Source organism: Ambystoma mexicanum, chromosome 1q (genome assembly GCF_040938575.1).
Source record: "Ambystoma mexicanum isolate Mex_15411 chromosome 1q, UKY_AmexF1_1, whole genome shotgun sequence".
In the NCBI taxonomy this organism is placed as follows: domain Eukaryota; kingdom Metazoa; phylum Chordata; class Amphibia; order Caudata; family Ambystomatidae; genus Ambystoma; species Ambystoma mexicanum.
Genome location: NC_090922.1, coordinates 42662982 through 43816414, shown reverse-complemented (window position 1 = coordinate 43816414; position 1153433 = coordinate 42662982). Strand labels below are relative to the sequence as shown.

Sequence of the window (1153433 nt, the reverse complement as noted above, 5' to 3'; positions counted from 1 at the left end):
AGCAGACAATAAACTAGAAAATAATTCATATTAATTCAAAGGAAAACAGTAGAGCACACACACTAAAATCTAACTATGGGATGCTGTGCGTCAGAAGAGAAGAGTATGCATATTTGTTTCTGCAGAAATATTACAGCAGCGTTTTGAAGCATTATGTGAATTCCATAACACTCTGCATGCAGCTAAAGGTAATTGATAAAAACGCAACCTTGCAATGAACTTCCTTTCCCTGTTGTTAGATATGCACGAAAGATCAAATTAATTATTACTAGGCATTCTCAAAAATACTTTCAGTGCACTTAGCTATCTTGAATTATGTCACATGGATATTGGCAAAAAGATTAGTAATAGGCATAACTCTACTGGATACTGCTTTGGGCGTCTCCATCATTACATGTCCATAGGATGAGCTCTGAGACTTAATGGACAGTGGGCCCAGGGTTACCTTTACCTGGGCCAATCAAGTAAAGTTAATGGCACATAACCTGAGTCTCCAGGAGCTCGGGCACAATCGAGAAAGGCTGGCCAAAGATGCAACAAATGTGGTCAGGGACGCCTTGAAGTTGGCGAGCTGAAATGATTATGTGAGGGAGTCCAGCACAAACACAAATGATCGGGCATATCTGCCAACAAAGTAAACAGGGGATTTTGAAATGTATTCAGACAAGATTTACTCAGGAGAAAGCAGGGCATCATACCTAAAATTTAGATTTGGGACACTGTTATTAGGTAGTGTGCTAAACAAATCGAATTCTAGCACCGTCCCAAATTGTCCTTCTTCCCATATACACTGGAGAACGGGCAGCGCTTTATATTTATCTGTCCAGCATATAGCAAATCTCAGAAACATTTTCTGAAGCCTATTCTTTTGTTGACAGGCATCGGGTACTTGGTTGAGGCAAAGAATGTCTGTAGATCAACAAGTAATCCCGTCATCTCTATTAAGGTTGCTAAATTTTTTTATCCAAACCTGTCTGTAAACCAACAAAAGCTCTTGGCATAGAAAAAGATTAGCGCAATGTGGCCTACCATATTCCATAAAGGCCATCGACCTAGAAACATTTCACATTAGTTAGAGAATAGTGTAACATCTTAATTATACATGATTCATACCAGTTTTTCAGGGAGATCGTTTCTGACCACGAACCTGCACTGTAGACTAATACTCATAGTACGTCCTACTACGGGAGCACGGAAATTTGACCGAATTACACCCATCCTAGGTGAAATACATTGGCTTCCACTCCAAGCCAGGATACTGTTCAAGACTGTATGTATCATCTACAAAGCAGTCACAAGTAGCACACCATCGTACCTGATGACTAAGATCCACCTATCTGGTGGCACACACTCCTCACAGAGGAAATCGATTAACCGTCTTGAATCACTACTCTTCCGCAAAGAGAGGACCTGCAAACAATCCTTCTCTTGTCATGCACCCACCCTCTGGAACTCGATCCTGGTGTTGCTCTTTCAACAACACCTGACCAAGGACTAATTCCAATGGACGCAAATACCGATGCACAGACCTCACAGTACTGTGCTACTGTCAAAAGATGCCAGCACATATGCCGGCTACCCACACTCTGTACAGTGCTCCACTGCTCTAAATAATAGGAAAGTTTAGATTGATGTGGTTACTTTAGGATCAATATCTTTATGTTAGTCTATATTGGACTGGATACCCAAGGGAAAATAATTGCAATTTAATAGCATAATGTTTACACTACCCCTAAAGAAAGGCAGCTAAAATAGTTTTATGGGTGTTCGCTTTGTAGTTTAACTGATGATATGTATCAGGAATGTTTTTATATCAGTCTAAAATGGAATGTGCAGACTGTGAGTTCAGGGAGGTAGTCCCTGACTATGCACTTGCACTTTGTATTAGCACAAAGGAGATAGTTAAATTGATATGTTATGTGAGGAACACTATTTTATACTAGACTATATTGAACAAGAAAGCCCAAGGAAAACAATTGTACTATAACAGTGCAATGTTTCCACTATTTGTTAAGTATGGGCCATGAACTGACAATTTACTAGGAGTATTCTTTATAGTTTATCTGATTACATCTATTAGGAACAATATCTCTACATTAGTTTAAAATGGAATGGAACCATTGCAAGCTTTTTGAAGCCTTCATTGGGATAAATAGTGTGGTTATTCCAAATATTGTCTATACTGCAATGTTATGTATACTTGATGGCGTTTGGAGGTACCAACAAAACAAGGGACAATTCACTATAGGTGTTGAAACCAGGCAATGGAATGTAGTTTACAATAGCATTCACTGTAATTTAGCATTCCTACACTTTTAGCAGTTGGGTCCCTGATGGCCTAATTTTATTATTTTAATTATGGAGACTGATTTTACAGTATGTAAAGGTTTAACATAATTATTTATTTAGAAATGCAATATGTGCATGGCTTGGGATTTACTGCTAACAAGCGGGAGTGGCTTATTGTGCCAACCATCTTTTTGTTAATGTTTTGCACAACGACTATCTGTATGTATGTGTCTATGTTCTGTGAATTGGTTGTTCAAAAATAAAAATTATTTCCGAAAATCCATTATTAAAGTGCAAGTATTTAATAAAGGGCAGATATGCCTTTACAGGTTTCTTAGAAAACTCAGTCAATTGAGTCTTTAATGACTTATATTATTTTGATTAGATGTAACAGGCAATGGATTATTCATCAAATGTGAAAAACCCAGTTCACACAGACCAGGGGAGGGGTCATCATCATGGGATAATAACCCACCACCAAATTGTGGCCCGAGGCGAAGGCCATAAGTTAGAGAATAGTCATTATCCCAAACGATAAGGACCCCCTCCTGAGGTCAATAAGCACATAATGGTACTAGCAAATCATGTTTTGTGGTTTTGGTGGTGAAGTAAAAACATTAGTTTAATAATGAGAAGGTAAACCAACACAGTAAATTAAATGTGGTTTTATTTTGCCATATTTATTTAAATAACAGGGTTGGCTTCATAATTAAAGCATTTCACTTGCGCACTTGGATACACAGAAGAGGGTTTCACATGAGCATGAGTACGGTTTGTGTAAAAGTAAATGGTTTCTCTGTAAGAAAGTGGAAGCTTTTTCCCATGTTTTAGCTTTCCCATTGGTATATTAAATAGGATGTTGCAATGTAAAAACAAGTTCTCCAACTAGAACAAACCCTGTTTGGCCTCATAGTATTATTAATGGTCTTCGGTAGGTTAAGGCCCTGTTCACTATTTGCCATAGACTCACAGAAACCCATCTGCAAGTCAGATTTTATCTTATTGAAGTGTGTCTTCCAAAACTCTCGCAAGTGTTTTTGAGGGGGATGTCACGCAATGCAATTATCCTCTAACAACCAGGGTCAAATCAATAACCGTTTAAAATAAGGAGACAATAGTAGATGTCAAATAGGTAGCCATGAGAATAATCATTCGTATGAGTTTTCTTAATTCTTTTAATGAGTGCATAACAAAGAATACATTTCTACTGGATCATCTGTATGAACAATATTGCACTCTACAGGCAGCAAAACAGCACTTCTTCACTTTTTTAACAATTCAAATAATTATTCATAGAAACATATTTGTGCAGATGAAAACAAATTTGTATTACAAATATGTGCTACTTACAAATGCGTATGTATATACAAGACAGTTTACAAAGTGCAATTAAAAATCCAGCTTTAAACCAATTTTCCAAGATTTTTGTTATTACAATTAATTTGTACTAAACATATCTAACAATGTACATAAACCGAGCCCATTGCATTAATCAATTGTTCTTCATATATCATATATGTAATTACCACCAAGTTAAAGTCCTTTTTCATGTTCCGAGGATTGCAACGTTTCATTCTTCAAACGTTTTGGAGTATAATTCCCTTCTGCCCGAGCCAGCATAGTCAATGGTGAGAGATCATGATAGCCATAATCTAAAGCATCTGACGAGCAATGGTTGCATACCTCTGCTCTGCACTTTTCACATCTCTTCAAAACCCTTCTCCAAGAGAAAAATTATTCTTCAAGTCCTGCAAACACATTTTAAAGAAAACACTGGTCAAATATCTTAATTATCACTAAATAGATATTTCAAGCAAACATTCACCCTAAAATAAGATGTTCTATGCATATGATGCACAACTTCTCAAATTGAAAACTTTCATGAAAATATCAAGATAGAAAAATAAAACTAAAAAAGATTGGCGATTGAAATCTCAGTAGTCGACAATTAACAGTAATTGAGGTTTAAGTTGTTTAAATTATTCAGCAGATGATAAAAATCTGATTGTCTGAATGTTAACTCATGGTTACACATATACAGTTTATCTAGTAGATAATTTTTATTTTTAATTAAAGTAAACGATGATTCCAAAAATAATGCATTGGGTATTGCATTGAAGGGAATTGGAATATGCAGCTATCAGAAATATTGTTGTCCATTATAAATATTGAGATTACACTAATCCTGTATAGTATTTTACTGCCTTATAGTACATATCTTATTATTCCAGATTCCTCAAACTTCTAGAAGAATACCGCCTATGTATCCTAAAGCTTATATTAAAATGTATACATTAAAAAGAGAAAATGTACCAATCGTCTACATTTCATTTGCTCATTGTAATGTGTATTTATACATCTATAAAGATTTGCATACCTCTTAGATAATGCTTCCTTACCAGCATTTTCCTTACAAGCATAACTACACTCCAAACATCAACACAAGTGTATTTTATGGTTTCTTCTAAAAACTTGTCTGTTTCTATTGCTCATTGCGGAACATTTTGCCCACCATTTTATCACTCAAATTAGGATTCTAGATTCAACATATCCGTTTTTTACAACTAAATAAAGAAATTCATTTATTGATGTTTACACTCTACTATGCTCTATTTCAAAATAAGATTGACATAAATCCACTTCTTACTTGCAGTATTTGGTGGAAGTTATTTTAGCTGCAATTGATATCTCATTTGAATGCACAAAGTATTAAAAGCTAGGCACAGCATTTATAATACAAAACACTCATCATCAAGAGACAAGTCCTATCTACACCCAATCCGTCAGTATATCCCCTTTAGAAGGACATGTGGAAGTAAAGGCCCAGCAGCAGTGGGGCCGAAGCACTGCGACCAGTGATGGGGCGAGGGTGCTGCATCACCCGCTTTCTCCTGGTTCTACCAGACTCACTTCCAATTGATAGGCTACAGGCAGATCCCACACAGACACAAGTAATAACAGTTCAAAGGTGTTTATTGACTTAAAATGGGTCAGATAAACACCTAATCTAAACCTAAATCTAAGTCCAAGTGGAGTCTAGTCAAATCAAAAAGGGCCTATACTAAAAAAACGATTGCCAGTCCTTACTGCTATGCTACAAAAAATAGTGTGGGATAATGTTCACAAGAAAAGAAAGAAGTGTTCACCAAATAATAAGTCAGGATGGTATGGCTGGGGTCTCCCTTCCCCGCGTTTTTAACACGGGGCGAGGTTTACAGTTCCTTTCAATGATACCAGGACCTTCTGGGGCCAAACCTCTTTTCTGCAAAGTCTCTTGTCTTGGTCTCTCCGCTAGTAGTGGAGCTATCCCACAGCTCCCTTCCCGAGTTTAGGATACTTGGGATTTAGCAAAGTCCTGTAGACTTAAACAGATTACAAATGGTTTCTCAAAGGTTCTTCAAATTCAATAGTTCCAAACAAAGTTCCTTCAGGTTACTAAGAGCTCTCTTTCTCCTTGAACCCTCTGTGTTACCTTCTTCCAGGAAACTCACAATTCACAGTTTAAAGCGGTCACAAGATCGTCTCTTGCTCTGGTTTCTTCTGGGGATTCCTTCCCCTTCCATTCAACAACTCTCCCGACTTCTTAGTACTAGAGACTTTCGACAGTGCACAGTATTATTTTAGCCCTGTGCAGGACGACTCCAATACCCAGGCTTTTAGGATCGTGCTCCCGGCACATTATTTCATTTCATAAACTGTACATATTTTCCAATTTGCCCTCGCCTTGACATTTTCACCAAGTCTTTTCCACTTTCAGGAATGTCTCTGTTCTTCTAGGGTCTTTCACAGCATGTCAATAGGCCTCATTACAAGTTTGCTGGTCTGGGAACTACGGTAGCGGTAAGCATGCCGTTACCGTAGTTCCCAGGCCGGCAAACTACGAGTTGTGCTTGCGGGTGCCTTTCTGCCCGCCAGGTCAGACCTGGCAGGCAGAGTGGCACCCGCAAGCACAGCATGCTGCATGCACCGGCACCATTCACGAATGGTGCCGGTGCATGCGGCTTCTCCATTCCCATTGAGCCATATTGGAATCAAATGGGAATGGGGAAGAATTTTTTCTGGCGCCCTGGAAAGGGCAATTACTGGGTCTGCCGGGGTTTTGATACCCCGGTAATTGGCCCTTCCAGGGCGCCGGAAAAAAACGACTCCGGCGGCAGCCGTGCCTATATTACAGGCACGGCTGTCCGCCAGGGTCGTAATGAGGCCCAATGTACACACACCATTCTTGGGGTCTTAGCTCACTTTCCTCTAATCTGCAGTTCCCCTTCACTTGCTTTCTACTTAGCTCCTCCTTTGAGCATCACACAGCTCCCCTGCACTTTTGGAGAGCTGGTGTCAGCTTTCACAGTTCCTTTTTTTAAACAAATTGAAAATGTATATTTGACTTTTCTTCCTTCTTTCTCTCGACTCTCTTGCACATTTGTTTTCATGGAATTTTGAATCTTGCTGTCATTCACACCACGAGTCCCAGAATGCTGTTCATCTTGGGCATTTCCATTTTCTGGCTCTTTACTCTTGCTGTTCCCCAAACTGCAAGTCCCAAAATGCATTTCACCTTCATTAACCTTTATGCTTCCTTCTGCCGTTCCAGCCACACACACACGCTTACCTGGTTCCTCTCTTTGTCTGGACACAAGACTCACCAGGTTAACATGTCGCTGGTGGGCAGTTCTTTGAAAAGTTGGGTCGAGGTCAGGATATCTCCACCTGCCCCTCAGATACCTGGGCTTCCTTTAACATTCCCAGGGGAAACAAGCCTTGCAGAGGACACAGCTAGCAGGCTGCACTCTGCCTTCTCTGGTCCTTGGGAGACACGGCTCCTCAGCTGTGCTGCAGACCCTCACAGGCACTGGGACAGCACCTCGCTCTTCCGTTCTCCTTTGGAATTTCTCCACAGCTTCTTCTGCTCCCTTCTGCTTCTGGGCTCTCCAGGTCCTCTCTGCAGTTGCAGCTCGCTCACAATACTGTTTCTGGTGGCTGCTTTTATACTCCCTGCTAGATTTAAGTGAAGTCAGGTGTGTCTGGTTGGGTATTAGCATAATTGTTCGGTTTTTTTTGATCGAATGATACATTTGACCGAATTTGGCCAGTACCATTCGATCGAATAAAAACAAACAATTAGGCTAATACATACCGAACAAATGGAGCGCAGGTTGCAGGGGTGTCACCTGCTCCCTATGATTGGTATGTATTAGCCTTGGAGGGTTGTGGGGGGTGTCCCCCGCTTCCTCAATATTGGAGGTGGGGGACCAGAAAAAACAATATAAATAAGAAGAAAAAGGGACCTTTGCGGCGTCCGATCCGAACTGCATTAGAGGGACGGATCTGATGCTGCAGGGCTGAAGTTGACCAGGCGACGAGCAAACAGGTTAGTAGGGAAGAGGGATGGGGTTGGGGGGTGTGGGTTGGTGAGAGCGCGTTTGATCCTCTGACAATTGATCGAATGCGGACTGTTTAACAGTTTGCCACGATCAATTCTCAGATGATCAATCACCACCAAACCGTCTGGTTGTGCTTGATTGCCTGACCCTGCCTGGCTTTATTAGTGGGACAACCACCTAGTGGTGGGTGGCAGTGGTCTTTCTTCTGCTTCTTAAAGTGTTTCTCAGAGGTAATCTCCACTGCTTTCTGTAGCCTCTTCTTCTTCCCAGTATTTATTGGAAATGGAGGGGGAATGGAACAGGACTTAAGATATCCCATGAAAGTTTGGGGAACATTGGTTTCATGGGAAAGGGGAAATGGGGGATACTGCATCTCTCCTAAGGGTTTCTCGCCCCCTCCCCCTAAGTCTCCTCCTCCCAGGTGATCCTTCCTCGCATATCCACCCCCAGGGTCACAATCCAAAAGTGCCGGCCCTTCTCTGGCCACCTGTGGGGAGGACTGTGGGGAAAAACAAGTGAGAACACCCTTAGGTTTCTCACAATACTCACATCAAATTATATCCCACAACAGAAAGGTGACGTGGCTATTGGGAAGGCTGGTTTCATAGTTAGGCAGGGGTCGGCAATCTGTAGCTCTACGGATATTCTGTACTAAGACACCCATAATCCCTTTCTATTTGCTATGTTAGCAAAGGCTGATGGGAGTTGCAGTCCAAAACATCTGGAAACAGACCTCTGCTCTAAAGCAACTGCCACTACAATGGGAATTGGCATCCTATTTGATTTTTGTTCTTTCACGTATTGGGTTTTTGACCTCACAAGTCGCTGCTATAGGTGGACCTTCTTCTTCACTGGTGTGCAAAATCAAGTTCAGCGGCATGATGTCTGATTGAAACACACTCTCTCCCTCTCTTTTCGCAGGTTGTAAGTTTGGACCCCATCGTGGGGGCATTGCTTGTCACAACATGCGTCATCTTCCTGCTGTTTGTGATCATTAACCTTCTGCTGTCTGCTATGCTGATGGTATTTTCCCACCAGAGGCAGTTGTCAGAGGTAGGTAGATGTGTCCTTCTCTTTTTGAGGTATTTGGGCGGTAGAGATGTATTTGAAAATGATCTGCTGTTCATTATAATGTTGACAGTTTGTTCAGTAGCTGCATGAACATCTTTCATTCACACTTTCATGTAGCCCACGCTCTCACGTACCAATGCATTTCCAAAGTTGCAACTAGAAACTAGAGAAAGCCAGGGGGAAAGCACATTTAGAATAATCTGCTTTTCTTCACACCAAAAGAACACATTCCCTCCAATTTTAACCTGGGTCACCTTCAAAACAACAGAGGAGCCATTACTAATTTGCCTGAGCAAATGGGAAGGACAATACAGCCTTAGTTTGTCTTTCAAACACGTAGGGCCCGATTCTCAAAACTATTGTTGGCGCATCTCATTACTTGTGCCAAACATTGTTGACACATGACAACAGCTCTGAGAAGCCCACATTGGCTCCCAGTAATAAGACGCATTCAATTCAAGGCCTTCTGCATTGCCCACAAATCCCTGCACAAACAGTGAGCCGACCTTTTCCAGGCCAAGATCAGCTGCTATAAACCAAGAAGAAATGTTTCTACTATTGTGTTTTCTTACTATTGTTTATATTTGGGCATTATTTTGTGATACTTAAATAACTCTTCCTAACCACACACCCCTCGTTCTCGCAATAGGTTCTCATGTTTAAAAAAAAAAGAAATGTTATGTAAATACATATCATATGATGGTTTATGGGTTTTTCAGACTATAAGTGAATATCATTTTGTGTTGAAGCTATCTGCCCATTGTAAAGCCTTGAAAAGGACCTATTGGGTCGAAACACGTGTCGGCTGGGGCACAGTGCATTTATGATAATTTTTTGTAATTATTTAAGTACAGTATTTGATCGCATGTATCTCAAGATTGTGAGTCATATGGCTCTGTAGAAGTGAAGATTGAACTTCTTCTGATACAATAATATAGAGTAGAGGTTTGGAATAGGACCAGGAGTCAATTTTGTTTAATAAAACAATTCAAATAACTTTAAGAATAATCCAATCATTAATGGTGTACAAATATTACATTGTGCATACTTAGGGGTAGGCAGGGGCAGAGGCTCAGTACACCAGTTGTTGCCGCTACCCTACCTGAAGCATAGATACTATTCGAAACACTTAAACAAAACCCAAGCGCACACCTACACCCAGATAGCCGCCTTCGTAGCACTAATCAAACAAGAAGAGACCTAAAATCAAGCAAAGACCTTCAAATAGAGACAAAACAATACGAAAAAAGGAAATTTGTAGGAATTGCACTCTCATGCCTAATTACTAACCTATGGAACACAATGCCAAAGGAAATTAGAACCATAGAAGACCACCTCACCTTCAGTGAAGACGCCCCACGCGCAACATCTGGACAAATCATAGAATAGTGTGCATTAAATTGAACTATGTTGACTAACCATGCGTCACTCCAGATATTCAAGGTAGATCAGCCATGCACCACTTCCTGAAGGTTTGTGAAGATCATCCATGCGCCACTTTAGTGGCTTATCTTACAATGCGCTGAAGCTCATTGTACTGTATAATTATTTCTTCATGCCTATGGTAAACTCCAATATCGCTGTTCCCATGTGACTCTGCCTAGCACTTGGAATTCCAGCGCGACCTGTTACCTCTATGACACTCGCATCACACCGACTCTTCAGCCTGCTTGGTAAAGCACGCTACACCCTCCCTTCATCTCTTTCAGTCATACACCTGCTCTCTATGACTATCATATTGTGTTATAACAGCTGCATCACCTTCCTTGCCTGCTAGCCTGTTTTCTGTGCTAATGTGCTTATCGCTGAATGCCAAAATCCCAGTTCTGCCTTTTTTTTCCTAGTCAACTGCCACGTAAAACGCGCTACTGCACCTTTTTTTTGTCTAATCCCACCAGACGGCTCACTCATATGTGCTAACACCGCTTTACTGTATATTGCTGCATTACTACTTTGCATCATCTGTATTACTACATATCGCACTCATTAATCCTTACCACTGTTTACAACCACAGCGAACACAACACCGTTCCTCTTACTGCCACACTACCTGATCTTCGTCTGACCACATGCGATGCCGCCCTTGCCTAGTATCTGACTCTTACGTCCGCATACAGTCTAGCTTTATACCTCAGATTAGGCCAGTATGAATGTTACTGGCCTGACCTATGCATACCTGAGCTCACAGTCCGGTACTATTAATACAGTGCTACACACTATTAAACTGCCCTAGGCAGACGGCTACCACCTACCACTGCCAGATTACCCCACTCCTTCACTTCTAATTTGCACAACCTAATGCAACACACAGACTTGCAGATACAACATCCTTATTATAGCGCCTGCCTACCGGCCCTGAAACCACACACCCTTAACCTGCTCCTCCTACTAGAACCTAGCCATGCACCAGCTTCTGATAATCTTCACAAGCTTACCTTTCAGTCTAGTAACATCTATTCCATATATAATGGCAGCTCCTACTGCTGGCACCACTGCAACCGACCCCAGCAATCAATTACAACCTAATGTCCAAACCCTACCAGGGAGACATACTCTCAACCTATCCATGGCTACCAAACTGCCTTTATCAGTCAGTGTCATGCCCACTACTTTCTTACCCCAGTTAGACAGAACAACTATTAAAGTCAATAACCTTACCCTTCCTACACCCACCTATGCCCTGCTACCTACTCCAAACCAATGGATTAAACTCCAGGCTTCCAGACTTATACCTAACATACCCTGTCCTACTAAAATCAGAAATTCCAGACTTGGATACAGACTCGCCAGACTCAACCTCTCATTAGCCAAGAGATCTAATAAAACTTGTACTAAAGCCTCACCTACTTGCCAGAAACAAGCAAATAGAAACAATAAAACTGCCTCACCTTGCAACAATATCCCGGCTACTAAAACAGCTACTGAGGTCACCCTTAAAGATGGACTCATCAATGCCAGATCACTAAACAACCCACGCTCTGGACATTTGTGACTGCATATCCTCAAATGACCTTGACTCCCTAGCTATTACCGAGACCTGGCTCCAGACTAAATCTGGTCCCTTGCTCTCACTCGCCACCCCAGACAAATACACCATTATCAGGCAGGATAGGACGTCTGCAAAAGGTGGAGGCGTTGCCTTTATTGCTAAAACAGTGCTTGGACTAAGGCCCATCCCTAACCATACATTCCCCTCCGGTGAACTCCTCTTGATTAAGGTACCTATGTCACCTACGTGTACCATAACCATTCACCTTATGTATAGACCACCAGGTCCCCTATCCTCCTTCGAGGATGATACAACTCTACTACTCACAGCCAACGCTAAGCCAGTATCTCAGGTGATATTCCTGGGAGACCTCAACTTAGGCCTACATGACCCAAAAATGCCAACGCATTAGCAATTGCTAACTACATCTCAGAGCTAGGCTTCAAACAACCTATCTCCCAACCTACTCATAATAAATGCGGACTCCTAGATTGGATCACGGACATCAATTGTGACATCAACATCCTCTCCAACACCCATGTGCCTGGTTTGACCATCACACTATTCTCTTTACCTTACAGGATGTCAACCACTCCAACCTAGTTAAACCCATGGCACCTCCGAGACTCTCAAGAAACATCTGCAACATAGCTGCTCAAAAGCTACTCCTGCTTGTTCAACCCCTCATTAACTCCTCCACCTCGAATGTGGATCCATCCTCTCTAGTAGACTCTTACAACACCACTATACTTAATGCCATCAACAAGATCGCTCCCTTAAAAATGCTAAACTACGCTCACATCTGACCACCTCGTTCACTCCACACCTCAGAACCTTCCGTAAGAACAAAAGAGCTGCATAAGCCTTGTGGAAAAACCTCCCTTCTACTTCTAACAAAGACAATTTCATAACAGCCTCCTCTAACTATAAAACAGCAATTATCCAAGCCAAAAGTGACTCCTACAATGACCGGATCACAAAAGTCAAATCCAAATCAAAAGAACTATTCAGCATCCATAGAGAGCCAGAATCCCCCATCGCTCCACCTGTAACTTGTACCAAAGACGTCACCTGGTGTACCAATATCCCGAAAGCCCTTTCTGACAAAATTGAGCTTCTACAATCTAAAATAGAGACAAAAAAAATGAATCTGGCCACCAACATACCCCAGCCCGTAACTCAAGCACCCCCACTTGACAAACATGACCTGTTCAAGTTCTCCCCTCTCGCCATCAAGGATGTCCAGCAACAGTCATTAAAGAGGCAGCAAGGGATCTTGCGCCTTTCATAACAGCATTAATCAATGCCTCCTTTGCAACTAGCATAGTACCGACTAATCTGAAGGACGCCTGGGTCCTGCCACTCTTAAAGAAACCTTTCCTTGACACTAACATCCTGACAAATGACAGACCTATCACTAACATGCCCTTCCTCCTTAAAATCCTTGACAGGGCCGCCTACTTACAGATCCAGCACCACCTGGAAAGCAAACATTTACTAGGACTCCGACAATCAGGCTTCCGACCTAGATATGGCACTGAGACAGCTCTGCTAGACCTAGTAACACAAAAGGAGATCCTAAAAGACAAAGGCAACCTAGCACTCCTCTTGTTACTAGAACTATCAGCAGCCTTCGACTTAGTGGACCGCAAAGTCCTATGCAACCACCTATCGTCCGCAGCCCATTTCTCTATTGAAGCCACCACTTGGATTCAATCCTTCCTAAACAACAGAACAACCAGAGTATTTGCACCCACCGCATCCGCCACACCAGTTCCAGTCACCTGTGGAGTCCCCCAGGGATCATGTGTCTCCCCCAAGCTCTACAACATTTTCACTTAGCCCCTCTTCGATGACTTAGACCACGTGGGTGTCTCCTATACAAACTGCATGGACGACACCCAAATCCTTATACCGATTACTGATGACTATAACACAGACTCCAAACGCCTAAACGACATCTACTTAATCATTCAAGCCTGAAAGGCCAAACATGGAATATGTCTAAATGACGACAAGACTGAGCTGCTCCTTGTAGGCACCCCAGCTAGACTCAACAGACTAGACTTACAATTCAATGTATTTAATATTGACGGCAATGATATCAAAGTTTCCAAAGATGTAAAAACCTTAGGCATCTATACTGACTCCTCCATCTCACTGACAAGACAAATTAACGTGACTGCCTTCACCACCTCATACACTTGCAAGCTTATTAACGCCTGCAGACCATTTCTGACCACAGTTAATAGCATCACCCTAAGCAAAAACAAAGAGGTGATGGCTGGAAGGTTTAGAATAAATCTTAACCACTGGAATTGCTCTGGGCAACCCTCCAGACCATCGCTCTTCACCTGCCAAGCCATTACAGAAGGGGAAGACCATATGCAAATCAGGCTTGGCCCCACCCCAAAAGGGTCACTCCAGCCCGAACTGCTAGGTCACATCCCTTCTGCACGAGACCACAAGCATCCCCAAACATGTTTCTGCCTGGTTGGGCCTCATCAGTGAAGAGTAGCTTGGGCCTCTAGGCCCAGCAGGCACGGGACCCACGTCTGGGCATACCCATCCCACTCGGGGTGACAAAGCAAAAACAAAGAGGTGATGGCTGGAAGGTTTAGAATTAATCTTCACCACTACCCAGATGTGGGTCCCGCTGGTGCGGCAGGGTCCATTTTCTTTTCTTTTACTTTTTTGTTGTTGTTACTTTCTTGCCGCCTGCTATCCATCTAATGGAAGTGGGGGACAACCCCACAAACCCTGACTTCCATTACACCGGACAAGGATAGCGGGGAACACCCACGCAACTCCCGCTCCCCTTGGTCAGGATGTTTGTACGGCGCAAAGGCGCAGTAATGGTAATGTCGCCATTATGTGTTCGACATTTTGGCATGATTCCTTCTGTGTTCCTTTAACTGTCTTATGTGAACATTTGTACATATTCGGTGACGAGGTGGGATCCATGTTCAACAGAGAAACAACTACATTAAGTAGCTTAAGGCAGCTTTGTACCACTCTCAAGCAAATGGGTTGGTTGGGAGACCCAACAGGTCCATAAAGGGTTCAATCCAATTAGCCACTGTCAAGGACGGTATCCCATTAGCACTACACAACTGATTTTGTATGGGGTAAACCTGTTGGAGCATCTTGTCTGTGCACAGGACCAATGATCTTGTTGCAGGAGTTTGGGGTGGTGCCTCAGAATTGTAGGTGCTAGATATGATGCTTAGAATCCATTTCAAGCCCTCCTTGATGTGTACACTCATAGAAGTAACCTGAAGCGAACTCCTTACAACACAGAACAGCTTCCTGGGCTTAATGATGCAGAGACAGCACCGGGCGCTGTAATGGAAGCCACATTTTGATTTGAGATGACACCTTACAGGTAGATGACACCTTTCAGACAAAGGCTTTGAGAACCTGTTAGAATATCATACCCATATAACTGGACACAGGCTATATGTTAGTAAGTGTGCTATACCAACTCTTCACACAACACTTAAAATGCAAGTATAAACCTCCTGCCCTTTACCTGGGCAGACCACTGGGGCATTCCATTGCATCTTCTGGTTGGTTCGCCAGAAACCCCCCAGACCTTTGCCCCATACCGCCATCTCCTTGAGACCCTGTAAATTAGTTACAAAAAAGTCTGTAGCTAAACATTTACCACTAAGGCTTCAAAATCAAACTGTGGACAAGGATAACGACCCAAATAAGTTAGATCTTACTAATGATCCAAATAAGCTAATGGAATCCCTTGATCTACATGCCACTGAGATCCTAGATGAGATTGCCCCCTTTTTTTACCTTCCACAAATAAACAAGACAGAGAACTGGCAGGAAATAGTTTACACCCAACTCAAATCTTTTACGGTGTAAAGATAGATATTTATAAGATGTTGGCATCATTCATAGACCCCTCGGCTCATAAGGAACTGAAACAACAACAACAATGTTATAAAAAAAACATTTTTAAGGCAAAAAAGCCTTTCTATGGTCAGGAATGTGATTCCCCGCCTAACACGGCTAAATAATTGCCTACTCAGGTGAACTAGATGTATGGTGGGCCAGAAATTCCTGACTTATCTTTATCTCAGTGAATTTAAGAACAGACCCCAAAGAATAGATGCATTTAAGTTACCCTTTGCTAATCCTGGATTTTCAACCTGAAGGACAAGAGAACTCTACGAGAACTCATTTATACAACTTTTATCATCAGCAAAATGTTCAGGTTCTCCTTTGGGTTAATTACTGCAAAATGAGCTCACAACATATCGCCACTTTTCCACAAGGACATTCTTAATATATTCAGTATCTCTTTAAGCTCGGGAACTGTCCCATATAGTTGGAAAAGACCAGTTATCAAACCATTTCTTTAAAAACCCTCTTACGATCGAGGCAAGCCAGGACATTTCTCTCCTATTTCTCAACTGCCATTTCTTGGCAAATAGCTGGAAAGAGTGACTGTGGGCCTCATTACAAGTCGTTGCCGCTGGACTCGTAACACTTTTTCCGCCGCCTGAGATCCCGGTGCCACTGGGACATACAAGTCCCGGCGGCGGACAATGTAAATCCCCATTCCCATGGAGTCCCATAGGGCTTCCATGTCTCATAGGACTCCATGGGAATGGGGACATGGAAGCACTGGCACCCTTGCTAACGGTGCTGGTACTTCTGTGAAAACTCAGCAGGCAGGTGCTGTTACACCCGGCAGGTCAGACCTGTCGGGCACAACGGCTCCCGCCCGCAGAGTTGTAGTGTGGCGGTCCGGAAAGGGCGCTGGTACTGTGCAACCAGCACCCTTATTTCCGGATTACCACACCTGTAATGAGGCCCTGTATGTCAAATACAGCCTCATGTAGAAGATGCAGGTATCTTAGACTCAAATCAACTTTGTTTTCAACCATTTCGAAGCACTGAGTATATAACTACCTCAATTTTAGATCCTTCTAGAGAAAAAGCAGTCAGAAATCATTCAGGTATTTTAATTCTTTTAAATCTGTCAGCCGCATTCGATATGGTTGACCATAAAATCCTGCTTTCCAGACTCATGGACAGTGTTAAAATGGATATATTCTGTTATCAGCAAGTCTGTCTCGGTCAATTTCATTCACAATTCGCGGCTGTGACTTGCAGAGTGGCACACTGATCTACACTGTCACCCGCACTGCTCAACATTACATACGTCCCTTAATGGAGATTATCCAACAGCATGGTCTGACTTTCTTTAATTGTGCTGATGATACCCAAATCCTGATAGATTTGGATCAAGAGGAGAATACTCAACTCCAATCAGCCAACAAATGCATAGTGGCAATCAAGGATTAGACAGACACCAATTTTCTGAAAATGAACCCAGACAAGACTGAGATAATGTTTATAAATCAAAATCAGGATCTGCTGACTCTTTTCCCTTTTGCACGGGAAAGCTTTGGAAATTCCTTGAGCCCCAACATGAAGCCAGAGATCTGCTCTCAAATCTTGATTCTAACTCTCCCTCTCTCATCATTCTACTCAACCTCTCCTCTGCCTTCGACACCAACACCCTGATCTCATGTCTCTGTGATACCCTGGGCATCACTGATCAGGCCTGGCGTGGCTAACCTCCTTTCTCTCTGACCACCCTTCCCAGGTGGAATTGGGGTCCTTTCTCTCCCCTATCACTCTCTCTATTTGCAGTGTCCCCCAGGGATCTAACCTATCCCCCTGGTTTTTCAATGGCTACATCCCCCCTGGCCCTTATGATAGCCACCTTCCTCTCCAACTTTCAGTGTTATGCGGATGACACGCAGCTCTCCTTCAGGCTACCCTTGGCCTCTTACTCTTCTTCACTCATACCTGACTGTCTGTCTGCAATTCAGTTGTGGTGTGCTGCAAACGACCTCGTCAGTAAAACAAAGATTGTCCTCATCGGGACCGCTGCTCCCACCTTCCCTCTTTCTCTCTGACCGGCCTCCCTTGGTCCTGCGCCTCCACCTACCAACGAGGCAAATAATCTGGGGTTCATCTTCGACTCCACTCTCTCCTTCTCGTCTCACATCGTGGACATCTCTAAAAAGTACCACTACCAACTGCCCCTCCTCAGAGGTATTCTACCTTTTCTCCCTTTCCCCCAGGGGCTCATCGTCTCCAGAGCCCTGGTCCTCTCTAGGCTAGACTACTGCAACAGCCTCTTTCTCAAACTTCCCTCTTCTACCTCCTTCCTCTGCAACTCATCCAGAACAGAACCGCATGATTTATCCTTGGCCTCAAGCCCTGGGACCACATCTCTTCAGTGCTGAAATCCCTCCACTGGCTCCCTGGGGCTGCAAGGACTAAGTTCAAGACCCTCTGCATTGTCCACAAGGCTTTCTGGGGCCTGGGCCCTCTCTATCTGCAATGCTTTCTTCCTAAATACTCTCCTTCCCGAGCACTCTGCTCGTCTTCCTCCAACTTTCTGCGGGTGTGCCGCTTTTCCAAGCAGAGATTCAGGGGGGAGATCTTTATCCACTGTAGGCGCCTCCCTCTGGAACAGCCTCCCTGCCTCTCTTCGTCTTGAGCCGGATCTCCTTAAGTTCCGGAAACTCCTCAAGACGTTCCTCTTCGCCTCCTCCTTCGCTCTCCCTCTCCCCTGATAACCACCTCTTTCTGCTCTGTCGCTCTCTCTCCTCTACTTCTGCTCAGTTTTGCTGACTGGCTGCCTGATGTACCTTCAGAGCCTCACGGTCCCAAGCATTCCTCACCAGTCTCCTGCACTTGCCCCCAGGCCTTGCACTTGTTGCAGCACTATTACACTTAGGTTACGACCAATGAGAATGGTATCTTTCTGCACTTAACCCATGTTCTGACGGGACTGGGCGCACTTTGTCCCTATTGCTTCCCCCCGCCCACGCACTTCTTGTTCTGTGCACCTGCATGATCTGTATATACCATGCCCAGTAAGATCGTTTGTCTTGTCTTCCTTATGTCTTCCCCTGCCATGCATGGTTGCGCTTTGAAACACTTGTGTATAAACGCATAATAAATAAAAAATCAATCAAATCAGTCACAGTGACTAAATCCTGTTTCTATTTCATAAAAAATAAAGCCCATACTTCTGTTTCTTTCCTTCTCAAAACAAGAAACTGTAATGAATTCACTAGTAATTTCAGGCCAGATTTTAATACCAGCCTCCATTTAGGTCTACCAGAAATTCTGTTACAGAACGCAGCAGCCAGAACCCTTTTAAAGTTGAGAAGACATGACCATGGGCCTCATTAGGAGTCAGGCGTTAAGGGGTTAACGGCGCCGTAAACGGCGCCGACCCTTAACGCCTGATTCCGAGGTCCCTTTGCGGGATGGTGTTTTTAACGCCTGCTTTTTGCAGGCGTTAAAAACCATGCGCAAAGGGATCTTGGCGATAATTACGCCAACCATCATTTACGGTGCCGTAATTATCACCTTCCCCATTCCCATTATGCCTTATGGGGCAAAAATGGGAATGGGGAAGGGGCCATTGGTGAATGGGGAATTACCGCCCCACTCACCTTGGAATGGGGCGGTAATTCCGCCATCCATCATGGCGGAGTTGGGACCTTAGCGGCATGGACCATGGTGCTAATAGCGCCATGGTCCTCCGCCAAGGTCGTAATGAGGCCCATCACTTCTGCCTTGAGGACATTGCATTGGCACACGATTAAGAAGCGCATCATATTCAAAAGTATGTTCATAATCTTAAAAGGCTTGCACTGGCCTAATGCGACCTCCTTTTCCAAGAACATTTAATTTCATACTTCAACTCGCCCATTAAGATCAAATCAATCTGCTAAATGTCCCCTCTTATCTGAAGCAAAGGAAAGATGGTCGATCTTTTTCGATAAAGGCAACCAAGATCTGGAACTCGCTACCGCCATCTCTACTTAACAAAACTAATGTATTCTCTTTTAGGACACATCTAAAAACCTTCCTTCTTAACCTGGCTTAATTTCTAACATGCAAGCATACCTGTATACAGAGAAATAGCGCCAAGATGCCTTTTGGTGAAAGATGCGCTATATCATAACCCCTATAACATAACATAACATAACATAACATAACAACATAATAACAATGGAAACCAGGTGAAGGCACAGGTAGTTAGGGCCTCCAGCAGTAACAGGAAGATGGAAGGACGTGCCGGGAATGTGCAATAGACCAGGTAGGACTAAAAGGAACCACAAGATTAAGCAGAGCCCAAGGCAAGGTCCAGGGAACAGGAGGCAGACCCACAGCCAGATGCCAAACAGAGTCAGATGGGAAGGACTGACCTGGTGATAGAGAGGACCAGGCAGGCAGGGTAAGTATTTAGAATTGCGTTGTGAAGCCTAGGCTATTTCCCCCTTTATAGGACTCTCAAACTTAGGTGTGTTTTCCCCAGTATCTAAACTGCATTGCGAAAGTAGCCATTCTGCAGTCTGACTTACTAGCAAAGCATATATCTAGCAAACTCTCTACCCCTGCCTGAGCGCCTGTCGTCTTGCCCATTTGTCTACCATTGTCTCGTCTCTCTCAGTCTAATCTGCTTGCGCCCCTCCCTGCGTCCTTCCCTAGCATTCTTCCCCGCTCCTACCCCCCCTCTTCTTCTCTCTTCTCCACACCTACTCTGTGGTGCTCTCTGTCTCTCCTATCTTTTCCAACTGCTTCTCTATCGACTATCCTGCTCTCCTCACTAAATCTGGTAGGAAGAAGTTTAAAAAGGACATCCTGGTCTCCAACCAAGGCCTCCCTATCACTGACTCCTATACCAGTGCCTCCTCTAGGCAAGCCCTCACCGATATCCTCTTTGTCGTTCCCTCGCCAGACCTGTGGACTCCTCATATGGTCTCTGTGATTTCTCCTCTCTCTGCCTCTCCCATTAATGGTGGCACCCAGTGGGAGGCCCTCCTGGCCTCATTCGTCTCTACCAAGGTAATCATAAATCTTCACCTGAATGGTACTTTCTTGGTTCAAGGCCCTGAGGCCAATCTCCTCCTCTTTGATAAATGCTTCCCGTGCCTCATCAACTTCCTTCCGTCTCCTCCTGTCCCCTCTCTTCCCTCCACGGCTTCCTTGCCTCCCCCTGCTGTCTCCTCCTTGGCTATCTTGCTCTCTCCTTCTTGCTCCTCTTCCTCTTCTGCTCCCCCTCAGGCTTCCTATACACCTCCGCAGGGCGAACCTCTGATCTGTACCCCTCCCCAGAAGTCTTTCAAGGATGGCAACCTTCTCCATGTTGCCACTCTCAATTCTCGCTCGGCTGTCAAACACTCCTCTGACATCTGCCGCCTCCTGGGAGAACTTGACCTCAATGTCCTTGGTCTCACCGAGACACGGTTCACGGCCAGTTCTGTCAAGAGCTTTGACACTCTCCTCCCTGATGGCTACAAGATTCTCTACACACCCAGGTCCAAACGTTCTGGAGGGACTGTAGGCCTGATCTTCCCCGAGTGGATTCCTGCCTCTATCATCTCTACGCAGGCCTACTCCTCTTTCGAATGGCACGTCTGCAGGCTCTCTCTCTCCTAGCCATTCCCTTACTCTACCTGGTCAGATCTCCTCCTTCCTCTCTGAGTGGGCGGACCTCTCTTCTTCCCTCCTGGTTGTGACAACTGAACTCCTCCTTCTTGAAGAGTTTAACTTCCACCTGGATGCTTCCTGTCCTTCCTCTGGACTCTTTCTCGACCTCTGCGACCCTCTCTCACTCTATATTCTCCCATCTGGCCCGACTCAGTCTGCAGGGCACACCCTGGATGTTCTGATCTCTTCAGACCTTCCCCTTTCTATCCTTTTCACCACTCCTCTCTCCTGGAGTGATCACTTTCTCCTTTCCTCCCAGCTCACCCTCTCTACCCCTCAGGCCAAGCCAACTCCATCACTGCCACCCACCTTCTCGCTTATCCGACCCATGAAGCGTGTGTCAGTTGAGGCTTTTGCCACCGCTTTCTCACCTCCCCCTCCCACTTTGACTGACTCACACCCTGACACAGCCCTTTCCGTGCTCCATTCTGCTATATCCGATACTCTTGATGTTCTTGCCCCTGTCCTGAGGATCCACTTGAAGCCCAAAGCCAAGTGCAACTCCTGGTATGACTCAGACCTCATGACCCTTAAATGCAAATGCAGGGTGGCTGAGAGAAAATGGCATGCTTCCGGTACATCTTCTGACAAGCTGGCCTGCCGCCTAGTCCAAAGGCAATACCGGATCTCTGTCCGCACCAGGAAGAGTGCTCACATCCAAGCCTGCGTCTCTACGCCATCTAACAACTCGGCCAAACTCTTTAAATTCTGCAAGGAACTGGCCAATCCTGCTGCAGTCTACACCTCTCCTGTACCCTCCCAGGCCCTCTCCACGGCTCTGGCTTCTTAGTTCATCTCTAAAACTCAGGACAGCCTGTCCCCTCTCTCTTCCTTTCCCCCTCCCCCTCTACTCCCTGCTCTTCCTCTGGCCTTTCTCCGGCCACCTCTCTTCCCTCCTTCTCTGCCTTTCCCCTGTTCTCCCTCGACGAGGTTTCTAGACAAGTCTGATCTATGAAAGTCTCATCAAAACAGGTTCACCCCTGTTCCTCCAAAACCATCAAGGACCAAATTGACAACCTGACTCCTGCTCTGGCTGACTTCTGCAACCACTCCGTTGCCACTGCAGCTGTCCCTTCCCCCCTGTAGCACTCTCTTGTGTACCTCTTCTAAGAAACCCTCTGCTGACCCTTCCTGCCCAGCTAACTATCGCCCAATGTCATCACTCTTTTCCTGGGCAAACTCCTGGAAAAGCTGACCATCCCCCAGCTTAATCTTCATACTGAATCTGTTGGCTGTCTCCATGACCATCAGCCTGGCATCAGAGCTGCCAGAAGCACGGAAACTGCTCTCCTGAACATCTGTGAAAACCTGCTCTCCAACCTCGATTCCAGCACCCCATGTGTCCTCATATTACTTGGTCTCCCTTCTGCCTTTGACATGGTCAACCATGCCATCCTGCTCAACCATCTCCGTGATAACCTGGATATCACCGATCAGGCCCTGGATCGGCTGACTTCTTTCCTCTCTGATTGACGCTCCCAGGTCTAACTTGGGTCCTTCCTCTCCTCTATCTCCATCTCTACCTGTGGTGTTCCCCAGCAGTCTAACTTCTCTCCCTGACTGTTCAACCAATACCTGGCACTTCTTGCCCACCGCATTGCCGCTCTCTGCCCCAACTTTCAGTGCTATGCGGATGACACTCAGCTCATTTTCAGGCTCCCTTCAGCCACCTCTTCTCCTTCTCTCATCTCCGACTGTCTGTCTGCTATCCAGGAGTGGTGTGACACCAATGATCTCTGCCTTAATGCCAGTAAGACTGAGATTATCCTCATCGGCACACCTGCTCCCTCCTTTCCTGTCTCTCTGGCCAGCCTCTCTTGCCCCTCTGCCTGCTCCCACATGTGAGGCTAAAAACCTTGTGGTCATCTTCAACTCCAGACGCTCCTTCTCTCCTCACATCTCTGATGTCTCTAAGAAATCACACTACCAGCTGCACCTCCTCAGAGGTATTCTTCCTTTCCTCTCCTTCCCCCAGAAGCTCACTGTCTCCAGAGCTCTGGTTCTTTCTAGGCGGGACTACTGCAACAGCCTCTTTCTAAATCTGCCTGCCTCTACTCTCCGATCTCTACAACTCATCCAGCACCGCACTGCAAGACTTGTCTTTGGCCTTAAGCCCAGGGATCGTATCTCTCCGGGACTGAAAACCCTGCACTGGCTCCCAGTGGCTGTGACAATTAAGTTCAAAGCCCTCTGCATTGTCCACAAGGCCTTCTGGGGCCTTGATTCTCAATAACTTCAACTCTCTCAGCCTAAATATCTTCCCTCTCAAGCTCTTCGCTCCTCCGCCTCCAACTCCCTCAGGGTCATTCAATTCTCCAAGCAACGAGCTGGAGGTAGATCTCTTTCTTCGGCTGGGGACTCACTCTGGAACAGCCTCCCTGCCTTTCTGAAAATTGAGGAAATCCATCTCCGGTTCCGGAAGTACCTCAAGACCTTCCTCTTTGCCTCTGCTTTCTCTCCCCTCCCCTGCTGAACTTCTGGCTGAAACTGAAACTGCACTGGTCACGTGGCTACCCTCTGTTCTCGGGCCCAGGTCCCCTCCCTGCCAGTTGCACACTCACCTGCATTGCCCCCCTGGCAACCCTTGCACTCTGGGGCTGTTCTGTATCCCACAGCCCTTACTAGCACTTGACACTTGATGTCTATACTTACCCTTGCGCCTGCCACCAGCTAGCTGCACTTCTTATTATCGTTCCTATTTATTGTTCTAGTTATTACTGTTATCCTATGTTCTGCACTTCTCTTCCCTCTACTCCCTCGCACTTCTCCCATTCCCCACCTCCCCTGCACTTGCACGATCTTAATGTCACCTGGCCTAGTAAGATCGCTGTCTGTCTTCCCTCTGTTCCCCTCACTTTTCTCGTAGCGCCTTGAAACACTTGTGTATAGGTAGGTTATAAATGCCATATCATATCATATCAAGTAGAAGGGTGAAAAAAAGAGAGGCAGTCAAGCAATGGGCATAAAGGGGAGGAAGAAAATTGGAGGGAGCAGGAGGAAGACCAACATGGGACAGGATATCTGGCAACATGGAGCATTACGATGCCCATAAAGATTGTTGTGGGCCGTCTTGATTGCCCACCGGCATTTTAGTGAGGCTCCTCTGCCCAGCGCACATTGCCATTGTAGCAGAAGACATGCACTACACCACGCATTCGGTGAAGCAGGCCGCTGTTCTTCTGCACCTGCACAAAGAAGAAAACATGGTGGCGCCTGTTACGAAAGATTTCTTAATTGTGGGTAATTTTCCTTCCATGTGGCAACCCCTAAACTTTTTGCTGTTGTTTTCACCATGATCTAGACTTTGCCAGAGAAGTGCAGCCTTCTGCCGCACTCCTCTGGGCTTTCGCTCCATTCTTACGGGGAAACTGACATGCCCTTAAGACAGTCAGTACCGGGAAACACTGTTTTCCGTAGTTTCTTTATCATGTTGCGGCTTTCGTACAACATGACACAAGAGGGCACTGTAAGCTAAGTTACTGCTCTCTTGGGTCTCTAGCCTTCTACAGGCCCTAGATACTCTTTTGGGATTGTAACTGATCGGTGCAAGTGAATCACGGACGGGAATGGTGGCAGCGATCGTTTCTTGTGTTTTGAGCTCCTTTTGGCTTTTTAAGCGCGTTTCTCACGCTTAGCCCAAAATGGTGGCCTGGCTCCCAAAATGGTCAGACCACGAGGCTCCTTTGTCCTGTCCGCTGACCGTCTTGCTCCATTCACCTTCCCCAGGACGAGCCGACCCGGGGCCTTCCTTATTTGGGCATGTACTTTCCCGCGAAACACGGATGCTTTCACGGGCTTCTACAGGCCTTGTGTGTGCCTCCAGGATGTGGGCTGGGATGTCTGGTCCCAAAACACATCCTGGGTGCCAGAGAGTCTAGGGTGGTGTGAATGCCTGGGACCACCGTGGTCCGTGATAGGTCCACGTATGTTGTGAGTGTTGATGAGCGGATCTCCCATTGGGTCCCCTCCGTTTTGGCGCAAAGGGAACCGTGGATAAGAGGGGGCTGGAAATGCCACTACCATGTCGATCTCCTGAGTTCTCACGAACAAAGGAATACAGGAGCCAAGCATCCTGCAACCACAAGGCTGAACCGAGGAATCGCTGGTGACCCGCTGAAGGACTGCTCCTCTGCACTGCTGTCACTTTGTAAAACCCTTTCTACCTATGATCGAACCAGAAGGCCTGTACTGGTACTTCGACCCTTGGAATAGCGGGGACAGCTATTCTCGGCATCTTCACCATCTCCTGCACGTAAGCCTTTGGAAGTGTCTCTGGGCCATCCAGCAGACTGACCAGCCTACACAGGAGTCTTGCTCTGTAACCGCCGCCAGGTTGTGTTGTATTCCGAGTCCTTGTCACTTTCATACGATTCGTACACTTGGCATTCCCAGGTCTGAAGTGAGTAGTGTACATTTGGCTGAGATACACACGGCCGCTCTGTTGCCCTGCTGTGGTAACAAACTGTGCGGGTTCACTTTGTTTGGGACATCTTTAACTCAACTCTGCTGCTGCAGAATCTACACGACGACGAGACGTCCCCTGCTCCCCTGAACCTGCCAGCACTGAAACTGACGCGGAGAAGCCTGGGTCTGCTTGCATTGGGGACCGGTGAGTAGCATAGCTAGGAACTGGTCGCCCTCCTGCAGGAGCCCATAGCTTTTCCCCGCTGTGTCAAAACAGCACGCCTTTCCGTACTCGCGCTCTGCTTCTGCCCACAGTGGAGGCTGCGCTTGAGTCGCAGAACTCTGTTCTTCTTCATTTGTGCACCAAACTGAACTGCCTGATTCCCTCGAAGAGACTCCCCTTTTTGCCCGTTGGCACCAGCGTGTGCAGGTACTTTTGAGCACAAGGCTCCACTCTTCGTAGGGCTTGGACTTCCTTTTAGTTAGGTGCCTCTGAAGGCGGACTGGGTCTACTCATTATTTCGCACTGCCTGTTTTCCTCCCCTTCTAGGTGGACTACACATTTCGTGCATCTAACGCTTTAGACTCGTTTGTATTTGTATATATATTGTATTGGTTTGGTATGTGTTGGTTTACTAGAGTTTTATTGTGATTTCTCGCTATGGTCATTGTTGCAAAGGCCTTGGAATAAATGTGTATATATTTTTAATATAACACCTGTTTGGAGTAGTTTGTAAGTGTCCTTGCTTTGTGTGCTCATTGCAGGTTTTCAGTCACCCTCACCCCTCTTGAGACCTAGTCTTGACCGCCGCGATCGCTACCCTGATTGGTCTGGCTTGTCCAGAGGTTACCCTGTTCCAAGTAATTAGGTTGGCCTTCTGAACTTCTGCGCCGCCAGGACAGAGTTCAGAAATCCGTCTTAACAAATTGGTGTACAGCGGTGGGATACGACTGAAGGTATCCAGTGTTGCACACGAACTAAGGCATTTCAAGTTATTCCTACCAGGACACGTAGTGAATTGTCGTAGTATAACTTTAAAAAGGCCATAGTCCTATCTTACAGTATGGAAACAAATTCCTTGTTAACTTTAAATGCTTCCAAATCAGAAACATTGAAAAAGATGTGTGCGGAGAGAGGTGTTTCCTCTCAAGGCACCAAATTGGATATGATCCAAAGAATCGTGGAGTGGCAAGAAGCGCAGCTTGACGCTATAACTTCTGAGGACAGTGCGGAAGGAGGTGGGGCTGCTCTCACTGGTAGAACCGATGATTCTGCCGCTGCACTGATCCACCGCGACCACGAGGACAGGGAGGATGAGATGTCTAATGTTTCCTCTGCCAGTGCTGATGGGGAGGCAATGCTTGAATTCAAGAAGCAAGAGCTGCGGTTTAGGTAAAAGCAGCTTGAGTTCAGCATAGCCAAACTAAAAATCGAACAGGCAGAAAAACAGAAAGACAGGGATCACCAGTTGGAACTGGCCAAGCTTCGGGTTGCAAATGGGTCCAAGGGTCCTGGACATGGGTCTGGGGCCTCCTCTCATCCACAGTTTCCGAAAGATCTGCTCAGTGTGTATGAGGAAAGGAATGACATTATGGACTGGCTGAATACGTTTGAGTATGCATGTGACGTTCAAGAAGTTGACAATGCTGATAAGATTGTCTGGTTACTCAGCAGACTGCCCCATTCTGGCTGTAGTGCCATTATGGAAATGTCGAAGGCTGAGCGAGCTAATTTCGCAATGTTAAAGCAAACTCTCATTTTAAAGTTTGGAAAGACTCCGACCCAATATTTAAAACAATTCCGAGAGTACAAGAAAAAAGAAGGTGGTACTTGGGTATCTTATGTCACCGAATCCTTAAAAAACTTGACTGGCTGGGTGGAAGGTTACAAGGTTTCTACCTTTGAAGACATGATAAATCTTGTCATGCTGGAACACATTTTTGCATCTTCTTCCCCGGAGCTTAAGCAGCATTTGGCCGATTCGAAGGAGATAGATCCTAAGAAGCTGGCCATTGCAGCAGACTTATGGGTGTCACATTGAGTGTCCCATAAGGACAAAACGCATCCTGGTAAGCAGGAGGAAGGGAAAAAGTCCAAAGATAAGGAGGGTGGAGAATCTGATAAATCTTCTTCTCAAAAGGGCCACAAAAAGAAAAATAAGGGTAAGACACAAGAGAACTCACAGGGTAGTGGAGGTCAGCCTCCGAAACAGAACTCTGGTTACAATAAGCCTCCCTATGTAAGCAGACCCAATGGATCTTGTTTTGCTTGTGGAGCAACTGACCACGTGAAGGGGGATCCCCGGTGTAAGGTTAAACCTTTGGGGGTCCACTCCGCTAATCTGGCCTTCTCCTCCTACGAGGAAGAAGAGATTATAGGAGCATCCTTCTCCTCAGACACATTCCCCAGCGGGATAGAAGCTGAGGTAGTTTTAGTTTCCCTGGGTTCCTGGGAGCCTAAAGTCGTAGAGGCTTATGCTAGGATTCATGATAATACCAAGCACTACTTTAAGGACAGTGTGCTGATCAATGGAGTAGATACTCCAGCTCTTAGGGATAGTGGGTGCAGTCGAACTGTAATGGATTCTACCTTGGTAGACTCAGAGGAAGTTGCCAGAGCTACTCTGATGCCCACTAAGTTGGCTGACGGCCCACTCTGCATGTTCCCAGTAATACCTGTAAATCTTACTTTAAATGGTACAGCAGTCAGGATTCCAGTGAGCATTCAGAGAAACGTCCCAGAAAAGGTCTTGTTAGGCAATGATCTCAGAGCTTTAGGGCTCGTAGGAGACACTGCTGACAGACCCTACACACGGTCTCAAGCACGGGCAGCATTGGCCAAGACCAATACGCCGCCCCAGCCGAAGGGGAAACCCAAGGCGAAAGGAGTAAACAAGTCAAGTCGAGGGAAAGAGAATATTCCCCCGAGCTCGCCTACCACTGCGGTGGAGGAAGTTGGTCAATCGCCCGGGCCTGACGAGGAGGTGGCGATGCCTGAAGTATTTGACCCCAACGACCATCCTGAACTAAAAGACTTGTTAGTAGAAGGTGGTCCTGATAGGGACGAATTCAGTAAAGGCCAGCGTGAGTGCCCATCTCTGGAAGGCCTAAGGAGACAGGCCTGCTCCCAGCTTGAGGGTGAACCTCCTGGGACGCATCGGATTTATTGGGAAGGTGGACTCCTGTATAGTGAGCTCACAGAGTCTACAGAAGGAGACCATAGGAGGTTGGTGGTTCCCCTTGCTGTAAGACCCTTCCTCCTGCAGTTGGCGCATGAAGTGCCCCTTGCTGGTCACCTTGGTATTAAGAGGACCAAGCAAAGGTTATCCATGCACTTCTACTGGCCCAAGATGGGGGTGCAAGTAGAAAGTCACTGCAGGAGTTGTGCCTCCTGCCAGTTATCTGGTAAGGTTGGCTCGACAATCCAAGCTCCATTGGTACCACTCCCAGTTGTGGGAATACCATTTGAAAGGGTAGGGATCGACATCGTTGGTCCCCTTGGCCCGCAAACATCCTCAGGCAATAGGTTTATCCTGGTGCTGGTCGACCATGCAACCAGATATCCTGAGGCCATCCCATTGAAAACTGCAACTGCCAAGTCAGTTGCAAAAGCGTTACTTGGCATATTTACTAGGGTTGGCTTCCCTAAAGAAGTTGTGTCGGATCGTGGCAGCAACTTTATGTCGAAGTATATGCAGGCTATGTGGAAAGAATGTGGGGTCACCTACAAGTTCCCTTCTGCATACCACCCCCAGACCAATGGTCTGGTGGAACGTTTCAACAGAACGTTAAAGAGCATGATTGGGGCTCTGGAAGAACCTCAGAGAAGAAAATGGGATCTTTTTTTACCATGCTTACTGTTTGCCTACCGAGAGGTACCACAGGAGGGTGTTGGCTTTAGCCCCTTCAAAATTCTGTTCGGTCATCCTGTACGGGGACCCTTAGCCATAGTCAAAAAGGGATGGGAGATGCCCATTCCCCCTGTTACTACCAACATAGTAGATTATGTGCTGGGGCTCAGAAAACGGATGGTACTTCTGATGGGCTTGGCTAGTGATAAATTGAAGGCAGGACAAGCGCTGGTGAAACATTGGTATGACCAGAAAGCTTCCCTCATCAACTTTACACCTGGTCAGCAAGTCCTGATCATGAATCCTATAAGGCCTCAAGCTTTACAGGACAAATGGTCAGGCCCTTCCACAGTGGTGGAGCCCCTGGGTGAGGTTAACTATTTAGTGGACCTTGGAGGGCCTGGACAGGCTACAAAAGTGTTTCACGTAAATAGGCTGAAGGCTTTCGTCCCAAGAGTCGAAATCGCAGCACTGCTACTGGCTTCAGACATTGAGGAAGAGGAGTCTGAACCTCTCCCGACCTGCTCCAAAGCGGTCCCTCAGATAGCTCCTTTGAGGGTGTCCGAGTGGCCCCTCACCTGACTTCTGATCAGCAGGCTGAGGTGAAAAGTTTGCTTAGGCAGTTTTCCCCCCTGTTTTCACAGTCGCCTGGTTTGACACCTTGGTGCAAACATAACATAGACACAGGAGACAGTGTACCTACCAAAAGTAGGGGATACAGGATGTCAGACAAAGTACGGTCTTATATTAAGACCGAGGTCAACAAGATGTTAGACCTTGGGGTGATTGAACCCTCTAGAAGTCCTTGGTCCAGCCCTGTGGTTTTGGTTCCAAAGGCAGGTACTTCTGAATTGAGGTTCTGCATGGATTACAGGGCTCTGAATGCTGTCACCAAGACAGATGCACACCCCTTGCCTCGAACGGATGAGCTGGTGGATACTTTGGGTGCCTCTAAGTACCTCAGCACGTTTGACCTCACTGCTGGCTATTGGCAAATAGCTTTAGCAGAACATGCCAAGGAGAAGACAGCGTTTTCTACTCCAGAGGGCCTTTACCAATTCAGGGTAATGCCGTTCGGGTTGAAAAATGCACCTGCCACTTTCCAGAGGCTTGTGAATCATGTTTTGAATGGGTTGGACGAATTCTGTCTTGCATATCAGTGCCACCTGGGAAGACCATGTGAAACACCTCAGGATTGTGCTCCAGGCTCTTCAGAAAGCACACTTGACCATAAAGGCTAGTAAATGCCAGATTGGACAAGGCTCAGTGGTTTACCTTGGACATGAAGTAGGTGGAGGGAGGATACAGCCTCTTCCCAGTAAAGTACAAGCAGTACAAGAATGGCCTACCCCCACTACACAGACCCAAGTGAGAGCCTTCTTAGGACTCACAGGGTATTACCGCAACTTCGTGGCAGACTATGGCACCATAGCTGCCCCTCTGACTGCCCTCACCACTCCGAAGAAACCCAAGAAGGTAACTTGGACCGACGAGTGTGAGAAGGCCTTCAATGGCTTAAAAGACTCCTTGTGCCAGGCCCCTGTCCTCAGGGCCCCTGATTATCAAAGACCTTTTATTGTGCAGACGGACGCCTCTGACACTGGGACAGGAGCTGTACTATCGCAAGTAGATGAGAAGGGTAAGGAACACCCTATTGGTTTTATTAGTCGCCAGCTTAAGGACAGAGACCTCAGATGGTCCACAGTGGAGAAAGAATGTTTCTCTGTTGTGTGGGCCCTACGGAAGCTGAGGCCCTACCTCTATGGGACCCACGTCACTGTGCAAACTGACCATAAGCCCTTAAAGTGGCTAATGAACATGGAGGGAGAGAATCCAAAGTTGCTTAGGTGGTCCATAAGTCTACAAGGCTTCGACTTCACTATTGAGCATAGGCCAGGTGTCCAACATAGCAATGCTGATGGGTTGTCCAGAATGTTTAACCGACCTGAACAAGAGACTCATCCAGGGCTGGATTAGTTCCCCCTGTCCATAGTCTGGGAGGGGCGAGTGTTAGGAAAGATTTCTTAATTGTGGGTAAATTTTCCTTGCATGTGGCAACCCCTAAACTTTTTGCTGTTGTTTTCACCATGATCTAGACTTTGCCAGAGAAGTGCACCCTTCTGCTGCACTCCTCTGGGCTTTCGCTCCATTCTTACGGGGAAACTGACATGCCCTTAAAACAGTCAGTACCGGGAAACGCTGTTTTCCGTAGTTTCTTTATCATGTTGCGGCTTTCGTGCAAAATGACACAAGAGGGCACTGTAAGCTAAGTTACTGCTCTCTTGGGTCTCTAGCCTTCTACAGGCCCTAGATACTCTTTTGGGATTGTACCTGATCAGTGCAAGTGAATCACGGACGGGAATGGTGGCAGCGATCGTTTCTTGTGTTTTGAGCTCCTTTTGGCTTTTTAAGCGCGTTTCTCACGCTTAGCCCAAAATGGTGGCCTGGCTCCCAAAATGGCCAGACCACGAGGCTCCTTTGTCCTGTCCGCTGACCGTCTTGCTCCATTCACCTTCCCCAGGACGAGCCGACCCGGGGCCTTCCTTATTTGGGCATGTACTTTCCCGCGAAACACGGATGCTTTCGCGGGCTTGTACAGGCCTTTTGTGTGCCTCCAGGATGTGGGCTGGGATGTCTGGTCCCAATACACATCCTGGGTGCCAGAGAGTCTTGGGTGGTGTGAATGCCTGGGACCACCGTGGTCCGTGATAGGTCCACGTATGGTGTGAGTGTTGATGAGCGGATCTGCCATTGGGTCCCCTCCGTTTTAGCGCGAAGGGAACCGTGGATAAGAGGGGGCTGGAAACGCCACTACCATGTCGATCTCCTGAGTTCTCACGAACGAAGGAATACAGGAGCCAAGCATCCTGCAACCACGAGGCTGAACAGAGGAATCGCTGGTGACCCGCTGAAGGACTGCTCCTCTGCACTGCTGTCGCTTTGTGAAACCCTTTCTTCCTCTGATCGAACCAGAAGGCCTGTACTGGTACTCCGACCCTTGGAATAGCGGGGACAGCTATTCTCGGCATCTTCACCATCTCCTGCACGTAAGCCTTCGGAAGTGTCTCTGGGCCATCCAGCAGACTGACCAGCCTACACAGGAGTCTTGCTCTGTAACCGCCGCCAGGTTGTGTTGTATTTCGAGTCCTTGTCACTCTCACACGATTCGTACACTTGGCATTCCCAGGTCTGAAGTGAGTAGTGTACATTTGGCTGAGATACACACGGCCGCTCCGTTGCCCTGCTGTGGTAACAAACTGTGCGGGTTCACTTCGTCATCTTTAACTCAACTCTGCTGCTGCAGAATCTACACAACGACGAGACGTCCCCTGCTCCCCTGAACCTGCCAGCACTGAAACTGACGCGGAGAAACCTGGGTCTGCTTGCATCGGGGACCGGTGAGTAGCATAGCTAGGAACTGGTCGCCCTCCTGCAGGAGCTCATAGCTTTTCCCCGCTGTGTCAAAACAGCACGCCTTTCCGTACTCGCGCTCTGCTTCTGCCCACAGTGGAGGCTGCGCTTGAGTCGCGGAACTCTGTTCTTCTTCATTTGTGCACCAAACTGAACTGCCTGATTCCCTCGAAGAGACGCCCCTTTTTGCCCGTTGGCACCAGCGTGTGCAGGTACTTTTGAGCACAAGGCTCCACTCTTCGTAGGGCTTGGACTTCCTTTTAGTTAGGTGCCTCTGAAGGCGGACTGGGTCTACTCGTTATTTCGCACTGCCTGTTTTCCTCCCCTTCTAGGTGGACTACACATTTCATGCATCTAACTCTTTAGACTTGTTTGTATTTGTATATATATTGTATTGGTTTGGTATGTGTTGGTTTACTAGAGTTTTATTGTGATTTATCGCTACGGTCATTGTTGCAAAGTCCTTGGAATAAATGTGTATATATTTTTAATATAACACCTGTTTGGAGTAGTTTGTAAGTGTCCTTGCTTTGTGTACTCATTGCGGGCTTTCAGTCACCCTCACCCCTCTTGAGACCTAGTCTTGACCGCCGCGATCGCTACCCTGATTGGTCTGGCTTGTCCAGAGGTTACCCTGTTCCAAGTAATTAGGTTGGCCTTCTGAACTTCTGCGCCGCCAGGAGAGAGTTCAGAAATCCGTCTTAACAGCGCCCATGAACTGGGAGCCATCTGCACTCCCAGACTTCCCGTGCCACCTATTACGGGTGCAGTTGCACCCTCCCACTCTCTGCTGTCTGTGAGGGAGGAGCCACCATCAAGGGTAGGCCCTCCATGTATGTGAGTGCCGTCGAGTGGGTCACATAGTGAGCCTGACTGCCACATCCTTGGGTACGGACATGCATGAAACAACAATGGAAGAAATCACAGCCAACAGGCTGATTTATGGTGCAAGTCTCCATGAGGTGTGAAAGGAAGGATGCTTCTAAACCAAGCCCCTAATGGCTGCAGGGATAAACAGAGGATGCAGGGTGGCATGTCAGGAAGGTTAGGACCATCAAAGTACCTAGTACATGCACTCCCACGCTCCCCGGCGCCCCTTCCTCCCACCACCTCACCTCCATTTTCCACATATCCAACCGCCTCACACCCATGCCACTTACCTGTTGCTCCCTTGTCCCTCGAGGGCGCTGGGAACACTAGTATTCCTGGCGCATCCCTGTTGTGGCAATGGCCGCCCTGAAAAGGTAGAAAGGACTATGGGCTTCATTACAAGTTTGCCGGTCCGGAAACAAGGGTGCTAATAAGCTCACTGGCACCCTTGTTTCCAGATCGGCAAACTCAGAATCTGCTTGCAGTGGCTGCTGTGCCCAACAGATCTGACCCTGCCGAGCGCAGTGGCCACGGTAGGCAGACCTGTCACGGAAGCACCGGCACCGTTAGAAACTGTGACGGTTCTTCCGTGTCCCCACTCCCATAGAGTCCTATGGGAACCTATGGGAATTGGGACTTACAATTTACTGGCGCCTGACTTTCCCGGGCCACTGGACTCGTAATGAGTCGGTGGCACCGGGAAGTCAGATGGCGGTAAATTATTACAAGTCTAGCCGAAACCCGCCAGTAGCACCGGCAGGGTAACCGCCGGACTCGTAACGAAGCCCAATGTGCAGTTCCCTACTCCCTCTACCATGGTGACTATCTTCGAGCATAGTTTTTTTCATTTCTCAACTTGAAAAGAAATCTGGCTATTAGTATCCCAGTACAACGTGTCGGGATACTAATAGCAATAGACCCCTTGCTGGGGTGGGGCATTACCAATCAGGTAATGTCCCAGGGTTGACATTAAAGCCCTTGCTTCACTTGGGCTTCTAACTTACGTCCATACTCGGGATGTATTGCTTAATTATTTGTTAAGGGAATGAGAACTGTGGGCAACTGAGCAGCCCATGTTATCACTTTCTTTATGGGAAAACAATAGCCCAATCCTTTACTTGGAGGAATACAGCATTTTACCAGGGGGTCAATGACAACATCTTTACCTTTTGGGTGGAGGTAAAAATGTGCTGTACTATGAGGTTGATTTCAAACTTGTATTTATTGCATACATCTATCCTGACACTGCATGAAGAAAAATACCTCAAGCCTCATAATTAGGAGAATGGCAAAAACATATAGGGCCTCATTACGAGGTTGGAGGTAATGGAAAAACAATGCCGGTAAAGGATTATCGGCATCGCTTACTGCTCCGGTGTATTATGACCCGGCAACCCGCTATTAGCGGCACCCTAAATAACGGTGCCTCTAATAGCGGCATGGGCGCGTACACGCGCCCCTACGGGGAGCAAATACCGGCTTGCCGGTAATGGGAGGACATCCCAACCCACGCGGACATGCAAATACCGGCATCCAGAAGCCGGTAATCACAGGCTGCACGATGCCGGCCATACAGGCATCGCAGACCACCCGCAAACAGCAAACAGCAATCAGCAATCAAGCCAACTGCCACAGGTGCACACAAACACCACAGGTGGAGTCAATGGAGGCTGGGCCAGTATAAAATGAGCACACCCACACACCACACCCCTTCCAACACCAAAATTCTACCACTAGCTGTTGCAATCATGGCGCTGGAGGACATGCCTATACTGCTACAACTACAGCAACAACACCAACTACAACAACAACAACTACAGCAGCAACAACAGGCAGCACAGAGGAGACACGGGAGGAGAAGGAGGGTGAGACAGGCCCAGCAATTACCACCAGCGCAGCCAGCAGTGCCTCGTAGGCAGCCACCAATCTCTCGCATCAGACCCAGGCCATTCCACCTAACCCCTGAGCAGATCCACACCCTGTACCAGTTGGACCGGGACACCATCACCACCATAGTGCACATGATACCCAACAACATTGCCAGCCTCATAGAAATACGCACTGCCATCCCCCCGCCACTAAAGGTGGTGTCCGTGCTCCACTACCTGGCCACAGGCACCTATCAACACACAGTGGGGCAGCTGCATGGCATTTCACAACCACTATTTTCACGCATGTTGAAGCAAGTGCTGGATGCCCTCCTGAAGCATGCAAGCACCCACATATGCCTACCACGGACTGCCCAGGAGATAGTCGACACCAAAGTAGGCTTCCATGCACTGGCAGGCATGGCCAATTGTGTTGGTGCCCTGGACTGCACCCATGTGGAATTGGTAGTCCCCATGCCATAGAGGTGGTGTACCGCAATCGCAAGCAATACCACTCCATCAATGTGCAAATGGTATGTGACTCCAGCAAGATCATCACACATTGCAGCGCCCGATTTCCCGGATCAACACATGATGCCATGGTGCTGCACAACTCCACGCTACCCCGTCACATGGCGCGACATGCTGGACCACGTGCCTGGCTGCTTGTTGAGTGCCCAACTGGCTCATGGCAGTGCTTTGGGGCACTGATGTGTAGGGATGCATACTCCACCTGGGTGGGAAAGGGGGGGTGCATACTCCAGCTGGGTGGAAAGGGGGGGATGCATACTCCACCTGTGTTGCATATGTCGGTGATTGTAGAATGCATGCAGAGCTAAATACTCCTGACCTGAACCTCTCAAACAGAACATGACACATCACGGGCACACATTTTACCATTAATGCATATCGAAGACAAGTAAGAGGCACGACCAGGCCACCATGGGTATGACAAGCAATGCATGACTGAACACGATTGCAACTGTGCCAATGTGGCTAGTGTGACCATGCACAGTGTAGAATACACAGCATGAACGGGAGGCTAAACATTGTCGTACAACCACAGTACATCCGCCTCAGCATGCATTATTACACCCTGCATCATCTATTGAATGCCATCCAGACTACCACACCTCATAACAGTATAGTATGCATCAATGTAACAATCTTGCATACGTACAGGGACATGTGCATGTCCACACCAAATAGCTGCGGCCATGACTGTGCTTCCTGAAGGGGACAGCTCAGTGACACACATCGATTTGTATTTGCTTGCAGGCGATGGAGGATATCCCTTGGGCCCGTGGCTACTTAGCCCTGTGCGGAACCCGCAGAACATCCATGAAGAGGAGTACAATCGTGTGCACACCCGTGTTGTGATTGAGCAGACCTTTGGCCTGTTGAAGGCGCGTTTCCGCTGCCTAAGCAGGTCTGGTGGGGCACTCCTATATAGTGCTAAGAAAGTGGCAAAGATCACCATGGCCTGTGTCATGCTGCACAACATGTGCGTCTTGAGAAATGTACCACTGCCACCTGACATTGACATGCATGCACCAGGAGAGGATGATGAGGATGGAGACGGAGGTGAAGTAGTCCCCCTGCCAGTACGTGATGCACGGGATAGCCATGCAGTATGCCAAGCACTGAATCACGAATACTTCTGAACCACAGGGACTAAGATAGACATACACACTGGGATTGTTGGGAGTTGGCCACTGAACACCGCCACACATTAAATGGATATACACCAAATGAACAATGTCCAGCCATTGAATTGTTTTGCACACAACAGGTGTATTTGTACTAACAGAGAAAAATGTGACCACTCCCCCCCAACCCCCAGTGAACTCCCAAACCCACCCAACAAATCCCAAAAACACCCCAGTAAACTCACAAACCCACCCAACAAACCCCAAAAACACCCCAATGAACTCCCAAACCCACCCAACAAATCCCAAAAGTCACCAAATGTACTCCATGAAATGGTCCCCTTCACCCACAACCATGTGTCCCACTCCCATTGTCTGGCCACACTACTTCTGGGACTTTTTGCTGTCCGGGGGTGGCATCTCCGAGTGCCGTGCACTCCTCCGGGTCTGGCGCACAGGGCTTGCGGGGACTGAGGATGCAGGTGTGGTGGCTGTGGATGAGTCCGAGGCAGGTTCCACGCCTGCTCCAAGGTGTGGTCGCTGCATATGGAGCAGGATGGAAGTGAGGACTTGGGTTACTGCCCCCAGACAGTCCCTCATGAGCACAGCCAACTCATTCACGGCAGCTGTGTTCGCTGCGATGGCCACTGTGGTCCCCGCAATGGCAGTTGCAATACCCCTCCTTGTGTCCTCAGCATCAGCAATATACTGCCGCAGGAGAGGAGATCCAACACGGCCTCCTGTCGGGCCTCCACCCTCAACAGGCGTGACTCCAGTGTTTGGTGGGAGCTGGAGTGGTGGATGATGCATGCACAGGCCTACATCCTGGGTGCTGTCCTCCTCGAAGGGGCACAGGTCCGAATCCCTCAGGTCAGAGTCACGGAGGCAGGGATATTCACTGCTGTAGGTGTTTGAGGGCTCCATATGGGGCAGGGGGTGGGCAGGGGGCTTGGGGTGGGTGTAGACGTCACTACTGTGACTCCCTCAAGGTCCACATTGCCATCCAAGACGTCCTCGGTGGTGGGTGGCGCAGGAAGGGACCCCCCTCCAACTGGTGTGGGCTGCTGGTCCTGATGTGTGTCCGGCACAATGGCAACAGGTCTTGGTGGCTGTGTTTCCACCCGGTCAGGCACACTGCCTGTGGGTGTGGCCTGCGTGTCTGCCAGGGGGGTGGTGGTGGCCCTTTTCTTATGGTGTGATATGGATGCCCTTGTGGTCTTCTCCTGACTGGCATCTCCCTCATCGGTGCCTGGGGGGTAGAAGAGATGCAGGTCATCAGTGATGGTGTCACATGCCAGAGGCATACATTTGTGCTGTTCAATATTCATACATACATGCATCCATGTCTTACAGGCGTCTCACACTTGGTGTTCTGAGGGGGCATATTGGCATTCAATGCATGGCAGGTGGCATGCCGTTGATTTGGGGTTTGTGTGATGTGTTACATGGGCACGGTCCAGGTGTGTTGGCCCTGTGTTGGTTATGGGATTGTCACTCAGCATGCATTTCTGTGTGGTAGGGTTTGGCCTGCAATCTGGACTTGGATATGTTGATGTGGGTGTAGGGACATGCATTGCCTTGCCTAATCTCTCTTCCAAATCACTTGTGCTACATCATGGTTTCCCCTACTGGGATGCCGCACCCATCTCCATCTCCCCGAATCCCTCAATCGACTCAGGATCGATGAAGCTGCTAGCAGTCTCCTCCCAGGGTATCATCTTTGCAGGTGAGTGGTGACCCCCGCCTGTCGCCATGGCCACCATCCTGTTGCTTGACATGATGTTTCTCACCCTCAAGCGGCAGTCGTCCCACCTCTTACGGCAGTCACAGACAGTACGTGCAGTGGTCCCCACGGCCGACACCTTCCGGGCAACCTCCTGCCAGATTTCCTTTTTCTTGAGCTGGGCCTCACGCTTCATATCATTGGCTTTAATGATGTCTGCATGTGCAGCGAGAGTGTCCGCCAACATATTCAGCTCTGCGTCAGAGAAACGCTGTTTCCGCTGCCGGGGGGTGGTCTTTCGGGTAGCCTTGGACATCCTCAGGGTATTTTCTCAGAGCACAACAGGATTCGACTGGTGGTTTGGGAGGATTGCAATGGATTGTGTTTTTAAAGATGGCTGCCGGCCAATTTCCCGTTCCGACGCGATGACGTTATTTCCGGGTCCGGTTTTACGAGCCCGATATTAGCATGTTGGTATTACCGGGTCGGTATTTAGGGGTTCCTCCTAGGCGGTGGCGGTATCGGTGGGTCCCGTGATGCCGCTATCTGGGGGTTGGAGAGCCTTTAGCGGCATGCCGGTATGGCCATTACCGGCATGGGTGTCGTGCGTGCTCGCGCACTCGTAATCACCCGCTATTTGGGGCATCATATGAGCACAGTCCTGATCGTTCCGCCATGCCAGTAATGAGCACAGTTTTACTGCGCTACTCATAATGAGGCCCATAGTACTTCAAACACTGCATGATTTTAACACTACCAACAAACTCCGAATGTGGCAACGTAGTGCAGTGAACTAACATAGCTCCAAAGCTTGACCATTTAATCATTGATAAAGAAATGTTGAGAGCAATCATTTTGAAAAACAGGAAGAGCTTTTACAGTATTAATCAGCATTTTATGTTCCTTTTACTTTATTTCTATTTATGAATGAAGTGATTACACCAAAGTGATGTGCATGAAAATGCAAAAAGATAGTACAAAGCACACTGATACAAATTAAAAGGAGGAGAGACAAAAATGCCACACGGTTATCAGGAAATGCTTAGTAAAGTTGGTATCTGTAAGACTATCTCGGAAGATAGAGTGGGCACTAAAAGAGAAGATAGAAAGAATGAAGCTATTCCAAAACTTGGGAGCATTAAGTTAAATTGATCTGATCCAAGAGAAGATACACGTAGGAGGTCGAGCTCCTAGTCACTACTGAGAAGCAGAAATAATCGATTGGGCATCAAGAGTGATCAGAGATATAAGCAAAGGAGTTCCTATGCATTTAAAGACAGGTCTGAGAAAACAAACATGGGAGATGCGGATTGACTCTGGCTGCTTGGGCTTTTTGGCGATGACTATGGGAGATACCCACAGAGTTGGCCTTTCCACTTCTTCTATTATGTCAATTTTCACCAGGTTGTCCAATTCTCTCTCAAATTTCTCTCGCAAGTGGAAGGGAACAAGCCTATGCTTCAGTCCTATCGGCTAGACGGTCGAGCCAATATGAAGCCGAATCGGGTCTCCGGTTAGCTTCCTTACACCTGTGAATATGCCTTAGAAGCGGGCCAGTAAGGACCGGATGTTTTCCAGGTAGAACCCAAATGCAAAGTTGACAATATGGAGCGTCTCTGCAGCGGCACACTCTAGCAGCGTTGCGTCGCTCACTGTGGTGACGAAAAACGTGGCTTTTATGGTCATGTCGTCATTTATTTAATTATTTATTGCATATTTGTATGGCACCTCTACACAAGTTTTTCCAGGCGCCACAAGACAAGTTGGGGTGGAGGGGCATGGGAAAGAAGTAGAACAACTGTATTGGCCTTATGACAATCCTACCGCTCAAATGCAAGACAAGGTTGTAAGTGCAGGGGGAGAGGGAGAAGTGCAGGAGTGGGGTGCCCAAGGGAAGGGTTGATCAAGTTCTGGGGGCCAAAGAAGGCAAGTGCAAGGGGAAGGAGAGGGGGGAGGATAAGTGCGGTGGGCAGGGTGGACCATGTTAGGACTAGTCTGGGGAAGGGTGACCGCGGGCAAATGCTGGAAGGGATGCTGGGGGAACTGGTGGGGGGGGTGGCCTGGCCCCTGTGTGACTCTGAAGGGACCAAGCCCCAGTCTCAGCGGCAGGTCTCAATGTCAGAGGGAATGTTAGCACACGAGGGACGGAGGGAAGGAAGAGGAGAAAAGGAAAGACTTGAGGGGTTTCCAGGAAATTAAGAAGATCAGGCTTAAGTCTGAGGGTGGAGGGGAAGCTGTTCCAGGGGGAGGAACCAGACAAGGAAAGGGATCTACCTCCCACTCTATGCTGAAACATTTGACCTGTAGAGAGATGGAGCGACACGACCGAAGGACTCTAGCAGTGAGGTATTTAGGGAGGGAAAGCTGAATTTAGAGAGGTCCAGGCCCCAGACAACCTTGTAGATGATGCAAATGGTCTTGAATTGGATCCTTGCAGTCACCGGGATCCAGTGGAGAGATTTTAGGGCTGGAGAGATGCAGTCCCTGGGCTTGAGGACAAGGATAATTCTCATAGTCAAATTCTGGATTAGTTGAAGGGGCGAAGGGAGGAAAGTGGCAGATTGAGGAAGAGGCTGTTGCAATAGTCCAGCCTGGAGAGAACCAGGGCTTTGGAGACATTGAGCTTCTGGAAGAAGGTGAGAAAATGTAGAATACCTCTGAAGAGGTGGCGCTCAAAGTTGGACTTCTTGGAAAGGTCTGTGATGTGAGGAGAGAAAAAGAGAGAGGAGTCAAAGAGGATCTCAAGGTTTTTTGCCTCAGAGGTGGGTGAGGGGAGGGGGCCCAAGGGGGGTGGCCAGAGAGTGGGGGGAACAAGGAGTAGGCATCCCAATGAGCAGATCTCCATCTTACTGGTATTAAGGCAGAGATCATTGGCAGAGTACCATGCCTGAATAGCAGTCAGGCAGTCAGGTATGAGAGAGGTGGGGGAGGAGGTAGAGTAGGGCAGCTTAAAGGAGAGCTGCGTGTCATCTGCATACCAGTGGAAATTAGGGGAGAAAGTGGTGATCCAGTAGGCCAGAGGGGCCAGGGAGATGTTGAAGAGCCAGGACGATAGGAGAGAGCCCTGAGGGATGCCACAGGTAGAGAGGGACTAACCAACGCCCCTGTGTCAGTTAGTACAGGCATCGGAAAATCACAGATGCGGACCATGCATTTTGGGGTGGCACCTTTTGGACACTTGCAGTCCTCTCATGCTGGAGATGAAGAACATGTCTTCCTCGTCTACTTCTTCTGGTTGGGCCACTGCAGGGGGAGGCTTCTCCGCCTGGGCAAACCTGCGTGCTGGCTTTTGGAATGTTGGGGAGGTCTACCATCTCGAATGTGTGGATGGTGCCGATGCATGGCAGACACGTGCAAAGTGATTTGATATGCCACATCTGCCGCAGACGTGACCTTTTGCTGGGCAGTCTTTGGAGTGGGGGGGTCATAGCCACATTGGGGGTATGAGGTAGGATAGTTCCCCTAGACCTCTTTCTTGTTCCACGACAGTCTTCTGTCTCCCCAGGGCGCATGCATCCTCCAGCTTGACTGACTCCACGCCGGCACACATCTTAGTCGCCCTGACATCTGCAAGTTCTTGCGAGTGTCCCAGTTCTAGGATGCATTCCAGGCTCATTTTTATCTACGAACAACACAAGATAAGCTGCTGCCGCATTTCATGCTCCTCATCGGGCCAGGCACACGTCACAGCCATGTGCGGCAATCTACCATGGAAGGCGTTGAGGGATCCCCCTTCCTTCTGTGTGGCAGTCCTCATAAGGGACCTTTCGTAGTCCAGGTTCACCATCGGCGTGAAATACTCCTGCACCTCATTCTTTGCAGCATCAAACATGCTATCAACAGACCGCAGGGTCTCAAAGATGTTGTGCACAGCGGGGCCAGCCGAGTATAGCATGATCGACTTCTTCGTGATGTCATCGTCCTCAGCCATGGCTGCCAGGAACAGCTGAAGATGTTTCACCCATGCAGACCATCTTGGACCCATTGAAGATTGGCCCCTGTGACATCAAACTCCTGCAGTGGAGCAAGGGAAGCTTGTGGGTGTGGCACCCGGCCACCAGCAGGAGCGCCCCTGCCATCATTTTCCATTGTGTGTGTGTCCAAAAGGTGCTGCGCAGGCAGATTCCTTAAAAAGCAAAGTCATGAAGGCACAGGGTCTGAACTTTGTACGACCTGGGGCTGGGTCAGTGTCACCCCAGACATAGGCGAAGAGCCCAGGAGCTGCAACTCCTCTCTGGTTACGTAGTAGTGGAGATCTGTTCTCTTTTTTTTCCAATGACCTGATACCATGTACGTATCCCCAGTCATTTCACCAAGTTTTTCCTTAGTGAGGTTATAAATCTTTACAGAGATTTTTTTTTTTTTTTAGGCACGTGTCTCACACGTGGATTGCTGCAGGGTGGTCCAGCAAGTGATTGACAAATGTCCACTGGCACTCTGCGCCACGGGCTGACCTGGGAATGTGTTTCCTTGTGTACACCATCACCCAGGACTGGTGCATGTGCAGCATTAACAAGGTGAGGCCCTGAGGCCTTGCACGCCTCATCTCTTCACTGCCGGCGGCCCGGGCGTTCAGTGGCAGGATGCCTGTATAATACCGGCAGAGAACAGCGCCGTGTCCTCTGCGCAGCTTCAGTGTTCAAAGCGCGGACCTCCGTGCAGCTTCAGTGTCCTACCGACGGCACACGGCAGCGGCCACTCTGGATGACAGGAGGCAGGCTGGCCTGCCATGTGCTGCGCATCGGGTGCTGCCGGCCGATGAGTGGGACGGTAGCCACACAGTTCCTGCACAGCACTCAGTGTGGCGCTGCCCTGTGTGGGACACGCACGCGGCGGGGTGACGTTGCACGTCGCCGCATACAAGTTAAATAAACGGGGCATTCCCGGACGCCGCAGAGCGACTGGGGAGCCCGAACTAGATAGACGTGTGTCGTGTGTGGTCTGTCTAGTGTGGGGCTCACGGGCACGCATGGGGGCCAGGACACACCCCCAACAGAGGCGACGAGTGCAGATGGATGCCCGGGCCTGGCGGTGAAAGGCATTCCTAAATTTTTCTCCATGATACGGAACGTTCGTGAGTGTTTCGTTTCACGCCGTGGCTGCAAACCGTACACGCGGCTGGCGGCCATTTTGTTTATGAGGCCGTGGAAGATCACCAGGCTCCGGTTTGGAGGGTGAAAGCGATCCAGGTCCAATTTTTGGATATTCTGATTGCAGGCAGCATAACCTGCATGCCCATGCCTGATTTGTGTATTTTACTCCAGTTTTGGGATTCCTACGTCGAGTGAAAGCTAGGGGAAGGACTAATATGGCTGGCCCGGATTAGTCCACTCCACCATCTCAGCTTAATTTTTGGGACATCCACACCACTGTGGCCTGCAGCAAGGTGGAGACATGGCTCTTCTTTGTTCCCTTCATCATCAGGACGCTGTGGCTGCTTCTTTGTCTCCTTCATCATCACAAGGCTGGCTGCAGTGGATGCTCTTCTTCCCGTCTGGTGGCTCGTGGTTGGAAGCGATCCCAGGGGAGCTTGGGGACTAGTCATCATCACCTCTCCCCCAGTTTGGACTGCCATTGTGCCTGGAGAGGGGGAGGAGGTCTGTTGGTGTGGTGCTGAGGGACAATTGAGTTGCGGCCCCCAGGACACAAGGTGGGGGTGCCTGTGCGCTCAAGCCCATGAGTGACTCTGATGATCAGGAGGGTGGGGCCGCCGCAGCTGCTGAAGATCCTCAAGACGGTGACCAGTTGGCACAGCCTCAGCAGGCCCTACAGCCTCCAGTGCTTCTAGGACAGCAACCAGCGCCACAGCCTCAGCAGGCCCCACAGCAGACCCCGCAAGGAGGGGGTCAGGCGCCTGCACCCCAGGCTTTACCCGGGGCACAGCTAGGTGCTCCTCAAGGAGCTCCCGTCATGGCCCAGGCTAGAGCCCAGGCTGCCCAAGCTGCCCTGCAGCCCATCCCTGAATTCGATGCATCGGGCCCACCCTCCAGCATGGGGCCTTGGTGGAGGAGGTGGGTTGCTCGCCTGGACATGTACTTCAGAGCTGCTCAGGTGACAGACAAGGACAGCATGGTGGCCACAATGTTGTATTTGGCGGGGCCTGCGGTCCAGGAGATCTTCGAGTCGCTCACCCTGGTGGACCAGTCTTATGATGCGGCCAAGGCAGTCCTGCTTGCTCACTTTCTGTCTCTTGCCAATGTGGACTACGAAAGGTTTGTCATGTTGTCGGCCAAGCAAAAGGACGATGAGACTCTGGATACCTTTTATGGTCGCCTGCGCCGCCTCTCCCAAGGATGCGCATGGGGGGATGCGGAGGACATGATGCGCACAATGCTGATTCAGGCATGCTACTCCGGCAAACTCAGGAGGCAGGTCCTGAGAGAGCCGGGCCTCACTCTACCCCGCACATTGGAACTAGGCCGTTGCCAACAAGATGGAAGCGGGGTCACGGTGGATGAAGTCGGAGGAGGTGTGTGCGGTCTGGCGGGGTGGCAGAGGAACAAGAAGACTTGGCGGAGGACCCCGGGACAGGGCAGGAAGATCAGGGGAGTCGTGCCTGAAGTGTGTCTATGACCTCCCCCACCCGACAGAGTGCCCGGCAGCGGGGAAGGTGTGTGGCCGGTGCGGCCTGCCGGACCACTTCTCAAGAGTGTGCAGAGCGGCTCTGCCAGTGTTGGTACCGAGAGGTCTGGCCCAGACGTGGACTCCGCGCCAGAGCCGACCACCAAATGTGGCCCAGGTAGACCAAGGTGAGGAGGAGGCCCAGGTGGATGAGGCAGAGGAAGACGAGGAACAGAACATTTTCTTTGTTTCGAGCGTGGGGATCCTGAAAGGGAAGAGCAGGAGGCAGCCAAGGTGTGTGGTGGAGGTGAACCACTCGCCGGTTCCGGTGCTGGTGGACACGGGGGCCTCAGTCAATGTCATGGCGAGGGGACACTACGATACCATGGACCCGCCACCAGACTTGGCCACACCGAGAGCCCGCATTTTTGCCTTTGGAGGGCTGGAGCCTATACCGCTGGACGGTGCATTTGTGGCAAAGGTGGAGCATGAGGGCTCGACGATCAAGGCTCGGTTCTATGTCACCCCTGTGAGTAACAACACTCTCCTGAGTTGTGCCGCTGCAGAGGCCCTGGGGATTGTCACTTTCACGTACTCAGTGTACTTGGAGGACATCAATGACCTGCTCGACAAGTACACTGCCCTCTTTAACGGCATTGGGATGATGACTGGTGACCCGGTCAGGCTGCATATCGACGAGTCTGTACAACCCATTGCCCTAAAGCACCGGAGGGTGCCGTTTCATCTGAGGGAGCAGGTTGACAAAGAGCTAGACAACCTGGTGAATCTGGATATTATTGAGAAAGTCGAGGGCCCGACGCTGTGGGTATCCCCTATTGTTGTGGCAAGGAAACCGAAACAACCGGACTCTGTTCATATTTGTGTGGACATGAGGCTGCCCAACAAGGCCATCAAGAGAGAGCGGCACCTCACCCCTACCATAGATGACATTATCGCCGAGGTGCAAGGGGCCCGATTTTTCTCCAAGCTAGATCTGCGAGCGGGATACCATCAGATTGTCCTCCACCCTGAATCCCGGTACATAACCACGTTCACCACCCACCGGGGGCTGTACAGGTACAAGAGGTTGAGCTTTGGGGTGTCATCGGCTGCGGAAGTATTCCAAAACATCATACGGGGCGCCCTCGCCGATCTGGAGGGTGTCCTCAACATTAGCAATGACATTCTGGTGTTTGCCAAGACGGAGGTGGACCATCTGAGGAGGCTGGCAAAGGCCTTTGAGAGGCTGCAGTCGCTGGGCCTCACCCTTCACAGGGACAAATGTGAGTTCCTGCGCCCCTCCATTGAGTTCTTCGGGTTCGTGTTCAAGGTGGGGGGGTGTCACCAGATCCAAGGATGGTCCAGGACATTAAGAAGGCGCAGCCCCCGGAGTCGGTGTCAGACGTGAGAAGCTTCCTTGGCATGGTGACCTATTGCGGGCGCTTCATCCAAAATCTCGCCTCGAGGTCCGAGCCGCTCAGGGTGTTGACGAAGAAGGAGACATTCTGGCATTGGGGCCCACTGGAGCAGTCGGCCTTTGAGGACATCAAGAGCGCACTAAAAGCGGAAGACACCATGGCGTTCTTCGACCCGGCGCTGCCGTCGGAGATCATTGTGGACGTGAATCCATTTGGCCTGGGGGCTGTTCTAACTCAGGTGGACCGGGATGGGAGCATTCGCCCAGTGGCGTATGCCAGTAAGGCGCTCTCGAACACGGAGCAAAGATACTCCCAAATTGAGCGGGAGGCCCTGGCGGTCCTCTGAGGATGCAGACATTTTTGACTCTATGTCTTGGGTCGTCCTGTGACCGTGGTGACTGACCACAAGCCGCTGCTTCCGATTCTGGCTGGATCATCCTCAAAGCCCCCGGCCAGGATTGAGAGATGGATGCTCGCCCTGCTTGAGTATGGAGTCACCCTGGTGTACCGGCCGGGTGCCAACAATGCAGCGGACTACCTCTCCCGACATCCCGGAGTGCGCGGGGGAGAGGAGTATGACACCTGTGCAGAAGAGGCCGATGGCCATGTCCGGATGGTGGTGGAAGGGGCCACGCCAAATGCGATGCCCCTGTCGGAGCAGGAGGCTGTAGCAGCAGCGGATGAGTGCTTTCAGATCCTAAAGAACTCGATGCAGCACGGCTCCTGGAAATCCATCTTGGAGACTCTGGCAGGGCAGACCCAGGAGGCCAAGACTGGACTCGAGCAGTTGTGGAAGGTGAAGGACGAGTTGTCTTTCTCGACGTCGGGCTTGCTGCTCTGAGGTGATCGCATCGTGGTCCCCCAGTGTAAGGTACAGGAGGTGATCACTCTGGCCCACCAGGGACACCAGGGTGCCGCCAAGACCAAGGCGAGGCTGCGGCTGAAAGTCTGGTTCCCGCACTTGGAAAGAAGGGTGGATGAGTTTGTGGCGGCGTGTGTGTGGTGCCAGGCGGCTTCCCCCGTGCAGCGAGAGCCGACCATCGAGGCGATGCCCCGGGGTACCCGCCCATGGGAGGTCGTCCATGCGGACTTTGGGTCAACGGCCGTGGGAACCCACTTCATCGCAATTGTTGATGAGTACTCACGGTACCCGGAGGTGGAGTTCGTGGAGTCGGTGGCCTTCGAGCATGTGGTCGTAGCGGTGGAAAAGATATTTGCAGCCCATGGGTTCCCTGTGACTCTGTGTTCGGACAATGGGTCGCCGCTTCAAAGTGAGCGGTTCTCTGAGTTCATGGAGAGCTGCGGAGTCAAGCACAGGAAGATAACCCCGTTGTGGCCTCGCGCTAATGGAGACGCTGAAAGGCTGATGCGGACCCTGAATAAGACCTTCAGGATTGCCCAGGGACAAGGGCAGCCCCTCCAACGTGCCCTTTATCAATTCCTGCGGATGTACCGCATCACTCCACATGCCTCCAACGGGGTCGCCCCTGCCGAGTTGTCTGTTCAAGCGATGCCCCCGGGGTCTACTGCCTGAGGTCCGGGAGAAGGAGCCCGGGGTGATCGACACTCAGCAGGTTGAGGCCGATAGGAGGACCAGGATTGACCAGGAGAACCTGCGAAGGGGTCTTCGCCCCCAGCGGCTGGAACCGGGGGACGAGGTGCTCATTCGAAACAGACACCCCCATGGCAAGCTCTCGCTCCCCTACGAACCGGAGCCACTGGACGTGGTGGCTGTGAAAGGGTCCATGGTGAAGACATCGGATGGACGATCCGCTGTCACCCGAAACGTCAGCTTCTTCAAGAAGCTGGGGGACTCCCGAACTGAACCACCCGTGGACCCTGACATGGCGGAGGTGCCCGAGGACGTTGGAATCCCTGTGAGCGCCCAGAGCTCTCCAGTCCAGGGAGCTGTGACTGGTGGACTTCCCGTGCCGGAGGTAAGCGGGAGGTACCCCCAGAGGGCTGGGCAAGGGAAACCCGCTTATCTCAGCGAATACGTGTTGGGACATGTGGAGAGTCAAGTGAGGGGATCCGGGCGGCTGACATTAAAGGGGCATGGGCTCATCATATTGGTGTTATTTTGTGTGTGTGGTTTGCAGTGTTTAATAAAAGCAATTGTGTTTCCTCTCGAAAAAGGAGGAGTGTGGCGCTGCCCCGTGTGGGACGCGCACGCGGCGGCGTGACGTTGGACATCACCGCGTGCAAGTTAAATAAACGGGGTGTTCCCGGACGCCGCAGAGCGACCGGGAAGTCCGAACTAGATAGACGTGTGTCGTGTGTGGTCTGTCTAGTGTGGGGGCTCACGGGCACGCATGGGGGCCAGGACACACCCCCAACACTCACGCGGCACCCCCTCGATGCCAGTGTTGTCTCTGGGAGGGCCACGTCCTAGTGCGGTCTCCTTGATGCAGAATGGAGACATGGCGACCTCTTTGCAGTTTCAGAACTTTCGGGTTCCCATACTCACCAATCACCTTGTGACACAGGACTGCCCCTTTTAACGACAACACGGCATGACGTGTTACGCCAGGGCTCCCTTAAAGGTGCACACACTACAAAGGTGTCACAACCAATCCACAGTTGTCCTGCACAGGAGTAAAGCAAAGGCTCCTACGGTGATACAGGAACTGCATTAACAAACGGCTTGATTCCCATGGTGCACATCGTGTAGGCAAGATTCCAACTTAGACAGGCTCAGCAAAACCTGACAGAATCTCTAGACTCATTCTACACCAGACTTATCCAACTGGCATCGACATGTGCCTTTCCATAGGAGAAAGGGGAAATCAGAGGACAGATCATACCGAAGTGCTTCTCTTCACAGTTGACACAAATCCTGATGGAACCCGGTTTACCTATACTCAGAATACTGGAACTTGGCAGGGCGGATGAGTTTGTAAACTGACATGGAAGATGCCATGAAAGGTCTCAAACGTGAAGAAGCTCACACTTTTTTTTTAATTAAAAAATAAAAAAAAAACGTTATTTTGCATGGTTTGTTCCCAATGTTATGATTCTAAAAGAAATTGTACCTTGAACCCAAAGAATGACAGAGCATCAAAAGGCTGTATGGAGACCAAAAACGGAGGCAAGAGCACCAACAGGTCTAACACAAACAGGGACATCCCAGGTTGCCACCCACACTCCTGATCCAATCACGGGACAGCACGCACCTCATGGAGCCAGCCACTAGGCAACCTACTTCATTAGTGAGGTGCAAGAACGGATCAGCCAAAAAAAAAACTCCAAGAAAAATGTAAAAGCAAAAATAAAGCAAACAAATGTAATCCAAAACATTTAAACTTGCGCATCAATGGAGAGGCCCACCTTCTGCCATGCCATGCCACTGTGGCGACGGGTACTTAGACTGTGTCCACCTGCTGCAGGACCCCACCAACCACTCAATACTCTTGACGCCTTCCCTTCTATTCAAGCCAAGAACTTACAAAGCTCATGGCAACAACCTAAAAAACTCAACTCTTGCTGTACCGGCATGGCCAAATCAAAGGAAACCAAAGTAATAATGTGAGACCAGTAACCCAATGGCCCTGCAGCAGCAACAGCTTTACAGCAAAGTTTGCCTCTTCTCAGCACTGAATTGCAATTTACTTGAACTCTTTCCAAGATTTATTATGAACTACCCTCCTCCAGAAAACCAATTAATTATATCTATGACCAATTAAAAACCCTCGCAATGCAATGTACAAATCTGACTGACACAAAAGAATGCGAACACAGACCCAGAGAAAACCCCATTTGAAACCAACCAGTTCATTTCAAGTCAGGAGAGCAACATGCGCAACTGGAATAACAAAATGCACACGTGGGAAACCAACCTACTGTCCCCACCCACCTCACAATTTAATTATTGCTGGCACTAGCTTCAACAAAGGTTGCACACACACCATCATACGTCCACTCTCTTCCTGCTTTAGAAGGTTCCTCTGGGGTTCTCCCATTGCCACCATATTTTTCAAGACAAGTGACTTTGAACAATGCATCCAAGTGGGTTACAAGTGAGCTGTGGCAGAGGACTGCATTGCTTCGTGCCAAATCGTGTTCTGATACTGTACTGTGTGGCGAGCGAAAGGGCCTATGCACAAGAGGAAGGACGACCCGATGCGTAACGCGCCCTGTGGACTTTATGGGCTGCCTCCAGTAACCAGAAATCCGTCTGTTACCCTGCAAGCCCCGCCTCCAGCTCCCGGCAAATTCTCACTTAACCACCGGATGTAGCGCATCCAGCGCGCGCATCCAAGTGAGTTACAAGTGAGCTGTTGAGCTGTGGCAGAGGACTGCATTGCTTCGTGCCAAATCGTGTTCTGATACTGTACTGTGTGGCGAGCGAAAGGGCCTATGCACAAGAGGAAGGACGACCCGATGCGTAGCGCGCCCTGTGGACTTTATGGGCTGCCTCCAGTAACCAGAGTAATTATCTTCGACTTTTGACTGTTTGGGAAGCGAGCCTCGGAACTGGGCTTGCTACGAACTGGTGGGCTGGCGGATGTGGGCTGGCGAATTGAATCTGGTGGGCTGGCTGAAGTGGACTGGCTAACTGAACCTGGTGGGCTGGCTGAAGTGGGCGGGATCAGGCCTCATGTCATTGCTGCGGGTGGGTGTTTGAGCACGTTTATTGACCAGCCCATTTGCGTTGCTTTTGTTCTGTTTCTTTTTCGCTCCAGAATCCGTCTGTTACCCTGCAAGCCCCGCCCCCAGCTCCTGGCAAATTCTCACTTAACCACCGGATGTAGCGCATCCAGCGCGCGCATCCAAGTGAGTTACAAGTGAGCTGTTGAGCTGTTTGGGTGTGAGGGTGAGTGGGTGTAGGGGTATAAGTGTTTATACTCCCTCTTTGGACGTATTTGCTTTTTTTGCATAATTGACAGAAAATTGTGGATTTACACGGCGAGTACAAGTTAGACTTCTCCTAAATCTTGCATTATATTGTATTGCTCAGCACTCCAAAAAGGGGAGTGCTGTGATTATTGTGGTGTTTTCGGGTGGGGAGGACGTAAAAAAAAAACAAATAAAAACCACATTTATTGTGTGCCTGGTTTTCAAGTGAGAGGGTTATCCCGCTTCTGGAGCATGGTGGGAACACTAAGGAGCGGTACAACGCCTTTACTTTGTGTGACCCAAAAATACCCTAAGCGGCACAACATAAGAAATAAGACTGAGAGGCTTAACACAATTATTGCAAGTGGGACATTTGTGTTTACTCAATTAAGTAAGACACAAATGGCAAACCCCCGCTCACCTAAAAGGGAAGATGATGATTTCAGGGATTTATTGGGGACAGGTGAGTCAGAAAAGTGGGAACTAAGTGGAATTGAGTTTCCCGCCCCTGCCCAACGCCGTATGTGATCAGATAAAGGCACAAATGGAGTCTTTACAGCAAATGGATCTTGTGGAAGAGTCGGTACAAAAAAGTTTTTTGAGTGCCCTAGAACTACCTGTTCGACCCTCAGTTTTAAACATGGATGATTCCATGCCTATTACACCTCATCTGGATACGTCACTCTTGGCACCCGTGGTATCTGCTGAATTGGACAGGAGGGTAAGACTCTCAACGGGTCCCTCAACCCCAGTAAGGGCCAGGGGTGGTGGCCTCGATAATGTCCACCTGCATAAATTCATTCTTGAAAACAGAGAGAACCTCGGAGAGTACAGGAAAGGCCCTTGTATGGACCTGCGAGGTGGTAGTGAACTGGGAGAACATAAGGTAACTGTAAATAAGTGCTCCAGCCCGTCTCACCCCATCCCCCCTAGGCGAGGAGAGTTTGAGGAAATCATGCCCAACCAGTATGGCAAGGAAACTGAAACAGATGACAATTTGCTAGATGATAACATGCTAGAACCAGAGTCATTCCCGGTATTAACCAGGATTTTGAACCTTTTAGACAAAGGTCACGAAAGGACGCATGGGGAAGTACAAGAATTAAGATGCATGATGGTTGAATGTATAGATAAATTGAGTAGGCTGGAAGGTTTCGTCCATGCCTCAAGTATGAAAAATATCCCCCTATCTCCTCCAATGGAAAAGAAAATGACCCTAAACCAAGGTTCCCAAACAGGGAATGATTTACGTACCCAAGAAGGGGACTCAACTTGGGAAACTGTAGATAAATTAAAAAGAATGATCCTAACAAATCAGAAAAATATTTAAAAAATGGAAAATCTTAACGAAATTAAAATTGGGAATTTGAATAATTCCACTCCAAGTACCCCTGAGCCAGCGGTTGGGAATAAACTGGACAGTCCATCTGTACTTTTGGAAGCGATGGAAAATGAGGAAGTCTCAAAGCAGGCCCTGAAGCAGAAAGTGGGGGGAGACTCAACTCAGGAAGAGGAGACACCGTTCGTGTATGCCATCACGCGCAGAGAAAAAAAAATGTGGGCAAGGGCCCTTAAAAGAAGGGCAAGGAGTGAGAAGGAAGTAAATAAAATAGAAATAAAAAAGCTTAAGAATCAACCTTCCCCTAAGATGAAAAATACTAACACAAACTTTAAAGATTATGCAGTTTATCAGCAGAAGGAGGTCATCTGGACTTCACACAGTTAAATGAAGAAATCAAAATAGCTCTGAATGTGAAAGAAGCATTAGACAGACAAGGACATATTAACAAAGACGTCGTAGACATTACAGAAGGCTACCCACTGGAGACTAATGATAAGGAATATGGAGAAGCCCAGATCACCCTTTCAGAAGCTATGAATCATAAGGGTAAATGTAGAAGAACAGAAATAAATAAGAGAAAGAATCCAAAGAAGCTGATTGGAGATAAATCGGAAGGACACAAGGAGGAAAAGGGTATCCAGCAATTTTTTGGCATAAAAAATAAACAAAATCTCACCGTGGACACGGTGCCGAAAACTGTAGAGAAAGTATTAAAGGATCCTATAGTGCCTAAAGTTGATGAAAGCTTTTCTAAAGGCAGCAACTTAAAGGTGCGCGAAGAAGTAGAACTAGAAGGAGGGCCTGTAAATGAGGTGACCAATAGTAATACGCCATATATGATTCCTAGTGAAGATATTAAAAAACTGGTTGAAGAGGCACTTATTAAACTCCTTGAATTTCCCTCAAAGCACGGTCGCCCTCTACCACCCAGATCTCTGCTATATGAGGAAAAAGAGCCCGAGGGAGACCAGCAAAAGTCATCTATGGGTGAGAAAAATGAAGTGAAAGAAATGGTAATAAAACAGTTTGATCAGAGTATAAATACTCAAACTAAAAAGGACGATCCTGACATGCAGGAGAATGTGCATAGTCAAGGACCCGGGCCCAAATCTATGCAGGAAAGTGGGAGGGAGAAGAGAGAGGAATGTAAAGACTGGGGGACTTTGAGAAATAATCCACGACTGGAGGGCAGGGGCTTTGAAGAGAGGGTGCAGGAGATAGCTGAAATGTGGAATATAAAGCAGGACCCCGATCAAAATAAAGAATATAAACAAAAAAAGGAATGGAATAAGAGTAATGAGAGAGGAGAAAAGAGGGAGTGGGAGTTAGGAGAACTTCCGAGGCGTAAGGGACACGATCCAATACTATCTAGTGCCTGGCCAGAACATCAAAGTGATTGGAGGGAGCCGAAATTTGTGGATGACCCTAGTGTCATATTAAACTTTATGCTTACAATAGGAGGGCCTCCCTCATTGAATAGAGGACGGATTCTATACCTGTTTAATGAGATCCCCCGGCTCTCTTTAATTACTTCAAGTGACATCAAGCTCATTGATTATATCCACCCAACAAGATATGATTGTGTTCTATTCCAGGGCGACATACGAACTTGCCCTTACAGAAGGAGTGGCTTTGCAACGTTTTGGGTACGATATAGTGAACTTCAGTCAAGGGGCATGGAAACATAAGGGAGATGAGAGGGGTGGGCCCCCCAGAGAGAGACAGATGAGAAACGAGAGAGAATGTGCAAGAGATAAGAATGTTGGGATACATCCTGAGGAGGTGGCAGAGTTGAGATGGCTGGCCTCAACCCTGAGGGAATCCATATCAAAAATTTAAGGCATGAATGATTCATCCTAGAGTACCGTGAACCTTACATTGGTATCATGGAACTCGAGGGGTTCACGTTCTCTATTGTTTTCGTGTGCTACATGTGTGGAACTTCTGACTCACTCGTTTCTATGTATTCAAGAAACCTGGGCAGAGAATGCAATTGTTTTAGATGGTTTTACCATTTTTCAGGAACCCCCATAAAAAAAGCCATGGGAAGACCGTCGGGAGGGCTACTAATTGCCATTAAGAACAATATAAGGTTTACTACTCTAAAGGAGTTCCACATAAATAAAGGTTGCCTGGCAGTCCTAGTGAAAATAGATCGCAAGAGATCCCCATTGTTTTTATTAATTTTGAATATTTACTAGCAACCTGAATGCGATTTAAAGGCAAACATCGACGAAATAGATTATGTAATTCATGAATGCCAGGACAGGAATAAGGATCTCTATATGATCTGGGGATTTCAACTCTGAAATCTGTCTTGAGGAAGGATCAAAGGAATGTAGGTTTGGACGTTCGATCGGCGAAAGAAATGATCAGCGGAAACATTATCAAGGGGATACCTGGGCTCTATTTCTGAGTGGTTGGGGTATGCAAGGTGTGAAGGAACTTTTGGATGACTCTCCGGATAACCCAACATGGTCAAATGGTAGATGGTCTTCCACCATAGACTACATTTTTGTTTGTACAAATATTTTTGACATTGTCCAGGATTTTTGTCTTCTGGAAACTAAGGAAAGCGATCATAGAATGCTTAAAATGTCTCTTCTGGTTGATATCGATGTGAGAGAGGTATACAAGTGGGAAACTCTGGTTACTGTAAACACTAAAGCGAATAGAATTTCGTGGCATACAAATAATATTGAGAAAGTCAATGTATTATTTCAGGCTGACTTTCAAAATAACATATATGACAGGAAAAAAAAGATGTATTCTCACGATTTCTTTGAGAATTATGTTGATTCGATTATCTGAGGAAAGGCTGGGATTAAGGAAAAGGTTAAAAGTTACAAGCAACACAAACACTCTTATTCTATAGAAATGAACACACTAAAGAAGGTGAGAAACCGCGAACTTCATGTGTTCCGCAAACGACATCCTTTCCCGTGTACAGTTATGGAAGCACGGGAATTTAATGTATTAAAAAATAAATGGAAAAATAAGTTAAGATTTCTACGTGCTAAACTTTACCAGGGAGATGCGGAATCAATGTTACGTTCATTGGGCAATGTAAACACCCGTAGATTTTGGTCGTTGGTTAACCACGGGGGGCATGAACAAACAAAATCTCAAACCTCCTGTATAACCTCAAAGAAATGGGAAGGGCATTTTTCGAGTCTTTACTGTCCGCCCACCGTGGCGCAGGTAGTGCCGTATGATGTTGAAAATGCCACATGGAATATCACATTTATTTGCTGTAAAAGAAATCAAAGACATCATTATGAAGAGTTCACCCTCCAGGGCACCTGGTCCGAATCTGCTCTGCAACAGGATTATGAAGGAGAATCCAAATTTATGGGCTAAAATTCTATTCCTCTTGTACAAAGACATTATTAAGATTCATCATCTCCCAAATAGTTGGAAAATGTCCTATATCATACCAATATATAAGAAAGGGGACAGGGCCCTACCTACCAGCTATAGACCCATAGCCTTGTTGGATGTAGATTCTAAAATGTTTGCCTGCCTGATTTTAGAGCATATTCGGAGCTGGATGGACCAATCCAAAATACTATCTTCTTTGCAGTTTGGTTTTAGAAAAAATGTGGGCACTGATGCTGGTGGTTTGTTAATTAACATTATGCAAAATGCAGCCTGGACCCCCAGAAATCTTCCAATATACTTAGCATCAATTGATCTCACATCCGCTTTTGATTTAGTCGACAGAACAATCTTGTGGAGTAAATTAGCCAACCTTGGGATACCTCCAGTGCTTCTATCAATAGTATACAACATGCACCAAAATTCCAGATTAAAGGTTCGAATTAACATGGAGGGCAATCTGTCACATCAGATCAATGTAACCAATGGTCTGCGACAAGGCTGCATATATGCCCCGACATTATTTAATCTATATTTCTCTAACCTTGGAGATTGTTTTGGTAATTTAGTTATAAACTCACCGAAAGTGGAGGGCATTAAGATACTGTGGACTGCCTAAGCCGATGACGTATCTCTATATGATTACACCCCCATAGGCCTACAACGACTGCTAAATGTGTTTAAAGATTATATCTCCACCAATGCACTTAGAATAAACTATTCCAAAACTGTGATACTGTGCTTGGCGCACAAGAAAAATCAAAAAATAAAAGCAATGTACCTTAATCATGAGAAATCACCAATAAAGTCTGCAATAAGATACTTGGGATACCCAGTGTTCGGAAATAAGAATAAGGTACATTTCCGGGCCCTATTGGAAGCTAAAATTGCTCCTATGAAAGCTCAAGTATGTAAAGTTGACTTGAAGTATGGTAAATTCTCCCTAACACCATGTATCCGTCTTTATAAAAACAGACTTGTGCCCCAATTTTGTTATGGTCTGGAACTGGCTCCTTTATGGTGCAGAAAGGAGGTGGCTGTGTATGAATCCAAAATTTTAAAATCTATGGTAAAGTGCCTCCCTAAGTGTGTACCTTTGGTGGTATTAAGATATGAGCTTGGGCTACAATCTATTAGAAGTGTCATCGAAGGGCGCAGAATGGCTCTATTTAGGAAACTGTTAACCAGTAAAGACACCACCCTATATGACATCATGGGCAGGGGTATCAGGAGCGGTGTTCCTACTTCTAAATACCTTAGGAAAATGTTGGAAGAAGCTAATGAGGTTCTTGACAATTTGGGGCTTTCTAGAGATATGCTTATTGGAAACCCCATGAAAGTAAAAAAATTACTGCTTCATGCTGACTGGAACTTAACAATTAAAGAGGTCAAATTGTCAAATTGTCTAAATTATATAACAACATGGCCTCAGATTGCAAAAAGATGGGGGAATTGGAACCTTATCTAACTAAATTCCCTGATAAAAAGTGGAGACAGGAGTATATGCGCTTCCGTTTTAATGTGTTGGGTACGGGACAAATACTTGACATTAGTAGTGGTCAGAGCACGGGATCCTCCTTCTGTAAATTCTGCAAGCAAAGGGAGAATCAAGAGACTTTGCAGCATTTACTGACCGAGTGTGATGGCTTGAGAAGTGAACGCATCAGTCATTTTAGCAAATATGTCCCAAACACAGAGCGTGTGGATTTGGACCGGCTGTGGCTAGACATGATGCTTGGCAAACGTGTTAAGCTACAGATTGCGGTTGTGAGGTTTTTAAAACTTCATTGCTTTCTCTAGTTTAACATAAAAGAAGAAACAGCTGGCTGGGTTTTAAGTCGCCTCACGAAAACCCTGAGTATTTTGTATACGTGAGGATGATTTATATTTTATGTATATGAGTTTCTTCAAATTATTTTATTTTGTAAAACTGTATATGGATGTTCTGTTATTAATGTGAAAATGAATTGAAAACGTTGTGGTAAATGATAACCTATGTATGGAGGAATTATGTATGTAGTTTATATGATATTTATGTGATGTCTTTTTTTAAACAACAAAACAAAAAAGAAAACAAACCATTTCTTCTTTTGTAAAAGTTACTATGTAACTATAAACAAATAAAAAATAAAAATAAATGAAAAAAAAACAATGCATTTCGATGTGCCAATCACAGTTGGCAGAGCTAGATGGGTGGGTGAGGGTCACAGTGCATAGGGTTCAAGGTCACAGTGGGTGGCGCAAAAGGGATCACAGTGCAAGTTCAAATAGGCCGTTCCCTTTGCTCATGTCCATCAGGCTGCCGCGGGCACCCCGGCGGTGTGACCTGAAGCCGAGAACCCTGTGTTCTGTCACGGGAACTTGAGCCCACATTTATCGACGTTACTTGAAGGCCTGCGAGCCATCTAGGCCAAGTGACTACCTTATCACAATGTTGGGTGGCCGGCTGTGTTCTGTTTGGGAGATACTCGTCGGCCTGTCTACCACTGGCTTCTCATGTTCCTCCTCTCGGCTGTGTAAGGAAGGCATGGTATCAAAGCAAGACAGACACACATGATCACAGTTCAAAGGGGTTTATTAAACTGTAAAATGGGTGAGATAAGAGCCTAATCTAAGCCTAAATCTAAGATGGGAGCAAGCTACGACAATCAAATAATAATAATACAGTTCTAGTAGTGTCTAGTCAAAAAAAGGGCCTATACTAAATAAAACTATTGCCAATCGTTACCACTATGCTACAAAATAGTGAGGGATAATGTTCACAAGAAAAGAAAGAAGTGTTCACAAAATGATAAGTCAGATGTTATGGTCTCCCTTCCAGACGTATTTAGCACGGGACAAGGTGGGACTCGTGAGCACAGCACACTCCTGGGATTCTGGCACAAGCTTACTGTTCCTTTTCTCTATATCATGGCCTTCTGTGTCAAAGTCTCTTCCTTCAGAGGGTTTGATATTCCAAAACCATATTACTCTTAACCCTAGGATCCCCCTCAGCCGGGTTCCGATCCTTCTTTCAGCATTATCCTCGCAAAGCACTTGTCAATTGAAACAGACTTCAGATAAGCGATCACATCTCACTGGGTCAATCTGTTATTCTCTGGCAAGTGTGTGCTTTCATAATATCACAGTTCGTACAGCGTTCCCGCAGGCTGGTGCAAACGCCAGTTTCACAATTCACAAATTTTACAACGTGTCAAGGGCATTCGATTGTACAAGGGGTTTCACTTGACCCTTGTATGACTGCCTTGAGACCTTACGCCGGCCTCTCTATGGTCTCTTGGTACTTGTAGTTTCACTATTTTCCCATTCAATACTTTCCTTGTTCAGGAGAGGGGTACCGACTAGAAACTTTCGACTGGGCGCCCACGTGGCGCTGGACCACTCTATCTCTGGTACCAAGCTCATTCACAAAAAATCAGTTAGTTAATTTTCTTATTGTTGCCACTGCAACCTTGAGTCTAACACAGTCCTCCCTACTATCAGGTCCTTCTAACTCACAGGGTGTTTTGAACTTGTTGGCGTTTCTTTTGCTGCTGGAGTCAAGGACGGTGCCACGATCAGTGCCGAAGGGTTCCATGTACCACTGACATCTGTCACACCACTCGCCAGCTGTGATTCCCATTTTATGTTTCTTTCATCAGAGGCTGAGCGGGTCTTGGTTGAAAAGTGCAAGGGCAACTCCACCCTGACATCCTTTCAGGTCTCGCCGCCTTTCTCCTCTGTTTGAACTGCCGCCCTGGAATTGCTGCTTCCTTGTGCGTTCAGCCTTACTCAGTGTGTGCTCTTGTGCTCTGCCTTTTATCCCATTGGGGAAGGGTTAGGGCAGTCAGGTGTGTGTAGTTGTCAGCAATTACCTGACCCTGTCTAACCCTTGTGTTGGGACATGTCAGGTAAACAGCTCTGGTATCAGTCCGTTGTCCCTCATGGCGTGAGAAAGTGTTCATGTTGGACAAGGGGGGGTTGAGTTTCTAAGTATCCTACTGGGAAGGATGAGGAAGAGATGTCATAGAGAAGAGGAAACCGCGTCTCACCCTTTGGTGTCCCACTACCACTCCCCGAAGACCCCCATCCAAGTGATCCTCCCGCACTGGTCCACCCCCAGGAACTGCATCCAATAGCGATGGTCGTGTCCTGGCCACCTGGATGGCAGATCCCCAGGGACTAGCGGATGAAACACCTTCAGGTTTCTCACAGCTGGCACTTCCCAGATTTCATTTACAGGCTTCAGCATACACTGCTCCTCTCTGATCCAAGGACTTTACAGGAAGCGCTGGCTTGTTGCCTGAGTTAGAGTTGTTGGCAAACCGTTGCTTGTGGGTCTCTTCAAGATTCTGATCTGTGGTGGAGGTTCAGCATGGAGCGAGTCATCCTGAATTACGATCAGTGTTTTACAGGGAGTCGATTTTTGACTTTCTCACTGTCAGATGTTTTTTCCCAGCTCTCTGTGACCTCATTTTCCATCTTCCTCTCCCGTGGGCATATTTTATTTATTCACATTTGTAAAGAGCCTAAGTCGGGGGCATCAGGGCGCTGTAGATGAAACCAATTACACACATAACTTACAGGCGTGGGGTGCCAGAAACCCTCCCCACAAGTAGAGTAATTTTGGTGGATGGACCCACACCCTTTTTATGAACCCCACTGCAAACAAGGGGCCAGCCAGCCACAGCGGCGCTTGTCACTGAAAATGTGAGCAAGGATCTGGAGGAATCTTTTAATGCTGAAGCTCTTGGCCATATCTTCAGGCATCCATGGAAAGAGAAGACATCCCCATTGTGCAGTCACACTTTTGTCAGCCATAGTACCTGTGTTGATAGACACAGGGGTGTCCGTGAACGTGATGCCATCAGCACAGTTTCACAAACTACAACCTGCACCCCACCCGGCCACACCTAAAATTCCAATTTTCACATACAAAGGGAAACAACCCTTTGTATTTAAAGGTGCACTCCATATGCATGACGTACATAACAGAATAACCACACCCGCAACGTTTTATGTCACTAAAGAGGTCTTTTACACACTACTCAGTTTCAATACGGCTTAGAATTTAGGACTGGTACTCTTTGCATAGACTGATACCGAGGGCCTAATAGCAGAATATCAATACCTGTTCCAAGGAGTTGGCTGCCTGCAAAATCAGGAAGTAAGATGACTCATAGATCCTTCCATACAACCTGTGTCATTGCGACATCACTGCATCCCATTCCATCTCAGAAAGAAAGTGGAAGAAGAGCTGCATAGAAACAATGGACATCATTGAGAGAGGATGTGTAACAACCCCATGGGTATCCCCACTTGTAATAGCCAACCAAGCAAAACAGCCTGAAGAGGTCCGCTTATCCAGTCGACTTCGAGGATCCCCAACAGTGCTATCTAACTGAAATGGCGCTCGATCCCAACATTGGATGGCATACTGGCTGATCTCCAGAGTGTTGGGATTTTCTTCGCAATTGATCTCCGTTTAGGTTATCCCAAGATACCTCTGCATCCAGACTCTCACCCCCTCACGATGTTCTCCTCTCATATAGGACTTTTTCACTGCAAAGTCCTTAGCTTCGGGGTGTCATCGGCGGTGGAAGTGTGGCGTCATTGACATCAGTGATGATGTTCTGATATGCTCCAGGGCCAAGAACAAGCACCTGGAAAGAGGTGAAGCAGTCTTCCAACGCTTGCAGTTGAAGGGACTCAACTTACGTGAGAAAAGGTGTTGAATTCTCCAGCAAAAAGTATATTTCTTTGGCTTCATCTTCCAAGCCACTGGAGTATCTGCTAACCCCAAATGATAGTGGCATTACAGTGGCATCCCACTTAGTGTCGCAAGAGGGTCGCAGCTTTCTTGAAATTATACATTTTTACAGTATGTTTATCCTTAATCTGGCCACTATAACTGCAGCCCTGAGAAACCTGATCAAGTAAGATCAAGAATGGGCTTGGAACCAAAGCGCTCAAATAGTATTTGAGGAGGCAAAAGTGAGTCTCGCAGAGGACCCTGCAATGGAATTCTTTGGCAGCCACAAGTGATCTGTGATTCAAGTGGATGCCAGCCCAGTCGATCTTAGGGCAGTATTTGCGCACCTGGATGCCAAAGGCATACCGTGCCCCATTGTCTTTACAAGCAAAGCTTTTAGGCAAATGGAAAGAAGATACTCTCAAATTGAAAGAGAAGCAGTAATAGTGCTGTTGGTAATGCTGACATTTTCACTTATACGTATTTGGTAATCCCATTATGGTTATTACCGACCACAAGCCATTGTTAACCTTCCTACAAGGCTCGGCATAACGACCCTCACTCCGGCTGGAGCATTGAATGTGGCAATCACAGGACTATGGCATCACCCTGCAATTTGAGGTGGGTGCCAGCCATCCCACAGATTACCTATCACGTCATCGAGGGGGTCATCAGCTCCAGAAGAAGTAGAAGTTGAAGCCAAAGCACTGGTTAACACGATCACGAGGATGGCCATATCTAAATCCATATCATTAGAAGAAATAGGTGACACCACGACTCGACACAGCAACATGCAGAGCATCGTAAAATATCTTCATAGTGGCCAAAGCGGTCCGATCAAGTTCACCGCACATCGGCCACTCGCACCTTCTTGCGAGGTCTATGGAATGTGCGCAAGGAGCTATCTGAGGGAGCTGAAGATGACTTGCTGAGAAGTACAAGAATCACCATCTCCCCAGTACAAATTCAAAGAGACATTGGCATAGCGCACAGCAGACATCAAGGTGCTAATACAATGAAGGCACGATTAGGGCTGAAGTATGGTTCCCTGAGGTCGAAAAAAAAGTTGAATCAGTGTTCGGCACCTGCACATGGCGTCAAGCAACCAGGGAACCATTGCTACCACCCTCAGTTGAGTCTCAAGTAAAAGCGACTGCCCCTGGCAGGCAGCAAGTATGCAACAGTTCAGGCACTTCGTGGTGCTTTTAGATGAGTTATTCAGGTTCCCGGACTTGAGATTCCTGTCATCAACAGCGGCTGAGACGGTGCTACCTTGGTATACCACAAAGCATATGCACCGACAATGAAGCAGCTTTCAAAGCAAAGGCTTTTAGGAGTTTGGCCTCATTACAAGTTTGGTGGTAATTCTGCAGTAAATATGCTGAATTACTGTCAAACTAGATTACCGTTACCGCCACTTGGTCCCACAGACTCTATGGGGATTTTTGCAGACTCATCAGAGGCGGTAGGTAATTCCACAGATTTTGCCGCTTTGAGGCAGTAAAGTGGAGGTTTTACCTCCAGCAAAAAAACTGGAGATAAATCCTCTACCTTACCGCCCAACGCAGCGGTAACAGAATTACTGCTATTTTTACTCACACTGCCCTATTTGTAATGAGACCCTTAATGTCTTTATACGATGTGCAGCACCGTCGCATCACCCCATGCAGACCACGTACAAATGGTGATGTGGAAAAGTTCCTGCAAACTCTGAACAATGACGGCCATGGCATCAACACTAACCATGTTTCTAATGGCAAACTGGACCATGCCGCAAACGGCACCTCGGATGTCGCCGGCTGAAGTGTCTTTAACAGAAAAGTCATATTGCGGATACTTGAACAGGAAGGACACAAGACATTGACATGGCACTGGTGAGACAGAAACAGATGACTAGTAATGAAAAGGAATCGTCTTAAAGATGGATGATGCTGTCTACCAATCAGGTGGGCGATGAAGCAATAATACGTAATAGGAGACCTCATCACAATCTGTGTCTGCTGCATGAATCAACACCATGGACCATCACTGAAAGGAAGGGATTGGTGATCACGGCATGAAGACGAGGTGTAGAAGTTTCCAGAAACTGCAGCTAGTTGTGGCCGTCCTCCTCACACGACGAACGAGGAATTCCAAGACAATACCGATGGTCCAGTCACCAGTGATGACAACCCATTCAGAGGCAATGTACCCTCACCTGCTAGAGAAGAGAGTGACCAGTCACACGGATCGAGATACCCCCGAAGAATCAACCGGAAGATACGGAGCAGACTGGAGGACTATGGGCCTCAATACATGTTTGGTGGTGAGGGAAAAAACAGGTAATAATTGCATTACAGCCACTTTTATTGGCAGCACGGAACTGCCACTGCTTTTAATGCACTGCCGAACTATAGGGTTGACCATAAAGCGGAGGGGTACGTTAAATCTTGCACTTTAAAAAACACATTTTGGAAGAATTAATTCTGCCGAAATCCCTATGGACTCCAAGAATGGGGATTAAAACCGCCATGCCACCACTTGCTATCCTATGGTAAACCCACAGGACCAAATGGTGGTAACTATGAGCAGGTTTGGTAGTAATTCAGCAGATGTAATGCTGAATTACCACCAAACTAGTAATGAGGCGCTATATGCTTGAAATGTGAGAGACAGACTCAATAACATGAACGTTAAGACACATAAATAGATGACTGCAACCAATGTTAACTTAAGATGATGCAGTTTGGATAATTATTGGTTTGTGCTGTGTGTGTATTTGGTGAAGGAGAGATGTTGTAATGTGATGCCCCTGGGCAACGAGGCGAGCAGTGGACAGTGCAGTGGGTGTGAATAAAATGCCACGCCCTTCCATGCCCGTGTCAGGTCCTTACTTGAGTGAGGGCTCCCTTCACTCTTGACAGCTCAACATACAGTGGGGCACCTTTCTGTAGTTTGCAAAGTGAATGAAGTGACAGGCACTGGAAGATCTCATCTCAACGCTGCTGTTGTATGGTGGGCATTTGAAGAGTGTCACACAGCTCAAAATTTGGTCAAAACGGTCAGGCCCTAAACACTGCAGACAGAGGGTGTGTGAATATGATTCTGCAAACGTCTTGCTCCACAAATGCAGCACCTCATGTATGCTTTTATGCAGCAAACAGAGCTGAAAACAATTGAGAACACGGGGGTAATTGCACACTCCAGACAGGGCTAACAGCATGAGGACAGATCAGGCTGTGAACGGGGCACCTCTATATTCATATAATAGATCCCCCAATACAGTTAGTTCTTCTTTATCTGGTGGATATTTTGTTCTGATTATAGCCAACTAAAATGTATTGAAGATCAAAGTGGCTATAACCAGAAGGGCAGAATCCTGGAATGAAAAACAGAAACATTACAGATCAGATTTGCTTTCTAAAGTTGGCTCACATTGGCATAGAAAAAGGAAGGAAACACGTGGGAGGATTGCTTTATGACTTGCCAACTTTGGCTCTTCTGCGGGAACTGGCAAAGACAAGAGTTGGAATATGTGGAGGGCGCTAGAGAGCCCAGCCAAGATGGCCGTGAGCCTGTGAGCTCCTAAGCACCTCAAATAGTCTGTTGAATATCCTGAGGTTTTTTACGACTGGTTTTACACTCCAGACACAGTGGCGTGCGGCAGGATACCCACACCCATGCAGAGGCAAAGTTTGGAGCCTGACGGTGCCTGGAGAGCAGAGATACAGGCTGAACGTTGGAGCTCTGGACCGCAACGGCTCAGAAGCAGAGGAGGGGCTGTCCCTGGCCGCGAGGTGCTTATGTTCATCAAGTCCAGAATGAACAGACACTGCTGAGGCGGTCTGGGAACCGGCTGTAATGGTGGAGCATTGAGGGTCAGGAACGGGCGCAGCTCACATGAAGGAGTGAGTACAGGCCCGTCCTTCTGCGAATCCATTGGGGACACCCGACCAAGGCGAGCAACCTGGGAGGACCCTGGTGCACGGCTCGTAGTGTGCCCAGAGGACCTGGATGTCCCCCATCACCCAGCGTGGCAAACGCTGAGAGCTCCACAGAGCCGCGGACAACGGCACCTGACAGATAGGTGGCCGGTCCCCGCAAACGTCCACACAGAAACGAAGCTGACGCAAAAAGGGCAGCAGTGCTTTGCCGCACAGGGGGTTGCAACCCCAACCCTCCGACAAAGTCGGATTTCACACATACCAGGGGGGAGGACGCAACGAGCCGCAGTCTAGCAAGTACAAAGCTCCACCCGATGTTACAAATCGGACAGAGCCAAGACAAGGAAACCGGTGTGGGGATGGAGGACTATGCTTCGGCGGACCTACCTGGACACAGAATATCACGGCTCCCCACCCTAATACAGGTGGCAACCAACAGCTCAAGATTTGGAAAGGAGCAAGTGATACCGTGGCTCGATCATGGTCTAAGGCTTGGACTGGAAAGACAATGTTGGGGTGGAGCAAGCTGGCCAGATGTAAGGGGGCAAAAAAGCAGTGTCAAGCAAATCATTGGGGAACTCCATTGCTCAATGGAGGCTCTTGCTCTCTCTACACGCAGCCCGAACAGCAGACCCAGGACAAAACCGGGAAGTACTCCTGGTGAGGCAAACGGGGGAACAGCCATTGAAAACAAAAGGGTGTGTGACCCACGGCTGAGATCTGTGGGTGGCCATCACAAGTGCTAGGTGAAGGGCGGGCCACAAGGCGAATAACACGGTGGCAGGCAGCGGTCTGCGACTGAGGCCCTGCGACACAACCGCCTGTTGAGTTTATGGATCTCCCTCCTCTCCCCCTGATCAGCAAGGGACAATTTGGAAACCCAAGGGCGGGGATGCACCGAATGTCGAGAAGTGATCAGGTGGGCATTTATTTTTTCAAGAGGCTGACCCGAATAACCCGGTAACTGTTACTAACTGGGATACGGGTAAGCAGGCAACAAACACTGGATACAGCGCCCATTTTACAGGAGCTGCCGAGATGTCAAAATTGTGTAAAGAAGGCAAATGACAGTCCAAATTGCATTTCGAGACACCCTCTCAAATAAAAAATGGTAGACCAATGGAAGGATTCCCGGAAGGATGATCCCAACTCGCCCCCAAGACCCCATTGGAGCATTTCAGGACATCAAGGAAATGTTCAATCAACTGCAAAGTAGCATACATTCTCTAGACGGGAAAATGGACACTCTCACTTGCAAAGTTGACATGCAGGTCCGTCTTGACAAACATGGTCCGAAAGCATAGCGATTAGAGAGCTTGCTTTGACATCTGTGGAGAGCCTGCTGACGCAGGTTCGAATCGTGGCAGGGCCAAACTCAGCCTTTCATCCTTCCGAGGTTGATAAATGAGCACCACAGACCGTGTGTAATAATAAGCACCACTCAGATACCTGAGGGTTCGTAGCGCTATATAAGTGCTAAATTATTATTATTATTATTATTATTATTAATATTATTATTATTATTATGGGGAGAGGTTTGATGAGGCGGAGGGGAGTGTCCAGCGTGAAGGATGAGTCCATGTCAGTGGCCAGAAACATGACACTTGTGAAACAGGCACTGAAGGAGCTCGCTGACAAATAGGACGACTTGGAGTCCAGGTCCAGAAGGAATAACCTAAGAATAATCGGGGTACCCGAGTCGGTGGAGCAAAGGAATATGGAGCCCCTGGTGGAAGAAATATTACAGGAAGCACTGGGACCAGAGGATTTCTCTGCGGTATTTATAGTGGAAAGGGCGCATCGAGTACCGGGTGGGAAGAAACCAATTCCCGGGACCCCACCACACCCGATCATGGCCCATATGCTCAACTATTGGGACAGAGATCTCACCCTCCACAAAGCCAGGGAGAAAGTAACAGTAACTTATAAAGGTCATACGATTCGACTCTTTCCGGACTTTCCGGACAAGGTACAAGCCTCTACGAGAACATACATGGAAGTCAAGAAACAGTTGCTGGAGAGGGGCATTCGTTATGCCATGCTGTTCCCGGCCAAGCTGCGGATAGAACACGAGGGACGCACAATCTTCTTTCACACCCCGGAAGAAGCCAATGCCTTTCTGGAACTACAACTGAGGAATCCCCGACAACGTGGGAACAATGGGTGAAATCATGATCAGAGACGCATATCCTTTAGTACTGCATGATGCTTAAGACAAGTGGGAAATTGATCCGCGGGCAGTCTGGTCACAACCGTAAGATATTGGAGAAAAACATCCAAAATGACTGATTTTAAATCACCCAATGCGTGATTTGGCCGACCTTTGGTCGTTCGAAAATTCCAAATGGCCGAAATGTTCGACCAGATCACGCATTCGGTGCTGGGGGTTGTGGGGGTGTCCCCTGCACCCTTGCTCACTATATGGTGAGTGAGACATATGGGGGCTGTCCTCCGCAGCGTCCCGAAAAAGCCCAAAAAAGGAAAAAAAGAGGGCTACAGGGGTGTCGCCCGCACCCTTGCTCACTATATTGCCGCAGCCATCCCAAAAGAAAAAAAAGGATCACGGAAGTGAAAGGGAACAGGCGTTGCAGGGACACTGCGATCAGTGGCGGCAAAGTAAGTAGGGGGCTGGGGGTGTGGGTGGGGGTGTGGTGGGGTGTGGGTGGGGGCCGGGGGACAAGTTGGAAATGTTCAGGGGAGAAAAGACCAAAGGTTATTTCAGAGAAATAATCTTCAGTCTTTTATCCCTCGAACATTTGGATCTCGGGCTTTCAACCCGATCCGAGGTGTAGTGGATGGCTGGGCTCCAAGCTATCCCTCATGCGGAAGCTCAAGTTTTGCGCATGGGAAGGGGAAGGGATCTTGCTGATGAGTTGGGGTGATCAGCGGAGGGAAGGGGAGGGGGGCCAGAGTACTGACAAATTCGGGTTGTTGGTGGGGAGGGTAAAGGAAGGCGGGAGGCCAAATGTGAACTTTAAGGTACAACTGAATCAAAGGGCACTGAGGCATGGTCAATACTCAGGGAATAAGAGAGTACACTACTGACGGTCCAAAAGAACCAGGAGGAATATGCTATCAGGAAAACGTAATGATGGCGACACTCAATTGCATTACATGGAATGTTAGAGGGCTGAATTGCCCATCTAAGTTTTGGAGGGTCCTGCTGTATATGCAGCGTCATCTGGTGGGAATTGCATTTCTACAGGAGACCCATTTAACACAGGAGACAGAGTCCAAATTTGGGAAACATTGGGGATGTCACAGGTATTTCTCGTCCTACTCCTCAAATGCAAGGGGGGTGTGTACACTCATTCATAGCTCAGTTGGATTTTGCCAGATCATGGTGATTAGGGATTAGGAGGGGAGAGGACTTGTGGTGCAGGGGACCATACAAGGTAAACATTACACCCTAGTTAACTACTATGGCCCGAACCAAGATAAGATAGAAACACTGGATTGGATTGAAGTTCAAGTGGGGGAACTCCTGCGTGGGAGAGATTATATGGGCCGGGAATTTCAGCGCAGCCATGCACCGGACAGGGAACACACATCACCCGGTGAGTGGGGGAACTAGCAAATTACAGGGCATGTGTTTGACATGGGAAATTGGGGATGCATGGAGAATAAGGAATCAAGGAATACACCAATACACACACCACTCCTTAGTCCATAACTCAACCTCGAGGCTAGATTTCTTCTTGGTTTTGCATGCATTTTTGGAGAGGGGGTCGGAAATAACAATCCTCGCACTCAACCTCTCAGATCATGCTGCGGTGTTCGAAACTATAGAACTTGTGCGCTGGGAGAAGGGGAGACCTCCCTGGATATTTAAAAGTGAAGGCCTCAAGGATACTATGTTCTGAGATGGCCGAGCTGAAGCAATAGATGCATTATTTGAAACCAATGTGAGATCGGTGACGTTGGACGGGGCTCTGTGGGAGTGCTTTAAATGTGCAGTCAGAGGGGAGTGCATATCGAGGGAATCCGGGCTATTATGAGAAATTAGGGGGCAATTGGCTAGTAAAGAGAACTGAACATGGCACTACAATCTGCAACAACCACGCCTTCACACCCAGAGTAGGCAAAGATCCTGAGACACCTACAGGAGTTCAACAAGTTAGCACAGAGGGAGGCCAAATTCATATGGGGGAGGACAGCAGTGTATCAATATGGGGAAGGGCAGAAGCCTTGGAAGATACTTGTGAGAACGACTAAGCTGGATAACCTCAGGGGCTGAATACTGTTGACAGCGAATGAACAGGGGGCGGATAGTTTCACAGACACGGAAATAATTCGACAGTTTTTACGGGTTCTAGTCGGTTATACTCATCCTAAATCCTAGCCTCTCAACAGGAGATAATTACCTAGATCAAGTGGCCCTACATTGGTGCACAGATGAGAAGAGGGAGGGGCTGTTTCGCCCATTGACATTGGAAGAGGTGCTAAGTGCTATTAAATCCCTCCCATCTGGGAATGCCCCAGGCCCTGATGAATTCACGGCTGAATTCTATAAACACTTTGCTAGTAAGTTGGGTCCCTATTGGCTGCAAATGTACAAACAGAGTCTGTGGGACAGGCGACTGCCTGAGTACCTGAGAGAAGAGGTGGTGGTGGTGCTGCTCAAACCGGACAAGCCTCAAAACGATTGCTCCTCTTACCAGCTGATCTCGCTCATCAATTTGGACAACAAAACCTTAGCTAAAATACTGGCCTCCTGGCTAGCACCACTAATGAAGACAATGGTGAGGGCAGATCAGTAGGGTTTCATGCCGGGGCGTTCCACTTCCTATGGGCTAAGGAGAATGTTTGGTTTCATCTCGACAGTGCAACAAGAGACCCCATTTGTGGCGGCCCTGCTAGACGCCACTAAGGTGTTTGATTCGTTGGAGGGGCCATTTCTCTTTACCATACTACAACGGATGGGGCTGGGGGAACAATTCATAACCATGGTGTCGCTGCTATACACACAGCCGATAGCTAGGGTGAGGGTGAATGGACTGTCCACACCAACTATAGCACTGGGGAGAGGCACTCAGCAGGGGTGCCCCCTCTCACCCTTACTATTTGCTCATGCGATAGAGCCGCTCACAGAACACATACGGGACACTCACCTGTACCGTGGAGTTCGACTATATAACCACAAAGTGGTGATCTCTCTGTATGCAGATGGCATGGTGCTATTCATCTCCGACCCCAGAGCCAACCTTGATCCAATTATGTGGGATGTCCAACGATTCGGAGACCTCTTAGGATTGAAAGTGAACGCCACGAAAACAGTCCTATTCCTACTAACCGACACCTTGGAACAATATGTGGACGGATGGGTGTTTCAATGGCGCATGGTCCAGATCCGTTATCTGGGGATCAATAAAGCAAGGGATACAGCAGTTGTATATGACAGCAAATATCGTAGGGCTTTAGAATAGGCCAAATTGGTGATGGATAGATAGATGGACCTGTCCCTTAATCTATATGGTATAATAGCTCTGATTAAAATAACACTGTTAACCAGGTTTCTATACGTTTTTCTCAACGCCCCAATAGCAGTGCCCGGAGAATTTGTTAGAGAATTAAAGTCAGCGTTAGTACAGTTCATATGGGCAGGCAAACAACCTAGTCTCTTCGGGACAAGCTAGTGGCACCTATACACGAGGGCGGTCTCGCACTGCCGAAAATTGAAACATACTACAATGTAGCGCAGGCAGGGTTTCTTATCTACTGGTTTGAGGAGCAGGGGGATAGAAGACATGTGCAGGTGGAAAGAGCAATGGCAGCACCATCACTCTTGCGGTTGATTATCCTCACGGCACCCAGTAGAACATACCAGGCATACAACATGGTAGCAGTCACGTGTAGGGCATGGACACGCATAGAACACGAGTCTAAAGGGGAGGTTCTCCACTCCCCCGAACTACAACACCAGGGATCCCCATCACCCAAGACTCAAGCTTTGTCACTTTAATGAAGCGGCTGAAGGTGACCAGCTACAGCAATCTTTTCCCAAATGGGTCATTTGTAACACTGGAAGAATTAAAGGATAGGGGGGAATTAACAGTGTTGGATGTGTTTCAATAGTACAGATTGAGGGTGGCCATGTGACACATGTTCGCAACATTCCCCTTGCAACCACAAATAGCCCCCATCTTAGATAAAGTGCTTCAGAGGGACCTCGGTAATAGAGTAACCTCAGTGATGTACTCACTGGGCCTAGATATAAGGGAGGAAACGATAGCCGCTCCCCGGAGGAGGTGGGAATTGACCCTGGGTCATGGGATTTCTGGGGAAGTGTGGAAGTATTGTGAGTTGATGAAGAAAGGGGCTATTAAGGCAAGATATAAACGAATCCACTTCAAATTGCTGCACCAGTTCTACTACACACCGGCAAAACACAGGGGATTCTTCCCGGACACCTCAGGCAACTGCCCCAAATGCGATAATCCCTCATCTGACTTCCTGCGCCTTTGGGTGGGAATACCCACTCACACAGAAGTTCTGGGAACTAGTATTTGAGACAATCAGCGGCATAACTGGGAAGAGCGTAGAACCTAATCCCTTGGTGGCGTTACTAGGGTATACCAAAATGCAATGATGAGGGGAGGGAAGCAAAGCCCCAAGGTGACACAATGGAGAGCAGACATTTTATATTGTAATAACATGGACATGAGATATGGATCGGTAACTTATGGCCAGCAGGGCATTGGAAAAATGCAATGTATGCACAATGTCGTAGATTGGTACCCTTAACATGCTCTAAGATGTGATGTAACTGTACCAGGGGGTGGGAAGGGATGGGGTTTGGTTCATGTTGGCACCTCGGTGCTGCTTGTGTTATAAATGCCAATAAACCGAAAAAACAAGATTGGAATATGTGGTTGTAGAAGCTTAATGACTTGCTGCCTTTGGAGGTCTGTGCTATAAAGGTCCACCCAGTACACTCATACAAGGATCACATTCTGGCAACCTGCAAAAGAAGCAGTCTTTGAAACTTGGTTTTAAAGGCATATGAGGAAATGAATCACATACAAGACAACTATTCCAAGTTCTATAGCTTTTAAAGGAATATAAATCGATACCTCTATAACCTCGTAAAAGACACGTTCAGAGGTGGTAAAAACGAAATCTCAATGCAGAGTAAAAAAAGAACCGAACCTCGCGCTGAATGAGAAGGAAGGAGCAAAGCTTGGGACGGTCATTTCATACCATAACTCGCACTGTTTTTCTATCCTTTTGCCCTTCTTCAATTCCACCATCTTTCTCTTTCCCACTCCTCTGCTTTCCCCTCACTCCCACTTAGCCTTCTTCTTCGTTCCTCATCTCTCTACTGATAACTTTAGTCTTTTCCTTCAGATTGTCCTCTCATGCTGGTAATCTATCCCTCATCAGCGATCCACATTGCCCTTCCTCCCTTTCTCTCTTTCCATAGTGTCTTCTTGTTCTTTCTTTATCCTTCTTCCTCCTCTGTATTTCCCTTCTTTCTTCTTTCCCCTATATAGCCCATCCTGGTTCTTCAGTATTATCTTGGATTTCTCCTTTCTCGCTAGGCCTCCGCCTCTTCCCTTTCACCCTCCTTCTACTCTACCCCTTTCCTCTCTGGTTTCTCCATCCCAGTAAATACTCCCATTCTGTTTCTGCCACTTTCTGTCGCTTTCTCTTTTCTCTTGTCTTTCTTTTCTCCCTCCTTCTTTGGAAACCGCCCTCTGTTACCGTTCTCTTTTCCTTTTCTGCCCTGCGGCCCCAATCTGTATCAATCATTCTACTCCACCACCTCATCCGCCGATCTCATACTTTTCCCCTCTACTACTTCCTTCTTCTTCCTCTTCATTCTCTTCTCTAATAGCCTTCTTATTTCCCTTCTCCAGTTCTTTGTCATTCATCAACAGTAATTACTTCGTGGTAATTTACTACAAAGTAATTACTTTGAAATGTTACTTCAATTTTTTATTTTAGGGTGGGGGTCCCCTATCCTATCCCTCTCACCTTCATTACTACCCCTCCCCAAAACCCTCCTGACCCCTTTTGTACACCTTAACCCTAAATAGCCATATTTTTAGAAGTGATTTCGAAGTAATTACTTCGTAGTAAATTACCACAAAGTAATTACTGTCGACGAATGAACAGGATACCCCTTCTCCATACTTTCATATTTTCTCTCTCTCTCTCTCTCTCTCTCTCTCTCTCTCTCTCTCTCTCTCTCTCTCTCTCTCTCTCTCTCTCTCTCTCTCTCTCTCGTTCTGTTCTCGTCCTCTCCCCAACTGCCAACTGCACTGGTTTTCATCCCTCCTTTTGTAGGAGTCTCCCTTTTTTGATTGGTTGTCAGCTGTCATGAGAAGAAAGACGTAGAGCCATGATTGCTCCAACCTTCAGAATTGGGGAGCCCATTCTTCAGATGTCTGCTTCCCTGGAATGCCCACAACCTTCTCTCCCTCTCTCTGTGGTCCCACAGAGAAGAACCTCAGGAGCACGCCCGGCCATTCCGATAAAGGGCGGACCACCCAAAAACCACCCATCCCAGCTTCTAAAGGCCAATCTCCACTCCCATGTCCCTCAGCACCCCCCAGGACCTCCAACGCCACCCTCTCTGGCAACACTCCAGTCTGGCTTGTGAGAGGAATTCTAGATCTGCCCCATTCTGAGTGATAAACTGCCTGCGAGACCGCCATGCAGTAAGCTGCAAACCACTGTGAACCGTTCCCAGAATTCAGGGAAAACCACCATATTGGACCTCCAAGTGATGCTACGGCCCCATCCCCCTTTAAGCAAATTGTTCTGACACCAGGTAAGGTCTAAGCAAAAAGAAATAACAAGCTGGAATTCGTCCCCCAGCCAATTATCTGGCAATGTGGCAAGACCCCTAGCGCTTTCTCCAGGTGAGCATTCTTCCTTATCCGATTAAAAAGCTGAAGGACAATTTGAACCATTTCCTGTTGGCCTGGAAGGAGCCAAAAAAGTAACAGAAATTGAGAATAAGCTGGGCTATCAACGTGGGTCAGTTAAAGTGTTGCAGTAAGGGTACTGATGTAGACCTAGAGGAGTCGACTATGCGGCAGCAGACTGTAACGGATAGAAAATAGGGTTGCCCCTATCTGCAACATATTTATATGTTTCTATGCATGTGCCTTTTTTTCCACTAAACTTCAATGTGCTGCTCAGTTCATACATCCCACCAATTCAAATCGAATTTAATACGTACCTCTATAGAGATCTGTCTCCCTTCCTCCTGTATTAGATAAAACACTTTGTAACACCCCTTGTCATTTTCTGTTTTTCAGCTTTCCAAGCAGAAAGAGATTATGAAACTTCTGCTCCAGAAGGTCAGAAATCTTTTGGGTATCAGGAGGAACGTTAAGACATGCCTACCCACAGCTGGAGAGAAGAAAGATGGCGTCCATTAGCCATGGCTTTGCTCATATATCTAGCATGATGGCGTGTTTTCTGCTCAAAAGATCAGTCACTTGCTCCTACGCATAATGTACATTTTACTCTTGCTTGCCTGCTTTGCTTCAAGTGGTTTTCTAAATTCGGATACATAATAAACATTAGCAGAAAGTGAACTCAGTCTTGGATAGTCAACATTGAAGGAGTATGCTTTCATTCTGTAGCAGAACACCAGTCACGGCTACACAGTCTTCTACATACACAAAGGGGATGATTATTTTTGGTGCAGAGCTTTGTGATTGCTTTCCCTGACAATGTTTGACACAATCAACGTCGTTGGAATTTATTTTAAATATGTGACTAGCAGCTTCAGTGAAGAAAGAGTTCCTAGTTATTCAACTGATCTCAATCACTCACCTCGTTTACATTCATCTACATACTAGAAATGTAACTTTAGAAGAATTCTTCCACGGAAAAGCGCTGGCCATTGCATTGCCTTTTTGTGAGGAATTTGCACATCACCATATCTCTGTTTACTTTCTTGACAGCCTGCATGTATACACTTAGATTGAATTAAGCTCTTCAAATAACTCGTACTATGAACCCAGTAACATCTGTAATAAAAATCAACAGTATTACCTTCAAGCTGACTCACACAATCAGCCTCAGTTTACAAGAGGTATCAATCATGGGCGTAATTTTAGGGGGGACAGGGGTGTTTGTCCCCCCCAACTTTCATGGCACACCATTTTATCCCCATTCATTTGTCTGGGGCACCTTTTCATCAGATGTCATGTTGCCCCCAACATTTTCAGCAAAATTACTCCACTGGTATCAATAAAATGCAGTGAGCCACCAACATTAGCACTTATGTGCAATGTGGTTGCCAGGCATGTCATTTTGAAGGTCCACGTGGAGGAGCGGACAAGGAAAGACTAAAAGCAAGAGGAGCTTCAATGGTCCACTCCGTCTCATGTAAATGTAAACACCGCCTGTACATATGCGTTGCAGACAGCGTTTACTGAAGGATTCCTATGGAATCTGCCTGGTTTGAACCAGGTGCAAAGAGTAGGCAGATTCCGTAGGCATCCATTTGTTTTACACCGGCATGAGAAATCTCATGCAGATGTGAAACCAGTGTAAACCAATGCACTCACAGAGACGTAAGAGGTCAGCGCGGCACAGATCCTATCTCTGCTCCATACCCCATCTCCTCTTTTTGTCAGCAGGACAATGGGGCAGAGTGGGAAATGCAAAGGTAAATGCTTGAAGCTTTGTATCTGCATCTTCATTTCCTGCTCCACCCTATTTAAAATGAGGATATATGTGTTACAACTGCATGTCGTGAGCGTGTGTTGAGGCGTGGTAAACTGAAATTGCACTGCATCAAACCAGCTGGGCACCTATGAGCTACGATATTACATAAGCATCTGTCATTCAGTCACATTCATAAACATGAATTTGCATGGCCACAGCATCTTTCAGTCCCCACATGCGTTTCATAAATGTGGCCTAGCATAGCATATGCGGCAAGAGGTTGTCCAGGAAGGAGTTCTGAAGGAGGGTAAGCAGCACTAAGAGCAGAAGAATCCCCCTGAAGGTCTTTGGGGGGTCATTAGGAGTTTGCCGGTATTCCACTGGAATACCGGCAAACGGTATTACCGTTCCCACCAGCTGATATCCCGTAATTACCAGGATATTACAGGTAGCGGGGAGGGTGATAAATCCCCATTTCATGTAGTCTCATAGGACTCCATGGAGGTGAATACCGGTGCCGATAATACCAGCTGTTTTTACTGGTGGTGGCCGGATTTACCTCCAGCTCTTCACTGGAGATAAATCAGGCAACCCCCACAGGGAAACCTAAAGTTTGGCGTTGAGGGAAAAGTGGCGCAAATGGAATTACCGCCACTTTTACTGCCACTTTTCCCGCACTGACACACCTGTAATTACCCCCATTGTTTTCTTTCCCTCTCATGCTGCTCTTCATCGATTCCTACTGGTTGGAAATCTGCCGCCACCGATTCTAAACAAGTGAAAGAGACAGCATAGTCAAGAGATGGGGACAAGCAAAAATGTTGCTTGATATATCCTGTCCAGATCCTGCATCTTTCTTAAATAGAGAGTGCATAAAGAAAGTTTGAGAAGTGGCTTATGTTTCTGCCCTGCAGGTAAGCATCGAGTGCCTGCTTTTGAAAAACCACCAATGCTGCCTTCCACCCAAAGAGTGCGAAGTATCTTAGAAGCTTGAAGGTCTCCGATTTCATTTCATTTAGACATACAAGAGATCCTCCATCGAGCAATGGTGATCTTCACTGCTTTGTTACCAGGAGTAAGTCCACCATAAATCACAAATGCATTATTAAACATTCTAAATGTTATTTTTTTCCTAAATAGAATTTTAAAGTTTGGTCACATCTAGAATGTAGTGAGGTATTGAGGTATTTTCCCCTTTTTTTCTTTGACTTGTCTATGCTATTTTCTTTTCTATGTTTCCTCATACTTCCCTTTGCTGGACAGCACCTTCTTTTCTAAATAGTTCACAAATGTTTTCTTGCCGCGTGTGAACACACGAAGGACTGGGATATTATTAGAATGGCTATGAAATTGCATTGGAGCTGAGCCAAGAAGCTGGGAAGATTCAGGCACCCTGCAGGCTGGCTGATGCGAGAGCCAGTGCTCAGCCAGTGCTCAGCCAGTGTTCAGCCAGTGTTCAGCCAGTGTTCAGCCAGTGCTCAGCCAGTGCTCAGCCAATGCTAAGCCAGTGCTAAGCCAGCGCTCAGCCAGCGCTCAGCCAGTGCTAAGCGGTATAGATTGCAGATGCTCCCAATCCTTTGCGATCCTGTCAAACTTTTGCCAAACATACTTTTGTGCTCTCGGGGAAACTGTGGCCTTGGAAAAAAAAAAGAAAATTGGAGCCTTCTTGCTCTAAGAATTCCTGGTGAGTCTCGTCCTTTATGTCACTCATGGTCCAGTCTGTGACACAGAAGAATATGTAAAGATAATGAACATACGATCTACGCTGGAATACGGAAATAACATTTTCTTATTTAAGATGACATTTTGAGAATCTCGGGGACAAGAAAGGAGACCATATGAAAAATATGGTAAGGCTTTTCTCATAACCTGGCCTGATGTTCCCCATTGCTGTTGGTAAACATGTTTGCAACTTGACAATCTATCTTACAAGAAAACAAATCAAAGTCGCAGGAAGCTAAATATTAAATGGTTTGTGTAGAATAGATGCAAGAGCAACATTCAGGTCCCATTGAGGTAGCTTTGTTAGGAAAGAGGATAAAGGTGATGTAATCCTTCAAAATATATCTTAACAACCGTGTTAAGAGAAACCCGCATTTGGCTCATTTGCATAAGCTGATATCTCTGAAAGTTAACACTTTAATGTTTCAATATGGATGCCAGTGCCAACCAAGAAAGAGATCAATGACAGGACAGCATTCAACAATTCCTTTAAGGCGATTATATGCTTACTAAGAGCACAGTGCCAAAATATGATCCACGTGCTCTTATATTGAATCCTGGTAAATATTTGTCTTGCTAATATAGGGCCTCATTTCGAGTTGGACGGTCTGGTATTAAAGTGCCGGTATTCATTTATACCAGCACTTTACCGGACCAGCCGACTATCGGTTTGCCGGTGAGGCACCTGAGTTACCTCTAGCTAAAAGCTGGAGGTAAGGCAGGCGCCCTACTGGAATAAAAGGCCGGTGCCGGTAATGACACGAAATCCCCGCATGGAGTCCTCTAGGTCTCCATGAATGGGGATTAACACTGTCACTCCGGCACTCGCAATGCCATCGGACTGAGCGCCGGAAACAGCAATAACATTTGTCGGTATCATGGCGGATCTACCGACCGTATACCAACAACCTTATAACGAGGCCCATAGTCCTGTAAGGCATGCCTAAAAGTACATAAACTAATTTTCTGGAACCAACTTCTCTAGTTCAGCAATGTTAGGAAAATATGAAAGAAAAAAAACATTGTTAGAACAGAAGTGTAGTGATTTGGAACGTGGGAGCTGCAAAGTTCCATATGTGGTGGGAGGGTTCTGGAATGGGAGGAGAATGACAGTTGGGTGGAGATAATGAAATGGAGTCAGTGTGGGGCTCCAAACATTATAACATATTAAATATATGTCGATTTACCACGCCTCTGCCACATCTTTACAATGCCGACAAGCAGAATCCCCGACTGAGGAGCATAGCCACGGTGCCTCTGTTATGTTGAGCGACAAGGCCGCAGGTGGTGCCAAATGGACAGCGAGACAGACTCAATGTTGGGAGCCACAGTGAGTGGGCGGTACAGGACGTCCGGCAGTTGCGGACCCAAAAACAGGCAGCCCTGGTAAGTGAGAGGCATGCAAGAGTGGCATGCAGCACAGCCAGACAGGTAGGAGACACACCCACCATTGGGCCTGTCAGCCAAGTAGCATCATGTCTTACTAGGCAGGTTAGAGAAGGAAGTAGGCAGTTCCTCACACGAGCGTCAGGTGGATGACACATATGGAAGGGGAAGTAGCCAATCCTGACACAAGCGGCAGGTGGCTGATGCGTGTGGCGTAAGGCAAGGCTCAGCCAGTTCTGGTGAAAAGCCCAGGCGAATTCAAGAGACAACCAGTTCTGCTGAAGAACCAAGACACCGCCTGTTCTGCTGAAGAACCCAAGTGGAGTCAAGCCAAGCCGGTCTGGTGAAGACCCAAGCAGATTTTGAGTGAAACATTGCAGAGAGGAGGCATTAATGATGGCGAGTTCTGGGATAACGCTGGCGGACAGATGTTTGGAGAACCCTGGAGAACCAACGACAGAATGGGGAGAATGAAAGGACTTATTTAGATTGCATTTGTTGGCTACAGGAGGAAACACATTTTCCGATGAGCGGAAATATGCCATGCTGATTAACTATTTGGGTAAGGAGGCGGTGAGGATAAAAAAGCGTATACCTGATCCCATTCAGCCAAGGGATGTAAGGGAGATGGCACAGCCAAAGGGGACATTCCTGAACAATCATTGAGGATATTTGAGAGAAGGTGACAATCATAGTACAAATATTGACATACGTGTCTTTCTCTGAAACAAACAACAACGGAAGGTGCAGATGCTTACATAGCAGACTTGAGAATACTCGGATTAAAGACGAGTACATTAGGAATCCACTGGACATCGCTTTGAAAGGTGCCGGAAAAGTTATGGCAGGCCAAGAATCCTACGTTGAAAGAAGCCTTGGAGATAGCGAGGAGCATGGAACTAAGTAAGAAATATACACAACATGGAGAAAAGGAAGAGGCAAGTAATGGAAACAACAGCAAGGAAGTCAAAGTGGTACAGTCAGCAGAAGAAGAGACGGGTAGTAACGTGCAGGGGAATAAGTTAGGTGGAACAGGATTGAAAGGTGCTTGTTTTAGATGCAAAATGGTGGGCCACATGGCATCCGATCCTGAGTGTCCGGCGATAAAGGAAGTATGTCATCAGTGCAGCAAATGAGGATACTTTTCAAAAACCGCTGTGCACCTGATGCAGGGAAAAGAGAAATATAATCTGTAAGGCCGTATATATCAATTTGGTGAATCCAGGAGAATTGAGCTACTTTTCAAAGATGATAGTACAGATCCAAGCAATTAACACATTGATGGTCGCAGATGAGGAAGAAGAGGGACCATATAGACCATCTGTAGCAAATATTGCGATAGAAAATAGTCAAGTTGAAATGTTGGTGGATTCAGGGTCACCAGACATATTGGTTCCCCATTCCAACTTTGAGTTGAAGTTGCAGAAGGAGGTGGGAGAGTTAAGAAAGAATGATATTGATCCTTCTGCATATGTCGGAGTGCCGATACATATTCTTGGTTATGTGCGGTGCAATATGATATGATATGGCATTTATGACGCGCCTATACACAAGTGTTTCGAGGCGCGACAAGGCAAAGGAGGGGAAACAGGGGGAAGACAGACAACGATCTTACTAGGCCAGGTGTCATTCAGATCGCTCAAGTGCATGGGAAGGGGGAAAGGGAAAAGTGCGTGGGGGAAGTGAGGGGGGAAAGTGCAGTACAAGGGATAGTAGAATAATAAGATAATAAAACGGCCAGATGGTGGCAAGTGCAAGATAAGAGCAGACATAAGTGCTGGTAGGGGGTCTGTAGGGATACAGAATAACAGTCTCCAGGTGCGGGGGTTGCCAGGGAGGCAGTGCAGGTGTGAAATTGGCGGGGCCTGGGCCCGATATCAGAAAGGGTGGCCAGGTAACCAGTGCAGTTTCAGCTAGGAATTCAAAGGGGAGAGGAGGAGAGAAGGCAGAAGCAAAGAGGAAGGTTTTGAGGTGCTTCCGGAACCGGAGATGGTTCTCCTCAAGTTTCAGGGAAGCGGGAAGGCTGTTCCAGAGTAGAAGTGTGAAAAGTGTATGTCACGGAGAAGGGGGAGAGTTTGCTGGGAAGGAGCCACCAGGGGCGCCTTAAGATGGAGCTTAAACTGGGGCAAGAAGAGCACAGTAAGAGCAAAAGTGGGTCAAAGCTACCCTGACCAGAGGCGTGACATAGGGTGACAAGTTTGCAGCGGAGCTAGGTGGCTGCTAGCTCAAGAGAAAACACCTTTAGATACAGGAATATCAAAAAAAAGGCTTTAATTTATACTAACAAAAAACAAGACATATTTACAAACTGCGCCGTAGCGCTGAAGATATGAATTATTGAGTACATTATTGTCTGCATATTTGTGGGTTAGTAGGCAGGGTGACAAGGTATTTCATGTATTACTTTAAATGACAATTCATTAACATTGTCGACACACAATTAGGTGTTTCTGGTTCGGTATTCAGTTGACAGGTGGCAGTGGTTGTATAGAGTAGAGCAGCGCTGCTGAGTAGTACCGAACGGTCTTCAGGACAATTTGTTTGTGGTTGGGTCGATGTTAAAGAGAAAGTCGTCCACCTATGGATGACAGGGGACTTTGTTAGTGAAGCGAAGGTGGTGTCTGATTATTAAGAAGGATGCTGCAAAAGAGTGGACCTACCGTGTTCAGGTAAGTAGACGCCTAGGTTCAGGTCTTGATGGTCCAGTAATTGATTTTGACTGGGAGGCTAGCTGCGAGAGTCAGAAGCCTGGAACTAAGTAAAAAGGAATGAAATCAGTTAAGTGGGTGGTGGCCAGAGTGCATGAACAGTTCAAAGGGACTAAAAGGTGGTTGTCATGGTGGAACCGTCGTGGTGGTTTGGACTGAGTCATAGGTGCAGAGGATGTGCTACGCATGATGACCATGCTGCTCGGATTATTTTACAGTGAAGTACTGGCCAAATCATTAGCGGTGCCATAGTAGTTTATAATGGTAGAATAAAAGCATTTTGAAAGAGGCAGTGGGTGTTGGGGCCTCGATGCAAAAGGGTGGTCGCATGGATTTAAGGCCGGATCTAGGTGCGGTTCAAACCAATAATATTTGACTGGTGATGGAGCCAAAACGGGCCGAATGTGTAGAAAGCTCAAAAAACGTTTTCTGTGCTAATTGAAACTGAGTTTGGCGAGAGGCAGTGCAAGTGATTGCCCTCAAACGTAAGTGAGAACTGCAGCAACAAATGTGTGTGGGGTGCCCTGCATAGCGTGCACCCACGGCATACAAAGGGTCCCGTGGGGGACGTTCTGCAGAAGAAATTACCTGCTGTGTGGATCACAAGACTATTTGGTAGCAAGAGCGATTCCTCGATGAGTAGAAACGAGCTGTGTCGTTAAAGACGCCGGTGCGCATGTGCTTATTCTAGGAGTCACGGGGAGTGGGGTCGGGCTGCGCATGTCAGGAAAGGTAGTGCCATATGAGTGGCAGGAGAGGTGGGTGAGTGGGGTGAAGGGCAGGTGGTTGTTCGATGTTCGTGGGAAAGTGTCGGTGAAGGTGGATGCAGGGAGTTCAGAATGGAGGAGGGGGGAGGAGGTGATGCTGAATCGGTTGAGGATAGGTCATGTGGGGCTGAATGACTGTCTATTTCGAATAGGGAAGCGTGAATCAAGGGACTGTGCGGTGTGTGGGGTGCCTGAAACGGTGGGACATTTTTTGATTAGGTGTGAGAGACATGTTGCAGAGAGAGAATTGATGAGGGTTCGGTTGACTGCGTTGGGTGTGGCTGAGCTGAGTGGGAGGACTTTACTGGGAGGTGATGGAGAGAGAGGCAGGAGGAGGAGTAGTGTGATGTTGGATTTTGTGAGGCAGACGGGGAGGTGGGAGGAGTTGTGAGCTTAAATGGAGCTAAATAATAATTAGTGGGTACGGTGCACATCATCCCATAGGATGGGGAAGCGCCTGCGTGGGTTCGCCCACGCCTCCGATAATTAAGAAGAAGAAGAAGAAGAAGGTAGTGTCATGTGAGTGGCAGGAGAGGTGGGTGAGTGGGGTGAAGGGCAGGTGGTTGTTCGATGTTCGTGGGAAAGTGTCGGTGAAGGTGGATGCAGGGAGTTCAGAATGGAGGAGGGGGGAGGAGGTGATGCTGAATCGGTTGAGGATAGGTCATGTGGGGCTGAATGACTGTCTATTTCGAATAGGGAAGCGTGAATCAAGGGACTGTGCGGTGTGTGGGGTGCCTGAAACGGTGGGACATTTTTTGATTAGGTGTGAGAGACATGTTGCAGAGAGAGAACTGATGAGGGTTCGGTTGACTGCGTTGGGTGTGGCTGAGCTGAGTGGGAGGACTTTACTGGGAGGTGATGGAGAGAGAGGCAGGAGGAGGAGTAGTGTGATGTTGGATTTTGTGAGGCAGACGGGGAGGTTGGAGGAGTTGTGAGCTTAAATGGAGCTAAATAATAATTAGTGGGTACGGTGCACATCATCCTATAGGATGGGGAAGCGCCTGCGTGGGTTCGCCCACGCCTCCGATAATTAAGAAGAAGAAGAAGAAGAAGGTAGTGTCATGTCGTTAGCGCTGCGCATGTCGGGGAGAATAGTGTCTAAAATGAATAGGTCGGGCCAGCGCGAGTCAATTGGCTCGGAGTGAAATGTCGAGTCTCGGAGTGGAAGATGCCGTGGAGGTAGTACTAAAACACATCAGAAACACAACTTGTGCATATGGTTGTGTTTTGAAATTGAATGACTGACAGATGCAAAATCAGTCAAGAAATGGTAGACCACTGGCACTAAAACCCATCAGAAACACTACTTGTGCATATGGTTGTGTATTGAAATTGAATGACTGACAGTTGCAAAAACAACATTACAAACCCGTGTGGTAATTAGAAAGACAGCTTGTTGGAAAAAAGGGCACATAGGTTTTTGTTGATTAAACAGAAAAAAACGGTTTAAACAGGCCAGATTACATGCATAAATACCCAAATTGCTCAGAAATGATTAATCAGGGCGGGATAAACTGGAGCCCTTAATGTTGTTACAGTGGGATCTCCAGGCTGGTAAGGGTGGGTAATAAGCCAAGGGTTACACATTAATGTGGGCAGTGTCTAGGGGTAGACAGTTGACACATGCAAGTCTCTTAATAGTTTAAAGTTTGATGTTTAAACAAATGAGTAAAACGGTGTTCACTTGTTGAAAAAGAGGTTCCATTCTATTGAAATGTTTAGGTCTTGACTGACAGAGTCTAAACGGTAAATCTATTTCTGCTCGAGTTTGCGCAGGGCTAGGTCTCTGTCCCCTCCATGGAAGGGGTTGTCTACTGTTTGCAATATTGCCCAGAAGATATCATTATGGGTATGGTTCTTGGCCTTGAAATGTGCCACCAAGGGTTTGTCCTCAACTTGGTTGCGCACACAGGAGCGGTGTTCGCAAATGCATTGCCTTATCTCTCTTTTCGATTTCCCTACATAGATGAGGTCGCAGGGGCATTTCATTATGTATACGGACCATTTAGTTCTGCAATTCGTGAAAGAGTTGAGGGTCCAGAGATTTCCTTTTAAGTCAATAGTTTTGACATTGGTTGTCAGAGTGCAGACAGAGCAAATGCCACATTTGAAATGCCCTTTTACTGCCGGGAGGTGCCACAATGTGGTTTGTTGGTTACTTGAAGGAACGACTTCTGTGTACGTATGCACGAGACAATCTTTCAGGTTGTGGCTGCGTTTGAACGCAAACCGGGGTTTCTCGGGTTTGAAGGAATCGGTCTGGAGTTTGTCCCAATGTTTGAGGATAACTTTTTTGATGGAGTTACTTAGTGGAGTGAACGTGGTTACGCAGGTCATCTTGGTAGTTGATTGTTCTCTTTTGCTCGGTGTTAAGCAGGAATCTCGATTGGTGTTTTTTATGCGCTCCATCTAATTTCACCCCCCTCTCTTGCATGGTATGTCCTGAAATACTATCCTGTGAAAATCGAATCCTCCTCGAAATACACAAGACTTTCGAGAAGAAAATCTGTTTCATAACCAACCTTTCAGCCGCCCAAAGACTTGCAGTCCTAGCCCTAGCCCTGCGCAAACTCGAGCAGAAATGGATTTACCGTTTAGACTCTGTCAGACAAGGCCTAAACATTTCAATAGAATGGAACATCTTTTTCAAAAAGTGAACACTGTTGTAGTCATTTGTTTAAACATCAAACTTTAAACTATTAAGAGACTTGCATGTGTCAACTGTCTACCCCTAGACACTGTCCACATTAATGTGTAACCCTTGGCTTATTACCCACCCTTACCAGCCTGGAGATCCCACTGTAACACCATTAAGGGCTCCAGTTCATCCCGCCCTGGTTAATCATTTCTGATCTGGCCTGTTTGAACCATTTTTTTCTGTTTAATCAACAAAAACGTATGTGCCCCTTTTTCCAACAAGCTGTCTTTCTAATTACCACACGGGTTTGTAATGTTGTTTTTGCAACTGTCAGTCATTCAATTTCAATACACAACCATATGCACAAGTAGTGTTTCTGATGGTTTTTAGTGCCAGTGGTCTACCATTTCTTGACTGATTTTGCATCTGTCAGTCATTCAATTTCAAAACACAACCATATGCACAAGTGTGTTTCTGATGTGTTTTAGTACTACCTCCACGGCATCTTCCACTCTGAGACTCGACATTTCACTCCGAGCCAATTGACTCGCGCTGGCCAGACCTATTCATTTTAGACACTATTCTCCCCAACATGCGCAGCGCTAACGACATGACACTACCTTTCCTGACATGCGCAGCCCGACCCCACTCCCTGTGACTCCTAGAATAAGCGCCCGCAATCCGCACATGCGCACCAGCGTCTTTAACGATACAGCTCGTTTCTACTCCTCGAGGAAGAGCTCCTGCCGCCGAATAGCCTCGTGATCCACACAGCAGGTAATTTCTTCTGCAGAACGTCCCCCATGGGACCCTTTGTATGCCGTGAGTGCACCCTATGCAGGGCACCCCGCACACATTTGTTGCTGCAGTTCTCACTTACGTTTGAGGGCAATCACTTGCACTGCCTCTTGCCAAACTCAGTTTCAATTAGCACAGAAAACGTTTTTTGAGCTTTCTGCACATTCAGCCCGTTTTGGCTCCATCACCAGTCAAATATTATTGGTTTGAACTGCACCTAGATCCGGCCTTAAGTCCATGTGACCACCCTTTTGCATCGAGGCCCCACCACCCACTGCCTCCTTCAAAATGCTTTTATTCTACCATTATAAACTACTATGGCACCGCTAATGATTTGGCCAGTACTTCACTGTAAAATAATCAGAGCAGCATGGTCATCACGCGTAGCACATCCTTTGCACCTATGACTCAGTCCAAGCCACCACCACGGTTCCACCGTGACAACCACCTTTTAGTCCCTTTGAACTGTTCATGCACTCTTGCCACCACCCACTTACCTGATTCAATTCCTTTTTGCTTAGTTCCAGGCTTCTGACTGTCGCAGCTAGCCTCCCAGTCAAAATCAATTACTGGACCATCAAGACCTGAACCTAGGCGTCTACTTACCTGAACATGGTAGGTCCACTCTTTTGCAGCATCCTTCTCAATAATCAGACACCACCTTCGCTTCTCTAACAAAGTCCCCTGTGATCCATAGGTGGACGCACTTTCTCTTTAACATCGACCCGACCACAAACAAACTGTCCTGAAGACCGTTCGGTACTACTCAGCAGCGCTGCTCTACTCTATACAGCTACTGCCACCTGACATCTGAATACCGAACCAGAAACACCTAATTGTGTGTAGACAATGTTAATGTATTGTCATTTAAAGCAATACATGAAATACCTCTGTCACCCTGCCTACTAACCCACAAATATGCAGACCATAATGTACTCAATAATGCATATCTTCAGCGCTACGGCGCAGTTTGTAAATATGTCTTGTTTTTTATTAGTATACATTAAAGCCTTTTTCTTTTTATATTTCTGTATCTAAAGGTGTTTTCTCTTGAGCTAGCAGCTACCTAGCTCTGATACAAACTTGTGACCGTATGTAGGTCAGGGTAGCTTTTACTCACTTTTGCTCTTACTGTACTTCCTACCCTCTTGAGTCAAGCCCCCTTCAAAAAAGAGGGAACCGCCCATTTACTTCTCAACAGCAAGAAGAGCACATACAAGTAAGTTGTGGTGCTGAGTGGCCCAGGAGTGAGTATGGGCAGAACATAGTGAAGGAGTTCCTGAAAGTGTTCAAAGATGCCATTGGTATGCTGAAAGGTTTCAGTCACAGGATCAAGTTGAAATGGGGAGCAGTCCTTGTTTTGTATAAAGTGAGACAAGTTCCTCTGCATGCAAAGAGTGATTTAGAACGAGAGCTGAGGAGGCTATGCAAGGAAGGAATCATTCAACTGATAGACTAGTGAATGGTTGGCGCCCATACTAGTGATGCAAAAGTCTGATGGAAAGATACAGGTGTGTGTGGATCCAAGAGATGTGAACAAGGAGATATAAGTGGATTGGTATCCTCTCCCTAACATAAAAAATATGTTGACAACTATGGGTAAAATGAGATGGTTTTCCACTATTGACTTATCCTCGACATACCACCAAGTGGAATTGCATCCAGATTCAAGACATATTACATTGTTTATAATGCTGATGGGTGCATACCAGTATGAACGCATGCCATATGGTTTGGTGTCTGTGAGTGCAGTGTTCCCGACGGTGATGGAAAACCTGTTCAAGAGGTGAGAAGGTATACACTGTTTCCAAGATGACATTATGGTATGTGCGTGGGAGGAGGAGAAGCATAGCAAGTTGTTGGTACAGATTCTGGAGACATTATGTGAAGCAGGGTTGACAGTGAAGAATGTGAAATGTATATTTAGGGTAGAAGAGGTGATGTATTTGGCGCATGCTGTAACTGGTGAAGGGTTAAAGCCAAAACCAGAACTAGTGAAAGCAATAATGGAAGTGAAGGAGCCGGTGGGCAAAGAGCAGTTAAGGTCATTCTTCGGACTTGTGGAATTGAATGCATTCTGTCACAAGTCTCGCCCCTTCTCACCTGTTTCTCTTTGCTTGCGACCTTCTTGGATGTGTTCTTTCGCACGGTCCGGGATTTGTACAGGCCCGTGTGCAGGTCTTCGGATTCCAGCGTGAGGATTGCAAGTCCTACGCCAAGTAGCGTTCAAATATCCAGGACCGGGAACCAGGAAGGAAACAGTATCCTAACTCGGAGGCATGGAACACCGTGACCCGAGCACAGGAGAAATCCAGGAAGAAAAGCATGGAAGAGGGTAGTTCAAGGAAAGGGAATGGAAAAAGGAGTGTAATCAGGGAAATGGGAAAACGGGACTCGCAAGGAGGCCCTGAGCGAACTCCGGCAACACACGTCTGACTACACTAAGCGGTAGTGTTGAGACGCGCAGAGCTGCGGGGACGTGACTGTTTTGAAGAAAGTTGAACGTAGCGTGTAAAGGCTGGTAAGCTGCATTTCGTATTCAACAGCCATGTTGGAAGGATCACGGAATTCAGTCGTTTATGGGTCAGGGACCACGATGTCCAGAATGGACGTAATCGGCGGTTCATGACATATACTGTATTCCATATTTTTCTGAGAGAACAGTGATATTGATGAGGTTGTAAAAAAGGAAGAACATTTGAGTGGTCGGATTCCAAGGAAGGTGCATTCTGCATTATCAAGGAGGGTATTGCAAGGGCTCCTACCTTCTATGTGTTTGACATGGGGGAAAGAACATTTCTAACAGTTTCTGCAAGTCAGATGGGCTTTGGGGCAGTACTGAGTCACCACTAGGTGAGGGATGCAATGCCCATTGCTGTCACTTTAAAAGCACTAAATGAGTGTGAGATGTTTTTGGTGATTGAGAAGGAGGCATGGGTGTGCTGTTGGGCAGCAAGGTATTTTAGATCTTACTTGTGGGGCATATGGGCATCTGTTTTTCAACAGAGGGTCAGGTATGGCTACACCCTGCATAGCAAAGCGGTTAGAAAAAACACAGGAATTCGATTTTAGTGTGGAACATGAGCCAAGGAGGGACAATGTGGTGGCATACTGTTTGTCCAGATTGCTTCCTGGCAGGGGGGTTGAGGAGGTAGGAGAAGAAAGAATTGACATATGAGTGGAACGCATTCAGGAGTTGATAGGTGCTATAATATAAGGGGAAAAGGAGAGAGCGATGGAAGAGGTTGAGGAGTTTAATCAGGTAAAGGAGTACACACAAAAGGGGTGGGCAAGGAAACAGAGTGTGAAATGGCTTACAATATGATTAGAGACGAGTTGGTGCCGTTTGAGTGTGGTTTGATGAGGAAGGAAAAACAAATTCATCCCTGTGTGATGAGAGGGAAGAGTGTATCAAATGCTCATCAGGAACATTTGGGCGGCAGTTTCACCAAGAGAAGGCTAAGAGAAAGGTATTAGTGGCCAAGAATGGATGACATGGTGGAAGATGTAGAGATATAGAGGACTATCAAGCAAGTGCAGAGAGTGACAAAACGAGAAAGGTTGATCGGGTACAATTGAAACCTATGTGTGTATCACTGGAAGTGTGGGAGAAGGTGGGAATTAATGTGATAGGTCTCGTAGATAGTGTAAGAGAATAGTGTCGATATCTGTTTGTGCTGGTGGTTTGAGGTCAAATTTGCCACTTCAGTGACCACCACAGTGGTGATCTATTTCTTGTTGGAGGTGGGTGCATGGCAGGGTTTCCCCAAGTGCATATTGAGTGACAATGGAGTGCAATTTACGTCAGTGGAGATGGAAAGGTTTTCAGAGGCACATGGGATTAAAAATGTGAAAACGGTATCACCCGCAAGGGAATGGTCTAGTAAAGGAAATAAATTGTATAATCAAAGATAAGCGTCAGATAACATTAGCAACCAGTTTACTGTGAGAGCAGGTTTTGCGGGAGATGGTTGCTGCGTACAGCGACACCCCCGTTCACCCGCAGGGTACCCACGTTTTACTATGATGAGAAAGAGAGAGATGAAATTCAGCTTCAATCCTCCATGGATGGGGTGTAGACATTACTGTGAACGAGGATGTAATAATTAAAAGGGTACGTAAATATCAAGCAGAGTACAAAAGGAAGTACTATGAGAGAAAAGGTGGAGGGGTAGGATAACAAGTAAATGTGGGAGACGTGGTGAGGATTAGGAAACCTTTCAGGGCAAGGAAAAGGGAGTACATGTTCTTTTAACCAAGGAAGGTGGCGCATAGTGAGTCCCATTTTGTGGTATTGGATGATGGCCGGAGATGGAATAGGATACAGGTGGTCAGATGGAACATGGGTACAGGAGGCTTCAGGAACAGAAGAGAGGTTGACACGCAGAGAGAAGAGAAGGGGAGAGAAGATGTTGTGAGTGGAGGTGGTGTTGTGAGTGGCAGTCGACACAGCGGGAGGTGTAGGATTGGGAGATTACATAATGAGTTAGTACAAAATATTGCAGTCCGTGTGGTATACGGTGAACATGATAAATACGTTATTCAGCATCAGTTTTACACAACTTGAATCACCTAGTTCACATTGTGAATTAAGTATTCCAAGTTTATCAAATTCCATAGCATTCGTTAACTATGTTATATGCTAGTAAGGTTGCAAAAAGAGAATTCTTATCAATTTTCTTGAATTTTGTTGGTCTGTTAGAAAGGGCATATGTAGTGATTTGGAACTTGGGAGCTGCCAGGCTCCAAATGCGGAAGCAGGGTTCTGGAACAGGAGGGGAACCACAATTGGATGGAGATAATGAAGAAGAGTCAGTGCTGGGCTCTGCACCTTATATCATATCAAATATATGTCTACTTAACACGGCTCCCCCACATCTTTACAAGAAGGTCCCCATCTGTGCCAGTAATACTTTACTGTTGCTCTTTGAAGTAGTCTGACCTTTGAACTACTGACATATGTTCACCAGTTTGATAATGGTGCTTAGTGGTTCAGTCATACTACCTGCTCTCATAGTAAGCTTCTAAGTGCGCAATCTATACCTTCAGTGGCTGGTGAAAGTGGAGAGTAAATTATGCCAGCCAAGCGACCGTGGCATATAGTCATTGTAATATTTCCTGAGTGTGCATGTGTTTTTTGTTCTAGTCACCCAGTGCAGCACTGTTCACCTGATGTTCACGTGGTTTTTAGATTCAAATATCAATTTCGGGCCATGTACTGTGGTTGCTTGAGTGTATTAAAAGTACCTGAGCTAGTTATTATTCATATTTCTACTTCAGACTACATATCTCTAAGTGGATATATTCTCTGTTTCCATCTCAGGAAAACTATGCCTTTTGCTGGACTTTATGCAGTTATGTACCTTAAGGTTTAGTGTGCAGGTCCTTATGCCAAATGTTCTGTTAAGAGGTTCAGTTCGCCCTCAGCACTTGACAACATGAACATAATTAACTCACCAACCTATACAAGTTGTTTCGCTAATAACTTCCCTGTCAAGTGCAACACCAAGGCCACAATACAAAATGCCAAAGAACTGACTGTGAAGTGCAACAGAGGTATGGCCCCTGCAGACACCTGCATGTGCCAAGCTGGTAGTTAACATCTACTGCAAAGGTTATATTATGGTCTAGGGCAGCCATAAAAATCCTTTCGTTTTTTATGTAATTATCCTATCTCTCACCTGTGCCCTCCTCAATCTGCTCCACATTCAGTGGAGTTACTCAGACTTCAAATCCCACCGGGGTCGTTTTCTACAATGAAAAGCCTGTCGAATAATCCTATCAGTAGAATGGAAAACTCTCCTCAGCCGCCCAACAGGATGATATACCTCCTCTGCTAACCATACTACCACCCCAAAGATCAACAGACCTAAGAAAAACCAGAAGACGGGGCTTCCAAACACTAGAGCAGCAAGCATGTATGCTTCAAATATCCACGATCTTTCTGAAGACTTGGACATGGATATCCTTGCCATGACAGAAACACTTTAACAGGCAATTATATTTTTATGGACATTCTCCTCTTGGGAGGATACAAAATGCAGATGAACAATAGACTCAAATGTCTTGGGGGTGGCGTCACCCTAATTCTCAACTTAGCTCAACTCAATGAAGATTTACATCATCGTTTGAAATCTGAGTCTGTAAAAGATCTTTAGATCCTAATGTTATGATCATCATTGTCATTATTTAAAGACCTCCAGGGGATGCTACTTTCCACCAAAAATAATTTGAGGGTTTCTTAACAGAGTAATTTTAACACTTGACTTGGTTGCTGTTTGAATAATGCCACAGCAATTATTCTTAATTATGTGCAAAGTGTACAAAATTGGACTCAAAGCTTAACATGTATACAAAAATTAATTACTGTTGGTACATTTTATGAAACTATGGTCAGCAACACACACCACACAAGGATCAGTACCGTTTGTTACTGTCTCATGCATTCACCACACCACCAAAAAGCACACCACACAATGATAGAAAAATGAAAAATTGCTCACCGTTCTAGCAGCCAAAAAGGGCGTGTTCTACTTTGAGCGGCATATGAGTTCACTCCAAAGAATGTTGGGGAGGGAGCAGAGACAACAGCCGCACAAAGGTACAATCTCAGCGCATTTTGTGCAGGGATGCATAGGGGTTTATTTTCTTCAGCAATCTGTGAACTCACTGGTGATGTGGTAGGAGCATCAGTTGAAGTCAGAGCAGGTGCTGGGAGCTGGACATTAGCCGCAGTAGTCAACAAAAGAAAAGAAATTTCTGCTGCAGGATCAGGTGAAGCGATTGATCCGCTTTGGTTTAATCAGGCGGTGCAGCCACACTAGCAGGTGTGGTGAGCGGTGAGGCTTGTGAAGATAACATCTGTGGTGCAGGGGCTTCAGCAAAATCTCCTTGCAAGTGGAAGCTTGCGTCCACAAAGAATGTCTCTGACACTTGGTAGCAGTTTTAGCCATGAAGAGGGCTTGATGGGGTTGTGTCACCACGGTTAGAGTGTGCCGACTTCCTCTGATGCACACAGGTGTACACTCAATCCCCTGGCTTGCGAGAATGGCGGCAAAATGTGGGCAGAGCTATCTTTACCTGAAAGTAAATACATTTGACAGCCTTCGTAAGGGACTAAAATAGTTCAAAATTCTATCATTCTCTAGTTGGAGATTCATTTATCACAGAGTTTGAGGTTGAATAATGGTGGTATGCATGGGTTGTCCTGTAAGCATTTCATGTGGTGGCACTCAATGCTTCCGGTTGGTAGTATTGTTAACATGAAGCAGAACAAGGGTCAACAGTTCTGGCCACTTGAAGCCAGTCTCCTAACAAATCTTCAACCATCTCATTTTGATGTTGTCGTTTTGGCATTCTACAATATCACTGGAATGAGGATGATAGGCACATTATCAGTCCCGGGAGGATAGCTCAGGGGCAACGCGCTCGCCGTGGAAGCAAGACGATATGGAGCAACACAGCTTCGACCCCCGGGTCTGCACTTAGAAACCTCTGGGTATTAAGCACACCATATGTAACCAATTACAATTACAATATAGATGCTGGGTGACATTAGAGCCTTGCAGATAGCTCTTTTAACCTGACCAGTAAAGTTCCCATGTCACAGTCTATTGCAGGGGCCTGCCACGTGGGCCTCTTCAGATGTTTTGAACTCCCATTTCAATGATCTCTCACCATTGACTATGTTGACTAGGGCTGATGGGCTTTGTTGTCCAAAATATCTGAAGAGTCAAAGGTTGCAGATACCTGGTCTATTGGAATAGGAAGACCAAAGAGAATACATTCAGTCAGAAGCTTCTCTGCCGCTGTGAAAGAGTCAGCCTTTCTACAGGAATAGTCCTCTACCTTCCCCAAAAACACGTCCGCCACAACTAAACATTATTCATAGGATAGACATTTGGCCAGTTGGATAAAATCTTTCTAGATATGGAGTGGCTCTTCTGGGGGTGGGTGTAGAGATTACAGAGTCTTCACAGCTTTATCAATGTTATCTGCCTCGCAAAAGGGGCAGTGGGCTACAATAATGGTGAGGTATGGTGCGAAAGTAAGGAGCAAACCACTGTCGATTAATAAGAACACTCCTTTTAGTTTACCAGTATGGGCCATGGAGTGGGTCAGTCGGGTGAGGTAGGGCAAGAGTGCTGTAAGTGCTACTGGGCAGCTATCGGGACTGCACCATAAAGTGCCAATCCGCAAATTAGAATTTCTGCAAGACCAGTATGCCTTCACTTATTCAGGAACTAAATCCTGCAACACTGCCAGACTACAGAGGGAGCGATCGGGAACTGGCTCGCTAAAACACAAATAAGAATAGCATTAGGAGTCGAGGGGCCATTGAGGGCTGCTATCCTGGCCGATTAAGCAGCCAATGTTTCCTTGTGCAACTTGAGAAGCAGTTAATTCATGCACCTTCAATGTAACAATTAGGAAGAGAAAGCAAGCAATAAGGCATCCAATTAAGCAGGTAACCTAAGGTCCATACAGATAGGGGTGCCAGCCAAGGTAAGGCAAACTTTGCTGTTTTCTCATTATGCCAAAATCATTGGTAACACCATAGTTGTAGCAGGAAGGAGTATAGGTAGTAGCAAACTTACACATGCACGTGCAACATCAGTGAGCTTGGTAACCTGGGGAGAATGGGCATTGGGAAAGGGAGCTGTATTGTAAGTGTATCCTAGTGATCCCTTAAACAAGACTCAACAACATGTAGATCAACTTCCTTCAAATCTAGGGTGTGGGTCCAGTGGTGTTCTATAACGATTAGACAATTGTGCAGTCATCATCATAGGGCATCTGGAGCAGAGAAGCAGTGTTGAGAATAGAACAATGAGATAGCCATATTATCAGCAGCAAGCAACCACCTTTTCATATTTTGTCAAACGGGATTCAGATTAAGAAATGTGCTGAGCTTTTCCTTTCTCTAGTAAAGCGGCAACAGTATGAGGTACTGCTACAGTCACTGGTTGGCCTAAAACCAGGGTTTAGGATTGTTCAACTAACAAGGTAGTAGCGATCACACATCAGAAACAGGAGGGTAGACCTGCCGCAACAGGATCCAGAGCTCAGCTGTAATAAGCAATAGGGTGACAATACCATAATGTTCATCACATGGTTTCAGATAATTGGGAAAACTTGGGCTTTGGATACCTCCTATTGTATCTTGGTAAATGCCTCATCTACTTCTGGGGACCAGAGAAATGGCTCACAGGTTGAATCAAGATTAACTGTAACTAAGCCTAAATCCTACTTGTACTGCGTGCGCCCAGTTACCTCCGGGTTTGGTGCGCTATATAAATTAACAAACAAACAAACAAAGAGCATTACATGGTTTTACAGAAGAGGCACATCCCATAATGCATTGCTTCCCGTAGCTATCAGTTTCCATAAAATCGCTTATCGATTTGTGGGTTACAGGTTTAGAGACTCAGAGGATTACCTCAATTAGGGCTTGAGGCAGTTATCTCTCTCTGTCTCACAGTGATGTCTCGGGTCTGACATAGTTAGAGCTTTTCCTCAGAAGCTGTATACCCTTTCAGGGCAAGTGCAGTTAACAGATATGGGGAACCCTGCTGACAGGCTTCTAGAAATGACGCCGGCAGAAAATTGGCCACATACTGGACCAAAACAGACCCTCCTCTGAACATGAGAGGGTCTACATTTCTTTTTCACATTTGGGAAAAAAGTGTTGGAATCTCTACAAACGCTTGTGGAAACCCCGTGGATGCGTATTGCAAAGTGTTATACATTAAAGCAAACAAATATTGACTGTTGGGGGGGTACAGGTTATAAGAAGAATGCTGAACACAGATCTACTCCCATGAAATGCAAGACAAATGATTACAAGGTTCAGGACAACATGAAAGGCGGGGGAGTGGCTGTGTTTACAGCACACAATCTTGTCAAGAATACGCATCTTTACCAGGCTTCTAATGGGTGGAATCAGATTATTACAAGGGCAGAGATTCAGTGGCAGGTTTTATACCATCTTTTGGTTCTCTTGAAATGGCATATTGTGTGATACAGGGAAGCGGCTTGGTTGTACATTCAGTATGCATCCTACCTTATTCGCATGAGTGGTCCATATTTGCAGAGGAGCGTGGTACAACAATCCCTTTTGACACATGGTAGAGCTGCTGCATGTTCCGTCCATCAGGGTAGATTTGTCCTGTAACACAGCCAACTATGCACAGGAACTTCTAAATAAATACCATCTAATGCAATCCATTTTACATAGCAGATAAAATCCCCAAAAATGTACAATTATTGAAGGGATTAGCAGAAATCCATGATGTTCAGACATGGGAACTGGAGCAACAGTCAAAGGTCGTGGAACACGGTATTGTATAGGTTGATCACCAATACCCTCAGCATTCATGACTTCCTCTGAACACGTAACATGTGTGAATTCTGAGAGGGAACCTCCAGTGTCCACTAGACAAAAAAATGTTTTACACTAAAAGAGCATTCTACATACGGAGTAGATTTATCAAGCAGAATTGGCATTTTGATGATGTTGCAGGTCCTTCTATTAGAAATTACAGGAAACATGAGGTGGTGACGGAAGAAAGGATTGGGTAAAGAACTGGGGAAAATATCAGACTGCATGTTGAGGCGGCCGATAAGGATATTCTGATTTCCACTGGACTTACAATACTTACACCAATCATTGAATGGATTGGGGGCAGATGGATGTAGGATAGATGCTCTGCCTAGGTCAGAGCTAACACATATGCCAATTCCTCTGGCCCTCCCCCTCTGTGTCGGTCCTGCTCTGTCTCCTGCTCTCTATTGAGAGAATTTGAGTTGTTGGAACTGTAACGCCATTAACTTAGTTGAGTTGCCACTTTTTGTCTTTCTGTCTTTTCATGGAACTGCTGGGTTGCTTTTTCAGATTGTTTAAGTGGGGATGTCCCTTGAAGGGATTGATATAATAGCCAGCTATAACTGTTATTATTTCTCAAGACGATCCAATGTGTTCTGGAGTTTTTTAATTCCTTCAAGGTATCTCATGATCTTCCCTGGCCATATTTTAGAGCTCTAATATTTTGGGTTCAATATGTTGCTTGACGACTTCTGAATACTAATCAATGAAGGCGTCCCACTGTTTCATATGAACTTCACAGAATTCCTAGAGCTCCTTGTAACTGAACAAGTTTATCCAGATCAAAAGTGCCAACATCAGGGCATTGTTGGTGATGTCAACCCATGTAAAAAAGAGCCAATGATCTAGGAACATACAAGAGTTTGGTGGGTAATTTATGTACATATAATAAGCTGGACTCCCTCTAGGAGGGAGAGGCACTTGCATTGGCAGACCTGTTCCCATTCGCACCGGGGTAAGACAAGGGATGAATTATACCAGCGGTCCATGCAGCTTTTTTACAATGCCCCCCTCTACTGCACCGGTCCATGGTTTATACCCAGAGAGCAGTTCAGAGACAGGTATAAGGGAAGGAAACGGGGTTACACACACATACACCCATAGGGGTGAAAGACAGGTGAGCCTAATTGGATCCAATTTCTAGGATATAAAGAAGGTAGAGAACAGAGACAGGAAGGAAGGGAAAGAGTTTTACAGAAAGGAAAAGCTTGGAGAAACAGGTGAGTGTCAAGTTACTAGCACCCCCTTATGGAAATCAGTGGATCCAGAATGACTTGAAATTAAGAAAGCCTTTGACTTCTACAAAGTCAAAGATATGTGCTCAACACATATGTGACTTTCACCAAAGTCACATACGTGTTAAGCATCTAAGCTATGACTGTGCAGATATATTTGTTTTTTAATAAAGACTTAACAAGCAACAACGAAAATGTGTCACTTAGTGGCACCCATGCTGTATTCTTAGCTGCCAGTCCGATGCGACAGTCCATCCTTGGTTAGAATGCCTTGTGGGGCTTGCGGGGTGGATGCGCTGCTGCCTGGCAGTTTAGAATTATCCCTGGACCATGTATTTCATAACAAATAATCAATTTAAGAAAAAATGACAAACTATGTAATGAGGGAAGAACTAATGCAAAAATAACACTCATTTCCTACACTAAAACCCAATTAGTGTCATACCTGAAATGATGTGAAGTGTATTTAATACAGTAACCCTTTAACCATCAGGTGGGTTATGAAGAGGGCACAACAAGAACAGACCAGAATATTGTTCAACAGAAGACCGAACAGACAAAAGAAGTAAACGTTTTCTTGTTCTTCTCAACCCCAGTTGACCAGGGGATCCCTCGCCGCCAGCGAGTTTCACAAATAGACATAAGCTGTCTTACTTGTTTGGATGGTGCCGTGGTAAATCACAGGAAGACCCACCCGCGTTCTCGAGGATGCTGGTTATGGTGAATGGGCTCCAGTGCCTCACAGCCCCAAATGTAACATAAAAAACCAACATGAGATAGAATTTTGAGTCAGATCGCAGTTACAGACTCTTTGTTCCACATCACTGTGGTAGACACAACTCCATCAGAGCCCACACTTGTAATACTAATAGTAAGCCAGGCTTTTATACATTTCTGATCTCATAGGATCAGTAATGAAAGATGTAGTCCTCATCTCTAGGTACAGGCTCTTTTGATTCATTGCATTCTGCCCTGCTTGAAGCGCTTTACTTTTTCTTTGATATCATCCCTGGGTGGCGGGACTTTCTTTTTGGGGAGGTGGGGCTTTTCTGTTATTGGCTGCTCCCCTCCACAGCGCCTTACAGCACAGTGTCTTTGTTTCCAGACCCCTTCACATACCAACTCATCACCAGTGTAGTAATGAAAGACGTAGTCTTCAGGTGTCTTGGATACATATAGGTCAAGTACATATCATGAGAAGAAGAGCCACCGGTCCCCACCACCCAGGTATCTCTTCAACTATCACTGTTGGAACCTAATGGCAGGAACCCTCTCTCACAAGCATACATTCCAACACTCACTCTGACACCACAGCTACAGATAGGCTGACACACACAGAGGGGAAAGGAAGCAAGACACTACAGGATTCCATGCAAGTAAGTGGAAGTTTCTATGACTTCATTGAAGTGAAATCAATATAACTTAGTAAGTGTGTTGTGTTCAAGTTCGTAGTCATTGTTAGTGGGAAGAAAAGATTTGCAGCTGGGCAAGGAGTGTGACATAATTAGAATTTGAAGCTTGTCCCATCAAACGGATAGAAGCAAGGAGGCATTATATGTATGTATCCTCCTTAAAGTTCATAGAATTGAAGCAATCTACATTTCTAATTGTGGCAAAATATGAAACATGCAGCAAATATATTTTTGTACCTTTCTCTTGTGCTACAGTGAATCAATCCAAAATGGTTTCCGACTCATAAAGGCCTTGCATTTTTACGACATGGCTATATGTGGATACAATGTTATAGATTTCACGGCTGTACAGTGTTTGAGTCAAAGCCTATCATGCATAAAGAAGTTGGCTAAGTCCTTAAAAGGTTGAAGAAAGACACAATTTCTCTCCTGGTGAAAAAAACAATCAGCGGACTGGAATGTTCTTGCCAATGTTGGACTTATCACGAACAACCTTTCATTGGCAAGATATTTGAGATATAGTCAGCCAAAAACGTCTTGAATATTCTGTAATTAGTGAAAATGAAAATGTGCTTCATTACAAACAATCATGGTTCCAGCCTGTTAGTAGCAAAGGATCATCTGCTCTGCATACAACAAAATCTCCTGATGATGCATGATGAACAATGGCTAGCAGTCCCAGTCATGTTGGACCTATCTTATGCTTTTGATATGGTCAAACACTACATCTTGTTGCAGAGGCGTTGATACCCACCGAGTATTCAGGGAATGGTTCTAGAATGGATCACTGTATTCTTGCAGGACAGTATCGCTTAAAGATCACGAAGAGCCTTTTATCAACAAGGGCTGTGTTCTTCAAGGCCCTGTCTATCCCCTTGGTTCTTCAACTGTTACATGAAACCTCTAGATCCTGCTCCATCCTGTTTCAAGTGTATGGGGATAATACGCAAATAGCAAATAACTTTCAAATAGCTTTCAAGTTGTAGAACCTCCCAGTGACATCAAATAACATCTCCATGTAAGGCGAGTCCCTTTTGTATGGATACAAATTAATCCACAGAGCAAAAAAAAATGCAATGCACAAGATATGAGAAAAACAACAAAATATTATAACTGCCAAGGCAGGGAAACATCTAACAGACATTCACATTCAAGTAGAGAACATGGCTGGTTATATAGCAATTACAGAAAGGAAAAGACAACAAATGTTTTAAATGTCTTTATTGTTCATTGGGTGGTGTCATCTATAATATAGGAGCTTGAATCCAATTTCTAACTTCATTGGCCTATTCTAATCACGTGATAAAAGTGACGTGCTTGCTAATTAGCTCATGTGCAGTGTGATCATTTCCATTTCCGCACGCTTCCATTGGACAGTGCCTTTTGGAACATGTATAAGTCAGAATTATTTACTATTGGTTGCTCCAGGAGGAGTAGATGTGGAGAGAACGATTACAGAAATCTTGACAAATCATTATGTGAGTGTGACACATAAAATATAACTTTTAAATCCTTTCCTATTAACCTCAGCAGTTGGCAACATCATACTATTCTCATCATTGTGAATGGCTTGCCATCAGTTCATTGGAAAGATTACTTGCATGCCCTTCCTGTTCTCATGATTTCATCTGTCCTGTCTCTGACCGTATGTGCTTGGGCTTAGAAGCAAACTTTGTTCAGTCACAATGGCGTGAGAGAGAGAGAGAGAGAGAGAGAGAGAGAGAGAGAGAGAGAGAAAGAGAGTGTGTGTGTGTGTATAGATATATGTACAAGCACACTTGCACTTTATAGGCTGTACTGAATGAATTGTATTATGATTATAGCAGCTTTTTAATCATTTGAACTATTGGATTGATGTAATGTTCAGAAATGTGCCTATAGAATAGCGATTTGTGTAGATGACATTGCTAATTTGCACATTGTGTAAGCACTGAGACTTAAGAAATGAGATTTCTTTTCAGTGATTTGGGCTGTTCTTTATTGCCAATAATTTGCACTTCTCACTTTATAGAATCAGGCATTAAGCACCTTAATACTTTATAGCATTTTGTCACTTTACAAGAGGGCCTTAAAGCTGGTACTAAGCCCACTTAGGCAGGTCGTTCCCAATACACGTGACTTGTGTTATTTAAATATGGGTCACAAGTTTTAAACCTTATTTGTTGTCGCTGCACAGCAAATAACAGTGCCGCCGCACTCACAACGGGTTCGAGGGATGTGAGTGTCTCGCACTCTGTCCACGCAGGATTACACTGTTGTGGTTAGGATATTATTATTGATAATCAGCCAGTGGGCTGAGCGAACTAATTGTGTAGTACTATTATTTACAAATCAGATCATTACTACGGGAGTCGATAATGTAAATGGTCTATAAATTTAGACAATGTTAGGAGGTATTTTGTTAGAAATATAAATACAGATAACCATTGATAAACTGGTCAAAGATGGCTGCTGTTATTTCAACAAGGAACTTGACCCGATCTAGGTCAGTGACATGATTTTGAATGAAACGCCTCTCAGAAAATGTAAAAATAGTAGAAGGTTCGCTTTGTACTGATTGTTACACTTCACCTGAAGAAGTCCCTGCATGGGGGTGGAACGCGTGGCGTACGGATGAGAGTTCTGGACCTCACAAGCAGTTTGTAAGCCCATGCTGGCTAACAATCATTATGAATGGATTTTAACTTGAATAAAGGGTTTTTTTGCACGTTATTGTTGGACCGAGTGCTCTGGTGTTTTTAGTTTTGCTGTGAGGGTTGCTAGTTCATTTCATTGCAGCTTTTACAGGCTTAACATTTGCTGGTATTTTTAAATGTTTGCCCAAACCTTAAAACAGAGCACCTACTGAGAGTAGGCTTGGTGCACCACTTGATGGGTAATAACAGTTGGTGTATATATATATATATATATATATATATATATATATATATATATATATATATATATATATATATGTGTGTGTGTTTGTGCAATGTGCATATTGTCATAACATTTTCTTTATTTACTATTACATTCATGCAGTGGGAATTAGGTGTGAGCTGCTGTACTGATCACTGGATCCTAATTAGTTCTATAGAATGGGCAATGGTGGTCTACAAGATGTATTCTCTAACAGGGAGCACTCTGTAGTTGCAATTTACCCTACATGGGGCAATGTTGTGCTGGGATTATTCTATCTCTACAACCATGCTTCTTCATGTCTTGCAGCTCAACTCCTGCCAACTTGTGACCTTCATTAAGTTATTTTTGGTTGTTCTACCCAGGGACATAAATTGTTATCACTCTCTGGAATATGGCTGTGGGATCTTGGCAGATCTGATGTGTTTTTACGAATCAGGGTACAGTGTCTTGCCCTTAAACTACAGGATCAGGTATCTCTTCTGTTAGACTTTGATGACTTCACTACCACAAACTAAACCCTGGGAAAGCATTTACCTCCCTTGCTTTAACCAATCACTGTGCAGCATTCAGTCTCTAGCTGTGTGAACTGTTGCAACTTGGAATGTGTGTGTGCCTTTCTGCAAGGGCCTGGCTAATGTTCTCTGCTGTGGGGTGATGGGGACTTTTCACGCTTCAGTAAAGAGCTAACTAAATCTTGAGGTCTATATGTATTGTGTTCAGCTACTGTAAAACAATGGCAATCATTTACTTATCCTTATAAACTCTTTTCTTATTATTTTCTTAATACTGCTAAATGATGCTGGATCTGGTTATGGCTACATGATTATGTTAATCTATCAGGTGTATGGGTTAAACCCTAATCAAAGCATGGCTATTGGTGCCTTGTGGAGCCTACACGGGAAGCCTTTGCTGAATGGGGCTGCTAGCTTCTTTGCGGTGTGCCTTTCCATTGTGACTTTTGCAGCTTGTAGTTTCGTGTACATCTAATACGTTGAATATATTCTCCCATATTTTTGAACTCCCCTACATCCATCTGTCGAGTCCCATGACAAGGCTATTGGATTTCTAACTACGAAAGTTTGAATGCATCAAACCAGGTATTATCTTCTTGGAGATGAGTATTCCTCACACTTTCCATTTTGACTGGCTGACCAGTGTGGGAAATACCCCAGAACCCCACCCATCACACAAGAAGAAACATAGGTATCTCCCTAGACAATCAGACCCCTTTTGGAAGGCAGATTTGGGAAATTTAAAAAGACCTGTCACTTTCAGCTGTATATGCTAATACATATCCTTCCATTACCTAACATGTAACACAAGGCTGAAGAAATCCAGGCGATGGTGCTGGCAAGGACTGACTACTATAACCGCTTGTATTTGGCCCTTTCTAAACACGTGACTCACTGTTTGTAATTGATACATGACTAGACTTGAAGTTGAAACCTAATAACCACATAACATTTTCATTGTAAGCCCTGAACAGAATGTAATCACTTTGCATCATACATAAGGATTACACTGGAGGATGCTCTTGTTTTCTCAAATGCCACATCAAAAATATGACCCATCACAAGAGCTAAAACCATCGAGGATAGCGTCAGGGACTTTCGACTTTTTCAGTTGAAAGTGGCCTGGAGCCTCACGGGGGCTCCCAACAACTTCCCCCATGATGTCAGTCAGAAAGCACATCTTATAACACAGCATCTATTACTTAAGTTCTGGGCTTTAAATGTGCTCTTTACAACTATTGCCTTACAAGCTGTGTTAGCTGCAGTCACTTCCTTCAGAGTATAAAGAAGTGTTGTCACCGCATTGCTTTTTAAAACCGGCTCCTCAACATCAGCCACTTGCTGACAAAGTAGTATCTATAGCTTTTCAGTGGGCATTTAGTGTTTCTGCTTCCTTATGGCTGGCCGTCCAGTGATAATCAGCGGATGTTAACCCCTGGCTGTATTTCTTTGACTCTGTTATACTATATACCCCCTATGGGTATCACAGACTGATTTCCAATCCAAAATGGGCGCCCAACTATCACATTGAAATGGGCCCCCACATATCTTCAGCCGGCCTGCCTGTGAAGGCTAGAAGAATCACAATGACAAGATCTAGGAAAAGAGAATTGGGCAGAAATCCATTGGGTCTACCATTGAAAATCAAAATGGAAGACAATAACATGAAATTCTGAAAATTGTTTAAAACATATTTCTCCAAACAGCTGTCTCTTGAATGTCCAACTTAACAGGTCAGCTTCCATAAGCATTCTGCATCGTTCTCCTGATGCCTGGAGGGGAAGTGGCCTGGGTGCCTTGGCGCCTTGGTTTTGGGTTCGAATGTGCCGGAGCGCTTCTGTCTCTCGACTCAAACTCTCCATTTGACTCCATCATCCTTTTGAGGTTCAAACTGTGTGATCCTGTCACATTTCCCAGCTCTGCTTCCTAAGGTCCTGTTGCATCTATCCTAGAAAACCTATAGCACATTAGGTCTAATGTCATCTAGGGCACTTGTGCATTTGCATTTCAACGCCTCATCTCTTTGCAACACCTCTACGCAAAGGGCACTTGCTTTTCTCATCCTTGTATTCTCCCACCGGGATTCTGGCCTTTTTCCAACTCCTGCCAATCTGAATGTACAAAAATTTGTGACTGATCAAATTGCTGTACCCTCACCTTTGTCCTGTCTTCCCCTATCCTCTTGGGGCACTACAAAGAAATGTTCTATTGTGGTTGGTATCATATATGTCAACTATACATAAAGAAAGAAACAAACTACGATCCGAGCATGAGGAAGCCTTAGAAACGTGTTCTTTGATAGATTAACTAGATCTGAAAAGCATATCTGTCAAGGCAAAAACTGACAATGAGATTACTTGAATTGTTTCTACATAGCAATGTATCAGGGGAAACCGAGGGCGGTATAGGAACTCCCTGGTATGCTCTGTCCCAGCGCCCGTGATGTGGTGTGTACTCCAACTGTTCCAGATAAAGAGGAATTGCAAAGATATATGCAAGAATGTCTTGAAAAAGTTTACATCAGGACATCATGTTCTCCAGTCAGGGCTCCATTGTTCTTCATGCCCATGAAGTGGGGATATTTGCGGCCTTGCATAGATTACAGACACCTCAATGATATTACGTTGCAGGATCAACCCTCTCCCACTAACATAGAACACACTAGAATCCCTACAGAAAGGAAGTGTATACACCAAGATCAACCTGCATGGAACTTACCATACAATGTGTATCAAGCCTAGAGATTAGTTGAAGACTGACCTCAATACCCTGTGTGCCATTTTGAGTTTTGGGAAATTACTTTCCCAAACACCCTGCAGTGTTTCAACATTTCATAGCTTCCATATTGGCAGATCGCCTGAGAGTAACTGTGTGGGTCTACCGAGATGATATTCCGATGTTCTTGGCAACTCTTGAGGACCACACCAAGCTTGTGTCATGTGTCCTGGCATGCTTTATTAGTCACCATCTGTACAATAAACTTGCAAAATGTGAATTCCCCAAGACCAGTAGAGTTATTCGGTTATGTCATCAATGAAGCTGGAGTATATATGGACCCACCATAAAAGAAGCCAGTGGTAGAATGGCCACGCTCCCAAGAAATTAAGTTTATGCAGCAATTTATGGGCTTTGGCAATTTCTTCTGCGGTTTTAGCCAGTGTTTTGCTCAACTAACACTAAGCACACCTGCCTAGTGGGCAAAGAGCATAGCTTTCTCTGGGAAGTCTCAGCTGAAGATGCCCTTGTGGCTCTCTAATAGGAATTAATCAAGGCACTCTCTGACGGGGCCAGGGGCTTGGCCCTGTTAGGGGGAGGAGTTGAGGGGCCCCTCCCAACCAGGGGTAGGAGGCCTCCCAGTGTCAATGCCAGACCCTGTCCTACCCCAAAGATTGGGTCTGGGATTTGGGGGCGGGGGGAGCCCACCTCTGAATGTGACTTAAATATGCTGATTAGTACCACTTTTGATCATCCAATGGCATTGACTCTCCATTGTGGCAGTAATTAGATTTATTTGCAGAACTACTAGGACCAGAGTACATTGCCAGACCGAATATGACAAAAACCGACAACATCCAGGCAGACTCTAACAACCCAGTGCATGTTAAGGAACGGAAGCAGTACTCAATGCAGCCTGAAACCGGTGAAACGCTGAACCAACATCAATTGGGGACATAAAAAAGACTGTTTAAATTGCCATACACCAAACAGGAGAGAGGGGAGGGGGTAAGAGGGATTTTTGTTCCTTTGCAATGCAGCCACCCACCGCTGGGGGTAAAGACCTCCATAGAGTGAGCCCAGAATCAGGTAGAACACATAGCTAATGGAAGAAAAAAAACAAGAAGACATGGGTACGAAAAGCTGGGTGCAGTCAAGGGGTGTGGAGGTGGACAGAGACCAAAAGGAGGACATAAGGTGGATGGGAGCGCTGAAGAGTCTGTGGAGAAGTTGGCCAAGAGTGCATTTGAGTCACTGTGTGAGAGAGAATGATACCGTGAGGAAAAGGTGAAGCTGTGGTTGTAAGATTGTATGTGGGAGTGAGTGATTCTGAAAGGGGTTGTAAGAAGTAGTAAAAGGGAGTGTACAGCATATAGGAGACAGTACAGTGAGTGTAGGGGGAGCATCGGACTGAGAGTAGAAGTGGAAGTAAGAGAGAGTGGCAGTGACGGGTAGTGAGAAGAAAGAGAGGGGAGGTTGTAAAGGGAGGTAGTAGGAGGGCAGTGAAAGTAGTAGGTGGAGAAGGGTAGCAATAGAGTTAGGAGGGAGAGGAGTGCAAGATAACCAGAGGGATGGAGCAGGACCGTAGTTGGGGCAAAGCGAGTAGACGGTGGGTGAGTAAGCGAGGAAGACTGGAGGCAGTAGCAGGTGAGAATAGAAGGTGAGAGAGAGAGGGAAGATTGGAGGGAGTAGGAGGTGAGAGTAGGTGGGAAAGTAGGAAGGCGGAAGATGAAAGAGAAAAAGGGTGGATGGGAAGCAGAGAGTACAGAGACATAAGAATAGGGAGAGGAGTGAGAAGGAGAAAGTGAACAGAATAGTGCTTGAAAAGACCAGCACCATAATGAATTCTGAAGTCCAACATTGCAGGAAATACTAGGCTAGGGTATCCCTAGAAAGTCCCGGAGGTATTCCAATAGATATGGGCTTGTCCTTTAGGCTCCTGGTAGAGAGCTTACCCTAGACAGTAGGGGTGACCGATCGCTAGTACTCATTCTGCTGACCATGGACAACAGGGACAACAGGGACATAGAGACCAACTATAACATCCCGTTAGATACATTACCCTAAAGTCTCAAACCCAGCATAACCCTGACATCAGAAACTTGTTACTAAAAAGCCATGAACCATCGGCTGGACTTTTGAATTTCTTAAGCCCACGTCTGGCACACTTATACGCCAACATCCAGATGATGTGGTGGAAATGGATGCCTCTGCATCCGCCAACGGGGCTGTTTTCTTGCAATAGAATGCGCTTACTAAGGAAAAATACCTGCTTGCTTCCTTTTCCCGTCAGGTGCCCATTAACAAACTTAATTATGCTCTTGTTGAAAAGGAATTACTAGCCATCAAATAGGCCTTTGGGGAACAGAGGCATCACCTCTTTAGTGGAAAACATTCTGTAAAAGTCTTTACGGACCATCAAAACCTACACGTTACGCGCTCTTCTTTTCCCAGTATTTTCAATACATGTATTCCCGGATACTAGAATCAAAAGGGTGATGCGCTATCCCCCTATTTTGATGATGAAATAATGATGGACATCAAGAGACACTTGATATCCAAAAAGCATTTTCTCACAGCTATTCTGCCTTACTTGGAGCAGGTTTGACAGGAGTCCTTAGTCGATCCTGCTGTTCCTACCCTACTATCTGAAGTAAGCATCCAAGGCTGTTGGTTCATGGCAATACGCTTTACATTCCACCCATTGCCCTGCAAGCAACCATTTATTTATGTATTTATTGCATGTATTGACTGCACCCAAACCCGTGAACAGGGAAAACAAACACAGTAAGAGCAGAGAAGAAACAAGCACTGGGATTTCATGACTCCAGGATTGCAGTCCGCAGAAGACGGAAAGCTACCAACAAACTGATCTCTCATCAGTTCTGATGGCCCAAAAGGATAACCCGGGTTGTTGAATGTGTTTGCTCCTATCCCATGTGCGCTCAAACTGAAATCCCTCACCAGAGACCCAGTTAGATCTGTTCAGCCCCTGGAGATACCCCATTATGATTGGAACACAATAGTTAATTATTTTATTGTGGAGCTGCCAAAATCCAATAGCAACAATTGTGTTATAGTCTTTATTGTTTGTTTCAGCAAGATAATGTTCTATTTACCACAATGCCTACTACCCACACAGATGGCTCATGCTTTCATATATGAAATGTACAGACTCCATTGATCACCAGAGAAACTGATTGGCGTCAGCAATTTATGTCCCCCTTTTGGATTGCTGTAAATTAGGCATTGGCAATTCGAAGGGCTCTTAGTTCTTGTTACTATCACCAAACTAACAGGCAAACTAAGAGAACCAACTAGACATTAGAGCAAGGCTTACTCTGTCATTTGCAGACTAACTGGTGTGAACAGCTGGACGCTGTTGAAGTAGCATACAACAATTCCAAACACACAGCTATTGATTGCAGCCCTTTCATTTTTACATACAATTTGCATCCCAAATTGTTGCCTATACTTCCGGCCCCGTCCACAGCTGTCCCATCCGCCAACATCATGATCCAAAAGTTCTAGGAAATGCATAGCACTGTGACTACTGTGGGTGCCAAGGTATGGCGTTCAGCTGCAAATGGTGCCCTTTGAAATTGCCCTCGAAAGCTGGCATCAAGTTTCATCTGACCTTTCTGCATCATCAAATGGTTTTGTTCAGTTGCCTTTAACCTCCAGCTACCATTGTCCTGGCCCATCCACCCAGTGCTCCATGCCTCCTTGGTCAAACACTTTGTACTAGACCACTTTACTAGACCACTTTCACCATAATGACCCCAGACCACCACTGGTGCTTATTGATGGTGCAACACAATATGAGGTGAAAGCCGTTTGTGATTCTCTGTATCGGCACAGCTACATTACATGATGCACTGGAAAGTATAAGACCGGGCGACCATATGTGGGAACCAATCTCCACACTTGGTGAAATGTTTTTACCATTGACACCCTTCAATACCATGAAGCTCCTGTCTATTTGTTATGGGTTGGAATGCCACGCACCATCCCAGCACCCACAATCTGGATGCACATGTGTGTGGCCCCATTTTACATGGTGCTTGCTGTGGTCCCTGCTGTGGAGCCTTTGTAGGGATTACCCACTTCTCTGCCAGCAAGTTCAGGCATCCTCACTGTGTTCCCATCGGCACCAACATTATGCCTGTAGAGCCCCTAGAAGGGGGTCACTGGCCACCCTCAGGGCATGCATGATACAAGGCATCCTAGTGCTCCTAGAACAGAACATTGCTTGCAGGTGCCTCCTTTCCATCTGAGATGCCCCAGATTGTGAGCACCTCAACAGCCCCATTGTATTCAGCCCCCTTTCTGTCTTTTTCTCCATCTCCTGCTCTAACGAGTTCTGCCAATTCTTCGCCTCTTGACAGCATCTTCCTCTTTCTTGCCTTCATCTCTCTTGGATTGCTGACCTGACCCTGCCCTGGCACGTTGTCTCATGCTGGAAAGACTATCCTTCACTGCCTGTTCCACCTTTTGCTGGCCCCCCTTTCACCAGCTTCCTAAATGTTTTCAAATCACTGCAGACCATAGCACCCCACAGTGCTTAGCACTGTCTTTGCACCACAAAATCTGGGCTGCCATCCTGTGGTGTAGGGAGACAGTGTCACTTCTCTGACACTTTCAGTTCTTCATTGGCTGGGGAGGATTTGTACACGTCTTAACACACAATAAGGGGATTTGGAGCACAAACCACTACAACATAGTTTGATATCAGAGTAAATCTCAAAAACACTAACACATAAATAAAAGTATACTCTGTTCCTTTCAGGGGGTGCTATCCCTAGGTTGGCGGTGCTACAGCGCCTATCTAAAGGGAAAGAGAAAGGAAACTATGCCTATTTTCAAGGCACCAATATTTTGGAGTATAGAGTTAAAAAACATACAGTAACCCACTTTAACAGAAGCAGACCATTACTATCCAATCTTTTTCACATTCTGAACATTCCAGAGGGGAATTTATACATGGCTCAAAAGGTCTTTTATTCACCCACAGAGCAATATATTCAATGGATGTGTAATGGGTACTGTTAGCTGTCTATGATTTATTGTGAACCACAAGAAAAGAGTGGGGCAACGAGCTCGCCTTTGAAACAAGACAACATGAAGCAACACAGGTTCGGTCCACGGGTCCACGCTTAGAAACCTCTGGGTATTAAGCACGTTATAAATAACCTATTGGATCATATCATATCATATCAATGTCGTGATGCTCAATATACCGGCCACTAGGCTGGTATTAGATTTAAAAGCATATCCCTGTTTCTTTGCAGATATCAAGGCAGAAAGGGGTTGACCGGTTTCGATGGCTGTAGTTGTTGAAGTCATCATCTTCAGGACCAACAAGTTGTGCATAGGTATCATTCCCTATGATCCAATAGCCATCACGTGACCTTAGGGCCAATTGTTGGTGCCTGGCAAGCTCATAAGGACCAATATAATTGTTTACCCAGAAGCGAGCTGCATGTATTTTGCGGGCTTGGTTTCACATAGACGAGCGTGATCAGTCGCTCAACATGGATCCTGCAGCGTCTGGCTGGTGGGTCGCCGAGTTGAAAGGAGTTGGCGGCCTGTGCAATGTATCTGACTGTGTGAGAATATACACTACTCTTTGTCCTGCTTGGGCCACATCTAATGACACCATGGACTTGACTCGACCACCTCCCACCTGGATATCATGTACATCGCTCCAATGCTCTGCGCAGATTAATATTCCTCAAGGCAGTTAAAGAGGAGAGACGGTTTCCCTATTCCCAGCAGTGGTGCATACTTTGAACAAAGAGTTGCTCTCAGTTGTGAAAAATACTAGCTTCCACCAAGATGTAATGGTAAGAAAATGAATCTTAAAAGCCTCAAAAGCATTACCAGAAGGAAACATGAATGACAAGGAGTCCTCTTGTGTATTAAGATAAAACATTGCAACAGTGTTGTTTGTGAGAATTCAAACCACTTTTCCAAGGATTAGTGAGAAGGATCACATGAAGCTCAGAAAAGAGCCTTCAGTTTAAAATAATTTATATGGGGTGTTTTGTATCAATGTGCCAAATCTGATGACTTTGACAATGTTAATAACGGGATTCCCAGCTGACCTGAGCCATCTTTGGTTACTATGACCTACGATGCAGAAGACTGCAAAGACCATCTTTCCCAAGGTTTACATCTTTTGTCCACCACAGAAGAGACTGTTGTACCTGACAGGAAATAAACCTCCTATTTCACGGAGATTCAAATAGTTGGTTCCATTGGACGGAGATGAAGTTGAGGAGGTCTCATGTTCAACCTAACTAAAAGAACAACAGGAAAACATGATGATCTAAGGCCTAGGAGCTTTTGTAACCACCAAGTTGAAGTCTCCTTATGAGAGGTAAATAGATGCACAGCTGGATTTATGGTCACAATCCTCTGCATATGACCAATAGACGTTTGAACAGCTGTGCCTATTGCAGCTACTATGAACTGAATTCTCTGGCATTAAAGGAAGCAGAAGTTCTTTGTTTTGTGTGTAAAGGTTTTATTAATTTCAAATCATACAAGGCATAAGAGGATTATAACATAACTAGTAGACATTATGATAATAACATATGTACATTGGAGGGTCTCTGTAGAAATGCAAGGAGGCCTAGTATAAAAAACGAGGTCGGTGATTATAAAACCCCCAGTTTTTGAATAAGTGAGGGAAAACGAGATGACCACTAAGATCAAAACAGAAACATCACATGTACAAAAGGCAGGGCGGGAGTGGGAAGGAGTAGTATTGGGACAGTGTGCGTAATATCAGTTTAGCAAGACAGCAATTAAACAGGGGTTACACAAGCTAAACATTCTATAAACGGTTTCCATTTCAGTTCATGTTTGAGAAATAGAGACAGGGTAGAGGCATTGCACCTTTTTAATCAATGAATATTGCAAATTGAATTCCACCACATCTGGTAATGCAGTTGGTTCAAGTTTTTTCAGTTAGATGTTATGGTTTTGATGGCAATTCACAAAAAAAAGATCGAACAGGCAACAGTCAATCTTGTCCATAACATCTTTTAGAATAATGCTTCCAGAAAAAAGAGCTTGAGGACAAAAATCATGTAAGTGGAAAATGTCTTTTCAGTGTATTCCATACACCGAGCCAAAAAGATTGAACACATTTCATTCAACAACCATATGCTTAAAGGACCCTGGGGATTGTAGGCAACTCCAGCAACTGTCCTTTTGCATATGGCCACATCTAAAAACTAAGGAAGGAGTAAGGAAGGCTCTATGATGGAAGAAATATAGGGTTTGCAGTAGACTTGCTGATGTAGTGACTGATATAGGATTCCATACTTGAGGACATTGTAACTGATTGTCCAGGAGAGCAAAGTCTTGCTGCCACCCCAGGCAGCAGTGCCGCACACTTTCCAAGGAAGAGTCTCCTACAATAATTTTGTAAAACAAGGAAGCAGACATATTGGGGTTATGAAAAGATCGTAGCCTATCAACTTTAGGAGCAGTGTTTTTACATATGAAGGAGTGATAGTTTTCCATAATTGCATAAATGTTGGATAAGTGTGCAAGTAGGAGATCTGGGCATGAAATTGGTCAGCACGTTCATTAAAAGTCATGGGGATACCTTGCACAAATAATTGATCAAGATATTCAATGCCCAGGGAGAGCCTAGGCCTCCAATAAATTGACCTTTTTTAAATTAACGGATTAAACCAGATGTATGGCAAAATATAGCAGGAGGAATTGGAGGTGTGTAGACACATATAGGTTCTAAGGTAGCGAGCATATAGCATAATACTAGCACACTTACTAAATCTATTTTTTGTTTTGATGAGGCAACAGTCAGCAAGATTTAGGGGGAACACCATAGCTCTCTCTAGACATAACCAGTGAGGTACATCATTAGATTGTTAAAGAGCAAACCACAGCTGTACTTTTTAAAAACAAAAGTCATATGATATTTTTTCAAATCAGGAAATCCTACTCCTCCAGATACACGCGGTTTCTTAAGTTTGCATTGTTAGGATACATTCTGGGATCAGCAGAGCCGTACCTAGGGTCTGCAGAGTTCCAGCTCTCGGAAGGCCCTAACTGCTTCCAATGACCCAAAAGAGTCTAGGTCCACACAAGGAGCAAAGGGTTACTGTCGTTTATTACAACAATGAGCAGGGATCACACACATGGAGCAAAATCCAGTCCAGGCACATCTCACCGATTTTGGGCTTGCAGGCCACTTTTGTACATTTGTAATGTCACAATCAGCGTCACTTACAAAAATCCTACCCCGAACCTAACGCAACTCTGGGTTGGTTCCCAGAGTGTTAGGTCCAGTATATGACCATATAGTTTGCGTTGTTACTAGTGGATACAGTGTCAGGTGGTTTACTTGGACCTCCCCTACAAATTGTTACCTGATAATTGTTACATTAGAAACCCCAATGATTGGCTGGGGATTCCCGCCGCCAGCCCCTATCCCCCAGTGTCCTCATTTGTCAGGCTGTGGGCCCCCAAGCCTGGGACTACCTTTGTACCCAGCCCGCAAGACACCCACTTACGTACAGTGTATATCAGCAAGGTGTGACTATGTGACGGTGTGTATCAATGGGGTGCTTTTACTAATGCCATGGGAGCGGTCCATTCCCAGAGCATGTTGTAGATGGATTGTTGCAATTTGTTGCAAGTTCGGTCTCAGATGTGAGACAGCTGTGTCTTCCCAGCTTCCGGGCCTTGGCATCATGTCAGGTCGGCCGGATCATGTGTGAGGAGACCGCTGGTGAGGCCGAATTGCTTCAATTTGATTTGTATTTTAGCTTGGGATATTCTTCTCCTGTAGCTGGGCTCATCGTGGCGTGATGAGGGAGGAATGTTACTTGCAACATCGTGGCATTGGCGGTTGCAGTCCTTGCCAGGGCTATTCTGCTTGCACAGCACCTTTGCGACTTGGGATTTCTGTGAGATTATTCTAGTTTTCTGGATTTGCCTAAGGCCTACTTCGGCTTTGGTTATTCATTCGACGTAATTCTCCATAGGTTAAGGCATGTCATGGTCAGTCAGGTCCCTTGAGTGCTCCTGTCCAACCATAGGGTTAATAGCATGTAGCATCTGGAAGCATATACACACGCTCTTCTGGCATTGTGCGTTTCTGCGTGTCTGTAGCAAGCCTATGTGGCAAAAATAATAAACATGCAGACAGTATGTGTATGTCACTGTCCTCTAGCTCATAGAACTTTCCACGTATGTTCTTCGTGTGGATTGGTGTGTGAGTGTCCCGGCTGTGCAGGTTGCACGTGTGCTACCTGTCTAACGTGGCTATGTCTTCAATGTTGTCTCTAACGACCTGCGGCATGGCTTGCGGGAATGTCAATCGATTTGGTGCATATAATCATCTCTAGCTCAGTCCTGGGTGTCGTTGCTTGGATTGGATAGAGGAGTACCACAGCAGGGTTGTAGGGTCGGTGGTTGGGTACTGTTCGTGATGGGTGCTTGTGCTGGAGGCGGTGGGATTCAGCGCAAACTCATTCGGTCAGTAGTTAGTCTGTCGGGGGTGCTTCTTCCGGTTGGGGAGCCCATCGTGAGGGAAGGGACACTCTGATTTTACCTCTTCAGTCCCCCCTCTGGTCGACTTGTTGACCACAAAATTACTGCTCCGCTTGTCATCTCTCAGGCACCACACTTTTGTTATTCCAGCTAAATGTCCATAGTGGTTTACATGATCTTCGAATGACCAATACATGTACACACATCCTCCTCCAGGCCTGCAGTAGACCCATTTTCCAACATGAATCTTAGGATCCTTCGATTTTCTAATTGATGGTGGATACATGTCTGATTCCATTATTGTTGCCGCAATCTCTCTCGTTCCATACGTATGATGTCTGTCTGCTGGTCATCCTCTGTAGACGGTAGTAGCTTCATTCTGATCATTTCCTCTGCAGCAGTTTTGGATTTGGACATACTTGCTTTTACCCCAAGTAGTGATGCCATCCCCACGATCAGACCTCCTGCCAATATTTTTAAGCCATCTGATAGCCAAGACTGCATCCAGCAACAGAGGTACGAACACCAGCTTCCGTCCGTTTTTGTACCTTTTGGCTTCCTCCTCCATTTTAGCGTGCATTTTTGCCAGTTGCGATACTGCTTCTAAAAATGTCCTGTTATCTTCGTCGTACGTGCAACAGGAACTTCCTAGCATACTCCTCCTTCCATTGTTGTGAGCAGGTCCAAGACATACCTGTTTTGTAAGGCCACCAATCGTATAGCTCAGAGCTCTTCCTTTATTGCATTGAATCCGTTCACTGTTGAGTTTGTTGTCATCATAAGTTACCATCTTGTTATCTGGAGCCACCTAGCTTTGGTGTACGTTTGGAACCCAGGGTGTATTATTGCTGAGAAGAACATGGCAGTCCTGCTGAACAACCTATGTGATGGGGGTACTTCGTCTAGAGACATTTCAGATTTTCCCCAGAAGTAGTTACCTTGTCGTTTTACTCTTCATAATTTCCCATTCCTTGTGGTGGTGTTGCCTGGTGGTATCTTTGCTGGGGACAACAATCTCTTCCTTCTTCTGTTGCCCTCATCCATTTTCGGGAAGTCATCTATCTTGACATGTTTCTTAGGCACAACCAGTGAGGGTACGTTGACATGTGCCAGGGAGCAAATCCCTCCCCAGTTCGGTGCTAGTTTGTCATATGTTTTTGACCCACAGGCCCAATAATGGTCCATTAGTACAGCCGTGCCTGATCCCATGTCCCCTATCTTCTCTATCCACCTGCATCCCCCATTTTCCCCCACTTCAATATGCCTTTGTGTTGGTAGCATAATGTTGGTGTTGTTAGAGGGTTGATTGTTAGTGGTCCATCTTCCTTATCCAGCCATGTCAGCAAGCTAGCGCCCCTGGCCCATTCTTTGAGACATTTGTCATTTTCTTCCTGGACCTTGTTTACCGCAGCTTTTGCTAGTGTTAGTGGTTTGCTTCCCACCACCCCATCTACCCATCCTTCTTTGGTGTATACTTTTCCAAATACCAACATCTGAGGCCGTTTCCAGCAGCCGGGTTCTCAGTCTATCTCCTTAGCGTTCCATTTGCACAGCACGTAGTCTAGTGTTACTTCCTTCGTTTCTCCCTTCTCTGGGCCATCTGTCATGTAGCATAGTGCTTAAGTGTGTTGCCAGTAATTGTCGAAAATAGGCGGAGTTTTAATGAAGCTATCCTCATACGCGTATGTTGCCTTTGATCTCCATCTGGGTGCTGCTGTTTCCCTTGGAGTCTCCCTCATGTCTGGAACAGTGCAAGATATACGTGACATTGTGCTGTCGTTGCTGGTACCTCTGTTGCTATGAAGGTCCTGGAGGCACTTATGGCATATGGGATCAATGAGCAAACATAGCAGCTGTCCTGTATTGTCCTGTGTTGTATCCTTACCAATGTTGTTTGTTATGTGTGCCGTACCAGTAAGATATCATATATATATATATTGAACAGGAGAACTGTGAGAACTGCGAGGAGGTCCGTTTTGCCGCCCAAGTAGACACAATAGACGTGTCGGACAAGGAAAACTCCACCGCCAACTGGATGGGAGAAGGGGCTGAGAATCCTGAGAATAATCCATCTAAAAAAATGAACTGGAAAAAAGGACTCCGCATTTTCCACCCAGTTGACCACCCCACGGGAAACAGGGCTGGTTATAGAACCGCTGGAAACAGGCAAAGATGTTGCTGGAATGGACCCAGAATCTGAGGCAAAAGTTGATTGGAATCTCCCAGTACCGACGATTATATCAAGCCTCTCAAAGGTACCTGAAAGGGAGAAAACAACTGTTAGTTTACTGAAAAAAGCCAGATTAAATGCCGACTCAGACGTACTTATACCAGAGTCCTTACCAAGTCCACCCAAGATCCTGGTACTGGCTGATCCAGTCCCTTGTATTTTGAAGGAAATCAAACTGCAGATGCTTCCTTTTCCATAAATATTAACCTTATGAAAGTCGAACAGGAGAAATCAGTGAAATGGAGATAATGACCTGGCAGGACGAGGCCTTTTGGGTGGAAATACCCCTGCTCTAAAAAACAACGCAAGGAACAATGAAAGCATAATAGTGGAAAACTCAGACTCAAAAAAAGCCATTTGGTGCATGATGAAATGTCTCTTTCACCCACACATAAAACTCCAAAGAATGCCCAGATTGTGGAGACACATTGGTTCCGCGTGGCGGGAACCAACCCGGTGGGCACAACGGGTCCCCCAAATGGGAAAGTCTTAACCGGATGGAAAACTGCAGAAAAATAAACAACAAAGCAACTCCAGCCTGGCGAAGAAACTAATTCAGGACATCTCTAATCTAACCTGCAAAATTACAGCGGAAAAAAGGAAAAGCCTATCCTTTATTAAAGAAAAAATAGATGCCCTTTACGTAGAGGAAGCCTCTGCTGTGGCAAGCCAAAGCCACGGTAGGCGAAGGGGAATGGGCACAAGCCCTTCTGCCAATAAACCTGTTAATAGGATAAGTGAGGACACCGGTCCGGTGACAAGAGAGAAATCGGAGATGACTATTGACGAAAACTCCTTGGAAAAAATAAGAGTTGTGCAGCAAGGGGAGAATGGACGATTTTGCGCATACTCAGAATGTGGTGATGGCGGCCATGAATATTGCAATTGCCCCATTCCTTAAGCTCTATGAAAATGTCAATCAATCCCTGCAAACGGTTCATTCGTTAAACTCAAAAACAACGGAACAGATAAATGAAATTGAAGGTTTCATGAAAAGATTAGATCTGAGAATGGACAAGCAATCGGAGCAATCAAATAAATGGCATGACCGCATAAGCGACATAGCACGCCGCGACTCCAACGACAAACAACTACTCACGGAGGTGGTGTTAGAAGAGCACAAGCAGCTAAGGAAGATCTGTCAACAAAATACTTCTCTTTGTCCTATGACCGAAGAAAGCAGAAATGCAAGACGGGAAAATGAAGAATCTAAGGAACAAAGATGGGTCCGCTCTGAGAATAAAATCCGGGGACCGACAAAAGGGGGCCCTTTGGTACTAGGAAGGGGTCTTGGCATAACTAAAACAAATCAAGAGGAAAAAAAATCTCATCCTATTGAGGTTCCTTGAGCACCTACACAGGAAACGGCCCATAGCGAATGCTCTAAATCAAGCTATGCAATATTTCAAGAGACAATGAATGTGGCCAAGAAACCACCAGTAATTGTTCCTATGACGTCTCAAAAAGATTTGCAAAACAAATTGCAAAAGAAAACTAAAAACCAAACAACTAAACAGAGGGAATGTGACTCAAGATCCTTTCTAAGGAACATTAAAATACCAGATGGTGAGGAGCAGATCCATCCAGCAAAGAAGCCAAGGATGGAAATGAAAATATGCAACTCATCTAAAGACCAGGAAATTCCTAGGAATTCAGTCTCACTTGAAATTGAAAGTGAAATAGAGTCAAATGGATACTTAAGTGATCTAATCTAAATAATAGAAGAGAACAATGAGGATGAAAAAGGGCAAAACATCAGCTTGTCCGATTGCCAAGCCATAGACAATCAGTCACATTATTATGAAAGGGAAAAAAAGACAAAAGGAAACGAAAGATGTAAAAGATCTGAGAGGGGGAAAAAAGGTTGAGGACCCTAGTACCCACAAACTCAGTAATCGAGCTCACAGTGAGGAAAAGAAAAAGGAAAAAGAAAAAAAAGAACAGACTTTTTGTACTACCTAGAAGAAAGAAGAGAGACTAGACTCCAAGCAGCGGGAGCGGATCGCGGGAGTGATCCCAGGATCAAGTCTGAGCGACAAAGAAACAAAAAAAACCTAAGGACATATGAAAATCAGACGGAGAATGTGGTGGAAGAAAGGTCACCCACCGAACATATAAACTCAAGTTGGAGAGAATAGCAAAAGACTCGAAAAGGATAATTCTGAATAGAAAGAACTTGATGACTATATTAAACCAACTCTCATCACTAAGAAAGGTCTCATCGGATGACATTGTAATAGTCGAATTTCCAGACAAAAAGAGGCCTGATTTGATAATACCCCATCTGAGATTGCAAAGGACTAAAGACACAATACTAAGTACAAAGGGAAAGCTGGCGGACACTGGCTTTAGACTAACGGACGCTGAGTTAGCTGAAGAGAGCCGAGGAAAGGAAAATCATGCTTGATCAAGAAGCGAGAGATACAAACCAGGACTTATAGCGCCGAAGTCGAATTCCCAATTGAAATATTATAAAAATCTAGAAAGAGAGTAGTTTAAAACCAGGCCCGTTGAAATCAAAAGGAAAGAAAGGCTTGTACACCGAAATACTGAGAGAGGCCCTTAAAACTAAATTTGCTAAGGCAAATTCGCGGACTAAATATCACAATCAGTCACAACGAGAACACCTAATACAAAGGCCAAAAGAAACTCAGAGAGCTAGACTGGAAGACAGAAACATTGTGGATCCCAAAACAGCGGGAGAAGGTTCCAGGCTGCTTGCCGATAGCCAAACGGCAAAATTGAGATTCACGGTGGATAACTCTAAATCTAAGGCACTACCACAAGGAGGTCAGAACTCAGGACGGCAACAAGGAACTCATGAGCTAAAATCAGAGAAAAAGAAAAAATAGGCTAACATTGAAGCAATGAGGGAAAAGTCCCTACTGGCCTCATGGAACACCAGGGGCTTTAATCATCTCTTCTCTGGAGACAGTGCCTTTTTGGGGAAATTTAAAATAATCTGCCTACAGGAATCTTGGATAAGATCGGTCCCTCTATGTGAGGGCTATGACGTGTACATGAATCCTGCTAAGAAAGGCCTGCTTGGTAGACTGCGTGCTGGATTTCTGATGCTAGTAAAAGGCCATTGTGACCTCCACGTCCTGAGCCATCGTACCCCAAATCCTTATGTCCAGATTTTAAAGATCAAGAAAAAGATCTCATGACATCAGGCTCCTTTTAATTAATACATATTGGGGTCCAACGGACTGTGAAAATGAAAAATACTTGTTTGATATTATGGAGGCAATAGATGAATCTATGTTAGAAGATAAAAAAAATCAACTTATCATCTGTGGAGACCTGATTTTAAAGCTGCTTGATAATAAAGGCAAACTGAAAATAAACTCTCAGCTGGAGGGAAGCGAAAAACAATGGACAGAAGAAATGGAAATTAGAGAGATGAAAATCTTAAATGGGTGGACAAAAGGAGATCTCGAAGGAACCACCACGTGGTCTAACAACATAAGTAGTGCGGTCTTAGACTATTGCTTCGTTGCCGGAAACACCCAAGGGTGGATTAACACATTTAGAGTTAAGAAACAGAAGGCCAGTGACCATGCTTTATTGGAGATTGAATTCCATTGAGAGTCTGCAGTTACAAAAAATTCCACCCTTCCCATTCTGGAAGTGACATGGGGAAGAAATCGGCTAAGAATAAAACCGCAGGCGATCGCAAAATTAACGGACGGCTTCAATACCCAGATAAAAAGAAATCTAGAGGAAGTACAATATAAATGGCTACTAAAGGAGTATGAAGTAAAGTGCGATGGAAATAAACACCTATCAATCTCAAGGAAACATGCGTATAATGCAGAACTGGTGGCCAAGAGAAAGAAACATTGGGCCTTATTTCGAGAAGTGCGGAATGGGTTTAACGGCGCCAGTAATGGTGCCGGCGCCATTAAACCCACTCCGCACTATTACGAGGTCCACTTTGAAGACGTCCATGGTGGGTTCCTCGAGGGAACCAGGGAGCTAACAACGGGCCCGTAATTGATGGGCCCGTTGTTAGCTCCCTCCCCATTCCCATTGAGCCCTATGGGGGCTCAAATGGCAATGGGGAAGGACCGGGCCCGGGTTCCCTGAAGGAGTAATTACCGGGCCCTCCAAACTCGGAATGGCCCGGTAATTCCCCATTCAAGTAACCCAGACACGATTTTGGAGGCAGCCATGGCGCTAATAGCGCCATGGCTACCTCCAAAGTCATAATGAGGCCCATTGTGTCGAATTACGAGGCATAAGACAAAGCTTGTTGCCCAACAAAGATGAATTGTTGTGGAAATGTAAACAATCATATAAAAACTGGCTGATTTCATCATAGGTTTGGAGAGCTCAATGTGATGCAGAGAAGATGTTGGCAGCAATTCAAACAGCGAATGCTCGAAGCCTTTGGGAGATTATTAATAAAGGCGATGAATTCCAACCACCTTGACCACTTCTCAAGTCCCAAAAGATTTATGGGTTAAGCATTATACAAACTTTTTCCAGCAGAGCCACGTGGTGGAAACAAACACGTACTTGGGGAAAAAAACTCCCTGGCACATCGAGTGTGATTATGATGATATCTTGGGGAAAATAAAAAAGCGAAGCTCTTCAAGAGCTTGCGGGCCTGATGGCATATCAAATCACATGCTCAAAGAAAATGGAGAAGCCTACGCCAGCTTTTTTCTACTGCTCTTCAACCAAATAAAGAAAACTCAAACTATCTCTCTTTTAATGACGGAGGCATTGATTGTTCCCAATATTCAAAAAATGGGATTGTGGAGACGCTAAGAATTATAGACCCATTGCTTTATTGGACTCCATTGGAAAGATCTTTGCCTCCATCCTCCTGAGAGATCTAAAAAAGTGGGCCATAAAGGAAGGTCTTTTGGACAAACGCCAAACGGCTTTCGTGAGGGGAGTTGGAACCTCCCTGAATTTATTTATCCTGAATATGTTAAAGCTCCGGGTCCTCGAAACAAAAACAAACATCTACCTGGGCTTTATTGACCTAGAGCAGGCGTTCGACGGGGTTGTGGGTTAAAGATTTGAAAACAAAAGGATCAAATGCAATACATTAGAGTCAAAAGGACTGGAAAAAAAAGACCAAATCCCCCCCGCCTCCCGAACCCCTGTTTTTTGGCCAAAAACCATTAATTTTACCTATACCAAAACCCTGCCCCGCTCCTCACAAACCCCATTGCCCTGCCCCCTCCCACACACAATACAAACCCCCAAACACGTTTGCCTGATGTTTAAGGAAATGTTCAGTGCTCTGGACTGAAAGTGCAAGTTTCTACTGCTTCCTACACTGTTATTTTAAAATGAAACTGTTCCGGAACGGTTTCTTTTTAAAATAAAAGTATAGGAGCTGTAAAGCTGAATTTTAAAAAGTAGAGGAGCACAGCTCCCAACCGCTCCCGCTCACTTCGACCACTGGATACATCAATTCAAATAATAACCACAAAAGGAGGAGCCACCACTGAAAAGATCCCAACTTTTAAGGGAATTAAGCAAGGTTGTGCCTTGGCATCCTTCCTATTTATCATATATCTGGCTGACATGGTCGAGTCCCAGCGCAAGATAAGTGCCTTCCACCAATAATCGAAGATGACGAGCTGTCCTGGATCCTATATGCTGATGATGTGGTCTTTATAGACCAAACGGCTATAGGACTTCAGCACCGCATCACGGAATTCAAAAATTATTTGGACATAAATCATATGAAGGTAAACATTAAGAAATCAGTGATCCTAATAATGAAATCGGCTCGGGGACAAAAGTTGAAAAAAAGAACTTCATGTGGACCATTAACAACCAACAACTGGATATAGTTGACTCCATGATCTATCTGGGGGTAAGAATAAATAAGAATGTAAACGAACAAGGCCAATATAATCAGAGAAAAACTGGTAAAGTTGACAAATCAAGGGCGAGCTCTCCATCAAAGATATGGGACATATTCAATAATCCCAATATTGACATTTTACAAATAAAATGTGGTGGCGGTTCTCACTTATGGAGCGGAGTGCCTGCTAAACCATCGATGGGAAACCTGGGACATAGTCGAAGCCTTTTTCTGGCGGAAAATCCTAAGACTCCCAAATTGCTTATCTATCTCGACAATAAGGCATGAACTCAGGCTTCAGTCTCTAAGATCGACAGTCCTGCGGAAGACTATCTCGTTCTACAGGAAATGTATTCTTGAATCGCCTTCAGCCCCCTTCGAGATCATGGCAAAAACAATGGTTGGGAAGCGGGATAAAAATCTCCAACTTTGGAAAATGAAATGTCAGGAAGTTCTATCGCATTACATCAAAAAAAGAGACAATAAGGATAAATCCTGACAAGGCAAAGAAAATCTTGCGAGAAAATGATTGGGATGAAACTAACACATTAAAGCAAGCGAGTAAATTCTGCCATAACATCATATGGGAGTGCAAAGCAGTGAATAACCTGCCTCTGTTACTGAGTAAATTTCCATCATCCCATTATAGGGATATACTGATGCGATGTAGGCTAAATATCTTACCAACTAAAGAAGTACAACTTCTAAAAAAACAGATTGCGCTCCTAGACGCCGGATGCTGATAATGTGGAAATCCCAACATTTTGGAAACAACTAGGCATTTGACATTGTCTTGTCCAAAACTCCTACCTCAAAGGAGAAGATGCCTGGGAACCTACGTTTGTCTAATTGACTCGAATACGGAAGAGGAATATTGGGAAAGGCTGATAACTGTGAAAAAAATTTGAAGGACAATCGACGCCCTAAAGTTCATAGAACATGTCTTACTCCATAATATTCTCTAATGGGACATGGAACTATTGAAGGCCAGAGAGGGGTCCATGACTGCCTTCGGTCACCGGTTCGGCCTAAATTTGACTCTAAATCTCCTATCCCCCACTCCTCCTCCTTCTGCTTCCTCTGCTCCAATTCCAACATGGAAGGATTGAGATAGTAGACTGTAAGCAGAGTGAGGCCTCTCAGGACTTATGTTATGTGATGATTCAGAGAATTTATGTTAAAGGTTGAAAAATGTATTTACTATTTAACCAATAAAACATGTAGATAAAAAAAATACTATGGTTACAAGTAAAACTGAAAAACCCCAGAAATTCGCCAGTTATAGTAAGCTAAGCAACCATAACTCGCACCACCAATGGGCACCGCTGAGACTAACACCCATGACATCAAAGATGACATCCCAAATATCATTGATGACATCACATGTCTGGCTCCTTTTTTGTTCGCTGACATATCTAGGCCAGGTGGTTTTCTACACTGACAGTCAGAAAACAGAAAATTCAAAAGGTACTGTATTTTCAGACCCTCCCTTCCCATATGTTCTTACATTACTTTCGTTAGGGTTCAGTCGCATCTTGTGATGCATATACACAGGGGAAGAAGCAGGCCTAAAACACAGCTATACTTTCTGTACATCAGGATAATCATTTAGGTTATGAACAGTTTCTGATTATACTGCTTCTCTTAGGGTTGCTGTACATTCCCTCTATATGCGACAGATGTGTATGCATTGTAGTCTCTAAATGTTTTGTTTGTAGCAGTGCACGTGTGTAGTAAGTGATGCATTATTAGCTAGTGATTACATTTTGCACAGTATGCAAATGTCTGGTACGGAAGCATTAACCATTTTACTATGCAACATTGCAACATTATAAATGTTGTACCTCTTTGGTACATGCTGCAGGCAATGCCTATGTGTCTGTATGAGTAGATTGCTGTACTAGAATGAACACTGCAATGGAATATTGTTTATATTAGTACATTCTTTAGTGAAGTACTTGGTTCATAATAGGTTTCGCAATCACCCTTCACACTTTTTGGCCGAGTTTTGTTTGATAGGGAGTAGCAGAGCTGTATACATTTCACTATCCATCGGGAGATGGCATTTTTTTAAACGTGATCACCTTCCCTGCCAGGTGCTATGGAGACGAACAGTTGGTCTGTTGTTCTTAGTGATTTTTTCTGGTTTACGTAGTAAAGAACCGCCCTCCTTACATCTAGTGAGGATTTCGAAAGAAAGTGGGTAGTTCAATAGATTAGTTAACATGGAACTTGGATATGAAGTTAGGTGAAAACCTAAAACCTAGGTGAACACCTAGGGTGTATTCTTAGTACCAACCTGTCTTTGTAGATAACAGAGAAAGGGTCTTGCACTGATAACGCTTGTAGATCACCTTCTTATGGAAGTGATGGCCACCAAAAAAGATGTTTTGTATGTTAGGTGTTTAAGGCCAGATTTGTGCATGGGCTCAAACGGAGGACCTATGAGCTTTGAGCGTACCACATTGAGTTTCCACCCTTGAGGCTGTTTGGAAATGGGGGGGGGGTAAAGTCTCTTTACTCCCTCCATGAAAGCCTTCACAACAGGAATTTCCACCAGGACAGCTTGTTTTGTGAAGTGGTGTATGCGAATAGAGCCGCTAGGTACCATATTACAAATCTTTTCCATTTGTTAAAGTAACAGTGTCTGGTGTTACGTTTATTTACCTCTTTGAGGATTTCCATACACCTTTGAGGTCGTTTTAAATGACCAAACTATGACTTCCGGAGCCAAGCTGCCAATTTCATAGATTGAGGATGTGGGTGTAAAGTTGTCCCCCTGTGTTGGGTGAGCATGCTGTATGGACGCAGGAACCTGATTGGGTTGCACATGGTCGGTTTGAGCAGATACTGAAAACAAGGTTATCTCGCCCATATTGAGCAACCAGGATTACAGTTGCTTGTTCCTGGTGCATTTTGTGAACTATTCTGCTGAGGAGCGTTGTCGGTGGAAAAACGATGGCAAATTTCCCTGACCAGCTCATCATAGGGTGTTCCCCTTGGATCTGGGTTGGGGAAACCTGGATGCAAAGGCTGGGCATTGTGATTTTGGTTTGTGGTGAACAAGTCTAAAGGAGGATAGCCCCAGAGGGAAAGATATTGTCTAAAATTCCTCAGTGGAGTTGCCACTCGTGTTCTCCGGGTAGGGGATCTCTGCTTAGAGAGTCTGGTAGAGAATTTAGTTCCCCTGGAACGTGTTGAGATACTAGAAACATGTTCCGCTTGAGTGCCCACTTCGAAATCTTTTGGGTTAGCCTGGACAGATTTGGAAAGTGTGTGCCTCCCTGCTTGTTCATGTAAAACATGGCAGTGCTGCTGTCTGTGAGGACTTACACTGTTTGACCTGTTAGATGCACCTGAAAGGCTTGTAGGGCCTTAACTACTGATAACAGCTTCAAAAGATTGATGTGATTTTGGGCTGTGATTTGTGTGTACAAGCCATGTGCTGTGTGGTGAAGGTAATGGGCTCCGCATTCGGAGAGTGTGGTGTCTGTTGTAACTATTGCTTGAACTGGAGGATTGTGAAAGGATTTACCCTTTAACAGATTTTCCTTTGTACACCAATGCAGTGCTTGAACAACCGCAAGATCGTCCCAATGACCACTTGCCTGAGACCACTGTTTCGCTAACCACTCTTTCATTGGATGCGTGAGGAACCAGGTAAATGCACAAAGCCATCATCCTGAGTAAGCGCATTTCTTTGCGTACGTTATTTAGCGACCTGCCAGATACTGATGAATTTGCAGCAGTATGTTTTATACTCTTTCGTTTGAGGGGACAACTAGCCCCTCTTCTGACTTTATGATAGCTCCTAGGAACCGTTTGGTTTTGCTTGGAAAGAGACTTGATTTTTTTCTCGTTGATTGAGAATACCATTGGAACAGAAGATTGATTGTCTTTGGGTATTTAGCATGCAAATTTGAGGGGATTCCCCTGTTATCAGCCAGTCGTACAGTTAAGGTTACTCTGGGATTAATTCTCTGCGTAAGTGTGCCACCAATACCGTGAATGCCTTGGTGAAAACCATTGGATCTGTGGCTAAGTCGCGAAGGGTAGCACCTTGAACTGGTAGTGCTGATTCACTATTTTGAAGCGCAGGAATTTTCTGTGCGCTGGGAACATTGAAAAAAGAAAGTATGCATCTTTCTTGTCCAAAGTTGCCATGTAGCCCCCATATTTTAGCAGTCAGATTACTTCTTGTAGTGTAGTCATGCGAAATTTCTGAGGCTTGACAAATGTGTTTGCAGGTTGTAGGTCTAGTAGTGGAAGCATTGAACGTTCTTTCTTTGGCACAAGGAAGTACATTGAATAGATATCCTTGTTTACCTGGTTTGCCGGAACGATTTCTACTGTCTCCTACTGCATGTTTGTCTTTGTCCTGGCGGGTAGTTGGGTGGTGTCTGTATGAGTTCTATGCAATAGCCTCCCGGCCCAGTGGAAAGTAACCATTTGTTTGACGTAATCCCCTCCTATGCGTGGGTAAAATGAGAAATGCGACCTCCTACTATAGAGGCATGGGCGAGGACCTGGAGCAGGTGGTTATTGCTTTGGTGGGGTTGAGCCTCTGGAGGAGGAAGATCTGCCTCTACTTCTCGATCTTCTGTGGCCCCTTTGAAAATTGTGTTCGGAGGATTGCCCCTGCGAGGTCCCCTAAGGTGATGTCTGCCCGCCCTGATTGTAATTGGAGGACCGTTGGGAGTTTTGTCCTCTAAAACGGCATGTATTAAATGTGCCCCTCTGCACAAATGGTTTGTTTGTGAGCTGCCCTAGGGATTTGAGGGTTTCATACTCCTCCTTAACACTTTTTAGTGCGTCCTCGACCGCTTTCCCAAATAAGGTATTCGGCTCAATTGGCATATTTAAAAGGATGGCTTGGTTTTCCAGCTTGAAACATGATTGACGTAGCCAAGCATGGCGTTTAATGATGGTAGCCTCAGCTACTATCCGGCCTGCATTATCTGCTGAGTCCAAATTATTTTTCAGGATGCAGCTTGCCACCTGTTTACCTTTAGCTACTGTTTTCAAAAACTATGTTTTTAGGGGCTCTGGGGCAGAGTCTATCTGTTGTGAGATCTCGTCCCACTTGTGGCACTCATAACTCTCCAAGAGCATAGCTATCCTTTCTTGGTAAGCAGCTGAGGAAGGAAAAAGTTACTTACCTGTAACTATAGTTCTCCAGCATGGGTCTGGCATGGATTCACATGCTCATGAATTTTTCCCATCATCAGGCTGGGAATCCTTGGTAAAAGAAAAACAGTTTCACTTTCACTTACAAAACTTTAATTCTCCCATAAACCAATCACTGTCCTCTGGGTCACAGTGCCCCCAGCCAATGATGGTTGTCTCCTTAAGCCCCTCCTATGGCAGCCATCTTCAGATTTGACAAGCACGTAAAGTGGCAGTATGACCAAGAAGAGCCACAGAGAGGAAGGAGGGATGGTTCGCATGTGAATCCATGCCAGACCTATGCTGGAGAACAATAGTTACAGGTAAGTAACTTGTTCCTTCTCCAGCATGGCGTCTGACATGGATTGACATGCTCATGAATAACAAATACACAGCAGTACAACATTACACAACCATGGGAGGTGGCAAGGCTCAACAGAAGCAATTCACTCTTACCTCTGAAACAGATTCACCTCAAGCGAACAGGTTGCGCATCACTGCTTGGGCAATTCTGGACTCATCTCTGACGACGCAGTAGAACTTTGTGAAGGTGTGCGTGAACCTCCACGTAGCACCCTTCAGATATCCAGCAGGGGCACCAGGCAGGAACACAGTCGTCCCAACGATTGCTCTGGTGGAATGGGCTCTCGGACGGCTGGGCAGCGGTTGGTTCGCTAACTGATGATAGTGCACGTTGCAGCCGGAGAGCTACCTTGAGATGGAAGCCTTGGACTAGGCCTTCCCATGGTTCACATGACCAAATTTCACGAACAGCTGTGAAGCCTTTTGAAAACTCTGTGTGCTTGCCACATAGAACTTCAGGGCACATGCAACGTCCAGTGATTGCAAGGCCCTCTCAGCCGGAGATGAGGGTTTTGGGGAAAAAACAGGGAACATCAAAGATTTGTTGAGGTGAAATTCCGACTGAACCTGCGGCATGAAAGAGGGGTGCGTCCGCAGCACCACCCTCGATTTGTGGAAAGTCAGGTATGGATGTTTGCAGGATAGGGGCTGTATTTAACCCACTCTCCTGGCAGAGGTGATGCCACAAGGAAAGCCATCTTGCACAAGAGGAATTTGAGAGGTGCCTGATGCACAGGCACGAAGGGGGCGCCCATAAGCCTCATCAGAACCACATTGAGTTCCCATGCCGGGGCAGGTCCCTTCACTGGCGGGAAGGATTGAAAAAGTCCTTTGAGGAACTCCTTGTCGAGTTGATGAGACCAAAGTGAAGACCTTCCTGGAGACCTGGTGTAGATAGCAGCCAGATGTACTTTTATCGAGGTGTGCGCCAGTCCAGCCTTGGTCAAGGATAGCAAGTATGGAAGAATCTGCAGGGCTGTAACCCTAAGAGGGGTAATCTTCTGTGACTGGCACCACTCATATCCTCCAAAGTCTAGGGCTGAAGGAGCCAAGCCCTCAGGTTGAGCGATCCTAGGTCGTGATGGAAGATTGCGGCTCCTTCTCTGGTGAGAAGATCTGGGACCGCTGGTAGCTTGACCGGCAGCAACACTGACAGGCTGAGAAGGTCCGGGTACCAAACCTGCCTCGGCCATGCCGGGCGATGAATATCATCCTACACTGACACAGTCTTTGTGTGTTGATGACTCGTAGCAGGAGAGGAAACAGAGGAAACGCGTACAGAAACATCCCTTCCCATGGGAAAGAGAACACATCCACCAGGCCCCTCGGTTGGTGGAATCTGCTGGCGAAATTCTGCCATTTGGAGTTCTCCGCTGTCGCAAACAGATTGATCTGGGGCCTGCCCCACTTGGCGAAGATGCGGTCCCCCTGGTCCTGCCGAAGTTCCCACTCATGGCAGGAGCACAACTCCCTGCTGAGGGAGTTCACGATGGTGTTCTTGGCTCCTGCTAGGTGAAGGGGGCGAGGGAGATTACTTGTCCGACGGCCCAGTGCCACAATTCCTGCGCTTCCCTGGAGAGGCCAGGGATCGAGTGCCCTTTTGTTTCCTGGTGTAGAACATTGTGGTGGTGTTGTACGTGAAGATCCTCCCCACCTTGCCCTTCAGAGACGGAAGGAACGACTTGAGGGGCCAGAACACTGCCTTTAGCTCCAGGATGTTGATATGGAGATCCTTCTCCACTGGCAGCCACAGGCCTCTCACGTGCAGAAATCCGGTGTGGGCTCCCCACCTTTCCAGGGAAGTGTCCGTCTGTATTGCTTGCCAAGAGTGCACGGACAGTTAATTATCACCAGTACATTTGCAGAGCAGAGCAAATACCTTGAACGCAGGTAGACGGAGCAATAACTCACAACCAGACACGCAGTTAGCAAGATAATGAACACTTATACGGCTATTTATTCATAGCTAAGAAGCAACAAGTGATAAAACAGAAAAGATAGAGAAATAAAGATAATACATCACCATGGCCGTAACTGAATCCCTCATCTCACCAGAAGCGGCTGGAAGACCCCAGTAACAGGAAGGTCGGAACAAGGCGTCCCCCCTCCGACTGAGATCTTTGTGTTTTTTCCACCTGACCTTTTCAGAGCTCCGCATATATGTCCTCCTCAAAAAGGGGTGGCAATTTCTCGAACCTTCTGGCATTAGCGCTTGCGCATTGCTGAGTGACTGTTGGTTGCCGGCCGGGTCAACCGACAGTAACCCCAAGGAGCAAAGCTTCCCTCTTCTAAAGCACCACGGAAAACAATTCCATAACTCATCCTGAGCAAGACATAACAAAACCCTTTTTTTATATCTGGTACCAGCTGGCACCTGTGGATCCCAGCAGCTTTCCCAGCACAGTGTCCTTGACTGAGGCCTGCATACTAGGCTCAGCAATGAATAACATTGAAAGCATGTTTTTTAGCAAAGCAAGTGCAGTTTTCACTGAGGCATGGAATAAATATCCATTATAGCTCTGAGTGCCCCCAGAATGCACTGCGCATCAGCGCCATGTTTTAGCTCAAGCATAACACCGTCATGACTGTTTCCTGGAATGGAGGTTTCTGAAAACCTGCGCCATAGGAGATGTTGGAGCGGTCGCCCCACCACCTTATCGCCCGACGGAACTCGCCGTCCGGAGTGATCTTGTCCGTGAAGTTTCTGGACACTTGGACCCAGCGAGCGTCCAGGAACTCCTGAAGAGGTCACATCTGTAACCTGCAAAGCTGGATGAGGTACATGCAGGATGACATCATGCCGAGCAACGACTTGATGGTCCGCACCATGGCCGTCTTCATCGACAACAACCGCTGCACCTTCCCCTGAATGGCCACTGCCCTCTCCTCCGAGGGTGATGCGAGGCAGTACACTTTATCAGGTCTTTCCCCCTGGAATAGTGCGTTCTCAGATGGTGTCAAGCAGGACTTTCGATAGTAGATGGAGAATCCCAGATCCACCAACAGCTTGACGGACGTCTGGGTGTGTCCGGCGGACGACTCTAGTGAGCGGTCCCAGATGAGCAAGTCGTCGAGGTACAGGTAAATGTGCATCCCCCATAGAAGCAGGTCGGGCGCCACCAGTGCCAGGCCCTTTGTGAACATTTTGGGGGCAGAAGTGTAGGGCCTTGAACTGGTAGTGCTGTATTTGCACTACAAAGTGTAGAAACTTCCGGTGTTTCCTGTTAATGGCGACGTAGAAGTAGGCGTCCTCCCGGTCCAGCAACATCAGGAAATCCCTGCTTTCCAGTTGCACGTTTAATGATTACTAATAATGTGTATTCATGCCCAATCTTTATTGATTAGCCTTGACAAAGACAAACTGTCGAAACATGTATTGGCTGAAGGGCTGAAGTGTTCAACTGTACAACAAAAATGTATATTTAATAAATTAAAAAAAAACATTATCTTGCTGGAGATATACATGATTATACTTAAACATGACTATTTAGGCAAGCGCAATAAGCCAGAGCCATACTGAAACAGAAAACACTGAGACAAAAATGTATTTGATTAGAACGATAATCCAAGAAGGAAATCAACAAATATTGGGAGCAAGTATCTCTGTCCAATTACTTAGACAGTGGTAGAATCCCTTGTGGACTCAGGACACTAATATTTACCAACTTTGAGAACAGAGATGACCAGGACATAGCTAATAAATGGGAGGAAAACTTAAACATAAGCTCAAACACCATGATTGAACTACTAATTGAACATGCTAAAAGAGAGCATGCTAGAGTACTTTCCGATATGGAGAAACTTAAAGGCGAAATTGGTGAGATGACTAACTCAGAAAGCACTAAGTAGAGTAATTACAACAAGATGAATGACATCCTCAAAACCTATCAAGATGAAATTAAACTACGGAAATCACGAATGTTCTTTAGGGATGAACGTGATTATAGAGTGGACTGAGTATGCACCTTTCAAACAAAATATGATGACGTTTGTTAAGAGGGATTTCTGAACTCTGACCTGAAGGGGCAGAGGTTCAGAAGGCCAACCTAGTTTCTTGGAACAGGGTAACCTCTGGACAAGCCAGACCAATCAGGGTAGCTATGGCAGGCGGTCAAGACTAAGGGGGTAATTCATAGAATTCAGCGCACAAGTGGCGCACGCGGCTGGCGCACAGTGTGCGCGTGCGGTAGTCTGCGCCAGCCGCGTGCGCCGAAACACATTCAGGCGCACAGCGTATTCATGGATTCCAACATCCACAACCAGCCGTGGCGCAGAGTGGCGCAGCGACCCTGCAGCAGCGTCAGTTACGCCCCCAAGAACGCCCCTCGCGCAGGGAAAAGCCATCAAAATCCCCAATCCAGCGCAAAGGGCAGCAGCAAACGCAGAGCGGGGAGCGTGTATTTCAGGGGTGTGCGGGTGTCCCCACACGCGATAGGCCTGGGTACGTGTATTACAGGGGTGCGCGAGAAAATCTACACGCGATTGGCCTGGGTAAGTGGATTACTGGGGTGCGCGAGAAATTCTACACGCGATTGGCCTGGGTACGTGGATTACAGGGGTGCGCGAGAAAATCTACACGCGATTGGCCTGGGTACGTGGATTTCAGGGGTGCGTGAGAAAATCTACACGCGATTGGGCTGGGTACGTGGATTTCAGGGTGCGCGAGAAATTCTACACGCGATTGGGCTGGGTACGTGGATTACTGGGGTGCGCGAGAAATTCTACACGCGATTGGGCTGGGTACCTGGATTTCAGGGTGCGTGAGAAATTCTACACGCGATTGGCCTGGGTACGTGGATTTCAGGGGTGCGCGAGAAAATCTACACGCGATTGGGCTGGGTACGTGGATTTCAGGGGTGCGCGAGAAATTCTACATGCGATTGGCCTGGGTACGTGGATTTCAGGGGTGCGCGAGAAAATCTACACGCGATTGGGCTGGGTACGTGGATTTCAGGGGTGCGCGAGAAATTCTACACGCGATTGGCCTGGGTACGTGGATTTCAGGGGTGCGCGAGAAAATCTACACGCGATTGGCCTGGGTACGTGTATTACAGGGGTGCGCGAGAAATCCTACACGCGATTGGGCCTGTGCGAGTGGGGCAGTGTATTACGTGGGTGTGCGGGAAGTTGAAGAGGTGAATTGCCAGTGTGGGTCCTCCCAGGTCTCCCCTCTACCCCCTCCACGACCTCTGCAGGCAGTCCACACCACAGGGGACTACCCTGCACCCCTGGTCATGTCCCACAGGCAGCCCATCCACCATGGGCATGCCCCCCAGCCAAGCCACATGTCCCCTTGCACCCCCACCCCCCAGCACCGTGGGGCACCTGCCAGCAGGCCCCCAACCATGTCCCACTCATGTCCCCTTGCACCCCCACCCCCCAGTCACCAGGGGCAGCCTCCACAAGGCCCCCACCCATGTCTCCCACCATCCCCGCCCCTCCAGTCACCAGGGGCAGCCTCCACCAGGCCCCCACCCATGTCTCCCACCACCCCCGCCCCTCCAGTCACCAGGGGCAGCCTCCACCAGGCCCCCACCCATGTCTCCCACCACCCCCACCCCTCCAGTCACCAGGGGCAGCCTCCACCAGGCCCCCACCCATGTCTCCCACCACCCCCACCCCTCCAGTCACCAGGGGCAGCCTCCACCAGGCCCCCACCCATGTCTCCCACCACCCCCACCCCTCCAGTCACCAGGGGCAGCCTCCACCAGGCCCCCACCCATGTCTCCCACCACCCCCACCCCTCCAGTCACCAGGGGCAGCCTCCACCAGGCCCCCACCCATGTCTCCCACCACCCCCACCCCTCCAGTCACCAGGGGCAGCCTCCACCAGGCCCCCACCCATGTCTCCCACCACCCCCACCCCTCCAGTCACCAGGGGCAGCCTCCACCAGGCCCCCACCCATGTCTCCCACCACCCCCACCCCCCAGCAGGCCCCCACTCATGTCCCCTTGCACCCCCACCCCCCAGCACTGTGGGGCACCTGCCAGCAGGCCCCCAACCATGTCCCACTCATGTCCCCTTGCACCCCCACCCCTCCAGTCACCAGGGGCAGCCTCCACAAGGCCCCCACCCATGTCTCACACCACCCCCACCCCCCAGCAGGCCCCCACTCATGTCCCCTTGCACCCCCACCCCCCAGCAGGCCCCCACTCATGTCCCCTTGCACCCCCACCCCCCAGCACTGTGGGGCACCTGCCAGCAGGCCCCCAACCATGTCCCACTCATGTCCCCTTGCACACCCACCCCCCAGCACTGTGGGGCACCTGCCAGCAGGCCCCCAACCATGTCCCCTTGCACCCCCACCCCCCAGCATGCCCCCACTCATGTCCCCCTGCACCCCCACCCCCCCAGCACTGTGGGGCACCTGCCACCAGGCCCCCAACCATGTCTCCCACCACCCCCACCCCCCAGCAGGCCCCCACTCATGTCCCCTTGCACCCCCACCCCCCTGCAGGCCCCCACTCATGTCCCCCTGCCCCCAGGTCCTGACGAAACGCAATCATGGCAGTAATGGGCAGCATACCCAGCACAAACACCCAGCCAAGGATTGCATCCACCCACATAGTAGATGCAATTACATGATACAACCCCAATGGCAAGTATGTAAATGAACACATGTCCGTCACACACACATACACAATGGGTGCAAGTGAATGTCAAAACCCATATCATGACATGCATGAAACCAATGAGAAAATACCACAAATGTAAGTAATAAATATATGTATTAAAGATGAAAATGAAGTAAAGAAATAAAACACACAACAATGGGGATGACAAAACAAATGGTCCATGTCCGAGAACTAATAGAAAAAATCAAAAAACAAAGGAATCCAAAAACTAATGTAGTCCAAAGCAAAATAATGGGGGGAAAAAATAAGGAAAAACAATTGCCGCATGGTGAACACAAATATAAATCCATCAAAGTATGTACAAGAATAACCCAGGGTCCATGAGCCCAACACCATAAATGAAACCTACTACTACTAACTAATAAAAAATATATATACAGAAAAGTGGCCATTGTCCGAGCGGTCCAAAAAAAACTTAAAAAATAAAGGAAACCTAACACTAACTAACTAAAGAACTATATACAATGGCAGCGGGCAAGTCCTGCGGCTCACTCTGTGATGTTGCCGGCCAGGGCATCATCGAACTCCATGTCGATGTCCCGGAGGCGGGACTCTGTCCTGGCCCCGAGGTCTCGCAGGGACAACCCCGTGTCCACCTCAAACTCCCTGCGAGCTTCCTCGAGGCACTAAGCCCGCCTCAACGCCCGACGCATGGAGAACTCCGCCCTGACCATGGTGAGCCGCTCCTCTTCCGCCCGCTGCCGCTCCGCACCTATCCGCTGGACCAACTGCTCCCACACGGAAGACACTGCCATCCCAGGGTTCTCCTGCCCTCCGGCCGATGCCTGCCCCTCTGATCTTGATGGCCCCGAGCCATGATGCCTCCCACGTCGAGCCTGCTGCTGCCTCCGACGCCACTGCCTCTGCCAGCACGACGGCATCCAGGCTGATGGAATCCACCGATGCCGTCGTGCACGTGCCCTGCCAGATGATGCCGGCACATCCTCCATCTGCAGGGGGACAGTTGCTGGTGTGTCCACCCCTGCTGGACCTTCGACTCCCGACTGTGGCAGGGATGGGGTCCCCACCGAGCTGGCTGCGTTGGTCGGGGCAGGTCCACAGGGGGCCCTGGTGGCATCTGGGCCGGAAGACGGCATGGAGCACGACTGGCGCATAGCCTCCACAGAGGAGGAGAGGGTCGCCAGAAGGCCACACACATGTAGGAAACCCCCGACCATGGCGGCTCCCAAATGGTTCACGTACGCACGGTGCTCTTCGTGATGATGTGCATGCTCCTCCCGGGAAGCATGCACCTCATCACGAATGCCAGCCGTGCGCAACGCGACACCAATCAGGACCCTCTCCACACGGCCAGGGGTCCCCTCGTCCGCAGGTAGAGGAGTGTCAGATGACATGGACATCTCCCCTACCTGCGGACGGGCCTGGGATGGGGCATCCCTGCTGGTGCATGGTGGTGCAGTCACAGTGTCAGGGACAGTGACATGCACAGGCACCTCCACGGCGACCTGTGCTGCCTCCTGCCCCTGGCCCTGGACTGCACCACTTGCACCAGCGGGGATGCCCCCACCAGGCCCCATGTGTGGCTCAGTAGCGGCCTCCTCCCCCTCTGTGGAAACCACCAACCTGGATGTCTCCACGCCGTCTTCTGCCGGTGCAAGCCCCTGTGGGGGCTCACCCACCCCTTCCGCTGCAGCCGTGGCGGCATCCCCGCCGCTCTGCTCCACAGCGCCTTCTCCGCCCTCTTCTTCACTTGCCACTGTGTAGAGGGAGACATAGAACACAAGCATCAGGGTACTGTACAATGGTCCCCTAGACAGGAAGCAACAGCAGATGAGTGGCACTGTCATACATCACTTCCATCATGTCCCTCCACAACACATGGGTCAGTGCAGGCAAAACACATACAGTAACAGGCATGGCGCATGCCATGGACATTGGCATACATGACCAAGGGACTCATGATTCATGCAATGTTGGTTTTAAACTCACATGCATCATGGGTCTTGCCATCACATGCACACACCTCACCGTAGTTCCATCCATCTGGCCTCGTACACCACAGATGCAGTGGATACAAGGATGACTAGGCTGCATCAGTGAATCTGAACATTGTCACAGACATGTGTCATGCATCCATGGCAGTTACAAGTCACAGACACGCAGGTCAGACACACACACATGGACACCATACGTGTACATGGGACCAGCACCCATCCCTCACCCCCACCCATGTCCAGGAACAGAGACTGCCATGCTTCCATGTGTCCATTCCGCACAGAGCCCCCCATGTTGCAATAGAACACATGCACCAACCATGTGGTTCACACATCACTGTACTCACATGCCTGACCATGATGTCCCTGCACACACACATACGTACTTGGCCTATGTCACACATACAGGCAGGTATCAGACAACCAGCACACTGCAACATGCCCTGTCTCACACAGTAATGCTTGGCCACTTACCGGCCAACTCCAGATGGGTCTGCCTCCGAAGGATCTGGGCGTGGAGCGCTGGGTCTACGCGTTCCAGGACCCTCATCTGGATGTCACTCAGGCGTGCCCGGCCCCCCTCCACGAGGCGCCGGGCCTTATTGAGGGTGCTGGACCTCAAGTCTGGACCAAGCGCAGGCTGCGTTGGCACTTGAAGAGCCCTTGGTAGATCTCCAACAGGCCAGGGGGGAAACCATAGGGGCACGCCGGGCTGCTCAGACCAAGACACGTGTCCCTGGGGCAGTCATGTCATCTGCTGCCCCGAACAGCCGGGTGTTGGCAAGTGCAGGGGCAGATGCACCCAACAGCACCCCGGTTGTGAGTCTGCCAACCAGGACCGTTGCGGTCAATGACCCTGCCACAGCTGATGTTGCTGCGCAGGGTCCATTAGTGGGCACCCAGCTGCCACTGACACAAGTCAGGCCTTTGGTCATCCCTCCACCTGCCACTCCCTCGGCTCAATCCACCGAACCCACTGGCCATACTGGTCAGGGCGGCATTAGCCAGCCAGGGTCTGCGCCACAGTCCAAGAGGAGGAAGGTTGCACCTGCAGCACAGGCTGGGACCCCACACACAGCCACGACCTCCTGCACGTCGAGGAAGAAGCCTTTCTGTAAGCAGGAACTGGACTTCCTCGTGGACTACGTGCGGGGACACAGCCGTGACATGCTAGTGGGTGCCAATAGTCAGACTACGGCTGCCCAACGTGACACCCACTGGAAGCATGTTGCGGAACATGTCAGTTCATTCGGCCATGAGGCGCGCACGGCGCAGGAGTGCAAAAAGCGCTGGAATGACATCAAGCGCAGCACTAAGGCTAAGCGTGCCTCAAATTACAACTTGACTCTGGTGACTGGCGGTGGGCCTGCACCAGAGGAGGAAGAACTCACTCCGCATGAGGCTCTCGTTGCGGAGTTCATACCACCAGAATTGGTCGAAGGTGTGGGAGAGATGCTGGACTTTGATGCCCAGTCCAGTGAGTGTTGATGCGCAGTTGTTGAGGACGTGTGTTTCACTTGTGGGATGTGTTGTGCATGATTGCTGCTACATGTGACGTGTACATGGTTCTGATGTGTAAGTAATGCAATGCTACCGTCATGCATGTCTCCTCTGCCTGCATGCGGGACTCCATGTGGGCATGCTCCCTTGCCCCTCCTCCGCCACTCTGCACCCCAGTTCCACCTTTGCACTGGTCTGCTACATTCTTGCCAATGTGTAGTTTCTTGTTCATGTGTCCTGTGTAGATGCTAACTTCCAGCTTAGAAACTGCCAGACATATGCCGTGTGGTACAGCCTTAGTACTCGATGCAGGGTATCCCACTTGTACTGTGCATGGGTCAGATGTCCCGCAGGGACATGAGTGCCCATTCATGCTCCATGTGCATTGCACGCATGCCCCTATGTGTCCTTGACTGGATGATCACTGTAATATGAGTCCTTGGTTACATACATTGCCTGCCATATTATCGGCCTCCCCATGTCAACTGTGGCTCAGTCCTGCGTTGCACACATGTTTAGGCTCTGACAATCTGTGTGGCTCACAGGCCTCAGCCTGTTCAATGGCCAATGACTCTGTCCAACTCTTGTCGTGTCTTCTTCACACGTGGCTGGCCTCCGGATCTTCCATCATGTGTCCTGCCCACTGTCCCAGCATCATTTGCAGTGTTGTAATTTGAATCACATTAAGCTGTTGATGCCAGTCAACACTGCTTGTCAATACGCAGGTGTATGGGCAGCCTTTTGATACCATGCTAGGCATCCCTGCTTTGGTACTGGGGTGGAGGGGTGCTTGGCTGCTAGACATGGTACACATTGAATACACAATGCACGTGATGTCTGAATTTGACATTGCACTGCCTTCACATTTCCTGGCACACACCATGGAGTGCTTGTATATGTAGGTAGTGAGTGGCGTACACATTTTCAGCACTGCATAGACCCACTTCCATGCAAACTGCCACCTTTCAACAGGTCTGATCACAGTAGCTATTCAAAGTAGACCCAGCATGCATGCCAGGTCATATGTTGTGTGTCACATGTCTGCCGGATGCCTTTGCTGTCGGTGTGTGTGTGGGTTGTGTGCTTCTGACATGTGTAGTGACCTTTTCCTCTCTATTTTTCAGGTGATGACGCAATGGATGCAGAGGATGGTGTTGTCATGCCAGACACAGGGTTGGTAAGACCACATCAACCCGGCACTAGTGGGGGTCGTGGGGTGGTAGGCCACGAAAACCCCCAAGTGCTGCAGTCCATCCTGTCTCTGGCTGCCTATGAGTCCAGCCTTGATGACGACTCTGACGTCCATGTTGAGTTGGATGAGCATCAAGTCCATGTGTCAGGGGTGAGGGATTCTGATGTGGACACTCCTCTGTCTGCGACACCTGCACTGAGGGATCAGACAGTCTTGGTTCCTCCGCCCGTGGTGGATCGGGACGCAGGGTCACCCTCCACACCAGTCACTGATGTGCCTGGGACATCACGTCGACGGGGGCATGTAGTCGTGCAGCCGCAGGCGGTGCCAACACAGCGAGGACCTCCGGTCCTTGGGTCCCGCAGGGGTCAAGCCCGGCAACGCGGTCGCCGCGCGCAACCGCTGTATACTGAGTGGGAGCAAGACATGACTGCCAATTCCGAACGGCAGGGGGCAGCAATGGAGAACATCGCTGACAGCATGGAGCCTGTGGCCCGATCTGTGCTACCCCTGCTAGGCAGGTGCTTCTCCAGCAGCAGGCGGCACGGTCCACGGCCCGCTCGCTCAGGCTGGGCATGGCGGCCTCAGACAGGGCACGCCAGGCTGAAATGTCGTCTCTGCGTCAAACAATTGCTGCTCACGCAGAGGCGCACATGGATGCCCTGAGGGAGGAGTATGCCTCCCTCAGATCCACTCTGGGTGTCCTTATGATGTCCCAGAGGCAGCAGGCAGAGGAGAGGTTTGCACAGCTTGAGCGCACCATCTCGGCTGAGCTACAGGCTTGCCGGGAGGTGCAGCGGTTGTCCAGCCAGGCCTTGCAGGAGGAACTCCGTGTTACACGTGCTACCTTGCAAGAGGAAGCACGTGTATCACGTGAGGTTCTGCATGCAGACCTATGTAACATCGCCACACAGAACCAGGCTCACCTGTCTGGCAGACTTGCTGCTGACGAGGGGCAAGCTGCGGCTAGGCGTGGCCAGGCTACTGTGCCACGTCCTCCTTTCCGGGATGAGCCAGACTCGGACGACCATCTATCTCCCACATAGGTCGTGCTGTGCAGGCGTTGAGCCCATAGAGGTATTTTTTTTTGGCTCAGCATCATCACATGTGGATGTTGAGCAGCACCCTGTACCTCCCCCCTCCTGGGTGCCTCCCCTCCCCCCCGGGTCGTATGTGGCCATTTTTGATTTTTCGTTTAGTTTAGTTAGTTAAGTTTCTGTTTGATAGTTAGTTTAAATAGGTAATGTAGGTTTTTCATAGTTAGTGTAATTAGTTAATAGTTGAGTTAGTTTAAAATGTGTAGTCTATTGTGCTTTCATGTGACAGTGCGGTGCCTTGTGGTTTTTGAAGGCATCCACTGTCTGTTCCAGCTGGGCCCTTCATGGTTGTCTTGTGTATGTGTTTGCTGCTTGGGTTCCTTGACTCACATATGCCACTCCTGCCTCCCTTATCCATGGGCTCGCAAGGATGGTTCGGTGTTACAGAATTTTACACAAGGGCTTTGGACTGTCATATCTGTGGCATGTCTGGTGCTTTGTGACTTGTGTTGACACCCCTAGTGGGGATGATTTAGGTGTAATTGTCCACTGTTCAGCTTTTGCTAGATGGGGTGTGTCATGATTAATGTGGACATTGATTGCTATGCATTGTGTATTATGTCTCATTTCTTTCCTGTACACGTGCCTGTTGCAATTCATGCTGTAGATAGTGTTCCACACTTTGGAAGTCAAAGACGGACTGATGGTGTGATTTGTGATGTGACTCTCTGACATGGTCAAGTAATGAGATGCCTGATGAGACACACACAGATCACTTTGATGCATTAATCATTTGTTTCATGCACTTTCTGCAGGGGGATGAGGCACCAGAGCACCTTTGCCAGCAGACATGGCCCATTGGACGACGGAATTCCTGACCCGTTTGTTGGTGCCCACATGCACATGTGTGCACGAGCAGAGCCACAGTGATTGCAGACCCACATCCTAGAACTGCTGACATGTTCCAAGGAACTCCAGGCAAGGTGAGCATCACAGGGGGGCCACGACACAGCAAAGCTTGCACCAGGCGAGTTGCACATGCAGGCTTAGTCACAGCACTGAGGGTGAGCTTAGACGAATATTGGTGTTGAAGCACACAATGCAGCTCAGATGTGTTTGTGGACTGATGGCTGTTGATAGTAGGGTTGTCTGGGACACATGCAGGGGCAGTGGCACATACCCTGCGGTACACCAAGGTTCATTGAGGCATTTGTATCAACCATGTAGCCTTCCGAGACATGGAAAGGGGCAGCTCACAGGGACATACAGCAAGGGACATACTTGGGTGCAGTGCATGTCTATTCCACGTACTTCATGATAAATGCACTGCCAACTTTGTTTTGGTCATGGTGGTACGCAACTTGCTCTGTAGTCATGGCTTGCCATATGGGTCTGTCTGCTTACCCAGGGAACATTGCATGTTGTGTGAATTGTGACACATTGGTGTTCCATTTGCCACGCACCCACCAGCGCCTGACTTACTGCATTGACTGTGTATGACCCGTCACAGGGGTGATGTTATATATGGGTACGAAGCATCGAGCACTGATTGTCTGTTTGTAGAGTAGTTTGTTGCTATGGGGCATGTTTTGTGTTGTGTTTTCGTGTAATTGGCACATACAGGTTGTTGACTGTGTCTCTCTTTGCAGCATTGGAGTGCTCCTGTAACCGGCCCTGAGAGTGCGCAGGCAGGAGGCCAGCACTCAAAACCAGAGCTAAGTGTCTTGTTGTTTTCCTTACAAACTGTCCTGCATAGGCTTGCTGGGGAGTGTACTGATGCATGGATGTATGTGTGGTCCTATTTGGTATGTTTTTTTACCTAATCACCCGTGATCCTATGCAATTATGAAACCTGTACCCTCTACCCGGTGTTCCTGCTTCCCGTGCCTATCCAAGCAACGTTCCCTGACCCTCTTTCCCCACTGGGGTTGCGGATGCCTGTGTAAGCCCCGAACTTGCAGGCGCCAAAACCCTAGAGGGGGTGGTTGGTTCGTACCACTCCTGAGCCTGGACTACAGAAGGCCATGACAATGATGTCCAAGTTTGTTTGGATTGTGTATGTGTTCATGCAGGTTGTACATTTTCGTGCATTCCCTAGTTTCATGTGTCATTCCTCCTCCCCTCACCTGCCACTCATTCCAGTCATCCAGTGTGTCTACACCTGTCCCGACTGCATATCCCTGAACCTCATTCCCCACCATGATCTCAGGGGCCTGTGTGAGTTTGACCTTGCAGGCACCCGGGACATGGTGTGGGTGGTTGTTTCATGAGACTCCCGCGCCTGTACAGGGGACCTGTGACAGTACACATCCATTCATGGTGCATCATCCTATGTCATGTACCACACATGTCTCACATCCTGTCGTGACATTGTTCTGCTGTGCTACCTTGGTTGTTGCATCATTGTGGTAGTACTTGGCGTTTGTGAGGTACTGCTACGTCAAGTCATCTACTGGAGGGTGTTTGGGTTCGTTTTCATGCCTTGGATTTTGTGATTTTGGAAATGAGTGTGGATTCTGAGGGTTCAGGCATCTTTTTACACACAAGGTGGGAGATGGACACGAAGGGTAAAGGTGATCCTGTGGCCAGGTGGAAATGAGGGTTGGAGGCTCCATGACCCAGGTGCAGTTGTTCAGTGGGTCATGGTCATTTGCGTGGGAGGGGGGGTTGTTGTTGATAGTTGCATTGCCCTGCAGTGTGATGGGAACTCTGACATTGTAATGTTGTTGTCCTATGTACATGTTGTGTTCTGCTGATCAATGCCTGTTCATGTGTTGTGTTTTACTTTCAGGTGCGAGGGGATAGTTGTGGTTTGACATGCTGGGGTGTACACATGGTGGATGTTCACATGTGATGTGTAGGGAACACTAATGGTCACTTGAGTGCACATGCATATGTGGAGTGCATGTCCCTGCAGAACCACACACTTGCACTCGGATGCACTCCATGTACTCCCACCCTTGCATATCCACGTGTACACTGTTTGCCTTCTGGTGCCCACTGTGTCCCGGCAGCACATGTTCTGTGACCGATTATGGTTCCAGTACATGCCAAATTTGATGTTTGATGTAGTCTGTCACTTAGATGTGATGCTCAGGGTGTGCATCACACGCAATGGCTGTTCACTGTGCTGTGCGCTGAGCAGTGTGATGCAGGAGTGGGACACTGCACACATGAGCTGCAGTGTTGATTTTGCAATGCATAATGTGCATATAGACAGGCATTCATTGTGATGTTACGTCTACGACTGTTGCAATGCATTTGGAAACGACTTATTTTGGGTGGGACAGTTTGTTGGTCTGTCATTTCATCTGATTCCGGGTCAGGCATCATTGTCCGATGCCACTGTACATTTAGGACATGGCAATGTGTACCTTATTGTTACTGCGTCAGTGTATGGGTATTGCTTGCCATGTCATGTTGATGTTTGGGAGGGTTTGACTGACATGACAGTGATGGCCATGGCCTGTTTTGCAGGTGTGTGTGATGCACACCTTGCATGTCCAGGTCATCCGCTTCTCAGAGCAACTAGCTGGGGGTAGGTTTCTCTCCGCAGCAGGGCCCTCCCCCTGGAACAGACTTCCTGCCTGACTTGTACTTGAGGGGAACCATCTCCAGTTCTGGAAGCACCTCAAGACCTTCCTCTTTGCTTCTGCTTACTCTCTGCCTCTCCCTTGCAGAATTCTTCACTGGAACTGCACAGGAGCTGCTACTGGGACACTCTCACCAACCTCGGTCCCTGGCCCAGCCACTGTCCACTTGCACTGCCACCCTGGCAACCCCTGCACTGCAGTACTGTCTCTCCATCCCTACAGCCCTCCCTTCCCAGCACTTGTCTGCACTTACCTTTGCAGTTGCCACCAGGCGACCTATGTATTATTCTTTTGGCCTACTTCCCCTGTACTGGACTCCCCCCCACCCTTCCCCTTTTCACTTCCCCCTACCCCTGCACTTGCACAATCTCAATGACACCTGGCCTAGTAGTACCGTTCTCTGTGTTCCCTTATTCCCCCCCCCCCTGCCTCATTGCGCCTTGGAATACTTGTGTATGGCCCATGTCATGTCACATGTCATATGTGTGCATTTTGGTTGCACAGGATAGCTTGTGTTTAAGTAGCTAGGGATGCAGACGATGTGGCACTTCCATGGCAACTATCTCAGGGTGGTAGGGTTGTGACAGTTGACTGTCACTTTGTCATCATCGATTGTCACCTGGTATGTGCCAGGCCTGTGTGCACTCCGCAGGGGTGGGAGTTTAGGTGAAAAATGTGGCCACAAGCTGGGTCCGGGCTTCCTCGCCACGTGCCCTGTCCCCTCCCATGGGCAGCGCCTGTGCCTGTGGTTGGGGATGTGGGGGCACCACCATGTCCACCGGGACGCCCTGCCGTGTTGCAGCATTGTGCAGGACACATGCTGCCACAATGATCCTGCACACTACTGGTGGTGCATAGAGTAGTTGCCCACCAGAGCGGTCAAGGGAGCGGAAACGTGACTTGAGCACTCCGAATGTGCGCTCCACTATGCCCCTGGTTGCAATATGGGCGGCGTTGTATCTTACCTGGGGTGGTGTGGTGGGGTTCCGGATTGGCGTCATCATGTGGTTGCTCAGAGGGTAGGCACTGTCCCCTGGGGAGGCGATAATAATTGAGATTATTAGGGTTGGGATGTTTGTCTGTGTGTGACTTGCATGCATGTGCAAGGGCATTTGTACTGACCTAGGAGCCATGTGTCGCCATGCTGCCCAGCTTCCAGGGCCCGGCTCAGGGCGGACATTCTGTATATGAAACTGTCATGGGTGGAGCCAGGGTAGTTTGCATAGACAGAGGTGATGATTCCCTTTGCATCGCATACCACCTGTACATTGATGGAATGCCAGTGCTTGCGGTTTCGGTAGATGTGCTCAGTGGCCCTAGGTGGACGTAGGGCCACATGGGTGCAATCTATGGCACCGAGCACTTTGGGGAAGTGTGCCACCCTGAAAAAGTCCAGGACAACGGCCTGCCTTTCTGCGGGTGTTCTGGGCATGTATATGTGCCTGCGGACTGAGGGGCGCGCTGTCATGATTGCCAGTACCTGGTGTAGGCAGCGTGACTGTGTGGCCTGTGAGACCCCCCCACTATGGCAGTGGTCCGCTGAAACGACCCAGTGGCCAAAAAATGCAAGACATTGAGCAGCTTCTCCAAGGGGCTCAATGCTTGGGAGCAAAGGGTGGGGGATGTGAGGTCATCTTCCCACTCCCTGACCAGGTCTAGGATGATATGGGGTGGAAACCTATACCTGCCGTAGACCTGGTCGTCAGGCATCCCAAAAAGGCTTGTCCGTGGTGCAAAAATGCGTGCCCTGGCTATTCTCCTCCTCCTGCGGTGTCCCACGATCAGTGCAGCAACAAATGGGGCATTCATCGTCGCTGTATATACGCGTTTGTTGTTTGCGCGCACTTTTATGCTGTCCGCGCTCCGTGTGGGCGGACTCGTTGACGCCTGTGCACGTCTTTTGCCGTGCACATGTTTCCCGTATTCGGGTGTCATCGCGTGTGATCGGAGGGGAGCAAGCGTACACGCGATTGGCCTGGGTACGTGTGTTTCCGGGTGCGCGGGTAGTTCCACACGCGATTGGCCTGGGTACGTGTATTACAGGGGTGCGCGAGAAAATCTACACGCGATTGGCCTGGGTACGTGGATTTCAGGGGTGCGCAAGAAAATCTACACGCGATTGGCCTGGGTACGTGTGTTCCGGGGTGCCGTGAACTTTCACACGCGATTGGTTGAAATCCACGTGTGTTCTGTCATCACGTGCAATGAGGGATACACCCTCGCACGACACGTCACAGACGCGCTCACGCGCTGAGGGCCTTTGGTCCAATGAAAATGCGTATGCGTGCAGACGCGCTTACGCGCTAAGGGCCTTTCCTCGAATTACACGCTGACGTGCAGATTTTTCACGTGCCTAATCACTCCGTATCAAGCTGGCCACGCGAATACACACGGAAGACCACGCTCCTGCCCTGAAGGCCGAATCACTGCCCCCCAGTGCCCCGAGCAGCCTCCCACGTGCCATCTGCTGCTGCCTGCCTGCCTGCCTGCTGCCACCGTGCCCTGCCATTTGGTGCCTGCACATCAGCCATCTGCAGGGGTCCAGTTGCTGTGTCCACCCCTGCTGGAACAGTAGACTCCCGACTGGGATACCATCGCTCCACAGCCCAGCCCCAGGACCCAGTTGCCCACCCACGCCTGCCTCGGGGGTCGCCATGTCGGGGCAAGCACCATCTGAGACCAGTGGCGACCCCCAGCCAGAGAGGCAGAGGGCCACCAGCTTCAGTGAGAAGGAAGTTGGTGTCCTGGTGGAGCATGTCCTGGGGCATTATGATGCCCTCTTCGGAAGACCACGCGCCAACAAGGAAGGACGGGAGAGGATCTGGGACGATGTAGTGGTTGCCATCAACGAGGAGGGGGTGGCAACCCGCGACATCAAGCACATCAAGAAGCGCTGGGAGGACTTGAGGTCCAGGACCCTCAATAAGGCCCGGCGCCTCGCGGAGGGGGGCCGGGCACGCCTGAGTGACATCCAGATGAGGGTCCTGGAACGCGTAGACCCAGCGCTCCACGCCCAGATCCTTCGGAGGCAGACCCATCTGGAGTTGGCCGGTAAGTGGCCAAGCATTACTGTGTGAGACAGGGCATGTTGCAGTGTGCTGGTTGTCTGATACCTGCCTGTATGTGTGACATAGGCCATGTACGTATGTGTGTGTGCAGGGACATCATGGTCAGGCATGTGAGTACAGTGATGTGTCAACCACATGGTTGGTGCATGTGTTCTATTGCAACATGGGGGGCTCTGTGCGGAATGGACACATGGAAGCATGGCAGTCTCTGTTCCTGGACATGGGTGGGGGTGAGGGATGGGTGCTGGTCCCATGTACACGTATGGTGTCCATGTGTGTGTGTCTGACCTGCGTGTCTGTGACTTGTAACTGCCATGGATGCATGACACATGTCTGTGACAATGTTCAGATTCACTGATGCAGCCTAGTCATCCTTGTATCCACTGCGTCTGTGGTGTACGAGGCCAGATGGATGGAACTACGGTGAGGCGTGTGCATGTGATGGCAAGACCCATGATGCATGTGAGTTTAAAACCAACATTGCATGAATCATGAGTCCCTTGGTCATGTATGCCAATGTCCATGGCATGCGCCATGCCTGTTACTGTATGTGTTTTGCCTGCACTGACCCATGTGTTGTGGAGGGATATGATGGAAGTGATGTATGACAGTGCCACTCATCTGCTGTTGCTTCCTGTCTAGGGGACCATTGTACAGTACCCTGATGCTTGTGTTCTATGTCTCCCTCTACACAGTGGCAAGTGAAGAAGAGGGCGGAGAAGGCGCTGTGGAGCAGAGCGGCGGGGATGCCGCCACGGCTGCAGCGGAAGGGGTGGGTGAGCCCCCACAGGGGCTTGCACCGGCGGAAGACGGCGTGGAGACATCCAGGTTGGTGGTTTCCACAGAGGGGGAGGAGGCCGCTACTGAGCCACACATGGGGCCTGGTGGTGGCATCCCCGCTGGTGCAAGTGGTGCAGTCCAGGGCCAGGGGCAGGAGGCAGCACAGGTCGCCGTGGAGGTGCCTGTGCATGTCACTGTCCCTGACACTGTGACTGCACCACCATGCACCAGCAGGGATGCCCCATCCCAGGCCCGTCCGCAGGTAGGGGAGATGTCCATGTCATCTGACACTCCTCTACCTGCGGACGAGGGGACCCCTGGCCGTGTGGAGAGGGTCCTGATTGGTGTCGCGTTGCGCACGGCTGGCATTCGTGATGAGGTGCATGCTTCCAGGGAGGAGCATGCACATCATCACGAAGAGCACCGTGCGTACGTGAACCATTTGGGAGCCGCCATGGTCGGGGGTTTCCTACATGTGTGTGGCCTTCTGGCGACCCTCTCCTCCTCTGTGGAGGCTATGCGCCAGTCGTGCTCCATGCCGTCTTCCGGCCCAGATGCCACCAGGGCCCCCTGTGGACCTGCCCCGACCAACGCAGCCAGCTCGGTGGGGACCCCATCCCTGCCACAGTCGGGAGTCGAAGGTCCAGCAGGGGTGGACACACCAGCAACTGTCCCCCTGCAGATGGAGGATGTGCCGGCATCATCTGGCAGGGCACGTGCACGACGGCATCGGTGGATTCCATCAGCCTGGATGCCGTCGTGCTGGCAGAGGCAGTGGCGTCGGAGGCAGCAGCAGGCTCGACGTGGGAGGCATCATGGCTCGGGGCCATCAAGATCAGAGGGGCAGGCATCGGCCGGAGGGCAGGAGAACCCTGGGATGGCAGTGTCTTCCGTGTGGGAGCAGTTGGTCCAGCGGATAGGTGCGGAGCGGCAGCGGGCGGAAGAGGAGCGGCTCACCATGGTCAGGGCGGAGTTCTCCATGCGTCGGGCGTTGAGGCGGGCTGAGTGCCTCGAGGAAGCTCGCAGGGAGTTTGAGGTGGACACGGGGTTGTCCCTGCGAGACCTCGGGGCCAGGACAGAGTCCCGCCTCCGGGACAACGACATGGAGTTCGATGATGCCCTGGCCGGCAACATCACAGAGTGAGCTGCAGGACTTGCCCGCTGCCATTGTATATAGTTCTTTAGTTAGTTAGTGTTAGGTTTCCTTTATTTTTTAAGTTTTTTTTGGACCGCTCGGACAATGGCCACTTTTCTGTATATATATTTTTTATTAGTTAGTAGTAGTAGGTTTCATTTATGGTGTTGGGCTCATGGACCCTGGGATATTCTTGTACATAGTTTGATGTCTGGAAAACATTTGTTGGATTTATATTTGTGTTCACCATGAGGCAATGGTTTTTCCTTATTTTTCCCCCCATTATTTTGCTTTGGACTACATTAGTTTTTGGATTCCTTTGTTTTTTGATTTTTTCTATTAGTTCTCGGACATGGACCATTTGTTTTGTCATCCCCATTGTTGTGTGTTTTATTTCTTTACTTCATTTTCATCTTTAATACATATATTTATTACTTACATTTGTGGTATTTTCTCATTGGTTTCATGCATGTCATGATATGGGTTTTGACATTCACTTGCACCCATTGTGTATGTGTGTGTGACGGACATGTGTTCATTTACATACTTGCCATTGGGGTTGTATCATGTAATTGCATCTACTATGTGGGTGGATGCAATCCTTGGCTGGGTGTTTGTGCTGGGTATGCTGCCCATTACTGCCATGATTGCGTTTCGTCAGGACCTGGGGGCAGGGGGACATGAGTGGGGGCCTGCAGGGGGGTGGGGGTGCAAGGGGACATGAGTGGGGGCATGCTGGGGGGTGGGGGGGGTGGGAGACATGGTTGGGGGCCTGGTGGAGGCTGCCCCTGGTGACTGGAAGGGTGGGGGTGGTGGGAGACATGGTTGGGGTCCTGGTGGAGGCTGCCCCTGGTGACTGGGTGGTGGGGGTGGTGGGAGACATGGGTGGGGGCCTTGTGGAGGCTGCCCCTGGTGACTGGAGGGGTGGGGGTGGTGGGAGACATGGGTGGGGGCCTGGTGGAGGCTGCCCCTGGTGACTGGAGGGGTGGGGGTGGTGTGAGACATGGGTGGGGGCCTTGTGGAGGCTGCCCCTGGTGACTGGGTGGTGGGGGTGGTGTGAGACATGGGTGGGGGCCTTGTGGAGGCTGCCCCTGGTGACTGGAGGGGTGGGGGTGCAAGGGGACATGAGTGGGACATGGTTGGGGGCCTGCTGGCAGGTGCCCCACAGTGCTGGGGGGTGGGGGTGCAAGGGGACATGAGTGGGGGCCTGCTGGGGGGTGGGGATGGTGGGAGACATGGTTGGGGGCCTGGTGGAGGCTGCCCCTGGTGACTGGAGGGGTGGGGGTGGTGGGAGACATGGTTGGGGGCCTGGTGGAGGCTGCCCCTGGTGACTGGGTGGTGGGGGTGGTGGGAGACATGGGTGGGGGCCTTGTGGAGGCTGCCCCTGGTGACTGGAGGGGTGGGGGTGGTGGGAGACATGGGTGGGGGCCTGGTGGAGGCTGCCCCTGGTGACTGGAGGGGTGGGGGTGGTGTGAGACATGGGTGGGGGCCTTGTGGAGGCTGCCCCTGGTGACTGGAGGGGTGGGGGTGGTGGGAGACATGGGTGGGGGCCTGGTGGAGGCTGCCCCTGGTGACTGGGGGTGGGGGTGCAAGGGGACATGAGTGGGGGCCTGCTGGGGGGTGGGGGTGCAAGGGGACATGGTTGGGGGCCTGCTGGGGGGTGGGGGTGCAAGGGGACATGGTTGGGGGCCTGCTGGCAGGTGCCCCACAGTGCTGGGGGGTGGGGGTGCAGGGGGACATGAGTGGGGGCCTGCTGGGGGGTGGGGGTGCAAGGGGACATGGTTGGGGGCCTGCTGGCAGGTGCCCCACAGTGCTGGGGGTGGGGTGCAGGGGGACATGAGTGGGGGCCTGTTGGGGGGTGAGAGTGCAAGGGGACATGGTTGGGGGCCTGCTGGCAGGTGCCCCACAGTGCTGGGGGGTGGGGGTGCAAGGGGACATGAGTGGGACATGGTTGGGGGCCTGCTGGCAGGTGCCCCACAGTGCTGGGGGGTGGGGGTGCAAGGGGACATGAGTGGGGGCCTGCTGGGGGGTGGGGGTGCAAGGGGACATGAGTGGGACATGGTTGGGGGCCTGCTGGCAGGTGCCCCACAGTGCTGGGGGGTGGGGGTGCAAGGGGACATGAGTGGGACATGGTTGGGGGCCTGCTGGCAGGTGCCCCACAGTGCTGGGGGGTGGGGGTGCAGGGGGACATGAGTGGGGGCCTGCTGGGGGGTGGGGGTGCAAGGGGACATGGTTGGGGGCCTGCTGGCAGGTGCCCCACAGTGCTGGGGGGTGGGGGTGCAGGGGGACATGAGTGGGGGCCTGCTGGGGGTGGGGATGCAAGGGGACATGGTTGGGGGCCTGCTGGCAGGTGCCCCACAGTGCTGGGGGGTGGGGGTGCAGGGGGACATGAGTGGGGGCCTTGTGGAGGCTGCCCCTGGTGACTGGAGGGGTGAGGGTGGTGGGAGACATGGGTGGGGGCCTGGTGGAGGCTGCCCCTGGTGACTGGGGGGTGGGGGTGCAAGGGGACATGAGTGGGACATGGTTGGGGGCCTGCTGGCAGGTGCCCCACGGTGCTGGGGGGTGGGGGTGCAAGGGGACATGTGGCTTGGCTGGGGGGCATGCCCATGGTGGATGGGCTGCCTGCGGGACATGACCAGGGGTGCAGGGTAGTCCCCTGTGGTGTGGGCTGCCTGCAGAGGTCGTGGAGGGGGTAGAGGAGAGACCTGGGAGGACCCACACTGGCAATTCACCTCTTCAACTTCCCGCACACCCACGTAATACACTGCCCCACCCGCACAGGCCCAATCGCGTGTAGGATTTCTCGCGCACCCCTGTAATACACGTACCCAGGCCAATCGCGTGTAGATTTTCTCGCGCACCCCTGAAATCCACGTACCCAGGCCAATCGCGTGTAGCATTTCTCGCGCACCCCTGAAATCCACGTACCCAGGCCAATCGCGTGTAGATTTTCTCGCGCATCCCTGTAATACACGTACCCAGGCCAATCGCGTGTAGATTTTCTCGCGCACCCCTGAAATCCACGTACCCAGGCCAATCGCGTGTAGATTTTCTCGCGCACCCCTGAAATCCACGTACCCAGGCCAATCGCGTGTAGATTTTCTCGCGCACCCCTGTAATACACGTACCCAGGCCAATCGCGTGTAGAATTTCTCGCGCACCCCTGAAATCCACGTACCCCGCTCAATCGCGTATTTAACTTCCCGCGCGCCACTTTTTTGATGCGCTGGGACTCTACCGCCTGCCTTCGTGTGGCGGCCGTGTTTCAGCTTGTGCGTGTCTTTGGCTGTGCGTGGCTATGCCCTATTCGATTCCATGAATACGTGTGGTTCGAGTGCGTGTGGGCGTTCCGTCTGCTTCCCTGCAGTACATCCCCAGTTACGCCCTTATTTTCGCGCGTTGTTCCCCATTCCGCGCGTTACGCCCCATGTCCCGCCCACTTTCTGGTGTGTGCGCTGAGGTTGTGCGCTTTCACTGTGCGCGTCGCGCACGCCTTTCGCGATGTTGCAGTGACGTGTGCGCCATGCACGGGTTTGGCGCACATCCCGAGGAAGACACGCGCAGGGACTTCCATGAATCGCACGCGTGCGCGTGCGCCTCTTTTTTTCCGCTTGCGCCTGCTTGCACCGGCTTGCGCGTAGATTTTCGGCGCACGTTTGTTCCATGAATCGGCCCCTAAGTCTCAGGAGGGGTGAGGGTGACTGAAAGACCTCAATGAGCATGCACAGCAAGGACACTTACAAATTACTCCAGGCAGGTGTTATATTAAAAACATAGACACATTTATTACAAGGCATTTGTTACATAGACCATAGCAAAGAATCACAGTAACGGCAAAGTAAACCACTATATCATAATCAACGCAATATATATACAAGACCAATTGGTTCTAAGGGGTTAAAAGCATGCAATATGTTGACCACCTAGAGGGGGAGGAAAACAGGCAGTGCAAGTAATCTTTAGACCCAGTTCCACATCAAGAATACACCTAACTAAGAGGCAGGCCAAGCCCTACGAAGAGAGGAGCATTATGCTCAATAGTACAAGCACGCGCTTGTGCCAATGGACAAAATAGGGTCTCCTCAAGGGTCTCTAGCAGCTCAGGAAGGTGGATAAGTCAATGAAGAACAAGTTCCCACTATTCAAGCAGGACCTCCACTTGAGAGCAGAGGCAGATTGAGAGTGCGGGATGGAGTCTCTATTTTGCAATAGCTGTGGAAAAGAAAGGGGCCCTCGGGGGCCACTTGTGTGTAAAAATGGGCTCCTGCGCTAGGGGCCACCAGTTGGGGTAAGGACTACTCACCGGTCCCCGACTCAGAAAGACCCAAACTTCGCCAGTACCGTCCACTTTGCTGGCAGGTTCGAATGCGACAATCAGGACGTCTTGACACTGTCTAGTTCCCGAGTTGCAGCGAGGATTCCCAAACGGGACAGTGGCTATTTCTCCACTGAGGGTGGAGGAATCTGCCCAATTTCACAGCAGCAGGCTTCAGAGGCAAGGGGGCCACAAATGCAGCGAACTTGCACAGGTCGTTGCCTCAGCAGGGCAACACGGTAACCGCGTTTACTCCGGTCTGAGTGCACTCGTCTCACTTCAGACCTAGGAATGCCAAGTGTATGAAATTTGGTGTGAGGGTGCCGTGGACAAAGAGCTAGCAGTATACCAAGTTTCGAGGGTCTCCTCAAAACATGGGCGGTGACAGAGCAAAGGTTCCACGTAAACTGGTCAGCCCACTGGTTGGTCCAGGGACACCTCTGAAGAGTCTTACTTGCAGGGTTTGATGAAGGTGCCGAGAATAGTTGATCCCACTATTCAAATGGGTCAAAGCATCTTCGCAGACCTTCTAGGATGATCAGATGCAGAGGGGTCCCATGGGACGACAGCGGGCTCAGGTTGCCAAACCTTCCAGTGGGTCACCAGCGGTTCCTTGACCCGGCTTCTTGTTGCAGGATACTTGGCTCCTATCCTTTGTTCGGTGTGAACTCAGGAGATCGACATGGTATTGGTGATTTCAGCCTCCTCTTATCCAAAGTTCCCTTCATGCCAAAACAGAGAGGACCCAATGGGAGATCTACTCACAAACACTCACTCCATACGTGGACCCATCATGGACCACAGTGGTCCCAGGCATTCAGGACACTCCAGACTTTCTGGCACCCAGGATGTGTATTGGGATCAAACATCCCAGCCCACATCCTGGAGGCACAAACGCGAGGATTCACGGGAAAGTACATGACCAAATAAGGACTGACCTGGGTTGACTCGACCTGGGGAAGGTGAAGGGGCAAGATGGCCAAAGGACAGGACAAAGAACCTCGTGGCATGGCCATTTTGGGAGCCAGGCCACCTATTCGCGCCAAACGCGGTTAACGCGGTTAACATGGCAAGATAGTGTTAAAAATATAAGAAAATGATAGCTGCCACCAGTCCTGTCCAGGACACATCTGCACAGTTCATAAAAAGTCCAGCAAGAGTTTCTAGGGCCTTTGGAAATGACTAGAGACCCAAGTGTGCTGTATGTTAAGATACTTTGCACACTTGTTACATGTTGCACAAAAGCTGCAACATAAGGAAAGGACTAAGGGAAACAAAGTCTCCCAGTACTGACTGTCTTAAGGGCATGTCAGTTTCCCCATAAAAAGTGAGCGAAAGCCCAGAGGAGTGCAGCTGAGGGCTGTGCTTCTCTGGCAAAGTCAGTCAGTGGTGTTTAAACAGCAGCAAACAGTTTGGGGGTTGACACATGGAGGGAAAATGACATACAATTATGAAATCTTTCCTAACACTCGCCCCTCCCAGACTAAGGACAGGGGGAACTAATCCACCCATGGATGAGTTTCTTGTTCAGGTCGGTTAAACATTCTGGACAACCCATCAGCATTGCTATGTTGGACACCTGGCCTATGCTCAATAGTGATGTCACAGCCTTGCAGACTTATGGACCACCTAAGCAACTTTGGATTCTCTCCCTTCATGTTCATTAGCCACTTTAAGGGCTTATGGTCAGTTTGCACAGTGAAGTGGGTCCCATAGAGGTAGGGCATCAGCTTCCTTAGGGCCCACACAACAGAGAAACATAATTTCTCTACTGTGGACCATCTGAGCTCTCTGTCCTTAAGCTGGCGACTAATGAAGCCAATAGGGTGTTCCTTACCCTTCTCATCTACTTGTGATAGTACAGTTCCTATCCCAGTGTCAGAGGCATCTGTCTGCACAATAAAAGGTCTTTGGTAATCAGAAGCCCTGAGAACAGGGGCCTGGCACAAAGAGTATTTTAAGCCATTGAAGGCCTTCTCACACTCTTCAGTCCAAGTTACCTTTTTGGGTGTCTTTGGAGTGGTGAGTGCAGTCAGAGGGGCAGCTATGGTACCATAGTCTGCCATGAAATTCCGGTAGTACCCAGTGAGTCCTAAGAGGGTTCTCACTTGTGTCTGTGTAGTGGGGGTAGGCCAGTCTTGTACTGCTTGTACTTTACTGGGTAGAGGCTGTATTTTCCCTCCACCTACTTCATGCCCAAGGTAGACAACTGATCCTTGTCCAACCTGGCACTTACTGGCCTTTATGGTCAAGTGGCCCTTCTGAAGAGCCTGTAACACAATCCCTGGGTGTTTCACATGGTCTTCCCAGGTGGCACTGAAAACTGCTATATCATCCAGATATGCAAGACAGACTTCATCCAACCCATTCAACACATAATTCACAAGCCTCTGGAAAGTGGCAGGTGCATTCTTCAACCCAAAAGGCATTACCCTGAACTGATAAAGGCCCTCTGGAGTTGAGAAAGCTGTCTTCTCCTTGGCATGTTCTGCAAGAGCTATTTGCCAATAGCCTGCAGTGAGGTCAAAAGTGCTGAGGTACTTGGAGGCACCAAAGGTACCCACCAGCTCATCTGTTCTATGCAAGGGGTGGGCATCTGTCTTGGTGACAGCATTCAGAGCCCTGTAATCAACACAGAACCTCAATTCAGAAGTACCTGCCTTTGGAACCAAAACCACAGGGCTGGACCCAGGACTACTAGAGGGTTCAATTACCCCAAGATCCAACATTTTGTTGACCTCTGTCTTAATGTAAGAACTTGCTTTGTCTGACATTCTGTATCCCCTACTTTTGGTAGGTACACTGTCTCCTGTGTCTATGTTATGTTTGCACCAAGGTGTCAAACCAGGGGACTGTGAAAACAGGGAGTAAAATTGCCTAAGCAAACTTTTCATCTAAGCCTGCTGATCAGAAGTCAGGAAAGGGCCACTCGGACACCCTTAATGGAGTTATCTGAAGGACTGCTTTGAAATAGATCAGGGAGAGGTTCAGACTTCTCTTCCTCAACATCTGAAGCCAGTAGCAGTGCTGCGATTTCAACGCTTGGGATGAAAGCCATCAGCCTATTTACATGGAACACTTTTGGAGCTTGTCCAGGCCTTCCAAGGTCCACTAAATAGTTGACCTCACCCAGTGACTCCACCACTGTGTAAGGGCCTGACCATTTGTCCTGTAAAGCCCTAGGCCTTATAGGATTCATGATCAGGACTTTCTGACCAGGTGTGAAGTTGATGAGGGAAGCTTTCTGGTCATACCAATGTTTCACCAGAGCTTGTCCTGCATCCAACTTGTCACTAGCCAGACCCATCAGGAGTACCATCCTTTTTCTGAGCCCTAATACATAGTCTACTATGTTGGTAGTAATGGAGGGAGTGAGCATCTCCCATTCCCCCTTGATTATGGATAAGGGTCCCCTTACAGGGTGACCAAACAGAAATTCGAAGGGGCTGAAGCCAACACCCTCTTGTGGTACCTCTCTGTAGGCAAACAGTAAGCATGGTAGCAGAAGATCCCATTTTCTTCTTTGAGGTTCTCCCAGAGCCCCAATCATACTTTTCAAGGTCTTGTTAAACCTTTCAACTAGACCATTGGTCTGGGGGTGGTATGCGGATGAAAACCTATAGGTGACACCATATTCCTTCCACATGGCCTGCATATACTTTGACATAAAGTTGTTGCCTCTGTCAGACACAACTTCTTTAGGGAAGCCTACCCTCGTAAAGATGCCAAGTAAAGCTTTTGCAACTGACTTGGCAGTCACAGTTTTTAATGGGATGGCCTCAGGATACCTGGTGGCGTAGTCTGTTGATTCCTACCCTCTCAAATGGTACCCCCAAAACTGGGAGTGGTACCAATGGAGCTTGGATGGTTGAGCCACTCTTACCAGATAACTGGCAGGTGGCACAACTCCTGCAGTGACTTTCTACATGCACCCCCATCTTGGGCCAGCAGAAGTGCATGGATAACCTTTGCTTGGTCCTCTTAATTCCAAGGTGACCAGCAAGGGGCACTTTGTGCGCCAGCTGCAGGAGGAAGGGTCTTACAGCAAGGGGAACCACTAACCTCCTATGGTCTCCTTCTGTAGACTCTGTAGGCTCACTATACAGGAGCCCACCTTCCCAATAAATCCTATGCTTCCCAGGGGGTTCACCCTCAAGCTGGGAGCAGACCTGTCTCCTTAGGCCTTCCAGAGATGGTTACTCACGTTGGCCCTTACTTGGCCCTTACTGAATTCTTCCCTGTCAGGACCACCTTTTACTAACAAATCTTTTAGTTCAGAATGGTCATTGGGGTCAAATACTTCAGGCATCGCCACCTCCTCGTCAGGTCCTGGTGATTGACCAACTACCTCCACCTCAGTGGTAGGTGAGTTAGGGGGAATATTTTCTTTCCCTCTTTTTGATTTTCTGACTCCTGTAGCCTTGGGTTTCCCCTTTGGCTAGGGCAGGGCATTGGTCTTGGCCAGTGCTGCCCTTGTTTGAGACCTTGTGCAGGGTCTGTCAGCAGTATCTCCCATAAGCCCTAAAGCTCTGAGATCATTTCCCAGCAAGACCTTTACTGGGACACTCCTCTGTATGCCCACTGGAATCCTGACTACTGTACCATTGATAGTAAGATTTACAGATATTACTGGGAACATGAGAGGTGGCCCATCAGCCAATTTAGTGAGCATCAGACTAGCTCTGGCAACTTCCTCTGGGTCTACCAAGGTAGAATCCACTACAGTTCGACTACTCCCGCTATCCCTAAGAGCTGGAGTATCTACTCCATTGATCATCACACTGTCTTTAAAGTAGTGCTTGGTGTTATCTGGAATCCTAGCATAAGCCTTTGAGACTTTAGGCTCCCAGGAACCCAGGGAACTAAACCTGCCTCAGCTTCTATCCCACTGGGGAAGGAGTCTGAGGAGAAGGATGCTCCTGTAATCTCTTCTTCCTCATGGGAGGAGAAGGCCAGATTAGCAGAGTGGACCCCCAAGGTGTTGACCTTACATCTGGGATCCCCCTCCACACGGTCAGTTGCTCCACAAGCAAAACAAGATCCACTGGGTCTGTTTACATAGGGAGGCTTATTATAACCAGAGTACTGTTTTGGAGGCTGACCTCCACTACCCTGTGAGTTCTCTTGTGTTTTACCCTTATTTTTCTTTTTGTGGCCCTTTTGGGAGGAAGATTTATCAGTTTCCCCACTCTCCTTACATTTGGACTTTTTCCCTTCCTCCTGCTTACCAGGATGAGTCTTGTCCTTATGGGACACTCTATGTGACACCCACAAACCTGCTGCAATGGCAAGCCTCTTAGGATATATCTCCTATGAATCTGCCAAATGCTGCTTAAACTCAGGGGAAGAAGATGTCATGTTTTTTAAGGATTTGGTTACATAAGATACCCAAGTACCACCTTCTTTATTCTTGTACTCTCTGAATCTTTTTAAGTATTGGGCAGGAGTCTTTCCAAACTTTAAGATGAGAGTTTGCTTCAACATTGCAGAATCTGCTCTCTCAGCTTTTGACATTTCCATAATGGCACTGCAGCCAGGATGGGGTGGTCTGCTAAGTAACCAGGCAATTTTATCAGCATTGTCAACTTGTTGAACTTCACATGCATAATCAAATGTATTTGGCCAGTCCATAATGTCATTCTTTTCCTCATACAGTAGTGAGCAGATCTTTTGGAAACCTTGGATGAGAGGAGGCCCCAGACCCATGTCCAGGACCCTTAGATCCATTGGCAACTTGAGGCTTGGCCAGTTCCAACTGGTGATCCCTGTCTTTCTGTTTTTCTGCCTGCTCTATCTTTAGTTTGACCATGTTGAACTCATGCTCCTTCTGCCTAAACAGCAGTTCCTGTTTCTTGAATTCGAGTATGGCCTCCCCATCAGCACTGGCAGAGGAAACATTAGACATTACATCCTCCATGTCCTCATGGTTGCTGTTCATCATTGCAGCGGCAGAACCATCAGTTCTACCAGTGAGAGCAGCCCCACCTCCTTCTGCACTGTCCTTGGGAGCTATAGCTGAGCTTCTTGCCAGTCCATGATTCGTTGGATCATTTCCACTTTTGTGCACTGAAAGGAGACACCTCTCTCAGCACACATCTTTTTCAATGTTTCAGATTTAGAAGCATTTAAAGTTAACCAAGTACTTGTTTCCATACTGTTAGATAGGACTATGGGCCTCATTCCGAGTATGGCGGTAAGGGATAGCGGCCACCGGTAACGAGACCGGTGGCGGTATTCCCTTACCGCCATACTCCGAGTTCCCTCTGCGCCCTCGCCCTTAACGCCTGCTTTGAGCAGGTGTTAAAGTCGAGGGCGCAAAGGGGCCTGCTAGCCAATAACGGTGACCGTAATGAACGGTCACCGTTATTTGCATCTTCCCCATTCCCATTGAGCCCTATGGGGGCTCATTTGGGAATGGGGAAGAGCCTTGGTGAATGGGGAATCACCGCCCCGCCAACCTTGGAATGGGGCGGTGATTCCGCCATCCACCAAGGCGCTGCCGGTCCGGGTACGGCGTCAACCAAGGCGTTAATAGCGCCATTGGTTAGCGCCGTACTCGGAATGAGGCCCTATGTCTTTTTAAAAGTTATACTACAACAATTCACTAGGTGTCCTGGTAAGAATATCTCAAAATGCCTTCACTAGTATGCAACACTGGATACCTTCAGTCCTATCCCACCGCTGCTCACTAATTTGTTAACAGGGATTTCTTAACTCTGACCTGGAGGGGCAGAGGTTCAGAAGGCCAACCTAGTTTCTTGGAACAGGGTAACCTCTGGACAAGCCAGACCAATCAGGGCAGCTATGGCATGCGGTCAAGACTAAGGGCCTCATTACGACCCAAGCGCTAAGTGGTTAACGGCGCCGTAAAAGGCTGCGGCGCCGTTAACCACTTAGCACCTTACTACGAGGTCCTTTTGCGGGACCCGACCTGAACAGCTGTTATGGATCAGCCGTTAAAGTAGGGACCGTAATTGCTGCCTTCCCCATTCCCATTGAGCCCTATGTGGCAAAAATGGGAATGAGGAAGGGCCATGGGGAATTGGGGAAATACCGCCCGCCAACCTTGGAATGGGGCAGTATTTCCCCATTTCACCATGGCAGACTCGTTACAACACCGACACCAACCATGGTGCTAATAGCGCCATGGTTTAGCGCCGGTGTTGTAATGAGGGCCTAAGTCTCAGGAGGGGTGAGGCTGACTGAAAGACCTCAATGAGCATGACAGCAAGGACACTTACAAATTACTCCAGGCAGGTGTTATATTAAAAATATAGACACATTTATTACAAGGCCTTTGTAACATAGACCATAGCAAAGAATCACAGTAACGCTAAAGTAAACCACAACATCATAATCAGCACAATATATATACAAGACCAATGGGGCCTAAGGGGTTAAAAGCACGAAATATGTTGACCACCTAGAGGGGGAGGAAAACAGGCAGTGCAAGTAATCTTTAGACCCAGTTCCACATCAAGAATACACCTAACTAAGAGGCAGTTCAAGCCCTACAAAGAGAGGAGCCTTATGCTCAATAGTACATGCACGCGCTTGTGCCAATGGACAAAATAGGGTCTATTCAAGGGTCTCTAGCAGCTCAGGAAGGTGGATAAGTCAATGAAGAGCAAGTTCCCACTATTCAAGCAGGACCTCCACCTGAGGGCAGAGGCAGGTTGAGAGTGCGGGATGGAGTCGCTATTTTACAATAGCTGTGGAAAGGAAAGGGGCCCTCAGGGGCCACTTGTGTGTAAAAATGGGCTCCTGCACTAGGGGCCAGCAGTTGGGGTAAGGACTACTCACCGGTCCCCGACACATGCAGACCCAAAGTTCGCCAGTACCATCCACTTCGCTGGTAGGTTCGAATGCGACTATAAGGACGTCTCAACACTGTGTAGTTCCCGAGTTGCAGTGAGGATTCCCAAATGGGACAGTGGCGATTTCTCCGCTGAGGGTGGGGGAATCTGCCCAATTCCACTGCAGCAGGCTTCAGAGGCAAGGGGGTCACAAATGCAGCGAACTTGCACAGGTTGTTGCCTCAGCAGGGCAACACGGTAACCGCGTTTACTCCGGTCTGGGCGCACTCATCTCACTTCAGACCTGGGAATGCCAAGTGTATGAAATTTGGTGTGAGGGTGCCGTGGACACAGAGCTAGCAGTATACCAAGTTTCGAGGGTCTCCTCAAAACAGCGGTGGTGACAAAGCAAAGGTTCCACGCGAGCTGGTCAGCCCACTGGTTGGTCCAGGGACACTTCCGAAGAGGCTTACTTGCAGGGTTTGATGAAGGTGGCGAGAATAGTTGATCCCACTATTCCAGTGGGTCAAAGCGTCTTCGCAGACCTTCTATGACAATCAGATGCAGAGGGGTCCCACGGGACGACAGCGGGCTCAGGGTGCCAAACCTTCCAGCGGGTCACCAGCGGTTCCTTGACTCGGCTTCTTGTTGCAGGATACTTGGCTTCTATCCTTTGTTCAGTGTGAACTCAGGAGATCGACATGGTAGTGGTGTTTTCAGCCTCCTCTTATCCAAAGTTCCCTTCGCGCCAAAACGAAGAGGGCCCAATGGGAGATCTGCTCACAAACACTCACTCCATACGTGGACCAATCATGCACCACAGTGGTCCCAGGCACTCAGGACACTCCAGACTCTCTGGCACCCAGGATGTGTATTGGGATCAGACATCCCAGCCCACATCCTGGAGGCACACACACAAGGCATGCAGGAGCCTGCAAAAGCATTGGGATTCCCGGGAAAGTGCATGACCAAATAAGAACTGACCCGGCTCAACTCGTCCTGGGGAAGGTGAAGGAGCAAGATGGCCAAAGGACAGGACAAAGAACCTTGTGGCATGGCCATTTTGGGAGCCACGCCACCTATTTGTGCCAAACACGGTTAACGTGGTTAACATGGCAAGAAAGGGTTAAAAATATAAGAAAACGATAGCTGCCACCAGTCCTGTCCAGGACACATCTGCACAGTTCATAAAAAGTCCAGCGAGAGTTTCTAGGGCCTTTGGAAATGACTAGAGACGCAAGTGTGCTGTATGTTAAGATACTTTGCACACTTGTTACATGTTGCACAAAAGCTGCAACACGAGGAAAGGACTAAGGGAAACAAAGTCTCCCAGTACTGACTGTTTTAAGGGCATGTCAGTTTCCCCATAAAAAGTGAACGAAATCCCAGAGGAGTGCAGCTGAGGGCTGTGCTTCTCTGGCAAAGTCAGTCAATGGTGTTTAAACAGCAGCAAAAAGTTTGGGTGTTGACACATGGAGGGAAAATTACATACAATTATGAAATCTTTCCTAACAACGTTCACAAAAACAGGTCTTGTGAGAGCATACCCAATACAACGCCAGGGAGCTCTTATGTGGAATCTGACAGTGAAACCAATGCAGATGCCGCACCCAACACTTCAGACTCGACTGCAGACAGCAGCAGACCCAAGATGGGTTTTTTAGAGTAGATCAGAAGGTACAAAAAGGGCACTCTACGAGGCAACATGAGACATGTCAGATTTCAGGACCCCTTAGTACAAAATATTACAACACAAAATGCAATTCCTGGGGCAGGAGGGCCGGGAGGGGCTGGCACCAGTGGAAGTCAGCAGATTGACAAGATTAGGCAAGTACCAACATAACACCACCAAACGTGGTCATTAATCTGTCTGATAGGACACTATCAGAAACTGAAGAGGATGTTCTGAACAAGGGACTATCATTTGCCCCTACGAGTGGCACTGATTATGTGGATTTCCAAATAGATCTCTTCAAGTTTGTTCGCAAATTGAAACTCAAAATATTCTTTGCAACTCAAGTCAAAACTTTCATCTCAAAGGACAAACAACCAACCACTAGCAAATTTTTCCATATCAGACATTGAAAATACTCATCTCCTTGTATCTTTGGACAATAGCGCACAAACCAACCGAAAGACAATATGCACTGAACTACAGGGCCACCAGAGCAATTTGCCACTATTAGAGCTTAAACCCAAATCGAAATTCGTGCCTCAGATGCCTACCGACAATGTCATAGATACTTTTCACCAAGCAGTAACTAATGATATTCACAAGCATCTTGACACTACCAGAAAGGAACAGCACAAAATTAGAACTAATCTTAGTTGGAGCGAGAGACAGGCCCTTAAGACACTCGCGTCAGTTACTAGCATAGTTATCAAAGAGGCCAACAAAGACGGGAATGTGGTTATACCAATAGAAAAAATTACATCAGCATGGGTCTGGCGCACGTTGAAACACTGGGCTGTTACAAGATCCTAGCCAACAATCCAACCAAGAGAATAGTCCAGAACACTCCAGACTGAAATTTCCAAATGACATCAATTAGGGCTTCTCACTGACAGCGAGAGAACATTTCAATCCAGTAAAGAGGCCAGGATTCCAACGATTTACTCTACCAAAAATGTGTAAGCCATATCCCAAGCTTCCTGAGGTCAGACCCACTGTGAGTGGGATAGAATGGGTGACAGAAGGCCTATCTGAGTACATCGACCATGCTATCAGAAAATATGTCTTCTTACTCCCATCCTATCTTAGAGACAGCACAGCAGTATTGACACTACTAAAAGACCAGGAATGGAAATAGGGGTATATGCTAGCCACACGTGATGTGGCAGCTCTATATACCTCAATAGATCACAATTTAGCCATTAGACCGATTGATTACACCTTTAGGAAACACTCTGCATCCTACTTTCAACATGTCGAAATGATCAAATCTCTTTTACAATTCACACTAAACAACAATGTCTTTTTGTTTGACGAAAAGTATTACGCACAAGTCAAGGGTGTCGCCATGGAGGCCAAGTATGCACCTTTTCTGGCAAACCTATTTATGGCCATATACGAGGACACACATGCACTTAATGACATTGCTTTTGCTAAACATGTGACTCTCTGGAATAGATATATTGACGAAATCCTACTCATTTGGGATGGATCTCCATTACTCTTTGACAGATACCTAGAATTTCGTGACCTCCATATCTAGAGGATAGTAGAATTCAGACCAAAATATTTAGGAAACCAACTGAGGTGAACTCTACGCTGCATGAATTAAGCTGTTACCGCAAGGCCACCGTTAATAACATACCTGCAGGTGAGTTTCACAGGGCTCACCGAAATTGCAGTCAAGACAAACACTTTTGAATGCGCACTTCTGTCCACAAGATTTCAAGCAAGAGGATACTCAGTACCCTTGGTCAGCAAATCTCTTAATAAAATCAGACAACACACAAGGACAGAGATACTGCAACCTAAATTGCAAGAACAAGTCAAGAACGAAACAACAACAGATATCATCACTCAATACTCAAGTGATGCACACACATTATACAAAATAGTACAGAAGCATTGGTATTTATGAAGTATGGATAAAGACTTACTCAATCACATCTCTTCCGAACCCAAATGTGTTTATACCAGAGCACCAACCATCAGGAAAATGCTTTGTCCCTCATTTTTGAGGAGTAACGCATCCACAACAGGCAGCGCCACCAATTGTCTGGCACCACTGCCGGGTTTCTATCATTGTGGAACATGCAATATGCGCCCATACGCACACAGAAACTGTGACAGATTCACCCCCACACATGGAGGGCAGATCATGATAAAAGACTTTATTAACTGCAAGACCACGCATGTGGTCTATGCTATTATATTTACCTGTCACAAACACTATATTGGAAGCACCCTAAGACAATTGAGAATTTGAATACGAGAACACCTGGCTAATCTCAGCAGCCAGGACTCAAGGCTACCCTTAACGCAACACTGGCAGAACAATCACCAATTGTCAGACAAAAGAAAAATTTAATTTATAGGGCTACAAAAAGCCACTACTAGCGAACGCGGGGGAAAGTGCACTTTAATGTTATGCCAAATGGAGTCTAAACTAATTTGCAAATGCAGAGGCATCAAGAATGGCCTCAATACAGAACATGAAATGAACGTGTTTCTTTGAGTCTGCCTCTAATCTAGAAATACAAATGTAACTATACTATGCTGATTTGAATGTTATGCATGTGAATGTTTAATGATTTGCTTTGTACCAATCCATGTGATTTTAGAAAGGAACCCAAATGTTGTGTCACAGACTTTGACACAGAAACATGTGACACTAATCTATAAACTGAAGCATACTAGAATACATTACCCATAGGTGCTGATGATTGGCACCGCCTGAGCATTGTATATATGGTATCTGTTGTTTTTAGGGGTCTGAATAGTTACTCCAAACCCCTCTGTGAGCGCTTTAATAAACAGCTAAAATGTTAATATCTACTACTGTGGAAGAAGTAGCACCTACATTGACATCTTAATGTAGCAGTGTGAGATCTTCTCACTGCATGTAAACTTCATCCTTGTGTAGTAGAGTGAGATTTTGTCACTGCATGTACCACACAGACAACCTATCCCTTGGTATACCCCCTATCTTCAGTTTCAACCTTTTTACTAACATAATACTTCTTAAACTTCATTTAGCTTTATTTCAACACTTATGCCTGCGACCGCAACTGCTCGTCATGCCCACGTTACAACTTGGGCTGTTTTTTTAAAAGAAACAGTAAACACGGGTGTACACGGCCGACAAATGTAAATATTTAAACATTAAACATCACGCGCACAATATGAGAATTTGGGGAAGAAATAAACATTGGCGCGCGGATGGCAACCACGTGCGCTCTACACGGGAATCCAAGGGATGCCTCGTTCCCAACAGGTAAGTTTAGCCTGCAAACTTCCAGTCTGGCAGTTCTTTATCCATATTCTATTTATACAGGGGCTAGTCTCAACACACTCATATTGATCTTAACAGTGCTCTTACTAATGACATTACATTTTGCATTATCATCATGCCTGGTATAGAATTTGAACCGGTCATTTCACAACCACTATCCTGTAGCATTAAAGACACTGGAACCTTTCTTTGCTTTACCCAAGTAGCTCTAGAACCCTTTGACAAGTGTCTCTACCTATCATAGCACTTTTTCACTATAATATTCTTCTTAAAGGCTTTTAAAAGGCACTGACATGTCATCACCCTTAAGCATTATAATATGTCATCCAAAGCATCCTTTGCCTCACCTAATCAGCCTCTCAACTGATTCACAGGGATATATATCTGATACCTAGCCACTGTACAATGGAACATTCCGACTGAACTGTGCACACAATTTTTGTGGTAAGTGCCAGTATACTTTATCATCTTTTTTGCTGTTGGCAACTATTGAGTACAATTGTTATCAAGACCTCATTTTCCCTCCCAGCCCAGTTGTCTTATATAGAGCCATACCTACTTTGAGACCCTAAATATTCACAGAAAAAGAGCGCCAAACTATACCAATAAGGTCGGTACACATTTAGCCCTCTATTCTTACAATTGAGACCCCCATATACCTCCAGTCACTCACCTGTTTTACCCCTGCGTGCTTTTTTCAGATCTGCCAAAGAACTCAATATTGGTCAGTTCTATATCTCTTATTCAGACCACGACCGCATATCACAACCCTCTATCCGATCCACCCTTTCAATCCGAGCCACGATATTTTGACAATTACAGTCTACTCTCTATCTGAACAGCATCTACTTGATAATCCTACTATCTACCACTAATAGGTGGCATTTTTGGTCATGGGACTTTTGGGTGCTCCTTCCGCCATGGTCTTGCTCACTGCATATTAAACAATTTGTGATCTTTGAAGGCACTTAACCTAGAATGCATATTATTGAATTTGATATGATTTTCAATTAGCATGTAAATTACTATATGGCGATCGCCTATGCTTTTTGTTATTAACTTTGTTCCCCTTGTCCATCTGTTGCTATATCTGTCCGTGGCTTCACGAAACCCCGAAATTGGTATGTACTGATGATTTATGTTTATTTTGCAAATGTTATGATTACTAATAATGTGTATTCATGCCCAATGTTCGTTGATCAGCCTTGACAAAGACAAACTGCCAAAACATGTGTTGGCTGAAGTGTTCAACTGTACAATAACAATGTATATTTAATAAATTGCTGGAGATATACATGATTATAATTAAACATGACTATGTAGTCAAGCGCAATAAGCCAGAGCCACCCTGTTTGCCCTGTATACTTTTCAGCGCTGCTGCCCATGGCCTTTAGACACGGCCAGTGCCCACTGTATATTTCAACACCACTGGACATCGCCTTCGCCATGGACATTGGGCATGCCCTTCGGCTGTGCCCCCTGTATATTTTTCAGCACCAATGGACATGGCCTTTGGCCATGACCAATGACCTTGGCAGTGCCCATTGTATATTTTAAATCACTTCCTGCTCACTAGCCATGGCCTTTGGCTGTGCCCACTCTCCATTTTTTGAACACTAACTGGTGGCCATGCCCACTTCATATTTTACAACACTACCAGGCCTTCAGCTGTTTAAAATACTACCAAGCCACTGGCGATGGCCCAATGATTTTTCACCCCCGACGTCACTGTAGCTGTAAAAACATATCATTTATTTTTAAGTATCTTTTTTTCTATAACCGCGGGTACCTTGCAATAAGATACCCTCAATTATAACCTTGGTTATTTGTAGTTATTATACCAACGGTTATCGGGAAAATGGTGATGAAAAACTGCTTACCTGCCCTCCCAGACCATCACCAAGTGCCCCCCTCATGTGTGCCTGCTCCTCCCACTCCCCTGATGGCCTCCTCACCTTCAATTCCCTCTCCCATTCCCCTCACAACACTCGTCGGTTCTGTGATGCAGTTTCAGTTGAAATGTCGGGTAGCTGCGGTTATACCCCAGGTTATACCCGAGGGTATGTGAAAAAATGTTGAACCTCGTGTTGCAGACGTGGTCCCTTGCCCCCTCCAACTTTCAAATTTTACTTGATGTCCTCTTGCCTCCACCCCATGTCTATCTAGCCTGTTGGAATTTGCATGTTTTCTGACCTGCAAATGGCTTATTTCTGTGTTTTATTTTCTGATAACCTGGGGTATAACAGCGGCTACCGCTTGCATACTCAATGTATCTGGACAAATATAGCTATTTATTTTTGACAATGGGGCACCCCCTTCTCTGTGTAATCATTTCAAAAAAGTACTGGACGGAATAACTCCAAACCACAAAAAGGATCGCAAGTCAGTGCTTGTGCCCAAACTGTTTCAAACCTGGTCAGAATCTGTCCAGTGGTTTTGGCTGTGCGGTCAAGCAGAAATTGACAATTTTTGTCTATGGGGAAATGAATGGGGACTAGACCGAAATTCAGTTTGCATCCCGATCCACTTTAACACGATATTCCCTTTCTGTTTCTTGCGAGGGGCGGAACATGGCAGTGGACACACTGCAGAGCATGCGCAGTAAATACTATGCCGCAATTCGCATGACCTTAACTACAGCTCTCATTACACACAGACGAGTCTGATGGACCCCACAATACCTGACATCAGTATTCTCCTTATTACATTTTTTACGTAATACCACTTTGACAGACACTATTTGTTGACGGCAGTTACACCTATCAGCTTACGTTGCTCTGGGGACTATATCGCCCTCCCCTTGCAATTGGAGGGTGGAACGCAAGGCTTTCGTGCTCCTGCTGCTGCCGGAGTGCGATGCCTCGCCGCGTCGCCATAGCAACATATAAAACAATGCAAAACCACGCGTCCCTGTGGTTGCGCTGTCTACAGAGTACAACACGACTTTGGAGGTAAGCAGCCACAGCGTATACATTAGTGTCAGAGCACGGCACTTAGACACTAGATGAACATGTATTTATGTACTTGTTTCAGGCACTTATTCCTCCCTGAATTACGGAAGTTAGCCGGCATTGTATAGACACGAGTTACTAATGGCATTGGATGAGGAACATATATAAGACAGAGGTACGCTTTATCTCCTGCAGCATAACTGAGATACTCACACTTTTGATTTAAATATGAGAGCATTATTTTGGCAAAGCCACTGATTATAATTTTCTCTTTTGGTTTTCTTGATGACATATATGAACATTACGGGCACGCTGTGGTATGTACACTTTTTTGTAGGACAATGATTTCTTAAATTGTATGACATGTTGCTTTATTGTTATAATGTTGGCAGATTACATAACCCTGAAGATGGCATAGATACACCGAAATGCATTCGCTTACATGCTTTGGACTGAACATGTATTTGATTTCTGTCTCAATACTTGCCACTCGAAGTAACAATGTGATGGGAATGCACATTAAACATCTCCTGCACTTTTGAAGAGTTTCATTTGAGTTTGGTTTCCAAAAAGTTGACTTGATTTAAGAAATCAACATTAGTATATTAATTCAAAACAAAAGTGTAAAATAACCTTACCAACAAACATACAACGAATCTCTTCTGCTCCTTGTGGAGCCAACTGAGGGCGTCAGACTTGTTGAGGTGTTTCCACCTCAACATTTTTTGTCTTTTGACTAGACCGAAAGTGCATTTTTTTGTTTTCTTAATAACTTTTTTATTTTTTAAAGACTCTTTCCCAAGCGCCACTGGCCCAGACGTACAAAATTGGATGCACAATTTCTTCCAAATACATCACACGAGTCAAACGTTATTAGCAATTCATTTTTTCGATTTCCTATGTAACTCCGACTCACCTTTACTATACCCTGATATATATAGATATACATAAACATATTCTACACAATAACCCTGTATTATTTGTACTGTTTAGCTTGTTTACTGGATGCGTCATCTTGTGCTGCCTTGTTTTACGATCACGTTACCTTCCTTCGACACCCAGGAAAACTAGCCGCCACCGCTACTTTGTACTAATGCAAGCCATCCAGCTCTGGAACTGACCACCCAGCAACGTGCCTATCGCAGGGGCGTTTCTAGGGGGGGGGGGCTAAGGGGGCTATAGCCCCTGATATTTTGGTATGTGCGTCTATATTTTAGTGTCATCTTTCCTTTTTAGATGCAGGAAAACCAATGATGACAAAAAGGTGTTTTAAGGTTTATGTTCCCTAGAGTAAAACACTCTTACTGAACACATACCCGAAACGGCCAGTCCTGATTTCTGAGATTTTACATACTCCAATTTATTTCCGCAAGTTGTGAAATACTGAAATTAATTCGAAAATCAGACACGTCAAACTAGAGACATTTGGGCATGCACACTGTGGACTACAATGCCAGCTGAATTATTATGACGAAAATACCAAATGCGTCACATACACACAAATCACATGCATGTTATGTTCACTCTCATCACCGCTCTCATCACACATTAAAGGAGAGAAACAAAAAGATGGCATTATGTCCACAACCATTGTGTATCATCCACTGCTGCCACATCACATCAGAGCAAACAACTAAAAACAGAAATCGGAGAAACAAAAACGCAGCATTCCTCGGAATCCTCATTATGTGTTATCCGTGGTGGATAGTTATAGATAGATGAGCTGATAGTGGGGGTGGAAGAGCAGAACGATGAGCGCGTGGATGAATGAACAGGCGGATGGACGGGCAGGCACGTGACATGATGGAAGGAAGGGCATAGTGGCGGATGGCTTGATGGGAAAGCAGGTAGGTGAATAGGGAGGCAGATGGTTGAGGGAGAGAAAGATGGACAGATGTATAGATGAGTGAGCAGGCGGAAGGCTGCGAACATGGATGGATAAGGGGCAGACCGATGGATAAACAGGCAGAGGGAATGGCTAGCAGAAACATGGATGGATGGAGAGGCAAGCAGATCAATTTATGGGCAGGCAGATGGATGAGCAGACCAATGGATGGGCAACTGTACCAGTAGGCGGATGCATGTTTCTTTGGCAAGTTGGGATGTTAGGCAGGTGGATGCTGGATGAGCAGGCAGGTGGTGGATGTATGAGTGAGCACATGGATGGGTGGATTGATTGATTGATGGCCAGGTGGCTGGGTAGGCAGATGGATGCACAGGCCGGCAGATGGATGTATTTAAGAGCAAAAGGATAGCAGGCAGAGACTGACGGCACAAAGATTAATAGAGGGGCACCCACAGAAATCAAAAAGAGGAAAACAGTGGAACATTTTCTGAACAAAATTAAGTTTGTTACTAATACAAAATTAAAGTCTACTCCTTTGGGAATGGCAATATTATGGTAGTGCAAATTAAGTATTTTTGAAGAAGGTAAATTACATCAATGTTACAGGGTTGGAGGGACCGGTAATTCCCCATTCACCTTTTGCCCTTCCCCATTCCCATTTCTGCCCCATAGGGCTCAATGGGAATGGGGAAGGAGGTAATTATGGCACCGTAAATTACGGTACCGTAATTACCTCCGAAGTACCTTTGCAGGTCCCGTATTTTACTCCTGCTAAAAGCAGGAGGTAAGGAAGGACCCGCAAAGGGACCTCGGAATACGGAGGTAAGGGATTACCGGCATAGGCACCCTTACCGGTGCCGGTAATTCCTTACCTCCAACCTCGGAATGACCCCCACTGTCCCTCCCGAGCCCTCTGCTCATCTACCTCCAACCTTCTGCAAGTGAGCCGGTTCTCTAAGCAGAGATTTGGAGGGAGATCTTAATCCTCAGGAGGGGCCTCCCTCTGGAATAGGCTCCCTGTTGCCCTCCGTCTTGAGCCTGATTTCCTTAAGTTCTGGAAACTCCTTAAGACATTCCTCTTCTCTTCCTTCTCTCTCCCTCTGACCTCTCTTTCCACTTAATCCCTATCTCCCTCCTTTTCCACACAGCATGCTGACTGGCCACCAGGAGTACCTCAGAGCCTCACAGGTTCAAGGCACAAGGTTGAAAGTCCTACTCCACAAGAAAGGGTATAGCCTTGTTTCAGAAATATTACATCAAAAAAAGAAATCGAAATATATGGGGGCTTGGGGGTTACAAGGGGTGTGGAGGGGGTTGGGGAAGGTTTTATAATTAAGGGAAGAGGGGTTTGGGAGGGGCGAATAAAAAAGGTATGTTTTTCAAAAACTCATGTTGATCTAGGGACATAGAACCCTAGAAAGGCAGCCCTCAACACCCACCTCCAGAGGCAATTCCCTTGAGCAGAACTGCTTGCATTTCGTAGACTGCTGGAGTTCTGGAATCATGTATCCATCTGACCAATGCTGGAGACCCTTCCTTCAGGGGGGAAAAGCCTTCCCCACCTGAGTGTTCAGGATTGCACTGATGAACTAAAGTCTATGTGCTAGTGCCATCTGAGAATTGTAATGAATTGCATGGTATTGTAACTGCTGCCAGGGGGGGCAGCCCTTTCCGTGAGGCCAGGGAGGTGAGGCAGCTACCTGATAGTCCCCCTTGGGGGGTACTCAGTGGGTGGATCTTATGGCGACGCAAGCCCACCATGGGACTAGTGACGATCGCCTTAAGAGAATGCTGTATTCACCCCCTTCATTTCTGTCCCCACTTTCATTTCACCCCACTCAGTTCCCTGTGGTCCCCCACAACTCTATGTATCTCTGTAAAGTAGAGGATTTAATTCATAAAGATCATACTGGGATGTGGAAGAGTGATGCTTACCCAGGTGAAGTGCATATAGTCACTGACATGAAGATCAGACAAGGAGGCAAAAGCTCATCACGGAACTAACATACGCTGTGCAGTCTACTAAAGACAACTCTGGTGATAAAAAGCAAGGAATGACTGTGTACCCTGTCAAGCCAGCCCTGGAGGAGCGAGGAACCAGGCGCTGGTTCCGCACCAAGAGACCCGAGCAAAAGAGAATGAGACGCTATTGAGGAGAGACGAGTGTCTCCAGTAGCTCCATGAATGGGAACCTGTCCGGTGACGGGGAAAGAGGAAATCCGACTAGCAAAGCCAAAGCAAGGTGAAGACATGCAGCCGAGGATGCGAGAGGGAGCTTGCTAATATCCAGGGAGGCAGAAAGGGATAATGAATTAACTGTAAAAGCTGGAACAAACTTAAAAAAATATTGAATGTGGAACAGTACCTGGAAGGAGAGTAGCCCAGGTCTGTTCAGTTGGACATTGAGTGAAGCAGGGGAAGAGAACCCGCAAAAACAGAACACCAGGGTCTGGGACCCATATGAAGTTGGGCAAGTCCCACAAAAGCAAAACACATAGGTCAAGGACTCATACAAGACCAAAGAAACACTAAGTCAAGGGGCTGGTGCCCTGAGCAAGTCTGGGAGAGCCTGAGATAATAAGGGGTCTGGCAGCCACACAAAAGAGAAAGAAGCTACAGAAGAAGTCGGGGAGACCCAGAGACACCCCAGAGGGACCTGGGAATCAGGTAAGAAAGAGAGGTGCAAGAAGCTAAAACAAGGTGTCGAGGACCCCTTACCAAAGGAAGAGACATTTTCTGGGATTCCAAGATATGTAGTTAAGTCTGGCGGGATAGTGCACCAGACTTGACGGTACAATTTAGAGCTGGAGAAAGAACAAGGGGAAGAGACTTGTCTCCCTGATAGTTGGGAACTGTGTTTTGTGATAACAAGGTCTACAGTCAAGTCTGGCAGGATAGTGAACCAGACTTAATACTACTATGTTTGTGTACTGAAGAGACTCCCTCTTGATACTTGGGAACCGTGTTTGAAGAGTCGCTCGTTGTGTTTTCTCATCAAGAACTGAACATTAAAACATCTGTATCCAGAACAAGAGAAGCCGCCTTCTGGATCTAGAAGATGCACAGTGTTTTGCTTAGTTTAGCATGAGGGACAGAAATAGGTCTGGACACAGGACTGTGGACATTTTACTTTACAAGACATCCTGACATAGTCCTTAGTATCTATATTGTGGTAGGGCAACCCCTCATAGAAAGAGGGCGCAATAGGTTTTCTTTTTCTTTACTTTTAATATAAATACAAGTCTTTGCCAACAAGCATGCCACAACTGTGTTGGACTCATACCTCTTCACCCTTACAGAATTCTGGAACTTTAGGGAGAAGCCAAACTGTGCATCAGCGAGCAAGTGTCTTCGAGAGGCTTCAAAACCTGATCTGGGGATAGACCGCGGATGAATCAGCCAGCCAAGTACAGGAAGCCAAATACCCTGGATCCTCTGAGGTGACCAGTGGCCACTGCCATCAGCTTGGTGACCAAGGTCAGGCCAAAGGGAAGCATCTTGAACTCATAATGAGTGCCCCCTAGGATAGATCTCAGAAAACACCAGTGTTTCCAATGAATAGGCACATGAAAATAGGCATCCTGCAAGTCTAATGAAAGCAACCAATCCTAGGATTGCAGAGCATAGAGAATTTCTCACAACGTCACCATCCTGAATTTGTCTTTCCTCGGTCACTTGTACAAGGACCCGAGGTCCAGGATGGGACAGACCCCACCCCCTTTCTTGGGCATCAGAAAGTAGCGTGAGTACCAACCCATGTTCTCCCGAACTGGCACCTCATCCACTGCTTCTTTCAGCAGTAGAGCCAGCACTTAGTCCAGGAGCTCCTGTTCCATCTGGGGAGGAAAGGAACTGTGCTGTCTGTTCAGGGGTTTCTTAAGTGACAGAAGGCAATAGCCTTGCTCTACCAACTGGAGAACCCATGCGTAGGAGGTAATCTCCTGCTATGTTCCAAAGTGCCACGATGACGCAGGAGTCACCATTGTAGGGGATGTCTGCCCTTTCGACACACTCCTGTCCCTGCTGCAGCGTGAGCACCTCTTCTGCCCCTGCTTGACCTGGGTCACCTGCACTCTTCTCACAAAAGGGGTCTACCATCAACAACCTCTACTTCTCTATCTGAAAGAGACAGATTAGCTCTTGACAGGCTGCTGGATCACTAATTCTTTTACCATCTGCCTCGACTCCTTTAACTGCTCAGGGTCAGCTCTCGGCCCAAAGAGGTTCTCAAGATCAGCTCTGCTTTGACTGCACCTTGGATGAAAACACAGAGTAACGTTACCATCCATTTTTCTGACACAATACGCACTGTCGAGGCCCATGTGTAGGGCCTGGCAAGCTGCTTCCTTCCTGTCATTCACTATTTCTAAGAAACTGTCCCTAACTTCACCCTCTGGCAAATGGATGGCTGTCTCCAAGATCATATTCCAGATCAGGTGGGAGTATTTCACCAGAGTGCAAGAGGTGTTCAGCATCATGCCACCAGATGCAAAGACCTTCATTACCATTGCTACCCTCTTTTTTGACTCCCTTTCTACAGGATGGTTAGATGTCGATGGCCTAGAGTTCACAGTAGCCGCATGAAAATGTTTTTTAGTATATTTTGTGTTGAAATGGTGTATATATTGATTCAAAAATTAATTGTTTTATTACATTTTGTACCTCTGTCTAAATAAGTTAATACAGCTAATACAGTTCTCTATATGCTTGTATGTGTGGACATTCACGCCTACAACGTGTGAAGGTGGGTAGCTGCTTTGTGGAATACTTTTCTTTGACCATGTAACCTGGCCTTCATCCACACAGCCCCCTATAAAAAAAGAGGACCACCCATTGCTCCTTTGTAGCATATCTCTGCGATCTTGGGAACGACATTCCCTAGGTCGTCAAGTGCTGTGATTTTGCTTGCAGGGTCAGGGAGGTGCGCTACAGCTAAGGGTCATGGTGTTTGGATTGTTAAGGTACTGGTAGTGGCTGCAAAGCAGATTCTTAGGGTTTGGAAAATTAGGAAGAAACCATTAGTGGACAGTTGGTTTTTGGATTTGCAAACTTTGGCAAGCTATGAGAAAATCAGGATGCGACAGTAGAAACGTAAAGGCGATTATCTGGAGATGTGGGGGCCTTTCAACGAGCTGTATGGTTGAAGTTGTTTTTTTATTGACTGTGGTCATGCCTTGAAAATGAGACAGGTTTAGGCATAGTGGGATTATGTAAGTGGGTGTTTGTTATGTGTGTGTGTGTGACTGTGTTGTGTAGTGTGGTTGATGTTTGTTTTTCCCTTTTTTTGTAAAAACATTGTTTTAGATTCTGTTTGATGACGAGGCATGGGCTTGGTAGTTTATGCTAGTCATGTGCCATGTCAGGAAAGTGAATAGGCAATTCTTTTTGTAAGCTCTTGCAAGGCTATCGCTCGATTCCCTGTAAAATGGACTAACTGATTCTAAGCCTATGTTTATATTCAATATGATGTTTTTTTAAAATGATAAATAAAGTGTTTTAAAAAAAGAAACATGATGACATTATCTAGATAAACTGCATAACCTTGTATACTGCAACAGTTTTGCAGGATTGATAAAGTGCAACTGTGTGAGAAACCTGAAGGTGTCTCACTTACTAATCCCCAGGGATCTGTCATCTAGGTGGCCTGAACACGGCCATCGCTATTGGATCCAGTTCCTGGGGGTGGACCATTGCGGGAGGATCACCTCGATGGGGGGTCCTCGGAGAGTGGAAGTGCGACACCCTTTCCCTTCCCCACAGGGATAAAAGGTGGAGTACGAGAGCACATTACGACCTCGGCCCGCATAGCCTCCATGAAAGGAAACGTAAAACCACGAACAATAGCCAGCATTTGTTGCAGCAGATGTCAACAGTACACAGAGCCCACCTATACTGATAATCAGGAAAGGGAGAGGAGCTTGTTACAATGGTACCGACCTTGACTCCAAACGAAAGAAAAACCAAGCGGTTCATCAGAGCCAGTGAGTCGAGGGGAGAACTGATAAGAAACCGAACAGTGTTGAACGAAAGGTGCAAATAGCAAAGGAAAAGGGAAATTAAAGAACTGTTAACTCTTCAAGGGGAAACCAACTGCAGAGGGGTCCAGCACCATGTGGGTGCTCACTCAGGAGACTCTGGTTAATTCCCCTACTGTTGAAAGTACTGAAACCAGAGGTCTGTAGGAAAGCTGCAAGAGAAAGGTCAAAGTGGTCATACAGGGGTCTAGCAAAATCCTCTGTACAGTCAAAAGTCTATTAATCCCGCATAGTGAGAAAGTAAAAGGAACTGTAAGATTGACAAGAATAAACCCGACGGAGGGATGCCAGAAGAGGGGGGAAGCCTGATGCCCCAATGAACCTTGCGTTGATTAGAGTGAACCCGGAAGAGGGATGTCCACAGTGAACTGTTTAAAAAGATATTAAGACTTGTGAAAGACAAAGGAGAAGTTGTTTTTGAAAGAGCCGTAGTGAACCCGGGAGAGGGAGGCAAACAGTCGAGAAGGGTCTGTGCCCAGAAGAGGGGGATCCGAGGGTGGAAAGCCATCACTCAACAGCTTATGGCATAATCTTTGGAATACAATATTCGAGAAGAGTCTGAGCCCAGAAGAGGGGGCCCAGAGGTGAAGAAGCATCACCCAAAGAGAATTGATCTGAGAAAAGCTGTAGTGAAGCCGACAGAGGGAGGCAAACATTCTAGAAGGGTCTGAGCCCAGAAGAGGGGAATCCAGGGGTGGAAAACCATCACCCACCAACACGTAAATGTAAATGATAAAAATGTTTGAATACAAGCCATAGTGAACCTGACAGAGGGAGGCTGATATTTGAGAGGGGTATTAGCCCGGAAGAGGGGACCCGAGGATGAAGAATCATCACACCAAGTGCAATCAAGAAGGAACTTTTGTTTGTTATTTTGAATATACCAGGCCGTTGGTAGCAAGATACTTAACCACCGAAGGTCCTGATAGCACTAGAAATGTTTTGTGGATCTGAGCCTGGAAGAGGGGGATCCAGGGGTGAAAAGCCATCACCCAACGTACATATAGAAAAGAACCTTTGCTAATAATTTTGAACACATTAGGTCCTCAGAGGCAAGAGACTTTTTGTAGAAAAGAGACTTAACGACTGAAGGTCCTGATATCTGAGAACGGAACTGTAGTCTTGTGCTGGGAAAGATCAAGTGTGTACTGTGCTTCGAAGTTGCACCTTGTCCTGTACTCAAAACGTGGGGAAGGGAAACCCCCAGCTATTACGTATCATTTTTGAACACTTATTTCTTTCTTCTGAACCCTATGCCACACTCTTTTTGTATTTAGTTGTAAGGATTGGCAATATATTTTTTTTGTATAGGCCCTTTTTTTTGTCCAGACGCCACTAGGACTGCCTTATTATTTGATGGTCGTAGTTTGCTACCATCTTCGAATTAGGTTTAGATTAGACATTTTTCAAACCTACCCATACCGTTCAATAAACACCCTTGAACTGTGATCACTTGTGTCCGTCTATTCTTGATACCATGCCTTCCTTACAACTGTGACCAGAATTGCTTGCACATTTTCTTGTGAAGGGAAGGCTAAAGACTCCTTCGTATACATATCTGCCCCTAAAAACATTCGCTTTTGCAGGATCTAGAATCAACTTCAGCACATTAATTGAGAACCCCAGTTGGAAGCACCATGCTATTGTCGTCTGGGTGAGTTTGATGCACTGAGAAACAGAAAAGGTTCCCAAAGTGAGGGAACATGCGTCCACTGCACACTGTCATAGGTCTAGAAAAGTCAAACTGGTAAATATAGATTTAGACAAACTGATAGAGATAAAGTAGAACATTCAATGATAATGTTATATTTCTGACTTCATAGAGAGACTCTCACCACTCTGCTTATCATAACAGATCACAATAGTTTGATCGGTTATGTTAAGCAGAGTTTGATAGTCTGTGTATGAAGTCTCTAAAAATCTCTCTATCTTTGGATTATACTTCAACCACTCCGTGGACTTAATGAACTGTCTTTCACCCTCTTTAAAGTATTCACAACCACTTGGACTAATATGAGTTCCTTGTACCACTGGGACGAGTCTGAGGAGTCCCCATATATTCACTTTTTTCTCTTTCTTTAAGGTATTCACAATCACAGGAACCAGTAGGAGTCCTCTTGTTTTCTTTACTCTCTTGAAAGCATTCACAACCAGTGGGGCATGTCTCATTGTTCCTGTATATGTTTTACTTTCTTCAAAGTATTCACAACCACTGGGACAAGTATGATGAGTCCCAGTGTATTCTTCACTTTCTTTAAAGTATTGACGGCCACTGGGACGAGTATGAGGAGTCCCCTTCTATTCTTTCCTTTCTTTAAAGCATTCACAATGACTGGGTTAAGTATGAGGAGTCCCCTAGTATTCTTCACTTTCTTTTAAGTATTCACAAACACTTATACAAGTATGATGAGGCACCTGAGGCTCTTCCTGTCGTACTCCAATTACGGGTCTCTCGCCTCTACCGTTAGTTCTGCTGGTTTGGCGTCAAGTGTAGATATGTGTTATATCTGTGGTATAAAATGCATTTCTCACAGGGATGGCATGCCTGTGTATTCATGTCAACCCCTAGGATACACATTTTAAGTCCATTTTTGGTAGCATATGTAACTATGTCTAAGTATTATACATAATTACCTTGTGCTTGATTGCTGTGGGTAGCCTTGTGGCGATCATTTGATTTCTTAATCTTTAGCTGGTCCCCTTTCCGAAATGAACGCTTGCATCTTTCTATTTTACCTGCTGCAGAGCAAAAGGAGCGGGGGACTTGTGGGGGCAGATTATATAGAAGGACTGGCTAGCCGTCCTGATCTTGTTATCACATTGTTGAGTGCATCTTGGGCAAGGCAAAGGTGCACGTTTAGACATACCTTTTTCTGTTTGGCATTGATGTCATTTCAGTGCCTCGATGCAGATGCTTAGTTTCTTTCCGCTCTCAGGAGCTCGCTGTGGCACATACGCTTTTGTTTTAGGGACTCCTTGATCATTACCCTGGGAACCGTCATATTGCACTTGCGCAGTAGTCGATTGCGTCGCTTTGCTTAGCAACCCATCCTGAATTGCTGTGTTGAGTGTCTAGCGGTCGGCAGCCTCAAGTATAAGCTTGAACACTGCCTTTCTCTCATTAGCCAATCACTGGAGACTGGGTCATACTGCACCCATCCAATGACGATCGTCTCCCTGAGTCCCGGCCCTCGTGGCTATATTCAGATTCGAAGCAAGTGAGGTGCCAGTATAAACCCAGAAGAGCCACATCGAGAAAGGTGGGAGGATTTGCATGTGAATCCATGCCAGACCCACGCTGGAGAACAACAGTTACAGGTAGGTAACTTGTTCCTTCTCCAGCATGGGGTCTGGCATTGATTCACATGCTCAAGAACACAATTATATAGCAGTCACCACTGTAAGGGAGGCATGGTATCACAAGTGAAGACAGACACAAGAGATGCAATTCAAGGGTGTTTATTGCACATGAAGGGTTGGAATAAAGGCCTATCTAGCCCTATATCTAAATATGGGAGCAGGCTCGACCATCAAATAATAAATATAACAGTCCTAGTAATGTCGGCCAAAATAAAATGTCCTATACTAAAGAAACCTATTGCCTGCCCTTAAACTACTATCATAAATGATTGTACATGAAAATGTATATGTAAAGGAAAAGAATGTCTGAAATAATATGTCAAAATGACTGAGCAAACAAATTCCCTTCCCAATGTTTCTAGCATGGGAAAAAGGGGCACACTCGGGCTGTAGAAGACTCAATGGCTTTCATGGCACGGGTATACAGCTCAGAACACAGGCCATGACTCTCCATGAAAAGTCTTTTGCTTGTACCAAGTCTCTCACTCGCAGGGTGCCTTGGGCTTTTCCAATAAAGTAAAGTTCCTTTGAAAGTTCAATATAAACACATTTATTCAGGATTTCTCAGTTCACAAATCTTCCAGTGGTACTCAATTCACACACTAGGTCTCCCTCGGTCGGGCTCAGACCTTTCGCTAACACTTTTCTCACGGTTTAAAATTCCAAAGTTCGCAATTTCTTATAGGTCTCCCTCGGTCGGGCTCAGACCTTCCATTCACAGCTTTCCCATTGAAGACTTTCGAATGTGTGAGGGGTTTCAAAATTACCTCAGCATGACCACTTTGATATTTTACCAGATTACACTTTGCCTCAATGCTTTCTGTATTGGTAGTTCCTTCAAAATAACTTCACCTTGCATTTGTAACAGTTCACTTTTCAACAAACATTTCACCAAGGCTTTCGATTGGGCATCTTTCTCTTGCTGGACCACTTGGTTACTTTGTTTCACAAGATCACCTTTTGTAACATTCATCATATATTTTCAAATACAATTGTTGCGTCTCATTCAACTTGCTCTTGCAACAGTTTCAAACACACAGCAGGGCTTTTGTCTCCTTTGCTATTGATAAGTCACTGGCTGTGCTTTTACTATGCTTCTTGGTTCACCTTTCAAGACTCAGGAATACTCCCCAAGTCTGTCCTTCCCAGGGAGGGGATCAGGCATCCCTTCTGAGGCCTCAATGAGGGACAATGTACACTTCTCAGGTTGCCATGCTTTTGGAGCTTTGCAGAAGTCGTCCTTCCTCGCTTCCAGCCTTTCCACCTGTGTGTCTCTGTGTAGCAAGACAGGGATCCCCTGCAGGACTCAGCCTCGCAGCCTCCCTGTTACCTTCCCAACTGCAGTGCTCTGTTCTGTACAGGGCCACTCCTTTTATACACCTGGGTAGTGTCAATTGATTGCAGGTGTGCGTGATTGAGGTGGAGTGCCTCATTAGTGTGACAATATGGGGGATTCCCATAGGAAACCATGAGCTTGCTATTCCTATGAGAAATCTTCATTCCTCTTTCTTTGTTCTTTTTCATCTCAGTATTTAGAGAGGGGGAGATTGGATGTGTGTGTGAATATCTCTTGAATAAGGAAGAGGGACTAGATGGAAAATAGGGAAGGGGGAAATGCAATCTCTCTCTACCCAAGGCACTCTCTCTCTAATCCCCTGTGACTCTTTGGGTACTTCTTCACCTGCCCACCCCCAGGGTCGACATCTAGCAGTGGTGGATCTCCCCTAATCCCCTGAATAAGGAGTTCCCCAGAAGGGCGCAACCACGGGAGGTGGCAAGGCTCAACAGAAGTACACACACTTACCCCTGGAACAAACTTACCTCTAGCAAACAGGTTGCGCAGCACTGCTTGCTCGACTCTGGACTACTCCCTGGAATACCGGTCGACACAGTAAAACCTTGTGAAGGTGTGCATAGACCTTCACGTAGCAGCCCTGCAAATGTCCAGCAGGGTAACCACAGAAAGGAACACTGTAGTTGCAGCGATGGCTCTGGTGGAGTGGGCTCTAGGCCTGCCTGGGAGTGGTCTGTTGGCCAGACGATGACAGTGCATAATGGAGCCGGAGAGCAACCTGGATATGGATACCTTTGACAGGGCATTCACCTGATTCACAGGTCCAAAGTTCACAAAAGGTTGAGAAGTCTTCCGACAAACTCTTGTGTGGGCCACATAGAACTTTAAGGCATGAGCAACGTCCAGCGTATGCAGTGACAGCTCAGCAGCTGAAGCAGGATTTGGGAAGAAGACTGGAAGCACCAGGGGTTCGTTAAGGTGGAAGTCAGATGGAACCTTAGCCATAAAAGAAGGATGAGTACGAAGTACTACCCTCATAGCATGAAATGACAAGTAGCAGGAAAGTGCTTGAATCTCCTCGACCTGTCTGGCCGAGGCGATAGCTACCAGGAACGCTGTCTTCCAAGAAAGAAACTTCAGGGTAGCCTGATGTAACGGCTCAAATGGAGGATCCATGAGCCTCATTAGAACGACATTGAGATCCCACGCCAGGGAAGGTGCCTTCACTCGAGGCAAGGATCTGAAGAGGCCCTTCATTAATTCTTTGACATGTCTCTGGGACCATAAGAATGGCCTGTCTGGCGAGCGGGTGTATTGAAAGATAGCTGCCAGATGCACCTTGTCCCTCCCTGCTTCCTGATGTAGAACTGATGTAGAGCCGTGGGCCAACCCAGTCATGGCAAGCGACAGCAGGTACGGCAGCAGCTGTGGGGCGGTGATGCACAGAGGCGTAATGTTCTGTGACCTGCACCACACTGTGAAGCGATTCCACTTGTGACCGTAGCATGACAGAGTAGCCGACGCCCTGGCCTTGGCAGCGACTGTTCTACATTCCACAGGAAGGTCATAGTGGCCAAACTCTAAGGCAGGAGCCAAGCCATGAGGTTCAATGATACCGGGTCGTGATGCAGAATGGTCCCTCCTTCTCTGGAGAGCAGGTCATGAAGAGGGGGCAGACTGATGGCTGGAGCCACTGACAGGCAGAGCAGGTCTGGATACCAGATTTGGTGGGGCCATGCTGAGGTGATGAGTATCATCTTGCAATGATATAGCTTCATTGTGTTGATGACCCATAGCAGGAGCCGAATCGGGTGAAAGGCGCACCGAAAGCGACCCTCCCATCTGAGTGAAAAGGCATCCCCCAGGGTCCCCGGTTGGGGGAACCTGCTTACAAACTCCTTGCATTTCGAGTTTCCGCTGTTGTGAAAAGATCGATCTGGGTACAGCCCCACTGGCTGAACAGGCGAGACACCTGCTCTTGCAAGACACCTGCCCTTGCTGCATCTCCCATTCATGTTCGGACCGCAGCTCCTTGCTGAGGGCATCCGCTATGGTGTTCTTGATGCCCGGCAGGTGAAACAGGATAATGAACATGCCTTGAAGAATTGCCCAGTGCCACAACGCCTGAGCATCCAACGAACGAGCAAGGGATCGGGTCCCTCCCTGCTTCCTGATGTAGAACATTGTGCGAGTGTTGTCTGTGAAGATCCTCACTACTAGATCTTTTAGATGAGGCCGAAATGACATGAGGGTCCAGAATACGGCCCATAGCTCCAGCACAATGATGTGTTAATTCTTCTCTTCCAGCAGCCAGAGGCCCCTGGCATGGGACTGACCGGTATGAGCCCCCCATCCGTCCAGAGAAGCATCTGTAGAGACTGTTGCCTGGAATGGTCGAATCCCTCCCTGTGTGGTGATCACTGGCTGCCCCTTCTCCCTCCTCACAGCATCAATAATTTCTACTGCGACATCTGAGAATTAAAGAGGCCCGCGGAGCGCATACCGTGTAGGTAAGCCACATTGGCTTTAATGCACTGAAACATGCCGTAAATGTGCATGGAATCATATTCTTCATCCTGGCCAACGACCACAAGGGTTTTACTGTGCAATCTTCCATCCAATGCCTGGTAATTCAAAAAGCACATGGTGTGCTACTTCCACATTTAATTTCATCAATGTGGATCTCCTGCTCTAAGATGGCTGCACTCTTTTGTGCCTCGACTGTTACCATGACGCCCTGATAGCAAGTTTTCTATTGCCTGGCTCTCTTCCTGGCCTATCGGGAGCCGGGAAGGCAATAGCTGGCCCCCAGCACGAAGGCCCCTATCTGGGCCTTGTAGGGCCCCCTCCTCGTTACACCCCTGCAGCACCTCATGGAACAACCATCAAGCATGCAGCCTGTTACCCCACGAACTTGCGCCTCTAGAACTTTGTGCACCCCTCAAGAATACCTGAGTCATGGCTGGACATTATCGCCTTTTTTTACTAACCTAAATAGCTGCTGAACCAAGGTGTACCTATGCCATTCTGCCTCCCTGGCCTTACTTAATCCCTCTTTTCAATGCATTTCTGTGCCTCTGTCTAATTCGAATCCTAGTGTGCTTTTAACATCTCTGCACCCCATTTTTGCATTGTATTTCTGTGCCTTTGTGTAATTCGAATCCTGGTGTGCTTTTAACATCCCTGAACCCAATTTTTGCATTGCAGCTCTGTGCCTCTGTGTAATTCGAATCCCGGTGTGCTTATAACATCTCTGCACCCTATTTTCGTTACTAAAGTGCTTCCATTGCATCTGTTTGCTTGCTTCTCCTTGCTACTAGGCTGCATGGTGAGTTTGTGATTGTACTATGCACTCCCTCCTCTATCTTCCATCATATCCTCTACCGCCTTATGGTACTCACCATCTTCCCTTTCTTTTATAACTGCTATACTATCACCTATCCTCCCACCCTCACGAAGTCTAGATGAAAAAAGCTTTTAAAAGACATCCTGACCACTAACCCTGGTCTACCCATCGCAGACACCTATGACAGCGCAACTTCGGACAGACTTTCAGTGATATCCTCTTTTCTGTCCCCTCTCCAGATCTATGGACTCCTCTCATCTTATCTCTCCTCTCACATCTTCACCCATTAATGGTGGCACTAGATGGGAAGTACTCTTGGTGGGCTTGTCATCATCCGGGTGTATCATTAATGTCTATCACAATGGCACTATCATGGCTCAGGGTCCTCAACCCAACCTCCTTCTCTTTGACCAGCGCTCTCCCTCATCAATTTCCATCTCACACCTGCAGCTCCTTCTTCCTCTCTCTCTGACCGGTGTACCACGCCCTGTACCCATCCTCGCGAAACCTTCAAGGGCAGTAAGCTCTTTCATCTAGCCACACTTAATGCTCGCTCGGCTATCAAACACTCTGCCGACATCTGCGTCCTCTTTGAAGACCTTGACCTCAATATCCTCGCTCTTACCAAGACTTGGTTCTATGCCAGCTCAGTCACTGTGTTTGACTCCCTTCGCCCAGATGGCTATAAGATCATCTCCAGCCATGCCCTAACTGCACTGGAGGTGGGGTTGCCCTGAGTAGGTCACTTGTTCCCTCATACCCACTCAGCCTTACTCTTCATTTGAGAGCTTGGTTTGCAAACTGGTCATCTCTCCCACTTCCTCCCTGACCATTACCACTATCTACAGGCCACCTAGCTCTACCACCCTGTTCCTCTCTGAATAGGCTGATGTATCCTCCTCTCTTCTCTCATCCACCTCTAAACTCCTCCTGGGTGACTTCAACATCCACCTTGACTCCTCAATCACGACATCCACTCTCTTCCGTGACCTGCACACCTCACTCTCCCTCTCCATTCTGCCTCTGGTCCTACACACTCTCGATGCCATCATCAACACTGATCTTTTTCTCTCCTCCCCACTCACTACCCCACTCTCTTGGTCAGACCATTCTCTCCTCGCACCTGGGTCCTATTTGCCGTCTGACTGCACGTCCCTCAGCCCTGCCAAACGTGTTCACGAACATCCTTCCGATGAAACAAGTGTCAGCTGCTGCCTTCACATCTCCCCAACGCAGACTCTACCTATGACTCTGCTCTCAACAAGCTCCATCTTGCCATCACTAATACTCTTGACATTCTTGCCCCAGTCATGAGGATCCGCTTGAAACATGCCTCCAAGCGTAACACCTCGCAGATCTCAGACTCGCCCTCTAACAAACCGGCCTATCACCTGCTCCAAAGGCAATACCGACTCTTCATTCGCTGCAAGAAAAGAGCCCATATCCAGGCTCGCCTCTCTGGTGCATCCAATAACATGGCAGAACTCTTTAAAATCTTCAAGGAGCTAGCCAACCCTTCTGCAGTCTCCACCACACCCCTTCGCTCCCAGGCCCTCTGCAATGCACTGGCCACACACTTCAGTGCAAGGAACTCAGGACATCTGAGCACCCTAGCTTCCCTTTCACCGTGCCATTCCACCACCCTCCTGCCACCTATGGCGTCCCATCCCCCTTCTTACTTTCTCTCCTATCATATCCGACGAGGTCACTAGAGTTGTTCGCTCTATGAAGGTCTCCCCCTGTTCTTCCAGAACTATTAAGGACAATATTGTCTCTCTTGCCCCTGCAATTGCTAATTTCTGCAATCACTCTTTTTGCTACTGGGTCTTTCCCCTCATCCCTGAAGCACTCTCCTGTGCGCCCCCTCCTGAAAAAACCCTCTGCAGACCTGTCTTGTCCGGCTAACTACCACCCCATCTCTATCACCCCCTTCCATGAGAAACGTTTGGAGAAGCTGGTCTTCCCCCAACTGACCAAATATTCTGAGCTTTTTGGTTGTCTACACAAACATCAATCTGGATTCCGAGCATCCAGAGGCACGGAAACTGCTCTCCTGAACACCTGTGAAGAACTGCTTGCATCTCTTAATTTTAACTCTCCTGCCATTCTCTTTCATTGTTATAGTTACCTCTCATTCCCATGTTCCCTCCCTGTTTCCCTGCAGGCACTTTGAAATATAATTAACTTGATGTATAAGCGCCTTGCAAATGCACAATAAAATAAACTCCACGTAAGGTGTGAGCGTAGACCAACCATCGTATGGACTACCTGAATTCCGGGTTGAGGGTGCTTTTGTCTGACCAATTTTCCTGTGACCTGGTGAAATTCAACAGATGACCCTCCCACAGGGGTGTGAAAGTGGGGGTCCCGGCCTAGGGCTGAGTCAGGCTTGCTTAGGTGTTTGCTTCTTGCCTTGCAGGCATCTGCGACCCTCCTCTGAATGTCTGCGTCCGACCCCTGTATGCTGGCTGTGCCATGGAGCGTGAGGACTGACAGTAGGAGGTAGAGGTATATGCTGAACTTTCCCCTTGAGGATCAAAAAGAGGACCAACGCTGTTGCAGGGTTCCTAGGGATCTAGCCATCTCTGTGTCTGTTTGTATCACTTGCAGTGTCTTATCCACTACATTTCAATAGAGGTTATCCATGTCAAAGGACATATCGACCATTTTGGCCTGGATGCCATGACTACTGCGATGGCATGTTCGGAGGCCACCTCTCCTTCCTGAAAAAGGGCAATAGCCTACTTCTTTTTATCATCCAGTAAAGAATCTAGGAGTGAGCCCAGCTTAACCCACAACTCCCTATAATCCCAGACTAGAATTGCCAGAGCGTTGGTGACCTTGACGGGTGATGCTGCAGTGTATTTGACACGCTTCTCCATTGCATCCAGCTTCTTTCCTTATTTGGTCTGGTAGAACCATAGACTTGGAGGACGGGTTAGCAGACCGTTTGCTTGCTCTGGCTGATACCACAGAATCCGATGATGGCTGCGATCTGTGACAACTGGGGGCTTAATATGGCACCCTGTATTTTTTCTCTAGCATGTCCCACTTTGCTGGTGCAGAGATTGGGGTCTTCATCAGCGTGAGGCCTTCCTCCCACACTTCGCCAAGCAAAGGGACAGACAATACAGTCTTCCTGGCTGATGTGCGCATCTGGTAAAGGAAACCCTACTTTCTCCTTTCCTCAGGTGTTAAGTTGAAGAGGGTAGCTGCCCTTGCCATCATGGAATCGAACGACCACACTTCATCTGGGGGAGAAACCCTGGGGGGTATTATCGACACCTATTGGGTCCCCATCAGCAGGAATAAAGTCGTCAAACTCATCTGCGTCTGTGGTGCCGGTATCAGTGGCCATAGCATTATCAGTCTGCTGTGTGTACCCTGCTGGTGCCGCTGGGACAGGAGGTGGGGTTGGTGGTCACCTCGGGGTAGCTGAGCGATGCCTATGCAGAGGTCATGGAGGGCTGTACCTCGGGTTGCTCCCCGATGGGGCTGCTATTGGCAGCAGGGGCTGTTTCCAAGACCAGAGAAATCAGCACAGTGAAAATATCTTGAGACGTGTCTCTAGAGGCTTGTGGGAGTGGGGGCACAAGCAGGAGCACTAGCAGAGGGTTAAAACATCTCACTGGGCTAGCATGCTTTGGAGACTGCATGCCTACCGGACTGTTCCCACCCGTGTCCAGGCCTTCCTGCAACGTTTCCTCAGCAGAACTCGTGTAGATCACTGTGATCAATGTTAAGATGGATTTCTGAACTCTGACCTGGTGGGCAGAGGTTCAGAAGGCCAGCCTAGCTTCTTGGAACAGGGTAACCTTCTGGACAAGCCAGACCAATCAAGGTAGCTTGGAGGCGGTCAAGACTAGGTCTCAGCAGGGGTGAGGGTGACTGAAAGACCTCAATGAGCACACAGAGAAAAGGACACTTACAAATCACTCCCGGTCAGGTGTATATATATTAAAAATACATATACATTTATTTCAAGGCCTTTGAGTTTCAACACACAAATCAAATCACAGTAATACTATTAAGCCAACACAATCCTATCTAAATACATATATACAAGACCAATGGGGTCTAAAGGGTTAATGCACAAAATGGGTCCAAAATGTATACGCAGATGCACCCATCGCCAATGCATTTCGGACAAAACATTCCTTCCTCAGGGTGCATATATGGCATCTTGATTATGCCAATCAAACGGTAGATGTTGTTTCACATCCCCAAGTGGTGCGATAGTTATAATATCCCACATTTTCAAAACAATCATATATCCATCATTAATACATAGTTACAAATGACAAGTCTGTGTCAGCCGACATTGCGTAAGTCACCATGATTCATGTTATATATATATATAACACTATATATCACTGTTCAATATATAAATCATGCAAACATAATATAGGAGTGAATTGTGTCAATGTTTATTAGGCCACAATATGTACAAATCAATAAACATGGATTAGACAAAATATTAAGGTTACTGTCCTTCAATTTCAGCTCACGATAATATGCAGTGCCTTAGGACATTTCAGTCATATCAGTAAACAGGGGAGAAAACAGTAGGGTCTGTGCACATGCTCATTCAGGCTGTTGATTAATCTCAAATGTCATGCCTTAGAGTGCTGTTGTTAATGCCCGCAAAGGGGGGAGAAAATACAATCTGTACATGTGCTTCCTTGGGTTAATGGGACTTTCTGATGTGAACATAGTAGTTAACGTGGTTCATAGCCAATGGATTCTTATGGGTTAGAAAAACTTAGTAACCAGTGATTTAGTGCATGTCATTGCTTCCGAGTGTATCCTGGTGTCCCTTAAAGGGAAATCTAACCTGTGAGACTTGTACTGAGTCTAATCTTTGTTCGGCCCCAAGAGGCCGTGTGAACTGATAATCTGTAATAAATACATGAGATGGTAAGAAAACCTACCAGCCTATGGCATTAGTCATTCAGCATGACTATCTATAAAGTATCATCAGTCCTACCGTCTCGTGTATTCGTATATTCTTATCCGATGTCCGATTCCATGCTGCAACGCAACAATACGGGCAACCTGGAACCAGATAGTTATAGTCAACAAAGCGTTACTATGGCAGCATTTGTCTGAGGGACACGTCCATCGTTACGCGGCACCCAGAGTGCGCGATGGAATAGATTGTTTAAACCATCAGCCATCTTGGAATGACTATTGAACTTATGTATGGAAATCAGTTAGTATGGCTAAACCTCACAGAAGTCGGTGCATATTGTTAATCGAAACGTATTGTTAATCATGACGATTGTCGTAATAGTTATCGATCAATAGTTTCAAGATGGTCGAGAACAAAAAGAAAATTAGTACGTCTGACATATATGCTGGGTATATTTCTCTAAAGTCTTTATTGGATATACATTGGTATATGTTAAACATACATATCGTAACTCACAAAGACATAGCTTCTGGAAGCAACTATGTTGAGTGTATCTAGTGTATTACAGAAGTTGTGTGATGAAACCTCAGACAGATGAAAGTCTGGTGCACTTAGCCATATTTGTTGGGCAATGTGAGTGTTTGCTATTTCAATTAAAGCCAGTATTCGCACCATGTTATCATGTTGATTAGTCATGTCATCTATAAAAATGCTTTTCGTGGCCAAATAAGCAGTAGCAGTTTTTGTCGAGTACTTACAGTGTTCAGAGACCCCTACACAAAGAACAAATAATTACTTTGTTCAATTTTATAAGTTCAGTGTAAATGCAAACAATTATACATTTGGTGTCAATGCGTCCAGTCGGTCGATCCAATTTGCTTCGTGCTGTGCACTTCTGTTGTTTATATCTTCTTTGCAACCCCTTGTGTTGATAATCTCTAGTACCTGAAATCTCAGTTATGTTATGTCCCAGTGTTTAGAGACTCGCACACAATAAAAATGTCCCAAATTAAGTGAAATTATTCTACTTTGTGCTCTTACTTATTCAAAGAGCACAGTTAGCAGTGTGCGTTCTTTTTGTGCCGATATTTATGTTCTATTATTTTATTATGTTGCATCCTCCAAGCTTTTGATATGCTAGAACATTGGTTTCATTACTGTTGTTACTGTGTTTTGCTGTATTTCATTCATGTGTATCCTTTGTACTTATTTGTACATTTTATGATTTCTCTTGGGGGAGGGGCATTTGAGTTATAACGTTGTAAAATTGTTCAGGTCACAAACAAAAAATAAAGACATATTGTAGCCTAAAGTCCATACAGGAGCAGCCTTTATTCAGGGGTTACCCTCTTTTTTTGCCACAATCGCTCTTTAGCAATGCCATGTAATGGGACATTAGATTTGATTTTTATTTATATAGCGCTATATACCAAAGCACTGTACAAAAGTAAAATGGTACAGATCATGCAAAACAAATTGAAAAACATAAATTAACCAGTAAGCAGGCGACATTTACGGTGTGAATGGAAGGGAAGATAGTGAACTAAGAGGAAGGGGAAGCGTGTTCCAGTGTTTCTGGGCCAAGAGGGAGAAAGAGCAGAAATGGGAATTAGCACAAGGAGGGCGATGGAACAGTAAACAGAAATAGAGTTTGAGAACCAAGTGGATGCGATGGACATAAAAAGAAATAAGAGAGGAAAGGTAGGGAGGGAAAAGTTGTGAAGGTATAAAAACCAGACACTAAGTTGACTAGGAGACGTAACTCAAAGGGGAGCCATTGAAGAGAGGCAAGAGCAGGGGCAGTAGGATCGTGAGAGGATAAAGAGCAAAGGAGGTATACAGTCGAGTCATAGATGGGACAAAGTAGAGAGAGATGGACCGCAGGAAGACCTAGAAGAAGGGTAGAACAGTCAGGGAAAAACAGGGATTTTGGTAGCAGTAAAGGAAAGAAACGTTCTAGCCTTACATATATTAAAAAGCTGGGTACCGACAGCAGTGGGAAAGAGCAGAAATATGAGGAGAGAAAGAAAGGATGAGTCGAGAATAACTGAAGATTTCAGACAGAAAGAGAAATGGTGAGAGGAAGGGAGTAAAGAGATAAAGGGGGAAAAGAGATAAAGGGGGAAGGCATAGGAGGAGGTATAGTTGTGGCAGGGAGGAAAAGAAATTCAGTCTTGAAGGGATTTAGATGAGGGAAGTGGGCCGACATCCATCCAAGAGTGAATTGCAAGAAGAGTTGAGTGTATCCAGAAAGGAGAAGCAGAGAAAGAGCTGTGTATCATCAGCATAGAGATGATGGGAGAGACCAAAAGAAGAAATGAGGAGAGTGGAATTGAGTAAAGGGAGAAGAGCAGGGTACCCAAGGCTGAACGCTGAGGTACCCCCTACACTAAAGAGGAATAATTAAGACCAGCCCAGGACACAGAATAAGTGTGATTGGGAAGAGAAGAGTAAAACCAATTTAGAACAGAGGCACTGAGTGGTCAACCATGTCTAAAACAGCAGACAGATCGAGAAAGACCAGAAGAGAGGATTGCCTAGAATGGCAGATAGAAAGAGAGTCACAGACAGAGAGAAGAGTCATTTCGGGAGAGCAGATGACAAAAGTTGGATTGATAGATAGGAAAAAGAAGAGAAGTGTTAAAGTGAGAAGAGACTCAAGAATAAACTATATTTTTTAGAAGTTTAGAAAAGAAAGGTAAGAGCGAGACTGGGCGATAGTTAAAAGGGAGAGGAGAATCCAGAGAAGATGTGTGATTTGAAAGGGGATTCAATATTCCCAGATGAGTCTATGGGTTCATGCTCTAGTTTGTCCTCCCCTAAATTCACAACACTTTGCACTTCTTCGAATTCTATTTCGGGTTCTCCCTCCTGCACATCGGCTGGATAAATAAACTGCCTTGGACAATTTTGAGAGGGCTTACTGTCACTTTGGGAGTCCTTTTCTATTTCCTTCACCCGCTTTCTTCTCATTCTTTCATTATAATGTTAACAGTAGCCAGTCTAGGAAAATGCATGATTTTACTGTAGTGGTATTTGGCCTGTTTAGGTATGATTGATCTATATGAGATACATTACTCACCGCAATCATATTTCTGATGCTTGTATCTGCTTAGATTCACATGCTATGCATAGTCCAACATTTAGTGGCAGTCGCAGAGTATTACATGATTTGTTTTTGAAACTTGAAAAGGGACGTTGAATGGGTGTGTCAGTAATACTATCCCTAGTGTGATGTCCATTGTAGCTATGGTCCTTCACGTGTCGAGGTCGCTCAGAATGTTTTGTTTCTGACATTGAGGTAGCGCGAGTACATATGTAATAAAGCAGAAAATAGTGATAGAGCAAGAAACATCTATGCGCCTTCGACTCCAGGAGGGAGAGGAGGGAGGGGCCTGTGTGAATCTAAGCAGTTACAATCAGAAATATGATTACGGTGAGGCTTGTGGATCTGCTTGGATCACATGCTATGCATAGATTAGCAAGCAGTATCTGGAGAAGAAGGTGGGTTGTCAGAAGGTACAGCAGCAAATGGATGTTTTAGCACTGTTTGGTAATGTTAAAGGTATTTGTACTGCGCACCGTCACCAACGGAATTGGTCCCGAGGCGCTCAGGCAGATCTGCAAACAAGAAGGCAGGGATGGTTTAGTCGGATGAAGAGGGAATAGGATAGTGAAAAAAGTGGTCTGCTTTTGACAGCATCAGTTCGTTATTCACCATGCGCTGAGCTTTGGTGTGAATATCAGACCGATGCAAGACCTTGTGTGCTGTTAGTGCGCTTTATGTGTTGTTTGTTTGTTGCAGTGTGGTGAAGTGTGGGCGGTTTGTTGAGCGAGAAGATGGTTGTGTGGAATTTTGTGTGAGCTAGTTATGCAGAGATCAGAGCATTGGGTTAGTGGGTTATATATCTCTTAGCCTTTATAATTCTTGTTCTATGTATCTGGTTGTCCTATAGGTAGGCATATTTTCCCTGTTTCTTTCCTGTCTGTCTGATTGTTATGAGTGATGGTGCGGCACATTCCCAGCTGTTTTGTTTGAACTTAGTGTAATAGGTAGGGGCATGTCTTGTCCCCCACTCTGGTATTAATGCTGTAAATTAGCAATCACCCACTCCCTTGCTATCTATTTCCTATTGATGGTTCATTGTTGCCTGTGTTTAGTTCGTAGGCCAAGGTGTTTTTTATATATCATCCTTGTCCTTCCATCCCGATCAATCAGTGATCTTTCTTTGGTGTCGTTCTATCATATCTATCTCTCATTTGGTAAGTTGATATGCCATATATTGTTCTTTCTTAACTTCTGTTTATGGGTGATAGCTTAGGGGGATTGGGAGGATCGGTTTCTTCTCTCAGTATTGTTTCAGCTGTGCATATGCCCCCAAAGGCGTTCTTCTAGTTATGGGGTGAAGAGCCAGGATTTGAGGAGTTTTCAGAATAGGAGGTGATTTCTTGTGTTATGTATGTTCTTTGGTACCTTGCTCCAGGTTTTTCCTCCAGGGGAGGTAAGAAAAAGAACCTCAGAATGTTCTTTTGTTGTAGGGTTCCAAACGGATGCTGCTGCTCGATCTGAGCGTGCTTGTTGGGCGATGTAGGCTTAATTTGCCTCTTAGGAACTCTGTTCCTTGGTCGTGGATTGCTCTGTGCATAATGCTCATTGATTTTAACTTGATTCACTGTTTTATTGGTAGCCAGTGTAGTGTTTTCAGCGCTGGTGTGATGTGTTCTCTTCGGTGTAGTTTGAGGAGCAGTCTGGCCCCCGCATTGTGTATGCGTTGTAGTTTTTTAAGTAGTAGTTCAGGCATGCCCAGATATAGACTATTGGCGTAGACTACTCTGGACATGACGAGAGTGATGACAGTGAGTGTTTTGTTGGCGAATGACAGGAACGGTAGGATCCTTTTTACCGCTCACAGGAGAAAGAAGCATTTCTTGATTATAGCGTTTATTTGTGGCTCTAGACTAAGTTTGATGTCCAACAGGACTCCCTGTTTTTTTTTTACAATCGGCAATGGGAATGTTGTGGTTGTCTCCTCTGATTTTTATGATGATCATTATTTCTGTTTTTCCTGGGTTGAGTTTGAGGTGGTTCGAGTTCATCCAGTTGTATATTTCACGAAGGCAGTTCTCTAAAGTTGTGTTGTCTTCTTGAATGTCTTGTATTTTGTAGACTATTTGTGTATCGTCAGCATAGTTGTAACAGGTGAGGCCATGTCTATTGATGATCTTGATTAGTTGACACAGGTAGATGTTGAATAATTACGGGGAGAGGGGTGATCCTTGTGGCACTCCGCATGAGGATTCTCTTGGGTTGGATTTGAAAGGTTTGATCCATATGATCTCTGTTCTGTTTGTTAGGAAGGATCTGATGCATAGTAAGGTGCAGTCGGTGATTCCAGTTTCTTTCAGTCTTGTGATGAGGATGTTGTGGTTACCTGTGTCACATGCTGCAGAGAGGTCTAGAAGTATCAAAGCGGTACTATTGTCTGAATCTGCGTTAGCTTTTAGGTCATCCCATATTGAGAGAAGTGCAAATTCCATTTCTTGCATTTGTCTAAAACCTACTTGCACCTAGTCTAGTAGACGGTGTTCCTCTATGAATTCTTGGGTTGTTCTGTATATGTATGTTTCTAGCAGTTTAGCTGAGTACGGGATGTTGGAGATGGGACCGTAATTGGAGAGGTGCTCTATGTTTCCTGCTGTATCTTTAAGGAGCAGCTTGATGCATGCCGATTTTAAGGATTCTGGCACTTTTCCTGTTGAGATTCAAAGGTTGAAGACGTTCCTATGGTATTCCATGGGTGTTCCTTGTGAGAGGATTGATTTATAGATGTTAGGGGGGGCAGGGATACATAGGGGAACCTGTTTTGTTTTTTTGATTTACCAGTTTGACGAATGTCTCCACTGATGTTAGGGGGAAGCTTCAGAGTTTGTTTGGGCGTTCGTCGTAGGGGTGGGTTCCATTTTCTGTTTGCATGGTCTGTTTTGTATGGTCTATTGGATGTTAATGATTTTGTTTTTTAAATGGTCTGCTAATTCATTGCATAGTTTCTTCGACTGTATTGGTGCGTTGTTGCAGCCAGGTGGATTTATTTTATTTCATTTACGATTTTAAAGAGTTCTTTTTGGGTGTTTGGTGCTTTGAAGATTCGGTTGTCATAGTATTTCCTTTTTGCATTTCTTTTTTGTATGTTGTTGAAATTTGAATTTTTTTCCACAATCGTTTTTGATCCTCCATTCTAGTTCCAGTTTTCTTTTTTTTCTTTTCATGGAGCCGAGTAGTGGGGTGATTTTGCGTGAAGTGGTGAAAGGTTTTTCTTTGGCGATCTTGTCAATTGTTGTTGTGATCCAGTTGTGTAGTAGATCCTTTTTTTTGTCCAGGTCAGCTTCGTCCATAGTTGTTGCTTGTGGTTTGCTGAGTTCCAGTAGATCAGTTAGGTTGGAGTTTTTGATGGTTCACTAATTTCTTTTCATGATGATCGGTGGGTTGTCCTATTGCTTGGTTATTTGAGTGGCCAGTGTGATTATGAAGGGAATGATGAGGTGGTCGCTCGAGAGGATTTGAATTGTGGTGGTAATGAGTTTTTTGTTGGCGAAGATTGCGTCTAGTGTATGTCCTACTGTGTGGGTTGCTCCTTTGACTAGTTGATGTAGATTCATTGCTGCTAGTTGGCTGGTTAGAGATTTGTGTGTGGCAGTGGTTTCTTCATCGAACCAGATGTTGAAGTCTCTGAGGATAATTAGGTGATTGTGCTCAATGGCAAGGCTGGTGATTGCTTCTGTGAAGGCGTCAACGAAGGTTGAACTGTAAATTGGCTGCCTGTATATCAGTATGAATTTTAGGTTTGTTGATAGGTGGGGAATTAGAGATTCGCATTTATTGATGTTTAATGGATCCTCCAGTTTAATTTCCAGGTGTTCCTTGTGGATGATTGCCAGTCAACAAGAAAACACTGGGAGGTTGAGGGAAAACTTGGAGTCACAGGCAAACCCTCACGTAAAGGGTGAAATCCTTGGTATATACAAAAAAGCCTGTGAATCACAAAACACCGCTCTCATAGAGTGAATAGGGGATACTAACCCATGTACTCAAATGTCAACACATTAGTCAATAATGCATAATACCAGAGTTAGAAAATCTAAAACCATTACATATTTTAATTTGAAATTTCATACACATATTTCATATAAATTGAATACAAAAATGAATTAGAAAATACTCTCATTGGATAAATCAAGAGAGTACTAAATACAGAGAAAACAAGAACATAAACAGAAAAAAAATTCACTCCAAAGTAATGATGCAACATAATTCCACAAATGCAACCCATAAATGGGAGCCTAGATGATCGAGTGGCTTATACACAGTGATAATACGTGATCAAAATTCACTTACTAACTATTCCACTTCTCACCATTCGTACCATACACTCTCATGCATAAAGTATGCTTCATTCAGCCACATACGCACACAAATCAGACAATAGCAAAAACAAGCCCAAAAATGATTGCCAGTCCACCACCTCTTTTGGTTTTCCTGTGTGCTCAGACCCACTTGAAGTTATCAGGCAGGCAGTTGTTGAGAGTTATCTTGTAATTGTCATCTAGCCATGTTTCAGTTACAAATATGATGTCGATACCTCTGTCACATAGGAGGGTGTAGATTTCAGTGGCATGTTTGGACATTGACCTTGTGACGATTAGATTGCAATGGATATTTTTGGTGTGGTTTTATTTGTTATTCCTTGTTTTGATTTGTGGGTGTTCAAGCGGGGTGCTTCTATATTGACGCTGTTTGGCTGAGGTTCAGCAGAGGCTGCTTCTTCATTGAATTGGTCTGTTAGCTTGATAGTTGGGTTGATGACTTCTAGTGCTTCGTCGTCACGTGTAGTTTGATGTGGGTATCGATGGTGCCCTTCTGTTCTTGTGATATATGGAGTAAGGGGGTTGGTATCATCCCAATCTCTTCTTGGGTACTCTCGTCTTTTTTCTGGTTGTTTGTAGGGATTCTTTGCTTGTCTCAAGATTTCAATGTTGTTAAAGTATTGAGGCTCTGCCGTTGTTGCGAGGTACTGTGTAAGGTATAAAGATTTTTCTCTTGCAATGTTTGTTCTGTTGGTAGTAGTATTTGGCGGGGTGTGTTCTGTATTCAAGGCGACTTCTACTGTAGGCAATTGAGTTTGTGTATCCGTATTAGTTGTTCCATGTTTCTGCTCTCTTTGTCGGTGTCCATTTCTGCATCGGGGCATTTCGGGTCCTCTGTGTGTGGTAGGAATTGGTCTGGTTGTAGACTTCACAGGGAAATTGCCCGCCTGTTGTATTTTGTGCTAGGGCAATATTGAGAATCCGATCTGTGAATCTGCTTTTGAATGTGTGTCAATGCAGAAGTGCTGAGAAAAGGTGTTTACAGAACTCCAAGAAGCTGCTTTGCAAATAGTGTCTTGGGGGGATGTTTGCAATAAATGCTGAAGTAGCTCCTGTACCTCTGGTCGAGTGAGCTCTTGGTGTGAAAGTCAGGGTCTTTTTTGATAATGAATAGCATAGTTGTATGCATTTGACTATCCATTTGGAGATAGCGTTCTTTGAAATGTGATCCCCTTCCCTGCCAGTTGCTATGGAAACAAAGAGTTGGTCTGTTTTCCTTATTGGCATTGTTTTGTTTACGTAGTACAAGACCACCCTCATTACATCTAGTTTATGGAGGTTCCTTTCCAGCTGAGTTAAAAAGTAGGTTGTTCAATAGATTGGTTGACATGGAACTTAGATATGAATTTAGGTGAAAACGTAGGGAGTGTTCTAAGGACCTTGTGGATTATAAAGAAAGGGTCCTGTACAGACAGTGCCTGTAGCTCACTAACCCGTCTAATGGTAGTGATGGATTCTAGAAAGGCAGTCTTGTAGGTTAAGTGTTTTAGGCTGGCTTTGTGCATAGACTCAAATGGCGGCGCCATGAGCTTTGAGAGCATATTAATGTCCCAACCCGGTGGAGGGTTAGAAATGGGAGGGTAGTCTCTTTACTCCCTCCATGAAAGCTTTAATAACAGGAATCTTCCACCAAGACACCTTGTTTTGTGAAGTGGAGTACATGGACAGAGCTGCTAGGTGTACTTTGACAGAGTTAAATACTAGGCCAGAGTCTAGTAGGTGAAGCATGTAGTGTAGAATGTTGGAAGGGGAACACTGAATTGGGTTTAAGGACTGTGATTGGCACCATATTACACACCTTTTCCATTTGTTGAAGTAGCAGTGTCTGGTGTTGGGTTTATGTGCCTCTTTGGGATATCCATACACCTTTGGGGACATTTTAAGTGTAGGAACTCTATGGCTTCAAGAGCCAGGCTGCCAAGTTCATAGACTGAGGATGTGGATGGAGTGTTGCCCCCCCCCTGTGCTGGGACAACATGTTGTAGGGGTATGGGAGTTTGGATGGTTTGCTCATCGCCCGTTTGAGCAGGTGTAGAAACCATGGTTGTCTTGCCCACATTGCAGCAATCAGGATTAGCATAGGTTGTTCCTGGTGCATCTTGTGCACTATTCTGCTGAGGAGTGGTGTCAGAGGTGTGGGGGTGGGAGCATAAGCACATTTCCCTGACCAACTCCTCCACAGGGCATCCACCCTTTGACTCTGGTTGGGGAAACCTGGATGCAAAGTCTGGGCATTGTTTGCTTTGGCTTTTGGCGAACAAGTCTAAAGGTGGATAACTCCACAGGGAAAAGATATTGTCTAGAATATCTTTGTTGAGCTGCCACTCATGTTCTTCTGGAAGAGGATTTCTGCTTAGAGACTCCAATATGCTAGAGCATCGAGTTCCCCCGGGAACGTGTTGAGAGACTAGGAACATGTTCAACTTGAGTGTCCACTTTCAAATGATTTGGGACAGTCTGGACAGAATTGGAGAGTGTGTGCGTCCCTGTTTGTTTAGGTAGAACATGGAAGTGGTGCTGTCCGTGAGGACTTGTACTGTCTGAACTAGTAGATGCGGCTGAAAAGATAGCAGAGCCTTGACAACTGCTATAAGTTCTAGAAGGTTGAGGTGGTTTTGGGCTGGGGTGTGTGTGTTCACTACCTATGAGCTGTGTGGTGAAGGAAATGGGCTCCCAATCCAGTGTGTGAGGTGTCCGCCGTTAGTATTGCTTGAACTGGTAGTTTGTGAAAGGGCTTTTCTTTCAATAAATTGTCTTTGGACCACCAGCGAAGAGCCTGTAACAGGTTTAGCAAAACAACCACCAGATCATCCCATTGTCCGCTTGCCTGAGGCCATTGTTTTGCTAAACACTCTTGCATTGGGCACATGCACTTCCGCGCGTGTGGAACTAGGTAGATGCATGGGCCATCATCCCGAGTAGGCACATTGATTTCCAGCTAGATAGTGAGGTATTTATAGCAGCAGGTTCTGAACTCATTCGTTTGAGGGGAAAACCAGATCTTCCCTTGTCTTTATAATTGCACCCAGGAATTGTTTTGTTTGACTCGGTACGAGGCTTGATTTTTGTCTCGTTGATGGAGAAACCTAATTGGAACAGAAGGCTGATTTTTCCTCTGGGTGTTGAATTTGCAAATTTTAGGGGTCTCCCCTGTTATCAGCCAGTCGTCTAGATAAGGGTACACTGGGATGGACTCTCTGCCTAGGTGTGCCACCCCTACTGCTAGCACTTTTGTGAACACCCCTGTAGCCGAGGCTATGCTGAAGGGGAACAACTTGAATTGGTAGTGTTCTCCCGCTATCTGGAAGCACAGGTATTTTCTGTGCGCTGGGCACATAAAAATATGAAAGTATGCATCTTTCATATCCAATGTTGCCATGTAGTCCCTTTGCTTTAGAAGTGGAATGACTTGCTGAAGTGTTGGCATGCAAACTTTTCGTGGCTTGACATATGTGTTTGCTGGGTGCAGGTCTAGTACCAGGAGCATTGTTGGGTAAATACCCTTGTTTACCTGGTTTGCTGGGACAAACTCTATGGCATCTTTCTGCAGCAGGGCTTTCACTTCCTCCAACAATATGCACCTCTCTTCCAGTGTCATCTTCTTGTGCTTTGGCGGGTGCTTGGGTGGTTTTTGTAGACGTTTTATACAATAACCACCCACCACAGTGGACAACACTGACTTTTCTGACGTGATCTCCTCCCATTCGTGGGTGAATTGTGAGATGCAACCTCCTACTGCAGTGGCATGGGAGGGAACCTGGAGCGGGGCATCATGTTTGGGTGGAGCCTCTGGCTGAGGAAGCTCTACCTCTGCTCCTGGACCATTTATAGCCTCTTTGAAAATTCGAGGATGAGAATTGTCACTGAGTTGCCCCAGGATGACGATTGGTTACCCTGGCTGTAACCAGAGGCGCGTTGAGGGCCATGCCCACAAAACCTTTTCGTGTTGGAATACCCCCTCTGCACAAACAGCTTTTTGGACAGCTACCCAAGAGATTTTAGGGTGCCAAACACTTCGTTGGGGCTTTTTAAGGACATCCTCAACCGCTGTACCAAACGGGACATTGGGTTCAATAGGCATGTTGAGTAACGTGGCCTGTGTTTCAAGTTTAAAACCTGATTGCCTAAGCCAGGCATGATGCTTAATGAGCGTGCCTTCAGCTATGATACGGCCTGCGTTGTCTGCGGCATCCAAGTTGTTTTTTAGGATGCAATTGGCTACCTGTTTGCCTTCGGTTATAGTCTTTAAGAGCTGAGTTTTTAGGGGTTCTGGGACTGTATCAATTTGTAGTTGCAGTTCATCGCAACTGTAGCAAGCCAAAAGGGTAGTATTGTTTGCTATCCTAGTTTGATAGGCAGCCAAGGAAGCCACTTTTCTACCAAGAGTGTAAATCTGTTTACTTGCTTTGTCTGGTGGAGCCTCTGTAGAGGCTAGAGCTGTGCCTGCCCTTTTCCTAGTTGCGGTAACCACCAGAGAGTCAGGTTTTAGCTCACCTCCGATCTATACAGGTTCGGTAGGGGCTGGTCTGAACACCTTCTCGATGCAGGGATTGACTGCTCAAGTAAGTTGTGGCTAGATGGTGTAGACCTCATCATTGTCGTAATATTGGTCTTGGTCACCCTGGTCCTGATCATACTGGTCCCCTTGATCTCCTTGAGAGCCAGGGTCAAGTGAACCTGAGGCGTTTACAAAATATAAATCCTGTGAGGGGAAGGGGAGACGGGGCGTAGACTGGCTCTGGGTGGAGGTGCTGGGCTGAAAAGTGTCCAGGTGTGCCTTCTTGGCTGCTGTTTCATCCCTAGCTACCACTGTGTGAGATGGGCCCTGAAGATTAAACAGTTCTGCAGGGTGTCGGCCCATGAAGTCTATGACTATCAAAGCTCTCTGGGGTCCATCAGATGACCTTTGAAATACGGAAGTAGGAATGTCCTGTAAAGGTGTAGGCTTGTTGTGGTGCATGGTCCCTGAATGAGTGTCTGAAGGTGTAGGGGTGTCCTTAGATTTAGAGGGGCCACTATTTTAGGAAGTAGAGGACTTAGACGGTAGAGGCGTCACATTTTTTGTGGATTTCAACGTCTTGGATTTTAAAAGAGGGCCCGGGACGTTTTTTCTTTTCTTTCAATGAGTTCTCATTTTCGAGGTAGTGGAAGAGGGCATTGAAGCGCCTTTCGACGCATGACTCGGCGCGCGAAAGGGCGTCTGTTTTATGTGCGGTGTCAGAAAAAGACTTGTGGGTCTGTTTCAGAAGCCTGTCATGCGGCGAGCACAATTGGCCCAGAGGACAGGGATGTTTTAGAGGACCTTTCCTTTGACACTGCGTGGCTTTTAACAGTCGACAGCGCGGTCGACCGTCAGACATGTGCTTGGTGTGGCGTGAAGTGTGCGTGCTTGAGTCGCCGGGTGTAGTCTGTGTAACAGGACCGCTGGCCTGCTTAATGGAGTTGGGGCTGGCACGTGGGAGTCTGTTGAATCCCTTTCACCCCTAGCATCACTTAGAACACTGACCCTACGGTCACGTCAATGGAGGCCTCGGCTTGCATGGTGTGGGCAGCCCAGCATTTTGTTCTACAGTCCTTTAATGTCTTAGATCGAAAGAGCTTGCAAGAATTGCGGGGTGATCCCGTGGGAGACAGTGGTTAGCACCCTGTGTGTGTCTACCCAGGGGTACTTCCTATTGCACAACTTAAACTGTGTATTTTCCATGATTACTGGAAAAGGCAGCACAGAACACAGAAGGAAATGAGAAGAGATTAGGAATTCTCTAAAAGGAAAAGAAAGTATGGCCTCCCTGCACTCTCACTAGTGTAATGGGTCGAGGCCTGTTGAGGCCTTTGTAGGCCACGGTCAGTGTCTGTTGATGCAATTGTTCAGTCGTCGATGGCTCTGGCCTTCGAACTCCGCTTCAGACGATCTTGTAGCGGGTGTTGGGCAGTTAGCGAAAGAACAGTAAGAGTCTTCACGTGTTGAGGTCCTCAAGATAATTTTCTTTCTGACAAGAGGATGCATGAAGTGTGTATTGAAATACAGGAAAGTGGAGCAGGTGTAAGTTGTCTGTCTTTCTCTGTCTCCCTCCCTCCACTGCTGACCTACCGACTGGTTGCTTGGCTACCCTCAGAGTCTCAATGGGTACCAGGCTGTTTCTTGATCAATCACCCTTGCACTGCCTCCGGGCCTACCACGCAGTTAGGGGCTGTATCTGTAACCCTATGGTCCCCTGTTCTCCTTGCACTACCCAGATCCGTGCTGCCCTGGCTGCACTTACTAAGAGCATTGCTGCCCTGTTTCCCCTCCCCTCTCCCTTGCACTTACCCCCTTGTACTTCTTGTTCCCTCACTTGCATGATCTGAAAGACAGAGCCTAGTAAGATTGTTTGTCTTGTCCTTCCTCCCTTGTCTTGTCGCGCCTAGAAACACTTGTGTACAGGCTTGTTATAAATGACATGACATATATGAACCTTCAATTCCCAACGAGGGGGGGAAGGGTGAGTGCATGTGAATTAAGCAGTACAAACATCAGAAAGACGATTACAGGCATGTAGTATGTGTCTTCCGTGGATTGGGGATTGGGGATCTGCCTTGTATATGCTAGCAAGCAGAACCAGGAGACTTGTTGGGGTTGTTAGAAGGAACAGAGTCAAACAGATATGTTAACACTGCCTGCCCCACCTGAGAATCGCTTTTTGTTTGAGCATTGCGACGAATCCAGAGATATCGTCACTGCTTCAGATGGGGGAGCCCCTTTTCATGAGGCCAGGGAGGTGAGGCTGCTACCCAAGATTCCCCCTGTGGGTGGTACTCAGCCGGATGATCTCATGTGGAGGAGGGACCCCATTGAGAGCAGTGGAGAACCTCAGAGAATGCAGTATCCCCTTAACCCACCCACCTTTCCCCAAAACCCCTTCCATTCACAAATACCCCATGTGCTTTGTGTAAAGAACTCAAGGTGGCAACAGTAAAGAAAGACATAAGTGATCACACTTCAAGGTTGTTTATTAAACTGTATGCAGGTTGGGAAAACGCCTAATCCAAACCTAAATCTAAGATGGGAGCAAGTGTCGAACATCAAATGAAAAATAAGGCAGTCCTAGCAGCGTTGTGTCAAATAAAAAGGGCGTATACTAAGAAAAACATATTGCCAATCATTACAACTAATACAACAAGGGTGTGGGATAGTTTTCAAGAAAAGAAATCAGTGTTCACAAATATGTCAGGATGCGGTAGCCTGGGTCTACCTTCCCCATGTTTTGAGCACAGGGCAATGTAGGATCTTGGAGCACAGTACACTCTCGAGCTTCCCCAGCATGAGATGACAGTTCAGCTTTCAGTTATCAGGGCCGTTGATGGCCAAGTCTTGTTTCTCTTGAAAGTCTTTTGCCTTCGAGGACCTGATGTATCCACAATATCAAAATAACAAACCAAAAAGTTCAGTTCATATGATATTTAGGGTGATAGTTGCTCATCCCTCGGTCCCTCTCTTTCGGGCAATGACCCTTGTTCCTCGTGGTGTTGGGTGATGGCTTTTCACCCCCTTGTTCTCCCTCTTCCGTGTTTGGAACCTTAAAACAATTCCTATCGATATCAGGGTCTTCGGTGGTTGAGTCTCCTGGTTCCGAGGGCCTTATAGGTTTACAAAAATAACTAACAATCACAAAGTTCTGTTCTACTTATTTCTCGGGTGATGGCTTCACCCCTGGGTGCCCCTCTTTCGGCGCAGACCCCTCTTTGCTTTTAGCCTTCCTCTGCCAGGTTCACCATGGCTTTTCCAGCATTCACCAATCTTAATGTCTTTATAAACAGTGCACTATGGACATCCCTCTGCCGGGTTCACGTTTGTCGACATACTGTTTCGTGGCACATTAGATGTTGCCTTCTCGTCAGCCTCCCTCCTTTGAGTTCACTCTAGCCAACTTCACATTCACATTTGCTTTCAATGTCTGTGGGATTCACTTCCCTTGTTTTCTCACGTTGTGGGATTCACTTCACTTGCTTTCTCTACAGTTCTTAGGTCAAAAGCTTTCGATTGTACTGGGATTTTGCTAGACCTACTGTATAACCACTTTGACCTGCCTTGCAGCTCTCCTCAGCCTTCTGGTATTTTTGGTTTCACATAGACGGGGCTTGGGCAGAGTTTCTCGGAGCAGCACCCACGTGGTGCCAATCTCTTTCTGCAGCTGGTGTCCCCTTTACAATTTTACAGTTCTTTCGAACTTCTCTCACTTTGCGACTTTTCACCACAGCCTGGTTCTTATCAGCTCTCCCTTCGACTCACTGGTTGTGATGAACCGCTTGACTTTCCTCATAACTGGTGTCAAGGCCGGTACCATGGTAGTAGGAGTTTCCCTCGCTCCCGCTAATCAGCGTCGGTGCGCTCTGTGTACGATTGTCATCTGCTGCAACACACTTGGGCTATTGTCCTCGGTCTTACGAATCCTTCTGCAGAGGTTTTGCGGATCTGCGTCGAAAAGGGTAAGGTCGTGTCTCTCCTTGTTAGCCTCTCGATATTCGCTGCCTCCTTTTGCACTACCGTAGTAGATTAGCTGTCTCTTTGTGCGGTCTGCCTTGCTCGTACTGTGCTCTCTTGCTCCACCTTTTATCCCTGTGGGGAAGGAAAAGGGTTGTCAGGGGTGTGTGATTGTAGTCAATTGCCTGACTTTCCCTGACCCTTGGGTTAGGACATCTCCGGCAAACAGGTTGCATATTAGTCTGTTGGCTTTCGTGTCGGGAGAAAATGTTTGTGTCCAAAAAGGGGAGAGATAAGGGTTGCCGCGTGGTAGGACGGAAAAGAGGTGTTATACGGAATTTTGATCCTCGTATTTGAGGGGTTTTTGGTGATCTCGGAAGGGTGAGGTTTGTGAGGTACACGGGAATAGCTGGGATCGTGAAATGAACAGAGGGGATTGTGGGAACGGTAGTGTTTTATCAAGGTAGATTGGGTGTTCGGGAATGAATCAGAGGGACATGGAGAAGACTGATTGAGATAAGTCAGGTAGAAAACAGGACGACAGGGATTCTGAGAGAGATTGTTTCTGAATGTGACAGAGTTTGGGATCCTAGTTGGTTTACCAGCAGTGTAGGGGTGATTGGATTTTAAGGGAGCTTCTTTGATGGAAGGGAGGTAGAAGTGGAATAGCCAAGGAAAACCTCAGTTACTTCGTCCCCCTCACCTTCCTCCTCTGTATAATACAGCGACTCCTTTTGGGCATTCTCCTGAGCATAACCATGGGCTCCCCAACCCAGGTGATCCTCCCTCGCTCGTCCACCCCCAGGGTTGGGATCTGAGCACACCAGCATTTCCCTTAAGATGCCCATGTATTGATCAGGTACGTTAAGGTGTCTAAACTCTAGGGCTTCAGCAGCCAAACTCCTAAGTTCAGTGTCTGAGGGTGTGGATGGAGGGTTGCTCCCTGAGGCTGTTTTACCATGTTTTAAGGGCTAGATAGTTTAATTGGCGGGCAAACTGACATTTTGAGCAGGTTAGAGAACTAGGTGTGTCGTGCCCATGTTGGCGCCAATAGGGTCATTGTCAAGTGTTTCTGATGCATCTTGTGGGCCACTCTGTTGAGAAGTGGTGTCTGTGGAAAAGCGTACGCAAATATCCCTGACCAACTGATCCATTGTGCATTCCCCTTGGACCCTTTCAGCATAAACTAGGATGCGTAAGCATGGCACTTTGCATTTTCTTGTGTTGCAAACAGATCTGGTCTGTATGCCCCAATTTTGCAAAAATGTTGTTCACAATGTCTGTGTGCAGCTCTCACTCCTGTTCTGAGGGGCTCTGTGTTTCTGCTTAACAAATATGCAAGAGAGCTGTGTTCCCCTGGGACGTGTTGTGACACAAAGTAAATGTTTCTCTGGAGACACCACATCTCCAGATCTTCTGTGCTAGTCTGGACAGACTGAATGTGTTACGCCCTGTTTGTTGATGTAAAACATGGCAGTTGTGCTTCTGTGAGAACTAGTATCGTATTGCCTGTCAACTGGTGCTGAAAGCTTGTAAATCTTTGAACACTGCCAGCAACTCCAGGATGCCGATATGCTTGTTTGACAGGGTCTGTGTCCACATGCCATGCACGTCTGGTGGCTATAATGAGCGCTCCACCCGGAAAGGGATGTGGCTTCTGTTGCAGGGGTGAGAAAAGGGTTTGCCTTTCAATGGGTTGTCTTCTGTCCACTACTGAAGTGCTTCCACCACGGTCTGTGAAACTAGCACTAGATCTTCCATTTTGTGTTTGCTTGAGACCACTGTTTGCTAGCCATTCCTCAATTGGATGCATGCGCAACCGTGCATGTGGCGCTAGGAAAATGCAAGACGCCACCCTACCCAGAAGGCGCAAAACCTTTCTGCCTATTATCTGGCAAACAGCTGTGCAACAAGCGACATGAAGCAGCATGTTTTGGTGATTGTGTCTTTAATGTGCTGCTGACACAACTGGGGTGTTTCTCCTGTTATGAGCAATTGGTCTTGATAAGGGTACACTGGGATTGATTGCCTGCACAAGTGAGCTGCCACTACAGCCAGTACCTTTGTGAAAACCAGAGGGGCTGAATAAATGACAAAGGGTAGTACCTTGAACTGGTAGTGTGTGGACCCTACTTTGAACCTTAGTTATTTTCAGTGAGCTGGCAAAATTAAAATGTGAAAGTATGCATCTCTCATGGCTAGGCAGCCTTTTGAACAGTACCCACCCCCGCTCCCCACAGTATTGAATGACTAAACTGTACTGTACGGGTATATGGGCTATAATGTAATGCAGGGAATTGTACTGTTTTATTTGTTTGCTTCTTGATGGAATACTGTGAAATGCACTGTGATTGTTATACATAAATATCTAACTACGCCGTGGTACCTGCGGGTTTGGGCGTAGAATAAATGCAATAAATAAATTAAAAAAAATAGTGTTGCAATGTAGTCTCCCCTCTTCAGTAGAGGAATGATTTCTTGTAGTCGTCCTGAACTTCTGAGCCTTGGTGTATTTACAGGTCCTAGATCTTACACTGGGGTTTTTGACTTGTCTTTCTTTGGAATAAGGAAGTACAGAGAATAAATACCCTTGTTTACCTCTGATGGGGACAAGGTCTAACACCCCTTTTTCTAGCAATGGCTGGACCTCTGCTTAAAGTAAAAGTTGATATTCCATGGACATCCTTCTGGACCTAGGTGGATGATCGCACAGTATTTCCAGGAATTCAATGCAGTAACCATCTGCAACTGTTGAGAGAGAGAGAGAGAGAGAATGTGTATATATGTATATATATATGTGTATATATATATATATATATATATATATATATATATATATATATATATATATATATATATGTATATATATAGTGAAATGCAAACCCCCCTACTAGGGGGTTAACATGGGAGGGAATCTGTGTGTGTGTGTCATTGCTTTGCAGGGCTGGCTGAGCCTTTGCCCCAGCCCCCTGCTGAACATTCTGTGCAAGGAGGACTGAGAGGATGAGCGTTGGCCTTGACTGTAATACCAGGACATAGAGGTAGTGCCTGGGAAAAAAGCGGTTTGTGATGGCGTGGAGTACCCTTGTCCATGAAAAGTACGATATGTGTTAAAGACCCTTGTTGCATAAAGGGCTTGTTGGAAATTTGCCCTAGGGACTTAAGGGTTTCGTGCTCCGTTTTTGCTGTTTCCAGCACACCACCAACAGCCTTTCCAAAGAGTACATTATTATCAATAGGCATATTTAACAGGATATTATGTTAGTCGGCTAGTAATTACTTTGCAAAGCATTGCCGTGTCTCTATTTACTGCAGTGCTCCAAAACTAGGCGGCCCTCCCACAACTAAGTGTCTCAAATGTTGGTGTTTCTCTATTTACTGCTGTGTCTGAGATGTAGCTGCTTCTGCAATCACAACTGTGTCTCAAATATAGACGTTTTTCCATTTAGTGCTGTGTCTCTGATGTAAGTGCTTCTGCATTCACAGCTGTGTCTCAAATGTAGGCATTTCTCCATTTACTGCTGTGTCTCAGATGTAGGTGCTTCTCCATTCACAGCTGTCTCAAATGTAGGTGTTTCTCTGTTTACTACTGTGTCTCAATTTTCCAGGCGTTCTTCCCATTACTTCTGTGCCTCAAATCTAGACGTCTCTCCCTTTAGGCGCATGCTCCCAACTGGGCGTTCTTGAATTAATACCTTCAATTCTACATGACATCTTACCCGGCTCTATATTTTGAATTTATGTGCATTTCCTCTCTGCATTACGTTGGATCTAGGTGCGTTTTCATGGTTCCATGTGATGTAAATGGATCAAATAACAGAGAATGAATAACAAACTTATAAGAGAAGTGAAGCCCAAGAGGGGCAAAATCTAAAGTCCCAAGAAGCAGTGTGATTGGAACGGTTTAAAAAGATATTAAGATTTTGTGGAATACGATACAAGAAGGGTCAGCGCCCAGAAGAGGGGGATTCAAGGGTGAAGCTATCACCCTATGTGAAACTGTGATAAACAATTGAGAAACGTCAGCGCCCAGAAGAGGGAGGGGGGCCCAAAGGTGACCCCCATCACCCAGCGAAACATTGGAGCCAAACTTTTCATTTGTTACAGGAACTTTCAATTTTGATATTTGAATATGTCAGGTCCTTGAAGGCAAGAGACTTTCAAGTGAAACGAGACTTGACCATCGACAGTCCGGATAGCTGAAAGCTCAAGAGTGTCTCCTGAGAGCTGCCATTGGAATTGTCGTCTTGTGCTGGAAAAGTCCGAGACTGTGCTCGGCTCCAAGCTTCCATCCTACCTCGTGCTGAAAAGCTTTTGCATCCGGACATATTATTTGAGAATACTTCTTTCTTTTCTGGAGAACTATCCCACACCCCTTTTGTATTAGTTGTGAGGTTTGGCAATAGGATTCTTAGTATAGGCCCTTTGATTTGACACACCACTAGGACTGCCTTATTTTTCATTGATGGTTGACGCTTGCTCCCATCTTAGATTTAGGTCAGACATTTTTCCAACCTGCATATAGCATTTCATTGTTCAATTAACATCCTTGAACTGTGATCATTTGTGTCTTGTTGTCACCATGTGTTCCTCACACTACCCAAATCAGAGCTGCATGCTGGTGCACCAGTAAGCCCAACAATGCCCACTCCACCCAACCCCCACCCTCTTCCTCACATAGCCCAAACGTCCCCACACCCAACTCCACATGTAGCCTCTTCCACCCGCTCCAACTGATTTATATGCTGCACGTCCAACAACCCTTTACCCCCCTCCCAACCTCAACACAGATTTTGCTCCTCCCAAGCCAGAGCTGCATGCTGGTGAGCTACAGTTGAAAACGTTGACACCCTGAGCAGCTCCCATCTGTCATCTACCCAGTTCCACTCCAACCATCACTACCCTTTTGCCTCCGCTCCCATGTCTCACCGCTCCAGAACGACATTGCCCCTGATCCTCCCCACCCCCCAACTCACACTTCCTTTCACTAAGTGCTGTAAGGGCAGCCCTTGCCAACACCATGACCTCAACAGCCCCCCACCCACTCTCACCCATACCCCGTGGGCCACCCAAAAGACAAGAAAAGGCCTCCTCAAGCCCCACTTGGTATCACCCTTGCTCCACCCCAGATCACAATCCTTGCCCCTAGCTACAGTGCCCAAATCTCCCATCCCGCTCCCAACCCGGTTTTAGCTCTATTCACCTCCTCCCTGACCCCAATTATTAACCTCCACCTCCCCCCCCACATGCCATCCACAGGCCACCCCATCCCTCACCCTGCTTCCACCATTCCGCCGCTTCACTCCCACAATCCCACCATGACCTGTGCAAGATCAAGCCTTCCAGCACATCTCCAACAAAACAAAGAATGACTACTTGTGCTAGCAGAAACCCCCCTTATGCCCCCCATCATCAAGTACAACTCCCTGTGCTACCAGGGAGCCCAGTCCTCCCCATCATCCAATCTGATCTCTTTGCATTCTCATCAACACTAAGTCGGTCTCTAAAAAATAATTTTACATCTCTGACCTGATCTCGGACGAAAACCCAGACATAATCTTCATCACAGAGACCTGGTTTGCTGATGACTACTAACCATTTACACACAAGGCCTTCCCCCCAGGATTTACCTGATTGTTCAGAACAGACCCAGAAGAGGTGGGGGACTAATCATCCTACACAAACACCATCTCAAGGACACCTTAGCCAGCAGCAAAGATTATGAATCCCTACTTGTAAAATTCCAACTCTCACCCACTAACTCCCACAGCTTTCTACTCATATACAGATGTGCTGGTTACACCAAAAACGTTGCAGACTATCATTGACTGTCAACTACCTTCAACCTACATCCAGCGCTCACCATACAAGATTTCAACATCTGGTTTGACTATCCCCCTCAAACCTCATGACCCACTCTCTCACAGATAACCTAGAAGCTTTCAACCTGACAACTAATTTCAATCCCCACACACACCACAGTCCCACACCCTCAATGTGGTTTTCAGCACCACAAACATCAGTCGCGCCTTGAAACACTTGTGTATAGGTGCGTTATAAATGTCATATCATATCTACTCTGCCCCACGTCCCCTAATCTGGAAATATCACTCAGCAATCTTCTTCTCCTTACCATGTTCACTACCCTGGCCCCATTCCAAGGCCATGTCCGGCCTCCACCAACTTCTGCCCCCAGCGCCCACTCTGGAACAAAGTCATTATCACCCCGGACCTAGCCAATTCCCTCCTCAACTCAAACTCGCTCCCAGTACTCCCCCTCAAATAAGGCCCTCCCCCTCAACTTCTTCGAACATTGGCTCTCACGTGCCCTCACACCTCTCACTCCAACAAAACTGACCTCTCCAAGATCAGGCCCCACCCCAAATGGTTCACCACCCATCTCAAAACTCTCAAGCATCGTCTGGAACTGACTTAGAGAACCAACCAAAACCCCCCCAAAACAAACCCCCCCTGGCAAGACTAAAAAGGACCTGCAGGTCAGAAATTATAAAAGCCCAAAAAATATTTGATGGGAACAGAATCTTGAACTCTCGCAACCTAAGCAAGGAACTGCACAGAATAATCTCTGAACTCCAGTCACCATGTTGCTCAACCCCTCCCCCAGCTAAACTCCCAATCCCTATGCAATGCCTTATTCGAACATTTTCAACTAGCAATGATGCCCCCGCCCGCTCACCTCCCATACCCTGTCACAACGCCCTCCCAATGCGTACCTTCTCCTCTTTCTTCCCGATCTCACACCAGGAGTTCTTCTCGCTCCTAGTGCAAAGCCGCCCATCAGGATAACCTGAAGACCCATGCCCTGCCCACACTCATAAAAAACATCCCAACATTAACCTGCGCAGGCAATACTGCATGCTCAATCCTTAACCAATCCCTAACATCGGGAATCTTCCCTGAAGCCTTCCAAACCTCCTATATCAAACTCCTCCTCAAAAACCAACGCCATACCCTCATTCCCCAGAACTACCACCTATTTTCAACACCTGCTTCAAGGCCAGACTCACTGCTCCAAAGCCTTGGAACTGGACCTGATAGTTTGCAATACCTATGGAGACAGGCATGGGAGTTATACCTAGATATGCAGGGAGAGTAACAGTGCAACTAGAAGAAAATGCAAGTTAACACATGTGGTACACTTAGATCAATTATGCCTACCTTGCTTAGCCTGCCTAGTAGGCCCGAAGATATATGTTGGTAACCCTCCATTGCATCTATAACTGCCTAATTTAGCCATTTTATCACACAGGGGTTTGTTATAAGCAGATATCCTTGACAACATGCTTAGAATGCTTTGGTTAAGAGTTTGTAGAACATGGGAAATATGTAGTCCGAATTTTAAGGTAACATGTTTATTGAGAATCCCATTGGCCTAGTGTTTTTATTGTAGCCTGCCTATTGCATTAGGAGGCTAGTAGGGTAAACTGTCCATAGAGCTGAAAAAAGTCTGAGGGTAGTTGGCTTTCTCTCACCACAGAAGATTGGATGACACAGCGACATCGAAGATAAGCTCCACCTCAGTTTAAGGTATATGTAAACGCATCACTTTGGGGGACATCCGCCACAGGCAATCCATCCACACACTCTAGAATGCAGCTACGACTATGTCCAATTCGGTCTAACTTGTCACATATTGGTTTTGCACTGAAAAACCAGACTTGCCTCAACCCACCTGCCATTAGAATCCAGCGACAGCCTACAATACAATTCAGTCTAGCTGGATACACATCGATACTCATTCACTAGCGCTCTGTCGGGACCACCCACAGCACACGCCAACGTGCCTGACCTCCTGGGTTGCTTCTGGAGCCTAGCCAGCTCTCCTAAATCCTAATCTTGGCCAAATGCACACAAGCATCTTAAGCCTCCTCTCAGAACTTTCCGACACCTGGATCATCAAGGTAGTTTTTTATTATAGCATTGGCTCTCTACTTGCCCTCTGACTACCTTTTCAGTATTTGTGACCATAAGGGTTCAAATACTCCATCTACTTGTACCTGGTCTCATTGTGCCCTGTTATAACTCGCAATAGGGGCCATGTTATTTGCAATCCTCATTTGGAAAGCAGATGAAGTCGCCACTTTTTTCCCTAGAGCATACCTTTTTTGCTCCCTTTATCAGAAGGGGCACCTGGGGTGGCTAAGGGAGTGCCTGCCCTTTTACGTGTAGTTGTGACTACGAGAGTGTCTGGTTTAAGGTGATCTCTGATGTAGAGCGGATCTGTTGGGGCTGGTTTAAAGCGCTTCTCTACACACGGATTAACTGGCTTGAGCGGGAGTAGACTAAGATGGTAGAAGGTGTTTTTTGACTGACTGCAATAAGGGTATTTATTGGCCCACAGTCTTCCTCTCTTTTAAAATGTTATCAAAGTCAGTGTCCTCCTCTGACTCATGCGCATCTATATTGAAATGGTCTGCAGCTCTCTTTAGCAAGTCGTCGTAGAGTAGCTAGTCATCAATTGGCGAGTTAGCCACTGGCTCATAAGGAACATCTGGGGAATGAATAAGGTATTTGTCTGGGTCATCCAAGTCTGTCCCAGGATCATCTTCTATAAAGGCATCCTCTCCCTCATCTTCATCTAGTGTTATAACAGATTTTGCATATGGGTAAGGGACATCTACTCTAGGGCTTTTAGCTGGAGACGCCCACCGTGAATTGTATTTTTGTTTAATGGGGTGTTTCCATAAGAAATCTACAAATGATGCCACCTTCTTCATAGTAGCCTCGAACCTCTCCCTGGTTCATGACCCTGTAACTGGGGTGTCTTAGTGGAAAGACTATTTCCTCTGGATAAGTGGGGTAACCCTAGTATATTGTGGCCCCTGAGAAACAGTCTGTCTGTTTCAGCTGATGATTCTGCGTCTGTATGAGTGTTCATTTCGGCGCAGGTGTCTCAATAGACGGATGTGTTAAGGATTTCTGCATGATACCAGTAGTGGTCAGTGTCTGTTCAGTCTTTGAGACATGCGTCAAAAACAGAGCAGCAGGCACAGAGGTCTCCTTTAGCACCAATCCACCTGCCGAAGTGGTAGGCTCAAGTACCGTGGATCCACACTTCTGTGGTTTTGCCGAACTGTGGCCGGGGGGGGAGAAGTAATGTGCTTAGTGTGTTTGCAGTGTGCCCCCCCACCCCCATGATTGTGTTTATGCGTGGGTGTGCTCCTATTGCCAGGGCTCATCTTCACAGCAGTGCGGGACGCCTGCCCTTCAGAGCTTGGGACGAGCATGCGTGATGTCCTCAGTGTTACTACCGGTGCCGATACTGTCCTGTTCTACATCAGATTCCTCTACACTGGCGGGTAAATCCAAAGAAGCCTCCGTTTGCATTGCATAGGCCGATCAATGTTTCAACCGTCGGTTTTAGGACAAAAAAGCTTGCAGGCTTTACACCGCATTTCCTTTTGGTCTGGGGGGAGAAAATGGTTACATACGTTGTGTGTATCCTTCCATGTGCATTGAAACACATTGTGTATAGGCGCTACATAAATAAACTATCATATCGTGGAAGCTTTCAGTTACAGGGTGGGAAAAACTTAAATGGATATTCCTCTTTGCTAAGTGCCGAAAGACAGCCGGACATGGAAGTGAAAGGGAAACATGAATGAAGACATTCTCTCAAAGTGAATCTAGCACAGGATTCCCCACTCTCACTACTGTGTAGGCCAAATGAGAGGCTATCGCTCTCTGAGCACCGCAGGAATATGTCAAGCGTCGAAGCGCGTCGAAGCAGCATTGTAATGGTCTGTCGAATTTTAACAATACGCTAAGTTAGCTACTATAGCTAGGAATTCCGCGTAATGCAACCAACACTGATGGCAGAAAAAAAACAATCTGAGGTCTTGGACGTGTGATGGACCATGGGTAAAGTGTATGTCACAGTAGGGATAGTATTACAGACATGCCGTGTCGACGTCACTTTTCGATTTAGAAGAACAAATTACCCAACTGGTAACATTCTTTCAACTGGATGTTCCTCCAAAGTATTCCACATCTTTGACATGTAATGTCCACAGCTGGGATGCTTCCGAAATTTTTTCACCAGATGGCGTCCTGCGTCATTGGCGTCGGGTCGATGTCTCTCGAAGGCCTCCATTGAGGGTGACGTCACCAGATGTTATAAATAGGACGCACGGCGCCCGTAACCTCAGTTTGTTTTTTCCTCCATAACGTGTAACATGCTCGCACACAACTACTGGTTGACTGCACATAGCCTTGCGGGAACGCAAGCTGCAATAGCATAGGAAATTCTTCAGAGGGGCAGGCTGGGAGGACGATGTGGAATACATTGGAGGAACATCCAGTCGAAAGAACGTTACCAGTTGGTAAGTGACTTGTTCTTCGAACTGATTTTGTCCTCCAATGTATTCCACATCTTTGACAGACTCCAAAGCAGTATCAGTGAATGGAGGAGGGAGAAGAATCTAGAATACCCAATCAGATGGCAGAATAAAGCACCGTTTTACCAAAGGCCAGATACTGACCATGGATCATATCAAGGGAGTAATGCTTGACAAAGGTGTGGGTTTAAGATCACGTTGCTGTGTCACAAATAGTCTTAATCGGAACTCCCTGCTGCAGAGCTGTGGCTGTAGCGACACCCCTAGTGGAGCGAGCTCGCAATCCCTCAGGAGGGTCCTTGCCCGCCAATCTGTAGTATTCAGTAATGGTGAGGATAACCCACCTGGACAAGGTCTATTTGGTAACAGCCTGGCCCAATCGGTGTCAAGTGTACCCCGAAAAAAGCTGGTGGTCCACTCTGACCCTGGACATCCTAGAAATATAAAAGCTCAAAGCTCTCCTAGGGTCCAACCTATGGAATCTTTCCTCTTCCTTACCAGGATGAGGAGGACGATAGGAAGCACCACTTTCTGGCTCAGATGAAACTCAGACACTACCTTAGGTAGGAAGGGCGGACGTACCCTGAGTACAACCCTATCCTTAAGGAACACAGTAAACGGTGGCCTAGACGAAAGGGCCTGCAATTCACTCACTTTGCAAGCAGATGTAACTGCAACCAGGAAAGCAGTCTTAAAAGACAACAGTCTCAAAGGACAAGAGTGCAGTGGTTCAAACGGAGCACCCATCAGGAATTTCAAGACCAAATTCAGATCCCAAACCGGCACCTGAAACGGGGACGGGGGGGAACACATTTGTGAGCCATTTTAGAAATTGGGAAATCAAAGGAATCTTAAAATAAGAACATTCTTCAAACGAATGCTTGAAAATAGACAGCGCCGCCAGGTAACCTTTAATGGTACCCACTTGAAAACCCCTGTGGGCCAAAGAAAGCAAGAAAGAAAGAACCATCGGAATGGAACACTGAACAGGATTGACATTGTGTCCTCTGCACCAATTGCAAAACTTACGCCAATGGTACAGGGATTGGTTGTCAGGTGCCTGGCCGAAAGCAACACCTCCATCACGTCATCCGGGAGGTCCCAATCCTTACATATCAACCTTTCAGAAACCAAGCGTGAAGGTTGAGAGTCTTGACACAGACACAGACACACAGACAGACACACACACACAGACACACACACAGACAGACACACACACACACACACACACACACACACACACACACACACACACACACCCCCCCCTGCCCCCCCCCCCCCCAACCGTCTCACGCGCGAGAGAAGATAGCGAAGATCCTCTCTATGGGAATGACGGCGTGGAAGGCAGATGGACATTTCTAGAAGGTCCGGGTACCACGCTCTCCTGGCCCAATTTGGAGTAATGAGGATCATGTGGGATCCGAACTCCTTAGCACCTGAGGAATGACGGGGACCAGAGGAAACGCGTACAGAAGAGGGAATGACCAATCCACGACGAACGTGTCCCCTAAGGCTCCTCTCGGAGGAAATTCACTTGAGCAAAATCTCCCGCACTTCAAGTTGGCACCGGTCACGAACAGGTCCACTTGAGGGGTTCCCCAAAGGGCGAAGATCTCCAGAAGGACTTCCTGAACCCACTTGTGGGAGACCGTGCTCTGCCTGCTCAGAGCGTCCGCCGCTGCATTCTCCTCTGCCGAGAGTGATATTCCTTGCTTTATCGCCCAGAACCAGAGCTGTATCGCCTCTCTGCATAGCGGGAGTGACCCTACCCCTCACCCCTTTTTGTTGTTGAGGTAATTCATGGCCACTGTGTTGTCCGGCATGATCAGGACACTCTTCCCCCTCACAGATGGCAGAAAAGCATTCAGGGCCAGCCTGATGGCCCTCAGCTCCAACAGGTTGATGTGGAGTTTGGACTCTGACGGAGACCAATGACCACTCGTGGTCAGATTGTCGGCATGAGCTCCCCATCCTTTGATCGAAGTGTCCATCACCACCGTCACCTCTGGCCATGATTGCCAAAACGGCTCCCCCTTCATCAGAGTCCCTTTGCTGGCCCACCACAGAATATCCTGCGAGACCGAGAGTGGAATCTGAACGGGATCCAACATCTTGCCTGGGAATTGCGACTTGCAAATTAATAATGACAAATACAAGTCATGTTACAATAACCTTGACAAACCTATCCTAGTCCATAAAGTAACTGAGGTTCCCCCACTCAAAGGAGCGCTTCTCAATGCAAGATTGATTGTCGCCCACGCCACCGACATTGCCGATCTAATCACTGAAGGTAACCTGGGTTTCCTTGCAGTTACAGAAACATGGCTCCATAATGCAGCAGGACCTGCACTCATGCTAGCTATCCCCGATGGCTACACGATAGCTAGACAAGACCGAGACAGTGCTCGAGGAGGCGGTATTGCCATTATTTCTAAATCTTGTCTCTGCCTCAGGTTAGCCCCTACCCATCTATCACAATCATGTGAAGTGCTCTATGCCAAATTCCAGATAAATAATTCACAATCACTCACTAGCCACCTAATATATAAACCGCCTGGTCCCCTTGGTACCTTTGAGGAGGATCTGCTTAACATAATCACGAATAACCTTAAACCCTCCTTGCAACTACTCCTATTGCGAGACTTTAACCTAGGTTGTAATGACCAAATGGATAAAAATGCCACAGATATAGTCAATCTAATCAACTGACTAGGTCTATCCCAAAAAGTCAGCACACCTACCCATTTAAAAGGGAGAATATTGGATTGGATAGTGGATTATAATTGCTCAGTAACTATCTCATCTATCCTGCCACTATCATGGACAGACCACTCTCTGGTGTCCTTCCACCTATCTACTACAAGAACCACTCCACTGGCTCAGCCTTTAGCGCCACCATGCTCTATCACAAGCAAAAAAAGTATTACAGTTGAGAAAGTTATCCCTGCTATCCTGCCTACCCTGAACGCATTGCCAGATAATCTTGATCTTAGTATCCTAGTCCAGGAATTCAATAATATCATGCTCACCACCCTGGACAAAGTTGCCCCTGTTAAACTTAGACCTAGCAAACCAATTGCACATTTAAACAAATGGTTCACACCACAACTCAAAGACCTTCGTACCTTAAAAAGGAAAAGCGAAACCAACTGGAGACTTTGCCCTTCCAGCGAGAATAAAGCCAAATTAACTTCACTTTCCTCACATTACAAGAAGGAAATCTGTCGGGCAAACACAATTCTTACGATGAGCATATTGCTAAATTCAACTCTAGTATGAAAGAACTTTTCTCCATACTCAAAGAGCTAGAGTCCCCAATAGCTATACCCGATGTCTGCACTAAAGACAAATCTTGGTGCACAGACATCCAACATGCTTTAGCAAACAAAATTAATATGCTCCAAAATAAATTTCAGCAAGTACTAAACCTACAGCATTTGCCCAATATTCTCTTGCCTAGTGTCTCACCATTGGCACTTAATACTACTTTCCATTTCTCCAAAATGTCTACCTTGGAAGTAGAAAAAATCATCTTGTCACTGAAGCCCTCGAACTGTAAAGGTGATACTTGCCCAGCACAACTAATAAAAGATGCTGCTAGAGAACTATCCCCATTCATTACTAAACCTATAAATGCCTCCTTTGCCACAAGCTCCATCCCTGCCAACCTTAAACAGTCATGGGTGCTCCCCCCCCTTCTCAAGAAACAGACCGTAGATCCTCTTATCCCTATTAATTACCGGCCTATCACCGCGGTCCCATTTCTACTTAAAATAGTCGATAAAGCTGCTTATATCCAAATTCAAAAACATCTCGAACTGCACAAACTCTTAGGCAACAGACAATCGGGCTTCCGTCCACTACACGGAACAGAGACAGCATTAATCGACCTTAAATCACAAACAAACGAGCAGGGAGACAAAGGTAAAACAGTACTCCTGCTCCTACTTGATCTCTCTGCCGCATTCGATCTGGTCAATCACAAGGTCCTATGCAGACACCTTGACTCTGCGGCCCACTTCTCCCCAGGAGCCATCAAATGGATTCAGTCGTTCCTAGGTGAGAGAACTATGAGCGTCTTCTCTCCTTCAGCAGCCGCAGGCCCGACACCTATCTTGTGCGGTGTTCCTCAAGGCTCCTGCATCTCGCCAACCCTTTACAATATCTTCACCAAACCCTTGTTCGATGATTTGGACCATCTGGGTATCACCTACACTAATTATGCAGATGATACTCAGATTCTCCTCCCGCTTTATGGGGATCATAGTAAGGACACGGACCTGGTGAAAAAGTATATTTTATCATCCAAGCATGGATGGCCACTCATCGCCTCTGCTTGAACGATGATAAGACTGAGCTAATAATTTTGGGCTCTCAGGCCAACATTAAAAAACTAGGCCAAGAATTCTCCTCATTTAATATTGACGGAAACCATATCAAAGTCTCCAAGGAGGTGAAAACCCTTGGATTCTACTTAGACTCCACATTGTCTTTTGATAAACAGGTAAAATCTCTTACCTCCTCCATGGCTTACAGCTGCAAACTTCTCAGAGCTGGTAAGCCGTTCCTGTTACGCTCACCTGGCTCCCACAGGGGCACCGGTCAGACCCGGACGGCTGCAGTCTCCACCAATGTGATGCGTAGTGCAGAGATGACTGACTGGACTGGCCCTGAAAATCTTGTCTGCTTGACCCATAGAAGTATTCTCCTGCAAGTGGAGAGATGGATTTAGCCACCCCTGGATTCAAGTGATGGCACCCCCCACAGTTCTCCCCACTTATCACTCCGAAGTGCCCTTTCAGCAATCTCACCTTATAGTTCCGGAGAGTATTGACTCTGAGGTTCCTGGCTAGGACCAGTAAGTATCAAGTTCATAGAGTTCAATATGTCCGATGTTCACTCTTGTTCCCCCCTTCCTTCCTTGTCTTGCAGCTGAGTTTGTGAGAAGATGCTCTCATGGTAGCTGGTGGCGCTCAGGTAAGAGTCTGTATTATCCGACGCCGTCCGGTAAATGTTGCACGTGTTTAACGTGTTGTTTTCTCTCTCTTTGCAGGTGCGGCACATGAAGATGTGGAAAGTTATAGAATAATGCCTCCGGTGGTAAATCAGGTAAGTCTATGGTGATAAGTGTTATATTTGTTCGTTCTCTCGGCTCACCTTGTTGTTTTCTTTCGTCCCCCAAGTGCCGCAGTTCAGCGAAGAAATGATGGAGGCAGCGCCGAATCGGAAGATGCTGCGAGGACTGGTGAGTATGGCGCGGCGCTGCAGCTGGAGATGCGACGCGTACTGAAATGATGTTCTTTCCAGGTCCGGAGGCGAGATGGATCCGAAATCAGGTGAGGAATTCGAAAATAGTTAGTTTTCTAACCTTTTCCTTTTCTTTCCTCTTGTTTTTAGGAGCTACAGATTCGAGGCAGGCGTGGCAGAAGACTGGATGCTGGCTGCAGGCACAGTGAGCGTTACACTGCTGGATGCAGAATAACGCAAAGCGTGTGCTGCTGTTCGGGCGTAGTTTAAATAGCCTCCAAAGTAGTTCCAGGTAAGAAGTCCCCCAGAACCACGCCCGAGTAAAAAATAGTCCCTGTAATAAAATAGTCCCATCCTGGCCTCACGTTGGCTTGGACTCATTTGCAGCATGGTCTGCATCAGGTGAGTAAAGTCTATGAGCCAGGCGCCAAAGGCGCCAGGACTGATTCCTATGATGAGCCTGGTGCCTAAGGCGCCAGGACTGAACCCGAACAGCCCCCAGCCGGGGCTGTTGGGGTTTTAATAAGTGTCTGGATGCCTGCTCCCGGAGCTGATGGGCTTGGTCCTGATGCCCGCGGGTAGGCATCATGACAGTTCCTCTCCAATGACAGTTGCCTGATCCTGGCCAGAGCCTTAATACTCTCTAGAATGGATTACTGTAATGGCCTATACAGCGGCGCTAACAAGTCCACCATCCAAAAGCTCCAAACATTACAGAACAACGCCCTTAGAGCAGCCTTAGGCATACATTAAAAAAAAACATATTTCCTCCATTAGACGCCATCATAAATGGTTATCCACGTCCAATAAAATACAATTAAAAACGCTTTCTTTGACTCATAAAGCCCTTAATAACGCGGCCCCCAGCTACCTTACAGACAAACTCCAGAGAAGAGTTTCCCTCAGACCTACCAGAAGTGGGAATGTTAACTGTCTCACCATACCTAAATATAAGCTCACCTTTATCGGTGGTAATAGCTTCCCTGTAAAGGCAGCTAAATTCTGGAACTCACTGCCACAAGATCTGAGAGCTGACCAACCTTACTTACACTTCAGAAAAAATGTAATAAAACACATCATCGCTACTGACCCCTAGTCTCCTAGTACCCGGCTTGATGTGCCCCCTACTGAAGTGACCTACTCACCCCGTATTAATACTGTAATAGTGTGTTAACACTTGAAGACCTCCCGTAATCTAGCCCACCTGTGAGCCTGAGAGATACGCGACGGGCTTCACTTTCACTTCACTGAAAGTTTTTTGTACATTGTTTACTATTTATTTCTGTATCTTGTATACTGTGTATTGCGTATAATTTGTAAGCATGTAAGCATTGTTTTTGGTGCATATTTCGCAACTTTGTAAGCTTTGCATTTTCATACTACGGTGCCCTTTTACTTAAGAGTCTGGTGAGCATAACAAATGAATAAACAAACAAACACTGCATCTTGAGAACCCACTGAAGGGACCTCATCCTCAGTATGGCCTCTGGCACCAAAAAAATGCAGGATGCCATGAGGCCAAGCAACCGTAAGAATACGAAAGCCAGAAGACTCTGGGCACGTTGAAATTTGTTGACCATCTGTAGAATGTGATGAGCCCTCACCTTGGGAGGCGAGCACTTCCCCCAAGGACGTGTCCAACACAGCCCCAATGTACTGGACCTGTTGGGAAGGTGTCATATGCGACTTCTTGAAATTGAGGGAGAAGCCCAGCTTGTGAAGGGAGCGACAGGTGAAGCTGAGATGATCCAAAGCTTGTTCGGGAGAACATGCTCGGATCAACAGTCCTCTAGGTAGGGTTATATGTGAACCCCCCTCGCCTGAGATACGCTGCCACCACCACCATTAGCAAGGCAGAAGTGGAGTTGGTCGACTTCAGCGCCATACTCCCAGCAGAAAATACCTTGCGTCCCCAACCATCGAAGCGCTTGTCGTCCCTATCAGGAGGGATGGTAGGGTATGCCACCTGCCTCGAGGCATCGGACCGAGACCGTTCCCTAACGGCTTCTTCCGAAGGCGCAGATGGAACTGTGACCTGGGATAGAAAAATTACCAGCATTTGCTCCCTGAAGGCCTTCCATTCCTCAGGAGTCAAGGATTTAGTGGGATAAGCCACTTTCCTTGCGGCGCCATCATCCGACGAGGATGGGGAAGGCGCCCAGTGACACCGCTTCTGGGAGTGCTGAGATGAGGACGAATGGCGGGACCCACTCCGGGATCGAGATCCCTGGGACTCCTTCAGATGAGGAGAGTCACCCCTCAATCGTCGGTGGAAATACCCATAGCTTTTTGGGATTTTCTAGGTTTAGAAACCCGACCTACCTGCAAATTCCCCTTATGCTCCCGCAAGGCCTTGGCAGTAACGACTGGCACTTCAAGCAGTCATCGGTATCATGACTTTCGCCAAGACACCACAAGCAGATGCGGTGCGGCTCCGTAATAGACATTTTGGACTTACAGTCCCGGCAGGTCTTAAACCCAGACCGCGGAGTCAGAGCGGTAGACGATGAAGATATATTCTTCGAAGAAGATCACACGAGGCGTGCCGAGTTCTCAAAGCAAACACGTTTGCGGAAAAAACAGAACTGAGGCTACAGGCATCGTGCGTCCTATTTATAACATCCGGTGACCTCACACTCCACGGAGGCCTTCGAGGGACATCGACCTGATGCCATCGACGCAGGAAGCCCTCTGCCGAAAAAATTTCCGAAGCAGCACAGCTGTGGACATTACATGTCTAAGATGTGGAATACGTTGGAGGACACAATCCATTTGAAAACAAGTTATGTAGTACTCTGCATCAACCACTAGATGGCAGTCTATGTAAATCATGTGATTCTAAGCAGATCCACAAGCCTCGGAAAATATATGGTATACATTACTCACCGTAATCGTATTTCTGATGCTTGTATCTGCTTAGATACACATGCTGTGCATAGGCCGACATCTAGTGGAAGCTGTGGAGTATTACAGTTTGTTTTTCGAAACTCAAAAAGGGGCGTGGAACTAGGGCGTGCCAGTAATACTATCCCTAGTGTGACGTCCACTGTACCCATGATCCCTCACGCGTGTAGGACCCTCAGATGGTATTTCTTCTGACATGAGGAGTAGCGCGAGTACAGATTATCCAAGCAGATAAGATAGATAAGACTACAAGCATCCATGCGCCTTCTCTCAGAGGGGAGGAAGGGCGGGAACATGTGAATCTAAGCACATACAAGCATCAGTAATACGATTACGGTGAGTAATGTATCCCTTCTGAGGCTTGTGGAATCTGCTTAGATCACATGCTGTGCATAGATTAGCGAGCAGTGTTAGAAGAAGGAGATGGGATGTGAGAAGGGTCATGAGCGAACAAATGTCTTAAAACCACTTGTCCCACTTGAGTATCTGTCTTGGAATAAGTGTCAATGCAGTAGTGCTGAGTAATGTTGTGAATTGAGCTCCATGTAGCTGCTTTGCAAATGGTATCAAGGGGTACATTTGCAAGGCAAGCCAGAGTAGCTCCAGTACCTCTTGTAGAGTGGGCCCTTGGCGTAAAAGGCAGTGTCTTATTTGAAAGGGAATAGCACAGTTGGATACATCTGACTATCCACCTAGAGATGGCATTCTTAGAGACGCATTCCCCCTCTCTGTCTGGAGCTATGGAGACAAACAGTTGATCTGTCTTTCTTAGCAGCCTGGTCTTGTCTACGTAGTAGAGGACCACCCTCCTCACATCTAGTGTGTGGAGTTTCACCTCAGCAGAGCTTTTGGGTTCTTGGAAGAAGGCCGGTAGCTCGATAGACTGGTTAACATGGAATTTGGAAATTAACTTGGGTGAGAACCTGGGGTGAGTGCGTAAAACCAGTTTATCCTTATGAACAGAAAATAAAGGATCCTGCACTGACAGAGCTTGAATTTCACTGACCCTTCTTATGGATGTGATGGCTACTAAGAAGGCAGTTTTAGAAGTCAAGTGTTTGAGACTAGATTTGTGCATGGGCTCAAAGGGTGGTCCCATGAGCTTAGCAAGTACCATATTAAGGTCCCAACCTGGTGGTGGGTTAGAAATTGGAGGGTGGAGTCTCTTTACCCCTTCCATAAATGCTTTGACAACTGCTACTTTCCACCATGACACCTTGTTATAGGAAGTGGTGTAGGCTGATAAAGCTGCCAGGTGTACTTTAAGTGAGTTAAACACTAACCCTGCATCCAATAGGTGGAGCATATAAGTGACGACATTAGGAGTACCAACTGGGTTGATTTGCTTATTCTGGCACCAAATAACGAATCGTTTCCATTTGTCATAGTAACAGTGCTGGGTTTTCTTGACTCTTTCAAGATATCCATACATCTCTGGGGTAAATGGAGATGTCCGAACTCTATGACTTCAGGAGCCATGCTGCCAAGTTCATTGAGTTGGGCAGAGGATGCACTGTTAGTCCCTCGTGCTGGGAGAGTAGGTTGTACCGGCACGGGAGTTTGATGGGGTTGCACACCGCCAATTTGCGTAGGTGTGAGTACCACGGTTGTCTCACCCACATAGGAGCAACTAGGATGAGCATCATCGGTTCCCTGTGGATCTTGTTGACCACCTTCCTCATCATAGGGGTTGGTGGAAAAGGTTAGGCAAACATCCCTGACCAATTCATCCATGGGGCGTTCCCCTTGGAGCCTGGCTGGGGGAACCTGGATGCGAAGTCTGGACATTGCCCATTTTCGCTTGTGGCGAATAAGTCTATAGTGGGGAAACCCCACTGAGAGAAGACGTGTAGTGTCTACATGTGTTCTTCTGGAAGGGGATCCCTGCTCAGAGTATTTGCTAGAGAGTTGAGATTCCCTGGAACATGTTGGGATGACAAGTAAATCTTCTGTTTGAGTGCCCATCTCCAAATTGTCTGGGCAAGCTTGGAGAGATTTGGCGAATGAGTTCCCCCTTGTTTGTTTAAGTAAAACATCGCCGTCGTGCTGTTAGGATCTGCACTGACAGGTTGAATAGGAGGGGTTTGAATGCCCGAAGCGCTCTGAAGACTGCCAGAAGTTCTAGCAGATTGATGTGGTTCTGAACCACTGTGTGAGACCAGAGACCCTGAGCTGTGTGATTAAGGTAGTGAGCTCCCCAGCCTCCCAGGGAGGCGTCTGTTGTGACGACGGCCTGTATCTCTGGATCGTAGAAGGGTTTCTCCTTCATAAGATTTTCTCTTGTCCACCAGTGAAGACTTTGTTCTAGTGTTGGCGAAACGACCACTAGATCATCCCACTGACTGCTTGCTTGAGACCACTGTTTTGCCAACCATTCCTGCATGGGTCGCAGGCGCGCGTGGGGAACCAGATAAATGCAAGATGCCATCATGCCTAGCAAACGCATCGCTTTGCACATCCTTATTTGGCGACCGGCCTGATATTGAGGAATTTGCAGAAACAGATTTCAAATTCTTTCCTCTGATGGAAACGCCAACCCCTCTTGTGTGTTTAGAACAGCTCCTAGGAACTGTTTTGAGGTGCTTGGCGGCACCAGGCTTGATTTTCTCTCGTTGATTGAGAAGCCCAATTGGAAGAGGAGGTCAATTGTTCTCTGAATGTTTACCCTGCAAATTACGGGGGTTTCCCCTGTGATGAGCCAGTCATCCCGGTAAGGGTACACTGGGATTTCCTCCCTGCATAGGTGCGCCGCCACCACCGCCAGTACCTTGGTGAATACCCTTGGAGCCGAGGCTATACCGAAGGGCAGAACCTTGAACTGGTAGTGCTGGTTGTCTATTTTGAAACGCAAGAATCTTCTGTGCGCTGGGAACATTGAAATATGAAAATAGGCATCTTTCATATACAATGCTACCAAGTAATCCCCCTTTTTTAGTAGGGGATTACCTCTTGCAGTGTAGTCATGCAGAATTTTTGTGGTTTGACATACTTCTACTACTGGGCGCATTGTTAGATCTTTCTTTGGCACAAGGAAGTAGGTTGAATAAATACCCTTGTTTACCTGGTTGCCCGGGACGAGTTCTATGGCGTCCTTTGCAAGTAGAGTGGCAATCTCCTCGAGAAGGATTTTCTGGTGCTCCAACGAGTGTACCTTCTGTCTTGGAGGATGGTTCGTGGGGGCGCGCTTACAGTTCTATACAGTATCCGCTGGACACTGTGGACAGCACCCATCTGTCCGAAGTGATCCCGTCCCATGCATGTGTGAAGGTGGAAATGCGCCACCCCTACTGGTGATGCGTGGGAGGGGACCCGAAGAGGAAAGTCACTGTTTACTAGGTGGCGTGCGACACCTGCCGGGGCTGCCTCTACCCCTAGTGCGGCCCTTGCGCTGGCCTCTGGTGAATCCCTGTGATGTTTGGAACTGATTGTTGCCCCACGATGTTCCTTGATTTTGGTAGTAGTTGGAACCCCTCTGGGAGCTTTGGCTCCGAAAGCGACGAAAACTATTATTTCCCCTTTGACCTGGGGGTTTATTTGTGAGTTGGCCGAGCGATTTTAGGGTCTCGTACTCATCTTTAGCTGTCTTTAGTGCCTCTTCCACTGCCTTGCCTAATAGAACGTTATGCTCTAACGGCATGTCTATAAGCGTAGCTTGGGTCTCGGGTTTAAACCCTGACTGTCTGAGCCAAGCGTGGCACTTTATTACTGTGCCTTCTGCTATTAATGTTCCTGCATTATCTGCTGCATCAAAATTTGTTTTAAGGATGCATCCAGACACAGACCTTCAGTCTGATGCAATTTGGGCCAACTGGCTCTTTAGTGGTTTAGGTGCAGAGGCTACTAGAGCAGCTACTTGTTCACACTGGTGGCAGTTATAGCTTGCTAAAAGAGTGGTAGTGTTAGCAATACGTGCCTGATAGGCTTACGTGGATGCAACCTTCCTAGCCAGAGCATATATCCTTTTGCTCTCTTTAACGGGAGGTGCTTCTGAAGAAGCTAGTGGTGTGCTTGCCTTTTTTCTGGTGGTTGTTACTACCAGGGAGTCAGGTTTTAATTGACCCCTTATGTACATGGGATCGGAGGGAGCGGCCCGGAATAATTTTTCCACTCGTGGATTCACTGCACAAGTAAGATTTGGGGTTACCAGCGAGGGATCAATTCTACGCTGGATAGATTTTAATATGGGGATGGCTTCAGTAATGTCTCTCCTGTCCCCTAGGATTTCTTCCGTGAAATCTCTATCCTCTTGGACACCCTGTGTGTCTATTTGAAAATGAGCTGCTGCTTTAGCCAGTACCTCATTGAGGAGTGGCTAATTATCAATCGGTGAGTCATTCACCGGGGGATCCTTAGGAATAGGGGAGTCAAGATTGTACGCTTCCGCCTCATCTTCTTCTTCCTGGTCCTCATCATCCCCATAATAAGCAACCTGTCTGGTCGTCCAGCATCTGTGTCTCTGTCTCCTCACCATATGACTCTGGATGGTACGGTTCAATTAGCAAAGGGTCTGAAACCAATCTCTGCGCCGGAGTCTCAGAGCGGAGCCTTTTATTATTAGGAGGTTGAGAGTCCTTAGATCCCGAAGGGGCAGAGGTAGCTGGTGTATTTGCATAGCTATGGAAATAACTAGGGTCTTTTTCTATTTTTCTTTATGGTGTTCTGAAGGTCTCTTGTGCTGTTTATCCCCCTTCCCGTGACTAGAGGAATCTTTTCCGGAGGTTTTAGGGGTTTCTGAGGGTTTCGATGCATTGCCTCGAGGTTCGGAGGTGGTAGAAGGAGGGTGTCAAATCTTGGGAGTGGATGCTACACGCTTAGACTTGGGAGCATAAAGGTCGGAATCGTCTTCTGACGACCGAGCCTCTAGAACTATTGGCAGTGCGGCACTCTTTCCAACCGTGGACGGTTGGTCCTTGTCATGTGGCAATCGCGAACGCCCAGGGGACACAGAATCGTTAGACCACTCTCTCGGTGCCTTCCATTGCCGATCGTTCAACACGCGTGTCGAGTCACGGCTGGGGCTGATGTGCTTAGTGGGAGTGGTGTGGGTCGCGTTTTTGCCACCGGGTGTTGTCCCCATAAATGGACCGATGGCCAGTCCTCCTAGGTCGGGGGCTTGCACGTGGGTGTCTAAAGTCACCCTCTGCGCTCGCTGTCTGATACGTCAGTGGTGCTGCCATCGCCAAAGGTCCCTTCAGCGTCCATGGCCTCTTGTTGCCTGGCGTAGTGGGCCCAGCGTTTAGTGGAGTGGTCTTTAAGTGTTTTCGGCTTGAAGAGCTTACAAGCTCGACAGGTAGCCTCGGGATGGTCTCGTGGGAGACAAAAATTGCATGTATTGTGCTTATTTACCCAGGGGAACTTCCTGTTACACTTCCGGCATAATTTGAAAGGAGTACTCTCCATATGTATTAATTTGACAGTGGGCGTGTATATGTAGGAAATAAATGTGGGAGCCTGTATGACCCCCCCCCCCCACTGTCCCGACTTGTACAGGACCGAGGCCAGAGGTCTTCTGAGGCCCAGAGTCCGTCGTGGAGTTTCGACGGCTGTTGGCCTCGATCTTCACCAGCGTCGATCTTCGGCGTAGGTTGGAAAGAACAGGGAATTTTTAACAATAATATATGTATAATTGGCTAATGCCAATTGAACTCCGCAATATGCGTCCAAATGGAATGGCGGAAAAAACAATCTGAGGGTCCTACAAGCGTGAGGGATCGTGGGTACAGTGAACATCACACTATGGATAGTATTACTGGCATGCCCTAGTTCGACGCCCCTTTTCGAGTTTCGAAAAACAAACTGTAATACTCTGCAGCTTCCACTAGATGTCGGCCTATGCACAGCATGTGATCTAAGCAGATTCCACAAGCCTCAGAAAAATATATATATATTTCCCTGCTCTTTCTCCTCCTCATAATCTTCTTCACCCTCTTCATTGAGAAAAATCAGACTTCTATGTCCCTGCCATGTAGAGTCCGGTCTCTTGTGCTGGCGTGTTACCAATGGGTTTGTCCCCGCATATTTTAAGGTGGATTTTAAAGTAGATGTAAAAAGCATGACAAATTACCTTCTTGGTGATTCAGGTTCTCTTACTCCAGGCTCTCCCTCCTTCACAACTGGTTGGGGACACCTGCATCTGCAGGCAGGCCAGAAAAGCTGACTGCAAAAAGATAGCTGTCACTTTAAAAGTTTTGGAAGGGGTAGGACCTACGTCATGTGTGTGTCCCTCCGTGCCGGGTCCACAGCTTACCATTACGTTACCAACTTTCCACACCCAGTTCCTGTGCTTAGGCCGATGGTGGTAGAATTTAAATATATTCGTACTGTAGGGGATGGCTGGGTGGGTGTTGTGAAGGAGGCAGAGCCTGGACTAAGAGAACCCGAATCACCATGAAGGTAATTTTTCATTTCTCTGTTGCCCTGGCTCTACCTCCTTCCCAACTGGTTAGGGCCAGACTAAAAAAGCCTCAGAATAATTAACGGCAGAGGAGACATCATGTACAGGCTTTAGGCCAACAAGTTGCAGAGCACCTCTTGGCCGAATTTTGCATAATTTCTAGAAGATGTATCCATAGCATAGTGCTTGCAAAAAGCAAGCAGGGTAGCCCAGGTAGCCGCTTTAAAGATGTCTACGATGAGAACATGCCTGGTAAAGGCTAACAATGCTCCCTTAGCTCTTGTAGAATGAGCCTGAAGTCTGTGCGGAGTCGCAAGCCCTTTCATGACGTAAGTCTTGGAGTTCCAGGCGACAACCCTTTTAGCGATGGAAGCTTTAGCTGCCTTATTGCCAGGGAAAGAAACACCGTAAGTAACAAAAAGCTGGTCTACTTTTCTAAACGGTTTGGTCCTTTCTAGATAGAATTTTAAAGTCTTACAACATCTAGGTTATGGAACAAGTTACTTACCTGTAACTGTTGTTCTCCAGCATGGGTATGGCATGGATTCACATGCTCATGAATATTCCCCGTCGTCAGGAAAGGAATCCTAGGTAAAGAAAAAATCAGTATCAGTTTCGTTTCTGATCTGCCTTTCATAGTAGTAACCAATCACTGGTCTCTGGGTCATACTGCCCCCAGCCAATGACTACCCTCTCCCTAAGCCCCGCCTCTGGCAGCCATCCTCAGATTTGGGTGCACGTAAAGTGGCAGTATGACCAAGTGAAGAGCCGCAGAGGGGTAGGAGGGAGGGTTCGCATGTGAATCCATGCCAGACCCATGCTGGAGAACAACAGTTACAGGTAAGTAACTTGTTCCTTCTCCAGCATGGGGTCTGGCATGGATTCACATGCTCATGAATATAAGAATACATAGCAGTACACACATGCACAACCACGGGAGGTGGCAAAGGCTCAATATTAAGCATTACATCAAAAACTCAACATTAAGCATTTCTTACCTCAGGGAAGCGGTGATAATCCCCCTCCTGAAACCCGGGAAGGACGGATCGCACTGCGGCTCCTATAGGCCCCTCTCCATGTTAAATGTCGATTGCAAGATCCTAACCTCCCTGCTAGCTAGTAGGCTACGAAGGGTAATCCCCCACCTGATCCATCAGGACCAAACGGGTTATGTGCCCGGTCGCTCCATAACAGAGAACCTGCGTAGGTTGCATCACATCATATACAGCATGGAACAGAGGCCTCAGAAATACGCGGTTGCGTCACTTGACGCCACCAAGGCCTTCGACTCAGTGCGTTGGGAATGGCTATATGCCACTATGGCTAGAATGGGAATCGGACCCGCCTTCCTGAAATGGACCCAGCTAGTCTACACCAACCCCACCGCTATGGTGCGCACAAATAGGACCTTCTCAGACAAATGGGCCCTACACAGGGGCACCCGTCAGGGCTGCCCACTCTCCCCGATGCTATACATCATTGCCACCGAACCCGTAGCCGTCCCTTAGACAGGAATACGGAGATGGGGGCATCATAATAGACGGAGTGACCCACCTCGTCTCTATGTACCCGGACGACACGCTATTGTACCTACATAACCCCGAACACCTCCTGCCCTACATTCTAGAAACACTGGACGGATTTAGCAGATACACGCGTATCCGAATTAACAAAGACAAGTCCTGCCTCTACCCTCCTGCCGCACTGTATAAAGAAGACCTAAGATCCCTTCCCTCCCTGGATCTAGAATGGCAAGTGACCTCCTTTAGATACCTGGGAATCACTATACACCGGGACCCACACACGGAACATATACTCAACACGGTGAGAGCTAAAGACACTCTAGAAAAATCTATGGAATTCTGGGGCAAGCTCCCGCTCTCGATGGCCGGAAGGGCCGGTCTCCTCAAAATGGTTGCTCTTCCCCGCTTACTATACAACTTTACAAGCGTTCCCTACAACACCCCCCCCTCCTTTTTCAGAAACATAAATAAACTATGTAGACGGTTCCTTTGGCAGGGAGGCAGAGACAGGGTGGTGCTGGACACACTCCAAAGACCCTACGAGAAGGGAGGAATCAAAGTCCCCAATTTTGAATTGTACTACCTGGCAAGCCAACTAAGGCATGTGATGCGATGGATGGCTGACGAGACCTCCACGGACACTAGGCTCCTCCAACCTGCATTGCCCAATCTCCTCCTGAGGGACCTACTATGGGTCCGGAACAGACTCACACAGCCCTTCCCATACCTAATCAAACTTGGAATAAAGCTCTGGAACAGAGCGTGCAGAACTGTGGGGTCAGCTGATCCCTTCTCACCACAAATCCCCATCGCAGCAATTATGGCTTACCACCTATGGGGCTCTCTCGAATCACGCACCCATTGGGAACCCTACGGAGTGGCCACCTTAGGAGACCTAACACGAGACCAGGAGATCATACCCTTCCCTGACCTTGCTGAGACTACGGGATTACCCGCTGGCCAATTTTTGCTCCATAGGGCAGTGACACAAGCCATAATGGTTAGATGGCCAGAGGATACCACCCAAAGACGGAAAACGTGGTCATAGAAACACTATTAAACACAGCCGAAGGCGGCCATGAAACCTCGCGATTGTACGAGACCCTGCTCCAGGGCACGACAAACAGCGAGCTCAAAAGCAAAGCAAAATGGGAAATCGAACTTGGCCAAGACTTTGCAGAGGTCGAATGGGAGAAAATAACTCACTACCACAAAAAAGTTTCTAGGAATGCCCGTTTGCAACTCATTCAATTATACATCACCAACAGAGCCTACCTAACACCAGAGGCCATATCCAATTTCAAAGGAGCTGTGGCCCAGGTATGCCCCAAATGTAAGGAGCCGAGAGCGGGTATGACGCATATGTTCTGGGGCTGCCCGGAGATACGCCACTTCTGGACACAGGTTCAGGAGAGGGTGGCGGACGCAGATATTGAGCTAGAAGTGAACAACCCCGCAGCCTGCATCCTGGGCAGATGCAAACGCAACCACAAAAATAAGCCTCTAGACAAACTCAAAGGTCTGATTTACATAACTGCGAAGAGACGCATAGCCATGGGATGGAAGAGCCCAAGGGCCCCGTATGAGGCACTGTGGTGGGGGGACCTGACGAAATGGATAACGGCGGAGACCGGCACGTGGGAAACGGCAATCCTTGAACAAAGGCTGGACTCCAGTGGAGAACTGCATCGCTGGGTGGCTTTAACAGAGCCACTACTGCATCCTAATAACTCTGACGATACCTCAGACGGTTCGGACTGTCCTAGCCATCAATCCGGCCCATCATAATTGGAAGATAATGTTGACTGTGGTCTTGAGTTGGGGGTGGGGGGGATACGTAATTCTTTGATTAACGTCTGATATTACAAGTGATGCATACTTTGTTTGTTAAACTGTTAAAATCAATAAATAAAGTTTAAAAAAAAAATTAAGCATTTCTTACCTCCTCACCAGGCTCACCTTAAGCGAACAGGTTACGCAGCACTGCTTGGCTGATTCCTGGACTCCTCCCTGGAATCCCGGTCGACGCAGTAGAATCTCGTGAAGGTGTGCGTCGACCTCCACGTAGCAGCCCTGCAGATTTCCAGCAGGGGCACACCAGACAAGAACGCCGTGGTAGCAGCGACCGCTCTGGTCGAATGGGCTCTCGGACGGCCGGGCAACGGTCGGTTCGCCAACCGATGGCAGTGCATGATGCAGCCGGAGAGCCATCTGGAAATGGAAGCCTTCGAGAGAGCCTTCCGTTGGTTCACAGGTCCAAAGTTCACAAAAAGCTGTGATGTCCTCCGAAAACTCTTAGTTCGGTCCACGTAGAACTTCAGCGCTCTAGCTACATCCAGCGAGTGCAAAGTCCTCTCGGCCGGCGACGACGGGAAAAAGACTGGTAACACCAAGGGCTCGTTGAGATGGAAGTCCGACGGCACCTTGGGCATGAAGGAGGGGTGCGTCCTCGGCACTACCCTCGTATCGTGAAAGGTCAGGTATGGAGGCTTGCAGGATAGCGCCTGGATCGCTCCCACGCGTCGTGCGGAGGTGATGGCCACCAGGAACGCTGTTTTCCACGACAGAAACTTCAACGGGGCCGAATGCAACGGCTCGAATGGCGGACCCATGAGCCTGGTCATCACCACGTTGAGCTCCCACGCCGGGCTGGTGCCTTCACCGGCGGGAATGATCGAAACAGCCCGTTCATAAATTCCTTAACCAGGTGATGAGACCACAGGGATGACCGCCCTGTAGTCCTGGTGTATCGGGAAATTGCTGCCAGGTGTATCTTGATTGAAGCATGAGATAGTCCAGTTTTGGCTAGCGACAGAAGGTACGGCAATACTTGAGGGGCCGTAATCCGCAGGGGTTAATCTTCTGTGCACGGCACCAGATAGAGAACCTCTTCCACTTATGTCCGTAGCACTTGAGAGTTGAGGACGCCCTGGCCTTCGCAAGAACCTCTCTGCAGTCGGCCGGGATATCGTATCCTCCAAACTCTAGTGCCGTAGGAGCCAGGCCTGCAAGTTCAGGACTCCGGGTCGTGATGGAGAATTGCGCCTCCTTCTCTGGAGAGAAGATCTGCGTCTGTCGACAGCTTGACTGGTGGGGACGCTGACAAGTCCAGAAGGTTCGGGAACCAGATCTGTCTCGGCCACGCCGGTGCAACGAGGATCATTCTGCACCGGGACCTCTTGAGCTGGTTGATGAGTCGGAGCAGCAACGGCAACGGAGGAAACGCATATAGGAACAGGCCGTCCCAGGGGAACAAGAAAGCATCGCCCATGCTCCTCGGTTGGGAAAACCTGCTGGCGAACCTCTGGCACTTGGAGTTCGTCGCTGTCGCGAACAGGTCGATCTGGGGTTTGCCCCATCGCTGAAAGAGTCGGTCCACTTGATCCTGGCGTAGTTCCCACTCGTGGCACGAGCGCAGCTCTCTGCTGAGTGAGTCGGCGATGGTGTTTTTTATCCCTGCCAGATGAAACGGCACCAGAAACATCCCTTGAGCAACGGCCCAATGCCACAGGTCCTGGGCTTCCTTGGATAGGGCCGGGGGATCTGGTTCTGCCCTGCTTCCGGATGTAGAACATCGTGGTGGTGTTGTAGGTGAAGATCCTCACCACCTTGCCCTTGAGGGACGGGAGAAAGGACCTGAGGGCCCAGAACACTGCCCGGAGCTCCAGGATGTTGATGTGGAGCGGCTTCTCCTCCGGGAGCCAAAGGCCTCTCACGTGAAGATCTCCGGTGTGGGCTCCCCACCCCTCCAGGGAGGCCTCTGTCGTCACCGTCGCCTGGTGGGCCGTGGTCTAAAAGTCTGTCCCCGCCGCTAGATGAGCGCAAGTGCCCCACCACCGGATCGCTCGTCGGAAGGTCTCATTGAGAGGGATCCTGTCCTCGAAGCTGCCCGTCGCTTTAATCCAGCAGGCGTCGAGGAACTACTGTAGAGGGCGCATCCGAAGCCGGCACAGGCGCACAAGATAAATGCAAGAGGACATCATCCCGAGGAGGGACTTGATGGACCTCACTCTGGCCACGTCTGTGGCCAGCAGACGCTGCACCTTGCCTAGGATGGCCTTTGTCCTTTCCTCCGACGGCAAGGACATATGCGCCACTGTGTCGAGCTTGGCTCCCAGAAACAGTGCGACTTGAGCGGGGACCAGGTGGGACTTGGGGAAGTTGATGGAGAACCCCAGGTCCGTGAGCAGCTGGACGGTCTTCGCTGTGTGTTCTAGGGCGAGCTCCCTTGTCCTTGCGCGGATGAGCCAATCGTCCAGGTAGGGGTAGACGTGGATCCCCTGCAGGCGCAGCCGTGCCGCCACTGGAGCGAGGCACTTGGTGAAAACCCTGGGTGCCGACTTCAATCCGAACAGGAGGGCCTTGGACTGGTAGTGCCGCCCTTGGACCACGAACCTGAGGAACTTCCGGTGTCCTTTTAGAATGGGAATGTGAAAGTATGCATCCTCCAAATCCAACGACGACAGGAAATCGCCCTCCTCCAACTGTCCCAGCACGTGCTGGAGGGTGACCATCCGGAACTTCTGTGCCTTGATGTACTTGTTCAGTCGTTGCAGGTCTAGGATGGGTCGCCACCCTCCTGTCTTCTTTTTCACGAGGAAGTACCTGGAGTATACTCCGGAGCCCTAGAGCCTCTTTGGGACAAGCTCGATGGCACCTTTCTGGAGCATCGCCCTTACCTCCATCAGCAGTCGAGGGACATGGTTTTCTTTCCTGGCCACGGGTGCGGGGGCACTTTTTTAGAAATTCGAGGGCGTGCCCCTGGGCCAGGGCGTCCAGCACCCAATGGTCGGTGGAGATGGACTCCTACACGCTGACGAACTTCGCCAGCCGGCCTCCCACCGGGGTGCTTCAGTGGGGGCCTGACGCCACGGTCAGTTCAATCTTGCTTGGAGGACGCCTTGCCGTCTTGGCCTCCCTGGCGACGACGGCGGGATCCACCCGACTTGCCTCGTCCTCTATAGGCTTCCTGCGACGAGGAGCGGGCTGCTTGGCGCTACGTAGAGGAGCCATCACCAAATCCCTTGGAGGCACCCTGCTTGCCTCCGGGCTCCGAAAGGACGGCCTTCGTTGCTGGAGAACTCATAGGGCCTTAGCTGTCTCCGTGTTGATGGCTTGGAGGGACTCATCCACTGTTTTCCCAAACAGGTTGTTCCCGTCGAACGGCATGTCCAAAACCTTGGCTTGTACGTCCTGGTGGAAATCCGTCGCCTTGAGCCACCCTCGTCATCTGAGGCAAACGGCGTTGCCTAGCTGGTGGAAACCGGTGTCGGCAATCTCCGTTGCCACGGTTATGGCGTGGTCCGACGCCACCTCACCTTCCTGCAAGATCTCCAGGGCCTCAGCCCTCTTGTCGTCCGGTAGGAAGTCCAACAGGTGGGCGATATTGAACCACAACTCCCTGTCGTAGCAGGCCACGATCGCGAGGGCGTTGGCCGTCTTAATCATTGTTGCCGCCGCTGACATAACTCGTCGTCCCATTGCATCCAGCTTCTTTCCATCTCCGTCCGGCGGGGAAGTTGACGTTGAGGTCGATGCCCCCACCCCCCGCTTTCTTCTTGGCCGCCGCTGAGACGACCGAGTCAGAGTTCGGTTGCGCCCTAAGGCACAAAGGGGCCGCGTTGGGGCCCCTGTACCTCTTCTCGTACCGATCCATCTTGGCAGGCGTCGTAGACAGGTTCTTGAGAAGGGTGAGACCTCGTCCCAGATGTCATGCAGCAGAGGCACAGCAAGGACTGTCTTCCTCTTGGCCTCGCGCCGTTGGTAAAGGAAACCTTCCTTCTTCTCTTCGGGGCAGTGCTGAAAAAGCTCAGATGCCCTGGCGATCATAGCGTGGAAAGACCCAATCTCGTCGGGTGGGGAGGCCCGGGCTTGAGGCAATGGGAGCTCCGTCCAGTTGTCGTCGCCATCCGTACCCGTCATGGCCGTGTCCGTTCCTATACCATTCCCAGGTACGGGGGATGTGGACAAAGGCTGAGCAGGCCGCCAGGGCTGAAAAGGGGGGGCTGGATGGGTCCGTCTTCTCTTGTTTGGGGGACTTCCCGACGGGCCTGGCTCTGGCTCCTCCGTCGGGTCTGGTTCCGGCTCCTCCGTCGATGGTAGGGTCAATCTCGTCCTCATCTCCGAACACAAGGATTGTATTGCCAACAAAATGGCCGCCGAGTTGTCCTGCGGCTCCGGAAGCGACGGGTGCGACAGTTGACTAGGAACCTCACCGGCGCCGCTGTCGCTCTCGTCGTCCCCTTCGTCGGGATCCCTCCCGTGGGACCGGGCCTCTTTGACGCCCCTGTTGAGGCCCTCCAAGACTTCAACCAGTTCCTCCTCGGAGGCTGTGTCTGTGTCCACAATGGCCACCGCCCCCCCCTTTTTCCGCCGGGGTTTTCACGGGGGTCTTCTCGATGGGCCTGAAAGAGGCTTCCCTCCGCGGTGGCAGGGAAACATTGGGCCCCGAGGTCACCTCCACTGGTGTAGCCTCCTCAGGATGCGCCAGGGCCGCCGCGACTTCCTCGATAGAGGCCTTGGCCGGGTGAATCAAGGCCTTCAACACCTTCTGCGGGCCTCTGGCCTTCACCTTGGGGGGAGGGTCACCGCCTCGGTCCCCCTCGGCTGGATCCTTCGAGATCGACCGGGGCCTCTCCAGAAGCTTCGCCAGGTTCTCGGCCTTCCTCTTCCCTGAGCCAGAGCGTTGGCTCGTGGTTGATGGCGCTGGAGGATGCGCCCTGCCTGGCAGCCAAGGAGCCCGACCGTTCGGTGCTCCCGGTGCCTGCGGACTCGCGGTGCTTTGCCTTCTGTTGGGCCCCCGTCGCCGGGGCGTCCTCACAGGACTTAGAAGACCACTCGGACTTCTTCTTCTCACCCGACGGGCTCTTTCCTTCCAGCCAGTTGGAGAGACGAAGGTGTTGATCCCTGATGGTCCGTTCCGACATGTTCCTGCAAAACGCACAGTCCTTCTCCATGTGCGTTTTGTCCTCATGAAGGCAGTAGAGACATTTCGAGTGCTCGTCCTCCTTGAACACATTCTGCAGCTGGCATCCAGGGCAAACCCTGAACAGCTTTCCGGGTGTGGAGCTTCCTTTCTCCTGAGCCATGTCCGGGTAGGCCGCAGAAACTTCTGGACTCCTCCACGAAGCGTAACTCGACGAGAACTTCACCCTTGAGGGGCGTAAAAAAATCTGAAACGGGTCCCCGTTGATCGGATGTAGACACGGTGGAGCTTGAGGCTTTATTTGACTGAAAAGTGAGAAAATCTCTTTGAAAAAGCGCAAAAACACAGCAAAAGCTCGAGAGCTAAACACAAGGACTCCCAACACTTGAGCGTGTGGTAAAAACCTGAGGATGGCTGCCAGAGGCGGGGCTTAGGGAGAGGGCAGTCATTGGCTGGGGGCAGTATGACCCAGAGACCAGTGATTGGTTACTACTAAGAAAGACAGATCAGAAACGAAACTGATACTGATTTTTTCTTTACCAAGGATTCCCGGCCTGACGATGGGGAATATTCATGAGCATGTGAATCCATGCCAGACCCCATGCTGGATAAGTAATGTTTCTTCGGCGGTAGAAGTGTGCAGTCTACGAAGAAAAATAGGAAGACATATTTCATGTTTTAAATGAAAGTCAGAGACCACCAGGGGTAGAAAGGAGGGGACCGTACGTAGGACAACTATGTCCTTATGGAACACTACACATGGTTCCTTTGAGGAGAGAGCCTGGAGAGCCGAAGTAATGGCTACTAAGAATGCTGTTTCCAAATTAGAAATTCTAATTCACATGAGGCCATAGGCTCAAATGGTTTTTGCATTAGGGCTGATAAGACCACGTTGAGATCCCACTGATGTGTAGGTTCACGAATAGGGGAACGCAAGCATAGAGGGCCTTGAAGTGTCTTTTAATGGCTTTGTTTTGAAAGAGAGAAATACTTATGTTCTCTATTCAGGTAAGCACCAATAGCTGATAAGTAGTGTTTGCATGTGTCTACTTTGACACCATGGGAAGCTAGATAAGACATGAAGAAGATGACATTATCCATAGATGCCTTTAGAGAGTTAAGATATTGGTCCAGGGCCCAGTGACAGAACTGTAAACATTTGCTATGATATTTCTTCTTAGTAGAAGCTTTTCTAGAAGCTGGGATGCTGGCTATATTTTGGTCTGACAAATGTAAGTGGGAAAAGGCTCGTTTTTCAGGAACAAAGGCTTCAAGTTCAGCAATTGAGGGGAGGGGTGAAGAACCTGCCCTTTCCGTTGAGTCAAAAGATCATTCGATATTGGAAGATCTAATAGGGAAGTCCCCGCTAACGCCAGAAGGTCTGGAAACCAGATCTGGCGAGGCCAGAACGGGGCTATTAGAATCATTGTCAGTTTCTGTAACATTTTGACTACAAGTAATATTTTGTGAATTAATGGGAGAGGTGGGAACACATATGTGTTAGATTCGACCAATCCAGATGTAGAGCATCTCCCAGAGATTGAAGACCCTGACCTTGCCTTGATGCAAACTGAGGACACAGAATTGTGCTTAGTGGTTGGCATAGAGATCTACTGATGGATGGCCCCACTTCTGAAATATCATGTTTGCTACGGACTGTTCCAGCTCCTACTCGTGCAGAGCTGACTGAGACCTGCTTAGTTTTTCTGCAAGGACGTTCTTCTTTCCCTCCAGGTGGGATGCCAACAAGAAATATGATTTTGAATGGGCCAATACCAAATAGTCTCTGCTAGGAGATACAGGGGAAGAGAACGAGTACCACCCTGTTTGTTGATATAAAACATTGCAGTGGTATTGTCCGTTAGAATTTTCACCACCTTTCCTTGAAGTGAGGGAAGAAATCATTTCAGAGCAAAAAAATATGGCTCTTAGTTCCAGGACATGTATGTGGTCCTTCCTTTCTTGAGAGGACCAAAGACCATGAGCTGTTAGACTTAGACAATGGGCTCACCAACCGTTCTCCAAAGAGTTTGTTATGACTATTAGGCGAGGAGGAGGTTGAAAAGGAAAACTGCTTAACAGGTTCGCTGAGGAGTTCCACCAGAGTAGAGAGTCCTGAACTTGTTTTGGAATTTGGATTTTCATTTCCTGGGAATCCAAGAGCTGGTCCCAGTTGCGAGCAAGATGCCACTGGACTGTTCTCATAATGGAGGCTTGCAAAGGGAACCAGGTTTATGCAAGAAGTCATAAGGCCCAAGAGCCTTTGAAACCACCAAGCCGTTAGAGTCTGGTGGGTATTGAACTTTACAATGGTTTGTTGAATAGCTTCCACCCTTTACAGGGGTGGAAAGGCTCCGAGTAGAGTAGTATCCTCAAGGTCTATCCTCTTCTTGTACCTGATCTTGTCTCTTTAACATCTGCCTCACTATGGCTATTTTTCCTGCATCTTTTAAACATGCATATATTACTCCTATCCTTTAAATAAATAAAAAAAACACAGCCATCCCTTGATTGCTTCCAATTTCCATCCCATGTCTCTTCTATCATATCTTTCTAAACTTTTAGAATGTCTTCTTTATTCCCAAATCTTTCATTCCTTACTGACTCTTCTCTTATTCCTCGATTTCTATCTGGTTTTCGTCCCTTCCACTCTGCAGAAACTGCCTTGATCTCCGTGTTAAAATCTCTTCTATCATCTTGTTACTCTAAGCACTCCTCTTTTCTTGTTCTGCTGGATCTGTCCACTGCGTTCGACACGGTGGACCACGCTTTACTCTTGACGTTACTTTCTTCAAAGGTCCTGTTCTGTCCTGGTTCAACTCCTATCTGTCCAACAAACTCTCTTTGTCTCTTGGGCAGGCAAGACCTGTAAGTCTTTCTTGCTCAATCACGGGGTGCCTCAAGGGTGAGTTCTAGGCCCCTTTGTCTTTTTCTTATAAACATCACATCTCGCTGCTATTTCCTCCTTCAGTCTCTCACATCATTTCTACGCAGATGACACTCAACTATTCCTATCCTTTTCCCTGGAGATTCATCGCACTCTCTCAGCCTGTCTTGTCGCTATTAAATAATGGATGTCCTCATTTTCTCACCCTTAATGCAGGGAAGACTGAGGTATTGTTCTTCACTGAAAACACTCTTCCTCCTCATCTTCCACCTTTTTATATATCCTTCCAACCTTCCAAGATCCCAATTTCAACCACAGCTCGTAATCTTGGTCTCCACTTTGACTCAAATCTTTCCTTTTTTCATTGTATCTCCCTCACATCTCGTTCCTGTCACTTTCATCTCCATAACATCTGCAAAGCTTGCCCGTATCTCATTTTTCATGCATCCAAACTTTTAATCTTCTCTCGACTCTTCTACTGTTCTACCACTCTGTTTGGCCTTCCCAGATCTCATCTTGCCCCTTTAAGATCAGTCTTTTACTCTTTGATCCATCTATGGTGTCTTCTTCCCTATCGGGACTCCATTTCCTCTTCTTTCACAACACTTGGTTGGCTGCTCTTCAACTCTCAAATTAAATTTTACTTTCTTTGCCTTCTTTTCAAATCCCTCTATGGTCTCGCTCCTAATTATCTTACCATACTCATATCTTTCTACATTCCTTCTCGCCCTCTACAGTCTTCTTCCCACTTTATGCTTCTGGTTCCTCGTCCTCCTCCCCCTGCCCCCTGTGCTCAGTCTCGTTTTCGATCTTTTGAACTCCTTGCTCCTATCCACTGTAATGCTCTCCCACTTTCTCTTCCTTCTATCACTGTCTATTCTCTTTTCCGTGCTTCTCTAAAAACACACCTACTTTAACACACCTGAGTGATTGTCTTCTGTATTTAACTGGTTAGTCAATTTTATTGTACCGCGTTTACATTTTGAATGTTCAGCGCTTTGGTTTAAGGCGCTCTATAAAAGACAAATACAATACAAATACAAAATACAAATCTATAACTTCTACCAGAAATTGGATCCTTTGCGAAGGATTGAGCAAGGATTATGTCACATTTATGGAAAACCCCAGGTTGAAAAAGAGTATAGCAAGTTAATTGCATTTTCTGAATTCCTCTGGAGACTGGGCCTTGAGAAGCCAGTCGTCTAGGTAGGGGTATAGATGGACTTTCCTTAACCGAAGGTAGACTGTCACTAACCCCAGAACCTTTGTGAAAACCCTGGGAGCAGAATTTAGCCCAAAAGGAAGACATGTGAACTGGTAATGGGACCTTCCTATTGTGAATCTCAGGAACTGACAGTGATGTTTGTAGATGGGGATGTTAGAATAAGCATCCTGTAGATCTACAGATGCCATCCAATCATTTGGATGAAGAGAAGCCAGAATCTGCGGAATGGTTACCATGTGGAAGGTTTTGATCGACAGAAATTGGTTGAGGTCTGAAAGGTCCAGAATTGGACGGATCCCGCCGGCTTTCTTTGGGATCAGGAAGTAATGAGAGTAAAATCCCTGACCTACTTCCTCTTGAGGAACCAACTTTATCGCTCCTAGGAAAAGGAGTTTTTGGATCTCTTCCAGGAGCTCTGGGGAGGATTTTTGGAGGAGAGGAAGGTGGAATAGCCGGAAGGGCAAGGTGGTAACCATGCTGAATAATATTCAGAACCCATTCCTCTTGAGTAACGATTTTCCAAAAAGGGAGGAAGATAGAAAGCCTTCCTGCTTTTTGGGATGCATGCTCTGTGATAGTTAGAGCGAAGGGTATGTACATGCCCGGAAGGAAGTCAAATAGACTTCTTTTGTCCTTGAGCAGAATTAGAGGAAGGGGGAGGCCCCGACTTAGACTGGGGTCTATATCTTCTCTTTTTAGAAGAGTAGTAAGACATAGCAGAAGTGGAAGAACCACTGTTTCCTTATGGACGTGGTTTAAATGATTTCAAATGGTGATATGACTGTTTCACTGAAATTGAGCTAAGGAGTTCAGCTGCTGTGACACTGGCCTTATATTTCTGTAGGACCTCATCTGTGGATGGATCAAACAGTGTTTTGCCAACGAATGGAAGGACGAGCACTTTCTTCTGGATATCTAGGTGAAGGGAATCGGCTCACAAATATGCGTGCCTACGCATGCAGACTGCACTAGTGACTGCTCTTGCTGTTGTGCTGTTGTGTCAGTGAGGTCTTTGACCACCTGACCTGTTGAATAGCAGCTTCCCCACCATCTGAAATCCAGAAGGAAAATTCATCTGCGGCCTCCTGAGGGTGCATGTTGGTGATGCGTTTAAGATTCTCCCAATTAAGGATATTAAATCCCACCAACATTGTAGCAGTGTTAACCTGCCTAAATTGTAAGTTAGAGTTGGTATAAGACTTCTTACCTTGAGTCTCTCATGCTTTTGCGGTTTTTGTCTAGCACTGAAGCTGGAGAAGGGACTTTACCCTTTGTGCCAAGGGCAGCTTTGACTACTGCCGATTGAGCTGGAAGATTGCCCACGAGTATGAAATGTTCATCCTTAGGCACCTTGTATTTGTTATCTAGGGCCTTGGAGATGTGCGGATCGGAATGAGGCTTTCTCCAACGAGCTAGAGCTTGTTCTAAAACTGACAATTCCATGGGAATTGGACATTTTGACTGCCGAGATTGCAGTATCCCAAAAACACCAGCCGTTTCAGGCTTATCCTTTGGAAGGATTTCTAGTGCCTGCATGACTTTAGTCATGATGTCATGAAACATCTTTGATGGAGACTGAGTGGTGTCATCCTCTGAACCTGAGTCAGAGTTCTTTGAAATGTTCTGTTTTTTGGGAGGAGGAGTAGAATCCTCGTTCTCCACTGGTACCAAGATTGGCTCAGGAATAGGATCGATGGGTTCCGATCAATGAGGTAACATAGGTGACATTATGTCCTTGATGCGTTGAGCCAGAACTTCTAGGAAGGGCTCAGAAAGCATGTTTTCCAGCACAGTATTGGTGATGTTGTTTGCCATTTGAGAAGGGCTATGTTGAGGGTCTTCTAGTCTGATAGGAGAAGTTGAAGAATCAGCCCTGTTAGGTGGTAGGCTAGGTTATAGATGTTCAGAACCACGTGTCTAGACACCTGGATATTGGTTAGAACCAGCTGTGGTCCAGGTTGTGTTGGTACCCGAGTAGGTTGACCCAAACTGTCCTCATATTGGGGAGAAAATTGTGGCAAAATGTGAGAGGACTGAGCTCTCACAGGAGTGCTGAATAAATATTCTGGTGGAACCATAAACAATTTTGAAGACGCAAAGTCTTCTGAGTCAGAAATTAGAGTAGAATTATCCTTCTGACTCTCTGGTACTGAGCTTGAGACAGAAGCCACAGGAAATTTCTTCCATTTGTGCTTTTTTGGAGAATTTGGTACTCGACTAGATCTGGAATGAGAGTGCTTATGTCTCTTGTGAGAGGACTTATGTGATTTTCTTGGTACAGAGGAGCTTGAACGCTCAACTGCGGTAGTAGCAGGTAAATTCTTTTCCTTTGGAACCGAAGTACCAAAGGTTTTACATGCAGAAGCCGACTTGGCTTTGTCTGGTACAAGGGAATCGGAGTGGACTGAATCAACCTTGGAGGCGCAGGCCTCTTTGCATGTACCCTTGCCTGTTCGCTTACCGAGGCAATAGAGGTTTTTCCTGGTACCGTCGTTATTTTATCTGGTGTAAATAACTCTTATGGTACCGGATGGGTCTTCTGAGACCCTTTCCCACCTGGAGGTACTAACACTTTCCCACCAAGAGGTATTAGTGCTTTCCCAGCCAGAGGTACTTTCAGGTGAATAGGCTGGGGGTTTCCCCATGTATGGTCCCGTGAAGCCTCTGGAACTAAGGAGGCAGTCTTGCCCTGGGTACTGACGGCCGGTGACAAAACTAATAACTCACCTGAAGGTACAGTCCCCCTCTTAGGATGTCTGCCTCCCTCCTGTTCCGAACAAAATCTTCGGTACCGGTCCCAGCCGTGACATGGAGAAAAGACAAGTCCGCAGAGGCCTCAGGTGAAGCCCACAGCAAAAGACACAGGTACTCACCGGGTGATGTATACCCAAACAGGGGATCATGGCAGGCATGATAGGGATTGGCGCAGAAAAATGCTTGCGGCAACGGATGCACTGCTTGAAACCTGTCACATACGGCATGCGTAGAGGGAGGCACCACGAATTGAAAAAACAGAAATAAAGAACCAATCACTAAGAAAAAAGGATGGACAGCAGAAAAGATACACCCCAAAAATGAATAGTTAATTACTGTCGTGACTAACGTACTCTAGGGACGGGAGACAGAACCTTTTTCACCAGAAAAAAACTTTCTTCACCCTTTAAATTTAGAGGCGGGAGGGCAGCCCTGGGAGCATGCGCTCGCCCGACTCCACTCACCGGCGCCACTCCTCAGACCCCATTGACACGTCGACAATATTCACATTGCCTAATGAAACCAGTATTATTAAGGGGGAAGATGGTGGGATATATGGAGGAAAGGGGACTATGGACTAAGTGTACATTAGTCACTACGGTGAGTAACTATTAGTTACTCTTACGTCCTGTCTCCTTTCCTCCATACAGTATGGGCAATTACAACTGAATGTAACCCCTGGGTGGAGAGGAGCCCCTCCTTAAGAAAACAGATTCCTTAGAGTCGCCTGTCCGAATGCTGCGTCTGACCTAAAGCCGGCGTCCAAACAGTAGTGCTTACAGAAAGCCGAAGGGTGGCACAGGTGGCCGCCATGCTGATGACTTTTGCAACATAACATGCTGTTGGAATGCAATGGCCGTGGCCTTGGCTCTGACAGCGTGGGCGTGCATGTTAGCTGAAGCGGCTTGCACTGCCCCTCGTAGGCCTCCTTTATGGCTGAAACCATACACCTTGCTGTAGAGGCCTAGGAAGCCTGATAACCGGGCCTTGACCGCCGAAGGTGACAAACAGGGCGTCCGACTTGCGGAAGTCCTTGGTGCTGTCCAGATAGAATTTCAGAGTATGGCTGACATCCAGACAGTGTAAATGTCATGGTGCATGCCCGCAGACATCTGGAGCAGACCAGCCTACCCCAGGTACTGGCACCCATGGGGACCTTTAAGGCCCCAAAAGTTTGCCTTAGGACTTCCTAGAGTCAGTCTTGGCGCCAGGCTCATAATATTCCATCTTGTTGCAGGGAGCATGAAAACACACATAGCCCAGCCTGAAAGAACTGAGCCATACAGTCTAGCTTTGGGTGTGGCTGGAAGGACTACTTTACCTGGGACTACTTGTGCAGGGTGTGGCTGGAGGGACTACTTTAACTGGGACTGCTTGTGCAAGGCTATATAAACCACACCCTAAAGACAGAACACGCTTCGCGTTATTCTGCACTCCTGCAGCGTAACGCTCACCATGTCTGCTCAGCTCCAGTTACCCGATCTTCAGCCACGCCTGCTTTGGGAACCACGAACCATCACCTGTGGAGAAAGGAAAGGAAGCGAGAACAAGAACAGCGGTTGAGTCCTTACCTGAGAAGCAGTCAATCCGAAAGGCCTTTCCATCTGCCGCTCTCAGGATCGTTGCATCTGCAAAAAGGAAACACATGCAAAGACAGCCAATACTCACCCGGAGGCTGCGCTCTTCCAGTATTCCATTGAAGCGGTTCACGCTATCGCCGCTCCGGAGTCACACCGCACCTGCAGAACAGGAAAAAAAGAACAGCAGGTTAGTCGCACAAAGGAAAAGAACCATTCTTTGTACATTTTGACGCCGCGCTCCCGCGCTACTACCCACCTGCAGGAATTCAGCTCAACGTCGTGGGGAGATGGCACTCCTTCATCTGGCACCCTCCTAAACCGTACCTGTATTGTAAGAACAATAGTGAGAACTTTGGCAACTAAGAACTTTTAAGCAAACTATACCAAGCATTTATTGGCATAGAGACTTACCTACTGAGTCACAGTTGTTCAGGACTCAGCTACAGCCCGCAGGATCAGTGACGCAACTAGATCCAGAAGAGAGGCTGGAACATTACCGCGCCCCTGAATTCAGTTGCAGGACGGACAACCTGCCATTCAAACATCTAAGGTGAGGCTTAAGCAGCGAGTGGCACTAGGAGGTTACGGGAGGTCTAGCCTGCCCCTAACGGCTGGTTAACATCGCATTTCAACATTCTAGGCAAAGGCTCTCCTGTGAAGTAGTAGTGAGACAGAGAAGGCGCGTGCAGGCATTCATCACTCAGCTTCGTGCGACGCACTTCCAGACATTCATCGCTCAGCTGCGTGCGATGCCCCTGTGGAGATCAGGTGAGCTTGACAGTAAGACCCCCTGAGCCTCGCCCCTAGGGTCGGAGAAAATAGGAGAAGACTATCTCCTCGTTTAGATGGAAGGTGGTGGCTACCTTGGGTAGAAATGCATGGTGAGTTTCTCAGGACCACCTTTTCCTTGTGAAGGTAGTATAGGGTTCTGAAGCCACCATTGCCTGGATCTCGCTGATCCTGCGGCTAGAGGTGAGATCAACCAACAGAGCTGTCTTAATGGTGACCAGCCTGATGTCCACAGATGCCATTGGCTCGAACGGTTGTGCGCCAAGGCGCCCAACACAACATTGAGGTCCCACATGGGGTGTGGTTTTTTGATGGTCGGATAGAGCCTGGTGAGGCCCACCAAATGTCGCTTGATCACCGTTTTGGAAGAGGCGAAGATCACTTCCTCAGAATTTCTGTAGACCCCTACGGCAGCCCAATACGTGCAGCATGGGACACCTGCACGCTCTAGTGAGCAAGGCGTGCCGAAAATGAGAGTACATCATCCAAAGTGCACGTCAGGGGGTCTACCTCTTCAGAGTCCGCCCAATGACAGAACCTAGTCCATTTACTCATGTACTGGCTCCTAGTAGCCTTGCTCCTAGCACCCTGAATGATTTATAGGTTGGACTGTGATAGGCTCAAGTGTTTCAGCATGACCTGCTCAGGAACCATGCTGCTTGTGCTAATTTGTGTGGAGCGGGGTGTATGACCCTGCCCCCCTGTTGTGCCAGAAGATGAGCTGGGCCCATCAGGTGAATGGGTGGCCTGTCCGAAAGGCTGAGAAGCTTGGAGAACCATGGTCTTGCCGGCCACCACTGAGCTATCAGAATGATGCTGAGGTGACAAGATTCCTTTATCTTGCAGATCACCCTGTGTACCAGGGGTGTGGGAGGGAAGGCATACGCTGTCATGCCATTTCACTGAATCTGGAATGTGTCGCACAGGGAGCTGGGGCACTGCCCCTGCCAGGACGCAAACTGCCGCCATTTCTTGTTGTCCCAGGAGGCAAAGAGATCCACTTGAGGATGCCCACATTCATTGAGGATCTCCAGCAGTACCTGATCGTTCAATTGCCACTCATACTTGTCGGCTCCCAGTCTGCAGAGCCTGTCTGCCTCCCCCGGAAGGTGGACGGCACTGAGGTAGATGTTCTCCAGGGCCCATTCCCACATGCTGATGGCTAGGCTGCATACTGGAGGGGAACTGGTACCCCCCTGCTTGTTGACATAGTACATGCTGGCAGAATTGTTGGTCTGTATGAGGGCGATTGTGCAACCAATAAGCGGGATGAAAGCTTTGAGAGCTAGCCAGATGGCTTTCAGCTCCAGCTAGTTGATATAAGACTCCTGTTTCTGCCGGGTCCAGACTCCATGGACTCCATGGACACTGGCTGTCCAGAGTGCCCCCCCCCCAGCCTTCCAGGGAGGAGACGGTGGTGATGGTGACATGCGGGGCAGGCTGCTGGAAGGGCTTGCCCCTGCGCAGGTCACAGGAATGCTGACTGGCTCCACTTGGGAGCCCTTCTCCTGATTCCAGGAGGCTGCCAAGTGCAGCTGTAATCTCATCTTGAGTCTCATGTGGGGTACAGCTAGGACCGCTGCCATGATACCTAATAAGTGTTGGTACCACCAGGCCGAGGTCACTGCTCCGGTAAGGAAGCGAGTAGTGGCCCTCTTGATGGCTGTGATCTTGTCCTCCGAGGGAAAGACACTCTGAGCTTGTGTCCCAGATGAGGCCCTGGAAGGTCAGGCTCTGCGTAGGCTGCAGCTGAGACTTCTTGCTGTTGATCTCTAACCCCAAGTTGTTGAGTGTGGTCATCAGTGCGGCAGAAGCGTGGTGAACCGCCTGCAGAGATCTCGCCCTGACGAGCCAGTCCAGATACAGGTAGACGTGGTGGCCCTGGGCCCTGAGGAGGGCTGCCACAGCATTCATGAACCTGATAAATACCCTGGCGGCTGAGTTTAGGACAAAGGGTAGCACCTTGTATTGGAAATGGCAGCCCATAATCCTAAAGCGCAGAAAGGAGCAATGCGGCTGCCAAATCGGGACGTGTAGATAAGCGTCCTTCTGATCCAGGGAGCACGTTCAGTCTCCCTTGTCCAGTGTCTCAGCAATGAGTACTGGCGTAACCATCTTGAATATTTGAAGAGGGGGGGAAAGGTTGAGGGTGGAGAGGTCCAACACAACTCTCAGGCCAGCCTGGTTCTTCTTTTGTATGGCGAAAATACTGGAATATAAGCCCAATCCTCGCTGGGAGGCTGGGACTTCTTCCACTGCCTGGCTCTCGACGAGCGACTGAATTTCTGCAAACAGAGTTGCTGTCCCAATCTGTGCGAGCAGAGGGGTTGAGAGGGATGGACCAGTAGGCGGTACACCCATGGATACTACCGAGAGGATGCAGGTGGTCTGAAAAGTTCCATCGCCAAAACTGCATGTGCAAGGCAAGCCTACCCCCAACCAGAGACACGTAGATCCGAAGGGATGCGTCATGCCTTCTTTCCCTCTGAGGCTGCTGCAGAAGAGGGACTGTAAATAGCCCTTCACCCCCACAACCCCCCCTTTTGTTGTTTGCGCTGGTGCTGACTCTGAGAACGGTCAGGCTGACTCGACCCCCGTTCTTGGAAGCCCCGGAACCTGCCGAATGCCCGCCCCTTATCGGAGCGTTGATGCGACTGGCTGTATACCTTGGGCGTGGCCTTCGTTAGATTAAAGACTTTGAAGTTTGCAAACTGTTCTTTTTATCCAATTCCTCATCAGTGGTGGAGCGAAAGAGGTCACTACCCTCGAATGGAAGGTCCAATATGGGTTCCTGGATGTCTGGGTTAAACTTAGTAGCCCAAAGCCAGGCAGTCCTTCTCATGTCTGTGGCGATGCATATGGCCCAGCCAGAGGTACTGATGTGGGCCACGGTGGATTCCATGATGTCCTGTGCCACCAGTTTGGCCTCTGCCAGCCCTGCCTTGAAGAGTGCTTGGCTCTGCACCAGAAGCTCTGGAAGGAAGTCTGCTATTTCCCAACAAAGTCTTCCGTTAACAGTTGCCAGCATGGCATTCGTGTTGGATTGACGCAGGTGTAGAGAGGCGTGGAGTACAGCTTCGTTTCTGTACGCCTCCAAGATCTTCTCTGCCTTGCATAGCAGCGCCGAGGACGACTGAGGCTTCGAATAGAGTGACGTCGCAGCGATCACCGAAAGAGTGCGGTTAAGGGTATGCCAACAGCAAGAGTGGCTCCTCCTCCATTTGCCTATACTTGGTGTTGAGGCGCCGATTGACAGGCTGGGCCGAGTGTGGCTTGAGCAACCCTTCTTGGCCGAGGCAACAACGTCCTTCTGCATCAGGATCCCCGTTCTAGCAGGGGGGGCGTAGAGTGAGGACTTCTGCCAAAACCCCTTCCCCCGGTTGAGGAAGGCCCAGATTTTCTGCCAAACCTGCAAGCTGTTCGTGGAAGGCCTTGGCTGACAACAGCGTGTCGGGGTCTGCCTCCTTGTCTGTGTCCACCAGGGTGTCCGGTTGGTCTGGAGCGGGTGGAGGAGTACTGGCTGCCGTGGGCTGCGTTGTAGGAACCGGAGCAGTGGCTGCTTTGTAGGCTGGTATGGAACAGCCTGAACTGTGGGAGGTAGAGGAGCCGGAATGGGCAGCAGGGGCTGCACTGGAGCCTGAGGTGCTGGAGCCATAGGAGGAATGACTATGGGTGCCGGTGGAGTGGCCAGAGGGAGCATGTCCCTGATAGTATCCCGAAGGATGGCACCCATCTGAGGAGTTCGCATCAGCGCTAGGAACCTTTCAAAGAACCTGTCTTCGGAGGCTCAAGAGGTGGGCAGGTGATATTGATGGAGTGGCGGGCGGCTACTGTGGCCAGAGCGCACTCTGTCTCGGTTTCAGGGGAAACCTGCCCTGCTGATGGATAAACTGTAGGGCATATACCTGGTTGACATCAGTCCCACCTTGTAACTCATTCTTCCACCTGGTCCGTTCCTAGGAGTGGCATCGGACAAGCAGCCATTTTGTTGAGCTGCATGCCACGAGCCAAAGTCATGGTGCTTGGCTCACTGGGCCCAGCTTCCTCCAAGACTCTTGGCGGTGGAGCATGAGACCTACCCTGCACCTCAGGCTGGCGCCTGGAAGACCTATTGCCCTCGGCAGTGTTGCCTGGTAGTGCTGTGTGCAGGTGCCCCCTTAGACATTAGGCCGGTACTAGGGCACTGCCCCTCGGGTGTACACCCGGTAAAAGAACCTTGCGGTCCTTCAGCACTGTGCCCGGAAGGATCCGATGACTCCTCGGCCGTCAGGATGGTAGCTGGACTAACCTCGGTACGTGTGCTGGTGCGAGAACCAGAAAGGTTCCTCCCGCTCTGGCGTTTCCTTGGGAAGGAGTCGCCCTTACGCGGTGCGATGGAAAACAGCAGCCCTCCTTTGTGCCTTGACCGATGTCTGACGAAGTCCTTCAAGTCCTCTGGAAGCGACCTTTCGAAGATCTCCCTCCACCAAGCTAGCCTGTTCTTCAATGCGCGTGGAGTAAGTGCGTCACTTACAACCTTCCAGGTCGTGGTCAGGGCCAAGGCAGCAGAGGTAAAGAGCGTGGGGGTCTGAAATAGGGAAGAGCCCCTCGCAGACTGGGCACTTACTGAAGCCCGCTGAAGTCGACATGCACCGCGGAGGAGCGTGGCACCAGAGGACCAAGTACCTGATTGACAAAAAGAAGACCAAAAGGAAGAAGAAAGAATCCGTGGAAGAGCGTGTGGTATTACATGGCCGAAGCCAAACCCAGGACCGCTGGTGAAATCGGCCCGTTCCAGTCGACGTGGAAAAGGGGAATTCGGAGTGGTGCCGGTAGGTGGAATCAGGCGAGCGCATGCTCCCAGGGCCTTGCCGCTGCGCATATCTAAGTTTAAAGGGGAAGACATTTTTTTATGGTGAAAAACGTTCCGTCTCCCGTCCCTAGCGAGGGACGCCCATACAGTATGGAGGAAAGGGGATGGGACGTTAGAGTAAGGGAGTCGCAATGCAGCTGAAATTCCCACCTGGCCAGTAGGAGGAAAAACAGGAACTGGGTGTGGAAAGTTGGTGACGTAGGGATAAGGTGTGGGTCCAGCTTGCGGGTATACGCATGTGTGCTGTAGGCCCTACCCCTTCTAAAACTCTTTAAGTGACAGCTATCTTTTTGCTGCCATCTTTTCCAGCCTGCTTGAGGATGCAGGTGTTCCCAGCCAGTTGGGAAGGAGGGAGAGCCAGGACGACAGAGAACCGCATGTCCTTTGCTGTGTTATGTGTCGAAACAGCTTGTTTTCACGTTACAAATGGCTCTGTGTCTTTCAGTGGCACTAGGTTTGTTTAGGTGTTCGCCCTTTGGTGAAGGCTTCTGTAAAATGACAGCTTAAGCGCAGGGATTTGTCAGATATAGTGAGGTATTAATGATTTAGAACGAAGATCAAATGTGAGAGAAAGGTCTTTCCATCAAATGACAAACTTAACACCTTGACTGACTGAAGACAAGACGTTCATACATTCCATTGCCCCTGCAAACATACCAAACTATTTGGAGTTTTATTAAGTTGCAAGTTTTGTAGAGAAGTTTCTTTCCCGTCTATAAGCAAGCCAGAAGAGAAACTCCAGCACATGCTCCACTCCACAGGAAGTAAATCAGAAAATGCAAGCAAGGAGCAAGGTTGTGTTACCTTGACAAGATTGCATTTTCCAAGGAATTTTGTCCCTATGATTTCCAAGAGCTAGCCTCTTTTCATTTCAAGCCCAGCTAAACAGCATTGTATTGGGCCCTTATCCTTGCTGGGGCTGACAAGAGAATCACTGATTTACCCAGAGGTTACTGCTACAAAGAAAGGTTAATCTTTTGCGGTCCTATACATGGAGTTCAATACTTTTGGTATCACAGGATCAGAATGAGATCTCTTCCAGGTCAATTCATGAATTTTTCTATACTAAATTCTCCACAGAAGACAACAATTTAAAAGATGGAAGTCAATCTAGACAATAGTCCTTGAGGTGGGGGCTGGACTGATGGCAATAGCCCCAACGCTTGAACAGCTTAAAACATCGTAGTTAGCTTGGCTGAATTATAGTACAAAAATTAAACAAACTTACCCGTTGAAAATTCTCCAGATAGGAAAGACAGGCTTTGAGCATCAGCCATAGTGAAATAATTACAGCATCCAATAGATTGCTTGAAATTCGCCAATGGCATGCAATGAAGAGCAATGCAATGTTTGGGAAAAACCATGAGGCAAATGAGAATGGACCAAAACTTGGAATACTCTTCTTCTAGGGGGGGCCGGCCGCACACAACTGACAGCCGGGAAAGAAATCCTTCTACATCCTACTGATAGGTGGAAAATAACAGGCTGACACCACAAGGTTGGGGACCAGCCAATGTTTTGCCACATGATGGAATGTTTATCAGGAGTGTCCAATATGAATTGAAAAGGACTCCTTTTGAGAAGCTTTTTCCAGCACAGTTTGTGGTGGTGCATGGCTGTTCTCCAACATGTTGAGAAGAACAAGTTACTTACCAACTGTAACATTCTTTCGACTGGATGTTCCTCCCACGTATTCCTCATCTTATGATATTCGTATCCTGACAGATAGGCTGCTTTGGAAAAAGAAAATCTCGGCAGAGGGCGCTGTGCAGGAGGTTGTGGCGTCGATGTCCCTCGACAGGCTCCTTACCGTGTCGACATCACCATCAGTATAAATAGCTCATGCCGTGCCCGTTGACTTCAGTTCTGTTTTTTCGAAGAAATATTCGAGGAACACCCAGGCATGCCTCATGACTGATACTCTTCGTGAGAGGAAAGTGTAAGTAACGTAAACTGTACTGTGGGGTAGGATGGGAGGGGCAATGAGGAATATGTGGGAGGAGCATCCAGTCGAAAGAACGTTACAGTTGGTAAGTAACTTGTCCTTCGAATGGATTGTGTCCTCCCACGTATTCCTCATCTTATGATAGACTCCCATAGCAGTGGTAATTTTGGAGGTTGGAGTACTAATTATTCTTCTCATGGACGGAATGAGGTACCGCCTTGGCAAATAAACCTTCATTAGAAGAAGAGGCATCTAAGCAAAATGCTTGATGAAGGTATGCATTGATGCCCATGTTGCAGCTGAACAAATATCTGCTGCAGGGACTCCCCTCTTCAGAGCCGCAGAAGTAGCCATCCCCCTAGTGGAATGTGCTTGAAGCCCATTCGTTGGGTCCTTTCACTCCAATCTGTACCACTCAATTATAGACAGAATGATCCAGCGGGATATAGTCTGTTTTGTCACCGCTAATACCAATTTATGGCCTGTATAACCTACAAAAAGTTGGTCATCTTGACGCAATTTTGACATTCTTGAAATGTCAAAACTGAGAGCCCTCTTCTTTGCCCAAAAGAGGAGGATAGAATGTTGGTAATATGATTTTTTGTGACAAGTGGAAGTCAGAAACTACTTTTGGTAAGAAAGAGGGTTTAACCTTAAGAACCACTTTGTCCTTGTAAAAAGTAGTATATGGAGGTTTACATGAGAGAGCCTGTAGTTCACTAACCCTGCGTGCTGATGTTAACGCCACAAGAAGGACAGTCTTTAATGTTAGAAGCCTCAATGGACAGGAGTGCAGAGGCTCAAAAGGTATACAAGTTAGAAACTTAAGTACTAGATTTAAATCCCAAGTGGGACATGAAAGGGGACTGGAGGGTACACATTAGTAAGCCCTTTCAGGAATGTAATTATTAATGGAATTTTGAAGTAAGAAATCTCTTCTGATGAGTGCTTGAAAATGGACAGCGCAGCTAGATATCCTTTAATTGTCCCAACCTGGAGCCCCAGATTGGCTAGATGCAATAGGAAAGAGAGCACCATTGGGGTGCCACATTGAAAAGGGTCCACATCCTTATCTCAGGTACAAAGATTTTGTTGCTGCCCTTCTGGCCGAAAGCAAAATCTCCATTACGTCATCCGAAAGATCCTAATCCTTGTATCTCAACCTCTCAGAAACCATGCATGAAGGTTGAGGGTGTTGACCTCTGGATGGAGAACCCGACCTTCCTCTTGTGAGAGAAGATCTTCTCTTTGCAGAGAATTGATTGGAGGGCAGATGGACATGTCCAGAAGGTCCATGTACCACGTCCTCCTGGCCCAATCCGGGGCAATTAGGATCATGGTTTTCCTGAACTTTCTCAACCTCCTGACTACTTGGGGAATCACGGGGACTGGAGGAACTTCCAATCCACCACAAACGCGTCTCCTAGAGCTCCTCTTGGGGGAAATTCCCATAAACAGAACTGTTCGCACTTCTGGTTGACAGCGGTCACAAACAGATCCACTTGAGGGGTTCTCCAGATCTCCAGAAGGACTTCCTGAACTAGCTTCCACTCGTGGGAGACTGTACTCTTCCTGCTCAGAGCGTCTGCCGCCGTGTTCTGCTCTCAAGCTAGATGAACTGCCAATAGATAGATTCCCTCTCGTATTACCCAGAACTAGAGCTGCATTGCCTCTCTACACAGTGGTAGTGATCCTACGCCTCCTCTCTTGTTGAGGGAGTACATGGCCACCGTGTTGTCTCCATCATTATCTGGACATTCTTTGCCTGTACAGAGGGCAGAAAGGCCTTCAACACTAGTCTGATTGCCCTCAGCTCCAATAGGTTGATGTGTAGAGACCAACGACCGCTGATTGTCATATCGTTGGTGTGGGCTCCCCACCCCGTGAGTGAGGCATCCATTACTACTGTTATCTCTGGCCATGGTTGCCAAAAAGTTTCTCCCTTGAGAATGTTGTTGTTGCAAGCCCACCATAGTACCTGAGCTCGGGACTTGCAGAAGATCCGACTGTAACGCTCACCCGATATCCACGGGGACGCCACCCAGTCTGGCTGGACTGCTTCCGACTCACTCCCTTGGACTCTTGTTCTGCTGAGGACCAGGTCTGAAAACACAGGAGTTTGGGTTTAGCTTTATTGTCTCTCCTAGCCCGAAGCCCACCTCCCTTGTGGACCCCAACAGCCCCTTAGTGCTCTCCTCACCTTGCTTTTTGGTATGGTGCGCTCTCCATCCTGCTGTTCTGTGCAGGGGTGCGTTGTGGATGAGCGTGTCGCAACCTAGTTGCTTCACTGTTGCGGGCCCCTCAGAGTCCAGGTCTGCTGCGACTCCGGTCGCCAGGTAAGTTTGCGGTTTTGGTAGTTAGTCCTTTATTTTTGCAATTGCCCCTATTCATGTCTTTCCTTCTTTCTTAGGTGAGGAAGGAGTTCTGGTGATGCTGTGCTGCCTAGGGCTGTGCACGAGATGGTAAGCGAAAGCACGAAGTGCAGCACTATGTGCCTTTCTGTCATGAACCACAGAATGCGCCCCTTTTGGACTTCATGGTCCTTATCACAATGGGGCTTGCCCTCCTTGATACTTCCAACATGGCCGTCTAACGTGGATCGCCTTCCTCTGTCTTACGTTAGACGTAGCGTATTTTACAAATAGGCTGCGCCCCCGCGGGTCTCAATGCTATTGCAAGCAGCGAATAGACGTGTGCTCCGTAGTTCGCTAATCTGTTATCCTTATCCTTGTTCCTGGACATCCTAATTCCATTCCCATTCCCCTCGTCCTTCTTCCTTGTTTCCTGGACTCGTGCACTATGTGCACACCTTCATTGTTCCTGGATCCCTGAGAATCTGAATCCCGGAACTCTGAACGCCCGCTGGAGTCAGAAGAGGCTTGCGCGGGCTTATACAAGACCAGGTCCGTGCGTAAGAAGACACCGCCCAAGAAACCCTGCAAGGATCGCTCCCAGGTGAGAAAGGGTGAATTCCGTGACAGTTTGAGACGCCCGACGACCGAACTCGAAGTCGACATGGAAGCGGCTGTTCAGGATCTCATGCGTGGCATGCAAGAACTAACAACCGAGGTACAAAATTTAAAAACGGAAAACACCGCTCTCAAACAATTAGTTCTATCCCGTGATTCTGCCACAAAAGAAAGTGTATTGCTGGGCGGTATTGTTGACAAATACGATGGGTCGGCAAAAACCCTTCATGGATTCCTTGATTCTTGTTTGGTTCACTTTACTTTTAAGCTCTACTACTTTTCAACTCCCAGGGCTAAGATGGGCTTCATAATTTCACACCTTTCCAGAAGTGCTCTAACCTGGGCTACGCCCTTAGTCAATTCCGGTGATGCCCTCGTGGATGACTTTGACGGTATCATACAAGCCCTTAAAACCATGTTTGACCGCCCAGAGCAGGTCTATATTGCCCAGGAGCGCCTGCTAGACTTTCAACAGGGATCCTAGGATATACTTCCGTATGTAACCCGAATCAAGCAATTGGCCAAGGAAGCTGACAGGTCTCCTGAAGCAAGTTTTACTCTGTTCAGAAGGGGACTGAATGAGGAGATCAAAGATGAGTTGGCCAGAGTGGCTCGCCCAAGCTCATTCCAGGCTCTTATGGACCTTTCCATGCAAATAGATTTTCGTATCCAGGAAAGAAAGGCAGAGAAGAAGAAATCCAAAGTAACCCCCCCTCCCCCCGAAGGTATCCTTCGAGACTACCTCCAAAACTGACAATAATCCAGGGTCAGCTACTGAACCAGACCTATGCAGATAGGAGCCTTCCGTGGACCCATATACCCGCAAGAGAGGATGAGAAGGAATAATACGGGGTTATGCATGTACTGTGCCTCGGATAAACACCTGGTTAGAGAATGTCCTCTAGCCCCACCTCGGCGTTCCGGAAACGCCAGCTCCCGATCCTAGATGGAGCAAGGCTTCGGGAGAGAGATGTTTGCTCCACGTCTATTCCATCCTTGAACTCTCCTGGACAAAACAGCCTAGTGATTTTACAGGCCCTCATATCGCCATCCAAGAATAAGACATACTCCATTTTGGCCTTGGTTGACTGCAGAGCTATGGGAGTATTCATTGATCAAGATTGGGTTTTTAGTCACCACACTCCATCTGAGACTCGAAGTACCATGCAACCGGTGGAAGCGATCGATGAAAGACCACTCACTTCAGGACCCATAAGCTTGCAGACTAAAGAGATCCAGCTTTCAATAAACCATCACCAAGAGCTGATCAGATTTGACATCATTAAGTCTGCTCATTACCCCATGGTCCTGGGTATGCCCTGGTTACAGAAACATAATCCTTATATCAACTGGGCAGCAGGATCCTTATTTCTCAGATCTGAATTTTGTATGTCTCACTGTCTATTCCTGGAATCCTCCTTGACGCCTTCCAAAGAACCATCAATAGATCAGCAAGTACCACTCATGGTTTCCAATTTCGTACAGGTTCCAAAGGCCTATCAGAGTTATGCTGATGTGTTTTCAACTGCTATAGTCCAGGCTCTACCCCCTCACAGACCTGAAGACTGCGCCATAGACACAGGACCTTCAGCAGTGATTCCCTTCAGGAGGATGTTCATCCTATCCGAACCTGAAAAAAGAGCCCTACGAGAATACTTGGATACCAACCTTGAAAATGGCACCATAAAACCATTGAAATCCCCAGCTGGAGCCTCGTTGTTCTTTGTCCCCAAAAAGGACACCAAGGAACTTAGACCTTGCCTCGATTATCGTGGATTAAATCAATGCACCCTCAAGGACCGTTACCCCTTACCCTTGATCTCGGATATCCTGGAAGCGGTGAGAAGAGCTGTAGTCTTCACGAAACTGGATCTCAGGGGTGCCTATCATCTGATTCGTATCAGGGAAGGAGACGAATTTAAAAGATTTTAGAACACCCTTTGGACACTTCGAATATCTGGTCATGCCCATTGGACTTGCTAATGCCCCTGCCGTTTTTCAACGTTTCATGGATAGGGTGTTCTCTGATATGCTGTTCCTCTTCATTATCGTCTACCTGGACGATATCCTGATCTACTCCAAGGACCTTCTACAGCATGAAGAGCACGTAAAAGCAGTATTACGAGTACGTGAACATAGACTCCTCGCCAAACCCGAGAAATGGCTGTTTCACGTCACCTCTGTTCATTACCTAGTATTTGTCCTTAGTCCAGAAGGAATTGGTATGGATCATTCGACGGTAAAGGCCATACTATCTTGGCTGGCTCCCACTTCCGTGAAACAAGTTCAATCCTTCCTGGGGCTTGTCAATTTCTACCGAAAGTTCATACCCACATTTTCTGAGATTGTTCAGCCGATCATTGCACTCTTGAAGAAAGACACTCCCTTTCTCTGGTCTACACCTCAAGACAAGGCATTCCAACGCTAGCCCAACCCGACATTAATCGGCCATTCCTAGTGGAGAAGGATGCCTCTAACTACGCCATACGAGCAGTTTTGAAGCAAGAATTCGAGGACAAGATGGAACACCCCATTGCTTACCTTTCACAAACCCTGACTCCCAGTGAGGCACATTATTCCGTCCTGGAAATGGAAATGTTTGCCATCCGCCAAGCCTTCACCGAATGGCGACACCTACTCCTGGGAGTGAGACATCCAGTCCAGGTCTGCACGGACCATCGGAATCTTCAAGTTCTACAATCCTTGGAGTGTAGGAACAGTCGGCAGGCCCGTTGGGCCTTCTTCTTTGCCCAGTACCAGTTCCACATCAGTCATGTCCCTGGATCACAAAACATAATTGCTGACGCCTTATCTCGACGTCCTGAGTACGAAACTATTGAAGATCAGACCTATCCCAAGATGTTTCCCCATACGATTTTTGTAGCTCAAGCAGTCAGTCTCCTGGAATTTGGATGCAAACCCAATCCTCTGAGCTCTGCAAGGATATTTCAAGGAAGAATCAATGGAATCTGAGAACTGGGGATGGATATTTGTTCAAGGATAATGCTCTAGTCATCCCCACACAGAAATTACAACAAAGGATAATAAACCTCTGCCACGATACCCTTCGTTCTGGACATCGTGGCATCACCAACACCCTCCGTCTTATACAAAGACAATTTTGGTGGCCTAGAATGAAGACTGACGTACAACTGTACATCCGAGCCTGTTCTATTTGTAGTCAGAACAAACACGATAACAAGAGACCGGCAGGTCTCTTACTGCAACCTACACTACCAACAAGACCATGGGAATTCATCGCTACAGACTTCATTGTGGAATTGCCACCTTCCAGGGGATACACGACTATCATGGTTACCATTGACTTGTTCACTCATATGGCTCATTTTACACCCCTGTATAAACTACCATCCTCATCAGAACTCGCTGGAACCTTCCTAGAACACATTTTCCGCCTTCATGGACTCCCTTCCAAGATCATATCAGACCGAGGACCTCAATACGTCTCACAATTCTGGAAACATCTCTGTCGCCTTCTAGGAATCCAACGCGCTCTCTCATCAGGTTATCATCCACAAACCAACGGAGCTACGGAACGTGTAAACCAGACCCTGGAACAATACTTTCATTGTTTCGCCACCAAGGTTCAGGAAGACTGGTCGCTCCTAATACCTGTGGCTGAGTTCGCATACAACAATTCCGATCACTCTGCAATTAAGACCAGCCCCTTTTATTGCAGTCAAGGATTCCATCCATCAGTGTTACCCTCTGTTCTTCCACATCCCACACCAGTTCCTACCGTCGACTCCTGGATGGAAACACTCATCAATGTACACAAGGAAGCCAAAGAACATTTAGAGGAGGCCAGAATACATACTAAGCGCTATGCAGATTCTAAAAGAATACCAGGGCCTTCTTATGCAGTTGGTGATCAAGTCTGGTTGTCCTCGAAGCTTCTACCCCGACATTTACGACCAAACAAATTGGCCCCCCGGTACTATGGTCAATTTTCCATCAAGGAAATCATAAATCCAGTCTCATACCGGCTCAAGGTACCCGACTCCTGGAAGAAAATTCACCCAGTTTTTCACACTTCTTTATTAAAACCCTACATCCGATCCTCCCGGAAATCTTGCAGACCCCCTCCTGTGGTGGTGGACGACCAAGTGGAATATGAAATGTCCCGAATATGCGATTCCAGGTATAAACGGGGTCAGCTTCAATACCTGGTTGAATGCAAAGGATACCCTCCAAGTGAAAGAACCTGGGAACCAATTTCTAATCTGAACACCCCTCGATTGCTCAGAAGATACCATCTCATACACCCGGGCAAACCCGGTGGAACGGGTCTCCGGAGGAGGCATGCTGTCATGAACCACAGAATGCGCCCCTTTTGGACTTCATGGTCCTTATCACAACGGGGCTTGCACTCCTTGATACTTCCAACATGGGCGTCTAACGTGGAACGCCTTCCCCTGTCTTACGTCAGACGTAGCGTATTTTACAAATAGGCCACGCCCCTGCGGTCCCGCGCGTCTCAGTGCTATTGCAAGCAGCAACTAGACGTGTGCTCCGTAGTTCGCTACTCTGTTATCCTTGTTCCTGGACCTCCTAATTCCATTCCCATTCCCCTCTTCCTTCTTCCTTGTTTCCTGGACTTGTGCACCGTGTGCGCACCTTCTTCGTTCCTGGATCCCTGAGAATCTGAATTCCGGAACTCTGAACGCACGCTGGAGTCAGAAGAGGCTTGCGCGGGCTTATACAAGACCAGGTCTGTGCCTAAGAAGACACCGTCCAAGAAATCCTGCAAGGATCGCTCCCAGGTTAGAAAGGGGGAATTCCGTGACACTTTCTTGTGCTAACCGGTTCCGTTTTCCCTTTCTGGCAGGCCGTCGCGATGTTCCGGACTATATGTTGCCGAGAAGATGGAAAGTGGTGAATAAAGCGCTGCATGAGCCCCTTTCTAGAACTTTAGTGTCAATCGGCCTTTTCTTTCTTCTTGCAGGTCGTTAAATGGCCCGGAATGGACGTGGACCAAGAGCAAGTCAATTTCAGGTAAGCGTGTGCCTTTTTTGGATGTTTTCCAATGTTGCAGAATAAACGCTTACTAATGCTGCTTCTCTGTTCTCTTTCTTCTCAGGTTGCGGCTTTCAAGATTAAGCGAGCGGTCGCCGAGATGCTGGATGTTTGGGATTCTGGAGCAGAGGACATAAGCAGGGCTCATTCGTAGGTAAGCAAATACTAACAGTGTTCTTGTTCTTGCAGGTAATCGGGCCAGGAATGCAGATGAGGATTCCAACAGACCATGGTGAGCGTCACGCTGTGACCAGCAGTGTCGCGAAGCGTGTTCCCCAGCTTGGGCGTGGCTTATATAGCCTGCAGGTATCCCAGGTGCCCTCAGGCCTGAACACACCCTAAATGCTAGACCGCATGGCTCAGTTCTGGAACTGAGCCATGCGGGGGCATCCATGTTGTGTAAATGCTATTGTAAGTTCCAGTTCTCTGACTTCCCATATGAGACTGGCGCCAGGATTGACTCCAAGAGAGTCTTGGGGGACATGATGGGGCCCTTGAGGCCATGATGGAAGACTGTGATGCAGCCCAGATGGCCTGTCTGCCAAGCCCCGGGACATGGGTCAAGACAGCACTCCCCCCCCCAAAGCCCCTCTAAGGGTGGTTCTCCCGTTTGGTCCTGGCTTGGTGGGATAATCACGATGGAAACGCCATATGAAACGTGGTGCATGGATATAGTCACAGGGTTCCCATGTCCTATCCTGCGGGCCATACCCCTTCCAGTCCACTAGATAGTATAGTTTCGCTCTGACGTACTTTGAGTCCAGGATGTTCTTGACCTCAAATTCCGGCTTTCCATTGACCATTACTGGTTCAGGTGGTATGGTTACCCGGGTTCCAGATTGGACTGGTTTCAAGAGAGACACATGGAAAACAGGATGAATATGCATGTTGGCTGGCAAGGCCAGCTTAACTGCTGCTGGGTTTACAATAGATTTGATGGTGAAAGGTCCTAAATATCGTGGGCGAACGGTCTGGGTTCCTTTTATAGGCACATGTTTTGATGTTAACCAAACTACGTTTCCCACCTGGTAGTTGGGAGCCCTTTCACGACGCTGGTCTGCGTATTTCTTTTGGTGGTCTTTGGCTTGATGTAAATGTTCGACAGCTCTTATGAAGGACTGAGAAATTATGGTGTGCAAGGTTTTAATGGCCGGCATTTCCAGAGTCGTGGGGACGTCCAGTTCGGAGGTGCGTGGATGTCTGCTGTATATTGTGTAAAATGGAGTCTGTCCCGTACTGCTGTGCAGGGAATTATTATAAGCATACTCGGCTATCAACAGCAAGTCTTTCCAATTCCCTTCCACTTGGTGTAACATACAGCGCAGGTACTGTTCAAGGGTTTGGTTCGTTCTCTCTCTTTGGCCATCCGTTTGGGGGTGGTGGCTAGTCTGATGTCGATTTGAGCCATTGAACATCATTTTCTCCAGATGTTGGAGTCAAATTGAGTACCTCGATCAAAGATCAGCACTGACGGGAACCCATGGAGTCGTACGATGTGTTTGAGGAATACCTTTGCCAGGCTGGAAGCATTTGGGAGACCTTTAAACGGCAGGAAGTGGGCCATTTTAAAAAACAAGTCTACGACCACTAGAATGATATTGTATCCTTGACTGGACGGCAAGTCGGTGATAAAGCGAAGAGATAATGTATGCCATGGCAACCGTGGAATTTCCAGTGTTCTAAGGATTCCAGCCGGTTTCTGCTTAAACGACTTATTTTGTGCAGATACGCCGCAAGAGATGATGAATTGAATGACATCCTTACGCCACATGGGCCACTAGTAGCTTCGTTTTACCTTGGCTAGAGTCTTAGCAAATCCAGGGTGACCCTCAATTAGGGAGTCATGATACCCTGAGATGACCTGTTCCTGAAGCTCTTTCTTGGGCAAGAATAGACGGTTCCTGAAGTGTGGTAGTTGGTCCTTGATCGCATAGTGTTCTCCCCAGAAATTCCATTCTTGTAACAACTCGGGAATCATCACGTGTCGGATCTCTTGCAGTAGTGCGTCCTGTGTCATCGTGGTTGTAATGCCCAGGAGCTTGTCACTCGGGATGATGGCCATGGGATTGGGGGTCGTGTATACCAGTTCATCAGTACCCATGCGGGAAAGGGCATCAGCATTTCCGTTTTTGAACCCGGTCGAAACGTGATCACATAATCATACTCCACAAAGAAAAGTGCCCAGCGTAGCTGTCGTGAGGATTGAGCCTTTAGCTGTTTTCAGATATTGTAGATTCCGACGGTCAGTTATCACAGTGATAGTATGCCTGGCACCTAGAAGATAGTGTCACCAGGCCTTGAAGGCTGATTTGATGGCTAAGAGCTCCTTATCTGTGATAGCGCAATTGAGTTCAGGTGGTGACAATCTACGCGACTAGAAGGCTACAGGATGTAGCTGGCCGGTTAGTGGGTCCCTTTGTGAGAGCACAGCACCCATCGCCATGCTGGAGGCGTCTGTTTCCACCACATACGGAAGATCTGGGCGAGGGTGTCATAAGATCAGGGCAGAAGTGAACCTCACCTTGAGTTCTTGGAAGGCCTTTTCTGCCTCTTGTGTCCACTGGAACCTCTTGTTGCACTTCCTCAATAATGATGTGATCGGATGCACTATTTGAGAAAATCACGGAATAAACCGGCGATAAAAGTTTGCAAAGCCCAACATGCTCTGAATCCCTTTGAATGAACTTGGAGCTGGCCAGTTTAGAATGGCTTCAACCTTGTGCACATCCATTCAGATTCCTTTTGGGGTGAGGATGAAGCCGAGTGAACTCTACCTCGGTGACGTGAAATGAACATTTCTTGAGATTGGCATAGAGGTGATGTTGGCGGAGCTTTGTGAGGACGGAACGAACATGCTTGATGTGGTCCTGTTTTGAAGCCGAGTATACTAGGATATCTTCTATAAAGACAAGGGCACAGACGTCAATCAGCTTGCTCAAGACATCGTTCATGAAATACTGGAATGCAGCGGGGGCGTTGCAAAGGCCAAATGGCATTACCTGGTATTTGTATAGGCCATATTTGTGTCACGACCCTCGCCCAAAACCCCCTCTGGCAAACACATTGGCCAGGTGGAGTCAGGACTCGGGCCTCTAGAGCCTGGCACCCTCTTCAAAAGCCCTCATGGGGCAAGTCCTGGCGCCTATGCTGCCAGGCTCATAGACCATGAAAAACAATGTGCTTGGGAACTACTTTATTGTATTGTCAGCCAACATGGAGGCATCCACATAGCTTGGTTCTTAAGAACCAAGCTATGCGGTGTAGTGTTTTGGGTGTGGACTACTTTACTTGGCCTATTTTGTTGGGGCTATTTAAACCACACGCGAGGAAGACAACACGCTTCGCGTTACTTTGCAGCTTGCAACGTGATGCTCACCGTGTCCAGCTATTCCCTCGAACTTCGGAGAAGCAGAACCTGCAAGGAGACAAAAGGAACATCATTAGTAGCAGCATCTTACCTGCAGTCTTCATCTTTAAACACTCGCAGCTATTGAGAACAGCTTCCTCGAATCTGCACGCCTCCCGGACAGAATGACCTGAAAGAGGAAGATAGAGGCAACATTAAAGAAAGCAATAGAGACATTTACAAATTACGAACTGCTCAAAAGGCTTACCTGGCTAGTCGCCTCTCGGCTGGCACCACTCCGGGCATTCCACTCGCGCTGAAGAACACCGTGACCTACAAGGAAGGAAAACACAGGTTAGCAAAGGCAAGACTTTGCAGCGCTGCGCATAGCGCTTACTTACCGCATCATAGCGCTCTTAATGCGCCATCCTTTACCAGCGGGGCGCAACCAAGCCAGTTCGCCACGCTGAAGCTCCGCATACCTAAGGAAGAAAAAAGAGACATTTTAAACAAAGAAAGGCATGCAGGATAGCAACAAAACTAAAGAACAGCAATAAGACCTACCTGAACAATATCAAACGGGCCGGCGTCAGTGAAGTAACTGTACCGCATTCGCCCATGAAAGACAACGCGCCCCTGCAAAGAAGGCTGGACAAAGAGCACGTCTAATTCTACCACAAGGTGAGGAGAGGGCGCCGGAGGGACTGAAATCATACGGGGTAGAGGGAGGATACTTTCCCCAGTCGGTCAGTCCTGAACACAGTCCTCCTGTATTTTCAGGCAGAACCCTCCCCGCAGACCACATCAGGGTAAATCTGAGAAGCATACCAGCGAGTAACCCGGCTGGGTGGCGTCCTTGTGGATACCAGATTAGCGTAACAATTTGGTACGAAACACTGTCTTCCATTCATCCCCCTTTTTAATCCAGACAAGATGCTATGTTCCTCTAAGGTCCAATTTTGTGTAGATTTGGGCATCTTTGACTTGGTCTAACAGATCCGGAATAAGCGGCAGGGGGTAACTATTTTTAATGGTGATTTGGTTCAGTGTGCAATAGTCGATGCAAGTCTTCAAATCTCCTTCCTTCTTCGGCACAAAGAATAGGGGAGATGCTGCTGGTGACTTCGAGGGGCGGATAAAACCATTAGCCAGGTATTGATCTAAGTAGGACTTCAAATGTTGATTCTCTGGTTCTGTAAGCACATAGATTCGACCACAACGGATTTGTGCACCAGGTACCAGATCAACCTGGCAATCAGAGGGTCTGTGTGGTGGCAAGGTGTTAGCTTGTTCCTTTTGAAACATCTTGAAAATCCTGGTGTTCACTTGGGAGGGTACCGATTATACCCAGGGTTATTGCCGCTGTTCCATGAACAGATGGGCTTGTATTCGTTGACTTCCTTCCTTTGTAGTAGCAAGTGTGAGTACAGCCTTCAGAAAAGACCAATTCCCTTGCACGCCAAACAATATGCTGATTGTATGCGACCAAGCACGGCATCCCTAGGATCACCCAGAACTGTGGTGCCTTGATGAGATTGAAAACAATAGATTCCCAGTAGCCATCCTGACAAAGAAGGGTTAGAACTGTTGTGCATTTGGATATTGGGCCGGAAGCTATTTCTGTACCATCAACGGTGGTCACTGTCTCGGTGGTCAACTTATGGACCAGGATCTTTGCTGCAAGATCCTGGTCCATATAATTCCCTACTGCTCCGCTGTCGATGTATGCTTCTACAGTATGCATTATAGACGGCTGCTAGTAGCTGATTAGGATCACGGGCAATGCAAAATGGGAGGTCTGTAGTTGATTTTCACCGCTCGACAAATGGACCCTGACATTTGCCGGGCTTGGTAGTTTTCCGACTCTTCTTTCGTGTTTTCCTTATCCGTGGCTCCTACGGTTCTCCTTGGTGGTTTTACTGGACACTCTGAGGAAATGACCTGCTTTTCCGCAGCATAGGCATAGCTGATATTCCCTTCTCTTGTCTCTTTCAGCTTTAGTTAAAGGGGGTCTTACTCCTCCCAGTTGCATTGGTTCCACCGAATTGTCTGCCACCTGTGGGACATTGTGCTTCGACCTCACGAACATAGGGCGAGTGTCTGGTCTGCTCCGATCTGCTCTTCGGTCTTGCAACCTGTGATCTAATTGAACCACAAGATTAATAAACTCTGCACAGTCTTTTGGTGGATCCACCACTTGGGCAGAACATTCTTTAGCTGCCCCCATAGGCCCCGGTGAAACAGCGTGGTTCTTTTCTCCTCCGGCCACCCTGCTTCGACCACGAGCCTGTTGAAGGTCGCTATATATAGTCTTGATTTCCTTGACAGAGGGACAAGAGTTTGTTGTCTAGTGCCTGTCCATGAGTGCAATGGGCAAAGAGCTTTTCCATCTCCTGCTGGTAGCCCCCGAAGTCACGTAGCAGTGGGTCATCCTAACAAAAAGGTACAGACCAGTCTGCAGCACTGCCACTCAAATAAAACAACACAAAGGCAACCCGCGACTGATCAATAGGAAAGGCCCCAGGTCTGCAAAGAAAATGGAAGGGACATTGGTTCATGAATGTTGCATACTGCCTAGGGTCCCCCGTGAAATGCTCCGGTGGGGCTAAAGGAACTGCTCCTGGGAGAGTTATTTGCACTGGGTTGATTGGCGGTGCTGGCATCGAAGAAACGTTCTCAGGCAATGGAGCTTGTCCGGCCTGTGATTAGAGGAGTTGTCTACTTAAATCGTCAGTGCGTTCCTTAGCCACTATCAATTCCCTCTGCAAGGCCTTGGTCTCCTGCCTGGCTGAATGCACCTCACCGCGTAACTGCCCCAGCATCTGAGCTAACTGATCGGTTTCCGAAGTTTCCATGACGCCCAGGTGGATTGTGAGGCTTTGCGTGCTGTAACTCTCACCTGATATCCACGGGGACGCCACCCAGTCTGGCTGGACGGCTTCCGACCTTGGGCTCACTCCCTTGGACTCTTGTTCTGCTGAGGACCAGGTCTGAAAACACAGGAGTTTGGGTTTAGCTTTGTCTCTCCTAGCCCAGAGCCCCTTAGTGAGCTCCTCACCTTGCTTTTTGGTATGGTGCGCTCTCCGTCCTGCTGTTCTGTGAAGGGGCACGTTGTTATTGGGCGCGTCACAACCTAGTTGCTTCACTGGTGCGGTCCCCTCAGATACCAGGCCTGCTGCGACTCCGTTCGCCAGGTACGTTTGCTGTTTTGGTAGTTAGTCCTTTATTTTTGCAATTGCCCCTATTAATGTCTTTCCTTCTTTCTTAGGTTCGGAAGGAGTTCTGGTGATGCCGTGCTCCCTGGCGCTGTGCACGAGATGGTAAGCGAAAGCATGAAGCGCAGCGCTATGTGCCTTTCTTGTGCTAGCCTGTTCGTTTTCCCTTTCTTGCAGGCCGCCGTGATGTTCCGGACTGTATGTTGCCGAGAAAATGGAGAGCGGCGAGTAAAGCGCTGCACGAGCCGCTTTCTAGAACCTCTGCGTGTTAATCAGCCTTTTCTTTCTTCTTGCAGGTCGTTAAATGGCCCGGAATGGACGTGGACCAAGAGCAAGTCAATTTCAGGTAAGCGTGCGCCTTTTTTGGTTGTTTTCCAATGTTGAAGAATAAACGCTTACTAATGCTGCTTTCCGTTCTCTTTCTTCTCAGGTTGCGGCTTTCAAGACTGAGCGAGTGGTCGCAGAGATACTGAATGTTCGGGATTCTGGAGCGGAGGACAGAAGCAGGGCTCACTCGTAGGTAAGCGAATACTAACAGTGTTCTTGTTCTTGCAGGTAATCGGGCCAGGAATACTGATGAGGATTCCAACAGACCGTGGTGAGCGTCACGCTGCGACCAGCAGAGTAACGCGAAGCGTGTTCAACAGCTTGGGCGTGGCTTATGTAGCCTGCAGGTATACCAGGTGCCCCCAGGCCTGAAAATACCCTAAATGCTAGACCGCATGGCGCAGTTCTCAGCTATTATAAGTTCCAGTTCTCTGACTTCACATATGAGCCTGGCGCCAAAGGCGCCAGGACTGACTCCAAGAGAGTCTTGGGGGACATGATGGGGCCCTTGAGGCCATGATGGAACACTGTGGTGCAGCCCAGATGGCCTGTCTGCCAAGGCCAGGGGCAGGGGTCATGACCAGACATACTCCCAGAGAATTGGGACCACTGAGTTCTGAGGGCCCATTGGAGAGATCTCATCCTCAGTCGAGCCTGTGGCACCAGAAAAATGCAGGATGCCATGAGGCCCAGCAACCTCAGAGAATCAAAGGCCGGCAGATGCTGGGCATTCTGGAACTTTGTTACCATATGCAGAATGTGGAGAGCGCTCACCTCAGGAGGCAAGGCTTTGCCCGAGGAAGTATCCAAGACTGCTCCTGTAAACTGGAGCTCTTGGGATGGTACCATGTGAGACTTCTTGAAATTGAGGGAGAAGCCCAGTTTGTGACGGAAGTGACAGGTGATCGACAGATGTTCCTGAGCTTGTTCGGGAGAACGCTCTCTGATCAACCAATCGTCCAGGTAGGGGTAGACGTGAATCCCCCCCTCTCCTGAGACTCGCTGCCACAACCGCCATCAGTTTGGTGAAAACCCTCGGGGCGGAGGTCAGCCCCAATGGCAGAACTCGAAACTGAATGTGAGAACCGCCAATCGCAAACCTCAGGTACTTTCTGTGCTTGGGCTGGATCGGCACATGAAAGTAAGCATCCTGAAGGTCAATGATACCAACCAGTCTTGGAGTTGGAGAGCCTGAAGGATCTGAGAAAGGGTTACCATCTTGAACTTGTCCTTTCTGAGGAACTTGTTCAAGTTTCTTAAGTCCAAGATGGGTCTCAATCCTCCGTCGTCCTTTGGAATGAGAAAGTAAGGGGAGTACCAACCCTTGTTCCTCTCCGCTACAGGTATATGTTCTATTGCACCTTTCTCTAGCAGGGTTAAAGTTTCCTGCAACAGGAGCGGATCTGGAATTTTGACAGAGTTGGTGCCTGGTGGATGGTCCCGAGGCCTTTTTAGGAAGGGAAGGCAGTAACCTTGAATTACTGTCTCCAGTGCCCAAGCATCTGAAGTAATGCCCCGCCATTCTTTCAGATGCTGTGAGATTCTGCCTCCCACTGGGGATTTGTGTGATAGGGCCTCAGAGTGATTTGGAGGCGGATGTAGGAGCTTCTGAGGGCAAAGATGCCGTTCCTGAGGCTGGTTTTGCACTTTTTCCTCGTCCACCACGAGCGACATTTCTCTTTTGCCTCTTTGAATGGCATGTCCGCTTCCTCTACCATAAGAGGAGTAGTACCAAAAATAACGACCACTCCAGGAAGATGAGCCTGAATAAGGTTTCTGAGGCTGTCGCATGAAGGCGCTAAGAGATTTAGCTGCCGCTTTTGAGGTCTGTAGTTTTTCTAAGCTTTCATCAGCTTTACTACCAAAAAGCCTCAAGCCATCAAAAATCATGTTGAGTAGTCTGGTCTGCACATCAGGTGCAAACCCCGAATTCCTCAACCACGCAAATCTGCGCCCTGTGCTTGCAGCCATGGATCTGCTGATACTATTAGCAGTATCCAGTCCAGACTGGAGACATTCCCCCATTGCCTCCTTTCCGTCTTTGATAATATTCAGGAAGCCTTCCCTTTCCTCGCTTTCCGGAATATGTTCAGCCACCACCGAAATGCAGTCCCACATGGTATGGGTGAACCTGGCTAGGTTACAGGTGGCATTAGTTGACTTGAGAGCCACGCTACCCGAGGTAAAGACCTTACGGGCCCAAGCATCCACCTTCTTATCCTCTCTATCTGTGGGGATAGATGGATATGCGGTTTGTCTTGAGGAAGTTGCAGCCTGAATACCCAGACTTTCTGGAGTGGGATGCCTACTTAAATAATCAGGATCAGAAATAGAAGTTCTATACTTCTTTGGAAAATTATTGTTGACTGCAGCAATTGTATCAGGAACTTCACAGTTTTTTTCTACCGTTCTTTGAAGTGCCCTATGGAAGGGGAGAACGGGATCCTTCTGGGGGCCCTGATCAAGTATATCAGTCATATCATCCTGATCAAAAGTGGGTGAGGCGCTACCCCAGCCCGTGTATTCAACCACCCTATTCATTAGACTCCTGTATCCTGAATCTGCATGTTCTGAAGGGTCAGGTTTTGCAAACTCTAGCTCAGGTGATGTATCAATGCCACTAGCAGAGTGAAGGGTATCACACAGGTCTCTCATTTTCGATTCTGGATCGATTAGTTCTTCTGGGACCTTTCTAGCACCATATTGTACTCCAAAAGGAGAAACTTCTTCTTCAGAGACACTTTCTTCAAATATAGAAGACATAGGGCCTCATTACAGGTCGGGCGGTCCGGAATGAACAGTGGCGGTAAACCCGCCGCCACTGTTAATTCCGGACTGCCCGATCCCGAGTCCTGCAGGCGGGAGGTGATCTTCCCGCCAGGTCTGACCTGGCGGGTTGAACACCTCCCGCCTGCAGGCAGACGTGTAAACACCAGCACCATCACGAGATGGTGCCAATGTTTCCACTTCCCCATTCCCATTGAGTCCTATGGGAATGGGTATTTACACCATTCTGCCTCCGTGACTCCCGGGACACCGGGGCTGTAATGCCCTGGAATTTCCAAGGTGGAATGGTAATACAAGTCCGGCGGTAACCAAGTGGTTTTACCACCGCGGTTACCGCCGGACTCGTAATGAGGCCCATAGACTTAAAGAAGTCCGACTTAGGTAAAGGAGTAAATCTCCTTTCCTGTACATGAGTTTGGGTCGAAGGAATCAAAGGAACCTTCGACGGTATCGAAGGAGTCTTCGAAGACCGATGGCGTCGACAAAGTCGTTGAGGGCTCCAATGACTTATGTTTTTTAGACGGTGTCAGGGAAACACTCGATTCTCAAGGAATCTTCGACGATTTGACGTCGACTCGAGCCTTTCAAGGTTCACCTTTACTATTGGATCTTTCCACAGTAGTTCCTGACTTCCCTGTGTCGTCCGACGGAGCAACCCGGTCTGGCTCTTTTGAGGCTTCTTTGAGGGGGTCGAAGCCACATTCTCAAAGACCTTCATCAGCTTCCTTCTAAATTCATCCCATTTTCTTGGGGAATCCGACTTAATCAGGCATCGTACCAATTTGGTAGACGTATCCGAGGAAGAAGAGGGGGATCTATGTCTCCTCTTAACCTTTTTTGAAGAGGAAGATGAAGAGCGTCTCGATTTACTGTGTGATCGAGACCTCTTAGAATGTTTACGGCAATCCAGATTCCTTCGAATCGCTCAATTTCCTATGTCTTTTTGACGAGACATTCGAGGAGGCCTTGGAAGCTTCGTGCCCCAACGCCAGTTTACCTTTCCTCTATCGAAGGGCCTTCTCTGTCATCGACTGACAGGAGCCACAGTCGCCGGTTTGATGGTCTGAACCTAGGCACCAAAGACAAACCCGGTGAGCATCTGTAATCGACATTTTCAATCCGCAGTTGATACATTTTTTGAACCCCATCTTGGGAGTAGAAGGGGTGGAAGAAGACGGCATTTTCTGAAGAAAATTCCTAAGCGTGGCGTTCTCAAGAGCGAAGCAATCGGAAAAACAGAATTGAAGTCAACGGGTGCAGCAAAAGCTATTTATACTGATGGTGACGTTCACACGGCACGGAGCCCGTCGAGGGACATAGACGCTACTGCCTCATGCACAGCGCCCTCTGCAGAGAGGAACAAGTTACTTTCTTACCTGGTAACATTCTTTCGATGGGATGGTCCGATGATGTATTACATATCTATGACAGGTAATGTCCACAGCTGTGCTGCTTCGGAAAATCTTCGGCGTCTGCGTCCTGCGTCGATGACGTCGATGCGCCGTCCCCGAGGACCTCCTCCGACGGCCGACATCACAGGATGTGATAAGTAGGACGCACAACGCCCATAGCCTCAGTTGTAGTTTTTTCCCCCAGAACGTGTGCCACCAGTTTTCTGCCAGTCAGACACACAAGGCCTTGCGGAACGCAAGCTGCAATCGCAAAAGAAATTCTGCAGCGGGGAAGGTGGGGAGGGAGCGATATGGAATATGTCGTCGGACCATCCCATCAAAAGAATGTTACCAGGTAAGAAAGTAACTTGTTCTTCGAGGGGATTGGGTCCTCCAACGTATTCCATATCTATGACAGACTCCCAAAGCAGTACCAAGCAAGGAGGTAGAAAAAAGAATTTAGAACACAAATTTAGCATGCCCAATCAAATTGGTCCAATAAAGGACTGCCTTGCCAAAGGCCAGATCCTGCCCTCGGCTGGAATGAGGGAGTAGTGCCGTACAAAAGTATGTACTGAAGCCCAGGTGGCTGCATCACAGATGTGACGAATAGGAACACCCCTCTGCAGGGCAGTAGACGCAGCCACTCCCCTGGTAGAATGGGCCCGCAAGCCAGCCGGCGGGTCCTAACCCGCCAAGCGGCAACACTCGGAGATAGCTAAAATAATCCAACGAGACAAAGTCTGTTTCATCACAGCTTGTCCCAAACGCTTTCCAGCGTAACCAATGAAAAGTTGATCGTCCACTCTGACCCGGGACATGCGCGAAATATAAAAGCTCAACGCTCTCCTAGGATCAAGCCTATAGAGCCTCTCCTCGTCCTTACCAGGATGTGGAGGAGGATAGAACGCCGGAAGAACAACCTTCTGGCTCAAATGAAATTCTGAAACCACCTTCGGAAGAAAAGAAGGACGAACTCTAAGGACAACCCTGTCCTTATGAAACACAGTGAAGGGTGGATTAACTGAAAGTGCCTGTAACTCACTCACTCTGCGAGCGGAAGTAACCGCAACCAAAAACACAGTTTTCAGAGTTAACAGCCTCAAAGGGCAAGAATGCAAAGGCTCAAACGGAGCACCCATAGGAAACTTAAGAACAAGGTTCAAATCCCAACCGGGCACCAGAAAAGGTGACGGAGGGAACACATTAGTGAGCCCTTTCAAAAACTGAGAAATTAAAGGAATCTTAAAATAGGAACATTCTTCAGACGAGCGCTTAAATATGGACAGTGCCGCCAGGTAACCTTTAATGGTCCCCACTTGCAAGCCCCTGTGGGCCAAGGAAAGCAAAAAAGACAGAACCATGGGAATGTCACATTCAAAAGGATCCACATTCTTAACTCTGCGCCAGTCGCAGAACTTTCTCCAATGGCAACGGTACAGAGACTTTGTTGCCGGCCGTTGAGAGCAACACCTCCATCATGTCTTCAGGGAGGTCCCAATCCTTATACCTCAACCTTTCAGAAGCCAAGCGTGAAGGTTGAGGGATCTGACCTCTGGATGGAGAACCTGACCCCCCTCCCGTGACAGCAGATCGTCTCGGTAGGGAAGACGATGTGGAGGGCAGATGGACAAGTCGAGAAGGTCCGGGTACCACGTCCTCCGGGCCCACGCCGGAGCAATGAGAATCATCCGGGAACCGAACCTCCGTAACCTCCGCAGTACTTGCGGGGTGACGGGGACTGGAGGAAACGTGTACAGCAGTGGGAATGACCACTCCACCACGAACGCGTCTCCCAAGGCTCCTTTTGGAGGAAATTCCCGCGAGCAAAACCTTTCGCACTTCCGGTTGACATTGGAGGCGAAGAGATCCACTTGAGGGGTCCCCCAAAGGGCGAAGATCTCCAGGAGAATCTCCTGAGCCAGCTCCCACTCGTGAGAGATCGTGCTCTGCCTGCTCAGAGTGTCCGCCGTCTCATTGTCGTCTCCGGCCAGATGAACAGCCGAGATCGAAACTTCCTGCTGGATGGCCCAGAACTCGAGCTGCATCGCCTCCCAGCACAGAGGAAGTGACCCTGCCCCCCCCTTCTTGTTGAGGTAGTGCATGGCCACCGTGTTGTCCATTAGAATCAGGACACTCTTTCCTCCCACAGTCGGCAGAAAAGCCTTCAGGGCAAGCCTGACGGCCCTCAGCACCAAGAGATTGATATGAAGTCTGGACTCCGACAGAGACCAACGACCGCTGACTGTCAACTCGTTGGCATGAGCTCCCCATCCCGTGAGGGACGCGTCCGTCACGATCGTCACCTCCGGCCAGGGCAGCCAAAATGGGCCACCCTTCATCAGATTGCCTTCGACGGCCCACCACAGAAGGTCCTGGGCGACCGAGGGCTGCACCTGAACAGGGTCCGACAGCCTGCCGGAGGACTGAGACCACTGGAGCTTGAGTGCCCACTGCAAAGATCTCATCCGCAGACGAGCCTCTGGCACCAGAAGAATGCAGGATGCCATGAGGCCGAGCAGTCTCAAGAACTCGGACGCTGGGAGATTCTGGGCAAGTTGAAACTTGTGCACCATCTTCTGAATGTGAAGAGCCCTCACCTGGGGAGGAAAACACTGCCCCAGGGATGTGTCGAGCACTGCTCCGATGTACTGGAGCCGCTGCGTTGGTGTCAAATGGGACTTCTTTAAATTGAGGGAGAAGCCCAGCTTGTGAAGGGAGTGGCAGGTGATGGACAGATGATCCAGGACTTACTCGGGAGAGCTCCCCCTGATCAACCAATCGTCCAGGTAGGGGTAGACGTGAATCCCCCTTTCCCGAGATGAGCTGCCAACACCACCATGAGCTTGGTCAAAACCCTCGGGCGGAGGTCAATCCGAACGGCAGGACCCGAAACTGAAAGTGCGAGTCGCCAACTGCGAACCTCAGGTACTTCTTGTGCTTGGGATGGATCGGCACATGGAAGTAAGCGTTCTTGAGGTCGAGAGACAGCAACCAGTCCTGAAGTTGAAGGGCCTGGAGGACTTGAGAGAGAGTAACCATCTTGAACGTGTCCTTCCTGAGGAGTTTGTTCAAACCGCGCAAGTCCATGATGTGTCTCAATCCCCAGCCTTTCTTCGAAATCAAAAAATAAGGGGAATACCATCCCTTGTTCCTCTCCGCTATAGCCACCAGTTCTATGGCGCCTTTCTCCAGCAGGGCTTGAATTTCCTGCGCCAGGAGCGGATCTGTACTCTTCAAAGAGAGGTTCCCAGGTGGATTGTCGTGAGGCCTTTGCCGAAAAGGAAGACAGTAGCCGTGGGTTATGATCTCCAGAACCCACACATCTGAAGTAATGGCTTGCCACTCTACAAGATGCTGCGCCAGCCTTCCCCCAACCGGCGAACCATGGGACCTGGCCTCATGACTGAGTGGTAGCGGCTGCGGCGTTGCCTGAGGGCAAAGAGGCAACTGCCCGAGCGGCCTTGGCACCTCGAGTACCCTTGTTTCCACCTCTGGCACTCTTACGGTGGCCTCTTTGACTGCTAGCTCCTCTCGCTTTACTGAAGGACGAGTAATAGCGAAAGGAACCTCCCCTCCATTGCTGTCCCCTAGGACGAAAAGGCGGTGGTTGTCAAACTGCAGCACCCAACGACTTTGCTGCAGCTTTGGAGGTCTGCAACCTCTCAAGGCTCTCGTCAGCCTTGCTGCCAAAAAGATGTTCAACGTCAAAGGGCATGTTGAGGAACCGGGACTGCACATCAGGAGCGAACCCAGACTTTACGCAAACCTGCGTATTACGGTGTTCGCCGCCATGGACCGGCTGACACAATCTGCCATGTCCAAACCCGACTGAACGGCCTCAAACATGGCATCCTTGCCATCCTGAACCATAGCAAGGAAACCATCCCGTTCGTCCCTTTCGGGAATATGTTCAGCCGCTAATACAACACAGTTCCACAGAGTGTGTGTGAAACGAGACAAGGCACATATGGAGTTGGCCGCCTGAAGCGCCATACCCCCTGAAGATTTCTTCGTCCAGCCGTCAAAACGTTTGTCGTCCCTATCTGGAGGCATGGTAGGATACGACGCCTGCTTTGCTGGGGCCGTAGCCGCCTGCACCACCAAACTCTCCGGAGTGGGGTGCATGGACAAGTAGCAGAGGTCGCTACTGGCTGGACGGTATTTTCACGACAAAGACTTGCACACTGCCGGGAGACTCTCCGGAGCAGTCCAAGCCGCCGCCACCCTTCTCTGCAGAGCCATATGAAACGGCAATACCGGGTCAGTGGCGGGACCAAGATCAAGGATGTCCGTGAGATCATCCTGAACGAACTCCCCTGGGGGAGTCGACCAACCCAAGTACTCGGTGACCCGAGACATAAGGCGCCGATATGAAGAATCGGCATGAGTGCCAGGCTCCGGCCTACAAATCTACACCTCGGGAGAGGTGTCCAGTCCACTGGCATCATGCAGTGACTACCTCTGATCATCAAACTGGCTATGGCCCGAGATAAGCTCATCTGGTACCGTAACTAAGCCGTCATCAGAGCCTTCATCACCCTCTGAAATGTACTCCAGGCGGTGAGAGGAAGACATCTGGGGACCAAAGCTGTGCCTGACCTCAGCCAGAGCCTTTCTAGGGGCTAACCCCGTGCCACGGGGCCCCTCCGACACCACCGCCTTGAAAGGCGTTGAGGGCGCCGAACGAGTCGGTGCCGGCGTCGACAGAAACGGCGTTGACATCGAGCGAATCGGCATCGACGTCAGATGCAGCGCCGCCAGCATCGACGGCGTCGACACAGGCCTCAAAGCGGGAGCTCCGAGCGTGTCTCTCGACGACCTAGGCGCTGACAGCGTCGACGACCCCCTTGGAGGCGGAGCCTCGAGAGAAATCGTCGACGACCTCGGCACCACAGGCGTCGACGTCTTCTTCGAAGACGGCACAGGATCACGCGGTCTCGAGCACGCTGAGGACCGGGACCTGGAACGGGCATGGCAGAAACGGCTACCCTTGTCCGAGCGGTACCACCCCCGCGAGCCGTGCCGACCACCCGAGCCTGAAGGCGTACGAGCGGTGTCCCTCGACCGGTGCCGACCAACCCCACTCGGAGGCGTGGACGGACCGGTGCCCTGCGATTCAAGAATCGCTAGCATCCGCTTCCCGAAGGAAGCCCATTCCTCCAGTGTCGCTTGCATGGTGGGATAAGCGACCCGCGGAGTCCTCGGAAGAGGATGGGGAAGGCGACCGATGCCGGCGCTTCCGGAAATGCCTCGAAGAGGCGAAGGAGTGGCGAGACCGACTCCTGGAAGGAGAGCCACTGGACTTCCGACGATAACGCGGAGAGTCGCCTCTCGAGTCATCCGTCGAAAGCCCCGTAGACCTCGTCTTCCGGGGCTTAGACACCCAACCTACCGACAGCTTCTTCTTGCGTTCCCGCAAGGCCTTGGCCGTGAGCGACTGGCAGTCGACACAGTCGTCCGTATCGTGGGCCTCCCAGAGGCACCAGAGGCAGGCGTCGTACAAGTCCGTGACCGACATCTTGGACCCACAGTCCCCACATTTCTTGAAGCCCGGATGCGGGGTTGAAGACGAAGTAGACATCGCCACGAACAGGTCTTCACAAAAAACCGAACAGGTTCAACGAACCGAGAAGAAAACAGCAAACTCCAAAGAGTCGAGGCATACCGAGATTCACGAAGCGAACACGTTCGCGAAAAAAAAACGGAACTGAGGCTATGGGCGTCGTGCGTCCTACTTATCACATCGGGTGACGTCGGCCGTCGGATGAGGTCCTCGGGGACGGCGCATCGACGTCATCGACACAGGACGCAGACGCCGAAGGTTTTCCGAAGCAGCACAGCTGTGAACATTACCTGTCATAGATATGGAATACGTTGGAGGACCCAATCCCCTCGAAATGTTTTTTCCGAAGCAGCGAAGCAGGCAGGATACGAATATCATAAGATGAGGAATACGTGGGAGGACACAATCCATTAGGAGGTGCGGTCACAGGACGACTGAGTAAATAATGTCTTACATATAGATCTACATTTTGGCTGGTAGGTTAATCTTAAACTAAAACCAAATGCTTGCAACATTTAGAAGATATCATCTCAACAAACAAAAATACAGTCTTATGTATGAGAATTGTAAGAATACAGCCAAGAAAAAACAAGCAGCAGCATGTAGTCCTCAAATTTATTAGGAATGATTTTCAAAGTAATAAAGCAACTGAAAAACCACAACTTGTAATGTGTGTGTTAATATTATGCATACAAATATACAAAATATCTGCTATCAGGTCAGTGTCTGTGTGTCTGTGTGTGTGTCTGTGTGTGTGTGTGTGTGTTTTTCACTGGCCACACTAGTCCTGCACCCACTGGCAGAGGCGGGTGCTACTGAAATGAAGTGTGTTTGAGACCAATCCAGGGCTATGTCACAGCATTGGCTTAAAAGGCGACAGGCTTTACTCTTCAAGTTCAAATAAGGTGGTAGGTGCATAGCATACTGAGGCAGTCTTTCACAGAACATCAGCTGGTGAGGGTGCATCATTGACTAGCTGTGACGATGCTTCCGGAAACTTAGCAGTCACTGAGTGAACCAAAACACAGAATCATAGGGACATAGAACCACTGTATCAAATGGGGCTATCAGTACACCACCAAGAGAGAATGCCAAATGGGAGTACTGTGAGGCAGATGGTGAGTGGGGAGAAATACTGGCAAAGCCAGTTAACAAGTACAACAGAGAGACTAATCTAAAAGATGCTTATTTCATGTGTCAAGAGGCATAGTACTTAGGGAGGCACCAACTGTGAAAATTAAAGGCTGAAGGAGGATGCCATGAAGCTTAGCACAAAGGACTCTGCTCAAGGTAAGCTGGAGGAAACACAAGGTGCATAAAAAACAGGTCAGAAGCCTACAGCCTCATGGGTAAAAAGCAGAGGTTCATAGAGTGCAGGGCAGAAATGCAGAGGGGAAAAACTGATCATAATATTAGGGAAAGTCACATAGGAAGAAAGTCAACAAAAGCAGCGATGCACTGAAACACAAATGCATGGAGTGCAAAAATATGGGTTAAAATAAAAAGCCAAGCAGTGTTCAGAGTACACAGGCAGTCATAGCACCAAAAATAACAAAAGATCCATGATAGTTTGACACCTATGAAGTCATGTGCAGTGCTCAGTTTGTTTTCCGCAAGGTGACAACATTCTGTGTACACTTTCACACACAAATACCTTCCTGTGCTCAATATCTGTGTACAATATCTTTTCTAAGGCTGGTCAATGCTTACACCATGGGAGTTTCCCCTTAGTGTCTGTTCTACTCCTCTAGGGTGTGCCACTCTGGTGAATGAGAATTGCCCTTCACTGGAAAGGAAACGGAAGGGATATTGCTCGGGTCTCCATGTTTGGCTTCTTCTGGAGGATGCTGTGGTGAGCATGTTTGACTACTTATCTTTCATGTGTGCGTGCTCTGGTACCTGTGCCTTTAATTTGCTTTTATTTCTGTACTTGTCTCAAATTGGAATTCTCTACTTTAGTATTGTATCTGTGCCTGGCTTCTTGTTGAGGAAACCACTAGTGCTTGAACATTGCTTGGCACAAATTATCAACCTAGGGATTGCGCTGATTTCTCTGCTAAGCCCACTAAGGCAAAATCTGAGTTTTATGCTGTGGTTAATATAGTCCCTGTATAGAACATGTATACCACCCTCTCCCAATTCAAGTGCCAAGCTGGGATCCGTTCTCCTATTCAAATCAGTCACATCATGTGTGTCGGTTCTAATACTTTGATATCTTGCCTCAGAGCATTTTCAATACAACCAGAAGCACACCTTCCACAATATGAGTTTTAAACAAGCAAGCATAACCTTTCAAATAAACATTGTAAAATTCCCAGTAGTGTACGACAGCTGCCACTTAAGCATTGTAGCTCGCCAAATGGCAGAGTAGTCAAAGGACCACCCTTATTTTTCAGTGTACTCAATACACTCTTCCCTCGACAATCTGGCACGGTCTCCCAAACACTGTCTCTCAGGCACAGTTAGAAAGCAAATGTGCCTGTGTCTTTGACCTTGGACAGATGTTCTTTTGATGCCTTCCACATGCCCCACCACCAAGTCAATGCTTTCTCAGAGACCCTCCACCCAGTACATGCTATGTTGCAGACCTCTGTTTGAGGCTTTCTCCCATATACATGAGCTTTCACCAGAGCGCTGTAAGACACCAGAGTGGCGACACCAGAGTGGCATCACCGGTATCAGAAGCATCCACCCTCAGCATTAGCACAGAGGAGATGATCTTGTGCAAAAAAAGAACACAACAGCTTACCACATAAACAAGCAGAGCGGCGGGCGTCCACTGTCCTAACCCTCTGAAATGCATGTTGAATATTGAATTTATATTCACCCTACTGCCAACACCTTGTTTGGATTTTCTTGAAATCAGCATCCCACTGATCATCAAAGTGAACCCAAAAGCCAATGTTATAGAAAAGGGCTTTCCCCAAGTCAATAGGATGTTTGACAAGCAGAATGTTCTTGCCTTACTGCAGGCTCCTAACCCTTACACATGATCCCAAAGTAAAAGGCCACAGCAGCAGCTGTCTGGAAGAATCGGGGAAGAGCATTAATAGAGCCTTTGTGTTACAGAAAACAGATAATTAGGGGAGACTCTGAAGGTCAGAGGAAAGCAGCTCCATGTTTAATTCTGGTGAGGACGTGTTCCAGTATCTGTTAAAACTCTGGAGCCAAGACAGGATTCCATTTTTCTTAGGTTTTCTTTTTCAGCTCCTCAAATCTGCGGGACAGATCATCAAAGTCAATATCTTCAGAGGCGGTTGTGTTTGCTCCTACAGATGTTGCTGGTAAAGTATCAGGCACAGATGGTAACTCCGGAAGCACAAAGTTGTCGTAGTCTGCTGTAAATCCAACAGAAGGCTTTGCAAAAGACTCTGGTTTCTCTCCAGGACCTATCGAGAAGAAATGGCATGCTATAAGGTCACAGTAGAAAGAGTACAACCTTGGCAAATGGAGCCATCTGCTCATCTGCATGTTGTGTGTTAAATTAGTTGACATTTTTGTTTAATGGATTACATTTCTGCACATATCCACATGGTGATTAAGAGGCACATAATGGTCTCTACAGGCTCGTGTTCTCAAAGCACTAAACAGAATTTGTATTCAGTCTCATCATTAACCCCTTCAGTGCCAGGCTATTATGCAAGTCTATGCAAAAAGGACAAGCATACTCGTCCTTGGCACTTACGAGGAGGCTATTATTAAGAACCCCAAAACATGTCATGACCCTCAAAATCAGGGAAACATGGAAATAAAGGGAAGAGATATTGCCACAAGAGAGTAGTCAGTAGAAAGGCAACAACTCAGCTGGCATACCTCAAAATGGACTTTCTTCTGTTCATGGTTATTTTACAGAGTTAAGGACAGAAGTTCAATAATTTACTTTAATGTTTTGTTGCTCATGCCACTGTACGACCACAGACTGCTTTTACAGCAGAGGAGGAACAATTAAGAGGGGTCTCAAAATACAGGACCTGTTTAGTGAGTATTGAAATATTGTTCAAAGAATCCTGTGTACTCACCAACAACCTGCTGAGAAGAAATATCTTTATCAGTTTTGAGATCATCAATCTGAAAGAGAGAAAACATTATTGCCTACGAAGGAGAAACTATGTGAGCAGACAAGAACAAGATATTTTAGAATGTTGCTTGGTGAAACACAATTTCGTCTCATAACCCACCTTTTCTAGAGGTAATTATATTAAAAGGATCATCTTTCAGAGTCAGGAAAAAAGCCTGTTAGAATAACACATTATTCTGTTGTGGCAGTCTTCTTGTCACTTCTGTGCTCAAATGCTCTGTCACATGATCAGCCTCTGTGCTCGTTAACATCTCAACTCTTTAACATTTGCTACTTTTTAGACCAATCTAATTTCAAAAGTCTCATAATAATTTATAATCTGATTTCAATATATCACTGTTTTTTTTTTCTCAACTCCACACATGCTTTCTTAAAAGCAAAATGTCAGGTTAAGAAAAAAGGCCCACACTAGACAGGTGTCATATCTCTCAATACGTTAAATGGTAATTGGAAGAACAATTTTAACACTTTAAATAATGTAGGCATGCAGAGCAAAGTTAGATGAACAATGGTTGGAACTGTATGGTGCAAGAATGGAGACAGAGCGTGAAAAGGAAATAGTGGGAGGATCAAAGGTAACTGCCTCAGGATGAGATGAGGAGAGAAGGATATGTTGACTGGGAAAACCAAAGAGTATGGAATAAAAGAGAAGTAAGAGTGGAAGCCAAGGAAATACAGTTAGCACGTGATTTGGGAAGGTCTGCCAGAAAATAAATTAAAGCAGGGAGGCGAGCAGGGGCACGCTGATGGATGCATCACCAGTAGAGACCACCCGCATCGGGGTCCGGCAAAAGTGGATGGAGCCCCACTTTGAGATCCCCCCGCCCAGCTGACTTCACCCCCGGGAGGTAGACCATCGGAGGCATTTAGGGGCGAAAAAGCGGAAGAAACCACGCTTCCAGGTCAAAGATATCGGTGGAGAGACAGCCCATGAAAATGGAGGCAGTGCTTGCTGTGTGCCTGACGCCTCAGGGCGAGACACGCCGAGTAGGGAAGAGCCGGCACGGAGAGACTAAGGACCGGAGCGTTCGAAAAGAAAGTTAGCCCGTGACCGCACAGCGGCTGGCTATCCGGAGGAGGGAGAAGTGAAGATGGTGGGGACACCCCCCCACCTGGTAGAGGGGCGTCCGGTATGCCCGGGAGTGCCAGACCACCCAGTGTGGGTGAAGACAGAGCACAGGCCCGCTCTGCGCTGCTGCAGGAGCCAGCAAAGGACAGCGTAGAAGGTAGAGAAGGACCTCCCCCACCAACCCCCTCAATTGTTATCTGGGCGGCTGGCATGACCTGGGTGGCCGGGCCGCCGAGAGGGGTGGGGTCTCCCTCAGATGCCAGCGGCACCAGAGCAGAGGCCTACCCCGATATGGGACAGTCATCTCCCTGCAAAGGCAGGGGTGCAGGAAGAAAGTGAGGAGGAGCGTGCCTGTGCCCATGTGGCCAACGGCAAGGCCCCCCGCGTCTTAGTCGTTCGGGCGGGAGGCCCAGATTCGGCTTGGTGACAAGGGACCCCCCCCTCCAGGGGGACCCCAGACAGGGAGAGCCAGCGCATAACATATGATAAAGGGGCTCACCCCCCTCTTGACTCCAAGTGGAACATAGCCTAGATTTGTGGTAGCCAACATTGGCAGGCACAAGGACATTGACAAGGAAGACAGACACCGCCAGGGGGTCAGGAGGATAGCAAAAACCCCTTGAGAGGAAAAGTAGACACTGGTCAACCCAGGAGGGCAGACCCCACAGGCAGTCCTTGGGAGGGACAATCAACCCCCTAGGGTAAGAAGTGGTTTGTGAGAGGGGTCATCGACAACCGCCCCGCTGGTGACCGGACTAGGCACCTTCACCCTCCCCTCAGGGAGACATGGCGGACGATCCCAGTGGAGTAGGGGAAGCCCCGGGTAGCCACAATGGTGTTGAAAACAAACCCAAACCCAGGTGGAGAAGTGGGGGGCATTTGGGACCCTCTCCAGCCGGGGCATTGGCAGAGACGAGGGCCCCTAGTTTCGTCCTGGGGGCCCAGCCCCAGGAGGAACCACAGCCAGACTCTGATCCTTTGAGAATACCATTGACGCAGGCTGGGGAGGGCGAGGGCATCCAGAGGGGGGGGAAGACCAGGGTGGAGTACAACCGCCACCCCCTCCCCAGCACGCCTCCTTAGACCCACGTGAGGCCGGTTAGAATTGATTGGGGTGAGGGCCCCCGGGACTCAATCCTGGGGTGAGTGCCCGCCCTGCCTGAGTGCCGTCTGTTGGGTGCCCCGGATCTGGTGGGGGAGTATGTAGGGGGGGAGGATTGGGTGATATTCAGCATCAACTAAAACTAAGGAAGGAAAGAGGGCAGCAGCGCACAACCCCCCACCCGCACCACAAACTCCCAATGGCCGCCGGGACCCTGAAAGGTCTATCCGGAGCGGGAAGGGGTGAGGGCCCCCAGGTCTCCTTCCTGGGGCGTGTGTTCACCCTTTTGAGAAGCGTTTGTTCTCGCCCACAGACCGGAGGGTGAGACTGAAGCTCCTCTAACCAATGAGAGGAGCAGGAGAGGTGGGAGCCCCACCCCCTCCTACCCCCGAGGGTGCAAGCAGCTCCTCCAACTACCTCCACGGAAGAAAGGTCCAAGTGCCCAACGGGGCAGACTTGAATGAGCTGGAGGGAGATACTCCAGGAATTTTGCTACCAGGAAGACGTAGAAAGCCGAGGCGGACCAATCCCTAACAGAGAGACGGACCGAAAAGCGGACCAGACAGATGATTCTATGTCCACAAAAAAGACATTGCAGCCATACTGCATGAAATTAGAGACACGCGAGCGGACATTGGTCAAAAGGATCAATGAAATACATCAGAGAGTGGATAAAATGGAAGACCGGATACAGGGTCTGTAGGCCAACCAATCATCGGTTGACATCCTTGAGACGCAGATCGACACCAGATTGTCCACCGTAGAAAAGAAGGATGAGGAGAGGGCCCTGCAAATGGATGATTTCGAAAAAAGGAAAAGGAGAAACAACCTGAGCTTTTTCAGCCTGCCAGAAGCGGAGTGGGAGACCCAGAGGGACATTTGCCGAGCAGTCAAGGATAGGATTTGCCTTCTCTTTGGGAATGAGGCAACAATGGACTCCACCATTGACAGAGCACATAGGGCGGGGGATGAGCCGGCGGCCCGTGCTCTATTCTAGTCTGCTTCCATTACTACGCGGAGAAGGTGAAAATCCTGGAGGAAGCTAGGAAAGCTTCTACTATTACATACAACAATCACGATATTTCAGGAACTTTCCGCTTTCACCTTGGCCAGACGGCAGATGTGCGGCCCTCTGATGCAATGCCTGAAGGAGAAGGGAATCCGGTATCGCTGGGGTTACCTCTCCTCGCTCTCATTTGAATATATGGGCCAACGATCAAGACTGGTCACTGACGAAGACATCAAAAGGAGCAATTCGGGAGTATGTGGAAACTGCGGAAGACCAGAGGCAGCCCACGGGAGAAGCAGTGAAAGAAAAATGGGGGAAGAAACACGAGGGACGGAAGACGGATTCCAGAATCGAGAACATTTAAAAAAGTTAAAACACTCCACCACACAATGACAGCCCATGAGGCGCCGACGGTAGGGCTGGATCCGGACAGGTCTGCAGAGGCCAGGACCTGGGTCGTCCTCTCGTCCCCTGCTAACAGCAAGTATGGGGAGGGTGAACTGTGACAGCGATTATGGTAACAATGTGAAAATCATTTTGAGGAGGCGGGGAGTGGTGAAGAAATGTTGGGAGTAGGGAGGTGCTGGGCGGGTTGGGAGGAATGGGGGAGGGCTCCACTAGAGGGAGGGCCCGGGAGAAGCAGGCAAAATGGTGATCCAGTCAAGTACCAGGAATGGTCGCACTTTTTGGCTGGGCACCGGGGGAGGAGTAAGGGGGGGGAAGAAGAGGGAAGGGGTTAGGGGGGTGGGTGTTAGAAAGGCAGGGTGACTGGGTACCGGGGAAGAAGAGGGCTGGATACAGGGGCTTCACCGTTAGATAAGGGGGGGCAGTTGGGGATAGGCTCCTCTAGGGGGAAGTTGGGTGGGGGGTGTGGTGCTAGTGGTTTCAAGTACACAGAAAACTCAGGTAGTGGGGCAGCGGCAAGGCGTAATAGGTCTTCGGTAGTAGTCTGGAAATGCAAAAAGAGGTCAAGGTTAGTGCGAGACTCGAGTACCCTAGTGGCTGACTGTCTACCCGTTCTGGAGATGGGCTCCCTAAATACCAGGGGAATAAACTCACCAACGAAGAGGTCCCTTCTGGGCAGAGAATTTAGGCGGGCCAAGTTGGATCTTCTCTTTCTCCAGGAAACTCACTGGGCGAGGGGGAAGGAACCGGTCATTCGAGGGGAGGGATAGGGGAGGTGTACTACGCTTCTTATAAGACCAAAAAAAGGGGCGTAGCGATTGTCATGGCTAGCGATTTGTGCTTCAGGATGGAGGGGGTGATTAGGGACCCGGAGTGCCAGGTACCTGTTCAACAAGGGGGAACTACAGGGGACCCCCTGACACTGGGAGTGAATTAGGGCCCCAATGAGGGACAGGTGCCTTTCTGGTGGAGGGTCAGGGACAAAAAGATTGCTCACGGAGGGAGTTATAGTGGCGGGTGACTTCAACATGGTACTAGATCCTAATAGAGTTAGGAAAAAAATTGTCAGCACAAAAACCCATATCATCAGAAGACTCCACATCCCGGAGTTTCCACAGAATCACCCGCAAACTGGGCTTAACGGACACACTCCCTGATTCCTTAAAGGGTGATCCCCCCCTTCACATACTACTCAAAAGGTTCATGAAACATTCTCCAGAATCGACTACATTCTGGTGGAGGACGCCCTACTTGCACATACACAAAACCTGCGGGTAGACCCGGTCCCGTGGTCAGATCATGAACTGGTGCGGGTCACCACGATAGGGGGGGAATGGGGATGCCAGCGGAGGGGGGGTGGGTGTAAGTGTAACGATTCTCTCTTAAAAGACATGACAATAGCTCAAACGGGTTCCATGTGTTAATATCCCGCAAAAATATCCCCATACAAAAATATCCCCATATTTTTGTGGCGATATGAAGGCATGGAACCTGCGGGGGACACCCCCGCAACCCCTGCATTATTTTTAAAGGAGCGGGGGACACCCCTAAAGCCCCTGCTCCCAAAAACCCCAAAGATATCACCTATGGCCGTTCCAGACGACCATATATACAGTGATATTTTTGGTGGCGATAATATGTAGTGATACCCTCAAACGGTCCTGGAAAACATAGTGGAATACTTCAACCTGAATAATAATGGGGAGGTTAGCCCGCATATCCTGTGGGACGCTTTTAAAGCCACCATACGAGGCGTCTTCATAAAAATATGGGCCCAAAAAAAAGGAGAAGGACAGCTAGGAAAAGACCCTACAAAATAAAATTCCATAGGTCCAACCGGCCAAGTACCGGGTGGATCCATCGCCCCAGAACAGGCAGCCACCCTAGCTTAATACAAAATCCAGCTTAGGGAGTTATTATTGTGTAAAACTGAAAGGAGTCTCCAGTTCCTTAAAAAAAAGTATTATGAAAAGGGGGACAGAGCAGACAGAATACTGGCGTGGAAACTGAGGGAAGTCCAGAAAAGCAAGATGGTCAAAGTCATGAAAAATGATGAGGGAACACTATGTTATGACACCCTGAGTATAGGAGGAACATTAAATGCTACTATGAACAGCTGTACAAATCGGAATTTAACTGGAGGAGACCCTCATTGAAGACTTCCTAGCTAAGATACCCATACAGGACCTAGCATGCGACACAGCAGAAGTATTAGAAGCTCAGGTAACGGAGGAAGAGATTGTTGAAGCAATAAAGACAATGAAGGGAGGCACGACGCTGGGGGAAGACAAATACTCAGTAAAGTTCTATAAACTGTATCGGTCCACCCTTGCCCCACACCCAGCAAAGGTTCTGAATGCAGCCCACGTGGGAGACATCCTGCCCGAGACAATGATGGGGGCCATTATAATAGTGCTACCAAAGTAAGGTAAAGACCAGACAGAGTGCTTGGCATATAGGTCAATCTCCCTATTAAACATATGTCAAGATCTTGGCAAAGGTGTTTGGTGGACGGATGGAGGCAGTGCTGCCAACCCTTGTTCATGGCGATCGGGAAGGCTTCATAAAAGGGCGTTAGGGTGCGGATAACATCTGGAAGACAATTGATCTGATGTACTAGGCACGGGAGACCAACCTCAATGCCAGTCTGCTATCCATAGATTCGGAGAAAGCCTTCGATAGGGTGGAATGGAGGTACATGACCATTCTCCTACAAAAAATGGAATTTGGGGAGAACATGAGAAAGTGGGTGGCGGCACTGTATAGGGCACAGCGAGAGTACAGGTGAATAGGGAGCTGTCAAGGCACCCTCCAATCTAACCAGGGGCACGAGACAGGGATGCCCTCTGTCCCCTCTCATATATGCCCCAACGATGGAACCTCTAGGGATAGCGGTGACGAACCACTTGGGAATACAGGGTATTCAAAGGGGACAGGTCAAATTTAAACTCTCCCTGTTTGCAGATGACATTCTGGGGTACCTGGTGGCCGTCCGACGACACTTCTGGTACTGCTCTCACTGATTGACACTTTCGGGCCCTTCTCAGGTCTAAAAATTAACAAATCAACATCTAAGCTATTGCTGCTCCGAGAAGTTGGCCCTCTACTTGACCTGGTAACCAGCTTCCTAGGGGTCAAAGTGGAAAAGGTAGCAATCCAATACTTAGGGGATCTAACTGCGCTGGTGGCAGCCAACTTTATCCCCCTAATGTCGTCCATTAAAATAGACTTAAATCGTTGGGGCAGCATGATTCTAACGTGGTATGGCCGTATGACAGCGGTAAAAATTAACACCCTGCCAAGATTCCTGTACATGTTCACGGCCCTTCCCACAAGGGTACCGGAGTCAACTTTTAAGGACCTTCAGATAGCAGTGCAAAAAAGTATATGGCAGGGCAAGACCCCTATGACCAAGCGATCCACTCTCACCCTTCCCAGGGAGGAGGGTGCTTTGGCCTTGCGGAATTCCAGCTATATTATTAAGCAGCCCAACTCTGAGGACTCCTGGAACACGAGGGATGACATGAGAACATATTGGTCATACTTAGATGATATGGAAACACACCCACTCAAAGTTAGGGATCTGATATGGCCCCCCACAAAGATATAACGAGCAGATTACTCTAAGGACCCCCCCACCCTAGGAGTGTTGTGGTCATTGTGGAGTGGGGGTAAACACACAGAGAACCTGTCGACATGGCCCTCCCCGATGTCCTCTGTCTGGGGCCCCCGACATAAGATTGGGAGACAGGCGATTAAATAACTCCCAAGACTGGCCAGATAAAGGGATGGAAAGAGCGGGACAACTGTTCCTAGAGGGAGAATTGCTTCCATATGAGGCAGTAACAGAAGTCCTGGGAGCAGGGAAGATCTCTGCATTTGAAAATCTACAGTTGATCAGAAAGAAAGAAATTCCTGCAAAGAACCCCAAGTACAAGCAGAACAACAAATGTAGGCGATTTACTAAAACAAATGTATGAACCATTTGAGACGGGCTGTATTAAAAGGCACCACTCAGAGGTACAATTAACACAACAACAGGAGCACAGAAAGGAAGAGTGGGGACAGGAGAGAAGGGTGATGGAGAAAAGTAACGGCACACAAGTATTGAACCTAATGAAGAAGGAACGAATGAGAGTCATCAGGAAAAGTGTTTACAGCCATTTACTCACATGTTTGAAAGGAATAAAAGTATGTGTCTAAATGGAGGCAATGTTCTGCTTCTACTAGCACAGATACCATGTCTAAGAACGATTTGCACAAGAGACATTGTGAGAGTCGAGTTTCTGGAAAAAAAGGATTTTAACTGTTCGGTGGTGCATTTCAACTCGAACTTGGTACTCGAGTTTGTTATTTCCGAAAGTGGGATGCTGCGGAATCAAGGGTTTGTGGTGTCTTTAATTGACATTGAGAAGATTCAAAAATAGGAATCAGTGGGACGAGAGGTAAAAGGAAAACAGTGCACTCCAAGAGAGGGAAGCCGGTCAAATTGACTGGGTACGAGTAATTGAAGCCCTTGGTCAGGGACCGAGATGGGAGAATCAGACTCCATAGCCCAATTGAGCATGAACCCGAGGTTCAGCAGCAGACCCTCTCACTAGTGGCATGGAATATTAGGGGTTTCAGCAAATTGACACTAACACGCAGGTAACAGATCAGTTAAAAGATTTTCCTACAGTATGCCTACAGGAAACATGTGTGATGGAAGATTTAATGTGGGATGGATACTCATGCTTCCAACAAATGGCGGATAGACCCAGTGCGGGTTGTCCATCGGGAGGTTTACGCGCATTCATCAAACAGGGAGTAGGTGTTACTGGAACCATGATCTACAATGACCAGAGAGGCATACTGGTGATTTGGGTAGAATTGCAACAAAACCTGATGTGTAATCAAATCCGGTAGATAAATATTTCTTGGCTTAATACCCACTGTGATGATATGGTTATGATGGCTGCACTAGACAAGATCATAGGAATGTTTAAAAGGAAACACACAAATGCTGAAGTGTTAATGGTTGGTGATTTCAATTCCCATTGTCTCCCCCAAACTCTACAATTGGGAGGCGGAAGGAAAAGTGAAACTCCCCACGCACTGTCACAGGTCACCCAGGGTACAGGGTGGAGTGAGTACTGGGAAGGTTGTGGAATGTCAATCATGAATGGTCAAATAATGGAAGATACACCAGCAAAACCAACATGGCATAGAAAGGACCTTAAATCCTGGCTAGACTATCCTGTAGCCTCTGAATGTCTAGCCCGGGCAGTAACAGGGCTAGAAGTAGTCAGTAGCTCAGCAAGTGATCAAAGTAACACTATAAATAAATCTTGGTATTACCATGCCTTTTACAACTAATTGCAAAAACCTGGACCTGAATAAAGGAAAGAATAGATTAGGTTGGAGCCAGAAAGGCATGGAAACATATGAATAACCTAATAAGAGAATATTGTGTTACAACAACTTTGGAGATGAAAATAAAGGAATTGGGAGTAGAGACCTTCGCGATATTTGTGGCAGAAAAAACGGCATTATTTGCCTTGTCTATGAAGGGAGGTGTATACTCTAACTACCACATAGGTATGTTGAAGAGATCCAAGCAAAGAAAAGAGAGATGGAAAGTGTGATCAGGCAAATAAACATCAACCATGAAAAAATAGCTCAAAATATTGAAATAAAAAATTGGCTCAAAAGTGCCTCCTATTACAGAGAGACAGTGACGTGATGGTTGAAGCAGTGCTGACTAAAAGCAGCAAAAACGTCTGGAATCTCGTAAATCAAAAGAAAGAGAAATATGACCAAGCAATGCAAAACCTGATTCCAGAAGAAAGCTGGGTGAGATACTTCTCCAAGCTGTACAGAGGAGTTCCTTTAAAACAGAATGAGCAATGTAACATAGAATGGGACCTACATGTTTCAATAGAGTTCGTGGAAACCATTATAAATGCCAAATGGCCTATGCAACATTATTCTGAAACAATACTCCACATCCTGTTTTGCAATAATAGTCCCATGTAGAAAAAGGGAGCTTGAAGTGATCCATCAAATTACTGACCAATAGCCCTGATGGAAATTGAGAGTAAGATGTTCTCTATATGTCTCTTGAAAGAAATAGAAGAGCGGTCTAGAGATAAAGGCATTTAATCAAAATTTCAAACAGGCTTTAGGCGTGAAAATGGGCCAGATGCGATATTCAATCTTTAATCAACCAGGCATGCAAGGTTGGAGAGGACCTGCTGTATGTAGCTAGCATAGATCTGAACTTAGCATTTGACTCTATTGATAGAACAATGTTGTGGGGAAAGCTTGCAGAGTGGGCCATCCCAAAACATATCCTAGATATGCTGGATTCACCTACACAAAGATACGATAATCAGTAAGACTGAACCACCGGGGTGATGTGTCAGTCCCAATAGAAACTTATTGTGGGATGAGACAGGGATGTGTGCTGGCGGCATCCTTCTTACATTTCTATCTGGCCGACTTGTGGGAATTCCTAGGAGCAGCCACCTTTAGCTCACCGAAATTGAGATGCTTCTGTGTTACCTACGCTGACAATATATCACTCTTGGATAGAACGCAGGTGGGGCTACAGAGGCGGCTGGTGAGATTTGAAGAATATGCCAAATTAAACAGGCTGCCAATTAAACCAAAGAAATCCTGCATTATGAACTATAAAGGAGACAGATCTAAATAGAATAATTTCCGATGGGTAATGAATGGTCAACAAATTCAGCTGTGACAAACACTAAATATCTCAAGTTTCTATTGGGGGAACCAACAGAAATTAAGGTGTACAGCGAGGCTCTATGGTCGAAGGGGTGACAATTAGCGGCAGAAATGTCATACATTGCAATAAAATATTGTCGCTTCTCAGTCAGGCCGCTCGTGCAGTTCTATCGGTATCCCTACAAAATAGCCCCACCAAAAATATCATCATACATATGGCCATTTTCTTACCATAGGTGATATTTTTGGGGAGGATATTTTGTGGGAGCGGGGGTTACAGGGGTGTCCCCCGCACATTTTAAAATAATGCAGAGGTTGCAGTGGTGTCTCCCGCAGGGTCCATGGGTCAATATTGCCACAAAAATATGTGGGGGGAATATTAACACATGGAACCGTTCTATTGCTCTAAAGCTATCCCTGTCCTGATGTATGGCTTAGACATCTAGTCCAGGACGGAGTCTTCCGAATTAGAAAAACTTGAAGGCTTGATATGGAGAAAAGCGGTAAGACTACCTAACTGTGTCCTATTACATTCATTCGTTTTGGGTTGGGGTTGACTTCTTTCCTGTCCATTGCTCAGTTGAGGATCATCTTCCTGTTTTCGCGCTCTGAGATCCTTGTGTACGAGCACGATACAAATAAAATATCAATAAGATACTGGTGAGCAGAGAAAGTTCGATCTATAACGCATTATTGAGCCAAATGGAATGTTGGAGTGGGAGGGGCCCAATGGTAGAATTCAAGCAACAGTGCGAAAGTATATTGGGGCAGTATGACGTGTCCTTAGAACTTGTGTGTGAAAATTCAGGTCAGGCTATACAGAAAATTATGGAAAAAGATTGGATTGTGACCTGTGATTAAAGGGTTCAATATAGCCTGAGTAGAGAAATAAACACTGAATGTAAAAAGAAAGGAACATTGCAGAAATATTTGGAACAGTCTCTGTATAGTCGATACAGAGACTAACCAGAGAGATTAAATCAATATGTGAAATACAGAAAACTGTGCAGTGGAACCGCGGTAGAACCCCTTAAACATTTAATGATCAATTGTGAGAACCTCCAGAAGCTAAGAGAAGAGCTTTTCTCCCAATTTGTCTACTCACTGGATTCAGTGTACTTCTGGAGATTCATAATACAATGCTCTACCTCTTCCTTGGTGATTAGAGTTGTCAACTTTTTTAAATTGATTAATATTGTTGACTGAATGAATGAATGATGAACTTGATGAGGGAATGAATACAGGAATGTAAGTAGCAGTAGAATAAAATAATGAATTAATTTATGAATGTGCAATTCTTAATGATTTTTAAGTTATACGATTGTATGAACTGTCTATTTTGAGCAAAATGTAGAAGGTTTGAAATAAACCATTTTGTACAATAAAAACAATAATTTACAATGCACAATTGTATGTATGTCCTACCTTCATGTGCATTCGGGTGGAAATGAATCAGGCGATGCAACGGCACAAAATATTAACATCACAAGATTAGAACAGTGAATACAAAAATAATACAAGAAACCACCAAATATGTTATTTTTCACAATGATTGTGATAATTATTTGGTGAATTGTACACCACTTCATGCAGACAAACTGCTTGTAAGTGCTGTAATAATCGTGTTAGTATCACCAAATCAAAGTACTCAATTTATCAAGCACAGAAGGATGATGATGTAAAATGATCCTGCCTGGGGTTTCAAACTTTTGTCGCATTGCAATGTCCTCTTCCCAAGGCAAGCTCTTTGTGCTTGAGCCAATACATTTGACAGATTCTTTTTCCTGGGAACAAGTCTGGAATTCAGAGGAGATGCAAGTAAGTCGAGATCCGGAAACCCCAATTTATGTAATAGGAGCCACAAAAAGTTGATCTGTAACTCCCATTTGTGGGTGTTAAACCCCAGATAGCTGAACTGGTCCGTATCTGCATTGTTGTCCCCCGGCAGATGGACAGGAGGAGATCCATATGCCCTCTGGCAGGGCCCATTCCCAAACTGACACTGCCTCCATGCACAGGAGGGGGGGGAACATATGCCACCCGTTTAAGTAGAACATCATCGTGGAATTATTGTCGGTCCTGATCAGAAACACCTTGTCCCTGATGAGCGATAGAAAGGCCCTGAGTGCCAGGCCCACTGCCCTGAGTTCGATCAGACTGATATGCAGGAGGGCCTCTGCTCTGGATCATGTGCCATGACTCCAGTAGCCCTCCAGAGTAGGCCCCCAGGAGGAATCCGTCGTCACCACCAGAGTGGTATTTGGCAGGGTGAACAGGGCTCTCACTGCCACATTGCAGTCCAACTGCCACCAGTGAAGATCCGGAAGGAGAGAAGGGGGGGATAGGGATTCTGTCTAACTGCGACCCTGTTTCCTGGTCCCAGTTGGCTGCCAGATGGAGCTGAAGCAGTCTCTTCTTGAGGCAGCTGTGCCGAACTGTGAGCATGGAAGACGCCAACAGGCCTAGATGGTGCTGAAACCACCATGCCAAGGTGGCCGAATTGGCCAGAAAGTTCCTGATAGCCTTGCAGAGGGCCAGGAGCGTTTTCGGCCTTAGGGAACACCCGCTGCACGGCCATGCCCCAGCGCACCCCAAGGAACACCAGGTCTTGGGCAAGAGTCAACTGCGACTTCCGCCGGTTGAGGGAGAACCCCAGTCGGTGAAAAACAACAGCCAGTCGTTGGCAGGAGTGCACCGCCCCCTCCGGCGACTTGACCCTGACCAGCCCGCCGTCCAAGTAGGGGTATTAAGTGATGGCCCTCCAGGCGGAGGAGATCGGCCACCACATTCATGAGTTTTGTGAACACACGAGGGGCCAAATTGAGGCCGAAAGGCAGCACCTTGTACTGGAAGTGGGGCGACATAATCGTGAACTGCAGAAATTTCCGATGCGGCTGGAAGATGGGGACATAAAAGGGTTGCGGGGGTGTCACATGCAGGTGCCATGGGTTAATATTGCCACAAAAAAGGGCACCATTCTTGTATGGCGATATTTTTGCAGGCATATTATCAAATGGAACCACATAAAGGTACGCATTCTTGAGGACTATGGAACACATCCAGTCCCCCTGCGCACAGAGACTCGGCTATGTGTGCTGGGGTAATAATCTTGAAGCGTTCAAGCGGTAAAGATAGGTTGAGGAATGACAGGTCCAGGACTACCCTCAGGCCTCCTGGCTTTTCTTGGGTACCACAAAAATCCTGGAGTAGAAGCCAGGGCCCTATCTGACTGAGGAGCCGAATCTACTGCCCGCATATCCAAAAGAGAGGATCTCCTGCAACCCTATCTGATGCAGAAGAAGAGAAGGAGGTAGAGGAAGAGGAAGACGGAAGCATGAGGAGGCAATCAAAAGAATCCAGGGACTCTTGAAACAAAACTTCCAGCTGTCTGTGAAGAGAGCGAGCCGGCCCCCCTACAGGCAAGCCGGTTTGCGACCGTTACGTCATTGCTTTTTGGCATCTGAGGCGGAAAAAGCCCTGCAATGTCCTCTGCTGCTTCCTCCTGTGGTTGCTGAGGGACCAGTCTGGCCACCGCGGTCCCTAAACCCCTTCAAGCCGCTGAAAGAGCGGGGTCTGAAGTCGGGTTTGCCCTGGGTCTAAGGGAAAGACTTTTGCCCCGGTTTGGTCAGGATGGTGGACTGCGTAGAGGTCTTCTTTTTCGTCAGCTCGTCATCCGTGGACAAATGAAAAAGGTCCGTCCCCTCAAAAGGAAGATCCATGATCCTCTCCTGCCCACAAAGAAGAATTTTGTGGCATGCATCCATGCCGTCCGCCTCATCTCGACCCCATGGAACCGCCTTCTGCTGGCTGTGTAGCTGTGGGAGACCACTCTCTGGAGTGATGTCAGGCAGGAACTCCCTAATTTCTCGCCATAGCTTCTGGTTTGCCGCGGCTAGGAGGGCATCCGCGTTGGCCTGTCGCAAGTGTACAAAAAACACACTGGTTGTGGTCAATCGGTAACCCTATTCTGCACTCCCAGGAGGACATGAAGTCCCAGGTATCTTAGAGGTCTAGAATGATAGATACCCTACCTTGGGTTTCTCATAATAGACCAGTTCTGTAAGTAATTTCTAAGCCAGGAAATTAACCCCAGTTTCTCGATTTATGATTTGCAAACACTTTTCAGATAAGAACCAGATTCTATAGATAAAAATTACTAATAACATTCAAGCAACAACTGTTTGAAGCAAGTCGTTATCCTATAAAGAATACCATCACTCTTCAACGTCTTCCAAAATTATAATCAAATCAAGGCAATAATGATGCATATAGAAATTCATATTTATGCATGTAAACCATATTCATGTTCATGTGTGTAAAACATACACAAAGCAAAACAGTACCAAACAAAGACACTCATTGAGTGAGATTTGTGTTACATTATTTTCACAATTTGGTTTTGCAACCTATAAACATAAGATAGCTAAGATTGTCCAATGGGCTCCTCTTAGAAACTGACCCCGACCCCGGAGATGGCTCCAGTAGACCTAGATCCCTCAGCCAGCAGGCCGGTAGTCGAATCACCCTGTGTGACGACTACTTCCGAAGTGGCTCCAGTAGGCTGGATGCCCTCAGCTATGGAGCTGGTAGTCGTTTTGGATTGTGCTTCAAACCGACTCCTGAAAGTAGAACTCGACGATTCTTTGCACCCTGGTGCAGAAGAGGACGACGAGCTGGATCGCCCCTCCATGGACCGTGTGGAAGAGCCCCATGGCCCCTGGGAAGCCTTACCAGCCTCTGGCCTGTCAGAACCAGAATCCAAGTTCCCCTTCCCAGTGGAAGCCCCCGGAAAGGAGTCTCCGTGCTGAGGGGCCTTGCTAAACAAAGGACCTAGCTTGTCTTGACATGGGGTCCCGGCGACAAACTCTGAGAAGAACGGAAGCTCTTCCTATAGTGAGTGGGAAAGACTGTTCTTCAAGGCGGTGGTCGGGCCCCAGGCCCTCAAGGAAGAGCGCATGGGGGTCAGCGGCTAGAACCGAGCAATCGCAGGATTCGCATCTTGTGAAGCATCCTGCAGCCAGCATGCGCTGGGAGAGGCATGGCACCGAAGGGAGGTGAAGGATTTAAAAAAACAAAGAACGGGGAGCATTCAAAAAGTTGAAATAGTTCCTGCTCCTAGCTGCCAGATCTGACACCATCTGTGTGGAAAAAGAGACTGAGGTGAGGTGCCATAGGGCAGGGTCTCAGGGGCGTTCCCACGCCCGGGGCTGAAGAACACCCCCCGCCCACCGCACGCTATGCTAAATTTAAAGGGGGAAGCTACTTTTTCACTAACAAAGGTTCCGGTACCGACCCCATCTTGGGTGACGCCCACAAGGATGGAGGAAAGGGGACGGGACGTATGAGTAATAAAAGGATCCCTACCAGACCTCAGCCACAATTCTCAAGCTGCAAAGGAGCTGTTTACTGACATGGAAACAGCCTTCTGCAAACACGCATATAATCAGTCCAGCCTCGGGTCCTGGAAGTTGAGAACCAACAGCACCAGATGGAGGATAAACTAGAAGACAGTGAGAACAGGGCACGAAGGAACAAGATCAGGATCTGGGGGATACACAGGGAGGTCTCCAATCAAGATCTGGAGGACTATGCCATTGTACTGTTTCAGTCGATTGCTGGTGACTCCATCAAGACAGACTATTTACGAATTATCAGTAGAGAAAGTCCTTGGTTTCAGATGTACTGACAAAGGTAAATTTCTTCAAGTCAAAAGAACAAATCTTACAAAAGGTAAGGTCGCACAGGGATCTACGCGTCAGAGGTTTGTCCGTTCAACTGTTCCAAGACCTGGCCCCAATAACTATCATTTGTCATTGTCAAATGAAGCCCCTGACTGGGTGGTTACAGGAAAGTCAATACCATATCAGTGGGGGTATCCCTTCAAAATTCTCACCCTTGAGGGGACACAGCACTGATTCTCCTCACTGTGCACCACAGTGGAAACACTTAAAATCCCCCGAACTGAGATACTACTACCGGAGACAGATGATCATTTGGAGTCGCATTCCGAATGGTACAGAGCGAGATCTAGGAAGGAGAAACGCTGACACCTACAACAACGCTCATTGGACAAGAGCGAAATGAGCATATATTTAAATTAACGCACCTGAAGCTCAGACAAAGAGTTAGAGCTCACCACTCGGTCTGCAACGTCATTAGCCCTATAACACACACAACCCCCTTCCCAGGCCAGGGATTCTCCTGATATCAAAGTGCTGATAGAATTTGGGTTCTTTCTTTTGATGAGACATACTCCCCCTTAGTCTGACGGCCACAAACATTTAATTACATAAGCACTCTGGTATGTCTGACTTGCACTATCAATACCACAGGTTTCCCATATGCCCTTCACTCTAGGCCCCACTAACCATCTGTACCAGTTATACTTTATTCAAGAACCAAACACCAAGAGGACCACAAAATGGCAGAAGTGCACTGTACAACACCACTTTACATTACAGATTAAAGAATGGAAGTATTTGAAGGGGTGCAAATATAGAAAAAGAGGACAAGAGAGGGTTCAGGTAAGATGGGGTAACAAAAGAAGTTAGGGGAAAAAGCATAAGGGACAGAGAAATTATTTTTTGGGAAAGAGTTAATTAAGCAAGTAGAAGTAGGAAAAAAGGTAGAGCTGCACATTTGTTAAAAGGCAAGCCGTCTAAGTTCACAAGGAGTATACAGAAATATCCCAATGTCTCAATTGTGGTGCAACTTCGAGACTACTGGGTCCCAAGTGCACTACTTTCCTTCTCCCAGTTCAGAAAGTGTCAGTTAGTGTGAGGATATTAGTCAATTGCAAAATAGAGCGGTGTAAGCTCTGGTGTTAAATATAAAGGAACCTTAGCCTTCCCTGAGCCCTGTTTCCGTTCTCTCCTCTGCTGCATGATGGGAATTTCAGGAACTTACGGACTCATACGTCGGGGGAGTGCTGGGGATCTGGGGTGCCTTGCCACCCATCTGTGGTGGATGAAAGTTTCCAAAGGCCTGGTAAGTACCCACCGGCGCTCCATTAAAAACATCCTAAGTAAGAAAAACATGACAAAAACATTAAACATTTTGTGACTTATTTTGCTTTGATTACTTAAAGGGAATTAAGCATATAGAGCAGAAGAATCCTGCATATCATAAATTGCACTGCATGCAGTTTCACAAAATTTAGCATTAAAGAAGCCGTTAAAGACATGCACATTCTGAACGGCAACTAAAAACATTCAATGGCAATGAAAGTGTCAAAACGTGTACAAACAAGGGTTCCAAACAAAATTCTGCAGGATTACTCTTATGTGTTCTTGTATGCTCCTGGTAGCGACCAAGGCAATTTTCATTATGACTGAATAGTATGCTTGTGTTATTCAAATTACAAGCAAGAAAAAGATCGTATTAATTCGACTTAAGGGGAGAAATTCTTGAGCTATGTTCAATAATACAATCTGTACCACCTGCTACAAATGCAGGGTGATATAACTAATCATTTCCACATGATCAAAAGATAATTATCCATTAACAAAGGCTAATGGTGTTTTCCTTTTCTCTAAAGGAGAATGTGCGGCTTGCAATTCTGTCCTTACACAGTATTAGAAGGCCCTTGTGCCAGAATGTACATGGTCAGGTTGGGATTATCAGAACCAGGTTGTTCTCCCAGGTCTAGACCATACAAGGCATAGAAGCACAAACCGCCTGATTCTTAATGCATTTGTATTTATTTGGTTCTGAAAGCATATTGCATGAAACTGTGTGCCGATTAGGAAACTGAAAATAAACTTCAACTGATCTAGGCAAACAAAATGATATGATAAATTCAGTTATAGTGCATGGCACCACAGTATTTTCCCATTTTGTAGAGCTGTAGTTAGTCGGTGTTACATTACTGAAAAGTACTTAATCAATCTCAGGACCTGGCAGGGGTGGCACCTGGGGTTTGCTGGTTATACACAGGTTGTCAGTCTAGAAAAATGGATGACTCTCATGATTGATGGCAAAACGTATTTTGGTGGACGTGGGCCAACCGTCTCATGCACGATACGATAGAAAAACAGGTTTCCGAGTTTACCAATGAACAGCCATTTTGATGTAACAAGGATTGCCATTTTGTTTTCTAACAATTGCTCATTCCTTTCTGTTCTTATTGCTTCGCAGCACATTTTCTGCTTACACTGCTCGACTGTTAATATTGTTGTCTGAACGTTAAAGGACAAGGCCGCAGGGCCGAGAGGCTAATAAGAGTTAGTTGAAACACAACCTAGGCAGCGCCAGGAAGTAATGCCCGGCTCCCTCCAGAATGTAGCCTTGAAGCAGAGCCACAGGGCATTTAATCATTTCACAGCTGCCAGCCAGTCTTGTTATATGGTAGAATATGTTAGAATAAAGCAGCTAAAGGCTTGAATTATGCTCTTCTTACGGCCCCCCTTTACCGAGCCCTGTAGAGCGTGTCGGCTCCCAGGACACGAATAGCACCTCATAGATAGCAAGGTCTGGAATGTGACTCTTCCCCCGTATGCAGCTCGCTTCCAAGAACAGAAGCACTGTGTTCTGTTCAACAACTAAAAGATGCCTCTGCACTTGCAAAATTGCATATTGTTACTAGAATAGATATTTGAAGGTGTCATAATTGTCAAAAGTGTCCATCATCACACCGAGTTCAAAGAAACCCAATAAAGGGGGATGTTAAACATGTCATCGCTGATTGTATGATATGCATTTTGTATATATGTAACTGATGTACGTAATTCACTCTCTTGCGTCCCTCAAGGTCTAGAGATACACATCGCGGGGCATGAGACCGAGTTGGCCAACTGAGACTATTTGCTTTGCAATAAACCCTAGCTTTGGGAATACAACCTCGTGTCTGGCTTATCTATCCTGTGTGGTGACTTGCCTTGTTTCCATAGACGTAAGGGACCCGTAGGGGCCCCTTTCAAGGTCACATCAGAAAACAAAAAACTTTAACTATTTGAATAGTTAGAATAATAAAACATAGCTGTGGCATTTCTCCTTATCCACAAAAAACACTTTTATTTGGGCCCATCAAATTATTAAAAAATGTTCACCGAACTAGCATTTATTAGTTTTTGAGATATTTAATATCATCCTTCGACAGGCCTCGGTTGCTCCATTTCCCCTATGTAGTTTTTATTGAAGGCATGCACATCATCAGATACATGTGCAGTGCCAATGCTGGCGTTTATAGTCTGTTTTGCTAAGTGGCCGGTTGGTAACAAATACTCAATTCAAGAAAATACATTATGTGGTGGGGAGTAAAATGTGTTTATGTTGAATGAGCCGTTCGCCAAACAACCTGCAGGTCAAAATCCCCCTCAAGTTCAGTTACAGCAATCTTGTTTTTTCTATTTTCCAATCTAATCAGGGAGGGCTTGTATGTCCAGGTCCCCAACACACTATTAAGGTCTCCCCCTAATAGCATGTGTGATGTATTGTAGATCTACTGTGTATAATTGACATTTAGCATGTACACATTAACCAATATTTGCATTAAAGTATTGAACTTCAGAAGGAATATTTGATATCTGCCCCCTCATCCAATAGAGTCTTTAAAACATCCTCTTTCATTGTTTGATGTATTGAAGTTGTCAGACCTCTTGTGATCCTTGCATAAGGAATATGGCAGACTATGCATATCCCTTCTTAATTTAGAGGCCTGCTCTTCCACTAAAAATGTCTCTTGTTAAAGTGTCACATCCACCCTGGCGGTCTTAAGGTAGGTCATTTTTATTTTCCTCTTTATGGGCAGAACAGGTCGCAGATGTTCCAAGACACACGCTACCGTTCTGATTAGACAAACAGCCAGGATCAGAAGAGAAAGGGAAGGTAGGCAAGAGCACAGGGAAAGTGAATTAAAATCCTTAGAATAGGATTTGCACAGGAGAAAACGTATAGCTGAAAATAAAAAAATTGCCAGGTGCAAATATGAACTAACTCTACTCACAGAAAAATCATAAAAATATATTAAAAATGAAGGCGAGGTGTACTTATTGGTAAGGAGAGCAGTTGCACTGCCCCAGAGTCTCTAGAGTGACAGAAGTCAGAGGCCAAGCAAAGAAAATGGCCCATCAGAAGAAGGGCCTCAAAGGAAAAACCTAACTGGTGCTGCTGTGGAAACCTTTAAGCCTTTTTTGGTTCTTACTTCCAAAAGTGCCCTGCCGGCAGAAGGGGCATCAGAGAACCCTAAGAAACCCAAAAGCGGTAACTCGCCATCAAGTCCATCGACAGTACACATACAACGGTGTCTCGCTCGTGTGACCACTTTGAACAAGTGTATCAACAGTGATGAATGCACTCAGCATGGGTCAGTCCCCGTTAACAGGATACCCGTTAATGGCCTCGCCAATGTCCAAGCCAGCATTTAAGTCCTTAATGACGATGGCTGCCTGTCATCGGACTCCACACCTCCATTAATGAGTCAATCATCCATGAAACAGCAGTCGGCAATGTTGTTCATGGGACCTTCGTCCGCCGGAATGGCATCCACGGGTCATCACCTGAGAAACCGTTCATGGGGGAAAATCGACATGGAGAGAGACCAATTTCTACAGTTTCAATCCATAAGACAAGCAAGGGTTCCCAGGAGCTATGTTAAAAGCTAACACGGCCTCACATATCTGAATCCCCAGTGGTGCCAACAGTGATAATGCAGAAGGAGAGTCCAACTCCTCTGGGGTATGGGTGGCAGAGGTGCATGCTCATAAAAAGGACAGCACCTTGGTTTCGTCTTCAGATTCTGGCAGAGAAGACCAAATCCAGGTAAAAGCTATCGCACACAACCTCCTCCTCCCTCTCTAGTTATTGGTTCATGAATACCAGAAGGAAAAGGAAAATCCGTAAGGGCACTGCTCAAGCCTAAGGGATCAGATACACAAATAACAAGTTTTGACGGAAACTCCACTATCCCCACCCATCCTTCAGGGCCGTGGTAAACCATAGGATTCCTACAATGCGACAAAGCCAGAAAGGAAAGGTTTCCACAGTAGCACTAAAAGGGCAAGAGTAAAAGGTGTGGGGGCGAAGGAACGCCTGACTGCAGGAGGCTACCCCACAAAGTGTTATGCCCATGTCACTGGGAGGCTAACCCACCGGCTTCACCAGGGGCAAAAGAATACCACCATTAAATGGTTACGACACACCTTGGAAATTATGTCCACTCTGCCCCACAAGTCCCCTTCTCTGATTGAAGCAACAGTGGTAGGATCCCTTGCTCCAAATGTTGATCAAGCTGGTCATTCAGCTGGTGCCACAAGAACAAAATGAGAGTGTTGTATTCTTGATATTTCCTCTTTAAAAAAAACATGAACAAGAAGTGTTGACACATATTGGTCACACAGGAGGCTAAAAAGCACAACAACAAGCAATACTTTTGGATGACCTCGCTGCAAACGTAGTTACCCTGCCAAAGGAAAAATCCATTCTTTGCCACTACCACCAGAGTATTTACAAAGTGATTTGCTCCCATGTCTGCATGGTTGAGACGGCAAGGAATCACAATCTTTCCTTATCTAGATGATTGACTGGTCAAGGCCCCTTTTTACCGGCAAGCCACAAGACCTATTTGGCTGTCCATACAGATTCTGGAAGATCTGGGCTTTACTGTCAACTACAACAAGCAGGTACTTCAACCAACTCAGAAGATAATTTTCCTAGGTGGTGACAAACTTTACTATCTCAAAGGTGCAGTCATTACAAGAAAGGAGGCAGGCACAATTTGTGAAGGTCCTGAACCCTAAAGTCAGGACCTCTTGCACAGTAAGACATTTCTCTCTCTCCCAGGCAGCATACCCTCCTGAATATTACTTGTTCCGCAGTGCTGCCCACGGATGCAACAGTTCCAACAGATACTTCAAAACTAGTGGCAGCAAACAGCGTGGGACTGGGATCAGGGCATAGCCCAGGGGATACTTTCAGGAACCCGTTACGGTGGTGGGAATGTCCAGCCAACCTATCTTGTGGGACTTCCATTTCAGGAACAGGAATGTCTGCCACATAAGAACAGACGCACATCTAGGGGAACTGACAACAAGGGACCTATAGTCAGAAAAAATAGAGAGCGTCTCAAATGTTTTGGAAGCAATGGCAGTTTTCTTTGCCCTTCAGACTTTTCGGATAGATGATTGTCCGTGAAGCTTCAAATGGACAACAAATACATGGTGCTGCCTGCTATCCGCAGAAGCACAACATCTATGGAGACTGGAGAATCAACACGCCATATACAGAAGGGAAGAATACGTTCCGGGAGTGGTATACACACTGGCAAATTCGCTCAGCAGGAGCTTATCACTATCCCACAAATTGAAACTAAAGAGCAAAGTACTCCACCAGATATTTCCGATGTGGATAACACCCAGGATGCACAACTTTGCAACAGCAGCCAACACCAGTGTCAGTCCTTTGCTAACCGTTTCCCCCAATGGGGCTCAGAAAAGGGGTCATTTTCAGTTATGTGGAAAGGGAAGAACTATTATGCGCACCCTCGAATTCTGCTGATACACAGGTGATCAACTGAATCAGGATTACTTTGTGTGAAATCATTCTGATAGCCCCACAGTGGCTGAGGCAGATCTGGTTACCTGGATCAACCACACTTATCAATCTAAACGCCATACAACCTTCCAGTCACGCCGGATCGGCTGACCAGGGAGAAGGGGAAGATTGGTCACCATGCTCCCGCATTGCCTTCTGATTTCCCTTGCAAGACAAACCCGGAGCAGTGGTAATCCAGTTACAGCACATCCTATGTCACACCTAGAAATTCCCTAAAAAGCAGGTTAAAGTCCGACTTTCTGTCCTCACCAAGAAGAGTCCGGGGGGGGCAGGCAATGGGGGGAATGCATAATCTTGCAGAGCAGTGTACTCTGTTACCCAGCTGTTACCAAGAAGTATGAGCCTTTTTGTTATAATGCTGCTGGAAGGGAATATTATACTCTACAATGAACCTGAGGGATTTGGTGGAGAGGACGAGTTGAGTAGTGAACTAATAGAAGCGCATTTCATTCAACCGTCCTTGGATGGTTTCCTGTTTGGATGGATGGCCGAGGAGAACATCCGTTTTGGTTAGGTTGAGCTTTAGGTATGCACATCCACATTTCAATGGTGGCAAGGCATTTCCAGAGGTGTTTGTCATGTAATCTGTTTCCTCCGAGGTGCAGGTGTCTGTGGATTGTTGTAGAGAGAATATTGGATCATCAAGGAGTGAACGTAGCACATACATAAACCGGCTGAAAATCACTGGGGAACAGTATTGAGCGCTGTGGAACTCTGCAGGTAACCAGGCAGTGGTCGTACCTTAAGGTGCATATCGGAACAGGTTTGAGTCTATGTGATATGTAAGAGGAGAACCAATTCCCCTCTTCTTATGAGAACCATACCTGAAAAGCTTATTCTTTGCAAATGAAGGCTAATCAGAGCTTGGTGGTTGACTGCAACAAAGGCAGATGGTCCAGATAACGAGAGACCCATGAACTGGAGAAGATTGTCAATCACCTGCGTAGTAGCTGTTTCTGTGCTGCATCTGAGACATAATCCAGATTGATAAACCTGGAACAAGTTGTGCGGCTGATCGAGTTGATTGACTACGGTCTTCTCAATGGTTTTACCAATAAGTGGGAGGCTGGTAATTAGCCCATAGTCCGCAAGGCCCTCTAGGTCCAAAGTGGAACCAGCATGCCTGGGTGGACCAAGGGTTACCTGCCTTCTGTCTGTGCGTGACATTGCCAAAGCATTGGACAATCAACCAAACAACACTCAACATCCTAACCCTATGCATGGCGTTCGATCGCATCCTACTGGTTGGTTTGCAACATACCTGCATTCAAATCTTTTTGGGGTATCCAGTCACTATTTGCTGTCCTGTGTGGTACATCAAAAGGTAATTTCAGCACAACCTCAGGTCCTCACAAGAACAATGGCTTGCATTGCCAAGAGTGATACAGCTAATGCAGATGGCAGTGGTAAACTGTATACATCCCGGTAACATAACTCTCAGCTTGTGCAGCGGACAGAGACATGGGTCCACTGCTCGCCAAGCCTAACCAGGAAGTTACCCCTCACGGCATTTCAGTAAGAGGAATACCCCCCCCCCCCATGGCCTCACTTTTGAAACTAAACAACCCAGCGAAATCCCTGTCGTAACTTTAAGAAAGTGCTCACTCAAGATATCAAAGACTGTCTAACCTCAATTATGGGCAGCACATCAAACATGGATTCAGCGAACTGCCTTGCGTCCCCTTTCTCCAACAATTGTACAAAAATGCTGGATAAAATCGCCCCTCTAAAGCCTATGTTTGTACGGGATAAAATAGGGCACCATAAATGGTTTACACCTGAGCTCACTGTCCTGAGAAAGCACAAGCCCCAACTTGAATCTCGTTGGCTTAAACACCGAACAGAGGAAAAGAGAACCACCTGGATGGAGGCTGATAAAACATACAAAGTCAAAATTGCTGACACCAAAAGAATTTCTTCAATTCCCTAATCAGCCAATCCTCTAATTGCACGGGAGAACTTTTTAAGATTATGAAATCCTTAGAGAAACCAAAGGCCCTCCAAACTACCTTCCTGCCTACCAATCAGGACTGTGCTCTTGTCCAGGCTGCTTTTGAGGCCAAAATCATCAATGCAGGGGACAAAATTAATAAATCTTTGGGGTCCACTGAAATACCCAATAACCTTCAGACATTTGATGCTGGGTTTTCTGAACATCCAGCGTTTTCATTATCACCAATCTCCATAATGGACATGCATAAAATGCTTTTGTCTTTGCATCCAACATCATGTTCAGAAAAAATTCTCTCGCCTAAATTAATCCTCAAACATAGTGAATTGTTTTCCCCCTTCTTCACCAGATTTGTTAATGCATCTTTCAAAGACTGATCGGTCCCGGATTGAATTAAGGCTGTTACGGTTACTCATCTCCTCAAAAAACCCAGCCTAGATCCAAAAGGACCCGGCCAATCTTAGACCCATTACAAACTGCAATTTCCTCCTCAAAATCCTAGATACATTGGCCACCTCTCAAAGTGGGATCCAATGGTATCCTGCACTGCAGGCAATCAGGGTTTTGACCCTCTCACAGTACAGAGACTGCTCTGGTCGATTTACAGTCCCATATGTTGAAGATCATGGACGAAGGAAAAGCTGGGCTGTTGGTCTTGTTGGACCTGTCAGCAGCTTTCGATTTAGTGGACCATGATCGCCTCTTGCATTCATTATGGCACCATGGACACTGTTCTAAATAGGTCACTGACTGCTTCCACTCTTTTCTAATTAATCGAGGGTCAAGGATCCGGTGGGGCTCTGCATTTTCCACATCAGCACCCTCTCTGTGTGGGGTTCTGCAGGGAGCATGCCTTTCACTGGTTTTGTTCAACCCATATATCCAGCCACTTAGCTCGCTCCTTGACGACCTGGATATATTGTCCACAAATTATGCTGACGACACCCAATTAGTCTTGGAAATTAGCGGCGACCACATTTGCGGCAGCCACCTTAGCCAGGGTCTACGACCAAATCGAGGCATGGATGTCAAACAACTGGCTCTGTTTAAATGGCAGCAAAACTGAACTCGGTCTTCGGTTCACCGCAGGCCCTGGCTAAACTAAGTGTGGATTACAAAAAAATGTAATTTGGGAATAGGGTCATTGAAGTGCAAAACAAGGTTAAAACCCGGGGCTTTCAGTTGGAGGCACCCATGAATGTGGATGCTTATGTCAATTAGGTAAGCCAAAAGTGTAGCTATCATCTTCGGCTTCTTAGAAACATCTTTCCTTTCATCACAGAAAATAACTGTGCAACCATTGCCCAAGCAAACATTCTGTGGAGGCTTGACTACTGCAACTTGCTACTGATGGGAGCCGCATCCTCTAACCTAAAGAAATGCCAAGTACTTCAAAATGACTCTGTGCGCGTGGTTAAAAAGATCACAAGAAGGGTCAACATCTCCAACCACCGGAGGGAAATCCAGTGGCTCCCGATACAGGAGCTCATAACTTTCAAAGCTTGTACCTTGATCCACCAGTGCAGCTTTGGAGAGGTGCTGTCATATCTAAAACATTTGACCCCCTGTTATATCCCAAATAGAGTGCTACGCTCTTCGAACCAACAGCAGTTGCTCTACCCCAGCTTCAAAAGGTAGATCCTTCCCTACAAGAGCGGCTAAGTTCTAGAATTCACTGCCTCTTGCCCTCTGATTTGAAATCCTTTCGAAAATCTTTAAAAACTAATCTTTTTAATTAATTTGTATTGACCCCGGCCTGAAATTGTATCCTCAAAACCGATTCGTTTCGGTCCATACCATCTAGGGCCCACTTGCCTTGTTTCTTTATGTTTGTTCTTAGTGTGTAAGTGTTGAGCCCCGATGCCTGTGGACTTTCGGCGCACTATACAAATAAATAAACACAAATAAATAACATAATAATGCTAGGAACTCGTGCCCTCTTGAGTATGACTTAACAGGTGAAGAACACTTGGACCTTGCTCTAAGATGCACATCAACAATGTGCCTGTAATGGACAAGCAAGACCCATTTCTTTTGTTGGACCGTCCTTCAGGTAGATTCAAATAGTTGTTCATAATTTTTTTATTGTTAACTGTTTTGTTTCCACCACTGACTAAAAAGAATTACACATTTACAAGTCACAGACATCCATAGCAGTCAGGCTGCTTTCTGCAAAAACTCTTTAACAGCTCCTAAATAATAAGTCTTGAAAAATCAAGCTCACTATTTTACTATAAGGTGGGAAGTCCTCTTCAGAAGTGTAGAGAGGTCTGTAGTAGGTTAGAAAACTTTTTTTTTAGGTCAGAAACTCTCCTGGACATTCTTAAATGTAGAACACTCCTTAGAATTCCCAGTCTTTACTGGAAAATCAAAATGCACAATAACCTATGACCTGGGGTACAGATAAGATTTTCTAGTGGGAATATTGTTTACTTAATTTATTTTGAAGTTGGCAATAAAATTACTTTTAAGGAGCGAAACAGCAATTTACATTCACAATAGCAGTATTTTTTGAAGAGTGAGATGAATTACTTTGATGCAAACCATGGTCTTATCCCATCTTCATTACTGCTGTTTCTTTTAGGTTTGTCTTCCAATATATGCTCTTCTTCCATTATGTTCTAGTTTTCATACAGCAGTTAAATTGTTTTTAGCCTTCCATTCTCTTCTCGTTTCACTCTTTATCTTGCTCATCACCGTTGGTTGCCGAGTCAGCAATGTTTTGAATATCAGTCTGTTACTATTTTAAACTATTCATGCTCTGGTGCCTTCGTACCACTGTTCGCTAATCTCTCTGGATCATCCCTCTAGAAATATCCGATATCCATCACAATTTCTGTTGTCTGTTCCTCGTCCTCCTTGGTTGTCTTCAAGTTTTTGGTCTTTTCAACTTCTTCATCTAAGCTCTGCAATTCTTTACCTCGCGATATTCACTCTTCTTCTTCTCTTGCTCCGTTTAAGAACGTTTTAAAAATCATTTACTACAATCTGACTTTCCTTAAGACCTTGTCCTTGGTGGATGTTTTTTTATTCCATCTATCTATTCAATATCTTGTACTGTGATTATCAGTTTTTTAAAGTGCTTTGGATAAAAGCACTATACAAGGACAATTAAATAAATCATAAATATACTGTAACTCTAAAAACAGCTATAGCATTATAACCCATACTTTTTTGTATGTATTAATTCATGCAAATTAAAATATGGCTTTTAACCTTAAAGTACTGCTTCAGATCAGGCAGTACAAATATTATAGCTCCTTCCTGTGGCACTGTTATGCTGGTACCACAAACCCAAACATATCTGTGGAGCAGTGAGAGGAGAAGCAGGTTTATATGTCTATTTCCTATTTTTAGTTGGCTTTTTCCGGTTATGAAGTAAATGTTTTTTTACGGCCACTTGTATGTAGGGCTGAGCACGATTTAACAAGAAATCAAAGTCTCCCTGTGCTTTTGCATTGATCATTCTCCTGACATCAAGGACATGTCATAAATCAAGTTGTAAGGTTGACTACCGACAACGACCAGAAACAGTTGAATCTCATGTTACTGGGAGGTTCACAACCAATAAAGATTGGAGCAAGAAGTCTACATTGACTGACTTCTTGAGACTATCCTGGCATGGAATAGCCTCCTCCCTCAATATGTCACATGGATTGATGGGGTCTTCGTCAATTTGGTTTAATGCTGCTATGAAAATAGACAATAAAACTATATTTTAGCCTGACCGGTTTATGGCTGGGATTGAGACAATCAATTACCTATTTGAAAAAGGTTCATGGCTATTATTTCAAGGATTAAAGACAAAATTTGGCAAAGTTGTCGATATGGAGAATACAGGAAACTCAGGTTTGCTGTGAACTTGGAAAAGTTCGACTCATCTGACCTGTTGAACATTAAGAAATCCATGGGAGGTCAGGATCATCTGGCTTCAAAGGTGTATACATTACTACATACAAATTCAAAAAGGAAATGACAAGCTGTTGCAATCCTAGTTGTTATGTCTGGAGGAAGAGATGGCACCTCAACGTTGGGAAGCGTTATGCAAAAATATCCCAAGAATGTCTATGAACATTTGTGAAAAGAACACGACAAATTACAATTTTAAACAGAGTTTTCTGGACTCAGATCGCTTATATAGTCAAGGGCTTAACTCCACTGATGCATGCTGGGGCTGTAGTCATTCGAGAGATACTCTTGGACATATATTCTCTGGGAATGTCAAAGAGTAAGGTTATTTTGTTCTGAGATCACAGAAGTGATGAATAAGGTACTGGACGACGAAAGAGAATTTGGTTTTTAAACAATGATTCTAGGAGAAGACACAGATCTGGAAGATTTGTCATATCATCAAAAAACCTGGATTTGGAAGGCATAGCCGACAACAGAAAAAAATGAATAGTACGCAGCTGGAAATTGACTGAGGCAACTCCAAAAAGACTTGTGGATGTCAGAAATGTTCTCAATCTGCAATGTTGAAAGAGTTATGTTGAACATGCAAAAAAAAAGGAAAAGTTGTTTGATAAACTCTGGAATGACTTCTTAAACATGCTTTAAAAATAACTATTTTAGAGGATGTATTAGACAGGGGACAGCCAAAGAAATTAAGATAAGTCTACATTTTATATAGATATTTTAATTATACTGTTTGCACATTGCAATCTATGGCATTTGTTGGATGTCTAAAGTTATATGCTGAATGTATTATGTTATCTGCATGTTCCTTTTTTTTTCCTCGCTTGTATTGATGTTAACTATTGAGGTGTTATAATGGCAACTCATGTATTGTTTTTCGAAATGAGAATAAATTGGTTGCAACAAAAAAAAAAGAAACATGAAGAATGTATTTGTTCAGTCACTGGACAACTATGGGATTAGGAGAGCAAGTGTCTATCACACTATGTATTGGAGAGTTTATGTATAATGCAAGGAGAATATTTTGCTAGTATCCACCTCTGTTGTAAAGGGGGCAATAAAGAGCCCTAACAACAAAAGCTGACCCTTGAAAAAAGGTGGTGAGCTGACTATGTAAAGAAAGGGAAAGGGTAAGAAGCAGAAGAAATGTCTTATTAGACTATTATGTACTTGGTGTATCCATCCAAAATGACAACTTACCATCTATTAAAACACTGCATCAGTGACCCCCCTCACTGAGTTTATTTAGACTGCTGTCCCAGGGGAAGTTGTAGGGGATCCTGAATAATTTAGATGCAAGCCTTTACTATAAAAACAGATCAACCTGTTCCAGATGCTTCTTAGCCCCTTCAGCCTTCATCAGACGGACACAGGGGCAGAATGGGTATTTCATTATTTTAGGGTAATCCAGTTGTAGGCTCAATGTGACAAACAGTACACTTTCTGGTGCATGGGATTCAATAAGTTCCCTGTCCCCAAGCGTTACAGTAAACAGTGCGAGTCAATGCTACCATATTGCTCAAGCTTTACTGCTCGGGAAACCATGGAGAGGAATTTAATAACTACTCATACCACCATCGGTAAGGCAGTCATAAGCATCAAGGTGTTTGTATCCTTAATGTTTTCCAAACGCATGTGTCGCAAACAGTCATATGATTGTTCATGCACACCTATGGCACAACCATGCACAAATGGCATCCTCTTGTTACAGTGCTTGAACGTCCAACTTGTTGTGAAAACAAACCTATACCCACAAAAAAAGTAAAACCTCTCAAATCCATTGTTTTTATTTTTAACCTTATTCATCTCATGTAAGCACCTTTTTAAAATGTAACTTTGCACTGTGTGTACTGTAAGGGACTCAGGGTGGCAACAGTAAAGACAGACACGTGATCACAGTTAAGGGTGTTTATTAAACTGAGTGTGCAGGTTGGAAAAACACCTAACCTAACCCTAAAGCTAGGATGGGAGCAAGCTACTACTATCAAATGAAAAACAAGGCAGTCCTAGTGGCGTCTTGTCAAATAAAGGGCATATACTAAGAAAAACCTATTACAAGTCCTTACGCTCAATACAAAAAGGGTATGGGATAGGATTCACAAGCAGGAAAAGCACAAATGATAAGTCAGGATGAAGTAACCAGGGGTCTCTCTTCCCCACGTTTTGAGCAAGGGACAAGGTGGGACTCCTAAGCACAGCACCCTCTCGACCATTGCCAGCATGAGACAACAGTTCAGTTCTCAGCTACCAGGACCGTCGATGGCCAAGTCTCTTTTCTCTTAAAAGTATCTTGCCTTTTTTGAAATTGACAAAGTCGGAACACTATTGAATTAGTTATGTATATGTGTTACACAGCTATGACTCTACGATTTGTACACTGCATATGCCCTCGAATACATAAAACTGGTTAAAAGTGTCTTGCCTTCGAGGACCTGATGTATTCAGAATAATAAACAAAACGTTCCTTTCTGTATGCACGTTGGGTGATGACTTTTCACCCGTGGATCCCCCTATTATGGGTCTCAGATCCTAAACAAGTTCTTGAACGTCATTTCCGCTCCGTCGGGTTCACTATCACTTTTCTTGCATTCACGAGTCTTAATGTCTTTTTAAACAGCTCACTGTGGACTTCCCTCTGCCGGGTTCACTCATGTCAACACAATGTTCATGGGGACTTTAGAATTTGCCCCTTTCCATCGGCATCCCTCTGCCGGGTTCACGCTACACACAATTTCCTCGACTTTCCTATGAGTCAAGATTCACTTCCCTCAGCTTTTCAACTTCGGCCGGTCAAAGACTTTCGACTGCAGAGAGGATTTTACTAGACCCCTGTATGACCACTTTCTCGCCCTATTCCCAAGGCCTTCTGGTAACGGTAGTTTCAACAATAGGGTAATCGCCCAGAGTCTCTCGAGTGAGCACCCAGTGCCTGACTCCTCTGCAACTGGTTTTCCCCTTTATGTTCACAGTTCTTTGAACTTTCCTTAACTTGATACTTGTGATTTTCATTCAACACAGTTCGGTTTCTTATCTACTCTCCCCTCGACTCACTGGCTGTGATGAACCGCTTCTTTGGAGTCAAGGCCGGTACCACGGTGGCAAGCGTCACTCCCTGGTTTGGTTATAAGCAAAGGAGGGCCCTGTGTACCGTTGACATCTGCTGCAACACATGCTGGCTATTGTCCGCGGTCTTACAATTACTTCCACTGAGGCTTCATGAGCTTGGGTCAGAAAGGCCAAAATCGCTTCTTTCCTAGTCACCCTTTCGGTTCTTGCCGCCTTTCTCCGTCTCTTGAACAGCCGTACTTGGATAGCTGAGTCGTCGTGTGGTATGCATTGCTCGTCCTGTGTTCTCATGCTCCAACTTTTATCCCTGTGGGAAAGGGCCGTCGGGTGTGTGTGTGATTCTGTTCAATTACCTGACCCTTGTATTGGGACATGTCAGGCAAACAGCTCTGATGTTAGTCCGTTGTCTTTCGCGGTGTGCGAAAGTGTTTGTGTCAGAAAGGGGGGGGTAGTGTTTTGGAATATCCTATGTGGTAGAAGATGGGGAAAAGGTGTTGCAAGAAGGGGGATACCGTGTCTCACCCGTGGGTGTCCCACTTCCACTCCCTGAGGAACGCCCATCCAGGTGATCCTCCCTCACTGGTCCAACCCCAGGAACTGTATCCAACCAACAGCGATGGCTGTGTCCTGGCCACCTGTATGACAGATCTCCGGGGACTAATTAGGGTGACACCTTCAGGTTTCTCACAGTACTTTTACTTTATCGTTTAACCCTTCCATCTCGATTCCAAAAGTAATGCATCAAACAGTTCTCGACTCACCATTTCAATTTCCTATTTTTTGGCCAAACAACGCCTTTACAGGGTTATTTTCAGTCAAATACAAAATATTCACTTATTTCAGGTAAGTAATTTCACTCAACCCAGTCCTTAGGATTGTCCTAGGAAAGAATCCTTGCCCAGGCTTCCACCGACCAAAGTCAGGAAAGAGTGAATTAGGCACAGGACTTTGCACTTATTTAACCCTATGGAGGGCACATTTCTCTGGAGACCACTGCTGGTTTTCCGGAAACTGTTGGGGACACAATTTTCTGTGGTTGGTCCAGTCAAGGAAGGCTCACAGGTGCAGAGGTAACCTTTTGGTGCAGGATTTAGTTTTGGTCGGTCATGTTAATTAGAAATCGGTTCCAGGCAGCTTCCAGTAGAATACCCAGACAGAGAAAGATTACCAATTCTATGGGAGCAGACCACCTCAAGGACACCACATGGGATCTAAGAAATGTTGCAACGGGATTCAACATGGTCATGCTGGAACAGGCAATCGCTCCTGAATGGACGAAAAAAGGAACAGGCACCACATAGCTTCCGTTGATGCAAGAAGGCTGAAAATTCAGCAGCAGGCATCTTATAAGTTGAAGATCCTCCAAGTTCCAATGATGCACTTGGAATGATGACAGCTGCAGTGAGGTAGCCCAGGAGAGAGTTAGTCAGTCCACCGGCTGGTCCCGGGGCACATCAGAAGGCACAGATCCTTGAGAAGGAGTTGAGACTGCTTGTCCCTGCCAGTCCAGGGGCAAAACACCAGGGAGGGTCTTTTTGAGATCAAGCAAAGGAGCAGGGCTTCACTGGGACTTGGATGCAGGCAATGCTAGTCAGCTGCAACGGTCGTCCTCGAGCTGCCAGCGGGTTGCATTTTTTCAAAGCGGTCTTGGCTTTAACAATTATCTTTTATCCAAGATCTGGACTGAAGCTTGCCCAGGTCCAACAATGGCAAGGACCTGTGCCATTCAAACTGTTAGTGGCTATCCAATCGTGGATAGCCACTGGGCACAACATCTGACCAGAAACAGACATTCAGGCACCTGGATATGGATTGGGACCAGACATTGCCAGCCCCTACATAAGGCTCACACACAAACCGCCACTTTGCCTGGGAAAGCAGCAGTTTCCCTTGGAATTCAGGACTTGAGAGAGGAGGAAGAAGGCCAACAAACAATATGGCCAAAGGACACGCAAAAAGCTCATGGTATGGCTGAGAGCCCTTGTAGCCACACACACAACATCGGCACATCCACCAATACGCCGATGACACACAGCTAGAACTCAAGATCGACTCCATCAAGGACATCCATAGGCTCAAAACCTGCCCCTCGCTGATCCATTCTTGGATGTCCAGTGCATACTGAAAGCACAAACTCTCCAAGACCGAATTCCTAATGCTCACAAACAACACCGAACACCCAGATATACAGTCCTGGCTATCAACCATGAATTCTGAAGGATTCATACCTGAACTCACCTCCTCCTCGGGTTCCACATCGGAAAACACCTCCCCTTCAAGACACACATTGCTAAAACAACTCAGACAGCTTGGTATCAGCTGTTTATCCTGTGAAACGTCAAGCCCTTCCTCCCTCCCGACAGCTTCAGATCCACCCTTCAAGCACTGGCCCTATCCCACCTGGATGGGGGCAATGCACTCCTCAAAGGCCACCTGTTGTCCTCTCTTGTGCCCCTGAGAAGTGTCTGACAGGCGGCTGCACTCCTCATCAATGGTCAACTGTCACAGGCTCCCACTGCATGCACAAATCACCTTTAAGTCTTGCTGCATCATCTATAAGGCAGTCACCCTGAAGTCACCCAGCTAACTTGCAGAGCTTCTCCGGCGGACAGCGCACCACCAGAAGCCAGGACACATGCAGACTTGAAATCCACCACTGCAAAAAGGAAAGAACCAGAAAACAAGCATTCTCTTCTTATGCCCCAATACTATGGAACCTCTTCCCCATCAGCATCAGACTCGTTTCCACGCTCCTACAATTCATAAAAGAACTCAAGACCCACTTCTTCAGGGAATCTCTCTGCCTCAACAGCTAGGCCATAACATCGCCCCTCGTGTCACCTGACTCGCTACACACCACCCGCCCTTCTTCTCCCGCCACCAGGTACAGCTTTACCCCTCCTCTGTGCCTCTCTGTATCCCACCACAAGCTGTATATCTGTTCTGCTACCCCTGAAAAGCACTCCGTTATGCATCTGTACTGTTGTATACCTCTGCAAAGCGCTCTGTTATGTATCTGTTTTGCTGTATACCTCTATAAAACGCTCCATTGCTTCTTAAAGCCAGGTCTGCTCTCAATAAATACCTTATTAATAATAATAATCAAGAGTGATGTGCTGTAAATACAAAGGTGCACAAGTTACAAGTTTGAAACGTGGTAGAAATACAAATATACCAAAAAAAGCCATAAAATAAAACGTTATAAGTATACAAAGTATCCTAACCGTGCTTCACTTAGGGTCATGTGTATAGTTTTAAAAATACAAGAAATTCTTGAAGAGAGATATAGTATCCCAGTCCTGATGGTTATATGGACTGATCAGTTTCCCCATAAGAATGAGCAAAAAAGACAAGGGAAGTAAAGCAAAAGGCTTTGGAAAAACTGTTTAGCCTTTAAATTAGATGGCTTTACACCCCTCACTAGAGAGCTGTGTGAAAAATCTCCCTAACTGTGTGAGACAATTACACACTGGTTTGAACAAATGCAGATCACACATGGCTTTTCGAGTTGGGTGGAACAGAATTATGCAAGTATAAATCCATTTGTAGCAACAGGCACGTTGTAGAAAAATATTCAAATTTTGTAAACAGTGTCATTTTTAATTGCCATCAGTATTCTGCTACTTATATACATTGCAAAGGCATGATTGTGGCAGTATATAGAACAGTGCTGCTTCACTTGCTGCAAGGTTGACATATGATCTACTGAGCATGTATAGAAGGCTGGGGACCAGTCTGCTTGTATTGTGGTACCCATGCATGTAAAGGAAATCCTTGTCAGAGTGAATACCTAGGAATTTGAGGTCAGAGGTAGCGGATATGGGTTGGGGGAGGGTGGAGGAATGGGGTTGAGACAGTATCCAAACAATGAATGGCCACTGCTGATAATGGTGCAAACACCTGCCTATGTGACAGCAATGCCAAACAATGTGACAAGTGGGTGGGTATTTTATAGCAATACATGCCTAAGGGCTGGATGTCGGGTCACATGTTTGAACTGTTTTGCAATGAAGCAAGCACCTAGTCATTTGATGCAGATTCCTGGTAATAGGTTAAGTACCTTGGCGCTGCATGACAGTCTATGAAATTATGTCAGGGCATGGGCATTTAATGCAACTGGGACAGTTACCTTCCATTTATTTCTCACAATGGGGAAACTACCTGTATTTAATGGTATTTGGGCTAGAGCCCGGGCATTTCACTGCAATCCTCGGAAATGGGGCAAATACCTGAGCAGTTTATGGAAATTCTTGGCAATCAGGCAGGTAACTGGGTGGTTGATTGTAAACCTTGGCTTGGCAATTACCTGATCACCCAATGTCAATCCTTGAAAGTAGAACAAGTATCTGGACAGTTGGCTGCAATCCTTAGCAATATGGCACATACCTTGGCATTTAATGGCAATCCTTGGCAATGGGACAGATACCTAGTAGCAAGGTTGTAATACCTGCCAACAGCACAAGTGCATGGACATTTCATGGCAGTAGGCCAACTACATGGCATTAGAGGTTAAGGCATGTCTAAGAGAAAAAGGATGTAGGCATTTGATTACAGCCTTTGGCAATAGTGAGTGTATCTAGGCATTTGATTGCAATTCTTGGTAAGGGTACACATATTTGATGGGGATTCCCAACAATTAGGAGAGCAGCCAGGTGTTGAATGATCATTGCTGAAAATATGACAGTACTTAAGCATTTGATGGCCATCTATTGCAGTGTGGTAGGTGCACGTGCAGTTGATGGCAATACTGGGCAATGAGGAAAGTGCCTAGGAAGTTGGAAACAATAATTGAGAAGGCAGAAGGCTGTGAGCAGCCGATGGCGATCCTCATCAATGGGCCAGGTTTTTGGACATTTGATGGTAATACTGGATCATGGGGTGGGTACTCTGGCATTTGATGGCAATCCTTCGCCATTTGGTAACAATCGCTGGTAATGGAGTACCTTGGAATATATTTGTATTTATTGTTTTTATATAGAGCTTTATTCCAAAGCAATTTACAGTTTAACAACAAGAATACATCAAACATGGAACAGTAGAAGCAATAACAATATACATGAATCAAACCAGAAAAACAGTATGTAGAACAATTTGCATAAGAGGAGAGGAGGGGGTGGGGAAGGAAGCAAGAGGGAGAGAGAGTAAGGAGTACAATGAGTAGTAGGAAGAGAGGAAATCTAAGGAGAGACGGGGGAAGATAAAGAGAAGTATGAAGGGGTACTAGAGGGAGAGAGAAAAGGTGAAAGAGGGAAAAGGTTTCAGGGTGGGGAATGAAGGAGTGATTTCAAGGAGGAGCAGAAGGAGGAATAAGTGGGGATGGAGCGGATAGAAAGAGGTAGGGAGTTCCAGTGTAGGGGGCAAGGAGCTGAAAGGAGCGGAAACAAGAAGAGGCACAAGGGGGTGGGGGGCCAGAAGGTAAGAAGAGATCAGCAGAATGAAGGGAACGAGAGGGGCTGTAGAATGAGAGAAGAGAGGAGAGGTATGGAGGGGCAAGGTCATGAAGAGATTTAAAGACAAGACAAAGGAAGTGTAATTTAAGTTGGGAGTGGAAGGGAAGCCAGCCTAGGTGTAAGAGTGAGTTGGAGATGGAGTCATGGGGAGAGAGAAGACAGAGGGTATGGATGGCAGAGTGGTAGAGGGATTTGAGGGGGGAGAGATGGGAAGCGGGGAGACCGAAGAAGAGAGAAGAACAATAGAAAAGGCTTGAAAAGATGAGGGAGGAGAATAAATGTTTGGTATCATGGAAGGTGAGAGAAGAACAGACTTTACGGATATTCAAGAGGTGGTAGCGAGAAGTGAGGGAGATATGACGGGTAAAGGAGAGGGATGAGTCAAAGTAAATGCCTACATTAGGAGCATGGGTGGAAATGGGAAGATTAGAAGGGGGAAAATGAATAGAAGGAGAGGGAGGAGGAAGTGTGTTAGAAGGAAAGAATAAGACTTGTCTTGTCAGTGTTAAGAGAGATAGTGAGATGACATCCAGTTTTTAATGGCGGTAAGACAGGAAGAGAGATTTAGATGCAAGTCAGGGGTGAAGGAAGAAAAGGAGAGGAACAGCTGGGTGTCATCAGCGTAGAAATGGTGAGAAATCCCGAAGGAAGAGATGATAGGGGCGAAGAGTGTAAAGAGAAAATAAGAAGGGTCCGAGGACAGAGCCTTGGGGAACGCCATAGTCCAGACGGAAGGTAGGGAGGTTCAACCACCCCAAGAGACAGCAAAAGAGTGGTAAGAGGAGAGCCAGTTGAGGACAGCCTTTGAAGCCAAAGGAGGAAAGAGTACTGAGAAGTAAGGGGTGATCGACGGTATCGAAGGCAGCAGAAAGGTCGATGAGGATTGCTTAGAGTAGCGAGCGATAAGGAGGGAGTTAAGGACATAGGTGAGAGCAGAATCAGAGGAGTGTTTGGGGTGGAAGCCAGATTGAGAGGGAGGAAGGATAGAGAGGTTAGTGACAAAGTTCGAGAGCTGAGAATAGGCTAAGCGTTTGAGTATTTTAGAGAGAAAAGGTAGAAGTGAGATTGGCCGAATATTGGAAGCAAGAAGGGGATTAGCAGAAGGCTTCTTCAGGATAGGGATAATAGTGGTGTGCTTGAAGGCAGAAGGGAAGGTGGCAGAGGAGAGACAAGTATTGAAGGAGGTTAGATAAGGAATGAGGGGGTAAATCTTGGGAATAAGAAGGTTTGGGATGGGATCAGAAGGGGCTGCAGTAGGGTGGGATTTAGTCAGGAGGAGAGAGATGTCAGAGGGAGTGATTGGAGAAATTTCAGACATGCAAGCCGAGGGGGAGTGGAAGGAGGGGGGAATAGGAAGGAGAACAGTTACTTTTTGGTGAAGAGAAAGAATTTTAGCAGAGAAGTAGTTAGCAAAGTCAGAAGAAGAGAGAGGAGATGTAGAATAGAGGTCAGCAGTGGGAGGGGAGAGGAGACGAGAGAGGGTTTGAAAGATACGACGAGGATGAGAGGCTTGGGAGTGAAGGAGGTTAGAAAATTAGGAGCGTTTAGCGGAATTAAGGCAGGAGTCATATAGAAAGTGAAACGAAAAGTAGGAGGTTTGGTTAGAAGGAGTGGGAGATTTGAGCCAACATCGTTCAAGGCGACGGAGGAGACGAAGCATGGAAAGGAGATGAGGAGAAAGTCACGGTTGGGAAGGCTTACGAGTAGGGCGGAAAGAAGAGAGGGAGTAGAGTTGATCAAGACTAGAGGAGATAGAGGACAGAGAGGATAGGGCACGATCAGCTGGGAGAGGGGAGAAATCAGAGAGGTGGAAGAGAAGAAGAGCAGGTATCGAGCAAGAGAGAAGGGCTAAGGTTACGGAGATAACGTGGAGTAAAAGATATGAAGGAGGGTCAAGGAGTGGGAGGTGGGAAGCAGGGAGTAAGGGATAAGGAGAGCCGAGCATGATCAGTTAGATCAATGGGTAAAGAGGAGACAGGGGAGGAGGAGTAGGTAGAATTAAAGATGAGATCAAGAGTGGAACCAGAAGAGTGAGTAGGAGAGGAGGGGAAAGGATACAGAAGATAGGAGTCGAGGATAGAGAGAAGAGGTGAGGGTTGAGGGGGAGTGGGAAGGTGAAGGTTGAAATCACCAAGTACAGTTAGGGGAGAGTGGGAGATGAGAGAGAGGAGGTGGTCAAGGTCATCGTAAAAGGAGAGGGGGCCAGGAGGTCTATAGATAATTAGGAAGGAAATGGGGTGAGGGAAAGTAAAGGATTTAAACAAGCATTCAAAAGAAGGGACGTAGGAAGGGACAATAAGGAGGTAGATGAGGTATTTAGGGTGGAAGAGGTGATCAACGCCTCCGGCAGGGACTGTAGAGTTTTGAGGTGGAATCCAGGTTTCAGTTAGACAGAGGAAATGAAGGTTGAGACGGAAGAACATATCTAAAACAGCTGCAGTCTTATTGCAAAGAAATCGGCATTCCAAAGAGCAATGTTGATTAGGCTGGAGGGTTGGATTGTAGGGTAGATGAGGTTAAGACGATAAGGAAGGGAAGACGAGGAAGGGGGTTGAGCAAGGGAATGGACATGAGGAATAGGGGAAGGACGAGGAGGAGAGGAAGGGGCAAAGGGTGAGGAGGAGGGGGCGAGGAATAAAGTGGAAGAGAAGAGAGGAATCTAGCAATACGCATGACAGGCAGGGGAGAGATAGCAATAGGTGAGAGTGTGGAGAGGGAGGACGAGAGTGCAGCAGCAAGGTGTGACAAAGAGAAATAGAGAGGGGGAAGAGGAGATGAAGTGATGGGGAGTGCTGGAGGAAAGGGTGAGTGAGAGGAGGTGGAGGCAGATAATCCCAGACTAGAAGGCTCAGATGGAAGGCGCCAAGGGCTGGGGTAGAGAGTGCACGCTTAGGGAGGCTAATGGCAGGTCTGTAGGGCAGGGTGGTGACAGATAGGACGAGAGAAAAAGACCTGATAAGAAGGAAGGACGCTAAGGATAGGAGGGGCCCACGTGGGAGTAGGTGGCAGGTAGATCAGGAGGGCTTAGGAGGAGGCAGTAAGAGGGCCGAGGGGGTGACCAGCAGACCCCAGTTTAAGGGATACAGAGGTGGCAGGCGACCAGTAGGAGTGAAGAGACAGAATGGAAGAGGAGCCAGCAGATAGGGAAGCAGTAAGAGGGCTGAGGGGAAGACCAGCAGACAGGGAGAGCAAGGTGGAATCAGGGGTAGGTAGCAGGTGGTTGACGATGGGTTGTGTATTAAGGGGCAGGTGGTGGCGGGTGGTCAGTGGTAGAATGGACCAGGCTGGTCATGGGCTAGGAGATAAGGACCTGGTAGAGGCAGGGGGAATGCAGGGCAGGGGCTAAGGTGGTAGAAGGCAGTTGCAAGGACAGGGCCACAATGGGGCAGATGGGTCGTGGACAGTAGCTGCTCGATTAGGAAAATGAAGTGGGTGGAGATGGCTGCAGGGCGTCCATGAGATTAATCACTCTGCGAAGGCATAGATGTCAGGAACCGGAGCAATGCAGTCACTGTGACTAGACTGAAATGAAGGGTCGAGGAAACAAGATCCCACTAGAGATGAGGCAGTCCATCAAGAAGAGAGGGGCGATGAAGGTGCAGAGAACGCTGGAGACACTCTCCTAAGTCACTGGGAGCCAGAGCAATCACGGCTACAGCAACCAGAAGCAGAGAAGGGTCAGTGAGTCCGGAAAATCCAATGGAGGTGAGGCAGTCTGACAGGATGAAAGAAGCAGCAAAGGTGCAGTGGACGCCTGAGATCCCCTCCGGAGCCGGATCAACGGCTGGCACAGATCTAGAACAGCCAGAGAAAGGGCCAGCAAGACAAAGCAGTCCAGTGGAGGTGGGCGGCCCGCCAAAGGGAGAGAGAGCGGACCAGCAGCAGAGAACACTTGGTGGAGGAACAGAGCGCACACTCAGCAGGGACGAACCGACCAGCCCAGAGAAGAACACATCAAAAGGCGACGGGTCAACAAAGCTCCGTCAGTACACTCAGCAGGGAATACATTGACTGGCAGCACAATGACCGGCACACTGATCCGGCAGCACACTCAGCGGGGAATGGACCAACCAGTGCAGAGAAGTTCACGTCCATAGGCAGCGGGTCCACAAAGCCCTGGTAGCAGAATTCGAGGCAGGAGCAGCCGCAGCACCCCCGATGATGTTGAGGAGGCGCAGGAACCGCCCACTGAAGGGCTGGGATCCGGCGGGAGCTGTCACGGCGGGTTGGAGGAAGACAGAAGGGCCGTAACCCTGAATAGACCTCGCTGGAGGAGGGGTGGCCAGCCGATGGGAGAGAGGCAGGAAGCAGATGGGAGCGGAGCCCCGACTAGACCTCGCCAGCCAGCAGATGGAAGAGTAGCAGGAAGCAGACGGCAGCGGCAGGCGAAGGAACCGCACACCCGCTCAGGATCAGAGCGGGAAGGCCACTCCGATGCCTACAAGCCGAGGCTGAGAGGGGCTGACAGGGTGGAGAGGTCCCAGGAGCACACAGAGCAGAAGCTGGATGAGGAGGCAGCCACAGAACTCAAGCAAGGCGGTCACAGCAGGGGCGAAGCAGATCTCGAGAGGAAGGCAGCAGCAGGTAGTAGATTGCTGAAGGAGCTCTGGAGCAGCCGGCAGAGGCCCACAGCGCCCGCTCACGGATAGAAGCTGGAAGGCCCGACAGCGAAGAGGCGGCCCGCCGAACTGGATGGAGGCTCCGAATTACAGCAACACTTGCTCCAGAGGTGCTCCGAAGGTGATAACACAGAAGCGGGGAGTAAGACAGTAAGAAATTGTCAAATACTGAATTTGATGGCAATAGGCTGCATATCTGACCATGTCATAGCAATTCTGCCAAATGGGACTGTACCTTGACGGTTGATGGTAATCCTTGACATGTGGCAAAGAGCTGAGCCGCTTATGGCATTCCTTGGCAATGGGGCAGATTCTAAGCATAATCTGGCAATCTGTAGCAATGAGGCAAGTACTTGGGCATCTGATGGAAATCTCTGGATAGAAAGCAGGTACACAGCCATTTGATTATAACCTCTAGCAATAGGGGAAAGTACCTAAATCTGAAAGGTAATGCGGCGAGTCCTTGGGCATTCAATGAAAACACTTGTAAATGGGGCAACTCTATGGGAATTGAATGGCAATCTCTGGCAAAGAGAACAGTACATAGTTGCTACATGATACTTTTCAAAAATAACATGGGTATCTGAGAATGTATAGCAATCCTTGGCAACACGGAGGAAAGTACATTGAAGCAAGACACATTAAAGCTCTGGATTTAGGACTGCAGGGTTCTATATAATTTTTTCACATTTTGGTGGCTGCACATAAAAGTAAAGACAGATTCTTGTAATGCTGATTTTGTGCACCCCTTCAAAAGCAGAAATATCACATCTCTGGAGGGGTTTCACCACACCCTCCAGCCCTTCTGGAATCCGATCACCTGACCACCCCCACCATCTCCCGCATTTGCAGGAGTTTGTAAAAATAAGGGGGTGTCTCCTCCCATGCGCCCCTTTCCTGGCTTTCCTCACCACAGTACTCCCTTCAACCCCCGCACCACAGACACTTCCACACACTCACCTTCCCCTTCTACCTCTCCTTTCCCCACCACAAAAATTCCCTCTCCTTCCCACCGACATACCGAAGGACATACACACACACACCAACCAACACACCACTCCCCCTGAAGAAAAAAACACTTACCTGGGATGCTGCAACTTCCCTCTTCCACCCAGCTGCACTGGTCAACCCTTGCACACACTGGTGCAGATTTTATTTTAAACGTTATTTTCACTCAATATTGGGCCAGAGTACCAAGGAGTCCAAACAAGGGGAAGTTACTTATGTGTAATACAAGTTTTCCATAATGCGATCTTCTTTGAATTCTTGAACACTGAACACTTCCACCCAGGAGCAAGACCGCAGAACACATTTTTATTATAGAAAGGCAACACTTTTGTAAAATAATTTTAAAACAGTTCATAAAAAGGGTAGCATTATAGGAATGCTATCTGGCCAGTTATGACTTCTAGGTTTTCAATATTAAAATCTTATGTGGAATGATACATATGGTTATGTATGCTCATGCATAGCTAACTCATTGAAACTACAACCATCGAGGAACAATGGCTAGATAGGCAGGTTCATTCCTGTATGTCAAAGTAACACTGTCCCTTCAAGAAGACTGGCGAGTTCTTGACATCCATCATGTGCCATTACAGCCAGATCTTTTTTTCCAATCATGTGCGAGTCTAAGCCCATCACTGAGTTCTCTCAATCTAGATTTACCTTCCGATCTTTCAGGGGAGGTGGGCTTATTGTTTACCAATTCAATTAAGAGGTCAGTGTTGGAGAACTTAGATTACACACAAGAAACGTTCCCTTCATCATTGGATGCTTAATTGATATTCATAAAAACTAAATAGAATACCAATCTCATCCACCAGAAGGGGGGACAGGACACCAGAGAGGAGGAACCTTGAATTGTGAGCACCAAATAGAAATGACCAAAGTCAGAAGGCCACCTGTGTATCAGCCCAAGCATCTGAGTCTAGGAAGTAATGCCTGGTGAAAATATATAGTGGCTCTGTCATAGTAACATTTCATAGAAGCACACTTTTAGTTGCTTTCCATCTTGTTTTGAAGATTTTGGGCTCTCTGACAAAGGTTGCATAACCTTTTGGTAACACAACAAGGCACAATATACTATCAATCTTGCTAGGGATCACATGGAGTAGGATAACCCGTGTTAATCATAACAAAGTTTACAAAGAGCTCCCTAGTTGCTCTCAATTCCTTCGTCCTGTCTAGATAATAGCGAAGTGCTGTTTTCACATCGGAGGTGCAATGGGATCTTGCTTCCAGAGAAGAAGGATTTGCTAAAATATAAGTCAGAAAATGGTCTGGTTGTTTTAATGTGTTATTTCCTTGTAACTATACCCGCAAGACTTTTCTATGGTTCATATTCAATCTGTTACATACCAAGGAAAGAATCTCAAATTGGGCTGGTTACACGATGAATGTTGCAAATAAGCATTGCCGATTTCCCAAGTGTACGGAAACTACTGAAACACTAAAGCATTTGATTTTATATTGTCCTCATTTTAAACGTCAGAGAACGGTTTCATTGATGAAATTTGTAAATATTAATTACACTGATTGTTTAGTATTCCTCTGGGCCAGAATGATGCAGGGCAATCATAAACCTCTCATATACGCCCTAACAAGTCTATCTAAATCGATAGAAAAAGAATTAGACAACTATGCTAACATCAATGCTTGAGAAGTCAAATATGCTAATTCATCAATTCAGGGGAAGTGATATACCATCGATGTTACATCTCAAACCTGTGTATGTTTGTGTCTATACTTCTTTCTATTGTATGAAGATTTTAAATTTTAAACTTAGGAGTTAATCAATTTGCAATGCTTGTTTATTACTCCAATTTTTACTTATGCATCTCTATTTTGTAAAGATGTTGTTACTTTGTAATAGAATCATACACAAATAAAAAAAAAATTAAAAAAAAGGTCTGGTTAATATTGAAATCTAATAACTTCGGAATGAAGGAAGGGTGATTCATAAGCAACACCTTCTGATTATAAACAGAGTATGGTTATGCCAACCCTTCTAGATGTAAAAATTGCCACCAGAAGGCTACTTTCCGCATTAAGTGCCAGTGGCCTGATTTGCGCTTATTTCTGCGCATAGGTTCAAGGGTAAGGACCATTCATTTTGAAAACACAACATTCAGCTTCCGTCGAGGCCAGGATCTCCAAATGGATGGTCCAATGTTTTCTGTCCCTCTAAGAACCATTTGAACCACAGGCAAGGTGATAAATTAATCAGGAACGGCAGAAAGGTGTAACTTTATAAAGGAAAACTGCAATGTTAGCTCAGCCGCGTGCAAAAGATAAGGCAATACTGTAGTTTCTTGAAAGGATACAGGCTCGGCTCCTTCTGTCTCAGCACAAGAGAAAATAATCTCTTCCATTGGAAAGTGTAGAGGTACCAGGTCGATGGACTACTGGCCTCCTTGAGAACTTAAATGCAGCTTTGCTGGAGATTCAAAACACTGGATTGCATGATCTTAAGAGCTATGTTGTCGGGTAAAGGCTGTGTTGGAATCTTTATGGCTTAGACCGAATGGGAGTATAGAAGATATTGTCTGCACGGCAGAGTGCAGTGTAGCTGGATGGATAGATGGGCTAAATCTGTACACCAATATTGCCATGCCCATGCTGGAGCAATCAAAATCATTGCTGTCTTCATCTGCTTGAACATTCAGATTATTTAAAGGTATTAGAGGAATCAGAGGCAATGGATAAAAGGATTTTCGACCAGTTTATCAAAAGAGCATGACCCCTCATTCAGGTTCTTGGGGCCTGCATGTAAGCTCTCAGCATCTGGCTCTGAGGTCGTTTCTGCCTTTCAACACAAGTCAATCTCATGCAAACAAACTTCTTTCTGCTCCAGCATATTTAAGTTGCAGCACTTTCCCGTGTGTGACCATGTGCGCTGGGAAGTTAGATGTTCCATAAGTGCACTCCAGCCTTCCATTGAGGCATCTGTAAACAATGGACAGTTGAGCCTGCAGGGGTTGGAAAGTCATACCCTCCAGAATGTTTTCTGTTTGTGTTGGGGAGGAACAAGGGTCCTCCCAAAATCCCAAGTGCTTTAGAGTTAGGCAAGACCTCTTTAGGGCACTATAATGGACTAGGGGGGAGGAGGGGCACTGGGAAAGCTCTCTCATGCAAACATAATCACATGTACAGACATAAGCAAGCACTGAAGGAGGTAGGTATTGTCTAAATATAAGGCGCAATTAACTATTAGCTGGATAGATGTGGAATGTCAGATCCTAGGCATTGTAAAATCTTAGTACTGTATATGAGTCAAACTCCCCCTCCTTCCCACAAGGAATGCGGCCTGTGGGATCTAAAATAGACCACAGGCGCTTAATTGTGCAGTGTTCGTCACCATGGCCAGCACGAACTGACTCACCAGGTGTCCACTGTCCATCAATGGTCCATGCGTGTTAAAAATAGGACTAGCATGTTTTGTACAGCAAAGTGCATTTAGAAATAAAAATTATAAGTATTAAGTGTGGAGGAAAATACAGGACCCAGATAACGTTAGCAGGAGGAGTGAAATATGGATAGAATGAATGAACATTTTTTGTACATAAGAATGTTTAGTTATTCCTTAGGCTAGGTTTCAAGGTTTATAAAAGTCTGCAGAGCTGCAGCGTGTTTTTGCATAGTTAGCAAAATGTAGAAAAACATGCCCAGAAAAAAACGCTGACAACGAAGGCGGCTTTGGAGCATCCCTATGATGGAAAAAAAATGGATTGGGATGAAGCCATAGCCAAGATCCAGTGACACCACCACAGCATGCCAGACCTATATAAACCCCTGCTTGAAACCACTTTGGCAGGAAGGAACAGGGAGAGGGAAAAGAGAAGACCGTTCAGGCAGCAGAGTCCTTTGCTACCATCCTCATTTTCTAAGATTATACTTGTTATCCTTACAAGAACGCCTTTTTGCCTAATTTCTATAGAGGGGTTTATTCATCCTGATGTGAGCATGATTAGGGACACCCTTCCAAGTGGTGACTATCCCAACGTGATCCCAGTTCCCCCCGTACTTTGTGGAAGACCAGATCACTTCTCCAGGAAAGAACCAAGCCCAAGCGACCGGTCCCCCAAATAAAAAAAACATGTGTTTCTTGAGCGGTTTTAGAAGGAGCCATTTTAATAGAAATCCTCTCTGCTCTCTGAAGCAGGGCATGGCTCCAAAGAGAAGGAGGGGCCAGTATTGGACCCCGTAACGGACAAAACTCTGGTAATGCTCTCTGAAGCAGGGCATGGCTCCAAAGAGAAGGAGGGGCCAGTATTGGACCCCGTAACGGACAAAACTCTGGTAAACACGCATATGTAAGTAGAGTCTTGTAAGAGATAACAAGAAGGGGACATGTGTGTATGACAGTATGTGAGGTGTGAATGGATGAAGTACGAGGTCAATGACAGATTACATAGGACCTTTGGTGGTGTGTTACAGTATAGATTGGATAGGATTTCAGGTAAGGTGTTAATGTATAGATTGGAAAGGAGGTGGGTTATGTATAGAAATTGTTGCATAAATTCTGTTTTTTCTACTTTTTATAATGGAAAAAGGGAGCCTCAGCATGTAAAGACTGGGAAGAAAGGGAGCCTCAGTGTATAAAGCATGGGAGGTAAGGGATCCTCAGCCATAATAGGTTGAGAAGGTAGTGCCATGCAGTATTCTTTCATAACGATAAAAGAAATGGGATCCTCAGCATGTTAAAAAAGCTGAAGTGGGAAAAAGGGGTGGGGGAAAAATTGGGTTGATCTGCATTTCTGTTTAACAAGCAGCACCGTGCGCCACATAGCGGTAAGGTCTACATAAAGCATAAGGGGCGTGCAATATTAGTATGGGGGAAGAAACCCCAATTAGACACATGCATAGGGTCCTGCCATTCTACTGTGACAGGATAGAAAAATATCAGACAATGGGTGTTGGAAACAAAGGAAGGGGGGGGTGTCCTGCTCCTGGCCAGAGCAGGGCTCCCATAACAGAAACATGCTAGAAAAAATGTCCATCTTTTTAGCAGCAAAATATAACAGAAAGAAGTTACAAAAAAGAAAAGAAATTTTAGATCTCTGGCGATAATTCAAGGATATGGAAGATCAGGAAGATAAAAAAAGAAATCCAATGTAAGGGGATATACCCGATAACGTCTAAACCTGCGGTAGGGTATACAAATCCAGTATAAGCCTCCAGGAGTAGAGAAATTGTCGACAACAGTATCATCAGGATCAGCAACTAGTGGAGCGGGGGGGTGGACTCAAAAGCTTTTGCACCTCCATATAACCCATCCAGAAGCCCTGACATGCCTGTAGCACCAGTGTCCTCATTGGTTCACAAGCAAATATGAACAAGTTAAGAGCGGTGCGGGAAAGGTTGGTCAGGTTAAAATAACCCGGAGAAGTACCACCAGAAATAAGGATACCAGTGCAGAAATTAGGGGATTGGACGTCAGGAGATTTTTTGGTTAGATTCAACCCTGGGGCAATAAGAAATGTTTGTGTCGAAAAAGATGATGGCGAGAGGGTAGGGACGGTTCTGGGACAAAAAGTGGAACCAGCGAGGGAAAATGAACAGGAAGATCAAGGTGGCAGAAATAATGAAGAGGCAGGGGAAGAAAGAGATCGAGGAGAGGAGGCGGTGAGAAACCCATCCCCGCCACAAGAGGCATTGGGAAGGGATTGACCGAGAAAATCGACCAGATTTAATGGTGGTAGTACAAGATCAGAAAAATACTAAAAAAAAGGGGTTGAAAACAAAATAGACATGCAGATGCCTCTGACACATAAAGGAGTAGGAATAATGCAGTATGCGCCATGGCCTCAAATGGACACAAATTATTTTATTAAAGCTCTTCCCCAGCTTACAGCCGGAGCTAGTAAATGGATCTATGAATTTGAGAAACAAACAGCAGGGGTAGCCTTAGGACTAGGAGATCTTAAGAGTTTACTGGTCGCAATAGTAGGAGACCAGATTGGGGACATACGGGTAAGGGATGGGTACCCTGGGATAATTCTTGCAAATAACAAACAAGATGGAGCAGCCTTTAATGAAGTAAGGGCAAGGGTATGGGATGCCCTACGAAATATGTACCCAGATATCCCTAACTTACATTTTTTTATGCAGTGCACAATGGGTGATGAGGACCCAGTTAGGTTTATTCTCAAGTTACAGGAAATGTGGAGAGTAGAGACAGGAGGGCAATGGGACCATTCAGTACAATTTTTCTATTTTATCGTAAAGAGGGGATTACCGAAAGAGGTCTAGAAGGCACTGGATAAAATTATGGGAGTTGAAGCCAAAAGGTGGGTGGAGATACAAAGTGTAAGAGTCCACCATTGGCAGAGAATCAATGGGCGGGACAGGGAGACTTGCCAGAAGCGGCAAACGGACGATGCAAAACTAGTGTAAAAGAAACTAAATAAGGTTGTCGTCCAAGCACCAGTGACGGCACCGGCTCAGGGGGAAAGGACAGGAGATACTCAACAGATTGTGAATGCCACAATTGCGGCATTATGGACCGAAGGAGGACAGGGACAATGGGGTGGGGCAGACAGTACCCCAACCCACAGTGGCAGTAGGAAGGAGCACCAAAGGGAAGAGGGGGATTTTGAGGAGCAAGAGGCTTTGGGGTGATAGAGCCCCAGGGAGGAGGATTGGGAACATCACAGTGCTGGTATTGCTGGAGGTAGGGGCATTTTGCAAGGGAATGCAGAAACAAGCCTGTGATGTGATTTCATTATGGACTATCACCTCCAGGGCAGAGATTCCAAGGAATGGGACACCCACAATTTGGGCAAGGGGGTCAAACTCAGTTCCCTTATGGGGCTGACGGGCAAGGGCAACCTGGGCAACAATCTCAGCAGGGTGAGGGAACACAGTTTAACAGGATAGCCGGGCGAACAGGCACCAAGTTCCAAGGGGTTAAAATGGCGGGCGGCCCTTTTTCATTCCCCGGGATAAATACATATTCTGATTAGGACAGCACAGAGAGCACTTGCATGTCCAATCCTATTGACAAACGCACACCCTGAAGAGGAGTCCTTGGTGAAGGCGGAAATAGGAAACAAGCACTTTATATTTATGGTAGATTCAGGTGCAACTAAATCATGCACTATGGAGGGGGAACTTTCCATTATCAGGTAAAACCCTTGACACGCAGGGATTCGCTGGGGTTATTTCTACAGTTACATACACTGAGGAGTTGGATATAAAAGTGGGAGGAAAGGTAGTACGAGCATCTTGTTATATTCAGAGAGTTCCCCTATTAACATGTTGGGAAGGAATCTGCTCCGTAAACTAAACGTAACTATATAATTCACAGATCAAGGGGTAGTGTGCTCCACTCTGGGTATGTGTGTAGCTCGAGCAATGGTAATAATCAATGCAATGGCAAGGGAGTCAGTAGTCTGTGGAGTTCCTGTGGTCGGGGACATATTTGTCTATGGCATCAAGATACTAGCAAATGCCTCAAATTGCGACAAAATGTTGGCGAGTGCCCACAGATTTTATTTTCCGACCCATGGTGCCATCCAAGGTGGTGGCGGGGACAATATTGTCATTAGATTTGCAAGGACTAGTAGTGGCAGGCAAAAGAGTAGTCCTGATTGGAACAGATCAGGACGGGTGCGAATGGCGTCTATGTGTAGACCCGTCCGTACAATTGAAGGAAATGACGGATGACGAGTTATTTGAGGACAGTGAGCAAAATGGGGAGATCATTTTGGAAATCTACACCCCCTCTATATCATGGTGCAGTATAGGAAGTTACAATTCCCCCTGATGGCAGTGGTGACCCCGTCTTTATTTTTTGAGGAGGACATGCGATAAGTGCCAGCACAATTATGGACTGTTAATCTGCCTGATTTTGGGTTACTGAGCGATGTGCCCCAGTACAGATTAGTTTGAAGTCTGGAGCAGTACTCCCGAGGGTGCAGCAGTACCTGTTGTCAAGGGAAGGGGAGGAAGGGATAAGAGACACTATTCAGGCTCTATTAAAGCAAGGGATGGTTGTGCCATCCACATCCCTGTGTAATACGGCCACATACCCAGTCAAGAAAGTAACGAGGGTAGTTGGAGGATGATCCAGGATCTACGTTCTCTTAATGATGTGGTGCAGAAGGAGTTTCTGGTAGTTCTGAATCCTGCAACAATCCTATGTAGCATTCCCAAGACAGCGACATACTTCACAGTGGTGGATCTTAAGAATGCGTTCTTCTCAATCCCACTCCACCATGATTCATGGTATCTCACTGCGTTACGCATGGTCAAAAGCTCTTCGAGCACATGAGATTGCCTCAAGGGTACTGTGAAAGTCCAAGTATTTTCAATAGAGTGCTGAATGCAGACTTGGGAAATATTCAGGTACCTTGCACGATCATCCAGTATGTGGATCTGCTGGTATTTAGTGAAAATGAACAGCAGTGCAGGAGGGATTCTATTGCATTATTGCATTTGCTAGCTCACAAAGGGTACAAGGCAAATGAAAAGAAGCTACAATACTGCCAAGAGGAGGTACTATATTTGGGGCAACTAATCTCTGCAAACGGAAAAACAATACTACCAGATAAGGCGGCGGAAGTACGCACCACCCCTAGGCCCAGTACTATCAGGGAAATGCAGAGGTTTTTGGGTTTATGTAATTATTGTAGGGCATGGATCCTAGACTACGCAGCCGACACAAGGCCACTGTTACGAAGTCTCAGAGAAGAACAGAAGAGTACATTGAAATGGACTGAAGAAATGAATAGACAGTTTGAGGACTTGAAAGAAGCTATTTGCACGTCCCCTGTTTTAGCAACTTCAGATTTTACACAGGTTTTTTTTTCCAACTCTGATGAACGGTTGATGACTGCAGTATTCACTCAAAATAGCAAAATGGACACAAATCATTGGCTTATTATAGTGCAACGATCGACTCAGTCATGCAGGGACACTTCGCGTGTGAACAAGCACTCGCAGTGGCTGCATTTGCAAAAGAGAAAAGTTCCACGATAGTCATGGGGTGCTCTGTTACCTTGTTTGTGGAACATTCACTATTTGCCATTTTGGAAAGGTCTAAATCGACGTTGACGACTCAGAGATCCTCTGCGTATGGGATTATAATATCCAAACCTCATATTCATATAAGTAAGGTGTAGGACAGTGTTAGGAAAGATTTCATTTTATATGTCATTTTCCTCCAGTTGTACACCCCTAAACTTTTTGCTGCTGTTTAAACACCTTAGTCTGATTTCGCCAGGGGAGCACAGCTTTCTGCTGCACTCCGCTGGGCTTTCACTCACTTGTAATGGGGAAACTGACATGCCCTTAAGACAGTCAGTGCTGGGAGACTGTTTCTTACAGTACAGTGCACTTGGGTCTCAGTCATTTCCAAAGACCCTAGATACGCTCGTAGGACGTTTTGGGAGATGTGCAGATATGTCATGGACAGGGCTGGTGGCAGCTTATCTTTTCATATAATTTTAACCCTTTCCTGCCATTTAAACCGCCTAAACCGCATTTGGCACGAATAGGTGGTCTGGCTCAAAAATGGCCATGCCACGAGGTTCTTTGTCCTGTCCTTTGGCCATCTTGCTCCTTTGCCTTCCCCAGGTCGAGCCGACCTGAGTCAGTCCTTATTTGGTCATGCAGTTTCCCACGAAATGCCAAGCTTTCGCGCGCTTCTGCGTGCCTTGTGAGTGTGCCTCTGGGATGTGGGCTGGGGTGTCTGTCCCCAATACACATCCTGGGTGCCAGAGTCTGGAGTGCTGTGAATGCCTAGGACCACCGTGGTCCGTGATTGGTCCACGTATGGAGTGTGTGTTCGTCTCCCATTGGGTCCTCTCCGTTTTGGCGCAAAGGGAACTTTGGATAAGAGGAGGCCAAAAATACCCATACTATGTCGATCTCTGGAGTTCTCACTGAACAAAGGGTAGGATCCAAGTATCCTGAAACTAAGAAGCCGAGTCGAAGAACCGCTGGAAGGTTTGACACCCTGAGCCCGCTGTGGTCCCGTGGGACCCCTCTGCATCTGGTCGTCCTAGAAGGTCTGTGAAGATGCTTCGACCCATTGGAATAGTGGGACCAACTATTCTCTGCACCTTCAACAAAACCTGCAAGTTATCCTTCTCGGAAGTGTCCCTGGGCCAACCAGTGGTTGACCAGCTCACGCAGGGCCTTTGCTCTGTCTCCGCCATCGTTTCGAGGAGGGCCTCGAACCTTGGTATACATACTGCTAGCTCCGTGACCCCTGCACCCTCACACCGAATTCTGAACACTTAGCATTCCCAGGTCTGAAGTTAGACGAGTGCGCCAGGACCGGAGTAAACGCGGTTACCGTGTTGCCCAGCCGAGGCAACAATCTTTGTAGGTGCGCTGCATTTGTGACCCTCTTGCCCCTGAAGCCTGCTGCAGTGAAACTGGCCTGATCCATCCATCAGGAGCTGAGAAATCACCACTGTCCCGTTTGGGAATCATCGCTGTATCGCCGGAACTGAAAGCTGCAGAGACATCCTTTTTGTTGCATTTGAACCTGCAGCTACAGTGGACTCAACTGGCAAAGTTTGGTCCGGAGTGCACCTGGGGCCGGTGAGTAACCTTAACCGGTGGCCCATAGCACCTCCATCTGTTTTTACGCACAAGTGGCCCCTGGGGGTCCGTCTCCTTTCCACTGCTAGTGCGAACTGGCGACCTATTCCCGAACCTTGGAATCACCTCTGCCTTCAAGTGGAGACTCTCCTCGAATAATGGGAATCTATTCTTCATCGCCTCACCCACCTTCCTGAGCTGCTAGAGAACCCTGAACAGACCCCGTTTTGCCCAGTGGAACAACCGTGTGCGCCTGCACTACATGTACCATTGAGCATAAGGCTCCTCTCTTGGTAGGGTTTAGACTGCCTCTTAGTTAGGTGTGTGTTTGATGTTGAAGGGGACTAAAGACTATCTGCACTGCCTAGTTCCCCCCCCCGCCCAGGTTATGAACATATTTCGTGCTTTTAACCCTTTAGACCCCAATGGTCTTGTACTGATTGTGGTGTGTTGGTTTAGTAAGATTGCTGTGATTCTTTTACTGTGTGTTGAGTTACAAAGTCCTTGTAATAAATGTGTTTATATTGTTGATATATACACCTGTCTGGGAGTAATTTTTAAGTGTCCTTGCTATGTGTGATCATTAAGGTCCTTCAGTCACCCTCACCCCTCCCGAGACTTAGGGCCTCATCACGACGTGCTATTACCGCCGGATTTAAGGGTCTGCCAAATCAGGGCTTCGGCGGATTTCTCCCCAGCTCTGAGCTGGGTGGAAATCTGCCGAAAATTCACGCTCATACCGCCCATTGAGCCCAATGGGGGATGGGGCATTCCCGAAAGGGCTCAGTGGGGAATGGGGAATTCCATTACTGCCAAACCCGTGATCCGGCGCTAATAGCGCTGGGGGGGTTTGGCGTAGGGCAGATAGCCCTATTAGCGCCAGCGTTACCGCCTAACTCGTGATGTGACCCACAGTCTTGACCGCCTGCCAAAGCTACCTTGATTGGTCTTGCTTGTCCAGAGGTTACCCTGTTCCAAGAAACTAGGCTAGCCTTCTGAACCTCTGAGAAATCCGTCGTAACAGACGGTAAATTCCACCACTTTTGTGACAGAGGCATCCACTAATGATTACCTGAAAATGCATGACTGTGCTACATACTAGGGAGAAGAGGAGGGTAAATTTAAAGCTAGAGACAGTGCATTGACGGAAGGAAATATACTATATGTTGATGGGTCATCAACTATTAACGAGGAGACTGGACAGGGGCATGGGGGGGATGTGCTGCACAGTAAAGTGGGGGAGCATGAAGTTCTGATCATGAAAAGATTACCTATGCACTAATCAGCTCAGGCAGCGGAACGTGTCGCTCTCATCGAGGCATTGAGAGTCTGCAAAGGTCAACTGACAGATTAAGGACATAACTGATGAAAGACAGTTCCATGCCAGGGGTTATTATTTTTATATTTTTATTTTCTCTCCCTTTCTGTCTCCCCCGCCCTCTCTCTCCCTCCTTTTTTCTCAGTTTCATGAATAAGCAAGAATGCCTGACCGACGTGTTCAAACCTCTGAATGCAATTCGTTCTAAGAATTTGGCATTATGCTTTCTTAATACACCAATGATTATATTGTTTTGTGTGACACTGGTCATTGGCAGAGTGTATGAAGGTATGTCTGTTATATGGGGTGCCCATAGAAGGGGGGTGGGGGGCAGTTACATATAAAGGAAAATAATGCTACTATGAAGATGTCTATGATAAATAAGAATCAAACAATATCTCACTTTTTGACGGACAACCCCACAGATTTCTTAAGACTAATAAAACAGGAAATGCGAATGACATATGATTTATATAAGGGGTTGGGCTTTGACGCCATTTCTGACTTTCACCATTCAAAGTTGTCTAATAGCTGGTACTCCGATACGTGTGCTGTGGGAAGAGATGTAATGAATGAAAGCTGTTACTTGTGTGCACTCATCCCGCATGCGCCAGGGGCTCCTACGGTTTTAGTTCCACGTCGAGTCCCAATTATAGAGGCACAATGCCTGGTACATCTTGCAATATGTAGGATAAAGGACACATTCCAGGCACACAGCGTGCAGTTGAGGAGCATCGATCTAGACCTAGCGCTATGCAATGGCAGTACGAAATACAGCAAGTGTCTACAAGCACCATATTTTTCCTTGCGAGGTCACTCACATGTAAACACAAATGGCAGGGTATCACAGTGACGCGCCCAGCAGATGGGCTGTTCGAATACAGCAAAGAAATAATAGCTCAAATAGAGACTATGTGAGCGCAAATATGGTCCCAATACATCACAAGACTGACACGGATTGCAACAATGGAGAAGCCAGTGCAAATACATAGAGACATGCACTATGAACTTTGTTTTAGCAATGAAGGAACAGTTCCTCTGGGCGCAAAACCACACTCTTGTGATCCCTGATATGACGAAAGGTACGGCAGCGGTGATGGATTACTACTGGGTTTGTGGCCGACAAGCCTACTTGCACCTACCATCGGGGCAAGTGTTCACTGGTCACCCTGCACTCAGTACTACTAGTAATCCCGGAAGAACACCTGAAGGGAAAAGAACTGCCTGTCAAGGTACCAACAGCCCCTCCAGGACCTAAAGAAGCAGAGAGACTTCCAGATCACACAAGAATTTCGTATGCTGCCAGAAAAAGAACACTTTCAACAGCTGAAAAGAAAGAAGAGCTCAAACTATATCTCAAAAGACTTTTCCGCACGGAGAAATACTTGACAAGTATCGACTTTTAGCTCAGCAGAGACTTTTTTTTCATCTTTTTTGGCTCCTGGGGTACAAGCAGCTGCTAACGTCACGTGGGTTCAGATCATTCGATGGGAGCTAGTCCAGCTCGCCAATGATACAGAGGATGGGTTCAACGCCATTGTTAGGCAGAATCCTGTGCAGTTCCCTTAGGGAGCACTACACATGATTAGGACTACAGGTGAGAGCAATAAATCCCCTTTGGTATCAGTCCGCACTACAAAGATTTAGTTGGTAGCTGTGGCTAAGCAGTCAGACCTATCTCAAGAGGGAGATGAGCAGTATTCAGGGTTTACACAATAGGCCTTCAGTACTATGGCACAAGGAAACACTGACCAAAACTTTGTATTAAAAAGTAGTTATATATTTATTTTACACACTTCTAGATAAAACACATGCATCACAGTCATCAAGCAAGTTAAATTAAGTCAAAGGAAAAATATACGCACTCCCAAGTTAAATTGTAGACCAAGACAACCAGAGCGAAAACTGAGCAAAACGGCACAGTGACACTTGTACACAAGGGATCCTCCAACAATTCCTCACAAGAGAGGGAAAGCACACGTTATATAGAAATAGGTTCTTACACACCCTAGCAACACTTCCCATAAGTTTGTGGACCAATTTAAGCAAGACAGTGTATCAGAACAGCAATACTTAAATGAAAACTGAGCAAAATGACATTTCACAAGGTTTAAAAATGGGAAGGAAAGGGTAGTTAAAAGAAATAGGTGCACCACACAGTTCTAGATGAGAATCAATCTAAAGAAGGCAGATCTAACAAATGTAGCCAGAGTCAGTAGGCCTGTGCCAGAGTCAGTGGTACAGGGCAAGGGCCGAAGAGAGCAAAATGTTCTCGTAGCTGCAGTCAAGTCTCTGGTTAACGAAGTTAAAAGGTGGATGCAGAAGTTGAAAAGACAATGTTAAGAGAGAGGGGCGGCGAACCCAACAGGTAGGTAAAGGATTTAAAACACCTTGAGTGCTACCGCAAAGAAAGGGCGGCCTGGCGGAACAATGTACCTTTAAATGAAGAAGTGGCTCCTGCAGTGCCGGTTGTTCCTGGTAGTTCCTGCAGTTCGGATGATCCAGCAGAGGAAGAGAGACTCGTCGTTCGAGTTACTGCACTACCCAGGGAGGAAACCAGCCGCGGTGCTGCCCGACGAATAAAAGGTACGCTCCTTTAAATCGCGGTACAGGTGGACTGGTGCCTGGCTATCCGGCCTCCGAGTACAGGGTACGGGAGATTCGACCAAGGCAAGTCCGGGAAGGCGATTGGCAAACTCGTTGGCCCCACCAGCTCAAGGGAAGAAGGCTCTTGCAGGTGAAGATCTTCTCTCGTCGCATGGAGAAAAGTGGTGAGACGCTGCAGCAGGGCTTCACCGGTGGTTCGGTCGTTGCAGATGTCTTTGGCTTCTCTCCTCTTCGGCTTCTTAGTTCCAGTGGCAACGTCTTTCCCTTCCAGTCCTCAGGACCCTGCTTTTATGCAAAAAGATCCCCATTCATACAGCCTAGCTTTCACTCACACAGTAGAGTGGTCATCTTGGCGGGATACCCTGCAGCCTATCAGGATAGAATGCGACATGGGTTGCTGAGGCAACCCTGTCCAGGTATCCCACTCCCCCTCCCACACAATGGACCCACCCCAGACTCAGTTGCGCCGAAAGGGGGGCTTCTCGGCAGAAGCCCGCCAAAAGGACGAACAAAGGATCCCCGATCTGGGTTAGGATATTAGAGAAAGACACGAGAAAGAAGTTATATTAAAGTTCTGGCAATAAAAACTTACTGGAGTAAAGTTAATTTTAAAATACACCGGCGGTATGTTAGAGGCTGTCAGAAAAAGTGGTAGCCTCGAACAATGGGAAATGGTAGTAACCATTGCCACCAGCCAGAAACTTTTGAGAGAGGGACTGTCTCGAAAATGAACATAGGGGAAAAACTATTAACCCCTTCCAGTACCTCCATAGTAAGATGGGTTGTACTCGTTTAGTTCATAGGATTTGACTAGTAAAGTCAATGGGGACTTCACATGCCCTGGGAGACATTCAGTCCCAGGGTATGGAGTCTTTGTTTGGGGGTCGCTACGACACCCCTGTGTCACTGCACTGAGGGTGCTGTGTAACACATGTGAATAAGGATGGTTCCTATGGGGTTGAGAAAGATCCCATAGGCATTAAACACAAAAATAGCCTAGAACACACATAGCAAAAATGCCTAAGAGTGGGAAAGAGGGTCTCACTCTCAGCAGGTAAAAAGAAACAAACCCTTCAAATCCATCAAAGCTGCTGGGGGAGTAGAGGTCCGTGCATTAAGACTCACGACGATGCAGAACCGCTATGTGCTGAATCTGTTAACAGCCATAGAAGGAGGAGTGTGTAAAAAGTTGGGAAGCTGCTGCTGCACTTTTGTACATCCGGAGGATGTTGAGAATAGGTCACTATCCCACATCATCGAGGCGGTGCACAATCTAGGTGTTCAAATGAAGAAAGAAGGTGTAGTTCACAACACAGATTGTCTATCGCTTGCCTTTGATTGGGTCCCGCCATGGCTGGGGGCTGCTGTACACATTCTGGTGCTGGTTATGTTCTTCTTGGTCCTGTTTTTCACGTGCCAATTGGGTCTCTGATGCTGTGTCAATATTGTACCTAGCATTGCAAAGATGATGGTATCATTTGGGGGTTCTAATGCACCTTGCCATACAATAAACAGTGAAACTCAAATGATACTTTTGGTGTTGTAGATATGTTGTTGGAGATGAGTTCATTACTGTCGAAGTAACGAAAGTGGGGAATGTTGGGAAGGAACCAGGGTCCTCCCGAACTGCCAAGCGCTTTAGAGTTAGGCAATACCTCTTTAAGGTGCTATAATGGACTAGGGGGAGAAAGGGCACTAGGAAGGCTCTCTCATGCAAACGTAATCACATATACAGACATAAGCAAGCACTGAAAAAGTAAAATTTTTGTCCAAATATAAAGGTGCAATTACTCATTAGCTGGATAGATTTGTAATGTCAGATCCTAGGCATTGTAAAATCTTAGTGCTGTATATGAGAAACTCCCCCCTTCTTCCCAGAAGGAATGCGGCCTGTGGGATCTAAAATAGACCACAGGTGCTTAAGTGTGCAGTGTTCGTCCCCTGCACGTTCTCAATGTCACTGGGCCTAGTAAGATCATTGTTTTTCTATTCCCTTGTTCCCCTCCCTTGCCCCGTCGCACTCTGAAACATGTGTATATGAGCACTATAAAAATAAAATATCATATCATACCATGGTCAGAAAGACTTGACTCACCAGGTGTCCACTGTGCATCTAGGGTGCACGCGTGTTAAAAAATAGGACTAGCACAAGTGGGCGTAGCAGCAGCACACGAGATGGCCACTTCACTTGGGCTCTCCTCACAACTGCTGTTTTCATTCCAATATAATGGCAGTCCGGGGTCCATTCATTATTGCTAGCCTCGTTATCTTCATGCCGTTTGTGTTGCCGACATGAACGTGTGCTTTTTGCTCCTGTCTGCATACATTTCAGCAGCCTGCAGCTGAAAACGAGGTGCTGCTCTTCAGTGTACCATTCTTGCTGAAGTCGCAGGAAGAAACAACTGAGGTAACCAACTTGCGCTGTCTAACAGGCTTCTGATCTCCATCTATCCTTGCTGCCATAAATCATTTTTATGGACTTTCAATCCGACAGAATGGAACTAATTTATCATCAGATTAACATTCATTGTTAACTGACTGGAACTCTTCAGAGAACAGTGCATCTCCAACGGGAATGAAAGGGCAGCCTTAGTAGCATTGTTGTGCTCTGGATCTGTCGAGATCCTTGGTGTCAGAGTGCTGGTCTGCAGCTTGTCTTTTTTTATTTATTTGTTATTTCTTTTTTTGACGGAGTGGAACATCCTGTTGGAAAGCTTTTGTGCTTGCTGCTGTGAGGCTCTTCTGAGGTAAATGAAGTTTCCCGCGCTTTGCCAGCGCCTTGTATTTGCTGTGCCCTTCTCTCACATTGAGTGTGGGTGATACATTCTTCCTCAAACAGCGGACCAGGAGATATTTTTTGCTTCCATACACACTCTTTAATTTGCTTTTGCCTGCTTTGAAGAACGTGTATTTCTTTCTCTGCTGCTGCCAATGTTTACTGGCTTCCATGGGACAACGCTTTCCCGTCAGCTCTCTTCGCCAACAGACGCGGGATGTACCCTTTGAAGTAGCCGGTGCACACTGTCCCATTGCCGGCACCTGCTGCTGTTTCTCTGCCATGGAGGACTTAATGGATCTGTCAAGTAAGTGGTGTGCTTGTTTTAACAAAGTTAATTATACGCTTGTTAGGGAGACTTTTCTCTTTAGGCTGAATTTCCTAACCTAGTGAGTCCCCCCAGTAGCTTTGTTGGATTTCTGGAATTTGTTTTTTTCTCCTGCCAAGAGTGAGACCCTTCCTCCCACTCTTGGACATGATTTATGGTGTTCCTTTGACTGTTAATGTGTTTTATGGACTATGGGGTCCTTTACTCCATAGGGTCTCATGTGTTTTTACTATGTGTGTTACACAGCCCCCTCCGTGCAGTAACACAGGGGTGTCATAGTGACCCCCCCACCATAGACTCCATACCCTGGGACTAACTACTGTCTCCCAGGGCATGTAAAGTCACCATTGGCTTTACTAGTCCCAAATTATTAACAGAAACCAGTACAAACCATCATATTGTGGACGTACTGGTCGGGGCAATTCGATTGCCCCGGGGTCTTGTTAGTCGAGGGGGCACGTCTCCGTCCCCCCTGATCGAGTTTTGACTGGTGGCAGTGGATACTACTTTTTATATTCGACCGCAAATATATCCTTATGGGATTTTCCCATTGTTCGAGGCTACCAACTTTAATTATTTAATTCTCATAGCCTAGAACATACCGGCGGTTTATTTAATTAATATTAATTCGCCGGTTGGTATTTTTTGCCAGGACTCGATTCTAAAATGGCGTTTGTGTTCTCTTCTGTGACTCCAACCCAAGTCGAGCCCTTTGTTCCACTTTTTGGCGGGCCTCTCCACAGAAGCCTCCAAAAGTGGTGCCACTCTGTCTGGGTACCACAGGGGGTGTGGGAGGGGGTTTAGGCACCCTGGACTGAGTTACCTTGGTAACTCAAGTCGCACTCTTGTGTGATTGGCCCAAGTGGTGAGCCGGCCGGCTCACCACTTAGCATGTTTGATTGACAGCTAGGCTGAGTGAATGGGGGTATGCTGCATAAAAGCAGGGCTTTGGGGACTGGAACTTCAGAAGTCGCCACAGGACCGGAGAATCCGACGAGGGAGAAGCTGAGCCGACCTACCACGACGAAACCACCGGTGGAGCCCTGTGGAGCCGACTCACCACTTCCCGACGACAGAGAAGATCTCCCGGCTGGAGAGGCTTCTTCCCCTGACTGGTAGGCACAACCAGTTTACCTTCTTCTCTTCGCAACCCAGACCGGTCTGTGGTCGAATTGCCCGTGCCAAGCACCCCGGCAGCCGGATAGCCACTTAAACTGGACCGCAAACCAACGGACCGCACCTTGTACCTGAGAAACTCTGCGGCTGGTTTCTTCCCTGGCAGTGCAACAGACTCCTGTCTTCCTCCCCGACGAGATCCTCTCTTCCCCCGGACGAAGCACCGACTTGCATCTGCTGCCAGGAACAACTGCCCCCGCTGGAGTATTCTCACCACTTTAAGGTACTGTGTCCACCAGGCGTCCCTTTCTAAAGATTGCTACAAGATAATAATAACCCCTTAACCTTCTGGATTGTGCTGGCCGCCTTGTCCCTCTAACTGGTCCCTTTCTTTGGTCCAACTCCTTTTTGAACCGTTACAAGACTTTTGTGCACTGCAACCGTGTGACCTTGGACACATTTCGTTTTATTCCTCTTAAAGCGGGTCCGGCCTACTGACTCTGAATTCACAGTGTTACTTTGCCTTCCTCTCTTGTTGTGTTCGTGAAAAAGTGTTGGGATCTGTTTCATTTGATTCTCTGCTTTTCTCTCCCTTTTTAAAACGAATTATTAGAGTGCCATCTACATTAAGCGCTCACCGCTGTCTGAAAATAAGTGGGGCTTTACTTAAGACTTGTCTAATATTCTTTTAAGGGAGTGTATATCTTTTAGTGACCGTGTTTTTGAATTGCTTACTATTAGTGCCTGTGTGTTTTTCTAGATGTGGTTTTAAGTAAATAATTATATCTCTTTTACACCAAGCTCTGGTCAGTGTTTACTTGTTCTACTGTGTTCTTTTGACCTATTGTGAATACTCTGTACACTGCCTAACTCTTCTTGAGGGAAGTCTGACTGCTCAGCCACAGCTACCAAGTGAATCTGTGTGGTACAGACTGCTAACAAGTGGGTTTACTGCCAAACACCTGTAGTCCTAAATCTTTTGCAGTGGTCCCAGAGGAAACTGCACAGGTTTCTGCCTAACAACGCTTGGCTGAACAAGACGCTTTGCAGTTGCTTTGACAGCTCTTCTGTCAAAATGTTTATTTGTCTCTTCACTGAAGTGCTCAGATTTTCAGTGTCATCTTCGCCAACTGTGACTTTTTTCTAAAAATATATTTATTTATTTTTCCCTCTGCTCTCCTCCATACACGAGTGCAGCATTTTTTTTCCAACATTCTGAAGTCAGTTTACTCCTAGTGCCACGCTCGCAGTACTCCTGTTGGAGGAACATCCAGTCGAAAGAACGTCACCAGTTGGTAAGTAACTTGTTCGAATGGATTGTGTTCTCCAACGTATTCCTCATCTTAGATAGACTCCCAAAGCAGTGTAGAAAGCTCTCTGGAGGAGGGAGTAGATTTTTAATATCATTATATAGCCGAATATAGCACTGCTTTACCAAAAGCAAGCTCTTTAGACTGGGAGGCATCCAGACTATAGAATTTAGAAAAAAAGTGTGCAGCGATGACAAAGTTGCTGCTTCACAAATAGATTTTATAGGAACACCTATAGGAACACCTCTTTGAAGGGCTGTCGAAGAGGCCATGCCTCTGGTAGAATGGGCCCTTAAGCCTTCTGGTGGATCTTTGCCCGCCAATCTGTAGCATTCTGAAATGCAAAGCACAATCCAAGGTGATATGGTTTGTTTTGACACTGAATCACCCAATTTCCTTCCGGTGTAGCCAATGAAAAGTTGATTATCCACTTAAGCTTGGAAAGCCTACAAATGTAAAAGCTTAGAGCTCTTCTCGGGTCGAGCCTGTGCAATCTTTCCTCCTCCTTACTGGGATGAGGTGGAGGATAGAACACGGGCAGAAAAATTTTCTGATTTAAATGGGAATCAGACATAACTTTAGGTAAAAATGAGGGTTCAACCCTAAATACCACTCTGTCCCTGTGGAACACAATATAGGGTGGCCCAGCAGACAGTGCCTGCAATTCGCTCACTCTTCTTGCAGATGTTAAAGCAACCAGGAAAGTGGTTTTCAATGTTAGCAATCTTAATGGACAAGTGTGCAAGGGTTCAAAAGGGGCACACATTAAAAACCTTAGAACCAGATTAAGGTCCCAAACTGGGACTTGAAAAGGAGAAAGAGGGAACACATTTGGGAGTCCTTTTAAGAACTGTATTTTCAAAGGAATTTTAAAGTAGGAACATTCTTCCGAAGAGCGCTTGAAAATGGAAAGCGCTGCAAGATAACCTTTAATGGTCCTAACATTGAGGCACCTATGTGCCAGGGACAAGAGGAAGGACAACACTTCCGGGATAGAACATAGAAAAGGATCAACATTCTTTTCCCCGCACCAGTTGGAAAACTTATTCCAACAGCAACGGTACAGAGATTTTGTTGCTGGCCTTCGTGCCGAAAGCAACACCTCCATGACGTCATCTGGAAGGTCTCAATCCTTGCATCTCAGCCTTTCAGATACCAAGCATGAAGGTTGAGAGTCTTGACCTCTGGATGGAGAACCTGGCCCTCCATTTGTGAGAAAAGGTCCTCTCTCTGAGGAAGACGTAACAGAGTGCAGATGGACATGTCTAGAAGGTCCGGGTACCACGGCAATTAGGATCATGCGGTTTCCGATCTTGAGGAATGACGGGAATCGGAGGGATAGCAGTCGGAAGTTCCACTCCACCACAAACGCGTCCCCTATGGCTCCTCTCGGGGGAAATTCCCTTGAACAATACTTTTCGCACTTCCGGTTGATTCCAGTCGCAAACAAGTCTACCTGAGGGGTTCCCCAAAGGATGAAGATCTCCTGAAGGACTTCCTGAGCCAGTTCCCACTCGTGGGACACTGTACTCTGCCTGCTTAGTGCATCCGCTGTCATATTCTACTCTCCGGCGAGATGAACTGCCGTTAAGGAGATTCCTTCTTGAATTGCCCAATACCAGAGCCGCATTGCCTCTCTGCACAGAGGTAGCGACCCTACACCTCCACTTTTGTTCAGATAATGCATGGCCACTGTGTTGTCTGTCATTATCAGGACAGTTTTTCCTCTGACAGATGGCAGAAAAGCCTTCAGCTCTAGTCTGATTGCTATCAGCTCTAAAAGGTTGATGTATAGTTTGGACTTCGATGGAGACCAACGACATCTGATTGTCAGATCGTTGGCATGAGCTCCCCACCCCATGAGTGAGGCGTCCGTCACCAATGTAATCTCCGGCCAAAGATGCCAACCTTTTTCTACTTTTAGGATCTTCTCTGTGCAAGTCCACCACAGAAGATCCTGCCAAATCTTGTTCAGAATTTGAAGGAGATCCGTCATTTGACCTGAAAACTGGGATCATTGAGTCTTTAGAGCCCACTGAAAGGATCTCATCTTCAGGCGTGCTTCTGGCACTAGGAAAATGCAGGATGCCATGGGGCCGAGCAACCTCAAGAAGTTGTAAGCCTGGAGATTTTAGGCATTTTGGAATTTGGAAACCATCTGAAGAATGTCTTGAGCCCTCGACTTGGGAGGCGAGCTCTTTCCCAAGGATGTGTCTATTACAGCCCCTATGTACTGGAGCTGTTGGGAAGGTGTCATTTGTGACTTCTTGAAATTGAGGGAGAAGCCCAGTCTGTGGAGGAAGTGGCAGGTGACTTTCAGATGATCCAGGGCTTGTTCGGCAGAACGTGCTCTGATCAACCATTCGTCCAGGTAGGGGTAGATGTGAATCCCCCCTCCCCTGAGGTGCGTTGGCGCCACTCGCATTAACTTGGTGAATACCCTCGGGCGGAGGTCAACCCGAATGGCAGGATTCGAAACTGAAGCGAACCGCCAACTACAAACCTCAGGTATTTTCTGTGCTTGAGATGGATGGCACATGAAATTAAGCATCCTGGAGGTCCAATGACACCAACCAATCCTGAATTTGAAGGGCCTAAAGGATCTGAGAAAGAGTGACCATCTTGCACTTGTCCTTCCTGAGGAGCTTGTTCAAGCCTCTTAAGTCCAAGATGGGCCTCAGTCCTCCGTCCTTTTTGGGAATCAAAAAATATGGGGAGTACCATCCCTAATTCTTTTCCACTACAGGTACTGGTTCTATAGCACCTTTCTCTAGCAGGGTTAAGACTTCCTGCTCTAGGAGCGGGTCTGAAAACTTCAAAGAGTGTCTCCCTGGTGGACTGCTTTGAGGTTGCGTTAGAAAAAGGAAGGCAGTAACCTTGGGCTATTATTTCTAGAGCCCAAACATCTGAAGTAATGGCTCGCCATTCTTGCAGATGCTGCGACAGCCTGCCTCCCACAGGTGTCTTGTGTTGCAAGTCCTAAAAGTGGCTTTGTGGCGGTTGCTGCGGCTGCTGATGGTAAAGAGGCTGCAGCTGGGGCTAGCTTTGCACGTTTTCCTCGTCCACCACAAGTGGCTTTTTCTGTCCTTTTTTGACTGGCCATTCCTCTCGCCTTTCTATATGAGGAGTAATAACGATAGTATCGTCCCCTCCAAGATTGTTCTGATGCACGAAAAGGCTGAGGTTGCCTAATAGCAGCTCCTAAAGATTCGGCAGCTGCTTTTGAGGTCTGCAACCTCCCAAGGCTCTCGTCAGCCTTGTTGCCAAAAAGGTGAGACCCGTCAAAGGGCATGTTCAAAAGACAGTTTTGCACGTCTGGTCCAAAACCCGACTTTCGCAACCACGCACATCTGCGCATTACTGTGCTAGTGGCCATGGACCTGCTCACACTATCTGCAGTGTCCAATCCAAACTGAAGGGATTCCTGCATGGCCACCTATCCATCTCTAACAATTAACCTTGATAACATTGACAATTTCTTATCTACTATATCTAATCCTAGAATTAATTCGACTACTCTGATTTGGACACCCACATTTATATTTCTGAAATTCAAAAAGCTATTAAAGATTTGAAAAAAGGTAAAGCTATGGTAATTCTATGATACCTTCTCATATATTCTCACCCCTTATCTTCTCCAGTTGTTCTCTCACTTTTTGGAATTAGGCGTCAGCAAAGGCTCATTTGCCGAAGCTACAATTGTTTTATTTCCAAAACCTAACAAGGACCCATCCTTAATTAAAAATTATCGTCCTATCTCGTTAAATAACACTGCGGCTAAAATCTTTGCTAAAATATTATCCAATAGACTTGACAAATGTATGCCCCATTTGATTAACTTAGATGAAACAGGATTTATTAAAGTTCGATATAGTACTTCCAACACCCGTCTTCTCTTTAATATTCTAGCATTTCAACATTCTCTCCCAGATCAACGTGTACTCATTACTCATGACGCATCCCTATTATGGAAAAAGGATGGATTGGGATGAAGCCATGATCTAGATCCAGTGACACCACCACGGCAATCCAGACCTATATAAAGCCCTACCTGAAACCACTTTGGCAGGAAGGACCGGGGAGAGCGTTCAAGCAGCAGAATCCTTTGCTACCGTCCTCATTTTGTAAGATTAAACTTGTTATCCTTACAAGATCGCCTTTTTTCCTCATTTCCCTAGAGGGGTGTATTCATTCTGGTGTGAGCATAATTAAGGACACTCTTACATTTTGCAGCAGCATCAGAGAGGTCTTTGTCATTTGAATGAGGTGAAATGCTCTTCACAATTCCCACCTTCTGGGATCAGTGGTCCTTCAAGCATTTCTTGACGAGCTTCATACGGAGACTTGCATTTGGAACTATGAAGACACAGGAGACTTATGATCCCTATCAGAGAGGACAGCTCTCTTTGTTCTAGGCTGACTTTCTTTCTCAGGCAATCGCACCTCATTAATCTCTTTTCTGAAGGGCAGACCTTTTCCTGCTATTGTATTTAGTGGTGATCGAGGAAGTACATTTCCTTAGTTGAGGTAACATCTCATCTTGTCATACTGATTCTGAGACACGATTTTCCAGCAGGGATTTCACTGCATCAAAATCCTAGCTTGCTTGGTCTGGGAAACCACAGTTTTTATAGTTGGACTGGCAAAACTAATATGCACAAAGTACTCCTGAGACAGTGTTGAGCCCGACTGGAAGCAGTTTGTACTGAAAACGCTGGTTCCCCACACATCTCCGGAACTTACAATGCTTTTTGGCTACTGGGATGTGGGAGTGGGAGTCATGGTGGTGCACTGAGCTATTTTGGAAGATGCTGTAGGGGAGGATTGGTCCAGGAGACCCCTCTCGCCTGCGTTTCTTCCCCAGGTGAGGGCTATGGCCCATTGGGCGTTCCCTCATGCCACCCGGGCCCAGGTGGTGGAGGGCTCACCCACTGGAGACATTGCCCACACGTATCGAATGCCCACATGTATTGATTACAACACAAATTTAGCTAGGCCCAGAAACCATTCTTTGCCTGGTAAAGATGGTGTGAGCTCAGCGCACTGTAGCGCGGCCCCCACCCTTGGAGAACATCCCTGTTGCCGCAGCACCCTGGCAGATCCGCTGCGAGCACATTCCCACGAACAAGACGGACATGAGCTAGCGCAATACGCTAACATTGTAACAGTTCACCTCCTGCAGTGTACTATCACTATCAGCATGACCCGGCCAGCAGGCCTGAGCAATGAGAAGAACGGCAAAATGGTCATCTGATGGCAGACAGTCTTTATATATATGTATATATTAATGTCAAGACCTCTTGCGAAGTATGCTTTCTTCCACAAAATCTCCTATATTACAAACGCCTGTAGAATGTATTAAAATGAGAAAGCATGCTCCCATGATATAAGCAATGGCGAGTTCACACCCTTGCAGGTGGATACTAATAATAAAGGAACGCTCCAGGGATCTGTTTGTTGCGTATATCACTGGGCAGCCTACCTCCCATGGTTTTGCGCCATAACTAAAGCTAATGCTGCTAGAATACACGAGAAAGCGAATGCAACTATACTATGAACTCATGTAAAGGATGCGCGAGAATGCACTTATAATGTGTGCATGTCTAAGCCCCTTATGTGCCACCACCGTCACGTACAGTGGCGGGTCGTTTTCTATGTACTCCCCTGATCCAACTACTACCTCATTTACTGCGAATGTATATGCATGTAACTAAAACACTGTAGCTGCTAGAATATAATGTACAAATATGGTGCTCGGACTGGGTATAATCGAGACGCATCCAGCAAAGGTTAAATGCATGTTTTGAAGTGATTTTAAATAAGTATTATAGAAAGTATTCAAATGTTTGCGATGTCTTTACCTATATTCGGCAACACACGAGGGAGATACCTTTGTGAATGCGTACAAGGTCTCGATGTATCCCCCTCCCTCCCTGCGAAGGCTGCCAAGACATGAGAACAGAGCCCCGCTCTGCGTTATCACGCCTCCCCCGACCCGACTGGAGCCGCTTCAAAGACTTGTAGCCCCACTGCAGCACCCAAGGCCGCGGCCAGCCACCTGCATTATTTACAGCACAGCAGTAAACCTTTGTCTAAACTCAAGCGCCCCCTCGTAAACCCCACAACCCACCGGACTGTCTCAGACTTATGGCCCTGTGCAATCAGGACACCCAACACTTTGACAACACACAGCGAAACATCCATAACCACTTCTAACAAGACAGAAAGACCTGTACCACCCGCCCCAGTCCCCGAAGCTTAGCCCCTCGACCTATGGTCCCGGTCAACAGATCACGAGTAACCAGGCCTCGATATATTACCTCCAGACCCCTCACAAGGTGCATTCCTCCTGTGTTGCATTAACCTATAAAAATAACCTATTGGAAGATTTACTAAAGAGAATAGCACTGTAAATGACTGAATGACTGCGGTGTGCATGGCCGAGGGCAAGTAAGTCAGAAAAGGCATTCATCTCTGCCACAGGCAGCATTGGCACACCAACAACGCCCGGATGAACTCAAGCCGACCTGCCAGGCCCAGCCCAACCCACGAGGGTGACCAATGACGTCCTTCAGCCAAGACCAACCACGCCGCAGCAGCACCTATAGTTAGCCGTCGCCACCCAATCCCAATGAACTTGTGCCCCCTATAGTATGTAGGTTTTGATGACGTTTTTTGTAAATATATACGCCTGTCTTTGCTATTGTCAGACAGAGCGCTCTCGGAGTTTGCAGAGTTCTTTGCATGCCCAATTCTGATTGATAAACTCCCATTTACGCTCACCCGCACTCTGTCTTGGCCTTATTCCCATTTTGGGAGAGTCCTTCATTGTCTCTCATTGCGGGGAGGATCGTGCTGTTTGGGGACGCTTGCTTTCAGTGGTGACCCCGATAGCGTGATTTTTATTTCTTCCTAACTCCTTATAACCGTCTCCTTTTTGGCACGAGAATCTCCGGTCGAAAAGGGATACGCACGGTGAGCCGGCTCCGGGAGGCTGCCCGCCAACGGCGACCGGTACACTAAGAAGTGCGCACTCAATAGAGAGGGGGTACGGGATCCCGGTTGAAAAATCCCCTTTGAGTACCGCTCGCCGGAGCCGGGGCTGACTGTTGATCTGACGGCGACACTGCCTGGACGGACCCAGTTTCGGAGACTATCGGTTCAAGACGGGCACGTGAGTACTGAGTGCGAGCGATCTTAAAGGGAGTGGGGAGTGAAGTGTAGGACAGGAAACGAAGAGGGGGTACGCAGATCTACTAAGGATCATCTTAAATTTTCCTTGCTTTTTCTTTGCATATGGCCATTAGGATTAAGAGGTGAATAAGAGATAAAAGTGACGGGAACCTAGCTCCGAAAGGGGGTGGAAGGCGGCGCCGCATAGTGCTATCTTGACTAGTACTGGGAATATATGAAGACGTGGAGTATAAAATAAAAGTGTTCAGCAAAAGGGGACACAGAGTACATTAGTGACCGCTATTACTTTTTTCCTTTCTTAAGGGTAGGGGGGGGGGAGAATAGAGAACTGTGATTAGCACAAACTTAGGGAGACAGTAAGAGAAAAAGAGTCCTATTAGAAGGGGGAAAAACAGGTTAATATCTACGTATATATATACGCATCTAGATATTTAAATAAGACGAACAGGGACAGCCGGCTAGGGAGGAAAGGGAGGGCAGCTTGAATGGTGAATGGTGCCAAGAGGTGTGTGCACCTCGTATGTGATAGAAGAGATTTTGATGTTGTGAATGTGTGAGCGGTCATAAATGCATGATAGTTAAATGGTTATGATAAGTGTGGTCGGATAAAATTTTTTATAGTGAAGTGAGTGAGTACCTTTTTGATTTCTAGGTTGACATTGTCACAATAAAGGATGGGTTGCTCTTGTATGTGCCCCTCAAAGAGAACAGAATAGACATTGAGTACGGCCATTTTTGTATTGTGCAGTCAGGGAGGGGAAGAACCCAAAGGGACCCAACATCGAGTGTGAAGTAAAATTTAAAGGATAATATTGATACTACATTTACATTGTAGTTGCAAACACACTGAGACACACCAGCATTAGGAGGGCACAGAAATGGGGGCTGAAACACCCTTATCACATGTTTGTAAGAATCTCCCGGGATACGTGGAGCGGATTAAAAAATATCACGACCAATGGGTGACCGAGCTAAAGGGGGAGGGGTTACCTCAGATTTGGCCCGAGGGAGGGTCATTTGATAAAAGTGTCCTGGATACGGTGGCCACATGCATTTGTCTAAAATACAAAAGAAAGCAGCTGCAAAATAGGAGGGAAATATTGGATCTCTGGAGGTTATTTGAAGAGATACCACCGCCTAAGACACCAGCACTAAATGCTGATCTCCCGTCCACCACAGACAATCCATTACTAATACAAAGAGATGTCAAAGAAGGCTCAAGTGTAACGCCACCAGTAGAGGTAATAAGTTTGTACCCGATAATAAAGAAGCCTGTGCCCGCAGAGGGGTACAGTGACCCCACTTACATACCTCCCCCTAAAGATGATACACCCCACCGCCCCACGGCACCTCCGCCATATGAAAGCACGAGGGAGCGAGCCCAGGCAGGCGCACAAAGGGTAGATATAGAGAAACTCACAGATGATTTAGAATCAAGACTGACGATAGCAAAGAATGAGCTCTCGAGGATAAAAGACATATGCGACCGAACAGCACTAGATGCAACTAGATCAGGGCGTACGTCCGGAGCGCCAGGTGAAAATAGAAAGCCCGAAGAGGGGTGGAAAAAGGGCGAGATTATGTTCAGAATTGAGGAAGAACCAACTCGAATAATAGAAGTAGGGCCCAGAGAGGGAGATGTTGTGAGCGAAGAAAGGCTTGGGGGAATTAGAGAGGAATTGCTGTGTGATATAAGGGATGAAGTAGAAGAAAGCGACAGGTTGAGTATGGCGATGGGAGGGGGAAGCGAAGGAGAGGAAGGTACGTGTTCACTGAGAACCCTGGATGATGAGTGGACGGGGCGACTAAGGAACAGAGTGGGAAAAATGGCATCACTGGGAACATCAGCAGCCAAAACGGGTCCGGACGGCACGACAAAGGGAAGGCTACAGCTCCCGTTGATACACAGGGGAGGAGGGAGGCCTAACTATATCCCATGGGCGCAGATGGATAAAGCCAATTTATTAAAGCTATTGCCCCCGTTGTCAGGGGGGGCAAGTAAGTGGATATATGCCTTTGAGAAACATACTGCCGGGGTACCCCTAGCCATAGGAGATGTAAAAAGTCTACTCGTATCAGCAGTGGGCGATCAGGCTCAAAGGGTATGGGTTAAGGCCGGTTTCCCGGGAGTAACGTTAGACTGTGACCGCCATGATGGGGCATCCTTTAACACAGTGCGTGCCAGGGTGTGGGATGCCTTACGCGAAACATTCCCAGACACACCGGACTTGCAGTCAGTGATGCAGTGTACAATGAATGACGGGGAGGAGGCTATGGATTACATTTTTCGGGTCCAAGAGATGTGGAGAGCAGAAACGGGCACGCCCTGGTATCAATCGACATCTTTGTTTTATTTTATTATAAAGAGAGGGCTCCCAAAGGAAGTGCAGAAGGCGCTTGACAAGATAGCAGGTATTGAAGCAAAGGGATGGCCAGAAATTCAGAGCATAATAGTACACCATTGTAAACGAATGAAGGAGAGGGAGAAGGAGGTGGCGCAGAAAAGATTGGCAGACGAGGCGAAGTTAGTACAGTCAAAGTTAGTGAAGGTTGCAGCAGCAGTAGCCGCGCTCCCACACAGTAGAGAGGGAGATGATGAGGAGGAGGGGCTGATAGCACTCCAAGGAAGGGTGGCGACTAATTGGGCAGGAACAGCACAGCGGCAGTGGACTGAGCACGAGCAAGGTGGAAGTCCGCAGTGGCAAGAGTGGACCCCTCGAGGGGGACGAGGTGGGTACAGGGGCCGGAGAGGAGGCGGACAGGGGTATGGGGGAATGGGAGGAAATGGATGGCAGGGTCCCAGGGGCCCCCAGGGGAGTTGCTGGAACTGTGGACGATGGGGACATTACTCCAGGGAGTGCAGAAGTAGACAAAACAATGGGTTCCAAGAGGAGAATTATTATGGTCATCCACACCCGGGAAGCCCATATGGTCTCCCAATGGGACAGCAGCAACTAAGAAACCCCGGCCAGGGTACCACGGGCCAGCAACAGGGACACCAGTATAGGACACAGAACCACCCCCAAAACAATGACAGTATGCAATACACGCCAGGTAACCCTTTCGCGACAACAGCAAACGGGGCCCCCGCGCCAGCACCTTACAGCGGCATGTCGGTAGTTTCAGGGAATGTCTTTAGTGAGGGAGGGGCGACGAGATACCCCGCATAGGACAGCCCACAGAGCACACTTGCGTGTCCAGTTCTATCCACCACCTACAATGCAGCAGAGGAACCATTGGTAGGGGCGCAGATAGGAGACAAGCAGTTTATATTCATGGTTGATTCGGGAGCGGAGAAATCATGTATCAGAGAAGGCCGATTCCCGTTATCTAACAGGAAGTTAGAGACGCAGGGGTTCTCTGGAGCTGTAGTTGAAGTTCCTTACACAGAAGCCTTGGATGTAACAGTGGGGGGTAAGACTGTGAAGGCACCCTTATTGTATTACGAACATTGCCCAATTAACTTGCTAGGGAGGGATCTCCTGAATAAACTGAACATGACCATATCATTTACCGAGAGAGGGATAGTGTGTTCCACACCCGGGATATGCCCCTTGCGTGCGATGTTGGTAGTGCAAGCCTACACAACCACGCAAGAAATACGAGGGCTGCCACAAAATGAGGAAATGTTTATCAAAGGGCTGAAGACTCTGGCCCTCATAATTCCCGAGCTAAGAAGCATGGACTGGAGGATTCCGACTGAGTTCCTCTTCCGCCCCATAGTATGTCCCAACACAGCACCAGGGTCAGTGGTATCGTTAGACTTGCACGCTGTGCAAGTGTCAGCCAAGAGAATAGCTGTGGTTGGAGTGGACGAGGAAGGGTGTGAGTGGCGCACAGTGTTGTGCACAAACGCCAACATCGCCCTGCGAGAGGTAACAGATGAGGATCTCTTTTCAGACACGGAAGGGGATGGTGAGATAGTAATGGAAATAGCGATGCCCTGTGACATTTTAATACATGCAAGGGAGACCCCCGTCCAATTGATGACAGTGGTAGGAGCACCACCGTCCTTTTTTGATGATGACATGAGGCTCGAACCAAACAACTTATGGACAACAGGCCCCCATGATGTGGGACTGTTGCATGGAGTACAGCCTGTGGTAATAAAGCTAAAGCAAGGAGCAATTTTACCACGAGTTAAACAGTATCCTCTGTCTCGTGAAGCTGAAGAAGGGATAAAAGAGACAATAAATGCCCTACTAGCACAAGGGATAATAGTGCCTTCAAACTCCCCATGTAACACTTGTATTTATCCAATCAAAAAAGCAAAAGGGGGGTCTTGGAGGATGATACAGGACTTACGCCCCCTCAATGATGTAATTCAGAAGGAGTTCCCTCTAGTCCCGAACCCCGCATCAATACTATGCAGCATCCCGAAAGAGGCATCACATTTCACAGTAGTGGATTTGAAAAACGCATTTTTCTCTATACCCCTAGCTGAAGAGAGTAGATACCTTACTGCCTTCACACTGGGGGGTAAAAGATATGAACATTGCAGATTACCACAAGGGTACTGCGAGAGCCCAAGCATCTTCAACCGCGTATTACATGAAGACCTACGAAACCTATCAGTTGAAAGCACCATTATTCAGTACGTAGACGATTTACTAGTCTGCGCACGAAACGAAGAGACATGCAGAACAGATTCCATAACATTACTGACCTTGCTGGCCAACAAGGGGTACAAAGTGGACAAGGGAAAGCTAAAATACTGTCTGACAGAGGTCCTGTACCTAGGACAGCTGATTTCAAGAGATGGGAAAAGAATAATACCAGACAGGGTAGAAGCCATAAGATCAGTAAGAGAACCCACAACAGTAAAGGACATGCAGAAATTTTTGGGAATGTGCAATTACTGCCGAGCATGGATATTAGATTATGCGGCATACACCAGGCCCCTATTACAAGCATTAAAGGTGGCCCAACAGGAGAACAGGAAGATGGAATGGACGGAAGAGATGAGTTCCTCTTTCCAGACATTAAAAGATTTGATTTCAAGCGCCCCAGTACTCGCAAACCCCGATTATGGACGTGAGTTTTACCTACTCTCACACTGCAAAGAAACACTGATGACAGCAGTTCTGACACAAAAAACGTCCTTAGGACACAAGCCACTGGCTTACTATAGTGGCACTCTAGATGCCGTGATGCAGGGCCATTTCGCGTGCGAGCAATCACTCGCTGCAGCCGCGTTCGCGATTGAGAAAAGTGCCACCATAGTAATGGGTTGCCCGGTAACATTGTTTGTGGAACATTCATTATTTGCAATACTCGAGAGATCAAAAAGCACACTGACCACACAGCGGGCGACCGCCTACGAGATTATACTGTCCAGTGCCAACATCCATATAGTGAGATGCAAGACAGTGAACCCCGCCACATTCATTACAGAAGCGTGCACGCTCGAAGACATGCAGAACCACGATTGCGCAACCTACACAGGAGAAAGAGGTGTGTGAGAACGCTCTAAGCGAGGGGGAAGTGTACTTTGTGGATGGGTCCGCATCAATTGACGTGGACACGGGAGAAAAACACGTTGGCATGGCAGTGGTGAGGTTAGAAGACGGTGAGTATGAAACACTGGTACAATACCGTCTCCCATCACATTACTCCGCACAGGCAGCAGAACTGATTGCGCTCATAGAAGCACTACATGCAGCAAAGGGTTGTGCAGTGACGATATACACAGACTCAGCTTACATGACAACAACAGTACATGGAGGACTGGCAAGATGGGGGCGTAGGGGATTTAGGCGGGCAGACGGAACACCAGTACAGCATGCAGAATTGTTGAAAGAATTAATTAAGGCCCTGCAAAACCCTACAGCAGTAGCAATAGTAAAGTGCCAAGCACATACATCCAACACAGATGTTGTGTCTTTAGGGAACGCGGCAGCGGACGCTGCCGCCAAGGAGGCTTCCTATTTTCAGAAAAATGACACAGGTGAATACATGCTTAAGGACAAAACAAACGAAGAGCCCCCAGAGGGATATAATATGATGCCCATACCACAAATAATAGAATTGCAGGAAGGAGCCAGTGCAGAGGAAAAACTATTGTGGACAAAGCGAGGGTGCAGCAAGTCAGGAACAGACCTGCTGTGGCAGCAAAATAACTCGTGGAAAGTGGTAATGCCAACACAGCTATTAGAAATTGCATTTCAACAGCTACACTTCCCTGCACATAACACCAAACAACACATCGCAGCAGAAATACAGGAAGAATGGTTCGTGCCCTGTCTCCAGGAGCATGTGTCTCGATTGGCAATGGAATGTACATGCCAAATATACAATTCAGGGATGACATTACGCACTCTACGGGGAACAATTCCTAAACCCATTGGCCCATTCAAGGAACTGCATATAGATTACGCAGACATGGGGGAAAGGTGTAATGGCGCACGGTACATGATCGTGGTTGTGTGCCCATTCTCAAGGTGGGTGGAAGCAGGACCTTGCGCACGACTGGATGCCAAGAGCGCCGCCAAGTTCCTAGTAAGAGAAGTATTCCCACGCTGGGGAATTTGTGACGTGATTCGCTCAGACAACGGCACTCATTTTGTGAATGAGCTTTTTAAGGAAGTCACTACATTATTGGGAATAAAACACAAATTATGTTCGATTTATCATCCTCAAAGTAATGGCGTAGTGGAAAAGATGAACGGACTGTTGAAGGGCAGGCTATCAAAACTATGCTTCTCATTAAAGAAGAATTGGATTTACTGCCTACCGCTTGCGCTATTTGAGTTACGAAATTAGCCAAGCAAAGACCACCATTTGTCCCCGCACGAGATTGTGACTGGGAGACGGATGAACACAGCACACTCGCCACTGCGCGAACACTCAGACGCTCACAGAAGCGCCGCGATATTGGGAGATGAGTTCACAGATTATTTAAAGAAATTGACAAGGGCAGCGCGCGTGATATCAAAGCAACTCTCCCCACCCTTCACTAGAGAAGAGGGAAATGTAACAGGCGCTGTTACGGAGCCGGGGCAACAGCTACAGCTGATGCCAGGCGACTGGATTTATGTCAGAAGCTTTGTACGTCGGTGGAATGCACCACGATTCCATGGCCCATACGAAGTAATATTTTGTACGCCCACGGCAGTGAAGGTTAAGGGATTGAGGTACTGGGTGCACTTGACAGACGTACGGAAAGCATATAGCAACGTACAAGAGGAGGTAGATGGGGAGGCACAGACAACAGCAAACAATGCGACTGAGCAGAATGACTGAATATGAACTTATGTGTATGTGCTGGTGCTAAACTTGAATAAGTGCACAACTGATAAAGATATTAACTTTTACCTGGTTGCGTGTATATACAAATATACATATATATGTGTGGTTAATGGAATGCCAAATTATAGCCTGTATACACCCTTGTCTGTGAATACCCCTCCCTGTCTCCCCACCCCTTTCCATTCCCGTCACATGTATATTGGCACTGATGGTGCTAACAAAATGTTTACATGTATGCACTCAATGCACTTTTATATCTTAAAACAGGAGCTTCCATGGCATCTAACGGGCGGCCTGCAACGGATAGATTTACTAGAATTAGAGAGTGGTTAACTGTGAAATGTATATATTGGTATGAATGTGGACTATCTGTGTGCATTATATTGTTTTTCACATTATTATTTGGTCTGGTTACATACTGGTTCATAGCGTTCATCTCTATCGAGATGAACGAGGGGGGAGGGAGCAACACAACTACTGGGACCAATACAACTGCCAGTGTCAATGCAACTACACGGGAAGGTGATTTTTTGATATGGGACGGGACTAAACTTGTGTGGGGCTACTATACTACGTCATCCACTGTTGTCATCTCACAAGATGGAGGGCCAAAGGGTAAAAGGCAAAATAACACACTGTCCCCACCTGAGATGTCTAATTACAATGCTCACAGCTTAAATGACCGAAACCCCTCTGCCATATCCTGGTTGTATAATACCCCCACCAGCCAACCTGCCCCCACGGCCATAGAGAATCAAAGAATGAGAGAAACACATGAAATATTATATGATGACTGGGTGAAGGGGGGCGGGAATGAGAAAGGGGGGTCTAGTTTGTCCCTTGCCCAGGGAATCGGGAAGTATATGAGGAATAAGAACAATAGACGGAAGAGGGAAGCAGGGAGGAGGAAGTATGATGAGTACGATGGGCTAGGTCTAGATAAGATGGAAGACCCACGACACCCCCACCAAACAAATAAGTGGTATGCAGACATGAGTGCCACAGCTAAACAAACAACAAACGAGAGCTGTTATGTTTGCTCCCTCATCCCTCACGCATCAGGTACACCCAAAGTACTGTTACCCAAAGAGTTGCCGATTATAGATGCCCAATGTCTCCTTCATCTCACGTTGTACAGAATTAAGAACACCTTCCAGGCACATGAAGTGACTTTTCAAATGCTGCAGAACGAGAAAACGTGCTACCCAAAACCATCAGGGGTTGTATGTCTGAAAGAACCATTTTTTGCAATCGAAGGGACACTTTTTTCTGATAACAAGTGGAAAAACGAAGAAGTAATGTGTAAAGCTGAAGCACTGAGGGGTGTGGCACCGGAGAAATTGCAATGGATAGAAGAAACGTGCACACCCGTATGGAAGGAACACATTTCAAAACTAACCTGGGTTACGCCCATCGAAAAGCCTTTCAAGTTGCAGAATGAAATAGACTATGAACTATGTTTCAAAGGAGAGGGGAGAACGTCCATGGGGACGAACAAGAAGTGCAACAAAACCCTCACTATCCCAGACCTAAGAAAAGGGACAGCGGCCCTTATGGACACGTATTGGGTATGTGGCAACCAGGCATACCTACACCTCCCCCCGTCGTGGAGTGGCAGCTGCTCAATGGCCACACTGCACTCAGCTCTAATGGTAATACCAGAAAGCCACATCGAGGGGAGCCAAAGGACACAGGAGCGCATGCAGCAGAGTGTGGCCCAACCAACTTCAGAGTCACAAATCTATGTCCTGTCTTCTGGAAGCAAGGGAGAGGTGCTGACCCGTAACAGACAAGCATCAAACTATATATCAAAGGCATCATCAGAACTATTGGCTCAGATCCCAGACAAATATCGATTATTCAGCTCAGCAGAAACATTTTTTGCCTCGTTCGTATCAAGTGTCCAAGCAAGGGCTAACGCAAAATGGCTCCAGATAACCCGTTGGGAATTAATTCAGCTGACAAACGACACTGAAGAAGGTTTTAACATAATAAAGGTCGAACTAAGAGCCTTGCGACTGATGACCATGCAAAACAGGTATGTCCTGGACCTGTTGACGGCGATGGACGGCGGTGTTTGCCGAAAAATAGGAAGTGCCTGCTGCACTTTCGTACCTTCTGAAGACGCAGAGAACGGCTCCCTGTCCCATGTGATCGAAGCAGTCCACAACCTAGGAGAAAAAATGAAGATGGAAGGCGGAGCAGAAGATAGTACATGGTTCGATAACATCTTCTCCTGGGTCCCCTCATGGCTTGGAACAACGATGAAATTTTTGATGCCAGCTGTGGTGTTCCTCCTTTTGATTTTCTGCCTCTGCCAGGTGGGTCTTCGAGTCTGTGCTAACGCAGTACCAAATGGTGCAATGATGATGGTGACAATGGGCAACTCACACGGTACAATAAAAACGAAGCACAAGTACAAACAGGGGTAGACAACACACCCAGGTACCAACTGGTGCCCATGTACCACGACAAGGATATTGTAGATAAGCTGTGGCACACCACCATCAAAGAGCCCCGCATACTAGAATGGTACGAGGAAGTATGGGTAGATTTGGAAGGAGATGGTGGGTGCATATATCTTACGTGTACTCCAGATGAATACGCCAGGAGAGGTGAGAGCTTAAGGGGGGTGTGCAGAGCATGGATGCCTATCAAAGGAACTCCTGCATGGGATGAGGCGGTGATGGACGAAGCAGAATGTAGGAGGATAGAGGATTTAAAGAATTCGTTACTTAAGTAACGAAAGGGGGGAAATGTAGGGGAGGACTGGTCCAGGAGACCCCTCTCGCCTGCGTTTCTTCCCCCGGTGAGGGCTATGGCCCATTGGGCGTTCCCTCATGCCACCCGGGCCCAGGTGGTGGAGGGCTCACCCACTGGAGACATTGCCCACACGTATCGAATGCCCACATGTATTGATTACAACACAAATTTAGCTAGGCCCAGAAACCATTCTTTGCCTGGTAAAGATGGTGTGAGCTCAGCGCACTGTAGCGCGGCCCCCACCCTTGGAGAACATCCCTGTTGCCGCAGCACCCTGGCAGATCCGCTGCAAGCACATTCCGACGAACAAGACGGACATGAGCTAGCGCAATACGCTAACATTGAAACAGTTCACCTCCTGCAGTGTACTATCACTATCAGCATGACCCGGCCAGCAGGCCTGAGCAATGAGAAGAACGGCAAAATGGTCATCTGATGGCAGACAGTCTTTATATATATGTATATATTAATGTCAAGACCTCTTGCGAAGTATGCTTTCTTCCACAAAATCTCCTATATTACAAACGCCTGTAGAATGTATTAAAATGAGAAAGCATGCTCCCATGATATAAGCAATGGCGAGTTCACACCCTTGCAGGTGGATACTAATAATAAAGGAACGCTCCAGGGATCTGTTTGTTGCGTATATCACTGGGCAGCCTACCTCCCATGGTTTTGCGCCATAACTAAAGCTAATGCTGCTAGAATACACGAGAAAGCGAATGCAACTATACTATGAACTCATGTAAAGGATGCGCGAGAATGCACTTATAATGTGTGTATGTCTAAGCCCCTTATGTGCCACCACCGTCACGTACAGTGGCGGGTCGTTTTCTATGTACTCCCCTGATCCAACTACTACCTCATTTACTGCGAATGTATATGCATGTAACTAAAACACTGTAGCTGCTAGAATATAATGTACAAATATGGTGCTCGGACTGGGTATAATCGAGACGCATCCAGCAAAGGTTAAATGCATGTTTTGAAGTGATTTTAAATAAGTATTATAGAAAGTATTCAAATGTTTGCGATGTCTTTACCTATATTCGGCAACACACGAGGGAGATACCTTTGTGAATGCGTACAAGGTCTCGATGTATCCCCCTCCCTCCCTGCGAAGGCTGCCAAGACATGAGAACAGAGCCCCGCTCTGCGTTATCACGCCTCCCCCGACCCGACTGGAGCCGCTTCAAAGACTTGTAGCCCCACTGCAGCACCCAAGGCCGCGGCCAGCCACCTGCATTATTTACAGCACAGCAGTAAACCTTTGTCTAAACTCAAGCGCCCCCTCGTAAACCCCACAACCCACCGGACTGTCTCAGACTTATGGCCCTGTGCAATCAGGACACCCAACACTTTGACAACACACAGCGAAACATCCATAACCACTTCTAACAAGACAGAAAGACCTGTACCACCCGCCCCAGTCCCCGAAGCTTAGCCCCTCGACCTATGGTCCCGGTCAACAGATCACGAGTAACCAGGCCTCGATATATTACCTCCAGACCCCTCACAAGGTGCATTCCTCCTGTGTTGCATTAACCTATAAAAATAACCTATTGGAAGATTTACTAAAGAGAATAGCACTGTAAATGACTGAATGACTGCGGTGTGCATGGCCGAGGGCAAGTAAGTCAGAAAAGGCATTCATCTCTGCCACAGGCAGCATTGGCACACCAACACCGCCCGGATGAACTCAAGCCGACCTGCCAGGCCCAGCCCAACCCACGAGGGTGACCAATGACGTCCTTCAGCCAAGACCAACCACGCCGCAGCAGCACCTATAGTTAGCCGTCGCCACCCAATCCCAATGAACTTGTGCCCCCTATAGTATGTAGGTTTTGATGACGTTTTTTGTAAATATATACGCCTGTCTTTGCTATTGTCAGACAGAGCGCTTTCGGAGTTTGCAGAGTTCTTTGCATGCCCAATTCTGATTGATAAACTCCCATTTACGCTCACCCGCACTCTGTCTTGGCCTTATTCCCATTTTGGGAGAGTCCTTCATTGTCTCTCATTGCGGGGAGGATCGTGCTGTTTGGGGACGCTTGCTTTCAATGCTGTTAGATCTCATCTATAGGGAGCATTTTCGGTTTCTGTTTCCCGATTAACTTGCTTATAACCCTGAAGTCTAGAATGGGTCTCACCTGATCTGTTTGTTTTTTCTTTACTTGGACGTAAAGTGAGACTAAACACCCTTTTCCCACCTTCTGTTTTTCAGGCCTTTCTTGAATGCATACTTTTGCAAATTATCTTCAAATGACATAACTATTCTGTACAAGTTGGAACACCCAATTGCCTTTTGTTAGACTTTCTCATGCAAACAAATTAATTGTAATCCGCCCCTTCGACCGGAGTGCTATGAGTTGGAGAATGTCCCAATGATTCCTGGTTTACGGGGCCATGTAGGTTTACCTGGGGTTGCAGCAGTTTGCCGGGAACCACCTCTTTACTGCGGAACCACTGATGGTACTGAGGTCTCAGCAGGATTGCAAATGTTGGGAGGTAGAATGGTGCAGTTGAGATGAGTGGCCTGTGTGCTGGAAATATTTCTTTCAGTAGGAGGGACAAAGGTTCTTCATTTTCACATCTAGGCTGACGGATAGGAGCATTTAATATGTTTCCATATTCATTTGAGATGTCTCCACATCAGCTAGAGAGGCAAGCAGATGATCCTAAGAGGGTGTCAAATCCACATTTAGGTCAGTCAGGCATACCTAAGATGAACGCCTCACTGCTAGACCGTGAATATAAATGTTAAGACATTGTCGCAACATCTTATGCAGCTTTTATAACTTGTCTAGACACTGATGCCTAATGTTTCAACATCGAAAAGCAGTGTTGTGATGTCAAAGAAGTAGGTTTTCGATGTCGAGGAAGACAATGTTGTGGAACCCGATGTTAAGGCAATCGTCAGTGAGTGGGTTGACATCAATGGTGTCGTCAAAGGTGGTGCATGTGTCTTTGGAATGGCAGTCGTAGTAGACGCTTGTGAGGAATTCGACCATACGCATGGCCGGTGTGCGCTCGCCTGGGCTTTTTTTGATATTTTATTAGGAAATTGAATGATGGGAGAACTAAACCGCACACAGTTTCCCATGCTGGCTGCACAACAAACAGTCACGTGTACTCTGGGACAGGAATATGAGATTCTGGATGGCTTTTGGAAGTGACCTAATTGAAAATCCTCCTGATGAAAGTTCCAAACCTATCGATGAGAACTGAAACATGTTGAGGCATCTTCCCAAGACTAGTTTTTAGACTTGGGGGGTTCTTTGTTATAGCATATTGTAAACATACAATGAACTCCTAGTTGATGTATCGAGTTCATACAGGGGTATCCAATTCTGATCGATTTTGGGATACAGAAATGTGTGATCATTATTGATGTAATAGGTCCTTGTGTGCCATTGTTTTGTCCGTCGTCTTTTTCCCTGACGTTTTTGTAAAATGCCTTTTAAATGTTGATTTTTTTAACATGCTTTATGAATTATTTAATAAAATGTATTTTTGATAAGTTACATGGGATGAGAAGAACTGTTGTCTGTTGAATTGACCCTGTCTCTTATGTATATGGACCTTTCTGTACCCCGACTGACAGGGTGTAGTGGACACTCTCCTGGGTGCGGTAAGAGTGGACATTTGGGGTTTCCCTCCTAATTTAGAATGATGATATATTTATACAACCTTGACCGGACAGTCCATTTTATCATTGGGTAATAATTGCATTTTCCCTGCGATGCAACTAACCAACGATCCACGACCTTGCGGAGATAAGCCTGCCATTCCGTCCACGTTACAAAATTGGACAAGGAGGTTAATAATTGACTTGCGTTTGCAATCTGTTTGTATCCCTTCTGGTGTACTAGAGCTGTGGGGCTGATTGATTGTTAGAAACGGATATTCATCCCTGGACAACTGGTGCCCCGGAAGTTGATTTGTCACAGCCGTGATAGTAAGCATGAGAGTGCCGTACATTTAGAAGACTTGCCCCTTAACATTAAACAGTGCCCACACTGGTTGTGATGATGTCTGGAAGCCGCTAAGGGACCCTAGTGGGTGTCAAGAGGGCTTTGCAGTGCTTCCATACCTGGAGCTGCTCAATGTAGGTGTTCTAAAGGGGAAATACCTCTCTTCCCACTCCGCCGTAGCTCTGGCTCACTCTTGCTGTGCGCTAAGCCTTATACCATCTCTGTACTTCAGCATACGAGAAGCCATTTTCAGGCAAATGTGACGCTCCTGGGAAGTGTGACTGTTCAAGCCATGCACAAGGCAGTCATATTTTTTAGATTTCTTTCCCCACAGGTGGCTCAGCAAACAAAAGGTCCTGTCACAGATGCTTTTACTGTACAGCTAACAGTAAAAGACACAAAGTAAAATTTCTCACAAAAAAGGATTTTAATATCAAAAAAGCTTCAAAGAAGCAGAGAGTATGGTTCTCAGACATTTCCTCAAAGGGTTGGAAGAAATGGCTCTAACTCTTCAGAACGCTTCAGTCTTAAAAGAACAAGTTACTTACCAACTGGTAACGTTCTTTGGACTGGATGTTCCTCCAACGTATTCCACATCTTTGATATGTAATGTCGACAGCTGTGCTGCCTCGGAAATTTTTTGGCAGAGGGAATCCTGCGTCGATGGCATCGGGTCAATGTCCCTCGTAGGCCTCCGTCGAGGGTGACGTCATCGGATGTTATAAATAGCACACATGGCACCCGTAGCCTCAGTTCATGTTTTTTCCCTCCACAACGTGTGACCTACTCGCACACAATGCCTGCTTGACTGCACATAGCCTTGTGGGAACACAATCTGCAATAGCATAGGAAATTCTTCAGAGGTGCAGGCTGGGAGAACAATGTGGAATACGTTGAAGGAACATCCAGTCGAAAGAACTTTACCAGTTGGTATAAGCAACTTGTTCCTCGAATGGATTGTGTCCTCCAACGTATTCCACATCTTTGACAGACTCCCAAAGCAGTATCAGTGATAGGAGGAGGGGGAAGAATTTAGATAAACCCAATTAGATGGCAGAATAAAGCACTGCTTTACCGAAGGCCATATCTTGACGATGGACAGTATCCAGGGAGTAATGCTTGACAAAGGTGTGGATGGAAGACCACGTTGCAGCATCACAAATATTCTTAACCGGTACTCCCCGTTGCAGGGCTGTAGATGTAGCCACGCCCCTGGTGGAGTGAGCTCGCAAACCCTCAGGAGGGTCCATGCCAGCCAATCTATAACATTCAGCAATGGGGAGGATAATCCACCTGGATAAGGTCTGTTTGGTAACAGCCTGGCCCAATCGGTGTCCAGTCTACCCCACAAACAATTGGTCGACCACTCTGACCCTGGACATCGTAGAAATATAAAAGCTCAACGCTCTCCTAGGGTCCAACCTATGGAGCCTCTCCTCTTCCTTACCAGGATGAGGAGGGGGATAGAAAGCAGGAAGTACCACCTTCTGGCTCAAATGAAACTCAGACACTACCTCAGGTAGGAAGGACGGACGGAGCCACAGTACAACCCTATTGTTGTGGAACACAGTAAAGGGTGGCTTAGATGAAAGTACCTGCAATTCGCTCACTATGCGAGCATATGTAACTGCAATCAAGAAAACTTTCTTGAAAGTCAACAGTCTCAAAGGACAAGAGTGCAAAGGTTCAAACGGAGCAACCATCAAGAATTTCAAGACTAAATTCAGATCCCACACCGGCACCTGAAAAGGGCACGGTGGGGACACATTTGTGAGCCCTTTTAGAAACTGGGTAATCAAAGAAATCTTAAAATAAGAACATTCTTCAGACGAGCGCTTGAAAATAGCGCCGCCAGGTAACCTTTAATGGTACCCACGTGAAGACCTTTGTGGGTTAAAGACAGCAAGAAAGAATGAACCATCGGAATGGAACACTGAAAAGGATAGACGTGTCCTCTGCACCAGTCGCAAAACTCACGGCAACGGTACTGAGATTTGGTTGCCGGACACCTGGCCGAAAGCAACACCTCCATCACGTCACCCGGGAGGTCCCAATCCTTATACCTCAACCTTTCAGAAACCAAGTGTGAAGGTTGAGAGTCTTGACCTCTGGATCTAGAACCCAAACCCACCCCTTTTACGAGAGAAGATCCTCTCTGTGGGGAAGACTGCGTGGAGGATAGATGGCAATTTCTAGAAGGTCCGGTTACCACGCTAACCTGGCCCAATGCGGAGTAATTAGGATCATGCAGGACTCTAACCTCCTCAACCTCCTTAGAACCTGAGGAATGACGGGGACCAGAGGAAATGCGTACAGAGGTGGGAATGACAAATCCATGACAAATGCGTCCCCTAAAGCTCCTGTCAGAGGAAATTCCCTTGAGCAATATGTCTCGCACGGTTGACACCGGTTGCAAACAGATCCACTTGAGGGGTTCCCCAAAGGGCGAAGATCTCCTGTAGGACTTCCTGAGGCAATTCCCACTTGTGGGAGACCTCCCTCTGCATGCTCAGAGCGTCCGCCGCCGTATTGTCCTCTCTGGCCAGATGAACTGCCGAGAGTCAAATTCCTTGCTTTATCGCCCAGAACCAGAGCTGCATCGCTTCTCTGCACATCGGGAGTGACCCCACACCTCCTTTTTTGTTGATGTAATGCATGGCCACTGTGTTGTCTGTCATGATCAGGACACTCTTCCCTCGCACAGACGGCAGAAAAGCCTTCAGGGCTAGCCTGTTGGACCTCAGCTCCAAAACACTGATGTGGAGTTTGGACTCCGATGGAGACCAAAGCCCGCTGGTGGTTAGCTCGTTGGCATGCGCTCCCCATCCTGTGAGGGAAGCATTCGTCACTACCGCCATCTCCGGCCACGGTTGCCAAAAAGGTTCCCCTTTCATCAGATTCCCTTTTCAGGCCCACCACAGAAGATCCTGAAAGACCGTGCATGGAACCTGAAGGAGATACGACATTTTGCCTGAGAATTGCGAACACTGCGTCCTGAGAGCCCATTGAAGGGATCTCATCCTCAGTCTGGCCTCTGGCACCAGAAAAATGCAGGATGCCATGAGGCCGAGCAACTTAAGAATTTGAAAGCCGGGAGACTCTGGGCGTGTTGAAATTTGTCAACGATCTGCACAACGTGGCAAGCACTTCCCCAGGGACGTGTCAAATACAGCCCCGATTTATACTGGAGCTGTTGGGAAGGTGTCATTTGTGACTTCTTGAAATTGAGGGAGAGGCCCAGCTTGTGAAGGGAGTGGCAGGTGACGCTGAGATGATGCAAGGCTTGTTCTGGAGAACGCGCTCTGATCAGCCAGTCGTCCAGGTAGGGTAGACGTGAATCCCCCCCTCTCCTGAGGTACACTGCCACCACCACCATCGAGGTCAACCCGAATGGCAGGACCCGAAACTGAAAGTGTGAGTTGCCAACTGCAACCCTCAGGTATTTTCTGTGCTTTGGATGTATTGGCACATGATAAGCATCCTGTAGGTCCAATGACATCAACCAATCCTGAAGTCGAAGGGCCTGAAGGACCTGAGAAAGAGTGACCATCTTTAACTTGTCCATCCTGAGGAAATTGTTCAAGCAATGCAAGTCCAAAATGGGTCTCAGTCCTCCGTCTTTCTTGGGAATCAAAAAATGTGGGGAATACCAGCCCTTGTTCCCCTCCACCACAGGCACTTGTTCTATAGCGCCTTTCTCCAACAGGGTCAAGATTTCCTGCACAAGGAGCGGATCTGGAAACTTCAAAGAGAGCTTCCTTTGTGGATTGTCGTGAGGCCGGCGTAAGAAGGGGAGGCAGCAGCCGTGGGCTATTGTTTCCAGAACTCATACATCTGAAGTAATAGCTCGCCACTCGTCGAGATGCTGAGACAGTCTGCTCCCAACCGGCGAACAATGGGACCTGACCTCATAGTTGTTTTGGAGCGGCTGAGTGCCTGAAGGCAAAGAGGCAGCAGCCTGAGCAGCTTTGGCACCTCTTCCCCATCCACCACGAGCAACTTTACGGTGGCCCCTTTGACTGGCCGCTCCTCTCGTCCTACCAAAAGAGGAGTAGGAACGAAAGGAACCACCCCCTCCACTGCTGTCCCCTAGGACGAAAAGGCGGAGGTTGACGCACAGCTTCGCCCAAAGATTTCGCAGCTGCTTTGGAAGTCTGCAACCTCTCAAGGCTCTCGCCAGCCTTGCTGCCAAACAAATGAGAGCCGTCAAAGGGCATGTTGAGAAGACTGGCCTGCACATCTGGAGCAAACCCAGACCTCTGCAACCACGCAAACCTGCGTATCATGGTGTTCGTAGCCATGGACCGGCTGACACTATCGGCAGTGTCCAACCCAGACTGAAGGGATTCACACATGGCATGCTTGACATCCTGCACAATAGCAAGGAACCCATCCCTTTCTTCCCCTTTGGGAATATGCTCAGCCGCTAGAGAGACAATTCCACAGAGTGTGCAAATATTTTGCCGTTGGCCGATTTCAGTGCCATACTCGCAGCTGAAAATACCTTGCGTGACGATCCATCGAAGCGCTTGTGGTCCCCATAAGAAGGGATGGTAGGGTACGCCGCCTGCCTCGAGGTGGCCGTGGCCTTCTGAACCACCAAACTCGGTGTGGGGTGTGTGGATAGGCAGCTGGGGTCGCTACTGGATGGGTGGTATTCTTTGTCAACAACTTGTTGACCGCCAGAAGAAACTCTGGAGTGTTCCAAGTAGCCGCCACCCTTTTCTGTAACGCAATGTGAAAAGGCAACACTGGGTCAGTTGATGGATGCGGATCTAAAATATGAGTCAGGTCATCCTGATCCAAGTCAACTGGAGGGCTAGACCACCCGAGGTACTTCGTACCTCTCGACATCAAACTCCTATAGGAGGATTCAGCATGAGCCCCACACTCTGGCCTACCAAACTCCATCTCAAGAGATGTGTCAAGGCCACTTTCATCATGTAATGACTGACACAGATCCTCCAACTGACAGTCCTCGGAAAAGACAATGTCAGGAGCTTCAGGTGTTTCACCAGGAATAGCAAAAGGCTCCAGTTCAACATCAGATCTCTCCTTATCCTCATATATATTCTGTAGAGAATGAAAGAACTCCTAAGGTACAGGAGCAGACCTGCATTCAAGAACAGGCGTCACAGTCTTAGACAAAGCGTTTCTCAGAGGATTCACAGACACAGGGGCCTCCACCAGCAAATTCCGCTCATTTGGCCCCACTGGCAACGAGCGGCATCGGCGTGGACGTCGACAGTGGCGCCGAAGGCTCCAAGGGCAAAGCCCCGACAGCCACACTCTATGGATATAGTGGTGACGGTGCAACGCCTTTGACACCTTCCCAGACTTCAACAGTTTCGTCAGAGACGAAGACGCAACCTGGATCTGGCACGTCTCTGGCGGTCTACCAGAAATTTGTCCGAACGGCACCTCGGCAGTTCCCGATGTTTATCGCGCGACTGCCGAAGCCTGAGGGCGTGTGAGCGTCGGACCGAGACCGTTCCCTGCCGGCTTCAACAGATGGTGCGAATGGAAGAGTGCCCTGAGATTGAAAAATCTCCAGCATTTTCTCCCTGAATGCCTCCCACTCCTCCAGAGTAGAGGAGTTTGTGGGACAAGCCACTTTCCTTGGAGAGCCATCATCCGATGAGGACGGGGAAGGCGAACGGTGACGCTGCTTCCGAGAGTGTCTCGACGAAGAGGACGAGTGGCGGGAACCACTCCGGGACCGAGATCTCCTGGATTCCCTCCGATGGGGAGTCTCACCTCTCGAGTCGTCAGTGGACAGACCAGCAGTCTTTTTGGATTTACAGGGTTTGGATACCCGACCTACTTGCAATTTCCCCTTACGCTCCAGCAAGGCCTTGGCAGTCAACGACTGGCACTTCGAGCAGTCGTCCATGTCATGGCTCTATCCCAGACACCATAAGCAGATACAGTGCGGGTCCGTGATGGACATTTTGGACTTCCAGTCCCGACACTTTTTAAAGCCAGACCGCAGGGTAGGCGGGGTAGAAGAAAAAGACATTATCGAAGAAGATAATACGAAGCACGCTGAGTTCTCGAAGCAAACATGTTTGCGGAAACAACGGACTGAGGCTACGGGCGCTGTGTGTGCTATTTATAACATCCAATGACATCACCCTCGACGGAGACCTATGAGGGACATCGACCCGACACCATCGACGCATGATGCCCTCTGACAAAAAATGTCCTTAGCAGCACAGCTGTGGACATGTCAAAGATGTGGAACACGTTGGCGGGCACAATCCATTCGAAAAAGTGTTACTTTCTGACGTATACGATTGAAAGAGCCACTGTTCCTCTACGGTCATAGTTTCTATGAGTTAGCTAGGCAGGGAATCACTGTACACATGTGCCTAAATGGGGGAAAACGATGTCACAAATGGCCAGATAGGCTTTATTTCATAATGCTCCCATTTTAATTAAATGTTCTTTTCATTATTTTACAAATGTTAATAAAAATACACCTCGCAGCAAGTCAAAGAAATTCAGCATTTACACATATCAATGACCACAAAATGATGGAGAATCAGCATTTACATCAATGCATTAAGACAGCACTCTTTCAACTTTTAAGTAACCTGCCCCAGAAGAAAAGAAAATCCCTTACTGGACCATGGGGAGCAGGATACGTGAAAGGTGGATTTGATGGCATTGGCATAGGCACTGTTCCTGCTGGGGCTCCAGAGAACATGGTGAAACCGCCACCACCACCGCCGCCGCCTCCTCCTGGACCGCCCTTCTTTACATCATCTGTAAAACCAACATCAACCCCGACATCTATGAGATCAGATGCCTCGCCCTTGGGAGCTTCGGCCTATGTAAGGGAAACATAAAAAACAATTAATTTCTCCAGGAAGTCAGTATGCAAACTTCAGCAAGGTGGGAGAGGTATTTGAGATCAGTGAGTGAAATAGATAAAGAGGCATAACATTTTTAGGTAAAATATAATAATTACACATTTCGAAAGGCTACTTACCTGTAAGCAAAGTTATCAGTTATGACAATTGTTAGGGAGAATGTTGTACAAACCTCTGGTGAGGGCTGTTCCACCATCTAACTAAGAGGTGGGGCAGCTCACCAAACCTAATTAGCAAATACGTCAGATTTAACTACAGGCAGGGGAATTAGGGTGACACCAAGCTACAACTAGTTAACCAAATCACACCAGAAAAGTATACTGACAAATAAACACCTTTTTTAAGTTACATATAAATATATCTATTAGTTCAAATAAGTACTCAGGTAGACAATATACAAAGTAGAAATACACAGCGTATGTACAAAAACAGTAATTTGTCAAGAAAAAAGGAATCAGGAGGGGGGTAGCCAGTGCCAAACACCATCTCAATAATTCTAACCTTTAGAACACAGTATTAGGGATAAAACAAATGTGCATCTCACAGTAACTGCAGGACCCAGAGCAAGTATACTCACAAACATTTTCAAGAGGGACAAAAGTTTTGCTTGGTTTGGTCGTGCGTATTGATTGATGGCCATTGCCAAACAGCTGAATATCCCCAAAACATTAACATTTCAGTTTACAGACACTAGGTTTGCAAAGTCAAAACAAAAATTGTTATTTTACAAAGCACATTAAGCAAGTATTGTTAATAGAAAATACATTATTTAAATATGTCTTCATAGGCCTTATTACAGGTTCAGTGAATGTTTCTTGATGTTTATCCCCAGTGTTATTGTAATGGTGCCACCTCATTACAGGCTTATCATCCCGATGGTCCCCACAAGACCTATTTCAGTAGCTGTGCACCCAACCTGTAAAAAGTATTTTGTAGCCATTAAAAATCCTCATATTGGGGTTGAAAATGGTTTACGTGCATTGTACATTATATGGCTACTGTGCAATATTTTATTTCACACAATAGTCAAACCTGCATTACAGTGATGCCCGCTTCTTCGTTCTCTTACAACTATCCTAATAGAACTAAACTCTATTGCAGTAAAGGGGTGTCCTTCCCTTCGGTACAGGGAAACATATTTAAATACAGCTCAGGAGATTTTACATGGTTTACCTCAACCACTTGGGTGGAGGGGAAAAAGTGATGTATTACAAGGTGATACTGTAATACAGCGGTATGTGCAGGTGGCATCACTCCAAGGGAATAATCCTGGGATGTATAAACTCTCAGCCCTTTAATATGATGGGCACTAAATAGGCAGGATTTGTGTTATCACCATACCTTCAATGAGACCCCCACAGGGTGCGCTTTGATGGCACTAGGCCAATGACCTTTGGTTGAAAGTAGCGACAAATGGTGCATTTTAAAGCCCACCAAGGAAGTAACATTAGTAAGGCATGATCGGATGAAAACACATTTTTAGAGCGCTTTAGATGAAGTCCTACATGGAATACGTGTGACAGAGCTGTTCCATGTCTTGCATTTCAAAGCTACTTGGGCCAGTAAAACAGACAAAAACTGTGATCGTTTTTTTTTTTAATGACACGAGTTGAACTTGACCAAGGAATATTTAGAATCTTATTGTAATAGGAATTTTAAAGAAAATATTACAAGTAGCCTGGTATGTTGCAATAACTATCATTAGATTGAATTACTGGGGCATTTGAGAGAAACATTCCAAGTCCTACTCTCCAAAAGGAAAAGGAAGCTCCATCTCTGTGCATCTTATTATAATACATATATCCTATTCTCTCACCCCCTGGATCCATGAGTGTCACTGGCAATAGCGTAAGGAGACCGCTTATGGTGACAGAGTGATTTACAAAACTGTGCATATAATAATTGAGCCTGCGCTTCAGATGGGATTACTGGACATGAAAGGGCTGCACCTTACATATGGTAACTATACCTTGCATTAGGTATTAACTGGCATTACTGATGCATTGGAGGCTGCACTTTGTATTTTATGTCAGCAACTAGAAATATAAGGCAGCACATTTCATTTGGTGACTTCACCATGCACAGGAGACATTAACTGCCATTAGATGGCATTGCTGAAGTATTAGGAGGCTGTGTTTGCACATGATCACAGCACCTGAAAATGTAAGGCTGCATCTTTCAAACAAAACCCTGTGTGTTAACATACAGAATGATTCAATAGAAAACCCAAATCATATGTCTATATTCAATGCTTATTTTTTAACATGAATCTTCCCACTTGGCACCTCATGACTGGCAAAACAGATTATTTATGAATGCCTGCCTTTCATCCTGAGGTCCAAGTTGATCGTAAAATAAAAACACTTAAAATATTCAGTAAGTGCTAAACTCTGGGGTCAGCCCCTTTATTTGTTCCATCTGTGGTGTTCCTGGAGGTAGCAGAGACAATGTAGAGATAAGATCAGGGACGCCCCGGCAAATGTACGTTATGTTGATTTGAACGGCGCACAGCTACCACCCAAGTGTAGTCTCCAAGCGTCTGAAAGGCTGCAAATAAATGAGTATCTGTGTCCTTGAGGAAGTGGGAAAACTGACAATAGCATACAGCTGGGGCCCATCAAAACCCAGGATACATTTAGGTTAAGAGCCCCAGAATATTTACGCTTACAGAAAAATAGATGCAGTAACACCCCAAAAAAATGAAACTTTCTAATTAGCAGAAGTGCAATTCAGGCTTTAAAATAAAGATAAAACCACTGATGCAGGCCAGCATTCCAGTTTTTTGACGAATAACTTAATGCACCCAAGGAGGATACATGAAACATTTTCAGAGACAGGCAACTATCCATAAAGTTACTTTCAGGAGGATTTCAGGCAAGTTAAAAGTTTAAATGGGACGAATCCATGTTTAAGGAGAAAAGAAAACCAAGTGCCAGTTCTAAACCACAGATGCGGAGATGGTGGCAACAGGGCACCAGGAGTCCCTCAAGAGGAGCTTCAGTAGCAACTTCGAGACCAAGCAGTCCCAGAAGGAGAACCAGCCAGGCAGAATTCAGCCCCAATGCTTACGAATGAGAAAATGCAGTTGTAGCACATCCAAGGGTAAGGCCCGAGAACAACCCACCAGCCCAGAGTAAGTACTTAGGAGGAATGGTTCCCCAAATACAGTTGAGAAAACCCAAAAGCAACCTGGTGGGTGTACTGCGCTTCTTTTCCAGGTGCAGTTTACAACATCTCCACAAAATCAGAACCAGGTACAGCTTAGCCACTATGGACAGTCTCTGTGTAAAATTCGTTTGTAGAAAACAATCCAAATGAATCAAGTACAAGTACACACGTACACACACGCACACACACACACACACACACACACACCCCCCTTTGCCCCCCCAACCAGCCACCAAAAAACAAAAAAGGGGCTCCTCGGAAACTGGATGACAGCCAGTCAAACTTTGCCCCAAAACCCACCAAATCTACAGGTTTCCTCCCACAGGATCTGACCACCCCACCTAGAGCGTGGAACAGGTCTAGACCAGCTAAAAAATGAGTTCATGTGGGCATAGCATTTTTTTACATACCTCGTGGTTTCCATGAACAAAGAGAGGCCCCAAAAACAAAATGACAGAGAGCAGGACTTAAAAAACAAGCATTGGCAATGCCAAATGTTTGGGCTTTGGTGGGAATCTAATAGCAGTTCCTGCGCAATGCCCAATACACACATGGTCCATCAATGGGTGGGCAAATAACCAGACGCCTACAATCGTTGATTCGTCTCCAACATACGGTACTCACACAATCCGAAGAGATGCAACAAAATGCACCAAAACGGAAGCATCCGCAACTTCAAGTAATTAATTCTGGGCTCTGCTTGGCTGCAAGACAAGCTAGCAACCAAAGCTGCGCCTGCAAGAAAAACATAGGTTTCAGCTCTGCGCTACTAAAAATAAAATTCAAACGTGATTATCCTAATTCTGGTCAATCACAGATGGATGAAATCCTCATTCCACCTCAATGGGATTCAAACACGTGACCTATAAATTGCATTCTGTGCTCAGCGGGTGTATTCGCTCAATCCAACCCAAAAGTACGTACACAAATATGAACACGCATCAACTGTGATAAGAATTTAACAGGACCTCAGTGCAAAGAACACATGTGAGGACACACATTACTTATACATGTAGTGGCTGGAAGAACACTTGGTTCAGACATTTTGATTACACCAACAGCTCGTCTATATGAACAACTATGCTGTTCACTCTTTGAATGGTGCCTAGAAAAAACACTGGCAACTCGCGAACAACACAAAGTTTGATGTTGGTGCACGACAGAGATAGCTCAAAAAGATCCCAGGAGCATGTGCTTTTGGCAGGGAGGGTAAGGTTGTGGATGGGAATGGCCATAGAGATTGTCATGACTATGGGAGGTCAATGTATGGGTAAACAAAATACCTACAAGCTATGTGTCCAGACCAGCAACGCACCAGCACTTGAAACAGTGTAAAAAAAACTTCTACGTGCATTTTGCCAGAATTTATTATGCAAAGAAATGTATGGTCATGTAAAATAGAAGTGAGACAGAATCACTTGTCTTCCACATGGGCTATAATAGGGTTAAAACCCCAAATATAAAACATTCCATTCTCTGCTTAATGCATTTTGAAATAAACAGCATTTGAGTGTGCGTTTTTAACAGCCATTGTAGTCATTCTTATTCAACAACCCACACTGCAGGAACCCATGCCGTTCTAGTCACGCAGATTATTGAAGGGAACCTACTATCCATGCAAGCTCATACTTTGAAAAGGCTTTCTTCTGCATTACACAGCGTTTCGCAGACTGCATCATATTATTAACGATTAGAACACAGAAAATCTCATCCCACATAATGCACTTCACAGGCGTGCTTGATTTAAACATAGATCACATTTGCATCGCTGTAGGATGCCACAAGGATGAGCACGAACAGGGATAGAGCAGAAGGCAGGGATGGGCAATGAGGAGAGGGGCCTTGAAATGCAACAAGACTCAGGTTGAGGAGCAGAGATGTTCACCGGGTGTCACTGGCTATTATACATTAATAGAGAACAGTTTATTGCTAGTAAAACGATTTCATGATATAATGGTGTGCTGGTGACATCAACAGACCACTTGACCTTCACTCTCAGCGTGTACGATGCCCCCGGACCGACGATGGTATGAAATTCGAGGTGATCCACCTGACATTCCTTTATTCATTGAAGTTCCAATAGAGAATTTATGTTTTCGGGGAGGTTACATAAATGATCAAATCCAGTGTCATACACTTAACACCTCTAGTTCTGTCGTATTTTCCGGGCTCTAGGGCGCGCGAACAGTGGGTTTTGTCAACACCCTGTCGGCCTGATGTAGAGCGATGGATCAGAAGTCTTTTTCAACTTCTCCGAAGGGGTAGGTGTTGCCTGCCGCCTTCGCAAATACCTCAAACTTTAGAAGCCATTGTTTTAGGGAAGCTTACAGGCAAGGAATCGGAAGAGGTCGATCGAGAACAATGGTACCCCTATCTGGATTTCCTCGAGGAGGGCGACAAAGAGTGATGAAACCTTCACCTAGAACGCTTCACATATTAGCTGCGTTTCTTTGATCAGTGAGGAGAAACTTCTCTCGAGCGCTTGTCTTTGGAAGATTTAACCTTCGATGGAGTGGTCGAAGCAGATCTGACATAAGGCCTACCCAAGACGAGTTTCCCCTTCCTCTCTTTTAAGGCCTTTACTTTTATCGATTGACATGAGCCACAGTCATTGACTTTGTGGCCCGTTCCCAAATACCAAAGACATACTCAATGCAGATCTGTTATTGACATCTTGGAGCCGCAATCGGTACAAGGGTAGGCGTGGACGTCAAGTTTTTTGAAGTGCGTAGTAAAGAAACTCAAGGCGAGTAAACCGCTTCGAGCAAGCTGTGTGGCAAAACGGAACTGAACTGAGGCAACGGGGACGGTGCGTGCCATTTATACTGATGCCAACATCCTACTCGAGACGGACGGAGGCCGTCGAGGGATACAAGGTCAGTGACGATGGCGCACTGAGCCCTCTGTTGTGAAAGATTTCTGAGCTACAAGCAGGATATCGGAGTATATCAAAGATGACAAATATGTGGGAGGTAGGAATCAATCCATCAGAAATGTAAATGTTGAACGCATAGTGGTCTCCAGGTCAACTGGAGCAAATCAATCCTATATCCATACCGGGGGGTGGTGGGGAGCTTTGGCAATACCCAATGACTGTACATTCAGAGTAGCTGTCAGTTCGTTCAAGAACCTGGGCGTTCAGATCCGTCAGGTTCCCACAACCTTCCTGGGACACCTATAACTGACCGGTTTATTGCTGACACAAAGTTCTGGTCAGTTTTGCCCTTGATGAGAAGGGCAGCAATGTTTACAATGACAACGCTGTACAGGTTTTTGTAGATCCTCCATTACACTCCTCTCCGGGTCCCAGAGAGAGAATTCCAGGTGATTGCAAGGGCTCTGAGGAAATTGCTCTGGTAAGACTCTCAGCCCAGAATAGCACTGCATTCCCTGTACAGTTCAGTGTGGCATGGCGGGATTGAGCTCCCGGATCTCAGTAAATATTATTGAGCTGGACAGCTGGCAGTGGCAAATGAGTGGTTGCTGGGGAACCTGTCCCATCTTCGTACCTGACTGGAGCGGGCCGGGATGGGAGGTAGGGATCAACTGCAAACAATCCATGGGAGGATAAAAGCAGTCGGACTACCTCCGATTTCGCAACTTGCAGAGAGGGTATGCAAGAAAGCCACAAAAAAGGCTGGATAGGAGGAAGTAGTGACCCTAAAGGCCCCACCACTATAGCAAAATTGCGACATGCCAGAGCTGCAGAAGTTGACCTTTGCGACTGAATGGCATGTCAAAAACATAAGAGTTTTGGATGATGTGCTCGGAGAGGTCTGATTGCGGTCATTCCAAGAACGGCAGCAAAGTACGCAATTGTCAGCGTCAGTCCATTATCCATATATCCAATTCCATCAGGTCATGTAGTCGCAGTTGCGAGAGAACTACGACCGCCCAGAACAGACACCTGTGGAGGCCAATACACATGCAGAACTCGAATTTTGACTTTGTATCAGATACGTGGCAGCTTTACAACATATCCCTTGACGAACCTCCAACAGAAGTGGGAAACGGACATAGGGTCTTTGGAGGCAGAAGAGTGGCAAGAGGCCTTAATAGCCCAGAGAGAGGTAGCTTTTCTGGCACACTTTAGACATATCTAATTGAAAATCCTATATAGGACGTAATACACCAGGGAACTGCTGTTTAAATGTGGCTGGGCGGCCGATTCAAACTGTTTATGAAGTCATACTGGATTGGGGGCGTTTTACCATACAATATGGATGTGCCCGAAAATCCGGAACTTTTGGATTAAGATCCAAGGCAGGGTGTCTACAGTGGTTTTACAGCCGGTCCCGACTGACCCGAAGTTGGCTCTACTGGGAATATGGGGTGAGACTGCATATTGCAATTTGAAAAACTGTTCATATCCAACTCCCTGATTGTGCCAAAAAGGAATATTGCCATGCTATGGGGGGCACGAGAAGTGCCCAGGCTGTCTAAGTGGGTGTTGGACATGGATAATATAGATCCAGGGGATATCGTTAGAAATTTGGTAAGATCTGGGACAAATGGGGGCATGCTGAGTGACCCTGTGACCCTGAGAATGTTGTTAAATGTATGACAGTCTACCTACATCAGGTGTGCACAACATAAGAGCCGCGGGCCAAATGTGGCCCTTCAGGAAATCATTTACGGCTCTCCAAGTAATGTAGTGTGCCTGGCCTAAGGTCACTGTCTTTACATCTCGATATCAGTAGTTTTACTTCTATTTAAAACAGGATTTCAGTCCCACAATGAAAATAAATCAAATTATTAAGACCATTATAAGGCACTTTATCACATAGAGTACAGTTTAAAATATCCAGCAATACATTAAAATGACCACCTCAAATCCCATGCTTTATTGATTTTCTTTAGCTCAAATTCATGCAGCGACATCCTACCACCCGCTCATCCACATAGACAGTCCGTACCACTGTATGCTACTTGTGTGGTACATTCGACCCTCCGGAATAAATCAGTTGTGCACCCCTGACCTACATGGATTGGTTATTCATTCTAGTTTGAGGCAACAAAGGAGCACTTTATTTTACGATTCTGCCTGTAATAATGTAATAATGTATGCATTGCAGGGCGTTTTGCTCTAATGGTTCGATTTTTCAAACTGCTGTGTGGTGGTTACTGCTTATTTACTGGTTATTATTATTATTGTCCACTTAATGCTAATTTTGTACGTGTGGAATCTTTTCAAGCCTTCTGTACTATATTTGTATTGTCTAATGCTCTGAGGTAACCAAAAGTCAGCACTTCAGGTACAATGCAGCTTAAGACACTGCTTACAGATGTCGAAGGATTGCTCTCCCCTGTTGAGAGGGCATGAATTTGGATATTTCCAGACTCAATAGCCCCCAACTCGCCTGCTGAGCTAGATCTGAAAACCACAACCTGGATGGCCACAGGGGAGCTATTAAAATCAATGTGTACTTCCTAGACAGTCAGAATTTGCTGATTACTTGCTGAACCAGAGTCGTAGGAGGAAACGCATAACACTTCAGAACATTGTACTGTATCTGAAACGCGTTCCCTCTCAACCCCACTGTCTGGCACCCCCATTAGACAAACCTGGGACACTTGGCATTGTTATTTGCGGTAAAGAGATCTATCTATCTATGGGGGACCCCAAATGTTGAACACACTTTGAACAATCGGCAGGCAAATTTCCCATTCATAAGAGTTCACTATGAGCCTGCTGAGTTTGTTTGCTTCCGTATTGCTCTTCCCTGGAACATGAGTAGCTCTTATCGAAATCCACTGCATGCTGACTCCCAAGATCTCGATGGCTAGCACGCACAATGCTGGGATGAAGTCCCTCCCTGCTGGGTGATATAAAATATAGACGTTGTACTGCAGATAAGCAACACAGCAGCCTGCAAAAGCAGAAAGGCGTGCCAGAAAGAGGACCTTGAGTAACAAAATAAGCAATATAAGCACAAAGGGCAATTTGTCATACAGTAGTGCCAGACCATACAACACAAATACAAAAAATACATTTTATTCCATTATAAAAATAAATGTAAATCACATACAAATAGTCACAATTATATAAACCATGGTAAAAACCTTTTAAATATACCATTTAGAAGTGTCCACACTTCTAACTGTTATCATAAAAGGTGCCCTATACTCTAAAATCGGACCATACATTAATTCCCTTTACCTGTGTCAGTCCAAATGTGAGCTGTTTGGGCTCTTCGTGTTGATGAGAAGGGTTGTGACTTGGGTGATAACACTTGCCGATTGAGGTGATCCTGGTGATGGCTTGGTGGTGGCATTACCGTCCACAATTGTAGGTGAATAATGGTGATGGGCAGATGAGGAGTGTGGAATTATTCCCCCTCTGACAGTACAGAATTGAAGGACACTTTCTTCACATGGTGTTATTTAGATCTAATGTGTTTGAAGCTTATGGCATTAAACAGTGGATGATACCATATAATAAGGTCGCTTTCCCTTCTCTTTAGTTACAGAGATTTAGTTGACTGTGTAAAACCTAGATGACCCTGTACTCAGAATACACACATTTAGGGTGTCTTAGTATTTATTACGTCTCTACCATCCTGATTTGCAAGAGATTACAGGTATGGGGGTTAATAGGTGTGGATAGGAACGACACATTTGTTTTGATGGTTAAAGATTTGAACCTAGTGGTTCCCAGTAGTGCATATGTGTAATTATGTGTGTATTGGTTTTGTCTTGTAGTGGCTTATATTTATTAAGACGGTGTAGATTATGACACACTGTGAATACGTGCCAAGAACACAGTAGAAGAATCATTGTCCCACAGATTAATTCTCCATGTGCATGGGTGACAAAACGTTGAGGAGATACAATTTTGTTTCAACAGTGAGAAACCTGGGGCATTTCTCCCAGGCTCTTCATAGGGATCCTTTGTTCAGGTGGCCAGCGGAGGGCCATCGCTCTTGGATCCCAACACTGGGGGCGGATGAGCGAGGGAGGATCACCTGGGGAGGGGGCCCTTGCGGACTATGGGAGACACAGCCTTGGGCGAGACACGGTATTCCTCCCATTACGATACACCCCTACCCGACATCCCGTCAGTTGTGATGGGATATTGTCAGCAGAGTCCCATCATACCACAGTACTTTTTATAAGAAAAAGGAGAAAATGACCAGAGAAATTAAAACCATCTATAAAATCACAAGAACCCAATAGAAAATCCATTCACCCACCAGAATCCTTTTACCCCCTTCATCCTGACAAAAACCTACATGGGTTTTCCATGATCTCTGGAAAAACCTACAACTCCCACAATCCTTACTTCCATTCTAGAAGTCCAACTTCTGGGACGAAGAGGAAGCAGATGGGAGCCATGAGGATTACCCATAAGAATCAACGGGCAATGGATTCCTATGGGCAGGTTCCATGTTGTCCCGATAATGAGGTCAGGCAGAGTGAGGCAGGGAGGGATAACTACTCACACCTGGCTTCAATTAACTCTAGCTGGGAGTATAAAAGCAGAAGCCAGAAACAGCATTATGAGCGAGCTGGGGATGCTGAAGGAACCGTGAAGACCAGAAGGAGAAGTTAGCAGCTAGGAGAACCTTGGGAAGACAGAAGGGGGACGGACTGCCAAGACACTGAAGCCTGTGGGTACAAAGGGGCTACAGTGAGGCAGGGGAGCCGTGCCCCAGGGAACCAAAACTCCAGCTACACTTTTCTGGTAGTGTTTAAATCAGTGATTGCTCCCTGGGTGAGTTCCAGAAAACCAGGTAGTTGAGGGGCAGGTGAATTCCCATTGAGGACCCGCTAACACCTCATCACTGAGGGAAAAAGATGGAGACCCTGTGACTCGAGGGTAGCGAAGGCAGGATAACCTGTTGTGCCAAGATCTTTGTTTAAATCCTAAAAGTGCCTGTAACTAGAAAAGTCGGAGCAAAACCTTGAACGTGATTCTGGGACTTGTAGTCCAAAAGAGCAAAGCTGTGAGACAGAGTGGTCCGGCACCATGTGTGTGCCCAATCAAATGTCTCTGTAAGGTATCCAGCTGAGAAGTGGCAGAAGTGAAAGTTAAAATGTTGTAAGGAATTGTAAATCGAAGTGGTCCTGCGATGGGTCAAGCAAAATCCAGCATATAGTCGAATGTATGATTCTGGTCTCATAAGAGATTTGAGCCTGGACAAGGGGGGATCCATGGTCCGAGTACAGATGAGGGAGACCAAGGTGTGAATTGTGAACATTGTAGAAACAGGTCTGAGCCCGGACAAGGGGGACCCTTGGCCCAACCCCAAAGTAAGAAGACCAATTGTGAATTTATGAGTTTGTTTGATTATTTAGAATGCGCACCAGACCCGAGGGTATCAGGGCGCAGAAAAATACAAGAGGATTTTCAGCTTAGGTTACAATGCTGTACAAAAATATACAATAATGCTTAGGTTACAATGCTGTACAAGAATATACAAAGAAAAGAGAAGAACAAGTTACTTTCTTACTTCTTTCGATGGGATGGTCCAACGACGTATTCCATATCTATGACAGGTAATCACCACAGCTGTGCTGCTTCGGAAACATTTTTCGGCGTCTGCGTCCTGCGTCGATGACGTCGATGCGCCGTCGTCGAGGACCTCCTCCGACGTCATCCGATGTGATAAGTAGGACGCACGACGCCCGTAGCCTCAGTTGTAGTTTTTTCCCCCAGAACGTGTGACATTAGTCAACTGCCAGTCAGACACAAAGCCTTGCGGAACGTAAGCTGCAATCGCAAAAGAAATTCTGCAGCGGGGAAGGCAGGGAGGGAGCGATATGGAATACGAGGGGATTGGGTCCTCCGACGTATTCCATATCTATAACAGACTTCCAAAGCAGTACCAGAGCAAGTAGGAGGGAAAGAATTTAGAATCAAAATTTAGAATTACCAATCAAATAGCAGAGCAAAGGACCGCCTTACAAAAGGCCAGATCCTGTCCTCGGATGGAATCGAGGGAATAGTGACGCACAAATGTATGTACAGAAGCCCAGGTGGCTGCATCACAGATGTTGCGAATAGGAACACCCCTCTGCAGGGCAGTAGATGCGGCCATACCCCTGGTAGAATGGGCCCGCAAGCCAGCTGGCGGGTCCTTGCCCGCCAAGCGGTAACACTCCGAGATGGCCAAAACAATCCAGCGAGACAAAGTCTGTTTCGTCACAACCTGTCCCAAATGCTTTCCAGCGTAACCAATAAAGAGTTGATCGTCCACTCTCTGACCCGGGACATGCGTGAAACATAAAAGCTTAAAGCTCTCCTAGGATCAAGCCTATGGAGCCTCTCCTCTTCCTTACCAGGATGCGGAGGAGGATAGAATGCCGGAAGAACAACCTTCTACACCAAATGAAATTCCGAAACCACCTTTGGAAGAAAAGAAGGACGAACTCTAAGGACAACCCTGTCCTTGTGAAATACAGTGAAGGGTGGCTTAACTGAAAGTGCCTGTAACTCACTCACTCTGCGAGCGGAAGTAACCGCAACCAAAAACACAGTTTTCAGAGTTAACAGCCTCAAAGGGCAAGAATGCAAAGGCTCAAACGGAGCACCCATAAGAAACTTAAGAACAAGGTTTAAATCCCAACCGGGAACCAGGAAAGGTGACGTAGGGAACACATTAGTGAGCCCTTTCAGAAACTGTGAAATTAAAGGGATTTTAAAGTAGGAACACCCTTCAGACGAGCGCTTAAAGATGGACAGCGCCGCCAGGTAACCTTTAATGGTACCCACTTGCAAGCCCCTGTGGGCCAAAGAAAGTAAAAAGACAGAACCATGGGGATGTCACATGCAAAAGGATCCACATTCTGAACTCTGCACCAGTCGCAGAATTTACGCCAACGGCAACGGTACAGAGACTTTGTTGCTGGCCGTCGGGCCGAGAGCAACACCTCCATCACGTCTTCAGGGAGGTCCTAATCCTTATACCTCAACCTTTCAGAAGCCAAGCGTGAAGGTTGAGGGATCTGACCTCTGGATGGAGAACCTGACCCCCCTCCCGTGAGAGCAGATCGTCTCGGTAGGGAAGACGACGTGGAGGGCAGATGGACAAGTCGAGAAGGTCCGGGTACCACATCCTCCGAGCCCACGCCGGAGCAATGAGGATCATCCGGGAAGCTAACTTCCGTAACCTCCGCAGCACTTGCAGGATGACGGGGACTGGAGGAAACGCGTACAGCAGCGGGAATGACCACTCCACCACGAACGCGTCTCCTAAGGCTCCTTTTGGAGGAAATTCCCGCAAGCAGAAACTCTCGCACTTCCGGTTGACACTGGAGGCGAAGAGATCCACAACCCGGGTCCCCCAAAGGGCGAAGATCTCCAGGAGACTATCCTGAGCCAACTCCCACTCGTGAGAGATCGTGCTCTGCCTGCTCAGAGTGTCCGCCGTCACATTTTCGTCTCCGGCCAGATGAACTGCCGAGATCGAAACTTCCTGCTGGATGGCCCAGAACTCGAGCTGCATCGCCTCTCTGCACAGAGGAAGTGACCCTGCCCACCCTTTTTGTTGAGGTAGTGCATGGCAACTGTGTTGTCCGTCAGGATCAGGACATTCTTTCCTCGCACAGTCAGCAGAAAAGCCTTCAGGGCTAGCCTGACGGCCCACAGCTCCAACAGATTGATATGGAGTCTGGACTCCGACGGAGACCAACGACCGCTGACTGTCAGCTCGTTGGCATGAGCTCCCCATCCCGTGAGGGATGCATCCGTCACAATCGTCACCTCCAGACAGGGAAGCCAAAATGGACCCCCCTTCATCAAGTTGCCTTCGACGGCCCACCACAGAAGGTCCCGGGCGACCGGGGGCGGCACCTGAACCAGGTCCGACATCCTAACGGAGGACCGCGACCATTGCATCTTGAGTGCCCACTGCAAAGATCTCACCCGCAGGCGAGCCTCTGGCACCAGAAGAATGCAGGATGCCATGAGGCCGAGCAACCTCAAGAACTCGAACGCTGGGAGCGTCTGGGCGTGCTGAAACTTGTGCACCATCTGTTAAATGTGAAGAGCCCTCACCTGGGGAGGAAAACACTGCCCCAGGGAAGTGTCGAGCACTGCTCCGATGTACTGGAGCCGCTGTGTTGGCGTCAAATGAGACTTGTTTAAATTGAGGGAGAAGCCCAGCCTGTGAAGGGAGTGGCAGGTGACGGACAGATGATCCAGGACTTGCTCGGGAGAGCTCCCCTGATCAACCAATCGTCCAGGTAGGGGTAGACGTGAATCCCCCCTTGCCTGAGATGCGCTGCCACCACCACCATGAGCTTGGTGAAAACCCTCGGGGCGGAGGTCAATCCGAACGGCAGGACCCGAAACTGAAAGTGCGAGTCGCCAACCGCGAACCTCAGGTACTTCTTGTGCTTGGGATGGATCGGCACATGGAAGTAAGCATCCTTGAGGTCGAGAGACACCATCCAGTCCTGAAGCTGAAGGGCCTGGAGGACTTGAGAGAGAGTAACCATCTTGAACTTGTCCTTCCTGAGGAGTTTGTTCAAACCGCGCAAGTCCATGATGGGTCTCAATCCCCCGTCTTTCTTCGAAATCAAAAAATAAGGGGAATACCAACCCTTGTTCCTCTCCGCTACAGGCACCAGTTCTATGGTGCCTTTCTCCAGCAGGGCTCGAATTTCCTGCGCAAGGAGCGGATCCGGACTCTGCAAAGAGAGTTTCCCCGGTGGATTGTCGCGAGGCCTCTGCCGAAAGGGAAGACAGTAGCCGTGGGTTATGATCCCCAGAACCCACACATCTGAAGTAATGGCACGCCACTCTACAAGATGCTGCGCCAGCCTTCCCCCAAATGGCGAACCATGGGAATTGGCCTCATGACTGAGTGGTAGCGGCTGCGGCGTTACCTGAGGGCAAAGAGGCAACTGCCCGAGCGGCCTTGACACCACGGGTACCCTGTCGTCCACCTCTGGTACCCCTGCGTTGGCCTCTTTGACTGCCAGCTCCTCTCGCTTTACTGAAGGAAGATTAATAGCGAAAGGAACCACCCCTCCATTGCTGTCCCCTAGGACGAAAAGGCGGAGGTTGGCGAACTGCAACGCCCAACGACTTCGCTGCAGCTTTGGAGGTCTCGAACCTCTCAAGGCTCTCGTCAGCCTTGCTGCCAAAAAGGTGTTCACCGTCAAAGGGCATGTTGAGGAGCCGGGACTGCACATCAGGAGCAAACCCCGACTTCCGCAACCACGCAAACCTGCGTATCACAGTGCTCGCCGCCATGGACCTGCTGACGCATTCAGCCATGTCCAAACCCGACTGAACGGACTCACACATAGCATCCTTACCATCCTGGACCATAGCAAGGAAACCATCCCGTTCCTCCCCTTCGGGAATATGTTCAGCCGCTAACGCAACACAGTTCCACAGTGTGTGTGTGAAACGAGACAAGGCACAAATGGAGTTGGCCGCCTGAAGCGCCATACCACCAGAAGAAAACACTTTCTTCGGCCAGCCATCAAAACTTTTATCGTCCCTATCAGGAGGGTTGGTAGGGTACGACGCCTGCTTTGCCGGGGCCGTGGCCGCCTGCACCACCAAACTCTCCGGAGTGGGGTGCCTGGTCAAGTAGCAGGGGTCGCTACAGGCTGGACGGTATTTTCACGACAAGGACCTGACCACCACCGGGAGACTCTCCAGAGCAGTCCAAGCCGCTGCCACCCTTCTCTGTAGAGCCATATGAAACGGCAGTACCGGGTCAGTTGGGGGACCAACATCAAGGATGTCCGTGAGATCATCCTGCACAAACTCCCCCCTGGGGGAGCAGACCATCCCAAGTACTCGGAAACCCTAGCCATAAGGCGCCGGTATGAGGAATCGGCATGAGAGCCAGGCTCAGGCCTACAAAACTCCACCTCCAGAGAAGTGTCCAGTCCACTGTCATCATGCAGTGACTGCCTCAAATCGTCAAACTGACAATGGCCCGAGACCATTTCATCGGGAACCTGACTAGGAACCAGGCCATCAGAATCCTCATCCACCTCCGAAATATATTCCAGGTGGCGAAAAGAAGGCACCCGAGAGTGCTTGCTCTTAACCAGAGCCTTCCTAGGGGTTTCCCCCGTGCCACGGGGTACCTCCGACACCCCGTCCTCGAAAGGCGTCGAGGGCGTCGAGTGAATCGGCACCGGCGTCGAGAGAACAGGCATCGGCGCCGAGAGGATCGGCGTCGTCGTCGAGTAAATCGGCGTCGACGTCAGATGCAGCGCCGCCAGCATCGACGGCGTCGACACAGTCCTCGAAGCCGGAGCTCCGAGCGTGTCTTTCGACGACCTTCCTTGAAGACATCACAGGTGCACACGGTCTCGAACGCGTCGAGGACCGGGACCTGGAACGGGTACGTCGAGAACGAGTCCCCTTGTCCGAACGGGACCTCTCCTGTGACTCGTTCCGACCACACTTGCGAGCGGTGTCTCTCGACCTCTCACGGCCGACCCCACTCGGGGGCGCGGACGGCTTAGTACCCTGCGACTCGAGAATCGCCAGCATTTTCTTCCCGAAGGAAGCCCATTCCTCCGGCGTCGCACGGCTGGTGGGGTAAGCGACGTGCCGGGCAGAGTCCTCAGAAGAGGACCTGGAAGACGACTGCTGTCGGCGCTTCCGAGAATGCCTCGAAGAGGCCGAGGAGTGGCGAGACCGACTCATAGAAGGAGACCCACGAGACTTCCGACGACGACGCGGAGAGTCACCTCTCGAATCATCCGTCGAAAGGCCCGCAGACTTCGACTTCCGGGGCTTGGACACCCGACCTACCGACAACAACTTCTTACGTTCACGTAAGGATTTGGACGTGAGCGACTGGCATTCGATACAGTCATCCGTGTCGTGGGCATCCCCGAGGCACCAGAGGCAGGCGTCGTGCGAGTCCGTCACCAACATCTTGGACCCACACTCCCCGCACTTCTTGAAGCCCGGACGCGGGGTCGAAGACGAAGTAGAAGACATCTTCACACAAAGGATTTTCTCACAAAAACGAACTGGTTCGAAGAACTTAGAAGAACAGAACTCCAAAGAGTCGAGGCGTTAACCGAGATTCACGAAGCAACACGTTCGCGGAAAAAACGGAACTGAGGCTATGGGCGTCGTGCGTCCTACTTATCACATCGGATGACGTCGGATGAGGTCCTCGACGACGGCGCATCGACGTCATCAACGCAGGACGCAGAAAAAAGTTTCCAAAGCAGCACAGCTGTGGTGATTACCTGTCATAGATATGGAATACGTCGGAGGACCCAATCCCCTCGAACATTAGATTTTATATACAGAAAGTGGTCAGCACAATTGGCGGAGTTGTGAAGATGCAACAGAGTAGATAGTAAAAGGGAGTGGAGCAGTTGGTGGTACCCAGTTTTAGCGATCATTTTCTTTGATCCAATTAATGATGTTGCGTTTGAAGTGAGGGTAAGTTTGGTCTGTCCTTGTGGCAGGGGGAAGGGAGTTCCGAAGCTGAGCGGCTTTAACTGGGAAGCTAAATCCCCCAGTTTTAGACAATTTAAACCTAGGCACCATAAGGATTGAGTGCGATGAGTGTGAGAATCTTGACAAAGGAAGTGTTTATGTTTTGTTTGCTACATCTTTTTCCTCGGCTGGGGCCTCCGTTTGGAACAGCCTCTCTGCCACTCTGAAACTTGAGGAGAACCATCTCCGGTTCCGAAAGCACCTCAAGACCTTCCTCTTTGCTTCTGCCTTTGCACTTCCTCTCCCATGCTGAGCTGTCTGCTTTGGCAACGTGCACCTGGTTACCCTCCGATTTCAGGCCCAGGTTCCTGTACACCGAGCCACACACCCACACTGCCTTGTGGCAACCCTTGCAACTTGGGTTGAATCTGTAACCCTACAGTCCCCTTACCTGCACTCATCAGACACCCCTTGTATGCGGCTTAAACCTTAAACTTGCCCCCTTGCTGGCTGCACCACCAGTTGTTTTTATCCCTTGCTCAGCATTTTCCACTTCACCCCTTTCCCTTGCACTTTCCCCCTTCCCTCTCCCCTGCACTTGTGCGTTCTCATTGTCACTCGGCCTAGTAAGATCATTGTTTTGTCCTCCTTTGTACCCCTCCCCTGCCTCATCACGCTCTGAAACACTTGTGTATGAGCACGATACAAATAAAATATATCATATCATGCATCAGACCCTCTGCAGAAAGAGCCTTTGAATGGCAAAGAGGCTTGGCACAGAAGGTCCCGAAACTACAATATTGAACTGTACTGAATACTAGCACTTGTGTGTAAGTGATATATCAGGTGTATTTCTGATTTAGACATCTGGACAGACAGGGGTATAGAGACAGAGATATAAAGAATTAGTGTATTGTCCTATTTTAGAGTAGAGGGCCTTCTTTAATGATAACAGTTCAAAATGACACTTGTAAATGGAATATTAAACAAGGTTTTTACCATATTTTATATACCATATTTTATATCATTGTGAACATTTGTATGTGATTTACATTTAGGTGTATATATTTTTTTTTATTACAAATTGATTTAGTTGTAGTTACAACTTTTTCAACAAAGAGTGTAAACTAGCATAAAATTCACATTTGGACAAACAATAAAAAGAAGTTTAAAGTTCGAATTTCATGACCTTTACCACCATGGATTTAGGCTATAATTTTCCATTGACTTAGTTTGTTATAAATTCAGTATTTTGTTTGGATGTCACTGTATCAAACCTTCTCATTAAAATTTGGTCGAATATTATTACATTCAGTTTGAACAACAAATATATAGACATCAATCATCACTATAAAATCAATATTAAATTCTAAAATCAACTTGTGATAGGATCAGACCATTGTTAAAACCAAAGTTGTGGTAAAGCATATATATTATACTTTTTTTTTATAGCTGATTATTTTGTTTTTCACCAGTTAGGTTTAAAAGCTTTAGAAACTGGACTATCGCTAGGTTTAAAGAAACATTAGAAGCATTACACATTTCTACCCATAGGGTCTCTTTAGTTAGCAACTTTCTGTCAACGTATTTTTGGAAATATAATTTTATTTCTTCTTTTAGAGCAGAACATTCTGTCATGATGTGTTGTAGGGTTTCTTGGCATTTATCGTTTTTACAGAAGCGACAGGAGGTATCCGAATGAGTCAATTTGGAGTAGGATGCAAGTTTCACCTTTGTGGGACATAAATGTAATCTCATTCTAAGGATAGTATTTGCGCACTCTCCGTTTGGAAACTTTATCAAGTACGCAGGTAATTGTTTCATCGCTTTTTGAATAAATGCTCCAGATTTAAAGTCAGACTATAATAAGCATTTTTTCCATGTCAATATCCAGTCCCACCAGTATAATTTTAATTTTGCTCTCAAGATTTTGGATTAAACGTTTGACTGGGATATCTGCTTTTTGCAACAATGTTAAACAAGCCTCTCTCCAAGACCAGCTTTCGATGATTCTAGCAGTAGTTTTAATGAAGGGCACACATTGTTAGAGTCATCTGCCGTTAGTCAGCATTTTCTATATGTAGCTAGCGATATCAAGCCTAATTCAAATCTAATAATTTGAATTGGTGTGCCTTGAGGTAAAGAAAGAATTGTCTTCTAAAATATACCTTCCATAAGGTCCCAATTTGGATGATTACTCAGTGTTTTCGAATAGCTGCCATATATTATGATAGGAGTCACTTTTTGATTATGAAGTATGACAGCAGTTCTTTATGAGAACTTCCCGTATTTTAATTGAAGAGCTTCCCCTGAATAGCCAAAAGTTTCATTTTGTTCCTCGAGTGCTTTATACGGTTGCTCAGCTGCACTTGTGTTGATGTTAACACCAAGATATTTATATTGTTGAATTTGTGGAACAGGGTTTTTTAAAATTGTCCAATTAAATCGAAAATCCAGACTTCGGGGGCGAATGATGGAATACAAGGATGTTAGATTTAGTAACATTGATGACTAAATGATTAGCAGTTGCATAATTCCCCAGAGCTGTTCACCTCACTGATGAGGCCCAACAAGGCTGAAACACGTGTATGGGGTTGCTGTTGGTACTCTTGTTCAGAGAGGAATTGCCATTGCATTTCGGTGCTGGACTGCCATGTGGGCGGGACAAAGACTGATATGCAAATGGATATTTCCGATCTGTGAAAGGTACAGTGAGCAAAAAACGTGTGCTGCAAACTCTCATCTCAGAACTGGTTATCATGCCATGTTCCTTCTGGAGAGGAGCGCCTGCTACCTTTTTTGAAATACTTGAGGTAAAGGAAGAATTGTCTTCTAAAATATACCTTCCAGAAGGTCCCAATTTGGATGATTACTCAGTGTTTTCGAATAGCTGCCATATATTATGATAGGAGTCACTTTTTGATTATTAAGTATGACAGCGGGTCTTTATGAGAACTTTCCATATATTAATTGAAGCGCTTTCCCGTGAATAGCCAAAAGTTTCATTTTGTTCCTCGAGTGCTTTATAAGGTTGCTCAGCTGCACTTGTGTTGATGTTAACACCAAGATATTTATATTGTTGAATTTGTGGAACAGGGGTTTTTAAAATTGTCCAATTAAATCGAAATCCAGACTTTGGGGGTGAATGATGGAATACAAGGATGTTAGATTTAGTAACATTGATGACTAAATGATTAGCAGTTGCATAATTCCCCAGAGCTGTTCATTTTCGCTGGAGCCCAATGGGCATTCTGTCAAGCAGTACTAAATCATCAGCATGCACTAGATTTCTGACGTATGTATGCGAGGAGAGAAGGAGCGAATTGTATTACAAGTTTTGTATATATTGCTAATATAAAAATTAAATAAGAACAACGCAAATGGACAGCCTTGTTTTAATCCCGCACTGGTAACTATTGGTTTAGTTAAAAGGCCTTCAGTCGTTAGTTTCACACTAATTAATGTGTCTGAATAAAACTGATGAATGAAATATATTATATAAAGAGGACATGAGCTTGTTAAAGTTTCGACCAAAACATTTCTCTAGTGACTGAATCAAAGGCCTGTTTAAAATCAATAAAAGCTAAAAGTACAGGTTTTTATCAGAGGCCCATTTATAGAAATCACGCAATATTAATGTAGCCATTATTTTGCCGGGGGCTTCTAATAAGGCAATTGGCCTATAATGTTCAGGCGCGTTTCTGTCGCCTTTTTTAAAGATCGGGATACTATGGCTTGTTGCCATGAGGGCGTGATTCTTTTTGATGCAACTATTTGTTTAAATAGTAGTTCTAGGGTATCTGCCCACAATTCATTTTTCTTTTTTTGATAATGGCATTCGCGAGATTATCTAAGCCCGGGGCTCTAGATCTGCTAAGTTTTTTTATTATCAGTAGGATGTCTACTTTCAAATTCAAGCTGGGTAAGGTCCGGTACAGCATTGAAAGGAGGCTGTGTCTCAATTTTCTTGCTGTTTAGTAACTCAAGAAAGTGCGCAGACCATGAGGATTCACTAATTGAGTTCAATTCAACGTTTTTTTGTGCATTTTTTGGGAGTTCATTAATTAGGTGCCAGATTTCACATGCCGATTTAAGCACAAGGGCATTTATCATAATTTCTGCTGCAGCCTGTTTTTGTTGTTCTAGGATGGACCTTGAAGAGTTTCTAAATTGTGACTTTATTTTGGACCTTTGATCTTTCTGAAGTATAGGACATAAGACACGCATTGCTTTATGGTAGCTCTTTTTAAATTCATAGACTGTTGGATTAAAGGTATGCTTATGGTTCAGTGTTGGTAACACGGTTAGGGTTGTCGATTGCATAATAACTTGAATGTGATCAGTATAATAATTGTCTGGTTCCATCTGTGGATATTTTTTAATTTTATTTTTGAACAATCTTACGGTTGATGGGTACCATCGAAGGCGATTGCTTCTAATGTTTGATTGTACCTTATGTGTGTAATGTAAGGTATTTTCAATGCTGTGTGGGAACCATCTAGTGCAAGAATATTATGTTCGCTAGCTGGTGCAGAAATACCCTTGAAAGCGTTACGCTCACCTGGTCTCTGCGGATGCGTTGGAGCACGGATGCAGCCCTCCCTGAACTTGAATCACCCCCTTCAGGCCTCTCCCTCAGTGGAAAAGCTGTGAGCGGCGGTACGTGGTGATACTGCTCCTGCGTGGAGATAACAGTGAGTGAGTGCGCCAATCTGTGATTGTTGTACCTCTCGAACCCTTTACCCCAAAGTACGGTTTCTGTGAGCATACGCTGGCCCATAAAGCTCACCTATGAATTATGGATGTTAAGCTCTCCATCCTGCTACTTCTAGCAGGGGAACTTCGAATGTGATCTAGTTCCTTCACTGATCCCTGATAAGGATTAGTCCAGACCAGCTGCGACTATGCTTCTCCTTATGATCGTTAAGTCTTTCTTGAGCTCTTGTGATGCTGTTCATTCTGTTTAATGTCTTTATATGTTGCTCCTATTTATGCCTGCAATAATGTCTCTCTTCTGTTTTCTTCACTTAGATGGAAATGCGGCCTCAATGCAGCCGTGAGACGGCAGGTAAGTGATGGTTTAAGAAAAAGTGCGAAGTATGGTGAAGCGCAACCTTAAACTGACTGTTTTTTCGATGTCTAACCTCGTCTTCTGTTTTTCCTTGCAGGCACTGCTGTCGACAATGGAGCGTGTCATGCTGCAGTGCCAAGATGAAGATTTTGCAGTTCCGGAAAGTGTAAAGATGAATACTTGGTTCGCCGAAGAGATGTACAGGTGAGAACAGTTTCCCCCAATTGGTAAGTATGCTGGCAGGAAGCAGGATGTCCAGGAAGCAGGATCTTCAAAGGTAAGTCTGTCCTCAGGCGATGGTGAGCATTACGCTGCTTGCAAGTGCAGAATAACGCGAAGCGTCTGTCTTGAGGATCGGGGCAGCTTATATAGCGCAGTGTGTTTCTCGTGTTTCCTGCAAGGACTTTTCAAGCAGCAGTCTGTTTACAGTGCCTGTTCTTTTCCATCTGGAGAGGGCCGACTTGCCTTTCAAATAGGCATTGTAACACAGAGCGTGCGGTTTACGCAGTGTGTTTCTCGTGTTCCTCGGGGAGCGAGGAAGGAGCAAGGAAGAAGGTGAAACAAACGTGAAAACAGGTACTTTTGTTAATCTTGACACATACGGCCATTGACTGCTTAAAGCAGCCTGCTGTGGGTTATACCCGGCCAGTATCAGACAATCAGCTCATTGACTGGGAAAGGGAAGGGAAGCTCGGGAGTGCCATAGCCCTTGAACCCATTGCAGACTTTCTGCCAGACCCTGGGAGTGTGACAGATATACTGCCTTCGCCCACGGTCTACCATAAAATCCTTATACTCCCGGTTACTGATTCCCCATTGACCTTAGTGTACAACAGCGTATAATTGAGGAAACCAAAAGCGCCGGTGTAAGACACTAAAAATGCCGGGAAAGGCAGCTAACCGCAACTAATCTGAGGCGACACGAGGGAAGAAACCTTATGGCTTACGGTCCAACAAAGGGACCATTGATGCAAGCAACAAAACGATTTCTGAACGTGGGGGATTAAAAGAACCCGGAGACAAGTCTGTGGCCCCACAAAAAGGACCATTAGATGCTTACTTCCCAAGCAAAGCGGGTGAAGGAGAGGCTGCGACCGCTTCCAACAAAAATAATGCATCACAATTGGAGGGTGAAGAAAGTTACCTCCCCCTAGACCTGGATAATGATTCCCTCCTGCAACTGTGTTATGCACTACAAGAACGGGTGGGAACACAAGAGGGGAAATCTGCAGAAGAAGAGCCCTCGGTGCACCCACCAACTAATGACATTGTAGCAGATAAACAGGCTGAGAAAGGAGACCCGGTACCCTCATTGGAGGAGCCAGTGGTTACCCATATACCGAGGGGAAATGACTCCCCCATCTCGATATCCTCAGCATCACAAACAGAGACTGTCCCAAATGTTCCCATACCTGTCACCACATCTACCCCAGCATCAAAGGCACCACGCCTGCCAGCCAGCCCTAATATGGCGTTTGATTCAGCTAACTTGATAGACGATCCTGTACATTCAGAATACAGTACACATGAAACTTCACAATCTGGAAATGCTACTTTGAATTTTGCCATTAAAATTTTATGAAAACTCTGTGGAACGATGCACGAGGACTTAAAAGCACAGGGGAGGGTGATTCTAGCCCTCCATAAACTTTTAAAACCGACCAATAAAGCACCCATTAACCCCTGTATAGACCTGAGAGGAATACCGACATCAGAAGTAACGCAAAAAAATCTGGATAGGGCAAACCAACCTCAGATGGTGGAAAAGAAGCCTACTACCCAGGATGAAAAGGATCCATCAGGGGAACATGATGAGGAACCTGAAAAGGGGGGGGGGGTCACCCGAACAAGAAACAGAAAAGAGCGGCGAACAAACGTGCAGAGAAAATACAAATCCTCCACCCCGGAACTCCACCCCACGTCCCCCGGGCAAAAACATATCTAAGAAGCAGCGTAAATGAGCGGCAAGAAGAAAAAGAAGATCGGCCCAAACAGTGGGTACGCTGACGAGCTGGCTTATGGAAGAACAACCGACACAAGCAAATCAGCATTCTGCTGTCCAGTCGGTCTCCTATACCTCAGCTGGCCCAGATCCATCCCATATGGTGCCAGAACCAGCACAGGAGCCGGCAACCACACCTGGCCCTCCCCAAGAAGCACCAAACATTGGGGGGGGGGGAGTGGGAGAGCTGAGCCAAATAAGGTTGACATAAAAAATGTGATTATATCGCCAGTAGAGAATGGCAAACCGGGCATACAGCTGAATCGACCTACACTTTTTGCCCTATTTGCCAAAATACCATCACTAAGAATCTTAAACTCTAATGATGTGGACTTTGTTGAACCCTTGCGCATAAAAGGAGGGAAACATACAACCATTCACTGCTGCCTCCCTGAAACTGCATGTTTGATAAGGGCAAACCGATTATCACTTGAATATCTAGGATATGAGCTGGATGCTCCCATTTTGGTAGAGCTGATAGCTGAAAACTGCCAAAAATGCAAGTGTGCATGCACAACTAGACCGGTAACAACAAAACCAACAAAAGCTACACAAAGGTTCTGTGATGAGCAAGGATGGGAATGGCTGCAAGAAATGGTTGCGCAGAAAAAAAGAGGGTGAACCTCGATAGTTACCAGTTGGAATACAAGGCGTTTTAGCCATTGGATGAGTGAGGGTCCCTCACGGGATCTACTTTTGGCTAATGACCTATTTCTACTGCAGGAAACGTGCGTTACTTTTGATCTGGAATTTGACGGATATACACCTTATCAAAACATGGCTATTAGGGGAGAACGGGGAAGACCAAAAGGGGGCCTACTAATAAGTGTGAAAACTGCATACAACCCTAAACTGTTTAATCAGGATGGGCCCGGAGGAAACATCCTAGCGATCCAGGTAAGCCCACCAGGTGGTTGGGCAGAATGTAAAGAAGTTCTGATCATTAATATCTATGACCCACCTGGGGAATTGACTACGGAAGTCCTGGGAGACAAGTTGGATACATTGCTAACCACCTGGTGTATGGGGGAAGAAGTGGCTGCTATCATACTCTGTGGTGGCCTGAAAGCAAGGTGCCTTGATCTAGAGGGTTGTGGGAATTATCCCTTTGTGCAGAATATCAGTGAATTACCCCTACTCCAGAGTAACAGTAAAGGGAGACTATGGCTCGAAATACTTAAGGAATGGAACCTCACCATTTTAAATGGACGGACAAGGGGACACACACCGGGTAAAGAAACCTGGATGGCAGGAAAAAAGCGCTCCGTTCTGGACTACATGGCCGTTTCCGAGTGTTTACTGAACCACGCTCAGCACTTAAATGTCAAGTTGAACAACCATGGTGACCACGGCACGCTAACATTAAGTGCGGAGGGAGGTGGTGAAATGGCAGAGGGGGGCATATGTTGTGAAACTATACCTAACCATGAGGGAAACAAGATTAGATGGACCCAGCGAAACATCGAAAAGATGACCGGTATAACTTTCCCAAATGGCTCTAGCATTAAACAGCTAATGTGGGGAAAGAGCCCTGAAGACATTGAATGTTGGATAACTCACCTCACCCATTCATTGTTTAAAGGTAGCTATGCACCGGGGCTGAGTTGGAATACCAGGGGTGCCACAAATTTTGATATAAATATAAGAGATCAGAATCTCATTATGCAACGAGCCCTTAGAAGTATGAGAGTGCACAAAACCATACAAAGGGACGAGGATGAGGTAAAGGCTGAGATAGCAGAAATAAAGCGAAAATATCAGAGGTGGCTTACAATGTATTGCCATACCCAAAAAAGAAAACAATGGCAGATCTTTGCTGTAGCGCTATGTAGTAGGAATAGCCGCAGAGTTTTGCCAGAAACTGGCCCAGGCGGGGGATGAACAGAAACTGAGGGTTCTCAATCCCATCCCAGGGCATACATGGGTGGAATATATAGATAATAAATTCTATAAAGAGAATATGAGTACCATCAGTAGCTTGGGGGGTGTAAGGACATGGCCCCTCCCTCTTAGCTATAAGATCATAAAGCAATCTATTTTGAACGTAAAAACATCCAATGCCCCTTGTCCAAATGGATTAGCCAATGCAGTTCTGAAAAAAGACCCACATAACTGGGCCCAGCTATTACTCACCCTGTATTCAAGAATATGCAGAACTTGCCAGATACCGACCTCCTGGAAGAAATCTGTATTCATTCCAATATATAAAAAGAGGGAGCGGACTAAACCAGCCAATTATCAGCAACTTTCTATGCTGGATGTTACCAGTAAAATCTTCAATATCTTGGTACTTAAGGAAATAGAAAAGTGGGTCATTGAAAACCACATCCTAAATTATGCACAAACGGGTTTCAGACCAGGGTCCAGTACTACCCATAACATCAGGGTACTCGATCAACTAATGAACAACACCACGAGCAGTAAAGATGCTACGCTATACATCGCTTTTGTAGATTTCAGTAGCGCTATCGACCTGGTGGGGCGGAACATCCTATGGACTAAACTAAAGGCTATGGATTGCCCGAAGTGGATCCTAAATATACTAATAGCCCTACATAGCAACACCTCTACCAGGGTCCGCCTAAATGACCAAGGCGATGGAACTGCAAAAATCACTATCAACATGGGGGTCAAGCAGGGCTGTGTAACTGCACCAATGCTATATAATATATATATATAGCTGATTTGTTAGACCGTATGGCACTAAAACCTAATTGTCCACCTAAATTAGGAAAGATCCCCATAACTGGAATGTTGTATGCGGATCATTTGATCCTCCTGGATCGTACGATGTCGGGTATACAGAACATGATGAATGAATTAGTGGAGTACTCAACCCAGAATGGACTCGTAATCAATGTGGAGAAAATTAATGACAATAGCACGAAAGGGACCCCGCCGTACGGGGATAGACACCAAGGTGGGAAAAATTGAGGTGGTAGAGCAATATCCCTACTTGGGTCTAGACTTTAGAGCACCTACAGATTATGACGCCATAAAAAGATATAAAACACGGACAGCTAAATTACTCACCCTCCAGGCTTGCAAATTTGCAAAGGGCACTGCCGGTTTCAGTATGGCTGGCATATTGAAAGTTTACCATCAATGCTTTGTACCTGCAGTATTGTATGGTTTGGAGGCTTTAGCTATGCAAGATCTCACTTGGCTAAACATACTAGAAGGTCATTATTGGCGTATGGTGCTTGGTTTGGGACCTTCCTGTTCGATACAATATCTCGGTCTAGAATTGGGCCTCATTTCCCTGAGAGGTAGGGCACTTCGGGCTCGGGGTGCCTTTTATCTAAAATCTCGTGCAGAGCCCTGCTGTAAATTATGGAGTCTGGCAGGAAAAAACTATGAGATAGAAAATCGTCCACGCGGTTTGAACTACAAAGATCTGAATGATTCACTTTTCAGGGAAATTGATTGGCCCTATGCAAAACTGATTGAACTACCATATATTCATCAAAAAAAGGCATTTGAGGACAAGTTGAACAAGTGGGACTGGTGTGCTAACTCAGACCACTTGTCCAAATTGAAGGGATATGAGGCGGTCAAGTATGTCTCACATAGATATTTAAAACCACAGCCCTATCGGCTCCTAAGCCCGGCCCCTGAGGTAAGACATTTCCTTTTAAGACTGAGAACCAACCAGTTACCGGTTCTCACTATCATAGGCCCTCGACTGAAGATCTCTCGGGAGGCCAGGTTATGCCGTATCTGCCAGGGGGCAGGAGCATTGGAAACTTCTAGACACGTACTAACCCTTTGCCCAAAAATGGGCCCTATGTATATGAATGCATATGAAAAATGGGTCCATAATTATGAGGCAATTAAGGAGGATGAATTCTGGTACATGTGTCTGAATACGGAATCTCTTGGTTTGCAGCTTGCACTCTTCAGAGTATGGACACAAATTATGCCACTACCTCAGGTATCATAGCAATATTGGTTCTAATACTAGTAGAACCAGACTACACCCTTTTATTGTATTGCTGTATTAGATACTATGTCTATGTTGTATTATATGTTATGTATTTTATACCCTTATATTTTGTATTCTGAATATGACAATGCATTACTTACCGTAAAAGCATTTCTGATGGTTGTATCTGCTTAGATTCACATGCTGTGCATAGGTCCGACATCCAGTGGTCACTGCGGAGTATTGCATTTTGTTTTTCGTAGTTGAAAAGGGGATGTCGACAAGGCGTGTCTGTAACACTATCCCTATAGTGACGTGCGTTGTACCCACAATCCCTCACGCGTCGAGGTCCCTCTGTTTGTATTTTTTCTGCCCTGAGGGAGCCTTCTATACGTGAGTGAGTACAGAAAAGAGAGAGAGATGTAGAAAGGTGTCTATGTTCCTTCCATCCGAGTGGGGAGGAAGGATGGGCGCATGTGAATCTAAGCAGATACCGTAAAAGCATTTCTGATGGTTGTAAGTAATGCATTGTCTTCTGATGTTTGTTAATCTGCTTAGAATCACATGCTGTGCATAGACTAGCGAGCAGTACCCAGAGTTGGCGGTGGGTTATGAGAAGGAACAGTAGAGAAAAGATGTCTTAATACTGCCTTTCCCACCTGGGAGTCAGATCTAGAGTGTGCATCTAGACAGTAGTGTTTTGTAAAGGTGTGCACAGAACTCCAGGTAGCCGCTTTGCAGATGGACTCAAGGGGAACATTTGCAATGAACGCTATGGAAGCCCCAGTGCCTCGAGTAGAATGTGCTCTTGGCTTGAAGGGTAGTTCTCTCTTAGCAAGAGTGTAACAGAGAGTGATGCATTGAACAATCCATCTAAATATAGTGGACTTTGAGACTGCATCTCCTTCTCTTCCTTCTGCCACCGAGACAAAGAACTGATTAGTCTTTCTCAGTGGCCTGGTTCTTTCCATGTAGAACATGACAGCTCTGCGTACATCCAGTGAATGCAGACTTTTTTCTCCCAAGTTGGAAGAGTTTTGAAAGAATGTTGGTAGTTCTATTAACTGGTTTACATGGAATTTCGAGATGAATTTCGGTGCAAACCTTGGGTGTGTGCGTAGAACCACCTTATCCTTGTGAACTGTTACGAAGGGGTCTAGAACAGAAAGAGCCTGTAGTTCACTTACTCTCCTAATGGAGGTGATAGCTATTAGGAAAGCAGTCTTAAGAGTGAGGTCTTTAAGAGTTCCCTTGTGCATGGGTTCAAATGGCGAACCCATGAGTCTGGAAAGTACCACATTTAAGTCCCATCCGGGAGCTGGGTTAGCTATCGGAGGGTGTATTCTCTTTACCTCCTCCATGAAGGCCTTGATAACTGGTATCTTCCACCATGACACTTTGGGAAGTGGTGTATGCAGAAAGTGCCGCCAGGTGGACTTTAATGGAATTGAACACTAGACCTGAATCCAGTAAATGGGTCAAGTACAGAACAATGTGTGTGGGAGAGCAGTCAACCGGGTTGATGCTCTTACCTCTACACCAGATGACAAATCTTCTCCACTTGCTAGAATAGCAGTGGCGAGTAATAGGTTTTCTGGCTTCCCTGAGGATGTCCATACATCTCTGCAGAAGTTGTAGATGTCCAAATTCAATGATCTCAGGAGCCAGGCTGCTAAGTTCATGGTCTGAGGGCATGGATGCAGTGTCCTTCCCTTGTCCTGTGACAGCATGTTGTACGGGCAGGGAAGTTTCACTGGTGGAGATAGGGACATGTCCATCAAGTGAGCGAACCATGGCTGCCGGGCCCACATTGGGGCCACTAGTATCATGGTAACTTGTTCCTGGTGCATCTCGTGCACAACCTTGTTGAGAGGGGAGTCGGGGGAAAGGGGTAAACAAATTTCCCTGACCATTGAATCGACAGACCGTTCCCCTTGGACTGGTTCTGGGGTTACCTGGAGATGTAACTTTGAAATTGTGAGTTCTCCAGAGTTGCGAACAGGTCTTTTTCCGGGAATCCCCATTGCGTGAAGACGTCTAAGACGATGTCTTTGTGCAATCGCTATTCGTACTCTTCGGGCAGGGGGAAGTCTATGCTGAGTTCGTCTGCTAGCAGATTGAGTTCCCCTGGTACGTGTTGTGACAGTAGGAACATGTTGTGTTTGAGAGCCCACTTCCATATATTCTGGGACAGCTTGGACAGTCCTGGAGAGTGGGTGCCCCCTGCTTGTTGATGTAGTACATGGCTGTGGTGCTGTCTGTAAGGACCATCACTGTCTTCCCTTGTAGGTGTTCCTGGAAGGCTTTTAGTGCTTTAAACACCGCCAGTAGCTCCAGTAGGTATATATGCTTGGATGCTACGCTCGGAGTCCACACTCCGTGAGCAGTCTGATGGGATAGGTGAGCCCCCCATCCTGTGAGGGATACGTCCGTGGTTAGAGTGGCCTCCAACGCGGGTGTGGCAAAGGGTTTTCCTATTATCAGGTTTTCCTTTGTCCACCACCGTAGCAAGAGAACCAAGGCCTGCGAGACCACCACTAGATCGTCCCATTGTCCGCTGGCCTGACACCACTGGCTGTTGAGCCACTCTTGCATTGGGCGCATGCGCAGGCGCTCGTGAGGTACCAAATAAATACACAACGCCATCATTCCTAGCAAGCGCATCGCTTTGCGCACTGTCACCTCTCGACCTGCCACATATTGGGGGATCTGAAACAGCATGTTTTGGACCCTCTCGTTGGAGGGGAAGACGAGGTTGTCCTTTGTTTGAATTAGAGCCCCTAGGAATTGTTTGACTTGGCTGGGGTCTAAGCTGGACTTCTTCTCGTTGATGGAGAAGCCCAGTTGGAACAAAAGGTCTACAGTCTTTTGGGTGTTTGAGAAGCATGTCTCGTAAGAATCCCCTGTTGTGAGCCAGTCGTCGAGGTAAGGGTATACTGGGATGGATAACCTGCGCAGGTGGGCCGCTGCCACTGCCAGTACTTTCGTGAATATCCTTGGTGCAGATGCTATGCCGAAGGGTAGCACTCTGAACTGGTAGTGTTTGCCCTCTATCATGAACCTGAGGTATTTTCTGTGCACTGGCAACATTAAAATATGAAAGTATGCATTTTTCATGTCCAGTGTTGTCATCTAATCTCCCTGTGATAGCAGTGGGATCACTTCCTGTAAGGTCACCATACAAAACTTTTGGGGTTTGACAAACTTGTTCGCTGGGCGCAGATCTAATACAGGGCGCATGGTTAGACCCTTTTTGGATACAAGGAAGTACACTGAATAAATACCTTCCATTACCTGAGATAGAGGCACGACCTCTATGGCTCCTTTTTCCAGCAGTTCGTCCACTTCTTGGAGAAGGATGGCGAGGTGTTCTGGTGTCATGCGGCGTCCCCTTGGGGGTCTGTATGTTGGGGAACTGTTGAACTCTATACAGTAGCCGCGGGCTACGGTGTAAAGTACCCAGCGGTCTGATGTTATTCCCTCCCATGCTGGAAGAAAGGATGTTAACCGGCCCCCGACCGGCGTAGCATGGGAGGGGACGCGAATCTTCACGTCACTTGGTGGTGTTGTTTGCTTGGGAGCCTCTGGGGGTGGAACCCCGGCCTCTTCCCTTGCCATGGCGTTGACCCCTCTGATTGTACTGGCCGCTATTACCCTGGTAGTTGCTGGCAGAATACTGTTGTTGTTGGTGGTTTTGTTGCTGGCGTTGACCACGAAAAAAGCGCTTATTACCAAATCCCCGTCTGTTAGGGGGTTTTGAAATTTGGTCTAAGGTCTTTATTGTATCAAATTCTTTCTTCGCGTTCTCCAGCGCGTCATCCACTGCTCTCCCAAAGAGGTTGGACTCCTCTATGGGTTTATTAATAAGGGACGCTTGTGTTTCCGCCTTAAATCCGGAATTGCGAAGCCAGACGTGACGCTTCAGTAAAATTCCTTGTACCAAAGTGCGGCCAGCCGTCTCTGCTGCATCGAGGGTATTCTTGATGATGCTTTGATTGACCAGAGAGCCCTCGTTAACTGTAGCCAGTAAACGAGTCCTTAGGGGTTCGGGAACTTCTTCGATGTCCTGTTTGAGCTTAGCCCATTGAGCATCGGCGTAGCTTGCCAATAGGGTATTATTATTGGCGATTCTGGTAGAGAATGCTGCAGAGGTGGTGATTCTCTTGGCTAGGGCATACATCTTCTTCCCCTCTTTATCTGGGGGTGCCTCGCTGGTAGATAGTGGGACTCCTGCCCTTTTCCTGGTGTTGGTCACGACCAGGGAGTCCGGGATTGAGTGACCCTTAATATATAATGGGTCTGATTGAGAGGGAGAGAACAGTTTCTCAATCCTCGGATTGACCCCTCTCAACAATGCAGGAGTGGAAAGAGAAGGTGTAATACGTCTCTTAACTGAGGCGAGGATGGGTATAATTTGGCTAGTGGGGGGGGTTTTCTTTGATAATCCTCTCCACAAAATCGGTGTCTGGGGTGACCTCCCCAGTTTCGATTTCGAAATGTGCTACTGCCTTCTTCAGCAGTGCATTGAAGGTGGGTTGATCATCAACAGGCGAAGAGTTCCTGACTGGTGTAGTTTCAGTAGACCTGATGACTATACTGCTACTTCCTGTGTCAGTCGACCTAGCCGGTGACTGCCAGGGATTTGGGTCACCCTCGCCTGTGTCTTCCTGGAATCCCTCCTCACATAGGTTAGTTTCCTCGTGAAAACCTTCCTCTTCTTGTTGGTCTTCAGCATAGGTGAACTCATCTTCCTCCTGGAAGAAGGTGTCTTCCTCAGTGGGATTGTAAGAGTATATGTCCTCCTGTATGGGGTTATAAAACTTTTGGTATTTGCCCTTGGACTCTCCAGGGGTGCCTCCCTTGGTCTCTTGGGTGCCCTGTCTTCTGGGATGGACATGAACCTGTCTAGTTTGTCCATACAGGTTTGGAACCTTTCAAAGGTCCACTGAGGTCAGCCAGGACGGTCTGGGAAAGAAAAAGGAGTTTCTTCCTCCTGTAATTGTCTGGTTCTGTCCCATAACGTCGAAGAAAGTGAGCCTTCGCCTTCTGAGTAGCCTTCTTGCTGGCTAGGGCCTTCTGTCGGCGTCGGGAACAGGCCTGATCTGTTTTCCGGCGCTTTCGGCCAATCTTTGGCCTTGTGCGCGGTTTTCGGCGTCTCACTCGCCATACGTCTCTGGCCGTCCTTAGATGCTATGCACGCAAGGCTTTCGGTGATCATTCTCTCTTCCGAGGGATCGGCCGCCGTCGCGCTATGTAACGTCGAGCCTTTGCTCGTCGAGCCTTTGCCCGTCGAGTCCTTGTTGGCAACATGAGCGCTCTTGCGATGCGCGTCGCCGGAGGTTTTGGTGTTAGCGCCCTTATTTTTAGAATGCCCAGTCGCCTGTCGCGGAAGCGGGGAGGGCTGACGACCCTTACGGTCGGCGGAAGGCGTCGGTGGGCCCGGCGTCCCCGTTGGCGCTATGGCTGCCTTCGTCTTTGACGAATGCGTGCCGGGGGGTATGTGCTTTGGTGTTTTTCCGTGTGCGTCCTTGTCGCCGGGGTGTTCATCCCCATAAGCTTGGCGTGAGCCGGGCTTGTCGGGGCCGGGGACGGATGACGAGGAGCGTGAACGCTCTTTTGAGAGGTCTACAGTCTCCGTTACGGGGGCCGTGTAGTCACTGTCCTCGTCACACTCGGCGGCGGCGGCAGCGGGCGAGGAGTCAGGCCTAGACATGGCGTAGGCCGCCCACCTTTTGACCCTGCGGTCTTTTAGAGTTTTGGGCTTTAATAATTTACAGGCCGCACAGCCGTCCTCCTGGTGATCGAGGGGTAAGCAACGGTTGCACCGTTTGTGCTTATCCTTCCAGGTATATTTAGCCTTGCAAAGCAGGCAAAACCTAAATGGCGTCCTCTCCATAGCTGAGGGTAATAAGTGTGACTACGACCTCGAAAGAGAGGGAAGGGAAAGAGAAAGGCATTCTTAAAGAGAAGAAAGAAAGACCACAAAACCCCACTCTCCCTACTGTGTATGGCCGGCGAGGCCAGGCCACGTGTTCGGCAGCGCCATAGGATCCCCTCTGCTCGTTCTTCCGTCGAAGATCTTGCTCGGCGGAGAAACAGCTCTGCGTCGAGGGAGGGATCTACGTTATTGATATTAATAACAAACGACCAAAGGTCGAATAAACTATTTGGCAATGTCTCTCGAGGAGCTCCGCATAAAGGCGACCAGTAGCTGGGCGGAAAAAAACAATCTGAGAGACCTCGACGCGTGAGGGATTGTGGGTACAATGCAAGTCACTATAGGGATAGTGTTACAGACATGCCTTGTCGACGTCCCCTTTTCGACTGCGAAAAACAAAATGCAATACTCCGCAGTAACCACCGAATGTCGGACCTATGCACAGCATGTGATTCTAAGCAGATTAACAAACATCAGAAATATACATAAATATAGATATTTATACATGAATACGTGTTTAAATATGTGCTGTGTAAAATCCTTTTCCTGGATTATACCACAATAAAGTATTTACTATTATATAGCTCAGATCATGGCCACGCCCATTAGGGCCGGTTTACCAGCCACACCCTGCCACTCCTAGAGAGTGAGCATGTGCGAAGGCAATCCATTAGCAGCCACACCCAAGAATACACTTGGGGCTGCTTAATGGATGGAATGTTCAAGTTTAATGCATCCTGCTTAATGGATGGAATGTTCAAGGTTAATGCATCTGAAGTGCATTGTCCATGTCCATAATAAAAGCTTGTTTGTGTTCAATGGATGTTCTTGTTTACTTTTGTTCATGAGCCTGGCGACAAAGGCGCCAGGGCACTGTCCACACCCAGGTCTGCCTGTGCCCCTGACTTCATGACCATGATAGAAAGATGATATCAATTTATTGGAGTTGTCTGAAATATAAACATAGTCACGGATCAATGATGTTGTACCTCCCAACCACATTCCAGCAGGGGGAATATCCTCACTAAAGGATCCATTAAGCATAGAACATTTTCTCATTTTCATTAAGGATTGCCATTCCTTCGCCCTTTGTTTAATGTCTTTATGGCAAGTCGAAATACAATTCATGTTGAAATCCCCGGCTATGATGGTGGTCTGGATTAGGGGTTCCAATAGGATAAGGTCAAGGACGTTTTCCAGTTTGGACAGGAAAATGAGGTCACTTGACGCCAGGGGTTTCCAATATACATTGATTATAACAGACACTGGATAAAGTGGGTGATGCGAATTAGAGGTGGACATTTTTACAACTTGTATTCCTGGGTCAGGGTATCGCCAGGGCGCAAGTAGTAGTTGGGCATCCGTTCTTACAGCTACAAGCAAGTCTGATGTCGGACGTCCTTTGGCAGATTTTAATTCTAATATAGAGGCAATTTAATGGTTGGCCCAGATAGGTTTAGTTGTCATCCATGTTTCCTGTAAGACTTATGTCATATTGGTGAATATCTTCCTATTTGTTATTTAAAAGGCGAGAAAACCCACTGGTATTCCAACAAGCCATCGAACATATGTGAGTAAGTCTTACAGTTTGATGCTAGTTGTTGGATATATCATATTTATTGGTTGCCTTGGAGATCCATGTCCATATTGACTTACTATGCAGTTGCATTGGTTGTTGATTGCCAACTTGAGCCCCAATGTTACACTTGCCACAATACTGACCATTTAGGTTATTCAGTAACTTGTTGTTAGTGAGAGAAGGATCCACATATTGCAATATTGATTGTACAGGGGGAATCAGTGGAAGAGTGGCTATTAATCTTAGCCCCTTGCTCTCTAGAGCTGTCCGTTCTTTCCAGATTACATGTTTTATTATTCTCAAAGGAATTATAATCTCTACTGTGTCTTGATTCGACGGTCTGTGATATTTAAATAGGTCGATATCACTTGATTGTACAAGTTGTAGTGATGAGATTGAGTGGAGTATGATTAGTCATGTTTCACGATTAGGGTAGGGATCTTCTTACAATCTGTCGATCATTGTTGCTGTAATAATTTCATTTTCTAGCCAAGTGGGTCCTATAGAAGTTTTTTCCCTGCTGTTCAGCGTGCAAGTCAGCCTTTTCAGTCGTTGCTTGGTCAAGTGAAATAGGGGTGCTTTTCTCCTCTTGAGAAATAGTCTGCAAAGGCCAATATGACCCTTCTATTTGATTTAATGAACTGATATGTGAATGAGCTTTGCTGTTAGGGTTGGTATCTTTCTGATTTGACATCTCTGTTAAAGCTTCAGCTTGTTTTTCTTCCATGGTTTTGAACGTTGAAGTATCTATGTTCAAGTTCACATGGAACGTTTGTTTGGGTTTACTAGGAGATAGATGTTTACTGTGTAAGCTAAGATGAATAATCTCTGTGATAGGTAGCAAGGGAGTCGAGTAAACGGGCATATTCATCAAGTCAATGTCTACATTATTCAAATTATCAGAGTCAGGATTAACAAGAACAGGAATAGAAGGAGGTTCATTTGGTGGCAATGCAGGTTGAACAGGCTTACCTTCAGGCGACACCAGCTTTCTTGGTGGCGGAGTCAGGCGTTCAGATATGTTCTCTTGAGGTTCAGTTGATTGAGGGGTCGCAGAAGTACACGGGTCAGAGGATTTTGATCTCTGCGCGCACTCCTTATCGATTTTGGTTATAAGGGACCTTGATCTGGATTTGCACTTAGATTTGGCCGGCATGGACATATATATTTATTTATTTTTTCTGGTTTTTTCAGGTCCGATTGCTCAATTAAGTTGGACATCCGTTTACAGTTTCTTTTTTTGTTGGTTTTTTTGGAATTAATTTTTTCCGTACAAAAGACATCGAAGTACGGGGTTTTACTAAGAGGTGAATTTATCTGGAGCAGACTGTATGGAAACCGGCATAGAGGTTTCAATAACCACTACGTTTGAGGAGTTCTATTCTATAGGGTGGTCAGGGGAGGCCGTAACTAAACTACCTCATCCGTTCCTGAAACTGGCATTTCCTTAAGGTCTTTAGGGGAAGATCTGGTAGACTCCGATCTAAGCACTTTCCGTAAGTTCCAGACCATCCAGTCTATTTTGTTTGTTAGGATGTGTAGCAAGCTAGTGTGAACAGAAAACTTTTGATCAAGTCCTTCATATATTTTCACCAGAATGTAAATGCTAGTATTAATAGCAACCAGCACTGCATCTAGACTGGCTGAATTGACGGAGGGGAAACCAAATGAGGGACGGGGAGCGGGTTTAGAAAATGAGGCAACAAGAGATGACTAAGTCAATAGCTGACTCGTGAATATTGTGTTCAGAGAAGAATAAGGCAGGTGAGTCAGATAATCCTGTTATGGAGTCATCAGCATTAATCACCACTGTACCATGGCCTGAGAGTCTATCAAGTTCATGCATTTAACATGGTCGAGGACAGTCCATTTTGAACTATTTGTGAATATAACGGAGGGATGGTGGAGGAATCTATTTGATGAACTGTTACCGGCATTAGATCAGCCTTTTATTTAAGGGCTGAATGAGGCGGGCGAAGAAGGGGTCTGCCGTATCGCCGACAGCCTGTACGGCAACACAATTTTGCATTGTGTGATCTGAAATGGCATGGGAAGTCATGTGATATGCGGTCCCATTCTTGGCAGGGGGTGGTTTCGACGAGTGAAATTCGACGGCAACGGAAGGATTAAGCTTTGACTTTTCTTCGGGACTCGTTTGAAATTTAACTGCTGACACTGAGCGCACTTGGTTCAATAGTAGATTGAAATTCAAACAGGTATGCAAGTCTAACTCTGAAGGTGGATTGCCTGTTTTTGGAAGGGTAGGTATAGATAAAGGCGCGTGCGGGTGAAGAGGCATGTCAGTGGTTAGCTTTTAGGATGTCATAGTGATTTTAGCGGAAAGTGCTTCGACAGTAACTGTCTTGGGGCTAATCAGTGATCAAACAGATTTGTCTAGCGAGCAGAAGCAGATTGAGTAGTTTGTTTACGCCCAACACAAACACTGCAATTCAAATGAATAAATACCGAGCTACAGTCTGGTACTCGCCGGTACTCTAGCCGGTGCGCGTGCACTGGTGCGTGTGCCAGGCTGGTTTTATAGGGATTGCTGGTAAGTAGGCGTAGCCAGAATAATCTAAGGAGATTATACCAAAAACAAGACTACATTAGTTACAAAGTTGTAAGTAAAAGTCCATGAAAGTCCAAAAGAATTGTTGAACGCATTCTTGTAGCAGCGCGGACCTCTTGTTCTAGTTATTCTGGTCACAAAGTTGTATCCAATGACGGAAGTTCGGCGTGGCAGCAGAGCGGGACCTGCAGGACTGCAGTCTCGTACTCTCTGGTACTCTAGCCTGTATGTACACACCGGGCTGGTTTTGTAGGGATTGCTGGGTAGTAGGCGTGGCCAGAATGATCTCTTGTTCTAGTTATTCTGGTCACATAAAGTTGTATCCAATGACGGAGGTCGAGCGCAGGAGCAGAGTGGGACCTGCAGGACTGCAGTCTGGTACTCTCCGGTACTCTAGCCGGTTTATATTGGAATACAATTTATTTTTTGTATTTGTGTTGTATGGTCTGGCACTACTCTACGACAAATTGCCCTTTGTGCTTATATTGTCTATATTACCCTAATAGTGGGCATTGTCACTGCACCTTGTTTGGGTTACCAGATCTATTTAAAACTTGAGTTACAAAAAACACATGCATCTCTCTGTCGGGACTAGTCCAAAGACTGTGATAAACAAGTTCCCAGTGTGGCCCCTACAGCCCTCCACAGACAAATCTTGTCAAATCAACCATGTGAGATGAATGTGATGGAGAACCAAACAAGCATATCCTTCTTCACGTACTCTTAGATCCACACGTTGACCGTATGGGAACCTTTCTCTTGGTCCCAACAAGCCGCTTCATGTAGTTTCAACCATCTCACATTCAACTTGGACAATGGGACAGTGCAGATGCACATCGCTAGCAAGCCCAGCAAATGTTGGTACCACCACACATGTGTGCGTGTGTGTGGTCTCTGCATACCAAATGAGCAACTACCCACAGTATATCTCATTGCCGGTCCAGAGTTGGGAGCACTCGCACCTGAATGGTCTCCAAACAAAACCCTACATAAGTAATTATCTTAGCTATTTTATATTGACTGAGAATCTCTGGCTGAAAAGACACTCCATCAATTAATGAAGACTTTGGATTGCTTCCTCTGGGAACTTGCTCTGATAATCCAGTCATTCAGGCAAGGGTTAGCATGTTACCCGTTATAAAAATGGTCATAGGAGCCCCTCTACGAGAACGAACACGGCTAATTGACCTGTTCTTTGTGAAGGTACCCACTTGTGAGCCCGGAGCCACACTTTAGCTCACTGTACCTTTCACAAAAGGGAAATAACCATTTGCATACGAGTCTGTCGCGCCTACATGGGCAGTCCAGCACCGAAATACTATGGCAATTCTCCTCTGAACAGAGTACCAACAGCATCCTCAGACAAGTGTTTCAGCCTTATTGGGCCTCATCAGTGAGGTGGAGCTGTGCCTCTCTGAGCACAGTGAACAAGGGGTACACGTTTGGATTACCCTAGGAAACTTAAGGTGACTAAACCCAAGTCCCTTAAAGAATAAAAAAAATAAAAAAGAGTTATAGGTGCCCCTCTACAAGGTCAGCTTAGTTAGGGCAGCTAACGATTTTGCAGTCAGCAAGCTAGCCTTCCTTTTTTGTTAATAAGTCACCTGTGGACGAATGAAACAATTCAGATCCCTCAAAAGGCAGATACAATATTCTTTCTTTCACATTAGCAAGGAACCTGGGGGCATGTAGCCATACAGCTCTGTGCCTATCGGCACCTATGCATATACCCTTGCTGGTGGTGTCTATATGTCCCACTGAGAATTCAAGTAAATCTTGAGCTACTAGCTTAGTTTCTGCCAAGCCTGCTTTAAATGCCTGGCTATCAATGGAAAAGTCTTGAAGAATGTCTGAAGTTTTTCTCTAGAGTCCTTGGTTTGCTGCAGCCAATAATGCATCTGCATTTGCTTGGTGAAGATCCAACACTGTACACTTCCAGCGTCTACCTGAATAGAACTGATGGCGCTGAAGTAGAGGCTGCAGATGAGGATAAGGTAGAAGGCTTTGCATAAAGAGTAACCTGTCACTACTGATGGGGCTGTTGATGAGACGATTGCAGAGGCCCTTCCAAGCCCGATTGCCTAGAACGAGCAGCACATTTGCTACTCATAGACTGACATGAATGCAGTTTTAGCCACAGAAAGTACATGCTTTTGAACCGGCATATTGGATATTTAAGTGGACAAAAGTTCTGGCGTGTCAGCTAAAACTCCACTCTCAGGCTGATCTTGCTGCAGAGCAGGTCCCACAAGAAACTCAGCTAGCCCCTGCATCCTATCATGAACCCTTTAGCTGAAGATATATAATCGGCATCCTCTGTTGCCTCACCACCTTGCATGTGTGTGTCAGGACTAATGAGCAGAGCTTCTGGAGTTGTCTGCAAAGCGCACATTTGCTGGGACCACTCCTGCTTCAATGGAGGCTGTGTGTGTCCAGTATGTTCTCCTTGGCATAAGGATCAGAAGCCACTCAAGGAGGTACTTGAGCGTGGGGAGGCACGTGAGTAGCCATATCGAAGGCTAAACTGGCACTATAGGCTGTAAATCCTGAGTGAGTATCTCCTTTATAAGTCCTTTCAAAATGAGAGACGTTTAAAGGAGATTTCATTAGGCCCATAAACCTTTCAAAAAATCTTTCCTAACACACTGGAGTACTCTGAACCATAGAGCAAGTCGCATCTGATGTTGGAGTCCATGTTGCTGTTGCCAGTACTCACGGCCCATGTCGCCTAATACCTAAGAGACATTGAAGACAAGGGGATGAGGTGCAACCGGGTACATTTTACTGTGGACCATTCCACTCTTCTGAAAAACGCCTATGTGGAAACGAGCATAACTGCACCAAACTCCATGTCTTCATGTCCGCTTTGAGACAATCTACCAAAGGGCGGGAGGACCTAAAACGCGATTCTTGTGGTGTGCGGAAATCACATAAAAACAGCCTCTACATGGTATGTTCTATAACAGTTACTAAACATACAGAAAAGTCTGGTTGCTCTCAAATTCACGGGTCAACAAGTCGGCCATTCTACATAATCGAGCTGAAACGACCAACAGTTCCCACTTGGTTGTCCGCCACTGAGCAAACAACTGTGCTGCAAAGGGATCACTGATTATATAGTTGATGCTATGTATGAGAGGGAAGCCTCGTAATTACTGGGTTATGTAAAGTGGGAAGGACAACATAAACAAAGTATTTAACATATGCTGTATGGTGTCAGACCCTGGGTTCAGAATGCAAGCATGTGTGTTACGAGAACATGAAAGAGATGTACATTCTTGGTAGCCATGCACCCATACCATAGAAGTATGGAGTTATGATAATTTAAAATAATTGACTGGAAATGCTTCTCCCTTTATCACAAATGGCAATTGAAGCATTCCTGCAGTGGGGGACAGGCAGTTCTAGAACCAGATTCTAGTGGGACTTGTAACTTTGAAGACTGGGCATCAAACCAAGTGACCAAAAGTACTTACGAAGCAGATGTTTATAGTTCGGGGCACACAGGATTTTTCTTCAACCCAGAAAGTAGAATACAGTAGGCTAGAGACACTCCCTCTCTCTCTGGGCACATCTCTTACTCACATTTAGCCAATTTTTGTCTGCGAGACAAATTTTGCACTTAGCCCACCTGTACTAGGGAGCTATATCTCCCATTAAGCCCGGTTGTGTCAGTGAGCCAAATCATGCATTTAGGCCATCTGTGTTAGTGAGCAATATCTCGCAATTAGCCCATCTGTTAGGGAGAAATATGTTGCATTTAGCCCATCTGTGTTCGGGAGCAATATCTCACATTTAGACCATCTGTGTTAGGAAGTAATATCTGGCATTTAGCCCATGTGTGCTAGTGGGCCATATCTCGCAAGGACGGACCGTGGGGCACAGGGAACACATCACTGCTGGAGGAACCCGTGGGGGTGATAATTGCTGCACACAAATGTACGACAGGAGAAGGGATCTGGGCCGCATTTGGTCAGAACAGCAGGAGGTAGAAAATGTACTGCCACTAACTAACCCTACTAAAAACACACGCTTCTGCATATACCGCCCAAACTCTGAATTTAACACAACCATACCTCTATACCACAACAAACCACACGCAGTTCCCAACAACAAAACAACACACACAGTCTCACCACCACCACATGGCGGCTACCAACCAAAAATACACACCTGCGCTCAGTGAACAGAGGCACCGAACTGAAGCTGCAAACAGCACATCACAACTCTCTTGTTTTTTTTTTCCTGCTCAGTCCTACTAACTTACCTGCCTCCCTCCTTGCTTTACAGATATGCCACAGCACCAAGAGACCATGCAGGTGGCAACAGTGCACGGTTTAAGAACCTTTAACATAACATAACAGATCATTATAAAATCCCACTGAAGAGGGCCTGACAATTGTCCATAGAAAATAGAAGATTCCACAACCTAGCATAGGGGGATTTCGTTCTAGGGCATGTTCGGCTTCCCCCTTCCAAGGAAGATTACTCAGTCAGCCAGGCTGTCCACTTGAGAATCCCACGGCAAAAGCTGAAGAAGAGTCGTAATGCAAAGTAGTTGGTGGGATGGAACTATGAAACATCTAGAAGCAGTTCATATGTATCCTCAAATGCACGTGAGGCGGGCATGGCAAGAGGGCTTCCATGAAGAGGTGTTCTCCCCGAGCTCCCGCAAAGATCCTGAAGGAATTGTAGAGTGAAAGCATTGATCTGCAGACAGACCGCATAGCAGATGAGAGGAAGGCCTGGGGACCCCACAGGCATGCAGTGAGAGCAGCATTTTATCTCTGGAGCTGACTTTTTGAGGTGGTGAATCCTGCAGCGGTGGGCGCGAATGCGTGATCCCAAGATGGCTGGCAGCGGGATTGGTGAGTAACCGCTCCTTGCGGGGGGATGTGGTTGGGGCTCATAGCGGAGGATAGGCTGAGTGAGGATGCCAGCGACTGGCAGCAGGGAAGCCCGACTCCCTGGGGCAGTGCAGATGCTGTTAGTGGGGGCCGTGCAGATGCTGGTAGTGCGGATTGGGGGGCCGAGCCAGTTGGGGAAGCAGTGCTGAGGAGCAGCCTGTGAGGCAGAGCGCCCCCTACCGCGTTGCAAACGACTGTGGCGGCCATGAGTCACAATGGAGCAGCAACCGACTGTGGTGACCAGAATCTCAGTAAGAGACCCTCGGAAAGAAGGACAGCCTTGCAATTGCAGGTTGGCACGGGTCACGGTGTGTGCTGGTTGCATGAAGAGCAGATGTCAGAGCACTCACTACAGGAAAGCGAGCCTAAGCAGCACACAGACTGAATGGTGCCAGGCACGTGGCTAGCTTAAAAGAGGTTCACTAACCGGTCTCCTAGCCACACACGCAGAGGAGGGAGATGCTGAGGAGTCCCTGGAGTCGCCGGGGAGTGGTGGTTGCTGGCTGGTGAAGTGTGGGAGGAACAAGCCACCAGTAAGGCCCCCCGGGGGGCAGGTTCCAAAAGGCTGCGGGGAGCAGCTGCAAGGTGAGACGTTGCAAGCTATGTAGCAGCATTGGAACAAAAGGAGCAAAAGGGGGACAGTGAGGCTGGCCGAAGTCCCTCACAGGCAGAGTTATAACAGTGATTTTGCCTCTGGGCTTGCCCCGTGGGAGGCGGCAGGACTAGCAGCAGGGGTTAGGTGCACAGGAACTGGGTGTGAGGCCCTACGGATCAGGGAGAGGCTCCATGGGGGGTTCCTGAGTGTAGCCAGTCTAGAGAACAGGGACATCAGGAGGCAGAGGAGGCGAGTAGTCCACAGGTGGCATTGAGGAAGTGAGCACAGAGCCTGGTGATGTGAAGACACTGAGGGGGATTCCAGGTGCAGGTGAAGGGTTGAATGGCTCCTCTATTGGCCGCCTGAGCAGCTTCAGACCTCCAGGAAGAGCGGCATTGTGAGGGAGAAAGGGACCAAATAAACCATGGAGAAGGGTCAACAAAAATTTGGGCAAGTACACAAATTCCAAGCACAAGCACCCAAGGTCAGAGGCGGTGTGGCAGGAGGGTCAGGGGACAAAGAAGGGGAGCTCGGGAGGAGTCATCTTGGATGCACTGATGGAGGCAATCCAGGCAACCAGGTCTTCGCTGGAAGGGAGCATCAGAAGGTCGGAGTGGATGTATCCCTGGTGTGAGTGGATCTCTAAGGTGTGTGAGAGGGTGACTGAGATTGAACAGAGAATGTTCAGTGGAAGATGATCTGCAACGCCTAAAAAACCAAGTGGGAGGGCTCGTGGAAGCGTTTCGGACCCTGAAAGCTAGAGCAGAAGATGCAGAGAGTCTCTCCCAGTGGTGTAACATATGCTTGGTGGACATACCAGAGAGAGAGGAGGAGCCCTGTGTAGAGTGTGTAGAGTTATTTGTGGAGAGTTTGCTCCTGGAGAAGCTGAAGGATGATGGGGGTTCTCAAAGCTTTTCATGGTGGAAAGGACGCATAGGGTGCCTGGCAGGGCCCCTCCGCGATGTGGTCCTCCACGAGTGATAGCGGCGAAGATTCTTAGCTTCAGGGACAGGGACGCTATCCTGCAGGGGTGCCGCAAGGTTAGTTACAATGAGGTGGGCAGCTCGAAAATACCAATCTTCCTGGATTTTACCATGGAGGTACAGCGGCAGTGCAGTACCTTTGACAGGGTTAAATGGCGCCTCAGGGAGTCTTTTGTGTACCACTTGTGTACCGTCTTTTGTGTACCACTATACCCCTACGGTTAGGGATGACAATAATTCACCTCTAGAACCAATCAGTAACCTCTAGAACCTCTACTCCCATCCACACCCAGCACCCCCATCCCGCCCTCTCCTGGCACGACCACCCGTGGACCCACACGGAAACAAAATTGCTGCTAGATCCAACTATGGCAGAAGGCCACTATTTAGCTTTTGCAGAGGAGCTTGTAGATGGTATTTTGGCCAATCCGTCACTCCTAGGAATCGATCTAACACCAATCACCATTGGCAACTCAGATGAGTGGAATGAGATCGAGATCCTCAGAAAGAAGATTATCCGATCAGAGCTCCATGGGGCACTAATGACTGAGTATTTGAGAGCACACGCTGCCCCTAACGGTCTAATCATTCGCATTGAACCACAGATCTTCTTAGACAACATCCAATTCAGGAAAGACTGGTCTTTCATTGCGAACAAATGCACCCGGGACTGGCTTATTTTAATTATCAATACAGCCAAAGCAGTAACCGACAAACTGACTGTTGAACTCACACAAAAAAGTGATATCCTGAAAACGAAGATCGCAATAGAGATATATACAGCCAAACTGTCTCTATTGGAAACCACTCTAAAAGAATTTAAATATACCAACCTTAATAAGAAAATCTTCAAACTAAAGAAGGACCTACAAAACTTCACTCACATAAAAGTCTACCCATACGTCACCCAAGAATACTTCACAGATGAGGCTAGGCAAGCCAGACGATATGCCGCACAACTACGGTTTCAGAACTCACAAAGAGGTCAAAATAGATCATGGTCAAACCCCAGTACAAACTCCAGCAACAGCTCAGGAAGTTATGGACGACAAGGCCAAAGAGTCCAATTCAACACACCTGCGCAACACAACAACTCTGCGGTCCCTTTTTTAGGCCAACGTGGCAGAGGCCAACGCAGGCCCAGATGGCAAACACCACAACAACCAACGGTGGTCACCCGCAGCAGAGGACAAGCAATAATGCCTCTAATACCTTTATTGTCAACCAATCTAACCATCAATTGACCAAATCAGAAGAGTAAGTACTGCAAAAGGGTCTCTCATTCATACCAACAGCAAGATATGACCCCTTCCAAACTCGCATCGAGTGTACATAGGTGATGAAGAAAATACGACTGCAACAATTTTTCGAAGACAAAGCAAAGACACAAAAGGACACCAAAGGCCTAAAACCGCCATCACAATTCTGCGTACCCTCAAGTGCCTATACATACGGTTGAATCTATCACATTTGAACAAGCCCTGATGAAAAAACTGACAGAAATAGAAACAAACATCCCGTTTGTACATAACAACTGCACCAAAGACCAACTGGAAGCACTAACATCATTGGCGAAAAACGAAAGCATAACAATAAAACCGGCTGACAAGGGAGGTGTGATTGTCATCCAAAACACGGAAGATTACATCAAGATGGTCGAAACACTAATAAACGATAATACCAGCTACCATCTCCTCCGGAATGATCCAACATCTTCCATACAGGCCCTAATGGCACCGCTTATAGAAGAAGGTGAAGCAGAAGGCTACGTGAGCCCGAGGGAAGCAGCTTTTCTTATACCAAAACACCCAAGGACACCAGCCCTATATGCCTTACCTAAAATACATAAAGGCACCCGTCCTACACCAGGCCGCCCAATTGTTTCTGGAATACAATCTATCCTAGAACCTTTCAGCCAATATGTAGATTTTTTCATCAAAAGATGAGATTCCTAAAATGAAATCATATGTGAAGGACTCAACAGCCATGCTCATTCTCCTTGACTCTCTACCTTTCAATCCTGAACAAGATTGGCTAATAACCACTGACATAGAATCACTCTACACCAGAATTCCACAACAAGAAACCTTGGAAATGCTAAAAGATCTCTTGGACTCAGGAATCAATCTCCATGGAGTACCACCAAATTTCATCCTATCCCTGGCAGACATAGCACTAACAAGGGATTTTTTTTCTTATTTAACGATCGATTTTTTCAACAAACCTCAGGCACTGCCATGGGTGCGACCTTCGCACCGAGTTTGGCAAACTTATGTGTTAATTCTTTTGAAACTCAACACATCTACCCAGTTACCAATCCGTTCCAAGTCAAACTGCTAACTTGGTGTCGCTACACTGATGACATTTTGTCATCTTTAGAGGCACGGAAGAAGACGTCAAGGCATTCTATGATTGGCTTAACAGACAGAACATTCACCTTCGATTCATGATGGATAAAGACAGGGCACACATGCATTTCTTGGACCTATCCATTGCAGCCTGAGAAGGAGGACTTATCTCAAAAATGTACCGAAAAGACACTGATCAAAATACCCTTTTGACGTACTCTAGTTACCATCCTCAATCCTTGAAAGATAAACTTCCTTTTGGCCAATTTTTGCGCTATAGACGCCTCTGCAGCAGAACGGACGAGTACATCAATCAGGCCAAAACCCTGAAAAACCAACTGGTACAACGGGGGTATCCGAAGAGAATCGTACATGATACCTACAAAAGGGCCAAACATATACCCCGCGCATGCACCCTTGAGCAACATTACAAACCAACAGAAGAAAACGTAATCACAGCAGTATTCAGCTATTCACCTGTACTCAACAAACTGAAGAAAGGGATCAAATCCATATGGTCTATTCTGAATACAGGGACATCAAACATTGCACCCCGCGCTTTGTGCTCAAAAGAAGACGCAACCTGAGAGATACTCTTGTCAACACAATACGTCCAGAAGCCAATACAGCACTAGGTACGCAGAATGTTCTGTGGAACCAAGCCCATCCCACGGGACACAACCCATGTGGACAATGCTCCATGTGCACCCAAACCACGCGCAGCACTACCATCGACATAGGCTGGATAACTCCATGGGTTCAGAAAACCTTTACAAATTGCAACACAAGAGGGGTAGTGTACATGATTACATGTCCATGCAATTTAAGATACATCAGAATGACGGCCCGTGAGGTAAAAAAGCGCATGTTCGAACACAAATCATGCATCAGAACCAGAAAAATAACAGCACCAATGGTCCCCCATTTCTTGGCAGAAGGCCATACAGCCGATTCTTTCAAATTGACTATTCTCGAGAAAATCAAACGGCCCAAGAGGGGAGGAAACTATCATGCTATGTTGTTCACACAAGAACAGAAGTGGATTTTCCGCCTGCACACATGCAACCGAGGCCTCAACGAAGCAATGCAATGGCAGGAACTTGCAGTCTTGCAGCACTAAACCACCTGCTGCAGCAAGCATTACACCTTCTTGGAACTGTCTGATGCCAAATTGATGTACATTAACTCGAGAATGTTACGTATGGTATATGTTCCCAGATCCACATGTGTCTTATAGCATATATGCTGTTGTTCTCTGTTTTCCATTTCAGAATTCCTTCCCATCTAGGATTTGAATTCCCAGGCCTAGGCGCATCCAACATTATGCACACTGCCTGACACATGGACATCGGCTTATGTTGGAAATGTTGCATTCGGTTTCCATCTGTTTGTCCTCGCTCTAAACAGAATCAGGTTTGGATTCCCTCAGCTTGCGGTTCAACAAATAGGGGTGGATACTTCCACCCACACACCGGTGCCAGTGTGCCCTCCCCCCCTGACCATCCCGTCCGCAGACGTCCTCTCATCATTTTGGTTTTGTTTTTATCCTTTCCCCTCCCCTGGCTGGCAACAGTCGTGGCCGCACCTTCCATACTTTGTTTGCTCCAAAGCTCTGGACATTTTTCTACTCTGAGACACGCTCTCCTTTGCTCACAGCAGAGCCTTGCCCTCCGAGGCCCCGCTGTTTGCACACACCCGCGGCCTATCCATATCCATTGGACACGGCCAGCAATAACGCTCGCGCACACCCACCCCCCAGCTCGGAGATACCATTGGACCTTGCCGGGCAACCAGTCACGCCCCCTCCCTACGCATCACACACGGAAGAAACATATACCGTTATCGCTCCATCCGCTTTTTGAAGCGGACGCATTTTCACACAGCCTCCAGTGCTCCGGCAAGGACATCCGGTGAGTCCCACCTTCCCTCTAGCATATGCTAAGCCAGCTCGCTTTGTTCTCCCGGCGGCTCATTATAACGAACGTTTTTTTCACTCCACTCAGAAGCAGCACCGCGGCACTTCCTATTGCTTTGGAAGTTTTTCAGCGGTTCCTACACCGCCTCCACCATGCCGGTTTGATCACACCAGGTAGGACCCTACCGGTTTCAATTCCCCCCCCCCCCGCCTCTAATTCCTTCCAAATGCACTTGCACCCTGGAGATTGCACTCATCCTCCCCCCAGGTTTTTTCGTTTATGGCACTCCCCACTCTGAGGAGCTCCCCTCCGCTCCCTCACTGCACACACCCGTTCCCCACCCCCCCAGCCACCTATCCCGGTGTTTTGGGTTTAGGGTTCTGCAGGTTGTTATCCTAGCCACTACTAGGTGGCCATGCTCCCAAATTTAAAGAGCACCTACTCCTTGCAAAATAGCCATCGAGACATGATCATGTATGTTCTATAAGAATTTGCAATGCAACATTGCCACTAGACGTTACTGATGTCCTCTTTTGCAATGTTCCATTATGTCTCTTAATTCAGGATTCTGTGATGCCTGCTCGGGCTGTGTATGCTGTCCTATCTACAAGGATAGCGAGTGACTGTGCCACTAAATAAAGAAATCATTCGTCCTCAAGAAGATGGTTCTCATCTGCATATAACCATCGAAACCGGTCCACCTGACCTGCTGTGGCCCCTCCACAACATCTCATGATATCTCCAAAACAAGGGATATCAAGATACGAAAGACTGCAACCTAGTATGAGATAGGTTTTTAGCACTTCCAGTGCGGAAAAAGTGACCCTTTCCTTTCTAAACAAACCATCTTTGTGATTACCTATATCACCCTGTTTTTAGAAAACGTTTTTACTTTGACAACCACCCGCATGAATGGAATTTTGAGACATTTGGGTCAATAAAGGTAGCATATGAAAATCCTGATACCCTGAAATCATTCATGTCAGCCAATAGGCGCTTGAGTCATCACGACGAGAGTTTTTTTTCCCTCTCCAAGCAACTTGTCACCTGATGGGTGGTTGCCATCTGGCAGAACATTTCCCGATCTAGCGTCCTTGTTGGACTTCCTCAATCTGATCACTTACTAAGGGCAACTTTGCCTTTTTGATAACTGTTCCCCATAGAACCGTCTTTTGTGCACCACTATACCCCTACGGTTAGGGACGACAATAATTGTTCCTTCGGCCCAAAGGGGCCATAATTTGCCCTGATGTTTATTCCTGTGCCTCAGGGAGTTGAACATAAAATATATGAACTTTACCCAGCCAAGCTGAAGATTCTGGCAGAGGGCAAGTCTCGTTTTTTACAACACCGCACAAGGAGTGTGCCTCGCTGGAGTCCATGGGACGGCACCCTGAACAGCGGGGGACAGTGGCAGGAAGAGCCCCACAGATTGAAGACTGAGAGCAGCTTGTGAAGGGGGAATGGGGACTTGGGAGGACTTGCAAACTGGGGAAAAGGCCCAGGAAGGGGAATGGAAAGATTGGAAGAGGTAGAAGTGGTAGCAGGTCACTGACACGATTTATCTTTGATCATGAGGGCGGGGCAGGGTGAGATGAGGTCCCGAACCTATGGTTCACTATTCACTGGAGGGGAGGGGAGGTGGATGGGATGACTATAGGATCAGATGGAAGGGGGGGATGGTGGGAGGAGAGTAGGTAGGAGGTATTGGGGGGAGGGGGTAGGGAGGGTAAAGGGGGAGTTGTGGGAAATGAGGGGGGATAAGTTTGGATGTCCTTGGAATGGTTGTCTGGGGTCCGGAGGTTGTTGGGGAGCAGCTGTAGTGAAAGTTGTGGCGGGGGCACAGTGGTCAAAATGATGGGATTACGGGTTACTCTGGTGATACAGGCAGGGCAAGAGGCCCTGGTCGGGGAAAGGGTGGAGATTGGGGAATACATGTAAGGTGGACTCTCTATGGGGGTGATGGCCTGAAGATTGGGACGTAGAATGTCCGAGGGCTGGGAAAATGACTCAAATGTCAGCATGGATGGATTCCTTAAAAGACACAAGGTTCACTAGCACTACTTCAGGAAACCCACATGGTTCGGAAAGATTGGGGCACACTTTAGAGACAGTGGGGGGGGGGGGCGAAAGTGGGAACGTCCTATTTGTCCCAGCCAGAAGGGTGTTGATTCGGGTGGCCTCAGGGGTTCCGTTTAAGGTAGAAAAGGTCCTGACGGACGAGGTTGGGAGGACAGTGGTGCTCATGAGAATGCTGGAGAGGAGAGCGATGTGTGTAGTGAACTTGTACAGGCTAAATAGAGATTATAAAGATAATTTCCCTGCAGTGGTGGATCTGGTGGGTGGATAAAGGGAGGGCTTGCTTATATGGGGAGGGGGGGGGGGTTTCAAATGTCTGTTGGACTCAAAACTAGATAGCACTGGGACATTAGGGTTGCAGAAACGACAGGTAGTGGGCATTGCGAAAGGTGGTCGAGGGCTTGGACATGGTGGAGTTATGGCGTGAGACGCATGAGCCGGAACAGGGATATTCCTACTTTTCGGGGGGTACATGGTTCTCACTACTGCCCTGATTACATATTTGTGGGAATGGAGGACTTCCACTCGTTTGTCAGAATGGAGCACTTGGGGTGTGTCCTGCTGACCATTCCCCCTTGGTAACGCGGCTGCAGGGGTGGTGGGCAGCAGCCCCCGAGGAGGTTGTGGCTCTTGCAGGCTGCAGCTTTGGAGGATGTAAGGTTCAAGGGGGTATTGCGGGAGGAGATAGGGCTTTTTTTAGCTTAACAAGGGATGGGTGGAGACAGTGGGGTCCCTGTGGGTGGCGCTCAAAGCAAGGATTGGGGGGCCTGCATATCTAATGTAACAGGGATCAGGCGGGAACTACAGGAAGTGCTGAGGTGGACCAAAAAGGAGGTGGCAGATTTAGAAAAGGAAGGGGCACAGGGGCAGCAGGCGGGGGAAGAGCTGGCTCTGGCACTGGCCACTCATCGTAAGGTTCTGGCTTCACTGTCGAACTTTGAGAGGAGCTGCTGGATGTACAGATTAATGGGGAAGGGGATAAGGCAGGGCGGTTACTGGCTTGGCTGATACAACGGTAACAACCGTGACATACCATTATTCAAATCCGCAGGGAGACGGGGGAAACTGACTTGCACCCAAGGAAGGGAGTAATGACGCTTTCCTGTCTTTTTACCAGAATGTATACACAGACTATGGGGACAAACTCGCGAGGGAGGCGGACAAGCTGTTAGAACTGGTTAAATTGCATGGCCAATTGAGGAGGCAGATATACGGCGAGGCGCTACAGTCGAACAAGGGCAGGTCTCTGGGGAATGACGATTTCCCTGTAGAGTTTTACAGTGAGTATGCAAATCTGTTGATCCCACAGCTTAACAAAGTATATGAGGAGGCATTTGAGATAGGGATTCTTCAGACCTTTATGAAGGAGGCAGTTTTAACACGCTTATTAAAGGAAGGGAAACATCCACTTGACTGCGTGTCCCATTTCATTATTAAATGTGGATGCAAAGATCTTGGGTAAGATCCTACCTACCAGACTATCTGGCATGGCTCCGGTACTAGTACATCCGGATCAGTGCAGATTTACTGAGGGTCGAAATACAATGATGAACATTTGTTGCTTACATCACGTTATTGACCAGGTTAAACATCTAGAGGGGGATATGGCGTTTGCATCCTTTGGTTGTTCAGAGTGTTGGGGCCAATGGATTTGGGGCAAATATCTGCTGCTGGCTGAGTCTGCTGTACAATAAACCGGTTGCAGCGGTGAAGTCCAATGATTGGGTATCACAGCAGTGTACGTTAAGCAGGGGCACACTCCAGGGATGCCTGGTCTCACCAATTTTATTTTCCATGGCATTGGAACCAGTGACAAAGTTCTTGAGAAATTAGATGAGCGAAGCAGGGATACTAGCATGAGGGGTGCGACATGTAGCTTTGTTATATGTAGACGATCTGCTGCTTTATGTGGAGAATCTGCAGGACAATATACCAATGTTGCTTGATATCCTAGGGAATGTCCTGAGGTTATCGGTATTCTGGATCAATAACGATAAGTCTCTTCTGCGTCCGTTGGGCGGTCTCAGAAGCAAAAACCTTGCTGTTCTTCCAGACTAGGAGATACGCTGGGAAGGGGAGAATCCACATTTTTCACGATATAGAAGACACGTTTGTGTATAACACGGGATGGGTGTTGTCTGGGATAGGGGATTCCAGAAGAAGCTGCCGTTATCACTGATGGGGAGGGAAGAGATCTGCAAAATGGTGATACTACTAAGGTTACTCTAATATTTTAATAACATTCCCTATGTTATTAAGAGGTTGTTCTTCAAGATGCTGGATGAGAAGATTGGGAAACTGTTGTGGCATGCAGGGAGAAGGGTGTCGCTGGCGACCCTGCAGCGCCCGCGCTCAGGAGCTGGTCTCAATTTACCCAAATATAAGTCATACTTTATGGCGGCAGAGTTGCAGGAGGTGTTGGCATGGGAGGACACTAGGGGAGAGCTGTTGATGGGATTGGTGTGGACCCTACCGGCATCTCACCAAGGGACGGAACCGGTTGTGGGCCAAGATAGGAGGCAGAGGGGCGACAAATGCGTTTCAGACGGTGCAAGCAGTATGGATAAAGCTTTTTGGGAGGATGCACATCACAGGATTATATAGTGTAGATCTGTCATGGAGTGTGGATTCGAAGTTACGGCAGGCAATTGGAAGGGTTGGGATTTTGAAGTTGCAGGGAGAAGGGGTGTCAGACAGTGGGGGGATCTGTTTGAGGGAGGAAGACTGGTGCCGTTTGCGGAGTGGAGTGCACGGTATGGGATTTCAAAAGGACACTTCTTAACATTTGGGGCAGTGACTAAGCGGCTAGCTGCAACATGGGTAGAGATACCTAAAGAGCCAAGCGCAAGTTCGCTGAAGCAGGTGATACTCGATCAGGGTGGAAGTGGGGCCAAAATCTCCCGCATTTACCAGGCAGTGAGGAGCGAGATCCCTCTGAAGGCCCTGGAGGTAAAGAGCAAGTTGGAAAGGGATGCGGGCTGTCAGATATCCGAGGGAGTGGACAAGGATTTGGGAGCATGTCCGTAAGGTCTCACGAAACGCTTGGTTTCAACTCATTCAGTTCAATATACTGCAGAATTTATGTGATCCCGACCAAACCTCATGCCATGAATGACACCCTTAGTCAGGACAGCCTGCGTTGTGGGACGGGGCCGGCAGGGCATATGATCAGGGGATGTGCGGTTATTGCGCGCTATTGGGGAGCAGAGCAAGTCTAAGATTAATGAGTTGCTCAGCTCCAGTTTTGAATGTGACCCGAAGGTGTGTTTATGGGGTATGATGACAGGGGGGAAGCGACATAAATTACGAAATCAGCTAGCACAGTTTCTGTTGATACTTGCCAAACGGCGGATAGCCCTTGCCTGGAAGAAGCCCCAGGGACCATCTGTAGAGCAATGGATGGCGGACATCCGCAGGTGGGGGACGGCAGAGTTAGAAATCTTGCAGACAATCAGCAACCCTGAGCAGGAGGAGGGGGTTACAATAGACTGGAGCCAGATGCTGAATGAGCTGTGCTCCTTGGCAGATTTGAAGCCTCAATGAAGGGAGGGAATGGGGAGGTAAATGGCACAGGGGCAGTGGGGTGGAAGAAGTGGGGTAAGGGGAAAGAGTTGGTTAGGGGACTGGGGTGCGAGGAGAAGGGAAAGCAAAGGGTTGCTATGCTTTGCACTTGGTTGAATGTTATAATTATTTGCAATGTACTCCGTTTTTGAAGTTTGTATACCAGTGGAAACCTGAATGAATAAATATACCAGAAAAGAAGCAAGGGGAGGGCGGAGGGGGGACAAATGGGGGGGCAGCTAGAGGGGGCGGGAGGGGCTGCTATTGTTGGTCATTCATGCAAAACACCAATAAAAATACTTTTGAGAAAAATGCATGGAAGAAGGAAATCCATTCAAAGTTTGGTATTCAAATCTGGAAACATGGGGATCAGGACAAAAGGGAGAAAATGGGCAAAGTGTCTTGAACCGCCGAATTCGTCCATTCTGGACTTCATGGTCCATTCTGGACTTCATGGTCCATGATGCACCGCGGTATGAACTCCGTGATCCTTCCAACATGGCCGACAGTTCCGAAACACTGCACACCAGCCCTTGCGCATTGCGTTCGACTTCATAGAAAACAGCCACGCCCCCACGGCTCGGCGCGTCCCAACGCTACTGCTTGGAGTAGTTAGACGTGTGTTGTCAAAGTTTGCTTCCATGCTCTTGATTCCCTTTTTCCTTTTTCCTATTCCTGGATCCCCGCTAGTTTCCTTCCTTTTCTTCTATCCGTGGCATATTCCTGGATTATCCTGTGCTCGGTCCTACTGCGCTCTGTTCGCTCTGAGCCTGGAACTCTATCTCCCTCCTGGCTCCACATCCTGGATACTGAACGCTACCTGGCGAAGGACAGCCAAAGAACTCACGCTGGAATCCGAAGACCCGCGCCCAGGCCTATACAAGTCTCGGACAGTATGAAAGAAGGAAGTCACTCCCAAGAAGGTCGCAAGTAAGGAGAAACAGGTGAGAAGGGGAGAAACTTGTGACACAAAGTCTGGTAGTCAATAGAGTACACACCTGCACTACCAGTGAAAAGAAGATCATAGCTGTACTTTACATTGCTGTGAGCTAAATAGTGATACAACCATTTAGGTTAAGTATATAGTCAATTGTGCCAAATTAAGGTACCAAAAGATTTTCAATTGGGAGTAGACGTGTGAATCGGGACCTATAAGCAGGAACCACTTGCTCCCTTCGCTCAGCTGACCACTTCCTTCTCACTGTTCCTCCTTCCCCTTGTGCCGCCTCCTGTTTCCGCTCCTTCCAACTCCTAGCCCCCCTGCACTGGAACTCCTTACCTCTCTCAATCTGCTCTATTCCTACCTTTTCCTCATTCTGTACGTCCCTTAAATCTCTCCTTCTCCATTCCCCGCCATGAAACCCCTCCCCTTCTCGCCCCCCTCCCCAACCCATCCTCTCTTTCATCATGATTGTCTCCCTCCACCCCATTCTCACCCGTTTACCCCTTTCGTTTCCCTCCTCCTTCTCCTACCTCATCCCTCCCTCTTCCTCCCAGTTCTACTTTACTACTCTCCCTCTTCCCTTCTGTCTAATTGCTCTACTTACTGTTTTGGTGGTCTGAATCATAATTGTAAATTGCATCTGTTGTTACTGTTATTATGTTAATTGTTATATGTATCCTGTTGTTAAAATGTGCAGCGTTTTGGAGTAAAGCGCTATATAAACTTAATAAATACAAATACAAATACACAAGAGGGAGGCAGAGATGACAAAGTGATTGCAAACAACAGACAAGATTAAAATCCACATATCTTTCCCCTGGTAACCAAGTCCCACTTCTGAACCATGTTGGACACCATCTACCCCGCTCAAACAAGACTCAAGAGTCGCCTGTCTCAGTACAGACCATTTTATGTTACGTTATGTTCACTTACCATAACAACGGAGTCTGCTTCATAGGGCACGTTGTAGTTTTTTGCAATTTCAATGAGATACCTCTCCACCAGGATTTTGGGGGGAGCTTCCACACTCAACTTAAGCATTAACTAAAAAGGAAATAACAAGACACATGTCAGTCAAGGACTCTGAAGATGTTTTCCAACCACGCTAAGCACATTTTTGAACACCGAAGGGAACTGCTCAGAGGACAAGGTGGGATAAACTGCAAAGAGTAGGCTCTCCAAGAGGGAAGGAGAACAATAGAGGCCCTCATATTTAACAGACGTATAGTCACCAATTTGAAAATACCATTGAGAATCCAGCATTCAAACCGCACCACTGAAAAAAAGAAAGTTGGGCAAAGGGAATATGTGTATGTCGGGATGAAGCACAGTGAAGAAAAGATTAGAAAAGGCAGAGATGGGTGTAAAGAACAAGTGAGAAAGAGAGGAGTCTTCAAGGGGCGGGGCAGGGGTTGTAGATGGTGAACCACCCATTTATAAAAAGGGCAACAAAAAAAATATAAAAATAAAAACATTAAATTAAACTGGTAGCGGGGCAAGGGCGCAGTGTTTGGCTCCACTCCCGCGGGTCTGGAGACACTCCTTGGTTCTCCGTTGCTGGCTATGTCCCCAGGGATTTAATTGACTGCTGCAGCCCTGCAGCAGTGAAGCCCACAGTGTGGCAAAGGTGCAGTGTTTGGCACTGCTCCCGGGGGTCTGGAGACGCTCACTGGTTCCCTGTTGCTGGCCACGCCCCCCTGGATTTAAAGTGATTGCTGCAGCCCCGCAGCAGTGAAAACCACTGCGGGGTAAGAGCTCAGTGTTTGGCGCTGCTGGTTTTCGGCGCAACAGTGGTGTGAGGCCAATTTGGGACAACGTGGACAATCTTGAACTCCTCTGAGGCCTGAGGAGAGAGGTGAGAGCTACTTGAGAACATTATCTGGGACTTGCCCCAGAGTTTACTGCTGAAATTATCTTGGCCTAGCCCATGGAGTCTCCGCTCATCTCCCCCCTCCCCTCCCTCCTCTTTTGCTCTGCCCTACATGAAGCACATGGTCATCCTGCCTAGAAATCTCAACGTAAGATGGTGGCCATGAGTAGGCAGCACCAACAGGGCGGGCCACTTAAGGAGACTCTGCCCCTAAGGGGGTACCAGGGCATTTTTCTACTAAATCCATTGACTCTGGAAGAGAGGCTGACATGCTGGGTGAAGAAGTCTGTCATTTTTCAGGGGGTAGCCAGATGTCCTGGGAGGAGCATTAATGTTCGGCTCCCGATCAAAGATTGCATAACGTTCAAAGCCCTCACGATCTCACATAGATGCCTCGCCGAGACAGCACCAGCATATCTAGTGGAAAGAATACACCAAGCCCCATCCCACAGACCTAAACGCGACAAATACTCTAACCAACTCTCAGTCCCAACCTTCAACAGAACTAAGGCTGGTGGTACCAGCTTTGAAGTCCTGGCTCCTAAAGCCTGGAACTCTCTGCCACCTAATCTCAGGAAAGAAGAATCCCTACTCACATTCAGAAAAGCGCTAAAAACCAAACTATTCAACTAAACTATGCTCCAATACTACCCCTTACAATAAGTAAGTAGTTCCACTGTAACCACGGAACACCATCTCTGTCTGTTATCGTTAATAACAATTGTTCTCACTTTGTTCCACTGTAACCATGGAACTCCATACACCTATCGCAAATAGACATGATCTATGCCTGTAACCATTTTTGTCAGCTGGTTACCAAGTCAAATATTCTGTAACAGCGCCACGATGCCCCCGGGCCATGGGGCGCTTAACAAATCCAAATAAATAAATAAATAAATAAATAAATAAACATCCCTGAATGTCTGCCACCAATGGGTGCTATCGGACTTCCCGGGTGGCTCTTCTGATATCAGACCTGGAGTGGGTTATACAGATGAGAATCAAGAAGACCTTGTCACCCATGGGAGTGCCTTGACTATGAGAAGGAATCCCCCAAGTATGGATATTGTTGTTTATAAAGGCAAGGAAACCGCCGGAACTCTTCCCTCTTCAATCTTAGCTAGCGTTTCTTGCCACCTTGACCACCTCAACTTTCCCATTGTGGCTACCCTGAACTCAACCTTTGACTCAATATGCCACGGTCTAGCGAAGTCGCTAGCATCAGCGTTAGGGAATTTGCCTCTAGAAACCCTTATTGGCTGTATACTGCTACCTGGCTCCACTTTAAGGTCCTCCAGCCTGGCCTCCAACCCAGCACCAGCCATAGGTACCCATGTTGCCCACAATGACCACCCTGTGTGTACTCAAGTTCCAATCACCATGGACCTAGCGGATATAGCGAACTGTGCCGCTGCCAACCCTGCTTTAGCTCCTCTGGCGCATTGGGTTCATCTAGAAGTGCCTGGAGTGAGTACCTCTCCTCTACAAGCCCTGGGGGAAGCTCCTTTCTTCACCTATCCCCGCTCAGAGCCCCCAACCCCACAAGTCATGTTCTTGAACCTTATCCTGCCAGTTGAGGATTCCTGCTTCGCTAGGAGGTGCAAGTGCAACCAAGTGCTCACTGAGTTGACAGCTAATAAGAAACTGCTCTTGGTCGTAGTAGGAAATCAGGGTAGCAGAGGTGAAAGGGTGCAGGGGGAGTCTCCTACCATCCCCCACGTGGTCAAGGGCCTTAGCAACTTATCCCTGGAGTGTCCCTTGGCTCAGGACTGCGCAAAATCAGTATCACCCAAAGAATATGCTGCTTCTCACAGTAGGGCACCTAGGAGACCACCCTTCATCAATGCCTCTCGCGAATCTGCAATCAAGCCCCAAGAGTGCAGTAGAGTGCCTTACTTTAAGCCAACATCTTCCGCAGCTGTGGAGCAGGCTTCATGTCCTGTACTAGGTTAAAGTGCAAACAACCCTGGAGCACATAGCGCTTTTCACAGGGGGAGCATGTTTGGGAGCTATGAAAAGGGTGGGCTCGGCCCCAACACAGTTTATTTACACTGGGTACCCAAATTGGCAGAGAGCAAGTCGGAACCAAGGGATGCCCTATTGAACAAGTGCTTGCACTGGTTGCAGAGAGAATCTATGGTGGGATGTTCCAGAGTCCGAAATAAAGGCTTGAATCCCCACAATACTATCAAATTGTTTTTTTCGGACTGGAGAGTGGCCAAAGGTGTCTTGGGAAGAACTGGGCAGGATGGTCGGCTGGCCAAGGGTGGGATTTCAACCAGCCAGTACCCCCCAACAAGGATCTGATGGCCGTTTTGGATCTATGAAAGAAAAGAAGGGGGAATGGGGTGCACAGACTAGTACTGTCTCCTATATAGATCTACAGGAGAGAAACTCATATGTCTTAAGAATAATACGTTAAGAAAAATCGTTGAATCTATCTTGTACACAATACAATAATTGTTTCAGGTGCAAATGGGCTAATGTCACAAGGCCACTTTGGGGACAACTGTCCCAATGTATGTTAGTGAAATTACAGATATAATTCCCTAACCATAGTGGGGAGCATTGATCAATTCTGCTTTGTACTCTTATTCAGGTGCTCAGAGGCAAAATCATACATACATTATTGACATTACCATCAAAAAAGATTATTTTTTATAGTTTCAACAAAGAAGAATCACATTTATTGTCATTGTAGAATTCACACACCATCGTCCATATAGGCATATACATGCTGCAGTGATTAACACTGAAGAGAGATCCATGTAAATTATACACAGTCAAGTGTTTACAACCTTCACACTTGGACTTAAATAAGAGTCATGACATATTGGGTTTGTCTTGTCTAGACAACACTCCTATATTTGATTTGTGGGGATTATGGGGCCACTTTCTAGGGCCCATAAACATTTTGCTTGTGCCCCCTCCTATTTTCTTTTATCACTTATCTATATCCAGTCCCAGGGGTACCTCTAAGGTACCCCTTTTTTGCCCTAGCATGATTGCATCACCCTACATTGGTTTTTAGGTTGGAATTTAATGTTGGCTTAAACAGTGGTGTAAGCCATTTTACCACATTGGTAGCCCAATGTGCATTTTTAGGTAACATTGGATACCAATATATTTGTGTATGTCCTGTTTGTGGTCATTTTGTATTTTTGGGGCTTCCTGTGCTAAGAGCAGCCTCGAGGTAGGCCTAAAATGGCTGTCCTAATCATATGGGCTCTTTGTGAGCCCACATGGCAGCCTCCATATTAGTTCTTAATGGTCTAGACCGCTCTAAGTCCTTGAACTTTGCATTTCACTTTCTGTAGGGGAGGAGGGGGGGGGGCTGGGCTGAATGGCTGCCATATCCAACATATCCTGACAAGCGCACCCTAATGATTAGTGGGCTGGTTTTCACTGGCACCTATAGGCAAGTGGCATTCAAGGGATCCCCCTCCCACTTCTGTTGCTGGAAATTGTAAGAAGGTGGTTTACCAACCTGTTGGGAGTGATTTCCCACCATTTCAGCCTTTTCTGGCTATACTGGCTGAATGTATTGGCTTGGGCACATCCTTGTTGGAGCTTTCTGTTTCTGGAAGTCTAAGCCGGGCTTACTGCATTCTCCTGCTGACTCAACTGGTGTATTGAGTTGGGCCTTGCAACTTAGGACCATTTAAGTTTCCCAGCAGGGTCTCCAGATATGCTGGTCGCTGCCATCCCCTTGAAGAGTCATGGGAAAGGACTACCCTGCCTCATCTACTCCTTGGGCTGAACTGGGACACCCCACCTCTGTGCTTGTTGCAGGACCACTTTATGTGGCTGTGTCACCCTCCTCATTTTCCACATTGGGGTCTTCTAACTTTGCTGGATCTTCTGGGGCTTCTGTTTCTTCAACCAACCTCTGTATGTCACCATTGGAATCTCCTCTAGTCCTTCCCAGTGTTTGCTTTGGCATGTGCACCTATGGGGTACAACAGAGACTTACCCTAATTCTCCCTATACAAGCAGATGGCCAACTGGCTTTGCCCCTGTGGAACGTTCTACTCACCCAGGAACTCCCCAGAAGTGACTTTGGGAGTACTTACCTGCCCCTGTACATTTCTCCTGTAACCACAAGCGATTCAGGGAGTTCCAGGCCAATAGCTGGATTCTTCGTAATTACCAATGGATTTAAATATATTTTTTAAGTCTTGCCCTCCACTTTTCCCATTGTGAATGCATTATTACACTGTAGAAGTAACTATTTTTTCCCGAAGTGTATTGCACTTGGTTTCTAAAACGTATCCTGATCTTTTTAGGCCTTTAACTGCATGCAAGAATTGTTTCCACCTTCTAGCGCTATTAATAATTGTGATATGTGCATTTGTATTATTCAAGGACTATGCCCTAGAGGGATAGAATTAATGTGGAGAGTTAGTGTTGGCTTTTGGGGCGTTTTATGACTATTTGTTCTTGTTTGTAACATTTCCCGTTCCCTTATTTTCCCATTCCTTGTCTATATGTGTTGCGTGCTTAGGAATGGGTTGTGACTTTAGTCTTTACTATGAGTAGTGAAGGCGCAAGGTATTTTTCAATGTAATGTTGAAATCTCTTGTTCCCTTTTCTCCACTCGTTATTTATGTTGTGTGCCCATCTGTGACAATTGCCCACATTAAAGTAATGGGGTAAAGAGAGTCCTCAAAGACTTTCATATTTTTATATAGCCTAGGTATTTTTAATACAGTGTATTATGTGCTATTTGAACTGAGGGAGCTCTGTGTGTACCACAATGAAGGTATATATGTGTCAGTATATCAGTGTGGTTTATATACTAGGGATACGTGTGTGGACCAACTGTACCTCTGTCTGCTACTCCTAACAGAGTTAGGCCACAACACTTTTTTGTCTCAGCGTTGCTTATATTCAACCTTAGTCAAACCAGCACGCAAATAGACAATGTCAAACTTAACAGCCCAAAAAATCCCTCATAAATCATATTTTTGTATGGGGTTTTGAAATGAAATTACAACGAAATTCTGCATTAAAGAAATAGGAAAAAACAAAACTGCACATCTGAGCTTCCATCTAATGAAGACAACTGAAACGTCTAGACAAATGAAGATCTAATCTAGGTCACCCCTTCAAGAATCAAGAGTCGCTCTTTTATAATAAGCATGGGTATGCAAGATCTCGCCTCAATTACAGCAACGTAAAGTTGTTCATAACCTGTGAATTGTGGAGCGCCCCTTTGCCATCTTTAACTAACTCAATAAAAGAGACCATACCTGTATGTATTTGGTTATGAAGTTTGATAACAGCGCTGAGATCTTTTCCATTACCAGGATTTCCTACATTTTGGCCCACCAGTACGTTACTATGGGATGGATGCCCAGTGTCCTCCCAAAATCGAGCTAATGTATTAAGTGCTACAATTAACAGATGAGAAATTAGATGAGAAATCAGAGTTGCAAAATTACCAGGAGCAGGTAAATACAATCTTCATCCGAGCTGCCAAAATAATCACTACTGGGTTGAAGGAAAATTAAAGGCCAACTACCTTTTTGCGTGCAAGTATTCCTTCCAGTAGAACTGGATTATTGGGCAGTTCCACCACATATGGCCCATATCTCTCCCCTTCCACATCCCCGCCAGCCTAGCTCTTGACGAGTGTGGGTATATTTTATGCAGTCTCTGAGGCACCATGTACCAACAATAGCAAATCTTGTGCTCAGGGTGCAGTTTGAACCTTTATGCGCCCTTCTCCAAATAGGTTGCCATGATTTGTTTGCGATTTTACTTCTCAGTTCCTGCTCCCTTCTAGAAATATCGTGTAAGCTTTCTTCAGCCTAGTAGTCACATAACTAGTCATCTTCTAACTACCCTGTTGTGTTGTGAGCTGTAGGTCTATGGTTTTTCTCACTCCCACGGTTTTAAGTTCTTCATTAGAAATCCAATGAGTGTTTCACATACCTGAAGCGATCAGTCTCTGATAGAGCAGAAGTCTGCATGCATTCTAGAATGTCCTACCTATACAAACTGCATTGTGCTATGGGCCCTCTATCCTCCCATTTTCTATAGGCCTCTTTATGTAATACCGGTGTAAGGTGTGGGTGCTGTTTAATTGGGGTGGTGGGGTCCCCAGTATTTCAATGAGCAACGAGAAGATGGAAGGAGACAATTGTTTAGCTGTTTTGTCCTTCTTGACAGAAAAGACAAAAAGTGAAGTGTGTGCTCACATCTCAAATCTTTGAGATAATGGCCAATCCAACAAGGCCCACTCTGTACAAATGAGTTACCTCTTAGAGGGGTAGGACTTCACTTTGTCAGGTGTGGTAGCCCAACCCTCACCAGAGGGGCCTCCAAAAACCACCCTAACACTTGTGCCAGCCACACAAGTCACCATCAAGTGCTGCATTTTCCTCTAAAACCTGAGACATCGAAGAACGGCAAGGACTTCTATTGCAGTCCGCCAGGGCATTGGTTGCTTGGAATTTGGCAGAACCTCTCCCAATTTTGGGAAAACAGACTGTGTAGAAAGTCTCTCACCTGGAAGGCCCCCTTCACCAAGTAGTTGTCCAAGTAATGGTAAATTAAGATACCCATGTTCTCCGGTACACAAACACCACTGAAAGACATTTTGTAACACCCGTAGAAACTACTTTAGATCTTGAGTACTTTCAATTGATAAAGCAGCTTTGCTACAACCTACTGGAGAAATCCCCTATGGCATTATCTTTAGACGATGTGGATAAATGGGACACATAAATCCAGCTTTGATAGAAAGTCATCTTGTTGCTACGTTGGGGCCAATGATTGTTGTGACCATCTTGAAGAATTATTTTCTTAGTTTCAGTTTCCAAAGCCTTCTTTTACAACCTTTGCTCTACCTGAAAGGTTTTGCAGTAATGAATCACCACTTCCTCGATCTTAAGAAGATATGTGACCCACAGTATTTGTCTAATAATGTTTACTTTTGACAAAGGGAAATCCTCCTAGGTGTAGCTCGCTGGGTTGATACGTCCCGTGGGGCAGTTTCCAAATGGAGAAAGAGACCAAGCATCAGAATAACTGATGCAGGAAACATTCTTGCAACCATCTTAGTGAGTTGCTGTGTGAAGGTGAGCGCAGAAGTAAGTCACTGATTGAGTGGCCAGATTAATGGTGGAAGCCAGACCGCTCCTCTTTCCCTACCCCTTGCTTTCAGTACTTTCATTGATATTGAACGTATGACTGGTGCCACAGTTCAAGGCTTGATTGGGAAAAATAATCTCTAAGAATTTCACTCAAGAGTTGGCTTGCTCTGTTGCAGCTCTTCTTTGCGCACATCTCTGCTTCTAGTCTCAACCGTTTTCTCTTGGTCATGAATGCTAAAGTGAGAAATGCCATGAAAGGGAAATCGGACACTGCATCAGGATCAAGAACTGAAAGAAGGGACCAGGCATGCCTACTGTATACACTTTGCTTTGCAGCTAATAAATCTGGTTATTAAAATTCACAATGAGCCAATTTGTGATACCTTGACTTTCATGCACAATTTGGCCAGCTTGAAGTCTACGGTCAAGGCAAAACTGCAATAGCTTATTTACATACAATGATCTTATAACTTTACCCATTTACTCAATAGAGGATGGGGGGGTCATCAAAAGAAACTAAAAGGTGCCATTGTAGCTTGCTTGAGGATTGTAGTCTCCCATTGCCCTGGGGCTTCTCCTACTGGCAGTAAAAAAAAAAAAAGACACTCACAGTCAATATGTTTTTAAGTGTTTCCTGCACTACTTTTGAGTGTGTTTTTTGTTTTTCCTTTGCTGTAAGCAAATTACTGCTGCCATCACTGTAATCAGAGCGCTGAGCTCTTAGGTGGTCGTCCCCACCAGCAGGACATGTGGTGTCTGAGCTTGTTTCTGATCTTACCACACGAGTCAGATTCTTTCAGAACTCACTAGGCCCAGAGAGCTTTAGAGGTGCACCCCGGAAGACTGGCAGGCAACTCTGCTGCAGCCATTGCCAGCACAGATTGAACAGGAGCTTCCTCTGCATGACCTTAGCACTCAAACTTCTGCACTGCTTCGCTTTTCCCCCCATCTCCATAGTTTACTCTTCCCAAGAGGCCTGGCACCAACACAGCCTGCTTCATCACCCCTCCTGGCTTTTTCCCCCCCACTGTGATTCTGGCTTTTCACCCCTCAGGATTCTCTCTTTATACTCCGTTCTTACTTGTTATCTTTCTGACTTCTACCCACCTAACACTTTCTATGCTCTCCTGAGGGCCTCGCCACTTGGTGCCCGCTCTCTCCTTTCTCTCCACTGGCATTCTACCTTCTCTTCCTGTCTAGGGTGTTTTTGCCCATTTTACTAACACCACCCCGCTCCAAAACTCAATCACCCACTTTCCTCTCTCTTGTCCTCTCCAGGGCCATCTGTGGCTTTTCTCCTCCTCCATGCTCTAGCAAGCAGACACTTCCTGTGTCTGCTATTCCCTGCTTGCACTACTTTCCTCTGCCGTTTCATGTTTACACTGCTCTCCTGCATTCTCCCTCTTCATGGTTCTGCTTGTTACCTCTGTAATACGTTTAGTCAAGTGAAAGTTTATCGGATCAAAGATCTATAAAACCACGTTCTCGACCACTAAACTATCAGTACAAATTGCCACTATTCAATTTCTGAATGAATTGTTTAAATCTGAAGATGATTGAATAATATTATGAAAAATAGACACTGATATTGAACGAAAAAGTTACTGCATATATGGTGTATATATGGTGTGGCAAGTATACATTAGATATTTGTTTCCATTAAGGAAATGCTAAAATGAATAAACTGCCATGGGTTTTCCCCCCAGTGCCAAGGCCTTTTTGGTGATTTCAGTATTTCACCATGCAAAGCCTTCTAACATTTTCTCCTTCATTAACCCCTTAAGTGCCAAGGACGAGGTATCTCGTCCTTGGCACTGGGGAGGTAATCCCAAGGACGAGATACCTCGTCCTTGGCACTTAAAGGGTTAAGAGAATATAATTAACTAATTTACTATATTGTATAGATATATCGATTTTAAAAGACAATCTTACAAAGAAATACTATTATGAAAACCCTTAAAGCAGTAAGTTGCAATAGATTTTAGATCTCCAGGGAAAGTGCATACAAAAGAAAAGATCCAATCTTCGATTAAATCCATTGTCTGACAATACCATTTCAATTATATACTTGCTTGGACGAGCCCTTTGACTTTAATGATGCAACTAGTGGGTTAAGAGCAATAGAAACAAATCATTGAGCTAATTCCATGTATAATACATGGAAGCCTGCAATACCAATATAAAAGCCTGTAAGTAATTTGTTACAGGCTAGTTGTCTCATCACTACTGAGCTTTGATAAGAAAATTACCTTCCTACTGTAACTGTAATCAGTTTTTAAAGTTGAATTGTGATTTCATAAGGACTGCTTGATCCAGCACAGAGCAGAATTCCTGCTATCATTGCAGTACTTTAATTAGATCTGCGACAAAGGTTTCAAATTCCTTCGTTTTCAAATATCTTTGGGCGACACTTTACAGTCAATTGAGAAAGAGGGAGTGCTAGCGAGCTCACAGCTCTGGCAGAGCACAGCAAATCCTTTACCATCCTATCCTTCAATTCTTTTCGTTTACCCTAATGTGAGTACCCTTGAGCAAACTGTGCGTTTGTGAGCTGTAAAGGGCGAGATCTAGAGGCAAAACTGGAGGACCACAGGGTTGCTGCATGTTGCCAGAAAGGGATGGTGAAGCGGTCTATGAGAGGATAGCTACCGAGATGGTGGCTGGTGGGTCAGGACTTTGAGTTGTCTGTCAGAGGATTCCAGCTCTGTATAGAGCAAGACAAGGGTGTCTCCTGAGGGAGCAGTGGGTGTCCCTGGCGTACACAACATTAGGTGCCTGACCCTGGGCGGGCTCAGAGCTGGTCACTGGTGAGCACTGAGCACTGTCGCCACGACACAGTTAAGCGGGCATCGAGACCAACAACCTGCCTCACAGGGATAGATGTGCCTCAGGGAGAAGACGGTTGCCGCTCTCAGTGAAAGTACAGAAAAGGGAGAGCAGCAGCCTATTAAGGCTACCAGAAATTGTGATGTAGTCATTCTGAAACCTAACGGCTATGAAGGGGAATTGTTAGTGGCAAGTGTGAGAAACCTGAAGGTGTCTCCCTAGGTAGTCTCAGAGGATCTGTCATCCAGGTGGCCAGGACATGGCCATCGCTATTGGATCCAGTTCCTGGGGTTGGACCAGTGAGGGAGGATCACCCGCATGGAGGTCCTTGGGGAGTGGGACACTGGTGGGTTAGACGCAGTATCCCCCTTCTTTCAACACCTCACGTAGGATATTCAAAAACACTGCCCCCGCTTTCCAACATAAACACTTTGGCACAACACGAAAGAGAATGGACTAACACAAGCCCTTTACCTGACATGTGCCATCGCTATTGGATCCAGTTCCTGGGGTTGGACCAGTGAGGGGGGGGGTGTGGGGGGGCATGAGGAGGGGGCATGAGGAGGGGGTGAGGGGGGGCATGGGGGTCCTTGGGGAGTGGGACACTGGTGGGTTAGACGCAGTATCCCCCTTCTTTCAACACCTTTTCCACCATCCTATCACGTAGGATATTCAAAAACACTGCCCCCGCTTTCCAACATAAACACTTTGGCACAACACGAAAGAGAATGGACTAACACAAGCCCTTTACCTGACATGTGCCAATACAAGGGTCAGGCAAAGTCAGGCAATTGACCAGAATCACACACACCTGACTGCCCTTTTCCTTCCCCACAGGGATAAAAGGTCGAGCATGAGAGCACAGTAAGAGCAAGGCAGACTGCACGACGCAAGACCTAATTCAGTACAGCAGTTCAAGAGGAGGAGAAAGACGGCGAGAGGGCGACAAGGAGACAAGTGACCTTGCCCTTTCCGACCAAGGCCCATGAACCCTCCACAGAAGGAATTGTAAGACTATGAACATTAGCCAGCGTGTTTTGCAGCAGATGCCAATGGTACGCAAGACCCTCCTCCGCTGATAATCAAGCCGTGGCACCAACATTGACTCCAAAGAGAAGGAAAGCTAAGCGGTTCATCACAGCCAGTGAGTCAAGGGGAGAGTCGATAAGAAACCGAACTGTGTTGAACGAAAAGTAGCAATCGGCTATTTGAACTTTGAAAGCATAAAGAACAATTGATGAAAATGGGAAAACCAACAACAGAGGAGTCTGGCACCACATGTGTGCTCACTCAAGACACTCTGGCGATTACCAGATTGTTAAAACTGCCATAACCAGAAGGCCTTGGGAAAAAGGGTGTCAAAGTGGTCAAACAGGAGTCTTGTACAATCCTCTGTACAGTCGAAAGTCTTTGACCGACTAGTGATTGAGAGGAACAAGTTACTTACCCCATGTAACGTTCTTTCGACTGGATGTTCCTCCCACATATTCCTCATCTTTGATCTTCGATATCCAGCTTTAGCTGCTTTGGGGAACATTTTTGGGCAGAGGGCATTGTGCGTCCACTCGATAGCCCTCGAGGGCCTCAGTCTCGAGAATGTCATTGTCGAAGGTATACATAGCATGCACAGCGCCGTTGGCTTCCGTTCTGTTTTTTCATACAGTAGAAATACCTGCATAACCACGGGAATGACCATACTATGCCTTGAAGGAACAAAAGCTGTAATAGCATGGGAAATACTACTGTGGGGTAGCTTGGGAGGGCGATGAGGAATATGTGGGAGGAACATCCAGGCAAAAGAACGTTAGCAGAATGGATTGTGTCCCCTCGCCCCCGTATTCCTCATCTTTGATAGACTCACAAAGCAGTGTTGGATTTGGTGGAGGGAGTACGAATGTCAGTTTATATGAACAGAATGCAGGACTGCTTTTCCAAAGCTCCCATCCTGACCGAGGGAAGACTATAGGCAGTAATGTTTTGTGAACGTGTGCATCATAGAACACTTTGCTGCCTCACAAATACTGTTTATAGGTACAGGGCTGTAGAGGTAGCCATGCTCCTGGTGGAATGGGCTCTTATCCCTTCAGGAGGATCCTTGCCTGCCAGCCTGTAAAACTCGGAAATAGCCAGAATGATCCACCTGTATAAGGTCTGTTTCGTAACAGCCTGACGCAGTTTGTGGCCTGTATATCCAATGAAAAGCTGATCATCAATGTGAAGTTTTGACAGCCTAGATATATAAAAGCTCAAAGCTCTAAGAAGGTCCAACCCATGTAACCTCTCCTCCTCCTTGCCAGGATGAGGTGGGGGATAGAAAGAAGTTAAAACAATGTTCTGTTTTACGTGAAAGTCAGGCATGATCTTGGGTAAGAATGGAGGGTTAACCCTCAGAACAACTCTATCCTTATGGAAAATAGTAAAGGGTGGCTTAGATGAAAGTGCCTGCAACTCACTCACTCTATGAGCTGAAGTAAGGGCTACCAAGAGAATGATTTTAAAGGTTAACAACCTTAAAGGGCAAGAGTGTAAAGGTTCAAAGGGTGCACGCATAAGAAATGTTAATATCAGATTAAGGGCCCAAGATGGAACCTGGAAAGGAGATGGTGAGCTGCCGAAGTTTTTTTACGAAGCAGCTAAAGCTGGATATCGAATTTCAAAGATGAGGAATATGTGGGAGGACACAATCCATTGGAAAGGCACGATTGATAAAGTTGGCAACGGTGAACCCGGCGGAGAGATGCTAAGGAAAGGGGCAAAGCTTGAAGTCCCTATGAACAGTGTGTAGACAGAAGTAAACCTGACCGAGGGATGTCCACGGTGAACTGTTTGAATAGAAAGGATCGGCATGATCTGATCGCGGCTGCTTTTACCACGACGGAAATATTCGTGAGAAATGCACAAACACAAAAGATTTGTACATTTCCCATGCAAACATAATTTTTAAAACCCTACAAAACCCACACCCACAGCTACAACACACCTCCACCCACACCCCCACCCTACTTACCTTTTAAAATGCTCTGTGTCCCATCAGCGCCAGTTCCCTTTCACTTCCGTGATCGGGAACCGGCGCCGGAGGGTCCTTTTTTATTTTGTTTTTCGGGCAGCTGCAGGGATTTCCCCCTGCAAACCCCGCTCACTATACTATGCAGTATAGTGAGCGGGGTCTTGTGGGGGACACCCCCGCAGCCCTTGCAGTGTTTTAAAAATGCATGCCACCAAAGGTTCAAACTTTTGGTGCCCGAACCTTTGGTGGCATGCATTTACGACCTTTTTGTACAGGTCGGACCATTTTCTGCAGTATTTTCTTCCTATTCCGAATAGAAAGCAAAAGGAAATGTGAAGAAAGCCACAGTGAATCCGGCGGAGGGAGGCTGAGAATCGAGAGGGGGCTGCACCTGGAAGAGGGGGACCCAGGGGAGAAGAATTCTCATCCTAAATACAAGTTGAGAAGAACTTTCATTTGTTTGGATTTTACCAATCCTCGAATGGCAGGCTAAAGACCCGGAATACAGTGAGTTGGCAAAAGTGAACTCGGCAGAGGGATGCTGACAGAAAGTAGTGAAGCCTGAAGAATTGTTTAAAAAGACAATAAGATTTGTGAATGCAAGAAAAGCCATATTGAATCCGAGGGAGGCTATTGTCTGAAAGGGGCCCGAGCCCAAAAGAGGGATATCCAGGGGTGGAAAGTCATCAACCAAAGTCCAATGAGAAAGCAACTGTTTTATTTGTTTTGTTGAATACGATTCGTGAGGGGTCTGCACCTGGAAGAGGGGGGACCAGTGGTGAAGCCATCACCCAATGTATATGTACACCAGAACTGTTTGTTTGTTGAATACACCAGGCCCTCAAAGTTAACAGACTTTTATTGAAAGAGACTTAACCATCGAGGAACCGGATAGCTGGTAAGAAACGGTTGGCTCATGCTGGGAAAGCTCAAGTGCATGCTGTGCTCAGGAGATCCAACTTGTGCTGTGCTCGAAACATGGGGAAGAAAGACCCTGACCTATAATTTGTGAACACTTCGTACTTAATTGAAAACCCTACCCCACACTCTTTTTGTAATTAGTGCAAGGATTGGCAATAGGGTTTTCTTAGTATAGGCCCTTTTATTTGACGCCACTCGGACTGCCTTATTTTTCATTTGATGGTCGAAGCTTGCTCCCATCTTAGATTTAGATTAGGTGTTTTTCCATCCTGCATAAAGTTTAATAAACACCCTTGAACTGTGATCACTTGTGTCTGTCTTTACTGTTGCCACCATGAGATCCTTACAGAAGGTTGAGGGACTGAGCGCAGGCATCCCTCCATGAATGCGGCTTGGTGAGTGGTATTTGTATTTAGTTTATTTGTAATGCGCGCCTGGCCCAAAGGCATCTGGGTGCGTTTCTTACAGTTACAGTTAAGTAGGTCACAATAGGTCACAATAGGGTATTACATAATAAAATAAACTTAACGTAATGTACAATTTAATGCAAGGGTGAGGGGAACATAAGAAAAACAGCAATACATTTACAGAGTTATGCAGTATCATTACACAATATACAATGAATTATGCAGTATATTTACGAGTTATGCAAAGTATTTTGCACAATAAGATACAGATTAAGGTAAGGTCAGTCATTTCCGAATGACCAGCCGGACAAGTAGCCAGCGAGCGGTGTTAGTTATTGTAGACATGGGGCAAATTTATCCTGCACAAAGAGCCATTAATTTGGCTTTGCTCTTGAATGAGTGATAAGACAGTTCAGATCTGAGTGGGTTAGGAAAAGAGTTCCATAATGTGACAGCTAGGAATGGGAAGCTAGACCCACCTGCTTTCTGTAACTTGAATATTAGCATAGACAGAGAGTGGGCATGGGCTGATCTAAGAGGGCGGGTGGAGGTATGGGATGTAAAGCGGTTGGCCAGGTATTCAGGGGCTTGGTCAGACTGGCACTTATGTGTAAGTGCAAGGGTCTTGAGGGATATTCTTTGCGCAACAGGAAACCAGTGTAAGCTGCATCTGGTGTCCTGGGAATATTGAGGGCAGCCCTGATGGCATTATTCTGGGTTACCTGTAACTTGTTAAGGTTCCTTTGACTCGTCCCTAAGAACACAGCATTACAGTAGTCCATTTTAGACATGATGAGGGTTCTGGCAAGGATGATGCAATTAGCAGAGGTGAGGTAAGTTCTGCATGCTGTAATAAGTTTACATGTATAGGCTGATGCAGAAACCACGGCATTAGTTTGTCTTGCGAGAGGCAAGGTGGAATCAAGATATATGCCTAAAGTTTTTGTGTCATTGGATACCTTGATGGTATTGCCATCAATAACAAATGATTTGAAGGCAGAATCTAGTTTATTGAGGCTGAGGTGGGAGCCTTTAATAAGTAGCTCTGTCTTTTCATCATTAAGACAAAACCCATGTTGCGCCATCCAGGCCTGAATGACTAGATAGACATTGTTTAGGGCTTTAGAGTCTGTCACGTGGTCAACAGTGATAGGGACGAGTATTTGGGTGTCATCCACGCAATTAGTATAGGTGACACCCAAATAATCAAGAATATCAAAGAGTGGCTTTGTGAACACGTTATACAATGTGGGTGAGACGCAGGACCCTTGCGGGACCCCACACGGGACTGGTGACGGTTCAGCAGAGGCAGATGGGGAAAAAACCCTCATGGTTCTGTTAGCCAGTCGTGTCATTAGTAGTGCTCCAGCACCTCTTTTCATTGACATTACTACAGCTGCCTCCTGATTACTGAGGGGTCTGTAGCTGCAGGGTGAGAATAATTTCGGATCTTGGCATGCAAAGTGGATCGAACGCAGGGGGGGTCTTAACATGGCAAACGTCGAGATGAGCGGGACAACGTATTTTCACAGTGGAAATGATGAATTGGAGGCACGATCGAGAAGAAACAATGTACGTGTCCTTGGAATCGCTAAGTCAACAGCAATGGGAATGTGGGGCTGTTCATTGAGAACATGCTGAAAGAAATCTTTGGCAAGGCTGTGGTCTTAGCAGTCTTCATAGTCAAGAGATAAAATTGTGCACCGACTCCCAGACAGGTGCCAGGCTCCCATTCCCAGGCCATAATTGCCATATTAGTCAACTTTAGAGCTATGGAAACGATTTTATAATTCGCAGGAGAAAAAAGGTACATTAAGGTTTTAGACAAGGCAACAGCAATATACCCAAACTTCAGCATTGCAGTGCAACCAGCTCAAAAATCATTTGTTACATTCAAACAAAAATTGAGGAAGACACCAGTACTCAATGCTGTGGCTGGCCAAGTTAAGAGTGATCCAGGGAGGTAAAACTCACTTCTGTACATCCCAATCCAATATGGAAGACTTTCTAAAAAGTCTTAACAGACACCCAGCACGAAATGGCCCGCCAACAGTGGGAGAAAATAGTGCAGAGGAGTTCACCTGATCCAAGCAGCGAATGGTAAAAAGACATCTTGAAAGGTAGGGAAGGCAAGAGCCTCGGAGTGCACGACAAGAACACATTCATGGGACTTGGTCATGTCAAAAATAATGTCAACCTGACAGATATCAGACTATCATGACCCTCCACAACATCCTACATTTTAAGATAGGATGGTATATGCATTGTGGCTTTTCAAAATATGTTATCCTTAAAGTAAGGCCGGGAACCATGGCCAGTCTAGGACCCCCATGTGTGTTCCACTAACCAAAGTTAAATCATGTTCTGCCGGACAGAGTGGACGGTTTTGTTATTGAAGGGTTGAGAGGGTGGGTGTTGAGGTCATCAGTCAGGTTTGGGGGCTGGTGTTGGGGGGGTGGGGGCGAGCTTGAGGCAAGAGAAGAGTAGGCAGTGAGACTGTTGTTTCAAGTGGGTAGACGATTTCCAGGCACGGGCTCTACAAAAAGCAGGTAATGGATAATCAAACAGGGACGTTAATAAGTAATGAATCTTGGAGAGGACACAGATCAGCAACCTATGGAAGCAAAAAAGGGTGAACATGGCAAGGTGTCACTGAGGCTATTGTCATGGAATGTTAGAGGTTTGAAACACCCCATTAAATTCTGTACGATAATACAATACATGGAGCGTTCTAAAACCAATGTAACTTTCTTACAACAGACCCATTACAGCAGTAACCCCTAAGCCATCCATTGGTTTAAAATGGGTTAAGCATACATTATTTTCTTCTTATTCATCTCATGCCAGAGAGGTGCCGAATTTGGTGCATACAGTCCTGTGGTACAGATTAAGTGCAGCGCAAAAGGATTCAGAGGGAAGGATTTTAATAGTTAATGGATGTGTCGCAAGACATTGAATAACATTTATCAACTGTGACGAATCGGAGGATGTCGTCCCTTCTTTTCCAGGGGGAAACCTTACCCATGGGGCCAGAGTGGTACATCCACAGTGCAATAGTCCCCCTGTGGGAAGTGCAGTGAGGGAGGGTCACATGAGAAGGGAATCCCTCTACGGGATTGGGGACAATCTTCACCAGAGAATGCGGTATCACCCTGCTTTGCCACCTCCAGCCCCGTTTCTAAGTCAAAGTCCCCCTGCCCCTCCCTGGATGCAGCTAATATATACTGCTGTCAAGTTAGCCAAACTAACCTGAATGACAACACTGAAAAACCAGATCATTTTAATTATTATGTATGTATATTTAAGGATGGTATTGGGATTAAGATGATGGCCGGGAGAACAAGGATCACTCGCGAGCCGTCTAGTTTCCAAAGCCCGTGATTGGCTCTAAGGAATACATTAGTCCGACGCAGGAGTTCCAACATAGTCGAAGCTCAGGCTCAAACAAAAGTGCCGGAGGGACGCGAGAGAGGGAGAGCCGTCCCCCGAAAAGGAATAGCGGGAGCCATACACAGACGTGAGGTGAAGCGTGGAGACAGAACGCGCAACCAGAGAGAAGCCTCAGCCTGCAGGGACACTGCAGATCCCGGTGGATTCCTGAACGCTGCCGGAGCCTCCAGGAAGGATACAGCTGCCCGGCAACCGCTGATACCGCCAAGAAGGAAGCAAACAGGTAATCGGGTTGCCCTAGAGCTGTGAGAGATCAGGGGAAGCGTAGGGGTGAACTGAGGAGCTGGAGAAAGAGGGTCTGGGAACCAAAATCAAACAAGAGACAGTTGTATACTTGGCAGGAGAGTGAACCAATCGGATACAATGCAACAGTACAAGTCTGGGACAAGCACCAAAGAGAGAGAAAGAGGGTCTGCGACCCTAATAAAAGAGAGGGCCTGGGAACCTGAGGTGAATAAGAGACAGTTGTATTTTTTGCAGGAGAGTGAGCCAAACGGATACAAATAAACTGTGCGGGTCTGGGACCCGCACCCAAAAACAGGAGGGTCTGCAACCCTGATGAAAGAAAGGGGCTGGGACCCTTATTAAGCAAATGAGAGAGAGTTGCATACGTGGCAGGAGGGTTTGCGAGTCTGGGACCCTCACCCAAAGTAAAGAAGGTCTACAACCCTAGGACTAAGAAAAAGGAATCCTAAGCTTGGTAGTGGAGTGTGACAAGCTGATAGGATACAAGAAATGTGAAGCCAAGAAAAAGTTTCCCTTGAGTTGTACAGGGATTTAAAAAAAGACGACTAGGGGAAAGGGAGCACAACCCTAGCATTGGGATCCTATGCTTGGCAGCGGAGCATACCAAGATGGTACGATACAAGAGCTGTGAAAAAAAACAACAGTTCCTCGTAAGTTGTTCACAGATTTAAGACAAGAAGTCGTCTAGGGCAAAGGAGCACAGCCCTATCATTTGGAATCTTGCATTATAGAACCTTATTTTGCATCACACTTTACTACCAGATAAACTGGGATCTTTTCTGTTGGTTGAAAGCAAAACGTACACTTTCTGCTATGAGAAGAGACGATCCTTGCACAGTTCTCTTAGATTATTAGTGTTAGGTGCAGAAGTAGGTTTTTGGGACACGGTTTCGGACTTCCTGACAATTTCATTAGTTTCCTTTGAGGTAGGGAAACCCCTCTTAGCTTTAGGGATAGCAAGGCAGTTTTCCAACGTTCCATTTATTAATAAATGTCTAAATCAAAATCATGACACCATTGTGTCTGAGCCTTACTTCTGCACCCTTACACAACAACTACGCCCCCCACTGTAGACACCCCAGAATTATTTCAGGGTTTATCTTATAAAATGGCTTCCTTCCTTGGAACAATATTTATATTGGGAGGCAACAAACACCATCCTAGACCACATTCTGGATAGGTCCAGCATAAGAGCAAGGGTACACTATAACTCCGCCAAGGCCATCCACCAAATAAGAAGGGTGTACAACCTTTGCGATACTTGGAGAGGTTATTCCTTTTTTGATAAGTTTGTAATGTCTCCTCTCAAATAGATGTGTTCCTGGTCTCACAGAGACTACTGGCATGATCTAATGGTTCAGTAATATTTCCACGCATGCTATCAGAACATTCCCTAATTAATCTACTAACGATGCAGAAGGGGCGCTGTTGGCTGCGCAGCAAGATGGCAGCGCCTTGAAAGAGCTCCCATAAAGGCCTGGGAAGATCCTCTTGCAATATCCTAAACCCTGCAGATACAAGTCCCTGAACTGGTGGGAAAGCGCAACAAAATCCCCCCTGAACCCAGAGAGTGCGTTACCTTGAGGCTTTAAGGCCCCCAAATGCTGAATACCTATGAGAATTGACAGCGGGACAGCCATCCTTGTGGCGCTGTTGGCTGTTGCACGGCTATGGTGCTGTCTTGGTGGGGGAATTTCAGCCCTGCTGCTATGGTTCCACCACTCAAGGGGATGCGAGTTTGGGTACAGCGAACTTTCGCTCGCTTGGAGGGCAATGAAAAATGACACTGCTCCCTGACCTGATGTGGCGGACAACTCTGGAGCGCCAGGCCCCACCTGAACAGCGGATCGGAGAGTGCCGTATTGTACATGCTGTGGCAGGGGGCTGCACGTATGCCCGACCACTCATCCGCCTAGAACGGCAAACTCTCCGGTATGTAACCCAGACAACAGTTGATACTAGTGGTGACTGCATGCCGGGGGTAAACTCTAGAGTCACACGCTGACACTGACTGCCGAAGGCTGGAGGAGACCACACACTGCATATGACCTGGGACTCAGCCGGTTCGCTAAACAGTGAGTCTTCCCTTGACCAACAATATACTCTTCACAGGCTCTACGGTAAACTTCTTCAAAGGGAAACTTACTACACGGGGACACAAGGCATGCCATACCTGCCACCTGATACACCAGAGCAGTTGGCCTAGCATGTTTGGAGGGACGGGTCAACCCTGCAGCTGTCCCCCGTCGTCCTCATGGGATCCAAAAAGAAACGGGCAAAGATGGAGGCATTTGCAAAGGCACCAACAGCAAATATAGGTAATAGCGGAGCAGCCCCCTATGCTCCGGATCTACAGGTGCTAAGTCTCACCCTGGTGGCATTTAAAGAAAGCATGGACATGTTGGGACTGAAGATAGACTCCCTGGCCCACAAGGTCGACACCTCTGCTATACAGGTGGAGACGTTGTGTGGGCAGTTCGCTGAGGCGGAACAATGCATAGGGGTCAATGAAGCTTAGACCACCAAACTATAAGCAGACATCTCAAGAAAGTGATAGCAAAAAATGACCATCTCGAGGGGTGCTCCCGCCGTAATAATATTAGAATCCAAGTCTATTGACAGGATGTACCCCATCGACTGCCTGCTGTTCGACATACTTGGCCAGCCTGAAATGTCGCAATTGTTCCTTGTGGAGCATGCTAATAGATCCTGCGAACCTAAGCTGCTGCCTTGAGCTCAGGAGCTTCCCATTTTTGCTTGCAACTTCAATTCTTGCTTGGGAGAGGGGCAAATTGAGATTTGGTTCCTCTGTCAGACGCAACTTCCCGGATTTCAGCCAGCAAGTTCAGGATGCCAGGAGGGTGTTCCAAAATGTAAAAGCCACAATGCATAAACATGATATCAAGTACACCATGTTGTATCTCGCCAAGCTGAAGATCATACATGGTGGGCAAACAGCCTTCTTGACTTACCCCAAGGCGGCCTTGCGCTTTGTCACCGAGATTGCCGCCAGGAATAGGAACCAACCCTAGATCGGATCATCTTTATCATGCTTTTCTGACGCCCCCGCCCCAAATTAAGCTCAATAGCCTTGTGGCCTAATTGACAAAACTGTTGCCTCTACCCCGATCATAATATCTTCCATAAGCATCTATATGGGGATGCCACTACTTCTTTATTCTACATGTAAAGGTAGTTTGATGATTGCTCCATGGGGGGAACCCCCAACATGGAAGATGGAACTGGTCCCAACATCTGTTCAAGGTAAACGGGGCAGCAACCTACCAAAGGCTTAGTGCTGACTTTGCTGATACTGTTGTAAAAGCACCTGCAGGCTTATTGTATCTCCCTGGATTTGTTACACCCAAAGGGAGTGGCTGTGCAAGGCGGACGCCCTCAACAATATGTTTGATTAGGAGGTTGGAGGGGAGAAGGTACAGGGAGTTATAGTTCCTGGCGTGGATGGGTAGGGTTGTTAGGTGCAGGGGATACACAGTCTCTACCCTATATATTGAAGCTTTGGTTGGAAGGACTTACAAATTTACGCCCCCCACTTGACACTCTTCAGCACTGTGCAATCTGGATACATGCCATATACTCATGACACCTCGATGACTTACATCATCATTTGCTACTGATCACCACATGGGTCCTAGAATAGGTCTGCTGTTGTGGAATGTAAGAGGTCTCCAAAATGCCAATAAAATTAGGCAAGTAATGCAATATTCTAACAGACACCAAATAAACATATTGATGCTCCAGGAGACGCATCTAGGTGCAGACGTGAGTGTTTCTGGCAGCACAGGGATGGGGGGTACACCAGTATGCATCAATAAACTCTTTGCATGTCAGAGGCCTCACAGCGTACAAATGTAAGTCATTACAATACAAACTACACAAAAAAAAAACAGACGAAGAAGGCCGTTTCTTGCTAATAGCAGCGGGTTACAAGGCGGCCCGTGTCAATATATATGCCCCTAATATTGATACCCCTGAACGTGTTCTAGAAACCTGGAAAGATTTGAAGAATGCAAACTGATATGGGCAGTGATTTTAACCTTGAACTGACTCTCGATGTGGACAGGACAGGCTCTATCCAACAGGCACCTCACAGGGTGGTTGCACAACGGAGGGAAATTGCACAGAGCTATGCGCACCTTGATGTGTGGAGGCTGGCTCATCCAGGTGACATAATTTACATTTCACTATCATGTACATGGGTCCTCCTCTTGCACTGACTCCCAGGTGTGTATTGCGTAGTTACCTGCAGCCCCTTAAGTGCAATATGAGGTCTAGGATGCTGCAGCACCACGCCCTGGTACTGTTCTCATTCACATTGCCCTCGGACGACATCCGACAGTGGCACTGGCGCTTTAGAGTGGAGACAGTTCAAGAACCTATAACTTGAGATGAAATAGCTCAGGAGATAACTCAATACTTTGACTGTAATGTTACCATCTGTGGGTAATTTTCACATAGTATGGGAAACCTTTAAGGTAGTTATAAAGGGTATTTGCATATCTAAGGAATTTGGAATCCTGAAGACAATTTGCTCATCCCTCTCACGCCTCAAACAGGAGATTAAGGGAATGGAATTGATATTGGAACAGAAGGAGGATCTACAGCTATTCGCCCAAGTAAGGTCGGCCATGCAGGAATTTGCTGATAAGGTATCTCGCAAAGCTCGAATGCTAGAGGAACCGTACTGCTAGGAAGTATGAAGAGGGAGATAGGCCTCAGAGGTCATGGGCCCGGGCTATCCGTCAGGAAAGAGAAAAGGGGGAGATTATTGAACTCTTGGGGAACACTGGGGAACCAGTCAGAGATCACAAAAAGGTCGAGACATCTGCCCAATTGTACCAACGTTTGTATACAACACAACTTACTGCATCCCCTGAAACCATTACAGAATTCCTTGATTGTATGGCTCTGGAAACCTTGGGGTCCCAATTTAACCTCCCACTTTGAGAGAAGATGATTCTATGACAAGACCGGAGGCGAGCATTAGGCTTATTCTTCTTTAATCTGCTTAACAACAGCTTTTTAAAATCTTATATATATATATATATATATATATATATATGGAACAAGTTACTTACCTGTAACTGTTGTTCTCCAGCATGGGTCTGGCATGGATTCACATGCTCATGAATATTCCCCGTCGTCAGGCTGGGAATCCTCGGTAAAGAAAAAAACAGTTTTGTTTCTGAACTGTCTTTCTACTAGTAACCAATCACTGGTCTCTGGGTCATACTGCCCCTAGCCAATGACTGCCCTCTACCTAAGCCCCTCCTCAGGCAGCCATATTCAGATTTGGTAGCACGTAAAGTGGCAGTAGGACCACGAGAAGAGCCGCAGAAGGGTAGGAGGGAGGGTTCGGATGTGAATCCATGCCAGATCCATGCTGGAGTACAACAGTTACAGGTAAGTAACTTGTTCCTTCGCCAGCATGGGGTCTGGCATGGATTCACATGATCATGAATACAAGAATACATAGCAGTACACACATGCACAACCACGGGAGGTGGCAAGGCTCAACATTAAGCATTTCAACAACTCAACATTAAGCATCTCTTACCTCCTCACACCAGGCCCACCTTCAGGCGAACAGGTAGTGCAGCACTGCCTGGCCGACTCTGGACTCCTCTCTGGAATCCCGGTCGACGCAGTAGAATCTCGTGAAGGTGTACATCGACCTCCACGTCGCAGCACTGCAGATGTCCAGCAGGGGCACGCCAGACAAGAACGCTGTGGTAGCAGGGTTTGCTCTGGTCGAATGGGCTCTCGGACGGACGGGTAAGGGTCGGTTTGCCAACCGGTGACAGTGCATGATGCACCCGGAGAGCCATCTGGAAATGGAAGCCTTCGAGAGGGCCTTCCCTTGGTTCACAGGTCCAAAGTTCACAAACAGATGTGATGTCTTCCGAAGACTCTTCGTGCGGTCCACGTAGAACTTCAGCGCTCTAGCCACATCCAGCAAGTGCAAAGTCCTCTCAGCCAGCGATGAAGGCTACAGGAAGAAAACGGGTAACACCAAAGGCTCGTTGAGTTGGAAGTCCAACGGCACCTTGGGCATGAAGGAGGGGTGCGTTCTCAGCACCACCCTCGACTCGTGGAATGTCAGGTATGGAGGTTTACAGGAGAGGGCCTGGATCTCTCCCACTCGTCGTGCGGAAGTGAGAAGCCCCGGTCGATCATGACAGAGACAGCCGAGGCGGAGCGAGGCGGTGACCCTCCCCCCAAGGTGAAGTCCTCAGGCACGCCCATGGTCGTGAAGGCCCTGATTCACCCGGCTAAATCCTCGATTGAGGGAGTTATGGCGGCCCTGGCGAAACCTACGGAGTCTTCCCCAGTGGAGGCGACTTCAGGGGCTAGAGTTTCCCTGCCACCCAGGATGGAATCATCTTTTCTGCCTATCGAGAAGACCCCCGTGAAACCCTAGCAGGAAAAAGAGGTGGGGAGCACGGTAGCCATAACGAACACAGATACCACCTCTGAGGATGAGTTGGAGAGCGTCCAAAGGATCCTGGACAAGAGGTTCGAGGAATCCAGAGCCCATGGGAAGGATCCCGACGAGGCTGACTAGGAGAGCAACGGGGGTCCCGACGACGAAGATAGGGCCGTAGAGGACCCCACGCCCCAACCTTCGGTCCCGTTGCAGCCGGTGCCCGTACCACAGGACAATTCAGGAGCTATCTTGATGTCTATACAGACCCTGTGCGCGGAGATAAGGACAAGGATGCCCTTACCCCCCACCGATGACCCAGCGGGGCCTGGTCCGTCGGGGAGCCCGCCTAACAAGCGTAGACGAGTCCATCCTCCTCCCCCATTCCAGCCTTCACCCCCATCCCCTCCCCCGAGGGATGAGACGGGAACGGAGATGGCAACGACTGGGACGGACGACGGTGGTGATGGTGGAATGGACCTCCCCATACCACCTCCTCGGGCCTCCCCACCCCAAAGAAATTAGCTCCTTCCACGCCATGATCGCCAGGGCATCTGAGCTCTTCCAGCTCTGCCCCAAAGAACAGAAGAAGGAAGGTTTCCTCTACCAACGGCGGGAGGCCAAGAGGAAGACTGTCCTCTCAGTCCCGTTACTCGACAGCTTCAACTTCGACATCCCCACCGGACGGTGAGGGGAAGAAGCTGGACGCCATGGGACGACCGGTCATCTCGGTGACGACGGCTCCGCTCCCGGTGCCCGCAGACTCGCAGTGCTTTGCCTTTTGTTGTGCCACCTTCGCCAGAGCGCCCGTCTTAGAAGACCGCTCGGATTTCTTCCTCTTTTCACCCGCTGCTGGGCTCTTCACCTCCAGCCAGTTGGTGAGTCGAATACGACGATCCTTCGTTGTGCGTTCGGACATGTTCTTAAAAAACGCACAGTCCTTCTCAACGTGCGATTTGTCATCATGAAGGCAGTAGAGGCACCGAGAGTGCTCATCCTCCTTAAAGACGTTCTGAAGTCCGCATCCAGGGCAGCTTCTGAACATCTTGGATCCAACATGCGTCATGCTTCCCTTGTCCTGGGCCATGTCCACGCAGGGTAGGCCTCAAATATCTTCTGGATTCCTCAGAGAAGTGGAAAACACGATGAAAAGATGCCCTTGAGGGGAGTAGAAAATTCCAAAACGGGTCCCTGTTGATCGGAAGTAAAGTCGGTGGAGCTTGAGGCTCGATTGACCAAAAATATAAGAGTAAACTCTTCGAAAAAACGCAGTAAAAGCTCGAGAGCTACAGCACGAGAACCCCAACACTTGAACGTGCGATAAAACTCTGAAGATGGCTGCCAGAGGAGGGGCTTAGGTAGAGGGCAGTCATTGGCTAGAGGCAGTATGACCCAGAGACCAGTGATTGGCTACTAGTAGAAAGTTCAGAAACAAAACTGAAACTGATATTTTCTTTACCGAGGATTCCCAGCCTGACGACGGGCTATATTCATGAGCATGTGAATCCATGCCAGACCCCATGCCGGAGAAATGTATTTATTTATTTTTTAAAGTGCCCAACTGGCATAAAAAACAAAGATCAAAAGATCAACAAATAAACATGAACAGAAAAGGGAAGTGGAACAACTATGTTTCCCACGATCCCCTCTCATGCTAGTAGTCCAACCCTCAATCCTGTCCACCAATGAGGGCTCCTCTTCTAGTACAAGTCTCGATCTGTCAAGGTGTCTTCCTCTTCTTTTTTGCTGCTTTCAACAGCCAAGTACCCTTTTGATTGATGTAACAGCAATGTTGTTTTAGCATGGTGTTTTAGTTATATAAGAATGGTTCCTAACGCACAGCGTACTTAATGCAGTGCGCATTCACAGAATATTATATTTAAATTATATTCCAAGTATAACATATTACCGAGCATCGTCCGGGCGCGGTTTCGGAGTACTAGTAGCATTAATTATTCCCAAGTACGAGTAGCATTAATTATTCCCAAGTATGGCCCGCGAGCGATCTCGCTTGCATTAGGGCCGAATTATGTGCGAGTTACGCGCTAGCGTTCCTGCGGCCTAAGACCTTTCATACGGCCTGACAGGAACGTGACGTGCCTATCGGAAGCCCGCGCATGTGTGTGAAGCTCCGATACTCTAACGTTCCAGTCACGAACAAGAGACTGTATCACGCCGCTCCGGAGAGCAAAATACAGCATTCTCCTCAGAATTTGCAGCGTTTCCACAGACAAGCAGAGGCTGAAGCATTTCAGACAAAATAAAAAAAATATAGAAAGATACTGGGAAATGCTCGACCTAGCGCTGCATAGTAAGCAAGTCGATTTAGCAGAGCCCCAGGGCCTGTAGCTGCACCTCCGTGCACTATATACATAGCTATGGCCTCTGACAGACCAGTGGAATACTGGTATGAGTACAGTGGCCAGGAGCCTGAGTTTCAGGAAGAAGAGATTGACCTCTCCCAAAGCTTCAAGCAAGTTTTGGGAGATTCTCTAGTGAAGGCAGTAGCTCAGGGAGTGCAGCCTATTCAGGACAGATTGCAAGTCCTGGAAGAGATATTGGGCCCCAGAGCTGGCTTGCAAGATGACCCAGTAGAGGGGACCTCCACTATATAGCCTCTAGACAATACCTCAAGGGGGAGTAAGGCCGCCAGGAAGGGAAAGCACTCTTCTACCCCCCCCCCCCTCCCCTGGCCTCAGACACAGGGGAAAAAGAGAAGCCCCAGGAGGCTGCTTATGCGTTTAACAGACTTAAGAGTGCTTTCCTAGCGAAGGCATCAGCCGTGCCCAGCCTCATACTCCCTACCCCAGGGGCAGATAATATAGGGGATGCTCTTTCATCCTCTGAGAATTTGACCAGGAAGAAGGACAGGAGGAGGATGTCAACAGCCTCAATAAGGAGAGCGTTAGAGAGCTGGTCACCAAAGCCATCTTAGTGGAGAGTACCCCAGATGAAGACACAGACATGTTCGAACCAGAGGCTATTAGGCATCCCAGGTCCAAGAAGTGGACCCCATCGCCGAGAGTGGCAATTTACATGTCCCAGAAGATTAGAAAACCGCTAGAAAAGGAGACCAGATTTCGCCTCAGAGCGGAATGCCCCAGACCGGAACTCTCTGGCAAAGTGGCGGATACCTCAGAACTGGACCCTAAAATGCTCACCTTTGTCACAAAGGCTAATAAGGATGCCCGAAAGGGCATGGACCGAGCACAGAGGTCTTGCCAGGACAAGATCCTGGATCTCACAGGGCCCATTGCAAAGTTCATGGACCTGGCTGAAAGGTCCATGGACACAGGAGAGCCGGTGGACCCATTCATTTTAGTAGGCTGGGCCCAGCGAGCTGCATGCTTACTCGGAAACGTAAATAGTGCGATTTCAGCAGAGAGAAGAACATCAATGCTATTAAAAACAGATAATAAGCTGGGAGACCTAGCATTTTACGAAGCTGGCAGGGAGCGCAAGGTCTACTATTTGGCAACACGTTTGTCATGGAGATGAACAAGTTCGTGGGAACTTATACAGTGCTCGAGAAAGCACAGGCTTCAATAAGAAAGGTATTCCCCGGACGGGTTTTTGCAGGGGCCGGCCGTTGTAGAGGTCGATTGACCGGCCGTTACAACACGATTAGGAGACCACAAGGTCCAAGAGCCCAGTACTGGGAATCACGTCAACAAGAGGCCTTCTTTGAAAATAGGAGTAGAGGATTCAGGGACCGCCGAGCAGAGGATACTTCAGACAACAGAACACCACCACAGGTGAGAGAGCGCTCAACAGCATACCCCCCCAGTAGGAGGGAGAACTCTGATTTTCATGCACATTTGGCGCAAGCTTTCATCAGACGCATGGGTGTTGCAGCCAGCGCAGGGTTTTCACCTAGAGTTTGTAGGAGCCCCACTACAGATAGCGGCCCCTCAGCGCATGACCAACTCACTAGCAGAAAGGGACCTACTAGATGCAGAGATTCAAGGGCCTGCACGCAAGCAGGCCATAGAGAGCTCAGCCACATTCTGTAGGTTTCCTCAGCAACATGTTTCTCGTTCACCGCAAAGGCAAAGTAGGACAAGTTATCAATTTGAAAGAATTGAACAGCTGGATAATATACAGACATTTCAAGATGGAGGGAGTCCATTTGCTTTCATATTTTCTCCGGAAGAACGATTGGATAGTGCGTCTGGATTTGAAGGACGCCTATCTGACGATAACCAGATAGGCGCTATTTACAATTCAATTGGAAGGGAGAGATATGGCAGTTCAGGACCCTGCCTTTTGGCCTCGCCTCAGCACCTTGGGCCTTCAGCAAGCTTTTGAGGCCAGTGGCGACTGCCCCTAGAAACCAAGGAATTTGGATGATCATCTATCTAGATGACATCCTGTTTATGGCAGAGGACGAGGAGAGGTTGCAGAAACAAGTGCAATGGGTGACGTCATTGATCTCGGTGCTAGGATTTCTCATACGTACCGAGAAATCGGCACCGACTCCATCCAGAAGGATAGAATTCCTAGGCTTTACAATAGACACCAAGAAAGCCACATTAGAGCTCCCAGCACCCAAGGTAAGAGCTATAAAGAAGGATCTGGGGACAGCTCTGATGAAGCCGCTTATATGGTTTAGGACGAAATGACCGAAAATAAATGGTCGCATTGACCATAAATTCTAAAAATGCTACCACCAAAGGTTCGAACACCAAAAGTTTGAACCTTTGGTGGTAGCAATGTAGAAAAAAAAACGGGGCTGCGGGGATGTCCCCCGCATCGCCCCTCTCACTATACTTCATGGTATAGTGAGCGGGGGCTGTAGCAGACACCCCTGCAGCCTTCCGTTACAGAAAAAAAAGAAAAGGACCCTGCAGCGCCGGTTCCCGATCACGGAAATGAAAGGGAACTGGCGCTGCAGGAACCCAGCGTGAAGATGCAGGTAAGTGGGGTTTGTTTATGTTGGGGGTGTGCTGAGGGTGTGGGTGGGGGGTGTTAAGGGTGTGTTGTGTGTGCGTGAGAATGTATGTGTTCGCATGAGAAAGGTGCAAACTTTTGGTAGTTTGCACCTTTCTCATGCAAACGATTTGCCTGCGGTACTTTCAGCCACAGGCAAATCACTTAGATTCGGTTATATCGCTTCGGAATCTAGCCAGGATAGTTGAACTCCTTGCAGCGTCTATCCAGGCGATTTTCCCGGTTGATTACATTATCGAGCCCTTCAGAGGCTCAAGATCAGATACTTACAAAAGGGATGGAGATACCATCGCCTAGTGCCTCTGGACGAGGACAGCAAGACAGAGCTCCGCTGGTGGCTCCACAACATGGAGGCTTGGAACGGCCGTGCTATATTTGGAGACTACCAGAGCTCACCATAGAATCAGACGCTAACAGATCAGGATGGGAGCCAGGTGGGGTCACACAGAGACAGGGGGAAAATGGTCTCAGGATGAATTAGAGTTACACATCAACTGCCTGGAGCTCCTAGCGGGCTCCTTCGCGGTTAGAGCCTACACCAAAGCCAGAGCGCAATGCTGCATCCTTTTACGGACGGACAACATATCAGCAGTGAGGTATATGAACAAGCTGGGAGTCACGAAGTCCAAGATGCTAGCGGAGCTAGCAAAAGATTTCTGGCACTCCTGCCTAGAAAGAGAGATAGCAGTCTAGGTGGAATATCTTCCGGGAGTGAAGAATACAGTAGTAGACTGGAACTCCCAATACTTACTAGACTCGAGCGACTGGAGACTGCACAGGTCAGCCTTCGACAGGTTACAGCAGAGACGGGGGCCACTACATACAGATCTCTTTGCCTCGAGGCTAAATGCAAATCTGCCGAGATACCTCAGCTGGAGGCTCGACCCAGGGGCAGAAGGGACGGACGCGTTCCTGCACTACTGGGGAGGCCACACTCATGCCCCCCCCCCCTTTGCGATGCTGGCGAGGGCACTAGCGAAAGTTTGCAGAGACAAGGCAGAACTGGTCATAGTGACACCAGAATGGAAATCGCAAGCATGGTTTCCAGTTCTGATGGAACTTTCCACAGATTTCTCACAGGCCGGATCTCCTTTCAGATCCAGCAGGAACTCCTCATCCTCCGATTCAGGATCAGATGCGGACCATCATGGCCTGCAGAATTTCAGGCGCAGATGGTGCTTGCCAGGTCTTTCAGAGGAAGCTAAAGAGCTTATCAAGGTGTCATGGGCTCCGTCCACAATTCGGAGCTATAATTCCACTTGGCAGGCCTGGGAATCATGGTTCAGGAGGAGGAGTGTTTCTCCCATTAGAGCTCCTATAGTTCAGGTCATGAATTTTCTAGCATCCCTGACCACAGGAGGAAAGTATTTTAGGACAGTGGGAGTGTACAGATCGGCCATCTCAGCTGGACACAAGCTCGTAGATGGTGTCCGGCTGGAGAGCACCCAGCAGTTACGAGACTCCTTAAGGGGGTGAAAGTGGGCAAGCCACCGCTGCCAAAATACTCGTCCCTTTGGGACGTTAATAGGATACTTCATTTATTCGAGCAATGGCTGAGAAACAACCTCTTATCGAGAAGACAACTGTCAGAAAAGTTAGCTACATTGCTATGCCTAGTACCTTGTAGAAGAGTGTCAGATGTCAAAGTGCTGGAGATCGACAGGAAGATCTTTTATCCGGAGGGCGTGGCATTTAATATCGCGCAGCGTACTAAGACTAATTACAGAGTTATTACATATCCTTACTTCCCTGATAACAGCAAGCTCTGCGTAGCTCAGTGCATAAAATCTTATGAGGCAGCGACAGCAGACAGACGACCGAGAAATCTAACTCCGCTACTGATAGCACGCAGAAAACCATATAAGGCAGTCACCCCAGCTACTATTGCAAGATGGATAAAAAGTGATGGAGCTAGCAGGAATAGATCTTTCTGTGTTCGGAGCTCACTCGGCCAGAGGATCGATGGCTTCCAGAGCTTTTGCAGCTGGAGTTCCGCTGCAGGAGATCATGAAAGCGGCAGACTGGTCCAGTGATTCGGTTTTCAGCACCTTCTATTTTAAGCCAGTCCCTAATATTGCATCAGCAGTAGTACAAAACTTTGAACAAGCATATTGCTCGCCCCGGTCTTGTCATAGAATGAAGATTGCCCAAGCGCTCTACGCAGGAAGTCTTGATTCTATTAAAGACACAGCGGCAAGCATTACCCCTCCCTCTGGGAATTCTGCTGTCATAACAAATTATGCTATCATAACAAAAGTGATCAGTGAAAAGTTTTATCTATTTATATGGATTGCAGCGAATTCCCCTCCCTTACATTCTTGATCTCTTTTCACAAAGGAGAGGAGCAGAAGAATTCTGGAGAATGATCATCTAGCAGATCAGCGGGGAGGATCTGAAAATCGCAAAGAATAGCGAAGACAGAGCAAGTTCAGTGATGAGACTATTATTTAGACTGTTGCAAGTGTTAAGCAGTTCGAAGACAAGAAAAAGAAGAGGAAGGCACCTAGACAGATAGAGATTTATACTGGAAGGGAAGCCCTCATGGGTGGACAGGATTGAGGCTTGGACTACTAGCCTGAGAGGGGATCACGGGAAACGTAGTGGCTCCACTATATATTTACTGTAAAAGCATTTCTGATGGTTGTATCTGCTTAGATTCACATGCTGTGCATAGTCCGACATCCAGTGGTCACTGCGGAGTATTGCATTTTGTTTTTCGTACTCGAAAAGGGGACGTCGACAAGGCGTGCCTGTAACACTATCCCTATAGTGACGTGCGTTGTACCCACAATCCCTCACGCGTCGAGATCCCTCTGTTTGTATTTTTTCTGCCCTGAGGGAGCCTTCTATACGTGAGTGAGTACAGAAAAGAGAGAGAGATGTAGAAAGGTGTCTATGTTCCTTCCATCCGAGCGGGGAGGAAGGGTGGGCGCATGTGAATCTAAGCAGATACAACCACCAGAAATGTTTTTACGGTAAGTAATGCATTGTCTTCTGATGTTTGTTAATCTGCTTAGAATCACATGCTGTGCATAGACTAGCGAGCAGTACCCGGAGTTGGCGGTGGGTTATGAGAAGGAACAGTAGAGAAAAGATGTCTTAATACTGCCTGTCCCATCTGGGAGTCAGATCTAGAGTGTGCATCTAGACAGTAGTGTTTTGTAAAGGTGTGCACAGAACTCCAGGTTGCCGCTTTGCAGATGGACTCAAGGGGAACATTTGCAATGAATGCTATGGATGCCCCAGTGCCTCGAGTAGAATGTGCTCTTGGCTTGAAGGGTAGTTCTCTCTTAGCAAGAGTGTAACAGAGAGTGATGCATTGAACAATCCATCTAGATATAGTGGACTTTGATACTGCATCTCCTTCTCTTCCTGCTGCCACCGAGACAAAGAACTGATTAGTCTTTCTCAGCGGTCTGGTTCTTTCCATGTAGAACATGACAGCTCTGCGCACATCAAGTGTATGCAGACTTTTTTCTCCCGAATTGGAAGGGTTTTGAAAGAACGTTGGTAGTTCTATTGACTGTTTTACATGGAATCTTGAGATTAATTTCGGTGCAAACCTTGGGTGCGTGCGTAGAACCATGTTATCTTTGTGAACTGCTACAAAGGGGTCTAAAACAGAAAGAGCCTGTAGTTCACTTACTCTCCTAATGGAGGTGATAGCTATTAGGAAAGCGGTCTTAAGAGTGAGGTCTTTAAGAATTGCTTTGTGCATGGGTTCAAAGGGTGAGCCCATGAGTCTGGTAAGTACCACATTCAGGTCCCAGCCGGGAGCTGGGTTTGCTATCGGAGGGTGTATTCTCTTTACTTCCTCCATGAAGGCTTTGATAACTGGGACTTTCCACCACAACACTAAGCTGGGAAGTGGTGTATGCAGAAAGTGCCACTAGGTGGACTTTAATTGAATTGAACACTAGACCCGAGTCCAGTAAATGGGTCAGGTACAGGACAATGTGCGTGGGGGAGCAGTCAACTGGGTCGATGCTTCTTCCTCTATACACCAGATGACAAATCTCTTCCATTTGCTAGAATAACAGTGATGAGTGTTAGGCTTTCTAGCCTCCCTGAGGATGTCCATGCATCTCTGCGGGAGTTGTAAGTGTCCAAATTCTATGATCTCAGGAGCCAGGCTGCTAAGTTCATGGTCTGAGGGCATGGATGCAGTGTCCTGCCCTGTCCTGTGACAGCATGTTGTGTGGGCAGGGAAGTTTCACTGGGGGAGATAGGGACATCTCCATCAGGTGGGCGAACCATGGCTGTCGGGCCCACATAGGGGCCACTAGTATCATGGTAACTTCTTCCTGGTGCATCTTGTGCACAATCTTGTTGAGAAGGGGAGTCGGGGGAAAGGCGTAGGCAAATTTCCCTGACCATGGAATCGATAGACCGTTCCCCTTGGATTGGTTCTGGGGGTACCTGGAGGCGTAATCTTGGCATTGCGAGTTCTCCAGAGTTGCGAACAGGTCTATTTCTGGGAATCCCCATTGTGTGAAGACGTCTAAGACGATGTCTTCGTGCAACTGCCATTCGTACTCTGAGGGCAGAGGGAAGTCTCTGCTGAGTTTGTCTGCTAGCAGATTGAGTTCCCCTGGTACATGTTGCGACAGTAGGAACATGTTGTGTTTGAGAGCCCACTTCCAGATATTCTGGGCCAGCTTGGACAGTCCTGGAGAGTGGGTGCCCCCTTGCATGTTGAGGTAGTACATGGCGGTGGTGCTGTCCGTAAGGACCATCACTGTCTTCCCTTGTAGGTGTTCCTGGAAGGCTTTTAGTGCCTTGAACATGGCCAGTAGCTCCGGTAGGTTTATGTGCTTGGATGCTACGCTCGGAGTCCACACTCCGTGAGCAGTCTGATGGGATAGGTGAGCCCCCCATCCTGTGAGGGATGCGTCTGTGGTTAGAGTGGCTTCCACTGCGAGTGTGGCAAAGGGTTTCCCTCTTACCAGGTTTTCCTTTGTCCACCACCGTAGCGAGAGAACCAAGGCCTGTGAGACCACCACTAGATCGTCCCATTGTCCGCTGGCCTGACACCATTGGCTGTTGAGCCACTCTTGCATTGGGCGCAGGCGCGCACGTGAGGTACCAAATAAATACATGACCCCATCATTCCTAGCAAGCGCATCGCTTTGCGCACCGTCACCTCCTGACCTGCCACATATTGGGGGATCTGAAACAGCATGTTTTGGACCCTCTCGTTGGAGGGGAAGACGAGGCCGTCCTTTGTTCGAATTAGAGCCCCTAGGAATTGTTGGACTTGGCTGGGGTCTAAGCTGGACTTCTTGTCTTTGATCGAGAAGCCCAGTTGGAACAAAAGGTCTACAGTATTTTGGGTGTTTGAGAAGCATGCCTCGTAAGAATCCCTTGTTATGAGCCAGTCGTCGAGGTAAGGGTATACTGGGATGGATAACCTGCGCAGGTGGCCCGCTGCCACTGCCAGTACTTTCGTGAATACTCTTGGTGCAGATGCTATGCCGAAGGGTAGCACTCTGAACTGGTAGTGTTTGCCCTCTCTCATGAACCTGAGGTATTTTCTGTGCGCTGGCAACATTAAAATATGAAAGTATGCATCTTTCATGTCCAGTGTTGTCATGTAATCTCCCTGCGATAGTAATGGATTACTTCCTGTAAGGTCACCATACGAAACTTTTGGGGTTTGACAAACTTGTTCGCTGGGCGCAGATCTAATACAGGGCGCATGGTTAGATCCTTTTTGGGTACAAGGAAGTACACTGAATAAATACCTTCCATTACCTGAAATAGAGGCACAACCTCTATAGCTCCTTTTTCCAGTAGCTGGTCCACTTCTTGGAGAAGGATGGCGAGGTGTTCTGGTGTCATGCGTCGTCCCCTCGGGGGTCTGTATGTTGGGAAACTGTTGAACTCTATACAGTAGCCGCGGGCTACGGTGGATGGTACCCAGCGGTCTGATGTTATTCCCTCCCATGCTGGAAGAAAGGATGTTAACCGGCCCCCGACCGGCGATGCATGGGAGGGGACCCGAATCTTCGCATCACTTGGTGTTGTTGGTGGCTTGGGAGCCTCTAGGGGTGGAACCCCGGCCTGTCCCCTTGCCACGGCGTTGACCTCTCTGATTGTACTGGCCACTATTGCTTTGGTAGTTGTTGGCAGAATATTGAAGTTGTTGATTCTGTTGCTGGCGTTGGCCACGAAAAGAACGCTTGTTGCCAAATCCCCGCCTGTTAGGGGGCTTTGAGATTTGGTCCAAGGTCTTTATGGTATCAAATTCTTTTTTTGGAATTCTCCAGTGTGTCGTCCACTGCCTTTCCAAAGAGGTTAGACTCTTCAATAGGCTTGTTAATGAGCGCCGCTTGCGTTTCCGCCTTAAACCCGGAATTGCGAAGCCAGACGTGGCGCTTCAGCAGAATTCCCTGTACCAAAGAGCGGCCAGCTGTTTCCGCTGCATCAAGGGTATTCTTAACGATGCATTGGTTGACCAGAGACCCTTCATTATCTGTAGCCAGCAATCTAGTTTTTAGGGGTTCAGGAACTTCCTCGATGTCTTGCTTAAGCTTTCCCCATTGCGCATCAGCATAGCTTGCCAGCAATGTGTTATTATTGGCAATTCTAGTTGAGAACGCTGCCGAGGTGGTCATTCTTTTGGCTAGGGCATAAAGCTTTTTCCCCTCTTTATCCGGGGGTGCCTCGCTGGTAGACAGTGGAACCCCAGCCCTTTTCCTAGTGTTAGTCACCACTAAGGAGTCCGGGATTGAGTGACCCTTAATATATAGTGGGTCTGATTGAGAGGGTGAGAACAATTTTTCGATTCTTGGATTAACCCCTCTTACTAGTGCAGGGGTGGCCAGTGAAGGGTTTTTCATCTCTTAACAGAGGCGAGTATTGGAATTGTTTGGCTGGTGGGGGGTTTTTCTTTGATAATCCTCTCCACGAAGTCAGTGTCTGGGGTGACCTCCCCAGTTTCGACCTCAAAATGTGCTGCTGCTTTCCTCAGCAGTGCATTCTAGGTGGGCTGGTTGTCAACAGGCAAAGGGTTCCTGACTGGTGTGGTTTGAGGAGACCTGATGTCTATAATGTCTGGTTCTGTAGACCCTGATTGTGACTGCCAGGGATTTGGGTCACCCTCACCCGGGTCTTCTTCGTACCCTTCCTCACTTATGTTAGGGTCCTCATGGAAGCCTTCTCCCTCTTGTTGGTCCTCCTCATTAATGAACTCCTCCTGGAAGTGAGTGTCCTCTTCGGTGAGGTCGTAAGAGTTCATATCCTCCGGAAAAGGGATATAGAACAACTTCGGGTATTTAGCCCTTGGACTTTCTAGGAGTACCTCCCTAGGTCTTTTATGTGTCCTATTTTCTGGAATGGCCATGGATCTGTCTAACTTGTCCATACAGGACTGGAACTTCTCTAAGGTCCACTGAGGTAGGCCAGAGCGGTCTGGGAGTGAAAAAGGAGTCTCTTCTCCTTGTATTCGTCTAGATCTGTCCCATAGCATTGAAGATAAGGTGCCTTCGCCTTCTGAGAAGTGTTCTGGCAGGCTAGGGCTTTCCGTCGACGGCGGGAGCTGTCCCAGCCTACTTTCCGGCGCCTTCGGCGTTTCTTTGGCCTTGTGCGCAGTTTTCGGCGTGTCACTTGACGTCCGTCTCTGGCCGTCCTTAGAAGATATACGCGCGAGGCTTTCAGCGATCATTCTGTCTGCGGAGGGATCGCTCGTCGTCGCGCTAGGTACCGTCGAGTTTTTACTGGCAACGTGCGCGCTAGGTACCGTCGAGTCTTTACTGGCAACGTGCGCACTCTTACGAGGCGCGTTTCTGCCTGAGGGTTTGGGGTTAGTGCCCTTATTTCCACAGTGCCCGGTCGCCTGTCGCGGGAGCGGTGAGGGCTGGCAACCCTCGCGGTCGGCGGAAGACGCCGGTGGGCCCGGCGCCTCCGTTGGCGCTCTGGCTGCCTTCGTCTTCGACGAATGTGTGCCGTGGGGTATGTGTTTTTGAGATTTCTTGTGTGCGTCCTTGTCGCCGGGGTGTTCATCCCCATAAACTGGGCGTGAGCCGGGCTTGTCGGGGCCGGGGACGGACGAAGAGGAGCGCGAACGCTCCCTCGAGAGGTCTACAACCTCCGTTACGGAGGCCGTGTAATCACTGTCCTCGTCACATTCGGCGGCGGCAGCAGCGGGCGAGGAATCTGACCTAGACATGGCGTAGGCCGCCCACCTTTTAACCCTATAGTCCTTTATCGTTTTGGGCTTAAGTAACTTACAGGCCGCACAGCCGTCCTCCTTGTGATCGAGGGGCAAGCAACGGTTGCACCATTTGTGCTTGTCCTTCCAGGTATATTTGCCTTTGCAAAGTGGGCAAAACCTAAAGGGCGTCCTCTCCATAGCTGAGGGCAAGAAGTGTGATTACGACCTCAAAAGAGAGGGAGGGGAAAGAGAAAGGCATTCTCGGAGAGAAAAGAAAAGACCACACAACCCCACTCTCCCTACTGTGTAAGGCCGGCGAGGCCAGGCCACGTGTTCGGCGACGCCGAGGGATCTCCTCCGCTCGTCCTTCCGTCGAAGATCTTGCTCGGCGGAGAAACAGCTTGCAGCTTCGTCGAAGGAGGGATCTATATGTTAGATAATAATAATAAACGACCAAGAGTTGAAGAAATGATTTCGCAATGTCTCTCGAGGAGCTCCGCATAGAGGCGACCAATAACCAGGCGGAAAAAAACAATCTGAGGGACCTTGACGCGTGAGGGATTGTGGGTACAACGCACGTCACTATAGGGATAGTGTTACAGACACACCTTGTCGACGTCCCCTTTTCGACTACGAAAAACAAAATGCAATACTCCGCAGTGACCACTGGATGTTGTCGGACTATGCACAGCATGTGATTCTAAGCAGATTAACAAACATCAGAAATTATATATATATATATATATATATATATATATATATATATATATATATATATATATATATATATATATATATATATGTAAAGATTTAAAAAGCTGTTAAACAGATTGAAGAAGAATAAGCATAATGCTCGCCTCCGTGTCTTTAATAGAATCAAGACTTCCTGCGCTGAGCACTTGGGCAATCTTCATTGCGAAGTGTCTAAAGAAACCCCTGTTGGACAAAACTCCAGGTAGCGACGGTTAACTAGTGAATTCTATAAAGAACTCTCTGAGGAGCTTCTACCTTATATGCTCCAGCTTTACTCATTCTCTTGAGAAGGGAGTCTTCCCTGCCCCTACTCGAACAGCTGTTATAAGGGTACTGATCCAACCAGGCAAACCCCCTTCGAATTGTTCCTCCTAGGCCCCTGTCCCTTATCAATACAGACAAGCTGCTAGCCAAAATAATTAGATAGGCTCCAGCCACATATGCCTGCCTTGTTCCTTCACAGCCAGGTCGATTTATACGTGGGCAATCCACTCGAAAAAATCTTCAAAGGCTCTTTTCCATAACACCCAATATTGAGCCTTCAGTTCCAGCGGTTATTACAGCACTCAATGCGGAAAAGACCTTCGACCTGTCGAATGGCCCTTTCTATTTAAAGTGTTTTGCAGATCGGGGCTGGGCACACACTTTATCCATTGATCAGACTCCTGTAAAGCAGCCCTAAGGAGGTTGTCCTAACTAATGACTAATGGTGTACAATCGGATGTCCTCTCCCCCTCCAGACATACTCGGCAAGGTTGCCCTCTGTCAGCACTATTATTCGCCGTGGCCATTAAACCCCATGCATGCTATGTTAGAGAGTACCATCAACACAGAGGGATCAAGCTATATTCGGCAGGCAGCATAATATCACTTTATGCCGACAATATGCTGTTGTACATTATTATTTATTTTTTTATTATGTCCCTGTGGTCCTCAGGGCGCACACAAAACAAGGAAATAGCAGGACAGTTAGTTCAAGGGTTTAGGGAAAGCAGCAGATGAAGGTTTCCGCAACCATCAAACACCCCGCTTGTAACCTGCAACCAGTTATAGACAATGTCACTATCTAGAGAAACCTCTCAGGATTGAAAATAAACTGGGAAAAAAAAAAATCGGAAACTCCTTGCACTAACGCCAGCTGTCTGCAAAGAAGAGGTCATCACGACAACGTTCATTATCTGGGTATCATATCCATTAGTGTGACGGATCTGTTCAAGGAGAATTATTTCACAACCCTTGAAAGCCTAGAAGGTAAAGTAGATAAGTGGATACACCTCTCGATATTTCAAGCTACACGCATGACACTGGCGAAAATGGTGTAGTCCCCAAGATGTTGTATATCTTTAATAATGTTCCCCCGATAATCCCCAAGAGATACTGGCAGAGTTAAAACCCTTTTGATAAAAGGAGTGTGGGCAGCAAAGTAACACCGGGTGGCATACGAGACCCTTGTTATGCCCTATGAGTCGGGAAGGATGGGCTACCCCGATCTATATGCTTATTACATAGCCGCTCAGGCCCAATATGTCACATGGTGGTATGCAGAGCAACATGAATAACCTCATGTTTGCATCGAGAAAGCAGGCGTGCACCGAGCTGATTTAAAAGCCATATTGTGGGGAGAGTGTCATTCCAAGAAAGGCGAGATACAGACAGCAACCACGACATACAGCCTGGAATAAAATGGCAACTAAGGGGTGGGAAGGTTCTACGCTCCTGCATCCTCCATTTATGTCGAGCGTGTTCCATTACCCAAGAAAGGCTCTTTAAACAACATTTCGAGGCACTAGGGATATACCCCAAAGGTGACCTGTTTCTGGACAGACAAACTGATATCACTACAACAACTGAAAGAGAAAGGCCCCATTAGTGACCTCACTACCTTACTATACAGAAGATTCCAGATTACCCGGAGACATCACATTGTGAGGGACCCTGACAGACAGCTGTTCTCTTCCCTGGCAGAACATATAATGTCTCCCCCTAGGTCTAACAAAATGCTGTCAACAATCTACAAGATGTTTAAAGCACACACAGTTTGGCCTCATCATGCGGCTTGGGGCAGTTGGGAGGGTTCCCTTCAAGAAACACTCAAAGATGAACAATGGGTACAAGCGTGCTCATTGACCAAAACTGTAGCCCTGAAAAGTAAGTACCTCCTTTAAATGTATCATACCCCAGCTAAACTAGTGAAATTCTATAGTGGGGCGTCTTCCTGATGCCAAAGATGGAACGCAGAGGATGCACACTTCTTGCATTTAGCCCGGGGGTGTGCTAAAGTGCAGGAAATGCGATAATTGCTATATCTTGTGACATGACTGATCTCATACTTCTTGTGACTGCTAAAATCTGGTTTTTGGGATTATTTGATAAAAAGTTGGCACATGTACGAGGAGGTTTCTGAACATGGTTTCTATCTCAGTGAGATTCCTATTACCAAAGGCATGGTACAGAAGGCTGGTGCCTACATCTCAACACTGGATGCGGCTCCTCACATATTTCGAGACGTATGAGACACAATACAGAAATATGTTACCGTTGCGATGCAAGCCTATGGATATATCTGGCCCGCTGAGGGGATACTTACTGAAAAAATCTACTCGGACAGATAACTCAAGTATCGACGTGGACAATACGCTCCCATGAAATAAATGCAGAAGGTACAAAGCAACCTCTTCTGTTTCCAAAGCAGAGGGTATTGGACAGTTGACACTGGTTCATGAGTGATGATAATTTCCTTTACACAATATTGCCGAACTAGAGGGTTGGAAAGGAGAGTGGGCGGATGGAAATAAGTACTGGGGATAAACTGTGATGTTTGTTATGTTTTTTTTCTGTAAAATGATAAATACAGTTTAAAAAAATCTACTGGCGATGCAGGATCGGGCAGAGGATGGATATTTGAGCCCAAATCTCTACACGATGCAGCATTTAGAGCGTCAATTAATGGGGATATTTCTCAGTGCTACGCAAACAATGTATGTATGGTGGACTCCCACTCTACATTATGGGTATCGGTTAAAGTGTTTATAAGGGGAATGTGCATACAAAAAAAAATGGAACATTAAAGGATACAAGATCTACACTGGGTACAAGGAAATTCAAAGGAGATGGAAGCTCAATTTGAAGTTACTCGCCGACCCAGCACTGTGCAAGGATTAGAGGCAATAGGTTTCAAGAATAATCTACCCGGGAAGTCAAGTTCTTGCTACATGAATCAAAGGCTAGACAATATGGGGAAGGAGATAGACTTAGCCAGACAAAGGCCTGGGCTGCCAACGGTGATAGGGGGAGTGGCCTCATCGCCAATTCTACTAGATAGTAGAAGATGAATATTGTATTTTACAATGTAATGTTAATATCCTTGTCGCTCCTGCTTAAACACTTCAGTGGTAGACATTGCACCATACCTAAACAACGTGGGACCTTTTTGATTGAATAATACAACAAGGGAAATCTAAAACATTCCTATAATGGAGGGTGAAGCTAGGGGAGCAATAGTAGGACTTCCGGGGGGGGGGGGGGGGTCTGCGGAGGGGCGGGGGGTTTAAAATGGGATTACCACTCAATTTTATAAAGCATTCTCCAAACCTTTCAGACCCCATATTTGAGCTATGTATGAGTAGTGGCTACACAAAAGAGCATGGCCTGATTCCACTAAAGAACCCTTAATTACAGTTTTGTTAAAACGGGGGAAACCACCATAGCAGAGCTCCTCTTACCATCCTGTATCCCTCAAATGCAAATGACAAAATCCTCGCCAGCTTACTCGCTGAACCAACAGATTATTACCAATCGTACCAGCAATATCCAGATTTGTCTGATAGGGTTTTCTTTCTTGTAGATCAACCTCATACAATCTTCGTAGGCTATTTGGACTGATAGACAGCTAGAACCAGAATGTATGCTTGAAGTCGAAAAGGCATTTGACCCTGTTGAATGGCCTTTTATACTCAAGGTCCTAAACATTAAAAGGCTGGGTGCAAGTTTTATATCTTTCAAAAGGCTTTTGTATAAATCCACTAGTACTACAGTGTATATCAATGGTAATATATAAATCACAATTTGCTATGAAATTAGGGACTATGCAGGGATGCCCTTTATCTCCATTCCTTTTTGCTATTGGATTGGAACCCTGGCAGAAAGAATTAGGGCAGAGCATGCTGGCAGAAGCCTTAAATTATATTCCCACACATTTATTATATCCCTACATGACATCATGCTGTTTAATAAAACACCAGAGGAATATCTTGCTCCAATAATGGGGGATATAGTGGAATTTGGCAAATAGTCAGGGTTATGTATAAATTTGACAAAGTCGGAATTACTACCAATGACATCCAACACTCACCCTTGGACAGGATCAACTTAGTTCAAAAGGAAAGAAGACCAAATAAAATACCTCGGGATAGTGGCTGTGAGGGATAGAAACTCCCCATTTAAGCTGAACTATGACCTGGTTGTGGCACTGTCACTGTGGAGACATCTACCACCCTTCCTTGTGGGCAGAGTCTCAGTGCTGAAATTGATAATGCTACTGTGAGGAATCAGGAATGAGACATGCACACAGAGGACTCATGTTTGTAACTTTTATTCAAATAATAAAGGGGTTAGGAAATACCTCAATGTCCCTACTCTAGGTGGTATTTCCCGCCCTCAACCAAAAACTTAGGGTCTGTCCTATGTCAAGATGTCCAAAGCAAAAATGTCCTTTGTCTGGAATCCTATCCAAGCCATCACATTCTAAAATTAACTATAAGGTGCTAAGGGTAGTGTCTTTGGCTCGGAAAGTGCACAAATGTTCAAGTTCAACAAAAATGTATAAATCCAACAGAGGTTTCAAATGGATGGTATTCACAGTTACAGATAATAGCTCCCTTCCCCTAGTTTCTCTCCAGCAAAGCAAAAGTTCCAAAAGAATAACCAAGTTCTTTGCAGCCCAAGGATATAACCCTCTCCTATTGGTGTTGCAATTAACTCCTGGCGAACTGACTCCCTTCCCCAGTACCTTTCCAGATGCAATGCGGTTCAAAATCCTAAGGCCATGCATCTTCCTTGGGATTCTCTTTTCAAAGTTCTACTACTTTGGTGCGGGTTCAAGACTTGCACAACACCTGGTACTCCCCTGCCAGGTTCTTTTGTACAGTTCCTTTACACAATTTGAGTGCGGACACAGACTTGCAAATGCCTGGTATACTCTCCTGCCAGGACTTTTGTATAACACAACTCTTTATGGGTGTGGATCCCAGATCCACTCTTCACCTGGTATACTCTTGTCCCAGTACTTTATGTTACCAAGTTCCACAAAAGCCTGCTTCACTATCCTGCCAGGGCTTGTTCCAGAATTCTGAGCTTGGGTGCGGGTCCCAGACTCGCACAGTTTCCCTAGGCCTCACCCTTTTCCATGCATTCAGCATCCAATGGGTCAGTGACCCATCTTGCAAACGTTTCTCCCTTTCAGGGCTTCTTGCCCTTTCCAAGAGTCTTTTTAGCCTTTTCGACTTTGAAGACCCCCGGCGTCCCACCTTCTCTAGCTGGGCTGACCGGCTGTGTGCGGCTGCTTCGTTCTTCCTCACGTCATGCCGCAGATGCTGCAGCTCACTGATGGATCGGAGAACGTTCCGCCTCTTCTCTGCTCTCTGCCTGGTCATCAAGGCTTACGGACAGCTTCCTGCTGTCAGCCTTGCTACGGCAGAGCTCTGGCTCTTCCGTGACTTTTCCTCTGGGACACTGACAACCCTTCAACATTGGGCAGCGGCTTGCCTGCTCCGCCCCTTTCACCTGACTTCTACTGTCTCCAATCCCTCTCCGAGCTCCTTCCAACGCGAGCTGTCTGCCCCTGTTAGGTACCCCTCTCTCTCTCTTCCATAACAGCTGTTTGTGATTTAAAGATCCTACCACTGCTTCCAATAACTAGAGCATGTTGGTTTTCAGGCTTTGTGCATCTTCATCCCTCTATCCCGCTCCCTCGTCCTACTAGTGTAACTTGAGTCGTGAACATGCAGTCGTGTTTGCTTTATCCTTTTCTACATAACAATATGTCATATATGCATGAGGAATGGAGGGGATGACATCAGATTCATCACATTACCCAAACTCCTTTATCTGCTTTTAAATATTCCAATGTCAAGAGTCTTTTGCCAAAATTCGCAAGGAATATGTGTTTCATTCATTTTGGCTGGAAAGGTAGCCCTGGTAAGATGGCAGATTCCAACAGCCCCTTTGGAGGAGGGAGGATTGGGTGCCGAGACTGGGTCAGGTACTGCTTGGTGGCACACCACATTAGCTCCTTTTTTGGTATTCACAGGCTCAGTTCGTATGAACGTTAGAATGGAGAGTGCAATGGAAGCCCCATCATTAATGTTGGCAACTATTATTGCTGATGTGCCTAAAAATGAGAAGATAATTAATGTGATGACAGGTACAAACAAGGCCTGGATTAGGTTGGCATGACAGTCTACACTCCAAGAAAGCTCCATAGCATTTACCCTGAGATATCTGATGCTTGAGGCAGATGTAATATTCCTGATTCCGGCTGTCTCCATATGGGACGGGAATGTATGAAGATTGCCAAATTCTGGAGGGTGTTTTTTCAAATGGCTTGCAAAATTATACGATTTGAGGTGGAAGCATCGCTGATGATGGGGCTACTGGGATGAAAAGGTGAAATTCTGGAAGGCATGAGGAAGTACTGGGGCTTTGTTAAGGTTCTGGCAAAGAGATGTGTAGCACAGGCTTGGAAGAAAGGTCCAGCTCCTACTGCCAAGAAATAATGGCTAAGCGAAATAGCCAAATGTATTGACTGTGAAACATATTCTTCTAATGTGTTTACTTCATTAGGCAGACCAAGATATTTGGTGTTCATATAAAATGTATCTGCTACAAAATGCAGAAGGGGAATAAGATTCAGTCTGGAACAGGGACAACTTATGAATTCGAAAGCAAGGTAATTAATGGTTTAGGATACTTTGGGATACTTAATAGGATCCGTTTTTGGAATGTAGGAATCATAAATGAGAATGAACATGGACCGTATAGATAGATTATGAAAAATTATGTAAACTGTCTGCACTGTTGAAGTTAAATAAAGTAGCTGTTCATGGTAGTACACTTATTGTGTGCACTACTGGAGTTCAACACAGGAGAGCAAGATTCTATCTGCATGTTATAATTTAAACCATAAAATGTAGATGTATTTTACTAAACTGCTTAAACTATTGTTCTGCTGCACAATGGTGTTTATTCTTGTTAAATAATTTGTATTAACATTCATCAAAAACAAAATCAAATACAGAACAAAGAAGATTTGCAAAACAGAGAAATTTGATAGATCAGCAGTTGACTTATTTGAACAATAATACGATCCAGTGATGTACTTATTATAAAAACACACACAGAGTAGACAAAGAGAAATAAAAGGGAAAATTGGGATAGTTCATGCAAGATATACAGGATATAGTAAAGCAATTTATAGTGATTATCATTATCTATTAGTAAGATACCTAGTAAACATATCCCATTTTAAAATTAATTTAGGAGAACTGTTACCAGAGGAGTAGGCCTGCCAGATAGTGTTTTTTTTTAATCTAGTCAGATTCTGCATTGATGTGAAGTATCAACAACTGGAAGATCTCAAAAGGGATAACAGTGGGTGGCCTTGTATTATGAGGAACAAAATACCCACTACTACACGCAGAATATATATTGCAAGTCACTACTGTGTTCCATAACAAAGGAACTCTGCTGTCTTTGGTCATGAAATTCTTCAGTGACTTACAATGGCCTCATAACGTACAACAGGGGGTACTTTATCCCATATTTGTAGATCTCTTCCTCCAAGCTGAGCTTATAAAAATGGCAATAACAAAAAGCACACAAGAATCAGAATGTATTCTAACACCTGGCACCCCCAACTGACACTCCAAACGCCTTTTAGCCAATCAATTAGACCGTGCAAATCATACTCCGCTGTTGTGCCTAGTCCAATGCACCCCGGGACAGACACAAAAAATTCCAATCGAAGTTCTTGGCTGATTTAGGTTGTGTTGCATCTGGCAAAATGGCTCAGCGGGGTGAAACCCCACGAACAACATATGCGACCTTGCGATTCACAATGCTCCGATAACTGCAGCACCACAATTAACTGTCTGTGCACCACTGCCCGCCTGAGCGTTGCCCGGCATGCTCCATGGACAGTCCTCCAGAGAACCCATTTGTAATTATGTAAGGTTTGTGGCACATTAAACCATTGTACAATACTAAGCCGCTGCACATAGAATGCCCACGTAGATACTGTCCTTCTCACGTGTGCAGCTGCCACATGTCCATTTCTTGAAATACGCACTTACTGGTTGCATAGTTAAACAAGCACTGTAGGGAAACTGATTTGGTGTTCCTAACAACGAGAACAATGATTCTTGTAAACTGTCCTGCACTTGGAGTTTTTGGGGATAAGGAATTTTGTATGACTGGTGCTGGTAAATTCCAAAGGAAGGCTCAGAGTAATGAGACATGCAATACAGGTTAGGAATAGGTTGAGAAACCTGGGAAAGTGGCATGAGAAATATTTGGGACCAATTATTTATTCATTTCAATTGGCCTAGTCCGCAGATCACCTATCAAAAACAAAGTGGGCGACATGCTCTATTTTGATTAATCATTAACAACGAGATCCGAGTTTACTATGCATGCACTTGTGGTTTGCTGAATTTCTCATTTCGGGAAACAACTGTTAAACAATTGTTCTGAGTGCCAATAGCAATAATTTTAAATAGCAACTGAAACAAAGTGACCTCCTTAGTCTTCATGTTAAGTTCCTTTAAGCTTTATTAGCATCTTTTTAAGTTACATTAGCTTCGCTTCTCAGGAACAGTTACATAGGACAGATAGAACAAACACTGGCACCCATCATCCAGGCAGGGGCTCTCCAACTGCCTGGGCTTGTAACCCTCAAACAAACATTCTCTCATCCACACCATAACATTCCACATTACATCACCAGCTCCTTCACACACTGACAAGCACATCACAACACATCTCCCTTTCTACCAAAGACACCACATGCACACAAAGCACGTCACAGCAGCAACATTCAAGGATATTGCCACTTCTGCAACTAAACAAGTTGACTTCTTAGGTTTCAACAAAGATGAGGCTGATAACATTCTGGTAGCCCTGAAAAGTTATCGTCTCCTTAAGGAGAGCACGAAGCAAACCTTAGTAAACAAATTGGAAAATATTTGAAAGAAACAAGCAATCATCACGTAGAATTGCAAGAGGACTTCATACTTTGGGCCTCATCACAAATATGGGCGCTAACCCCGGCGGTATTACCGCCGGGGCTATTAGCCCTACCGCCAAACCGCCTGGACACTATTAGTGACGGGTCACGGGATTGGCGGAACGGTAAGTCCCCATTCCCCAATGGGCCCATTCGGGAATTTCCCATTCCCCATTGCGCCCAATGGGGAATGTTCGCCACTATTACCTTCGGCAGTATTAGCGTCCAAAAATTGGCAAATTCGCAGCAGATCTCCCCCCAGCTCAGTGCTGGGGGTAAATCTGCCAAGCCTGTGATTTGGCAGACCCTTAAAGGCAGCAGTAAAAGCGTTACAGCTGCATTTAAGGGTTACTGCCAAACTCGTGATGAGGCCTTTTATGAAAACCTAGGCTTTGCCTTGGCAAAAATAAAATTCCTAGTCAAGTGGAGCATGTTCATTAAGTGTTCATTGAATTGATTTTGCCAACAATAGAGTAGTTACAGATTTCGTTAACCAAAGAAATTTAAATTAATGATAGTAAAGGAATTTTAGAAAAGTAGAAAGCAATTGGGGACTGGCAAAAAAACTTTACATTATTTGAACACTAACACTGATGTACATTGAGCCTATTTACCAAATTCTAAGGTGCACACATTTAAGCATGATACTTGGGATTCATGTCTGACTGCATATACACCAAACTTGAGGAGGCTTCTGAATATAAACAATACATATTTTTATAAACAAAAACCTGTCACTTCTGACAAGGATACTAAACCTGGTTCTAGTGTACAATCATTAGAAGGGAATACATCTTATGAAGAGAGACCAACAGGCAGTGGGATTTGTCCTGCATTTATTTATGTTGAGATATCCAGAATTACTGGACCACAGAAGGGTGGAAGGTACAATCACGATTGCACTTTTCTAACTTATGTTCTCTGTGGGCAGGTACAGAAGGAACAAGTTATTTACCTGTAACTCCTGTTCTCCAGCATTGGTATCTTTCATGGATTAACATACTCGTGAATATTCCCCGTTGTCAGGCTGAGAATCCTCAGTAATAATGAGCAGTTTTGCTTTAAACTTGATAGCCATTTGCTGTCACTTTGGGTCATACTGCCCCAGCCAATGACAGTGGTCCTCCTTAGCTTCCCCACTGGTCGCAACTTCAAATTTAAAAGTGCACATAATTTAGCAGTAGTAACCAATATAGAGCCATAGAGGGTAGGAGGGAAGGTCGCATGTGAATCCATGAAAGATCCCAATGCTGGAGAAGAACAAGTTACTTACCAACTTGTAGCGTTCTTTCGACTGGATGTTCCGTCAACGCATTCCACATCTTTGACATGTAATGTCCACAGCTGTGCACTTCGGAAACTTTTTCGGAAGAGGGTGTGCTGCGTCGATGGAGTCGGTCCATGTCCCTCGAGGGCCTCTGTTGAGGACGACATCACAGGATGTTATAAATAGGACGCACGGCGTGCGTAGCCTCAGTTTAAGTTTTTTTCCCCCAGAACGTATGACACCATTCAGATGTCTGCTGGACTGCACTTAGCTTTGTGGAAATGGAAGCTGTAATTGCATAGGAAATTCTCCCGAGGGGCAGGCTGGGAGGGCGATGTGGAATAAGGTGAAGGAACATCCAGTCGAAAGAACGTTACCAGTTGGTAAGTAACTTGTTCTTCGAATGGATTGTGTCCTCCAACGCATTCCACAACTTTGACAGGCTCCCAAAGCAGTACCAGTAAATAGAGGAGGGAAAAGAATTTAGAATACCCAATTAGATTGCGGAATAAAGGACCGCCTTCCCAAAGGCCATGTCCTGACCATGCATTGTATCCAGGGAATAATGTTTTACAAATGTATGGATTGAAGTCCAAGTAGCAGCATCACAAATATTCCTAATAGGAACACCCCCCGCTGGAGGGCGGTGGAAGAAGCCACGCCCCTAGTGGAATGAGCTCTCAACCCTTCAGGAGGGTCTTTACCTGCCAACCGGTAACACTCCGTAATGCTAAGGATAATCCACCTGGACAAGGTCTGTTTGGTAACAGCCTGGCCCAATCGGTGTCCAGCATATCCTACAACGAGTTGATCGTCCACTCTGAACCTGGACATCCTAGAAATGTAAAAGCTAAGACCTCTCCTAGAATCTAACCGATGGAGATGCTTCTCTTTCTTACCCGGACGAGGAGGACGGTAGAAAGATGGAAGAACACTTTTTGACTCAAATGATATTCAGAGACTACCTTAGATAGAAAAGAAGTACGTGCTCACAGTACAACCCTGTCCTTGTGAAACACAGTAAAGGGTGGCTTAGCTGAAAGTGCCTGCAATTCACTCACTCTGCGAGCGGGAGTAACTGCAACCAAGAACACAGTCTTGAAGGACAGTAATCTCAAAGGACAAGAGTGCAAAGGTTCAAACAGAGCACCCATGAGAAATCTCAAAACCAAATTCAAATCCCAAACCGGCACCTGGAAAGGGGATGGCGGGAATACATTAGTCAGTCCTTTAAGAAACTGAGAAATCAAAGGAATCTTAAAGTAAGAACATTCTTCAGACGAGCGCTTAAAGATAGACAGCGCTGCCAGGTAACCTTTAATGGTACCCACTTGAAGGCCCCTGTGGGCCAAAGAAAGCAAGAAAGACAAAACCATAGGAATGGAGCACTGAAAAGGATCAACATTGTGATCCCTGCACCAGTTGCAGGACTTAGGCCAACGGCAACTATACAGGGATTTAGTTGCAGGTCGCCTGGCCGAAAGCAACACCTCCATCATGTCATCCGGGAAGCCCCAATCCTTATACCTCAACCTTTCAGATACCAAGTGTGAAGGTTGAGAGTCTTGACCTCTGGATGGAGAACCTGACCCCCCACCCCCCAACCCACCATCTCACGTGAGAGCAGATCCTCTCGGCGGGGAAGACGGCATGGAGGGCAGATGGACATTTAGAGAAGGTCTGGGTACCACACTCTCCTGGCCCAATCTGGAGCAATGAGGATCATGTGGGAACCGAACCTCCGTAACCTCTGCAACACTTGAGGAATGCCGGGGACTGGAGGAAACATGTACAGCATTGGGAATGACCAATCCACCACGAACGCGTCTCCTAAGGCTCCTCTTGGAGGAAATTCCCTTGAGCATAATAATCTCCCACACTTCCGGTTGACACTGGTGCCAAAGAGATCCACTTGCGGGGTTCCACAAAGGGTGAAGATCTCCTGAAGGACTTCCTGAGCCAACTCCCACTCGTGAGAGACTGTGCTCTGCCTGCTCAGAGCATTGGACGCTGTGTTTCCATCACAAGCCAGATGAACTGCTGAGATCAAAATTTCCTGCTGGATGGTCCAGAACCAGAGCTGCATTGCCTCTCTGCACAACGGGAGTGACCCAGCCCCCCCCCCTTTTTGTTGAGGTAATGCATGACCAGTGTGTTGTCCGTCATGACCAAGACACTCTTCCCCCGTACCGAGGACAGAAAAGCCTTCAGGGCCAGCCTGATGGCTCTCAGCTCTAACAGATTGATGTGGAGTCTGTACTCCGACGGAGACCAACGACTGCTGGCGGTCAAGTTGTTGGCATGAGCGCCCCATCCTGTGAGGGAAGCGTCCGTCACTACAGTCACCTCCGGCCACGGTTGCCAAAAAGGTTCCCCCTTCATCAGGTTCCCTTCGTTCACCCACCACAGAAGGTCCTGGGAGACTCAGCGTAGGATCTGAGCAGGATCCGTCATCTTGCCAGAGAACTGTGACCACTGCATCTTGAGGACCCATTGCAGGAATCTCATCCGCAGCCTGGCCTCTGGCACCAGAAAAATGCAGGAAGCCATGAGGCCGAGCAACCTTAAGAACTCGAAAGCCGGGAGACTCTGGGCATGTTGAAACTTTTCCATCAGCTGTACAATGTGAGGAGCCCTTACCTTGGGAGGCGAACGCTTCCCCAAGGACGTGTCCAACACAGCCCCAATGTACTGGAGCTGTTGGGAAGGTGTCAGGTGCAACTTCTTTAAATTCAGGGAGAAGCCCAGCCTGTGGAGGGTGCGACAGGTGACACCGAGATGATCCAAAGCTTGCTCGGGAGAGCGCACCCGGATCAGCCAATTATCCAGGTAGAGGTAGACGTGAACCCCCCACTCGCCTGAGGTACGCTGCCATCACCACCATGAGCTTGGTGAAGACCTCAGGCGGAGGTCAATCCGAACGGCAGGACCCGAAACTGAAAGTGCGAGTCGCCAGCCGCAAACCTCAGGTACTTCCTGTGCGTGGGATGGATCGGCACATGGAATTATGCATCCTCGAGGTCCAGAGACAGCAACCAATCCTAAAGGTGGAGGGCCTGGAGGACTTGAGAAAGCGTGACCATCTTGAACTTGCCCTTCCTGAGAAATTTGTTCAACCAACGCAAGTCCATTATGGGTCTCAAGCCCACGTCTTTCTTTGGGATAAAAAAATAAAGGCAATACCAACCCTTGTTCCTCTATGCTACAGGCACCAGTTCTATGGCACCTTTCTCCAGCAGGGCCAAGATTTCCTGCGTAAGGAGCAGATCCGGACTCTGAAAAGAGTGTTTCCCCAGTGGATTGTTGTGAGGCCGCTGAAGGGAGGGAAGGCAGTAGCTGTGGGCAATGGTATCCAGAACCCACGCATCTGAAGTAATGGCCCGCCATTCTTCGAGATGCTGAGACAATCTGCTGCCAACCGGCGAACCATGGGACATGGCCTCACGACCGTTTGGAAGCGGTTGCGGCAGTGCCTGAAGGCAAAGAGGCAGCTGCCTGAGTGGCTTTGGCACCACGATTTCCCCGACCACCATGGGTACTTTTTCGCTGGCCCCTCTCGTTCTACCAAAGGAGGAGTAGGAACGAAAATAAACTCCCCTTCACTGCTGTCCCCTAGGACGAAAAGGCAGAGGTTGATGCACCGCAGCGCTTAAAGAATTTGCCGCAGATTTTGAGGTCTGCAACCTCTCAAAGCTCACGTCAGCATTGCTGCCAAATAAACAAGCATAATCAAAGGGCATGTTCAGAAGACTGGCTTGCACATCCGGAGCAAATCCCGACTTCTGCAACCACGCAAATCTGCGTAGAACTGTGCTCACAGCCATGGACCGGCTCACACTGTCAGCCGTATCCAAACCCGACTGAAGGGCCTCACACATGGCATCCTTGCCATCCTGCACGATAGCAAGGAAACCATCCCTTTCTTCCCCCTCGGGAATACGCTCAGCCGCAAAAGCAACACAAGACCACAGAGTGTGTGTAAACCTTGCCAAGGAACACGTGGAGTTGCCCGATTTCAAGGCCATGCTCCCACCAGAAAACACCTTCCGTGCCCAACCGTTGAAGCGCTTGTCGTCCCTATCTGGAGGGATGGTAGGGTACCCCGCCTGCCTCGAGGTGGCCATAGCCGCCTGAACCACCAAACTCTCAGGAGTGGGGTGAGTAGACAAATAGCTGGGGGGTTGCTAACGTAAGGACAGTATTTCCTAGTAAGATTTTTATTTACAGCCGGAAGAGATTCTGGGGACTGCCAAGCAGCTGCCGCCCTTTTTTGCAAGTTAGAATGAAATGGCAAAACAGGGTCAGAGGACGGACCTTGATCCAAGAGGTCTGTCACATCATCTTGCACAATCGGAAAATCGGAGCATCATCAAGGTCACCAGAAGGTCACCAGATTCCTCAACCTCAGTCCTTTCCTCCTCTTCAAAAATATCATCCAGAGGGGGCTGAAAACCAGGTCTGGGGACAGAAGAGGGCCTGGAGGCCAAAACTGGCCTCACCGACTTCGATGTAGCCTTTCTTGGAGGATCCATATTGTCTGGGTACTCCAATGACAAATTCAGAGAAAAAAATTGCGAAGGCACCGATAGCGTCGAGAGCGTCGACAACCTCAACGTCGAGATCGCCGAACGAGTCGACCCCAGCACCGAGCCCTCAATAGGTTTCTGCGGTCTCGCTGGGGACGAGGAACGAGACTTAGAGATACGTCTCTTGCAACCTTTCGAAACCTTGTCCGTACGGGACCTTGGCGGCTCCAGATGTGTGTTGCGTCGTGAACCCGTGCCCGAAGGCGTGCAAACAACAGACCGAGATCGATGCAGGCCGGCTTCGTCAGAAGGCTCAACCGGACCCGAGTCTTGCGACTGGAAAATCGCCCTCACAGATTTCTTGAACGCAGCCATTCCTCTGGAGTCGAGGACTTTGTAGGGCACCTAACCTTCCTTAAGGCACATAACCTTCCTCAAGGCACCATCCTCCGAGGAGGACGGGGAAGGTGACCGGTGATGGCGCTTCCGCGAGTGCCGGGACGAGGAAGACAAGTGGGGGGAACCACTCCGGGACCGAGACCCCCGGGATTCCTTCTGACATGGAGAGTCGCCCCTCGAGTCATCGGTGGAAACCCCCTTGGACTTGTGCAACTCACCGAGGGTCAATCCATTGTGAATGGCACTATAAAGTGAAATCTTTCCACTTGGGTTCGTAGCAGGAGAGAGTGGACAGAGCTCTAGCCTTTGCTAGACTTTTTCTGCATTCCAAAGGGAACGTGAAGTATCCAAATTCTAGGGCTTCAGGAGCCAAGCCATCAACTTCAGGGACGCTGGGTCGTGGTGCAGGACAAAACCATCACTGGAGAGCATTTCCGGAAGAGGAGAGTCTGATGCAAGGTGCTATTGATAGATGTAGAAGGTCGGAATACCACATTTCCTGTGGTCACGCCGGAGCAATGATGATGGAATAAGTTTGTTACCTGTAACTCTGGGTCTCCAGCATTGGTATCTTTCATAGATGTACATGCTGTGAATATTCCCTGTCGTCAGGCTGGGAACCTACGGTAATATAGAGCAGTTTAAACTTAAACTGAAAACGTTCAGTCACCTTTATGCTCTATCATAGTCATTTTGGGTCATACCACCCACAGCCAATAGGAACACCTCCCTGAGCCCCTCCCCTGTCGGCCATCTTCAGATGTGGCAGCGCATGTGAGTGGCAGTAAGAGTCAAAAGACGAGCCATGCAGGGTAGGTGGGAGGGTCACATGTGAATCTATGAAAGATAACAATGCTGGAGAACCGGAGTTCCATGCAAGTAACTTGTTCCTTCTTCAGCATTGGATCTTTCATAGATTCATATGCTGTGAATAGATTACAAAGCAGTAGTGCAACAATACCCATGGACGGAGGCGAGCTCCCAGCATAATTTACCACTGGAGACTTACACACCACACGCAAAAAGGTTCTGCAGAACCGATTGACCGACGCTGAATTCTTCTGCAGAATGTCTGTCAACACCAGAAATTCCACTGCCTGACATCTGCCATGCAGCCACCTGGAGATACTGAGAGAAAAGCTGTGGTTGCAGCCACTGCTCTGAAAGAAGGAGCCTGGGGCCTGCCGGGAAGCGGTCTGCCGGCTTGCTGACAGCAGAAAGAGATGCAGGCAGCAATCCATCGTGCAATGGGGGACTTCAAGAGAGCCTTCCCAGGCCCAGAAGGTCCAAATGAAACAAACAACTGATCAGTTGTACGGAATGACTTCGTACGCACCACGTAGTACTATAGGGCGCGCACCACATCCAGCATGTACAGAGTCCGCCCCGCTGGAGATGGTGTGCCAAAAAATACAGGCAAACCACTTGCTGGTTCAGGTGGAAGAAATATTGGGCTGATACGTAGAACATCCATGTCCTTGTGAAACATTAAATAGGGCGGTTTTACAGAAAACACCTGGTTTTCACCCACTCATTTGGCTGACGTTATGGCCACCAAGAAGGCAGTTTTCCAGGAAAGATGTTGAATAGATGCTTGGTGCATGGGCTCGAAGGGTGGCTTCATGAGCCTTGCGAGTAGCACATTGAGCTGCCACGCTGGCATTGGGCGCCGGACAGGTGGCAAAGACCAGAAGAGTTTCACCAGCCGGTGAAACCAAAGATATTGCTGCTAGGTGCACCTTAATGGAGGAATGGGTTAACCCAGCCTGAGCCAGGGACAGCAGATATGGCAACAGATCCTCCGGTCGGATGGTTTGAGGTTGCAGTTGCTGGCTCCTGCACCATACTTGAAAACGTTTCCACTTGCTCTTGTAGCATTGCAAGATGGACTGGGCTCTAGCCTTGGCCTGGATAGCTTGGCAGTCTTGCGGAAGGGACAGAGCCCTGAACTCTAAGAAGACAGGATCCAGGCCGTCAGATTGAGAGAGGCCGGTTTGTGCTGATGTACTGCTCCTAGATTCCTCGACAGGAGCGATTGATGAGGGAGTAGCTTGATCACTGGTGCCGACGAGAGGGCAAGGAGGTCTGAGTACCAAAACTGTCTCGGCCACGCAGGAGCCACTAATATCAGTTTACACTGAAACAGTCGGAAGGTGTGTAGGACTCGAGGCGCCAGAGGAATGAGGGAACGCATAAAGAAACTTACCCTCCCATGGAATTGGAAAGGCGTCCCCCAAGCTCTCCGGATGGGGGAAGCGGCTGGCAAAGGTTTTGCAGCGTCTGTTTTCCAGGGTGGCAAAGATGTCGATCTCTGAAGGGCCCCATGTCTGAAACAACAAGTGAAGCTGATCGTCGTGCAGTTCTCATTCGTGGCAAGAGCGTAACTCCCTTCTGAGGGAGTCCGCCAGAGCGTTCTGAATCCCTGGTAGATGAGGGGAATGAGAAATATACCTTGCTGTAGGGCCCAGTGCCATAGGGCTTGGGCCTCCTTGGAAAACTATGGGGACATTGTTCCTCCTTGCTTGCGGACATAAAACATTGACGTTGTTTTGTCGTCGTAAATCCGTACCACCTTCCCCTTCAGCAGGACAAGAAAAGACTTCAGGACCCAGAAAATTGCTCGTAGCTCCAGCAGGTTCATATGCTGCCCCTTTTCCATTCCGACTAAAGGGCCCTGGTGTGTTGGACTTAACAGTGGGCTCCCAAGTCCTCCAGTGAAGCATCCATCGTGACAGTAGCCTGATGGTCTGGCAATCTGAAGGGGGCACCCTGTACCAGCTGCTCCCTTACTGACCACCAGCGAAGGCTCTGTCTGAAACCGGGTGTTAGGGCAATGCGGTCGTCCCAGGACCTTGAGGACTGGACCCAGCGGGCATCCACAAATTCCTGTAGCAGTCATGTGTAATCGGTACTTGGTAATTAACGGGAGGCATGATGATAATATTCCCAGCAGGGATTTGTAGTTGCGGACTGGCATCACTTGGGAACTGTTTAGGTAACGCACCTTGTGTAAAAGAGCTGCTACCTTTCTTCCGAAGAGCTGGCGGTGCAGGTTTGGGTGTCAAGTCTTGCTCCAAGATAAAGTGCCTGTTGCGATGGAGCCAGGCATGACTTTGAGAAGTTGATGGAGAAGCCCAGTTGCTGTAGACACCGGATGGTGGTGGACGTGTTGGTTTATGCCAGCGGATAGAAGGGGGCCCTCACTAACCAGTCACCTAAATACAGAAAGATGTGGACGCCCCTCCGCTGCAGGTGAGCCACCATTGGTGCAATGCACTTAGTAAACACTCGCTAAGCAGACCGCAGGCCGAATGGAATGGCCTTGGCTTGAGCTGATAATGTACTCCTGATACCACAAAGCGTAGTTATCGCTGGTGCGAGAGGTGAATAGGTACGCAAACAAATCCCCATGTTGTAGCTGGGACAACAACACTTGCTGTAGCGTGACCATGCAGAATGTTTGCGCCTTTAGGAACTTGTTGAGCACCCTTAGGTCTAAGATGGTCTCCAACCCCCTGACTTCTTGTGAAGTGATTTCTTGCCTTACTAGGACGTAGCAGGAGTTGACTCCAGTGCCCAGCTCTTCCCTTGGAACCTTCTCCACTGCACCTTTCTGCTGCAGAGCTTGCACTTCCTGAAGCAAGAGGTGTCGGAATCTTTCTAGTTTGTGCGCGGGAGGAATGTCCGTTGGATAGTCAACGAATTCCAGCCAGTGGCAATGCTGGAGGAGAGATAGCACCCATTTGTCGGTTGTGATCTGTGTCCATTCTTTGACGAACGACCTTTTCCTGTACTGGTCCCCTGATGAATACAGGGTCTTATAAGAGGAGGAAGACTGGTATGTGGTGCGGTTATCCCTCGAAGTCCTGCCATAGCAACCTATCCCTGAACAAATGGACTGGCGTGTCTGCTGTATTGTGCCCAAGGAGCGAGTGGTTTCTGTGTCTGTTTTATGGACTGTAGGGCCTTCGTCCAATTTTTTCCCAAAAAGGGCAGATCGGTCGAAGGGCATATCTACGACCCTGGACTGGACAACTGTTAGAAAATCTGTAGTCCTGAGCCAACTCTGCCGGAGTAGGAGCACTCTGTTCCCTAGCCGGAAAAAAACAGTGCCAGCGATTTCTACAGAGACCGTAATGGCATGTTCCAACGCCAACTCGCCTTCATGGAAGATGTCCAAGGACTCTTGCTTCTTGTCGGCTGGTAGGAACTCCAGCAAAGGTCCCAACTTGTACCATAGCTCGCCATCGTAACGTGCGAGTATGGCTATTGCATTTGCCGCTCCGATAGTAGTGGCTGCGGTGGTGATTATTTTCTTACCAAAGGTGTCAAGGTGTTTTCCTTCCTTGTCTGGGGGGACAGAGCATGATGAAGATGGATTAGCCGACATTTTCCTGGCCGTAGCCAAGACAACAGAGTCTAGCGTGGGTTCTGTGCAGGGGCAGGTGGCAGCACTATCTAGGGCTCTGTATTTTTTGTTGAACCAGTCTTTGCCTGGGGCAGTTGCAGGATTTGCCATGGTGATTAGGCCAGATTTCCTGCGCTGGTACAGCACACTCTCCTTTCGTTGTTCTTCCGGCGCAAGGCCAAACATTGTGGCCGCCCTGGACATGAGGGCGTGGGAAAAACCCACCTAATCAGGGGGTGAGTCCCTTAGTGGAAGGTCATCTAGTTCCCCAACAGCTGCAATGATATCATCAAATTTATCAGTTTGGTTCATGTGCGTGGAGGCCCTGTCATCTTGGTCTGTGTCCGTCCCAGTATCCGACAGTCTTTGCAGCTCTGACTAGGGATTTACCCCTTTGGTGTTTATCCCTTTTGGGGAGGATGTCGTCCGCCTCCTTGAAGGGCCAGGGCTATCTGTGCAAGTCTGTCTGACCGATGCTGTAACCGGGGCTAGTGCAGGCAGACGTTGCAGGGTTGCCACCAGAGTGGTAAGAGTAGATCAAATGTCCAGTTATATGTCTCTTTGTGTAGGAGGAGTGATGGCTTGATCTGAATCAGTGGCGTCACCAGATATCAAATTTAGGAGGAACACAGAGGGGGCCAAAGAGAAAAGTAGGGCGGCACAGACAAAAGTAGGATGAGAACATGGTCACTGCTCGTTTTAAATGGGGGGGAACAAGGGGGGCACAGGGTTTCACAGGGGGGTCCCGGCCCCCCTAAGCCCCCCCTAGCGACGCCACTGATCTGAATGCAGAGGGGGTAAAGGTGGTAGCCTCATCTGGTTTGCCTCACCCCGCTTTCTGGGAGACTGTCCTGTGCTCTGGCAAGGACGACAGTGATATGATGGCCTCCTCCTCTCCTTCCTCCACCTCTGATTGGGAGAGAGCTGGCTGATACAATGATAACACCCGGTAGCATGGCCACCCCAAGGTTAGGGAAAGATGCCCGTGGACAGGCAGTCAATGCAGACTCTGTACTGGTGTTGGAAACGTCGGTGACGATTCATTTTTGTCCGCCATCAGTGTCTTTGGCGAGTGTGTGAAAGCCGTGGTGTTAGTCTAGAAAATACCCTACCATAGCATAGGCGATATATTATGTTGGCCGAAAGCCAACCGCATTATAAGTCCAGCACCAACAACATAACCATAGAGCGTCAAATTTTGTACCATGAGAATTCGCCATTTTGCTTTCTCTTGCTTTTCTGTTCAAACGCTTTGCAAAAATGAATTCTATTTCGTTCTGCCCCTGCACAGAGCAAGGCCACAAGTTACATGTTGAGAGACTAGCCCAGACAGAAATACATTGCTCTCCTCCCTCACGAGTCCTTGGAGGCGAGCAGAGCAGCATTTAATCACCAAGCAGGTGCCAGCTGGTCTCGTCAAAACTGCAGAAACTGTAGAAATAGACAGTTAAGGATATGAATTATACTCTCTTTCGCGGTCCCCCTTACTGGGCCCCTCTAGATAAAGCTGACCCCTAGCACACGAATAGAAACTAGAAGATAGCATCTTTTGGAATGCGCCTCTCCTACAAATAGTCTGTGCACAGAACAAGAGCATTATGTTCTCTATAACAAAGAATAGTGTCTGCGCCTTTACAGATTGCAAACTGTTGATGAATAAATGTCTTAGAAGGTGTCATTCTCGTCATAATTGTCAATCACCAAACCCTTGCTAAAGAAGATACATTATGGGCAGTTTTGCAGTGTCACTGACTGATAATATGATGATCTTTTTGTATATATGTGACTGTTGTAGAATGCTCGCTTTCTTGTGTCTCACGAGGTCTGGGTAACACACGTTGCGAGATGTGAGATCCGGTCGGCCGACAGACTATATGCTTTGCAATAAACCCTAGATTTTGGGAATTGAATCTCGTTCCTGGCGTATCAGTTTGTGTATGGTGATTGTGCTTTGTTTCCATGTACGATGGTCTTCAGGGCCCGTTCAAAAAATGGCACCCGAATAGGGACCCTCCCCCATTTGCTTGATCGTGTACGTTGGAATTCAAAGAAGGCGAGAAAAACAAATCGAGCACGAGGCCGTCGAGCCAGGATCGAAAGGTGTTCGGGGCGCCCCTATGAAAGTGATCAGACTCCTTTGCAGATCTGTACACAACCGGTCCCTGATCGACGCGTCCGCCCAGACAGCAAGAAGGCGAGGGTCCCGAAACAAGGCAGGTTGATCCAGATACGCAGACACGACGATCCTTGGTTGCGTCTGTATACGGACGAACTGCGTCTTGAGAGACAAATTGATTGATCAGGTGAGCCGTGCCCGATTCTTAACGGCCCTGATATTGGTTGAGAGTTGCTCTTGCAAGATCAAACGCCCAGGGTAAGGTACGAATAAGATCAAACATGCCTGGGAAATTGTCTTCCTGTCTAGTGGGATTTTTTCACTGCGGTAGACGATCTTTGGAAACTGGCCAGGCTGCACGACGCCAGCGTTTGAGATGTATGTGAAGTATGGAATAGGGGCAATAATGTTTTGTGAAATTTGGAATAGGCAGACCAGACACGTAGAAGATTTGCAATGGCGAAAAGATAGGAGTTTTGAGATGTCGAGAATAGAGCATTTGGAATCAGTATTGATGCGCAAGAAAGCACGCCCTGCGACATTCAACGTCATTAGGGTCTGGAGGAAGGAAGCTAACCTCCGCTTGAGAAGCAGAGAGAAACATGCGTGCAGACACAAATCTAACACAGATAGAGCGCTAGAACAGGAGGAAAAACAATGGGATGAGGATACCAGAAGGGCAGATAGGAGCCTTCAATTAGGCATAGAAAAAATATATCCTCAACGAGAATTGCATGCATCAGATGAACTAATCAATAAGATTTTAAATGAGAAAAGGCAAGAACGCCCCAAAAGTAAGATTGACACAAATGCGTCAGTTCCCATTGCCCGACCAGAACCCAGGTTGCCACCCACCATTCCAGTTGTTCCATCTGCACCAGCCCCTCCTGAACACGTGATCCCACTCCCCCCTCCACCTACCGAGCTTGAATCTGCAGCTATCAGAGGAGGCAGCGTTGCAGAGGCGGGGCCTGCACAAAGCGCGTATGCTAGAATAACCCGTAGTGCGGTCAGCAGGGAGACAAAGAGAGCTGAAAGAACAGGCAGAAATGTACATTGAAGGGAATGATGAGGCATCAACGCTGGGGTCGATGTATGATGAAGCTCAGTGAAAAAAAAGGTATTGTTGGAATGCATGGGAGAATATCTTATGGAAAGATGGAAGCAATTAACTGGTATGGTGCCACCGCAGAAGTTGCGGGATTTGAATGCTTTTTCACGTATGAGAGAAAGTGATGAAGGAACATGTGGACAGATTATTCGAGTTTAAAGATGAACTTGATGAATTATATTCAGACATGTTTTCTGCTCCTGAGTTTCGGTACAAAGAGGTAAAGAAAGGGAGACAGGGGTCGGCAACATATGTACAGCAGCGATTTTGCCCGCCGTCAAAACCGGTTAGTGAAGAAATGAAAATATGTACGCGAGAAGCGCTTAGATGGATTATGGATGCTAGTATTCCTATAATAGAGGTGTAAGATACGTGGAGTGTTTTTGACGATCTCACCACAACAATTGCCAGTGTCCCAGTTCCTGTCCAAACCACTGCCAACAGAGTTAAGTAAGGTATATGGGCGATGAATGATTACGATGTTGGTTTTTTGAAAATAGAGCCGGTGAGAGTTGTTTTGAAAGAGGGAGTAACTTTGCCGCGTTTCCCCCAGTATAAAACTTCGGTGGAAGGAGAGAAAGCATTGAAATGTATTGTTTCTGATTTGGTTAAAAGAAACGCGATTGAAGAAATTACTGTAGCACTTGTAACAGTCCCATTCTTCCGGTTTATAAGAAAGGAGGTAATGAAATACCGTTTTGTTTTATAATTGATCTACGCGCATTGAATAAAGTAGTTGATCCCCAATTTCCGTTGGTCCCAGATGTCACCACCATTTTGACAATGATTCCGGCTTCGGCTTTATATTTTAGTGTAGTGGATCTGAAGAATGCATTCTTTAGAATTCCTGTACACCCTGATAGCAGATACCTATTTGCTTTCATGCTAGGAGGGCGTTCTTTCACATTCACACAAATTCCACAAGGTTACACTGAGAGCTCAAGTATTTATAGCAGAGCATTAAAAGAACAACTAGATATGCTAGAGTTACCAGCGGGTTGTGTACTATTGCAGTACATTGATGACTCGTTGATTGCTGCTGACTCAGAAGATATCTGCAAAGAAAGTACCGCCATGTTGTTGACACATTTAACATTACATGGTCATAAAGCTTCTTGAAAATAATTCCAGTATTGTCGAAAGGAGGTGGCCTATTTGGGCTACCTCCTTTCGAAAGAGGGAAGAAGACTGACACCAGAAAGAATAGAGATTATTTCTGGTATGCCTATTCCAAAGACACAGAAGAGAGTCAGAACCATAATAGGCATGGCTTCATATTGCCAGCAGTGGATACCAAATTTTGCTATGATTATAAAGCCACTGGTGGCATTGACAAAGAAGGATGTTGCCTTGCCTTTGCCATGGAATGAGGAATGTCAGAATGCATTTGATCTGCTCAAAATTGCTTTGTGCTCAGCTCCAGTTTTGGGCACACAAAATTATGCAAAGGTTTTTAAATTATTTGTACATGAGAATGAGGGTTGCGCGCTGGCTGTTTTGACACAGGAACAAGGTGGAAGAAATAGACCATGCGTTTTTTTTCTTCCGCGCTGGACCCTTTAGCGTGCGCTTTGCTGCGTTGTTTAGGAGCTGTCGCCGCAGCTGCCGCGTCAGTAAAACAAACCGAGGGAATGGTTTTGGGGCACGCCTTAATTTTGATGGTGCACCACACAGTAGACGTTCTTTTAAATATAACGCAGACGCAACATCTCATTGACTAGATATGAAATTGTCCTGTTTGCACCACATATTCAAATTCAGAGGTGTTGCGCTTTGAATCCTGCAGAATTAATGCCCCTTCCCAATGAAGTGGGTGAGAATGAATCACAACCCCATCATTGTTTAATGGTTACTGAGGAAGAAACGAAAGGGAGAGTTGATCTAACAGACACCCCACTGAAAGAGCCAGACGGAGAACTGTTTTGTGATGGTTCCTGTTTTAAATTACCTGATGGTACTTCAACTGCTGCCTACGCCATCACGACACTAAAGAGTATTGTAGAGAGCAAAAGAATTCCATATAATTCAGTGCAGGCAACAGACATAATAGCATTGACAAGAATATGTGAAATTTCTGAAAATCTGAATGTAAACATATATACTGACAGTCAGTATGCATTCGGGGTGTTGCACAATTTTGGCCGACTCTAGGCTCAGAGGGGTTTCCTAACATCACATCGAACTAAAATCCAACATCGCCCTTTGATAGCGCGATTGTTGTCTGCACTCACGTGTCCAAAGCGACTGGCAATAATGAGATGCGTGGCACATAAGAAAATAACATGTAACGTTGGAAAAGGAAACGCATTTGCAGACAAGATTGTAAAACAAACTGCCACTGATTAAATGCGAAAATGTTGATAGTACAGTCAGAAGAAGTGCCCTACATGATAGAAAATGGGATTGCCACAGTCAAAGAGATGCAGGCGGATGCAACTGCTGATGAAATAAAAAGGGTGGGCTAAGGGCTCTGCAGAATTAGACTTAGAAGGTTGCTGGATGGACAAAGAAAGTAGAAGATGGATGCTGCCCAACTCCTACATAACTGCAATGGTCATCATGGCCCACAGCCCCACTCATATATGCGTGAAACAAATGGTTCAGCATCTGTCTATAGTATGGTAGAAGCCGCAGATAAGAAAAAATGCTGAGAGACTAGTTCAGAATTGTATAACCTGTTTGCAACACAATATTGGAAGAGGAACAGCCACTCCAGCAGGTAGTTTTGGCCCCCCTCTATGCCCTTTGAAGTCATCCATTTTGATTTCATAGAAATGGAAAGATGTCAGAATCTGAAATACATCTTGGTGGTAGTATGTGCGTTCAGTAAGTGGGTTGAAGCATACCCGCTAAAGGACTGCACAGCAATGAGCACGGCAAAAGTGATGGTAAAAGAATATTTTTCCCGATTTGGCCTGCCACGGGTCATATGGTCAGATAACGGCCTGCATTTTATGGCCGCCGTAATACTACAGATTTGTGCAGGCCTTCAGATTGATAAACGATTCCATTGCGCCAGACACCCGATGAGTGCTGGTCTTGTTGAACGCCAGAACTGCATACTAAAAAGCAAAATAAGCAAGATATGTTCAGGAAATAAATTGAAGTGGACAGATGCATTGCTGTTAGCCCTGTTGTGCATGCGCACATCTGTGCAAGCGAGAACTGGACTCTCCCCATACGAGATAGTGATGGGGAGACCTGCTAATGTGTGGTGTGCGCCGCAGGCCAGGCGCTTGAGTGAAATCAAATACCCTGTGCTTAGTACATATTGTAACATTTTAACGCAGAAGCTTCGTTTGATTCATCAGCAGGTGCAGGAGGTTCTTCCTGTCAGATATACAGGCCCGGAGCATTGTCTGCAGCCAGGCGATTGGATCCTGATAAACTTTGAGAGGAAGTCATCACTTGCACCAAGGTGGCGTGGCCCTTACCAGGTACTCCTGGCAACGCAAACTGCAATCCGTGTGGATGTCGTTAGGCGTGGATCCATGCCACCCACACAAAAAGAATTCCATTGCCATTGAAAGAACTGCCTGATTCGGAAGACCAGAAAGAAACAACTGCCTCTGACTCGAAAGACACCATTGCCAGTTCTCCGTCACAAATTCTGCCTGAGCCTGAGAGAAAGCCTGGGAGGATTGCTAAAAAGGAGAAAGGGCTAAATGTGCCCCAACGTTGCCCAGCTGAATCTGCATCGTCACAGGCTGACATAAAGCCTGCATCATCACTTGTTGCATCACAGGCCGATAATGAGCTTCCATCCGGAAGTGCATCTGCGCTGTTCATCGATCACACAGTACCTGGAGCAATAAGGTACAACCTACGTTCTCAAAATCGAAAGTGATCTGATCTGCAAGGTTTTGTTGTTGCCTCTATTCACATCACGGATGAATTGGGAATCGGAGGCCTAGGGTAGTGGAGCGTGGGGGCTGTACCAATCTGGGAGCTCTGGAACGCGGCTACCCGGTGCTATCTTTGAAAATAAAAATCAATTTGTGGATCACCCCGTGCGAACAAGCGGGGTGCTTATGGTACAAAGGCAATTGATGTTTGCTCTGGAGTCTTTCGAGCAATGTGCAAGAGCACGATAATCTTGCCTTACGTTTAGCAATCAAGGCTGTCAAGAACTGGCCTAAAACACTAACATTTTCGAATTCGTTTCAACGGGTGCTGCTGTGAGAAGTATTCACAACGAACATTGTTGAAGAAGAAGAGTCACGCATGATGCCGATACCTGTTTATGCCCCCTTCTGCACCAACACTGATGATGTAATAGATATAGAGACTATAAAGAACTATAGAAAGAATTACTGTAAGAAAGTAATGCTAATGATTTTGACGCTTCTGGGTATTCTGTGTACCATTATTCCAGTATTAGGGTATTTGGAGAGCGTGCACCCATTGAGTTCTCTTTTGCCTGCCACAAAAGCATCTGTCACAGACAGTCCAGTCCATGCACTCTTTTATACTCTCCCTCCAATAGAAGAAAGACACAGGGAAGGTTATGGTAATAACACACTGCTTTTAATTATGAATATGACTCACTCAATCCTGAACAAGAGTAACTGCTGGGTTTGCACACTTTTACCCCAGCATGGCGGAAAGGGAATAGGTTGGTATATACAGTCATTACCACTTAACACAGCATGCTATACATCACTAAGTGCACTATTTTATGGGAAATGGAATAAGAGTGGCACGGGTCAATTAAATAGAACGGACATGGAGGAATTTGAGAAAGTGGTAATGGAACCTGTAGGTTGGTCTATATTTAACAGAGCGAGGGTGATAAAACCAGTAGTAACGCCACGAGACAGACTGTATGTGCCTTATAAATCATCTGTAATCACGTTTCACATGAACCCAGTACGGAACAAAGATGTAGTGCCCCCCTCATATACAATAAATTACAGTCCTCGCACTGTTCCATTTTGCTTACGAAAGAATGGCTCCTATTCAGTAGGAATTTTGGATAGATGCATGAATATTGCGGTGCTTGAGAGAGAAGAAGAACCGATATATGTAGGCGACCCCGTTTATTTTATATGTGGAGAAAAAGCATATCCCTGGTTGCCTAGAAATTGGGGTGGGACACGTTACTTAGGGATATTTTTCCCCGGGGTATTCTTTTCTCGAACAGCTGAGATATAAAAATGATCTAGATTTAGGCCCCGGCGGGATGATGAAGCAGGATTTATTGCAGAAGACATATCAAAATCATACCATTTTGGGGCCAAGCAATAAATACTTATAATATAAGACAATTATCCAGAATATTGGAGAAAACAATAAATGGAACAATGGATATATTGTATAACATGACCCTGGAAGAGAAGGCAATTAGATTAATGACACTTCAGAATAGAATGGCTCTTGACATAGTTTTGGCTGACCGTGGAGGTGTTTGTAAAATCGTAGGGTCAGCGTGCTGCGTATTTGTAAGTGACTCCTCCCCTACGATTTTTGAGGCAATAAAGAAGTTACACGTCCTGAGCTCAGACCTTCACCCCCCGACAGGTGGTTGGGAACTGGACACAAGTTCCTGGTTTTGGGAGTTACTACACTCATGGGGATGGAAACTAGTTGCAATATTAGCCACAGTACTCGGAGTATTCCTAACATGTTGTTGTTGCATACATTGCCTGCCAATCATTTGTACTGAAATATGACAGAAAATAGAACTCCCAAAGTGGATACGAATGCAAATAACGAAACGCAAACCATGAAAACTATTAAAGAGTTTATGTCCATTGATATTGATGATGACGATTACAATAGTATGCATAGTTCAGAATTAGATACTTGGCCAGAGGAAGATGCGATGTATGGTTGATGCAGTTGTTTTACGGCCAAGAGGAGGGTTTGTTAGTCTAGAAAATACCATAGCATAGCATAGGCGGTTTAATTAAACCAATAACATTTTTCTTTAAAAAATAGGCGGTATATTATGTTGGCCGAAAACCAACCGCATCATATGTCCAGCACCGCAGGTACAGGATCGACAACATAACCATAGAGCGTCCATTTTTGTACCATGAAAATTTTGCCATTTTGCTTTCTCTTGCTTTTCTCTTCAAACGCTTTGCAAAAATGAATTCTATTTCGTTCTGCCCCTGCACAGATCAAGGCAACAAGTTACATGTTGAGAGACTAGCCCAGACAGAAATACATTGCTCTCCTCCCTCACGAGTCCTTGGAGGCGAGCAGAGCAGCATTTAATCACCAAGCAGGTGCCAGCTGGTCTCGTCTAAACTTCAGAAACTGTAGAAATAGACAGCTAAGGATATGAATTATACTCTCTTTCGCGGCCTCTCTTTCGCGGCCCCTCTTACTGGGCCCCTCTTGATCAAGCTGACCCCTAGCACACAAATAGAAACTAGAAGATAGCATGTTTTGGAATGTGTCTCTCCTACAAACACAGCCTGCGCACAGAACAAGAGCATTATATTCTCTATAACAAAGAATAGTGTCTGCGCCTTCGCAGATTGCAAACTGTTGATGAATAAATGTCTTAGAAGGTGTCATACTCGTCATAACTGTCAATCACCAAACCCTTGCTAAAGAAGAAACAATATGGGTGGTTTTGATGTGTCACTGACTGATAATATGATCTTTTTGTATATATGTGACTGTTGTAGAATGCTCGCTCTCTTGCGTCTCACAAGGTCTGGGTAACACACGTTGCGAGACGTGAGATCCAGTCAGCCGACAGACTATTTGCTTTGCAATAAACCCTAGATTTTGGGAATTGAACCTTGTGTCTGGCGTATCAGTTTGTGTATGGTGATTGTGCCTTGTTTCCATGTACGAGGGTCTTCAGGGCCCGTCAGTGGACGTAGATGTCGTTGACGAGATCCTCTGGGTCTGCCGTGGTCGTTGACAATGTGGTAGTAGTAGCCGATGATGGATTAGTTGATGAGGTAGTCGTTGTCCTAGATGTTTTTTTTGACAGGGTGCCGGACGATGTCGACAGCCTCGGGGTAGATGACCTGGAGTGGCAAAGTTACTGATTGTAGCGACTACCTTACTCCTAGTCCATAGTCCCCTTTCCTCCATACTTGTGGGATATTCGGTCCATCGGGATGGCACTGGAGCACTTTAAGCATAAAAAAATGTGTTGTACTTTTATGTTTATGCGGGGCCACCACACGTGACTGCAGCCCCTCCTTCCTGAGCTCCTCCCGCGCATCACCCTTCAGTCCTTTTCTATCGCCAGGTCCTGGACCATTTAGCAAAATATAGGATAATTATTAGAGGGGACGGCGGGCTGACGTATAGAACAAAGGGCCCTATGGACTAGGAGTAAGGTAGTTACTGTGGTGAGTAACTTTGTCATACTCCTACATCCCGACCCCTTTCCTCCATACTTGTGGGAGATTCCCAAGCACTGATCAAAGGAAAACGGGAGGATGGAAATGTCCTTTTTTGGAACAAATTCTTAAGAACTGCCTGGCCGAATTGGGCATCCGCCCGGGAGCTCAGGTCAAGACAATGTTTGCAAAAGCCAAAGGGGAAGCACACGTAGCAGCCTTGGTTATGGACTCCCAAGGGACGTATTTTTGGAAGGCAACGTAACAAAGAGTTGTGAAGAACGACCAAGTTGGCTTGTTCTGTCGAGGTAAAACTTCAGAGCTTGTCTGATAGTTAGGTTGTGTAAAACCCTCTCGGAATCGGAAAGAAAACCGTTAAGGATATTGACTGGTTTAAGTGGAATTCAGAGACAACTTTGGGAAGGAAAGGAGGATGATTGCGAAGCACAACCTTATCCTTGTGTAAAGTTAGGAACGGATGTTCGACATAGAGAACTTGAAGCTCACGTATTCTTCTCACAGATGTTACCGCAATCAAGAAGGCCACTTTCCAAGAAAGGTACTTGAGCTCTGTAGTGGCCATAGGTTCAAAAGGCTTATGACACAAGGCGGTGAGGACCACATTCAGATCCAATTTTGGATGAGAAGGCCTAACCGGAGGTAAAAGAATAAGACCACCTGCAAAATGTCTCTTGATGACTGGGTTTGCCAGTGAAAAAGAGCAACTGTCTGTAGACAGATAAGCCGCAATGGCGGATAGATATGTCCTGCATGATAAGACATGGATGCCAGCGGCTGCAAGGTCTAATATAAAAGACAAGACACAGTCAATAGAAGCCTGTCGGGGATCAAGCTGTTTAGCTAGACACCAATGACAAAATCAAAGCCATTTGCTCTTGTACTGAGCTATCGTATAAGGCTTACGTGCCGCCTGAATTATGAGCATGTTATCCTATGAAAGGTTGAACTGCGCTAAGGACCGGAACTCAGGTACCAGGCTGACAAGCTGAAGGATAGTGGGGAGTTGTGCCACAACTGGTGATTGCTATGGTGAAGAAGGTTGGGAATCTGCAGCAACCTGATTGGGTTGCACACAAACGGTTGCTGCAGTTCCGAAAAACAGAACCTGGCTGGCCACCAAGGAGCTATGAAGAGGAGAGTGCAGTTGAAAGCACTGTGGAGTTTCCAGAGCGACGGATGAACAAGCGGCAGAGGAGGGAAGTCATAAGCTTTCATGTTGTCCCAAGGGACACTCTGAGACACTGAGACCGTCCCTGGAAGCATAAAGAGGAAGTTTTCTGTTCATTGAGGTTGCAAAGAAGTCCACCGCTGGAGCACCCCATTGCTGGAAGATCTTGTTAAGAACATTGGGGTTCATCTACCACTTGTAACTCTCTGCATCCATGTCTTATTCCTGGTTCCTCAGAGTACATTGATTACTCGTAGAAGAAGCAGGATCAAAGAAGTGCGTAGAGGAACAGGCCTCCCGGGGCATGGAGAAAGCATCCCCCAGACTCATCCCTTGAGGGCACCTGCTGGCAAACTAGTCGCACTTGGAGCTGGCCACCCATTTGAGGCAGGATCGCAGCTCCCTGCTGAGGGAATCTGCAATAGTGTTGTGGATCCCTGCTAGGTGGAAGGGAATGAGGAACATGTCCTGGGATAGCGCCCAGAGCCACAGTGTCTGTGCCTCCTTGGACAGGTCGGGAGAGCGTGCCCCCAAACCCTGCTTCCCGATGTCGAACATTTTAGTGGTTTTGTTTATGGTGATGCAAACCGCCTTGCCTTGGAGCTGGAGTTGGAAGGACTTGAGAGCCCAAAACACAACTCGGAACTCCAACACATTGATATGTAGTATCTTCTCTTCAGGCTGCCGGAGTCCTCTAGCGTGGAACCTTCAAGTGCGTGCACCCCAACCTTCCAGGGAGGAGTTTGTTGTCATTGTGGTCTGATGCACCAACGGACAAAAGGGGGCACCTTGCTTGAGGTGCGGTCGATGAGTTTGCTAATGCAATGCCTGGTGAAATGCTGTGTTGATTGAGAACTTGTCATTCTAGGAGCCGACACCCGTTTCCACCTGCCACCTAGGAACTCCTGGACAGGTCTCATACGCAGTCTGCAGATGCATGAGGACATCATCCTGAGTAATGACTTGATTGAGCGAACCATTGTCAGTTGGAGAGAGGGCAGCTGCTGAATCTTGCGAAGTATGGCCTTGACACACTCCTCCAAGGGTGTAGCTAGATACCGCAGCATGTTCAGTTGTGAGCCCAAGAACAGGGCGTTCTGAGATTGCGACATGCAGCACTTTCAGAAAGTTTATGGAGAATCCCATTGAAGTCAGGCAATGAATAGTTTGCTTGGTATGTTGCAGGTCTAGTTGGTGAGACTGCACGCGGATTAGCCAGTCATCTAAGTAAAGGTAAACGTAGATGCCTGAGCGACGCAGATGGGCAGCTGCTGGTGCTAGGTATGTGAAAGCATGCATCCTCCAAATCCAGGGACGAGAGGAAATCCCCCTGTTCCAGCACATGCTGAAGCGTGACCATGCTGAACTTTTACAATTTTAGGAACTTGTTGGGTTCCCCGAGGTCCAGGATGGGTCTCCACCCATTGGACTCTCTCACCAGGAAGTATCTGGAGTACAATCCGGAGCCCTGGCAGTGAGATGGAACGGCTTCTATGGCCCCTTGTCGTAACAGGGGCTGAATCTCTTGTAGGAGGAGTGGCAGATGCTGCTCTTGCCTTAGTAGTGGAGGAATGGAGGGGCATTTGTCTTGACCCTGTGACCGTGCTCGACGATGCTGAGCATCCATTTGTCGGTGGTGATATTTTGCCATTGCTCGACAAACTGCGATAGCCAGCGTCTCACTGGGGTGCTAAAGTGGGGGCTCGAGAGATCCGACGCTGTTGAGGCTTGCTCTGAGGCTTGCAAGCGGGTGGAAGCAATGCATCGCCTCTGCGTACAGCTATACGGCTGTGATCCTCCTCTGTACTCCTCTTGCGAACTGGTGAGGGATGGTTGACAGGCCGATAATCTCTAAAGGTCCTGGAGACTCTGCCCTTCCCAGACCGAAAGGACTATCTTCTCTGTTGCGGGTACCCAAGGATCGAGCTGTATCTGCGTCCATTTTGATGGCTAACAGTGTATCGTCGACCTTTTACCCAAAGAGGTCCACCCAGCCCTACAGATACAGATACAGGGTGTATCGGCCATTTTTACCCCCTAAAAAGTTCGGAATACTTCCAAAAAATTAAAATAGGAAGTAAAAATACTCCCAACAAAAAATAGGAAAAAGACATTTAGAATCTTGTGGCCCTGCTTTCACCCTCACAGCTCCTTGGATATGTTTGGACCAGTAGTGCATGTAGCACTACAGGAAGAAACTACCATTTTAACTGCCTGATTGGAAGAAGTGAACATGTATCATTTAATGTGCATGAATAGCTAGGTGCAAAGAAATAAATATTGCAAAATAATTTTAGCATTTTAGTTAAAACATATTTTTACTTGCTTATAAAATACTCCCCATCGGGAATTGGACTTTTTACTCCCTAAAAAATAAATTTACTCCCAACTTTAAAACAATAGGGAGTAAAATACTCCCACTTCCAAATCTTACCTGGAATACTGGGTCCACCCCATCGAAAGGCATGTTGTAACCTTTGACTGTACCGGAGGGCGAAGGTTTGTCGCTTTTAATCATGGGAAATATCTTGTACCATAACTCCCTGTCACACCTCGAGAGAATGGCCAAAGAATTGGCTGGTTTAATGTTGGTTGCGGCTGCAGTATTTATGAGTTTTCGAAAAGTGTCTAGCTGCTTGTCTACTTTGTCCAGGGGCACCATGAAAGGGGAAGACGGATTGGCTGACTGTTTTCATGCTGCAACGGATACCACGGAGACGGGGTCTGGTTGAGTGACATTTTTGGCGGAATCTGTAACACTACATTTTTTATCTAGTCTGTCTTTCTTTGGAGGTAATGAGGAAGGATTCTTCATAATCAGCAGCCCATGCTCCCAAAAGTCATCAGTCACTGGGACGGCAACTACCGATTTTCTGGAGACTTCCCGCCTCTGAAAAAGGAACCCCTCCTTTCGTTGCTCCTATGGAACCAGATCAAAAAGCTAGCGCAAGCAGATCATGGAAAGAGCAGATTTCGTCTGGATGGCATATCCGTTGGCTCCCCATCAGCAGGCACCAGGTCATCATACTCATCAGTAGTAGTAGTATGCGTGTCCGGAGCTGCATCCGTACCTGGGCAAATGCCTGAGCATAGCTGACGGCGGCAGCACACAATTGAGGAATTGGTCTCAGATGTGGTGGCAGAGCCACTGCCTCACGTGAAGGCCAGGGAGGACGACTGCTACTTGGGCCAACCTGTGCTTGCTGGAGGAGGTAGGGGCTATTGCAATTCATTGACTAAAGTTTGCAGAATAGACAGAATGCCTAAAGACAGGTAGTGTTGCTGGTGTTCCCACAGGAACTGTAGGAAAAGCCACCGGTGGAACTGCCACTTGTGGAGCAAACACTGGTGGCCGGGGTGCTGGCGAAATTGGGTCCCGTTATTCCTGCAGTTCTTCATGCTCAGAGAATAAAGCCTCAACAGGCTCTTCATCACCTAAGAATACACTATGTTGCATAAACTGGGCAGGAGGTCTTGCTGGCGCCAGGGTGAACATTTGATTGGTTTAAGTTGGCTGCGGTAGGGAAGATAGAGGTGGGGGTATTTCCTTGTTCAAACACATGCTCCTAGGAAATAAAGCAAGTACTTGTGCTTGTGGAGTCGACAGTGACATGCTGGCCTTGGAGGCAGAGCAATCCTGGATACAGTTGTAGTCATCAAAGTCGTTGACGAAGCGATCGTGGATGGACTGGTTATCGATGAGGTGGTGGAATTTCACAGATGGACCATCAACATGGTCGTTGACGGGATTGTCGTTGCCGAGGTCATGGATGAACTGTTGTTGACTTCGATGTTCACCGGCGGCTCGTAGGCGGGGTAGACATTGTGGCCGTCGTGGGACCCCTTGTTTCCAAAGAGTGGGACGAATGTTTCGTCGTGGCCGTAGTCGTGATTGTAGACGTCTCAGTGGTAGATGGGGCCAGAGATTGGGCTGTTGCCGATGTCATTGACGGGCAGGTAGACAAAAATTCCAACTCATGTCCCCTTTTAGGTTTCTTCCCCCAGAAAGTGTCCTCATGGGAGTCCAATCTACGGGTCTGCCAAACCTGGCAGAGGCATGTCTCCAGACTGAGACTGAGTCAGAGGCCCTGGCACTCTCTTCCAGCCAAGCCACCAATCTCCTATGGCTATCCTTCCGAGTCTTTGTGGAGAAGGCTTGGCAAATGCAGCAGTCCACCTCATGCAGGTGCAGGCAATAGATGCATTTCTCATGTCGATCATCTACAAAAATTTACTTAAGGCAACACTTAAAGCAGGGCCTGAAAAGGCTCGACTTGCTGGGGTCCGCCATGCCAGCGTGGCGAGTCCCTGAAAATCAAGAAAAGGGCTTCTCTGAGAATACTGTCTGAGGTTCAGAGATTTGTTGGACGTTCAGATCTTCACCAGCAACAGATCCCAACTACCGGCGGTCACAGCCGTGACTGATGATACAATGAGGACTCCCAACACAAACATGTGGTAAAAATCTGACGATGACCACCAGGGCTGGCGCTAAGGAGGACCACTATCATTGGCTGGGGCAGTATAATCCAAAGTGACAGCAATAGGCTATACAAGTACAAAGCAGATTTTAAGATTAAAGCAAAACTGTTTTAATATTACTGAAGATTCTCATTTTGATAACGGAATATTCATGAACATGTGAATCCATGAAAGAGCCAATGCTGGCGAACAGTCATCCCTCTGGGAAGTGAGGTAAATTCTGTTACTGTCCTCTTTTTCAATGAAATGAAATCTTGAAATCTTCTGGCACTGTATCTAGCAGAGTCATCAAAGTCGGTGCTGACTGATTCACTATATGTTGAGCATCACAGACCTCAGCATTATACTTGATGCAGAGCCCACCATGGCGCTATTATCACACGCTTGGCATCAATGGCACCCTAACACAATCTTGAGGTAAAGAACTGAGTGGAGGATTCAGCAGGGACACAAGGAGAGCTGGGAAAATCGCTGGGCTAAGCGCAGCCGTTTGTGTAAGGAGAACCCTCCCAGTCATATTAGTTTGAGGTGATAACCAAACAAAGACATGATCTAGGTCTAGAAAGAGCAGACTTTTATAGGCCTGCCTCTTCATGGTGCCTAGCAAAGACTGATCTACGTTCTCAGATAGCACTTAACTTCATACTTCTTCAATGCAAACAAGCTTAAGTGTTATGGTGAGGTGGCAGGGAATAATGAGCCCATCTTCACCCATTTTTCATTAGACTGTGTGCAGTGTTTGAAGAATCACAAGATTGTAAGGAAACCACCAAATACTTCCCAGAGGAACAAACACACGCAGGCTTAATTTGGCATAGAAATTCCACAAACTGATATGAAACAAATAGCATAAAGAACCCAAACCAAGGAAAGCATCACAGCATCTTGACCTAAACAAATTACCAGATGTCATGCTTTCAGATCAAACATACGAGGCATGGCACTCATGGACTACGTTAGGCCAGACACGTTACTCAACTGTCTTTACTTTATGGGTCCATAGGGCCCTTAGTTGCAGATTTAACAAAATCCCAAATGATAATAGTACCACTTAACCATACAGGACATCAGTTAGGAACCTTACTCAGGACAACATCAATACAGTTACAAAACAGTGTTAGAATTTAAAAGAATTTTCCAGGTTGAATTTACGAACACCAAATTTATCAGCGGGTTGGTAAAAAAAAAAAAACAAAAAAAAAAATCAGCAGCTGCCACAGCATTAGAGAAATCATTGATCACATATATACTAGAAAGTAATAGTTAATCCCAAACCAATCTCTAACTATCCACATATACCTGCTTAGCAATGAAAATAACACAAAATAACTTCTAACATTCAACTCCAAACCCGCATGAAGGAAAAAATGAAAATCAGTTACTGGGAGGATGGCCATTTGATTAAGACCTAGTAGGGAAATTAAATCAGCATTTATAAATATTTTAAAAAAAGACAATGCTTCCACTCTTTGACTTTTGGAGACTTTGCAGTGTATGACAGGGTCAGGAGTATGACTCTGTCAAGGGGGACCCCTCTCGAGCTCGAGTAGGCAGTCTACCAGTGTAACGCCAGACATACCACAGAGGTGGTGTGGGAGAGCTGAGAGGGACCCCTGACCCAGGTTTCAAAGTGTGTTCTCGTTCTCTCTCTCTCCCCCTCTCTCTCTCCCTCACTCCCCCTCTCTCTCTCCCTCTGCCCCTCTCTCCCCCTCTGTCTCCCTCTGTCCCTCTCTCGTAGTCAAGTAAGATTTACAGTTATAGCCCAGTTTATTAGTGTAGGCCGTGGAAGATGCCACACGGTTTACCTGTTTTTTGAGAGAATTGAATTAAGGTAGACCCCGAGTGTTTTTATCTCTTTAGAGACGTTGATTATATTACTGTCAATGACGAAGGATGAGTATCTAGTGTCAAGTCTATTTAGGCGTGCCTGTGTGCCCACGAACATTAACTCGTTCTTGTCGTCATTGAGGCAGAGACTGTTGGTAGCCATCCAGGCTTGGATTTCGAGATAGATATTATTTAGCAGTTTGGAGTCATGGTCGTAACAGCCAGTGAGGGGGATGAGGACTTGAGTGTCATCTGCATAGTTATTGCAGATGACACCCAAGTTGTCCAGGCGGTCGAAGAGTAGCTTCGTAAATATATTGTATAATGTGGGTGAAACATACGATCCCTGGGGGACACCACAGAGTATCAGTGTGTGGTCTGCTGAGGCAGAAGGGGAGAAGACTCTGGTGGTCCGATTTGATAAGAATTGAACCCAGTTGAAGGCATTAGTGGAGAATGCTGCCGCTGTGTTAATGTGTTTGGTGAGAATTTGGTGGTCGACGAGGTTGAAGGCCGCGGAGGAGTAAGAGGATTGCTAACTTGCCTTTGTCCTTCGCCTCGTCCATTTGGATCTTTAGATCTAGTAGGGCTGTCTCAGTTCCATGTCTGGGTCTGAAGCCTGATTGTCTAAATCCTAGGAGTTCATTCTCCTCTAGGTGCTTCTGAATTTGGAAGGGGACGTTGGTGATTGGCCTGTAGTTAGTGGGGACATTTGGATCGAGGTTAGGTTAATTTATTAAAGGCATAACCCAAGCTTCCTTGAGGTTATTCAGTACCCGATTGTAGGCGAATGAGGAATTCATCAGCGTGGTGATGAAGGGGGCTATGTTTTTTCCACCCTCTTTAATGACGGTGGCAGGGCAAATATCGCCTTGGCAATTGGATAGTTTTAGGCTTTTTATGATGTCTTCAAGTTCCTTTGAAGTTACTTGTGAGAAGGTGAAAGAAGTGCAAGGATGAGGGGTTTTCGCTGGGTCAGGGGCGGGCTTGGAGCCAATAGTGGAGCTAGCCTTTTTAGCATTGATCTTATTTTGGAGTAGAGTGATTTTGTCTGCGAGTGCTTGCTGGATTTCAGTACACCACTCTGTGTCTTTGTGCAGTCTTGTGTGGGCGGTGCAGGGGAGTCAAGCTCTTTGAGGATGAAGAAGAGTTCCTTAGTGCTGGATTTGGCATTATGGATTCTGGAATTATAGGTTTCTTTTTTAGCAGAAAGGATGGCTACTTTGTAAGTAGCGGAAGCAGACGTAAATGCAGTTTTGTTGGTGATGGAAGGTGATTTACGCCAAGTGGATTCAGCTGATCATTTTGTGTGTCTAAGACTTTTTAATTTGGGAGTAAACCACTTGTTAAGGTGAGCCATGGGTTTGGCTTTCCTAAGTTTAAGAGGGGATGCAATATCTAGTGAAGTTTTAAGAGTTTTGTTGTAGAGGTCTACCCAGTTCAGAGGGTCAAGGTTGCTGAATTTAGTCTTGTTAAGGATGCCGTTGATGAGGGGCTGGAGGCTGTCTATGGTTATGTTGCGACAGTTTCTGGATAGCGAGGGGGGTGCTAAAGTGGCTTTGGCCGGAAAGGAGGTGATGGTCTGACCAGGCTACGGGTTCATTTTGGATAATGGAAATGGAGCAGTTAAGGTCAGATACCCAGTCCAGCGTTCTGCCTTTGGAATGGGTGGGTGTGGTGATTCTGTGTATAAAGCCCAGGTTGGAGATAGCGTTGTCCACGGGTAGGACATGATGGTCGTTAGGGACTTGGAGGCAGAGGTTCAGGTCTCCTAAGAGGATAGTTTGGGATCAAAGTTTGGCATGAGTGGAAAGGAGGTTCAAGATGTTCTCCTCAAAGGAGGGGGAGGGATCAGGGGGCCGGTAGACATGATGCAAGAGTATTGTGTGGGTGGGTGCAAGAGTTAGTTTCACCGATAGGAGCTCTGCAGAGGGGAAGCTGGAAGGGGGAGTGGCGCTGAGGGCTAGATGGGATTTGGCAATGAAGGCCACTCCTCCACCTTTGCCCGTGGTTCTGTCTGCCCTGATAATGGTGTAATCTTCAGGTAGGGCTAAGGAGAGTGCAGGACCTGCTGCCTGGTGTAGCCAAGTTTCTGTAACAGCTAGGAAGTCTAGGCTTTTTGTGATAATAAGATCAGCGATCTTTGCGGCATGCGCAACAAGGGATCGAGCATTGATAAGGGCTCCTTTAATATTGGCAGGTTGTGGAGTGGTGTTAGGTATTTTAGGGGTCGCGTTGTGGGGGGAGGGATGGTGTGGGGGGGTGGTTCTGGGAGAGAGAACGAGTTGTTTCACTACTGGTATTGAGTCGAGGATTTTTAGACATAGCGGTGGCTTTGTGGTTTAGGAAGCAAGAGCCTAGTCTCTGGTTCCTGGAATGGACGGAGAGTGGGATAAGTGGTGTTGGTGGCATAGCGAAACGATGTAGCCATTCGAGAGGGCTGAGTAGGTCACTAGTTACTGTGTTTGAGGGTGCTATGCTAGATGGTCTATGTTTGAGCTTGGGTAGAAGAGGTGGTAGAAGGTATGTTGGGGTGACTGCATGAACTAGAGCAAGGAGGGAGGCCAAGGCCAATGTGGCTGTATGGAATGAGGACATGGTGGCTTGTCAGTAGGCTGGCTTAGCCTGATTCAAAAGTTGACCCAGAGGGCAGACTTTCAGTAGGCTGATTCAAAAGTAACAGTGGGCAGAATGCCAGCAGTAGGCTGGTTCAAGAGTTAAATCAGTGCGCAAAATATCTGCAATATGATGGTTTAAAATTAACACAATGGGCAAGATATCTGCGATAAGCTGATTTAAGATTCAAGATTCTCAAGGTTCTTTTTTTAGATTTGGCAGTCTTTTTCTTGGTCAACTCCTCAGTGCTGTGATGAAAGAGCTTCTCACCATTGAAACCTAAGTGCAATATCTTATTTTACACATTGCGGTTGAATTAAGCAGCCTGCATCCACATCTGAGCCCAGACATTCCATTTGCCGCTGGACCGGAGATTCCAAATGATCGGCAACCAATTACTTGGCCCCAATCAAGCGGGATCCGAGGGATTGATGCTCAAGGGGCAATAGTGCCACAAAACCCCCATCTCAGACCACAGCTTTGGATTACATGTGGCCAGGATATCAACAACATTGGCTTGTTGAAGATGCAAACTCAAATCTCTGTGGACCATTTGCCTGAATCCGTCAAGGATTTTATCTTCCTTGTTCAGTGGGAAGCTAGTGGAAGACTGCGGAGAAAATGTGTTGCACAACATGGCAGCAGCCACTACTGATTTTTGTATCAGAGGAAACAGCGCTAAGCAGAGCCTTTCAGATGGAAGTGGCTTGTACCAGATATTCAGCCTGCAGCTGACCAGTTGAGCTGCATGTGGCTTTTCCTGTACCTTCCTAGACTCTGAGATGACATCCTTCAAGATGTCTATAATGGATCTGGCTGACCCCCTAGAAGAACAAGTTACTTACCACTCTGTCCTTGTGAAAGACAGTGTGAGGAGGCTTGCAGGATAAAGCCAGTAGCTCACTAACCCTTTGGGCAGTTGTTATTGCCACTAAAAAGAGTGTTTTGGGCACGAATGAAGAGGCTCAAAGGGAGTACCCATTAAAATGTTAAATTTAGATCCCAGAGGGGACTTGAAAAGGAGATGGGGAATAATACAATTCTTGAAGGGGTTAACTAATGTTTACCAGAGGTATTTTAAAGTAGGAGCCTTCCTCAGCAGTACGCTTGAAGATAGAAAGCGCTGCTAGATAACCTTTGATCGTACCAATGTGGAGCCCCAGATTCCATATTTGCTAAACGCAAAAGAAAAGATAACGCCATCAGTATATTGCATGAAAAAGGGTCAACATTCTTATCTCTACACAAGCTGCAGAACTTATTCCAACGTCTGCGGTATAAAGATTTGGTTGCTGGCCTTCTGGCCGAAAGCAAAACCTCCATTACGTCGTCCGGGAGGTCCCAATATTTGTATCTCAGCCTCTCAGAAATCATGCGTGACCGATGAGTCCTGATATCCGGATGGAGCACCTAACCCTCTTCGCGAGAGAGAAGTTCCTCTCTTTATGGAAGATGAATCGGAGGGCAGATGGACATGTCCAGAAGGTTAGGGTACCACGTTCTCCTGGCCCAATCCGGGACAATTAGGACCATGGGTTTCCTCAACCTCCTCAACCTCCTTATTACGTGAGGAATGACGGGGGCTAGAGGAAACGCGTAGAGGAGTGGAAATTTCCCGGCTCCACCACGAAAGCGTCTCCTAGAGATCCTCTCAGGGTAAATACCCTTGAGCAGTATAGTTCGCACTTCCGGTTGGCATTGGTCGCAAACAGATCCAATTGAGGGGTTCCCCAAAGGGTGAAGATCTCTTGAAGGACTTCCTGAGCTAGTTACCACTCGTGAGAGACTGTGCTCTGCCTGCTCAGAGCGTCCACCGTCGTGTTCTTCTTTCCGGCTAGGTGAACTGCCGACAGAGTGATTCCTTCTTGTATTGTCCAGAACCAGAGCTGCATTGCCTCTTTGCACAGTGGTAGTGACCCTACACCTCCTCTCTTGTTGAGGTAGTACATGGCTACTGTGTTGTCCGTCATTATCAGGACATTCTTTCCCTGTACAGATGAGAGAAAAGCCTTCAGCGCTAGTCTGATTGCCCTCAGCTCTAAAAGGTTGATATGTAGTTTGGACTCCGATGGAGACCAACGACCGCTGATGGTCAAATCGCTGGTGTGGGCTCCCCACCCAGTGAGTGAGGCGTCCATCAATACTGTGTCTCCGGCCATGGTTGCCAAAAAGGTTCTCCTTTCAAGATGTTCTCGGACAGTCCCACCACTGAAGGTCCAGGGAGACTCTGGGATTTGTAGGAGATCTGACATCCTTCCTAAGAACTCTAACCACTGGGTCCTGAAAGCCCATTGGAGAGATCTCATTCTCAGGCGAGCCTCTGGTACCAGAAAAATGCAGGTTGCCATCAGGCCGAGCAACCTCAGAAAATCGAAGGCCGGAAGATGTTGGGCATTTTGGAATTTTGACACCATCTGCAGAATGTCTTGAGCCCTCACCTCTGGTGGCAAGGCTTTTACCCATTGATGCATCCAGGACTGCTCCGATAAACTGGAGTTTTTGTAATGGTATCATGTGGGTCTTCTTGAAGAGTGAGAAGACAAGCCTGTGGAGGGTGTGGCAAGTATAGCTGAGATGATCTAGGGCCTGTTCCGGGGAATTGGCCCTGATCAGCCAATCGTCCAGGTAGGGGTAAATGTGAATCCACGCTCTCCTGAGACTCGCTGCCACAACTGCCATTAGCTTGGTGAAAACACTCAGGCGGAGGTTAGCCTAAATGGCAGTACCCGAAAATGATAGTACTCAGGTACTTTCTGTGCTTGTGATGGATTCACACATGAAAGTAAGCATCCTGAATGTCCATTGATACCAACCAATCCTGAAGCTGGAGGGCCTGAAGGATCTGGGCAAGGGTTACCACCTTGAACCTGTCCTTCCTGAGGAACTTGTTCAAGTCTCTTAAGTCCAAAATGGGTCTCAATCCTCTGTCCTTTTTCAGAATTAGAAAATATGGGGAGTACCAACCCTTGTTCCTCTCCGCTACAGGTACTGGTTCTATAGCACCTTTCCAAGGTTAAAATCTCCTGCATGAGGAGCGGATCTGGAACCTTCAAAGAGTTGCTCCCTGGTGGATGACTCTGAGGTGTTTGTAGGAATGGTAGGCAGTAACCTTGGGCAACTGTTTCTAATGCCCAAGCATCTGAAGTAATAGCCTGCCATACTGTCGGATGCTGTGTTAATGTGCCTCCTACTGCTGTCTTGTGATATAAGACCTCAGAGAGGTTTTGGAGCGGCTGACGCAGAGGCTGAGGGTAAAGCAGCCCCTGCTGTTGCAGTCTTAGTTCTTCTACCCCGTCCACCATGTGGGGAATAGTCTGAGCTGGCTGTCCTCTGTATTTTCCGAATGCAAAATAATAGCGAAAGGACCTACCTCTCACAGGCGCACCTGTAGTGCGGTTTGGAGTTTGCCTTACTGCAGCTCCAAGGGATTTGGCTGCCGCCTTGGAAATTTGCAGCTTCTCCAAACTCTCATCAGCTTTACTCCGAAATAGATGTGTGCCGTCAAAGTACATGTTGAGAGCTCTGGACTGTACGTTTGGGGCAAATCCTGACTTCCGCAACCACGCAAATTACCGTACTAGCCGACATGGCCCTGCTGATGCCGTCAACAGAGTAGAGACCGGTCGGGAGGGATTCGTACATAGCATGCTTTCCATCCTTGATAATGTTCAAGAAACCGTCCCGTTCCTCCCCTTTGGGGATGTGGTCAGCCGCCATCGAAATGCAGTCCCAAAGGGTGTGGGTAAACCTTCCCAGCATGCATGTGGCATTAGCAGACTTCAACACCATACTACTGGCCGAGAAAACCTTCTTGGCCATGGCATCACATTTTTTGTCATCCCTATCTTGTGGGATTGTGGGATAGGCATTTTGTTTGCCAGAAGAGGTTGCAGCCTGTACCACCAGGCTTTCTGGTGTTGGATGCTTCGAAAGGTATAGAGGGTCCGAAGATGATGCTCTATATTTAGCTGTTAACCTTTTGTTAACTGCTGGGACAACCTCAGGAGTTTCCCAGTTGGAAGATACCCTCTTGTGCAGAGCTTTGTAAAATTGGACAATAGGGTCTTCCTGTAGTCCTTTGTCGAGTATGTTTGTTAAGTCATCCCGCTCGAAAACAGGCGTGGGTCTAGACCATCCCATGTACTCCATCACTCTAGTCATGAGCTGTCTATAACTGCCTTCAGCATGATCTCCTGGATCAGCTCTACCCAATTCAACTTCAGGGGGAAGTGTCAAATTTGATGAATAACACAGAACCGAGCGTTACGTTACCAAAGCTGTGAAGCGTGGAAAAACTGAACTAAGCAACGGAGGCTGCGCGGGCTACTTCTACCTGTGATGACGTTGAGACGGAGGCCTCTGAGGGACATCGACTCGAAACCCATCGATGCACAGCGCCCTCTACTGGGGGAAAAATGTCAGACAGCAAGCTGGATATTAGGAAATATCAAAGATAAGGAATAAGTGGGAGGACACAATCCATTCGAAGCAGACATTTGTGCATAACATCACAAGCCGCAATGCAACTAGGGCCTAAACGTTAGAATGAAGGGGAACCTCAGGGGGTAGCTAAGGTATCTTGGTGTTAGCAACTTTATAAAACTTACGAGTGCTGAAGCTCTACATCAGATGGTACTTCCGGGGCAGGATCCATAGAGCCCTCAGCTCCAAGGCTGGTTTTAGCACCACAAAGGGGAACCTCAGTAGTCGTAATGATGGCTAGCCTCAACAGGCCTCCAGGAACCCTCCTTGAGCAGAGGGCACATTGGAACGTGTCACTAAGCCGGGTTCCTGAGGAGAAAAGGGGCTCACTTACTTTGACATAGCTACTACTTGGCCTTAATGAGCTGCTTCAGGGATTAAGGAGGCAGATTTTTAGAAGATCTCTTCCTACCACACAAGATGATCCCATAGGCAAAGCACAGACAGCACGTACCAGAAGGCACAGAGATACCACAAATGCTCCGGGCCTAAGCACACAGCATGAGGTTCTATGGATGGGAAATTCTTGTCACCAACAGGCAGGAGGTGAAGCCAAACTGACACAGTGTAGGCCAACTGTCCATACTGGCAGAGAGAAGAAATATTAAATTGAAACAGGATGAAAATGCAAGATGACAGTTGAAAAAATTGTATTAGGTCAAAAAACGTTTTTAAAAATCAAGAAGAAAAAGAAGAAAAAAAAAGATCGATTTAGAAAGATTGCTCTGTGACCGCACAGAGCCGTTCTAAATCGAAAATGTCATGTCCCTGCGATGCACAGGGGCCGACGGGCATGGGTGTGTCAGGAAAGTAAATGTGGGGCTGTGTGTATGTGCACAGTTTAACACCTCTCCTCCACGATTTAGAAAAAAAACTAGTGGAAGAGGCTGGGGGGGTCTTTTTTGTGTTCAGTCGTTAAAATGCAGAAATATGACACAGAACCAAAAAAACTACGAGCTGTCCTGGCTGGCCAAGCGAGGTCTAAAGGACTAGTGGACATTGTAGGAAGGGGAAGCTCAGCACGCTCCTGTTGAAGTCCCTCATAATGCCATTTTTTATGTCATTGTGAATCCCTTCTCTTATAATATGTATGTGCTCATAGGCTTTGCAATGGGAACGTGCCGAGTTAAGCTGGTCATAACATCCGCTGAATTCCAAGGATTTTGTTGCGTTAAATCTGCGTAACTTAACTAAGGTTTTTACAGTAAATTTCAAGGGTTTTGTTATACCATCGTTTTCATACGGCCCACTTCACTGTATATGTTAAAACACTACCAAGACACCAGTGTACCTGTTACCCCAATATGTTTCTTTTTACATACATGTCTTTTGGGCCCACTACACAGGGCCTTTAGCCCTGGCCAGTGAGCATGGCCTGTGGCCATGCCTACTGTATATTTTAACACACTACCGGGCAACTAGCTGTGGCCTTTGGCCGTGTCCACTGTACACGTTCCACAAATGTTTCTTTTGGACCCAGTAGGTAGCCTTTGTTCGTGTCCACTGTGCATTTTCACAGTTCGAAATTGCCAGGAGCTGGGAGCTATTTAGCTCCTGGTTATACCCAAGGGGAGCCTGATAGTGGTGCCATACAACCCTAGCTATGTGATATTAACTGTGTATATTGGGGGGAGGGTTGGGGCATCTGGGGGGAGGGGGACCTACATATACGTGCAACAGAAGCAAAAGAGAGGAGGGAAGAGTTGAGGCGGTTTATCAAAATTGGCTTAATAGCTACATAAAAAGAAATAGAGTCATGATATATCTTGAGTGGCAGAAAGTTGATATAGCGCTCCTGCAAAAGACCCACCCCACTAAGGAGAAATTAGATACACTGACGAGGAAATGGAGGGAAATCACGGTTGACAACATATGCAAGAGGAGTCCTGATCTGGATGGCACAGTGGGTCCCGTTTCGGGTCCTCAGACAGGGGAAGATAATGCTGATAGGATGGCCACAGTTAGGGGCATGGTAGAAAACAAGGAGATATGCGTCAAACACGTACACCCCGAACCAGAACACCACGGCTTACTTTAAGGCACTATACCTCAAGATCAGCCAGCATAGGGACTGCGGGTTTGTGTGAGGAGGGGATTTTAACTGCACAATAGATCCGGAGAAAGATAGGTCAGATGACAACATTTTTAGCCCACCCGCAGTGGCCAAGGCATTGACGGCGTTGGTACGAGACCTGAAATTGACAGATGTGTGGAGGAAACTGCACAGGGTATATTCACACTATTCAGCCCCACAGGACCTGCATACAAGATTAGATTATGTGTTTGCGGGGGACGAGGTGATGCACGAGTTTACACATGCCGAATATAAAGCCAGAGTCCTGTCCGACAATGCGCCCCTGGTCATCACGTGGCAAATAAGGCCTCACCGGGCGAGGATCTCTACCTGGAGACTCAGAGAGGAGGCTTTGAAAGATGTGGGATTTCGTGACCACGTTAGATCGGTAGTGCAGGAGCATTCCGCACATAACACCGGCAGTGTGAGCTCGGCCGGGGTGCTGTGAGAGGCGTTCAAGGTGGTGGTTCAGGGGCGGAGGTGTTGGGGTGGGGGGGGTTACAATGGCCAAGTCCAAAGGGTTGCCGGAGGAAATAATGAGGGGACTACAAAAGACAGAGCAGAAATTGGAAGAGATGATGAGAACTGGCAGTAGGACACAAGAGGAATCAGGAGAAGCGCTATGCCTCCAGCAGGAATGTATGGTGCAATGGGAGAGGCTGGGTAACCTGAGCTATATGAAATATATTGAGGACCAACACGCGAGGGGGATAAGCCCGGCCATCTACTGGCGTGGTTATACAAGGGTGAAGTTGCTCCGCAGCCAATACGGGCAGTGCGTGGGGCAGACAGCCACTTACGTGAAACCCAAGAGGAGGTAAATGAGTGCTTCTATGACTTTTACAGGGAGCTATATAGTATGCCCAGAGGAGGTGGACATACAAGAGGCACTTTCTGAGATAAACCTCCCCCGACTCACCGAGGAGGAGAGGAACAGATTGGAAGTCCCCATAACGGTGGATAAACTAGAAAATGTGATCAGAGATCTGCCTACCAACAAGGCCCCAGGGGCAGACGGGCTCCCCAGTAGGTTTTACAATGAATATAGGGCCGATATCCTCCCTCCATTGCTGTCAATGCTGAACGAGGCATTGGAACAAGGCAAGCTACCCGAATCACTAAGGGATAATGGTCCCCCTCCTAAAACCTAATAAACCAGACACGGATTGTGGGTCATATAGACCTCCGTCACTATTGAATCAAGATGGGAAAATTCTCACTGCAGTTATGGCAATGAGGTTGAGACCGATGAAAGGTAAGATTATCCACCCAGACCAGATGGGATATGTCCCGCATAGGAACGTCACAGATAACTTGAGAAGGCTACATCACATAATAGATCATGAAAATGGGAAGGAGGATGAGGTGGCGGTGGTTTCGTTTGATGCCGTGAAAGCGTTTGATTCAGTTAAGTGGCCCTGGTTGCTAGCAGTTCTAGAGGCCTTTGGCATGGGACCCACGTATATAAGATGGGTGGGATTACTGTATAGTGCCCCGAAGGCCAGAGTCAAAACGGGCTCCGTGATTTCGGAGCGGTGGCAACTGAGTAAGGGAAACAGACAGGGGTGTCTATGGTCCCTGATGCTCTTTATACTTGCGCTGGAGCCGCTGGCGGTTTACCTGCGAGCGGAGTTTGGGGAGGTGGAAGTAAGCACACAGGAGGGGAGACATTTGGTCTTGCTTTACACTGATGACATGTTGCTGTATTTAAGATATCCGGAAGAGAACCTACAATATGTCCTGGAGGTGCTGGCACGATACGCCCTAGTATCCCGTATATCGGTGAATCCCCAGAAATCTAGCTTGTACCCCCTGGGCCGATATATAGGTAAGCCTGTGCACAGTTTGCCGGTGCTGCCTATCAAATGGGAGCTGGTTACGTTTAGATACCTGGGGGTAGATCTATACCACGACCCCAAAGAGGAACATAAGCATAACATAGTGAAAGCAGTGGAAAGGATAGAGAAGTGCATGAAGTTCTGGGGGAGGTTGCCATTAACCATGATGGAGCGGGTGATTCTTCTGAAAATGGTAGTGCTACCGCGACTACTACAGTATTTCGCAAATGTCCCCTTCGCAATCCCGAAAAAGTTGTTTGATAGATTACATAGTGTATGCAGGGGTTTCATTTGGCATATGTCAAGGAATAGGGTGGCGTTATGGAAGCTCCAGAACTCATGAGCAAGGGGGTATTAAATTGCCCAACTTCGAGATGTACTTTATAGCCAGTCAGCTGCAGTATGTGGCCAGATGGTTGTCGGATGAACGGACTACGGAATTGAGACTGTTGAAAATGGCGGGTGGACCTTTTTTCTGAAGGAAGTGATTTGGGCACCAGACTTACACAGAACCAGTCAGCACCTCCTGCTGCGCCTGGGCTGTAATATATGGCATAGACCAATGAGGCTGGTAGGTTCCACAGCATAGTATTCTCCACAGGTGCCACTGGCGGCTCTAGCGGGAAGAGACAGACAGACCAGACAGAATGTAAGGAAGAGTTGGGAACCCATGGAGTTGGCCACAGTGGGTAATATGCTCAAAGAGGGGAAGTGACAGAGATTCGGAGAGCTGGTAGCAGACGCAGGGGTACATAGTGTGCAGTACATTACATACGTTAGGCTGCTGAAAGACCTGAAATTAAGAGGGCCAGACCATGACACGCACATGCAGACGAACAGGATGATTGAGTCCTTGTATGATGTATCGGAAGTTGGCCATGAAACTTCACGAATTTCAAGTTATTGATGTCTGCAGTGGAAGGGGAAATAGACCAAACCAGAGGGAAATGGGAGGCGGAAATGGAAACGCCACTGTCTGATGGGGAATGGAGCAGAGTGAAAAGGTATCATAAGAAAGTATTGAGAAATGCAAGATTCCAGCGGATCCAGCTGTATGTGACACATGGAGCATATTTTCCTCTGTACAAAATTGCCAGGTTTAATCCGAAGGGTAACCAGGTGTGCCCGAAATGTGGGGAGAGAGATGCTAACTTGGTGCGTATGTTTTGGGCATGTGTGGAAATTAGTAGATTCTGGGGGGAGGTGGCACAGTTACTGGCAAAGGTGGGGATCACGTTAGATGTGGATTCCCCTAAAGCCTGCCTGCTTGGATGCTTCCTGAGACCCAAGAGGGCTAAACATGTAAGTAACCTGAAGGACTTGGCATACATCCTGGCGAAAAGAAGAATAGCAATGGATGGAAAGCACTGTAGAGACTGGAAGCACAAGTATGGTGGGGACTTCACAAAATGGGCCAATGCGGAAACGGTGGTGTGGTCGGAGGTGTCCAGTAGGAGTAGGAACCAGGAATGAGAGGAGTGGATATGTGTAAACAGCTTATAGCAGAACTAGTCGCCTCTGCACACGTCACACCAGGCCCAAAGGATGCAGAGGAGATCCATGTGGACGAATCATGGGCCGCTGAAGAAGTGCCACAGTCAGAGTATAGGGTAGGCCTTAGGGGAGGGACTGGGGGGGCAGAGTTGGGAGGGAAGTTTTTACGCATTCGATTGGATCCGATTGTGATTATTAAAGTGTACACGGTTATGTTTGTTTGTAAAAATAAATAAAAATTATTTTAAAAAAAAAGAAAAAACTGTATATTTGGGAATGTGTATCGAGGAGAATAAAGAACTCACCTAGGGGACATTTAGAGCATATTGGATAACATAAAATGGAGAAAAGGATTGAGTTTGCATCTTGCACAAAGTTAGATTTGCTGTGCGCTACGTATTAGCTCCTGTTTTCTCACAGGCTACTCCTGTCTAACTGATTATGCCCAATACCCAGGAGCTGCTTTTTGCTCCCAGTGAACAAATCCCAATTTTGACCTCTGCATGTTCTCCTAATATGTTTCTTTTGGACCCACCAGGTAGCCACGGCCAAGCTATACGTGTCTTTCGGGTCCACTAGCCAGGGCCAAAGGATCTGGCCTGTGATTGCCCAGGGCCAAAGGCCCAGGCAAGTGGGCTGAAAGACATGTATAGTGGCCACCTAGGGGGTCCAAAAGAAACATATTAGGGGTTTAACCGAAGGACATGGCCGAAGTGGCCCGATAGCTGTAAAATTCCCCTTTTTTGTATTATTCTCATTTTTTAAACTCTTTAAAAAAAAAGTTTTCACCATAATGTGGTTATATTAGCAACAGACAACAAATAACCCTGAATATTCTGAAAATATTTGTAGCTATAATACATGTGATGCACTTTCATTACTGATCCCGTTTTCTACTATAACCCTGAATGTGCAAAATAACCCTGAATATGCAAAAAGTTTTAGTTCTGAACTTGGACTCCAGCCACCCTGCCCGCCACCCGACCCCCCAACTCCCCAATTTCACATGGTACCCTCTTTCCCGCTCCCCACCTCCAGCCTGATGCAATTTCATCCTTTTTCCTCTTCCAAAAGGAATTTTTATCACTTTTTGTTGTCGGATATTCGTGAATATTTTGAAAATTTTCGAAAACATCTCTCGCATTGAACAAAAGAAAACAATGGCAGCTTTTTAATTTCTGAAAAGTCTCTCGTCTACAAAGCACCATGGGCGATGGAGGTATAATTTTGGGAGAAGGGGCTCCCACTTATCCTTCAAATATTTTAACAACTAATAGATGCAATAACCCCAGACCACTCTCAGAAATCAAGTCAATGCTTCGTAAGTTGTTTTGCATATGGTCTAATTCCGTCCAGCAGGTTTTGGTGTCCGCCGCAGAGAAATCTGGACTTTTTCCTCTATGAGGAAATGAATGGGACTAGGCCGAAATCAACCACCAAACTATAATATACACACACTATACAAAATAATAGAAGGCCAAATGTATTATTTTTATAATTATTAATTTTTGTAATGCACAACACAAGCAAAGGCCTCAGTGTGAAAAAGACTTTACGGAAAAAGAAGAAAGGGCAATCTAGGGATATGTCACGTCATAGGAGACCGGTCAAAAGAGAAATCCTTGATTTAGTCATCGGAGTTAAACAGGTAGGTTTTGATGGATTTTATTTAACAGGCAAAGATCAGGAATACTTCTTATCTCCAAGGGCAATGAATTCCAGAGGCCGGGTGCACATATATCAAAGCTAATACCTCCAATGGACAAACTTATGACGAGCCTGAAGAAGTTTATTGTGACCGTTGAAGCGTAGAGACCGTACAATGGGATTCCTGTGGATTCTATTAGTCGGATACACAGGGGCTTGATGGTGAAGACATTTATGGGTCAGAGAGAGCAACTTGTAAGAGATCCGATGTCTCACCGGGAGCCAGTGCAGAGAACGTTGGGCCTGAGAGACACGAGTCCTGCGTGCAAGACCATATACTGCTATCAGAGCATTATTTTGAGCAGTCTGAAGAGTCTTCAAGTTGTTCTTAGTAGTTCCAGCAAATAGACTATTACAGTAGTCTATCTTGGAATTTATTAGTGCTGTCGCTAGAGATGCAACATTACTATCAGACAAATATGGTTTGATCTGCCGAATGAGTTTGGTGGTGTAAGCACATGTAGATTTAATGTGTGTACCATGCTTTTTCATATTGAGATTAGAATCTAAATATACAACAAGAGTTTTAAGTAAGTTGACTACATCTAGGACATAATTTGGACAATCGCTGGCTGGAGCCCACAAGCATGAGCTCCGTCTTGCTGCCATTTAAGACAAGAATTATTCTTCATCCATTTCTGGATGACATCATAGATCGCTGTAATAGTGTGAGAGTCCCTGTTCTAATCCCCAGTCAACTCGATGACCACCTGCATGTCGTCGGCATAATTCATGTATTTAATACCGCGCGGGATCGTAAAAGGGTTTCCCCTTGGACAGATTTTCTCTTGTCCACCAGTGAAGGCTTTGTACAAGTGTTGGCGAAACGACCACTAGATCGTCCCACTGACCACTTGCCTGAGACCACTGTTTCGCCAACCCTTCCTGCATGGGACGCATGCGCAGGCGGGCGTGGGGGACCAGGTAAATACATGACACCATTATGCCCAGCAAAACGCATTTCTTTGCGTACCGTTATCTGGCGACCGGACTGATATTGCGGAATTTGAAGCAGTATATTCCGAATTCTTTCCTCGGAAGGAAAGGTCAACCACTCTTGAGTGTCTAGGATAGCTCCTAGGAACTGTTTGGAGGTGCTTGGCACCAGACTTGACTTTTTCTCGTTTATTGAGAAGCCCAATTCGAAGAGGAAGTCGATTGTCCTTTGAATGTTTGTTCTGCAAATTACTGGGGTCTCCCACATGATGAGCCAGTCGTCCAGGTAAGGGTACAGAATGGCATCCCTGCATAGGTGTGCTGCCGCCACCGCCAGTACCTTGGTGAATACCCTTGGAGCCGAAGCTATCCCGAAGGGCAGTACCTTGAACTGGTAGTGCCGACTGTCCACCTTGAAGCGCAAGTACTTTCTGTGCGCTGGGAACATGGAAATATGAAAATAGGCATCTTTCATGTCCAATGTTGCCATGTAATCCCCCTTTTTTAGGAGGGGGATTACCTCTTGGAGAGTAGTCATGTGAAATTTTTGGGGCTTGACATACTTGTTTGCAGGCCGTAAGTCCAATACTGGCCGCATTGTCAAATCTTTTTCTTTTTTTGGCACAAGTAAGCAAGTTGAATAAATACCCTTGTTTACCTGGTGTCCCGGGACGAGTTCTATCGCGTCCTTTGCTAGCAGATTGACAATCTCCTCGAGGAGGATCTTCTGGTGGTCCAAAGAATGTATTTTTTGACGTGGAGGATGGTTCCTGGGACGCTCTAACAGTTCTATGCAGTACCCTGCGGATACTGTGGACAGCACCCATCTGTCTGATGTGATCCCTTCCCAAACTTGGGTGAAGTTGGAAATGCGTCCCCCTACTGGGGTTGCGTGAGAAGGGACCCTGAACGGAGCGTCACTGTTTTGGTGGAGGCGTGCCGCCTCCTCTAGTGGGGCTGCCTCTACCTTTACCACTTCCTCTTTTATTACCCCTGCCATAACCCTGGGTAGACTGCTGGTTGTTATTGTTCCATGGTGTACCCTGCCGCTGGGAATAGTTAGATCCTCTCTGGGAATTTTGTCCGCGTGGGCGACGAAAATTGCCATTCCCTCTTTGATTAGGGGGTTTATTGGTTAGTTGGCCTAGGGATTTGAGTGTCTCATACTCGTCCTTGGCATTTTTCAGCGCGTCCTCGGCCGCCTTACCAAACAACAGATCCGGCTCCACCGGTTTATCTAACAATGATGCTTGGGTTTCAGCCTTGAATCCAGACTGCCGTAACCAAGTGTCTCTCTTGATAACAGTCCCTTCTGCTATCAATCTGCCGGCGTTATGCGCAGCATCAAAGGTTGCTTTTAAAATGCAACCGGACACGGCTCTTCCCTACGCGGAAACTCGTGCCAATTGGCTCTCTATGGGTTCTGGGGCGGAGTCTAAGAGTGCTGCGACTTCTTCCCACTGGTGGCAGTTGTAACTGGCCAACAGGGTGGTGGAGTTGGCAATCCTTGCCTGGTAGGCGGAAGTGGAGGCTACCTTCCTGCCCAACCCATATAGTTTCTTGCTCTCCTTATCGGGAGGAGCTTCGGACGATGACAAGGGTGTTCCCCGCCCTCTTACGGGTGTTTGTAACTACCAGGAAGTCCGGCTTCAGATGCCCCCTTATGTATAGTGGGTCGGATTGGGCTGCCCTGAAAAGTTTCTCAATCCTTGGGTTCACTGCCCTCGTGAAGTTGGGATTTATAAGTGAGGGGTCTATTCTCCTCTGAATAGACTTAAGGATATGGATGGCCTGCGCAACAGGTCTCCTTTCTCCTACTAACTCCTCAGCGAAGTCACTCTCTTCCTGAGCACCCTGGGTGTCAATGTGAAAGTGTTCTGCCGCTCGGGACAGAACTTCATTCAGGAGAGGTTGATTGTCGACAGGGGAGTCAGTAATCGGGGGTTCTTTCTCTACCGGGGAATCTACTCTGTAGGTCTCAGGGTCTTCCTCTTCCTCTTCTTGGTCCTCGTCATCCCCATAGTAGCCGGTACCAGTTTGCTCTTCCAGCATGCCCAAATCTGGATCCTCACAAAAGGATGTATTCCCTTGATATTGAGAGTAGGGCTGTATATAGAAAGGGTACAAAGACCGTGTTGGGGCTTCAAACCGGGACTTCTTACTTGGAGGTATTGGATCCTTAGAGCCTGAGGGTGCTGACCCGTCGGGAGTATAGGAGAGAAAGTGTTCAGGGTTTTTGGTGTAAAAATCTGCCAATGATGACATCCTTGACATAACCCTGTCTATGTCATCACTAGACCATTCTCTAGAACTGGGAATGACCCTTTCTGGGACTTTCTCCGCCTTATCCTGACTAGACTAACTGGTTTTAGCAGGGGTCCTTGGGATAACAGAAGACTGGGACTTGTCTGTCTGTTTATGTGGAGTGGAAATTCTTTTGAGGTGTGTAAGGAGGCTGAGACTGCTTCCTTTGTTGTTTTCCCCCCTCCCCGTGGGCAGAAGAGTGTTTTCCCTGCCTTTCCGCCCCTTCGGAGCCTTACGACGCCTGGCGTCGAGGTTCGGGGGTAGTGTCCCTATTTTTAGAACGTGGAGGTAGGGACTCGGGAGCCGCAGTCTGTGGGCGCTGACTCCTGGAGTGCGGTCTGGGGATGGAAGTCGGCTTCGTCTTCCGACGATCGAACTTCCGTTACCTTGGGGAGCGAGGCACTCTTGGCAACAGTGGATGATTGCCTGGAGTCATGCGGCGATCTAGATCGAGAACGCCCACAGGACACTGATTCGGACTGTTCTCTATGTGCCTCTTTCCGAGAACTCGACGTGCGCGTCCTGTCTCGGTTGGACTTCATGTGCTTTGTGGAAGTGCTGTGGGTAGCGCTTGTGTCGCCGGGGGTCTTCCCAATAGCCGCCCTGCCGGACGACCTTCCGAGGTCGGGGACTTGCGCTCGGCTGTCTCTTGACGCCACGTTGCCCTCGCCATCTGAAAGCACGGCGTCGCTGCCAACGCTGAAGGCACCCTCCGCTGCCATGGCCTCCTGACGCCTGGCGTGGTGGGCCCAACGCTTGATCGAACGGTCCTTAAGTGTTTTCGGTTTAAACCTACTACACGCTCTGCAGTTCGCCTCGGGGTGGTCCCTCGGCAAGCAGAGATTGCACGTGGCGTGTCTGTCAACCCAAGGGTACTTGCGGTTGCACTTGGGGCAGAATTGGAAAGGGGTACCCTCCATACGCACCTTGTGGCAGCGGGCTGTTAAGTGTAGGAATATATAAGAATGTACCTATATACCAAAAGAGTGTAGAGTATGTCCACCCCCCACTCTCCCTACTTGCAGGGCCGAGGCCAGAGGCCTTCCGAGGCCTGGGCCGAGGCCAGAGGCCTTACGTGGCCCAAATCCGTCATGCAGCTGTCGACGGTCGATTTCTTCTCCGGGCCGGCGTCGAGTGTGGAAGTTCGGTGACTCGACGTTGGGGTGGAGAATGGGGAAAATATAACGATATTTTGCAAAAGTATGGCTAAGGCCAGGGAACTCCGCGAAATGCTTCCGACCAGTATGGCGGAAAAAAACAATCTGAGGGTCCTACACGCGTGAGGGATCATGGGTACAGTGGACGTCAAACTAGGGATAGTATTACTGGCACGCCCTGTGTCAACGCCCATTTTCGAAAAACAAACTGTAATACTCCGCAGCTTCCACTAGATGTCGGCCTATGCACAGCATGTGATCTAAGCAGATTCCACAAGCCTCAGAAATACACACACACACACACACACACACACAACCTCCGCCCCCCCCCACATCCCCCTCCTGTAGCTTCATTCCTTATCCAACATGGTTCAGATTAAAAAAGACAATGTAAATGGAATCTTATCAACATTATTTGCCCGTATTGTGCTCTGGTAACCATATTTTTATCGTAAATACTAACTATTTTTTGAGGAACGGGGTGCAAGAAAAGGGGCAGAAAAAATACCTTCTGTTTCTTAATGCCACACTCCCTGTACCCCTATAAAAGCTGTACTTAAAATCACCTGGCAGGCTAATAATTCTTTATTCACTACTGCATCCTGTGAAACTATTCTGAACTGCCGAGAAGCACATGTCCCATCTCCATCCACCCTCAGTTAATGTTCTGCAAACAAACCCCTTGCACAGACATGCTTCATTTGAAATGCTTGCAGGCAATGTTTGCATACTCGGTCATTAACGGTTCCAATTTGGTTTGTCCTGCAGAGCTTGCCGTATTCCTTGCTATACTTCGCGCACAGCTGATCTGCCACCTGTAGTAAAAAAAGAAAGAAAAAAAACAGAATATTAAAGTTTGCCAAAAACAGTCCACTTCACATTTCCTGGTTAACGTCACTTACTCTACAAGCTAGCAAAGACACTGACAGGAACACAACTTAACCACCCTCTGCTATTCTAATACCACTGTCACATGCCAGGTCCCAATGCAGGAGTGGCATCATCATTAACACCCGAGACAAACCCATCATTTTAAGCCAACATCACCACTAAGTTACCATAATAATACCAAGCACCCACAGCATGCCAACAAAGTCCCCATCAACATTGTCTTATGCCAAAAAGCAAACAGACATCAAAGCATCAACACTGAAAGGACGATGCCACCTGCTCATAACTAAATGCACTGACCATTTGATGTAAAATCTCATTTCCGCATCTGCACACACAGGCGGCCTTAATTTTACGTCACTGACCACATGTCACTGCACCATTATGACATGCATATAAACACATCAATTTCTCATTGAAATAGTCATACGCATCCAATCACGGATTAAGCATGCAGTTACTTCACTAAATGCCACCACAGATACCGCTGAACCATCAATACATGCAACCGAACAAGACACCATCAGTCAAAACAGTTGTTACAACTGCCTATCATGCAGTCAAGTAAAAAAAGAAAATCGTTGAATTAAACATAATAAAATATATATGCAGTCAAACATAATAATGAGCCCCTAATGTTTCAAAAGATCCTGCTTATCCAGAGAGCCGCTAATAAAGAACATTCAAAGCACCAAAAGACATCACAATCCTTTCCTTGCAACAAATAAAATAATACAACATGATACTGGGTACAATTATACAATCTTAATAGTGGTACAATATACTTGGATCTAGGTGAAGGATACCACAAAAAAAGAAAATGGATATTATATCCTGTTCAGCACGACAATGAAATGTCAGATTCTTTACGTTTGACTATTTTGCAGTACATGTAGCAAGTGGCAACTGAATAAAACACATAAGAGCAATATATCCTCTAGCTAAAGGGTTTCACACAATAGACAAATTGTTGGAAAACAATTTTTTCGTAAGAATTTGGGAAAAAACTCCTTACACAAAAGTTACATTGGCTTTTTGCAGTCAGAAAGCCATCTATTTTCACATTCAACATTTCCTTCAACACAGATTTTGAACGGGAAGTGAACAATGAAATGTCAAAAAATATGAAAGTCCCATGGTTACAAAAATGCTCTAACAGACAAAATCCAACAGATAGCCCTAAAATTATCCAGAGAGAGGGCATCCTTCAGAATCCCTAGAGATGGATGAAGGGCTGTGTTCCTACCAGCTGCGGGTTGAAGGTCGCTGCAGAATCCCAAAGGGTCAAATCCCTGCTACTGCAGAAGGTTACAGCTTTACCTCCTTCATGTGCGGTGTGCGGACTTGAAAGGAGGCGAGCCGTGTTGCGCCAAAAGTCTTCATACAACTAGATCAGCCGCTGCCGGCGAGTGAAATGGGAGACCGGCTTGTGTTGATAAATGAAAAGGACATTAACGTTTGAAGTGCTCGTTGGGTTGTTGAGAAACTGTGAGCGAAAGCACATTATAGCAAGAACGAAGAATGCTGAGATTGTGCACATGAGAGTAGTCGCGAAAGAAATCTGAAGCACTTGAGCGAGGAGGCGAATAGTCAAAGTGGTCATACGAGGGTAAAATCAAGGGAACAAGCCCTCCCCCCCCGTACAGTCGAAAGTCCTGGACAAATAAGTATAAAGCTAAACTAAGGAATTATCAGCACTGTGATGCTATCCTAATAACTGCAGATACCAGAAGGCCTCGGGAGAGGAGATCCGTATAAACCTTTGAAGTGTATGCAGTATTGTTGGCTGTGTGTAGGACGGCAGCCGTGAGAAAGAGAAGCCTGATTGTTGAAAGTAAACGTACTTGTTACAGAGTGACCCTGCGAGATGCAATTGCCTTTCGGAAGTCTCTGTATTGAGCTGGCAAGTACTTTGAAGTGAAAGCGTAGTAACAAGTATGATGCTGGCAGTTTGAAAGCTTGCGCCCGATAGAGGGAAGACAGAACTGCCTACAGAGGAAGGTCTGAGCCCAGAGGAGGGGGACCGGAGAGAATCCGTCAAAGCGAACCAAATATTTTTTTTAAAAGACATTAAGGGCCCCTGGTTGTTAAAAGTTAGTAGAACTGCTAAAGTTAACTGAACTGTGATTTGAAGGCTACAGAGGACCCGACGGAGGGATGCCAAGCAAAGGACACTGATTCGAGGGATCCTGCCTTTTCTAAAGAAACTGCTTATTGATGCCTATAGACTCAAGGGGTGCTCACAGTCATTCCACTGTTCCGCCTTGTCCCGGGATGTAACGTGAGGAAGGGAGTGCACTAGTTGAGCAGTCCTTGAGCAGTCTGAACTACCGAAACCCTTTTCGACTATTCAGTTTGCACTACACTCTTTTGTTATACATATCATTCTCCCATAACCTTTTGTTATATAGAGTAAGGATTTGGCAACAGGTTTATTAGTATAGGCTATTTTGTTTTGACATGACAACTAGGACAGCGTTTTCTTTACTTTGATGGTCGTAACTTGTCCCCATCTTAGGTTAGGTGTTTTTCTCATCCATATACTGTTCAATAAACACCCTTGGATTGTACTCCTTGGGTCTGTCATACTTCAGATAACCATGTCTTCCTTACAACTACTGATTTAGAAATATCAACACATTTTATGAAATTCCATAAAAATGAACATAACCTAGCAAAAGATGATGCAAAGCAGCAGGGGTTTGCCCACACAGCACATCATCATCGGCGTAAGCCGTACATGGGGCAAATGCACCAGCTGCTTTAAGAACATCCAAAGTCATTAAAAGTAGGCTTTGCAATGGTAACGTTCTTTCGACTGGATGTTCCTGCAACGTTCTCCTCATCTTTGACATGTAATGTCCAGCTTCGGTTGCTTTGGAAAATAATTTCGGCAGACGGCGTCCTGCGTTAATGGCGTTGAGTTGATGTCCCTCGAAGGCCTCGGTCGAGGGGGACGTCATACGATGTTATAAGTAGCACTCACGGTGCCCGTTGGCCTCAGATCTGTTTTTCCCCCTCTTTGTGTATCAGAAGTGCCCACAACACAGGCAGGACAGTACTCAGCCTTAATGGAATGAAAGCTGTAAGTAAAAGCATGGGAAATTCAAAAGAGGGGTAGGTTGGGAGGGCCATGAGGAATACGTTGGAGTAACATCCAGTCGAAAGAACGTTACCAGGGGTAAGCAACTTGTTCTTCAAATGGATTGTGTCCTCCAATGTATTCCTCATCTTTGACAGCCTCCCAAGGCGGTATCCAAGACAACAGGAGGGTGAAGAATTTAGACATGCAAAATAATCAAAGGGCAAAATAAAGGAGCGCCTTGCCAAAAGCAACATCCTGAGCATGGGAAGTATCCAGAGAGTAATGCTTGGTAAATGTCTGTATATGAGGACCACATAGCAGCATCACAGATGCTTTTAATAGGGACATTCCTTTGCAGGGCTGTCGATGTGCCACTGCCCCTGGTGGAATGTGCACGTAGGCCCTCAGGGGGGTCCTTGCCTGACAGACTGTAGCATTCCGAAATAGCTAGGATGACCCACCTAGACAAGGTCCGTTTGGAAACAGCCTGGCCTAGTCTAGGCCCGGAATACCCTACAAAGAGTTGGTCGTCCACTCTCAATTTGGACATCATGGAAACATAAAAGCCCAACACTCTTTTAGGGTCCAACCGATGTAGTCTTTCCTCATCCTTACTAGGATGTGGAGGAGTATAGAATGCAGATAGCACAACTTTCTGCATTAGGCGAAACTCCGAAACAACCTTAGGCAAATATTCCTATTCCTATATTCCCAGGTCTTGCTATTGTGACCGTGCATGGGATTGTCCCATTCACCTTACTTGCTGGGTCTTAACCATTTACATTCATTCAGGTACGACATTCAAGGTCAGCATTTTATTCTTTTCACAGTCACCATGATGCATTCCTATTATGTTACATTCTCTCTTGGGCATTATTTAAAACAGAACGTGCTGATACCACAGCGCTTTGTTGTCAATGAATTTATCGCCAATGAGGCCGTTCACCTAATTGTGCCCAACTGGATTGCCGAATCCGCTGCTTAGCGTGGTCTTTTGTTCATCCGTTGCCTTCTGACAACAATGTCATGGTAAATATCCATCTTCTGACTGCATTTAGAGACACATATCTCCTGTTCACCGCTAACTCACTATATGATTGGTGGTAATGAGGGAATGGACATGGCATAAGTGTGGCCACTGCACAACTCTTTCTTCTTTCACTTTGGTTCTGTACTTTTAATATCATATAAGTATTACACTTGTAGCTGTTAGACAGCACTTGTCGTAACAGGCTTCATTACCTTTGACACTGACAAGAGCGATTTCAAAATTATCTCTCACTGATTAGAATTTATGTCATGCGTTTATTCTGTATGAAGTATGTGACTAGAATACATAGCTCATTATATATTCCATACTTTTTGTTCTCTCCTTACGCATGGGATTCCATATCGCTGGACACAGGATGTTGAATGTGCTATCTCCAATGGTAACATTTCACCTGATTTTATTTATGACCAAACGGTATCATTTTCCTTGTATTTCATTCTTCCACAAACTTTTTTGGCTGACATCGGATTATTTACTTTGTGGTTCTCCCTGATGGTCTCTGGCCCTTTCTCATATGCAACCATGTGTGTGATTTACATTTTTCATGTTTACTTTCATTATGTATATATCATGCACTTGCCACACTTTGTGATTTTGTTCTGTGTTATTGTGAACATCTCTGCCTTGAAAAGGACACGTTGTTCAGGGTCGAAACACGTGTCGGCATTTCTGTTCTTCATTTCCTTATAAACATTTAAGCCAAGCATTTGTATTCTCGACTTTATTGCCAAGCATAACTTTGTATTCTTGACTTTATTTTCCTCAGGATGACAATGATCTTGTAGACCTGTGTACTCAATTAATCCAGGTCAGAGCTGCGCAACCTGTTTGGGGCGACACCCCTCTGTTTGCCTACAGTAAAGAGTGGTTTGGAAGAAAGCGCTTGCAACTCGCTCACTCTTCTAGCAGATGTAAGAGCAACCAACAGGATAATCTTAAAGGTCAATAACCGTAAAGGACATGAGTGCAATGGCTCAAAAGGAGCACCCATCAGGAATTTTAAAACCAGGTTGAGGTCCCACACCAGAACCTGAAATGTAGAAGGTGGGAACACATCTGTGAACCCTTTTAGAAATTGAGTGACCACAAGGATCTTAAAATAGGAACATTTCTGTGATGAGTGCTTAAAAATTGAGAGCGCTGCCAGGTAACCCTTAATGGTACCAACATTCATGTCTCTGCACCAGTCACAAAACTTATTGCAACGGCAACAGTACAGAGACTTTGTTGCTGGCTTTCTGGGCGAAATCAACACCTCCATTACGTCATCCGGGAGGTCCCAATCCTTGTACCTCAACCTTTCCGAAACCAAGCGTGAAGGTTGAGAGGGTTGACCCCTGGATGGAGAACCGGACCCCCCCCCCCCCCCCCTCGCAAGAGTAGATTCTCCCTTAGCGGAAGACGTATCGGAGGACAGATGGACATATCCAGAAGGTCCAGGTAACATGTTCTCCTGGCCCAATCCGGAGCTATGAGGATCATGTGGCTCCTGAACATCCTCAACCTCCTGATGACATGAAGAATGACGGGGACTCGAGGAAACACGTACAGCAGCAGGAATTCCCAATCCACCACAAACGCGTCCCATAGAGCTCCTCTCAGAGGACATTCCATTGAGCAGTAGAGCTCGCACTTCCGGTTGACACCGGTCGCAAACAGATCCACTTGAGGGGTCCCCCAGAGGGCAAAGATCTGTTGAGGACTTCCTGATCTAGTTCCCACTCGTGGGAGACTGTGCTCTGCCTGCTCAGAGCGTCCGCTGCCGTGAACCGCTGATAGGGAGATTACTTCTCGAAAAGCCCAATACCAGAGCTGCATTGCCTCTCTCTGCACTGTGGTAGTGACCCTATTCCTCCGCTCTTGTTGAGGTAGTGCATGGCCACTGTACTGCGTCAGCATCAGGACATTCTTTCCCCGTACAGACGGCAGAAAAGCCTTCAGCGCAAGTCTGATTGCCCTCAGCGCCAAAAGATTGATGTATAGTTTGGACTCCGAAGGAGACCAATGACCGCCGACAGATCGTTGGCGTGAGCCCCCCACCGTGCGAGTGAGTATTCTCCTCACAAGCCCACCACAGAAGATCCTGTGCGACCCTGGTTGGAATCTGAAGATGGTCCGACATCCGTCCTGAGTACTGGGACCACTGCGATCGGAGAGCCCATTGAAGGGATCTCATTCGTAAACGGGCCTCCGGCACCAGGAAAATGCAGGATGCTATGAGGCAGAGCAACCTCGAAAACTCAAAGGCCAGAAGATCTTGGGCATTCTGGAACTTGGTTACCATCTGAATAATGTCTTTAGCCCTCGCCTTGGGTGGCGAGCACTTTCCCAGCCCAGTCTGTGAATAAAGCGGCAGGTAACGCCGAGATGATCCAGTGCTTGTTCGGGAGACCGTGCCCTGATCAGCCAATCGTCCAGGTAGGGGTAGACGTGAATCCCCCCACCCCCCCTCGCCTGAGATGCGCTGCCACCACCATCAGCTTGGCGAAAACCCTCAGGGCGGAGGTGAACCCGAATGGCAGGACTCGAAACTGATAGTGCGAGCCGCCAACGGCAAACCTCAGGTATTTCCTATGCTTGAGATGGATTGGCACATGAAAATAAGCATCCTGATGGTCCAATGACACCAACCAATCCTGAAGTTGGAGGGCCTGAAGGATCTGAGAAAGAGTGACAATCTTGAATTTGTCTTTCTTGAGGAACTTGTTCAAGTATCTCAAGTCCAAGATGGGTCTCAGTCCCCCGTCCTTTTTGGATATCAGAAAATATGGGGAATACCAACCCTTGTCCCCCTCTGCTACAGGCACTGGTTCTATAGCGCCTTTCTCTAGCACGGTTAAATTCTCCTGCACAAGGAGCGGATCCGGAATCCTCAAAGAGTTGTTTCCCCGGTGGATTGGTATGAGGCTTCTTGAGAAAGGAAAGGCAATAGCCGTGGGCTATTGTTTCCAGAGCCCACGCATCTGAAGTAATTGCTCGCCATTCTTAGAGATGCTGAGACAGCCTGCTCCACACCAGTGAACTGTGACTGAAGACCTCAGAGCAGTTTTGAAGCTGCTGTTGCAGAGGCCGATGGTACAGAGGCTGCTTGTGGAGCTGATTTGGCACCTCTACCTCGTCCACCACAAGGGAATTTATGTTGGTCCCTTTGATTGGCCATTCCTCTCGCCTTTCCAAATGAGGCGTAATAACGAAAGGATCTACCCCTCCATGGTAGTCCACTAAGCACGAAAATGCTCCTAAAGACTTGGCAGCCGCCTTAGAGGTCTGCAACTTCTCAAGGCTCTCGTCAGCCTTGCTGACAAAAAGATGAGACCCGTCACATGTCATTTTGAGAAGACGATCCTGCACATCAGGAGCAAAACCCGACTTCCACAACCATGCAAATCTGCGTATCACGGTGCTCGTGGCCATGGATCTGATGACACTATCCGCAGAATCCAATTCAGTTTAGAGGGACTCGCACATGGCCTCCTTGCCGTCCTTAACAATAGCGAGGAAGCCGTTCCTCTCCTCCCCTTCTGTAAATGTGCTCCGCTGCCATGGAGATGCACTCCCAGAGAGCGTACGACAATTTAGCAAGCGCACAGGTGGAGTTGGCCGATTTCAACGCCATACTCCCCGCAGAAAATACCTTCCGTGCCCATCCAACTACGCGCTTATCGTCCCCATCAGGAGGGATGGTAGGGTAGGGTACGTGGCCTGCTTCGAGGTAGCCGTAGCTGCCTGGACCACCAGACTTTCGAGAGTGGGGTGTTGTGACAGATAGCCAGGGTCGCTACTGGAGGGGCGGTATTTTCTTGTCAGAGACTTGTCCACTGCCGGATTAGTCTCTGGGGTCTCCCAATTCCTGGCCACTCTTTTTTGAAGAGCCACATGGAATGGTAACACAGTATCCGTAGGCGGACCCCTGTCCATAGGATCACCCTGATCAAAAGGTATTGGGGGCCTGGACCAGCCCAAGTACGCCACCACCTTAGACATAAGGTGTCTATATGAAGAGTCAGCAAGCTCCCAAGGGTCAGGCTTGCCGAACTCAAGCTCGGGAGAGGTATTGATTCCACTTGTGTTATGCTAAGTGTCACACAGGCCTTGCATCCTGCTTTCCTCCGAAATGAGGTACTCCGCCACATTAGGTGTCCCATATTGGAGACCAAAGGGGACCTCCCCCTCCTCCTCTGAACATTCCTCCTCCTCAAAGATAGAAGTGAGGTTCCTAAAAAAATACTTTTTAGGTAGAGGAACAAAAGACTTCTCTGGCATGGAGCCCAGAGGCTTGGAATGCGTCAAAGGCGTCTACTTAGACTTAGCCAAGGCCTTCCTAGGAGGATCAACAGATCCTGGGGACCGAGCCGGTAAAGTAGGCCCCATCAGCGTCAATGATTTCGACGTCGAGAACGGCACTGAAGGGCTGACCAGCGTCGAAGACACAACTGGCACAATCAATGACATCGATGGCTTCGAAGAAGACGGAGACCGAGGCCTCTCTCTCCGCTTCGAATGATCCTGCAACGCCTTATCTCGAGGGCTCTCGATGGGAGCCACGCCGAGTACCCGGGCTCGAAGGCGCGCGAATATCGGGTCGAGACAGCTCCGTGCCGACTTCCACAGAAGGTGCGGACGGAGCCCTCCCCTGTCTTTCAAAGGTTTTTAGCATCTCCATCCGGAAAGATTCCCACTCCGCTGGTGTCAATGACTTGGACGGGCATGTCACCCTCTCGGGGGTACCACCTGACGAAGACGACGAGAAAGGCGACAGGTAGTGCCTTCGCTTCGACCACTTCGACTAGGACAAACAGTGGCGGGAACCACTATGGGAACGTGAGCGCTTGGACTTCTACCGACAAGGAGAGTCGCCCCTCGACTGGTCGGTCGAAGCCCCAGTCGGTTGGGATTTACGGGACTTGGACTCCTTGCCTACCTGTAATCCTTTCCTGTCATGGTTTGACATTTTGAGCAAGTATCCATCTCGTAGCCCTCACCCAGGGACCACAGATGGAACCCGATGCAGATCGGTAATCGACAATTTGGAGTCACACTCACACTTTTTGAACCCGGATGAGGAGTCGTTGGGGTTGAAGACGAAGACATTGTCGAAGATAAAGCAAAGAACAGTACTTCAGAAATACGAGGCGCGCCGAATTTCACGGAACAAACAAGTTTGCGGAAAAACGGAACTGAGGCCAACGGGCACTGTGCATGCTACTTATAACACCGGATGACGCCACCCTCGACAGAGGCCTTTGAGGGACATCGATCGATGCCATCGACGCAGGGCGCCCTCTCCCGAAATCTTTTTCCGAAGCAGGACATTACATGTCAAAGATGAGGAATACGTTGGAGGACACAATCCATTCGAAGGAGGGATTTACATTCTTTTCACATGTACAATGGTCATCATCAAGGACAGACTACATATGGGCAGCCCGCAAGATGCTGGGACAAGTGTCAGATATAGAAATAGGGGCGATAGCCTTGTCAGATCATGCTCCCACAATAACAAAACTGAAGGAAAATGGGCTCTCCTGGGCTATTGAAATGGAGATATCCCTTATTTCTGTTTAAGGACGAAACACTAGGGGAAGAGAAAGTATTTTTTTTTTTTAGGGATAACAATAGCAGGGACACAACTAAGCAAACAAGGTGGGACGCTTCAAGGCGACAATTAGGGGTAGGATCATTGCTACCAAAGCCCGGAGAGATAGAGAAACCAGACTTGAGAATTAAGACCTGGAGGAGAATTTGAAGAAAGTAACGCATAGGCTGGGACTGGGGGCGAGTGGCGAGGTAAGAAGGGAATATAGGGCCATAAGCAGCCAACTTGACATAAAACAGGCCAGGGCGGCAGAGCGATCCCCAATTTTCCTGAAACAAAAGTACTACATAAGAGCAAACAAAACAGATAGACTTCTCGCCAGTCTGCTGAGAAAAGAAGAAAAGGCCAAAACTATACTAAAGATAAGGGTAGAACGGGTGGGGGGAGTGCACGGACACGACTATTTCCAGAGAATTTTCTAGATATTACGCAGACCTATACAGCTCAGACAATCTGTCAGTGATGAGACAACAGGGTTATTTAGACAAATCCGACTTACCCGAAATAACAGAGCAGGAGAGATAGATATTGGCGCAAGAGATCACCAAGGAGGAGGTGCGTACGGCCGTTAGGTCATTACCCCTTAATAAATCCCCGGGCCCGGATGGCTTCACCTCCGATTTCTACAGGTCCTTTGGGGAAACCCTAATACCCCTACCTTGTACCTCTGTTAAATAAATTTTGGGGGAGCTGGGGTGGCCAAAGTCACCCCATCCATGGAATAGGCGAAAGTGGTCCTAATACCAAAACCGGGCAAAGATCCAGCTACATGCGGCTCGTATAGGCCGGTTGCACTAATTAACGTAGACGCAAAGCTATATTCGAAGATATTAGTGACCCATCTAGACCAAATTCTCCCTCATATCATTAGTACAGATCAATCAGGTTTCATAAAAGCCAGACAGACAAGTGATAATACTAGAAGGATAGCACTCCTTATAGAAAAAGTTAATAAGAAAGACATTCCTGCCTTGGTAATTGCCTTAGACGCCGAGAAGGCTTTCGATAGGGTAGAATGGCAATTCCCGTTTCTCACCATGAAGAAGATGTGCTTTGGTCTGAAATTCCTAGCAATGACTAAGGCCAACCTCCATAACCCAACACTTAGACTGGCAATAATTAGCTAGCTTTTAGGCACCATCAAAGTACAGAGGGGTACAAAACAGGGCTGCCCCCTATCACTGCTGTTATACACAATCCACCTGGAGCCACTATTGGCAGCAATAAGAGCTAACCGCGACATAGCAGAATACAGTTCGGAGGAAGGGAAAACAAACTATCCGCATTTGCGGACAACATGCTGCTAACACTAACAGAGCCGGAAGCTTCCCTTCAAGCCATGGAAAAAGAGATCCAACTGTTCTGGACAGTGGCAGGGCTAAAAATAAACACACAAATCGGAAGCCCTGAACCCGACGACTCCGATAGAGATGGAGGCTAAGCTTAAGAAGCATTCCCATATAGATGGGTGTATAGTGCCATAAAATATCAAGGAGTTAAAATAACAAAAACAACGGAGAAGCTATTCTCAGCCAACTACCCTCCCATGCTAGAGACTATAAAGAATAAACTGATTAGACTGGGGCCCGTTATTTCATGGTTGGGAAGGATCAATGTCCTGAAGATGGTGGTCCTCCCACGATTGCTGTATTACTTTGCAACCCTCTCAGTTCCAGTGCTGGTATCCTTTTTTCGAGCTATTTAAAGACATACAGGGAGGTTCATATGGAACAACAAGAAGCTGAGGACCGCCAAGAGGGTAATGTCAATGCCATGGAACAGGGGAGTAATGGGAGAGCCAGACTGTAAGATGTACTTTCTAGCAGCACAAAGAAGAGTGATTAGGGACTGCCTGAAGTACAATAGAGGCAAGACGTTGAGGGAAACGGATGGGCCTTATCCCTAGAGGAAGTGCTGTGGAAACCAAAAGAGGATAGGACAGCAATGCATGTACTGTAGTAAGATAGTGGCATTGGTCAGGGCCTCCTGGGATGAATTAATTAGGAGGACACAAATCACTACTTTGCCATCCCCAATCAAACCGATTTTCAGAAACCCACAATTTTTCCCACGGGGCATGGGGTCAGGCTTTAACAAATGGCAAGAGGGAGGATGCCACAGGGATATGTTCGAGGCAAAAGAAAACAAGTCCTTTGTGCAATGCAAAGAGGACTTCCGGCTGGAAGAAGGGGAAAGATTTTGTTACACCCAAATAAGGCATTGGCTAATGGCAACCGCCCCTGAAGGAGGCAGCGACGCGAGGCCTCACCCCTTTTGAGAAATACCTGGCGGGTGAGTTGGGGGATAAACATTTGCTGGTGGCAATCTATGTGCACGCCAAACAAACAAGGGGAAGCTCTGGGGCAGAGGAGATACATGATGGCTTGGAAAGAGTCAGTAGGCCTGGGGATTTTAGAGACAGTGGAAACAACTGTGGGCAAATATCCCAAAACTCACAAGGTCATTACAAATCCAGGATATATGGGTGAAACTCCTGCTGCAATGGAACACAACCCTGGCTAAGCTACATCAATTGTATCGCATGGCCACTAAGTCCTGCTGGAGGGATTGTGGAATGGAAGGAAATTTGAGCCATATATGGTGGGAATGCCCGAATCCAATCATTCTGGGAAGTAATTCAGGAGGCGCTAGAAGAAACCCTGGGGGTTAAGGTAAAAGGAGGGCCTAATAGAGGTTTGATGATTTTGGGTCTGGGAGTTTTATTGGACGATCTGCCCACAAGAGCACAGCGCAATGTGTATGCGATATTGGTGATGGTGGGGGCACTGGTAGTAGCGCAAAGATGGAAATCAAAAGAGGCCCTCACGGAACATGAATTGGTGGGAAATGTGGGAAACTTCACAGCACTGGAATGAGACTCCTACACAATACAAGGAGATCACCAAGGTTTCTTGGCCGATTGGAATCTGGTGCTGAGGTTCTTACAAAAAGGAGCAAGAGGAAGCTGGTGCCCAAGGAGAATGAGACTTTTGAGACTAGTGTAATTCTCACCACGGCACAAATTAATGCAAGGAGGCGGTCTCAAACAGGAAAACCCAAGTGCGACAATTTGTGGCCCAGGATGCAGTGCTCGAGGATGTTCTACAAGGAGGGGCGACAGAGAGAGACAGAAGAACATGGATGGATGGACTGGTTTGGGGCAAAAAAGGTTATTGTACTGGAAAAATGCCAAACGTTATTTGAAAACAAAAAGTAGGCTTTGCTCCTAACCATCTAGGCACAAACTAAGAAGAAGGATGGCAATTTCACCTTCCTGTTTAACTCTTGATGGTATTGGGCTACTCCTGTTCCCCATCTTGCCATAGGAAATAAATGTTTAGGTACCTGTACAAAGTTGGATCAAGAGGCTCAATATATCCTCATCAATTCCCATATTCCAAAATGTCTTCCATTTGGGAGGCCTGTTCACTAGTTCAAAGGCCATGGACTCGTCCATGAAAGCCAGGAATAAGTTCTCTCTCACACCCTCCTGATACTTGTCCAAGGTCAGTGCCCGTTTTAGATACTATTCATTTGGGTCCTAATATTTGAGAGAATACAGCTGGAGATACAAACTTAGATTATTTCCATCAACCCAAGATGCAAATTGTATGTTGTCCAATGTCCCTAATAATTCAAATAACCAAACAAATATGGATATGGCTCTATACCATGCTCCATTCTGCAGATTGTCCTTTTTCGAAACTTGGACAGGACAATAGAGGTCATTAACCAGAATGGAGGAACAATTCTTGTAGTCCGCTCCTCCTGGAAAACATTAAATAACAGTGGGGCCCTTAGATACGACTTATATAAAAGTAACATGTGACACAATCGAGGCCAGTTGTTTTTCCATGTTTTCCGATGTAGTTTATTACCTTCTGTGTTGTTATTTCATTCGCAGAACGGGTTAAGAGTCTAGCAATATCAATTAGGGGAACAAGGCAAGCACAATCGGTATTGAAATCTCCAGAAAAGTGATCAAACCAATGAACAGCATTAACAATACTATTAGAGGAGGTGCCCAAAAAGACCAATTTCCAAACAAGTTTTGCAATCCTTCGCGTAACAGGCAGAATGGATTTGGGGACAGGCTACACACATGGCCTTTGATTTATAGTTCTAGACAATGTTGATCTGTAAGATGCTTTGTCATCAATAAAGATAGTTCTCATTAAATTGCCATCTTTCCAACAGATGACTAAATAGGACTTGGCAATTTTACAATCCGTGTTAAACCAGGAGATGCCAATGTCCTGGCCAAAAGGACAACCAGACTAACAAAAACAAATCTTCTCTACCAATGAAAAGCAGGATAAAAGTCCTAATGCAACATATTATTTCCTGATCTCAATACCGACACCTGCTGTTTGGTTGGGTTACACCTCGGTTGTGTTACCATAAAATCATTAATTTCTATAGTTTTGACAAGATCCTGTCATTGACTTCAAAGTGAAACAGCAGTTTAGATATAAACATTTAAAATTGAAATTGCACTTTTTTCAGAGCTATGAAATTCTCTGATAAAGTTCTCACATTTCTATGAAAACTTTAGTGAAGACCAACTATTAGCACCATGGGCAGGCGCCAAAGCCAATCAACGGGCTGAATCCCACAATTAAAGCCAGAGTACTGAGCAAGCTCAGAGCTGCGAGCACCCGCCCTGTCCATTCTTTGGGTCTGGGAACTTCTTCATGGGAAATATCAAGGCTGTAGGGTCTAACTCCCGTTTTGGTGTGACCGAGTATGTACCGGATTATTCTCCAATTATATTATGTCCGCATAGGTTAGGGGTGGCTTATGAAGTGTAAATTCTTCCATTTGCAGATATTTGCTTCCCGTCAACATAAATTGGCATTCTATTTTGTTGCCCCAATTTATGACACTGATTCTCTGTCCCACCATTAATGTTCATTCCGTTTTCACTTGAAAGCTCTTGGTTCTGCATTGAACGTATGCCGGGTTATAACTTATCCATTTTAGTTTTAGAGCTTGTTTGCATTCTTCAGTCATCCTTTGAAGAGTAAAGTGCACAATAGGGGAATTAATCTACCAGCCAGTCTGCAGTGGTTTACCCCGTTCACAAGACAATTTAGTAGATTAATTACTGTGTCACATATTTTACGCTGTAACCGGACACCCAAAGAAAAAAAGGCAAGCCTGTGGAACTTCACTGTGTAAAGGCAGATCTTGCTGAGCAAACACCATTACATAATGGCTGGGACCAGAAGTCTCTTGTAGAGTCTGAAGAGAGATTCTCTCACGCTGGGTGTTAACTAAAATGTGTGGTTAGTGACTGCAGCCACATTTGGGTGCTGGCCTTGTGGTGAAAAAGGGCACAGTGTCTAGGCAAGGTCTATCAGATGAAACGTTGGTGCTACATAGTGCCAGATGCTGTCCCATTGTACCTAAAACCCATTTCAGTCCAACACCTCTGCAATGGACTTGAAGCATTAGGTCCAACTGCTTTCCAAGCTTTTTGCATATATACATAAAAATGTAGGCCAACAATTAATTGGGACAAACAGAAGTAGTTCAGAGCAAGTAAAAGCATATTAAATAAAAGGTCCCGATCAAGTGCTGACACATGTACATTATAATCTGTTTCAAGCATAACTTCGAGTTCCATCTCTTTGTTCTGTGATGAATTTGATGAAGTCATCACTCCTTTCCCAGAGGTAGCCTCTCCTCATGTGGCCAGGGGACGGCAGTCGCTATCCAATCCTGAGCCTGGGGGTGGATATGCGAGAGAGGATCCCATGAGGGGAGGTGACCCTCAGAGGGATGGACAGGCATCAGATTAGACATGGTATACCCCCTTTCGTTTAGGGATATTCCCTCCATTTCCCATACCTTGATTACATATTATGACAACCCTCTTCAACATCCTGCAAATGCTGTTGACAGAAGTCATGAAACTTTTTCACCTAGTAAAACACCATGTACTGAGACGAGGAAGAGGACTGCCACGAGAAAGAGTGTGAACCATAATGTGCAGTCTAGTGTTGTGAAGAATGTTATTGGTCCACAACTTTGTCAGCCTGGAGGCGGGAGTTCAACATCGGCTGGGGCGAAAAAATTGAAAGAACTTCCTTTTCCAAGCGTTGGCTTGAAGAAACAACGTGAGCCTCAGGTTGCAGTGCAGGGCAAACTGTGTCTCAGTCCGGAAATCGAACCTGAAGGCAGGCGAGTCGAGGCGGCTAGAGAGAGGGAGCTGACCCAAGCACTCATGGCCAGTCGGGTGGACCAGGAAGCAGATGGGGCCGAGAGCTGTGGTCGCAGAGCACTATCGGCAAGAGGAGAGGTGCAGAGGCGAGCACCAGACCGGCCACATAGTGAAGCAGTGCTGGTTTAGCGTGGAAACGCCAGAAGTAGAAGAAGAAAGTCGTGGCGGGAACTGGAAGCCAGGACGGGCTTAGTTCTGGTGCGAGGAGCGAGAACGCTCCACACCACTGACTGGGGAAAGCCGCTCGAGTCCAGCAGATACCGAGGCAAGTACCCGAATGTGTGCGATTGGGTTGGGAATGCATTTGAGGCCGGGAAACCTAGAGAGAAGGGAACGCTGACACAGAGGCAAAGAGACTCTGAAAGATTGAACTGTTTGCCAAGAGTGGGAAAGAGTAATCCTCATTGGAATCAGTGTCATCTTCATCGTCATAGTACTCTGCCATAAAGTAACTTGGGGAAGACCTATGCCACCTTGTACTGAATGAGAAAAAGAGATTGCAACAAAGTCCTGGTAGGGAAGCATAAAAGTCGAATTGCGGATCTAGGTTTCACACCCATAAGGAGTGTGAAACCCCCAGTGATTGGACATTTCCGATGTCAGAAATGCTCAGTGTGCAGTCTAACGCAAGATCAAAAAGAAATTTCTCTAAATGGCATTATGTGGAAACACAGAACCTTCACCAACTGTCTCACAAAATGGAGCATTTATGCAATAAAATGCCCTTGCAACCTTTTGTACATAGGAAAGAGCAAACAAGAAATCAGACAGCGTATCTGCGAGCACAGATCATGCCTAAAAAATGCAATAGAGGACAAACCTATGGTAGCTCATTTTACCAAACTAAAACAAATACACAGAATTCCGATGGTTCATCATCCAGACCATCAGCAAAAAAGCCAGAGGAGGAGACTGAGACCTGGCACTAAAAAAGCTCAAACAGAAATGGATCCACAGGCTTGATACAGTGAGAAATGAACTCAATATTTCTATAGAGTGTAATCTGTTTTTCTAGAGACCATTTTTCATAGAAATACCCCTTCATCTAGATGTCCCTATGGTCCTCACCCCACTTCTGACCACCTCGAGTAACTGAGAAGTGTATTTCTCTCTAGGCATAGAATCCCCTTACAGTAGCTGCACCAGCAACAACTTGGTCTCCGATATGTATTGTACCCTAGCGACCAGTCATTTGCATTTATAGGGCACTATGTGATCGAAATAAATATATTTGCAATCCGATATGAAGTATGTGTTTAAAAATGCAATGTGTACATACACAATCCGGTATGAATCTTTTGTTAAAAGGACAATGTGTCCATAGGTCATGCTGACAAAAAAAGACTTGTAAAGATAAAATATATATATTGGAATTCGAAAGAAATGTGAGACACAAATAAGTCAAAATACTTAATTTGGCACGTAAGAACATGTAAATAACAGGAACATGGTTACTCATTCTGCAAATCAAACTTCCCGCAACTCAGCCTTTAGGAACACGAATCATGAACCAGAACAGCTGTTCGATCACAATCGCCAATGTTACAATTCTCAGAAACTCAACTGGCACTCTCTGCCAGCACAAACACGCATGCGCAATACACAGTGCAATGCTGTACGGTTGCCTAGCAACACGTACACACCATTTTGCTACTAAGAACCACCGTGTAGCCTCCGTCCTACTGTGTGCATGTGCAGAAGTTAGACGGAGGTCTCCAGTGACTACAGCTCTCTCAGATGCTATGATCAGCGAGTAGAGGTAAGGAAATACAATCAAAGTGGTAAAAGTATTTAGACCCAGCAAATTAGCATTTAAAACATGGGCATAGGCATCTACCACAATCTTTTTGGTATAAATATGAGTAAATAGCTTTTCACCACGTTCCTCATACTATGATGGGCGCCGTATGCGGCGTAAAGCTTAATCGATATAGACCTTAAAAAGCATGCGTCCCCCGGCCATCTTCTCGCTAAATACGTATCAGCCACAAAACAGGCTGACTTGAGACATTTATCAATTAAATTTGTTGCAGATCAATTGTGATGACAGCAACTAGAGCCTAGAAGCGGTCGCCACCCCTGGCAGATGAGGAACGCCAGATTTTGAATATCCAGTTATCAGTCCGAGACACAAAAGTAATTCAAACAGGTATGTTGTGCTACACACACATCAAAACAAAAGTCATTTTCTATATCTAGATATATTTTTAATTTTTAAACCCTTGTTTCTCCATAGAGATATTTGTTCAACCAATCAAGCGTGGAGGAGTTAGCCAACATACAATGCCCCCTCCTGCAAACCAGTCCTGAGGAAAGCTTTTGAACACCACAACTATATCAACACAACGTTCATGTTCTAAGCTGGAAACACAAAATAGTGTCGACTTGATAGGTGCATTACCACAAGAACTGCACTCTCAGTCACTTTATACTAACCCTCACTCTGTCTATTGTTATAACGCAGTGACATTATATGACTGTAGAATATAATGCAAAATATGGGCTTTAAAACATTTGGTTGTTTATTTTTATGTAAATAATCCCTAAAAAGGATGTTTTTATACCCCAATTCTTTTCTTACCTTGAAATAAAGTATGTTCTGTACCATAAAAAGGTCATGATCTACTGAATGAAAACACAGATTTAGTGCAATCTGATAGATGTGTTGTGTATTATACCTGTAAGTGTTTAGAGGAAGAGGTAGCCTGAATCCCCCCTCAGTCCTTTCACAGTGTACTTGTCCTCCTGATTCAGGTCCCTCTATAACAAAAAAAGAGGACCCCCCCTTTTTACAAACCAAAAGAGGATCTTCACGAGATCTCTTAGGGGAAGGATTCTCTGAACGCGAGACAATCCTTCCTAGACGGTCCATGCATCCTTCGAACTTTTCCCTGGTCCACTTGGATGAACCATAAAGGCTAAAAGGTGGAAAAACGTTGTTTTCCTCTTGTTGACGTCTAAATTTGTCCCCAAGTGTGTTGGACAGAGGCTCCTGACTGTCTTCGTAGGTTTCGCGAGTACTGGGGCGCCATGACATGTCTTTAGACCTGTCCGCGGCACGCTCCATGCGTTTCGACGGTGTCTTAGGCGTCAGCCCAACCGCTGAAGTAATCCTTGCGAAACTGTCCTCAATCTCAGCCGAATCGATGTGAGTGAACGGGTCATCAGCAGATTTAACGCCTACCGCGGCACCAGAGGGCCTAGCGGTAGATTTTTCCACCTGCGGAAAGGCTAGGAGGCCTATGATATGATATGGCATTTATAACGCACATATACATAAGTGTTTCAAGGCGCGACAAGGCAAGGGAGGGGGAACAGGGGAGGAAAGATAACAATCTAGCCAGGGAGGCAGTGCAGGTGAGCAACTGGCTGGGCCGGGCCTGTGAGCAGAGAGGGAGGCCATGTAACCAGTGCAGTTTCAGCCAGGAATTAGCAGGGGAGAGGAAGAGAGAAAGCAGAAGCAAAGAGGAAGGTTTTGAGGTGCTTCCGGAACCGGAGATGGTTCTCCTCAAGTTTCAGGGAGGCAGGAAGGCTATTCCAGAGGGAGGCCCCTTCCGAAGAGAGAGATCTACCACCAACTCGTTGCTTGGAGAAGCGGCTGACCCTGAGGGAGTTGGAGGCGGATTAGGTTTTGGGCCTACCGGGGTCTTAGGGGGCGCCGGAGCGTAGGATGTCAGTGCTTCGGTATGTAAATCCAATTTAGAGGTAGCACCCTTAATTTTGGAGTGCCCAGTCGCAAGACGCGGATGCAGGGAAGGCTGCTGATCTACCCAATCAGAGGATTCAGTATCGGCGGTCCTGTTAGCGCTTTCACCTTTTTCGGCGGTACCGTCGAAATCGGTGATGGGGTTGTGTGCTTAGTGTGCGGTTTCGTTATGCCCTTGTTGCCGGGTTTTGTCCCCAAAGCGTGACTTACGTCGGGCCTAGAGGGGTCGGGGACAGGCGTGGCGGTCCTAGAATGGTCCGCCTCAAGGTCGATGACATTCGACACAGATGTCTGTTCATCATCAGTGCCCCCATCACTTTCGGCGGGTGTGGCGGTGGGGGAAGAGGGTTCAGCCTGCGACATACCGCACACGGCCCACCGCTTTACACAACGCTCCTTAAGGGTCTTAGGCCAAAGGAGCTTACAAGCCGCACACCGCTTCTCAGCGTGATCTAGGGGTAGACCAGAATTACACGTTCTGTGCTAGTCTTTCCATGAGTACCTGACATTACACTTAGGGCAGAACCTACATGGTGTCCTTTCCATAGCGAAAGGTATAGACAAAGATGACCAGACCTAGAGGGCAAAGAGGGGGAAAGAGGAGAGACATAACTAAAGATATGGCCACGCTGACCCCACTCTCCCTACTGTGTAGGCCGGCCAGAGGGCCCGGCCACGTGGATGGCTCAGCCACCGGATCTTAGGCGCCGAAATCCACCGCCGTTGAAACGTCCCACAGTCTTCACTGAAGGTGCTTGAATTGCTGTCAAAGTGACTTATGGGGAAATGACCGACAAATTCGGTATAAAGATAAACAATGGGCATTATTACAAGTGCTCCGGTCCGGAATTAACGCAGCCGGTATAACCATACCGGCAACGTTTCCGCATCCGCCTAATCATGACCTGCCAACCCGGAAATAGCACCACCTCCAACCGCCACCACAGAGTTAAAGCTCCCGTAAACTCCTCCGTTGCCGGCAATACGAAACACTGCGAGCATCACAACTAGCGCGGACATGGAAACACCGACAACAAAATGGCGGTAAAACCGTGATCACGGTGGCGGTACCGCCGCCACAGCGAACATGACGTTAAACTCTGCCTGGTGTCCTGAATCAGGCCACAGGTGCACCAAATCAGCCCAGCTGGACCCAGCAGGCCACTGGGTGCGTACAAAAGGGCCACACCCAGCCCAACTCAAAACAGAACCATGCAGGCAGCAGCTCTAGTAGCATTGGGACTGGGCCTACTCAACCAACAGGCAGCACTGCACATGATGGCAGTAATGTTGCAGAGGAGGAGGAGGAGGAGGAGGAAGCCGCGGAGGCATAGGAGGCGCAGGCGGCAACCAGCTAACCCTGTACCCATGGCAAACCCCATTGTCCAGCCGGCAGCACCCCACAGGCTGCCTGCAAAACCACGCATCAGGCCTCACCCTGGAACCTCAACCCAGGACAGATCCACACATTATACCGGCTAGATCGTCCAACAATCCTGTACATCACTGGCCTGATAGAGGACGACATCAGCAACCACATAGACACCCCCACCGCCACCCCCCCCCCTCCTGAAGGTCGTGTCTGTACCTCCCTTTCTTGGCACCGGTACCTATCAACACACAGTCGGTGAGCTGCACGGCCTATCACAACCCTGTTTCTCAATATTCCTGGTTCAGGTACTGGATGCCCTGTTGCGCCATGTGTCTGAACAGATTGCCCTACCCCGTACCCTCCCCCAGGTGATTGCCACCAAGTTGGCCTTCCATGCCATAGCAGGCATGCCAAATTGCATAGGTGCACTCGACTGCACCCACATTGAGCTGACAGTACCACGTGCAATTGAAATGGTGTTCCGCAATAGGAAACAGTACCACTCACTGAATGTACAGATGGTATGTGATGCAACGCTAGTGATTACACATTGCTGCGCACGTTTCCCGGGCTCAACCCATGACTCAATGGTACTGCGGAATTCAACATTGCCACAGTACATGGAACGCTATGCTGGACAAAGCACATGGGTATTGGATGAGTACAGCTGCCAATGCTCCGGACCTGTGTAAGTGGGGTGTGTGTGTGACCAGGGCAATGAGCTACGTGAGTGGGCTGCTGCGACTGCACATGCATCACCCCCCTGCCCGTCCACTGAATAGACAGCAGAACCCAAACTTCACAAAGCAACACATGACAGGTAGCCACAGTGTGGCCGTACACACCCTGCCACCTGACACACACACAGCCTGAACTCCCGCTGGCACACACACCTGGAGCCACAGCAAACCCCCCCCCCTATAATATGCAACATAGCACTCACAATGCACATGATGGCTGTACATGAGACGTCCTGCATCTACTATATCATCACTGTGGAGTGACCCTGCCATGTGTGCACATCACTGCACAATGCCATACTCACAAGCCACATGCACACCAATGCATTGGTCAATGTCCAGCTGCCAACCCCCACTATGATGGCCATAGAAGATTAACACCCATCAGTGAAAACACTGCATGACACATATGCATGAATGAACAATGACAAGATTGCACTGCATCCGATGAAGACATGATACTACCAACACTGACATGTCTCCCACATCTACATCCCATGTAGGAGATTCCGGATATGCACTCACGCCATGGCTGATGACGCCTGTACGGAGGCCAAGGAACAGGCATGTGGATGCGTACAACAGGGCACATTTCCGCACACATGGCATGATTGAGAGGACATTTGGACTACTGAAGGCCCGGTTCCGCTGTTTAAGCAGATCTGGCGGATCACTGCTGTACAGCCCAGTGAAGAGGGGTAAAATTACGCTTGTTTGTGCCATGCTGCACAATCTGTGCCAGCGCAGGAACATTCCAATGCCCCCAGACGGAGATGATGAAGATGGGGATGGGGATGGGAATGGGGACGGGATGGCACAACCACCTCCTGGGGGTCCACTAGATGGACAACGAGCACGGGATGCACTGATTCGCATTTACTTTTGAGAGACAGCACATCCACAGCATTTCAGGGATATGGTGATGCCACTAAATGAATAAAGGGCATTTCCGTGACCAAATTGTAATTGTCCCTACGGGTCGGCCATGTGTTTTCAGGCATGGATCTGTCGATCGTAGAAAAATTTCCTATGGATCTTACCTGACTTTTCGTCCACTAAACAAACGATAAATCAGGCTGCTGTGCGCCGACATTAGGTGATAATCCTATCACTTGCCCCATCGCCCTGGCTGACCTGCTTTTGCGGCACTAAATCATATCCCCCGCCCCTGAGCCTGACATCAACAAAGCATTCATATTCCCCGCCTCTCTCTGTGACGTTACTGGGCTGCGTAGCCAAACGCGCCCAGTCGACTTCTACGCGACTTCACACAGAACCCGTAAAACAACACAGATCATCTCACAACACAGCGTGCCACAATTTGGAATATGAAACTGTGGTTTAAAAGCAAACAGCAAGATTGTACAATTGGTAAAGTAAATTTATTTGACATCAAATGTTTAGAGAATATTCAGCGATTCGCATTTGTCATTGCTCTCGATCCGCAAAAGTTCATCTTGAGTCACGCGCTATTCATTTTATTTATTGTGCCTGAAACTATTTGCTAGCGAGGATAGTGCAACTGAGTATGTTACGTTATTCCCACTAACCCACCCCCTCTCCTCTGCCTTTTTCAGAGCCGCCTGAGTGCCAGGAGACCACTTCGGCGTTGATAGTGTGCGGTACAAAATGCCACATTGAACGAACAAGTACAACTTAACCGGCCTTTAACGCTACGCTATTGTTAATATATTCCGGTATAAAATCATCTAAAGGGTTACTTACATTAGATTTGCATTTTCTATCGTCTAGGCGTAATGCAGTCCCTAAATACCACTCCGTCTGTGCCAACGATCTTTCTTATAGTGAACAAACATGAGCTGGGTGGGGTGGTGCTGGCTGTGGTGACTGTCGGTGTGACTGTGGGCAAGCGCCCTTGAAACGCCTGCTGGGCTACCAACATTGACAGAGCAATGCTGCATTGCACACTGTTCCCTTCCCTGACATGACGTGCCAGGGTGACAATGGTGGCCGCAAATCGTCCAATTGACCTGGAGAGCCGCTGCACCGACGTAGCATTGCTCTCACGCTGCAGCCTGGCCTCCTCCCGCTGATGCACGGCCTCCTCACGCTGCAGCCTGGCCTCCTACAGCTGACTTTCCACCAGCTGCGTCAGGGTGGCCTGTTGTTGCTCAAAAGTGCTGCAAGCGTGTACTGAGCTCAGCATGGAGGGAGTTGGGGAGCGCATGGGGCTGTGCAGTTCTTGGGGGCTGAACTGTAGGCCATGGATGGGTGACACCTCATCCATGTTGTCCCCCTCACCCTGTTGTACTGCTTCGGCCTGCATGGGCAGGGCACTTCCATCACTTGATGCAGCCTCCTCAGCTGTGCAGATGGGCTGCGAATCATCATCCGGGGCTAGGGTGGGTGCCTGCATGGGGATGGTGGCGAATGCTGGTGTGCCTGATGTAGCCGGTGTGCCTGATGCAGCCGGTGCTTGTGTGCTGGAGCAGCTAGCATCATCCTCCTGGGCAGAAGTGCTGATTTGGGCGCGTGCAGGTGGCCGCTGCGTTGCCTCTTGGCCGTCGCTGTCACTTGTCTCGACTGTGGGGATACAGAGAGCATGCTGTTAGTTGTGTGATGTTACTACATGTATCCATCACATGCATCCAACATGATAATCCATGACCACTTGCATGTACATACTTGTGACTATTGATGCACTCAGGTGTGTGTGTGTCTGCTTCCAGTCAGGCATGCACTGTGCGCATTTCCAGGGTTCATGCTTTGGGGATGTGTTACTTCTCATCTGGCCAGTCAGTGGGTCCATTGGGTCACTCCTGCCCTATTGGGGGGGGGCATTGTGAGTGGGTCCATTGGGTCACTCTTGCCCTGTTGGGGGGGGGGCATTGTGAGTGGGTCCATTGGGTCACTCCTGCCCTGTTGGAGGGGGGGGTGGCATTGTGAGTGGGTCCATTGGGTCACTCCCATTCACACTTATGGCTTTGTACTATGTGCGCTTACCAGCAGGTGCAGGTGGGCTCACTGCCTCTGCCTCTCCTATGCCGTGGATGCCTTTGAGGTGCATGACACTGCTGCAGCGCTCTTCCCACGGTTGCAACTTGAGAGGGGATGAAGGGCCTCCACGAGTTCCAGTGCTGTGTTGGCGGTGTGCAGTCATGAGGTTGCGCACCCGGAGCCTGAGGTCATCCCACCTCTTATGGCAGTCCTTCACAGAGCGTGTGGTCACACCGACCGCTGTGCACTTGTGTGCTGCCTCCACCCACACCTCGTTGCGGAGTATTGCGCCGCTGATCTGCACTGAAGAGCATTTCCGCATGCTCAACAATGTGGTCCACCAGGACTGTGAGCTCAGCCTCACTAAAGCGCAGCTTTCGCTGTCTGCGTGCTGGTATCCTGGATGCCATTCGATGAGTTGACAGTCTCAGGGAGGTAATCTGTCCTGTGGTGTCTGAGGATGGCAGTGGATTGTGCTTTATATAATGGCCTCCTCTCTGTTTCCGTTCTTTTCCCACGGTCATGCTGTTTCCGCTTCCGGTGTTGGTGTTGGTGTTTCCGCTTCCGGTGTTTCCGTGTCGGCGGGGGCGGGCACGGGTTTAGCACCGTTTTTTGTGGCGTAAAGTCCATGTGCGTGGGTGTTTACATGCCGGCGGTGACTCCGTTTCCGCCTCAGTGTGTTGTGCGCGACCCAAGTGCCGTAATCTGCCCTTCTTTCCGCAACCTTGCGGTTGCGGAAGTGGAGTAATTGTTGTCACGGAATCACCGGATTCCGCCACGGCCGACTCGTAATGAGGCCCAATGTCTCTTATGAAGAGCTCCAATATAGGGCGACCAGTTATCTGGGCGGAAAAAAACAATCTGAGGGACCTCGGTGCGTGAGGGATTTTGGGTGCACTATACGTCACAATAGGGATAGTGTTACAGGCACGCCTATGCCGATGTCCCCTTTTGGTCCCCGAAACACAAGATGCAATACTCTGCGGTTACCACTGGATGTCGGACCATATGCACAGCATGTAATTCTAAACAGATTAACAAGCATCAGAAATAACTATTTGACCATGAGATTAGATATAGAATTTAGCATGAAGTCCTTGCCTCTTTGCACTGTTGTATCATAACATTGGCATACCAGTAGGTAGTAATAGCTCCAGGAAATTAGGACTTTTATTAAAGATCAAAAGACAAATCTGCTATTCGAACCTCAAAACACACAATACAATTAATGTTTGCTTCACTATGTAATTGGCTAGATTTTTGTGTTTTCAACATTTAAATATATACAGAAGAGATCAAATGGCCAGACCTTAAAGAAATAATGAAAGGTGTATTCTGTCACAACACAGAAAGCGGACGCATGGTAATGATTTCCATACAGTTTTTGCACACATTGGCTGGATGTCACATTTTACTCTCTTGCAAAGGAGAATGTTTACTCTCTTGAAATCACATTTACTCTCAAAGTTTAAAAATGGGGAGTAAAATACTCCCACCTCAAAATCTTATCTGGGCCACTGGGAGTATTGTAAGATTTGTTTTCGAAACTCGAAAACGGACGTCGACAGGGAGCGTTTAGTAATAATACTATCCCTAGTGTGACGTGTACTGTTCCCAAGGTCCCTCAGATTGTTAGTTTCTGACATGAGGGTGCATGAAGTGTAGCGTGAGTACAAATGTGATCAAGCAGAAACAGTGATAACCCAGAAAACATCTACGCGCCTTCTACTCCAGTAGGCGAGGAAGGGTGGCCGCATGTGTATCTAAGCATATATATACACAAGCACCAGAAATACGATTCAATTACGGTGAGTAATGTATCGCTTCTGGATCTGCTTAGATCACATGCTCTGCATAGATTAGCGAGCAGTATCTGGAGAAGGAGGTGGGAAGTTAGAAGATATAGCAGCAAAGAGATTTTTTAGGACCGCTTGTCCCACCTGTGAATCTGCTTTAGAGTGTGCGTCAATGCAGTAATGCTGTGTGAACGTATGGATGGAACTCCATGTAGCAGCCTTGCAGATGACGTCTAGAGAGATGTTTGCAATGAAAGCTAAGGTAGCTCCTGTACCTCCGTGCCCTAGGGGTGAAAGGTAAGCCTTTCTTTGATAGGGAATGGCAGAGCTGTATGCATTTGACTATCCATCTGGAGATGGCGTTCTTTGATATGTGATCGCCCTCTCTACCAGGCGATATGGAAACAAAGAGTTGGTCTGTTTTCCTTAGAGGTTTCGTTTTGTTCACATAGTACAAGACCGCCCTCCATACATCAACTGTATGGGGGCTTCTCTCTGCTGAGTGTGATGGATTTTAAAAGAAGGTAGGATGTTCTATGGATTGATTTACATGGAACTTTGAAACAAACTTAGGTGGGGACCTAGCATGTGTTTGGAGGACAACCTTTTCCTCGTGTATAATGACAAAGGGGTCTTGTACGGACAAAGCCTGTAGCTCATTGACTCGTCTGATGGAGGGGATAGCTTCTAGGAATGCAGTCTTTTAAGTACAAGGTTTTAGGCTGGCCTTGAGCATAGGCTCAAAGGGTGGACACATGAGCTCCGAGAGCACAACATTGTGATCCCAACCCGGAGGACGGTTGGAAATTGGAAGGGATATAGCCTCTTTACCCCTTCCATGAATGCCTTAATGACAGGGACTTTCCATCAGGACACTTTATTCTGTGAGGTGGTGTAAGCAGACGGGGCCGCCAGATGCACCTAGTAGATAAGTCTAGTAGATAAAGCATGCAGTGTAGACGGTTAGCTGGAGAACATTCTATTGGGTTTAGTGATTGTGATGTACACCATATCACAAATATCTTCCACTTATTAAAATAGCAGTGCTTGGTGTTGGGTTTTCATGCCTCTTTAAGGATAGCCATACACCTTTGTGGAAGATTTAAGTGGCCAAACATCTATGACTTAAGGAGCCAAGCTGAAAAGTTCATTGACTGTGGGCGTGGGTGGAGGGATGTCCCTTTGTGTTGTGTCAACATGTTGTATGGGCACATGAGCTTGATTGGGTCCCACATTGCCAGTTTGAGCAGATGTGGAAACCAAACCTCTCTAGCCCACATAGGAGAAACCAGGATCAGAGTTACTTGTTCCTGGTGCATCTTGTGCACTCTCCTGCTCAGAAGTGGTGTCAGGGGAAAAGTGTAAGCAAATTTCCCTGACCAGTTCATCCACAAAGTGTTCCCCTTGGTCCCTGGTTGGGGAAACCTGGACGCAAAGTCTGGGCATTGTGCGTTTAGGCTTGTGGCGAAAAAGTCTATTGGGGGGTGACCCCATAGGGAGAATATTCTGTTTAGGATATCTCTGTCGAGTCACCACTCGTGTTCTTTTGGTAGAGGGGGTCTGCTTAGTGTGTCTGCCAGAGAAGCGAGTTCCCCTGGAACATGTTGAGATGTTAGGAACATGTTCCGCTTAAGTGCCCACTTTCATATTTTTTGGGATAGCCTGGACCCACCTTCCAAGTGTGTGCCTCCTTGCTTGTTTAGATAGAACATGGCCGTGGTGCTGTCTGTGAGGACTTGAACTATTTGATCCTTGAGATGTTGCTGAAAGGCCCAAAGAGCTTTGAGGACTGCCAGAGTTCTAGGAAGTTGATATGTCTTTGGGCAGTAGCGTTTGTCCACTGGCCGTGGGCTGTGTGGTGGAGGAAGTGGGCCCTCCATTAGGCTAGTGAGGCGTCTGTAGTTAGGATCGCTTGTGCTGGTGGAGCGTGAAAAGGTTTTCCTTTTAACAGGTTGTCCTTAGACCACCAACGAAGAGCCTGAACCAGGGTAGCGATCATCCCACTGTCTGCTTGCCCGAGACCACTGTTTTGCTAACCATTCCTGCATTGGACGCAGGCGCTCGTGTGGAACCAAGTGAATGCATGAAGTCATCATCCCGAGCAAGCGCGTTGGTTTGTATCCAGTTATCTGGCGATCAACCTTATAGTGAGGTACCTGCAACAGCATGTTCGGTACTCCCTCGTTTAAGGAGAAAGCCAGCTCCTCTCTCGAGTTTAGGACTGCCCCTAGAAATTGTTTTATTTGGCTGGGGACTAGACTCAATTTCTTCTTGTTTATGGAGAAACCCAGATTGAAGAGCAGATTTATTGTCTTTTGTGTATTTAATTTGCAAATTTGAGGAGTTTCCAGGTGATTAGCCAGTCGTCCAGTTAATGGCATACTGGGATGGACTTTCTGCGCAGGTGTGCTGCCACTAGTGCAAGCACTTTTGGGTATACTCTTGGTGCTGAGGCGATGCCGAGTGGGAGTACTTTGAACTGGTTGTGTACTCCCACCATCCGGAAATGCAGTAATTTTCTGTGCACAGGGTGCATTGAAATATGAAAGTATGCATCTTTCATGTCCAATGTCGCCATGTAGTCTCCCCGTTTTAGGAGTGGAATCACCTCTTGGAGGGTGGTCATACAAAACTTTTGGATCTAGTACTGGGCGCGTGCTAAGGCGTTTCTTTGACACAAGGAAGTATGTTGAATAAATACCTGTTTACCTCGTTTGCCGGGATGATCTCTTTGGCTTCCTTCTCAAGCAGTGCCTTTATTTCCTCCAGCAGTCTGCTTTGTTCTTCTGCTGTCATTTTCTTTTTTCTTGGTGAGTGGTAGGGTGGTTTTTGTAGCAACTCGATAAAATAGCCACCCACCACGGTGGACAACACCCACTTGTCAGACATTATCCCCTCCCATGCGAGGGTGAAGTGAGAGATCCGGCCTCCTACTGGAGTGGCATAGGAGGGGACTTGAAACAGCGTGTCATTGTTTGGGAGGGGTTGAGCCTCTCTGAGGTAAGGCTCTACCCCTTTTATTCCATCTTTGAAAAGTGGACGAGGAAGCCTGGCCTTGAGACTGGCCCCAAGTCGACTGTCCGCCCTGAGAGTAGCCTGAAGAACGTTGCGCACCCTAGCCCCGAAATCTCCTCGAGTTTGGGGAGCCCTGTTAGGAATAGGGTTTGTCTGTCAAATTTCCAAAGGACTTCAGAGTGTCATACTCCTTCTTGGCAATATTGAGGGAGTCCTCTATGGCCTTCCTGAATAACACATTTGACTCCACTAGCATGTTTAAGAGGGTCGCTTGTGTCTCTAGCTTGAACTCTGACCGTCTAAGCCAGGCATGGCGCTTGAGGAGTGTTCCCTCCCCTCCACTATGATGCATCCTGTATTATCTGCCGTATCAAGGATGTTCTTTAGGATGCAGTTCGAGATCTGCTTGCCTTCTGAGATAGTCCTTAGTAATTGAGGCTTTAGTGGTTCTGGGACGGCTTTGATTTGGTGTTCCAGATCATCCCATTTGTGGCAGCCGTAACTAGCAATTCTGGTCTGGTATGCTGCAGAGGAGGCGACCTTTCTCCCGAAAGTATATATCTTTTTGCTCTCCTTGTCTGGCAGGGCTTCTGCCGACGCCAGGGGAGTACCTGCCCTCTTCCTGGTGGTGGTGACCACTAGGGAATCTGGTTTAAGCTGCCACCTAATATACAGGGGGTCAGTGGGCACAGGTCTGAATAGCTTCTCTATTCTAGGGTTGATCGCCCTCGGGAAACTAGGCGCCAGTAGTGATGGTTGGATAAGTCTTTAGACAGACTGCAGGAGTGGTATAAGCCCCAGGATATCCTCCACAAAGTCTTTGTTGACCTGCGTCTCCTCAGTGTCGATATTGAAATGCTGTGCTGCCTTTAGTAGCAGTTTGTTGTACTGAAGTTGATCGTCAACAGATGATTCTGCTACTGGCTGGTCCTGGTGGTCTGGCAACTGCATCACGTAAATGTCGCCGTCATCGTCATCATAAAACTGTTCTTAGCCTTGACAATGGAGGTCCCCCTGAGACCCTGGGTCTACTTGGTCATCTTAATACAAGTCCTGAGATGGGTTAAGTGTGAAATGTGTCATGGAATACCGAGGCCGGATTAACTATGGGCTCAAGGCAAGACTTTTTGGCAGGAGGTGGCTGTGCCGATGCCCCTGGCTGTGATGCATCTTTCAAAATTGTTCATTGGTCAGGATGTCTGTCCATGAAGTCTAAGAAAGAAGACATTCTCCTTATAATTTTGTTGAATTTTTCAGATGTATATTCGCACGAGGGCGGAAAGCCTGACATTACAGGGGTGGCCTGGGAGGGAGTGGCATCCTTGAGGCGCATGTGCCCGGAGAGAGTGTCTAAGGGGATGGTAAACCATGTCTAGGTGTTTTTTGGGGCCAAGGGAGTCAATAAATGGGACTTTTTCAGTTACCTTGCCTTAAGCAGAAGATCACTGATTTGTTTCTTAATTGGTGGCTGCATTTTCAGCGTTTTTTCATAGAGGTCGCTGAAGCGCCCTTCACCGCCTGTTTTTCGGCATGCGAAAGGAGGGCTTTTTTATGTGCGGTGCACAAACCGACTTTCTCTTTCGGCTTTGGGGAACTGTCGTGAGGCGAAAGTGTGCGGAATGGTCCAGAGGAGAAAGAAGAACCGGAGGCTATATCCCCGGACACCGCATGGGCCTCGATGCTTGATGGTAAGGTCGAGAGTCGGCCGTGGGGTATGTCTTTAGTGTGTTTGGGTTTGTGTCTGCCTTGGCCCCCGTGTGTCTTCTCCATCACAGAACCGCCAGCCTGCTTCTTGAAGTCGGGGGCCTGCACCGGGGTTTCTGACAGACCCCCCTCGCCCTTAGCGTCACTCATGACCCCAAGACCGCCCTCGCTGGAGTCCTCCGTCACGTCGATGGAGGCCTCGGCCTGCATTGCATGAGCGGCCCAGAAATTGGTCCGACGATCCTTTAGGGTCTTAGGCTGGAAAGGTTTACAGGATTTACCATCCTTTTCGGCATGATCCCCTCGGAAGACAGTGATTGCACACTCGGTTCCAGGAGGGGCAAAATTTAAATGGGGTTTTGTCCATTGTATTTTAAAAGGGCAGATGGATGAGAAAAGAAGGGGGTGATGGAATAAGCATTCTCTAAAAAGGTCAGTATGTAGAACTTCCCCGCTCTCCCTACTGTAATGGGCCGAAGCCCCAACAGGCCCGTGAAGGCTGCGTCTGGTCGTCGATCAGTCAGTTGTCGACGATGAGAGTGTCCGTCAGGAGCAGTCAAGCAATTGTGCGGCAAGGTGAACAAAAAAGGAAAGAAAGAATGTCTATAAGTACAACTTTAGCTAATCAAAGACATCAGCCCGGAAGAGAACTCTGCATTTGCGACCAAATTCGATTGCGGAAGAAAACAATCGGAGGGACCTTGATGTGTGAAGGACCATAGGTACAGTAAACATCACACTACCGATAGTATTACTAAACGCGCCCTGTAGACGTCTGTTTTCAAGTTTCGAAAACAAATCTTGTAATACTCTGCGACTTCCACTAGATGTCAGACTATGCAGAGCATGTGATCTAAGCAGCTCCACAAGCTGCAGAAATAAGGATACACTGGAATGGGTGTCCAATGCTAGAACCTTGGTAAAAAGTCTTGGTGCGGAAGCTATCCCAAAGGGAAGTTGTTACACATTATCAACGTTGGTCATGGTGGCAAAGCAGGAGAATAGGAAGAACGGCACATAACGTAATCATGCAGGCTCCCAAAGCGACGGTTCTTCATATGGAAGACAGCGGACGTACCCGTACCTGTTCACGTGACTCCTGATAAGGAAGGAAGAGTTGCTAGCATACGCGTCGCTACTGCCTTTACCGACGCTCCGTAAGTTCGCCTCTAGGATTTCCACTTTCTGTAACTTCTAACTCTCATTACCTTCTTATACCTAACTTGTGCCCTCTCTCTGCATCTCATACCCACAGGCATATTCTCTGGCCATATTCCGCCTTCCCAATTAGTTTCGTGTCGGGAGTTCCGCCCTTGTCAGTGAGTGCAACTAAACTCTGCTTCCACTCCAGCCCTCTCTCTCCCGCCGTACCTCACATTTCTTCCTCTCCATTTCTGTTCGCTCTAGCACTAAAGCTCTAACATAACTGAACAGACTCCTCGGGCATCCGGACATATCCGAGAGCATCCACACCCCTTTAAGGACCCCATTCTGAATTCCTTGTACGTTGCATCTCCAACACGCTGCGCTCTTCTTTCCTCGCAGTCTTCCTTACTGGCACTTACCTGTTCTGTCTTGTTTCCTTGGAAAGGTCTCCAATCCTCTTCGCGTTCCAGCTCGCCTAGAGGGACCCCGTCCAGGCTTCTACCGTCCTGTCCGAAGAGTAACAGCTACTCAGGGTTTTTTTCCCCAGGAGGGTTTCCCTGGGGGTCCTGCTTCCACACTGGTATTCATTACGGGAGAGAGGGAGCAAGACTCCCACGGGGGATTTTCCAATTTCTGCCAGCTGTCTCCATTGCGGACCGCAGTCTGCCCAGGTTGGTGATATTTAAAACTATAATTCAATAACAGTTGACAGAAGTTCTTTGAACTGATAGTGAGTGTTTCCCACTTTGAACCTTAGGAATTTCCATCTGAAAGTCTGCATCTTTCATGTCCAATTTTGCCATGTAACCCTCCTGTCTGAGAAGAGGGATTACCTCCTGCAGGGTAGTCATCCTGAATGTGTCTGGCTTGTGTGAGACAGGCATGGTATCAAGAGAGATGACACAGATAACAGATATATATTTCTAAACACAGCTGTATTAATAATCGGGATGGTGTAACACTTAATGGTGGGATTTAAACCAATGAGTGTGTGTCAAAACCTATGCCTGTCCTCACAACTACAACTACAACAAAATCTAGTGGGGAAATGTTATCAACCAAATATAAGTGTTCAAAAGTAAATGTGCAGCTACTGGCAATTTAAGTTCATCTAGAGTTCTCGGTCTCAAGTTCGATACAGTTCCACTGTAACATCCTTACAAGAAGGTTTGATCAAGTTCTGATGTTACCTTTGTCAGGTTCACTGGTACCACAGTTTGCATCAAAAGAGGATCATGGGTTTCCCTTCCCCAAGTTCAAATGTAAGCAAGTTCATACAATACTGTAATCTTGAGACTCCCTTCCCCAAGATAAACACTCTTCAGTTCTTTGGTTCTCAGAGTTCCCTTCCCCAAGACAGGGTCCATTTGACCCATCCTTTGGTTAGTTTCACCAAGGCACACACCTCTTTGCTGCTTTTCTAATATTTAGTGGTTTCTGGTCTAGGTGCAGTTGTTAGACCACCCGGTCCTCCCATTACAGGTCACGCAACCAGCAACCACATACTGTGTCTGTGATTTGACTCTTGATGTTTGCAATGTCTGTGTTATGAAACTTCCCGCTCTAGGTGCAGTTGTCAGACGGTCCACCCAGCACAGGACACAGAACCATAAGTTTACCCAAAGCCGTTGTTCAGTAATATTAAAGTCAGCTCTTCATTTCCTTTACAGGTCTTTCACATTATTCTTAAGATTATTCTTGGATTTCCCAAACTTTCTCAACCTCCTGATCACCTGAGGAATGACGGTGACTGGAGGAAATGCGTACAGGAGTGGAAACTACCAGTCCACTACAAACTCTTCTCCTAGAACTCCTCTTGGGGGAAATTCCCTGGAGCAGAACAGTTTGCACTTCCGGTTGACACTGGTGGTGAACAGATCTACCTGAGGGGTTCCCCAAAGGGTGAAGATATCTTGAAGGACTTCTTGAGCTAGTTCCCACTTGTGGGAGACTGTGTTCTGCCTGCTCAGAGCGTCCGCTGCCGTGTTCTTCTCTCTAGCTAGGTGAACTGCCGATAGAGATTCCTTCTTGTATTGCCCAGAAACAGAGCTGGATTGCCTCTCTGCATAGTGGTAGTGACCCTACACCTCCTCTCTTGTTGAGGTAGTACATAGCCACTTTGTTGTCTGTAATTTTCAGGACATTCTTTACCCGTACAGAGGGCAGGAAAGCCTTCAGCGCAAGTCTGATTGCTCTCTGCTCCAAAAGATTGATGTGTAGTTCGGACTCCAATGGAGACTAACAACGGCTGATTGTCAGATCGTTGGCATGGGCTGCACACCTCGAAAGTGAGGCATCTGTCACTACCGTTATCTCAGGCCATGGTTACCAAAAAGGTTCTCCCTTCAGAATGTTGTCCTCGAAGGCCCACCACAGAAGATCATGCGCAACCCTGTTCGGAACCTGAAGTAGGTCTGACCTACTGACCGAGAATTGAGACCACTGTGTTCTGAGAGACCATTGGATCTCATTCTCAGGCGAGCCTCTAGCACCAGGATGCCATGAGGCCGAAAAACCTCAAGAAGTCGAAGGCCGGGAGACAATGGGCACTCATAAATTTGTTGACATCTGCAGAATGTGTTGAGCCCTCACTTCAGGCGCGAGGTCTTTCCCAAGGATGTGTCCATTAAAGCCCCAATGAATTGGAGCTTTTGAGAAGGTATCATGTGGTACTTGTTGTAATTGAGGGAGAAGCCCAGTCTGTGGAGAGTGTGGCAGGTCATGCTGAGATGATCCAGGACTTGTTCAGGAGAATGTGCCCTGACCAGCCTATCGTTGAGTTAGGCCTAGACGTGAATCCCCCCTCTCCCGAGACTGGCTGCCACCACCACCATCAGTTTGGTGAATACCCTTGGGCAGAGGTCAGCCCGAGCCGAATGACAACTCCAAACTGATGCGAACCGCCAACGGCGAACCTCGGGTACTTTCTGTGCTTGAGATTATTTGGCTCATGAAAATAAGCATCCTGAAGGTCCAATGACACGATCCAATCCTGGAGCTGGACAGCATAAAGGATCTGAGAAAGTGTGACCATTTTGAACTTGTCCTTCCTGAGGAACTTGTTTAAGTTTCTCAAGTCCAAGAGGGGTGTCAGTCCTCCGTCCTTCTTGGGGATTAGGAAATATGGAGAATATCATCCTTTGTTCCTCTCCATTAAAGGTATTGGCGTTATAGCACCCTTCTCTAGCAGGCTCAATATTTCCTGGAAAAGGAACGGATCAGGAACCTTTAACGAATGGCTTCCTGGTGGATGATTCTGAGGTCTCTGAATGAAGGGGAGGCAGTAACCTTGGGCTATGGTTTCTAACGCCCAAGCATCTGAAGTAATACCCAGCAATTCTTTCAGATGCTGAGACAGTCTGCCTCCCAACAGGGTGTTGTGAGTCAAACCCTCAGAGGTTTTGAGGTGGCTAAAGCAGCAGGTGATGGTAAAGTAGCCATTGCTTGGGCGGGCTGTGCACCTCTCCCTCGTCCACCACGAGGGAATCTTCTTTGGCCTCTTTGACCAGCTATTCCTCTCGTTCTTCCAACTGAGGAGTAGTAGCGAAAGGATCTACCCCTCTAAGGAGGTCTACTGGGGTGAAAAGCCTAAGGCTCCCTGATGGCAGCACCTAGAGACTTGGCTGCCGCCTTCGAGGTCTGCTGCTTCTCAAGGCTTTCGTCAGCCTTACTGCCAAAAAGATGAGACCCATCAAAAGGCATATTTAGGAGTCTAGACTGCACGTCCGGTGCAAATCCAGACTTCCTTAACGAAGCAAACCTGCATATCACGGTGCTTGCCGCCATGGCTCTGCTGATACCGTCAGCAGAATCCAAACCTGACTGTAGAGACTCGCACATGGCCTCTTTTTCATCTTTTACATGGCCAGGAAGCCGTCACTTTCTTCCCCTTCGGTAATATGTTCAGCCGCCATGGATACACAATTCCACAGGGTAAAAGTTAATTTTGCGAGGGCACATGCAGAGTTGGGAGACTTGAGAGCCATGATCTAGCAGAAAATACTTTCCTTGACCAGGCGTCTATACGGTTATCATCCCAATCTGGTGGAATGGTCGGATAAGCATCTTGCTTGGAGGTAGCGGTTGCTGCTTGCACCACTAGGCTTTCTGGGGTGGGATATTTAGACAAATAGCTGGGGTCACTACTTGACGGCCTATATTTTTTTGTCAAATTTTTATTGAATGGCGAACTTGAATCAATCTGGTGCTTCCCAGTTTGCACTTAATCTCTTTTGTAGAGCGACATGAAAAGGCAGGATTAGATCCCTTTGAGGACCTTTGTCCAGGATATTCATGAGGTCATCATATTCGAACGGGAGGGCAGGTCTGCTCCATCCCATAAAATCAGTGACCCTGGTCATTAATTGTCTGTAAGAGGCATCTGTGTGATCAGCTGGGTCTGGCTTGCCAAATCCACCCCACTAGCGGTTTGTAAATTATCATGAAGCTCCTGCAATCTAGATTCCTCCTATATAAAACTATCAGGAAGATTAGGTGTGCCATATTGTAATCCAAAAGGTAGATCATTGTCATCTGAAGGCTCATTGTCTTCATAAAAGAATGTGAGAGATTAAAAAAAAAAATCCTTTCTTGGCAATGCTGTAATGGATTTTTGAATGTTTGAATGTTTGGTAAAGGCGTTGATGGCTTCGAGCCAGATGCCGATGGAGTCATCACCAAACTTGATTTTGGCATCAATGTCTTCGAAGAAGACGTCTTGGGCGTTGATGTCGACTTGTCCGTGGACTTTGTCCGTGACGAAACTTCGATGACTCGACTGAGTCTTCGATGACTTTTCATTGTGTCGAGGCCTGGACGGCTCACAATGAGAATCTGGCCTTTGTCCGGGCTCGAGGGCATGCAGGCTTTGCCTCAAGCCCTTTCCTTACCAGCTTCAGAAGGCATGGTAGGAGCATGGCCGACTTGCTTCGAGGGATTCTGACTCTCGAAAATGTTAAGCATTTCCTGCCTGAATGATTCCCATTCAGCCGGAGTAGATGCCTTAGTAGGGCAAGATATACTCCTCTCTGGAGTTGAGTCAGACAAGGAAGACGAAGTAGGCCTTTTCTTCAATTTTCTCGACAACGAGGAGTGGTGAGAGCCACTCTGCCACATAGACCTTTTAGTTCTCTTCCGTCGAGGAGAGTCGTCTCGCTTCGTCGGAGGAATGTTTTTTCGACGTGGTAGTCGAATGGGATTTTTTGGGGAGTCTATCTACCGCCAATTTTCCTTTACGCTCCTTCAGAGCTTTTCTGATCATCGATAGACATGACTGCCAGGTCTTGTGCTCCACGCCAAGGCACTACAAGCACACCCAATGTGGGTCAGTTAGTGACATTTTAGCACCACACTCTTGGCATTTCTTAAACCCGGTCTTCGGGGTTATCGAAGACTAAGACATTTTTCACAATTTCTAATAATATGAAGAGCACTGTAGTTCACGAAGCAAAAGCTTACTCGAAGAAACAGAAGTGAAGCCAACGGGTGCTGCGCGTTCCACATGTACCGTTGATCACGTCATCCTCGAGACGGAGGCCCTCCCTCGAGGGACATTGATTTGACAGCATCGACACACAGCGCCCTCTGCCAAAAAATGTTTTGCCGAAGCAGCCCAAGCTGCATATAGGATATCATAGATGAGGAATACGTGGGAGGACGCAATCCATTTGAAATGCACACTGCAAGACAACTTACATTTCAAAAGTTAAAAGTACATGGAGATTGAGATGATTGTTCTATGAACTGTAATCCTTTTGCCATCAAAATACTGCTTTGATTTTTACCATGCTGAATCAGCAATCCAAACTCTCCCAAGTAAAGGGAAGGTGAATTAGAGAAATTCCAGTGTTTCCTCTGTTCGAAAGTGTTTACAATAGAAACTGTGTCAATGTTCTTAGTTCGTGTTGATGAGCCAAATATTGAACCACTAGATTTTCTTTTTTGGACTTTTTTTTCTTCAAGGTTTTTCTCAAAGTTTTGTGGAGGATTGCCCCTTTCCCAAGTTAAACACTCTGGGAAAGAATACTACCTGCTCTGACAATACAGAATGAATCTTACTCAAAGTGCCAGAACACCAGTTTTTTTGCATAGACAGAGTTGAAAAATATGGTCCTCGCAAGGCCTTCGCATAAGTAACTTACTATTGTTCAATGCAAAGAACTAATCTTCAGAAATATGTGCTCTGACCCACATTCCCAAAAAAACACATTGTGAGTAGTGTGAAAATGCTGTTTGTGTTTGCTGCTTCAACTTCCCTGTGTCTTGTTGCTTAAGAAAAATCCTCTTCGGGCCTTATTTTAATCTTTGCTTAAGATTTTTGTTAAGATGGATGACAGCCTCCCCCAGCTGCACTAAAACAAGTTTCTAGAAACCCCAATGCTCGCAATACCTCAGAGAATCAGTCACGTGCAGACCATCGAGTTTGTCCCGTCATGGGTGCTTACATCTTTAGCTAGGTTACTGCATTGGGCCTTATGTAAAGGAAAATAAACCAAATGCAAAATGTCCCACCCCTAAATCCAGAGTACCCACTAGCCTAGTGAACCCAGACTCCAATCCAATCAAACATTGTACAAATCTACTTGTCTTCCTAACTAAAAACCCAAACCAACAGTAAATATGGAATGTTCTATGTGACCGGGTAATAACCTGTCAGGAAGGCAGGAGGAAATTGAGGGTGGAGGGTTTGAGGAGGGTTGGGTAAGGGAGGGGAGTGAGCTGGGTTGGTCTGCATCCTTCTGGACCCCCGCATGTGCCATGCATGTGGATATTGGTCCTGTCCTTGGTTGCAAAATGCCTCCAACCATTTCTTCTGGCCAGTGATCTCTCTTTCCCATTTTAGAACTCCAACTCCCACAGTGCACCCGATAGCAACTGAGAAAACCAGGAACAGAGTCAAGAAAACAGAATCAATAGCAGCCAAGAAATGGACTTGGAATGTTAATACCAAATATTGTGAAATCCAAAACCCAACCTGGCAAACCCAGACGGAACCCAGGTGAATGGGAGGCCAGTAGAAAGCGAAGAGAAACTGCAGGGGAACAAGATACACACTAGAACCCTCCCAAAACCGAATTGGAAAGAAACCTCCAACACCTGAGGAAAGCCACAGGGAGAACAAGCAGACTGAACCTCCGGTGGCTACTATATCAGAGGCCATATCAAAAACTCTACTGGAAAAGGGGGAGGGGCTTGTAGGAATTTTTAAAAGCCTCTCACTCGTGTTATCCAGCTCCTGGGAAAAAGGCAGGCACCAACTGATGCATAGAGTGAGAGGAGCACTACAGCCAACGGAAGGGAAAGGGCGAGACAGAACCAGCAGGCTCAAAGTATAAAAGGAGACAAAAGGAAAAGCAGAGGTGTGTTATTCGGGTGCGATCATACGAGACAGACCAAGAGACCAGACAGAGGAAAGATGGTGCAGAGGAGCGTGGAGGTAAATTACTCAGGCAATGCGTAAGGTGAGGTAAGGGAGACTTGTACCAATTTGTGAGAGTGAAGCAGTGAATACAAGTGTTTGTGAAGGTGAGGGGCGAGTGGGCCGTAGGGGATTTAGGGTAGTAGAAACAGTGAGAGGGAGTGACTGTTCAGAGAGAGTGAGGATTTAGAGTGGGATATTGGATTGGGGTGCAAGGAGAAGGGTGCAGGAGAGATGTGAGGGAGGTGAAACTATTAAGAGGTAGCGTAGTGGGAGAGTGAGCAAGGCACTATATCCCTGGAAGGGTGAGCAGGGCACCATATCCTTGAGTAGGCAGAGGGTGAGGGGTAGTGAGAGGAGGAGTAGTGAGGAGAGGGGAGTGGATTAAAAGTAGTGCAGAGAGGGGAGAATAGTAGTAGTGCAACGGGGGGGGGGGGAGTGCTAGTGTGGAAAAAGGAGAGTAGTGGTGGTGTGGAAAGGGGAGAGTAGTAGTTGTGTGGAGAGGTGAGAGCAGTAGACGTGCCGAGAAGGAAGAGCAGTGGTAAGATCAGAGGGTGGCAGTAAGCAGGAAAGAGCAAGGACTATCAGAGGGATAGTGAAGAAGTGTCAAAAAGGAGCGTGAGGAGAGACGGTGGGTAGAGAAGAAGATAAGGGGGAGCGATAGAGACTCAGGGAGAGATCCCTTGAGTCATGGAAGGAAGAAGATTGAGTGGGGGCTTAAGCGTCTAAGGCACAACCCTACAAACCCTTTACAACCAATATCATAGATGGTGTAGGTTCAGCCTGGGATGTCTCGGAGGGAGCTTATACAGATCAGGCATTTGCCTTTATGTCCACACTATTAAACAAGTACGACCTTAGACAGTAAGGAGAAACAATCAGTATAGACTATCCTTGGGATTAGGGACACCTAGGTTATGATGGTAGTAGTGCATTTTAGAGGAGAGGGACAGTACGTAAGGAAATCCCCAACCCGTTTTTCCAGCCCAGTGCATTATATTGAATAATCGGTCTACTGCTACCTTGAACAATCTGTACAGTCTCAGTTTTTGTTCGTTTTATTTTTAATCAAAAATTAAAAACCAAAAACCCTTGAATTGTTCCTGGAGTCTCTTCAATTAATACCATCTGAGACACCTAGCTGGATGAATTCCAGAGTCAACACATACTCTTAACAGATTCTATTTATATAACAACCTCCTGTATCCTCCAAACCCCCGCCCGATGTACAGGGTCATGGAATGGATCTACAGACAGCACTTAAATACATTTGGTTCTATGTGAAAGTCTAGCCTGCAAAATGTCCTCTGAGAGGTGCTTTCTTTTTCCTGAATCCTACATTACTTTCCCTAAATATTCTAGGACTGGTATTATTTACTATTCAAAACTCCAAGCATAGAATATTTGGATAAATAGTTTGATTTTAATTAGGGCGTAAATTTGCCTAAAGGTCGCCCCCCGGAGACATTTTGCTTGACGTTATTGTCACTGGATACCATACACTTTTGATTATGATCTCTAAACAATTGCCATCAAAAGAGACAATCTAGTACAACCTTGCAGGATTCCGATCGATAACCATATACAATGCATTTTCATCATAGAATAACTGCTGTTTGTCAGTATAAAAGTTATATGTAATATGTGCATTAGACTCGTGGTCTCTGAATGGGTAAGATTTAACAGAATATATGAAAGCATGCAATTGTTTACAATGGTTGCTAATAATACAGTGTCGTAATTTTTAGGCTGAATTGCATGCACTACCCTCTGGGACCACCACATACAATTAGGACTACAGGTGTAAGCAAAACCAGCCTTTGATATAAGTCTGTACTACACAGTTTGTGGTAGCGAGCTGAGCAGCCAGGCCTATCTCAAGAGGGAATGTGAGCAGTAAATGAAGTTACACAGAGGTCTTAGAATCACAGTGGTTCAAGTAGACACTTACACTCAAGGTTTCTTGGTAAAACACTTATTAATTTATTACACAGTCATTTAGAAAACATTCACTAGAAGGAGGCAACTTAATATTATACACAAATACACTTCAGCACAAAACTGATAGGTTTCTGAGTAAATTAGGCTCCCCTGAAATAAGAGCAAAACTTCAATTCAGTCACTTTAAATAGGAGTACAAAGGCACAAGTTAATAGAAAAGATCACAAATACTTTCTTAGGCAGTGCAAATAGTTTTAGTTCATTAGAGAACTCGATTCAGTTCAATAGGCCTAGGCCTAAGCCAATGGGCTAGTGTCTTGGATAGGAAAGAGCAGTTCTTGTGGTAAACAGTAAAGTCTTTGCCAAAGTTCTCAGAAGTAGTTTGTACGAAAAAGAATAATTTGTTGGGTCACAAGCTGATTAGGCCTGCAAGTTGGGAAAGTTTCACGAACTTTCACAGCAGGAGGTAAATTCTCTCAATCGGGTTGGCACAGTACCTTAATATGAAGAAAAGATGCAGCTGAAGTCGTTGGTTCTAGGCAGTTCCTGCAGATCTAACTGTTCCTGAGCCTCAGTCGTGGGGAAAAGAGGGAAGACGTCGGGGGACTCCTGCACTGCACCATCAGAAAAAGAGGACAAAATAGAGTTCCTTCAGTTCCAGTAGCTGTAATTCAAGCACACAAACTGGTGTCCCTCTCCCTGGTTAATCCTAACCAGCTCAGAGAATGGTATCCACGTGGCTTACGAGTTGATTGGTCCCACCAACTCAAAAGGGAGAAGTCGTCCTTGAAGGGGCGAGATGAACTTGGCAATTCGGACCTGCAGCAGGGCTTCACCGGGCAAACCAACGGTCCAGCAGCCGTCCTCTTCCAGCTGGTCTTCGGTTCTTTCGTTCCAGTGGTCGTCTCTGCCTTCCAAGTCCAGAGACTCGCCTTTTAAACAGTTTTCTCCCTTTCATTCCAGCCTAGCTGCCACTCACCCAGCAGGGTGGCTGTCCTTGCTGGACAGTCAGCCAGCCAATCACGCCAGAGTGCCTTTGGGTCTCCTATGAGACTAACCACAGGGAGTTTCGGGCACCTCCCTCCCTTCCTGCCCACCCCAGACACTCAGACGCCAGAGGCAGTCTTCAGTCCTGAAGCCCGCCAAAGGCATACAAACAAAGGGACCAAACCTGGTTTGGTGCGCAGAGAAACTTTAGAAGGACCTTTCCAAAAAGAAACGGCGAAAAAAGAAGTCTGGCACCTTTTTAAAACAAAGGGGCTTAAGGCACCATCTTAAAAAACATGGCTCCTGCGATTTTTAGCTACCAGTGTTCGCGGTCGGGAAAAATGATGGTAGTTTGTTGTAAAACGACTGCTACCAGCCATTCCGATAGGAAAGGGTAGCATTTGACTGCTACATGAGTTTTTAGACACAGGGGATACTATGTAACCCCTACAGCACTCTATTGTATGATAGTGTGTGCTGGGCCTAGGAACTTAAAAAGACTAGTAAAGTCAATTTAACCTTACATTATCTGGGAAACAGTAGTTTATCCCAGATAAGGTATTTAAACCTTTGGGAAGTCTAAGAGACATCCCTGTGTCACTGCACTGAAGGTGCTGTGTAACACACATGAAAAGATGATGCCTATGGAATTATCTAAAACTCCATAATCAAAGAACACAAGAGTAAAACACACATCAAAATACATGAAAGAGTGGGGAAAAAGGCTCACACTCTTACCAGGTAAAACAATCCAGTCCTCAAAATCCAGCAAAGGTGCTGCGGGTCTCTAAGGTGAAGGGAATTAGCACATTTATGAGAATTCTCCCTAACACTAATGGGCTATTGCTCATGAATTAAATAAAAGTTACCAAGTCACATCATTACAAGAATTATCTTCTAATGCCAAAGTGCATTCAACTATAATCATATTGGTAAGAAGATACAACAGCCACCCAAGATGTAGGAACAATTCTAAACCCAAAATAAAAACGTGAAATCCAAAGAAATGCCACAAAGCATCAGTTGCCAGTTATTTTCTTCATGGATTGTAACTTAAAACAGCCTGGCATCCTAGCAACCATTTAGCCAATTCCCACTAACCAAAACCTCAAATTACTGCATACTTAATTCACACAAACCCACAGAACCACCTCTCTAACAGCAAACTGCACGGACTTCACCACAAGGCAACAACGAACAATCAACACATAGATCGCAACAACAGCACACGAGGACGTGCTTCGATCCTACATGCACACCAAAGCTCAGCGCACTGTGAAAACTGAACTGAAGCTGCCAACAGTACACCACCTCTCACTTTTCTACGCCCTCTTCACCCACTAACCCACCCCCACCATTTTGTTTACAGATCCGCCTGAGCGCCTGGAGACGGACTCTGTTGGTGATGGTGCACTATATAAATACCTTTAACATTAACATAAAAATGTAACTAATAAGTCAATGCATCTTTATTAACAGCACATTGCACATTGTTAAATATACATAGTACGGCAAACATATTTGAAGATCCCTCCCGCATTTACAACTCTGTCTTAAAAACAAATGTTTTTGTTATACTTTCTCACACTCACTCAAATACAGAAATAATTAGCGAATTATGAACAGCCCTCAGAACTCACTATTTTCAGCTCCGATACTTCTGCCTGCAGTCTTGGTGCAGCCCAAATTAGTGTTGAAACAGCTTCTGCAAGACCAGGATCTAGTTCTCTAAATAGGGGTAAATAAGAGTTGAAAGTAAAAGAAAGAATATGTCACACATGGAACATCCTGTTGAGCCTCTCCTTCAGACACACATGCCTTTGAGACAAACAGCCTAAAGCAGTCCATGCACAACACATGTGTACTTAACCTTTCTGGCACTCGTAGCAGCAATATACACATTTTCATTAAATATGACAACTGTTATTTACCCAGTCATAGTCTAACTGGAGCGTGTAGCTATTTAGCATCACATGCTACACAGTTTCTGCCATCTAATGGTTGGTCTGGAGTCTTACAAGCGGCTTACTTCAAAATTAAAATGTGAGCATCGAGAGGGGTGCTCCCATCATACTATGCCTATCCTACATGCTTCAGCACCAATAATTCCACTCAGTGCCTACGTCCGCAGAATGTGGTTTTCCATTTAAGTGTAAGATTGAGGGCAGTGTAGGACCAGGAGGATCTGTGCTTATTCCACAGTTATAATTCACAACAGATGTGCTGGGTGGATGCATGTGATGCTAAATCAATAAAAGCTCTATAAACACTATTACCGGGTAAGTAAAATGTATATTCTGGGGCTTGTGAATCTGTTTAGATTCACAAAACATGAATGAAATTAATGAGTAGTGGTTGTGGGTGGGTGTGAAGGTGGCAAGGCAGAAATCAAATTACGGAGAAATGGGAGGCCTACTTCTGACTCTGCTCACATCTGCATGTAAATGCAATAGTCTTTTTTGTAAATGTGTGTACTGAACTCCACACTGCAGCTTTAAGAAGTCTATCTAGTGGAACACGGATTAGTAATGCTAACGTTGCTCCGTCTTCCAGGTTGAGTTTTCTTTCGGTGTTGATTTTAACATGTTATTTTGTACAAGATAAAGCTTGTAGGTCTAATTGACTGACAGAAAATTTAGAAAAAAACTTTGGGGGCGAGGTTGTAGCACAATGGTCCGAGCATGCAGACGAGCTCTGGGGTGAGCTCCCGGGGACCCAGCTACCTAAACCCCATAAATCGCCAATTCACCCAAAACCCCCATCGATCTGAAGGGCAAAGGGACCCCCAAATAAGAGGACCACTCATCGAGACGTATAAGACTTGCATCGACGGCAGCAGCCAATCCCAGATGGGACCATAGCGGGGGAAAGCCCTGTCCAAAAAACAGACTGGTTGCTCTGGAGCTCTGAATGAGGACACATCAGGGGGATGGGATGGAGCTTGTCGCCGTGCTCGTGTAGAGGATCCCGGTGAACTGCCCGGGACCTAGTGGGAGTGCTGCGGGAAGCGACAGGGTCAAGCACAGAGAGAAAGTCAAAGCAGGGAGGATCCCACGTGGCAGAGGCCCTTTGGTGTAGTGACCGGGTGTGACAGAGGAAGTCGGGTGGTACAGCAACCAGCAGAGAGCAGTGGCAAGCGCAACAGAAGAGGCTTGTGTAACGTCAATCAGTGGTGTGGAAAGCCGAGTGCTCCAAAGTATTAAGCAGGGGGCTAGGAAGAACCGTGCAGTGAGCACATCCAGTGAACTTAGGCTGTGGGATGGTGTGCAGCAGGGAACCTTGTGGTCTCTGCACTCCCCCGACAGTCGAGGGTTAGAGTGCTCGATGTGAAGCCTATGTTGCTGAACTTGTTCCTACGGCATAAAGATTTAGTTGCTGGCCTTCTGGCCGAAAGCAAAATCTCCATTATGTTATCCGGGAGGTCCCAAGCCTTATATTCTCAGACTTTCAGAAACCATGCCTGAAAGCAGAGTGTCTTGACCTCTGGATGGAGAACCTCACCTTCCTCTTGCAAGAGAAGATACTCTGTTTGTGGAAGACGCATTGGAGGGCAGATGGACATGTCCAGAAGGTCCGGGTACCACGTCCCCCTGGCCCAATCGGGAGCAATTAGGATCATGGATTTCCCGAACTTTCTCAACCTCCCGATTACATGAGGAATGACAGGGACTGGACGAAATGCGTACAGGAGTGGAAATTCCCAGTCCACCACGAACACGTCCCCTAGAGCTCTTCTTGGGGAAATTCCACAGAGCAGTACTGTTCACACTTCCGGTTGATACCGGTCGCAAACAGATCCACTTGATGGGTACTCCAAAGGGTGAAGATCTCTTGAAGGAATCCCGGAGCTAGTTCCCTCTCGTGGGAGACTGTGCTCTGCCTGCTCAGTATGGCTGACGTTGTGTTCTGCCCTCCGGCTAGGACAACTGCCGACAGAGAGATTCCTTCTTGTATTGCCCAGAACCAGAGCTGCATTGCCTCTCTGCACAGTGGTAGTGACCCCCTAGACCTCCTCTCTTGTTGAGGTAGTACATGGCCACTGCGTTGTCCGTCATTACATACTGAGGGCAGGAAGGCCTTCAGCGAGAGTCTGGTTGCTCTTCGCTCCAAAAGGTTGATATGTAGTTTGGTCTCCGATGGAGACCAACAACCACTGATTGTCAGATTGTTGGTGTGGGCTCCCCATCCCGTGAGTGAGGCGTCCATCACAACAGTTATCTCCAGCCATGGTTGCCAAAAAGATTCTCCCTTGAGAATATTGGCTTTGCAAACCCACCACAGAAGGTCCTGAGTAACTGTGCTCAGAACTTGCAGTTAGTCTGACATCTTGCCCGAGAATTGGGACCAGTGTGTTTCCCGAGAGCCCATTGAAGGGATCTCATTCTCAAGCGGCCTCTGGAACTAGGAAAATGCAGGATGCCACGAGACCGAGCAACCTCAGAAAATCGAAGGCTGGTAGATGCTGGGCATTCTGGAATTTTGTTACCATCTGCAGAATGTGTTCAGCTCTCAACTCGGGTGGCGAGGCTTTCCCTGAGGAAGTATCCAGGACTGCTCCAATAAATGTGAGTCTTTGGGATGGTATCATATGGGTCTTCTTGTAATTGCAGGAAAAGCCCAGTCTATGGAGCGAGTGGCAGGTGATACTGAGATGTTCCCGGGCTTGCTCAGATGAACGAGTCCTGATCAGCCAATAGTCCAGGTAGGGGTAGACGTGAATCCCCCCTCTCCTGAGACTCGCTGCCACCACCGTCTTAGCGCCAGCCGTCAGCCTGAAAGGCAGAACCCAAAATTGATAATGAGAACCGCAAACCTCAGGTCCTTTCTGTGCTTGAGATGGATTGGCACATGAAAGTAAGCATCCTAAAGGTCCAATGATACCAACCAGTCTTGCAGTTGGAGAGCCTGAAGGATCTGAGAAAGGGTTACCATCTTGATCTTGTCCTTCCTGAGGAACTTGTACAGGTTTCTCAAGTCCAAGATGGGTCTCAATCCTAAGTCGTTTTTGGGAATCAGAAAATAAGGGGAATACCAACCCTTGTTCCTTTCCGCTTGAGGTACATGTTCTATTGCATCTTTCTCTAGTGGGGTCAAAATCTCCTGCACAAGGAGCGGGTCTGGAATTGTGACAGAGTTGTATCCAGGTGGATGATCACAAGGCCTTTTTTGAAAAGGAAGGCAGTAACCTTGGGCCATTGTTTCCAGTGCCCATGCAACTGAAGTAATGCCTGCCATTCGTTCAGATACTGTGAAAGTTTGCCTCCCACCGGGGTCTTGTGGGTCAAGGCTTCAGAGTGGCCTAGAGGCAGCTGTAGCAGCAGCTGAAGGTAAGGTTGCAGCTGCTGAGGCTAATTTAGCACCCTTTCCTCGTCCACCACGAGGAAATCTTCTGTGGCCCCTCTGTCTGGCTTGTCCTCTTCCAATTGAGGAGTAGAAACGAAAAGACTCACCCCTCCAAGAAGATGAGCCTGAATAGGGTTGTTGAGGTTCTCTAATGGAGGTCTGCAGCTTCTCCAAACTCTCATCCGGCTTGCTGCCAAACAACCTCGAACCATCCAAGGGCTTGCTGAGTAGCCCTGCCTGCACATCTGGTGCAAACCCTGACTTCCTCAACCACGCAAATTTGCGTAATAGCGTGCTAGCAGCCATGGATCTGCTGATGTCATCTGCAGTATCCAAACCTGATTGGAGACATTCACCCATTGCCTCCTTACCATGCCCAAAAACATACACTAGGGGCACAGGGTTGTACCCCCAACCATGGGTGCCATAAGGCTATCCCATGGGGCTGTACACCAAACCAAAAACAGGAAGAGCTGCACTGCCAGGAGTGCCACATGGACTCCTGGGCAGAAAACAATACAGAACACAAATGAAAAAGGCCTACAGGACAAGGACAGGGAGGCCCTGTTCCTCCAATGCATTTCCAGCATCACAGAGATTTGTTCAGCCGCCATAGCAACACAGTCCCACAGGTCAAGCAGAACATCTAGAGAATGTACAAGTCACGTTAGTGGATTTCAAAGCCATACTTCCTGCAGTGAAAACTTTAAGTGCCCAGGCATCCACCCTCTTGTCGTCCCTGTCAGGGGTGATGGAAGGATAAGCAGACTGTCTGGTTGACATAGCCGCCTGAACCACCAAGCTTTCAGGAGTGGGATGCTTGGTAAAATATTCCGGGTCACTGCTGGAAGGTCTGTACTTCCTTGCAAAGTTTTTATTAACTGCAGCCACAGTTTCCCGGGTCTCCCAATTAGCAATGACTTTTTTTCTGTAGAGCCATGTGGAATGGTAAAATCAGGTCTTTCTGAGGCCCTTGGTCCAAGATGTCAGTCATATCATCTTGTTCGAATGACGGAGTAGGCCTACTCCATCCATTAATTAAATGGCCTTTCCCATCAGTTTTTTGGAGGATGAGTCGGCATGCTCAGAGGGGTTAGGCCTGCCAAATTAATTCTGGCGAAGTATCCAAACCACTAGCTGACTAGAGATTATCATACAAATCTCTTAGTTGGACTTGTCTGAAATAAGTTCTTCTTGCACATTGGGGTGCTAAACTGCAGACCAAAAGGTGGTGAACCCTCATCAGAGAGTTGGTCTTCCTCATATATTGTCGACAGACTTAAAATTGTCTTTTTAGGTAAAGGCTTATAAACCTTGTCTTGTATAGCCAATGGCTTTGAGAATGTCTAAGCAGTTGTCGAAGACGGCTTCGCAAATGGCGCTGGTTTAATCGGCATCGGCCTCGACTTCAGTGTCGACAGCTCCGACTCCGATGGAGTCGGCAAAGACGCTGAAACCTTCAACACCTTGTGCTTTTTCATTGAAACCACAGTTGGACTTGTTTCTTGACTCGTCAACACTCTCGACGATTTCTCGTTGGATCGAGAACTTTCTCAAAATGATGCCGGCTTTGACCTCTGCTTTGAAGATGTAGCCTTCGACTTCCCTTTGTCGTCCTTACTCCCAGAGACCACGGCATGGCTCTTTTACTTTTCTGTTGAGGGGGTCGAGTCCGCATTCTCAAAAATTTGCAAAATCTCACTATGAAATGAATCCCACTTTGCAGGGGAATCTGACTTCGTAAAACATCTTAAAACCTCCGTGGAGGAATCACTCGATGGTGAAGGAGACCTATGGCGTCTCTTCTTTGCCTTCTTAAAGGAAGACGAAAAGTGTCACGATTGACTCCTCGATCAGGACCTTTTTGATTTTTTTGTGCCGGGAAGAGTCCCTCGACTCACCGGTCTTTCTCCCGCTTCGAAGGTGTCTTCGATGCTAACCTCCCCAAAGCCAGTTTACCTCTACCCTCCCCGATAGCTTTCCGTGTCATGGCCTGACAGGACCCACAGTCGTCAGTACGGTGCCCAGAGCCCAGACACCACAGGCAGAAGCGGTGAGGATCAGTATTCATTTTCGACCCGCAGTTCTTGCATTTTTTTAAACCCGATTTGGGCGTCGATGGAGTTGAAGAAGAAAACATTTTCTCACGAAAATCTGTCTTTGAAGCGCGCTGTAATTCACTCGAAGCATTAGCTCGGAAAAACGGAACTGAAGCCAATGGGCTGCTGCATGCGCCATTTATCCTGATGACGTCGACGTAGGCCCTCAAAGGACATTGACTCGACTTCGAAGGTGCAAAGCTGGAGAGATTTATTATCATAAGGTGAGGAATACGTGGGAAGACACAATCCATTCAAAGCGATGTTGTTGCTATACAAAGATTGTATAGCTAACAATAAACCAGGTAGAATATTATAATCTTGCAGAGTGCTCCACAATTTGTCGCGGGAGAATGAATCAAATGCCATCTTTAGTTCGGCAAAGACTGCATATAGCTTGCAATTGTTTATCTGGGTATATTTTTTATAAGTAGATCAAGTCTCAGATACTGTTCTACTGTGTCAATCCCTTTTCGAAAACCCACTCTTGCAGATGTCCCAAGATGACCATCGTGTGTACTTTCCCCGCCCCATCTAACAATGAGATTGGGCGGTAGTCTTAGGGCTGGTCCTTGCAGCACTTTTAAAAAATGTGCACTTTAACAGCCTTCCTCACAGTTGTGGGCACTACACCTATTGCGATAGCGGTGTTACAGACTCTAGTCATGATCGGGCCCGATATTTCATTCTTGTTTTTAAACAAATCTACAGGTACACAATCGGGCCCACAAGCCTTTGCCCCTTCAAGGCTGCCATAGCCATCAACTACCTGTTCCATGGTCACAAGTAAATTTGAGGGTTGTGTAGAAATTCAAAGCATGATGGGTTAGTTTGCATATCATATGAAAGTTAAATTTGTTGCCCTCTATGCATTTGCTCCTCATTCTGCAGGATGTGAGAAACCCAAGGGTATTCACACTCTTTTCCACTAGATCCTCTGCTCAGGTGGCCAGGGCACAGCCATCGCCTTTGGATCCAGACCAGTGCGGGAGGATCACCTCAGTGGAGGGACTTTGGGAATTTGGAGTGGGATGCCCATGAGTGAGACGCGGTATTCCCCTTTCACAAATTACCAAACATCCTATTCTTAGCGGGATATTGTGAATCTTAGCCGGTCTCCCCCCTCCCCAATTTCGAAAACCACTGGGACGAAGAAGAAGAGGAACAGAGCTATTAAGATTACCCATAGGAACCAATGAACCATGGAGCCCATTGGGTAGTCTCCATCTTGTCCCATTAACGAGGACAGGCAGAGTCAGGCCTCCCTTTTCAACCACCCACACCAGCAGCTGGTTAAACCTCCCTACCAGTATTAAAAGCCACTCAGAGCGAGCTGGGGGTGCTGGAGGGTGCAGAGAAGCCAGAGGGAGACCAATTGAGCTGGAGAGAACCTGGAAGGCCTGGAGGAGGAAGAACTACCCAGACACTGGACCTGTAAGTGCAGGGGAGGCTGCAGTGTAGCGTGGGAACTGTGCCTCCAGGGAGCCAAACCAGGGGCAGTTGGAGTTGCCTGATGGCACCCACATCAGGGCTCCTCCCCTGGGCGAAACTGGAGAGCCCAGGTCTTTGAGGAGCAGGTAGTAGGACCCCGACCTCAGTCAAACACCCTCCTCCCTACCCCCTTTACGCTCCTGTTGCTCCCAAACCGCGAGAATGCCGTTTTCGGGCAGCTGGTGAAGTGGGAGCAAAATACAATGAACTGCATTCTGCATTCTGGGACTGGACCATTTCTTTTTGAAAACAGAGGGGTCCGAGCCCAGCTGAGGGAGACCCTTATGTGTGAACATTAAGGCGGGGTCCGAGAACCCAAAGAGCTTTTGGGAAGAAGTTGAGAGCACAGAGAGGACCCGGAAAGCCAGAATACAGAAAGAAGCCTTGAGAGACCAGAGGGGAACGTGGAGTTGAGATGCAGACTCAGTGCTGGAGAGATGGAGAGAGGCTGTAGCGTGGCTGGTGTAAGAAACTCATGATGGCAACATTAAAGACAGACACAAGTAATCACAGTTCAAGGGTGCTTATCAAACTGTATAGGTGGATTGGAAAAACGCCTAATCCAAAATAAATCTAAGATAGGAGCAAGCTACGATCATCAATTAACAATAATGCAGTCCTAGTGGCGTCTTGTTAAATAAAAGAGCCTATACTAAAAAAAAAAAAAAACCTATTGCCAATCCTTACAACTAATACCAAAAAGAGTGAGGAATAGTGTTCACAAGAAAGAAGGAAGTGTTCATAAATGTTAAGTCAGGATGTGGTAGCCGGGTGTCTACCTTCCCTACGTTTTGAGCATGGGACAAGGCGGGACTCTGGAGCACGTCACACACTCAAGCTTTCCCACCTTGAAACTACAGTTCCGCTCTCAGGTATCAGGACCTTTGGTGGTTAAGTCTCTTTTCTACCAAAACGTATCTTACCTTCGATGACCTGATGTTTCCAAAAGAAATAAACAAAAAGTTCCTTTCCCTATGCATGTAAGGTGATGACTTTTCACCCATGCACCCCCCCTCTTCCGGGCTCAGATGCACAAACAGTTCCTAGCGATATCAGGAACTTCGGTGGTTGATTCTCTTGCTTCCGAGGGCCTGATAGGTTCAAAATAACAAGCAAAAGTTTTTTTCAGATTGCATATGGGGTGATGATTCTTCACCCCTGCGACCCTCTCTTCCGGGCTCAGACCCCTCTCGAATATCAGCCTCACTCCGTCGAGTTCACTCTGGCTTGTATTCAAAAGATTTCTCTATTGCATTCATGTGTCTTAATGTCTTTTTAAACAGTTCACTGTGGACATCCCTCTGTCGGGTTCGCTCTTTGTTTGTTTGTTTTATTTGCTTATATAGCGCACCGAGCCCAAGGTTATTTGGGCGCTTTTCTTAGAGTACATGTTACAGAATTAAATATAGTACAATACAAGATACAGTAAGTTATACATTGGAAGATCTCAAAATAGTTAGGTTTACAGATATATACAGGTATTTGAATTTTACATAATGTACAGAGGAGACAGGGTCATAATTAGAGCTTACGTAGGAATACAACTGGCCATGGGAGCCCTAGGCGTGAGACCCAACAGGGCTCTGGTTATAGTCGAGAGGGTTGCTGAGGTCGAATAGTCACGATAGAGCAGCATGGATATTTAGTTAGATTGCGGGAATAACCAGCATTTTGTTTTGTACCGAAATGAGAGGAACACAGGGTCGATTCTTAGTGTAAGTGGAAACTTGTTCCAAGTCTTGGCTGCTAACACCGGGAAGCTGGATCCTCCTGCTTTGTTTAGTTTGAAGGTCGGTATGTTTAAACAGTGGGTGTAGTAGATCTAGTAGGCCTGGTAGACTCTTTCCTGGAGAATTTGTTCATCAGGTATTTAGGAGCAGAGTTGTTGAGGCACTTGTGTGTGATCATAATAGTTCTGAAGGTAATCCTATCTTGGATTTGGAGCCAGTCGGCATTTTTGTCCAATTTGTGTAATGTGGTTAGAACGAGGCATATTAAGGGCAGCCCTGAGAGCATTGTTTTGTAATACTTGTAGCTTGTGCAGATTCCTTTGACTGGTGCCCAAATAGAGAGTATTACAATAGTCCAATTTGGACATTAGAAGGGCTCTGACAAGGGTGAGACAGCTGATAGAATCCAGTAAGAGTCGACAGGCATTTATCAGTTTTGATGTGTATGCCGTTGACGAAGCAGTGGCATTAGTCTTTGGAGGTTTAAGGCAGAGTGTAGATAGAAACCTAAGGTTTTTGCTATCTTGTCTACTTTGATGGCGTTATCATCGAGAGTGAATGAAGAATATTGTCATGATCTCTGCTTCCAAAAGGTCAGGGTTTTCCCAACTCCCTTGGAAGCAGATCCATAACCCAGGTTCCGAGGGCCAACCAGTCCCAATTGGGACCTTTTGGACCCAGTCCTGGCGCCAGTGGCACCAGGCTCATAAATATGCCCAGTCCCAGCGCTGGAAGCGCCGGGCTCATAATGCTTGGGTGGACTTACCTGCAGCAGACCATGCTGCTTACTTGCCTGCCAGCTGAGCCTCTGATCCTCTTCTGTTTGGAACTACTTTTCCTGTTGGGTGGGGCAGGAGCCACTCCCTAGATTCAGAACACTGGAACTCTTCTGGAAAGCAGGAACTCTTTTCTTACCTAGGCGTGGCTGTGGAAGGAGACACCTAAGCACTACAGGAGGCTATTTAAACCACACCCGCTGGATGAATCTTGCTTTGCGTTATTCTGCATCCTCTGCAGCAGAACGCTCATCGTGTCTTCTGCATCGGATCCTGGGCCTAAGGAAAAAGGCTTACCATCCTGAATCCAGTCTTCAGCAACACCTATAAAGACAAGAAAGAACAGGTTAGCATTCCGGCATCTGAAAGACAAAGGCTTACCTACTCTTCGTGCGCTCCGGAGGTCTTCACACTGCATTCCGGCATCTGAAAGACAAAAGCTTACCAACTCTTTGCACGCTCCGGAGGCCTTCGGCGCTGCACCCTGCATCTGAAAGACAAAACAAGGTGCGTTTAAAGACATTGGGGAACTTTAATACTCACGTGCCATTACTCCTTTCCACATCAACCCCAGTGGGTATTCCGGCACCCTGCAGCCGCTCCGAACTCGTACCTGCAAAATAAAAGACAGTTAGAGCGCATCGTGAAGCAGGCAACAAGCGCTTACTTACGTGCTTCCAGGCGCTTCTATTCATCACACGGACTCCATCTTCAACTCACTTCAGCCCGTCATCCGCCATCGCCGGAACCTGCAAAACAAGAGACATCATTACTAAAGACTTTAAAGACAATAGAATTACTCGAAAGTTACCGTTCGTGCAGTAAACGACGGACAGCAGTCCTCTGAAGTCAAGAGGCCTGCGCTACCGATCCAGTGAAGAAACTGGTTACAGCACCCTGCCCCGAGGCAGATGGAGAGCTCGGCATTCACTTACCTAAGGTGAGAGTGTTAACCTTTGGGGGTCTACAGGAGAGCAAGAAAGGAAAGGGATAGGGACACCCCAATAACCCCAGTTCGTTAATCCCATATTTTCTATCTGCAGACATCTTACTCTTGAAGTCAGGCATACAGTGCACAGAGGTCCAGCCCAAAGAGCCAACCGGGTGCTACACATCACCTTTGAAGATACGGTAGTCGCCCAGTCAAGACCGGCGCCTCTGCGAGAATCAGGTGAGCGTTACAAATATTTGGGGCCTAATTTGCTGAGTCTTAGTTTGGAGCTGATGAGGAGGATCTCAGTTTTGTCATCGTTGAGACAGAGGCCATGATTAGCCATACATCCCTGAATTTTTCTGTAGACTGCATTGAGGAGAGTGGTGTCGGATTGGTAGTTGCCTGATAGATTGATGAGAATTTGCGTATCGTCTGCATAATTTGTGTATGATACGCCTAAGTCATCTAAATGATCAAATAATAGGTTTGTCTATATGTTATAGAGGGTGGGCGATACGCAGGAACCTTGAAGGACCCCACATGTTATAGGGGATGGATTGGCTGAGGCAATGGGGGAGAATACCCTCATAGATCTATCGACCAGGAAAGAATTGACCCAGGCTGCAGCTTGGCTAGAGAATGAAGCAGCTGTAGTGAGATGGTTAGTTAGGATGTTGTGGTCGACTAAGTCGAACGCTGCCGATAAGTCCAATAGGAGGAGTAGAGCAGGCTTACCGTTATCCCTTGCCTCATCCATTTGGATTTTCAGATCCAAGAGGGCTGTTTCTGTCCCATGTCTTGGTCTGAAACCTGATTGTCTAAGGCCAAGGAGGTTGTTTGATTCTAGGTGGTTTTGAATCTGGATATATGCAGCCTTGTCTAAGATTTTTAGGAGAAAAGGCAGGAGACAAAGGATGCATTTATAAAAGAGGTGATGAAGAGAGCAAAGTCCTTAGCACCTTATTTTATGATGGTGGCTGGGCATATATCCCCTTCACAACTAGATGGTTTAAGGATTCTGATGATGGATTGGACCTCTAGTGGGGTGACGGGTGTGAATTTAAAGGCTGTGTTGGGAGTAATGGGAGAAGCAGATTCTGGGTTCTGGTTCGGTTCCATAGTGTTTAAAGTGCTTGTTTTGGTAGAAGTCGGCAGGCTAGCTCTTTTCACTCCAATTTTGGTTTGGAGTAATGTGATTATATTGAGTAGAGCCTCTTGGATGTTAGTTTAATTTAATTTAGCATTTTAGCATTTACCATTTATATATATATATATATGTACACCAAAGGCATCTTTCTTACAACAATCAGGTGGTGTGATAGGAGATTCCAATTCTTTGAGGATGGTGAAGAGCTCCTTGGTATTAGATACAGATTCTGTTGTTGTAGCTCTCTTTTTTGGTTTCTAGGATAGCAGTTTTGTAAGAAGCGGAGGCGCTTACAAATTTGCCCTTATTATGAGAGGAGTTTTTTTTTTCCCCCAAAAACGCTTCAGCGTCTTTAGCTTTGCGCAGTGATTTCAGTTCAGAAGTGACCCATTTATTGAGGTGTGCTACAGGTTTGGATTGCCTTAGTTTCAGAGGGGCCAATTGGTCCAAGGCATCTGAAAGGTTCTGGTTATAAAGTTCTACCATAGCGGCAGGATCCAAGTCCGGATGCAATTGTTGCAGAGTAATAGGTTTCATTAAAGGGAGAATGCTTTCTAGGGATATTAGGCAGTTGTTCCTAGATAATGTGGGCGGAGCTTGGGTGTCCTTTGGTTGGAAGTTTGGAATCAGGGATTTCAAAGGAGATTACAATATGGTCAGACCAAGCACATGGTGTGTTGGTTAATATTTTAGTGTGGCAGTTGAGGTCTGCTACCCAATCTAAAATGCTGCCTTTACAGTGTGTTGGATCTGTATATGAGAAACCTAGTTCTATAAGGGTATTTTGGATGGCTAGAGTATTGGTATCTAGGTTGTCATGTAGGCCTAGGTTCAAGTCGCCCAAGAAAGTATTTGTGAGTTAGGTTTAGTATTTTGAGTGGCTGCCAAGAAATCTAATTCATTGGCAGTGATCAAGTCTGTAATGTCTAATGTATGGGCAATTAATGATCTTGCATTAATAAGGGCTCCCTTGATGGTGGCGCCCTCTCATTGTGGTGGGCGAGCCGCAGAGTTATCTGTGGGGCTTAGGGAGAGAGGTGAAGTGACAGTGGTGTTAGTCCGGTTAAGCCTAGGTGGCTTATGTTGAGCGTGGGGTCCTGATGTGGTGCGAGAACCGAGTCTCACGTTTCTGATGGAGGTAGGGCGTGGTACATTAAGTGTCAGGCATGGTGAGGCTGTAATTCAGAGGGAGGTGACTGAATAGCATGAAGGGCAAGTTACCTGTATTTTGTTGCGTTGATACATACGGTGGTAAGTGTGCAGAGAATAAGCAAGGTTAAAGTGGAGGATGGGTACTGCAAGGCTGAAGGCCAAATGGAACGCGCGCTCCCTTGGGTGTAACGGGAGCTCCCCCGAATCGCCATGGGTGTGTTAGACACTATTTATTGGCGGCGAGCTTTGTAGGTGCTAGGCAAGATAAACTAGGTATAACACTGATATTGGGCAGAGAAGGTACAGTGCTTGGTAACCCGTAAGTAAGGTAAGCTAGGTATAACACTGATATTGGGCGAGAAGGTACGGTGCTTGGTAACCCGTAGGTAAGGCTACTCAGATATAGTGTGTTAGAGACTGCTAAATGCAGTACAAAGTAAATAGAGTAGGCTAGGTACTATGCAAGGAAAAAGAAGGGAAACCTGGATACCTTGTCTTAGTTTTGTATATGGAACAATATATTGTCCACACAATCTTGTGTTTGAAGTGCTATATTCATTTCGAACCGCATGTCCTTTTCAAGGCTAAGTGATTTGGTCCGGTTACAATTGGTCCTGTGTATACAATGGCTCTGTTGGGCCCTTTCTTTCAAAAGGGTTCCTGTGCCCGGATAAGCATGCTCCTTTCTGATGCCATGCAAGGTAACAGGGCAGACTACAAGTAATGCAGTATGTGATGTGCTGGCAGGCTAGATACAAAACAGGATGTTGGAGTGTGGTGTAGTGCAATATCGGAGCCCACTGGGTATTGTACTCAAAGTCTATATTGGCTAGGTGCAGTACAGGATAACAAGGCAAGTTAGATAGACTGGACGGTATCAGACAGGCTAATGCAATACACACTAGTTGGACTGGTGTTCAAAGTACAGTAATCAATATTGGTTAATGCAATACAATGCACAGTAATTTGGTTAGGCTGGGGACGTTATCAGGCAGACTAATGCAATACAATAATGCACAGTAATCTGATTAGGCTAGGGACGGTATCAGGCAGACTAATGCAATACAATACAGTACAATACAATACAATACAATGCACAGTAATTTGATTAGGCCGGGGGCAGTACAAAAGGAATCGAGCAGGCTAAGTGAGATACCTGATAGCACGGACGATTAGGTGCAGTGACCCGTGATAGTTTAGAATTATGTACAATGCTACAGTTTAATATATAGATAAAGCATCCACAGTTATATAGTTGGGACAATGGATGAGATGTATAACTAGGACGTTGGCAGCGCCTCACCGGTCGGGAGCCACATAACGCACCCCAACGTTTTAATACGTGTAATGATTATTTGAACATGCACGATATGGCATGGACCAGTTGCCTATGTAGGGCGCCTGTAACATAAGAGTGGGCGTAGTGCCTGAGGTAATCATCAGACAACACACTGTCTCGTCAACACACTGTTCAGTGGAGCCTCAGACTTCGCCCCGTTCTATCGGCATACCTCAGTCGGGTTCACTCTTGCCAGGTTTTGCCACTCTGACAGTTCTTTCTCTTTTGCCAAACATACAGTTCTTTCTCTTGTCTCACATCTACGGGATTCACTCCCCTTAGTTTTTCCAATGGTTTGCCGGTCAAAGACTTTCGACTGTACAGATGATTTTGATAGACACCTGTATGACAACTTTGACCTTTTCCTTACGGTTCTCCTAAGGCCTTCTGGTATTGGTAGTTGCATCAAATGGTGGATCAACCAGAGTTTCTCGAATGAGCACCCACGTGGTTCCGGACCCCCCTGCAGCTGGTTTTCACCTAATGTTAATAGTTCTTTGAACTTCCCTTTAATTTGCCATTTGCAACTTTCGTTCAACACAGTTTGGTTTCTTATCGGTTCTCCCCTGGACTCACCGACTGCAATGAACCGCCTGGCTTTTCTTGTTTCTGGAGTCTAGAATGGTACCACGCGTCCCTCTCTTCTGATTATTGGCCTAGGTGTGCTGCGTGTACCGTTGACATCTGCTGAAATACACGCTGGCTGTTGTTCGCGGTCTTACGATTCCGTTCATGGAGGTTTCGTGGGTCTGGGTCAGAAAGGGCTTCTCTCCTTGTCGCCCCCTCGGTTCTCGCCGCCTTTCTCCTCCTCGAACTGCCGTACTGGATTAGCTGCCTCGTCGTGCGGTCTGGTCTGCCTTGCTCGTATTGTGCTCTTGTGCTCCACCTTTTATCACTGTGGGGAAGGGAAAGGCCGTCAGGTGTGTGTGATTCTGGTCGATTGCCTGACACTGGTTTTGGGACATGTCAGGTAAACGGCTCTGGTGTTAGTCTGTCTTTAAAGGTGTGCAAAAGTGTTTGTGTTGGAAAAGGGGGGGGGGAGTAGAGTGTCCTACGTGGTAAGATGGAGAAAAGGTGTTATAAGAAGGGGGATACCGCATCTCACCCGTCCGTGTCCCACTTCCACTCCCCAAGGACCTCCCATTCAGGTGATCCTCCCGCACTGGTCCACCCCCAGGAACTGGATGCAATAGCGATGGCCGTGTCCTGGCCACCTGGATGACAGAGCCCTGGGGACTAGTAAGTGAGACAACTTCAGGTTTCTCACACTAGGGAGACTTATCTCCAGGAAACCGGGAGAAGGCAGGCTGTAAGCTGCTGGTGATGCCCTGAATGAAGATGAAATACAGGAGAACTTAACACGGCAACCAGTGATTTTCCGAGAATGAAAGAAACCTGGTGCGTGTAAGTGTCTGAATGAATGTGAAATACATCAAAGTGGTCATGCAGAAGTTTAGGAAAGGCCTTGCACAGTCGAAAGTCTTTGATTATCTAAGGGAGAAGGAATTGTGAACAACAGGTCTGAGCCCGGCTGAAGGAGATCTGTAAACGTGTGAATAAGGGGTGCGAGCCCGAACGAGGGAGACCAATTGTGAACATTATGCTTAAGGGGTCCAAGCCCGAACGAGGGAGATCCATGGTCTGAGCGCGATTGAGGGAAACCAATTGTGAACGATAGGTCCGAGCCCGGCTAAGGGAGACCCGGGGTCTGAGCCCGGCTGAGGGAGAACCATTGGAAACAGTGAACCCCTTAAACTTCTGAACTTTGAAAAAACCTGAAGAAGAGAAGGAACTTTGTTTTGTATGTGTCCAGGCATCCTGCAAACAAGAGACTTTATTTTGGGGAAAATAGTTTGTCGCAGAAAGCCATGACTTATGTCCTGAACTGCATCTTCGAGCCACAGAAGCCAGAGTGTGTTTGAAGCTCAAGTGTGCCACCTTGTCCAGTGCTGAAAATGTGGAGAAGGGAACACATTTACTCAGTCATTCTGACCTACTATTTTCTGAACACTCTTTTGCATACATCATTTTCCCACACCATTTGTATTTAGAAGTAAGGATTGGCCCTTTTTATTTTGTCAAGACTCCCCTAGGACTGCGTTATTTTTACTTTGATGGTTGTAGCTTGTTCCTATCCTTAGATGTAGGGTTAGATAGGCTTTTATCCAACCCTTTCAAGTTCAATAAACACCCTTGAACTTTGATCATTTGTGTCCGTCTTCACTGTTTGATACCATGACTTCCTTACAAGGAACAGTTGGCATGTGCATCTGTTGTTAAATCACTATAGAAAACTAGATTTTCGTTTCAATCTCTCCATTTCTTTTAATCTTCTTATGTGCTCAATTCTTTTCAAGCTATCCAATCAAATTAATATTTGCCAACCCTGAAACTCATTCATGGGACATTAATGGCTCTTTGGAAATGATTAGTACCGCTTGGTTAGAGGACAATCCTGACATCCAGGAGCTACTTACAGCTCCTGCTCCACAAACTCCAATTTCAACCCCTGTGTTGATTAGGAACATCCTTCCATTGCATACATATAATACTGTTAGCAACACAGAGGGGTGCCTGCAGATGGTGCAAGGGACCCTACAGGGCTGGAGATGCACATTGATCTCATTAGATGCACTGAACAAACAACAGGAGTGTTTCTATGAAACCCTATTGTCAAAAGTTGGCCGATTCGCAGATGGCGAATTGACAGTTGGTGGCAACTTTAACTGTGTATTCTAGACTCTGCAGGATAAAACGCTACCATCCTACCGGTCTGATGGACGGATCTTCCCGGATGTGGCAAGGATGCTCAGAGTTTTACCTAATGGAAACGTGGAAATTTGTTTTATGGAGATTACACTTACTATAACGTCTCATACATAGGCTACTCTGGAATTGATATGAGCCTGCTGTCTGCTACACAAATACCCAAGGTTACAGCAGCAGACATTGAGCAAAGGGTAATCTCGGACCACGCTCCTGCAGTTGTACATCTGCAGCTGGGAATGCCAGCAAAGGTTTAGAGTAATTTTTAAAGTCAATAATGTTGCAACCAACTAGTGCGCTGAATGCCACATTGCAGCTAGAATGCGATGTATGCCCCATAGAACATGTAATCGCTTTCATAACCTCTATTTTTATGGTCCTGCATATGGTCAGCACCCGGGTTCTACATGTTTAAGGAGTTACTAGCTAACTTTTTGGCTTTAGAAGTCAGCAGTATAACTCCCTGGCTTAGGCACGTTAAAAGCATGCGCATAACCTTGGGCCTCGAACAATAATGGGACCGACCAGTAGGCATCAGCCTAGAGAGTAAGGAAGGGAATAAGAGAATATTATAGACAGGTTGTGGTGTCATCTTGTGCAAGGCTTTACAGTGGCCAGCTTTATCTGCAGGTAAGGGCACATTCGGGTCTGAAAGATATTTGGATGCCTTCACTCCGTGCTTGGCGAGTTCATTATTGTTTGATCTGAGAGCAGGAACATCTCTTGGGTGGCCTCCTTTATGAAAAATGTGAATAATGAAATCTGCTTGGTTTGCCAGTGATGTGGCGTTCAGAACAAATCATTCTTCCATTTTACGTTGTTTTGCCCTAGATATAAAGATCTTACGGGAGAGCACCAGAGGGTGCGGACCATTATGGTCGCGTAAAGACCAATCTCAGCTGAATGCTGCCAAAGTGGAGCTTCTGAAGCAATCCCCTCCCGCCCCCCCCCCCCCCTCCGACCACTGTGAGAGGAGGAGCCGGCGTTCTGGAGGACACCCAATATTTGCGTGCAGGTAGCTGTCCTAAGAGCTTGGTGGCTGGAGGAGCCACGGGCCACCGGTAACAGCATGAGAGACGAGCTGGTCTGCAGAGCTGCCGGGGACCCGAGGCAGAATGAGCAACATAGCGGCCCGCAGAGACGCAGGCCGTTAGCAGAGACGTCGGGAGGACCTGGGCAAGCCCCCACAGCAGCCCCAGGATGAAGGAAGGGGTGGCGGAAGAGTGGAAGCCGAGAAACGAGAGTAGGGGGCCACCCCGAAGAGGGAGAATACTAGCAGACGCAGCTGCGGGCGTACCAGAAGAGACAAAGGGATTCTGCAGTTAACAAAGCAGAGGGAGGCCTGCAGTGTTCCTAGTGTTTAAGTTATCTGAGGAGCAGCGGCCCTCCAGTGGAGACAATGGTAAGACCTGGGTGAGTCCCGGGTAGTGGGTCCAAGAGACTTGGTGGTGCGCAGGGGCCCCGGAGGTTGGAGGCAGCCTGGCTGGGGGCCGCCCCTTCCCTCATCAGAGATGGCCTGAAGAAGATTTTCCGAGAAATTAAGGTCATTCGGAATGACATTTAAGCGTCAATCTGTGACATGAGGGGTAGAGTTGACAAGCTCATAAACAAAATGGAGGGTATAGAGAACAAACAAATGCAGGTCGACCTACGTGACATGAAATATGGATGAAGTGGGCCCGGCAGAACGGCTTCCACAGGAAGAGGAGGATGCCTGGGGGCAGAAAGTACAAGAAGCTCAATATAACACCGGTGAAATGAACAGCAATTGGATACAAGCAGGATTGTGTTATGAACGCATTGGTGTTGCCCGAAAGGTTAAGGGCCAAAGTTAAGCGGGGGGAACAGCGTAGGTAAGTGAGGTGGCAGAGGAGGCGCAGGTTAACCTTGGTGGCCAATTGTTTGGTGCGCTTCTCCAGTGAGAAGTTGTAGTCTCTGCGGGGAAGGGGGAGGGAAAGTATGGTTGGGCGAGTGTAAGGAACTCATGGTGGCAACAGTAAAGACAGACCCAAGTGATCACAGTTCTAGGGAGTTTATTAAACTGTATAACTGGGTTGGGTAAACGTTTAATCTAAACCTAAATCTAAGATGGGAGCAAGGTACGATCATCAAATAATAAGGCAGCCCTATTGTCAAATAAAAGGGTCTATACTGGAAAAACCTATTGCCAATCCTTACAGCTTATTTAAAAAAGAGTGTCAGATAATGTTCACAAGAAAAGTAAAGAAGTGCTCACAAATGATAAGTCAGGATGTTATAGCCAGGGGTCTCCCTTCCAACCGTTTTTAGAATGGGACAAGGCAGGACAGCACACTCCTGGGCTTCGCCAAAACGAGGTTACAGTTCCTTTCAACGATGCCAGGACCTTCTGGGGTCAAGGCTCTTTCCAGCAAAGTCTCTTGCCTTAGTAGGCCTGCTGAACCATAAACAAACAAAACAAAAGTTCATTTGGTAATCTTTCACATTGGGCAATTGCTCTTCGCCCCTTGTGTCCCCCTCAGCCGGGCTCGATCCTCCTTGCAACGTTAGCCTCCCTCAATCGGGTTCACTACAGCCTTTCACTCAAAAACGTATCACTTAAACTGTATGTCTTTTTAACCAACTATCCATTGTGGACATCCCTGAGCTGGGTTCACCCTTGTCGTCACAGTATTTGTTTTACCCTCAACTCACAGGCATCCCTCTGTCGGGTTCACATTTGCCAGTTTCCCATTCAGTTTTCTCCAATGTGTCAAAGACTTTAGTGTACAAGGGTTTTGCTTGACCCTCGTAGGACCACTTGACACTTCACACTAGCCTCTCCTAAGGCCTCTTGGTTTTCGTAGTTTCAACAAAACAACAACCCAACAAAGGCTTCAGTCAGTGTCCTTCGAATGTGCGTCCCAACAACGCCTAACCACTCGGCTTCTGAACCTTTTACTAGGGTTTCTTTAAAGTTCAATTACACAAGTTCTTGGTTCAACAAGGTTGCCGCCTGCAACCTTAGGCCCAGCACAGTTCGGTTTTACCATCTGTCTTCTCTGACTCACCGGCTGTGCTGAACTGGAGTTTCTTGTCTCAGGAGTCAAGGACGGCACCACAGCGGCAAGTGCTACACCATGTGTGCCGCTGACACCTGTCACACCACACGCCAACTGGACTTCCAGGTCTTATGCTTTCCCTTACGGAGACTTTGCGGATCTGATTTGTAAAGGGCAAGGGCAATTCCCTCTTTGTCGTCCCTCCAGGTCTCTTCGCCTTTCTCCTCCGCTTGAACTGCCAGTCCGGAATAGCTTCTTCCTCGAAGTGTGCTTTCGTGCTCTGCCTTTTATCCCTGTGGGGAAGGGAAAGGGTCCTCAGGTGTGCATAGTTATTGTTAATTGGCTGACCCTTGTGTTGGGACAGGTCAGGTAAACGGCCCTGGTGTTGGTCCGTTGTCTGTCTCAGTGTAGGAAAGTGTGTGTTGGAAAGGGGGAGAGGGGACAGAATCTCCGAGTATCCTACAAAGTAGGATGGGGAAAAGTTATTTTAAGAAAGGGGTTACTGCATCTCACCTGTCGGTGTCCCACTTCCACACCCCAAGGACCCTCCCCTCGGGGGGCATCCAGGTGGTCCTCCCGCACTTTTTCACCCCCAGGAACTGGATCCAATAGCGATGGCCATGTACTAGGCACCTGGAGGACAGATCCCTGGGGGACTAGTCAGGGAAACACCTTTAGGTTTCTTGCATGCCTTTCCTCCATGAGATGTAGCCATATTTGTTTCACAGAGGAACCGGGAAAGAAAATCTACATTTCCCTGGTCTTTTCCTTTTCAGTGTTCCACAGTGAAACAATAGGGTTGTAGATCTAGAAACCATTGCATGACCCGAGAGTTATGATATGATATCATATGGCATTTATAATGCGTCTATACACAACTGTTTCAAGGTCCGACGAGGCAAGGGAGGGGGAACAGATGGAAGCCAACGACAACAATCTTACTAGGCCAGGTGACATTGGGATCGCGCAAGTGCAGGGAAGGGTGGGAAGGGCAGAGCAATACATAAGGTCAACAGCAAAATAAATGAAATAAATAGAAACAATAGGTAAAATGTGCGGCCAGCTTGTGTCAAGTGCAGGGATAAGTGCAGATATCAAGTGCCAAGAACTGGTAGGGGACTGTAGGGATACAGAAACAGCCCCCAAGGGCAGGTGTTGCCCTGGAGGCAGTGCATGTGTGCAACTGGCGGGGAGGGGACCTGGACCCGAGATCAGAGGGTAGCCAGGTGACCAATGCAGATTTAGTCATTAGTTCAGCAGGGGAGAGGAGGAGAGACAGCAGAAGCAAAGAGGAAGGTCTTGAGGTGCTTCTGGAACCAGAGATGGTTCTCCAAGTTTCAGGGAGGCTGTTCCAGGGGGAAGCCCCAGCCGAAGATAGAGATCTACCACCAACTCGCTGTTTGGAGAAGCGACTGACCCTGAGGGAGTTGGACGCAAGAAGGAAGATATTTTGGAAGAGAGAGTTGAAGGTATTGAGGCCTCAGGCCACAGAAGGTCTTGTGGACAATGCAGAGGGTTTTGAACTTAATCCTTGCAGCCACTGGGAGCCAGTGCAGAGAGCCAGCCAGGAGAGATACGATCCCTGGGCTTGAGGCCAAGGACAAGTCTCACAGTCCTGTTCTGGATGAGTTGAAGAGGGAGGAGAGCAGAAGCAGGCAGATTTAGAAAGAGGCTGTTGCAGTAGTCCAGCCTAGAGAGAACCAGAGCTCTGGAGACAGTGAGCTTCTGGGGGAAGGAGAGCAAAGGAAGAATACCTCTGAGGAGGTGCAACTGGTAGTGTGACTTGTTAGAGACGTCGGAGATGTGAGGAGAGAAGGAGAGTGTGGAGTCGAAGATGACCCCAAGGTTTTTAGCCTCACAGGTGGGAGCAGGAAGAGTGCCAAGAGAGGCCCGCCAGAGCGCGACAGGAGAGGAGGGGGCAGGTGTGCCAATGAGGAGAATCTCAGTCTTGCTGGCATTAAGGAAGAGATCACTGGCGGCACACCACTCCCGGATAGCAGACAGTCAGGGATGAGAGAAGAAGAGATTGTGGAAGGGAGCCTGAAAATGAGCTTAGTGTCATCAGCATAGTAGTGAAACTTGGGGTAGAGAGCAGCAATGCGGTGGGCAAGAAGTGCTAGGTATTGGTTGAATAGCCAGGGAGAGATGTTAGACCCCTCGGGAACACCACAGGTAGAGATAGAGAAAGAGAGGAGGAAGGACCCAAGTTGGACCCGGGAGGGTTGATCGAAGAGGAAAGAGGTCAGCCAAGCCACGGCCTGATTGGTGATACCCAGGTTATCACAGAGACGGTTGAGCAGGATGGCTTGGTTGACCGTGTCAAAGGCAGAAGAGATATCAAGTAAGATGAGGACACAGGGGGTATTGGAATCAAGGTTGGAGAGCAGGTCTTCACGGATGTTCAGGAGAGCAGTTTCTGTGCTTCCGACAGCTCTTAAGTGAGACTGACGGTCATGCAGACAACCAACCGATTCAGTGTGATTCAGGTTGGAGTCTTTGCGTTGGCTAATCCAAACTAGGGGTGAGTGATCTGTAACGAGTTTGAACTTTCGTCCTAATAGGTAGTATCTAAGATTGATAATTGCCCACTTGATGGCCAGGGCCTCTAGTTCCAAGACAGTAATTGTTTTGACGTTGGAACAGTTTGCGATTAGCAAATTATATGGGGTGTTCCAATCCGTCGCAAACCTGGGACAGGACTGCTCCTAACCCTGTAAGGGATGCAACCGTCTGTAATACAAACTCTTCAGAGAAGTTGACTACCTTCAGGATGGGGTTCAGTCAGTTTCAAAGTATTATAACATATATCATTGTCATTACAATAAAGTTTCTGGTGTTAGGCATTCTAGAGTTTCTCTGTCATCCGGGCCATTTTGTCTGATAAGTTGAGGATAAACCTTCGGTAATATCCTATTAAACCCAGAAAAGCTCCAAGATCTCTTTTGGTCTTCCGGGTTGGTTTAACCAAGACAGCTTTTACCTTCTCATGTTGAGGATGTACATTCCCATTCCCTACAAAGAAGCCGAGGTACTTTACGGCTGACTCGGCTAATCTGCATTTAGCTGGGTAAGAACTTAGGCCAGCCCCTCTGAGGACTTTCATGATGGTATAAAGATGGAAGAGATGGCCCTGCCAAGTCTTACTATAAATGACGAGATCATCAATATAAGCTGCACAGAAATCGGAATAGGGTTGTAGGATTTGATCTATGAGGCGTTGGAAAGTGGCTGGTGTGCTGTGTAAGCCAAAAGGTAGGACTTTGAACTGGACAAGTCCTAGTGGCATTGAAAACACGGTCTTTTCTTTCTCTCGCCCATACACGGAAACTTGCCAGTACCCTTTGGTTAAATTAAGGATAGATAGAAAGGTGGCTGCCCCGAGTTTATCAATTAGGTCATCGATGCGTGGCATGTGATTGGCATCGAAGTCCAAAATGGCATTATTTTGATGGAAATCTATGCAGAATCTCCAGGAACTGTCAGATTTAGTGACCAACACGATGGGAGAGGACCAGTGCTCCAGATAGGATTTTGGAGTGAGAGTATTTTACTCCCAATTTTTAGAATTAGATAGTAAATCCAATTTCAAGAGAGTAAAACTGATTTTCCTCCTTCGCAAGAGAGTAAAAAGTGTCTGACAACTATCCAATTTGTGCGTAAAATTAAATCCCACACAAGAACCTTGTAGATGCATACTACCCAGCTTCATATTCATGATTCTTGGGCACAAACTCTGTTAAGAGCTCCTACAGATGCCAGCTAGTTACATCGGGTGATTCATAAATCAAGTCCCTCACTCTACCAGCATCACTCCTCTGCCTCTCGGGCCTACTGTTGCTGCCTGGCACTACGTGCTTGACAGCCACTCCATGGTTTTGCTCCATCTCTCCTTCCCTTTGCTACTTTGTTTCCCCTGTCTCCCACTTTCTGACGCTCACCCATAAGTGTTGCAATGCCACATTTTGCAGTCTGTTTCTCTGTCACTCCGGATCTCCCATCTCTGCATTGTATTGTAGCTTTTTCCCTCCTATATCCCGCTGTATCGGTTGTTATAACTCCTCTTCCTCTCTCATGTCCTTACTCTGGCTATATCATTTTCTCGGTTGTGGTTCCTACTCCTTTTGATTATCTTTCTTGCACTATCTCTTATGTTATTGGCCTGCCCTTCTCTAGTCTTGTTTTTCAATTTCCATCTCTCCCCACCTGCTGTTGATCTGTGTTTAATTTGACTGTATCCAGATGTCTCTTTTGCTCTGATTCTATCCCTCACTCCTAGTTTGTTTGTTCTATAATTAACTCTGTTTCCCTTCTCACTTTCTTTGTTGCCCACCCCATTTAGCTTCATTTCTCTCTCTTCCTGTTGCTCGAATTCCTGTTTTGGATTGTCTAGTATGTTCTCTGTCCCTTCAACCTCCCTTCCTTCCCCCCACCCCGGCTCCACCTTTCTTCTTCTGTATTGTTTCGGTTCAGAGTTGCTCTTCCTCTCCTGGTTTTCTGTTTGTCTTAAGATAGCACCAATAAATATCCCAAAAGCTGAAAATGCCTTTTCTATTTAAAAATCTAATGCAGCTTTACCATTGGGTGCTCCTTTTTAGATGTGTGCAAACTTTCTTTTGGCCATTAGGCTGGGAATTATAGAGTTAGAGGTTTGTCTGGCCATGTGCAGCACTTTTATGCTTTACCAACACTGTATGCCATTACAAGTACACAAGCCATTACAGGCAAAGCAGCCTTGATGAGGTGTGTATTCTGAGTCATTGAAAGTATAGCAGCCCTGAAGAGTTGTGTGTTCTGAGCCATCACAATTATAGCAGCCCAGATGATATGTGTCTGTTCTGAGCCATTACATGTATAGTGGTCCTCATGGGATGTGCATGTTCTACTTCTGAGCCATCACAGGTGTAGCAACCCCTTTATGAGGTGTGTGTTCTGAACCATTACATATATAGCAGTCCTCTGGCACATGCTTCTTCTGAGCCATTACAGGTATAGCAGCCCAAACGAGAGGCGTCTGCTCTGAACCATCACAAGTATAGCAGCCCCAAGGAGGTGTGTGTTCTGAGCCATTACAGGTGTAGCAGCCTTGATGCGTTGTGTATTATGAGCCATTACAAGTAGAGCATCTCAGATTAAATGTGTGTGTTTTGAATCACTGAACATTTAGTAGTCCTTTTGATAAGTCGAAAGTTAAGTCAACTGTGTGACAACTGAATGTTAGCTACATCTTAAATGCATATCTGTGATGCATACTCATTAACTCACCTGTTAACAGGGGCACAGTCGAGGGAGTCTGGCAAAAGTGGGAAGGGGGCCTGGGTCTAGAGCTGAATGAACATCTCTGGCAACTACTGTGTAGGAGGGCGTATAAACTGCACGGTGTGAAGTTGCTGAACATGTGACAATATATGATCTGGTGCAGGTCTCGAGAATGTTCCCATCAGTGAACCCCTTGTGCTGGCATGGGTGTGGGGATAGAGCAGACTATTGGCACATGTGGTGGAGATGTCCAAAGGTTCAAGTGTTCTGGCGGAGCTCTTGGGATGGATCAAAGAGATGGAAGGGAGGGAACGGTGTGTTGGAAACCATGTTGAAACTGTTTGGTTTGGACAATCAAGAGGGACAATGGCATACCTTCTCTCATATGACTAATTTCTTGTTGCTGGGTGCAAGGGAATGCCTGGCGAGGCATTGGAAGAGAAGGCCAATTACAACCCTAAAGGAGTGGTCTGATACACCATGGGATATCTATTTGATGGAAAAGATCACAGCAGCAATCCATGGGGGAAGCTCAGGGATGGAGGGGGAATGGCAGCAATTTTGCACTAGATTTGGAGAGGCAAGTTGAGGGTGAAGCCACTCATGGTGGTCATGCTCAGTCCCGGCTGAAGTAATTCTATGTGTAGGTGGTGCACCTTGTTATGGTTATAATGTTTATGGGACCTCTCTATGCTGAAGCTGTTATTGTGGGCCGGAAGCCTCACATGTAAAAGGTATGATGGGAATATGTTGGGGGCGGGGGGATAAGAACATACGAAAGATCTCTTGTTTGAAGCATGGCACAGTGTTAATCGCCCTTTGGTCTTCCCGTGATTTTTGTCAATGCAAAATCAATCAAATTCAATAAAAAATAAAGATCCTGGGGCAATGTATTTATTGCCACTATGTAGATTGCAAGGCCTTAGGAGGTTGTCCGATGTTTTGGAATTTTGTAGAAGATGCAAAGACCCTAATATGCTACGTTATATTGCCAAGTACATCAACAAAGCGTAGCTTAGACGGGAGGAATGTGTTTTGTAGTAGCTGGCAATTTACATAACAAGCCCCAAAAACCATTTATACTTGCTGCCATTATCACCACAAGGTCTAGGATCTTAACGATTATATTTTAGAATCATACTGATGGACACATTTTTATTCTGAATTAAATTATTTGTTGTTTTTTTATGGTTATAGCAAAAATAATGGCCATTATATACAGGGGTTGTTTGAAATTTTATATATGGTTATTAGATTTTAGTAATTGTCTTTCTGCCTAATTTCTGTATGTAATGTGTTGTAATTATGTATGTACCAATTGCTTATTTACATTGATACTTTTATGTATGTTGCTCCTTTTTCGTGTTTACCACCAAAATAAAGTTGAGAATAATAGTAAGTGCTGGCGGTAATTAATTTATATTGCAATATTCAAAATGTTGTCACCTGATCTTAGAAACCCTCACCACCTATTACAAAATAAATGGTTGAGGGGACATGAACCTGTGCACACTACAGGGCACTGCAAAAGTAGTGCTGAGGGGGCGAGAGGGGTGGCAATCGTAAGCGAAACAGGGGCATACATTAAAGCCAGGGCCATACAACTCCAGTGATTTGAAGATCTAGTGAGTTGGCAGGAAGTAGCACATAAACAGAGAAACTCCATAAAAATCGCATCGCAAACCGAAATTTGACAGATTGCAACTCGAATCGTACCTGACCAATCAAGCAGCAAAGTTCATACTTCATACAAAACTGTTTTACCATACAAAAGGTAATAAGGCGAACAAAAGATACTTGCAGCCAAACTGCATTCCCTATCAACTCAACGTTATTGCCTGCCTTAGAGATGTGCAAAACCATAGAATAGTGACAGAAAAAAGGAATACGGAGGTCATGGAAACCATTCACACAGAATTCACAGCACAGATTCCAATTGACACAAATATGTTTGCAGACTTTTGGTCATCCATAGAAATACCCAAGATTTCACAGTGCAGCAAAGAAGCCCTGGAATGACCGATCATGCCGGAAAAGATGGAACTGGCAATTACCACTCTGCCAGGGTCAAAGGCCCTGGTTCTGGATGGATGTACAAACCTTTTTTTATAAGTTCTTTAAACACACGCTGGAACTCCATCTCATCAACCTATTTAATTATTTCCAAAGCTTGGGGGAGATAGCATCATCAATGCTAGAATCGCCCACAGACCGCATTTTAAAACAAGGCAAGGATCCGGAAGACTGTGCTTCTTACCGCCCTATATGCCTCCAAAGTAGGGACACAAACATTTATCCGAAATTGAATAGCTGCACAACTAATGAGGTTGCTCTGTGACAAACCTGAAGGTGTCTCCCTAGCTAGTCCCCGGGTATCTTGTCATCCAGGTGGCCAGGACACGGCTATCACTATTGGATCGGGTTCCTGGGGGTGCACCAGTGAGGCAGGATCACCTAGATGGGGGGTCCTCAGTGAGTGGGACATGGACGGGTGATATGCAGTATCCCCCTTACTTTGACACCTTTTCCCCATACTCTTACGTAGGATAGTCCAAACCTCTGCCCCCTCCCCCCAACCCCTTGGTTTCCAACACAAACACTTTTGCACAACACAAAGGACAATACAGGGTCAGGCAAAGTCAGGCAACTGATCAGAATCGCACACACCTGACAGCGCCTTCCCTTCCCTACAGAGATAAAAAGTGGAGCCAGAGAGCACAGTACGAGCACGGCAGACACCACGACGAAACAGCTTATCAGGCATGACAGTTCAAATGAAGGAGAAAGACGGCAGGATTCAAGAAGGTGGCGAGGAGAGAAGTGACCTCGCCCTTTCCGTCCCAGACCACGAGAACCTTGTAGGAAGAACGGCTAAGACCGCGAACAATAGCACAAGTGTCTTGCAGCAGATGTCAACGGTACACGGGGCAAGCCTACGCTGATAAGCAGGAGCGAGGGAGGCTCCCACGATCGTGGTACCGGCTGTTAGGGAGAATTCTCTGTTAAGGCTAATTTCCCAAACCTAGTGAGTCCCCCAGCAGCTTTGCTGGATTTTTAGGGTTTCTTTTTTTCTCCTGCTAAGAGTGAGACTCTTTTTCTCCCACTCTTAGGCATGATTTGAGAATGTCCTTTGACTGTAAATGTGTTTTATGGGTTATGGGGTCTTTTACTCCATAGGGCTTCATGTGTTTTTGGTATGTGTGTTACACAGCACCCTCAGTGCAGTAACACAGGTGTTTCATATTGACCCCCAAACATAGACTCCATACCCTGGGACTGACTACGGTCTCCCAGGGCATGTGAAGTCACCATTGGCTTTACTAGTCTCAAATTGTGAACAGAACCAGTACAAACCATCATATTGTGGAAGTACTGGTAGGGGTAATTCGATTACCCCTGGGTCTGTCCAGTCCCCCCTTGTCGAGTTTCTGGCTGGTGGCAGTGGATACCATGCGAAATATTCCACCGGAATATTTCTTATGGGATTTTCCCATTGATTTTAAACGCACCACTTTTTGGTGCAATGTTAAAGAAACCACCGGGTTATTTATTTAATATTTATTCCCTGGTTGGGTCTTTTTGCCAGGACTCGGTTTTAAAATGGCGTTTGTGTTCGCCTCTGAAACTCTAACCCAAGTCGAGCCCTTTGTTCCACTTTTTGGCGGGCTTCTCCACAGAAGCCCTCCAAATGGTGCAACTCTGTCTGGGGTCTGGGAGGGGGATTAGGCACCCTGGACTGAGTTGCCTTGGCAACTCAAGTTGCACTCTTGTGTGATTGGCCCAGTGGTGAGCCGCCCAGCTCACCACTTAGCATGTTTGAGTGACAGCTAGGCTGTTGAATGGGGGTTTTTCTGCATAAAAGCAGGTTTTTGGGGACTGGAACTTCAGAAGTCGCCACAGGACCTAAAGAATCCAAAGAGGGGAGAAGCTGAGCCATCTACAACGACACCACCGGTGGAGCCCTGCTGTACGGACTCACCACTTCCCCGACGACAGAGGAGATCTTCTTCCAGGAGAGTCTTCCTCCCTTTGAGCTGGTGGGACCAACCAGTTTGCCTTTTTCACCTTCCTGGACGTCTCGTGGTCGAATCGCCCGTGCAAAGCACCCCAGTGGCCGGATAGCCACGCTTCACCACTACCGCGAATAAAAGGGTTGTACCTTTTAATCGGGAACTCCGCGGCTGGTTTCTTCCCTGGCAGTGCAACGACCTTCAGCTTTCTTCCTCGTCGAGATCATCTCTTCCTCTCGTCGAAGCCACGACTTGCACCCGCTGCCAGGAACAACTGCCACTGCTGGAGCTTTCTCACCATTTCAGGTACTGTGACCCGCCTGGTCGCCCTTGCAACAGATTGTCCAAGGTGTCCCGTGAATCCTTGACTTTCTAACTGGGTTGACCTCAGACCTGCTAACTTTGCCTTTCTGAACTGATCCAACCTCTTTTTGACTTTTCTGCAAAGACTTTGAGTGCATTTCCACTCTGTGATCTTGGGCACATTCCGCCTTGCTCTCTCCAAGAGTGGGCCTGGCCTATGAACTTTTTGCTCTACAGTAGACCCTGCCTTTCTTGACTTGCTGTGGTTTCTTAAAAGTGTTGGTACTGTATTATTTTCCTACTCTGCCTTTTCTCTCCCTTTTTAAACAATTTGTTACACGCTCAGCTCTGTTTTGCTAAATAAGTGGTGTCTTAACCTAGACTTGTCGAATAATTAACTAGGGGGGTGTACATTCTTATAGTGACTGTGTTTGAACTTGCTTGACATATTAGTGTCAGTGTATTTTCATAAGTGTTTTTTTTAAATAAATAATAATATACTTTTATACCAAAGCTCTGGTCAGTGTTTGCTTGTTCTACTGTATTTTTAGCCCTATTGTGTATACTCTATATACTGCCTAACTCTTCTTGAGAGAAGTCTGACTGCTCAGCCACAGCTACCAGGTAAATCTGGGTGGTGCAGACTGCTACCAATTGGGTTTACGGCTTACTCCTGTGGTCTCAAACTTTTTGCAGTGGTCCCTAAGGGAACTGCACAGGTTTCTGCCTAACACCAGCCTTGACTTCAATGAAGAGGATAGCCAGGCGGTTCATCACAGCCAGTGAGTGGAGGGGAGAGCCGATAAGAAACGGGCTGTGTTCATTGATAATCGCAAAGTGGCAGGTTTTGAACCAAGTTTAAGGAACGTTGAAAGAACTGTAAAGGGATAGGGGGAGATCAGCTGCAGAGAGAAACCATCACCACGTGGGTGCTAACTCAGGAGACTTTGGTTGATCCCCACCTGAAAGAAACTACAGATACCAACAGGCCAAAAGAGAGCCAGCGAAGTAGGTCAAAGTAGTGATACTGAGGATCAAGCAAAATCCCTGTACAATCGAAAGACTTTGATCTAGAAACTAAGTGAAAGAAAGGGAAGTGAATCCCAAGAGGTCCAAAGTCTGAAGTCCCAAGAAATAGTGTTGACAGACATAAAACCTGACCGAGGGATGTCTACTATGAACTGTTTGAAAAGACATTGAGAAAACAAGGAAAGTGAATCCCGCTAAAGAGAAGGGTCAGCGCCCAGAAGAGAGGGACCCAGGGGTGAACCCATCACCCAGCGAACATTGGAAACTGAACTTCATTTGTTTGTTAAAGGAATTTTTGTTTTTGTTAGTTGAAGACCTCTGGTCCTCGAAGGCAAGAGACTTTAAAGTGAAATGAGACTTGGCCATCAACAGTCCTGAAAGCTGCCATTAGAAATGTAATCTCGTGCTGGAGAAGCCCGAGACTGTACTGTGCTCCAAGATACCACCTTACCCTGTGCACAAAACGTGGGGAAGGGAGGCCCAGGCTACCACATCCTGACATATTATTTGAGAACACTTCTTTCTTTTCTTGAGAACTATCCCACACCCTTTCCTGCATTGGTTGTAAAGTTTGGCAATAGGTTTCTTAGTAGAAGCCCATTTATTTGACAACGCCAGTAGGACTGCTTTATTTTTCATTTGATGGTCGACGTTTGCTCCCATCTTAGATTTAGAATAGGTGTTTTTCCAACCTGCATTCCAAGTTCATTGTTCAATAAACACCCTCGAACTGTGATCACTTGTGTCTGTCTTACGTGTTGCCACCCTGAGCTCCTCACAGCTCCCACAATTGGAAGACACCCAGCAAACGGGCTTGATATTGGGTAGAAGAACCCACAGTAATCTTAGAAGGGTGGTGGAACTACTAGAACTGGGTACGATTCGTAGTCCTGACGCTAGACACCAATACAGCCTCAATTAGACATACTTCGAGGAAGTCCTGTCACAATCTGCCTTTGGCCCTAAATGCAGGTGTCCCTAACATTTCACGATATTTAATTGCATCTCAAATTAGTCATATTCTGGACTGGCCAAACCTTCAGTGCAGTACAAAATTGGTAGGATTGGAGTAGAAGCAACATTCTGTTACAACATCTCCCTGCTCTTCCTAGAGAGGATAGCACAATGGAATTATTGCTAACCATGACACGTCCCTCACTGTTGTATTGGTATAGGTGCTATAAATGGCTGAAGATTATACTTGGCTTAGGACCACTCACTGCAGTGTCCAAACCCCAGGGTTCACTCCGGGGCAGAGAAAGATGACAAATGCTAAATGTGAAGATGCAGGCCTGCTAACGCTAGTGCAACTATATTTAGAAGGAGAACCCGTAAATTTGACCAATGCAAGGAGACATTTACGGTCCCTGAAACAGAAAGGTTCCAAAATATGCAAAGAGGGGGCGGTACTAGAAAGCCTAAGGGATTAGAACACCTGTTAACCAAAGCCAGTTACAAGAAAAAGATAACCCAATGCTATAATATGCTAGATCCTGATGGCATAGATCATGCCCTACATGGGGAGATGGGAGAGAGAATTAGATGCAACAGTCCCACGAGAATCGTGGAACCCTATCTGAGAACGGGCTCAGAAAAACTCGAACTGCAGGACACAGAAAGACTGTGCATAAAAGAATCAACAATCAGTGTCATCCAACCCTGAACAGGCCGCATATGATTTACCCGGGTACATCAAGGGTATGTTGTCACAAATGTGGAGACAATGGAGACCTAGGATATGTGGTGGCACTGCCCTAAAATATGAGATTGGAAAGAAATTCTGTGCTGGACCAACAAGATAATGGCCAAACAATTGTTATGCAACCCAGTCCCAATCGTGCTAGGGTATAAGGACAAAGATGGGGTATAACCACTTGAGGGCAATAGAGCATAGCACGCCTAGACATTGCTCTAATTTGAAAGGCACCTGAAGGTCTGTCAATTGAATATTGGTGGGTGAAAGTTTGGGAGAGCCTGGCCATGGAAAGGATTCCAGTCCTGGTCACCAAATGCATACAGGTATGGTCCTCCATTGATTTGTTCGGAGACTGTGAACCTCTATATCACAAACCTTGCGTTCTCACACACTTCTTATTTACTGTTCACTAAAGAGCTGGGGCACAGCTTTCCTCACCTACGGATGGAACTATAGTGAATATATGGTTTAAAACTGTCTCCCACAAGGTGTTTTCAGACAGGTGTAATGTGTTTACGTTAAAATGTTAAAGTTGATCTATGTGATGAGACTATGCACAATGAAATTGGAGCAGAGCTTCTTTGAATTGCAGATGTTTATCATGCTGTTTTCATTTTATGATTTTTACTGTCCTAGTATACAAAAAAATAAAGTAACATGAGGAAAGAAATCAAACTGTGGGGAAAACCTTGGATTTGTTTTTAAAACCACCTTATATTTGTATATGGCTACAACCATTGACAGAGCTGCCTCTAGTTCACTCAACCTTCTTCCTATGTTGACAGCAATCAAAAAAGCTGTGTTGTGTTTCAGTGAACATTTTCTGAATTGATTAAAATGGTGGCCTTATAAGTCGTTTAAGATTGTTTAAATAGAAGCTGCGAACCAGGTGAGCTATCAGCCAGGTTTATGCCTTTTAACACCTTGACTGCTACATTGACCGATACCTTCCCTCATGAAACCATGTGTTGTGAGGTTGTGGACAGAGTAAGTGCCACAAGATGTATCTTTGGTGTGGCTGTACACCAGTCCAGAGTAAATAGGCAGTGTCTATAAGTGGCAACGGTTGCACGGTGCATTATCTAGGGTTGATAGAGTGTCCCTCCCCATATCACAAACAGATTCCATTTTCTAAAATAGAATGTGCAACATCTGAGGACCGCAGCTCGGACATCAAGGTTATGTGAGAAACCTGAAGGTGTCTCACTTACTAGTCCCTGGGGATCTGTTATCCTCGTGGTCAGGACACGGCCATCGCTATTGGATCCAGTGCCTGGGGGTTGACCAGTGCGGGAAGATCACCTGGATAGGGGGTTCTCGGGGAGTGGAAGTGGAAGACCGATGGGTGAGACGCGGTATCCCCCTTCGTATAACACCTTTTCCCCATCCTACCATGTAGGATACTCAGGAACTCTACTCCTGCACCCCCCTTTTCCGACACGAACACTTTCTTCTCCTCCAGGTCTCCCTTTATAACTATGCACATCTGAATCTAATTACGTCTCCCAAGAAGTACAAAGGTGGGAAAAAAAGGCACACTTTGAGCGTGCCGGGGATGCTGGAAGGTGCCGGAGAGCAGGAGAACCACCTAGTGAGCTGCAAAGACCCTGGGTGACCTGGAGAAGAAAACCACCCAAACACTGGCCCTGTTAACCAAGAGGAGACTGCAGTGGTGAAAGAGAAAGAGCTGAAACTCCAGCAGGCAAGACAAGGGGAAGCTGGGGATTGCCTGGCGGTACCCGCAGAAGAACTCCTCCCCCAGGCCAGACAGGTGAACCCAGGTCTATGAGGGGCAAGAGGTGAGACCCTGACTTCATTTGAAGGCAAGAGACTTTTGTGTGAAAGTTACTTGGCCACAGAAGCCCCTGATATTTTGGAACTGAACTGTAACCTCGTGCTGGCGAGGCCCAGGACCATGTTGGTGAGGCACAGGAGTGTGCTGTGCTCATGAGTCTGGCCTTGTCCTGTGCTAAAAACGTGGGGAAGGGAGACTCAAGGCTACCACATCCTGACCTCATTTGTTAACACTTCTTTCTTTCTTGTGAACCCTATCCGTCACTCTTTTTTGTATTCAGTTGTAAGGATTGGCAATAGTTTTTTTTAGTATAGGCCCTTTTTATTTGACAAGACGCCACTAGGACTGCCTTATTATTATTTGATTGTCGTAGCTTACTCCCATCTTAGATTTAGGTTTAGATTAGGCGTTTTTCCAACCTACCTACACAGTTTAATAAACATCCTTTAACTGTGATCACTTGTGCCCATCTTTACTGTTGCCACCATGAGTACCTTACATATGGTGTCAGGATTGGGATATGATTCAACTGATAAAGATTGAAACCCATGCTAATAATTGTGGTACCACCAGAAGGGGAAAATAAAATAGTTCACTGTATAGATTCTGACCGCGTATCCACACTAAAAGAGCTGTTGTCCTCTCAATTGCTTGTCCCACCTAGTCGACAGGATTTATTCTTTAAAATCCAAGTGTTGCTGCTAGACACCCTTCCTCTCTCCCATTACAACATACAGCCTTGGGACTGAATAATGCTCAAAGTTCACCCATTGTTTTCTTTTATCAGACCTAGTGCTCTGAATCACCTTCCCTCCGAGCCTTTTTCTTCCATGGTACCCAGTCTTCATCTGTTGCAGGACCATCAGGGTTCAAAATAAATGTACCCTTGTACACTCCTTCGACACTCAGAATCAGAAGATTCTGAGGATTTTAAAACCTTATCCGAGGGAATCGAGAGTTGTTTCTTTTCTGATTCGGACACCACAGAAGGAACACCCGCGGAAGAATGGCCGACCTAGCCAATGTCATTGCCCAATTAGCAGCCTATCAGATACAGGCCGAAAATAGACTCCAAGAAAATTGAACTAGATTAACCGAATTACAAGCAAGGCCCTTACTACCACAGGGCGTACTTCAACCATACCTTGAAGTCGATGATTTATGAAATGTGTTTCTAAACTTCGAACGCCTGGCCAAACAACTGGGATAGCAAGAGAACCGGTAAAAGATGCTATTTGGGTCCCTTGTTGAAAACCAAACTCCGAAATTCCCATCAACTACTTAACATTGCACAGGGAGCCACCTTTCTATCCATCAAGGAAGGGTTGTTAAAAAGAGTGGGGCAATTTTTATCAGCACAAATTACGGTCCATTCGGTTGAACCCGGGAGAAACCCCTTAAGAGCTAGGTCATTAAAAGCACGGTGGTCATATGGATTAATAAGAAGTCCTTAGAAGAACTGAGAGATGATTACCTTAGAACAATTTACGAATTCCTTACCCCCTTTTTAGGAAAAATCTGTTGAGTTAAATCGACCTACACTAGCCATGGCCATTGAGACTGCACAAAATCACTCAGATGCAGCTAAACACTTTCATTGGGCCCATTGATGGGAAGAATGGAAGGATCATAAACCCTTCCATCGAACTCAACCTCGGAGTAAATAAACAAGGGGTGTGCGGGTGCACCCGAAGGAGAGGTACAGAGGCCAGAAGCACCGGCTCTCATCGCGGAGGCGGGCGGAAGGCGGCGGCAGGACCAGGGTGCCCCCAGCGGGCAGCGAATCCCCACGTAGCAGGAAGGAGTGAAGACACGGGGGCAGTGAGGGCCCCGGGCAAGGGTGGGGCCCCAACAGTGAAACCGACAGTCGGGAGGACAAGGCCAGTCCAACTGCGCTGATGAGGTCGGCTGGGGGCTCAACCAATCTGGACAGGACGCACGATTCCCTCTCCCAATGCAGAAGAGCTAGGGGCCCAGGACTGGAAAAGTTCTTAAGGGCAGGCGGCGGAGCGAACCCCCAGATCCCACAGTCTAAGGGGGTCTGAGAGTTAAGAGGGAGCGGCGCCCAGAGAGCAAGTGCACAGAGGCGTCCAGATACAAGTGCGGCAAGTATTGGGGGCTAAGGAAGGAGAGGCCCCACATCTCTAGAGTGCTAGAGTGGGTGGAAGTCCACTGGTGGAGGAAGTGGCACTTGGTTTGCGGCTAGGACGGTCCCCCGCAGAGAGGGGGGTACAGCAAGACATGGAGTGAGGGGCCCCAAGCCATCGAGAAGACAACATTGGACCTGGACATCTGCGGGCAACACAGCTGAGTCGCGGGGTGGGCCTCATATAGATGTCTTCCAGGTCCAAGGGGAGGACTGGGAAGGCTGGTCACATCATGGGCGAGCCCCAGGGTACACTACCTATGCTTTGGCCTGCAATGGAGATCAGGGACTCTTGCAAAGTGAGTAGTGGTCAATCGAAAGAGCAGCGGGGCAAGGAAGGAGAAGACGAGCTGACACAGATGACGATGCAAGACCTTAGGGGGGGGGGGGAATGCAGACATTCCCTGGCTAAAACTTTTTAGTAACAATTTCAATTAATGCGGACCGACTTCAATACAGCGATAGGAGAAATGCGGCAAGAAATGGCTAAGTTGAGGGAAAGGGCAGATTTGTTGGAAAGAGGCCTCCAGAAAAGTGAAAGGGACACACTGGCAAACAACAAAGCTATAGACCGGTTGGACACTGCAACAAGGAATATGGAAGCAATGGTAGAGGATCTGGAGAACAGATCCCGAAGGATCAAAATTAGAATTAAATCATTGCCGGAGACAGTGACTGACCGACAACTGAAGGAAGTAATCTAGGGGGTCTTCTCGGAGCTCTTGGACGAGGAGTCCCCAGGCTCGATAGAGTTGGACAGAGTCCATAGAGTAGGCTGGATCCTGGGAGGTCCCAACGCCCGACCCCGGGATGTGTTGGTTGCTTTCGCTAGGTACGGCCAAAAGGAAGCAGTGTTGAGAGCGGCCAGGCAGAGCGAACCGGTACTCTACAAAGGGCAAGAAATTTCCTCTTTTCAGGATTTGGCTACTAGTACGCTAATGAAAAGATGGAGTATGGGTCCGGTCGTGAAGGAGTTGGCCAGGAAAGGGATAAAAATAAGTGGTCTTTTCCTTTCGGGCTTGTGTTTGAGTGGGAGGGGAGCCAGGGGCGAGCAACTACCCTTCAGGAGGCGGCTAGTATAATACGATTGGAGCTGGATAACGAGGGGGGGGGGCACGAGGGGGAGTCACCAGTCCGAGGGAGCCAAAGGGAAAGAGGCAGACCATGGGAATGGTCCACTGTGGGGGGAGCAGGGCAAGATAAGGGTCGTGCTGTGAGGCCCTGCGGGGGGGAAGAGACCGGGCCACGGAGGGGGGCAGCAGAGCGGGTGGGTCTGGGTGATTCGATCTCCGTAAGAAGGCTCTTCAGGGGGTGGTGGGAACAGAGGCATTATACAAGGCCTAGGAGGAAGGAGTAGGAAACATTCTGGAACAAGCAAGGACGGGTTTGTCCGCGGGGGTGGGATTGAAGGTCAGGGGGGAGGGAGGAGGGAGCGGTCTCACCCTAAATTGGGGGTTCAGGGTGGGAGAGGATGGGGGGGGGCGGAGAGTGGGGGTGGCCATTGCGTCCGGTGGAGCAATACAGGACCTGTCGGACCGGAGGATTGTGCCTGGGGGCAGGGGAGGAGAGGAGTGCTCCCAAAGGCGGGGGGGAAGAGCCCAGAGTGGGGATGGAGGGACAGGTAAGAGGGGCGTTGTTAGGGAGAATTCTCTGTTAAGGCTAATTTCCCAAACCTAGCGAGTCCCCCAGCAGCTTTGCTGGATTCTTGGGGTTTATTTTCTTCTCCTGCTAAGAGTGAGACTCTTTTTTTCCCACTCTTAGACATGATTTGAGATATCCTTTGACTTTGTAATGTGTTTTCTGGGCTATGGGGTCTTTTACTCCATAGGTTTTCATGTGTTTTTGGTAAGTGTGTTACACAGCACCCTCAGTGCAGTAACACAGGGGTGTCATAGTGACCCCCAAACATAGACTCCATACCCTGGGACTGACTACTGTCTCCCAGGGCATGTAAAGTCACCATTGACTTTACTAGTCTTAAATTGTGAACAGAACAAGTACAAACTATCATATTGTGGAAGTACTGGTAGGGGTAATTAGATTGCCCCTGGGTCTGTTTTTCGAGGGGGCACTGTGCAGTCCCCCTCGTCGAGTTTCTGGCTGGTGGCAGTGGTTACCACGCAAAATATTCCACCGGAATATTTCCTATGGGATTTTCCCATTCATTTTAAACGCACCACTTTTTTGGTGCAATGTTAAAGATACCGCTGGGTTATTTATTTAATATTTATTCCCCGGTTGGGTCTTTTTTCGCCAGGACTCAGTTTTAAAATGGCGTTTGTGTTCGCCTCTGTAACTCCAACCAAAGTTGAGCCCTTTGTTCCACTTTTTGGTGGGCTTCTGCACAGAAGCCTCCAAAAGTGGTGCCACTCTGTCTGGGTCTACAGGATGTGTGGGAGGGGGATTTAGGCAGCCTGGACTGAGTTGCCTTGGCAACTCAAGTCGCACTCTTGTGTGATTGGCCCAGTGGTGAGCTGCCCGGCTCACCACTTATTTGAGTGACAGCTAGGACTGATGAATGGGGGTTTTCTGCATAAAAGCAGGGCTTTGGGGACTGGAACTTCAGAAGTCGCCACAGGACCAAAGAATCCAAAGAGGGAGAAGCTGAGCCGACCTGCAACGATGACACCACCAGTGGAGCCCTGCTGAACCGACTCACCAATTCCCGACGACAGAGAAGATCTTCATCCCGGAGAGTCTTCTTCCTCTGAAATGGTGGGGATAACCAGTTCGCCCTCTTTTCGCCTTCCTGGATCGTCTCGTGGTCGAATCGCCCGTGCCAAGCACCCCGGCGGCCGGATAGCCACGCTTCACCACTACCGCGAATAAAAGGGTAGTACCTTTTCACCGGGAAACTCCGCGGCTGGTTTCTTCCCTGGCAGTGCAACGACCTCCAGCTTTCCCCCACGTCGAGATCCTCTCTTCCCTTGGACGAAGCACCGACTTGCACCCGCTGCCAGGAACAACTGCCTCCGCTGGAGGTTTCTCACCATTTCAGGTACTGTGTTCTGCCTGGTCTCCCTTGCAACAGACTGTTCAAGGTGTCCCGTAAATCCTTGACTCTCTTATCCTGGGGTGACCTGGGACCTGCTAACTAACTTTTTCTGAACTGATCCAACTCTTTTTTAACTATCTACAAAGACTTGTAAAGTACAATTCAACTGTGTGATCTTGGACACATTCCGCCTTGCTCTCTCCAAGAGTGGGCCTGGCCTATGAACTTTCTTGCTCTACAGTAGACTCTGCATTTTCTGACTTGATGTGGTTCTTTTAAAAGTGTTGGTATTGTGTGCTTTCCTAATTCTGCCTTTTCCCTCCCCTTTTAACTAACTTATTGGAGTGCCATCTTGGGTTAAGCGCTCACCTGTCTGCAAATAAGTGGTGTTTTAACTAAGACTTGTTCAATAAGTAATCAGGGATGTATATATATTGATAGTGACTGTGTTTGAACTTGCTTGCCATATTAGTGTTAGTGTATTTTACAAGTGTGTTTTTAAATAAATAATTATATACTTTTATACCAAAGCTCTGGTCAGTGTTTTCTTGTGCTACTGTATTTTGGTACCTATTTTGTGTACTCTATATACTGTCTAACTCTTATTGAGAGAAGTCTGGCTGCTCAGCCACAGCTACCAGGTAAATCTGGGTGGAACAGACTGCTACCAATTGGGTTTACTGCCAACACCTGTAGTCCTAAGCCTTTTGCAGTGGTCCCTAAGGGAACTGCACAGGTTTCTGCCAAAGAGGCGTGTTGGATCACACCTCAGGATTCAGGTGGCTAACGCATAACATAAGGGAGCTAAACTCTCCCCTTAAGCGGACAAAACTGGAGCAATTCACCAGGACACACGCACCAGACGTGCAGGCACTGCAGGAGACCCACCTATTGAGGAAGGAACAGAGCCATTTGTGGCTGAAGGGCTTCTCGCAGATACTGTTTGCGTCGGGGCCTACATTGCTTTGAAGGCGGAGAGAAATAGACATATGAGGGGGCTGGAAACTCAGTTGGAAAGGGAGGGTGAGGCCGCGAGGGTGCGATTGAGGGAGACCCCCACAAGGAAAGTGTACAGGAAATATAGGTTAGCGGAGGGCCAACTTGGGATCTGAAGAACCAAAAAGGCAGAAGGGGCAATGCTAAGGGTCAGGCAAATAATTTCTGTGAATGCCAACAAAGCAGACTCACTCCTGGCTCGCCTCCTGAGGGGAATCAGGGAACAGAATGTCATTACGGCCACGAGGGATGAGAGAGGGGAGAGACTCACCCAGACTGAAGAGATAAAGGGGCGACAAGCAAGATTTTACGAATTCCTGTATGCGTCACAGGACCCGCAGCCACAGCCTCAGAGGGACTTCTTGGGGGCCTTGCCCCTCCCCCTGCTATCCCGGGAAATCGGGGAGGAGCTGGGCCGGTCTATCACAGAAGATGAGGTGAGAGCCTCCATAACGTCACTTCCCCCAATTAGGCCCTGGGCCCAGACGGATACCCAGCTTCCTTTTACATAACGTATGAGAAGCATTACTTACCGTAATAGCATTTCTGATGATTGTATCTGCTTAGATTCACATGCTGTGCATATGGTCCGACATCCAGTGGTAACCGCAGAGTATTGCATCTTGTCTTTCGGGACCGAAAGGGGACGTCGGCATAGGTGTGTCTGTAACACTATCCCTATCGTGACGTGTGTAGTACCCAAAATCCCTCACGCACCGAGGTCCCTCCGATTGTATTTTTCTGCCATGAGGGAGCCCAAGGCATTAGTGAGTGAGTACGTAAAGAGAAAAGTAGTAAGAAGTCTATGTTCCTTCCACCCCGAGAGGGGCGGGAGGGAGGGCGCATGTGAATCTAAACAGATACAATCATCAGAAATGCTATTACGGTAAGTAATGCATGTCTTCTGATGCTTGTTAATCTGCTTAGAATCACATGCTGTGCATAGACTAGCTAGCAGTATCCGGAGTTGGAGGTGGGTTGTGAGAAGGAACAGTAGAGAAAAGATGTCTTAGTACTGCTTGTCCTACCTGAGAATCAGACCTAGAATGAGTGTCTAGGCAATAGTGTTTTGTAAAGGTGTGTACAGAACTCCAGGTTGCCGCTTTGCAAATGGACTCGAGAGGAACATTTGCAATGAATGCTATGGATGCCCCAGTGCCTCGAGTAGAATGTGCTCGAAGGGCAGTTCTCTCTTCGCAAGAGTGTAACATAGTGTGATGCATTTGACAATCCACCTTGAGATACCTGATTTAGAGACAGGATCCCCTTCTCTGCTAGCTGCCACTGAAATTAAAAATTGTTTTCTTTTCCTGAGTGATTTCGTTTTTTCAAGGTAGAACATGACTGCCCTGCCCTGTGCACATCTAGTGTGTGTAGGCTTCATTCGGCCATGCCAGTGGGATTCTGGAAGAAAGTGGGTAGTTCGATCGATTGGTTCACATGGAACTTCGAGATGAATTTAGGGGCAAATATGGGATGAGTGCACGGAACTACATACCTTATCCCTGTGGACTGTAACAAAAGGGTCTAAAACAGAAAGAGCTTGTAGTTCGCCAACCCTTCTAATAGAAGTGATAGCTACTAGGAAGGCTGTCTTGTAAGTAAGGTCTTTTACGCATTGGCTCAAAGGGCGATCCCATGAGTCTGGTTAAAATCACATTTAGATCCCATCCAGGAGCTGGGTGAGAAATGAGGGGATGGATTCTCTTAACCCCTTCCATAAAGGCCCTAATAACCGGAATCTTCCACCATGACACCTTCTGTTGTAACGTGGTGTAGGTTGAGAGAGCAGCAAGATGAACCGTTAGAGAATTGAAGACCAGTGCTGCGTCTAACAAATGGGTTAGGTACAGCACAATGTGCGTGGGTGAGCAATCGATGGGATTGACGCCCTTGATATTACACCAGATGACAAAGCGTTTCCATTTACTGGAATAGCAATAGCGGGTGTTAGGTTTCCTAGCTTCCCTGAGTATGTCCATGCATCTCTGAGGGAGCTGTAGGTGTCCAAACTCTATGATCTCAGGAGCCCGGCTGCTAAATTCAGGGTTTGGGGGCACGGGCGTAGGGTCTTTCCCCTGTCCTGAGACATGTTGTACGGGCAGGGCAGCTTGAATGGTGGGGAGAGGGACATTTCCATCAGGTGAGCGAACCAGGGTTGGCGGGCCCACATGGAGGCTACCAGTATCATGGTAACTGGTTCCTGGTGCATCTTGTGCACTATCTTGTTGAGAAGGGGTGTCGGGGGGGAAAAGCGTAGACAAATTTCACCAACCAAGTTATCTAGAGACCGTTCCCCTTGCCCGGTTCTGGGGGTACCTGGAGGCGTAGTCTTTGTATTGGGCATTCTCCTGAGTAGCAAACAGGTCGATCTCTGGGAACCCCCATTCTGCGAAGACGCTGGATACAATGTCTTTTTGCAGTCACCATTGGTATTCTTCTGGCAGAGGAAAATCTCTGCTGAGTACATCTGCTAGAAGATTGAGTTCCCATGGAACATGTTGGGACAACAAAAAAATCTTGTGTTTGAGAGCCCATATCCAAATGTTTTGGGACAGCTTGGATAGCCCTGTAGAGTGAGTGCCCCCCGTTTGTTCAGGCAATACATTGCTGTAGTACTGTCGGTTAAGATCAGCACCGTCTTCCCTTGCAGTTGCACCTGAAAGGCTTTCAATGCTTTGAACACCGCTCATAGCTCCAGTAAGTTTATATGATTGGACGCTACTTGAGGGGACCACACTCCGTGCGCTGTCTGCAGAAGTAGGTGAGCCTCCCACCCCGTGAGAGATGCGTCTGTCGTGAGAGTGGCTTCCACTGCAGGGGTGGTGAAGGTCTTCCCCTTCAGGAGGTTTTCCCTCGACCACCACTGCAGAGAGAGAACGAGGGCTGGCGAGACAACTACCAGATCTTCCCATTGTCCGCTGGCCTGACACCACTGGCTGTTGAGCCACTCTTGCATGGGACGCATACGCAGCCGCGCGTGGGGAACCAAGTATATACATGAAGCCATCATCCCTAGCAACCGCATGGCTTTGCATACTGTCACCTCTCGACTGGCTACATATTGAGGAATCTGAGAGAGCATGTTCTGAACCCTCTCGCTGGAGGGGAAGACAAGACCGTCTTCCGTCCGAATTAGTGCTCCCAGGAATTGTTTTACTTGGCTGGGGGACTAGGTTGGACTTCTTTTCGTTGATTGAAAAGCCCAGGCTGAAGAGGAGATCTACTGTTTTTTGGGTGTTCGAAAAACAAGTGTCGAAGGAGTCCCCCGTAATGAGCCAGTCGTCGAGGTAAGGGTAAACTGGGATGAATAGTACTGCCGCCACTGCCAGGACTTTGGTAAACATCCTTGGCGACGAGACGATGCCGAAGGGGAGTACTTTGAACTGGTAGTGTTTGTCCTGGATCATGAACCTTAGGTATTTTCTGTACGCTGGCAACATTGTAATATGAAAGTATGCATCTTTCATATCCAATGTTGCCATGAAGTCCCCCCGTTTCAGCAATGGGATCACTTCCTGTAGTGTTAACATGCAAAACGTCTGGGGTTTTATGAACTTGTTCGCTGGGCGCAGATCTAGAACAGGACGCATGCTGAGATCCTTTTTGGGTACAAGGAAGTACACTGAATAAATACCCTTGTTTACCTGAAGAATAGGGACGGCTTCTAAGGCGTCCTTTCCCAGCAGTGCTTCCACTTCTTGAATCAGGATGTTTAGATGGTCCGGTGAAAGGCGCCGTGAGCGCGGCGGTCTGAACTGTGGAGGTCGGGAGAATTCCATGCAATAACCGTGGGCGACCGCCTTTAAGACCCACTGGTCGGAAGTTATCCCCTCCCATGCCTTAAGGAAAGATGTTAATCGCCCCCCGACCGGGGAGACATGTGAGGGGACCTGGACCTGATGGTCATTTTTGACCTGAGGCTGTGGCTCCGCTGGGATTGGGGCCTCTGCCTCTACCTTTGCTGCGTTTCTGACCCCTTGAGGGATAGTAAGAGGGGCTTCCAGATGTTTGGTTCGTGTTGAAGCTGCCCATGCCGTAGTTGTTTTGACTGGCACAAGCTTGTCCTCGAAAGGACCGCCGAGAGTTATTACCCCTCTGTGAAGAGGGTTTTTGTGTAATTTGTTGCAGAGACTTTAAGGTCTCATGCTGCTTCTTGGCTGTCACCAACGTTCATCAACTGCTTTCCCAAAGAGGTTACACTCTTCGATCGGCTTATTAATGAGGGAGGTCTGAGTTTCAGGTCTAAATCCCGATGTACGCAGCCATGCTGTCTTTTCAGAAGAGTCCCTTGTGCAAGGGATCTGCCAGATGTTTTGCAGTGTCCAGGATGTTTTTAACCACATTCTGGTTAACCAGTTTTCCTTCCGCAACAATGGTGAGAAGCTTGGTAATGGCAGGTTCCGGGACCTCCTGAAGGCCTTCTTGGAGCAGGTTCCATTGGGCATCAGCATAGCTTGCTAATAGCGTACTGTTATTAGCAACCCGAATGGTATATGCAGCTGCTGACGTGACACGTTTGCTTAGGGCATACAATCTTTTGGACTCCTTGTCCGGAGGTGATTCTCCCGTGGCAAGGGGTACCCCTGCCCTCTTAAGAGTGGTGGTCACTACCAGTGAGTCCGGGATGGCATGCCCCTTGATATATAGAGGGTCGGGAGGAGAAGGCCGAAATAAATTTTCGACTCTCGGGTTCACGGCCCTTGTCTGGGCAGGTGTAACTAAAGATTGAGCTATCCGCCTCTTAACAGAGTTAAGGAGGGGAATGGATTGACTTGCCGGAGGTTTTTCCTTAATAATGTCCTCCACAAAATCCTGCTCAGGCAAAGCCTCTTCAGTGGCAATTTTGAAGGATTCTGCTGCTTTTTTCAACATGGTGTTGAAAGCCATTTGGTCATCCACAGGGGAGGCCTGGCAAGCCGGGGTGGAAGGAGGAGAATCGATGCACAAAATATCAGAGTCCTGATCTTGATGTGACCAAGGATCCTGTCCTTCCTGCTGGGTTTCCTCCCAGTTTTCCGTCGCCTCCTGTTGATCTTCTTCATAATTTTTGAGAAAAGAGGATGATTCTTCTTCAGTATAGATGTCCCTGTATGTGTCTATGTGGACCATGTCTTCCTGTTGGAAAACCTGAGGCTGAACATCTTGTATTTGAAGCTTAGGGTCTACCCAAGCCTTTTTCTGCAGAGGCTGGTCAGCAGAACTGATAATATGCTCCAGCCGATCCATACATCCCTCAAACTTTTCAGTCGTCCATTTAAAGGACCCAAATGGGCCCAGGTGAGGAGAAGAATAAGTTACTCTCTTACCTGGTAACGTTCTTTCGATGGGATGGACCGACGACGTATTCCATATCTATGACAGTATCACCACAGCTGTGCTGCTTCAGAAAATCTTCGGAGTCTGCGTTCTGCGTCGATGACGTTGATACGCCGCCCTCGAGGACCTCCACCGACGGCCGACGTCACTGGATGTTATAAGTAGGACGCACGACACCCTTCGACTGAGTTGTAGTTTTTTCCCAGAATGTGTGCCACCAGTCTTCTGCCAGTCTTACACACAAAGCCTTGTGGAAACGAAAGCTGCAATCGCATAAAAAATTCTGTAGCGGGGAAAGCAGGGAGGGAGCGATATGTAATACGTCGTCGGACCATTCCATCAAAATAACGTTACCATGTAAGCGAGTAACTTGTTCTTCGAGGGGATTGGGTCCTCCGACGTATTCCATATCTATGACAGACTCCCAAAGCAGTACCAATGCAAGGAGGTGGGAAATTAATTTTAGAAAACAGAAATTTAGCATGCCCAATCAAATTGCGGAGTAAAGGACCGCCTTGCCAAAGGCCAGATCCTGCCCCCGGATGGAATCGAGGGAGTAGTGATGTACAAAAGTATGTACCAAAGCCCAGGTGGCTGCATCACAGATGTTACGAATAGGAACACCCCTCTGCAGGGCAGTAGAGGCAGCCATATCCCTGGTAGAATGGGCCCGTAAGCCGACCAGTGGGTCCTTACCCGCCAAGCGGTAACACTCAGAGATAGCCAAAATAATCCAACGAGACAAAGTCTGTTTCGTCACAGCCTGTCCCAAACGCTTTCCAGCATAACCAATGAAGAGCCGTTCGTCCACTCTGACCCGGGACATGCGTGAAATATAAAAGCTTAACGCTCTCCTAGGATCAAGCCTATGGAGCCTCTCCTCTTCCTTACCAGGATGCGGAGGAGGATAAAATGCCGGAAGAACACCTTCTGTCCTTATGAAACACAGTGAAGGGTGGCTTAACTGAAAGTGCCTGTAACTCACTCACTCTGCGAGCGGAAGTGACCGCAACTAAAAATACAGTTTTAAGAGTTAAAAGAGTTAAGTCTCAAAGGGCATGAATGCAAAGGTTCAAACGGAGCACCCATCAGAAACTTGAGAACAAGGCTCAAATCCCAACTGGGCACCTGGAAAGGTGACGGAGGGAAACACATTAGTGAGCCCTTTCAGAAACTGAGAAATTAAAGGAATTTTAAAATAGGAACACTCTTCAGACGAGCGCTTAAATATGGACAGCGCCGCCAGGTAACCTTTAATGGTACCCACTTGAAGGGCCCTGTGGGCCAAAAAAGCAAAAAAGACAGAACCATGGGAATTTCACATGCAAAAGGATCCACATTCTTAACCGTGCACCAGTCGCAGAACTTTCTCCAACGGCACAGAGACTTTGTTGCGGGCCTTCTGGCCGAAAGCAATACCTCCATCACGTCTTCAGGGAGGTCCCAATCCTTATACCTCAACCTTTCAGAAACCAAGCGTGAAGGTTGAGGGACCTGACCTCTGGATGGAGAACCTGACCCCCCCCCCTCCCGTGAGAGCAGATCGTCTCGGTAGGGAAGACGACGTGGAGGGCAGATGGACAAGTCGAGAAGGTCCGGGTACCACGTCCTCTGGGCCCATGCCGGAGCAATGAGGATCATCCGGGAACCGAACCTCCATAACCTCCGCAGTACTTGCGGGATGACGGGGACTGGAGGAAACGCGTACAGCAGTGGGAATGACAACTCCACCACGAACGCGTCTCCTAAGGCTCCGTTTGGAGGAAATTCCCGCAAGCAGAACCTCTCGCACTTCCGGTTGACACTGGAGGCAAAGAGATCCACTTGAGGGGTCCCCCAAAGGGCAAAGATCTCCAGGAGAATCTCCTGAGCCAACTCCCACTCGTGAGAGATCGCGCTCTGCCTGCTCAGAGTGTCCGCCGTCTCGTTTTCCTCTCCTGCCAGATGAACTGCCGAGATCGAAACTTCCTGCTGGATTCGCCAGAACCAGAGCTGCATCGCCTCCCTGCACAGAGGAAGTGACCCTGCCCCCCCTTTTTGTTGAGGTAGTGCATGGCCACTGTGTTGTCCGTCAGGATCAGGACATTCTTTCCTCGCACAGTCGGCAGAAAAGCCTTCAGGGCTAGCCTGACGGCCCTCAGCTCCAATAGATTGATTTGGAGTCTGGACTCCGACGGAGACCAACGGCCGCTGACTGTGAACTCGTTGGCATGAGCTCCCCATCCTGTGAGGGACGCGTCCGTCACGATCGTCACCTCTGGCCAGGGCAGCCAAAATGGAGCCCCCCCCCCCCTCATCAGATTGCCTTCGTCGGCCCACCACAGAAGGTCCTGGGCGACCGAAGAGGGCACCTGAACAGGGTCCCCATCCTGCCGGAGGACTGAGACCACTGGAGCTTGAGTGCCCATTGCAAAGATCTCATCCGCAACCTGACCTCTGGCACCAGAAGAATGCAGGATGCCATGAGGCCGAGCAGTCTCAAGTACTCGAACGCTGGGCGAGTCTGGGCAAGTTGAAACTGCTGAATGTGATGATCCCTCACCTGGGGAGGAAAACACTGCCCCAGGGACATGTCGAGCACAGCTCCGATGTACTGGAGCCTCTGAGTTGGTGCCAAATGGGACTTCTTTAAGTTGGGGGAGAAGCCCAGCTCGTGGAGCGAGTGGCAGGTGACTGACAAGATGATCCAGGACTTGCTCGGGAGAGCGCACCCTGATCAAGCAATCGTCCAGGTAGAGGTAGATGTGAATCCCCCCTTTCCTGAGATGCGCTGCCACCACTACCATGAGCTTGGTGAAGACCCTCGGGCGGAGGTCAATCCAAACGGCGGGACCCGAAACTGAAAGTGCGAGTCGCCAACCGCGAACCTCAGGTACTTCTTGTGCTTTGGATGGATCGGCACATGAAAATAAGTGTCCTTGAGGTCGCGAGACACCAACCAGTCCTGAAGTTGAAGGGCCTGGAGGACTTGAGACAGAGTAACCATCTTGAACTTGTCCTTCCTGAGGAGTTTGTTCAAACCGCGCAAGTCCATGATGGGTCTCAATCCCCCGTCTTTCTTGGAAATCAAAAAATAAGGGCAATAACATCCCTTGTTCCTCTCTGCTACAGGCACCAGTTCTATAGCGCCTTTCTCCAGCAGGGATTGAATTTCCTGCGCAAGGAGCGGATCCGGACTCTTCAAAGAGAGATTCCCTGGTGGATTGTCTTGAGGCCTCTGCTGGAAAGGAAGACAGTAGCCGTGGGTTATGATCTCCAGAACCCACACATCTGAAGTAATGGCCCGCCACTCTGCATGATGCTGCGCCAGCCTTCCCCAACCGGCGAACCATGGGACATGGCCTCATGACTGAGCTGAAGCGTTGCCTGAGGGCAAAGAGGCAACAGCCTGAGCGGCCTTGGCACCTCGAGTACCTTGTTTTCCACCTCTGGCACTCCTACAGTGGCCCCTTTAACTGGCAGCTCCTCTCGCTTTATCAAAGGTGAGTAATAACGAAAGGAACCTCCCCTCCATTGCTGTCCCCTAGGACGAAAAGGCGGAGGTTGTCGAACTGCAGCGCCCAACGACTTCACTGCAGATTTTGTCTGCATCCTCTCAAGGCTCTCATCAGCCTTGCTGCCAAAAAGATGTTCCCCGTCAAAGGGCATGTTGAGGAGCCGGGCCTGCACATCGGGAGCAAACCCCGACTTCCGCAACCACGCAAACCTGCGTATCACGGTGCTCGCTGACGTAATCTGCCATGTCCAAACCCGACTGAACGGCCTCACACATGGCATCCTTGCCATCCTGAACCATGGCAAGGAAACCATCCCGTTCGTCCCCTTCGGGAATATGTTCAGCCGCCAAGGAAACAGTTCCACAGAGTGTGCGTGAAACGAGACAAGGCACATATGGAGTTGGCCGACTGAAGCGCCATACCCCTGCAGAAAACACTTTCTTCGCGCAGCCGTCAAAGCGCTTGTCGTCCGTATCAGGAGGGATGGTAGGGTACGACGCCTGCTTTGCCGGGGTGGTAGCCGCCTGCACCACCAAACATTCCTGAGTAGGGTGCTTGGACAAGTAGCATGGGTCACTACTGGCTGGGCGATATTTTTGCGGCAAAGATTGCTCACTGCCGGGAGACTTTCCGGGCAGTCCAAGCCGCCGCCACCCTCCTCTGTAGAGCCATATGAAACGGCAATACTGGGTCAGTTGGTGGACCAATGTCGAGGATATCCATCAGGTCATCCTGAAAAAAACTCCCCTGGGGGAGCAGACCACCCTAAGTACTCGGTGACCCTTGACATAAGGCGCCGGTACGAAGAATCAGCATGAGTGCCAGGCTTAGGCCTACAAAACTCCACCTCCGGAGAGGTGTCCAGCCCACTAGCATCATGCAGGGACTGCCTCAGGTCCTCAAACTGGCTATGGCCCGAGAGAATCTTGTCTGGCACCGTGTCAGGCACCATGCCATCAGAGCCTTCATGCACCTCTGAAATGAACTCCAGATGGTGGTAAGAAGGCACAGAACTGGAACCAAAGCCATGCTTGACCCTGGCCAGAGCCTTTCTAGGTGGTTCCCCCGAGCCACGGGGTACCCCAGTCGACACAGCCTCGAAAGGCGTCGAGCAAATCGGCGCCAGCGTTGAGAATCGGCGATGACGACAGACGCGGCGCCGACAGGATCGATGGCGTCAACACAGGCCCTGAAGGCGGAGCCCCGAGCGTGTCCTTCGACACCCTGGGCGCCGACTACTTCCTCGGAGGAGGAGCCTCGAGAGAGAGTCCGTGGACGACCTCGGCGCGACAGGCGTCGATGTCTTCCTCGAAGACCTCACAGGTTCACACGGTCTCGAGATTCGAGAATCGCCAACATTTTCTTCCCGAAGGAAGTCCATTCCTCCGGTGTCGCATGCTTGGTGGGGTAAGCGACCCGCCGGCGGGCAGAGTCCTCGGATGAGGACAGGGAAGGAGACCGATGACGGCGCTTCCGGGAGTGCCTTGAAGAGGCAGAGGAGTGGCGAGACCGACTCCGGGACCGAGACCCACTGGACTTCCGACACCAAGAGTCGCCCCTCGAGTCGTCCGTCGAAAGCCCTGCAGCCCTCGACTTCCGGGGCTTGGACACCTTACCCACCAATAACTTCTTCTTGCGCTCCCGCAAGGCTTTCAACGTGAGCGACTGCCAGTCGACACAGTCATCCATGTCATGGGACTCCCCGAGGCACTAGAGGCAGCGTTGTGCGAGTCCGTGACTGACATCTTGGACCCAAAGTCCCCGCACTTCTTAAAGCCCGGACGCGGCGTGGAAGACGAGGTAGACATCTTCACGAAGAAATCTTTCACAAACACCAAACAGGTTAGAAGAACCGAGAAAACAACAGAAACTCCAAAGTGCCGAGGTGCGCCGAGATTCCCGAAGCAAACACGTTCGCGGAAAAAACAGAACTGAGGCTACGGGCGTCATGCGTCCTACTTTTAACATCCAGTGACGCCGGCCGTCGGAGGAGGTCCTCGAGGGCGGCGTATCGACACAGGACGCAGACGCCAAAGATTTTCCAAAGCAGCACAGCTGTGGTGATTAGTGCATTAGTTATGGAATACGTCAGAGGACCCAATCCCCTCGAAACAACGTTCTCTGCCCTATGGCGTCGAGAGGAAATTCTCAGGGTGTCTTGGAGAGACTCTTGACTATCCACGCAAGTGTCATCAGAATAGCGGCCCAAGTCTGTCGAACATTTTTCCGCGGCCTGGCCCATAACTTTCGGCGGGACCGGAATAAGGCCCACCGCCGCTGCAATCCTACCGATGCCCTTCCGGATAGTAACCGAATCGTCGTGAGACAAAGCCTCCAATGATGTAATGGTAGCAGAAATGCCGTCCGTGGCACCAGAAGGCCCAGCGGTTGGTTTGCCGGGTAGAGGCCTAGTCGTAGTTTTCGGGCCTATTGAGGCCTTGGAAATCGTCGAAGTTTCAGATTCCAAAACTTAGGCGTGTGTAGATTGGGGAGTAGCGCCCTTATTAGTTTTCGTTTGCCCAGTCGTCATGCGCTGCTGCGGATGCGGGGAAGGCTTTGGATCTACCTGATCCGATAGAACGGTCAAAATTTTCGACAGACCCGTTGGTGCTTTCGCCTTTTTCGACGAAGACGTCGAAGATGGCGTAGGGGTTGTGTGTTTAGTGCCATGTGTATGTACACCCTTGTCGCTGGGTGTAGTCCCTGTAGCAAGACCACAGTCGAGCCTGGAAGGGTCGGGGACGGGCGTGGCGGACCTAGAAGTGTTCACCGAAAGGTCTATACATCCGCATTGGATGTTTGGTCTTCCGAAGTACCCCTGTCACTTTCGGCTGGTGTTACGGTAGGGGAGGGAGGCTCCACGCGTGACATGCCGTACGCGGCCCACCGCTTTACACAGCGATCCTTAAGGGTTTTAGGCTTAAGGAGTTTGCAAGCCGAACACCGCTTTTCGTCGTGCTCTACGGTAGACAGGCGTTGCACGTCCTGTGCTCGTCCTTCCAAGGATATCTGACCCTACACTTAGGGCAGAATCTAAAAGGAGTCCTTTCCATAGCGAAAGGGAAGGATGACCAGACCGAAAGGGAAAAAAGTGGAAAGGAGGAAAGACATAACAACAATATGGCCACCTCGAACCCACTCTCCCTACTGTATAGGTTGACCAGAGTGTCCGACAAGTGGAAAGGCGGCCGCCGGATCTTAGGCGCCGAAACCACAGCCGTAGACGATTCTCCCGTAGTCTTCGTCGAAGATGTTCTCATTAGGCGAAGTGACTTAACGGGGCATAAACCCAAAATTCGGTAAAGATAAAACATGCATTACTTACCGTAAAAGCATTTCTGATGATTGTATCTGCTTAGATTCACATGCTGTGCATATGGTCCGACATCCAGTGGTAACCGTGGAGTATCGCATCTTGTCTTTCGGGGGACCGAAAGGGGACGTCGGCATAGGCGTGTCTAAAACACTATCCCTATCGTGACGTGTGTAGTACCCAAAATCCCTCACGCGCCAAGGTCCCTCCGATTGTATTTTTTCTGCCATGAGGGAGCCCAAGGCTATAGTGAGTGAGTACATGAAGAGAGAAAGTAGTAAGAAGTCTATGTTCCTTCCACCCCGAGCAGGGAGGTAGGGAGGGCGCATGTGAATCTTTTACGGTAAGTAATGCATGTCTTCTGATGCTTGCTAATCTGCTTAGAATCACATGCTGTGCATAGACTAGCGAGCAGTACCCGGATTTGGAGCTGGGTTGGGAGAAGGAACAGTAGAAAAAGATGTCTTAGTACTGCTTGTCCCACCTGAGAATCAGACCTAGAATGAGTGTCTAGGCAATAGTGTTTTGTAAAGGCGTGTACAGAACTTCAGGTTGCCGCTTTGCAAATGGACTCTAGGGGAACATTTGGAATGAATGCTATGGATGCCCCAGTGCCTCGAGAAGAATGTGCTCTAGGCTTGAAGGGCAGTTCTCTCTTTGCAAGAGTGTAACATAGTGTGATGCATTTGACAATCCACCTTGATATTGCTGATTTAGAGACAGGATCCCCTTCTCTAACAGCTGCCACTGAAACAAAGAATTGTTTAGTTTTCCTCAGTGGTTTAGTTCTATCCATGTAGAACATGACTGCCCTGCGCACATCTAGTGTGTGAAGGCTTCTTTCGGCCATGTTAGTAGGACTCTGGAAGAACGTGGGTAGTTCGATTGACTGGTTCACATGGAACTTTGAAATAAATTTCGGTGCAAATCTGGGATGAGTGCGCAGAACTACCTTATCTTTGTGGACTGTAACAAAGGGGTCCAAAACCGAGAGGGCATGTAGTTCGCTAACTCTTCTGATAGAAGTGATAGCTACTAGAAAGGCTGTTTTGTAAGTCAGGTCTTTCAGACTAGCTTTATGCATAGGCTCAAAACGGGGTCCCATGAGCCTAGTTAAAACCACGTTTAGATCCCACCCAGGGGCTGGGTGAGTGATGGGGGATAAATTCTTTTAACCCCTTCCATAAAGGCTTTAATCACAGTTATTTTCCACCACAACGACTTCTGCTGTGACGTGGTGTAGGCTGACAACGCTGTTAGGTGAACCTTTAAGGAATTCAAGTCTAACCCAGAGTCCAACAGATGGGTTAGATATAACACAATGTGTGAAGGCGAGCAATCAGTGGGATCGACGCCATTGGAACTGCACCAGATGACAAAAGGTTTCCATTTGCTGGCATAGCAATAACGTGTGTTCGGCTTTCTTGCCTCCCTCAGTATGTCCATGCATCTTTGAGGGAGTTGTAGATGTCCAAACTCTATGACCTTAGGAGCCAGGCTGCTAAATTCAGAGTTTGTGGGCATGGGATCAGAGTCTCCCCCCTGTCCTGAGACATGTTGTACGGGCAGGGCAGCTTGACTGGTGGGGAGAGGGACATTTCCATCAGGTGCGCGAAACAAGGTTGGCGGGCCCACATGGGAGCCACCAGAATCATGGTGACTGGTTCCTGGTGCATCTTGTGTACTATCTTGTTCAGAAGGGGAGTCGGGGGGGAAAAGCGTAGACAAATTTCCCCGACCAAGTTATCCAGAGACCGTTCCCCTTGGATCGGTTCTGGGGGTACCTGGAGGCGTAATCTTGGCAATGGGGGTTCTCCTGAGAAGCGAACAGGCCGATCTCTGGAAACCCCCATTCTGCGAAGCCGTTGGATACAATGTCTTCATGCAGTCACCATTCGTACTCTTCTGGCAGAGGAAAATCTCTGCTGAGTAGGTCTGCCAGAAGATGGAGTTCCCCTGGAACATGTTGGGATATCAGGAACATCTTGTGTTTGAGAGCCCATATCCAGATGTTTTGGGACAGCTTGGATAGCCCTGGAGAGTGAGTGCCCCCCTGTTTGTTCAGGTAATACATTGCTGTTGTGCTGTCGGTTAGGACCAGCACCGTCTTCCCTTGCAGTTGCTCCTGAAAGGCTTTCAATGCTTTGAACACTGCTAGTAGCTCCAGTAGGTTTATATGGTTGGACGCTACCTGAGGGGACCACACTCCGTGCGCTGTCTGTTGAAGCAGGTGAGCCCCCACCCTGTGAGAGATGAGTCTGTCGTGAGAGTGGCTTCCACTGCAGGGGTGGTCAAGGTCTTCCCCTTCAAGAGGTTCTCCCTCGACCACCACTGCAGAGAAAGAACGAGGGCTGGCGAGACAACTACCAGATCTTCCCATTGTCCGCTGGCCTGACAGCACTGGCTGTTGAGCCACTCTTGCATGGGACGCATGCGCAGCCGCGCGTGGGGAACCAAGTATATGCATGACGGCATCATCCCTAGCAAACGCATAGCTTTCCGTATCGCCACCTGTCGACTGGCTACATACTGAGGAACCTAAGAGAGCATGTTCTGAACCCTCTCGCTGGAAGGGAAGACTAGACCGTCTTCCGTACGAATTAGAGCCCCCAGGAACTGTTTTACTTGGCTGGGGGCTAAGCTGGATTTCTTTTTGTTGATAGAAAATCCCAGGCTGAACAGTAGGTCTACTGTCTTTTGGGTGTTCGAAAAACAAACGTCGAACGAGTCCCCCGTGATGAGCCAATCGTCGAGGTAAGGGTAAACTGGAACTGAAAGTCTGCGCAGTTGTGCCGCTGCCACTGCCAGGAACTTGGTAAACACCCTTGGCGCCGAGGCTATGCCAAAGGGGAGTACTTTGAACTGGTAGTGTTTGTCCTGAATCACGAACCTTAGGAATTTTCTGTGAGCTGGCAGCATTGAAATATGAAATTATGGATCTTTCATATCCAATGTTGTCATGAAGTCCCCCTGTTTTAGCAATAGGATCACCTCTTGCAGTGTTACCAGGCAAAACTTCTGGGGCTTTATGAACTTGTTCGCTGGGTGCAGGTCTAGAGCAGGACGCATGATGAGATCCTTTTTGGGTACAAGGAAGTACACTGAATAGATACCCTCGTTTACCTGAAGAATCGGGACGGCTTCTATGGCGTCCTTTCCCAGCAGCGCTTCCACCTCTTGGATCAGGATCTGCAGATGTTCCGGTGAAAGGCGTCGATGTTTCGGCAGTCTGAACTGTGGACGTCGGGCAAATTCCACGCAGTAACCATGGGCGACCGTCTTTAAAACCCACTGGTCTGAAGTTATCCCCTCCCATGCCTTGAGGAAAGATGTTAATCGCCCCCCGATCGGGGAGACATGGGAGGGGACCTGAACTTGGTGGTCATTTCTGACCCGAAGTTGACGCTCCTCTGGAATTGGAGCCTCTGCCTCTATTCTTTCCGCGCTTCTGACCCCTCTGGGGGTAGTAAGTGGGGCTTGCAGCAGGTTGACTTGAGTTGAAGTTGCCCGTGCCGAAATTATTTTGAGCGGCGCGGTCTTGTGCTCGAAAGGACAGCCGAGAATTACTGCCCATCTGTGAAGAGGGTTTTTGGGAAATCTGGTGCAGCGACTTAATAGTCTTGTGCTCCTTCTTGGCTGTCTCCAACGCATCGTCTACCGCCTTCCCGAAGAGGTTGGCCTCTTCGATGGGTTTGTTGATAATGGATGCCTGAGTCTCATGCCTGAAGCCTGACGTGCGCAGCCACGCGTGTCTCTTTAGGAGAGTACCCTGTGCGAAAGACCTGCCTGCTGTCTCTGCGGTGTCCAGGGTATTCTCTACAACATTCTGATTGGCAAGTTTGCCCTCCGAGACAATGGCGAGAAGCTTGGCTCTGGTTGGTTCCGGAACCTCCTGAAGGCCTTCCTGTAGTAGGTTCCATTGGGCGTCGACGTAGCTTGCCAGTAACGTCGTGTTATTGGCAATCCGGACGGTATAGGCCGCCGCAACCCGTTTGCCTAAGGCATACAACCTTTTGGACTCCTTGTCCGGGGGTGACTCTCCCGTGGCAAGGGGAACCCCTGCTCTCTTGCAAGTGTTGGTCACCACCAGCAAGTCTGGGATTGCGTGTCCTTTGATATAAAGCGGGTCGGTGGGGGAGGGCCGGAAACGTTTTTCGACCCTTGGGTTCACAGCCCTAGTCTAAGCGGGTGTGAGTAAGGAAGGGGCCAGCCGTCTCTTTACAGAGCTCAAGAGAGGGATAGACTGGCTTGCCGGAGGCTTTTCATTAATAATGTCCTCCGCGAAATCTTGTTCGGGCAAGGCTTCAAGCATGGCAATTTTAAAGAATTCCGCTGCTTTTTTCAACATGTTGTTGAAAGCCATTTGATCATCCACCGGGGAAGCTTGTCGAATCGGGGTGGATGGGGGAGAGTCGAGGCAAACGATATCAGAATTGTGATCATCCTGCTGGGTATCCTCCCAGTTGTCCATTGCCCCTTGATCTTCCCCATAGTTGTCCAGAAAAGAAGCCTCCTCTTCTTCTGTATAGATGTCTCTATACGTGTCCCTCTGGACATCTTCTAGATAGTCAACATGGTGTTGGACATCTTGTGTTTGAGAGTTAGGCTCTACCTGAGCTTTTTTCGGCAGAGGTTGATCAGAAGCCCTGAAAAACTGCTCCAGCCGATCCATACACCCCTCAAATTGCTCCGTGGTCCACTTGGATGACCCAAACGGACCTAGCTGAGTAGGAACCGGGTTCTCCGCCCTAAGGCGTTGAGAGGATCTCCTCAGGGTGCCTGAGAGGGGTACCTGGCTTTCTTCGTAAGAGTCTTCGGGATCGTCTTCCAAATCCGTCGAAAACCTTTCGGTGGATTGGCCCATAACTGTGGGCGGAACTGGTACTAGGCCCACCGCGGTAGCAATCCTATTGATGCTCTTACGGATAATCACTGAATGTTCGGGAGACAACGCCTCTGATGATGTGTCGGCAGTGAAAATGTCTTCCGCGGCTCCAGAAGGGCCAGCGGATGGCTTCTCGGGTAAAGGCCTACTCGCAGTTTTCGGGCCTGTACAGGCCTTGGAAACCTTGGAACCCGTCGAAGTTTCTTGTTCAGAAACTTCGGCGTGTGTAGTTTGGGGAGTAGCGCCCTTGTTATGTTTGTTATGCCCAGTCGTCATGCGCTGCTGCAGATGCGGGGAAGGCTTCGGATCAGATCGATCCGATGACGCTTTCGCCTTCTTCGACGAAGTCGTCGAGGAGGGCGCTTGGGTTGTGAGCTTTGTGCGGTGCGATTGTACGCCCCTGTCACTGGGTGTGGTGCATGTAGCAATACCGGAGTCGAGCCTGGAATGGTCGGGGACGGGCATGGCGGCTCTAGAATAGTCCGCCTCAAGGTCTCTAACGTCCGCATTGGACGTTTGGTCATCCGATGTACCCCCGTCACTTTCGGCTGGTGTCAGGGGAGGGAGGCTCCACGCGTGACATACCGTACACGGCCCACCGATTCAACCGGCGCTCCTTAAGGATTTTAGGTTTAAGGAGTTTACACGCCGAACACCGCTTCTCATCGTGCTCTAGGGGGAGACAAGAGTTACACGATGTGTGCTCGTCTTTCCACGGATATCTGACCCTACACACAGGGCAGAATCTAAATGGAGTCCTTTCCATAGCGGAAGGGTGACCAGACCAAAAAGGAAAGAAGTGGAAAAGAGGAAAGACATCATAGCAGTATGGCAAACCCCGAGCCCACTCTCCCTACTGTGTAGGCCTGCCAGAAGGCCCGACCACGTGGAAGTCCGAACGCCGGATCTTAGGCGCCAGAACCCACAGACGTAGACGATTCCCCCGTAGTCTTCGTCGAAGATGTTCTTGATGGGCGAAGTGACTTAACGGGATTAAACCGACAATTCGGTAAGATAAACAATGTCTCATGAAGAGCTCCGCTATAGGGCGACCAGTTATCTGGGCGGAAAAAAACAATCTGAGGGACCTCGGCGCGTGTGGGATTTTGGGTACTACACACGTCACGATAGGGATAGTGTTTCAGACACGTCTATGCCTACGTCCCCTTTCGGTCCCCCGAAAGACAAGATGCAATACTCCGTGGTTACCACTGGATGTTGGACCATATGCACAGCATGTGATTCTAAGCAGATTAACAAGCATCAGAATACCAATTATTGACCCCGCATCTCACGCAGATGTTCAATGCGTTTGGGTCGATGGGCAGCATCACCCCCTCGATTAAAGAGGCCAAAATAACACTCATTCAAAAAGCGGGAAAAGACCCGGAAGAATGCACTTCCTATAGACCTATCGCTCTTATAAATACGGAAGCAAAAATATTCACTAAAATACTAGCGAAGCGCCTAGAGAGGCACCTCCCTTTGCTGATCCATCAGGATCAGACGCGGTTTGTGTTAGGGAGGCAGACCGCTGATATCAGGTGGGTGGCCCACCTGGTGGAGAAAACAGAGAAGACCACTCCGGCGATCCTCCTAGCCTTGGATGCCGAAAAGGAGTTCGATCGGGTGGAGTGGTCGTTCTTGTTTCAAGTCATGGAGAGGATGGGCCTGGGCGCAGGGTTAATCAGTATGGTCTTGGCGAATAATAAGAATCCCACAACACGCATACTAGTAAATGGAGGGATGTCAAAACAAATTAACTTGAGGCGGGGGACGAAGCAGGGGTGTCCTCTCTCTCCGTTGCTTTACGCAATATATCTGGAGCCCCTTCTCTTGGCTATACGGGAGGCAGAGAGCATTCAGGGCATACCATTTGGGGGGTGTCAGCATAAGGTGGCATCGTTCGCTGATGACATGCTGCTCACGTTGACGAACCCAGTGGGGTCAATCAGGGCAAGCATGGAGCTACTGTCCAAATTCGGGGAGCCATCGGGTTTGCGGGTCAATTTACAAAAGTCAGAGCTAATGAACCTGTCCCTGGGGGAGAACAAGGCGGGGGACTGAAGACGATTTACCCGTTTAAGTGGAGTCCGGGTGGGATACGATATCTGAGGATGAGAATAACCCCATCCCAGACGGGTTAGTACGGGGCGAACTATGCCCCCATGTTAATGGCGATTAAAAAAGACCTTAAGAAGTGGAGCGCCCTTAGGATATCCTGGCTGGGGAGGGGATCAGTCCTCAAAATGGTGGTTCTTCCCCGTTTGCTCTACCAATTCCAGGCCATCCCGCTGCCAGTTCCGGCGAGCTTCTTCAAGGAATTAGATTGGGCGGTCAAGGATTTTATTTGGAAGGGTAAGAGGCCACGTCTGGCCAGACGGCTATTGATAGCGTCGAAGGAGGAAGGGGGATTGGCCCTACCTGACTTCCGCCAATATTATGAGGCCGCACAGCTCACCTGGGGGAGGTTTTATGGCTTTGCGCCGATCGCAGCCACCCCACCTTTACATGAGCGCTATAACAAGGGGAATGATTGACATCTGGGACGGGGCGGCGGAGAAGCTGGGGATTACAACCTTTCCATCACCATTCACCCCCATCTTCAATAATGGGGACTTATGTCGGGGATAGAGAGGGGGGCGTTCCTGAAGTGGGAGAGAGGAGGGTGTAGGAGTATCAGGGACATGTTTCACGACCGAAGCGTGAAAACGTTTGAGTGCAAGCGGAAATTCGGGGTGGGGGAAGAAGAACGGCACAGATATTTCCAGATTCAACACTGGGTAATGTCAACGGAGGTACGGAGGGCTGCTACACGCGACTTAACGCAGTTCAAGCGGTTTCTCCTGACGCACAAAGGGTCCAGAGGATTAATCTCTGACCTTTATAGGCTTTTGGAGAGCGCCAGCCCGAAAGCAAACTGGGCTTACATGAGCGGGTGGGAGCAGCTATTGGGGGCTAGAATGGAAAGGGAGGACTGGTAGAGGCTGTGGAGGATGATTCCGAAGGTGGCAAAAGCTGTCCAGTTGCAGGAGGCCTGGTATAAGTACATTTATGGCTGGCACTACATCCCGGCCCGCCTGCATGCGATGTACCCAGCAACGCCTGGGGAATGCTGGAGGGGCTGTGGGGAAGAGGGGACAGCAGCTCATATCTGGTGGGATTGCCCCAATATCAGGCCCTTCTGGCGAGACATATCACGGGCCCCAAATCAGGTGCTCGGGGAAGGTGTCAGCCAAGACCCCGGAAGATCCTATTGGGAAGGCGAGAACTGGGGGGTGAAGAGGAGCGGAGAGGGAGAACTAAGGCAAAAGTTGTCTTTACTCTGGCCGCGATGGCTCTCATTGCACAGATGTGGAAGAGTGCCTCGATCCCGACGGAGCAAGACTGGCTAAGGAAGATGTGGGAAATAGTATCGATGGAGTGGGCACTTATGCGGTCAATAACAACCGTGGGAACTTTTCAGCGGACTGGGGAGAGACTTTGACCTACTTAAAGGGGAGTTCAAGAAGCAGTGGTGTGTTACGCTCACCTGGTATCCACAGGGACGCCACCCAGTCCTGGTTGGATGATTTGCACTCTCGAACCCTCTCCCGGTCCCTTGGTAAGGCCTCTGGTTAAATATAGGAGAGCTGGATTTAATACCAGATTGTCTTTATGTTTTCCCACCTCCCTAGGCCTCAACTCCTTCCTCCCCTTTGGGCCTTCTCCTCACCTTAATATTTTAATAGGTGGATTCTCCGTCCTGCTCTTCGTGGCAGGGGCGCGTAGATGTGGGGGGGCGACCAGTGACCAAGTTACTTCACTGGTGCAAGCCCCCTGTGGGAATCCAGGCCTGCTGCGACTTCGTAGGTTTGCTGCTTTACAGTCTTTATATGTTCCTCTTAGTTCGAATAATAATGTCTTGCTTCTTTAGGTATGGAAAGGTATTTTGGTGTTGTCATGCAGTTTGAAGATGAGTATGGGCCGGTAGGCGAAAGCGCGGTGTGCCCGATGCTGTCCGGTGGGTAATGCGCAATGCGTGGCGCTGTTTCGCCTTTTATATTGCTAACCTGTGTCTTTTCTTTCCTTGCAGGTTGCGATGTTCCTCGCCGAGCGCCGTTATGTTCCAGCAATGATACTGACCAGGAGATGACTAGTCAGGTAAGAATTGTGTGGCTTTCTTCATTCGGGAGGAAACGTGAGTAAACGCTTACTAATGCTGTTTTTCTTTCTACTCTTTCCAGGTTATGGTATTCCAGGATGCATGCAGTGCCGGATGATGGAGATCGTACCTTCAGGTGAGTGGAACTGAAGTCAGCGGTGGATTGAAGACAGGATACTGTTCCAGGTAAGTTTCATAGTGTTCTTTCTCTCTCTGCAGGTCCTTGGTTTCAGGTAAACTGGCATCAAAGAACTGTACACAGTGAGCGTTACGATGCCCACAGCAGAATAACGCAAAGCATGTTCTGCTGTTTGGGTGTGGTTTAAATAGTCTCAGGTAAAGTAGTCAGATAAAATAGTCCCAGGCCTGCCACACCCAAAGCAGTCCAGGTAAAGTAGTCCCAGGCCTGCCACACCCAAAAGACTAGACCGCATAGCTCAGTTCCTTGTAACTGAGCTATGTGTGTGCCTCCATATTGGCAGAACACCCCCCCCCCAAGTTAAATAGTCCCAAGTAAATAGTCCCATTCTAATGTTGGTCTTCATGATGGTTATGAGTTATGGTTATGGTAATGGTTATGCCAAAGGTGCCAGGACTCCAAGAGTCTTGGATGAGTTTTTAAGGCCTTTGACCTGGCCCTAACTGGAAGGCTGACTTGCCAGTAAGGGCCAGGGGCAAGGGTCATGGCAGGTGCCCTCAGAGGCTCAAGCTGTTGGACCTACATGGTTGATTTTCTGGAAGGGTTGGGCAAGAGGGACTACTGGCGTTATGGCAGAAGTTTGGGGGTGGGGGAGGGGTTCAGTTTTGTGATGTTTTGTTCTGGTTTTGTGATGAAAATAATGAAAAGTTAAAAAAAAAGTACATAAAAAAAACTCAACAAATTATATTTTGTCCCAAACCCCTTCCCTATATTTTTATCCCTACACAAACACACTCCTTACCCTTTTTAGCCCCCCTCCCCCTGATATTTGTTGATGTACATTTTTAATTTAAAAAATACATTGAAAAAAAAAAGGAAGCAGGCCACCTCCTCTGATCTGTTTTTCTTGTAGATGTAGAGAAACAGATCATCTAGCTAGACACTGCAAAGAATATAAAAGACGAACCGATGGAAATAGGCTGTTTGAAGGGCGAAGAATTGGAAGAACCTGAGGAAGAGCTAGAGACCTTTAGCATTTGTGTGTGCCAAACTCCTATCGAGTTCATATACGAGAAGGCTTGGGTGAAGTAAAGGGCTTGATCGACTCAAGCAGTAAGCAAACCGCTATACAGGCCGATTTAGATCAAACAAAAGATCTGGCCAACGTTGCCCTAGTTAGAGTGACATGTGTACATGGAGACAATGAAGCATACCCTAAAGTACCAGTACGCACTGAAATCTGAGGTGAATCCTGTGAAATATCATCAACCATATTTCCCGGGCTGTTATGCTTGAACTAAAATGGCGCAGGTGCGCAGTGCATTCTGGGAGCGATCGGAGCCATGATGGATATTTACTTCATGCCGCAGTGAAAAGCTGCACGCATTTTGCTGAGAGTTAGATTCACGGTGCTGAAGAAAACATGCTTGCCAAACCTGATATGCAGTCAAGGACATTTCTGCTGGGAAAGCTAACTTTGTTATGTCTTGTTATGAGCTATGGGACTGTTTTTCGTCTTGCTTGTTTTTAGAGGAGGGAGGCACTCTGCTCCTTGAGGGTACTGTCGGTTGACCCAGTTGGCAACCAACGGCTGCTCATCAATGCGCAAGTGCGTTGCCAGAAGGTTCGAGAAATCGCCACCCCTTTTCGGAGTGTGCATATATGCAGAACCCCGGGGGTGGTCAGGTGGGACTTCAGCCGGAGGGGGACGCTTTTGTCCGGCATTCCTGTGAGCTGTTGTGCTCTCGGCCTGGCTGTTATCGGGGTCTTCCAGCCGCTTCTGGCGAGATGAGGAATCCAGTTACGCTCACGGTGATGTATTTTCTTTGGAATTCTTTGCTTCTTCTGTGATCTATGTCTATGTTTCTTCTGTGATTTATTTCTGTTATCACTGGTTGCTTCTAAGCTTTGAATAAATAGCCGTATAAGTGCTCATTATTCTCTAAGAGTGTGTGGTTGCAAGTTATTGCGTCTTTCTGCATTCAAAGTATTCTCAGACACTCTACCCCTGCCACCCTTTTCCGACACAAACACTTTCTCACACCACGAAAAACAACAGACTAACACTAGAGTCTTTTACCGGAGATGTCCCAACACAAGGGTCAGGCAAAGTCAGGCAATTGACCAGAATCGCACACACCGGATGGCCCTTTCCCTTCACCAGAAGGATAAAAGGTGGAGCACAAGAGCACACTACGAGCAAGGCAACCGCACAGCAAGACAGCTATCCCAGGCAGCAATTCAAGAGGAGAAAAAAAGCAGTGAGAACCGAAGGGGCCACAAGGAGAGAAGCGACCTTGCCCTTTTCGACTCATACCCACAAAGACTCTGTGAAAGGAATCCTAAAACCGCGTACAACAGCCAGCGTGTGTTGCAGCAGATGTCAACGGTACACGGAGCCCTCCTACACTGATAATCAGGGCAGGGAGAGACGCTTGCTACCGTGGTACCGTCCTTGACTCCAGAGACAAGAAAAGCCAAGCAGTTCATCACAGAGTCGAAGGGAGGGCCGATAAGAAACCGAACTGTGTTGAACGAAAGTTGTGAATGGCAAATTAAGGGAATAAACAGCTGCAGAGGGGTTAGGCACCACATGGGTGCTCACTCGATAGAGACTGGTTGATTCCTCTATTGCTGAAACTACTGATACCATAAGGCCCTAGGAGAGCCACAAGGAAAAGGTAAAAGTGGTCATACAGGAGTCTAGCAAAACCCCCTGTACAGTCGAAAAAAGTATTTGACAGGCACGTAATTGGAAAACTAAGGGAGATGAATCCTGCATAGTGAGAAAGGAGAAGGAACTGTGTGGTTGGCAAGAGTGAACCCGACAGAGGGATGCCGACAGAAAGGGCCGAAGCATGATGCCCCAATGAACATTGTGTTGACAACAGTGAACCCAACAGAGGGATGTTCACAGAGGATTGTTTATAAAGACATTAAGACTTGAGAATGCGAAAGGAGAAATCTTTTGTAATAAAAGCCGTACTGAACCAGATGGCAGGAGGCTAACATTCAAGAAGGGTCTGAGCCCGAAAGAAGGGTATCCATGGGTGAAATCACCCAACGACTTGTGACTGTAGCAGGTGAAATCTTGTGAATAAAAGCCGACAGAGGGAGGCTGACATTCGAGAGGGGTCTGAGCCCGGAAAAGGGGGACCAAGAGGTGAAAACCATCAACCAACGTAACGAAATAGAAGAAATCTTGTGAATAAAAGCTGTAGTGAACCCGAGAGAGGGAGGCTGCTATTCGAAAGGGGTCTGAGCCCGGAAGAGGGGAGTCCAGGGGTGAAAAGCCATCACCCAACATATAGCCGGAAAGGAACCTTTTGTTTTACTATTTTCAACAAATCAGGTCCTCGGAGGCAAGAGACTTTTTTGGAGAAAAGAGACTTAACCACTGAAGATACTGAAACTTGAGAACGGAACTGTAGTCTCGTGCTGGGAAAGCTCGAGTGTGTGCTACACTCAGGAATCCCGCCTTGTCCCGCGGTCAAAACATGTGAAAGGTAGACCCCTGGCTATAACATCCTGACTTATCATTTGTGAACACTTCTTTCTTTCAAGTGAACACTATCCCACACTCTTTTTTCCATTTAGTTATAGAGAATGGTAATAGTTTTTTTTTACTATAAGCCCTTTTATTTAACTAGACGCCACTAGGACTGCCTTATTATTATTTGATGGGCGTAGCTTGCTCCCATCTTAGATTAGGCGTTTTTCCAACCTACCTATACAGTTTAATAAACATCCTTGAACTGTGATCACTTGTGTCTGTCTTTACTGTTGCCACCATGTGTTCCTTACATATGGTGTTAAATGTGGGATATGATTCAATTGATAATAGTTGGAGAACCCACTTATATGACGAAAGATCGCACTCTGCCAAATCTCTAATTTCCCCCTATCACCCGTCTCCCAATTCTCCATTTCCCTCGCCATCCCTTTTCCTTCCAAAGGGAGGCACAAACCTGTTAACAATGAAGTGCTGCTTTCGTTAACTGAAAGCACAACCAACGTTGTAAGCAACTTCACCCAGACCCTGATGGCAGTGGATGCTGAAATGCAATTGTCATTTAAAAACCTTAAAGGCAGACAATCTTCTCTTTGGAAATCAATTCACCACTTACATTTGTCATTTCAAAGCAGCCTGTGCTGCGTGATTTCCACTTATGTCTGGAAATGAGTGCGCATCAATGATCCATTGCAATTAGTTCACAGTGCCAGTGTCTACTTAACTTGCTGAAAAGAGAAAGATAACACGCCTGGTGTCAAGAGACAATCCTGTTCAACAGTCGGAATGTCCAAACGCCTTGTCTGTGAAATATGGTTACCTACTACACTGCTGGCAATCTACAGTGTCTGGGCCTGGAAATGGCAGCTTACACCAGCAGAGGGAAGATAGCTGCAACAATAGTCACGGAGTTGGAATACCCTGCACATCCAAATAAGAGGTCAATCGGAGGCCTGGTGCATGAGGACAGACTCTTGGGAGTTGCGTTTGTTTCATTGGCTGTAGCAGGGCAGCATGTGCAGTCATGCGGTGCTACAACCAATCAGTTTCAAAGCATAATGTGTTTGCTCGGCTCTGGATTGGCTACAGAGTAAACGGCACTGAGGAAGAAATGCATAGTCGCTTAGAGCTGGCGAAAGCTTCATGTGCGGCAGCGGCTTCACAAATAAGTGACTGGCCTTCCAACCCACCTTAGACAGAACATTGACGAGTGGCAACCCACGAGCAATTTTCAATTAAAAATGTGCGCTGCTCCACCACTCACCGTCAATTGCTGAATGGAGCAGTCTTGCTGCACTCGGGCTATAGAGTACAATGTGACTTTATGATTCCTCTGTCTCTCACAAGTGCTGGTGCCGAAAAAGAAATCCACTCTGCTTTGCAACACTGCCTTCAACTTTTAGGGATATATGTAGTAGTGGAAGATGAAAGTTCTTGGTGTTACAAATACACAGCAGCCCCAATACGCCTAACTGAATCTAAGAGGGTGTTAAAGATCTTACTTCAAATAATCAATGTCCTGACCAAACCTCAATTTCCTGCCATATGAGCAAAGGGCTTCTCTCGGCCCTCTTCCTGTTCCTAACTTCAAGGCTAAAAACCTCGGGTTCATCTTCAACTCCACACTCTCCTTCTCTCCTCACATCTCTGATGTCTCTAAGAAGTCACATTACCACCTGCACCTCCTCAGAGGTATTCTTCCTTTCCTCTCCTTCCCCCAGAAGCTCATCGTCTCCAGAGCCCTGGTTCTCTCTAAACTGGACTATTGCAACAGCCTCTATCTAAATCTGCCTGCCTCTACACTCCGCCCTTTGCAACTTATCCAGAACAAGACTGCGAGACTTGTCCTTGGCCTCAAGCCTAGGGATCGTATCTCTCCAGGACTGGAATCTCTGCACTGGCTCCCAGTGGCTGCAAGGATTAAGTTCAAAACCCTTTGCATTGTCCACAAGGCCTTCTGGGGCCTGGAGCCGCAACACCTTCAACTCTCTCTTCCCAAATATCTTCCTTCTCGAGCTCTTCGCTCATCCGCCTCCAACTCCCTCAGGGTCTGTCGCTTCTCCAAGCAACGAGTTGGTGGTAGATCTCTCTCCTCGGTAGGGGCCTCCCATTGGAACAGCCTTCCTGCTTCCCTTAAACTTGAGGAGAACCATCCGCGGTTGCGGAAACACCTCAAAACCTTCCTCTTTGCTTCTGCTTTCTCTCCCCCTCTCCCCTGCTGAATTCCTGGCTGAAACTGCACTGGCTACCTGGCAACCCTTTGTGACCTTGGGCCCAGGCTCCACCATTTGCACACCTGCACTGCCTCCCTGGCAACCCATGCACTGAGGACTGTATTCTGTATCCATACAGTCCCCCACCAGCACTTATGTCTGCTCTTACCTTGCACTTGCCAGCATCCGGCCGTTTATTTATCTTATTTATTCTACTATCCCATGTAGTGCACTTTCCCCTCTCCCAAGTATTGCACTTTCCCCTCTCCCTACCCCCTCACACTTTTCCCTTTCCCCCTTCCCATGCACTTGCGCGATCTGAATGACACCTGGCCTATTAAGATCGTTGTCTGTCTTCCCTCTGTTCCCAATCCCTTGCCTCGTCGCACCTCGAAACACTTGTGTATAGGCGCGTTATAAATGCCATATCATATCAATCAGCTCAGAACTGGACATCATCCCTTGAAGCTCTCTCCTATGAGTGGGTTGTTCCTGCAAACTGAAATAAACAACAATATTAAATAAGCTATTAACAAGGGCACAAATCTTAACGTTTTAAAGATACTATGTAGTGGGTTTCTCCAGTGTGGCTGTGACCGCAATTGTTTGGGTGGCCATACAAGCACTGTGGCCGCTGTCCCCCATGCGCTGGGTAACACAGGAGCATCCTTTGAAAGCTTGTCGGGGACGTGGTGCTTGGGGGACAGTGGCAGACAGTTTGCCGAAACGCTTAAAGAGAGACGGTGCTGCCATCTTGCCGGGAGTCGGTTCCCATAATATAAACCCTACTGAGCTGCTCCAGCTATCTCTGTGTCATGCCTGCCTCTTCCTTCTTCCTGGGTAATGTCGTGAGGATGCAACATACTACTCACCCTCCTTAGTTAATTGCCAGTTCTTCACATGCAGCACACTATTATTTAATGGGAAGAGTGAATTATCACATGCTAGTGGCAAGTGCAAATATTGTGCCTTCGCTATAACCCCAGAGAGAACTGTCAAGATTTAAGAGAAGACAGCATACATGCTTTCACTGCAATTGCCCAGGCACATTCATAGTTACATTTTGTCTTTGTCCTAGTATTCATAAAGTCTGGATTAAGAATTTCACTATAATCTCATGAATTAATGATCTCATGAATTAAGGATACATCGATTTTGCCTGTTTTGGTGCCAAGGACACTAGATTGGGACCAAAATAATTCACGGGAACATCGACCATTTAAAGAACAATGTCAAGGTATTGAGTTTCCCAGAGCTGGGCAGGCTCGAAAAGCATACACATAATGAAGATTGTGGAGCACGATTACAAAAAAGGCTGAAACAGAAAATAAAATATATACTCAAAGAGGATAGGAAAAAAAGGTGCTGTGCTTTGACGAGAAACCTGGAAGTGTACAGACTCAGGAAATTAGAAGATGGTCATCATTTCCGCTGGCAAACTGTGGAGTGGCAAAGACAAATCATCACAAGGGGAACAACAGTCTCCCACAGTAGACAACAAATGTATGGGAGGAAGACACGAATGCGAGCAAAGGACAATACAATTCGAATATTTGTATAAAATGCATAAATGAAGCATTAAAAAAATAAATCTTACTTCATAGATTGAATCAACCCATATCGAGCCAGAAGAAGGTCACAGTAGAGCTCAAGTATCTCCATGGCCTCCACCAGGTAGTCCTCTCGGATTATGTGCTCAACGCGAATTCGCGCTCTTTCATCCTTTCCACTCGAGAGGTAGTCTGCAATCTCTTTCCTTGCTTTCTGGGCTAGCTCAGCTGAGGGCAGAAAAGTAAAATTGAGAAAGGTAGGGAAGGGAGACCTGTAGATCTGAGACACTGCAAAGATTTTTTGCAGTGCACAGTCTGGTTTACAAACTTGTTACTGACCCTGAGCGGAAAAAAGCGCAGACAAGCCATGCAGGCATGGAATGTACAGCCATGTTCTTTGATATTTTTAACAGAATTGATTTGCAAGTAAGACTTAAGATCATTTTTATATCACCCACCGTTGGGGATGTTACAAGCTCTAGACCTATGGGGAAGGCTAAATCACCTGAAAAGACAGGGAAACCAAACCTTTCAGTGTCGGTAAAGGGCACAGAACAACAAGGTTTACCTCTCAGATATGGGGTAGTAGATCAACACAGAGGTACAATTAGTCCACACTGCTATACTGAAAAATATATATTTTATTTAAGTAACATATATAAAACTATCAGTTCAAGTAAGCACTCAGAAACTAGCACAAATGAATTAAATAAACAAAGCATATGTATAATAAAAGTAAATCTCTAAAAAGACTCTCCTAACCCAATGTACAAATGTGGGCCCTCTGCCAGAGGTGAGCACCAAACATAAATTAACGGGAGGCGGGTGTGGGAGAAGAATAAGGGAACCATAAATCCTAGCAAACAGGTAAATCCCCTACAACCCTGCGCAATGATATACCATGTCTTAAAGACAAACCCAACCACAGTACATGTGGAAGGCCCTAGACATTGTGGTCAGCACCTAACACATATGATAGAGGATGGGAGAAATAGGGATACCCAATTTTACCAACAGGAACAATCCTTGGAGCTTAGAACATGAATACACAATCTTTTAGACTGGCAGGGCGTCATATATGATCATACACTTTATCCATAGAGAAAATAAAACCGTAATACTTTTAGCTAAAGGCTTCTAAGAATCAAAACATTGTAGGCACAGGTACCTTCCTTAGACATTTTCGGAACAACAAATATACACATTGTCACTAGATTAAGTCACACTGATTAAAGTACATTCACCATGATAGAAATGCAGGGTATGACTTTAAAACGGATATAACAAAACAAAAAAATCACAGGTAAGGGTAAAACTTACAAAACTTGGTCCAGGACTCACTGAACCCCTAGGGGAGCCAGGGGTAATGTCCAGGGGCAGGTAAATACCCCATAGTCATTTGTAAGATAGTTCCAGTGGAATTTCAAAGTTCCGTTGGAATGAACGGGAAAAGTAAAGGGCCCTCCGCTTTAATGAAGGTATTAAAACAGATCTACCCCAGAAGTGCAGACTTTGTGACAATCTACCCTGAGGAAAGCCCAATGAGACTCCACGGAAGTGTTCCAGAGGTTGTAGGTTGAATCTTACCCCAGAAAAAGTAGCAGAACAGGAGGACTCCCACTAGAGGTCTATGGGAAATGCAGTAAACACTCGCCTCTGAGGAATCTGTACCATGGAGACACCAGTGGGGTAGTATCTCGAATAATCACCCACTCCAGGACCCTTAGGTAAGTACTCATGCTGGTGGCATCTGCGAAAATGACTCCAGCAACCGGAAACTAACCAGTGAGTAAATCGCTCTTTTCCACAAGGTGCGGTTTTCAGGATTCATTTTCCAGGGGTTTAAACCCAGGGCCAATGACAATATGCAGCTAGAAAAGGAACAAAGGTTCTTCCCAGGACCTGGACCCTTATGCCTACTTTGAATATTTCAGCAGGGACCTCAGAAAGCGTCAGGAATCTGTGAAAATGGCTCCCAGCAGCTCAACAAAAAAAAGAAGACAGCAACACAACAGCAAACTTTCCCAGGGCAGAGACAATGGCTGGTGGCACCCTCAGACATCCTAATCGGAAGATCTGATGGAAGTTGAGGCATCAACCACCTTCTGCGCATCAGCAGTGGCCCACAGCAATCAGAGGATTCTGGTGGTAAATGGCAGTAGGCAGTAATAAAATGTCTCAGACAACAGTTCCAGTGTGGAGGGCTCAGCCCAGCAGATATGTGGAGTCACCAGGAGTCTTCAGGAAGCCTGTACAGGAACTCTAATTACAAGAAACCCAAAACAGGATATGCCCAAGCTACTACACTTACCAGGAATTACCCAATAAAGGATTTAAAAATGGCAGAAACGTCAGGAATCGGCAGGAAAAATCCCTCCGTAGGTTAGCAGATCTTCCACCTTCACGCTACAGGAACAAGAAAGCATGAGAATGAAACGGGCAGGACAAAGCCTAAATACCCTTGCACAAAGAGGCTTGACAATGGTGGGCCAACCAATCACTAAAAGGAGCTGGGGGGCAAGGGGTTGGATGGCCAACCATACGGGTTGGCCAGCCAACCATACAGGTTGGCCAGGAGGACTGCCACTTAAACTTAAGCAACTCCCACAGGAAGTAGGAGGGACAGTCGAGGGACCTATACTGGCCTAAACCAGTCGGGAACAAATGGAGGCTTCGCTTATAGGCTCACAAAAAAGCCCATGTGGTGTGAGCGGCCATTTTGGGGCCACCTCATGGTCACCAAGGCAAAGGAAAGCCCTGAAACACAAAAGGGCAGAGAGCAGGATTTTAGAAACGGGCCCGTCCACCACATTGCAGCAGTTTCCCTGCATTTGATGAAACAGCCGTTTCCCCATGTTTATTTGCAGAAGTGTTATGGATAGGTGTGGATTTCAGAATGAATTAAAAAATGATTTAAGATATGATACGGCATAACGCGCCTATACACAAGTGTTGGAAGGTGCGACAAGGCAAGGGAGGGGGAGGGGGAACAGAGTGTCAGGTGAGGACAAAGGCAGTGAATATGGCATATACTCTAAAACCCAGGAGTGCAAGTAGAGTGTGATAGCACTACAAATATATGAAAAGGGATGTGGGTTAAGCACTTAGAAGCGCCTTATGATTACAAGGGAAGTCGGCAAGCTCCTTACCCACAATTGCTGCTACAGTTACTGACAGCGCTAAGCCCACGTACAGGGCAAGCAACGACGGGATCTGTGAGCTAACACTCTTGACGGTATTGAATAAGGTAACTTAAAAACAGTACTCACTAGGACGAGAAATACCACTTGAATGTCAGCGAAGCCCACGAACACTGTTGATCAAACAGGGACCCAGAAAGGCTATAACAGCAAAGGGAGGATAACTAAATACATAAAACTCAAGACAAGGGGCAAGTAGGAATAGCTATTACGGACTAGCGAGGAAAACATAGGCATTCACACAGGAGCTAGCTACATCAGCACCCCACACCTAATAATAAAAGGGAAATAAATGCAGAAGTGCAAGGAAAAACCTGGAATGGATTCCAAGAGAAAGTAAAGGAACGGGAGCAGAGAAAACGAAATTACAAAGGCTAACCTCCCCCATCCATCCAAGGAAAAAGGCAGGAAGCTAAATCTATCAAGAGGAAAGACTAAAGCATCAAGGTTTACAGCAGCAAAGGGCAAAGTCAAAGAAATATAGAACACAGGCAAACTGGGTTGCAGCAAAAAGGAAAGCACTGAGAAATGCGGCCTGCAAACAAAGGAAGCCAGAAAGGGAATCTAGGATGCAGAAATCACAATTAAGCACATTCAATTCGAATCCAGGGATAAGGAACAAGAAATAGAAAGTAGGAACTAGGCACAAAGCTAAGAACCAGGAACAAGGAACCAGTCACAAACAGGAACACTGCCTCAATGACCAGCACTGCACTGAAGCAAACTGAGGCTTTTAAAGCTACTTAACCAGCACACACCTCAGGTGTGCTGCTTGCTGCACCTGCAGCCAGAGGTGTTGCCTATCCTCCACCCAACCTTGTCCTGCAAGGGTGGAGATGAAGCAGTGGGCCAGGCATTCTGGGAAGCATAGTCATTTGACTAAAGCTGCATGCTGGCTGCCAAAATGCCAAAAACCTGGAATGGATCCGGAAGGGAAGTAGCTTGGAAAATAAGGATTTAGCGCTCCAAATAAACTGTAGCGTAAGGTTCGGAAGGAAAGTCCAGTAGGGAATAAACCCCAAATCATACCCCCAAGGGGTGGGAACGGGAGCGAAGGGAGCGAATTGTGACAGAGAGGGAAGACAGACAACGATCTTACTAGGGCAGGTGTCATTCAGATCGCACAAGGCAATGTGCAAAGGGAAAAGTGCGGGGGGTGGGGGGGAGTGCAGTACATGGGATAATAAAATAACGAGATAAATAAACGGCCAGCTGGTGGCAAGTGCAGGGTGAGTGCAGACATAAGTGCTGGTGGGGGGGACTGTAGGGATACAGAATACAGTCCCCAGGTGCAGGGGTTGCCAGGGAGGCAGTGCAGGCGTGCAACAGGCAGGACTTGGGCCTGAGAACAGAAGGGTGGCCAGGTAACCAGTGCAGTCTCAGTATCAGCCAGGAATTCAGCAAGGGAGAGGGGGAGAGGAAGCAGAAGCAAAGAGGAAGGTTTTAAGGTGCTTCCGGAACCGAAGATGGTTCTCCTCAAGTTTCAGGGAGGCTGTTCCAGAGAGAGGCCCCAGCTGAAGAGAGTGATCTGCCACTAACTCGTTGCTTGGAGAAGCGACTGACCCTGAGGGAGATGAAGACCAATGAGTGAAGAGCTCGAGAAGGAAGATATTTAGGAAGAGAGAGTTGAAGGTATTCAGGCCCCAGGCCCCAGAAGGCCTTGTGGACGATGCAGAGGGTTTTGAACTTAATCCTCGCAGCCACTAGGAGCCAGTGCAGAGATTTCAGTCCTGGAGAGATACGATCCCTGGGCTTGAGGCCAAGGACAAGTCTTGCAGTCCTGTTTTGGATGAGTTGCAGAGGGCGGAGAGTAGAAGCAGGCAGATTTAGAAAGAGGCTGAGAACTAGAGCTCTGGGGACAGTGAGCTTCTGGGGGAAGGAGAGGAAAGGAAGAATACCTCTGAGGAGGTGAAGCTGGTAGTGTGACTTCTTAGAGACGTCAAAGATGTGAGGAGAGAAAGAGTGTGGAGTCAGAGATGTGAGGAGAGAAAGAGTTTGGAGTCAGAGATGACCCCAAGGTTTTTAGCCTTGCAGGTGGGAGCAGGAAGAGGGCCAAGAAAGGCCGGCCAGAGAGCTACAGGAAAGGGGGGTGTGGATGAACCGGTGAGGAGAATCTCAATCTTACTGGCATTAAGGCAGAGGTCATTGGCGGCACATCATCCCTGGATAGCAGACAGTCAGAGATGAGGGATGGAGAAGAGGTGGCCGAAGGTAGCCTGAAAATGAGCTGAGTGTCATCCGCATAGCATTGAAAGTTGGGGCAGAGAGGGGCAATGCGGTGGGCAAGGAGTGCCAGGTATTGGTTGAACAGCCAGGGAGAGAGGTTAGACCCCTCGGGGACACCACAGGTAGAGAAAAAGATAGCAGAGAGGAAGGACCAAAGTTGGACCTCGACGGGTTGATCAGAGAGGAAGGAAGTCAGCCATGCCATGGCCTGACCGGTGATGCCCAGGTTATCACGGAGACAATTTAGCAGGATGGCATGGTTAACAGTGTCAAAGGCAGAAGAGAGAGATCAAGTAAGATGAAGACACACGGGGTGTTAGAGTTAAGGTTGGCGATCAAGTCTTCACAGATGTTCAGGAGAGCAGTTTCCGTGCTTCCGGCAGCTCTGAAGCCAGACTAATGGTCATGAAGACAACCAACAGATTCAGTGTGGAGAATAAGCTGGGAGATGGACAGTTTCTCCAGGAGCCTGCCCAGGAAGGGAGTGATGGAGATTGCGTGATAGCCGGGCAGGAGAGATCGGCAGAGGGTTTCTTAAGAAGAGGGTGCACAAGGGAGTGCTTCAAGGGGGATGGGAAGACTCCAGTGGCGAAGGGGTGGCTGCAGAAGTCAGCCCTGGCAGGGGCCAGGGTGATTTCTAAGGTAGTGAGAGGGTGGAGGGAAGGATGTCCCATAAAACAAATTCCAGAAAAATCGCAGGGAAACTGCAGCTGCGACAAGATAGTATAGCTCCTTTATAAAAAATGTTTTGTTTGAAATACATAGGGCCACCAATGCAGTAAAACTGTCCAGGGAGGATAGCTCAGTGGCAGCATGCGCGCCTTGGAAGCAAGACGACATGAAGCAACACAGGTTCGATCCCCGGGTCCGCGCTTAGAAACCTCCGGGTGTTTAAGCGTGTTATAAATACACAACTAAAACACACAAAAAACAATTATGCAACCAAAAAAAAACTATTTCTGTAACAGCGCCTCGATGCCCGCGGGCTGTGTGAGCGCTTTAAAAATGTAAAATAAAAAAATAGATAAATTAGTTTTAAAAAAAAAACAGCTTGCACACCTGGTGATGGCAAAACCAAGTAAAGTACAATGACTCCAACCTACCCTAAAACCCATGTACGGTGATAGAATCACACTAGGGCAAAAATGAGGAGCCCGAGAAGCACCCCTGGGATTGGACGCCTTTAGGGGTGTTCCATTAAATAAGGTAATTAAGGGCGTAATGGCAGGGGGGCTTCAGGGGAAGTCCCTTTGGCCCGCAAAAGAGATGAAGGAACCAAAAACGCTATGGGGGAGCAAAAAGTTAACCCAAAAAGTGGCCAAAAATAGGAATTCTGGCTTAACCCGTCCCATTCAAATTCTCTGTTGATTTAGCACACTGTTCTGGTTGCATGTTCAAATAAAACCCATTGACTTATTGCTATGGATACAAGTTTGAAAAGGCAGTCTCAATCCGAATTTAAGAAGTTTGAAGTCAAACTTTCGATCTGTTTGCACCTTGCATGTCCAAGTACATGTTCGCCAAGTATGGTTGAGAAAGATGTCACAGTAACTTTTTTCTAAGGGACAGAGAAAATAGTCCCCAGCACATACAAAGAAAGCTCCAACCGCTACACTGAAACGGATTACTAATGTGTTTGTTTTCAGATACTGTCTTCCTTTTAGAAACTGCTGTACCTGGTGAATGTTTAGTTTTGTACATTGCACTGCTACGGCAGTAGAAAGACAACAGGCCCATTACTATTTGAAAGGTTCTAATTTGAATAAAAACTAATTGGTTTAGATAAATGCAACATCTGGAAAATGCATTTGAAATGTTTGCATACCAGTAATTCCTTTAAAAAATCTTACGTGTAGTGGTACGTGCCTGATGAAAGTAAGCATTTGTGCGAGATGCTCCCTATACATGTATTGCTCGACAAAAACGAATATGTTGGTAGTAAGTATCAATGTGCTTGTCTCAAAATGTCGGTAATTATACTTTAATATTATCGTTTTAAAAACCGTAGGCATCTTTACTTTGGAACTAATCTGATTATCTCAGAAACAATCACTTTGAACTGCTTTTTTGTCTCCTTGAAGCATAGAGTGGTGTCTTTGAGCTGTGCATCAATAATCAAATATTATATGGACAGACTCACTGTGACAATTGAAACCTTAGAGTCTCATTGCCGTTCAAATACATCAGAACTATTTTTGGCTGTTTCCATTAACTTTGGCATACATGATTTTATAAGTGGAAAATGTCTTTTAGTTCCACATCCTTCAATGAGACTCTGTGCTCGATTTCGAGTGTTTTACAAGGATACTAACCATACCTGGATAATTTTTAGTGTTTTGTCGTTTTGTGCTGCAACCATAATACCCATTTAAAAAGGTATTTTCTTAGATTCATTGTTTTAAATGACATACAGTATCATACTGAGATTTCCCAATGGGAATCGCTGCAGTAGCAATGACTTGGGGCAAGGCTGATGTGGCTGTAGCAAAGTACAAATCCCCCAACCAGCCACTTGACATGGTCACAAAAAGTGACCTGCAGCCATCGTCAATGGCCACTTTGTCCCAATGTGGGTCAATGGGCCAACAGTAACACACAGGGACTGCTCTGAGGGCAAATGGTGGCACAAAGACTTTGAACCATGCCCGAAAACAGTCTCAAGCCTATGGGCCTGACTGGTGCGATATAAGTACACAAGTGGACCACACTGACTTTTGATTCTTTTTTGCAGTCATATCCCATCTCTCTCTGACTCCCTCAAACTTCCTATGGTGGGAGTGATTCCCAGACAACTGTAACATGCCACATTTGCAAGCAGGCACACACTCCGAAAATCCGATGACCACTAGAGCAGCAATTTAAAAAATGGTCAGCCCCCGCAACCAACCAAATTGCCTGTCTTTGAATTAGCTAATCTGGCTGCCCCTTACCCTCTCTGCAGCACGTTTATGTATACGCAAACAATGAAAAGCAGGCATATTGGTCTACAGATAGTTCAGAGTGAACCCAGATAACCCCAAATGGATTGTGGCCACTTTTTGCTTTTTATTTTTCCAACGTATTCCTCATCTTTGACATGTAGTGTCCACAGCTCGGCTGCTTTGGAAATGTTTTGGCAGAGGGCGCCCTGCGTCAATGGCGTTGTGCTGATGTCCCTCGAAGGACTCCGTCATCTGATGTTATAAGTAGCACGCACAGTGCCCGTAGCCTCAGTTCTTGTTTTTTTCCCCCTCCTCGTGTAGCAGAAGTATCCACAAATCAGGCCTGACCGTACTCAGCCTTGATGGAACGAAAGCTGTAATAGCATGGGAAATTCTACAGAAGGGTAGGTTGGGAGGCCGAGAGGAATACGTTGGAGGAACATCCAGTCGAAAGAACATTACCAGGGGTAAGTAACTGGTTCTTCGAATGGATTGTGTCCTCCAACATATTCCTCATCTTTGACAGACTCCCAAAGCAGTATCCATGAGTGGAGGAGGGAGAAGAATTTAGTAACATTGGAAATTAAAGGTCATAATAAAAGGACTGCCTTACTAAACGACACATCCAGAGCATGGTAAGTAGCTAGGGAATAATGCTTGGTAAACGTGTGTATTGAAGACCACATTGCAGCATCACGTATGTTTTTTATAGGGACACCCCTTTGCAGGGCTGTCGACGTAGCCATGCCTCTGGTTGAATGAGCACGCAAGCCCTTCAGGAGGGACCTCGCCCGCCAAAGTATAGCATTCAGAAATAGTGAGGATGATCCACCTAGACAAGGTCGGTTTAGATACAGCCTGGTCTAGTTTGTGCCCGGTATACCCCACAAAGGGCTGGTCATCCACTCTCACCTTGGACATTCTGGAAATATAGGGGTCCAACCTATAAAGCCTTTCCTCTTCCTTACTAGGATGTGGAGGAGGCTAGAAGGCAGGGAGCACAATCTTCTGACTCAAATGAAAGTCAGAAACTACCTTAGGTAAAAAGGAGGTTCTGACTCAACACAACCCTGTGCTTGTGGAATACAGTAAAGGGTAGCTTGTAAGAAAGTGCCTGCAACTTGCTCACTTTACTTACAGGTGTAAGAGCAACTAACATAATGGTCTTAAAGGTTAATAACCTCAATGGACATGAGTGCAATGGGTCAAATGGAGCACCCATCAGAAACTTTAAAACCAAGTTAAGGTCCCAAACCGGAACCTAAAATGGTGAAGGCGGGAATACATTTGTGAGCCCTTTCAGGAATATTAAAATAAGAGCATTCCTCGGATGAGCGCTTAAAAAATGAGAGCACCGCTAGATAAATTTTAATGGTCCCCACCTGAAGAACCTTATGGGCTTAAAGCAAAAAGGATAGAACATCTGCAGTCGAACACTGAAGGATAAGCATTCTTTTCTCTCCACCAGTCGCTAAACTTATTCCAACGGCAACGGTACAGAGACTTTGTTGCTGTCCTCTATAGGGGAAGATGCATCAGAGGACAGATGGACATTTCCAGAAGATCCGGGTACCACGATCTCCTAGCCCAATCCGGAGCAACTAGGAACTTGCGGGACCCAAACCGTCTTAACCACCTTGAGGAATGACAGGAACCTGAGAAAACGCGTAAAAAAGCGGGAATTCCCAATCTACCACAAACGTGTCTCGTAGAGCTCCTCTCGAAGGAAATTCCCTTGAGCAATACTGGTCGCAAACAGATCTACTTGTGGGGTTCCCCAAAGGGTGAAGACCTCCTGAAGGACTTCCTCAGCTATTTCTCATTCGTGGGAGGATGCGCTCTGCCTGCTCAGAGCATCCACCGCTGTGTTCTCCTCTCCAGCCAGATGAACTGCTGCTAGGTAGATTCCTTCTTGAATTGCCCAGACCCACAGCTGCATCGCCTCTCTGCACTGTGGTAGCAATCCTACACTCCCTCTCTTGTTGAGGTAATGCATGGCCACTGTGTTGTCTGTCATTATCAGGACATTTCCCCCCCCGCCCCCCGTACAGACGGCAGCAAAGCCTTCAGTGCTAACCTGATTGCTCTCAGCTCCAAAAGATTGATGTGAAATTTGGACTCCGACAGAGACTAACGACCGCTGATGGTCAGATCGTTGGCGTGAGCTCCCCACCCTGTGAGGGAAGCATCCGTCACTGCCGTTACCTCCGGCCATGGCTGCCAAAAAGGTTCTCCCTTCATGAGGTGGTCCTCGCTGGCCCACCACAGAAGATCCTGTGAGACCTTGACCAGAACCTGAAGGTGATCCAACATCTTGCCTGAGAATTGGGACCATTGAGTCCTGAGCGCCATTGAAGGGACCTCATTCTCAGACGGGCTTCTGGCACCAGAAAAATGCAGGCTGCCATGAGGCCGAGCAACCTTAAGAATTCAAAGGCCGGAAGCCTCTGGGCATTCTGAAACTTGGTTACCATCTGGAGAATGTTCTGAGCCCTCACCTTGGGTGGCGAGCACTTCCCCAAGAACGTATCCAAGACAGCCCTGATGTACTGGAGCTGTTGCGACGGTGTCATACGGGATGTCTTGAAATTGAGGGAGAAGCCTAGTCTGTGAAGGGAGTGACAGGTAACAGATATTACCCAAGGCTTGTTCGGGAGAACGTGCCCTGATCAGTCAATCATCCAGGTAGGGGTAGACGTGAATCCCCCCTCTCCTGAGATCTGCTGCCACTACCACCATCAGTTTGGTGAAAAACCTCGGGCGGAGGTCAACCGAAAGGCAGGACTCAAAACTAAAAGTGTGAGCCGCCAATGGCGAACCTCGGGTATTTCCTGTGCTTGAGATATATCAGCACATGAAAATAAGCATCCTGAAGGTCCAAAGACACCAACCAATCCTGAAGTTGAGGCCCTGAAGGATCTGAGAAAGAGTGACCATCTTGAATTTGTCCTTCCTGAGGAACTTGTTCAAGTATCTCAAGTCCAAGATGGGTCTCAGTCCCTGTCCTTTTTGGGAATCAAAAAATAAGGGCAGTACCAGCCCTTGATCCTCTCTGCTACAGGCACTGATTCTATAGCGCCTTTCTCTAGCAGGGTTATTTCCTGCACAAGGAGCGGATCCAGAACCCTCAAAGAGTGTACTCCCGGTGGATTGTCGTGAGGCTTCCGTAGAAAGGGAAGGCAGTACCCGTGGGCTATGGTTTCCAGAGCCCAAGAATCCAAAGTAATGGCTCGACAATCTTCCAGATGCTGAGACAGCCTGCCTCCCACCGGTGAGCTGTGACCGAAGGCCTCAGAGAAGTTTTGAAGCAGCAGTAGCAGAGCCTGATGGCAAAGAGGCTGCTGCTTGAGGGGCTTTGGCACCTCTACCTCGTCCACCACGAGGAAACTTCTGTTGGCCCATTAGACTGGCCATTCCTCTCGCCCTTTCAAATGAGGAGTAGTAATGAAAGGAACTACCCCTCCATTGCTGACCCCTAGGAAAAAAGGCTGAGGCTGCCGAACAGCTGCACCCAAAGACTTGGTGGCTGCTTTAGAGGTCTGTGGCTTCTAAAGGCTCTCGTCAGCCTTGCTGCCGAAGTCGAGCCTGCACATCCGGTACAACCCCGACTTCCACAACCACGCAAATCTGCGTATAACGGTGCTCGTAGCCATGGACCTGCTGACACTGTCGGCAACATCCAACCCAGACTGAAGTGATTCACACATGGCTTCCTTGCTGTCCTTAACAAGCGCTATGAAGCCCTCCCTTTCTTCCCCTTCTGGAATATGCTCAGCCGCCATAGAAACGCAGTCCCAGAGAGTGTACGAAAATCCTTGCCAAGGCACAAGTGGAGTTGGCCGCCTTCAACGCCATACTCCTAGCTGAAAATACCTTGCGTGCCCATCCATCCACACGTTTATCATCCCTATAGGAGGGATGGTAGGGTACGCAACCTGTTTCAAGGTAGCCATGGTTGCCTGGACTACCATACTCTCAGGAGTGGGTGAGATGACAGATAGCCAGGGTTGTTGCTGGAGGGACAGTATTTTCTCGTCAGAGACTTGTTCACCGCCCGACTAGTCTACGGGGTCTCCCAATTCTTGGCCACCCGGTTCTGCAGAGCCACATGAAATGGCAATATAGGATCTGTAGGAGGACCCTGATCCAAAATGTGCGTAAGATCATCCTGATCATAGTGGGCAGTAGGCCCGGCCCAGCCCAAATACTCAACCACTCTCGACATAAGGCATCGGTATGAGGAGTCGGCATGCTCCCCAGTGTCTGGTTTGCCGAACTCCAGCTCAGGAGAAGTGTCTATATCACTTGCACTATGCAAGGTATCACAAAGATCCTGCATCCTACTCTCCTCCGAGATGAGACATTCTGGCACATTAGGGGTCCCAAACTGGAGACCAAAAGGAGCCACACCTTAATCAGAAAGTTCTTCCTCCTCACAAATGGAAGAGACTTAAAAAAAGTCTCTCTTTGGTAAAGGAGTACACCTTTTCTCAGGCATCGCATCCAGAGGCTTCAAAGTCGACGACTTGGACTTAGCCACCGCCTTTCTAGGTGGTTCCACTGTCACCAGGGGTTGCACCAGTAACTGTGGCGCTGACTGCGTCAATGGCTTTGATGGCATAAAGGGTTGGACGTTTCGATGGAGAAGAAGATCGCAACCTCACTTGACGTCTCGAGCGATCCTTATGAACCTTGTCCGAACGAGGCCTCGAAGGATCCCGATGGGGATCGCGCTGTGCACCCTGGCTCGAGGGCGCACGAGTATCCAGCCGAGACCGTTCCCTGCTGGCTTCCACAGAAGGCCCAGACGGGCCTAGCTCAGTTTTCGAAAATATCAAGCATTTTCACACGGAAAGCCTCCCACTCAGCGTGCGTTCAATGTTTGGACGGGCAACTCACCCTCTCAGGGGTGCCGCTGGAAGAAGACTATGAGGAAGGCGACCAGCGGTGCCTTCTCCCCGAGAGCTTCGAGTAAGCAGACGAGTGGCAGGAACCACTCCTGGACCTTGAACGATGGACCTTCTTCCTCTGAGGAGAGTCACCTCTCGACTCATCAGTCAAAGGCCCAGCAGGTCGGGACTTATGGGTCTTGGACACCATGCTTACCTTCACTTTCCCCTTTTGTGCCTGCAAGGCCTTGCACTTGGAGCACGTATCTGTGTCATGGTCCCCGCCGATGCACCACAGGCAGACACGATGCAGATCCGTGATGGACATCTTATATCCGCAGTCCTGGCATTTTTTTAACCCGGACCGAGGTGTAGTCGGAGCGGAAGACGAACACATATCGAAGAAAATCTTCACAGCAAATACTAGAAAGCACGGGGCGTGCTGGGTTTCACGAAGCAAACACGTTTGTGGAAAAAACTGGGGCTACGGACGCCGTGCGTGCTACTTATAACTTCCGATGACGTCACCCTCGAAAGGAGGCCTTCGAGGGACAGGTCATCGACGCAGGGCGCCCTCTGCCGGAAAATGTCCAAAGCAGCCGAGCTGTGGACACTACATGTCAAAGATGAGGAATACGTTGGAGGACACAATCCATTCAAAAGGGCTTAGTGTTTTAAAGGGAACACGTTACATACTTAGGCTACAAAACAAACATGTTTACATGTTGACATATATTCAACTATAGGCCAAGTATGAAACCTGTGCCTATTAAAGCACAAGCCTCTCTTTGGCATTGTGGTTAAGTGCTGGGCCTCAAGCTCTGGTAAGCCAGGATTTGTGATACCACCATTTCCTTTCAAATTCCATTTGGAAAGTTTATGTATTGTGTATGTTCACTTGGGGCCTTTTTTTCTTTTTTTATGAACCTGCACGTATAACTCATTCAAGTATCTGGTTTTTTTAATGCTATTTAAAAATTGTATCTCGAAGAGTGTACATTTTTTTTCTTAAACATGTCAATCCTAGAGTAACACGCTAAATTATACACCCCTTAGCCACTAAAGTAGCTTGACCCCGGACATATTTCCTAATATTTAGTGTGATCCAAACAGTGATCCAATGCCGGCTGTTTATCTGTAGTAGACTTAGGCACACTGCATTGCTGTAATACTGCACTTGCAGCACCAAAAGGTCCCCCCGCCAAAAGGTCCCCACATCCTGCAAGTTGCAGCCAGCAAAGTGCCCCGAAATGGGACCTGGGCCAAACAGCTGCGCGGAAATGTCAGCTGCCGAATCCATCGCACCTAAACACCCTGCTAGGGTCTGCACACGGTACGCCACGTTTTGGCGCCCCACTTTGGCCATAGAGACCATTTCCGCGCAGCCAGAGTGGCCCAAAAGCCAATTCGGCACTGGTAATTTGGCGTGAAGGTCGTTTAGACGTGGCTGACATTGCAGCCTGTGTGTAAACAGCCCTCATGACAAATGTTTGTGCTATGATGACCTGCAAAAAAGTAAGCAGCACTGCCTGTTCATTATTGATGTGGTCATTTAATTAGCCAATTGTAAAAGCAAATTACTTCAAAACGTGCTTTAATCTTTGCTGGCTTCATTTTATAGCCTACGTGATTTTTTTTTCTGTGCCAGTATTTACATTGACTTTTATTTCAGGGCCAGGCAAAGGAGGTAGCCGAATGGCTAACAAACACCTAATCGTATGGAACCAAAGCATCCAAGGTATATATTATATCATTATTAACAACAAACAAAAAAATACTAATAATAATAATAATAATAGAATTTTCATAAATAAGATTTCAAACCACTGGAAATAGTTTCAAAACGTTAGTATTCCTACTTGTTAAATATTTTAGCCATGAAGTCTAATCTTGTCGCTTCCAGAGACATGTGTCCTTACACAGTTTCTTGCAGCGCAGTGTAACCCATTCTGAATTGTCCTTGGGTCAACATAGCCCCGCCATCTTTAAACAGGAAAGTGTAATCAGCTTTTATGGATCAATGAAGCATATTGTACCCGTATCATGTAAAATAATTGTACTATCTAAATAGTGGTTTGGGATACATTATGATAGCTAAGCACCTTAATAAGCCATTATTGCAGAAAGCCAATACGCTATGGAATAAAAAAAAAATAATTGGTTGACACTTACATATATTCTACGCTGCTCCAGACAAACAAGGGAATGTCTCGGTTATCCATAGACCAAGAATAGCAATCGATCTATTCTTACCGTGAAAAGTTATGTTTATCGCTAGTGTTACACATAAAATGAGGTGGGTGTTGTACGCTATGTGCGGAGAAACATATTACCATGCAGAGACGGAGGTCCCATTAACAACGTCAAAATAAAAATATTTCTTCCTGTCGAAGGCTGAAAAAAAGAGGAGATATGATGGCAGAACATGCGGCATGTGTACATAATGAAATATATGTGCATGACGACATACATTCCCAATTATATGCGCTTAAGTGTGAAGCTATGGGCAATATAAGATGGACATAGAGGCGGTCTTGCTATTATGGTCTCCAGCATGATTGGAAATGTAGATGCCTACCTAAAAGTGTATTGTTAAAAGCGATCCTATACATCTGCTGTAATCGCTGAATATGTAATACCCTTTATACACGACATGGCAGGCTATTTGATAAAATAAGAACATTTATTTCGATTCTATGTCAAGACCGGAGGCTCGGATTATGCTTTCTTTCTTTACATATAACTCGAGTAGCAAATAACAATTACACACTCATAAAAGAATAATACATCCATAAAACTACATTTCCCAGGAAAATGTCTGTGTAGTTCATTCTTTTTATGTCCATGAAAAAACCATGTGACCTTATCCACCAGTCGCAACACACACTGTCCTTTATCCTCTTCTACATCTCTGTGTCCTTCCTCTTTCTTTGCTATTTTCATGGCCACTAGCCAAGGGCCATTATCCTCATTCTCCAAAGTGTCCAAATGGACCCAGTCCTGGCACCTTTGGCACCAGGCTACTAAGAATGTGTGCCCTGCACACTTTGTGTCTAGGGCGCGTGCATCCAGGCCGGGCGTGGCCATTGAGAAGCATTGGAAGGCGTCTTTGGGAGTGGCAAGGTGGAGCCACAAGGTGGGGCTAAAGGGGAGTGGCTGGGGCCAGGCTATTTGAGCCAGCCCCACCCGCATGCAGGCGCTTCGCGTTAGTCTGCTGTGTGCAGCGTAACACTTAACGCTGTCTGAACCTCTCTTACCTGTCTCCAGCTCAGCTCGCATTTCATCAGGTTCTGGAACATTCTCTTCAGCACGTAACTACCTGATTTCAGCCACACCATCGCTCGGAGCGCAGCTTACCCGAGTATAACCCTGCATCTTCAGCGTGCATCTTACGTGTCTCTGCAAACCCATCGCCTGCAGCGCGTAGCGCCTTACCAGATTCCCGGAGCCTTTGGAGTCGGGTCGCATCCTCAACTGTTCAAAGTGTCCAACTACGCGGGAGTTGTCTTTCAGCCCAGCATCCTCATGGATCCATCCATCTGTCAGCCGCTGACAGGTCCTTGGATAGCCGCTCTCCATCAGACCAACCAGGGGGGGATTTGTCACGTAGTAGGAGCTTTGTGGATGATGCCATTACGTTCTCCCAGGGGATGGAAGCCCTAAGGGGAGAAGGCCCAGAGAGGTTCTGAGAGGAGCAAGGGGGAAGAAAGAAGGCCCGGAAGGTCAGCAGCAACCAAACCCCCCCGGGCACACCACACAAGGAGAAAGGTGGTAAAAGGAGAGGGAGGTCTTGGGAGAGGAGAGGCACAGGATATACTGGCGAGTCCTATTCAGAGGACGTAGAGGAGGAAGAATGGGACATGTCTGAAGGAAGCTTGGAAGAGCGCGATGTCTGGACCTTACGCCTGTCTGGAGTGCTCCCCAAGCACTCCAGACAGGCGTAAGGCTGCCAAGAAAAGGAGGGAGGATGAGGAAATGGGCAAGGTATTCGACCCAGACTCTCTCATACATCCCAGGTCAGCGGAGTGGAAGACCCCTGCCAAGATTGGAAACTATAAAAAAAAAGAGAAGATGTAGCTGCCTGTCTAAGGAGGCCACAAGCAAGTTACTGGCTGAATGCCCCAGGCCTCAAGTGTGATGCAACATGGCAGAAACACCAGAAATAAATGAAAAAAAGATGTCTTTCATGGGGCGCTACAGCAGGGATAACAGAAAGGGAATCGATAGATCCTGGGAGTCCTGCCAGAATAAGCTCCTGACGTCCTGGGTCCTTTGGCTAAGATTTGGCAGATGCCGGTGGAGGCCAAAAAACCAGAGCAAAGAGTGGACCTGGAGATCTTAGGAGGCTGAGCGCAGAGAGCTATATGCATGCTCGGCAACACCCTAACAGAGCAAAGGAGGTCCATCCTTGTGAAGATCGACCCTAAGATGAGCGAGCTAGTGACGGCTTAGTCGAAATCCAGAAGTAATGGCAAACTGCTTGGAGACGCATTCATCAAGGAAATGGCGAAGTTTGCCAACACCTACGCTGCAATATATAAGGCGCAAGCATCGCTCAAAAGGGTCTTTGGCTACAAGATTTTCGGCAGAGCTGGCAGAGGAATGGGCTGCTCAGCCAGCTGATTCACCTCCTTTAGGCCCAATGCCAGTAACGGAAACGACAGGAGAAACCAGGAGCAGCGCTGGCACAACCCCTTCCTCCAGTCGAGGAGAAGGGGGAGGGGTCGAGGCTGGAGAGGAGGCAACAGAGGCCAGCAGGCCAATACAGGTGAGGCAAGATGCAGACTCACACAAACACATGGTGGTAACAGGGACCCTGGTGGTAGGGAGGAGAACAGCACAGTTCTTACAAAGATGGAGAGAGTGGACAGGAAATAAATGGGTCGAAGAGACAGTGCAGGGTTTCCACCTAGAATTCTGGCGAAAGCCGATTGAAGCAGAAGAGCTGATGCCCATAAGGTTCATGTGAGAAGACAAACAGTTGTTAAACAAGGAGATAGCGGAGCTAGAAAAGAATGGGGCTATTGCTCTGGTAGCCGATCCTTTGAACAGTTTTGTGAGCAATATGTTCCAGGTCAACGGCAAAAAGAAGCACAGACCGGTGATCAATTTGAGGAACATGAACGAATTCTTAGTATACAGGCACTTCAAGATGAAGGGCATCCATCTGCTAAGGGACGAATTACAGAGGGAACACTGGTTAGTCACGATAGACCTCAAAAGATGCATATCTGACGATCCCAGTAGCACACGAGAATCGGAAATACCTATGGTTTTGGTGGAGAGACCAGAAATGGCAGTTCACATGCCTCCCATTCGGTCTAGGATCTGCCTCCTGGGCCTTTACTAAGTTGATGCAGACGGTAGTGGCTCATCTCAGGGAGCAGGGCATCAGACTGATAATTTAGACAACTTTTGTCTGATGGGTCAGGACAGGAAAAGACTCCTGGAACAGGCAGAGAAGACAACCCAATTACTACAGGAACTACGTTTTCTGATAAACTGGGAGAAATCTGTGTTAGTACCGGTGCAGACGATAGAGTTCCTAGGTTTTGTCGTGGACACAAACACAGCCATGCCCAGCCTACCGATGGACAAGGTGAATGTGATCAAGAAAGAGATCTGCTCGATAATTGCGAAGAGAGAACTATCTATCAGAGAGTTATTCAGACTTGTCGGAGGACTAGCTTCATCCATTCACGTCACAGCATAATATCTCCCAGGTCTGCAGAATGTAAAAGACTGGAACTCGATGTCACAAGTCTCTCTCCTTCTCACCTGTCTTTCCTTGCTTGCAAGCTTCTTGGACGATTTCCTTCGCACGGTCCGGGATTTGTATAGACCCGTGTGCTGATCTTCGGTTTCCAGCGTGAGGATAGCAGTCCTACACCAGGAGGCGTTCAGATGTCCAGGACCGGGAACCAGGAAGAAAACAATGTCCGAGCTCAGAGTAACGGAACACCGTGACCCGAGCGCAGACGAGGATCCAGGAAGGAGCTTGAAGGTAAGTTCGAGGAAAGGGAAGGAAAGGAAGATGAATTAAGGAATCGGGAAACAAGACTCGGAATGAAGCCCCGAGCAAACTCCGGCAACACACGTCAGACTACGCCGAGCGGTCGCGTTGAGAAGCGTAGAGCTGCGGGGGCGTGTCTGTTTTGTAGAAAGTTGAACGTAGCGCGTAAAGACTGGCAAGCTGCGTTCCGCAGCAAACAGCCATGTTGGAAGGATGACGGAATTAAGTCCTGTATGGGTCAGGAACCACGAAGTCCAGAATGGGCGCAGACGGCGGTTCATGACACTCGAGACATCTGAGGGATGCCAGTGAATGGCAACTGGACAGGACAGTTTGAGTCCTTGATGGAGCTGAGAAGTCCATCAGAACAGCTCGGTTTGCATCCAGACTGAACACACAGCTGGAGCGATTTTTCAGGCCTGATCCAGCAACGGTGGTAACAGACGCATTTTTGCAAAGGTCGGGATCGGACAAAGAATACGCCTTCCCCCCCATTCACGATGATCCAGAGGATGATAGCACAGATCAGGAGACAACAGGTGATAGTAATTTTGATAACGCCAGACTGGAGGAGTCAGGTGTGGTTCCTGGACCTTCTGGAACTGTCAGTCGAGAACCGACTGGTGTTACCACAGTTCAGGGAACTGATTCAGAATCCAGTGGAGAATGTCACCCACTGAACCAGGAAGGAGAGTTGAGACAGATCGCATGGGTTATTTCCAGGATGCCTGGTCTTTTGGGAGACGCTGAAAAATGCATTGAGGAAGCATGGGCACCAGGGACCAGGAATGCCTATAGAATGGCTTGGGCAAGGTGGACTAGCTGGTGTGTGGAACGACATATACATCCCAATAGAGGAGATGTCACGCAGATCGTACATTTTTTAGCAGCACTGGCGGCGCAAGGCATACAGAACAGTAAATATGTGTAGATCAGCCATATCAGCCGGCCACCCGAAAATAGTAAACGTGGCAGTGGGAGAACATCCACTAGTATGTAGACTCCTCAGAGGGGTGAGACTGTTTAAGTCACCATTACCCAAGTACACTCGGACATGGAACATGAATTTAGCCCTGAATATGTTCATCAGCTGGCCAGGTAACGACAGATTGACAAGGAAGGCAACATCAGCCAAGCTGACCACATTGCTCTGCCTCATATCCTGCAAGAGAGTTTCTGACGTAAGAGCACTAGAGATAGACAAGAAGTCATTTAACCCTGCAGAGGTCAGTTTTCAGGTCAGCAGGATAACTAAGACTGGTATCAAAACAGTGGCATATTCAGCCTTTCCGGACCAACCTAAGTTATGGCCAGTCAGGTGTCTAAAGAAATATGAGGAAATGACGAGAAAGTTAAGGCCTGCATGTGTTCACAACTGTTCATATCACCATATCACTGTTCATAGACCATTCAAGGAGGTTGCGGGACCAACATTAGCCAGATGGTGCATGATACAGACAGGCATTGACATTGGCACGTACGGGGTGCATTCTATTGGAAGGGCTATGGCTTCTAAGGTCTTTAACGCAGGAGCTAGGTTGGAGGACATCCTCAAGGCAGCAGACTGTTATAAGGAGTCGACATTTAAGCAATTTTATTTCAGACCCATAAATGAGATATCTGCGTTGGTGGTAGGTAAGCTTTAAACAAGCATAATCTGAACCTCCGGTATTGACATAGAATGACATGCATTACTTACTGTAAAAGCATTTCTGATTATTGTATCTGCTTAGATTCACATGCTGTGCATATAGTCCAACATCTAGTGGTAACCGCAGAGTATTGCATCTCGTCTTTCTACGATCGAAAGGGGACGTTGACATGGGCTTACCTGTAACACTATCCCTAACATGACGTGAAGTGTACCCAAAATCCCTCACGCGTCGAAGTCCATCCGATTGTATTTCTTCTGCTGTGAGGGAGCCTTATGACTATTGTGAGTACATAAAAGAGAGAAAGTATTAAGACTTCCATGTTCCTTCCATCCGAGCGGGGAGGAAGGGTGGGCACATGTGAATCTAAGCAGATACAATCATCCGAAATGCTTTTACAGTAAGTAATGCATGTCTTCTGATGCTTATTAATCTGCTTAGAATCACATGCTGTGCATAGACTAGCGAGCAGTACCCGGAGTTGGAGGTGGGATGTGAGAAGGAACAGTAGTGAAAAGATGTCTTAGTACTGCTTGTCCCACCTGATAATCAGACCTAGAACGAGTGTCTAGGCAACAGTGTTTTGTAATGGTGTGTACAGAACTCAATTTGCTGTTCTGCAATTGGACTCTAGGGGAAAATTTGCTATGAATGCTATGGAAGCCCCAGTGCCAGGAGTAGAGTGTGCTCTAGGCTTGAAGGGCAATTCTATCTTAGCAAGAGAGAAACGGAGTGTGATGCAGTTGACAATCCACTTTGAGATGACTGATTTAGAGACAGGATCCCCTTCTCTACCAGCTGCCACAGAAACAAAAAACTGGTTTGTCTTTCTTAGTGGTTTAGTTCTTTCCAGGTAATACATGCCCTGCGCACCTCTAGTGTGTGTAGGCTTCTTTCTGCCACATTAGTGGGGTTCTGGAGGAAAGTTGACAGTTCTATAGACTGGTTCACATGGAACTTGGAAATTAATTTAGGCGCAAATCGAGGGCGAGTGCGCAGAACCACCTGATCACTGTGAATTCTAACAAAAGGGTCTAGAACTGAGAGGGCGTGCAGTTCGCTGACTCTTCTTATTGACGTGATAGACACTAGGAAGGCGGTCTTCTAGTTACGAGCCTTGAGACTTGCTTTATGCATAGGCTCAAAAGGAGACCCCATAAGCCTAGTCAATACCACATTTAGGACCCATCCGGGAGTCGTGTTAGAAATGAGGGGATGAATCCTTTTAACCCCTTCCATAAAAGTCTTAATAACTGGTATTTTCGACCACAACACCTTCTGTTGGAACGTGGTGTAGGCTGAGAGTGCAGCTACGCTAACTTTCAGGGAGTTGCAGACCAAACCCGAGTCAAGTAAATACAATATGTGTAATATAGGATTGATGCTCTTGGAATTGCACCAAACAACAAAGCGCTTCCTTTTACTGGAGTAGCAATATCGGGTGTTTGGTTTTCTCACCTCCCTAGGTACGTCTATGCATCTCTGAGGAAGTCGGAGGTGCCCAAACTCTATGACTTCAGGAGCCAGCCCGCTAAATTCAGAGTTTGCGGGCATGGGTGAAGTGTTTCTCCCTTGTCCTGAGAGAACATGTTGTATGGGCAAGGCAGTTTCATTGGAGGAGAGACAGACAGCTCCATCAGATGAGAGAACCAGGGTTGGCAGGCCCACATCGGAGTCACCAATATCATGGTGACTGATTTCTGGTGCATCTTGTGCACAATCTTGTTGAGTAGGGTAGTCCGGGGGTGAGGGGATTGTAAACAAATTTCCCTGGCCATGTTATCCAGAGACCATTCCCCTTGGATCGGTTCTGGGGGTACCTGGAGGCATAATTTTGGCATTGAGCGTTCTCCAGAGTTGCGAACAGGTCGATCTCTGGGAAGCCCCATTCTGCGAAAACATTGGACACAATGTCTTCGTGTAGTCGCCATTCATACTCTACAGGCAGTGGGAAGTCTCTGCTGAGCATGGCTGCTAGAAGATTTGGACAACAGGAATATCTTGTGTTTGAGAGCCCAATTCCAAATGTTCTGGGACAGTTTCGACAGACCTGTTTGTTCAGGTAGTATATGGCTGTGGTGCTGTCTGAGGATCATGACCGTCTTCCCCTGCAACTGTGTCGGAAAGGCTTTCAGTGCTTTGAATGCGGCTAACGGCTCCAACAGATTTAAGTGGCGACCAAGCGCTGTGTGCTGTCTGCTGAAGCAGGTGAGCCCCCCACCCTGTGAGAGATTCGTCAGTCGTGAGTGGCTTCTACTGCGGTGGTGGTGAAGGATTTCTCCTTCAAGAGGTTTTCCCTCGACCACCACTGCACAGAGAGAACGAGGGCTGCTAGACAACCACTAGAACGTCCCATTGTCCCATTGTCCGCTGGCCTGACAACACTGGCTGTTGAGCCACTCTTGCATGGGACGCATGCGCAACCGTGCGAGGGGAACCAAGTAAATGCAGGACGCCATCATTCCTAATGGTCGCATGACCTTGAGTACCGTCACCTCTCGACTGGCTACATACTGAGAGATCGGAAGCAGCATATTCTGAACCCTCTTGTTGGAGGGGAAGACAAGGCCACGTTCTGTCTGAATTAGAACTCCCAGAAACTGCTTGACCTGACTGGGATCTAGGCTGGACTTCTTGTTTATAGAGAATCCTAGACGGAATAAGAGGTCTATCGTCCTTTGAGTGTTCGACAGACATGTTCCATAGGAATCCCCTGTTATGAGCCAGTCGTCGAGGTAAGGATAAACTGGAATGGATTGACTGTGCAGATGAGCTGCTGCAACTGACAGTACTTTTTAAATACCCTTGGGGCTGAGGCAATGCCAAAGGGGAGTATTTTGAACTGATATTGTTTGTTCTCTATCATGAACCTAAGGTATTTTCTGTGTGCCGGCAACATTGAAATGAACAAGTTACTCTCTTACCTGGTAACGTTCTTTCGATGGGATGGTCCGATGACGTATTCCATATCTATGACAGTAATCACCACAGCTGTGCTGCTTCGGAAAATCTTTCGGCGTCTGCGTTGATGACGTCGATACGCCGCCCTTGAGGACCGAAGTCACTGGATGTTATAAGGAGGACACACGTAGCCTCAGTTGTAGTTTTTTCCCAGAACGTGTGGCACCAGTCTTCTGCCAGTCTGACCACACAAAGCCTTGCGGAAACGTAAGCTGCAATCGCATAAGAAATTCTGTAGCGGGGAAGGCAGGGAGGGAGCGATATGGAATACGTCGTCAGACCATCCCATCGAAAGAACGTTACCAGGTAAGAGAGTAACTTTTTCTTCGAGGGGATTGGGACCTCCAAAGTATTCCATATCTATGACAGACTCCCAAAGCAGAAACAACGTAAGGAGGTGGGAAAAAGAATTTAGAAGATAGAAATTTAGAATGCCCAATCAAATTGCAGAGTAAAGGACCGCCTTGCCAAAGGCCAGATCCTGCCCACGGATACAATCGAGGGAGTAGTGACGTACAAAAGTATAGACCGAAGCCCAGGTGGCTGCATCACAGATGTTACGAATAGGAACACCCCTCTGCAGGGCAGCAGAGGCAGCCATACCCCTGGTAGAATCGGAGGGTCCTTACCCGTCAAGTGGTAACATTCAGAAATTGCCAAGATAATCCATCGAGACAAAGTCTGCTTAGGAACAGCTTGTCCCAAACAACTTCCAGCGTAACAAATAAAGAGTTGATCATCCACTCTGACCCGGGACATGCATGAAATGAACAAGTTACTTCTTACCTTGTAACGTTCTTTCGATGGGATGTTCCTCCGATGTATTCCTTATCTTAGATATCTCTTTCCAGCTTTGCTGGCCTCGGAAATGTTTTCTCTCTAGAGGGCGCTGCGCGTCGACGTCCGCCGAGTCGATGTCCCTCGACAGCCGCCGTATCGACGTCGACGTCATCCTGCCTATAAAGGCCGCGCGCAGCGTCCGTTGCTCAGTTCCATTTTGTAGCCCACAATAATTCTTTCTGGACTAGACTAATCACCCTGAAGGAGCGTAAACTGCAACAACAAGGGAAGTAGTACTGCGGGGATGGATGGGAGGGTCGATCAGGAATACGTCGGAGGAACATCCCATCGAAAGAACGTTACAAGGTAAGAAGTAACTTGTTCTTCGAAGGGATTGTGTCCTCCAACGTATTCCTTATCTTAGATAGGCTCCCATAGCAGTATTCTGTTATTGGAGGTGGGAGCACTGACTTCATGTTTCCTCTTATTGATGAATAGAGTGCAATACTGCCCTTCCAAACCTAGTTTCCTGACTGGATGAGGAATCCAAGTTGTAAAACCGTGTAAAGGTATGGACGGACGACCATGTGGCAGCCGCACATATGTCTCTAACCGGCACTCCTCTTTTGAGGGCCGATGAAGCTGCGATACCTCTGGTCGAATGAGCCCTAAGATTTTGAGGGGGCTCTTTTCCTGCCAGTTTATAACATTCCAAAATGGCTAAAATGATCCATCTGGAAATGGTCTGCTTAGTTATCGGTAACCCCAGCTTGTGACCTGCGTAGCCTACAAACAGCTGGTCTGCTTGTCTTATCCTAGCCAGTCTACTAATGTAAAAACTTAAAGCCCTTCTTGGGTCCAGCCTGTGTAACCTCTCTTCCTCTTTCCCCGGATGGGGAGGAGGATAGAAAGATGGAAGGGTAATCTTCTGTGCGATATGAAATTCAGAAACCACCTTTGGGAGGAAATTAGGCTTCACTTGCAGAACAACTTTGTCTTTGTGAAAGATTGTATGAGGGGGTTTACAAGAAAGAGCTTATAACTCGCTCACCCTTCTAGCAGATGTAAGTGCTACTAATAAAACAGTGTTAAGGGTAAGAAATCTTAACGAACAAGAGTGGAGTGGTTCGAAAGGTGTGCCCATCAGGAAAGTTAAATCCCAAAGGGGAACCTGGAATGGTCTTGAGGGATAAACGTTAGTTAACCCCTTTAGAAACTGTATTACCAAGGGTAACTTGAAATAGGATGGTTCTTCCGCAGTGCGCTTAAAGATGGGTAGCGCTGCGAGATAGCCCTTGATGGTGCCAACGTGAAGGCCTGAATTCGCTAAATAAAGTAGGAAGGACAAAACCATTGGTGTACCACATGAAAAGGGATCAATATTCTTTTCCCTACACCAGCTGCAAAATCTGTTCCAACGGCAGCGGTATAAAGATTTTGTTGCTGGCCTTCTTGCCAAAAACAACACCTCCATAACGTCATCAGGGAGGTCCCAATCCTTGTACCTCAGCCTTTCAGAAGCCAAGCGTGAAGGTTGAGGGTTTTGATGTCTGGATGGAGAACCTGACCTCCCTTCTGTGAGAGCAGATTCTCTCTGAGTGGAAGTCGAATTGGAGGGCAGATGGACAAGTCTAGAAGGTCCGGGTACCACGTTCTCCTGGCCCAATCCGGGGCAATTAGGATCATGGTTTTCCGGAATCTTCTCAACCTCCTGATCATTTGAGGAATGACAGGGACCGGTGGGAACGCGTACAGGAGCGGAAACTCCCAATCCACTATGAACGCGTCTCCCAGAGCTCCTCTCGGGGGAAATTCCCTTGAACAGAACAGATTGCACTTCCTGTTGACACTGGTGGCGAACAGATCCACCTGAGGGGTTCCCCAAAAGGCGAAGATCTCTTGAAGGACTTCCTGAGCTAGTTCCCACTCGTGGGAGACTGTGCTCTGCCTGCTCATAGCGTCCGTTGTCAAGTTCTTCTCTACGGCTAGGTGAACTGCCGATAGAGAGATTCCTTCTTGGATTGCCCAAAACCAGAGCTGCATCGCCTCTCTGCACAGAGGTAGTGATCCTACGCCTCCTCTTTTGTTGAGGTAATGCATGGCCACTGTGTTGTCCGTCATTATCAGGACATTCTTTCCTTGTACAGATGGCAGAAAAGCCTTCAGCGCAAGTCTGATGGCCCTCAGCTCTAACAGGTTGATATGTAGTCTGGACTCCGATGGAGACCAACGACCGCTGATGGTCAAGTCGTTGGCGTGGGCTCCCCACCCCGTGAGTGAGGCATCCGTGACTACTGTTATCTCCGGCCAGGGTTGCCAAAACTGCTCTCCTTTCAGAATGTTCTCCTGACAGGCCCACCACTCAAGGTCTCGAGCTACCCTGTCGGGAACCTGAAGAAGATCTGTCATTCTCCCTGAGAATTGTGACCACTGAGTCCTCAGTGCCCACTGGAGGGATCTCATTCTCAGGCGAGCCTCTGGCACTAGGAAAATGCAGGATGCCATGAGGCCTAGCAACCTCAAAAAGTCGAAGGCTGGGAGACGTTGGGCATTTTAAAACTTGGTGACCATCTGTAGAATATCTTGAGCCCTCACCTCTGGTGGCAAGGCTTTTCCCAGGGAAGTGTCCAGGATCGCTCCGATGAACTGGAGTCTCTGCGATGGTATCATTTGTGACTTCTTTAAATTGAGGGAGAAGCCCAGTCTGTGAAGGGAGTGGCAAATATGATCTAGCTGGATCTGAGCTTGTTCCGAAGATACAGCTCTGATCAACCAATCGTCCACATAGGGGTAGAGGTGAATCCCTTCCCTCCTTAGACTTGCAGCCACTATCGACATTAACTTGGTGAAGACCCTCGGGGCGGAGGTCAGCCCAAATGGCAGCACTCGAAATTGATAATGAGAGTTGCCAATTGCGAACCTCAGGTATTTCCTGTGTTTGAGATGGATTGGCACATGGAAATAAGCGTCCTGAAGGTCCAGAGATACCAACCAGTCCTGGAACTGAAGGGCCTGAAGGATCTGAGAAAGAGTTACCATCTTGAATTTGTCTTTCCTGAGGAATTTGTTCAATTCTCGCAAGTCCAAGATGGGTCTCAGTCCTCCGTCTTTCTTTGGAATGAGAAAGTAAGGGGAGTACCAGCCCTTGTTCCTCTCTGCTACAGGTACCGGTTCTATGGCACCTTTCTCTAGCAGGTCTAAAATTTCCTGCAAGAGGAGCGGATCTGGAGCTTTTTGAGAGCTGATCCCCGGTGGATGACTCTGAGGTATGCTTAGGAGAGGCAGGCAGTAACCTTGTGCAACTGTCTCCAATGCCCAAACATCTGACGTGATAGAGTGCCATTCCGCCAGATGTTGAGTTAACCTGCCTCCTACAGGTATCTTGTGAGGGAAGTCCTCAGAGTGGTTTTGGGGCGGCTTTTGAATATCTACCCCGTCCACCTCGGGTAGTCCTTCTTTGTCCCCTTTGAGCCGGTCGTCCTCTACCTCTTCCGAATGCGGAGTAGAAGTGAAAGGACTTGCCTCTCGCAGAGGTTCCTGTGGGACGAAAAGGTGTCTGACGGATTGCAGCGCCTAGGGATTTTGCTGCTGCCTTTGATGTTTGCAGTTTTTCTAAACTGTCATCCGCCTTTTTCCCAAACAAAGAAGAGCCATCTAATGGCATATTCAAGAGCCTGGCTTGCACATCTGGGGCAAAACCAGACTTTCTCAACCAAGCAAATCTCCTGGTTGTTGTACTTGCCGCCATTGCTCTGCTGATACTGTCAGCCGAATCAATGCCGTCTGGAGGGATTCGCACATAGCGTCTTTACCGTCCTTTATGATATTTAGGAACGCCTCCCTTTCTTCTCCCTCCGGGATGCAGTCAGCCGCTGTAGAAGCACACTCCCAAAGTGTATGGCTAAATCTAGCAAGGGTGCAAGTAGCATTAATAGATTTTAACGCCATGCTACATGCCGAAAATACTTTCTTAGCCATAGCATCGTATTTTTTATCGTCCCTGTCCGGTAGGACGGTAGGGTAAGCAGTCTTGATGTCACTAGAAGATGCTGCCTGTACCACCAGACTTTCTGGGGATGGGTGTTTGGACAAAAACTCTGGGTCTGCAGAAGATACCCTGTATTTAGTAGACAGTTTTTTATTTACTGCCGGGACGACATCTGGGGTTTCCCAGTTCGTCATGATTTTTCTTTGAAGAGCTTTATGAAAAGGTACTACAGGATCCTCCTGTGGATCTTTATCAAGAATATCCGTGAGGTCATCCTGTTGGAAAGCCTGTGAAGGTGTTGACCACCCCATAAATTCTGTGATCCTGGCCATTAAAGCTCTATAAGGGGTTTCAGCATGCTCCCCCGGGTCTGGCCTAGCGAACTCCACCTCTGGGGAAGTGTCTAAACCACTTGCCTCATGTAAGGAATAATGGAGTTCCTTTAATCTGCGTTCCTCTGAGGATAACTCCTCTTGAACTGGGGTTGCAGATCCCTGCAACTCAAATGTCTCTTCTTGGTCAGATAGTTCTCCCTCTTCCATAATTGAGGACACTGTTCTCAATTGGTCTGAAGTCACAAAGGGTGTGAAACCCATCTCCAAGGCAGAGGGTTGTAATCGGCCTCGAAAACGTTGATGTTGTCAACGCCGAAGGCTTCGAACGTGGCGTCGAAAACAAAGGTGGAGGCCTCGAGGTCCTCGATAGAATTGGAATTCTGCTTGAGGATGTCGACAATCTCGACGACATTGTCATCGAAGACCTGGGAATAGCCACTAGGTGCGCCGCAACCGTGACTTTCCTTGGTGTCGACGCCGGTGTTGAGGATGGCGTCGAGTCGACAGACCCGTGTGTCGAAGGTCCCTTCGACAACGGCGTCGAAGACACCGACCTCGGCGTCAACGGAACCTTCGTCGACGGAACCTTCGAAGAAGGATTCGAGGTCTTTGCTTTACTCGAGGGTTCGTGACGCGCTCGAGAAGCTTCCTTCGCCGGGTACTGCGACTCGCGGCGTTTTGGACCTTCGGGTCTTTCGACCAGAGCATCGCTCTCGGCAGTCTTCGAGGGGGTCGAGGCCGCTTTTTTCGAAGACGCTCATCATATTTTTTTGGAATTCCTCCCATTCAGCCCGGGAACTATGTTTCGTGGGGCAAGGGATTCTCTTAGGTAAAACAGAGGAAGAGGAGGACGAAGAAGGGGATCTTCGGCGTCTCCTTTTCGAGTGCTTCGATCTCGAGGAGTGATGGGAACCGCTTCGAGACCTGGAGCGCGAATGGTGATGAGGAGACGAATGTCTCGACTTCGTCGAGGAAGAAGAAGCTTTAGAAGTCTTACCTTTTTCCAGCTTCCCCCTACGCTCCTAAACACCACAGACAGACCCTGTGAGGGTCAGTTAGCGACATCTTTTTTCCACAGTCTCAGCATTTTTTAAAGCCGGATCGAGGCGTCGTCGGTTCAGACGAGGAAGCCATCGAGTATGGATCGAATATCTCGAGGAAATTGGAATAATTCTGCACGAAACTGAGCAACGATATTCCGAGGCACTGAGTAAGCGCGGAAAAACGGAACTGAGCAACGGACGCTGCGCGCGGCCTTTATAGGCAGGATGACATCGACGTCGATACGGCGGCTGTCGAGGGACATCGACTCGGCGGACGTCGACGCGCAGCGCCCTCTAGAGAGAAAAAATTTCCGAGGCCAGCAAAGCTGGAAAGAGATATCGAAGATAAGGAATACGTCGGAGGACACAATCCCTTCGAAATAAAAGCTTAAAGCTCTTCTAGGATCCAGCCTATGGAGCCTCGCCTCTTCCTCGCCTCTTCCTTACCAGGATGCAGAGGAGGATAAAATGCCGGAAGAATAATCTTCTGGCTTAAATGAAATTCCGACACCGCCTTCGGAAGAAAGGAAGGACAAACTCTAAGGACAACCCTGTCCTTGTGAAACACAGTGAAGGGTGGCTTAAATGAAAGTGCCTGAAACTCACTCACTCTGCAAGCGGAAGTGACCGCAACTAAAAATACAGTTTTAAGAGCCAACAGTCTCAAAGGGCAGGAATGCAAAGGCTGAAACGGCGCACACATTAGAAACTTGAGAACAAGGTTCAAATCCCAACCGGGCACCTGGAAAGGTGACAGAGGAAACACATTAGTGAGCCGTTTTAGAAACTGAGAAATTAAAGGAATTTTAAAATAAGAACACACTTCAGATGAGCGCTTAAATATGGACAGCGCCGCCAGGTTACCTTTAACGGTACCCACTTGCAGGCCCTTGTGGGCCAAAGAAAGCAAAAAAGACAGAACCACAGGAATGTCACATGAAAAAGGATCCACATTCTTAAATCTGCACCAGTCGCAGAACTTTCTCCAACGGCAACGGTACAGGGATTTTGTTGACGGCCGTCTGGCTGCAAGCAACACCTCCATCACGTCTTCAGGTAGGTCCCAATCCTTATACCGCAACCTTTCAGAAGCCAAGCATGAAGGTTGAGGTATCTGACCTCTGGATGGAGAACCTGACCCCCCTCCCGTGAGAGCAGATCATCTCGGTAGGGAAGGCGACGTGGAGGGCAGATGGACAAGTCGAGAAGGTCCGGGTACCACGTCCTCCTGGCACATGCCGGAGCAATGAGGGTCTTCCGGGAACCGAACCTCCGTAACTTCCTTAGCACTTGCGGAATGACAAGGACTGGAGGAAATGCATACAGCAGTGGGAATGACCACTCCACCACAAACACGTCTCGTAAGGCTCCTCTTGGAGGAAATTCCCACGAGCAGAAACCTTCGCACTTCCGGTTGACACTGGAGGCGAAGAGATCCACTTGAGGGGTCCCCCAAAGGGCGAAGATCTCCTGAGCCAACTCCCACTCGTGAGAGATCACGCTCTGCCTGCTCAGAGCGTCCGCCCTCTCCTTTTCTTCTCCGGCCAGATGAACTGCCGAGACCGAAATTTCCTGCTGGATTGCCCAGAACCAGAGCTGCGTAACCTCCCTGCACAGAGGAAGTGACCCTGCCCCCCTCCCCTTTTGTTGAGGTAGTGCTTGGCCACTGTGTTGTCCGTCAGAATCGGGACATTCTTTCCTCGCACAGTCGGCAGAAAAGCCTTCAGGGCAAGCCTGACGGCCCTCAGCTCCAACAGATTGATATGGAGTCTGGACTCCAACAGAGACCAACGACCGCTGTCAACTCGTTGGCATGAGCTCCCCATCCTGTGAGGGATGCATCCGTCATGATCGTCAACTCCGGCCAGGGAAGCCAAAATGGAGCCCCCTTCATCAGATTGCCTTCGACGGCCCACCACAGAAGGTCCTGGGCGACCGAGGACGGCAGCTGACTGGGGTCCGACATCCTGCCGGAGGACTGAGACCACTGGAGCTTGAGTGCCCATTGCAAAGATCTCATCCGGAACCTGGCCTCTGGCACCAGAAGAATGCAGGATGCCATGAAGCCGAGCAATCTCAAGAACTCGAAACGCAGGGATACTCTGGGCATGTTGGAATTTTTGCACCATCTGCTGAATGTGATGAGCCCTCACCTGGGGAGTAAAACACTGCCCCAGGGACGTGTCAAGCACTGCTCCGATGTACTGGAGCCTCTGAGTTGGCGTCAAGTGGGACTTCTTTAAGTTGAGGGAGAAGCCCAGCTTGTGGAGAGAGTGGCAGGCGACGGACAGATGATCCAGGACTTGCTCCGGAGAGCGCACCCTGATCAACCAATCGACCAGGTAGGGGTAGACGTGAATCCCCCCTTTCCTGAGATGCGCTGCCACCACTACCATGAGCTTGGTGAAGACCCTCAGGGGGGAAGTCAATCCGAACGGCAGGACCCGAAACTGAAAGTGCGAGTCGCCAACCGCGAACCTCAGGTACTTCTTATGCTTTGGATGGATCGGCACATGAAAATAAGCGTCCTTGAGGTCGAGAGACACCAACCAGTCCTTAAATTGAAGGGCCTGGAGGACTTGAGAAAGAGTAACCATCTTGAACTTGTCCTTCTTGAGGAGTTTGTTCAAACCGCGCAAGTCCATGATGGGTCTCAATCACCAGTCTTTCTTTGAAATCAAAAAATAAGGGGAATACCATCCCTTGTTCCTCTCCGCTACAGGCACCAGTTGTATGGCGCCTTTCTCCAGCAGGGATTTAATTTCCTGCACAAGGAGCAGATCCGGACTCTTCAAAGAGAGGTTCCCTGGTGGATTGTCGTGAGGCCTCTGCCGGAAAGGAAGACAGTAGCCGTGGGCTATGATCTCCAGAACCCACACATCTGAAGTAATGGCACGCCATTAGAGAAGATGCTGCGCCAGCCTTCCCCCAACCGGCGAAACATGGGACATGGCCTCATGACTGAGCTGAAGCAGCTGCGGCGTTGCCTGAGGGCAAAGAGGCAACAGCCCGAGCGGCCTCGGCACCTCGAGTACCTTGTTTTCCACCTCTGGCACTCCTACGGTGGCCCCTTTGACTAGCAGCTCCTTTCGCTTTACCAAAGGATGAGTAATAACAAAAGGAACCTCCGCTCCATTGCTGTCCCCTAGGACAAAAAGGCAGAGGTTGGCGAACTGCAGCACCCAACAACTTTGCTCCAGCTTTTGAGGTCTGCAACCTCTCAAGGCTCTCGTCAGCCTTGCTGCCAAAAAGATGGACACCATCAAAGGGCATGTTGAGGAGCCGGGCTTTCACATCAGGAGCAAAACCCTACTTCTGCAACCATGCAAACCTGCGTATTACGGTGCTCACCGCCATGGACCGGCTGATGCAATCTGCCATGTCCAAACCCGACTGAACGGCCTCACACATGGCATCCTTGCCATCCTGGACCATAGCAAGAAAACCACCCTGTTCGTCCCCTTTGGGAATATGTTCAGCTGCTAAGTAAACACAGTTCCACAGAGTGTGCGTGAAACGTGACAAGGCACATACGGAGTTGGCAGCCTGAAGAGCCATACCCCCTGAAGAAAACACTTTCTTCGCCCAACCATCAAAACGCTTGTCGTCCCCATCAGGAGGGATGGTAGGATATGATGCCTGCTTTGCTGGGGCCGTAGCCGCCTGCACCACCAAACTCTCCGGAGTGGGGTGCTTGGTCAAGTAGCAGGGGTCGCTAAGGGCTGGGCGGTATTTTCGCGGCAAAGACTTGTCCTCTGTAGAGCCATATGGAACGGCAGTACTGGGTCAGTTGGTGGACCTTGGTCGAGGATATCAGTGAGGTCATCCTGAAGAAAATTCCCTGGGGGAGCAGACCACCCCAAGTACTCAGTGACCCTTGACATAAGGCGCCGGTACGAGGAGTCGGCATGGGTACCAGGCTCAGGCCTACAAAACGCCACCTCCGGAGATGTGTCCAGACCACTGGCGTCGTGCAGTGACTGACACAGGTCCTCAATCTGACTATGTCCTGAGATAATCTCATCTGGCACCGTATCAGGAACCATGCCATCATCAGAGCCCTCATCCACCTCCGAAATGTAATCAAGATGGTGGAAAGTGGGCACAGAATGGGGAACAAAGCCATGCTTGGCCTTGGCCAGAGCCTTTCTAGGGGGTTCCACCGTACCCCGGGGTACCCCAGTCGAAACAGCCTCGAAAGGCGTTGAGTGAATCAGCGTTGACGCCGAACTCAGCGCCGACAGCATCGACGGCGTCGACACAGGCCTCGAGGGCGGAGCCCCGAGCGTGTCCTTCGACAGCCTGGGCGCCGACTACGACTTCCTTGGAGGTGGTGCCTCGAGAGAGTCCCTCGACGACCTTGGCGCCACAGGCGTCAACGTCTTCTTCGAAGACATCACAGGTGCACACGGTCTCGAGCACGTCGAGGACCGGGACCTGGAACTGGCATGACTAGAATGATTCCCCTTGTCCGAGCGGGATCTTTCCCGCAAATTATGCCGACCACCCGAGTCCGAAGGCGTACGAGCGGTGTCTCTAGTACGGTCACGCCCGACCCCACTCGGAGGCGCGGACGGACCAGTGCCCTGCGATTCAAGAATCGCCAGCATTTTCTTACCGAAGGAAGCCCATTCCTCCGGAGTGGCATGCTTGGTGGGATAAACTACCCGCCGACAGGCGGAGTCCTTCGACGAGGACGGGGAAGGCGACCGATGACGGCACTTCCGGGAGTGCCTCGAAGAGGCAGAGGAGTGGCAGGACCCACTCTGGGACCGAGACCCCCTAGACTTAAGACGACGATGCGGAGAGTCGCCCCTCGAATCGTCCATCGAAAGCCCAGTGGACCTCGACTTCCGGGGCTTGGACACCTTACCGACCGACAGTTTCTTCTTGCGCTCCCGCAAGGCTTTGGACGTAAGCGACTGGCAGTCGACACAATCATACGTGTCGTGGGCCTCCCCGAGGCACCAGAGGCAGGCGTCGTGCGAGTCCGTCACCGACATCTTGGACTCGCAGTCCCCGCATTTCTTGAAGCCCGGACGCGGGGTGGAAGGAGAGGAAGACATCTCGAAAACTTCTTACAACCGAACAGGTTCGAAGAACCGAAAGAACAGACGTTGTGCGTCCTACTTATAAAATCCAGTGAAGTCGGCCAACGGCCTTCGGAGGAGGTCCTTGAGGGCGGCGTATCGACATCGATGCCGGACGCAGCCGACGAAAGATTTTCCGAAGCGGCACAGCTGCGGTGATTACTGTCATAGATATGGAATACGTCGGAGGACCCAATCCCCTCAAAATAAAAATATGCATCTTTCATGTCCAATGTTGCCATGTAATCCCCCTGTGTCTCCAGGAATATTACTTCTTGCAGTGTGACAATACGAAACTTCTGAGGTTTGACAAATTTGTTCGCTGGGGGCAAGTCTAGCCTAGCACAGGCGCATGGTGTGATCCTTTTTGGGTACAAGGAAGTACACTGAATAAATACCCTTGTTTACCTGTAGAACAGGGACGACTTCTATGGTGCCCTTTTCCTGCAGGATCTCAACCTCTTGCAACAGGATTCGTATGTGTTCTGGTGTTAGGCGTCTTGATCTCGGACGTCTGAATCGAGGTGGTCGGCAGAACTCGATACAGTACCCGTGGGCGACGGCCTTGGGCACCCACTGGTCTGTTATCCCCTCCCACGCATGCAGGAATGATGTTAGACGTCCCATGGCTGGGGAGGTATGTGAGGGGACCCGGTTCTGAAAGTCATTTCTGACCCGAGGCCAGGGAGCCTTTGGGGGTGCAGTTACGACCCCTTCCCTTCCCACGGCGTTGCCCTCTTGGAGGGTACGGGGTGGTAGAGGTAGATCCCTGACCCGAGGACCAATTGTTTCCCGAACCATACTGGCTGTGAGGGGAGCAATTGCAGGACTGCCCATGAAAGGAGCAGCAAGACCCTCCCCCTCTCTGTTGAGAAGACCTTTGAGTAATTTGGTTTAAGGTCTTGAGAGTCTTGTGTTCCTTATTTGCTGTCTCCAGTGCTTCGTCAACAGCCTTGCCGAACAAGTTGGAATCCTCCACTGGCTTGTTGATCAATGATGCCTGGGTTTCTGGCTTGAACCAGGAATTTCACAGCCAGGCGTGCCATTTTAGCAGTGTACCCTGGGCTAAAGTCCTTCCTGAATTTTCAGCAGCGGCTAAAGTATTTTTAAGAATGTTGTGGTTCACCTGCTTGCCTTCAGATACAATCGTAAGCAGGTGAGCCCGCACAGGTTCAGGGACCTCTTGAAGGCCCTCCTGCAGCAGGTTCCATTGAACATCGGAGTAGCTAGCCAACATAGTTGTTGGCTATGCGGGTGGAGTATGCTGCAGCCATTGGGACCCTCTTTCCCAGTGCGTACAGCTTTCTACATTCTTTATCAGGTGGTGCCTCGCCTGTGTACAGGGGGACACCTGCCCTCTTCCTCATTGTCGTAACCACTAGGAAGTCCGGAGTGGTGTGCCCCATAATGTAGAGGGGGTCGGTGGGGGAAGGTCGAAAAAAAGCTTCTCCACTCTTGGATTAACAGCCCTGGTCTGAGCGGGTGTTAACAATGAAGGGGCAAGGCATCTTTTTATAGAATTCAACAATGGGATAGCCTGACTGCCAGGAGGCTTCTCCTTTAATATGTCTTCGACAAAGTCTGAATCTGGCACAGCCTCCTGTGTGACAATTTGGAAGTATTCGGCTGCTTTCTGTAAGATAGCGTTAAACGCCATCTGGTCGTCAACAGGTGATGCCTGACGGACTGGTGGGGAGGGAGGGGAGTCCATATCTAGGGTGTCAGGGGAAGGGGTAGGGGACGTCCAAGGTTAGTTACCAACCAGTGGGTTCTCTTCCCACCCCTCTATGGGATCAGTAGGGTCACCAAAGGGACCATCATCCTGTGAATATGGATTCATAGGAACTTCATCATTAGTAAGGCCATAAACATCATCATCCTGTGGAATATCAAAAGTTCTCTGGAACTTGGCCATAGGCTCTCCTCCCGGGGCCTTTTAGGAGCAAACCTTTCTGACAACTCAAACTTCTCCAGTCTGTTCATGCACCCCTCAAACTTCTCTCTGGTCCATGATGAGGACCCAGAGATGGAAAGTTGCCTTCCTGATTATCCTCTTCCCTAGAGCACTGATATTTCTCCTCCAGAGTCTTAAATAAAGACTGAGGACTCTCAGAATAATCTCTCCCTCTCTCCTGGTTGTGCGACGTCTCTTTCGACGCGTCCTTAGCCTTTTCTGCCTGTTTCGACGGGTCTTTCAACAAGTCTTTTTGTTTCACTGCCGAAACAATCTTCGCGATACTATCGCCGATGGTCAGGGTCACAGGGAAGTGTTTAACTTGTGTAGGCGGTTGTGCGGTGGCTTTCTGCGCACCGGGGCCTTGTGCAGCATCGGCACCTCCTTCTGAGGCGTCTTGCCTTCTGCGTGGCTTTTGGTGATGGCACCCTTGATCTTGGACTGCCCGGACGCATGCCGCTGTTGCGGTTGTGGGGAGGGCTGCCAAACGTGAGGATCGGCGGGTACTGCCGAACTATCCGACCGACCCGCTGCCACTTTGTAACGCTTCGACTAAACTGCCGAAGCAGAACCGGGGGTTGTGTGCTTTGTTTGGGGAACGGGTGCGACCCCATCGCCGGGATGTACAGTCCCCATAGCAGGACTCTCGTCGTGCCTATCGGGGCCGTGGACGGACGCCACAGAGCGAGGACGCTCCGCCGTAAGTTCAATGGCTTCCCAAGTGGAGCCTTGGTCGTCACCAATATCCTTGTCACACTCGGCGGCTGTAGGGGCGGGGGAGTTACTCTCGGCCGGCGACATAGCGCAGGCAGCCCACCGCTTTACAGGTTGCTCCTTAATAGTCTTAGAACATAGGAGCTTACAGGTCGCATAGGACTCCTGATCGAGGGGAATACACTTATTGCACTGAGGGTGCTCGTCTTGCCATGGGAATTTTGTCTTACCGGAAAGACAAAATCTAAATGGAGTCCTGTCCATAGCTCAGGAAGGTAACAGTGACGACAAAACCAAGGGAACAAAGAGGGGAAAAGGAAAGACATTCTTGAAAATAATATGACCACCCAGACCCCACAACCCCTACTGTATAGGCCGGCCATAAGCCCGGCCACGTGGTCGGCAGCGCCGGCCGGATCACCAGCCGTCGAAGTTCTGTTGTAATCGGTCTTCGGCGGTGGTTCAGTAATCAACCGTCGAAACAGGATAATAGTAGGAGAAAACGACCGGAGGTCGAGGAATATAACAATATCTTTGAAGAGCTCCGCATAAGGCACCAACTAGCTGGGCGGAAAAAAACAATCCAAGGGACCTCGACACTTGAGGGATTTTGGGTACACTACACGTCACGTTAGGGATAGTGTTACAGGCACGCCCATGTCGACGTCCCCTTTCGATCCTCGAAAGACAAGATGCAATACGATCCGGTTACCATTAGATGTCGGACTATATGCACAGCATGTGATTCGAAGCAGATTAACAAGCATCAGAAACAGATTTTCCATACTAACTTCTATAACTAATCTTGACTTTCTATATTGTCAGTATGGAAAATCAGTACTGCCTCTCCAATAAGGGATTACTTTCACAAATGTTTTCATGATTAGATTTAGTGTGACATTCAATTATTTAATCATGTCCATTATGTGGTGGTGTTTAGAGAGAGATATAGCGATAGAGAAACAGGGGGGGGAGAGAGATTGATTGAGAGAGAGAAAGAGAGCGACAGCCAACAGGGCCGAGCTCTGCATTGACATTAGGAATGTAACCCTTTATTTTCTTTGGTTCCCCTTGGGGGTTAGAGGGGTCATCATTATAATGTATTACAGGGCAGGTTCAACAAGAAACATTGCACAAGAAAAACTGGTACTGTCTTTTTGGCGATGGCAGGCTTGGATGTTGCATGTAACCTTACTTCAGGAGTAACCTCCTCTCACTTGGGAGTACAACATCTCGGAAGCTATCGCCAATAAAATCTTTCTTTTTTGATACTGTGTCGATTGGTGTTTTTAACAGTGCCATGTGCAGCTTGCAGACACTTCAAAGTGCTAGGAAGAAAATGGAGCAAATTGTGAGAAGATACAAAGCAGCAAACTGCAAAAGGCCATTCCTAAGGTGTCTTCAGAACCCATATATCGGTGAAACCCCACACAGCCGTGGGGCGACAGTTACCTTTTAAGAACTTGTCATTGCCCAAGCAAGGTGACAGATTTGCCCCTTTGCACCTTGTTGCAATCATAACCTGCTTACATAATACCTTCTGCCACATGAAAACAATATTCTGCCCATTGTTATGACATGGTCTTGCGGGGGGGGGGGGGTAGTCCTCAGCCGAATGGAGGTCCCATTTGTCTCAGACCACTAGAGGGAGTACGTTTTCCACTAATGGCATGTTTCTGTGCGCCGAAACATACTCGCCCCTAAAGGTCCAACTAAACAGCCGCGCCAGAACCTCTGGCGCCAAAATGGTTGCGCCTAAGCATCCTGCTCCGGATAGAATCACATGGTTTGCATCGGCCGCCATCTAGTGGTTGGCAAATAGTGTTAAAGCTCGCTGTTTTCTGAATTGAAAAAATTACACTGAAAAGGGCGTTTGTAACCCTGTGTGTGCAGGCACCCATGAATTTGCAAGCAGCAGTGTCTCCAGATTGTTTTTCTGACATGAATGCAATATTTTTGTATACAGAGCATTGGTTCTATGTGGCATCACATAAAATAAGCAGTGTCGCATAACAATTTGCTATGCAATTCTGTAAGTTTGCTAATTATTTGGATACTTGTGTAGCAAAGCAAACTATTTAAATAACCGTGTTCAATGAAGATAGCTTCCTCTGCATTCCTCCCTTTTCCTCTGGGTTCCCCCCACCCTCTTATCTGTTCACTGCATGTTCAAAGATGCTAATAGTGAAGAGAAAGGCGTACAGCAGTAATCATCTCCGCCAGTCTGAAAATTGCTAATGGCCTGTGTCGGAGTGTTAGGCAAGAAACCTTCTCTTTTTAATCAAATAATTGCAATGCAATATGATATTTGTATTAAGCAAACTACACCTGTCTGGCAAAGACCAGTATGTGTTCACACTTTTTAAATAAACATTTTGTTTAAGGCAGTCCTGCAATTCCCGTTCCTCAAAATGTAAGTTGTTGCATAATTAGAGCATTTGCTACTGTAAATCACTGCATTGTCTCCATGTTTTTCAGGGAAGTGCACTATGCTGACGAGTGAACATTTTTGCAAATGTACATGAACACATGGCTAAATGCTTTAGAAACCTAGTTCTGTGACCTGCTGGTTGCATACATCTGTGCAATTGATGCTCAACTCATGAGATGATCCCAAAATCCTTTATTCTAGCTCAGCGCCATGTTGCTTTATACCAGATATCCCGATAGTGAGATGGCTGCAAAACTACAATATTCAACCTAGTTTGCTCAGTTCTCTACCTGCTACGTCATCCACTCTGCTTAGTCTCTTACTTTCTTTCCTTTTACATAATGAACACACAAAGCTCACTTGATGTGTATGCAAAGTAGTGATCAATAGTTCCATCAAGTCTGTACATCTACAGATCTACTGCAATATCATACGCTGTAGTTCGCCTCCAGAGCTCGCTTTGCTCTACAATTAGGATTACATTGTATATTAGCACCTGCGGGAGAAAGCTGGCCAATCTGGAGGCTGGGAACGTAACCGGAATCTGCAAGTAGCTGCCCGCATTTAATGCCAGCACGCTGAACCTCTGGACAGCCTTCACCCTGTGCTTGGAGGCGGTGCCCCAGGCCTAGTCTCCACTGGAGTGCCACACCTCGATCCCCTGTCCACCTACTTGCCCAGATGCAGGTCCTGGAAATACTTCTTTCCAATCGCGGACATATGGGGTAATTAGTTTTTAAGGAAAAAGGCTTTGAACAATTAATTTTTCCTTTAAAAAGAAGTATCAGCACCCCAGATGGCTGCTCTGGGTGCCAATAGCGATAAATACTGCTTTCATGGGTGTGCAGGATGGAATGTTGCACTTGTGCTTACCTGACTCAGGCTTCAGAACTGTTAGTAGCCCTGCCATCACCTGGAAATTGGTAAACAGTTGATATGCATAACAGGCAAAGGCCATCTTGTCCACCTGAAGCGGATTGCATGCCTTAAAATCGAAACTACGTACTGTGGCGGGTCGGAAGGAGTCGGACTCGTTAAGGACATTCTAACTCGTTTTTAATTACATTAATTAAAAAGGCCTATCTTTCCCTACTACTAGAGGGATTTTCCTGCCTATCTAAAGGAACTAAAAGGTGCTCGTCGGTCGTCAGGAAGTCCCAAAGTAAAATGTCCTCAGTCCAAACCTAACTCTACCTGACCCTACCAATAAAATAACCACCTCAAACGAGGCAAAGAGAATGTCTTTCTTCTCATGGTCTTCTTATTTTCTGGTGTTTTAAAAGTCTCTCTTTCACTCCATGCGTTTCCTAATAAAATCTTCTGGAATAGTCTCTGGATATCTCCTGGAGGTCTTGTAGCTATTCAACAATGCTCTTGCGTCTTATCTTCTTAACTGTTATACTCGTGATAATTCTCTGAGATACTTTCCCATTATCTCACCCCTACTCGTAGAGCTTTCACAGTCTTGTAACCCAGGCTTTCCTTGCTTGGGTTGAACTTGCCCCAATTTGGTAATTCCCCTTTCCTGGGTTCTCCCTCTATAACTGTCTTTCTTTATCGTGTTCACTTCGTAGTGTTATCTGCCATCCCTCGTTACAGGATTTTATGCCAGGCTATCACCACTTTTCACCTTTAAACTCATAGGGTAATTTCCCTTCCTTCCATGGTATTCGTTTCTAGTCTTTAACTATTTCCCATACAGGGTTGCTAGTTATTCTCTGTATCTGTTTTCCACACTTCCAGTTAAACAGTTTGTTAGTGAATATCTCATCCTTATATAATCTTGTCCCAGCAGCCTCCTGCATTTCATGTTCTCCCCGGTACCTCCGTATATGCAGGGGAACGTTGCCAGGGATCTGCACTCGCTCGGGCAGTCCTCTTCGGTATCGGGATTTGTCGGTTTCCTGTTTTCGGATTACCTTCTGGCTGCTGCCATTTACCGTTGCTGGCGATAGGGAGCTGCTCACTCTCCCCGCTGTGATAATCTCGGTGTGCTTCACCAGGTGTCCTGCAAACACCAATATGGTTGTGGCTATGCCACCACCTGGTACAGGATTCCTGTCTCCTGCTTCACAACCGTCTCCCCGTTGTTGTATGCGCTGGGGCTCCGACATCTCATGCTGGCATTCTTCGCCTCCTGCGTGCTCGTCTCTGCTCTGCCTCGCCCAGGCGTGATCATGTCAGGGGGCTTCACCTGAGTGAGACACTCTCCCCCTCGTTACGCCACTTGTCTCAGCTAAATGTATGTTTCACCTTAAAGAGACATCTTCCCATTTTCCATACTGGATTGTTTCAGCATTGCTTTCAACCAAATATACAGGGATCACATTATTTTTCACAGCAGGTAGTCCCTTATATGCTGATATGATGTGTGGCCTAGGGACTTCCTTACATGAACAGGAGTCCTTGTCCCCTAAGGGGGAGTCTCTCCCCGTGAGGTTACGCTTGCCCAGACCACTAGGGAGAGTCTTGCAGAGCACGCTCACCTCCCTAGCCTCAAAGGGGGTGCTCCCCCGTAGGGAGAAGGGACAAATGCACTTGATTGTCGCAGTACTTAAGTACTTAGTCTCAGGCTATGACTTTCCTGAGTCCCTGGATGACTGCAATACAGAGCCTATATATGGGCAACACTGCAGTGGTCAGATGGGGCATCGATGGGAGAACCTCTGATAGCATCAGAATAACTAAGGGTGTCCGCCAGGGATGTGTACTAGCTCCCATGCTTTTCTGCTCGTTTATTAACAGCGTGATAAATGAATTATTAGCAGTTCAGATGGATGACCTGACATTGGCAGGGGAAAGGATTCCAGCCCTGCTGTTTGCGGATGATGTGGTTCTGCTATCTTTGACACCTGCGGGTGTCTGCAGGCAGCTGGATATATTTACTATATTCTGTAAAAGGAATGGTTTGGCATTTGATATTTGACTCTTGGCAAGTAAGAAATGGTGTGCTATGTGTAATGTGACGAATCTGAGGATGTCGTCCCTTCTCCCCTAGGGGAAGACCGTTCCCATGGGGGGGCGGTGAATCCACAGTACAAGTGTCCACCTGCAGGTTGCAAACAGAGGGAGGATCACATGGGTTATGAGCCCCCTTATGGGATTTGGGATATCCAGGATCAGAGAATGCGGTACTCCCTGACATTAGTACACCTAAATCCTTCGCCAATGTTCAATCCTCCCCGCCCTTCTTTTGATAGGCCAGTATCTATTATTGTCAAGCAAGTCAACTTAATATTCTGGATAAGATTCAAACTTCAGAGGATGCAATGTATGTTACATCTAACTCTAAGTCATGTACTGAGAAGAAGATGATGACCAGGAGTCCAATGATCACTGTGGAGAAAGAGAATGATCACTCTAGCTTCTCAATGACAGAGAAGATGATGATGATCATCAGGAGTCCATGGATCACTCTGGAGAAGCACAGTGAGCACTCGAACTTCTCAACTAAGATGATTGGCCCAAAGCAATTCTGTCTTCCAACACGGGAATTTAAAATCGACCACAGCTGAGATGCCCGAGTAGAGCTATCCTCCAAGGCGGAATGCGGCAAGCCATGCAGAGGCAGAAGGGACGAGAGCCAGTAGGAGGAAAGCAGAGAGCGGAGGTGGAGGAGAACCTGAGCGAGGTCCAAGAAGCAAGGACTGCTTGGGCTGCTGCTGTGTGCAACCTCTGGGCATCCAGAGCACCGGGGAAGTGTCCATGAGAGAGTATGCACCGCCGGGGAGAAGCAGACGTCGGGAGAGCTGCGGCAGACCGCGAGGAAGCCCCGAACGATACCGGAGCCTCAAGACACGCAGCAGCTGCTTGGGAAACGTTGCCACCTAACAGAAGGAAGCAAACAGGTTTGCGGGTTACCAGAGTAGTGCTGGAGATCCGGGGGAATAAGGGGTTAAGGCGGAAGCTGTATAAAGGGGGGGTGGAACCCTGGGAAAGAGTCTGGGACATGCACCCACATGAGAAACTGAAATAAAACCCAATCACAATATTGCAAGTCTGGACCCGCACCATATGAGAAACTGAAACAAAACCAAACAGAATGTTGCAAGTCTGGGACCCGCACCCAAAGAGAGAAAGTCACTGCTGGGAATATTGCTTGGCATGAGAGTAAACCAAGCAACTATAATTATTACGAGTCTGGTACTTGCACCAAAAGAGGGACCGTCCATGAGAGGACAAAGGCTTGGTAGCAGAGTATACCAAGCTGTTTGACTATTGCCAGTCTAGGACCCCACCCAAATGAAATGTTCATGAAAGGATAACTGCTTGGAGAGTGAACCAAGCAGTTGCACATCTCGCAACTCTGGGATTCGCACCAACAAGAAGGACAGTCCATCAGAGGACAATTGCTTGGCAGGGGAGTAAACAAAGCCATTCTGACTACTGCAAGTCTGGGACCTGCACCCAAAATATGTGAAGCATACATGTCGAGACAAATCCTACAATGGGCCAAAGGAGTGTGCAAAGTTGGTGGCATAAGAGAAACATAAGGAGAATATTCTTGTGCACTGTCTACTGACATTTGCATATGCAGGTACAGGCCTCAGAGGCCCCAAAAAACTATATGAAGGAATCAAGGGGAAGGACCCTGACCTTCGAGTCCTACTGTTTGTAACACTTTTTTGCCACTTGTGATTATCTGAGAGACTGGGAACTTTTCTGTTGGTTGGATCTACAAAGAACCCAAAGAGATCATCCTTGCACAGCTGGTTTAAGTTATCAGGGTTAGTGACAGAAGAACAAATTACTTACCAACTTTAACGTTCTTTCGACTGGATGTTCCTCCCACGTATTCCTCATCTTGTGATGTGATTCGTTAACGGCTGCTTCGGAATTTTTTTTTCGACAGAGGGCGCGGTGTTCGAGGTCGTTGCGTCGATTGTCCCTCGACGGGCTGCGTTCCGTGTCGACGTCACTGCTGGTATAAATAGCTGGGGCCGCACCCGTTGGATTCAATTCTGTTTTTTCGAGGGAATATTCGTGGAACATCCAGGCGTATGCTGTGACTGATATGCCCATCGTGAGAGGAAAGTGTAAGAAAACGTAAACTGTACTGCGGGGTAGGCTGGGAGGGTCGATGAGGAATACGTGGGAGGAACATCCAGGCGAAAGAACGTTACAGTTGGTAACTAACTTGTTCTTCAAATGGATTGTGTACTCCCACGTATTCCTCATCTTGTGATAGACTCCCATAGCAGTGATCAAATTGGAGGTGGGAGTACTAGTTCTTGTTTTCATGGACGGAATGAAGTACTGCCCTGGCACATAAACCTTCATTGGAGGCAGAGGCATCTAAGCAGTAATGTTTGATGAAGGTATGCATTGATGCCCATGTTCCAGCCGAGCAAATGTCTTTTGCAGGGACTCCTCTCTTTAGAGCCGCAGAAGTAGCCAATCCCCTAGTGGAATGACCTCGTAGCCCATCCGGTGGGTCTTTTCCTGCTAATCTATAGCATTCCAATATATCCAAAATGATCCAGCAGGATATAGTTTGTTTTCTCACCGCTAACCCCAATTTACGACCTGTGTAACCCACAAAGAGTTGGTCATCTTGACATAATTTTGACATTCTTGAAATGTAAAAACTGAGGGGCCTCTTGGGGTCCAGTCTATGCAATCTCTCCTCTTCTTTACCCAAATGAGGGGGAAGATAGAATGTTGGTAAAATAATTTTTTTGTGACAAATGGAAGTCAGAAACTACTTTCAGTAAGAAAGATGGTTTAACCTTAAGAACTACTTTGTCCTTGTAAAAGATGGTATATGGAGGTTTACATGAGAGAGCCTGTAGTTCACTAACCCTGCGGGCTGATGTTAATGCCACAAGAAGGACAGTTTTTAGTGTTAAAAGCCTCAATGAACAGGAGTGCAGAGGCTCAAATGGTATACAAGTTAGGAATTTAAGAACTAGGTTTAAATCCCAAGTTGGAACATGAAACGGTATTGGTGGATAAACATTGGTAAGTCCTTTCAGGAACTGAATGATTAATGGAATTTTAAAGTAAGAAACCTCTTCCGAGGAGCGCTTAAAAATGGACAGCGCAGCAAGATATCCTTTAATTGTTCCGATCTGGAGCCCCAGATTGGCTAGATGTAACAGTAAAGAAAGCACCATTGGGGTGCCACATTGAAAAGGGTTGACATCCTTATCCTGGCACCAGTTACTGAACTTGTTCCAACGACACCGGTAGAAGGATTTCGTTGCTGGCCTTCTGGCCGAAAGCAAAATCTCCATTACGTCATCCGGAAGATCCCAATCCTTGTATCTCAACCTCTCAGAAACCATGCGTGAAGATTGAGTGTCTTGACCTCTGGATGGAGAACCCGACCTTCCTCTTGCGAGAGAAGATCCTCTCTTTCCGGAAGACGTATTGGAGGGCAGATGGACATGTCCAGAAGGTCCGGGTACCATGTACTGCTGACCCAATCCGGGGCAATTAGGATCATGGCTTTCCTGAACTCTTTCAACCTCCTTATTACTTGAGGAATCACAGGGACTGGAAGAAACGCGTACAGTAAGGGGAAATCCCAGTCCACCACAAACGCGTCTCCTAGAGCTCCTCTCGGGGGAAATTCCCTTGAGCAATACAGATCGCACATCCAGTTTACCGTGGTCGCGAACAGATCCACTTGAGGGGTTCCCCAAAGGGCGAAGATCTCCAGAAGGACTTCCTGAGCTAATTTACACTCGTGGGAGGCTGTGCTCTGCCTGCTCAGAGTGTCTGCTGCCGTGTTCTGCTCTCAGCTAGGTGAACTGCCGACAGAGATGCCTTCCCGTATTGCCCAGAACCAGAGCTGCATTGCGTCTCTGCACAGTCGTAGTGATCCTACGCCTTCTCTTTTGTTGAGGTAGTACATGGCCACTGTGTTGTCCGTCATTATCAGGACAATCTTTCCCTGTACGGAGGGCAGGAAGGCCTTCAGCGCTAGTCTGATTGCCCTCAGCTCCAATATGTTGATGTGTAGTTTGGACTCCGATGGAGACCAACGTTTGCTGATTGTCAGATCGTTGGTGTGAGCTCCCCACCCCGTGAGTGAGGCGTCCATTACTACTGTTATCTCCGGCCATGGTTGGCAAAAAGATTGTCCCTTGAAGATGTTGTCGTTGCAAGTCCACCATAGTAGATCCTGATCAACTGCGTTCGGGACTTGCAGAAAATCGGACATACTCCCCGAGAATTGGGACCACTGAGTTCTGAGGCCCCATTGGAGGGATCTCATTCTTAGTCTGGTCTCTGGCACCAGAAAAATGCAGGATGCCATGAGGCCGAGCAACCTCAGAAAAATCGAAGGCCGGTAGATGCTGGGCTTTCTGGAATTTTGTTACCATCTGCTGGATGTGGAGAGCTCTTACCTCGGGCGGCGAGGCTTTGCCCGAGGAAGTGTCCAAGACTGCTCCGATAAACTGGAGTTTTTGGGATGGTAACATGTGGGACTTCTTGAAATTGAGGGAGAAGCCCAGGTTGTGGAGGAAGTGGCAGGTGATCGACAGATGTTTCTGAGCTTATTCGGGAGAACGTGCTCTGATCAACCAGTCATCCAGGTAGGGGTAGACATGAATCCCTCCTCTCCTGAGACTCGCTGCCACTACCACCATCAGCTTGGTGAAAACCCTCGGAGCGGAGGTCAGACCGAATGGCAGAACTCGAAACTGATAGTGAGAACCGCCAACTGCGAACCTCAGGTACTTTCTGTGCTTGGGATGGATTTGCACATGAAAATAAGCATCCTGAAGTTCCAATGATACCAACCAGTCTTGGAGTTGGAGAGCCTGAAGTATCTGAGAAAGGGTTACAATCTTGAACTTGTCCTTCCTGAGGAACTTGTTCAAGTTTCTTAAGTCCAAGATGGGTCTCAATCCTCGGTCCTTCTTTGGGATGAGAAAATAAGGGGAGTACCAACCATTGTTCCTCTCCGCTACAGGTATATGTTCTATTGCACCTTTTTCCAGCAGGGTTAAAATTTCCTGCAAAAGGAGCGGGTCTGGAATTTTGGTAGAGCTGGCTCCCGGTGGATGATCGCGAGGCCTTTTTAGGAAGGTAAGGCAGTAACCTTGAGCTACTGTTTCCAGTGCCCAAGCATCTGAAGTAATGCCCCGCCATTCTTTCAGATGCTGAGAGATTCTGCCTCTCACTGGTGTTTTGTATGATAAGACCTCAGAGTGATAGGACGACCCCTCCATGAAAATGAGCCCAATAGGGTTTCTGAGGCTGTCGCATGGAGACACTAAGGGATTTAGCTGCCGCTTTTGAGGTCTGTAGTTTTTCTAGGCTCTTATCAGCCTTACTACCAAACAGCCTTGAGCCATCAAAGGGCATGTTGAGAAGCCTGGTCTGCACATCTGGTGCAAACCCTGACTTCCTCAACCACGCAAATCTGCGTAGCACTGTCCATGATGCCATGGAACTGCTAATACTATCAGTAGTATCCAGTCCAGACTGGAGACATTCCCCCATTGCCTCCTTCCAGTCTTTGACTATATTCAGGAAGCCATCCCTTTCCTCGCCTTCCGGAATATGTTCAGCTGACGCCGAAATACATTCCCACAGGGTATGTGTGAACCTGGCCAGGGTACAGGTGACATTGGTTGATTTCAAGGCCATGCTACCTGAAGTAAAAACTTTACGAGCCCACGCATCAACCTTTTTATCCTCCCTATCCGGAAGTATGGTTGGGTATGCTGTTTGTCTCGAAGTAGTTTCAGCCTGAATAACCAGACTTTCTGTAGTAGGGTGTCTATTCAGATACTCTGGATCAGAAGTAGCAGTTCTATACTTCTTTGGAAGATTACTATTTACTGCAGCAATGTTATCAGGGGTTTCCCAGTTCCTTTCCACTGTCCTCTGAAGCGCCCTATGGAAAGGGAGAACTGGATTCTTCTGGGGACCTCGAACTATTATGTCCGTCATATCGTCCTGTTCAAAAGTAGGTGAGGCTCTTCCCCAACCCATATATTCTATCACCCTGTTCTTCAAACTCCTGTACCCTGAGTCTGCATGCTCTGCAGGATCAGGTGTAGCAAACTCTAATTCAGGTGACGTGTCAATGCCACTAGCCGAATGTAGAGTCTCGCCCAGGTCTCTCATCTTAGATTCAGGGTTTATAAGTTCCTCTGGAACCTGTCTAGTGCCATATTTTACTCCAAAAGGAGTGACATCTTCATCCTCAAAGTCAGATTCTTCAAAAATTGAAGACATGGACCTAAAAAAAAAAAAAAAAAAAGAAAAAAACAGGCTTCGGTAAGGGTGTAAACCTCTCTTCCTCCTGATTTTTTGTCGAAGGAATAGGTGTTTTCTTCGAAGGTGTCAAAGGAACTTTCGACACTCGAAGTCTTCGATAAAGGCATCGAAGATAGTTTAGACTTCGATGTCGAAGTTGTCGGCGCCGGCGAAGTTGCGCTTGATTTCGACAACTTCTGCTTTTTATGAGGGATCGGAGAAACACTCGATTCTCGAGGATCTCTCGACGACTTGTCGACTCGAGGATTACAGGCTTCACCCATTCTACTGGGTTTTACCGCAGTAGTTTCCGACTTCCCAGCGTCGTCCACTGGAGCGACCGGGGTCTGGCTCTTCTGAGGTTCCTTTGAGGGGGTCGAGGCCGCATTCTCAAAGATCTGCATCATTTTTCTTCTAAAATGTTCCCATTTTGTTGGGGAATCCGATTTTGTTGGACATCGAACCAATTCAGTCGATGTATCGCATGATGACGATGTAGATCTACGTCTCCTTTTTAGTTTTTTAGACGATGACGAAGAAGATCGTCTCGACCTACTACGAGATCAGGATCTCTGAGTGTTTTATATGACGTTACGATTCCTTTGAATCGCACAGTTTTTTATGCCTTTTCGACGATGCCTTTGAAGTGGCCTTTGACGCCTCCCACCCCACCGCTAGCTTACCCTTCCTCTCACGGAGGGTCTTCTCCGTCATCGACGGACAGGAGCCACAGTCGCCGGTTCGATGACCTGAACCCAGGCACCATTGTCAAATACGGTGAGGATCGGTGATAGACATCTTCGACCCGCAGTCGATACACTTCTTAAACCCAGTCTTTGGTGTAGAAGCAGCAGATGATGAAGACATTTTCTGACAGAAAATCTCGAAGCGCGCCGTTCACGAGAGCGAAGCAATCGGAAAAACGGAACTGAAGCCAACGGACGCGGCTCAAGCTATTTATACCAGCAGTGATGTCGACACGGAACTAAGCCAGTCGAGGGACAATCGACACCACATCCTCGAGCACAGCGCCCTCTGCCAAATTTTTTTTTCCGAAGTAGCCGATAACGAATATATCACAAGATGAGGAATATGTGGGAAGACACAATCCATTCGAAGTAGGCTTTTTAAGACATGACCGTGACAAACTTACTAATTTGGACATTCCGACTATCTGCTTAGTTTTCGTAAGAGTCAGGGAAACCAATCCTAGTGTTAGGGACAGAGAGGCATTTCTCCAACTCTTTTTCATATAATAAAAGTTTCTGCTCAAAAACATGCCACCATTGTGTTCAGGTCTTATTTCTGCACCCTCACGGTATGTATAGTATTGACGTGGCAAGTAATATTTTTTTTATTGCTGGCTAGTAGCTTGCAACTTGAATTTTTGGTCCCTGCCGCAACCTATTAGGGATGCGTTGGTTGTGAGCGTAATTTGTGTGGGCAGCGTTACAAATCCCTTTACCTTCAACACATTTTCTATTGACCACCATTGTAGTCCCTTTGCCAATTATTGTGAGATCACCAAAAGATTGTCTCAATGGCATATCTTTTGAGACCATTGATCCGCCAGCCACCGTTGAATTGCACGTATGTCAAGAGCCAAACAAAATGATAAATTGCCCCAACGAATAACATGGGATTCGTGCCTGCAGTGTGTATACTCTTTCTAGAATTGGACAGGCTACTGCTCAGAGTTTCTAGCACTGCTCCAAGCAAAGTCTACTTTCCACTTGGTACGAGGCTGTTTTTTTTTCCTCATTGATTGTGAATCCGACTGTAGAGTAAGTGATGCGTATGATGAAGACATTCTTTTGCACTTTCCCCTGTTATTAGCCAACCATCCAGATAAGGGTAGGCTGGGATTGCTCTGCAGATGTGCCGCTACAACTGCAAGCACCTTCGTGAATACACACAGGGCCAACACAATTCCATAAGCGAGTTGCCTGAATTGAAAGTGTTCTTTCTCTATTTTGAGGTGGTGATACTTTCGATGACCTTAGAACATTGAAATATGAAATTAAGTACATTTCATAGTCAATGTGGTCATGTAGTCCCCCTTTCTTTAGGAGCGGTATAATCACCTGCAAAGTGGCCATTCTGAATTTGTGGGGGTTTGCAGATTTGTCCACTGGTCTTGGCTCTACATACATACGTATACATACATGCTCTATATAAGCAGTTTAATTAGTAGCCGCTATTTATTTTTTGCTTTTTCTTATTTTTGAATATCTTCTGACAAGTTAATCTTTAACAGGTGTTAAAGCATAATAACATGAAAATACAGTGTGAGACTTACATAGAATACAGCCAGGTTTCTGTTGAAAACAGACATGTTGTGCAAAATAAGGTTCTCATCCAGTCGGTTCATGCATACATGGACTTGCATCATGTGAGCAAAGACATAGAGTTCGAGTCAGTGCAGTCAGGTAAAGTGTACATGTATTTCTGACTATTGTAAATACAATCATTGTCGCGGAGCCAGTTCATAGATGTGTCCTGGATGTGAATGTGACCAATCCATAGTTACAATGAGTAAGTAAAGACCAATACAAGGTAGACGTCGGAAAGTTACTTCCTGATAGCATGATATGGACTGCAAGAGGGGCAATGGGCTCCTAGTCCAAAGACGTTTCAGCAGGCAGTGAAGGATGCCTTCTTCTGGGCCGAAGGATGTGTCTCTACTAGGAAGAAAACACAGATTTGTACATGGAGGGTTGCCTGGCTTGAAGCAAATGTACAGGGCTGAAAGGGTCATGGGGTGGAGGGCGGGGGGGGGTTCATTGGGAGAACAAACATATGTTGAAGAGGCATAGTCAAACCATTCTCCTACCTGGGTTGGCACCACTAACCTGGTAGACGGTTCTTTGTGTGGTATCGTGCCTCAATGAAGTGCGCTACCATCAATGGGGTACTGTGTTCCCTCAGTGTAGGAGATGACTTCAAATTGAAAACTGTCTCCCTGTGTGAATCTTGAGAGGCTCAGTTAAGAAATTGTGTGTGCAACTGTTGGGAGAACATATTAATCAGAACAAGGTGTTGTTGTGTCCTGCGTAGCTGGGCAGCCTGTGAATGATGTGGCGTGCCTAATGAACAAAAATTGCATTAGCCTAGAAAAAAAAGTGCTGGCTTACTTGCACACGGGGGCGCACAGGAGTGGGGTCTAATGCTGTGCCCCATGAAGACGTGCTGCGCATGGCGTCTTCTGGATTTGTGTGCCATCATCGCAGCGAGATGAGGAAAGGTGAAAGGGAAAAGACAACAGAGCACGGTCAAATAATGTGACACATGAAAGGAGCTCCCTCCGTGGGGAGGCACATACAAGTTCATATGTGAACTGCGTTGGTGTGAATAGCCAAATCAGGAGGGCCACATGCTGCACGCTTACCGGCATTCAGTCCGGCCTTGAGAGTAAACTTCTTGAGCGGTATAGTGCGAACGCCGTCAGCCGTGAGTCAGTTGTTTCTCTATGTGGTCATGGCAACTAACGCCCTAGAGTTGTAGTTGCGCATGCACCTAGCATGCGACACTCGCCTGCCAGAACTGTGCATGTGTGTGTGCAAAGGAGGAGGTCAAATGCTTGAGGGGAGCTACGGCAACCGGGACGCACTGCAAACGCTGGCAGCAGAGCACTGCAGCAGTAAAAAAAAAAAAGAAAATGTGTAATGAAATGTGCGTCCCATAGCGCGATATAGATATGGAAAATCAATTCAGTAAAGTAAGGACAGGCTGTGCCTTCGTGCCGGCACACACGGCCTACTTGTAAGAATCTCCCTACTGGAGTGCGCTCAAATATGCCGGCATCCCTCGGGAAGGTGCCTAAAGCTGCCCGACACAATAAATGATGTGTCATGCAGAGGGAATTGGCACCCCTAGGAAGTTGCTGGCCCCTAAAACAATGTCAACCTGAAAAGTTACTCAGGGTGAAAATGGGGGGTTAATGTAATGCTGAGCTGGTTGGTGTGATTTATCTGAAGGGAGTGGCACCACTGGCTTCATTCAACCCATGGTCAATGGTGTCGAGTTTAAAGACCCACCAAGCCTCTTTGTGATTGAGAGCATTCCCGATATTGGTGTCTCCATGCACTTTGTCTGCCACCCACCACTTCATATCATCTTGGTTATGCTGTAGTTCTATGTAGTTGGAGACAAGTGGAGCAGTGTGACTTTTGCACCCGATTCTTTACCGGTGCCCCCCACCCCATGACCCTTTCAGCCCCCGTACATTTGCTTCAAGCTAGGCAACCCTCCATTTACAAATCTGTGTTTTCCTCCTTACAGAGACACATCCTTAGGCCCAGAAGAAGGCAGCCTCCACTGCCTGCCGAAACGTCTTTGGACCAGGAGCCCATTGCCCCTCTTGCAGTCCATATTACGCCATCAAGAAGTAACTTTCCGACGTCGACCTTGGATTGGTTTTTACTTACTCACTGCGACTATGGATTGGTCACGTTCACATCCAGGACACATCTTCGAACTGGTTGAGCGCCAATGATTGCATTTACTATAGTCAGAAATACATGTACACTTGACCTGACTGCATTGGCTCTAACTCTATGAGTTGTGCACATGATACAAGTCTATGTATGCATTAACTGACTGGATGAGAACCCTTTTTGCACACCGTGTCTGTTTTCAACAGAAACCTTTCTGTATTCTATGTATGTATATTCACTGTCTCACAATGTATTCAGCAATGTAAAAATGTGTGTTTTCATGTTATTATGTTTTAACAACATAAAGATTAACTTGTCAGAAGATATTCAAAATATAAGAAAAAGCAAAAAATAAATACTGGCTAATAATTAAACCGCTTATTTAGAGCAAGACATGTGTAATGGTTTATATATGTGTGCCAGTGGAGTGCAATTAATATATGTGGCACTACCCTACTCTTTGACCTGGTTTCCCAGAGCCTTGGCAGGGGTCATTGATTGCTCAGGCTAACTCAGTTGTAGCCACTCTTTGTTGCAAGCAATTGATACTGAAACTAGGAGTATGACGTAATTATACAAATGGGAAGACCAACCCCCACAGTTCTCTAACCTTTGCATTTCTGGTGCACATATGGCCAGAGGGGTTCTTCTAAATCTGACCAAAAGCAGGTAAAACAAATATTGTTATGCTTAGAACAGTCTGCGTCCCACATATCACTTTGAAGGCACACAATTGGCCTGCATGTGTGCACAGGCCAGGACTCCGTTCTGGTTTGACCCGAATCTGGGTCCACAGACCCAGCAAGAGGTGCAGGAGTGGCACAAGCAGGACCCCAATGCTGCAAAAAGTATAAAAAGAGACCTATTTTATCCCTACTGAGGTTTCCCCCACCCTAGGCGGGATGAGGAAGAGGCCAAGCGTGGTACAATGCACCCCCCAAAAACGAAATGAAAACATGGTTTCAGCCACAGGCAGCAACAAAGGTCTGCTGTTTTCATCCAGATCTAAAACCCAAGTGTTATACCCATGTTAACATATGTCCACAACAAATCCTCATTGAGCCCGAATGCCACTGGCAGAGGGAGGGTTGCCACTGTGCAGGCCCGAGTATTATTATTCGGGTACCAGAGCCTGTTACACCAACATATGCAGGGAATATGGGATGATGGTAGAATGCAATGATGAACACAGTAACCTATAATAGCCTTGAGCAAACACCTCAGAGGGTCTGTCACAGCTACTGGTAAAACATATTGCCAGCCATTGTTGTTCTAAAGTAGTAAAAGTGATTACCACCATTATTTTCTGATCCACCAATTTTGATGAATTTGTATGGTGCCGTTGGGGAGCGGGGCAGACATAACATATATACCTAATTTCCCACTCCATCGTACAAATTCGGGTGCATTAAATGCCAGCCTGAATTTTTAAACCAGTGCCAATTCAACAGATTCCAATGGAATCCGCCTGAAATTACCACCTGGTAAAAGGAAGTGGAATCCATTGTAAATGTTGCAAACAAAATGTACTGTAAGGAGATTTCACCTATGATTTACTCCTCACTTCTGCACCACGTAGTGAAAATGAGGAATATTGCACAGAGGTGACCTTTTGCACAAAAGTGCAAACTGAGGCGGTACGCTCTGTGCAATATACATGGAGACACAACAAGACCCTAATTGTGGTTGATGTTTGCAGAATATGTATAAATGGACCTGATAAATGAAAGTTTAAAAGTATAATTTATATGGTAGCATACGAGAAAAATAAGGGTATCAGATTCCTGTCTTTAGTTGTAGAATATGTTAATGGTTTGACAGTTAGAGATGGTGCATTTCTCAATGCTGTGTTCGGAGGTGGGTGGGGTGTGGGACAGGGGGGCTGGGCTCCCACCTCCAACAATCTGGCATGTGGAAAATTCAGAACTAACAGTAAGTTTATTTGTGGAGTAAAAAAGTGGAGTTCACGGCTGGCAGGACATCAAAGCAAGTGTATTGCCCTGGGATACCTGTCCCAGGTCTGAGCCCCTCTCTTGGACTACCAAGCTGAGGTCACAGGTGTGAGCAAAACAGCCTGTTAAAGGAAGTCCCTCATGAGATGTCTTTATACAGGTGTCATGACCACTGTCAGGGGCCACAAGCTGTGCCACAAGCAAGCCCCAACATTTACTCCGAGGGCCTCAAGACTTCTGCAAAAAGGCTCCTGGAGCCAGTCCTGGCGCATCTGGCACCAGGCTCATGTACTGTAAGGAGATACTTACCAGGCTTACTTTCAATTGACTACATGGGTCTTTAAATCCAACATGGAAGCAACCACACAGACTAGTTCCTAAGAACCAAGCCATGCGGTCCAGTGTTCTGGGTGTGGCAGGTCTGGAACTACTTTCCCTGGTACTACTTTACCTGGGCTATATAAACCACACCCTGACTGCAGAACACGCTTTGCGTTATTCTGCAACTAACAGCGTGACGCTCACTGCGTCCAGCTCCTGGTCTTCAGCATCTTCCTGTAGCCCTGCAAGAACAAGAACAAGAATTTTTTGTCTTACCTGAGAATACACCATCCAGCACTCAGAATCTCAAACGGGCTGCAATCTGTGGAAACCGAGAGAAGAAGAAACACCACTCACCTGTCAGTACTAGCTTAAGGACTTCCAGCGAACCGCTACCACAGCTGCTGCTCGAACATCGCGACCTGCAACACCGAGAAAAGAAGAAAACAATATTAGAACGTGCATGCTCCCAAAATATCGAATTCCGTCGGTCTCACCTGAATTCCGTCGCGCTACGCCGCGCTTCCATTCGGAGCCCCACAGCAACACCCTGCAAAGGAAAAGGAAACTATTCAGGTTTGCTTTCAATATTTAACAACCGCACAGCGCTTAACTTACCTTAACGGATTCCGGGGCCCAGTTTTTTCATCGCGCTCTCATCCACTCGCAGCACCACTGCGGCCTGTAAGGAGAAGAAGAAGAAAACACAGGTTAGCTTTAAAAGACAATAAAGGCGCGGCGCTCTGCGCTTTCTCTTACCTAAAAACATGCCTCTTCATCCGGCATGCCAGCAGCAAGACATTTGCACCTGAAAAGAAGGTGATAAAGACATTAACCAAGTCCCACCACAAACAGAACAAAGACTTGCAATTAACAAATCTACCTGCCTATCAGCAGATTCGGGGTCACAGCAGGCCTGGGCCCAAGGAAGGCGCAATGCACCAGTGAAGCAACTTGGGCAGCTCACCAACAAACGTCAAGCGCCCCTGCACAAGAAATGCAGGACGGATAGCTCACCCTACAAATAACTAAGGTGAGAAAGAACCAGTGGGAAGGGGATCGGTCATAGAGAGGTGGGATATTCACCCATTAGAGACAGTTATCACAAATCCTCCCTTCTGTAATTGCAGATTCATTATTCAGCACTGGGCAACTACGCATCCAGGGTTCCAGATCTCAGAGCCTTCCAGACGCCCCCGGGGATTTCAGGTGAGCGTAACAGGGCTGCACTAGCAGCCCGACTTGTGAGCTGTCAGTGAGGAAAGAAGGAAGATAAGACCAGTGAACAAAGATGTTATCAGTTGACACCCTGCAGAGTGGCACTGTAGCAGTGCCTGGTCCCTCAGAACCCATTGTAATGTGGCGATGCCCGGCTGAATGGCTGTCGAGTCACCAAAGGGAAGGGCATCTGGATTTCCCACCTGGGGTGATCACTCCAAGACAACTCAAAAATGCTGGAGGGCTTTTATTGAAATGGGTAATGCGCAATTACAGTTAATGTATTATTTAATGTTCCACTTAAAGTGGGCACCATCATGCTATTGGCCTGCAACAAGCACTCACTGCCCACTTTTATTTTTAGGCACATACTAATTCCTCTCCTCCATTATATCACCAGTGTGTTACCGTTCAGATGAGGAGTGAGACAATCATCCCTATGGCAAAGACACTGCCTTTCAACCTCGTCACTATGCCAAAGACTTTGAGAGAATCTGTTTTAACTATAAGGGGGAAGGGGGGACGAGAGAGAAAGAGAAAGAGGGAGAGAGAAAGAGAGAGAAAAAGAGAGAGCGAGAAGGTTGAAGCAAAAGCCACTGCCCCCTCCAGGTGCTTTGTACATATTTGCTTCATGGTTAGCTTCTTCTGGTTCATGGTTTTCCCGGTTTATGGAACAAGTTAGTTACCTGTAACTATTGTTCTTCAGCATGGGTCTGGCATGGATTCACATGGTCATGAATATTCACCGTCGGCAGGTTGGGAATCCTCAGTAAAAAGAAAAGGTCTCACTTTCACTTACAAACTGTATTTCTCCTCTAATCCAATCACTGCCCTTTGGGTCATACTGCCCCCATCCAATGACAGCCCTCTCCCTAAGCCCTTCCTCTGGCAGCCATCTTCAGATTTGGTAAGCATGTAAAGTGGCAGTATGTCCAAGAAGAGACGCAGAGGGGACGGGAGGGAGGGTTGGCATGATATGATATGGCATTTATAACGCGCCTATACACAAGTGTTTCCATGCCAGACCCATGCTGGAGAACAACAGTTATACGTAAGTAACTTGTTCCTTCTCCAGCATGGGGTCTGGAATGGATTCAAATGCTCAGGAAAAACGAATACACAGCAGTATAGCATTAAACAACCACGGGAGGTGGCAGGGCTCAACAGAAGCACTCAACTCTTATCTCTAAAACAGACTCACCTCAGAAGAACAGGTTGCGTAGCACTGCTTGGCAGAGACTAGACTCCTCCCTGGAATCCCTGTTGACGCAGTAGAACTTTGTGAAGGTGTGCATGGACCTCCATGTAGTAGCCCTGCAGATGTCCAGCAGGGGCTTACCAGTTAGGAAGGCTGTTGTCACAGCGATCGCTCTGGTGGAGTGGGCTCCCGGACAGCCAGGCAGCGATTTGGTTCGCCAACCGATGACAGTGCATGATGCAGCCAGAGAGCTACCTTGAGATGGAAGCACATGAGCCTCGTCAGAACCACGTTGATTGCCCACGGCGGGAGAAGAGCCTTCACCGGCGGGCAGAAGGAAAACGTCCTTTGTGGAATTCCTTGATGGGTCGATGGGACCAAAGTGAAGACCTTCCTGGAGACCTGGTGTAGCAGGAGATAGCCGCCATATGTACCTTGATCAAGGCATGTGCCAGTCGGCCCTTGGCTAAGGATAGCAAATATGGAAGGATCTGCAGGATGGGGCTTGAGCCCATGTAATGCGGACGTGACTTTGTGAAGTTCCCACTGTGATCCTGCTAGATCCTCGAAGCGGCTGTTCTACACAGCTTATATTTACATCGAAACACACCCCTGTGTGTGTGAAGCCAGCACCCACTTAGCCAACCTTCTCCCGACGAAAATCGGAGCCGGAGAACTGACTTATTAACATTGCAGTCAGAGCCCCCCCACGCTCCAAGATGGCGTCCGTCATAAAGCTACGCAGCTACTGAAGACCGACAGGCAGAGTGAAATCCGGCCGCCAGGTGTCTGCGGCTTGGGAGATAAGCCGTGGGACCCGGCAGAGTTGCCCGCTTTTGCCCATGCTATATATATTAGCCATGGACCCAATTGTGGCATACCTACCCAAGGAATATTTAGACACAGGCATTATGGTAGGTGGGAACAGACACCTGTCCTGCTGTACCTGTGTGAGCCACAACACAACCTACCTATGATCCTTGAGGTGCTTTTGCAGAGTTATCCGGAACCTCTTTCAGCAGACTGAAATCCAACCAATTACCGTTGGGCGGACTCTGAGACGAAAACGTGGCTGCTCTACCTGAATTGGGCCTCCCATGGGAGGTGAAATCCTTTAGATATCTGGGAATCAGGATCATTCATTCATTCATCCAAGGACAGGCATACACACAACACGCTCAGGGTGGTAGATGGCCTCAGGAAATCTATGCCTTTCTGGTGCCGGCTCCCACTGTCACTTATGGGTGGGGTGGCTATTGTCAAAATGATTGTCCTCCCTTGGTTACTTCACTGTTTCATTAATGTCCACTACTACATAGGAGCAGCCTTCGTTCGTCTCCTAGACTCATTGATCAGAGACTTTCTCTTTGGCTCAGGCTGCCATAAGCTGTCCCTTTCTGTGTTGTGCCCACCTTACAACCTTACAAGGACGGGGGGTGGGTGGTACAGCTGCTGAGGTTTGAGCTTTATTATCTGGCTGCTCAGTTGAGTTACATTTCACAATGGCTAGCTGATAGCCCTATGTCAGAATCGACACTGCTACGGCACCTGGTGTCAGTGGCCAAGCTATAAGAAATCCTGTGGCTCCTAGCAAACTGCATGGACTCCATGCCCCTGCTTGTCAGGCTGAGTAGACAGATCTGGTCCAGAGCTACAAAGGTGCTTAAGCGGATCCATCCCTACTACTCCCCTCATGTCCCAATAGTTGCACATATGTGCGCAAACAGACGACTTGGGTGTCTCTAGGCTCTGAGAGGAATGTGGCGTTTACACTTGGGTGGAGGTGTACGATGGAGTTAGATTCAGAGACATGGAAAATCAGAGTCAACTGGGCCTACCCAAGGGACAATTTTTGAGATACATGAGGGTAAGAGGAGCGGCGAAATGTAGATGGGAGGGCTGGCCAGAAGAGACACCATTCCTGACCTTGTCCTACTTACTGGAAGAGGGTTGGAGGCCTGTGTCCAGACTCTATTGCTGCCTGTTGGGCGGTTCCAGTCACAGAAATCCAGATATAAACTGGAGATGGAACGTGGACATGGGTTCCGTACTCAGGGACACTGAATGGGACCGGGTGCTGGGTTTCCCCAAACACTTATCGTGTAACGCCAGGTTTAGAGTACTGCAAATACATTTACTTCATCGCACATGTATGACGCCCAGTAGATTGGCCAAATTCAGTGACAACACACGACCCACTTGCCCCTGGTGCCATCAAGACAATGTGGACCTTATCCATATGTTTTGGAAATGTGTGAAGGCACAGGCATTCTGGTCCTGGATTGAACAGGCTTGCAAGGGAGCTGGGGTAATTAGATTTAACTGGTCCCTGAGAGAATGCCTGCTGGGGGCATACCTTAGGCAAAGTAAACAAACAGGTTGATAAATGTATGGATTTCGCTTGTATATTGGCGAAAGGACGAATTGTCTTGTCATGGAAATCCCCTGGGGGGCCCCCAATACAAGCTATGGTTTCGTGAATTTGGCACTTGGTGCGAAGCCGAAACAAGAGCCTGGACACTGGCACTGCGTCCTCACATCTTCGCAGCCTGTAAATTGTTAGTTTCTTCCATGTTCCACCCACGGACGATAAGCCACAGTGAATGCCCTCCACATCCATCTTACATTTTACTTTATGTTCCACGATAAATGACTTCATTTCTTGCCCTTCCAGCAGCCTCTGCCCACACCCGAATTCCAACCTTTGCACTTGATCAAGTTGTAATGCACATGTTACTGCACTGACACGAATATCTTGCTTCATCACCCTCACCTAGTGCCCAGACCTAAGTTTATGTATGGAACGTTTATGTTATCATGTTGGTTTGAACATGTATGTTCATTATGCTAAATGCCTTAGAAGGACCAATGCTGCTTATATAATCTTTCTACTCATAACTGTATTGTTTTTTTAATCACTCCGAGTTCAATTAACAAAATTTAAAAATAAATGGAAGGATCTGCAGGGCTGTGATCCGAGGGGTAATCTTCAGCGACCAGAGCCACATAGCGAAATGCTTACACTTGAGACCGTAGCACTTCAAAGTCGATGAGGCCCTGGCCTTGGCGAGGACCTACCTACAGTCCGCAGGCACCTTGTATCCTCCAAACTCTAGGGCTACAGGAGCCACGCGCTATGGTTGAGCGATCCTCGGTCGTGTTGCAGGACTGTGCCCCTTCTCTGGTAAGAAAATCCGGGACCGCTGGTAGCTTGATCGGAGGCGATGCCAAAAGGCTTAGAATTTCCGCATAACAAATCTGCCTCAGCCATGCCGGGGCGATGATCATCATCCTGCACCAACACAAGGTATTGCTGACTTGTAGCATGAGAGGCAACTGAGGAAACACGTACAGAAACAGGTCTTCCCACAGGAAGGAGAATGTGTCTCCCAGGCTCCTCGGTTGGTGGAATCTGCTGACAAACGTCTGGCATTTGGAGATTGCCGCTGTCGCAAACAGATCGATCTGGGGACTGCCCCACTTGGCGAAGGTGTGGTCCACCTGGTCCTGCCGAAATTCCCACTCGTGGCAGGAGCAAAATTCCCTGCTGAGGGAATATGCAATGGTGTTCTTGACTCACGCTAGGTGTAGAGGGACGAGGAACATTTCTTGTCCGACGGCTCAGCGTGACAATTTCTGCGCTTCCTAGGAGAGCGTCGGGGACCGAGTGCCCCCTTGTTTATTGATGTAGAACATTGTGTTGGTGTTGTCTGTGAAGATCCTCACCATCTTGCCCTTCAGAGACGGAAGGAATGACTTGAGGGCCCAGGAAAAATGCCCGTAGCTACAGGATGTTGATATGGAGATCCTTCTCCTCCAGTAGCCACAGGCCTCTGGCATGCAGACGTTTGGAGTGGGCTCCCCAGCCTTCCAAGGAAACGTCCGTTTGACAGATTCCTGAATGCAGGGTTCTGAAACCCTGGGCGATGTTGGAGCAGTTGTCCCACCACCTTATCACCCAACAGAATTTGTCGTCCCAGAGTGATCTTGTCTGCAAATTTTCCAGACACTTGTACCCAGCAAGCGTCCATTAACTCCTGAAGAGGTTGCATCTGTAACCTGCAGAGCTGGATAAGGTAGATGCAGGACCACATCATGCCGTGCAACGACTTGATGGTCCGCACTATGGCCGTCTTCATCGACAACAGCCCCTGCACCTTCCCCTGAATGGCCGCTACCCTGGGTGATGCTAGGGCGGACACTGTATGGAGTCTGGTGTCAAGCAGGACTATGGATAGTTGATGGAGAATCCCAGCTCAGTCAGCAGCCTGACGGCCGTCTCAGTGTGTCCGACGGCCGAATCTCGCGAGCAGGACCGGATGAGCCAGTCGTCGAGGTACGGCTAAACGTGAATCCCCCGTAGACGCAGATGGACCGCCACTGTTGCCAGGCACTTCGTGAACACTTTGGGGGCTGACTTCAAGCCGAAAGGTAGGGCCTTGAACTGGTAGTGCTGTCCCTGCACTAGGAAGCGTAGACACTTACGGCATTTCCTGTGAATGGGGATGTGGAAGTAGGCGTCCACCAGGTCCAGCAACGTCAAGAAATCCCCTCTCTCCAGTTGGCCGAGCATGTGCTGCAACGTGACCCTCCTGAATTTCTGAGACTTTAGGTACTTGTTCAGACCTTGCAGGTCTAGAATGGGCCTCCAGCCCCCCCCCCCCCCCCGTCTTCGTTCTTACTAAGAAGTATCTGGAGTAGACTCTGGAGCCCAGGAGTCACTGGGGAACCAGCTCTATCGCCCCTTTTCGTAGCATGGCCGTACTTCCACCAAGAGCTGAGGGTAGTGCTGCTCCTGATGAGCCACCAGAGAGATCCGCGGACACCTTTGCTGAAATTCCAAGGTATGTCCTGCACCCATCTGTCAGTGGTGAGCTTTTCCCACTCGCTGACTAACCTAGTCAGCCGCCTCCCACCGCGGTGCACGGGTGGGGGCCCGGCATTTTGGCTGGTTGAGGCTTGCTGCGGCACCGGCCCCCTGCGCTGCTGGAGACAACGCTGTCCTTCTCCCCCGTAGGCCAGGGGAACAGCCTCTGTGGGATTCCTGGGGTGTGGATCTGGAAGGATGACAGTACGAGGAGGAGAAACCTTTTGAAAACCTCCCCGACTTTCCTCTGGAGGAACAAAAGGAAGAGCAGTGCTGTTGGAGGGTTGCCAGGGCAAGGGCTGTATTAGGCACTTGGGTGTGGATTCCAGTACCCGGTACTTCTTCTCTAGCCTATCCCATTTGGCTGGAGTCATGCAAGGGTTCTTCAAGAGGGCTAGATCCTCCTCCCACACGTCATCCAGGAGGGGCACTACCATGATTGTCTTCCTCTTAGCCTCGAGCCTCTTGGACAGAAACCCCTCCTTCCTAGTTTCTTTGGGCACAAGCTCTAACAGCTCAGAGGCTCTGACAATCATGGAATGGAACGATCCCACCACGTCCAGTGAGGACGGCCCAGGCAGTGGGGACCCGCTGCCCGCTCTGACGATGTCGTCGTCCTTCATCGTGGCCGTATCCATCCCTGTACCTGTGTCTGGGTACGCTGAGGGAGATGCGACCCAACGCGGATGAGGAGGCTGAAATTAGGGCATCAGTTGGCGATTCCTTTTCTTTGTCTGCAGTTGGACGGGGAACTGGGGGACCATTGGAACAGGCCCTTGTGGCATCCTCTTCTGGATATCGACACCAAGGTGTGGAGGTTTGATAGGATGTCCAGAGAGACATCCATCCCTCGGCGAAACTGGCATGATCGGAACATTAGGCCCTGCGCCGTCATCACCGTTGTCGTCCTCTTCCACATCCTCATAGTCCGAGTGTAAGGACTCCGAACCCTCATCGTTCGTGTCCTCCTCTCTGGCGTGCCAGCAGACCATGTCAAAGTCACCACGGCGGCCTCGCATGAGGGAGGGATACCTTCAGCGCTGTGGGGGCTACCTTGTCAGGGTCAGCCCCTTTAGCGATCGAGAGAGCAGCATCAACCAGCTCTATCGTCGACGAAGACTTCCCTGTGACGCATGGGCCTTCTTGAGCAGCTCAGCCTTCTCCTCTGTCCGTGGCTTCTCGGGCTTCTCCCACAACTTAGCCTGGTTGGACGACTTTCTCTGGTAATGGAGGCGGGGGTGATATCAACTGCACCATGTCTGCCATGGGATGCGCTTCCGCGGTGACCTCGGTGGACCCGGACTTGCGGTGTGTGGCCTTAACATGGGCCCCCACGGATGAGGCACCCTCACAAGACTAAGAAGACCGCTCCTTGGAGCGACCGGCCTTGGGCGAGGCATGCCCCTGCTCGGAGCAGAGGCCTGGGCGTTCAGCCACGCTGCCAGTCTACTGTGCCTGTCCTTTGTCGTATTCATGGAGAATCTGCAACATTTCTCGCGATTTTCTTCCTTGTGGTCCGGATGCAGGTAGTAGAGGCATTTGTTACGCTCACCTGGCTCCCACAGGGGCGTCGATCTGAACTGGGATGACGGACTGGACTGGCCCACCTAGCTTCGTTTGCTTGGCCCGTAGGAATATTCTTCTGCAAATGGAGAAAGGGAATTAACCACCTGTGGAGTTGAGCGTTAACCCCCCCCATCCCCGCTGTTCTCCCCACTGATCACCTTTGGTGTCCCCTCTTATAGTCTCGCCTGATGGTTTGGAAAGATGAGCTCTCCATCCTGCATTGAGCGCAAGGGCGTGTAGATAACCAGTTGCTTCACTGGCTCGAAGGAATTGGTGAGTACCAGAACAATATTGACTCAGATTCCCGGCAAGACGCCGTAAGTATGTAGTTCTTAAGAGTTCAAATGTCTGACTTTCACTCTTGTCCGATTCCTTGCAGGTTGCAGCTTGACCCTAGCGAAGAGTTCCTCGTGGCAACCGGTAATATTCAGGTAAGGATTTGTATTATCCACCACAGTTCGATAAAATAATGTCAATATGTAACCTGTTGCTTTCTCCCTTATTCAGGCGCTGAGAGAAAGTATGAAGTCTCGAGGAATAATGCCTCCAGCAGTAAAATCAGGTAAGTCTATTGTGGTGAGGAGGTTTCCCCTTGTTTGTCCCTTTGTTTCACCTTGCTGTCCTTTTGTTTCCCCTTAGGGGCCGGGGTTCGGCAAGGATGCAGTGGAAGCTGCGCCGACCCGTGAAGAGGAATAGTACCCCCGGTGGTAAAATCAGGTAAGTCTATGCAGGGTAACTAATTTTGCCTCTGTGTATTCCCTTGGCTCACCTTGCTGTTTTTGTCTTCCCCTTAGGTGCCGGAGTGCGGCGGGAGCATGCAGAAGGATGCAGTGGAATGTGAAGATGCTGCGAAGGTCGGTGAGCTCAGCGCGGCGCTGCTGCAGGCAAGGCGACGCGCATAAAATAACTTCTTTCTTCCAGCTCGAAGGCGCAATGGATCGGGAATTCAGGTAAGGATCAAAGGTATTGCTCTTGTTCTAACCTTTTCTCCTTCTTTCTCCCTTTTTCTAGGAGCTCCGGACTCGAGGCGGGCGTGGCAGAAGACTGGATGCAGACTTGCAGGCACAGTGAGCGTTACGCTGCTGGATGTAGAATAACGCGAAGCATGTGCTGCTCTTCGGGCGTGGTTTAAATAGCCTCCAAAGTAGTCCCAGGTAAGTATTCCCCCCCAGCCCCAACCGAGTAAAAAATAGTCCTTAGGTAAAGTAGTCCCTTCCAAGCCTCCTTTGGCTTGGAGTTCTTGCAACATGGTCTGCATCAGGTGAGTTTGCAGCATGGTCTGCATCAGGTGAGTTTTAATCTATGATCCTTGCACCTATGGCACCAGGACTGACTCTCCATATGAGCCTGGCGCCATAGGCGCCAGGACTGCACCCAAATAACCCCTAGCAGGGATTGTTGGGCTTGCTTAGTATAACTTGATGCCTGTTTCCGGGGTTGCTGGACTTGGTCTGGGTCCCCGGGGGTAGGCATCATGACAGCATTGCAGGTGCTTGTCCTCCACAAACACATTTCGGAGCCCGCACTTGGTGCAGGACTTGAAGAGGGACCTTCCTTCTTTCTTCTACTCCATCATGGTCGGAGGACGTGAAGAAGCCAGATGGCCTTCTGGAAACTTTGACGATCTTCGCCCTTGAGGGACGCTGAAGTTCACCGACAAAGGACCACCGCTGTCTTCAGATGGAGAGAAGAGCACATAGCCTCTTTTGGAGAAAAAAAACGAAGGGACTCACCAGCTGTCTACTGTCCGTCAAGGGCTCATGCAGCCTAAAAAAATGGATTTGACATGTTCTGTACACAAAATCCAGAAGGGGACAGATTATGAAAATAAGATGTGAATGAGACTGCAGGGCAAAGATAACATTAGCAGGAGCAGTGAAATATGGACAAAATTAATGAACATTTGTTTAAAAATAATTAGTTTATCCCGGGACTAGGCCTCACGGTTTGTAAAAGTCTGCAGGGCTGCAGTGTGTTTCTGTATAAGGTAGCAAAACGTAGAGCAGCATGTTCTGACAGAAACCGCTGACAATGAAGAAAGAAAGGCTTTGGAGCATCCCTTGTATGGAAGGAGTAGAGTTTGGGATGGAGCCATGCCCATATCCAGTGACGTTAGTACAGCAAGTTAGGACTATATAAACCCCTGCCTGGGATCACTTTGGCAGGGGAAAGGAACGGAAGAGGGTCAGGAGAAGACCGTTCAGGCAGCAGAGTCCTTTGCTACTATCCTCTTTTTTGTAAGATTAAACTCGGTATCCTTGCAAAATAGACTTTTGGCCTCATTTCCCTAGAGGGGTGTATTTTTTCTGGTGCGAGTGTAATTAGGGACACCTTTACAACCTGCGTTCACCCAAACAGATCAATGGATGTGTTTTGACCAGTAGTTCATCTAATACCACAGGAACAAAACTACTATAATCATGAAGAGGGCACATTTATCTTTTAATGTGCATGAATGACTTGCAAAGAAGTATTTCTCACAAAAATAGTTCTGTTTTACAGTTGAACATATTTTTACTCGTTTATAAAATACTCCCATTGGGGACTGCACTCACATTTTTAATCCCTACAAAATCATTTTACTCCCAACTATCAAAAATAAGGAGTAACATACTCTGACTTCAAAATCTTATCTGGAGCACTGACTAACTGCTAACGTTTTCTGATCGGGGATGGATGGGAAGGGTGACGAGGAATCTGCGGGAGAAGAATCCATAGAAAGAACATTACAGTGAGTAATTTCTCCTTCAATGGCTTGCCTTTCTCCCGCACATTCCTCATCAGATAGACTCCCAAAGCAGTGGACAATGGAGGCGGGCAGAAGCTCACAGCAATAGGTTATGTAACATAACAGGTGGGCAGTCATAATTTCGAAAAAAAAAATGTCGACCGACAAAAATGTCTGTCGAAAAAAAAAATGTTGACTTTCATTTTTTTTAATTATATATTTATTTTAGGGGTTCGGGAGTTAAAAAAAAAGGGAAAAATTAAAAAAAAAAATTTAAAAAGGGGGGTTGGGGGGGAACCCCCCCATTTAAAAAAAAATGCATTGAAAAAAAAGTCGACATTTTTTTTTTCGACATTTTTTTCGAAATTTTGACTGTCGACGTTTTTGTTGTCGACATTATGACTATAAACCTATGTAACACTGCCCTACCAAAGTGTGTGTCAGCCCCACGGGTGACATCCAGGCTATAGTGCCTTGTAAAAGTATGGAGTGAGGACCAAGTTGCCACCTGGCAAGGGTCCCGAATTGGGACCCCCCCCTCTGCAAGGCTGTAGATACAGAGATCCCTCAGATCCATCGGGAAATGTTTGCTTGGTAACAGTTAGACCTCTTCTGGATAAGGAATAGGCCACAAATAACTATTCTGTCTTCCTATATTCCACTGTCCTTGCCACATAAAAACTTAAGGCCCTTTTGGGAACCAAACAATGAAAATGCTGCCCTTCCTTAGAGGGGAGCAGAGGTAAGTAGAATAAAAGGCAGATCTATAGCTTGCGAAATGTGAAATTCTGACACCACCTTTGGAAGAAACCCCAGCCTTACCTTAAGCAAAACCTTTTCGCGAAAGAACCGTTAAAATGGGGGTTTACCGCAATGAGCCTGCAACTCACTGACCCGCCTGGCGTTAGTAATGGCAACCAAGAAGGCCGTCCTCAGCGTAAGCAGACGCAAAGAACAATAGTGCAAGGGCTCAAAAGGGAGCCACCATCAGGAACGTGAAAACCAGATTCAAATCCCAATCTGGGATAACAAAAGGAACCGCCAGAAACTTATTCACAAGGCCCTTCAGAAATTGGCCCATAACCGGAATCGTAAAAAAGGAACTTTGATCCGAAGACCTCTTGAACACAGACAAAAAACCCAAATATCCTTGGACTGCGGTGACCTAAAGGCCTAAAGAGGCCAGTGACAGAAGGAACTCCATCACTGGAGGGAGCAAGAGATAGGGACAATCTCGCATTCCTTGCACCACACCTCAAATCTTCTCCACCTGCAGGCATACATGCATCTCGTAGATGATCTGCGTGCAGCCTGCAACACCTCGAGCACCTCCTCAGAGAGGTCCCAGTCATCATATCTAATCCTCTCAAGAGTCACGCATGTAGTTTGAGGGACTCGGGGTTCAGGTGGAGCACCCCCGACTGAGTTAGAAGATCCGGGCAACGAGGCAACCAGAGAAGTGGGCAGATGGTCAGATCCCATGTCCTCCTCACCCAATTCGGGGTGATCAAGATCATGGTGCTCGAAACCTCCTCAACCTCCTGAGAATCCAAGGAATGACAGGGATCGGAGGGAAGGCGTAGAGGAGAGGGAAGGTTGCAACTCCAGCCTGTTGATGGGCCACCTGGCTTCCATTACTGACCAAAGGCTGCTCACCTAGAAGTCCTCGCAGTGAGTGCCCCCAACTCTTCAGAAACGCATCGCATCCATGACCACTCGGGCCTGAGGCCACGGAGGTCAGAAGGGTTCCCCCCGCTAGTAAATTGGCCCATCAGTACAGGTTGTTGACCACTGACCTGAACACCCAGAGTAGGTCCTTGAGAGTTCCTTGAGAGTTCCGAGGTCTGACCTCGTAGGAGCCCTTATAAAGATCTAATTCGGAGGCTGGCCTCTGGCACTAGAAAAATGGAGGTGGAGGTAGGAAGCTGCTGGTAAGGTGGTGTTCTGGAACAGACTCACCCTCTGCGAAAAGCGGTTTACTCTCTTCTCGGGTGGGAAAGCCTTCCCTACCCGAGCGTCTAGGACTGCTCTGATCAATTGGAGCATTTGGGCTGGTGTTTTGTGGGACTTCTGCAAGTTCAGGGAGAAGACCCGCCTGTGGAGTAGTGAACAGGTGTACAGCTTGGTGAAGACCCTTGGTGCAGAGGTCAACCAAAAGAGGAGCACCTTGAACAGACAGTGCTTTTGATGCATCGGCACTTGAAAGTAGGCGTCCTGAAGATCTATGGACACCAGCCAGTCCTGTAACTCGAGAGCTTGGAGAATCTCTCTCAAGGTCACCATCCTGAATCTGTCTTTCCTCAAAAACTTGTTCAAGGCCCTGAGGTCCAAGATGGGACAGAGACCTCCTCCCTTCATGGGTACCAGGAAATACCGGGAATACCAGCCCGATCCTCTCTGCTCAGGCGGTACCTCGTCCACGGCACCCTTCAACAACAGGTCTCCCAGTTCTTCCGGTAGCTCCTGTTCCGGTTGGCATGGAGGTGGTGGGGGTCTGCACAAAGGTTTCTTTAAGAAGGGCAGACAATAACCCCACTGCACAAGCTGAAGGACACAGGCGTTGGAGGTAATCTCCCACCATTAAGGCCTATGCTCGGACAGCCATCCACCAACTGGAGAGTTGTGGGAGGGAAAAATCAAAGTGGCTTTGAGGAAGAAACCGCTGCTGCTGCTGCCTAGTGGCCTCCGGAAGCCCCCCTGCCCCTTCCGGAGTGCTAGAAAGGCTTCTGCCACTGCCTGATTTGCAGGAGCTATGCCTTCCTGTCGTAAAGAACCTAAACCCTGAAGCCCCTACCTCTAGAGGCAAAGCTGAAGGCAGGCTTGGCCGGCTACACAGCTAGGCACATCAATTTTGCAGAAAGCTTTGACTCCTAGAAACTCTCCAGGGGGGAAGTCAGTTTTTTGACCAAAGACGAATTCCCCGTCAAAGGGCATGTCCAGCAACCTAGTCTGGACATTTGGGTAAAAACACAAGTAGGCCTGTCTCTTAAGTGCAACGCTGATCCCATGGACCGGCCAATGCAGTCCGCCAGGTCCAGGCCAGTTTGCAGCGACTGCCTGGTGTTATACTTGATTTATGCTCGATTCAAAATGGCACGGGCGCGCAATGCATTCTGGGAGCGCTCGGAGCCATGTTGGATATTTACTTCACACCGCAGTGAAAGGCTGCACACATTTTGCTGAAGTGTTAGATTCACAGTGCTGAGACAAATATGCTTTTCCAAACCTGGTATGCAGTCAAGGCAATTTCTGCTGGGAAAGCTAACGTTGTTATGGCTTGCTACTGTTCTCCGTGGAGCGTGTTTTTAGACCAGGGAGGCCCTGCATTCCTTGAGGGGAGCTCTCGATTGACCCAGCTGGCAACCGACGGCTGTTCTTCAACTGCGCAGGTGCAATTTCCAGAATGTTTGAGAGTTAACTCCCCATTGTGGAATGTGTATATATGCGGAAACCCGGAGGGGGTCAGGTGAGACTTCAGCCAGAGAAGGACGCTTACGTCTGGCCTGTCTGTGAGCTGTGGTACTCTCGGCCTGGCTGACCCCGGGGTCTTCCAGCCACTTCTGGATGAGATGAGGACTTCTATTACGCTCATGGTGATGTATTCCCTTTTGACTTCTTTACTTCTTCTATGATCTACAACCTTACTATTTCTATGAGTTATTTCTATGTACTTGTAAGCTTTGAATAAATAGCCGTAAAGAGCTGATTTATCTTCTAAGAGTGCGTGGTTGTGAGTTATTGTGTCGGTCTGTTTTTTTTGGTACAGAGTAGCTGCTCTATAATTGCATTGATGATTTATGGGCGTTTTGTGCACTTTTCGGGGGAGAGCAGTACACCTGGCCACCTCCTTCCCATCGTCCACCAGCTGTACAAAGCCATCTCACAGCTCCCCTTGTACTGGGCTGCTTGTTCAACCGTCTTCCAAAAGAACAAAGGAATATTTAGCAAACCCCATGAAAAATTACTAGCCTTCCAGACCATGCTGCCAGAGGTGAAAATCTTTTTTTTGCCATGGCATCCAGCCTCTTGCTCTCCCTGTCAGGAGGCAGATTCGAGGTGAATGAAGCTGCCCTGGTGGAAACTGTGGCCGCCTGAACAACTAGTCCCTCCGGGGACAGGTGAGAGGACAATAAGGACAGGTTCCCTCCTGCCAGCCTGTACTTGCTAGTGAACATGGCGTTGAACAGGGTAATAGAGCAGAGCCTTTGCCACAAGGAGGCGAAAGGGTCTGCTATAGCCAGATTTAGTAGAATATGTTTCTCCGTAGTGGGACCTTCGTCCAAGATACGAGTTAGTTCATAGCCCTGGGCTGGTACTGCAGAAGCATTCAGCCCCAGTGTGTCGACCACTCTGTTTACCAGTGCTCCGAATTTGGCAAGGGCATGAGTATATGGCTGAGCTTGCTGCAACTCAACATGCAGGGATGTATCTAGCCCCCTGGCATCGTGCAATCCTTGTGCCAAGGCCAGGAGGTCTGCATGGTTATCAAAATAATCTACTCCACCAGTGCATGAATAGATAGGGTCACCCCCGAAAATTTGCGCCAAAGATCCAAAGAAATCAGACCGGGCAATTGGGACGAAGGATTGATCGTCGATAGTCATTGTGGAAGACTTATTCTACCATGTCGAAAGGGTGGCTGTTGGCGTCGGCCGAACTCTGGGCACCGAGGGCGTGTCGGGAGATAGAGTCTTCGAAGGCTGAACAGCCTTCTTCGGCGCCGGATGCCAATGGTGTCGGTATCCGTGCTTGAACGGGGTCATCGCTACCGAGTGCCGTTGAAGCCACTGCAGCCTGCTGTTTCAGGGGTGCACCTGCATCTACAGCTGCCTTTTCGAACATTGCAAGCATCTGTGACTTGAAGTTCTCCCATTCCTAACGAGTAGTCGGCCCCTCCGACGACTTACCTCATTCTGACGAGGAGCCAGAGTTGCGTCAGTGTCGGGGATGCCTGTTCTTTTTATGAGAGGGCGACGAAGAAGAATGGCTCCATGAGTGGGAACGCTTCTTCATATTGCGCCAATGTCTACTCTCCTTCGCAGGGGTAGGCCCCTCAGTTTCGGCCTCTGAGGACCGACCGGTCGACCGCACAGGTGACTTTTGATGGCAGTCGGCCCTCTGCAAGCTTGACTGACCCTCACACTTATATATACAACAAATTAATACAAAGCTTGGTTGACTTTCTTAAATACCACAAAATAGCATACGATGTTGAAATCAAAATGTATAACCAGTAATCCTTGTGGCCAGGGTTGGATTCCCTTCTCCTCGATCAAGTCAGGAATATTCAAAACTATTTCAAGAACATTCTGTATAGTAGCAAATTTCCATTCAATGTGTCATACAACGTCTTTTCATTCAATGTCTGCTTTCACTTGGCAAAGTGATTGTCTCTCTTCCAAAGGTTTGTTCGCAAATCCTGTTTAAGTTTTAACAACTTCCGGTCTAGAAAAACAACAGTCTTTTTCTTCCAAATACCTCATGCTTGAGATAACAGAAATCTCCTCCTCCAACCATAACTTCACAAATCAAAAGTAAGTGTTCTTTTCCCAAGTGGCCAATCACTTGTAAGCACCTCCTACTACCTCAAATGAAATTTAGTCAGGATGGTATCAACAAACAGTTACTGAAAATCAGCAGTAACGTGATGGAGTCAGCATTTCTTTTTCACCACAATCAAAGTACTTCAAATCACGTCTTGTGCCTGGTCCACTCGCCTGCCAGGACTACCTCCAATTGTTCCCTTTTCTGGTTTACTTGCCTGCCAGGATAAAAACTACTACTACAATTTTGTTCTCTCTGGCAATGCTGGTTCCAAATCCTCCACACGAACCGTAAATGAGGAGATTTTAACCAACAACTGCTTCTCTTGATATTCTTTTAACTTTCATCAGAAACTTTTACATTTTATCATAATTTATATTCCACATAATGATAATGGTTATATAACTTGTCTTTTGGTAATGCAGGTTACAGTTCTCTCCCCCTTGGTCTCTCATAGAAGGAGGGCTTTGCTCTTGCAGCCTTTGTTTTCTGGTTGTACAGCCTCTTGGCTGCATTCAATGCAGATAACAATTGTCTCCCACTTCACATCTCTTTCTGGGAGAGTTGTACCCAATTTGCCTTGGTATTTCCCTTCTGCTGATTTGACAATATGGGTTATAATAATCTAATTGGTATCCCTGTTTGGGGGGAGTTCTGCCCAATGTGTCTCTGACTTTGGCAATGCAGATTACAATGTTCCCCTATTTGGCACCCAACATTAGGAGAGTTGCGCCTAGTTCACCTTAATTCAATAGTTCAGTATTCAAAATAATTGTCATCAACTAGTGGTCTCCTTCGGAGTGCCCAGGGGTCACCCGTCTCAGGCCACCTCATCGATATACCTTGGCATCCCCTTCTGACTCGCCGGTGTTACCTCTTCTCTCTTTGGGACCTCTTCTGCTTCTGACAGCTCCTCTCGGTCTGCCGCCTTGCACGCCAACCTATGGAGCTCTCTCTCCGGTGTCAATGTAGCACCGGAGTAGCTCACAGCATGTTGGGAGCGTCTCTCCCAGACGGCATGGGTTTCTTCAATAACTCTTCCTGCTGCGTGTACTCTGCATGGTCACGTTGTCCCGAGCTCTGCTACGTCTACTTCACAGCGTTCAGCTGCTGCTGCTGCCACAACGCCATCAGCTTCTGCTTGTTTCTGCTGCTGCTTCTCTCGTACTTGAAAAGCCTTCAAGTTTTTAAAGGTCCCACTTAGGCGTACTGCATTAAAACAACTAGACCCCTCATACTATTACATTAACTCTGGGCCGCTCTTCCTCGTCTCAGTACTAATGTTCTTACTTGTTTTATTCTTAGTTAATCCAATCTGGGCTCACCAGTCAAAGTCTTTGATGATTCCCTGCCGGCCTGAACTGGCATGGTGGGTTTGATAGCCTTTCTCGGCTCTTTCGAGAGACCAGGAGGGGCCGGCCTTTGAAATAACATCCTTCATCTTTTGACAGATCTTTTCCCATACGGCCGCCGAGGCAGTCTTATCGGGAAAACGTACCTGTCTTTGATCAGGTGAGGAGTCGAGCAGCGAGGAGTGATGGGGTCTCTGCTTCGATTTTTTTCATGAAGTCGAGGATAAAGAATGACGCAAATCGCTCCTAAACCTTGACCGCTTACAATGCTTTCCAGCGATTTGTCCCCTGCAGAACTTCTACCTCTGATTTTCTCTGCGAAGGAGTAGAGGACGGAGATTTGAAAACCGACCGGCCCAGGGTGAGTTTCGACCTTCTCTCTTTTAGGGCCTGGCTGGTCATCGACTGGCAGGAGCAGCACTCAATGACTATGTGCTCCTTACCGAGGCACCAGAGACATTATGTACGGATCAGTGATCGACATGTTGTATTCACAGTCCACACATCTCTTTAAAAAAAAAGATTTGCATAGAAAGAATCGCTGAGGCGAGTAGAACCGTTCCAAGGGTGCTGTCCAGTGCATGCTATTTATACAATCAAAGACGTCACGACCGGATGCAAAACCATTGAGGGACATTGACTATGTTGCACAGCGCCCGTTGCTGTTGAAATATTTCCATGACTGCAAGCAGGATATCGGTATATCAAAGATGAGGGATCCGTGGTAGGACACAATCCATAAGAAGCATAATGCTCACCTCCATGTCTTTACTAGAATCAAGATTTCCAGCAAGTTATTATGGAAAATATTAATTATGAATCTTAAGAAATTGTCACCTCTAAGATTAACGATTCAACAAGAGTATGGGAGCCCCTCTACTGAGAAAGAACATAGTTCAAATAACCAGTTAAATTGAATTTCTTTCACTCAGGAGGGTCTACAACTACGCTTCAGCTCAATGCTAAACATGTTCGTTCTCAGTAGAGGGGCTCCCGCACCCTTGTTTAATTTGAAATGAATCTCAATGCAGTAGTGCTGAGTGAAAGTATGTATTGAGCTCCATGTAGCTGCTTTTCAAATACTGTCTAAAGGGACATTTGCAATTTGCAATGAAGGCCAGAGTGGCTCCTGTGCCTCTTGTGGAATGAGCCCTGGGCGTAAAAGGCAGTGTCTTATTTAATAGGGAATAGCACAGTTGTATACATCCACCTAGAGATGGCATTCTTTGAAATGCAGTGACCTTCTCTGCCTGTCGCTATGGAGACAAGCAGCTGATCTGTTTTTCCTTAGAGGTCTGGTCTTGTCTACGTAGTAGAGGACCGCTCTTCCTCACATCTAGTGTGTGGAGTTTTACCTCCGCTGAGCTGTTGGGTTCCTGCAAGAAAGCCGGTAGCTCAAATGACTAGTTTACAAGGAATTTAGGGGAGAACCTAGGGTGAGTATGTAAAACCAGCTTGTCTTTGTGTACAACAAAGAAAGGATCCTGCACTGACAATGCTTGAATTTCACTAACTCTTCTTATGGAGGTTATAGCCACTAAGAAGGCAGTTTTATAAGTCAGGTGCTTGAGACTAGACTTGTGCATAGGCTCAAAAGGGGGTCCCATGAGCTTAGCGAGTACCACATTGAGATCCCATCCTGGCGGCGGGTTAGAAATTGGAGGGTGGAGTCTCTTTACTCCTACCAGGAATGCTTTGATGACCGGTACTTTCCACCATGAGACCTTATTATGGGAAGTCGTGTAGGCTGATAAAGCCGTCAGGTGGACCTTTAGGGGGTTGAATACTAATCCTGCATCTAGCAAATGGGGCATATAAGTTAGAATGTGGGATGCAAGTACATTCTATGAGGTTAATTTGTTTCGACTGGCACCAAATTACGAATCTTCTCCATTTGTCAAAGTAACAGTGCCTAGTGTTTGGTTTTCTTGAATCTTTCAATATATCCATGCATCTCTGTGGCAGGTTGAGATGTCCGAACTCTACGACCTCAGGAACCATACTGCCATGTTCATTGAGTGAGGCTGTGTGTGCACTGTTAGTCCCCCGTGCTGAGTGAGTAGGTTGTACTTGCACAGGAGTTTGATGGGGTCGCACATTGCCAGTTTGCGCAGATGTGGATACCATGGCTGTCTTGCCCACATAGGAGCAACTAGGATAAGCGTCATCGGTTCCTGGTGGATCTTGTTCACCACTTTCCCCATGAGAGGTGTTAGGGGAAAAGCGTGAGCAAATTTCCCTGACCAGTTCATCCATAGGGCGTTCCCCTTGGAGCCTGGCTGGGGCAACCTGGATGAAAAGTCTGGGCTATTGACTGTTTTTGTAAGTGGCAAATAAGTCTATTGTGGGGAAACCCCATTGAGAGAAGGAACAAGTTACTTACCTGTAACTGTTGTTCTCCAGCATGGGTCTGGCATGGATTCACATGCTCATGAATATTCCCCGTCGTCAGGCTGGGAATCCTCGGTAAAGAAAAAATCAGTATCAGTTTTGTTTCTGATCTGACTTTCGTAGTAGTAACCAATCACTGACTTCTGCGTCATACTGACCGCAGCCAATGACTGCCTGCTCCCTAAGCCCCGCCTCTGGCAGCCATCCTCAGATTTGGTAGCACGTGAAGTGGCAGTATGACCAAGTGAAGAGCCGCAGAGGGGTAGGAGAGAGGGTTCGCATGTGAATTCATGCCAGACCCATGCTGGAGAACAACAGTTACAGGTAAGTAACTTGTTCCCTCTCCAGCATGGGGTCTGGCATGGATTCACATGCTCATGAATAAGAGAATACATAGCAGTACACACATGCACAACCACGTGAGGTGGCAACAGGCTCAACATTAAGCAATACAACTACTCAACTTTAAGTGTCTCTTACCTCCTCACCAGGCTCACCTTAGGCGAACAGGTTGCGCAGCACTGCTTGGCCGACCCTGGACTCCTCCCTGGAATCCCGGTCGACGCAGTAGAATTTCGTGAAGGTGTGCGTCGACCTCCACGTAGCAGCCCTGCAGATGTCCAGCAGGGGCACATCAGATAGGAACTCTGTGGTAGCTGCGATCGCTCTGGTGGAATGGGCTCTCGGACGGCCGGGCAGCAGTCGGTTTGCCAACCGATGACAGTACATGATACAGCCAGAGAGCCATCTGGAAATGGAAGCCTTTGAGAGCCTTCCCCTGATTGACAGGTCCAAAAGTTCACAAAAAGTTGTGACGTCTTCCGAAAGCTCTTCGTGCGGTCCACGTAGAACTTCAGCGCTCTAGCCACATCCAGCGAGTGCAAAGTCCTCTGCCGGCGACGAAGGCGACGGGAAGAAAACAGGCAACACCAAGGGTTCGTTGAGGTGGAAGTCCGACGGCACCTTGGGCATGAAGGAGGGGTGCGTCCTGAGCACTGTCGTGAAAAGTCAAGCACGGGGGCTTGCAGGAAAGGGCATGGATCTCTCCCACTCGTCGTGCGGAGGTGATGGCCACAAGGAACGCTGTTTTCCACGACAAGAACTTCAACGAAGCTGAGTGCAGAGGCTCGAACGGAGGTCCCATGAGCTTGGTCAGCACCACGTTGAGCTCCCACGCCGGGGCCGGCGCCTTCACCGGCGGGAACGATCTGAACAGTCACTTCGTGAATTCCTTCACCAGATGATGAGACCACAAGGACATCCGTCCCGTGGTTCTGGTATATCGGGAGATCGCAGCAAGATGAATCTTGATGGAAGCGTGCGCTAGTCCAGCCTTGGCCAGCATCAGTAGGTACGTCAGTACTTGCAGAGCCGTAATCAGTAGAGGGTTAATATTCTGTGCGTGGCACCAGACAGAGAACCTCTTCCATTTGTGTCCGTAGCATTTAAGAGTTGAGGGCGCCCTGGCCTTTGCAAGAACCTCTCTGCAGTCGGGTGGTATGTCGTAACCTCCAAACTCTAGCGCTACAGGAGCCAGGCCTGCAAGTTCAGCGACTTCGGATCGTAATGGAGGATGGCGCCTCCTTCCCTGGAGAGAAGATCCGCGTCCACTGGCAGCTTGATTGACGGGGACATTGACAAGTCCAGAAGGTCCGGGAACCATATCTGCCTCGGCCACGCGGGTGCGACGAGTATCATCCTGCACCGTGACCTCTTGAGCTGGTTGATGAGCCGGATCAGCAACGGCAAAGGAGGGAATGCGTAAAGAAATAAGCCCTCCCAGGGGAACGAGAAAGCATTGCCCATGCTCCTCGGCTGGGGAAACCTGCTGGCGAACCTCCGGCACTTGGAGTTCATCGCCGTCGCAAACAGATCGATCTGGGGTGTGCCCCAGCGTCGGAAGAGGCGGTCCACTAGATCCTGTCGTAGTTCCCACTCGTGGCACGAGCGCAGCTCTCTGCTGAGCGAGTCGGCGATGGTGTTTTTTATTCCTGCCAGATGAAACGGCACCAGAAACATCCCTTGGGCAACGGCCCAATGCCACAGATCCTGCGCCTCATTGGACAGGGCTGGGGATCTGGTACTGCCCTGCTTCCTGATGTAGAACATGGTGGTGGTGTTGTCGGTGAAGATCCTCACCACCTTGCCCTTGAGGGACGGAAGGAAGGACCCGAGGGCCCAAAACACTGCACGGAGCTCCAGGACGTTGATATGGAGGGATTTCTCTGTCGGAAGCCAAAGGCCTCTCGCGTGCAGATTTTCGGTGTGCGCTCCCCACCCTTCCAGGGAGGCATCCGTGGTCACTGTCTTCTGGTGGCCCGGGGACTGGAAGTCCATGCCCGCCGTCAGATGCGCCTGGGTGCCCCATCACCGGATCGCTCGCCGGAAACTCTCGTCGAGTGTGATCCTTTCCTCGAAGCTGCCCGTCGTCTGGACCCAGCGAGCATCCAGGAACTCCTGCAACGTGCGCATCCGAAGCCTGCACAGGCGGATGAGATAAATGCAAGAAGACATCATTCCGAGGAGGGATTTGATGGACCTCACCTTGGCCGCGTCCGCAACCAGCATCCGCTGCACCTTGCCCAAGATGGCCCTCGTTCTTTCCTCCGACGGCGAGGCCAGAAGCGCCACTGTGTCGAGTTTCGCTCCCAGAAACAGTGCGTCTTGCACGGACACCAGGTGGGACTTGGCGTAGTTTATGGACAATCCCAGGTCTGTGAGTAGTTGGACGGTCCTCACCGTGTGTTCCGCGGCGAGCTCCCTTGTCTTTGCTCGGATGAGCCAGTCGTCCAGGTAGGGGTAGACGTGGATCCCCTCTAGGCGCAGCCGCGCCGCCAACGGTGCAAGGCACTTGGTGAACACCCTGGGTGCCGACCTCAATCCGAAGGGAAGGGCTCTGAACTGGTAGTGCCACCCTTGGATCACGAATCTGAGAAACTTTCGGTGTCCCCCTAGGATGGGGATATGGAAGCAAGCATCCTCCAAATCCAACGACGACAGGAAATCGCCCTCCTCCAGCTGACCCAGGACGTGCTGGAGGGTGACCATCCGGAACTCCTGCGCCTTGATGAATTTGTTCAGTCGTCGTAGGTCCAGGATGGGACGCCATCCTCCTGTCTTCTTCCTCTGCACGAGGAAGTATCTTGAGTAAACTCCGGAGCCCCGAAGCTTCTTTGGCTTCCTGTGACGAAGAACGGCCCGCTTGACGGTAGGTGGAAAATCCGCCGCCGGAACCTTTGGAGGCACCCTGCTTGCCTCCGGTGCTCCGAAAGGGCGGCCATCGTTGCTGGAGAACACCAAGAGCCCGGGCCGTCTCCGTGTCTGCCTTGATGGCTTGCAGGGAATCGTCCACTGTTTTCCCAAACAGGTTGTTCCCGTCAAACGGCATGTCCAAAACTCTGGTCTGCATGTCCTGCCGGAAGTCCGTTGCCTTGAGCCATCCACGCAGTCTAAGGCACACGCCGTTGCCCAACTGGCGAAGCCAGTATCAGCGATGTCAGTCGCTACCGTAATGGCGTGGTCCGACGCCACTTCCCCTTCCTGCAAGATCTCTAGGGCCTCAGCCCTCTTGTCGTCCGGTAGGAAATCCAGCAGGGGGGGCGATCTTGTACCACAACTCCCTGTCGTAGCGTGCTACGATAGCCAAGGCGTTGGCAGCCTTAATCGTCGTCGCTGCCGATGAGTTGACTGCGTCCCATCGTGTCCAATTTCTTTCCCTCGCCGTCCGGGGGGGAAGTTGACGTGGAGGCCGATGCCCCCCCTGCTTTCTTCCTGGCCGCCGCGGAGACGACTGAGTCCGGGGTCGGCTGTGCTCGAAGGCACAAGATGGCCGCGTCCGGGACCCGGTACCTCTTCCCGTACCGATCCCTTCTCGCAGGCGTTGTGGATGGGTTCTTGAGGAGGGAGAGACCCTCATCCCAGATATCGTCTAGTAGAGGTACAGCGAGGACCGTCTTCCTCTTTGTCTCGCGCCGTTGATAAAGGAAGCCTTCCTTCTTCTTCTCTTCCGGGCAGAGCTGGAAAAGCTTGGATGCCCTGGCGATCATGGCATGAAACGATCCAATCTCGTCGGGCGGGGAAGCCCGGGGAGGAGGTGACGACAGAGGATCCTCGCCGTAAACTTTTTCGTCTGTACCCATCGCGGCCGTGTCTGTCCCCGTGTCATCCCCCCGGGTTGTGGACGGGGAGGAGGACTGAGACGGGCGCGATGGTTGAAAAGGAGGTGGAGGATGAATCCTTCTCTTAGGAGGAGGGCTCCCAGAAGGGCCCGGCTCCGGGTCCCCCGTCGGGAGCGGTTCCTCCGTCGGTGGTAACGGCAATCTCGTCCTTATCTCCGAGCATAAGGACTGTATAGCCAACAAAATGGCCGCCAAGTTGTCTTGCGGCACTGGTTGAGGGAGTTCCGACGGGTGGACAGGAACCTCGTCGGTACCCTCGACGTTCTCGTCGTCCCCCTCGTCGGGGTCCCTCCCGACGGGCTGGTCTCCCTCCACGCCAATGCCGTGGCTTAAGACTTCGATCAGCTCCTCTTCAGAGGTTGAGACCGAATCCATGATGGCCTCCTGCCCCCCCTTTTCTTCTCCGTCGGAGGTTTCACGGGGCTCCTGTCGATGGGCTTGAAAGAGGACACCCTCCGCGGTGGCAGGGAGACTCTGGGCCCCGAGGTTGCCTCCACTGGTGTAGCCTCCACAGGCTGAGCCAGGGCCGCCGCAACTGTCTCGATAGAGGCCTTGGCCGGGTGGATCAAGACTTTTGCCACCTTAGGTGCGCTCACCGCCTTCTCCTTAGGGGGGGGGGGTTCACCACCTCGCTCCCCCTCCGAATTGGCCTTCGAGCTCGACCGGGGCCTCTCCAGAAGCTTCGCCGGGTGCTCGGACTTCCTCTTACCCGAGCCAGAGCCTTGGCTGGTGGTTGATGACGCCGGGGAGGTTGCGCCCTGCCTGGCAACCGAAGAGCCCGACCGTTCGGCGCTCCCGGTGCCCGCGGACTCGCAGTGCTTGGCCTTCTGTTGGGCCCCCGTCGCCGGGGCGCCCTCGAAGGTCTTAGAAGACCGCTCAGACGACGACTTCTTTTTCTCGCCTGACGGGCTCTTCCCTTCCAGCCAGTTGACGAGACGCAGATGGCGGTCCTTCATGGTCCGCTCCGACATGTTCCCGCAAAACTCACAGACCTTCTCCACGTGCGTCTTGTCCTCATATGCAGGCAGTAGAGGCAAAGGGAGTGTTCGTCCTCCTTGAAGACATTCTGAAGCTGGCATGCAGGGCAGACCCTGAACAGCTTCCCGTGCGTCTAGCTTCCCTTCTCCTGGGCCATGTCCGAGATGGGCCTGAGAAAGTTTTGGAGTCCTCCAAAAGCGTGGCTCGACGAAATCTTCACCCTTGAGGGGCGTAGAAGAATCCGACACGGGTCCCCGTTGATCGGATATAGAAACGGTGGAGCTGGAGGCTCTTTTGACCGAAAAAGAGAGTAATTTTCCTATGAAAAAAGCGCGAAAATGCACTAAAGCTCGAGAGCAATAGCACGAGGATCCCAACACTTGAACGTGCGGTAAAAATCTGAGGATGGCTGCCAGAGGCGGGGCTTAGGAAGAGGGCAGTCATTGGCTGTGGTCAGTATGACGCAGAAGTCAGTGATTGGTTACTACTACGAAAGTCAGATCAGAAACGAAACTGATACTGATTTTTCCTTTACAGAGGATTTCCAGCCTGAAGACCGGGAATATTCATGAGCATGTGAATCCATGCCAGACCCCATGCTGGAGAAGAGGTGTTCTACGACTTCTTCGTGTAGACGCCACTCGTGTTCCTCTGGTAGGGGATCTCTGATCAATGAGTCTGCCAGAGAGTTGAGTTCCACTGGAACATGCTGTGACGACAGGAACATCTTCCGTTTGAGTGCCCATTTCCAAATTTGCTGCGCAAGTCTGGGCAGATTTGGAGAACTTGTGCCCCCTTGTTTGTTGATGTAAAACATCTCTGTAGTGTGGTCTGTCAAGATCTGCACAGATTGGTTCGTTAAATGGGATTTGAATGCCCGAAGGGCTTTGAATACTGCCAGAATCTCTAGCAGAATGATGTGGTTCTGAGCTGCAGTGCGAAACCACAGACCCTGAGCTGTGTGGTGATTGTAGTGAGCCCCCCCAACCCGCTAGAGAGGCGTCTGTCGTGACAATCGCCTGTATCTCTGGATCTTAGAAGGGTTTCTACTTCATTAGATTTTCCCTTGTCCACCAGCTAAGATTTTGTACAAGTGTTGGCAAAACGACCACTAGATCGTCCCACTGACCACTTGCCTGACACCACTGTTTCGCCAACCACTCCTGCATGGGTCGCATGCGCAGGCACGTATGAAGAACCAGGTAAATGCAAGATGCCATCATGCCTATTAAGCTTTGCGCACACTTATCTGGCGGCCGGCCTGATAATACGGTATTTGCAGTAACACATTTTGTACTCTTTCCTCTGACGGAAAGACAAACCCCTCTTGTGTGTTTAAAACAGCTCCTAGGAACTGTTTTGAAGTGCTTGGCACTAGGCTTGACTTTTTCTCGTTGATGGAGAAGCCCAATTGAAAGAGAAGGTCGATTGTTCTTTGAATTTTTTGTCTGCAAATTAAGGGGTACTCCCCTGTAATGAGCCAGTCGTCCAGGTAAGAGTACACTGGGATTGCCTCAGTGCGCAGGTTCACTGCCACCACCGCCAGTACCTTTGTGAATACCCTTGGAGCAGAGGCTATTCCTAAGGGCAGCACTTGAATTGGTAGTGCTGTTTCGCTATCTTGAAACGCAAGAATCTTCTGTGCGCTGGGAACATTGACATATGAAAATAAGCATCTTTCATATCCAGTGTTGCCATGTAATCCCCCTTTTTTAGTAGAGGGATTTCCTCTTGTAGCGTAGCCATACAGAACTTTTGTGGTTTGAGATACTTGTTTGCAGGGCGCAAATCTAATACTGGGTGCATTGTTAGATCTTTCTTTGGCACAAGGAAGTAAGTTGAATAAATACCCCTGTTTACCTGGTTGGCCGGGATGACTTTGATGACGTCCTTTATTAGAAGTGTGGCTATCTCCTCGAGAAGGATACGCTGGTGTTCTTCTGAGTGGATCTTTTATCGTGGGGGGTGGTCGTGGAGTCGTTGGAGGAGTTCTATACCGTATCCGCCTGCTACTGTGGAAAACACCCATCTGTCTGAGGCGATTCCCTCCCATGCATGGGTGAAGCTGGAAATGCGCCCTCTTAATGGAGAGGCATGGGAGGGCACCTGACGCTGAATGTCACTGCTTTTGAGGTGGTGTGCGACCTCGAGCGGGGTTGCCCCTCCCCAACCACGACCTGTGCGCTGTCCTCTAGGATAGCCCTGGGAGGACTGCCCTTTTATTTCCCCAGGAGGAGCCCTGGTTTTGACTGTAGTTGGATCCCCGTTGAGAACTTTGGCCACGAAAACGGCAAAAATTGCCATTACCCTTCTGGCATGGAGGCTTGTTGGTGAGTTGGCCCAATGATTTAAGCGCGTCATACTCATCCTTGGCTGTCTTACGGGCGTCTGACGGCCTTGCCGAAGAGCACATTGGGTTCAATAGGCATGTTTATTAGGGTGGCCCGCGTTTCTGGTCTGAAACCCGACTGGCGCAGCCACGCATGCCGTTTAATAACAGCACCCTGAGCAATGATTCTTCCGGCATTGTCCGCCGCGTCAAGGTTGATCTTAAGTAAACAGCTTGACACTGCCCTCCCTTCTGCAGCCACCTGTGCTAGCTGGGACTTCAGTGGCTCTGGGGCAGACGAAAGTAAAGCCAACACTTCCTCTCATTTGTGGCAGTTGTAACTGGCCAAAAGTGTTGCATTGTTTGCAATTCTGGTCTGATTAGCCGCAGAGGAAGTGACCTTTCTACCCATGGTGTAAATCTTTTTGCTTTCCTTGTTGGGTGGGGCCTCAGAGGAAGCAAGGGGGGTGCCCGCTCTTTTCCTAGTTGTAGTTATAACTAACGAATCCGGCTTCAGCTGCCCTCTAATATACAATGGGTCTGAAGGTGCAGGTTTAAATAGCTTTTCTACACGTGGGTTTACAGCCTGTGTAAGGTTAGGGGCTTCTAATGACGGTAGTATCCTGCACTGCACTGACTTCAGTAGAGGAATAAACTGCGCCACTGTTTTCTTGTCCCCAAGGATCTGTTCCACAAAGTCCTTATCCTCCTGTACCTCCTGGGTGTCAATTTGAAAGTGCTCAGCCGCCTTGGCTAGCATCTCATTAAGAAGGGTTGGTTATCAATAGGAGAATCAACAATTGTAGGGTCTTGATCAATAGGAGAGTCTATAGGGTACATGTTGGCCTCTGGCTCAGCCTCTTGGTCCTCATTATCCCCATAATAAGGGTCTGCTGTATCCTAATCATCGGACTGAGGGTCAGCTGCCTCTAAAATAGAGATCTTTGTGCTCTGATTCTGGGTCATAGAGTTATATGACTGTGCTTTGCAGTGGAACATCTGTATGAGACCTTTTAGAAGGGGGTTGAGTAGGTAGAGCAGAGACCTGTGACCCAGAGGGGGCTGAGGTGAGGGTAGTGGAGTGGAAACTCTGGAAGTATGCGGGGGCTTTTTCATAGAAATTGGCCATAAAGGTAATTCTCCTCATCACCCTGTCTAGGTCTTGTGAAGACCATTCTTTTGAACTTGGGATTACCAAAGGTGGTGAAGGAAGTCCTAAATCCTCATCTGTGGAAGGTATTACCTTAGATTTTTGTGAATCTTTATGAGATATGGGCCTAGTTTCTCTAGTTTTTTCCTTCCGAGGGTTTTTTCCCTAAGAGGGCTTTGATCCCTATGAGGTGTTTTTGAGGATTTCTTTCTGTGTTCTTTTCCCACTCCCTGGAGCCCAGAGCCGTGTGTATCTGACTTTTTGGTGCCTACTACCTGATCTGACGCTGAGCGTCGGATTTCAGAAGCGGGTAGGGCCGAGGCCTTGTCTGCGGACTATCGGCCCTCGGAGGGAGTTGTACGTGCGACACCCTTGGCGTCTTTCAACGGTTGGGCCTTGTCGTGCAGCGATCTCAAACGAGAGTGCCAGGGGGCAGGGACTCAACTGATCTTTCCATGGGTGTCGAACGTTGTCGATCGCTCGACCCATGTGTCGAGTCTCGACCTGGGGTTATGTGTTTAGTGGTAGATGTTTTTGTCGCAGCTCCGCTGCCGTGTGTTGTCCCTACAACAGTGCCGCCAGACTGTCCTCCGGGATCAGGGTCCTGCGCTTGGGTAGCTGAAGCTACCCCTCGCCTTCACCGTCCGAAACGGCAGCGTTGCCGCCATCCCTGAAAGCGCCTTCTTCCTCCATGGTCTCGAGCTACCTGGCATAGTGGGCCCAGCATTCTGTGGAGCGGTCCTTTAAAGTCTTGGGCTTGAAGAGCCTGCACGCTTGACAAGACGCCTCGACGTGGTCTTTTGGGAGACACAAGTTACACACTAAATGCTTATCGACCCTGGGAAATTTACGATTGCCCTTGGGGCAAAATTTAAATGGGGTCTTGTCCATAACTACAAACTATGGCAGCTGGGTGACAATAATGTAGGAAAAGGGGCATCCTAAAATGACTTCCCCCCTCTATCCCTAAAGTCTGGGATGAGGCCCGGGGTGGCCTTCCAAAGCCGAACGGTACGTCGCAGTGGTCTTTCGACAGGCAGTCTCTTTGTCTTCACCGGCGTGATGTTTCGATGGTTGGTGAGGTAAAGGATAGAAAGAGTGAACTATCGATAATTGAAATAAGTAAATGGCTTTATGCCGAAAGAGGAACTCCGCTATACGCGTCCGTCTAGAATGGTGGAAAAAAACTATCTGAGGGACCTCGACGCGTGAGGGATCATGGGTACAGTGGACGTCACACTAGGGATAGTATTACTGGCACGCCCTGTCGACGTCCCTTTTCGAGCTTCGAAAAAAACAACTAATACTCTACAGCTTCCACTAGATATCGGCCTATGCACAGCATGTGATCTAAGCACATTCCACAAGCCTCAGAAATATAAATACATTTTCCCACCGTCATAATTACTATAAAGATATTAAGTCTTTAGTTTGTTCAACGAAGGCACCTCGGCAATCTAAGCATGACAAAACCTGGGTATATGAGCAGTTTAACTTCTTCCAAGTGTGTGTTACGTATTGTCCAAACGGTGGGGCTGCTTCTTCCCATTAGTGAACCTGCTGATTTTAGATGTACTAATATTTATTGTCAAAAGATTAAATTCTACATATTTCCTAAATGCATATAATCTATCCTGCAGTCTGATTGGTGTATGATCTAGAAGAAGGATGTGGTTTGCATATGCCCCCCACAGCAGCGCTCTTTGGCTTCATTAGGACATCGCAAAATATTTGCTATATGTAGTTTAAACAGGGTGCAAAAATTCAAGTTGCAAGCTACTAGCCAGAAATAAAAAGTCATGTTCCACCTCAATTCTATACATAAACACAGTGCACCATTTTTTACTCGGCAAGAGTCAAATATCACTAGCCAATGGCTAGTTGCGAGTGCCAATTTCTTTCCTGGTTTAAAGCAGGGTTGTGCTGTGGTCCCCTGCTTATTTAAACCCCTTCAGATGGGTATATATTCCATGAATTGTACTTTTCCCCAATGCATTCCTATGGGGAAATTGTTCTCTCCCGATTTCTCTGAAGAAATCTCCCTCCCAGGTGCCTCGGAATGTTAGCATGTATGTGTGTTGTGACCAATCAAAACTGCAGAGTCAAACTTCCATTATTTGCCCAAAAGATTTTCTTACTGAATCACTTTAAGTCCTGTTTAAAATTTTAAATTGTGAGCATTCTTTTCCCATAATTCCCGTTGCTTTTATGCAAATCTCCAGAATTGGGTTCTATGAAGAGATCCTGTGCTGCATGACCTGACCTGGCGCCATGCCCCTCGGCTCTGCCTCTGATCCCCCACGGCGCCGCCCCTACAAGGAGGAGAGGGTTCCTCCAGTAATTAGGTTTACATTTCCAGCACTGGTCACAATTGAAGCATAATAAAGGATTACAGAGCAGTTAGTTGTAATTTAATTTTCTTACTCCAGGTCAGTTTATTTTTTTAGTAATTTATTGGGTATTTATAAGCACTAATACAGCAAAAAGGTGCATCAAGGTGCATCAAGACAAGACAAGGGAGGGGGAGGTACAGGGGAGAAAGAAAAAGTTCCTAAATCTTGAGACATTCAGACAAGTGCAGTAATAAAACGTGACGGGGGGGTGTTCGTTGTGATGTCACAAGTAGCCTGTAACAAGAACATTAATTCAAAGCACACAGATATTGCAGGCTGCAACTCTCCCAACGGTTCTGCAACCCTTATTTAAATTCTTACACAAACGGAACAAGACTCGAGCAACAAACGCCTCTACCCTGCCATTGAACATGTTGCAGCAGTTATCACAACTAAATAATTTAAAAAGGAACATTACTGCCAAATTATTGAGTCCCCGATAAAAATCAAGCACTCCTGCGTTTTCTGACAGTCGTGCTCAGAAGCAATGTCAACTGATTATGTTATGTTATGTTAAAGGTACCTATATAGCGCACCGTCACCAACGGGAATTGGTCCCCAGGCACTCTGACGGATCTGTAAACAGGAAGGACGGGTGGGGTTAGTCGGGAGGAGGGGACAGGAGAGTGGGAGAAGTGATGTGCTGTTGGCAGCTTCAGCTCGGTATACACCGAGTGCTGGGCTTTGGTGCTATTATCGGATCGGGGGAGACCTCCAGTGCTGTAGGTGATGTTTATGTGTTGTTGATGCCGTGTGGTAAAGTGCATGTGGATTGCTGGGAGAGAGATGGTTGTGTGGCCCTCACTCTGCCATGGGAACCCATTTAAATTGCCACTCCGAACACAGGAAAGTAAGGAAATTGGAAACAGTTTCCCTTTGGACGGCCCTTTGAAATACTGTACTGTGCAACTGATGTCAATTAATGCAAAGCAGAATTTTTCCCTGAGAGGATCTGGTTTTTGGAACCCATTAGCAAACGCTAAACATGTTTGGACAATAACTAGATTATTAAACCTCATGGTTCCAGAACAATAAAGCAATTACGCTGGAATGGGTGCTTTCTGAGTTGCCATTAATTGAATCAGGTCAATAGAATCAGTTGACCCGAACAGTAAGCAATCGCAGACTCTGGGCCCTTACCATTTAGCGTTCCGCCGCTGCCTCAACTGAAGTGGAAACGCTGGCAGTGTGCATCTGGCAAAGAGCGGGTTAAACGTGCCCACGAGCCAGTGTATGTATGTATATATATATATATACACACACACACACACACACACACAGCTTTAAGTGGGGGAAGAAATAGAGGGGGGCCCTCATTTGGGGGCGTGGCTTGTGTGAATGGTGTGGCCTAAAAAAAGTACGCAAACGGTAGGGTATGCATACAAATATACATACATAAATGTTATATATTTGTGTGCGTGCCTTGCTATGGTTCGTGTACTTTTAAAGCCATCGAGGTACACAAACCATGGTGGGGCACGTAAATAAATATATAAATGCAAGCATTTATATATTTGTGTGCGTACTGTGCTTTGGTTAGTGTACTATGCAAGCCATCTTTTCTAAACATAGAAATATGTAACATATTTCTATGTTCATGGAGGATGGCTTGAGAAGTGCCCAGTTCAATCCATCTTTTGTGAGGCTTTCCCGACGGTCAAAGCCCGAGGCGTCTTTGTTCTTCGGCAAAGCTTTGTGGAGGATGGCTTGAGTTGTGTACTTTTCAAGCCATCTTTTATAAAACTTTAAATATGTCAAGGAATCCCCAGGTTCGCGGAGGATTAAAGACGCCTCAGTGACCTGTGGAAACAAAGGGGCACTAACTTCTTCTGGTGACCCCTTGCACGAGGGGTCACCAGAGGAAGTTACAGTGACTGACAGAAGTGCCAGCCAGCCATAGTGTTGCTGTGGCTGGCTGGTACTTCTGTCTGTTTGCCTGACTTAATGGTGGGCACATCTCCTGTTGCGGCTGCGTAATGTGTCCCACCAATATTGGATCAGCCACACTTTTTGTAGACTGCGGGGCGCACGTACCTGTATATATATATATATATATATATAGTTGCCTCGTACCACAGTATAAGGCTTTCGGAGTGCACTCCAGAAAACGAACCCACGTAGTGATTCTACACTGGACCCAGAGTTACAAAAGACCAGCAGTTCTTCAAACGTCCAAAATATTCTTTTAATGAAATGCCATGGACAAAAGAGAAAGTGCGCGGACAACGATGCGTTTCGCGGCAAAGTAACCGCTCGATCACGTTAAGGGTGCTGAAACAAAAGAAGTACATTTAAACCTGTATATACTCTATGGTGTACATGGATAGAGCGCCCTGCACAATGATAGCCATTTGCTTGCACGAAATCCGCCATGTTTCAGTGTGTTTTAAACCCTAGTGGGTTACATAAAAAATATAGATCTGAAACACGTATGTTTCTGATGTCAAGAATACGCAGACAGGGGGCCAGTACGTTTCAAGGTGTTGGCTTGTCGCAGTCCTGGTTACTTAGCAATTAATATTCCTGCAATTCGAAAACGAATTACCGAAAGCTATGTTTCAATATAACTTGTATCATTTGTTGAAATTTCCATACATCAGATTATTTGTAGTCTAGGCTTTCTAGTTAAAGTGCAAGCGCCTTTAGGCTGCTTCTGCAATAAAACTTAATCCAACCTATCACTAATGCATTAAGGGCTACTTTTTACATATACCACATGTAAAGATGTATAAAGTGCAAGTGCCTATGTGCAAAATCGCAATAGTTAACCCCAATGGGTAGTGTGCAAATAGCAATATAGCAGCACAAGAATCCTATACAAAGGTGTATAAAGTGCTTAGTGCATTCATAGCCTTAGTGTTGGATCAACAAATTATATCCACGCTACCATGTGGATAATGATACAATAAAATACAAGACTGCGACAATGGATAAAACCCAAATTGGAAAAACACACCGAAAAATAATGATATACTGATCTTATGTGCATTAAAGGAGGGGGACAAGTTTAAAATCACTAGAATAGGATATAACCACAGGTTTAACTAGAGTTCCTAAATAACACAGCAATAAAGTTGCTCACCCTTCATAAGAAATAAGAAAGAAAATGTTTAAGATTAGATAGCTAGAGGTAAAGGGAATCTAAAATTCATTCAATTACTATCATTAAAATATTGAATTGATAGACTCTGAAACCTACAGGCTAGTGTGAGAAATAACGGTGGTGTGAACAAAAAATATAGCATAAAAAACCTGTGTGCAATTTAAATAAATAAAGTAATTCCCATAAATATCTGTCTGACTGATGGAACTACAAATTATGTTAAAAGTGTCCCAGAGAGTTTCAAAGAAATGCAAAGAATCGACACGGGAGGGTCTCAAAGTAAACACTCAAGACTAAGTACAATGTCTCCTCATCTTAAAGCAAGATAAAAAATACACAATACATAATACAAATGCAGATAGTTGGTTTAGGTCCCAAGAAAGGTATAAAGTTCCTCATCCAGGTCATGTCCCTTGGGTTTCTTAGTTTCTAAGTCCAAAATGTATTTTGTCTCAGTTTGTCTAAGGAGCAATTCTCGGTTTCCTCCTCTCGGTGCCTTTGGAATAACATGTATCCCAAAGTAGGCGAAGCCTTGAAGGGTGCCTCCATGTGTTTCCTGAAAGTGGAGAGCCGTCGGGTACGTAGGATCAATATTCTTGATGGCTCTTATGTGTTGCAGTATCCTCAGTTTTAATTTGCCAATAGTACTACCTACGTATCATTTGTCGCAAGAACAAGTGAGCACATCCACAACATACTCAGTTTCACAAGTGATATGAGATTTGATGATCATGTTTTTGTGTATATTGGATGGAGGTAGTTTTTGGTATTCTTGGCAAATTTGCACACCTTACATTTCATACACTTCTGGAAGCTGTCTGGTATTGCTCCGAGCCAATTTTGGCCTGTTGAGACAATTTTGGGACTCATAACTAGATACAAGATTATCCCGGAATGAGGCAGAGCGTCTAAAGGTGATGTTGATGTTGTTACCCAGAATGCCTCGCAAATGTTCATCTTGTTTCAATATATGCCAATGTTTATGCATTATATGACGTATATTGTTGGAAGCATTACTATACGTTAAAATTAATCTGGTGTCTCCTGTTCCCAAACTAGTAACTGTTGGGACTTTGGGCATCAACAAGATAGAGCGATCTTTTTCTCGTGCCTTGTTATACGCTCATTCCAGCACTTTCTTAGGATAGCCCCTTTGTAGGAACTTTAAGGCCATACTTCCACATTCATTGTCGAAGGTTTCAAGTTGGGAACAGTTATGTCTTATGCGAATAAATTCGCCATAAGGTATGCTCCACTTCAGAGCTGTGGGGTGGTTGGTTATGGCATGAAGTGGTACGTTTGAGCTAGTGGGTTTGCGGTACAGTTCTGTTACTAGTTCACCTTCTGCCACAATAACAAGAATATCTAAGTAGACGATAGCAGTCTTGCTATGGGACTCGGTGAACTGTAGATCAAATTCATTAATATTAAGTAATTTGACAAACTCCAACCATTCAATAGTAGACCCATCCCAGATGATAAACAGGTCATCTATGTAACGTAGCCAAAGTACAACCTTATCTGTCTTTTCAGCATTAATGGATGTCCAAACTTTAAACTTCTCCCACCAACCCATAGTGAGATTGGCATACGAAGGAGCAAACGTAGTTCCCATAGCTGTACCTTGCAACTGGGTGTAGAAGTTCTTATTAAACAAAAAGCTGTTATTTGTCAAGCATAGGTTGATCATTTCCAGAATCATCTTGCCATGTTCTAAATAGTTGAGTGATCTGGTTTTTAGAAAGTAATCACATGATTTAAGGCTATCTGTATGCTTGATGGATGTGTATAAAGAAACCACATCAAGTGTGGCTAGTATGCATGACTTTTTCCAAGGTATCCCATCAATTTTGTTGAGGAAGTCTTTAGTATCGCGTAGGTATGACGGTAAAGTGGTGACAAATTGAATTAGGGTTTCATCCACTAATTTTGATGTTTTCAAGTAGTGCATTACATTGCGTAACTATCGGCCTCCCTGGTGTTTTAGTTTTATTCTTATGCACCTTGGGTAGGAAATAAATAGTAGGCATCACCGGAAATTGCGGATGTAGGTATTTATACATGTCCTCATCGAGCAAGCCTTTCTCTTTCCATTTGGTGAGCAGATCAAAAAGTTTATTGTTCATCTCTGCTGTAGGATCTGTGGCCAATCGCTTGTAGCAGTCAATGTCCTTAAGTTGTCTATTGGCCTCGCAAATGTAATCTTGCCGATTCATAATGACTATGTTAGTGCCCTTGTCTGAGGGGTAAATAACACAGTCATCCATTCTGCGTAGATTAGACAAGATCTCCTGCTCACGACGAGTGAGATTATCTTTCATATTAATTTTCTTTTTCCTGAATTTTTTCAGGTTACTTATAACCAGGTCTTGAAAAGCCTCAACATGCCCTCCTGGGTTGAACATCGGATTGAAGCGTGATTGTAATTTAAGTTTACTTTTGCTGGGCCAATCAGTTTGTATGTTCATTAGTTCCCATTGTGGGTCACTAATGTCTTCATTGTCTTGCCATTCCGATTCGAGGTGGATGAGGTCACGTAATATATGTGAATCCTCAATTGTCACAGGGGCGTAACCACCCAGAGGCTCATCTTTTTTAGGTATGGGTGGATTGATGGCAAAAAACATTTTCAACTTGATTTTACGCATATATTTATCAAAGTCAATTCTGGTTTCAGCATAATTATATGGGGACGTATATATATATATATATATATATATATATATATATATATATATATATATATATATATATATATATTTTAGTCGGGGTCCCTACAGCAAGCATAACACTACCGCTGCGTTCAAAATAATGAATACAGTAACTCGCCCGCTGTCACGATCCCAGCACAGGAATACAGATCCCATTCAGAATCACTAGGGAGGCAAGGAACTTCATATCCATCAGTGAGTCAACAGTGGCTTCAAGCTTGGTGCTAGAGGCATTTACCTCACTCTTAGCATTGTACCCTCAACATGGCCGCCGCTAATTTCATAGATAACTCACAGTGCATTCTACACCTGTTGCAGAGGGAGCTACTTAAGCCCCGCCTCTGCCGAAGCTCTTGCTTCGTGTCTTCTCCGCTGACAGCGGGTAACGCTTCCAGTGATTGCCTGACAGAACCTGTCAATAGAACAAAACGAGTCAAAGATATTGGGCCTCATTACGAGCCTGTCGGTCCGGAAATAATGGTGGCGGTAAACCCGCCGCCACTGTCGTTTCTGGACAGACTGATCTCGAGTCCTGCAGGCGGAGGTGTCATTCCCGCCAGGTCTGACCTGTCGGATTTAACACCGCCCGCCTGCAGGCAGACGTGGAAACACCGGCACCATCACGAGATGGTGCCGGCGTTTCCATGGTCCCCATTCCCATTGAGTCCTACGGGACTCAATGGGAATGGGGATTTACCGAATTCCACCTCCAGAATTCCGGGAGACCGGGGTCGTAATGCCCTGGTAATTCCGGGAATCACGGAGGCGGAATGGTAATACGAGTCCAGCGATAATCGTGCCAGAAAAACCGGCAGGTTACCGCCGGACTCATAATGAGGCCCTCTAATTTCCACAGCAAAATCAACAGAATAGCATTAGAATTATAAAGACTTACCGAACCAAAGTTTTTCAAAGTATTTTCCTCAGTCCGCAGTAATATTCGTAGTCCCTGCATCTTCTGTCAGAAGCTCCGTCGCAGCCACAGCATTTCTTCTCTCAGCAGCTTTCGTCCGCGGTGGCAGTGTATTCTTACTAAAATGTTCCTCAGCAGTCTCCGCATCGTCTGAAGTTATTTTCTTCAACAGTTTCTCCGAAGACCTGCAAAACAAAAAGGTATTTAATGAATGAATGAACTTGTAAAAAGGAAAGAAAGAAGAAGTTGCATATGTGCTTAACTGAAGTCTCAGCAAGGCTTTTCTTCGCTGATTTCTTACCGCACTTGTTTCTGAAGGCAGCTATTACTCCGTTCTTTCGACGAACTGACGTAAATTAATGTTTTCTTAAAACAAGTATAGCTGCAGCCATACCACAGCCTCCGCCCTTGTTAGTGCACCGCGAACCTGCAAAAATTAAAAGGAAATTCTAGCAAGAGAGATCTCTCCAACGTAGGGACCATTCAGTATCTGATGAACTGTATATAATTATTATTTTCACCAAAAGACGTGCCCAAGATACCTTAGAAGAAGTTTTGGACATCATTCAGATAAAAATCTTTCGCCACCACGGCACCCTCAGACTAAGTCACCTACCCAACGTGCCCCTGTAGAATACAGGATGGAGAGCGCCACAAAATAAAAATACAGGTGAAAAGGGAGGGTTATTTCAAGGTACACTGTATCTCAGTTGTCAGTTTGTGAATGGGGATTACAATAGAGGTTTTGTTATAATTATTGTTTCCACAGAATCAGTGCCCAGACAACAGGTCCTCAGCTGAAAAGGCATTACGCTCCCGCGGAGACCTAAGGTAAGTGTTACACCCGCTGCCATACACCGCGCATGGCGTCTCCAGTGCTGATCAACACAAGAAATTGGGTCTTTAAAATAATTTTTACAGTTTCTGATGCCCATCAAATTGTAAGACAACCTAGCCACTCTGGGCTACTCCTGTTTTTGTTCCGATATCCTGTACAAACTGCAGCTGTGTGCATGTAGTTTGTGTTGGCATATGTTGCATCCTTGTTTAGAGCAGGACAGCTGGGAAGTTTTTGTCTTCTTAGTTTTTGTGTTCTTTTTTACAATGGCGGTCGTGGGCACGTTGCGATTGTTTGCAATTCCATAACTGGTGAATTTGCGTTACATTCTGTTGGGTTGCAACCATAACTTTCCTTTTGCCAAGTTTTTTCACTGTTGCGGATGCTGCCGATGGTGCCAATGTAAAAAAATCTGTCCAAAAAAAAAAACAATTTTCAAATGCAAAAAAAGATGTTACGGATGGTGCGGATGTTACGGAAGGTGCTGATTTTGCGGATGTTGAGGATTAAGGCAACACCTGTGCACCTCAATGTTACCAAATATCTGTATCCCCTATATATGCTACGTACCTGTATCCCCATATATATCTGTATCCCCTATATACCTCTATCCATCTTGTCGCTATACTTCTGTATGTCGCTATGTACGTCCCCACTGTCCTGCTCACATGCCTGGTCTCAGGCGCTTATACTGATAACCACCAAATCACACCACTACGCTTACTCTCTTCTATACACCATCATTCAACTAGAACACAGCTATACCCCTGATAACTCGTCCTAGCAGTTCACATGCAAATACGACCACACGAACCCCTCATCACCCTAATAAAACACAGCTAGCTGAAGCACATTCCGACTAGCATAGGCATTCCTCAGGCCTAACGCAGCCAGAAGCCAGTCTGGGTGTCCACCCACCAGACTGAACATATCCAACTGACTTCCTCAGCACCATACCTATCGCTAAGAAGCAGCTACCACCAGCTACACCCATATCCGGTGCACCCACGCACCATATGACACTCTCTCTCTCTATTGACTTGAACTACGGTTCCCGAGGGCGTTCAACTTACCAGCGCTTTGAGGTCAAACCAATGATATATAAGGTGATACATAAATGCCAAATAACATAACATAAAAAAAGTCTGTTGCACTGAGTATCTCACGCATTATTGTTTCCTAATCGAGCATCATAACGAGTGCAAAGAGATGGGCCTAATACGCACTTATATCAGCCAATTTAGCCATGTGATGATTAATTAACGCTTTCTATATCAGGGAAGAAAATCTGTTTCTACTCACGTCTGATAACACAATTTGTCTATAGTTGCAAGGCATAAAATAAGATTTGTCGCATAGCAATTTGCTATGCAATTCTGTAGGTTTGCTAATTAAATTAACATTTGTTTAGCAAAAATTGCTATTTAAATTACCCTGTTCAATGAAAACACAGCTTGTGCTGCATTCATCTCTTGCCCTCAGGGCTCGCTCTACACACTTTTCTCTGTGCAAGTTCAAAGGGGCTAATGGAGGGAGAGAGTGCAGCAGTAATTATCTCCTCCACTGTAAGTGGCAATGGCCTGTGTGGGAGTGATAGGCAAGATTTCCTTTTCCAAATAATTCTAAACTAGAAGTAAATAGAGAGGATACTTATATTAAGCTTACTACATCACGTCTGGCAAAGACCAGTAGGTGTCAACTTTTTTTTTTTTTTTTTAAAGACAGTCATGCAATTCCATTTCTAAAAATGTAAGCGGTTACACAATCCATAATGACAGCATTGCTACTGTAAAAGACTGCATTGCCTCTATTCTTTAGGTTAGTGTATCTAAATCTCATGGTGTCAACTATGCTTCATTTTGTTAGGGCAGATGCATCATATTGACTAGTGAACACTTCTGAAAATGTACATGATCACAAAGCCAAATCCTTTTGATGGCAAACCTAGTTCTATGACCTGCTGGTTGCATACATCTATACAACTGTACAACCCATGCGCTGATTCCATACTTCTTGACATTCTATCGTATCACCTTGTTGCTTTATACCAGCTACCCCGATAATGAGACGGCTACAAAACTACAATATTCTACCTAGTTTGGCCAGCTGCTTTGCCGTCCAATCTGCTTAGTCTCTTACTTTCTTTCCTTTTACATAATGACTACTCCAAGGTAATTAGATATTTTCACAAGTAGTGATTAATAGTTCCAACCAGTCTGTACATCTCCAGATCTACTGCAATACCATGCACTGTAGTAAGCCTCCAGAGCACGCTTTGCTCGGATTACGATTGCATTATATATTAGCACCTGCGCTAGACAGCTGGCCAAACTGTTTTCAGAGCCTTTTTTAACATTTATTTGTGTCCATTCATTTTTTTTCAAAACTTGATTTTTGGTCTTTTCAAAAGATAACAAATCAAATTACAAATCAAAACTGCGCCACGTGACCACTGATCACACACCCTCCCCCCACATTCTGAGCGTAAAGAGTTCATGGCAAGCATGCATGTGTGGTACAATTTGTATATAGTAGCTGTAGAACAAAGGGATTGTATGTCGAGAGTCTGAATTGGGGATAGTGCGGCGAAGTTCAGTCCGATGACGCCAACAGGTGACTGATGTAGGGCCCCCATATGTCTGGTGGTCGTGTATGTAAGGGAAAAGTTTTAATGAAACTCAAATCCATATCGCAGCAGTACGCTATGTCTTGTAGCCATCGTTGTGTTGTGGGAGGTTGTCCTTTTCCCCCCCAATCCATGGCTATGCGTCGTCGTGCCAATACTAGCAATACACCAGCTAATTTTCTCACTGAGGGTTGTAGGTTTCTGGTGCACCCCAGCATAGCCACTGTAGGACATTGTTCGAGTTGCTCTCCTATTATTGCAAAGTTTTGTCTTGCACCTCTCCCCAGAATTGACTAATTGTTGGGCACTCCAAGACCAGGTGTAGGAAATCCGCTGGTGTCACGCCACACTTTTCGCAAGCAGCTGTTATGGTCAGGCGTTGTCTGTGTAGTCTGGCTGGTGTATGGTATACTTGATAGACAAAGTTGAAGTGGATGAGTTTGTATCTCGAGTTTATGGACACCTTTTGCGTCTGCCATAATATATATACCCAATCTTCCTTGTCTATCGTGTCTGCAAGTGCTCTTTCCCCATCTCTATTTTAGGGCTGTCAACTGGTTTGCAGAGTTGGACAGTAGGTAATTGTAAATATTACATACCAGCCTACCCTCTCCTTATGCTTGAATCACACCGTGTAAGAGCTGCCATGTGGGTGGTTGAGTAGGAAATGAGGGGAACAGAGAACTAAGTTTGTCGGAGTCGGAAGTAGACAAAGATGTCTAAGGCAGAGTCGGCACCTCGTTCTCGTTACAGCGATGTTACTTTTATGTGCGATCCTTCTCCATATCACATGCGTGGTCTGTACCACATTTAGAGTTTTTTGGTGATTCTTGGAGTTCTCCTATGATGGCTGCTCGCATGAGGTTGGGAGTTATTAGGTCCCTTTCAATCTGGACATGTGGGCGGATGGACTGGGTGGCGTACCAATGACTCAGGAATTGTGTCTGCGCAGCCCAATAGTAGTATTCTAAATCGGGCATTGCTAAAACGCCTTTTGTGATCGGTTGGATGAGGATCACATGGACTACTCTTGCTGGTTTGCCTGCCCATATCAGTTCAAGCATTAGGCCACAAAGGAGTCTGAAGAAACCCTATGTCAGTAGCAATGGTATGTTTACAAACAAATATAGGAGTTTGGGCAATATAACCATTTTTACGATTGAAACTCAGCCCCATAGTGTGAGCAGGATGTCTCTCCACCTCAATATTTTGTTGCTAAGGGTCTCCATCACCTTTCCGTAGTTGTCGCGGAACAGGTCTTCATAATTTCTGGACATCATTACTCCCAGGTACCCGACGCCTGAGGACTCCCACTTGAACTCAAAAGTCTTCTCTGAATTTTACTGTTCACTGGGTTTGTGGGAACACAACTGATTTATTGTTTTTAATTTTTTGTCCAGAGAAAGCTTCGAACTCTAGTACCTCCCTCATTACTGGATTTAGGTTTGTCGCTGGGTCGCCGATAAAGAGGGCCACGTTAGCGTATAAGGACAGGATCAATTTGTGGGGCCATATGGTAAGACCTTTGTCCAAGAGTTTGGTTCTGAGGCTTGTGGCCAGTGGCTACATTGCAAGCGCAAACAGTAGGGCTGACAGACGACAGCCCTGCCTAGTTCCTCTTTTTAGTTCTATCGGTTCTGACTTAGTTTTCCCCAGTGTTATATTGGTCGAGGGTTGTTGATAGATGAGTGAGACTAGTCTTAAGAAATAGTTCCGAAGGCCTCATTTTATTAGGACTTCAAAGAGGTATGGCCACTCGACTGAGTTGAAGGCCATCTCTGCATCGAGCAGGACTGCCACTGCTTGTGCCGAGGGGTCTAACACTTCGATGATACCGAAGAGTCGACGGATGCCGAATGTAACGTTTCGTCCAGGTATGAATCTGGCCTGGTCTGCCAATACCAGTCCTGGCATCAAGGGGATTAGTCAGGATTTTAGCGAGGATTTTATTATCAACGTTTATTAGGAATATCGGTCTGTATGAGGTGCACTCCTCGGGGGAGGTTCCCTGGTTTGTGGAGTAGGATAATGTTGGCTTTGCGTAGTGTGGGGGTAGACATCCTTTTACCAGAGACTCTTCATATACTGTTAGTAGGATCGATGCAAGGGTTGAGGCAAGTGCTTTATAGAATTCTCCCGTCAGGCCATCAGGGCCTGGCGATTTAGTCCCTGGAAGTTCTTTTATTACTGCCAGGATCTCTTCAAGCGCGATCGGTCTGTTTAGGGACTCTCTTCATTCTCCCTCCACCCACTACAGTTCTATTTTGTCTAGGTCCTCCTGGAGGGCTTCTGGTTTATTCGGGGCTCTGGAACTGTGTAGGTCAAGGTAAAAGGCACAAAATCCTTCCACAATTTGCCTTCTGTTTAGACCAGTTCCCTTGAGGATCGCGGATGCATTCCACCTGTGAGGGTCGTCTGCCCGCCGCTAACACCCTTGCCAGGAGGGCTCCGGACTTCTGGCCCTTGCAGTACTGCAGTAATTTGGTGGCCTCGTGCCAGGAAGTCGGCATTACTTCTGAACTTATCTAGTTCTTCTCTGAGGAGAGCTAATGTGTGAGGGTCGTTAAGAGCAATGTAGTTCTGTTTGAACTCTTTTAGCCGGGTCTCGTTTTCCGCTAATTCCCTTCTGATGGTTTTCAGTATCCCACTCTCCTTGGCCATACATATCTCCCTGATATAGCATTTTAGTGTTTCCCACAGGGTCCCGTTCAATGTAACGGGCTCCTGATTAATGGTGAGAAAGGATTTAATCTTGTTTAGGAGCTCTTGAGCAAACACCGGGTCTTGAAGCACCAATGGTTTGAATCTCCTGTTGGGGCTTTGTTTTTTGTCATCTGCAGGTATGCATTCTAGGATGACTGGGGAGTGGTCGGAGAGTGTTCTTGGAAGAATCAGGCATTCGCCCCACTGAAAACCTCCCGCCCGGGACACCAAAAGATAATCTAGGCGTGAGCTAGTACGGTGAACCCAGGATTGAAAGGTGCACTCACGAGAGTCTTTATGGCTAAGTGTCCATACGTCGATCACGTTGTAGGCCACACACATTTCACGGACTTGGAGGCTTGTCTTGGTGGGTGTGTTAGTGGGTGACTGTGATTTGTCCCATGCGGGATCTAGTGTGGTATTCAGGCCGCCACCCCATATGATCGTGGCTGTGTCGACCCCCGCCAGGTGTGTCATCACACAGTTGAAGGTGTTGGTTCTGTCAGTGTTTGGACCGTATGTGTTTATCAGGACAACCTCAGTGTCTTCAGTACCCCATGGACCAGCAGTGATCTGCCCTCGTCATCCTGCGCCACTGACACCAACCTGAACTTGACATTCCTGCTAATCAGTATGGCTACCCCTATGGCATAGGATGAGAAGGAAGAGTAGTATCTGTGACATCCCCACGTAGAGACACACATCGACTCAGAGGATGGAAGAAGGTGAGGCTCTTGTATAAGAGTGATGTCTACATTATGTCTCTTAAGGTAGTGAGATATCTTCTGTGTTTTAGCTGGATTGTTCCCTCCTCTGATGTTCCACGTTGCTAACTTGAATGGTCAAGGGTTGTTTTATATGAACACAGGGTATGCTTGACAATCTTAGGTGCTGTTACGCTCACCTGGCTCCCACAGAGGCGTCGATCTGGACTGGACTGCTGCGGTCTCCACCAATGTGACGTGTAGGGCCGAGATGACGGATGGACTGGCCACCCTAGCTTCGTTTGCTTGGCCCGTAGGAATATTCTTCTGCAAGTGGAGAAAGGGAATTAACCACCCGTGGAGTTGAGCGTAAATCCCCCCCACCTCGCTGTTCTCCCCACTGATCACCTTGGATGTTCCCTCTTATAGTCTCACCTGATGATTTGAAAAGATGAGCTCTCCATCCTGCATTGAGCGCAGGGGCGTGTAGATAACCAGTTGCTTCACTGGCTCGAAGGAATAGGTGCGTTCCAGGACAATATTGACTCCGATATTCCTGGCAAGACAACGTAAGTATGTAGTTCGTAAGAGTTCAAATGCCTGACTTTCACTCTTGTCCTATTCCTTGCAGGTTGCAGCTTGACCCTACTGAAGAGTTCCTCATGGCAATCGGTAATGTTCTGGTAAGGATTTGTATTATCCAACACAGTTCGATAAAATAATGTCCATATGTAACCTGTTGCTTTCTCCCTTATTCAGGCGCTGAGAGAAAGTATGAAGTCTCGGGGAATAATGCCTTGTTTCACCTTGCTGTCCTTTTGTTTCCCCTTAGGGGCTGGGGTTCGGCTAGGATGCAGTGGAAGCTGCGCTGACCCGTGAAGAAGAATAGTACCCCCGGTGGTAAAATCAGGTAAGTCTATGGGGGGTATTCCTCTGTGTATTTCCTTGGCCCACCTTGCTGTTCTGGTCTTCTCCTTAGGTGCCTGAGTGCGGCGGTAACATGCAGGAGGATGCGGTGAAATGTGAAGATGCTGCGAAGGCCGGTGAGTTCAGTGCGGCGCTGCAGCAGGCGAGGCGACACACATAAAATAACTTCTTTCTTCCAGCTCGAAGGTGCGATGGATCAGGAATTCAGGTAAGGATCAAAGGTATTGCTCTTGTTCTAACCTTTTCTCCTTCTTTCTCCCCTTTTTCTAGGAGCTCCAAACTCGAGGCGGGCGTGGCAGATGACTGGATGCAGACTTGCAGGCATGGTGAGCGTTACGCTGCTAGATGCAGAATAACGCGAAGCGTGTGCTGCTCTTCGGGCGTGGTTTAAATAGCCTCCAAAGTAGTCCCAGGTAAGTATTCCTCCCCAGCCCCACCCGAGTAAAAAAAATAGTCCCTAGGTAAAATAGTCCCATCCAAGCCTCGTTTAACTTGGAGCTCTTTCAGCATGGTCTGCATCAGGTAAGTTTGCAGCATGGTCTGCATCAGGTAAATTTTAATCTATGAGCCTGGCGCCTATGGCGCCAGGATTGACCCTCCATATGAGCCTGGCACCATAGGTGCCAGGACTGCACCCAAATAGCCCCTAGCGGGGGTTGTTGGGCTTGCTTGGGGTAACTTGATGCCAGCTTCCGGCGTTGCTGGACTTGGTCTGGGTCCCCGGGGGTAGGCATCATGACAGGTGCTGCGTGTTAAGTATGTGCATGCTTCCTTTTTGTGTTGAGGTCTGATGGGGGGGCCTGTCGGCGGCGACGACCATGTCCACGGTTGGCGCAGTCCCTGAAACTGCACTAAACTCCCCTCCACGTCCCACCCCCGCGGGCAACCCCCAACCTGCCTATCCGATGTACACACCCCTTGGTCCAATAACGTTTTAACCGTGCTGCGCTCGGGGCGCTTGTGCCCAGCCAAACCCGCCAGTCCCATCCGGGCGTTATGCTTAGTTGTGCCTGCAAGTAATGCGTAGGTAGTTCAATCAGGTCTGTAATTGTTAGAGGTGAGCCGCTGAACCCCCCCCCTCATGTCAGTGACGTTTTATTGTATCCGCTGTGTGGGGTATGCAGCTTTATTGTGTTGGGTCCCCACATACCTTGAGGTTTCAGGTTGGTTCTCTTCTGTTTCGGTCGGCACCGTCTGGTCTCTGATTGTTGAGAGAGGGTTAACAGCCAATGTTGTCTAAATAGCTGCTGACTGCTTGAGGTGAATTGAAGAACTGCGTGTTACCGGCATGTTGTACACACAGTTTAGCAGGGAAGAGCATAGAGTATTGGATTTGGTTGTCTCTGAGGTGTCGAAGAAACATGGCTAAAGCCCTATGTCTGTGCTGGTGGGTGACTTGTGGATAGGCAGCTTGCAATTGCCCTAATTACTCTGAATACCACTTGGGTATGTCTTCATTCTTGTGCGAACAAGACCCTAATATTATTCTCAATGTCTGTAGTTGTAGCCTACCTGCATCCAGCTGTCCTTGAGGTTGCTGCGCAGGTGCTATACCTTACGGAGCAGCATATTGCAGCGCAATGTTGCGCACTGCATCAAAGTGTGTGGCTAGCAATTGGTAGTCAGCCTGCATATGTGGACCTCCACAGTTTGGATGAAACCGGGCCAAGAGTTCTAATGATAGATTGAGTGTAGCTAACGGGCCATGCTTTGCACCCGTTTGTGGGTAAACTAGATTACCTCCAAACCAGTTGACATGATTTGTATGTGTTAAAGCCAATTCAGGATACTGGTATGGGCGATACTGAATGTTGTCTAAATCTCCCCTCACTACGAGAGTTGCATATACATTATTTGTCCTGTTAGCTGCGGTCTTTAAGTAAGTAAAGAGCGATTCTGCTGGTAGGCCACCAAGGTGCGCTACTGCTACTGTGAAATGCACATTCACTGCATGCCAGTGCGCTGCTCTGAGCCAATCATATAGAGCCATTCTACAATGGATGGAAATATCGATTTTCTGGTGCGCCCATCTCCTGTACGTACTCTTAACCTTATTTTAAAAAAGCTTTTTAGAATTTTTTTTGCCCTGTCCTATCTAACTGGGTGTTAAAGATGGCGTCACTAGGGCGCAGCGTACCTGTTCGTCCGGAAGTCGGCTTAGTAGACAATGCCAGAATGCCAGAAGTTCTGTGGTGATGTGAGAGTGACACAAGGAACCAGCCCAACTCCCGTCCAAATGGATACTGGACTGGAGGTGAACCAGCTCCCGATGCCACAGGTTAGCTCACCCCTGATTAATGTGGCATCAGGACAGTGCAAGCACTGACAGGGGGAGCCTGATAGTCTTTGGCTAGAAGTTCTCTGCAGACAACTGGAGCAAGAAGAGTTGCAAGTCGAATCCAGGAGCAGGAATCCAGGAGGCAGCAGAATGCAAGGGAAGGCGGGAAGGCAAGGGAACCAAGGAGGACCAAGAACCCAGAGGAAGAACAGAGAACAACTGAGAAGGGGGGGAACCACCCCAGCAGGAAGGGAGCAAGGAGAAGGGAACCAGGGAGACCCCCTACCCGGGCAAGGAAGGGCAGGTCTATACAGAAGGGACTGGAAAGACCAGGCAGGACAGAGCGGAACTCAGGTCAAGGCAGGAGCAAAACAACGATCCGGTCAGACCTCCTTAAGTAGGGCCTCCCACACCCGGGAGGCTTGGAACGCAAGCCGTGCTGTTTCCCAGGTGCTGGGAGGCCCAAAGCGAGGCTTGGGCCGCAAACCGGCCGGGAGCCGAGAGCATCGTGTACCGCGCATGCGCGGAAAGCGGGAAGGGGTCGGCCGCGCATGCGCGGAACGGCACGCCCCGGGAACCCAGAAGAGCGCGGGAACCGGAGCGGCCGACCGCGTACGCGCGAGACCAAGCGTCCCGAAGATCCAGGAGCAACCGGTACCCAGGACCGCCCCGTACCCCCCCCAGGCGAAAGCGGGGGTAAACCCTCCAAGGCGTGGCAAGCCGCATCAGGTAAGTGGGCTGGAACAAGCCCGGGTTGGGCAGCGTGACAGTGGGACATGAGGTTATTTAATTAGTAATGCTCTGGTCCTCTCTATAACGTTGCATCTGTATGGGGTGCCACCTGACGTAATTGCCCCTTTAGGGCGTGATTTCTGCACCCCCCTCCCTCCACCCCAAAAAGGGCTGTGTGAAGTGGGCAGGGAATCAAAAGTCGTATTCTATGGCAAGGGATGCCCCTAGGAGTTTGATCCAACGCTAGGACTGTTTCTTTGATTGTTCGCACTCCTTGACATACTTGACATAAAACAGCCAGGAAAAATGTTTGTGTAGTTCGTTTGGACTCAGAGAGACATCATTATGAAGCATTACTTAGAAATATGAAGTTGACCCTTGAAGGTAGCAAGTTAATATATTTAATATCACTTCTGTTTTCTACCAGCTCTAATTTTCATTACATCTGCTATGGAAGCAGCAATTATAACATAGCATATTGCCAACCATGCAAAGAGAGTTAGTGCATAAGCTAAAAGCATGATTTACATTTAATACAGAACAAGTACAATTAATCATTTTGAGATACCAGCTTGAGCAACATAGAGTTTATGCTATGTTGGTCTATACTAAGCTATGGTATGATCGGGAGTGGTGTAACATAATAAAACACGCCTTTTGTTTCAGAAAATGCATACAGTTCGACTTCCACATTTAAAATCATGCTTTCAGGCCTCACTGGGCTGCATGCGAATTGACCACTACTTCTTGTCAATCGGGCTTGTTCGTGCCTCTGCTCAGGGACATGTGATGAATGTGTCTTCCCAGCCCCTACGATTTCTTCTGCTGCTCTATGTATTTGTTACCCCGTCAGTCTGTGCTTTTTATAGAATATGTGTGTCATTTCCAACACCTCGGCCATTAAACTGTAACGCTTAACACTACTCCTGTGCGTTTCTTCGTGTTGTTCACATGATGTACCCATGTCAAAATTAAGTGACAGTTGCTGTTTTTGAGTCTTGGCTGTTTCCCTTAGAGTGAGTGGGGCTTCTGCTCAGGGAAAGAGCAACGTGTGTCATTTGCTCCTAGGCCCCTTAAAACCACATTAAAGTCAAGGCGTTTCTGATGAGGTGAAAAGCTACACATGCTTTTGGACACTTTAACTGTACATGCGTATTCTGGTATCGTGCTTCCTGTCCTTGGCTTCTTATCTGATCTGCCAGTTTAAGACAGGGAGCTGCTATTCTGTGGTTAGAAAGAGAAAGCTACCATGTCCTGTTCATCTCCTTCTGCTAAAGTTAAGCAACAGGCTATGCGTTTGTTCTTCGTTGGTCACACGTTCGCTTGTATTAAACAGAACCCATATTATCTACAGCATGTGTCCATGTTTGTCTTTTGAAAGCAGCTCTTGCTTTGGGTGCAACCGTGTAAATTGTATTCAACACACATTAGTGGTCTCTCGCTGTTGCCATTACTGAAGTCGTCTGATCTGTGACTTAACCGTCTCATTAGTTCATTATCCATAATTCACAACACAGTGAAGGAACGGCAGGACGATTGGACTGCCAGCGAGAAGTCAGGGTACACTTGGATTTTGTCGCCGTCGCAGTGCAGCTCTCCTTTCTCTCTGGCGAGTTGCAGGATCGTATTGTGATCTTTGTAGGTTGAGTAGTCGTGCAATGATGGGCCGCTCCTGGGATTGGGCGGGTTGCGGGTAGCCGATGTGCCCTTTTGACCACAAAGAGGAGGGATAATGCGGTTTCTCCAAACAGCTCCCTACACACAGACTCGACACATTCTTCCATCTTCTGTGGAGTTTGTTTCTCTCTCACCCCCACAAGCCTCATGTTGTTGCAACGATTCCTCCCCTCTAAATCTTCATTCTTGGCTATCACAGCTCTCATGTGGGATTCTAGTGTGGTCACCCTAACTGTCCCCATTGCGCTTCCATCCTCCAGGTCCGACACGCTCTGTTCTGCTGTGTCTAGTCTATTCCTATGCTTGTCTAGTCGGTGTTGCAATTGATCGACTTTTGAGGACAGGGCATCTAGTTTCGAGTCCAGATGACCAATTCCAGCTTTAAGTTCTAATAGGATTTCTCAAATGTCAATGCCTGGATTTTGGGCAGCAGAGTTGTTTTGTTCCATCATTTTCTTCAGGGTCTCAGGTGATATCTGTGTCCCTGGGGTCTTGGTGGCAGATCCGGACTTGAAGTTGAGCTTCCTCTGAGACTTGTCCGATTTCCCCATGTGTGGTGCTTGCAATTGATGGGATTTAAGAGTCCTGGTCTGGGGAAATTATGTTCGGCTAGAGAGGAGAGCCGTCTTGATAAAGTTCTGAGCCAGGTGTCGGCAGTGTCCGGAGGTCGAGGTTTTTGTTACCTTGGCACTGGCACCCAGACGTGTTGTGCTAGTTTTATTTTGCCGGTAGTATGCAGTCAGAGGAGGCCTCCCTGAACTAGCAGCTTTTGTAATATCTTCGTCTCAGTTATTGTGCGCTGCAACCCTTCGTTTACAGGCAGTCCGTGTTTGGCTGTGGTTCCACACCTCGTCCTCTTCCCATGGAAGGACGGAGGGGGTTTGCTGTTTTCTTAGCGCTTTGCTTTCCCGGGAGGTGGTCCTTGCTCACACCGTAGTTTATTTGGGTGCTAGGTGCTAGATCGTTTGGGAAGGGTTAGGTTCCTCTCCCTTGGTTCTTCCCGCCTTTGTTTTGGGGGGCTGGTTTCGGGCGTATCCGTGGTGAGCAGCCGGGGGGGTGGGGGGCGCCGAGGCTGTGTACTTTGCTGGTTTGGAGGTATGAGTGGCTGAGTGTGAAGGCTTTGCATGCTTCTCGTGCTGTAGCGTGTTAGAGCCGTGGATGCCAGTTCCACTTGTCTTGCATTGGCCGCGTGGTAGCCTGCTGTATATTCTTTGGCCATGAGCGTTTGTCATTGAGTGTACGCATTATCATTTGACACCTTTATTCCTTAGTCTGTGTTTGGTCGGGGCGTGTGCGTCCCCATCACCTCTGCCAGGATCTCTGTATTACGGGAAGCAGGAGCCAGGAGCGGCCGGGTGTTTGCTGGCTTCTGTGGTGGATTCAGCCCTCTACTGCATTCTGTGCTGTGTTGCCCAAGTGCTACGGTCAGCTCGGTCTGTTTGGCGTGGGTCGCGCAGGGGAGGCAGAGCCCTGGTCTTGAAAGCAGGTTAGGTTTCATGGTCCGGTGGGTCATGGGGCATGCCCCTGACGCAGTCACCGCCCTTGGTCCGCTGATAGTTTCTTGTGGTAGGCACAGAAAAAGGCAATGGGAAGGGGCCGCTCCCCGCGCCCCATTCCGGCGTTAGTGGACGGGCTGCGGCCTCTCAGGAACTGTGGGTAGCAGGCCGGTATGTGTCCATGGAGCTCTGCTTGTGCTGAATGCTCACTCTGGCCGGAGGTGGTTGCACTCCTATGACGTTCGGGAGCTGCTGGTGTCTCGACCCCTCAGGCCCCGGAGCGGCGGGCGTCCACCTCGGTTTCCGTCATTGGAAATAGTACTCTGGGGTCCGAGGGAGATCGTGGGTTGTGGGGTCGGCAATGTCTGACCTCAGCACCGGCAGGCAGCCTGGTTCTGGTGGTCACAGCCGGCTCTCTTGCGTAGGATGACAAGTCAGCCTGGGCACTCAGTCGGGCCCCGGCCAGTCTCGATGGCGCTCCTCTCGTGCCCGCTCACTGTGATGGCGGGCTGCAGCATTGATGTTGCACGCCGCGGCTTTCAATTTCCGGTGGTTTACTGCAACGATGGTGGTTGAGCTGGAGCCCCGAGTGGGTGCTTATGCCTCTTACCCCAATGGCACTGTCTGGCTGCGGGGTGCTTAGGCAGCAGGATACTGTTTTTGGTGCCTTCGGGTCAGCTTTCCACTCTCCGCTGCAGTCACGGCTGCGTACGCGCACAGCACGTTGCAGCTCGGCTCCCATGTTGTGGGGGCCTTCTCCTCTGTTAGTTGACTCCGGACGGGTCGCACGGTCTCTAGGAGATTATCTGTGGAGTTCTTGTGTCGGCTAAGTCCCAGCAGGTGCAGTTTGGATAAGGATTTCGGGAGCTCGACGAGGAGCTCACGGTGGAGTGGCCATCTTGGTTGGGCTCACTTGCGCCCCCTATTTGTGTCCATTTATGCAGCTAACCTTTTACATTTTACAGACACTCATCTAGGGTTCGTAAAGTCTACTCGCCCACTGGCATAGTCAGGTAGATTTTTTGGAAAGGATACAATTTGCAGGGAATGTTTAAAATGTATATGTAACATTTACTGTCAATGTCAAATGTTTCACTGTGCATGCCTCTGGGTGGCAGCAGTGTGGCATAACAGTGGGTTTGTGGTGACATGCACCATTTTATAGAAAGCTAATTTACATGTTTTGTCATCCGTTGCAAGGGTTGAGTGCATTTCTCTTCGGTCAAATAGGTAAACTAAGTTACTCAACCTGCAGGTCGAGCAGAATTTTAAACAATTTGCAAGGCCTGACTAGTCTAAAAAATGTCTTACTTCAGCAGTACACCAAAACGCTGCCATTGTTGCTCATTTTATGTCTTGGGTACAAATAACTTCTGGTCACTGTAAAAATATTAGTACAACATCAATGCTAATCAAATGGGGTTGTTTGCTAATCAAGAAAACATTAATTAGCAATCTATGCTAATCCATTTTTTTAAACAAAGTTATGCCTCGAGTTGTTTGGATTGAAAGAAAGGTCCTTAATTCAGCCCATAACAGCCTTTTTTTGGGCATAACATGTGGGTCCATATTTGTTTGTCTGCAGTTGGCAATCAATCGATGCAGGACCCATATAAGGTGAACAATTTGACTTGTCCAGAATCTAACAGTAACTGAAATGGCACAAAGGAAGTGTGCCGGCAACTTTAGATCGATATGCGAGAAACAACAAAAATAAGCCTCCAGGTTCCTAACCAGTATAGTAATGTTCTGGAAATTCCAAGTCAGCCTATTGCTAGGCTATTGCTAGGCTGAATAACTACAAGATCTCCTAAAGCAAACTGCATAATTTCCCACAGATCTCATCATTAATGTTAGGTACTTATGATCATTACCATGAATAGGTGTCACTATCCTATCATTATACAAATGGTAAACTACAGAAGATGTAATCAATAATTGAACTTGTTGGACCATGAGACCACATGTGTTTAGGTGACATGCCACTTTGGATCTCCCTGGGTGTACCACTTAGAAGTCCCTTGGGGAAAGCTAGAACTCTATACAAAAAGGTTTACAGTCAGGAAATAAAATAAAAGTGGTGTCCTTTAGCAGATATTCTCTACCATTCAGTGCATCAGCTTTCCCCCATATATAAAAGTCCTTGCACCCTAGTCTAAGTATTGCAACAGTGCTCAAAAGAAATCCCATAATCCTATCCTTAAGAGGTCCTTAGTCTTCAGGCTGCCTTACTTCAATAACGGAGGTCCCAAAAGGTTGACCAACTCAAGAGTTCAAAACCTACTCTTCACAAGGCTATCCCTATACTAAGGTAACAATAAGGTATCAATTTCTTTTTCAGCTCACTCTAGGTTCCCCCTTTCCCCTCTCTGGTTTTGCCCCATGATCCTTCTCCAAAGCCTTCTCATAGGATCTTGGACTCTCTCTGTCACGTAAGAAACTGCACTCTAGGTCCCCGCAGTGGCCCCTTGGCTTCTTCAGCTTGATTCAATTCCTTGTTCCAATATGGGTTTGGATGTCAGGGTCGTCGGTCAGCCCTGACATTTCATTAATGGTTGGTCCGGTTTCTGGTTTGACCTTATATGACAGGTTTATTCCTTAGCTCTTTGGTCTAGACATTGGATTCTTTGCCTTCTTACTACATCTCCGATTAGTGACACGTGTCTTCATATCCACTAGGCTCCTCTCGAGCCTCTTCTGCCACCAGCAGGTTGCATAATAATCACTGTGGGGTCTCAGACAATTTGCGGTTGGTTTAACTAGCAAATCTGCCCTGGACACATGTGTCAGTTGCTGGTGCCCTAAAGCCTCCAGTACCCACAAGGACAAGTTGCAGAATATTAGACTTCCTTGCTTGACTTCTTGCTACAGGCTCTCCTACCTTGACACTTCTGCTTGAGAATAACTGTTTCTTCCAGAGCCTGGTTGTACTCCACCAATTAGCCTGTTTCATGCAATTTTCCTCTAGTTGGCTATGGCTCTGAGTGCCAGGGAGTGGGGACAGAAATATGCATCCCTCTAGATTCTCTATTTGGCAGGGCTTTGCTAGCCCTGTATTCCTCATCTGAATGGGGCTGTGTCTCCTCCCTCACTTTCCATAGGTTATTCCCGATTTGGTTTTGAATCCATAAATGTAGTTGGTTATTACCTTTCCGATAGTAACTTCCCCTCCTTAGTGCTTCATCAGTTTCAAGTTAATAGCGGTTAATAACTTGAGCGTTCCAAGTACCCCTAATTGGGCTTCAGGAGGAGTTAAACCCTAGCACGGTCGTCAGCACTATCTTTGAGGTATCCCAACCGTAGAACACACAATTTCACGGTTTCATGTCTTCCACGGTTGTCTGGTCCTGCTGTCTCTCGGGGTCTGTGGAAGCACTATGTGGTAAGGCTCTGTTTTTTTGGTCTCCACCCGGTAAGCCTCTTCAGCAATCTCAGGGAAATCCACAAGCACCATAACGGTGGACCTGGTACACTCTACTTCCAGGAGCATGCAGTGGGCTTCACATGTTCATAATTCCTAGGGAACAGGAGAGACTTGAGGGCCGTTACCAACCATGCCCTCTCCCAAAAGTGGTATTTAATGCTATAGTGAAAACATTTGAAAATCCATGACATGCTAGTGCCATCTTGTCCACCTGAAGTGAGCAATTAACCGGCCTGCCACAACAAAGTACTAAGTATTTATTTGTATTTATTTAGATTTATATAGCGCTTTAATCCAAAGTGCTTTCCATGAGGGACAAGCAATTACAACACGCAATAGATGACATTGAATCAAACCAGAAAACAGTACAAGGAACAATTTACATTATAGATGAGGTTAAGCGCATGTGGAGGGGGGCCAAAGTGAGAGAGGGGGGGGTTAGGAGGTGAAGGAGGAGCAGGCGGATTCAGTGGTGAGAGAGGAAGCTGAAAGATGCTAGGGGGTGAATGGAAGAGATAGGATTTTAGAGAACTGGGAAATGAGGGGTAGGATGTAATAGAGTGGACGGGGAGGCGAAGGCGGTTCCAATGGAAGGGAGCGAGAATTTGGAAGGATCGGAAGCGAGAAGGGGCACAGGGTGGAGGAAGAGGAGAGAGAAGGAAGAGATCCATAGAATGGAGAGAACAAGAAGGGGTGTAAAAGTGAGAAGGGAGGATAAATAGGGAGGGGCAAGACCATAGAGGGCTTTGAAAACTAGACAGAGGAAGTTAAATTTAAGCTAGGTGTGAAATGGGAGCCAACCTAGTGAGTCAAGGGAAGAGGAGATGGAGTCGTGAGGTGAGAGAAGGCAGATGGAGCGGATAGCAGATTGGTAGATGGTTTTGAGTAATTAGGATCCAGCTGGAACTATCCTCTTCAACATTGTGAACTTTTTTGGATTCATGAAACTACTGAACTTCTCATTACCCAGCAAACGATAGGGCAAGTATACAGGGCACTGCCCTGTGCAACATCAACAAGCATTGCACGGAAATCTGCTTTCAGAGCCTTTTTATCATATCTATTTAATTTATTTGTGTCCATTCATGCAGCTAACCTTTCCATTTTACAGTGACAATGATCTCACTACAGAGGTACACAGAAATGCTGTATTTTTGCTAATTATGTGTCTTGAGTACAAATACCTTCTGGTGACATTAATAATATTAGTGCAACAATGCTTACCAAATACTTTTGTTTGCTAATCAAGAAAACAAAATGAGCAAACTCTGCTAATCAATTTCTGAAAACTAATGTATGCCTTGCACAGTGCTAGGGTCATGTTTTTCGCAACTTAATCCGTGTAAATCAGAATGAGATGAATCAGAATTAGTGTAATATGAGCTTCCTTCCTTGTTATAACTATAAATCCGTGTAACAATTTGAATGTGCTAAAAAAGTTAAATGAAATACATGGGGAAACACATTTTGTCATACTCCACGCAAGCGATATAAACAAGGCAATGGCAAGATGGCTTAAGATGTTTAAGTGGATTAAGCACTATCTTTAGAGATGTACATGCAGTCTGAAGACGCAGGTTTGAACCCTGGGAGGTAAACTTAACCTCCTTTCAAGGTCAATGCTTTGATTAGCACATATTAGAACCGCATTTAGAAGAGGGAAGAACCAGACACGAAGCGCTAACATTAAAAAAAACTTTATCAATGTTACTGTTTGGGGGAACGTGGCTTAAAGGCCATGGAGTAGGACGTGTGCTCCGGAGCTGCTCCGATCAATCCTGCATGATCCTATAAAATCAATATGCCTGCAGAGGGTATTTACAACTTGCAAGACGCTATTGGGTCTATGATATCCTGGTGCCTACTGTGACGAAGTACAGAAATCTGAAGGGGCGCACACGGGCTACAACACGGTTTGCAAGTTTGTATCTGTACAGTGTTATAAGATCCAAAATGGCCGGCGCCATGAACAAAGGCTGCTGTGGCGGCCGAAAAGCTATGGGCCTGGGAACAACTGATCGCATTGAGCGGGGCGCTGAAAGCGGGCGCCTGGACATAGGAGGCGAGGCAACCGCTGAGCGCTCGCCTGCTGAGCTGGAGGAGCGGCGGGGCTCGAGGGGGAGCAAGCCGGACAGACCATGAGGAGAACGCAACCGCCCGCACGGGGCGTTAGGTGAGGACTGTCCACACTGGCTGGCTCGGACACCCACAGACGCTCCTGCAGCGGAACGGGGATACATGCACCTTGAAGCCCGGGGAGACAGAGCTGCGGACGCTCTCATAAGATGGAATACGTCGCTAAAGAAGGCCCGGCTACCAAACGAAGTGTGCAGAGAGCCTGTAGGCCTGAGCAGCCGCGGAGAATTGCAACACACACACACTCAGCTTACAGGCTGGAAATGAGCCCAAAGATGTACTATTACGCTAACGGAGCACCTCTCCACTATATCCACAAGAGAAAAAAGCTCCTGGTGCAGGGGGCCAAATCACAGGTGAAGGCCGTGGCAGTTTAATGCAGTGGCCATGAGTACCCCACTGAGAAAGCAAAGCCCCAAGGTGTGGAAGTGGAGGAGCTCAGTGGACACGCTATACGGAGTCAAGCAGTGCAACCATGAGGCAACAATCTACAGACCAACAGAGGGAAAAATGTACTAACCAAGCCCCACGTCCTTGTAAAACTGCATTTGTGGGCCCCCAGGCATTGAAGATGGGACAAGCCCCGTGATCTGAAATACTAGGACCCTCGCAGAACACCTAAAGCGACTGGAGGTGGTGACAGAGGTCGCAGACTTGCCCCCTACGGCCGAGGACTGAGACACAAAAAAGGAGAGCTCGCTCCACAGCGCAGCTCGAGAGTAGACCCCACAGACTGTATGGCCAGCGCCCAGGGATGCGAACCCCGTAGTGGCTCAGGCTGGACTGCTGGTATAGGCCACATAAAACACAACAAAGGTGGCGGATTGGAGAATGGCTGGCCCTGGCGAATCTGAGCAGCCCCAGCTAGGGGTCTGAATAGCCCACTAGCACGAGAAAGCTGAGTGAGAGCGGAAGGATATATACCTATGCCACCTGAAGAGACGACACACAGCGGCTGCGGCAACGGCACCATCCCGGCACGTGAGGGAAGGAGGCAAACACTCCTGAAGATGGGCAATAAAATACTGAAAAACAAGGGAAACAGCAGACGATGGATGAATATGCTAAATCTCCTCAGGCAGGGGAAGAGGGGAAACACAAAGGGCCACTGTTGCGCATGGACCAACAAATCCTAGATCCCATTGTTGATCTGAAAATGTCTGGAGAGAATAAGCTCGATCTGGCAGTGGCAGGGCTCAAGGCTTCGTTAGAATCCTAGATAGATACGGTCCAGATAGACTTCAATTTATTGCAATAAGATGTAAGGGCCTTGGCGGAGCGCACGACCGTGCTAGAGACAGAGGTGAAAGCAAACACGGGCACCTGCAAGACGAACGCCGCGGAGGTCCATATACTGAAACAACAGGTGCGGAAGTTGGAAGACAGAGAAGAAGGGCAGGCGTGCAGAAACAATGTGCAGATTATTGGACTGCCTGAAGGCGAAGAGGGCGCGGACCCGACCCACTATATTGAGACTAAGTTGCTGCAGGAGATCAAAAGGTGGGGCGCTCACCTAGGGATTCGCGGTCGAGAGGGCACACAGAGCACTAGGCCGCAGGAGCTCCCCTGAGGCCGATTATAGCAAAGATCTTAAATTATAGAGACAGAGAAAAGATCTTGGAACATTTCCGGAAAGGTGGAATAATACAAAGAGCGTCAGCGGCTATCACAGCATACCCTCATTACACCTTTATGGTACAGAGTAGGCGTTTGCACTACGGAACAATCAAGAGGAGGCTATGCGATGCGGGATACAGATACATGTTAATGTACCCAGCGAAGTTGAAGGTGTACCATAAACACAAGGCCTTTTTTTTCCGAAACTCCGGAGAGTGCGACAGAGTGGTTGGACGGCCAGAACTGCCTGGCGACTGCAGATGACCATGCAGAGAGCAAGGTGGATGAGTGACCCAGCAGATTCCGGAATAGGTTGTTCTACAGACATTTGGCCTTCGGACTTGAATATGGTACGGCAAGTAGCAGTGTTGGAGGGAACGGACGAGATGTGATGGTTACATGTGAAGAAAAGGTCATTGAGACACACCGAATGCCATATCGGGTTAGCAGCATGAGGAGACACACTATTACCCCCCCCCTGCCCATAGTTAGGTTAGATCGGATACTGCTAGTGCGGTATCCCTTGCTGGGCTCTTGAGTGGTATTGCCAGGATAGGGCCAGATGTGGGATAGCGCAAGATCTAGGGATGGAGCTGGGCACCAGTTGGGGTTAGTTGGGGAGGGTGGGAAGAGGGGAGTTGGGTTAGATTTAGTTGGGGTTGGGAGAGGGAGTTAAATGGAAAGAATGGGAGGAGTCGGCAATCACAACCCGGACCACTTCTGAGGAAAGAGGGAGGAGGAGTAGGCTACGGCTGATATGGGAGATCTGAGGATAGTGACCTGGTATGTGCGGGGGTTCAATAGTTATATTAAGAGAAACAAGATCATAATGTACCTGAACAGGCAGAAAATAGATATAGATATACAAGAAACACACCTGAACAAAGATAAACTGGAAGTGATTAAAAGGAAATGGATTGGGGATCACAATAGGAACAACATATACGGCGTGTGCCAGAGGGGTTATCACCTGGATAGCGCGGCCGATGGCAGGATGGTATTGCTGAAAGGGCTTTTTGGGAACAGGGAGATGAATATAATGAACATTTATGCCCCGAACAATGACACCGTGATATACTTCAGAAACTTGTACGCCAAGATCAGCTCATATATAGATGGAGCAGTGGGAAGAGATTTTAACTGCACACTGAACCCCAGGCTGGACAGATCCGATGAGAAAGTAACTAGGCTGAACCCGGCGGCGAAGTCCCTGGATACACTTGCACAGGACTTTCATATGATTGAGATATGGAGGCGGCTTCACCTACAACACAGAGGGTACTCACATTACTCAGCCCCACATAATTTACACAAAAGGTTAGACTACATTTTTTCAGACAGCACATAGATAGAGGAGATGAAAAGTGCGGAGTACAAGGCAGCAGTCCTATCGGACCATGCGCCGCTAGTCATGACGTGGAGGGTTTCCCCTCCCAGGCCGCAGATACCGACCTGGAAGCTTAGGGCTGAAGCGCTGAAAGATAACGCATTTAGAGAGGATTGGAGGAAGGTTATACAGGAATACTTTGAGCTCAATACGGGGAGTGTGAGAATGGCTGGCATGCTGTGGGAAGCGTTCAAGGTGGAAATGAGGGGAGAGGCGATCTCAAAGTCGAAAAGACTGCAAGGAGGCATAATGAAGGATCTGCAAAACATAGAAAGGGAGATCGACAATAAAATGCAAAGAGGGGCAGATTCCCCAGGGTAGAACCCATTGGGAAAGATAAAGGAACTTGAATTATAGATTATATATAAAAACACAGCATGCAGGAGGTGATAAGCCAGGCAAGAGTGAGGCTCCGGGACAGGCAATTCGAGAGATACACAGGGGAGATGGCTTGGTAGAGGACAATGAGTGCTTGAGTGAATGAGTGCTTCTATAAATACTGTCAAAAGTTATACGCTGATAAGATTGAAGAGGAAATTGATATATTGGAGACGCTGGAAGAGATCAACCTCCCTAAACTTGGGGAAAAGGATCAAGAGAGATTAGACGCACCCCTTACACTAGAAGAACTAGAAAATGTAATTCAGACACTTCCCACTAATAAAGCTCTGGGGGCTGACAGTCTCCCGAGCAAGTTTTAGAAAACGTATAAGGCTGACCTACTCCCACCGATGCTGGCGATGCTGAATGAACAAACCGAGTACTGATTGTAGATCTTATAGACCGCCATCAATGCTGAACCAGGATAGCAAGATCCTCACTGCAGTGATGGCAAACAGGCTGAAACCTATGATAAACTCCTTAGTACATCATGACCAAACGGGATACGTTCCCCGAAGGTGTATCTCGGACAACCTCAGGCGGCTACGTTATATTATAGACCAGACAGAGGGGAGCTCCCAGGAAGTAGCGATAGTCTCACTAGATGCGGCAAAAGCCTTTGACTCGGTTAAATGGCCATGGTTGATGGCAGTTCTAAAGGAATATGGAATGGGACCAGCATACTTGAGGTGGGCTAAACTATTGTACAGCGAACCGGTGGCGCGGGTCCGGACGGGTCCGATTATCTTAGAATGATGGACTCTGGGCAAAGGTACCAAGCAGGGTTGTCCCTGGTCCCCGATGCTATTCATCTTAGCACTGGAACATTTGGCGATATACTTAAGGCATCAATACAACGGGGTAGGTATTAGCACGGGAAGTGGACAGCACTTGATATCGCTATACGCTGATGAAATGCTGCTGTACCTGACATACCCAGAGGAAAACCTGCAGTATATACTAGAGGTAATGGAACGCTACGCAATATTGTCAGGTATAACGATTAACCCACGTAAATCCATATGGTTCCCCTAGGCAGATCTGTAGGAGTACCGCAACATGAGTTACCAGTAATGCAGATCGGGTGGGCAATTGACACCATTAGATACCTGGGGTGGACATACATCATAAGATTGAGGATGAACATAAAAACAACACAGAAAAAGCAGTTGAGAAGGTCGAACGTAGTATGGCATTCTGGGCGCAATTGCCTCTGACTATGATGGGCAGGTCGGCACTGCTTAAGCTGATAGTATTACACAGACTGCTACACAATTTCGCAAACGTCCCATATTTGATACCCAAACGGTTCGTTTTCCAGAGTATTTGCAGGGGGTTTACCTGGCACAATTCAAGGAACAAGATAGCCCTATGGAAATTGCAAAACCCGTATGATCAGGCAGGGATCAGATTGCCCAATTTCGAAGTGTACTAACTACCTGGCCAGCTCCAGTATGTGGCAAGATGGCCGTCCGAGGACACCACTCCAGAGTCCAGATTGCTAAGAATGGAGTGTATGCCCTATTATCTGAACGAGTGGATGTGGGTGGCAGACCCTCCAAAAAGAAGAAGGCCGGCATTGTTGGACTTGGGCAGGAAGATCTGGCACAGAGCCTACCAGGTGATGGGAAGCCCGCTGCCGTGCTCCTAGCAGGTGCCCCTAGTGACACTGAAGGGGGTAGGGGAACAACTGAGGAGGATCATTAGAGAACACTAGGAACCAGTAGGAGTAGCAACCATAGGAGATATATGGCAGGAGGAGGGGAGGATAGATTTTGAAAAACTGAGAAAATACAGGGTTACATGGTGGACAATATATTGCGTATGCTAGATTGGTGGCACAGGCGAAGAGTACGTGGTCAGAGGTACAACGGACCCAGCAGCCAAATGCTGCCATAGAAATGTTTCAGGCGGTGTCAGAGGGAGGCCATGAGAATTCCGGAATTTATGAAATAATGATGTCTAATGTCGGGAAGGAAGTGATGCTCATACAGTGAGATTGGGAAGAGGAAAGTGGGGAGACAATTAGCGATGGGTTATGGGCAAGGATGCAGAGATACCATAAGAAGGTGTCAAGAAATGCACTACCACAACAAATTCAGGTGTACATTACACACAGGGCATATATGACCCCCTAAAATAATTGCTTAATTTACAAATGCCACTATACAGAGATGCCCGAAATGTGGGGAAGTGGATGCTGGTATAACATGTTCTGGGCGTGCCCGGAGATAGCTAAATACTGGGAAGAAGTAGCAGGGACTCTCTGTGGGCGTGTATGGCAGGGAGATTTTCGAGACCGCGCAACTTAAGCATGTGAGCAAACTTAAAGATCTGGCCTACTTCCTTGCCAAGCACAAGATAGCTATGAGCTGGAAGGCGAGTGGGAGACCAAACGCAGAAGCCTGGTGGTGGGACCTCCTGAAATGGACAGATGTTGAAACAGTGGTGTGGAGGGAGGAGAAGAAGAGGGGGAGACACTTACAGTTTGGCAACATTTGGTCGCATCACTGTCAGGCTCTGGTTGGGAGTTAACTGAAACAGACAGCTCCTCCGATATTGTGGAAGACGAGATGAACACAATTTAAAGGAAGGTTGTTGTAGATTGTGGGACACTAAGGTGAGGGTGGGGTTTGGGTTAGGGGGGTAGTTGGGCAATGTTTTGTTAATTTTTGTATGCACCGGTTTAGGTGCTGTGTGTTGATTGTTTTGAAAATTAATAAAGACATAAAAAAAAAAAAAAGAAAATCAATGTTACTGTGTGACGTTTCTGTGACCCACTCAGTTACTGTGGAACAAGTACAAATTTTATTTAGTACTGAATGCAAACTCAAGATTCATTACTAGTGAGCCTGCTGTGGTGGAGGGAGGAATCCCATGACCTATGGCAAAACTGGTGATCCTAGGTCCTCCAGCTTACCCCTAACTCCATTCCCGAACTATCATCAACCACTTTTTTGCAAGCACAGAGTCTAAGCCAAATGCCATGAAGCCAAACACTAACCAAGTTTAAACATGCTTTAAGTTGTCTTGAGGATACCTCCTAGGCTATCTAGTAACACTATACCAACATATTCTCACATACACTGTACAGGAAGCCAAGTGATGCAAAAAAGTCTGTAGGCACACTTGCACATCATATAGAGATTGCTAAAGGAAAGACCACAGAGAGGCTCCACAGACGAGAGGGGCTGCCTCTGATGAAAAATCTGTTAACTGCAAAGTTTGAGTTCAGCCAGCCAATAAAGAACTAACCAAATGTTGATTCCTGGATACTACACTGGAAAAGGCATGCAGGAAGGCTCTGATGCAAATGATAAATGTAAGATCAGTACAACGACACAACCAATATCTGTTTTTACCCATAGGTAGTTCAAGACCGACACAAGGACAGATTCATTGCCCTGCATTGCCATTAGCCATGTGAAAATTATTCAGTTATCGATTACCGCATGACAGCTGCCCACACAAACAATTTCACTGGACCTTTTTTAGATGGGGTATAAAGTATCAGATCCTAGGCACTTAAGCTTTACTTTTTCCTTTAATAGTGGGTCAAAACAGGCTACATATCTGAAAAGGTATCTTAGTTTACCTATGATATATCAATTGTGTAACCTGCATATTATAGCTTCTGGTAATAAATTACCTGACAACAGATCAATTTTAAAAGAGAAAACTAACCCTTGCAAAAGGTGAAGAACTCAGACGATTCACAATGCAAGCAGACATTATTGCAGTTTTCTGACTGAACCAAAGACGCAGGACATGGACTACTTAGAACAACTCTACATTATGTAAGCAGCATAAGCCCTAGAAAAGTCAAAACACTACTTCAACAGGGAAGACTTAGTTGTGCGGATTGTTCAATGGTTCAAAGACGATTTGGCATTGTATATATCATAATGGATGCCAACAATTCAGACTTGTGACCATTGACTGCAAAGACACTCATACAGCACAGAAACATGATCTCATACCGGCTCATCAAATTATCTGGAGATAAATAAATCACCCTTCAGCGTACCCTTCAAAATCTATACAAAATTAGCAGAAAGTTTGTAGATACAAATGCACTTCTTGTAGCAAGACCAGAGCATATACTTGAATGTGTATGTTACCCAACATTCTTAAGCAGCCCACCACATTCTGAACATGGTCTCCTGGTCTCACTATGCACTCCATTTTTCATAGTACTCACTTTTTTTCTTCTCCAGCAGCTTCAAGCGGTTGATAACAAGTCGCAGGTTTACACGCAGTCTCTCGGCCTTAAATCCAGATCCCAGCATGATGACAGCCTTCTATCAGGAAGAGTGAAAATGTACGAATTACACACACAACTTTCATTTAGTGAAAGAAGCACTATCTTTGCTACGTCAAAAGGCAGACAAGCAGAGTAGAAGGCTTTAGTGACTGACTGAGTACATACTTAACACTTGGAGGAACATGCAGTAGAAGTCTAGCACAGCACAAGATGAATCTTGATTCATCACCGCTCTAACTCATCGTTTACTTCGTTCCTCCTAACCTCTTGGTCCAATACAAAATAAGAGCAATAAAGCAAGTATTGACAAAACTATGTAGTCGTTGGGTGAATACAATGTTCTGACATTTTCATGAATATCTGTAGGGAAGTAGAGTGGAATATGGCTATTACTATTACTGGTTTGTGAAATAAACCATCAAGTGAATGATTTTGGAGTGTGTAATAGAACACTAGACTTTTCAAGTGTCAAAGAAAAAGGTGCAAGAGAATGCAAACATCAAGCAGGCCACAGTAAGTGCTTGTCAAGCATTCCATTGAAATCAGCACTTTCTAAGTATCCCGTTAAGTGCAGTGCCTACCAGTGACTATAACTGTCAAGAACACTATAGAAAAAAAACATTACAAAAAAGGTATTGATCACACTGATCCGTGTCAGCAGGCACTCCCATTCCTGTGCCACAGATCACACGCATCATTGTGCCACATAGCAGGTCTATTATAGATATATTTCAGTGTGTTTAGTCTCTCAGAAAGCCAAACACCTACTGTACCTGAGGAAGTATATTCCATGTAACCTAGTGTGCTAGACAATGCTAATGTTAAAGGATATTTGTACCGTGCACTATCACCACCGGAGTGGTCCCTTGGCGCTCTGGCGGCTCTGAAAAAAAAAGGTGGGGGAGAGTTAGTGGGATGAGCTGGAGCAGTGCAAGAGAGCAGTGATGTGCTGTTGGCGGCCTCAGGCCGGAATTCCATTGGCTGGGCTTGGAGTGTTATACTGTCGAGGGACGTCATGTGCTGTTGTGCGGGTCTATGTGTGCTTTTGTTTTGTTGTTACAGTGTAGTGAAGTTTGTGCAGATTTTTGTGTTGTAGGTTTGTGGTTGTATTTGGTTAGAATTTGAGAGGTGTATGCAGAGAGTGAAGTTGTTAGTGGGTTGGTTAATTGGCATGGCTGTCTTGAAGCGAGGCACTAAATTTCCATGTTTCCAATTAGGTGGGGTGTGTGGGCGTCTCTGTGTCTACGTCCCGATCAGGGGCTGTACGACACTCACGGTCACTTTCCCATGTGACATCCATCGGTTCATTTGCCTAACCTTACCCAAGTTGGGTACCGGCCGCCCACGTGGCCCGTTTGTATGCGTGGCGGGAAGGCGCTCGTGCGTCCTTTGCAGTCTAGCCCAGAAAGCATTCCCAATCTAGTCTAGTAGGAGGGCAGAATCGGTAAGCCCGGGTTTACTCCCTCCATGTGATGGGGCTGCTCGGCATTCATCATCTTATTCGGTTGCTCATTCATGTTACCGCTCCTAGCCCCTTTGGAATGAAACACTTGCAATTATCTACAGGGGCGGAGTCTGCCTTAATGTAGATGGATCTTTTGATTACTGTCAGATTGTGCTATCTTAGAAGTACAGGTTCCTCGTTGTTTCAATATTTCATATGGCCCCTGTCACTTAGAGGCAAGTTTGTTTTCCGAGGTAGGCAAGAGGACCAATACTTTTTGTCCTATGGAAACCGATCTTAAATGTACCTTTTTGTCATAGGTGGACTTTTGTTGGATTTGGGACTTTTCCATACGAGTATAGACTAGATATCGAACAAGTCTCATGCGCTCTCGTAATCTGGTAGCAGTTTGTGAAAGGGGAATGGGCGCCTCTTCTCTTTCTTCCCAGGTCTCCCAGAGCATGTCCAGAAAATCTCTAGGTTCTCTACCATGAGGTAGTTCAAAAGGAGAGAATCCAGTGGATGCCCGAGGGGTTTTCCTTACTGCAAATAGTGCCCAGGTGATCATACGGTCCCAGTCCTTCCCATCCTTATCTACCAACTTTCTTAGAATCATTCTGAGTGTTTTGTTGAGTCTTTCCACCAATCAGTCTGTTTGGGGAAGTTCGTAAGGTGGTAATGTGGCACAGCTCCTTGACTTCACCCATGCGCTTACTCATAAAATTGGATCCTTGATCCGTCAGGATTTCCTTACGAAAGCCAATCCTGGAAAAATATGGTAGGAGATGCTTCATAATCTACTGGGTGGTGGTGTTCCGAATAGGGAATAACTCAGGGTATCTGGTCACGTAGTCGACAATCACGAGGACGTATTTGTTACCCATTCTAGACGTTTCTAAAAAGGTCCAATGATATCCATCTCAATTCTTGAGAAAGGGACTTCTATTATTGCTAAAGGATTTAGAGGGACAGGCAATGGGATGAGAGCATGGATACCTGGCTAGCACTTCCCACTGATGTGTGCCTGGGTCTTGGATTGTCCTAAGTGTCCCCCTTTCAAATGGGAATGCGCAATCTCTAGTACGATCTTCCGGTGGGTTATGGGGATTACTAACTTAGTTTTACGTATGCCTTCTGTGAATGTTTTTCTATTAAGCAATCCTTGCTTGAAGAAAAAAAGGACTTCCCTTCTCTACTCCCTCTCCTTCGGGAATTGCTTGCAAGAAAGCCTCAGCGATGGCTGGGTCATTTCGGTGGGTGAAGGCCAGGTCGGGAAAGATAAGCTCTTGGGAATCGCTGAGTCACATAATTGGCTTATTGCCTCACTAAACATGGCCATCTTTAAGCAATGTTCACCACCCCCTCACTTTTTCATCATTGAATCCTCACTGCAGCTACTCCACACCTCATAGAAATGTATAATAAGTGTGCTTTCTATAAGGCATCACTTACATTTCTATGCACTTATGGAGGCTCACCCTTGCTCGCCACGGCTAACTTGTGGTAACGGAGAGACAGATGCCGGTGAGCTAACATTGTCCACAAAACCGAGAGACAAGAAAATGTTTTTTCAGTATGGCAACTCGGACGGCATGGTGTAATATATTTCCTAATTCAGAAACATTCAAATAGGCTATATCCAAGTCCCCAGAAGTCTCTCTTATGGATATTGTCTAGAGGTAGTGGGTGGGTTTGAGGGTTGGTGGAGGGCTATCCATGTAGAAAGTATGACAGTATTTTGGGAGCAACAAGGTTACAGCATTCATTCCCCAAATTGGTCCCCCAGTCACAATAGGCAGCGATCGGGCGACCAACTTCTCTGGCCAGCTAATTTGGAGATATCTGCAAAGCTCTAAATGTCCTCCAGCACATACACTGTGCTGATCATCAAAGTGCAGTGGTATTGTAGACCGAAGAAACGGATATTAAAACAAGGCTCTCTGAAATTTGCCAGAACAGTGGCCTCACGTGAACAGAGGCATTTTATTTATTTAGGGATAGATATATATATATATATATATCTCACACCTAACCCGAGGGCATGTAGGTGCTTTTCTTACATGTGGAATCAAACATTAAATGTTGCAGTTATTTTCATAGTTCCATATTTACAGAGCTGTGGCATATACATTTCCTGGCAATAGATGACGCAGTTATTTACATAGCAATGGCATTTACAAATAATGGCAATAGGTAATACAGTTATTACAGGAGACAGGAAGGGTCTGCAAGCATTAATGAGTTTAGAGGTATAGGCTACCGCTGATTCAGTGGCATTCACTCGTTTACATAGTGTGAGTGACGAGTCCAGGTAGAAACAAAGGGTTTTTACTTCTTTGGACACTTATCTGGTTGCATCTATGTTGAAGGTTTTGAAGGTGTCGTTTAGTTTAGTAAGACGAAATAGTGATGCTATGAGGAGAAGTTCTGTCTTTTCGTCATTTAGGCATAGCCCATGTTAGGCCATACGGGCTTGGATGGTTAGATAGATAGCATTTGGCAGAGTCTACGTCATGGGAGCCTGTGATGGGGATGAGGATTTGGGGGTCATCTGCATAGTTAGTGTAGGTGACACCCTTGTCATCTAGCAGGTCAAAAAGAGGCTTTGTAAAAATGTTGTAGCGCATCAGTGAACCACAGGAACCCTGTGGTACACCACATTTGAGCGGGGTTCGTTGCGTTCTGAACTCGGGAGAAATATCTCTCATTGTTCTGTCAGTCAGGAAAGATTGTACTCATTGAGTGGGGTTAGGGGAGAAGTGGGCTGCAGAGGCTAGATGTTTGCATAGAACTTTGTGGTTAACAAAATCAAATGCAGCAGAGAGGTCGAGTAGCAGTAGTAAGGCTAATTTTCCTTTGTCTTTTAGATTATACATCTGAATTTTTAAATCCAGAATGGCTGTTTCCTTCCCATTTCTTGGGCAAAATCCCAGTTGTCAAAGACAAAGGAGATTGTTAAATTCCAGGTAATGTTCTATTGCCCCTTGACCTGCATCATATTTGCAACAATGCCAACTGTATGGGTTATCACCCCATGACCTTCTGAAAGGGTGACCCATGCATATGGCCACAACCTTTCCTCAAGCTCCTTGTGAAATGAACTTGAATCTTGACAAACCACATTTTGTACTATTGAAACACCCTTGTAAAGACCGTCAGATCTGTCAATTTCCATGTGAAGGAGGCCCTGCCTGAAATTTCTAATAAACCCCATACTTATACCCAGGTGGTGAGCACCATATGAAGTTCTCCTCACTAGCAAAACTGCAGTAAAGTGTCAGTGACATTCTTCGAGGAGGCTTGCCTCCTCGTGTAAGAAGAACAAGTTACTTGGGAACTGTAACGTTCTTTCGATTGGATGTTCCTCCCACATATTCCTCATCTTAGATATATCCTTACCTTCAGCTTTGCTGCTTCGGAAATTCTTTCTCTCTCCACCAGAGGGCGCTCCACTCGAGGCTGCAGCGTCTATGTCCCTCGGCGGCATCCGTTGAGTGCCGACGTCATCCGCTGTATAAATGCCTTGAGCGCACCCGTTGGCCTCAGTTCTGTTTTTTCGTATATTATAGCCAATGGATTGTAGTTAAAGGCGTGCCTCTTTTGACCCATGCCTTAAAAGAATTTAGAGTGTAAATCATGTAAACTGTACTGTGGGGTCAGTTGGGAGGGTCGATGAGGAATACGTGGGAGGAACATCCAATCGAAAGAATGTTACAGTTGGTAAGTAACTTGTTCTTCGAATGGATTGTGTCCTCCCACGTATTCCTCATCTTAGATAGACTCCCAAAGCAGTTTTGTATTGGAGGTGGGAGTACAGAAATGTTCTAGTCATGTACCGAATGAAGTACAGATTTAGCGAACAGAAGTCAAATCTAGAGCATAATGTTTTATATAAGTATGCATGGATGACCATGTGGCTGCTGCGCAAATATCTTGCACAGGGAAACCGCTTTGAAGTGCTGTCAAAGTTGCCATGCCCCTGGTAGAATAAGCCCTCAGCACATCTGGAGGTTCGTTCCCAGCCAATCTGTAACATTCAAAATGATCCATCTAGATAGTGTGTGCTTAGTTACATATAGTCCTAATTTGCGGCCAGTGTATCACACAAAAGGTTTATCACACCGACGTAGTTTTGCCAATCTTGAAATATAGAAACTAAGAGCTCTTCTAGGATCTAATCTATGTAGCCATTCCTCTTCCTTACTTGCGTGAGGAGGAGGGTAGAAAGTAGGCAGTGTTATTTTTTGTGACAGGTGAAAATCTGAAAATAAAATTGGCAAGAAAGAGGATTTTACTCTGAGGACTACTTTATCTTTATAAAAAATGGTGTGAGAAGGACCACTAGAAAGCGCCTGCAACTCATTTACCCTGCGGGCTGATGTCATTGCCACAAGAAGTATCATTTTTTAAAGTAAGGAGCCTTAATGGAAAATAATGTAAAGGCTCAAATCGAATGCATGTGAGGAACTATAGTAGCAAGTTTAAATCCCACACAGGAACTTGAAAAGGTATTGGAGGAAACACATTATTTAGACCTTTTAAGAATTGAGTTATTAAAAGGTATCTTAAAGTAAGATTCTTCCTCAGAGGAGCGCTTAAAAATGGATAGCGCTGCTAAATATCCTTTTATCGTACCAACCTGGAGCCCCAGATTAGCCAAGTGTAACAGAAAAGACAATATTGTGGGACTATTACATTGAAACGGGTCCACATTCTTTTCTCTGCACCAGTTACTGAACTTGTTCCAATGACACTGATACAGAGATTTGGTTGCTGGCCTCCTGGCCGAAAGTAAAATCTCCATTACGTCATCCGAAAGGTCTCAATCCTTTTATCTCAACCTCTCAGAAGCCATGCGTGAAGGTTGAGTGTGTTGACCAATGGATGGAGAACATGACCTTCTCTAGTGAGAGAAGATCCTCTCTTTTTAGATGACGTATTGGAGGGCAGATGGACATGTCCACAAGGTCCGGGTACCACGTTCTCCTGGCCCAATCCGGGGCAACTAGGATCATGGTTTTCCTGACCTTTCTCAACCTCCTGATTACTTGAGGGATCACAGGGACTGGAGGGAACGTATACAGAAGTGGAAACTCCCATTCCACCGCAAAAGCGTCCCCTAAAGCTCCTCTCGGGGGAAATTCCCTTGAGCAGTACAGGTCGCACTTCCGGTTGGCACCGGTCACGAACAGATCCACTTGAGGGGTTCCCCAAAAGGCGAAGATCTTTTGAAGGACTTCCTGAGATAGCTCCTACTCGTGGGAGACTGTGCTCTGCCTGCTCAGAGTGTCCGCCGCTGTGTTTTGCTCTCCAGCAAGTGACCCTACTCCTCCTCTCTTGTTGAGGTAGTACATGGCCACCGTTGTTGTCCGTCATTATCATGACATTCTTTCCCGTACAGAGGGCCGAAAAGCCTTCAGCGCTAGTCTGATTACCCTCAGCTCAAATAGGTTGATGTGTAGTTTGGACTCCGATGGAGACCAACGACCGCTGATTGTCAACTCGTTGGTGTGAGCTCCCCACCCCGTGAGTGAGGCGTCCGTTACTACGGTTATCTCCGGCCATGGTTGCCAAAAAGATTCTCCCCTGAGGATATGTTCTCTGCAAGCCCACCATTGCAGATCCTGTGCTACTTTGGTTGGAACTTGCAATAAATCTGACATTTCCCCTGAAAATGGAGACCATTGAGTCCTGAGAGCCCATTGAAGGGATCTCATCCTCAATCTGGCTTCTGGCACCAGAAAAATGCAGGATGCCACGAGACCGAGCAACCTAAGAAAATTGAAGGCCGGTAGATACTGGGCATTCTGGAATTGTATTACCATCTGCAGAATGTGGTGAGCTCTCTCTTCGGGAGACAAAGGTTTGCCCGAACAAGTATCCAGGACTGCTCTGATAAACTAAAGCTTCTGTGATGGTATCATTTTTGACTTTTTTAAATTCAGAGAAAATCCTAGTTTGTGAAGGAAGTGGCAAGTCTTGGACAGATGTTCCTGGGCTTGTTCTGGAGAATGTGCCCTGATCATCCAATCGTCCAGATAGGGGTAGACGTGAATCCCCCCTCTGCTGAGTCTCGCTGCCACTACCGCCATTAACTTGGTGAAATATCTGGGGGGGGGGGGTAGGTCAACCCGAATGGCAGAACTCAAAACTGAAAGTGAGAATTGCCAATCACAAACCTCAGGTACTTTCTGTGCTTGAGATGGATTGGCACATGAAAGTAAGCATCCTGAAGGTCCAATGATACCAACCAGTCCTGGAGTTGGAGATCCTGAAGGATCTGAGAAAGTGTGACCATCTTGAGCTTGTCCTTCCTGAGGAACTTGTTCAAGCTTCTCAAGTCCAAGATGGGTCTCAGTCCTCGGTCTTTCTTTGGAATGAGAAAATATGGGGAAAAGCAACCTTTGTTCCTCTCTGCTACATGTACATGTTCGATTGCACCTTTCTGTAGCAGGGTTAAAACTTCCTGCAACAGGAGCGGATCTGGATGTTAGACCGAGTTGTATCCCGGTGGGTGATTCTGAGGTTTCTTTTGAAAAGGAAGGCAGTAAGCTTGGGATACTGTTTCCAGTGCCCAAGTATCTGAAGTAATGCCCCGCCATTATTTCAGATGCTGTAAGATCCTGCCTCCCACCGGGGTCTTGAGGGTCAAAACCTCAGAGTGGTTTTGCGGCAGCTGCAGCAGCGGGCGAAGGGACAGATGCCGCTGCTGGGGGAAGGTCTAGCACCTTTTCCTTGCCCCCAAGGAATATTCTTTGACCTCTCTGACTGGCCTGTCCCCTCCCCTTTCCAAATGAGGAATAAAATCGAAAGGGACGACCCCTCCAGGAAGATGAGCCTGTGTAGGGGCATTGTTGAGGTTGCCTTATATCGGCACTGAGTGATTTTGCCGCCGCTTTGGAGGTCTGCAGCTTCTCCAAACTTTCATCCACCTTGCTGCCAAACAGCCTCGAGCCGTCAAATGTATGGTGCAAAACCTGACTTTCTTAGCCACGCAAATCAACGCAGCACCGTGCTAGATGCCATGGACCTACTGATACTGTCAGCTGTGTCCAAACCTGATTGGAGGCATTCCCCTGAAGCCTCCTATCCATCCCCATCACGTTCCTCACCTTCTAGGATGTGTTCAGCTGCAGCTGACATGCAGTCCCACAGGGTATATGTAAACCTTGCAAGTGTGCAAGTTAAATTTGTGGATTTTAAAGCCATGCTCCCTGACGTAAATTTCTTTCTGAACCATGCATCAACCTTTTAATCATCCCTATCAGGGGGAATTGTAGGGTATGCAGCATTTCTAGTAGAGGTAGCTGCATGAACTACCAGACTTTCTGGAGATGGGTGCTTACTTAAGTATTCTGGGTCTGAATTACAGGGTCTATATTTAGACACATATTTCTTATTTACTGCTGGAATAGTTTCAGGATTTTCCCATGCAGTATTAACCCTCCTTTGTATGGCTACATGAAAGGGAAGTATGGCGTCTTGCTGAGGTCCTCCTGAAAGGATGTCAGTCATGTCATCATCTTGATAGACAGGTGAATTTCTACCCCATCCCATGAATTCAGTAACTCTACTCATCAATTTCCTATAATGTGCATCAGCATGTTCTACTGGGTCAGGTTTTTCAAATTCATATTCTGGAGAAGTAGCCAGACCACTTGCTGACTGCAAGCACTCATATAGGTCTTGTATTTTATATTGAGGGTCAACTAACTCCTCAGGGACTGGCCTTGTACCAAATTTACCAGCAGGTGAAACCTCTTCCTCTGCTGATGACTCTCCTTCATATATGGAATGACATGGTCCTAAAAAAATCATGTCTGCTCTCTGGGTGAAAAACCTTTTCAGGTGGTATAGCTTTTAACATTGGCATGGGCGTGGACCTCAACAAAAGCGTTGATGTTGTAGCTACAACCTTCGATATTGTCGAGGTAGTTTTCGTCAATGCCGTTGAAGGAGTTGTCGAGACCATCGACACAGTCAAAGCAGCCTTCGATACCGTCGATTATACACTCGACGTAACCTTTTTAGGTGGGGTCATCGATGCCTTGTGCTCGACCGCCTTCCATAGAGGCTTCGAGGACGTTTTCGATAAGGACTTTGATGACGCATGAGAGTCTGACGCCATTTTCTTGACTTCTACCTCCGATTTTTGCACCGGTAGGCTTTTTCTATGAGGTGTCTGGGAAGAATCCCAGGGTGCCACCCTCACCAAATTTTTGTTGGATTTTCTTGTTTTAGATCTTCCCCTGTAATTTTTTTTGTGAGCAGGGGCATGGTCTTCGTCAGACGTTTTTGAGGGGGTCTGGGCCGGGTTCTCAAAAATATTTAACATAGATGCTCTGAATGCTTCCCATTTTCTAGGGGAGTCATGTCTCGATGGACATGTTATGACTTGCTCAGATGACTTCGAGGAAGAGGGAGACCGGTGTCGTCTTTTCTGAGGACGAAGAAGAGGACTTCCTGGATCTGCTCCTCGACCTAGATTTTTTATGACGTTTTACTGAAGACTCAGTCGAGTCTTTTTTCCCCTTCGAAGAAAACTTTGAGGATTCCTCCCCCACAGCCAGTTTACCTCTTCATTCTTTTAAGGCCTTATTGGTCATCGACTGACAAGAACCGCAGTCATCTATATGGTGATCGGAACCAAGGCACCAGAGGCAATTCCGATGAGGATCATCTCAGTGACATCTTTCTCCCACATTTCTGGCATTTCTTCAATACAGTTTTCGGTGTGGAATGGTTCAATGAAGATGACATTATCATACGAACTAAAGCGCTGTTTTATAACGATCCGAAGCAAAGCTAATGGAAAAACAGAACTGAGGCCAAAGGGCACGCTCGAGGCATTTATACAGCAGATGACGTCGGCGCTCGACAGATGCCGCCGAGGGACATCAACGCCACAGCCTCGAGTGGAGCGCCCTCTGGTGGAGAGAGAAAACATTTCCGAAGCAGCAAAGCTGAAGGTAAGGATAGATCTAAGATGAGGAATACGTGGGAGGACACAATCCATTTGAAGGTTCTGCCTCCGCCTGAAGCCCCAGAGACATCGTATCCATAGAGCTTACTGTCAAATATGCCTGCTAGCTTAGCAATGCCAAGTCACTCAGCCACATTTTAATCCATCTTGGCGCTAGCACATCAACCGTAACTCCTTCGCCTGTTTCTACGGATATTGTCAGGCTCCCAACATCAGTTACAACATCGACTTCAACTGATAATCTTCCCTTCTATACACTGGATTCACATGCTGTTTCAGAAAGGGAACATCTGCACAAACCTGCTGCTCGAAGCGTAGAGACAACACCTCACACAGGTATAATTGCCCTCACCAAAGACAGTCATTTGCTTGCATTTTGTAATTTCAACAAAGACACTAATTACACATAAACCGCACACACTCTTGCTGCTAACATTATGCTTTTTGAGGAAGGGACTCAGAAGAAGCTGCAAAGAGCTCATGTGCACTCATGCAAATTCTTTACCTCTCTGTACAACATAGTGCTTGGAATGTTTGTGTTGGTTATTGGAACTTAACGCTTGTGTATTTTCACAATTTCTCATAGTGCAGACAGAAGATAGCCCCCCGCTTAATCACTTGTGCACCCTGAAATCTACTACTGTGTGCGGGTAGCTCCATTATTCTTCATGAAGTTCGGGATGTATGCTGTCTGCCGTTTCCTCGAAGCTCTAAAGACCTGGTGTTGGTCAACAAGTTGTTCGTTGTGCACCTAAATGCAGACTGAGCAGGAAGTAACCTACAACATGACTTACTGTTGCCTCATTACCCTGCCCCAGTATTCATTGTAGACACTTTCAACGCCACTTAACACAAAACCACAAAAACCTGTGTTTACCCATGGATACAAAGCAAGAAAAGCCACCTGTATGACATCTAGCAATATGCAAGCATCCAGAAGCTAGACTGCTGGGTCTATGCACACCTTGCCCACATCCTCCAGTTTGGATTCCCAACGGCACCCATTTCCTATGATTGGGGTGGGGTGCATTTCTATTGATCTAAAGCTTGTGTCTAAGTCAGGAGAACCCAAGCCTTGTAGCGGCAACCAGTCCTTACAGAGTTTCACACGGCCACTGAACTTTCCTAAGCCTTCCAAACTTACAACACATGCTTCAATCCAATTAGCCTCTCCCACTACACGCTGCCTGTATTATGTAAACCAGAGCATGATATCAATGGGTAAAAGCAAACGTAGCTATACCCTGTCACTTGTGAAGAAAGTCACCATCAATGGTGTTCTTCTCTTGTTCCAAAAAGGTTTCGCTTTCACTGAATCAGCCTATTCCACATACCAAAGTACCAACTTCCTATGTAGAACCCTCTCTTACATCTAGCTCTCAATGAATTGGTCAGGATCCTGTTAGATGGGGTAATTCTTGCCTGCAATTAGTCACTTTAGCAAACTACCTGAACCCCCATGGCAAGAGACAATCGGAGTGGGAGGAGTTTGCTCAAGATATAGGTTATCTGATATTGGGAGTAGGCATCACATGAAAAGAGAAACTATATGGGTTGGTCCCATTATTAGAAAAAGGTTGTTGAAACCCTGCCCTAATGACCCATGAGCAAGTAGCATACCATTGTCTTACAAAATCATATAGTCCTCAACACTATTTTGTCCTCTCGGGCAGGAGCATGTGCCCGGATTGGTTTGGTTTTGAATGTTGCACTTATGTAACTGATTACTCTAGTAATAAAACAGATCTTTCACATATCCATATAACTGCTGCCACCCTACATAAAGAAAACCCAGACACTGGGTAGTCTCTGTTGGGATGGTTTACTTGATCAGGGGAGCGGGGAGGTAAAGTTGGGAGGGACAGGTTGCCACAATCCATTGTATCCGGATTCTATATAAAATTCTGTTTGAGGTTTATTATGTTTTCAGACTCGTGAAATAGTCACTCAATTGCAACTGTGTAAGAGTGTTCCAAACACTGAGAATTCATGCGAAATTAATGTTAATGAAGAGAGGGCAAGGATTGTTACATGGAAATGTCTATTTGGCACATTTGAGCTATCCAAGGCTATTTCTGAAAAGCCTCAAATTAGGGTTACTGTGAGGGAAAAACAGAATTTGAAGTACAATACAAGGTTTGCACTTATGGACTTGTTGTAAAAGCATTAGACCCAACTGGGCTGCACTCCATCTTGAACCATTACATATTTTTACATTTATCTGCAATTGCACAATCAGAAGTTAGACTGCTTCATGCCATGAATGTACGGAGGAACATGGAAGTAAACACCTGCCTGCTTTGCTAGTTTGCATGGAAGGGCTAGGAAAACACAGATTTGATTCCCTTGCCAAGCTTCCAGCGTACACATCTACTAACTGGATATTCGGCCCTGTATACCTGGGTGATATTAGAACACACAACAGAGTAAGTCGATTTGATGAGATCCTAGAAACATCAACTGCCTGTGTAATAAAACCTTTGCAACCATGAAAGATATAAAAGCTTGTTCAATCCTGAGGGAGGGGCTTGCTCATTTCTGGAACATTGGTCTCTGTCATGTTTTGAGATTGTCTGCTGAAGCACTGTTGAATAAAGTTTCTTCTTGTGCTGATCTGTCTGAAACCATTCTCTGCACTGATGTACATGTCAAGGCAATGGGGGTTTCTTTCCCTTGAACGGATACAAGTTAGCCATAAAGTGGGGCAGTGTGACAGAGGCTTGTCTTGATGATCGAAATAGGGGGCGGGGGGGAGCAACCAAGTTTGGGGGACTTCTTAAATTGTCTGACTTTTGGCTCTCCCAAATTCCTAAGCACATTCTTACAGGGAAAATCCAGTTCATCGCCTTCAATGAAGAAGCGCCCTTGCCAGGGCTTCCTCAACCATGAACTTGTCTCTAGGGGTGCAGTCTCTCAGAGGAGCTAGATCCGCTGGAAGAGACTGACCCAGATAAAGAGGAAGACCACCCGTCAACTGGATCTACATACCAGCCACTATCATCATTACCACACAAAACAGAGCAGGAGGGTATTCAGTGATGTTACCGAAATGATAATAACGAATACAATATTACTGAAGAAAATATAAAAGTAAATATAAAATGGGTGCGGGCAAAGGGTTAAACAGTGTGGTGGGTTCAGGGTCAGGTAATAAACATGGGGAAATGGAGGGTTTGGGGGCGCGACCCCATATAAAAAAAAATATAAATACAATCACCATTTTATTTTTTTCTGTAATATTTCGTTTGTTAGAAACCATTTCGGTAAGATCACATGGAATCAGCAGGAGCTGCCATTCCCACAGGTTTCCCTATCATCCCTTCTGACTTTCTTCATGGGCGCAGGAAGACTCCCTGTCTGAGGACTGTGGGTGGAGGGAGGGTGAGAACATGTTAATTGGAAGGAAAGATCCCAGTCATTGAGGCTGGTTCCCAAAAGTACTGGGACGAGGAAGAGGGATGTTGTGGTAATGAGGGTGAGCATCCAACAGCTTGCTCGGAATGTGGATTTATAATTGTTGGATCCAGCCTGGCTTCCGAGCCACCAGATTGGTTGCTTACCCCCTGCCCCAGGTGCCAATGGGTTGAGAATTTACCACGTAATCTTCATTACATCTAGTCACTTTGATCCTCACAACAGTCATAATGAGTGAATGCAATACACCCCCACCACCCAAACATTCTCCCAAAGAATGTACTACTCCCACCTTCTACTTTCCGTGTATGAGAGGGTTACTTAAATGACACTTAAAGGGTACTTAAATTCCCTTGGAATCTAAAACCTTCCAAACCAGACAATCCCATCTGAAGTGAACATAAAAAAGTCGGTAATGAATGGAACAAGAAGTTAGAAATTCCTCTGGTGGACAATTATGGCACACAATTGACAATTTACATATATTTTTTTCAAACTAAAAATAATTGCGGAGGAACTGTGCCAATAAATAAATAATGAGCTACAAATCATTGGAAACATTTTTTCCTTTATCATTTCTCAGATACAGTCAGTCAATAATGTCAGATTATAATAAGGCATTGTATCACATCATGATACACTACACTCCAAGATGGCGCACTTCTCAGTTGAGTAACATAACAGATGTCAATTACACATCAACCCTCACGGTTGCCCAGACAACGCCGCTTCTGTGATCTACATGAACAGTAAACACTCGCAAGCTCAACTCGAGACAAGAGGAAACTATTCCTACGGAACCGAGGAACCCCGAATCATCGCATTGCGTCTGAGGAGTTACAGCAGAGATTGGAACGTCTACACGCCAACAAGCGCAGCATACATGAAGATCTCAAGCTGCAGTGACACGTCGTACACCTAAAGCCACAAGTAAGTTGTCAAAATAAACAGAGAGCGTTAAAGTATGGCGATTGAATTTAAATTAGAAGCTAGCATTTAATAGCCAGATAACAATTTGCAATAATTTGCAGAGTTGAATCACTGATGCCAAAGTGTTGAAATTATTGAAACCACCACCAGAACTACAAATCTGCAGCGAACGACAATGTTACAAATGGAAGTCACGACCTTGAATATACCATTGCTGTGAAGACGGTGAGCGGAATTATATACTTTTACAAAACAGATGAATTAACCGTGCAGTGGGGCCCACCGCTTTCTTTTGAGCTACTGTATCCCACACACGGTTTTGTAATATATAGACTCATGTTAAGTTTTTGAAAAATATATTTCTCCATTAGGTATCAGCTTAACACACTGCTGAAATCTTGAAAATCTAATAGGACACTAGATTGCACAGAATCCTATCCTATTGGATACTTTAAAGCCACAGGTCAGTCCTCTGTTTTTTATAAAACAGAGATTTCATTATATAGAAATCCCAAATGAAAGCATAAGTCTTACACAAATTCACTTTATGTATTTATTTACAGGAAAGTCAAAGCTTGAAAACTGCACCTGAAGAAGGGCTAGTCCCGAAACGTGTTGTACATATGTTTTGTGACAATTTGAATTATATGCTTTTGGACAATGTTAATGAAATGAACCCTTGTGTTCTCACAAAGTAAAAATTGTTTATTTTCTAAATACCTAATGCATTCACTTTACCTACAAATATGTTCTGTTCTAATCAAAAAGTAAAATTTCTGAAGCATTTATTTAGAAAAAATACATGTATGTTATCTTGACGTAAAGTAACAAATTATTTGTTTCACTAAGGAATTTCTTTATTGCAATTACTGACTACGGTCAGACAAAAGAGTGCCCTGTGTTTGTCCACCAGGTTCGAGGTGGACCACTCCTTTTCCCACGTTGTTATGGTCTTGTAGCCGAGACCCACACAGGAGCACCTGAATGAGATTGAATCATATTATTTGACAAGAAATAGAGTTTTATGAACAAGTGTTATCAGTTAACAAAAGTGCACCTCTACACTGTATGTTTACTTAAAATCTGCCCCATATTTATCCCCAAATTAGAGGACAATCCCAAATCTGCTGCAACAGCTAGTGAAACTTTATTCAAATCAGATGAGAGGATCTATGGAGTAGCTGATCGAAGAACTGCAGATGCAAACTCTCTACCAGCTCAACCTGTTAAGTGGAGCCAATAATGGTGGAGGATTGCCCCCGCTGTAGTTCAAGTGACTTTGCAGGTGGCCCTGCAAATGTCCATAAAAGTTCCCTTTAGCCTCTGCCCAAGAGACCACCGAGGAGCCCGCAAGAGAATAAGCCAACGAGACATTGTTCTTCTACTATCGACTGATGGAGATGCAGCAAGCCTTCCTACCCCTTCCTCATCCACCAAAAGTGACAAATGGTTGTTAGGGGTTCGTAAATGAGCTGGGGGTGGGCAAGATAGGTCAACAGGACAGAGCAGATATTTAACATGGTCAGGAGTTTTCAATCTCCCTGAGAGGTCTACTGGAAGGGACGGGAGAACAATGTACTTGGACAGTTTAATGTGGAAACTACCTTAGGTCGAAAGGAAGAGCAACAACGAAGGAGGACTTCTTCAGGAGTGATAACCAGATAGTGACAGTGTGCGCTGGAGGCCACAAACTCACTAATATGCCCAGCTGATGCGATGGCTAACAGAAGGTTGGTCTTTAGGGTCAGATATTTAAGTTAGGGGCTCAAAAGGGGGCCTTGAACACTCTAGGATGGTCCTGTGGAGGAGTCAGAGCTTTGCTTTGCTGTTTCTCTCACAAGGGTTTAAGCTCTTAAGGAGCCTGATAATTAGGTCATCCGTAGGGGCAGGTGGAACCAGGGGGGCCCGCAAAGCTTGTATGGTAACCACTGAGCCCAAAGGGAGAAGTGAACCTGTAATCCCTCCTGAAGGAATTGGACAATGGCAGGTGGTCCATACAAAAAAAAGGATGTCATGTCCACAACATGCGACAAATGCCTTCTAAAGCAACACAAAGTAGACAGACATCTGGGCCTTGAACTGTTGGAGAGCTCCTCGCATACTCGCGAACTTGCGCATACCGGCGAAGTTGGCCAAGCAGCGCAAGCGTTTTGGAACACAGTCACCTAGCAGCGAGCGCTGCTCCTCTACTTGACTGCCACTGTGTTAGCGAAAGAGAAACACTGCAAAGGAGGCTGCCGGCCCGGAGCTCCAAGCGGGACCCGTGCTCATATCGCAGCACTTCTGGGGGCCTGCTCGGGAGCATCACAGTGACTCCTTGAGAGCGGTTTTGGCCCCATCCTTCGCAGAGGCAGAGCAGCATCGTGCATGCTTGCAGCAACGTTCACAAGGCGATTCGGAAGCCGGCAATTACAGCAGTCACTTGATGGCGCGCTACAGACTGTTTCACAAGATACACAGCAGAAATAAGCTGTGTAGCCTAGCAACCCCACCAAGCCCTTTGACAGCAATTTTTATATTGCAAGGAGGACACCATCCAGGCAAAAGGTAAACAAAGTGTGTGCAATAACTGCACTGCCAGAGCCATGCACCTGCAAGTTACTGTGGACGTGCACATCAGCCAGGTAGTTAAGGCAAAGGCACACAGCACCCCCTCCTCTTCAATATAACAGCAACATGTCTGAATTGAGTGGAGTGAAGAGGAGCAAGTAGAGAGCGATCTGGCAATCAATTGGTTGAAGCTGTGGCAGAAGGGGTCAGACCCCTCCAGGAAAGATTGTGTACCCTAGAGTGCATGCTGGGGAAGAAAACTATGGGCGCTAAGATCAAATCCTTACAGAGCTAAGACTACCACGGAAGCGAAAAGCCTTTCAGGCGAGTTCCAATGGCCGGAAGAGAAAGCACTCTTCTACTCCCCTGGGGCCAGAGTATGGTGGTGTATACCAAGCCCTAGAAGCTAATAATGCCTTTCAGATGCTCCGAGAAGCTTTCCTACAGCATTTAGCTGTGCCTAGTGTGACGGTTCAGTAATACTTGTGTTTTTCTCAGAATTGACAATTTTTTATTAAAAGAAAACAAAAGGTGAAAATAAATCCTGACTAAACCTACTTTATCAGGGAGTACCCTACCTAGTCTAAGAACTAAGGGGTCACTCCTAAAATAAGCACAACTGGCCCCCACACTAAACAATTAAACAATAAGGTAAATCGTATACAACATAAATGAGTCAATACCAAAAAAACTGTAATTCGGATGACCTTCCCCTTTCCTTGGTAATAAATCCCTTCCCCAGGATTGTTCAGAGTAAATTTCCCCAAATTTTCAAAACGAAAAGTAAAGTCTTGAGCCAATTCTTGTAGGTTCCAAATGAAACAAAAATAAAAATCACCAAACAAAAATCCACTGGTAACAGTTCTTCAGCTTTCTGTTGACAAGTTTCCCTTCCAATCCTAGCCAAGAAAAGCGCACCAAAAGGTAATCCTAGATATCCCCTTTCCAAGATGATTGATTTTGCCACAGTTCAAAGAATAAATGAATGTCTCCTCTTCTTCAACACCTTTCCAAGTAGTTATGACCTATGCAGTGTCTTTGGTATAATTGTCAGGATGCTTCTTCTTAGGGAGTTGCTTTCCTCTTGGCAACCACTCTTCTACTACTGAGAGAACAGAGTCCTTGACTCCACAGTGAGCTACTACTTCAACCACCTTAAATATAACAACCACAGTTCAGGTACTTCTGCTTCAACTTTGTACTTTACGATTGTTAGGCAATTTAAAGACAAGACTCTTTGACCTCCACAGGTAGGCAAAGCACTCTTCTTTCCAATGCTATAAAAAAAGGGCAGCCTCTTTGGTCTGTCTTACTGCCACCAGTATACACTGTGTTTGCTTCCAAACTGCCTTTCTCTCAGCCTCAGCATTACAGATTGTTGACTTAATCTTCTAAAAAAGCACCCAGCTCCTTCCCCAGCATTATTCACACCTTCTTGGTTCCCGTAGCTATCCTGAAGCTGTATTGCCACACTTCCAGCTGGGGATAACAATGTCACACTTGTTTCAGAGGACACTGGACCTTTAACAACTTTAGCCTCCTCAAAATTCAGGTGGATAGATTTCAAAAGGCTGGTTTCACTATAGAAAGGGTTTGCTTCTTGGCTTGGGTAATGCCCGTTCTTCTCGTCAGTTCAGTAACTTCAGAAGAGAAACTGATTTCGGTGCACGTGACCACTTTTTTAGGACGATCATTAACTTTAAAGAACCGTAAGTAATTGTATTACCCCTTTTTAAGACAGAGATATGCTCGGACTCCAGTCAGGAACTACAATTGTTCACACGCAACCTCTCTTTGATTTAATAAATCTTGTAACAATTTGTGAAACTCAGCTTTAGAACTCTGAGGGATTTGAAAAGTGTTCCCATTCTTACCTGCAGACACGCAACCCTCTGGTAACATTAAACAGTTTGCCAATAGTAAATGAAAGCTTTTCGTTATACATGAGCACTCAAACTTTATCAGAGGTGTGCGCAATTCATTTCCATTGTCCATAGGACTCTTCACAATGACAAACAGTTTCTACTCGCTCCCAGTCACTCTTACGCGAGTTAATATGGAGCTGGTAACAGTTAGCAGCAAGATTTTCAGAGTGAACATGAACACTGAGCCACACTCACCGGCTGCAGGAACACTGCTGTTGCGGGCTGATTCCACTTCCTGACTTCTTCCCCTTCGGCTACCACTTTAGGCACACTTGGGACCCACACCCCTCTGCAGCATGGGTGTCTCCGGTCCTGGCCTCGTCAACGGGGAGTCTCCTTCACTACTCTGTCCCCTCAGCGTGCTTCTTCACGCGGGCCTCGGGTTGCAGCATGATCACGGCTCTGCAATTACAGCGACTAGGTGTACCTGGGAAGACCTTCAATCTCGGCATGTCTCTCGAAGTGTAGCCACAGCAAGGCAGGGTTTGTACACACAGGACCCTCTCAGAAGTTGCAGGTGAAATCTTTTTCCCTCTTGTCGCAGTATTCCTTAAGTGAACACACTTCCTCATGAACTGCAAGCCTTGTTTGTGCTCTTCTACTTCTGCTACTACTGCCAGCTGTAAGTAAGGCATGGTAAGAGACACTAGTGGCCACAGTTCAAGGGTGTTTATTGAACTCCAAAAAGGGTTTGAACATCCTAAATCTACAGATGGGAACAAGCTACGACCAACAAATAATAATAACGCAGCCCTAGTGGTGGCTTGTAAAAATAAAAGGGCATATACTAATAAACCTATTGCCAATCCTTACCTCCAAGTACAAATAATGCTGGAAACAATGTTTTGCAAAAGAAAGAAGTGTCCAAGAAATTATATGTCAGGATATTCAGGCCGTTGGCCTCCCTTGCCCATGTTTTCAGCACGGGACAAGGCAGTACACTCAAGCTTAGCACAGTCTCTGGCTTCTCTAGCACGAGGGTACAGTCCAAACATTAGCATCAGGGCCTTCCATGACCAAGTCTCTTTGCCTTTCAAAGTCTCTTCTTTCAGAGGACTTGAAGCGGCAAACAAACAATACGTTATTTTCCTCCTAAGATTTCACAAGTATTCAATTTCTCAGGTGATTCACTATTAACCTCGGATCCCCCTCAGCCAGGCTCAGATCCCCGTCAACACAATGTTCAATTAGTTTCCCTCAGCCTGGCTCGGACTAATTCCAATTTAACTTTTCAACACAAACTTGCTTCAACCAAAAAGTTCACAGCTGATCTCCGTCCACTGGGCTTGGACAAACTTCATTTACTTTGTCATCAACTTTCATTGCGCTATTAACATCTAAGACTTTCGATTGTGCAGAGGGTTTTGCTTTACCCGTTGCAGGACCACTTTGATTCACAATTCTTCACATTCTTTCGCTTTTGCCACCTTTCAGTTGGATACCTTACAGAGACTTTTGAATGAGAACCCACGTGGTGCCGGACCACTCTGCCTAAGGTATCATATCTTGCCTTCTAAGTTCAAATCACTCATCTGTTGTTCAATTTTGCTTGGATTGATTATCACATAAGCTTCATACACTGTTCGCTTCAGCGTTCACTTTACAATGCCGCTGCTTGCAACCTTGGCTTCAACACAGACCGGTCTGGTATCAGTCTCCCCAACTCACCGGCTGTGCGGACTTCACTGGTGGTGCTTTGTTGTAGGAGCCAAGGACATTACCACGGCGGCAAGCGATTCTCCCCGCCTTGACTATCAACACGAGAGAGCCCCGGGTACCTCCGACATAATGCAAGATTCTTCAGCCTGGTTTACAACAGTTCCTTGTCGAAAAAGTGAATGTCCCTCCTTGCGATCTCCTCCTGTTTTACCGTCCTTCGCCTTGTCTTAAACTGCCATCGTGGAACTGCTGCTTCCTTGTGTGCTTTTCCTCGATCAGAGTGTGCTCTCCTGCTGCAGCTTTCATCTCGGTGGGGAAGTTTAATGGAAGTCAGGTGTGTTTGTAATGGTCAGTAATTGCCTGACCGTGCCTGACCGTTGTATTGGGACATGTTAGGTATACGGATCGAGTGTTAGGCTGTTTTCTCTTAGACAAGCTGTCTATGGGAAAGTGTTTGTGTTGGGAAAAGGGGGTGCAGGCGTTGAGTTCCTAAGTATTCTATCTGATTGAATGGGGTAAAGGTGTTACAGGGAAGGGGATACTGCGTCTCGCCATCAGGTGTCCCACTCCCATTCACCAAAGACCCCTGACCCAGGTGCTCCACCCGCACTAGTCCACCCCCAGGATTTGGATCCAAAGTGATGGCTGTGTCCTGGCCACCTGGATGACAGATCCTCGGGGACTAGCGGGTGAGACATCTTCAGGTTTCTCACACATCCTTCCTGCTCCAGCTTCATCTATCTTACCCCTCCTGCTTCAGCCTTTTATACCTCTTAGATGGGGCAATTGATTTCAGGTGTAGGTCATTATTGTCAATTGCCTGACACTCACAAAGGCTGTTAGGGCTACTTGTCTGTCCTTTATTTCTACATACCTCCTCTGCCATCTTCGTCTCAGTCTCTACTGGGACATGTAGTTCACTTTCTTAAAGTGAGGTTTTTCTAATTCTAGTGTATTTGTAAGGGTAAATCTAATTCCCTTATCACATTTAACAGAGGGTTTATAGGCTTTAATGTTATTAAAGGAGGAATGTGTAGAAAAGGCAACATTTCCGTCATTCCTTGTAGTATACCTGTGGTATTGAGGAGGGTATTTGTTTTTAGGGTTACAAAAGATTTGTTATTTTGGTAGAATAGGTTTGGGTGTTACATCGTTAGGTTTTTACCACCTTAGTTTTAACAGGAGGTCGAGAGATATGAAAATTGAAAGTAAGCCATAACCTCTTCAGGCATAGTGATAAAGTTATCCCTTTCAGAGGAAAAATGCTGCGTCTCATCCCACAGAATCTCCTAACTACGCTGGGCCCTGTCTCCACCAAGGTGATCCTCCCACAATACACCACCCCCAGGATTGGGATCAGGAAGTGTCTCCCCTCTTTAGACTTTAGGCAGAGTTTTAGTGAGGAATCCGCAAGATTCTTCACACTAGCCTCCCTACCCGCATCCGATGGTACGATATTATGGGCCTCACTGCAGAAGACACAGATGGAGATTTTGCGGATACCGGTGCATCCTCACAAGCAGAGGATGAAGTTCCTAAAGGAGGAGTCATTTCCTGCAGAAGGGCGAAAAAAAAGCCATGAAGGAAAATAACAGAGACCCCATATTCAGAAACTGCGGACATGTTTGACCCCGACATTAGGACCCAGGTCCTCGGACAGGCAGCCGTCACCTATAGTGCCGCTGCACATGTTACAGAGAATAAGAATACCCCTGGATAAAGTCACCAGGATGCGCATGAGAGTGGAATGCCCTAGGCCAGACTTAGCGGGCAAGGTCGCAGACGCTTCCGGGCCTGGTTCCCCGGGTGATAACATTAGTTACCAAAACGTCAAAAGATCTAAGGAAGAGGATGGACAGGTCCTGGAAGAGCTATCAAGAGAAGCTGTTGGACCTCACAGGACCAATAGCAAAGATTATGGATCTGGCAGAGCGCGCCAGGGATACAGGCAAACCTGTCAATCCAACACTCTTGCAAGCTGTATGTTTCCTGGTAAATGCTAATTGTGCGATCTCCTCTGAGAGACGCAGGGGTCTACTCCTAAAAATAGACTCAAAGTTGAGCAATATCGCCTCTTACGAGGCAGGCGATGTGGCACAATAGCTCCTGTTCGAGAGGCCTTCGGCAAGGACATGGGTCCGTTTGTAGGCACGTACTTCTCACTGGAAAAAGCCCAGGCATCCATTAAGAAAATATTCCCAGGCAGGGTTTGTGCCGGGAACGGTTACTATAGAGGTAGGGCGGCTGGTCGCTTCGCCTCATCCCGCAGACTTCCAGTATTGGGAGTCATGGCAGCAAGACTCCTTCCCAGCAAGAGGAAGAGACTTCATACGGCTCACAGGTAGAGGATCCGACAGAGTGCAAGGTGTAACACCAGGTAAGACAGAACCCCCTCAGTTTATCCACATGTTGAGGGGAGGGGGAGAGAGAGAGAATGATGCAGTGTTTGTGGAACTGGCGCAAGCGATGCATGGGTGTTACAGACGGTGCAGAGGTTTCAGTTAGAATTCCTCCAGACACCTACACAAATGTTATGGCCAGCCGCCATCCACATGTGCCAGGTAGAACAAGAGTTGCTGAAGAAGGAGTTCCCAGCTCAACGCAAAAGGGGCGAAAGAGCAGTGTCAGGGACGCGACGTGAGTTCATCACCAATATGTTCCAAGTGCACAGGAAAGAGAAGGTCCGACCAGTCAAACTTGAGGGACCTTAATGGGTGAGTCACTGACAGGCATTTCAAGATGGAGGGTATTCGCCTCCTGAGAGACATCCTAAGGAAAGACGACTGGTTGGCAAGGATAGACCTCAAATATGTGTACCGCTCCTTCCTGTCCTTCAGGTGGGCAGGACAACTCTGGCACTTCAGGACGCTGCCTTTCGGACTTTCGTCGGCCCCGTGGGCATTTACAAAACTGATGAGACCAGTTGCGGCGGCCATCAGAGAGAAAGGCATCAGGATTATAATTTACCTAGCGATATCCTGTTGCTAGCAGATGACAACCACACGCTAGAGTCACAGGCCCAGTGGATGAAAAATCTGACATTACTGGGGTTTCTAATCAATCACGAGAAGTCCGATATGTCCCCGACCCAGAGGATGGACTTCTGTGACTTTGTGGTAGACATGAAGAATGCCATGCTGGAGCTTCCAGAGAGGAAGATGAGGGATATCAAAAAGGAGATCAGAGCGTGTCTCGGAAAGGAAGCAATCTCCTTTCGGACTCTAGGGAGGATAGTAGGGCTGCCAGGACATTTTTCCAAGGCCTCTACATTACAGAGCACTCTAAAGGTTAAAGATTTGGCATTTGCATGACAGAATTGAAGTGCTGACTGCAGACTATGGAAGCATGGAACGGTCATGCCATCTTTGGAGATAGGACGGATCTAGTGATAGACAGAGACAGGAGGCAAATGGGCGCCCAAGGAACTAAATCTTCATATAAATTGTCTATAGAACTCTTACCTGGGACCTTCGCAATCAAAACTTTTAAGAAAGACAAAGCAAACTGCTGTATTCTCTTTTTTTGAAAATCTATTTTTATTAAGTTTTGTATATGTAGTACGACATTACATAGCATGTGTAAGCATGAGTTAACAAACAACCAATCGTAACACCCCACCTCCTCCTCCCCCCTGTGCCTCCCCCTCCCCCTACAGTTCAAATTCTCGTTAGTTGCTTGTTGCTTGTTTGACAGACTTTCCTGAGACAGTAGTATCGTTACACAGTGCACTTTGCGCGCCGAGGTCATGGGTCCAACTGGGAGAAGTTCATAATCAGGTCGGTGTGCAATGGTCCAGCGCCACTGGGAGAAGACCCCGGGCCCAGGCGCAGGGCGTTAAGTTGGTCGGCCATATTTGTCAAAAAAGGGGAGCCAGATTTCCTCAATGTTGGACTTGGACTCATCAAGTAGGTGTGTGAGAAACTCCATGTCATATATGGCCCGCACCTTGGTCACCCACGTTTTTTCCCCCGGCATTTCCGGTCTTTCCATTTTTGTGCAAAGCAGCATCTGGCTGCCACCAACATGATTTGGAGCATATGGTCTTGAGTGCCCTCCTGACCTTCCCCAATGTCGATTCCAAAGAGGAGGATGTCATGATCTCTGCTTCCAAAAGATCAGGACTTGCCCGACTCCCGTGGAAGCAGACCCATAACCCCGGTTCCGAGTGCCAGCCAGTCCCAATTGGGACCTTTTGGACCCTGTCCTGGCGCCAGTGGCACCAGGCTCATAAAGATGCCCAGTCCCAGCGCTGGAAGCGCCGGGCTCATAATGCTTGGGTGGACTTACCTGCAGCAGACCATGCTGCTTACTTACCTGCCAGTTGAACCCCTGATCCTCTTCTGTTTGGGACTACTTTTCCTGTTGGGTGGGGCAGGAGCCACTCCCTAGGTTCAGAACACTGGAACTCTTCTGGAAAGCAGGAACTCTTTTCTTATCTAGGCGTGGCTGTGGAAGGAGACACCTAAGCACTACAGGAGGCTATTTAAACCACACCCGATGGATGAATCTTGCTTTGCATTATTCTGCATTCTCTGCAGCAGAACGCACATCGTGTCTTCTGCTTCTGATCCTGGGCCTAAGGGAACAAAGGCTTACCATCCTGGAATCCAGTCTTCAGCAGCACCTGTAAAGACAGTCTTCAGCAGCACCTGTAAAGACAAAGAAAGAACAGGTTAGCACTACGGTCTTCAGTGGCAGCGCATCTCTTACCAGGTCCATCGGCTGTCACCAACGCCTCGCGCTGCATTCCGGCATCTGAAAGACAAAAGCTTACCAGCTCTTCGCACGCTCCGGAGGCCTTCGGCGCTGCATCCCGCATCTGAAAGACAAAAGAAGGTGCGTTTAAAGACATTGGGCAACTTTATTACTCACGTGCCATTACTCCTTCCCACGCCGAATCCAGTGGGTATTCCAGCACCCTTCAGCTTCTCTAAAGCTCCGAACTTGTACCTGCAAGATAAAAGGGACAGTTAGTGCGCATCGTGAAGCAGGCTACAAGCGCTTACTTACGTGCTTCCAGGCGCTTCTATTCCTCACGCGGGTTCGATCCTCAACTCTCATCAGCCCGCCATCCGTCATCGCCGGAACCCTGCAAAACAAGAGAGATCATTACAAAAGACTTTTAAGACATTTGAAGTGCCCAGAACTTACCGTTCGTGCAGTTAACGACGGACAGCAGTCCTCTGAGGTCAAGAGGCCTGCACCCTTATCCAGTGAAGAAACTGGTTACGGCACCCTGCCCCGAGGCAGATGGAGAGCTCGGCGTTCACTTACCTAAGGTGAGGGTGTTAACCTTTGGGGTTCTACAGGAGAAGAGAAAGGGAAGAGGAGAGAGGCACCCAATAACCCCAGTTCATTAATCCCATATTTTCTATCTGCAGACATCTTACTCTTCGAGTCAGACATACAGTGCACAGAGGTCCAGCCCAAAGAGCCAACCGTGTGTTACACATCACCTTTGAAGATACGGCATTCACCCAGTCAAGACCGGCGCCTCTGCGGGAATCAGGTGAGCGTTACAGAGGAGCCAAGGGCAGGGAGACCGCTCAACCCCGTCCACCCCTTTGATCCAGGCGAGTACCTTTTCCCAATAGTTTTGGACCACTGGGCATCCCCACCACATGTGGATATAGTCCCCCCTCTCAGTCCTACATTTCCAGCAGTGTGGGTCATATCCTGGTTTTATCCTAGCAATCCTCTGTGGGGGGTAGTGCCATCGGTGTAGTATCTTGAGGGCTTGATGGCGATATTGGAGGGAGGCCGTGGATCGGTTGGCCCGCCTGCACATCTCCGCCCATCTTTCATCATCAATCTCCTCTCCTAGGTCCCTGCCCCACTGTGTGCGTGCCGGTGGAGGATCCCTGGGGACAGAGAACAGGAAGAGTTTGTAAAGGTGAGATATTATCCCCTTGGAACCCCTCGCAGACAGGAGAAGCTTTTCGAACTCCGTGAGATCCCTCCTGAGGGTGTCGCCCCAGGATGGCTCGGTGAGGACACCCTTAAACTGGAGGTAGCGAAAGGGGGACAGGGTGCCAATTCCCAGAGCCTCCTCGAGATCACTTAAGGGTAGGAAAGAACCCTTCACCCACAGATGGCCGGTCCTACTAAGGCCTGCCTCAAACCACGACTGATACGCCGCTGGTTCTGCTATTTTGGTCTGGAAGGGAGGGGCCCAAATGCAGCTCAACGGGGACGGCCACGTCGTGAGCCACCGATAGTAACCGCTCTCTCCCCACAGGGACCACAGCACCTTCAAGATTGGATGATTCAGGACGCTTCTGGGGATCTTTTTCCTTGGGACCCAAAGCCATTCCTCTATTGTGACCGGGGCAAGGGGCCCGTTATCCATGGCAACCCATTGTTTTTTCGTATCTGGGGAGAAGTGATCGACCAAAAACCTCAGTTCAGAAGCTCTGTGATACGTTTCCAGGTCAGGATACCCCACTCCCCCATCTTCCTTAGCCCTAGTCAACACTTCGTAGGAAATCCTATGCTTTTTGCCTGACCAGAGGAAGTTGAGCAGGACTCGCTTCGTTTCTATAAAAAAAAGTCTTGGGGATTATCACCGGGAGCATTTGGAAGAGAAATAAAAACTTTGGGAGGAGAACCATTTTTATGAGGTTAAGGCGCGCCATCCAGGAGAGCCCCGCTCCCGTCCACCTCTCCACATCTCTTCTGATTGCGGACCAGAGGGGGGGGAAGTTAGCTGTGTACAGTTCCTCAAGGTCACGGGTAATCTGCACTCCCAAGTACCGGAATCCCTCTTCAGTCCGTCTAAAGGGGAGCCCTTTCACAAAGGCCATCTCCGGATCTGACAGGTTCCCACCCATAAATGCCATTGACTTATCCAGATTGACTTTATAACCCGATAGCTCCCCATAGCGTGAGAGGCCCTGTAATAACCGGGGGACTGTTTGGGACGGTCTGGTGACGTAGAGTAGGGCGTCGTCCGCGAAGAGGCAGATTTTGCATTGCATGTCTCCCATCTGTACTCCCCTAATAGCCTCGTCATTGCGGACTGAGATTGCCCATGGTTCCATTACTAGTGCATAAATTAGCGGGGACAGGGGACATCCCTGCCTTGTACCACGTTGGAGGGGGAACTCACTCGATTCTGTCCCGTTTGCCACCACTCTAGCCGAGGGGGAAGAGTAAAGCGCGGCCATCCACCCCAGCCACCTAGGACCCATCCCCAGGGATGCGAAAACCTCCCCCATGAAAGCCCAGCTGACCCTGTCGAAGGCTTTCTCCGCATCGAGAGCCAGTAAAAGAGCCCCCTCGTCCCGGACCCCCACTGTGGCAAGTATATGGAGTGTCTTCCGTATGTTGTCAGAGCCCTGCCTGTTGAGGACGAATCCCACTTGGTCAGGGTGTATCAGGCGTGGAAGGCAGTTCTCAAGTCTGGAGGCCAAGATTCTGGTAAAAATCTTGGCATCTAAGTTAAGGAGTGAGCTGGGTCTATAGGACTCACATTCTGTCTGGTTTTTACCGGACTTGGGTATGACTGTGATGAGGGCTTGCAGAAACGTCGGTGGAATTGAGTTTCGGCTCCTAATCTGATTGAACAGTTTGGCCAAGGGCTTCACCAAGATCGATTGGGTCTGCTTATAGAAATCAGCCGTGTAGCTGTCCCCCCCCAGTGCCTTTCCTGCCTTCAGTCTCTTAATGGCGCTCTCCACCTCTTCCTCTGAAGTCTCCCCCTCAACGGCCCCTAGGTCTTCGTCGGATAGCTTGGGGAGGCGGTGTTCCGCCAAGTAGGCTGAGATATCTTCCAGTGATTCGCCTGCTTGCCTGGAATAAAATTTGCTGTAATAGTCAGCAAAGCAGTCCGCTATTCCCTCCCGGACCCTGTGAGTCCTACCTTCCCCATCGCTAAGCCGGGCAACCCCCCTTTCCACCCTGCAGCCCCGGGACCTTTGTGCCAAAAGAGTTCCCCACCCTGTCTCCCCGTTCATAGTATCTTTGCTCGGTGTACCGCATTTTCTTAATAACCTACCCCATAAGAACCGTGTGTAGCTCTTGTCTTTTGCCCTGCATCTCCTCCAGAAGTGCCTCTCTGCCTATCCCGGGAGCGCCCAGTCTGGCCCGCAAGACCCCCAACTCCGCCCGGAGCTTGCCCTCAATCAGGCCCCTTTCCAGTTTACGCCTCGAGCCCTCTGCTATGAGGAGACCCCTAAAAGTGGCTTTTCCAGCTTCCCATACTGTGAACATGTCAGTCTCACCATTGTCATTCGTCTCAAAGTAAGCCGACATTTCTCGTTTCATAAAGTCTAAGAAGCGTGTCGTTGCACCGCCAACGGGTGGATCTTGGGGCGACAGGCAATGACCAGTCAGCCACAAGCAATTCGTGGTCCGACCACGTTATGGCCTCCACCCTCGGCCGTTTAACCACCCCGTCTCCCTCTTCGGAGATTAGCATGAGATCAATTCTAGTGTAGGTACAATGTGGGGGAGAGAAAAAGGTGTAACCTCCCTGACCCGGGTATGCCTTGCGCCAGACGTCCACCCAGTAATGGTCCCTTAGGAGGGCCTGCAGGGCCAGATTATCCTTGGAGATCCCCTTTGGCACCCCTCCCTTGGCAGACCACCAGTCCAGACGGGGGTCAGCTATCAGGTTGAAATCCCCGCCTAGTATCATGGCCCCTTCTGCCCATTCATCCATGACACTAAAGATCCGAGTGAGGAACTGCACTTGACCCGAATTGGGCGCGTATAAGGTGGCCAGGGTGATGAGTTGTCCCTCGCAGAACCCCTTGACGCCTAAGAATCGGCCCCCAAAGCCTCTCTTGGTTTCTACCCCCGTGAGGTGGAACGCTCTTCCCAGGAGAATACCTACCCCCTCTTTCTTGGAGTTTGCACGTGAGGCCCAGTAGTTGGAACCAATATCCTTCCCCTTAATTCTGGATTCCCTTCCCCGTTTGTAATGCGTTTCTAGTAGGAAGAGGACTGTTAGATGTTGTTTTCGGAACATATTGCTCGTAAGGGAACTCTTATTTTGGGAGTTAAGACCCTTGACGTTCAGCGTGCCTATCCTTCCTTCAACCATTATCATCTTTTAGGTTGTGCACCGTGAACCCCTCGTAACATCTGCGTTCAGAGCCCGCAGCCAAGCAAGTATCTGTGATTTGAACTGGTTCCCCCCCCCCTTCCTCCCTATCTCTTTCGCTGGTCATTCCACCCCCGCACCCCCAAGCCCAAGCCTCCCCCTTTGCCCCCTCCCCCACGCCCCCTTCCCTTGTAATGCAAGGCGTTCGTCCACGTCCCCCAACAAGTGTCGGGGTTGGTCAACGAACCACCAAGGACTCTAACCCCAGCCCCGGGATTTTTTGTATTAGGGAATCTCAAATCTTAAAATCAATGTAGGTCAACCCCCCCCAAATCCTCGGTGCAAATGACCGAGGTGGAATTCTGGAACCGTGAACCCCCGCTTCAGCCTGTAAACACCAAACTCAGACTTTCTGCGTGGGTCACCACAACAAAACAACTAACATTTAACAAAGTTCTGCCCGCCCTCCAAAGCAGCAGGCCACATGCCGCGCTAAAGCTGCGCCCAGGTGTGTCCCCTCCGGGCCCCAGGACCCCTTACTGCCAGATCCTGGAACTGATGCTCATTGTAGGATTTCCTCGACCTCCGGAAGGGCGATGCTGTTATGGCTTCGGGTGGTCCTCAGAGGTCATTGACGGGTGCCTGGTTTTCCGAAATTTCCGAGCCCTCTTGACTTTAGTTTTGCCGCTAAGCTGTCCGAGTCTGTCGGGGCTCCTCGGGGGGTCCCGGGCTCTTCCTTCATTGCCATTTGAGTGGCCCACCTGGTCGCCAACCAGGTCGTCCGTGGCCCTTTGAATGTCTTCCTCAGACACTAAGCGATGTTTCTCCCCCAGCCACTCAAATTCCAAATAGAAGGGGTGGCCCCAGCGGTAATGGACCCCCTTTCCCTGAAGCCATCTTGTGAGATTTCCACATTTCCTTCTCATACGCAGGGTGAGAGCTGATAGGTCCTGAAAGGTGGACACCCTGGAGTCACCGTATTGAATATTGCCAAGGTTCCTCGCTTTCTCCAGAATTTTAGCTTTGCCCTTGTAATAGTGCAGCCGGGCCAGGACCGAACGCGGGCCACTGCCCCCTCCTCCTGCCCGATGGACCCTGTCAAACTGAATCGCACCTTCGGCGTCTGCTCCCAAGACAATCCTTACAATGTCATGTACTTTGCCCTCAAGGCCTTGTATGGTTTCTCCCTCGGCCTCTACTAAACCAAAAATACGCAGGTTATTTCTTCTCTCCCTGTTTTCCATATCGTCCACCTTGAGTCGGAGTTCTTCTTCGCTTCTTTCCATGTCCCGGAATCTGATCTCCATTTGGGTCTCAAGGAGGGTTGTGGAGAGCGGATTGTTTTCGACTCCCTCCATTCGATCTTCCAAGGTGGTGACTTTAGTTGTGAGGTCTGCCAATTTGGCACCCATGTCCGTCCTTATCCCGCGGATCTCCTCCAGAATCTTTTGGATATTGTTCTGGATAGCGCCCAAGTCTGGGGGCGGGGTGGAGGGGCCCCCGGTCGCCATAATGTTCTCGCTGGCCACAAATTGGTATTTCGACAGGTTTTCTTTCCAGCTCATGGGAGGTTTGTTTTGGCCACCTGCTAATGGCCGGTGACGGGGTAGCGCGTTTTCCGTGGTCGCCCCTGTACGTGTCCGGCTTGTCTGGATCCGTTAGTTACCCCTGTGGTGGTGATTCCCGGATTTTGCGGCTCGGGGGCTCTGGATCACAGGTGCCCCTGGATGCCCCCCTCTAGTGACCGTGGGGGAGGGGTGCGTATTGGGGGGGGCGCGCTCCCGCGTCGGCCCCCGGGCACCCAGGCCCCCGGGTCGAGGGGTACTCACTGTGCGGTGATGGCCTCTTGGTGGCCTGTAGGTCCGCTCAATGTGGAGAGGGGGCGGGCGTCCAGTTTCCAGGGCCTCGACACTGTTCTTTACCCGATTCCGGGGTCCCGGGATCACCCCCGGTAGCGGCCCGGTGGGATCGGAGGAGGGGAGGTCGGGGGGCATGCTCCTGTGTCGGCCCCCCGGCGATGATGCTGCTCTGTGGGCCGGTGACCCTCTCTGATTCCGGCCTAACCCGCGTCTCTTTTCACCTGGCTCCGGGGTTTTGGGATCACTCCAGGTCGCGGCCCGTCATGATGGGGGAAAGTGGGGGGTCGGGGGGTACACTCCCCCGTCGGTCCCCCGGTGACTTTGCCGTTCCGTGGTCCGTTGGCCCTCTCTGATTCAGACCTCTTCTGCGTTGGGCTGCGTCATTCGCACTCTGCCCGATCCGTGCCCAGTATCGAGGGCCGGGGCGGGAAGCCCCGATGCGCTGCAGGTGTACGGCCTTGGGGTCTTCCTCTGTGCAGCGCCGCGTCCTTCTCACCCTCGGATTCCTTACTCCCACAGAGGCACGGGATCTGTGGCCTCCTTCAGTGCGCCGCGCCGAGCCGCGGGGGAGGGGCCGCGGGAACTTCCAGGCCCGTAGAACTCGGCCCAGGGGTGTTGAATCGGGACCGGAGTTGGATGCAGTGGGGGGCCACAGGTTCCCGCAGTGTATGGTGGGGGTCTCGCAGCTCGTGGGACCCTTGTTCCGTACTAGCACCGTCGTTCACCCGGGGCTGGGTACGGAGCTCGAAGCTCAGGCGACCATCCTGCCTGCGCCCCCTGGTGGCCTCGGTCCAACTGCTGTATTCTCTTGATGATGGACAACACCTCGGCAGTTGGGTAAATAAACCAACTATGGGGTACAAGATCCAAGCGGCTCGCAGAACTAGCAAAAGACTTGTGGTATTACTGCCTGCGGACAGGGATATCAGTCACGGGGACTATCTGCTGGGAGCGGTCAACAGGGTAGCAGATTGGAATTCCTGGTATCTAACAAACACCAGTGACTGAATGCTCGACAGGGGAGTGTTCAAGCAATTCAATCAGTTATGGGGCCTGATACAGGTAGACCTCTTTGCATCCACGCTGAGCGCTCAACCTTGCGGTTTCTTCAGCGGGACGCTAAATCAGCGTGCTCCAGGGATGGACACGTTCCTGCAAGGATGCGGTGGAGCCTTGCAATACACATTTCCCCCCTTTGTGATGTTGAGCAGAGTTCTAGCAAAGATTTGCAGAGAGAAGGGAGAGGTAGTAGTGGTAGCGCCAGTGTGGAAGTTGCACGCCTTGTTTCCAGTTCTGATGGAACTTTCAGCAGATTTCCCACAAATTCTTCCGCAGAGGCAAGACCTTCTCACGGACCAAACTGGGATGAGTCACCTACTGAGAGCGAGGGATAGCCCGCAGCGTGTCAGGAGAAGATGGGTGATGCCTGGCACTTCGAGCCAAACTGCCCAGCTCATCACAGATTTGTGGGTGACCTCCACTCACAGGAGCTATGATTCTGCGTGGAAGAAGTGGGAGGACTGGTCGAGGGGACACATTCTACATCCATTTATGTCCCTATAGTTCAGTGCTGAATTTCCTAGCCTCCCTCTAAGTGGATATGAAAGTTTTCAGGACTCTACTGGTGTACAGGTGCGCTATATTGGCAGGACAGGAGACAGTGCACAGTGCACCAGTAGGTAACCAGCCGGCGGTGTTCTGACTCAGGAAAGGAGTGAGGATTAGGGCTCCCCAAGTATTCATATTTGTGGGTAATGAATTTCTTACTGAGATTGCCCGCAAATAGAGATCTGTCAATCACACAACTTTTGAAAAAAAGTAAGCGATGTTTCTGTGTCTGGTCTCCTGTAGAAGAATTTCCGACGTTAAGGCATTCAAGGTGGATAGAAAAAAATATGATCCAGACAGCGTTACCTTTACTTTAACCAAGAGCAGCATGACTAATTTCTTGCATTTCATATCCATACTTACCGGGTGAGCCTCCGTTATGCGTACTGTCCTGCATCCAGGAGTATGACCTCAGAACAGCTGAGGTCAGACCTTTGGGAGTTATGCAGCTGCTCATATCACACAGAAAGCCATATAAGGCGGTGGTACCTGCCATGATAGCGCAATGAGTCCTGATGAAATACCTGAGGGTATCTCCCTTCCCACTCCTGGGGGATCTTCCAAACAGGTTGCCAGGGGAGGGACATGGCTTTTGGATCCCAACACTGGGGGCGGACAAGCGAGGGAGCATCACCTGGTTGGAGGGTCCATTGGGATTGGGGAGGGATTACCTGAGGGCGAGACATGCCATTCCCCCCCTTTCAGATGACCCCCTACCCAATGTTTCCTCAGCGTACTGTAAGTCAGATCCCTGGTTTCCACAATGCTTCTCCCGACAGAACAATATCTCGACGGAACAACTACGCTAAAGGGAACTTTACCATTTCTATGAATGTCCCTCTAATAAGGCCAGTGTGAAAAAACAAAGGATGTTTCACAACCTAATCCCTGGGGATCCCGTACTCAGGTGGCCAGGGAAAGACCATTGCTTGCTGATCCCGACCCTGGGGGTGGACAAGCGAGGGAGGATCACCTGGGTAGGGGGTCCTCAGGGAGTGGGGGGAGAAGCACCTAATGGTGAGACATGGTTTTCCCCTTTTTCCACAACCCATCTAACCCCGCTTATTTTATGGGAAACTACAGCTCCCATAATTACTCCCCACTTCACATTGACAACACTACTGAGCCAAGGAAGACGAGGAATGATACCAGCAAGATTGCCTCTACTGCCTTGCAATGGCTGTGTCCCTTTAATGAGACCAGGCAGAGTCAAGCACGTAATCCTAACTATACACACCTGCCACTTGATATAACTCCCTGGCAGGATAAAAGGTGGCGTGCACAGGACACTGAGCTAGGCTGTGTACGAGAAGGAGCAGCTCCTTTGGAGCTGATGCGAACCAGGCTATGGAAGTCGGAAGGCCAAGGGGCTGATCGGCAACTGCGAAGTACTAGAGAGACAGGTGAGATTTCCACACTTTCGGGAAGCCGTAATCGTTCCAAGATTGAAACCGGGAAAGTAAAACCTTCAAGATACTTCAAAGCAGCCCACTACTCTCCCGGGTGAACGAGAGAGTTGGGGTGGAGCAGAGAAGGAGTTGGTAACGGCCTTGAATGATACATGAAAGAAGCAAAGAGTGAAGCCCAATTAACACAACCGGTGAGTTATCGAAGGCAACAAAAGCTAAGTTTGTGTTAAAAGCAAAAGTAACTGTAACCAAAAGTTGATGGTTGCGCGCGTTTCTATAAAACGTGTAATGAAAAGGACAATTGCTGAGTGATGAAGAAAGTATACAAAGTAACAGTGGTCCTGCGAGGCCGAATCGCACATTCAAAAGTCTCTGTGAAATGTTCTGAGTTAAAATGTATTGAGAGGGAATCGAGAGCAAGCACAAGAAAGTAACTGCAATCCCGAGTGAAAGTTGAATAAGTGAAAAGCAAAGTATGTGAACTCTGAATATACTGAGATGGCAAAGGACATGAACTTTGAAAGAGGCCAATAGGGCAAAGTCAAGAGAATAAGAAACTCCAAATACCAAGAAGTATTGATGTTGCATGTGAACTTTGAAAGAGGCCAAGAGGACAAAGTAAGGAGAATAAGAAACTACAAGTAGCAAGAAGCATTGAGAGATGAGGAAGATTGTTAATTGTTTAAAGAGAGGTTGAAGTGGTAATGCAAGGGTCTATGTAAAATCCTTGCAGTTTCGAAAGTCTTCAACAGTGAAAGATACAAAGATAAAACGTGGGGAAGGGAATCCCCCACAAAGAGACAGGCTTGAACCCGGAAGAGGGAAGCCTGTGTCGAATTGTGGCAAAGTAAAAGTCAAGGGGAAAATCTGTGTGTTTATGAGAAGGCGGACAAAGCTTAAGGAACTGATTGAACTAATAAAAGTTTGAAGCCCAAATTTGAACTGTTGAATTGTGCCAGTAATCCAAAGTGTGCAATACCGATAAAACTGTGCCATCCACCTATCCTTTTTAAGAAACTCTCGAGACCCTGTGCTGCTGAATGTGGGAAGGGAGTTGTGTCACGCTTTCCACTGCACACCCTCTCCCTGCTTACCCCGCACGCCCGACCCCTGCCAAACACCATCAGGGGATCTCGCATGTGCATTCTGGCAGTCGGAGACTGCATCCCTCACCCGCAATACCAGGACACACTTTGGACCAGGGGTTTATCGACCTTCCCATCGCTGGCAATTACAATGGAGACTCCCGCTGGCAGCCCGCAACAATCCACATCGTTTACGGAGGACCTCGCGTCACGTGAGGGGGCCAACACGATCACGCATCACGTGAGGGGGCTAGCACGGCAAAGAGTCACGTAGCGTCAACGCTCCCGCATCATGTGACGCGCATCACGTGACAGCCCAAAGCATCACGTGTCTTTCCCGATGATTCAAAAGGCGTCCAGGAACACGGAAGCGTTGCTTCACAGCTGATCTCTGTCAGTACTGTACGGCTTTTGTTCCCTTGTTTTGAACCTTGCTACTACGACCTCAGATTTTTGCTACGACCTCGGATTTGTTTCTGGATTGCTCTGTCTACCCCCTGGCACCTTGAACTTGGCTTTGCACACTACTACAACCTCGGATTTGTTTCTGGATTGCTCTGTCTACCCCCTGGCACTTTGAACCTTGGCTTTGCACATTGTTACGACCTCGGATTACGAATTGGACTGCCTTACGATTTAGTTTTGATTTGGTACTTTGGCCACTGGCTCGCCTGGTTGCACAACCCAGACTGCCCCAAACCACGTTGTGCGCCCATCTACAGAGTCTCGAACACCCCCCTGACCCTCTGCTATTGGAAGTTCATCAAGCCCCGTCCCGGGCCCCACTATCCTTTCCAACAGGGTGACACTTCCTATAATCTTAGGTAAGCGGTGTTCTGTTTTTCTTGCTGGGTATTCCTTGTATTACACGCACATTGTTTGATAACCACTCGTTGCCTTACAGCGTTCAAGGGGTCCTTCTGGCAGCTCCCGGTTCCAGACCTGACGGCTCACAAAAACATCCTGTGGCCTCAAAGACCACACAGGCACTGAATATCTCGTCGTCTGTGTGGTACTTGGGGACGAAGGCATTATTAAACTTCACGACCATCAAGAACAACTTCATAAGTTGTTACCCAAGCCATTCTGACACTTCTTTTAAGACACTATGTTTTCCTTTTGAATTCCCTTAACACATTCTTTATTTGAGAAGGAGGGTAAGGTTAGGTTTTTTGGTATAGGCCTTTTTATTTTGACTAGACTGACTTGGACTTGTTTGCTATTTATTTAATGGTTGAGACTACTCCCATTCTAGAGTTAGGGCCAATTAGGAGTTCTACCAACCCAACCAAATATCAAAATAAAGGTTTACAAAACGTGTATCTATTGTGCCTGTGTATAGTATTGATACCATGTCTTCCTTACACCAGGCAGGGTCAGGCATTTAACACCTGAATCCAATTGAGAACCAAACTAAGCATAAAAAGTGGAACCCAGACTCGTTTAAGGTGAACAAGCAGGAGTGCGAGAACAGGAAGCCAGGAAGGCAAGAGCGAGTCAGAGAAGGCGAGCGAGCAAGATGGCAAGCAGCTGAACAGAGGCTAATGAGAACCAGGCTCGCGACAGCGGGAAACCTGGATGCTTCAAAGCTGCAGGCTAAAGCAGGAGAAAGCGAGGCAAGGGAGCCATGTCTCCAAGAAGCCGAAAGGGTTAATCAAAAGGAAGCTGCGAAGCTGGTTAATCACTCAGAACTAGGTACCAAGAGATTGCTTGTTTCCCTGTGACAGCGAGGCCGCCCAAGGAGGTCTGAGGGGCATGCTGGAGAAACCTTAACCTCAGATAAAAGAATCATGAAGGACGCATTGAAGAAAGTAGAACTGGTGAGTTCAAATTGATGCGAGAGCCCGGTTTGTAAAGACGCAAGTGATTATTAAATTGCAAGCAGCAGTATGCGTACAAGCAAGACTCGTTGAAGGAAAGCTCTGATTGTTTGAACTGTGATGAAACAAAGTAACAGAGTGGTCCTGTGGAATACTGCATTGTCAAAAGTCTCTGTGAAATGTAAAAGCTAGCCAAAGTATCCCTGAGGTGAAAAGCGTGTTAAACAAAGTTATTTTAAAAAAAAAAAACAATTATTAGTTTTACAAAAAGAAACAACCAAAACAAACCCAACAGTGCACATAATAGATCAAACACAATCATAAGGTGGCCACTGTTCTCCCTTTAACCTCCCCCTTAAATCGAGCTTACTCTCCCTCGCTCCCCGCCCTAGTTTCTTCTATAGGTTCTTGCTCCTCTGTATCCTGGGAGGAGTCTCGGTCGCTTGAGCCAGCCTGGGTAGACTCATACAGTGTGGCTACTAGGTGTCTCCCGGCCATCAGAGTTTCCGTTTCCCCCTCTTCCCCCCTAGTGGCCGCCTCATACCATACCACCGTTTCCTCCTCTGCCCATTTCTGGAGATCATGCCACCACCACACTTCAATATTGGGTCTGTGACATGCCTTCCAGCCCATGGCGATTCTTCGGTTGGCCAGTACGTAGGCCAGGCCCTTATGTTTGCTCAAGTGTCTCAGGTCGCGACGTCTTGCAAAACCTCCCAGCATGCATGCCCATACAGATTCTACATCTAGCCGGATTCCTTTCTCTGTTAGACGGTGGGTGACTTCTCCCCAGAATTTCCCAATTTCCGGGCAGGGCCAGAACATGTTATCATCCCGGCATTCACCTCCCCGCATTTGGGGCATGTTTGCGTTTCTGTACACTCAAATCTGGCGATCCTCTGGGGGGTCATATATGCTCTATGAGTTACGTATAGTTGGATTTGGTGCAACCACACGTTCCTGAACACTTTTTTGTGGTACCTCTGAGCCCTCTCCCATAGCCCATCCTGCATGGGCATCCCGGCTTCTTCCTCCCAATCCCGTTTTAGCTGGGTCACCTCCTTTGCCACCGTGGACATTAGAAGTTCGCAAATTTGGGAGACCTTGTGTCCCCCTGCTGAGACATCATAGATTGTTTCTATAGCCTTGTCAGGTTGCTCCTTCAACACTGTTCCAGGCCATAATTCTCTCACCCGCCGTACCACTCTAGTGTAAGTAATATATTGCCCTGGGTGTAACCCTGTTTCGTCAACTAGTACATTGCATTTCGTTATCTTTCCTTCTTGCACAGGTCCCCCAATGTTCAATTCCCACCAGTTCCCAATGTTTATGAATCGTCTTTCTCAGTTGCTCATCCACTCCCTCCAATGCTACTAGCGGCACCTGCGAAGAGCACGGGGTCGGGTTCCCCATGGCCTGACAATCCTTATGCCATACCCTCCACCCCAGTTCCAACAGCCTCGGTCATACCTTTAGTTCCCATTTAGGCACCTATGTTAATTCTTTCAGAAAGAACGGAGCACACTCAGACCTCAACCATCTGGACTTTGCTGTGAGGTCCTCAGGCAGCCACTTTGCTACAGTTGGTTGGCCAGGTGGTACATCTCGAAATTAGGCAATTTTATGCCCCCTCTTTCGTACGTGTTCTGCAGTTTCCACAAGGCTATCCTATTCCTAGTATTGTGCCAGATGAATGGAGATCATATAGGGCATGTTCACAAAAAAGTGTAGCAGCCTGGGCAATACAACCATCTTTAGCAGCTCCACCCTCCCTACCATGGCCAAGAGGAGTTTCTCCCAGAATCTCATGCTTTTCTCCACGTTTGCCACGGCCCTCTCTGTGTTGTATGTATGTTCATCTTCAACCTCATGATAAATATCAATACCCAGGTATCTGAAGGTTCTTAGCTCCCACGGTATCTGCAAACTGGTTGGTTCTCCAGGGGGATATCTTTCTTTCTACCCAGGGGGAACCAGCTCGATTTTTGGGAATGACTGCGATGCCGGAGAGCGACACAAAACTCTCCATTACTTCTAGGATGTATTGCAGGTTTTCCCCTAGATATCTTCGGTATAGCAGTATATCATCCACATATAATGATATTAAATTCGGTCCTCCCTTCGTGTCGACTCCTACCACTTTGTATTGTTGTCTGAGATATATCGCCAGGGGTTCCAACGCGAGAATGTATAGCATCGGGGACCAAAGGCAACCCCGTCTGGTACCCCTACTGAGTTGCCACTTGTCAGAGATAGCTGCGCCCGTCTTAACTCTGGCCAATGGCGCGCTGTACAGCAGTTTTACCCATTTTAGATACCCGGGCCCTATTCCATATTCTTTTAAGGCAGCCATCAGCCAAGGCCATCTGACTGAGTCAAAGGCCTTTACAGCATCTAACGAGACAATGGCTACTTCTTGCGTATCCCCCTGTGTTTGTTCTGTGATGCGGTGGAGTCTTCTGAGGTTGTCGGATATGCTTCCATGAGGCACGTATCCAGTCTGGCCTGGATGTATGAGCTTGCCTATGACCCGTCTCAATCTGTTTGCCATTGCAGCCGTGAGAATCTTGCTATCTTGGTTTAGCATAGATAGCAGTCTATACGACCCACACTCCGTGCTAGGCTTATTGGGTTTGAGAAGCGGGATAATGATTGCCTCTCTCAGGGGTTCCGATAATCTGCCTGATTCTAGCACCTCATTCAGCATGACCAGTAGTGGAGGGAGCACTTCTGTCTTATACATTTTGTAGAACTCACTGGGGAGTCCGTCGGCGTCCGGGGCTTTACTGGTAGGTAATTGCTTCACCGCTGTTTCTAGTTCTTCCAGTGTGAGTGGGGCATCTAGGTTCTCTCTCTCTTCAGCGCTCACCTTAGGTAAACCTATGTCTTCTAATGTGTCCACTATCTCGTTCCATTACTCCCCTTCCATGTCTCCATACAATTGTTAGTAAAATTTAAGGAACCCATCATTCACTCCCTCTTGGGTTTCTAGTATTTGCCCATTTTCCCCTCTTATCGCTCTGATAGCTGATCTGGGCGCCTCGTTTTTGTAAAGCCATGCCAGCAGCCTCCCCGGCTTGTCCCCGCCCCCGCATGTTGCCTTTCCACATATTTTTTATAATTTAAGTTGCATAGTCTCTCCCAGTGGTCCCCGCACTCTTGCTGTAGTTTGCTCATGGCTTTAGCGGCCTCCGGGAGCTGTTCCCATTATTCATGATTGCTTCTATTTTGGCCTCGGCTTTCTGTAGTTCCCGGGTTATACCTCCCTTGAGCCCTCTGGCTTTAGATATGGCCTATCCCCTTACCACCACCTTAAATGCCTCCCACAGAGTGCCTGCCGATTCTACACTTCTGGCGTTTTTTTCAAAGTATAAAATAATCTCTTCCCTCAGATCCTCTCTGAACGCGGTGTCTTTCAGTGCCTCAGCCCTGAGTCGCCAGGTAGGGATCTTCGCTCTAGGGGGTAGGTATTGCCATGTTAGGATCAGTGGAGAGTGGTCCGAGAGGACCCTCGCTTTGTATTCTGACTGCACTATCTCCCCAGCCATCTCTGAAGCAACGAACATGTAATCTAGCCGTGTGTAGAGGTTTTGTGGGGCCGAATAATGGCTCTTGTGCGGGTGGTGTAGCCTCCATATGTCTTTAAGCTGAAGTTCTCCCAGCAGGGTCTTCAAGGTCCTAGCAGCTGGAGTGGGTTTGGCTAGTTTCCCATCTGATCTATCTGCCCCTGGATCTATTGTGCAATTAAAGTCCCCACCCCATATAACCACGCCCCCCAGGTAAGAGCTAACTTTACTATACAGGGTCTTGAAATAGGCTACCGTTTCTTGGTTGGGGGCATATGTGTTAATAATGCACACCTCTCTATTTTCTGTCAGTCCTCTTATTGCCACCATCCTCCCGTCGGATTCCACTTTGGCTTGTGTTAACTGAAAGGGTCCATGGGGTGCCATCCAAGTGATTACCCACCTATCATATGCTGAATATGGGTGGTCCCATTCCATTTTCCCCGTATCACCTCCCGTTTGTCTTTTATGAGGCAAGTTTCCTGTAAAAGGGCAATATCTATCTATCTTCTCAAGTACATCAATCTGATTTCTTTTCAGTTAACTGTTGAGCCCCCTGACATTCCAGGTCACTATCTTGATGTCTCCCATCTTTAGCCGTACCCTGTGGCACCCCTTTCTTCTGTCGTTTTTCATATCATGCGCAGTAGCGCGTGGGTGTAAGCTCGTTCCCCAACAATTTTCACTGCAATCTCCCCAACTCATGTTCCGCCCCCCACCCTTCCCAGCCCCAACTGTTGCCAAGCTCCATCCCTGGATCTCAGGCGTCCTCGCATTTGGTCCTGTCCTGACTACGCCGGTACTAGGAGCCCAGCAGGGGTTACTGCACTACTGGTAACCTGACTAACCTATCTAATGGGGTGTGAGCACGAGTTCTCTGTACCTCCCGTAGCTGTGCTACATCATGTTCTGCCAGCCCTACTTCTGCATCACAGGTCTATAATCAAGTCCCAATGTCATAGTTTATACAGCACCTCTGAATCTGGAACCAATACTTCACATGTCCGTGCCGCTCTCCTTCTGATCTAATGTTTCCACCGGACAGTTCTGTGCATCCAGCCACTCCATCGCATCTTACGGGGTCTCAAAAAACATAGCTCGATTCCTGTGGAATACCTTCAGCTTTGCCGGGTAAATTAGCATGTATTTGTAGCCTGCGTCACGCAATCTCCTCTTCACTGTTCGGAAATTGAGTCATCGCCTTTGCACCTGGAATGTGTAGTCTGGGTACGCCGTGATGGATGCGGATGCCCTTTGTATCGTTCCTCCTTTACAGAAGTATTCCAGGAGCCTTTCTCAGTCCCGGTAATTAAGTATCTTGGCAATGATCGGCCTCGGGGGAGCTCCTGGCGGGGGCCTCCTTGATAGGGCTCTATGTGCCCTCTCTACCGCAAATACTTGGGTGAGTGCCCCTCCTATTTCTTGCAGCAGCATGGTCTCAATATAATCAGTGGGGTTCGATCCTACCTCCCCTTCCGGGAGTCCCACGATAAGTATATTGTTCCTTCGTGCACGTCCTTCGGCCTCCTCAGCCCCGTTTTCCAGGTTGCTCACTTGTTGCCGCAGTACGTGGATTTCCGAGGCGTGCGCTGTGCAGGCAGCTGTATTCGATTTTACTTCTTTTTCTAGTTCGCCTGTGCGTTCCGCTATTGTCCTTACATCTTGTCTCAATAAGTTAACGTTCACTTGCACTGCATCAATTTTGAACTCCAGTGACTCTGAGTGTGGTCATTGCTGCCTCCGGTTTCATTTCCCATGCCACTTTCAAGTCTGCAATAGCCTCTAGAATCTGCTGCTCGCCACGTACTGGTGATGTGTCCCTCTGCATACTCCGCTCCTTGTTTCTGGCTCCCTCCGTTGTTCGTGGGGTTTTTGTAAAGTCCTCCATTGTGGATTGCTTCCCCTTTGTCTTGGTTAGCTTAGATGCCATCGCGATATGTCCAGGCGTCGCAGCCCAAGGCAGCCAGGGCCAAAGTATCTGATACGTGTACACGTGCCCGCCCCCCTGGTGTTAAGTCCGTTTGGGGCAGTGTGTACTATGTTAGGGGCGCAGTGCTTTTTCTTAGGTGTTAAATGCTTAGATGGTCATTTCCGTTTTGTTTCAAGAGTCCTCTGCCTTCTGTCCTCGCTCAGTCTTAGGCTGTCCCGTGCCGCTTATTTCTTCGGGGCGGGGGCAGGGGGTGGAGATGGGAGGGATTCTCTCCTTGCCCATGTCCATGATTACTTCCTTGCCTACTGTACAGCGACTATGTTGTTGAGCCCAGTCTTGCTGTTATAGTGTGGTGCGCCACGGGAACTCCATAGGTTATGTCTCTTTTTTATGACACCATGCCTGATTTGCAAGTATTACCCCTTCTCCCCAGCGCTATGGGTCCCTTGTACCTCTGCGCTTGATGTGTTCACAGGCCTCCCTGTGCAGACTGCCTTGTTGTTGGCCAGGACTCTGGCTGGTCATTAATGGAAGTGAAAGCCGTTGGGAAAGGCTACTGAAAAGAATATTGAGTGAAGCAGGATCCCGAGGGGGATCAGATTAAACAGAACTGAATGTGTAATTGAACTGACAAGCAACTGCAACTTGTCGTGGTGCTAGGAAAGACTGATCAAGGAAAAGAAATACAATAACCAGAATTCAACAGTGTTTGAGTGGTCAAGCATTGGAGTGGTCATGCACAGGAATGATAAGGCTATGCCGTTTCAAAAGTCTTCGACATGAGCCACGTGGTGAAAGCAGGAAGATTTGGCAAGGGAACCCTGCATATGAAGATGATGCTATGTTGTAATATGAATTGCTAAAGAAGTGAAAGTAACAAATAAAGAGGATCTAAGTTCCAGTGAGGAGGGCATGAACTTCCACCTAAGAACATTTTTAAAACAGAACTGTGTTATATTGAGGAGCATTGAAACAGGCCAGGGAAGCCAGAGGAAGAGAACATTGTTAAAGCAGAACTGTGTTTTATTGGAGAGCGTAGAATCAGGCGAGGGCACCCGAGAGAGGTACATACAGTGTACTGGATAAGAAAACTATTGAGCTGTCTTTTTGTGAACTGTTTCAGACGAACTGAACTTTTGAAGATCCCAAGTGACTTAAACTTGAGAAAGGGAGTTAAGAAGAAGCTCCTTGGTCATCCCGATATTCTTTTGAGACACTTACATACTTTATTTGAAACCCTACACATTGTTAAGTTTGAGAGTGAGGGTAAGCATTGGTTTGACACAGACAGCTTCTTTAATTTTGACAGACTGACTTTTGGACTATTCTTTCTTCTTTATTTCTATGGTCGAGACAACTCCCATTTAGAAATAGGGCTAGACGGGCATTTTTCACACCCCATTATTTTAAATAAAGATTTTCAAAATGCGTACCCTTGTCTCTGCGTCTAACTCTGAGCACCATGCCTGTCTCAAAGTTCCCAAAGTCATGCATGAAGCGGGTATTGATTTGTCAATATTCGGTGTTCAATCAATTAGGGGAGTGACGACGTCTAAAGCATTCACCGCAGGCCCAGTGTTAGGCAGAATCCTGTGCAGTTCCCTTGGGGAACACTGCAAAAAGATTAAGACTACAGGAGTAAGCAGTAAACCCAAATGGTAGCAGTCTGTACCACCCAGATTTACCTGGTAGCTGTGGCTGAGCAGTCAGACTTCTCTCAAGAAGAGTTAGGCAGTATACAGATGATACATAATAGGGCTAAAAACACAGTAGAGCAAGTAAACACTGACCAGAGCTTACTATCAAAAGTATATAATTATTTAACACACACTTTAGAAAATACACTAGCACTATTAATCAAAGCAAGTTCAAAACACAATCAGAAAAGTATACACACCTCCCTTAAGAATTATTAGACAAGTCTAAGTCAAGACACCACTTTTTGTCAAAACAGGGGTGAGCGCGTAACTTAGATGGCACTCCAATAATTAAATAAAAGGGAGAGAAAAAGGCAGGTCATAAAAATAAAACAGTTCCCAACACTTTTAAGGGACCAAAACAAGTTAGTGAAGGCAGAGACTACTGTAGAGCCAAAGGTCATAGGCCAGGCCCACTTTAAATGGAGCAAGGTGAAATGTGCCCAAGATCACACAGTTGAGAAATGCATTCAAGTCTTTGTAGAATTGTTCAAAAAAGGTTGGGTTGGTTCAAAAGGTAAAGTTAGAAGGTCTGGAGGCCAACCCAGTTGGAAAGCCAAGGATTTAAGGGTCACCTTTAGCAATCCGTAGAAAGGGAGGCCAGGTGGAACACAGTACCTTTAAAGTTGAGGAAGCTCCAGCGATGGCAGTTGTTCTTGGCAGCGGGTGCAGTTCGTGGTTTCGACCAGGGGAAGAGATCTCGTTGAGGAGGAAACTTGGAGTCGTTGCACTGCTCAGGGAAGAGACCAGCCACAGAGTTTGTCGGTTAAAAGGTGCGTTCCTGGTATTCACGGTCACAGTGGTGAAGCTTGGCTATCCGGCCGCCGGGGTGCTTGGCACGGGCGATTCGACCAAGAGACGTCCTGGAAGGCGAAATGGCGAACTGGTTGATCCCACCAGCTAAGAGGAAGAAGACTCTTCCAGCAGAAGATCTCTTGCATCGGGAAAGTGGCAAGGTTGTTGCAGCAGGGCTCCACCGGTGGTGTCGTTGTTGCAGATGGCTCAGCTTCTCCCCTCTTCGGATTTCTTAGGTCCTGTGGCGACTTCTGAAGTTTCAGTCCCAAAAGCCCTGCTTTTATGCAGAAAAACCCCCATTCAACAGCCTAGCTGTCACTCATGCATGCTAAGTGGTGAGCTGGGCAGCTCACCACTGGGCCAATCAGAACAGAATGCGACTTGAGTTGCTAAGGCAACGCAGTCCAGGGTGTCAATTCCCCCACCCACAGATCCTGTGGAACCCAGACAGAGTGGCACCAGTTGTAGGGCTTCTGTGGAGAAGCCCACCAAAAAGTGGAACAAAGGGCCCGACCTTGGTTGGAGTAACAGAGACGGACACGAATGACATTTTAGAAAAGAGTTCTGGCAAAAAAAAACAACCGGGGATTTAATATTAAATAATAAACCAGTGGTATCTTTAACATTGCACCAAAAAGTGGTGCGTTTAAAATCAATGGGAAAATCCCATAGGAAATATTCCGGTGGAATATTTTGCGTGGTAACCACTGCCACCAGCCAGAAACTCGACAAAGGGGTCTGGACAGTGCCCCCTTGGAAACAGACCCGGGGGCAATCGAATTAACCCCTTCCAGTACTTCTACAATATGATGGTTTGTACTGGTTCTGTTCACAATTTTGAACTAGTAAAGTCAATGGAGACTTTACATGCCCTGGGAGACAGTAGTCAGTCCCAGGATATGGAGTCTATGTTTGGGGGTGACTATGACACCGTTGTGTTACTGCACTGGGGGTGCTGTGTAACACACACACTCAAAACAGATGATACCCTATGGAGTAAAAGACCCCATAGCCCATAAGCACACAAAAATAGCATACTTACATCACAGAGGTCTCCCACCCGGGACAGCGATCCAGCTTGATGCACTTATACACTTTTCTAAGGGGACAAGTGGCAGCACGTGAATTAAGGTCGGACGTCCTATCTATGACCACGCACAACGGTTACGTTGTATGTCCATCTGACCCATTTCAGTTAGTTACCCTGCCAAACACAAGCCCGTCTTTTTTCAGTATTCCTGCAAGATTCTTCCCAGGAGCACTGAGGACCTCCATAAATTATATAGTGGAGATTTGCACTGGAAGACATCTTCGACCAGACGTTATCCCCGGGCTAGACAACACTCGAGCTCTAGCCCCATCCTGAAGAAGGTCGACTAAGATATGGCTACATAGAAAAGCCCATGTACCACGACCGTAATATATGTAGATGGTGTTCAAATAAGCCTAGCACTATTTGACTTAATACATACTTACAGTTGACACAGGTGTTAGACAATCATTTACTGAGAGGTGTTTTAGGGTTTTGAATAACCTATGTTGTATATAGAAGTGTGCATTGATTGTGTATGAATGATAGTTTGAATGTACGGTGGTATGAATAGGAAGATGTGCAAGGTATAATGAATTCAAGCATGTGTCTGAATTTATATGCTTCGAGAGAAAATTGTGTTACAGATTATTAATTTGATGGAATAAAAAACAGTTTTCTGATATTCGAGATCAATCCGTTTTATAATTTGTTTCCAATCTCACTCACCAAGGTCCATTGTGCCATTTTTGTATTACTTACCTGGAGGACCTTTGGGATTACAGGTACCTTTATAATAAACTTGATTCTATTAAAGACACAGAGGCAAGCATTATTTTCCGCCCGACGTACACACTTCACTGAGCATGTGTTGTGGTTGAGGCTGGTGTTCCAGTGCATACTCCCTCCCTGATTTTTACATTTCTGTTTATGGAGGCGATGACCAAAAGAACAACTTAAGTAAGTGGTTCAGATGGCAAGGAGTGTGTGCAAGCCCAGTTCAGCAAGGATCAGCATTCCGTTTATCGATTGGGCCAGAGGAGTTCTTTCTAGGCTGGTGTGGAGTTTGTGTGTTCTATGTGATGCCGGAAATGCATTGGCGGGACAGGGCCTCCCGGTCCTTGTCCTGTAGTCCTTTTTCATTTGTGTTCTGTATTGTTTTCTGTCCAGGAGTCCATGTGGGACTCCTGGCAGTGCAGCTCTTCCTGTTTTTGGTTTGGTGTACAGACCCATGGGATACCCTTATGGCACCCATGGGTTGGGGGTACAACCCTGTGCACCAGTGTATGTTTTTGGGCACCTGTGTGTGGCCCACAGAGCAGGGTATTGGCTGGTGGCAGCTCCATGCTGAATTTGACAGATGCTTCGAGTATCCTCCATTTTAGGATGCCCAGGCCCTGCCATGGGAATCAGTTGATTACTGATAGGAAACAAGATGGCCCCTGTGGCCTCTTGCTTTCTATTGCCCGTTACCTTGTTTCCCCAAAGTCCTGGGAAGCCCTGACACTGTCCCTTCCCCTGACTGGCTGTTGGGTGGAAGTTCCATATATGGTGTTGTTGTGAAGTCCAGGCCAGACTGGCTGGAGCCTTCCCAGTGACTGTATGTTGTGGGTACACCCTGTGGGTGGGACCTGGGTGAATGGAGTGTGTGACCAATACGCACTTCTTGTTGTCGATGTCTAGTATCTGGTGTTTGGCACAATGACTGAGAATGCAGTGTGTAGCGTTGAATGGCTGGGTACTTGTCCCAATACACATTCCTTGTTGGGAGGAGGAGGAGAATGGCCTGAATGCACTGTATGACTGATTTGCTGACTGACTGCTGAATGCCCTTCTGAGTGATTGGTTGCTTGAGTGTGACCCAGCAGAACGAATGGGAGATCAAATAGTATATCTGGGGGCCTCTCACTGCTAGAATTAGTTCAGAAGCTGGAGTTGAAACTGACATTGAAACTGAAGCTGAATCTCGAAGCCAAGCCTGAAGAAGAAGGTTAACTGCTGTCTCCCTTTGCCAAAATCCGAAAGCCGCCAAGCCGTCGAGACTGATCCAAGAGAGGACCTGGTTAGGCGCCCTCTTCCCATGCTCCGAGGGACCATTGAGCACTGCTAACCTTCTGCGAAGCTCCTTGAAGTCAGACCCTTGACAGGCTGCCGACTGGAGACTGGGACCGCCGCGGAGAACGAAGACAAGCACCGGACCTTCCGTCCACCGTCATCGACAAGTGTTCGCAGGTTTGCTATAACCGCTGGAGGCCCGTCGAAGCCGTGTGGCCCAGAAGAGGGGGCCACTTCACACCATGCCATCGACGACTGGAGCTGCACGCTCCTTTGCCTAAGATGTTTGATTCACGGACACGCTCGTCTGCACCACAGCCCGCCTTATTCTGCCGGAGAAGGCCAGGCTGTCGACACGCCGAGGAGCATCCGCCAGTGGGTTTCCCGCCACCCAACGACCGTAGAGACGCCGGACGACTTGCCGCCCTTGCTGGGCCACAGTTCTTCACAATCTCTTTGTGGTCCTGAACTATCGACATCGAGGTGCCCAGCACGCCTCTTCCTTGCAGGACGTCTTCGCTCCATCGTCGACTAGCACCGCTGGGACCAAAGCTGCCGCCACAACGCCGAGTTCACTTTCTTTGAGGGATCTCGACGATCCGTGGCTTCTGCTTTAAAGGGAGCCGCTCAAGAAGGATCCGTCGATGACTCGTCATCGAACTCTGCTATTCCAGGTACATTGGGGTGGTAGAAACATTATAGAAGGAAATAAGACTTATTGAGCAATATATGGACTGGGCTTGTAGTACATCTTTATTTTACAGGTTGCCCAGGTGGGGGGGATCGCCACACAGAACTGTGTCTAACGGTAGGGCCCAGTATTCTGCCAATTGTTCTTACCAACTGCTTTCCTCCTATGTCTATTGTTGGTTACCTTTATTAATTGATTTGTGTGACATTTGACCAGAGTACAGTTGATGCACTTTAATGAAATCTGATAATTGTGGTACCACTGAGAACTGTATATATTTGCCATTAGAGATTAACTAAGCACAAAGTGAGTTATTGTGATTGTGTATATAACCTTGAACCTTAATTATACAAAAACTGTTTTAACTAATACAGTGTGTGGACATTCCTTTGTGGGTGCTTGGGGACTACACTGTACTTAAGAAGCAGCATGCATCACCTCCTGAGAAGCTAGGCCTCGATTGCTCGTCCATTGCTACCAACAATAGAGAATTTTGGCTGGGGTCCTCTGTGCCTCTCCTCTACCATATCGAGATCAAAAGTACAGACACCACCCTCCAGTCTTTACAGTCTACTAAAGACATGAAGTGCAAGGATCAGGTCAGCCAACCAAAGGAGAGGAAGGGACCCAGGCAGGAAACAACTTGAGGGCTACCAGGACAGGAAGTGGTGACAAAACTACAAAACTGGAGAGGATGTTGGGAACTCGAGTTCTAAAAAAATAAAAAATGTATTTTGATGTTTGGTTTTTACAAAGTTAAAGTGGTGAAACTACTGTAATCTTGGGTAATCTTCATGACTAGATGCTGTACATCTGGAGACCCATTAGGGATCTGTTCAACAACCCAATTCAAACTAACATCTAGCCAGGTCAGCAAGCCCCCACAAGGTCTTCCTGTCAGCCCTTTATGTGCCCTAACACTAAAGGACGTATACCCCGGAAAGTCAACCTGGTCCATATCCCAGGTTTCCTGGAGACAGATGACATTAGACCCTTCAATGAACTTACACCAGTAGCTGGCCACTAGATGCTTTTTACCTTAGCGATATCGCAGAAAAGTAAATTAAGAGTAGATCTGGGCAATTGTCCAGGGGTACTAGCCACTGAAGGTAGTCAGTTTACCCCTTTAAGCCCCTCCATTTCCTGACTCTCTTGGTTAAAACAAGTAATTTGGAACATGTCTTGACGGGTGTTAATTAACTGGAGTCCTCCCTGCCTGACAAAATTGAATGCATGGGTGCTGCACCCCTGCGCAAGGGATAGTGGGTCTAAGTTCAATTGTGGACCAGGGCAGAGGGTAGACCCTCATTCTATTGATAATCCCTGCACAAGCTCCTATCCCTTCGGCAACACTTGTATATAGTCATAGGAACTGTTGGGCATCTTATGTCAAGAGCAATTAAGGATGCCATTTTGTACAATTGAGAGACAACTCTTTTATGGCAAATCCAGTGCAACATCTTTCTATATTCCCATAAGGTTTTCTTTAGATTAGATAGGAAAATTAACGTTAAAATTCAGAATCTCTGTGGCAAGGATGTTCCCTGATTTTACACAGTAGGAATTAACTTATGCCAAGTTTATGCCTGCTTAAGGGCTCCTGGTTCTCGTAAGATCCCTTTGCCAAACTGGGAACATTATGCATTACTACAAAGATGTTCATGATCCCACGTCCTATATGCCTCCTCTTAGGGTCAAATCTACCAGACCACCTCACCTGATTCGTTAGGTGGTGGCAGCCTCTGGGTCGCCAAGGTCCCCTTGGTGTGGGAACAAAAGGTTAAGCAAGTAAGCACCGCTGTAACAGCGCCACAATGGCCCAGGGCCGCTTTGTGAGCTTTATAAATGTAGGAAATAAAATAAAATTATGTACAAAGGGCCAATGTACTACAATAACAGGAGTTTTAGTTTCAACATGTTTTCTGAGAATGTCAGTAATTGGTTCGGCCCACTTCATATTGTCCTTGGCAATCGCAGCTTCTGCATTTGGAGCATTATAGTCATGCACTTGGGTTTTTCCACCATCATGTACAAGAATTACATCATCGCTGGCTCCTCACCCATCGTTCGCCAGATTGTTTGGATGTTAGTCAATACAGGGGTACACAAATGCTTGTTGTGAAGGTCTCCCACAATTATCTTTAACTGACTTACACAAGCCTTGAGTTCTTCATTTCAGCCACGAAATCAAATGGAATTAAATGCTTCAGAGCATTTGCATTGCAAACCCATAATATCCCCTTTGGCCTTCTTCACCTTAGCCTTACTCAACATACACCGTCTTATTTTTGGAAACTGTTTCCTTGGGTACTAATCCAAGGCTTCACTAGGAACTTGCTCCTTACCCTTGAACTGCGATTCCGGGGCCCATCTTAATAATTATGTTCTTGATCCACATCAGCTAAATTGCAAAAATCTATTCATGGTAGGGATTGAAGGCGAGATCAATAGTAGACCGTCTACAGGGGATTCAAAGTCCTTCAATGGATTGCTAGATAAGGATGTTTCTAGAGGGTAATAACTGCTTCTACGGTGATAACCCCACTCGCAATGTTCTCACAATACTTGATAACACCTGGCATAGTAGAGTTGCCCAAGTTCACAATTCCCACTGCTAGAATGTTGTTTTTGCCCCCCTCTTGATCTGCCCTTTAATTTATCTCAAACGTCCAGGGATTATTTTAGTAACCCAACTGCTTTTTCCCAAAGGGAGTTTTATTCCCCCTGAGTTTTTCAGTGTCAGGGCCCACTTCCAATATTCCAAGGAAATGTGCTTCTGTGTCTTCGGCAATACAGTTGGATTTGGGGAGTTTCTTTACAAGAATGTTTCCCCCACCTACAATGTCTGTTAATAAGTATTTTATCTCTATGATTAACACATTGACCTCACTAGTAGCTGGAACATATTTAAAACTTGTTTTGAACCATTTCCTGGCAGTGGTTCTGCAGTGGCCTTCATTTTAGACATGATGGGATAATTGTCAAGTACTTAGTCACAATTATGAAGGGTTTACCAACAAATAAAGTATTAACAATGGGCAAGGGCTATCAAAGGACTCAAAATAAAAGCAATTACCACATTTAAAAGGATAATATCAAATTGGTACTATAATTGCTATATAGAATTGCTATTGCTAATTTCTATACATAAAAACGCCATTAAGTGCACCAAAACAATACCTCTGACAAAACAGGATAACAACAGCATATGTGTGCGTCAATGTAGGTCACTGCAAAACTGCAATGTAATGCAAAAGTGCAGTAACGCATGGTAATAATGTGCTGGGATGGGATCACAGATTAAAATAGAATAATAAAACTATAAATCACAGGCGTAGGAGCAAGAGCACCCGACTGGTGTGGGAGGGCGACACCCAAAATCCAACTCCCCAACCTTTGCTCCCTGCGAAAATCTGTGCCCCAGCAGTTAATTAGCAAAATAAAGTTCAAATTTTACTTATTGATTGCCGGTTAGTAACCTGATATAAAAGAGTACGTTCCAATCTGCTGCTCGCCTTCAATCTAATTTCCAGGTAGGTTCCCAGTTGTCCACAATCTACTGACGGGCAGCCAAATTAGAATTCCATATCCGTGTCCATGTCAGATAAGCGACAATGTTGTCGTTAGGCGAATCGGCAAATAGATTAGAAGGAAGAGTTATACAAATATAGCGTTGATAATAAGAAGGACTCTACTCTCCAATCTCACTCCATCCAGGAGGAACTACAAAACCTCCTTCAGCCCTGTTCAGTGTGCCAAAATCACACTGAAAACTGCCCCAGGGAACCCCCACTTATAATGAAACACCCTGACAAAATCCTCTGGTAGCAGAAATTATCTAAAACAACTTATGTGTGGTTGAGTGATTGCCAGTCAGTTTTGCAGTCAAATATGCAGTTGTTAGCCTCCGCCCAGCAAAAGCAGTTGACAAAAGAAGGTAATGACACTTACTTACTTAGCTAGTGCAGTCACTTATTACTTGCTAATATGACACAAACTACAGAAAGACACGCTGTAACGTCCTATAACATCTTCTGCCAGACTCTGTATTAAGATTAAACTTTTCACAGCTAAGTAAATCCCGGCAATAGTGCCAACACATACCGAACAACCCCAAAGAATAGGGGTGCCCTTTGCGCTGGCATCTCCAAGGTGGCTGAAGTGGAAAGGGGTTTGTTTATTGATTTATATAGCGCACCAAACCCAAAAGTATCTGGGCGCATTACAAAGTGTTACAAGTATACTTTAGCACGAGTTACAGTAGTTATAGTTCATATCTACCCATTGAGAACGAAATCAAATCAGTTGGCCGCCATCTGCCATTTTACTTCAATTCAGAGGAGTGGACTGCAGTAGGAATCTCGTTGTCTTGGGTGGCAGGGTTGACCTGGGCTTTTTGAGGCAGGGCTCTTTGCTTCCTCCTGAAGCAGGGTTGAGCTGCAGAAACTTTCAGATTAGACCTGATGGTCCCAGAGCCACCTGTCCTGTATCTGGCAGGTATGGTGCCTTGTTTCTTTCGCAGGGTCCCTGAATGCTTCTCTTCCTTGTGTACTCATCTTTCTGACCGCATATATTCTGTTTCTTGGGCTGGTTTGTCTTATCCACTTCTACATGGTGTTCGTCAAGGTTATGTACTAGGTCCTCTTCTTTTCTCTTTGTATACCATTCCTTTGTCTGACCTTATCTCTTCATTTTATCTTTTTTGTCATTTCTATGTGGATGACCCCCAAATTATTTTCTTAATTCTCTTCTTCACTTCACAACACTGTTTCATTTGTCTACTCTCTGTCAAGTCTTGGATGGCCTTTCAATTTTTACATTTTAATCTCAAAACAGGTCATTTTCTTTCCTCCATCTACTCCCTCTTCTGTTTCTCCTCCATCTGGTCTTTTTCCACCTTCTCTTCTTCCATTTTCTTCCTCTGCTCGAAATCTTCGTGTCATCTTTGACCCCTCTCTTTCCTTTTCCCTACGTATTTCTAACACTGCTCGTTTCCATCTCTTTAATCTTCATCATACTCATACTTTTCTTTCATTTCAGGCCACTAAAACTTTGATTTAACTGTTTTCTCATGCTTAAATTACTGTTTTGTCCTTTTCCTAGGTTTTCCTAAATCCACCTCACTCCTTTGCTTTCTGTTATTAATGCAATTCGACTCCTTTTTCAGTTACCTTTTCGTTACTTTGTTACTCCTTCCCTTTGTACTGCTTCTTTACTCTTTTGATCTTTACCTTAGGTTTAATTTTTTGTGTTTTGCCTAAAAGGCTCTCTAAGGCCTTGCTCCCTCTGATCTTTTTTTTTTACTGTATTGTATTTATTGTGTTTATATAGCTCTTTCATCCAAAGCGCTTTACATTATAACAACAGAATACATAGAGCATTATAACAGTAGAAGCAATTTACAATCATGAATCGAACCAATAAAAACAGTAAGTAGAGCAATTAAGCTGTGAGGGAAGAGGGAAGGGGTGAGAAAGGGAAGGAGGAGGGAAAAACAGAAGGGGTATAAGTGTGAAAATGAGGGAGGATAAGGGGAAGGGGCGGGAAGAGAGGATCATAGGGAATATTCGAGGGAAGGGGAGAGAATGAGAGGTGGGGAAGGTTCCATGGCAGGAAATGGAGAAGGAGAGATTTCAGGGAAGTGCGGAAGGAGGAAAAGGTAGGTATAGAGCGGATTGAGGGAGGTAAGGAGTTCCAGTGCAGGGGGCCTAGGAGCTGAAAGGAGCGGAAATGGGAGGAGGCACATGGGGAAGGAGGGACGGCGAGAAGGAAGTGGTCGGCTGAACGAAGGGAGCAGGAGGGAGTGTAGAAAGAGAGGAGAGATAAGGGGGAGCCAGATCATGGAGAGATTTAAAGACTAGACAGAGGAAATTAAATTTAAGTTGGGAGTGAAAAGTAAGCCTGCAAAGGGAGGAGAGAGAATAAGAAATGGAGTCATGCGGGGCAAGGAGACAGAGGATACAGACGGCTGAGTGGTAGATAGATTTGTGGGGAGCAAGATGAGAAGCGGGTAGTCCAAAGAGTAGGGAGGAGCAATAGAAGAGGCGAGGCGAGAGAAGGTAAGGGAGGAGATTAAAAGTTTTGTAGCATGGAAGGTGAGAGAGGAGCGGACTTTGCGAATATTGAAGAGGTGGTAGCGACAGGCGCGAGAGGTAAAAGAAATATGGCGGGAAAAGGAGAGGGAAGAGTCAAAGTGAATGCCTAGATTGCGAGCGTGGGTAGAGATAGGAAGATTAGAGGGGGGAAAGTGAATGAAAGGTGGAGAAGAGGGAGGGGGAAGAGTATTGGAGGGAAAGAATAAGACTTCAGTCTTATCAGTATTGAGAGAAAGAAAGCGGGATGACATCCAGTTTTTAATGGCAGTAAGACAGGAAGAGAGTTTAAGGTGGAGGTCAGACTCTTCTCGCCCTCTTCATTCTCAATCTCTTTTTCTTCTCTGTTCCTAAACCACCCTGTGCCTCCTCCAGATTTTGTTCTTTTTCACTTCTTGCACATAAGCATTGAAATGCTCTTCCTCTTTCTATTCGGGCTTCTGCATATTATACATTTTAATTCTCAATTAAAATCTCATCTTCTTTCTCTTTCCTCCGCTTAGTTCTTCTTGCACATTTTAGTCATTATCATTTTTATTGTACCGTTGCAATTAAATTTGTACAGTGCTTTGGCGAAAAGCACTTAATAAAGTATAACAAAGTTACTCACTGTAGTGACTATCTTACTCCTAGTCCATAATCCCCTTTCCTCCATACTTTTGGGATATTCCGTCCAGTGGACGGGATCGGAGCACTTTTGTAAAAAAGCATCAAATTGAAAAATGTGTCCTTCTCTTTTAACACGGGGTACCTCACGCGGCCATAACCCCACCCTCCTGAGCTCTGCCCCGCTCATCGTCCTTCAGTCCTTTTCTATCACCAGGTCTGAGACCTTTAAGCAATAATAGAGGATACTTATTAGAGGGGACGGCAGGCGGGCGTATGGAGAAAAGGGGACTATGGACTAGGAGTAAGATAGTCACTACGGTGAGTAACTGTTCTACTCCTACATTTCCTCCATACCTTTGGGAGATTACCAAGCACTCCTTACAGGAAATACGGGTAGATGGAACCTCCTTACTGAAAAAGGTTTTAAGAACAGCCTGGCCGAATTGAGCATTGGCTCTGGAGCCCAGGTCTAAGCAGTAATGCTTACCAAAAGCTGGTGGGAAAGCCCATGATGCTGCTTTGGCAACGTTTCAATGTGCTTACAGAGCGACCACTAGATAGGAGGCAATGAGGGGAAAGCATAAGCTTTCATGTTGACCCACAGGCTGCAACGAGGACCACCTCTGGCGTGCCACATTGCTGGAAAAAGTCGGAGATGATATTGCTGTACATCTCACATTGGTAACCTATGCCAACTGGCGACTGAATTAAACTGCGGTCACATTGAGGTGACCCGGGATGTGTGGAGCTTGGAGCCAAACAACATACTGGATGGCCCAGCCCGAATTTGTATCACAAGATCCACAAGGAGAGGAGAGTCTGTGTCGCCCTGCTTGTTGATGTAAAACCTCGCTTTAAGAGAGGTATTCAAAATGGCCGCCATGGCCCGTGGAGTTTGGGCCGCCATTATAACACACCAGGGGCGAACTGCGTCGCAGGAGCAAGTGAAGCAATGGTCTCCCTAAGGGAGTCAGGGGCCTTGCGTGCCATACTAGCCTTGAAACAAGGAACCTCTTCAGTGCCGGTACTGGCAGATCTAGGGTGTTACTCGACACCTCAGGGGCTTCCTCAGAATTAGCCTCTAGTGGAGGATCCTCGGCAGAGCCAGTACTGGAAGGTCTGTGGTACGTGACCGGCTTCTTTCGCCCCCTCAACAGAACTGGTAGCACCACGGCCGGGCACGCGGAAAGGCTTAGGGCTATACAGTACAGCCAGGACCCTCGATGAGGGACTCTCAATTCTGTTGGTGACATCTAGCCCCAAGCAGGGGAACCTCTGGTTTAACCCTGGTCTTACAGCCACCTCGAGAGGAGCCTCGAGCCAAGACTCGGTACAGTTAGCTCCAGATGGAGAAGCCTCAGGGCGAACCCTGACATCCAAAGCCACAGCAGAAATGGGGTCAGCCTTAGCCCCAAATGGGGAATCTTGGAAGAAGATCCAGTATTGGGAGACTGCTGCGGGGCCCCTCAGAGGAGTTTATGGCGGGGCTACCAAAAGGGGCTTCAGAACGGCATGCACAGCGACCCTGAAACCCCCTGATCCCAGAGAAGGGCAGAGTCTGAGACCCTAACCTCTGTGTACAAGGGGCCTTAGCTGAAGCTGTCGCCAGGACCAACAAACGGGTACTTGTTGTCCACATAGCGTGGAAAAAACTGCTTGGCCTCAAAAGGAATGCTCCCAGCACCAGTCGATATTAAAAGTTGGTGTAAGGGAGTTATCCAAAATGGCTGCCACGGACCAAAGAGGCTGGGCCGCCATTTAGTCAACACCTTCAGAGAACTGCGTCATAGGAGAAATGAGGCAACTGTCCCCTCGGGGGGGGGGGGGTCAGAGGACTTAAGAAACGTTAGCCTTGAAACAAGGATCCTCGGCCGAGCCGGTTCTGGCAGATCTAGGGTGTTTAGTGGACATCCTAGGAACTGACCCAGAATTAGCCTCCAATGGAGGAACCTCGGCAGAGCCAGTACTAGAAGGCCTGCTGCTGATCACCTTGTTTGCCACTCGACAGAATCGGTACCACCACAACCCCGAGCGTGGGACGGTTGAGGAATGTATCTTACCGACAGAACCCTCAGAGGATCCCTCGTACTGTATTTAGAGGAACCTTGGGCTTTAACCCGGGACATATAGCTATCGCTACCTCAAGAGGGGCCTCGGGCTGTGGCTCGGTGTGACAAGCACCAGAAACTGAAACCTCAGGGCGTACCCCGGTATCAGTGTGGAACGCTCCAGAAATGGAGACCTCAGGGCGAACCCTGGTATCCAGAGCTCGCCAAAGACGAACTGAGCTGAACCTTAGCACCCAAATGGTGAACCTCGGAACCACGTCCGGTTTTGGCAGGTCCTCTGAGGGACCCTCAGAAAGCACTCTGGTGCGCCTATTAAGCCCTTGAGGCACCTCAGGGGAATCCCTGGTAACAGAGCTATACAAGCCACTCTGGTCATGGAATGCCCTCACAGAGCGGAGCTGCTCATCGCCGTCCTCATCCGCATTAGGCTCATCCCAACGAGGCAGGAACAGAACACTAGTCCTCCACTCCTACCGCCTCCGGTTTTAAAAGAAAAACCGAATCGGAGCGGCCGGGGTGGAACAGGAGTGAAAAGACGCTTGAAATACGTCCTCATAGGGTCAGAGTGCACGAGCATCTGAAACTTCCCCAAAAAAAAACTCATCCTCAGCCGAGGGCTTAGGTGTCGAAGAGGAAGAAACCGCTCGTAAGGGGCATACCCCCTGAACACAAGGAGGATGGTGCCTTAGGCGCCAGGCTCATAGAAGAGGATATGTGTTTAAGTGCTTGGGTGCACACTTACCTGATGCAGACCTTGCTGCTTCATCCAGGCCCTCTTGAGGCCTGAATGGGACTACTTTACCTGTAGGACTACTTCACCACCCGGGTGTGGTCGGGGAAGGATACATACCTGATTGGTGGAAGGATACATACCAGGAACTTCTTCCAAGGCTATTTAAACCCCACTCGAACAGCCACACGTGCTTCGCATTGTTCTGCACCTAGCAGCTGGACGCTCACCGTGTCAGCTCCTGCATCCTGACTTCAGCCACGCCTGCCAGCACCCTGGAACACCTGCAAGGGGAGAAAGGAAGAGAATAGGAGAAGAAAAGCCCTTACCTGCTAAATCTGCATCCCGGAGTCATTTCTCCAACGGCCCTGAAAAGGAAGACATCATTTTAAAGGCATTTTGTTTCGATCGCTGCAGCGCTGCATTTTACTCACCTTTGCAAGGCGCTTCCATCTTCAGCAGCGATCTTCCGGATTCAGCTACGCCCCGGCGCCTAGAGGAAAAAAAAGACAAGAACAAAGGTGAGAGGGAGAAAAGGAATAAGGAAAGCTCAGTTTCCTTTTAAGTCTTACCTGTTGGATTATTCCCACTGCATTTTGGGTCCTGCCGCTTCCTGGCATCTCCGGACCCCGGCCCCTATGGGGAAAAAAGACAAAGACATTGAATAAGCGAATGCAAAGACATTACCTGAGCGCTCATCCAGAACTGTTTCACTTCGGGTCGGCGCCATATCTCCGGCACTCCGAACCCCGGCCCCTAAGGGGAAAAAGACATAAGCATTAGCACTTACTGCAATTAGACAACAAACATTATTATTAAGCTTGAACTTTTGAACAGAATTTTTACAGCGCCTTACCTGAACAGTCAAGCTTACCTGAACTCCCATCAATCCTCAATCCAGTGAAGTAACTGGGTTTCAACGCGCCCCTGCATCAGAAGCAGGATGGAGAGCTCATCCTTCCAAACCCTAAGGTGAGGCTTCACGGGGAATCGTGGAGGAGGTATCGTGGAGGGTTGGAAGGGAGTGGGAGGCTTGAGCATTGTTCCACAGTTGGTAATACTCCCTTTTCACGCACAGGAGGGTATCCAATGAGCCAGGGAAGCCAGAATAGAGGGGCCCTTCCTGTCCATCTTCAGAGTTCTGCGCCTTCGACGCCGCGCCTCCGTGTGAACCAGGTGAGCGTTACAGAAAACCCACTTGCGAAGAACAAAGAATCGTGATTGCGTGCGAAAATTTCAAGTTCTTGTAGAATTAGAGAAGCAAATATTTTCGCAGCAACATCAATGATCGCTATAGGACGATAATTATTTGGGTCTTCAATTGAGCCTTTTTTATGTAAGGGGATGATAATTGAAGTAAGCCAAGACTCCGGTATCCTTTAGTATTTGAATATCTCTTGGAAAATCGTAAGAAAAATAGGGGCCCAGAATAAAGGATCATCCTTTATTAAGCAAGGCGGGAGTCCATCAGGACCTGCGCATTTAGAGCTTTTTAATTTCTGGATAGCCTCAAGTATGTCATTCTTTCCCCAAGGACAGACATTAGGAAGTAGATGGCAATCAGGTGGAGTATCAAGCACACTGAAATTTTCTGGGAGAGCATGTTTGGCGAGAAAAAAAGAAGTCCAGGTTGCACTATCAATGCCAGAGACAAACTCACGCGATGGTTCTTTGTCTAGAGATCTTATCGTATTCCATATGTCTTTAGTCTTGCGATTGCAAAGAAGAGTTACTATTTTTTGATTTTGAAGCAGTTTGTTAGCATCATGAATCTCCTTTACTGCTTTTTTATATGAAAATAGAACCTTTTTTTTAGCGCAAAATACTCGGCATTGAAGCACAACGTAGACTTCTTTAACATCCGTATGCAAGCATTTTTCTTACTTTTTAAAACTGCTATTTTAGCACAAAAGTCATCTCTGTTATATTCACAAGAGAGTTGCTCAGACTTACGAAAAACACCCTTCGCCAAATGTGTGGCAATCATTTCACAATTCCATTTTAGGATTGCAGAATTAAACATACCATTTTGTGCTTTGTCTTTCCAGAGGTCTCTATTGACAATGAATGTGAAATCTCTGCATGTAGCAGGAGACCAGTTGATTGAGGCACCTGGTCTGTGACTTTGAATTAGTGCTAACTGAGCTAATGGAGGACACAAGGTAAAATAGTTCTGAATTGAGGTAGTGATCATCACATGATCGCCCATATCAGTCCTAAGGGTATTTGTTTTAGTCATAGAACGAGAAAGTCCATTTGAGGCAAACATGTGATCGATCCATGAACTTGCATTACCCCTTTTCCAAGTGACATTACAATGAGTATCTGTGTGGTCAATTAAGTGTATATTCCAGGTTTTGAGGAATTTACACCAAATCTTTCCTTTTAGACTAGAGGCATGGTGATGGTGTGAGTAGGAACTCTTAGAGATGCCATGGTATCCCATATGGGAATTAAAATCTCCTCCGATAAGGATTTCTGCATGTGGAGCTTTGCAGAGTGCACGATTAAGAGCATCACCTAAGATCTCAAACGCTTTTTCAATTAGGAGTTGAGCGGGATTCCAATAAAGGGAGACCAACAATAGATTTTCAATCGTTTTAACCAAGAAGGAAATATCCAACATGATGAACATATCCGATTCATATATATTATTGATGGTAAAGTTTAAACGGGTGTCAATCAAGATCGCAATGCCACCAGTAGGTCTCCCTTTCATCCCTTTTTTAGCATGGTGGGAATAGGTTTTATAGCCGTCAAATTGGATGTCTTTCGTGGCCATAGACTCCTGAATAAATAGAATGTTAGGTAAGATTTTATGTTCTGCCGCTCTTCTCCATTTCAGTAAATTAAGTAGCCCACAGCAGTTCCACAACACAATGGTAAGGTCATGACTTTATGAAGAGGCTGTAGATGTACTTATATTGACAGCAGACTTTATGAGAGGCTCCAGCCATTTAAGCCCATTTAGGGCATTAGTCAAGGCAGAAAGTTGTTCCGACATGTTTTTGTTCGATGCATTATCTACAGATGGAGAATCTGTAGAGTCACTGTTTAGTTTCGGAGGAGGTGGTTGGTATTCCAGAAAGTCCATAGCAATTTTTATTTGTGGAAAACCAACCATAACCAGACCAAGGATCGAAAGATCACTTTGGTAATCCCACATTAGCTTAGCAATTATGGGAGAAGACACTTTAGACAGCATCCTGTTGTTATTCGTATTAGGCAATCTAATCCACTCTATGTCATTTGTGACCAAATTTCTGAGTGGAGGAATTTTATATAGGGCGTTCATGAGGAACGATCTGTTAATGCGAGCTGTCCCATTGATTTTGACGTCACTGATCCATCCAATGGTATTTTTCATTTCCGAGGGGATATTCTGGAATTGGTGGATGGTTTGATTCTCTTCTACCTCATTAGGGCACTCTTGTTGGAAAGCCTCGTCAGCGCTTTCTTTCCATTCTTCGGGCAAGTCACCCCCTGCATGGAAATTTGTTATTCTAGGTTCAGTCCTTGTTAGACCATCTTGATCTTGTTGTATGATTGCTTCTGGAAGGGTGTTTTTAGCGAGGGTAGATACTGTAGAAACAGATATGGATTGACTAGGACCCTTCGTCTGCAGAACCTTTTCAATCAATTGACCTTGCTTAAAGTGAATATCTATGCAAGAGCTTTCATCTTTGGGGATTGATTCTAGTAGTATGGCAATTTTTTCTAAGACTTCTTTGCTATGCATTGTTTTTGAATGTTTTTATTCTTCAATCACAGTGGTCGCAGTCTCTCCAAAACTATTCTCTTTACTTTTGAATGTAGTGTTTCTAGTGAACCCATCCAATTTTTTTGATGAAATATCGGTAAAAAATGAAGTTAAATGGGGTTGAACCATCAGCTCAGGCTGCACCTTAGATTCGATTTCCTTATGAGTTTTTCCTTTCATGTCAGCCACTTCCATATTAGAACGTTTCACGAGCTGCTTCTGTATTTTTTTTTTTTGAGAAACCAGTTGATTCAGAGCAATCTCATGAGTAGGAGATGGTTTCAGTTGCAAGGCATTTTTGCTCTCCTCATTTAACTCTTTTAAGTTTAATTTTTGTTCTGGAGAGCTCACCAAAATTGCACCTAAATTAGTGCTTATGGATTCTTTATTTCCACAAGAGAGTTCTTTAGACAAATCATGCATTTTTTTCTCAGCTTTGAGGGAGATTCCTTTATTTTTGTGACGTCTTTTTAACGCTTTTAAATGATTTTTCTTGGATCTTCGTGACGTGTAATAGAACTTTGCTTGAGATTCCGCGCTTTCTTGATGTTCTTCTTTGGCCGTGGCGTTATCCATTAAATCAATCAAAATCGTAGGACTGTCCGGTGCAGATTCTACCAAGTTTTTACTGTCATTGGGTGTTTGATCCTCTTTTAGCATGTCTAGTATATTATTTTTGGAGTTCATGTGGACCAAGATGTTCTCGACTTGTATCAGTCTTTCATGTTGCAGTTTAGCAACTTCCAGATAATCAATTTTATCAGATTCCGACGATGACTCCTTGTCCTCTTCTTTTTCTACTTTTTCAACCTTGCACTGCAATATTTGTACAAAAGTCACTGGTACACCGTTTAATAGCATTGGTTCATCAGAGGTTTGTGTACCCATTTGTTTTTTTTCAACCTGCGGGATGTTGATTTCTGCAGCATCCTTCACTTTGCAGTTCATGGGATATCCCTGCCATGCTTCTTGCGCCATGATGTAACCGTCAATTTTGGTGATGTGGGAAGTGTTGTTTAACATTTCCCTTTGTAACTCTTGCAATAGAAGATGCGAGTATTCATGACCACGATTCAACAAGTTTAAAATTTTCATGAAGATAGGTAGATCATTGATTTTTTGTTCAAAGCAGTCCTCCTCAATAGTTTCTTGAGTCTGTGGCATGACGGGCACATTGGAAAGGTTAAACACAGGAACCGAAGTAGTCTTCTGCTCTAATAGTGGGCTTTGTATGAGTGGATTAGACACGGATCTCTTTGAAGGCGAACTGGTGGACGGAAATTGTACATCAATCTTCTCTGTGATGTTTCCTGAGTCTGTACACTGATAATTGGACTCTTTAATGTTGGATTTGTAAAAGTGTACGTGCTCCATCCGCATGCCTGGAGTAGACACTGGAGTGGAGGGGCCGAGTGATAAACGCACTCTTTTGTCTAAGTCTGACATAATTACAGGTGCAAGCATAGAAATATCAGAAATTGGTAAATATCTATTGTCATGGATGTCAGCAATTATATTTTGTATGTTACAGGTGTGTTCCTCTGTATCAAAGGGATCATTGGTTATGTTATCGTTTGCTTTTTTTAACGAACATACTTCATCAGACCCAACGGGTACAATTTGTTTTTCAGACATAGAGTCTACTTCATCAAATGGTTTCAACACATCGTCTTGATTTGACATAGAAAGAAACGATTGTTTACCATTAAGTGAGGTTACAGGGCTAAATTTTTTCTTTTTATTTACATTTTTTGGAGAGTCGGCGGAGGGAAGGGTTTGATAGGAACACTCCCTCCTCTTTTTCCCATTTCTTAAAGCCAAATCCATAATGCAACGGTAATTGGCACAACGAACTCTAGAAGTTCTTATAAATCACACAGAACAAGAAAAATTAACCACGTGGCTTAAGCAGGAAGAAAAATCAATTTCCTACCACAAGTTCACTACTGGATAAAGGAGAGAGCCAGTCCCCGCAAGCCGCACAGAGCACAGCGAACAGCAAACAGTACTCGTGGTACTCGCTAGGTGCGCAGCGCGGGTGCGCAGGGGCAGCTGTTTATGAATGATACAGGAAGAGACGCGGCCAGGCAAGGGGCAGGCACTCTAAAATATGTAAACACAAACAAAGGAAGTAAATAGTCAGAAAAAACAATACAACACAAATAGTCAAAGCGCCGCTCAGGCGCGGCGTAGAGAAGGCACTAAGTATACGTTATAACGTTCTTAGAACGTTCTTATAACTAAACGCCCCTTTGGGCGTAGTGCGGAGAGGGCACCAATTAAATAAGTGCAGCGTCACGGGCAAGCCCAATGTGGGAAACACAAGTCTTTAGAGACACCTTTAAACTTCCTGTGAAAGGTCAGACAGGCAAAGTGTTGCCGCAAAAGACGTCCTCCCGGCGAAATTCAGGCAGCTTTGACACGATGTGCAGAGGGAAAACAAACAGCCGGTCCTCACAGCAAACAGTACTCGTGGTACTCGTGGTACTCGCTAGGTGCGCAGCCCGGGTGCGCAGGAGCAGCTGTTTATGAATGATACAGGAAGAGGCGCGGCCAGGCAAGGGGCAGGCACTATCAAAGAGGAAAACGAGGATTCGATGAAGGAAATTGTTGGTTCTGGTTTCCTCTGTCAGCTTGTGTCCAGGTCCGGCTGTTTTAAACTTCATGTCACTCTTGATCTTTTGCAGAGCGGGTCATGTGCCAATCAACAGAAACCAAGAAAGGGGGAAGGAAAAAACTACTTCTCTAAACCAAGTTTGTTTTTCTGGTATTTAGTGGTAGGGCCAGTTAGATGAGGATAGGTTTGGACAGAGAACTAGTTTGGTTTGTGTGTCATCCTGACAAGCACTGTTTTTTTGTTTTGTACAATAGGGAACCTCCACCATAGCAAAGGGCCCAGGTGAGGACAAGTTTAATAATGCCAAGACTTGCACCCAAAGTGTCCAGTTGTCTGCCTCCTATCTCCGACTTACCACAGACCCCAGTAAGGAGAGGGTCGGGTGAGACTGTGCCTGTGTGCAGGGCAAGTGACACCAGTGTGAAAGAAGGCACCATCCCCAACTTCCTTAGAAGACTAAGCAGGGCTAGAACAGTGACAGTTAGAAGACCCTTAGGCAGACAGTCTTCACCTAAGGGAAGGCACCTTAAGTACAAGACCAAGAAATACGGAAGATGGGGTTACCGAGTCCTAGTAGTAACCATTATTGCGGATGCCTAGGCTGTGGTAGCCCAAGGGAGATTTGAGAGAGGGTGCGATAGAGGGGACAGCCCGAGTGCCAGCATTCCCCCGATTCCCCAATGGCACTGCAGTCCTGAGAGTCCTTCAACAAACCTGTTATCAAATAAACGCCCTTGAAGCAGCAGAAGGTGTCACTAATTACTTGTAGTAAAAATACCACATAGGACATTAAAGATGAAAAAGTTGCAAAACATCATCCCGGGGATTATGAAGGTACATTGTCTGGTCTTGAAAGATCTCCAAAACGCATACTAACACACCTCCATCTTCAGACACCACTAGCGCTTTGAGATTCACTGTGTGCAGGTATCATTACCGGTTTAGAGTGCTTCCCTTTTCCTTCTATGGACAAAGTTATTGGGTCCCCTAGTGGCATCCCTCCATCTGCCGATCCTAGACAACTGGCTAGTCAGGGGTAGGAGGACTGTGCTAATTCACCTGCACACGGTTTTCCAAGCTCTGATCAGATGGGGCGGCCTGATAAACCTTTTTAAGTCTACAATGACACCATCCTAGAATTTTCAATTTATTGGGGCTCAGATTTTGCACGAAGAAGGGGTAGGTTTCGGCTACCCGGCGACAGAGCCTGCAGACTCCAGCAATTGCTCAACATTCTCAACAGGAATTGGGTGACATCCAGAGAGATTTTGACTCTTCAGGGCCACATGCAAATACACAATAAATAAATAAATGTCCTCTTGTATATTCGTGGTTCCGTGGGTATCATTGCATTTGAGACCTTTGATACAACACGTTCTCTCTCATTGGAACCCTGAATCCCAGAATTACATCACGATTCCAATCACAGAACCCCTTAGAAAGGATCTCCGCTGGTGGAACTCCTGTATTCTCCGACAAAGTGGGGTGAGCATGTCCCCTACAAAACACATCACATTTACCAAAGACGTCAGCAGTCAGGGCTAGGGGGCCACTCTTCTAGGACAGTGTCATCAGGAAAGGTGGACTCAGGAGGAGCTCAGTCACTCCTCAAATGGGAAGGAGCTGGAATACCCTGGTATTCTTTGAGGGACTGGTCCGAGATTAGGAAGTCATAGTGAGAACAGACAATACCACAAACCTCTTCTATATGAATCGTCAAGGGGGAAAAATATCTCAGTCCTTGGGAAACCTAGCAATTTCTAATGGCCACTGGGCGCAGTCCTGCCTGTCTTCACTGTAAGCAATCCATATCAGGGGAAAAGACCATTGGACGGAGGACAGCATCAGCAGGGTATTTCCACTGTTGGGGGGAAATGGCCTGCGGCGGTCAGTGTTCCAGGACATTTACAGGAAGTTTGTGGTGCCTTGAACAGACCTCTTTACCTCCCCACAGAATGGCAAAGTGCCCAGGTTTTGCTCCAGATTCTCAACAGAAGAGGCATGCTGAGGTGGACCACCCTACTCATGGACTGGCAGAAAACCCTGGTCTATGCCTTTCCTCTCTTCGCTGATACCTATAAAGCCATGGGTCATTAGGAAGATCCAGGAGAGCCCGTCAAAATTTTGGAAGTTCCCTATTGGCCCAGGTGGGGGTGGTGCCTGTTATTTCTAGATCTTCAGACGGAACCCCTTTGGGTACAGTCCAGGTGGCCATCCTCTCTGAAGGAGGGAGGGTTCCCTTTCCCCACCATTCCGCTCATTCCATGAGAGTTTGCAAATTGAGAGGAGGGGAAGTAGCAGAAGCAGTCCAGAAGATTTGACAGGTTCCCATGCAAAAAATCCTATGACTGCCACTGGGCACATTTTATTGCCTGGGTTGGCAGGCAGAAACTCCTGAAACAGCAATGTGGGCTCCATTAGGTTTTACAGTTCCTCCATGAGGGGGCAGAGAAGCGCAGGCTCTCCGAGTTAATTGGTCACCTCTTCCCAAAATTCCTTAAAAGTTTATTGCTTTGCAGACCAGTGGAACCATATGCAACTCTCCTTGGGATTTGCCTCTAGTCCTAGACATGTTAAAAAGGCGCCCCTTAAGCCCACTGATCTCAAGTGGTTGACCCTGAAAGTGACATTTCTGGTGGCAATCAGGTCAGCCAGAAGGTTTGGGGAGAAGGGGGAGGGAGTGGGTTCTTATTTGCAGACCTGGAGCATTGATCCCTAAAGGGTGAAGCCTTGCATTGCCCAAAGTAAAACGTGCAGTATTACAATAACTCGAACGTACGCAGGTCATTAGAAAGACAATTTGCTTGTCACCTTTGAACCATTATTAGATGGATGAAATCACTGATTCTAATGGCTTACAACAACTCGTACCAGAGTCCTAGGGGCAGAGTACAGGGACTGTCTGGGTTCTGCTATTGGATATTGGCAGAGCTACAACCTGAGCCAGCACCAACACATTTTAAAAAAAAACACTACCAATTGAATGTAGAGGGGTCACAATCAACATCCTTTGGTTTTGGTATGGGGGCGCTGAGATCTGTGTCACGTTGAGTTGACTATTTTATTCATTGTCTTCGGTCTTTGGAATTCACAAAAAAAAAATGGTGATGAGGAGGTTGAGCATTGGATAGAGTCTGTTTGGTTATTTCCGTATAGACCCCTTCCCCATTGACCTAAGCTTTGGCACATCTCAATTGCAAGTACTGGTATGAGGAAGATGGACGTGGAGGTAATGCCTGGATTACTTAATGATTATTGCTTATCCAGACCGAAAACCTTGACTTCTTGGCCATTACTGAATCCTGGCTTCATGCCGCTTCTGGCCCTGCCCCCATGCTAGCCATTCCCAAGGAATACACCATATTAAGATCTGACATAAGTTAAGCACGGGGAGGAGGCATAGCCCTTATTGTCAAATCTAATCTCTCTATCAAATTAACTCCATCCCTTGACATCAAATCATGTGAAAGTCTCATAGCTAAGTTATCTGTTAAAGCTCAGACTCTCACTATCCACCCGATATATAGTCCTCCGGGCCCCATGGGCACCTTTGAGGAGGATATATGTACTATTCTGTCCAATAACTTTAAACACTCCTCCAAAGTCATCCTACTAGGGGACTTTAACCTAGGCTTCAATGACCTTAAAGACTCACATGCAACTAGCGTTGCCAACATTTTGACGGAACTTGGCCTCACCCAAAGAGGGCTCCACCCTACACACAATAAGTGTAGAATACTTGACTGGGTGGCAGATTACAACTGTAACGTTGATATCTCGTCAACCTCCCCCCGGATCTGGACAGACCATCACCTTGTGGCTTTCTCGCTGGCAACTAAAAGACAAACCTCCATTCCCACACAGATGGCCCCGTCCATTCCAACAAGGAACAAAAAGAACATTACCTTGGACAATCTACTTCCTCTGATTCTCCCTAAACTTAACTCTTTGCCAGAGAACCTGAGCCCTGAGGCCGGAGGCCTTCGTGAACGAGTACAACAAAACTATGTCCACTTCACTTGACTCAATCGCACCACTTAAAATGAGACAAATTAAACCGAAACCTCACCTCAACTCCTGGTACACACCACACCTCAAAAAATTATGCACTAAAAAAAGACAATACGAGGTATCATGGAGACTGCTACCCTCAGATGAAAATAAAAATCAACCTTAGCAATATAACTGCTCTCTATAAGTGAAAAACTGTTGGCCAAACGTGAAACCTACAACACCAGCATATCCCAAGCCAATTCAAGTACAAAGGAACTCTTGGTTATCCTGAAAGAGCTAGAAGCCCCAACCCAAATGCCAGACAACTGTGTAAAAGATAAATCCTGGTGCTCTAACATACAGCAAGCACTTGCCAACATAGTTACCAATTTACAAGATAAAATTGCCAAGAAAAAAGCCTCACTTACGATAACTCCCCCTCGCAAAATCTCTTCCACACCTCCCAAAAATACCACATGTCCCCCTCGCTCTAAGTTCTCTAAAGTCTCCATCATCGAGACTGAAAAATTTATTCTATCGCTCAAACCATCCAATTGCCAGGGAGATCAATGCCCTGCCCAACTGATAAAAGATGCAGCTAGAGACCTGGCTCCCTTTATCTCAAAACGTATCAGTGCTTCATTTTCCACAGGATCTATACCAAGTAACCTCAAAGAATCTTGGGTGCTTCCCTTACTCAAAAAACAGAGCTAGACCCTGCAACATCCACTAATTACCGAGCGATCACAACAGTGCCATTTCTTTTGAAAATCATAGACTAGATGGGATACTCACAAATACAGAAACACATGGAATCCTACCACCTGCTAGGAGCCCACCAGTCTAGTTTTCAGCCCCAGCATGGAACTGAAACAGCTTTAATAGACCTAAAGGCCCACATTGACGAGCTTAGGGACAAAGGGAAACCAGCCCTACTCCTCCTCTTGGACCCATCAGCTGCGTTCGACCTTGTGGACCACAAGGTCCTTTGCCACCACTTGGACTCGGCTGCTCATTTCTCTGAAGAAGCTATAGTATGGATACAATCCTTTCTCAATAACATTACTATGAGGGTGTTCTCCCCCACTGCAGCTGCAGACCCCATCACCTGCGGAGTGCCCCAGGGTTCATGTGTCTCTCGCACGTTATACCACATTTTCACGAAGCTCCTTTTCGATGATCTGGACTATCTTGGTATCACCTACACTAATTATGCAGATGATACTCAGATTCTCCTACCACTTACTGGGGATTATGACTAGGATTTGGCCTTGGTGAACAGTGTGTATCTCATTATCCAGGCATGGGTGGCCACCCATGGACTATGCCTGAATGATAAGACGGAGATTATCATCCTGGGCACCGCCTCTACTCTCAAAAAACTGGGTCCTAGTTACGCTACCTTTAACATTGATAATAACCTTATCACCGCCACCAAGGAGTTGAACACGCTGGGGGTCTATTTGGACTCCACCCTCAACTTTAATAAGCAGGTTAATGCGATGGCCTCTGCCAATACATATACTTGCAAATTGATCCGAGCAGGTAAACCCTTCCTCTCCAACAATAGCTGCATCATCCTGGCTCGAGCACTCATTCTGTCGAAGCTCGATTATTGTAATGCCCTATACATCGGCGCTAACAAGGCAAATATCAAGAGAATCCAGCTCCTCCAGAATAATGCTCTTAAAGCAGCACTTGGAATTTCGAGGAGAGAGCACATCTCCGAAACTAGAAAAACCCATGACTGGAACAACTCTTGAAAAAAATCCAGTTAAAAGTTGCATCACTCACCTATAAATGTCTAAACAATGCTGCACCTCGCTATCTAATAGAGAGACTCACCAAAATAATTCCTACAAGACCTACCAGATCATCCAGCACAAACTGCCTCTCAGTCCCAAATGGGGACAGAGTTTTCAGATCAAAGTGACTCAACTTTGGAATTCATTACCCCCCCCCTCCTTTGCGAGAGAATCAACCCTACCTTAAATTCGGTCAGAACCTTATAAGGTGGCTCAAAGACTCTGACAAGTAAGGTCTTGCCCTGACCATACACATGACCGATCCTGAACAACATGTATGTATATAGTTTGTATGTATATAATTAGCTTGCTATGTAACTAAATTGTATTCTGTATGTGATTTTCATTATGTATAACTAAGCTGTAAGTAATCCTATGCAATGTGTAACTAAACTGTAAGTAATCTTATGCAATGCGCCCTGATACCCAAGGGTCTGGAGCGCAAAACAAGTAATAAAACAAACAAACCAACAAATACTCTTCCTTGTCCCATTACGGATGTCCCACCTCTTTCTCCCCAGAGGTGGAAAAGGTGGGAAATTTGGTTTGAAACTGGGGCATCGTGGGTAGGGACTAGGGAAGAAATTGTGCATCCTAAGGAAGGGCAGAGCCAGTAGAAAAGGAAAAAAAGGTTCCTGGTAGGGCAGAGTCTATCAAAAGTAAGTACTGGGACGAGGAAGATTAAGACCAACAGAAATTAAGATTGCTAGTAAGTAATCCGCGCATTTCCAACAATAAACAAAGAGGTGTTACGTTTTTAACTCCTCAGTGGGAACCCCGTGTACTTTACTGCCAAAGCGATGTTATATACCACATTACTACAGGCATCCTCTGAACATTCTGAGGGGAGGAGCCACCACAGTCCGGTCCAATACATTTTATTGCAGGATCCGACCATCTCGATTTTTTTAAAGCACTTCCCCTGTGACGAAGCATGAAAACTCCGAGACTGTGGGACAATTTGACGGGAGTCTCCAGCGTCCCTACCATTAGAGCCTTGGGCTGCGCGTCAAGGCAGATTGCTGCCCTCTGCCCTTCAACTTCCGCATATTCACAGGGCTGCCCAAACTAGTTGCTTATTACGTCACTGTTCTAAGCTCTCTTCATCTCCAAGTATGCCCAACGCCGTTCCTGCAACAACCCCTCAATGTAGGGTGCCACGCGATTTTTAGGCTCATGTTGACGGTGAACGTTTCATCTTCAAAGAAGAAACAGACCACAAACGGAGTTCAATTAGGTTCAGATTCCTCTCCTGTCAAACCATCTTCGTCAAAAGCAGTCTTTCTCTCCATTTACTTTAAAGTACACACCCTCGAAGAGCATTTGACTTCAACCTTCTGAGGAATGTAAAAGGGTTGGAGGGATGGCAGCTAGATATTTTTAAAAGCAGCAACGCGGCTATACCTAGCAATCTTAAAATACAACTGCACACTAAGATTGAAAAGTACAGTTTCTGTAAGGAAGGTTCTGGGTCTATATTTAGGCCAAGATCTCACCGTATACAAGCCGTAAATGCAATCCTTAGAACTACAAGCTGCCCTTTTTCTCCCGACTCTCTAGACACTTCCTGATTCCTTGGAATCGTGGCTTCTACATCACTCATTCCCCGCCCCAAACAGGTCGGGTTACAGGCTGTTTGTATTATTCATTCGGTTGCAGCCAGTGAAGCGAAAATCTGCCATCGCTGCCTTTCAGAACTTCACCCTACCAGAAAAAGTGGTTATCACTTACCTTATAGGGCAAGTGTGGTAGTCGTATGCTGTACATTTCTAATGAACATTAAGAACAGATTCTGCATACAACCTATACACTTCGGCTTGTGTGGAAAGTCACAGCGCAATGGGACCAATCACAGTTCAGCCTCTTAAAGAGACAGGGCAAACAAGCGTTCCTTACAGCTGCAGAAGGAGACGGGCATGTTAACTGTAAGCCTGCCCTGCAAGCTGTTAGGCAGAATTATATGCACTACCCTTTGGGAACACCACACACAATTAGGACTACAAGTGACAGTACAAATTCACCTTTGGTACAAGCCTGTACTACACAGTAAAGTGGTAGCGATGGCTGAGCAGGCAGACATTTCTCAAGAGCAAGTGAGCAGTATCAATAGTTACACAAAGGACAGCAATTACTATGATTCAAACAAATGCTGACTCAAGGTTTCTGAGTAAAAGAATATACATGTATACACATCACTTGTAAAACATTTCACTAAATTAAAGCAGTTGAAAAATCACACTCTTAATACACCACACCACTCCCAAAAGATTCTGGTTAAGTTAAGCTCAAAATGAAATGTGAGCAAAATGGCACTCCAATAATTTAAAAGGGAGGGAACGACGAAGTTAGATAAAAATTGAGCAGCACCAACCGGTGAGAAAGCAGGGCAATTTAGAAAGAGGAACTACAATGATGGAATCAAATCAAAAAAGGCTTAGGGCCAAAGTCAACAGGACAAAAGTATTTTGCTCAAGATCACACAGTTCACGGTAGTTCGCGGTTAACTCTTTGCCAAGAGTTCCGGACGAAATTGGTCGGCAGAAAAGTTAGTTTAAAGAGTAGAGAAGGACAAGCCCTCGGATTGGCGAAAGGTTTCACAAACCTTCACCACGGCTAGACGGATTTGCACAGTACCTTTAAATGGAGAAGAAGCTGTAGCTGAGGCAGGCGTTCCTGGCAGGTCCTGCAGGCTCACGGTTCCGAAAGCGACTGTCGGACTGACATGAAGTAGGAAGACTGGAGGGTCCTGCACTGCTCAGGGAAGAAACCAGCAGCAGAGCAAAGCAGCCAATAAAAGGTGCGCTCCTTAAAACCCAAGCAGGGTCCGACCTTCCTGGCCATCCGGTTCACTGTAGCTCTGTACAGCAAATTCGACCAGGGGAGGGAGTCCTGGCTTGCAGTTTTGGCGAACTGGTTGGTCCCACCAGCTCAGGGGAAGAAGATTCCTGGAAGATCTTCTCTGTCGTTGGAGTCTGAAGATTCGGGCGGTTCAGTTGTTGTAGGGGTCCTCTTCTGTCAGCTCCTCTTCGGGTCTCTCGTTCCAGTGGCGACTCTGCCTTTCCAGCCCCAGAGACCTGCTTTTTATGCAGTTTTCCCCATTCACACAGCCTGGCTGTCAATCACACAGCAGGGTGGCTGTCCTGGCGGGACAGCCACCTAGCCAATCAAACAGGAATGCAACTTGGGGTACCAAGGGAACCCATGGCAGGGGTCCTAAAACCCCTCCCACACATCCTGCCTACCCAGACTTTCAGGCGCCTGAGGAGGGCTTCTGTGCAGAAGCCGGCGAAAGGACGGTGAACAAAGGGACCAAACCTGGTTTCGCGCAGAGTAAAACGCGAGAAAGACATTTTCAAAAAGAAATGGCGAATAAACCCAGCCGGAACTGTATAAAAACGTATATGGTCTAGCAGGTTTAAGTTTGAGGCTACCAAGATAGCCTAAAACAATACCAAGGTTATTTAAGATAACCACGGTAGGAAAAATAGGGTAGTTACCACTGCCACCAGCCAAGTCTTGATGAAGATGAAAAGGGAGCGAAACAATGCTCCAAGAGAAACAGACAAAAAGGGATAAGTATTAACCCTTTCCAGTACTCTATGTAAGATAGTTTGTACTGGGTCTGTGGATTAAAAGAGACTAATAAAGTTAATGGCAACTTTACATGTTCTGGGAGACAGTAGTCAGTCCCAGAAAATGGAGTCAGAGTTGGGAAGTCTAAAAGACAACTCAGTGCCACTGCACTGAAGGTGCTGTGTAACACACAGTAAAAAGATGATGCCTGTGGAGTAGGTGAGGTTCCACTGTGTATGAACAGAAGAAAATGTTAAACAAACACAGCAAAACACACGTAAGAGTGGGAAAAAAGGCTCACACTCTTACCAGCTGAAAAAAATAAATCCTAGAAATCCAGCAAAGCTGCTGAGGGACTTAGAAGGTAAGGGAAATTAGCCATTCTGGAGAATTCTCCCTAACACGAGCCAACTGTAATTTGAAAAGCATTACCTCCATGTCCCTCTTCCTCGTTCCAGTACTTACACGTGAGGCGTCCCACCTCCTTCAGGAATGCTTTATTTTTAAACTCCATTGGTCCAGCCCCCTTGCTAAGAGATATCGGCAGTGGCCACCCAACTGTTATGGGGCAAGGGTAAGGCCAGCTCCATCTTCCATGCTTGCTGGACATAAGACGCAGGAGTTGGTGTTCGAACTGCCACACAGCCGGTCTTCTTCTTGCTGATGGATTTTATCCATCAGCTGTTATTGTTTGGATACGAGGCTCAAGCCTCATTACTCCATCTTCTCAGGTGGAGTAAGTGGGTTAGGATTCTTCATGGTCTGTGTGGACTTGTCACAGTAGGGCTGTTTTCACAGGGTCTTCGCCGTGTTGGGCCGCAGGTAGCAGTCGAAGGGTTTGCAGTGGTGGCTGTGAGTCTTCTGATCAGAGGGTTCGGGTTCTATCTGAAGACTCTTCTGGTGTCGCTCATGGCAAGTCATCCATGCTGGGGAGGCATACGTCAGGGTAAGTCTGATGATTGCCTTGTAGACGTCGATCTTTGTCTGGAACGGCATGGACTTGGTCTTCGGGGAGCCGTGCAGCCCTTTTATAAGTCTAATGACATCATGTGCCACTTGTCTTTGTACATGTGACACAGGACAAGCCTTGGGAGGGGTCCAGAAATTACATCCCATGTCAAGTATATAGTAAACAAAAATTACATGATGCAACATTAACATATGTATGGCCCCTACATTTAAGTTACATAGGATTGCTTTGCTGGCATACAAACACATTAGAGATGGGGGGTTTGTCCATAGAAAGGTAAGACTCAACAGTCACGTACATTTTAAAACTGCACCTGTGGGACATTGTTCATGCCACACACTAGAGAACCACTTTATTAGTGTAAGCAGACGATACACCACTGATGCGCCCTTTTACTGAGTCGGAATTAAACCTGCAGGCAGTTCGCAGGATCGCAGCTTCAGGCTGGCCCCTCACTGTGTCCACTTTAAGTGTTCCACCCATCTGCAGGAACACAGTTTCATTAAAGAACATTTCAGTCACTGGGCCAGATGCAGTATTAGCGATAGTTCTTTCGTTACTCGCCAGAGAAAAGTTCGATGGGTTAATGGGCGGATGTTAACAGGCTGACGTTAGGTTGCGTTCACAGACCGCATTCACTACCTTCCAGACGCCAACTGTGTTTGTCTCAGGTGGCAACAGCTGCATCGAGTCTCTCCCCCAGGAAGAAGCCTGGTGTTGGCCGTTGTGAAGATGGATTTCTGAACTCTGACCTGATTGGCCTATTGCCTAGTTTCTTGGAACAGGTTAAGCTTCTGGACAAACCAGACCAATCATGGTAGCATTGGCAGCGGTCAAGACTAGGTCTCAGGAGGGGTGAGTGTGATCTAAAGTCCACAATGAGCACACACAGTAAACACCACCACAAATGACTCTCAGTCAGGTGTATATATCAAAAATTCATATACATTTATTAAAGGCCTTTTAACTCAAACACAAGATGAAACCACAGCAATATTAACAATACTAACACAACACTATACTAGGAATCATATATACAGTATATTGGCCTAAGGGAATATTGAACAAGTAGGAACCACAACCTGTAACAGAAGAGGGTCCGACAGTGCAAATATACTTTAGGCACATCAAGAGTCTCAACCCTAACTAATAGGCAGTCCAATCGCTACGAAGTGTGGAGCTATATGCTCAAAAGTACGTTCAGTGCGGCAGCGCTGGATCGTGCGTTAAGGACAACATGTCTCTTCAAAGGGCTGTAGTGTCTCAGGAAGGGGGAGTAAGGCGATGGAGAATAGAGTTCCACTAATCGAGGAGGGTCTCCACAAGGGCGCAGAGCTATTTCCAGGAATCAGGAATAGGATGGTAGTTCAGACTATGCCTACAAAGGTGAGCGGCCCTTGGGGGACAATCATGCGTAAAGGTCTATGGATGCGCCAGGGGCCTCTGGTTAGTGTTGCAAATACTCACCGACCCTCGACGCAGTCCGGACCAAACTTCGCCAGTCAAGAGCGTAGGCTCGGGTTCAAGTAGACTCTCCTAATTCCATACCATACTGGGCCCAGTCATGCCAGCACACCAGACATCCTGGCACGCAGGATGTGTACTGGAACTAGACAGCTCCAGCCGCCATCCCGGGTGCACATACACAAGTCATGCAGAAGCCGCAGAAGCTTCGGTTTGCGCAAGGGTCTGCATGACCAAATAAGGAATTTCCTGGGTCTGCTCGACCTGGGGAAGGCAAAGGAACAAAATGGCCAAAGAACATAACACAGGACCTTGTGGCATGGCCATTTTAGGCACTGGCAACTGTCCTAGGCCAAACACAGTAAACATAGTTTGGACCATTGAAAAAGAGTCAAAAATGCATTAAAAGTAATTGCTGCCACCAGCTCTGTCCTGCACAAACTTGTACATTCACCAAAACTCCTTTGAGGGTGTCTAGGGCCTTAAAAATGAAAAAAGAGAGACCCCAGCGCATTGTACTGGAAGGTACATTGTGCACTGATAATGTTGCCAAGAAATGGCAACAAAGTGAAAGACTAAGGGAAACAAAGTCTCCCAATACGGACAGTCTGAAGGGCATGTCAGTTTCCCCTTAACAAGATGAGCAAAAGCCCAGCGGAGTACAGCAGAAAGCTAGGATCCACTGGTAAAAGTCAGGCTAGGATGGCCAGACAAAAGCAAAAAGTTGGGGGTGGCTCACAACTGGGGGCAAAATGACCCATAAATGGAAATCTTCCTAACAACCGCCTCCATTTCCCTCCCCCAGGCGGGCTCTGTTTAATGCGGCAACACGCAAAGTTCATCAATGCGACATTATTCTTCTCCTCCCCCTGAGCCAAAGCCAATTTATTGTATGCTGTGCCCCCGCCTCGCTCATAGGATCGGCGGCTTCAAACTGCTGTTCCTCCAGCTGGTACTTCACCTGGTGTGGCAGCTGCTCTGCCATCCCTCATTACCAGCTCCTGCGGCAGTGGAAGCCACTTCTCAGTCTCTGGCGGGTTCTGCTTCCCGCTGCTCCTCCAGTGTTGTGCGTCCTCGCCAGCGGTCGACAGGACTGCCCCTGTTGTGTAGAGGATGGTGCGACTCCAGCGCTGGGCGCCCGCGGGACCTCATCAGCCACGATGGTCGTCAGACATGGTCCGACATGGAACAAGAGAGCTCCGAATGGCGGGCACTCTCGATGTGTGCACCGGCATCGCCGGGCCAAACACAAGTTCTGTTAGACCTCGTCGGCATTGTTATGGGGCACCGGGTAAGGCCGACCCCCTCCTGCATACTTGCTGGGCGCAGGCGTAGGCGTAGTGAGTTGGTGTACTAACTGCTGCATGGAGAGCCGTGCAGCCCTTTTATTAATCTAATGACATCATGTTCCACATGTCTTTGTACACGTGACACGCACGGCACAAGCCTTGGGCGGGTCCAGACATTACACCGGCTGGCCACAGTTCTTTCCTGCCCTGGACAGGAGCTACCCTTCGTGGGAAGTCTTCACGTTCTCTTGCTGGACTTGATGGGGGCACTGTTTCCGGAGCCTGAGGCGGGTCCTGCTGCAGAGAGCTCCAACGGGTCCTCCTCCAGCGTGCACTCCGGGTCCGCAGTAAAGGTCCGGGTCCCCGCTCCCGGCCGTGCGGTGCCATGTTGCTGCGGACACAGCGGCCGTGGTAAGCTCGGGCCTTTTATCTGTAGTCTGCAGTGCCGAGGCTGGATACCGCAAAGAGGATTAGGCTACAGGAATTTGGTGTGGCCTGTGGGTCCTCGGTCTGTGGTGAGTTGTGGGGGGGCCAGGGCGACTCGCCCGCTCCAGAGGTTCCTGTGGGGGTTGAAATGGAGACAGTTGACTCCGAGGCTGTCTCCATGGGGCCCCCTCGATTTCTGCACTTTTCTTCTGTATTTATTCACTCCCTGCCACAGGGGAGGGTGTTCTTGTGGTGTTGGCTCCTGGTCAGGGTCTATCATACTCATCTGCACGGGGATGCATACAGAAAAGAGGAAGCACATGATGCGTTCCTGTTCTTCATTGCAGTCCTCCCCTGAGCGGCCTCCTAAACTTAGGGCTGAATGGTCAGTGTAACAGTCAGGAAAACGACCAAGAACGTCAACCATCCCTTAGAGTGGCAGAGAAGGTGGTTCCCCAGCAACCCAGAGCAACCTGAACCACACCTGCTTGGGGTGTGGTGGGGCCAGGAGAATACTCTGTATATACGGGCAGGCAGGGAGAGGAATGAATGGAGAAACGCCGTTGGGGAAGACACAGCCAAAGTGCGGCCCTGTAAGGAAAGAACTTTGCCCAGTAGAGAGGAACATACGGCTGATAGCTGCCGGTCGGCTGAAACCAGAGTGAAAGGTTTGCCACCGGCCATGGAATCTAATGGACATCCGGACCCGCGAGACGGGCATGCGAGGGCCGGAACGCCACGTTGCTGCAAAGGAGCAGAGACGCGGGCATTCGGCTGTTACTGCCATCAGGAGGACCCGGGCCGCGGAACCACGTTTAACGAAACGCTGTACTGCTGAAAGGCAGCAGTTCCACTAACGCTCGGTGAGCAAGGGGGGCCACAGGAACAGCCAGAAACTCCTGAGAACCCCAAACACAAACCAACAAAAGCATATATACAACAATCCACTTACCTGTTCTATGGGGACCCGAACAGGGCGGTGGAAATGGTAGAAGCTGGGGAAAGATTCAGGACGCCATGCTTCAAGGGAAAAAGGGGCGGGGCTTGGGAGAGCTTATATAACATTGAGAAGGAAGTGAGTCCTGATTGGCCTGTCAAGCTCTGCATATATAAAGACACAGCTATTAGGAGAGAGGGTGTTCACTCTTGGTTTTGTTGCAGAACCAACCAGACAGGGAGACAGGAGCTGCTGAAGGCTGGTGGGCGTATGAGGACTAGAAGGAGAAGACTTGCCAGAGGTCCTTACTGCATTCCCTGCAAAGAAGCAGGAAAAGAACACTGCATAACCACAGAAGGAGAAAAGAAGAAATACTTGCAGTGAACCGGACTTGTTTTTTTTTCTCCACAGTTGTAAGTCTGAATAAAGACCAATTTTTCTTTTAACAACACCGCCTGACTGTCTCCTTGTCACAGTCAGAAAAACAGCTCTTGTAAGTTTTTAGGAACGCGCTACTAGAAGAAAAAGCAAAATGCTGCATGGGGAGGGTCCAGACTTGCCCTCCGCCATCCAGTCCTTCCTCCTTCTCTCATTGTGATTCTTCAGACTCCCCGACCTCCAGAAATGAGGAGCTAAAGGGGAAATACTTGGATAAGGAGTCAGTGGAGTCTATGCTTATCCAGGTGGCACACTACATGGGCTTTGCCTCATCATATCCTGGCATTGCCCCTACGTAGTGTAACTCTAGGGCTCCTCCTCCTCAGTTTAAGAAAGACCTGAAGACTGGCCAACCTCTTTTGACTGAAATTAAGGAGGAACTCTTAAGCAACTTGGAAGGAACCGGACCAAATTGCCGTCCACTGTTTTCTGTCTAAGCAGTACCCTCTTCAGAGTAAAGAGAAGCTCCGGCCTCAGTCAGTGAGAGTAGATGGTATTTTTCCAAGCCTGGTGGATCGCTCTCCCATGGCCCCGGAGGAAGCCATTAAGCATGGGACTGACAAAGGCGGAAGGGCCCTTGCGGAAAGCTTATGCTGGGGCACTCTGGTTTTTATGCTCCGGTACATATTCCGCTTATACTGCCGAGATGGTGGTTAATGGCCTGCGGACTGTTTCGCAGGCCGTGCAAGATGGATCGACCCTATGCCCCACATCCAGACAGTCGGCTCACAGCTGGAATGCTTGCTGGACACGGTTTCTGTGGTTGCTGGGCACCGGCATTTGCATGTTCGGGACTGGCAGACTGACTCACACCAGAAGACCGTTGCCCTGAAGGTCCCCTTTGATGGGCATATTCTCTTTGGGGACTCTTTGGAAGAGAAAGTCCACAAGGGGTTCCGTGCAGATAAGCATGTGGGGCAGGTACATAAAAAGCCCTACTCACAGAAAGCGGCCAAGTTTAAATCTTGGACCCCCAGCTAGGCTGCTTGTTGAACCGGACGTGAGAGATCCAGGCGGATTCTTAAGGGCAACCGGCCATCCCCTGGCCACAAACGGCTGAAGTCCATAAGCCAGGCGGATTGGGGGGCGTCTTCAAGGGTTCTGGAGAGTTTGTACTCTGTTCTCCAAAGATCTATGGGCCAACCGATCTGTGTGGTGGGGCTGCTGCCTGGAGTTCAGTTCCATCCCAGCGCTCTTGGGGACTGTTAGTGTAACGCTTACCTGGACTCTGCGAGAGAGTAATGCCTTCTCAGCCAGTGGATCTGTTACTTGGGCACCTTTAGGATTCCTTTTCTGTGTAAACAACAATAGAACTACTATAATATCTATGTTATGAGAAGTTACTTTATAACTGTGTACTTTTGGTAATCCCTCTCTTTTCATCTGTGTGTAAGTTTTGTGGAGCTCTCCATCCTGTTATTCTTCAGGGGTGCGTTGGAATGAAGAAACTCAAAACTTGGAAAGCTGAGGTGTTCAATAAACTCTTGTTTTATAATGTCTTGCTTTTCAAGAATTGTCTTTTGTAAGTCTTTGGAGATAATAATATAGTTTGTTTGATTTTGAATAGTGCCTACATTGGAGAGATCTCTTTCTCTAATAGTTTCCCTTATTCCTGCAGGTTCTCAGAATTCAGGAAAAAGGTTAATGGCTGCGGAATGACTGCGACATTACTCGGAATGAAGAAACGTTTAACAAACGTACGTTCGTCTATAAGGAGTAATTGCAGCCTTCCGGGCAGAGCGCAGTAATAACTAATTGGTGAAAACTCAAAGAAACTTCAGTTACGTAACTTTATTTAAACTTCTTTTTTATTTCTATTAAGTTCGTTTGTTAATTAAATACCCTATTGTTTGCAGGTTTCTGGAAAGCTGAGGAAGAAATACCTTCGGAAGATGCAGAGGCTGCTGAGGAAAACTTCTAAATGAAGGTTCGGCGACCGCGAACGAAGACTGCTGCTTGAAGATGCTGCGGCTGTGAGAGAACGTCCAACAGAAGATGTTGCGGCTACAAACAAAACAGCTGACTGAAGAAACACTTCAGAAATACTTTGGTTCGGTAAGTCTTTACTGCAACTATGGAATTCTGTTTTTTCTGTGAAAATGTATGTCTCTGTTATTTTGTCAGGTTCTTTGAGGAGCGACGCCGGTAGCGTTACCCGCTGTCAGCAGAGCAGATGCGAAGTGAGCGCTTCAGCGGTGGCAGGGCTTAAGTAGCTCCCTCTGCAATAGGCACAGAATGAGCTGCACGTTACCTATGGACCTGGCGGCGGCCCCGTTTAGTTTATGAGACCACTGTAAGCACTATGAAAGACTATGGGAGCACATGCTATGAATGGTAGAAATGCCATTTGTGCCAGGCTTGTACCCACTTTTGAGCTGCTGACTGATGTGATATCCCTTGCTTCTCCTGCATGCCTGAATGGGAACTTTGCTCATGTACTGGGATCATGACAGTAAGGACGCGGCTGCCCAGGAACTTGGTGAAGAGGTCGGCCATGCGAGTGGTACTGTGGAGCTCCTCAGGAAGCGGGTGGTGTCTCTGGTCCCTCGCCGCGAGAGGGGACAGGGCAATATTCCATAGTCTTCTTGGTCCCCAAGCAATGGGGGAAGTTTCGTCTCATCATCGATCTGAAAAAGCTGAATTGTCATCCACCACTTCAAGATGGAATGTTTGCAGCGGGTGAGCCCCCTGGTCCAGACACTGGAAATAGGTGTCCTGGAGATCGAGAGATGCCAGTCCTCATTCCCATCTGGGGTCCTCATCAATGCTTCCTCCGTTGCTCAGTGGAGGGGTTGCATTATCAGTTCTGTGCTCTTCCCCTCGGGATGAAGTCAGCACCCAGGCTTTTTAGGAAAGTCTTGGGTCCTGTAATGGACATCCTACATCAGAAGATCCAGGTCTTCCCATCTGGACGACTGACAGCTGAAGGCATCCTGCTCCTCAAGCCTTCAGGTCCACCAGCGGCCGACTTGCCGGGTTCTCCAGGAGTTGGGGTTTTTGATCAAACTGTAACTAGTCCCATCTGTCACCGTACCAGGATCACCAGTTCATTGGTGTCCGTTTTGGACTGGGAGGGACAGGTTTCGGTTGCCAGAAGACAGGGCTGGTAACCTGGTGAAGACTCTTTGGTCTCTACTGATCATGGTTGAAGGACTCTGCGAGGGAGTTTCTCAGGTCTTTTGGACACATGGCATCCTGCTTATTCCTGGTGCCTTCGGCCCGTCTTCATTTGCGTCCTCTCTCGGATCATCTGCACCTGTATTGGAGGGATTCTGACTTAGACTTTGGTCACCTTCTCTGTGTGCTCCCTTCCCCGAGGAGGATCTCGAGGTGGTGGTTGAGGCCGGGAACTCTCCTGAAGGGCTTTCCCCTCTCCCAGACCTGGTTGACCACTCTTACCACCAACACAAGCCAGAGGGGCTGAGGGCAGTCCTGGGGGGGATCGGTCCTGTCAGGGGAAATGGAGGCATCTCGCTCATCCAACTGACAAGAGATGGCAGCCGTCTTTCAGGGCTTTTGGTCTTCCCTGAGGGGCGGGCTGGGTGGTGCAGACAGACAACACCATGTCTGTGTCCTACATCAACAGATGGAGGGGGTTGTGGGGGTTTGCCGGCACGAGTCATTGGGAGCCCAGGCAAATTCCCTGGGGTTCTGGGTGGAACAGCACCTCTTGTCCCTCAAGGCGGTGCACATCAGGGTTGGGCACAACGCAGTGGCAGACGGGTTTAGCAGGTTATTTCCAGGCACTAGGTGTTGCAGAAGGCGATCTCCCGTATCTCTGCTTGAGGTGGGGGGGTCCTTGGTTGGATCCCCCCTCCTCACCTCCCTTCCAGTCGTCTCTGGCGGCCCAATTCAGCTCCTGGTTTCCTTGTCTTGTGGTGTGGGGTGGTGGATGCGTTGTCCTTCCTCTTGGCCCCATGGTCTCCTTTATGCCTTCCCTCCTCTGCCCCTGCTCCCCAGGGCCTTTGTCAAGATCAGGGACTCTACTGTGGTGGTGATTCTGGTCGCTCCCATCTGACTGGACACCCCGGTGCTTCCTGCTCAGGGGTTCTCATGGGGGGCTTGGAAGTTGAAAGGAACAAGCTGCAGGCCAGGGGGCTCTCCATAGGGGTGGTAGCCTCTATTCAGGGGGACCCGCAGCCATCCACAGTGAAGTTGTACTCTAGGCACTGGTGTTTCAGGGCTGTTGCGCTAAGCATGGGTCCAGTGGGGCTGCCTGCTCTCTTGCAGAGATGTTTCAGTTCTTACAGCACAGCTTTGACCTGGGTCTGGCTGTGACCTCCTTGCGGGCCCAGTGGGCTGCTGTCAGGGTTTTTCGGGGATCCTCTGGGTGGAGGGGGGGTTGGGTGAGGACTGCACTCTGGTTTCTCGGCTCCTGAAGGGGTTTTCCTTGCTTTGTCCTGTGGTAGTTTCGGGCTTGCCTCATTGTGGTGCTCAAGGCCCTACAGGCACACCCTTTTGAGCCTCTGGAAGATGTCCCTTTCATGATTCTCACTATCGAAACTGCCTTTCTGGTGGCTATCACATTTGCATCTCATTTTCCTGGTGTGTATGGTTCTTGCCCATTCAGCTTGCCGCCTTTGGTACACCCCACACGCAAGTACAGGAACAAGGAAGAGGGACATGGAGGTAATGTAGGAATTACTTACCAGTAATCTTCATTACTCCTACTCCTTCTGTATTCCTGCCTCTCCCTCCCCACTTGGCTCAATGGGGCATCCCCGCATTATGTTCACATAGCCGCCCCATTTCAGCCTTGGTGGAGGGGGAACACACTCGACAAAGAAGGATGTTCGGCCATGGGGCTCAGCAAAAGACAAGAGATAGCTGGGGTTTTAAAGGGAAGAGATGTGGCACAGTGAGAGAATGGACAAGACAGGAAGCAGTGGAGTTCAACATGGAACTTAGCGAGAAACAGAAGTTTTCCCGAGACCTTACAGTAGTCAATGTACGTTCCAAAGATCTCTTTATCTTCCCTTGGTTCACCGGTTGGTAGCAGTGGCTGAGCATTAAGGGTCTAGTTCTTATAAGGGGAGTGAAGCAAACAGCACACAAGGTAACTAACAGCATGCCATCTCGTAAGGGTGGGATAGCCTACGTTTTGTTGATTTTTAATAAAATGGCATTCATAATTTTGTGTTTGAAAGTTAGAACTGCTATGTATCTGGCTCCGACTGTCCCCTGACATCCCCAGCAACTGCCCTGCAATGTCAGAAAGGCAGGCTCAAAGGTGACATGTGTACTCCTAAACACAGCTACTGGACTCAAAGTTGAAACAGACCGAGATGGCTTTTCAAACGTCAACACCTATGGTTCAAAATAATATAACTGTGTACTCCAGCATCATGGTGTCAGTGTATTATCTAAATATAAGCCATGCTTGGTGTTGAAATGGAGACTATTGAGATTACACAATCATACTGCCAAAAGCATTTGATATAAGTTATTGTCAGCTTGATGAGAAATGACTGTCATGAATGGACTTGGTGTCCATCAAGCGGTCTGACATCTCTGTACCCATAATGCGTCCGGCCCGTAAGCCCTCTCTTTTTTTTTAAATTTGAATTTGTATTAATTTTTCCAACAAGTGCCGAACAATACATGTTAATTTCACATTTCAGAATAGTAAGGAGTGCTTGTAATAACCTTAAGGTGGACATGAAGTGAAAAAAGACAACAAGAAAAATAACAGTTGCATAAGCGATCGGCTGACACTTGTCCCCTGGCACCCACCCTCTCCCCTCCCTCCCCTGATACAGCTCCAATAAAGATAAAACTAAACCCAGTTGAACAGAATATGAGGGGCTTCATTCTGCACCGTTCAGATTAAATGTTTGTGTAAGGCTTGGATCACTTTCTTTCAAAATATCTACGCTCTAATGTGAGCCTGCCGAGTGCATGGGGCGATTTTCTATATAATCCTTGTTATTCACATTGGTATGTTGTATCACTTGGTCTTATGGTGTCCCAATATGCTGAGTAGAATTCTAGGAAGGGCAGCCATATCATGTTTATGTTCTTTTTAGATTCTTGGACTGCTGCAGTGAGGCTTTCCATTTCATAGCTGGCATGTGCTTTGCTTACCCATTCACTCTTTGTGGGAAGGGAGGGGGATTTCCACTTTATCGTTAAGCAGACCTTCGCCGCTAGCATTAGATTACGGGGCATATGTGTGAGAGTCACATTGGAATCTTCTTTGTCCGATTCGACTCCAAACAGGACCAAAATTGGGGTTAGGTTTCTGGGTATCCCATCTATGGCTTGTATCCACCCCAGGACTTCCTTCCAATACGTCTGCACCTCACGACAGTCACACCACTGATGCCAATAGTCACATATTTTACCGCAACCTCTCCAGCAGAGGGGAGATGTGCCGGGGAACATCTTGGACAACCTTTGGGGGGTGTAGTGCCACCTGACCAGCAGACGTGCATTGTGCCTTTTATATTGCACTGAAATGGACGACGCCCATACTGCTTTGTAAATGGATTCCCAGACTTCCGGCTGATCTGCGAGGCCCAGCTCTGGCTCCCACTTGGTTTTGGACGGGGGGGCGTTTCAAGTGCCCTTTCATAATCAGGGCTTTATACATCCGTGCGATGAGACCCTTCGTTGTTTGGGGGATGCTTAGTATCTGCTCGAATGGGGTGAGGGGGCGCTTTAATGATGTACCCCACTTAGCATCATTTAGAGCACTTCGTAGCTGTAAGTACAACATGGGGGTAACCTTGTTGCCTTGCAATGGTTCTTGTGCTTCTTCATAAGTAATGAATGTACCCTTTTTCCACAACTAAACCGCTCATGTTAGTCCCGCTTTGAACCACGGTTGAAGTGTTGCACCTCGGCTATGAGATCGCGAATGGGGGGAGCCCAAATAAAGGTAAGGGGAGAAGGCCAGTTAGTAACTCCCCTCATTGCCCAGGAGGGACGCCACAGGGACCACAAAACTTTCAGAATTGGGTGCTCGCGTATTCTGCGGGTCATTGCCGATGGTGGGACCCACAACCATTCCCCCAGAGTGACAGGTGCAAAGATATAATTTTCTATGGCCACCCATTGTTTTTCAGGGTTTTCCCGGAGATGATCTGATAGTACTCGGAGCTGAGATGCTTTATACTACTCCTCTAAGTCTGGATATCCCATGGCGCCTGACTCTTTAGGTTGAATCATAGTGGAATATGGAATTCTAGGTTTCTTGTCGGCCCATAGGTATTTCAGGAGTGTACGTTTGACCTCGGCCATAAATGATTCTGGTACGATTATGGGGAGGGATTGAAACAGGAATAAAAATCTCAGTAGGACATTAATTTTTATGGAAGTGAAGCGGGCAGCCCAGGTCAATGGTAACTCAATGGTCCATCTATTTACGTCGGCTTGGATAGCCTTCCACAGAGGGACGTAGTTTGCTTCAAATAGTCCTGTCAAGGGGACCGTTATGTTTACACCCAAATATCTAACGGAGTGGGGTTGCACTAGGAATCCCCAGTCCGTCTTTAACTGCTCCAAGGAGTCGGTGTCGGACTTTAAGGGGACTGCTATAGTTTTCTGTAGATTGGCTCGGAAGCCAGAAAGGGCCCTGTATCGAATTAGTTCCTGAAATAAGGCAGGTACAGACTCTGTTGGTTGGGTGAGGTATAGTAAAATGTCATCTGCAAACACAACCAATTTATACTCTTTGCCCCCTCGAGGAATACCATGAATCAAGGGGCTTGCTCTTATGGCCTGGGCAAATGGTTCAATTACTAAAGCGTATATTAGGGGGGATAACGGGCAGCCCTGCCTCGTGCCTCGCGTAAGTGTGAATGGAGATGAGGCGATTCCGTTGATTGATACTTTAGCTTGGGCTGTGTGATATAGTGCTCCCGCCCCCTGGGTCCATGTTCCCCAGAGCCGGCCCATTTCAATACTGCCCGCAGGAAAGGCCATTCAACACGGTCAAACGCCTTCTCTGCATAGATCGATAACAGAAGAGGGCCCTCTCCAGCCTCTCGAAGTGTTGCCATGAGATCTAGGGTCTTCCTGATGTTATCTGCCCCCCGTCTTCCCCTTACATACCTTACCTGATCAGAATGAACCTGTTGGGGTAGGACCAGGGCTAAACGTGCCGCCAAAATGCTAGAGTAAATATTTGCATCTACATTTATGAGGGAAATTGGGCGATATGATGAGCATTCTAGGGGATCTTTGCTCTCTTTTGGAATAACGACAATCGTGGATTCGGTGAATGATTTGGGGCTTGACCCGTATCCAGGATCAAGTTAAATAATTTGGTGATAAAGGGGGTTAGGGTGCTGCAGTTGATTTATAGAAGGCGGGTGTGTAGCCGTCCTGTCCCGGCGTTGAGCCTGCTTTTAGGTTGGAAATTGCTCCCTGAACTTCTAGGGTGGTAATCGGGCCGTTTAACATTTCAAGGTGTTCTTCAGTTATTGATGGTCGAGGTAGCGCGGACAGATATCCATCTACAGCTGGCGAATGCTCGTCTCCCTCTGTTGTGTACAGTTCTGAATAGAACCTTGCGAACCGGCACACTATGTCTTGCGGGCATATGAGGGGGGGAACCTGATTCATCGTTAATCTTGTGGACTGCTCGGTCTGCTCTTTGTTTTCTTAAATGATCTGCCAGCATTGTGTGGGCCTTATCCCCTTTTTCAAAGAACTTCTGCTTAAGATACTTAAGCTGCGTTAGCGCTTTGCCCTGCCATAGGTCTCTCAGTTCTCCCCTGAGCCCCTTAATTTGATTTATCAGGTTTTCATTGTGGGTTGGGTGAAGCATCAGGGTTCTCTCTAGGGAGGATATCTCTGTTGTTAATTTCCCCTCTCTTAGTTGCCTAAGCCTTTTCTTAGCTGCTCCCTCTGCTGTTAAGAGTCCCCCCCGATCATGCCCTTCCCTGCCTCCCAGACTGTGTTTAGTGGCATTCCATCTACATCATTGGTTTCGAAGTAACTGGTGATGGCTTCTGCAAGAGTCTCCTTGAATATTGGGTATCTACACAAGAAGTCATTACAAATCCACCTCCGCTCAGGTTTAGGCAAGGGGCCTAGGTCGAGGTCCACCGTGCATAGGTCATGGTCTGACCAAGCAACTACTTCTATAGTCGATCCCAGGATGGCGCGTTCCTCTTCGGCCCCAAGTAACAAGTAGTCTATTCTTGAGAAGGTCTGATGTGGGGGGGGGAGAAAAAAGTAAAGGATCTACACTCTGGGTGTGCAATGCGCCAAGAGTCAATCAAGTGATGTTCTTTCAACTGGCTCAGAAATCTATTACCTTGGAGATGGCTGGGGGGGGTTGTTATTCCGCACCACTGAGTGCCAATCCCTCTCTCGTTCCGCTGCCACATTGAAATCTCCTCCGCAAATCAGGGTGCCCTCCTGCCAGTCCTCTAGAAAGTCAAACAATGGTTCAAAAAAACTGGATTGGCCTTGGTTTGGGGCATAAGCAGAGCAGAGTGTTACCATGCATGTTCTCAGCCTTCCTTTTAGGACTATTAATCTGCCCTGTGCATCTCTGTGTACGTGCTCTATTTGTAGGCCTAAGGATTTTTTATTCAAGATTCCCACCCCCCCTTTCTTCCGGGGGCCTGAAGCCCACAATGTATTCCCCATATCTTTACCAACAATTTTACGCTCTTCCCCCTGGGTATACTTTGTTTCCTGCACAAATAATACATCCAATCTGGACTGCTTGAACTGACGTGCCAACATAGACCTTTTTTGCGGCGAATTGAGGCCCTTCACATTTAGGGATCCAAAGACCACTCCGTAAGATCTAGCCATAATGATCAATTTGAATCTCGTGTCTCGCCCCACTTCTCCGCAGTCCGTGTGGGGGCAGTACTTCCCACCCTTTGTTAAGAATATTACCATGCTTTAGTGATCCCTGCCTTTGCAAACTGTTGTAGTACATCAACATTTCTGTTCTGTAGGATTGCTTGTTTCAACCTCACCCCATCCCTCCCCCCCTTGCGAGATGCTACCAGGAGCATCTCTTTAGAGAAAGAAAAATGAGACGCCCTTAACTTAGAAGGGCCACACTAATGAGACCCCTCCCCAGTGCATTTGCATTTTTCAACATGTATACTTTCGCAGAAACAACTCGTGCGATGTGCCTAGTGCCATCATCGCTTTGTATTGCATTACGTACTTAATTCCGGTAAAACATTTAACCATTTAACCTTTGGCGTGGTGTGCCAAGAAACTGAAGCCGATGTGTCATAGAGAGGCCTCGGGGGCTACTATGCCCGAGAGTTCCGTGTGTACTCCTCAGGGAGTATTTAGTTTCTTGTACTTCCATTTAGATTGTGCTCGTCCGCGTAGTGGAGGTTTTGGTGCAGATTCACGTATTGGGCCCGTTGGTTCTCTCCGGGACTCAGAGTTCACGCCTGCCCCCGTTTTCTGGAAGTGCTTTAGGGCTCGTTCAACTTCCTTTACTGAAGTTAACCTAAATTCCTCGCCATCATATTCGAAGGAAAGTGAGAAGGGGTGCCCGCATCGATAGCGCACTCCCCTTTCTTGCAACTAACCCGTAAGGGGTCGGCATCCTCTTCTTTTGGCCAAGGTCACTGCGGATACGTCTTGAAACAGTTAAACCTTTGAGCCCTCAAAGTCTATTGTGTCTTTGTTTCTTGCTTTCAATAGAATGTCTTGCCTTTGTGTGTAATAGTGGCATTTTATGAGGACTGAACGTGGGCCTCGCAGTGGACCACCGGCTCTGTGCACTCTGTCGAATTACAATGCGGGGGGCTCTCACCGTCATACAGGGATAGAATTAGGGATTTTATTTTGTCTTCCAGACTGGACAGGGTTTACCCCTGCGCTTCTTCCAGGCCCATGATCCTAATGTTGGATCTCCACTCCCGGTTTTCCAGGTCTTCCATCTTAGACTCCACATCCCGTTCTTTTTGCTCCAGGTCCAAGAGCCGAGCCTCGTACTGCATAGTTGTAATATCCCCTGATTGCTGGTTACTCTCAACGGCATCCAGCCGGTCTTCTACTTTGGCCATCTTCGACTTCAGGTCAGTGACACGTTTGTGAGACTTGTCTCTCCAAGGAGGAGGCGGATGTTGGATTTTGTGGCGCTGTCAAGGTCATTGCCGGGTATCTCTGAGGTGCTTTGTACATCGTTCTGTTCCATTGCCACGTTTGAGCGACTGAACTTCCGCAGAGTCGCTAGGGTGCTTGGATCCAGCTTGCACGAAGGTGGGAGCAGCTGTTTGTTGTCACCTTAAGAGGAGCCGTGTACGGGCGGTGGTGAGCCAATTGGTGCGCCCCAATGCGACCGGATTGCTTAAGACTTTGATGGCACAACAGGCACCTTCCCCTCTGGCCCTCTGAGTGCACCCCTTCCTTCTATTTGGGTGTCTGCCCGTTCCGGTGAATGCCCTCGAAGTGAAATTCTGGCGTGCGACCAGGATGCTTTTATGCTAATGGGGGGGGTCATGCTGTAGGTCCGTCCCTTAGGCGCTCAGTGATTAAGGGAGGCCTTTCGGCGTGGTGATCCCTCTCCACCCTTCCTCTGGCTTATGCGCACCTCACTGCTTCGTTCTTACCTGCGCAATCCACCTTGGCACGGCAGAGAGGGGGCTGGGAGAAAGGTGCTGCTGCAGATTATGACTGCCTTTGGATTAGTCTGCTGTGGGGGCATGCGTGGTCGTGGGGCAGACGTTACCACCAGCGTTTGCTTCAGGCCACAAAATGAAAAGTCATGCGAGCATACGGATCTGCCTCTTTAGCACCCAACAAGAAAAATGGCCCCTGGATCGCGTGGGTTCCTGCACGCCTATGCTTTGCTGCGGGCTTCAAGCATACCGTTCCCCGTGTGCCCTTGCTCATAAATATTGTATGCGACAGATGCTGATTTCTTTGCTCCCCCATGGGGCGGCTGACTTGCTCTAGCTCCGGCTCGGTTGGGGGGAACGTAAGTGAGATCTTCAGCAGGCCTTCAGCAACCCTCCCATTGCACGCTTTTGCTTAATGACTTCCCTCCACGCTCCTTACCGGCTGTCTTCGCGCACCTTTACAATGCGGCTAGTATGCGGCGCTTGTCCCTAGGTTCCGCCGCCAGTCCCAGCTTGCACGGGGGGGGGGGGGGGGGGGTTGTCTGCTCCGTGGCTCCGTTCGCATCAGGAATCCGCCATCTTGAAAGTGAAGAACTGGCTCCCGGCGTTCCCTGTCCCAGGCTGTGTTTCTCTGGAAGTAGACCCCGTCTCTACATCAAGCTTCGTTTATGGCATCTCGAGGTGTTCACACTCGATATTCTTCGCCTTGCGCCTTGAATATTATTTTCCACGCATTATCTGCACTGGAGAGAGAGACACTGGCGTAGGCTGCCGTCATGTCTGAGCCCCCTGGTGGTCTCTCAGGCTTCTCTTTCATCCCAGTGAGGAGGGTTGACACCTTTGTCCAAAACACGCACCCTCCCCGGCAGGTCCCCGAGGAACTAGGGCTTCAAAGACAGTCCTTATAGCCACCTCACACAAGGGTGCTCATTAATGGAGGCCTTTTGATGTAGGCAGACTGAGGCGGGTGGTGGAGTTTTACAGTAGCCCAGAGGAGAGGTTCAGGCCATAGAGGGTCTTACCATCTTTGATTTAGATGGAACTCCTACCCAAACTGCTTGTTCCCCTCCCCACTTACTGGAGACAAAAAGCACTATGGGTAGGACATCAACAGGTAAAGCACACTTGTTACAACAACCGGGACTGAAAGGTCAGCAGGTTTTTTCGCTGGACAAATGTGCTGCAGAATTCTCACTATATAAAGGGACGGAGGAACCCTCCCCTTAACATTCTAAAAGGAGGATTCATTAGGGACTCTATTGGGTGTACAGTCTGCGCCAAAGTCCTTAAATCCATAGAGACGAAGACCACTCCAAAGAAGAGGAAAGCTCTTCTCTCTATCCATCCCAAAGAACAAGTTACTTACCAACTGGTAACGTTCTTTCGACTGGATGTTCCGCCAATGCATTCCACATCTTTGGCATGTAATGTCCACAGCTGTGCACTTCGGAAACTTTTTCAGCAGAGGGCGTCCTGCATCAATGGCATCGGGTCCATGTCCCTCGAGGGCCTCCATAGAGGACGACATCACAGGATGTTATAAATAGGACGCATGGCGCCCGTAGCCCCAGTTTACGTTTATTCCTCCAGAACGTGTGACACAAGTCTGATGCCTGCTGGACTGCATTTAGCCTTGCGGAAACGGAAGCTGCAATCGCAGAGGAAATTCTCCTGAGGGGCAGGATGGGAGGGCGATGTGGAATGCGTTGTAGGAACATCCAGTCGAAAGAATGTTACCAGTTGCTAAGTAACTTGTTCTTCGAATGGATTGTGTCCTCCAACGCATTCCACATCTTTTGACAGACTCCCAAAGCAGTACCAGTAAATGGAGGAGGGAAAATAATTTAGAATACCCAATTAGATTGCGGAATAAAGAAACGCCTTCCCAAAGGCCATATCCTGACCATGGATTGTATCCAGGGAATAATGTTTTACAAAGTATGAATTGAAGCCCAAGTAGCGGCACCACAAATATTCCTAATAGGAACACCCCGCTGGAAGGCAGTGGAAGTAGCCACGCCCCTAGTGGAATGAGCTCTCAACCCTTCAGGAGGGTCTTTACCCGCCAACCGGTAACACTCGTAATGGTAAGGATAATCCACCTGGACAAGGTCTGTTTGGTAACAGCCTGGCCCAATCTGTGTCCAGATTATCCTACAAAGGGTTGATTGTCCACTCTGACACTGGACAACCTAGAAATGTAAAAGATAAGAGCTCTCCAAGGATCTAACCGATGGAAACACTCCTCTTCCTTACCAGGATGAGGAGGAGGAGGGTAGAAAGATAGAAGCGACTCAAATGATATTCAGACACTACCTTAGGTAAAAAAGGACGCACTCGCAGTAAAACCCTGTCCTTGTGAAACACAGTAAAGGGTGGCTTAGCTGAAAGAGCCTGCAATTCACTCACTCTGCGAGCGGAAGTAACCGCAACCAAGAACACAGTCTTGAAGGACAGTAATCTCAAAGGACAAGAGTTCAAACGGAGCACCCATGGGAAATCTCAAAACCAAATTTAAATCCCAAACAGGTTCCTGAAAAGGGGACAGCGGGAATACATTAGTCAGTCCTTTAAGAAACTGAGAAATCAAAGGAATCTTAAAGTAAGAACATTGCTCAGACAAGCACTAAAGATAGACAGCGCCGCCAGGAAACCTTTAAATGGTACCCACTTGAAGGCCCCTGTGGGCCAAAGAAAGCAAGAAAGACAAAACCATAGGAATGGAGCACTGAAAAGGATCAACACTGTGATCCCTGCACCAGTCGCAGAACTTACGCCAATGGCAATGGTACAGGGATTTCGTTGCAGGCCGCCTGGCCAAAAGCAACACCTCCATCACGTCATCCGGGAGGTCCAAATCCTTATACCTCAACCTTTCAAATACCAAGCATGAAGGTTGAGAGTCTTGACCTCGGGATGGAGAATCTGACCCCCACACCCCCTCCCTCGCACGAGAGCAGATCCTCTCGGTGGGGAAGACGGCGTGGAGGGCAGATGGACATTTCCAGAAGGTCCGGGTACCAGGCTCTCCTGGCCCAATCCGGAGCAATGAGGATCATGTGGGAACCGAACCTCCGTAACCTCCGCAAAAACTTGGAATGACGGGGACTGGAGGAAACGCATACAGCAGTGAGAATGACCAATCCACCACGAACGCGTCTCCTAAGGCTCCTCTTGGACGAAATTCCCTTGAGCAGAACCTCTCGCACTTCCGGTTGACACTGGTGGCGAAGAGATCCACTTGTGGGGTTCCCCAAAGGACGAAGATCTCCTGAAGGACTTCCTGAGCCAACTCCCACTCGTGAGAAACTGTCCTCTGACTGCTCAGAGCATCCGCCGCCACGTTTTCGTCGCCGGCAAGATGAACTGCTGAGATCGAAATTTCCTGCTGGATGGCCTAGAACCAGAGCTGCATTGCCTCTCTGCACAACGGGAGTGACCCTGCACCCCCTTTTTTGTTGAGTAATGCATGGCCACTGTGTTGTCCGTCATGACCAGGACACTCTTTCCCCATACAGAGGGCAGAAAAGCCTTCAGGGCTAGCCAGATGGCTCTCAGCTCTAACAGACTGATGTGGAGTCTGGACTCCAATGGAGACCAGCGACTGCTGGCGGGCAAGCTGTTGGCATGAGCGCCCCATCCTGTGAGGGAAGCGTCCATCACTACAGTCACCTCAGGCCACGGTTGCCAAAACGGTTCCCCCTTCATCAGGTTCCCTTCGTTCACCCACCACAGAAGGTCCTGGGGGACCGAGCGTGAGATCGGAACAGGATCTGTCAAATTGCCAGAGAACTGTGACCACTGCATCTTGAGGGCCCATTGCAGGGACCTCGTCCGTAGCCTGGCCACTGGCAACAGAAAAATGCAGGAAGCCATGAGGCCGAGCAACCTTAAGAACTCGAAAGCCGGGAGACTCTGGGCATGTTGAAACTTGTCCACCATCTGCACAATGTGATGAGCCCTTACCTTGGGAGGCTAACACATTCACAAGGACGTAACCAACACTAATATATATATATATATATATATATATATATACACACACACACACTGGAGCTGTTGGGAACGTGTCAGGTGCGACTTCTTTAAATTCAAGGAGAAGCCCAGCCTGTGGAGGGTGTGGCAGGTGACACAGAGATGATCCAAAGCTGGCTCGGTAGAGCACGCCTGGATCAGCCAGTCGTCCAGGTAGGGGTAGACGTGAATCTCCCCCTCGCCTGAGGTACGCTGCCACCACCACCATGAGCTTGGTGAAGACCCTTGGGCGGAGGTCAATCCAAATGGCAGGACCCGAAACTGAAAGTGCGTGTCGCCAGCCGCAAACCTCAGGTACTTCCTGTGCGCGGGATGGATCGGCACATGGAAGTATGCATCCTTGAGGTCCAGAGACACCAACCAATCCTGAAGTTGAAGGGCCTGGAAGACTTGAGAAAGAGTGACCATCTTGAACTTGTCCTTCCTGAGAAGTTTGTTCAACCAACGCAAATCCATGATGTGTCTCAATCCCCAGTCTTTCTTTGGGATCAAAAAATAAGGGGAATATCAACCCTTGTTCCTCTCTGCTACATTTGTAAACAAAGGGGTGCCTGGTCAAACCCTGGTCCTCCAGGCTAATAGCAATAGCAAAATAAACACAATGGACCAGTAGGATAGGGAATGGTGCACGTTTCACATTTATCTTTTTATAAAAACCAATAAATGTCACTCATTAAATTCATATTCATTTTATTATCATAAACATCTATAAAAAATGATCATCATTAAAAAACACAAATCACAAAATACTTATTCCACAATTCAACTCACTCTCAATCATTCCTGCCAATCATTCTTCATTTCCTTTTAAAAATCTAAATCACACGTAACTCGTTAACCCCATTGGTCAACAAATCATCTATTTCTATATATAAATGTCCTCCACTTCAGTGGCAGATGGTACTATCTGTGTTTCAACAGTTACACACAGTATATAGTCTACGTATGTTTTGGTTGACTATTGGGACATCACAAATTGGTCCTCTTGATGATGCAACATTCTCCAGGACTGTAAAAGGGAATTTGTATCATTCCCCTATAACCACGTAGGGCGAGTTTCACCACTCGCAAAAGGCGAACAACAGCGTCTTAATGATTTCAAAGTGTCATATCATTAATCAAAAGTAGGGGGCTTCTTCTAGGCCTGATTGGTATTCAGCACTGGGACGTCAGGTCGTAGCATGCCTATTGAATATCATCTTATTGTGCAGTGTCAACAGACAGAATCTCTTGATAGAATTTCAAGGACAAAGGCATCTGTGTATGGGGTGCCTCCTCTAGGTTAACTAGTCTGCATCCACGGGTGTCCTCCTGTGCAGTTCTCCGTATTGTCCTGCATACGCTCCTTGTTAGTGCAACTGCCGAGCATGCTAGAGAGCTCATCCGAAAAGCAAAGAGTAGTGCATATCCGGTAGAGACAAGAGAAATCATAGCTTCAGAACATAAGTGCTACTGCCCCGGGGTTTGAAGTTCTGTACATTAATTCCCACATAATTAAGATTGACAAAGATAGAAATCTCCTGGACTGATAACATACTGCATACCTGCAGGAAGACAAAGATCAAGCTCAGTCATGATGTAAGAACATAAGTACTACGAGGACTCGGTTTGGATTCTTGGGCATCAGTTTCCAGATAAATAGGAATAAACCTCTCCTGGTTTGAGAACGTAGCGCATACCTGGTGGAAGTGAATCAGTAAGCCTAGTCATAGCGTAAGAGCACAAGTGCTGCTGTGCCACGAGTTAGGAGTCTTGGGCATCACATTTCTAGACTGGTTTAGGGTAGCACAATCAACGTGTTGGCGCATGAGAACAACCAGTCGTTTGTTGCCGAGCATTTTAGGGGGCCAGCAGGTTCATAGCTTTGAATTTAATTGATCACTTGAGCCAGCGTCGGTGTCCCGGTTGTTCTTGCCTGCCCGTATTGATGTGGTAAAACCATGTATTCTTGGCTCTGTCGAATGTGGGGAGGCACTGAGTTTCACAGTGTTGGCGCTTGGGTCGAGTAGGCAGACCCTCTGATCCTGGCTGAATTTTAGGCGGGAACTACTACAAGGGCTGTGCTTGACCTTAGAGTGCGGGCTGGGAGTTAAGGCATGATCTTTTCTTGTAGGTATTTGGGGCCTGCTTTGTACACCGCTTGGTTAGAAATGCACAGGATTTTGTAGGTGGCCCTTCGTCCATTTGGGAGCCAGTGTAGGGTACGTAGAGCAGGTGAGATGTGTGTCACGGCTGTGCCACTGGTGCACCAATTGCCACCCATTGTGGACTACTTGGTACTCATTCATCTACATAATCCTGGACAATACCTATTCATGTTTTTGTCTTTACTTTTCGTCTGCAAGACTTTGGAGCTTCTCAATTTAATTTCACAAACTACATGTCCCATAATGCACCCAGTGGCAGTTCCCATTTCCTGGCTATTCCTATGCAGCAGTCTTAGAACTACAATCCCCAGAAGCCTTAGAGCTCAGTGCTGCTTTCACTTTCCTATGACCAGAGAGGGAGGAGGCCAATTACCTTCATGTGTGCTGCTCCAGGTGCTGCTACCTGGCCTGCTTCAGCACAGGGAAGGTCAGTATTTAAGCAGCTGCCTGCAGGAGCACAAGTCTCTTGCATTGAGCTCGCTTCCAGCCCTTTGTTGTCTTGATCCTTGGATTTCTGATGTGTACGGTTTCCAGAACCTGCACCTGTTCCAGAGCCCTGTGTTCCCTACCTTGCAGCCGTGCTATTCTGCCTTCACTTCCCTGCCGTTTGCCATGCACCTCTGTGCTTCCTGTACAGCAGCCCTGCTCCCCTGCTTGCAGTCCTCTGTTCCCAGTCTACAGTCCCTTGCTCTCTACCACCAAACCAATTATCTTGTTGCGTGCCTGCAGTTCCTTGTGATGTGCCCATTGCCCGTTACCTGTCTTTGGCTTCCTTGAATCTTCAGTCCAGACCTTATCCCACTTCAGAGCAACAGTTTCCTTGTTATCAGTATTTAGTCCTGCCCTTGTTATCCTACTTCAGAGCTACAGTTTCCTTGTGATCAGTCTGCAGTTTCCAGTCTCCTTACCCCTGTACTCGGATTCCAGTTTCCTTCTTTCTTCCAGTTCTCTGTCCTGAACCTTGCTCACTTTGACTTCCTTTTTGCCCTGGGTATTTCTGTTACAGTTCTTGTCTTCACATGTGCCTTGTGTAATTCCTTTGTTCAGAATTTGGGTGCTGGGTTTCAGGCAGGCAATCTCTGCCCCTTTCCTTTGTCGTGTTTCAGTTTTGTACATTCTGTCATTGTTAACGGTGTACTGGTTCCTGTTTCAGGAGGCAGTCATTGTTCAGTTCCTTCTGGACCCGTACAGGCTTCAGTCTTGTGCGTACTGTTTCCTTGTTCGTGCCTTAGTGTCCAGACAGACACCCACTGCTGCTGCCCGTTTCCATGAACATTCAGAATGGGGCCCTGTAATAGTAACCTGCTCAGAAGGCTAGAGTTTCCCTGGTTCTGTGGAACTCTCTTCCCCCTATTCTGCATACGCCCCAAGAGGGAACATAACATGTTTATTTTTTTTTTAAACTTCTGTTTATTGGCAGGTGGTCAAGACAGGTACAGTACATTTATCGTGTAAATGAGAACAAAAGCGGGAACAGTATTACAACGTCCATATACATTGCTACCATGCTAACGACAGGTTTACATTGCAGTAGGGCAGACACACATCAGAAAAAGCAGATTTATACTCCTATGGCGCGTGTCGGGAGGAGTCAAGTGATGCCGGGGAGGGGGCTAATGCCTGTTCGGCACAGTCCTTGCTGTTGAGGTAGCTACGGAATTCAGTCCACACATTTGCAGGTCGGGATGAAGCTGGCAGGGTGCCGATGTACTCCTCCTCGCATGTTTGTACCCACGTAAGGGCGTTCAGCCACATGCCAAGGGTGGGGGGAGTGCGGCGCTTCCAGCATTGTAATATGCATCGTTTGGCAACCATAACACTGACATTCAGGAACCTCGACATTTTCATCACATCATCCCCCGTCCACATACCAAACAGCAAGGTCAGCGGGTCCATCTCGACCGGGGCATCTATTATCTCAGTAAGCGCCTGTGTCACCTCCCTCCAGAACCTGCGCAGCGCCACACAGGACCAGAACATGTGGGCGTGATCTGCTACGTTCGATTCGCATTTCGGGCATTTATGTGTCGAGCTAAGCGTAAATTTTGCCACTCTGTACGGGGTGTAGTAGAGTCTGTTGAGTAGCTTGTATTGGATGCAGCGGAACCTAGCGCTGAGGGATACCTTTCGCGTGTGTGCACACATCTTTCCCCACATCGCATCGGTAATCTCCGTTTCGAGCTCTCTGGCCCACACCTCCCGTGGCGCCGGAGAGGCATTCTCTATTTTCCCCATCTGCATTTTATACAGGGAGGATACTATGCCCCTACAGCCTGCGGAGTTCGCGATGTATTGGAGTTCAGGTGAGTCAGGGGGTTCCTCAGGAAAGGAGGGCCACATTGTCCGTACCGCTGCCCTCAGTCTATAGTACTGTAATAGGTCGAGTGCGGAGCCGGAGTGCCCGGGTCGCAGTGTTAGCGGTGTAATGAATGAGCCTTCATGGTACAGGTCAGTCAGGGCGCGGTACCCCAGGCTCTCCCAACGCTGGGAGAGGTGTTGGTCATGCGTGGGGGTTAGGCCAGGGAATTGCCATAAGGGAAGCCACTTATAGTATGGGCGCCGTGTCGGACTGGGGGAGAGTATATTGTTCCATGCTCTAATCGTGGATGCTACCGGGTCCCATGGGGCATCCGCGCGGTAACCATGGTGCAGTAGCAGGGTCATGATGTGGATGCCATCTCCCGCCATTCTTTCCAACCTGACATGTGGGGGTGGGTTGGGGTGTGTGTACCAATGGGTAGCATGCTGGGCCTGCGCTGCGTTCCAGTAGAAAGCTAAGTCGGGGGCAGTAAAGCCACCCTTCTCGTACGGGAGGGTCATGTGTTGCCACTTCTTGCGGACCGCCCCCGAGTGCCAGAGGAACTGGGCGAACGACGCATGGAGCCTCTTAAAGTACTGCTTGCCGGGCCAGATCGGCACATTTACAAATATATAGAGTAGCTTGGGTACCGCGATCATTTTTATGAGGGAGAGTCTCCCAGCGAGGGACAGAGGGAGGTTGCGCCACCTGAGCATCTTGGTTTCAATGAGCAGCGCCGCTGCTTCATAGTTATCCGCCAGCAGGGAGACCCTCGCCCTTGACACCTGAACCCCGAGATATTTAATCCCGGACGGGGACCAGCGCAGCGGGAACTCGCAGGTCGGCTGCTGGGTTGTCATGGTGAGAGGGAAAATTTCGGATTTTGAGTAGTTAATAGTGAAGCCTGAATAGGTGCCTATTTTTGTTATGTCTCGGATGATAGGGTCCAGGTGTGTGGAGGGTTGTCTGACGTAGAGGAGGACATCGTCCGCGTACAGCGAGATGATTTCCGGTGTGTCTAGCAGGCGGACGCCCTTGTTAGTGTGACGGTTCCTGACATGATCGGCCATAGGTTCGATGGCGAGTGCAAAAAGGATGGGGGAGAATGGGCAGCCTTGTCGGGTGCCCCTATGCAGCGCGAAGGGGGGAGAGGGGACGGAGTTGACTAGTACCCTTGCCGACGGGCCCGTGTATAACAGCTGTATGTAGGCGATCATGTTCGGCCCAATTCCCATTTTCTCCAAGACGGCCCACAAGTATTGCCACGAGACCATATCGAACGCCTTTTGGGCGTCCAGTGTGACTGCCACAGCGTCCGCTTTCGGGTCAATTCTCGACATCACGTTGAATAAGCGCCGGATGTTGAGTGCTGTAGAGCGGCCTGGGACAAATCCACTCTGGTCGGCGTGGACCAAGTGGGGCATAAGTGGGAGGAATCTGTTGGCGATTACTTTGGCAAAGATCTTCATATCAGTATTAATGAGGGATAGGGGTCTATAGGAGCCACATTCGTCTGGGGGTTTCCCTGGTTTGGGGAGAACAGTGATTAGTGCTTCTCTTAGGGAGGGGGGGAGGGAGTGTGAGCGGAGTGATTCGGTCCAGACCTTGTGTAGTGGTGGCGCTAGTATGGCCACATGCTCCTGGTAAAACTCAGCAGTGAGTCCATCGGGGCCAGGGGCTTTGCCCTTGGGGAGATCTGAGATCACCTGGACTATCTCTTCTAGTGAGAACGGGGCGTCTAGGAGTTCCCTGGTATCCTGGGAGATCAGGGTCATAGGGATGGATTCCAACAGGTCGTCTAGGTCACGGGTCGTGTGCTCTGGCTGGGGACCGTACAGGGTGGCATAAAAGTTGGCGAAAGTGTCAAGGATAGCTTGGTCTGCCCAATGTCTGGACCCATTATTATCGATAATGCTATCTATGCGAGTCCCACCTCTCTCGGCCCGGGCCAGCCTGGCCAGAGTTCTGCCAGGTCTGTCTCCCTCGCCATATCTGCGGGCGGCTGCGGGGCGGGTATGGTATCTCACTTCGCTGAGGGCATGTGATTCAAATAGTTCCAGTTCCGTCCTAATTTTCGCTAAGGTGGCAGGCACTGGCTCGGAAGCATAATCCCGCTCCAGTGTTTTGAGTTTAGATTCGGAGCGACTTAAGGCTTGTCTTATGGACTTGAGGACGCCCGCTTCTTTGGCAATGCACATTCCTCTGATGTAGACTTTGAAGGCCTCCCAGCGGGTCCCTGCGGACGTGTCGGAGGCCTTGTTGGTTTCGAAGAATAGGTTTATGTCAGCCAGTATTTCTGCTCTAAAAACGATGTCTGATAGGGCGTCGGACTTAAAGCGCCAAGCGGGGCGGGCCCCTGCAGTGAAACCCAACTGGATCTGGAGCAGCACGGGGGAATGATCGGAGAGTGTGCGCGCTAGGATCTTGACTTCGGATACCCTACCCATCCGACTGCTCGACAGGAGGAATATGTCTATTCTTGAGGAGCTATCGTGTACTGTGGAGTAAAAGGTGTAGTCCCTTTCCTGGGGGTGGAGTGTTCTCCATACATCATATAGTTTCAGTGAGCTCATGTGGGTCAGCAGCCGCTTGGCCGCTCGGGCTACCGGTCTCTTGGCTGTGGTTGTCCTGTCTAGGGTTGTGTCGAGAATGAGATTCATGTCGCCCCCCCACACAATGGGAACCTCAACATATTTCATGAGAATGCCGTGCAGCGTGTCCATGAAGTCGGGAGAATCAATGTTGGGAGCGTACGAGTTTACCAGCAGGCATTCTTCGCCAGCCAATGAGCAGTGTAGGATCACAAACCTGCCCTCGGGATCAATATGGGATGTGTGAAGCGTGAATCTAATTGATTTGTGAATGAGAGTGAGGACGCCTCTGGAATGAGTGGAGTACTGGGTATAGTACCTGTTGGGGCCCCAGGACTGTGCGAGGTTTGAAGCCAGGAGTTTCTTGGCATGAGTCTCCTGTAGCAGGAGTACCTTGACTCCATGCCTTTGCGCATAGGCCGTAATTCTGCGAGATTTGGTGAAGTTGGTCAGCCCCCTTACATTCCATGTCAGTATTCTAATAGCCATGTTAATGAGCTAAGGGACATCCCAGCTGTGTATTCTCATTTTGAGCCTGAAATGGAGCTCTGTGGTGCAGCAGGCCTGCCGCCCTGTCGCACCGGTCTCGACCGACCCGCCTTTTTTAGAACAACAAACCCCAACTTTCCCACCCCCCACCCTCACTGCCCAGCGGTACCCAGCAGTGTATAAGCAACCACCCTGAAGCGAAACTGCGTGCCATCCCCAACTCGGCAACGCCTGGAAGGGAGCCCAACGGGGGCTCGAACACAATTTAACTGCCATCAACGGCCTTGCAGCTGCAGTGGGGGCTGCTGCTGCCGTCAAGCACACCCATAGTGAAACTTTAAGTGAATGTCAGCTTATATATTCTTACCAGCATCATTAGACAATTTGAGTGGAGGTTACAGATAGCGGATGATCGCAATTTACAGTATAGCACGGACGACGTGGAGTCTATCGTGGGTCTGTGGGCTGCGATGCGGCCCAACCCTGGGGCAGTGGCCTGTGTTGGTCGTGGAAGCATGTAGTAGCCACAGCAGGGCCTCGTCTACCACCCAGGGTCAGGGAAGGAGCCCAGAACTCGCAGCGTCAGTCGCCATCCATCTGTTCCTCAGGCGGGTCCACCAGGGGGACCTGAGCCTCGATGAACTTGACGGCCTCGTCAGGGACCGTGAAGAAATAGCTCTTGTTGCGGTGGATGAATTTCAGGCGAGCCGGGAAAAGCATAGAGTATTCGACTTTTCTGTCTCTCAACATCTTCTTGACCCCGCTGAACCGGCGTCTCTCCATCTGAACTCCCACCGAAAAATCAGGGAAAATTCTGATGACTTGGGATTCCAACCGCAGTTCACCCCTTTCTCTGGCCAATCGGAGGATGAGGTCCCTGTCTTTATAGCCGAGTAGTTTAGCGATGATGGGCCTGGGAAAGTCACCGGGCCTGGGGCGGGCCGCCAGGGAGCGGTGTGCTCTTTCAACAGTGAAGAACGGGGATAGCTCAGGGTTGCCCAGGAGGTCTTTGATGAGCTGCTCAACCGCGGTCTGCATGCGGCCCTTGAGTGCGGATTCGGGAACCCCCACTATTCGGATGTTGTTTCGCCGTGATCTCGATTCGAGGTCGTCGTTTTTGGCCTTGACCTGTTTCATGTCGCGGACGAGTTCTGAGACCGTGGTCTGGAGGGTGTGGATATGGTCCTCGTTGGTCCCTATCCGCTGTTCTGTTTCCGTGAGCCTGGACCCATGTTGGTCAATTTGGGCGCGTAGGGAGGCGACATTAGCATTAATATCGTCTAGCTTTTCATGGAAGGAAGCAAAGTTTTTGGCCATGGACTCCATCATGGTAGTAAGGTCAGGTTGTGGGGGGTCCGGGAGTGCATCGCCATCCTCTTGTGTCGCGGAGGGGGACGCCTGGTCAGCCCTGTGGGCTGGTTTGGTAAATTTGTCCATAGCCCCCGTTTTATTGGCGCCCCGCGCCCTACTGGACATTGTTGTGGCGGGGGGTCTACAGCGGCTCCGGCCTGGTTGAAGACGGGCAACGGTCGTGGAGTCGGCGGATGAGGCAAGGGCAGGACCGTGCGCCCGTCAGATGGGGGGGGGGGCAACAGAGTGGCCACCGAGGTGGTGTGGGTTGGTAAGGGGGAGTGCGTGGTCACGGGCGGTGAAGTTCCGGCAGGGCCCCACGTGTCCTATGCAGCTGCCAGGCGCCAGGCCAGGCCCAGAACCCAAGGCGGAGATGGCAGGTGGGGCCCGGGCCCAGTAGTAAGTGAGGGGGACCCCCTAGCGGGGTTGACACTGGTCCCCTCCAGGAGGGGTCGGAGAGGACAGCACCCACCTCAAGGCCGCCAGGAGTGCTGTGTCCGGCGTCCGCCCGCAGCTGCAGCAGTGTTCTGAGGCGGTCCGCGTGGCAGGCTCGGGGAAGAAGGGGGGCCCGACAGCGGTGTCCCCAGGATGCAGCTCATAGCCCCTTCAGCTGTCAGCGCCCGGCTCTCTCTCCAGCCCCGGGAGGCAGCGGGTCGGCGCTCCGTCTGGCGCGGGGCCCGGCGGGCGTCACGAGCCGCGGCCGTGTGGAGCCTCACGCGGCCAAAGCGGGGCCGGTCTCCCTCGCGGAGGCCTCTCCTCGGCGGCGGCAGCAGGCAGTGGTGCGGGAGGAGCGAGAACCGCGGCTCCTCCCGATCTTGTGTAGTTAGTTCGGCCTCACTCTCCAGCCCCCGGCGGCAGCGGGTCGGCGCTCTGTCTGGCGCAGGGACCAGCGGCCGCCGCAAGCCACGGCCGTACGGAGCCTCACGCGGCCAAGGCGGGGCCGGTCTCCCTCGCGGAGGCCTCTCCGCGGCGGCGGCAGCTGGCAGTGGCGCGGGAGGAGCTCCTCCCAATCCTGTGTAGTCAGGTCGGCCTCCGGGGCAGCGGGCTCGCAATCCGCGGCGTCTCCGTTTTCCTCCGGCGGAGATCGGCCCGCAGGGGATCCGGGAGGCCCCAGAAGGCCTCAGGCTGCAGAAGTTCGGGTCCCGGGCTCCGTTTCGCCTCGGGGTTGCAGGAGCGTGTAGCTGGCAGCGCCGCTAGTCGAATCGCTAGCTTTCCGTGTGGCAGCGGACCGGATTCGTGCTGGTGCAGCAAGGATTGGGTGTGCTGTGACGGAGCTCCGGCACTAAGCGGCCATCTTGCTTGGCTGCTCAACAGCGCCCCCATAACATGTTTATTTTACTTGCACTCCCTGCCCTTTTCTGTTCATTGCCTTTGTTGCCTATCCTTTCTTTTCTGCAGGACTCCTTACACTCCTGCTTCTTGTGTACTTCTCTCCCTTTGGATTTGTGGGCAATCTCTACCCGCAAACCCTTCCGACAATGTGATCCCTTCATCCCAGTGCAAGAAGTAGTCTGGCAGCCGGGTTTTGGACTCTGTGGTTTCTTCAGTTGATAGGGTGGTGCACACTCAGGTAGAGAGAGTTAGCATAGTCCAGTCTAGACATGACAATTGACATAATTTGCTGCCAGTCTATTGGGTTTGATGGGGTAAGGGAAGATGTGCTTCAGAAGCTTAAGGTCGAAGTGACAGGATTTGGATACGTTGTTAATGTGGTGAGACAGAGTTAGGTCAGAGTGAACTGTGCAGCCAAGGTTTTTGACAGTGGTGGAGGTGGGGTGGGGGAAGGGGTGGAGTGCCGAGGGATGGTGACCAGGGAGACTGTTGCAGGAATCGAGCTGTTTTGCCACACACCATGATCTGTGTTTTCCCTAGGTTCAGAAGGAGATGGTTACTCGTCTTCCAGAGGTCAAGGTCTGGAAAACATGCTGCTAGGTCAGGCGAGGATCAGTCTATGAGAGCATGCTCAGGATAATTTGTGCGTTATCGGCGTAGTTATAGCGGATGAGGTTGTATGAGTGGATGATCCTGGGCTGAGGAGCCAAGGTTGAAGAGAAGGGGTGAGAGGCAGGAACCTTGGGGTACTCCAGTTCTCATTGGGTGTGCAGTGGAGGAGAAAGGGGGAGATTGGCGGTTTGCTGTACAAGTGAGGAATGAGGATATCCAGTTGAGCGTCGAATCTCAGATTCCCAGAGTGTAGTCTGTCAAGGAGGATTGTGTGGTTAACAGTGTCAAACGCTGCTCAAAGTTCAAGAATAATAAGTGCTGCACATCCTACTAAGCCTGCAGTGACTTTGAGGTCATCCCAGATAGAGATCAGTGTGGTTTCTGTTCTGTGGTGCGGACGGAAACCTGATTGTGCAGGGTCTAGGAGGTTGTTGGATTCCACAAAACAGTTGAGCTGTGAGTATGATGTGCGGTCTATGAGCCTTGCCAAGAATCGGGTGTTGGAAATTGGCATTTAGTAAATAGTTTGGAGAGGGTTGAGGGATACTTTCTTTAGAAGGGGTTTGACATGCGCAGTTTTGAAGGGTTCTGGGAAGTTGCCAGAGGTAAGGGAGTCATTAAGGTTGGAACTCGCCAGTTCTCCTGCACATGTGAAGGTGAAGATTTCTTTGAGGAGAGAGGCGGGTCAATGGATGAGCCGGAGGGCCAGCTGTTGGATATTAGTTTGACAAACTCCTCGCTCAAGATAGGGTTGAAAGAGCAAAACAAAGGGGTGTCGGAGGGCAGGAGGGTTAATTCTAGCAGGTGGGCAGTGAGGTTGGAAAGTTTGGCGTTGAGGGCGGCTGTCTTGTGGAAGTGTTCAGAGAGGGAGTTACAGAGCGTTTGCGAGGAGGTGGTCAGGGCAGAGGTGCAGGAAGGGTTCAGGAATTCTGTGGAGGTTTTTGCTGCTGCTGCTCTTTTATTGTAATTGGCTTTTCTGGCCTTTCAGATCCCTGTTGTAGTTCCGATGATGGTGGGCGAACAATAATTTGCTTTGAAGTGTTCTGGAGACTCATCATGTGCGCTCGCTCGAGCGGTTTTGGGTTTTTAATGCCTTCAGGTGGGGGGCAAACAACTTGGGGGTTGATCCTTTGCAGGAGGGAGCGGAGCTGGAGGGGGTGAGGGAGTTGTTTAGCCAGGATCAAAGAGCTCAATGGGTAAGGGTCCATCTGTGGCTGGGAGTGTGGGGAGGGCATAGCAGTGCTTCAGCCCAGCCAGGTAGTACCTTGACCTGGGTTCAGTACTACAACTGAGATTGATGGAGGAAACCTTGAGAGGCAGGTGGTGTGCAGAGAGAGAAAGGTATGGCTGAGTGGTCTGTCCAGATGGGGAGGTTAGGGGTGGGTGTGGAAATTAGGTTAGGGGAACTGAAAATGGCATCACGGGTGTGGCTGCAGTGTGGGTGGGTGCTGTGATAAGCTGGGTAAGGTTAAGTGCCTCTAGACTGTTGACCTGGGGTTGAGTCATGTTGTTGGGCACGTCAAACCAGATACTGAAGTCCCCCAGTAGGGTGCGTGCTGGGTGGTGAACTAATGTGGCTGCTAGGAAGTCGCATAGGCTGTTGGCGAAATGTCTGTCGTATCCAGGGGGTGGCTGTAGATGAGTAGGAAGCTGTACCAGAGAAACGGGCAGCAGAGAGAATTTGACTAAAGGGATTCACAGTTAGCTGTACAGGGCTGTGTTTCAGGGAGGATGATGGAAATGTGTGGTTTGTGGAGGATGGCTACTCTGCTCCCTCGAGGGAATCTGTTGTGGGTGATGAGCGAGTAGTCGGGTGGGAATGCTTTGTGTGCGATTGGTTTGAAATTGTCATCAAACCATGTTTCAGTGATGAAAATTAGATCAGGATTGTCGGAGGTTAGGAGGTCATAGATGCTATGTTTGTTTTTGGCCACAGAGCGGGCACTGAAAAAGAGGCAGGAGACTGTGGGAGGTTGTGGGGGTGGTGCTTTCCCAGGTATCTGGAGCTGGCAGGACTGGGATGGTCAGGGTGGCCAGTGGGATGGTGTTCTCCCCACTGGTCACTGGGAAGGATGTTGCGATCGATTGGACTGGGTCGTCGGTTTGACTGGAGGGGCGGAGTTGGTCAGGGGGACGGATTCTGTTGGTGGGAGCGGAGAGTGGGTGGTGGTGGATAAGAGGCAGGAAGATGGCGGGCAGTTGCAGGCCTTCGTGAGAGGACTGGTGTGGGATCGGAGGTTGGTGGAGATGTTTAGGGGAGCTGGGGTGTTAGTTTAGGTTTGGTTCCTGGAGGAACGGTGAAGTGGTGGTGATGTGGGTGGGTGGAGATGGCGGGGAGAAAAGTTGTGTTCAAAGAGGGAACTGGGAGGTATGGGTAACAGAGGGGCGTGGTGAAGGGGCTGGGAAAGGTGAGGTCAGTAGATCGAAGCAGAGTTGAGCGCAAAGGATGGTCTATGGGTGCTAGAGGTGTGTGCAAGAGGGTAGGTGGTCGAGGGGCCATGTTTGTGGGGAGAGGCATGGATGGGGCAAGTGAAGTGGATGTTAGGCTGATCGTGCTGGTAGGGGTAGTAGTGGGGAGCAGTGGGAGTGGGCTTTGGCTGTCACAGCACCGCTAGTATTTCTTGGAGGTTGGGTTGAAGAGTGTGTGGGACGGGTCAGAAATACAAGGGAAAGTCGGTATAAGGTTAGGGGTGGAGGGGGCAAAGGGGGGGGTTGGGATGAGTGTTTGATGAAGTGTGGTGCGCGGAGGTACTTGGGGGTTCCGACTGTGGAGGCGAGGGATGGGTGCGGGTGTACTAAGTGGAGGGCGAGTTCCTGAAAGTTGGTGCAAGGATTGTGCTTTTGGTGGGTGGGGATGCAGGGGGGCGGTCATGTTTTTCTAAACGCCAGAGGGCTCCTCTGGTCTGACAGTTGGACGCTGTGTGCTGTGGATGGGGGTAGGTCTTCCGGCCAGGTAGACAGGATGGGAAGGTGGGAGATGGAGAGGGGGTGGGCAGAGGTAGCTGAGAAACGGGCATGGTTAGGGTGTTTCTGGGTGCGCCAGAGAGCTCCTCTGGTCTGGGATTTGGAAGCTGCGCTGTGTGTAGAAGTAGGTGGGCAGGGCTGACTGCGTGCCACAGCTGCAGGCTATGTATGCAGTCTTGGTGGAGCTGCTGTTGGATCTGGTGTACAATGGGGTCCGGGAGGCTCGTTGGCCATGGGGGCTGCAGTGTCCGGCCGCCATCACTTGCACCTCCAGGATTAGCATTCTGATGGGCATTTAAAGGCGGTGGCACTAAAAATCACTTCTGAAGGAGAGGTGCTGTTTGGTGGCTCCATGGAAGGCCGTGCGCATTGTGTGTTTAAGGCTGACAAGCACTGCAGGCATTCGGACAGTAAGACCCAGAAGGTGGGGGGGGGGGGTACTTCAGGGGTACAACACGTCCAAAAGGGGGATATCAGAAACCCACAGTTGTCCTAAATTGTTTCTTAAATCCGGCACGCCCTTTGCTCTGGCAACAGCGCAGCAATCCTAATGCCAGATGGGTGGGGATCAGACTCAGTTAGCTCCTGGATGTGTCATCTGGGTGAACAGTATTGTTCAGTTGGGGTACAAGATATAGTTTGCCTCTCTTCCATCATGCTTTAGGGCATTGACCACTCCTGTCCCCAGGGGGACCAACAATGCTCTGGCCAGAATGCAGGGGATTCTGGACTTGTGCACCAAGGTGGCGATTCTGGAGGTTCTACTGAAGAGCACTCCCGCCTTCTACTCCATTATATTTGTTGTTCCAAAACCAAATGGCAAGTTTAGGTTAGTCACGGACCTTAAGGGAGCGAGTGTGTTTGTACGGTACAGACCCCGCACTTCAAGATGGACAGTCTGCGAAAGATTATCTCAATGACTGAGGAGATTGACTTTGTGGTGTCCCTGAATCTTCAGGACGCTTACTTTCATGTGCTCATTCAGAGGTCCCATCAGAAACATTGGAGGTTTCTGTTAAAGGGCAGGCACTTCCAGGTCAGGGCTCTTCCATTCCGCCTAAAGACTGCTCCCAGGGTCTTTACATAGGTGTTAGACTCGGTGGTGGCTCTCCTTCACAACAAGGGGTGGGGGGCAGGGGGTAGCATACAGGTTTTTCCTTAACTGGATGATCGGTTGGTCAAGGCATCCTCCAGGGATCTGTTGGTGGAGCACGTGGGAATAATGTGCACGGAGCTGCAGGATCTGGGTTCCTGCTCAATCTGGCGAAGTCTCGCTAGGAGCCATTCGAGAATTTTCAGTACATGAGGATCCAATTTAGGATGGTGCAAGGGCATATGTTGCTGCAGCTGGATCAGGCGGTCAGCCTACTGCATCTTTTGGGAGTCTTGCTAGCCAGGGACGGTATTATTGCCAGCGAAGTGCTCTAAGGTGCAGGAGCACATGGCAGAGTGTATGTTTGTCTTTCCATGGGCAAGACTTTACATGCATCAGTTGGTGTCTCACTTTTACTGATGCAGTAGGATGGACTCTCGGGCTAACGAGTCACATTTCGCCGTTTCCACAGAGCTGAGGGTTTAGCTTTGGTGGTGGAGGGACATGGCCAGTCTTCGGCAAGCATTTCCGCTGGCTTAACCCTTGCCGAACATGATTACTGACGCCAGTGGCCACAGATGGGGAGCAGAGTTGGGGACCCAAAGAGTTCATGGGTGTTGGATGGCTGTGCTGACCTCTAATTCATCCAATTGGATGGAGCTGGTGCCAATTTTCCTGGGTCTTCAAACGTTTTCTCTCTAGATCCTGCGGTTAGCGGTTCTGGTGTGGACAGACAATATGTCAACCTGTTGGGCGGTACGCAAACTTCTTGTCTCTGCAGACGATCACATCAGGAGGGCAGACAACATACAAACCAACAGTCTTAGCAGGGTGTTCCATTCCTCCTGGTTAGTGTTGTGCCAGTATGTGTTTCATCTGATATGCAGGAAGTTCAGTTGTGCCAGTGCTGGATCTGGTTGACTTTCCACAAGGTGCCAAACTGTCCCGGTTCTGCTCCAGGTTGACTTCTCCGGAGACTTGTGGAGTGGATGCCATGACATTGTCCTGACTGGAGGGGCTTCTCCTCCGTTACCTCTGCTTCCCAAGGTACTGATCAAGATCCAGAACTCTGGGTCGGAGGTCATTCTGGTGGCACCTGTGTTGCCAAGATGCTCCTGCTATGCTTGACCTGGCGCTCACTCCGGGATAGTATCTGCCATCTTCCCAGTGCCCCCTCAGAACCGGTGTTGGAGATTGAGAGGCAGGGGTTGCGTAGGCAGGGTTTGACACTGCCAGGCTGCTCTGGCAGTACAATCCTCAAACTCTAAGCATTGTTGGAACCTTGCACTGTGGTGCGCCATGAAGTCTATACAGGCAGTGAACTGCTCTGTGACAATGAATTTCCAATTCATGCAAGAAGGCTGGGAAATGGGCTTGGATATGTCCTCTCTATGAGCTCACATTTAGGAAGCCTTAGATTTGGAGTATTGAATGAGAGCTACTTGTCACTCAGCTCTGGTTTCCTGCGGACCAGGCTCATATTGTATGCAGGGATGCCTCGTGGGATGTTTCTTTGGTGTTGCATAGAGGACTCTCTGTTTGAACCAGTGAACATCAAGTTTCTCACTTGGAAAGCTGTGTTTCTGGTGGCTAGTACCTCAGCCCGCAGGTTGGGGTGTTAGCGTTCAGCTCCTTTCCGGTGGGTCTAGGTGCTTTCGATTATTCCCTGGTGTGACCTGGGATTTCTTGGGAAGGTTCTCTCCAAGTTTCACAAGGCGCAGAACATTGCGCTTCCATACTTTTACCCAATCCCACTTCTCTGGAAGAGGAGCAGTGCCACAAGTTGGATATCAAAAGTTCAGTCTTGATGTACCTGTACAGGACTGCGTCCATTTGACAGTTTGCTTCTTACGTTTGTGGGTCTGAAGCCAGGCGTGAGGGCGACTGTCCCTACTATTAGCTGATGGATGTGTCAGCCAATTGTAATGGCCCATTGAGTGGCTCAGGTTTCATTGCAGCTTTTATTCACAATCACTCAACTATAGGCTTAGCAGAATCATGGACTGCGGCCAGGGAGTACCTATTGGGGACATTTGAAGGGCAGCGACCCAGGCAAACTGGAAAACGTATCGCCTCAACTTGCGCAAGCAGGGGTCAACCTCTTTTGGGGAGAGAGTGTGGAGCGCTGTTATACATGTTCAAGGGTGATTTGCTGTGTATCTGGTAATAAATTGGTGCTGGAACTGCACTCTGGTTGGTCTGTGTTTTCTTCATGGACCATTTTTCCCAGCTGTATTTGTTATGCCTCATAAGTACGGGGAAGAGGGAGGTGGAAGTAATGTGCTGATTACTTACTTACTGGCAATTTGTATTACTCTGTAAGGGTGCAAAAGTAGGAGACTGACACACAGGTGGTATGTTTTTGGTTAGAGACTATTGTTAAAAACCAAAAGGAAAACTTTTAAAAAAACGAACTATTTCTAAGAGTGGTTTCCTCTCCCTCAAATAAACAAAGGATTCTGAGCCATTGGCGGTGATCCTGCTAGACGCACTGTCGTGGTCTGGTTTCCGATGGAGCCCAACATGGGAGGATAAAGTATCTCTCTACACAGATGACCTTCTGGTCTACCTGGGCGATCCGGCAAGCTCATGTCCCATAGTTACACAGATATTGATAAACTACGGCGCCTTTAGTGGCCTGAGAGTGAATTGGGCCAAATCAGTACTTTTCCCAGTTAATTGTATACCGCCCGAAGGCTCCCCATATAAAATCGAACTGAGCCAATTCCGATACCTGGGCATTCTGATCTCAAACAGACTACAAGACTATGTGATCCGGAACCTACATCCAATAGTGAAGCACTTCGCACAGGACGTGGGCCACTGGGAGTCACTACCACTGACACTATTAGGAAGACCAGCACTCTTCAAAATGCTCACCCTTCCCCGTTTCTTATATATATTACAAAATGCCCCCATACACATCCCCACAGTGGAGTTTCACAAAATAGATAAGATAATATGGAAATTACTATCAGGAGGTAAACACCCGAGGATAGCTCTAAGCACCCTCCACTGATCAGTATGGGAGGGAGGGATAGGGCTCCCAAACATTCAATTATACTACTGGGCGACCCAGATGGCGACGGTGAATGATATATTACATGGTAACCCGGAATTACCGCACATACAGGCCGACCCCAATCGAAAGCCTTTATAAAACCGGAAGCCGTCCCCCCGCCTGCACAATAACAGCCCACATAGCCCAAGTCTGGAGGGAAACACACAGACACATTGGTTGGGAAAACAAAATCACCCCTGTGCAACCTCTTTGGAACAATGCCTACCTCACAGAACTCAACAAACTGCCAAAATGGCCAAACTGGGAAACAGCGGGAATATTGACTATCCAGCAAATGATCAAAGAGGACAAAATCATACCTTTTGCAGAACTATCGGCAACTCATGGTCTTCCATCAACTGAAAACTATCACTACACACAGCTATTTCATGAGATCACTAAGCAAATGACAAGATTAGTGGACCTGCCAGAATGTACACCAATAGAAAGGAACATAGTCGTAGACAGCATGGAAACCAAAATCACATCTACTATGTACAATGAATCTCCTCCTTTGCCACGAAAGAGATGTCGGGTTTGAAATCAAAATGGAAGAGGGATGTGGGCCCGATACTGCCAGAGGAATGGATAGCAACCTTAATGTACCCCAGAGAGACTGCAATATCAGCTAGGATTCGACTCATACAACTGAAAATACTGCACAGAATATACTACCCCCGAGTGGCACTATATAACTGGGGCAAAGTCAGCGACGCCAAATGCCTACGCTGTAAACGGGAAGAGGGGACCTTCTACCACATCCTATGGCAAATCACATGGATACAGCACTTCTGGGGAAAGTTTTGTGAAAGATTGTCAAGGTCATAGGTTGGCCAGTCCCAAACAAGCCAAGACTCCTTCTCTTGGAAACTGAAGAGGAAGGAGAAATTACCCGTTTCGAAAAGCTCCTTCTCTCAACGACCACATGGCTCGCAAAAAGAAACACTGCACAACTATGGGGATCAGAGATTGCCCCTCAATATGACCAATGGACAGCAGACGTAGATGCCTGCATGCTAATGGAGCATCAAGTCTATCAAGCAAGGGGATGCCCGAGGAAAGCAGACAAAATATGGCAGAAATGGGAACAGACTATGCAAAGGTAGTAACAATCAATCCAAGCGACCATGGTATTTAAAACTGTAAAACATGAAAAAGACCCAATCCGGGAGCTGTCATAAGACGTCAAATAAGTGTCATTGTACCCAAACTGTATATAGTGTCGAACTACAATGCCTGGCTGCTTGTTTTATTGGAAGTAAGTTATGTGCATGTATTGTACGTTATTGTTTTGTAGCAACAAAATACAATAAAATATGTTATAAAAAAAAATAAACAAAGGGTTCTGTCAGGCGGTCTTGACAAAGTAAGTGGTCCACCGTCATGTCAGAAACCAATTTCCTTCCCTTGCATTCTAAATCAAGACAAAGGATGATCTTCTCAGTTCAGAAGGATGACACTCTCCTCTGCATGATTTCCCCCCCCCCTTTTCAGTTATAGGAAAAATGAAATGTTTTTCTTCAAGGGTAGAACATCAAAACAAAGTCTCAACATGTTCCTTGGACTGACTCTGTCAGCGTACTAGGAAAACAAAGTATTTTATCTTCACAATATTCAAAAACTCCTGGGAGAATGTTTGCCTTGCCTGGGTCTTTCTCTGGTGTCTTAGAATGCCAAGAGAATGATGAATCCCTTCCCCTGGTCTTAAGACTTTCGTTCACCACCAACCTGGTTTTCCACTTGGCCATGTATTGCCCTTACAATGCATCCAAAACTGTGCCGTGGGTAATGATTGCTTTCCCTTGTTTTGCTCTTAAGTCTTAAAATCAACCTGGCTTCCTTTTCTGTCAGACACTGTAACTATTAAGAGTGATGAGGACACTTGAGAGGGTGTGGGTCCCAGACTGGCAGATACAGTCCACCTGGTATACTCTTCTGCCAGGCACTGTAACTATGAAGATTTGCCTTTTTGGGTGTGAGCCCCAGACTCGCACTTTCTTCTCACCACATTAAGTCCACCTGGTATACTCCCCGCTGGGTACGGAAACTATGTTGATTAACTTGGGGGCTTTCAGATCCCTTTATATTCTCTGAGTTAGGGTTCCATACCTCTGATTCTCATTTCCCTCCAGGTTCCCTGTTTTTACACCATTGCCTTGGGCCCCTTTCTCCTCACTTCGCACTTGTGTGTCTTTATGGTTCGCCATGCTCACAGGGCTTCGATGATGCTTCTGGCCCGCTTCAGTGTTTCCCGGTCAGTGGTCCCCTTTGGCTTTCGGCGGCTCCACAAGGGAAATTCCCTTCTGGCGATCCTGCTTCCTTCTCTGCAAAGTCGCCGACCCAGCAGGACACCAGGAGCTGCTTCCTCCTCCTTTGTGGAGCAGTCCCTTGACTCGGGACCCTCCTTGTGGCAACATGCACCCTTCGCAGCATCCTGGACTGCCTTCTCTACAGCGCTTCATTCTCTGGACTCCTGGTTCCTCCAGGGAGAACCAGGGAGAGCTCCACATAAGTCTGAGGCCTGCCTCAGTTTTTATACACCGATCAAGTCCGTATTCACTAGACTGCTCACTTTGGTTCTGCGCGGTACTCCGTGCCTCCTTTTTTCCGAGTACTAAATGAACCAGTCTCCCAAGAACTAACAGAGTCCATCCTTAGGAAGGGGAACTCCATTTGGGGTGACTGTTCTTCGTCCCAGTACTTCCCACACTGGAAGTATAAGGGAAACACATGGGAGCAGTGGGAATGGTACTGGTATGGGTTAGTGAGGATGGTGGGCTAGGGCAAGGCGGGCAGTGCGGATACCATGTTCTGCCCAAGTTGTCACTAATCCATAAGGGCAAACCGACCCTTGAGATTCACCCGCCGAGTACCACCTCAGGGGGATATCAGGTAGCGGCCTCACCTCTCTGGCCTCCTGGGAAGGGGCTCCCCCTAAGGGAGAAGTGATGACAACCAGGTATTCGTTACAACTCCTAGTCCTACCCTTCCCTCTCACAATATGCAGTTGCAACCAGCCTCTCACATCCTTGTGCGGTGTGAAAAACAGCCATGGTGTGTTGGGGGTATGAACTAACAAGTTGTGGGGGTTGGGAGTTATGCTCTCAGTGAAGAGGGGAACTAACAAGTTGTGGGGGTTGGGAGTTATGCTCTCAGTGAAGAGGGGTGAGGGCATATATGGTAGATGGAATGGATTTCTGAAGTGGAGGTTGGGACATGGGTGAGCACATTTTTAGCCAGCGAAGTGAGAAGTGTAGAATCTGTACTGGAATCCGCTTGAGCCCGTTCTGCAAATTCAGCATTACAGTTCTGAAGCCAATGAAATTTGGCACAGTTTGGCGCAGAGCATGGTGTTTCGTTCCCATGTAGGTTTTGTGTAGCACGACCATAAACTTCGCACGGGTCTTTTCTTCGATCTGTGCTAGTTTCGTACAGGTATTTCCAAACCGCGCTAGTTTTGCAAATTGTCAACTATGCACGTTTTTTTCAATTTGCACTAGGCTCGCAGAGCGACACGAGAAACTTTGCGCGTGTCTTCGATTTGTGCTAGGTTCGTGACACGAGAAACCTTGTACGGGTCTTCGATCCATGCTAGGTTTGTGACACAAACTTTGTGCGGGTCCTTCCCCCCCAAAACCCCCATCTATACTAGTTTTGTGCAGCGGCACGATACCCTGCTACCCTTTGTACAAATATCAGCGCATGTACCTCACTCCGCTATGCCTGCTGTGGCTACGTCCACATCCTCCACCTGTTCTCCTGGGCCTCCAGGCTCTAATAGACTGTGATTGGAGGTACTCCACGTTGGTCCCTTCCACCGCGGTGTGTGCCGACTGGTTCCCCTATTTTACTTGAGTGCCCTGGGACTCGTGGACCCCCTGCATTGCCTGCTCCATCGCTGCCGGGCCTCGGGCGCCCCGTTTGCCTCTTAGGAGCTACATTTACTGTGTAAGAGTACCTTGGCTGCCCTGCCTTTCGACACAAGGAGTAATCTTCCCAAGTCACTCAATTACAGCGGTGCCCACAGCCACTACTCTCTCCACCCTGGCTACGATGCACCGATCCCTGGCCCTTGGCCCTCGGCCCTCGCTCAGGATTATCGGTGAGACCTGCACTGGTGGCCTCACTCACCGGCTACTTTGTGACCCCTCTTGGTCCTCGATCCAGCAAGCAACGGTGACCAGAAACCCTGTGGCCTGCCACAGCGCTCCCGACGCCCTGGGCCTACCCTTCTCCTGGCATCATGACCAAGGGTACTGGAAAGAAGCAAAGCTCGATCAACATATTTAGAAAGTCCTCGGCGGGGCCGGAGAGGGAGGCGTCTGGTCAGGAACCATCCAATTCATCAGCATCAGACCCGGCAGAGTCTCAAAAAATAATGGAATACATATGGGAGGGGTTCACCACTCTCCACAGCAAGCTTGACGATATGAACGGCACTCTATCCTCCATCAAGGCCCACATAGAAAGGACCGACGGTCTTCTTACCGAGATCGAGACACGAGTGGGCACCGCTGAGGATAACCTAAGCTCCCTCACGGCAGAGGTCTCCGCACTCTCTGGCCGAGTCACTGAGGTTAGAAAAAGAACGAGGACCTTGAATCTCACTCGAGGCGTAACAACATCGGCATTATCGGAGTACCCGAAGATGGCATACAGGAACCTGTGGAGGACTATGTTGAGCGCATGCTATTACAATTGATGGACTCTCCAAAGCTCTCCCCTCAGTTTGCAATGGACGAGCCCATTGTGCCCTCATGGCAAAACCCAAACCGGGCGCATCACCAAGACCCATTGTAGCTAGAGTCCTAAATTTCCATGACCGTGACGCCCTCCTTAGAGCGGCGAGAGCCAAGGGAGAACTACTTCTGGGTGCTGCCAGGATCCACCTATACCCAGACTTCTCGGTGGCGGTCCAACGGGAACGTAAAACCTTCCTGGCGGTGAAAAGGAGGCTGCGAGACCTGCAGGTCAAATACACCATGCTGTCCCTGCCAAATTGAGAATCGAACACTCTAACCGGGTGTACTTTTTCACAATCCAAGGAGGAGGCCTCCAGATTCCTCGATGAATACTTCCCTGGCTGAATCTCGTTTGCAACACATATTGTTACTGCTATGTTCCTTAATTGTTTGTTTATGGTCTGGGACTTCGACTCACTATAGTAGCTCCTAGTTGTTGAATGAGTGCTGGAAGGGGCCGCTCCCTACCTATGTGTCCTGGTTACCCACAACATGCATGTCCTGGTCCTTAGATTGCCCTCAAGCCCTGAGGGAGCCCCTCGGTCTCAACGCTGAACGCTTCTCCAATTAAATCCCCCTCAGCGGCGTTCACCTAACATTGGTATGGTGCCCTTCAAATTATTGCTAACAACAGCCACTACTCTGTTGGGGTCCTCATTGCCACGGTAATGGCCTTGGCCGATTGTGTTCTGCAAGTGATACTCTCTGGCCCCAGAAATGTGCAATTAACAAATTAACGCATGGCCTCACAACCTTAGAGTAGACCTCTGGGCCCGCTGCTAAGCCCTCTCTAGTCTAACTCCCGTCTCCAGCGCTCATTCACTTCTACAATGTCCATTTAATATGTGTTGTTAAACCCGTATACTGTCATGATCTGGTTGATTGGGAGGCTGCTCCTCCCAATCTTGACCAATCTGTTGTTGCTATTGTGCGACCGGGTCTCGTCCACCTGGGTAGGGCCCTGCCCGGGTAGCGCCCGATACCATTACTAGGCACCATGTTCATCCTTACATTGCCTTCCGGTCCGGAGCAATGCCGCCAGGCCAGTTCACAGGCCCCCCGGGCATTGATGCCATTGGTTTGGATTTGGTTGTTTGGGTATGGGGTTATCATTCCTCTGTTTGGGGGAGGGATGTGAGAGGGGGTGGGTACTGTTGGGTTTTATGTTAAAAAAGGCTTGGTATTCACGGAAGAGGTGGTGCATGGGGCAGTATGGATCTGACGCTGTTGCAGGTCTAATCACTCGATGAACCGACCATGGGGGTTACCACCCTATTCACCCGCAACTGCTAATAAACACCCCTAATCTGCTGAAGGAGGACACCTTGACATTCATGAGCTGGAATGTGCGACGCCTAGGAAACTATAAGGAAATGAGACAATTACAGCTTCAGGCCAAACGACACAGGGCCAAAATCCTGTTCTTGCAAGAAACACATGCCTGCACCGAGTTCTGTGAGAAATTCGCCAAAATGTGGGGCCCTCAAAGATACTACACTAATTACTCCACCCAAAGCTGTGGGGTTATGACCCTAATTCATAGGAGCCTAAGGTTTAATCCCATAGCTACACTGATCAACCCCCAGGGCAGCTATGTTCTACTCCATGGTACCCTACAAAATAACGAGGTGGTCCTGTTAAAAATCTATGGCCCTAATATCGATGATCCGGAATTCTATTTACACCTCATGTCCCTCCTTGACAGTTTCCCGCTGTTACCAATCCTCTGGGGAGGTGATTTTAACACGATATTCGACGTGGACCTGGACAGATCCGGCTCCAGACCCCGCCAACTCTCCAAGGCTGCCTACACTACTTTATTATCTCTCCCCTGACTGGCCCCGGTGGATGCATGGAGGCTTCTCAACCCCGACTCGCGCTCCTACTCCTTTTACTCTTCGGTGCACGACGTCTACTCCCGAATTGACAGATGGCTAGTGTCTGACATTCTGGTAAGAAATATATCCCGCTTAACGATCTTGCCCAGAACTCTCTCTGATCATTCACCAGTGACTATTACCCTGTGGTGGGGCCCGGATCGCGACCGAACCACACGCTGGAGAATGAAACCTCATTCCCTTCTCGACCCTGTCTTCAGCTTCGAGCTTGAGACGACAATCGAGCAGTTTTTTTAGTTCAATACCAACACAGTGTCTCCGCAGGCCACCCTTTGGGAGTCTTCAAAGCCTATATTAGAGGTATCGCCCTGTCCAAAGAAAATGGCATTCTTAAAACAATTTGCAAAGATATTGCCGAGAGTGAGGCTATGCTGTCTGCACTGGAAGACCAATGCTCGTTACATCAAACCCCTGAAATCCTAGCATCAATCGGTACGGAACTCGACACCTTCCGCTCTCTTGCGGACCGTGAACTGAGGTTTCTGGACAGCCCGGGCCTTGCGAGGAAATACGGCGAGGGCGAACGCCCAGGCCGCCTCCTGGCCAGGCTCCTCCGCTGAGAGTTTGGCGCCCCGCCCATCTCTGGAATTGAAAGACCTGATGGCACCCTGGCCATGACACTGCAAGATATAAACTCCAAATTTCTTTCCTTCTACGAATCCCTATATGCTAATGCAGACAGTGTCCTTACATTGGAGATTGACTCCTATTTAGATAATCTTCCTCTCTTGATCCTTTCCCCCGAGACCATCGGCTCCCTTGAGAATCCATTTACCCCCGAGGAATTCTCAGCCGCTATAGACTCACTCTCCTCAGGCAAATCCCCAGACTCATACGGCATTCCCGTTGAATTCTACAAACAATTTAAATCTCTCCTGCTCCCTCGCTTAATGGCCCTATGGGAGGAATCAGTGGGAACAGGTCAGTTCCCCCCTTCGCTCCAAGAAGCCACCATAACTGTTTTGCTAAAACCCGGTAAACCCCCCACTAAATGCGGCTCCTACCACCCACTTTCACTTATCAACGGGGACGTCAAAATCTATGCCAAACTGCTAGCCCTACGCCTTGTCCCCTACATGCCACATATTATTCACCCTGATCAAGCGGGATTTATCCTGGGACGCTCCACCTCCTTGAACTTGAACATCCTCGAACACCCTATCACTCCATCCCCAATGAGATGTCTTTTCCATGACTTCCCCGAACTCAGCCGAGGCTCCAGGAAACTGGCCGGCCTCTGTATGCTACTTGCAGAACGTTCCATCTTACTCTGCTGGCTCCGGCCTACCACACCTACCCATGCAAAGTGGCTCAGGGCGGTCACTTGGGCCTCAGACACCGAAGAATCCTGGGCTGCACAACAGTCTGCCCACTCAAGACCTAGGGATATCTGGTTAAAGTTTCGTTCCTACTAACTCTGCTTCAGTTCCTGCATCTCCAGCTCTCTCCCCACACCATTCTTACTCCTCCCCCTACATTGTCTCCCTTCCAGCCCCACTCCAGCCTCGGATAAACTCCTTATGTGTGTGAACCGGTTCTTGTATTGGCTTTATACGTCTGTAATGCCTGCAATGCTCTGATTGTATATGCCTTGTATGTAACTTGCCTGTTCTTGTGTCTCCAAGCTAAATAAATAAAAGTTTTTAAAAAAGAAAACTCTTTGTTCCTGATGCTTTTAGGATGACCTACTGATCACGTCAAGAGATTGCATGTTTGTCCCTGATGATTCTAGGATGACCTGAATATTACTTCAAGAGCATTGCCATGAAACATGTTTGTTCTTGATGATTTGGGGATGACTTACTGATTACTTCAGAACATCAGAGTTTGTAGGATGATATGCGGACCAATACAGATTTTCTGCTTTTGCTTAGTTGCATTTATGCTGAATGATCCCCCACTGTGGCAAGTGTAAAGCTTGAGACTATGTTGAGCCAAAGTGGAAGCCAGAGGCTTAAACATAGCATGCACCCGTGAGAATCCTTTGCCATCCCAGTCAAAAGCAGGCACCCATCACCCTCTCAATCCCCAATGTGGCATGGATAAAGCCTGAGACTATGTTGGGCCAAAGTGGAAGAAAGAGGCCTAAACATAGCATGCACCCACTGGGTGAGAATCCTTTGCCATCCCAGTCAAAAGCAGGAACCCAGCACCCTCACAATCAATACATTTCCATGCTGACTTGTTAGGTAAGAATTGATGTTGTCCCACTGTTTGAGACTACACAACGCTTATCTGCTTGGTATTAGGTAAGCCCACCTTTTGGTATAGGGTTGAACTACAAAGGTTGGCAGTGTGACTGAGCAGCCAGGCCTATCTCAAGAGGGATAACTGTGAGCTGTAGAGCTGTACAAATGAAATCTGTAAATACAAGTAGCCAAGTAACACTTACACTCAAGGTTTCAGTTATAAATAGTTATTTATTTAATTAACATCATTTTTTAAATAAGCGTTCTTTAGAAAGGCAATTCATGTAACAATGTAAATATACTTTTAAATTACTTTTCAGAATCTGAGCAAGTTAGTGGATAATCTCTGGATATGCTTCATACACAATTGCTACACCGTGGGGTGACTTCAATCACAAGGACAGTAATGGCATTTATATATCACACTAGTTATCATTTGCAGATTCTGAGGTTGCAGAAAGGAAAGGTTTAAGGAAGGAAAAAGGTTAAACAGGTTCTCAGTATACATGAGGACAACTAAATCTTCCAATGAAATCTAGACAAGCCTTTCCCAGCAGTAACAGTCTAAGACAAGTTACCACCTATGAGGGACAAACCATATCAGAGTCAGTGGGCTAGAAGAGTCTGCAGGGACCCAGGACAACCAAAGTCAATTTGAAACAGTCTATGGAGCTGAGGCACTTCTTAGAATCAAATGTCTTGCACAAAGTTACAGAGTTTGTTAGAAAATCACTTGTATGGTCACACGCTGTAAAACCAGAGTTGGAATCAACTCTGAAGTAAGCCACTGCAATTCCCAACTGAGTAAAACAAGGCCACAAGACAGTGAGGCAAGTACCCCAAGTCTAAACAGTACCTCCGGTTTGAAGAAGAGTGGTCCAGTTGGCTTCTGCCCTGCTACAGCGTAGCAGACCCAGTGTTCCTGAGCCTTAGTCGTGGGGACAAGAGGGAGGGCATCTGTAGCGCTCCTTGGGTTGGAACTTCGAAGGTCGTTGGCGGCTACGGGGTCTTCTCGGTTCAGCGGCACTTTGCGGTTTCAGCGTTTAGTAAACAGCACTGTTGCGGATCTCTTGTAACGGTTGGGCTTCCTTCACTCCCAGGGACTGGTGAGAGGACTCTAGCTCTGGTCGTCCTACTTCTGGAGGGTCCTTAGGAGACTCCTGGAGCTTCTAGCCAGATTTCAGACATTTCACTCGACTACAGATTACTCAACCCCTGGCACTTGGTTCTTGCAGTAATGAAGAAGTACAGCCAGACAGGGAAGATGGTCCCACTAACCCAAGGCGAGAAGTCCATTCCGGAGCTTCTCTGTCTGAAAAGGGAGTTTCAGCACAGCAGCAGGGCTTCACTGGGCAATTCAATGGTCCAGGAGGATGCAGCAAGCTTTGTTCACGGTTTCTTCGTCGGGTGTTTCTCCCAGTGGTCGACTCTGCCTCTAGTCCCAAAACCCTCACCTTTTAAGCAGGTTTCTCCCATTCATGCACAGCCTAGGCTGTCAATCACACATCAGGGTTGCTGTCCTGAAAGGACAGCCAGCCAGCCATTCAGGACTGGTTGCATTCAGGCATTCCTAGAGACAAAGGACAGGGGAGTTTCGGGACCCTCTCTCACATCCTGTCCTTCCAGACACACTGGAGCCAGAGGCAGGATTTAGGGCTGAAGTGCACCAAAGGCAAGACAAACAAAGGGCTTCAATCTGTTTGACGCACAGAGTAAAACCCAAGAAAGACCCCACAAACAGAAAATGGCAAAAAAAGAAGACAGGGGCCGTTTTGATAAAATGGTCACCCCTGTGTGCTATACTGCAGCTGAGGGTTCAGCCTACGGTAGAAAAGCACAATGGTAGGAAAAAATTAAACCACTGCCACTAGTCATTTAAAAGTAGGGAGGGCAACATACAAATGTTACATGAGAATGTAGGAAAAGGGGCGTCTAGGTAACCCTCCAGCACTCCACATAAAATGGTGTGTCCTGGACCCACTGTAAAGACTGCAGGGGGGGTCTGTACTTCTGCTCTGTATATGGTAGAGGGGAGGCACAGAGGACCCCAGCCAAGATTCTCTATTATTGGTAACGTAGTCGAGCAATGAAGGCCTAGCTTCTCAGGAGGTGATGCAGGCTAGTTCATAAGTACAGGGTAGTCCCCAAGCCCCCACAAAGGAATGTCCACACACTGTATTAGTTAAAACACAGTCTTCATATAATTAAGTTCAAGGTTAAATACAATCACAATAACTCACTTTGTGCTTAGTTAATCTATAATGGCAAATATATACAATTCTAAGTGGTACTACAATTATTATTAGATTCCATTAAAGTGCATCAACTGTACTCTGGTTAAATGTCACACAAATCACTTAATAAAAAGGTAACCAACAATAGACATAGGAGGAAAGCAGTTGGTTAGAACAATTGACAATACTGGCCCCTACCACTAGACACAGTTCTGTGTGGAGATCCCCCACCCGGGCAACCTGTAAAGTAAAGATATCTCACAAGCCCAGTCCATGTATTGTTCTAGAAGTCTTATTTCCTTCTAAGATAGGTCTACAACCCCAATGTACCTGGAATAGCAGAGTTCATCGTCTGGTCGTCGACGGATCCTTCTCGAGCGGCTCCCTTTAAGGCAGGAGCCGCAGATCATCGAGATCCCGTGAGGAAAAGGGTTGAACGACGATGAGGCAGTGGCAGCTTTGTTCCTAGCGGAGCTCATCGACGACGGAGTGTTGGCGTCCTGTAAGGAAGAGGCGTGCGGGGCACCTCGATGATGATAGTTCAGGACCGCAAAGAGATTGTGAAGAACTGTGGCCCAGCAAGGGCGTTGAGTCGTCCGGCGTCTGTACAGTCAGGTGGCGAAAAACCCACTGGCAAATGCGTCTACAGCCTCGACTTTTTCTGGTGGGACAAATCGGTCGACGGTGCAGGTGAGAGCGTCCTTGGATCAAACGTTACTTAGTTACTTAGGCAAAGGGAGCACGGCAACAGTGGTCAGTGACAGTGATGAACAACAGTGTCCGGGCACTTATCCTTGTGATTCTGCGGCGGTCCCCGTCTCTAGTCGGCAGCCTGTCGCAGGTCTGTCTACCAGGGAGCTTTGGCAAAGATCAGTTGGTGCACGATGGTCCCTCGTAGCTCGGGAAGAGGGCGCCTAACTAGGTCCTCTCTGGGTCAGTCCTTGGAGGCACAGCAGCTTTCAGATCGACGAAGTAGAGCAGCGGTAAGACTTCTCTTCCAGTAGGGCTTCAAGGTTAAGCTTCAGTCTCAACTCCAGTTTCTCTTCAGCTTCTGAACACGAACTCTAGCAGTGAGAGGCCCCCAGATATACTAGTTGATCTCCCATTCATTCTGCTGGGTCACACTCTGGCAACCAATCGGTCAGAAGGGCATTCATGCAGGCAGGCAGCCAGCCAATCAGGTGCATAGTGCATTCAAGCCATTCACTTCCCTCCAGACACTCACAACAAGTTATGTGAATTGGGACAAGTACCCAGCCATTCAACACTCCACCTTGCATTCATACCAGTTTCGGGCAGGGCTGTCTCAGTCATTGTGCCGAACACCAGAAACTAGACACCCACAACAAGAAGTGCGTATTGGTCACACACTCCATTCACCCAAGTCCCACCCACAGGGTGTACCCACAACATACAGTCACTGGGAAGGCTCCAGCCAGTCTGGCCTGGACTTCACAACAACACCATATATGGAACTTCCACCCAACAATCAGTCAGGGGGAAGGGACAGAGCCAGGGCTTCCCATGACTTTGGGAAAACAAGGTAACAGGCAATAGAAAGCAAGCGGCCACAGAGGCCATCGTGTTTCCTATCAGGAATCAAATCAACTGATTCCAATGCCAGGGCCTGGGTATCCCAAAATGGAGGATAAGAGCACCTGTCAAATTCTACACGGAGGTGCCACTAGCCCATACCCTGCTTTGTGGGCCACACAAAAGGTGCCCAAGAACATACACTAGGGGCACAGGGTTCCACCCCCACCCACGGGTGTCATAAGGGTATCCCATGGGTCTGTACACCAAGCCAAAAACAGGAAGAGCTGCACTGCCAGGAATCCCACATGGACACTAGGGCAGAAACAATACAGAACACAAATGAAAAAGGACAAGGACAGGGAGGCCCTGTCCCTCCAATGCATTTCCAGCGTCACACCCACAATGAGAAAAAGTAAAGTCATTTTCACTTTACTATTCTTGGAAACAGTAGTTCACACAAGAAAAGATATTTTAAACCTTATGAGAAATCTATAGATTTTCTCAGTGACACTGCACTGAAGTTGATGTGTGTCACCATGCAAAAAGTAGATGCATATGGAGTTTGTCAGACTCCCAAAACAGTGAAAACACATAATCCAAAAGGTCAAAACACATGATGCAGTGGGAAAAGGGTCTCACTCGCTCCAGGGTTAAAATTAAAAAAAGTCCTACAGTCCAGCAAAAGAGCTGGGGGTCTCTAAGGTTGAAGGGAATTAGCACAGAAATGAGAGTTCTCCCTAACATGACTGCACCAATATATGCCAGTATTCATATGCACTCCTTCACACAATATTCACGTTTGCTTTGCGCAAAATCCAATAATCAAGAACCATAACGAAAAGTACCTCCAGGATAAAAAAAATCAAAAGAAAAGAATCCAAAAAAGAAAGAAGCAATAAACAAACGGAACCACAAAGTCCCATCAACTACCCACAACCTACCAAATACAAGCAACAACAAACCACAAACAGCAAAGACTAAACCCAAAAGACCATGAAAAACACCAATCGAAAGAGGACGCCCTCTAAGGAACACAACCCACGCATCATGCCTCGCCACAAGAAAGACTAAGAAGCCAGAAGAGACAACAGAAATAATAAGAAATCACAAACCACTCGGGACCAGCATGATCCCACAACCCCAAAAAACTCGACAAACATCTGAGATGGCCCAAGAAGACATACAAATAACAGAGCAAAGACAGACTAATGCTCGCTACCTGTCCACATACGACAACGTGGTAAACAAAAACAGCACACCAACAATGAACCGACAGCCAACAAGCTTCACAAATACAGACCCAACCAGGACTCCAAACGGATGACAACTAATAAACCATCCCAACCCGGTCTCCACCATGGACAATACCCCAACCAGAACAAAGAACAAATTGGAAACCATCACACTCACTCTACACCCCCTATATCACCAAGACTGGAACAACAGAGGGGTAGCTACCCTATTTACTGCCCGGAAACAAACAACCCCGCCATAAACCTTATCGGTCTACTCGACAAAGAGACTGACCAACAAAGAACCACCCCACCTGTTAAGATGGATTTCTGAACTCTGTCCTGGAGGGGCAGAGGTTCAGAAGGCCAGCCTAGTTTCTTGGAACAGGGTAACCTCTGGACAAGCCATACCAATCAGGGTAGCGATCGCGGCGGTCAAGACTAGGGCTCAAGAGGGGTGAGGGTGACTGAAAGCCCGCAATGAGCACACAAAGCAAGGACACTTACAAATTACTCCAAGCAGGTGTTATATTAAAAATATAGACACATTTATTACAAGGCCTTTGTAACATTGACCGTAGCGAGAAATCACAATAAAACTCAAGTAAACCAACTCAATATATATACAAATACAAACGAGTCTAACGAGTTAGACGCACGAAATGTGTAGACCACCTAGATGGGGAGGAAAACAGGCAGTGCGAATAATAATTAGACCCAGTCCGCCTTCAGAGGCACCTAACTAAAAGGAAGTCCAAGCCCTACGAAGAGTGGAGCCTTGAGCTCAAAAGTCCCTGCACACGCTGGTGCCAACGGGCAAAAGGGGAGTCTCTTTGAGGGAATCAGGCAGTTTAGTTCGATGAACAAATGAAGATGAACAGAGCTCCGCGACTCAAGCGCAGCCTCCACTGTGGGCAGAAGCAGAGCGTGAGTACGGAAAGGCGTGCTGTTAGACACAGCGGGGAAAAGCTATGGGCTCCTGCAGGAGGGCGACCAGTTCCTAGCGATGCTACTCACCGGTCCCCGATGCAGGCAGACCCAGGCTTCTCCGCGTCAGTTTCAATGCTGGCAGGTTCAGATACGAGCAGGGGACGTCTCAGCGTCGTGTAGATTCCGCAGCAGCAGAAGTTAGAGTTGAGGATGTCCCAAACGCAGTGAACCCGCACAGTTTGTTACCACAGCAGGGCAACGGAGCGGCCGTGTGTATTTCAGCCCAATGTACACTACTCACTTCAGACCTGGGAACGCCAAGTGTACGAATCGTGTGAGAGTGACAAGGACTCATAATACAACACAACCTGACGGCGGTTACAGAGCAAGACTCCTGGGTAGGCTGGTCAGTCTGATGGATGGCCCAGAGACACTTCCGAAGGCTTACGTGCAGGAGATGGTGAAGATGCCGAGAATAGTTGTTCCCACTATTCCAAGGGGTCGAAGTACCAGTACAGGCCTTCTCGATCGATCAGAGGTAGAAAGGGTTTCACAAAGCGACAGCAATGCAGAAGAGCAGTCCTTCAGCGGGTCACCAGCGATTCCTCAGTTCAGCCTCGTAGTTGCAGGATACTTGGCTCCTGTATTCCTTCGTTCGTGAGAACTCAGGAGATCGACATGGTAGTGGTGTTTCCAGCCCCCTCTTATCCATGGTTCCCTTTGCGCCAAAACGGAAGGGACCCAATGGGAGATCTGCTTACAAAACACTCACACCATACGTGGACCTATCACGGACCACGGATGTCCCAGGCATTCACGACACACTAGACTCTCTGGCACCCAGGATGTGTATTGGGACCAGACATCCCAGCCCACATCCTGGAGCACCCACAAGACCTGTAGAAGCCCGCGAAAGCATCTGTGTTTCGCGGGAAAGTACATGGCCAAATAAGGAAGGCCCCGGGTCGGCTTGACCTGGGGAAGGTGAAGGGGGCAAGACGGTCAGCGGACAGGACAAAGAGCCTCGTGGTCTGGCCATTTTGGGAGCCAGGCCACCATTTTGGGCTAAGCGCGAGAAACGCGCTTAAACGCCAAAAGGAGCTCAAAAACACAAAGAAACGATCGTTGCCACCAGTCCCGTCCATGATTCACTTGCACCGTTCATTAACAATCCAAAGAGAGTATCTAGGGCCTGTAGAAGACTAGAGACCCAAGAGAGAAGTAACTTAGCTTACAGTGCCCTCTTGTGTCATGTTGCGCGAAAGCTGCAACATGATAAAAGAACTACGGAAAACGTTTCCCGGTACTGACTGTCTTAAGGGCATGTCAGTTTCCCCGTAAGAATGGAGCGAAAGCCCAGAGGAGTGCGGCAGAAGACTGCACTTCGCTGGCAAAGTCTAGATCCTGGTGAAAACAACAGCAAAATCCTTAGGGGTTGCCACATGGAAGGAAAACTACCCACAATTAAGAAATCTTTCCTAACACCACCCAAAAGACTCAACTGGGAAAAACCCACCTGGAACAGAAACCCAACCAACAACACACCGGTCAGAACAAGCAACACTAACAACAACACAAAAGGGAAATCCAGCAAACTACACTGCAGCCTCCTCAACATTAGATCCATGGCAAAACACTCAACAGAAACCAATGACCTAAGCGAAGGGGGCACAGATGTGCTCTTCCTTACAGAAACCTGGCTATCAGACGACCATCGCGAACGAAGCAATATCCAACAATTATAAATGAATACACACCAACAAAGAAAACGAAGAGGAGGTGGAATCGCAATTATACACAAAAAACACTCCTGAGCATCTCGAATCATCACAACCAACGCAAAAGACTATGAATCCCTCCTAATCAAGATACAACTCAACGACCAATCCAACATAGTATTACTACTGACCTACAGACCATCTTCTTACAACCCCAACTTTGCAACAAAACTAGCAGACAAGGACGCCATGCTATCAACCCACCACAACAACCTAGGAGAAAGAGATCCCACTGATACAAACATAGATACAACAGAAGACACACTCAACAATTGGATCACCACGGCCATTGACCAATTAGTACCAGCTAAAACATTCAAAGCAACACCATAAAAAGTGGCAGCAAAATGGTTCACAGAAGAACTGAAAAAACACCAAAAAAACAACCGCAAAATGGAAACAACTGGAGAGAACAATACACCAGACAAGACTAAATAAAATACAAAAGACAACTCAAACTGTGCAAAGCAAGTCCTCAAAGCAAAAAAAAAAAAAAAAACACATACTACTACGCCACAAGAATCGCCAAACAATTCACAGAAAGAACTCCATCACCCCTACACAAACACTTTGTGAAAGTCACACCAGAGCAGGGTCTGTGTAGTAGCTGCACAGCAGGTACTGCATCTGCGAGCATCGCAGAGCCTGAACCATAACGTAAATGAGCTTCTATAGAGTGTCTATCATACCTGCCTAACCTCTGGATTTTTCCCGGAGGCTCAGGAATTTTAACAATTTCTCTGGGTCTCCGGGAAAGATCCTGGAATCTCAGGGATTTTGGTGGGGGACAGCTTTCACAGATTGCTTTTTTTTTTTGTTATGCCACCGCGGCTCCCTGCCCAAGTGTGGCTTTGTCTCTGCAGCAATGACTGTAATGTTTCCGCCACATTGGCAAAAAGAATGCAGGTGAAGCAAAATAACGCGCGTTTATTTTGCTTCACCTTTCATTTCACTTTTTTGCCGACTTTCAGTGCTCAATGCAAACGCGCGTTTCTTTTGCTTTCGTTCTTTCTGCCCAGGTTAGGGTGGACTCATCCCCATTGAACCACAGCCATCAGCTTTGCAGGCAGGACAACTCACCACTGCACTACATAACCTGATGAAAAACAACTACGATGAAATGTCCAATTTCGGTACTGCAAAATTCAAGGAAAACCTTTGTGTTGATTCTTGGAGTTTATATGTGCACATTTTAACGTGTTGACTTTATGGAAGGCGAATGCCTTTTGTTCTATGCAACGTGGGTGGTTGTGAAAAGGCAATTTAATGAAATGTACATATTTCAATTTGAACTGCAAATTTCTGACGTCACATCACATTACAAAGTTTACCTTTTTGACATGTGGGCGGAGTCATGCGAAAACGGGCGGAGTTGTGTGACTGTGGGCGGGGCATACATCTCAGGAATTTTGACTTTCAAATGTAGGCAGGTATGGTGTCTATGCCAACAACAGGCTGCCCCGTGTAATTTCAAAACCATATGTTTAGAAAATCACGCACTTCCAATATTTAATTTAAACAAGTGATAAGTACAATACAGGGACTTACAGCTTCAACGTGCATTCCTAGATGTTACAAAAGGGCTCCTCTTAACAATATAACAGCAAAGGGGTGAGAACGTCTAAGTTAATGGCTGCTAAAAGAAATGCATATAAAATTCACTACAAGAGCTGGATCGCATGCACTCACCTGACGCTGCCTGGAAACTGGATATGAGCGTTTCGTAAAGGGTAGGGTCTAGTTCCCACTCGAGAAACGGACAATAGCAAGGCCCTCCTCCACTTCATCACGTGGGCTGCACTGCATCACGTGGGCTTCAACGTCCGCTTCATCACGTGGCTGCTCTGCATCACGTGGTTTTGAGCGTTCACGTCTTCATCATTTTTGCACGCGCTGGAAGGCAAGGCTGTGCGAGAGCGATTCCTCCTTTGCAAAGCACATTTCATGTCGTTGATTGTTATTTGGTTTCTGCTAAGTCTTAAAGTTTTCTTTTGCTTATTATTATTTTAATGCAGAGCGCCAATATTGGGAAGGGAGTATTTCTGTGTATTGTGGTGGTCTATAATGTGCATCAGGTGTGAGATTTACTCAAAATAAAGGTGGATTCCATTTACTCAAAATAAAGGCGGATTCCGGGTTTTTTTCTCGTTATTTCAGTGTATTTTTGGGATATGTAACGTGCATCACAGGGGTGAGGCAATATTGGGGAAGGGGTAGTGTGTATTTTTGGGGTTTGTAATGTGCATTGGTTGAGATTTACTTAAAGTACAGGTGGATTCAGTTCGTTTTGGGGTTTTCTCATGCAGATGTGTGACTTGTGTTTTATGGAGTGGGGATGGGCACAGTGCGTCCCTCCTTTCCCATACTTGCCAACCCTACAGATTTAGGCAGTAGGCTACAGCTTTTTAAGCAGTCCTACCACCTACAGATTTGTGTGACAGATCCTACTGCTTTTCACAGTGGGAGGTAATTTATGTGACTTTAAAGCAGGCTGCAGGACAAATACACTGACCTGACAGCTACGTGATTCTGTCCTGTACTCTTGCCAGTACAACCCTTACGTGAACCACCAGTGAAGGCAAGTGGCAGAGCATAACACCATCATATAGCATCTGCCTATCAGACTGAGAGGGGTATCTGTCTCCATGGCATTCAGTGTTCAACTTGCACTGCAGGAATACATATCTATTCCCCAGGCTGCTGCTGCTAGAGAGCAGTGGCAAACGTTGCCTACCAGCTCTGTGTGATTACCTTCTGTGTAATTGCATTTGGTGTTAACTTACCATTTAGAATGATACATTTTTAACATTTGAACATCTTTCCATGTTGTGCTGTTTGATGGGTTGTGTATTTTAGAATACTTCAATGGTGCCAACAATGTATGTTTTGTATTTTCTTGTGATGTCATTGTTATGCAAATTATTATTTTTGAAACTTGAAAAATCCTACATCTTTTTGGTCACAGAATGTTGGCAAGTATGCTTTCCCAATGGGACTTCCACTGTACCAGCGAACAGTTATCCTCCGGCTGGAGGGGGTTGGAGAATTTGGTATGTGTAGCAGCTGGTATATGGGTCTTATGCAGACCGACGCATTTGGGTACGAATTTTTAGCATAACTGTTCAGTTATTTATTTATTCTGCACGGGGGTCGATTTGGCATTCCCCGGGGAGGGGATTTTTCATTTACCCCTTTGCAATGTGTGGAAGAGAAGGCTAAACGGAGGCTTTGTATTGCTTTCATTATCAATCACACATTTAAAGTCCCTACGAGACCCAATAGCATTGTGTGTTTGTTTAAAAGTTTGCAGATACTTTCTGAAATGCCTTTACGGGTTACGTCGTCATGACGTTTTCACATGGGACGTCTAAGTGCGTAGGTAGGAAGAGGATTACTGAGGAAGGAGCGATCCATGCCGTGCACGGGTAGGTATTTATTTTTTATTGCGCATTATTCATCACAGAGAAGTGCCAGGTATATTTAATAATGATCTTTTTATTTATATTGCGCTCATACACAGGTGTTTCAGAGCGCGGCAAGGGAGGGGAAAGGGGGAGAACAAAACCCTGATGGGTTTGTTTTTCCTATTTTGATTTTAGTTGCACTCCTATTTTGATTTTAGTTGCACCAATAGCAGATCTTTGTGTGTCTTCTTGGCTGGTATCCCCACCCACCCCCAAAGAGAAGTGGCTTATGGCCGTGCCGCACACGCCGAGAGAATTTCAGGGCAGATTCGGCTGGCAGCAGCAGGTCGGGTTGTACCGCCATCTTCACCCTTGTCCAGTGTTGGAAATTGAAAAAATTTGGTGGGGGGGGGTCCCACAAGGGCCGGAGTGGGGGTGGAGTTGAGGGGCGTGCCCAAAGAGGCGGGGTTTGGGGGCGGAGCTGGCAGTTGACCTCCGATCAAAGGAAATGTCCTAAATAATAGTTTAAAACAACGCAATTTCTTTCATACCGCTTCTTTTCCAAACTATATATCAATTCCACTTTAAACCACTTCCCTGGCACTGGCAATGAGTTACTTCACTATGCGAATAATAGTTTTGACCAGTGTTGCTGAGTAAATATTCTTTAAAATGCACAATTTGCATCCCATTTTATAAAAACTCCTCGTTGGGTACTATTCAAACAGGGTCAGAAAAGGAATGAATTGCCATTTACAACTATGGGCCACTTTTTTATTGGTGCCCGAGACAATTTTATGGCCAGTCCGACCGCACATGTACACGGTAGCAAACCATACCAGCCATCTGTGCACCTAAACTACCAACAGCAATGTTAGTGTAAACTGTGATCTGAGCTCATACAGAGGATTAGTTTAAGCAGACTGTGACAGAATCATTAAGAAGAGCAATTACTCTAGCTAATGGTGAAAAAGCAGATAATCTGTGGGGAAATCCTGGTTTAAACCGAGGGATTGTCCTGCAACCTCATTCTTAAAACCTGCTGATTTCTGTTCGCCATAAACAACGTTTATTTTTACTTGAACCACACCTGGCACAGCTCCTGCAGCTCCCCTCTGAAAGCAGTTGGGTGGCTGCATCGTGGGGGATAGTTTCAATGGTAATGGGGGTATTTATTCATGCAATGTTTGAAGGCTACCTGTGTATATATTTTTTTTAATGCAATGTTTGTTGGATACAAGTATCCGACAAACATTGCATAAATAAATGAATAATCCGGGTCCATGTATCCGACAAACATTGCATAAATAAACTGGGTCGTGGCTGGGGACTGTAACTTCCTCTGGTGACCCTGTGCACCCTGCACAGGGTCACCAGAGGAAGTTAGTTTTTCCTGCAGCTGTGACCTGTATCAAAGTCCTGCTGTGTACACGTAGGGGGGCGGAGCCATCAGAGGGCTCATGGCAGCAATGAGCTGCTCCGCCCCCCTACTGCGTTTTGCCGCGAGCGCTTTCTTTTTCTTTCTTTTCCAAAGTAACCCATCGCAGAGCATGGATTTTGGGTTTGCGGCGACTGACTCTGGCCGGATCCGGCAATACATCTGGTGCCGGATCTCTGATCCGACGAGAGCCGGCCCCATGACCAGCGCTGCCGTTATCTGCGCAACACAGCTTTCACTGTTAAAACGGTAATGAGCTCACTACAAGGGCATGCAGTTCCCTTGGTATGATTTCTGTAACTTTACTGCCTTTACGAGGTGAGGGGTTCTGAACATTGCAGGGAGATGTGCCTGATTTTACCGCTCAGTGCTGCCAGGCAGTGCATTGGGCTGTACCGGCCAGGGTCTGTACCACAATATGTCTTTCTTGACCCGCACCCCCATATTTCTTTCTTTCTGTATAGGGCCGATTTCCTTCATTTCCCTGTGACTTCCTTGATTTACCTGCGTTGTCTCACGGACTAGGTGCCTGCTGCTTTGCTAGTATACAGTGAAAATGCAAACTCCTATGTATTTGTTACACCCCGACATTCGCCTCATCACACTTCCTGGTGTCTGCCCCATGTCCCCCCCCGGCCTCCCGCGTTAACAAGGACAGTTGGGGAGCTCTATGTAAAGCCAGAAAGAGGAACAAGAAAGTGGTTGCTCTTCATAAGGGGCTACGGCGCTGTCATGCACCATTTTTCTCACGGTGGCAGCTGCCATGGAGAATAGCTGCAATAAACTACATTTCCCAGAAAACCTGACATGGGTTGTAGTTTCCGGCATTAATACGGGAGCCTCGTTTTCGATTATGTTCCACCTCCTTGTTGTATTTAACCTACGGCGGTCTTCAGAACACCGCTTCTGTTTATAGTTGCAGCTGGCATTTCTCTGAAGTGCTACTTTCTGTGCCTTAATTCCGGAAGTCTCCAGTTTTCTCCGTGTACCGACCTTGCCTGCACACAGACTCCTAAATCTTGATTCTGCCTTGGTTTTGTTTGCTGACCGCTCGTGTATCGGACCCTTTGCCTGTTCCTGGATTGTGATTTGGTTTTGTTTGCTGTCCGCTCGTGTACCAGACCTTTTGCCTGCTCCTGGATCCCTGGTTTATGACTTTGCTACAGTTGCTTCCTGTATGAATACCATCTCTCACTTGTCCACTGACTCTTGAGCCCATTCCTCTGAGTGTTTGCCTTCTCCTGGGGAATAACACTGGTAAGGCCAATTCTTCATTTTGGAATCCTGTTTTTTCATCGAACTGTTACCCCATCTTTGGATTACTTTGTTTCATTTCTAAAGTGCATTTTGGAACGCTCTGCTGTGCTGCACCATCCCGAAACCAGTGCGACCCTTGTTCCGTCCGGGGATAGCTATCGTACTAACCTTCCTTCTTTTTTGTTTTATACTTTCGTTGTTGCCCAGGATTCTTTGCACTATTCTCACCTCCACCAGTGGTAAAGTATTATTCCTTGATTACCATCATTGGGCATTTTTCACATTTAACTGGTACCTAAAGTCTCTTCTGCTTTATAGGTTGCTCCAGGCCCTTTTTTTTATGGCATAAGGGGAACTTACTCAGGTACTCTATTAAGGGTAATGGTTTTGGGGAAAGCCAGGGTTGATTCCGCTAGAATATTCATCTCTTGTCTTTTCTTTACAGCTGGGTCCGTGGCGGTGTGTTCTCCCCGCTCTTTTGATTGATCGGTCCCCTTGTCTGTACAGTTCAGCAGGTGGTCATATCAGTTTAAAGAGTTCATTCCCTCACAGGGAGGAGGCTCGGGTGGAGGCTCCAACCCGTGCTCTTCAAGCAAATACCCAGCACAAGAGGACCGGTCTGTTTTTTACGCACTCCCCATACCGGTGAGTAACAGTAGTCTTGCCAGCAAGATAACAATGAGTATTTAGCCCTAACAAATAGCCATACTGTAGGCAGAGGTCTTCAATCTGTGGGGCGTGTGATCCAGGACAGCGAGAAAAGAGAAAATACATGCTCAGTCAGTGCAACGTGATGAGGGTGCTGGAAATAAATGCAGCCTGGACATGCACTTTCCTGAATTCGGATTGCGTGTCCAAGCTGCATTGTTGCTTCCTGCTGGTGATGCCAGCGTCTTATTGCCTGGTAAGGGATGCCGCTTCTCGGCTCAGACTGCCACACCACAGTTGGAGGGAGTGCCGGGAAACAAGCCTTTCAGGCCTTTGTCGGTCCCTCTGCTTCCCTCTCCCCCTTTGGACCCACGAAGACTAACGCACGAGGAAAGGTGAGCAAGGGGGCTCGATCACTGCAATGCTGGTTCCCCCTGCGCCCTTCTCCCTCTGTGCCCCCACCTTGCTTGGCCATGGGGGAAGAAGAGGCGAGCGGCGACGGAAGCACACATTGCCAGTGCTGTATGATATCCAGCTCCCCCACAGCAGATTGCTGGCTCTCCAGCAATCTGCCGTGGGGTAACCAGATATCGTACAACACCGGTCCCCCCTGCTTTGGCTGTCCCTGTGCCTCTGCAACCCTGTGGTCCATGGGACAGCGCTGGCTGGGTCTGAGATCAGGCCTCAGATGTCTGGCCAGATCTCGGGACCTGGCCTGCCTCAGCCATGACCAGGCTTTATCAAGCCCCCAGCTTTGCAGAGGGAAGCTGGGGGCTCGGTGACCTAATCTAAGCAGTGCTCGTTTCCCCAGCCATTTTTTCTGTCCTGAAAGGGACACCACGGAAATCAATGGGCCATGAACATCACAGTGGCGGGGAGGGGTGTGGTCACTGTTGAAAGCAGGCATTCTACATGCTGGACACATTATTGTTCAAATGTGCGTTTTACACATTCAAAGGAAAAAATTCCATTCCAAACTCAAAAACGCTGCTGAAACTTGCGTTCATTATACAATACAATTTGTGTGCCCCTTGCTTTGTGTTTTATCACAGGTTATATTTGTAAAGATGTTATGTTTACAAATAAATGCTTCCATTTTTCTAACAGCAGTTATTAGGAAATTAAACTGGGTTCATGGGTGCCAAACGGAGGCAGAAATACCCCAACCCATCCCTTGGCCAAACACATTTCATAGCACTTCCTTTTTTTATAACTGCAAAAAGCCATATTGATTAACAAGTTTGGCATTTTTTTTTGTTTTTATTGTTTTGGTTAAATTCAACCTTAAACACAGTCTCAGCACACAGATTTGGGGATTGGTCCGGCAGACATCACGGAATGCCAGCTTCCAGCTGGTCCAGTTTAATATTCTACACAGGACGTATGTGACCCCGGTCGGGCTTCGGGCAATGAACAGGGAGCAGTCAGAGGTGTGGTGTGGTACAGGCAGGGTTCTGGCATATGGCATGGGAGTGCAGGATAAGTGTGGAGTACTGGAGCAAGGTTGTTAAGGGGTGAATGGGCTGTTGGAGACCAGATGGGAACGGAGTCCGGAAATTTGTTTATGGGGTAAACTCCCAGAGGGGTGGTGGGGGAGGCATAAGTTACAGAACCGGATGGGCCAATTTTTACTGATGTTGGCGAAACGCCAAATGGCTATAGCTTGGAAGAGTCCACAAGGCCCGGCAGTAAACGTGGTGGGCGGATGCCCAGAGGTGGGGCATGGCAGAATTAACGATTATCCAGAAGGCAGCAGCTGAAATGGAAGGGGAGGGCCTGTCGATACATTGGACTCAATTCCTGAATGACTTGTCAAAGGACAATGATCTACGGCTGCCGTGAAAAGTGACCAAGGAGGGGAGTGGAACGTGGGTATAAGGGTTAAGGGGGAGGACATGGATTGAGGAAGTGGGAGGGGAGCTCTCTGCGTTTTAAAACCAGCTTCGAGCATGGTGGACTGCACAAGGTGATTTAAGGAAGGCATGGTGGCCTGGAGGATATGACCTGGACTCTGGGAGAGGGGGGGATGGGGGAGAAGGGTAATTTCTGGGGCTGTGGTTTTGATGTTGTTATAAAAGCTCAATAGAAAGTCTCAATGGGAGTATTGGGGGGCCCAACAAGGCTGAAACACATGTATGGGGTTGCTGTTGGTACTCTTGTTCAGAGAGGAATTGCCATAGCATTTCGGTGCTGGACTGCCCATGTGGGCGGGACAAAGACTGATATGCAAATGGGTATTTCCCTTCTGTGAAAAGTACAGTGAGCAAAAAGCGTGTGCTGCAAACTCTCATCTCAAAACAGGTTATCATGTCATGTTCTTTCTGGAGAGGAGCGCCTGCTACCTTTTTAAAAAAAATATTTGCAAGGAACTTGGGGTTGGTCACCCTGAGTTACCTGGGGGCAACCAGACGTGGACTCCCTGCTCACTGTGCTCAGAGAGGCACAGCTGCACCTCACTGACGAGGCCCAACAAGGCTGAAACACGTGTATGGGGTTGCTGTTGGTACTCTTGTTCAGAGAGGAATTGCCATAGCATTTCGGTGCTGGACTGCCCATGTAAGCGGGACAAAGACTGATATGCAAAAGGGTATTTCCCATCTGTGAAAGGTACAGTAAGCAAAAAGCGTGTGCTGCAAACTCTCATCTCAGAACAGATTATCATGCCATGTTCTTTCTGGAGAGGAGCGCCTGCTACCTTTTTTAAAAAAAATACTTCCTGCTAAGGTGTGATATTGACTTTTTGTTCCCCCAGTAAAGATCACTTTGGTCATGGATTCTGTCACTGCATACCCTCATATTTCCTGTACATGTTGCTGTCTGCAAGGTGGGGCTTTCTATGGTTGATATTTACATTTAAGATACTGAAACATGTGTTTGTCTTTTAAAGTACACACACAAAAGGACTGCAGCATTTTAGGTACAAGAGCTCTGCAGTTAAGAACGTAGTGCCTCTCCAAAACACACACCTCTAAATTTGCAAACAAATGCAACTAATTAAAGCCACAATGGGTGGAAGTCTTGGAGAAAGTTAACCAAGCACCAAGAGACGCTTCACTCATAAATCGGGACACATCAGGCAGGAACATCCATAGCAAGCCAACTATACATTTATGGTTTTGGGTACAGACCTGGTTCACAAATACTTGGCACATACTAAATTTACATATTTTATTTCTTCTTTTAGACAATAGCTCAAATCATCATGGCACTCTTTGATTCAGACAATTCTCTGTGCATTTGAAAGGATGGGGAATTTGAGCTTTTGCAATTCCTGGTGAAGTTAATTGGAAATTGGTGATAGAGCGTATCGATGAAAGTAGAAGAGAAATAGGTGGCGCTGTTGATCAGCCCAAGATGGCTGCCTAGTCTTTGAGCTCCGCGGGGCTCTGGCCGAAATCCGCCATCAACTGCGGTATTATGTATCCTCGCAACCTAATACTTCTTGGATCCACTTGGGCGACCTTTCTGCATGTGCCACAGCAATCCCGGCCTGAAACGGTCCCGGGAACCAGACGAATCGGGCGTCTCTGCCGGCTGGCAGCCTCCTGACTGGGCCTCCGCACGTGCCCTGCTCCCGCCTCCTCATCCCTGCCGGATCTCGCGGAGGCCGGCGGTGAATGCTGGGCGCGGGACTCGCGGCCCCTGATCACTGCCCGGGGCCCTCCGACTCGCAGCCTACACTAGTCCCCCCTGTGGAGTGAATCTGACATTGCCTGTGGCCTCCCTCCTGGAGTACGCTGTAACGCGGGCGGCCACTGCAGGGGCCTGCGCTGGAGCGCGCCCCCACTCTTCATCGACACACCAGCTCCGCGGCGCCCGCCTTGCGCCCCTCCTGTGAGGGGGACTCTGCCATCGGCTCCGGCCGCCCCTCCCTGGGGCACACCACCGCACCGGCGATCACCGTGGGGGGCCTGCGCTGGTGCGCCCCCACCCCTCTTCCCCACAACGCCCCATACCCCCCGGGATAACTCCACTGCTCTCCCTCGTGGCGGTGCTGGGGCCCTGTCCTCACTGAGCTGCGGGGTGACTGGGCAGGAGCCTGGTTGCCCACCCGATATCTGCAGCTCCCGATCCGGACACCGAAGCCCAGGTGAGGAGCGGGGGGATCCGAGCCGAGTCACTTGTGGCCTACATCACCTAGTCTTGCCGCCTAAGAGGCCCGGAGCCCAGGCCTATGCTCTGGAAAGGGGCGCCGCGCCCGGATCACCTACGCCGGAGGGGGCCTCTGTAGACCCTGGCTGCTGGACACGCCGGCGCCTCCTTGCTTGGAGCTCCTGACCATACCTGGGTTTCCCCCCTTGAGCAGCTCAGTGTTTGGCTCCCATTAACATTCTACTGCCACAGGCGCATGCCTCATCGGAAATTCTACCGGCTATGCCCAACAAATCCAGAGGGAATTCGAAAGGGGGAGCCATGGACAAATTTACCAAATCTGTCCCGAGGTCGGAATCCGCCCATACATCATCCTTACAGGAGGAACCAGATCCGGTCCCTCATCCCCTTGCAACTGCCCCCGATCTAACTACACTCATGGAAACCATGGCTAAAAACTTTGCCTCATTCCACGAGAAACTGGATGACATTAACGCCAATGTGGCCTCCCTGAAGACACGCGTGGACCAAGCGACCACCAGAATCTCCGACACGGAGAGCAGAATTTCGACAAACGAAGATGACATTTTAGCCTTTCAGAACACGGTCACCTCCCTATCCCGTGACATGAAAAGTGTGAAAGCTAAGTGCGACGGCTTGGAATCGAGCTCTCGCAGAAATAACCTGCGAATCATCGGTGTTCCCGAAAACGCCCTGAAAGGGCGCATGCAAGACGCCATTGATACATTGCTCAAAGATCTCCTCGGCAATCCGGCCCTCTCGCCCTACTTTACGGTGGAGCGCGCCCATCGGGCCCTCTCACCGCGCTCCAAACCAGGGGACACTCCAAGGCCCATCATCGCCAGAATTTTAAACTACCACGATAGAGACCTTATCCTGCGCCTAGCACGTGAGAAGGGCGAGCTACGCTTTGAGGCCATTACCATTAGGATTTTCCCTGACTTTTCAATAGCTGTACAGCAGGAGAGGCGCCAATTCCTCTGGGTCAAGAAGTTGCTCAGGGAGCACAATGTCCCATACGCCATTTTGTTCCCCGCTCGTCTTAAAATCACATACAGTGGCAAATTATTTTTCTTCGCTGTGCCTGACGAGGCGGTGAAATTTATTGAAGCACACATCCCTCTCCATGATCCAGATGGTGGACACGCCGAAGGAGACTGACCCAACGTGCCGCGTCCTAATGGGACCTGATTAACATATCTAGCAAAAAACCCTTTTCCTCGTCAGTGTACATGTGTAACTAGCAATAATCTACTGCAAGCTCACCACGCTTGGCCCCATCTATGGCCCTCTGGCCCCTGGCTCACCGCTGGTACTTTGGACACTGATCTCTGTGCGCCTTCAGTGCTTGGAACTGAACATGACTACTTAGTACTCCTCGGTTCCCATCCTACGTTCAATGACCAGCTGACCCTGGGACCTGACACAAGATCCGCTTACCGCAGAACCTACACCAGACGGCTGTTGCTGTCCTACATGATGCTTAAGCGGCTGTCCTCACGGCAACAGCACACCCCACTGCAATGGCAATGTTAATGTTTGATTGGGTGTTTTCGATGGCTGGTCCCAGTTGGGCCATGGTGGGGGCACATCCCCGTTGGATGTTGTCCCTCGTCATCCTCTGTTTCACCAGCTTTGGGGGGAGGGGGACTGCACTGCAAGTTGGGGGTGGGCAGTGAGGGTGGGTGGGATTTGTTGGGGAATGGAAAAGTGTTATGGTAAAAGGTGGAGGCGGATTGGCAGACCGCATCGCATTGGGGCATCCGCATCGGAGGGGACTTTGTCTCGCATCTGGTTTACAACAACAGTGGTGGGATGTACATTAGACTTCTGTGCTGCCTATAACCGCAATGTCTAGCGACCCGCAGGGATTGAGCAACCTTGTTGGGGTTCTGGAGGTTGTGGCACATGTCGATAGGCATGGGCGCAAATGCTACCTGTGCAAGAAACGCACCCTATGGGCTCTCCAGTTAAGTGTATCTTATTTAGATCATTAGAATGCCTCTAACTATAATGTCCTGGAATGTTCGGGGCCTAAGCAACTATACCAAGGGTCGCAAGATTATGGCATATGCCAGCAGGCACGGATGCAAAATTCTGCTCCTACAGGAGACACACTCCACGGGCCCACTGGCTAGGAGCATTGCGCCAACCTGGGGGCCTCACAGATATTTCACTTCATACTCCACTCGTGCCAGAGGAGTGGTGACATTGATCCATATGTCACTCAAGTTTGTTCTCCACAGGAGCTACATAGACCCGGAGGGGAAATACATAGGGCCTCATTACAACCCAGGCGCAAAGCGAAAAACGATGGCGGTAAAGGATTACCGCCATCGTTTTCCACTAGGTCCGATTAAGACCCGTGACCGTTAACTACGATGCCATTAGAGGCATCGTAGTTAACGCTGCCGCTAACTGCACCAAGGACGCGTGCACGCGACCCCCCACACCGTAATTACCGGCATGGCGGAAAGGTACCCGAATGCCGACCCAAGTGGACATGCACCTAACGCCATCACCCAGCCCGTTAAGTACCTTACCGCCATGCCGGTAATTACGCCATCGCGAACCAACCATAAAGGGCCTTGTGCAGTGAATCCAGCTGCCACAGGTGCACAGAATCAGCACAGGTGGAGGCAATACAGACTAAGGAAGTACAAAAAGAGCACACCCAACCCCTTCCCAGACCCAGTCACACTCCACAATGATACCAATAGGACTAGCAATGTTGGGGCTGGAGGACCTGATAGCAATGCAAGTGCTACAACTACAACAACAACAACAACAACAGGCTGTACAGAGAAGACGCAGGAGGAGAAGGAGGGCAAGGCAGGCCCAGCAAGGCCAATCAGCACAGCCAGTACCAACACGCAGGCAGCCCACAATCCAACGCAACAGAGCCAGTCCATTCAACCTCACTGCTGAGCAGATCCACACCCTGTACCGTTTGGACCGGGACACCATCACCGCCATCGTGGACATGACGCACAACGACATTGTCAGCAAGATAGAAACACCAACTGCCATCCCACCCCTACTGAAGGTAGTGTCTGTACTCCACTTCCTGGCCACAGGCACCTACCAGCACACAGTGGGGCACTTGCATGGTATTTCACAACCATTATTCTCACGTACACTGATCCAAGTGCTCGATGCCCTCCTCAAGCACACAGACGACCACATCTCATTACCACGGTCTGCCCAGGAGATTGCAAACACCAAAGTGGGTTTCCATGCACTAGCCGGCATACCTGGTTGCATTGGTATCGACTGCACCCATGTGGAATTGGTGGCCCCACATGCCATGGAGGTACCGTACCGCAACCGTAAACAATTTCACTCAATCAACGTGCAGATGGTCTGTGACTCCAACAGGATCCTCACACATTGTTGTGCCCGATTCCCCGGATCAACCCATGATTCAATGGTCCTGAGGAACTCCACAATACCACGTTACATGGAGCGACATGCAGGCCCAAGATCCTGGCTACTCGGTGAGTCTCACGTCATGACCTTGGTATGGCAGAAAGGGGGGGAGGGGAATGATGCATACTCCACCTGGCAGAAAGGGGGGGGGAATGATGCATATTCCACCTGGCAGAAAGGGGGGGGGTGATGCATACTCCACCTGGCAGAAAGGGGGGGAATGATGCATACTCCACCTGGCAGAAAGGGGGGGGAATGATGCATACTCCACCTGGCAGAAAGGGGGGGGGGGGATGATGCATACTCCACCTGGCAGAAAGGGGGGGGAATGATGCATACTCCACCTGGCAGAAAGGGGGGGGGAATGATGCATATTCCACCTGGCAGAAAGGGGGTGGGGGGAATAATGCATACTCCACCTGGCAGAAAGGGGGGGGGAATGATGCATACTCCACCTGGCAGAAAGGGGGGGGGGATGATGATGCATTCTCCACCTTGCAGAAAGGGGGGGGAATGATGCATACTCCACCTGGCAGAAAGGGGGGGGGAATGATGCATACTCCACCTGGCAGAAAGGAGGGGGAATGATGCATACTCCACCTGGCAGAAAGGGGGGAGGGAATGATGCATACTCCACCTGGCTGTGACTATCAGAGACGATCATACCCTAAAGGAGCACTAATGTAATCTCACACCTGTAGACATTATGCCTGACTGAAGCAGCCCCACCATGTCAAAGAAGGTGTGTTCCAACCATGACACAACCATCTGCTAGTGCATTGTACCAATTTGGACCATTGACTCCAACGAAATGCACCTACATGCACGTCACTATACACCATCTACTGAAAGGCCTGTCCCACATAACAGCGCACAAAGGAGGCACATGACGGACAGAAACACCACAACACCACAGCACAGACAGCAAGGCCCACTAAATGTCCCTATCAACATCCGGATAGTTCACTGGGGTCATAATGATGCAGACAGCAATGTAGCAATCATGTGAGCATTGACATCACAGGACACGTGCCAGGTCACCTAAACATACGGCATGGACGGACACAGTGGATGGGCACTCACAAGGCACTCGACCACCCTGCATACATGGTTTGTTGGCATGCAAAACTGTCCATGAGAGCCATGGACATATACCGTTTGCATAGCGTGAATCCATCAGCGCAACTGAAAGTGGTCCAAAGTAACAGTTCAATGTGCATGTTGGCACGTCATGTTCAGAATTAGATGTAATGACTGACACATACATTGTTTCCTACATACAGGTGATGCTGGCTATCCCCTGAAGAGGTGGCTCCTTACACCAGTCCGGAACCCACAGAACCAGCATGAGGCGGACTTCAACCGTGCCCATGCACGTACCCGTGTGGTGATTGAGCAGGCATTTGGCCTACTGAAGGCACGGTTTCGCTGCCTCAGCAGGTCTGGCGGGGCACTCCTGTACTGCCATGAGAAGGTTGCAAAGATTGTCATGGCATGTGTAATGCTACACAATATGTGTGTCAGACGGAATGTTCCACTGCCCCCTGACGCAGAACTGCAACCACCTGACGATGTGGATGATGAGGGTGGGGATGGGGCAGCACCTCAAGGAGGCAGCGATGCACAGGAGGGCCGTGAAATGCGTCAGAATATCATTGACCAATGCTTCTAGCACACACGGCTGGTGTGTGTAACATGGAGATGGCACTTGGGGCACTGTGTGTGTCTGGGATATGCACACTGTGGACTGTACACCAATAAAGCACACATACGCAATGAGCAATGTCCACACATTTGATATGTGCAAATCAAAAAAGTGTATTATCAATGTGCATAGGTCTGAAACACCCTATCCCCTCTCCCCCTCCCCCCTGAACTCCCCAACACACCCAATCCCCCCTCCCCCTCCCCCCTGAACTCCCCAACACACCCAATCCCCCCTCCCTCTCCCCCCTGAACTCCCCAACACACCCAATCCCTCCTCCCCCTCCCCCCTGAACTCCCTGCAAAGGTGTGACGGTGCCCGTGGTGAAGGGCTGGGTAATGTTCCATTGGTGCACTGGACGGCCACTATTGGCAGCCCCCTCTCCCGGCACCTGGGGCCCCCCTGCCTGTGCTCCTCAGGTTCCTGGATGACCTGCGGACTGGGCTGGCTGGGGCAGAACTTGCTACGGAGGAGGTGCTGTCCTGCTCGCTACGCCGTGTGTCCATGATTATCTGTCTGAGTTCACTTATCATATTCCGCACCACGGCTAGTTCTGTACAAATGTCCTTGCTTGCTGATTGGATGGCTGCCTTGATGTTCTCAGCACATCTCTCCATGCCTGCACTTGCGCCTCCACAATCAGCAACATGCTGCATCAGTAGTGAGGACAATTGTTGTTGCCTCGTTGATATTTCGTCCAGCGATTGCTGGAAATCAGGGGCAATGGAGTTTGCAATTGCCGGCCCAATTGGACTACTCCCCTCCTCCCCTACTCCCACTGTGCTGGGAGTGGCTGGCCATGTATCTCCAAGGGATAGCCCCTGTGTGTCGTCTCCGTGCAGGCTACATGGGGACAGGTGTGGGGAGTGAAGGTGGGCGTTGGGGGAACCTTCAGTGTCATCCTCCATATTCCCCACGTCGCTGTCGGAGCATGCTGCGACGGCAGCAGTCTCCCCAATGGTACTGCTCCCCGCAGACACATTGCCCTCAGTGGGCAGCAGTTGTTGTGTGTCTTCCGTGGGTGCTATCATGGCCCTTTCGTCGGGGGTCATTGCTGCCTTGGGCTGTCTTTCAACAGGGATTTTGGCCTGGTGTGGTTTGGGCATGGGTCCAGCAGAGGTGGAGGGTTGTTGTGCTCTTCCCTCTGTCCTGGGCTTCTTGGCTGGGGTGGTGCCACTCTCGTCCCTGCCGGTGTCCGATTGTGAGCCTGTGGTGGAGCAGAGGAGGGAATGTGTTATTGATGGGTCAGCGAACATTGAGCAGGCATGAAGATTGCCATGGTTTTGAAGGATAGATGGTGGACTTTGTAGGCTGTGACATACAGGTTGTCTCCCTTTTGGGTGGGTTGAGCATGCAGAAATGTGTGTGTCTGCTGTGGAGTGTGCATGCTGCATGTGTGCAGGGTGTGGGTCTCCTGCTGATGTGTTGTGTTTCCCGTATGGGGCGACATTGTGATTCCAATGTAAGTGTAATTCAGGGTGTTTTGCATGGCTGAATTGGAGGCACCTACCTGTGTCTCCTGATGTCGGGGCTCCTCTCTCCATTCCACCAACGCCCTCAATGCACTCTATGCCAATCGTCGAGGCACAAATCTCCTCCCATGGCTGCATCTTGATTGGGGAGTCTGCACCCCCGCCAGTTGCCAGGCCCAGGTTTCGATTGGCTGACAGTATGCTCCTTACTCAGAGCCGGAGGTCATCCCACCTTTTGCGGCACTGTTTGGAGGTGCGTGGGGTGGTACCTACGGCACTGACCCGTTGTGCCACAAGTTCCCATATTTCCTTTTTGCGGGCTATGGCTGCTCTTGTCATTTCTGGCGAGAAGACGATGTCCGCCTTTTCCTGCAGCGTTTCTGCCAACATCGTTAGTTCTTCCCGACTAAAGCGGTCCTGCCGCTGCCGATCGCAGGCTTTCTTCAGAACTTTGGGCATGTTTAGGTGGGGAAATGGGTGAGTAATGGGTTTTACAAGGTCTGAGGGTCAGATGTGGTGTGGGTGGGTAGGATGGCAATGGATTGTGTTTTCAAAGATGGCAGCCGTGCTCTTTCCCGTTCCGCCGCGATGATGCTACTTCCGGTTCCGCTTATTTACGGTGACCGCTAATTACGGTGATCGCTAATTACGGTCACCGCAATGATGGGTGTCGGTAGTGCACCTTGCGCGGCGTACGATGCTGGTAAGGGCCGTTTTGGGGTCATTTACGCCATGGCGTAGTTTACATTACCGGCATGGCGTAATGCTCGTGCATGATGGGTCGTAATGTGCCGCACTTTACGGCATCGGACCAAGGCGTAAACACTAATTACGCCATGCCGGTAATGTTGGATACTTACCGCCTGAGTTGTAATGAGGGCCATAGTGTTGTACTGCGCCATTGCCAAGAGTGATTATTTGCTGGTGAATACCTATGGCCCCAATGTTGACTCTCCCGAGTTTGTTGATCAGGTGGTATCCATATTACTAGGGTACATGGGGGTGCAGATCATCTGGGGTGGGGATATGAACTTCATCCTTGATACCATGATGGACAGGACTAACACAGCCCCCAAGCCCCTGCCCGGCGCAGCGCGTAGACTCCTGACTCATTGCGCAACACTCGACATTCATGATGTATGGAGGACATTACATCCGCAAGCGTGGGAGTACACCTACTCATCAGTTCTTCCAGGATCGATCTGTTCCTACTGTCCGGCCCTTTGCTGGGGCGGGTGGCGGAAACATGCATACTTGCACGCACACTGTCTGACTACTCGCCGATTGCGTTATCCCTAGAACTAGGAATTCCGGCTCCCACCATCAATACATGGCGCTTCAAATCAGCCGCTCTGCAAGACATTGTGTTTAGGGCGGGCATCCTTGCTGACATTCAGTCGTACTTTGAGCACAATCTGCCAGAGTCCACCACCCTGGGGGTCCGCTGGGACGCCTTCAAGGCCTTCATCAGGGGGGCGTCCATATCTAGGGAATCAGGAGTCCTTAAAACCATAAGAGCTACCCTAGCCCGCACTGAAACTAAATTAAGGGACCTGGAGCGAGCCCACCCGGCCTCCATTGACCGGGAGTACTCTCCCAGATCAGCGAGGAGCTCAAGATTGTCAACAGGCGGCACGGAAATACGGCGAGGGTGACAGACCAGGCAAAACACTGGCCGCTCTAGCAAGGGGGGAGTAGGGTCAATCCCAAATTACTTGTGTTAAGGACAGTCAGGGGGCGATACAGTGGTCTGATCAGCATATCCTGGAGGTCTTCACAGGCTTCTACTCTGATTTATACTCTCAGCCCCCCAACATGGTGACTCCCAGATGCGGGAACTCCTGGAACAGATTCCCACCACCATCGTTTCCCCCCGCTACAAGAGACCAGCTAGACTCCCCCGTTACATTGGATGAAATAGTGGAGGCTATCTCTAGTCTCCCAAGAGGAAAGGCGCCGGGCCCCGATGGGCTGACAGCTAAGTTCTATCAGGAACATGTGGCTATACTAGCCCCTGAATTGCTCGGGGTGTGGAACGAGTCTCTCTGGCTGGGATCCCTTCCCCCGACATTACGCGAGGCCGTTATTACGGTTCTGCTCAAGCCTGGCAAACCTGCTGATGAGTGTGGATCATATCGGCCCCTTTCACTTTTGAACCTGGATACAAAAATCTTTGCCAAGGTGATCGCCAATCGCTTCCTACATGTTATGCCATATATGGTGCACGACGACCAGTCGGGTTTTGTGCCCAGGAGATCCACATCACATAATATCAGGAGGTTGCTGTCATGATCACAGCAAAGTATCCTAGAGTTACCCTAAAAAAGAATTGGACACTTGCCTATCACAGTTGGATGGTGGGTCAGCATTACAGGGTTGAGAACAGGTCGCAGTAATCACTTCCTGACTCCTTAACATGGTTGCTCTGTTTGTTCCCGGGCGGTTCAGTGTAGGTCTAGTGTTTTGCACTCCTGAGATACTTAAGCCCCTTCCAGCGTGTGAACCGGGCTTTGCGTCGTGGTTTTCAGACTAACGCTTACCTCAGTCCAGCTCTCCGTTTATCCTTTAAATATTTAGTTTTCCCAGTTCGTCCACCGTTACATTGTAGCCATGTTTCACAGTTCTTTCCTCGTTCGCTGAGGAATTCTTTTGAAAAAAATACTTTCCTGTCACGGTGTGTGCCTATTGCCATTTAGGTTTGGAATTTAGTCAGTTGGCAGCATTTTCAGCGTTGCCTTGGGAAGTTCTGCACGTTGTAGCAGTTCCTCAATTAATCGCTGCACAGTAATTTCTCTGCGTTTTCCTGTCACAGCTGTTGTGTGTGCGGTTGAGGAACGCTCCGCGCTCTGGACGAACTTCGCCTTTCAGCGGTCACAGCAAGTACATTTCTTTCCTCAGGAGTTGTGCAGCAGTAGTTCATGTGTAGCCTCGTTGGCGTTGGGTTTTGAACATTGCACACAATAGCGAATCTTGTTTCATTTTCTGCTTTACATAACTAGTCAAGTTTTTGTGCCTTTGTTAATATTGTGTCATGGTTAAAAAACGTTTCGTTAACATTGCGATACCATTAGTGTTGCATCCTTTTCATTAGCAGCACATTTTTTCCTTTCCTCCTTCCCTTCCTCTTGGGTTTATTTTCCAGTCACAACACTGCAGGTTTCTCCTAGCTTATCGTGTCACCAGTCACTGGGGAGGTGTGGGAAATTTACCTTTTCAAGCTAATACTTTTGTTCCTGCCTACGCTCTCATCTACTTAGTGGGGCTAGAGTTCACTCTCCTTTTCTGTCTCACCTCTACACTGAGAATTCTTCAGGACATGAGCCCCTGCACAGATGCAGGATGGAGAGCCCACTACAAAAGTAAATTTGGTAAGATAATTCTCTGAGGAAGGCAAGCCTGGTGGAGATAGCACTACATTTAGGTTTATTGCTAATTTAGTAAATGCTTGTGTTTTATTAGAAAAAGGCTCTCACAGAAGAAGTGTAGATTGAGGAACATCGCAATCAGAGAAGAGTACTAGACTTGTTCCTTGTGTGCTCCTGCAGAGTTAAGGTAAGCATTACAGAACGCAAAGCCGTGCTGAAATATACTCTGCCCGAGCACCATGGGAACTCCAGAGGTGGACCAGTTGGTTCAATTATTGGGGGAATTAAGAGCAGAGGTTCATGCTGCCCGTTCTGAGACTAACGCTCTGAGAAAAGAGTTGGTGGGGAATAGGGAAAGAACAGACGAATTAGCCCGCCAACTTTTACAAACGCAGGCTGGGCAGGTTCCCTTGCCCGTGGGTAATCCGCAAGCATCAGCTCCCATTGCTCCTACAGTGCCTGTTCAAGTGGTGGTTCCAGGAAATATTCTCTTGGCCCCTCCAGAGTGTTTCACGGGGGACCCAAAAAGGTTTGCAGTGTTTTTGAATCAATGCAGGTTACATTTTCTATGTAGGCCAGGAGTTTTTCCCAATGATCAATCCAAGGTGGGGTTTGTGTTATCTTACCTGGGGGGATATGCAGCTGACTGGTCCATACCCCTTGTCAACCGAGATGATCCTGTGTTGAGAAATTTTCAGGAGTTTCAAAGAGAACTGGAAAAACGTTTCGCTCTTCACACCAGAGGACAAGCCTTATATAATGAATTGCTATCTCTTCGACAGGGCTCTCAAGATTTGCTGGCTTATGTGGCTACCTTTAATAGGTTGGTGGCTGAAACCAATTGGCCTTCGGAAAAAAGAACCACCTTGTTTTATCGTGGATTGAGGAGTGAGTTGAAGGACGTTTTAGCACAGGTGGTGAATCCGCCAGAGGGAATTACTGAATTCATAGACTTGACCATGCAGCTAGATCATCGCCTGCAAGATAGAAGAATTGATAGTGCTCGTCCTGAAGGTAGAGCATATTTTGTTCGCTCCAGGCAATCGGTGGGGAAATTGTCGTCAGAGGCTCTTCCTGAACCCATGCAGTTGGGGGGCATTCGGGGTCCTATATCCCAGGCTGAAAGAGATAAGAGGCGCCAGCAGCAACTGTGTTTATACTGCGGGAAGGCTGGCCACTTTTTGAAGGACTGTCCTGTGAAGCCGTCGAGAAGACCTTTGGGAGGAATCTAACAGGAAAAGAAAGATCAGAGTCCGGAAAACCCAAGTGCCCGACAAGCATAGAGGTCAGCTTGTCGAGCGTGAGGAAGGTTTCTGTGACCTCACACTTCGTGTTTCCAATCGTCCTGTATAGTCAGAAATTGCCCATGAAACGATTTGCATTGAATGCTTTTATAGACAGTGGAGCAATTGGCAACTACATGGATTCAAACTTGGCGAGCAAGCTGGAATTTTCTTTAACGAAGAAATTGGAAGCTGAGAATGTTTCCGGGGTGGATGGCACTCCCTTAGTGTCAGGCCCTGTAACACAGAGCACCAACGATCTAATTATGCTCTGCCAGGGGGACACGAGGAAGGGATTTCCTTTGACCTTATTCAGGCACCACAGTTTCAAATCATCTTGGGAATTCCTTGGTTGGAGAAGCACAATCCCGCTATCGACTGTTGTGCAAGAACCTTGACCTTCTGTTCGGAGTGCAACCAGACTTGTAAAATTTTACAGGATTCTGTGAATTCGGAAATACCTAAGAACACTACTGAGGTCACCTTAGGGCTTCTTGGTTCTCTGCCACCTGAGTATCGGAAGTTTCAGAATGTTTTTCAAGAAGAGAAGCAAGCGGAGATCTTACCACCGCACAGACCTTATGATTGCCAAATTGATTTAGTTCCAGGTGCGGAGCTTCCTTGCAATCGTATTTATGTACTAACGGAAAAGGAGAACTCTCATTTGAGAACCTATCTTGACCATTATTTGGCAAATGGATTCATCAGACCATCAAAGTCTCCAGCAGCTTCACCTCTGTTCTTTGTGCCAAAAAAAGAAGGGAAATTGAGAACATGTATAGATTATCGGGCCTTGAATCATATCACAGTCAAAAACCGTTACCCTCTGCCTCTCATTTCCACATTACTGGACCAAATGAAAAGAGCTCACATTTTCACTAAACCTGATCTCCGAGGAGCATATCATCTCATCCGAATAAAAGAAGGAGATGAATCGAAGACGGCCTTCCGCACCCGCTACGGACTATTTGAATACCAGGTGATGCCCTTTGACCTATGTAATGCGCCAGCGGCCTTTCAAGCCTTCATGAATGACATCTTCCGCGAACTCTTGCACATTTGTGTGGTGGTCTATGTTGATGACATTTTGATCTTCTCAGCTAACCCTCGTGAGCATGTGGATCATGTGTCGGCAGTTCTTCAAATACTTCAAGAACACTCCTTGTATGTAAAATTGGAGAAGTGTCAGTTCCATGTTCCCGAGGTCGAGTTTTTGGGATTCGTATTGTCATCACTAGGTGTAAAAATGGACAATAGGAAGGTTGATGCCATTCTGTCTTGGTCAGCTCCCACATCAATCAAGGGAGTTCAAAGTTTTTTGGGATTCGCAAACTTTTATCGAAGATTTGTGTCAGATTTTTCTCAACTTGTTTATCCCATCACGTCCTTGCTTCGAAAGAATAAAACCTTTGTTTGGACTATAGAGGCTGAAGAGGCATTCCGAAAATTGAAGGAGAGATTTACTACTGCTCGAGTTTTACAACATCCTAGACCTGATCTTCCTTTTTGGTCGAAACTGATGCATCAAGTGTGGCTATGGGTGTGGTTCTGTCCCAGCGCGATCCAGCCTCTCAAGAGCTTCATCCTGTGGCCTTCTGGTCCAAAAAGTTTTCTCCGGCAGAGCTCAATTATACTGTCACTGACAAGGAGCTGTTGGCTATAAAATGTGCATTGAAGGAATCGAGACACCATCTGCTTGGGGCCAGGCATACAGTCACCATTTTCACGGACCATCGGAATTTGCAGTATTTACGTTCTGCTAAAGCGCAATCTGCCCGACAACTAACATGGGCCCTATTCTTTGCAGAGTATGACTTTGTTATCACCTTTCGCCCTGGAATTCGTAATGGTAAGGCTGATGTTTTGTCCAGAATTGGCAAGGAAGAAGAAGCTTGCATTGCATCCACCCCTGGGGAAATAATTGCTGGCGAGAGAGTGTTGGGAGTCATGAACACCACAATTCTGTTGTTTGAAGGAGTTAGAAATGAAATCAAAGCAAGCATGAGTCCAACGGAATTGCAGGAATGGAAATCGGCAAGCAAGTATGGTGAGGTGTTGGATGGTTTACCATTTTATCAAGGACGTTTGTATTTACCAACCTGTAAATTACAAGAGCAAGTGATAAAAAGTTATCATAGTGCCTTGTTGGAAGGTCATCCTGGAGTCACCAAAACCTTGGATAAGGTCAAGAGATCTTATTGGTGGCCGACCAGGCGAAAAGATGTTATTCAATTCATCAAGACTTGTGGAATTTGCGCTCAGAACAAATCTCAGAAGACAAAACCGGCTGGTTTTCTCAAACCCTTGGAAGTGCCAGCCTTTCTTTGGCACACCCTCTCTTTGGACTTCATCACCGATCTACCCAAGAGTAATGGATTTGACACCATATTGGTGGTGGTCGATCTTTTCTCAAAGATGGCGCATTTTGTGGCCCTGAAAGGAGTTCCATCGGCAACAGTCTTGGCAAAAAGCTTTTTGGAAAATATTGTAAGGCTACATGGCTTTCCTTCTGTTGCGATCTCTGATAGGGGAAGCCAGTTTGTTTCAAAATTCTGGAGTAAAGGTTGTAAATTGGCCAAGATTGATGTGCGCCTATCCACCAGTTACCACCCCCAAACGGATGGACAAAATGAGCGCACAAATCAAACGTTAGAACAGTACCTCAGGTGTATGCTTCACCAAACAGAAGATTCTTGGTCTGAAATCTTATGGATAGCGGAATATGCTTACAACAATTCTGTTCATTCTTCCACGGGTTTGAGTTCATTTTTCATCACTTATGGCCGGCATCCTCGAACCTCAGTTTATGATCCACCAGAAGCTTTGGAAATGCCAGCAGTAGAGACTTTGCATAATAGTATAGTCACAGCAATCAAAAAAGCAAAAGATCAGTTGTTGTTGGCAAAAACCACTCAGAAAATGTTTGCAGATCTCAGACGAATGGAAGCTCCAAAATACAAGGTGGGGGATGCAGTTTGGTTAGCAACCAAGGATCTGGCTTTAAAAGGAGCTCGTAAGTTCCTTCCAAGATTTTTGGGTCCTTACAAGATCGAAAAAATCATCAACCCAGTGGCCATGAAGCTAAATCTCTCAGAAAATCTGAAAATACACCCTGTGTTCCATGTGTCGTTGTTGAAGGCTGTTAATCCTCATACCCGAGTCCAAAAGCCTCCAGCCCCAATTCTGGTGGAAGATGATCAGCCTGAGTTTGAGGTTAGGGCTATACTGGATTCCAAGGTGGTTCGAAATAAGCTGCATTATTTGGAGGATTGGAAGGGTTATGGGCCACAGGATAGATCTTGGGAACCCGTTGAGAACATTTATGCACCCAAATTAATAAGGGCCTTCCATCAGAACTACCCAAGCAAACCTGGAAAGGGGAGTTCCCACCTAGGGGGGATCTTGGGGGGGGGGGAATACTGTCATGATCACAGCAAAGTATCCTAGAGTTACCCTAAAAAAGAATTGGACACTTGCCTATCACAGTTGGATGGTGGGTCAGCATTACAGGGTTGAGAACAGGTCGCAGTAAATCACTTCCTGACTCCTTAACATGGTTGCTCTGTTTGTTCCCGGGTGGTTCAGTGTAGGTCTAGTGTTTTGCACTCCTGAGATACTTAAGCCCCTCCCAGCGTGTGAACCGGGCTTTGCGTCGTGGTTTTCAGACTAACGCTTACCTCAGTCCAGCTCTCCGTTTATCCTTTGAATATTTAGTTTTCCCAGTTCGTCCACTGTTACATTGTAGCCATATGTTTCACAGTTCTTTCCTCGTTCGCTGAGGAATTCTTTTGAAAAAATACTTTCCTGTCACGGTGTGTGCCTATTGCCATTTAGGTTTGGAATTTAGTCAGTCGGCAGCATTTTCAGCGTTGCCTTGGGAAGTTTTGCGTGTTCCTCAATTAATCGCTGCACAGTAATTTCTCTGCATTTTCCTGTCACAGCTGTTGTGTGTGCGGTTGAGGAACGCTCCGCGCTCTGGACGAACTTCGCCTTTCAGCGGTCACAGCAAGTACATTTTTTTCCTAAGGAGTTGTGCAGCAGTAGTTCATGTGTAGCCTCGTTGGCGTTGGGTTTTGAACATTGCACACTATAGCGAATCTTGTTGCATTTTCTGCTTTACATAACTAGTCAAGTTTTTGTGCCTTTGTTAATATTGTGTCATGGTTAAAAAACATTTAGTTAACATTGCAATACCATTAGTGTTGCATCCTTTTCATTAGCAGCACATTTTTTCCTTTCCTCCTTCCCTTCCTCTTGGGTTTATTTTCCAGTCACAACACTGCAGGTTTCTCCTAGCTTATCGTGTCACCAGTCACTGGGGAGGTGTGGAAAATTTAACTTTTCAAGCTAATACTTTTGTTCCTGCCTACGCTCTCATCTACTTAGTGGGGCTAGAGTTCACTCTTCTTTTCTGTCTCACCTCCTGAGAATTCTTCAGGACATGAGCCCCTGCACAGATGCAGGATGGAGAGCCCACTACAAAAGTAAATTTGGTAAGCTAATTCTCTGAGGAAGGCAAGCTTGGTGGAGATAGCACTACATTTAGGTTTATTGCTAATTTAGGAAATGCTTGTGTTTTATTAGAAAAAGGCTCTCACAGAAGAAGTGTAGATTGAGGAACATCGCAATCAGAGAAGAGTACTAGACTGGTTCCTTGTGTGCTCCTGCAGAGTTAAGGTAAGCGTTTAAGCTCCTTAACGTCCTGGCATGAATCAATCAGGAGGTGAGTGCAGTTGCGGTCACCCTGGATGCCCAGAAGGCATTTGATATGGTGTCTTGGAGGTACATGTGGTTGGTCCTGGAGACCATGGGCATTGGGCCTAGGATGATTGCATATATCAAACTGCTGTACACCTCTCCGGTTGCCAGGGTCCGAGTCAACTCTCAAACGTCCGCCTTGTTCCCTCTCTTCAGAGGCACCCGCCAGGGATGCCCGTTCTCCCCGATCCTGTTCGCACTGGCCATTGAGCCTATGGCGGACTTTATCAGGGCGCACCACTCACGCAAAGGGATACGGCTACAGGGTACCCCCAAAATTATTTCACTTTATGCAGATGATGTATTACTGTTCGTCAGAAACCCAGACCTCCATCTCGACCCTATTCTGCGCGACATCACTCGTATCGGTACATACTCTGGATTCACCATCAATTATGCCAAATCCGAACTCTTCCCCCTCACGGGCTCCACGATTCAACCTGCCACAGAGTACCCGCTACGTTGGTCTCCCGACGGGATTAAATATCTGGGAGTCCAGGTGTCCTTGACCAAAGAAGCTCTCTTAACTAACAACTACCTGGCTGCGGCAGAACTGGCGGAGTCCAAGATAGTGCGCAGGCGCTCTCTCCCGTTGTCATTGGCAGGTAGATTATCACTGGTTAAAATGATTTTACTCCCCAAACTGCTGTACACATTCACGAATGTCCCCATATGGCCCGGCAAGAAGTACTTTGCTGATCTACACAAGCTGTGCGCTCAGTTCCTGTGGCATTCTGGTGCGGTGCGGAAAAAATGGGCTGCCATGACTCTTCCCTACGAGAAAGGCGGGTTTACTGCTCCTGACCTGATGCGGTACTGGATCGCCGCGCAGGCGCAGTTTGCCATCTACTGGTACCCTGGGCCTCCCCCTTGCCCGCATGTCAAGCTAGAGGCCCTTGCAGCTTCTGGCACCAATATGATGACCTTGATCCTACATCAACAATATTAACCAGACTCGCCCATAGACCCAGTCCAAACCACCATATCGGCTTGGAGGCAGATATTTGCTGCGGGTGTGGAGGAACGCCCAAACTACAAGTGGCTCCCCACCTGGCAGTTCCCCGGATTAGAACCTACAAACGACATGGCCTTGGCACGACATTGGCGGTCCCTGGGCTAACTGACCCTAACCGACTTTTACCCGGATGGGCTATTCATTACACCACAGACCTGGAAACCGGGTCACTCGGGATCACCAATGGAACTGCTGCAATATTACAGACTCCGCGCTGCATTCCACGACACATGGCCTGAGTTTCCCCACGAGCCCCCTGACTCCCCTGGGATTTTGTACATCGCCAACTTGGGTGGGGCCCGCAGGGTGGTATCATCACTATACAAACTCCTTCTCACAACTGCTACACCGCAACTCTCTAGGGTGCGGGATGACTGGGCCTCCGAACTGGAGGTAGAACTCACGGACCAGCTGTGGGGGAAAATGTGCTCTCACACTAATAGGGTCTCCCTGAATTTCCGATACCGCACCATACAGTATAAACTGTTGAACAGGCTCTACTACACCCCGCGCAGGCTCTCCAAGTTCGCCCGCTCCGACCCACGGCTATGTCCTCGCTGTGGCGCGGAAGATGCAGGCCACTTACACATGTTCTGGGAAATCCTGAAAACTTTGTCTGAAATCTGTGATACTGTCATCCAGCCTGACCCGCTGGGTGTACTGTTTGGGGGTTGGGGGGTTGAGGGAGCCAGAGGGGCTGCTAAATTCTTAAACGTGTGCTGTGTAATTGCCAAAAAATGTATCTTACAGGACTGGGAGCGCTCTGCCCCTACTACCTTCCGGAAATGGCTGAACTTGTTGACCTGGTCTCGGAACTGCGAGGAGGAATACATTAGCACCCTCCCGGCACGGTCCCGACCTAAAAACATTTGGACTGCCTTTAATAGTTACCTGAATGGCCTTGATGCCGGCTCCTCGATGGATAATTCACCGTACTTATTGCTACTGCGTGCCTTGTTACTTGATGCTATATAGTGCTGCGATCTCCATGTTATTACTTCTCACTATTCATATGTGCCACTGAACTCGGTTAAAATATCCAGATTGTCTCTGTATAGCTGCTCCGATGTGTGTGTATGTCATCTGCCTCTGCCAACAAAAAAAAAAGTTTAAAAAAAAAAAGTAGAAGAGAAATATGTGAAGAAAAGGATTTCAAGGAGTCATGCTTTTCTAGTTAGGTAAGCAATGTATATATTTTTTTGTTCATCTATTTGATGTTTGGGGGAGGAGGTGGTATGTACATCTGACGTCCCTATGTGGAGTCGTTCCCCTTTTTCACACATACAGATGAATGCTACACAACGCCCACCTCATTTACAGCATCTCTTTCCACTAGAGTAACTATAGATGGTCTACTGATTTTTCTTATGCTACTGACAAAGCGGTATGGGTTGAACGCCCTCAGGGACCGTAGTCCAGGTCAGAGTATGTGTGCAGCTAGGACAGAGAATGGATTGCTATTGGCGAATCACACTCTACCTCCTTAAAGTTAGGTATACAGTCTTTTAGAATGAAAGTAAAACAATATTATCAGGGTATTCATCTGTAGGTGAATTTATTCCCATAAAGTCAGCCGACACATGTTTCGACCTTAGCCGTCTTCAAGGCCTTGAAATTGAACACTTGGTATGGTGACCAGGTTTGGAAGTTGATAGTGAAACTATCTTGAAACAATTTTCTGATAGATTGAAGGGTTGAGTCCCGAGAGACCTGTCAATGGCTGGCGCGGTGTGCTAAAACTCTTTAGTGGTGCTTGGACATCTTGGATTGGATCCCCAAATCGAAATTCCTAAACTTAGCTTTTTTGATTTTTTTTACCTTAGATGCAATCCTGAAAAATGTAGTGCACGGGTTGGGGACGTAATCTAGGATGTCCAAGGTAAAGCGCGATTCGCAAATGCCAATCCGTTTTCTGTCCTATTCATTCAAGTTCTTTATGCGTTGACCTTGTGGAATTGGTCACGCAGCTCGCCACTATTTATAAATTATAGTGGTCATGGCGCACTCTCAAGGGTATGTACCCATACACATTTTTATGTGTGCAACCTACACTGAGTTGTGGGTAGCTGCATGGGGAGGGAGGGAAAGCACCAAGGAGAGCAAGAATAAGCAGAACTCCAAGGGGGCGGATAGGGTCACGCTTAAGGGGAGTCACCCCAGTGTACAGCTCAGGCAAAATGTTTGTTGTATTGGTAGTCACATTATGAAGTTTCAACTTGCCATTTTCATACCCGCAGCCAAGAAACAGTTTTAAGACACAGGAAACATTTGATGAAATAACGAAAATCTATAATTGAGGCTTTAAAAAGAAAGGTAGAGGAGAAAAAGTGAAAAAAAGAGAATTATATTGTAAAAGCTGATGGGTGAAAACTGACTATTCCAAAATGTATTAATGAATGTTCACAAACGCTGGAAAACCTTTTTGGCAGGGATGGCTAGTGTTCTTCATTCCTCCTACATTCCTTCCTCAGAACCTGCCTCTTACTTCACTTGAACAATTGATAGAGACAGCACTAAATCAGCAGATGTGTTAAATCTTAACTTCTCTGTTACTAAATCTGTTACTTCTCAATGCAGTGGTGATCAACAAGTTAGATATCATTAAGGTCTCACCTTGGCAGACAGACAAATACCAAATGGAAAAGCCAATGCCGAATATGAAAAGCTCCCCCGACCGGCGTGCCCCTCCCTACCCGGAATGAAATAACCCGAGGGAAAGGACACGACCTTCAGGGAAACCCTCTGGGGAAGAAAACCCTGGTTGGATTTGGAAGCCGGTGAATCAGGATAGTCGTGCAGATGGTGTTCATCAATGACTGAAGTGGAACTGGATGCGGGAAGGCTTCTTCTGGTGACAGAGAAACAAAGGAGTTGAGAAGAGACTTCTTGAGAGAGAAAGGGATAGCACTGAATTGTAGAGCAATACAGGAAGGATTCCCTAACCTCTTGTCATGACCCTAATTAAGTATTAGAGGCGAATTCTTGGAGACTGGAACCGGAGTGAAATGGGAGACGAGATCTCTAAAGCAGACAGAAGGGTAAGTAAGAGTGAACTGGGAGAAGTAAATCTCTAACGATCAATAGAAGAAACTCATTCTAGCCTGTTTCGAGAGAGAATCATTACCCGGAAGGACGATGAGAAGCGAAAAGGGTGAGGAGGCTCTCGATGGTCTGAGGCAAGCAATCGAAGTGTTTGGGCGAAGATGAAAACCCGCTGAGGAGATCTGAAATAAGCGGAAGCACAGAGTTAGAGATACAAGGTAAGAGAGAGGTTCAGAAAGGGAAGGCAAATAGTAAACCACCTAGTCGCGAACTCACGGAGCGCCTTCAACAACAGTAGCGACGCGAAGAACAGTCGATCTCCGTTCAGTATATGGAATCACGTGAGTGATCCTCGGCGTCTCTTGCGGACGTGCAGAGACTGAAACTCTGCTCTCCGCCCAGGCAGTACAATGGTCCTCCATCTTGGACGTACACAATCTAATTGAACCTCATAAGCGGCTCCGGGACCAATATGTGTAACAGTATGCCCCCTTCTCCTGGGGGGCGACCCCGGCTTCCCCGGATGTAGTTGGAAAAAACGCTGTACCAGTCGGGGTGCGTGAACCTCAGAAGCAGGTTCCCAAGTTCTTTCTGCGGGAGAGTACCCCTTCCAATCCACAAGAAATTGTAATCGACCCCTTCGATATCGGGAATCACAGATGCTGGCTACCTCAAATTCAGGCCCTGTATCAGTTGAGACAGGGGGTGGTGGAACCATACCCAACCGATGAAAATGATCTTGCATTGTCAATTTGTCTGAGATAAATGAAACACAGGATGTATCCGAGACCACGAAGGGGGAAGTGCAAGCTTAACTGCAGCAGAACCCACCAAGGATACCACTTTAAAAGGTCCAAAGAATCTAGGAGAAAGTTTAGATGGAACTAAATGATGTGGCAGGAACCGAGATGCAAACCAAACTGAATCTCCTATAGTTAGTGCCGGGGCGTCTCGGCGATGGCAATCCGCCTTCCTCTTGGCCCGGTCTTGAGCAGCTTGCAGTGATATTCTAGCGAGTCTATGACCTTCATGAATGTCAGAGATAAGGCTAGCCACCCCAGGGCAGCTGGAAGGAGAAGTGGTAACTGAGTTAACAAATGAAAGGTGATATCACTAAGAACAATGAAAAGGACTGGTGTGAAGGGCGGAGTGTCTGGCATTATTATAGGCAAACTCCGCAAATGGTAGTAATTCCACCCAATTGTCTTGAGCCGCTGATACAAAGCATCGCAAGTAACCCTCCAGGGTTTGATACAGGCGTTCAGTCTGCCCGTTAGTCTGGGGATGATAGCCCAAACTGAGGGCTCGTTTAATTCCTAAGGTATGACAGACCTTTTGCCAAAAAGAAGAAGTGTATTGAGGACCCCGGTCCGATACAACAGTATCCGGGAGGCCGTGACGGGAAAAAAATTCTGAGAGAAAGATCTTGGCCATCTGTTCCGCTCCAGGTAGTTTGATCAATGGTGTAAAATGAGCCAATTTAGTGAAGTAGTCTATAGTGACCATAATGGTGGTTTTGTTAACAGAAGGAGGAAGTTCTACTATAAAATCCGTAGAGATTATTTGCCAAGGTCTATCTGGGATAGGCATCCGTGCTAATACTCCCAAGGGTTGCAGTCGTGGGATCTTGGATTGAGAGCACACGGTACATGCTGCTACATAATCTTGAACATCAGATCTGATATCTGGCCACCAGAAATGACGTTGAATTAAATCCAACGTGGATTGAAAGCCTTGATGACCCGCCGCCCGAGAGTCGTGGCACATTTGTAAAACTTCTTGTTGTAGCTCAGGTGTAGGGTCCAGGACTTGAGGCCCGTGAAAAAAGTAGTGGTTTTCCTTGGTGAGATGATGGGTAGTAGCGATTCTTTCGCAAAGTGACTTGTTTAAAGTGGAAGCGGATCTTAACTCCTGCAGAAAGTCAGTAATAACAGCGATAAACCTATCTATGGGAAACAATCTTTCTGAACAGAACCGAGAAGTAGGTGAGTCTTTACGGGGAAGGGCATCCGCCCTTAAGTTGTGTTTTCCAGGAAGGAAGGTGAATTCTATCCGGAGCCGAAGGAAGAAGTATGCTCAGCGGGCTTGTCGACTGTTGTTAGTGTGAGCATTTTGTAATACTCTGAGATTCTGATGGTCAGTACGGACCTCCACCAGGAACGGTGAACCCAACAATAAGTGCCTCCATTCTTCGAAAGCTTACTTTACAGCTAATAGCTCTTTCTCAAGAACTGAATAATTCTGTTCTGAAGCATTGAAGGTTTTCAAAAGGTAAGCCACTGGTCTTTCATCTCCCTGATCCGTGCGTTGTAGTAACACTGCGCCCAAAGCATGTTGAGACGCATCTGTCTCTACAATAAATTGCTTGGTCTGGTTGGGAATGGTCAAGATGGAAGCAGATGTAAACATTGTCTTTAAGGTTTTGAATGCTTTTTGTGCTGATTCATCCCAGGAATATGGGACCCCTTTTTTCAGGAGTCGGGTTATAGGCAAGATGATCTCCGAAAAGCAGGGAATACATTTCCTATAAAAATTTGCGAACCCTAAGAATTGTTGGATTTCCTTAATACTGGATGGAGTAGGCCATTCTAATACGGCTGATACTTTTTTAGGATCCATGGATATGCCTTGAGCCGACAAAACAAACCCTAAATAAGTCACTTGGTCCTGATGAAATTCACACTTCGTTGCTTTGCAGTATAGATAATTGGACTGAAGACGTTCTAGTGCGGTGTTCAAATGTTTAATGTGGTCTTCTCTGTTAGATGAATATACTAAAATATCATCTAAGTATATGATGACGAAATGGAACAGAATATCTGCAAATAGATGGTCCATAAACCGTTGGAACACGGCTGGTGCATTTACTAATCCAAACAGCATTACATGGTATTCATAATGTCCAAAGGGCATCCGAAAGGCTGTTTTCCACTCATCTCTGGGGGCGATACGAATGAGATGATACACCCCTCGGAGGTCTAGTTTAGTATAGAAAGAGGTCCCCCGGACCGCTTCGAGGATGTCAGGAATTAAAGGCGTGGAATATTTGTCTGCTATGGTGGTTTTATTAAGGCCCCGAAAGTCTGAGTTCATCAGAGCCCTTAAAGAAGAGGGAAGCACCCGCTGGGGAAACAGATTCTGTAATGAGCCCATTTCGTAGGTTGGATTGGAGGTATTCCTTTAGAACAGCCTTTTCACTCTGAGATAGTACATACATCCTTCCAAAAGGAATAGGTCGGTCTGGAAGTAGATCAATGTGACAATCGTCTCTCCTGTGAGGAGGTAGGGTAGGAAATTCCGGATTGGCGAATACAGATTGAAACTTCTTATGGCATTCAGGGATGACCTCTAACCGGTTAATGGTAGGCACAGTAGGGGAGTTAGAGAGCTCCGTCGGAATATGGATGCCAACCAACTCATGGGACAGACAGTGATGTACACAATATTCAGACCTGTGAAAAAGAGTCCCAGCTGTCCAGTTGAAAAGGGGGTTATGAACCCTTAACCAAGGACGACCCAGAATAACCGGAAAGTGGGCAGCTTTGATAAGGTCAAAAACTAAGATCTCTTTGTGTGCAGCAATCATGCAAGTGACTGGTTCGGTCTGTTCTCGGATGGGACCGGAACTCAAAGGGCTTCCGTCTACTCCTTGGATGGGAGTAATGATTGTCTTGGGTATACGGGCTATCCCATGATCTGTGGCCCATTTATCGTCCAGGAAATTTCCTGCGGCACCGCAATCGATTAACGCGGGTATGCCTTGTAAGATTTGGTCAGGTAATACGATGGTCAAAGAAACGATAACCATGGTCTGAGTGGTTGAAGAAGTCTCTAGGTTCAAACTCATTCTCTTTGGGGGACCTGATTTATACACTCCTACTGCTGTTCCCCCTATGGTAGGGTTTTGGAGTTTCCCGGACCTGAAACTTGAGTACGACGAGGAGGAACAATATGGCAATCCCGAAATATGTGAGAGGAGGATCCACAATACATGCACAAGCCCAGTGATTTTCGTCTCTCTCTCTCTCTTTCTCTCTCTCTCTCTCTCTCTCTCATTAGCTGATAGAGGCCCTCTCACTGAATCTATGGGCTCCTCGGCAGGGACTTGTTTACTGGTAACTGTAGGATATTCGGTATGAGGTCGAATCCATTTATTCTTCCTCTTTTCATGAGAGCGTTCTTGTAAGCGATATTCTATTTGCATGGTAAAGGTGATCATGTCTGCTAGATTAGCCGCGGACGAGGGACCTTAGACACTTTGTCTTTGAGCTCATCAGATAGTCCTCGTCTAAACAAAGTAAGGAGTCCATCATCTGGCCAACCTGTCTCTGAAGATAACTGTTTGAATTGTGTAATATATGCCAAGAGATCCTTACTGCCCTGTTTAAGATCAAGAAGTCTCTCTTGAGTAGCTACGGAAATTTCTTGTCTGCTAAACATTGATTTTAAACTATTCGTAAAGTCTGGGTAGGAATCTAGAATCACATTGTTTGATGTTACTAATGGGGTGGCCCAGGCTAAAGCTGGCCCGGAAAGATGGGAAACCACAAAACCCACTTTATCCTTTTCAGTTGGAAAAAAGCGGGATTTAAATGTAAATTGAACAGTGCAGCTGTCAAGAAACTCCTTAAGTTTATGCGGGTCACCGTCAAACTTGCCCGTATGTAATGTAGATGGGGGTGTATCTGAAAATGCCCGGGCAACTTGCTGTCGCAGTTGGGCATTGTCCTACTTGAGGCACTGCATAACCCGAGGGAAAGGACACGACCGTCAGGGAAACCCTCTGGGGAAGAAAACCCTGGTTAGATTTAGAAGCCGGTGAATCAGGATAGTCGTGCAGATGGTGTTCATCAATGACTGAAGTGGAACTGGATGCGGGAAGGCTTCTTCTAGTGACAGAGAAACAAAGGAGTTGAGAAGAGACTTCTTGAGAGAGAAAGGGATAGCACTGAATTGTAGAGCAATACAGGAAGGATTCTAACATGCTGATCTGTGAAACTGAAGATGCAAGTGCTCTTGTGTGTAGAACTATTATAGTTGATCTGGTGAATTTGTAGGTTGGTGCCAATTTGTAAATGGTACATGTTTTTGTGCTATTGGATTTCTATTGGGGGTCAGCGAATGTTTTCTTGGGTGTGGTGAATGGTCGAACTAATTGCGAGCTGCTCATAGTGATATTGGGTGAAGTGATCAGCAGTCTTGTCATGCAGGTAGACCTTTAACGGATTCTGTTTAGATCACTGAAAGTGTTTATTTTAGTGCAGTGATTTGTAATTGTGGGACTTTATTGGGTGTGATGCCATTTTAGTTAGAGGTGAGATTTTAAATGAGGGAGTTTAGAGGTTAGTTCGTGACATTGTGGGGTGGATTTGTAGTTTCGTATACTAAATCAGCAAACCTTAGTTAATGACATTTTGAGTGCTCTAGCAAAGATGGCAAGTAACGTCTGCAAATTCCATGTTTTCCAGTACACTATCCATAAGTCTAACCCTATAGTAATACCACCCATCTTACACACAAGGAATCAAAACCCTTTCCCTACATCGTTTGAAAGCAACATCCTCCTGAAGTTGTCTGCAATAATCGTCACAATTTCAAATCCATCCTAAAGTTGTCACAGGGTCATCCTGGAGCAATCCCCCACCTATCCTGAAGTTGTCATGGGGCCATCCTGGAGTAATCCCCCACCTATCCTGAAGTTGTTATGGGGGTCATCCTGGAGTAATCAGAACTCCTCTTGGAGTAGTTTCTGTCATAACTCTAGAGTCATCTCATTTGAATATTTCAGCCTATACACATACTTGAGGATGGTTTCAGATGATCTCCCTGAACTAGCCATGGATGACTCTAGGATGGAGTCACCTGATGACTCAAGAATGATTCCAGGAAGATCTTCCTTTTTGACTTGGGATGAGAAACTTTGCACAGTTTTTTCAAACAGTGCTAGGTTCGCACAGGAGCACAGGAAACTCTGTGCTGCTCTAAAGCACCGTGCAGCGGCACAACAAACTTCACATGGCTCATTTTGATGCACAGGGGTGCCAGAGCGGATCGAAATCTTACAGATTTGGCTTCAGCAGCTGGGGTAACAGAATTTTGCCGTACCCTAGTTGGCACCCCACAAATACTGTGACCATGAAGAGTAGCATTAGGAGGAATGAAAATCACCAGTAAGTAACAGGCTCATTTCCCTACGACCAGTGCTGGAACTGGGAAAAATGTACTCTGGGAACACTCTCCTCGTGCGTGGTGTGGGGGGACGGTCAGGTCGAAGGGTGTGGCCCAAGGTCAGGTCACAGCTCTCCGTGGAAACTAAGGCTAGGACATTTGCATAAAAGCAAAGAGCATTTTGAGAGCATAGGAATAACCACAATTTTAAATGCGATACATTTCTGTCATAACCCTTTTGAGAGAACAATGGAAGTTAAACTCTGTTCTTTTCATTGGTCACAATATTCAACCTAATTAAAAGAAAAGTCTCAGTAAATTGCAGGACATATATACCAATTTCCACATTCTCAACAGTATGTGAAGCATTGGCTGTTTCAGTCTCCCATACCTTGTCTTCTGAAGCACGAGCTGCGCTTTCAGATCTCAACTTGACATGCCCTTGGACCTACCCCTGCAAGGCAATTCCTGCCAGAGCTCCGTTCCACCCTACCTTATTAAAAAAACACTTGCACACATTATTGGCACAATGTTTTCAGGAATGTCAAGCACTCCTATAGATATCCTGCTTGTCAACTGGGACTTCTCATTACCTAGTCTAGACTGAGATGAATCTCACATACTAGCAGAACAGAATACACCATCACCACACAAAACCTCTCTCTACCGGCGACAGTAACTAAACATACCAGAATGGAACTTCTTCCGCTTATCTTCACTTCATTACAGCCGGGCCGGTGTTCTCACATGCAAAATGGCGCCCACTAGATCTCATCCGCTATTGCAGTGGCCAAAGATGCCACACATGCCTTTTGGAGACCTAACGAACTATCCGTAGTCTAGAACCCGCCGTATCTTGAAGCTAGGGACGACACGAGAGCAGCACGTAGCCCGCCAGTAGATGACAGACATTACAGACTATTTGTTTCCCCTGGCATACCGCGAAAATCCCTTTGTTTACGGTGACAAATTGAAAGTGGGTGTCTTTGTTTGAGGGTCGACCCGCCTCCGTTGGGCTGTCAACCGAGATCCACCTACAGTTGCTCCTCCGTGTAGATTAACCCTGTAGGTGACTGCTAAGAAAGAGCCATCCGCCATATCATTATAAATTAACGTTTCCCAAACCAAACATTTGTAATGTTATGCAATGTGCCTTTAACGGATAATATCTTCAATGATGTATTCCAAATGCGCACACACCTACTCTAAAACAACTGCCCGCAGTTTAAGCCAATACCACCTAAAACTAGCTTCTTTGTATCAAAAAAGAATTGCACTATTTGATAATTTACTGTATAAATTGATTTTTATTTCTAATTGATCGAATCCGTCCATGTATTCGTGATTCCACTGTAGGAGTCATTCTGTCTCGATCAAGAAAGCACTTTTATTGTTATTGGTAAAGCCGCGGAACTGGCGGCTGCCAATTTTTGCGTACGGCACAGACAGACAACGCATTATAAGGGATTTTCCACATCACATCACTTGTGGTGGGTGGCATCAACTGAAGATACAGATTTTCAATACTAAGGTAGTAGAAAGTCATGATTCTATTAACCCCTTATGTGCCAAGGACAAGCTATCTCGTCCTTGGCACTGGGGAGGTAATCCCAAGGACGAGATACCTCGTCCTTGGCACTTAAGGGGTTAAAGACACAGGGGAAGGATTATGCTCATCTGAACTCCTCCACCAGCCAATAAAAAAACACATTACAACTATAAACAAACGTTCAAAAGACTACAATTGCTATGAATTAAGCACATTTTCTAGTTTGTTGATAATTGGTTGATGATTCCACCCGACTTTACATATCCAACCATAGTCCATTATAATATCCCTTGACTTCCTTCTTTCATCCTCTTTCTGTAGCTGATCCATAACTGAAACTTGCGTCCCAACCAGTTAACGCCTGAACTTCCCCAAAAATATCTCCTAGTTATCTCCTAGTTTTCACAATCCTGAAACTTTGGGATCTGCACCTGCCACAACATAAACAGTACTATTGAAACCCACCACTGATTAGGTGGCAGTCGCCGAAATACAAATCAGACCTGTAATCAATGCTTCAACATAATCTTTTTTTTTAATATAGTTTATTTATAGTTTTAAAAAACAGAATACATATCAAAAAACAGTAATAAACATATATACACAAACTGACCGTGAAAATACATTGATAAATTGAGATAAATCAAGCACAAGTAAAACATATTCAAACTAGCCCCTTTCCCCCCCTCAGGCACCACTCCCCTGCCACCCCCAAACATCAAACATCTTCGTGGACCTAGTACATATCTAAGAATTTCCCCAAAATGTTATCATAAATCTTTATTTTCCTCTGTCTTTTGTAAACTTTATTTTCCATATCTGTCAGTTTATACATTTCCTCAAATCAATCTTCCAATTGTGGAGCAACTCGTGACTTATATCTGAGATATTGTCAAAATATCCAACATTCCATCACATCCAAGTATCATTATCTTGAAATCAAGGTCAATATATTCTTCAAGAACACTCAAACAAACACCACATACTTCAGACCAGAAATCACGCACATGTGCGCAATCCCAAAGCATGTGCTCCAGAGTTCCAACCTCACCTGAACAACCCCAACATTTGCACGAATCAGACATGCCTCTTTTCTCCAATCTTTCCGGGCTCCAATAAACCCGATTAAGCATTTTGATTTGCCTGGACCGCTCACAAAGACTTATTGAACATAGATTCACATTTGGGAACATATTCTGCCATGTCTCTGATGAGATAACAATGCCCAATCTTTTACTTCATTCTTCCGGCAAGCTGACATTTTCATTGCATTTCGCAACAATTTGTTTATATACTCGACTAGCAATTGACCCTTCGCCGGACTCTCTCTTGGCAGTAAAGATATATATGTTCACATCATCACACCCCTCAACTTTTCCGATGATTTTTTTAACCTCCTATAATCTACATCAGAAAAATTATTAATGGCCCACTTCACCTTCAAATCTGAACCAGCAATCCAACCACCGTCCTTCCAAATATCTCCAATCCAATACACCCCACTTATAAACTATTCAGACCAAAACAACAATTTCCTTTTTCCTTGATTTTGGGATTAAACCAAATAGAAGCATTAGGGGCTTTAAGCGTGTCTGCACTTAACTTAACAAATAAATTCTGCCATGTTTCACGTAAGAAATCTGTCAAAGGAGTTATCTTTCCACATGAATTCTTCGTTGTCGAGACCGCCCTTGGAGCTAGTGGGCCAGTAAAAGTTGCTTCCGCACTTGTCCAGTCATCCGGCGGATCTTTCAGGAAAGGCACAATAAACTGACTAGAGAATGCTAGGTGGTATGCACGAAAATTGGGGATTCCCAGTCCTCCTTTGTTCACTGGAAGTTGGAATTTCCAGAATTTAAGTCTTGGTGGTTTCTGACCCCAAATAAACAATTGAATCAAACGGTCTATCTCTTTCCAGAAATGAGGGTTAATCTTTAAAGGAAGCATGCTGAGAATATAGTTTATTTTCGGGGCTGCTGTCATCTTTAAAGCATTTACTTTTCCCCATAGAGACAGACTCAACTGAGACCATCTTTCCAATGATGTCTTTAAATCTTTGCAAGTATCATTAATATTTTCTTTCACCTTGTCACTGACCAGTGGTGTCACCCATATACCTAGATACCGTCATCTTTCTGCACACCATGTGAAGCCCCATGCAGTGATAGTAGCCTTAAATGTGTAATTTAAAGGCATTACCTCTGACCTGGATCTATTAATTTTGTACCCATCAGCCTTATTAAAATTCCATAAAGATATCCATCAACACAAGTAGTGAACCTTCTAGATCTCGAAAAACCAACAAGAGATCATCTGCATAAAACCATATTTTTTTTCGACACCTTGAAAGCCAACTCCTTTCAATCCCAGCTCCGATCTAAGTGCAATCACCAGAGGCTCAATTGCTAACTCAAATAATAGCGGACATAAAGGGCATTGCTGCCTAGTTCCTCTCTCTAACTTAAAAGGATCTGATCTCAAACCATTTGTTCTGACATCTGCCGTTGGAAGGGCATATAATAGAGCTATCCACGAGATGTAGCCTTCTCCAAGATTAATTTCACGTAAGACCGAGAAAAGATAGGTCCAGTTTACTCTATCAAACGCCTTCTCTGCGTCTAAAAAGAAGACTGCCATACCTTCCAAAGACTCATGAGCCTGTGGCATTTTCAGCATCAATTTACGAATATTACTTGAAGTCCTTCGACTTTTAACAAAGTCAGATTGATTTTCATTTATCAAAGATGGCATTAGATGTTCAATTCTTATAGCCATTGTTTTTGCAAAAATGTTGTTATCCGTATTACTAAGACTTATAGGGCGGTAACTGGAGGGAAAATTCTGGTCTTTACCCTTTTTCAGGAACACAGAAATTGTAGCATGATTAGTAGTAGAAGGGAGAATGCCCTCCCTTTTTGACTGTAGGAACATATCCTTCATCAATTCTAGTGCAGGGTCTGGAAGTATTCTGTAGAATTCTACCGGTAAGCCGTCCGGTCCCAGTGATTTTCCTGTGTTCAATTTGGTAATTACATTTCTAAGTTCTTCTATAGAAATATCTCTCTCAAATAACATTCTATCCTCATCAGAAATTTTAGGAATCAGGAGTCCTTGCATAAAGGAAGCAGCAGATCCTGTTATGTCCGGTTCATTTTGGTACAGTTCAGAGTAATATTTATTGAAGACATCATTAATTTCTCTTGGATTAAAAGTGACTACACCATTGGAGCCATTGATAGACGTGATCGCACTGTCTGAGTACTGCTGACAAAGCCTGTATGCAAGCCACCGATCATATTTCTCAACCCGTTCAAAGTATGAACACTTAATTCTATATAGTTCTTACTCAGCCCTCTCTCTGATAATTTCATTCAACTCTTTTTTTTCTCAAACTTTCTTAAAGGCATGGTCTAGTAAAATTGTGTATTGTCCCTACGGGTCGGCCATGTTTTTTTAAGGCTAAGTGGCTCGATTTTAGAAAACTTTCCTATGGACCTTACCCGAGTTTTCATCCATTAAACGCACGCGAAAACAGGCACCAGGGAGCCGCCATTTTGTGATAATCCTATCACTTGCCGCATCGCCCTGGCTGACCTGCTTCTGCGGCACTAAATCAATTCCCCCGCCCCTGAGCCTGTCATCAGCAGACTCGTACCGCCCATTTCCCAACGCCAAAGCACGTCTTGTGTCAACATTCGCTGCGCTTCAGCTAATGACGTGTCGCCATGGAAATGGCAGGACGCCTCTTTCCTCAATAAGTATAAACAGACCGTTTCACAACACACAGCAGCAGATTTTCGATTCCATTCCTCTCTCTGTGTTACTTAGAGTATTTTGTGACTCGTTTCTGTGCTCTGGTCAGCTACCTTCGCCGCTTGTAGCCCGTGTGAACACCTGTACCATCTCGGTAAATTATTTTACTTTGTTTACCACACAATGGCTACAATAATGCCCTACATGTACGAGCCCGAGTATACCGAGAAGGAACTACTGGAAAGGGAAGCACGCGAAAACGATGGGGATTCGGACGGCAGTTGGCAGGACGAATCAACAGATGAAGAGCCTGGGCCTAGTCGCATGGACGGCGTCTCCACCTGGTGTACATGCAATCGGTGCAAGCTAATGCCAACCGAGGAGGAGAACTGCTGCTGCCGAGAAAACTCGGGATGCCTGGCCTACATTTCGGAAGGCGAGCCACGACCGCAATGCTTCACCGAGATGCCAGACTTCAGGGCAGCCTGCCTCACACGGGCCGTGTTGAGAATAATGATGGTGCTTATGCATGAACTTCGCGCAACTGTTCGTCCTCGTAATCCGAGTAACGAGTAAGAATACTCTGCTTGTCATGCCACTCCTATTTCATGTTCTTCTACTATATCTAAAATTACATCTACATATCATTGTAACGCATGTAAGTCGTTCAATAGTGTGCATTGTCTAGATAGCATTTGTCCGTGCAGAATGCCATTAGTTACAAGAATTGTCATTGACAACAAACGTTTATTAAACTTATCTTGGTCATTTAAAAACAGTTTGTTTCATTCCTTTTCACAGGTGGTGCAGGCTGGTGGCCTATCGTTCCTTTACATGGTGGCTCCACGGGAGGCTTGGACACCGCGTTCAAAGAGTGATACCCGCCTGTGCCGTTCGTGCCATTAGAGAAACGTTCTCGAGTGACAGCGGTCTGACCTGTATAATCTTTAAAGTCTTGTATTTTTGTGTCATGAAAATAAGATACATAATAAAACACCACATATATTTTAACAACGGTTGTTTCGATTTTTTAAATGAATCAAGTGTGTCTCCATTCAAGGATGGACGTCAGACATCTGTGCTCCGAATGGGTGAAGGTCTGGTCGCTGTGAAGCAGGGTGGTCACTATCTACCTAAGCTAACATAACATATTCTTGATAATGCATGCACTAAATAACACTTGTTCAAAGTCTTTCAGTAGGTTATGTCTCTATAAAAGTCACACATATATCTATACTAACAATTACCATTGGATTATACAGGCCTTAGGGTCTTGACCACTATAATACAACGGTTGAAGTGTGGGTCTGTGCTCACAAGAATCTCCGGTATGTGGCATTTGTTATTGATAAGCAACGATATACTATCAAAGGCGGTTCGCGCCAGAGGATGAGCGCTGGCATGGGGGGCTGTCAGGGGCGCGAAAGGCCAAGGTGCCAAACTGCATGTACACTTCAAAAGGTATCCCATGCCAAGGGGCCATCGGTCGCATGGCCTTCTCAGACCCAGTGTCTCCAGCCAGGCCTCCCCTTGAAGCAGGCCGCCCCCCTGCAATCCACATAAGTGTGTCTCCATTCAGCAGTCTTCCTGTGCCTTATCTGCACGCCCCAGGCCCATCCATCCCACCCCCTCTATCAAAGTTGGTTCGCACCCGGGGATGCGCGCTGTCAGGGGCGCGAAAGGCCAAGGTGCCAAACTGCATGTACAGTTCAAAAGGTATCCCATGCCAAGGGGCCATTGCTCACATGGCCTCCTCAGACCCCGTGTCTCCAGCCAGGCCTCCCCTTGAAGCAGGCCGCCCCCCTGCAATCCACATAAGTGTGTCTCCATTCAGCAGTCTTCCTGTGCCTTATCTGCACGCCCCAGGCCCATCCATCCCACCCCCTCTATCAAAGGCGGTTCGCACCCGGGGATGCGTGCTGTCAGGGGCGCGAAAGGCCAAGGTGCCAAACTGCATGTACACTTCAAAAGGTATCCCATGCCAAGGGGCCATTGCTCACATGGCCTCCTCAGACCCGGTGTCTCCAGCCAGGCCTCCCCTTGAAGCAGGCCGCCCCCCTGCAATCCACATAAGTGTGTCTCCATTCAGCAGTCTTCCTGTGCCTTATCTGCACTCCCCAGGCCCATCCATCCCACCCCCTCTATCAAAGGCGGTTCACACCCGAGGATGAGCGCTGTCAGGGGCGCGGAAGGCCAGGGTGCCAAACTGCATGTACACTTCAAAAGGTACCCCACGCCAAGGGGCCATCGGTCACATGGCCTCCTCAGACCCTGTGTCTCCAGCCAGGCCTCCCCTTGAAGCAGGCCGCCCCCCTGCAATCCACATAAGTGTGTCTCCATTCAGCAGTCTTCCTGTGCCTTATCTGCACGCCCCAGGCCCATCCATCCCACCCCCTCTATCAAAGGCGGTTTGCACCCGGTGATGCGCACTGTCAGGGGCGCGAAAGGCCAAGGTGCCAAACTGCATGCACACTTCAAAAGGTATCCCATGCCAAGGGGCCATTGCTCACATGGCCTCCTCAGACCCCGTGTCTCCAGCCAGGCCTCCCCTTGAAGCAGGCTGCCCCCCTGCAATCCACATAAGTGCGTCTCCATTCAGCAGTCTTCCTGTGCCTTATCTGCACGCCCCAGGCCCATCCATCTCACCCCCTCTATCAAAGGCGGTTCGCACCCGGGGATGCGCGCTGTCAGGGGCGCGAAAGGCCAAGGTGCCAAACTGCATGTACACTTCAAAAGGTATCCCATGCCAAGGGGCCATTGCTCACATGGCCTCCTCAGACCCCATGTCTCCAGCCAGGCCTCCCCTTGAAGCAGGCTGCCCCCCTGCAATCCACATAAGTGTGTCTCCATTCAGCAGTCTTCCTTTGCCTTATCTGCACGCCCCAGGCCCATCCATCCCACCCCCTCTATCAAAGGCGGTTCGCACCCGGGGATGCGGGCTGTCAGGGGCGCGAAAGGCCAAGGTTCCAAACTGCATGTACACTTCAAAAGGTATCCCACACCCAGGGGCCATTTCTCACATGGCCTCCTCAGACCCTGTGCCTCCAGCCAGGCCTCCCCTTCAAGCAGGCCGCCCCCCTAAGACCACGACATACATACGTCATTCATTCACAAACACACCCCTGTTTCTAATACTTTATAAACCACTTGATATGTCTCATGAGAACATCTTTGTGCTTTGCAAGTCAACTCCTGAACCTTCTACCTGAGAAGCACTGAGATCTATGCTAATCTGCTCGTCATCGTGCTATCTGTGACCGCTTCGAGCAAACCCGTCAGTGTGCTACCTGTGGCCATCTACCTGTTCTCCTGCAACTTACTGCTCGGCCTGCTGAATCCAACTGTTTGTTGGACAAGGTAAGGCCATGTATCCTAGTCATATTTCGTAGATTTTTAAATTTCTATCTATTTGCGAATAGAGTACACTATAGTGCTATGTTCATTGGTCTCATTGCTATTGACTTGAGTTTCCATTGCTATGCTATCAATAGATCTATTTATTTTCATCTGTGTCTATTGTCATCGAATTGCATCCTTCGGGGGTCCAGTCTATAATGTATAATGTAAGCATGTTTCCTTCTCGTGCAAGAGAGAACATCCAAGGGACGAGTCACATGTTCAGATTTTAGTCACATCATTTATACATTTCTGCAATTTATGCAAATACTAAGCCGCACATAATGAACTGGTATAGTTCCTGCGACCAAAACAAACCTTGCATTGATCATTGTATGATTCATTTACTTTTGTATCAAATCTTTATTCTTGAAGATTGTATAATAATGTCGATATTTACTTTTCAGATTTATCAACAATGCCTGCCTGTTCGATTAGCGGTTGCCCTTCGAAGACCCATGCGATATCTGAAGGCACTACAATGCATGTATTCCCGAAAACTGTTGATCGAAATAAGAGAATGGGTCAGACATTGCGGATATCCACTGGATGAGCTGGAAAGTAGAGTCCAACAAGTCTTACAGGACAAGAGGGGTGATCGATACCCATCTGCAGCCGGCACTTTTCCTTGGACATGTACACAACATCTTGGGTAACAAAGAAGAATAAACGGCGAACGACACGGAAATTGCTCGAAAACGCTATTCCCACTCTATTCGTTCACATTCCACCACCGGTGAGTCAAGTGTCCGGATTTAGCTTCAGGCCTTGCGGTAGTGTGTAGGTAGCCAAATGGATTAATTGATATTGTAGGTGTTCTATCCCTTGTAATAATTTCGATATTGATATGAGTGTACAGTTTTTTGAATAATGACATTTATCAGTATATTCTTTTTCGATTTCATAACCCACAAACGTAATGTATATATATGGGAACAGGGAACTGTGCATTATCAATCATTCATTTACCTTTACAACTTCTTGACTATCCCCTGAATCTGAAGCAAGAACATTCTACATGCTTGACGTGGTCGCAGTTATCAACCACTTCTAGCGCGTATCAGGTAATCTTACTAGGCTAATCTGCTACAGACTTGTTTTATGCATGTCAAGTAATAGTTTTATTCTATCGTGCAATTATTTTACCGAATGTTTGGTTAGTGCTTTCCAATTGATATACACCTTAGTTATCGTCCACTGGTGTTTGTTTTCAGTTATAATTAGTGTTATCCATACTAATGCAAGTACTGTCTTTCAGGGAGATGCTAAAGCGTCCGCCACATCTACAACATTTCTAGATGTTCTTCACCAGCAGGAGGTATGGATACTGACAGCTCCATCGACCGTCATCATCAGAGCTGGAATTCTTGTCGTTTGATTGTTCTACACAATGTTTCATTCGTGGTTAGCCGTTGATATGTACCTGTGCTGTCGACCCCAGGTGTGTGTTATGTTTTCACTATTGTAATCCTCACTAATGCAAGTACTATGTTTCAGGCAGTTGATGGAGTGTCAACCCCTGCACTTGATGCAGAGCCTGACATTCAAGTAATTCCAGGGGAAGTGGAAGCGGGATCATGCGTATACGAATCGGCGCAACAGCTTTCGGAAGTGTGCACTACATTTGCAACATCCATAGATATTCTTCAGCAGCACGAGGTATGGATACTGACAGCTCCATCATGCGTGATCATATAACGTGATTCCATTTGCTATACTTTCTTCCCTATTAACGCAAGTGCTGTGTTTCAGGGAGATGACGAAGCTTCCACTACAATCACAACATCCAATTTAGATGATGCAGATGTAAATAAATCAGAGAAATAAGTCGATGAAATGTGATCATATTTAGATTTTCCTTGATTCTTTTAGACAATGCATCATTTGTGGTTATCTCTTTATATGTACCTGTGCGTTCGACCCCAAGTGTGTGTTATGTTTCCAATATTGAAAACCATACTAATGCAAGTACTGTGTTTCAGGGAGACGACGGAGCTTCCACTACAATCACAACATCCCATTTTGATGATGTAGATGTAAAGGAATCGGAGAAATAAGTCGATGAAATCTGCATACTTATATTTTCCTTGATTGTTTTAGACAATGCATCATTTGTGGTTATCTCTTTATATGTACCTGTGCGTTCGACCCCAAGTGTGTGTTATGTTTCCAATATTGAAAACCATACTAATGCAAGTACTGTGTTTCAGGGAGACGACGGAGCTTCCACTACAATCACAACATCCCATTTTGATGATGCAGATGTAAAGGAATCGGAGAAATAAGTCGATGAAATCTGCATACTTATATTTTCCTTGATTGTTTTAGACAATGCATCATTTGTGGTTATCTCTTTATATGTACCTGTGCGTTCGACCCCAAGTGTGTGTTATGTTTCCAATATTGAAAACCATACTAATGCAAGTACTGTGTTTCAGGGAGACGACGGAGCTTCCACTACAATCACAACATCCCATTTTGATGATGCAGATGTAAAGGAATCGGAGAAATAAGTCGATGAAATCTGCATACTTATATTTTCCTTGATTGTTTTAGACAATGGATCATTTGTGGTTATCTCTTTATATGTACCTGTGCCGTCGACCCCAAGTGTGTGTTATGTTTCCAATATTGAAAACCATACTAATGCAAGTACTGTGTTTCAGGGAGATGCGGATGCCTCCTCTCCAATACAACCATTCATGGCAGTCCATGCAGAGCCAGAGGTATGGATACTGACAGCTCCATCGTAATAGATCATCACTGGTCGAATACTTGTCGTTTGATTGTTGCACACAATGTTTAAATTGTGTTTGGCTATTGAGATCTACCTGTGTGTTCGTCCTCACGTGTGTTTTATGCTAACAATATTTTGATACATAGTAATGAAAGTACTATGTTTCAGGGAGACGATGGAGCCTCATTCCGTGCTGTCTATGCGGATACAGAAAATATAGTCGTTGCAGCGCAAGAGGGAGGGAGGACATGCGGAAACGAATCAAAGCTACAGTGTGCAGATGTTGAAGGTTGAGTCAAAAAAGTTGCAAACAAAAAAAAACAAAAAAAGGTTAGTTACAAACAGTTCATAATTTTTAAAAAATGTTTGTGCTGGGGACTATTTTATGTTTTTTTCCAGTCAATTGGACTACACTTTATCTTGTGTTTAAACTGAACATCCCTTTTCCAATCTCTCCTCCAGTTACCCGTGGGTGTCAGAACTATACATACACAGACAGTGAAGCGAATGAGAGATGTTGCTTGCCAGACCATGTAGACTATGGAGGAACTATTAATTGAGGCGAGCCGTGTTCAGGCTCGAGATGCTCATGTCCAATGGCCAAAACATGAATTAACTGTGTTTGGAGACTACAGCAAAGTTGCATTGGACCATTGCTACAGTGCGACCGCACCACCACAAGAAGATGTTATTGAATGTATTGAAGATAGCTCTGAAGTAGTTGCAGATCAATTCACACAATCTACACCCGCCAAAAATTTGCCACCCAAAAACCTGTCGACATTGTTGTGTTCTCCCATCAATGTTGAAGTAATAGATGTCGAAATGACAGAGAATGAACCAGCCGCAGCATCCATAGACGCATCAGAACTTGATATCAGCGATATTACTTTCCAATGTGTTGAAATCTCCACAACCTCACAAGCCGAAACAACGTTGACGCAGGATGACAGTCTAATGAAAGAGAGCAAATACATTGTATTCGACAGTTGTTTGATGGAAATTATAAGTATGCTGAAATGTGTGCATTCCATTAGAGGGAAAGTATGTGGGAAGCCGTTGATTAATGTGACTCGTCAAATAAAAGGCAGTAATGTCAAAATAAATGCCGCCTGTAGATTAAATCATAGGTTCTCATGGTCTGCACAACCGATGCTGGGGAAACTGCCAGCAGGCAATCTACTGTGTGCAGCTGCATCACTTTTTAGTGGCTCCAGTTTTAGAAAGTTAGAGGCTTTCTTTCAGTTTGTGGGACTCCATTTAATTTCTAAAGCGCTGTACTACATATACCAACATGATTATCTGTTTCCGGCCATTAGTGATGCTTGGAAAATTGAACAATTGTCTCTAGCAAGTACATTCGAAGGCAAACGATTCAGGCTAGCTGGCGATGGACAGTACGACAGCCCTGGATTTTCTGCCTAGTACTGCACCTACCACTTTCAGGACATGGGGCCTCATTACGACTCAGGCGGTAAGGGTTTTACGGCGGCGTAAACAGCGCCGACCCTTACCGCCTGAGTACGAGGTCCCTTAGCGCCATGGCGGATTTAACACCTGCTTTTAGCAGGTGTTAAAATCCATGGCGCTAAGGGACCATGGAGTTAATTATGCCACCGTAATTTACGGTGGCGTAATTAACGCCTTCCCCACTCCCATTATGCCCTATGGGGCAAAATGGGAATGGGGAAGGGAAAATGGGGATTTACCGCCCCGCCAAGGTTGGAATGGGGCGGTAAGTCCGCCTACCACCATGGCGTAAACATAGTTTACGCCATGGTGGTAAAGTCACGGCCCAGGCGGTAACTTACCGCCTGGGTCGTAATGAGGCCCATGGATAGTATGAAAATTGTGAGTTTGGTGGTCGTGAAGGTAACACAATGTACATCCTCAGTGGCCATGGAGAAACTAGGATTTATAAAATCAGTGGAATAGCTACAATCAAGGGGAATGCACATCGACCTCATAGCCACGGACAGACATGTTTCAATTGCCAAGACAATGAGAGAGCAGTTCCTACATATTAATCATCAATTTGACGTATGGCATCTTGCTAAATCAATCAGTAAGAAAATCTCAGCTGCAGGAAAAAAAAAAGGTTTTGAAAGTATTTTGCAGTGGTCCCATTCTATCACCAACCATCTTTGGTGGAGCTCAAAAACTTGTGAAGGGTCAGTGGAAATACTACTTGAAAAATGGCGGTCACTGATACACCACTGTACCAACGTTCACCGCTGGACAGCAAATCAACATTTCCACCAATGTGAACATGGCCCTTTGTCCCCAGAGGAGGCACGGAAGAAGAAGTGGTTGATTCCATCTTCACCGACACACAAAGCCATTGAGAAGATTGTTTTTCGACAAAACTCTATCAAGAGATTTGAGAGGACTGACAGAATTCTGTCACACAGGAGATTTGGAGGTGTTCCACAATATGTGCCTAAAGTACAGGCCAAAGCGCTTGCATTTTAGCTTTCGGGGCATGAAACATCGCACTCTACTAGCGGTCTTGGCCCATAACAGCAATGTCGGACGTGAACAATCTAGGACTAGGGGTAAAGTAAGGATGCCTCGCTACACCAAGGTGTTTTCAAAACGAAGTAAGCAATGGGTGATCAAACCAGTCTATGATGAAATGCAGTTCGACTTTGTGAAAGGCCTTATTGTTGCTGTGTTAGAGAAGCACAGATATGGAATTTTGGACGTTTCTGTGCAGAGCAGTGATCCATTGCCATCGAACATTGTGACTGTGCCATGCCCACCCGAAGCACAGCTGGTTGTGAAGTACAAATCCCAGTTTAAATAATTGCAATACGATTGTCTTTTTGTAAATAAATGTTATTGTACAGTGTACCTGTAACCCTAACCCCTACCTTGACCATCATGGGTGGCGAACAAGCTGGGTGTCATCTTTGAATTCTCTCTATTCAGCTCATATATGTGTATGTATATATTTTTCTCATGTCTCATCTCATGTAAATGTAAATGTTGCGCACTGTTAACGGAGGGGAGGCTTGCGTATTGAAAATAATAAAACAAACAAACAAACAATAAATCTCACTTTTAACTCAACTCCTGTGGTACACTTTCCCTGACCTTCCGCCAAAAATTAAATGTCTCAATTTGGGCTGCAAAGCTCGCAGACAACGGGGCCAAAATTGGGGCACTTAGAACGCGCCAAGCGGGCCGTGGCATTTGGGAGAGAAGCCAGTTCGCATTTGCACATTGAGGCACACTACATAGAGGGATTCTAAACTTCAAGTTCTCACAGATGCCTATTGTACGTGATGTTGCAAATAAAGAATGCGAAGGACAGCGGCTTTGATTTTCAGCTCGCGCCCAGATGAGGCCCACAAGTCGCACTGGAAGTATAAGGGTCTATTGTTTTTTGACCTTGAGACAGGGACCATGCCGAAAGAACTACATTTGAAGGGGGTGCGCAATAACGTAAGAGACGATAAGGCAGAAAATTCAGAAACTAGACCGAGTTTCATTTTAGTTCAGCATACAAAAAATCGTTGTCAAGAGCACGGTCCGTTTTACAGACTACATTACGAAGAGACACAATGGAAATTTCAAATATAATGTAAGTAAATCTTTACACGGTTTTATACTGGAATGAAGATTTAATGAATGGATGCATGAATAAATGAATGAATGAAGAGCTAGGAAAAGCAAGGAAAACGTGTTCGTAGTGGGCACATGGGCATGCAGGTCCACTGGTCTCACCGATCTCGGTCCTTGGCCCAGCCACTTTTCCCTGCACTGCCTACCTGCACTACGGGACTGTCTCTGTATCCTTCAGCCCCTTCTCCAGGCATTTACCTTGCACTTGCCACCAGCTGGCCCTATTATTTAATTTGTATTCAACTAACCATGTACATCACTTTTATCCCCCCTTCCCCCTTCCCCATGCGCGATCAGAAAGACACCTGGCCTAGTAGGATCGTTGTCTGTCTGCCCTTGTTCCCCACCTGCCTCGTCGCGCCTTGAAACACTTGAGTATAGGCGCGTTACAAATGCCATATCATATATCATATCATTCCTCACGCATGTAGACTAACTGTCGTTTATCATTGTGTGTTGGCCTCGATTTATTTCGTTACTTTTCGCATTGATTTTAGAGCCGAACATACTCCATTGAACTATCCTTGCAAGCAAATAGTTTCTGATCGGCTGTAATAAATAAAATGAGTAATATTAATGAAGATCGGCTGGCGAGACTAATTATAATTTTTTTGTTTTCATAACAGGTATTTGCTCCACTTCTGCTACTGCCATCGGTTTGAGCCACCAGCAGACGGTTTCTTCGTGAGACACCTGCAGCTTCGTGTGAACAACTGGAGCACACTGACAATTTTATGGGATGATCGCAAAGGGCCCACATGCCCTTACGCTGTTCTAGTGGCTAGAAGCAACATATCAACCTTTACGATGGACTAGTGCCTAGTTGATGGAACAGCCTTGCAGTTCACCGTGCTTCCAAAGTGCTTCTTTTAACGAAAAGCAACACCCTGTGTACCATTGCGGATACAGATAAAAGAAAATAAATGGCTTTCGGAGTTCATATGGCAATGGCTGAATATTCTCTAAACATTTAATGTCAAATAAATGTACTTTACCAAATGTACCGTGTTGCTGTTTGATTTTAAAGTACAGTTTCATATTCCGAATTGTGGCGCGCTGTGTTGTGAGATGGTCTGTGTTGGTTTCCGGGTTCTGTGTGGAGTCGCGTAGAAGACGACTGGGCACGTTTGCCTACGCAGCACAGTAACGTCACGGAGAGAGGCGGGGAATATGAATGTTTGGATAATGTCAGGCTCAGGGGCGGGGGAATTGATTTAGTGCCGCAGAAGCAGGTCAGCCAGGGCGATGCGGCAAGTGATAGGATTATCACAAAATGGCAGCTCCCTGGTGCCTGTTTTCGCGTGCGTTTAATGGATGAAAACTCGGGTAAGGTCCATAGGGAAGTTTTCTAAAATCGAGTCACTTAGGCTTAAAAAAACATGGCCGACCCGTAGGGACAATAAAAAATGTTACTAGACCATGCCTTTAACTCTCTCCTTATCAATACAGCCTTGGTCATTCATCAGCTGACGTGAATGTCTTTAATTCGCCTTTCTAAGCCAATCCACACTCTTTCCAACTTCTTCCTCTTCCCACTGGATAAACCCAAAACCACACCTCTCATTGTGCACTTAAAAGCTTCCCAGAGGGTTTTGGTGCTCAGCGCCTGAGTGTGATTTTCTATTACAAATTGATTTGCCTCCGATATAATCTTTTAAAGTATTTCTTCATCATTTAAGATAGAAGTATTCATTCTCCAAGATTTGCAAAGCTCAAAGTCCAATTTCAGATTCATCGACACTGGTTCATGATCTGTCACCATAATGTTTCCGATTTTGCCAGATCCGTAATTTTCTGTCATCCTCCCACCAGGGAGCTGTCATGAACCACAGAATGCACCCCTTTTGGATTTAATGGTCCTTATCACAACGGGGCTTGCACTACTTGATACTTCCAACATGGCCGTCTAACGTGGAACGCCTTCCTCTGTCTTACGTCAGACGTAGCGTATTTTACAAATAGGCCGCGCCCCCGCGGTCCCGCACGTCTCAATGCTATTGCAAGCAGCGACTAGACGTGTGCTCCGTAGTTCGCTACTCTGTTATCCTTGTTCCTGGTCCTCCTAATTCCATTCCCATTCCCCTCTTCCTTCTTCCTTGTTTCCTGGACTCGTGCACCGTGTGCGTATCTTTTTTGTTCCTGGATCCGTGAGAATCTGAATCCCGGAACTCTGAACGCACGCTGGAGTCAGAAGAGGCTCGCGCTGGCTTATACTAGACCAGGTCCGTGCGTAAGAAGACACCGCCCAGAAAATCCTGCAAGGATCGCTCCCAGGTGGGAAAGGGGGAATTCCGTGACAGTTTGAGACACCAAACGACCGAACTTGAAGTCGACATGGAAGCAGCTGTTCAGGATCTCATGCGTGGCATGCAAGAACTAACAACCGAGGTACACAATTTAAAAGCGGAAAACGCTGCTCTCAAACAATTAGTCTATCCCGTGATTCTGCCACAAAAGAAAGTGTATTGCTGGGTGGTATTGTTGACAAATACGATGGGTTGGCAAAAACCCTTTGTGGATTCCTTGATTCTTGTTTGGTTCACTTTACTTTTAAGCCCTACTACTTTTCAACTCCCAGGGCTAAGGTGGGCTTCATAATTTCACACCTTTCCGGAAATGCTCTAACCTGGGCTAGGCCCTTAGTCAATTCCGGTGATACCCTCCTGGATGACTACGACGGTTTCAAACAAGCCCTTAAAACCATGTTTGACCGCCCAGAGCAGGTCTATATTGCCCAGGAGCGGCTGCTAGACTTTCAACAGGGATCCCAGGATATGCTTACGTATGTAACCCGATTCAAGCAATTGGCCAAGGAAGCTGACTGGTCTCCTGAAGCAAGTTTTACTCGGTTCAGAAGGGGACTGAATGAGGAGATCAAAGATGAGTTGGCCAGAGTGGCTCGCCCAAGCTCATTCCAGGCTCTTATGGACCTTGCCATGCAAATAGATTTTCGTATCCAGGAAAGAAAGGCAGAGAAGAAGAAATTCAAAGTAACCCCCCCCCCCGAAGGTATCCTTCGAGACTACCTCCAAAACTGACAATAATCCAGGATCAGCTACTGAACCAGAACCTATGCAGATAGGAGCCTTCTGTGGACCCATATCCCCGCAAGAGAGGATGAGAAGGATTCATACGGGGTAATGCATGTACTGTGCCTCGGATAAACACCTGGTTAGAGAATGTCCTCTAGCCCCTCCTCGGCATTCGGGAAACGCCAGCTCCCAATCCTAGATGGAGTAAGGCTTCGGGGGAGAGATGTTTGCTCCACGTCTATTCCATCCTTGAACTCTCCTGGACAAAACAGCCTAGTGATTTTACAGGCCCTCATATCGCCATCCAAGAATAAGACCTACTCCATTTTGGCCTTGGTTGACTGCGGAGCTATGGGAGTATTCATTGATCAAGATTGGGCTTTTAGTCTCCACATTCCATACGAGACTCGAAGTACCATGCAACCGGTGGAAGCGATCGATGGAAGACCCCTCACTTCAGGACCCATAAGCTTGCAGACTAAAGAGATCCAGCTTTCAATAAACCATCACCAAGAGCTGATCAGATTTGACATCATTAAGTCTGCTCATTACCCCATGGTCCTGGGTATGCCCTGGTTACAGAAACATAGGGCCTCATTCCGAGATTGGAGGTAGTCATGGCGCTATTTGCGCCATGACTGCCTCCAATAACGGTACCGGCACCGGTCTCGTTCAATGGGGACTTACCGGTGTAGTCCGACCTTTGCGGGACCGGTAAGTCCCCATTGAAAAAAACATTCCCCATTCCCATTTGAGCCCCCATAGGGCTCAATGGGAAGGGGGAAGGCACTAATAACGGTACCGCAAATTGCGGTACCGTTATTGGCTCTGAATTCCCTTAACAGGTACCGTCCATAACGCCTGGTAAAACCAGGCGTTAATTGAGGGACCTGCTAAGGGAACTCGTAGTAGGGTGGTAAGGGATTACCGGCACCGGTCTCCTTACCGATTCCCGGTATCCCTTACCGCCCTACTCGTAATGAGGCCCATAATCCTTATATTAACTGGGCAGCAGGATCCTTATTTCTCGGATATGAGTTTTGTATATCTCACTGTCTATTCCTGGCATCCTCCTTGACACCTTCCAAAGAACCATCAATAGATCATCAAGTACCACTCATGGGCCCTCATTACACGGAAGGCGGTAAGGGTTAACGGCCACCGGTAATGGTACCGGTGACCGTTAACCCTTACCACCTTACTACGAGGTCCCTTTGCGGGTTGGTACTTTAACGCCTGCTTTTTAGCAGGCGTTAAAAACCAACCCGCAAAGGGACCAGGGTGCTAATTACGGTACCGCAATTTGCAGTACCATAATTAGCACCTTCCCCATTCCCATTATGCCCTATGGGGCAAAAATGGGAATGGGGAAGGGCAATGGGGGAAGGGGGAATTACCGCCCCACCAACCTTGGAACAGGGCGGTAATTCCCCTTTCCTCCAAGGCGGTGCCGGTATTTTACCGGCATGGACCAAGGTGCTAATAGCACCTTGGTCCACGGCCTACCGTGTAATGAGGCCCATGGTGTCCAATATCGTACAGGTTCCAAAGGCCTATCAGAGTTATGCTGATGTGTCTTCAACTGCTATAGTCCAGGCTCTACCTCCTCACAGACCTGAAGACTGCGCTATAGACACAGAACCTTCAGCAGTGACTCCCTTTGGGAGGATGTTCATCCTATCCGAACCTGAAAAAAAGGCCCTCCGAGAATACTTGGATACCAACCTTGAAAATGGCACCATAAGACCATCGAAATCCCCAGCTGGAGCCTTGTTGTTCTTTGTTCCCAAAAAGGACACCAAGGAGCTTAGACCTTGCCTCGATTATCATGGATTAAATCAATGCACCCTCAAGGACCGCTACCCCTTACCCTTGATCTCGGATATCCTGGAAGCGGTGAAAGGAGCTGTAATCTTCACGAAACTGGATCTCAGGGGTGCCTATCATCTGATTCGTATCAGGGAAGGAGACGAATCGAAAACAGCGTTTAGAACACCCTTTGGACACTTCGAATATCTGTTCATGCCCTTTGGACTTGCTAATGCCCCTGCCGTCTTTGAACGTTTCATGGATAGGGTGTTCTCTGATATGCTGTTCCTCTTCGTCATCGTCTACCTGGACGATATCCTGATCTACTCCAAGGACCTTCTACAGCATGAAAGCATGTAAAAGCAGTATTACAACGACTATGTGAACATAGACTCCTAGCCAAACCAGAGAAATGCCTGTTTCACGTCACCTCTGTTCATTACCTAGGATTTGTCCTTAGTCCAGAAGGAATTGGTATGGATCATTCGAAGGTACAGGCCATACTATCTTGGCCGGCTCCCACTTCCGTGAAACAAGTTCAATCATTCCTGGGGCTTGCCAATTTCTACCGGAAGTTCATACCCACGTTTTCTGAGATTGTTCAGCCGATCATTGCACTTTTGAAGAAAGGCACTCCCTTTCTCTGGTCTACACCTCAAGACAAAGCATTCAAACGTTTAAAGACAGAGTTTACTCAAGCCCCCATCCTAGCCCAACCCGACATTAATCAGCCATTCCTAGTGGGGACGGATGGCTCTAACTACGTCATAGGAGCAGTTTTGAAGCGAGAATTCGAGGACAAGATGGAACACCCCATTGCTTACCTTTCACGAACCCTGACTCCCAGTGAGACACATTATTCCGTCCTGGAAAAGGAACTATTAGCCATCCGCCAAGCCTTCACCGAATGGCGACACCTAATCCTGGGAGCGAGACATCCAGTCCAGGTCCACACGGACCATTGGAATCTTCAAGTTCTACAATCCTTGGAGTGTAGGAACAGCCGTCAGGCCCGTTGGGCCTTCTTCTTTGCCCAGTACCAGTTCCACATCAGTCATGTCCCTGGACCACAAAACATAATTGCTGACGCCTTATCTCGACGTCCTGACTACGAAACTATTGAAGATCGGACCTATCCCAAGATGTTTCACCATACGATTTTTGTAGCTCAAGCAGTCAGTCTCCTGGAAGAAATTCGGATGCAAACCCAATCCTCTGAGCTCTGGAAGGATATCTCAAGGAAAAATCAATGGAATCTGAGAACCAGGGATGGATATTTGTTCAAGGATAATGCTCTAGTCATCCCCACACAGAAATTACAACAAAGGATAATAAACCTCTGCCACAATACCTTTCATTCCGGACATCGTGGCATCACCAACACCCTCCGTCTTATACAAAGACAATTTTGATGGCCTAGAATGAAGACTGACGTACAACTGTACATCCAAGCCTGTTCTATTTGTAGTCAGAACAAACACGATAACAAGAGACCGGCAGGTCCCCTACTGCAACCTACACTACCAACAAGACCATGGGAATTCATCGCTACAGACTTCATTGTGGAATTGTCACCTTCCGGGGGATACACGACTATCATGGTTACCATTGACTTGTTCACTCATATGGCTCATTTTACACCCCTGTATAAACTACCATCCTCATCAGAACTCGCTGGAATCTTCCTGGAACACATTTTCCGCCTTCATGGACTCCCTTCCAAGATCATATCAGACCGAGGACCTCAATACGTCTCACAATTCTGGAAACATCTCTGTCGCATTCTAGGAATCCAACAAGCTCTCTCATCAGGTTATCATCCACAAACCAACGGAGCTACGGAACGTGTAAACCAGACTCTGGAACAATACCTTCGTTGTTTCTCCACCAAGGTTCAGGATGACTGGTCGCTCCTAATACCTCTGGCTGAGTTCGCATACAACAATTCCGATCACTCAGCAATTAAGACCAGCCCCTTTTATTGCAGTCAGGGATTCCATCCATCAGTGTTACCCTCTGTTCTTCCACATCCCACACCAGTTCCTACCGTCGACTCCTGGATGGAAACACTCATCAATGTACACAAGGAAGCCAAAGAACATTTAGAGGAAGCCAGCATACATATTAAGCGATATGCAGATTCTAAAAGAAGACCAGGGCCTTCTTATGCAGTTGGTGATCAAGTCTGGTTGTCCTCGAAGCTTCTACCCCGACATTTACGACCAAACAAATAGGCCCCCCGGTACTATGGTCCATTTTCCATGAAGGAAATCATAAATCCAGTCTCATACCGGCTCAAGCTACCCGACTCCTGGAAGAAAATTCACCCAGTTTTTCACACTTCTTTATTAAAACCCTACATCCGATCCTCCCGGAAATCTTGCAGACCCCCTCCTGTGGTGGTGGACGACCAAGTGGAATATGAAGTGTCCCGAATATGCGATTCCAGGTATAAACGGGGTCAGCTTCATTACCTGGTTGAATGGAAAGGATATCCTCCAAGTGAAAGAACCTGGGAACCAATTTCTAATCTGAACACCCCTCGATTGCTCAGAAGATACCATCTCATACACCGGGCAAACCCGGTGGAACGGGTCTCCGGAGGAGGCATGCTGTCATGAACCACAGAATGCGCCCCTTTTGGACTTCATGGTCCTTATCACAATGGGGCTTGCACTCCTTGATACTTCCAACATGGCCGTCTAAGGTGGAACGCCTTACTCTGTCTTACGTCAGACGTAGAGTATTTTACAAATAGGCCGCACCCCTGCGGTCCCGCGCGTCTCAATGCTATTGCAAGCAGCGACTAGACGTAGTTCGCTACTCTGTTATCCTTGTTCCTGGACCTCCTAATTCCATTCCCATTCCCCTCTTCCTTCTTCCTTGTTTCCTGGACTCGTGCACCATGTACGCACCTTCTTCGTTCCTGGATCCCTGAGAATCTGAATTCCGGAACTCTGAATGCACGCTGGAATCAGAAGAGGCTCGCGCTGGCTTATACTAGACCAGGTCCGTGCGTAAGAAGACACCACCCAAGAAATCCTGCAAGGATCGCTCCCAGGTGAGAAAGGGGGAATTCTGTGACAGGAGCAGCATATCTAGGTGAGAATAAGTGGCATGTGAACCTGTGTAAAAACTAAATTCTTTTGAATCTGGATTTTCCAAACGCCAACAATCTTTTAAGTTGTGTTCCTCCATCAGAGCTCGTAGAGAAAAACAATGACTATCAGTTTTCCTAACCAGTCAAGTCCCAATCCTGTCCAACTATGAATTCATCACTGTATTAAAGTCACCACCTAAAATAATATTTGGAATACCCAAATCCTGAATTATCTGAGAAACTTTCCTAAAGGACAGACCATTGTCAATCGTTGGGGCATAGACATTACATAGAATTATCCTCACACCTTGTATCTCCGCTAATAAAGCAATAATTCTTCCTTCTTTATCAGAAAATTACTTTAGAACCTGTATTGGAGCATTCTTCCGAATCAGGATGACCACCCCTCTAGATCGAGAAGAATTACAAGATCCATAGGCCTTCCCAACCCATGTTTTCTGTAGGGCGCTCACCTCTCCCTTTAGAATGTGAGTCTCTGGCAAGAAGCAAATGTCACTCTTCATGTCATCGAGACAATGAAAAACCTTCTTTCTTTTGATCTGGTTATTAATTCCATTAACATTCCAAGTTATGACAGTCAGTTCAGTTCCTGACATGTTAGTCGTCCTCTGATTGAAATTCAAACACATATAAATAAGCACTAGTCCCAAAAAGATACCAAACAAAAAATACAAAATACCCCTTCCCACCCTCTTAAGAAAACGTTGGAATCCAACACAACCTAGGTACTCAACAACCCATGTCCCAGGCATCCCTCCCAATTAAAAAGAACCCATACTATCAAATATGATAGTTAAAAATTCAAAAAATACAATTATAAGGCTAGCACATGAACATTAATCTTCTGAAATACAAATCTGAAAACACACATCCTTAACTTATAAGAAGAAAAGCCTAGATACAATATTACCATACAAATTATCATTCCTCCTCAGTTTCATGCTCTTAGCAGTCTCAGACATCATAGCCACTCCGGATAATAGGTCTCAAGACTCAACAGCCACTACACTATTAACAGATGTACAATGAAGTCTAGTGGCAATTTTGGGCAGATCAAGAACACATTAGCGTGGATCCACATTCAACCAACCCCTTTGCTCCACTTTCAAGTCAGTAGGACTTTGTCTTAGTCTTACTTCAAGCCTTCATCCCGAACAATGAAAACATAAGTCCCCACCGACCTCATTAGTTTAATATCTACACTGAAACAGCATGTAGTGTCAAATAGTGAGAACAACTGCATCATGCCCCTCACCTCACATAACATTAATTCTATTTCATTTGCAGAGCTAAAGAGCCCACCTTATGGTCATTCCACTTAACCACATACTTTGCCGTCCACTCATAACCCATCAAAGATCCCATTGTCACTTCATCATCACCATTCATCATCTCCATCTTTGAAGCATACCAATCAAATATATGTAATATTATAGTAGAGTTTGTACCGAAATTCAATACTAAATCTAAGGTTAAGCCTATGTATTTCTGGTAGTAATGGTAGTAGTAAATCCCTGACATTACCTATGTTTCTTAATTATACATTTAACTTATATCTAAAGAAGTAGCTGTCAAATATCAAGAAACAAGGAATGTATGAAACCAAAAAACTTTCAAACTCCTCCCGCAGTAATTTCAAACAAACCCAGATTTTCTCATTAACTGGACCATAATATCTACATAATATCTAGGATGGTGTTAACATGTTAGACCTAAGCTGTGTAAAGCAGTGTATCAAAATACAAATGCCATTTAGTAATATCAGAGACCTATAATTCTAGAAGATAAACAAAAGCAAGCAATTTCAGTCTGATAAACCTTTTAACTCAGATCAAAGTGTCAATTATACAGCTGTGGCATTTATGTAGAGCAGCGCCTAAATTAAAAGAATGTATCAGATTTAGCCCTTTATCCCTCGCAGCTCGAATGTATCAGCCTTCACAGTATACTTGCACCGTTTGCACCTACTAATATCAATTGCTAGTTAATACTTCTGCTTTAGTGCTGAGTATGTACCCCTGCCCTGCCTCAACAAAAATCCAGATTGTTAATATACCATACCATTGCTTGATTGAGTATACACTCAACCCAGACTACTAAATTTAACCAGGACCTGACAGGAACGAGTCATTGATCACCAAGTTGACAGTAGTTCACATAAAAGTAAGTGCTGGAGCATACATGTGAAACCAGTAGTCATCCTGTTAGTACTTTGAGTTGTTTTAAGAGAAACACATTTGGATTTAGAAATAAATAAATAAATAAAAACTGGCCCGGCAATGGAAGTACACTATTACGAAGTTGTAACCAGAGGAAAATACGTTTGAAAAGGCCTCTTTGGCTATAGTAAGTACCAGATAAAGAACAAACTATACCAGAAATATAAAATATGTTCTCAAATTAAATATCAATAAAAGCAACAAGTGAATGCACTCAAATATATCCTCCTCCACCCAACAAAAACATCCCCATTTTATCCAGATCCCTACATACATATTTTAAAAATTAGTTGCATAGTTTAAGAGATACGAGAAAACACAACATTAGGATTCCTTAGAGTTACAATACCGGAGGCTGCACAGAAATGTCAATGTCCTTATAACGTTTAACCAGAGGAAAATACGTTTGAAAAGGCCTCTTTGGCTATAGTAAGTACCAGATAAAGAACAAACTATACCAGAAATATAAAATATGTTCTCAAATTAAATATCAATAAAAGCAACAAGTGAATGCACTCAAATATATCCTCCTCCACCCAACAAAAACATCCCCATTTTATCCAGATCCCTACATACATATTTTAAAAATTAGTTTCATAGCTTAAGAGATACGAGAAAACACAACATTAGGATTCCTTAGAGTTACAATACCGGAGGCTGCACAGAAATGTCAATGTCCTTATAACGTTCGTGGCATGGCAAGCCTCGTCTTCTATGCTTAACCTCATATTTGGCATGCTGATTATTGCTCTGGTCAGCTTCACATACAGGCAGGTGTAATGAGCCGTCCAATCCTTTACAAGTACACCCTGCCATTCTCGTCGTAGTTCAGGTGTGTCCAATGGTGATACGTTGAAGCTCCCACCTTGACGTTCACGCTTGAAACACATTAATTCGCATCACTATTGCTTTCGGTAACTTTACCGGGTTTGCACAGGGTGGTGTTCCGAAGCCGTTGTTAAGGTGAGTATCACAAGAGTGCTGCGTACCTGTTGGTTTGGTTGCAGGTCTTGAAGTAGCAGCCAGACTGACAACTGTTTCCAGACGAGCGTATGACACGGGGTACCGGCCTTTCCTCAACCCAAGATATGTACCGGGTGGAAGATGGACCGACTCCCAAAGTCACGGTGCGCTCTCTCCTGATTTTCGTGACGTCAGGACAGTGCAAGTTCTGGCAGGAGAGGCGTGTGTACTGCAGTTCTCCACTTGATGAAGATTACCAGAAGATGAAGTGTTGGAGGAGCAGGTCCACGAAGTAATGAAACAGATGCTGAGAATGACTGATGATCCAATGCAGACCAGAAGGTAGCAGGCGAGGAGATGGCTGATGCAGGCAAGAAGGTAGCAGGTGTAAAGATGGCAGACCAGACTGAGGCACACAAACAAGAGTCCAGGAGGGTTCAGTACTGAACAGTGGAGGTAACACAGGCAGGAGGATATGGAAACTGTCCCAGGCTACGGGAAAATTGCTAGTGGCAGGAAAGGGAAACCACAGGGCGAGACAGATAGGCAGACCAAGGGAAGCCAACCCAGGGACAGTAGAACCAAAACGGCAGGGGAGGAAGGCAGCCCCGGGAAGGAGCCCCAGGTACGGAGGAAGTGATGGCCCAGGGATGACCCACAACAAATGGAAGGAGCAGGACCGAGGAGCAGGTAAACCAGGCAAAGGACGAGGACACAGGACCAGGAAGAGGAACAGAAGGCTCGGAACACTGAGCGGAGCGAGCAACACGATCCGGAACAAACCGCATTGAGACGCAATTTGTTCCCGATCTCCGCTCCCTTTATGGGCCGTCAGCACCCGAGAGGCTTGAGACGTAAGCCATCTCGTTGCCGGGTGCTGACGAGCCCGGAACGAGGCTTGGAGAGCAAGCCTTTAAAGTGGCAAGGGCCCAGCCTATTGTGCATGCGCGGCAACGCGGTCGTCCGCGCATGCGCAGAGGCATGTCAACACGGACCCTCGACACCCTCTGAGTGGCGGATCCCCAGGCGCGGAAGTGTGGGTAGATCCGCCAAGAAGGAGTAGTAGAGTGAACAGGCACGGAGAATCCTGGTCTCCAGGTAAGTGGCATGACACTATGACCCCTCCCAGAAAGACCTGGGGCCCCAGGTTTCCAAGGAAACCGACGATAGAACTCACGGACAAGGCGGGGAGCGTGCACATGCCCGTACGGTTCCCAAGTGCGATCACAAGCCGGGTACCCCTTCCAGTCCACTAAAAAGTGAAGCACCCCCCTACGGAAGCAAGAATCACAAATTTCCTGAACCTCGAATTCGGGAACACCCTGCACCAGAACCGAAGCTGGACGGGGACAAGAACGACCATAATCATCGTTGACATAGGGCAACAAAAGGGAGACGTGAAAAATCGGCGTGCACACGCCAAGAATGGGGTAGCTGAAGGCGAAAAGCCACAGATGACAAGCGCTTGGTTACCCTAAACGGACCAAAATAACGGGGAGCCAATTTAACAGGCAGGTTACGAATTGGCAGGTTCTTAGAGGACAACCAAACCCTGTCACCCACCTGGAAATCAGGTTCCATAATCCTCCTCCTGTCAGCCTGTGTCTTCATACGCTCCCATGCCTCAATCAAGGTCTTGCGTGCCAGCTCATGTTGCCTCTGTATGGTCGTTATTAATTCATCAGTGGAAGGAACTGCACTAGGAAGCACAGAACGAAAAGGAATCAACTTCGGGTGTAGGCCTGCAGGACAGTAGAACGGACTGAATCCCGTAGAGGCGTGGACAGAATTGTTGTAAGAGACTTCAGCAAGATCCAGACAAGCCTTCCAGTTAGACTGAGTAGCGTTGGCAAAGCAACGAAGATAATCTTCCAAAGTCTGATTAGTTCTTTCGGTAAGGCCATTGAATTGTGGGTGGTAACCAGAGCTCAATGCCCTACGAATGCCAAGATGGCCACACACTTTGCTCCAAAAAGAAGAAAGGAACTGAGACCCTGATCGGAAATGATCTTTTCCGGTAATCCATGTAACCGATACACTTCGTGAAAGAAAGTGAAAGCCATCTGGGAGGCAGTGGGAATCTTGGCGAACTGAATGAAATGGGCATATTTTGTGAAACAATCCACTACAACCATTATGCAGGTATATCGAGGCAGATCAACAATGAAGTCGGTGGCGATTGTGTGCCAAGGATAGGGTGCTAATTCCGTAGGCAAAAGCAATCCCAAAGGCCGCCTCCTGGGAGCCTTGGACTGGGCGCAAACTGGGCAACTCTCTATGTATGTCTTGATCTCCCTAGCCCAACCAGGCCACCAAAACAGTTCTTGCGTAGCTCTAATTCCTCGATGCCCCCCGATAGGTGAATCATGGAATCCCTGCAATATGCCGTCGCAAATGGATCCTTTGGGAATGTACAGTCTTTTCTGAAAGAAAAGGAGACCCTCACGTTCAGTCACAGATGTTCGTTGAAGTAGAGCTGTCCGTTCTGGATCTGTTCGGGTCTCATTCGAAATAGACTGCAAATGGGGAGACAGTGTCAACAAGAAATGGTTTGGCGAAATCAAAGGCCGATCCAGACTGGGGTCTCCTGCCTCCTTTTCCAGGGATCGAGACAAGGCATCTGCTTTCAGATTAGAAGCACTAGGGACATACGTAATGTGAAACACATATGGGGAGAAAAAGAAGGCCCACCGGGCTTGCCGAGGCGTATGACATTGCAAAGAGCGTAGGTACTGCAGATTTCGATGGTCAGTACGTACCTCCACAAAAAAACGACCGCCAAGTAAATGATGCCTCCATTCTTTAAATGCAGTCTTTATGGCCAACAGTTCCCTCTCAATAACCGCATAATTTCTCTCACTAGGAGTTAGTTTACGTGAGAAGTAGGCTGCTGGATGTTCGATGGATGTCTCAGGATCTCTTTGCAGAAGAACAGCCCCTACAGCGAAATCCGAAGGGTCTGCCTCCACGATGTAAGGTAACTCATCTTGCGGATGACGCAATATAGGAGCGGTACTGAAGGCCGTCTTTAGGGAGTTGAAAGCCCGAGTAGCATGAGAATCCCATTTATACGCAATCTTGCTACTGGTCAACCTTGTGAGTGGTGCTGTAACATGAGAAAAGTGCAGAATAAAACGCCTATAAAAATTGGCAAATCCCAAAAAGCGCTGTAGAGACTTTACGTCATGAGGCTGTTTCCATTCTTGGATTGCTTGAATATTCTTGGGATCTATATCCCAAGAATTCCATTCAAGGTTGATGAAAGGAAAATTTTTCAGCTTGGCAAACAATTGATTTTGTGGCAAGCGACGAAGAACCTCACGTACATGTCTTATGTGTTCCTCTAAAGAACAGGAGAAAATCAAAATGTCGTCCAAATAAACCCAGACCGAAATGCCTATCAGATCACTGAAGATATTATCCATGAACCGCTGGAAAACAGCTGGGGCATTGCACAAACCAAAGGGCATAACCCTTTACTCATAATGCCCAAAAGGCATTTTGAATGCTGTTTTCCATTCGTCCCCATTCTTAATTTGAACCAAATGATAGGCTCCTCATAAGTCAAGCTTGGTGAAAATCTGGGCGGTGTGTAGAGTCTCCAGGATACTGCGAATCAACGGCAATGGATATCGGTCCTTTGTGGTAATATCGTTCAATAGCCGGTAATCAACACAGGGTCGTAAAGTCCCTTCCTTCTTCTTAACAAAAAACAAAGGGAATCCTGTGAGTGACTTCGAAGGCACGATGTATCCCTTTCTTAAGCATTTAGACAAATAGTCCTGTAGCACTTGCCTCTCGACCTGGGTTAGGGCATACAATTTCCCATGAGGAATCTCAAACCTGCTATCAAATCTATGGCACAATCAAAAGAACGATGAGGTGGCAAAGGTATATCCCCAGGCTCAGAGAATACATGTTCAAAGTCGGCATAAACTTGTGGAACTTGAGATATGGAACAAAGACCAGACATCATGCCGAGGGATTCCAAAGAAGTCGAAGTAACTTGGGTCAGAGCTGGCAGACTGCAATTCTGGGAACAAAAGGCGGAGGAAAATGACAGAGTGTGAGTCTCCCAATTGATGACTGGATGGTGACGTTGAAGCCAAGGTAATCCCAAAACCACTTTATATGTAGGAGACTTGATCACATCTAAGGCAATATTCTCCTTGAGTTCAGCAATCCGGAGTGACAATCCCACAGTGTGCAAACGGACGGGTCCGGAAGACAAAGGTGTTCCATCGATGACCTCTACCGGTAAAGCTATGTGTCTGGAAAGAAGCGGTATCTTGTTGATGGTAGTAAATGCTTTATCGATGTAATTACCTGAAGCCCCACTATCCAGCAACCCGTAGACTTCCAGAAGTTTGTCAGACAATTGTAACTGGATCTTCAAGGTCATTAAGATGGCTGGTTGCATGGGGTAGAGCACAGAACAAGAGGTGGAAAGGTCTGAAAAAGGAGTTGGACCTGTCGTTGCCCTTCCATTACACAACAGGTCCTCTAGTTTTCCGCCTTCTTCTTTTGAGGAGGTAAAGGACATGTACCCAGAAAATGCCCAGCAGCCCCACGATAAAGGCACAGACGTAAAGTTCTTATTCGTCTTTTCTCCTCTTCCGATAAAGGACCCCTCATGGCTCCTAATTGCATAGGCTCAGTTCCAGGATCTGTGGAACCAAACGATCCGGTAGGTACACTGGTCATTCTGGGGCTTAACCTCTCGAATCAACGTCTTTCTGCCCTTTGTTCTGCTAATCTTTGGTCAATCCGGAGCACCTGTTCAATAAGGCGTTGAAAGGTCTCTGGCTCAGGAATGTGAAGCAACTCATCCTTATACTCCTCTCTCAGGCCCTGGCGAAACAGAGTTTTCTGGGTGATTTCTGTCCATTGCGAGTCGGTTGCCAATTGGCGGAAACGACTTATGTATGATATTATGTCAGCGTTTCCCTGTTTAATATCCATCAATTGGCTCTGTGCTGCTGAGGCCAGGTTGGGTGTTTGAAAGACCTCCAGGAATGCCTTCTTAAAGGCTACAAAATCTTTCAATATGGGGCTATTGGTAGCCACCAAAGGTGTTACCCAGGCGAGAACATTTCCTGTTAAATTACCCAAGATGTATCCAATCTTGGCCTTGTCGTTGTTGAAATGAGTTGATCTAAAAAGGAAATGGATCCGACAATGATTACAGAATTCCGCCACTCGCCGCGGATCCCCATCGAACTTGATTGGAGTGGTATGGGCTAATGTACCTTCAGTTTATGAGGCACTCATTGCCCCCTGTGTTACCATTTGGCGTAATGCTTGGTTCTCCTGGTGTAGCGCAGTCATCTCTGCTCTGAGAGCTCGTAGCTCATTTTGCAATTCTTGATCGTCCTCCATCTCCAAGTCAGAAGGCAGGCGTCTCAATCTGTTAAGGTGAGTATCACGAGAGTGCTGCGTACCTGTTGGTTTGGTTGCAGGTCTTGAAGTAGCAGCCAGACAGACAACTGTTTCCAGACGAGCGTATGACACGGGGTACCAGCCTTTCCTCAACCCAAGATAGGTACTGGGTGGAAGATGGACCAACTCCCAACGTTACGGTGCGCTCTCTCCTGATTTTCGTGACGTCAGGACAGTGCAAGCACTGGCAGGAGAGGCGTGTGTACTGCAGTTCTCCACTTGATGAAGATTACCAGAAGGTGAAGTGTTGGAGGAGCAAGTCCACGAAGTAATGAAACAGATGCTGAGAATGACTGAAGATCCAATGCAGACCAGAAGGTAGCAGGCGAGGAGATGGCTGATGCAGGCAAAAAGGTAGCAGGTGTAAAGATGGCAGACCAAACTGAGGCACACAAACAAGAGTCCAGGAGGGTTCAGTACTGAGCAGGGGAGGTAACACAGGCAGGAGGATATGGAAACTGATCCAGGCTACGGGAAACTGGCTACTGGCAGGAAAGGGGAACCACAGGGCGAGACCAATAGGCAGACCAAGGGAAGCCAACCCAGGGACAGTAGGACCAAATCGGTAGGGAAGGAAGGCAGCCCCGGGGAAGGAGCCCCAGGTACGGAGGAAGTGATGCCCAGGGAGGACCCACAACAAATGGAAGGAGCAGGACCGAGGAGCAGGAAAACCAGGCAAAGGACGAGGACACAGGAACAGAAGGCTCGGAACACCGAGCGGAGCGAGCAACACGATCCGGAACAAACCACGTTGAGACACGATTTGTTCTCGATCTCCGCTCTCTTTATGGGCCGTCAGCACCCGAGAGGCTTGAGACACAAGGCGTCTCGTTGCCGGGTGCTGACGAGTCCGGAACGAGGCTTGGAGAGCAAGCCTTTAAAGTGGCGAGGGCCCAGTCTACTGCGCATGTGCGGAAATGCGAACGCAGTCATCTGCGCGTGCGCAGAGGCATGTCAACACGGATCCTCTACACCCTCCGAGCGGCGGATCCCCAGGCGCGGAAGCATGGGTAGATCCGCCAAGAAGGAGTAGGGTGAACAGGCGCGCAGAATCCCGGTCTCCAGGTAAGTGGCCTGACAGCCGTCAGAAAAGCATCGACGTGCACGCACATCAGCTGACTGGTTATGAGGGCAAGGTCCTTTATTCAAAAATGAGTCTTCACCTTATTTAGGTAAAACGAAGCAGTCAAGCAGTGTTTACAATCGAAAACCGGACGTTTAACCGTACAGATGAACGGGCGCCATCTTTGGCAATATTGGTCAAATAAGTAAAAATATTAAATATTAAACATTTCAAAAATATGATAATAACAAATATCTCCATAAACAAAGAAGAAAAAAATGTAACTTAAAAAAATATGTAAAAGTATAAAACACAGAAATCTAAACAGTCAGGAAATTTGATCTTCACAGAGCTTTTCTAGCCAAAGTGTGGCTTCCTTTGGGCCAGAGGCGACCTTATCCCCATCTGGCAGAGCAAGAGTCATAGAATTGTATTTATTTAGAAATACCTTAATCTGCAAAATCTTAGCCAAGTCCTTTGCAGTTTAAATGATTTCTGTACTGTTAGAAACTCATTTGGGTAATCTGGGTAGACAAAGATCGGTTTCCCTCCAAAATTGGTTGCGCCTTTAATCCTTGTAGCATTCAAAATGATTTCTCTTGACCTGGAGAGCACGAAAGCCACAAAAATATGTCTGGGTTTGGAGCTAGTGAACTTTCCAACCCGATACATGTGATCAATATCAGCTTCACCTAAGGATTCTAAAGCAAAGTAGTCCTTGAATATTTGCAGGATCAAGGGTAGTAACTTCGCATTACCAGGATCAGAGTTTTCTTCAATCCCAATCAGTCTGATATTCTTGCTTCTCAGTTTCAAGTTCATTTCCATACGTCTCTTTCTCCCTGTGCAGATCTCCAATGCTGACCGAGGTTTTCTCCAAATCAGTGACTGTAATATCCAGATGAGACACTTTAGAGTTCATTTCAGCCATGGTAATCTTGACTTCATTGACATAATGATAATGATGTGTTATTTATACAGTGCTTTAATCCAAAGTGCTTTACAGCGCACATATTTACATACAATATCACCCAACCGAAATTGGTACTCATTTATCGACCTCTGAAGGATGAAATTGGCCTTGCCGGCATTCAAACCTGCGACCTGCAGATCACGTTCAGATTGCAGCAGCGAGCGCTCAACCCGCTGAGCTATTTTACCGGCGACGTCCTGCGCAACATGCATTAGTATTTTATAAACATCCTGCGTGCTAGGGTTTTCCTCCATTTCAAAGAGCTGCTTCTGCTTCTTTGGAATTGGATTATCTGGTTCCTGAATTTTTTTCTTGCAGTTCATAATCTGCAATGAAATATCTTCAGGGAGAGGGCCCAGGAGCTGCAGGATCAGGCTGCTACTTCAGAGACCAACATTCCGGAATCCCCTGCTTCAACATAATCTGAGTTCTTCATTCAAGAATAGACATTCTCTCTTGCGATTTGTAGGGTGGAATAATCCTTCGCCTCTTTGTCTTTAATAGAATGACTTTCTATTACTTTAGTATTGAAAATCTGTATTCTCAATTCAGTTCATAGGCTTTATTTTTTCGACAAAAGTCATAAAAGCAACACTACATATATTCATCATAGACACTCTATACACCAATATACCCTAAAATCACACGATGTCAAGACCCGGAGGCTCGGAGTATGCTAGTTTAAAGCTTACTCACCACTTGGTCAATTGGATGAAAATAGAAATTCTTAAAAGACAACTCATTCGACCAGTTGGCTGCCTTCAAAATAACTTCCGGGCGTGCCCCTATTCTGAATGCTGTGGAGGCCATAGCACCCTTAATCGAGTGCGCTCCATGTTGTACATCGATGCCAGCTTAATTGATACACCATTTTACCCATCTTGCCAGGGTAGCAGTAGACAACGCTGTAAAAGGTTTCCTCACAGCTATTAATAACTGGGATTCCCCTGCGGGTCTAAAGTGCGCTGACATATTCTCATATGCCTTCAGACATCTGACCAGACATAGTTTAGGAAGATCCGGAAATACTGCGTAATAAACTGACTTGATCCCTGTCTTCGTCCTTGTTGTTATAAAAAAGATAGCACCTGTTGACGAAAATGACTTTCTGTCCACCTCGAGAGCCCTCACATCCAACACCCTCCTGCATGAAATCAAGCAGAGTAGGGTGGTCAGTTTTGTCCATAGCGCCTTACCGGAGAGGTTTTCATTGTCTGGCCATACCTCAAACAACCTCAGCACCTCGCACAGACGTGAATATTTTGGAGCTGGTGGCTTCATGCTTTTTATCCCTTGGATTTACCTACACACAATAGGGAGTTACCTTATAGGGTTACCCTCCACCCTCTCATGTACAGCAGAAATTGCAGAACGATATGTGCTGATTGTTCGGTATGCCCTGCCTTGAGCCACCTGGTTGGCCAAAAAATTCACAACATGTATTACATCTGTTCGAACGGGATCGTTTTTGGATCCAGTTCCTGGGGGTGGAGTAGTGGGGGAGGATCACATGGATGAGGAGCTCTCTGGGAGTTGAAGTGGGACATCGGAGGGTGAGACGCGATATCCCCTTCCCAAGAACACCTTTTCCCCATCCTACCATGTAGGATAACTAGGAATTCAAACCCCCCCCCATTCCAACACAAACTTTTTCTCATGGACAGTTCACCGTGAGTGACAACGGACTAACACCAGAGCTGTATACCTGACATGTCCCAACACCATGGACAGGCAAGGTCAGACAATTACGGATTATTACACACACCTGACTTCCATTACACTTCCCCACACAGATAAAAGGCAGAGCATGAAAGCACACTCTGAGCGAGGCAAACCACACAAGGAAACAGCAGTTCCAAGATAGCAGTTTAATACAAGAGAGAGGACGGTGAGACCAGAGACAGTCGCAAGGAAGAAAGCACCCGTGACCCCTAAAGACCGTTACTTTCGTGAACCTTGGAAAGTAAGAAACTGAAGACCAGGAACGAAGGCTGATCAAATCAGCACAGTGTGGCGGAGATACCCGGGGCTCTCTCGCGTCGATAACCAAGGCGGGGAGGAGCGATTGCCGCTGTGGTACTGTCCTTGGCTCCTACAACAAAGCGGCATCTGAAAAGACAGCACAGCCAGTGAGTCAGAGAGACTGATACCAAACCAGCTTGTATTTTGAACCAAGGTTACAAGCAGGAACATTGTACAAAGAGAACAGTGTATGAGGCGTTTGCAATGAACGACGCAGATATGAGTGAAAACCAAAAGGAGTAATTGAACGTTATAATTGAACTTAGGAGAGCAGGAAAAGATACCATACACCGGGGGTGTCCAGCGCCACGTGGGTGCTCATTCGAAAGGCTCTGTTAGGTATCCAACTGATGCTTAGTCTGAGAAAATGAATATTGAGATTAAAGTGATCATGCAATGGGTCAAACTAAACCCTGTGCACATTCGAAAGTCTTCGATAGTTTAAAGTACATCACAATTTGTCCGAGCCTGGCTGAGGGAGACTAATCGAGTGAAAGAGAGGGATCTGAGCCCGGCCGAGGGGGGATCGTGGGTGAACTGTGAGTCACCCGACAAAGAATTATCTGAACATACTTGGAAAATGATCTGAGCCTGGCTGAGGGGGATCCAGGGTGAATAATCAAATTGAATTCCAGAAAAGGAAAATAACATTTAATTGTTGTTTTTGTCTACTAGACCCTCTGAGTCAAGAGACTTGCAAGAAGTAAAGAGACTTGAACACAGAAGGTAATGGACTGTAAAGGTGGATCTGTATCCTCGTGCCGCATAAGCCAGAGTGTGCCCTTTGCTTGAGTGAACTGCCTTCTCCTGTGCTGAAAAAGTGTGGAAGGAACGCAAACGGTCCAAACATCCTGACTTTTCATTTTGTGAACACTTCTTTCTTTTTCATGAACATCACCCCACGTTATTTGTAAATTAGTAGTAAGGATTGGCAATATATTTTTTATATAGGCCCTTTTATGTTGACAAGACTCCACTACTACTGCATTATTATTATTTGATGGTTGTAGCTAGCTCGCATCTATAGATTTTTGATTAGACAGGCGTTTATCATACCCTTGTGAAGGTTTAATAAACACCCTTGAACTGTGGCCACTTGTGTCTGTCTTACTGTTGATACCATGCCTTCCTTACACTGCCCTCTTTCTAATACAAAAAATGTGTAAAGGGAATGTGTAATGCAAAAAGGAAAATCAGTGTTCCAAAGAAATGTCAGTATGGCTGAGCAAACTCCTGAACCCACGTTTTGTAGCATGGGGTAAGGTGGCACACTTGGATCTTGCAACCTACTCTGGCTTCAAACACAAGAATGCAGTTTGTTTCGTGGACGAGTGCCCACTTGGCCTTCCACGAAGAGTCACTAATTTATCTGTTGGACCTCTTGGCCTTCTCTCACTCCAGCCCAGGTCACCATTTTGCTTATAATACAGTACAACAAAAGTTTGCTTCCTTCTGGTTACCACAATTCAGTACCGATTTCCCTCTGCCGGGCTCAAACCTTTCAATCACAATTTATAGGGGTTTCCTTCCCCAAGCTTCAATCACACTTTCATAGGCTTCCCTCCATCGTGCTCAAGCCTCCTTTCACTTTCCTTGCACTGTCAAAGACTTTCGAAATGGCAAGGCTTTTTCTCTTTCCTCAGCATGACCACTTTATCCCTCCTTTCCTCCAACGTCACTTTTTCTCTCCTACACCAACGCCTCTTGGTAAATGTAGTTCGAGCACAGCACTTATTTCGAAGTTCAAAGATATCTCTCACATCCAGGCTTCCCTCTGCCAGATCAAACCTAACAGTTCAAAGTTATCTCTCATATGCAGGCTTCCCTCTGCCGGGATCAAACCTAACAACAGTTCAAATCTTGCATCAGTTTCTTTCTCTTCCCGCTGCTTCTACGGATTCAGACATTTCACAGAGACTTTCGATTGGGCAATCTTCTTTCGCCGGACCACTCTGTTACTTTGTATGTTTAATTTACAGTTCCATACAATGCTTTGCTTTCTCTCGCTTCTTATCGGCACACGCGCATCCTTCATTCGTCGGATATTGTTGCCATCAAGTTTCATTTAACACAGACCAGACTTTCATTGCTTTCATCAACTCACAAGCTGTGTTAATTCATTTTTGTCTTTCGCGGCTTTGATCCGGAAGTCAAGGCTGATACCACAACTGCTGCTGCACCTCCCCAACTCTGCCGTTCACCCGGGAGGGTGGCTGGTATCCTTGAAACACAAAATATGTTTGTCTCTTCTCTCTAGCTGGACTTCTTTGTGCAACCCTCAAGACCATTCGGGGGTAACAATCTCTCACAGGGCATCCAAGGTTTCTCCGTACCTTGGTTCTGTCCCTCGGCCTGTCGCTCTGCTCTGCCTGGTTTGCCGTCGCACTGGAAGAACTGCTCCTTCTCATGCACCACCTACCTCAGAGTGTGTCTCAGTGTTCTACCTTTTAACCATGCAGGGAGAGCTAATAGGTACCAGATGTATGTAATTAAGATCAAGTGCCTGATCTTATTAGATGGACATGTCCAATGTAATGCATGGGTGGTACTCCTTTCAGCCTCAGACATCCTCTTACTCGGCTCAGTGTTTTTGTAGGAGAGGGGGTGGGGGATCTGGGAACATGGAATATCCTATAAAATAGGATGGTACAGGAGTATTGGAAAGGGGGGATATCAAGTCTCACCATCAGGCGTTCCTCCCCCTCTCCAAAGACCCTGCACCCAAGTGATCCTCCAGCACTTGTCTAACCCCAGGGTCTGGATGCAAAGGCGATGGCCGTACCCTGGCCACCTGAGTAAGGGATCCCCAGGGTCTGGGCAGTGAAACACCCACTGTTTTTTCATAACCGTGAATGAGCCCGAAAGCAAATCAAGGCAGTTGATATGGAAGGCTAGCTCCTCCTCTGACCATCTCCCTCCTGTCATCAAATCACTGCATCAGGCTCCCCAACCCCACAGGCTGGTGTCCGACTCTATAATGAGGTCTAGGGACGATCCAAATATCACCCTCCCATTCCAGGCCTCCATGTCGTGATACCACCACTCTAATTCCGTCCTCACCTCTTCGAAATGTATTTATTTATTCAAATTTGTAAAGCACACAATAGCCCTTGGGCATCATGGCACTTGTTAGATACATAGCTTAGTTACATATACATGATGATACATATAGTTACAGTAAATGTGATATTTTACATATTTACATGTGATGTTTTACATATTTACAGATATGGTTACAGATTACTGTGCAAGGAGTTGGGTCTTGAGTGTCCTACGAAATGCCAGGAGTGAGTTTTCTGCTCTAATGTCTATGGGTAGTGCATTCCAGTGTTTGGCAGCAATATATGGGAAGCCTAACCCACCGGCTTTGGCTCTTTTAATACGTGGGATGTGGAGTTGGTTGGAGTATTGTGTCCTGGTGGGGCGTGTGGAAGAGGACTTGGAGATAGTCTCAGATAGGTATGAGGGTGCAGATAGTGTGAGGCATTTGTGTGTGAGGGTGAGGATTTTGAAAGTGATGCATTTTTTGACCGGGAGCCAGTGAGCTGATTGTCTAGCCTGGGAGATGCGTTCCCTTCTTGGGATGCTTAGGGCAGCACAGAGAGCATTGTTTTGCGTGACTTGAAGCCTGTTTAGGTTTTTATTGGATGTGCCTGCCTGGCATTACAAAAGTCTAGTTTTGCACCAATGCTTGCTCTGGCTATTGATAGGCAATTGGGTTTGGATAGGTAAGGTTTTATGGCATTTATTAGTTTGGTGGTGTGTGCAGAGGAGGAGGTGATGGGGCTAACCTGTCTGGTCATGGTTAGTGAGGAGTCTAAGTATACACCCAGCGTCTTGACTGCTGTAGCTACAGGGATCATGGAGTTGTCAATGGTAAAGTTGGCATATAATTTGTCAAGCTTGGTTAGGGTGTTCTTTTGGCCTAGTATCATGATCTCCGTCTTTTCCCCATTGAGGTAGAGGCCATTTACCGCCATCCAAGCCTGGACGGTGGAGTAGATCGCGTGGAATGCCTTGGCATCTTTGTAGTATGATCCAGAGAGGGGTAGAAGTACTTGAGTATCGTCAGCATAATTTGTATACGCGATACCAAGTGAGTCCAGCTTGTCGAAGAGGGGCTTCGTGAACAAGTTGTATAATGTGGGCGCTGTGCAGGATCCCTGAGGGACTCCGCAGTGGATTGTGGTAGGTTTAGCGTTTGCTATATCCGAGAAGACCTTCATGGCTCTTCCTTCGAGGAAGGAGGTGACCCAGAGAGCTGCTTCTTTGGAGAAGTTAGCTGAATGTGTGAGGTGAGATGTGAGAGTCTTGTGGTCAACCAGATCGAAAGCGGCTGAGAGATCTAAGAGCAGCAGCAAGGCATGCTTGCCTTTCTCCATGATTTGGGTGATCTGATTCTTTAGAACCACCAGGGTTGTTTCAGGAGGAATGGCACCATGGTTATTGGTCTGTAGTTATTAGGTTGTAGAGGGTCGAGAGTCGGCTTTTTTAGGGGTGGCCGGACCCAGGCCTCTTTGAGGCTGGCTGGGATAATGCCTTTTTTGAAAGACGCATTGATGAAGGCCGTGAATAGCGGGGCGAGGCAGTCTGCGCAGTCCTTGATGAGCTTAGGTGGGCATATGTCCCCTTTACAGGGAGAGGGTTTGTTGTTTTTGAGGAGGTCTAGAACTTCTTGTTCAGTGATATCCCTGAATGAGAATACAAGTCTGGTGGAGATGGTTCAGTCGGGAGTTGTGATGGTAGATTTTGTCCCTATTTGTTGTGGCAGAGCTTTGCAGTGGTCTTCAATTTTCTTTTGGAGGAGGTCTACTTTGTGTAACATGGCTGTTTGGATGCTTGTACACCATGCTTCATCTTTGACTATGTCGTCGGGTGTGCTGGGAGGGGAAATAAGCTTGTTGAAGATGGAGAAGATCTCTCTGGAGTGTGATTTATCATTGGAGATGCGTGTGTTGAAAGCGTTAGCTTTGGCTGAGGTGATGGCTCCTTTGTATTGGTGGGAGATTAGGTTGAACTCGTTTTTGGCATTGACACTAGGATTGGTTTGCCAGTTTTTCAGTGCTACTCTTTTGCATGTGCGCAGTGACTGAAGTTCTTCAGTGAACCATGAATTTGTGTGTAACTATTTCTTATCTTTTTTTTCTTCGAGGGGTGCTATCTCGTTAATTGCTTTAGTGATATTTTCCATGTAGATGTTAGCTAGGGTGGTGGGGTCTTTGGCGAAGGGGTGCAAGTTCAGGGATGTTTAGGTAAGGGCGTAGGTTGTCCTCAGTGAGCTTTTTAGAGCTTCTCACTTGCGCTGCGGTAGCAGGGGTGAGGGTTTTGGTGCTTTTGGTGATGGGTATAGTGAATTTGATACAGTTGTGATCGGTTCAAGGCAGGGTGTTGGTGGCGGTGATGGTTGAGAGGCAGTTATGCTCCGCAATCCAATCTACGATGCAGCCTTTGGAGTGAGCGGGACTTAATACTTTTTGGGTGAAGCCCAAGTCATTTAGTTCTTTAGTGAGGGTATCAGCGTTTTTGTCTTTCTCATCATTAAATCCTAAATTGAGGTCTCCTAATAGGAGGGTCTTGGTGGTGCTTGAAGCAGAGAAATGGGCACTCTTTGCTCATAAGCTAGCCCCTGCCTCAGGTGTTCTATTTTCAAGCGTTGCAAAGCTCGATAATGGAGGGGGCTTGAAGAAATGGCTTGGATGGATGATGATAGACGGCCTACTAGCCTGGCTTGTCCCCTCAGGGATATCAAATCCTCACCATCATGGCCTTTATCTCCTTCTTGATATAGTTCACCTTCTCTAGGGGTAATCTTAAGTTCCCTATTCTATGTCCACAATGAATCCCAAGCATTCCATTTACTGGGCCGGAATGAGCACTTCTCCCAGTTGATCAGAAACCCCAACCGTTGAAACAAGTCGGTCGTGGTCCTCATCTGTTCCACAAGCAGTTCCTTGCCATGGCACATTAAACATGCGTCACCCAGGGTTATAATCAATCTGATGCCTTGTTCCCTGAGATGTCCCACCACTGGTTTCATCCGTTCGGCAAAGCACCAAGTAGCCGAAGCTAGCCCGAATGGGAAGCTCATAAACTCCCATCTCTGTCCCCTCCATAGAAATTGGAGTAGATAACGCAAATTCTGAATTATGGGAACTCTCAGGTAAGAATCGTGGAGGTCTACTCGTGCTAGCCAGTCCCCTCTCTGGAATATGTCCCTGAGCAGATGGATTCCCTCCGTCTTGAAATGTCTGTATATCAGAAAGGCATCCAGCGCCCTGAGGTTTATTACTGGTCTGACCCTGCGCCTGCCTCTTACTGGTCGTGTCCGGAGAGGACACAGTTAACTGTTCAGTGCTAAGCCTTGTCACGAAGGCAAAGCCCAATGAAAGTGGGGAGAGCGTGCATGCACAGCAGGGGTTTTGCCACATATCACAGCCGTTTGTAAGAGAAAGGAGAATAAAGAAGACTTGTTCCCTCAGCCAGCGCCCGTGTATTATTTACTGTGCATTTCACCCACTGTACGCACATAACAGGGGCCAGCCCGTTATGAGTCAGGGAGGAAAGGAAAACTGGTGACGAGGATGGGATTTATGGCCTGTCCTGTTCCTCCCAATAAGTACTTCCAGTGACCCCTTTTGTTTGGAGAGCTGCTGAGCCAGTAGCTGAGTTATTGTTTACAAAATTAATGAGGAGTCACCCCGCGAATGTGATGCGCCCAGAGATGAGGCATCAGATGATGAAGGGCCCAGCGCAGCTGCATTTCGCCGCCCAGGCCCGTTTGATATGCGAGACCATCAGGCTCTGGACCAAAGGTGATAACGATGGCTCAGAAGGTTTGAAAATTACTTGGCTGCACATGAGAGCGCTCCAGACAAGTTTGTTAGGAGGCTGCTCCTTAATCTGGTAGGAGACTAAGTGGAGGTCCTCATTCCCACTTCCCCACCTGGGGAAGTAAAAACATAAAAGAGACTTAAAGAAGCATTAAGAATGTATTTTGACCCGCAGAGAAATATCGACCACGAGAGGCACACGTTTAATTACGGCAAGCCAAATGAATAGGGAGTCGATGGGCACCTTCGCAACCTGGTTACCCAGACTAGTAGCCCATTCATTGCGAATTTCACAAATTTGCAAATGAAGAGGCCATCAGATTACGAATCATAGGAGGATGCCTCTCGTCCACTTTCAGAAAGAAATTGCTCCGTGAACCTCTTCCCCTTGCCACCATTCTACAAATAGCACGACAAGAACAGAAGCGAGAGCAGTAGCGCAAATAGAAACTGGAAAAGGGTTGGCGAGAAAACATGCATACCAAGTCAGACAAGGCGGAATAAGCATGCAAGGCATAAATCCACCTGCATGAAGGTACGGGAAAACAGGAAGATGTTACAGGTGTGGCCTACCATTTCTGCACAATGAAAGGGTAAGACATCCCGCAGTTGGACACGGGTGCCCAAATTGTGGAAGAGAAAATCACATGGCGAGTGTGTGCAACGCGCTGCCAAATCGCATGCAGGAAACCTGAATCGAGCATGCGCACGTCAGGGCCCAGAAGAGATGCGGATGTGAGAAGAAATTTGGTGAGTTCGACAAGTCACAGCGGGATCTCAGTCGCCCCCACCATCCCAAGAAAGAAGCCAATGAGACTATGCATACACGATGACTGACGTAGTGACTGCTCCAGAAGGCGACATCAACATTAAGGTGGCTCAACATCCAGCCAAGTTTGTCATTGATACTGAAGCCACTTTAAATTTCATGTGCATATCTGAATTCCGTAAAATGGTGCATCCGCCCACGTTGACGCCGTCCGTGCTCAAGGTATTTCAGTGGGCTGCAAAAGGACCTGTTCGAATTCATGGAAAGATCATTATGGAGTTAAGCTACAAAGGGCGGCTCGCAATGATGGAAATGCACGTACTGCAAGGGGAAGTACCGGGAAGCAATCTCCTGGGGAGACTGACAGCTGTGGAAATGGGAATTGCTGCCGTAACATATGCCATGAGATATGAGGTGCCGATCAGAGAGCGATTTCCAGAATTATTCAGAGGAATCGGATGTTTGAGAGGGAAACCAGTAACTGTTCACATTGACGGCTTAGTTGTCCCAATTGCCTAACATCCCGTAAAGATATCGATCCATTTGCAACCCCAAGTGGAGCAAGAAATCAGGTGTCTGCTAAAAGAAGACATAGTAGAACCAGCCTGTGGTCCCACTCCTTTGATTTCACATGTGGTGGCCGTGCCCAAACAAGTTTAATTTGACAAAATACATCTATGCGTAGACGAGAGGCAAGCAAACAAAGGCATTGAGCGTGAGAGGCATCCAGGCATGCATCTGGATGACATGATCAGCTTGCTGAATGGGGCCATAATATTCACCAAATTGGACCTGTACAAAGGATATCATCAGATCAAACCCGACGAACAATCACGATAAATAACGACTTTTGCAACTCATAAAGGATTATTTTGCTACAAATTACTCCATTTCGGAATATCATCGGAAGCTGAGATCCTCTAGGAGAGCATCAGGAGAGTGATTCGTCTTAATTACAGTGACGACATTTTGGTTTTTAGGAAGGACAGGGAGCAACATGACCGAGCTCTAAACGAGGTGTGCATGGCGTTATCCTAAGCAGGGTTGACATTAAATCCAGAGAAGTGTGCATTTCACAAACAGAATCTCAAATTATTTGTACATGTGTTCCCCAGGAATAATGAGCCCCGACGCAGGAAAGAAGGAGGCCATCACTGATATCTCGCCTCCACAAGTGAGGGGTGCGTTCATTCTTGGGCATGGCCGGTTACTGCAGCCGGTACCTGAAGGACTTTGCCACCATCAGTGCCCCCTGAGGGAACTCACAAACAAGGCAAGGAGTTTCAATGGAATCACCACTGTGAAGAAGCATTCATACACATCAAAGGGGGAAGTGGATTGGCAGAATGCATGGCCTATTTTGACCCAACCATATGTACCGAGCTAACGGTTGATGCCGGCCCATTGAGGTTGGGCGCCATTCTGGCCCAGCACAGTCCGCGAGCGATTGTTGCATATGCCTACAAGAGCCTCTTGGACTTGCAGTAGTCTGGGCCTGTGTACAGTTTCAGATGTTCCTGCTAGGAAAGTCATTTACAATTGTCAGGGATCATCAGGCATTGACCACCACATATAAAAATCCAAAATGCAAAATGCCCCCCAGAATTGAGCGGTTCGGACTATGACTACAGAACTTCAACTTTTCAATCATCCACAAGCCCGAGAGAGAATACAACCCAGCAGATTTTGTAACGTCACCCCCTTCCGAAGCAGAGGAGTGAGACATTGATAGCTGAGGTGTACATCAACTTTCTCACTCAGCAAGGTCCACCAAAAACGCTCACAATGAGCATGGTATGGGAACACACCCTCACAGATAGAACACTACAGAGAGTGAGAGAAAAAATCATGTCTCGGACCTAGAGAGAGTAGGACGTGGAGAGTCGATGAGTGAGCAAGAAAGACATGCCAGCCTTCAAAAATCTGCAGCAGCTGGTATTGACTGCTTAGAACATCATAATGCGAGGGAGTCGCATGATCATACCAGCAGATCTAGGGCATTAAGTGGATGACCTAGCACACGAGGGCCATCAAAGCATGGTTGTCACCAAGAGACAGATAAGGGACACCATGTGGTTTTACAGGATCGATGCCATGGTAGAAGAACGTGCCACCTGTGTCGGTGCATGAACAGAACAAAGCCCGCCGAGCCATTGAGGATGTCTGAAATGGCGGATGCCCCGTAGAAGCACTTGGCCGTTGACACTTTGGATGCAGAAAGTAGTGCACTATCGCTATTGAATTACCCAGGACTGCCTTCTCCTCACCAGCTAACAGTTCAACTATCACTATGCATTCCATGTATACTGCACTAATGCACTGTCGCTTTTGAATTACCTAGGACTACCTTCACCAGCTAACAGCTCAATTATCACTGTGTAATCCAGATATACTGTATTAGTGTATTGCCTCTATCGCATTACCTAGAACTGCCCACCTTCTCCCCAGTTATCTGATCAACCTAGTTACCATCTCAGTACCCAACTCGCTTTTCCTCCCGACCTAAGCCTACACTGCCAGCCACACATCCAGTAGCTTGGTAGCCTTCTACTATGGCCTCTCTAAGAGGAGCGACTCTGGCAATGGCCACCTTCCTCCCTCTACTTCACAACATCTCACCTCTGAATTGCAGCAACACGACCACTCTACCTCACCCTGATCCCCTGACACCAGCAGAATGGATCACTAGATTCGCCTCCCCTCCCACACCACTTATCGCATGCCCCACGCACTCAAGAAATGCACGTTTAGGCTCCTGAGTTAACATACCTATGGATTTCAGACTGGACGCAGCCTACCCTACACACTTGAGAAATGCCAGACTTAGTGATCGCACCAGCCTGAGGCTCAAGCCCCCTAGGATGGTCACCCAACTGACAAAGAACCGCACACGGCAGACGATTCACACCGAATCCCCTATTCACCATGTCTGCGCCACATCTGACCACTCCTCACCTATGAACATCTCAGCACCTACCTCCACTTCCATTAAAGGAAGACTTATCAATACTCGCTCCTTGGTAGCTCATGCCCCAGACGTGGCAGATCTAATCACCACAAACCATTTAGACTTCCTGGCGGTTACAGAAACTTGGCTCCACCAAGCAGCTGGCCCTACATTAGTCATAGCCATCGCTGAAAACTATAACATCATCCGGGCGGATAGAAAAAACGGAATCGGGGGTGGAGTGGCTCTTATCGCTAAATCTGACCTGAACATTAGAGAAGTCTCCAATACTACCTTACCCTCAGCCAAACTTCCTTTCCTCAAACTACCATTATCTAATACCCAAACCATTCTCATACACCTTATTTACAGACCTCCGGGCGCTCTGTCCACCTTCGAGGAGGACAGCTCCCTTTTACTTACAACTAATACCAAACCAGATTCACAAATTATTATCATGGGCGATTTTAATCTGGGACTCAACGACCCGAATGACACTAATGCCACCTCTCTTAATGTCACTATAACTCATTCAGGTCTAACACAACATATCAACAAGCCCACACATACCAAAGGGAGATCATTGGATTGGCTAGCTGATGCCAATTGTAACCTTTCCCTGACTGACATCATTCCTTGTGCTTGGACAGACCACCACTTCATCACCCTTTCGCTACCGAGAAATGCACCTAAAACGGCCCTGCCTACCAGGACACCACAAATAACATCTAGGAATAATCACAATATTACCATAGATAACCTTAGACCTCTCCTAATGCCCATTACCAAGACTAACCTCCCCATACGGAATGTCAACCCGACTGCCCTTGTAGACCTCTATAACAACACCATGGAACAAGCCCTCAATCAGATAGCTCCTCTCAAACTTAGAAAGGCCAAACCAATTGCCCATAAGACTAAATGGCTCTCAGCAGAACTCAAGGTCCTCCGCAACATTAAAAGAGCTCGGAAACCAACTGGAGAAAAGCTCTGTCACTCTTATCCAAAGATAAATTCTCAACGGCAACCTGCACTTACAAAAATGCTATTTTAAATGTGAAGAAAGAGATTTATAACTTGAGAATACATAGTGCCAAATCTGGCACTAAAGAGTTATTCTCCATACTAAGAGAGCTCGAATCACCAATGCCACCCACTGAGGACTGCATCAAACACAAAGTCTGGTGCAACAATATCCAACAAGCTCTATCAAATAAAATAGCCCTCCTACAAGCTAAAATAGATTCTAAAAAAGCTAGCCTTGCCTCCAAAGACTACTTCAGCATTAAAAAGAGCCCAGCCACTCCCAACTGCCCTCCCTTCCACTTCTTCCCAGTCACTGAGGACGAAGTTGTAAAGATAATTGCCAGCCTTAAACCATCCAATTGCAAAGGCGACCTGTGCCCTGCCTCAGTCATCAAGAACGGAGCCAAAGATCTAGCCCCACTCATTACCTCTCTGATCAATTCCTCATTCGAGATATTCAGCCGTGCCCAACAACCTCAAAGAAGCTTGGGTCCTTCCCCTCCTTAAAAAACCCAAACTAGACCCTAATATTCCCACAAACTATAGACCCATCACGACTGTCCCTTTTCTCCTCAAAATACTGGACAGAGGGGCATACCTCCAAAAACAACAACATTTGGAAGACAATAACCTCCTAGGCCTGCGACAATCTGGCTTTAAACCAAGGCACGGGACCGAAACGGCCCTCCTGGATCTAAAAATCCAAATGGATGAAGCCAAAGACGAGGGCAATCTGGCCATATTGCTCCTGTTGGATCTATCCGCAGCCTTCAACCTATTTGACCACCAAATACTCACGCGACACCTCTCTTCAGCTGCTGCATTCTCACAGAATGCCACCAATTCGATTAGGTCATTCTTGTCTGGTAGGTCGATTAGGGTCTTTGCTCCTTCAGCTGCTGCTGACCCTGTCCCAATCCAATGTGGAGTACCACAAGCTTCCTTTATTTCACCCATGATTTACAACATCTTCACTAAGCTCCTTTTTGACCGCCTTGATGAACTGGGTGTCACCTACATTAATTATGCGGATGACACTCAGGTCCTCATCACACTCACTGGGTGCTATGAGAGAGATGTTGCAAAACTCAACGAAATCTACCTCGAAATTCAAGCATGGATGGCCACCCACAGCCTCTGCCTAAACGATGACAAGATGGAATTGCTCATCGTAAGATCTCAAGCCCGCCTTAACTAATTGGACACTAGGAACCAATCATTTACTATTGATGGCAACATCATAAAAGTCTCTAAAGAGGTAAAAACACTAAGGGTGTACCTTGACTCCACCCTATCGCTCAAAAAACAAATAAACGCCACCATCTCAACTACCACCTATACTAATAAACTCATTAATGCCTGCAGGCCATTTTTATCTACCCCAAGCTGCCTCACCTTATCTAGAGCTTTGATACTATCCAAACTAGACTACTGTAATACACTCTTCCTCTGCACTTCTACAAAAAATCTGAATAGACTCCACATTCTACAAAACAACGCCCTAAAATGTGCTCTCAACCTTCCGCGCAAGGCCCATATCTCCACTGCCAGCAAGGAAGTCCACAGGCTCCCCATCCGGGACAGAATTAAATTAAGATTGTTGGTCATCAAACACAAATGCCTCTCACTAACCGCCCCATGCTACTTGTCTTACAAATTCTCCAGATATAACAGATCCAGACCTACCGGAACACTGTATTTACACCAACTGAACAGCCCTAAATTCAATCTAAAAACAGCAGGAGGGTCTAGTTTCCCCGTATTCGCTGCAAAATGTTGGAACACACTCCCCATCACTAACAGATCTGAAGATTCCTTCTGCCCCTTCAGAGCCATGGTGAAAACCTGGCTCACTGATCAATGATATGATTCCTACTCAATCCATGCTCACCCACTATGCAGCAGTCCCACCCTATCCCGCACTTTTTAACTTATCTCATACTTGAATTGGACCACAGTGTAACCCGGTCCTTACTTTACCTACTGTACTTGCCGTAGGAAAACCTCTGTATTCACACATGTGCCACTTACTGTATGTATCTTATGCACCTTTATGCACCCTTCACGTGCAAACTGTATGTAACCATGCTGTAACTATGTTGTAACCATGCTGTTCCCAAGATGAATGCGCCCAGCTACCTGAGGGTTTGGCTGCGCTTTATAAATAAACAAACTAAAGTACTGGTTGGTGATGATGGACGAATTCTCTCGGTTTCCTCTCGTACAAATGATTAATTCTACCGCACTTGCACTGTCATGCGTGAGCTGGACAACATGTTCTCTGCGTGAGGTGTTCCCGAAGTTCTCAAGTCAGATAATGGACCAGCGTTCAGCAGTCTATAATTTGCAAGTTTCATGAACCACATGAACATCCGAAGATAACACTGCTTTGACCTCAGGCTAATCGAATGGGGGAGATGTTTATAGGGAGTCTCAAGAAGGTGCTCCAGCAGAATGAAATGAGCAGGGTATCGCTGAACCAAGCAGTATGCAGCATGCTCTGAGATTACAGGAACTCACTACACGGGATGACGGGGAAACGTCCTTCCAAACTTGTGTTCCAGAGAAAGGTTAGAACCAGACTTCCTCATCGAGAGGAGCCCAGGGAAAGTGACCTCATGGCACTGCAGAGAGAAGACGCTGCCAAGAAGCATGAAAGGAAGACGTACGCAGATGAGGAGAGAAGGGCCCTAGCATCCACACTACAGGCAGGAGACAGGGTGCTCGTGCGACACATGCAAGAGAAAAAAGTGTAAATTCGACCCAGCCCACCTGGTGATCTCTTAGATAAAGGGGTCAATGGTCACCACTCGATCTCCAGGGTGTGTGATTACACACAAAAAAATATAGCAGTTAAAGCTACATCGTGAAGGAAAAGATGAAAAGACTGTACAGGAGAGCGAGTTGGAAAAGGAGCAGGACGAGTCAAGAGGAGAAACTAAAGGGGCATAAGGGCAGAGCCAGAACTGGAGATGCATGTAAGACCCCAGCGGTGCACCAAGAGACCAGTACGATTGATCGAAGAGATCTAAGATGAACTGTGAGTAGAGTGGATTTGTTTACCCATGAGGGGAAGATGTTGTGTCTGGAGAGGACACAGTTAACTGTTCAGGGCGAAACCTTGTCACGAAGGCAGAGCCCAATGAGAGTGGGGAGAGCGCGCATGGTCAGCAGGTGTTTTGCTGCGTATCACGACAGTGTGTAAGAGAAAGGAGAATAAAGAAGACATGTTCCTTCAACCGGAGCCCATGTATTATTTACTGGCCATTTCACACACTGCATGCACACAACAGGGAGTGCCCCTTATGAGTCAGGGAGGACAGGAAATCACTAAAAACATGTGGTTTAGGGAACCTCCCTGCACCGCTGCTGCTGGTGCCATGGCGTTCTTTTGCCACAGATTTCCTATCCCTCTGTCTAATAGAATTTCGTCTTCCCTGGTAAGGTTAATCGGTCTCGGCGGATATGCCTATACCGGTTCTTGTAAAAACTCTAACCGGAAACCCTGTATCATTTCCAATACCCATGCGTGTCCAGTTACCTCTCTCCATCTGTGTAAACACTGTGCAACTCTCCCCCTCACAGTTGGGATATTTGCACTTAGCGTACATTCTAGCAATATTGGCACAGCTCTTAACTGTGTTTTTGTGCTATTGCTTGCCATTGGATCTCCAGCCTCTGCGTCTACCCCTTCCTCTCGATGGAAAGAAGGGGTTGACTTGGCGGTCCTCTTGCTCTCTCCATTGCATTCTGTTTCCAGAGGGCCTATATGCCGCATATCCGTGGCCCGAGCAGCCCCTGTCTCTGCCAGCCTTATCGAAAAAACTCTCCTACCAAAGGTCTTTTTATGGTAGGCCTGCGCCTTGTTGAGTGTAGTGTAGGTATTTGTGAATTTGCCCGTGCCCTTGATGAAAGTCTCTCCAAATAACTGTCCTTTGGCTGCCGCCAATGCTTCAAATGGGGCCAGCTCGCCTAGCTTTGAGTCAATTTTCTCTAGGATAAACCGTCTTCTCTCTGTCACTATGGCGCTATTGGCATTACCCAATAAACATATTGCTCTCTGCGCCCAGCCTGCCACCACTTTGGGGTCTATCGACTCCTTTTGCTTGTCCTCCTCTGCAAGCTGCTATAGCTTTGTGATTGGTCAAACCACATCCAGTAGCTTGTCTTGGCATGCCCTCCAGGACCTGTCTATGCCGCTTTTAATGTCCTTGCCGTACCTCCCCATGAAGGTCAACATCCGTACATCAATTTCGGGGGTCTCTGCCACCCCTTCTGGCACCCTAGGCCTGGGACAGTCTGCCTGCACCTTATTTCTGGCTTCCTTGCTTAATGGAGCCCTCAGCCTCTTCTTTAGCTGGGCTGTAATGTTGCTTGGTGGTTCCCACTCTGAAGACCTTGGGTGGATTAATGCATCAGGGTCAAATTCTTCCCCTTGTGCCTTATCAGCTGATGCCCTGCTTCTCTTGCTCCTGTGCCTCCTGACACTGCTAGAGGAAGAGTCCTCTGACTTATGCGAGCTCCTGACAGATGACTCACCGCTACTCTGCCAGCTCTCATCTGTGGACTCATTGGAGCTTTCCTTGCCATATCTGCTTCATGACCTTGCCCTTCTCTTGCCACTATGCTTTTTGTGTGGCGTACCCAGAGGGACCGAGGGGGGGGTCTGGGTACTGCGTGCTTTGTGGGTCTTTTTCTTCCCCCTTTTCCTCTATGTGCCTCTCTCCTCAATTACTCCATACCCTAGGAGAAGGCCAAGAGGTCCTTCATAATGCCCATGCTGCTTTGTGATGGGCCTCTACCAGCACTTAGTGCCCTCCTAACCGCCTGACTCATTCTGACACCACTAACGTGTGGGCCCTCTGAGTCCTCGTTTGAATATTCTCTGCTCATAGCTCTTAGCTTGCTCAGTTCAGGAATGATAAATATGCAGTTCTCTTGGGATGCCCCCGTTAATTGCTTTTATTCACAGCTAGTCAGGTCAATGGGCTCGCTTACAAAGAGATTTACTTGGGACTGTGCCCGTCAACCACGGAGCTGCTCCTGGGCTGGTGACCCTGTGGAGCTGCTAACAGTTTGCCTTGGGACTGGGACCTTATTAACAAACCTTGTAACATTGCTGCCTTCACAGCTGCTGCCTCCGGTGTGGTCCTGCTACCAGCAGGTAGCGCTTATTATCTGTTCTGATCAGCAGCGAACTCCCTGTCACTGCGCAGCACTCTCGTGTTATCAAGGAATCCTCACTTTGCATATAAGCCAGAATCCAACACTGTCAGTTTCCTGCCGGTTGGGGAAACTAACGCTCCTTTCACCTGACAAAGTTTGCATGGGCGCCGGAACATCTGGAAGTCCTGTCACGTCCCGCAGCGACTTCCGTGAGACTACTGCCTCCTGCTGCCAGAAATGGACATTGGGCCTCTGAAGGCCCTGTTGCGTCCCGAAAACAATTGTGGATGTGCTCCACCAAGCCTAAAACACGTCGCAGCACGCTGCACACTGTTACACACACACCCAGTATAGCATTGTAACACACACACACCCACTGAATTCCATTAAAGATAGTAAATTAAGGTTCACTTATCTGTTGCTCAAACAGCAAAGAAAGAGGATGAAAAAAGGAAGTCAAGGGATATTATAATGGATATGTAAAGCCAGGTATAATCATCAACCAATTATTAACAAACTACAAAATGTGCTTAATTAATGGGAATTGTAGTCTTTTGAACATTTGTTTATGGTTGTAATGTGTTTTTTTATTGGCTGCTCGAGAAGTAAAGAGTTGAGCCGAGCATAATCCGAGCCTCCGCGTATTGACATAGAATTTATCAGCTAAGATTTTGTTAGAAGTAAGATAGTATTTGTGGCGTGGCCCCTTTAAGGGCAAGCACGCGACGGAGTGACGTTCACTCCGTCGCGTGCCATATAAATAAAGGGGCGTCGCCCGGCGGCAGCAGAGCCACCGGGGAGCCCACACGAACAGCATCGGTCTCCGTGTGTCTCTGTGTACACGGGGGTGGAGGGCTCACGGGGGCGGCGGGATCGCCCGCTAACAATGGCGACGAGGTCGGATCCATCCCTGGGACAGGTGGCAACATTCTCGCATTGCGCAGATGATCGCGTGTGAGCGCATCCGTAAATGTTGGCCGCGGAGAGGGGAGAGACACGCGTGGCCGGCGGCCATTTTGTCGACAAGGCCTCGGAAACTCGCGGCTTCGTAACGAAGCATCCGTGAGAGATCCGGACCCAATTTTTGGAGATTCCAGTGGCGGACAGTCACTGCTTGCAACACGTGCTGGTGGAATGCAAGTCATTTGCATTTTCACTGTTTTTCATCCGAGTTTAAGGGTGGAGCTACCTGGAGGCCTACTGGATGCACACTGGGGCCTACCCTGCTCAATTTTTGGATTCTTCCATCCTACACCGGCTGAAGTCTGGAACCTGGTAGTCCTACATTTGCCTGGAAAATACTCGAACCTGGACATCATCTGAATCACCTGAGGGGCTGGAATCCTCATCAAGGTACTGGGTGTGTGTGGTGTCTAAGTTGCGGCCCCATCACGGGGTGCCTGTGCGCTATTCACCATGGATCAAGGTGCCGCGGCCGCCGGGGCCCAACAGCAGGCTGCTGCTCCAGCCCAACCCCTGCCTGCCCTTCCACCAAGACCATTGCAGAGACCTCCCGGTACCCTACAGCCAATGCCAGAGTTTGATGTCACGGGCACGCCATCAAGCCTAGGACAGAGATGGAAGATGTGGATGGACAGGCTCGAAATGTACTTTAGGGCCACGATGGAGACAAGTGACGACAGTAAGTTGGCCACTCTCCTATATTCTGCAGGCCCTGCTGTGCATGAGATCTTCTTGTCCTTGCAACCGGCGGATGGGTCTTTTAATGCCGCCAAAACTGCGCTCCACAATCACTTCCTGCCCATGGCCAATGTGGATTACGAACGTTTCCTAATGGGCAACACCAGACAGAAAGATGACGAGACTTTGGATGTGTTTTATGGGCGGCTGCGCAGGCTGGCGGCACCTTGTGCTTGGAATGACCCTGAGGATATGATTCGCAACCACCTCATTCAGGGCTGTTCCTCTGGTAAGCTGAGGCGTCAAATCCTGCGTGAGCCTGGTATAACACTACCCCGCATCCTAGAACTGGGGAGGTGCCACGAGGTGTCGGAGCTGCGGGCATCAAGGATGGAAGCGGGTGTGCGCCCTGGTAGGGTGGAAGAGGTATGCGCAGTCGGAAGAGGTCGCGGATCAAGACGCCCCATGAATACTCAAGGTCCACGGCCCCAAGTGGCGCAGTCCTCGTGCCTAAAGTGTGGATATGACCTCCCGCACCCAGCAGATTGTCCAGCAGCGGGAGTGAAGTGTGGACGATGTGGGGGCACAGACCATTTTGCAAGAGTGTGCAGATCGACGGTCCCGAAAATGGTCCCCAGGGGACCTGTCCGGGCTGGCTCTTTCCGCCCCCAGAGAACATCCAACGTTGCCCAGGTGGATCAGGCCGACGATGGACCCCCTCTAGAAGGTGAGGAGGAAGAAGAAGATGAAGAGAATGTCTTCTTCGTGTCATGCATAAAAATGCTGAAATCGCATTCCAAGAGACAGCCCAGATGTGACGTGCTGGTCAATGGAGATTCAGTACCCATGTTGGTGGACACGGGGGCGTCCGTGAACGTGATGGCCAGGCAACACTATGATGCCATGCAGGCACCACCACCGCTGGCGGTACCGAGAGCGCGCATATTCACATTTGGAGGCAACCATCCAATCCCACTGGATGGCGTGTTTGTGGCTGACACTCAATATGGCAACTCAGGCATTCGGGCAAGGTTTTACGTCACGCCGGTGAGCACCAACACGCTCCTCTGCTGCGCAGCTGCTGAAGCTTTGGGGATTGTGACATTCGCATACAACGTGTATCTGGACGACATCCAGGAGCTCCTGGAGAAGCACACATCCCTTTTTGAAGGCATTGGACAGTTGGTGGGGGAACCAGTCCGCTTGCACATTGATGAGTCCATACAACCTGTGGCTCTGAAACACCGGCGCATACCATTTCACCTCAGAGATCTGGTAGACCAGGAATTGGACAACCTTGTCCAGCTTGACATTATTGAGAAGGTGGAAGGCCCCACTCCCTGGGTCTCACCCATTGTCGTTGCACGAAAGCCCAAACAACCAGATGCAGTAAGGATTTGTGTCGACATGCGCCTGCCCAACAAGGCGATCAAAAGAGAGAGACACCTAACCCCCACCATGGACGACATCATTGCGGAATTACAGGGGGCGAGGTTCTTCTCCAAGCTGGACTTGAGGGCAGGGTATCATCAGGTGGTTCTGCACCCTGAGTCCCGATACATCACCACCTTCACCACCCATCGGGGCCTGTATCGGTATAAGAGGCTGAGTTTTGGGGTGTCCTCTGCAGCGGAAGTCTTTCAAAATATCATAAGAGGGGCATTAGCAGATCTGGATGGGGTCATCAACATCAGTGACGACATCTTAGTACACTCCAAATCTGAGGCAGAACATATGGCCCGCCTTGCAAAGACATTTGAGCGCCTTCGTCTTTTGGGACTTACCTTACACAAGGAGAAATGCGAATTCCTCAGGACAACAATTGAGTTCTTTGGGTTCGTGTTTAAGGCAGATGGGGTGTCACCCGATCCCCGGAAGGTAAAGGACATTAGAGAGGCCCGCCCACCTGAAAATGTCGCTGAGGTGAGGAGCTTTTTGGGCATGGTCACTTATTGTGGCCGCTTCATTAGGAATCTAGCGTCCCGCTCTGAGCCTCTAAGATCTTTAACAAAGAAAGACTCTGTGTGGCAGTGGGGGCCCCTCGAGCAGGCGGCATTTGATGACATCCGGGGTGCCCTAGCGGCAGAGGACACCATGGCGTTCTTTGACCCTAGCCTGCAGACGGAAATCATCGTGGACGCCAGTCCCTATGGTCTGGGGGCGGTTCTCACTCAAGTGGGGCGCGAGCAGGAAGTTCGGCCAATAGCCTATGCGAGCAAGGCACTCTCGGATACTGAACAACGCTACTCGCAAATCGAGAGGGAGGCCCTGGCAGTATTGTGGGGTTGCAGGCATTTTCGCCTATACATTTTAGGGCGTCCTGTGACTGTTATCACTGACCACAAACCACTGCTACCCATCATGGCGGGCTCCTCCTCCAGACCACCAGTAAGGATAGAGCGCTGGATGCTTGCCCTGCTTGAATACGGCGTGTCGCTGGTGTATCGGCCTGGGGTAAGCAACGCTGCAGACTATCTGTCACGTCACCCATGTGGGGATGCATGGGCGTCTGTGTCCGCGGAGGAGGCTGATGAATACATTCGTCTCGTCGTTGAGTCTGCCACCCCCAACTCCGTGCAGGTGGAAGAGCTGGAGCTGGCATCGAAGGATGACGAGTGCTTCGCCATTATCAGACTGGCCATGCAACAAGGTGCGTGGAAGACGGTGCTGGAAGCGCTTGACCGTCGAACATGCGAAGCCAGAGTGGCACTGGAACAGCTCTGGAAGGTGCGGGAAGAGCTTGCATTCTCGGAAACGGGACTCCTGCTGAGAGGCGACAGAATAGTGGTGCCACAGACGAAGATCCCACAGATAATCGCTCTCGCCCACCAGGGCCACCAAGGGGCGCCCAAAACAAAGGCTAGGCTTCGCCAGAAGGTGTGGTTCCCGGAGCTAGAGCGGAGGGTAGAAGAGTTTGTGGCCTCGTGTCTGTGGTGTCAGGCCGCATCCCCAGCCCAGCGGGATCCATCCATTGAGACAATGCCTAGGGGAACCAAGCCATGGGAAGTAGTGCATGCGGACTTCGGCTCTACATCTAGAGGGACGCACTTCCTGGTGATGGTCGACGAGTGGTCGCGATACCCGGAGGTGGAATTTGTAGAGTCGCTGGCGTTTGGTGACGTGGTGATCGCCGTGGAAAAGATCTTCGCCACCCATGGCCTTCCATCGGTTGTGTGCACTGACAATGGAGCACCGTATCAAGGGGAGAGTTTTGCTGAACTTTTAAAGAACTATGGCATTCAGCACAGGAAGGTCACACCCCTCTGGCCCCGGGCAAACGGGGAGGCCGAGCGCATGATGCGCACCCTTAACAAGGTGTTCCGGATCGCCCAAGGCAAGGGTGAATGTCTGCAGAGGGCCCTGTATGTGTTCCTACGGGGATACAGAACCACCCCCCATTCATCGACGGGGGTAGCACCGGCGGAGGCCCTCTTCCAGAGGTGCCCCCGGGATGTCGTACCTGAGGTAGGGGCCCGAGAGCCCGCCATCATTGACAATGAGCAGGTGGAGGAAGATCGGCTGGCAAGAACTCGGGCGGAGAACATGAGAAGAGGACTGAGGCCGCCCGACATTGCCCCAGGGGATGAGGTATTAGTGAGGAACCGTCATCCGCAGGGCAAGCTCTCCCTCACATATGAGCCCGCCCCCCTGGATGTTGTAGCGGTGAAGGGGTCTATGGTGACTGCATCAGATGGGACATCGTCGGTGACCAGAAATGCCAGTTTCTTTAGGAGACTGGGTGAACCAGGAGCGAATCGAGGAGAGGCTGGCGAAGAACTACCCGACGAGAGTGGAGGAGATGTCCCCACCATGGACTCGCCTGTTCGCGGAAGAACCGACTCAAGTACTCCGGTAAGGGACAGTGGCAGGAGGTACCCCCTGAGAACAGGGCGTGGGAAACCTGCCCACATGAGTGACTATGTGACGGACTGATCTGGGGTCATGATGGCGATGGGTCGCCGGACCGTGTGAAGGCACCGCTGGGGGATCCAGGGTGGTTGCTAATAAATGGGGGATTCCTAATGTGCATGCTGTGAAGTAGTGATTAGTAAGTTTTGAGTGCTGTAGATAGTAGAACGATTGTATCCTCCTTTGTGTTTGTTGTTATGGAAAAGGAGGAGTGTGGCGTGGCCCCTTTAAGGGCAAGCACGCGACGGAGTGACGTTCACTCCGTCGCGTGCCATATAAATAAAGGGGCGTCGCCCGGCGGCAGCAGAGCCACCGGGGAGCCCACACGAACAGCATCGGTCTCCGTGTGTCTCTGTGTACACGGGGGTGGAGGGCTCACGGGGGCGGCGGGATCGCCCGCTAACAGTATTATTAATTTTTGTACTCTAGAAATCTCAAAACACATTATGCTTTCTTTCATATGTTAACCAACATATATTGAGAGGATCCTATAATGTCCCGGTTACTTAACAGTAAGCTTCATTACTCCTAGTCCTACTCTTCCTTGTCACAGTACTTGTGAGGTTCCCCGACCTTCATCTCAGAAATCCATTCCATCTTTTAAATAACACTCATACCTGCCCCATCGCTCCAGAGAGCGTACACTACTCCCGCACCCCCACAACATGTTAGTTGCAATACCTCCTAACACATCATGGAAGGTTTTCATGTCGCACCAGGACCGACGAGGAGTGCTGTAAGTACTGTGACAAGGAAGAGTATGACTAGGAGTAATTAAGATTACCAGTAAGTAATCAGGTCATTACCTCCACGTCCCTCTTCCTTGTCCCAGTACATACTTGCACATACATGCCAACCCTCCCGATTTTCCGGTAAAGAATATTGTTATATTGCTATTTTTGACTGTCTCCCGCCTAAAATATCAATAAACTCAATGCATTACAACAGGGAAATTTCATTCTCCAGATTTTCATGCACAAATCTCACTCCATGGCGATCCAACACTTTGGCATGCATGCTTGCGAGGCATACCAAAGACAGCGGTGAGACATTGATCCATGAGCACAATAAAGACTAGATAGTGTGCAGTTGCAACACCCCACCATCAACGTTATTCCAAAACACTGCAATAAATCACCCGTGAGTTGAGGTCCCAGCGATCGTCAACCCCTCTGCACAGGAGGAAGAACTTCGCATATGCAAATTGAGGTGATCGTGTCTGGTGAACGTATGAGGGTCGTCTCAGGTAGCCCCCATGCAGATCTCCTGAATCAGCACTCTCCTTGCTTCCATGCAAGATGCCAACATGCTTCTAGTAGAGCGACCCTGAACAGAAGCCAGCAAAGAGACCAGCGTCCCAGAATAGGCTAAGGCATAGCCTGCCGAATCCACCGGCTAAGCATTGGCACTGATGCCTTCAGGCCAGGCTTCGGCCCCCGAAATGTCACAAACAGACTGTTTGACTGTAGAAAGGATGCCGTTCTGTCCAGGTGGCCCAACCTTTTCACGTCCAATTTATGCCACCGCTCCTCCTCAGAAGAGGTGGGATTAGGAAAAAAGGTTGGAAGTACAATATCTTGAGCCTGATGGAACTTCCAAATGACTTTAGGAATGAAACTCGGATCGCATCTGAGAACCAGGGAATTCAAGAGAACCCGCAAGAACAGACCATGCAGAACAAAACTACAATCTCACCCAGCCGCCTTGCCAAGGTAATGGATGCCAAGATTAATGTCTGCCATGTGAGAAACTTGATATCAATGGACTCCACTGGTTGAAATGGAGAGTCCTGTAAAGCATGCAAAACCAAGGGAAGGTCCCAAGAAGGGACACCAGTGCACATTATGGGTTTAGACCAAAGGAAACATTTCAACAGCCAGGAGACCCACAGCTGACACCTGGAACTGAGAACCCAGGGTAACCCTAAAGCACAGATCGTCACCCCCTGGGTCCTAAGAGACGACACCGGCATACCCAGGTCTGAGCCACCCTGTAGAAACTGCAAAATCAAAGGTACAGAACAGTCCAGGGCCCTTACAGACTTCCTAGCACACTACCGTGAGGAGGTCTTCCAATGTACCTCAAACACCTTCAGTATCAAGGGACCCCGGATTTCTGAATCGCCATTGCTAATTGCGGATTTAAGCCTTGTCTGCTCAGACCGTGCCTATCAACTTCCAACCCCCCGAATTCGGAATTTGAGAGGCAGAAGGACCCAGCCCCATCCAGAGCAGGCACGGGAGCGAGAGTAGAAACCATCCCGGCGCCACAGCTAGGACGAGAAGAAGAGGGTACCAAGAGCGCCTTGGCCACACTGGCCTCACCAGAACTGTGATGATCGGGGGGCCGCCGGTGTCATGCGGGCCCCAATGGCGTATATGCCCTGCGCGCAGCAACGCCGCGCAGGAACAGATACGGAGGCGTCTGCTCGTTCCGGCGCTCCGGCTCCAACTGCCGGGCGCCGCCTTTATTATCAACTACGCATGCGCGGCGTACACGCCGCGCATGCGCATACTGTGTACTACGTACACAACATCCCTCCTTTTCCCCCCAAACAACAAACCATCAAACATGGGGCCAACGTGGCTCAAACATTGTATACTTAACAGACTTTTGTTGCTCAGGTCGCTGAGTCCATGATAAAGTCTTGGAACCTTTGTGGAGGGCGGCGCCCCTCTCTGCGGGGGTACCTGGGCGGTCCCCGTTCGACATTCTCTGGCTCCGCAGGGTCTCCGGGCGTGTCGACGTCCTCTGGTGGTGCTTCTGCCGCCTGCCTTTGGCCAGGGTCCAGTTCTTCTTCAGAGGTTACTGGTCCTATACGTTTGAAGAAGGACACATTTCTGGTCACTGTCCCACACGCGTTCGCCGCTGTGACCATGGATCCCTTGACGTGGGTAACACCCATCGGGTGTGTTTCATATGTCATTGAGAGCTTCCCCTCTGGCCTCCTGTTTCGGACCAGGACGGTGTCTCCTACCGCTATTTCTTTTTCCGGCAGCCTCCGCCTCACTGTCTCCTTTTCGTTCCTCGCGGCCCTGTCCGCTGCCACCTGTGTGTCATCAATCACCCCCGGGCGTCGCTCTCCCGCTTCCGGTATCAGCCCTCTGGGTAAGGGCTTGAATAGTGCTTCGGCGGGCGCGATTCCGGTGGACTGATGTGGGGTGGACCGGTACTCACGGAGGAATTCGATCAGATTATGGCGCAGGTCTTCCCCTCCATTGACGGAGATGCGAAAAATTTTGTTAAGGGTCCGCATGAACCGTTCAACCTCTCCATTGGCTCTTGGCCACAGTGGGGTCACTTTACGGTGTTTGATGCCTCGTTCTGCGCAGTATCTGGCGAAACGCTGCCCTTGGAATGGAGCGCCATTGTCTGAACAGATCTCGAGCGGGAAGCCGTGGGTGGCGAAGATTTTGTCCATGGCCAGGATGGTGTGATCGCTGGCGGTGGATTCTACTAGCTCCACCTCCGGGTACCTTGACCACTGGTCTGTTACCACTACGAAGTGTAGGCCTCTGCCGGTCGAGCCGAAGTCTGCGTGGACAGTACCCCACGGCACGTCGCTCCGTGGCATGGCTTGGATGGGCGGGCTCTTTTCTGCCGGACTCGCGGCTTGGCAAGGGATGCATGCCTTTACGAACTCGGTCACTCGGTGTTCCAGGTCGGGGAACCAGACTTTCAGCCTCAGGCGCGCCTTCATCTTGGCCATGCCTTGATGTCCTGTGTGGGCTAGCTGGAGAACCCTTGTGACCAGGGATCTGGGGATCACGATCTGGTCACCTCGTAGCAGTAGGCCGTCCGTGGACACTGAGAGCTCGTGTCGAGCCTTCCACAACAGTTGCAGGTCCCTCTGCGTCTCTGGGTGTCTTCTGGCGTTGTTCAGGAGGACGTCTCGCCATTCCCCTGTGGCAACCGCTCTTTTCACTCGCAAGAATGCTTCGTCAGAGTTCGAGTCATCTGCAATGTTCTCCCTCGACAGGGCCACTGGCAGGGCTGACTCGACGACGAGATGCACAGCGTCCGCCGCGTCAGATAGCTCTACCGGATTCTGGGCGTCCCTCGTGCCGGGGTGGCGGGACAGGTAGTCTGCGGGGTTGTGGGTGCCCGGGCGGTACACCAGCTTGACGCTGTATTCGATGAGCGATAGCATCCATCTTTCGATCCTGGGAGGCGGCTTTGAGGAGGTGCCTGACAGGATGGGAATCAGGGGTTTATGGTCAGTGACCACGACGACGGGTTTGCCGAGGATATATATCCTGAAGTGTTTGCATCCCCACAGGATGGCAAGGGCCTCTCTCTCGATTTGCGAGTAGCGCCTTTCCGTGTCGGTGAGGGCCTTGCTAGCGTAGGCAATGGGTCTCATCGCTCCTAGTTCGTCGGCCTGCATGAGGACTGCCCCTAGACCTACGGGGCTGGCGTCAACCACGATCTCTGATTCCCGGCTGGGGTGGAAGTAGGCCATCGTCTCCTGCTCTGACAGGGCCTCTTTGATGGCATTGAATGATCTTTGTTCTGCGCTGTCCATTGCCACGGTACGTCATTCCTGGTGAGTGCTCTCAATGGTTCTGATAGGGAGGCTAGGTCTTTGATGAATCTGCCACAGTAATTGACCATCCCCAGGAAGCTCCGAACTTCTGCAGGAGATGTGGGCGGAGGCGCATCTCTTATGTCTTTTACCTTGCCGGGGTCAGGTGAAATGCCGTTCGCATGGAAGGTGAACCCAAAGAATTCCAGCCGATCTTTCAGGAATTCGCATTTTTCCTGGTGTAGTGTAAGACCTACCGCCTGGAGTCTCGGCCCTTCTACCCGTTCGATGATGTCTCGGTCCATTAGCTGTTGCAGTTCCGCCTCCACTTGTGCCCTCAGGTGAAATGGAATTCGGCGGTGCTTGAGGGCTGTCGGCCTTACGGATTTGTCGATGTGCAAGCGAATGGGGTCCGCGTTCAGCTTGCCGATACCCTTGAAGAGACTCGCGAACTTGTGTAGCATGCTCTTAAGATCTGCATGGTATACCCCAAATGTGAAATGCACGATGTCGAGCGCTTCTGACGCCGCACAGTTTAGCAGCGAATGGGGGCTGACGTCGGTGACGAAGAATCTTGCCATGATGGAGTTCTGTCCATGCGATACTGGGGCAATAAATGCACCTTGGATGGGTAAGGGGGTGTCGCCACCGAATGCATATATCCTCGCTGTTGATGTCGACAGTTCTGGTGGGCCTGGCAGGGCTACGTAGTGTTTGGTGGCTAGCACGCAGACTGAAGCCCCGGTGTCGATGAGGATGGGGGTGGGAGTGCCCTTGATGTCGACGGTGCATTTGGGTTGGCGTTTTGTGCTGGAACATCTCGCGATGCTGGAGATGAAGAAGACTTCTTCCTCTTCCTCCTCTTCTTCTTCTGCGAGATCTAGGTCTTGCAGGCCTTGATCAATGGAGGAGATGCCTCTCACTCTGCGGGAACTGCTTCGCCCCACTCTCTCCGGTCCTCTCGTCGTTGTGACAGGGGCAGCCGCACGGCACGTTCTGGCAAAGTGACCCGGTATACCGCACCGGGCGCATGTTCTTGACTTGGCTGGGCAGTCACCGCTGTGGGGGAGGTCATACCCACAGTTCGAGCACGATGGGGCGGTGCTTGGAGCGGACGCGGTGTCGGGCTTTCTCGGCGCCCACCTTGACCTGTTCGCAGCCGACCGTCCTACTGCAAATGCGTCTTCGTTGTGCCCTGGTCGCGAGGCAGCGTCCATTTTCGCGCCTCTGGCCTCTGCTAGTTCGTGTGCTCTGCCCAGGTCCAGGATCTGCTGGAGGGTTAGGCCAGGCTCCCTCAACACTTGCCTCCGAAGTTTACTGGAGCTGCACCCCTGCAGTAATTGGTTGCGGACCATCTCCTCTTCGTCGGCCCATCTGCACGAGGTCGCCAGGTGTCTCAGGCGGGCGCAGTATTTGTCCAGGGGTTCATCGTCTAACTGTTTCTCAGCGCCCATGACGAACCTGTCAAAATCCACATTGGCCATGGGTAAGAAATGGTCTTTAAGTGCCTGCTTGACGGCGTCATAGGTGACCACGGGGATGGTCAGGGAGTCATAGATCTTGTGGACTTCTGCGCCTGCTGAATAGATCATGGTCGAAACCTTTTCATCATCGTCGTTAACCCCTGCTGCCCTGAAGAACATGTCCAGTCTTTTAACCCACAGCAGCCACCTTGGTCCTAGCTTGGAAGGGGGTCCAGTGGCATCAAACTCTGGCATGGGGGCTAGGGAGCTGCGGGCTCTGCTGGGAATCGGGGCTGCGGCACCCTCATCGTCTGCGCCGTCGCCCATTTTCTTTTGCTAGGTACTCACAGGTGGTAGATGTGGCCTTGTGGTAGTGGTGGGAGCGAAATCCTCTTCTTTCTTCTTGTGTGCCACAGCCTTGCACCAGCAAGACTGTGGGTGTTCCAAAAATAGTTATTTATTTATTTATTCTTTTTTTTCCTCTCTGCTAGCGCCGTCGGCGAGTGGCGCACGAGCACCCTGTTGGGCCGCAACCACGGTCGCCGCACGTGACGGGGAGCGGATCGAAGAAAAAAAAAAAAAATGGCCGCCGGTGCGTCGTTAGTCCGTGACGCGGCGGGCTTAACACAGCGTTGCAGCCGGGCACGGGAGTGGGCCGTGGCTCATCCTCGTCGCCAGTGTGATGATCGGGGGGCCGCCGGTGTCATGCGGGCCCCAATGGCGTATATGCCCTGCGCGCAGCAACGCCGCGCAGGAACAGATACGGAGGCGTCTGCTCGTTCCGGCGCTCCGGCTCCAACTGCCGGGCGCCGCCTTTATTATCAACTACGCATGCGCGGCGTACACGCCGCGCATGCGCATACTGTGTACTACGTACACAACAAGAACTACCTCTGACTCAGAGTCCTGAATCTTCAGCAGCACATTGGGAAGCAGCAGGTTTGAAGGAAATGCATAAAGAAGCCCCTGTGGCTAGTCTAGTGTCAAGGCATTCACTCCCCAAGCCTGGAGATGGGAACCTGGAGCAAAACCAGGGCAGGTGAGCATCCGTTGACAATGCAAACAGATCCAGCATCGGCAACTCAAACCTCCGACAGATTAGGCGAAACACTGACCTGCATAAGATCCAATTGGATGATGGAAAAATCCTACTCAGGCCATCGGCCTGGACGTTGTCCACACCCCTGACATAAACGACTCAAAAACAGCAGTTTGCTCCCCACCCAGCATCCCAACCAGAATGTTAAAGATTCCAGTTGATGAGACTTTGTACCACCCTGTGGATTGACATACGCTGACGTATTGTCCGTCCAGACCAGAACAGCAGACCCCCGGATGGCATGGGAAAAAATTATTAGAGCTAGGAATATCGCTGCCAGCTCCCTTCCATTGGACGGTTGTGAAGCCTGCATCAGAGTGCAGTGCCCCTGAGCATTTTGAGCGCCAAACACTGCCCCCCCACCCGGTACCACTGGTGTCACTAGTAACAAGGTTCGGTAAGGGGTGAACTGGTATCCAGTCATTCTTACGAATGTCAAAGTTTCAAATGGCAAACTTTCGCATTTTTTTTTTGTTGAAGTGCCATTCCTTTGAATGACCATTTCGTTGAAAAAAATGTGAAGGTGCCATCGACATGTAATGGTAAGTATTAGTGCAGGGCTGGGGCCAGGGTTAGGGTTTGGGTTGGGGCTTGCGTTAGTTTAGGGGTTAAATTAGGGTTAGGGCTAGGGTTAGGGTTTGGGGTTAGGGTTGGGGTTAGGATTGGGGCTAGGGTTAGTTTAAGTGTTAAAATAGGGTTGGGGCATGGGTTAGTTTAAGTGTTACAATAGGGTTAGGGATGGGGTTTGGGTTAGTTTAAGGGTTACATTAGGGTTCGTGTTAGGGTTGGGGCCAGGGCTAGGGTTAGGGCTTGGGTTAGGGTTGGGGGTGGCATGGTGGTTGTGGGGGTTGGGTGGGGGACCCCCCCCAATATACACAAAAACTTTAAAACCTTACAAGGGACTGGGAAGTGCTGAAATTTCAGCACTGGACAGCTCCATTGAACGTTTTAACGTTACAAAAAAAGCATCGAAATGCTACTTTTAACATGTAAAAGTGCATTTCTATTGAACCCAGTCCATGTCTATTGTCGACTGATTGGTTTCGATAGAAATGCATTTTTGCATGTTAAATATAGCTTGTCAAAGCTTTTTTTTTTAAACTTTGTTTTCGAAGGTTTGGTGTTTCGAAACGTTTTTTCAAAAGAATCACTATAAACCAGGTGAACCAACAGAAAACCCTGTAACAGAGTGCCCAAATCCATCCACCACTGGAGCTGAACCCTAAGAAGAATGGCAATCTATGACTTGTACACCTAGAAATTCATCCTCCAAGAGCCGTGTAAGTGAGACACCAGCTGACGCATGTGCCCACGGGACCACAAAGACGCACGCTGCCAGGCGACCCTGTACCTGGAGAACTTCCAAGGCCATAACCCAGTCCTTGCTCAGCAGAAGCCCCAAAAGATGCTCCAGACAGACTGCCCGGTCCATCAGCAGCAAAACCCGCCCCTGTGTGGTCCAGACATGGGCCCCTATTTATTGTAGATCCTGAGAAGGTTCCAAACAAGATTTGCCCCCAATTGATCAGGAACCCCAGAGATTTCAACACACCACAGATGACGGTTACCTGCTCCAAATAACCAACAGTCTCCTGTTTCCAGACATTTTCAACAACAAAGGCACCAACTATCACAAATAAGATTTCAAATTCTAGAAGTCATCAATACCACCAATTTAAGAATAAGTCCTAGCAAATTAAATGAGCAGAGGGAGGACTACTGGGTTGACTTGATATAGTTTCGCCTAATGGTTTGAATGAGGAATTAGATGCATTCTGCTATTTATAATCCTCTACCTTGATTAAATCATCGCACAAGACATATACAATATTGATGACAGTATTGAGGATGACTTTGGTTGTAAATATCATGTGCACTCCACTGACATAGGGGCAACATGATTGTCCCCCAGATGCAAACCACCAGTATGTATGTATATATATGTATGTATGTATGTATGTATGTATATATATATATATATATGTATATATATATATATATATATATGTACCTTACATGTATTATACTGTTGGAGGTATGGCATTGCAGTTAAGTGCTGTAGGCCTCCAGAGACCTGTGCCCTCGCCTGGGCCATATTGTCAGCTGCATGTTTTCTTTTTGGCCCCCGTCCCCCACCGATTGCGCTCTCCTCTCCCCGTCCCTCTGCCGTAGTCACTTCCCTGTTTGCCCTCCCTCCGCCCATTCCGCCACCCTCCCCTGATTGGTCATTTCCGCTTGGGCCTAGTGCCTTTGTTCTCCTACCTGCACGCTACTTTTTTCGGCGTTGCAGGTAAGTTCTGTAGGTCTCCAGAGACATGTGCCACATTGCCAGCTGCTTGTTTATTTTTGGCCCGCCACCCCACTGATTGCACTCTCCTCTCCCCGTCCCTCTGTCGTAGTCACATCCCTGTTTCCCTCCCTCCTCCCACCTCCTTTGATTGGTTACCGGAAACCCACTTAGATCACACTCCCAGGACAGCCTCCGTGGTGAAGGACCTGAGGTAAAGGACATCTGCTCCATAAGAAGCAGCTCCAGACTCTGTTGGCCCGTGTTAGCCTGTGGTGCAGGGGCGTTGCTAGGGGGGGGCCAAGGGGGCTATAGCCCCTGATCTTTTGGTTGTAGCCCCGGATAGAATCTCAGGAGCTACAGCCAAAAGACTAGCTAGCCCCCACTCCCAACAGTTCCAACATCAGCGTAGCCCCAGGTCTTTTCCAGACCTAGCAACTCCCCTGCTGTGGTGTCTGCAGCCTTCAACTAGCAGTGACTGACAGGGTAGGAAACCAGCAGTTGATGCTCCTCTGTAAACTGTCCAAACTCATCGAAAATCTTCTAGCCCCACCTGTTGAGTCCTATCACAGTTAGATTCAGCCGCTAGCCAAATAGTGCTTTTACGTAGTTTGCCCACCACAGCCATATTTTGCATCTAGTTAGCCTGTAGCTCTTAGCCATATATTGCTCAAAGAGAGATTATCCAAACGAGAGATATATTGTTCTCAGATAGCCCAAAACCAAACAATGGTTTCAGTATATAGCAGCCTCTCACATCTAGCCTGACTGTCCAAGACAACCTGACTGAGACAGACAGCCGCCTATCCGAATTGGTCTGACTGACCCAACTAGCACTATTCAGGAATTTAAAACTGAGTCCCTCTGATTACCAACTGCCTTTGTGTTGCTGTTACTACTGCTATTGGATTTACTGCTGCCCCCGTGTTAGGCCCTTTCTCCCTGTATCCGGGTGCCTCAAATCTAGGTGTTTTAATTTAATGCCTGCCATTCTGCGAAGCCTAGGTCTCTCCCCCGCTGTCTGGGTGTCTCAAATCTAGATGTGTTAATTACTGCCTGCCATTCTGTGAAACCTAGACCTTTCTCCTGTTGACTAGGTGTTTCAAATCTAGGTGTTTTTATTACTGCCTGCCAGTCTCTGAAAGCTAGGCATTTCTCCCTTTATCTAGGTGTCTCAAATTCTAGGGGTGTTAATTACTGCCTGCCATTCTTTGAAACCTAGGCCTTTCTCCCGTTGTCTAGGTATATCAAATCTAGGTGTGTTAATTACTGCCTGCCATTCTGTGAAACCTAGGCCTTTCTCCATTATCTAGGTGACTCAAATCTAGATGTGTTAATTACTGCATACCAATATTTGAAACCTAGGCCTCCTCTCGTTGTATAGGTGTTTGATTACTGCCTGCCATTCAGTGAAACTTAGGCCTGTCTCCCGTTGTCTAGGTGTCTCAAATTGTTACTGCCTGCCATTCTGTGAAAGCTAGGCCTTTCACCTGTAGTCTAGGTGTCTCAAATCGTTACTGCCTGCCATTCTGTGAAAGCTTGGCCTTTCACCCGTTGTCTAGGTGTTTAATTAATGCATGCCATTCAGTGAAACCTAGGCCTTTTGCACGTTATCTAGGTGTCTCAAATGTAGGGGTTTTAATTACTGCCTGCCATTCTGTGAAACCTAGGCCTTTCTCCCGTTATATAGGTGTCTCAAATCTAGATGTGTTAATGACTGCCTGCCAGTCTGTGAAACCTAGGCCTTTCTCCTGTTATCTAGGTGTCTCAAATCTTGATGTGTTAAATACTGCTTGCCATTATGTGAAACCTAGGCCTCTCTCCTGTTGTCTAGGTGTTTTAATTACGGCCTGCCTTTCTGTGAAACCTAGGCCTTATCCCATTGTCTAGGTGTTTAATTACTGCCTGCCATTCAGTGAAACCTATGCCTTTCTCTCGTTGTCTAGGTGTCTCAAAAATAGGTGTTTTAATTACTGCCTGCCATTCTGCGAAACCTAGGCCATTTTCCCGTTGTCTAGGTGTTTCAAATCTAGGGCTTTTAATTACTGCGTGCCATTCTGTGAAACCTAGGCCTTTATATAGGTGTCTCAAATCTAGATGTGTTAATTACTGCCTGTCAGTCTGTGAAACCTAGGCTTTTTTCCCATTATCTAGGTGTCTCAAATCTTGATGTGTTAAATATTGCTTGCCATTATGTGAAACCTAGGCCTCTCTCCCGTTGTCTCGGTGTTTTAATTACTGCCTGCCATTCTGTGAAACCTAGGCCTTAACCCGTTGCCTAGGGGTTTTAATTATTGCATGCCATTCAGTGAAACCTAGGCCTTTTCCCCATTATCTAGGTGTCTCAAATCTAGATGTGTTAATTACTGCCTGCCGTTATGGGAACCTAGGTCTCTCTCCCGTTGTCTAGGTGTTTTAATTACTGGCTGCCGTTAGGCGAAACCTAGGCCGTTCTAGCGTTGTCTAGGTGTTTCAAATCTAGGGTTTTTAATGACTGCCTGCCATTCTGCGAAACCTAGGCCTTTCTCCCATTGTCTAGGTGTCTCAAATCCAGGTGTTTCAAATCAAGGTGTTTTAATTACTGCCTGCCATTCATTGAAACCTTGGCCTCCCTCCCGTTATCTAGGTTTCTCAAATCTAATTGTTTAATTACTGCCTGCCTTTCTGCAAAGCCCAGGCGGTTCTCCTTCATATAGGAGTCAGGAATCGAGATGTTTAATTATTGCTTGGCATTTCTTGAAACCTAGATCCCTCTCTCCACCCTCTGAAATCTTAAAGTACTGTCTCATTGTAAACCACCTGTGAAACCTAGACTCCCCATTATCTTATCATCTCAAACCTCTGGGTATTCTATCAGTACCAGGCATAATTGAGTCCTAGCCCCATCACCCCCGACACCCTAGAAAACCCAGCAGCCACTAAAAGCTAGTAAATACAACCAGAATCACTACCCTAGCTAACCTGCACCCCATAACCTACCGCGTCACATGTCCAACGTCTAGTACTCCCTTACTCCCTTGGACAGTGCTCCCATAAAAATATGAACACCCTAACCCAACCAACTGAGCAGACAGTCACCCTCAGAGAGCACCCAGGCATCGCAACCTAAGAGGATAAAACTCAACATTATCCTAGCACAAGGGACGAAAGGTGGGCAACCGGCACTGTAAACTCAATATCCAGACCAACTCCTACCACCGAGGACCCAAAATGCCCCGAAGCAGAATTGCATGCCAACAACGAGAGCAGGAACATGGAACAACTAATATGGATACACAAACTCAACTGCCTCGAGTAGAGGCCACCTTAAATACAGAACAAAACACGCCAAATAATAAAATCCACATAACAAACATCGTAAGAGAAAAATCTATATACCTTATACCGTACCTCGCAACACCCGCAGAACCTCAATACTTCAACAACACTGACACCTCCAGTCAGGCAAAGAATTCCCCCAAACAATGGAAAAAAGACAGGAGGACTCACGAAGAGAATGGGATGATACCAATCCCCTTACTCCATATATCACAAGAACAAAAGGGCACTACCAATATCCATATCAAACTACAGGAGATGATGAAGCAGTAGAAGTCAACAACCCAACTATCAATCGAACAGACTGATTCAATGATAAAGTAGCCTCCACGGAAGCTCAACCAACCGGCGTCAACACAGAAGCACCCCAATTGAACACTCACAAATCAAAACAGGGAACAACAAATAAACCGAAACATACCAAAACTATCCACTGCAATCTAATCAATGCAAGGTCAATGTCCAAACCCAAACATGCCACCGAAATCTACAACCTCCTATTTGACGGAGGCATTGACATCCTATTCGTAACTGAAACATGGCTAGATGACAACTACAAGATCACTCTCAACAACTGCCTACCTGATAACTTCAAATGCGTGCAAGCAAACAGAAAAACCAAAAGAGGTGGAGGATTGGCAATAATCCACAAGGAACACCTGGAAGTTAAACTGGAAGACCCATTAAAATTGATAACAGCGAATCTCTATAATCCTTTGCCTATCAACAAACCCCAGAACAAACCTGAAATTTATACTTGTATACAGACCACCAACTTACGATGCAACCTTTGTAGATGGCTTCCCGGAAGCAATCACCAATCTAGCCATCGAGCACAATCACCTGATTATCCTCTGTGACTTCAACATCTGGTTTGATGAAGAAAACACAACCACTCAACAATCTCTAGCCAGCCAATTAGCAACAATGAAACGACATCAACTAGTCAAAGGAGCAACCCATGTAGTAGGACATACACTAGACGCTATCTTCGCCAACAAAAAGCTCATTACCACAGTGCCACCAAGTCAGATCCTCTGAAGTGACTACCTCATCATTCCCTTTGTAATCACACTGGCCACACCAATAATCAAGCCACCGATCATCATGAAAAGAAACTGGAGAACCATCAAAAACTGCAACTTAACTGAACTACTGGAAATCAGCAAACCGCAAGCAACAATTATGGACGAAGCTGACCTGGACAAAAGAATAGAACTAGTTCACAACTGGATCACGACAACAATAGACGAGATCGCCAAAGAAAAAACCTTTTGACCCATCGCGCAAAGAGCAACAGCAAAATGGTTTACCCCACTACTCAGCGTCATGAAAAGGAAAAACTGAAAACTTGAACTAGAATGTAGGATCAAATATGGCTGTGAAAAGAAATTCAAATTCCAACAACATACCTGCAAAAAGAAAATTTTATGACAAGAGAATCTTCAAAGCATCAAACAACCAAAAATAACTCTTTAAAATCATAAACGAAATAAAAAACCTACCTGGCTGCAACAACACTCCAATACCATCGAAGAAACTATGCAATGACCTTGCAGACCCTTTCAAAAACAAAATCATGACAATCCAGCAGACTATGCAACCACAATATACAACTCACCCACCCCTACGAGGAACGCCCAAATAAACTTTGAAGCTTCCCCCAAATATCAGTGGAGACATTCATCAAACTGGTAAACAATAGCAATAAAACGGGTTCACCCACAGATCCCTGCCCCTCAAACATATACAAATCAATCCTCTCACAAGGAACACCCATGGGCTACTACAGAAACGTCTTCAACCAATCAATCTCAATGAGGAAAGTGCCACAATCCTTCAAATCAGCATACATCAAGCCGCTCCTCAAAAATACAGCAGGAAACATGGAGGACCTTTCCAACTACAGACCTATCTCCAACATCCTGTACCTAGCTAAACTGCTGGAAACATACATATATAGAACAACCCAAGAATTCATAGAAAAGCACTGCCTATTAGACCAGGCACAAGTAGGCACTAGACCAATGAGAGATACGAAAACATCACTTCTCTCAATCTGGGATGATCTAAAGGCAAATGTAGACTCGGACAATAGTACTGCTTTGATACTCCTAGACCTCTCCACAGCATTTGACACAGTTAACCACAACATCCTCATCATGAGATTGGCAGAAACCATATGGGACAAAACTTTCAAATCCAACCCAAGAGAACCCTCATGCGCAGTACCACAAGGATCCTTCTCCCCGATATTATTCAACATCTACCTGTCTCAACTAATCAAGATCATTAAAAGACATCGCCTCACCTGTTACAACTACGCTGACAACACACAAATAGTCTACAAAATACAAGATACACAAGAAGAAAACACTACATTAGAGAGCTGCCTTTGTGAAATCTACAACTGGATGTATTCGAACTACATCAAACTCAACCCAGGCAAAACAGAAATAATGATCATCACAAAAAATGGAAGAAACAATCACTACATCCCCTGGCCAACAGAACTTGGTTCAACCCCAGCCCCATCGCCGATTGTAATGAACCTGGGAGTCCTGATGGACAACAAACTTACTCTAGAGCAACAAGTAAACGCTCTAATCAAAAAATGCTTCTTTCTCCTGCGAGCAGTAAAAAGGATCCTACCATTCCTGTCATTCGCTAACAAAACTCTCGCCGTCATCGCTCTCGTCGTGTCCAGAGTAGACTACACCAATAGCCTATATCTGGGCATGCCAGAATGACTTCTAAAAATTATTTTAAAAAAACTGTAACGCATACAAAATGCAGCAGCCAGACTGCTCCTCAAATTATCTCGAAGAGAACACATCACAGCAGTGCTGAAAATGCTACACTTGTTATCAATAATACAATGAATCAAGTTCAAATCAATGTGCATAACGCACAGAATAATCCACGGCCAAGGCGTTGAGTTCCTGAGAGATAAAATAAACGTACACCGCCCAACAAGGCCACTGAGATCCAGCAGCGACATCCGCTTGGAACCAAAACCATACAACAAAAGAAAATTCGGAGGATCCTCTTTCTCTCACCTCACCCCAAAAACCTGGAACGAGCTACCAAAGAACATATGTAACACAAGAGAAGTCCTCCTATTCAGAAAACTCCTCAAATAGTTGTTCTCCACGCCATAACTAGAAAGAATGCATATGGAGGCACATACACAGTTGAAACAATGTTGAGAGAGGAAACTGATCCACCATATCTCCCTAAGCTACCGCCTTTCAAATGAAGTACGAAAAGAACAATCTACGGCATATCACCTTACCAATTAAAGATAGATAAGCTAGAGTCATACCAAAGAATGATCACAGAGAGATCAGGTGGAAGGGTAAGGATGATATGTCAATAACACATTGGCCTACAAAGTAAACACAGGCAGCAATGGATCACTGACAGGAAATAGATAGGAAGTGTGTGGTAGGAGGGGTCGCGGAACCCCCCATCCATTCCGAGCCATGCACTCTTCCTGGTTGTATTTTGGTGTGGCTGCTCTGGGCACAGGGCCCAAGCCACAGGGAGCAGGCCTGCAGCTCTCCCCTTGAGACGCGCACAGCGAGCAAGCTACTCCCCCCACCTCCTCCCCTTTCTCATCTATGCAGAAGTCAGGTTCTCGAGGGAGACTGGCCGCACGAATGAAACAAACTTCATACTGTATCTTCTGCTTCCCGTCTTAACTCAGTGACCCAGCCGCGGCCCTGCTCAAGGCCTGGCTGCAGAAAGTCGTTTGTCTCTATAAACCTGCCCCCAACATGTAGATCCAGCCAGAAACGTCTTTATGGGAGGGCAAAAGGGGCACTTGTCCCAGGCCCCCACATTGGAAGTGGGCCCCACAAGCCTGCTGTATCTAACCAAGTAACTTACATTGTTCATCAGACTTAAAAGGCACCTTTTATGGCATGCTGCTAAGACTCTAAGATTATTTTGTATTTGTTGTGTACAGGCACATTCTGCTCTGATTTCTGTGTTCACTGTGGCATTCATAGTTTGTGCAAGTCACTGCAGCACAACTCCTGTAGCATTCCTCCCGTAGTGGAAGGGGTTATAGAGAGAAGACACTGGACCAGACATCGCAGGCCTCTGGCAAGCATATTTTTCTTATTTGACACAAAAAATGTGTTGTCCTTTTGTACAATTCAAAGGTTTTGTTGTTCTCAGTGTGCCATCTTTAACTCGTTCCTGTTAGCTTCTAATCGTCATCCACTAGCTATGCTATGGTATCTGTATCTTTCTCCTTGCTTTCAATTGGTATCCCGTATGCATGCACGAGCACTTTTGCCTTCTTTTAGGCACCTAATTGGAGCCATCTGTCTATTCTGGATTATGTGCACCTTTTTCATACGATCTGTGTTCTGCATTTAGACTATGGCCGCTCTACCTTCCTCGTGCCTGGTATTGATGAAAAGTGTGCTCTACCTATGCTAGAAAACAAGTACCCTTGTAGTTGACTTCTAATGTTGGCCTTGAAATGCTACTTGTTTTTAATTCAGATTACAGCAAGCATTAACAGGGTAGTGGGACAGAAAGGGAGAACCCATGATTATTTTGATCGCTGCAAAGCAGCACATCAAGCTATGGGTTGTGAGTACGATGAGGTGTGCACGACCAGATATTTTGGATCTTTTAATTCCTTTGGTTCAGTGGAGGGGGGCCCCAAAGGTGTCTGTGCCCCGATCCCCAAAAGTGTTTAAGATGGCCCTGGATCCAGCCCATAAAGAACCCTAACCCCATGTCCTTTGAACATGCCTGAATAACTGATAGCGACCCTCGAGTGTGTAGTGTTTGCCCACGCTTCAATATGTGAAAGTAAATTCCCTTTTAAAACAAATCATTCAGGAATGGGTTGTTCATGAGCTGCTTAGCCGCATGTGGAGCACCAAGAGAATTGTAGTAAATTTCAGCATGTAGGTCTGTTGTGCGAGACATGTATAAATGTACTAATGCCACCAAGATCCATTTGTAGAAGTGTGAAATATAAATGGAGTGCATCATGATATATATATATATATATATTAGATGTGTGATAGAAATAGACTATAGTAATGAAACACACAGGCCAATATAAAACTGCACATGTGAGCACAAAGCTACCTCATCTGAGTTCAATGTAAATACATGCGTGGAATCGTGTAACAATGACCAAGTATTCATATGCCATGAACGGCATAATTCCACTATGATGAATGTGTGTTAAGGCTTACATGTAAAGAAGTTATGTAAAGAGTCCTGTCTCCTCATGCAACACAGGGTTACAACTTGAACGGGTCCAACTCCCCTCCCCTCAGCCCACCATGCCAAGATGGACCAAACATGGTGTCAGAAGTACCCCAAGATCCTTCTGGAGAAAATGGAAGATTCACCATCCTCGTTATGCTCAGTGGAATCCAAGATAGCGATTAGTCAGTTCCATTTCCATCAACTATTGTTACCGGTATAGTCTTCCATCCAAGATGGAGGTGTAGAATCGGATTCCTTCACTTCTATATATCTCAGTGGGGAAAGACGGGTAGTCGCGTTGCTACTCTGTCTTTCCCGATTTAGCATTGCTCCTGCTCTCTTACGCGTTTGCAGTCGGCCTGGAATTCTACTTCTTTTCGTATTATTTCAGACCAGAACTTTTCCATTCTTCCTTACCCTTTCCTTCTGTCCTCTCATCTGCACTATTGTTTATTCCGTGTCTATTTCCAACTTCTGGCTCCCTTGCACTATTGTTCGCTCTAGTCTGCCCTTTCCGCCTCCCTTCCTTTCTTCACCGTACCTTCGCGGCTTAACTTCTCCTCCCTTTGCCGCCTCCGCGGCAGGCTTGTATATCGCAGCATCTGCCAGCTACTTGCTCCTTCCTTCGCCGTCCTTCCACGGTATTCCTTTCTTTGTTTACTTTCCTTGCTTATCTCACTCTTCCTGACTTCGCCACACTCCTGTGGCTCCCTTTCCTCTTCTTACGGTCAACCCCTGACCAGTACCTTCCCTGTTGCTTACCTTTTCTGTCCTCTTTCTTTGTTCCCGCTCCTCGCTCTTTTACAGCGCAGGCACGGGATTGGTATTGCCTTGTGCCTCTATCACCTTCTGTTCCCGAAAGGTCGCTCCGCCCATTGCTGCTACTTGGATTATAGTACATCTTCACATCTTCCAGCCCAAGTGGATCACAAATTGAACTGGACCATTCTTCACCAGACTCTACCATACCATCTGGGTTTTATTCCCCAAGAGGGTTTCCCAGGGGGCGGCCCCCTGGGTTGCACAGAGCCCAGTTACCTGGTCTCTGGACGGCTGGGGGGACACTCCTCTATTTTCATCTCAGAAGTCAAGAACCAGGAAGACTTGTGAGTACCCTGCCTTTCCAAAGTTATTGTGAAGAGAAGTGGTACGATATGATATGATATGATAAGGCATTTGTAACGCGCCTATACACAAGTGTTTCAAGGCGCGACGAGACATGGAGGGGGGTCAAGGGGAAGACAGACAACGATCCTACTAGGCCAGGTGTCATTCAGATTGCGCAAGTGCAGGGGTAGGGGGAAGGGAGAGGTGCATGGGGAAGGGGAGGGGGGAAGTGCAGTACAAGGTAAGTAGAATAAATAAATAAAAGGGCCAGCTGGTGGCAAGTGCAAGGTAAGTGCAGAACAAGTGCTGGGAAGGGGGGGCTGTAGGGATACAGAGACAGTCCCGCAGTGCAGGGGTTGCCAGGGAGGCAGTGCAAGTGGAGAGTGGCTGGGCCCAGGACCGAGGTCGGTGAGAGTGGCCCAGTTGCAGATTCAGTGCAGTTTCAGTGAAGAATTAGCAGGGGAGAGGGAGAGAGAAAGCAGAAGCAAAGAGGAAGGTTTTGAGGTGCTTCCGGAACCTGAGATGGTTCTCCTCAAGTTTCAGGGGGGCAAGAAGGCTGTTCCAGAGGGAGGCCATTGCCGCGGAGAGAGATCTACCCCCAGCTAGGTGCTTCGAGAAGCGGCTGACCCTGAGGGAGTTGGAGACGGATGAGCGAAGGGCTCGGGAAGGAAGATATTTAGGAAGAGAGAGTTGAAGGTATTTAGGCCCTAGGTCCCAGAAGGCCTTGTGGACAATGCAGAGGTTTTGAACTTTATCCTCGCAGCCACTGGGAGCCAGTGTAGAGATTTCAGTCCTGGAGAGATACGGTCCCTGGGCTTGAGGCCAAGGACAAGTCTCGCAGTTCTGTTCTGGATGAGTTGCAGAGGGCGGAGTGTGGAGGCAGGCAGATTAAGATAGAGGCTGTTACAGTAGTCCAGCTTTGAGAGAACCAGGGCTCGGGAGACAGTGAGCTTCTGGGGGAAGGAGAGGAAGGGAAGAATACCTCTGAGGAGGTGCAGCTGGTAGTGTGACTTCTTAGAGACATCAGATATATGAGGAGAGAAGGAGAGTGTGGAGTCGAAGATAACCCCAAGGTTTTTTGCCTTGCAGGTAGGAGCAGGAAGAGGGCCAAGAGAGGCCGGCCAGAGAGCTGCAGGGAAGGAGGGAGTGGGTGTGCCGATGAGCAGAATCTCAGTCTTACTGGCATTAAGGCAGAGGTCATTGGTGGCACACCATTCCTGGATAGCAGACAGACAGTCAGAGATGAGGGAGGGAGAGGAGGAGGCCGAGGGTAGCCTGAAAATGAGCTGGGTATCGTCCGCATAGCACTGAAAGTTGGGGCAGAGAGCAGCGATGCGGTGGGCAAGGAGTGCCAGATACTGGTTGAACAGCCAGGGGGAGAGATTAGATCTCTGGGGGACACCACAGGTGGAGAAAAAGATGTCAGAGAGGAAGGACCCAAGTTGGACCTGGGAGGGTCGATTGGAGAGGAAAGAGGTCAGCCACGCCAGAGCCTGACCAGTTATACCCAGGTTATCACGGAGACGGTTGAGCAGGATGGCATCGTTGACAGTGTCAAAGGCAGAAGAGAGATCGAGCAGAATGAGAACACACGGAGTGTTGGAGTCGATGTTCAAGAGCAGTTCCTCACGGATGTTCAGGAGAGCAGTTTCCGTGCTTCTGGCAGCTCTGAAGCCAGATTGATGGCCATGAAGACTGCCAACAGATTCAGCATGGAGGTTAAGCTGGGAGATGGCCAGTTTCTCCAGGAGCTTGCCCAGGAAGGGAGTGATGGAGATTGGGCGATAGTTAGCTGGGCAGGAGGGGTCAGAAGAGGGTTTCTTAAGAAGAGGGTGCACAAGGGAGTGCTTAAGGGGGGATGGGAAGACTCCAGAGGCGAAAGAGTGGTTGTAAAAGTCAGCCAGGGCAGGAGCCAGGGAGTCAATGTGGTCCTTGATAGTTTTGGAGGAACAGGGGTGAACCTGTTTAGACGAGACTTTCATAGATCGGACTTGTCTGGAAACCTCGTCAGCAGAAAAAAGGGGAAAGGCAGAGAAGGAGGGAGGAGGGGTGGCTGCAGAAGGGCCAGAGGAAGAGCCGGGCAGAGAGGGAGGGAGGTGGTAGGAGGAGAGTGAGGATAGGATCTCCTGAGTTTTAGAGATGAGGTGAGAGGCCAGTGCAGTGAAGAGGGCCTGGGAGGGGACAGGAGAGGTAGAGACTGCAGCAGGGTTGGCAAGCTCCTTGCAGATTTTAAAGAGTTCGGCCGAGTTGTTAGATGCCGCAGAGATGCGGGCTTGGGTAAGGGCTCTCTTCTTGGTGAGAACGGAGAGACGGTATTGCCTTTGGAGCAGGCGGCAGGCCAGTTTGTCAGAGGATGAACATGAAGCACGCCATTTTCTCTCTGCCACCCTGCACTTGCGTTTTAGGGTGACGAGATCCGAGTCATACCAGGAGTTACATTTGGCTTTGGGCTTCAGGCGGATTGTCATGACAGGGGCAAGGATATCAAGAGTATCAGATATAGCAGAGTGGAGCATGGAGAGGGCTGTGTCAGGGTGGGAGTCAGCCGAGGGGGAGGGGGGTTGAGAAGGTGGCTGCGAAAGCCTCAACTGACATGGCTTCATGGGTCGGATGACCAAGAAGGTGGGGTGGCAGTGGTGAGGGTGGCTTTACGAGATATAAGAGATAGCAACGCCTAAAAAAGAAGAATAAAATGGATCAGCAAATTCAACAACTCGTGGCTGCAGTCCAAAACCTCAATACAGAGGTACAGACACTTCGCAATGAAAACACAGTGCTCCGATAGATGATCACCTCCAGAACGGAAATACCTCCTGGATCCCTACCCATGGGTAAATATGAAGGCAATCCTAAGAGATTAAAAGAATCCATGGACTCCTGTACTGTGCAATTCACCCTAAAACCAGCATTTTTTCCCACAGACCGTTCTAAGGTTAGCTTTATGATATCTAACCAGTCTGGTAGCCCTCTCGCATGGCCTACTCCGCTGGTAACCACGAATAATCAACTTTTGGACACATTAGCTGGTTTCACCAACAGTTTACAGGCTATGTTTGGACGCAGGGAATTAGTGATCACAGCCCAAGAAAATATCCTTGACCTAAAACAAGGAAACATGGAAACATGGAACTGTTGGCTTTCATCACACAATTTAAGCAATTGGCTACAGAAACAGCCTGGTCTGACAATGCACTTCTCACCATATTCCGAAGAAATCTTAATGAGGAGTTGAAGGACGAACTATAAAGAGTACCCCGTCCTCACAATCTTGCCGAGATGATCACTCTCGTCCTACAAATGGACTACAGAATCCAAGAAAGAAACCGTGAAAAAAGGAAAGGACATGCCAGGATCACTCCGGTAGTTTCAAAGACCGAAGGAATCAAGACATCCCGACTAATGGAGGATGAACCTATGCAAGTAGGAATAACCAGAGGACCTCTTACCCCTGAAGAGAGGAATCAGAGACGTTCCTTATGGTTGTGTATGTATTATGGATCGGACAAACATGTACTTAAAGACTGTGACCTGGTACCTCCACGACGTTCGGGAAATGCCTCCACCCGTTCATGAAGGGAACCGTGAACGGGTCCATTGTGAAGAGTTCCCTGGATTGCATTACAAGTTCTCCACAGATGGTGATACTATCTGTCACCCTCCAATTTCAAGACATTTCTATCGAAAGGATTCCTGCACTTGTGGATTGTGGTGCTGCTGGCCTCTCTATGGACATCGAGTCAGGTACTAAAAACAAAATACCTCGAATGACCAAGGCTACTGCAGTACCGGTAGAAGGTGTAGATGGTACCCCGTTGACTTCAGGGCGCATCAAGGAAAAAACATCGGTACTTACGATGAAGATATCTAATCATGAAGAAGAGACTACTTTTGACCTAATAAAAGCAGCACACTACCCTCTTATATTGGGAATCCCATGGCTTACCAAACATAATCCGTATATCAATTGGAAGGCTGGAACATTATTTTTGGGATCAGAATTCTGTATTACCTCCTGCCTGGAGCAATGGGAGTACATTCCACGTTACACAGTGAAAGTTCCTCTATTAATCCACATTCAATACTGAACCTTAACCTATTACCTGAATTCTATTAGGAATATCATAAAGTGTTCTCTAATGAAGAATTCAAGGAGTTGCCTTCCCATAGAGGTGATGATTGTTCAATAGAATTGTTACCAAATACCCAGATTCCCTTTGGAAGGATGTATACATTATCTGCTCCAGAAAAAGAAGCTCTACGACAGTACTTACAGACCAACTTGCAGCACAGACTCATAACCGAATCCAAAAGCCCAGCAGGGGCTTCCTTATTTTTAATACCAAAAAAAGATTGCAAAGAGCTGAGGCCCTGTATCGATTACAGGGGTCTAAACAAAGTAACACCATAAGGACCGATACCCTCTCCCTCTTATTCAGGATATCCTTGAAGCGGTGGGAGGGGCCTCTATATTTACTAAACTGGACTTACGAGGAGCGTATCATTTAGTCAGGATCAAGAGTGGCGATGAATGGAAAACCGCCTTTCGCACGCCCTTCGGGCATTACGAATACCGCATGATGCCCTTCGGACTGGCTAATGCTCCTTCAATTTTTCAAAGATTCGTGGATCCTATATTCTCAGATTTGTTGTTACACTCTTTAATCGTCTATTTAGACGATATCCTTATATTTTCTAAGAATCTGCAGGGACACATCAAACATGTAGCTGAAGTACTACATCGTCTTCATGTCAATCATCTATTCACTAAATTAGAAAAATGCTCTTTTCATCAAACAAACATCCCATATTTAGGATTCATCCTCTCGGCTGAAGGAGCCGCAATGGACCCCAGAAAAGTCCAAGCCATTCTACAATGGCAGCCTCTGAAAGGGGTAAAAGACATACAACGATTTGTGGGTTTTTCAAATTTCGATCAGAAATTCATCCTAAACTTTTCTAAGGTCATAAAACCTCTGACCACACTGCTACAAAAAGGAAAAAAATGTATTTGGTCTGCAGATACCCAACAAGTGTTTGATACTCTCAAAAAAGCCTTCTCCTCTGCTCCCATATTAAGATTACCCGATCAGACGAAACCTTTAATCTTAGAAACTGATGCTTCTCAATCGGCTATCGCAGGAGTACTCAAACAAGCTTCCTTGGCAGGTATTGAACATCCTATTGGCTATATGTCAAAAACCCTTTCCTCTGCGGAACAAAACTATACAGTGTTAGAAAAAGAATTGTTAGCAATCAAGAAGGCCAGTCAATAGTGGAGACACCTTTTGATTGGAGCCAAATACCCCATCACTATACGAACGGATCAAAAAAATTTGAAGGTACTATAGAATTTTGAGTGTCAGAATAGTCGACAAGCCCGATCGGCTTACTTCTTTTCCTCTTACGATTTTGTTCTCACCCATATTCCCGGAACATATAATCAACTGACCGATGCGCTATCACGCAGTCTCCAGGAAGAGGAAACACAAATATCAGAAAAAACCTGCCACAAGCCACATTTGTTTTCTTTGTCTCCACTTTTCTTCAAGAGGTCAAGAGGCAAAGGCAAGGGATAAGCAATACAGACATTCAAAAATATCAACTCAAGGAAGAAGAAGGATTGTTTTACCACGATGCAAAACTATATGTACCTTCAATGAATCTTAGAAAACAGGTACTATATATGTGCCATGACCACAAAGTTGACGGTCACTGTGGTATAACTAACACTTATGAATTAATCAGATGTCATTTTTGGTGGCCATCACTACTGGGGGACGTCAAAGATTATGTTTCATCCTGTACAATATGTCTCCAAGAAAAAACACCAAGACAGTTACCTGTTGGGAAGCTCGTACAACCCACCTTGCCCAAACATCCTTGGGAAAAGATTTCTACCGACTTTATTGTAGAACTTCCTCTGTCAAATGTAAACACCACCATCATGGTAATCATTGACTTGTTGACAAAAATGGCCCACTTTATTCCCATGGCGAAACTTCCAAGTGCAGCTCAAATGGCTTCTTGCTTTTTACAAACCATTTTTCGTCTGCATGGTTTACCCAGGAGTATTCTCTCTGACAGAGGACCACAATACATATCCGCCTTCTGGAAGAATCTATGCCATTCCTTAGGTATCCAACGAGACCTTACTTCAGGTTATCATCCTCAATCTAATGGGCAGACTGAAAGACTCAACCAATCATTGCAGCAGTATCTCAGGTGTTTTACCTCAGCGGCCTAAGACAACTGGAGCACCCTACTCCCATACGCTGAATTCGCCTACAACAATTCTCTACATTCTGCAATAAAGATGACTCCTTTTTTTGTTCCTATGAATTGCATCCTTCAATATTTCCTACAGCAGCCCCTAAGCCTACACATTCTCCTGCCGTGGGTACTCTGGTTTCTGACCTCCAAGCAGGACACAATCTAGCCCTTAAGACTCTGAAAGATACCAGGCAAAGAACTAAGCTGCAAGCAGACAAGAGAAGATCACAAGAACCGACACACCATCAAGGTGATCTCATATGGCTCTCATCCAAATACCTTTCCAAGAGATCGATACCCTCTAAACTGTCTCCCAAATACTTTGGCTCTTTTCAAGTTGTCAAGGCTATCGGAGATGTGGCATACCGGATTCAATTACCTACATATTGGTCCCGTCTCTATAACATATTTCATGTGTCCCAAATGAAAAAACACACTCCCGAGAGGTTTCAAAGGCAAGTGACAGCAAGACCTCTGGACACTCCCAACGGGCCTGAATACGAAGTGGCAGCCATCGCTGACTCCAGATACCCCAAAGGATCCTTACAGTATCTCATTGATTGGAAAGGATATGGCCCTTCCGATCGAACCTAGGAACCTGCTTCTGCAGTACATGCACCATCATTGGTGCATAAATTCCATAGATTCCATCCATGGAAACCTGCTCCTCCACCCCACGGGGGGGGGCATACTGTCAGAGGTACCCCCAGATCCTTCTGGAGAACATGGAAGATTCACCATCCTTGTTATGCTCAGTGGAATCCAAGATGGCGATTACTCAGTTCCATTTCCATCAACTACTGTTACCGGTATAGTCTTCCATCCAAGATGGAGGTGTAGAATCGGATTCCTTCACTTCTATATATCTCAGTGGGGAAAGACGGGTAGTCGCGTTGCTACTCCGTCTTTCCCGACTTAGCATTGCTCCTGCTCTCCTACGCGTTTGTAGTCCGCCTGGAATTCTACTTCTTTTTGTATTATTTCAGACCAGAACTTTTCCGATATTCCTTACCCTTTTCTTCTGTCCTCCCATCTGCACTATTGTTTATTCCGTGTCTATTTACAACTTCTGGCTCCCTTGCACTATTCTTCGCTCTAGTCTGCCTTTTCCGCCTCCCTTCCTTTCTTCACCGTACCTTCGCGGCTTTAACTTCTCCTCCCTTTGCCGCCTCCGTGGCAGGCTTGTATATCGCAGCATCTGCCAGCTACTTGCTCCTTCCTTCGCCGTCCTTCCACAGTATTCCTTTCTTTGTTTACTTTCCTTACTTATCTCACTCTTCCTGATTTCGCCACACTCCTGTGGCTCCCTTTCCTCTTCTTACGGTCAACCCCTGACCGGTACCTTCCCTGTTGCTTACCTTTTCTGTCCTCTTTTTTTGCTCCCGCTCCTCGCTCTTTTACAGCGCAGGCACAGGATTGGTATTACCTTGTACCTCTATTACCTTCTGTTCCCGAAAGGTCGCTCCGCCCATTGCTGCCACTTGGATTATATTACATCTTCACATCTTCCAGCCCAAGTGGATCACAAATTGAACTGGACCATTCTTCACCGGACTCTACCATACCATCTGGGTTTTATTCCCCAAGAGGGTTTCCCAGGGGGCGGCCCCTTGGGTTGCACAGAGCCCAGTTACCTGATCTCAGGATGGCTGGGGGGGGCGCTCCTCTATTTTCATCGCAGAAGTCAAGAACCAGGAAGACTTGTGAGTACCCTGCCTTTCCAAAGTTATTGTGAAGAGAAGTGGTACGAGATATAAGACATGGTATTTTATCGTAGTAAAACTGCACGTGTGAGCACAAAGCTACCTCATCTGAGTTCAATGTAAATACATGCGTGGAATCGTGTAATAATGACTAAGTATTCATATGCCATGAACGGTATAATTCCACTATGATGAATGTGTGTTAAAGCTTACATGTAAGGAAGTTATGTAAAGAGTCCTGTCTCCTCGTGCAACACAGGGTTGCATCTTGAACGGGTCCAACTCCCCTCCCCTCAGCCTACCATGCCAAGATGGACCAAACATGGTATATAACAGTGGTTAGATAAACTGACCCTTGCCTCGTAATAAAGCCTGCTAACACTATGATATATATTGCCTGTGACCTGGCGTTGTATCTGTGATACACACTCCATTCCTGTGCCCCATTTGAAGTACCAGATGAGCATTCCAAGTGAAAGTTTTATTTTAACCTATGAGCCTCAGAACAATGTATCTTAAGGTGCAACAACATGTTGTTAACCTATTCATCAATAAATCTAACACCAGGCCCGTCGAAGAACCCTTAACCTCTAACCTGGGATAAATAACCTGAATTTATGTATTAAATTCTTTCTTGATATTATATTAATGATTTGAGGATTTGCAGGACATAATGATTCGTAGTTGTCAGATGAGTGAGTATATGTGGCCACAAGGGCAAATGTTAGCAATTGTTAGATAAGTCAACATGTGTCACTCTGAGAGCTGTCCGGTACAGCATACCAGCCCGATGAGCCCAGATGACAGATTGACCCGAGAAGCGTCATCACAGCGTCGCATGAGCCTCCACCAATCGCCAAGCACAGACACTATGGAGCCTATACGTGCCAACCCTTAGCAACCAATCCCAGCTTTTCATGTGCCCCCTAGGCCTCCCGTCACAGATGACGAAATCTTGCATTAAAACTGAACTGTAGCATGTTTTCGGCAGAGTGCTCTCAGAGTTTGCAAAGTAGATTCTGCTTACCCTCTTTTAGATAAAAGATTTTTGCTATCACACGCACTTGGTCCTAGTCTCATTCCCTTCGGGGGTTGTCCTATTCGACTCTTATTGGGAGAGTTTGAGTGCATTTTGGGGACTTCTCACTTTCATTGGTGACCCCGACGCGATAGCATTCTTTTTGTTCCTTTTGGCACGAGACGTCCCCGTCACGGCTTGGAGCGCGCCCCCTCAAGAGCTACCCGCCAACGGCAACTGGTACACCTAGACATGCACACGCAGTAGGGCGAGAGGGTACGAGATCCCCCTTTACAAAACCCACCGTACCACTCGCCGGAACAGGGCGTGGTCTTTGAGTTTGGGGCGGCGCCCTGACCGATCGGGTCCGGAGGGTCTCAGATCAAGACGAACACGTGAGTATCAAGTGCGGGTGATATCAAAAGTGTGAACAAGGGAAGTAGAGTTAGGGGTCACATTAAGAGGCTTGGGAAAGATAAAAATCAGTAGGGGCGTATAAGAAGGGAGGTCAGAAGCCATGAGGAGGAATTTTTGGGTCTGTTCTATATTATATTCTATTCTCCTCCTATCGCATATGGCCATTAGGACAGTGACGGACGTAAAAGATGAAAAGAGGATAAGGGGGATCCTATCTCTGTTGGGGGGTAGAAGGCGGCACCGCATAGTACTATCTCAACTAGTACAGGATAGATAGATATATATATATATATACATATATATACAAGGCCAAAAAACTACGGGAAAAAGAAATCAGAAAACTGCTCCAATTACAAGAAAAATGATACTTCAACTAGCAATTCGGAGCAAACCCCTGTTGTCCAACTGGCAACGCAAAAGAAGAGTAAAACTTCCTCTCGGATGAACACCTGATAAACATCTCTCAACATATCGACTCCGCTCACTCACCCTCGGCATTGACGAGGGACAACAAGTACAACCGATAAAAGCCAAAGGGTCGTCTGCGACACCATCCTGCCAGGCCCAACATCGAACTAATGAAGATGAAGCTTCTCTGCCCTTCTTCACCCTGGAAGACCGAAGGATAAATTCACAAATGACTCAAAAAAAAGAGACGTCACCTATCCATCCTAGCTTCAGATCAGTCACTTTCTCAAATAGGAGGCTTTCCGCAACACCAACCAGCAAAAGGCCGAAAGGTCATCAGTCTCCACACCGGAAGAGCGGAGACCGGCGGCCAGATTGTAACATAACGACAAGAGACCGACGCAGTCCGAGACGAGATAACAACGAAAAAAACAAAAATGAAGAAAATCAGCTCGACCGTGGAAAATATTACAACTCCAAAACCGAGAAATACCATAAGAAGTCACGCAAATTGAAGACGAAACCAATAAAACTGGCACAACATGCGAAAAATAAGGATGACATAATTCTTAACAGAAGGGGCATACTGACCCTATTTGGATTCATTCCAGCCCTTCGCTGGATTAAATCCGAAGATCTGGAAATTGTTGACCCATACCACTCAAAACAAAGAGCCAAAGCTCTGTCAAACATATCTTCTACGAGAGTGAAAAAGGAAATATATCGCGCAAAAGACAACCTGTTAAGTTTCGGCTATATTCTGGAAGAACAAAGCTGTCAACTGGAAAACAAACGCCAAGAAAGTGTCAAGGTAAAATGCGTGCCCCAGGACAACAACCAAGGCAAAGAAACAGCAAGTTCACGTAAAAGAGGCGCTCATGACCACAGTGCAAAAGATAGGAAAAATCACGAGAACCCAGCAAAAAATATGGACGGCACTCAGGAATCAATGTTGTCCCAAGGCTTGAGGGTAAGAACTCACACGACAGATGGAAGAGATAAAAGTAGAATTTCTTACGCTGATATCGTCAAATCGAAAAACGATTCAGAAAATCAACAGGCCAGGGTGCTGCTCCCAAGAACAACCATAGAAAAAGTAAGGTCCTTGCCAAAGTCCCAAACAACAAACAAACTTCAGGGCCTTTGGGCTTGGCTCCCGAAAACCTTGACACAAGCCAGAAAGTAGCAATGCACAGGTCGGCCCCAAAGACCAAACAAGGACTTGTCAGCCATCCGCAAACCAATTTCTCTACATTTTTGCTCATGGAACAGCTGAGGTCACCTCCATCTGACGACCTCCGGGGAAGCCAAATTGGCCTCCTTCGATATCATCTGTCTTCAAGAGACACGGCTATGTAAAACTCCAGTTCTGGACGGGTACGAGACCATCCTAGCGCCCGCCAACAAAGGTCCCTTGGGCTGTCCAACTTCAGGTCTCCTCACAGCGTGCCGACAGGGAATCGGCCTGAAGATCAAGACCACTATACAATCAAACCTCTCAATCCAGGCAACGCTCGTAGATCAGGATGAGCATAAGAATTCCAGGATGGCGCAAATTGCACTTGTGAACACATACTGGAATCCGACGGCCATAAACGAAAAAACACCTTCTTAAAGGCATGGTCTAGTAAAAATGTTTATTGTACCTACGGGTCTGCCATGTTTTTTTAAGCCTAAGTGGCTCGATTTTAGAAAAGTTTCCTATGGACCTTAGCCGAGTTTTCGTCCATTAAACGCACGCGAAAACAGGCACCAGGGAGCTGCCATTTTGTGATAATCCTATCACTTGCCGCATCGTCCTGGCTGACCTGCTTCTGCGGCACTAAATCAAATCCCCCGCCCGTGAGCCTGACATTATCAAAACATTCATATTCCCCGCCTCTCTCCGTGACGTTTCTGTGCTGCGTAGGCAAACGCGCCCAGTCGTCTTCTACGCGACTCCACACAGAACCCGGAAACCAACACAGACCATCTCACAACACAGCGCGCCACAATTCGGAATATGAAACTGTACTTTAAAATCAAACAGCAACACGGTACATTTGGTAAAGTACATTTATTTGACATTAAATGTTTAGAGAATATTCAGCAATTGCCATATGAACTCCGAAAGCCATTTATTTTCTTTATCTGTATCAGCAAATCCGTAAAAGTTTATATTGAGTCACGCGCTGTTCCTTTATGGTACACAGGGTGTTGGTTTTCGTTAAAAGAAGCACTTTGGAAGCACGGTGAACCGCAAGGCTGTTCCATCAACTAGGCACTAGTCCATCGTAAAGGTTGATATGTTGCTTGTAGCCACTAGTACAGCGTAAGGGCATGTGGGCCCTTAGCGATCGTCCCATAAAATTGTCAGTGTGCTCCAGTTGTTCACACGAAGCTGCAGGTGTCTGTTGAAAAAACCATCTGCCGGTGTCTCAAACCGATGACAGTAGCAGAACGGGATCAAATACCTGTTATGAAAACAAAAAAATGATTTTATTTATTACGGCCGATCAGAAACTATTTGCTTGCAAGGATAGTTTAATGGAGTATGTTTGGCTCTAAAATCAATACGAAAAGTAACGAAATAAATCGAGGCCAACACACAATGAGAAACGACAGTTTGTCTACATGCGTGTGGAATGATATGATATATGATATGGCATTTGTAACGCGCCTATACACAAGTGTTTCAAGGCGTGACGAGGCAGGGGGGAACAAGGGCAGACAGACAACGATCCTACTAGGCCAGGTGTCTTTCAGATAGCGCAAGGGGAAGGGGAGAGGGGGGTAAAAGTGCTGTACATGGTTAGTAGAATACAAGATAAATAATAGGGCCAGCTGCTGGCAAGTGCAAGGTAAATGCCAGGAGAAGGGGCTGAAGGATACAGAGACAGTCCCGTAGTGCAGGTAGGCAGTGCAGGGAAAAGTGGCTGGGCCAAGGACCGAGATCGGTGAGACCTGTGGACCTGCATGCCCATGTGCCCACTACGAACACGTTTTCCTTGCTTCTCCTAGCTCTTCATTCATTCATTTATTCATGCATCCATTCATTAATTCTTCATTCCGGTATAAACGCGTCTAAAGATTTACTCACATTATATTTGAAATTTCCATTGTGTCTCTGCGTAATGCAGTCTGTAAATCCGACCGTGCTCTTGACAACGATTTTTCGTATACTGAACTAAAATGAAACTCGGTCTAGTTTCTGAATTTTCTGCCTTATCGTCTCTTACGTTATTGCGCACCCCCTTCAAATGAAGTTCTTTCGGCATGGCCCCTGTCTCAAGGTCAAAAAACAATAGAACCTTATACTTCCAGTGCGACTTGTGGGCCTCTTCTGGGCGCAAGCTGAAAATCAAAGCCGCTGTCCTTCGCATTCTTTATTTGCAACATCCCGTAATAAAGGCATCTGTGAGAACTTGAAGTTTAGAATCCCTCTATGTAGTGCGCCACAATGTGCAAATGCGAACTGGCTTCTCTCCCAAATGCTACGGCCCGCTTGGCCCCCAATTTTGTCCCCGTTGTCTGCGAGCTTTGCAGCCCCAAAGAATCATAACTATGGAGACATTTAATTTTTGGCGGAAGGTCAGGGAAAGTATAAAGTACCACAGGAGTTGAGTTAAAAGTGAGATTTATTGTTTGTTTGTTTGTTTTATTATTTGCAATACGCAAGCCTCCCCTCCGTTAACAGTGCGCAACAGTGCGCAGCATTTACATTTACATGAGATGAGACATGAGAAAAATATATACATACACATATATGAGGTGAATAGAGAGAATTCAAAGATGACACCCAGCTTGTTCGCCACCCATGATGGTGAAGGTAGGGGTTAGGGTTACAGGTACACTGTACAATAAAATTTATTTACAAAAAGACAATCGTATTGCAATTATTTAAACCGGATTTGTACTTCACAACCAGCTCTGCTTCGGGTGGACATGGCACAGTTGCAATGTTCGGTGGCAATGGACCACTGCTCTGCACAGAAACGTCCAAAATTCCATATCTGTGCTTCTCTAACACAGCAACAATAAGGCCTTTCACAAAGTCGAACTGCATTTCATCATAGACTGGTTTGATCACCCATTGCTTACTTCGTTTTGAAAACACCTTAGTGTAGCGAGGCATCCTTATTTTACCCCTAGTCCTAGATTGTTCACGTCCGACATTGCTGTTATGGGCCAAGACCGCTAGTAGAGTGTGATGTTTCATGCCCCGAAAGCTAAAATGCAAGCACTTTGGCCTGTACTTTAGGCACATATTGTGGAACACCTCCAAACCTCCTGTGTGACAGAATTCTGTCAGTCCTCTCAAATCTCTTGATAGAGTTTTGTCGAAAACAATCTTCTCAATGGCTTTGTGTGTCAGTGAAGATAGAATCAACCACTTCTTCTTCCTTGCCTCCTCTGGGGACAAAGGGTCATGTTCACATTGGTTGAAATGTAGGTTTTCTGACCAGCGGTGAACGTTGGTACAGTGGTGCATCAGTGACCGCCATTTTTCAAATAGTATTTCCACTGACCCTTCACAAGTTTTTGAGCTCCACCAAAGATGGTTGGTGATAGACTGGGACCACTGCAAAATACTTTCAAAACCTTTTTTTTTCCTGCAGCCGAGATTTTCTTACTGATTGATTTAGCAAGATGCCATACGTCAAACTGATGATTAATAAGCGGGAACTGCTCTCTCATTGTCTTGGCAATTGAAACGTGTCTGTCCGTGGCTATGAGGTCGATGTGCATTCCCCTTGATTGTAGATATTCCACTGATTTTATAAATCCTAGTTTCTCCATGGCCACTGAGGATGTACATTGGGTTACCTGCATGACCACCAAACTCACAATTTTCTTACTATCCATGTCCTGAAAGTGGTAGGTGCAGTACTTGGCAGAAAATCCAGGGCTGTCGCACTGTCCATCGCCGGCTAGCCTGAAACGTTTCCCTTCGAATGTACTTGCTAGAGACAATTGTTCAATTTTCCAAGCATCACTAATGGCCGGAAACAGATAATCACGTTGGTATATGTAGTACAGTGATTTAGAAATTAAATGGAGTCCCACAAACTGAAAGAAAGCCTCTAACTTTCTAAAACTGAAGCCACTAAAAAGTGATGCAGCTGCACACAGTAGATTGCCTGCTGGCATTTTCCCCAGCATCGTTTGTGCAGACCATGAGAACCTATGATTTAATCTACAGGCGGCATTTATTTTGACGTTACTGCCTTTTATTTGACGAGTCACATTAATCAATGGCTTCCCACATACTTTCCCTCTAACGGAATGCACACATTTCAGCATACTTATAATATCATCAAACAACTGTTGAATACAATGTATTTGCTCTCTTTCATTAGACTGTCATTTTGCGTCAACGTTGTTTCGGCCTGTGACGTTGCGGAGATTTCAACACATTGGAAAGTAATATCGCTGATATCAAGTTCTGATGCGTCTATGGATGCTGCGGCTGGTTCATTCTCTGTCATTTCGACATCTGTTGCTTCAACATTGATGGGAGAACACAACAATGTCGACAGGTTTTTGGGTGGCAATTTTTTGGCAGGTGTAGATTGTGTGAATTGATCTGCAACTACTTCAGAGCTATCTTCAATACATTCAATATCATCTTCTTGTGGTGGTGCGGTCGCACTGTAGCAATGGTCCAATGCAACTTTGCTGTATTCTCCAAACACAGTTAATTCATGTTCTGGCCATTGGACATGAGCATCTCGAGCCTGAACACGCCTCGCCTCAATTAATAGTTCCTCCATAGTGTACATGTTCTGGCAAGCAACATCTCTCATTCGCTTCACTGTCTGTGTATGTATAGTTCTGACACCCACGGGAAACTAGAGGAGAGATTGGAAAAGGGATGTTCAGTTTAAACACAAGATAAAGTGTAGTCCAATTGACTGGAAAAAAACATAAAATAGTCCCCAGCACAAACATTTTTTTAAAGTTATGAACTGTTTGTAACTAACCTTTTTTTGTTTTTTTTTCTTTGCAACTTTTTTGACTCGACCTTCAACTTCTGCACGCTGTAGCTCCGATTCGTTTCCGCATGTCCTCCCTTCCTCTTGCACTGCAACGACTATATTTTCTGTATCCGCATAGACAGCACGGAATGAGGCTCCATCGTCTCCCTGAAACATAGTACTTTCATTACTATGTATCAAAATATTGTTAGCATAAAACACACGTGAGGACGAACACACAGGTACATCTCAATAGCAAAACATGATTTAAACATTGTGTGCAACAATCAAACGACAAGTATTCGTCCTGTGATGACCTATTTCGATGGAACTGTCAGTGGAGAGGAGGCATCAGCATCTCCCTGAAACACAGTACTTGCATTAGTATGGTTTTCAATATTGGAAACATAACACACACTTGGGGTCGACGGCACAGGTACATATAAAGAGATAACCACAAATGATGCATTGTCTAAAACAATCAAGGAAAATATAAATATGCAGATTTCATCGACTTATTTCTCCGATTCCTTTACATCTGCATCATCAAAATGGGATGTTGTGATTGTAGTGGAAGCTCTGTCATCTCCCTGAAACACAGTGCTTGCATTAGTATGGTTTTCAATATTGGAAACATAACACACACTTTGGGTGGAACGCACAGGTACATATAAAGAGATAACCACAAATGATGCATTGTCTAAAAGAATCAAGGAAAATCTAAATATGATCACATTTCATCGACTTATTTCTCCGATTTATTTACATCTGCATCATCTAAATGGGATGTTGTGATTGTAGTGGAAGCTCCGTCGTCTCCCTGAAACACAGCACTTGCGTTAATAGGGAAGAAAGTATAGCAAATGGAATCACGTTATATGATCACGCATGATGGAGCTGTCAGTATCCATACCTCGTGCTGCTGAAGAATATCTATGGATGTTGCAAATGTAGTGCGCACTTCCGAAAGCTGTTGCGCCGATTCGTATACGCATGGTCCTGCTTCCACTTCCCCTGGAATTACTTGAATGTCAGGCTCTGCATCAAGTGCAGGGGTTGACGCTCCATCAACTGCCTGAAACATAGTACTTGCATTAGTGAGGATTACAATAGTGAAAACATAACACACACCTGGGGTCGACAGCACAGGTACATATCAACGGCTAACCACGAATTAAACATTGTGTAGAACAATCAAACGACAAGAATTCCAGCTCTGATGATGACGCTCGATGGAGCTGTCAGTATCCATACCTCCTGCTGGTGAAGAACATCTAGAAATGTTGTAGATGTGGCGGACGCTTCAGCATCTCCATGAAAGACAGTACTTACATTAGTATGGATAACACTAATTATAACTGAAAACAAACACCAGTGGACAATAACTAAGGTGTATGTCAATTGGAAAGCACTAACCAAACATTCGGTAAAATAATTACACGATAGAATAAAACTATTACTTGACATGCATAAAACAAGTCTGTAGCGGATTAGCCTAGTAAGATTACCTGATACGCGCTAGAAGTGGTTGATAACTGCGACCACGTCAAGGATGTAGAATGTTCTTGCTTCAGATTCAAGGGATAGTCAAGAAGTTGTAAAGGTAAATTAATTATTGATAATGAAATGCCAATATTAAAAATAGCCATGTAAGGCGACAGAATACTTGAAAAATGCTCAATACAGCACAGTTCCCTGTTCCCATATATACACATTTCGTTTGTGGGTTATGAAATCGAAAAAGAATATATTGATAAATGTCATTATTCAAAAAGCTATACACTCATATCAATATCGAAATTATTACAAGGGATAGAACACCTACAATATCAATTAATCCATTCGGCTACCTACACACTACCGCAAGGCCTAAAGCTAAATCCGGACACTTGACTCACCGGTGGCGGAATGTGGACGAATAGAGTGGGAATAGCGTTTTCGAGCAATTTCCGTGTCGTTTGCCGTTTATTCTTCACAAGATGCTGTGTACATGTCCAAGGAAAAGTGCCGGCTGCAGATGCGTTATCGATCACACCTCTTGTCCTGTAAGACTTGTTGGACTCTACTTTCCAGCTCATCCAGTGGATATCCGCAATGTCTGACCCATTCTCTTATTCGATCAACAGTTCTCGGGAATACATGCATTGTAGTGCCTTCAGATTTCGCATGGGTCTTCGAAGGGCAACCGCTAATCGAACAGGCAGGCATTGTTGATAAATCTGAAAAGTAAATATCGACATTATTAAACAATCTTCATGAATAAAGATTTGATATAAAAGTAAATGAATCATACAATGATCAATGCAAGGTTTGTTTTGGTCGCAGGAACTATACCAGTTCATTATGTGCGGCTTAGTATTTGCATAAATTGCAGAAATGTATAAATGATGTGACTAAAATCTGAACATGTGACTCGTCCCTTGGATGTTCTCTCTTGCACGAGAAGGAAACATGCTTACATTATAGACTGGACCCCCGAAGGATGCAATTCGATGACAATAGACACAGATGAAAATAAATAGATCTATTGATAGCATAGCAATGGAAACTCAAGTCAATAGCAATGAGACCAATGAACATAGCACTATTGTGTACTCTACTCGCAAATAGATAGAAATTTAAAAATCTGCGAAATGTGACTAGGATACATGGCCTTACCTTGACCAACAAACAGTTGGATTCAGCAAGCAGAGCAGTATGTTGCAGGAGAATAGGTGGGTGGCCACAGGTAGCACACTGATAGGTTTGCTCTAAGCGGTCACAGAAGTTCACGGATAGCACGACGACGAGCAGATTAGCGTAGATCTCAGTGGTTGCCAGGTAGCACGTTCAGGAGTTGACTTGCAAAGCACAAAGATGTTCTCATGAGACATATCAAGTGTTTATAAAGTATTAGAAACAGGGGTGTGTTTGTGAATGAATGACGTATGTATGTCGTGTTGTTAGCGGGGCGGCCTGCTTGAAGGGGAGGCCTGGCTGGAGACACGGGGTCTGAGGAGGTCATGTGACCGATGGCCCCTTGGCGTGGGATACCTTTTGAAGTGTACATGTAGTTTGGCACCTTGGCCTTTCGCGCCCCTGACAGCGCGCATCCACTGGTGCGAACCGCCTTTGATAGAGGGTGGGTGGGATGGAGGGGCCTGGGGCGTGCAGATAAGGCACAGGAAGACTGTGAATGGAGACACACTTATGTGGATTGCAGGGGGGCGGCCTGTTTCAAGGGATGGCCTGGCTGGAGACACGGGGTCTGAGGAGGCCATGTGACCGATGGCCCCTTGGCGTGGGGCACCTTTTGAAGTGTACATGTTGTTTGCCACCTTGGCCGTTCGCGCCCCAGACAGCCCCACATGCCAGCGCTCATCCACGGGCACGAACTGCCTTTGATAGTATATTGTTGCTTATCAATAACAAATGCCACATACCGGAGATTCTTGTGAGCACAGACCCACACTTCAACCGGTGTATTATAGTGGTCAAGACCCTTAACGTAAGGCCTGTATAAGCCAATGGTAATTGTTAGTATAGATATATGTGTGACTTTTATAGAGACATAACCTACTGAAAGACTTTGAACAAGTGTTATTTAGTGCATGCATTATCGAGAATATTTTATGTTAGCTTAGATAGATAGTGACCACCCTGCTTGACAGGGACCAGACCTTCACACATTCGGAGCACAGATGTCTGTCGTCCATCCTTGAATGGAGACACACTTGATTCATTTAAAAAATCGAAACAACCGTTGTTAAAATATATATGGTGTTTTATTTTGTATCTTATTTTCATGACACAAAAATACAAGACTTTAAAGATTATATAGGTCAGGTTGCAGCACAGCGAGAGAAAATCCCCTGTACTGACCGCTGTCACTCGGGAACGTTTCTCTTATGGCACGAACAGCACATGCGGGTATCACTCTTCGAATGCGGTGTCCAAGCCTCCCGTGGAGCCACCATGTAAAGGAACGATAGGCCACCAGCCTGTACCACCTGTGAAAAGGAATGAAACAAACGGTTTTTAAATGACCAAGATAAGTTTAATAAACGTTTGTTGTCAATGACAATTCTTATAACTAATGGCATTCTGCACGGACAAATGCTATCTAGACAATGCACACTATTGAACGACTTTCATGCGTTACTATGATATGAATATATCATTTTGGATATAGTAGAAGAACATGAAATAGGAGTGGCATGATAAGCAGAGTATACTTACTCGTTACTCGGATTACGAGGACGAACAGTTGCGCGAAGTTCGTGCATACGCACCATCATTATTCTCAACACGGCCCGTGTGAGGCAGGCTGCCCTGAAGTCTGGCAGCTCGGTGATGCATTGCAGTCGTGTCTCGCCTTTCGAAATGTAGGCCAGGCATCCCGAGTTTTCTCGGCAGCAGCAGTTCTCGTCCTCGGTTGGCATTAGCTTGCACCGATTGCATGTGCACCAGGTGGAGACGCCGTCCATGCGACTAGGCCCAGGCTCTTCATCTGTTGAATCGTCCTCCCAACTGCCGTCCAAATCCCCATCGTTTTCGCATGCTTCCCTTTCCAGTAGTTCCTCCTCGGTATACTCGGGCTCGTACATGTAGGGCATTATTGTAGCCATTGTGTGGTAAACAAAGTAAAATAATTTACAGAGATGGTACAGGTGTTCACACGGGCTACAAGCGGCGAAGGTAGCTGACCAGAGCACAGAAACGAGTCACAGAATACTCAAAGTAACACAGAGAGAGGAATGGAATCGAAAATCTGCTGCTGTGTGTTGGGAAACTGTCTGTTTATACTTATTGAGGAAAGAGGCGTCCTGCCATTTCCATGGCGACACGTCATTAGCTGAGGCGCAGCGAATGTTGACATGAGACGTGCTTTGGCGTTGGGAAATGGGCGGTACGAGTCTGCTGATGTCAGGCTCAGGGGCGGGGGATTTCATTTAGTGCCGCAGAAGCAGGTCAGCCAGGGCGATGCAGCAAGTGATAGGATTATCACAAAATGGCAGCTCCCTGGTGCCTGTTTTCACGTGCGTTTAATGGACGAAAACTCGGGTAAGGTCCATATTAAAGTTTTCTAAAATCGAGCCACTTAGGCTTAAAAAAACATGGCCGACCCGTAGGGACAATAAAAAATGTTACTAGACCACGCCTTTAACTATGATGGAAGAAACAATAGATGAGATCCAATCTACACATCAGGCCACATTCATCATAATTTGCGGCGACCTAAACGCCCATTGTTATGAACTTTCCACCAAGAGGGGACAAAAAACATCTTCCAGTCCAGCGGCGGAAAGAGGACGACAGTGGTCATCTTTAATGGCTTCAAGGAGATTATTAAATCTCGATACAACATTTCCAAAAAAGGACCGCCTCCCCACTTGGGAGCAAAGACCGCTACAAGCTACAATCGACTACATCTTTGTTTCACGCAACCTTCTGGAAAAAACAACGGACTTTGAAGTCATCAAAACTAAAAACAGTGATCATAACCACCTAGCAATGTCTCTATCAAACAGTTTCAAGCCACCAACCCTATACATCTTAAGGGTAGAACCAAACATCCGGGGTAACCGCTTGAAACTAACGGCGGAGGCAGTCAGGAAATTGACCACTCAATATACATTGGATGAGGACCAACAAGAAAACGAAGAAAACTTGGATTATGTACCTCTCCTAGTTCAGCTCAAAGTGAAAAATAAAGTCCAGTCTTCTGCCGTCAACACCCCTAAACATTCATATGATGCCGCTCTAGTTGAAAAACATAGAGAATTCCGAAGGACGAAAAGAAGGCTCAGGAAATTCCCACAAAATAAAGAAGAACTAACAATCGCAAGAAAAACATATCGAAATTGGGCAAAAAATCATCGGCACCAACTTTACCAGCGGGACGCTGAAAACATGTTAAAGGCAATATGTGGGAACAAAGTGTAGGAGTTCTGGTCACTGCTAAAAGCAACCACACCCTCGAATAAAAACTTGATTCTAAATTGCATTGGAGAACAAAAATGGAGCCTTCACTTCACCTCCCTTTTCCAACCGCCAACAACTCTGGAACTACCCCTAAGAACTCTTGACGACTCCAACTGGCTTGCTTTGGATGACCAAAGCGAAATCTTTGACCAATTTAAAAAACTGAAAAACTCTCGAGCGGCAGGGCCGGACGGGATATCAACCATCGAGCTGAAAAAAAATCCTGCAGAATGGACGGTCCTCATTAAGGAAATCTTCAAGAATCTATTCCGCCATCATGGACAAAAGCAATTATCGTCCCGATCTACAAAAAGGGCGACATCATGGATCCATCAAACAATCGCCCTATAGCCCTCCTGGATTGCATAGGAAAAGTCTTTGGGAGCTTGCTCTTCAAAAGATTTCAATCTTGGACAAAAAAGGCGCCATGTAACGACATCTTCCAAACAGGCTTCAAAAGATATGTGGGCACGTCTGCAAATATATTAACACTCAGCACCCTAAAAGGTAAGGTACTCGAGGGCAAACCACAAATCTTTGTGGCGTTTATCGACCTTTCCCAGGCTTTTGACCTAGTGGACAGGTCTCGACTTTGGGAAAAACTGGAGGGTTGGAGTTGCCCACAAGAAATCTTGCAGCCGATAAAAGCCCTACACACGGATACTACCCTCGGTGCGAATGTCACAGCAAAGAAATCTTTCGGCAGAAATACCCACTGGAAGAGGGGTTAAACAAGGCTGCCCCCTAGCCCCAGCTCTGTTCTTAGCATACATTGGAGACTATAAAGAAACTGAAGACCTCACACGATCATTTCCACCTTCTTTGGATACCACCAAAATTAGCCGCCTTTTGTATGCGGATGATCTTATCCTATTCGACCAGACTCAGATTGGTCTACAAAGGCAGCCAAACAATTTACTCCGTTACTCTACAGAAAACAATCTGAAAGTCAACAAAGAAAAAACAAAAATCCTGATCCTCGAAGAACTGAAGAATATAAATGGCACCTAGAGGACACTGAGATTGAAAAGGTCACGGAGTACAAATACTTTGGAGTGGTAATTGACAGCTCGAAACAAGAATCTGCTACTCAACTTCACCTCCAACAGAAAATAAAAAGCTGGCAGCGCAAGGAAAGGCGACAGACACGAAGTTTGGAAGATTTTCAACTATTCCAATCATCGAATTTTATAAGAAAAGAGTCTTCCCTTCAATCACTTACGGCGCGGAGGCATTACCCTTGATCCCGAAAAAAATGTGGCCAAAGCTGGAAGGGCAGTTTTGGAAGGCGGTCCTTTCCCTTCCAAAATCAACGGCGATCGCAGCAATACGCCGGGAACTTAGCCTTCTATCCCTTACGGCAACAGTTAACATCAATACACTATGCCTCTACCGAAAATGTATCATGGGTGAAAGCGCAAAATCTATGGTCTTTTAAACAACGAAATACAAGCAGACAAGGTAAAAATGTTATCAGCTTGGAAATCGGATAATAAGGCGTTATTATCTACGGTTGCATGCTCTGAAGAAGACCTCATCTCTAATCCAGAAAAAGTGACAAAGAAACTGAAAGAGTTGGACTGGATTCTTACACAAGATCTAGCTACAAAAAACAAACTGCTGCACCAACTTTCTCAATCGTTCTGCAAATGAAACAATCCAATGAACTATCTAAAAAAATTCCCCAGCAGGTCGGCATGCAACTTCCTGTTAAGAGCACGATTAAACATATTGGAGACAAATGAAATCCGCAGCATTAGAGGCCTTTCAGAAACAAGCAAGTGTTGTTTATGTGATTCTGAAACAGAAACAATTTGTCACCTGCTGCTGTCATGTCCAAGCAACCAGCAACTAAGAGCTACGTAACTGGAACATCTTTTACTGGAAGAACGGGGGTGGGACGAAGAAAAATGGTGGCACAGACTAATAGGAGGCGATCGCACAACCTGGCTCCTGGCAACAGTAAAAATTCTTGAACAGACAATGAATTCTTTGACTTGACCAGAGTCCCGCCCTGCTAAGACGTGTCCTGCACATATGCAGCATTTTGTAAAATTTCAAATTTGAAATATATACAAATAAAAAAAGAAAGAAAGAAGATATATATATATATATATATATATATATATATATATATATATATATATATATATATATGGAGAAATAGGTGAAAACATAAGGGTCTCAAAGAGAGGCTCGGAGTAGTATTCAGAAATGCTTTTTTCCTACTTTTTCTTCCTCTTCCTTCCCACCTGGGTGACAAAACGGTGTAGGGAGAAACTCTTTAAAGGTGCCGGGGTGTTAGGAAGAGATGCAAACAGAGAACAAGGGTATTAAGTAGTGCAAGGGCAAAAGGAGGAAAGGGAGGGAGAGTTTATGCTGTTTGTGCTATCTGTTGCATGCGCTATGTTTTATGTTCCAAGGTATTGTTTTTGTTTGTCGAATACTAACTAGAATGTTTTAAAATGTTTTGAAGTAGATTTGTGCATTGACATGGGTTGTAAGCATTGAGGGTTGAAAAAACGAGTTTAAAACCTGCTCATTAATATAGTGTGCTGGGTGTAACAGAGGTATGAAATTGATAAGAGGGTTCCCCTGCCTGTTGAAATAGTCACGTCTTAATAGAATGGGTGCAGACACACCTTTGGCTCATATTTGCAAGACGCTGCCAGGGTATGCAAACGAGATTATGAAGTACCATGACCAGTGGGTGACTAAATTGAAAGGGGAGGGTTTACCCCAGGTATGGCCCTAAGGAGGGTCACTTGATAAGGCGGTACTTGACACAGTTGCCACATGTCTGTTTATTAAATATAAAGGAAAGCAATTACAGAACAGGAGGGAAATATTAGAGTTGTGGAGACTTTTTGAGGAAGCCCCCCAGGTAAAAGTTGAGCGTATGCTGCATCTCCCCTGACAACAACTGGCAGTGAAGGGCCCATGGAGCAAAAAGAGAATAAATCAGAGGCTACACGTTTATACCCCTTATTAACGAAGCCAGTGCCTGCAGAGGGTTATAGCGACCCAATATACGTAGCGCAATCCACATCACCATCCACACCTAAGCCATCTGCCACAGCAACACCCCCATATGAAAGCGAAGGAATGACAGGTCAGGTGAGTACCCCCAATATAGATAGAGAAATTTACACAAGACTTCGATTTGCGACTAACAATGGCCCGAATAGAACTGTCCTGTCTAAGGGACATATGTGAGCAAGGGGGGCTGCCTACCCCCAGGGCAGAACAAGGTGCGACACCCCGACCGAGTGAAGGGGCAGCAGAAGATGGGTGGAAAAAGGGAGAAATACTATTCCGAATCAATGACACCCCCACAATAATAATAGAAATAACTACAGCTGGAAGTGAGCGGGAGGCCGAAGAAGGGGGGATGGCATCAAACAAGGAAGAAGAATACTGGTGTAACCTAGAGGAACAGGAAGAGGAGGAAAGAAGGTTGGGGACTGCTACAGATGGGGCCTCATTTGGGGAAGGGTTATCCTCTATGGAAGAATGGAGAGAGAGGCTAAGGAACAGAACAGGGCGCATGGCGGTAGTAAGCAAAAAAGGTGAGTACAAGAAAGGGAGGAAAGAATTTACAGCTACCACTAATTCACAGTGCCAGTAAGTGGATATATGCATTTGAAAAGCACACGGCTGGTGTGCCCTTGGCAGTGGGGGATGTTAAAAGCTTGCTGGTATCTGCAGTTAGGGACCAAGCAAACAGGGCATGGGGCGAAGGCAGGTTTTCCTGTGGTAACATTGGACTGTGACCGCCACGATGGGGCCACGTTTAACACAGTACGAGGGAGAGTGTGGGACGCCCTAAGAGAAACATTTCCAGACACTCCAGATTTACAGTCTGTGATGCAGTGTACAATGGGAGATGAGGAAGATGCGATGTCTTTCATTCTCCGGGTGCAGGATATGTGGAAAGCAGAAACGGGCACTGCCTGGGACCAGTCGACTTCCCTGTTTTATTTTATCATAAGAAGAGGACTCCCAAAGGAAGTGCAGAAAGCCCTCGACAAAATAGCTGGGATAGAAGCCAAGGGGTGGCCAGAAATTTAAAGCATAATATTACACCATTGCAAAACGATCAAAGAGAAAGAAAAGGAGATAGCTCAGCGCCGGCTGGCAGACGAGGCTAAATTAGTCCAAAGCAAACTTTTGAAGGTCAGCGCAGTAGTAGCAACTAATACACCAGAAAGAGAAGTGGAGGAGGAAGAAGGGCAAATGGTAAGAACCAGTGCGGATGGCAGCAAACTGGACAGGTAATAACCAAGACTCATGGCCAGGAGAAAATCAGTACGAGGGGCCACAGTGGCCAGTTAGAGGCAGCCGAGGTGGTAGAGGGGGGCTAAGAGGATCAAGGGGAGGGGGTTTTGGGTATAGAGGACCAGGAGGAGGAGGAGGACAAGGGGAATGTTGGAATTGCGGGAAGTGGGGACATTTCATGAGGGAGTGTCGGAGTAGGCCCACTAACGCATATTCAAATGAGCAGCAGTATCGACACCCCCATCCTGGGAGCCCATATGGATTACCGATGGAAGGAAATAGAAGGGAAGATCAGTCTGAGCCCAGGTACATGAATGAGCACCAAATGCCCCCAGAGTACACTGCACAACACGCACCGCAGCACCCACAGTGTCATGAGCGCACAGCCCCACCCCCGGAAACCCATATGCTACTACAGCGAACGGAGCACCTACACCATGCAGAGAGACAGCGGTGGTGTCGGGTAATATTTTCGACACTGACGAACACCCGAGGTATTCGGCATATGACAGCCCACAGGGAGCACTTGCGTGTCCAGTACTGTCGATGACCCTTAACGCAGCAGAGGAACCACTGGTAGGGGCGGCGATAGGAAACAAACAGTTCATCTTCATGGTGGATTCGGGAGCGGACAAATCGTGCCTAAGAGAAGTTAGGTTTCCGCTTTCTAATCAGACAATGGAAATGCAAGTGTTCTCTGGGGCGGTGGTCGAGGTTCCATACACTGAAGAATTAGACATAACAGTGGGGGGGCAGCTGTACGCGCACCCCTACTGTACTATGAGGACTCACCCATTAATTTGCTGGGAAGGGATCTCCTCAGCAAGCTTAACATGACCATGGCCCTCATTAGGACCCTGGCGGATTTTTTCCGCCATCGACGGACTTTTCCGCCATGGCGTAAAGTCCGTTTACGCCATGGCGGATGGTGGACTTACCGCCCCATTCCGAGGTCGGCGGGGCGGTAAGTCCCCATTGACCCATTTACCCTTCCCCATTCCCATTTCGGCCCCATAGGGTATAATGGGAGTGGGGAAGGAGTTAATTACGCCACCGTAAATTACGGTGGCGTAATTAACACCAAGGTCCCATAGCGCCATGGATTTTTACGCCCGCAAAAAGCGGGCGGAAAAATGACCATGGCGCTCTGGGAACTCGGAATTGGCGGTAAGGGGTCGGCGCAGCTAACGCTAGCGTAAACCCCTTACCGCCAGGGTCCTAATGAGGGCCCATATCTTTTACTGAGAGAGGAATAGTGTGCTCTACACCAGGAATATGTGCAATAACAGCCATGTTAGTGATACACACTCAAGCAAACTTCCCACAAACACGCGGCATACCAGTAGATCCAGACATGTTCATACAAGGGCTGAAAATATTAGCAAAAGTGGTTCCTGAATTGAGAAAGAAGGAATAGAGAGTACCCTCAGAGTTTATTTTCCGTCCGATCATAGACCCAGAAATAGTGCCAGGATCAACAGTGTCTCTAGACATACATGCAGTACAGGTGTCATCACAGAGAATAACAGTGATTGCTATGGACATGCAGGGATGCCAGTGGAGAACAGTACTATCGGTGCTAATATGGATCTGTATGATTTAACAGATGAGGAACTCTTTACAGACTCAGATGCTGACAGGGAAACAATGATGGAAATAGCAACCCCCTGCGACATAATGATTCAAAGCAGACAAGTACCACTACCCCTCATAGCGGTTGTTAAAGCCCCACCAGCATATTTCGAGGAAGACATGTCCCGAGTACCAGAGAAGTTGTGGACCACAGGTCCACATGATGTAGGGCTACTACACGAAGTAACACCTGTAAAGATAAAACTGAAGCCTGGGGCCATTTTGCCCCGGGTAAAACAGTACCCTATATCTAGAGAAGCAAAAGAAGGAATAAAGGACGCAATATATGCACTGATGGTGCAGGGGATAATTGTGCCATCAAAATCACCCTGCAACACTTGCATTTGCCCAATTAAAAAAGCGAAGGGAGGGGCTTGGAGGATGATTCAGGATCTACACCCCCTTAATGACGTAATACAGAAGGAATTTCCTCTCGTCCCAAATCCTGCTTCAATACTATGCAGCATCCCAACACATGCCACATACTGTCAGGTGAGGACAAAGGCAGTGAATATCGCAAAGGAAATGTGCACAAGATCACACAGTGAATAGCTTTGAGTCAAACAACATGCACACAGGAACCAAGATTCATGTATACTAAAACCCAGGAGTGCAAATAGAGTGTGACACCAATACAAATATATGAAAAGGGATATGGGGTACGCACTTGGAAGCTCCTTATGATTACAAGGAAAATCTCCTTACCCACAATTGCTGTTAAAGGTACTGACAGCGCTAAGCCCACGTAGAGGGCAAGCAACGACAGGATCTGTGAGCTAACACTCTTGATGGTATTGAATAAGGGAACTTAAAAACAGTACTCATGAGGATAAGAAATACCACTTGAAGGTCAGCAAAGCCCACGAACCTTGTTGATCAAACAGGGACCCAGAAACGCTATAACAGCAATGGGAGGATAACTAAATACATAAGACTCAAGACAAGGGGCAAGTAGAAATAGTGATTACAGAATAGTGAGGAAAATATAGGCATTCACACAGGAGCTAGCTACACCAGCACACCACACCTAATAATCAATGGGAAATAAATGCAGACGTGCAAGGGAAAACCAGTAATGGATTCCAAGAGAAAGTAAAGGAACAGGAGCAGAGAAAACGAAATTACAAAGGCAAACCTCTCCTACCCATCCAAGGAAAAGGGCAGGAAGCTAAATCTATAAAGAGAAAGACTAAAGCATTAAGGTTTACAGCAGCAAAGGGCAAAGTCAAAGAAATATAGAACACAGGCCAACTGGGCTGCACCAATAAGGAAAACAATGACAAATGCTGCCTGCAAACAGAGGAAGACAGAAAGGGAATATAGGAAGCAGAAATCACAATTAAGCACATTAAATTCGAAATCCAGGGATAAGGAACAAGAAATAGAAACTAGGAACTAGGCTCAAAGCTAAGAACCAGGAACAAGGGACTAGTCACAAACACGAACACTGCATCAATGACCAGCGCTGGACTGAATCAAACTGAGGCTTTTAAAGCTGCTTAACGAGCACACGCCTCAGGTGTGCTGCTTGCTGCACCTGCAGCCACAGATGTTGCCTATCACCCACCCAACCTTGTCCTGCAAGGGTGGAGATGAAGCAGTGGGCCAGGAATTCTGGGAAGCATAGTCATTTGAGTAATGCAGCATGATGGCTGCCAGAAAACCTGGAATGGATCCGGAAGGGACTTAGCTTGGAAAATAAGGATTTATGCTCCCACTTCATCACAGCACTGTAGTATAAGGTTTGGAAGGAAAGTCCAGTAGGGAATAAACCCTAAATCATGCCCCCAAGTGGTAGGAACGGGAGTTAAGGAGCGAATCGTGACAGTATACCCCCTCCCACAGCCGTCTTCTGGTGCCCGCCACCCGCACGAGGCATCTTCTTTCCATGATCAGAGTGCTTTTTCTTTGGAGGTGGCACTGATGGAAATGGTGGCCTGTGGGCCAAGACAGATGGACTGGAATGCGTAGAATCAGGCTGCAGTCTAGAAGAGTCATAGGCAGGCTTCTAGTGAGGAAGATAATCATGGGTCGAAGAAAGGCATGAAGGTCTTGCAGGATCTGATGCAGTGTTGGAAGGCCCAGGAAACTCAGTCACTGGGAGCGGACACTTATAAGTCTTTGAGGAGGAAGGCAGGCTAGTGCAACATGCATTAGGCAATGGTAGGTGCTCTGTTAGCCTTTCTGCCGAGAGCGGACATGCAGGAGGTGAGGGCATTGCAGGCATGCTGGCAAAAGTCTCAAACTCTGATGCTGCATATTCAGGAGGCTCTGATGCTAAAGTCAAGCAGTTGGGAGAATCGTCTTGTGTAAAAGGCAGGCATTCTGGTGATCCCCCTGAAGCATAAGAAGGGTAGGCTGGACGTTCATCGGCAGTAAATGGTTGGCATTCAGGAGGAATCTCTGGAGCAGAAGAAAATGCAGCAGGATCTGACGATGTAGACAGGTATACCTCTGATATTGGCAGCAAGGCTAAGCAGGATACAGGTGTCTCATGTACTGAAGCCAAACTAACAGTAGGCTCTGGGACTGAAGACATGCACTTAGGATGGACTGCCGGAGGATCTATGACTGAAGAATGATCTGCTGGATGAGTCACTGTAGCTGAAGACAGGCATGCCAGAGGAAACTTTGAGGCTGAAGGCATGCAAGCTGGAGCAATCTCGGTAGCTGAAGGCAAACATGTCAAGGTGTTTGGGACTGACCACGTGCATGGTGGAGGCTCTTGAGTAAATGTGTCACGTCCCTCGGGGCTCCCGGTATCACCCAAGTCCCTCCCCAAACCTCCAGTCCCCATACCTCCACTCCTCCCCGTCCTCTTGCCCGGATCCGGGACCCACGAGTGCTCTCCTCGACTCCGTGTGCCAGGGCCGGTGTGTCAGCAGACCACCCGCTCACGAAGACGCCCACTCCATTGGCGTATTCCGTGGCGGTTGCGAGATTGGCCTCGTTTCCCACTTCCGCATCACGTGACCAACACCTCCCGCTCACGTATTACTAAAGCACGATCACGTGATGCGGGTGCGGGTCACGTGACCGGAAGATATTTGTAGCGCCAGTATTTAAACACCCGCATCATAGCACTCGGTGCTTCACAGCTGTTTTTCTTGGACACTGTTTGGTGCTTCGTTCGTTCATGTTTGGATCTTGTGGAAACTGAACTCGGATTGCATTACGGACTGTTATTGGATTTCCCTGACTTCTGGCTTTTGGATATTTGGAACTCTTGTTACGGATCATGGACTGCTTTTTGGACTTCTACTTGCTACATACCATGTTTTTGGATTTCCTTGCCTGGATTCTAACTGCAGGTGGGCCCGGCACACCCATCTCCACCTATCCTCCTGATCTCACTGTTCTGTGCCGGGAACGAGACACTGGTGGGTCCCGGAACCCCTTCCATAGGTTCAGACGAATCTCCGCTGTCACTCATTGGTAAAACCGTTCCACTTCTTTGTTGTTTGGTTTGTGGGTGTTATTTTGGCTTGATACTTAACTGGTGATTTTATTGCAGTGGTCCAGGGGTTCCCAGAAGTCTGCGGCTCCGGAAGAACATCTCCCACCTGTGGCCTCAAAGGTTGTACAGAGAGTGATTTGGACTCTCTCTGTGCGGCACTTGTGGACAGAGGTCTCTTCTGCCTACACGACAATCAAGACACAACAAAATGGCAGACATGGCAGCGGTTCATTGATTGCAGACAGGTGTGCCAAGGATGACTGCAGAGCTGTGGACTGGATCATAGAAGAGTCAATGGTTGTAGGGGGACAGACTGAAGTCTCAGAAGTCGACAGACACATTTGTGGTTCAGGAATAGAAGGCACCTTTAGGGCAGTAGACTCCTTGGCACCAGTAACCAAAGACTGAGCTGTACCCTTGCAGTCCCTTTCCTTAGTGGATGAGTCTCTTTCTTTGTAGAAGTCAAAATCAACTAGAGGAATCACCATAGTAAAGTCTCTGTTAATCAGGATTTTGTCAATTGTCCATTCATCTGTCTTAGCTTCTGAAAGTGGCAGATTAACAATCAACAGTCCAGGAATCGCCTTCCGGGTTTTTGGTTCTGTATACTGTGAAATGAGTCCATCAGAACATGAAATATGTACTGTCTCTGACTGTTCGTTGTGACCAAAATTGGCAGAAGGAAGAGTGAACACAGAGGTAGCGTCGTTTTCCACATCAGGTTGAACATCTACTTCAGTTTCATCAGCTGGATCCAGAGCAGAGCCTAAGCCTACTGTAGTGACTGAATATGTGTATGCCACCATTGTGGATTGTGTTTGGAAATCAGAAGCTTGCATGTGTGCTAGCTCAGGATTATGACAAGCTGCTACACTGGAAATCTTAGGTAAAGGAGTGGCTAGTAAATCTTCAGCTAACTGCAATCCCTGACTAACGGCAGGACAATTGTCAGAAACTGTGCCCTGATTAAGAGCTGTGCTAGAAGAAAGATTTTCACTCCCGACAGATCTTACATATTGACAAATATCATGGTTTACTAAAGTCTCTGCACTCAGAGAATTAACAGTGTTCACTTCATCAACATCACTGGATAAAGTCTGAGGTGTATTCAGTAAAGACTGTAAGGTTTTATTCTCCTCTTGTAAAGAAATTAATTCTTGTCTTAACTCCTCAAGCTTAGCTTTTAGCATGCCCTGCATTAATTGTACATCACTATCAGTAGGCACAGTGGGAGGCATGGTGGCATCAGGGCTGGATTCTGCACTAGCAATCTGGATGTGCACCAATTGTACATTGTCTTTACTGCTTGCAGGTCCTGTGATGTATTCTTTCTCTTATCAACTTGGTCTGTGTTTCCCTTAAGCAAACTATTGACATCAGACCTCTTGGCATTAGGGACTACAGTATGAACATCTGCAGAGGAGTATGCTATAGACTGATGGTAGAAAACAGAAGTTATGCAAGGAACCCCTCCATTCTTTATGTTTGTATCTTGAAACTGTTCAATCTGAGGTGAAGCACAACTGGAATCATGGGGTTCCACAACAGAGGTACTCTTGTGTAATAAGCCTAACAGTGTGTTGTTTTCTGCTGCTAAGGCTTGTGCTGACATAGAATCTGGATCAGAATAAAAGACAGGACTAGGATCAGGCAATGTAAGATGGGCCATCCTGTGGGAAGAATACTCTGCACATAAATGCCCATTCGTGACAAGGAGTTCATTTATGTCTGGACTAGTGATTTGATTGTCACAGGTAAATGTAGGGGAAACTTTCTGTACAAACTTGTTAGAAGACTTGCTGCATTTCTTTCTTAAATTTGCCATATTCAATGCCACCTTCTTCTTCATCATAGTAAAAAATATGACGAGGAGGAAGGGAAGAATGTGAAATAAATACATGTATCAAAGTATGAGCATAGCAAGTAGGGCGGCAAGTGTATCACAAAGTGAGTTTATAAATAAACAAAATGTACATATATGTATGCTTAACAAACGCTTATATCTCATTTAATAGGAGCTACCATGGCCGTGGAGGAGGCCCCAACGAACAAAAACAATAGAATAGATAGAAATAGAAGAAGGATAAATAGTTACCCTAGTTATTCGTATGAATGTATGCTGTTTGTGTATGCAGTAATATTCTTCTCAACACTGATTGGGCTGGTATTGTATTGGGCCATTGCTTTTGTTTTGATTGACATGAACAAGGGGGGTGGAGGGATAAAATTGATCGGGAAAGGAACCCATCTAGTATGGGATGGGTTTAAGTTGATCTGGGCACACGGAAATCACAAAAATTATTCAATGTTTACTCCATGAATGACCGAACATCCTCAGAGCTCACGTGGGTGCAGAGTCACCAATACCCAACAACAGCATCAGTTGCGAAAGTTTCATCACCAGATAGTGTACCTACAGGGCAGGAAGCCGACTATTACAAACACATGGCCAAGAGTTATCTTAGATTATACACAGAATGGGAAGAAAAAAGAAACAACAAGGTACTTCAAAGCGACAAGGGGGTGGTAACAAAAGAAAAAAGAGAGAGGCACAACGGGAAAGAATGGATGAACATTACGACCTCAGTCTTGACACAGCGAACGATCCGCAGCACCCACACCAGTCAAACAAGTAGTATTCTGACATGAGCAACACCGCAAAACAAACAACGAACGAGAGTTGTTACGTGTGTTCACTTATACTCCATGCCTTGGGTACCCCTAAGGTATTGTTGCCACAGGAAATTCCATTTGCAGAGGCACAGTGCCTCCTACATCTCGCACTATGCAGAATTAAAAACACTTTTCAAGCACACACTGTTTCCTTTGAAATATTGCAGAACGAGCGTACGTGCTAATCCAGACCACAAGGTATGATTTGTGTAAAGGAGCCTTTTTTAGTGATAAAAGGAATATTGCACTCGGACAATAAGTGGCAGAACGAGCAAGTACTATGCAAAGCAGAAGCACTGAGGGGACTGTCTGAGGAAAAGCTGACATGGGTACATAGAACATGCGCCCCAATATGGATTGAACACACAGCAAAACTCACTTGGGTCACGGCACTCAAGAAACCCTTCAAGCTGCAAAAAGAAATTTCGTATGAACAGTGTTTTCATGGAGAAGGAAAGGTGAACATGGGCGAGAACAAGAACTGTAGCAAGATTCTCATAATACCAGACATGAAAAAAGGAACAGCGGCTATGATGGATACATACTGGGTTTGCGGCAAACTAGCGTACTTGCACCTCCTGCAATCATGGAGGGGCACGTGCTCACTGGCAACGCTGCATTCTGCCCTGATGGTGATCCCAGAAAGTCAAATCCAAGGAGATAAAATGCAAGCAGCAGTAGCGAATGAAAAGTCTCCAACACCGACTGAAGCAGCTCCTGTATATGTCTTGGCCGAAGAAAGCCTGCAAAGCACGATACAGCGGAAGAAAAGATCATCCAACTATATCTCCACCAAATCCTCAGGACTTTTGGCACAAATTGCAATCGATTCCGGCTGTTCAGTTCCTTTGAGACATTCTTTGCATCTCTTGTTCCCATCATCCAGGCAAGAACAAATGTAAAATGGCTTCAAATTACCAGATGGGAACTGATCCAAATGGACAATGACACAGAAGAAGGGTTTAACGTTATCAAAGTGGAACTCAGAGCCTTACGACTGATGACCATGCAGAACAGGTATGTGCTAGACCTGTTAACCGCAATGGATGGAGGTGTTTGCCGAAAAATCGTGAGCGCATGTTGCACTTTCGTACCTTCTGCAGACACTGACAAAGGCTCCCTTTCTCATGTCATAGCAGCGGTGCACGACCTTGGAGAACACATGAAGGATGAAGGGGGAGCCCAGCCCAGCACCTGGTTCGACAATATTTTTTCTTGGGTACCATCCTGGCTCGTAATGACAGTCAAACTACTCTTACCACTCATTGTTTTTCTGCTTCTCATTTTGTGTGTGTGCCAATTAGGTCTCAGGTGCTGTGCCAATGCGGTACCCAATGGTGCATTAATGATGGTGACAATGGGCCGTGCAAATGGAGTGGCGCAAATAAAACACGAGGCAGAAGTGCAAACAGGAGACACTTCAGAGCCAAAATATCGGATGACCGCAATATACTACACAGGGTACATAGTAGATAACTTATATCACACAACCATAAAAGAACTAAGGGAACTGGAGTGGTACAAGGAAGTATGGGTGGATCTGGAGGGAGATGGAGGTTGCATTTACTTGACCTGCCCCCCAGATGAATATCCTAGAAGGGCGAAAAGCCTCAGGGCAGTGTGTAGGGCATGGATGCCAATAAAAGGCACTCCCGCATGAGATGAGGCAGTAGCTGAGGAGGAAGAACGTAAGAGATTGCGGGAATTACAGTATTCGTTACTTAAGTAATGAAAGAGGGCAATGTGTGGAAGGAGGGGGCGTGGAACGCCCATCCACTCCGAGTCATGGACACTTCCTGGTTGTATTTTGGTGCGGCTGCCCTGGGCACAGGGCCCCAGCCACAGGGCACCCACGCAGGAATGCCACCAGCGAACTGTAGCCCTTGAAGCCAGCTCAGACTAAAACCTATTAAGACTCCATCTTGCGTGCCCACCAACTCCATTTTGGTTTCATACAATGGCAGGCCCAGCCATGGAACTAGCAAGCAGGCCTGAAGCTCTCCCTTTGAGACTTGCACAGTGAGCAAGCTACTCCCCCCACCTCCTCCCCTTTGTCATCTCTGCAGCCGTCCGGTTCTCATGTGAGACTGGCCGCCCGAATGAAACCAACTTCATACTGTGTCTTCTGCTTCCCTTCTTATCTCAGTGACCCAGCCGCGGCCCTGCTCAAGGCCTCGCTGCAGAAAGTCGTTTGTCTCTATAAACCTGCCCCCAACATGTAGATCCAGGCCATAAAGAACACTACCCCCATACCCTTTGAACATGCCTGAATAACTGATAGCGACCCTCGAGTGTGTAGTGTTTGCCCACGCTTCAATATGTGAAAGTAAATTCCCTTTTAAAACAAATCATTCAGGAATGGGTTGTTCATGAGCTGCTTAGCCGCATGTGGAGCATCAAGGGAATTGTAGTAAATTTCAGCATATATTCCTGTTGTGTGAGGCAAGTATAGTAATGCCACCAAGATCCATTTGTATAATTATCAAATATAAATAGAGTGCATTATGATATATATATATATATATATATATATATATATATATATATATATATATATATATATATATATATACATATATATATATATATATATATATACATATATATATATATATATATATATATATATATATATATATATATATATATATATATATATATTAGAAGTGTGATAGAAATAGACTATAGTAATGAAACACACAAGCCAATATAAAACTGCACGTGTGAGCACAAAGCTACCTCATCTGAGTTCAATGTAAATACATGCGTGGAATCGTGTAATAATGACTAAGTATTCATATGCCATGAACGGTATAATTCCACTATGATGAATGTGTGTTAAAGCTTACATGTAAGGAAGTTATGTAAAGAGTCCTGTCTCCTCGTGCAACACAGGGTTGCATCTTGAACGGGTCCAACCCCCCTCCCCTCAGCCTACCATGCCAAGATGGACCAAACATGGTATATAACAGTGGTTAGATAAACTGACCCTTGCCTCGTAATAAAGCCTGCTAACACTATGGTATATATTGCCTGTGACCTGGCTTTTTACCTGTGATACACACCCCATTCCTGTGCTCCATTTGAAGTACCAGATGAACATTCCAAGTGAAAGTTTTATTTTAACCTATGAGCCTCAGAACAATGTGTCTTAAGGTGCAACAACATGTTGTTAACCTGTTCATCAATAGATATAACATTAGGCCCGTCGAAGAACCCTTATCCTCTAACCTGGGATAAATAACCTGAATTTATGTATTATATTTTTTCTTGATGTTAGATTAATTATTTTGAGGATTTGCAGGACATAATGATTCGTAGTTGTCAGATGAATGAGTATGTGTGGCCATAAGGGCAAATGTTAGCAATTGTTAGATAAGTTGACATGTATCACTCTGAGAGCTGTCCGGTACAGCATGCCAGCCCGATGAGCCCAGCTGACCAATTGACCCGAGAAGCGTCATCACAGCGTTGCATGAACCTCCGCCAATCGCCAATCACGGACCCTATGGAGCCTATACGTGTCAACCCTTAGCAACCAATCCCAGTTTTTCACATGCCCCCTAGGCCTCCCCGTCACAGATGATGAAATCTTGCATTAAAACTGAACTGTAACATGCTTTCGGCAGAGTGCTCTCAGAGTTTGCAAAGTAGATTTTGCTTACCCTATTTTAGATAAAAGATTTTTGCTATCACACGCACTTGGTCCTGGTCTCATTCCCTTCGGGGTGTGTCCTATTCGACTCTTATTGGGAGAGTTTGAGTGCATTTTGGGGACTTCTCACTTTCAGAAGGGAGCGTGTGAGTCTAGAATTACAGCACCAATACCAGAGTAGGGGGCAATGCACGCGTCAACCTGATACACAAAGGTCGAATATAACACAGCTGGGAACTTGTCACGCCATCACTCTTAACAATTAGATGGACAGGAAAGAAAAAGAGAAAGAATATGCCTACTCTACAGGACAACCGAATACATAGATCACGAATTATAAGGACTAAGAGACGTATAACCCACTAACCCAAAAGCTCAAATTTCTGCATACTTAACTCACACAAAAATCTACACAACCACCTTCTCGCACAGCAAACGGCACGCACTTCACCACACCGCAACAAAAAACACATAAGTCGCACCAACAGCACACGAGGACTCACATCGATCCGATAGTCACACCCAAGCTCAGTGCAGAGTGAAAACCAAACTGAAGCTGCCAACAGGACATCACCTTTCTCACTTTCCTACTCCCTCTTCACCCGACTAACACCACATCGCCTTCCGGTTTGCAGATCCTACTGAGCGCCTGGGCACCAATTCCACTGGTGACGGTGAACGGTATAAATACCTTTAACCTTAACAACAACATGGTATAGAAGATGAGTCAGACAATTGAATGTTACTTGTCTGTATTACATTTGTACATATAGACCGTTTTTCAGCTACACTAATACCCATTGTGACGTTGTCACCTGAGAACTCCCACATCACGTGGAAGGGGACCTGGAGTTATGGGAAGGCGGGAGGTGGGAAGTTCAGTTAGAGTCCGGGAGTTGGTGAATAAAGATGTTGAATTACATCCTCCCATGTCGGCCTCTCATTTACTCATTTACTCATTTACTCATTTACTGCCTGCACGTGTAAGAGGCTGTGTGGGTGTATGCAGAAATAGAATCCAGGTGAGATTCTACACTGGCAACAAAGGTTGGTGAGATCCCACGGTGCCGGCACCTTCGTCCTCGCGGTGGCGCAAGTGAAGAAGAAGGACAACACGTGCAGAAGAAGGAGACGGGTGCAGCGGTCCCGCCCCAACGGTACGGCGTGCGAGGAGCCAGGAGAAACGGATGCCAACACGGAGTTGCCTCCACCCAACGGAGGTGAGTGGAGCAGATGCCCAGTCCTGCCGAGCCTCCTCATTGCTACGCACAGGCATGTGAGCTCAGTCCCTGCCTACAGAGAAAGGCAAATCGCTTGCACACTGTGACTCCTGCGGATCAGAATAAGTCGGGTGTGTAAACAATCCATAAAAATTAAATTTCAATCGCACGTGCGTAAACAATCGCCATATTACATGGCCAGTATGGAGCGAGGACCCAGACCGGTCCGGAAACAACTTTGCAGCGACATCAAGCGTGAGTGGCACGAAATGCCCGCCCACGTGGCCCACACACAGAGACAGCCCAGGCAAGCTGACAATCGCACAGAAAGAAGTGCTCTTGCAGGTTTTCCAGCACAACAACATCAAACCGCCTCAGCTAAGGTCAGTCAATTCTGGGCACATACAAGACAGGCTAATCATCATACTGAACTGTGTACACCCATCTAGTCAGAGAAACACAGAAGGAAGAGAGCGCCCTAACAAGTTCAATCGGCAATATGTCAGGGGATGACACACTTACCGTTCCTCTCAAACCAGCGCTGGTTGTGCCTGCCAGAATGCATGACAGTCTAATCACCAAACTACCTATGCATTTCGATCTGACAGAATCCAGCAGCCTAGGCCCTCGCTGGAAGAGATGGATCAGAGACTTTGAGGTATGCATCAAGGCTAACAGGCCTATAAATGAACAAAAGAAACACAGCCTTCTAACGCTGTTCTATCGGCCCCAATGTCAGAGATATTGTGGATGAGCTCCCCACCGACACAAGGGACACCTACGCAGGTTTAAAATCAACCCTTACAGACTACTTTACCCCTCACACAAACGTGGACTACGAAAGGCACATATTCCACACGACCAAACAAACAAAAGGTGAGTCCATGGACTCTTTTGTCATGCGGCTGAGGGTGAAGATGAAATACTGCAATTTCAACAACTACTCAAATAACAGCATTGCGGTCGCAAATCATCGTCGGCTGTGAATGTGCGGACTTTAGAAAAAGACTACTACAGAAACCTCACATGTTAGAGGAGATCCTGCGCCTTGCACGCTCATACTCAGCTTTAGCATCCCAAGTTGAAGGTCTGTGTGAAATCAAGATAACTCATGGCAAATGTGAAGGTATCCAGAGGCTGGGCATCGCAACCAAAGGCAGCGGCAAGCCATTGTGTTACAGGTGTGGATATGAATTTCCCCATGAGGGCCCGGCCAACAGTGCTCAGCCTGTGGGGGAGACAATCACTTTAAAGCGGTATGCTGCATGTATTGTAGTCAAATGAGGGGAGACGGGAGACCATCGCAGGGCAAAGACAGACCGGTGCAAAGCCCTCCCAGACCACCCAGCCAAACATTCGAGCCTCCCCAGCGCACGCCAGGGAAGAAAAGTTGGAGAGAAGACCGCATGACAGAGAGTTGAGTGACTGGCGTGACAGCAAACTAACCTCCTCAAGATCAAGGAGAAGACCCAGGAGATACGTACGCTACTTGGTCGAGGACTCACAATCAGACAGCAGGTCAAGTGCATCGTCTGAAGATGAAACAAAGAGGAGGGAGTGTAAATCTTGTGCGAAATGCGAGCTAAAACAGCATGGCGCCGGTGTGCAGCCATTTTGGACACTCATCTCCCATCACTGTAATAAAAGCCTGCGTCTCCGTGGGCCTTGGAAAATTAACGAGCATTTCAGTAGCGAAAGCAGAGCAAGGTCACATAACTACATAAATATTGCGGCGTGGACTCACTGTGGAGAATAGTTGTTGTATTGTCCACTAAAGGACGAATACGGAGAGGGAGACGGAGCGGTCCGCAGGTGCATGATAAGGGGTTCTCTGAATGAATACAAGGAGAGGGGCACAGGGTTTTTCCATTTTTGACTGTTTTTTTCCACTCTCTGCCCCTTCCACTTGGGATCTGCTCTTCGGCCGAGGGTAGTCATAACTGAGAAGGGCGGGGACATGTCCCCCCATTAAGAGAAGAGGGTATTCTGTGGAAGAGAGTTAGAACTTGGACCCCCGAGTGATGCAGTTTCACTGAGAGGGAGGACGCTCTGCCTCAGACCCCGTTAGTATGAGTGATCTCTTCGCCTACCTGCTCTGGGACTAAGCAGTGTGGCCAAGATGAAGTTGTATTCTACTTCCTTACTAACGGTGAAGACATCTTTTTATATGTCTTTATATATCTGATTATATGTTTGTTTATGTAGGCCAAGTTCATATCTACATTGAGAGAATAAAAGGGCCTATAATTAGCCCTTTTAATGTCTTACCATAACGATTAGTCTAAGTGTGATTTTGTGCCAATCTGAGTCCAATAACTTGTTTTGCCCAGGGTCGGGGAATCGTAAGTATAAGGGTTTTCCTCACGTGGCCAAGCAAAAACAAAACATTTTGGCGCTGTGAGCAGGGTCTGTGTGCTGATATTGAAGCCAAAGGATCCTGCTAATAATTGAATTTAAAGTGCTGGACTCTGAGGGGTGAATGGTAGAGAGAGAGGAAAAAAAGAGATTTTTTTCTTTTTTCTCTCTTCTTTTGGTGTTAAAAGAAAAGAAGATAACATAGGAACAAGTATATAGGTGTGTGTGTGTTCATGTGTTAAAGATAGGGAGGTGAAACATCCATTTGATAAGATGAGTTCCTTGTTTAGGAAAAAAGGTAGCTCTGTGGGCGGAGACTGTCCTGAGGTAACGATCCCATATGATAAAATCGCACAAACTTGGGCATGCAGTGCAGGATTAAGTGAAATCTGGGTTACAAGTATAGGAGAAGCGAGTCTGGCAGAAGTGACAAAATGCTTGCAACAACTGTCTGTAGAGAAGGGTAAAGAATGTTCAGCTCTAGGGAGAAGGTGTCAGATTCTATTCCATGCTTTTTGAAAAATGCTTCAACTGAATGTGGAATTGCAAGCGAGTGTTGAGAAATTGGAAAAAGAACTAGCTGCGGAAAAACAAATTGTGTTAATGCAGCAACTTCAAATGAAATTGTATCATAAGGCAGACAAATACCAAGTAGGAGCTGAACGAGCTGCGGTAAGGGTTGCATGCTATAAATACCAAAAGAGAAGAGGAAGGGTTAATTCCCGTAAAGTGGCAACTGTGATTGCTTCCGCAGGTGTAGATTGGGACCCCGATCAATTGGTTGGGGATGTGTTCGATAGTACTACTACAGATAGTGGTTCCGAACCGGAAGTTTTATCCAAGCTGGAAACGGCCCGTAAAGATGTGATTGTTAAGTTCGTAATACACAGAAGGATGGGTCGTCATCCAATGAATCCGGGAGGAGGTGTAGTTGATATGTCCGCACTTGAGGAATATTCATAGCAGGAGGTTGCTGAAATAATTAACCGATTAAAACAGAGGGCTGGTGAATCTTTGCTAGCCTGGATGGTTAGACTGTTAGATGGAGGGGTGGCAGGTCTCTTGGTAGATGCAACAGATTCTGCTATATTCCTGCCCTTGTCTCCAGATGTTCAGATCCAGGAGACCCTGCATGCAGGCCCTCCTCAATATGCTAATGGTGATAAGGGACAAATGTCTCTTTTGCAGTTAGCAATGCAAGGATGTAATCATAAATACCCGATACGTCGGATTGGCCGACAGAGGATAAGAAATGGTACACATTGAAAGAAGCTATTCAAAGAGGTAGGGAACATGCTATGAAGGAGGCCATTCATGTGGAAACTCTGGAGCATATGGGGTTGGTAAACCTATCAGTTTCTGCTAGAAACATCCTTATTCGAACGGCCCCTCAAGCATATTAAAACATCATGATGACTCTTTTGGTGGGAATGATGGGTAAAATAACTGATGAAGTGGTGGATCCCATTAGACAACTGGCAGATGTAGGTGAATGGGAAAGACCGGAGGAACAGCCTAGAGAGAGGGAGAGGGAGGTGCGAAATGAAAAAACGCACTCCTGGGACGAACTTTGACAGCGTGATTCTCACTTATCTAGAAAGGATATGTTTCCAGCTTTATTGAAGGATGGTGTGCCGCGAGAAGATATTGATGGGATTGAGACACGGGAAATGTACTTGTATTAAAAAAACGGGACCTAGATGGAAAGGAGTGTTACAAACAAGTGAAACGAAAAGACATACATAAGGCGAAGAAGGAGGTGGATCCATTTGGATCGTCTCCAGAAGGAGGAGAGGATGAGTCTATCGATAAATCTGTGCCTTCCCAACCAATTTATGCTGACTTAAAGGCGATGGTGGAAAGGTAATTTAAACACACACACTCTAAATACGAATAGGATGAGGGTTAAACTCTGGTAACGACTGCCCCTATTAAGGTGGACAGAAGACCTCATATAAAAGTGAAATTGTTTTGTCAGTCAGGAAATACACAGGAGGTTTGTGCCTTAATTGATACCGGGGCGGAGGCCTCATTAATACATGGAAACCCTTCCAGATTTAAGGGAAGACATTTCATGATTACTGGATTGACAGGCAAAGAAACCTCAGCAGTACAAACGGAAATCGACATGAAAATTGGTCAATTAAAAAGAGACACTTATCAAGTATTGATTGTTCCCCTTGCTGAATATATTATTGTATTTGATATTTTGGAAGGATTAACCCTCGTTTTAGGGGGTAAAACTTACCAGTTTTGGGTGAGTGCATTCGCTTGTACACCTGTAGTGGTTAGTCAACTGAAAAGTCCCCCGTTGCAGGTTTTGATAGGCACAAAAAGAGTGTCCATGAAACAATATCGAATTCCCGGGGGGCAGAAAGACATTTCACAAACCATCAAAGAGTATGTGGAAGCAGGTGAGTTGCGTTCAGTAACCACGGCTTGGAACAATCCAATCTGGCCTATTAAAAACAAGACGGTAGCTTCAGAATGACAGTTGATTATCGCAAATTGAATAGTTACACTCCTCCGCTAGTACCAGCAGTACCGGATGCAGTAACCTTGGTTGAAAATGTTAATGTGAGGGAACCTGGTATGCGATGATAAATTTGGCTAACGCCTTCTTCACTGTACCAATTGCGGACGAATGCCAAGAGCAGTTTGCATTTTCGTGGAATGGGAGGCAGTATACGTTCAAACGTTTGCCAATGGGCTACATGCTGGTGGCTGAACATTTAGACAAGATTCCATGTAAACCGGATATACAAATTGTGCATTACATTGATGACATATTGATTCAAGGCAAAAATGAGCAAAGTATGCACACTTTGATGTCATTAGAGAAGGATTACGCAGGAGAGTTGGGAGATTAATGATGCTAAGACCCAGGATCCAGCAGAAACAGTAATTTCCTGGGAATACAATGGCATAATGGGCACCGTGAGATGGTGCCGAAAGCAAAACAAAAGATCCTTGAGTTTTTAACTCCGAGGACCAAGAAACAAGCACAGTAGTTCATTGAGCTGTTTGGATTTTGGAGACAGCACATTCCACATTTGGCGCAGATTTTGGCACCCTTTTACAAAGTAACGCGTAAAAAGTTTAATTTTGAATGGGGTGAGGAACAAGAAACAGCTTTCCAACTAGCCAAAGACACCATTGGGCCTGATCACGACTTTGGCGGTAACGCCGGTGGTATTACCGCCGGCGGTATTAGCCCTACCGCCGAACTCCCCGGCACTAATAGCGCCGGATCACGAGTTTGGCGGTAATGTAATTCCCCATTCCCCATTGAGCCCATTCGGGAATGCCCCATTCCCCATTGGGCTCAATGGGGAAAATTTGCGCTCTTACCGCCGGCGGATTTCCTGCCAGCGGTAATAGCACAAATTTTCACCGGATTTCCCCCCAGCCAAGAGCTGGGGCGAAATCTGCCGAAGTCCTGATTTGGCGGACCCTTAAATCCAGCGGTAATAGCGCGACCGCCGGATTTAAGGGTTACCGCCAAAGTCGTGAAGAGGCCCAAAGAGTGCTTAATTTATGGCCATTGAGGGATGGTGAGGTGGAATTAAATGTGTCCATACAAGATACATATGCCAACTGGAGCTTATGACAGAAGCAGGACAGAAAACGCATACCCTTGAGTTTCTGGAGTAGAAAGTTGCCCGATACGGGTGACATATATACTCCCTTTGAAAAACAATTACTAGCGTGTTCTTGGGCTCTCATAGATACAGAACAAATGACGGTGAAATACCAATTATGCAATGGAACTGAGCTCCCCTAAGACACACTGAATTGGTCATGCACAAGAGGCTAGTATCATTAAATGGAAATGGTACATTCAAGATCATTTCAAGCCCGGTAAAGGTGGCGTGGCAAAATTACATGAGCAAGTGGCGGGAGTCCCGATGATAGACATTGAGCCAGAGGGAGAGAGGATGGTTGAGGAGTCTCCAGTTAAATATGCGATCCCATATGTAGAATTATCAAATGAACAAGTAAAACATGCATGGTTTACTGATGGCGCAGCCAACTATGTGGGAATTGAGCGACAGTGGAAAGTGGTGGCATACAATCCCAAACTAAAAAAGGTGCTAACCACCTCAGGAAAAGGGAAGAGTAGCTAATTTGCAGAGTTATATGCTGTGTATCAGGCGTTGAAGCAAGAAAAGCCTGGAATTTGTCTTATTTATACTGATTCATGGTCTGTTGCAAACGGTTTGGTAGTATGGCTGCCGACTTGGAAAAATAATGGATGGAAGATTCATGCAAAATAGTTGTGGGGTAAAAAAGTGTGGCAAGACATTGCTGAGATGCATGTTACTGTGACTGTATACCGTGTAGATGCACTTTGCGCAACAGACTCATTAGACCGGTGGTTCAATTATTAATTCTTTTGCAGACGAATATGCAAAAATTGCAGTCATGGACGCAAGGAGTGAGGAGGATGATTTGGAGGGTTTTGCAAAATGGGCCCACCAGAAGAGTGGACATCTCAGAGAGAAGGCTACTATCAGGTGGGCACAAGGCAGGGGGAATCTGCATTCTATTAGAAATTGTGAAAACAATAATCTTACAATGTCCTGCGTGTCAACATCAGAAACATGAATCTATTCCACATATTATTCATGGTACATTGAAGCGAGGTAAATTACCTGGACAGATTTGGTAGATCGGTTATATCGGTCCTATGCCCACTAGTAGAGGATGTCAATATGCGCGCACCATTGTGGATACGTATTCTGGTTACCTGATGGTTTTGTCATGTAAAAGAGCTACCCAATTGAATACTATTGAATTATTGGACCAAGTGGCTATATACTATGGTATCCCTTTGCAAATACAAAGTGATAACGGGTCCCACTTTAAAGGGAAAGGGGTCCTGGATTATTGTCAAGAAAAAGGAATCAAATGGATTTTTCACAATTGCGCAAAATAGGTGATGGTACTTTGAAAGGTTGGCAAGAACATATATTAGAAGCTGTTCAAATTTTAAATAACCGTCCCACTGCGAACGGTGAGACTCCATTAATGCGCATGTTAATGCCAGCCTTACAAGTCAAACCAAATCGGGACATGGAAATTCTGTTGTACTGGGAAACGTCCCCTGGTGCGTTGGCCCCTTATCATGCCACTCCTGAGTCTGCTGGGGTGGATTTGCATGCGAGGGATGAAATTCGGCTTGAACCAAGAGGTATTGATGTAATTGATATAGGAACTATAGTACAAATTCCATCTGCACATATGGGATTAATTGTCCCAAGATCAGGTTTAGCCCGAAAAGGGATTCAAGTGTTGGGAGGGAGTGTGGATGCAGACTACCAAGGTGTATTAAGGTTATCCTCATTAACAGTGGTGAGAATATTCTGCCGATACATCAAGGAGATCGAGTGGCCCAGTTGATACTAGTTCCGGTAAAAATATCAATTGTTAAGAAAGGAGAGCCACCCACGATATTACCAGTTTGTGGGGACAAGAGTTTTGGCTCATTAGATGCAATGGTGCCAGGTGTCAAGGTATGTTTCGAGCAACCTACTGGTCCGCCCGTTCCGGCAGATGTGATTGCAGCTGGAGAGGATCAATTTGTTCTTGTAATGGAGCCAGGGAAAAGAAAATTGACTCATGCCCATGCTGACAAATGTTATTTGTGTGAGTGATATACTCCACTGATATCTTGTTTTTGAATTCTGACATTTTACATCCTGTGTATGCCGAGTGCCTGTGTGCGGCACAGTGGAGTCCTTTCCTGAGGGTCCGGGAACATGTCGGGGATGTGGCAGATGTCACTATTCTCCAAGTGGAATGGGGGATCTGGGTGAGGACTGAAATTCCTCCTAACGGTGTTGCGCCAAAGATGCATCGGTTGCTGCCTATCGCGGTGCATTGAGAAAACGGCAGGGGCCACAAAATAATGCCTTGCTTTTGCACCCTCTGGAATTTTGTTGTCTTTTTCACATCATGGTTATTCAGCTTTGATCAGACAACATGAAAATGTGTGGGTTTATTTAACCCAGCGAGTTTTGAACATTTCTCATTTCTGCTTGACTAATGTACATAGCTCTGCAGATCTGATCTAAACTTGCCTGGTGGCTATTCCGATGCCTACCCCGATTTTAAAGGAGTTATTCGGAATATTGCATAATGATTTCTTAGTTGAGCATTCAGATGTCCAAAATTCGTTTTCTGTATATGAATTACTGTAAATTCTGTGCTGACGCTATCCATAAATGGAGAAACATGACCCATATCATGACACATGACATCGCTCTTGCAGATGTCTGTTATCAAATTACTTGTGATCCATCCTACATTGGCAAGTGTCGACAACTTCAAATGAATGCGAAAGAGAAAAGGACTGATTTTGAGCAACAATTGTGTACAAGATTTATAAATGTTTGTGTTGATGTTTCAAATTATATGGTATGTAATTTTACTATTTCCAAACTAGCCACCTGAACTACGTTAAACTTCCGCCTGGTTGGTTATTTTCCTGTGGGAACTTCACTTATTCATATGTCCCTGCTAATATTTCAGGTGGCCCATGTGCTTTGACTAGGTTTGGTTTAATGATGTACCCTTTGAAACCGGCAATTGGACATTCTATATGTGCTGCTTCATATACTGCTTTATCACTTATTACTCACCGGCCGGCGAGTGGTTCGGGCAAGCGACCAGGAAGGTTGTACTGGATGTTGCTTGAAGAGCTCGAGATGGAGCCTCCACCTGAGCCTCCTCTCTGTTGATTGAATAAGCTCTTTTTGCACTAAATTACAGACTGAGAGACCGATCACCCAAAAGAGCGGGGAGAACACACCGCCACGGACCCAGCTAAAAGAAAAAGACAATTGGTAAATATTTGGGAAGAGCAAAGATCACCACAAGAAAAAAAGCCTCTCAAAAGCAGAAAGTACCTGGGTCACCCACTCCCCTTGTAATCGAAAAGGAACAGAAATGGAATTTCCTCTGTAAGTACAGAAAAGAGATTAACTTCTATTTTGAGGATTCAGATAGGAATTAATAAAGAAAGTTAAGGAAGTCTTACCAGAACAGGAATTGAAATAACCTAAACAATCCAGATTAGAACAACGGAGGTACAAAACAATAAACAGGAAGGTTAGTAGGGATGCTATACCCGGGCGGCATGAGGGGCGCACTAGATACGGGTAGGTGCACACTTCTCAGCAAGGCGTCCCTGTGTGCACTTTCACAGATGAGTCTTTGTGTATAATCAGCAAAGCGTCCTTGCGTACACTTGAGGGAGCAAATCCAAAACAATGGGATGGAGTCGCAATCCACAAAAGAACACTGGAATTGAAGAAGGAAACAGTACCCAGTACTTGGAGTCAGCTGGGAAGGTGAGGAAAACCAGTTGAAGGCGGTGGTAGGTAAATCAGGACAGAAGGAAGGCAATCCAGTAAACAGGCAGCGAGATCTGATACACAGGCGGGCTAAGGACGGTACAGAATCAGGAAGCAAGCAAACCGTAGAGCAGGCAAAGGTCCGGTACACAGGTAGGCAGAAGACTTGAGAAGTCTCAAGGCAGTCCGTAATTGGAAAAACAGGAATTGGTACATGGGAAGGCAATGATTGGAAAGGCACAGAAGACGAAACTTCGGATGCCGGTTGCAACTTTAATCAGAAGCAGCGTCCTTCCCGCTGCAGTGACTAATATACCCAGGAGGCGGAGCGCTGTAAGCCCGTCAGAGCTCACGTTCCAAATAGTCGGAACTACACGCAAAAAGTAGGTTTCCTGGGAGTTGTAGGCAAAGGCTGGGTTGTCGATACCTTTGATGTTGTTGAGCCCAATCTCCAGGGTAACCGCCGACGAGAGAAATAAGGGGCTGAAAAACGTCGGATACTGTGGCGAAGCGTCACGACTTTGGTAGGTACCTTGAAAGTGGTCTGTTTCACCTGGCGTGATGAGGAGGCGCGCGGTTTCACCTCGGGTGATGAGGAGGCGCGCGGGTCATTCAGACCCCGATGTGTGACATCACTAGACTGCAATTCTGAAGTGTATTTGCTCTCTGAAGCAGAAGTTTTAGCATTAGCCATTTCCATTATTGTAATTTGGGGATTAGCGGCTGGGGGATATAAAATCATGATTAAATTAACATGTCTGGTGGTTAAAGGGCTTAATGAGACCTCACAAGCTTTGACTGAACGGTTGCTAGACAATAGACATTTTAGGAAAGCTATTTTGCAGAACAGAGCAGCTATAGATTATTTATTTTTAAAGCATAATTTAGGTTGTGAAACTATGGAAGGAATGTGCTGTTTTGACCTGGAAGACAATTTCCATTCTATTGAAAAACGTATTAAGGGTATAAAAGATCTAGTTGCCCGAGTAACACAAGATCAAGACGGGGATAAGTGGGAAATCTTATTTGCATGGATTTTTGACGCACTGCGTTCTGCATTGGTTTGGCTGTTTGGTATTACTATTTTAGTGATTGGATTTTGTTGTGCTTCATGTATTCCTAATTTATGGAGAATGATTCGAAGATTTTAGGTGTCCCCTTCACCTTCACGCCCATCAGGTTATGGTAGTTGATTGTCCAAGGGGTGGAGTGTAATGCTTGTGCAAAATGCGAGCTAAAACAACATGGCGCCGGTGTGCAGCCATTTTGGACACTCATCTCCCATCGCTGTAATAAAAGCCTGCGTCTCTGCGGACCTCAGAAAATTAACGAGCATTTCAGTAGTACAAAAGCAGAGCAAGGTCACATAAGTACATAAATATTGTTGCAGAGTGGACTCACTGTGGAGAATAGTTGTTGTATTGTCCACTGAAGGACGAATACGGGGAGACGGAGAGATTCGCAGGTGCATGATAAGGGGTTCTGGGAATGAATGCAAGGAGAGGGGCACAGGGTTTTTCCACTTCTGATGGGTTTTTTCCACTCTCTGTCCCTTCCACTTATGATCTGCTCTTCGGCCGACGGTAGTCATAACTGAGAAGGGTGGGGACATGCCCCCCATAAAGAGAAGAGGGTATCCTGTGGAAGAGAGTTAGAACTTGGACCTCCGGTTGATCCAGTCTCGCTGAGAGGGAGGACGCTCTGCCTTAGACCCCGTTAGTACGAGTGATCTCTTTACCTATCTGCTCTGGGACTAAGCAGTTTCGCAGTGGCCTAGATGAAGGTGTATTCTACTTCCGTACTAGCAGTGAAGCCATCTTTTTATATGTTTTTATATATATGATTATATGTTTGTTTATGTATGCCAAGTTCATATCTGCATTGAGAGAATAAAAGGGCCTATAATGAGCCATATTCATTTCTACCATAACATTAGTCTAAGTGTGATTTTGTGCCTATCTGAGTCCAATAACTTGTTTTACCGGGGGCCGGGGAATCGTAAGCATAAGGGTTTTCCTCAGGTGGCCAAGCTAAAGCAAAACAGTGAGAAGCATTGAGAAGATCCATGAAGGAAAGGATACCTATATGCCTTAGGCACCCCGATGGCAAAAGAACACAGCCCAACCCTCCTCATTCAAGTAAACCAGACATCTGCTGAGTTCCTAGTGGACACAGGAGCAACCGTTAATGTCATTAGCTAAAAGGTTTATGATAGCATACCACACGCTCCACGTCTACAACCAGCCAACTTTCATATCTATCCCTACGGATCAAAGACACTGCTACTATGCAAGTGGTAGTTTATGGCGTTGTGCACTTACAAAGGACAAAGAGAGTCCACATGCGTGCACTAAAAGCCGCCACCGAGAGCGCATGTATCTTGAGCTACAAGGCAGCCATCGAATGGGCCTCATCCATGTTTTGTACAGACTAATGGTTCACAAATACCTTGACCCAACAGCAAACATTGAACAACTATTTCCAGCTCTGTTCAAGGGCCTCAGAAAACTAAAAGGACGCCAGATCGAACTACACATCGACCCAAGAGTTCCTCCTCTGGCTCAACACTATCGAGGACTTCCAATAAATATACAGAGACAAGTAGAAGAAGAACTCCTCAAACTCCTCGAAGCAGACATCCTTGAAACTGCAGAAGGGCCCACCCCATGGGTATCCCCCATCATCCCTGTGCCAAAGAGGGACTCAACAAACATACGCATATGCATGTACATGCGCAGCCCGAATGAGGCCATCCTACGAGATCGCCACCAAGCTCCCTGCATCACCGATATGGTGCATCTATTAAACAGCGTCAAATATTCTCCAGATTAGATCTCAACAAGGGATATCATCAGTTAGAATTAAGCAAAAATTCCAGATACATCATCACGTTTGCCACCCATCTAGGACTATACAGGTACAAGCGGTTTAGCTCCTCAGCTGTTGAAATGTTCCAATACAAAATCCACAACGTTATAAAGCACATACCAAATTGCTTAAATTATAGCGATGACATTTTAGTTTTCGGACAAGACCAGTAACAGCACGATAGCACACTTACTCGAGTCTGCATGGCCCTAGAAAAGGCCCAACTCACGTTAAACAAAGACAAATGTGAATTAAGAAAACAAACCCTCCGATTCTTTGGGCATATATTCTCAGCAAATTGCATGACCCCAGATCCTGAAAAAGTTACGGCGCTAAACGATGCAGAACCACCCAAAATCATATCAGACCTATGCTCTTTCCTTGGGCTTGCCAGCTACTGCACTCGCTACATACAAGACTTCGCCTCCGTCAGTGAACCCCTCAGCGCCCTAACAAAACAAAATACAGAATTTACATGGATTAAGGAGTGTCAACAGGCATTCCAAACGATCAAACAACGCATATCAGACGCCAAGAACATGGCCTTCTTCAACTCCAAATGGGAAACAGAGTTAGTCGTAGACGCCAGCCCGGCCTTGGCGCCATCCTGACACAAATAGATGCTAAGGACAGCACCACAAGGCACATTGGCCCTCATTACGACCCTTGCGGAAAGCGACTGACCGGAGCGCCACAGCGTAAATAGCGTTTCCGCCATTGCACGAAGGAGCAAAGTGCGGCCCATTCCGACCCATCGGGCACGAGCACCACGCCACGGCGGAAGTGCAAAGTCCGCGATGGCGGAAATGACCCCAAAACGGCCCACACCGCCGCCGTACGGCGCCCTAGGTGCAATACCGCCACCCCTCTTAGCGGTCACCGCAGTGTGCGCCTACCGGAAAGTACGGTGACCGGAAATATACGGAAACGGAAGTTAAAACATGGGCCCGGAACGGGAAACATCCCGGCGTACACCTATAAAACCACTAAAACCACACAACCACTAAAATCACTACCCTGAAACACACCCCAACCCGTCACCCACCCTAGCGAAACCAAGACAAATGGGAAAAGTAGCGAAGAAAGCGTGCGACCGCAAGCGGCAGGTCCACTTCTCCCGCGAGGAACTCACCGTGCTAACAGAGACCCTCCAGGAGAATGCTGCCGTCGTCTTCTCCACGCAAATGACCAGAACGGCACTTGCAAACAAGAAGACCATATGGGCTCTGGTGGCACAGCGGGTAAGTGCGGTGGGGACCGCACCCCGCACCCCACAGCAATGCCGCAAGCGATGGGACGACCTGCGGATACGCGTCCGCAGCATACTTTCTGCCAACCGCAACATTGCCACAGCCACCGGGGGAGGTCCTGAATCACCCATCAAGTTGACCCCCTGGGAAGAAATCTGTGCCTCCACCATCGGAATGGAGAGCATAGAGGGAGTCGGAGGGATGGAGAAAGGAGTGCAGACATCCGAAGATTCAGGTAGGTGTACCAGATAAAACAATGCCAAATCCACACAGTCCATCCATGTGAAGTACCATGCGTCCACATAGAGCAACAGAAACACATGTCCAGGAGAACGGCCACACACATCGGCCTGATAGCGCACGTTAAAACCCACAATAAATACATAAATAATTAAAAACCCCTAATACACGCACTACACGTGCAGCAGGCACACCCTAACTGCAGGCTGCCAAACAACTGCACCCTCACTCCACACACAAATCAAAGCACCTCCAAGGACCCGACCCAAATCACCCTCAGGTACCACCCCAGAGCATGTGATACAATGCCATTCCAATTCCCACAGACCCATCATTAACCCTCGCCCTCCTTTACTCCACCACAGGGTCCGATCCAAACGACGAGCTACAGGACACCCCTACCAGCACACCTGCAAAGAGGGCCAAGACCAACGGCCAGAGACCCTCCACCTCAGCTGCACGCATCAAGACACGGCAGCAGCACAAATCAGGTGGCAGCACAGAGGAGGGAACATCAACAGGCACCCCAGCAGCCAGCATGCCCACAACACCACCACCACAGGTCCCCCCAATGGATGCCACAGAAGGCACTGTCTCTGGTGGCAGCAGCACCATAGGTGACACCCCATTGATGGCAGCATGCTCCGACACAGAAAACGGGGATGTCGAAGTCAGATCCATCCATGACCTGTCCCAATCCCCCTGTCTGTCCCATCCCGTACAACATGAGGATACCACGCAGGGGCACCCACAAGACAACGACTGGCCATCCCCCACAAGCCCTGTGGCAAGGCAACATGAGGACAACAGCCCCTCTGTGACACCCCCGCAAATGGGCATGGCCCAGCAGAGGCAACAGTCCCTCGACAAGTTAATCGTGCAACAGCAGCAAATGGCCACGCTCCTCAAGGACCATGCCGATGAATGTGGGGGCACTAAGGCAGACATAGAAACATCAACTGAGACACTTAGGGCAGAAATGGAGAGAGGCACAGAGACGCTAAGGGCACAAATGGAGAGTAGCACCGAGAGCCTGAGAGTCCAAATGGAGAGAAGCACCGAGAGCCTGAGGGGGGAACTGCATGCGACGTCCAAAGACGTATGTGCCGAACTTGCCGCAGTGCGCCGTGTGCTCACTGAGCTCTCGCAAACCCTTAGGGACATGCATGGACGTGAGCAGGCAGACACATCATCCGTTGCAAGTTCCGTCCAGGGCAGCCCCCAACGTAGATCTGGAAGGAACCTGCGCTCCACAGGCAGGGGTGCCCCTGATACCCGCAGAGGGGGCTTGCAATAGCGACAGCCCACTGACAATGAGCATCTTTGGACACTGGGGTTCGGGGGGGAGGTAGGAGGGTGGAGGGGGTGTGTTGGGCTCACTTGGGTGGCGGGTCGATAGGGTGTTCAACATGACATCACATATGCCATAAAAAGTGCACGATCAACCAATGAGATGTGTGGACATTGATTTCTGTGTACTAGGCCATCATAGGCGTACAGTCCATATTGTGCATGTCCCAGACACGCACAGTGCCACGAGTCCCGTGTCCATGTATCAGCCACCAGGCGTGAGTGCTAGAAGCATACATCAATGAGATGCTGACGAATGTCACGGGCCTCCGGTGCCTCGCAGACTCCATGAGGTGCTGCCACATCCCCACCCTCATCATGACCATCATCAGGTGCTTGCAGTTCTGCGTCAGGGGGCATGGGCACATTTCTACGTACGCACATGTTGTGGAGCATGACACATGCCATCACCATCTTTGCAACCTTCTCATGGCGGTACAGGAGTGCCCCGCCAGACCTGCTGAGGCAGCGGAAACGAGTCTTCAGTAGGCCGAATGCCTGTTCAATGACTACACGGGTACGTGAGTGGGCATGGTTGTAGTCCTCCTCATGCTGGTCCCGTGGGTTCCGGACTGGTGTGAGGAGCCATCTCTTCAGTGGATATCCAGCATCACCTGTATGTGGACGAGAAACCTATGATGTGGAATGCCATTGCTACGTACGCACACCCCCCCCCTTCCTGCCAGGTCATTGCCAAATCACATTCCCCACATAATCATGCATGTAATGAGACTCACCGAGTAGCCAGGATCTGTTCCCTGCGTGTCGCTCCATGTAGCGTGGTATTGTAGAGTTCCTCAAGACCATAGAATCATGGGTAGATCCAGGGAATCGGGCACAACAATGTGTAATGATCCTGTTGGAGTCACACACCATTTGTACATTCAGGGAATGAAATTGTTTTCTGTTGCGGTACTGGGCCTCCATTGCATGTGGGACGACCAATTCCACATGGGTGCAGTCGATGGCACCAATGCAACCCGGTATGCCGGCAAGTGCATGGAATCCCACTTTTGTGTTGGTAATTTCCTGCTCCGAGCGTGGTAGAGAGATGTAGTCGTCTGCGTGCTGCAGGAGGGCATCGAGCACTTGCAATAGTGTCCGTGAGAACAGTGGCTGAGAAATGCCATGCAACTGTCCGACTGTGTGCTGGTAGGTGCCTGTGGCCAGGAAGTGGAGTACAGACACCACCTTCAGTAGGGGTGGGATGGCGGTTGGGCTATCTATCATGCTGACAAGGTCAGCCTGTGTCATGTCCACAATGGCGGCTATGGTGTCCCGGTCCAGACGGTAGAGGGTGTGGATCTGCTCATCAGTGAGGTTGAACGGATGTGCTCGGAGGCGTGGGATTGCGGGCTGCCTGCGTGGTGGTAGTGGCTGTGCTGGCGGCCCTTGCTGGCCCTGCCTTGCCCTCCTCCTCCTCCTGCGTCTCCTTCGTGCGGCCGGTTGCAGTTGGTGTTCGTCTTCTTCTTGGAGTTGGAGTACTTGCAGTGCTATCAGGTCCCCCAGGGCCAACATTGCGAGTCCTGCCGGTAGCATTTCGGTGTGGTTGTGGGAGGAGACTGGCTGTGCAATTTATGTGTTTTCAGGCTGTATGGCCTCCACCTGTGGTGATTAATTCCACCTGTGCAAGCTGCTCTCCCCTTTGGCCGAGCACGTCCCGCGCACAACGCTGCAAATCTGGGAATGGCATCTTGCTATTGCAATCATGTATTTGTACCCGATGGCCGTGTAACATTGGTTGACATGTTCATTCTGCTGTGGTCCCATTGTTGCACATACTATCTGTGCAGTCGCGAACAGACTTGTGAAGGGTCAGTGGAACGTAGTACTCGAGTAACGGTGGGCCCTCATGCATCACTTTACCGAGTTGCAATGACGGGCGGGGCGTCCCATTTGTGGGTGAAGGCAGTTGCCATTTTCACACACAGCCGCACTCGATGGAATAATTAGTGATTTCAAACGGCCACAGATGCCTTTTCGGCGTGATGTTGCAAATGTGGAATTCCAAGGGCGGCGCTTTCGGTTTCCAGCTAGCGGCGAGGAGATGCCCACAGGTCTGACTGCAAATATAACGTTCTGTTGTTCAATGTCCTTGAGACAGGGCCCATGGCGAGGAAGCAATGATTGATATGAATAGTTTGGGATGCGCAATTGCTACGTGGGCGATGAGGCCGGCCGTTCCCAGATACATGTTACTTCACAACACTGGAATTACGGGCTGGGGCACTGTGGATTTTGCAGGCTGCATAACGCACAGACTCAATGGATGTTTCTAATGTTATGTGAGTAATTATTCAGGCGTTTTGATTCCGGGATGAGGGAATGATGAATGGATGCATGGGCAGGTGATTTGATACAGAGTTTGCCATGTACAGGGCTTCTTGGGATCTATCCGCCTCCCCTACGCTATGTGATGCAGGGCTGCCATGGTGGGACCATCGTCTATCTGGCCTTGTTGAGCCCTCCCTGTCTCGACACGCCCTCAGACACTTGTGTCCATGCACATTAACATTCCCATCTGATGGATTCTGTTTTGACAGACGCATGCACAGGTACACTCGTTTGTGATGGTGTTTGCACCTCGATATAGATGGTTAGGAGTCGCAAGTGGTTTTGGGGTGGTGATGATCCTTTGGAGTGGGCTAGCATGCATATGGCTGTGGATTTCGTGTGATCATTGAAGTGAGTTGTTGGAATGTAGTTCTGATGGCCATTCTGTTCTTTTTCTTTTCTTTTGGTTGACAGGTATCTCCTCCCCTTTTGCCACTGCCATCTGTATGCCACTCCTGCAGATGGGTTTTACTCCCGACACCTGCTGCTTCGTGTTAATCAGTGGAGCAGCATTACGATCTTATGGGACGATCGCCAATGGCCCACATGCCCTTACGCTGTACTGGTGGCTCGGAGCAACATTTCGGCCTTTCGGCTGGACTAGTGCCTCCCCATTGGGACGGCCCTGCGGTTCTGTGCGCTTCCATGTTGCCTTTTCGTACGTGAATGTGGCTCTGTGTACCATGAGGGAACAGGACGACACACAAGTAGTGGCTGGTCATTTCTTGCGGATGCAGCCCACAATGGTGATTGGTGTTTAGGAGTTCATGGCCTGATGGCTGTATGGGCTTGGTGACTTTGATGTGCATTAAATTTCTATTCTGATTTGGCCCGTGTAGCGTTTTTCTTTGCAAGTGATGTGGCATATGCCTATTTGGGGGGCGATGTATTGTGAGGAGATCTGCATTGGGTTCCAGCTTCGGAGTTTAGTTGCGTGGTACTGTACTGGGCGCGTTTGCCTACTAAGCCCGTGAGGTCAGGGATGGGGGCTGCCAATATGACAGTTTGAATGTTGTCATGCTCAGGGGCGGGGGATTGGGTTTTGTGTAACAGATGCCGGTCAGCCAGGTGGACTGGTGGAATGATGTGATTCTCGGAATATGGCTGGTCACAGGTGCCTGTGTTTGCGTGCGTTTCTTGGTGGGGGACTGTGGTCATGTCCATTGGGATGGCTTCTGTATTCGTGCCATCTGTGCCCTGCAGCTCCCATTGGCCCCTCTTGTGTTTCTTTTGTTCGTTGCCATGCATGGGTGACTTGTACATTTCAATGGTTGCATTGTGGCTTCATTGCACCTACGGGGAGTTGTACTTTGTGGGCAGGGAGCGGTGTACAGGCACTCAGTGGGGCCGTTTACGGTTGATTCGCGATGCCGTACTTCTCACCATGGCGGAATGGTACATTACGCCATGCCTGATGGCGTTAGGTACATGTCCGCTAGGGTCGGAATTGGCGTACCGTTGCGCCATGGTGGTGTTTGCGGTTTCGCATGGCGCGCGCGCGCGTGCTTGGTGCAGTTAGCGTTGGCGTTCACTACGGTGTCGCTAATGGCTTCGTACTTTGCGGTGACGGGTCATAGTCGCACCGAGCGCTATTCGATGGCGGTATTGCATTTCCGCCATCGTTTTCCGATTTCCGCAAGGGTCGTAATGAGGGCCATTGTCTCATACACCAGCAGGAGCCTCTCGAAGACGGAACAGGCCTTCTCTCAGGTAGAGAAGGAGGGACTAGCAGTGGTGTGGGCCTGTGAACACTTCCACCTCTTCTTGTACAGTAAACCTTTCACAGTAGTCACCGACCATCAGGCACTACTATTCATTTATGGGAATCCACAGGCTAAGATGCCACCGAGAATTGCCAGATGGGCGTTAAGGTTACAGGACTACAGTTTCAACATAGTGCACATGCCAGTTAAGGAGCACAACCCTGCAGACTTCCTGTCACGTCACCCCTGCAAGGAGCCACAGCCCACTCACTCCATTGCGGATTAATACATCCATTACATTGTACAGTGTAACACACCCAAAGGTCTGGACCCGCATCAAATAGCACAAGAAACGGAAAATGGCCAAGGATTACAAGTCATCCTCTGATGCATGGAAACAGGATGCTAGAAACAGGCAAAACAGGCGGGGGAGAGCACCAGTGAGGAAACAAAACAAGACATCGGGCCTCATTACGAGGCTTGTACTGACGAAATGAAGGGGGCTGGTACGGAACCGGCCCCCTTCATTCCGTCAGGGCTGATTACAGGGTTCCCCTCGCAGGACCTGGATCGGACACCTGGTAAAACCAGCCATGCGTTTCGGGTCCCGCGAGGGGAAGAAGGAGGTAACAACGGGACACTCATAATGTGCCCGTTGTTACCTCCATCGCCATTCCCATTTGAGCCCTATTGGGGCTCAAATGGGAATAGATATGATATGATATGATATGATATGATATGATATGATATGATATGGCATTTGTAACGCGCCTATACACAAGTGTTTCAAAGCGCGAAGAGTCAGGGGGTGGGGACAAGGGGAAGACAGACAACGATCCTACTAGGCCAGGTATCATTCCGACCGCGCAAGTGCAGGGGTAGGGGAAGGGAAAAGTGCAAGGGGAAGCGGAGGGGGAAGTGCAGTACAAGTAAGTAGAATACAAATAAATAAATAAATAAATAGGGCCAGCTGGTGGCAAGTGCAAGGTAAGTGCAGGCAAGTGCTGGGAAGGGGGGGCTGTAGGGATACAGAGACAGTCCCGCAGTGCAGGGGATGCGATGCCAGGGAGGCATAGCAAGTGGAGAGTGGCTGGGCCCAGGACCGAGGTCGGTAAGAGTGGCCCAGTTGCAGATTCAGTGCAATTTCAGTGTAGAATTTAGCAGGGGAGAGGGACAGAGAAGGCAGAGGCAAAGAGGAAGGTTTAGAGGTGCTTCGGAACTGGAGATGGTTCTCCTCAAGTTTCAGGGAGGCAGGAAGGCTGTTCCAGAGGGAGGCCCCTAATAGGGAATGGTTCCTGCAAGGAGGACTTAACAGGTCCTCCTATGTCGGAATGACCCGGTAAGTCCCCATTGCAGGAAACCGGTAAATGAGCCTGGTTTGGTGGCAGCCATGGTACTAATAGCTCCATGGCAACTGCCAAACTCGTAATGAGGGCCATTGCCTGCTTAATGGCCATCAAGGACGAGCTAGCTAAAACAGACGAAGGACTACTACTCAAAGGAATGAAAATAGTGATTCCCCAAACACTATGTGCTAGATCTAGCTCACGAAGGCTACAGAGGCATAGTATCCACAAAAAGGATTCTCAGAAAAAAGATATGGTTTCTCCACCTAAATTCCCAAGTGGAAGACTTCCTCAAGCACTGCCCCACATGTGCGGTTATCAAGCCACACACGCGGCTAGAACCCCTGTGCATGACAGAACTACCAGAAAAAGCGTGGGACGAAATCGCTGTAGACTTCATCGGGCCCCTGGAGGAGGGTCAATACATCCTTGTAGTCGTAGACGAATATTCTCCCTTTCCATAGTAGCAACTTGTACCGTCTACCTCTGAATACCACACCATCCCCGCCCTTGACAGGGTGTTTACCACATATGGCATCCCAAGAATCCTGAAGTCAGACAATGGACCTCCTTTCACAGTACAAGACTTTAACATATTCTCAGAATAAATGGGATTCGCACATCGCCAAATCACACCATTGTGGCCGCAAGCCAATGGCACAGTAGAAAGTTTGATGAGTAACATAAAAAGGAATGTGCAAATCACTCGACTGACTGGGGAACTGGTCGAGAAGATTCTTTACTCATTACACGGAAGGCGGTAAGGGATTACCGGCAGCGGTAAGGGCACCGGTGCCGGTAATCCCTTACCCCCCTACTATGAGGTCCCTTAGCGGGTCCCTTCCTTAATACCTGGTTTTACCAGGCGTTAAGGACGGGACCTGCTAAGGGACTTCATAGCTAATAACGGTACTGCAATTTGCAGTACCGTTATTAGTTCCATCCCCATTGAGCCCTATGGGGGCTCAAATGGGAATAGGGAATGGTTCCCGGAATGGGGATTTACCAGTCCCGCAAAGGTCGGAATGACCTGGTAAGTCCTATTCCGGGAACACGGACCCGGAATGCGGTAAGGGGTAGCCATGGCACTAATAGCGCCATGGCTACCGCCTACCGTGTAATGAGGCCCACTGTCTGAGGTTATGTTCGGCAGAAATATACGAACAAGGCGGCCTCATGCAACTAGTCCAGAAGAAAGATACAGGAGAGATGCCGAAATGCGAGAGTAAGACTCCAGAAGCAAGGAGAACATGAAAAAGTGGGATGACGAAGACAGGAGAGCAAAAGCCAGTGACATGGTACTGGGAGACGCTGTCATTGCGTGCCAACCACAAAGCAGAAAGGCTATGGGCCTCATTACGAGGTCGGCGGTAACTGGTTAACGGCAATGGTAAGGGTACCGTTGCCGTTAACCCCGACCCATGCATTACGGAGTCCCTTAACGGGTCCCGCTATGGGCGCCTGGTTTTACCAGGCGCCCTTTGCGGGAGCCGCTAAGGGACCAGGGAGCTAATAATTAGTTATTAGCTCCATCCCCATTCCCATTGAGCTCTATGGGGTCTCGAATGGGAATGGGGAATGGTTCTCGGAATGGGGACTTACCGGGTCCTCCAAGGTTATTTCGAGAAACCGGACCCAGAATGCGGTAAGGGGGTAGCCAAGGTGCTAATAGCTAATAGAACCATGGCTACCTCTAACCTCGTAATGAGGCCCATGGCTGCATTTGATAAGGAACCCTTAACGTGACCCAGGAAGAACCTAACCACAAAAGAAACAGCATACATCATCTCAACAAGGGAGTGTGGGCACCTGGCAGTTGTGAGGCTGGTAACACAGTGAAGTTTCATACAATCCACTGTTATGGGTGAGCAGGATGATGGAGATGGTGCACCTGCCCCAGTACCACGCAGGCAACAAGGTACGTTGGCGCCCATGCCAGAGTTCGACACATCAGGGCCCCCTTCCAAACTTGGACCTGGATGGCTGCTGTGGGTGAAAAAACGTGAAATGTTCTTGAGAGCCACAGGGGAGACAAGGAAGTGACCACACTGGTGTACTCAGCAGGAACGGAATAACACAGAATATTTGACTCTTTAAACCTTCAGGTGACCACATATGATGCTGTCAAACAGGTCCTCCAAAACCATTTCCTCCCCATGGCGAATGTAGATTTTGACAGATTTGTTATGTGCGCAGAGAAGCAGCTGGGGGAGGAGTCCCTAGACCAGTTCTGTGCAAGACTAAGGCACCTGGCGAGCACCTTCAGGTGGGTGAATGAAGAGGAGATGGTGCGGAATCAGTTAATCCAAGGTTGCATCTCAGGGAAACTGCAGAGACAGGTCCTCCGAGAGCCAGGCCTAGCACTCACACAGATCCTGGACACTGGGCGGGCATATGAACTGGCTGAGAACAGGGGAGCTAATCCTGCCAGTACTGTGGGTATGATCTGCCTCACGTAGGAGAATGCCCGGCGAAAACGAAGGTTTGTGGCAGGTGCAGCACACCCGGACATTATGTAAGAGTGTGTAGAGTGGCTGTTCCGGTGACCACGTCGAGGGGGCCAGCGAGAGTGAGTGGGGGAAATCCCAGAAGACTTAGGAATGTGTCTGCCATCGAACAAGGGGTGCAGGAACTAGACATTGCTGAGGAAGAGGAAGACGAGGAGGACATCTTTTTCATCTCAAACATTGCCACAGGGGCAAAGAGGAGAAGACAACCGACTTGCACGGTGAACATTGGGGACGTACTGACACCTGTTTTGATCGACATGGGTGCGTTGGTCTGTTTCCTGGCAGCAGAGCACTATGAGGCCCTCCCATACCCTCCCGAACTTGAACCTTCCAAGGCCAGAATATATACTATTGAGGGGGATACACCACTGCTAATCCACGGGGTCTTCGTAGCACCCGTCTCCCATGGGCAGAATACAATCAAGGCAAGATTCTTTGTAACCGATGTAAGCCCACACTCTCTATTGAGCTGCGCCACCTCCGAGGCCCTAGACATTGTCCATTTTACCATGTCGGTGTATCAAACCGATATTGACCGCCTTCTGAACCGGTTTGAGAACATATTCCAGGAAGTAGGCAAGCTGAAAGGAGACCCAATTAGACTACACATTGATGGGTGTGTGAGGCCGACAGCCCTAAAGCACAGACGAATACCATTCCATTTAAGGGCACAAGTAGAGAAGGAGCTCCAATCAGTGATTGACATGGATATCATCGAAAGGGTAGAAGGCCCGACACATGGGTGTCCCCGATCATAGTGGCGCCCAAGCCCAAGCAGCCTGGAGCAGTCCGCATCTGCGTGGAAATGATGTTACCAAACGCCGCCATCAAGAGGGAAAGACACCTCACGCCCACGCTGGACGCCATCGTGGGTGAGCTGCAAGGGGCCAAAGTGTTTTCCAAGCTAGATTTAAGATCAAGATATCACCAGCTGGAACTTCACCCAGAGGCATGCTACATCACCACTTTCACCACCCACGAAGGGTTATATCAATTCAAAAGACTGAGCTTTGGAGTCTCGTCAGCGGCAGAGGTGTTCCAAAACGTCATTCGTGGAGCCCTGGTGGGCCTAAAAGGAGTCATCAACATGAACAACAATGTCTTGGTCTTTGCGCCGTCGGATACCAAACATTTGAAAAGGTTGGAACGTGCACTGGACAGACTCAAAGGTCCAGGCCTGACGCTACACAGGAAGAAGTGCGAGTTCTTCAAAGACCGTATTGATTTCTTTGGGTTTGTATTCCACGCTGGAGGCGCCTCTCCGGACCTGGAGAAGGTTCGAGACATTCGCCAGAGTCACCATCCAAGATTAGAAGCTTTCTGGGCATGGTGAACTACTGCGGGAGGTTCATTCGTGATCTGGCGTCGCTATCAGAGCCTCTGCGGGCCTTGACGAAGAACGATGTAGCATGGACATGGACGACCAAAGAACAAAAGGCATTTACGGACATTAAGAACGCGCTGTCTGGCCAAGAGACAATGGCATACTTTAGCCCAGACAGAGAGTCGGAAATCGTTGTGGACACTAGCCCATTGGGACTGGGCGCCGTACTGATGCAAGCAGACACACATGGACATATGCGCCCCATAGCGTACGCAAGCAAGGCTCTCACGGAGACCGAGAGAAGATAGTCTCAAATTGAGATGAAGGCTCTGGCCATATTATGGGGGTGCAAGCACTTCCGATTGTACATTTTGGGCAAGCCCGTGGTGGTCATCACCGATCACAAGACACTCATACCAATCATGGCTGGGGCATCTTCCAAACCACCACCGCAAATCGAGCGGTGGATGCTGTCCTTGATCGAGTACGGAGTAAGATTGCAATATCGACCAGGCACCCACAACCCATCAGACTACTTGTTCAGGCACCCCGGGGCCGGTCGTGATAGAGACAACGTCGAGGTGGTGGATTGCATCAAAATGGTCTGCAACTTGTGGAGGCTGCTTTGCCGGTAGCACTGTCACGTCATGAAATCGCTGTAGCGCCCGACAGTCACGAGATATTCCAAGTCATCAGAGCAGCGATGTGCAACGGTGAGTGGAAAGATGTGCTTACCAACAATGGCAGGCGGGAGTCCGGTGCATAGAAAGACCTGCAAGCGATGTGGAAGGCACGCAATGAACTCTCGGTGACCGAGGATGGACTCCTGCTACGGGGTCAACAGACTGTCATTCCGCGAGTTCTAGTGGCCAGGGTGTTGGAGCTAGCGCACAATGGGCACCAAAGGCAGCCAAAACAAAGGTGCGCCTGAGACCAAAAGTTTGGTTCCCCGACTTAGAGAGGCGTGTAGACGAATTTGTGCGTGCCTGCATTCCTTGCCTGGCTGCCAGTCCGGCTGAAAGGGGCCCACCGATAAGGTCCATGGAGAGAAGCGAACAACCATGGTGGACGGTGCATGCCGATTTTGGATCCATGGGAAGAGGAATGTACTTCCTGGCCATAATAGATCAGTGGTCGAGATATCCGGAAGTTGAACTAGTGGAATCAACGGCGTGTAATCACACAATTTTGGCACTAGAAAAGATCTTTTCCACCCATGGGTTACCGATAGAACTGTGCTTGGACAATGGGCCGCCGTTTCAGGGACAGCAGTTTGCCAAATATCTGGAAGAAAGAGGAATCAGACACAGGAGAGTCACCCCTCTCTGGCCGAGGGCAAACGCAGAAGCCAAAAGGTTCATGCGAACTCTAAATAAAGTCTTCAGGATTTCGATGAATGAGGGAGGAGAGCTACGCCAGAATATCTTTGAGTTCCTCAGAGAATATTGGACAACCCCACACCAGTCCACAGGGGTCGCACCGGCAGAAGCATTGTTCAACCGCTGCCCCAGAGGCCTATTACCAGAGGTCGAAGGCAGAGCTCCAGGGGTAATCGACAACGAACGAGTCAGACAGGAGCGACAGATCAAGAATGAGAAGGAAAGTGAGCGGAGGAACCTCCAGGAAAAGCCAATCGGAGTACGGGACACTGTGCTGATGAGGAATAGACGTCCAGAAGGTAAACTGTCCCTCACATACGAACTGCAACCTCTAGGGGTGACCCATGTAAAAGGGTCCATGGTAACCACTGCCAACGAACGAGGAACTATAACGAGAAATGTGTCCTATTTCAAGAAAATAGACACCAACCAGCCGGAAGGGAATCCGAGGACGAACAAAGAGGTGGACCCAGATGCCACCCAGCCGACAACAGCACCAGAGCAAGAAGGAGGCCCCGTCCCACCAGAAGCACCTGTGCCGTCCCCAGATGGCAGTCAAAGGTACCCGAGCAGAGAAGGGCACCAACGCCCCTCAAGGTTCCAAGACTACTTCATGGACCCTGTGTCCTAACAGGCAGAGAACAGTTTGTGTTAACTCATGTTGGGTTATTGTAATGGTTATTGTTTAATTGTTTTCTTGTTTAAAGAAAAGGAGGAATGTTGCGTAGTACGCAAATGTTGTGAGCATGTGCGAGCCTCGTTTCGGCTCACGCATGCGTATTTTTGAACAAACGAGGTCCAGAGACGGCAGTTGCCGCTGGGACTGCATACCGACAAGACGTGTCCTGCGTATGCTTACCTGGCATGTGTGTGTATGTGTGTGGGGCAGACTGGGGCGTGGCTCAAGGTTAACAATCCCCTTTTAGGGTTGACATCTGATCCATCACGTACCTGTGGTAAGAGGAACTGTATGTTTTTCACTTTCCACCCTCAGAATCTACCTGTTAAACCACCCCAATTTTAGAGGTTATCTGTGGTGGCCTGCCTCCGGTCACCGGGGCGGGCCACTGATGCTGTCAGGATCACCCGACACAGCAGGCACGCTGGAGGCACCCAGCGGACCAAAGGTAGGGGACACCCTACTATGCCCGGATCACCGGGCTGAATCTCCACAGTGTGGGGATCACCCCAATTATCAGTAGTCGCGGCTCCAAGGGCACTTGGGCCGTGCTGCAAAGCAGGCTGCGATCACGTGGCCGACAGTCATACTAAGCACTGACACAGACACAAGTTGCCGCTTCCTGGGGCTCTGCTTCACTGCCCTTTGCGTGCCAGCAGAGCCCCTTTTATTAAAGAAGCGTCATGACACATTCATGACGCTCATGCAGAAAAACCACTAGACCAACACACAACATTATCTACATGCCCTTGATTTACAGACATTATGACAACACGTACTATTGCATTTTAGGAATATCAGAGGCCCGGTCTCGAGTGTACATTAATTTACGGCTTTCTATCCAGGCGCCAGAGATTTGGGCAACCTCCCTTTTGCATATCACCAGGTACAGTAGTGTGCTCATGATTTGATTTCAGATTAAGGCATATTTATGTTTTAATATTCAATTTCTGTTAGTTCCAAAGATTTACATCTAAAACACTTGTGCAATATTGTGTATTTATAGAGTCCGCGCTGAAGGAGATATTGTCCAAAATGCATCGGCAAAGGACTTCTGCACGCCAAAAAATGAAAAATGAGAAAGAAAAAGAAAGATTTTCACCCACAAGACTTTGGGACTATTATATTCTTTGTATTATGCTGATCGAAATATGATTTTATAGTTGTTATAGCATGCAGTAGTATTCACTACACCTTTGGCGTCCGCAGGTCTGGTGACAATTTCACCAGCCATTCTCTGTTTTTGGTTACCTGCTCATCAACAGATCCCTGGAGGAAGCTTTAGTCAACCACTCATGCAGGTACGGAAACACCTGTGTAGAGAGGCAGATGTACACATCATCTATAGAGCCTGCCCCTTCACCTCCATCATACTTGAGGAACAGCAAGAGAACACTGTGCATGACACCTGGTATGATCCCAATACTACATTGAAGGTATGAAAGACGTTATGCACTCAGACAACCATATTGAATGTACCTTCGAAATGATGTGGTAGGCATGAGCTTGAACACACCACTGGATAAAGAAGATTTATATCTAAAGTCAGACTGAAGAGAAGTGACGCCACAAAAGAGAGAAGACATGTGGGCACACTAAAACTGATGGATTGATGTTTAAAAAATAAAGATGTAACTGAAGCAACGAGGTAAACATACATGTGAATATGAAGAAAACCATATACACGTCGAAGATAAGTGACGAGAGATGTAGTAGATGCATATGCGCAGAAATGCAAGATAGATAAGACGGCAAGCTTGCTAACGTAGGAAATATAACGCAAGTAAAGTAGCCATGTTGAGAAAATTTACATCAGCATTGTATAATAGTAAGCAAGAAATCTTGAGGAGAGAGACCAAAGCTGCAGAGCTCACAGGTGCTGGAATACAGATTTGTGCAAGAACAAAGTGTATTTGCTTGGGCCAGCATCAAGGATGCCACAGCAGGAAGCAACTGTAAGGAATGAAAGGAGTCGAAGAGGATAAGCCATGTACGTAAGAAGTTTTTCTCTTAGATTAAGTAAAGGAGTGAACAATTGTGAGTGCCAAGTATTAAACAATCAACGTTGCAGAAAGCACACGCAGGACGGAGCAACCAAGTTTCCAGAGGCCAAGAGGAGTAATAGCACCTAAAATAATTGAATCAAATAGCATCAAATAGAAGGACAGAATGGACACAATCATGGTCTTTTCACACATGGTGTAAAACCAGAAGACCAGGCCTATTCATAAAGCTCCAGAAGATAACAATGTACCTTCACTCAGTTCCGAGGAAGAGAACAGTCAGCAAGGTTGAACTACAAAGAAGAAGCCTTAGCTTAGGCTAACTGATGAAAGATGGTAGGCTAATTAGCTAAGAAATCCAGTTGTCTGACGTTATTCCCTTGCACCTGGGTTTCGTTGCTTAGGTGCCTGCTTACAAGCCGAATGTCCAAGGTTTGCAAGAGAGTGCCAACCAGTCATGCATGAGGGCCTAAGTAATGGTGTACCATACATTGTTGCAGTAGTCTATCTGCTACTGGTACTGCATTATTAACTGTATTTTACGTAGTTCGAGGTTGTTCCAGTCATGCCTACCAGATAAGGGTCATCCAATGATGATACTAACACTTTTATAAACTATAGGTATATATGTATCCCTTAACCAATCCCTCCACCTAGTAGATTTTACTGTTTGCCATGTAGGATGACATCATAGCTGACGTCTAATGAGGTATAAAACTGTCTTGCGCCCACATCATTGGCGCTTGTGACAACAGTGGCGATTGCCCCACCATTGATTGTGCCTCCATGTTCTCACACATCTTGGAGGTAGCGCTCTAGTCTTCTTCCATCATGGCCGCCGCTGGTAGGTTCTTAGCCCAGGTACTCCCAGCGGATGGCGCCTTGCAACCGGTAGGCTAATTTCTCCTATCACGGTTTACACGCTCTCCAGTTTTCCTCTTCGCATTCCACCCTGGAGCGTTCTTGCTTTGCCTTACGCTTTTGGCTACGGCTGCTTTGCTTTGTGTTTTCGCGGTTCTCAGCCCGGCTTCTCCTGTCTCTCTTCTTCCTGGTTCGCGTCTTGCGCATATCAAGTTGTTTCCCCTTTCAAATCCTCTCTTCTGCTTGCCTCTCTTTGGCTCGTTTCACCTGCCGGTTACTCCGGTACCTACCTTGATCCGCTGTAGAGCTTTTAGCCATTCTCTATGGCTCCTCCTCTACTTGGTGGCTCTTCTGTCGCACGGACGTGCCCCCGCTATTCCGGTCCGGAGTCTGCTTCCTGTCTTGCTGCTCTCTGTCTCCCTCCATCCTCCGCTGCATTCCCGTGGAACCTTGTGCACACATCCTTATTGGAGTTCTGAGACTTGACCGGACCCGAGGATTATTCATCCAAACTGCACAGCACTTCAAACAGCTTTTCCAATTCAAAGTGACAGGGTTTTTTCAGCCTTCCAGGCTTTTTCCCCGATTCAAGCCTTTTCCCGGGATAGGAGTCACAGGGCTGCAGCCTACAGGCAGCCACTGTGGCTTCTACTCGAGGCAGGCATATTCCTTGCAAGAACGAAAAGGATTACCTCTCCCTGGGAGACACCTACTACAGGACAGCTCGGAGTCAAGTACCTCAGGTGAGGAGGGAGTTGAAGGTAGTGGGACGTGGGAGGACCAGCAGGAGTTGGACAGTTTGCAACGCCTGGAAACAGTAACGGCTACTGCAGAGCAAGTTCAGGAGCTCTTGGCAGCTGTACAGGGGCTATCTCAGGAACTCCAGTCCCTTAAGACTGAAAACACAATATGCAGGCAGCTGGTAACCGCCCGTGAACAACACCCTGCAGAATTACCCCCAATGGCGTTACATTCAGGGCAATTCGATTGTACCCCCAAAAAAGTTAAAGAATTCCTAGATGCATGCACAGTGTATTTTATGTTCAGACCGCATGCCTTTTCCACTGACCAGGCACGTGGGGGCTTTCTCATAACAAACATGACAGGCAATGCCTTGGCTTTGGCTACACCTCTTGTCACTAATGCCAACCCTATTCTACAGGATTTTGGGGGCTTTCTCAAATAGACGTTCGAACGTCCAGAGATAACCTCCACAGCATGTGAGGACCTCCTGAATGTCCACCAGGGTTCGTCGGAACTCCTGTCGTACATTACCACGTTTAAGACTTTAGCAGCCGAGGCTGGCTGGCCAGCCGGAACAGGCACAATATGCAATCTTTAGACGAGGATTAAAAGAGGAGATAAAGGACGAACTTGCTCTCTCTCCGAGGCCACCCTCGTTCACAGACTTATTATCCTCCGTATTGCAAGTCGAATAGGATTCAGGAATGGAGAACGGAGCAGAGATGACACAGAGAGAGTCTATTCTTCAGCGAGTCTCAACCCTCCACCGCTACTACTCCTTCGTCCTCCCGGGATGAACCGATGCAGATCAGAGCCACAAGGGCTCCACTCACCTCGGAGGAAAGAAGATGCCGCTGTGAGAAGGGACTTTGTGCTTATTGTTATTATTATTATTATTATTATTATTATTATTATTATTATTATTTATTATTATTATTGTGGATCTGATAAACCTAACCTCAAAGACTGCTCGGAAGTACAACCATGTCAATCGGGAAACAGTGAGCCTCGGCCCTAGAAGGGACAGGTTTCCAAGGGTGTTCTACCGGCATCAGTCCCTATGTTTCCCTTTCCATTTGTCCCTCTGGGGTTCAAGAAGATTCACACTTGATGGTAGTGACGGGACAAATTGCCATGGACCAACGCCAGGTGGAGTCTCTGGCGCTATTGAACTGTGGGGCCGCAGGCCACTTTGTCAGCACTGTCTGGGCTGACAAAGTGGGTCATTGGAGACTTGTTCGCAAAGAAGGGCAGAAGTTCGAGGGTGTGGATGGTTCACCACTCTCATCGGGTCCCATTACCCATACCACGGACGAATTGCAAGTTACCATCTTCCAGCATACTGAACAAATCAAGTTTGACATCATCCGAGCTGCACACTTCCCTCTCATTCTAGGAATCACCTGGCTCAGAAAGCACAATCCTCGCATAGACTGGGCTGCCAATCAGTTATGCTTCGATTCCACCTATTGTAAGCAGCACTGTCTTCCTCTCACCAGCTACAGCAAGGTACAGACCATGGCAGCTTCCCTTGAGGGCCCTATTGGGGTACATGCATTACCTCCCAACTGGGCGCGTTATAGCCAAGTATTCACGGAAAGGTTTCCAGTCGAATTGCCCCCCACCGGCCCAAGGATTGCGCCATAGATCTCATACCCAACGATTTGGTCCCTTTTGGACGCATGTTTTCACTCTCACAGGTAGAGAAGCAAGTCCTGCGGAGTTACCTGGATGCCATTTTACACAACAGTCTTATCCAACCTTCAAGGCTCCAGCTGGGGCGTCGTTGTTTTGCATTTCCAAGAGGGACTCAGCCGAACTTAGGCCCTGTATAGATTACAGAGGCCTAAATAAGGTCACTATAAGAGACCGCTATCCGATGCCTTTAATTACAAATATCATTGAGGCTGTTCAGGGGGCCAAGGTATTTACCAAGCTAGATGTAAAGAACGCCTACCACTTGCTCAGGATCAACTCGGGGGATGAGTGGAAGATGGCCTTCCGCACTCCTTTTGGATTGTATGAATATAAGGTGATGCCTTTCGGTCTGGTGAATGCCCCTGCAGTGTTCCAACGATTTATGGACAGAATGTTCTCAGACCTCATGTTCATTTCTGTGATTATTTACATTGATGACATTCTGGTCTATTCCACCGACCCTAATGAGCTTAATAGACAAATACAAGACTTTTTGGACCGTGTACAAGCCAACCATCTGCTTGCCAAACCCGAGAAGAGCGTGCTTGGGGTTTCATCAATCCCCTACTTGGGATTTGTTTTGTATGAACAAGGTATCACAATGGACAAACGGAAGGTGTCTGCTATACTCGACTGGCCAGCCCCATCCTCTGTCAAAGAGGTACAAAGGTTTCTTGGGTTGGCCAATTTCTACCGACGTTTTGTCCCAGGCTTCTCGGAGGTACTACTTCCTATTACATCCCTTCGAAAAAAGGACTCCGGACCATTTCGGTGGACAACAACAGCTGACAATAGCTTTCGGCGCCTCAAAGAACTTTTCTGTTCGGCTCCTACCTTACGGCAACCCAACCAAAGTCGGCCGTTTATAGTGGAATCAGACGCATCTGCCGCCACCATCAGAGCCGCCTTTTTCCATCAAGACGGCGGAACAGAATATCCCATTGCCTATCTTTCTCAGACTCTCAATGCAAGCCAATGCAACGATCCCGTCCTGGAGATGGAACTGTTGGCAATGAAACAAGCCTGCAAAGCATGGTGCTATCTTTTACAAGGAGGCCAACACCCCTTTCTTATCAGGACCGATCATAAAGATTTCTGTGTCCTGAAGTCCATGGAGTGTGTTAATTCCTGACAAGCCCACTGGGCGCATTTCTTCGCCCAATATGATTTCCAAATTACCTACCTGCCAGGCTCCCAAAACACATTGGCAGATGCCCTTTCATGCAAGGGATCCTTACTTAACACCACCCATGATCCTGCGGAGCGGCGGTTTCCCAGGAACAAAATGTTGGCCCATATAAACACCTTTCTACAACAAGTCAAAGAAGCAACGATTCTGGAACGGTCGACTCTCTTCAATAAATCAGGAGTCCCCTACAAAGAGAAGGAAGGGCTCCGGTTCCGGAGCAACAGCCTGTATATAACCACTGGACCCCTTCATAGGAAGATCTTAGGTTGGTGTCATGACAACAAGATGGCAGTTCACAGGGGTCAGTCCAACACGTCTGACCTTATTGGGCGATCCTTCTACTGGCCCAGCCTAAGATGTGACATTGAAGAATATGTAAGATATTGGCCCGTCTGTGCCATGAATAAATACACACCCAGCAAGCCATTGGGGCTGTTGGAACAGGTTTCAGTACCATCTAGCCCATGAGGTCACATTTCCACCGATTTTATAGTGGAACTTCCAGAATCCAATTCTTGTACCTGCATAATGATCATAGTGGACACTCTAACCGCCTCCATGGTCTACCAGATAAGATCACTTTAGACCGTGGAAGTCAATATGTCTCAAAGTTCTGGAAAGCTTTTTGTAACCAATTGGGCATGGAGAGGGGCCTGTCCATGGGCTATCATCCCCAAACTAACGGGCGGACTGAGCGGCTCAATGCTACACTGGAGCAGTATCTTAGATTTTACAGCAATCAACAACAGGACAATTGGGTACATTTACTTTCACCCGCTGAATTCACTTACAACAACTCAAAACATTCTGCCAATGGTCAATCAACTTTTCTATGTAATTACGCTCTCCATCCACCTTCCATATACCCGGTACACACCAAACCCACCAACCTGCATAGCATAGAAGCAACCATGGCTGAAATCACAGACGCGCATAGGTCAGGCAAACTCAGCCTGGAAGCAAGCATGAAAACATACGAGACAGGCTGATAAACATCACAGAGATTGTCCTGATGGGCAAGCGGGCTCACGGGTGGTGGTCAGTCATAATCCCGAATTCAGAATCCCGAAAAAAAAAATCTCGAATATAAAAGGCCGAAAAAAAAAATATCGAATTTTCATATATTTTTTTTTGGCTCTAGTTATATAATTAAAATAAGTAAAAACAAAAAAAAAAGGGGGGGGGGGGTTGGGAGGGGAACCCCCCCATTTCGAACAAAAAACGTCATTAAAAAAAATTCGATATTTTTTTTTTCGGCCTTTTTTATTCGAGATTTTTTTTTCGGGATTTCTAAATTCGGGATTATGACTATAAACCCTGACGGGTATGGCTCTCGACCGAATTTCTACCCCTCTGGGTTCGTCCCTCTAAACTTTCTCCACGTTTCTTGGGACCTTTTCCCATCCTGGCTAAAATCAACCCAGTTGCCTATAAACTGAAGTTACCCTCTAATCTCAGCCGCATTCACCCTGTCTTTCACTCTTCCCTCTTGAAAACATTCATTCCAGATACCACTCGCAAACCTGTCTCTTCATAAAGACCTACAAGGAGGTGTCGAGATCGAATATGAGGTCTCTTGCATTCGTGACTCACAATACCAGTGGGGTCGCCTGGAATACCTGATCTCCTGGAAGGGGTACCCAGGATCGGAGGATTTCTGGGAACCTGCTCTTCCTTTGTATATGCACCATTGTTGCATGCTAAGTTCCACCGGGCTCATCTGGGCAAACCCGGGTTACCTGGGTCTAAGAGGGGGCATATTATCATGCGCCCACATCATTGGCGCTTGTGGCAACGGTGGCGATTGCCCCGCCATTGGTTGCGCCTCCATGTTTTCACACATCTTGGAGGTAGCACTCTAATCTTCTTCCATCATGGGCAGCGCTGGGAGGTACTAAACCCAGGTACTCCCAGCGGATGGCACATAGCAACCATTAGGCTAATTTCTATTATCATGGTTTAGACGCTCTCCAATTTTCCTCTCCGCGTTCCACCCTGGAGCGTTCTCGCTTTGCCTTAGGCTGTCGGCTACTGCCGCTTTGCTTTGTGCTCTCGCGGGTCCTCACCCTGCCCTCTCCTGTCTCTCTTCTTCCTGGTTCACGTCTTGCGCATACTGGGTTGTTTCCCCTTTCAAATCCTCTCATTCTGCTTGCCTATCTTTGGCTCGTTTCACCTGCCGGTTATTATGGTACCAACCTTGATCCAGTGTAGTGCTTTTAGCCATTATCTACGGCTCCTCCTCTACTTGGTGGCTCTTCTGTCGCACGGACGTGCCCCTGCTATTACAGTCAGGAGTCTGCTTCCTGTCTTGCTGCTTTCTGTCTCCCTCCATCTTCCGCTAAATTTCCATGGAACCTTGTGAAAGACATCCTTATTGGAGTTCTGAGACTTGACCGGACCCGAGGATTATTCATCCAAACTGCACAGCACTTCAAACAGCTTTTCCACTTCAAAGTGACAGGGTTTTTTCAGCCTTCTATATTTTTCCCCACTTCAAGCCTTTTCCTGGGATAGGAGTCACAGGGCTGCAGCCTACAGGCGGCCACTATGGCTTCTATTCGAGGCAGGCATATTCCTTGCCAGAAAGAAAAGGATTACCTCTCCCGGAGACAGCTACTACAGGACAGCTCGGAGTTAAGTACCTCAGGTGAGGAGGGAGTTGAAGGTAGTGGGTCGGGGGAGGACCAGCAGGAATTGGACAAAAACCTTTTGTGTAACTGAAATGTGCTGAGAGTGTTTGAGCTACAATCTGTTAGTTTGCCAGGTTTCCCTACTTTATTGAACTGATAATAGTAGTATTCTGCCATATTGTTTGAGTCTGTCTGGTTATTTGGGCCTCAGATCATTTATTTGGTAATCCCATTCGGCACTTGAAATGATCCAGCTGCTATTGCACACCTGCATCCACCTGGCATGAAGGAGTGCCAGCACTGAACCCAACACCTTCGTAAATACCCAGGGAGCAATCTTCAGGCCGTAGGAAGGGCCTAGAACTGGAAATGCCTGCCAAGGAAAATAAATCGCAGATACTTCTGATGCAACCTCCGAATGGGCACGTGAAACTATGAGTCTTGGAGATCCAAGGATGCCAAAAAGCCCAATGTCTCTATTAATAAGATGATCTTCTGAAGACTCTCCATTTTGCAGCGTCTGCACAAACTTGTTCAGCCTCTTTAGGTCCATGAACAGACAGAACTTGCCATTGGCTTTGGGCTCCACAAACAAAACAGAGTAGAACCCCATAGCCCTCTCCTTCCTGGGAGCCTCCTGGATTGCCCTTTCTCCAATAGTTCCAGGCAGTGGTCGAAGTGGGCGGGAGCGGGCAGGAGCGGTGCTCCTCTATTTCTTTTAATTAAGCTTTACCATTCCTATACTTTTATTTTAAAAAGAAATCGTTCCGGAACGGTTTCGTTTTAAAATAAAAGTGTAAGAAGCTGTTCAAACATGCACTTTCAGTGCAGTGCACTGGACCTTCCCTTGAAAAGCAGGTTCATGTGTTTTGGGTTTGTATTGTGCATGGGAGGGGTATGGCGATGGGGTTTGTGGGGAGCGGTGCAGGCCAGTAGGGAACATAGTTCCACTACTTCTTTTCGTACACTTCGACCATTGGTTCCAGGACACTCTGGGTTATGACCAGAGCACCCTCCTCCCTCCTGGGAAGTGGAGTAGCCCAGAGAATCACCAAACAACATCTTGCCCTCAAATGGAATCTTCAAGGCCACTGCCTTCTGATGCCGCTGCCTTCTGATGCCCATCAGAATGCTACTCTAGGAGGTGCAAGTGACAGCGGCCTAAGACCGCAACCCCCATGGTCATTGCTGCAGCTCGAACCCCTTTATACGCTGATCCAGGACCGCATCTGACCTGGCGCTCCTCAAGGAACTCAGAGCAACCCGTCAACAACTAATCAACACAGCCAAGGCCTCCTAATATCAGAACACCATAGCAGAAGCCGACAACGAAAGGAGAGCCCTCTTCAAAGTGGTCAAGCACTGTGTCAACCTGCTACCTGGCCCTGCCATACCACACTCCATCGAAAAACTCCACCGCCATCAACACCTTCATTAATAAGATCAGCAAGATTCGCCAGCACATAGACATCAGCTCTGCATCCACAAACTCACTTGAAGCCCCTTTGTCACACCCTGGACAACATTCAAGACACTGTCTACAGAGGACCTGGTAGAAACCCTTGCTGCCCTCAAAGCCATATCATATACAGACAACATCCTCCCAGCATCCATCCTCAAATCCCTCCCCACAGAATCTCTCCTTCCCTACCTGGAGATCATGAACAGCTCCCGATTTCAAGGCACCTTCCCATCGACCCTAAAAACAGGTCAAATCCTCCTTCTACTAAAGAAACCCACTCTGGATCCTGACACCCCAGGTAACTATCGCCCAATCACCCATCATAACTTCATAGGTAAGGTCATTGCGAAAGCGGTAGCCACGCAACTGCAGCAACACATCAACACCAACAATCTTCTCCAAACCTACCAATCCGGGTTCAGACATGGATGCAGCATGGAGACAGCAACAATACAGGCGGTCAACGCCCTCAACATCCTTGATGATGGCCACCCCTGCCTCTTGGCTCTACTCGACCTCTCGGCCTTTTTTGATGCAATAGACCAGGTGCTCACGCATAGCCTACATCGGCGCATGGCGATCAGCAACCTTGTGCTTCGCTGGTTCTAGTCTTACCTCTCCAACTGCCTGCAATTTGTTCAGATGGACTCCTCTAGATCGCCAATGCTACCTGTCACCTGTGGAGTCCCGCAGGACTCCATTCTCTCCCCAGTGATCTTTAGTCTATACATGGAGCCAGTGGGAGCCCTCCTAGCTACACATCACATCCACCAATATGCCAACGACACAGTGCTATGCCTCAAGATCAGCTCCATCAAGGACATCCACAGGCTGAAAACATGCCTCTCACTGTTCCAGTCTTGGAAGTCCTGTGCATATTTGAAGCTCAACCCCTCCAAGATCTCACCAACAACCCCAAACACACAGACATACATACAGACCTGGCTATCAACCATAAACCCTGAGGGCTTCATACCTGAGCTCACCTCCTGCGCTAAGTCCCTCGGGTTCTACATTGACAAACATAGCCTGCAACAGGGGACACAGTCCGCCCTTTCCTCCACAAGCTGAGTCAACCTCTGAAAACCACCCAAAGCAGTCTCAGCCGTGTATGAGGCGTATGCTGCAGCCCGAAAGGCCAGTGTGAGAACATTTCAGGGCCGATTCCACCTTTTTGTCCACGGAATCCTGAACGGCCACCTTCTCAGCCACCATTAATGAGCAACCCACCAGGTTAGACCAGATAGTATCTACCTGAAACCCCTGCGGAAGCACACCATCGTCCCCATGCAAGGGATAAAGCTTCATGTATTCTGCCACATGCACCAACACAACAGCCAGCACCTCTTTATCCAGATACTTCACTCTAGGATCCTCTGCATCGCCTGGCACCACAGAAGACGAGGACCCCACCCAGTCAGAATAAGAATCCAATGAGAGCACCAAAGCCCCGGACCTCTTCCTCACACCAGCCTCCCTCCTGATGGCCTTTCGGCAAATGCAGACCAGCAGCTTCTCCAACAGCACAGGAGCCCTCTTAAGCTTGGAGGAGGTACCCCAGTCAAAGCTCTGAGAGGAAGGCAGAGAGCATGCTGTGTCACCCTCCACTTCAACATGCTTCAGTGTAAACTGCCTCTTGCAAGGAGCCATGACAGCCAGCTTCAACAGGACAGCACAAGAACTTCAGCTAACCAACAGCAAAATACCCAGAAAGTTAGCAGCAAAATCTAACAACACTGCAGCAGGACCACCTCAAGAGCAGAGCACCAAGCACCAGAACAGAAAGACCAGAAGCCAAAAGAACCCCACAGAGTCCCCTCCTATAGAAGATAGCAAGTATCACACAGATGCACCTAATTTCCAATTTGGACAGCACAAGTTGTGGCAGAACCTCCCTGCACCTGGGTAAGCCACGTGACTAGCCGACCCAGTCAGCCAGCCGCGGGACGTGCACCAGCTCTCCACAATGAAAATGACAAGCCTGCCAGTGTAGTGAAAATAATACAACCCCCAGCACCAAACACTTGAAACACAGCGCTGAGCATTTGAACAAAGTCATAGACATTTTTTCTATATGGAGAACAAAACAGGAACCTCAATGAGGCGCCCGGCACAGCCCGCACTCCTGCAACGCCCAAGAAACACTGCAACCGCCCGTAGAGGCAGCCACGCACACTGGAGCCCCACCCAATCTCTGCACCAAAAAAGAGCTGAGACGGGGACGGGGCCAACCTGGAACACCTCCAAAGGAGGGAGTAGGTAGCCCCTCCCACCAACCCCTGCAAGGAAAGCCGAGGGCCCTGCCCCCAGCACACGTTCGCTGCCACCTGGACTGGGAGTGACTCTCCGTCCCGGGCTAGATGAAGGCAAGGCATTCCTGGCCGGACCACCAGGACAGGAGTATGCTCAACCAGGCCCCTTGCACAGAAAAATAGCATGGGAGTCTAACACCCCAACCCCCATGTACTCCAAAGACCAGCAAGCAGTGCAGGGAACAGGGGAACATACAGGTGCCCATCCAAGCCCAAAAGAGAGAGGAATTGATGGAGAAGCAGGTGGCCCAACCACCCACCGAAGATCCTGACAGGTAGGCAAGAAAAGAAAAAGGAACATGTTGCGGGGGTGGGAGAGTATTATACTCTCTGGAGGGGTAGTGCAGGTATGGGTGTTAGTTAAAAGATGGAATGGATTCCTAATATGGTGGTCAAGAACCTCGCAAGTAAGTACTGAAACGAAGAAGAGGGACGTGGAGGTAATGTCTGGTGTAAGGAAGGCATGGTATCGAGTAGTAGACAGGCTGCTTCCAAGCCTTCTGAAGGTTTCTTTCCTTCGCTTGCTCGTCTTTAACATCTCACAGCTTCCCGAAAGCATGAATATCTTGCCTAGCCTTCTCTCGATCCAGCTTCCACCGTCCGATCCGCATCAGCCTTTGAAGAGTTGTTTCTTCTCGTGGACAGCCTTGCTCAAAGTGTGTCTGTGCGTGGAATCTTTTATTTTCACAGGGAGTGCTAACAAGTTGCAGGTGTAACTTGTTAAAGCTACAGGCCTAACTCTGCCTGCCCTATTAAAGGGACAGGGCCAATGCAAGTCAGGGGAGGTAATCTCTCCAGCCTCATTCCTCATCTTCGTTGGTGCAGTACCTTTGTCAAGACAAAGTGGGGAGGAATTATGGGTGTTGTAGTTTCCCACAAAATACCCGGAATAGGGGTTAGATGGGTTGTGGAAAAAGGGGGATACCATGGGCCTCATTACAAGTATGCCAGTCCCGCAATTTCGGTGCTGGTCGCTCAGTATGGCACCCTTTTCCGAACTGTCATACTCTGAGTCGCGATGCCACTAATACTGTCACCGCAAGTGACCTACTGTATCCGGCAACACATTGAACGGAATCTGTGGCAAAATGCGTCGGCCGTGCCTGAGACACAGGCATGGCGTTCGTATGTGCACATTCCATGCTCCACATACACGGAAACACAGGCATAAACATGCCGGTAGCACCATGATTTCTGCAACGAAATCACCAGCATCGCGGACCAGGCGTCAACCACAGTCAGTTGTGCAGAAACAGGCCACAGGTGTCCCAAATCAGCACAGGTGGCCACCATGAGCACTGAAAAAGCACAAAAGGACCACTCCCACACCCCTTTGAACACTACCAAGCTTGCACTAGCAGCAGAAGTACTGGAGCAGGAGGCCCTGCATGCAGGGATACAACTTGAGGAGGCAGGGAGGCAGAGGATGCGGCGGAGGCGCTGGAGGAGAAGGAGGGCCATCATGGCCATGCAAAACAAGAATGGTCAGCAGGTTGCAGCCCACAGGCAGCCACCTATACCACGCATAAGGGCCACACCCTTCAATCTGAGCCAAACCCAGATCCACACTCTTTATCGGCTAAACAGGGACACCATCACATACATAGTGGACCTGATCCATGATGACCTCGTCAGCCTCATACAGATGCATACTGCCATCCCCACCTTGCTCAAAGTAGTATATGTGCTACACTTCCTTGCCACCGGCACCTACCACTGTGGGTGAACTGCATGGGCTATTGCAACCCTGTTTCTCACGGGTCCTCTTTCAGGTTATTGATGCACTCCTGTGGCACGTGCCAGATCACATAGGCCTATCCAGAACAGCTGACCAGGTCAATGCCACAAGAATCACATTTCATGCCCTTGCAGGCATGCCCAATGTGATTGGTGTATTGGACTGCACACATGCAGAACTGGTGTCCAGGCATGCCGTTGAGGCAGTGTACAGGAATCGAAAACTATACCACTCACTCAATGTGCAGATGGTGTGTGATGCACATCTCCTCATCACCCATTGCTGTGTCAGATTCCGGGGTTCAACCCACGATTCCATGGTGCTGAGGAACTCCACGCTGCCAGTGTACATGGCACATCACAACGGAGAGCATACCTGGCTGTTGGGTGAGTGTAATTACTAAAGCATGTGCACTGTTGAATGGGGGGCACACCTATCTGCAGTGCATGTGTGCAATGCAATGTGCGACACACAAATACCATGCCTTAGTTGAAGGCCTTGACTGGCATGTGTCAAATGGCCAGACAGAGCATGCGGATGCATAACAACCTCAAATGCACTACAGGTACCAGAATGCATTGTACCAAAGTCCCAAATCCCTGCAAACACACACTCAGCACAACCCACACCACCTGCAGCACAGACTAATCATTCTCATGCATCACAACACCCCACCTCCAAACCACTAGCGTCCCGCACTCCAAGTAGCCAGTTCCCATGCCTTTTTCAAGTGCGCTTAAACATGTGCATGTGACCAGAACGTCAGTAAAATAGCCTGACATATCAATGGATGGGTGATATGCCTATCATAGGACTTCAAATCAATTCAATTCAAATCAATTTAAATCGGAATTGAATAAGAACACACGCCAGTCTAATATGTGTGTGTCGTAGTGAAAGTAAGGAATCACCGGTAAATCCCCATTCCATGGAGTCGAATAGGACTCCATGGGGGAATTTGTCAGTATTTTTGGCACCGGCAATACCGGCGCCAAAAATACCTGCTGTTTTATGCCAGTGGGGTCCCTGAGTTACCACCAGCTCTTGGCTGGAGATAAGTCAGGTTACCTGCACTGGTATACGTGTACTCTGCCGGTCCGTTACAGTGCTTGTATACTTAAATACCAGCATTTTCTTACCATACCGGCAGGGTCATAATGAGGCCCACTGTCCTGATACCTTTTCAATTTTATCTTGGAATATTGCTGGTGGCAAAATAAATCATCAGAACCCTTCTAGTCTGTCTTTTATGCAAAATGTTGAGGTTATTTTGTTGGAGGAGACCTGGCTTGTAGAACCTCCTATTTTGGACGGGTAAACGCCCTATGCGCTCCAGCAAAAAAGACAAACATAGGTAGATACTATGGGGAATTGGCAATATTGTTAATAGCCTATATTGAGTATAATGCTGTTCTTTGCAACACGAAATGGACTGCTTACAAATGATAACATTGCCCTCAAGCAGTGGTACATGGCAGTCTTACATTTTTGTAACAATCAGCATAAAGATGTTCTGGACCGATTATTCTCCTTTAAAACATTTATGGAGTTATGTTATATCTAAAGTTAAACCTGAGGCCATCATTTTGCTGGGTGGGGATTTTAACGCAAAACTAGTCAAAGGTCTCTCCGAAAACCTGTTTGACATACAAGAAGATTTAACCATGGGAATGGCACAGCCACAGATGCAAACAGCAGGATGTGTGGGAAGGGCTTGCAATTGTCTTCATAGTTTCTGGAATGGGGATTGCGCACAGCAAATGGGCGTGTTTTGCCGGCTGTCCCAAGTCCAGAAATCACATGGGATCATCCACAATTGATTATTTATGCCTCTCGATTAGACATTGGGATAAGATTCTTGGGCTAGCGGTCCTCGGGCACCCCTGTAGTGATCATTTCCCCATACCTTTGAGGCTTAAGGGCCCATTTGGTATTAGATGAGGGATGGTAAATGAACACCTGGGCCTTACTATTGTTAACCTGGTTTGCAAAAGTAGACTGAAATGGGCCAAAATTGAGGAAAGACAATTGCATTATGGGGTGATAGCTGAGCAGTGCACCTTGATCTTGAACACTTTGGCATGTGGTGTACTTGCTCAGGATGTGGTGTCTAACTTTGTGGAGATTACTAGGGCTTTTATTGTTTGTTTCCAGTGTAACTTCAAGAGGAATACACCTTATAATAAGAGCTAGTTCAATGAAGGCTGCACTGAGGCCAAGTGACTACTCCTCGAAGTGCTTAAATCCCAGAGAGTTCTAAAGGGGATATCATTAAGGGAGAGCCTTTTATCGTATGACCCTGGAAGGGCAAAAAGCGGGGCTTGAAGATGCAGCTTGGGATGGTCATTTAGAGGCAGACTCCTCAAATGATTCAAGGACGTTTTGGGCGTGTGTGGCAGAGGGACCTCCTTATAACAGAATGCTAGGAACTCAGGAAGCCCATGTTAATGCAAAGGACTTGGTTAATCATTTTTCCGCTTCTTATCATGGGTATGGAGGGGCCTCTGAAATTATATGCTTAAGGAGGTGGTTGCCACTATTGGAAAACAGGCTAACAACCGAGCGCCAGGGCCAGATGCCATTTCCGCAGATCTATATAAAGATCTTATTGATGTTTGGGCACCAATATTAATGGTTGCCTTTAATGCTATTTTGAAATCCGGTCAGTTCCCTTCATCATGGAAGCACACAATTATATTCCTCCTTTTCAAAAAAGGGGATTGTTCTAGTCCGATATCATACAGGCCCATTTCTTTGTTGGGCACTTCTTTCAAGATCTTTGGTAGGGTCCTTCTGGGTTGATTAGAGGCCTGGATTACTGATAAGTGTGTTCTCTCCTAGGTACAGCTGGGGTTTAGACCAGGGATGGGGACAGCTGACCAGGCCCTGAACCTATATTTGATTGTTTCACATTCCGTTTTTGTTAAGGGAGAGCCAATCTTCATGGCAATTATGGACCTGAGCATGGCCTTCGATAAAGTGAACAGGGCGAAGCTCTGGGACATGCTCGAGTCCATGAATTGTCCAGGGGAGATAGTAGCCACGCTGAAAGGTATCCATAGGGAGAACCAGGCTTGTGTTTGGTATGGCTCTGGAGGCCAGTGGACCGTATTGTTTTTTTTAGGTGAACTTCTGGGGTCCGCCAGGGCTGTATTTTTCTTCCCAGTCCATTTTACATTGTACATTAATGGTTTACACAAGGCTTGGGTAAACTCCCGGATGGAATATCTTATGGTGGAGGGTTAGGGCACTTCCCATTCTGACTTATGCAGATGATACAGTTCTTATGGCCTGCACACCTAATGCTCTGCAAAATTTGATCCAGGTTAATACAGATATCATGATCGACTTGGACCTTAAGATCAATGCCACAAAGTCAGCTGTGATGGCTTGTGCAAAAGGCAGAACGGTGGTTAAAATGCTTCTGATGCTTCTGATGCTTGGGGCCATAATTCGGAGAGTCGAGGAATTTGATTATCTAGGGATTTGTTTTTCTCTGTAGCCACTGGCCTTGCTTATGTTCATAAACAGAAATCTATAATGAACCAAGCACTTAGTGGCCTGGCCTGTTTCATGGCTATGTGCCAAGGTCAACCCTTGGACATGATCATGAAAGTATATGAGGCCCAGGGTATGGCAGCCACTGTGGGGACCTTCTAGTCCCAAGGAACAGCAGATTTGAGAAAATACGTGTTTTAAAATGTTATTGGGACTTCCCTGTTCAGCCCCAAATTTCGCAGTCCATAACTAACCCTGTGCAGGCTACCTTGAAGATGTGTGGCATCTTGCCCCACGTTTGCATTGGCTTCTTCTTTGGTTTAAAGCCAAGGTGGTTTTGACTCATTTTCTCATCAAAACTTTGTTGGACAGGGTTGATTGGCGTAAGATACCTTTGTTATCTTTTATTAACAAGCAGCTAGTTTTATTACATGCACAAGCACTTTTTTCATACACACTGCTACTGGATGCACAAAAACGAGAGTACAAGACTCTGCTCCGTAATAGTGCAAGAGATCAGTGTGAGGTATGTGAATTCCAAGTCACTACCAATAGATCTCTTGCAGCTATCAGTCAACATATTTCTTTATTATGTGCATATGGTTGAAACAACCTTTCACAAATAAAAACACACTTAATAACCTTTGAAAACTTAATTAAAAAATCAAATCAGCGTTGTAAAATCCACAATAAATCACAGTTTAAAACACATTTTAACAATCAATTAATTAAATAACAATTTCATTTTAAACAAGTTCATAATAGCGACTCAAGAATCCTGTTAGTACATTTCCCTTGACCTTAACTAAATAAGACCCAGGATCAGCCTAACTTTGCCAGCAACCAAATGTGAAATACCGCAGCCATAACAACCATGGACACAGCTGCAAAAATTCTGCTCCAACTCTGATCAGATTGATAATCAGTAAAGTTGGTGTAAGCCCTTTCATGCACATGGGCCAAAGCCGTACATTGTGAGTATGTGGCATGAGGTTCCTAAGTGAGAATTACACAACCTACATATACGTTAATCTCTAGGGATGCCCCTCCAGGCCCCATCTCCAGCCTTAGGTAGAGAGTAAAACGTATCAATGCTAGGTAACTGAAAATACACATCTACTTCTGGGGAGATTCCACAAAATCGCCATGCTGAGAATAACTAACATTTCTTTCTGTCCCCCAGCCAAGTGTGCTATAGTTTGTATTCTATCACATTGTCTAGTTTTCTTCACATGCCCAGACACATACAAATCCAACTCTGACTCAGGAAGAACACTCATGCCCATCTCAGTAAAGTGTTGAGAAACCACAGATGCCATTTCTCTAAATCTTACACTGCGCGTGACTCTCCTCGCATGTTCCATCGCTTGCCCAATCAAAGAGGTACTCTGAGATGTTCCGAAGGTGATGCTGGCCCAGAATCGGCAAACAGACACCTTCCAAAGAGAAGTTAAAGATTGGAGACCCAGCTCCAGTCTGATTGCCTGGACCAGTACCGTCCCTGGCAGGCCCAACAAGTACCGCAGGATTCTTGCTTCCAACTTTGTTAGCCAAGTCACTGCACTTTCTGGGAATATTTCCAGGGCGTATAAAATAACCAGAATTACTGACAATTTATAAGGCTGCATCTTGGCCTCAATCGACCCCCCTCGTGTGTGTCAATGACACGCTGGATAGTAAGCCATTTATTCCATGCTTTCAACAACACCTTTTCTGACAGGTAACTTTAAGACAAACTATTCCTGATATAAACACCCAAGAATTTATATTCATTTACCTGCTCTATATGAAGGCCTCCTGGCGTCCAACAAAAGGAATGCTGTCCATGTGCTTTTTTCCCAATGATCATTATTTTAGTTTGTTGGCCTTTTATCAGCCAGTTCACCCTAGCATACTGGTCCAATGAACGTTGCAGGCCAATTGATGTGCGATCCAGGATCACAGTATCATCTGTGTACACTAGGGAATGAATGGACACATTGCCAAAACGCAAGGGACATTTCTTTACTAGTTTCAATGTTGGGGCAAAGTCTGAGAAATATAAATTATAAAGATTATGCTTGAAAGGATTCTATTGTTGCGCCAGATATTCATAACACAAATGCAGTGGAATCATTCCAATTTTATTTAATGCTTTTCTGGTCCAATATGACAAGATTGATTTGAATTCCCTTAGTGGTTAACACATGTTTCGGCCAATAGGCCTTTCTCAAAACCGAGCTTGATTAAGATTAATCCATACTTCTAAATAAAAATTACATGTTCAACATTGGAGGTGAAAAAATAATAAATAAAAATAAAAGTATCGACAATTAAGAAATAAAAAAGACAGAAAATTAGGTTTGGTGGTAGGCAGAATTGGTGGGAGAAAAGAGACAGTAGAATTAATTACTGATTAGTTCCACTTGATCCTTCTTTAGATCATTACAGATTACAATTCTATCTTATGGTACCATTTCTACTCTCAAAGTTTGCTAGATTAAATATCATATTCATATTCATCAGAGCATTCTCCAACTTTATATTATAAAGAAAAGGGAAAGCCAATATATCATAAATTAATACTGTTTGTCGGGCTTTTCAACTACTGTGCATTATTAAGTCAGTTGCTGGCATACAAACAGGATTTGGTTCAGATAGTACTTACATTAGTTGTATTAGGATCTGATATGTATCCTTGGGATGCTTAGTTTGTCACGCTTTAATGGCCAGATGCGCTTAAATAACTGGGTTCGAGCCCTACAAAAAAATGTATTTGTACGCTTACACATTATATCAGGTAGCATTCACAAAGGCTTATGTTTTGAATTATTAATATGAGTAATCATTTCTAAGTTTTACGCTTACTAAATTTAGTTTTATGATGGCGCATAACATTACCCGACAGCTCTGCCTCTATGCTTGTGAGTATAATGGGTATAGTGTGTAGATACAAGGGTTTACCTTTAAGTATAGGGAGCCTACCAGCGGCTACCAGCGTCTGCTTCACACAGCACGGTCGCCATTTTGAATTCATTTTATATACTGCGGTCGCGGTATCAGTTACGTGAGCCATGTTGACATCCACACAGCTCACTTTCTGTTTCTCGCCTAACTTGGTGAAATCTGCTTACAATATTGTGCGGCCCCAAGGGATACAGGCCATTATAGATTTTTGACCTAACAGATGATTTCAGACACGCTTACCGAAATTTGAGCATAGCTTTGTAATAGTTATGCTTATAATTGTAAGTTTTGAGTAATGTGATGTTAAGTCATGTGTGCTCATCACGTGACTTGGTGAAGGCCACTTGTAAGCGTACTGCTAGGTAAATATATACATTTAATGGAGTTAGGCCTCCATTTTCACGGGCCATAATGAATATTAAGACTTGGCAATTTATTTCACAAACTGTTTCTAGCAATAAAACAGGGCTTTAAAATCCTAATACTTTTCTCTATAGCTTTTCACTATTATGGTGTTCAGTCAATGTGCATTACTGGTAGCCTGTCCCCTGGGGGTAGTACATTCACTTTTTGTATATGTCTGTGTTTTCCATGTGTACATAAAATACATTGGGCCTCATTACACGGAAGGCGGAAACCATGGCGCTATTAGTGCCATGGGTGCCGCCGGTATTTTACCAAGTGCGCCATGGTGAATGGCGGAATTACCGCCCCATTCCAAGGTGTGTGGGGGCGGTAATTCCCCATTCACCATGGCACTTCCCCATTCCCATTTTTGCCCCCATAGGGCTCAATGGGAATGGGGAAGGCGGTAATTACAGTACCGTAATTACCTCCAAGGTCCCTTTGCGGGTCCTGTCTTTAACGGCTGGTAAAACCAGCTGTTAAGGTAGGCACCCGCAAAGGGACCTCGTAGTAAGGCGTTAAGGGATTACCGGTACCGGTAGCCTTACCGGTACCGGTAATCCCTTACCACCATCCGTGTAATGAGGCCCATAGACTTATTCAGGTCCTGCTTCCTAGACATCACCAAAGTTAACATTTAGAGAAATGTTCCCATTCCATGGTGCAAATTAAGGGCAAACTTGGTTGCCAACATTTTATAACGCACACACCCCTGTTTTAAGCCTTTATTGGTAGGTATGGTGTCCGTTAAGTTTCCCTTTTGGGATAAGTGAACCCTGACATAGGTATCACTATACAAAAGCTTAAGGAAGTAGAGAATGGAAGGGTCGATATCCCACTAGTACAACTTTTCCCACAGCCTTCTTCAGTTAACACTATCGAACGCAGAGCTATAGTTCACAAATCAAATATTTAACGTAGACTCCGGGGAAAGAAGTGTGTCAGAGACCAAAGTCTGCAATGTCCAAATCGAATGCGAAGTACCACACTGCTTTCTAAATCCTGTCTGAGTCAAATTCAATAATTCCTTATCTTCCACCCACTTTGTTAAGAGCTCCAAAAGCAGAGAACATCTTTTGGCAACTGTGCAACATTGCCAAGAGTCTCTAATTTCCCGGCAGCTGCTGGGGTCCCTTTTTGTGGACAGGAAAAAGAATAGACGGCTGCCAAGTCTGTGGAAGTCTGCCGGTCTCACAAATGTGTACAATAAGATGTTTCAGAGTGTGAGCCCAAAGGCAAGGATCACTTTTAATTGTCATGTTAGATAGTCCATATTGACCCACAGCTCTAGAAGATTTTACCTGCATTTAGATCTTAACCAAATTAGCCTTATGAATGTGCTGCCATACCAGGGAGCCCACTATTGTTTCGTGTAGGCTGATTAGAGGCAAGGCATCTTTATCCCAAAATAGTGAGCTGACATGACTGGCCCAGCCTATTTCAGAGACACCTGAAATCATGATTGCTGCCAACCCAGAGCTGAGCGTTCGTATCAGGTGCCAGAACTTCCCAGAGTCACTGGTCCTAATAAGCTGATTCACAAATATCCAACCTGCACTTGCTTCCCTAGAACGATAACTGTGAAGCCAAGATTTATACTGAGATTTCAGGTTGGCACAGTTGGCCCTCTTGGCAGGATCATTCATGTGATAGTTTCTCTTAATCCTTCGTAATGCCACATTCAATTCCATTTGTTCTTAGTGATACCAACATCAAACAGGTGCCCCCTCTCATTCACGTGACCATTTATGTGTGTGAAGGTATGAGCAGGTGGCCCGTAAAGCTTTACAATAATTTCTAGATCCCATTCACATTCACTCAATATGTCCCTACCCAAATTTTCCAAAGTGACAAGGGCATTATTAAAATATATTGGGCCTCATTAGGACCCAGGCGGATTTCGCGGTGCTAAATGCACCGCGAAGCATGGCGGAAAGCCGCCGATAGCGCCATGGGGGTTGGCGGATTTACCGCCCCATTCCGACCTTGGCGGGGCGGTAAATCCCCAATCCCCATTCTGCCCTTCCTCATTCCCATTTTTGCCCCATAGGGTATAATGGGAGTGGGGAAGGAGTTAATTACGCCACCGTAAAATACGGTGGCGTAATTAACAACGAGGTCCCGTAGCGCCATGGTTTTCTCCGCCTGGTAAAACCAGGCGGAAAAGGCCGCCATGGCGCTACGGGAACTCGTAGTATGGCGGAGAGGTACGCCATGCACTACGCTGGCGTAAAACCCTCTCCGCCAGGGTCCTAATGAGGCCCATTGTATTTGCCGCTGTCCATCTCAACCGATTACCCGGAGAGTTTACAATCGGGTTGAAGGTTAACTTATCCTTGGCCAGAAAGGTAATACTCTGGCAATCTAATTCAAGAATAGCAAAGTCACTCACGTTAATCGGGAATATAGACAGTTCCGGCATGAATTTCTGGATAATAGGATTCACAAAAATAAAATCACTATAGGTGTTAATCGTCTCATTTGACCAAGTAAACGTCATATCCTCTTTGTATAGGAGGTCCTAGACCCACAACACTTCTAACTAAATGCAGATAATATGTCAGGCTCATCAATGGTTTTAGAATTGAAAAAATCTGAATTATAGTGCTTTTGAAGACAAAAAACACATTTTAGAGTGACTTATATTTTTTAGGGTCAGACTGCCTCACTCAGTTGAGGATATCTCAGGTATTATACACTCATCATGAATATCTAAAAATATAGTCCAGAAGTTAGATAGAAAATGATTTATGCACAAAGGTAAAGCACCATTGGTAGCTGCACAGAACATTCAGGCTGAAAGGACTCAATTATTTTCTAAGATGGATGCCGATAAAACAAGATGACGGCAAAACCCTTATTCATGCAGTATGAGTAATTCTTTGGCAGTAATTCAGTAGCAGTTGATTGTCAGTTCATTATAGATAACCATGTCTGGCGTGTATATTTATAATTTCATGGCAGGAAAAACATGGTATAGCCTGCCAAAATGACCCAGAGGAACTGATAAGGCTGCTCCTTTCTAGACATCAAAGGATTTATAGTTTTCGGCTGAGACTCACACAAGCTATCAGATTGAGTGCCAAACCACTCTTGTATGCCAAATTATGTCATGTGGGCTTGGTGAGTGGCAGTTATGCCAGCCAATCACGGCCAAGTATGGGTTTTCTTCTAGTTGCAGGGACCAATCAATGTGTATTGTGCAATTGTAAGAAATGTTACATCAGTCTTAAAAGAGTATAAAAGCAGCTGATGTTGGGAGCTCATTGCTGTCATTTCTGATGCCCTTGAAACTGTAATAAAAGGGTGATTTTATGAACCAGCCCCGGTATCCGTTTCCCTACTTCCTCAGTCTCCAATACCTGAGTCCACAGATGTCAAATGCCCAGGGAGGGCATTGGGCCTTCCAGTTCACCTTTCTTTGGCAACAACAGTAACAACTCAAATTCAGCCAAAACCTTACATCATCTTTCACCTCCAAGTGCCCCCAAAGCCCTAGGCTTAGGAATACAAGAAGGGTCACGACAGTCAGCATTAAAATCGCCTGTTACAATTATTCTGCCCTTCGGGTGTTGGAGGTGCCAAGGTCTAATAATATTGCACTATGTACCAGTTAACCAAGGAGTTGAGGAAGAGCCCGGAGGATCGTAAAGGATAAAAACCAGTATTGGGCCTCTGCCCAATGCTGGATTGACCAGTTCAACACACAAGACGTTTTTGTTCTTTTTAATACCCAACATTTTCTTCACGTTTAATGTGTTCCTTGCCTCGATACAAAGGCTCCCCTTAGGGCGACCTACTTTAGGTAGCGGGGAGAGGGAAAAGAATGGAGTATAGCCATCAAGCGAAAAAGGGGCAGTCAACCAGGTTTCTTGAAGTAGAAATACATGTGCCTTCTTTAGTCTTTCCAATGTCTTGTCATTTTGGAGAAAAGACCGGTGCCCCCGGGTGTTCCAAGAAATGATCTGAAGAGAGCTTTCAAGATTTGAATGTTTATGTCATTGTGGCGTTCTATAAGCCTTCAGCCAAGACCTGGGAACTCTCTGCCCTACCGACCAGTGGACCATCTCCCAACTTTTAATAGTCCTATGAGGACCTGACAATGATCTTGTACCTACATTTACCTCCTTCTTCACATTGCCCACAGGATGAAAAACAGAAAACTCAAAGCCCAAGGCGGAGAATGAAGGGTCATGTTTACAAATACACTCCACCACCAAGGGCGAAACAAATGGGCGAAACAAATGCAGCTACCCCTAGGTAGTTCCAAAGCCTGAATATCCTTGGAAGTGATGTTAGACAAATCCAGAATAAAATTAAGCAAATCTAGCAACCAAGTTCGGTTGAGAAAGGGGCTGGAGGCAGAACGGTTCTTCTCCACAATCTTAATATATTTGGTATCCGCATACTGTGAAAAGTCTAAAGCTCTATAGCTGTTCCCTTTTTGGATTTTGAATGAAGTTTACATGAGTTAGCCAATGATCATGGGACAGTGATGGTAACAAACCACCGTCCTTCTCCCCCATTTGGACCAATGGGGTCATTGGATAGACTTGAGTGGCGTTATGATCATTACTCCAATTAGGCTGTGTCATGTCACCTATTAGGCTAATCTCCTCATCTTCACTTCTAGTACTGACGTTTAACCGCAGGCTCATCTGATTGGGCTTCTGCAGTCTCGTCTTTACCCTATAGTTCTTATTACGCTTTAGGGGAGGATGAATTTTAGACACTGGCCTTGATGCCATAGCTGGAATTTTGGCCCCATCAAGGTCGGTGTATGGTACATCAGGGGGATTTCGAGACTCCAGCCATTTATCAAGCGGACCATGGAGAATAACATGCCTGGTAGTACCATCTTCCAACTTGCTAGTAAGGGTCCAGCAGGGCCTTGGGAGGGAAGGGCCCAAAGGTGATTCACCATTAATTATAGTTTTCCTTGTTGGAGGTTTCCTACCTTTCTTGCCATGAGAGAGATGCCTGACTGTGCTAGAGCACTCTTGCTCTTTCCCCATGGTTTCAGATTGTAGAGATAGGGGACTATTGAGCATCGACTCTTCAACGTAAAGCACTTCTATAGCATGTGCCTCCCTAAATGCCACAACATTAACTTCTTCAAGGCATCCTCTACTGACACTTTAGCCATGGGGGAGGATTCATGAACAGCCAACTCCATTGTAGGTGCAGCCTGAACCATAACAGAACCTTCAGGATGGTACAGCTATTGTATGTCTTGAGATGTTTTCGGGATCAGGGCTTCAGGATGATAAGACTGTTGTGGGTTTTGAGTTTTTAAGGAGTAGGGCTTCACACTCCGCCATATCTTCCCTAGGTATATTGGCCAAGACAACGTCCACAACCTTAACAAAAATACTTTTGAAGTCTGATTGTTCAGAGGCCAGATTTGTACACAAAAGTAATAAAGCCTCCATGTGAAGGACCGGAGGGAGGTGTCTGTACTCCTGCTCTCTATATGGTAGACGCCAGGCACAGAGGACCCCAGCCTCTCCTCTATTGTTGGTAGCAATGGACAAGCAATCAAGGCCTAGCTTCTCAGGAGGTGATGCAGGCTGGTTCTTAAGCACAGTGTAGTCCCCAAGCACCCACAAAGGAATGTCCACACAATGTATTAGTGAAAACACAGTCTTTATATAATGAAGGTTCAAGGTTATATACACAATCACAATAACTCACGTTGTGTCTACAAATGGAAAATATATACAGTTCTAAGTGGTACCACAATTATTATCAGATTTCATTAAAGTGCATCAACTGTACTCTGGTCAAATGTCACACAAATCAATTAATAAAGGTAACCAACAATAGACATAGGAGGAAAGCAGTTGGTTAGAACAATTGGCAGAATACTGGCTCCTACCACTAGATACAGTTCTGTGTGGAGATGCCCCTACCACTAGATTCAGTTCTGTGTGGAGATCCCCCCACCTGGGTAACCTGTACAATAAAGATATACTGCAAGCCCAGCCCATATATTGTTCAATAAGTCTTATTTCCTTCTAAAATGTTTCTACCACCCCAATATACCTGGAATAGCAGAGTTCGACGTGGCTCCTTTTAAAGCAGGAGCCACGGATCATCTAGATCCTTCCAAGAAAGGGGTGAACAATGGCGGTGAGGCAGCAGCTTCAGTCCTGGCAGTGCTCGTCGACGAGTCGAAGACGTCCTGCAAGGAAGAGGCATGCGGGGCACCTCAATGTCGATTGTTCAGGACCGCAAAGAGGTTCTGAAGAACTGTGGCCCAGCAAGGGCATCAAGTCGTCCGGTGCCTCCACGGTCTTTGGGTGGCGGGAAACCCACTGGCGGATGCTCCTCAGCGTTTCGACGGTCTGTCCTCTGGCGGGATAAGGCGGTCGGTGGTGCGGACGAGCGCATCTGGGAATCAAATGTCTTAATCAGGGGAGCGTTGCGGCTCCAGTCGTCGACGGAATGGCATCGAACAGTCCTCGCTTCTGGACAACTAACTTCGACGGGCCTCCAGCGGTTATAGCAAACCTGCGAAGCCTGGTCGACGATGCTTCTCTTGGTTTCTCCTCGGCAGTCCCGCTGTCCGGCTGACATTCTTTCGTAGGCTGACTTCCAGGGCGCTTTGGCAAAGGTTAGCAGTGCACGATGGTCCCTCGTAACTCGGAAGAGGGCGCCTAACCAGGTCCTCTTTGGATCAGGTCTCGAAGACACAGCAGCTCTCAGATCGATGAGGTAGAGCAGCAGCAATTCTTCTCTTCCAGCAGGGCTTCAAGGTTAAGCATCAGTTTCAACTGCAGTTTCACTTTATTACAGAATGTGGATTCGGACAAGTACCACGCCATTCAACACTACCCACTGCATGCATACCAGTTTCGGGCAGGGCTGTCTCAGTCATTGTGTCAAACACCAGATACTAGACATTCACAACACAGAATGCGTATCCGTCACACACCCCATTCACCCAGGTCCCACCCACAGGCATACCCACAACAAACGGTTGTTGGGAAGGATCCAGCCAGTCTGGTCGGCACTTCCCCACACTACCATATATGGAACTTCCCCCAAACTGCCAGTCAGGGGGATGGGACAGAGTCAGGGCTTCCCGGGACTTCAGGAAAACCAAGGTAACAGGCGATGGAAGGCCAGAGGCCACGGGGGCCATCTTGTTTCCATCAGGAATCTACTTATTCCAATGACAGGGCCTGGGCATCCCAAAATGGAGAATACTCAGAGCACCTGTCAAATCCAGCATTGAGCTGCCACCAGCCCATACCCTGCTCTGTGGGCCACACACAGGTGCCCAAAAACATACACTAGGGGTACAGGGTTGTACCCCCACCCATGCGTGCCATAGGGGTATCCTATGGGTCTGTACACCAAACTAAAAGAGAGAGCTGCACTGCCAGGAGTCCCACGTGAACTCCTGTACGGAAAACACAACAGAACACATGATAAAAAGCAGTAAAGGACAAGGCCACGGAGGCCCTGTCCCTCCGATGCATTTCCAGCATCACACTCCAGCTTGGATTCAATCGAGTTCATCTTTGCCCACATTCTATCCGCTGATTTTGGTGGATTGACAATAAAAGGCTCACTACAGCCTACTACTTCCACCTCAGAATTGCTTTCACTTGACGAAGTATCGGAGGAGGAAAAACATTTGGCAAGGTCCAGAGATGCGTACAGATTTGTGTCTACGATTTGTTCAACAACAGAGATCATGGGTCCAATAAGAGCAGTTTCAAATTTAAGCAATGGTTCAAGAGTGAGCCATTATTATCAATCTCAAACGAATTGCTTAAGGAGATAGCATTTGCCGGGGAACTCATGACCACGCAGTCAGTGTCAACCTCTCAGGAGTTACAGAGTGACAATGTTCAGTACCTGGAACGCAACAGCCAGTCTCATCTACTATGTTCTGTGTGCCCAGAAAACCTAGAATAGATGGCTGAGAACTGTTTGACACAGGCTTGTGGTCATATTTGCCCTTCTTTTGGCTGGAAACACTTTCTTGGGACGTGCAGTAAGTGCTGGGCTCCTGCCCCATTTCCCCATCAATTCTGTTGCACTATAGAGACTGTAGCAGGTCTGCCTAAAAGCTTTCATAAAATGTAAAAAAGGATTAGGATGAGCGGATTTAAGGTCACGATGTTAATCACTGGCAGGGATCAATGACATCGGTGCAAAGTGTTCCTCTGTTTAATACCAGAAGAGTGGGACATGTTGATTTTCAGATTTCAACAACTTTCAGATGTTCCACGTACCATATATCACGATAGGAGCATGATAGGAACAAGTTGGAACACTCACACACACTCTGCATCGCTCCGCTTGGGTGCAGAGTGTTAGTCAAGTTGGCTCTGCCTTCAAACAATAGCCACAGAAGAGCTACACAGCGGGCACCCAAAAAGTCCTCGTAGGTCACGTTGGAACACTTGCACACTCTCTGCTGTAAAATTATATTTTACAGCTCTACTTGGTCCGGAGCCACAAAAACTCAGCTAGGTGGTTGATTACCAGAGTCAGGTTTAATTGCCTGATGCTCAATGTTAATTGGGTAAATTGGCATACTGAACCGTATATTACAGGATGTTCCCTTTGTGAGAATCTGGTTGAGGGTACTATGCATTTGGTGTTTTTTGCGCTGCATATCATAGAGGTAGCCAAGACATCATCCTTCCTGTCCTCAGGCGACAACTTCACTGAATGCCAGCCAGCTCAATTTATTCTCCTATTAGCTGAGTACCCATATGGTACCTGGGCTCTTTTAAGCTTTTTAAGGAAGGCTATGTTCATTAGGACTGTGGCCATCAGTGGCTTGCTTTGAATTGACTGCATTCCTGTATTAGTAATTATGTTCTCGTCTGTTTTACTATATGTATAGCATATTTTGAAAATGTGTATTGTGTGTGAGAAACCTGAGGCATTTCTCCCAGGCTATTCCCAGGGATCCTTTGTTCAGGTGGCCAGGGGAGGGCCTTCGCTCTTGGATCTCAGCCCTGGGGGCGGACGAGCGAGGGAGGCTCACCAGAGCAGAGGGTACTTGGGGATTATGGGAGACACACCCTTGGGCGAGACATGATATTCCTCCCGTTCTGATACACCGCTATCTGACATTCCCTCAGTTGCCATGGGATATTGTCAGCAGAGTCCCATCATAACTCAGTACCTTTCTGTAAGAAAAAGGAGAAAACGACCCGGGAAATTAAAACCCAATAGAAATCTATTTACCCATCGCAATGCATTTACCCCCTTCATTTTGACAAAAACCTACATGGTTTTTCCATGATCTCCAGAAAAACCTACAACTTCCACAATCCCTACTTCCATTCTAGAAGTCCAACTATGGGGACGAAGAAGAGGCAGATTGGAGTCATGAGTAATACCCATAGGAATCAATGGGCAATGGATTCCTATGGGCAGTCTACATGTTGTCCTGATAATGAGGTCAGGCAGAGCCAGGCAGGGAGGGACAACTACTCACACCTGACTCCAATCAACTCCTTCAAAGAGTATAAAAGGTCAGCCACAAAGGCACACTCTGAGCGAGCTAGAGATGCTGAAGGAACTGTGAAGCCCAGAAGGAGAAGTCAGCAGCTGAGAGAACCTTGGGAAGTCAGAAGGGGGATGGACTGCCAGGACACCGAAGCCTGTGAGTACAAAGGGGGCAGCAGTGTAGCAGGGGAGCCGTGCCCCAGGGAACCAAAACTTCAGCTACACTTTTCTGGTAGTGTTTAAATCAGTGCTTGCTCCCTGGGTGAGTTCCAGAAACTCAGGTAGTTGAGGGGCAGGTGCTGGCACCCTGACCTCAAGTCAATCCCCATTGAAGGCCTGCTAACACCTCATCCCTGAGGGTAAAAGATGGAGACCCTGTGACTCGAGGAAGCTAAGGTGGGATAACCTGTTGTGTGAAGAACTTTGTGTAAATCCCAAAAGTGCCTGTAACTCGCGAAATGGGAGCAAAACCTTAAATGTGCATTCTGGGACTTGTAGTCTAAAAGAGCAAAGCTGTGAGACAGAGTGCTCCGGCACCCTGTGTGTGCCTAATCAAAGGTCTCTGTAACTTATCCAGCTGAGAAGTGGCAGAAGTGAAAGTTAAAAAGTTGTAAAGAATTGTAAATCGAAGTGGTCCTGCGATGGGTCAAGCAAAATCCCACGCTTTTAGCGGCATGGCTACCCCCATACCAGGTACCGGGTTCCTGGAATGCGGAAATACCGGAACATTCCGACCTTGGAGGGCCTGGTATTTCCCCATTCAAGGAACCCAGATCCGGTACATCTCAATTCCCATTTGAGCCCCCATAGGGCTCAATGGGAATGGGGAGGATGCTAACAACGGGCCCATTAATGACAGGCCCGTTGTTAGCATCCTGGTCTGCTCGTGGGTGCCACTAAAGACGCCGGGTTTTACCTGACGTCCTTAGCGGGTCCCGCGAGCAGACCTCGTAATGAGGCTTTAGAGGGTTAACGGGGCCGGTAGCTCTACCGGCGCCGTTAACCCTCTATTGCCTTCCTCGTAATGAGGCCCTTTGAATGGCAAAGAGACTTTGGCACAGAAGATCCTGATACTAAGATATTGAACTATATGAGTAACAAAAAGAACTACAAGTACCAGCAGTCACTGGTAAAGAAGGTAATACTGTGTGTTTTGACAAGTAAAGTGAACTTTTGTTTCAAGGCGGAGGAAGCCTGTATTCCGACAAAGAAAGTCTGTGTTTGACAACCAAAGTGAACTTGTTTTAAGGCAGAGGATGCCTGTGTTTTGACAAGAGTCATTTCTTTTGGGAGTCCTTTCTGTTTCTGAAAGTCTTTGCCAGAGTGGTGTGAGACCAGCTGAACCATTGAACTGTGTCATTGTGCCAAAGAAGCCAGAGTGTGCACAAAGCTCAAGTGTGCTGCCTTGACCTGTGCTGAAAACGTGATGAAGTAAAGCCAACTGCTCAACTGTCCTGACATATTATTTTTTTTAACACTTTTCCTTTTTTGCATTCACTTCTGTCCCACACCATTTTGTATTTAGAAGTAAGGATTGGCAATAGGTTTATTAGTATAGGTTGTTCTGGGTTACTGAGATCCAAAAACTTGAAATTAGGTGCTGGACAGTGGTTCCTTAGTATCCAATGAGTATCAATTTCCACACACGTTAGGTGTTTGCAACATTTCTTGATTTATTTTTCCTTCAGTAATTCACACATTGGTTGTCACTCTTGTGACCAACATATTCTTTGCTAAAACTTCAAATGTTTTACAGAGTATGTGATATACTTTTATTCCATTAGTTCCGACACTTGTTTCAACCTTTGAGGTCTTTCTCAAGGCTCCATATTAGTGACATGAGTGAGAGTGTGCTTCGTGAGTGGTGATAGAGGAACATTCATAATAATTACATTCAAGCCCATAATTGGCTGTCAGTATTTGATGGCGAGACCATAATTGACAAGTTCATAAACAATGTTAATAGTCCTGTGACATTTGTCAGGTGTGACATATTTACATATTAGCAATGCATTTGTGTGTATGTTAATTGGTCACATGGGTTAAATTGCCATAGCATTTTACCATTGTCAGTCAGTTATAGTCATATTATACAATTGTTATTGTTTCATTGCATTATTAGCAAAATACAACAGGGCAAAAAATATTTTATGATTAGTTTGGGGGGGTAAAATGAGAGAGAAAAAGAGAGAGAAATTGCTCTTTAGTTGCTTTATTTGTAGGTCTAATTAAGATGTGCGTAATCTTATGAGGTTGGTTGAGTAAAGCTTACCAAATGTAGGGTTACTGTGTTCCCGGATGGTTGGAATTGAAATTCTTATGGTCAGCAATGGTAGAGGGGTGGCACCTATGTGGAATATGTGGAAAGAGATTGAGGTAGTAATGAATTGTCCTACCTTGGTCCTAATGCTAATAATTCCAAGGTTGGCTTGGGTTTCTTAGTGCCTCCATTAGGTGCAATTCACCAGATTTAAAGAAAGGGGGCACAAGGCCCGGTCATGCCACCAATCAGTGTTGGCTGTGCTTGTGGGTTAGTTAGCTAGAAAAGTAGCATGCCAACATAATGCAGTGATAACTACATATCCAGTGCTCAGTACATACAGTATGAGGAGAGTCCTCCATAGCGTTAATGGGGTTCCATGGTGCGTTAACCTATTGCTCCTGTGCAGAGGATCTTGTGTGCCCGACCGATGCAGTGACTACTATGTAACCAGCAATCAATATTAACAATGTGCGGAAGTTCCTTCATGGCGTTTTTTGCGCGTTAGATTAATTGGTCCTGTGCTGAGGCAAGTGTTTTGCCCACTCCCGTTAGTACGTGTCAGTTTCAGTAAATACTTAAGTTGTTGTGTGCGCTTCTATACTGTAGAAGTAGGCCCATTATCTTGCCCAAATAGTTGAATGTAGCCCCAATGATTATGACATATATGCCGTGTTGGTTCAGCTTCACATAAGTTATAAAAAACACACATGGTTTTAAGTAGTGTGGTTTTCAATTTATCACTTGCCTATAAGTGCTGTAATCCTTAGCGTTGCATAAATGACAAGGTGCCTCATTAATTTGAGAGTTCCGAGGTACCACTGCTACAAATCCAGTGCTCAGTGCATACAGAATGAGGAGAGTCCTCCATAGCGTTAATGGGGTTCCATAGTGTGTTAAACTATTGCTCCTGTGCAGAGGATCTTGCGTGCCTGACCGATGCAGTGAATACTATATAACCAGCAATCAATATTTACAATGCACAGAAGTTTTTTGGGGGGGTCCCAGGCGCGTTAAATTAAATGGTCCTGTGCTGAGGCAAGTGTGTTGCCCACTCCCGTTAGTACGTGTCAGTTTCAGTAAATAGTTAAAGGCATGGTCTAGTAAAAATTTGTATTGTCCCTACGGGTCGGCCATGTTTTTTTAATCCTAAGTGGCTCGATTTTAGAAAACTTTCCTATGGACCTTACCCGAGTTTTCGTCCATTAAACGCATGCGAAAACAAGCACCAGTGAGCCGCCATTTTCTGATAATCCTATCTTTTCCCCCATCGCCCTGGCTGACCAGCTTTTGCGGCACTAAATCAATTCCCCCGCCCTGAGCCTGTCATCAGCACACTCGTACCGCCCATTTCCCAACGCCAAAGCACGTCTCGTGTCAACATTCGCTGCGCTTCAGCTAATGACGTGTCGCCATGGAAATGGCAGGACGCCTCTTTCCTCAATAAGTATAAACAGACCGTTTCACAAAACACAGTAGCAGATTTTCGATTCCATTCCTCTCTCTGTGTTACTTTGAGTATTCTGTGACTCGTTTCAGTGCTCTGGTCAGCTACCTTCGCCGCTTGTAGCCCGTGTGAACACCTGTACCATCTCGGTAAATTATTTTACTCTGTTTACCACACAATGGCTACAATAATGCCCTACATGTACAAGCCCGAGTATACCGAGGAGTAATTACTGGAAAGGGAAGCATGCAAAAACGATGGGGATTCGGACGGCAGTTGGCAGGACGAATCAACAGATGAAGAGCCTGGGCCTAGTCGAATGGACGGCGTCTCCACCTGGTGCACATGCAATCGGTGCAAGCTAATGCCAACTGAGGACGAGAACTGCTGCTGCTGAGAAAACTCGGGATGCTTGGCCTACATTTCGGAAGGCGAGCCACGACTGCAATGCATCACCGAGCTGCCAGACTTCAGGGCAGCCTGCCTCACACGGGCTGTGTTGAGAATAATGATGGTGCTTATGCACGAACTTCGCGCAACTGTTCGTCCTCGTAATCCGAGTAACGAGTAAGTATACTCTGCTTGTCATGCCACTCCTATTTCATGTTCTTCTACTATATCGAAAATTACATCTGCATATCATTGTAACGCATGTAAGTCGTTCAATAGTGTGCATTGTCTAGATAGCATTTGTCTGTGCAGAATGCCATTAGTTACAAGAATTGTCATTGACAACAAACGTTTATTAAACTTATCTTGGTCATTTAAAAACAGTTTGTTTCATTCCTTTTCACAGGTGGTACAGGCTGGTGGCCTATCGTTCCTTTACATGGTGGCTCCACGGGAGGCTTGGACACCGCGTTCGAAGAGTGATACCCGCCTGTGCCGTTCGTGCCATTAGAGAAACGTTCCCGAGTGACAGCGGTCAATACAGGGGATTTTCTCTCGCTGTGCTGCAACCTGACCTGTATAATCTTTAAAGTCTTGTATTTTTGTGTCATGAAAATAAGATACAAAATAAAACACCACATATATTTTAACAACGTTTGTTTTGATTTTTTAAAGGAATCAAGTGTGTCTCCATTCAAGGATGGACGTCAGACATCTGTGCTCCGAATGGGTCAAGGTCTGGTCGCTGTGAAGCAGGGTGGTCACTATCTATCTAAGCTAACATAACATATTCTCGATAATGCATGCACTAAATAACACTTGTTCAAAGTCTTTCAGTAGGTTATGTCTCTATAAAAGTCACACATATATCTATACTAACAATTACCATTGGATTATACAGGCCTTAGGGTCTTGACCACTATAATACACCGGTTGAAGTGTGGGTCTGTGCTCACAAGAATCTCCGGTATGTGGCATTTGTTATTGATAAGCAACAATATACTATCATTGATATAAAGGCGAAATACTATATATTGATATAAAGGCGGTTCGCGCCAGTGGATGAGCGCTGGCATGGGGGGCTGTCAGGGGCGCGAAAGGCCAAGGTGCCAAACTACATGTACACTTCAAAAGGTGCCCCACGCCAAGGGGCCATCGGTCACATGGCCTCCTCAGACCCCGTATCTCCAGGCAGGCCTCCCCTGAGGCAGGCCGCCCCCCTGCAATCCACATAAGTGTCTCCATTCAGCAGTCTTCCTGTGCCTTATCTGCATGCCCCAGGGCCATCCATCCCACCCCCCTGTATCAAAAGCGGTTCGCGCCGGTGGATGCGCGCTGGCATGGGGGGCTGTGACGGGCGCAAACAGCCAAGGTGCCAAACTACATGTACACTTCAAAAGGTGTCCCACGCCAAGGGGCCATTGTTCACATGGTCTCCCCAGACCCCGTATCTCCAGGCAGGCCTCCCCTGAGGCAGGCCGCCCCCCTGCAATCCACATAAGTGTGTCTCCATTCAGCAGTCTTCCTGTGCCTTATCTGCACGCCCCAGGGCCATCCATCCCACCCCGCTGTATCAAAGGTGGTTCGCGCCGGTGGATGCGCGCTGGCATGGGGGGCTGTCAGGGGCGCGAAAGGCCAAGGTGCCAAACTACATGTACACTTCAAAAGGTGTCCCACGCCAAGGGGCCATCGGTCACATGGCCTCCTCAGACCCCGTGTCTCCATGCAGGCCCCCCCTTCAAGCAGGCCGCCCCCCTAATACCACGACATACATACGTCATTCATTCACAAACACACCCCAGTTTCTAATACTTTAAAAACCACTCGATATGTCTCATGAGAACATCTTTGTGCTTTGCAAGTCAACTCCTGAACGTGCTACCTGGGAACCACTGAGATCTATGCTAATCTGCTCGTCATCGTGCTATCCGTGAACTTGTGTGACCGCTTCGAGCATACCCATCAGTGCGCTACCTGTGGCCATCCACCTATTCTCCCGCAACATACTGCTCTGCTTGCTGAATCCAACTGTTTGTTGGTAAGGTAAGGCCATGTAGCCTGGTCATATTTCGCATATTTTTAAATTTCTATCTATTTTCGAGTAGAGTACCTAATAGTGCTATGTTCATTGGTCTCATTGCTATTGACTTGAATTTCCATTGCTATGCTATCAATAGATCTATTTATTTTCATCTGTGTCAATTGTCATCGAATTGCATCCTTCGGGGGTCCAGTCTATGATGTAAGCATGTTTCCTTCTCGTGCAATACAGAACATCCAAGGGATGAGTCACATGTTCAGTTTTTAGTCACATCATTTATACATTTCTGCAACTTATGCAAATACTAAGCCGCACATAATGAACTGGTATAGTTCCTGCGACCAAAACAAATCTTGCATTGATCATTGTATGATTCATTTACTTTTGTATCAAATCTTTATTCTTGAAGATTGTATAATAATGTCGATATTTACTTTTCAGATTTATCAACAATGCCTGCCTGTTCGATTAGCGGTTGCCCTTCGAAGACCCATGCGAAATCTAAAGGCACCACAATGCATGTATTCCCGAAAACTGTTGATCGAATAAGAGAATGAGTCAGACATTGCGGATATCCACTGGATGAGCTGGAAAGTAGAGTCCAACAAGTCTTACAAGACAAGAGGGGTGATCGATACCGCATCTGCAGCCGGCACTTTTCCTTGGACATGTACACAACATCTTGGGTAACAAAGAAGAATAAACGGCGAACGACACGGAAATTGCTCGAAAACGCTATTCCCACTCTATTCGTCCACATTCCGCCACCGGTGAGTCAAGTGTCCGGATTTAGCTTTAGGCCTTGCGGTAGTGTGCAGGTATCCGAACAGATTAATTGATATTGTAGGTGTTCTATCCCTTGTAATAATTTCGATATTGATATTATTGTATAGTTTTTTGAATAATGACATTTACCAATATATTCTTTTTCGATTTCATAACCCACAAACGTAATGTATATATATGGGAACAGGGAACTGTGCTGTATTGAGCATTTTACAAGTATTCTGTCGCCTTACATGGCTATTTTTAAGATTGGCATTTCATTATCAATCATTAATTTACCTTTACAACTTCTTGACTATCCCTTGAATCTGAAGCAAGAACATTCTACATCCTTGACGTGGTCGCAGTTATCAACCACTTCTAGCGCGTATCAGGTAATCTTACTAGGCTAATCCGCTACAGACCTGTTTTTATGCATGTCAAGTAATATTTTTATTTTATCGTGTAATCATTTTACCGAATGTTTGGTTAGTGCTTTCCAATTGATATACATCTTAGTTGTCGTCCACTGGTGTTTTTTTTTTCGGTTATAATTAGTGTTATCCATACTAATGCAAGTACTGTCTTTCAGGGAGATGCTGAAGCGTCCGCCACATCTACAACATTTCTAGATGTTCTTCAACAGCAGGAGGTATGGATACTGACAGCTCCATCGAGCGTCATCATCAGAGCTGGAATTCTTGTTGTTTGATTGTTCCACACAATGTTTAATTCGTGGTTAGCCGTTGATATGTACCTGTGCTGTCGACCCCAGGTGTGTGTTATATTTTCACTATTGTAATCCTCACTAATGCAAGTACTATGTTTCAGGCAGTTGATGGAGCGTCAACCCCTGCACTTGATGCAGAGCCTGACATTCAAGTAATTCCAGGGGAAGTGGAAGCGGGACCATGCGTATACGAATCTGCGCAACAGCTTTCGGAAGTGCGCACTACATTTGCAACATCCATAAATATTCTTCAGCAGCACGAGGTATGGATAATGACAGCTCCATCATGCGTGATCATATAACATGATTCCATTTGCTATACTTTCTTCCCTATTAACGCAAGTGATGTGTTTCAGGGAGACGACGAAGCTTCCACTACAATCACAACATCCAATTTAGATGATTCAGATGTAAATAAATCGGAGAAATAAGTCGATGAAATGTGATCATATTTAGATTTTCCTTGATTCTTTTGGACAATGCATCATTTGCGGTTATCTCTTTATATGTACCTGTGCGTTCGACCCCAAGTGTGTGTTATGTTTCCAATATTGAAAACCATACTAATCCAAGTACTGTGTTTCAGGGAGACGACAGAGCTTCCACCACAATCACAACATCTCATTTAGATGATGCAGATGTAAAGGAATCGTTGAAATAAGTCGATGAAATGTGATCATATTTGGATTTTCCTTGATTCTTTTGGACAATGCATCATTTGTGGTTATCTCTTTATATGTACCTGTGCCGTCGACCCCAAGTGTGTGTTGTGTTTCCAATATTGAAAAGCATACTAATGCAAGTACTGTGTTTCAGGGAGATGCGGATGCCTCCTCTCCAATACAACCATTCATGGCAGTCCATGCAGAGCCAGAGGTATGGATACTGACAGTTCCATCGAAATAGATCATCACTGGTCGAATACTTGTCCTTTGATTGTTGCACACAATGTTTAAATCGTGTTTGGCTATTGAGATGTACCTGTGTGTTCGTCCTCACGTGTGTTTTATGCTAACAATATTTTGATACATAGTAATGAAAGTACTATGTTTCAGGGAGACGATGGAGCCTCATTCCGTGCTGTCTATGCGGATACAGAAAATATAGTCGTTGCAGCGATAGAGGAAGGGAGGACATGCGGAAACGAATCGGAGCTACAGCGTGCAGATGTTGAAGGTCGAGTCAAAAAAGTTGCAAAGGAAAAAAAACAAAAAAGGTTAGTTACAAACAGTTCATAACTTTAAAAAAATGTTTGTGCTGGGGACTATTTTATGTTTTTTTCCAGTCAATTCTACTACACTCCATCTTGTGTTTAAACTGAACATCCCTTTTCCAATCTCTCCTCCAGTTACCCGTGGGTGTCAGAACTATACACACACAGACAGTGAAGCGAATGAGAGATGTGGCTTGCCAGACCGTGTACACTATGGAGGAACTATTAATTGAGGCGAGGCGTGTTCAGGCTCGAGATGCTCATGTCCAATGGCCAGAACATGAATTAACTGTGTTTGGAGACTACAGCAAAGTTGCATTGGACCATAGCTACAGTGCGACCGCACCACCACAAGAAGATGTTATTGAATGTATTGAAGATAGCTCTGAAGTAGTTGCAGATCAATTTACACAATCTACACCCGCAAAAAATTTGCCACCAAAAAACCTGTCGACATTGTTGTGTTCTCCCATCAATGTTGAAGTAATAGATGTCGAAATGACAGAGAATGAACCAGCCGCAGCATCCATAGACGCATCAGAACTTGATATCAGCGATATTACTTTCCAATGTGTTGAAATCTCCACAACGTCACAGGCCGAAACAACGTTGACGCAGGATGACAGTCTAATGAAAGAGAGCAAATACATTGTATTCGACAGTTGTTTGATGGAAATTATAAGTATGCTGAAATGTGTGCATTCCATTAGAGGGAAAGTATGTGCGAAGCCATTGATTAATGTGACTCGTCAAATAAAAGGCAGTAATGTCAAAATAAATGCCAACTGTCGATTAAATCATAGGTTCTCATGGTCTGCACAACCGATGCTGGGGAAACTGCCAGCAGGCAATCTACTGTGTGCAGCTGCATCACTTTTTAGTGGCTCCAGTTTTAGAAAGTTAGAGGCTTTCTTTCAGTTTGTGGTACTCCATTTCATTTCTAAAGCACTGTACTACATATACCAACGTGATTATCTGTTTCCGGCCATTAGTGATGCTTGGAAAATTGAACAATTGTCCCTAGCAAGTATATTCGAAGGCAAACGATTCAGGCTAGCCGGCGATGGACAGTGCGACAGCCCTGGATTTTCTACCAAGTACTGCACCTACCACTTTCAGGACATGGATAGTAAGAAAATTGTGAGTTCGGTGGTCATGCAGGTAACACAATGTACATCGTCAGTGGCCATGGAGAAACTAGGATTTATAAAATCAGTGGACTATCTACAATCAAGGGGAATGCACATCGACCTCATAGCCACGGATAGACACGTTTCAATTGCCAAGACAATGAGAGAGCAGTTCCCACATGTTAAACATCAATTTGACGTATGGCATCTTGCTAAATCAATCAATAAGAAAATCTCGGCTGCAGGGAAAAAAAAAGGTTTTGAAAGTATTTTGCAGTGGTCACATTCTATCACCAACCATCTTTGGTGGAGCTCAAAAACTTGTGAGGGGTCAGTGGAAATACTCCTTGAAAAATGGCGGTCACTGATGCACCACTGTACCAACGTTCACCGCTGGACAGCAAATGAACATTTCCACCAATGTGAACATGGCCCTTTGACCCCAGAGGAGGCACGGAAGAAGAAGTGGTTGATTCCATCTTCACCGACACACAAAGCCATTGAGAAGATTGTTTTCGACAAAACTCTATCAAGAGATTTCAGAGGACTGACAGAATTCTGTCACACAGGAGATTTGGAGATGTTCCACAATATGTGCCTAAAGTACAGGCCAGAGCACTTGCATTTTAGCTTTCGGGGCATGAAACATCGCACTCTACTAGCAGTCTTGGCCCATAACAGCAATGTCGGACGTGAACAATCTAGGACTAGGGGTAAAGTAAGGATGCCTCGCTACACTAAGGTGTTTTCAAAACGAAGTAAGCAATGGGTGATCAAACCAGTCTATGATGAAATGCAGTTCGACTTTGTGAAAGGCCTTATTGTTGCTGTGTTAGAGAAGCACAGATATGGAATTTTGGACGTTTCTGTGCAGAGCAGTGATCCATTGCCACCGAACATTGCGACTGTGCCATGCCCACCCGAAGCACAGCTGATTGTGAAGTACAAATCCCGGTTTAAATAATTGCAATACGATTGTCTTTTTGTAAATAAATGTTATTGTACAGTGTACCTGTAAACCTAACCCCTACCTTCACCATCATGGGTGGCGAACAAGCTGGGTGTCATCTTTGAATTCTCTCTATTCACCTCACATCTGTTTATGTATATATTTTTCTCATGTCTCATCTCATGTAAATGTAAATGCTGCGCACTGTTAACGGAGGGGAGGCTTGCGTATTGCAAATAATAAAACAAACAAACAAACAAACAATAAATCTCACTTTTAACTCAACTCCTGTGGTACTTTATACTTTCCCTGACCTTCCGCAAAAAATTAAATGTCTCAATTTGGGCTGCAAAACTTGCAGACAACGGGGACAAAATTGGGGCACTTAGAACGCGCCAGCCAAGCGGGCCGTGGCATTTGGGAGAGAAGCCAGTTCGCATTTGCACATTGAGGCGCACTACATAGACAGATTCTAAACTTCAAGTTCTCACAGATGCCTATACTACGTGATGTTGCAAATAAAGAATGCGAAGGACAGCGCCCAGATGAGGCCCACAAGTCGCACTGGAAGTATAAGGGTCTATTGTTTTTTGACCTTGAGACAGGGACCATGCCGAAAGAACTACATTTGAAGGGAGTGCGCAATAACGTAAGAGACGATAAGGCAGAAAATTCAGAAACTAGACCGAGTTTCATTTTAGTTCAGTATACGAAAAATCGTTGTCAATAGCACAGTCCGTTTTACAGACTGCATTACGAAGAGACACAATGGAAATTTCAAATATAATGTAAGTAAATCTTTACACGGTTTTATACCGGAATGAAGATTTAATGAATGGATGCATGAATAAATGAATGAATGAAGAGCTAGGAAAAGCAAGTAAAGCGTGTTCGTAGTGGGCACATGGGCATGCAGGTCCACTGGTCTCACCGATCTCGGTCCTTGGCCCAGCCACTTTTCCCTGCACTGCCTACTTGCACTACGGGACTGTCTCTGTATCCTTCAGCCCCTTCTCCCAGCATTTACCTTGCACTTGCCACCAGCTGGCCCTATTATTTAATTTGTATTCAACTAACCATGTACAGTCCTTCCCCATGCGCGATCAGAAAGACACCTGGCCTAGTAGGATCGTTGTCTGTCTGCCCTTGTTCCTCACCTACCTCGTCACTCCTACAAACACTTGAGTATAGGCGCGTTACAAATGCCATATCATATATCATATCATTCCTCACGCATGTAGACTAACTGTCGTTTATCATTGGTGTTTGCCTCGATTTATCTCGTTACTTTTCGCATTGATTTTAGAGACGAACATACTCCATTGAACTATCCTTGCAAGCAAATAGTTTCTGATCGGCCGTAATAAATAAAGTGAGTAATATTAATGAAGTTCGGCTAGCGAGACTAATTATAATTTTTTTGTTTTCATAACAGGTATTTGATCCCATTCTGCCACTGCCATCTGTTTGAGACACCGGCGGATGGATTCTTCAGCAGACACCTGCAGCTTCATGTCAACAACTGGAGCACGATCACCATATTATGGGACGATCGCCAAGGGCCCACATGCCCTTACGCTGTACTAGTGGCTAGAAGCAACATATCAACCTTTAGGCTGGACTAGTGCCTAGTTGATGGAACAGCCTTGTGGTTCAACGTGCTTCCAAAGTGATTCTTTTTACGAAAATGAACACCCTGTGTACCATAAAGGAACAGTGCGTGACTCAAGATGAAACGGAACAGTTATTGCGGATACAGATAAAAGAAAATAAATGGCTTTCGGAGTTCATATGGCAATTGCTGAATATTCTCTAAACATTGAGGGGCCGATTCATGGAACAAACGTGCGCCGAAAATCTTCGCACAAGCAGGCGCAAGCGGAAAAAAACAGGCGCACACGCACGCGTGCGATTCATGGAAGTGCCTGCGCGTGTACACCCCGGGATGTGCGCCAAACCCGTGCATGGCGCACAAGTCACTGCAACATCCCGAAAGGCGTGCGCGACGCGCACAGTGAAAGCGCACAACCTCGGCGCATACACCAGAAAGTGGGCGGGACACGGGGCGCAACGCGCGGAATGGGGAACAACGCGCGAAAATAAGGGCGTAACTGGGGATGTACTGCAGGGAAGCAGACGGAACGCCCACATGCACTCGAACCACACGTATTCATGGAATCGAATAGGGCAAAGCCACGCACAGCCAAAGACACGCACAAGCCGAAACACGTCCACCACACGAAGGCAGGCGGTAGCGTCCCTGCGCATTACAAAAGTGGCAACATACAGCAATTGGGGCTACATGTATTTCAGGGGTTCGCGTGAAGTTTCTCACGCGATCGGGCCTGGGGGAGCGGGCTACGTGTATTTCTGGGGTTCGCGTGAAGTTTTTCACGCGATCGGGCCTGGGGGAGCGGGCTACGTGTATATCAGGGGTTCGCGTGAAGTTTCTCACGCGATCGGGCCTGGGGGAGCGGGCTACGTGTATTTCAGGGGTTCGCGTGAAGTTTGTCACGCGATCGGGCCTGGGGGAGCGGGCTATGTGTATTTCAAGGGTTCGCGTGAAGTTTCTCACGCGATCGGGCCTGGGGGAGCGGGCTACGTGTATTTCAGGGGTTCGCGTGAAGTTTCTCACGCGATCGGGCCTGGGGGAGCGGGCTACGTGTATATCAGGGGTTCGCGTGAAGTTTCTCACGCGATCGGGCCTGGGGGAGTGTATTTCTGGGGTTCGCATGAAGTTTCTCACGCAATCGGGCCTGGGGGAGCGGGGTACCACTCACCGTCTGCCTTGCGTGTAGAAGAACGCGTAGCCAACACCTGCTGTGAAGTAATAGCGTGTGAACCCCAACGGATGGAAAACACACGCACCGCACGAAAAGCACGTACAGAGCAGTTCAAAGGCACGCGGGATCTCGAAGCCCTGCCAGGGCAACGCCCATGCGCGAAAAGTCACAGACGCGCTTACGCTGTAAGGGCCTTTGGTCCAATGAAATCGCGTACGCGTGCTGACGCGCTTACGCGCTAAGGGCCTTTCCTCGAATATCACGCTAACGTGCAGGAATTTCATGTGCCAAATCACTCCGTATCAAGCTGGCCATGCGAAAACACACGGAAGACCATGCTCCTGCCCAGAAGGCCGAATTACTGCCCCCCAGTGCCCCGAGCAGCCTCCCACGTGCCATCTGCTGCTGCCTGCCTGCCTGCCTGCTGCCACCGTGCCCTGCCATTTGGTGCCTGCACATGAGCCATCTGCAGGGGTCCAGTTGCTGTGTCCACCCCTGCTGGAACAGAAGACTCCCGACTCGGATAACATCGCTCCACAGCCCAGTCCCAGGACCCAGTTGCCCACCCACTACTGCCCCTGAGGTTGCCATGTCGGGCACATCAACATCTGGCAGTAGTGGCAACCCCCGGCCAGAGGGGCAGAGGGGCACCAGCTTCACTGCCACCGAAGTTGGTGTCCTGGTGGAGCAAGTCCTGGGGCAGTATGATGCCCTCTTCGGATCGTCCTGCGCCAACAAGGAAGGACGGGAGAGGATCTGGGCCGACTGTGTGGTTGCCATCAACGCGGAGGGGGTGGCAACCCGCACCATCCAGAAGGTCAAGAAGCGCTGGGAGGACTTGAGGTCCAGGACCCTCATAAAGGCCCGGCGCCTCGTGGAGGGGGGCTGGGGCCGCATGAGTTCCATCCAGATGAGGGTCCTGGAACGCGTACACCCAGCGCTCCACGCCCAGGTCCTTGAGAGGGAGACCCGTCTGGAGTTGAGCGGTAAGTCGCCAAGCATTGCTGTGTGAGACAGGGCATGTTGCAGTGTGCTGGTTGTCTGATACTTGCCTGTATGTGTGACATAGGCCATGTACACATGTATGTGTGCAGGGACATCATGGTAATGCATGTGCGACCAGTAATGTGTGAACCGCACGGTTGTTGCATGTGTTTAAATGCGACATGGGGAGCCCTATGCAGATTGTACACATGAGAGCATGGCAGTCTCTGTTCCTGGACATGGGTGGGGGTGAGGGCTGGGTGCTGATGCCAGGTACATATATGGTATGCATGTCTGTGTGCCTGTCCTGCGTGTCTGTGACTTGTGAATGCCATGGATGCATGGCACATGTCTGTGACAATGTACAGATTCACTGATGCAGCCCAGTCATCCTTGTATCCACTGTGATTGGGGTGTACGGGGCCAGATGGATGTGACTGAGGTGAAGTGTGTGCATGTGATAGGCATGACCCATGATGCATGTGAGTTCCATTACATTGTATGTTTCGAGAGTCCATTGGACATGTATGGAAATGTCCATGGCATGCACCATGACTGTCACTGTGTGTGTTTTGCCTGGACTGACACGTGTTGTGGATGGAAGTGTACTTTGACAGTGGCACTCATCTGCTATTGCTTCCTGTCTAGGGGACCATTGTACAGTACCCTGATGCTTGTGTTCTATGTCTCCCTCTACGCAGCGGCTAGTGAAGAAGAGGGCAGAGACGGCGCTGTGGAGCAAGGCGGCGGGGATGCCCCCACGGCTGCAGCGGAAGGGGTGGGTGAGCCCCCACAGGGGCCTGCTACGGCGGAAGACGGTGAGGAGCCATCTAGGTTGGTGGTTTCCACAGAGGAGGAGGAGGCCGCCACTGAGGCGCACATGGGGCCTGGTGGGGGCATCCCTGCTGGTGCAAGTGGTGCAGTCCAGGGGCAGGGGCAGGAGGCAGCACAGGTCACTGTGGAGGGGCCTGTGCATGTCGCTGTCCCTGACCCTGTGGGTGCACCACCATGCACCAGCAGGGATGCCCCGTCCCAGGCACGTCCGCAGGTAGAGGGGATGTCCATGTCATCTGACTCCCCTCACCTGCGGACGAGGGGACCCCTGGCCGTATGGAGAAGGTCCTGATTGGGGTCGTGATGCGCACGGCTGTGATTCGTGATGCCATGCGTGCTTCCCAGGAGGAGCACGCACGTCATCACGAAGAGCACCGTGCCGATGTGGCCCAATTGGGATCGTCCATGTTCGGGGGTTTCCTGCATGCGTCGGCCAATCTGGCGGCCCTCTCCTCCTCTGTGGAGACTATACGCCAGTCGTTCTCCTTGCCGTCTTCTGGCCCAGATGCCACCAGGGCCCCCTGTGGACCTGCCCTGACCAATGCAGCCACCTCGGTGGGGATCCCATCCCTGCCACAGTCGGGAGTCGGAGGTCCAGCAGGGGTGGACACCACAGCAACTGTACCCCAGCAGATGGAGGATGTGCCGGCATCATCAGGCAGGGCACGTGCACGACGGCGTCGGTGGATTCCATCAGCCTGGATGCCGTCGTGCTGGCAGAGGCAGTTGCGTCGGAGGCAGCAGCAGAGTCAACGTGGGAGGCATCATGGCTCGGGGCCATCAACATCGGAGGGGCAGGCATCGGCCGGAGGGCAGGAGGACCCAGGACAGGAAGTGTCTTCCGTGTGGCTGCGGTTGGGCCAGCAGATAGGTGCGGAGCGGCGGCGGGCGGAGAGGCGCAGCTCACGATGGTCAGGGCGGAGAACTCCATGCGGAGGGCCCTGAGGCGGGCCGAGTGCCTCGAGGCAATCCGCAGGGGGTTGGAGGAGCAGATGGCGTCGTCCCTGCGGACCCTCTGGGCCATGGAACAGGACCGCCTCCGGGACATAGACGAGGAGTTTGATGATGCCCTGGCCCGGAACACCACGGAGTGAGCCGCTGGACTTGCCCGCCGCATTTGTATATAGTTCTTTAGTTATAGGTTTCATTTGTTTCTTCTTATGATTTGGAGTCGACGGACATAGGCCCACTTTTTGTATATAGTTGCATTTTAGTTAGGGTTTTTTGTAGGTTTCCTTTGTTCAGTTGGGCTCATGGACCCTTGGATGTTTTGTACATAGTTCTTCATTGGATTGTTTTATTTTTTCATTTTTGATTTATTCTCCATGAAGCAATGGTCTTTGCATTTATTTTTATCTCTCGGATTGATTTTATTTTTAATGTGACTTTGAACAACATTCTTTTGGATTTGGATTTGTAGTTTTGATTTTTTTGGACGGACATGCAGCTTATGTTTTTTTCATTGCCATTGTAGTTTGTTTCATTTCATTTGCATTCAATTTTTTTTAATATAATTTTGTGTTCATACTTCACTGTGTGGTATCATCTCATTGGTTTCATGCATGTCATGTTGGGTGTTTTCCCATTCATTTGCAACCATTGTGTGTGACGGACATGGGTTCATTTGCTTTATGAACATTGGGGGTGTAACATGTAATTTCCATTTCCATGTGGGTGAATGGGTTACTTGGTAGGGCCTTTTGGCTGTGGAGGCTGACCATAACGCACATGATTGGGGATTGTGAGGACCTGGGTGCAGGGGGACATGAGTGGGGGCCTGGTGGAGGCTGCCCCTGGTGGCTGGGGGGTGGGGGTGCTGGGTGACATGGGTGGGGGCCTGGTGGAGGCTGCCCCTGGTGGCTGGGGGGTGGGGGTGGTGGGAGACATGGGTGGGGCCTGCTGGCAGGTGCCCCACAGTGCTGGGGGGTGGGGGTGGTGGGGAACATGAGTTGGACATGGGTGGGGGCCTGCTGGCAGGTGCCCCACAGTGCTGGGGGGTGGGGGTGGTGGGGAACATGAGTTGGACATGGGTGGAGGCCTGCTGGCAGGTGCCCCACAGTGCTGGGGGGTGGGGGTGGTGGGGAACATGAGTTGGACATGGGTGAGGGCCTGCTGGCAGGTGCCCCACAGTGCTGGGGGGTGGGGGTGGTGGGGAACATGAGTTGGACATGGGTGGGGGCCTGCTGGCAGGTGCCCCACAGTGCTGGGGGGTGGGGGTGGTGGGGAACATGAATTGGACATGGGTGGGGGCCTGCTGGCAGGTGCCCCACAGTGCTGGGGGGTGGGGGTGGTGGGAGACATGGGTGGGGGCCTGGTGGAGGCTGTCCCTGGTGGCTGGGGGTGGGGGTGGTGGGAGACATGGGTGGGGGCCTGGTGGTGGGTGCCCCTGCACTGCTGGGGGGTGGGGGTGCTGGGAGACATGGGTGGGGGCCTGGTGGAGGCTGCCCCTGGTGGCTGGGGGGTGGGGGTGGTGGGAGACATGGGTGGGGGCCTGTGGAGGGTGCCCCTTGTGGCTGGGGGTGCAGGGGGACATGCGTTGGTGGGCAGTAGTGCAAGTTGACATGTGGGTTGGCTGGGGGGCATGGCCATGGTGGATGGGGTGCCTGCAGGACATGTGCAGGGTAGGCCCCTGTGGTGTGAGCCATCTGCAGGGGCCGTGGAGGGTGTAGAGGGAACACCTGGGAGGACCCACACGTGCAATTCACGTGTGGTGCTCCCCGCGCACCCCTGAAAAACACGTACCCTGCTGATATCGCGTGTGGAAATTCCCGCGCACCCCTGAAATACACGTACCCTGATGGAATCGCGTGTGGAACTTCCTGCGCACCCCTGGAATACATGTACCCTGCTGATTTCGCGTGTGAAACTTCCCCCGCACCCCGAAATACACGTACCATGATGGAATCGCGTGTGGAACTTCCCGCACCCCTGAGATATGCGTACCCTGCTCGCACGGGCCCAATCGCGTGTGGAAATTCCCGCGCACCCCTGAAATACACGTACCCTGATGGAATCGCGTGTGGAACTTCCCACGCACCCCTGAAATACACGTACCCTGCTGATTTTGCGTGTGGAACTTCACGCGCACCCCTGAAATACACGTACCCTGCGGAAATCGCATGTGTAACTTCCCCTGCACCCTGAAATACACGTACCCTGCTGAAATCGCGTGTGGAACTTCACGTGCACCCCGAAATACACGTACCCTGATGGAATCGCGTGTGGAACTTCCCGCGCACCCCTGGAATACACGTACCCTGCTGATTTCACGTGTGAAACTTCCCCTGCACCCTGAAATACATGTACCCTGATGGAATCGCGTGTGGAACTTCCCGCGCACCCCTGGAATACACGTACCCTGCTGATTTCGCGTGTGTAACTTCCCCTGCACCCTGAAATACACGTACCCTGCTGAAATCGCGTGTGGAACTTCACGCGCACCCCGAAATACACGTACCCTGATGGAATCGCGTGTGGAAGTTCCCGCGCACCCCTGGAATACACGTACCCTGATGGAATCGCGTGTGGAACTTCCCGCGCACCCCTGAGATACGCGTACCCTGCTCGCACGGGCCCAATCGCGTGTGGAAATTCCTGCGCACCCCTGAAATACACGTACCCTGATGGAATCGCGTGTGGAACTTCCCGCGCACCCCTGGAATACACGTACCCTGCTGATTTCGCGTGTGAAACTTCCCCCGTACCCTGAAATACACCTACCCTGATGGAATCGCGTGTGGAACTTCCCGCGCACACCTGAGATACGCGTACCCTGCTCGCACGGGCCCAATCGCGTGTGGAAATTCCCGCGCACCCCTGAAATACACGTACCCTGATGGAATCGCGTGTGGAACTTCCCGTGCACCCCTGAAATACACGTACCCTGCTGATTTCGCGTGTGGAACTTCACGCGCACCCCGAAATACACGTACCCTGATGGAATCACGTGAGGTACTTCCCGCGCACCCCAGTGATACACGTAGCCCGCTTGCTGTGCTGGTACAGGGTTAGCGCAGCCCTTTGCGCTGGATTGGGTATATTGATGGCTTTTCCCTGCGCGAGAGGCGTTCTTGGGGGCGCAACTGGCACTGCTGCAGGGTCGCTGCGCCACTGTGCGCCACGGCTGGTTTTGGTGGCTGGAATCCATGAATACGCTGTGCGCGGAAATGGATTTTAGCGCACGCGGCTGGCGCAGGGATTCGCACGCGCACACTGTGCGCCAGCCGCGTGCGCCACTTGTGCACTGGATTCTTTGAATTACCCCCTGAATGTCAAATAAATGTACTTTACCAAATGTACCGTGTTGCTGTTTCATTTTAAAGTACAGTTTCATATTTCGAATTGTGGCGCGCTGTGTTGTGAGTTGATCTGTGTTGGTTTCCGGGTTCTGTGTGGAGTCGCGCAGAAGACGACTGGGCGCGTTTGCCTATGCAGCACAGTAACGTCACGGAGAGAGGCAGGGAATATGAATGTTTTGATAATGTCAGGCTCAGGGGCGGGGGAATTGATTTAGTGCCGCAAAAGCAGGTCAGCCAGGGCGATGGGGGAAAAGATATGATTATCAGAAAATGGCGGCTCCCTGGTGCTTGTTTTCGCGTGCGTTTAATGGACGAAAACTCGGGTAAGGTCCATAGGAAAGTTTTCTAAAATCGAGCCACTTAGGCTTAAAAAAACATGGCCGACCCGTAGGGACAATAAACATTTTTACTAGACCATGCCTTTAAGTTGCTGTTAGAAGTAGGCCCATTATCTTGCCCAAATAGTTGAATGTAGCCCCAGTGATTATGGCATAAGTGCTGTGTTGTTTCAGCTTTACGTAGGTTACAAAGGGGAAGGACAGAAGGGGTTGCAATGGACACAAACTTCCGTAAAGTTAGGTTAGGTCTCTATCATAAGGAGGATCACTAGTTGTGACCAATTAGCACTTTTAAATAAACTACATGTGGGCCCAGAATTGTTGGCAGTCTTACCTCTTACTCTCGGTGAGTGTCCATGTAGTCTCCTGGTCTATCAGTGATCTGCTTCCGTGAGCGACACTGCAAGACTGCAAGAATGCTACCATTAAAGTGTAAGCTGCCCATCCATTGGTCCCAGCCAAAAAGGGTTCCTATTGGTCCATGGTCAGCTGTTTGGGATGAGCCAATGACGCGGCTCGATTGCTCCCCTCATTGCACTGGGTAGTATTTGGGGCTCATTTGTGCAAGGAAGTTACAGTTTTGGCAAAGCCCCTTATGGTAATAGAAAAGGGGTGGGGAGAGGAACTGTGTTCTGGTGGGAATACTCATTAGTTTCAAACACAGCTCCTCCGGTGCCTTGTTTCAAAATATTTGCAATAAAATTTCGAACATGATGTGTGTCACCAAACAGGTGTTTGGGTGTTCCATTAGTCCCACAAAGAAAGAAGGGTGTTCCATGGACCCATGGTGAAACCTAACACTCCGTGATTGGATGGGTCAGTAATTTATGTCTGTGGCCACGGTAGATGGTGGGTCAACATCTCTAGTGATTGCTGCTCGTTAGGTGGTCCCTGAAGAAAGGATCACATTGGTAATGGGGGCATATATGACATGTCCTCTCCACTGGTATAACCACCCAGGGAAGGCTTGAGGTGTTCTCAAGGATGTTAATGTATAGGTTAAAGAACATCCATCATTCTAGTTAAAAACTTTCAAATCACTGTAGTCATTTTAGTGACCATCAACTCAGTCCACAGTATTAATAGCGTATCAAAGAAACACATTTAGTTAATGTTCTGTGTTTAGGCCAGTACATTTATATATTTACAAATGAGTTTAGACTCCCTTTGGCGTAGTCTTAGTTCACAGTCCCCTCCTCTGGGCTCTGCCCTGATGATTTCCAGACCCACAAATCTGACGTCCTCCTTTCTCTCCAGTTGGTGTTGTTCCTGCCAGTGTTGTGCCAGGGGGAATATGGCATCCTGTGACTTCAGTGATCCTAGATGTTCACGTATCCTTATTCGCAGTTCCCTGATGGTACTGCCTATATACATGAGTTTGCATACACATATTATTACCTATATAACATACTTGGTTTTGCAATACACAAAGTCTGTTATATTATGTTTGAGGTTGTCTTGAAAGATTAATGTTTTGGTGTCCTGAGGAAACCTGCACATAGAGCATGTGCCACATTTGTAAAAACCTTTTGGGTTTGCTGCTGCTAGCCAGTTATCCCTTCTTGGTTCCTCCGTTCTCATATATGATGGGCTCAATATTGTCTTTAATGTTGGTGCTCTTCTATAAGCCATGAGTGGTTTGTCTGTTATCCATGTTCTTAAGTCCTCATCGATTTGGAGTAGGTGCCAGTGTTTGGCTAGAATCTTCTGGATCTTATGGCTCTGTGTTTAGGCCAGTACATTTATATATTTACAAATGAGTTTAGACTCCCTTTGGCGTAGTCTTAGTTCACAGTCCCCTCCTCTGGGCTCTGCCCTGATGATTTCCAGACCCACAAATCTGACGTCCTCCTTTCTCTCCAGTTGGTGTTGTTACTGCCAGTGTTGTGCCAGGGGGAATTTGGCATCCTGTGACTTCAGTGATCCTAGATGTTCACATATCCTTATTCGCAGTTCCCTGATGGTATTGCCTATAAACATGAGTTTGCATACACATATTATTACCTATATAACATACTTGGTTTTGCAATACACAAAGTCTGTTATATTATGTTTGAGGTTGTCTCGAAAGATTAATGTTTTGGTGTCCTGAGGAAACCTGCACATAGAGCATGTGCCACATTTGTAAAAACCTTTTGGGTTTGCTGCTGCTAGCCAGTTATCCCTTCTTGGTTCCTCCGTTCTCATATATGATGGGCTCAATATTGTCTTTAATGTTGGTGCTCTTCTATAAGCCATGAGTGGTTTGTCCGTTATCCATGTTCTTAAATCCTCATCGATTTGGAGTAGGTGCCAGTGTTTGGCTAGAATCTTCTGGATCTTATGGCTCTCTTGTTGATATTGCGTGACATATCTTAATTTGTTGTCAATGCTCTTGGTCCGATCTTCTGGCTTGAGTAAATTCTTCCTTGATGTGTGTTCAGCTTTCTTGATGGCTGTTGTTATGGGCTCTTGCCGGTAACCTCTTTGCGTGATGCGCTCTCTGAGTAGTTCATACTCCGCTGCGAATTCTGCCTCATTGTTACAGTTCCTTCTCGCTCTTGTATATTCACCTTTCGGAATATTGTTCATTGTTGCTTTCCGATGGCAACTAGTTGCATGTAACACAGAGTTTACTTCAGTTGGTTTCCTAAACGTCCTTGTGAGGATTGTGCCTTGTTTGCCTGAGATGTTCAAGTCCAGGAATTCTATTTGCTCCGCACTATGCGTTCCTGTGAACTCTATTCCAAACTGGGTCTTGATCAGATATTCCTTAAAGTCAGCTAATTGTAGCTCAGTACCTGACCATTTCATTAGTACATCGTCTATAAATCTGCGCCATGCATGTAGATGTGCCATAAAGCCCTTGTTGGAGAAGACATGCACCTGTTCAAAGTAATTTACAAATAGGTTTGCAAGTGCAGTAGAAAGTTCCATTGAATAGGGAGATAGTGTTGTTAAGTGTTGTTAAGTGTGAACTCCAAAAACTCCTTGGTCTTTTCTATGTGGGAGTAGTAGGATGCTGACGTTTTGCGAAATGTGTAGTTCATCGTTTTCAGTGCCAGATGGTGTTCAATTGATGTGTATAGCGCTCTGACATCCAATGTCACAAATAGGTACTCTTCCTTCCAATCCATTTCTTCCAAAATCTGTAGGAGGTGCATGCTGTCCGTGAGGTATGCGGGTATCTTGCTGACCTCAGGTCCCAGAACATTGTTAATGTACTTGGCGAATGCCTCCGTTATCCAACCTATAGCACTCAGTATTGGCCTGCCCTCTGTGATGGTGTCAAACGTCTTGTGTACCTTTGGCAGGAAGTAAATTGTAGGTATACGTGGGTGCTTGGGTTTCAAATAGTCCCCTCTTGTGCCATTTCGTTATCAGTTCCATGGCTTGTTGCTCTATTGTCTGAGTCGGATTGCTTGGTATCTTGCTGTAGCATCCTGGTGTTTGTAAGTGTGTGCCATTTTGATATAATCTTCCTTATCAAGTATCACAATGTTCCCACCTTTGTCCGGTCTTTGATAACGATAGTTTTGTTCTCCTTCAAAGTTTTGAGGACCTTGACTTCCTATGGTTTCAAATTACCTCGGGTATAGTGTTTCCTGGTTTTGGACTTATCCTTCAACTCATGCAAGTCTTTAATTACTGCTAGTTGAAAAATATCAATGGCATTGTCCCCATACAGTACCGGAGTAAATTTGGATTTTTCCCTAAATTCTGGTATGTCAAAATTTGATTCTTTAATGTTCAGTTCCTTCATTACAGATGTTTTAGCTATTGTGTCTTCTGTAGTTTCTGTCTCCAAGTTCATCAGTAGGTGAGTATGGTTCAGATTCTCTAGATCAATGCTGCTTATGTTTTGGTATTCTGGAGCTGTTGTTTGCCAGTTGACCTTTTTAGCAAAAGAAATTTCAGTTTGAGCTTCCTAGTGAATTTAAAGAATTCAATGTGTGCTTCCACATGGTCCAGGTTTTCTGTCGGGGCAAATGATAACCCTTTATTGAGAATGTCAATTTCAGTGTCACTTGGTGTATATTTGGATAGATTCAGTACCCAGTTTACCTTCTTGAGCTTCGTTGCTCCAGTTGTGTCTTTGATCTGGTGAGCATAACTGTGTTTTCTTGCTCTTTTCTTAGGTTTCTTGATCCCTCCTCTCGTGCCTCTCATGGTTGGTTTCCTCTTTGTGGTGTTTTGGTACCCTTCCGTTATCTTTTGATCTCGTCTAAAAAACAATATCCTTTGGTATAGCTTGGTTCCGCAATGGCTGTTTCCCCGGAATTCTTTTCCAGGTTTGTCTCTGGTTCATTTTTTATGGTGTCTGTTGTTATTGTGGTGGGGTCCGATTCCTCATTGTTACTTTTGTTTTCACTATCAACCTCTGCGCTCGCTGGTGAGCTATTTGGAGTACTTTCATTGGAAGTGTTACGGTAGCTGTCATCATATTTAGCATGGAACTTATACATACGGTTGTCTTCATAGTTCCGATCATCTCGCGCAAATTTGCGGCATTTTCTCAACTTAACCTCATCCTGATGATTCTTGAGGATCTCGTGTATAATCTTGCAATTATGTTCCTTAGAGCTTGCTTGTGCATTACTGCTGTCAATTTCTTCCTTGAGCTGGTGTATTTCCTTTGTCAATCTTTGATGTTCCCTCTCTGCATGTTGTATAAGTAGTTTCAGCATATTCCTTGAGCCTTGCATTAGGTTTTGATCCCATTGGGTTGCTAAATCCACATCCTCAGGATTGCTGAAGTCTGGCAATATGATGATGCGTAGCCTGTAAGCGCTGTAATCCTTAACGTTGCATAAATTGGTCACAACTAGTAATCCTCCTTATGCTAGAAACCTAACCTAACTTTACGGAAGTTTGTGTCCATTGCAACCCCTTCTTTCCTTCCCCTTTTTAACAAGTCACGTTGCACTCACGACAACATGCACTAGGAAATGGGCACTAATATAGGCACTTTGTCATTTATGCAACGCTAATGATTACAGCCCATATAGGCAAGTGATGAATTGAAAACCACACTACTTAAAACCGTGTGTGTTTTTTATAATCTACGTGAAGCTGAACCAACACAGCATATATGCCATAATCATTGGGGCTACATTCAACTATTTGGGCAAGATAATGGGCCTACGTCTACAGCATAGAGGGCGCACACAACAACTTAACTATTTACTGAAATTGACACGTACTAACGGGAGTGGGCAACACACTGGAACCCCGTTAACGCTATGGAGGACTCTCCTCATACTGTATGTACTGAGCACTGGATATGTAGTTATAACTGCATTATGTTGGCACGCTACTTCTCTAGCTAACTAACCCACAAGCACAGCCAACACTGATCGGTGGCATTACCGGGCCTTGTGCCCCCTTTCTCTTAAATCTGGTGAATTTCACCTAATGGAGGCACTCAGGAACCCAAGTCAACCTTGGAATTATTAGCATTAGGACCAAGAGAATTCATTACTACCTCAATCTCTTTCCACATAGTTGTCACCCTCTACCATTGCTGAACATAGGAATTTCAATTCCAACCAACCGGGAACATGCTAACCCTACATTTGGTAAGCTTTTCTCAACCAACCTCATAAGCTTAAGGAAATCTTAATTAGACCAACAAACACGGCAACTAAAGAGCAATTTCTCTCTCTTTTTCTCTGTCATTTTACCCCCACCCCAAACTAATCAAAAAATATTTTTCCCCATTGTATTTTGCTAATAATGCAATGAAACAATAACAATTGTATAATATGATTATAACTGACTGACAATGGTAAAATGCTATGGCAATTTAACCCATGTGACCAATTAACATACACACAAATGCATTGCTAATATGTGAATACGTCACACCTGACAAATGTCACGGGACTATTAACATTGTTTATGAACTTGTCAACTATGGTCTTGCTGTCAAATACTCACAACCAATTATGGGCTTTAATGTAATAATTATGAATATTCCTCTATCACCACTCACCATGCACACTGTCACTCATGTCACTAATATGCAGCCTTGAGAAAGACCTCAAAGGTTGAAACACGTGTCGGCACTAATATGTGAATTACTGAAGGAAAAATAAATCAACAAATGTTGGAAACACCTAACATGTGTGGAAATTGATACTCATTGGATACTAAGGAACCACTGTCCAGCGCCTAATTTCAGGTTTTTGGATCTCAGTAACCCAGAACAACCCTTGCAAACATTGGGACCTTAGGAGCTTGGTCCCTCTGAGATCCACCTGATAGGCATCAGGACACGTAAAGAAGATAGCAACGCACACACTAGCGCAAGACCCACAGTCCTAACAAGCTCTCAAACCACTTTAACTGTTTATTAGTATAGGCCCTTTTATTTTGACAGACTGGACTCGACTACGACTGTGTTATTATTGTTTGATGGGTGTAGTTTGCTCCCATTCTTAGATTTAGGTTTAGATAGGTGTTTAACCAACACGTTAAAATTCAACAAACACCCTTGAGCTGTGTCTCATTTGTATTGGTCTTCATTGATGATACCAAGCCTTTCCTTACATATGTTATTTGAGTGCTATATTCTTCCCTGTTTCCATGTTAAACTGATTTCATTCTCGCTATGTATCTAAAAGCTGATTAAAGAGTTGTTACCAAGCACAGTTTTTTTAACCTTCCTTTATTTGATCATATGTTATGATGGGTTTTTAATTTGTATCCTATCGTTACAACTGTTGCTATGGTTATATTTTGTATTTGTATTTTACATGAGTATATGTGGTTATGGAATTTGAATAGCCTTTTGCATTCTTTGGAAATAATTGCTGCTATGGTCACACTTCATAATTCGTATTTTAAATGTGCATATGCTGTATTTTATTTATGTTTATAAACTTTTATGGCAGCAGCCGAAATAAAGTTTTAAAGAAAGAAAGATTTGTTTAATATTTCCAAAGATATGAGAAGATCCTGTTATATTTCAAGAAGAGCTTCACACTATAATAGACAGTTATCATCCTATGTGTGCTGATTTGAATCAATTGTTGCAAGCAGTACTGCCCTTTACTTTTACCCTGCTGAAAATGTGTACCAATTTGCCAGCTGAAGAACCTGCCAGTTTTATGGATCTGAAAACCTTTATGGATAGATAGGCTGGTACAAACTATCACTGAAATGTGTCCTAGAAAAACAGACTGGTCTAAAATTAATGCATGCAAGCAAGACAAGGGCGAAAATCCTGCTGAATATCTCAAACCTTTTAAACAATGTTTTGAACAGTACTATGAGACCATTGATCCAGCCCTTACAGCACCTCATGCCTTGGGGGCTCAGTTTGTTATGGGTTTACAACCTAAAGTATCAGAAGGAATTAAAGTAGTGCTATTGGGATGGGAAGGAAATGGTTTTATTAACTGCACAACACTTTCTTGAAAAGGTTGAAATACAGAAAGAAACTACTGAAGCCAAACTTATGCCGTTGCAGATTCAGAGTTAACAACCTTCCCATGGAAATGAATGCTTCCGCCCCATGCCAGGAGGGCGAGAATGGAGAAGAGGGAAAACGAGCACCCCAATCATATGGACCAGGGCAAACTGCTGAGAGGTATTACACCAATAGGTACAGTTATCAGTGCAACTATTGTAAAGAGTTTTGACACTGGACGGCTGAGTGTTCACATCAGCCTTAGTATGGCAGTCGAGGCGGACAGACAACCACGCCAAGTGGCATGCAACGGTCCCAGCTGCCACCACTTCAGACCAATGGTTAGGATTGCCAAGGGGTCTCAGAACTTGTTATACCACTCTTTCATGTTTGGCTGACACTGGAACATCACGCTCCACACTAAAATCTTCTGAGTTTTTGCAAACAAATCATTCTGATGAAATTTTGAATACTGCAGGTATAGGGGTTAAGTCAAAACCTCATCCGGTGTCTACTCCACTTATGGTGACAATAGGTCCATTTCTGATGTAGTGGGGCAGAAGAAGGACAAGGACTCAGGTCTTCCATTTTGGAATATTCTTTATTAAAAGAAAAGTAACAACTCCTAATCTTTCCCTAAAATATGGGTTTCCCCTGCCTAACACAAACTAAGTAGAGTGCTTGTCAGACGTCAGTGAGTCCATAAGGAAGATTTGACATCTGTCCAAACTAATTAACCTGTCCCTGCCATTATCAAAACAACTAAGGCTAGCAGAATGAATCTCTTCTCCTATGGTCTGCTTTTCAGCAAGTTCACTTTTAATAACGTATTCAAAGATAGTTCTTGGTAACTACTTTGATCAAGACATATTGTTCAGATATAGGGCTCTTCAATTTCACAACTGTGTCCTTTACATGTTGTTTCCTACTTTCAATATGGTTCTTCTCTCTTTTCTTGTCCCTTAAACGTGCAACTTTTTCTCTACTCAATGTCCACTCTTTTTCCTGCTGGGCCAGGTAGGACAGTTCCCATTGTGATTCTCACTCTCCCCCACCGCTTGGTAGTTACTGGGATGAATATCAGGGTTCCAGTAATGATTCTCACTTCTCTCCAACACTTTGGTTTTACTGGGACGAGTATGAGTGTTCCAGTAATGATTCTCACTCTTCTCCACCTCTTTGATCTTACTGAAACGAGTATGAATACTACAGTAATAATTCTCACTCTACTCCACCACATTAGTCTTACTGGGACAATGATTCTCACTCTTCTCAAACACTTTAGGCTTACTAAGACATGTATTAGTGTTCCAGTAATGATTCTTAACTTTCTCTGTTATTTCGCCTTCATTGGGATGAGTACGACTGTTCTCATAAAGATTTCCAGTCTTCTCTGGTAACTTTAACATTCGGTCCTGTGAGAAACCAGAAGGTGTCTCACCCGCTAGTCCCTGCGGATCTGTCTCTCTGTGCCCAGAGCATGGACATTGCCTTTGGATCCAGACCCTGGGGGTAAACCATTGTGTGAGGATCACCTGCATGAGGAGTCCTTGGGAAGTGGGAGTGGGACACTGGATGGTGAGTGGCAGTATCCCTCTCTTCCCTGTAACACCTTTATCCCATCCTACCCAATTGGATATTTAGAAACTCATCTCCCCCTCCCCCTTTTCCTGCACGAACACTTTTACATGGACAGCCCGCTCTGGGAGAAAACAGACTCACACACGAGTTGTGTACCTAACATGTCCCAATACTATGGTCAGGCGAGGTCAGGCAATTATCGACAATCCCTACACGGATAAAAGGCAGAGCACAAGAGCACATTCTGAGCGAGACCAAACACATGAAGGTACAGCAGTTTCAAGTTGGCAGCTGAACGAGGGGAGAAAGATGGCCAGACACGAGAGGTTTGTGAGAGGAGCAACACCATTGACCCTTTTAACAGGAAGGCATTACTTTCAAAAAGCCTTCAAGGCAGAAAATGTAAGACCAGGAAACAAGGCTGAAGAATCCTGCATTGTGTGTCGGAGATACCGCAGGTCATCCTGCATAACTGACCAAGGCAAGCAGGAGCAGCAGATGCTGTGGTATAGTCCTTGGCTCCAAGAACAAAGAAGCGACAGAGAACAACACAGCCGGTGAGTTGGGGAGACCGATGCCAGACTGGTCTGTGCTGAAGTCAAGGTTGCAAGCGGCAACATTGTCAAACAGTCACTGGAACAAACATTGTTAAATGCGTGTGATGAAAGATATGAGTGAAGCTAAATTGCTGGTGAATATTTGAATATTAGAAGAAAAGATACGCTACCGTTGACAGAGTTGTCCGGCACTGTGAATGTGCTCAGTCGGAGGTCTCTGTACGGTATCCTGACAAAAGGAAACATCAGCAGAAGATCGATGTGAAGTGTAAATTGTGTGAAGTAAATCGAAGTGGTCCTCCGATGGTTTAAGCAAAACCCATTGCACATTCGAAAGTCTTCGATTCTGGTATCAAAAGGGGACCTGAGCCCGCACAAGGGGGACACAATTGTGAACATTGTAGAAAGGGGTCTAAACCTGGCCGAGTGGGACCTGTGGTCCGAGCTCGAAGGAGGGAGGCCAGTCTTGAACTTATGAAAGTGGAACCTTGGCAAAGAAAAGAAACTTTTGTGTTTTGTTTGCTGCATCAGGCCCTCTGCAATAAGAGACTGTCATTGCGAGAGAGACTTTGGCGGAAGGCCCTGATGCCTATGTGTTGAACTGTTACCTCATGGCCAAGAAGCCAGAGTGTGTTCGAATCCCGCACATACCGCCTTGCCCCATGCTGAAAAAGTGGGGAAGGGAAGCTAACTGCTCAACTATCCTGACATATCATTTCTTGAACACTTTTCTTTTGCATACATTGTTATCGTACACCTTTTTGCATTTAGAAGTAAGCAATAGATTTATTAGTATAGGCCCTTTTATTTTGACAGACTCCACTAGGACTGCGTTATTATTATTCTATGGTCGTAGCTTGCTCCCATTTTATAGATTTAGGTTTAGATAGGCATTTTACCAACCCATTGAAGTTCAATAAACACCCTTGAACTGTGATCACTTGTGTCAGTCTTCACTAATTTGATACCATGCCTTCCATACAGTCCCCACTGGGATGAATATGATTCTTCCCTTTGCTACTCTTGGTATCCCTCCCAGGTCTCCTGCCTTCCCTGTTACCTTTATCTCTCAGGGTTAGTGTCACTGGACCTGTATCCAGGACGAGTTCCTCTCTTCTGTTTGTCAGGTTGGCTTCTCGACTCGGTTTCCTTCTCTCCGTCGTTGTACACACTTTGTGCTGTAGTCAGGTTAAGTGGTCTCTGCATTGTTATTGGACTTCCCAATCCACAGACTCTCAGTCACGACACCACTGCGGACTCGGTTGCTCGTCTGAGACTTCCGTCATTCAATTTATCTCTCTTCAGGGTTTTCCCCGGGTAGGGTTCACCAGCTTTCCTTTGGGCTTGAAAACCGCACAGGCCTGTCTCCTTCAGCTTTTCTCGCACAGCCGATTTGAAACTCCCAAGCTTCTCTCAACCTCAGGTCTCCTCACTACTGATTTATGACTGCCGTGGGGCTTGCCCGGTGGAGCGTCAAAGTCCTTCTTCTTTGTTAGATAAGAGCTCGGTATTACTCTCATGGTCTTCTTTGTCTCAGTATTAGTCAAGTATTTCTTTTCATGTTTACTTAAGGTTTCTACATGACAATAACAAACATCTGCTTGCTCTTCATGTTTTCTTCATGTAGGTGTTGCTAGTGAATTGTAGATTGACTTAGGGAGTACCTCTTCAGAACGGGAGTCCTTGTCCCCAGGGGGTTGTCTCTCCTGATGAGGTCCTGCTTACCTCTGCCCCTAAGGAGGGTAGCATGTAGTGGGCTCACCTTGCTACCCTTGCAGGGAAATGCTCCCTCCTGGGAAAAAGTGACTGAATCCCACGATTCATCACACTGACCAACAGACATTGTTGCTGAGTCACTGTACGTCTGTGAATTTGTTTGGATTAGATTTTTCATGTAAGCCAACTTGCTCTATTCATTGTTCCCCTGATGGTGTATACCTTGATGCTCACAGAGAGCATGAGGTGCTGGTAGTTTTACAGGAAATAACCAATTTGAACCCTGGAGACTGGCTGACACTTGCTGCTCATGACAGGAACTGTTGGGCCGTGTCCCAGTTCAATGATGGGCAACCCATACAAATGACATTGGCTATATGGTTAATGCTGAGCCAGCTGAAATTTCTCTAAATCCTGCCAAAGCCCTGCCATGTGTACCTCAGTATCTAATTTCTCGACAGGCTGAAGAAGGCATTCCCCCTGTAATGGAATCCCTCTCCAAGGTATTATTGTACCAAACCGCAGCCCCTGCAATACTTCAATTTTGCCCACAAAGAAGCCAGGTGTATAATTGTATTCAGGACCTAAATGTAGTTAATGCAGCAATGCTACCAGCTTTTCCCATTGTAACTAATCTAGCTAGTATCTCGTCATGTATTCCTTTCTCAGCTAAGTATTTCACACATTCCAAGACACCCTGACAGCCATGGTCTGTTCCCATTTACCACGCAATATACTTTCACTTGACTTCCAATGGGATACGTAGAAAGTGCTAGATTATCTGCTCTAGCCTCCCCGTCCCTGGCAGCATGTGAGGAAGAGACTCTTATTCTGTTGAAAAGGGTCACAAAATCTAGAGACAAGTTACAAATGTATCTGCCCTGTGTGCAATGCATGGGCCATGAGATTTCAGCTGGGGAATTACATCTGTTCCAAAATTGAATTACAGCGATCCAGAAAGTCCCCAACCCCCAGACTAGAAAGCAGATGGGAGGATTCCTCTAAATTATCAATTACTGCAGAAAGTAGGTAATGGGATATGTTTTCAAAGGTAAGCCACATCAGAACCTCACACATGATTCAGCCCTTTGTACAGGGGGTGACAACCCCTCACACATCCCTCAACTGATATATAGATAAAATGGTAGGTAGGTCAAATAGTTCACTCTCCTGTCCATCATTAGAGAAATCAGGATTAGATTGCCTTTATTAAAAGTAAAACGTACTTTAGCAATAAGGATCACTGCAAACACTTGATTTGGGGTGGCACAGGAAATGAAGGGTGCATTTTTATTACACACACTCCATAGGTGCTACAGGGATATATTATGAATAATTTGTCTACAAAATGAAAATGCTTAAATAAATGCAGAATATAGCTCCTTGATAAGAAGAAAAGCACAGTGTCAGATAAATATGCATTATAAAATGGATAATCAAATGCAAATGGTTTCCAGTCCTATAATGCCAGGTGTGGGGAACTATAAACCATGCCAAGGGTTTCGAGATAAGCAAGAAGGACTGACGCATGGATTTTGGCAGCAAAATCAGCAATTTGGAACCTTTAGAACTATTGATGATGGGAGTAAAACAGTTTTGGCAGCATCTTGTAACAAAATATGATGTTTATAGGTTAAAAATGGTCAATGAATAGGAGGCAGAAGCCAGCTCCACATGATTGGCAGCGCCAAAAAGAATTGACTTCAAACAAAATTGTGTTTTAAGAAAGAATATTTTATATGCCCTTATTTGAGACACGTGTTTCGGCAACTTCTTTGCCTTTTTCAATCAGGGCTAATCAGAGAAGTTTTGGTATTTAGATTAGAAGTTTTAGTTGCCGACGTTTGACACGAACATGGACACTTTTAAGGTGGGATTTATCCCGAGATTTGCACATCCATTTGACTCCTAATCTAAATACCAAAACTACTCTGATTAGCCCTGATTGAAAAAGGCAAAGAAGTTGCCGAAACACGTGTCTCAAATAAGGGCATATAAAATATTCTTTCTTAAAACACAATTTTGTTTGAAGTCACTTCTTTTTGGCCCTGTCAATCATGTGGAGCTGGCTTCTGCCTCCTATTCTTTGAGCAGCCTAAATGGAGCAAGGGGTAGTCTCCATACCTTCACATGGCAGACGACAAACAATAGGCGGAGGGCACTCAATGTTGGTATCCCAAGACCCCATTTTTCATACTTTAGGTTAAAAATGGAATTGGCATAGAAATCAGACAAGAATGAGGCTATGCAATTAATAGAAGCTTCTGGCACATGTATCTATGTTCTTGGGTTCTTATGGAGAAAGTGTCCAAATTAGTTTCAAAAGCTCAGCTGTATTATTTGACACCATAAATAAGAGGATATATATTTTCTAACTTTGTTGTGTATCAGACAACTTGGCATAACCTCAGGAAGTAGATAAGGTACAGACTCACGAACAATGTTCTTGGCAGGAGTTGAGCACTTTCATAGTTGTGTCCAGCCAAGTCTAAAATAGGCATATTAATTTCATGCATGAGAGAAAACGTGCGGATGTCAGTTATGCTAATATAAAATTGTTGTACACATGTGATAAAGTTATCCAATTGTAATGAAGGGATGTTTGCCCTTTAATTAACTTGGCCTATCAAAGCCTACCATTTTACAAGGTGCTAATTTGCATATAAATGTTGCATAATCTTAGAAAATCAATAGAGATAGGTTGGATGCAGACATGCATTGAGTGTGTTCTTTTTCTTGATGATTAAAGACACGTTTTGACTCCCAGGCATCTGTTTTTTCATGTCTCTGCCTAATGGATGGGAGCATGAGAATCCATGGATGTCTGATGGATGTGTGGGGTATGTGGGGGAAGAGGTATCCCTACATAATATCCCCACCAAAAATATCACTGTAGATATGGCCGTTTGGCTCACCATAGGCGATATTTTTGGGGGGATATTATGTGGGTGCTGGGATTCCTGGGGTGTCCCCCGCACATTAAAAAATGATGCAGGGGTTGCAGGGGTGTCGCCTGCAGGGTCCATGTGTGAATTTTGCCGCAAACATATGGCAATATTTTTGCATCACAATATTTTTGCGGCGGAATTAACTCCAGGAACCAGGGAAGGATCCCCTGTACACCTTGATGCCCTGCCATGCACTCATTAAGCAGAAGATGCCTTTGTCACCATTAAGCAAGCACTCGCAATGGCTCCGGCTTTAGGTCTGTCAGACTATAGTAAGTCCTTTGTGCTCTAATGCGACAAGCGTAACAGGTTTGCTTAAGGTATGTTGACTCAGTTATACAGTGATAAGCATCAGCCCGCATCCTACTACAGCATAGCTTTAGATCCAGTAGCTGTGGAAATCCCATCTTGTCTGTGAGCAGTCACTGCTGCTGCACTGTTAATAGAAAGACTGACCCATTAGTGCAGGAGCATCCTGTATCGACTGCATTTCCCCATGCTGTGTTGTCATCATTGCTTAAAGGGAAGATACAGCATGTGTCTCATTCCTGTTTTACCTGATATGAAAAGTTGCTTATCTCTGCTACGAATGTAACTTGCAGGATGGGGAAGCCCATGACTATCATGTTGTTGTGGAGATGCTCATGTCACCATGTGCTGATTTGTTGGATGTTCCTCTGTTGAACACTGATCTGATCCTCTTCATGGACGGATCTTATAGGTGTTTCCCAGAAACTGGGCAATGGGTCTCTGGTTATTCTGTATATACCCCCAATTCTCTTCTAGAAGCGCAACAATTACCTATGGCAAAGTCAGAACAGGTCGCTGAACTTGTGGCTCTCACCCATGCCTGCTCCTTGGCCCTGGAAAGATCTGCTATGATCCATACCAACTCCAGGTACACTCACAAGGTGGTCCACGACTTTGCAGTTCTTTGGAAACAGAATGGATATATAACATCCACAGGCACCCCAATATTGAATGGAAAATATGTGTCAGCATTATTGAATGCATTACTTCCCACAGCTGTAGCTATTGTTAAATGTAAGGAACATGATCCCTCTCAGTCATTCAAAGCCCAAGGAAATACACTAGCAGATGGTGCCGCTCATTCATTGGCCTTAAATAGGCCTCTGGATCATAATCCATATCTTGTTTGTGTTGCTGTCCAACTGTCATCAATCGCTTCCATGTCCAGTCTGGCAATCCTCCAAGACCAAGCCCCTGAAGCTGAAAAGATTACCTCTACCTAACAGTATTGTAAACTGGGAGTAGATTCCCTGTGGCGTTCTCCAGACAGCTGCCTGGTGGCACCCAGTGTATTCCTCCCCTACTTGGTCTATGAAGCTCACGGCTTAGCCCATTCAGGTAAATATGCTATGATTACCCTATTGCATCAAGATTGTATGGCCCCTGCTTTAGCCTCTATGGCTCAAGGTTATTGTTGGAATTGTGTTACATGTTTGATACATAATGTTGGGAGAGCGATATCTACAAGGTTGTCTGCACCTCCAGTACTGGAAGATCCCTTCCTGTACGTGCAGACAAACTTCATGCAGCTCCCCTCCTGCATGAATTTTACATATTGCTTGGTTAGGGTGGACATATTCTCTGGGTGGGTAGAAGCATACCTATGTAGAAAAGCAAACACTGTTACAGTGGCTAAAATGTTATTGGCAGAGTTCATACCGCAATTTGGATGGCCTCTCAGCATAGACAGTGAACGAGGCACCCATTTTACTGGTCAGGATATTAAAGAAGTGTGCAAAGCTCTAGGAATACCTCAACAGTTAAATTGCGCTTACCATCCACAGACCAGCTCATATATAGAACAACGCAATGGGAATATTAAGTTGAGGCAGTCCGAAGTGTGTAAAGAGAGTTGGAATGGTCCCAAGCGTTGCCTTTCGCTCTTTTTGCCATGCGCAATAATCCTCAGTGTAAACACAAATTGTCTGCTGATTAAATCATTGCAGGGTGTACCATGAGAATGGGAACTGCACCTCCAACATTTCCCATTATCCAAAGTTTGCCTTTAGAGGATGATACTTTAGTTCAATACTGTTGCATGTTGATTAAAACTGTTTGATCTCTCCATACTTAGGTCCATGAAGCCCTATCTGAAGGAGCTGAATGAGCCACTGAGCCCTGTCACCCTCTACAACCAGGAACCAGGACACTGAGTTGTGGTGAAGGTCCATCAGTGGAAATCTGGGCTACAGCTCAGGTGGCGCGGCCGATTCCAGGTTCTCTTGACTACGAACACTGTTATAAAGTGTGCTGGGATCCCAGCTTGGATACATGCAGCACATTGCTGCAAAATAGCCTCCCCAGCCGACGACACCATCTCCACTTGGAACAATCTTCTTCAGCTTGGCTTCTGTTCCACCACAACCACCGACTCCTCCATCAGTGACGCCGCCGGTCATTTGCCGATATCGGACTCTTCCAGTGCTGCTACTGGAATGGAAAGGGCAGTACCAGAAGACGAAGGTGTGGCCCTCAATCTCTCAGTATGCTCACATGCTGAACCAGGACCTGCAGATGCTGGACCTTTTTCACACAGTGATGTCTCCGCAGGAGCTATTGCTAAAGCTCCCTCGTCAGGCGGTTGAAGTCCCGGAAGATAAGACCCTGATTCAGACCTCTCTTTGGGCATACCACCATCAGTGGCTCAACCCTCTGCATCTCACAACGCTGCCCTCAAATGGTATGTTTTGCGATCCTGTGGAAGAGTTCCTGAGAACAATAGTGCTGAACAAAGTGGCAAGGGGCCAGATCACTGACCTCTGGATTTGTCCCCTTAAAGGCATGGTCTAGTAAAAAATTTGATTTAAAAAAACATTAAAAAAAAAATACTAGCATTCTCTGTTTTAAAACTTCCTATGTAAAATTTTGAGCTATTCAAGCTCAAAATTCGCAAAAGCAAGCACATGGGCGCATCCATTTTGTGAAATGAATGCCCTCCTGTGCTGGCTTTTGCTTTTGCCTCCATCCATATCTAATTATACCTGAACCTACCACCAATACAACCAACTTAAACAATGGCTGAGGATGGCTTAGTTCTCCAGGTATTTGGTTATCTTCTGGTAGTCTTTTTATATCAATGTCTCTCTTTCTGATGCTTCTTTCCTAATACGATCTTCTATAATAGTCTTTGGATATCTCCTTGATTAATTTGTGTAGCTCCTCCACAATATTCCTTGATCTTGTATTCTCTATAGTGATGTGTCTATGACACCTTTCCTTGTGATAATTCCTCAGACTATTGTTTGAACTTTTAGAGCTCTCACAGTCTGTTAATCCAGTCGTTCTCACTTGGATGTTGTTTGATTCCCTTTGGTTTCTCTCCCATTCTGGGTTCTCTCTCTGTAACTATCTTGTATACTTAATAGCCTTATCTCCTCTCTTTTATTACAAGATTTTATGTCATCATTTGTCCATTCTTCCCTTTTGGACTCAGGTTATTTTCTCTGCTTTCACTGGTCTTTGTTCCCAGTTATTATCTACTTCCGACACAGGGTTATTTGCTGTTCTCTTTATATGCTTTGTGCTGTTCCAGTTGAACACTTGTATATTTAGTATCTCATTGTTATTAGTGGGATGAGTTTCTCTCCCTGTAGACCATTGCCCCAGCGGCCTCCTATTTCTCCCGTCCTCCTAATTACCTCTCTTTATGCAGGGCAACGTTGCAGGGCATGGCATTTGCTCGGTTATTCCTCTTCGCTGTTCACCTTCTTGTTCCTCGTTTTTGCTGGTCTCTCATTTCTGGCTTCTCCTGTGGCTGCTACTCAATCTGTATGCAGGCACTATGAACCTGTTTGTGCTCCCTCCTCTGATGGTCACGGCGTGGTTTGTTAGTCGTCCTGCCCACCACGATATGGGCATGGTCCCGCCACCACCTGGTACTGGATTCTGCTCTCCTGATTTAAAATGGTTTCTCAGTTGTGGGATACACTGGGCGTCTGGCGTATCAGACTTGCATGCTTTGCCTTCTTGAAAGTTACGGGTTCCACGGCTTGTCTCAGGTCCACCTTTCCAAGGCGTGATCACATCAGGGGGCTTCTCCTGCTTATGATACTCTCTGTTTCTCCTTGGTACTCCACTTGTCTTAGTTAAGTACATGTCTCTTCTTAAAGTGACATCTTCTTTTCCTTTTTCAGGTTGGTTTGTTTCAGCATTTATTTATTTATTGTTTTCTTTTTAGGCGCTTATAAAATAAGAAAATACTGTTTCAAAGCGCCCAAAGGCACAGAGGGAGCAGGGGAGGGAAATGCAGTACAACACAAGATTTTAGAACAGAGTGGGAGGGACGAACCTACTGTGCCTAGTGAGTATTTAGAACGTGCTAGTGCAGAAAGGTAGAGGGAAGAGGTGGTAAGTACTGGGGGGTCCGAGCTCGAGGGAGAGCCATAGACGAAGTGCTAGTAATGTTGAGTGCTACATGGCTTGGTCCGCGGGAGGTGTAAGTGCGAGCCTCCATAGCGGAGGGTGTGCAGATGCTAAGTGCTGTGGAGAGACAGGAGCTGGGAGGAATTGGTGTGGGAGGTCTAGGCCCGAGGATGCCAGGTACACCGATTCAGCAACTGTGGGATTAGCAGAGGAGAGAAGGAGGGAAAGAGGAGGAAAAGAGGAAGGTCTAAAGGAGCTTCTGGAATTTGAGGAGATCCTCCTCAAGGCGCAGGGGGAGGGGGAGAGGAGGCTAATCCAGAGGAGGGAGCCTGCAGAGGAAAGTGAGCGACCCCCTTACACACAGAGAGTTGGTACCAGAGGAATGAAGTGGTCTAGAGGGAGAGTATTAAGTGAGATAAAGGTGAAGATAGTGTGGTCCCCGTGCCCAGACAGCCTTGTGAATGATGCAGAGGAATTTCAATTTAATCTGTGCAGCAACTAGGATCCAGTGAAGACTTTTTAGTGCAGGAGACTGTCTGGGCTTAAGGCAGAGATCATTGGAGGTGCACCAGGACTGGATGGCAGATAGGCAGTCAGGGTTGATGGAGGGTGCAAGAGGGTCAGCAGGGAGTCTGAAGAAGAGCTGTGTGTCATCTGTGTAACACTGGAAGTTGGAGGAGAAGGAGGAGATGAGGTGTGCAAGGAGGGCAAGGTAGATGTTAAAGAGCCAGGGGGAGAGTACAGAGCCCTGGGGGACACCACAGGTGGAGATGGAAGTAGGAGAGGGGAAGGGGCAAAGAATGACATGGGAGGAGTGGTTAGTGAAGAAAGAGGATAGCCAAACCAGTGCACTTTCCAAGATACCAAATGTATCATGGAGCCTTTGTATGAGGATGGAATGGTTTACTGTGTCAGATGCAGAAGAGAGATTGTGAAGGATGAGGACAGCTGGAGAGTTGGAGTCCAGAGATGCAAGCAGTTCTTCACAGGTGTTCAGAAGAGCTGTTTCCATGCCTCTGGATGCTCGGAATCCAGATTGATGGTCATGGCGCTCATCAACAAGTTCAGTGTGAGAGTTGAGTTGGGCAAGGCCAGATTAGGAGATAGGGCAATAGCTGGCAGGGCAGGTAGGATAGAGGATGGTTTTTCAGGAGTGGGCGCACAAGGGAGGGGAAAGATCCAGTGACAAAAGAGTGATTGCAGAAATCAGCGAGAGCAGGGGCAAGAGAGCCAATGTTATCCTTGATGGTACTGGATGAACAAGGGGAGACCTGTTTAGAAGAGACCTTCATGGAGCAGACTGGTAACTTCTTCAGGTGTGACAGGAGAGAAGGAGGAAGGAGGAGGAGGGAGGTGGGAGGTGGGAGTGTGGTGGGGGGTTTGGAATGGGATGTGAGGGAGTGTAGAAAGAGAGGTCAGAATGTCCTGAGTTTTTGTGGCAAAGTGTGAGGCCAATGTAGCACAGAGGGCCTGGGAAGGAGAAGGGGAGGAAGAGACTGTGGAGGGGTTGGCTAGTTCCCTGCAGAATTTGAAATGAAAAGTTCAGTCGAGTTATTGGATGCACTGCAGACCCGTGCCTGGATGTGGGCTCTTTTCTTTGCACAGATGGCGAGTCTGTATTGACTTTGGAGCAGGCTGCATGCTAGTTTGTCAGAGGATGAGCCATTTCTGTTCTACTGCCCTGCAATTACATTTCAGGGCTGCAAGTTTGGTGTCCTACCAAGTGTTACGCTTTGAGGCAGGTTTCAGACGGGTCCTCATGACTGGGGCAAGAATGTCAAGAGTGTTGGTGATGGAAAGATTAAGGTTGATGAGGGCAGTGTCAGAGGTAGAGTCAGAGGTGGGCTGAGTGAAGGGGGATGAAGGTGGAGGCAAAGGCTGCCGCAGTCACTCGTTTTATTGGGCGGACATTAGTGAACGAGGTTGGTGGGACCTTTGGGGGGCCGTCAGCGAGCTAATGGTACCAAGATGTGAGGAGAGGAGAGAGTGGTCTGAGAAGGAGAGGGAGGTGACTGATGTGGTGGAGGGAGAGAGGTCAGAGTGAATGAGGGCATCAAGAGGGTGTCCAGCTTTGTGGGTTGGCCCAGAAGAGAGAATGGAGAGTGACAGCGAGGTGAAAAGGTCAGTGAATAGAGTGGATGGAGAGCAAGGGGAGTCCAGTTGAATGTTGAAATCACCCAGGAGGAGAAGGTTAGAGGTGGAGGAAATAAAGAATAGTAGAAGTCAGCCCATTCAGAGAGGAATATAGAGGTGGCGCCTGGAGGCCGGTAGATGGTAGCAATGGTCAGGGTGGTGGTGGGAGCTGAGGCATAGCCAGGATTGTCGAACAAGCGGGGCTTGAAGCTAATGTAGTTGGACCCACCGCAGTGACATTAACATCTGTAAATGCCCACACAGAACTGCTGAGTGGGCATTTACAGATTTTGGGTGGGCCTTGCTCGCTCAGGCCCTACCCTGTCTATGCCGCTGGGTGGGAGAGGTGACCAACTTACAGACCAGGCTTTCAAAAGAGGAGTGGGGCTGAGTAGGTAAGATGGAGGCAGGAACCCACTCGGGGAAGATTAAGGCAATCCCCCTCTCCCCCGCGCGGTGAGGTCGAGGCTTGGAGATGATCTTGAAGTGTTCATGGAGGAGGGAGTCGAAGGCAGTGACTGAGCTGGCATTGAACCAAGTCTTGGTAAAAGCGGGAATATTGAGGTCAAGGTCTTCAAGATGGAGACAGATGTCAGAGGAGTGTTTGTTGGCTGAGCTGGCATTAAGAGTCGCCAGGTGGAGGTGGTCAGTGCTTTTGAAAGTTTTCTGAGGTGCCGTACAGGGGTGTGGTACAACAATCAGACGAGGGGGAGAGAGCGTAGAAGGGGGAGATGTAGGTGAAGGAAGGAAGTTAATGAGAGAAGGCAGGATGCGGTCAAAGAGAAAGAGGTTGGGTTGAGGACCCTGAACCAGAATGGTGCCAGTGTGATAGACATTAACGAAGCAACAAGAGGATGTGAAACCGGCCAAGAGGATTTCCCACTTGGTGCCACCGTTAATAGGGGAGTGTGTGGAAGGAAAGAGAGTGGAGATGAGATGGGGGGTCCAAAAGTCAGGAGGGGGGACAGAGAAAAGGATATCAGTGAAAACCTCTCTAGAAGAAGCACTGGCATAGGTGTCTGCAATGGGAAGTCCAGGGTTTGCACTAAGGATGTCTTTTTGTGCTTTTTCCTGTCGGACTTGGAGAGAGAAGGGGGATAGATGATACTGTAGCATTTAAAGAATATAGGAGAGATGGAGAGAGCCATAGGAAGGCAGAGGATTAGCCACGGAATGAGGGAGGAGTGGCAGCACCGCACAGTTCTGGCTCAACTCACTAGGAGGCCAAGTAGAATAAGTTGGAGAGACACACACACAGAGGAAATAGAATTACATTGGATAGGTGTTACAGTGATGTATAAACTATTCACACCTAAAATTGATTTTTTTTAAATGGAGGAGCAAACAATGCAAAACAGATGGTGCACAAGTGATGCTAAAACACCCAGATTCGATTTTAAAAATGGAGGCAGCAAGCTATGGAAGGCAGACCGTGCACAAGTACACAAATAAGATTTGAAATTTCAGTGAAAGGAATGAAGTTAGATGAGGCGAGGAAGGAGCACAGAAGACACTTTAGGAGAGTTAGTGTTGGAGGTCAGACTCACTTTCATGACTTCAGGGGTTGTGGCAAGCCTTTGGAGCCGTTGCAGTGATAGCAGTCAAGTAACCTGTCCGGGGGACGGATCATAGTCAGAGTTGTGTGACTGCGGCTGTCCAGGTACATTGCCAGCATGGAGTGTGTTCCTGCTTCTGCCTCTGTTAAAGGACTGGTTGCGCCCGTCTGTGTTGTGCTCTCACTGTCTCAGGGAAGGCCAGCACCTCCAAGTATATGATGGGTGCTGCTGAGGTATAGTGCAGGCTCACCGTAGCTAGTCAGCCGTGCCTGGGTTTCAGGGACCATGTTGCTGTGTGTGCATGCACCTCAGCGCAATCAATGGGCAGCTGGACAAGCGTCCCTGATATGTGACTGTAGACCACAGCAGTGTGCAGACCCCACTCCAGTCAGCGGAGCACTTTCGCAGTGCTCCACCTCCTCCATAATGTGCTGCTGCCACGATGCTCCTCTTGTTGCCGACAGGCAACTATTCACAGCAGCTGCAATGTATTGAAATGTTGGCGTGATAACCCGTGCATCCGCCCATTTTGGACCCATCACATAGCAATAACTTATTCCCTTTTCCCCCCAGAAATGTGTAGAATGAGTCTTGCTTTGTTTTTGGCATAAAAAGGCCGCAGATTTATTTTCCACAATATCACACATTAGTGGAAATAACTCAGAAGATAAGATGCAGCGACTGCTCTGTGTCCAAATAACCTGCTTCCCCATTCTTTCGTAAAGAGTCCAGCATAGGCCCAACTCTCCCAACCCTTTGCGTCCGAGCCTCTCCTGCCCCTGTAGGTGTTCCTGGGTGGGTGGAGTGCCGTTTCCTTGGTGGAAGCTGAGCCCTTGTTGTTTCCCCCAGACGCCCCTGCCGTTTAGGCTCCCAAGGGGCGCTGGTCTGAGAAGTGCAAAGACCCTTCCAGCTTTCTCCTCGCTCATCCGGAGTCTGTCTCTTGTGTTTGGTTGCCCAAACACCGCCACGCCACAGATGCGTTACCGCCCCCAGTGGCTCCCCCCTGCTTCCTTCCTTACATTTCTAGGATTTTTGTGCAGAGGTTCCAGTAAAATATCTCCATCCCCCTTGGTGACAAATGTACCCCATCTTTGCGAAAATACTCAGGCGATTTTAAATTAATCAGCCCGTGCCTGATCTGGCCGAAGCCCCTGCAGAATTTTGCCATTGCACCATTTAGCTTTCGTCTGGACCTCTCCACGGCTGCATGATTATCCGCGCCCCTCCATTCTGGCCTTAGGATTATCTCTGACCATATGATTTCCGTTTCTCCCAATTGACTTGCCAGCTCCTGTAATGAGCACATCATTTCCCACATTAGAGCCCCCCTTCCCAGCCTTGTCAGGTCGTTACCTCCCAAATGTATGACCAATACATCCGGCTTTTGCTGTTTCCCTATTAATCTGCGCACCTGCCCCTGCAGCTGGGCCCATTTCATCCCTGGCACCCCATGCCACCCAATTTGGAATTTGCTGTCTGTCAATTCCTCCTGTTCCGCCATCCAGCTTTCTCCAGCCCTCAACACAAATGAGTGTCCTACTACCCAGGCCGATCTCTTTTTCCTCCGGGCTGCTGCTGGTGGGGAGAAAAGGTGGCATGTCAATTTTATACTTTTTCAGGCCTGATATACCTCTTAAAACACCCGGACCTCCATCTACCAATCTGCTTGATTGCTCCTTCCCCCATGCCCATGGCTGCTGCTGATGTGGCTGCCGCAATCTGGAATGAGTGTGTCCCGAACACTCCCCTTGTCGCCCCAATTTTCTCCATCGCCAGTTCCATAACCCTTCTGAATTGGAAGCGGCTTAGAGCTGCCCTATCATGGTGAATGAGCAGCGGAGCCTCCCCCCCCCCCAAGGGAGGTCTCATCCTGAGGAAGCCTGCCACTGACTTGGCATACTTCGCTGCCCATGATGGGTTGGAGGGTCACTGTGCACCCTTTGCCTTCCTGGACAGTTTTTGATCTCTTTACTCATAACGTCAGCTGTTCACCTGAACAATGCACATCTTGTAGCTGCAAAAAAAACCTCCCCTTGGCATCCTTGTTTTCTGGTACCAATTTGCTCACCCTGAATGCCCCAAAAAATACCAGGGTAAAAGCAGCTTTAAACAATGCTACTTCGAACCCCCCGTGACACACTATCTCCAAGCATGCTACTATCTTTTGCAGCTTGACTATGTCTATGGGCCTTCTTTCATCACTCACATGTGTTCCTTGCTTGGCCCAACCCTTCATGGCCATTACAATGTAGTGCTCCTTTGTGGGGTCACCTTTCCCTTCTAGCTTGTAATAATGAGCGATAGCCGTTAAGTGGTAAGCCATCCATGACCTGGTTTTTCCTTCGTGCCAATCCCAGCCCACAAAGGCCCTCACCGGTAGCTCCTGCTGACTTTCCGTCAATACCACCTGTTTGAATGCCAAGTACCGCTCCCAGCATGCCTTGTATCTACTTGCCGTGCCTGGAGCTAGCGCCGTCTGAATCAAGGAACTCAGATTGCCCCAATCATGTCCCACCACTGTGTTTCGAACGGGGCCATCACCTTGTCTGCTCCCGGACAACTCCCTCAGAATTTTTCCCACTGCAAATGAGAGAGAGCATCAGCAGCCGTGTTTTGTACCCCGGGTATGTGTCTTGCTCGTACTTCAATGTTGAGTTCTAGCATGCATTTGTTGAGCTCCCTTAACAACCGCAACACCCTTGTGTTGCTGGCAGAACCTTGATCTATGATCTGGACTACCCGTAGGTTGTCTGACCAAAGCATGACATGGCTGTCTTTTAGTTGATTCCCCCAGAGTTTGAAAGCAACCACAATAGGAAAGAGTTCTAACTGCGTGATGTCCCTGGTGACCCCTTGCTGATGCCACTCCTCAGGCCACGCCATGCCGCACCATTTGGTGTCCAAGATTGCCCCAAACCCCAGTACCCCGGATGAATCTGTGAACAACCTGGACCTGTCCTTGGTGCTCCAATCCCCTCCCCACATCAGTACCCCATTGAACTTGTCCAGGAATGTGTCCCACATGGCCAGATCCTCCCGTATTTCTGCCCCCAACCGAACATGCTGGTCAGCATGCTGCAACCCCACGGTTTTCAGCTCGACACTCCTTGCAAACATTTTGCCCACTGGGATGACTTTACCTGTGAAATTGAGGTTACCTGCAAGCGCCTGGAGTTCCCTCAAAGTTGCCTTGTTCCTACCCCTTAAACCTTTGATGGTTTCCTTCAGTTTTCCTACCTTCTCCAGTGGTAGCCTGCACTCTCCCTTCACTGTGTCAATTTCAATCCCCAAGAAGGTCAGACAGGTCACCGGTCCTACTGTTTTCTCCTCAGCTAGCGGAACTCCCATTAGCTTCATCAACCTATGGAATGTCTCCATGAGGGCCCCACACTCTTCGGACCCCTTCTCACCGATAAACAGAAAGTCATCCAGGTAGTGTACCACTGCCCCCTCCTGACACTCTTGTTTTACCGCAAACTCTAGGAAAGTGCTAAAAGCCTCATAATATGCACAAGAGATGGCGCACCCCATAGGTAAACATTTATCATAGTAATACAGCTCCTGCACCTTGAACCCAAACAAATGTTGGCTTTCCCTGTGAATGGGCAACAACCGGAATGCAGACTCTATGTCTGCCTTTCCCATCAGGGCTCCCCTCCCGGCAACCCTTACCATTTCCACTGCATCTTCAAAGGATGAGTACTGCACCCTGCATAGCTCTTCACTAATCCCATCATTGACAGACTCCCCCTCGGGAAAGGAGAGGTGATGAATCAGCCGCTACTGCCCTTCCTCTTTCTTGGGGACCAGCCCTAATGGGGATACAAACAGATTTGACAATGGTGGGTTTTTAAATGGGCCTGCCACCCTGCCCAACCTGACTTCCTTGGCCACTTTCAGTGCCACAACCTCCGGCATAGCCAGTGCTGACCGCAGGTTGACTGCCTCCGTACCCTTGTTAACCTCTGCGCATGGGATTTTAAACCCCCACCTGAAACCCTCCCACAACAGTCTAGCATCCTTACAGTTGTGATAAGTATTCAACCACAGAGTCCTTGCCTGTAGTTTGGCCGAAGTTGGCAGCCCCATTTTAATCACACTATTACACATCTGTTGATGATTTGACCGTGACATACTGCTCTTAACCTCATTCCCTCTTGACCTTCTCCTTTGGTTTGGGGCTGCTTTTCCGTTTCCCTTCACTGGCTGATGAGTTGCGATCCCTGGCATTTCCTCCTCTGGGGTGCTTAAAACGGCATGTTTGCCAAAGGGGCAAACCCCCCTCTGCATTGACCCTCAAGCAGTCTGCTTGCTCCTCCTGGTAGCTGGCTCTGTTGCTCCAGGAGGAGTAACCACGAAAGGACGACCTCACTCGCCTAGTGTACCCCCCCTGCCCCTCCACACTTGAGGCTTCTCCCCTGGGAATTTCTCTCCCCCATCTCCTGCTGGTATCAGTTTATCCAAAAAACCACCCACGTCCATTTCATCCCAAGACAAAGCTGGCCACACTTGCATTTTCAAACGAAAAACCCGATCATATTGCAACCAACCTTCCCACCCATGCTTCAAATATAGGTCATGGATGTACTGTTCATTGGCAAGCATTGACAAAGCATCTTGCGGGTATTTCTCTATCATTATGGATGTGTATACCTTGAATGCTTTTAGCCAGTTATGTATGGATGCCTCTGTCTTGGGTTGCTCCTTGTCCCTCTTTTCCTTCTCTTTCTCAGACAACTCCTTTAACCCATTCCCCAGGGGTTCCATTCCCACAAAATTCAAGATCTCAATACATTCTTTCCTCCACATGCTCTCTTTAATGGCCCCTGGTATGTGCCAAAATAAGGAGTTCACTGTCACCCTGACTGGACCAAACCCTGGCATTGCTCTCCTGTACCGAGTCATCATGGGTACCCACATCCCTTCCTGCCCTACCATGGCATTAGGACCTGGGAGCAGACCTGGTCCGGCAACCCCTTGCCCCCACCAAGATGGTGTTTGAGCGGTCCCTGCCGTTCTTACTCACTCATGGGTTGCTGTACTGGGCGCGCCTATGGGGTTTGCATTGGTCCCTGCAGTAGCCTGTTGCCCCTGTGCCAACTGCGCTGGGTTGACCTGGTCTATGGAGTTTATATTGGCCAATGTATTGGCCACTTGAACCTGTGCCTGTTCGCCGGCCCGCCTGGAAATGCTGAGTTGAGCCATGCACCTGACCACTGGCTCATTTCCACTGGCACCCCATTGTTGGTAGGATTTCCTGCAGGTACCCACCTGAACCCAGCCCCCCTGGTCCCAGAGCCACCCCTCTCTGTTGTATTACGGCTCCCCTGTTCCCAACTTGAATAAAGACATTAACATTCCCACTCAATACCTGCCTGTTACCCCCATTTCCCCATGCTTGCATACATTGCATTACCATACCTTTTACTGCGTCCAAGGACGCGTGCCTGTCTTCCCTTGCAGCCACCGGTCTGGTTGCAGGCGTGCTGGGTGGACCCTTGTTCCTTGGTGGCTCCACAGGTGCAGGTGCCGGCATGGCTACAACCTCCTGTGTCCTTCCCTTGCTCTTTACCCCGGCAGTCCTGAGTTTCTTGCCGTTCGCAGCTTGTTCTTTGCTTGCCTTGGCTTTTTGTGTC

The 1153433-nt window shown here is 47.4% G+C and overlaps 1 protein-coding gene across 5 annotated transcripts; it reads right to left on the bottom strand.

Moving 5' to 3' along the window:
* Positions 1–281400: 281400 nt before the first annotated feature.
* IST1 (IST1 factor associated with ESCRT-III) lies at positions 281401–896740 on the bottom strand. Of its 5 annotated transcripts, none has more exons than XM_069635496.1 (10): positions 896604–896740; positions 764517–764616; positions 642693–642873; positions 573692–573779; positions 529152–529235; positions 432698–432808; positions 375554–375760; positions 302095–302208; positions 284819–284867; positions 281401–284188 (listed from the first exon to the last, which is right to left on the bottom strand). In XM_069635496.1, the coding sequence occupies exons 2-10, from the start codon at positions 764602–764604 to the stop codon at positions 283989–283991; spliced, it is 1122 nt and encodes a 373-aa protein (XP_069491597.1). In that variant the 5' UTR covers positions 764605–764616; positions 896604–896740; the 3' UTR covers positions 281401–283988. The 5 variants fall into 5 exon arrangements, with proteins under 5 accessions (XP_069491597.1, XP_069491600.1, XP_069491601.1 ...); XM_069635499.1 differs by having other exon boundaries at positions 764517–764613; positions 896604–896716; XM_069635500.1 differs by lacking the exon at positions 896604–896740 and adding an exon at positions 854113–854225.
* Positions 896741–1153433: the final 256693 nt, after the last annotated feature.

Coding starts and splice junctions, on each gene's coding strand:
- IST1 (XM_069635496.1), bottom strand. CDS start 764,604: ATGCTGGGATCTGGATTTAAGGCCGAGAGACTGCGTGTAAACCTGCGA. Junction 529,236..573,691: donor AAGTATCGGAGCTGAAAATA/GTGAGTTCTGAG, acceptor TTTTTACTACAG/GTGGCAGATCAGCTGTGCGC. Junction 375,761..432,697: donor AAGCAGACTCCGTTGTTATG/GTAAGTGAACAT, acceptor TCCCTTACATAG/GCCGAAGCTCCCAAGGGCGA.